General features: G+C 39.4%; 1 protein-coding gene, 2 non-coding genes and 1 pseudogene across 3 annotated transcripts; 1 reads left to right on the top strand and 3 right to left on the bottom strand.

The window, feature by feature from the left end:
* Positions 1–233,841: 233,841 nt before the first annotated feature.
* On the bottom strand, positions 233,842–901,972 carry DCC (DCC netrin 1 receptor). The gene is made up of 30 exons (XM_045849638.1): positions 901,832–901,972; positions 885,724–885,849; positions 883,548–883,917; positions 775,037–775,321; positions 754,413–754,563; positions 753,057–753,193; positions 629,334–629,488; positions 626,710–626,830; positions 541,656–541,812; positions 526,833–526,987; positions 496,995–497,143; positions 495,253–495,391; positions 487,441–487,490; positions 408,790–408,931; positions 400,920–401,030; positions 379,928–380,122; positions 350,723–350,818; positions 344,970–345,202; positions 340,170–340,308; positions 336,121–336,228; positions 324,268–324,462; positions 317,648–317,680; positions 304,500–304,565; positions 292,066–292,228; positions 283,788–284,014; positions 281,331–281,447; positions 273,432–273,587; positions 265,479–265,691; positions 235,002–235,144; positions 233,842–233,931 (listed from the first exon to the last, which is right to left on the bottom strand). The coding sequence occupies exons 1-30, from the start codon at positions 901,970–901,972 to the stop codon at positions 233,842–233,844; spliced, it is 4,563 nt and encodes a 1,520-aa protein (XP_045705594.1).
* LOC123826235 lies at positions 465,565–466,136 on the top strand (annotated as a pseudogene).
* Positions 831,488–831,678, bottom strand: LOC123826483. The gene has a single exon (XR_006787060.1). It is a non-coding gene; the product is annotated as a U2 spliceosomal RNA (small nuclear RNA).
* LOC123826508 lies at positions 864,479–864,580 on the bottom strand. Its single transcript, XR_006787073.1, has one exon. It is a non-coding gene; the product is annotated as a U6 spliceosomal RNA (small nuclear RNA).
* Positions 901,973–1,153,433: the final 251,461 nt, after the last annotated feature.

Raw genomic sequence — 1,153,433 nt, 5'->3', positions numbered from 1 at the left:
CCCAGCTGTGGGTAACCATACTACAATCATGATGCAAAATATATCTACCATTGCAAAATGTTCCCTTTAATTCCTGAAGCGTATTTTCACTAGATACAGAATTCTGGGTTGACAGGTAGGGGCCTGAGTCCCATTTAATGCATATCCTAACTTTACAGGTGAGGAAATTGAGAGCTCAAAAGACACCCAGAATGGTGCCAAAGCAGGGCTCAAAGCGTTACAGCAAAGTAAGGCTGAGCCAGCTTTAAATTATTACACCAACCTTATGTAATACTTTCAAAAAAAATCTTTAGGAACTTTTTTTGTGTATGTTTACCAAGTAACTCTGGAAGTTTTCAGTATATTCTTCCTCTGGGTAACAATAGCAGCAATAAAATTTAGAAATCACTTATTCATCTCCATTTTTTCCTCTAAGTAGAATGTCTCCTTTCCTTTCCTTTTTCAAAACCACATTAACAATGATTAAACATCGTGGTATTTTTCACAGTTTCAAGCTACTTACAAGTAGAAAATATTCCATTACTATCTGGTATAGTTGCTTATAAACTAGAAAGCTATCTGCAAAAACATAATTTATAGGACTCAAGCTACCAATGATACTGTATATACACACATATGTGTCATGTTTACATATGTGATTAAAACAACCCCCAATTTGAGAAAAGCCTAAAATTTGTTTCAAAGAGAAATGAGGAGTAAATTACTCAAATAATTTCACCCTGGTAATGCTCCCCTATGTGTCTAGAGTATTAATATTCAGGAAAGTTGCTAAGAAATGTGAAAGCAGCATAGTACATTCGTGCTGCCTTGTGATGTGCTGTCATGGCTATTCCGAGGGGAGAGTATGAAGAGTACCCCCCAGGTCAGGCCCCTTAGCCAGGCCCTGGAACCTCAAATAGGCCCTCGGAAGTCAGCTGAAACCCGGGGCATCTGAAGTGTGAGTCCCCTGGTTTTTGAAGAGGTCAGTGTACATGCTGTCCAATGGACTTACAGCAGCACTTACTGGGTATGTGCCATTTAGGAGGCAGACAGAAGAATTTTCTGGAATAAATATGAATGCCCCAGAGTCTGGCTAAAATGATGCATGATTAATTTCAGTGCCATTCCCACACAAAAAACCCAGACCCTAAGGAAGAAACATGAACGGTGCAGTGTGAAATTATTCTGCTTTTTAAAGCCCTGGTTGGGTAATCAGCACAGGCTCTCTGTAATGGTGTGTTGGAATGAAAAAGTCAGAGGCTATTTCCCGGGATATTTTCTTTACAGTAAAATGAAATAGAATAGAAACGATATTATGGTCTATAATAATGTACACTATCCTAATGGGAAACAGAAAGATGTAGTGTTTCCCAAACCTCTTTCACATTTTGACACACAGAGACATTTCACATTAATTTAATGGCATACCTGGTTTCTCTTGGCCAGAGGTGCTTGTCCTGGGTCCCTGCTGGCCACCCCAAGGGCTGAAGGACCGATATCTCAGGCACTACCACAGCTCCATTGCAGTCTGCCGGAATCCCATGTTTCTGGTGTGGTGTTTTGTTTTTTAATTGTTGTTCAGTTATAGTTTTCCCCATTGCTCTCCCCTCCCCTTCCCCTGCCCCACTCCCGCAGTCAATCCCCCCCCACTATCCATGCCCGCGGGTCCTCTATTCATGTTCCTTTGTTTGCCCCTTTGCCTTCTTTCCCCCTTATCCTCCTCCCCCTCTCCTCTGGTCACTGTCAGTTTGCTCTTTATTTCCAAGTCTCTGGTTCTGGTTTGCTCATTTGTTTGTTTGGTTGATTAGGTTCCACTTATAAGTGAGATCATATGGTATTTGTATTTCACAACCTGGCTTATTGTACTTAGCACAATGCTCTCCACTTCCTTCCATGCTGTCGTGAAGGGTAGGAGCTCCTTCTTTCTTTCTGCTTCGTAGTACTCCATTGTGTCAATGTACCACAGTTTTTTGATCCACTCATTCCGGGTGGGTACTTAGGCTGTTTCCAGTACTTGGCTATTGTAAATAATGCTGCTGTGAACATGGGTATAGTTTATTAGAATGATTTCATCAGAGTTTACACTATATAATACTCTGTGGCAGGCATTACTCTGGAGCTTTATATATGTTAACTCATTTGATTTCACAAACATGTAATATTATCATCCCCATTTAGCTGAGGCATAATGAGACTAAAGAACTTGCCCAAATTGCTGGTAAGTGGTAAAACTGGGATTTGAACACAAGCCCTCTCACTCCAGTGGTTGTGTTCTTAACCACCATTGTAGGTCTAGATCTAGAAGAGATTAGAAAAGACCTCATTGAATCCATAAGTGGGACCTCACCAGTCATGCAGGGGCCAATACTTGTAAGGCCCAATAGTATTCAGGTGTTTGTCTCTGCTGTAGTAAACCATACATCAGTTCTGCCAGTGTGGGTGTCAGGACTAGAAGGAAAAGGGTACTTCAGGAAAGAGTATTACAGAGAAGAGAAAGATCTACAAAATTAAAAAAAACCATTTACTGTAAAATTTGTTGCTATTAAAACAAGTTTAGAATTTTAAGACAGTTGAGTTTTGGAAATTGGCTAGTTTCTTCCAGGTGGGATGTCACAGCCACTTGGGAAGACAGTTTGGCAGTTTCTTAATGAACTAAACATACTCATACCATATAATCCAGCGATTTTGCTCCATGATATTTTCTCACATGAGTGGAAAATTTATGATCACAGAAAAGCATGCACATGGATACCTGTGGAGGTTTTATTAACAATTCCTAAAACCTCTAAGCAACCGAAATGTTCTTCAGTATGTGAATGGATAAGTAAACTGTGGCACATTCAGATAATGGAATGTGATTCAGCACCAAATAGACATGAGCTATCAAACTATGAAAAGACATGGAAGAGACTTAAATGTATATTACTAAGTGAGAGAAGCCAACCTGAATGGACTACATAGTATATGACTCCACATATATGACATTGTGGAAAAGACAAACTACAGAGACATTAAAAAATTAATGGTTGACAGCAGATGGGGGAGAGGAAGAATGAACAGGTTGAGCACAGTGGTATTTAGGGTAGAGAAACTATTCTGGATGATGCTATTAGGGTGGATACATCTTCTTATACAGTGCGTAAAACCCATAGAATGTACAATTCGAAGAGTGAACTCTAATGTAAACCATGGACTTCGAGTGATGATGTGTCACTATATACTCATCGTTTTTAACAAATGTGTCACTGTGGTGCAGGATGTCCCTAGTTTGGGAGTTCGTATGAGTGGGTGGTGAGGGAACTCTCTGTACTTTATGTTTGATTTTGCTGGAATCCAAAAACTGCTCTAAAAATAAAGCTTATTTAAAAAAGGACATCTTGATCTAATTATTATAATACTTTTTAGAACTCCCCATTAAAATAGTAAATGTGTTAAGTATTCATCATCCATATTTGATTATTTTCATCAATAGCTCCAAAAGTTATTCTCTTTGAAGCAAGATTAAAGCAATGCAGCAACCAGGCATAAATTAAAATCTCCTCTTTAAATTTTAGAGTAAAGGATGGCAAGTTTCATCTTTAGTACTAACTCTGCTGGAGTGGTAGCAGAAGGAGGACTTCTAAGGCTATGTCCAGGCTTATCAGAAAAAAAAAAGGGATCTAGTTCTATCTGTTATGGAATGGAGGAATTGTGTTGTTAATGCTCTGTGTGATAAATGTAATCTCTAAGTAAACACTTCGCTATTGTCTGAGGCCTCTGGTTGCCAATACATTATCTATAACCATTCTCCATCTAGAACAGAGATGTCTTAAAGTTCCTAAACTCCTTTGTTCTGGGTCATTTGCTTCAGAATTTAGGCTATTAAGTGACACATTTTTCCCTCTGTTTTTCTTCTTGTAAAAAAGACATTTGCAGCTCTGCAATTTTCATTATTTTTCTAAAACAGTCTTGACTTCCAACTTGTTTTCTATATAGCTTCATTTATTGTGGTCTTCTCCTTTTACTGAAGTCAGAATAAAGTTAAGGGGAAATCAACAGTGCACACGTTCCTACAGAGAGGAGACGTGAATAATTGCAGACAGTATGAAATCTACCCCGCTGGTTGACTCCGTTGTTAGTCCCCGAGTCTGCTCCCTCCTTTGTGCTCTGTTGTGCTTATAATCTGTTTGAAAAGTATTTAGTACCTAGTGAAACAATTTACTAATCTATTTACCTCTGACTTGTTAGTAGGTCTCCTCAAACCCAGATTCATGAATAGACTTTGTCCCTTTCCTCTTTCCTCCAGCCCACTTATAAGTGTGTGTGCATTTCATATATATGTTTATTACTCTTCTCCTTTCATTGCCTCCCCAGTCCGAGGGAGGAATCAGAGTGGGAGGAAACAGGACACACCGCTGTGCCTTCGAGGCAGCCAAGTGTGGAAGTGTTGGACAGCCTTCCAGGGGCAGCATGCCACATTTTATCTTGCTTCCGGGGTGCCTAATTTCGGTGTCATTACATTTCTTCTCTATCCTTGTACCATCTTCAGTAACTCGGAAATGCTTTATGGAAAGAAACACTTAATCAATATAAGCATATTAGATGAAACCCATTTTCAGCCATATTCTCAGCTGTTGGCTTTCCCTTGAATGCTCACTTTAAAAAAAAAAGAATGATTGTGTAGCTACAGATGTTCAGAACAAGATTTTGATTGTAGGTACTTTACCCAAACCACCTGCACCTCACAATCCCCTCGAGATGAAAACAGGAGACTTCCAAGGAACAATACACCTGGGGCAGCCCTTTGTTACAGAGCCAGCCGGCCCTAGAACATCAGCTATGAGTCTGCAAGACATCTGAAACTTTTAAATGCATACATATGGGCTCCGGGGTGTTTGCTTAGGCTTGCTAGAGCTACATGTTTTCTACCTTTATGCAGTCTTCATCTTTCATGCAATATCTTTGAAAAAGTGGTCCCGAAATCACTCTGCCTAATTAATGGCTTGACTGCTGGTGTGTACACAATTGCTCTCAGGGGTGTTTTCTTTAGAAAGCAACAATTTTCATTGTTTGGCAGGATTAAAAAAGCACTTTAAGGTATAAAACATTTTGGCTATGTAATTTAGATGCAAAATGCATGTATATATTATGTATTTCACATTTCTATATGTTTATATACAAGGTCTGTCTGGAAAAAAATCCAGCCATGGCTAATATAAGGAGAAGAGTTCGTGTGACATTGATGTAACCTGGCAGCCAATGAGAGTGGACTGGAATGCACATGTGTGACTTCACTGGACCAGGGGGAAGTAGATGCTGTTGATGAGCATGTGTGCTGTGTGGCCATCACATTCAAAATGAGCGAGTAGGGCAACACATCTGCATCCAGTTTTGCGTTAAGCTTGAACACTCCTTCATGGAAACTATTCAGGTGATCCAGAAGGCTTTCGGGGCCCGATGCAATGAGGGCAGTGCAGATACAAGTGTGGCACCAATGCTTCAAAGATGGTCTAGAACTTGTTGAAAGTGACCCGCATTCTGGAAGGCCTGCAACAGGCAGAACACCTGAGAATGTTGAACGTGTACGGGCTGCGATCAACAAAGACTGGTGACTGACAGTGTGAGAACTAGAAGCTGTTCTGGGGATTCCAAAATCTACTGTGTTCAAGATTTTTATGCAGGATCTTGGCATGAAACATGTTGTGGCAAAATTTGTTCTCTGGCTGCTGCTACCAGAGCAGAAGGAACATGGCGCTGTAGTTGAGAGAACTGTGTGAGGTCCCAGGGTGCCTACTTTGAAGGGGACTGAGATGTCATTGTCATATGTACAATGATTCTTGTATCTTGTATCTTCTTCAATAAATGTCTCTATTTCATATTCCATGGCTGGAGACTTCCTGGACAGACCTCATACGCATGTATAAATAGTGTAGTATTGATATGTACAAGGGGGGACCAAAAAACCCCAAAATTACCTTCAGGAAAGCAGGTCCCTTGTAGTACAGGCTTCCCCACTAGGTTAGTGTTCTAAGAACCCATCTGTATCAATGTACTAGCTGGTGTTGTTGTGAGAGGCCGCGTTCAGCGTCAGTGAATTTTTTGAAGACTCTTTCAATGCCTTTGCCCATTTCACGGTGGGTGATTTACGAGCGCACCTGCCCACACCAGCGAGCACCGAGTGTTCAAGTGTTGAGCAGTTTTTGAGCAAAAATGTCATGACCCCGGGTGCCCCACACTCCCTATTCACCCAATCTTGCCCTGAGCAACATCTTTTGTTTCCCTGGAAGAAAAAAAGTCCTCAAAGGGAAACGTTTTGTCGATGTGGAAGAGGCAAAACAAGAAATGGCAGAAGCACTTAAAAGGCATCAAAATCAATGAGTTCAAAAACTGTTTTGGGCTGTGGAAAAAATGTCTCAATAGGTGTATTACATCAAATGGAGAGTATTTGAAGATGACTGAGGTTTAAACATGTAAGAATAAATACACAATTTTTAATAAATTAATTCTGTTTTTGGGTCTACCCTTCTACGTGTATATATTTTCTATTCTATATATAGTCTGTTATACAACATGTATATGTTTGTATATTGTATTTTAAGTGTCTCAACTGATACTCTTCTACCTCAAGTAGATGTATGGAAGGTAGCATGTAGTTCAGAGGTGATCTGTCCCAATTCATTCCTTTTAATTTAGACTGGGACCTGGGGTGATTCTCAGTTCTGATGAATACACTTTGGGTCAACCAGCACCAATAATAGAGTTTATTCCATTCTTTTTTGTCCAAGGTTCTGTCCTGACACTCTATTTTAAAATCCATATCACTGTGCCTGTCTCCTTTCTTCACATCTTTGACTCATATAAAAGGTTCTCTACTACCTCCCCCCCTCCCATGTACTCTTTGTCTGGCTAATTGCTACATGCTAATTCAGATTTCAGCTTCAACACCACTTACCAATAGTCTTCCTGGATGGCCCACCTCAGATTGGGATGAGCGCTCCTTCTATCGGTTTCCATGGCACCTGCTCTTCTTTATCTTTGCTTTCCACACTGCGTTGTACTGGGTTTGCCACATGGTGTGTGCAGTTTTTCCATAAAATATAAGACACATTTTTAATTTTCACCAACAACTTTACTGATTTGGATATTCTGAGTATGTTGGCTCTCTCCCACTATTGGCTCCTAGTGGGTGCCGGGGGTGCTGCTAAACGTCTTTCAATGCATAAGACAGCCCCACAAGAAAGAATTACTTGGTCAAAATGCCAATAACACCAAGAAACTTCACAAACCACTTTTGACACATTCAATCAGTCACAGCGCCTTCTCCATACACTGCACAAGTCTTCTGTGTTTCAGTTTTGTTTTTACCTGTCTTGAAACAAAGCATAATACATTGAAAATGTTGCATATATTCTTTCATATTTAATATTAAAATGGATGTCCAAAAATTCACTGATTTTGATAAGTTTTTTTTAAATGCACACTGATATCACAGCTGTCACAGTACAATCTAACAAAACTATCTCGAATGAAGTTAAAGACAACTAAGCACTACTAGAGCCATCTTATGCATAAAACCAAACAAACTTTTTGGCCAACCCAATAATTCCCAGTTTATGTATCTCCTCTCATTAGACCATTAGCTCCCTCACAGCAAGGACTGGGACTTGTTTATTGATTTATCCCACAAATCCAGCAGCATTTGGCATATATTCAGTGCTCAATATATATTTGTTAAATAAATGAGTGAAGAATTTGGTTTTTATTTGGCCCAACCCAATTTTTTTTCACCCTACCACCAAGTTAGCAATATAGATGGTACAGCTTCCTTTGGGAATGCAAGCCAACTGATTTGTAATTTTGATTATAGTCAAGTAGGTTTTGAGACGATTGGAAATGTTATCTGTTATTTTTGCCTATTGACATTTGTGTGTCACTTTCACGAAAACCTGAAAGAAACTGTACTAATATTTGGAATGCCTACTCCTGTCTGTTCTTGAAACCATATGCCTTCATATCAGTTACTCTCTCTCCCATCTGTTCAGCAGAGATGGCTGTTTCTGATAAAGTTTCTGATGAAAGGAGAACAAAACAGTTTCTGAGGGCAGAGTCTGCACTGCACCAAAATCAGACAGTCCGGAATGTCCCCTTCAGGGACCATCACCTGGCAACACTGAGGATGCACTTGTAGCAGCGGTGAGAATGAGCTCCTCCCTCCAGCCCCCTACTGTACTTATGCCTACCATCTAGTTTCTTTCTGAAGGACTGGATTCATGTTTACTTTTTTTTAAAAGTGCATGATTCACTTAAGTACAACTAATTGTTTATGAAAAGAAAAAAGCGTTCAGTGAAATGGTTAATGTAATTAATCAAGGAGGCCATTAGGCTGGCGTCTTGGCAGCCTACGGAAGCAAACCAGAGCCTGAGCCAGAGTCAATGGACTCGTGTCTGAGAAGATGGAGCTAACCGACAACTAGTCACCAAGAGCCAACTAGACTGTTTCAAGGCAACTGCTTAGGGCATGCCAATTAAAGAATTTCCTTGCTTTGCTCCTGTGCATTCCCTATAAAACTATCTTCTTTAGCTCATTATGGTGGAGCACTTCTAACCACCTTCAGTTTGATGCTGTCTCTTTCAATTAACAGTATACTCTGGCAACTCTTGACAATTTTAACGTGCCACAGTAACAACACTAAACCAGGTTTTCTTTAAAATTGCCAAATGGACAAAGGTGTACAGATACCACTCCAGGGGTGTAATCCCCAAGACGTGGCTCTAGAAACACTTGGCCATGAGTGTGACCGGAGGTAATAATTAGGAATGGTGACTTAACTAAGAGATAACAGTGAATCTTCTGCCTCAAATTTCAAAGTATAAAAGGCCTGAAAGGAGTTATGAAAATTAAAGTGCTACCTTGGACAAAAAGTACTTAGAGTGAAATACAATGTGATTGGTCATTCACCTTTGTTGAGTTTAGCATATTAGAATAGCTAGGGATTCTTGTAGTAGTGCCCTTCTGTGATGAAACATTGAGGGTGTAGGTTTTGATTGGGTTGGGGAGGTATAGTGGGGCAGGCTAGTAGTTCATGGGTTCCTGAGCCCTGGGTACTTTGAAGGGATGCAGGGTGAGGGCTATCATTAAATGTGGTGCTGCAGATGTGGGCACCAGGATGGAAAACTGAGGATGAGGAGGCACTCTTATTGATGGCATTATACCATGGGATTAGATAGGCCAAACTGTGTGCTTAAAAATGCTATGTTATGGCCCGATAGAATGAAGTTACAGTCTCTTGGCAATAAGTACAAAGATCTCCATAAGCGCTTCTATTATTTTAAAATCTCTCTGGACATTGTTATTAAAATGGAAAAAATTGCACCCTATATAGTCTTGAAGCAGAGATGATGCTTTGCATTTTCTCTTTCTGATTAGATTTCAGTTTTGTGAATATAGTTTCCAGTTCTTTGACTGGAGTTGCCTTTTATGAAGCACCAAGGCTGGAATTAAAGGTACCATATCTCACAGCCTCACCTCTCTGCAGTTACAAAGTGTGCACCCACAGAGCAGCTATGCAGACATCTAAAAGTGCACTGATTCTGTCTTGTCAACATCCCAACCTCTCCCCAGGCTCCTGCCAAGAAAATGCATCTAAGCAGGAAGGGGTGATCCGCATGCCAGAGAAGTGCTGTCACTGGTCCAGTTTAATCAGACATCTTGCTGGTAATTTGCATTTGGAGATTTTTTTTTAGCTCATTAAATAAATTGGAATAAAAACCTGGCTTGTCAATTCTTCCATTCTGTGGTTCTGCTAACCAGTTGAAGTGAAATGTAGCTTTGCAAACAAGAATTCAGTTTTTATTATTTATGAGTGTATATATGTGTTTTTAATGGACTAGTTTATCATTTCTATTCTTCTGACAGGGCTAAAGATATATTGTGTCCATGTATTGGCTGTGCTATTTGTGTGTGTGTTCAAGGGACTGTCTCAGAATATGAGGCAGATGGAAAGACCAGGAAAATAGGTTGTCCAGGAGACCGCTTGGAGAACTTTATTTGTGCCCCTGTGGGTCTTAGGTCAAAGGGTGGGCTACTATGGCCGTAGAAGGAGCACTCACTGTCCAAAACAAGGGTTTGCTGGGCGAGATAAGGCCTAAATATAGAGAACCAGCATAGATCCTACCTAAGAAGGACTTCCATTGGGATGAGCAGACCACAGCTGAACAGATTTGGAAGGTCTTCAGAAAGATGATGAGACTAACTAGAATACAGATGCAACCACTCTCGCAGAGGGCATGCTGGGTGAGAGAATCCCGGGGAAGGGAGGCGAGGGGAGTGCCTCGGAGGAGCCCCTAGAGGGCCCTGCCGCTGGAGATTTAGCGAATTATGCACAAGAAAACCCAGTCCCACAATGCCCACTTAAATTTGATTTCAAATAAATGATAAATGTGTTTCTGAAGTCCAAGTTCATCTGGGTGTCCCTGTGTCTTAGCTGATAACTCTGCCCATGAGAAGAAGTCAGTGTTTGACATCTGTCCCAGTGAGAGAGCACTTCACTGGCTCAAGACACTATTTTGCAAGTAAGAAATTTACTGCCATTTTTCTGTCTCTTATGACCTGAAGGGGCCAGAAACTGAGTGAGAAAGAAAAGCAAGATAAAAATGCAAGGAAAAAGAGAAAATCAGCCAACTGCCACCCTCCAACCGCCCAGTGCAGTCCGTCTGAGCTGGGAAAGGGCAGGGAGGAGAAAGAGCTCTGATTACTTCCCCCTCATAGATCAATTAATCACAGACTTGAGGGGCTTTCATTTAGAAGGAAGAAAAGAAAAATCATGGGACTGCTTGAATTTTTATGCGGGTATAAGGGAAGACCAAGATCTGGTGGAACACTTTTAAAGGGGCACAGGAGAGTAAAAAAAATGTTGTTCTGCTACAGTTAATAATACCATATTGTACGTTTGAAAGTCGCTAAGAAAATAGATCTCAACTCTGTGAGGTGATGCGTGTTAACTAGACTTATGTGGCAATCACTTTTCAACATATACATAAACCAAATCATTGTGTTGTACACCTTAAATTTATGCATGGTTATAGCTCCATTCTATCTCGAATAAACTGGGGGGGAGAAGTTGCTTTCTCATTTTTTCTCCATGTCTCCTTCATGCTTTTTTAAGACTGAAATTGTTGATGCCTATAGAAGAAGATGTTAAATGAACTATTTCTATAATTTTAGGACCCTGGGGACTGGGGACCTCAAACTTAGAACTATAGGTAACAAATTTCCCACTTCTATAAAGAGGGGCTGCATGTAAGAGGTGGCCCCAAACTTTACACATCTCTGGGACATACAGGAAAATATAAGAATTCTCTGAGAGAGAAAGAGTAAAGATTTTTTTTAAAGATTTTATTTATTTATTTTTAGAGAGGGAAGGGAGGGAGAGAGAGAGAGAGAGAGAAAAACATTAATGTGTGCTTGCTGGGGGCCGTGGCCTGCAACCCAGGCATGTGCCCTGACTGGGAATTGAACCTGCGACACTTTGGTTTGCAGCCCATGCTCAATCCACTGAGTTACACCAGCCAGGGCGAGAAAGAATAAAGATTTCTTTGAAAAGAAATTAGAGACTGCCATGTTTTTTCTTCCTCTGCCCCAAAAGGAGAAGAGCCCTTAAGAGAACCACCCTCACAATGTGAGTGTGAGGGTGCTGGTGTGTGTGCGTGTGCGTGCATGTACGTGCATGTACGTGAGTGTGCATGCATGTGAGAGGCACATCTCCATGTGTCCTGCTGCCTTCTGGGCTGAATGAGCTGAGCTGCTGATAAGTGAGGGGCCTGGTGCCACCGTGGCCTGGAACAGGGTGTGAGGGAGTTCATAGGGGGATGTGAGAGGCACCTCCTGGCGTTTGGGGAAAGGGGTGGGGAATAAGGATCAGTGTCCAACTTCCACCTTCAAGCATGTATCACGGTGAAGGTCTGATGGGATTTGCCCCTGCTGCCAGGATAAGGAGATGCTCTGAGAGAGAGGTCTGTGCTTCCAGAATTTGGCAGGCCAAGAGTACGGAGTTTCCCTCTGGGCTGGACTAGGCACTGGAAGGATGTGGAAGGACATTCGGGAATGACCTGCACAAGCATCGTGCTTACCTGGGGGAGCTGGGCAAGGCCAGCAGAAAGAGGTGCTGTGCACTGTGCCGTTGGACATGCGGGCTGGGCCAGATGTCACGGGATCAGCCAGAGACACAGACACTGAGGATCAGGCCAAGTTAAGTGATTTCTCCAGTATCGTAAAGCTGGGAAACAGTGGGATTTGAAATAGAACACTTGTGTTTGGATCAGTGAGTGCTCTCTCTTTCTCTCAGGTCATATGATCATGGAATATCCCTGAACAGAAGAAGGTTATGTGAGAAACTGAGGAAGTTACCAAGAGTTTTTAAAGGAAGAAAAAAACCATTCAGCTTTGGCTATTTCTGGTTATAAAACCTAAATCGTCTTTATTGTATTGTTCTTTGGAATTTGAGAACAGTAAGGGATTTTAAAAGGTATGAAGAGTAATTCCCTTATGTAATGAATGAATGAATACATGACCATTAAGGAGTACTGTAGTATGCTGGGTTCTCGGGGACAGGGAACAATGAGCTGAGGTCCCTGGCCCTTGTAGGTGAGCGCGGCACAGAGGAGGAGCTCCTGCTGTGTGGCTGGGGCCAGGCTGGCTCCCCGCAGGAGAGGGCTCCTGGGTTAGGTCTTCTGTGAAGAGTGTGGGTGAGTTGGGAGGCCTGTGAGAAGGGCGTCCCAGGTGGAGAGAATGATGAAGGCTCTAACTAGAGTGTTTAAATGATGATCCAAAGATCATACAGGAGACACATTAAGATCCAAATCCAGTCTGGCCTTCTAAATAAACCATCTCTCTCTCTTCGTCTCTCTGTCTCTCTGTTTCTCTCTCTCCCCCCCACTCCGCACCCCCACAGTTCAATTTTTAAATAATTTCAGTCACATCAAAATTGTCTCTTGATATCATAGAGATGTCCACTAGAGGGGCTATTCTTTATTATTACTCATAAAGTTTTAGCAAGTACAATAAGACTAGATGAAAGATAACCGATACAGAGGAGTCTTATCGAACAGGTATATAAGTTATGTGCATTCAGCAATATGTGCCCAGAACAGAGAGAATAGCAATCAAAACACCGCTATCTGATCCCGATTCCAAGAATTTCAGTTGAGAGACAGAGTCTTATGTTTCTTTGCTCAGTTCTACGTACTAGATTCCTATGGAAGCATCCTCCCTGATGACTGATTCTGTAGTTTAAAGATCCATGTTTTTGAATACTGGAACCATGAACTTATATGGGCTGTGGCCATATTTTCTTTCTGTGTCAAAGCAATTGTTACTGCCCAATGGAGCAGTGATATAAACAAATATTTGTGTGTGAAAAAACTGTCATTTCACATTAGCTGGGAATGGATGGAGTTTTCAACAAGTGTAAGGGTCTAACTAGCTAAATGTGTGAAAAGAATGCATTTTCATTGGTAAAGAAAACATTTATTGGCACAATCACATCAAAACTGCAAACTTTCTATTGTTAAAAATAGTGGAATATAAAGAAAATTAAAATGAAGAAAAACATTTGCAGCACCTATGAGGAGCAGAGAGTATGCAGGATATCAGTCGATTTGCGTGGCTGCCGACACCCCCTTCCCTGAAAATGAAATAAGCAGGCAGAGGCCATGTGAACTTCTAATGTTCCCACCAACCGTCCCAACTCCCCAGCCACGTCTGCTTTGACAAGAGAGGTGCATCCAGCTCAGAGCAAGATAGTGCAGGAATCTGGTCTCAGTAATTCCATATTTTTAGCCTATCAAGTTAACCAAGACTTATTTTCAAGGCTTCAGTATAGAGAAAAATGGGAAAAATAGGTGTTTATATACTGCTTGTAAGAGTATAAGCTGGCTGAACTTTCCTGGAAGTTTGGCATGTGCTTTGACAGAGTCAGTCTGCTTCTAGACACTGAAACTAAGCACTAATCACATTACCGTGATATAATGATATAAAACTTTTGGTGGTTGTTCAGTTGCAGTCACCTCCATTTCCCCCTATTACTCTCCCCTGCCCTGCCCTGCCCACTTGCCCCTGCATTTGATCTTCCCTCACTTTGTCCTTGTCCATGGGTCCTTTATACATGTTCCTTGGTGACCCTTCCCTTTTTTCCCCTGTTATCCCCCTCCCCCTGCCCTCGGTCACTGTCAGTTTGTTCTTTATTTCCATGTCGCTGGTTCTATTTTGCTCACTTGTTTGTTTTGTTGATTAGGTTCCGCTTATAGGTGAGACCATATGGTGTTTGTCTTCCACTGTCTGGCTTTTACTTCACTGTCTTTTTACTTTCACTTAGCATAATGCTCTCCAGTTTCATCCATGCTGTCATGAAGGGTAGGAACTCCTTTCTGCTCTGTGGTATCCCATTGTGTAAATGTACCACAGTTCTTTGATCCCCTCATTTACCGATGGACACTTGGGCTATTCCCAATGTAAATAGCACTGCTATGAACATTAGGGTGCATAGGTTCTTTTGAATTGGTGTTTCAGGGTTCTTAGGGTAATGACATAAAGCTTTTATAGAATCTTTATGATGAAACACGTATAATTATACATTTCTGACTGTTTTTGTAAAGCAATTATCTACAGGTGGCTATAATATATGCAATTGTTCAAAGGCAGAAAAAATACGAAAGTAGAATTAGAAGGTAAAAATATCTATCATGCTACCACTCAGGTTTTTACTCTTGATGTATAAAAGGTCAGAAATAGTTCAAATTATTGAGGTGGCCGTCTAGTGGATAAATCCAAAGACCTTTTCCTTGGATTCACATTCTGATCTTGATTGTCTGGGAGTGTGGGCGACCCAGTGGCCAGGTCCTTGGCTGCCATGGCCCATCTCTCCCCCCAGAGTCCTTCTGAATTTCAGGGGTTTTCTTCTGATTCTCACTGACAATCAACTCTTCTTTTGCCATTTAAAACAATGTTTGTTTTAAGCAGATTAACTTGTATTCCTATCCGCTTGTCTCATTTTGAAAATAACCTCCTTTATTAAAAAAACTTTAAAAACCTTTTTTTCCTGATTTCCCCTTCTGTCTTCAGTTTTAGGCTCAAGTACCGTCAAACCGAATGTTTCTTGGATATGTCGTGCTCTTTCTCACCCTGGGCATCTTTGATGGCTGGTCTCTCTGCCTGAGACTCTTTCCAACTACCTTTAATTTCTCATCATTGACATCCCCAAAGGAGGTTATTGTAGCAGCAGTGTGCCAAGCCTGAGTCCCTACAAGAGAAGCATTGTAATGCTACTATTCATTCCATCAAGGGGTAGCGTGCATATTTCCAACCCCTTGAATCTTGGCTGGTCTGATGGCTTGCTTTGACCAGTTGAATGTGGCAGAAATGGTGTTATGTGAGCTCCAGAGCATGAGCTGGAGGCTTTGCCACCTCTTGGGATACTGAGACCCCATGCTACAAGCCTGTTCTAATGGAGGATGAGAGGCCACGTGGAGAACTGAGGGACCCCAGCCAGTAGCCAGCCTTATTTGCCAGATACATCAGTGAGGTCGTTTTGGATATTCCATGAGGAAAGATGGATCACCCCAGTCATGTGTGTGATTGCCAACCCACAGAATAATAAATCACTGTAGCTTTAAGCCACAGAACCTTGGAGTGGTTTCTTAGGCAGCAATGGGTGACATCTTTGAGGGTTACTCTCCATCCCTCAGCCTCTAACTCCCTGTTAATAATACATAAACATACTAACTATGTTTAGTTAGCTTTGTTTCCCTTCTTGACGTCTCTGCTACCCCCAATTGACAAATCTTACACTATGTAGTTTTGCCTGTTTACTTTTCCCTTTCGTTGACAAAAATGAATTCCCAGGAGGGGCAAAATAATTGATTGACTATTGTGTCCCTAACACCTGGGAGAATGCCTAACAAATAATAGAGATGCAATAAATGTTTTTTAAATTTACAAAGAAGTGGTTTTGAATCATATTGTTGTTTGTAACCTGCTTTTATATTAAACAGAGGCATGTGAACATATTTCCAGGGCAATTCAGTAGTCTTTTGCAACATTATTTTTAGCAACACTAGGCTACACGCTTGTTGGGATGTAAGTCATTAAAACTTACACCGTAGTTCTACCATATGGGTTGTTATCGGCTTTTTATTGTTATAAAAAGTATAACTGTGGACATTCTGTAAACTAATCTTTAGACACATCCCTAATTATTTTCTTACAATAAATTACTGAAAGTAAAATTACCTTGTGAAATGTTGTAGGTATAAAATATTCACAGCCTGTTCGTGATTGTTTCAAAACAAGGGAAAATTTATGTGAGCAAAAAGGGAAAGTAATAATTGCCAGGATTATTGGTAATTTTGTGAATTTATATTTTCTTTTTCTTCTAAAATAAACACATGCTACTTGTGTATTTTTTGGTTACAAATATCAAAAACTATGTAAGGATGCACAGTAGAAAGGAATTCTTCCTTCTATACCTGCTCTTCAGACCGCCGGTCCCTGTCTCCAGGGCAGTCACTCGCACGATCTCCCCGCGTGCCCCCCAAAGTGTCCTGTGCACGCGTTGTCTCATGATAACCAGCCCCCCCTTCCTTCCTCCCACTCTCTCTCCTCCTGCTCTCCTTCCCTCCTTCACAAGTAGAAGCATTTTTTGTCTACTACGTATTATTTTCTTTCCAGTCATGTAAATTACATTTTTGTTTAATTTTGTTAATTTTCAAATATCCTTCTTGTATGTCTCTTAATGGACTTTCCACAGTGTTCCTTCTCCCTTGTTCATGTTCTTTAAATCTGTAATGATTTTCCTTTTTCCTTCTATTTTTCCTGATGTCTGTCTATTCCTATTTCATTTCCTTCTGTTATCCAGCCATCCCTTCCTGTTGTGATCTTTTTTGTAGCTATAATTGCTTCGCTAAGTTAAAAAAATTATAGTAGAATATTGTATTGCAGTTTCTTCTGTTTTATTGTAATATGGTTCCCTGTGAATTCCCTGTGAAACCAGTAGGACAGTTTCTATGCTTGTTTACACATATTTTTCTTTCTGTGTAGATTCTACATGTGTGTGGTTTTTGTTACCCACATCCAAATGAAAATTGATTTTCTTGGACAAGTATTTTTTAGGACATTTCTATGGTCATAGTAGAGGGAGGAGACAGAGAAGATAGTGTTTCTAGTATTTACATGATAGGATCTCTTTTCTGCTGCTACCATGATAGACTAATCCTTTTACATACGATGTGTCTATATGGTATGTCTGCTTGTGTCTCTGAACCTAAGGAGGGTTTTTACTGCTGGCTTATTCCACTGGTCTCTTTTACTGGCCCCTGCTCAACGAAGGTAAGACATCCCAGGCGATCCCCTCACTTTCAGAGCACTCGCGCTGCTGCTCCCTGGGATGTCCCATCTTCTTCCGTCTGTGCTCACACATTTGCTCACGATTCCTGCGGCCGAATGCAGCTAGCTGCCCCGCACTGCCTGTGTTCGGGACCCTCTCTGTGCTGTTCCGTCTGAGGCTCTCTGCCTGGCAGAGTCTCAGCTGCTTTTGGTGGCACTTACTTTAATTTGGAGTCCTGGGTTTTCTCCACCTATGGCTCCACTGAAAATGATGATTCTTTCCATTTTCCTTCTCCTTCTGAATGGTTTTGGCAGTCAAATCATAGAACATAGAAGCTAGTCCTCATGATGGATTTAACTCTTTTAAAACCACCCTAGCAAATTTGGTGTTTGAGAAACTGGTATCAAGAATGCAGAAACAGGAGCAGATGAGTAGAACAACTAGTATAAGAAAAAGTGATAACATACATAATCATGAGGGCAATTCCAGAAACCCAGTCAGGCAGGTCTGTATGTAAAATCTTATAATTCTGCTTTGAATGGAGAGGGAGAATATGTAGAAACATGTTTCCCCTGATTTCAGAGACCCATTGCTGATTTCATGAGGAAAGCAATTTATTGTATATGCAGGAGAATAGAAGCTGTACAAAACAAAGCTGTGGCTTATTGTTTACTTTCAACACCAAAGGAAGTAATCCAAAGGATACGCCCCATTAAAGTCAGGCTTCTGCTGAGAGGAGAAGGATCTCTAGCAAACCACTCCAGATGTCTGCCCACGTTCTCACAGAAGTTCAACCAGACGAGTTAGAGTTAATAAGCACGTCGTCAAAAAAGAATGGTCATAAATGTTGGAAGTGTGTCCCTTTCAAATCCCTTCACCCACACAACCTGCAGTTAGCTTATGGGTCTGGACACTCAGATGTTTAACACCACTGTCTTTCTAGAAAGGTTCTCATCTCTGAAGCAATGTGGTTTACCACGAAGCTAATGAAGCTTATCTTTAGAGACCCTTACTTTCGTGGGACTATTCCAACACCCAAGGAAGACACCTAGCAATGTGGATATGTGGCTATATGGCTTTTTTTCAAGTTTGCAAAAGTAAGCCATTTTAACTTCAATGCATTAAGATCAATTTTTTTTCCTGTCCAACATCTTCATTATAATTACCCTCATGTCAGATGGCTCTGGGTGGCCACATGTATTTGAGACCAGGCTAAGAGGAAGTTGTGCTGGTGATACATTCAGTTTGAATTTACTGGGATAGATTTACGTAGTTTGCCCAGAAATCCATGTATCTAGTTAAATCATTGATGTCCCAGCAAAAGAACGGTTTCTAGTGATACAGCAGTACCCCTCTCCCCTTATTTGTGGTTTTGCTGGCTGCCTTCTCAGTTACCTCTGGTCAATGGTGGTCTGAAAATATCAAATGGAAAATTCCAGAAATAAACAGTTCACAAATTTTAAATTGCATGCCATTCTGAGTAGTGTGATGAAATAGTTGTTAATTATGTTACTGTGCCTAGCAAATTAAACTTTTTCATAGGTATGTATGTATGTGTAAGAACATACAATTTGTTAAGTATACAATTCGGTACTACCCATGGTTTCAGGCATCCACTGTGGTCTTAGAACATAGTCTCCATGGCAAGCTGGGGGACCCCTGTACTGCCAACCTTCACCCACTACGCCAGTTCAACCAGTGTCATGACAAAAATGTGGAGGACCAGAAGTCATATCATGAAACAAGTAGAAATGTATGGATAATGGAAAACAGAGAAAGCTTAAAACATATGAAGCCAGAAGTCACCAGATGTGTAAAATGTGGAAAGGGCTCTGTGGATAAGCGTCAGGCCCAAGAGGAAGGTTTGACAGCAAGATGGTTGCTCCTGAATAGCCAGTACAAATTTCTCTCATGGAATCTTGTGAGACTGGAGTACTAGCGTGGTGCCCATGTGCTGATTTTGAATGATTCCCACTCACACTGGATGCAGATGAGTTTAGGGCTTTGGGTCCTCTGACCACTCTTGGGTTTGAGCTGAGTGTGTGTGTGTGTGTGTGTGTGTGTGTGCCTGTGCATGGGCTCCTGTCAGTCCATGTACCTGATGGTGGTGGGAGTGGCAGCAGGCCCCCTTTATCCTGGGGTCTCCAGCCCTGGCACTCAGGGCGGTTACCCCGCCTTCTCTGCTGGTTCCATGCTAACGACAGGCAGTCCTCGGGGGTGGCTGTACCCGTCTCCGCCCAGGGCTTTCCAGACCATTGCTTCCCGATACCAGCAGGCCTCTTGGATAAATGTCCTCTCATAGTTGCCTCAGTGAATGTGGTGACAGTGAGCTTCCGTGGCTTGTCTTATGCTGTGGGGGTGGACAAGAAATAGACATGCCTGTGTGGAGGGGACCGCTCTTCTCCCCATTCATGGGGCCAGTGGTGATACTGGGAAGGCAGCGGTGCAGTTAACTTGGGGGGGATCACATTCTATGGCATAAAGAGCTCACGAGGAGACATGGTTGTCTTGTGTTACGTTCACACTATAAACTTTTGAACTGTAAGTTCAACATAACCAGACAATGCATCATCCACGTTTCCTACATATTCTGGATAAGACTTGCATTCATGCCCATCATCAAGTAGCACGGCAATAATGTGCGGAGAGTTGTACGTGCCAGTGTTTATAAATAATACAGCGCCATGAGTGATGATACAGCCTGCATTAAATAAAAGTTATTATGGAGCTACACAGGCAAGATCGATATTGTTTCCATACAAATAGGTTCTAAAGAGCCATGGAATTTTGAGAAATAACATCATTTTTACCTCTTTATTGAGGTAAGAGATAGAAATTATCCAGGAATGACACAGCTGACAAAAGCCACAAAGGAACAATCGTTTCTGGACCTGAAGAAGAGACAGTGTCAGGACACTACAGAGGTTATTTCCGTTCATCGATGGGACTCTAAAGAAACACGCACCCACTCTTCTAAATCTTAGTATATTGTCATACATCAGAAAGGCTCACCAATTAATACATTTCTTAACCGAATTGGTTATTTAGTTAGGAATCCCACCAAAAATGGTTGCCTGTGGTCTCAGATCTGGTGGGGTGGTTATTAGACCTGGTTTCTGCTTCTAGGTAGTTTTGTATCAGGCTATACGTGTATAATCCAAACTTTTGCAGTTATTTTATCTCCCTTAGGGAAGCCTTCTCTTTTATTGATCAAATATTAGCCTACTTGATAGTTCACTTCTTAATTTTGTTCTGTCATACAGTTAGAAGTGAATGAAGTGTTATAAATTACTATCTTACTGTCTGATGGCCTCTAACTCAATGTTACTATTTGTGAATTAATATTGTTCCACACACTACAATGCTTGTTATTTATATATTATTTCTTACATATTGACTTGCTTTCTATAAATAAATGCTAAAATCCTTAAGATCAAATATTATGTTTTAAATCTTTGTTTCTGAGAGTGAACACAAAGCAGATGCTTAGTAAATCTATAAGGAATTTGCAATTGTCAGACCAAGAATATAAATGATAAATTAATGTAAGTAATGGTAATGCATGTGGATATGTTTTGAGCTGCTAGAATAACTTTAATCAGACACAAAGTCTAATTTTCAAATACAGTTTGGTTCAGTTAGAGTGTGCTATTGGAGGACATTGGTGTAAAGTGGGTCATTACATGTTTATTTATTTTTTAAAGATTTATTTATTTATTTTTAGAGAGAGAAGGGAGGGAGAAAGAGAGAGAGAGAGAAACATCAACGTGAGGTTGCTGGGGGCGCCATAGCCTGCAACCCAGGCATGTGCCCTGACTGGGAATCAAACCTGAGACACTTTGGTTCACAGCCCGCGCTCAATCCACTGAGCTACGCCAGCCAGGGCTGATTACATGTTTATACTAGCGAAAAAGATGACCAGTATCTTTGCAAGATACTAATTTTATCCTCTGAGCCTACTGACTTGGAAAGGTCTGGAGAGAAGGTAGAGAGATCCCCGCCCCTTCCAGTCCAGAGAAGCCATCCTCACTCATCATGCAGCTGATTCCCACTCTGGCGTGATCAGCCTAGTTAATGTCAAGTCCCGCTGACCAGAGTGTTCGTGACTCAGTCACCTGGAGGCATCCGCAGGGTCGGTGCGAGGACTTGGATGGGAAAATAAACAGAAATGCAAGTCCTCCAGTCTGAGTGCTCCTGCAGGTCGGATGGCCTCTCGGAGCTGTGAGTCAGCGACACCCGCAGTGAGGCCCTTTCTGTTTGAAGATGGCATCACCGACCGACCTAAGGGAGTGGGTAGGAGCGAGCCACACCCAGTTGGAGAGGATTGAGTGCTTTCACCTGTAGCACCAGCGTGGTAGGCTTGACTCTAAAGGGCTGGTAATTTGCTTATTTTCTACCTTCACTCTCCCCTCACCCCTGAGTCACTGGATTGAACTTCCCACTGAGGGTGGTGGTCCCGTGTCTGTCTTCTTCACTGGCATTTCCCTCTCACCTAACACATGGATGTCTTGCTAGTAGAGGACCTCATTACATACCTGAAAGGTTGTCATCAGACTCGATGGCATGAAAAGGCCTCTAGAGATACCATGGTTCCTGGGACAAAATGTGCTGTACCACTTTGATGTCCACGAATCACTGCAAGTGAGGAAGACCCATCTGTTCCTGTTTCTTGGCCCCAGACAGTATCAGCAGAGAGTGCAAAAGAACATGGGGGATCAAAGCACATCATTTCCTTGTTACCTGTCTGTTTCTGTTTCACAGTCCCCGAGTGCCGCCCCTCAGCCTTCCGTCTCTGCCATCTGACTCTTCATGCTGGCTCTGAAGTCCTGGCACCCAGGTCCTGCTCCCTATCAAACCATGCCTTGTCTGGGTTTCTTATCATTCCTGAGCAACACACACCGTTGCCCGGAGTGAAAGGGGGAGAGTCTCAGGGGCAAGTGCAGACAGCTTTTCGGGATTCAGTTTAGCGGTCTTCCTGTCCCCATCACTCTCTTCCTGCACCTCTGCATGTTTGTGCCGATGACAGGAGTGGCAACTCCCATCTCGACATCAGTAACCTCCTTCTAGAGCCCATAAATGCTCCCCGAGTGGACAAAGGGCCCTGCGTCTTGTGCAGCGTGAATTATTTCCTTTGCTCCCCCTTGGCTCCCCCTTCCCTTGGTACCCTAGGAAGCAGTTTTAGCAACAAGCCCACTGTTGTGTGAAATGACATTTGCAGACCAGGGCTTTTTACTTGGAGGACTGTCTCTGACACATTTTGACCAATTACTGATGCTGCTCTCTGCTGGGCGCTGCTGGGCAGAGCGCATCCTGTAATTAGGTAAATTTGAGTGGATTGGTCTGAAAGGAGCCCAATAAGTGACACTCTGCTTGTCATGGCGCAATCTTTACGCACGGGGAGGCGGGGGGTTGGGTTTGCTTGTCTTGTGAATCAGAAGCAGCATGGATATGCCTAATTTGACCTTTAAGCAGACATAGCTCAGGCTAAACTGTCTTTCTTTGTAGAACTATTTGGCAAACTTTTTCTCTGTTTTAGTCGATACCAATTCCTGATTCCCTAACAGCCTCAATCATTAAGAAATAGTGAAATCTTAGGGTGTCAAAGCGAGGTGACATTTAATGAGAACCAACCATGCGGAAGAAACTGGGATCAATCAGAGCTATAATATTCCTGGAACTTCACAGTCATTTTACAAGGGAATTTTGCCATTTTGCACGTGGTGTGGTTTCATAATTTTCTCAGGAGAGCCCCGATTTAGCACTCCTTCTGCCAGACCCTTTTACCTGCTTGCTGGCTGCCAGGTGAAACTCCCTCTCAGCTATCGACGTAAGAATGCCTGGGAAGGGACATGCAGAGACATTCTTAAGTGTTGTTCTCCCAGAAAGCAAAAGGTCAGAGAGCAGGTTTTGGGAAGTGGAAGAACGGAGTATGGGGTCATGTGAGAAACACAAGCAGGGCTTCCAAAGTGGCTAAATAAAATGAGGCCAAAATGGAATTACAAGGGTAATTTCTACCAGAGCCAGTCCTAGTGAACACAATGTAAAAAGTCTAGATTTTCTACATGCCTCCATGGGACAGTGATGACCGGGACTGTTTGTGCCAGGAGGTCCCACCCACCGGGTCAAGAGTATCTTCCTCACTCACCGTTGTCCCACACCACGCAGGTGGAATGCATAGGCAGCAGACCTAGACAGAAAAGGTCTCAGTGAACATGGTGTTCTGAGCGGCACTGATAGCGCGATTTGCCTCCTTTGGTTTCCTGAATATTGAATGCACTGTGATATTTCGGTAGTGCACATTCCGTCTGGCTATCTACGAATAGCAGAATCTGGGGGATTGACCTGTGCTATTGTGTGGGGTGCATTGTTCTCTGTTCTGTATAGCAATTCTTGGCAGGTAGTGTCTGTACTGGAGCAATTTTATCCTTCACGCTATTTGGAGAAAATAGTTTCCTTTTAATTGAGAAACAAGGATCGAACTGATACTACCCTGAGCAGAATGAATGAGGCAGTGACACTTGTGACATTAAACGTTTCCCAGTAGAGCAGCTCAGGGTGTTACTCATTAATCATTTACGATCCAGAATCAGGCAGAGCTTTTTCTGTTCAGATAATCTCTGTGGTTGGGCAATAAGGAAGAAGAGGAAAGTTATCATCTGAATTTCTATCTCCTGTTGATGGAGTCACTATGGATGTCAGAAGTGATCCCAAAAGGATTATGACAATTTACAAAACAGTCTCTCTTGCTTCACGATACTTGGAACAATGAGTTAAAATCTGCTTGCATGCAAACATATTTTTGAATCTTTAAATAACCAAATTATCCCCATAATTTTAATTGCTTTATTATGTACAAATAAAATAGTAATTATAGGGCCCAGGCAGCTGCCTTTGCTTAAACCTAGCAATGTTTTATGATATCTTTCCTAGGCCATGGTGGGACATTTCCTTAATTCTTCATTGGATCAGACCTTCAAGAAGAAGCTGGAATTGATCAATTTTTCTAGGATCATCATTTAACTGCCTCAGTGACATCAGGGGGCACGCTGGAAATAATTCCTGAAACAATGTGCAAGAGGTGGAAGGAGGATGGAGGATATTTCTCTTTTGGAGCTACTCCAGGGAAGAACCAAGATATTTCTCTGTTAGGGCAGTTTTGCAGAGATAAGTGAAGTTGGGCAGCACACCAAGGCTAAGAAGGAGACTTCAGAGTTATTACTTTGAATTCTTTGGGAAAGTTAATAATGCAGGACTGACAGTTTTATCTGAGTCTCTTGCCACTTCACTGGTCTCTACGTCATTTTTATCCTAGTGATGTTGTTGTTACTTTTATAATTTAACATTTGAATTTTGGGGAGACAAAGCAGTATGAAAATCAGTGCTGCTTAAACTGCACTGTAAACCTCTTGAAGACTAGCTTTTCTCTTTCTCATTCACTTTTGTAGCTTTACCTTCAGTTCAGTGTCTAGGACACGGTTATTTCTTAGTAAGCAGTTGTCAAAGGAATTCATGTTTAGTTGTGGAGCAAGTTAACGTATGTGAAGTAATAAACTAACAATACGAAGAACACGGGCAAGTGTCCAGGGAGATTATTCACAGAGTGAGAAGGTTAGAAATGCAAAGGAGGAAAAAATCTGGGAGGCTTGCAAAGGAGTTCATGGAGGAAGCAGAACTTGACTTAAGCCTTGAATACACTTGGAATTGAAGTCACAGTGGGTGGAACAGACGATGGATTCCTTTTCCTCCTTTGGTGATGCTCCTGTTTTCTTGGTGGGCAATGTTGATCAGAACGAGACTATAAGAGGGAAATGTATGGTTTAGGAAAAAAGCAATGGTATTAAAGTTGGCGAGTGGGAATATTGAGGTCAACAAAGTCAGGGGAATACAACTAATACATTTTTGGATAGCCAGAGAAGAGACCGAAATTAATACTCTTTTGACTTTTTAGTGATGGGGGCCAAGAACACAGTTGAATTTGAGCTAAATTAGAATTTAAATAAAGGTTGGATTATGTATATTTCCATACAGGTTGTCTTGGCAATAGTGTCCCCAACCTTATAATAATGACAATTTAATTGGAAGAAATCCTACATACTAATTAAACATATTATAATAAGAGGCATAGCAGCATTGTGGTCTAATTAGCTCCTTCTTTGGAAATGGTCTAGGGTTCAGTTTGGAGGTGGTTGATGCGCTCAGTAATTTGTATAAGAGGGTTAAGTTAAGCCTGAAATAGCCTTTGAGTTATTGCAGACCAGGTTTCTCTCACTGGTTTAATCCCAATTAAATAATAAGCCACATAGTTGCAGGCCCACCAGAATTGCTACCTGGAAGGAAATTTAGAGTGATGAAAGCTAATTTCCTGATGACCAGAATAAGTCAGTCTGCAATCAGCGCACAGGGATGAGGGTAAAGGGATCCCTGCAGATTTTGGGCACTGAATGGCCGAATAAACAGAACGGAAAATAAACAGAATGCTGGAGAACCCCAACAAATCATCACAGAGTTGTCTCCTGACACCTGTTCTGAAGGAGGCAGTGAAATAGTAGCAGCCATCTTCCTTGAAACGGGAGCAAAGGATCACCGCAAACCAGACAGAAAGGGGAAAGGACTTCTGTGTCCTTGTCTTATTCCCCAAAGGAAAAACAATTTTGAGGATGTGGAGACTGTGGACACCGGAAGACTGATCTCTCTGTCAGGAAGTCATGACCACCTTGTACCTGCTCAGTCGCCTACTTCAATATGATTGGCTGGGCGCCACGGGAAAGGTGATGACCACCTGTTCTGAGAGGTATTTCGCCAATCTGAAGATCCGAACTCTGCAAATAACTGGCCAGCCTGGGTTTCTGTGCCCAGGGTTCTTGAGTAGAGTGGAGAGGGAAGTTAGGGGAGGTTCCCTGGGCCAGAGTCACAGTCAGGAAAATGGCTGGCAACTTTGCGATGCCCTCTGTCCTTAGGAAAAAAATGGGAGGGATCTCTGAAATGTCAGAGTTTGGTAGTAATACCGATAGTAACAACAACAATAATTAAAATAAAAAACAATAAAATTGTATAATTGTCAAGGATTTTAGGCAAATAGGCATAATAGTTGAAATCAGCTCTTATTTCATACAAACACGCTTTAAGGGTGATATATCAGGCTGGTTGCAAATCAAGGGTTTCAATAATGAATGCATTGGTTTCAAAGTAAATATTTATATGACATCTCTTTTTATATAGAGTATAGAACCTAAGCGAAGTTCTAAGGCGAACCACCGCTGTGGAACAGTTAGGGTCTGTGCGTTCTGGTTCCCAGGCCAAGTGTTCCCCTGAGTCTAGGCCTGCCGTGAGCCCCCTCTCCTCCCAGGAACCCTGGGCACGCCCGCATGGGGGCAGTGAGAGTAGAATGGGGGATCAGCGGGTGGCTTCCCTTCCCATCTACAAGGGGGACCCCTCAAAACTGAAATCTATTTATTAAAAATTGTGTATTTGTTCTTACATGTTTAAACTTCAGTCACCTTCAAAGTTGTTCCCACTGCTCAAAACAGTTTCTGATCTTGTCAATTTTGATGCTTTTTAGTGCTTCTGCTGTTTTTTTTTTCACCTCTTCCACATAGGCAAAACATTTTCCTTTGAGAACATTTTTAAATCTAGGGGAACAAAATAAAGTCACTTGGGGACAGATCGGGTGAATAGGGAGGGTGGGACTTGGGGGTCATGCCGCTTTTGGTCAAAAGCTGTTGAACACTCAGTGCGGTGTGGGCAGGTGTGCTTGTAAACCACCCATCAAGAAATGGGCCAATGCATTGAAAGAGTCTTCAGAAAAAAAAATCACTGAAGCTGAATGCAGCCTCTCACAATAATACCAGCTGGCACACTGATATAGATGGGTTCCTAGAATACTCAGCTAGCAAGGAAAGCCTGCACTACCAGGGGCCTGCCCTCCAGAAGACAATTCTGTTTTTTTTTCCTGTGTGTGTGTGTGTGTGTGTGTGTGTGTGTGTGTGTGTATGTGTGTGTCCCACCTCATACACAAATATTATACATTCCCAGGAAAGGACCTGACATTGTGCTTTATACCTCTATGTAATTTGAAGTCATTGAGTTCCAATAGTCCCCATTAATGGCCCACCACTCTACTAAAAATTGCCCCATTTAATCTTTTGTGAAGTCCTTGAAAGAATACTCTGTACTTACTCTCTTCTCTTAACGTTCATCCATTTACTACCACCCAGTGTCGGCCTTTACCACTGCGCTGCAATGATCCTCTCTAGACCATCCATGTCCCCCTTGTTTGCAAATGCAATAGATACATCTTTCTCACATTTGTCAACCATTACATCTGTATTAATCTTTATTCCCCGTGACTTTGTACTAAGTGGTTCTTCTTGTTTATTTATTCTTGTTATTTCCCTGGTTTGTATGTTGCTTCTGATTCCACTGGTCATTCTTTAAATGTTGGTATTCTTCAGCGTTCTATCATCAGCTTACTAGTATATTCTCATCTGCTTTTGTCCTTAAGTAATTTAAACATTTGTGTGGTTTCCTACCTATACCTTGACATATTTATCTCCAGCATAGACCAGCTTGAGGATTGTATATCTAGTAGTTCGCTACATTTTTCTATGTGCCTGATATAGAAGCACCTCAACTCAGTATAATGCCAAATGAAGTATCTTACCTCTAAAGCCTCTTTTTAAAAAAGATTTTGTTGGTAGCACCACCATTCACTTAGTTATCCCACACACAAACCTGTGAGTCACTCACAGTGTGTTTCACGTAGTTCTTATTAGTGAGCACACAGAAGTCAAATGCATACTAATTCTCCAGACACAGACCATCCCCCGCTTGCTTTAAGCAGGGAAGTCATTCATGCCATTTCTCTCCCTGGGCAATGGCTCCCTCCGAGAAACTGTGGGGTGGGCGTGGTGATTAGCCCCTACTTAACAGCTGTGCAGACCCCATGGTCTGTTGTCCGATACTCTAGGCCTCGTTTGCTCCAAGGATTGGTCTCACTCTGCAGCTCATCCCTGTAGCCTCCTCTGCCTCCGGGCCACCGCCATTGCCTCCTTCACATCTTCCATCTCCTGCATTGGCAGTATCCCCCAACCCACCCTGACAACCAATGTCCTGTGTTCTCTCTCTCTGGCCAGGATGACCACTACCTCACTGATGTTTTGTTTTAATTGTTTGAGTGTCTGCTGGTGGGAAAGGAGTGTCTGGTTCAGGAGGCAGCCAGGCAGAGTCTCACCATCCAGCACTGCATCGGAGATTGATACTGCCAGGGAGCCCTTTGAAACATGGTACCCCTGGCTCCCCCTTCAGGGGAAATCAATATATAGCAGGAAGTATGAAAATGTTCTCTATGTCTGTATACCTAGGATACTTAGAGCAGGAATTCTGTGGGGTTCTTTTAAGGGTTTTATTTTATTAGAGAGAAAATAAAAGCAGATTAATATTGTAAGAAAAACATAAATCGTTGTTCTTGGTATATGCTAGGCAGATTGCCAGGGCAAGGGGTTGTAATAAAATGTAAGAAACGCAGACCCAGCTTTAAGAAGGTAAGAAGGAGGGAAAAATGCATATGCATATCTGCTTATCTGTCTGGAGTGGGTGCTCGAATAAAAATACCTGTGAGATATAGTGGGAACACAAAGAATGATGGTGACTATTTTGCCTGTGGTAGGAAGTGGCACTGGAGCACTCGGTCATGACGGTATGGGGGACCCAGCATGCTCCGTCGGGAAATACTGAGTAGCTGATTGTGGCTGGAGCGTAGGGAGGGTATAAGGCATGGAGAACAGTGAGATGCTTAATGCCTCCACATTGCATCCAGCCCACCTCCTGTTCACCTCCAGTGCCTCTACTCATAGGGAGCAGGGTGACAGCTAAGGAGCGGGGAGGGGAGGGGGTGGAGGGATAAGCGGAAAGGAAAACAGACTCTGGACATGGGCAACAGTGTGGCGATTGCAGGGGGGTGAGAGGGGTGTAAGGGGACTAAATGGTAGTGGAAAAACTACAATAACTTTTTAAAAACTGAGTTATTTCTTCATTGACTGATACTGAAATCTTTGTAATGATTGAAAAAAGTAGATTACATGACTGTGTAGAATTGATTCCCATATGTATAAAAACCAATCAGGGAAAACCCCTCAACTACTCTATATAATACAGTAGCCAATAACCGCATCTGATCATTAAGTCCCTAAAATATGGCTAGTCTGCATTGAAACATCCAGTAATATAAAATCCACACTGGTTGTAGAAATACCTCATTAATAATATAATTGTTACATGTTAAAATGTAACATTTTGGATATATTGGGTTAGATGGGATATACTGTTAATATGAATTTCATCTGTTTCTTTAATTTTTTAATGCTACTACTAAAACAGTTAAAATGCATAAGTGGCTGGCATGGCCTTTCAACTTGAATAGTAGTGATGTAACCAACACACAGGAAACTTAAAATCAGTTACGTCTGAGGAATGGCCTTGGAGATTCAGGATGAGATGAAGACTGACCTTTTTTATCATTTACCCTTTTATACCTTGCAATTTTAACTCCACAAATGAAGTGTTTTTATAATAAACAGGCATATAAACATATTTGTTAAATAATTGAACAAAAGAACTACTTGCTGCCTAGGTCCTGATTTGGTTGTTGTAGTTCCTGGTCTGTTAGTCCCTGAATTATTTACATAAATACATGTCAGTAATGGGTGCTTTTTAAATAGTCTTCCCATGTTAGCTTGGCGTCTTCAGTAGGGTTTGCAACAGTGGTCTTTAGGATGGGGCTGAGAGAGAACAGCCTCTTTCCCCCCTTAAATTAGTCTGAAACTTCCATTTATCCTTGCCCAGACTGACCAGAAGAGAAATGAGGAAGGTAGAAGGGTGGAAAAGATAATAAAAAAGAAAATCAGTAAGTGTACTATTTTTGGCACTTTGAAAAGGTTAATACCCCAAGATGCATTTACAATCTCACAAAAATAAATGTTGAGCAGGTTCCCATGTCTATCCTCAATACCCCTAAAATCTGGAGTGAAGTTTATCTCTCGGAGTGTGTGTTTATCTCAGAAAGGACTGATAAAGTGTGAAAGTCTGAAAAATTATCATTTCCCCAGGCCCCTCATGGACCACATAATAGATGCTTCTGAGATTTGAAAAATGCCACGCGCCTGCCATTTAAAAGTCACATCTAAATGTACTTGGTACCTTCTAAGTCATCTTTTATTTTTAATTGTAATATTATTTATGAGTTTCCCCTCACTAGGTATTCTGTGTCGCTTTAGGAGCGATCATATGAAACACAATACATCAGGAGAGAGACATGTGCTGGTGAAATACGGCCCTGAATGTCATCATCCCAGTGATGTATGTGCGAGTAGGGGTGGGAGAGTCAAGGTGAGGGATGAGTCTGTGCGCCCTGCATTCTTGAACAATCCCCATGACAACCGTGATTGAATTATTCTCCATGTTCAACAACGTCATATCATCAGAAGGGATTTGCCTGCAGAGGGAACTGCTTTGCTAGGTAACTAGGTGTACACCACGGACACACTGGTCACATCCACTGAAAGGTCCAAAAGCAAACAAAGCACAGGAAATAATCAAATAGACTGCATTTGAGTAAAAACAACCCACATCCCATCCTCATAGCTTCTAACTGGCCAGATCTGATGGGCGTCTAAGGGTGGGCTCTGTGTAGGGTATTTGTTGTTTAGAAAGTTCTGTAGGTGAAGTTAAAGTCTTTTTAGCTCCGAGAAAGCTAGCTATGGGTTTCCGTAATTGTGAAGTAGGTTTTCCACACCTGTTCACCTGTTATAAGTGATCACCTGCTATTTAATTTTCAACAGGGACTTTATTAAATCTGAGGTGACAGTCCTTCATTTGTGACATTTAATTTACTTTTCAATTTTCCTTCTCTCTTTGATCCTTTAAGTGGTTCTTAAAGGCAAGTAACAGAGGAGGCATTGCCAAACCGCCAGAATATGAGGCATGGTGATTTGTCTGGATACATATCTTCACGATGTGACCAAATCCAAGCTCCCATGAGTGCCTTCTCGGGGGTGCGCTGTTGTGCTGAAGTAGTGTCCTCCACGCACAAAGGAGCAGTGAGCAGATGCTGAATATCCTTTTATGAGTTGCTTCACAGAGATATGCTTGCTGTTCATCATGCCAGAGGCTGCTATTTACACAGCAAATCTCCTCATAGTCTGCTTTTCCTTGTTAGGAAACTCACAAAAGGTTACCTTTTCACAGGAAGGCGAGCTGAAGAACGAACCTCATTTACTTCCTTTCCTATAGGTACGCCTTTTCTTCCGGTTCTTTCATAAACTTGAGAATTAAAAATAATGGCCACAATTGCTTTTCACTTTACAATGGAAAAGAGTACCTGCTGTTTACTTTTCGCTTCAGAATCAAAAAGAATACTTACAATTATTTTTCAGTTAATGAAGAAAATATTTTTAAGAGTAATATGTAAAATGCATAACAGAACATAATTTATGGGACTTCTGGACTTTCAAAATGGGGAATTTTATTTGGGAAGTCATTAAATTCCAGTGAAATTAAAACTGGATGTATAAACCAAAAGCCTATTCTTGTGATTTTACAAAATGTTTACTACACTCAGTGGTTAACATTTTTGATGATCGCTCTTCTAATATCCTTTGTACAAACAATAGCCCTCCGTGATGCCCTGTAAAAATTAAGTTTTCTATTTGCTATAATGATCATAAATGTCCATGCGGTTGACACCATTCCTTTAATTAACACATTTTTCAACTCATCTTTATGAGCCACTTACCTCCTATTGTACAGAACTCATTCTACAGGTGGAAGAAGGAAAATGTTCCAATGCCAATGACATTGCATTTTTTCTCCTGGTAAATAAATTAGAATATTCTCACTGAAAGGGCAATTGGAGAGCCTGTCCCTAATATCAAATGTAACACAGGGATCCATTTTGCATGAACCCGTAATTCATTTGGCTTCCAGGGTATCGCCCTGTCTTTGCTGCCTTCCCCATTTTTCTGAGCATGCCATCCCGTGATGGAGGCTGCCCGTCCTTCATCAGTGCCATGTGCTCCAGCCCACGTTCAGCTGTCCGCATGAGAGCCTCCTCCGGCTGCTGCAGACCAATCAGCCCTCAAGCACGGGAGGCTTATTGTCAAGGAGTTGAATGCCTCCTTGGAGCATCTCCCTACTGAAGACTGATGCCAGCTGGGATCTAAATACTCTAGTTTCCTTTCTTTTTGGAGGAATGACTGGAAGGCATGCATTTTACATTGGTTTGCAGAGTTCTCCAGGGGAATTAAGCTCGGGTTGTGAACAATGATGAACTTGCTTGATAACACACGCTTTTATTGGCTGCCTTCCTTCCCATCTCTCGTTCTGATTCTGTTACTGGTGTTTCCTGGGGTCACTTCCCAAATAAACTGCTTACACTCAGATTACTGCTTCAGGGTGTACTTCTGGAGAAACTCAAACTAAGGCACTTCTCTGTTACTTTTTCTTGATTCTTATCTTTCAGACTTGTAAACATTAGAAGAGCCAAGGGCTAAGTTTTTGGACTTTTCTTCACTAAACTGACTTCCTAGGTGAATTTATTCAAACCCAAGATTGCAAATATCATCCAACATTATGTCTCAATTTATGTCTTCTTTTCAGAACCTCAAAGATTTAAATGATACCTCCACTTGGATATCTATCAAGCGTCCCCAAATTACATTTCCCAAACCAAACTCTTGAATTTCTCCGCCATGTGAGAAGTTCAGTATCTTACGTGGTATTTAGGTTTTTCTGTTGGTTCCAGTTTGGTCAAATGTCACGCAAAACATACATCCTTCATATTCATAGGAGAGATCTTCAAATATTTAAAGAAAATAGCCCTGGCTGGTATAGCTCACTGGATTGAGTGCGGGCCTGCAAACCAAAGGGTTGCCAGTTCAATTTCCAGTCAGAGCACATGCCTGGGTTGTAGGCCAGGTGCCCAGTTGGGAGCACAGGAGGAGCAACCACACATTGATGTTTCTCTCCCTCTCTTTCTCCTTCCCTTCTCCTCTCTCTAAAAAATAAATAAATAAAATCTTTAAACAAAAGAAAATAGACACACCTCTTTTTCTCTAGGTTTCTCTAGGATCCAGGTTCAATCAACCTACTTGACTCAAATGTCCTCATTAACAACCTCATAGATTCATCCCATTCTCCCTGTGAACAGCCCAGTTTTTATTGTTCCTCTCATCACAGGACAGTTAGAATTAATCCGATATCTCTGATACGGTTTAACCAATGTCGGATCTCTCTCTTCCTCCCTCTCTGTCACACAAACACACACACCTTTTATCACATTGCGCCCAAGTACTTACATTGAACTTCTTTGTACATTTCAGCACAGTTATTGTTTTATTCTTTTTTAAGTAAAACTGGACAATTATAACTAGAGAGAAACCTATACATCTTGACAGACTTGCACAGAAGTTCCTGGTTTTTTTTAAATGTAATTTTAAGGTACTTTCTAAATTTAGTAAAGGGCATTGTGAGAGGATCAAAAAAGTAATATAAATTTGTATAAAAGACAAAGAATGCTTTTCAGTCGTTTCTCTTTGTGACATTTATCTCAATGCCTGTTTACTCTTCTCTGGGGGAATCTGCAAGTCTGAGGGAGGTGAGACATTTGAAAGAGAATGGAGACTACTTTCATTTGTTAGAATGGAAAAAGCTTTTTATTCTCCTGTCAACCAAACCTAGGTAGCAACAATTGTTATTTTTGCCTAAGAAGACGGATTTGCTTTGGTTTAGGAGTTGTCAGACCTTAACAGGGCACAGCAAATCCGGTCCTACTGAGAGAGAGCAAGAGACATGAGCATGAGGAGGAGGGCATCACGGAACTGCAACCCACACGTAATGAGATCGGCCGCTTTCCTGGGTGCTAATGAAAACAGCAATAATAATGGGCTCTTACATATGCATGACATTTACAGTTTTCAAACACTTTTGCAAACTATCTCCAACCTCCCTCCCCTCCCCTCATCCTCCTTTCTTCCCTTCCGTCCTTCTTATCAAGTATGTGCTAGGAATTGTGCTAGACACAAACTAAAAATCAGATATGTTTCCTGTCAGGAGGAGGGAATCAAAATCACAGAGCCCGCCTTTATTACTGCCCTGTTCACATGGCAGTATAACCATGAGTTGCCTTCTAAGTGGCTGCTGTACACCCCGTGGGAACTCATCCCCTTGGCACAAGGCTGGTTTTCTTGACCCCTCCCTCAAGTCAATAGGTGTGTAGACAGTTCGGTGCATACTGTAGATGTGAGCCAATGATCCTTCCGTTGGCTAACAGGACATGATCTCTCATCAACATGAAAATCAGAAATGCAATTAAAAAAAACAAACTAAACTCAGAACCCACAATACAGAAGCTCACCTCAGTGTTCCAGAGATTGGCAGATGTTTTAAACAAAGTTCAGTTTCTCAGCGGGAATTCAGCTAGAATTCAGTTACCTCAATACTGAACATGAAAATATTACCCAATATGGTATCTGACTAGTGATGAGAATTTTTTAGGTAAAATTAACTTTATAATGCAAAGAGTTTTAATATGATAGTGACAGAATATGAGTGTTGGTTAGAAGTTCAAGGGGGGGGGTTAAAATTACTAACGATGCCTGAACTTCTTAAAATCTGTGCAATTCACTGACTTTAGTTCTGTGAAAATTGAACCTTCACTATTATTAATTTTTAAACACTGCAGAAGAATAAGGTAATAACTTTTTCATGTATATTTGAGGACTATAACATTGAGATGGCAAGAGCTAATATAACTTAATTTCAAAATTAATGAATGGGGCCACATTTAAGGGAGGCTGTTTGATGGCGTTGTGAAGCCAGCTGTTTCAGGGAACTGTTATTATGTCAGCTTGGCAAAAAATGGTGGAGGGGTAATATCAATAACCCAGTACACAGGTGGGAGCCCTTAACACTAGTATATACTGGAATTTGCATTTATTTGGGCTTTATGGGTCACTTAATGAGAAAAGAGGCCATTATTGTCAAATTCTAAGACCAATGGAATCTTTGAGTTTTTAAGGCTCGTTTTTTGTGGTATAAACATTTGTAGCCTTTAACTGCAAAAATATGAGATTTTTGCAGGATCAGCATCATTTTAAGGAAATCATAGCTAAGCATTAGTGACCAGATTTATTTTCCTTAGCTAATGATGTAAGAATTTAAATGGATTTTAATATCCCATTTTCAGTGCTAACAGGCTGCATTGCCAGTGTCTGGGGGAGGTCTGGGAGGGCACCGCACGTCTATTTGATATACGATCAGTTTCTGGGAGCTTGATTGATTAACGGCATGACAGTGAAGCTGTAAAAATAATTGAAATGTGTCGGGCTGTGTGTGATGTTTTTTTGCCGGGTGATCTCAGTGAATCAGACTTCCCAAGGTTTTAAACCGTGAAGGAAATGGGGAGAGTTTCAATATGTTCATTGATGCCCTTTTGTTGTTTTTAAAGGTTGTTTTCAAAACTATCAGCCAATGTAGGTTTATGGGGGGAAACATTGTTGAAAGCATTCCATATATTCCAACAAATATTTTCCATGCTGCTGAATATAATTAAACAAAATTTTTGTGCTGTTTCCTGTATTAGCTGTTTAGACTTGTGTCAACAAGAAGCCTTAAGTATCTATTTTGCATATTCCATTGACTTGAATTAGCAATGTGGAAATATGAAAATAATAATAATAAAAATTAAAAGCTTACTAACAACATAAAAAGGTAGAACATGTTTTGAGGAAGCCAATGTGTATTCAGAGAGTAATTTGTTTGTGGAATGTGACCGCTGCCCGGGAATGCACAGTCTGGGGTGGCGTTGGGAGCCCTGGCTCCTGGACCTTGGCCTTGGCTGCCTGGACTCGAATTCCTGAGCTGCACCCTCCAGCTCCGCGGTCTTTGCTGACGACCAAATGGTTGGACGGCCACATTGGGTGGTTGCATGGATTAAACAGGTGAATGTGTTTCAAGCACTTACCTAGAGCAGTGTTGTGTCAGCATTTACCTTTATTATATCCCATTCTGTGATGCTGCCGTCACAAACGACTTGGTATTCTTTATTTACTCTACTTTGGCAAAACATATCAGACGGCCGTGTCTGGCAGACAATATATGAAATCAAGTTTTTTTTTTTTTTTGAGGCTGTGTGTGTGTGGTGGGGAGGGGATGGAGAGACCATGTCGTCTCTAATCTATGAGCTTTCAAAGAGGATATTTATATTTATCCCTATACATTTTTCTGAATGTCCAAGTAATACTTGTCATTGAAAAATATTCAAACAACACAGGCATGACCTGAGGCAGAGCGTTCTTCGAGGAAATGTAAACACACCTGTGTGTGCATGCACTCACCATTACTATACTGATGGACAGTTTTGTTTGAAAGCGGCTGGAGGGTAATTTGCATACCATGAAATTCACAAAGTGAATTTCAGGAGTTTTTAGTAAATTGACAGGGTTAACTGTACAACCGTCACCGCAGTGCAGTTTTAGAGGTTTCCATCCCCTAAGAGAGATTCCTCAAACCCTCTGCAGACAGCCCTGGCTCCCCCTCCGGCTCCAGGCAGCCATTGATCTGTGTCTCCATGGATTCGCGCTTTCTGGGACATTTCATGTAGGTAGAATCATGCATACAATGTGTGTTTTTCTTACAGGTCTCTTTTTGAATTTAGTATGAAGTTTTTGAAGTCCAGACATGTAGCAAGTATTACAAATTTGCTTTTATAACTTGATAAGGCTTTGACATCCGGTTTTCCTTTATGTCTCTAGTTGTCTTGAAGTTTTACATCTTTTCCTATCCGCCTTTAGTTATTTTTTTTTAAAACCAGCTTTTAAGGCTTTGAGATAATTTTACAGTTTTCACACAACTCTCTCAGAATGAGATAAAACCTTTAGCTTTATTTTATTTCACTTTTCTCTCCTTTGTTCATCCAACCTAACCTTATTCTTAAATTTCAGGTCTTATTCAGATCATTTGGGATTTTAGCCCTTACTAGTTCGCTTACACTAAATTTCTGATTGTCAAATCTCTCCTTCAGATGTATTGTCATTGGCCTGGCTTATTTTTATTTTAGCTGGAGGTATTCCATGAGTATTTTTGGCATAGGATATTCATTGTATATAACATTGTGTTGATGTGATATTTATGCTTCAAAATACATTCTTATCCTCTCGCATGAGAATCAGCGAGTCTAAGGTGCCTGGGCGAAACTGGCCGGTCCGGAGGATGGAGCTTAGCAGGGCTGGAGTGGAGTGAGAAGGGGTGGTGGGGGAGAGCCAGGCGTGGACAGCCGTGTTTGGGCACGGGGGTCCTTACACTCTACAACCGAGTTTGCCGCTCAGGGGTCATTTCCAGGGTTCCATGCCAGTGCCCTGCTTCCCTCAGACTCCTTTATCATTCTGTGCTCCTTTAATCCCAAAAGCCAGCGTCTGTATCTGTGGTCCAGGCTTGTCCCAATGGTCAGAGCCTGTTAGGACTGCTTGTTCTTACAGTAGGAAGGGCCTGGGAATCTTCATGTCCCTGGAGCAGCTCTTAACCAATGACTGACAGGTGCAGGAGTGTAAGTTTCCCACTTCCTGTCCTAGTGCAGGTGGCTCTGAGCAGTGACTAATACGGTCTCCAGCTTCCCTGAGGAGTTGAGAGAAAGTTACCATTTGTGGAACTTGGTATATTGTGCCCTTGTTTGACCTTCTAACCCCCAAACCACCATCCCCGCCCCCTTCCAGTCCCACTCTCTCCATGTGTCCTGGGAATACTTTAAAATAAATCTATTTCATGTGAATTTTTATCCTAGCGTCTCAGAAACCCAGCCCGAAATCCACTGAGGGATTTAAGCAGAACACTGACATACCTGTGGCTATTAGCTGAACTGAGCTTCACTGTATTTTCCTTCTCGTGTGTATGTTTCAAAATGCTTCCAGCAGGATTTTCCTGTTTTGTTTATGTTTTTATTTTTAATAGACTCTATTTTTTAAGAGCAGTTTTAGGTTCACAGCCAATTGAGGATAGAGATTTTCCATATACCCTCTGACCCCAACACGCATAGCCTCCCCCATTATTAACATCCCCCGCCAGAGCGGGACATTTGTTACAATTGATGAACCTCCATTGACATTATTATCACACAGCCATAGGTTACAGTAGATTTCCCTCTTGGTGCCGTGCACTCTGTGGGTTTAGACAAGTGTATAAATGACATGTATCTGCCATCACAGCATTGTACACAGTGGCTTCCTTGTCCTAAAGAATGTCTGTGGCATCATAATGTTTGTGGAGCTTCTGTGCTCCACTCCTTCACCCCTCCCTCCCCCAAGACCCTGGCAAGCTCTAATCCTTTTAGTGGTGCCATAACTTTGCCTTTTACAGAATGCCGTATCATTGGGATCACACGCTATATGTCCTTTTTAATGGCTTCCTCTACTTAATAATTTGCCCTTCAGGTTCCTCTTTGTGTTTTTATGGATTGATGTCTCTCTCTTTTTCCTTTGCTTTCATTATTATTTCTTGTTTGGTTGCTCATTGCTTTTTAACACTGAGTAATAGCACTCCGTAGTCTTGATATACCACAGTTTATTTGCTCATTTGCCTATTGAGGGACATCTGGCTTCTAAGTTTTGGCAGTTGTGAATCAGACTGCTATAAACATCTGTGTGCAGGTTTTTGCATGAAGAGAAGTTTTCAGTTCTTTTGAGTAAATGCCAGGGAGTGAGGTTGCTGGATTTATGATAAAATTATACTTAGTTTTGTAAGCAACCACCAAACTGTCTTCCAAAGTGGCTGTACCATTTGTATTCTCACCAACACCGAGGGGAATTGTGCCTGCTGCAGACTCACCAGCATTTGATGTCAGTGCTTTGGATTTCGTCCACTCTGATAGATGGGTGGTAGATGGGTGGTGGTATCTCATGGATTTTTTTCTCTTTTCTTTTTTTTTCTTTTTGCTATTTTGTGGCTCTCTTTAAGAGCTCTGCATGCATCCCTGCTTGAGAGAAGCACATTAGCTGGTTTTTGACAATCTGGAAAGTTCACAGTGTAATTTTCCTGAACCAGAATTGTTATCTTCCCTGGGAAAGATGATTTTGGTGATTAGTGGAACTGGTGAGAAGGGGTCACATTCAGGATACATTTTGGATTTACTTTTGGATCTGCTGTTTGGTGAGAGAGGAAAAAAAGGAATTACAGGTAACTTGTAGATTTTTTTTTATTGTGAAGTTAAGTAGATTTGGAACAAACATTAAGGGTGAAAAATGGTATCAAGACTTCAAGCTAGGCTTTGTTCAATTTTATGTCTGTTACACATCCAAGCACATGGGTCAAATAGACAACTGGATCTTTAGTCTACAGGATCTGCAGGGCTGGAGAGAAATTAGGCTACAGGTGTGAATTTAGAAGTCTTTAGGATATGAGTGGATTTTAGGCCACAGGAGAAGTTGCAGATATAAAAAAAATAATTGGGGGCAGAACTGAGCCTTAAATTTAAAGGAGAGAATGAGACAGGGGTTCAACAATTTTGTGAACAGAAGATAATTTCCCAGAATTGATAAAGAATACAATATTCAGATTGAAAAGGCTCAGGGTATATAAGCACCAAGAATGTGTAAAGATACACCTAGAAGCATATTGATAATAGTGATATTTTAGAACCCCAAAGATAAAAAGGCAATCCCAGAAAGTGAATCATGAAGAGGTTAAAATAACAGTTACTTGCAAAGGAGTGAGATTACACTTCTTACCAGCAGCACTGTACACTCAAAGATGATAGCTAATAAGTCAAAGGTAATGGTAGAATGAAAACATTTTCAAAAGCACCTACTCTGTCGTAGAAAGTTCCTTGAGGATATGCTCCAGAAAAATAAGAGGGCAGATCTAGATAACAGACACAGGATGAAGGAACAGAGGATTCGAACCAGGCTGCCACAATGGGAAGTCTGTACCTGAGGCCAAGGGAGCAAGTAATCTGTTTTATAAAAAGAGAAGGAAGACTTCAAAACAGAGCCCCATGGAATGGAAAGGGAGGAAAAGTAAAAGGGTAGTTAATGTGTTTATGAATCCTGAAATGTTTGAGAATGTGCCAAACGAAATTGGGAAAGTGTAAAAACAGGAGAGTCCAATAGAACAGATTCTAAGTACATTCTAGATTAAGTGAGGAGCATGACCCTAACAGGAAAGGGCATCGCAGCTTTTTTTTTTTTAAAGATTTTATTTATTTATTTTTAGAGAGGGAAGGGAGGGAGAAAGAGAGAGAGAGAGAGAAACATCAATGTGCGGTTTCTGGGGGTCATGGCCTGCCACCCAGGCATGTGCCCTGACTGGGAATCCAACCTACGACACTTTGGTTAACAGCCCGTGCTCAATCCACTGAACTATGCCAGCCAGGGCGAAAGGGCATCACAGCTTATTACACCGCACATTGCTGACATGGCCACAGTAAATGAAGTATCACGATTGGTTTTCATCTTTTACAATCAACCCATAGACACCTCATGGAAAACTGTCCTAAGACTGTGGAACGAACCATAAACAGCATCAACCCTGCTACTACTACAAGAGATAGAGCTGGGAGACGGGAGATGGAAGGAGGGACAAGGGCGGGAACCTTGGTGTACTGTCACCTTACACAACGGAGAAGCAAGATGCATTTGTTAAATAATTTGTGGGCCAGGAAACTGAGTTGTGACTACTGTTGTGACTGCAGAGCCCTCCAGGGGAGACACTATGGGGATACAGCCATATACAGAAAGAGTTAAGGCAGTGGGGAGCCATGTAAGTGAGCAAAATCCTCATCTGTCACAGCAGGGGGCCATCGGCCAAGGAACAATGGTATAAATGCACTAATTAAGCACTTGGAGGGGAGCCCCAGGAAAAGGAAGAGTAAGCAGTTCAAAGTGTTTGCCTCTGGGGAATCAACAAGACAGAGTAGAGAGGGAAGCAAAGAGCATTGTTGGTTTTCCTTGTGAGCCCTTCTCTTTGTTTGATGGTTTGTTGTTTAAAATCTAAACAAAGAAAATTAAATGAACAATTAAGTTATAAATAGGAAATTTTTTATAAAATAAGGACATTAATTAGGAAGATATTGAAAAGAATATTTGTGACAACAACAAAAAAATTACATAGGAAGCCTGAAGTCTGTGTTTAAAAATACCACCATTGGAGGCTTAGATCTAGACAAGTTTTTTGAACTGAAATCCTATGGGACTAATTTGCAAAAATACAGTTATAAGAAAAAAGGGTTTTTAAAAATGAAATGAGGAGGAATTAAATGTGAAGTTGCAGGGCAGCAATTAGGATGATAGGCAGACTCCTCCCCATTCTATTTCCACTGCCAAAGTTTATGAAGACTTTTGAAATGACTTCAGAAGCAATGTTAAAAAAAAGATGTAGAAGGCAAGTAAGCGCCATAGAATTAGTGGAACTTACTGATGATCATGGATAAAAAGATGAGGTAGTAGGTCAAGTGTTTCTTAGGTCTTTATTGAAGACTTGGTCAAAGGATTCTCAGTCTTTGTCTTTTGAAGCAGTGAGAAGAAGGGGAATGGATAAAATAGTGGCAAATAAAGGGGGAGAATTCAGATGAGGAAAGGAAATACCTGGGCCAAATGCCACCACTTCCTCCTCGTGTGCCCACACGAACCAGTCTGAGGAACTTCCTCTGCAGTTTTCCAGAACAACCGGTGGAACTGGTATGTGAGACCGGAGCTGTGACCTAGGTAAGCCCAACTGAAATGGTGTAATGACATCCCTTAGCTCCTGTTGAATTTACTTTAAAATTGGACCAAAACTTAACAGGTTTAAGGGAGCAAACATTTCATTGTTTTTGGTGGCATAAACAGGAAACACTTTTTAAAAAAGATTTTATTTATTTATTTTTAGAGAGGGGAAGGAGGGAGAAAGAGAGAGAGAGAAACATCAATGTGTGGTTGCCTCTCACGTGGCCCCCACTGGGGACGTGGCCTGCAACCCAGGCATGTGCGCTGACTGGGAATCGAACCTGCAATGCTTTGGTTTGCAGCCCACGCTCAATCCACTGAGCTACGCCAGCCAGGGCAGGAAACACTTTTTGATGATGCAGGAAATGCTTGGTGCATTGATAGAACTATAGACACTTCAGATGGGGCTTTGCAATGACCTATACATTCATCTCAGGGTGCTAGACCATGGTCAGTGGCTGAGTTCAAATGAAGCTTGAGATAGAAAAAGTGTTAACAACTTATTATACAGAATAAATAAATTGAGGTTAAAAGATGTTCAGGGACCTATCCAACACCAGAAAAATCAACATAATAGAAAATGTGGCCCTGCATCTCAGCTGCCTGATGCCACTGATAGAGCCCTCCCTCACACTCCACTGAGCAACATTCACGTCACCGCACGTGAAATCTGTTTAAGATCCTAACACTAGAGGCATTAGATGTAAACAGCCAGTTGTGATAACAACAAAAAAAAATGTCTGCACTGAGCACTAGTTTCTTTACATACATCTTGGTCCCTAAAGAACTGGTGGCCCATATATTTTTCCTTTAGATGGTAGATATTGCAAAATTAGAATATATGGCAGGGACTGCTAAGGACCCAGTAATGTCAAGATGAACATATGTCCTGGCTTCCCTGGAAAGGTGCTGGCTCATGCTTGTTGTCCCAGCATAATTAGTGATGGCATCCTATGTCTTTCTTAATACTGTCCTGTGTCGGGAGACAATTTTTCATGGGTCTCTTGCATTTCTGTACATCCTGTGAGTGAGGCAATAAATCCTTTGTTCTGGACTATCCTTTTAAAGATGTTTATGTGGTGAGTAGCTTTTGAAAATAGGGAATGTGGTTCTCTTCAGAGAAAAAGGCAGGCAGGCTACTGCCATTATAAAAGATTTGGGTTCTCTAAAGTGAAGGCTCCACTTCTGTAATGCAGCCGCCTAAGTGTGCAGGTGTTCTGTGTGGCTTGGGAGGGCACAGTAGCTGGTGCAAACATGGGGATGCTCACGCCCTCGAAATGCCAGGAGTAGTAAACCTTTGTCCCTGACCCAGCAGTCTCATGCCTTTGCCGGTCTCCGTGGAACTGCACCAGGTACACTTACCTCGCAAATGGCTTGAAATCTCAGACCCTTCAGAATTCTTAGCATTCTGGTTGGTACAATAAATTAAGTGGTCTACTGAATTAAACATTCTCCTTTCTTTCTTTAATGAAAGCGCCTGAGGTTTGGCCGAATGTCTTGGTAGATGCTGCATTTCCTATCTTATTCATGGCCATGTGATCAAGTTCAGGCCAATGGGATGTGAGCCAAAGAGTGACTTTCCTACCATGGTCATAAAGGGATATACACTGCCCTTGACCTTCCCTCCTTTCATCTGGCTGAGATACAGACCCTTGGACTTGGGGTGGAAGCCACCTGTTGAGGATGGCAGGACCATCCTATTAGCCTTGGACTGGCAATCTCTGGAAGGGAGATATAAACTTCTATTTTACTGAAATCAACATATTTTTGTCTCTCTCTAAGGCAGCTTGAATATACTTTAAGAAATATAAAAGTGAACTCAGAGATTCCTTTGCTATTATTGTTTTTAATAAATAGACAGACCTACAAGTATTACATGACTTGCTCATAGTTGCAGTAAATAAAGCTGAAGCTCAAACTCCCAGTTGATTCCCTCCTCCCCCCATTCTCCACAGTGCCCCTGACCAGTATTACCAGATCTTATTGAACACACACACAAGTACACACAGCTAAGGGAGGTCAGGATATTATGATTAGTACATCAACAAAATACCCTTCAATAGAGAGCATTTGAGGGGAAAAATGCCATTCTCATGCCCCAGGCTGTTTTGATAAGGAAACAAATAACAACTATAACAAATTGCATCCATTTGGCACCCACTGTCAGAAGCACCGCACCAGGACTCTGCCCCTGGCTGGTGTATGTTAAAGAAGAGTTGCTCTGCTCCATATGGATTTATGAAAACGTCAGGAGAACATCCTAAACAACTACTTCTAACAACTGAGATGGAGGCTTCTCTTTGATAATTTTCTTCTGCTTGAGAAGGGGAATATGGTTGTGGGGGAGATTTATCTTTGCTAGATTTCAAATTTATTGTGAGTTGAGGGACATAAAACACATGGTCTCATGTCCTTTATTGGAGGAACAAAACTGGAGGATAGAGATTTATTACCTCATGGTCATTTTGTGAGGGGCTAGGAGAGTTTTGGATTTCCAGAGACCCAAATTTCTTTGCCCCAAACACATCCTTCGTGCTTTATACTTTCCAGTAAAATACGTGCCCAGCGTGCTGTGGAAGGCACGCGATTTCCTGTCCATCTGTGCTGTGCTAGCAGTCCTCTCCCACAAGCTCAGAGTATGTCACCCTCAAAGAATAATAGTGTCTCATCTGAGAAAGGCTGCTACTGTACTATAGCATATAGTTATTTGAATAAAAGCAGAGGGATAAAATTGGAATTGGGAGAAGGAGCTGGGGAGTCAGTTTTAGAGACTCCAGTAGTAGGAAACAGAAGAGAACTCTCTGGGATTCCCAAATAATTTTAACCAGAGCCCAAGTGAATGCATGGAGCCATCGAAGCTGCCTAGGAATCACCCAGCCCTCTTTACTTTCTAGGCGGTCTTTTCTGCCATTGCTGAGACTGTGTGTATTCTCATACTGTGTGGCCTGGGTCTGCAGTTTCTAAGAGGGAAAGAGGGTATTGCTGCTTTCCAACGAAGTGAAGAGTGATGGCCCATAGAAGCTATAAGTGCACTGATATAATGGAGGAATAGTAATTTATGGCAAAATCAAGGATCGATGAAAATGTCATATTGCAATCAGAAGTGCATGGGTTTGAGCTTAGGTTTCTTGGGCTGTAGAAGTTGCTTTAGCCAATCTTCAGGGTAATCATACTTTTCTTGTCTTTCTCACCTTCATGCCTTCTCTTTCCCACCCCCTGGAAGTCATGGGTCCCGGAGCCACCAGGAACAATGCATCCTTGTTCACAAAAAACAAGCACTTCCTGTCCCCCCAGGGGTTCCGAGGAAGCTGGGATCGGGAGGACAGGCCTTTGCCTCTGGCAGCCAGTCAGCCTTCTGCGAACCAGCTCCCGGGCTTGGAACTGAGAGGTGAAGACACTCGGAGGGGCTGATAAAAATGTTATGATATGCAACTTGTTACAGGGCCAGCCATTTATCATTTAACACAGCTGGTGGCTGAAATTTCAGTTAAATCTGGGCTTTTCGTTGTTTGATGAAAGTGAGGCTTCTTCAAGACTTAAGCTTTCCTAGAGGGTCTTTGGAGATGCGTCCTCCACTGGTGAATGAACGTCTCGAATCACGTTTTCCACCCGTGCCCTCCTCAAGCCACTCAAATGCTACTTCCCTATGGAAGTGTCCGTCTGTGCGTAGATGGAATTTCTAGGCTCCCTCCGAATTTTCACGTCAAGTTTTTCATTAGATAAGTGCGTGCTGAGATGCCCTCTAGACAGTTCCAGGAGTGAGGGTACAACTGGATCCTCAAACGCCGTTTATCTTTCTAGGGTCCCTGACAAGTAACCATGTCATTGAAAAATATTAACTTTCCTCAAAAAGCTCTAGAGCGTAATCCCATATTATTGAAAGAACATTTCTCCTGCCACCAGGGATGTGACACTATCTTGCGGGACAATGGATTTGCGCTGTCAGAGCAAGGACGGGTGGTTCGTTCCCACTCCAGCTGAGGTCTGACGGCACCAGACAAAAAAAAAATCTCACTGTCTTTTTCCTTTTGTTTCTCAAGGCATTGCTCCAACTTCTATTAGCTTGTTTGGATTTAAAGCCTCCCTCCAGGGAGGGTTTCAGCTAGCAGCATTTCCGAACGGAGTACTCCTTCCTCTTAACAACACCTGCCAAGTGCTCATTGTGTTACTTCTCTGTTGGAAGCAAACTTGTAATGTCCTCTTTAAAAGATTTAATGCTTTCCTCAAGTTTTAGAGACCCTCTGAGGCCACTGCTTGGCCTACCCGTGGAAGGGGACTCCAGCTTTCTTAACTGTAAGTAGAAAACCTGAAGGAAATGCTTAGGTGGTCTTTCCTCAAATGGGCTGAGAACCTGCCTGCCAGGGGCCCAGCGGCACCTGTGACATATTGGCGTTCTCACGGCTTACGCTTCTGTGCTTTAGAAATGGGTTATGACGGCCACAGTGACTTTTCTGCTGGCGGGCACGCTAAGCTATGGGTGACAAGGGACCCTTTCCTGCAAGCAGGCTGGCCTTGGAACAGGGTCCGCTGTCTTTCCCCTTCACCTTCTCCGAACACCTCAGCCGCACCACGCACAGCTCTAAGAAGTCTGCTGGGAACCTCAAGCACGCCTGCCACTTCCAACAACCTTGACTCTACCTCTCGGGTTAGGCGACGTGTGGACGTGGGGACATTTCCTCTCCGTTTGGGCTGAGTTCCAGGACTGAGTGCTCCACACACTCCAAGGTGACACGCTCGAGTCCCCGCTGTGGGAGGTGACCCTTGTCTCCTCATCCACTTAGGACTATAAATCAGTTCACATTGCGGAGGCAGAGTGGCTGAAGACTGGAGAATTTAGTTCTGTGTGCCCCTGCCCCATCTCAAGACTAATTAGAGCGGCCCCAAGGACACACTCGAGGGGCTTCAAGGAGAACACTTGCAGAGTCCTGTGGATGCTCTGCACGGAGCGGGCAGTAGACTGCGGTCTGCCTCCTGCCCGGGGAACCTGAAGGGCACCGTGGGCTGTGCAGCCACAGTGCAGAGCCTGGGGTGCGGGACCGCACCGCCCTCCTACCAAACACGGGTTACAAAGGGGTGCTGCCTGGAACCAGCGGTGGCCATGGAGAAGCAGCCTGCCAGGGTCTGGAGTCATTGTGCAGGGACTTTTCCAAAAGGGCTCCGGGAGGGGAATCTAATTCCAAAGAAGAAGTCTGTGAGGAGGAGGAGGACCGCAGGGAACCAGGAGCCTGAAAACGGTGGCAAGCATGACTGGGGGGCATTGCACCGCTGTGGTGGGGAGCCATGAGCAATGAGGACCTGCGGAGAAGCCCAGCGTCACCGTGGGGGAGACAGCTTTAACGCCACCGCCAGACGGATGCACGTCCGGTGATGCCAATGAGGAAAGACGTTTCCTATTCTTTTATCTTTTCACCTTCTGCTCTCCATCCCTGTAGAGGAATTTTCAGACACGTTGGTTAGGAAGAGTCCTGACTCTTTTCCCATTGCTTTCTGCAGGAGTAGCCCCGAGACACGTTTGAAATCGAATTTGGAGTTTTGATGCGGCGTTACTCCAGAATTTGTGTTACTCAGCCGTGACTGTTCTAGGAACCAAAGCAGAGGACAGCGTTGAATGGTCAGGATGTTTGCACGCCAGGTGTGGAGCTTGCCCAGGTTTTCACGCGGGAGTAGGGGAAGTACAGCCCAGTGGATTGGGTTTGAAAGGCTCACGAGGAAAAAGAATAAAGGAGCTTCTGTTGTGCTGTGAGCCTAACTTGTGCCGTGTAGTGATCACACACGGGTATGATCTCAGTAGAGCCCTGAGCTTGCTACTCAGTGGTGCCTTCCGCCGCCCTCCCCCACCCCATCGGGTGTTGCCTTAGTCTGCACTTCACCTGAATGTGAAGACCAGGTGTGTATAAACTCAGCCCATCATTCCGTGCCGTCTTTATTTCCCAATGACAGTAAACTTTTAAATAGACCCTATAGATGATCTTGTGGCTGAAACTCACATTTAACTGTTTAATAGATTTCGTTTGCTGATAGTAAAACAGCTATTCCTTTTCAAATGCCTCACATGCTCCAGATCGTTTGCGAATACTTTGCATAGATTACCTTTCAGATATCTGCCCAAACAGGTTTTATTGTCTGCTTTTTTACAGATGAGGTAGCTGTGAATTCTCAGCAGGCTGATTCTGAACCCCTGGTTTCGCCCCCCTCCTGTGCCCCCACTATATGACAATGGCTTTGTGGGAGTTGCGTGGCACTAGCACTTTTCTCCATTAAAAATGAGCTGGTTCTGTTTAAGGCAGTGGTTCCTAGCCAGTGGGTGGGCTTTGTCCACCAGGGGACATTTGGTGTCATGGCTTTTGGGGCGGGTGCTCCGGGCCTCTGGAGCTTAGAGGCCCGGGATCCTGTGAACAGCCTACAGTGCAGGGACAGCTCCCTCCCCCCACAGCAAGGGCCTGTCCGTCTGGCCCCAGTCACAGGAGTGGGAGGTGGAGAAACTCCAGCTTAAAGCAACTTTAAAAAGCCGTTAATGTGACTGAATAGAACAGATGAGCAGTTTCAGCTGAATACATCACTAGATCAATGAGTGACTGTGCTAGGGTGTTGTAAGAGAAAAATGTAACACTCATCTTACTTTGTGATACTCCCGAGTCCCCTGAAGAGTGACATATTTTACAAGGTTGGTAAATACGGGATGCCCCAGCAGAAAGGGCCCCCCGGGGACCCCTTCCCCCTGCAAAGGATCCAGGTGAGAAGGGTCATGTCAGGGGAGCTCTGATTCTCCCTGACTCATACAGAGTGCTGGTGACTTCCAGAATCTGCCACGAGGAACCCGCCAGGTTCCTCAAAGCAGCGTCACCAAACCCTTTCCTAGCTGAGACGTCACCGGCGGCTCTTACATTATTCCCCAGAATTTTCACCTTCTTGCCTCACTTAATGACTTTTAGAACCCAGAACAAACCTCATGTTAGAGTTCCAAGGCACCAGGTGAGCATCTTATCCCATTTATTTTCCCAATAGGAAAGTTACATGCAAGTGTGCTCACTGGAATAAATTACCGATTTACCGAGGCAGGAAAGCAGTACAGGATTACGTCCAAAGTATGCTCTGCTGTCCCTCACAGCAGAAGAATGATCGTCCCAGCATAATGTAACGGCATCCAAAATATTACAGCATTAATTCCAGTAACCAGACAGTAAGGAAAAAACAGCAGGTCCTGAACAGGAGTGATGTTCTGTTCCTGGGGCTGAACAGCCATTTAGAATACAAAACAGCAGAGGAACCTAGAGACCAGGATGTAAAAACAAATACGATTATAATTTAGAAAAAGGGCTTGGAAGGGGGGAGGTGGTCACCTACAGGCCAGCTTGATTCTTGACTTCTACAATGAATTGGCAGTGGGAGGAAACAAATTTCCTTCAACGTAACAAAGTGACTCCAAGTGTAATTCTTAATGATACCATCCAAACTGCAGTCATATTGTTGCCACTGCCCGGAGAAGAATAAATGAATGCGAACATCTGTGCGTACGCCATGCGTTCGTGCACGACATGTTGGTGCTATAAAGATCTCCATAAAACAAAGCAGCCCGCATATCACTCGGGCTTATTTTATAATGCTGCCTGGATTTGAGAATGGATAGAGAGGGTTATTACGTACTCATAAATTCAGGCCAATTAGGCAGAGAAACATTCCAGGCACAATGTCTCGTGTTCCTGCATTCTATCACCTCCTTTAGGTGCTATTCTGCCAGAAGAGGAAGCCTCGGAACTTTACATGTAACTTTTTTTCCTGGCAAGTGGAGAGCACACCTTTGTAGGATTTTGGCTGGTATAAGCCTACCTTTCATGTGGGATGATGTCCATTAGTTCCTCCGCTAGCTGTGTTTCAGAAGGATGGGAAGTGAAGCACAGCTTGAGGAAAAGTGTCACAAAGACTGAATTAAATGATGAGTAGCTGGTGAGGGGAAGATGATTCAAATGTAGAAAGTCACACATGTTAAGATGGAGTGAATGTGAAAATCCCATTAGTTTAGAATTTTAAGCTCTATCCTTGAAGCTTTAAAGAGTTTATTTTAGGAAGCATCAATTTACGAGGAAGTTAGTAAACATTAGTTCATCACTGTTTAATTATTAAGAGCAGAACTCAATTAATTGAGCACCTATTATGTGTCAAGTATTATGCAAGGCGCTCAAGAAATAAACTTAAGAAGACACAGTCCTTGATTTTAAGGGGCTTCAATTTAACAGGAGTAAAACATACACAGATATCTTCATGCAAGACAATGAATACAATTCGGGGGAGGGGATGGAGGCTGAAGGGGTATTTAGACAGTGGTTGAATCAGTTACTGACCGATTCAGGGTGGGGGTCAGAAGAGGGGCACCCCTTAAGTGTGCCTGCTAGTCTTTCATTGCAGGGACCTAGATGGCTAGAGGTGCTGTGACCCAAGATGATGTTGGTGCAGGAAAAGGAACCAGTTTTAACAGGATGTTGGAGTTATGTTTTTAAGAGATTGAGTTTAAAGTTTCTGAATAGTCAGGTAGCAATTTTCAGTATCAGGCAGAAATATGTGTTTGGCTATGAGGATAGGGCTCTGAGTTGGAAAAACAGATTCAGGATACTTTTAGGTTAAGTAAAGCACCATATTTTGCTGCCTTTTTTTTTATGGGCATAGAGATGGCTTCTCATTTTGTCGTTTTTCCTCCTGGATTATAAGCTTCTTTGAAAGCACTATGTCAAATGCCTGGACAATTTTTTCATAGTTGACTTAAAAAGTACCTATGGCTAAAAATCAGTTGATGAGTGGGTGAATTGTATGATATGTGACTATGTCTCAAAAAGCGATCATAAGAAATAAAAAAATTCAGTTGATGTAATTTTCCCACTCTGAAGTATTTTTCATTGGAAGGAAGGAAGGAAGGAAGGAAGGAAGGAAGGAAGGAAGAAAGGAAAGAAGGAAGAAAGGAAGGGAGGAAGAAAGATAAAAAACCACCTCACAAAAGAAATTTATGGAATGAACCGAAAACATCTAAGAGATCATTTGATTCAATTTCCTACTTTTGCTATTGAGGGGGCATAAACCAGAAGAGTAAACATGTGTCTATTTAGAGTTACACTCACTATCTCTAACCCCACCCCCACTTCCTTGCACAGTTTTCTTATTTGCATGTTTGTTGTTCTTTAAACATTGTCAGTGAAAGCCAAACAGCATAAGAGTGACCCTCAGGAGGAGGGGACTCTCGGGAGACCCGAGGAAGGGCGAGGTTTGTGTAGGCTCTGGAGAGCCATGTACTCAGCGAGGCCGACTGTCTCCATTTCTCTTTTTAATGAAACCAGTTCTGACGGCAAGCGCTCACCAAGCCCGCCCAGTATGTGGGAAAACTTAAGGCACTTAACTAATTAAACATTTCCATCTTTTTTGCATGTGACATTTTAATCAGCTAGAAACTTTCCAGGCCAAATTATTGAGTTGGAAATAAAATTGTATATGACACAACATTTAAAAATGAAGACTAATGCATTTTCGATAGAGAGCCAGTCTGAAGGATGGAGCATAACTTCACTTTAAAGTGGACCAATTAACAATTGAGGGTTTCAAGAGCGACTTGTTTATGATGCCTAAAGTGAAATAATAAATTTTAAGTGGCTGAGTGGTCCAGTGGAGGAGCCCGTGGAATTCACATGTGCTACAAGATTTCCATTTCCCAGAGAATAAGGACATTACCTGTCTTCAAACTCAGTTCTTATGCATGCATCCTACTGCCTTGATGTCACTTACACCTGTTTCAGTTAGTGAGACTGTGTCCTCCGTCACTGGGAGGAATGTTAGCTCTAAGGATTAAAGTGATAGTACACCTTGGGTGACTTTAAGAGCTAACAGAATAGTTCCTATTTTTTCATTTTCCCTCCATTTTCACTAGAGTGCACCCTTCTGAGTGGACTTCGTCTAAGTATCATTTACTCTTTTTAAGTCATCCTTTCTTTCTCTAAGTCTATGTTCACACATCTCTAAGGAGATGTGTGATTTCAAGGGGCATAAGTCTGGGTTTCTTCCTTCCTTAGCTTAGGATATATTGTCTATTGGAGGTAATTTTAGCCATAGTGCTTAATACATAGTAGTTGTTAAATAAACATCCAATGAATAAATAAGCAGTTGTAAGCAAATGGACGATTTTTTTTTCAGTTAAAATGCATAGATTTCACGACATTCTCTTTTTTAGAATTTGTGCAGTGCCTAAAAAAGATATTATGGGTCATTTGTTGGCCCATATGGCAGTTTGGTGGGAGAAAGGGGTCTGTTGCCAGGGGGACAGCGGTGATCCGCTGCATGTGTGACTCCAAAGTGTTCTGTGCACTTTGCAGATCTGTGTCTTCAAAAGACAGGGCAAAACGGTTTTGCCGTGTTACATGGGATGCGAAGTGGTTCAAGAGTAATAAAATCCTGATCTTTACAGCCAGAGAAAGTGTTTCATAATATTAGGTATGTAGTAAAATTTTGGGCATGTTTCCTTCTAGCGGGGGATTGCTGTTTAAGTGTGGACTTCCATCGGGAAATTACTTTTTCATGAAAAATAGGAGGAAGTTAGGAAGCAGATCAGGGTAAATCGAGTAATGAATGGGGAGATGTGCGGAGAAGGGGAGGTCCAGCTGGCGAAGAGAGACCTGGGTCTGATGGAGCATGTTCAGGAAGGGACAATGGGATCTGCGTGCAGGCTCAGGAACGCCCGAACTGCCGTGGTTCGGGCAGAATGGGGAGGCAGGTTGACGAGCAGATGCAGTACTACAATCCGAAAATAGGATCTGCAGAAACACGAAAAGCCGAAAAGAAGCCCCTTCCCAAGAAGAAACTCGAGGCAGCCATTTTTATAGTGACTGTGAAGGAAAATTCTGTCTGCTTGTCAATAAAGTGAATCAAGATCCTATCTAAAGACAACTTCGTGCACGTGCAGTGACTTCTCTAGCATATGGAATGAAAAGTATGGGGAAACCTAAAGATAATACCTGGATGAAGAGTAATCAAGACTCAACAAAATTCCTTTCCTTAGGCATACTGTATTCCCTCTTTTCGGTGAAGAGTTACAAATGACTACACGTTAGTTCTAGTGTATTTTATACAAGCATACGTAAATTAACTTCATTCCAACTTGTGGTTCTCATTGTGTGGGTTTAGTTGTTCCCAACCTGCTGGGCACCTGCTGTCTCCTTAAATCCCCAAGTTGAAGAGCCCTTCACAGTATTGCTGTAGCTCCAGATCTGAGCTGAGCAGAGTCGCTGATTTGGACCCAAGGCATCAGGGCAGAAGTAGGCAGTCCTGGGTGGGAGTGACACCATAAGAAGATTTGCTTTTCCCTGGATGTCCTTTATATGCCTCTCCGTACTTGACAATAACCCAATGCACACGTTCTATTATTAATGATGTTCTGGGCCCTGGCCAGGTAGAGCAGTTGGTTAGAGCATCATCCCAATGTGCCACAGTTGCACGAGAGTCCAGTCCGGGCACATACAAGAATCAACCGATGAGTGTGTAAACAAATGGAACAACAAATCGATGTCGTAAAAATCTCAAAATCAACAAGTAAAAAAGTTTTACAAATGGTGTTCCAGCAATATCTTCTTCCCACCAACATCTTAAGTGGCCCTCAGGCTACACCCAGGCTTTAAGAATGTTACAAGTTTATCCAGTTTGCACAGTGACGCTGACAAGACCAAGGGGAGAATGCAGAGCTTTAAAAAAAGCCCTCTGTGAGGCTTAGCCTCTTTTATCGATGCTTTCATCTTGTTATTCCCATACTTGCTCACCTACAATTGTTTCACGCTGTCATTGTACTAGGCCTAAACTAACAGGGGTTTTCACGAGCCTCCATGATCTGGCACCATCTGCTTTCTGAAGATGCGTGCACTCCGTTCAGATACTCCCTGCTACAGGAGACCTTGTCTGGTCTGCATGCCTCTGCACGCGTGACTTGATTTACGGTGATCTCTTCACCTGGACGGCCTCTTGCTGCTCTTTACCATTCAGATCATCCCTCCCACATGTTAAAGTACTGCCATACCCACAGGCCTCCCCTGTTCTGAGCTTCTACAGTACGAGTTTTGAACATCACATAGTTTATTACATAACAACACGCTACCTTTCATCGTTTAATTTTTGTTATTCTTATCTTTCGAATTAGAATTGTATTTCTGGAAGGAAAGGGCTGCTTGGGTAGCCCCATGGCACCCAGGTCAGCAATGAATAATTAACAGACCTCAAACTGTTCTGAGCTCATCTTTGTAAAAGTTCAATTTTAAAACATCTCCTGGATGGAAGCACTCCTCCACAGAGCTATGATGCTTTGTCCTTAGGCGCTCCCGATGCCCTCCCACCTGTTCCTTGTACAGTCACCCCTTTTCATTGCTCACTTCGCCGAGGTAGGCCTGAAATAGCATACAGATTAGTTTTGAAAATTAAGATTAATTTTGTTTTGAGAATTTTGCAGCACCCCTCGGAATATAATTAGCCTTTCACCATGTTGACACACAGCTTGACTTGAGGAAAATGCTCGAAATTACAAGCAGAGCTTGTGGGGTGCATTGGCATCAACCCATGCTGATTAAGTTCATTGGTTAGTGTGGTCACAAGGTGCCATATTAAGGAGCACAAGGTCAGAGTTCAGGAGAATGAAGAGTCTGTGGGTAGTTAAGGGTTTGAGGCACCTAGAGAAAGACAAGATGAACAATGTGACAATGGTGAGGCACCCACAAAGGTAAGGTCGTGAACGTTGTTTTAGTGGTCTGATCGTTCTAGAGTCGGGCGCTCAGTAATATTCAAAACACACCGTTTGTCAACTTCGGAAGTAATTTCTCTCATGTTTTATTGCTTTCCATGGGAGTGGTTTGGCAATGGCCACATTTTGCTAAGTTGAATTAATGAGTTCATGTTTAAAAATTACATGTTTTATTCCCCTATATTGCATGATGATTGCAACATTTTTTGTTGTGGTGTGAAGATGTAAAATGAGGTTTACCCTCTATTTTTCAGTGTGCAGTCTGGTGTCATTAACTATAGGCACAAACGAGGTTGTATAGCAGATCGTTAGTATTTATTCATCTTGCATAACTGAAACTTTATGCTAATTAACTAGCAACTGCGTTTTTCCACACAAAGTATATTTTATTATGTTCCAACTATCCCCAAAAGGATTATTCTATACTAGAATAACAATATCAATTTTATTTATATTTTCTACTCATTCAAGGGGTCTTATGTTATTAAATTATTCATTGGCTTAAAATTTCATTAATCTAAAATTTAAGTTTATAACTTAATCCCATTATTTAAGAAAATATGTTTCCAAATTCTGACACATTAAATCATAATCTCTTTTTTTTTCATGAGGGTCACTTGCATTTTTAAAAGAGTTATATTGGGTCCTGGCTGGTGTGGCTCAGTGGATTGGGCACCGGCCTGTGAACCAAAGGGTCATCAGTTTGATTCCCTGTCAGGGCACATGCCTGGGTTGTGGACCAAGTCCCTGGGGGTGGGGCGCGTGAGAGACAACCACACATTGATGTTTCTCTCCCTTTCTCCCTGACTTCCCCTCTCTCTAAAAATAGGTTAATAAAATAAAAAAAAGCATTTTCTTGTTCCCCAAATACTGTTCTCACTGGCAGACTCTTGCAACCCTTATTAAACTTTCTTCAGAGGTTTTTAATTCAAATAAAAAAAGTGTTCCTCTCTATTCTGAATGGCTTTCCATTCTTAGTGTTTAATTTCTTGGATATTGTTTTGAAAACAGTGTATACAGCCTCAAAATAATTATTATGTCTGTGGAGCCTGTAATATTTCTATTTGTACTACTTATCAAAGGCATTGCCCTTGAAGGGTAGGAGGAAGGCCGCATTCACAGTCGATCTATGTCCATTGCAGCCTGAATGAATCATTAACTCTGGGCCTGTGACTTCGCTTAAACGTTCCATATGCTTGTTCCTTTTGTATCTTCACTGTATTCTGTATTCTTTCAACCTGACTTGACATATATTGTATTCATTTCAGATGATTTTCCAGTACATCAACATGATGTTATATTATCAAACAATCCTTTGTAGCTCTTTGAAACCCTTCCCAGCTAGGAAAGGCCTGCCTGTTTCAGTGTTACACCGAAGGAGTCTTTACATAAAACTGACTCCTCAGCAGGGTCTCGGTGGTCATCTTTCTTTCAGTTTAACACTCTATGATTCACAATTGTACTTTAATTTCAAATATTTTGATTAGGAGTTCACTTTGGTATTAAGTCATACTCCACTCCCCATCTGAGCCCATCACATGCAACGTGCATTCCCACATGTCACTTAAAGTAGTGATTTGGGGCAAGGAACTGCCCAGGGAGGCAAGATTTCTTCTAACACATTGTTGGAATGTCTGGTGGAGAAACAATTGCTTGTCAGGGGAATTTTTAGAATTCTGGGAAGGCTCCTTGGTCTAAAATATGTCTCCTCAGTGGCTGACCTAGGCTGGAATTCGAATTCCATTACAGCCGATTTGGGCTTTATTTTTCGCCAAGCACTCTGGGAGGGCCAACACTCTAGCCTTTTCATCCACTTGCACTTATGGGTCAACTGAGGAGCAGAGTCTTGCTCTGTAGAAGGTTTTGGTACAAGGCCAGGTTATGAGGGTATGTCGTACTCCTTGGGCAAAGAAGATGAGGCCCAAGTAGAACAAAGGCGAAGGTGATATAGGTGGGACACCGATGACGAACATCATCTCTGTTTTATTTGTGACAGGGTGGTATTTTGATAGTAAACCATGTGCTTTTCCTACTCGGTGTTTCATCCATACTCTGGTCAAGTAGCACAGAGGGCCTCTGTCCTCAGCAGAACATTGTTACAGAAAATGCAAAGTGCGAGGGGCCAGGGCATGTTCAACTTTTATATTATAGGCAGAAGCAGCTGTCCAGAGTGCTGATTTGTGCAAGTCGCGTGTTTTAAGAAAGCTTTGTAATTTCCAAAAGCTTGGTTTGGAGTATCAAAGTGCCAAAGGAATCTACCCACAAAATTTGTGACATATGTGTACCAGCTTTAGGAAGAAAATGCAATGAGGAAAGTAGTAATTTTCCTCTCCGTTGGCTCGATCCAGACCCTGTGCATGGGAGGAGGAGGTGAGATGGTGGTGAGAACAGTGGGCATGTGGCCGTGTGGCACGGTCTTGAAAAAATATAACTCTTTGAGATGGAAGGTGCATTCCTCTCCTCTCTCTCTTCCTCTTCTTTGCCACAGCAGCAGCAATGGTGTTTTTTGTTGGGAAGTCAACAAAAACCCTGACTGGTATCAGAGGCTGAAACCCCCGCCTAGCTAAGGCTAAGGGAACGCCCTTGGAACCGTAAGCCGGCAAGGAGATAAAAGCTTATCTTCCTGGCAGGAATGCTGCTTCTGCTGCTTTATTCATAACTGAACCCCCAAAAGCTTGGTCGGTTAGCCAAAGACGGGTAAGATTCCCCACGGGGGAACGACCCTAAGACAGGCACGATCACTTTGGGAGGCCCCCCAAAAGAAGGACTTGGGGGGCTGCAGCAAAAGGGGGTGATGGACCCTCGCTCCTTGGCTTTGACATAGCCTGAGTTCTCAGCGTCTGGAAGAAAATCTCCTTATCTCTCAGTTGCCTTAGTTCCCTTGCTCCACCTAAGCCTGAAACAATGACAGGGTGGTACAGCTCGGTACTGAGAAGTGCGGATTTCCCGGGGTGATCAGGCCTAAGAAAGAACATGTAAATTACTGTGAAACCTTCTTTGTTTAGAATGCTCTCAGTTGAATGAGAAGGGTCTTAGGAGGAAGTTAGTTTGTTCCTCAGTCTTACAGCTCTTTGACCCCCCAACTCAATAGACTGGCAGAGTTCTTTGTTTTCTATAGTTCCTTACTTCCCCTAATGAGTACTATACTTTACCTGAATTATTATGCAAAATGAGCCTAATAAAAGCAGGTATGGACGGTAAATCAGCGCCCTCCCCACTAGGGGGGGTGGCCATTTCGTCCCTACTTCCCCACAGAAACTAGTTTGTCTCTGTGCATGTGTTGTTCTTTCTCGCGTGTGTTTCGGCGAGCCATCCACAGCGTTCCGTGGTCACTGCTGGCCGGTGACCCACGCGCAGCAGTTTTTGCAGCAGCAGCCTAACCTGACTGATATGAATGGTGATTATTTTATAGAAAACAAGTGGAATGTATTTTTAAAAGTGTTGAGATGGTGGTGAGGTTATGTATCTCAGGTGTAGGGAGCCTGAATCTACCACCATCCCAGACTCTGGGGAGGTGGACGAGAGGATTCTCTACACATATTTCAAAAATCTAAGAATAATGGAGACTTCTTTGTCTAAAATCTGGAAGATATTGGTAGACCTCTCCAGTGTCATTATGGAGTGACAACAGAGAGGAGATGGCTACAGACAAGGTGGAGTCCCCAAGGGAGGGGATGGAGGGTTGGAATTGGTTCATGGTGTCTCCCTCAACACCAAGGGAGGGAAGCAGTGAGAGTTTTCTGTTCTCCCCATGCGGGATTTCCCAGAGTCTCTGAAGCTGGAGCTTTGCCACAAAGAAGAGGAGGGTCCAGTGAGAACAAATATATGACTGGGATGGGTTTGTGTTTTGACATCAAGTCCATCCACAAGGAGGGACTTGGAGCTAGACAAGGCATCTCGGCCCTTCCACTGAACTGAGGTCATGTGCAGGCTGTGGCACAGTGTCCAGCAGCTTTGGGACCCATCTATGACTGTTTCTCTAGTGCAACTACAAGGTCACAATTCCTCCTGTCCCTGTGGAAATATTTTGAAGACCCTAATACCCTGAAGCTCAGTTTAGGGCACATTCCTGGGTTCATGGGAATGCTTGTCACATATGTGGCTCCTCCTTCCCCCCTTTAAATCTCACACACTCTTAGAGGTTGTTTATTTACATAAGAAACCTATATATTGATGTAACTCTGCATCAGTTAAGCTTAATTCTTCAAAACCTCTGTTTTCATGGTTAATCTGTTTTAGTCCACACAAACAAACATACATTATGTCATTTTCATCCTCATACTAAAACTAAGTCAATTTATTGAATCCATTGTACCTATGAGGAAAAGAAAGCTTATGAAATGCAGTGGTAAGCATTTTCTGGAGAAACAGAACCAAGGAAGTGTAAGGAATTGGCTGTCATGGTTATGGGTGCTGAGAGGTCCCTAGATTTACTGTGAGCAAACTGGGGACCTAAGGGGGCCAACGGAGTGAGTTCCCATCTGAAGCTGACAGAGTCAAGAACCAAGAAGAGCCAATATTCCAATTCAAGTCTGAAGGCCAAAAATAAAATAAAATAAAAATAAGAAAAATAAATTACAGCTCAAGGCAGCCAGGCAGGAGAATTTTACTCTTACTCAGCCTTTTTGTTCTTTCCAGTTCTTCAATTGACTGGCTGAGGCCCACTTACATTCGGGAGGCTAATCTGCTTTACTGAGTCCAGAGACGCAAATATTAATGCCATCCAGACGCACCCAGAATAATGTGTGGCCGAGGTCTGGGGAGCACACAGGGAGCCCAGTCAAGCTGACACATGATATGAGTCATTGCAAGAAGGCAAGGAAATGTTTGTGAGCACACAGCTAGAGGAACGCGGGAACTGGGAGTCAATCCACATCTGCAGGAGAGAAAACCTTCGCTTCTGATAACTTTCACATTATTGATATTTTCATTCATATTCGATCAGATATCAGGATCTTTCTTTGCCACTCCTCTTGCTTCCTTTACGTCTCTACAACCATCCTAGCTTAGGGCTTCTTTATCTCATGCCAAGACCATTGAACTAATCCGTAAACTGGTACCCCATCCAGTAGTCCACCCATGACTTCACCCTTCCCTGATACCCCTTTTAAGATCACCAGATAAATTTTCTTAAAAATGTTTTGTCATGTCATTTACTTGCTCAGAAATCTTTCCAGCCCCTCCCCCCAACATTAGAGACAAAATGCGAACACTTGCACTTGTCTGTTCAGGGGTCCAACCAGTGCTCCCCATGTCCAGCCCCGCTTCACCTGCGCAGGTGACGGAGATGTGTTTTCCCCCGGGGGCAGAGAGTTTGAAGTCTAAGGCGTAAGGCCCAAAATGCGTATGGTCAAAATTGCCCTTGAAAACCTCGTATCTTTCTTTCTATAAAGTATAGTATACATAATTTTATGTTTATAATGTTTTTAAAATTTAGAATAAGTAATTCTTATATGCCCTGGAAATTGATGCACACGGAGTTAGATTGAAGGGAAGGACTAAGGAGAGTGCAGAATAGAAGTCTGGGCAGCCAGGAAATGTGCTTGAAAATCACGGTCAAGTCCCTTGGGCAGAGTTAGGTGAGGGTCGAGAATTCTGAAGTTGTCCTACTTGGCCCCCGAGTGTGCTCAGTTTGTGCAATAGTTGTCTCTCTAACATTAATACAGATGAAAAGATTGCTTCATTATTATGGAGATTAAATGAGAAAGGGAGTTCTGTGGGAGACGGGGTAGGGGGTGGGGTGGGGGCGGGGGAGGGCCTTTCTTAAGTCATCTGTCAGTGAAATGTATTCAGGACATGACCCCGTTCTGCTGCCTTATTTTGGCTATGTTTGTGTACAGACTATACCTATCTGTCTATCTATCTATCTATCATCTATCTCCTTTTCCAATTGCTCAAGGGTACAAAGCTGTAACTCACACAGTGCTGCCTAATAACTTTCTCAGTTCCTATGAACTTCTCACCTATGGAAAGTACTCAGATTGTGGCATGGACTAAATATCGCAAAGGAGATATTAGTAGTGGGATTTCCACTTCAGTAGACAGGCTGGTCCAGAGGCAATGGCCTGGGACTTTCCAATAACTCTGCGCCTCTGGGCTCAAACCTGCCCTTGCTCACATTCCTTTACCCTCACATCACTGAGGACACTCACCTTTCCTCCCCCTCAGCTGACAAATGTCGGCATGCCTCATTTCCTCATTGGCGATACCAGTAAGTCTGGAGCTTGACAAGTATTTTGAGGATTAGCTTAGTAGGGAAGGAAGAAAACTTTGGATGATAATCACATTCCTCAAAGAAGGAAGATACAGCATGTTTTAAACTTTGACTAAAAACGAATCAGGCAAAGCATATTTTGCTTAAAAAAAAAGCTGCGGGTTAGAAATATTCTGCTCTGCGCTCTGCCACTGGCTCCTGGGGAAACCCTGGGAAGTCACCCACCCTCGTTTACCCTTAATTGCCTTTCCCCCCACCATTTTAATCATTTTATTTATTTATTTGTCTTTGTGAATTAAATGTACTGGGGTGAAATTGGTTAATAAGATCATTTATCTAAGTATACCACTTCATGGGATTTAGTAATTTATAACGTTGTGCCACCATTGCCACTTCCTGGTTCCATAGTGTTTTTATTTCTATAACATTTCCCCAAAAGCACATGCTTTGCTTACAAAGCAGTATGCCCATTGCCCCCTCTTCATCGCCTGGCAACCACCGATCTGCTTTCAGCCTCTGTAATGTGCCTGTTCTAGATCTTCATATAGGTAAAACCATGCAATATGTGGCCTTTCGTGTCTGGCTTCTTTCACTGAGCAAGTTTTTGAGGTTCATCCACGTTGTAGCATATGTTGCCACTCCATTCCTTTTTGTGGCTGAATAATATTCCATGGTGTGCACAGCCTACAAGCTGCTCACCCATTCTTTCACCAATGGACATTCAGGGGTCTCTGCCTTCTGGCTGCTGTGAACGGTGCTGCTATGAACATGTGTATGTATGTATGTGTTTGAGTGCCTGCTTTCAGTTCTTTTGGACACAGGAGTGGACTTGCTGGGTCTATAGCAACTCCAGCTGAGTGTGTTGAGGAACTATCACACTGGTTTTCATGGCAGCTGTCCCATGTTCCATTCCTATCAGCAATGTGTGGGGCCTTCATTTCTCTGCTGCTTGGACAACTTTTATTATTTTTTGTTTTGTTGATTATCAATATCTAGTGGCTGTGAAGTGGGATCTCATTGTGGGCCTTTTAATTGAATTTATTGAGGTGACAATGGTTTGCAAAATCATACATATTTCAAGCATACAATTCAACAAAACATCACCTGTGCACTGCATCATGTGCCCATTGCCCCAAAGCGGTGCCCCTCAGTAAGTGAGCGGGTGAGAAAGCTGTGGAACGTTTACATAATGGAATGCCACTCGACTATGAAAAGGAAGGAAATCTTACCTTTTCCAACAGCATGGATGGACTTGGAGGTTATTATGCTAAGTGAAGTAAGCCAGTCAGAGAAATACACATACCATATGATCTCACTCATATGTAGAATATAATGAACAAAATAAACTGACAAACAAAATATAGAGGTACGGATATATGAAACAGACTGATAGCTGTCAGAGGGGAGGGGACTTGGGGGCTGGATGAAAGAAGGTAAAGGAATTAAGCAAAAAATATATATAATATATTAAATACATTTATAAATACATATGAAAGAAGGTAAAGAGATTAAGCAAAATTTATATGCTATATATAAATATATAAATATTTGTATAAGTAAATATATAAAAATATTTACATATAAATATATATAAATTTACACACACACACACACACACACACACATACACACAAAAGGTCTGTCCAGAAAAAATCCAGTCATTGCTAATATAACAAGAACGGTTTCCACAACATTGATACAACCTGGCAGCCAAAGAGAGTGGAGTGGAATGCACATGCATGAACAATGACGTTGTCACTGTGCTAGTCAGTGGGGGTGGAAGGTGCCGTTGATGAGCATGTGCACTGTGTGGCCATCGCATTCAAAATGACTGAGCAAGCAGAGTAATGGATCTGTATGAAATTTTGCATTAAGCTTGAACACTCCTTCATGGAAAGTATTCAGATAATTCAGAAGGCTTTCAGGGACCAATGTGATGAGGGCAGTGCAAATAAAAGTGTGGCACAAATGCTTCAAATATCGAGGTTCTGTTGAAAGTGATCCACATTCTGGAAGGCCTGTAGCAAGCAGAGCACCTGAGAATGTTGAACGTGTACAGGCTGCAATCAACAAAGATCAGTGATTGGCAGTGCGAGAAATAGAAGCTGATCTGGGGATTCCAAAAACCATTGTGTCCGAGATTTGGATGCAGGATCTTGGCATGAAACGTGTTGTGGCAAAATTTGTTCTCTGGCTTATGCTTCCAGAGCAGAAGGAACATTGTACTGCAGTTGCTAATGACTTGATTCAAACTGTTACCAATGAACCAGATTTCCTCAAGGTCATAACCGGAGATGAATCATGGGTCTATGGCTATGATCTGGAAACAAAGGCCCAGTTGTCACACTGGAAGCCACCTGGTTCTCCACACCCAAAGAAGGTATGGCAAAGTGGCAACAAGATCAAGACCATGTTAACTTTTTTGGTTGAGAAGGTGTTGCCCATCATGAGTATGCCCCTCCAGGCCAAACAATTAATAAGGAGCACTACCTCAATGTTCTTTGTCAGCTGAGAGATGCAATGCGACGAAAAAGTCCACAGCTGTGAGTAACTGGAGATGGTGGCTTCATCATGACAATGCACTGCTCATGCAGCACATCTTGTGCAGACTTTTTTTGGCAAAACATCAAATCATCCAGATGACTCAGTCCCCCTACAACCCAGGTGTGGTGCACCATGATTTCTGGCTTTTCCCAAAACGAAAATCACCTGAAACAGAAGAGATTTCAGGTTATCGATGAGATTCAGGAAAATATGATGAGGCAGCTGATGGCAATTGGGAGAACTGTGTGAAGTCCCAAGGTGCCTACTTTGAAGGGGGCTGAGGCATCATTGTCCTATATACAGTGTTTGTTGTCTCTTGTGTCTCCTTTAATAATTGTCTCTGTTTTGTATGTTGCACGACTGGATACTATATATAACACACAGATACAGACGGCAGTGTGGTGATAGCCAGAGGGAATGGGGGGGTGAGGTATAGGCAGAGGTGGGCAAAGGGGGGAGAAATGGGGATGGAGAGAAAGTTTACCTGTAATTTTCTTATCTTTGATAGAGGAATTAGGTGCTCTCCAAGTTTCCTTCCCATTGTTATGCTCTGTAATGGCAACACGTTCATTACCAAGTGCGGCAGATGGTAGCGTGTATTATTTGCATGTCTCCCATTCAGAGAATTACCAGCATTGTTCTTGTTAGAGAAAACAATGGGAGGGGAGGCTGCGGACTCAACGCTTTTTCTGAGCGTTGGAGTGTTCCTATCACAGTGTTGGCAGGACTGATGATGAAGTGCCGATCCAGCTCCCCTTTAGGGAGTTCTGTATGTGAATAATCTTGTAACTACTGCACAAAGTGGGTGTGAGTGCATGTATGAAATGAACTTCTGGGTTTTGAACCATCTTCCCTCAAGCATCCAGCTGGGGAAGATTAGCCTGTATTTCACAGCTTTAGTTCACCGAAAACACACTGAACACAATAAAAGCAGAGTAAGAGCCTTCTGCTCCTGTCCTTGGCTCTGGGCTGCAAACAGCTCTATGAGAAGGGACAAAAGAACCGTTCTGAGTTTATCTTCGGGTACCTCCGTGAAGTCCTTTTTCTTGTTCAATATAAACAGCTCTTTTGCTCAAACTAATAGGGGTCATTTTTCAGTTCTTTGACTTCAAGAAATAAAGGGAAAGAAAAGAGAATAAGAGTATGGAAGGCCCAGAATCGATATCCTGACAGAAATTCCGATTTCAAAAAAATACGTTGAGGAAATGAGAAGAAAAATGTAGCAGGTACACGTGAGGCAACGTGTGACTGTCAGTCTGAAGGGAGATAATATGCATAAGGTAGAATTTTATATTTGAGAGCAAAAATGTTTCCATGTTCAGGGAGAGTTTTAAAATTGTAAGAAACTTTAGACTTACTATGCACACTATTTTTAAACTGATAAATAAGGTGGGAACTGTTTTATGAAAGTCACCTAATATTTTAGAATGCCTTATAAAATCCTTTAGCTGAAGTTTAAATATCTTACATGATAATCTGCAAATACAAGAGGAGACTAAAGCCAAAATATAACATAAAGTAATTTTTTAGTCTGAGGTTTGGATGGTAACTCCCCTGACGTAATCCTGTCTTTCTCTTTAAAGCCATGAATCTGCTTATTGTATTTTGAGTTGGAAATGAAAATTCACTTCCTTCTTATTTTTGCATGTATTGTATTTTATCAGTGTTAAAGTAATAGAACCTTTAAAAGGCCAAGCCGTCCAAGGAAACAGTGCACCAAAATAGAGAGGATGTGAGACGTGCTAAAACATCTGGATGAAAATAAATGAAACGTTGAATCAACTGTCAGGCAACTGTTTTGTTTATCTCGTGTTACATACTTGTGTTTGTTTTCGTGAAACATCTGGCTGTGTATTGTCTTGTTAAAAATCTTCTTAGTGGTGGAAGGATCTTTTATACTGTATCTGACTGCATCAGGATGATATCTGTCAAGGACCAGGATTGAAAGACATTGGCATTTCTGGTAATGAGGTCCCCTTCCTGGAATAGATGTTGAGAATGGCGTTCTAGGTGGTTTAAGATCATTAGAAACACCTTGATAATCACGCACAGCTATTCCTTCAATAACCTCTTGATTTTCCCAGTCAACCCATTCTGCTCCTTACCCCTGAGCCCCAACCCAAACATGCACCTGTAACTTTGCTGTCCTTGATGGGCCTTAACTGAGAAAGCAGATTGATGTATCTACCAGGTTTGCCCCTATTGGTATGGGATTCATTGTGATCCTAGAGCATGTGAAGCTCTTGGTCTCTTGCCAGCTCTATTCCCATTGCTCCAGTCAGAATCCAGTCAGGAGATGGAAACCTCACAGTACTTTGAAAGGGAGGGTTTAACATAAAGAATTATTAACTAGCTACGGGAGATTAACTTAGAGGAAATAAATGAGAACTTGAAATGACCAAGGGGAAAGGAGGAACAGAATCAGTGGGGAAGAATCCATTCCAAGGCAAGGATTCAGACTTCACTGGCGAAGTCTGTGAAGACTTCACAGACTTCACCCAGCTGCTTGCTGGGTGGCCCAGGTCAGAGTTTATCCCGAGTCACAGGCCAAGGCCAGCTGGCAGTGAACTCACCTTCAGAAAGCCAGCAGGGGCTCTGTGGGACCTTCTTGGCAGCCGCCCGCAGGGGTGCTTCTTGGCAGCCGCCCGCAGGGGTGCAGGGGTTCTTGGCAGCCGCCCGCAGGGGTGCTGCCGCCCGCAGGGGATTGACTCACTAGGGGTGAGTCTTACTGCGCATCCTGACTACCAGCCCAGGGTAGCGGAAGCAGAAAGAATAAAGGACGCTGGCAGAGTCAGGAGGGGAACCAGTGCCCTCCCGTATCTCTGCTGAGAAGGAGTCGGATCATGCTGATGGCAAGGGAGAAATGTTTGAGTATCACAAGCAGGTAATGAACGGACTTTAGAACTGAGAGGCAATAACTGATAACTGGCAGATTCCTTCTTACAGAGGGCAAAATCAGGTTCGAATGCTGTGTCATAGTTAAAAAAAGGAAATCACAAACAAGGATCGTGTAGCCTTACAGTGTGATTCAAAGGAGCACCCCACCCTTCACTCTTTTTTGATTTCAGTTATAAAATGGTTATGCATTTTCTGTATCTTTGGGTATAAGGTATCATCAACCACTGAAGGACAAACCACTGAGGGCCGTGACGGTGCTATCATGATAGAAAAGTCAATGCCAATTAGACTATGACATGCCATTAATGGGAATTTGCACCCTGGTTTCTGGAACATTACAGTGCGAAAAAAGAGCTTAGAAATTTTGAGTCCTTATTGTCTTAGAATTGATGAAATACAGTAACAAAGGATCACAACTTTGGTTAGCAAATGGTCTCTCTTCTCCCTTTCTCCTTGCCCTTCTACTTACTCCAAACTTTGTAAGCTTTCTATGTGTTGTGTATCTCCTGTCTCCATGACGACACTGATACTTGGCCTTCCACTCTTCTCATCTCCCATAAAGTTGTCTTCTGACGACACTTGGTCATATGCGTTCATTGTATTGCCTAATTATTTCATGTGTGTTACACTTCTCTCCCTCCTCCATTGTAAATTTTTTAAGGAATCTTATTTGCCACTTTTATACACTTGTATAAAAAGTTTGGTTGATTCAATCAATGCTCTGGTGAGCAAGGTAAAATTACTATCAATCTGTGCAAACGCCTACCTATTCCTCTTTGACTTCATACATTCAAATGCAGTTGGTGGAGAAATTTTAGTAATCATAAATATTTACACTTAATTTGCATAGAAATGGAACTTCGGTTCACATTTTCAAGGTAAAATCCAGAGCATGATAGTGTAAGATGAACATACATTTGAATGTGGGCTGAACTGAGTGGCTCCTTTAGAGCTTCCACGAACGTATTTGCCCAAATCTCCAGAATGTATAGAAGTCAACAGGCTCATCGTGCTGTCCTTTTCCTGAGATCCAGGTCAAGGTGACCTTCATCAGCCCACAGATGTACTTGGCACCAAGGTCATTTTGAGGATCCCTCTGTTAGCAAAGGCATTTCAAGAGGCAGGGAAAGTAATGGATGTGTGGATTTTTCTCACTAGAAAAAGCGCTTGCCACAAGTCACATTGGAGGAAAACATATTTTAAGAGAAAGATCACTTTGTAAGAACAGATTTTAAACATTTGCAGTAGTGACAGAGGGGAAGGTTGCTTTGCAATTTAATTCCCAACTAGGAGAGTACAGCTTAAAATCTGACAACTATACATAAACCTTAGAAGAGGTCTTTTGGACAGCAAAGGGTAGTAAAAGAGAGAAAGAGGGAGAAAAAAATCGTCAAGTTTTTCACCTCAGCAGTGAATTAATCTCTCGAATTACTTTCCTGCAGAGGCAGACCATAACTCTGGGGAAGCTCATGTTGCTCTGCACTCTTCTATTTGCCCCCATTAAATGTTGTTAATGAGAATGGTGAACTTGAAGAATTGGGACTGGCCCCATTTTACACACATTATTTCACCGGCCTTTCCATTTGTCCCTGTCCCATCATGCTCTGGGCAGCCTTATCTATATCCCGAGAAAAGAGGGCTAGGAAGCATAAGCATTTCAAACTCTATTTTAATCTTTTTAGCCTGGGGATGTTTCTTTTTTTAAGTAAATATTTTGAACAAGCTTTCTTTGAATTTCATTTTGGGGATAAAATATTGAAGCTGGCGGCAGGAGCTACCAAAGCTAAAACAATAAAATGATCACCTTTGTTTCATTCGGAGTTGAATTATGTAAAAACCATAACTTTGCAAATTTAAGGAAACATTAGAAGAAGGCTTTGGACTGTAAGATAGAGTTGATGAAAGAAAAATTCTAGGCTGTTTATTCTAGTTCACCAAAATTTTATTGTTTTATTTGTGGTCACATCCTAAGCCACGGGTGTGTGATGTGCTCACGCAGACACGATTATGTTTAATGAAACTGTTCTCTAAAAAAGGACCAAAAGAAAAGCCCAAAGGTGCAAGTTTTGCTTACATTTGCTCCACCCCGGGATTTATTTTTTAAAAACTTTTACATATTTCTCTGATGCTTTTGGAAACTGAGAGAGGAGGCAGGCATCTTCCAGGGCCGCATTTCTAGGCCCCTCTGTAATAGAAGGAACGGGAGATTCCTGAACAAACACAACCATTGTGTCTCCCTCTCACTGCCCCTCAGCGTGTATTTGGCTATGACTGAGAGAGCATTGCTCAGGGCTAGTACAGAGTCCATCAGAAAGCTACTGAATCAATTGGTAGGATGTAGAAATGCCAGGACATGTTGGGGACCTTCGAACGTTGAGGGTCAAAAAGTATCTGTTGCTTTGAGTTTGTGTGAGTGCACAGAGGCAGCGTCTGTGTTCAGTGGTGGGAGGAAAAGGAGGCAGGAGCAGAAGCTGCTTCCATCCCTCACTGAACCTCTCTCAGAACCAATGAATTATAAGTGGCCATATTTCCTAATTTACCTTATTCAAGGAGACACTATTTGGTACATAAAAAGTTCTTCGTAAGCTCTAAAATTGCCGTGAATATGTTCATAATAATTATTTGTGGTGTATTTGGCAGTACCAGTAAATCATCCTCCTCTATTTTGTACTCTGTCTCTTATAAATAATTCTTAAAACATAATAAAAATACCATTGCCACAAGATCTAGCATCAGTTCAAATCCAGTGCGATCAAATTTATAGGAGAAAAAAGATATTTTTCCTATCGATTTCTCATTTTAAAAGACACAGTTCCTTCTCCAGCCCATCCTTCCCTCTCAGAAAATAGTTTCCTAATACAACAATTGACGCTGTCTGATGTATTAAGCAAAGGCCCCCAAACATCTGCATTTAGATTAATGGTGCCTGTAGTGTTTTGTCTGAGAAGCTGAGATAACAGTCCATACTTCTGGGGAGTTCAGGGCAAAGTAACAGCAAGTCTCAAAGAAATTTCCATTCTGGAATGTGGAAAATTTTGCTGCTTCCAATGACAGGCTATTTAAGGTTCTACCCTGGTTATTTTAGTTTCCAGCAGAAGACCCTCACATTTTAGCTCATCTTTCTTGTGCTTTTCATATCATTCCCTTCACAAAGTCAGAAACATTAACCTTAGTTTACACTTATCTATGTAAACCAACTCCAGTGTATTCTAAGCATAGGGCTTGGAATGAAAAGACCTGGATTTCAGTCTCAGCTTTACTGCTTAAGAGAAGTTTGTTGAGAAAAGTATACGGGCTACGTGACAAAGTTCTCTTTAGATGTTAAAACTCCTTGTAATTCTTAGTTATTATTATTTGGAGATACTTTCACAGAAATATTCGAAGTATGTACATAGAAAGACTTTGTAAGTTTTCCCTGACCCATTACAGGAAATACAATTTCAAGATTACAAGGGCAGCTGTCAAGGTGAGTGATTTTGTACTTGACCTTTAAAAATGTAGCACATTCTCACAGAAAAGTTGGGTCATAAAATAATCCAATCCTGAGATAGGAACATTTTATGGATGATGATGTTCAAGTACAAGCTATGTAAATTTCAATAAGATGTACTATATGTGTTGTGTGTTGGCAGCCATTACGAGCCAGGCTAATTTTCATGCTTTCTGAAGTCTGCTGGAGTACATGGGCTTGTTGACTATTTGTAAGGCTGTATCACACAAGGGGTAAATAGAGAAGTACTAGAAAGCTGTGTTAAGCGATTTTTTTTTTTTTGCTGTTCACAATCATGAAACAGTAGTAGAATTTGCTATGTAGAGTGTAAATGAGATCCATCCATGGAGTGCTGCCTAACTGCTGTCTAGGATCACAGGACACAAAGACAATGCCATATATAGAACTATAAACAGGCATTGGATTAATTTCCCCAGTGATGAAACCAAATGAGGTGACAGCAACAGAACAACAAAGTCAGTTTAAGACTGGAAAGAGAAACAACTGTAGCTTCACAATGAACCTCCCTTTGAAAGCTCTCTTTAGAAAGGTCCTTCCAATCAGGCATATCTGGAAATGTATCCAAGTTTACACACGTGTGTGTGTGTGTATGTATCACAGCTTTGTTATCCACTCATTCGTTCACTGACACAGGTCGTTTCTGTACCTTGGCTATTATGGATAATGCTGTAAAGACAGGAGGGTGCAGAGAGCTCTGATATCCAGTTTTCATTTCCTTTGGCTACACACCCAGCAGTGGATGGCTGGATCATAGGGTAGTTGTATTTTTAATTTATGAGGAGCCTCATATGGAAAAGCACACTGTTTTCCATAGTGGCTGCATCGATTTACATTCCTACCAACCCTGCACAAGAGTTTGCTTTTCTCCACACCCTCACTAACACTTTTTAATCTCTCTCTCTCTAGTTTTTGATGACAGCCATTCTGACAGGTGCGAGGGGATATTTCATTGTGGTTTTCATTTGCATTTACTGGATGATTTGTGATTCTAAGCACATTTTTATATGTTTGTTGCCCATTTGTATGTTTTTACTGGAAAAATATCTTTTCAGTTCCTTTGCCCATTTTAAATCAGATTGTTTCTTTTTTCTATTGGGTTGTGTAAATTCTTTATATATTTTTGTATATTAACCCTTGTCATATATCTGATTTGTAAGCATTTTCTCCTATCTGATTGGTTTCCTTTTTATTTTGTTGATAGTTTCCTCAGCTGTGTAGAAGCCTTTTAGTCTGACACAGTCCCACTTTTTTTATTTTTCCTTTGGTTGCTTTGGCTTTTGGTGTCAAATCCAAAAAAAAATTATCAAGGCCAATGTCAAGGAACTTACCCCCTATGTTTTCTTCTAGGAGTTTTATGCTTTCAATTCTTATGTTCAAGTCTTTCATCCATTTTCAGTTGATTTTTGTGTATGGTGTAAGATAGGGATCCAGTTTCATTCTTTTGCATGTGACTATCCAGTTTTCCCAACACCATTTAGTAAAAAGACTATTCTTTCCCTATGGTACATTCTTGGCTCCTTTGTCAAGAATTAGTTGACTGTAGCCCTGGCTGGTGTAGCTCAGTGGATTGAGCGCGGGCTGCGAACCAAAGCATCGCAGGTTTGATTCCCAGTCAGGGCACATTCCTGGGTTGCAGGCCACAGCCCCCAGCAACCGCACATTGATGTTTCTCTCTCTCTCTCTTTCTCCCTCCCTAAAAATAAATAAATAAAATCTTAAAAAAATAATTAGTTGACTGCATATCCATATGGACAAGAACTAGACAATGCATAGAAGTAGCTGTAGAATATCAGTAAGGTGGGCAGTCCACTGGGCTGTTGATTCTGTCCCACCGATCCAGGTGTCTGTTTTTGTGCTGGTTGCATGCACACTGCTTTGTCATTTGAAATCAGGAGCTGTGATACCTCCCATTTTCTTTTTCCTTGGGATTGCTTTGGCTATTTGCAGTATTTTGTGGTTCCATACACATTTTAGGATTTTGTTTTTCTACTTTTGTGAAAACTGCCATTGGGATTTTAGTAGAGATTGCATGGATGGGTTGGGGCGCTATGGACATTTTAACAATATTCATCCTTCTACTACATGAAAACAGGATACTTTTCCATTTCTTTCTTCTTCAATCTGTCTTATCGAAATCTTGTAGTTTGTACTGTACAGCTTTTTCACCTCCTTGGTTAAATTTATTCCTAAGAATTTTATAGTTTTTGATGCTATTGTGAATGAGATTACTTTGTGTTATTTGTTTTTCAGATATTTCACTGTAGCTAGGAAATGAACGAACTCTGAGGATCTAGTACAGCGCACTGGGGTTATAGTTAACAGTAATGTATTACATACTTCAAAGTTGTTAAGGGAGTAATCTTAAAAGTTCTCACCACAAAAAAGAAATGGGAATTATGTGATGAGATGGAGGTGTTTGCAACTTCTACGGTGGTAATCATTTTCCCATATATACATGTATCAAGTGACGTTTTACAACTTAAATGCACACAATGTTATATATCAATTATATCTCAATAAAGCTGGGAAAAAGAGTTTTTTGTGGTTGCTTTGGAGAGAAAGAAAACATTGGGGAAGAGACCAGTTAGATGGCCGGTCTTGTATTCCAGATGGGAGATGAGGAGAATCTGATGGAACTGTGGCCATGGAGCTGGTGTAAAATGGCCGGATCCTTAATAATTGTGGGAGGTAGTGCTGGCAGAATTTGCTGATTGTTCAAAAGTGGAAAATACAAGAAAGGCAGGAATCAAGGGATGACTCTTAAATGTTGGAATTGAGCAGCTGGGTGACGGTTGGTGCCATTTACTGAGACTGGGAGGGCTTTCTGGGGAGGGATGGATTGGGTGGTCTAAACAGTCGTTCTATTTAGTGACATTGAATTTCACATGCTTATAAGATATCCAATTGGAGATAGTAGGCAGTAGACAGGTGTGTATTTTATTTCAGTGTCTCTTAGAGTTCTGAATATTTCAGTCCCTGCTTCATAACAAATACATTAATTAATTTGGAATCTGGCAAATAGACGGTAGCTCACAGCTAGAGAAGATTGAAGCTCCTTAGATTAGCGTTCAAGACATCTCTTTGCCTCCTTAGCCTCACTTGTCTCTAGTCCTCTTTCACAATATGTGGAACAGCCATGTCAAGCCATTCTCGGTTCCCTAGACACATTATAACAACATATGCCCCCAGCTATGCCTGTATCCCAGGCATCTGCAATTCCGTTCCCTCTCTGTCGGCCTGGCTAGTTTCTACTTATTCTTTCAGACTCTCTTTTGTTGCCATGTCATCTTTGAGAACATCCTCAACCCTGCTAGGTGTGGATAGATTCTTTTCGCTTCATGTTGGCACCCACGTCCCCCTTCCACCATCACATTTGTCCTGCAGCACTATAATTACTCAAATGCCTGCCTTCTGGACTAAACTGAGAACTTTTTAAATCCAAATCTGTCGTTTTTTGGTAGCTAAAATGACTGAAATTAGTAGATGACCAAACTAATCATCAGGTGAATGAACATTGAAGGTTTTTGAGTCCCTTTGAGGAAACTGTAGTATAGAAAATTCTACATATTTCAGATCCTTAGAAATTCTTTCTGATTAGACAGGACAAGGGAAGGACTGATAAGAAGACCACCTCTTACTGAGGATGATTTGGAACTGTCTGGAATGTTGCCTTGTACAACTTTTAGGGCCTCATTTATTGAGGGTTATACATTTCTCTCTTTTGAGGGTTCTCTTAAAATGTGAATTTTGGGGAGCGAGAGTAACACAGTAAATCAGTACACAGAAGGTGGGCTCTTCTAGCAGAAAAAACACTGAGTTCCAGGCTGCATATCATCTCAGATCTCTCTCTACCCTCGTGCAGAAACTTAGTCCTAAGAACTAGGCTGTGCAGAATGCTGTACCTCTGGGGTTTCAACAATAAAATTAATTACACAGAGAGATAAGACATAAGATTAAGTGGTAAAATTATAAAATACTGTTAAAAGTCTTGGGGGTCACAGTAAAAGGGCATGCAAAAAGAGGATGAGATGAAATGATTACAGTTTAGAGCAGGTGAAAGGGTATAAATGATTTCACTGGAGAATGATCTTTGAAGGAAAAGAATAGTTCTTATTGTTATCCACCAGCAATAGAGGACATTATGCTTTGAAAACAGCAATCCTGATACTGAGAACTTTCCCTGTCCCGTGCTCCTTGGCTTTCGAATGAAACCTAGCCAGGTGTGAGGTGGTTTCTAATTCACATTCTTAATGGATAGCCTTGACATGGCCTGTGTTTTGAGTTTCCTAATTGTTTCAGGGAGGATTTGCTCAAATTATTTAAATTTCCATGCTCAACCTGATTTCCAGATGCTGAAAGCTTACAGCCAGCCCCTTCCATGTGCAATTTCGAGACAAAGTCAAGCATTATCATTAGTAATACCACGTAATGGGACCATTAAGAATCTTGGCACCTACCTCTCATTCATTTTCAGTGTCACGGGAGACAGATTTATGGGAAGTCCTGCAGAGCTGTCTGAGCCCTGCATCTTTCAGAGGGAGGCGGAGATGTTTGCTTTAATACTCTACTCTCTGGTGGGGATCTTAGAGGTAAGACCTTAGTGCAGCCTTTTAGCCTTGACACCTGAGTGTCTGTTACAAGATGATTCACACTTCTTCGTTGCAGTAGCACTGAGTAGCATCTATGTGTCAAATATAACGATTAGAGCCTCATCCCCAAAGGAATGAAAACGAGGCTAATTTAAGCCCCTTCTGGGATGCAAAGATTGAAAAGAGCAAGGTAAAAGGGTTGCTTGTCTAGCCCGGTGTCCAAGGTCCTACATCCCAGCCTCCCCCATTGTCTTTCTACACGAATTCTTTACTTCAGCCAGGTTGGTCCACTCACTGCCCCACAATAGAAATATTCTTGTTCTCACTTTAATAGCTTTCCAGAAGGTATCCCACTTACCTGAAATGTCCTTCTCTTTCCCCTCCATTTATTTAAAATCACTAAGTCATCCAAGGGCTGGCTCTCTTAGTTCATCTTCTAGGTAGAGTCTACAGGGTCCCTGAAACGAACAATCCACAAAGCCACTCCTCTGCCATCTGGAATCTTCCATTTAGACAGTGTTTCTGAGGCCTTACACTGTCTGGGCACTGGGCCTGGTGTTAGTGATGAAACTGTGAGCAAATCAGACAAGCTTTCTCTACCCTTCAGGGTATGTTCATTAGTTGTTAAATTATAGCTAATATTGACAGTGTTTACTGTGTTCCAAGGGCTTCATTTGGTATGATTTTGGGTTAATCCTTGCTACAGCTCTTTGAGACCTTCTGTTATACTTTGTGAAATAGCCTCTGCTATTTTTCTTACTTAAGAGAGGAAAAATAGAAGCTTAAATGGGTTAAAGAGCTTGCCCAAGGCCATCCAAATGCTGGAGCCATTTCTGAACTCAGGCAGTCTTAACCATTGAGCACATTTCTCCAAGCCTTCGGGTATTCCGACTTTACCTGTACATTTACTGCCTGCCTTGTGTTATAACTCACTCACATATATACATGCACATATAATTCCATCTCAGACTGCACTGGAATGCAGGGTCCTTGAAGAAAGTGACCATGCCTTGGGGAACAGTTAGGAACACAGATATTAGAAACAGACGGACCTGAATTTAAATTCCTGAAACCCCGGCTGTGTGACCAGGCAAAGGTTAACCTCTCTGACCTTCCGTTTCCTTACCTGTAAGATGGGCAAAATAATAACCACAGGGAGGTGACTGAGGATTAACCAAAATAACATCTATAGCGTTTTAGCGCAGGACCTTGCTCGTGTCTAGCGCCCAGGGAGGGGCGGCTAAGGTTATTCTTCGGAGTCTGCGCCCCTTACCCGCAGCACAATGGCCGACACACAGCCGGGCGAACATCTTTCTCGAACAGTTGGTTATAGTGAGAACCTAAAAAAATTCAACATCATCCTCGAGAAAGCCCCTCTGACAGCCATTTTTAGTAAAGGTAATCTTTATAAGACATTCCATTTTATTATTTTAAGTTATAGAAAATGATACAGATTGACCACAAAATACAGGATATATTTAAAGCTGTTAAGTATTTGAAAGTACTTGGTTAATTGCAAGTGAAAGTTTGGGAATATACTTTGATATAAGTTTAATAAGTCATATTCATTTATTCTCAGCATATACATATTTTTGAATACATAGCATTAAAAACTCAGTTGATTATTTTGTCCTTTGACCATGAGTTGTTTCTTTTCTCTCTTTCTTTTTTCTTTTCTTTTTTGCATATCTCACAGTGTTGCTGGAAAGTGGTCATCCTGTGTGTGAAGGCAGAGACTGAGTCAAATAACATTTAGGCCTGGGAATGGGAACCCCTCCTCTCCTAGGCCCACAGAGCGAAGAAACATTAAGTTAATCTCATTAGGAGTTGGGCTGAGTTTGAGTTTTGCTGTGACTCGTGTTACTTTCACTGAATGCACCTCCATCATCAGATTTCTGTACGGAGACCTGGTGCTTTAGGCTGGGGAATGGTTTGCTGGGGAGCAGTTTCTGAGGGTTCGTTTCACCCTTGGCGTTAGGCTTTCCCTTCATGCCTGTGCTTCAGAGAGTCCTTTCTTCAGCTCTTGCCCCTTCCTCAGCAATAGTGTGCTGTTGCATGTTACTCAGTGCTTGATAGCCTAGGGCGTGGAGAGGTGGAGGAAAGTGGTGTTTGCATTGTCCTCGTCTAACCTCCGTGTCAGACAGGCCCCACGTCTCTGGCATCTGGGGCTTTTCAGTGATCCCGTCTTTTCCCCAGATGTAGAAGACCTCTGTCCCTTTTCACAGCCACAGTGAGACTTCGCTTACACCCTGGAAACAGCAGGGTTGTCTGCCCTTCCTCCAGCAACTTAAAGCTTTTGCTCCATAACGGGGAAAGATCCAGCTGGAACTTTGCGTACTTTCCAGAGACGGCCACCGCTCTACCTCAGGCCTGTACCGCAGTGGGGGCTTCCTCTGGTTTTCCTCCAGGCCCCCGATTTCTCTTGTGATCAACGGTGAAGGTCCTGCCAGCGGGTTTGCAGCTTCCAGAGATTCTAAAGTCATGTACTAGTCCGCATTCAGTCTTTAGCCGTTAGCTGAAGGGTCCTTCTTACCCACGTGCAGGGGAGTCCTGTTTTCCTCCCGTGCTGAGTGCGCGTGTCCCATTTCTCCTTGGCGGTGCCCGTCTTTCCTTAGATTTCAGGTGTGGCTTACCCACCTGCCAGGTTCAAGGAACACTAAACATTTCTCGTTTACATTTTTCTTGTTGATAGAGTGAGAGTTTTGCTCTTTAAATTTTCTACATCCCCTGGAATGTAGCATCACATAATTGTTAAAAAAAATAAGATTGTGCAGCTGTGAGTAAAGGTGGCCAGTTCGGTAAGTTCTGTGGGATAAAGAGACATGTTTCTTAGAGTTGGAGTAAAGGGGGAATTCAGCTGTGGAATCTCGCGGGGGCCTGGCATAAAGGTGTATGCTCAGAAGATGAGCCAAATACCAAGAAACAAGCCTCAGGGGACCGGACGGGGAAGGCACAGGGGTGTACTGTAGGGTGTCCTCTTGTCCAAGTGAAAAGGCGGTGATAAGTGGGGTGAAAACAATTCAGAAGTATTTTTAAATGTCACACCCATGAGTTTAGGCTCATTGACACCCACAGGGGAAAACATTATGTTGCCATTGTGAGGAGACTAACAAATGAGAGATTTGAAAGATTCTTAGAAGGTGAATAACTATTGCTACCCTTGTACAAGTCAGATTTCATACTTAGGATGTATGGGCATGAAGCAGAAAACAAAATCAAACAAAGAAAAACACACCTACTAGTTCAAAAAGGAATCAAATAGCTAGCGATAGCATGCATGAATGATAAAACTGCCCTGTGTAATAATAACTTATAGTTAGTACTATTGTCATATAAAAGAGATAATACACATAAAACTACTTTGTCAGACATGGGGTGGAATGGAAATATGAAGTATTATGATTATAAACATTGCTTTGTTTCAGAATACATATAATCTTGTGTATGTATCAGAATGAGCTCAAGAAATATCCATATGCAAACAGATATTGAAAATATTGTCTTTGTGAAAATTTAAATAGTTCTTTATAGACTGATTGATGTCCTGTCTCCTCTGTGAAGCTTTCTCTGACTCTTTGAACCATAGTGATGATCTTCAGTTTCTCTGAATTCTTCTTGAGCCTATGTACCATGTGGCAAGACAAGACTTTGAAAGCTCCATTCTCCTCTCTCCTCCTTATTGCATTTCATTTCCCTGTCCAGGCAGATGGATGGTAGTTACCCATTGTTTGGTGAAAGTCTGTCAGTGTAGAAACTGGGGAGAATGTGTCAAGTTCTCTAGGCTCTAGAGTGGATTTCAGAAAATGTTTGGAGTAGGACCTAATCTAGTTTTGTGTCTTTGTGAAAGAGCTTGGTCCCACACTGGAGAAGACCTGTTCTCTGCTTGGGTGAACCAGTCTTTATTGGAATGAACAGTTACATTAGCTATGTCAAGGAGCTATATTGTCATTCTTATTGCTGACTAATGAAGATTATAGCTAGCAGGTCCAGTGTTTATCCAGCAAAAACGTTACACACTTACTGGCCTCAGGACTGCTTAGTCTACTTTCTCAGTCTCCCCATATGGACAACCACTATTCCAGCTGACAAGAGTCCTTGGAAGATCCAGGAAAGGAGAATGAGCTTTGGACACCTGAAGTCATAGTGCTGCTATGAGAACTCAGATTGTCTGAGCCTTGCTTCCACCCCCTACTTCCTAACCCATGTATCTGGGCAACTGGAACCAGAGAGAATTCATTGTCAGAGGGTCAATACTCAGAGAGTAAGAAACAATAACGTATGTCCTCATTCTTACTTTCTGAGGTAGTAGTACTGTCTTAAGAACTTCAACTTCAAGGCTGAAATGCATTTTTTTTGTAACAGCTATTGAATTACTAAATTCAAGGATTTTTTCCTGGAATAGTCTTCTAAAAATACTGAGGATAAGCCAGCATTCTAATCAATTTCTTCCAAAAGGCAGCCTATTAGGAAATTCTCAGAGAATACCCCTGGTTTGTGTGTTAAAAGCAACAGACTCTCACACATTCAGTGTTAACAGTGTGACATGCCAGCGTTTGTGAAGGCGATCATCTAAAATGTGCCATTTTCTAAAGAGCCTAGAATATTCATTTGTTTTGATGGTGAGCAATGGAGAAGAAGGAAGTGACACAGACTCGTGAGTTGCTTTGTTGTGATACCTGTAATTACATTACTCTGAGTGAAAAACAAAACAAAAGAAAGCAAAGACAAACAGCTTTGCTGGAGTAATGCAGAGACAAAAACCGCTGTGGGCCGGGGAGCAGCACGACGCACTGAATTCAGCAGAATCCAAAGCTGCTCAAGCCTGGGTGCTCGAAGGCCCAGGCAGGCTGCGAAATGTATGAACTGACGGCCAACCCTTCCATTGTCAGCGGGACACATCAGGTACCAAATGAGACCCATTGATTTCTGTGTCACAAGAAATAGTTACTAATGAAAGAAGAAGGTGCTTTCAGGAAAGACATTTTCTGGGCACAGATGTTTACAAGGAAGTTAACGGCTGAGTAGTGATCATTTGTGAGGAGGGCTAGTCTTGCCTGAAATTAGTTGAATTTCCAGTCTATGGTGATGGCATTGTACATATCACAACACCACTTTGCAAAACTGAAGTGCTCTTTGGAGTAGAGAGAAGCTCATTTGTCATCTGAATGTCTTAGGGAAGCATTTATTTTCCATACTTGAGGAGGTAAACATTTTATAAAACAGGTCCTAAAATTCCAAATTGTAGGTTGTTTGCTTCCAAATATTCCCACCTTGTAATATAAGGTTTTATTCAGATTCTCTACTCTGGTCAACTTGAGGAAACTCTATTAATTGACATTTAATTGAAGGACCTGTTTTCTGTACATCGGGCTGGACTGTTCTAAACCCAACTGATGAAGTGGAACCAGATTTATGTGGTCCAGATCAGCATAGGCAATGAACAGCGATGAATTAAGGAGAAAACCTAAATTACTACCTCTCCATAAAATATCCAGTCACCCATTCTGTTAGTGCTATTACAGACAGAGATAAATTGAATAAGTATATCTCAATTGAACTGATTGGTTGTTATGTGTTATTTTAACCCACAAATCATTCATCCCCAGTCACTTACTTTCTTAATCACAGAGGATCACATTTGATATTATTGCTGTTAGCTAAGGTAATTTTTCAGTGTTTTCAGAGAAAAGATATTAAGAAGTCATTGGAACTATGTATCTAGACTAACACTCTTCATTTGATAAGCAAAGACTTGTTGAAAACTATTGAAATTAAATATTTTGTTCAAAGTCACACAGCCAGTTAGCCAGAGAGCTTACACAAAATTATATTCTGGAACTCTTCCCACTACTTTGTGATGTTATTTGAAAGGACATTCTATCATTTTACTATGATTGCCTTTCAATGGTCAGTAATGCTCGCTGGGGGAAGTTCTTCATCACATCCTTGTTTGAATTAAACTCACTACCACACTTTAATTTCTTTCCCTGGTGACCTTTGAGAGCCAAAATAAAACCAAACACCAGGAAGTTGTTACCCTCAAACTGAAATGTCTATGCTTCATGCCATAATTTAGTTCTTCAATTTCCTTAAGGAAGTATCCTACTTCTCAATGATTTCTAGCCAAGCCCACATGTAATGAGTTATATCTTCTGCCCTCTTAAAAAGTGCTTGTTTGTATATTGCTATTGTAAAGCCTACTTCTACATTCTGCTAAATGAAAGCGTGAAGGCAGAGGAAGTCAATTTAAATTTGCAATTGATTCATTAGCCTGTTGATTTAATAAATACTGTGTTTATTACTCACTCTATGCCAGATAGTTGTATAGGATTTAGAAATATAGTAGTAGAAAAAAATATTCAGAAAACATTCCTGCTTTCCTCTAGATAACATCTAAGGTGGAAGACATAAACTAAACCAATGTTTAGATATCTAACATGTCGGATGGGGACAAGGGCCACGATGACCCAGAAAGCAGGAGAAAGAAGCTGATAGGAAGGGACTAGTTACATAGGGCAGTCAGAGACATTGTCTGTAAGGATTTAAATTCTCCTTAAGAGATACACAGGCAGGGAGGGAGTAATTCATGCAAACATCTGGGGAGAGGTGGGAAAATAAAATGTTATAGCTACTTTGGACCACAGTCTGCAAGTTCTTCAAAACCTTAAATACAGAATTGTAATCTGACTCAGCAAGTCCACTGCTAGGCACATACTAGTAAGGGAAATGAAGAAATCTGCCCACTCAGAACGTTCTACGCACATGTTTATGGTTTCATTCTTCATAATAGCCCAAAGATGAAAAGAACCCAAATGTCCATGAAGGGATGAATGGGTAAATACAATGTTGTATATCCATACAATGAAATATTACATGCCAATAAACAAGAATCAAGTACTGATACATGCAACCTGAAAATATTCCATTGAATAAAAGAAAGCAATCACAAAGAGCATCACTTAATTCAATTTATATGACATGCTCCGAAAGGCAGTTCTATAGGGACTGAAAGTAAATTAGTGCTTGTGTGAGGTTGGGATGGATGGGAGTACGGAGGGAGGGCCCTAAAGGTTATGGGGTTTCTTACAGAGGTGACGGGATTTTCTAAAATTGACTGTGGTGATGGTTGCATGTGTTTGTGAATATATGAAGACCCATACATTCGTGGTATGATAAGAAGTATATTTGGTCTTTGTCCCCAGTTCCTGGCACAAAACTCCTAAAACCCTTGGAATTTCCTGAATGAGAGCAGTGGCATTCATAAGAATCCCCTTGTCATCACACCTGAGTTTAGGTGAGTTAGGGTAGGGCCCCTGGATAGCTTCAGGCTGGGATGGGTCACCAGAAGGACCAAGTGTTCAGAGCACTGGGACTTGAAGCTCCACCCCCACTACCCAAGAACTTTCTTGACTTTGCCCTACATACATCTTCATCTGGCCTTTCGTGTGTATCTTTTATAATGTCCTTTATCTTTTCATTTATTTTTTCTTAATTTTTAAGAAGATTTCATTATTTTTAAAGAAGGGAAGGGAAGAAGAAAGAGAGGGAGAAAAACATCAATGTGTGGTTGCCTTTTATGCATCCCCTACTGGGGACCTGGCCCACAACCCAGGCATGTGCCCTGACTGGGAATCGAACCAATGACCCTTTGGTTCACAGGCTGGTGCTCAATCCACTGAGCCACACCAGCCAGGAGTATAATATCCTTTATTAGAAACCTGTAACACAACTAAATGCTTTCCTGAGCTTCATGAACCATTCTAGAAAATGATCAAGCCCAAGGAGGGAATTGTCAGAAGTGCAGATGATAACCTAGACTCGCATTGGCACCTGAACTTGGGGGCAGTCTCACAGGACTCGGCCCTCTCACGTGTGGAGCCTCCACTTGAGCAGTGTCAGAAATGAACTGCTGGATACCCACTTGGTATGCGGAGACCCGAGATTAGTTGGTGGTGTCACAAAACACCCTAGGCATCAGGTACTTTAAATGAGTTAATTGTTTGTGAATTACATCTCGAGAAAACTGTTATTAAAAAAATGAGAAGTTTGGTGCTACTGTCTTGACTCATACTCAGGTAGCAAAGATTTTGCAGAGTTAGCGCAAGTGCCAACACAGCAAAAATAACGAATAATTTGATATTATTATGAAAATGAGCACCTGGAAGGGTCTCAGGTCCTCCCAGGCATCTACAGACCACATGGTCTGAAAGAATAAAGGTGTTATATGGAGCAACGTTCCCATCATGTCATACCTCCCCTCCCCTGGGGAGAGCTTCATATGCCAGGTTTCACTTAGATCTCATTCAAGGTTTCAAATCTCTCAGAAAGCCAAAGACTATATTTATAAAGTGTTTTCACGGATAGTACAGTTGAGTGTCATAGGTCCCAAGAGGGGAAGACAAACACATCTCTGGTGTATTTAATTTTCAGTGTGGAATTGCACCAGTAACAATAAATATTTGTTGTGAATAAATCTATAACCCTTTACGAATTCCTCTTTGGCTGCATCTCTGATTGCTTTGTTACAGGCAATAAACAGTGGCAGACAGAAGACCTCTGACGCTTTTTAATCAAATAACAGAATCCTAAAAAGGTCAGAACTGTAACTTATAAAAGCACTTTTTACTGGCTGTCCCAAAAGGAATGACAGATCAAAATGTGAGCGGTTTCCTAATCATAAATGCCATCTAAACACAGGAATCAAAAACTCATTGCTTCCAAGTGCAACAGCACTGACAATAACTTGAAACAAGACAAATTTCTCCTGGGCTCCAGACCACCTTTTTTACTCTTGCATTTAGGTTGGAGAAATTAAATTATATTCATAGGTTGAGAAATCTGATCCCCGTATCAACAGATGGAAAGAACCATCTTGCTACCAATCAGTTGTAATAAAACAATTTGGCCCGTGTCACAGGGAATTTATTTACTTTTGTCAGTAATTTCCCCCAGGACAGTTATTACTCTTTGACCATTCATTGCATGCGATTTTACCTGGGAGGCAGAGTCAGAGACAGGGCAATACATTTCTTGATCTTGAGGTCTGGAGGAGTTGCCAAAGTATATATTTTTGTTGGTGCACTTGTTGCCTTACCAGCCAGTATCCCTACTTAAATACAATCGGCCACTTCACGTTCATTTATTCTTGGACTCCTTATATGTCATTTGAACACTGGTTGTCCAGGAATAAATATATAGAGAGAAGAGAGGTTGGCCAACTAAATGGAAATACTCAGAAATTTAATGGCCACAAAGAAATAAATTGATATATTTTAAATCCTCATTTGCTGTAGGTAATGCCGGCGGAAGAATCACCCCATGGAGTCCAGCCCAGGTTGCAAAATCATGAGCAAATAAATAGTGAAAGCTGCAAAGTTTTGAAGTAGTTTGCATGCTGAATGGGAAAATCCAGCAGAGGGGGAAAATGTATGATACGAAGTGAAGATCACGAAAACAGTAAAAACTGGGGGAGTGAAAAACTGAGGCTTGCAGAAAGAGGGAAAGTATGAAATAATTGTTTAACAAAGGTGCTACTAAAATGCTTCACGGAGAAAAGGTGAAGGACTGAACCAAGTCACGGATGCTGGAATAGAGACTCAAGAGAATGATTGGGAGAAGTTGCCATCTGTAGAAATGAGTGATTGGTTAGATGCAGAAGCAAGGGGAGAGGGATCAAGACTGGCTGATGGACACGTTTCGGACTGAAATGGAGGTATTATTATTCTCTGGGATGGGTGGAGTAGGAAAGCCCATTCCTCCATTTTGGAAAATTTTGAATTCTAGGTACATTGTTCTTTTCTTGTTAGTAACTATCATAACTGATACCCAGAGCGCAAAACAATACCTATCATCGGCTGATGCTGAGTGTGAAAAATGATCCGGCCATAACGACGTAGGCGTGGAGTGCGGCCCCTCACAGGGGCGGGTCAGCGCTGCTCCTCCGGGCAACGCAGAAAGCAAGGGCGGTAGGGGCGGAGCCCTGCCCTTGAGTCCAGGAGGTGGCCCAAAGGAAGGTGCTGGAATCTGGGTTCTTCATCACTGCCGGGACCACTCTGTCAACCTGAGTCTGCTGTGGCTTGACTGGGAGAGAAAGTTATGACATGAAGACAAATCAAAGTTTGAAGCCGTGAAGCACCATTTATTATAATCAGAACGCATAAGAATTTTAGTGTTTTACTTAATTCATTTGAGCTTAAAATCACTATTTTTACGTGATCCACGTCTGTCTCATGACTAACACTTACACGGACACCTCTCTTCTGCTATGTACATTATTCCTCTGGAATGTCTTCTCTTTTCTTCTGAGCCAGAGAGCTGGAGGCACAGCTGTCCCCCTGGGGGTGTCAGGACCCCGTCCTGCGCTTTGGCGGCAGCTTCTCACTCCCTGGGGGAGAGAGCAGCTTATTTCACGGCTGCACAGAGCCTGGCATCGAGCTCCGCGCGCCTCCGCAGAGGTGGTGCCCCTCTCGGGTGTCTTCGGAGTCTGGCTGTCACCGAGGAGAGAGGAGCAATTCGTCTTAGTTTGTCCAGATTTCTGTGTTTCGGAACCTTGAACCACCACATGGAGCCCTGTTGGATTAGCAGAAACAAAAACAAAGCCCTCGGCCTAATTCTAGCATAAAAAAAAATGTTGACACTGAATTTGGGTATTTTGGGGAAATGTTTAGATGGCCCTGGCCACCGAGCTCCCTGTGGACACGCTGACAGCTCTTTCAACGACAGATGGGCTGCTCTGCAACTTCGATTCCGCGCCGGTGGCTCAGGCCTCCGCGTGACAGCAGTGTGCCCCATCAGAAGCACACATCCAAAGCTCAGGAAATAGTTACACACCACTGGTAACTCTTTCTTGCTACAAATGTCATGCTATCCACTCCCCCGCTTTTTATTGGCAAATATTAAAATGATGTAACTTTTAAAGTCATTCAGATGTACTAATGGCCTGAGGCTTTGCCAAGATTATTGGAGGCAAATCGACTCCATCTGCATGGTCGGATAAAAGATGATAGATGAATAAATATAAAACCACAAAAATTAGAGACAGATTAAACAATTGGGCCGTTCCAAAGATGCATACAGATCCATATTTTTATTGGCAAGATGTCCTGTTTGCATTTCCCATCATATGGGATTTCTCCACCCCTCCTCAGTCTGACAATATTACCATGTGGTACTGATACTGAGATGATTGTATCTGTAACATCTTTTGGTCTTTCCGGATGCCAAGTTATTTTCTCTGGTATATCGGATATTTTTTTTCTGGGCCAAATTCATCAAGAAAAATAATGGATAGAGATGTTTTTCCTTCCCTGCCTTTATCCAAAAAATATCATTTCTCTTTACTACCAGATGAAAGTAGCTAAAATAAAGGATGGTGCCAGCGATGAAACGTTTAATTTCAATATTTAAATAGCTGGTCCAGAATTCATGGAGAGAATGCACTGTTTATTATAACTGAAGTCTCAATTTTCTGAAAATATTGATATTTGGTTATTTAAAATAACTGTCCACTCTTGTTTTGAAGCCATAGATTCTATTCCATCTAATTACTTTCCTTTCCAGCTTTAAATTGAGGATAACTTTAGAATTCTGGCAGCTTATTTTATGGCCTGCATGGTTAAGGTTCAGCTAGAAGTGGAGGATACTATTTATCTGAATTTTAATGACTAAGAATGCCATTTTCTTGTGAACACTTGAGTAATATGAAATATTGTAGCCTTATCTCTTTGATTAATCTTGATCATCGCTTATAAATATACCACATGTACCATATGCATGTAAACACGCTGCATTTTAGCTTAATTGGAAATTGCTCAAAGAAGCACTTTTTTTTCTAGATGATTTTAAATGCGCTATTAGAAGCTTTCAGTACTCGCTTCTAGGTTTTAGATCATGAGTTTGGGTCTGAGCAATAGTTCTTTTATATTGCTAAGTGAAATAAGCCAGCCAGAGAAAGGAAAATACCATATGACTTTATTCATATGTGGAATCTAATGAACAAACTGACCTAACAAGGAAAGTAAGGACAGACTCATAGGAAGAGAGCAGGCTGACAGCTATGGGGTGGGGCGTTAGGGGGTGAAGCGACTGAGCAAAAAGGAAAAAGGACTCATGGACATGGACAGCAGTGAGGGAGGAGGGGTGTATAAGGGGGCTAAATGGTAGTGGAAAAATACAATAAAAATTTTAAAATAATTTAAAAAATTAAATATGAAATGCAAGGTTGATTTGAGAGATTGGAGTGGGATAAATACAGGGTGGGGCAAAAGTCAGTTTCTAGTTATTCATGTGGAAAGTAATACAATAATTACTACAAAATAATGCAAGAATAAATGCTGTTACGCATGCTCACAACTATAAACCGACTTTTGCCCCACCCTGAATAGCAATGGGTTTTCAGAGATTTAATCACCACAGTTAGATGGATCAGGAGAAATCAGACAGATCATCTCAATATATAGTTAAATTTCTGCTGAGAAAGCAATGTGTAATAAATATCAGAGTCCACTTAGCTGCTGGAGAGTGATGTACAGAGCGCACCCGTGAGCAGGGCTGAGAGGGGAACCGGTCCTCATTCAGGCCTCCGGACGGACTACGGTCTGGAACGTTTTGTGAGAGGCGGCACCCTTGGTGGTCACGTCGCTATGGATTATACGTCCTACTCATCTCAAGGGATTGAGCCATACGGCTAGTGATAAAAAGTCAATTTTCCTTAATTAATTAGATTTTATGAACTCCCTTCTGTCTTAATGATTAAATTAAGCAAACCTCCAAGGAGTCATTGGACCTCCTATCAGACTTACACCCTCCCAGTCCTTCTCTAGAGACTCCCAAGGAGCCTCAGTCCCACCGCTGACTTCGCTGGAGAGAAATCATAATTGTAACTGGAAACGTAAGTTGGATTTTTTGAATATTTCATTGTGGTTGTAGGAGGGATAAGTGTTATATTGTGAAATTTACACTTCTATTATTGGAAATGACTTTGTTCCCAGGAGATTACACAAATGATATTGAAGGTAAATTTAAAGAGACATGACAGAAGTTAAACAAAGCCATATATTCTGAGATAAGGATACTTAACTATCTCTTTAGTTAAAAAGACATTGTCTCCTACTGTGCATCCTGTGTCCAGAAATTAACAGCTAATATCCTAATGAGATTACACAAGAGGGAGAGAGTTACCTAGAGATGAATAGAGGCTGGTTCTGTCTCTATTATGTTACATAAATGAGTCTGTGTAGGTAATACTTGCACGATGCCTAATGTGTGTTAAGTTGAACAGTCAACTAAGGTTCAGATGATATGCTTGTGCCAGTGGACTTCAGAGGTGGTGTGAAGTTATTATTACTTCAGATTATCTGAACCAAGAGATTCATTTCCCTAAAAATCCCAGATCACTGAAGAAGATCATTTTTTTTTTTAATCTGGAAGGTTATTTAGCACACAGCACTAGAAAGAGATATAGTAAGGCATTTGATGTTTAATATTCAAAGAAGGCAATACATATTATGAGTTCTGAAGAGGGAAGACCACTGTGATCTGGGAAGATTTCATAAATAAGAAAGAAGTTATACTAATAAGTGACAGTTCAAGGGGAAGGGGTTCAGGGCAGGCAGACCAAAAGAGGGACCAGTGTTCTACAGAAGAACATGATGTGAGAACAAAAGTCGGCTCCTTTAAGATACGTCTGGGGGGCAGTGAGCAGAGAGATTATAAAGTTTTAGTGGGAAGTGTGGTTGGGAAGATAAATGGGAGAGTGGTTATGGATGATCTTAATGATCGCTTTAGGAAGTTCGGACTTTTTTCTCAGGGCAATTAGATTTTGAAGGGGAAAATGACCTTTGGAAAAGGCATGTATGGAGGTGGTATGCAAGTGAATTGCCTGTGGAAAAAGCTAGAAAGGGGTGGGGTGGAGTCTGAAGAGATGAAGGTAAGATAGAACAGTAGCAGGAGTGACCAACCAGTAGATGAGATTGAAAAGTAAGATAAACAGGCTGGAGTACTCCTCCAAGGCAGTGTCAGAAGACTTCGGTCAGAACAAGGAAATTCTGGGGAATTCGCACCGAGAAGGACAAGTCCTGTCCATGAACTTCAGTGAAGCAGAGCAGGTAACTACACACGTGACAGTATTCTGAGAAGAAAGCGAAGATGGAAACCTCAAAGACCACCCAACTCAACATCAGAAAGGACTTCGTGGTGGGGACGAATCTGTAAATGAGGGAAGAGACCTGACACCTGGGAAACATTCAGGCGTGGAGCTTTGGATCTGCAGAGCAAGGAGGAATGCCGAGAAACTCCTTTCTAACGAGCAGAGACTTTGTACCTAAACCCAGGGTCACCAGGGAGCACTCTGCGAGCACAGAGCCTGCTCAGAAGCGGTAGAAACCGAAAGATGCCCTGTCTCTGGAAACAGTCATCCGAAAGAATCTGATGGAAGGCGATTAAAACCAAGACTGGTCTTTAGCCCAGGGGGGAATTAAAATGAAAACCAGGTACTAGCAACCTAGATGGAATGAATGGACGCACGTGGTAGAGATATGCTAAGAGGATGTGGACTAGTGTCCATGATGCTTTGAGCTCGGCTTGTTCTAGGCAGATCGGCAGGTACACTTCCGTCCCGAGTTTGGACCAGGCTCCAGGAGCCCACTGGGTCAAAACGTGGGGCGCACGGGGCGGGGGCAAAAGAACCATTGGCCATTTCCCTTGCCGTGGTCTGCAGCTCCTCCAAAATATTTGCAATAATGGACATAGAGGCCCCACTTTGTCTAAATTCAAGAGCAGCCATTTTACAAATGCATTGATTTGCCTTTGTGAGCAGTTGGCTTCTCTTTGCCGTTTTTCTGGGCAGGTAGTCTAGTTTGATTAAATCCTTATTTGTGATCACACACAGCAATCTACGTCCTTCTCTTTTCCTCACCCCCACATGCTTCTTTTAGTGTTGGCCTCTTTATTGGGATTATTATTAAATGAAAGGGAGAGTGCAGTTAATTAGTATTCGGATATGACACTGACAAAGGAGGCGTAAATGGGAAATTCAGAGGCGGCAAGCTGTGATAATTCCATTATGGGCTTTGCTTCAGTGGGGCCTTGGATTCCTAGGACATAATGAGACAGCAGGGGGGCGGCAGTTTTACTGGCTGAAGGTTTCCCTATGATGGGTCTTGCTTAGTGAATTAGACTTGATATCCAGTATTTGATCAGTAACATTTGATAGGAGTAAATGAGTGCCCAGCCTCCTAGTTCTCTAGGTTAAATCAATGCGTTTTCCTGCAATGACTTTGCCATCCCTCATCAGCAGTACTTTTCCATAGAGTTCTCATTTAATTGTATAATATTTTGTTTCTGTTAACTTCTCTTTCCTCTTACCTCCCTTTCTCCCAGCTGCATTTACAAACAGGCGTAATTTTCCTTATAGGAATACAGGCGTTGTTATTACACTTTTCCCCCAGTGGTAAAGTCCTCAGTTAATTTTGTAGCTTGAACAAATGGGAGCTGAGGAGTGGCAAGTTTCCTAGGATTAGAGATATAAGATGGGGAAAAAAAGAGACAATTTTCAGAGAATTTCATTAAGTCAACAAATGCACTTGCTTAACCACCATGTATTTGTAAATTGCTGCCCATGAAGTGCTCTGTGCTGTGTAGGTATGTTCTTCCAGCTGAAGCAGTGTTTGAATTTGGCTTGGGAGCACTTGGAAGTGAACTTTCTTCCCCTGGGAGACCATGGCTGTTACTCTGCCAGGAGAGTTGGAAGAAAACTTGTGCTTCTCATTTCATCTAATGATCAACGCTCTCTCTGCGGCTCTCTGACTTAGCCCAAGGCTGTGTTTGCAACGAGGCTGGAAGGCGGGCAGCATCCGGAGTGCAGCATGGGGACCGATGGAAAGACTGGAACACAATTCATTATAGGAAGGCCAGCGAACTAAAAGGTTCGATTAGGCAGGGGGCAGGAGGCAGTTTAATAAGAATTTCTTGGATTTTCATCTTAGGGACCCCAAGAGGCAATATGGCCCAGTGAAAGAGCAGGAACTGAGATTGAAGTATTTGGTTAACATTAGTCATGAGCATAACACACATAAAATGAAATGTGCAAATTTTAAACAAAGTGCTTGATGAGTTTCCAGAAGATGATTACACTTGTGAAGCCACTCTCCAGATCAAAACATGGAACACTGTCAGCGCCCCAGAGGCCCCCCTTCTCCTGCTGCCACTCAACATCCCTCCAGAGTAATGCCTGTCCCCACCTTCTTGTGCACAGAATCAGTTAGGCTAGTTTTGAATATTATGTAAATGGGATCATGCTTTATGTCTTCTTTTGTGCCTGGCTTCTTTTGCTGTCTCTCGTATTCATCTGTCTTGGGCCACATAGCAGTTGTCCTCCCCCCGCTCCCCGACACACTTCTGTGCTGTACTACATGGTGTAATTCCTCCATCTTCTGTTGATGAACGTTCAAGTGGTCTGCAGTTTGACTACCAGGCATCATGCTTCTGTGGGCATTCTTGGTACATATGTGTTCATTTCTGAGAAGTGTGTGCCCAGAAGAGAAATTGCTGTGTCAGGGGGTTGGTAGAGGTTCAACTTCAGCAGATAACTGCCCAGCCATCTCACACCAAAAGCATTCAAATGTTCCAGTTGGTGCACCACTGAGTTGGTATTTGAAATTTTTCTTTCACTTTCATTTTTAGCTATTTAGTTACATAATCATATCTCATTATGTTTTAATTAGCATTCTCTTAAAGACCAGTGATGTTGAGACTATTTTTAAATTCTAATTGACCATTTGAATATTTTTTGAGAAGTATCTATTCAAGAGTTTGACACAGTTTTAATGGGATTGTCTAATTGTCTTATTTATCTGTTAGACCTCCTTATGTATATTTGTAAGATTTACACAATTCAGATATTATTTTCCACTCTTAGTTCTTCTTTTTTATTCTCCCCCTGTCATATTGTGGTGAACAGAAGTTCTTCAATTAAGGAAGTTTAATTTTCTACTTTGTTCTGTGTGGTAGTGATTTTTATGACTTACATATATTTATGTTCTTATCTGAAGGTTATAAAAATATTTATCTTCTAGATATTTTATTGTTTTACCTTATCAATCTGGAATTGGGTTTGTGAGTATGAAATGATATAATCAAATTCTTTTATTTTCCCATATGGATATTGATTTGATCCAGCATCACTTTATGAAAAGATTATTTCCCCTTTTGTGTTATAGTGGCATCTTTGACATCAATTACATGACAGTACATGAGTAGATCTATTTCTGATCTATTTTGTTTACTTTTGTTTATACTTGTGACAATATACACTAAATACTGTTTGTAGCTTTATAATGAGCATTGATGTATTGTGGTTTTGTTATCATAGCTTTGTTCTTCAATATTTTTTAAATCTTTTCTTTTAAGATTTTATTTTTTTTATTTTCAGAGGGGAGGGGAAGGAGAAGGAAGGAAACTTCACTGTGTGGTTGCCTCTCACACGCCCCCTACTGCGGACCTGGCCTGCAACACAGGCGTGTGCCCTGACTGTGATTCGAACCAGTGACCTCTTGTTTCACAGGCCGACACTCAGTCCAATGAGCCACACCAGCCAGGGCCTATTTTTTAAATCTTATTGGTCCTTGGTATTGCCACATATTTTTAGAGTTGGCTTGTTTATTATTGAACATACACACATACACACACCTTCTATATTGATTTGAATTTTACAAATCTATACATCGATTTGGAGAAACTTGAGATCTTTACAATATTGAATGTTACAATCCATGAAAATGGTATATCCCTCAATCTATTTGGGTGTTTTAAAAATTTCTGTACTGCCTTTGTTTTTTTTCAATAGATGTCTTGTACATCTTTTATTAACCATTTCTAGATATATAAGGGGTTCTTTAAATTGCTCTTATAAATACTATTATTATTATTTAAGATTTTATTTATTTCTTTTTAGAAGGAGGGGGAGGGAGAGAGAAAGGGAGAGAAACATCAATGTGTGGTTGCCTCTTGCATGTCCCCAACTGGGAACCCAGCCTACAACCCAGGCATGTGCCCTGACTGGGAATCAAATTGGTGATCCTTTGGTTCATAGGCCGACACTCAATCCACTGAGCCACACCAGCCAGGGCTAAATACTATAGTTTTTTAAATGCCACCTTTAAAGTGGCATTTGTTCCTAGTTTATAAAAATAAGATTTATTTTCATGAATTGATGTTTTATTCAGAGATCTTGATAAAAGCATGTATAAATTCTCATAGCTGGTCTGTAAAATCTTCTGCATTTTCTCGTGCACACAATCATTTCATCTGCAAATAATGAGAGCTTTATTTCTTTCCATGTAAATGTTCACATTTTATGTGTTCTTTTTACCTCCCTTTCCCTTTCCTTCCCTCCTGCCATCTCCTCCTCCCTCCCTCTCCCTTTTCTATTGTTGTTGTTTTCTTACTGCCATGGCTGGGACTTCCAGCATCAGTGCTGAGTGGGTTTGCTGAGAGTGTTGGTCTTCTCGTCTCGTTTCTTGTCTCTCGGTTTTAGGGCCGGCCTCACTACTACCAGTATCTCTTCAAGCGTTTCTGACGGTCTATTCTCTCTCTGCATTTTCTTTTGCAAATACAATTTCATTTATGTTAGACTTTTATTGCATATCTTGTATTTTACTTGTCATCTATTTTCTGTTTCACCCTTCTTATCTCTGCACGTCAATGTGACCAGCTAATTAATTTTCTAATCTGCTGTTAAATTCATTTGTTGAATTCTTAATTTCAGTTTGTTTCATTTCTAGTTCTAGCATTTCTGTTGATTTTTAAAAAAATTATATTTCAGATTTGTCCTGTTTCTCTCCCATCCACTTTCTTTAGCACATACACCACAGTTATCTCTATGTCTGTATACCTCCAAATCACTGTGAGATTTTTTCCCCTCTTTTTCTGTGTTTTCCCATCATCGCTTGCTCATTTGCCATTTGTTTCCTGGCACACCACATGCTATTTTGGCCAAATGTCTGCAGTGGGTATAGAAACATGTAGAGGGTGTGGATGCCATAACTTCTTCCAGAAAGGATTTACTTTTGTTTAGGTGGGGCGCCTGGGTCCCGTCACAATGTATTTATTTCATACCGTCCCTTATTTCTTAAGAGGGGCCTCTCGGTGGTTCACTGAAAAGGGGGGCTGTGTTTTAGTGTTCCTTATTTTGACATGTTTTGTGTTCTGATTTTCTCTCCCAGCACTGTGAGACTGGGGAATATCTATATAATTCTCTAGCCTCTTAGCAGCTATATTTTATTGGGTTTCTGTATGTCTTGCCAGATACATGCCAGCCATGAGCTGTCAGACGCCTTGGGGGGAAATGGTGCATAGAAAGTCAAGCTTACATTCCTGGGGTTTTCTTTTCTCCAGAGGCTGGCCCTTTATATCTTGGCTGCCTTGGTTATTCTTAATTTCTATTTTTCCTTTCCTTTTCCTTTCTTTCTTTCTTTTTGCTTTCCTAGCCCAGTGAGACTATCAGAAACTCTTAGCTTCTCTGCTATGCTGTGATATTGGCCTAAGCCCTGAGGGGTAAAAAGTAACAGCGTACTTGTGTTTTGTTTTGTTTCAGCTCTTTTTGTGTGGTTTGTGGTAAGAATTCTAAGATTTGCTCTCAGTGGATTCTGTGTATACAATACAGCGTTATTAACTAGTCACTATGATGCGCCTTAGAGCCCAGAACTCATTCATCTCGTAACTGAAAGTTTGTACCCTTCAACCTACATCTCCCCATCTCTCCAACCCCCGGACCTTGAAAACCAACATTCTGCTCTGGAAATAACAGCATCTTTTGAACTAGTTTCAATGTCCGGACATTTTGGTTGGCCTTTGGTGCCTTCATTTAGCTCTTTTGAATTTTACTCAGCTTTTACAACTGTTTTGGGCAGAAGATTTTGTATAATACCAAGTACTCCATAAAAACCAGAAGTAAAATTCTGGATTAGAGATTTGTGTCTTCTACTCATTGGCTCTGATACTGGGCAACTTGCTAAGCTTCACAACCCGAGTAAATTTCATCCATTTCTGAAATGGATCCAATACAAACTACATTGTTAGAAGGAATAACAAGATTTGCACGCAAAGCAGTTAGCACAGTTTCTGACATTTAATAAACCAAATACTTTTATACTGATTTTACTGATGATAACATTCACAGAAATAATTATCCATTTTTCACATTTGTTCCAGATAGGGTTGAAGGATTGTTTAAGGTGTTGATACATTTTTTAAAGATTTTATTTATTTGTTTTTATAGATAGGGGAAAGGAGGGAGAAAGAGAGGGACAAAAACATCAATGTGTGGTTGCCTCTCACATGCTCCCTACTAGGGACCTGGCCTGTGACCCAGGCATGTGCCCTGACTGGGAATCGAACCAGGGACCCTTTGATTCTCAGGCTGGTGCTCAATCTACTGAGCCACACCAGCCAGGGCAAGGTCTTGAGAACAGTACAGTGTCCAAGGGGTTTTATATTAGCATTGCACAGGCAAGTAGAAGATGATGGAGACTCAAAATAAAGTAAAGCATAGTCCAGTTGTAGGAAAATCACAGTAAGGGGAGGAAGGGATTTGGAATATTGTCAGATAGCTAGATTGGTCGTCAGCATGGAAAAGTCGCCTATCACTGTCACTTCTTTGACATGCAGTGCACGGAGCAGGAGCACAGGTCCGGTTGTCAGACAGCTTCTCTGCGTTCCAAGTTCCTGACTAAGGGGAGGAGACCACAGTAGTTTGAGGGAGTGAGGAGCTGGCCACAGCTGTGGGTGACACTGTGCATGCCATTGTGTCAGACCCGTGAAGCTCTGTTTCTCCCTGCAGGACAGTCATCCTACACCAGGCGCTTACACTGGACCCACAGAGGTGGTGAGGCGCAACGGCTGTAGCTGCAGGACGACTAGCTTTACATTCTCCACCACCTGCCACTCAGCCGACCTAGGAAAAGCTACATAACCCTGCTGCACCTCTGTTTCTTCAGTTGTTGGTTGGGAACAAAAATAGTACCTGTTTAGGTTGTTGTGGGAATTAAATAAAAACACCAGGTAAAGTACTTTGGAAGAGTTCCCGCCCACAGTAAGTGCTCAGAAGATGCTAGCTATTAGCATTTCCATCAACATAAAGGAAGAGATTGCGTTAGTGGTTTATGTACTTCCCTTCGTGAGCATGACAACAAAAGTTGCAATTTCAAGGCAGGTATTTGGACAAAAGTCAGAGTCACACAGAGTCATCTTTCTGTAGGGAGAAAACAGTTACTGTGCGAGCATCTTTGAACAGGCTGCTCCTGCCTCTAACTTTCTGGGATTAGACAGCAATCAGGAAAGCCAGCTCCCATACAGGAGGGTCTGTTCAGAAAGTATTCAGTCACATAATGTGAAAGACAGAGACACACTGAAGAAGATACAAGATACAAGAAACATTGTGCATAGGACAATGATGCCTCAAGTCCCCCCCCCAAGGCAGGCACCTTGGGACCTTATGTAGTTCTCCCAGTGTTACTACCAACTGCAGCACAACATTCCTTCTGCTCTGGTGGCAGAAGCTGCAGAATGAATTTTGCCACAACACGTTTCATGCCAAGATCATGCGACAAAATCTTGGACACAGTAGATTTTGGAATCCCCAGATCAGCTTCTATTTCTTGCACTGTCAGTCGCTGATCTTTGTTGAGTGCAGCCTGTACAAGTTCAACATTCTCAGGTGCTCTGCTTGTTACAGGCTTTCCAGAATGTGGATCACTTTCAACTGATTCTGGACCATCCTTGAAATGTTTGTGCCACAGTTTTATTTGTACTGAACTCATGGCATCATCCCTGAAAGCCTTCTGAATCATTTGAAATAGTTTCCATGGAGGAATGTTCTAGCTTAACGCAAAATTTGATATAGATTCACTCATTGCTCTATTCGCTCAGTCATTTTGAATGTGATGGCTGCACAGTACACATGCTCACTCAACGGAGTCTACCACTCCCACTGACCAGTACAGTGAAGTTATCATTGTTCACACATGCGCATTCCAGTCTACTCTTAGTAGCTTCCAAGTTACACTGATGTCACACAAATCATTCTCATTAGATTAACAATGGCTGGACTTTTTCTGGGCCGACCTTGTGCAAAAAGTGCCTGCAACATACTCGCTACCTGACAATTATCAATCACCTGCCCAGTTCTCCCTTTATTTTTATTTACAGTGAGGTAGAAGTGAAAGGTCTCTCTACTTAAAATGCAGCTGGCAGTAGAAAGTTATCCCTGCTGAATGAGTGGTGCAGAGGGTGAGCGGGTGAGTTTCCACAGGAGGAAATGATTTCAGGGTGAGGTACCCGGGAAACAGCTTGGCAATTATCGCGGGTCTTTAGTCTGTGGTACCACCCAGAAAAGGTAGTTTGGGTGTGGGGCCCATCTTCTCTCAAGGATCTGCCGACCTGAGGTGACGTCGGGGTGTTTGTTTGAAGTGTTCTGACAGCAGAAACTCTGTCTCCTGTTTCCTTATGTATCCTCAGCCAGCTGGTGACAATGGTGTTAACCAAACCTCTTTTCTCCTTTGGCTGAACACCAGTATCTTTTACATCTTCGTTGCATTTTCAGCTTCTCAGAGGCAGGTTCTTGACAAATAAAATGAGGCTTACCCTTTTAACGATCACATGCATTAACGAGGAAGGGGATCATTCACTGCGGTGGTGACTGCTGTCAGTTTGAGGCCATCCTTATTGCATTTTCATTAGAAGCAATTCTGCTCAAGATGGATAACCTGCTAGAGTAGAGGCAAGAATAGTGGGGTGCAGCAGTGTGCATATTTTACAATTATGCCATTTAAAGTGTTTGACATCATTAGAACATTAACTTTTCCTGTTAATTTATTAAGCACTGAATGACAGAAAGTCAGAAATAGGGATGCAGTTTTACCTTTTCAGGAAAAAATGTGGCAGAGTGAAAAAAGATAGCTTTTTATTTCTCAACTAAAAAAATCTTCGGATGGGATGGAATGATTGAAGGCTCCCAACACAATTAAGTCCATTAACTAGGCGAAGTCTTTAATAAATTAGACATGGGGAAGGAATGTGAAGCATGATGACTACAGTTACTGCTGCTGTATGGTACATTTTAAAGTTGCCGAGAGATCAGATCCTAAATGTTCTCACCCCAAAGAAAAAAATTTGTGTAACTATATGAGGTGATGGACTTTAATTAAACTTGTAATCATTTCTCAATATATATATGTCAGGTAATTATGCTGTACACCTTCAACTTGTTCAATGCTGTTTGTTAATTATATCTCAATAACACTGAAAACTGTCTAACAGATTAGAGAACTTAATTATAATTTGTAATGTCCTGAAGTATTCAGAATTCTTGTTATGGGCTGTTTTTGCATAGCTTCTAATTGGACTGTTGCTGTGTCTTTAAGGAGATATAAAAACTATTAATTGTGTATTTGTTTCTAACATGTTTTATCAAGCTGCTATAATAGAAAATATTAATCTATGAAACTTACTGAAAGAGATGTAATTTTCTTTTTCTATAGCAATTGCAATTATAAGTTTCATTGTTGCCAAAAACAATTTTTCATGGCTGACATATGGGTCAGTTTGCAGTTTAGGCAATGCTTTCTATCGCAACGGAGACTTCTCTTTCTCCTGATAATGGGCAAATTTTGGTCACAATCAAACAATCCAATCATAAAGCAAATGGCTAATGCACAATGAAGAAGCTTCTATTCTTTACGGAGACCGATTGCATAACTGCAACGTATCACAGAAAAAAGATTTGCAATGGTATTCTTCTCTCCAAAAGGGCTTGATTTTATCTGGTGAGGGGAAAACGCTCAGGATGAGAATGATGTGTTGCATTGATCTCTGAGTGGCTTTCTTCTAAAATCTGTAACTAAGCAGTTACTTACAAATTTCTCACAAAGTTTTATGCTAAACTGAAAGAAAGGCTACTATTTCCCAAGAAAGACCAAGGAAATGGGTCTCTTCCCTGGCTTTTGTATTTTAATTGAAAGCACCAGATTTCCGCAGGTTTATAAAACCTCAGTGCATTGTTGGAGTATTCTAGTGCTACCATGACAGATGATCACAAATTTGATGGTGGTTGAAAACAATACTTGTTTATCATCTCGCAGTTTCCATGGATCAGAAGTCTGGGCACGATGTGGCTTTACGGGTTCTCTGCCTGTGTCTCAGGAGGTCAAAATTCCTGTATTGGCAAAGCTGGACTCATTCCTAGAGGCTCCAGGGAAGAATCTGCTTCCATCAGGCAGGATGTTTTCAGAGTTTAGTCCTTCCTCACACTTCCCACGTGGCCGCTTCCATCGTTAAGCTGCCAGGAGCAAGTTGAGAATTTTTAATGCTTCAGCTATCTCTGATTTCCCCTTCTGCAATATTTCTCTGCTTGTAAGGGCTTATGTGATTATATTGGGCCCAACTGGGTAATCCAGGGTAATCTCCCCATTCGAAGGTCAATTGATTAGTAACCTTAAATACATCTGCAAAGCCCCTTTTGCCACATAATATAATATAACCACAAGTGTAACACCACGGGGTGAAGTTCATAGGCGTCAAAATTCTGCCCATCGCTCTTCCCTGGAGATGAGGAGAAAGTCAACTCAATAAAAACATTCCCGTAACACTTTGGAAATATAATACATATGGCTGGAACATTTTTGAATATCACAAAGTAAGCAAATTACATCAATAAAATGATACATGTATTTACCATAAAGACAAAAAAAATGATGTCTTGACCTGAATGAGCTCATGCAACTGATAAAAGGAAACCTGAGGGAAATGTGGGCTCTGGGTGCGCACATTCTAGTGTGTCCCTCTCCTACGTGCTGACCAAGAAAAGAATCTCTCAGGATATAATTTTGAATGAGTGTGGTTATTCCTGAACCAATAACTCTGGCTAGGGGGGTGGAATATGATGTAAATTTAAACTTGCTGCTTAAAAACATACACAGTGGTACTTCTGGGAAAAATGGCAGAGTAATGCCAGATCATACAGAGCACTCTTTCTGAAACACTGGGTGTTCCTATAACACCCAGTAATAACAGAAGACAGGACACAGTAAAACATCAGCAAACAAGGGCTAAGAAGTTCTGTTCCTCATGCAACAGACTTCAAAAGGTGTCAGTCAATGAAAGAAATAAAAATATAGGCACCTTAATGCTGATTCTAACTCAGATTTCATCCCTATCCTTACCATGTCAACACATCAGCACTGAGGAAAAACAGGTAAATTGAAAAAGAATTTTGAAATAATGTGTCTTAGTTGTAGCCCCATTGAGAGAAGAAGCTGAGGTAAATATTAATGTGTTAATTTTTTTTGTGGGTGCAAGTGTAGGACAGCGAGGGGGAAGGGAAGAAAGGTGAACCAAGGTGAAGAGAGATGCAGGGCTGTGCTGTGTGGTGCATTAAACTTGTGGAATGGCTGCTGTGTTGTAAGAGCTGCAAAGAGACGGCATTGACCTGGAGGAGGTTCACCCTGCAGGCCCGCTGGGTCCCCGGCTGTGCATTTTAGACCCTAGCAAGTGGTAGCCAGTGCCACATATCCATCACGTTGCTTTGATCTTTTCATGGTTACTTTGCTTTTTTTTCTGTCTCATTTGCCAAGGGCTTGCTCCTGACAGATAAAACACCACCACTTTCATTCTTGCTTTAGGTTATGCTTTCAAGAAAAACCAGGCTAAGATAATTGGTACCAAGAACGGGGTTATACGGACTAAGCCTCAGGATACAATTTTGAGTGAATGTACTTGTTCCTGAACCCATGCCTCTGGCTAGTGGAATGGAATACGCTGCAGGCGTGCGTTAACCAGGGCCCGTTCCTGGAGCTGGAAGAGGGTCAGGTCAGCCTCCACCCCCTGGCTGGAAAGGCCAGGGCCTGGTAGGAATGGGAATGGAGGCTGGCATGGCAGTTAACATATATGTCTTCTACCAATTTGCAAATAACTTTAGAAAAAGGAGAAAGGGAAAAAGTACTCCATTCCACCATTCTAGCATGACCACGGTTAATATTTGCGTTTGTTTACTCTCTGATTTATATCTTTCCCCCCTAGATAGGTGAATTATTTAACATAGTTGTAAAAATAGTGTTTATAATATTATATCATACCTTCTCATTTGATATTACTTCATATCTTTTATAAACTCCATAACTGCATACTATCCCATTGGGCAGATCATACTGTGTTTACTCAGCCAATTTTCCACCATTGGGCATTGAGTTCGCTCCTTTGCCATCATCCTTTGTTGCTTTTGTTGTTTTGGTTTTGTATTTATTTACTTCCTATTATATATACTGTGAAGGAAATCATCATGTATGGTCTTTCAAGTTTTTGTCTAAACACATCTAAAGAATGATCTCCTCTCAATGTCTATATTTATCCTTATAAATCAACAAGATAAGAGACGGGATTTGCATATGTTACGTACCTGACTCTCTTATGGATGCCAGTGTCCTTTGCTACGTGCCAGTTACTTATAGTCAATCAAATTACTGTTGTCCCTGTGTGAGAACATGCTGAGGCCTCCCTAAGAATTTAGACAGAAGGGAGATTGGGTAGCCTTGTTGGGATTAAACTAGTGAATCTCTAGGCACAGTTTATTCAAGTGTGTATTGATGCCCAGTGTATGGCAAGCACAGTTCTGAGCTCCGGGAAAGGTGATAGATAAAACAGATATAGTTCCTTCTTGGATGGATGTGATTAATCAACCCAGGAAGTAATTAAAGAGACCATTTACTGATGATTGAGTCTAGCATTTGGGGCAATCCTAAATTCCAATCAAGATAACCTAATTATAAGAAGTAAGGGTATGAATCAGTAAGTTTGTAAGAAGTCAGAAATGGAATTGGTTCTATTGCACCTGGATTGAAGGTTGGATGTGGGAAGCACAGAACGGAAGTGCTCAAAGGGATGGAAGTGGCCGCTGTCTGTCCCTCGGTTGTTCAGGGAAGAGACTCCCCTGCTCTGCGCATTCACGAAATCTGACCCTATAAAAGCGAGAGCTCTACTTGATCACAGAAACGTTTCATTTTGTTCTGATTTCACACGAACTGATATTACACATAAACCAAAGACTGATCTCCTGTGGTTTGATCACAGCCTGGTTTGGGGTGTATCTTTCAATCACACCGGGTTTATTTGAGAAGACTTAAACATAGACATCGCCAGGGCGTCACCCTGGTCCCACCCCAGCAGATTCTTTCAGGCATGCTGGGCCCGCCCCTTATGTTTGATCACTTCCTTAGGTCACTCACTGTTTCTCAAACTGTGGGTGATATCTATTAACAGGGAATGAATGAAGTGGCTTGTGAATAACACATTTTTAAAAACCTGAAATAGAACTGAGCAAAAAAAAATCAGTATGTTGCACTCTAACGGTACAGCATTATGAAAGTCATGTGCTAGCCTTCCTGTCCACGGGTTCTCTCCTTTCATTGAGTTTGTGACACTCATCAGTCAACTGACGAGTTAATTAAAAATCATCAAAGTAGTTTTGTGCATGACATTAACTAATAGGTCATTAACTTTCCAAACTAGCTGTGCACGGGTATCAACTAGAGTACTTTTTCAAAATCTGGATATTTTGCATCTACTCTCAGGCGTTCCAATTTCATCACTTTGGAGTGAGATCCAGGACTCTGTGTTCACAAAGGGTGCCAGATGGCTTTGAGGTACCCAGTCCAATAGGTTCTGAGTTTGGAAACCCAGGATTGTATGATAAGGTCATCACCGGGAGAAACTTCTTGTCCACTTGTTGGGAGCCCAGGAACATCCCCACCACGCATACTTAGGTGTTCTGGTGAATCAGTGAAGGGAATGGAAGGTAACTGGAAGACTATATTAAATTTCTCAGGGGCCATAGAACGGAACACTATGGTATGGGGAGAAAGATCCTTCCCTAGGATAACAACGCAGGACTGATTTTTTTCTCAGGACCCCATGTGGATAGCGTGAGGTTGTTTGTCATTGTTTTATCAACAGCAGCCTGGGAACTTACTAGGATATGTGACTCTGCGAAGGTGGAATCTGGGTTGGGAATAACTGAAAGACTGAACTCAGTGGAATCAATACAGAAGAGGCATTCCAGTCCTGTGTGTTAAAAAATGTTCTTTTCTGCTGATGTGATCAAGTTGCCATGGGAACACCAAAGACTTAGGAGAGATCCAATCAGTTCACTCTACCTTCGGAATGATAGTTCTTTTAAAAACCGACAAATCATTTAATTGTAGATGTGCAAATGTGAACTTTTGATAAAACTCCAAAGGCAAATGATTTTTGGTGTTGAAAACTTTAGCTGGAATATGAGGTGATCTTTGTTCATGTAAATGTTTTCCTCTAATAATCTAGATGCTGCTCTCTCTGTAATCTTTCAAAGAGGGATGCTGTTTATTATACATGATAACACGATTAATCTGAATGGACACAGGCAATGGCTGTTGCAAGGTCTTGTGTGGCTAGGCAGTAACCTGCTTTTTACTTGATATGGGGGAACTTCTGTGGACTGGGAAGGACTGGCGTGTGTGAAACGGATGGGTGAGAGAGACAGAACATTCCAACAGTGGACATCATCCATCAGGCGTGAGAGGACTTCAGTACTTTAATGCATGCATGGCCAGTGTGAGCTGTCCGACTTCCCGCCGAGCTTCAAAGGGACTTGGAGCTTTTGATTTCAGATCGAAGCCTGGGCCGGCGAGGGAGCAATTAGATGGTGCCGGGAAGCCTGCAGATGCAGTTCAAGTGAGAAAACAGAGAAATGCACAAAATCATTAGGGTGACTTTCCAACGAACCAAGAAATTGGTTTGCATTGCACAAAATAATGATTTGTTCACTTAGAATGTTGCTAATTTGTGCAAAGAAACAGGCGGTGTTACACAGGGTTTCACACATTTACATGTATATAGACTTGCAAACATATTCATGCATAGACAAAAAGTTGGGGAGTCTTAAATCAGAATGAGTGAGAAAGGTTTCCTTAATTTTTTTTCAAATAAACATGTCCAACTTTGTCAAAATTTCTTCACCATCACATAGCTCATAGTGGTATTTCAATTCAATTGTATAATTTCCCAGTCACTTTTGGTATCTACAGCTTACCTCCATTGGAATAAGCTTGCCTTGCTAGTTTCTGGGAGTTGCCTATAGAGGCTGGGTATTGTCTTTGCCTTTTCTAATCGAAGGGGCCAGGCCAAGGCCCCATAAACACCCAGCCAGGGAGGAGCATTGCAGTCAGCCCTTCAGGCTGCAACACACAGCCACGTTGAGAAGAGGCACCTCCCTCCCTCCCCTCCTGCTCCTGTGAGGACAGAGATAGCTGCCTCTGTGTGCCCCCCAGATTGAGCCCCTTGCCCCTTCTCTAGGCCTTTTTGTCTCAAGTAGGAGAAGGATGTTGCAGTGATTGCTTTACTAAAACTGAATGGGCAGTTGATAAAAAAAAGGGCTTTCCCCAAAGTGCAATTTAAAAAATGCAAGTTATAACAAGGAGCTAGCATTTTGCACCTATTGGCAAAAATTGTAACAATCATATATGACCTAATATGTGGTATCAGACATGTTGATGCACTTTTCTGTCAGTGAAAATTAGTCTACTCTCTTAGGAGAAACTTTTGATAATGTATTTAAAAGTTAAAATAAAAAGATGCATCCATATTTGACCCTAGATTTTCATTGCTAAGAACTTACTATGCATACATGTTGTACAAATCCAAGGGTGATTATTTCAGCATTGGTGTAATAGAAAAAATGAACACAAACTCTAAATACCCTCAACACAGCACCGTTTGAATAAATTATGCATACAACAAAGCACGGCAGAGTTTAAACTGATCGAGGTAACTTGTACACACTGATATAGGCAGATCTTAGAGGACATGTTAAAGGAAATTTGAAGGCGCAGGAGTGAATAATACATGACGAAGGCATTTTTCTAAGTAGAGAATAAACATATAATTGCTTATATAGTCTCTTTATTAAAAATACTTATTTCTTATGTATGCATAAAAACTCTAAAAGTTTGTATTAAAACATAAATAGTGGTTATCCCTGTGAGTGGCATTGAGAATAGCTGGGTGTGGATAGTTCTTTTATTTATTTACTTACTTACTTATTTACTTATTTATAAAGGTTTTATTTATTTATTTATTTTTAGAGGGGAAAGGAAGGAGAAAGAGAGGGAGAGAAACATCAGTGTGTGCTTGCCCCTTGTGTGCCCCCTGCTGGGGACCTGGCCCACAGCCCAGGCATGTGCCCTGACTGGGAATTGAACCAGTGACCCTTTGGTTCGCAGGCTGGCACTCAGTCCACTGAGCCTCACCAACCAGGGCTGGAGGTGACTTCATTACTCAATTTATATGTTCTCAACTCTCTGAATGCTTTTTTAAAACCATTTGCATTGCACCACTATTATAATGGCAATAAAATAATAGGACACTAAAATAACTCCACTGGGAAGAAAGCAGGTTGTAACTTGGGGAATTATTTTCCTTGCTCCTATCAAGATCGTCCAGCTGAGCAAAGGGCCTGTGGAGGGAGGTGGGGAGCCTGTTCTGTGAGCCCCTCCCTTGTTCATTCGGCCTTGCTCTTCAGTGGTACAAGGCCTGTGCTGTTGCCTCGGGCGCTTACTTCCCCTCCCCAGGCCTCCCGCCTCCTGCTGGCATCACCGTTGTATCACCACTGTAGCTCTAGGACACCCGTCCCCTTGAATTAAGGCTACATTCACTGCACAAGTGCCGCAAGTTGGGGGAGGAGCCTTTTGAGAGGCACAGAGTTTGTGAGGCAGCTTCAGTGCTTCTCACCCACCCCTAGCCAGGAGTGGCTGTGGGTTTTTCTTTCCTCTTTGAACACCACCACACGTAACGGCATCTCTGCACCAGTCTTAACAAAGGGTGTGAGTAACGAAAGGGAGTTACGATTGCAGGAAGGGGACACTATTTAGAGCGAGAGACCACGTGTGACTTTTCCTCCAGTCCGAGGAAAGAGCAGCTAAGAAGCCCCGCCCTTCGCTGGGGATCTCCGGGGCAGGTGGCCTGTCCCAGCACTGGCTCTGTTGTCCGCCCGCGGGGACGCACGGCTTCTCTTCCTACCAGCCCTCGGGAACACCCACTCTCTTCTCAGTGTGTCCGAGGTGACTAACTGTTAAGCAAGAATCATACTCTTTTTCTTCCTTTATGCCACAATCTGGAGTTTATCTGATGTGGTGATATGTCCAGTTGAAAGTTTGTATTTCCTACACCTCCTTGCATCTGGGGTGGTCAAGGAGAGGTATGTGGAAGTACTGGAATGGGGATTTGGTAAAGAGTTTAAGGAGGTTTTTGAGAGACGTGATTTTTTGCCTTTCCTCCTCTTGCTACTTCTTGCCTAGCGCTCAGTTGCGAGGTGTGGGACTTCAGCAGTCATCTCGGACCATTTTAGGGACTTGAGGAAGAAAGCTGACATTGGGAATAGTAAATAGAAAGAAGGACATCACTGGACACTCTAAGGCCACCCTATCAGCTTGGCAACCTGCCTCTAGTTCATTTTCATTGCGGGAAAAATAAACTTGTGTATTTAAATTGTGATGGATCTCTGCTATTGTAAGTGAAATCTGATTCTATCTGAATCCACCTAACTTCCCAAGTCTGAGTTATTATTGGTGAAAAGCACGACTACCTTGGGCAGACTAACTCCTGAAGAAACGGGCCGCGGGCTGCCGTGGTGCCGGGGCACGTCATTTGGTTCCCTTTGAAGTCTCCTGCACTTCTTTCCTTCCCTAACTATTCAACAGCAGCTTCAATGTAATGAGGGTTGTCTTATGGAGTGCTTCTGGGTTGAGTGCTTCTGCTCAGGCTGGCTCAGGTAGTCCCCAGACCCAGTGACAAAATCACTGTTAAAAGAGCGTGTTGTCGCTCTTGGGCACGGTCTATGCTGTCCACAGTCTCCCAGGGTAGCAGGGTAGGGTGAGTAGAAGGGACCCACACTCTACAGATATAAGAAGACATTTTTCAAGAATAAGTGAATTATTTGCCTTTTTAAAAAAGATTTTATTTATTTATTTTTAAATAAATAGAGAGAGGAGGGAGGGAGATAGAGAGAGAGAGAGAGAGAGAGAGAGAGAGAGAGAGAGAGAGAGAGAAACATCAATGTGTGGTTGCTGGGGGTTATGGCCTGCAACCCAGGAATGTACCCTGGCTGGGAACCAAACCTGTGACACTTTGGTTCGCAGCCCACGCTCAATCCACTGAGCTACGCCAGCCAGGGCTAATTTGCCTTTGACCTTACCAAGCACACACAGGTATAAAATTTGTGTGACAAATGTTCAAGGCCCCCTTCATGCATCCGATTAGAGTGGCAGTTCCCTATGACTGCAGGGACCTCCCTGTCTTGGGGCATCTCCTGACTGGCCGTGTGTACCCTGTCATCTGCGGTTTACACTGGACACATTAATTTGAGTCAGTGAAAGCTTTTGGGACCTCTGTAATACGTGGTTTATGAAAGATATTAAAATGTTAAATAATTTTGATCTATAAACTTTATACTAAAATTGAGCTATTAATTTTTTTAAAGATTTATTTATTTATTTTTAGAGAGGGAAGGGAGGGAGAAAGAGAGAGAGAGAAACATCAATGTGCGGTTGCTGGGGGCTGTGGCCTGCAACCCAGGCATGTGCCCTGACTGGGAATCGAACCTGCAGCATTTTGGTTCTCAGCCTGCGCTCAATCCACAGAGCTACACCAGCCAGGGCGAGCTATTAATTTTTTAAAGCTAACAGGTATCCATGGAATGAGCAGGTAAACTTTTATTTTGGTGGCAGGAGATAGAGACAGGCACAAGCCTAGGATACTTAGCATTCTGTGCGTGAGAAAGAAAGGTTGAGCAGTGTAAGGACACTTGGTATTTGCAATAGATCTAAAGGGCAGTAGAATATAAAATTCATGATTTAACTGTAGGTTGGCCCTACCTACACTTATATGGACTATATATTCCATTGATTTAAGACCTCTGTTGATTTAGCCCCCAAGCTAGGTTGTGTATCGACATAGAAAATATTTTATTAATAATTTCAGAATGCATGCTCATTGATTCCTATTCTTTAATACTAATTTATTTCTTCTAACGTAAGAAATTATTTTTTAAAATTCTAAAGATTCAAATTTTAGGAATAAAGACATTTGAAAAGGCATTTAAGCTATTATTTTCCCTTACTGTGCAGGATGAATGAATCTTCCCAATTTTACCTTACATGCTTAATGTTTTTGAATGCATAAAATTTCATCTTGGGTTACCTGTTAGGGTATTATTTCTGGATAAGAGATTTAAAATTGGATGTTACAGGTCGAAGATCTGTATTTATATATCAATTTCATGCTTCAGAAAAATGGCTTGTAAGATACTTAATTACCAAATTATGTTATGTAAAAAATATAAATGTGATTGCTAGTGTTATTTCAGTGCTAGGAGAAAAGGGTTGGATGGTCTAGAAAGGAGACATAAAAAGCAAAATCAGCACTGATTGTTTGAAAGGAATCCATTTGCCTACTTTAAACCATACTGATAGCTTAGCCAAAAAATGAAACTGCTAAAGTATGAGTCACACAATAGCCATGTGGAGAGTTGGTTTCTCTAATTCAAACCCTTTTAACAAGTGATTCATAAAATAATTGCTAGAGGAAGGGAGGCTACGGTATATGTTGCTGGTACCTCTGTGGGTGGGATGCTGCAGAACATCCTTTGTGGACGTCAGTTACAGAGTTAACACATATCTACCAAAGAAGAAAGGGACCACAGATAAGAAGGAAACTGGCTTAGAATGGGGAAACAACAGAAAACTAAAATAAAATTGCTTCCTGATTTCAGCTAGTGTTGAAAAATGTTGGCTATGGCTGATTGCACCAAATGTATAATAAAATAACTTGCTTTTCCTGATGAACAGTGTCTCATGCTCCTGGGAACTGTGTTGGACAATTCACAGGCGTGTTAAAATACACCCGAATGCATCCTCAGTCTTAAATTTGGTCATGTTTTTGCTGGCATGATGCTCGATGCTTCTGTGACCAGAATCTATCAGAAGAATAAAATAAGATGAATGAGTGCCATAAGAGAAAAACAAGGACACACATATGCATATCAAAATCAACAGCATAAAATGGCATGCATCCCCAATGGCCTGGAAGTTCCTCTAGGTTTTGTCTCAACCTCTAGCGGAAAGCAGTAAAGCGGTGCTCTCTGGTCATTTTGGGAGATTGGGTGAGAGCTATGGAATCAGAAACTCATGGGACAGAGGAAAGGAGGTTCAAAAATGAGGAAAGAAAAAAGAGTTGAAATAATTTGAGGAGTGTGTTTTGGGAGTATGTGTGTGTTTGAAAACAGTTTCCAAAGGCAAGTTTGAGAATCCTTCGGAGGGTGGCAGCTACTGAGCACAAGCTGTTATCAGAAAGAGTGCTGCCCCCTAGTGTGGGATCCCTGTAATTACATGGGCCCTCCCCTCCAGGACTCAGTGCTGTCTTTATGCCTCTATCTCCTTTCTGAAAGTGAGATGGATTTACCTAGTGAACTGCATTGATAGCGTTTCCCCCAAATTCATGTCCACTCAGAACCACAGCATGTGACCTTATTTGGAAATAGAGTGGGTTTGCAGATGTAATTGAGCTAAAATAAGGTCACGCTGAATTAGGGTGGGCTTTTGGTTCATTTCTTGTAAAATTCTTATATTTACAGAGATGCCATGAGCACAGTTTTCAGCAATTGTTTTAAATAGCATTTTTTCATAAGTTAAGATTTTTTCAACAAATTTATTGTGCGTAATGGACATACCAAAAGCCGGACATGTTTAATGTATACAAATTTGATGAGTTTAGCGACAAAAAAACAAAAACTAAGCAAACAACTAGAACAGGAACAGAATCACAGAAATGGAGATCGCATGGAGCGTTACCAGCAGGGAGGGAGAAGGGGACAATGGGGGGAAAGGTACAGGGAATAAGAAGCATCATTGGTAGGTACAAAACAGACAGGGGGGTTAAGAATAGCATGGGAAATGGAGAAGCCAAAGAACTTATATGTACAACCCATGCACATGAACTAAGGGGAGGAATGCTAGAGGTTGGGGGGGGGGTTGCAAGGTGGAGGGGGATAAAGAGGAGGAAAAAACTGGGACAACTGTAATAGCATAATCAATAAAATATACTTTAAAAAATGAATATACACCTTGAAATCATCACCAAAATAAAAGCCCCAAACATATCCATTACTTTCAGTTTTTCCTTGTCCTCATTATTTTTTTTTATAATAATGATCTTATTTAATGTAAGATACACTGTCCTGGCAAAATTTTAAGGACACAATAAAGTGGTGTAAACTGCAGGCAGTATGCTGTACAGTAGATCTCCGGGACTTATTCTGTATGACTGAAATTTTGTGCCCTTTGACTAATAGTTCCCCTTTTGCCCCTCCCCTGAGCTTTGAGCAATTACTATTCTACTCTCTGCTTCTATGATTTTGACTATTTGAGATTCCTTGTATAAGTGGTGTTGTGTGGTATCATGTCCCGCTGTGTCTGACTTATTTTACTTAGCATAATGTATTCCAGGTTCACTTATGTTGTCCCCAATAGCAGAGTTTCCATCTTTTTCTAAGGCTGAACGATATTTCATTGTATGTAGAAAACACGTTTTCTTTATTTATCCATTATGATCATTAGGTTGCTACTGCGTCTTGGCTATTGAGGCTCATGCTGAAATAAACACGGGGGTGTGGATCATCTCTTTGAGATTCTAATTTCAATTCCTTTGGATGTGCACCCAAAAGTAGAAGTGCTGGATCATTTGGTAGTTCTGTTTTTAATTTTTAAAGAAATCTGCATATAGTTTTCTATGCACTAATTAGCCCACAAGGATTTCCTTTTCTCGCCTTTGTTATCAATACTTACTTTTTTTTAAAAAAAATAGCCATCCTAGCAGGTGTGAGGTAGTATATCATTATGATTGTAATTTGCATTGCGCTGATGGTTAGTGACGCTGAGCACCTTTTATACACCTGTTGGCCATTTGTATGTCTTGTTTGATGAAAAACGTTTATTCAGTTCCTTTGTTTATTTTTTATTGAAAATTTTAAATATTGATTTATTTGATCTATATTTTGGATATTGACCCTTTATCAGATATATGGTTTACTATATTTTTCTGATTCTGTAAGTTGCATTTTCATTTGGTCGATTGTTTCTTTTACTGTGCTTTTCAGTTTGATGTAATCACTCTTACCTATTTTTGCTTTTGTTGCCTGGGCTTTTCGGATTATATCCAAGAAATTATTGCCGAGGTCAATGTCAAGAGCTTTCACCCTATGCTTTTTTTCTAGAGATTATATAGTTTTTGTTCTCATTTTAAGCCAGGGATTCCTTACCAGTCAAGGAATGCCACAGGTTGCCAGCCACCACTGGAGGCTGGGAGGGAGGCGTGGAACCAATTTTGTCTTCGGGCCTCCACAGTGAACTAGCCCTGCCAATGCCTTGAACTGAAGGGGCCTTTTCTATAGCAACCCTAGGAAATGAATGCACCTAGTTCACACAACGAATCGAAAATTAAAGTGAGATTTAAAAGTCTATTATAATAATGTTAGATATTTGATGTAAAGATTATTGTCTAATGGGGTATGATAAGAAGCAGGGGTGAAAAGGAATATGTTTTTAATTTTTACCACCATTACATTAAAATGAAGACTCCCTGATGTTTTTGTGAATACAGTTTCACAAGGAGGCTCCGGCTCCAATGGAGTGTCTTCTCGTCACAAGCCTTTGTGGGCATCCCAGAAACGTGGAGAGAGAGATGCAGGCAGCAGCCGCTCAAAGACCCAGCAGGTGAGCCTGTAAAACTTATCAAAATAAATCCATTGCTTGGGGATCTCTTTTACATGAGGATTAAGGTTTTATACTCAGAATATTTTAATTATCTGATTCTAAAGTTAATAAAAATGGCAAAGAAAAAAAAGCTAAGTAGAGCTTTGATCTAAGAAGTACGGTATATATGACAACGGTATTTGGATTTCCTTTGTACTCCTCAGCACTGGGATGGAAACACTGAAATTCTTAACACAGTGTAATTCTTCTTTGCTTTACTTACATTCAGAGGAGAAAATAACCAACAACACATTGCTAGTTAATGGAGGTGATAGAATATAAGCAACTTATTCATCAAGTAAATGTCCTGACACTTTCCTGGCATATTTTCCTACTGGGATGCATGGGAAACATCAGCATTTTTGTTTGTTTGTTCTCTGCTTTGCAACTGAGAACAGATGTTTGGTCTTAACAGTGGTACTTAAGGACCCTGGGTCCAAAATGCTAGTGCAGAACGTCGAAAAGCTGCAGAATACTTGGAAATGGTTCATTCAGTCTTCGAGGGGAGAATTTGCTCTCTGGGTACCAGGGCAAAAACAAACTCACGGTGGTTTTCAGGCATGAACTAGGTCTATTTACCATGTTGATTTTGGAAGCAGAAATAAAGTATTTAATTAGGCTGGTTGTCTGGGCATCAGTTTCACAGGGATGATAAATATGCTTCTGAAGCCTGCCATACCTCATCAGGAGCCAAGTCAGAGAGAGTTACCCAGCCCCGTTGGTCCAGCCCTGTGCGCTCAGCTTGCTTGTTCTCACAAAGCTAACAGCTGTCTGTTGCCCAGTCTGTAAACCAGACCTCAGATTGCAATTTATATCCATTTATTTATTAAATGTCATTGCCTTATGCGAGGTAAGTGACCTGGCCCTTCAAGGTGAGCCAGTTCAGTACCAACAGACCCGTTCAGACAGGTGCAGCTCTGCACTCCAAAGCTGTTTATGTTTACCTTCAGGAATACTGAAGGGTGGGTATTCTTTTTTCCTCATCCCATCATTAAGTTTCTAGGTTCCAAATTTTGACCAGGAAAGGTAAACGTTTTCATCTCAGATATCTACGTCTTGCTGTCCTGCTTCCTTTCTGCCTCGTTATGTACAAGAAGACATCTCTACCCCTAATTTAATGGAGTTGGCGAGGACTGTGGAACTTAGAGATTCTAGCAGGACCTCTTCAGGACTTCGGTCCTTCACAGCAGGTATAGAAGAGTCCTGAATGCCCGAGGCATAGAAGACCAGGGTGTTGGATAAACACACGCCTCTGGCCTGGGTAGGATGTTGTTTCCGGTGCCTGAAGAGAGAGCAGGAAGGGGCCGGCTAGAGGGGCTTCCTTTTGCAACGAGCAAATCACATTTTAATCAAGGATGGCACAGAAAGGGGTATTATAAAAATGGCCACTTGTAAACCATTTCTGTCACTTTCCAGTTCAACTTTGAGTTGGGATGCATGTTAATATTGACCTATTGGAGTGTTTCCTCTGGACCAAACCCCTGACTTGCTGGTCACTGTCAAGCGGTTGCTGGCATTGGGTGTAGTTATGTTACAGAAAAGATGACTCAAACGGCTTCAGGGTTTGCGAAGGGGAGTTTTATTCATGCATGCGGACCCAGGGGAGACATTCCAAATTCTGGGCACCCAGCTTAGGCTGGAGCTAGCTTATATTCTTGTTACAAAGGCAAAAGGAAGCGGGGGAGGAAAGCAGCTGCTGAAAGCAGGCATACAGAATCAGAGAGCGAAGGTTAGCGTACGACCTTGAGATAACTGCTTCTCTGGGAATGGCTGCTGTCTGAGAATGGATGCTGTCCAGCGCCCATCTAAGAATGGCTACTGCTCAGCTATGTCCTGTCACAGTTACAGGCTTGAAATGGAATGTTTTCAAACTTCACGTTTCTGCCTTTTCTTCCCCCCAGAATATTAGCTGGAACACAGATGAGTCAATTAATTTTAATAGCGCAAAGGATACCTGTCTCACGTAATTTAGTGGTTCCACAAACATAGACTTATGCTTCCAAATTCCCCAGCCTACGTTAATTGAGTGAATAAATCAATGAACGAGTGAATCAATGAATCAATGGATGTCAAAGTTAAGAAGATTTTAAGGATATGTTGATTCCAAAAGGATTTCAGGACACTTTAGAAGAAATATTGTAAAAGACATAAAAATAGACCTTTGGAAGTTTTATGCCCTTAAAATGAGATGAGATCAGAATACTTCGTGAATATTTACCACATGAAATCATTAAGAGGAAGACAAGTATAGTCTGAGAAGATTTCATCTAATTAATTTGTGAAAGAGTTACTATCCAAGAATATCTTTATGATTGCAAGCCAGGGAAATTTTTTTAAAAGGCACAAAACCACTAATTTTGGTTGAGATTTTATCCTCTCAACATAATGGAAATAAAATCCATTGCAACTGACAATTTTTTTGAAAATCAGGTCCCTAGTTACGACCCTCTATTATCTTGACTGGAGTGTATGCATGTTTTCTAAGTGGAAGGAAGGAACCCTTAGAATGTAGCCCAGCTCACAATTAATTCCCACATGTATTTTGTTGATTAGTAGTTTATTTGGGGGTAACAGGCTACTTTCAAACCCCATAACAGTCCATCTCCAGAGAGGTTATAATAGTGATATTCAGCAACCATTGGCACCTTAGCATGAACTCACGCACCCAGATAATCAATCATCTGAAGACAGATCAGGAATGAAAGGAAAAGCACATTGTGCTTTCACAGATAATTGAGTTACCCCATAGCCTTTCCTTTCGCCTGTCTGGCGGACCCTTCCAGGGAGATGAGTCTCTTTGGCAGGCGATTAGCTCTGCATCACCATAGAGTAGATGTAGTTTCTTACAGGAGCTCATACTGTATGTGGACACACACATCACAATTCTCTTCAAAGGGTTCTGAACCTAATGGGCTTATAATATTCTCACACTCTCCCTTCCCACCCCCACTTCCATTTCAGTAGCTGGTTTGTCCTTTGAGGGGTCCTGGCCAAGTTCACTACCTTAGTCCTTCACCAAAATAACAACTTGAAGAGATATTTGTTCTTGTTAGATAAACAGAAGTGAACTCAAGCCAGTAACAATCCTGGGACTGAGTTAACCTGATGTGGCCCTGGACCTTGGAGTTACTATGTGTTTCCTTTGCTGCTGTTGTGGACAGAAGAAAATGTTAAGTTTCTGTAAATGCCATAAGGAGGCATAGGCACTGTGCAAAACTGCTGATTCACTAAGCAGTTACAGAGGATCCAGTAGGGATTTTTAACATGTCTAATATTAATGGGCTGATCTATAAATTGTTGCTTTGTAAGATATAACTTTTATTACTGTGCTTATTCACTAATCCTGTATATCATGATTAAACATGTAAGACGTTAAGTTTAATGTTTCTTATTACAGTTATTATTATATAAGCCTCACAGATATATGTTATATGTACGTGTGTATGCATGTCTCTGTGTGTGTGATGCCCTGTAAGACAGATACAGATATGCAGACATGTGTATGGATGTGGACATGTCTCCCTGGCCAAGAACAGGTGTGTTTAAGGGTTTGCTGGGCACGGTTTTCTGGTGGAAATTAGAAGTGTCCACTGACGGACTAGTCTCAAATCAGGTTGTGTCAGCATTCCTGGGGTTCCCAGGACTGTTAGCTCTGTTTTGGATGCTTAATGGAGTTTTAGGAGGACCAAGATCCACTTTTCACTAGCAGGCTTCTGAGGTGACGTTAAGGAAGACAAGGTCAGGCTGACCCAGAATCTTAGGGAAATGCATTAGTGGTATCTGGCTTGTGGGAATAGGATGGAAATGAGCATATGAACATTTGCAACTCAGCAAAAGAAAATAACTTTAGCCCTGGCTGGAGTGGCTTAGTGAATTGAGCACTGGCCTGTAAACCAAAGGGTCACTGGTTCAATTCCCAGCTTCGACACACGTCTGGATTGTGGGCCAGGTCACCAGCTGGGGGCATGTGAGAGGCAACCAATCTATGCTTTTCTCTCACATCGATGTTTCTCTCCCTCTATTTCTTCCTCTCTCTAAAAATAAATAAATCAGATCTTTGTAAAAACCTTCAAAATAGGCCTTGGAGCGTATTGACAGGATTTGTGATGAGACTCTTCAAAATGTTCAGGCAACTGCCCTGTGTTCTTCTGTGGTTCAGGGCTGAGGAATGCCTTTGCAGTCAACTCTGCTGCCCTAATCAGGCTGAGGGTGATGGGTGTGCGCTGTGATTACACCGAGTGAACTGTACTGTGCTCGCAATCCATTCTTGTATTGATTGCACAAGTCCAGAATCGATGCAGTGTGCCGATTCAGAGGAGCGGATCCTTGGCTCCCATCCGGCCAGTCTTTGTGCATTAAAAAAAAGTCTACATGTATGGAAAATGGCTGGGCCTGACATGGACCTTGTTCACATGGTCAGTAAGCTTCATAGACGTGCCTGCCAGTGAAGACGTGGAAGTCCGCACATCTTCCGGTCCTAGAAACTGATATGCCCAGATACCTCTTTCATGCGCACTGATTAGGCTGACCTCCTTGCATACTTTTACATATGTAAATTCTATCTAATTTGCCCTGTTTAATTTATTTGGGGGATGGGTCTGGTCATTCCATCAATCTCAGTCCAATATTGTTATTATTTGTATGGTGGTCATGTGATAACATTATAAATAAGGTTTACGTAAGAAAGAACAAAATCCCACATGTCCCCGCTCCACAATCCCTCTCTAATTTTGACTGTTTCCTAAATAACAACCTATCTCATGATAGATATTAGAAGATGTAATATCTGGAAAAATGTTAAAAATCTGCTCATCACCGGGGCGTTTTATTTTTGCAGAGCTCTTTCATCAGCTTCTCCACTTTTCTTTTTGAGAGCTTTTGACATCTAGATATTCTTGGAATGACTAGTGTGCAGAGGTGCCCACCAAGACTGTACCACCCCGTTTGCTCTCCAGCTCCACAGGAGACTTCACCAGCCCCCTTTCCCCAGAATCTCTTAGATTCGACCTAGAGGGTTTTTCTCACCCTTTCTCATAAATCTGGAGCTAAAGAGAACATAAACATAAGGATCATAGTCTTTAAATATCCACATGAGAGAAACATTAAGTTTTGGCTGTTTGTCAAGATAAATTTAGAGCCCTTAGGTGTGCATTTTAAAAATTTCTCTTGAAATTGCGATATCATATCACAACCCCTTTGGATTGTGGATGGACATGAGGGGAGCGATTTCTGAAAGGTGATTGTGAAGGAAGAAATAGGAAAGAAAATATACCATCTCAATCTCAAGCACATCTTCAGGCATATCATTTTTAAAAAGAATACATTTGGACATTATGCGTCTGGAAGATGAAAGATGGTGCTTTTCAAACTCTCAGTGTCTGCCTTTCTCTTCTTCCTACCTATGTTTGAGAGGCACTGGTCTAAGGTGGTGGTTATCAGTCTTAGTTACTTTAAAAATATACCAATAGTTGGGCTCCATTCCAGGCCAACAAGTTTTTCAACTCTCCCTAGATTATTCTAATGGACAATACCTGTGATCATGAACCCTTGCTCTAGACTGGGGTGTCAAACTCATTTTCACCGGGGGCCACATCAGCCTCACGGTTGCCTTCAAAGGGCTGAATGTAGAGCTCCTTGCCCCTAGTTAAAGAATAGTTACACTTATACACTCCTAATATTACATTTGGCCCTTTGAAGGCAACCTCGAGGCCGATGTGGCCCCCGGTGACAAGAAGTTTGACACCCCTGCTCTAGGACCTAGTTTGGGGAACTCATCTTTTATTTTGGAGGGTAACTGGTAAGGAATTATATCAGCTTCCTGAATTTTGTGAAGAATGAAAAAAAAAGCCCGAGACTTTTACCTGATTGTTACTGAACCCAACCAGTCTGGTGGGGGTGGTTTTACCACTCACTGTCCACCAGGCAGATCTCCAAAGACAGAGTTTGGTAGAAAAGAAGCTTCTTAAAAACAAAAAGAATATAGTCTGTCTTGTTCTTTTTCTTGGATATGATATATCAGTGGGTGTAAGATAAAAGCATATATTTGGTTCTATAGACACATAATTTTCAAAATGCTAGAATTAAAAGAGGAGGGAGGAAGGGAAGGAGGTGGGGGAGAAGAGATGGTAGAGGAAGCCATAGAGTTTTTCAAAGTTTTAATGTGCCAAAAACTTTGTGAATCTCTCAGTGGGCTTGACTGGACCCCCCCTTTCCAAACTTGTCTGTGTAGCCTTTTTATCATGGCATTCCCCTTAATTTCTCACAGAAATAGAGTTTTTGAACATTCTGAAGAAGCACTGTGTTTTTGGATTTTCCTTTAATGTGAGACTGTATTGGGAATTACTTTAAGTTAGCATTTTACCAATGCATGTATTTCTGTAAAATTTTATAGTTTTGTGAAATGCAAATGCTTTCATTGTGTAACTGTTGTAGGAATAGAGAATGAGCTGCTTCTGGAGTCTACTTGGTCCTGACAAGGTTGTGGGTTGCTTCTTGTTATTTAAAAAAAATCAGTATGAGACAATGCTCTAAAATCAGTCTATATTTTGAGTACTATTAAAAACATGAGAAGCTTCCAAATCTGAAATTCTTTTGCAACTTTTTCTTCATAACTATTCATCTGTGTTTCCCATCAGCATATTAAGTATAATCCCAAAACCTTTAGAATGTTGTATTCTTAACTTCTACCCGAAGGCTCAGCAAATATATTGCCTAATGGGGACTTTTTATGAAGACAAGTTTTTGTTTTACAAGTGCCAAGACATTGCAGTAACACCTGTTTGGTATAAATAAAACCAACCAGGTAGGTAGCTAGGAGTTTTTAATAATGCCTTATCCATCCATTAGTAGAAAATATGAAGCAAACTTGGAATCGATCATGTTGGACCAGTTTACTTTAATGAGGAAGACAATTCTGAGTTTCTTCCCACAAATTCTGGTGCAAACTATTTTGGGCACTGAGACAATTATGTTTGCCAAGTTGATAATGAGAAAACTGTCCTAGCTCAAGACTTAGTTTAGGAGAAGGGAGCCCACTGAAGGTCTGGACACAGCAACAATGCAGATCTCAGGTCCTGGAATCTTAACTAAATGTGAAAGGGCAAGCAGTTCATTAGGACAGCTCAGATGTAGTGTTAACACGCCTTCCCTTCTCCCTTGTTAAATAGCTAAGAGGCCCATATCCTTATACCAACTACTATTAAAAAAGACAGCATTTGGCTCTGGCTGGGGTGGCTCAGTTGTTTGGAACATTGTGCTGCAACTGAGAGGTTGTGAGTTCAGTTTCCTGTCAGGGAATATGCCTAGGTTGTGGTTGAGCCCCTGTCCGGGTACATGTGGGAGACAACCAGTTGATGTTTCTCTCTCACATGGATGTTCCTCTTTCTCCCTTCCTCTCTCTCTCTACAAGCCATGAAAAAAAAAAAAAGAAAGAGAAAGAAAGAAGAAAGAAAGAAAGAAAGAAAGAAAGAAAGAAAAAAAGAAAGAAAGACACTTGTAGACAATATATTTCCAAATGATACTTCTGACAATGTTTCACATTTAAATGCAGTTTCAAATATTCTAAAGAAGAAAAACTGTGTATTAGAAGGCAGCAATTGCCCTGGCTGGCATAGCTCAGTGGATTGAGCAAGGGCTGCAAACCAAAGCATCGCAGGTTCGATCCCCAGTCAAGGCACATGCCTGGGTTGCAGGCCACAGCCCCCAGCAACCGCACATTGATGTTTCTCTCTCTCTCTCTTTCTCCCTCCCTTCCCTCTCTAAAAATAAATAAATAAAATCTTTTTTTAAAAAAGAAGGCAGCTATTATTGGTTGAATTTCATCTACCCACAAATGATACATCCCCAGTAGCCCTGGATGTTACTTTATTTGGAGACAGGATCTTTACAGAGGTAATTAAGTTCATTAGTTTGGGCCCTAATCTAATGTGACTGGTGTTCTTAGGAAAAGGGGAAATTTGGACACAGACGCAAACATGCACATGGGAAAGATATTGTGAAGACACAGAGGGAGAAGCACGTCATTTGATGGGAGTGATGCTTCTATAAGCCAAGGAACACCAAGCAGCACCAGTAAACATCTGTAGCTGGAAGAAACAAGCAAGGATTTTCCCATAGAGCCCTCAGAGAGAGCAGGGCCCTGCAGACAGACGCCTTGATTCCAGACTAGTAGCCACCAGCACTGTGAGGTGATACATCTCTATTGTGCTAACCCCCGCCCCCCCAGTTTTGGGTGCTTTGATACAGCAGCCCTACACAATGAATACAGCAGCCCTGGGGTTGAAAGCACAGATTTTAGGATGCTGGATTTCTCAAATGATATTGAGGAAACTTCCAAAAGATGAGTTCCAAAAATATTTATAGAATGGCAGCTTCCTTGGGATGTGGGTTTCCAGCCATTCAGTGTAACTCAAATGAAAGAACTGGCACTATTTTACAATATTTCATATACACTCATATCGTGTATGTCTGTGTGTGTGCACACTGTTCTCTACTTTTCAGTAAAGCACCAATCCCAGTAGGGATTTCTACGCAGTAGAAAAGATGAGGGGGAAACTGAGGGAAGAAAGCACTTGGTAATACCTGGTAGGAAACATAAATTTATTGCAAAAGTGAAAATATTAAATTGTGGAAAACCATTTATTTTACCAGAGCCTTGACAAACTTATTAATAAAAAAACACACAAGCAACGTACTGTGGGTTGATCACAGTTAATTACAGTTGGGTGGCGTGACCTGCCTTTTCCAGAACAGAGAGGTGTTTGTGTTTATGGTATTCAAGCTGCCAAAGCCAATGCAAATAATCTCCGATCGCAGATTTCAATGTGTTTTTTAATGAACAAAACCAGTAGATTGACTTTTTCTCATAACCGAAAAACATAGACACGGACGACAGTGAAGTGATGGCCAGATGGAAGAGGGGCAGGGGCTGGTGCAGGTGGGCGAAGGGGGAGGGAGGTGGGAGTGTCTGTAATGCTGCCAACAATGAAAATAAAGTTAAGAATAATAAAAATGAAGTCACCGATGAAGGAAGTGGCAAGAAAAAACTATTAAGCAAGACAAAGCATGGCACTTTTTACTGATTAAATTCACAATAAAAATATAAGATTTGAGATCTAATATTATTCATATAACATACCATCATTTTTATAAAGTTTCTATAAACAAAATCTGTATTTCTGTAGACTAAGAACAACTGCATTTAGAACAATTTAATATAAGCAACTGCTTTTCTTGCTGCTTATATTAAATGTTTATAAAAACTGACCCACAATTAAAATGCCAACACATTTTTAACAATCAGATATTTGATAGGCCATAATTTCTGGCCACTATATAATAAACTAGAAACTGCCATATGAAATAAATATAAGATAAACCCAACCTTATCAAATATTTGTCATTTTAACACTTTAGTTGAAAAAAATCTTAAACTTATAGAAAAGTTGTAAGAATAAGAGTATGGAAAGTATTTCCATACCATTTTACCCAGACTCATCTATGATTAAAATTTCTCCCATTTGCTTTATTATTGATCATTTGTGTTTGCTCTGTGTGTGTGTGCATGTATGTACAGTTTTTTCTGGACCATTTGAGAGTAAGTTAATACATCAAGTCTCTTCTAAATAATCATTAAATACCTAAGCGAGTATTTCCTAAGAATAAGACTGTTCTCTGATATACTGGCAGTATGTTTATCAATTTCAGGAAATGCAATATCAACACAATGCTTTTATCTAATTTCTCCTTCTATTTTAATTTTGTCAAGTGACCTCGTATTATCCTCCATAACACGCTTTTTTCCTCAAGTACAGGATCTGTTCTTGAATCTGATGTTGCTTTTGCTTGTGGTATTTCCTTAGTCTCCTTTAAGCTTTCTCCAGTCTGTCTTGTGTGATATTTTAATACTTTTGAAGGACAGAGTCTCTCTTTCCACTTTGTGTTTAATATAATACTCTCTCTGTTTTTTCCGATGTTATCTCATGGTTAGATTCAGATTTCACATTCCAGGACAGGCTACTATATTAGAGATATTAGTGATATGTCACATCCACGTGTACATTAGGTCTATATGACCCTCATTACTGAAGTTAATTTTGATCACCTGATTAAGGCCTATAATTTCTGCACTGTTTAACTCGTCTTTTGTCATTTCAGATAAAAAGCAATCTGTGGGGACACACTTTAAAACAATGTATAAAGCTTACTTCTCATCATAATTTTCTTTCTCATTTAGCACAAACTGAGGAGTCTTCTTATAACCAAAGTTTACTGTGTTGGTTACAAAATGATGAGTTTTTTCCAAATTCCAATATTTCCTCTACATTCACCAGCCAGCACTGGGCACTCTACTACAAGCAAGACTTCCCCCTCTTTCCTAGTCATTTATTTACCTGCCGATTATCATAATGAGCTCAAGGATTCTTATTTTTGAAAAATCATTAATTAATTATTGTACCTTAATTGGATTGGATGCTTAATTGTTCTAGATTTGGGCAGTAGGAACTCCTTTAAACTGGCTCTTGTCTCCTTGGAATATGCTGCAATCTTTTTTTTTTTCACTTCATCACTTTCTGGCATAACAAACATGCCCCAGGCTCCTTTTGAGCCTCTCTGGAGTCCGCCATTTCTCCAGACGTCTCTGGTTCCCTTCATCAGAGACCCACGCCTCTATACTGGGTATATTCACTCCCGCTGGAGTGCGTTTGCTTCTTAGACCTTTCTACACACAGTGCTCATGAAAGTGCAGACACAAAGAAAATTCTTACATATAACTCTTCAGTTAAAAATAACCCCGAATTCCATTTACATGAACTTCCAGACAAAGTCAAAGCAAACCAAAAACCATATCCAAAGAAAATGGCATGTAAAAACTTCTCAAACACAAAGTATTATTTGAAATCAAATTTCTAGACTTACATAACTTCATTAATAATAAAATAATAAAAGTAAATAAACTAGCCATTGCCATTAAACATAGTAAACAATCACAGAGAAGATCTAAGGAAACTGAAGGAAAAACAAACACACATTTTATGACTTGGAAAATGAAACAAAACAAAAATTAGAACTGGTTGAACTGTACCCAAGCAATAAATTATAGAAAATCTGACATGTCTGTAATTTTAAGAACATATGTGTGGATAAATTTTTCTCTTGGGATCTGAAGATTCTGTTAATATTCATCATATATTTTATTTATTTGTTATCTCTGTATTTCAGAGAAACATCAAAATAAAAAAGTGTGACTGTTCAACCCTTTTTAAAAATGAGTTCTACCACAATCAGCATATGCAATTTGACATTATTACAACCAAAGATACAAACAGTACTTATAAATTCCCTATAGGAATCTTTGTATAAGTTCTTGATACTTGACTCTTGATAAGCTGGTGCTAAAAGAATTGAGGGAGACCTGCCCATTAAACTTACCTTCGACATGGAACTTGCTGCTAAGATAAATTATGCCTGATCCAAGAGCGGTCAAATGGGGTCCGGCACCCTTCCTTGAACAGGATACTTGATTGCAGGCAACCACCACTGTCATCTGCTTCCCGAGGAGCTGGGGGACCTCTCTCGGCAGATGCTGCTTTTGTGGAGCTGTATCTGATTTTGGGGAATGTGCTTAAGAGAACAAATACAGAATCATGCAAGCAAAATTTTGGATACCAATTATTACTTATTTAGAATCGAAAGAAAATTAGGACAACTTACTGGAGTCATAGCAACTCAAGTCTCTTCTGATATTCCTTCAGACAATTTTCCATTTCTGTTGGCATTTTTCATAATTCTACCTTGGCTTCTCTCTCAGCACCTAGAATGCTGACTGCCTGCCAACCATTTCCGATACTTGCAGAAGCCCATGACAAGTCACGGGATGGAAGGTTGCACTCTGTTATCTTTGCAGTAAATCTTCTGCTGGCTCACACATATGAGAAAATACTACCACATGCCTGGCATTATTGTAGGTGTGAGAGTATAGCTTTGGATAAAGGCCCTGTTTCTATAGAGTTTATAGTTTAGTGGTAGGATGGGATGGAAAAGTTGATAAGTCAGGTATAAATATAAATATACCAGGTAGTCATAAGGGCTATGGGGAAAAAGAGTAGGTAAATGGAGAGAGTGCTAGGGATAATTATTGAATCCTTCATTGAAAAGATTATACTGAAGTTAAAATCTGAAGGAAATGCAGGAGTGAGTCAGTTACACAGGTGGGGACATACTTTCCTGAGACAAAACAGGAAGTAGATGGTTCTGGCACGGGAGGGAGTGGAGTGGAGTATGAGTGGAGTGGAGTAGAGTTAAGGAGGAAAGTTGTGGGAGATAAAATCACAGGTACAGGGGCAAAATCATGTAAGACCTTATAAAGTCATTGGCTTTGATGCTGAGTGAAATGGGGACCACCAAGGCTTTTGATCAGAAGAGTGTTTTTATTCATGGCTCATGTTCTGAAAGAAGAGTAAGAATGCAATGGGTGGAGGGCAAGGGTGGATGAAGGGAGACCAGCTGGATAGCCTTCGGTGATTTGGCCCACTAAGGAGGTGGTAGATGTAGTGAGAAGTGATTGTCTTTTCAGTGTACTTTGAAGGTAGAGTCAACACGATTTGCGGATGGATTGGGTCAAGGGAAAAATAGAGGAGTCAAGGACGAAGTAACTTCTTCCTCCTGGAGCATCTAGAAGGAGGAAATTTCATTTCCTAAGAAGAGAAAGTCCTGGGGGGGTTGTCACAAAGACCATGAAAGGTGTAGTGGTGGCTGAGATGAGGAGTTCAGGTTTGAGCATATTGAGGACGGGTGGCCAATGGGCATCCAGGGGCAGGTGTCGTTACTGTTGATGATACGGTGCCTGGGGTTCAAAGGAAACATTTGGGCTGCTAATGCAAATTTGTGTTGGTGTGTACAGGTGGTCTGTGCAGCCATGAGTTTATTTGATTACTTAGGACTGGATGTATAATGCAAAGAGATCTGAGGACTGAGTCTGGGCACTCAAAATTTTATAGTTTGAGAAGATGAAGAAAACCAGCAGAGCCTGGAGAACAACCAAGAGAGTGGATGTCATAGAAATCTCGGAAGTGTTTCAGAGAAGGAGGAAATTACTTTGTCAAATGTTGAAGATAGGCAGGGGGAGATTAGGTTAATCTAAATGTTACGTAATGTCTTTGTAGAGACTACAGGGCTTGCAGAATAGAAATTTAACTGCTCTCTGGGTTCCTGGGTATACCGTTAGGTACACCTAAAAATCAAATCTGGTCTAGAAACCATAGTCTGCTGTTCACAGTGTGGTAATGAGGCAGGAACAGGCAGAGCTGGGTTTCGGGACCCGAGAGGACTTGAAAGGGTTGAGCTGTGGGCTGGAAGTCCAGGAGCTCGCGGGAGACGTGAGAAACCAGCACTAATATTAAACCTAAGCCCTGCTTCTCTCCCTCGCAAGCAAAAGCAGGGGAAAATCTCGGTAGCTTTTCTCTCATTTTATCCTTCTCTTTTGCTTTTAACTGAGGAAGAGCCTGCATATTGGGCAAAGTCATCCTTTCTAAGTGGGTTTTTTAAAAATGCACTCAGACACAAAACTTCTAGCAAAAGTGTAAGATCTTTAAAAAAATTTTAATGTACACATATTATTGTTCTGTAATGTAAAATGTAGAAAGGTGATTAAACAAATATTTGAGAGATTGCTACCTGTGTTTATTTTTAAATGGATTCCAACCAGTCAACTTAAATACAGTCCAGAAATTAAACTTTGTTTTAAACCAATATTTTTGGTTTTCATTGTAGTCTGACACTCAAAATGAAGTTTAATTTCTGAGTGACTTTTCTGGCAATGGACGGCACATCCTGAATTGGATAACCTATATGCTATGGTAAAATGCTGAGAACGTAGGTGATGTTGGGTGTTAAAGTCCTTTCCACCCCCCCTAAGGCTAAAATCTTAGGGAAAAAAGCTTCTTGGTTCCACTTTTAAGCTGTGCTTGAGCCCCAGGTCAGAGATTCAGCTGTCATGTCATTTCTTTGGCAAATATAATGCAAATTTATTTTAAAAGATTCTGACTCCAAACTTAGAGAATTTTACATTAAATCAAAATAAAATGTATGTATAATAATTTTGAGAAGTTTATGAACTCTTGTTTGGAAGATTTCTTTTTAATGCTTCTAGAATAGAACTACTAGAGTAATACAGTAACATTTATGTCAGTAATAATCATTAATATACATTTTGGGGGGAATGTTAATATTTACATATTTTCATTACTGAGGTAAAGGTACCTTTGTCATGAAATGCAAAAATCCAGAGTTCAAACATGGCATATTTTAATCCATGAAGACTCAGACTTACATAAAAACTAAAATTACTAGATCTGATACAGTTGTCACTTTAAAATTTTCATAAGCTAGCCTTTATACCCAAATTCTAAAGTTTCCCACTTCTTGAATTGATTGCAGCATTGTGTGTGTGTAGGGAAGATGAAATGATTTTGGAACGGTGATGTATTTTAAATCACACTCAGTAACAATCTCAGTCTGTGTTTTGTTCCAAAGTGAAAACTTAATAGAGGATGTAGATGACATTTCAAAAAAAGTGAATATGCCCATTTTCCTTTTTATTTCTATTCTCTGATAACAGTATGCAGATGTTGTCTAAAATGCCATGGCTTTCTATGTTCTGATGCATCCCTGAGAGAAGAGGATTTTTTAACAAAGGGTACAATAGATGGGAATATAGCAATTGATTTCCTACCTATATTCATCTAAAATGTTACAATGTGAACCCCTTCCACTCATATTTTGATTTTCAATATTATTTTCCATGAATGAAAACCAGGTCTTTATATAGTTCAATTTCTTCTCCTGTCCAAATGCTTTTGAAAATATCTGATAAACTGGAAAAAAGATGAAGAAATGGACTTAAAGAGATTTCAACTGACCGAGTAGTAATAATTAGATTTGTAAACAGAGCTTACAAGTTGAGCTAAATGCTATTGTCCCCTCTGATACTCCAAAGAGCAAGTATTATAGAAGGTTCTAAACAACAGGCATGGGTGGGTTTCTAATAGTGATTACTGAAATGTTATATAGTGTTCCATAAGCCCTGCACTAAAATTTGTGCAACATCTAGGCTGACACTTAGAAAAGACATGTAGAAATGTAAAATGTACCCAGTATCATTGGAAAATGCCATCCTGATTGTTCATTTGCCAATTTTATATGAAAAAATATGACAAGAGTATTGTGTAATAATGTGTTTAAAGTATGTTGGCCACCCAGAACCTGAGCCATCTAAAACCCAGGTGAAAGAATCAGACTTGTAAAATTGGTAAGATAAGAAGACCATTATTATCCAATGAACACAAAGGCTATTCTTCATCTACAAAATTTAACTATTTGAGCATCTAAATTGCTCTTTGCTTATAAAAAATAGAAGTGTATAAAATTAGGATAGGCTAATTCAGGAGTAATGTTTGACTGAAACAACAATTTGAGATGAAATTGCCTCCGGCCCCAAGCAGGGTTTCGACTTGGACGTTGGCTACTCGAGCTGCTGAAACCTGATTGTTCAGTTGGGCAGGCTGTCCTGTCCTCCATGCCCAAACCTAAGGCAGTAAGTTGAAAAATAATGAACAAAATAATTTACAACCACCCTTGCATATTTAGAAAAATAAAAAAATATAGGAATTTAGGGTTAAATAGTCGTGAACTTATTTAAATGAATCAGTATCTGTCATTGTTAGAATCTGTGGTAGCTTTAGTACACAGAGATGAAAAATTCCTAATTAATAAGTGGTCATAATTGTCACTTAAAAATCCCAGAAAGTTATTATATCTCCTCACATGTGTTAAGATTCGTGAGGGTTAAGAATATCACTCCTGGACCCAGCAAACTGACAGGATGAAATTATTTGGCTTTATATATTGAGAAGTGAACACAAAAAGGGAGAGAACCAAAATTAATTTATAATTTTGGTTGCCAGGGTCTGGACAGCGGGGAAATGGTGTGATATTAGCCCAAGGTTATAAAGTTTCAGTTACACAAGACAAATAAATATGGAGATCTAATGGACAACACGATGAGTACAGTAAACACCATGTTACTTTAGAGTTGAAATCTTTATGGAAAACGTTGATTATTGATTTCCAATTGATAGCTCTTAAAATGACCCTTTTCAGCTCACACACACGAAATGGTGGCATGTACAAATGATGGATGTCATTTAGCTTGAGTGTAGCCATGTTTTCACGATGCATATGTACATCAAAACATCGAAATGTGCCCTTTAAATACATACAATATATCAAAACGCCACCAACGAGTCAAATAAATATTGCCCAATCAACAATCAATTTTACTTTTAAATGGTGATCTCCAAGCTATAAAAATGGTAGCTTTCTGTGACAACTCCAACTTCTTTCTCTTGTTAGATCCTATCTTATTGTTTCAGCAGCTTATTTACCATCACAGCAAACTGTTTTTTTAAAAAGTAACTTGTCACCATTCTTTTCTTGTTTTTCATTTACTTATTTATTCGTTTGTTCACGTGTCCATTCATTCACACAGCAAATTCTTGGGGAGTGACTGTTATGTGCCAGCACAGTGCTATTAGCTGGGGACACATGACTGAACAACGCTCTCAAAAGTCCCTGCACTCACAAAGCATTCATTGTATTGTGTGGAGACAGAATAAACAGCCAACCTACTAAATAATTGTATTAAAAGATGATATATTAAAGTTATATTATAAAGATGATAGTTTATATTAAAGATGATATTAAGTTATATTAAAAGATGATAAGTGCTTTGCAGAAAACAGAGCAAGGTAAGGCGAATTGGGAATATTGTGGGACAGGTTACAAATTTTTATGGTGTGGTCATGCTAAATTTTATTAGAAGGTGAGATTTGGCAATGAACTTAAAGAGGAGGACAAGGTAGATACAATACATCTGATTGAAAGTGTTCTGCATTTAAAAAACAGTGAGAATAACAGGAGTGTTATCTTCATGAAATATCTTAATTGTAAATCCCTAATCAGTTAAAAAACTGGGAAACATTTCAGTAAATGCTGTTTAAATTGCCCCTTATGGTCCAAAGCTCTCTAATATTCATAGCACACTCAGTAGACTTCTCTCTTCTGGATAGAAAATTGCAAAGACGTTTATAAGCAAATCTCTTAGCCTTCTTACATTTTGATATAAAGCTGTGAACTTCATAACATTGTAGAGCAAGATAGAAGGCAAATACAAGAGGAAAATAAAGTACTTTTACTACCTGTTGGAAAAAAGACAGAACGATGATACCCGCCTGTGCTGAAGCAGATCTCGAGAGACCCGGGTGACTGCTTCGGGAAAAGAGAACTTCCCATTGCTGGAACCAGTGGACTCACTGGATGGCTGCAAAGTTCTGTAGAGAAGTCTCTGTGCAACATCTGTGCCCAATTAGTGTTTCATGTTGCAGCTGGGGAACGGCCTGTTAAGCCCTCCTCATCGGAGGCAATGGAGTCGCAACTGGAAGTTGTCATCACAGTCATTCCTGCCTTGGGATGTGTCGGAAGAGGGATCTGGAAGCGACATACTCCCTGTGGAGGCCGAGTGCCCGTCGGGGGTGAGAACTCCTGGATTGTCTGCCTCAGGAACTGGTGGATGGGGTCCAGTGTGCATTCTACATGCAAACACCAAACAAAGAGACAAAACCCTCAAACTACCAACAGAGCTGAAACCGTATCAGACAAATGCCGAATGTAGAAGCAGTTTGTTAAACAAAATGATGTATGGTCTTTGGTTTAAGAAAAAAAGGATATTAAAAAAAACCCTTTGGATTAGAGATCTTGATATAGATACATCTTGCTCATTAAAAAAACTGATATTTGAAAATTAAATCAAGCCTTGAGTATTTTAACTAAACCAGCATTCATGAATGCTCAGAATAATTTGTCTCCTGTATTTATTTATTTATTTATTTATTTATTTATTTATTTATTTTTATTTGAGAGAGAGAGAGAGAATGAGAATAAACTGATCTAGCTACTTAGTTACTGAGTGCTCAGAAAGTTAGTTAGGCCTGTTGTAACTAGCATTTAGCTACAGAATTTTCCTTGAAAAGTTGCCAGGCCATCCATTTCTATGTCGGGGGTATCAGCACTTTGGAGTAAATGCTCTGTTGTTATTTTCACTGGGAGAAAGCTCTCAGGTTTCATTTCCGTTTACAAGGCAAAGAGATGCCTACTTTTATGGAAGAAAAGGTGCACTAAGATTGTTTTTTCTCATGACAAAGAACTATGCTTCCTTATACCTACACCAAAGGCTTCTGGGAAAGATGGTACGTGAGTCTTCATGCGTGAAGAAGCCTCTAGGGAAGAAAAGGACTATGATCTCGGCACAGTCTGGGGGAGGTGGCTGGGGAACAGGCTGCATGTTAGTTAGACCGTTCTGAACAGAGATCAGCAGAGAGGAGAGGACACGGAGCAAACTCACCCAGACCCAAGAGAAACTGCGCATGATAGTTTGTGTCCGTAACAGCGGAGCTTGTCTTATGAAAGAGCGGGTCTTGGGTGGGGTGCGCGACTGATGAGAGACCCTCTGCCCATCAGCCCTGGACCTTCAGGCATCTACTGTTTTGGTGTCAACTGGGACATGTATGTCCTTAAAAAGTCCTAACGCTCTGTAAATCATGTTTCCCTCCCACTTTTGAGGAAGGCCTGTGTCCTGAGCTTAGATTTGTGCTGCTGGTTTTAGCGGTAACAGGAGAAGGGAGCACAGTTCTAATTCCCTCTGTGTGGAGTGCAGGCGGGGTTCAGAGTAGTGGCAACGCGGTTTCCCACACCCACTGGACACTCCAGAACACCTCACCCTGGGTGTGCTGTGTTCAGGGGCTTGAGATCTCTTTCCAGCAATGAGGAAGAGTGAGCACAACATTGATCCTTAGAGTGGAAAAACCTAAGAAATGATTATATTTTGCACAGAAGGGGAATCTTGGTAAAAAGTAAAGAATAAGAATTTTTCCTCATTGTAAGGACACTTACAGTCACTGAAAATTGAACATTAACAAATTGTAACCTGATTTTATGCCCAAAGTTGATATAGTATAATAAGGAAGCTTAGGAAAAATTAGATCTATAAAATAATATATGATATGTAATATATAATAGATAATATATAATGTATGATTATATGTGCTAACATATTTATAACATGAGTATATAACATATTATGTGTGTTAACATATATAACATCTATTATATATATATACATATATACATATATACATATATGTGTGTGTGTGTGTGTATATGGCAGGAATTGTTATCTATGAGTGTCGGGTTGGCTGGAGCATTTCTTCTTCATGTACCTGAAGAGACTGAGCACAGTCTCGGGAAGTTACAGTTCCTCCTACAGAGCAATGTCTGATCAATTTATTCACTGTGTTGCAAGGCCACGCGGTGACTTACACAGAGAGCCAACCCACCTTCCCAGCTACTGGGCTAGTTCTCACTGCTTCAGTGCGTGCTCCTTTTAACGTTATCGCTCTCCAGCTCATACTTGAGGATTGTTCATACTGTGGTTGATAGTTGTTATTTGATGATCTCCAGCGATCAGTTCTACTCTTTCTGCTGACAATACTCCATTTTTTGTTTTTATGTAACCATCCTGCTTCCATTCACAAAATATATATATATATATATATTTTAGGTAGGCATTCCATCCCCAACTCCAAGGGCAGAGAGAACCCAATGTGGGTCTAAGCCTATTTATATCTTCCGCCCCACAGGTCAGAGTGCATGCGACTCATCCGGGGACAGACAGCGTGAATGTCAGGGGCTGTGAAGGAGCTTCTGGGGGACATTGCTGTCTTCTGCTGGTGGTGTTGAGAAGCTGTGAGCCTGAAGAAAAAAGGTAGGTGACGATCCAGCCATCAGGGGCAAACAAAACTGAGAAACACTTTCTGCCTTTCCCAGCACCCTTTTTGTTTTGCTCCTTCTCAGATATAATTTGCCCAGTGTATCTGCAGACCAGAAAAAAAAGGGAGCCGTAGTAGGAATGACCTATAGGGTGCATTTAAGCATGGTAGGTATGGCTCTGCTGGCCTATGAACTTCCTCTGTTTCACAGAATACAGTTCATTAAGTGGGCCACTTTGATCTTATTCACACTTAAATGATTTGTTTGATGAAAGGTGTGTCCAAGCCAGGCTAGACCTAAATCCAATCTTGTTGGGACCTGACTCTGATACTTCTCTCTCCCACTGGTATGGTGCACTGGCTTCGGCCACCGCTGTTCAGGGATGGTGACGAAAAATAGTGATGGTGTTGCAGGGTGTACGTTTCTTGTGGAGAATAGAAATGGAAGGTTAGACATGTATTCTTGAGGGACATTTTATTTTTAAAAAATAAATAAAATATGCTTTGTTTTGGGGATACCTGAGGCCAAAAGAATGTCTCTGGCATCAAGTACACTGTAGATGGTGATAAATCTAGCTAATGCTTTCTGGTAAACAAATAAAGTAACACTGAAATATCCCAGGGTGTTCTCAGGGTAGTGTCTCACCTTCTACCTGAGTTTCCTTTTCACTCATTGACCCTCAAATTTCTCCCATTCTTCTTGAGAATTCTAGAAGGAAGTTTATGGCTTTGGTGACAGGCACACAGACTTTGTTGTTCTGAACACTAAGCTCCACAGGATATAAGAATGCTTCAAATTCTGATATTCAAGGAATAATTGCTCATCGTAATGGCTAATAATTACATGGAATAAACTGGTTGACAATTGTGGATAATTGCATGGAATAGCTGGTTGATTGATTTCTTCCTATCCCTTAAATACAGAGAGACTCTTGGAGGTGAAACAAACTTTGAATTGGTGATATGCATGTGGACAAGATAACATTTGCCATTGTGAGTGGTGGGGAGAAAATGAAGGCTCTAGCCAGAGTTGGTGTTAAAGAAAACTCACAAGTACAAGTCTCTTTCTTTTTCTTTTTTTTAATCCCTCTTTGCTTCCACATAGACTTGAACAACCAAGGCTCTCACGTTTCCTCTTAGCTCATCAGGATGCCGTGCTGAGCGCTCTGTCATTTTCAGGCTGTCTGTTGCTGTAATTATTCTTTTCTGCATTCTTTTTACTCTTTCCCATGTCACCCAAAGCCAGCCATTCTTGTCCTATATCCCATGTTCTCACAGTGTTTCGAGGTGTCCAAAATCAATCTTGAAAACTAAGGTGTTGATGAGTAATCACCGTATTTTTCCCTATCATAAAGGTATTTGCATCTTAAAGGAGTAGTACTTCTGGAGGTAGAATGCCCTACCCCAAATTAGAGTCTCCAATTATGGAATATTAGGCACCATGGAAAGTGAACTGGAAAGATTTTGTGTGTGTGTGTGGAAAAGCTTTCCATGGGCCTTCTTGGGTAATCTTACCTGGGCAGTGACTTACTTTGCTTATGTTGCTCACATATTAATGGGCATGGAGTATGTAGGTGTAAAACTCCGCATCACTGAGCCAAGGGTAAAAGGGTAGCTATATAGCAAATAATGCAGATACTAAATTTTACCATGGTGCATGGACTTCTTTATGTGGCCCTCAACCTTGAAGACTTTTCATAAAAAAGGTCCTTGAGGGTGTTATGTGAGGAATGGACTCTGAATTTGTCAGTTTGTGGCATAACTTTTGTTAGTGCATAAAAGCTAGCTGCAGTATGTTGACTGGTTCTGAAAGATGGATGCATATTCTGCAATTGAGATGTTCTCCTTTGAAATGTCTCATTTACACATGTTTATCTGGGGTTCAAATCCATTTCCATTACTACATGAAATTTCACCATGACATTAGCAAATGAGAGAAAGAAAGTACTTTCAGATTTTTTAAAAATTATTTTTAATTTTTATTTTTTAAGAGTTTATTTATTTATTTTTAGGGAGGGAAGGGAGGGAGCGGGGGAGAGAGAGAGAAACATCAATGTGCGGTTGCTGGGGGCCTGCAACCCAGGAATGTACCCTGGCTGGGAATCGAACCTGGGACACTTTGGTTCCCAGCCCGCGCTCAATCCACTGAGCTATGCCAGCCAGGGCTCAGATTTTTAAATATAATTTCAGTTTGCTAGTTTTTAAGCAGCTATAGGGATGGAAAAATGGCTTTTACAAATTTTTATTACCTATATGTGAATAAAAGTTTTATTTGATGTGACTCTCAAGGAATTGAAGAAATATTATCATTAAAAATCATGATTAGGAATTGCCTGTGGCCAGCTCAATCATAAAATCAAACATAAAAATCTATTTTTATAAAGGTAAGCTCAAATTTCTCATTAAAGAAAAATTGAAAATCCTTTATTTATAAGTTTTCTATAAATTTACTAGTTGATACTGTTTATATAACTTTTATTCTATTTCTCTAACATTCCTATATTATATTGCATGTGTAACTTTTTTCACCAAGCCCTATATTGACTCTCCCAAATCCATTCCACTTGGTCCTGTGCGCCATATAGATATGATCTCTTCTTTAAAAAAGATTTTATTTATTTTATTTTCAGACAGAGGGGAAGGGAGGGAGAAACACCAGGGTGTGGCTGCCTCTCATGAGCCGCCTACTGAGGACTTGGACTGCAACTCTGGCATGTGCCCGGGCTGGGAATCGAACTGGTGACCCTTTGGTCCGCAGGCTGGCGCTCAGTCCATTGAGCCACACCAGCCAAGGTGATATAATCGTGTTTTATGGGCACTCTAACCTGAAAATGGCTCGGAGGCCCTGCCACGGTCCTCATTGGATGTTGATTAGCAAGGTAGAATTTAAAATGATGATATCCGCTTTCATGTCTATGGCTGCAGACAGTAAACCACATTAGAACATATTTGTGCTTTTATTGGATGAATAAATTGTATTATTCCTCTTGAAAATAATTTTATGGTAAGTAGGTACCTATTGTTTCAGGAGAAATATGTAACATCTTTTTCTGTTTTGTCAAAGGCTGCTTTCCTCAATTTTTATTGGTATATGGAAATATATATATATATATATTTATATATTTATATATATAGACACGAGGAAGAAGTAGATAAATTCACACAAATGATAAGGATATTTATGGGAAGAAAGTTATCAGCCCCCAACCAGTTCCCTTTTGAGCTTCACTGTTATCATAATGAACCCTTGTGACAGGTGAAGGTGGCTCTAACCAAGGCCCCCATGGACCCCAAAAGTAATTCATCTTATCACAACTGGAAATCCTGATTTGTGACTTGGATTCGTGACCCCCAAGGGTTATTTAGGCACAGCATTTTTCACAGGCAGGAGATTTTGTTCTGATCTAGATACCCTGACAAGGAGGCCAGTATTTGAGAAAAATGAATACATTTGCTAATACAAATTACGACTTCCTGCCCTGGCTGGTGTGGCTCAGTGGATTGAGTGCCAGCGTGTGAGTCATGGGGTGGCTTCTTTGATTCCCAGTCAGGGCACATGCCTGGGTTTCAGGCCAGCTCCCCAGTAGGGGGCGCACAAGAGGCAACCACACATTGATGTTTCTCTCCGTTTCTCTTCCTCTCTTTTTCCTTCTCTTCCCCTCTCTCTAAAAATAAATAAATAAAATCTTAAAAAATTTATGACTTCTTACTTAGGAGCTGAATACTTGGGAGCTCAAGTAGAATATATTCTTAACTGAATGTAACATTAAAGACAATGCAGTCATTGTTTCTTGAAATGAAACATACACACACACACACTGGGTTCAGACAGAACTTCAAATCTTAGTGAGATTAATTTTCAGTGGCAACAATGGTGACCTAAAATGAGCCCAATGTTGATGGGTCAGGTTCCTCACTTGTGTTTGCTTGGCATTTGGGAACTTGGATGACTCCCTTGTTCTAAGTAAGTTTCTTTGGTTCTTAAGCTATTGCTGTTGCATAGCTAAGTGATCAGGTTTTTGCTTAAGTAATGAATTAAACTAGGAGGAGATTTGACCATATGGTGGTGAAAGATAACAAAGCACCAATTAGATAGTACCAAGTAGAATTAGAGTGTGTTTCGGAAGAGAATGAACATTTTGACATTCCTTCATTACAGGAATGTCTAACTTGAGAGGCAAATCAGGAAATTAACAACTAGAACTTCAGACTATTTGAAGGGTACTGTAACTAATGTATGAATTTTAAACAGTTTCAGACAAAAAAGATTTAGGATTGAAATCTCCATAACGCATTATGTACTCTGATGCATGGAAGTGAACATGTAGATGCAGGATAATAGATAAGGGAGTTGACATACCTAATGCAAAAGATGGATGAGGTATAATCAGAAAAATGAAAAAATCAAGCGAGAAAGAAAAATCTTGGGAAATTCACTCTAGGACAGAGATACTTCCTTTAACCATATCTGAAGATCTATTTGAATTAATACTCTTACTATCGGTTTAATTTTTTTGTTGCTTCAGATATTTATATATCTCTCTGTCTCTGTCTCTCTCCTTGTATGCACACACATATACACAAACACATACATACATATATATTTATATCTTCTTACATGTGTTTATGTGTGTGGTATATATGTTTGTACTTAATTTGGTTGGTAAACAGCATAGGCCTTATTCTATAATAGGTTAATTGCTTCTCAGTGAATTTTTGTTTACTGATTTATTTGTCTGACTTAGTTGTAATATTGTGGTAAGAAACCTCTTTCCAGATCCATAATTCAGATAACCAACATCTTTCACATAGCATTGGCTTAGCAAGGCTTCTTCCTGTCAGTGGGCCATGTTTTATATTTATACCAAAGGTCATTCCAAATGTTGCCATGCTTGATTACATTCCCCTTATTTCTGTGTATTTGAGGGTAGAAAAAATGTTAGGAATGTTGTGTATAGAAACTGTGCATTTGCATTGTGAAGGGTAGGCTCTTTTCTATGAGGAGTTCTGAAAGCCACAGTTTGCACTGTACTTACCCCAATGATTACTCTTAAGGGAACATTGTAAGTATGTGGGTTCATTCCAGTGTTGCCTTGGACATGAAGTCTCCATCATCGCATCCTCAGTTTTGGCCTACGGCTCTGAGCTCTGTGAAAATACTCTTAACATTCTTAGTCAAGGTTAACCCTGTGGCTATGATTATGCAATAAAAGTGAAATCAAAATTTTAGTACCTATTTTATAACTTCATCAATATAAGCAAACGCTCTAAATAATTAGAAATGGACCTTTTCTTTTTTTTTCTTCAAAGGCACATTTTTAAAGGATGGAATGAGTATGTAGCAATTATTTCAGTTTGGATTTGGAATTAATGATCCAATAAAGGGTTCACCATTTTTTTAGTTGTGTTTTCTCTGTGTTTCCAATTAAATGTATTCTCTCTATTTCCATCTGGAAATGGAAACAGCCCAGCCTTAAACCTCACAGTATGCCAGCAGAACCTATATCAAGCTGATACACGAGGACATTTGGACTTTCAACAACAAATCTTCCTTGTATGAACAAAGGTTATTTAGATTTTTAGAGGAATGCCGAGGGTTGGCAATTTATTAGGCGAGTCTGGCTGATGTGAAATATTAATGTGATGCTTTTGTTTAAAATTATCCTCTATTCTTGATTGCTGTCATTTCCCTGGAAAGCTGTATAAGCACATTGCAGATGTGCTTCCCTGGCATAGTGAACGGGAAATGCTGTGACATTGCGCCCTATTATCAATGGTTTGTGATGCAGATGTTTTCTGAGTTCTGTTGGGAGGCAGGAATGAGGAGGGGTCCCCTTCTAACCCATTCTTAGAGTCTGTATTCCTGCAGGGTCTTCACTTGCAGACTCCCGGGTTTGTTGCCAGAACAGGAATCTTCCAACACACTCTCTTCAAACATGCTTGGCAAAATGCTGGTCTCTCAGATATTCCAGCTCAGATTTATCATAGCTTACTTTTTGTTTTTGCCTCATCCCAACATAATTTATAGTAGAGGAGGGGCATAACAAGGGAGATAGAATCATTGTTCTTTTCTTTAGTGTCTTGGAGTCGTGAATAATTGTGCCTGCGAGTCTGTGGCTGTGAACCGAAGCCCTGGTGTTTTGACAATATAGCCAATCTTTGAAACAAAACTTAGAAGTGGAAGAAAAACACTGGAAATGATCTAATCTTTAAATGTGATTATTTACAAATCCCAAAAATTCAATTAGTGTTATAGATAATCTCATCCTAACAAATTCCAAATTAAATACTATGTACCAGGAAACAGAGGTCATTCCTAGAGTGTATTTTGTAAGAAATGTAGGTTTGAGATGACTTCCTCATCCTGCTTTGCCTATTTTCTTCCACATCATTTTCTTTAATATATTATGCTTAATAAGAGGGATAATTCAATTTATATATTTTGGGAATATATATATTAACTTGAATAACCTAGTCAATTGTTTGAGTTTTTATTTTTATTTAATTTTTATCATTTAAACTCTGTAGTTCAAATTCTTGACTATCAAATGGTTTCATTCTGGAAACTGTAGAGACATTATTATATTTTACAGTATTCTGCTGGTTATTATCCTTAACAGCCATTAACTCCCACAGGAAGTAAGGAAGTTATGAGGGTTTTTTTCTTGCACATTTCCAATAAGAGAAAAATAGAACATAACTCTGAAAAAGGAATAAAAATATAATTATAAAATGGTAACTTGCTTCATTATTTTCATGTACCAGAGTTGAGGGAACATGGGGAAAACCCAAGTGGCAAGCAATTTTGCTGTTTTATAGGTGCAGAAAAGAAAGTTTTACCAACTTTATCAGAATACAGGGTGGCGTAAAAGTAGGTTGACAGTTGTTTGTATGGAGAATAATGCAATGACATGTAAATAATAATACGAGAATAAGCGTGGTGTTTCACTACTCACAACTGTAAACCTACTTTTGCCCCATCCTGTATGTTTAAACAAGTAGAGGTAATAAATAATATTAAAAAGGAAATTTTATTAATCTTAATTCCTATTAAAAAATAGGAAAGCTGATTAGACAGATAGACAGAAAGACACACTCATTTTTTTTCCTTGTTTGACTTTAACAGAAGCTATAGGACTGCAGTCTTTTGTGTACATGGAGGTGAAAACCACAAGTATGGAATGCTTTTCTATTGCCCTGCAGGAAACTCAATTATATCTGAAGGGTGGGAACTCTCGAAACACTTCTGAAACTTGATACTCCCAAAAGACTGCACTGGCTGAAAGTTTAAGTGGGTTAACAAAGGATTTAGACAAATCCTGGGTGGCTGAGTCATCATGAGTCACCTCAAGGTAATTAGAAATTTAGAGGTAGAAGTCTTGTGAAGATTATGCCACGGCAAAGGTAAAGGTCCCTTTAGGGCACTTTAAGAGCAAGTATTCTGCCCAGTTCTTGTACTTTATTCTTGAACAGAAATTCTAGATACCTTCATAGTGTAGGACTTTATATATATTTGAGTTTTTGGCATGGTCCCCAGGGAGCACAGTAGCTAATTCAGGCTGAACCTCCGGCAGCAGCACTAGATAATCTCATTATAACTGATGGATTCCAAGTTAAATATTATGTACCAGGAAAGAGAGATCATTCCTAGAGTTTATTTTGTAAGAAATGAATACTTCTTCATCCTCTTTGCCTAGTTTCTTCGACATAATTTTCTCTAATAATATTGTACTCAATTATAGAGATAATTCAGATATAATTATACTGTGTAAGAAAGAAGGGGATGAATCATGTAACTTGACTGAAAATGAATCATTCTGACCCTTCCTTTCCTGTTGTATTGCAGGTCTGAAAAGATTTGCGTATGCAATAGACTGATTGCAAAACCGTCCCAGGTTCCTTCTCTTTCCCTCTATTTGCACCCTTTGCAGTGGGATTTTGTATTTCCTCCAGTCAAGTGGTGCTGTATTTTCCCAACTCTTATTTAGACCAGTTGTCAGCCTCCCATCTGGCAACTGTCAAAATGTTCTCTGTCTGTATAAGTCTATTTCTGTTCTGCTTGTTTGTCATTCTGATTTTTGGATTCCTCACATAAGTGAAATCATATGGCATTTGTCTTCCTCTGACTTATTTCAGCCAGCACAATACCCTCTAGGTCCATCTATGTTGTGGCAGATGGCAAGACTTCATTCCTTTTTATTGTTGAGTCATGTTCCTTGGTATATATGCAACACTTCTTTTTTGTCCATTCATCTGTTGGTGGACACTTGGGTTGTTTCCATAAACTCAGTGAAAGTGATGATGTGTCAATTATAAGCCTAGGCCTCAACAGGTCAGGAACTATTCCCACCCTCTCTTTGAACCTCTGACACTGATGCAAAAACAAGTCTGTTGGAGGGTGAGAGAGCACATGGAGAGAGGGCCTAGTCTTCCTCAATACTAGCCAGCTGACAGCAGGTGTGCGAGTGAGTCTGGTCAAAATCACAATGATAGTGCAAGTGACCTATAGATCCATAACTAATAGCACATGAGACTGCATTTTATAGTTGTTTGTTATACAGTAATAAATAATGAAGGGGTGAAACCTATAGTTGAATTACTGTTAGCTATACATGATCATAATAATCATGTGGCTTCACACTCTCTCCCCTCAGTATTTCCTTGGTGATATTAAGTGATTTTGAAACAAATGGTCACATATCAAAATCTAGGAGAATAAGGAAAAAGCTATGCACCAAACTTAAGGAAATAAATCTGCCAAAATACCATTCACTTATTGAATGGATTATCAGAATGATACCACTGTATACATTGAAAATGTGTAAATCAAGAATAGGAGTGAATTAATTATAATATTTTAAGCACCCTGCCCTATTCTCAATAGATAAGATATAAGCATTATTCACACTGGCCGGGTGGCTCAGTTGATTGGAGCACCCTCTGAACACCAAATGATTGTGGATTTGAGCTCTGTTCGTGGCACATACTAGGCTGGGTTTGATCCTTGGAGGAGGTGCAAATGGAAAACAACGGATTTTCTCTCTCACATGATGTTTCTTTTTCTCTCTGTCTCTCTCTCTCTCAAAAATCAATAAACATATCCTTGGTGAAGGTTAAAAACATTTATGAATTATTTGAAGAACAAGATTACCAAAATGAACCTATAGAATATACCAGTCAACAACTGCAGAATGCACTTTTTTCCCACACTAAAGAAAATATTTTTGAAAAATTTACCATACACCCAGTCATAAAGCAAATCTCAACAAATTTTCAAAATTAGAATCACATAGAAGAATATGGCCTCTGATTAGTGATAAAGAGGAGTGTTATATAATAATAAAATAGTTAACTCCCTCAGATGATATAATAATCCAAAATGTGAATGTGCCTAAAAGCGTCAAAATATGTGAGCAAAAAACTAATAGAACTATAAGGAGACCTGGATTAATTCATTATTATTGCTAGAGATGAATACCCCTCTTTCAGGAGTGGACATATCCAACCCCTAGAAAATCAGGAAGGACATATTTTAACTCAGGAACATCATCAATCAACAGGGTGTAGTGGACATTTATAGACTACTTTATTTAACCAGAGCAGAATACACATTCTTTTCAAGTTCACATGGAATATTCAACAAAATAGACCATATTCTGACCATAAAACACACCTTAACAAATTTAAAAGACTAGAAGTTATACAATGTCTGCTCTCAGACAACAATGCAATTAAAGTAGAAATCAATAGCAGAAAGATAGCTGGAAAATGTAAAAATACTTGGAGATTAAACAACATACTTTAAAATAATACATGAGTCAAAGAAATCTCAAGAGATTTAAAAATATTTTGAACTAAATGAAAATGAAAATATAATCTACCAATACTTGTGGGATCAAACTCTAGTAATGATTAGATGGAAATTATAGCAGTGAATGAATATATTAAAAGTAAGAAAGATCTAAAAACAATAATCTAAGATTATATTTTAGGAACTAGAAAAAGGAGACCAAATTAAATCCAAAGTAAGCAGAAAAAAAGAAAAGAAATGGAGCAGAAATCATTGAAATTGAAACAGTAAATCAATAGAAAAATCAATAAAGTCAATAAAACCAAAAGTTGGTTCTTTGAAAAGATCAATAAAATTTATAAAGCTCTAGCCAGACTAGCTAAAAAAAACAAAAGAGAGGATACAAATTATTAACAGCAGAAATAAAAAAAATATCATTACAGATCTCATGTACATTAAAGTATTAATAAAATACTATGAATAATTCTCTGTTAATAAACTTGATAACCCTTCATGATAAAATCTGAAACTATAGTGTTTCTAAAAGCAGAAATAGAAGAATATCTTTGTAAACATGAAATAGGCAACTATTTATTAGATTTGATTAAAATGCTCTAAACATAAAACATTAATATATTGTTTTCAATGGAAATCAACACTTGGGCTTTTGCAAGAGTTCAGTTTTAAATGAAGAGGCAATCAAAGAACTGGGAGACATATTTGCAGCACATATTATCTGATAAATTTTAATAATATTAGGTATGAAGCTCTTCATTTATACTCTATGTACTCTTCTGTGTGAGAATTAGATTTCTCAATTAAAGTAAAAACAAGCAAATAAATTAGCAAAAAAAAAAATCCCAAGATTTAAGCATCACGTTTTAAGTAGCAAAATTCCTAAAGAGGCCTCCTAGGACCATACCCAGATGTGTTCCTGTGCAAAAAGACCTCCCTTTTCATGCTAGATTAATCAGCTGTTTTCTCACCTACTTACTGTAGAGGCAGGCTCCCTTTACAAAGAGACAGGAAGAATGCAAAAGAACTTTTCCAATGAAATAATCGAGGGAGCATAGAACAATCTGGAAATGCATAGTCAGACATTCATGTATACATACTTACGGACATGCAGATTTTTAAAAAATCCAGTCTTTAGGTTACTTTTTATTTAGATACTGTTCTAGTACCTCTTCTCAGCTGACTGGCCAGCTGAGAAGCATCATTGCAGGGCACAGTCACTGTTCCCAGGGTGTATCCTGACTCACCCTGGAGGACAAGGCCATTACTGTGTCCAGTCATTTCAAACTTAGGAAAGCCCCATTGCACAGCGTACTGCTCAAAGTTTTCTTTCCTTCTTTAAAAAAATTTATTTATTTATTATTTTCCCCATCACCATTCATCCCCCATACTTTCTTCCACCTCCAACTGTCCCCGCACAACCAACACACTGTTGTCTGTGTCCATGAGTTCTTTTTCTTTCTTTTTTTGCTCAGTCCCTCCACCCTCAGCCTATTCTAAAGTTTTCTTGATGACAAGTTCATTTTACATCCGAAGTATGTTCATTGTCAATTTAAATGAAAAGTTTAATAGACATCCTTGTATACACAAAGCTTTAGCTGGCAACCATACTGGGCATGCTAGGCCTGAAGCTCCTGTATTCTTTGAGTCTTTTCTATTTCCAAAAGTTGTGCCGACTGCTATTGATGAAACCGAGGCCATTTCCACCATGGAAAAGCCTGCTGCTTCTACCTTCATTGATTTTTGGCTTGTACTACTCACCAGGGAGTAATTGTTAGAATCTCTTGTGGATCAGGGAAAGCGTGCAACATCAGTGTTCAACAGCTTTTATCGCCAAGTAACTTTCAGAACCTTTTCATAACCTAATTGCACCTATACTCAAGGAAAGGGGATATTTAGTTTGTCTAGTCAGAAAAGAAAATTTACTGGAAAGAGCTCCAAAATTGCAACACCAAAATGTTTATATGGGGTGGGCAAAGTCAGCTTACAGTTGTATGAAATAGGGGTTAATCTTATATTATTAATTATTAATTATAGTATTATTTTCCATATGAACAACTATAGGTCTACTTTTGCGTACCTCTGTATATTTTTTTAGATTAGTGTTTCTGCAACATTTTTTTTTATTTTTTAACTAAATTTACCAGGGTGACATTGGTTAGTAAGTCAGAAAAAGTCCAGAAATATGGTTTCACTCACGTGTGGGATATAAACCTAGATTGGTGTCTTTTTAATTGAAAAGTACTGTGCTGATATGGTAAACAATTCAAACAATGTAAGAAGATGTACAATGAAAGTCAAGAGGCCCCTCCGCCTGTGGACCTTTGGACCTCTAGTCTTTATTCTTAGGGGCAGCCACACCGAACGGTTCCTGGCGCACTGCCAATGGTTGATAGGCGTGTGCAAGCATGCATCCTTGTGGGAGTTTTACATATATTAGAGATACCGTGCATACATAAACAAAACACAGAGACAAGCTTATAATATACACGCTTATGCAAATATGTTTTAGCTTTATTTTTAATGTATACATAATGAATTTCACTCTTTTTGATGTGCAGTTCTATGAGCTTGACCAATGAATACTTGTGGAAACAACATAGAGTACGGAATAATTCTATCACTCCCCTCCCTAAAAGTATTCCCTGCATGCTCTCTCCTGTCATCAAATCTTCCCTCAACCTTTAACTTCTAACGTTCACTGATGTTTTCCTCCCTCTAGTCTTGCCTTTGCCAGAATGTCATATAAGTGGAATCATAGTATGTAACTTTTCAGTCTGGCTGGTTTCATTTGGCATTATGTATTTGCAATCGATGTATACTGTATGTGTTGGTGGCTTGTTTCTTTTTATTGCTAAATAGGATTTTATTGTATGTGCGTACCATTGTTTGTTTATCTGTTTCCCAGTTGAGGGGCACTTGGTTGTTTCCCGCTTTGGTTATGAAGAACAGACCTGCTATGAATATTTCATGGGTAGGTTTTTGAGAAACAACAGTTTTACTTTACTTGGGCAAATAACAAGAAGTGGGTACCTATTGCTTTTAACATAATATATTTTGAATGTTATTTAATACCAGCATTAAAACACGTACAACACACATACTTCACAAACCCGCTTCTCTGGAGGTGATGTATCTCAGACTCTAGCCCCACCTCATTGCCCAGAAATAGTCCTGGTGTTGAGAGGTGTGAGTTTAATTTCTTTTGTTTTTTTCTATAGTTTTCTAATTTCCTAAAATGAGCAACTATATATTGTCTACCTAACAATAACAAAACAACAACAAACTCTGTGTCCAATATTTGAAAGTGCCTTTAAAAAAATGGTGCTCAATGTAATTGGCTGGCTTAATGTTTTCCAAATCTTTTAAGGTTTTATAATTAAATCCAAGCAGCAGTTTCTCAAGTCTGTCTGAATTTATAAGCACAAGCTGCCTAACCTACTGGAGCATTTGGTTTAGTGAAGTGCTTGCTGATCCTATTTTTCCATGTTGATATCCAACGGATTCACTTATAAACAAGTTTGGTGAATATCTCTGACTTGATTGGTTGTAGCAACTTGAAAGCATTTAATTCAGTGAAATAACTGGTTTTGTGGATGAATGATAGGAAATAACTGGCTGCATGTTTAAACATTGTGTAAATAGCCATTGTGTAATTTTCTCAAGAAGAAAGATAATAATGAGCACAGACAGAAGTTTAAATTTAGGGAACTTAGTAGTAGTTTATGAAGTTTCTTAGCACTCAACTCTGTCTGGTTGCATCTCCTATGCACATGAACCACAGTGTGGGGATTGACTGTGGGAATGGGGATGAGATGGGGGGTGGGGGTAAAGGGGAAAATCTTGGGACAACTGTAATAGCATAAACAAAAAAAACCACTAAAAATACACTTGTGGGCATCTCAAGGCATTTGGCTTTTTTGATTTTTAAATACTCTTATAGTAATAAGATTAATTTGAGACATTTTCCATGTATATTCCCGTCATATCTTTAGTTTCAGGAATTAGAGGGTCCTTGTTAAAGAAAACCTCTGACCTATATTGCCTTGTGTTAGGGGCTGAATTGTGTCTCCCAAAGTTCATATGTCGAAGCCCCTAATTTCCTAGGGTTCCACTTCAGATAGAGCACTTCCTGGCTTCCTCTCTGTGATTGGCTCTCTTCTCCTTAAGGATTATCTTCAAGACTTCTTGGACCGTGAATAGAATTCTCATCTATTTTATGCATCCTGCACATGCCCTATATTTCCAGAACTTGATCTCTCCTCCAACATTTGAGGAACTTGTTCAACGATTACCTCACTCTCATCTTCTCAGAGTATGTCTTTTATTAGCAAATGTGAGGCGGCACAGAGAATAATTTTTAGTTTTGACAATAATGGCTTGGTTTCTATTATTTATTTTGTATTTATAGATTTTTAAAATAAGAAGCACTTATCTCAACACTGGCATACCCAACATCGACAATGTATTATAATTATTAAGGTGCATGGAAGCAGTGTCTCTGTCCAAGTCCTTTAATATTGTTTCAGTTTTTATAGAGTATCAATGTAAGAATTATTTATATTGCCAGGTATTATCGACTTTGGCAGGGAATAGAGCCCAGTAAATACTTAATTGATTACTCATGAGGATGAATAATAAATTAATAAATGGGAATTAGTGTGATTTGAGGTTTAAGCTCAAGGAAAGAAAATGTCTTACAACCATCACTGAAATTACCTATGCAAATATTAACAATGATGTTATTAATGACCTGATTCTCGGATGTGCATGTGTGTATACTGTAAGCCAGGGCGATCAATCATTTCAGAATGGAGAGAGATTGAAAGACTTTAACAAATGGCAGATTTATGCTGTAAATTTAGTTCCTTGAGAGATCACTCACTTGATAAGTGATCTATGGGAAAATAGAACTATTTTGCAATATGAAGTGAAATAAACACCCATCACCCTTAATATTAAAAAGGAAAAAGTCTTATCAGTAATGTCTGACATTCTAGGGTATGGGTCTTCAGTTATGATTACAGGCAAAACCGAGACGATCCTGTTTTGTGATTTCAAGTGGCTTTAAGGAGCTTTAGAATAAAAAAATCCACTAAGTAATCATAGATAAGAAGATGTAGATTTTTAAAATGCAAATGAACAGAATACAGAATCTTGATGATTGTAGCCTTAGAGATGTAGGTCAATGAAGCATTTAACAATTAGAGTAAGATTTTATATTTTCTTAGAGAAATTACTAATATTTTCATAATGTGTGGATGGTATTTCTGAGGCCAGTTAATTTGTCTTATCTCAAATTCACACTGTTCTTTAAAACTGCAATTTCTTAAGTGTAATCAAGGAAATTGTTATACAGCAGCAATCCAATGGACCCCCATTGGCACAGCTAATGGGTTTGATTGAGTCTAGTTTTCTTCATACAGATAGGTATTGGCAATGATTGTGGTCCCCTTCAGATGTGCCTGTGGAGTAACCAGGGGCCAGGGACATTGCCAGTGATATGGACCATGAAAGGTATGAAGTGACAGATCATGTAGGAGCTAGGTAACCAAGTCTCAGGGCATTTGTGAGACACACCAGAGAGTCCTGGGGCTACTTGGGATGAAGTTTTGAGAGGCTGGAGTCTGAAAAGAGCAGAAGACAGTTGAGATAGAGAAATCCCCTTACTGTCACTGTACTCATACTACCTAAGAAAATTTGGCTTAGGAAAATTTGTTATAGGTAGAAAGTAAAGTCATATTATCACAATCTGTGTGTATTAGTTTCCAGTGGCTGCTGTAACAAATTACCACAAACTTGGTGAGTTAAAAGAACAGACATTTATTCTTTCGTGATTCTGAGGTCAGAAGTTCTAAATCAGTCTGACATGTCAGGAGGGCCACACTTCCTCTGTAGGCTCCAGTGGAGGACCTGTTCCTTCCCTTCTGTCTTCCGGTGGCTGCTGGCATTCCTTGGCTTGTGTCTCATCACTTCATTCTCTGCTCCAACTTCACATTGCCTTCTTTTCTGTTTGTGTCAAATCTTCTCTGCACTTTAAGTATACTTGCGATTGGATGTAGGGCCTATCTGGATAATCCAGGAGACTCTCTCTATCAAGATCCTTACTTCAGTACCATCTGCAATGACTCTTTTCCCTTGTTGGGTAACATTTATAGGTTCCAGGGAAGAGGACCTGAAAGTGTTGGGTGACTATACCAGGCAAGAAAAGACAGCAGCAAAAACTGATGAGAAAAGAAATAAAAGAGAGAATCATAGACCAACAGCCTCAACTTCCATTCTTTACTTTAATTTTCAATTTTCAACATTTTATTTTCATCCTCATCATTATTTCAGTCCACTCTTTCTACTCAATCTAGTTTTGTCATCATAGCACATAGGGATCACCTACATGTAAGAATCACCTGAGTAGATTTATAAACCTGTAAATGCACAGGTCCAACCTCAACCCAATTAAAACAGAATCTATGGGAATGGGGCCTGGGTATTAATATTTTTTAAAGCTTCTCAGTATATTCTAATATGGTACCAATGTTAAGAACCACTGGAAGAAAGGCATATTAATTATGCTTGACTTATGGGACTGGGTTGTGTAATGGAAACCATTGGCTTTGAAATTTGAGTTTGAATCTTGTTTCTGACTTTTATTGACTATAAGACCTCAGACAGGGCACTCTAGTGCCTAGACTTATTGTAAATACTACATTGATATAGATGTATATGTGTGTATATGAATATATGTATCTGTTTATACACATATATATTCATTTATAGTATACTTACTATTTATGCATATTTATTTATAATATAACTATTAAGAATATTTGTTCAATAAATGCAGGAATGTCAGAAACTATGCTAAATACTGTAACACTGCATTAAATGGTAATGATAAAATAAAGAGAAAAACAGATATGATTGCTGCCCATGTGAGACTTATACTATAATGGGGAAAAGAGACTTTACGCAAATAAAGTTTCCCAAAGACATGCTATTGAGGAGAAATAGTGCTATAAAGCTCTCTAATGGCATTGCTAGTGATTTTACTCAGTCAAAAATGGTCAGAAAAGCTCCTCTAAAGAAGTGATATTTGAGCTGAGATTTGAAGCACAAGCAGGAGTTATTCAGCAAAGTAGGAAAAGAGACTAGTATATTCAAAACCCAGGCTGTAAGAGGACTCAGTGAGCTTGTGGCCTGGAGGTAAGCCAGGGACCAGTTGAGAGAGTGCAGTGATACGAGGGCAAGCCCAGACAGGGCAGGGAGAAAGAGTGATGGGGCAGTTCATGCAGGGACTCATGCGCCATGGTAAGCGATCCTGCCTCCATCCGAATACAGTGGAAAACCACCCAAGAGTTTTAACCAGGAAATGAAGGTGGTGATTGTACTGTGGGACTTGGAGAAGCTGAGTGGATGCCAATAGATGAGTAAGTGTGCTATAGAAAGTCAGGTCAAAGATGGTGGTAGCTTAGACCAGTGTGACCATGGAAAGATGGAGAGGTGTGGGTAGGTTAAAGAAATATATAGGACACGAAACTACAGGGCTCTGCAAGGAAGGATGTGAGAGAAACCAATGAGGACTCCTCTATTTTTGGATTCAATGACTGAAATAATGGTGAGCCATTGACTATGATGGGAAACTAGAAGATAGGGTTTAGGGAAGCAGACCTGGTGATTTGTTTTTGCCCTTGTCTACTTTGACATTTCTGTGAATTTTTTAAAAAGAATCAAGTTGGCATTTGGATCTGCAGGTCTATAGCTAAGAAAAGAAGGTTAGGATGAAAACAGGTATTTGTGAGCCTTCTGAAAATGAGCAGCAAACAAAGCTACAGCCACAACTGAGATTTTCAGTTGTTTTCACTCTTGCACAGAGTGTTGGGTGAGAAGATACGAGAGCTCAAGTTTGTCTTGAAGAACTGTGGTATTTACTGGCCCAGGCTGAAGAGGACAAACTTGAAGATTTGGTAAATGGAGGTAGGGAAAAAATCTGGAGAGTATTTATTAATGAATCCAACCAAAGATCATTTTATTTACAAGGGAGTACTCAAGAAATTTGAATATTGATTATAAGTGAGGTATGATGAAGACTAGGAAAAATCCACAGGCTTTAATGACATGGAGGCCATTGGTGACCCTTGGAAGACCAGCATTGGAGAGATAACTAAGCAAAGAGCCAGAATGAAAATTATTGGACAGGGCATGGGAAATGAGAAATTGAAACATATAGATGAATATGTTGAAAAATAGGCTGTGAGAAGAGAGTACACTACTAAATAGCTTTGAAATGTTGAGAGATTTTTGCTTTATGGTTTATTTAGGACATATTGAGAGCATTTAATAACAGTGAGAAGTTGAATGATAAGAGTAACAGTGGATGTTTCTGAGAAGGAACTAGATGGACCTTGGGTAGGAGCAAGGTCTCCTACCTTGGGTAGGAGCAAGGTCTCCTTGTTCAAAAAAGGAGAGAGAACAGGATGGATGCACATGAAATGGGATCATATGATTGGTCTCAGGGAAATGGGCATGCTTCTAGCTGAGAGCTTCTATTTTTTCTTTTAAATTGATCTATTGAATGGGTAGTAGAAATAAAATTTTAAGAAGAGGACAAGATTTGCAATAGACATGTGGGGAGTTTAGTGGCAGAGAATGAGTTGGCCAGACAAACAGAATAGGATTTCTAAGTAATGTGATTGCTTCCATTAAGGATGCTATTTTTTTTTCAGAAGTTCTAATATTATATTGTGTAAACTTTATCAAAGTTCAGCTGTTCAAGGCAGAGAGTTGAACCTACTACCTAGGGTTGGAGGGGAAAAGGAAGTTAGGAATGTCCAAGAATGTTAGTAACACAACACAGCGGATCCTCTATAAAACCATTAATCACTCATTCCCCCACCCCACACACGTGTGCCTATTTTAGATTTTTCCTCTCCCCTCAAAGTTCTAATTCTCTTTCTCTCCACTACTGTCTCAGAATCTGAAAGCCACTCCTCCTTTGTAGAAAGAATAGAAATGGTCTGACAGAAATGTATCCATTTCCTGAGACCAAACTTTCACATTTGTGATTACCATTCAACCTGAACTTCACGTAGAGGAGAGTGAGAGGGGCTGATGAATTGGAGGTGTCTTTCTCCACTTAATTTTTACATAAAGATTTATAACTTCATCAAGTTTCTAAATTTCCTTTTAATATGAATATTCTATTGCCGCAAACAATGAGAAGATTCTCCTACTAATATTTCTATTTGTTTGATTTGATCTTGCGCTTTCTTATTTTAATGTTTTCATGGGTCAAATAAAAAATGCTTTCAAATAGCTACTGAGATACGTAGTTTGGAGCCGCCTGTCATTTTCTCGAGCCGTGACAGTGACTGCTTAGCTCAGATGTTTAAAAGATGATGCCAACGAGGCCAGGCCTGTTTAGTGCCACTCTCCTCTTTGGCTTCAGACGGACCTCGCTCCTGCTCTAGTCAACTCTCCCCCATGAACAGATCATCAGTCTCACAAAGAGGGTGGGGCGAGTGGAGCAAATGTGACTACACATGCGTCAACTCTATGGAAAGGAAATGCAGCTCCCTTGATATGCTGTTCTTTTGGAGAGAAATAAAACGTCTTCATAAGTGAACTTAGGGTTTCTAATGTACCTTCACATCTGTTATCTGCAAATTCTCAGGTACAGAAAAGAACGCTATTTTCTCTGTTGCTCAGATGTGAAATCTGAGATTCAGTGATGGCCAGGGGCTTACCCATCAAAGAAGGTGAATGAACCATGCCCTTTATTTTCTATATTTCTGACGCTTTGATATCTGGGGCCTTGCTGCTCTGGAAAGACCGCCCCTTCCAGGGCTAGAAAATTCCTTGGGATAGTAAACAACTCATGTATGACTGTGTCTTCAAATACAAACCAACCCATCCGGAGCCCACACTCCCATTGTCACCTCCATCAGGCTCTCACACTTGACCTACCCAGGGCCGGGTACCAGAAATTAGGGAAAGCTCCTATGCTCCAGGGCCTGCTGAAAGTATTTGTACTAGTCAATCCTAAGCCTACTCACCCTGCCGCCCCCATTCCTTACTGAAGAAAGCACAATAAAGGCTCTCGCCCCTTCCCCTCTTCTTCTGTCTCCTAAACGACCCAGGTGCTTCTGACCGTGGCTCCATGGGGCATGTTATGCCCTTCTCTTGGGAACGAAGGGTAATAAGATATCTTTTCTTTCACAGTTATCTCCTGACGTGTTGGTTTTTAATACCTCAGATTTTCCATTCATGCACTATATTTTAAAGTAGTTGTATAAATTAAAAGTGGTGAAGTCAGAATTAGAATCCAGATTTTTATATTCTTTACATTTTGCCACTCTACTAAACTTGAGGTGGGGCAGCGGAGGAACCACATCTACTATGTATTGGATTGATTCATACATTAAATATTTATACTGGGAGAACCCCTAACATGCCAGGCAGTTGCAAGCACTGGGTATATATTGATAAACTATATGGACAAAGTGGGGAGGCAGAAAACAGAGAAGTGGATCAATGTATGAGTATATAATGTGTAATTACAAATCATGACAAGTGCTATGGGTGGAAAGGAATACTGTTAGGTAGGGTGTCCACTTTAGATTGAAGGCTAGAGATTTTTTTGAGAAGGTAATATCTCACCTATGACCTAGAGGAAATGAAGAATCCAGCCAAGCAAAACCAGCATAATACAAAAGCTCAAAAGCCCTTAGACAGAAATGGCCTTGTTTTCTAAGGCAATGGAAATAAAACCAGGATAGATACAGCACAGGGGAGAACACAGAATGTGGGACTGAAGAAGTAAGGAGCAGTCAGATTACTTATTTCCAGGTCTTGCAGGATATGGAGTTTGAATTGTTTGGCTTGCACAATGGGAAGCTATGGGTGGGCTTTAAGCAAGGAAGTGAAATGATTCCTTTTTGTGCATAAAGTTCACTTTGGCAGCTGCACAGAATGGAGACAAGAAGAGTAAAAACAGAGACCAGTTAGGAGGCTATTTTGATAGACTGGAGAAAAATGTGTTGGTGGTGACTAGGTCTAAGGTGATGGCTGTAAAGATGAAGAGAATAAGACAGATTTAAGATGTATTTTGGTGATGAATTAATTGGATGTGGAAGGGTAAAGTGAGGCAATCAGGTGGGCCAAGAGTAACTGGAAGGGTTCTGACTTACACACTTAGTCAGATGACGATGATGCCATGTGCTCACACGGAGAAGACTGGGGAGGAGTGTGCGTACGTGTGTGTGTGTGTGTGTGTGTGTGTGTGTGTGTGTGTACATAATAGGGGTGGATGAAGTTGAAATTAAGGATTCTGTTTCAAAAACTCGTGTCAAATTTGACATACCTCTGAGCTCTTTCAGTGGAATAAGTAATAGTTGCCTATGAATCTGCATGTCAGGCATCAGAAGGCTGAGCTAAGACATATTGGGGAAATAAAAGCACAGAGCTAGCATTTCACAGCGTTAGGAAAGGATGAGTTTATCTGGGGCAATATATAGAGGAGTAAAAAAATCCATAACTCATACATGAGAAGCAGTAACATTTTTAGGTAAAGTTAAGGGGAAACTGGAAAAGAATAAACAGGAGCTGCCAGGGAGAAATGAGGAAACCAAAAAGTTGAACTTTGTAAGGTAGGAATTGGCACTATTTGTTAGACTCAGAAGCTAATCAGCGGGGAAGTGGTGGAATGAGGATTCAAACTCTGTCTGCCTTCAAAGTTTCTGTTCTGATTGCTCCCCCAAGCTTTCTTTCTGGAAAAAAAAGAGATAATAATTGGGGATTATATATTCTCAATGTTTTCCAAACTGCCAGGTTATAAGTATCTCTCAGAATTCTTATTTAAAAATGTTTCAAATCCCTGTCCTTCTGATTACAGAAAATTCCCTTTCTTTCATACCCTGTAGACGTAGGTGAATATAGGTTGATATGAAGATTATGGAAGTTAATGTACTTTTGCCCAAACTTGCTGGAATCATAGAGCTTAATTGATTGGCCCAAGGTCACCCACTGGGAAGAGTTAGTACTTGAACTCAGATCACTCTCATGAATAATAAATAAGTTATTCTCACTAATACTTTAATAATATGTTAGTATTAGTGTATTTACACATTAATAACTTATTAGTGGTTGAGGTTTAGAAACAAACCAAAACAGAATTCAAATTATGAGATATGTTACAACAAGAATAATAATCTCAGGAAGCAGTTAAGGGGAAAAAGACAATTAAACTACAGAATTGGCCAACCAAGAAAAAATAAATTTTCAGGTTTCAGTGACACATGGGGAAATAATTAGACTAAGATACAAAAAATGCATTGGAGTTCATGCTTTTGTTATTTTTCTTTGAATTACAAGGTGTAATTAAGAGGGAAGAAGATAAAATGAGAATAAACAATTTGTTCTGGTACCTATGAACTGAAACTTGATTTAACAACAAAAAAAAGAGATCGTTGTGATTTGTATCACGTATTGTATTATGAAGGTAGGAGACAACCAAGTTCACTGTTAGAGCTTAATGTGACTAGGAGATACAAGGTGGGGCAAACGTAGGCTTGCAGTTGTGAGTATACAAAACACCAGAGTTTGTTCTTGTATTATTATTTAATTTAATTATTATATTATTTTCCATGCAAGCAACTGTAAACCTACATTTGCCCCACCCTGTATTTCATCCTATGAGTAATTTTTCAGACCTCAGAAAGTGGTTAGGGAAAGAGGGATGCAAGGATTCTTCTCTCTGTTATTCCCATCCGATTCTGATCGATTGTTTCTTCTGAGGCAGATATCTCCTGGGATTTAGGGGTGATTGGGTTCAAGTGGGAATGTGGGTTGTTGAGAGAAGTCCCAGCCGGAAGACCTAGCTCACAGTCTTATTCTGTGAATGCTGGCTGGATTATCTGCGTCCTTCTGTCAGGAGCCCAAAGCTGGGACCAAAAGTGGTTGGATCCTAGGAGAGCTTGATCCACGTATAACAGGATCGCTGGGAGAAGGTCGACACTGGACAACTCCATGAGTTTTCTGGCCTCTGAGTGTCTAGAAGAAACAAGATAACAAGCCAAATTCTGTATCTCTTGAAACGGAGACAATAATTAGGGATATGATATTAGCAAGAATTTTTCTAGGTGGTTTAGTAGAGTACTGTTTCTATACTGCTGGGCCCCTGGAGGAACAAAGAGTTTCATTTCTCCCTGTCTGTAGAGCCACCACCACTGAAAAAGCTCTGATGACTCAACCTGAGATTTAATGGCCAACAATGAGAAAGGAAGAAAAAACTGATTGCATAGTATCCACAAGAGTGAAAGAGAAATGTAGAAAAAGACAGACTAATCGGAATAAGAAAATAATAATACTTAGGTAGAAACTTAAGTAAAGCAGCCCCACACTTTCCTTAACTTTTTCTTAGAGATCCCTGAGTTCTTTAAGACAATATTTGCATTTTAAATTTTAGGCCAACAATACAACTCTTAATGCAAGCATATATAGAATCATATGGAAAACTATCCTAAAACAGAGGAGAGCCATATGATTTTAATAAGTCTATATTTTTATTTGTTTTTATGACCATAAAACTTTTAATTTGTCATCATTTGCTAGTAAAAAATTACAGAGGTGCATCTAGTAATATTTAGTGGTTCACTAAGTGAACTCCATATGAAAAAGGTTTTATAATCATTTGAGTGGGAAATATTTTTTAAAGTGAGGTAGCAAATGGTATAACATAGAATAGACAGGTCAAACCCAAATTATTCTATACAAATTCCCATTCAGTGCAATACTCACATTGTACATGGTGATATATTGTATGTAGCATGACATGACTGTCATTCATTTGATTTTTATTAGTAGTTTTAGCTTTATTGGTTTGTTTTTAATTTATAAATTTGTTTTGAATTTACTTGTATAGTTGCATAACAATTAAAATATAAGTTTTGTTTTATGTTTGTACATATTTAACCAATTAACTCCAACATTAGAAGTTTATTATATTTTTCCTGTTTTTATATACATTCTTAGTTCAAAATATCTTGTTTTCCATTTTGTATTCATAAAATATTTAACTCAGGGTATTTCCTAAATTGTATTTTTAGACATCCAATCTGTATGCTCTAGAGATCTATGTTTTGGCAGATAAAGCAAAAAAAAAGGTAATAGTTTATTTAATTCTACATCCCAGGATTCAGAATTGTAATGTCAGATCAGTGCATCCATCATGGGTCTGTGCGCTTTTATTCCACATCCACATATACGGTCACATGTCCCCCAAACCCACAATGCAATGGGTCATTCAGGAAAAGGAAGAGCATTTTTTAGTTCAGCTACTGTGGGATCAAAAATCTGTTACAACCAAATGTATGATTGTTTATAAAATATATTGGAAAGGTAGTTCTTTAGCGACGAGGTTGTCTTCCATCTATTCAAATAAAAACATGAGGAGCCCCTAGGAACATTATGTTTAAATGAAAGGTAAAGAAAAGGCAAGTAGTGCTTAAAATGATGTTTTTAATAGAACGTGTTGTCCTATTCCTTACATTCTCCCTCAATAATAGATTATAAAAACACACTTTCTGAATTCCTTATTAGAGCTTAGAGGAATGTTATTATGGTTGTTTTTCACTCTTACATGTATTCATGTTCTCAATATTCTTACTTCCACTCAAGAAGTCCCATTTCAAAAAAATAGAAACAATTGAGGGAGACTCCTTGATTCGTAATCAAGATTTCAATATGCCCTCTGAGCAGGCCTATTCCTAGTGGCAATAATTCTGCAAATGAATCTTTTTCAAGACACTTACCTTCACTGAGACCACCTGGGAGGGAAATCAAGGCAGGCATGATTTGGACCAATTCAGATAGCATGATTCCAGAATTATATCTGAATATCTTGATCATCAAACTTTGGCCCACTGAATTGACAGGAAGCAATATGTGCTAAGACATATGTTTGATTGGTTGCCATAATACATTTGAAAACGGAATACTAAAAACAACAGCAAGAAAAATCATCTCGAGGAACATATCTGAGCTGTCACTTTAGATCGCAAAAGCCTGACTCTCCGCGGACCATATTCAGTTGGGCCATCTGCAACTTGCTCCTCTCTCTAGAATCGTCCGGCCAGTTAATATGTCTTAGGTCTGATGCTTCAAGAGGCTTCAGTGTGTATAAAACAATTGATACATTTTGATTGAGCAGATGGAGCATAAGATTGCTCCTGTATATACACTGCAAGTTTTAAAAAAAAACTTTTTTGAACATCAACAGAATGAAAGACATGATAAATTTTTATGCAATGAATGAAACATGTTTTCTTAGCTCCTTTCATTCAGTAGGAAATGATGTATAACTTATTTCAGATGGTGCCCGCACACTATACTCGTCTGTGTGATATTTGGTCTCATTTAGCTGTTGGGAAGGAGGAGAGCAGAAACTCTGCTCATTTGCTCATCTGTGAAAGGAAATATGAGACACGAAATGCAATTCTGTGTTTTTTCTTTATATGAAATTTTTGACTTATGACTTCCAGTAAGAACCCCATCAGAACCCAACAATTCAAAGGAACTTGTCCTTGGGCACTTTTTGATTGCTACCTACTTGGAGTAAATAAGTGGATACTTCTAGGAAATCTATTTCCTCTTAGTGCTATAGGACTCTCGCTGTATTATGAGATAAGGAGTATTGTAAGAAATATAAACTGCAATGACAAAAAAAGATTTGTTGAACTTAGTAGGGAAAAAAGATTTTTCTTCAAAACTGTAATAGAAAACACACTGTTTGGATTCAATTGCATTCATATACAGGTTTCAAGTGGAATTATTTCAAAAGGAATTAAAATACGAGGCTATTCTCATATCTTGAATGGGCTGGTTCTGAATTTTTTTTTTTGCAGGAACTTTTCTTATTTAGCCCTTCCTGACTTGCCTCAGTTTCCTGCTCATAATACCAATCAAGATTAGGGTCATTGCTTTTGGTTGGGTCCCTGCTGAATGAGTTACGTGTTTTCCTAAGATTGTGGCTTAATTGCTTTTACAAGATTGGCAGATCTTTAAAAATCAATGTTCTGTTTTCTGGTTCTCACTTCTCAGCTTAGTTCCTTTATATATGCCAAAGACCACTAAAATGCTAGGGCATGATCACTTGAATGGTCTTCAGAGGTAGCCCTGGCCGTGTTCTGCGCATCATTGCTGCTTAAAGGCAGCTACAACTCATGGATCTCCTTTTAAGCATGTAGAGTGACATTGGGCAAGTCCCTTCCTGATGCTGAGCCTCTTGGGCGAGCCGCATCTAGGGATCCCTTTCAGGACTGTTGAAATTGATTTAATATTGAGAGTCATCTTGTTATGTAGGTGGTCTTGTCTCCATTTAGTGGTTGAGGAAAACTGAAGCTCAGAGAGGGTAAGCAACTTGTAACTTGTTCAAGGACTGCCATCTGCCCACTGCGTCCTGATTTCCTTTCTCCCACAGCCAGTCATTACCACGCCCCGCTGATTGTCTCTCTCTCTCTCCCCATCCACACGACCACTGTCCTGGTTTCAACCCTCAGCTTTCGTCTGGGCTTTTTGCTGCTTCCTAACTGGCTGCCCTGACTCCAGTTTTGTTCTCTTCCTCTAATGTTGTCAGTTTTTAAGATGTAACTCAGGTATCGCTTTTTACAGGAAGTCTTTTGGTCATCCCTCCCACTAGATTAGTTTACCCTTCTCTGTGTCCCATAATGCCCCAAATTTATACAGAAATATCTCCTTTCAAGGACCTTTATACACGCAGGTTTTTAGTAAAACTATATTCAGGAGGGAATTAAGGGGTATTTTTGTTCATCAGGTTATTTTTGTATTTGTTCCCGGTGACAAACTCTATCGGGGAGAAGTTGAAGAAGTGTAGAAAGAGGCTTGAAATGACTAAGTGTCTTAAAATGCTCTTGCTTAAAACTTTTCCCGCACTTCTAATTGAGAAATCCATTTTGATTAGCAAGCTCTTCCTTGGAAATGCCAGTAAGTTTCACTCTATGTTCGTGTGAATCTCCTTAATCAGAACTGCACCTAAGGACCTGGGTTTTGTTTGGCAATGAGGCCATTCAGAGGTGGCGCCCGACCAGGCGGGTGAGGCTTCTGGAGGTCAGGACTCAGCGGTGGGCAGCAATGAGAAGGTAATGGATGGGGGCGGGCTGGCGGAGAGAAGCGCGTTTGGCCCTCTGTGGTTCTGCTATTGGAAATCATTCCGCAGGGAGGGAGTGCCTCAGGGGCAACAAAAAGGAAGAGACGCAAACCTTCCACTTTGACCCTGCCTTCACCACGCAGATTTCTCTAGGGTGTTGACCGAACTGTCCGGACAGGAAAAGGCCAAAGAAATGTACTGTGGACTCCTCATTTCTTGCCCTTTCTTCTTCATTTTTGTTATTTATAGATTTTCATTTTCAGGGGGTTTTAGGGTGTGTTATCCAGGAGTATAGGAGGTTTATTTTTGAATTTAGGTTGTAATAAAAGGTAGCTTTCCATCCTTGTCTCTTTCTGCCAGCTTAGTCACCTGACTTCCTTGAGTTTATGGGTCATTATCCTTATTTTATGGGGGTCTAGGGGTGCTGTTTCCCACTTCATGGGTTCACATGTGAGTATGTTGTTTCTTTAAATATAATATCAGTATTCATAATTTTGTATAATTTAATAAATATTATAATAATACTATAGTTATGTGTTTTATATGTTTTTATATATACAATTCTGACCAGAACCAGAAATGCCCAATAGTTATGTGTTTTATATGTTTTTATATATACAATTCTGACCAGAACCAGGTCAAGTAGGTATTGTTTTGATTACCTGGGTCGGATCTGTTGATCCTCAAGTGGCAGGATGAGCTGGCCTCCCCTTTAACACAGCTTCTAGTTTCTGTCCTCCACAAAGCGCTTCCTCCATTCTGTTAGGCAGCGGATTTACTTCTGAACTCATCTCTTTTTCAAAACCTACACTAAGGTGACCTATGGGGTCCCAATGCTTCCTTTCTGTGGCACATCAGGTTTACTTAATAGCAGGCAAAATGAAAAGAAGTTAGAGAATGACTTAAAATTGTTGAATTTCAGGCATTAAGAATGGAGAGCTAGTACACAAGAGGTTTTCCAAAGCCCCTAACCCAGCTCCTACTGACAACGTTTCTTTCCTAAGGTTTGCTAACCAGGAGCACTTTTCCCTCCCCTTTCCAGAGACTCCTAGCTCTGTGTCCATGGAAATACAGGTCTGCCTCATCTTACCTGAAACTTCGGAACTTGATGTTTTTGTAGAATTTATTTTTTTAAAAAGAGGTAATCCAATGAGGAGGAGGAGGAGCACAGAGGATTTTTAAGGTAGTGAAACTTCTCTGTATGATACTCTCATGGTGGCTACATGTCATTATACACCTGTCCAAAACCACAGATTGTACAATAGCAAGAGTGAGCCCTATGACACTGTGGACTTTGGGCAATAACAGTGGACCCGTGTGAGTTCATTTATGGTAACGGTGGTACACCACAACTCTGGTGCTGGATGTTCATAGTGGGGAAGGCTATACAGGTGTGGGGGCAGGGAGTATATGGGAAATCTTTGTACTGTCTTAGTTTTGCTGTGAACCTAAAACTGCTCTAAAAAAGTAAAGTCTATTTTTTAAAAAGGCAATACAATATGTAAGCCATGTATATTAAAACATCACCAGTAGGGTCTGAAGTAATACCCAGTAACCAAAATAATATCTTTGCAGCAAAAATTATGCTCATTTATGCTAAGTAGGATAAAAATAGCTTATAAGTAGCTTCAAGTCAGTTCAGGTCAGATTTTGCCTCCAAATTTTGTATAAAACTTGCAAAAATGTAGTAATAATAATTGGATTATTCTGAAGTCCTTGGATAATCCTTTTATACTCTTACTTCCACGCTCTTATCTATTTTTTTGTGAAAGAGAATGCTTACAAGTGTACCTTCTTTTATGAATTAATTAGCTTGTTCTATTAAGAGTAATTTAGGTAGATGTACCTGAGGAGTATGATAATCACATAAATCCCTGAGTGATTTAAAAATAAATTTTTTTCACAGAACTAATCTCAATTAAACATTTATATTTATCATAGGGGAAAAAGTGTTAGACTGAGAATCCAGAGGCAGGTCTGACTTCTAGTCACATTTCTACTAGTAACCATTCATTCCATCTGAGACAGGTGTCCCTTCATGCATAAAATAAGGATGTTGAGTTCAAGTCTGTCTCTACAGTTTGTGCTCATAACCTGGGCTTCACATTGGCTTCTGGATGTCTGTGAAACCTTTGCTAAGTAAAAGTGTGGGGGGGCGGGGGTGGGGGGGGTAGTGTATGCATGAGCCTTGGGGTGAAAGCATTGTAGCCTTCATGAAATTCTAAAAAGAACACATTCATTTTTTTCTTAACTTTCCCATGATTTGATAAGTTTGAATTTACGTATATCAGATTTTCTTAAAATAAACTGTATTTGCAAATTTATGGCAGCCTCAGATAGATGTTTGATTATTGAGTTAAGAGGGTCCTGGTAACAAAGATATGCCCTGTAGGGAGATGGATGTAAAAAAAAAAACAAAAGAAATAAATGATATACTTCAGGTACTTTGAGGAGTGTTTAACAAGGAGCTATTGACAAATGTTTATATGAACATTTGTAACATATTTTGTAACACATTATGAAAGAAAAAGGAATAACTCAGCATCCAGGGATTACAGGAGGGAAGAGTCATTACCACTCCTAGGCCTGCAGGGTGAGGGAAGGGGCCATTCCCACATCCCAAGGACAGCCATGATCTTGAAAGGAACAATGCCTTTTTGCCCAGACTTGCAGCTCTTCTTATGTGACCCTTCAGAAAGAGGGCTGGGAAATTAAATGCTCCCAGCATCACAACTTCCCTCGCTTGGATTTCTCTCCAGTGCCCTGAAGTAGCCAAACTCCAGAGTAAGATGGAGGAGGGCGGGATTGCTGACCTAGGTCAGCCTCCCTGGACAGAGGGGAGTGGGTCTGGATGGGCAAATGGGAGCTGCCCAGGGGAGCAGTGTAGAAAAGATTAGATGGAAACAGGAGGAGCCTGGAGACAGAATCAGTCTTGTCGCTGTGCTGTGACCCAGACCTTCCACGAGGCTCTGTTTCTTCGACCATCATCTGAGCATGAGGATACCAATGTTCCTTGGAGAGTGTTTTTGAGAAATGCCCAATAACAATGAATGTAAAACATTGTGCAGAGAAGAAGTGCCATACGGATGCTCCACATTTGTGGTCGTTGGTTTTAAGGTCTGTAGGAGGCATGCCAAAGGGAAGGGTGGCATGTGCCGTAGTCCAAACGGCCCGAGGCTCCAGCTGGGGCTGAGCCAGCTGTGGGGAAGGACCCGTGCATGGCTTCACGGACATTTCTGCAGGGTGAGTCCTGTCCTTTACAGGCAACGCATAGTATGGCCAAGAATACAAATTGATCCAATGACGATATCAATAAAAGACAGGTGAAATCAGCTGTTTCCTGCTCCCAATTTTAAAACATCAGTTTTCACTTGACTGTGTTATACTAGTGAATGCCACACCAAAATACAGATGACCAAGCCAGAGCCTTGGAGATTCTGACTCAGATTCTATTCTGAGGCATAGAACCTAGTATCTCTAGAACAGGCTGCCCCAGGTGATGTTTATGACCAGAATAGTTTGGGGACACATGATGAGGACAAGCATGGGTGGTCTTACTGTATCCATTTATTCCTTTCTTACTGAGCAGAATGAGCTATAGAGAAGGAAAAGGTGGGCAGTTGGTTTATTCCTTACTGAGCTGATTCAACTTCTCGATCCAGACTGTTGGCAGAGTCTGTGAACATGGGCTGCATATCATTTGCAGGTGCTAAAAGATTCTGCTTGATAATGCCGCTCCCACTTCTGTTCAAAGCCCTCAAGTCTCACCTGACTCTTTTGCATTAGGCCAAGAACACCTCTCATTCCAATGCAGTCATTACCTATGAACCAATATAGCAGATTGGAAAGGTCACTGGACCAGGAGTCAGAAAACCTGCTTCTGTGATTTATTATCTTTCTCACCTCCAAGGCTCCTGGAGCCTCAGGTTCTTTCTTTATAAAAAGGATACCGATGAGATTAATGGCTTTTTACGCAATTTACTTAGTGAAAGTCTTTTGTCGAATTCAAGCTTACAAAAGACTAGGATATGTCAAATAAATAAAAATTCAGTAATTTTAATTAAAAAGGGGCAGAGGACTCATGAAGAAGTCCGTTCTACTTTTTCACTTGTGTGTTTGTTTCCATTGTGACGCGTCCCCAGAACCCTAGGAGTCTACCACCCACATTTGGAAAATTGCTGTGACGCTGCAAAAATGAAATCTAGATTCTGTTCATGTTTAATTTTTAAAAGGTTCATCTGGGTACATATTAAACTATTAACAACAGTTTCACCTGGAGCCATCAATTCAAAGCAGTTTCTCAGACAACTTAATTATCTAAAATATCCAGAGAATCTAGACATTCAATATGCATATTTTGATGAAGCATGGGCAATAGGAAGGCAGGGTCAGGGCTGAAGGAAAAGGCCAGAGTAGGGAGCTGGGTGGAAGAGCCTGAGGCATCTGGAAAAGAGTGGAATATAAAGGCCTTGGGTTCGTTGTCAGAGGGAAGGAATTCTAAGGGGAAATGGGAATAAATAATACAGTGAAAAATAACAACATCAATTATGTAATTTTATGGATTTCTAACACATCCCCATCCTGTTCTCTGGTATCTTCAAAACAATCCCTCCGTGTAGTCACACAGATCAAACATCTTCAACCTCCCTATGACAGTGCCTCAGTCTCAGCACTAGGGACATTTGAGTTACATAATTCTTTGCGGTGGAGGCTGTCCCGGGCCCTGAAAAATGTTTAGCAATGTTCCTGGTCTCTACCTACCAGATGCCAGTAGCAACCTCTCTCCCAAACTGTGATGACAGGAATGCCTCCAGACATTGCCAAATGTTTCTTTCCGGGCAGAGCTGCTATCCGATGAGAACCACTGGTCTCTACGACATAATTCAGATGCACAGAAGCTACGAGACTTGTCTGAAATGACAGCGCTGTTTAGTTAGGTCATTTGTTCCCAACCTTTGTTTATTTCCTGTGTGATGTTGTTTGGATAGAACCATTTCTTCTTTTCATATTTTTCTTACTCTTCTATCTGATCCTGACAATAGTTATATCTCCCTACCTTCCATACCCCTTGCAGAAAATAGACTTCTGAGACTTATTTTTTTTTTCCTTAAAAGAGAAAGCCCTGGCTTCAGGGGCAAATTTAGGGCAAGGATAGAGTCAGGTATTTGGTATACATGCTCAGCACTTGCTTGAAGGAATATTTGCTGTAGAATTTAGTCCAGGGCTTTGGGAGATGCTGGTCTTGACAACTGGTATGTTTTTATAAAAGACATTCTCTGGTTCACTATTAATTCAGCTGCCTCCTGTATATTCCCTCTTTAATGTTTTCTGTTGAATCTTTAACAGCCATTTAGAGAAATTAGCCATTAGTTTCTAAAAACTCATCATGGTAATGAATTTTTATACCCCGAAACTGATATCATGGTCTATAATTTTGAACCTTGATTGGACTGCTATTGGAAAAGGAATTTATTGCTTTGAAGAGCAATAGGATCAATACACTTGGAATAATGTGTTGGGTAACCATGCCAACACAACTTATATACAGGGCTGGAGGGTGAAGTGGTTTTAAAATAATTGACGGAAAGATAATTAAGTGTGGTTGTGACAAGACATAAGATAAATGATGATCCACTCGAAGCCCTCTGGTATTTCCTTAGCTGAAAATAAAAAATAAGGCTAGCACAACAAACGTTAAATCTAATAAATGGTTCTCAAACAAGGTTTCCTGGAGTATTTCTCTCTGAGGAGAATTTCCCCTTATTTTATTTTTCCTTTTTTTATGTTTGGGCTCATCTCATCCAATCTTTTCTCAAGAGCGGCCAGGAACTTGCTTCTTTCCTGGTTAGGAGACAGAATGAACGGACACGCCGTACCGCGGTGGCACTCCGGGGCAGACCTGGTAGAGCTGGGATGATTGCCGAGCTTTTCTTTGGTGGACCTTCCTCCTTTTCAGTCCCTCTCCCCTTTCTGAATCACTGCGTATTTGTATTTAATGTACTTATCGACTAATATCAACTGCTTCCAGCAAACAGTCTCCAGAACGCTGAAGCACTCCTGTTCCTGGAAGGATGAGAAAACCCTCCTGGGGGCGCCCTGGCACGGCTACTATAAAGTGAATCAAGTTTCCTATGTACTTTTTTCTAAAACCGATTTGCCTAGGATATCTGCAATTCAGATGCCAACAAACTCTTCTTTTTCACATTTCTTTCTCCTTTCATCTCACCTGTCCAGAATCTTACTATGCTTCATTGCCCCTAGATGAAAATAAAAAAGGTGCAAAATAAAGGGGAAATTTGAAATAATGTCTGGAATACTTCCTTTATTCAAGACATCACAATCTCCATTTCTACTAATATCATTAAGAAAAACATTTCCAATTCCATTTTGGGGTTAAAAAGTATGCCTAATATATATGCATTTATTTGTTTAGAATAATTATATACTCACAATAGAAATAATCTCAATCCAGGTGATTTTTTGTAACATTATAAAGCCTTAGCATCAGAGGAAAAAAAAATCTATAGTTATTGCAAAGAAATATGATAGGTACTCAATAAAACTCAAATATAAAAATATTACATTATAAGAAAATTTTGTGGAAGAAGTAAACTCAAAATATGATTTTGAGGTATACAAAGAAAATGTAAAATTGTTAATACATTTATAATGGTTGGGGGTATCAAGTTACTATGCTGTTTATGTACTGCGATACCTCTAAAGGTCTGATCCTAGAACTTTAAAACATTACTACTTACAATATGTGGAAAACTGCATCTTCACGATGACGTACCTGAACCAAGGGCTTCGAGCCCAGCACTCTGTGCCGTGGACCACTTCTCCTTTCCAAGCCTGCCTAGTGCCTCACGGGATGGACGCAACTGTCTTCTTAATTGATGTCAACTAAAAATAGTAATTACAGATGAAATGTAACATGCATTTTTCTTACAACAGTGTTTTAACCCGAACCTTGGAAACAGTATGATGCCTTTTGGCCGGTGGGTACATGGGCATTCTGCTACTTTTCACGCTGCATATGATTAGCTTACTACACTGCCAACCCTTGAAATTGTCTGTGGTGAATCAAACTACTCTTCAGAAAATGTGTGTCCCTAATTCTTATTTTCTAATTTTAGGCGTTAATTTTTAGTTTTAAGGCATTACATTTGTTTTAACCTTTTGGATTTCAAAGAGCTATAGCTTTTATTATTTGATTGAAGTAGGGCAAAAAGACATCCACCAATATTGTGTTTTTTGCTTCTTCAATTTTTGAAGGAACTCTACCTGCAATAGGACTTCCACTGCATGCTAAAAGCAGCAGGATGATATGAATTAAAATGTTTTGGGGAAACATATTTTAAATTTCAATTGTCCTTAAAGTGCCCAAGCAAATAAAAAATGATCCTTTCAAAACAAAGCTGGTAGTTTTAACTCACTCCTCAAATATAGTCAGGGCTTCATTTATTTAATGATGACATCAAATTACGGATATAATGAAGATGGCAATAAACATTTTTTTCTGTCCTCTCAAGATGTTACACCACTGTGTGGAAAGGAATTGATGTCTTTAATTTTACGTTCAGCAATAAATTTTCCCTTTTTTCTTTAATCTATGGCCATGAACAATTAAAATTGTTACTAGACTGTGTTTAAATTACATTTTTTCTATGAGTTTTCTAAGCATAAACTCTATGGTATATATGAAATATGGGATGGAGGTCTTATATAAATAAACCAATAGACTCTGAGCTGTGTGAAGAAAGGCAGCAGCTTATAAATCTTTGTATTCCTAGTGCTTCACTCAGTCACAGTATCCTAGCAGGCGATAAATAATATGTATTCAATTTTCTAAAGCAACATCTTCACTCCCAGGACAAATTTTAATATACCAAATACATGTCTATCAATATATAAACTACCCAAATAACTGATGAAAACTATCAGAATCATTCATGTAATTGCTCCAGGATCCGTTTTCAGTTTTATTATATGCACTCACCCCTAAGTTCAAGAGAATTGCAAGGGCAACTAGAGTTATTTCAAAAAAGTAATTGGTGACATATATAGGTCAGCTGCTTAAAAATACTCTTTTCATTCAAACTGGGAAATAATTCACAGCCAAGGACAATAAAAATAATTAAAAAATTTGAATCCTCACCATTCTCCCTGACACCATTTAAAATGAGTATATGGTCTCCAGAAAGATTGGGATCCATATATATACTGTCTGTCCGGAAAAAGCCCAGCCATTGTTAACATAATGAGAACGGTTTGCTTGTGCGACTAGATGTACCATGGCAGTCAAGGAGAGGGGACTGGAACGCGCATGCTGTAGAGGCCACTGAGTGAGCACGTGCGTGTACTGAGTGGCCACCACATTCAAAACGACTGAGCAAGTAGAACAATGAATCTGCATCCAATTTTGCGTTAAGCTTGAACACTCCTTCATGGAAACTATTCAGATGATTCACAAGGCTTTCAGGAACACTGCAATGAGTGCAGGGCAAATAAGTGTGGCACAGACACTTCAAAGACGGTTGAGGACTTGTTGAAAGTGATCCACATCCGGGAAGGTCTGCAACAAGCAGAGCACCTGAGAATGCTGAATAATGCATACAGGCTGCAAACAACAGACACTTCTGGCTTATCCCAAAACGAAAATCACCTTTGAAAGGGAAGGGATTTTAGATCATCGGTGAGACTCAGGAAAATACAATGGGACATCTGACAGTGATTCCAACACAGGATTTTGCAGAGTGTTTAGAACAGTGGAAGAGACACTAGGAGAACTGTGTGAGGTCGCAAGGTGCCTACTCTGAAGGGGACAGAGGCATCATTGTCCTATGTACAATGTTTCTTGTATCTTCTTCAATAAATATCTCTATTTTTCATAGTACATGGCTGGATACTTTCTGAACAGACCTGGGTATACATCCCATTTGTCTCAGTCCCTGCTTGCCTGCTTGTTCCTAGCAAAGACAAATGTTTATCTCCTCTGACCAAATCTAAACTTTGAGAAGGTTGGGAGAGGCGAGAAAGCATTCTCAAATATTGGCACTCCACTGAGGAGAGAGATCCTGTTTGGATCTGCTTATTTTTTTCCATAAGACTTTTGTTTGTCAAAACATATTTTCTTGAGTTGTCATAAATTATACTATGTAATGGTTTTGGTCCCAAATTCAATCTGTAAGCGGTATGCTCACAGCTGGCAAATCTGTTGCATTTTGCTTTTGGCTTGCAATGTTTCATTTTATTTAAGAATAGCATCAGCTCAGAGCTGGCACTGACACACAGACTTGAGAAGCTTGGTGCCCTTCAGTCATTCAAGCTGCAGCCTGGGCTTGTTAACCAGATGTGCTGAGTTCTGAGCTTTGTTCTGTCTCCCCTCCCCACCCCACCCTCCCTCCCCCATACACAACTTAATGTTAGTCAAGAACACCAGAAATCTGAGCTTGATTTATGTTCTTCTTATTTAAAAAAGCGCACTGCATTCTCTACAGTGTTTGTATTGTAAGCAACAATTGCAAGCACAACAAAAAAAATCCCCCACAAGGAAATTCTCTTTTTTTGTGTGGGGAAGGAACTGAAGTGAAGGGTCTGGACAAGAGTCTCAGCCCTCAAGAACTAGGATCCAGGAGCTCACAGCCATCTTCGGGAGCCAAGATGAGCTGGTATTCTGGAAAGAATGTGGATGTGAGTTCGGTTCTCAAATGACCCCAAAACTCATTCCTGTAGCAAATGGAGTTTATAGTTCCAAAAGATCATAGTAACTGAATACCTATAGTTGGGTGTGATCAGTTTAGCCATGTCGAACATGGACACCTGGCTAGAGAGAACACATCCAGAGTGATCTCTTCCCGTTGTTAGTTGATACTGCAGGTAATATTTGTTTACTTCGCCCTATGATAGCTACCTGTCCAGAAATATGAAATTTGATCTATTTAGTATATTTGGTATAATGTATTCATTCCTCCTCTAAATCTAAATAATATGATTTTATTTTCATACATTTTGTATGTAAGAAATTTGTCCATTCTATAGAACCTACCAGTTTACAACATACTTGTATTCACAGTAGGCAGTGAAATAGTTTTTCATTCTCACTTTATACGTGAAGTGACTGAGGCAGGGGGACTAAATGCTGTGCCTGAAGCCACACATTTCTACTCAATAGGGAAGCTAAAACTTGGGCGAAGCCTGCAAGTCCACCCTCTTTCTTGTCCTCCAGGTTGCTTCCTCAACGACTGAATCCCATCGTGCTTAGTGGAACCTGTAGACCCAGACGAGGGCTCAGCCTGACCAGGCATGGAGTGGAGAACTGACACTGGACACTAATGAATTCTCTTACCCTGCTTTGCAGGATAAGACATGGCCAAGTGTATTCTTCTGGTTGCAAATGGCCGTTTGGTCCTAGAGATCTATTTTTAGTTTCTTTTTATTTTAATGACTGGTGATCATTCACATTCTTTTTATTTCACACATGAAGGGTGGTGTTATTCTTCTCCTGACTTCACTTGAATATAAAACATCTTAATGAGTTCTGGCACTGGGAAGGCATAGCTGCCTTTGCTTCCAAACCTTCCCAAAATCCTTTGCCTCGGTGGAGCTTTCTAGGTTCATGCTCTTTTTAAGGAACTGTTAGTGGAGCCTGAGGGCTCTTGAACTTTTGATGCCCATGGGTAGTGAGATACTTTCTCAGCCTAATAGGTTCTTTCCACAATTGCTAGACTGTATTTGTTTTTCAATACTAGCAGGCTGGGATATCCAGAGGGGATCTTTGTGTATAATTCAAAAGACAGTCATTTTTTTCCTACTTGTTGTTTTAGTTCTTTTTTGTTGTTGTTGTTTCAATTTGCAGCTATCTGGGCATAAAACACTTGGTGTGTTTAGCTAATGTCTCAGAATGGAAGCTAAATGAATGTCTTCAGTCTTTTCTTTCCTTAACAGACCCTGATTTTCCAGAGCAAGAATTCTATGATTGGGTAGTGAGGGTGGAGGCAGGAGTTCACCTTTGCATCTGCTTCACTTAAAAGGATTAAACACATTCATTCCATTCTAATATCCACCTGTGACTCAGCCCTACTGTGTGAGTGTGTGTGTGTGTGTGTGTTTACTATTCTACTTTCATAGACTAAGATCATTGATTCATTTATAGTTTTCAGATTTAAAACAGCAGCTGCTCAATCAAATAGAATTTCTCTTTTAAAATGAAATCAATTAAATTTAAAAGTCATTAACTCCATCAGTATATGTAAAATTCTTTTCTGCGAAAGAGATCATTTCTTTTCTGTTGTTCTGCCAAATAGTACAAAGAACAGAGTACTCTCATACAGGAAGTAGTTGACAAGAACATCATGTTTGTCAGCCTATTTTCTTGGTCATTTTTGTTTTAAATCATTGCCTATACTCGCAAAGTGAAATGGAGAGGACAGAAAGAGGGGTAATGGGAGAGAGGAGATGTTTTTTATTTTGTTCCACTTTTTTTTTGAAATTATTTTTTATTGTTTTTGCTATGACAGTAAAATATAGAATATTAATAAAAAGTTCAAGGGTAGTAAGTTCAACATATCAGAAAACGGCCGTCATTGAGAAGAGAGTGTGCTGTTCACAGTTCCCGGAGGTGAGAGCACACCAAGTGATGGCAGGGAGCGGGGCATGGGGCACCCAGAGAGGGCTCTCAGTTGACTAGGGGGAGCAGAAAGAGGGGAAAACTATTGGCAAAAGCCTTTGCTGTGGGAAAGCAGGGGAGGCAGCTTTAGGTTTGTCTAGTTGGAGTCATTTCAGTGGGCTCTGGCACATAGGGGCAGCGCCTAGTTGTTTGATACCCAGCCCTGGGATGATTAAGTTGTGTAGATAGTGGCCCTGAGTGTGACATTCTGATGGATATGGCAGCTGAAGTGTGGGCTCTGGATGGGTTGATTTCTATTTCAAAGACACGTTCCTCGGTACTTCTTATCTCTGGGAATTGGCTAGCCCTGGAAGGGGCTGAAACTTTAGGCTCAGCAAGGCCCCAGATATCAAACAGCAGAATAGGGATAACAGAAGACAAGGTTAATACAAGGAGAAAGAGCTAGATGGCTTAAGGAAAACTAAGAGGAAAGACACACCAAATGCCCTCCAACATATAAGGATATTTTAGGAATTTCATATCATAGTGCGGCTGAGGGGATCAAGGTTTTCCCTGACGTATCCAAGGAGTTTTAAGCATTTCCTCTTGGTCTTTGTTGAGCATTTTACAATTTCCACGATAACAACACTTATCACAGAGCTTTATCTCTTGATTATATGTGTTCTCCACTGGACTAAAAAGCTCTGGAAGTTGCCACTTAATCATCTCCCCTAGGCAGCAATCCTAGCACTTTCCGCATCCTTTAAACTGCTTGAGGAAGGAAGGTGAAGGACTGTAAGAGAGATGGAAAGCAAGAAGGAAAGTGTTCAGGTTCCAAAGACAGCTAATGTAAGAAGGGGGCTTGAGACTAAATCTTTAGGGAAACATGAATGACATAATTTTTAGGGAGGAGGCTAGTGGCATCCGATTAAGTGCATCGTTAAATACCGACACCATCCAGCTTGGATGACACCAGTGCCGCTAACCTTACCTTATGATCAGTCCGTGGGTTGATGCCTGACTATAATTGTAAGAGTGGAAAACAAAGGTGAAAGGCTCTTCCTGAACAAAAGTGTTCATAATCATCACAGTGTTCATAATAGGCAGAATAATGTTATTTAGGAATGAAAAAATGAGAATCAAGAGTAAAAGTACATGTTCAATTGCTATACTTTAATATCCAGTGAAGGATACAAATGGGGGTACCAAGTGGATCAAGATAGATATCTAGGTTTCTCCCCACTTAGGAGATAAGCCGTGGTGTCCGTGCTGAGGAGGGAGTTTATCAGCAGAGTGGTTACCAGGGGCTGACTGAATGTGCCAACATCTGCCAACGTCAGACAGAGTCTGACTGCAGTTGGAAACAAAGACAGATGTGAAGGGAAAATACAAAATGTGAAATTGAGTCGTTTTAGAGGAGGTTGCATCCCATTGTGAGACGCTAAATAGTACAGGTGTTGACAGTGTCAGATTTGCCCACTTGACATCACTTGCGTTCTTGCTATTTCAGTTTTTGCAGGACACTCAACGACCCCTGCAGGAGCCTCTCTGGGACCAGGAATAATTGTTAGGGCAACCGAATGAACCCAGACTAAGAGTGACGGGAAACCAATAAGGAGCCCTTAGTGACAACATAGAAAATAGAACTTATATCCTTTCCCAGGCAGGTGTTTGATCTGCTGGTTCTTTTAGCTCTTGGTCTCCATGGTATAGAATCAATCATTGATAACCTATGTCAGTCGTGGCAAATTAAGTTTCAACTTGCCTGTCAACTCCAGTGGGTTGGTAGAAGCTGCGTGGAGCCTTGCATCAAACAATACTCTGAGAACAAATCTCCGTGAGTAGTGGAGGACACTGAGCAGTGTTTGCCGTGGACGTAGCCCTCTGTGGCCAGTATTTATCACCCCATTTCTGGATACACTCTCCTGCACCTTGGGCGGGTACGATGATATTTGCAGGCCAAGGACTGGCTCCAACGGCTTCTAATACAATTCCTGTGAGAGTGGTGTCTCCATTTGATAATGGTAATATGAGACATAAAAGTTTCCCAGAACTCTTTTTATGTTTTTTAAAATAATAGATTAAAAGACCTATGAGTCACATGCAATGTGACTATAGTACAGGTGTTGACAGGTGCTGAAAGGTTACTATAGTCCCACTTAAGACCTGAAAATCCACTTGGACAACCACATAACCTATGTAATCATGATTTTGTTACCCATTCCTCCCCTCACCTTTCTGCGTCACTCCACTGACACAGAAATGTCTAAATTAATTCTGTACTCATCTAAATCCATCATTTAAAAAGACAAAGTAATTTGTCAACATAATCTATGTATACTTTTCAGTATGAAATAAGATTTCAAAATATATTTTGGTTATTTTCTAAATCAATCCAGCTCCCATTCATTTTAATTGTTTTAGATTTTATTTTTTAAAATATTTTATTTATTTACTTTTAGACAGGGGAGAAGGGAAAGATAAAAAGAGTGAGGGAAACTTCAATGTGTGGTTGCCTCTTGTGTACCCCCCTACCAGGGACCTGGCCCACAACCCAGGCAGATGCCCTGACTGGGAATCGAACCAGTGACCTTTTGGCTCACAGGCTGGCACTCATTGCACTGAGCCACACCAGCCACAGTAGATTTTATTTTTGAAGGTACCAGGTAAAGTATGAATGCTTGGAATTAATATGTATTATACAGTGGAACAAAACAAAAAAACTTCAATCGGCTTACCAAATAAACCAATGCATACTTTAAGCCAGTATAGTTTTATTAAATTCTGGGTTCCCTCATAGTTCAAGATGGCCAATTTGTAATAGATCACTGATTCTCAATAACACTTGATTTCATTTTGACCATTTCCCCTTTTTAGTTAGTAAATACTATTTTAGATAAAGCCCATCTGCCAAAGTAGAATATTTTTAGTACAGAATATATAGATATATGTATATAGAATATAATATATATAAATTGAATATAAATATATATATTTATATATCTCATTGTATTTTTATTCTTTTCTTATACCAAATTACCTGCCTGTCTGCTATTCTTTCTTTGTATATGTTATAGATAAAGACGTAATTAAAACTGAAATTGGGTGCATGAAAGTAGTGATAAAAGTGAAGACAAGGAGCAGATCACTACATTTTTCTGATGTTCTTAGAAAACATCCAAAAGTGAGTGACATTTGGTACAATACACCACCCTGTAGTAATAATCAGGTGTCACGGGCTCCTCTCTACTGTTTCTCCACATTCTCAACTTTCTAAAGTGATAGGAAATTACTACGGAATTTTGTGCGTGTGTTTCAATAGAAAACTATGCACTGTCCACAGCATTCACTTCCAGGTCATTAATTCTAGCCCTATTCTTTCTCTTTGAACTGCTTTGTAATTATTTATCAGTTCCAGATAACTAATGAATATGTCAATGTTGTCATGTTTGGTAGTGATATTAATTGATTTCCTCCCTTCTAGAAAGCTAGTTTGTCCCTATTTCCAATTTATTTTGACATTCCTCTACTCCACATAAATTGTGTGCTCTTTTTATTTTTCCTTTGAACCAATAATAACATCTGCTTGGTTCCCTCATAACAAATGAGCCCAATAAAATCTTTAACCCATGTTCATTTTTATATCTGCATGAGAGTCAGGATTCATCATTTCCTGAAACTATCTTTTAATACCACCGTTAGAAGAATAATAGTACCTTTTCGTTTTGTTTTACTTTTGATCAACTGTAAATAAGGATAATAATTATTCCAAAGATGGAAATCATTTTAAAAATAGTGTTTGTTTCATAGAATTTATTAGGGTGAATTTAAAAATTTATTTTATGTACACGATTATTTCTGTTCCTTTTTTCATCCTTTTTTTTCTTCTTCTGTATTAACAGAATCAATTAATTTGGACATATGCTTTCTTAATGTTAGAATCACAGAGATTGTTTTTTATGAAGCTAAAGCACTCTGAATATTCAAAAAATGTTAAGTCTCTGTGGATTGACTATAGCAAACAAGGAACTTCTGCACTGTAAAGTTAACTCTCATCTCCATGGTAAAGTGCTAAATTATCTTGACATGAGTAGCCTGCCAGCTCTGCCTTTTGGGTCCCTTTCTAGTCTTCCAGAGCCTGCTCATCTCTGTTTGCAGATACTGAACAGAAGATTTCTTGAAAAAGGGAGAAATAATCCGAATTCAATCTTAAAATAATGCTAGGGAAAAAAATAAAACGAAATGCCTATACAGTAGTTGAGAATACACAGAAAGATATTATTTAACTTAAAAAAATACCAAGACAACAGAGAAAGACGAGGCCACCTTCCTTCTGCCCACTTCCTCGCAGAACAAATCCAAGGTCACATTTGCCAGTGGATGTTCTCAGTGTTGTGCTAGTGATGAGGAAACACTGGCAAGATTTATTTTGTTTTGTTTCTTTATGAGCTTTGCTATTTCTCCTTCCCTGACCCCTTCCCTTTAAGTATTAGGGGTTCAGGTGGTTTGAACTATTCTTTTTTTATTTTCAAGCTAATGTTGGTTTGTAGAGTTACCTTATATTAAACTCACTATATTTATCTTCCCTCCCACCCCAATAGGCCATAATATGGTAAAAACTAGACTTGATCCCAGACTGCTGTGGTTCAGTGGATTGGGTATCATCCTACAAACCAAAAGGTAGCCAGTTTGATTCCTGGTCAGGGCACATTTCTGGGTTGTGGGCCAGGTCCCAGTTGGGGCTGTATGTGAGACAACAGATCTCTGCTTCTCTCAAAATGATGTTTCTGTCCCTGTCTTTCTCCCTTCCTTCCCCTCTCTCTAAAAATATATAAATAGAATCTTTTAAAAATGTCTATATTCACCAAACTATCTTAAAAATGGAGTCCCTTCTTTAAAAAAAATTAGCCTTGAAGATGGTGATTTAATTGACCTATTCTATTTTTTTCCAAGTAGTGTGTAGTCAGAAAATGACTTTGAAAGTTGATATTCATGATTAAGTTTACCAAATATTGAACAGATGTTATGAATACTTTAGGGCCTGTGAACACAGCAGTGGAAGTTGCAAATCCTTTGAGGAGGCATAAATCACTGGCTGTAATATCAGCAAAAGGATTGGAGCCACAAGAGGGTTTGAGTATTTTTTCTTTCAGTTCTAATAGTACTGCAGATTTCTTGAATTTGTGATAAAAAGAATGATCAGATTACCTGGTGACCCAAGTAAAAAGAGAGCTCAGGAAAGTGATACTGGAATCATATGTAGAAATAGAAAACCACACTCTTACATATATAAAAATATTTTAGCTCCTATGACATGATAGTTTACTCATGATACGAGGGAATCAGAAAAATGTTTAAACTGTTCAAAGGAAAAGTCACAGGACGGAGATTCTCAGAAAGGAGCAGGGACATTTATGAGTTCCCGATGAACTCCTAATTCTTGGTTCCAGCCTCATGAAGTCCAGTGTTGGTACGTAGAAAGAGAAAACACAGGGTCTGGCAGAAGTAACGCCATTCACTGAAAGTGGCTGGTAGGTTATGTGAATGTCTCGCACAAGCTGAACAGCAATTTGAACATTTCACCTAAAATGTCATAGGGTGTGCTTGAGTGTGATATTGTTATGTTCCAGAATTACATGCTTATCATTTTGCAAGAAAAGATTTTTATGTAATAAGGAGAGGGCATTATTTGTGCTGGACTGTGTTTGTAGTCAGGAATGAAAGGCACCTTGAAAGAGAGAGTCAGCCGTTAGGTAGAGGGAAGCTGTATCATCTTTCAGTCCTCAAAGTAATTGTTCAGATACTATGCTGTATCCCATTTCTGGTCTGATAAGAAAATTGAATTTATGACCAAGTGAACTGTAGTTAGTAGGTTGAGCAGGATAAAATCAAGGTTTTCGGTGAGGTTAAATATGGCTATGCTGTGTTGTTTATCACGGCTACAGCTTTCTGCAGTGTTAAACTTTTTTCTTTGCGAAGAAACAAAGATGTTCTTTTTCACAAATTGTTTTACTCACAGATTATTTTGATCCATGTAAATAGTAAATCTATATACAGCTTGTGAGTCTTTATTGTGAAAAATAAATTGTGAAAAATCACAAAACGCAGCTACTTTGAGGGTTAGTGATAGTTCACGAGTAAATTTTGATATCAGTCACTTCCGATTTAACTGAACCTGGAATTCCACGGCTATTCATTTTGATGATCATTTTGTTTTTTCCATTCCATTCATCATGATTCTTAGGCATATTCCAACAGAAAGTGACTCTGTTTGACTAAACAGAAAAGAACTAAAAGCATTGGTACTTCTGATTTCCATAGGAGGTGTGGAAAGCTGGGAAGAGCATGGCTTCCAGCTAACGACCAAAGAGATAATCTACAACATCAAAACTTTTCTTGAACCCACTGTTGAGCTGAATATGCAGTGCCACCAAGTAGCCCGAGTTCTTGGGAAAGATGAGCACCTCCAAGGACAAACAGGATGTGAGCCTCATTTCTCTGTGGCAGTGGGAGGAAGTAAGGGCCTCCACATAAGTTGCAAGCATTAATTCAGATAAAAATGGTTTTTTTTAATTAAAGGTAAAGTATATATATTTTAAAGATGTTTAAAATTTATTTTTAGAGAGAGGGAAAAGGAGGGAGGAAGAGAGGGAAAGAAACATCAATGTGTGGTTGCCTCTTGCACACCCCCACTAGGGACCTGGCCTGCAACCCAGGCATGTGCCCTGACCAGAAATCGAACCAGTGACACTTTGGTTCACACACTGGCACTCAATCCATGGAGCCACACCAGCCAGGGTGATAAAAAAGGTTTTTTTTTTAAGATTTTATTTATTTATTTGTAGAGAGGGAAGGGAGGGAGAAAGAGAGAGAGAGACAAACATCAATGTGCGGTTGCTGGGGGTTATGGCCTGCAACCCCGGCATGTACCCTGACTGGGAATCGAACCTGGGACACTTTGGTTCGCAGCCCGTGCTCAATCCACTGAGCTACACCAGCCAGGGCATAAAAAAAGTTTTGAATCAGTAAAGACACAGTGCAGGCTAGCATGCGGGGATAGAACCACTGGGATCTTCATCCAAGAGGGAAGCTTGCGCCTGCCTTCGGACACTTCTGGTAGTTACTGGCACCCAAGATGAAGACCAGACTGGCAGAACTGGAGAAATCCCCCATCCTGGCAAGACTGACAAAAAGGGGCAGAGGCCCACTTGGCTTTTTCTGGCTCAAAGGACAAAAACCACAGGCTGCTGCAGGAAGGGCAATGTACCTGTAGCCCTGTGGGGCACAAGAAACTCCCCCAGAAAAAAACCAGTTGCACCTGAGGCAAAAGTAAAAGGAAAACATCCTATACCCCTGAAGAGGGGATGGAAATTTGAGCCCAGACTATTTAAGGTCTCAAAGCACTCGAGGAGAAGCAGGATAATTGAGAAAGTCCACCCTCCAGATTCAGGGATTCAGGGCTGACATAAACAAAGATGGATTTCAATTGCATTGCTCTCTGTGAAAGAATCCAGACTCCAAAGGTTAAGTAAGCCATAGAGATAAATCAGTGGTTGCAAAGGGCTGGGCCTAGGGGACAAGGACACTACAAAAATGTGAGCCAAAGATTAAATCGAACCAAGTTGACTTTCCAGTATTGAGGCCACACACAAACTCTTATCTGCACGCTCCTCTCAGTTACTCCTATGTATTTTACTAGAATGTGGGCTTCAAACAAAATGACCAGAGGTATTGGCATAAAGACTTGAGGTGAATATTAATTATATATTTGCTCATACAACTAATACTAATTAAGGACAACAAGGAAAGAGGATAGTATAAAATGTCTATATGTTTTGACCATGTAAATATTGAGAAATTGGGCAAGTAATTCAGAAATTGAGAAAGAATGGGGAAAATATAAACAAAAATATTTAACTGCTTTTGGTAATCATTTTGATTAGGGTGGTAATATTGGTATTGTTATTCTGAGGTTGCTGTGATTGTAATGTGGGATTGAGCAAAATATAATTTTGTGATGTTTTACTTCTTCTCCCTGGTGGTCTTGCTAACCAGCTTCTCAGGGGAGAGACATGAAATATAGATATGAAATAGACAAGCTGAAGTTAACTCCCTAACATTCTAAAACTGAATTAAAATTGTCATTATGTATGTGTGTTTTTTAGTTCTGCCCACTGAAAAGACCAAAATAATGAGTAGCCTAATATTAAGACCAGCCCTGGAGCCAAGATGGCACTTAGTCAATATAGTTTCCCTCTTAAAACAAACAAACAGATAAACAAACAAAGGCATCATAGAGTAATGCCTGCCTCCAGGGGTCTGGGTCAAAACTGTTCAAGGTAATCCTGAGACATCTCGTCACTGCAGATGCAATGAAGCTCTCAGAGACCACAAGGGCCAGAAGTAGGTAACTTCAACTTGAAGAGGCTCCCAGTGTCTAAAGTTGCAGCAATATTTACACCAGAAAGCATAATAACTATAGTGGTTTTTTAAAACATCAAGTATGTTTAAATATATGAGTTCAAAATAATATGATAGAAAACCAGTTTGGTATTTTGAAGACTTGTAAATGAAGGAAAAGATCTGAGCATTATTTTTTATGAGCTCTTTTGCTGGAGCTCTGCATATAGATGCAGAGAAATGTCTCTGTAGATGTATTCCATCCAGATAGTAATTAAAGTGCAGTGACTGAGTTAGAATTTCACCACTTGGCAACTCCTAACAGGCTTTGAGAATCTATTGAGGATCAACTTATAAAATGAAAGACAACTCTATGTGTCCCGGACAGAAGAACATGACACTAACTATGGTGTAATTCCTAAATAAATAAATCAGAACATGACCAACTCTTTATATGTAAATTTTGATGTGTAGAAAGTAGGAAGTTCGGAGACAGTGCAGCAGGTGAAACCACGCCACAAAGATACAATCAGCAAAACACATACTATGGGAAACTCTACAGGCTAAAGAAGACACTTATTTAACATAAAGAAAGGAGGGAAGACAAAGGCACAAAGGAAGATAGAGAGAGGTATATATATACAGAGAACATACTGTAGAGGACACAGAGATCAAATTATAAGCTCCTAGAGAATTGAATAATATTATTAACCAATGTTACCCTAATATTAAATATTAAATATTTAATATTTAATTAAAAATAAGAGAGATTTAACAACAAAACAGTAAACTATATTGTTTAGAGTTGCACAGCCCACTAATAAAACTATAAAGAAATGTGAGGAAACGAATTAAAAGTTAGATTAGTGGTGACTTCTAAGGAGGAAGAAGGTGTGGCAATGAGCATCTGGGGCATAGGACAGGTTCTATTTCGTATCCTGGGTAGTGATTACAAAGGTTATCCTTATAGTAGTTCATTAAGCTATGATTTGACATTCATTTTTCTGAATCTGTATTACATTTTATAAGGGAAAAGGGTAGAGAAGATATTGCGTGGTTCACAGTATTTGAAATAGAGCACTAACATGAAGTTAGGTTTCCAAAAATCACGTTCAAGCAGCACCAGGGAACTATCCAATAGAGAAACTGCTGTTGCTACTGCTTTTCACCCAGCTGAAGGCGAGATGCAGTAGTTTCACTGTATGGCAGCTATAAATCCCGCCAACCCCAAGGTCACTTCCGCACTAGGAACCTGGCCTCACAGACCACACCCCACTGCCAAAGCTAAAGCCAGCAGATAGGTCAATTCTGCGTAAGTTCTCATTCCTCAGGCTGCTCACTTCCATGTTGATGTCTCAAGTGGTGAGAGTAATAGTGGAACCTAATGCTGGAGGGATGAGCATAGTTCTTGGGGAATGATTGATGTGTTACATGAGAAAACATGTTTTCATTTTACATTCAACACGGAAAAGGCTGCACTCTATTTATTTTCCTATTTATTCTGATTTTCAAGCCTACAAAATATTAAATGCACAGGCAATACATTAATAATTCTATGCTCTCCACCCAGAGTCTGTGGATATTAATATTTTATCTTCAAATGTTTTACACAGAAAAGATAGTTGATGTCTCCCTTGTTTCCTTCTGGAGTTTCAGAATTCTCTCTTCCTCCCAGAGGCACTATTACAACAGATCTTATGTGTATTTTCCTAGTTAGTGGACTGCACCTGAGCAAGAGTTTTGCTAGAAGTCCACAACTACAAGGAGTATTTTGGGGTCGTATTGGAGCACAGTGCCTACTTTTATGGATACAGTCAATTGTCACTAATGTGGATGGACCGACATTTAAGATTCCTGCTTTCCCATCTACCTGCCTGCTTGACATTTTCCAACTTTTCAATTTTCGCCAATTTGATGATTGTTAATTTCACTTTAAATTGCATTTTTCTGATGCTCATTATAGCACCATTTTGAGTAGTAAAACACCGGATTTTTATTTTACTTAAGGGCAGACCACACTTGGGTGTAAACTGATACACAGATGTTGAACTAGGCTGTGGCCCAGAAGGCATGCATGTTTTGTTCGTTTGCCAGAGTAAAGCAAACACTGATCGTTGGAGTGGATGCCTGCCAAATCCCTTGTAGAGAGACTTAAGGAGCAGACTCTCTGGACTGCTGTCCCCTAGAAAATGAGAATTCAAGCAGGATCACAAGCACGGGTCCCTTATTTGAGAACACTGGACTTATACGTTGATATGGGGACTGAAGTTGCATTTTTGGATGGTCATGTTGGGAGTTATGGGCAAGTGGCATATGGTGACACAGAACCTGAAAGTGGGAGCATGTGATAGTCCTGGAGGCAGCCAGGACAGGGACCTTCATGATTCTCTCCAGCTTTCCAATTCCAGTTTCAGGTCAAAGCCAGACCAGGACAAGGCTTGCCTTTAGGCTCTGGCAAACTTCCCCTGAGTGCTTATAATCAATCACCCTTATTTATGGTCCTCCGTGGGCCGTTACCTGGGCCCGGCAAATCCCCTCTCATTCTCTCTGTCTGGGTACTGCAACCCCTCGTTGTCACTGAAGACATTTTCCTTCATGACAAGTAAATGATCAATACTAAGGAGCAGGTACTTCTGTACCCGTTGGGAAATGTTAAACAAAGACTAAATCAGCGTGTGTTCCTGTTGGTAGGGTAGAAAATTAAGCAGATTTGGAGTTAAAAGATCCAAAGCAGATTTTCTGTCATTTCCTAGCTTTTCAAATTCAAGCAAGGAACTCTTCCGAATATAAATTACTTACCTACGGATAAAGGGAGTAATATCTATCTCAGAGTTGTGGTAAAGACTTAATGAAATTAATTGATATAATCAACTTGAATGGGCTTTCTAAAACGTGTCACCATAAGATAGAAATAGTACAATTTGAAGGAAAATCAGATTTAGAAAGTCAGTTGAATAGCCTGATTTTCCTGTACTTGTTCCTGTATCTTCTCTGCGCTGGAAACACAGAGCTGTTTCCTATGGCTGTTTAAACTCCAGGGAGAGAAACAGACTTTCTAATGAAGCTTCTTTCTTGGGTAAAGCCTAAAACCCAGAAGAAAAGAAGGAAATCTTGAGAATAAGCCATGCTTTTCAGCAGTTTATTAAGTCTCTCCTCCCTCACTCTCCCTTTCCATTGCTACCTTTTTTTTTTCTTTCTCAGCAATAACCGAACAACTTCACATAAAGCAGTAAGAAATTCCTAAAGAAAGAAAACTCTTTAGCTGATCGGGTTGAAAACTAGTTTGCCCCTGATTACTGGGCAACCTAGAAATGTCAGTTCAATAGTTCGTTCTGTAGGAGACTGGGAATGCGGGGAAGAGATGGCATTCAAGATGAGTGAAAAGCAGTCCTAGCAATAGACTTGGCCTTGATGGGCTCGCATGACCATTTGCATACAGGAAAGGGGAATGGCATATTCAGGGACTTTCTCAAACTAGTAGTTGTTAAATACCCCATCTAATTTTCTCCTATTTTTAACTATGGAAAAAATGTACAAAATATAAAATTTCCCACTTAATCATTTAACGGTACAGTTAAGCACATTCACACTGTCGTGCAACCACCAATCTCCAGAACTGTCTTCATCTGGTAAAACCGAAAATATCTACACCCATTAAACAGTATCTGTTGTAATTATTTTAGGACTTTTTTATATTTCTTTCATATTTCTCTCTCTTTTCTTATTGTTGTTCAAGTATAGTTGTCTCCTTTTCCCCCTACCCTCTAGCCCAGCCATCCCCGCCTCCCCCCTTGATCCTACCCCTCTTTGGCTGTGTCCGTGTGTCTTTAATACATGTTCCTTAATGATCCTGCTCCCCTTCCCCCTCTTAACCCCTCCCACCTCCCCTCTCGTTACTGTCAGTTTGTCTTAGTTTCAATGTCTCTGGTTCTATTTCGTTTGCTTGTTTGTTTTGTTGATTAGGTTCTCACATGGTATTTGCCTTTCACTGCCTGGTTTATTTCACTTAGCGTAATGCTGTACCATTCCATCCATGCTGTTGCAAAGGGTAGGTGCGCCTTCTTTCTTTCTATTGCACAGTATTCCATTATGTAAATGTACCATAGTTTTTCGATCCACTCATTCACTGATGGGCACTTAGATTGCATCCAGTACTTGGCTATTGTAAATTGTGCTTCTGTAAACATTGGGGCGCATAGGTTTTTTTGAACTGGTGTTTCAGGATTCTTAGGGTATAATCCTAGCAGTGGAATTGCTGGGTCAAAAGGACTTTTTTCTTTTGATTGACTGATAATGTACATCAGGAGCAATATATCCTATGCCTTGTGTTCGGGTAAATTTGTCGTTCTTAGATTACAAAGACATAGACAACAGGCAGCAGATTTCAAACTGTTTTAACACAATTTGATTCAATTTGCTTGATTATTAAAAGAATTCTTATCGCAACAGTGATACACATCCAAATATCAAGATCCTGACATCCTGACTTTGGATTTGGCCTAAGGACTAAATTTGAGTTGACTTAGTTTATTTTGCTGGTTGATGAATCTTTTTTTTTCTTAATGATTACTAATAATTAGGAGTTTGATTTCATGGAGCAACCGGTCTGGATAAGTGGCCCTTACTGGTTAAGGTTCATGAGCACTGAGCTCCCTGCTTACTTTGGGTGCTAATTATGGACTCTCAGGTTCACCTAGAGATACCTATTATCGATTTGTCTATGCAGGAGACTTCAGCTGACATCTCCCCCATGACATGTGCTTGTGTGGCAATAGAAAACTTTACAAATTAATTTGCAGGCCTATTTCAAGCAATTGTCAAAAAAAAGTCTCCTTTCCAACTGCCTCTCCAACCTTAACACTCAGAACAACTTGGGGTTAAATCAATTTCACAAAGCAGCAACTGGTGGGAAGGAAATTGACCAGACTGCAAATGGCAAAAGCTTTTTGCTGTCATTTTCCTTAGACGTAGCAAAGCGGTGGAAATTATAAAATTAAGCACAATTGATCATAATTTTTCTTATCCCTTATCATCTTGTGGGATTCTGAAGTTTTAGTAGAGGTAAACAAAGTCCTGCATTACTTTCGAGATGAAAATAAGCAATAAGTGATGTATTCCTCTCGTGCTACAGCGGCAGAGACGCTGGAGGGGTTTTGCTGGGTGTTGCTGCTCCTGGCATGACATGATTACTCCTATTATCATTTCCTCTTCTGTCTGAGGATGGCAGGCAGCACTGCCCCAGTAGGAGAAAGGGAAGGAAGCAATAAAAATGAATGTTTCTCCTGAGATGATGGGAATTTATCTTGCAAAGTGTGAAATACTATTTAGGTTGAGTGAAAAAAACAATAGGTCTGAAACTGGTCATCCAAGGCACTTCCTTGAGATGTTCATAAATTAGTCACATTTCTCCATAGACACCTTTGTGGAAAAGAGTTGAATGCAAACTATTTTGGGGTTTGGTAGGAATGGATTAAACTAACATTTATTCTTAATTAAATCATATTAATATGCTGAAAATAAGATGGCATAATGTTGCATGAGTTTTGCTGAAAAATGCAGTTATGACTGAGTAAAAATGAAGCTGTGCCAAACATTTATTGAAAATAAACAATTAGATGGCAGTGCATATTTGAACTAAGCAAATCAAAGAAATTAGTCACTGATTCCAATTTCCAATCATATGTGTTAATGCAGTCATTTGATATCTTTAAGTACAGTACATTAAAGTAAGGGAACCTGATGAACACATGTAAAGTAAGGATACTTGATGAACATACGTGCAAAAGAGCAGGAGCAAATGCTTTACCATTCATGGAAAGCTATAGTGGACTAATTTTGATATCACTCTGGCTTTGGGATATTATTATTCATGCCAAGAGATTTAGAAATTAGCTAGTATAATTCTGTGAAACTATGGAAATAAACAAAAATCAACCAAATGAAAATAAGCAAAGACTATTTATCCTGAGTTCGTTACAGCAGGAGGGTTGGCCACAGTTACTTGTGCTTTGGCAGAGACTCAGAAGCAGGCGGAGGAGAGGGAAAGCTTAATAGTGGAAAAAAGGAAAGGCTTCTGGTGAGCGCGGATTGGAAGCTGTTGCGCTGGGGAAAGTGGGCCAACAAGAAGCAGGGCATCTTGGGTGACTGGAGATGCATATTTGGCTTTCCTTGTTGCTCCTAAGTTGGAAGCCCCTGCTAAAAAACGGAAAGGAAGCTGCCTGTTATGAATCAAGTCCTGGTCTTTTGGAGCCAGTCACCACAGGGATTATTGTTTGGCTTCCTGAATTGTCTCTGGCAGCAACAGTGGGCTGGCTTCCTGGGTTGGTTATTACAGATAATGGGTTGGTTTCTGGGGCAGGTTGCTGCAGGTTGTGGGTCAGAGTTCCGTTTTTATGTGGAATCTGTTCATTGTCCATTTGTCCACTCAGTCTCAAAACAAACACTATGAATGGCGAAATGCACAGGAAAAATAAAGAGATGACTTTATTTAGGCTATTGCAACAGGGGGAACATTCATTAGTGAGAACTGTCTCAAAGGAGAGAGAGAAACCCAGAGCTTTATAAAGGCAGGTAAATAAGAGAGTCATTAAGAAATGTCATCCTAGTATATTTGATTAAAAAAATAAAGTAGAAATTCACTGAAAAAACTAAATAAAGATTCTTTTGGCCCTTAAAAAAACATGTGTGGAGCTGGGTCTCATTTGACTTACTGAGAAAGGAGGGAGATTAGTTTTAACTTGCAATGTACTGGCACAGATGGCATTTTGCTATTCATTTCCAGAATGTAAGGAAATAGGGAAATTCATCAAGTTTTTTTTTTGCCTTCCAGTAGCACATGGATCATCAATATCATTACCAGTAAACATTAGATTGTTTGAAATAATTCAAACGCTTATAAATAATTAGTCGCTTGCTCTAATGCTCCCACTTCCCACTTGCCATTGCCTGTCTCTGGAGCCGTTGGGGCCTGAACAAATCCCATAATGTGTTTGCACTAGGACTCTGAGAAGAGCCCCATCGCTTCTGACAGGAGCGACTGGGGTAGGCTTCGTGTGTACATGTTCCCACCTGCACTGGACTTTGAAGGATGGCTAGAATGCCGATAGGCATCGCAGGTAGATACAATGGAATGCAGCAGGACGCGGAGCACAGAACTAGTGAAGGTTTGAAGCCTCTTGGGTGGACTGCTAAAATGTCATGCCTTTTAAGGGTTTTGTGTAGGGACATTTGGCCAAGTTAATCTGGAAAAGGAAAGGGGAAGAGGGATTACAAAGGGCCCGAGGCATTTGGATATCGTTTAGCAGAAGATGGGGAGCTAGTGCACCTGGGGGGCAAGGCAGCAATGCATCAAAGTGAGATCAGTTTCACGGCGCTGCAGTGGCTGTATTCTCAGATAGAGACTAATAAGAAATATAGACAATGTCAAGAAATACTTTGGCCCAGAGGAAATAAAGGGCCAAACTAGAGGAGAAACAGTGGTTTTGAGAGGAAAATGAGAAAGACAACATCTATTTTTTGCTTATCCAGTTTGCATTCCATTTACCTCTATTAATTGAACATCAAATTGCCTTTTTCTTCTGAGGAATTTTCCCTTCCACACTCTTGGGAGGGGGAAGTTTAGACTGTTTTTATTCTGAGGTGCCTGCTGGGTAACTAGATGTCCAGAAGACAGTTTGGTATTTATGTTTTAAATTTAACTTTTTGGACTCAAACTGGCCCTCTTTCCCAACTTGCCCGATCAGTGAAAGGTGCTGATATACCAAGATATCCTACTTAGAATCCTAAAGAAGTTTCTTGACTCCTTTCTCTCACAAATCAAATCAACAAAGAAATCTTGTCCATTCTACTTAGTAAATAAGATCTGAACCTCTCCTTTCTGTACCTCCTGTCTCTTTCGGCCCACCCCCTCCTCACTGACCTCTTGAATTGACTTCTGAGTCCTCTCTAGACTTCCACAGTCCTCCCTTCCCCCCTCCATCCAACCCCTTCATCAACATTAAGATCTTTGTTAAAATACAGATGCATCGTGAAATTCCTTTGCTTGTTCTTATTTTCTCCTACCCTTGGAATAAAGTCCAAACTCCTTTACATGGATTACAAAACCTCATATGACCTAGCTTTTCTACATCACCATCCAAATTTCTTAATTATCCCTTTTTCTGTCTCTGCCTCAATGAGACTGATCTTCACTTATTTCTTTGGATAGGTTTTTTTTTTTAACTGCCTCTAATCTTTTCAATACGCTTTTCTGTGTTTAATGTTCTTTCCCTCTCCAGATATCCTTCCATCCATATATCCTGACTAATGCTTATTTACCCTTTAAATATTTTCCCACATTTCATTCTTTTCACAGGGACAAATGAGCCTAAAGCTTTTTGGAGAGATCAGGGATGTAGGCAATAGTGAAAACACGAAATAGATGGAACTTCTCAGGAAGAGCTCTTCTGAGCTCTTCTGAGCTCTGTGAAACAAAATAGAAAATTTGCAAAGGTGGCTCCTTGAAGATTAACAATATGTGCTTAATGGAGAGGTGGCACCACCCAAAATGCTGAGAGTAGACAGATAATATATGCTAAGTGATGAGGTTCAAAACAAAGCTAGCAATCAACAGAATCAGGGTGCGTTGCTGAGGTATGTTAGGGTTAAGATCTAAAAAGTGTTCTTTGGATTTGCCATTTAGCACTTGATGGGTGATCTTAAAAGATTAGTATTTTCATAATACTGAGGACAAAAGTCAGGGGCCAGTAAGTTAAAGAGTAAAAATGTGTCAAAAAAGTAGCAATAGCAAGAGTATAAAATAGTCTTTGAGACTAAAGCTTAACAAAAATTGGGAAGAAAAGAAATATTAACATTGTAGATTTAGGGGCATGAAGCTAGAACAAAGGTTTGTATGTATATTGTGGTAGCTACTGCTGGTAGCTTTAACAGGAACCAGGAAAACAAAAAAAGATTAATTTCTTGCTACTTGCTCCTGCTTGGTCTTAGAGGTGGTATCCTAAGGCATGTAAAAAGTGGCAGTATGAGAATATAATATGGCTGATCGTAGATGGCTATGATAACCTTTGATGTGGTTTTGGAAAAGAGGTTTCATTGATATTAATACATGGTTACTTATGATATCATGAAAATGTTATTTACTCTGTGATTTTCTGGTAGGTTTTGGTTTTGATTTTCCAAAACAATCTAAGCAGGAAATGGATTCACTGCTTAAATGCTCTCAACTCCTTCCTGCAACCAGTATAGGCTGAGAAAGGAGACTTTGTGTATCAGACGGACAGAAAACATAGCTAAAGCGCACTATTGTGTCCTTCCTTTTAGAGGGAAGAAGGACTCGATCCAAGGATAGATCAGGTTGCCTCAGGAAGTGGTGAGCTCCACATTGCTGGGCACGTTCAAGCCTCTGAGAGTCCTTCAGACTGATGATCGGCATAAATGATTTTGAAAGGCTCTTCCATCCACAACAGTTTATCCATTTCACATTTCTAAATGACTTTAGAGCTTGAATGCAAGCAACACGCCAAGTTAAGGGTAAATAGATGTGCGCTGTTAACAAAATGAGCAGTGAAGTGGAATATTGCTTTTGCTGGCAAGACTTGCCAGGGATAATCTGCTTTAAGAGAACTGAGGGTTGATGCTGCTAATGTTCATTGTTGCTCTTTTTAGACAGATTTCCACCTTGTGTTTAACTTCTGAGTTATATTTTCAAGAAGAATGAGAAGAGGGGATGAGAGCCTAGTGATGTGGTATTTTTAGAATTTAAATAGTAAACAAACCTTTGTATTCAGGGAATGTTCCGAGGAAATTGATGGGGTTCACTTTACCCCATCTGTATGTGGTTGGCCCATGCTGCCATCCCTCCCCATCATGTCCTTCTTGTCCCTTTTGTCATCCACCCCTTTTTAGTTGAGGAAATTGAGTTAGAGCAATTGTGCATGGTCCAAGGTCACACAGAGAATCACTGCAGAGAAATCACCATATATGTCAGGAGAAGCCATCTATAACAGAATGATCAATGATGATTCATCGACATCCATCTTGACACTGACATTTGGCCTTGCACTTACCGTTTCTGCATGCCCAGCAGGCTATGCATATTTCCCACTCAGTACAAATTGAATTACTGCTGATGCCCATATATTATTATGTGTAGAATAACTGAATAAATATCAGGAACAGGAAGAGTCAAGTCTGTATTAGAAGGCCCATTTCTCCTGCTAAACATCAGAACATTACCTTTACCAATAATGAATTCCTTTTTTTCCTACTTAATTATTTTTATTTTTCAAATGCAATTGACATTCAATATTATGTTAGTTTCAGGTGTACAGCATAGTGGTTAGACACTTATATAACTTACAAAGCAATCCCCCCTCAATATTTCCAGTACCCGCTTGGTACCATACATAGTTATTACACATTATTGAGTATATTCTTTATGCTATCATAACTATTCTGTAACTATCATTTTGTACTTCTCTTTTAAAAAATATTTTTGTTGTTCAAGCACAGTTGTCTGCATTTACCACCCTTCCTTCCCCCGACCCTAGCCATTCTCACCTCCTTCCCCTGATTCCACGCCCCCACCTTGGTTTTGTCCATGTGTCCTTTACCATTGTTCCTGAAAACCCTTCTCCTTTCCCCCCCATTATGCTCTCCCACCTCCCCTCTGGCTACCATCAGATTGTTCTTAATTTCAGTGTCTCTGGTTATATTTTGTTTGCTTGTTTGTTTTGTTGATTAGGTTCCACTTAAAGGTGAGATCATATGGTATTTGTCCTTCACTGCCTGGCTTATTTCACTTAGCATAATGCTCTCCAGTTCCATCCATGCTGTTGCAAAGTGTAGGAGCTCCTTTCTTTCTGTAGCATAGTATTCCATTGTGTAAATGCACCATAGTTTTTTGATCCATTCATTTACTGATGGGCACTTAAATTAAATTCCTTAATATTATCTATTTTCTATTCAACTATCTGGCTGTGTCACTCAATGGCTAATGTTTAAGTTTAGGTTTTGATGTACCTGCAGAGATAATTCTGAGTATCTACAAAAGTCAAACTAGTGCTTATTCCAAACCCTGAGAAATTAGTCCTCTGCTGTTTCAGATAGTTGCAAATTTCAAAGAACAAATAGAGCCAGGAACTGAATAGTGGGGATATTGGTATTATACACATGGAGTTTGAAGATGAAATATAGTTAAAAAATTCTAGACAGCCCAGTTGCCTACCATCTGTTAGTAGCAATTATTGGAACACAGAGTCAGGTTGAGTGTCCAGCAACTTAATGGACAGTTATGGTACCTCAGGAAGTCTTTGCCAGAAATGTGTTGAATGGAGTTGTTTGACAGGCCAACCAGTGGGATGAATGAGAAGATATGGCATAATAAAGCCATGAAAGAGGCACATGTAGATGTTACTACCACGTCTGTTGTACAAAAGGGAGATAAGGAGAGAAAAGGTCGACAGACAACCTTTAGTCTAAGGTCAAGAAGGTGAAATTTGCTCTCAGAAGCAATCTGATCCCAGAAGAAAGTTTGCCCAGGTGAAATTAAATAGTTTAGACTACCTTTCATGCCCAATTTGGCAGGACCACTTTAGACTCTGCTATGTGCATAGGCAAATATCACAGAGTGACAAGCTACTAATGTCCTTCTAGATAACTAAAGGTTTCAGGATAGTTTGTAGATAGTGAAATTTAGTGAATAAAATTCTGTTCTTGGTGGATTCGCTAAAACAGGATAGTTGTCAGGTCAAAACCCTAAAACATGGCATCTCATTCAACCTAGGAGTGAGATTCCTTCCCAATACTGAAGACAGCTAATATGTCAACATACAATGGTTACATTATAACATTAAATTGAACAAATGGTGTTATACAGCATTAAGCAATTCACTTATTCAGTGCACACTACTTGTTCTGTCTTCTAAGTTTTAGCACCCTATCTTTATATTAGTTTCTGTTCTGCAGTTTAACAAGTGGTCTCTAGAGAGTTTCAGGGGAATTTAAGGAAGTAATAAACTAAAGTGATAGTTCTTTTCTGTGGGTCACGATGGTCTGAGAGTTGTAATTTCCCATGAGAATTGTAAAGTTTCTTATCAAGGCCAAAGAGGCCAAAAATGGCCATTTATCTCAAGGGGTCAGAATAGCTATCTAATAAGGAAATAGCACATAAAACTTGGGCAGCCTTACATTTTAAGCAAAACATTGTTTTTGTATGTGTTTTTATTTTTTGGATTCCCAAATTGACAAATAAGATTGGAAAATAGTCAACTTAGCCATAGGAAAGAGAGGTAACGTCAGACCTCTCTAATTTTCTTTTATAATGGAGTGACCAGCTTTGTAGATTGGAAAAGACAATAGGTGTAATATATCTTTCCTTCAGGAACACTTTGACTTTTCTCCCTAAGATATGCTCATAAAGAAGCCAGAAGAGTATTGCTCTTTATTTATGTCAGATGTCAGATGTGTGGAGGTCAAAGAGAACAAACCAGAACCCACTGAGAGTCTTGTCTCTCTAAGTTTGGCCACAGTTCAAAATGTAGAACAGTAACACATCATACTTAGAATTCAGGAAAATTTGCTGATGATGTAGCAAAATGACTGACCTGAGACCCAATGGGAGAAGATTGAGTAGAATTAGTTCAATTATTTTTGGAATAATAGCTTGACAAAGCTAGAAAACAAAATTTATTTTAGGAAGAACAATGGAGAGGAATGCAACAGATTAGTACTCTTATGAGTAGAACCATGTTACCCCAAAAGATAAACTGATGACCCAAACCCCAGTATCGTATTTGGTATCGTCTTTGCAGATATAATCAAATTAAGATAAGGTCATTAAGTAGAACATAATCCAAAATGACTGTTGTCCTTGTATGAAGAGGAAAATGCCATGTGAACATAGAGACTCAAAGGGAGCATGCCTTGTGTGACAGATGGAGAGACAGGCATGATATCGCTGCGAGCCAGGGAACATCAAGAACTGGCTGCCACCACCAGAAGTTAAGATGAGGCAAGCATGGGTTCTACCCACAGTTTCCGAGAGAGTATGGCCCTGCTCATACCTTGATTTCAGACTTCTGGCCTCTAGAATTGTGGAAGAATAAATTTTATTTTAAGTGACTCAGCATGTACCGCTTCATTAATAGCAGATGCTCCACCAAAGGAAGCCGTGGATATGAGGGTACCAGGGTACCAACTGGACAGCAGAGCTGTGGGGCTAATTCATAACTCATTAGTTAGGATAACAGCCAGATCACTCATTTGGGCCTTCCTTCCCTAAACTTTATAAGGGAGAAATGCTGGTGTAGAATTAAATTAGATAAAAATTCTCCAAATAGTATTCTGTTAGGCACATTGTTTACAGAGTCAGGGAAGGTTATTTTTATAAAATTTTGCATCACATTTTCAGGCTTTCATAGACCTCTTGCAGCCCAGCACATAAGATGGCATCTTTCATCACCTTCTCATGGTAGTGATGACAATTTTGCCCAGCAAGCAGCCTAAAGGGAAGAAAGAGAATCTTTAGTGCATTTGATCTTTTGTCCTCTGCCATCCATCGACCCACTCATTCTCCAGGCTCTTGCACAAGGTCCTTCTCCTCCACAGAGCTTCTCTTGGCTGCACTCTTTTTACTGTCTCTCCACAGCAGCTATCATCAGAGCTTCATGGTGTAACGCTTGATCACTTGTATCTCCAGTGACTGTTTAATGTTTTCCATGCCTTTGCAAGTAGATTGTAAAATACAGCTCCTGTTTTGGAAAGGATAAAAAAAAACACAAGAAGGATAATATGGCCATTCACCATGGCAACCCCTGTTGACAATGTGAATTCTGGCCTCAGTTTTCCTATCTGTCACCCTGGCAGGTCATGGTAAATATTTCCTTCCTTCTGCACTCTGAAATGAGAAGTCGAGTGTAGAAAGAATTAGAAGAAAGGAGCGGGGGAGAAAGAGAGAAGAGTGAGCTTGTTGTATATTATGATCAGTTACTATTTGTAACCTCCAAAACAACAACCAGCAGATGTGGTAAAATGCTATTGGGGAAGCAGGAAGGTTGTAAATATTAGCCTCACCATTGTTGGGTTAATATTTTTAAGTAGATTTCTGGGTGGGTGTCACACCTGCACTTGAACAATAGGCTTGGTAACTGTCAGTGTGGACGATGAGGGCACAGGTCTCACCCCTGAATTCCTTCCAAACCATCACTGCCTAAGAAAAACCATTACATCCTCAAACGTCAAACACCCCCCGCCCCCGCAAAAGCCTCCAGATTCAGCAGATATTCAGAGCACCTTCCTCAATTACAGTCAATTGCCTTCCACATGATGCCTATTCCTTTGTCAGTTATTTACAGTCCTAATACTAAAAGCCCATTGAACATCAACCATTGATACAGTAACATAAAGCAGATTTATAAATTCAGGTTGTCTAATACTCTATTGGGATGAAAAAGCATTGCTCAACCTAATAGTCTCCTTTTTTAAGAGATATTCATTTTAAAATGTTGTCTTATAAATACAAGATGGGTTGAGACTTGTGTGCTCTAAATATTTTAAGGGATTTATGTTTGCATTAACTGTCCTTTTAATCAAACTCAATGCATTGCTAGCGCTGCAGCGGTTTCAGGGAGAAAAATACTTCTTGCTGTTTTCAAAGCTAAAAGTTTCTTAGTAGAAAGAAAATCCAAAAAGTTCTTACAAGAGCATATTGTGGACACATTGTCAGACTCATTGTTATAGAGAACACTCCTACATTGAATCATAGTTGTGTATTTGAAAGATAAATTTCCTATTACCTCTTTTGTCATGAATACATTATGAAAATGCTCCAAAGTTTTATGTCTGCATTTGGGGGCATTAAAAATGTGTACTATCTCTTACCCACCCAGTCCCTCTATGCACAGATTTTCTGTTTAATTTGGTGTATTTCAGTTTCTAAAATATTGGCAGTATCCCAAAGACTAGGATACCCAGAATTCACTGAAGTTGCACCTCGCTCCATTGACTGTCTCCTCCCTCTGGGACCCTGTTTTCCTCCCATTCACTGTACTTTCCCTCCAACCCAGACACCCATCTTTCTGCATCCCCAAAATAACATAAGCCTCAATCCTGGACCACCTCTCATCTCTTTACCTCTACACTTCTTGAAGGAGTAGTGTAAACATTTTGTCTCCTCTTTCTCAGCATCCTTGCATGCTTCAGCCCCTTACAATATGACATCAGTCCCCAACCACTGCCTGAAATCACCCTCCCATGTCCATAGTGACAAAATGTATTGATATTAATGGCCTTTCACGAAATTTTTTTAGTTGACTTGATCAAACCATTGAGTCCAGAATAAGAAAATTTGGAAGAACCTTCAGTATTTATGTGGTGTTTTCAAAGATTTTTAAGCACTGAAACTGTCTTAGGTAAAATGTTATTCAGAAACCAAATATAGATGTGGTACTGATGTGCTTGAATTGAGATAGGCTACATAGTATTAGTTAGAAATAACATTTGGAGGCCAGTTTAAAAAATGCTGATGTATAAGGACTTGAAAAGTAGGAAAAAGGGTTTTTGTTTGTTTGTTTACCGAGATATAATTAACAGGTAAAATTATATGGAATTTAAAGTGTACAATGTGGTGATTTGATATACATATATAGTGAAAGGACCCCCCCCCATTTAGCTAGTTAATATAGCCATTACCTTACATATTTATCTCTTTATCAGTTGATGGACACAGGCTGTTTCTATAACTTGGTTATCGTGAATCATGCTACAATGAACATGAGAGAGCAGATATCTCTGATATATACTTCATTTGACTATATACCCCAAAGGGGGATTGCTAGATCATATAGTAGCTCTATTTTAATTTATCAAGGAAACTTTATATCACAGTGGCTATGCCATGTTATATTTCCCATCAATACTATACAGAAATTCCCCTTCTCCACATTGTCGACACCATTTGTTTCTCCTTGTCTTTTGACAATAGCATTGTAACAGGTGTGAGGTAATATCTCACTGTGGTTTTGATTTGTATTGCCCTGATGAGTAGTAATGTTGAACACCTATTCATGTACACGTGGGTTATTAATATGCCTCCTTTGGAAAAACGTCTATTCAGGTCCTTTGCCCATTATGTAGTTAGATTAGTTGTTTGTTGTTTGTTTGCTGTTGAACTGTATAAATTCTTTTTTATAAAAGAGTATTAACTACTTATTAGATATGTGGGTTGCAAATATTTGTTACCATTCCATAGGCTGCTTTTTCATTTTGGTGATAATTTTCTTTGCTGAGCAAAGATGGTTAATTTTATGTCATCCTACTTTTTTAAAATGATCGTTCTTTTTTTCCTTTGCTTTTTGTGTCAAAACCAAAAATATCTTTGCTGAGACTGGTGTCAAAGAGCTTCTCCCCTATATTTTCTTCCAGGGGGTTGACAATTTCAGGTCTTATATTCAAGCCCTTGGTGCATTTTGAATGGATATTTGTGTATGATGTAAGATAAGAACCCAGTTTCACTCTTTTGCATGTGGCAGTCCAGTTTTCCCAAAACCATTTATTTAAGAGAACCAATTAATAGTATCTATAGTATCTATAGTATCTGTAGTATGTATAGTATTCACCACCCGTCTTTGACTTTTGATTTTGGATACTGCAGAGGAGAGGTTGTTGATGAATGAAATTGTCTATTTTATTTAAAATCAATTTTTGGCTCCTGGGAATCCTTGAACCCATTCCTAATAATTCATTAAGAAGGAGTCATTAACACCTTTTTTTCTTTCCTCACTGCTCCCATCCCCACCCACACTGGAACTGGCTGCTCCATTCAGAGAATCAATAATCCTTTCTACACAGAGCCCCTGGTGATCTCCAAATGTTAAGAACATTTAAAATATTCAAGTGCCTTCTCCAAAAACTGGTGACACCCTGCTGCTGAGCTACTGGAAGTTCTGAGTAAAGATTTGAAAGGCTGAAAGTGGTGTTGTGCATTTGAATATCTAAAGGGTAAACTCCAGGCTACTTATCTGAAAACAAATATTCTCTGAGTCTTGCAGAGTAAAGTACAACTTGACTTTTTTTTTTGCTGCAAGACAAAGAGAGTAAATAATGACTTTCCAGCCCTCAGTCAATGACTAAAGCCTTGTGACCACAATGAAGTACAGTGTCTGAATTTAAGGATTTTAGAGCACTTTAATAATTCAGGACTCATTTTTATGGATATATGAAACAAAAACAAAAAAGTAGATGCATTAGAATATGAAAGCAATAAGATTCAAATTAAATGGGAGAACACATAATAGAACAAAACATTTCTCAAAGAAAACCCCATTATGCCTGTTTGTATTATTATTCCATGTCCCTAACTTTATAAAAATATTATAGTTAATACAAATAATAACATACACCATCAAAATTGACCCGACTCAGTATTTCCATTAGGAATAATAATTATTTGCTGAGCAGTTCATAAAATTTTAAATGCAAGTTCAGGAAGGTTTATGTTATGTTAAAAAATAAATAACACAAACACTCCTTATTCTTAATATCATGTGGCCAGCAGAATACTTGAGTGGCCAACCCCTTGATATCCAGACAAATGCCAGGGGTGGCTGTAAGAAAGAAGTCTGAGCACCAGGAAAAGTAGGAAGAGGCCAGGAAATCAGTAAGTGTCTACATGCTAAAGCCAATTTTCTGGAATAAGTACCAGAGGACATCAACAAAACAATGAGGAAGCTAGTTTTAGGAGCCTGGCAGGGGGCAGGCATAATGCTCAGAAATTGCGTTCTGACCCTACCTGCTTGGGCGTTTTCTTCCGTTCTTTAGCGGACCCTTCAAGCAACTGAAGTGCTGCTCTGATGGGGCAGCTGTGAAGGATGCCTCATGGCCTTCATGGAGCTCTTCTTCCACAAAAATATTAAAAATTGCTTTCCATGAATTGTAGGGATGCAAAAATAATTTTTCCTTCACCTTCTAAGTTCTTTTGGCTAGGTTAATAATCAAATTAATATGAGACAGATTAACAGGAGAAAATGTCCAACATTTATGATGGATATAGAGGATTAAGAAGCAAAAGTCATGTTTGAAAACATAAGAGCTAAACTGTTCCAAAAACTGACAAAATGACATCAAACCAAACATTTTAAATTCACAAGATAACCCAAATGCTTTCAAAGTAAAACTAAAACAAAGCAAGCTAAGACAAAGCTTAGGAAAATCATAGTAAAATTGTAGAAATCCAATGGAGAAGAGGTCTAACTGCAGTAAAAAGAAAAACACCAAACCAAACAAAAAACTTGCCTTAAAAGAAATTGCAATAAGGCTAATAGTTGCTTCTGAAAATAAAATAAACTTAAAGGCACTAGAATATTTTAAAAGTGCTTTTCCCCATAAAATAATCAACCCTCAAATATAATGCCATGTCAAATAAATATGTAGTTCTAACAAAGGGGGCTGCAAACTGACTCACAGGCAAAATCCAGCTTGTTATTTGTTTTTGCAGACAAAGCTTTTTTATTATTATTAAACAAACAGCTGGATTCATTCATTGATCTATTATCTGTGAAGGCTCTCACACTACAGAAAGACAGTTGAACAGACGGGATATTATCTCAAAAACTTAAAAGAATGCTACTTAGTTCTTTACAGAAAATACGGATCTTCTAAAATAAAGGTGAAATGAGCCATTATTTGTTAAAACAAACAGCAAGAGATTTTTTTACCAGTAAACCTGTTAAAAAAGAATTATGAAGCTTATAAACAGAAGAAAAATGAGTAGTCCGAAAGCAAATGTTAGTAACATTAAATTATTATATAACATCAATTATATAATGTTATATTTATAACATCAATATAACATTATATTGATGTTATAAAATCATCATAACAATATTTTATGGGTGTAAAATATATTTAGAATTAAAATACACTATAACAAAAACATATAATTCAGAATGGGGATATTTGGAATTAAATGTTCTAACATTCCTGCATTGTTTGGTACGTGGTAAAAGTGCCAATTTGTATCACACCTGATACATCAAAATTGCATTTGGCAAAGATCACAGTAAACACTAAAAGGGAGATTAAAAACATAACTACCAGACTAATAAAGTTGGAAACAGAATAAAAGAGGAACAAACCCAAAAGGGAGCAAGAAAAGGAGAGAGAAAAAAAATTATCAAGAAAATGAGAAGCAAAGAGGAAGACAGAAGTCTTAATCCCCAAGATATTTTTAACTACATTACATTGCATGTGAATAGAACAAATACCCCGATTAAAAATTTGAGTGCTAGAAAACACTAAAAATTAAAAAGACTTAACTATATTCTGACTCTAAGAGCCACACCTTAAATGTAAGCATACAGAAAAATTGAATTAAGTGCATGAAAAAATTATACCATACAAACAATATCCATAATAAAGTGGAAGCTATATTAATAGCAGACAAAGGACTTGAGGTCAAAATGCTAAAAATAGTAACTAGAGAGTAGTGATTCCGGATATGAGAGCAAAGCTTCTAACATATAAGACTTAGATCAAACCCAATTGATAGGATTGAAGAAACTGAGAGCAGAGAAAATGCAGGAACAGAACACAGTTTCAACACAACTCAATACCTAGGAGACAAAATCATATTCTGCACTCACAAAATCAAAAGACTGTATAAAATGAGCTTCCAGAAATTGAGAGGATATTCTGCAACTTGTAAATTCCTAACAGGGAAGCTTAAAAACGAACATGTGAAAGATGAGGTAGAGAAAATCTTTTTAAAATTAGAACAACAAAAGCTGAAGGCAATGGGAAAGAAAAGAGAGGCCAAATTTTGCTTTTTGATATCTAACATACAACCTGGGGTCCTGCCATTTTGAGTGTCTATGATTTTTCCATTTTTGTTGAGCAGGAAAAGTGATATGGAGAGACATTAATATTTATTTTATTGTATTTTTCTATTATAATTGACAGTCAATATTATACTTGTTTTAGGTATATAGCATAGCAATTAGGCATTTATTACTTACTGAGGTGCATGATCCCCTGATAAGTCTGGATAAGTCTGGTATCCCCTGATACCACCCAACTGGAACCCTACATTGTTATTACAATATTACTGACTATTTACTATATGCTGTACTATTATATCCCTGTAACTATTTTGTGACTACCAGTTTGTACATTTTCCCCCAGTCCCTCAGGGTTCTCTCCCCTCTGGCAACCATCAGTCTTTTCTCTGTATCTAGAACTTTGTTTCTCTATGGAAAAACATTAATTTTTACCTGCCAAATAAAGACTTTGGGAATTTGGGAAAGTCTTCGCCAACCCACACTTCTTCATTGAGCCCTATGTCTTCACTGCCTATAGCAGTGCTTTCTAATTTTTTCCAAATAAGTATTGACTTAAAATTTTTACTAGCCCTGAGCACATACATGGCTCAGTTGGTTAGAGCTTAGGTCATTCCAAGCACCAAAGGTTTGCCGGTTCCTATCCGGTCAGGGCACGTACCTAGGTTGTGGGTCTGGTCCCTGGTTGAGATGTATACAGGGGGCCACCAATCCATGTTTCTTTCTCTCTCTCCCTTTCCCCCTTCCTGTCTCTTTAAAATCAATGGAAACATGTCCTCAGGTGGGAATAAAAAAGTAATAATAAATAAAATTTTACTCTTAAGTATTTTATGTACTGAAATTTGTGGCTACTCTATTGATACAAAACTGCAAAATCTATTTAAATTCATATATAATTGCAAAGAGTCTCTGATGAGTCATTATTCCAAAGATACTTATATTAATTATAGTAAGGCTTAACTGTTAGGAGCCAGAACATTAAAATCATATACCAATAATTTAATAGAGGATATATAAGCCTTAATTATTTCATTTATAAAATGAGGACATCCTGACTCATGTCATCATCGTAAATAAGTAACTTAGCACCATGTCTGACACCTAATAAGTGATAGCTGTTATTAACATCATTATTTCATACTGAACTGAGCTGATGTAATTCTAAGCCCAAACAGAAAAATTTAAGTTTGCTTCTCCAATAGAAGCTTATTCTAGGTAACTGCTCAATCTCTGCTCCATATTTTTCAGGAAATTAGACTGGATTCACTAACCCATGTTACCACTACTAGTTTGAATAACCCAGCTTAGAAATCACTTGGGAATTAAGGAAATCTTAAAATCTACTTTTATATTTATGATTAATGTCATTACATCAAAATAGTTCCCTTTTTACTTACTACTCTGTTTAAATCAAATACAATGCACTTTAAGAATATTCTATAAGAATCTTAAATAATAGCGACATTATTTAGGTTATAATTTAAATTGTATGTGATTCACATAGATCTCCAGAATCATTTTTTCTGGCCCTTAATAGACATATAAAACAATATACATAAAATATGAATAAGTTAATATATCAGATATGTGATGTGGTATGGTGGGTATTTCACCAGGATGCTTATGAATGCCTTTTAAAGAAACTTTTTTTTAAGGCCTCCAGAGAAGTGAGGGGAAAGCATAGAGGCTTACACTAAAAACAGGAGGATTTAAATTAGCTATGAAGACAAATACCTAGATAAGAGAATGATTCAATGCAAAATTGGGATTTTTGAGGAACCATCTTTTCAAGAGATTTTAAATGCTATTCCAGAGGCTGGAGATTTACTTAGTCTGCTTCTCACTCTCTAAGCCATCCTTTCATGGCCTTCAGATGTTAACCCAACCGTTCACTGTGGTCTGGGTTCCCCACAGCTTCTCCTGTCATTTCGGATCAAGCAGTGGTTCAGAATTCTGGTTTATGTTGTTGTGGGAGGGCATTGCTTGAGAGCCTTGGGAATGGTTCAAGGACAAAGTTACTCGAACAGCCCAGGTCTTAAGGCCCTCACCACCCAAGCACTCCCAGGCCAAATTTTTGTTTGTTTGTTTTGCTTTGTTTTGTTTTAGTGGATAAAGGAAGCCCTCAAAAAAGGGAAGACACTTTCGCTGTCTAGATGCAAGTAATTTTGCCAATTTGCCATCTGGTGGTTTTCCCCCATAATTGCACCAAGTAGACAAATTTAGTATTTGAGAGATAGTTTCACCAGAATTTGAAGGAGGAAGTTTTGTGATTTTGATGGAAGACATATATAGTTCTCTCTCCCTGCTACATCTTCCTGCTTTCCCATATAAGAGACTTAAAAAGAACCTCTAAGGAGAATCCTAAAGCTGACAGCTTATATTTATGATTCCAGGAGTCCTAAAGGAAATCTAAAACACTGAAGTAGATGGCTGTTGCCCTGTAACCAGAATGCATGTAGACATTGGTCTCTGATGTTGTGTGCGTGCAAGCACGTGCATGTGTATAACAGATATTTTTGCATCAAGAAAACCTAGCCTGAGTGTCCTGACCTACCCTAGGAGCAAATGAATAATAAGTGTAAAAATAATATAAATGAAAGCACTTTCAGCTGGGGTCAGAGATGCCACCCCAGTGGAACTCCTGCCCTCTAGCCTTACTCCTCCATTCTTTGGAATGTTAAAACTGGGCAAAATAACCTTTGGATTGGGCTTAGAGCAGCTGCAGCAGCACTGCTTTCCAAACAACTGTTTGCAAAGCCAACCAGGAAGCAGAAATTATGACCACTGGACCAGAAATTAAAGATGCTCTATAGAATTGGCATCATTATGTCAGTTTATCTGCACCTATAGATATTCCTTGCTTAGCTCCTTTTTTAAATAGGTCATTTTTTAAAAGATTTTATTTATTTATTTTTAGAGAGGGAAGGGAGGGAGAAAGAGAGAGAGAGAAACATCAATGTGCGGTTGCTGGGGGTCATGGCCCGCAACCCAGGCGTGTACCCTGACTGGAAATCGAACCTGCGACACTTTGGTTCGCAGCCAGTGCTCAATCCACTGAGCTATGCCAGCCAGGGCCTTGCTTAGCTTCTTAACATCCATGGAAATTGCTTCCTTCTGTTCATGTAGTTATCTTCCTTTCCTCTCCCATAAATAACCCTTGTCTTCACCTCCTGATAGGAACACCTTTTGGGTTTCTGCCTGAATCAGTGCTTCCTGAGTAGCTAGTCTTTTGGATATCAGATAAATGTTTGTTGCCTTTCACTTTGGCCTTTTAATATTTTTAGGCTTACATGAGAATAATCAGGACCATCTCTTAATGAATCCAAAAATAAATATTCATGTCAAAATGCCTACTAGCTGAGCTATGACTCTGAGACATTTAGTAAAACACAGACATGATCTATTGCTCAGCAGGGCACTTGAAAAGCCTAAATGATGGACAGAAAAGAGGTTCAGGTAACCTAGGCCCATCCTCCCCATCATGCCTTTGAAGTTCATGGATTAAGCCATTATTTCTTGCAGTCTGAAATCATGGAAATAGCCTAGGCAATTTGAACTCAGTAAATTAGAAATCCCCATGATATCCTGGTTTCTAGTAATTTTAAGTTTTTGTTCATTGGGCCTAATGACTTTTTAGAGAGGGAAAATGGCTTTTTTTTTTCAAGATTTTATTTATTCTTTTTTTTTTTTTTAGGGAGGGAAGGGAGGGAGGGAGAGAGAGAGAGAGAGAGAGAGAGAGACAAACATCAATGTGTGGTTGCTGGGGGTTATGGCCTGCAACCCAGGAATGTACCCTGGCTGGGAATTGAACCTGGGACACTTTGGTTCCCAGCCCGCGCTCAATCCACTGAGCTACGCCAGCCAGGGTGGAAAACGGCTTTGATGTCTGGAATTCCTCGGAGCTTCTCCAAAATGATTCCTTCATTTTCAGGGGCCATTCTTGAATATTTGAAAAAAAAAACTGATTATACACCACCCACAGTGCCTAAAATTCCACTATTTGCATTTCCAAGTATTCAGTCGGTCAGGGAGGAGGTAACATGTGCCTGTGAATCTCTGTGTGTGTGCGCGCACATGTGTATGTCTTGGAGACAGGAAGGGGAGGCAGAAATGTTGCAGGAAGGAAAGAGATGAGCATTAAAGACAAATTGGCTAATTTTTCGTGGGACCTGTGAATAACTGGTTATGACTGTGAAATGCCTCGGTCAGCTGAACCTGAGATCATGGATGGGCCCAAGCATTGGTACCTACCTACATAGGCTATTACCAATTTGTATGTTTGAAAATGATTTTTGCCTGAATTACATTTGTCCTTGTTGATACATACATATTTGTCAGAGCTCAAAAACATACATATTTCATTTGTTCCCAAGAATGATTTTAAAGGAAGCCATTAAGGCATGTGAGTGCTGGGTTGGGTGGTACCCAAATTGTCCTTCTTTGGCATTATCCATGGCCTGGGATCACGAGCACCTCTGAATTAATGCATCGTTCCATCCTACTGACGCCAGAGCTGCTTGTCTCCAGTTTCGCAGGCCAGTGGTGATGGCCCACGGTGACAAATGCCCTAATGACTGAGTACATTAGGATCTATCACACATTTCACTCTGAAATTAATGATCTTTTTTCTTCTATTTTACAACTTTGGGTTATCTTTCAAGGTCAATATATATTTTTCTGTGCGATAGGATCTTGCGTAATTTTGTCTGCTTAGTATACCTCCCACCTTCTGAGACCAGCAGGACCATTTCTGAGAAAACACTGCCTGTGTCTTATTCTCTACCTCCAACCCAACCGTGGTGGACCAAATGGTGGCTGCTGTGTTCTTTGAACCTCCATATTAGGCTGTAGTTGATGGTGCAAAAAAGATAAGCGCCTGACACAATAGAACTAATCATAACTTTCCTTCAAATATAACTTTTTCTTCTGAGTAACAGTTTGAGTTAATGTCACTTGGAGCCACATGTTCAGGTGACATATAGAATTCTCCCCAAGTATGATATGTTTGTATTTCAGCAATTTTCTCCCATGCATACATTGTAGAAAAGTCTGCAAGTCTATGGCCTTTGGCCATGGATGTGTGCCCCTCATTTTCTCCAAAGAAGGCTGAAGAGGACTTGAGGAAGTGGGAGTAAGAGTGCAGGGAAAGAAGAAAGGAAGTGGTTACACAGAACCAGTTTGGAGGACAGTGGACAGGACTAGTTCCTGCTGACTCCCTAAGCCCAACTGCATGCTCTGGTAATAGGTCCTAACATCCCCATAGCATCTCTTGTCTAGACCTACTTAAGAATGCAGCTTGTGTCTCAGAGTGATTGCGTGTATTCATTACCTTTAATTATTGGAAGGTTAGTGCTATATGTTAAGTAGGTTTAAATATAAGCCTTACTGAGATTTGACTTCTCATCTGACAGAAATGCCACCCAGCTTAGGGAGGGATCCAAAATAATTCCTCTTATTTGGCCTCTATGTTAGAAAAAAACATAGGCTCAGAGTGAACTTATGCAAGTTTTTTAATTTGTAGTAAAAGCGAATTGAGCTCAAATTATTTGTTTTAAACATTTACTACTAAATATTGTGATTTCATTGTTGTTGGCAATGACTCAACACCTTCCTAGAGAGAGATTGCATTAGATAAAATGTAGTTGACCTCAATGTGAGCAATTTAATTCATAGCAAAGTATATATTTTTAATTAGGAAAAATACAAGAAAGGACTCCTGAGAGTCCTGTGCAATGGGGGAGTTGACCATATCTGTGAATTTATTTTGAAAAAATCTCATTCTAGAAACCATTGTACCAACAAATAGATCAGATGACATATTTTAACTATTTTTCCCCACTCGGTGGAGGTTGCCCCAAACTTGTGTTTCTCACCAGCTCCTTGACCACTTTTTCCAAGAACCTCTGCAGGGAGCTCCAGGCTCAGAAACACTGGGCCTTGATGTCAACAGACTCCTCACAGTGAGGTTTTTTTCTAACTATTCCGATAGTTGGAGTCCATTTTGTCCCTGGAACCCCATATTTATGTAACCCTCACATTGTTCTTATCTTTCTTTGTGCCATTGATGGCAACTTTACTGATTTTCAAGTCACCACTCTAAGGCCACTTTACATATTTGTTTAAATATGGTTGCCACGAAAAGGAGTCCTATCACATATCACTTAACCGTTCTATCAACAGCACCACCTTGAAATGAAAAGGAATTTGTTCAGTTCAGTGAACACCTGCTACACCTATGCTTATTGCCCAAAGCAGGATAATTTTGAGAGTGAGAGTACTACTTATCATTTCACTAGAGCAACATGTGTTAAATAAAAATTTCGTAGGGAATCAAGACATGTAGATTCCCAAACTGCGTGATTATGATTCTATCTACACTGTCTTGGATAGAGTGGTGTGGTAGGCATCTCTGAGGCAACCCACCGAACTCAAATTTTTTTCTCTAAAAACCACCCTTTTCCACAATCCTTCCTGTGGTTTAATCTTAGAAAATCTTTAACCATGGCCCTTTCCCTTTGCAGCCAAATTATAGATAGAGGTAAACTGAACTAGACGTGAATTTGGACCAGGATGGGCCAATCTGATGATTTATTTACTGAGCAATTAAACATGGGGATTCATAGATCCTGCCTGAGAGTCTGTTGGTATTTCAAACTGAAAGGTCATGTAAAGCAAGACTATGGTGATCATGTGCATGCAGACACAGGGAATGTTGCACCACCGAAGAAGGGAAGATATGTAGAATAAGAGAGAGTGGTACTTCCATCTGCTCCTGAGAGAGCAAGTGGAGACAGAGACTGGCTGAGCTTCTGACTTCTTCTGGTTCTGGCTTTCATGAGCCACCTGGGACCCATGATCTATTTGAATATTTTTATAGGAAGTCTCCTGTTAGCTTAAGACTGTTTAAGTGTGTTTCTTTTGCTGGTAACCCAGCAGTCCCTGACATAATAAACAAGATCTGTCCAGAAGGTGTCTAGCCATGTAATATGAAAAGTAGAGACATTTATTAAAGAAGATACAAGAAACATTGTACATAGGACAATGGCACCTCAGTCCCCTTCAAAATAGGCACCTTGGGACCTCACACAATTCTCCAAATCACCATCAGCTGCCCTGTCCTATTTTCTTGAATCTCACTGGTGGTCTGAAATCTCTTACCTTTCAAAAATGATTTTCATTTTGGGAAAAGCCAGAAGTAACAGGGCATCAAATCTGGGCTGTAGGGGGTCTGAGTCCCTGGGTGATTTGATGTTTGCCAAACAACTTTGCATGAGATATTATGAATGAGTGGCAATTAACATTGTCATGATAAAGCTGCCAGTCACAGTTGCCCATAGCTGTAGCTTTCTAAATCATCCAAATAGTTTCTGTGGAAGAATGTTGAAGCTTAACACAAAATTTGATGCAGATTCATTGCTCTCCTCACTCAGTCATTCTGAATGTGATGGCCACACAGCACACATACTCACTCAACAATGTCTATCACCCCCACTGACTAGTACAGTGAAGTCGTCATTGCTCATGTATGTGCATTCCAGTCCACTCTCCTTGGCTGCCAGATTACATCAATGTCACACAAACCCTTCTTGTAATATTCACAATGGCTGGACTTTTCTAGACAGGCTTTGTGTATTTACTTAATTAAGTAGCTTTATTTTTCTATATACCTCCTGTGAATGCCAACAAAGTTGGCTGAGCCTTGCCCTCTGCAAAAAATTGGCATGTAAGAAAATTAAAATTACAAATGAAAAGCAAATATGCTTTAGTTTCCTTATAGTCTCTATTAAAATATGCCTTATTTTTAAACTGAAATATAATTAGCCCTGATTAAAGAAACAATAGCAGGAATCAAATTTTCTACTTGTTTTCTCCCTTGCTTCAGAGTGTAACTGGCGTTTGCCTTTAACAGACAAGAAAGATTTCTGAGGCAGGAAGGAAGTTGGCATATTCTCCCTACTGCTCTGACCTCTTATTTTTATTTCGAGCCCAAACTGTCTATTTCAGCTTCATCCAACTCCTTTAAGATTGGCAGCATTTGCTAACTTTCAATGAGCTGCAGGTGCAACACTGAAACAGGCCAAGTTCTCAAGATTTAAGAAAAAAGAAAAGAAAAAGCCCACTTGCCAAATTCTAGTGGAGGGGGAAAACTGTACACGTGAAGGAAAACACACCTGTTTACATAGTTGGTGCAGACCATCAGTAGTAGAGGGGACATTCGGATTCCGAGGGCTGCCCACCTGTTGGGACCACAGGAGACAGATGGGTTTTGTCAGGTAGGAGCAGTAGAATACACTCATTCTTGGGTGTGCCTTGCTACAGTCAGAGTGAAAACAGACAGAAAAGCAGCCATGGGAATTCAGTGTTGACTGAAAAAGTAAACCATGATTTTATTGTTTAATGGTTACTGTTACTTTTTGGCATCAGAATGCTTTGTAAATATTGGAGCTGATCCTGCCTTAAAATTGGAAGGATTTGTAAAGTTAGAATGATTTGTAAATATTAGAGCTGATCCTGCCTTAAAAAAGACTAGTATGTTAGTGGTAGCGGTCAGCTGAATTTCCTTTCTTACTTTGCAATTATAAAACATACCTGACACTTATTAACTAATCTACTAATACTATCAAAGTGCATCAAATAATGGAATCAGAATGAACTTCAATGTTTGGGTCAAACCAGAGGGATAGAACAACCCTACAGTTACAAGGCTTATACATCAGTTTGACACCTCATAAAGCATTAGCTGACATAACTTTGGTTTAAAAAATAAAAGGTTGCACCAATCTTCATGAGGCCATATTTTTCAATATTTAGAGGAGTATGTTGGTATGCTGGATTCAGAAATACTGATTTCACAGACTTCAAGATTCAACAGGTTGTAGCTAATCAATCATTTCTAAGATTTTTTTAAAAGTATATGCTAAATGAGTGATTTTGTAAACTTCGGGCCTCATGTAGTGCAATGATTTGGTCCAACCTTCTTTTTGGATTTTCAAGAAAAACATTGGATCAGGCAGAGTTCTGTCAGAGAAACAGAGTCCGTGGGAAATGTATATTAAGATGTCTATTTGCTAGGAGTTAGCTCGCATGGTTGTGTGGTTGGCTGGGCAACTGGGAGCTGTGGTTTAGATCACCAGGAAGAGAGGCTGGAATCCTCAGGCTCAGGCTGAAGCTGCTGTGCACAGGCAACGACATTTCTTCCTCTCCACGAAAGCCTCACCTCAGCTTTTAAGGCCTTTCAGTTGACTGTATCAGGTCCCTCCTTCCTTCACATCAACTGATAACACTGTTAATCACATCTACAGAATTCCTTCCTAGCAGCATGCAGATTGGTGATTGATGGAACAATGGGGACTATAACTCAGCCAGGTGGACCTATCACAGATGTCTATCCTACATTCCTCAGTGATGCGCCAGGTTTGATTAATTTCTTAATGTCACGGACCCCTGCGCTCAAGGGGGTCCACGGCATTGTAGCTGAAACAAAAGAAATTCCCACGGACTGCCAAATCCTATGGAAGAAAAGGGCAAGTGGCTCCTCTCTCAAGGGGAACAAAAGCCTCAGCCCTTCCTCCAATGAGCTTTTATTGTCTTACTGGGCACATTACAAGAAGGTCCTCATTAACTATGCTTAGGCTCGCTTTAGGTGGTTACCTTATACAGAAAACAAAGGAGAGGATGCTAGTAATCAAATCACAGAAGAGAGATATTTGCAAATGAAAAGGCACAATTGGTTGAATGGGTTACACTGGTCCTTGGGAGGTTTAGCAAGGTTTCTAGGAAGTTTCTTTGCAGTAGATGTTTCCCACACCACGCAGGACATTCAGCTACATCTTTATGGATCAAACATGGCAATTCCAAGAGATCACATTAAAAGAGAGACCTTTTTCTGTTTGGCTACCCAGAAAATTTATGAAAAGGAAATAGTGTGGTTGGTAGAGAAAACATCATCAGAGAAACATGGTCTCTACTCTGAACATAAACATCTCTATTGCCTTTTTTGGTTTGAACGTAATTTTGTTTTTATTTTAGTATTAATCTAATAGCAGGGGACTGTTACTCTGCACAAATATTCTATTTCACTGACATTATCTTTAAATAATGGTCCAAGGATAGATCTCAGCATGAGTTCTAAACTACTACTTTTCTCTCTGTGATCCAGAGCCCTTGGAAATTTTATTGGAATAAATCAGAGGGGATTATTGAGGGCATTTTCTATTATATTACATTTTAAACACAGAGCTATGATGGGAGAGGAAACTAACTCATGATAAATAGTGGGTGCTAAGGTTTAATTTGAATTTAAAGTGGTGTTTTTCTAATAAATTTATCATGGCTTAGTGTTTTATTGGTCAAGAGAGGATATTATCCTTTATATGTACAAAAAGATGGCATTTCTCCCTGGTGCTAATCCATTTTATTCATTTCAGATATTCACCTAACCAAATGATGTAATTTTTTTTTTGAGTAAATCAGGTCAGCAGGTAAAGATAACAAGCTCGTGCTTGTTACCATCTTCCGAAATCCGACCAACTGCGTATTGGAGGTTGTCCAGGCCTGGTGGCTCTGCAGCATCTCAGCCATTTCAAGTACTGTTTCTCTAATGACTTGAAAGCATAAAATGATCATTTTTATTCATGTGGAAGGCTTGACAAATTTGTACACTCCACATAAATTCTTTCCCAGTTTAGAGCAAATATTAGAATTGCATGTTTGAAACATCCAGTGCTTCTGCATGGCTGGCATCCGATTTCTCTTTTTGTTTTTGTTTTCTTCTCATTCTTTTTATTCCTCAATGTAACCACGAAACCAACAATTCAACTCAGGTAGAGAGCATCAGCTACCATTTACTGAATACCTATTATTTGCTATTTATCATGCAAACTGCTTTATAATCATCTCTTCTCATCCCTTACAAACATTTCTACATTAGCGATGTAGTAATTTCCACTTTAGAGATGAAGAGACTAAAGGGAAGTTAAATACCTGGCCTAAGAGCACACAGTGTCCTGGCAGTGGAGCTGGTATTTCAGCCAGTGTCTGTTTCCAAACCCAAACCCTTCTGTTCCATCCCACATGTCAGTTTAGTCTGTTACTTGAAAATACGTAAAAATGTATTTTCCGAGGGAATGGTGATTCCCAAGTCAGGAAACCTGAAGTCATCTTCCCAGGCAGATTACTACCTCAAATAACTGTTTTTGTGCAGCTGACACAGAAGCATCAAGAGCAGTCAGAATCACCACGAGCCTCCTTAATGTTGACTCTTTGTTTTGAAATCTGGGATTACTGTGCATTGGTATAGGGGATTTCATGTAAATTTTATAAAATTCACGTTTATACTACATTTAAAACCAAATGCATTTAAGAGGAAATGATATCTAAGCGAATTAATTATACAATTAGGATTGCAGGGCAAATGTTTAGACTATTTTGTAGGACTGCTGATTTTAAGCACTTTAGAAGTACCATTTAATGTATAAGTAATAGCTCTGCTCTTTTGAAAGTGGTCCACTTGCCAGCCGTCATTAGGTCTATCACTGAAGAATTCTGCTCCGCCCTGTGTTAACCTTCTCAAGTTACTATATTTACCCGAAAGTCATTAACCTGCACTCTTTGAAAATATTATATAAATGCTTTGGTTTCATGCTGATCTTAATTATTGTTTATTCCAAGAGGTTCTAATCAGTGAAATTTTTTTCTATATATAGATTACTTATGTCACAGTGGAGTTTTTTCTCCCACCACAAAACTGTATTCGGGTATCTAAACAGAAATGAAGTCTTGGACTGCATTCAGAAATGACTATTGGACAGATGTTTTGATTAATTTCATTAAGTGACACAAGGACTTATGGCTAAGTAGCCATGGGACTATTTAAAGGCATCATAATCCACTTATGATGGATTATTAGGGTTATTATTTTGGGCCATTGTCATTGCCTCCTGCAACCCGGAGCCTGGAGTCATAAGGGAGGTTTATAATGTGACAGCTCCCACCCTTCTGAAAAGTATACATTAACATTAAAAGCTTAATTGACATGTTTAATTGGTACCTAAGAGTCCTCTTATTGCAACCAAGGTTTTCATAATCTGTTTCCAAATCCTGTCTAGCCAGTTCAAAACTGGTATACATTTATCACAAGGTAACAGGAAAGACAGAGGCAGAAGAGAAATATTATAGGAGAGAATAATAGCAAGAAAACATCTCTATAAGTTAAGTGGTATTTTTCTCAGAAGACACATTTTATTCTTTATATAATCTTTGAAAATTTATCCATGGTCAGGGAAGAACATCTCAATTACAAAGGCGTGGTTTGGGACCTTCCTCGTGCCCAGGTATCCTCCAAAATTACATAAATTTTATATATTAACTTGTGGAAAGATGAAAATGACTTTACAACAATATAGTGGGGAAGTAGCCCAGTTTAACAAGTGGGAAAACACAAGGTTGATAATGCTGCTTAATAGAAGGCATGAGGGAGACGAAATAATACCTTGTCAGAACACAGAAACCAATTTTAACCAGAGGATATTTAATGCCATGTAGGTGCAGATGTCAGAATAGCTACATAATTCTACATTATTTTTCTCTAATAGAATAAACTTTCTATTCCCTCCCAAACTAGTGTTTTTATGTAGCTATTTCCAGAAGCACCTAGGTATTCATTATACTCACATGTATTCGGTGGGACACTTAGTCTGTAATAACAGCCTGCTTTGAACTGTGCTCCAATGAGATGGAAGACAAATTACTATCTTGCTCTGTGATTTCTCTGCTTTTTTGCTGACTGCCATTGTCATTGAGTATCCGAGCTTCATTTCCTAAGTAAATAACTTGGGACTTGTTACTGCTAATTATCTCTCAGCATCTATTAAGCATCTATATTGTGGGTTTGTTTTTGACACGAGAGTTTAGTTTGGCTCCCTTTTATGTTTCAGAAATATGTCACAGGGAGATTAGCTCAGAGAAAATACCTGTCATGAGCCATAAAGAAGATCGATGAGTGTGCACATTGACTAGAAACTTCTCAGCTCTAGAATTGTCTTTAAAAAATGAAATAAGATTACTTGTCTGTAAGTGCAAATCATTTTGTTAAAGTCCATAAACCAGCAAAAAAAAATAATTTGTCAGTGAACTACAGTTTTTTAAGAAGAAATCACATCAATTAACTTCTCCTCCCCATTCATTCTTGTTGGAATGGCTAAAATTAAAGAGACTGACAGAAGCAAGGATCGGTAAGGAGATGAAACAACCAGAAGCCCCACACGCTGCTGGTGGGAATGTACAATAGTACAGCCACTCTGGAAAACAGTTGGGAAGCATCACATAAAGTTAAACAACTAAGGACCATTTGACCCAGATGACCTTATGTTCCCAGGTGTTTCCTAAGAGAAACAGAAACATATGCTCACACCAAACTTGTAACGTTCATAGAGCTCTATTCATAACATCCCAGACTAGAAAGAGTCCAGCTACCCATTAGCAGGTGAATGGATAAACAAATTGTGATTTTTTCTATAATGTGTACTACTTAGCAATGGAAACCAACTACCGATACACACAACAGGACGGATCCCTACATTGTTGGGCTGAATGAATGAAGTCAGATGCAGAAAAGTGCTTACAGTGTGGTTCCATTGACATGATATTCTGGAACAAAGCTAATGAAAGAATGCATCCAGGAGTTTGCTGAGGCTCTGTGTGTATATGTGCGTGTTGAGGCAGGGATAGGCAAGATAGATTGGGGAGGGGCAAAGGGAAACTCTTTGAGCTCATATGAATATTCTGTATCTTGGATGTGGTGGTGGTTACATGGTGTAAATCTTGTCAAAATTCACTGGACTGTGCCCTTAACACTGGTGCATTTTATTTTATGCTGTTGTATTAGCTTCCTAGGGCTGCCATTACCAAGTGCCACAAACTAGGTGGCTTATAACAACAGAGATTTGTTCTCCCACAGTTCTGGAGGTTAAAGTCTGACATCAGGGCGGTGGTAGCAGCCTGCTTCCTCTGAAGTCTCTACAGAAGAGTTCTTCCTGGGCTCTTCCAGCTTCTAGTGTTTATGGGCAACGCTGGGGTTCCTCAGCTGTGGCAGTGTAACTCCAGTCCATCTTCGGATCACATGGTCTTTGCCTCTCCGTGCCCCAAATTTCCTCCTCGTCAAAGGACGCCAGTCTTTAGGGCTTAGAGCCCACCCTATTTTAACTTGATCATACCGACAAATACCCTATGTCCAGATAAAGTCATATTCTGAGTTGTTGGGAAGACGTGAATTTTGGGGAACACTGTCTTGGGGATATTTTCAACTCAGTGTAGCAATGTACCTCATCAAAGTTGGTCAAAAATAAGTAGGGAGAAAGATGTCTTTTTGAAACCTGTTAGCACTTTCGGAAAAGTCAATGCATATGTTCAAAATATATCACCCCAGAATTCTAGACACCACTCTGTGCACATACCAACTCCTGTAGGGGAGACACTGTTTTTCTTAAGGTGTAAGTGTCCCTTCTCACAAAAAAATCGTATTTGGATTCTTGAATTATTAATTATACTGCTTAATTTTGTTATTAAGAAAAATCCCATTTAATATTAGTCATAAGGTTGCTGAAAGCCTGATATCAAGTTCAAGTCTGCCTTGTTAGTTCTTGAGAATGGCCACTCTGACTAGTCCCCAGCAGATGTCCTGGTCACATCCCAACCCTCAGTACAAATAAGGTCAGGGTCCCTGGGAGATCTAACAGCCTTTTCCTCAGCTGAGGGACATCAGGGAGACACAGCCAAGGGAGGGTCAAGTAGGGCCATGGCAACAAAGTTCATGGATATTTAAAAGGACCCTGTGGTTTCTTGCTCTGTGTCTTGGCACTGGCTGAGTCCTCTCCCTCTCCACACAGTGTATGTGACCCCATAGAGAAGTTCTGCCCAAGTAATTTGGCACATGTCCACCCAAGAGATGGCAGGAGGCCGGTGCACAGTTGTTCAAATCCCAGGGTGCAGGTTACTAGGGTGACGGGCCAGCAGGGGGCTGATACAGGGGAGAGATGACGAGTCGGGAATAGTGAGGAGAATGGTTGAAGTGGCTTTAATGACTTCCTTTTGCTGAATAAGGGATAGAAGATTGACATTCTATGAGTAAGTATCATACCAATGATGTGTGTAGTATAGCATTTTATAGCTTAGAAAATGCTATACATATTTTTAAAAGAGATTCTTGCAATAAACTCATGAGGTGAGCAGGGGTTTATTGGCCACATTTTGTGGAGAAGGGTGGGGTGTTGAGTTGCCTAAGCTAGTAATGAAACACTTGGGACTCAAGTGTAATGCTTTGGGCATGCTGATTGCTACTATTACTATTATTGCTGATGTTATGATAGCATTCCTATGGCCTCGTGTGATAGTATTCCTGTGCCTTGCACAGAGGAGCTGCTCAAGAAATATTTATTGAGTGAATAAATGAACTGTCCGTAATGTTCATACTATTTTATGTTTGTCTTTAACAAAACAGCACTCTGGTATAGGAAACCCTGAAGAGACAGAGAAACCAAGCTGTAGTCATAAGTGTCATATAGATGAGGCTCATAGTGGAGCTGTAGCAAAAGCTTGTTAAATGAATGGACATTTCTCAAGTACTCATCTTTCTGAAAGACGCATTTAAAAGATTAAGTATGTATAAACAATGTTGCCCCTAACGTGCTGTCATGTTCCCCTCTAGAGCCAAGTCTAAACACAGCCCTGAAGATTTGCCAAATTGGTAAACACTGGCGTGCTTCAGTGTGTCTTTCCCTCTCGTGTGTGAGAGAAAGCTGGGTTGAACACGGCACTCCTCTGACAGCTTTCAGCTTGTAACACCACCTCTCCGCAAAGCCCTCTTTGCTCTGGAAGCCTGGGCCCCAGCCCACTGAACAGACGCTCCATGCCTGCAGGGCAGCGTCTGTCTCAGGAGATCGAGCATTCCTGGAGCACACAGGGGATCACAATGAGCGAATTCTCCAAAGGATGCTAATATGTGAAACTCATCAGAGGGTTAGAATTGTGAGTACAGCACTCTCGGCAGCCACCTACATGCAATGATCGGAAAGTTCCAAGTCAAACTGTTCGTTCCTCTACTGGCATTTACCATTCAAGTATTGAAGAATTCATGAACACATAGCATCAATAAAATTCTGTATTTTTCATGGTAGATGATGCTAATTTTGAATGAGGTTTGGTAGAATTTACCACTATTCTGGGGAATGCCAATGCCTAAAGCAGAGAAATACGCTAGAAAAACCAAGAAGACATTTTCAGGACGAATCTCTCTGTATGTTTAAGTCTCTCTAGTCACTTCAATAATGCAGAACGAATTCTAAGTGGAAGCACTTAGGACTTTTGGCATATTTGTCCCATAATATTTATTTTTATTTTGTTATAATTTTTTATTACAGTTATCTCATTTCTCCCCCTTTGCCCTCCTCTGCCCAGCCTGCCCCCCACCCCACAGTCAATCTCCACACTGTTGTCCATGTCCGTGGGTCATTCATATATATTCTTTGACTAGTCCCAAAATTTTTAAATAGAAACACTCTCCAATCATTGCATGTAGGCTAATGCCAAAAGAGCTGACTCGTGTTTTCCACATATCTTTTATAGTACATATATGATCTTATACACTTAAATATATATTTTGATTTTGGTATTATTGTGATATAAATTAGAGTTTAATATAGAAAATGCTGAAATTGACAGTGTTGACTTTTTTTTCCTACTCCAGAATACTTTCTTCTAGAAAGAGCATTTTCTCCTAGAAAATGCACGTTGTCAGCCACTTCTCTCTCCCCATCCGCATTCCTTCTCCTTCCTCCCTTCCCCGTAACCCGCCCTCACCAGCTGTGCTGCTTTGGTTGTCGCTGTCTAGCACGAGGGCTTCTTCCTAGGCGCAGGTGTGGTCACTGGGCCCAGAGTGGGCCAATCGTTTTACTCCGTCCACCTGTCTGCAGTGGTTGGTCCAAGTAAAGGCAGGGTCCGAAAAGCAGATCTAAGAGCTCTTCCCAGGGATTGCATTAACAAGAGCCTGTGCTCTGCTATGAGGGTACAGTCCCACATCAGCTGCACACACATTCAGTCTTGTTGGAACAGCTAATGTGAGCGAGCACCTTTGGTACCAGTGTCCCTGGTTTATATATGTGTTTTCTAATGTTCTTGAAAATTAGATTATGTGAACCAATACATTTACCATTATTGCTCGAGTTCCGTTTTGATCCCTAGAAACTGAAGAGACCCCATTGGAGTGTTAGAAGTCTTAAAGTTCAAATCAGATATCTTTGGATATTATTCCTGAAGGTTGGTCTAGAAGAGTTTGGGGTCACTTCCAATTTCTTTGCTTTATTGCCCTTTAAATCTCATGTTTTGAGGATCAGGGTTTACTTTTCTATCTCCTTTCCTTTTCTATTACCTTCATATTTCGGATGATTATATTATTTTGTGTAACTCTGCACTGAGATGTAGTATTTGTCAATAGCAGAAGGAGCAAATCTGAGAGACATTTTACAAGTGTGGAAGGACTGTTGTGTGCCATAAGCACTTCCTGTAGATCTGAAGTTCAAAAGTAGCTGGCAAATAGGTATCATTTACCAACTTTTTTAACACAAAGAAACTGATGTTCAGGGAGCCTATTTTTAGTTGCTTAAATTCTGAGGTTCATCTGTGTTCAAAGTAATGACCTGAAATAGTCTCTTTAATTCATTCTTTTATCAGGTATTAACATTAAAACATAAGCTACAGCGGGCAGAAAATTATGCAACTAGGACATTCTATTCTGCATATCCATAGACATGTATATTTATAGTTCATATTTATAGCCTAGTCTTAGTAACTATTTTTTAAGTAACATTTGTCAACATTTAATTAAATATTTATATTAAAAGACATTTCTGGAAAGGATTAACATAAGGTGCTCTCCTATATGAGTTACCTTGAGATCATTTTCAAACCTTCTGTTTTTATTCTAGATCTGATTTCATTATGACTTGAAGAAAAACATTAATTGATAATTAGCTTTCCTCAACATGTGCAAATTAATATTCCCTTAGTGTTTGGTGTACCTTCATAGATGCAAAATAAACTTGAAGAGCAAGGAGCAGATTGGACAAACAGCCATCTCTAAAAGGAGAATAGAATAATACAGAACAACCATATATATCATTACATACATATAATAATAATATAGAAAAATAATATTGACTATGATTTTTCTCAGGAATCAAAACTTCTAAGAAAAATACTTTGATACACTTAAATTTTTGAAATGCAATTGTAGGTAAAGAAGTTGTAGAAATTAAATTAGCTCTTTGAGTTGTTATATAAATACATAATTTTGGAGTCTAATATATCCTTTGGGATCAAAAGAATCATTAAGAAATCATTTATCTACAAGAAATAATCAGCAAGAAAACACTGAATCCAGATGGTTATAGAGTTTCATTTTAGGAAATATTCAATGATGAAGTAATTTTAATTTTCAGTGAGTTGCCAATAGGCAGTAAAGCTATTTCATCTTAATTTGGTAAACATTTTCCTTCTTGAAACTGAAGCACAATCTCTAAGATATAAATTTCCAAAAAGCTCACTTTTTAATTTAACCTGAATCCAGTGAGATTTACAAAAATATATAGGACTGTTTTTTAAAATTTTAAGTGAAAGAGAATTATGTTAAATGAAAAGACTCATTTTGGTCCATTTCCCTCCCCCCTGAATTAGACAAATGTATTTGTCCAAGAATTCAGTTGACCCTTGAATAATGGGTGGGGGGAGGTAATGCCCTGCACAGTCAAAAACCCACATGTAACTTCGACTCCCCCGAACACTTAACTATAGTAATTCTTTGGTATGCACAGGGGATCAGTTCCAGGCTGCTCAATGGACACCAAAATCCACGCTGTACAAAGGGCTTACATAAAATGGCGTAAAATCATGCAGACAGTGGGCCCCCAACCTCAGTAGACTCCCAGCCACGGATCAAAAGCATTCTTTTCATCCTCAGTTGGTTGAATCTCTGGGTGTGAAACCTGGGAATACTGAACGGCAACCATATATTTACTGGAAAGAAATTCACCTATTAAGTGGATCCACACAATTCAAATTGTATTGTTCAAGGGTGAACTGTATAAGAAAATGTACCTAATTGAGGTGTAAAGGTGATATAAATAATATGGATAGTTTTATAAAATAATCTGTCTGAATGTATAGGGTTCGAGGGCAGTATCTTAGCAATCAATATCTTGGCCACAGTGAGAAAAACTTTGCTGTGATATTGTTTTGATAATTTCTGAAAGCTTTATTTATATGAACTTTTAACCTTACCTATAGAAGTCCAGTATACATCTGTTGTCTTTGCCACCCACCATCCATCTCTCCTTCTTTCTCTCCTCCCACGGGCTTCCAGAAAATTGACAACACTCCTGGGCTTCAGAGGCGGAGCCAAGTAGGTGGAGGAGACTAAGAAAATAGTAATTTTCGACCGCTTGATTACAGTGATTCGCTCAGGGATGGGCTTGTGATTGACATCTGGCTCACGAGGGCCAAGGAGAGTGAATGATTTGCTGGGAAGCAGGCGTCTCTCATTGGAGCCCCCAGGTTGAACCTGACAATGAAGATGTGTGTGAAGTCCGTGTACCCTAAGCTGATCAGGTACCTGAGCCAATATAGTTTCTTTCTCAACATTAAAGTTAAGAATTCAAATTGATTTTTTTACTGAGTGAGCAGAGATCTTATTGACACATGATATGAGAATAACATCGACCAGGGAGCTTGCTAAAATTATAGATTGTCAGACCCCACCCCAGACCAACTGCATCAGTGTCTCTAGAACACAGGCCTAGGATTTGGTATTTTTTAAATTTATTTGTATTTATTGTACTGTTTTTTAAACATATTTTGTTGATTATGCTATTACAGTTGTCCCATCTCCCCCCCTTTATTCTCCTCTGCCATGTACACCTCCTCGCATCTGCATTGCCCCCCTTTAGTTCATGTCCATGGTTCGTACATATAAATTCTTTGGCTTCTACATTTCTTATACTATTTTAACCCCCCCCTTGTCTATTTTCTACCTACCACTTATGCTACTTTTCTCTATACCTTCCCCCTTTCTTCCCCTTCCACTCCCCCCTCCCCGCTGATAACCCTCCATGTGATCTCCATTTCTGTGATTCTGTTCCTGTTTTAGTTATTTGCTTAGTTTGTTTTTATTTTTGTTTTTGTTTTTTTTTAGGTTCAGTTGTTAATAGCTGTGAGTTTGTTGTTATTTTACTGTTCATATTTTTTATCTTTTTTTCTTAGATAAGTCCTTTTAATATTTCATATAATAAGGGCTTGGTGATGATGAGCTCCTTTAACTGGACCTTATCTGGGAAGCACTTTATCTGCTCTTCCATTCTAAATGATAGCTTTGCTGGATAGAGTAATCTTGGATGTAGGTCCTTGCCTTTCATGACTTTGAATACTTCTTTCCAGGCCCTTCTTGCCTGCAAGGTTTCTTTTGAGAAATCAGCTGATAGTCTAAAGGGAACTCCTTTGTAGGTAACTCTCTCCTTTTCTCTTGGTGCTTTTAAGATTCTCTCCTTATCTTAAATCTTGGGTAATGTAATTATGATGTGCCTTGGTATGTTCCTCTTTGGGTCCAACTTCTTTGGGACTCTCTGAGCTTCCTGGACTTCCTGAAAGTCTATTTCCTTTGCCAGATTGGGGAAGTTCTCCATTATTTGTTCAAATAAGTTTTCAATTTGTTGCTCTTACTCCTCTCCTTCTGGCACCTCTATAATTAGGATGTTGGAATGTTTAAAGAAATCCTGGAGGTTCCTAAGCATCTCATTTTTTTTCTTTTTTTTTTTTTTCATTCTGTTCTGGTTGAGTGTTTCTTTCTTCCTTCTGCTCCAAACCATTGATTTGAGTCCCAGTTTCCTTCCTGTCATTGTTGGTTCCCTGTACCTTTTCCTTTATTTCATTTCTCATAGCCTTCACTTTTTCCTCTATTTTGTGATCATACTCAACTTCTTCTTTGAGCATCCAGATTACCAGTGTTTTGAACTGTGCATCTGATAGGTTGGCTGTCTCTTCATTGCTTAGCTATATTTTTTCTGGAGCTTTGGGGTGTTCTTTCATTTGGGCCATTTCTCAGCATGCCTGTTACGTATAAGGGGCGGAGTCTTAGGTGCTCACCAGGGCGGAGCAACCCCCGCGTCACTGCGTTGTGATGCTGTATGTGGGGAAGGGGTTAGAGAGGGAGCTGTGTTGGTTTCGGTCACTTCCCCGGCTTCCCTCAAGCAAATTGGGCCCTTCTGGCACTGATTCCTGAGTGGATGTGCTTGTGTAAGTTCTAGAACCCTGTGGGTCTCTCCAATGAACTCTTCTGTGAGGCTGGGAGTTTCTTCTGCTGCCACTGCGACCCCCTCAGGTGTTTTCAATCAGAGATTTGAGGCTTTATTTCCCCACACTGGAGCCCTGGGCTGTGGGATCTGTCTTGTTTCCTAATTGTTCCTCCTGGTTTATCTGCACGTGCATGTGGGACTGCCCAGTCCGCAATCTGGCACTTTACTGGGTCTGCCAGCCACTGCCTTGCCCACCAGCTGCTGCCTTGCCTGCCAGCCACAGCCTTGCCCTCCCTGGTCCACTAGCCGCCGCCTTACCGTGAGTCCTCCCCACTGTGCTGCCCGTCTCTACCCCTCCTACTGGTCTGGATGAATATTTCTTATTTAATTCCTTTGTTGTTGGACTTCCATACAGTTCAATCTTCTGTCAGTTCTGGTTGGTTTTTCTTTTTAAATTCGTTGTTGTCCTTCTTTTGGTTGTGCAAGGAGGCACAGTGTGTTTATCTACCCCTCCATCTTGGCTGGAAGTCTCAGATTTGATATTTTAACAAGAGTTACAGGTAGATTTTATATTCATTAAAGTTTGAGAAACAGTCTCTTAGGAATTTCTTTAGGACCAACAATTGAATATTATTTAATTTGGTGATAAAAAGGACATATTTTTGAGCTGACATAAGTGGGTTCAAGACCCAGCTTTACACTAACAAGGTGCATAATTACCATAGTTTCAATAGCCTCATCGATGAGTGTTATTTTGTGTAATAAACATGACAAAATGTATAGAATGTCCTTAACACAGCATGTTGAACATATTATTTGATTTCATTAGTGTTTAATATATTATTGATTTGATAATCAAAGTAAGGCAAACTTTTGTGAAACACTGGGAAAACAGCTCAAATTGAGGAAACTTGATTCCTACCTTCACTGTTGAAAGTAAATCAAATAGAATTGAAATATGAACTATACCCAACATAGTTAAATATGTTTATACTATTTTTATCAAAGGTTTGACTCTTGACTTTATGTGGCGCGTTATATTTTAAAGTCGATGCAATAGCAGATAAATTTAAATTTATTCATTCACTCGGTAACTTTATTTGTTCTTTGAGTCTGTCTGATCTCCATATGTAAAACGATATTGTAAAGGCCTTCGGTTGATAAAGTACAATACATTTGAGAAGGCCAAAAACTTAGTTTGAAATGGAAAAAAGCCAAAGCCAGAGGAGTATTGCTCATTGTGGTTTATAGAATTCTTGGGAATGAGCATCTCAGAAGGCTGGGTACTGCTACAAGAGAAAATGGTGTCTTGGTGTGCTAGGTAGAGAGAGTACTGGCAGTAACATCTGAATATAGCAAATAAGGAATCTAGTTATTCCAACATACTCTCGGTGGGACATTTAGGAGATATCTGGAGTCATTGAGTCTGCCATAGGACTATCACGAGAAAGAGGTAGATGACTCAAATAGAGGTCCTGTAGTGAACAGCCTAGTTGGGGACAAGGTGAAAGACAAGGCTGAGATCAGAGATTTAAAAGCCCAAAAAGAGTGTAGATTGGGTCAAAGCAGTGAAAGGAATTATGGGATCCTATTGCGCTGAGAGAAAGACCCCCAGTATCTCCAGATTCAAACCTTGGTACTAAAGGCCAACAGTTCTCCATAATGAGATGGAATAAAGCCTGATTCACTGGAAGCAGTGAGGATCCACATCTGGACAAGTACACCAGGAGACCAAACATGCCTCCTCAGAAGTCACCTTGAGGAGGGTTGGCAATGGCATAGTGTTTGCAAAGAGGAATGCAGCTGTGGCAGGGAGTCAGAACTTTGAATTTCATGACTTCAGCCAAAAAAGACTTTGCTAAACAGAAAGATGCTGTTTTAACTGAAAAACAAACAGCAGACTCCTTTCATTGACAAGATTGAGATTTTGCTCACTACTCAACAAGAATTGGGACTCATGAGCAAGATACCAGCAATTATAGACAATAAAGTGTGCTACATGATTTTGCACATCTGAGATAGTGTGCACGTAAATTAGATCTTTATGTTCCTGAATGGTTCCAATTTCATTGGGAATCTAAAGTTGGTAACATGTATTGTTAAATGCAGCACAATTGGCCCAGTTGCAATCTCTTCATTCCATTCTTCCCTCTTGCTCAGTGAAGTGCAGCTGTACTAACCACCTGTCTATTACTTGGATAAACCAAACTCTTTCCTAACCTGGGCCTTTGCTCAGCTTTCCCCTCCTTCTGGAATATTCTATGTTCCCAATATTTATAAAGACGACTCCTTTGTGTCCTGTAGTTGCAGTTTAACTGTCACCCCCTCCAACAACACTTTCCCTATCTAAAATAAGTCTCCATTCCTCACCAATAATTGTGAATAATCTTTAAAGCTATAATATTTATACATCACAATCTTAATTTATAGCACTCATTACAATTATAAGTATTACACCAATCTGCTCTTTTTTGTTTTCATAAGTAAATTACAAACTCCATGAGGACAGAGATCATATTCATACTGATCATTGTTATTTTTCCAGAACCTGCCCAGTCATTGGTACATTGTAAATCTTCAACAGACATTTGTCCGTGAAAAAATAAAACTTCTGTGTTCAATGGTTCCTCATTAGTAACAGATGTAAATATCTTAGATCACCATTATTACATAACTTCCATTGACTTTGTAAAAGTATTTCCTACATTTTTTAAACATGCCATATACTCCACCCCCCTGCATAATACTTACTAGTTCCAATTTGTATTCTGTAAAATCTAACTTTTGCATGTTTTTGTTCATGCAATTTTTTTTATCGAAATAGCCCTTTTCTCCCTCTAAAGATTTTAGTCTCACTTCTTATTTAAATCTCTTCCCACATACCACCTTCCCTGTGAGGCTTCTATGAAACTTAGTTTGAAGCTCTGTATTCTAATGGACTTTGTCTTCTAATAGTCTAACTCAAACCCAACTATAGTTACATATATGCATGTAAGTATATAAATATGCATTTTTTCTTTCATTGTATAAATACACAAGATGTACAGAATTGTCCATTGCTTTGTTGGTATCCTTAGCACTATGCCTTACATGCAAATAAAAGGCATTAAATAAATACTGGTTATATATACTAAGAAAAGAAAAAATGTTTTATAATAATACTATCCTTTTGAAAACTTTTTTCTACATCTAAGTGCATACTATAAATTTTACCTATGATGTTAGAACCACATCCAAACTATGAATTTGCTAAATTTTCATCCATATTTTTAAAAAAGTATATGAAGGTTCACACGTGTCAAGGGGAAAGATTGAGTGTGAAGACAGAAAGAACAGAAGTAGCTTTCATCTTCTGAACGCAGGCTTTTGCCAAGGACTAGACATTATACTGGGGGTTTTATATATTTTTTTCTTGAGTAATTTCATTTTAAGCCCACAATATACCTATGAAGTAAATGTTATAGCTAATTTTTAAAACACCCTGTTTAGGGAAGAAATAGGAAGAATTCATGACAAATAAGAAACCACATCTACGAAATTAAATTGCTACCATTGTGAAGATATTTCTTCACCAAAGAATAGTTTTTGCTTGAATAAAAAAAAAAAAAAAAAGCAAAGCTGAGGGAATCCATCACACATTCAAGAATAGTACAAGAATTAAATCCTCAAGAAACATTAAGAAGGTGAGAAATTTTTCTATGGAGGGGTATTTTGTCAAACTTACATAAAGAGTGAGAATAGAAATGAACCAAGACAGGGACATTAAAGAGCTGTCAGTAATTTATGAAGAAGAATGTTAATTAAAACCTGAGAGGAATCTGGGAAAAATAACCCCTGTTATTTATTCCAAGAAATCTTTTGAACTGCTAATGAGAACATTTGGATTATCTCAGGAATAATTGCCTTAGTGTTTATTGTGTCAAATTATGAGTTCTAGCATTAAGGCAAGGGAGAGAGAATAGTCACAAATGAATGGTCACAAATGAAAAAGAACATAGCTATATGCAAATACGAAATTGGTAAATAAAAGGTATGTTAAGCTTAGACTTAGGTAAATAAAAAATAGGATAAAATGTTGACTTAGGTCAATAAACATAGAGTAAAACTTAGGTGCTTTAAAATAAATCTAGGGTTCAACAATTAACCATGGCACCTGAGAAGCTGCCCTTAAGAGTCCTTTCATATGTCCCATTTTTATATCTATGGATTCAGAAAAATACACTAGAAGGATGGGGAAAAGGGAGAAACAGCATTATTACAAAAAAGCAGGGCCTCTCTGCAGAATTCAGAAAAACATATTTTTTAGTAACTATAAGGTCAATAAAACTTTAAGGAAACACAATAGATCAGGGGTGTCAAACTCATTTTCACTGGGGGCCACATCAGCCTCTTGGTTGCCTTCAAAGGGCCAAATGTAATTTTAGGGCTGTTTAAATGAAACTACTCCTTAACAGTTAAGTGAGAGCTTGGTGCTGCCGCTGGGCAGAAACAAGGTGTGGGGCTGGATTCGGCCTGTGGGCCTTGTCTTTGCCACCTGTGTAACAGATGGACCATTCTTGCTCTATTGCCAGTGATCTTATGCAAAACTACCTTCATTTCACAAGTACAAAGTACATACCAACCAAAAATCCAGGCTGATATCACCCTGACTGCCTTAAAAATGCTCTATTATTATGTAACACACTTATTATTTATTTCTTGCTCTAATCTCTCTCTCCCTAATACTAATTAATTCACTACCACTGTCAGAACAGAACTGGACAGAAAGAGTAAGAGAGAAACTGATGAGCTTGGGTGCCTTTCCCGTCTTTCCAGCACAGCAGGAGGAGGTAGAGAAGAGAGTGGGCATCTGTTTATTCCTGAGCTTTGCCCTTTTTCCTATACTGCACTTGGCAATCACAGAGACAGGGAGAGGAAAGGGAAGACACCCTAATGGTCTAGCAGTTATTGTAAATGAAAGCCAGTGAGATGGTGGGAAATTTGCGGGGATCTGTGCAGAGTACTGGCTACTGAGCTGTGTCTTGGGGAAACCATCTACAGAACACACAGGGGGTCATGAAATGGGGCCATGAGCAATGTCAGTGCACTAGGTTTCACACACATTCATCTGAATGGGTTTTCCCATTTCAGGCTAAAAGAATAAATTAAAAATACCTAAACATAAAATAAAGATAAGAATAGGCTAAAGTCATGAGGTAAAATAGGCTAATAGGATAATTCTTTTTACAAAACCAAATGGAGGTTTTTTCATAGAAAACAGTCATTTTTTGTAAGTTTTCCAGTAGTCACATTTTATTTATTTATTTATTTATTTATTTATTTATTGTTGTTCTATTACAGTTGTCCCAATTTTTCCCCCAATGCTCTCCACCCCCGCCCACCCCCCACTCCACACTCAATCCCCACTTTGTTGTTCATACCCACTGGTCATTTATACTAAACTCTCCTTTTCCCTGCTTCTCTCCCTCCACTCTCCCCTTTGGTCACTGCCAATCTGTTCCTTGTTTTCATGCCTCCGGTTCTATTTTGCACATTTCTTTGTTTTGTTCATTAAATTCTTATTATAGGTGAGGGCATATGGTATTTCCCTTTTGCTGCCTAGCTTATTTCACTTAGCGTAATGCTCTCCAGTTCCATCCATACTGCCGTGAAAGGTAGAAGTTCCTTCTTTCTTTCTGCTGCGTAGTATTCTGTTGTGTAAATATACCACAGTTTTTTGATCCACTCATTTACTGATGGGCACTTTGGCTGTTTCCAGCACTTGGCTATTGTAAATTGTGCTGCTATGAACATTGGGGTGCATAGATTTTTTTGAATTGGTGTTTTAGGATTCTTAGGGTATAGTCCCAGCAGTGGAATTGCTGGGTCAAAAGACAGTTCCATTTTTAGTTTTTTGAGGAAATTCCATACTGTTTTCCATAGTGGCTGTATCAGTCTGCATTCCTGTCAACCATGCAGTAGGGTTCTCTTTCCTCTGAATCCGCACCTGCACTTGTTTGTTGATTTATTCATAATGGCCATTCTGATTAGTGTTAGGTGGTATCTCAGTGTGGTTTTAATTTGCATCTCTTTGATGGCTAGTGACGCTGAGCATCCTTTCATATGTCTCTAGGCCCTCTGTATGTCCTCCTTGGAGAAGTGTCTGCTCAGGTCCTTTGCCCATTTTTTAATTGGATTTTTTTATCTTCCTGTCGTAAGAGTTCTTTATATATTTTGGAGATCAAACCCTTGTCTGAGGTATCATTGACAAATACATTTTTCCATATGGTTGGCTCCCTTTTCATTTGGCTGATACTTTCTTTAGCCATGCAGAAGCCTTTTAGTTTGATGTAGCCCCATTTGTTTATTTTTTCCCTATTAAAATACCAATGACATATTTCACAGATTTAGAACAAATATTTCAAAAATTTATATGAAACAAAAATGACCCCAAAAAGCCACATCATTCTTGAGAAAAAAGAACAAAGTTGGAGGGATCACAATACCAGATATCAAACTGTATTACAAGCCACTATAATTGAAACAGTCTGGTACTGGCATAAGAATGGGCATATGGATCAATGGAACAGAACAGAAAGCCCAGAAATAAACCCCTTGTCTCTATGGTCAATTAAAATTTGACAAAAGGGTCAGGAGCATAAAATGGAGTAATGTAGCCTCTTCAATAAATAGTGTACATTTGGACAGGTACATGCAAAAAAATGAAACTAGACTACCAACTTACACCATACACCAGAATAAACTTGCGGTGTAGAAGTGTAGAAGTTAGACTTCTTACATGATAGCCCAGGGCTCCAAGAGTGAATGTCCCAGCAAGCAAGGCAGGCACTACATGGTCTCTTATGAAAAATCCTCAGGAGGCAAACTGTCACTTCTGGATAGATACGTGCAGAAAATAGAAAATGAAACTAGCCTACTTTCTTATACAAGAATAAATGCAAAATAGATTAAAGGTTTAAATATGAGATCTAAAACCATAAACTCCTGCAAGGAAACAAGCAGTGAACTCTTTGACCTTGTTCTTAGTAATATAGTTTTTGAATATATCTCTCTGGGCAAGGGAAACCAAATTAAAAATAGACAAATAGGACTAAATTAAATTAAAATTCTTTTCATCCCATAAAGTGTCAATATCCAAAACTTATAAAGAACTCATACAACTCAACATCAAAAAACAACAAACAGTCCAATTAAAACATGGGCAGAGAAACTAAATAGATATTTCTCCACAGAGGACAATAACATATGAAAAGATGTTCAATATCACTAATCACCAGAGAACTGCAAATTAAAACCACAATGATACACCACCTCGTACCTGTCAGTACTTGTGTCTCTGAGAGGGCTGCCCCTCCAGCTGTCTCCCTGAAGCCAGACAATTCAGTTATTCCCCGTATATCCTTGGTACTTTCTGAGCTGCTGTGCCTTTGCTGGAGCATAGGATAAATGTTTGTGAGGGAGGGAGTCTGTGCTTGGACCCTTTTAAAGGATGCCTGGGTCTACATACAGCAGGCCTCTGCCTCACCCACAGTCTGCCTCACCCACATGAACCCACCATGGCATGTGCCCTGACTGGGAATCAAACCACTGAGCCTTTGCTTTGCAGGGCAGTGCTTAATCCACTGAACCACACGAGCCAGGGCATTTGAGCCATTTTTAAGTGTAGAGTACAGTTCAATAGCATTAAGCACACTCACATTGTTGGACTACCATCACCACCATCCACCTCCAGAACTTTTTCCATCTTGTGCAACTGAAACGTGATACCTGTTACACTTACTCTCCATTCCCCTATCTTCCCAGCCCCTGGCAACTACCATTCTACTCTCTGTGTCTACAAATTTGAGTATTCTTGGTACCTCATCTGAGTGGAGTCATACACTTTTTGTTTTTGTTTTTGTTTTTGTTTTTGTGTGTGTGATGGGCTTATCTCATTTAGCATGATGTCCTCAAGTTTCATCCATGGTGTAGCATGTGTACAAATTTCATTCCCCTTAAATATGGATAATATTCCATTGTGTGTATAGACCACATTTTGTTTATTCTTCCATCCATTCATGCATGGATATTTGGGTTGTTTCCACCTTTCAGCTATTGTAAATAATGCTGTAATGAACATTGGTGTGTACATATTTCTTCAAGACTCTGCTTTTAATTCTTTTGGGCATATGCTTAGAAATAGGATTGCTGGATCATATGTTAATGTATGTTTAATTTTTAAAATGAATCACCATAGTGTTATCCATAGGGGGTACACTAGTTTACATTGCCACTAGCAATGTACAAGGGTTCCAATTTCTGTAGGTCCTTGGCAATCTTAAACACATTTTTCCTGTAGATGAAACGATTATGCAGTGAAGATGGAAAATCTAGATGACCTTTAAAACCCCACCTGTCTTATCACCTGTGATGCATTGCCTCCCAGCAATAACTTACTGACTCGTTGTCTGCTTGATCAGAAGAGTTAATAACACTTTTGTTAATATATGACTTTCTCTTAAAGAAAGTACAGGATCACAGGCCCAATTTAATCTCTCAATGATAGTAGTAATATATTGTTCAATGCATGTGTGTCTGCGTGTTCTACTGGTAACACTGTAAGAATGCAATATCTGGAATTTAAGGAGAGTATTACATTTTTTTGGTGTTGGTGTATTGAAATGGGAAAAAATAGCAGGGTCCTGTCTTGGGTTAATTCCCTCAAAACAGACCCTGATGTGAAGATTTCAGTAAAAGTGAGTTGGTATGAAGTGCTCCCAGGAGAATCCATTAGGGGAATGGGGGATGTGGGAAAGAGAAAGGAGGTGAGCCAGACAAGTGTCCACTATCTAAGGTGCAATATTGTGGAGCAATGTCATTCCATGGAGAGTCAGTCACTCTGGCTGAGTCATGGAGAGGAACTCTAGAGGGAATGTGGGTTATACTTCAGAGCTGTCTCCATCTGGGGCAAAGTGGCAGGAGTATTTATCAGCTGTGGGTAAGGTATGAGCAGGCCTTTCCAGCTCTCTTGTGCCTGGGGGTAAAGGAAGTTCTGGAAGCCTGAGGCAACTCGCTGACAAAAAGATGTGGGTAGTGGCTGTTAGGGTTAAAAGCATAGTGAGCGTGTGCATGAAAATGATCTAAGGTTCCAAGGAGAGCTGCCACAGATGTCAGGAAAGGCAGCATGTATCCTGAGGATAAGTCCAGACAGGCAGGGGTAAGGGTCTGTGATTGTAATACAAAAAAATCATGAAGACAGAACTTTGTATCAAAACTTTATTTATTAAACAAAAATGCACCATTGGAATAACATTTCTATAAAAAATGAATATGAGACTGTTCTACAGTGATTACAAAACCCCTTTTTCCTCGAGTAGTAGTATACAAGATCTTGTAGAAACAGTCATTGTTTTAAACTGTAAGCAAGTTTCCTTTCTCATAGAACAAGATTTACACTTAAATATTGCAATCACTAATCTAATTTGGTTAACAATGCTAGAGTCTGACAATTTAAAGAAATTTTTTGTAGGCTCAAAATACCTTTTCTTTAAAGGTGTTTTGTAGCAACAAAAATTTTCTTTTTTTTTTTCCACTAAGGCTAGTTAAAGCTGTAGTATACCCATTTCTACCAAATAAACCTACCACTAGCACACTAACAATTTGCTTGAATTGCAAAGCCCTTTGAGAGAATGAGTAGCATTGATCTGTGAAATGCTATCAGACTGTTTTCGGTTTGGTGACGTCTTGTTCAAATGACCCTGGAAAGGGAGAAGGCGGAGATGATGGAGCTTCAGTGGAGGCTTTGCCTGGGCGTATCCTCATACTCAGCAGTGGACAATTCATTTCCAGACTGGTCCCTCTGAGACATGGGACACTGCAGCTTTAACAGCCGTATCTAGATTCCAACCAGATCTCCCTTTTTATTTTTATCATAAATTATCCAAAAAGAAGCCACTCTAAATAATAAATTAAATATTACTTATAAAAAGTACACCCCATACCCACCCACCCACCCCCAAACAAGCTGACAATTCACAAAGTTCAGAATTGCCAGGTTTCCCCTACGATAATAAAAAACAGCATTTCTCCTCCTTCCCAACTTTCCTTTCTCGCATCTGAAAATACTTTCAGCGCACAGTGAGATCCCTTGGCCCATACGTCTGTTTAATACATCGTGTAGAGTTTTGCTGTTGCTCTCCAACCAACCAAAAATCATAGGATGACAATGTACAAAGGCTCTCTACTGAGAGCAGGAGAAGAAATCCTTCAGAGAGTGCAGCTGTCATAGAAGTCTGCCAAGTGAGCGTTACCCAGCAACAGCAGTGGAGAGTGCGGAGCGCTAATCACCTGCTGATGTGGGTGTGGTATTTGGTCTCCTGTATAATCTCACTGACCAGGAAATACTCAGGCATCTCTTTTCAGAATCAGTACCTTTTGGAAACAGGTATTTGGAAAGTAAGTTACAGGGAGGCATTGGAGTGCATCGTTTTCAATGGAATACAATACTTCACAAAACATCTATCTGTGATTTTTCCTAAGTAGCCAATTTAATTGAAAACATTAGAATCCAGTGGAAAGCCTTTCTGCACATTATTAAAGTGATTTCTGAAAGTTGCTAGAAAAATACAAATTGTGAATAAAGTGGTGCTTTGAAAATGATGAAGTCAGAGACGGCAGGTCTGAGTATACGACAGCACCCACCACCCCAGGCTGTTGTGGGCCCTGTATTGTGTACCTGGTTATGAGTAAGCTAGAGTACTAGGTTATGAGTAAGCTAGTGGACTTTGGGGCTGTCTGCAGTGGCATGAAGTGAGCTGGTGGAGGATAAGAATAGCAATGTGGCTCCACATCTGTTTAAAGTTCTGATGATTTTGTTTTCTAAACATTTGTTTCCTGTCTCAAGGTCTAGAGATAGACATTCTCAAATCATAAGAAATCTGAGACTGGGATACAATTTTATCTAAAATGGTAAGGTGATCTCTTTATAGGTGACTTGTTGTTGTGGAATTACAGTGCCACTGCCATGTGTGAGATACGCTATTAAAATAGAAGAAGACAAAAGGTGCATCTTTAAACAAAGTGAGATGAACCACAAGGGTGGATAAAAAAAAAATCAGCAACCGCCTTCAAGCACAGGCTATAAAAGCTTCTAGAAAGAACTGTACTTACAGAGTCTTTATCAGAAAAGCCATTGAGAACCAAGGCTTGATATGCTTCTTTTTTTCTTCAGATTGTTCAATTGAGTGTGCATTTTTATAATACCCAAATGTAAAGTTCCATTATTGAAGTAGTCTAGAAGCTTATAACTCTGTTCTACATAGAGGTAGCTGGGACCAGTTTCTTACTGAACATGAGTCACTGAGAAATATTTAACTTCTGAACTACAGCATCGTCCAAATATGCTTTATGCACTTGGAACTATCTGTGTTCTTGTGAGTTTAACGAATGCAGAAATTTCTAGAGGAAAGAAGATAGTTGTCTTATTAGTAAGAAATACAAAAGAAAATTACCGAAGATTTTCAAGGGGTGGCCCTTGCCTGAGAGTTAGCACAGGGCAGGGGAGAACTGAGCAGGCCCTGCCGAGTTTTATTTTCTTCTTTTTCAGGGAGAAGTGAGTCCTGGTGACAGCGTTGCTGGATGGCTGTCAAGCATCGCCCTGCGGGAGTCAGAGAGATTTATGAGCTTCAAGAGCCCAGAATGTATGTCATGAGCTAGACTCAGAGAAGGAGCAGAATTGAGGCAATCTTGCAGGACTCACGGATTTCTTCTTGTCAAGAGATCAGGAGATTGGGAAATTTAAAAGTTACCTGCAAACTCGGCCAGGCAGTTGTACGCATATGCAAACTGTTTACAAGGGCGGGGAACAGCGTGGTACAACAGTTGTGGTCAAGTCGCTGCATATTGACACCATTAGGTAAATCACATAAGAATCTCTTGAGAGAATTTAAATGGATACTTCTCTACATTCACTGCATAGACCTAAAACTTATTACCATTGCCAGTAATCACTACAATGAATGATTCTGTTTGTTTAATGAAGAAAGTTTCGAGAGCATGCATCGGAAATATACCTCCCACTGAAAACAATGTGTATCTTCATTGTGTTTTAAACAGTGTTGTCTCCTAAGGTCATTGACCTTGATGAGAAGAGTCTAGAGTTTTGTAAAAATGCTAGATGTCTTGTTTGTGCAGATACCATCTGCAGATTGGAGATGCGACTCAGTCCCTGAAGGCTGAGGTTTGCAGCCTATTCTACACTGAGTATTCAGGATGACCTTCCTTGGATGTCAGGTGCCTTGAGAGAATGTTCCCTGTTTGTGATAGCAGAAAGGCGAAGCTATTCAAGGACCTCAAGAAGGTAAGACTGATGAACATTGTCTTTTCTGAAGCAATAAATTCTTTCTGCAAGATTCAATATTATGTTACGAAATGCCTTGTTCCAGGTCAGTGGAGGGCTGTCTCCCTAAGCCCCGAGACGTTAAACAAGGGTAATCTGCCCAGCGAATAACGAACGCCACTTAGCTCTTCAGAAGGATTTCAGGACAATCTCGGTAAATTGAACGAGCACTCTTGTTGAAGGAACGAGTTCACAAATGGACCTGACTTTCTAATGAACCATTCGAACAAGCCCTCTGCTTGACATCAGATTTCCTTCCCGACATAAAACTGTAAAAAAATAATCTGAATTATTACTTCTGTTACAGTGCCACTTTGCTCAAAATATTTCATTCAGGGATTCATATATAATTACCCACCTAATAAAAGGAGCTATTAGGTTGTAAAGATCCTATCCCTTCCATGCTCTTTGAAAATTATGACCTACTCAAGCTTGAAATCAAAGGCAGAGCTGAAAGGACTAATTCAGCTGAAACTCCTATTGGGTTTTCAGGCCGCCTAACTGATAAATATGCAAACTAGCTCTCTTCTGGTGATGGGGCTGCATAAACAGGGATTAACTCCAAATGCAGCTGAAGTTCAGAAACTAAAAGGGTCCACTCCAACTGCTCTTAGTTTCACCTAGTTCCCAAATGTAGATAAACATGGCAATGAAAGCTTAACATTCTAGCTCACAATGAAGATGCAGCTTTGAAAAGCAGCCCCTGCAGTTACGATGTGTCAGAGGTGTTGAATGACTTCTTCCTCTCTGCTCTGCTCTGACTCAGGGTTGGGGGGAGGGGGGAGGCTCAGGGCGTGGGTTGGGGGAATAGGAGGCCGCAGGGCCCGTTGGTTGCCACTTATAAACACTGCCCACTCTAGGCCAGCGAGGACCCTGTGGTGGAAGCGACATCACCTATGAAGTGTTTGAAACTGCCTTCCATTTTCTGTCCCTTCTTCAGGGCCTGTTCTCAGGGGTCCTGCCATTTCCACAGAGGGTTATGGGGACATTGGTCAGGAAGCCATGCAATGTGTAGCGCTGGCCACCTCGCCCAAGGCTGGCGGCCAGGAAGGACTCAGGGAGGGACTGGGTGGAGGGCACAACTCTTCCAGCCAGACTCCTGAGGAAGATGGCCTTGGTGAAGCTTTGAAATATGATCACAGTGTGGTATGGCACAAAAGCCACCCAAATTGAAAAGTGTCCTATTATGAGCTTAAGCACAGAATTACCACGTGTCTGAGAAGACTGCATATTGTATCCTCTTCCAGGAAATGGACTGCTGCTGGCAGATGCCATCAGGTGCAGATTTTTATGTCCCTGCTCTCCAGACAGAAGTGTTAACCCAGGGCGGATTGACAAATACTTGCTAAGACGGGTGAGTTTCACAGCCACTTGCTAATACCCACCACTTGGGCAAGACAGAATGACTGCGTTACAGAACACAAGCATTGGCTGCCTTTCATCTGTTTACTTATTTACTTTTTGTGCTGTCAGGAAAACATCCAATCCTTTGGTGCTGTGTAGTGAGAGAACTCCCGTGGGTGCTTTGTACTTGTAAGTTGAAAACAAAGAGTAAGCTCACACTGGTTTGCCATGGCATGGTTCAGGCTTAAATAATGCACTTGCATTTCGTAAGACTAGACCTACACATCAGAAAAGGACAGGCCTCGATGAAGGGAAGTGTAAGCATTAGAAAATGAGATCATTGTGGTGGTAAAGACCCAGGACTATTCTAGCAGCTTCGGCTTTGCCAGTGCAGTGAAGACGGATCTTAGCTTTTGTTTAAAGACCCCATGGTAATCATTTTTGAAGTCCTGATGCCTATGAAAGAAAGGACCATGATTTCTTCTGAACTGGTTCAGGAGCTTCTGGAACTGAGTGGTCCTGGTGATCGGCCTGTACGCTGGTTGGAGTTCTTGGACACAGGTGTGCTGTCGATGGGTAATTGGTATGCTGTGAAGTTCCAGAAAATTCACCTCATTTATTCGGCAATGTGTGTTAAAAGGCCGAGCCTGTGATGGCATTGAGTTGTTTCATTAGCCCTTCCAAACTTGCCATTTGCTCACTCAAATCATCCTGTTCATACACCTACGAAAAGAACGAGAACGAAGAGTTAGTGCAGGTGAATAGCAATAAAGACAAGTACCATATGATTTCACTCATCTGTGGAATCTAAGGAACAAACTGAGCTAACAAGGAAAACAGAGACAGACAGAGAGAGAATAGGACGACAGCTAAGGGGGGTGGAGGGGGTGAAGGGACTGGGCAAAAAGGATAGAGGGCTCATGGAGGTGGACAGCAGTGTGGTGATTTCGGGACAGGGAGGCATAAGGGGACTAAATGGTCATGGAACAAATATGATAAAAGAGTGAAAGAATAATCTTTTAGAAATATTGGATTAGATAAAAATATCATTAAAATTAATTTCACCTGTTTTTGTTTTACATCTTTTAGTGTGGCTCCTAGGAAATGTAAAGTTATAGACATGTGTCACACATTGTATTTCTACAGGCTAGTGCTGATACAGACTTTCCCCATCTTTGTACTTCCCTTCGCGTAGAATCTCACTGTTCTTCATATTATACAGTTGGCTGTCACTTGTAGAGTCAACCAGATAAGTAAAAATGGGCTGACTGGCATGATTTATTATGAGATGAGACATAGAAACTTAGGCGTTTGAACTGATTTGAGATACGGCCAACAACCCTGAGACTAAACAAATATTGCAGTAAACAGCTATATTCTGACAGAGTAGTGCATTAGGTTCTTACACATTCGAATTGCTTTGAAGCACACGAAAGTATGTTAGTTATATAACATACTTCTGTCAAACATTTACACATATATATACATGTCTAGATTTCTTGGGTTCCATGTAGTTAAAATATTTCATTTTTTTATAGACTAAAAACAATAAAATTCAGGAAGAAATTATTGATCAAATGGGATGACTCTAATCTTTTGTTTTTTTTCCGTCATCTTTCCCCCCTTCACATTCAAGGGCAGGAAAAAAGAACAAAGCCAACAACATTCAGTGCTATCAATACAAAGGGTGGGGTTAATGGAGAGAGCTGATGGGGTTAGACCAAGCTGCACAGCACTAGTCCCTGCTTCGCACAATGCAGCAATTTCAGCAGGAACGTCAGGGGGGTCCTTACATTGGCTGGATCCTCTGTTGGCTTGTGGCTCTCCTCAGACACTTCAGGGGCCGTGGGCACAGATACAGGAAGCAAAGGAGATCTTGCCTTTCCAGCCAACCCAAGGGAGGCTGTTTTCACATGAGTCTTAGGAAGAGTGGGCCCTGAAATAGAAAATGCGGAGTGATGAAAAGTAGCAGATAAAACAGCCTGGGGATCAATCTCTCAAGTGTGTGAGCCAAATCCAGTGAGTTGGCACTGATTTTAGGTTATTGTTCATTCTGTAGTTTAGAGATGAATTCTGACACAATGAATAAGCACGCTTTATTGCTTCCAGAATCTGGAAGACAGATTCTGATTAGGTGTCTCCAGAGGAAGCTCCCCCAACTTGTATGTAATTTCAAGTGGATTTCAAGTCACACTATGAAGGTTGCCTGGGAGCTCTGGATTGTGCATCATACCCTACAAAGTGTCAGGTGAGGGCATTTGGTACCAGTCTCAGCTCTGGGCCAGAAAGCCCTGTGTTAAATCACCTAGGTAAGCCCTAAATTGTTTAATAGTACTATGTAATATTTGTATGGTTTAAAGAAATCCTTCCTCTGGTCTACAAATGAATATTAGATGTTACAGTTAAAATAAAAAAGCCCTCCATAGCTAACCTGATAGAATTCCATTACTAATTCTCTTTCGGAAAAAAGGAAGATATGATTTTGTCCTGATCAGCATAGTTTCTCTGAATAAAATACATTCCAAGGTTCATGCAATTCATTTGGGGTTTTGCTGAGTTTCTCCTGGATCACATTTCTGACTGCTACAGACAATGGTACATTTTCCTTTTGAGTTTGAAATTTGCTTTATGAATCCTGCTTAGCTTATAGCAAGAATACCACTCTATCCCTACAATGACAATTTGATAAAGGCTAGTACACCTTCTGTACCTGAGGACTTTTGTCATTGCTAGCATTGCAACCGAGACCTAAGCAGAGAAGGTATTGAATCAAATCATAAAAAGAAGTTTGCCTCCTTTCCCTTGTATCATCAGTGATGATATTTGAGTCCCAATGACCTGGAAGGTATACTACACATTTGAGGGCAAAAAGTTGTAAGTTGTTTTGACCATACTTTAGAAAAACATAATTCAAGTAAGAGGGCTCAAAAATTATTCTACTATTATGGAAATAGGAGGCATTTATTTATTGGGAAATAAATAATGCAAACAGTCTAGTAGCCTGGCAATTTCCAATAGGCTAGGCAAAATAAATGCTAAACCCTAACAAGAGCACCTTTTCTCATACTGTGGCCCAGCATGTAATTCCTTCGTATTTATATCCTTCCACTCTTTTCTTCAACTTCAAGGATCAAAAGTCTGCAGTTGGAATGATTTATCACTAGAGGGTGATCTATACAAGCTCCAAGTTCTCCATATACTTATATGGTACAATTCGAATAAACATTATTAACTTAATGTGATAAATGAGGTTGTTGGGCTGAAGCAAAATAGCCATATAAAATTGATACTGACTTCTACGACACAGGTCATTTTGGATTTGTCACATATGTTCAGTTTCCACTACCAGTTTCCTCTGGCTGAATTAATAGGCAAACCTTCCTTCTTCCAGAGACTGTCCTTCCAGCTGGTCTTCACTGCACGTGAACAAACCATCCGTGCATCAAGCCCCCTCTATCCTCTCCTCTTCAGCCTCTGGCCATACGTGCGGTGTTTCCGGAGCCAACTCAGTCGTCAAACCAGATACTAAGGCAGGCACTAAAAGCCCCGGCAGAGGTGATGCTATGAAGAGGCCCTGCAGATGCTCCAATGTGTACACTTCACATTGATACCGTGGACGATTAGTGAAGTGCAAGCAGAGTTTAAGGAGGAATTTTCCTAGAGCTCTCATGAAGCTTGAGAATGTCTCTATTGAACTCCCACTTCAAGTTGCATTTTCTGAATTATTTTTATATTCTTCTAGAATGTTCACAATGTCCTGCTTAAACCTGCGTCTAGCTTTAGTGAGTGCCATGGGAAGCTGTTCCTGCTAGCTCACTCCGTGAGCCATCTCCTCTGCCCTGCGTGTGATAGGCAGCTGCGTTCTAACGACACTTCCCTGTACCGACCTTTCATTTTTACATATATTTTTCGCTACAATTTGCACTTAGATTTCTTGCATGATGGAATCTACTTACTTTATTTATTTTTAATTTTTTAAGGTAAACTATTTATGAAAAATTTATAATTTAACCCTTCACCAGACATAGCCATGTGTGTCTTAACCTATATAGTGAAGCAGTTCATTTAACATAGATATCTACAAAGAGAGCGACACGAGAAAAAGGAAATGGCACGAGCAGAGCTGACTATGTAGCAAATTCCAACAGGCCCGTGCCAGTTTTATACTAGGAAACATATAAGAATAAAGAATTATTTTGGAATTCATTAGGCTGTTCTACATAACTTCCTAATATTTGACTATTTTTTTTGTAGTTTTCCATGTAGTGGAATTATAGTTCTCATTATAAAAATATATTCTGATGATATATTTTCTGCCCCGGATGCTAAACAGTTGGGTAGATCCGCAGTGTAGCCACTGTGTCTGAAACACTTGTATTATTACAATAAGACGCGGGTTATGCCTAAAGAGCACCATTACTCAAACCCATTAAAGAGAAGATCATTATACTAATTGATTGTCTCTAGTGCCCAGGCAACAGTTACACATTTAGAACCTGCCGAGTGTTGAACATTATACAAGACAGTGCATTTTGCAAAAGGAACTGAAGACATTGTCTTGGCTCAAAGACCGTACAATGTGCTTAAACCTCAAGTGACTGCCTTTTCTCAAGTAACATTCACACATTCAAAGAAATTTAGAACGCTGGAACCTCGCGGGCCCTTGGAGTTCATTGAATGACCTTCCCTTTATTTTGTTGAAGAAAACCCCAAGTCCCTGGAGATCAAGAGATCAAGGTAGAATTAATTTCAATAAAATTCCAGTACAGGAGGATTTGAACAGTCTCTTGGAGTTTCATTATTAGCAAGGTTTGTCTAACATTTCTCTTCCTTTTCCTGAAGAGGGAATTAAAGAAAAGACTACAAGGAAAATTTCCCAGGAGAGAGTTATCAACAGCCAATAAGACAACTTAGGTCTCAAAATTGCCCTTTAGTAGACAGGGACAGATGTTTTAAAACCTCCTGTGCTGGGACGCTGACACTGTGATTCAGCTCTTGGGTGTGCACTAACTGACCTACGTGATAGAGTTATGTTGGTATCTGTGTAGATTCAGCACTTTCTACTTTGAACATCAGAAGCTTTAAGCTTGGACACAGGTGAAGGCTGGGCCCTTACAAGCTCACCAAGCTGTGCCTTTTCCTTCCCTTACGCAGCTCACCGTGGGTCACTGGCTCCTGTCCTGATTTCTAAGCTTCATCCCCTTCTTCCACCAGTCTATGAAACATGCCTGGAGTCCTTCACCTCTTGCCTGAGACCTTACCAGTGGTCACCCCAAAAGGCTAAATTCTGAATCCATTTTCTACGTACACCATTGAAACCAAAGAAATAGCTTCATATAAAATAACCAGTCTCATGGCATGGACTATGTTCATTTGGATAAGTAAGTGATAGCTGGGAGTTTAGTCTAATCTGAGGAGGACATTGAGAATGGTCTTGCTTCCCCTCACCTGCTGATGAATTGCTACTATTGAGAAACCAGTTATCCAGAGTCCATTCCTCCTGCTGAAACTTTCTGGACTTCAGTTGCACTTGAGGCTTTGTCCCACTTCCTCCATTGCTGCCTGACCTTCCCCATACTTCCCTCAGGAGTGAGTTTAAAAGCCACTTTGCTCTTACAGCCCTGCCCCCTTCCTTGTGCTCTTCATCTGCATGGTAAGTGCCTTCAGGCACCGCCTGACTTGGTGGTGTTTTGACACATTGGTAGGGAGCCATGAATTGAAAACAGTAGCAATTAGAAAAAACAAAACACAACATTTTCTTTAAAGTATTAAACTCCTATTCTTTGAAGTCAAGAAGTGATATACATTTTGACAGCTTTTCCTATTTCTGTAGGTCTAGGGAGTAGCCAGCAGAGAAGACTTCATATTGACTTCTTCGCTTTGGGGAACGGCGCTTTACATTGGTAATCGGTCTAAACGTAAGTTAAATGAAACTTCTATAAATTTCAGAGCAATATATCAAAGCAAAAGAAAAGGAAGGACAAACACTAGAAAAATCCGTTGGCTCCCAACTGCTAATTTAATCTAATCTGAGTCTGGCTATCAAGATTCTCTGTAATCGCTCTCAAACCTGAAGACTGACTTTCAGAATGTGAGCGAGAAAACCCAGGTCACACGGAGACGGGAAGGTGAGCAAACAAGAGGCGAGGGGTTCCAATCCAATCCTGAAGACCAAGCTAATCTTTACGACAAATGGTTTGTGATTTCCTGTGTCATTTTCTTTTTTCGCATGATAGTAAGATGTGTGTGACCTACACAAGGAATTCCAAGGACAGAAGGAGTGCTCAAGTCAATATCCAAATATTGACGCACAGTCCTCGCCTGAGACTTAGGGGACCCAGTCTTAGTTTTGTGACTTTGGCCCAATAGCCTAATTTCTTTGGGTCTTGATTTCTTTGTATCTATAAAGGTTAAACAACTTTTTTCTTTAAGCTATGAACTATCAGAATTGTATAAGGAAGGAAAATATAGCTCATCTAACTATGCTGAACTTTACATTCAGATTTCTTTGTTCTCCTAAGGATTAAAGAAATTTTAGTTAATCCATTGGTAAAAATGAATCCAAAGCAAGCTCCAGCAGGTTAACTCATATATTAAAATAATTGGATTTTAAACTGGTGTTTTCTAGAAAAAAGGTTCTATAGTTTTTTCTTAAAATTATTACTAAAAAACTGGAAGATCTATCATTGTTTTGATTTTGTGTTTCAACCAACAACAGAGCTCAACTAAAAATAAGCATTCAATTACTACGAGTTTAAATGATACATGACTCATGGATACATTTAAATTTATAAATGTTCAATCTGAAAGTGCTATAATTTTCCCCCTATGTAGGGTGCAAATTGAACACAAGTGTTTCAGGTGACCCTTGGGTGAAACCCATGATGTTGATAGGCTAAATAAATGGGTTGACACTGATATACAAGCACAACTAATTCAGCGAGCATTGCTTTGGTTTTAATGTTCCTCTCCACAGCAGGACCCACTACAGGGGAAAATAAGAATGATGCTGGAGTTCTGAGCTGGCCAGCAGTGCGCATATGGTGCAGACGAGCAGCCTCAGCAGGGATTTACTGTTTTAGGCTTTATTTTCACAGTGCAGTTATTAAACACGTCATTTGCTCATTAGATATATAATATATGACTGCCAGGTGCAGGCTCCTGTTAGCATCTCCCTGCAGAGGGTTCTCCCTAGTAAAATGGTTCTTGGTGAGAATGTTAGATTCATCTGCAGCGGGACTGGGCTGAACAGGCTCACCTGGGTCAAACCTGAGGCCAGTTGGTAACATGAGTTTGATTTTGATATAAATTTTACTATCTTGGCCTACTTTTTCCTATTTCCTGACTCGTTTTCCATTCTTTCACCCTTAAAAATAAAGTTAACACGGGTAACTTTGAGGAGGCCTGGATTCTCCTCTCCACTCTTACCTATTTGGTGATGCCTGACAAATGAAGCAGCTTCTCCTGCTCGAGTGTCTATAGCAACTATGATGTTATTCTAACATGTTTGTATGATGAAGTAACTGCTCTGTGCTCAGGTTGTCTGTGGGCATATGGAAGTGTCATGTAGTTGCATGGGGTCTGGCAGAAGTAACGCCTCCTTGAGTGTGGTTGGTAGGGTAATAATATGGGTGTAATAATTTATAGTTTTAATTTGAACATTTCACCTCAAATGTCATATGGTGTGCTTGAGTGTGATATTGTTCTGTTACAGAATTACATGCTTATGATTTGTTGTAAAAGATTTTGTGCCCTTGCTGGTGTGGCTCAGTGGATTGAGTGCTGGCCTGACAATCAAAGTGTAGCTGGTTCGATTCCTAGTCTTGAGCACATGCCTGGGTTGTGGGCCAGGTCCCCAGTAAGGGGCATGCGAGAGGCCACCCCACATTGATGATTCTCTCCCTCACTTTCTCCCTCCCTTCCCCTCTCTAAAAATAAATGAATGAAATCTTTTAAAAGAATAAAATAAAATTAAAAGGTTTTGTGATAAAAAGCGGTGTTATTTCTGCCAGACCCTATATAAATGTCTCACATGTAAGGAACTTCTGAGGCTCTGAAAGAAATGACATATATATATATGGAACACTTAGTAATACTGTCTACCTTTTCATGTTCATAAGTATTGAACAAAAGGGATCAGATTTCAAACAAGTTTTGGCATCAGTCTTTAAGCATTTAATCTACTGTGTGTATTATATTGTAGGGATGATAAGTGTGCTTAGGGCATTTCTGAGAACAGGGGCTTCGTGTTTTTCATCTGACCTTCCTGTTTCTCCTCAAAGATAAAGGAAACACTGAGGACGTGTCAATGAGGTGCTTCTGCCCATTTCTTTCCCTTTCTACAGCTCTTCCCCTGTGAGGTGTAAGGGGGGACTATTCTGACGGACAAGGACGTGACTTTCATTGTGTCACCTTCTTGTGAAGGTGGGAGGGTAAGATTAATGTGAAAATGGTCATTATGTAAGTTTAAACCTGCCTGCCCTGTGACATAGAAGACCTCCAACTCTATGGCCTTGAACTCTCTGATGGCTGCATTTCTTAAGAAAACCTGGCAAGGCCTGACTCCAACAGAGCAAGCGGGTCTCTACTATCTGTTCTGGCTCACAGCTGGTGAGCCCACCATCTTCAGGGATGGAGGAAGAGGCCCCCAGATGTTTTTGCCTAGTTCTGCCAGAGTGCTATAATTCCCTTAGATCCTTGATTCCCATATAGTTATCAGCCCCCTTTTCTCTACCATTTCCATGGACTGGAACGAGAAGGAGAAAGGATGAAGTTAGGCACCCTCTCCCTCTCCCACAGGCACATAAACTACAACAAGACTCTTATGCCCACACTGTCCTTTATGTTCTTTAAAACAAGCCTTTTAAGACGTGTTATCGCTTGCATCTCGGAGGTGGGAAAGTGAAAGTTCAAAGAAGACAAGCAACTTGCTCAAAGCCACTCTGCTGGTAAGTGGGGTCTGACTACTGTTATTGTTAAAGTAGATGTTCTTTCTTAGACAAAAACAAATACAAATAAAATCTGCAATGTAGGCACCGATGGAAAGCAAAGCGAAGTGGACAAGACACTGTTAATGCTGGAAAGGGCAGGAGAGAGTGGGAGACAAGGAGAAGATACAGCAGTGACAGTGTGGGGTGGTGGTGGTGGGGGATGGCAGGGGGGAAGGAGGAGGAATGAACTGACATATCCCTGCGCACTTGTTTGTCTTGATTCCAGATAAACTTGTTTCTGTCTAAGTGGTAATGACATTCTATCACAGAAGTGAAAACTTCTGACATCCTGGGAAAAAATAATAAATACAGTACATGGTTTCAAAGTTTGCCTTTGTTTGAATACCAAAAAGGTGAAGATTGTCTTCAAATATCTTTCCCCTTTTTGTACCCCTTCTTCCTTTTGAGGTAATTTCCCTCCCATACTGTCCCCCATTCCTGTCTTTTTGTACTCATCCCATATGAGATATCATCCCCCCCAACACCCATGACAGGATATGATCCAATAACATAACTATGACAAACTGTTTTCATCTTTTCCTTCTTGGGTTTGTTTACAATTTTCAAACTAAATGCTAGAAAGGACCATACTGAGAATGCTTTTCTACAAATGTGTCTTCTGTCACAGTTGCATATGGCTTAGGAGGGGATGCTTTTGCTTCTTGGGACACCACTCAAATCTGATGCTTATATATTTTCCATCTTCTTTTCTCTTTAGGCTATCAGGCATCCAGCTCCCTGGTTTGAACAATTAAATAACAGCAATCCAGTAAGTAATTTAATTATTGTTCTAAAGTCATAATAAGATCTAGTAGGCTTAATTATAGAGGTATGACCTTTCTTAGTTCTACTTATTTGTGGTTTGTTGTACCTTCATACCTTTGTGAGTTGGAATCCAAGTCCTTAATTCACTGGGCACATCAGAAGCTGCCCCACATTAATTGAAGAAAATAGCAAAGTTACCAAAATACTGGAGGAGAGCAAGTGACCAACTGTGTTGGAAACATGATTTAAATATTGTCCCAGATGGCTTTAAATCCACAAAAATTATGAATACAAAAGGTGGTTATTTGCATTTTAAAATAAGTAAGAAGATGTAGTCCCACTTGTTTATTCCTTCCTTTATATCTCTTGCTCTAGGGGACATATCAGTGAAAATATTGCTACATGGAGTATCTGAAATTTCCCTCCCCATGTTCTCCTTTAGGACTTTTATGGTATCATGACTTATAAAAAGCTTTTGCATGGTGAAGAAAACATCAGCAAAAGGGAACCAACTGTATGGGAAAACATATTTGCCAATGATACCTCAGGCAAGGGTTTGATTTCCAAAACAGATAAAGAGTATACACAGCTCCACACCAAGAAGACAAACAATCAACTAAAAAGTGGGCAAAAGACCTGAACAGATACTTCTCCAAGGAGGACATACAGAGGGCCCAGAGACATATGAAAGGATGCTCAGCATCACTAGTCATCAGAGAGATGCAAATTAAAACCACAATGAGATACCACTTCTCACTGGTCAGAATGGCTACCATTAACAAATCAACAAACAACAAGTGCTGGCAGGGTTGTGGAGAAAAGGAAACCCTGGTGCACTGTTGATGGGAATGCAGACTGGTGCAGCCACTGCGGAAAATTATGGAATTTCCTCAAAAAACTAAAAATGGAACTGCCTTTTGACCCAGCAATTTCACTGCTGGGACCATACTCTAAGAATCCTGAAACACCAGTTCAAAAGAAGCTATGCATCTCAATGTTCACAGCAGTGTTATTTACAATAGCCAAGTGTTGGAAACAGCCTAGGTGTCTATCAGTAAACATGTGGATCAAAAAACTGTGGTACATTTACACAATGGAATACTACACAGCAGAAAGAAAGAAGGAGCTCCTACCCTTTGCAACAGCATGGATGGATCTAGAGAGCATTATGCTAGGTGAAATAAGCCAGGTGGTGAAATCTCACCATTAAGTGGAACCTAATCAACAAAACAAACAAGCAAGCAAAACAGAACCAGAGACATTGAAATAGAGAAAAAATGGACAGTGACCAGAGGGGAGAAGAGGTAACGGGGGAAAGAGGGGAAGGGTCAAGTCAAGGAACATGTGTAAAGGACTCACGGACAAGGACAATGGGGGGTGGGGAGGATTGAATGTAACAGAGGAATGGGCAAGGCAGGGGAGTAAAAATGGGGACAACTGTAATTGAACAACAATAAAAAATTTTTAAAAATAAAATGAGTAAGAGTCTTACAGAAGGATTTAAAAGGAAGTAGAATTGATAAATAGTTATTTATGAAGGTTAAGTTGGGAAGATGTGACTAAGCAAAGGATAGATAAGAAGTCCTCCAGGACAAAACATTGTTTAATGTATCTTTTTGTTATTAGGGCCTGCATCAGTGCCCAATTCATACAGAGCAGAGCTCACATCACACTTTGTGAATTTGTTCCTGGAAACAAGACTGGACAGACAAAAGCCACAACAACAAAACCTACAGAAACTGCACTCAAAATTCTGCCCCTTCCTGTTTCTCCTGACTTAGAAACCTCGTAGAACAAGAAAAGTTTCAGGAGAGTCGGCGACAATCATGAGAAATGAGTTCATCAGTTCTGTATATCTCCCTTTCTGTTGATGCTTTTCTGAGGTTCCTACACCACATATTCACCAAAGATGAAAAACAAACCAAAACCAAAACTACAAACTCAAAATTAAGCATCTGTTTTGCTTTTTAGTAGGCTCCCATAATTAAGGGTAAAAATATGATTCCACATTATTTCCATTACTCACTTGAAGAGGGCTACTTTAACTTTTTTTGTTGCTTGGTATATAATGTAAAAATCAAGGGGCTTCTTAGTTAATTGCATGAATATTCGAGATAATTTTTAGATGGTTTGTTATAAAAGAGATATTTATATCCTCTGGCCAACTCTATTCTTTAATTTTCTTTTAACTTTTTCTACCCTGTAGGCAACAAGAAATAATAGGTTTGAGCACTTTATTTATAGTTATTGCAATTCAGATGTTTTGTGCTCCTGGGAGAAAAATTGTCAGTTCTATTCTTAATGAAAAATAGGCTTAAAAATCCCTCTATACCTGGCTGGTGTGGCTCACTGTCCTGAGTGTTGGCCTGCTAATCAAAGGGTCGCCGGTTCAATTGCCAGTGAGAGCACATGCCTGGGTTGTGGGCCAGTCCCCAGTGGGGGGGTCACACAAGAGGCAGCCACACACTGATATTTCTCTCCCTCTCTTTCTCTGTTCCTTCCCATCTCTCTAAAAATAAAAATAAAATCTTTAAAAAATCCCTCCTTTATTATTATATTTTTGATCTCCTATTGATCAAGCTTCAGAGAAAGCACACTCTTAACTTTTAAAAAACATATGACACCACAAAAAGTTTCCATATTATTTTATGAAAACATCAGGAAAATGAAGAAAGTGCAGATGCCCAGACATCAGCCTTCCATAACTTTTTAAATCAGGTACTCTGTAGAATGTCACCATCACCCAAATTCAGCCACATTAGAATGCAACAGATTATATTTTTGGTAAATATTCCATATGCTGTATAAACATAATAATTTCTACTTTTTAAAAATCAATTCATTTTGTAAACATTCAGAATATTTCCCTTCATAAAGACAATTTGATTATCACAGAGCTTTCTGTCTTTATAGTACAGCCTTTATTACTCAGGACCAGATTTCTTAACATCCTGAAATAATTTATTTTTTATCTGGTTTCATCTTTAATAGAAGTCATCAAATCACACACATGCACACACACACACACACACACACACTCATGTAAAGACAGTGACTATAACCAGAAATATGACTTCCGGTTACATTCTGAGGGGACTGCATTGCTAATTGAACCCCATATCTTCCAAGTCTCATGTGCATCTCTCTCTGACTCACCAAAGCACAACACGAATAGTATTTTCAAGGCACAGGAACGTTAAGATCATAGAGAAACTTAATGAGGTGTGGTTGTATATTTTTATGATAGTTCCCATTGTGTGAGTTAAACACTGTCACTACTTCCACTCCTCGGAACACATGCATTATTAAGGAAAACAGCTAAAATGAGCATTACCATGTTGACCACTAACCACCTTCTTTCCTATATTTTGCTGCTGTACTTTTAGGGCGTGGCCGACACTTCACCTATTTAGAGATTCACCATGGCTCTCTCACCACCTGGCTTTTGCCCTCACCAATCTATATAAATGTCAGCAATAAAGGTCAAAAGTACTCTCATAACTTTTAGGCCTAATGAGTATCTGCCCTGTAACCTCTCCATGGGATTTGTTAGTAATTATGTTTCTTCAGTTCTAAGGTTCACAGCAATCACACTGAAATCAAGATGCTTCTTACAAGTGATGGTGTACATTATTACAGTTTTATTTTTCCTTTTAAGATTGTACAACTAAATCAGTGGTAAACTTCAAAGGCAATGGCATCTTTATATACTTGCTGAAGTGTTTGGAAGTAAAGTGAACTGATGTACATTAAGGTGGGTGGGTAGATGAATAAATATGTGGCAAATAAAATATAAAATGTTAATTACAGAATCTAGGTGGTGGGTATATAGGAATTCATGTATAGTTTTCCTGAGCATTCGCTGTTTTATAATAAAACACTAGAAGAAAAAAATCTAGGGCAACTTTTAATCAAGGAACTATTATATGTTAAACTGCCCTTTCCTTTAGATACTCTCCCTTCTTGGCTTCTGAAAAATTATACTAGCATTGTTCTCCTGTCTCTAGTACCTGGTCTTGACTCACTTGTGAAACGTAGATTTACTCTAAGTTTCAGTTTTCAAATTTCTTATTTTCCCCCATATTCTGTCCCTGGGAGTTCTCATCGAATTCTGTCTACTATATGCCCAAACTCTTAAACTTCTGAGAATGATTACTTAATCTACTCCAGTTGTGACTTCACTCTTGAAGCCTTAACACTTCACCATATCCATTATGTATTTCCACTTGCATGGCCCACTGCCCCTTCATGCCCAGCATACTCCACTGTGCCTCCCACTCTCCCATTCCCTCCTAGGAGTAACTTCCCAGCTCACTTCCCTCTTTCTGTTCGTTTGTAACCATGTTCCTAAAGACGCCAACAGAGTCACCTTGGACTTCACCTTCTCCCTCATATGCAGTTAGTCACTGTTTCTTCTTGTGAAATATAACTCCTGTGGCTGTCTCCTCTGTCTACTTTCCACTGCCATCAATCTACATCACACACTTTGTTTCTCAATCTTGGTTTACTATTTGATCCTCCCCAAACAGTACTCTGTTTTCATTCATCATACCCTGCCTTTTTCCGGCTTATTATCTCACAGTTGCTCTACAGATCATCCTCTCTAGCAAGACTGTTTTACCTACAGACCCTGAAAATATCTTGTATGAAGTACTTTCTCATCTGGGCTTTTACTTACTCTTTCTCCCTGATATACTTTTGTGATTCTTCAGCAATCGGGGAAGAGGATAAATATTATAGTCATGCAGAACTAGACTTATATCCTGCCCCTGCCCTTTAATAACTGTGACCTTGGAGATGTTATTCAATTCTATACTGTGGGTTCAGCCCCTATAAATGGACATGGCCTACATTACACAGATAATGTGGAATTTAAGGAAAGCGCTTGTGTAAAATGGCATTCTCCTTACTCCTTAGTTCATAGATAACATAGATTTGGCAACAGATAAACATTTAGGTATTATAAAATGATTTCTTTTTTGCCCTGAGCTGTCCAGAAATGCAATTTGCTGAAAATAGTCCATTTCCCAAAGATACTATTTAACTGAGACTTTCTTCTTCTTTGTTTGCAGTGGAACTAAATGTCGATGAAAAATTCTGACTAATCCTGTCATGCTGGACCAAGAAGAAGAGCTCTTGGAGGCCACATATGGCAAAAAGTTTATGAGAAAAACATGTTTCTATGTAATGTTTCATACACTCTTCAATATTCAATATATTCTACAGCATGAAGTTTCTGAATATTTTATATCTATAAAATTATTGGAAGTAACACTGTCATTATTTGCAGATGACATGATAGTGTACATAGAAAATCCTATAGGCTCCACCAAAACACTACTCAACCTAATAAGTGAATTTAGCAAAATAATGGGATACAGTCAATATTCAGAAATTGAAGGCATTTTTGTATACCAACAATGAAATATCAGAAACAGAAACTAGGACAAAAAAAATCCCATTTACTACAGCAACAAGAACAATAAAGTACATAGGAATAATCTTAACCAAAGAGGTAAAAGACCTGTACTGAGAAAACTATAGAACACTGAAGAAAGAAACTAAAGAAGATACAAACAAATGGAAGAATATACTTTGTTCATGGATTGGAAGAATCAACACCATTAAAATGTCTATACTGCCCAAAGCAATCTATAGATTCAACACAATCCCCATAAATATACTAATGATGTACTTCACAGATTTAGAACAAATATTTCAAAAATTTATATGGAACCAAAAACAACCCCAAATAGCTGCAGCAATCTTGAGAAAGAAGAACAAAATAGGAGGGATCACAATACCTGATTTTAAACTATACTACAATGCCACTGTAATAAAAACCAGTCTGGTACTAGCATAAAAAAGACACATGTACCAATGGAACAGAATAGAAAGCCCAGAAATAAACCCATGTCTCTATGGTGAATTAATATTTGACAAGTGGGGGAGGAACATAAAATGGAGTAATGTAGCCTCTTCAATAAATGATGTTAGGAGATCTGGACGGCACCCAGAGAAATGAAACTAGACCACCAACTTACACCATACACCAGAATAAACTTGCGGTGTAGAAGTGTAGAAGTTAGACTTCTTACATGATAGCCCAGGGCTCCAAGAGTGAATGTCCCAGCAAGCAAGGCAGGCACTAGGTGGTCTCTTATGAAAAATCCTCAGGAGCCAAACTGTCACTTCTGGATAGATATGTGCAAAAATAAAATGAAACTAGACCACTTTATTATATAAGAATAAATGCAAAATAGATGAAAGGTTTAAATATGAGATCTAAAACCATAAACTCCTGCAAGGAAACACAGGCAGTGAACTCTTTGACCTTGATCTTAGTAATACAGTTTTTGAATATATCTCTTTGGGCAAAGGAAATGAAATTAAAAATAGACAAATAGGACTACATTAAATTAAAATTCTTTTCACAGCAAAGGAAACCATCAACGAAAAGAAAAGACAACTGTCCGAATGGCAGAAGATAATCACCAATGCTACATCCCATAAGGTGTCAATATCCCAAATTTATAAAGAACTCATACAACTCAACATCAAAAAACAACAAACAGTCCAATTAAAACATGGGCAGAGAAACTAAATAGATATTTCTCCACAGAGGACAATAACATATGAAAAGATGTTCAATGTCACTAATCACCAGAGAACTGCAAATTAAAACCACAATGATATACCACCTCGTACCTGTCAGTACTTGTGTCTCTGAGAGGGCTGCCCCTCCAGCTGTCTCCCTGAAGCCAGACAATTCAGATCCTCTCTGTATGTCCCTTTGCTGGAGCATAGGATAAATGTTTGTGAGGGAGGGAGTCTGTGCTTGGACCCTTTTAAAGGATGCCTGGGTCTACGGGAGACCTCTGCCTCACCCACATGAAGTCTCCAGTGATTTTCACAGCCAGATGTTGTGGGGACTTTTCTTCCCAGCACTGGTACTCGGGTCTGGGAGCCCACCTGGTGTGAGGCTGGGACCCCTCCTTGCTCAAGGGGAACCTCTACAGCCAAGATATCTCTCTCAGCTCATTTCACATCTATGTTGGCCCAACAGTCTTGGTATGGCTTCTTCATTATACCCTTGGTTATAGGAGTTCAGTTCACCCAATCAAGGGTGTTCTTCTATAATTTAGTTGTAATTTTGTTGATCAGGGTGTATTTTTAAGAATTATAGATATACCTTAAAACACATCAGAGTTAAAATGGAACAGATAAGTTATCAATGAATTGAAGAAAGTTCGCATGAAACACAGGCAATGTCAACCTTTCTGTACTCCAGCTCTGGATAAATCTCTCTGACTCCCCATGTTCTTTCAGAGCAATTACATTCACCTGTTTGCAAATTAATACAATCTACGTCTTCATTATTGCATCAGAGGGTATTTAAGGAGGAGAGAATATTATTCTTTGACTGCTCCAAATTCCTTCCCATAAAAATATTTGCAATGAGTAGAGTAGTTTATCCCTTCATCTGCTCCTCTGAGACACTGGTGATTCATTTTATTTTTCTTCTAATAAACTGTTTTCCATGGAGTCAATCACCCTGATGGTTTTCTGTAACAGCACAACATTCTTTTGTGAGAGACGATTATATAAATTGAATATGGTAGTATAATATGCATGAGATAAAATAAACTATGGTAAACATGTTGCTTGTTTTCTTGCACATCAACATCTAACATTTTGGGGTTAATATATTTATATCTCAAGAGTCAGAATAAAGATATCAGCATTTATAGAAGTTGGCTCTGGGATATCCTTATTTGGAAATTTAAAAAAATTGTAAAACATGTATAACAAAATACACCATGTTAGCCATTTTTAAGTGTAGAGCATAATTCAATAGCATTAAGCACACTCACATTGTCGGACTACCATCCCTACCATCCACCTCCAGAATCTTTTTCACCTTCTACAACTGAAACGTGATACCTGTTACACAATCACTCCCCATTCCCCTATCTCCCCAGCTCCTGGCAGCTACCATTTTACTCTCTGTGTCTACAAATCTGAGTATTCTCAGTACTTCATTTGAGTGGAATCGTACACTATTTTTTATTTTTTGTGATGGGCTTATTTCATTTAGCATGATGTCCACAAGTTTCATCCATGGTGTAGCATGTGTACAAATTTCATTCCCTTTTAACATGGATAATATTCCATTGTGTGTATAGACCACATTTTGTTTATTCTTCCATCCATTCATGCATGGATATTTGGGTTGTTTCCACTTTACAACTATTGTAAATAATGTTGGTATGTACATCGGTGTGTACATATTTCTTCAAGACCCTGCTTTTAATTTTTAGGGGGTATATGCCCAGAAGTAGAATTGCTTGATGATGTGGTAAGGTTTTTTTTTTAATGAATCACCATAGTGTTATCCATAGGGGGTGACCTAGTTTGCACTGCTACCAGCAATGTACAAGGGTTCCAATTTCTGTAGGTCCTTGGCAATCTTAAACACATTTTTTCTCTAGATGAAATGATTATACAGTGAAAATGGAAAATCTAGATGACCTTTAAAGCCCTACCTGTCTTATCACCTGTGATGCATTGTCTCCCAGCCATAACTTATTGACTGGTTCTCTGCTTGATCAGAAGTTAATAACACGTTTGTTAATATATGACTTTCTCTTAGAAGAGTATAGGATCACAGGCCCAACTTAATCTCTCAATGATAGTAGCAATATATTGTTCAATGCATGTGTGTCCATGTGCTCTGCTGTTGACACTGTAAGAATGCAATATCTGGAAGTTAGAATATTACATTGATTTGGTGTTGGTGTACTGAAATGAGAAAATATAGAAGGGTTCTGCCTTGGGTTAATTCCCTCAAAACAGACCCTGACATGAAGATTTCAGTAAAAGTGAGTTGGTATAAAGTACTCCCAGGAGAATCCATTAGGGGAATGGGAGAAGAAGGAAAGAGAAAGGAGGTTAGTCAGACAAGTGTCCACTATCTAAGGTACAATATTGTGGAGTAATATCATTCCATGGAGAGTCAGTCACTTTGGCTGAGTCATGGAGGGGAACTCTACAGGACTAGGTGGGTCAGGGGTAGTAGCAGGGGAAAATTGGGACAACTGTAATAGAATAACAAGTAAATAAATAAATAACTAAATAAATAAATACATTTACTTGAAAACTTAAAAAAATTATTGGAAGCTAGTTCTGAAAAAAAAATAGGCTGTAGGCTATCTTATACTATGGTTAGAAATAAGCTCGCATCATCTTTGGGTTTTTGACAACTGTATAGATATTTAATCTAGTCTTCTAATCAGAAATAAAAACTTTTATTGATCCTTTATGCATATTCATTATGATAGAAACCTCTTTTGGAGACCCAAAATGGCAGAGGAGTGAGTGGAAGCAACACTAACCTCCTCCTAGGACCAGTCTGGAATTACAACTAGATCGTAGAGAAAGCATCCTGAATAACCAGTGGAACACTAGCTGAAAAGAAGCCTTATAACCAAGGACAGACAGAAGAAACCACTTCACGAGACTGGTAGGGTGTGCAGAGGAGGCGTGAGAGTGCCTGGCTGGGCTCCCATGGGCAGCAGCTGAAGTTCCAGAGGGATATTTCAGGCTGGGGGGGTTCCTCTTGAGAAGTGTAAGGTCTAAACCCCAAGCTGGGTTCCCCAGCCTACAGCACCAGAGCCGGAAGGGAACCCAGACAACATCAAGCTGTGAAAAGCAGCAAGGTTTCTGTCTACCAGGGAGAGACAGCTGCGGCCTTGGAATGCCTCCTAAGATGCCGATGCACAAAACATCATTTGCAGTCACTTATCTTGGGCTCCAGCAGAGGGAGGGCAGAGTGGACCAGAGATGCTTGAGCGAGTCTGGAGTTGGTGGCTCTGGGGAGAGAACGGAAGGAACAGCCACCAGGACCCCTGTGCTGAGTCATACCTTACACTGCAGTAGCTGTCTTTCTCAGGGAAAGCACTCCTCTCCCAGTGGCCTCAGCTTCGGGGGAAGCCAGAGCCCCGCCCACAGTAATTACTCTGCCCCGCCTTGCGGTGCTTAAGCTGATTGCTGCTTGATTAGTTTAACAACCGATCAGTTTAACAGCTGATTAATTTAAAAAAGCAAGGTGTTTAGCCCTGGCTGGTGTGGCTCAGTGGACTGAGGGCTGGCCTGCAAACCCCAGGTCGCTGGTTAGATTCCCAGTCAGGGCACATGCCTGGCCTTGCCGGCCAGGTCCCCAGGTTTCTCTCACACATTGAAGTTTCTCTCGTAGTCTTTCTCCTTCTCCTCCACTCTATCTAAGAATAAATAAAATCTTTAACAAACAAACCCAAAGCTTTTATACAAAGAAGCAACTAACATGGGAAGGCAAAGAAATACCCTAAATAAACAAGAGAATTCCCAGAAGAAGAACTAGAAGAAATGGAGTCAAGCAATTTATCACATACATAGAGAGTTTGGAGTAATGATTATAAGGATACTCAAGAGCATGAAAAAAAGACATAAAAACCATAAAGAAAGGACCAGTCAGAAATAAAGAATGAAATAAATCTGAAATTAATACACTGGAAGGAATAAACAGTAGGTTAGATGAAGCAGATGATTAAATCGGTGATTTGGTAGACAAGGTAGAAAAAAACACCCAGGCAGAGGAGCAAAAATAAAAACTATTTAAAAAAAACGAGGAAAGCTAGCCCTGGCTGGCATAGCTCAGTGGATTGAGTGCGGGCTGCGAACCAAAGTGTTGCAGGTTCGATTCCCAGTTAGGGCACATGCCTAGGTTGCAGGCCATGGCCCCCAGCAGCTGCACATTGATGTTTCTCTCTCTCTCTCTTTCTCCCTCCCTTCCCTCTCTAAAATAAATAAATAAAATCTTTTTAAAAAATGAGGAGAGCTTATTATAATATAGTTGTTCAGAAAAGCATACTTTGGTTTCAGAAAATCCTAGGTTCAAATCCTTGCCCTGTCATTTCAATATAATAAGACACTGAATGAATTATTTTATCTTCTGCAATTCCAAGGTACCTCATAAATAAATGGAGAAAATAATATTTTTCTCTTGGTGCTTTTTTGAAGGTTAATGGAGAGTAAACTTATGGCTAGATGCTTGCTAATGGTGATTTTCAGTAATAAAGTTTGCAAACGTCATTGTCATGGTTAGAATCGATTAATTTTTCCTTGAGTAACTACCAATGTCCAGCACATATTAGACTTCATTGCTATGTTAAAGAATATTGAAAATTGATGTCTATCATAATATTAAGTACTGGTTTGGGAAGATAAGTCATGTAAATGTGAAATATTTAATTAGGATCATACTACATATAGAAAAAATAGATAAAATCAGAGCTTTGACCCAGCAGTACCTTCTCTAATTCTTATGTGGCATTTGGTAGTCGAGCAATGGAGTTGGAGGAGAGAGGGGATGGTCCCTGAGTAGTACGCTTGGCCTCCCACTGGCAGAGGGCGCTGCAGGTGAGCTTTCGGCAACTGGATTATTCCCAATCTGCCTAACCCAGGAACTCAAGGAGAGAGGTAAGTATGAGGCTTCTGTGAAGAAAATCCTCAAACATTAAAAACATCATGAGACCTAGGAGAATTCACTTTTAAACACTTTTCTCAGGGGTATTTGGCAATATTCTATCATGGTTCCCTCCTGATCTGGAAGTTGTCCAAATACTTGTGTACTGGTAGCTGACTGTGTAGTACCTGTTTCCATTTAAGTTTAAAAGCTCCGATGCAGAAAAAAAAAAAACGACAAAAGAAAACTTTTAATGTAGCCCTGGCTGGTGTGGCTCAGTGGATTGAGTGCCGGCCTGAGAACCAAAGGGTCATTGGTTCAATTCCCAGTCTAGGGCACATACCTGGGTTGCAGATCAGGTCCCCAGTAGGGAGCACAAGAGGCAACCACACATTGATGTTTCTCTCCTTCTCTTTCTTCCTCTCTTCCCTTCTATACAAATAAATAACTAAAATCTTAAAAAAAAACCCTTTTAATGTAAAAATAAATAGTGGGGGAAGGGACATGGAGGGATGAGGGAGAGAGGAAGGTAGACTTTAATTGCTCAATCATTTATTGGATAGATTCTTTTTCTTTAAAAATTTTCCTCTCTCACACCCCCTCGTTACCACAATCAAACCTCCTTAAACACACATTTACTGCTTAGAATTATGTATAACCAATAAACGACTTATGATAATATCTGTTAGGATATTATGCAATACAACTTCTTCACTACTTGAAATAAACTTGTCCTTTAATCACCTATTCTGTGATTTCTATTATTGTTGTTTATTGTTCAGTTATGCACCACCAGAAATACTTAAAAATACATGTTTTACAGACCTTGTGTGCCATTCATACTTGTGTGGCACTAGTTAAATCTGAAATGGTCATTGAACGATGAGTCATCATTTGGTGGCACGTGATGTGCTCTCCTTTGGGACATGCGGTGCCAAGAACAGGTTACGATGACCACCTTCTAATGACAACCCGTCCCCGTTTCCCACAGGCGCTCATTCTCGGGAGGGAATTTATCATTAAGAGTGGTGGCTCTTATCTATCAGAATTCACTTAGGCCACAAGAACAAGAAACAGTTTCAGAAATGGGACCGCTTTTGATATACTGACAAATACTAATCTAACCAATTCCTTTACCAGGCATTTAAAAATTACACAAAGGCCCCAGGTGTTTGACTTAATTTTGACTTAAAAAGATGTATGACTTAATTTTGCAGAATTTTATTTGAGTGGGGCAAAAGTGTTTAGCTTGTGCCTTAAATTCTGGAAGGTTATCTCTGCAAAAAAAATTCTTAGAATTGCTCTGCACAAACAAACAAACAAAAATCAAAGCAAAACAAAACACGATGTTGGTGTTTACATTCCCTAGCCGAGCCTCAAGGCAGGTTGATGACAAAATGACAGAGTACATGCTACTTAACTTGTTACAGATAAGGAGTAATTTGAGACTCTAATGAAAGCTAGGAAGCCACTCACTACAAGACATGCACACACACACACAGAAATGTGAATTTAATTTCAAATGACTAGCCAAACCCACTAGTTCCTCCATGAATCCCAGATGAAGAACACATCTGTGCCAGGTCCTCACTGGTCCAAGTGGGATCTAGAGAAGCAACGTCAGCATCACCTGGAATCTTCTTGGAAATGCAGAGTTTCAGACTCTCCTCTAGCGCCACCAAACCAGAGTCTGCATTCTAATGAAATCTGCAGGTGATTTCTGAGCATATACAATTTGAGAAGCCTGGCTTTATAGCCATGTTTACGGAGAGTTTATTTATATCTCAAATCATACTGTAATATACTTAATGAAACCCAATATATTATCTGTGAATGAGAAGACAAAGTCAAAGTCCAAAGTCAAAGATGCCAGTAAAGTCCTACACGAGTTCAAGGAATAACCTCTTCTCCCCACTTTCAGCAGCTCACTTGCCGCTCCTCACCTCTCACGCTTCCTTGCCCTGCTATTTCTTTGCAGAAGGTTAGTGCTGGGAATGGCTAAGCGGGAGGTTAAAGCTGAGATCTAGGAAATTCCATAGGCTCAGACATGTTAAACTGGTTCATGGCGAGAAGCAATTCAGGAGATGCAGTGTTTATGAGCGAGAAGTCCAGCATGTTCTCACCAGATCTGCTCACCTAGTGGCCATAAATCCTTACTGGGTTTGAGGAACAAACATTCATAATGGTTGACGGAGACACAGATTAAGAAATTGGAAGGGAAATACTATTTATTGCCGTTTGATCCTTTTTTTTTAAAGATTTTATTTATTTTTAGAGAGAGGAAGGGAAGGAGAAAGAGAGAGAGAGAAACATCAATGTGTGGTTGCCTTTCATGGGGCCCTCACTGGAGACCTGGCCCGCAACCCAGGCATGTGCCCTGACTGGGAATTGAACCTGAGATGCTTTGGTTCTCAGCCCACACTCAGTCCACTGAGCTATGCCAGCCAGGGTGCAGTTTGATCATTTGAAGCTGCTTGTGGAAGGTAGTTTCCTGGCTGTCGGGTGAATTTATGATTTGAGAAAGACCTGTTCATAGGCCACGGCTCGCTCCAGGCTCAGGAAGTGATGTCCAGACAGCTGCTGGGTGTCAGCTGCCCTGCTCCGCTTTGCTCACCATTCTGTCTTCTGTGCCCGGGCCCCTTCTATTGGCTGCCCTTTTCTGGTGCACGTGTTTGTGGTAAAATACAACACTCGGGAGTTAGGTCTTGTTTCACCAGCCATTGAACCATTAAAATGTATTGTAAATCTCTTCCCATGTGATCCTACTGCTTCATAATATTAGGCATTGGAGACTTTAGTGGGCCAATTTATAAGGTAATGTGGTTCCTAATTATATCAAATGAGAAGTTCCTGGATTCAGTGCTTACATTTTTAACTAGCATAACTTGTGTTAACATGCTCTGACTCCTTAAAGAAAATGAAACCAACACTTTCCAGATGAGATTTTTACATTCCCCACTTACAGCTGTGGGGAATTGAAGCACCAACAGGTTAAATGATTTACTCATGGCTAACCCAGCCAATAATTAGGGAGTTGGGTCCTAGTGGAGTTTTTAATTTTCCTCTATAAGTATTGTTTCAGTCACATGTTGCCCCTGTCAGCGGGGAGACCCACCCACACTATTGGTGAACTCTCCTTGTGCCATAGCAACAGCATCCTGCTTTGCATCTTGCACTGCAGTAGGCACCAGAGCTCAGGTCTGTGTGCATGGATGGCCTGTTTCTATGACTTAACTAAGGTACCCCTCCAGGGAGTGGCCAAAAAAGAAAAGAAACAAACATATCACTGTGATACAAATGCAACACCAGCTGAAACGACAGGTTAAATTAGCAATCTCAGACTTTAAGGAGATACTAGGCTCACACATTACTGTAATGTGTAAAATTCATCACTCAGGTGACCACAGGAGGAGAAAGATACAAAGGCCTGGGTAAGGAAACAGAAGAGGTGAAAGAATATTTAAGAGAGCAATTTGGAGGGGATGTGAAGAGCAGTCATTTCGAGTTCCATTATTCTTACAAGCCTCTAATATGCAATTATGTCATAATATACCTCTTATTTTGAAATCAGTTGGGCTTACTTATCATTGTTTTTCACCAAAAAAAGTGGCCCCAAAACAAAACAACAAAGCTTGTTAAAATCTCCTTTACCACAAATGATAAAGGCATTCTCTTCTGGGAGTCTTGACGTTCCAATAAATCGGTTCTGGTGATAAGAACATCAGCCCTGCAAGCCTATGATGAAAGTCAATGCTGGAAAATACACATGATGTTTAACACTGCACTTGCATTCTTTGTTTAAGTGCCTGCCAGTAACGTACAAGTTATAAGTATTCCGAAGAAGTGCAACTTTAAGTATTTTTACACATTCTCTTAGATGCAGTAGGTCATATCCTTAGAAATACTTTGCTGATGGTTACATTTTCAGTTTATTTTAATATCAGAGATTTGTTTTCATTGTGTTCGATTTCTCACAACACATTTTCAATAGTCCATTAACATGGAGCTTTACGTGAACACTTGTTGTTTCTTTTAAAATTTCTCTCTGCTTCCAAAGAAAGCAACCCGAACCTGACGCTAATTGATAAACTATAAAGAACTCTGTCAACTGCTCAGAATCCTTCTTCAAATAAAAATCTCTCTCTTACTCATACTATTTCACAAAGCAAAGAAAAATGCAAAGAGAATATCCTTGCTTATTTCTGCAGTAATTAAGATCATTAGAGCTTAATATGTTTCATACCTTTTAAAGAGGAAAGAGTAATTTCACAGATGAGAATAAATAGGATTGAGAGGAGTAAAATCAATTCCTTAACTCTCATGATGGAGAGATTAATCCTCAAGACAATATTTCCACTGAGCTGCACTGCCTGTTTTTAGGAACAAAGTGTATGTTATTCTTCTCTGTTGTACTATGGGTGTCACTGTATGTCTGTTTATTTTCATAAAGTTAAATTATTAAATAGAATTTCCAGGGGTGGTGTCTTCATAATACTTTTCCACTCCGTGTAATTTAATTTTGCTTTAGAATAAAGTGTTATTTATAGTTCAGAACACTTAGCATTTTCTAATCAGATAGACATGTTTTGGAAATCATTTCACCTTCTCTGCATTTATCATCAATATCTAATCTTTTCACTGACTCTCAAGTTGCCTTGTTTCACCCATTATCATCATTGGACTTAAAACTGAAGACCTGAATTCAATTTTTGGCTCTTACCTTTATTATTCTATTCTGAAAAGCTCAACAAACATTTACTGAGTGTCCATTATGTGTAAGGGTTTAGGCAAAGGTCCCAAGAATAATGCACATGACCCTGGAACAGTTACAAGTTAGTCAACCCTTCTGAACACCTCTCTCGGCGTCTAGAATGGTGATTACAGTTGCATGTCAGGTAGATGTGAATGCACTTTGGAAAGGACCTCAATAAACTACAAAAGGTGACAGAATTAAAGCATCAACCTTAATTTTATCTAAGCTGATTTTAAAAAAGACACTTTGATCCTCAAGATATTTTATAAATAACAAGATCTACGTAACAGTAGTTAACCATGAGACTTATCGGGTTCTTAGGAAATGAGAAGTGAATATTGGGAATATTTTCTGCTTTGAAAACAACGGGTTGCTCCTGCTCCCCCTCCCCATTCTCTGTCACCCTCAAGGTCACCCTCTCCCCAGTATAATCCAAGGACATTCTTCTTAAATTATATACTGCAAATTACATAATCTACTAGGTCGTAAAGATTTGAAAAGGCTTTAATAATTTTTGTCTTGATTATCTAGATGACAATACTTTAACCATCAAGTTTAATTGTTTAAGTTGGTAATTAGTCTCAATCCTATACATGGTATAATAATTCCGGGTGTCATATATTCTCTCTTTTTTTGTGGCTGGGAAAAAAACTGATCAAAAGGACTCCAATTTTGACCTAATGGCGGTCATCTACTCCCTCCTCCAAAAAGTTTAATGCAATTCTGAAATAAATGCCAGCCATCTTTCTTTCAGTCTCATTGGCCCTCACACTCCCTGAAGTACAATCTGATGATACTCTCGTGTGCTTTTCATCTTCATTTCCTCCTTCCTTCTGCTCCTCCTTATTGTTATCACTGGACTCCACAGCCGTGGCCAGCCTCAGGGCATGGTGCTGAAAGCAACCAATATCCGCTCCCGGGCTCCTGGCCTTCTGTAAAGGGCTATTGGCAGGCTGGTCAGGTGCCTTTAAGACAGATAGGGGCCATTCTAGAGTGCTTGGCTGGTCACTACTCTTGCTGTTATGTCTTTCCTCCGCCTAGCTCACATAAAAGAATAAAACATTTACTCAAATATTAAGCTACGTGAATCTACCTGTCATAAAAATTGTTTTTGATAGATATTTAATAATTAGGACCATCCAAGAAGCCCTTTTCTGGGGGGGAAAAGTCAATCCAGGAATAAGTGTTCATATCACAAGAAAGCTAAATGAAATCATTTGTTTTTCTAAAATGTTATATTGTTTAGAGTTCTTTAAATTTTAGCCATTAGTTCAATTGTTGACCTTGGGCAAACTGCTTTACCTTGCAGGCTTCAGCTTTGCCATCTATTAATGAGGCAATAGTCATATAGCTTCCTCGTAAAGAATTCTCTAGAAGTTGCTTCCCTCTCTGAGATAGTAAGCAGAGGTCTTTTCTATTTATATACTGGGACACCACAATAGAAGAAATGGTAATGTATTAAAATGCCAGGTAGGTTCCAGAGTCACAAATATTGGTGATATATAAGGCAGATTCAACTTAATCACTTTTTACCAAGAGATAATTGAGGATGACTAGACCAAAGCAAGTCAAATTTCATCTGTTAAACATCATTTAGGAATAAGAATAGGACAGTTTTAAGAAGCTACCAAAAGAAAACAAACAAAAAAGCACACACGCAAGGGAGCTTACACATAAGATGAAAGTTTAAAAGGTGGCAGTTTAATTTTCCATGCTAGAACTGCTTGGCGTCATTGGCTCTAATACCGCCAAATCAACGTACCTCTCCTGCTCAGCTGTGCCAATGATTTATTTGATCTGACTGGCCTGAAAAGTGACCCTCTTGTTTCACCTGCTAAAGGATGTCTGCTCTCCCATGACCTCTTTCTCCGACTGATGTCAGCAGAATGGAACACTCACGTGGCATCTTTGACGGACGCCCCCAACGGTGGCCCACAAGTGGCTCAGGGAAAGCAATTGTATTAATGTATTATAGTAATTTACTGGCAGTTTTGGGTGATAGCATATTTACTGAAATGAGGCCTGTCAAGAAGATCAGGCTACAGCGGGAACACATGATTTCCCAACCAGCCATATGACATAAATCAAACGCCTTTTCTGTCCCCTCGAAACCACCTCCACCCACTCCCTGTCCTCCGTGCCCAGACAAATTGAAGCACATGGCACAATTTGCAGAGGGAAAATCAAACTCAATTTCGCAGTACAATGAAGGGAGTTGGGTCTTGTCCTGTCCACCGACATATTGATCGCTAGAAGATTGAAAAGATGAGAGTGTCCTAGGTGTTTGCTTTCATAGATAAAAATGTATAGAAATGCAATATGTATATGCACGCATGCAACTGTACAAAGATGCAAGAACTCTGGGGGCTCGTGACGTAAAAATAACATGATGATATAAAAGTCACTATTTAAGAGGTCTCATTTTCTTTCCCTTTAGAATTACAGCCCCCGAAGACAAATCGTCTCTGCATCCAGGTTCATTTAAAGTGCAGCTGATCATTTCACAGCTAAAAGGAATTTTCACTAGTGAAGGGGAAAAAAGCACCCTCTCTTGGCCCTTGGTAGAATTTATGCCAGATCTATAGTGCCATAAGCCCAACACTCCATCAAACATTTTCTATTTAACCTGAAAGGAGACTAAGGCAAATCACTTCCATGTCCACCTCTGTGATTTGCAAAGTGCAGTGATTGCAGCCTCCCCTGAAATGTACGGACGGCACAGTTATTCACACTATTGACGAAGCATTAAGAAGCGGAACCACTTTATCACGAGGTGATGATGAAATTGTAAGAAGCACCATAAAATACACCAGTCTAGGAAGCTAAATTTCTAATTCAGCAGGTGGAAGGGGAAAACATGGAGGGATGAGTCTGTTTTCAGGGGGACAGAATTTCAGTCGTTAGGAAAACAAGATGACTTTCTAATTACCATTTATGATAGAAATACTACACAGTTCTCTGCCACTCCATGGAGATCACTGCTGTACAGTACGCACTGCCCTGTGCCTCATGTGTAACTGCTGCAAACGTGGCTCTGGGTATCTCATCGGAACGCAGACTGAGGCACAAATCAATGATGTCCACGATAAACCACACACAGGAATGCGAGCAGGGAAGGAGTGTCTTCATTGATCCTAATTTGAATGGTTTCAAAGCAGAAGGAGCTTCACGTTTGGCATAATCTTTAAAATTTATAGCAGTATTCCACATTACCATGCTCTAAAGAAATTACTTGTAGTAAGCAAAAATAAATTCATTAGTAATTATGCAGTGCTTTATTGTGAAATCCAGAGGAAAATTATTTGAGACATATTTTTTTAAGCCGCCAAGAGAATGACTTTACTTCATCAATCAGTTTGACTAAAGTAATGATTTTCTAAGAATTAAAATTTGTTGAAAGCTCTAAGTATTTCATCGTTTAGGCGGAGAAGCATGTAGTTAATGTCACAGCTAATACATTTGTCAGTCTGCTAATTTTCTTTTTCTATTAGAATAAGTAAACATCAGCCCTTTCTTAAAAGCATACTATTTACCATGTGTCAGGAGCAATGCAGAAAGAACTTATTTGAAAATCATGAGGTAAGGCATTATGAAATGAACTGGAATCACAGGGAGACAATACGGGGAAACGTGAAAGGAAAAGGCATTTAACAATTCCAGAGTGATGGCAGGTGTGCCTCAAGGTGAGTGGGGGAGGGGGCACTTAAAGGGAAACTAGGAAAAATACAAAATCCCAAAGCTCAAGCCACAGGTACTGGACAATATGAAAGAAGATGTCTTTTAAGAAATAGTTAAAACAAAAGCATGAATGATAGCAAAACAAAAGAGAGCTCATAAATGTACAATGAGAATAAAAGAAAATGAGACCTTGCCCACACATTAGAGCAGAGAATGGTTCTTCTAATATGCTTGTTATTTGAGAGAACAGGTGTAGAGACAGAAGAACAAACTCTACTTTAAAGCTTTAAAACCCAAACACGCCCATTTATGCCACATTGTGTCAGAATTTGTACAAGGCAGCTTTAGTATTTTTGTAACTAGAAGAGAATAATAACTAGGAAATAACAACGCCGTTGCTTTGTTCTGCCTATTGTCAGGTGTTCTTTCTAAAATTAGAGTTATTTTGGGTCATTTTGTTTTCATAGATCTCTGGAGAATTAGTTGATTTTCAAACCTTGTGTTCCAAACCAAACATTACCACCACTGTAAAATTTCCATTAAAAATGGACTTCAGAGTATCATTTTTAGCTTTTTTCCTTCTGTATAACAAAATAGTACAACAAAATAAAAGTGTACTTGCAAGTAGAGATAATAGTTAACAGTACGAAGCACTATAGTACTTCAATTTTTTGATGTTATAAAATTAGTGTTCTTCAGCATAGAAGAGGTAAATCTCTTATGTTTCCTCACTAAAATGTAAGTGAAAAAAGCAGAAAATAGTCAATAATATTGTGATAAGTTTTCACAGCGACAGATGATTACTAGAATTAGTGGGATGATCACATTATAAGGTATAAAGATGTCAAATCATTCACTATATTATACAACTGGGACTAATATAACTAATGTAATATTGGGTACCAAATGTACGTAAAAAAAGAAGGTTTGTGAGGAAATGGTATTTCTTAACTTAGAATAATTTCAAATGTTTTCATTTTTTTCTTTTTATCAGTTTTGGAATAATTTAATTTGACAGATTATTTTTTTAAAGTTTCTCTTTGTTTTTGTCATTAAATGGACTCAAACTGATAGGTACAAATTAGTTTCTAAAATTTCAGAAACTGTGCCTCCTGCAAAGAGTGGGAAAAGATGCATCATCACTCACTATTTATGGAGACTTAAGTATGCTACTTAAATTCTAAAGTAGCTCCCTCATAAAGTTGTTCTGAGGACCCAGTGCAACCGCCCCAGTCTTGAGAAGCATGCCAGTCACATAGCTCTTGTTCCACATGGGTTCGTTATTACATCCTAAATCCCAGGCCACATGTGCAGGGTGTGCCTCAAGCAATGGAAGCCCACTTCTGAGGGTCTGGCAGCTAAGCATCCATACTACACATCACATGAATGTTGACAACACCAGAAGTGATGCGCACCAATTAACGAATATGATGCCAGGAACAAGATACCGTCTTAATATCCAGAGAGAGACAACATTCCTCATTGCGTTCTCATATGTGCTACTTTTTGCAGTCATCCTGTGGCTTCTGGACTCAAACAGTGACTCAAACTGCTGTGGGTATGAATCCGAGTAACTGGAGCTCACTCAAATGCTTTCACACAATGGCAGATTGGCCAGTCCAGCTGCCTTTGTCTATTAAGAGGCCACCTCTATTTGCTTGGAACCATTGAACTTTACTATCTTATGTCTTATATATTGGCATTGTTAAGGATGATTCTAATGTTCCAAATCATTTTATGTGCTACGTAGTTCTTTATGGAACTACTTATCTCTCTACTGACTTCTCTTTCATCCTGTGTATCTGTTGTTAACCCTCCAGCTCTTCCCTCTCTCCTCCTCTTCTCTCTTTTTTCCCTTCTTTTTTCTCTCTTTCTCTCCTTTCCCCACCCAATCCCTAACAGAAACAAAAGGAAGTTCTGGTTCAGCCCGACTGGATAACAGCTGAGATAATGAAATGAACAACTCACTGGAAACCAGGGTCTCTGCTTCTCATCTCTGCCAGTTGATATTCTTAGAAAAGCATCATAGAGATGTTACTTCCTATCTAAGTTTCAGTTTATTTCTAAAATTAGGAAGTTGGACTCCACCCTGGTTCTGACACTCCTCTCTGGCCTTGGAACTCTGCAGTAAGAAGCCCAAAAATGACTCCTGAAAGGCACAGAGCAGAATTATGAGCTTGCATGCTTTTCTCTAAAAGGTGGGTTGCAAACTTCTGTAGCTCAAACTAGTTTCGGTGTCTAGCCTTAAATCCTAGAGCCCACGCGGCAAACTGAAGGATCAGGAACTTTCCCAACATGCTCTAGTGGGTGATCTACAACCTCTATGAAAAGTACTTGACTGGCATTCAGGATTCATGAAAAACTTCCCAAAGGAGTGAAAGGAACCTACAATGAGCCAGCTGCTTTTGAGAGATACTTAAGAGCTGCACTGCAAACATCAGGACCAGACAAGAGCACATAAACATCGCTGAGAACATGATGCATCAGGCCTCCTCAGGAACCCTCATGCACTTAAGTAGAGGCACCAATGATAACAAGCCTTTTCAATGTGGAAAAAAAAAAAGAAAAATGGGCACTTTACCTGGCTGAGACAAAAGCGGTGTGTAAGGGACTTTCGGCTCTATTGCACTCATCGGTGGAGGTAGCAATGGGTTAGCAAAGCTGCGGAGCGGATGAGTCGGTCGAACGCAGGCGGTGGGGATAGTTCTACTTGGCGCCTCCTCATTGCTGGGATGCTCAGGCTGTGTTGGGGGTAACATGGGTGGCTGTTGGGTGGTTGGTCCCTCATTCACCGCTGCAATGGAGACAAGAAAATCCATTCGTCATTCCTGGACAACGCTTTCTTCCCCTCTGTCCGCTGAAGGGCCCCTGGATCAGTTCAGAATGTTATGCTGGGACTTGACCAATCTCTTTTCAGAGTTGTGAATATCCTCATTCTCCTTCATGTATTTATGGAATATGATAGCACTGCCCTTTTAAACAATAGAAATAGATCTAGCAAGATGGGAATCTCTTTTTCGGAAAGAGGAGTAAAATATTGCAGCATACACTATACCGCCTGAACTGTCCGGGCCCTGTAATCATAAGTGATGAAGGGAGAGAAAGGAGTTATTTCTCCCTTCACAAGTGGCAACGTCAATGAAATTCAATGTACCGAACCCAGCTACAGCTGCACTATTATCCCCCAGCCAATATGCCAATTTCTCGGCGATTTAAACATGCCATGCTAACTAACAAATCAGAGTTACCGGGTGTAAAAGCATTGCTAATAAAGTGGTACAAATAATACCCCTATTATTATCTTCCATAACAAAATGGAAGCACATCCAACTAAAAAGTTACATAAGAGATGACTTTGCTGGAGCAAATTGCATGAATGCAGATTTATAATTTTTTCTCTTTTGTAGCAAACGTTGTAATTTGCAGTCAGATTGCTATAGTTGAAATGGTTTTGCATAGTTATCTGTGGCAGCCTTGGGGTATCTGGACAGTGTTGTATAAGGGAACGCAGCTTTTCTCCAGAGAACATGGTTGAATGGACTTGAATATTGAACTTAAATGGACAGTTTCCCATACTAAGGACACTGTGACTCGACTTTGTTCATTCAAATTCAAAGTCAATAGGTCCAAGTTAAACTGGATACTGAAAGAGCTGCGTAGTAGGTAGAAGTGTTGGTAAGAGTGTTTCTGATGACTTATTTCTTCAGAAAGTTCTGTTGGGTAAGTTGAAAAAATGCAGTGATATAAGATAACATCTCACTTTTGGAAGATAAGTTTTGACCAGGAACTATATCAAGATAATTAGTTTGTGAGATAATTTTGAGGCAGCTCTCTGGGAGGCCCAGTGAGGTCAGCAAAGGGGACAGGAGAGAGACAGAAAATCTGATAATGCTGAAGGGAATAGAGATTAAAGGTACCAAAGCACAGGATGCAATATTAAAAATATGCAAAAGGGAAATGTGCCTTCAGAGAGTATTTGATATTAAAACTCATTTTTCTATACTCAGACAGGGTGAGAGGTCCCTTGGGTCACTGAGAAACCTTCAGGCTCACCCCCGGGCAAAGATGGAGATGAGGGGATAAAGGGTTGGCTGAGGACAGGATGTAGCAACATAGCAACCAGAGCCAGAAAACAGGCAAAGACTTGAGGAAAAAAAAACAGTTCTTCAAATAAGAAATATACAGCCAAGAGAGCAAAGTCGATAGAACTCTGGGGGCAAGAGGAGTTTGAACAGAAGTGCCTTAGCTTTAAACTAGGAAGTCCTATCAAAGGTGGAGGAGAGGGACCAAATTTCAAGAGATGCAAGGAAAATGCTGAGGTCCATTCTTGGTGATGATGGTTTTCAGATAGTGGCAAAAGGGATGGGTCTTCAGGTAAGTATTATAAGGAGTTACATTCTACATGCTTGTTAGAGTGTAAGGGGGGAGATGAACGTGTGTGCTTGTGTTCAGTCAAGCTTGTGTAACTTGATGGTTTAAAATAGTTTCAGAGACAAAGACAATCATGCAGGCTTTAGTCTAGACTCATATTCAGTCTAAAGGAGAACATTACTAATGGTCACTTGTCCAAATAAAAATGAAGTATCTCTCCATTCTAGATCAGAGAGAAGCAGCATCAGGGGCCTATATCTGGGTCCCTCTTCATTACCATTGAGCTGGTTTTTGTTTAAAGGGTTTATACCATCATATTAAAAATACTCCTCTAGGGAAAAAATTTTGCAATTTTCCTTAGAAATCTGCTGCAAGTAATTCCTTCTATCAAAGATGGATTGCAATTAATTCACATCATACTTTTAAGATTGCTTTTGCCATTAAAGAAATAATATTTCATGACTGTTTCTTTTCTTTATTCCTTCCATCATATTTTTCTAATTTGTCCTACATTTCTGAAATGAAAGAGATCTATGTTAAAATATCATTGTGATCATAGGTTTAATAAAATTTACATGGATACTTTTAGTCTTCTGAAATTAATGTCTTTAAAACCTTAACCTTAAGCTTCACATGAATTCTGATGATGTTGCTGAGTATTGGGGGCTGCTCCCATTCTCCTCTTTAATGGCATTGTTCACAGCATCTCTGCAAATAAAACTTCTCTGGATGTGCTGCCTAGTCCTCCATCCCCCGATTTTCACTGGTCACCATGATTCCCACTGGAAATACCACAGTGTGGCTCTTGACTTTGAGGGAAGTAATGGCGGCCTGACAGTGATGAACCAGCTCTTTAATGAAATCGATACTAGCACCATACTAGTATTGAAAAGGAGAGTGCCTAATCTAATTTGCTGGGTGAGGAATGGAAGGGCCCATCCTTGCAACTACCGTATTTTGCTGTGTATAGTGTGCACCCACGTTTTTCTGTGCATTATTCATGAGATTATTATACCCATGGTATATATAATCATTATACCCACATATAATGTGCATCCTTATTTTTCCCTAAAAAATTTGGGCAAAAAATTGCACATTATGCATGGCAAAATCTTGTAAATGTATCAGGAATTCCTAAGGGACTGTTTTTGTTTTGTTCACTATCACAATTTTGCTTAATACCTAATACAATGGATGTGGTATAGGTTTCTATAGATAATTCACAATTTTAATATTTTACACGGAGCAAAAGATATGCTGTTCAGACCTGGCTGACATTTAGGGCAGTGAAAACTCTTAAACAGACACAGTATCAACTGCTCTCCTGGAGAGAAGCTGTCATTTCAGATGACCCTTCTGGCCAGTTCAGGCGCCAGTTTCAGGACACCTATGTGGAAGACACTGGCTCATGACGTGACATGTAGCTGTGTTAAGAGCTCTGAAAGCAACAGAAGCTTCCTTTTGCCCACGGAGTGCAGCCTCCCTGTAATTCGGGGAGTAAAGCAAGAATCAAACATGTCCAGGCAAGGCACTCATTTTCAAATGATGAAATAGTAGAAATTCATTGTACAAATAGTATGCAACTGTGCAGCAAAGTCAAATCTCAGGGCACTTCATAAAAATTTATGTCAATACACAAATAACTACAATGGAATAACTGGCAAAAATATTACCAAAGTGGAAATGAGGATTTTTCTTCTCTCTAAAATAGTAATGTTTGAAAGAAATAAAGCATGTCAATAACACAAAACAAAGACCCTTTGAGACCCAAAAACTTCCAGGAACAGGCTTTACTCATCCATCTCAGAAGAACAGCATCATGCATTATTTCTGAGTAACCCCAGTTCCTTATAGCCTAGATTTTGGAAAAGATCCTAGAGAAAAATCCATAAACTCCACTGTACTCCTGATTTTATCTAGGTCAAGTCCCATTATTAGTTAATTTCCAATTTGGGATAGAGCTGGGGCAGGAAAATAACATGGAGAAATCTAACCAGCCTTCTTACTAAGACAACACTCAACCTGAAACGAATAATCAAAATCATCTAACTTTTAGTACAACCTATGCATTTCAATGATGAGGAAGTGGGGTACCAATTTTATAGTGACTTGACCTCAAGACTATCTGCTGGTTGAAATTTTCAAAAGATAGCAGTACTCCTTATTTCCCGAGGACAGTGCATTTTCTCATTGAGACTAAGAGCAGAACTGCAGTGCATTGGTAGGCAAGAAAATATTTGTCCATCAAAACTGTATAAATCTTTATTGATATATCACTAAATGTGTGTAATCCAAATATACTATAGCTTTCTTTTTTTATCGCAGGAGAAAATTCAGCTTTATTTGTGACTTCAGAAAGCAGTATATCTTTGGGCACAGGATTTGAGTGATTTAACTCTTTTAAAACTTGAAGGTCTTTCAGATAACTTTGGGGGAAGAAAAGTCTCCCCTCTTGAGCAGTCAAATGTTTCTTTTCCTATGTGTGCCTTTCACTGTTTCTCAAGGTGACTAATAAAACATCTCTAGCCAGAGTCATGAAATGTTTTCTGCTTGAGAGAGAACAGGGATGCTTCGTGTTCTCCAAGGCATTTAGAGACTGATACTAAATGGCTGGAAGTTAACTGTTTCTGACAGTGATTTAGAGAATATTTTGTTTCCTAGAAAAGAGGGCACTTATTTTTTTCTTTGAAGCAATCACTTGGAAACACATATCAGTTTCTATTCTGTTTGCATTGCACATAGCTTTGCTCAAAAATTCCTTGTTGATTAAATGTATATTTGAAAAAAATTTATGAAATCTTCTAGGAGTAGAATGTCTGTGCCTTTTGATTTTAGATGAGGTTCAAAATTTCCTGAGATAAGCACTCTGTTAAGAAGCTTTTATATAATTTTTAAATTATATTTTATATTTATATAATATTGTGTAATAGTTATAGAACTACCTTTATTTAATCCCTACTTTTATATTAACAAAATAAAATCTACAAAGAGACTGAATTGTATTTATTTATTTATCTCTTTCTTTCTTAATCAAACATATTTTGTTACAGCAGTTTTAGGTTCACAGCAAAGCTGACTGGCAGGTACAGAGGGTGTCTCTGCTCCTACACAAGCATAGCTTCCCACACCACCTAAGTCCTGCACCTGAGTGGACATGAGATTCCATCACACATGAGATTCTAACCACAGAGAGAAACAAATTTTACACTAGTTCATTTTCTTTTGTTTTCTATTTCATTAAACTTTAACTTTTGGAATCATTTCCCTCCCTGATTCGATGAGACAGTTTTGCATGCTGTTCCAAATCAAGAGAAAAGGAAAAGAGTAATTGGGACACTGGATTTTCAGAAGAAGAATATGCCTTTAAAAGCAGAAGTTACAGAAACACACTATGAATAAAATAAAACAGTTGATTTCTAATTTTAAAAAGGAGTGAACTTAGGCTTCTATCAGTCTTGCTTGAAGTAAACAGATAAAGGTCATTCTACATATTCTTCCTACATATCCATCTTAAAGTTAGAGAACATCAATGAAATTGGGAGAAAATAGTAGACAATGATCCAATGAGAAAACCAAACAAAAACTATAAACCTCTTTTCTGCTGGGGAAAGTTTATTTCAGAAGTTGAAGAAGAGACTTGTGGTTCTGAATTGTTTTACTAAAATTATCTTCCTAATTGTCTTTGGATTGGGAAATTTTTGGTGCTGGGACCTCCCACATTTTTTTTTTTTTCATTTAATTCCCTTCAACATGGTTTGGGGGACTGTTTTCCCTCAAGTTTTTGCACACAACTCTATTCTGCAGCCATGATGTGCAGCCAGGAATGGGGAAATAAATCTAATTCTTTCTTGGCAGATTTTTGATGCCTTTTAACTTTAACCTTGCTACATCTAGACAATTTACGATTTCTTAGAGTTGTCCCTGTTGGGTTGGAAAAATATAGCTTACCTCACAAATATATTTTATTGCTGCTACCATCTTACCTCTTACAAAACATCCTATCTCACATGAGCTGCTGAGTCACCTGTTCTTAACTAAGAGAAAAAAAGCCATAAAATCGATTTTAAAATGCTGTGCTTGAAGGGAAAAGAAGTCAAATGACACAGCAAAAATCACCAGAGTATACATAATATCTTGGGAGACTCTCCATTTTCACATTCCTTCAAACAAAGGAGGTACTACTATCAGAATAAAAATCAAGAGACAAAAATCAGCTGCATTTGCATACATCCACACAAACACTCAGAAAAAAATTAAGAATATAATAATCTCATTCATAGTATGAAAAAATAAAATATTTAGAAACAAACATAATTAAAAAGAGAGAGATCTATACACTGAAAACTAAAAGGCACTGATAGAAGAAATTGAAGAAGACACAAATAAATGGAAAGATATTCCATACACATCAATTAAAAATTAATATTGTTAAAATGACCATATTACTCAAAGTTATCTACAGATTCAATGCGACCCCTAATCAATGATATTTTTCACAGAAATAAAAAAAATTCCCAAAATTTGTGTGGAACCACTGAAGACCCCAAACATATCTAACCAATCTAAATAAAGAAGAACAAAACTGAAGATAGCACACATACTGATTTCTGTCTATATCACAAAGTTAGGCTGACCAAAACTTCATGGTGCTGTCATAAACTACAGATTAGTGGTACAGAATAAGGACCTCAGAAACAAACCCATGCATATATGGTCAATTAGTTTGTGACAAAGGAGCCAAGAATATACAGGATGGAGCGAAAGTAAGTTTAGAGTTGTTTGTATGGAAAAAAGATAATTAGTAAATAATAATACAAGAAATATACTCTGTGTTTCATATACTCACAACTGTAAACCAACTTTTGCTCTGCTCTGTACAATAGGAAAAGGATAATCTCTTTAACAAATGGTGCTGAGAGAATTAAATTGTCACACAAAAAAATAAAATCAGAACCCTACTTTACACCACACACAAAAAACAACTTAGTGGATGAAGGGCTTAAATCTGAGACTTGAAACTGTAAATCCCCTAAAGGAATATACAGGGGTAAGCTCTGTGACTTAACAATAATTTTTTTGGGGGGAGGGGTGGTCTGACACCAAATGCAAAGGCACCAAAAGAAAAAAAAATAAGTAGGTGGAACTACCACAAATTTAAAAGCTTTCATATAGCAAAGAAAACCATGAACACAATGGAAAATGCAACCTAAAGGATGAAAAAAAATTGGAAACTGTATATCTAATTAGGGGTGAATATTCAAAATACATAAAATATATAAAACTCAAAAGCAAAAATAGTCCATTCAAAAATTGGGTAGAGACCCTGAATGCAAACCTTTTTCCGAAGAAGACTTACAAATGGGCAAGAGGTACGACAAGGTGTTTAACATCACTAATCACCAGGGACATTCAAACCAAAGCCACAATGAGATTTCACCTCACACCCTGTAGAATGGCTCTCACCAAAATGACAAGAGCTGACAAGGGCGAGCAAAGATGTACTGTTGGTGGGAGTGTAACTTGGTGTAGACACTATGGAAAACTGTACGGAGGTTCCTCAAAGATTAAAAGTAGAACTACCAGCTGACCCAGCAATCCCACTAGGAATACTATGTATTCCTAGAAAACAGAAAATATATGGTATCCAAAGAAAACAAAATTTCTATCTCGTGAAGATATCAATGTAGCATTATTCACAATCGCCAAGCTGTAAAATCAACCCAAGTGTCCACCAATGAATGAATGAATGAAGATGTGGTACTGTATGTACAATGGAATATTGTTCAGCCATGAGAAAGAAGGACACTCTGCCCTTTGGACAACATGGATGGACCACGAGGGCATTGTGCTAAATGAAATTTCAAACACCCATCAAATCATTATTTTACTGAACCATGGAACCTTGGTTTCCACAGCTCTTCATATTCTCAGTTAAGTGTACTATGGAAAGAGATCTTAGGGGATCAGCCCCAAAGCACAAACTAGGATATCAGAGATTAACTATGCTGGAAAAGAAAAGTCTCATACCCAGGTCATAGGTAAATTAATCTTTCTAAAGGAGAAGAACATCCAAATGCTACAATTTGACAAGACACCCATGGTATTATTTGTTTGTTCCTTAAAAAAAAAAAGAAAGAAAGAAAAGGAAACACATTACACTGACTTTTTCCTGTTCCGAAACCTCGGTCCACGGACAGCGTTGGGAATGGCACAGGCCGGAGTGTGAACTGTGGGTGAGGGTATCCGCAGGTGGGAGATGGGAGGATTCCCGGGTACTGGGCACTTTCTAGGGTTGGCACAGGGATGGCACTCACGACAGCTGCAACACAAAGATATTCATTTTTTTAATCCTATGTATTCACGTAACAAGCAATTGGGAGTGGCTAAATGTTCATGTCTTCAAATCCATGCACACTCTTCTCAGTATCAGGTAGGTTCCTTTATTAGCTTTTTCCACAGAGTTCTTCACAAATAATGATAGAAAAGACACCCCACTCCCCCAGCATCTCAGAGGCATTATCCTGGGGTTTGGAACTCTCCATGGTTTCAGACAAAGGAACGGTTAATACAGCCACCTTATGGCTTCCTGGTTTTTGGTTTCTGTTTTTGTTTTCTCGTTCTGTCTCTCACGCAAAGGCAATGGCATTAAAAATGTTGGGTTGTTCAGAAACCAAATATATTGTATAGAGTGGGCTGAGGAAATGAACATTTTCTGTGAATTCTGTGTAAGAAGAATGTTATACAATTTTGAGAGACAGTCTGGAGAGAAAAAAAATAAAGGTATATTCTCAACAATTATACTTACGACTTATATTTAAATGGAAAGGAAATAACTTCAGAGAGCCAACACAGTGCACCTTAATGTCACATTAATTTAAATATAACTGAATGTTTTCTGGGAATACCAAACATTTGTTAGTCATACTAGCTTAAACTCATAGACAAATACCTTACACAATGTTTTCTAAGTTTAGTGACCATTGTTCAATTCTATTGTTCAACACCTATTGAATTATATCATATTATGAAATATTTACTCTAATTATAGTCAATCTTCATCTCATATCTTGTAAAACGTTTATATTACCTGTCTTATTAACAAGATATAAAATTTAAGCTTTATTAACAAAAAATAAAGTTTAAGCTGGCTACTGGAATCATCAGTTGTAGCAGTATATTCCTATCTAGGAAACTAATGAAGCGGTTTCTGTTATATACCTGACTTTCAATTAATTACACTCAAGTGCCCATTACTGGAGTTTTTAACATGCATAGATATGCACATTCACCAGAGAAAAACCTTTCTTTTTGTTTTATCACATTCCTCTTTCCAAAGTAACTTCATAACCATAGATACAAATTATATTAAATTTTTGTAAACTAGTGGGAAATAACATGTAGATTTAAAAATATTTTCTAATTAAATTGCATATTAATTAACTACATTAAATACACAACACTTTAAATCAAAAGGATTGCTTCTAGTAAACTAGATTTTACCATTGTATTCCACAATTTATTTGTCCTTGTAATTATAATATTATAATACTCCTTGAACTACATATTGACATGTTTATTTGAATTGAAAAATAAAGTAAGGCTTTTTCAGAAACAAATTTTGATTGATTAGTTTGACATTGAGGAATAATTATCTTACATGAGTTTAATGATGACTGTATTCGAAGAACTGAATAAAATATATAAATTTTAATAGGATAAAAACATTTTCAAAAATTATATTAGTAAAGGTATAAATGATATTTTAAAGTTTCCAATCCTGTCTTAATATACTACAGTATACAAAGTATCTTATAAGAGTATTTTATAGGTGTGCCTCCTAGAAAATGAACCAGTAAGTAACTTGAATAAGTAACAAAAACATTTAAAAGTCAGGATATTTCTAGAACTTTTACTTCCAAAATAATTGAAGAAGGATATTGCCTAGTTGTTAGTTGAAATATTATTAAAAATAACTGTATGAAAGTTCACAGTATAATTTTGGCATATAATTTGGAAGGCTTTGAATCATTGAGTGATTCATTGAGTGATTGCTATAAAAATCTCATTGTTGTAATATTCAACCACACATATATATAAAGTTTCTTTGTCTTTAGATCAATAAACAAAACCATTGGATTAGAATTTATGCAAAAAATAACATTCATCCATGAATATTAAATAATTGTCTTAAAAATTGTATGACTGTACAATCATACAATTGTACAGAAATAGTAATTGGAGTGTTGACCCAGAAGAAAAAAAAAGCAGTTAAATACTTATTCTCACATAAATTTATAACATAAACATACAATTTGTTAATAAAAATACGTTGCAATCAAAAAGGATAAATTATAAATAAAAGACAATCATAAAAATAGATGACATCTGTATATTATTCTTTGGCAAATGTGAATTGCAGGTACTAGGTTAGGAGACAAATGAGTAACAAATTCTTCTTTATAAAACAGTGCTTCCTCATGGATTTTGTAAATATGATGGTGAATATCAAATCACTAGTATTTGCATGTTTTTGTATTTTTATCTGAAACAGTAGTAAAGTATATGGTTCACAGATATAACAGGATATTTTAAATGTTAAATTAAAATATGAATTATGACTCAAAGTTTCTCTCAATTATTTTGGGAAGACTTGAATGAAAATTAGAGAATAAATGGTATATGCACAATGCCTTAATACAGATATTTTTTAAAGAGTAAATTGTGAATATACAAACACATGAATATTTTCCAAAAAAGGAAAAAAAATGACTTTGACAAGAATGAAGACACAAGCCAGATACCAGCCAAAATTATTATAAATTCCTTAAAGAAAGAGGTTATAATTTTATAGTCTTCATGACTCTCACAGTACAGTGCTGGAGATACTTCCTATTTTTCAAGTGAGTTAATAAAAACATTTCTAGAAGCAATATTTATAAATCTGTCATTTTAACTCACTGGAAACTTTTTAAGTGGTTTGATGTATTAGTCTCCTGGGGTGTATACTTACTATCGTAGTAATGATGATAATAATAATAGTAGTAGTAATAGACAAATACATTTGTAAATAAGAGCCAAAGAATGACGTAAAGTCTGTATTCATACAATTCAAAAATCCAGTCTTCGAAGCAGTCAGTTCAATGACCTTACCTTTCCTACTGATCAAACGGAATCATTGCCTGTTCATTGAAGTTGACTGACAGATTGCAAACCCTGTGTTGACAATTTTTACTCATAAGTAAATGTGATAATGAGTTTCCCTTAGATATACGAGGCACTCACTTCACAAACTGCACATTTTCTTAGTGCTACGGTTATTTGAACTTAACTAATATTTTATCATACATTCAGAAAAAGCATTTCAAAAATATCTTCTGGTCAGAGCTGAATACATGTGAATGGAGAAATGAAAAATCACTTGGCAGGCCATGGAGTCTCTAAGTTTGATGATGACTGAGAGAACCCAGAAGACTCAATTCACCATGCAGTTCCAGGTCCTCCATTCCTGAGGGAAGAGATTTTACCTTGCAAGGGTTTTGCATTTTGACTATTGACTTGGGTATAAAATGTTTGCAAATAATAAAGTCATTTTAAAAAGGAATAACAATCTGTTGTATGTTTCTGCATCTCCAAAATTCTCATTGTGCCCTGGCCAGTGTGGCTCAGTGAATTGAGCGCTGGCCTGTGAACCAAAGGGTCACTGGTTTGATTTCTGGCCATGGCACATGCCTGGGTAGCAAGCTAGGTCCCCAGTGCGGGGGGTGGGGGCACGTGAGAGGCAACCACACCTTATGTTTCTCTCCCTCTCTTTAAAAAAAATTCTCATTGTTTTATTTCCTGGTATGACATTGTTAGTATTCTAAATCTTTGGTTTGGAAGTACTTGGATCCATTATTGATTTCTAAAAGGGCACAAAGGTCTACACTTATCGCACGGTTATTGCAAAAATAATCATTCTGAAGTTGGACATAACACTGTATTGAAGTCTTCTGGTATTTTCCCCATAAATGTCAGTTTCAAGAGCCAGAAGCACACACAAACTTCCACTACAGTTCAAAACATTCACTGCATTGCTGTGTTGATGCAAAACATCTCAGAGCAACATCATCAAACATTTTCAACAAATTTCTGTTCTGTGGCCAAATATGACAAAAACCAATCTGTTCTGAACACAGCTTGCTAACAATTGAATTTATATCTTACACTGATATACAAAGATTTTTCAAATAGAAATTCCCTTGCCAAATTACTTAGCTCCCTGAACAGGGGACGTTGGTATTAGAAAACTTTTCCAATATCCTTAAAAATGTTAGCACTAAATGTGGCCTATAGGAATTCTAAAGTGGAGATTACTTTTAAAGTTACGATTTTAGGAAATTTAGCCCTCTGAAGTATATGAATGTTATACTTACATCCAATTTTAATAAGAAATGAAAAGTCAATAGAATGCATATATATGTTACATAACCTTGGTTATCTCTAAGCTCTGTGTTGGTAAAGCTCTTTCCAAGAAAAGGAAATGACTTTGACATACAATCAAAGTGGATTTTAAAGCAAATTCTTAAGTTTTCTGATAAGTAAAAGGGGCTTTTTGCAACTGAAGTAATTGATAAGGCCTTAGATAACTATGCTGATAAAAACAGATCTTGTGCACAAAGATTCTGAAACACAAAGGTCTGTCAGAAGAAAGCCACAATAGACTGGTACAGGTAAAACCTAGTGACAAGAGGAAAGAGGACTGCAGGAAAAAAATAGAACCAGCTTATGTAGTCTCTCTGTAGTAAAATGAATGAAAAAAAAAAAAAGGAAAAATGGCTTCACAGAGTATTATAGCCGGAAGCATAATGATTAGAGTACACAGCTCTCTGAAGCCAGACCGTCTGCATCCAAATTCTGGCTGTGCCACCAAGTTACTGTGTGAATGAAAGCTACATTATTCAATGCTCCAAGTCCCTGTTTGCTTATCAGTAAAACAGGAATAATAATGCTACCTATCCCATGAGTTGAACAGCTGGCATTCATCACAAATTCCACATAGATTTTTGCACTTATAGAAAAAATTGAGATATATGTTCAAGTGTGGAGGAGATATGATGTATAGTAAGTAGAAAGAAACCATTGTTATTTTATTCATTTGACTAAATTGTATCAATTGTATGCCTACCATGGGCCAGGTTCTGTTCTGGGTATTGAGGATACACAGTGATCAAAACACATAAAATCTCTGCACTCATATAGGCTGCATTAAAATATGGGAAACACATAATAAATAAATAAACAAACACAAAAATGCAAATGGGATGGTCATACACAATAGTGGATGATGTGAGGCAGAATCAAGGAGGTGGAGAATGACCAAAGATGCTATGTTAGGGAAGTCCTCTTTGTGGTAGTGGCAGTTGAACGCAGACCTGAAGGGTAGGAGGAAATAGCTATGTGACTATTTATGAAAAGAGGTTCTAAGCAAAGAGAACAGCAAGTGAAAAGTCCCTGAGTTTGAATGTACACAAAATATCTAGAAACAGAGGAGGACTACGTGGCTGAGACGGATTGCAGAGAGAAGTATCGGGAGCTGAAGTGAGGGATGAGGCCAGAGTTGGGCCACATGGTGCCTTGCAAGACAAAGTAAAATCACTGGATTTTGTTTTACATGTGATGGAAGTCAAGAGGAGTAACACGAGGACTATCTTTCGGTATTTGTATATTGAAAAGCTAATGTAGTGACAACTTACTGTAGGGTCAAGAGCTAAAGGAAAGAAAGTAGGAACGAGCTTTAGCTATAGTCTATTATCTGTAACAGATGGTGGTGTCTCGGATATACACGGGCAGAGCAGTGAAGATGGGAAGGAGCGGTCAGATTTGGGATGGGTTTGGAAAACAAGAACTGGAGAATGTGGTGAAAGATTGCATTCAGAGTGTGAGAAAATCAGAATGAAGGAGCATGAAACTACAGTTTGTAACAAGAGTAAATTAATCAATAGTGGTACAATGTATTGAATAGGGAAAATAGAAGTTTGGAGTTGGGGAGAGGAATTATGGGAGAATGAGATTCCCATTTTGAACATAGATGGTTTGCTTATTAGATAGCCATTTGGAGAAGCTGAGTCAGCATTTGATATGGAAGTTGCCGTGGATTCTGGGGAGAGATTAAGCTGGGGATAAAATTTGGGATTCAGGAACATTTACATGACATTAAGACCATCGGTCCTAGACAATCATCGAAGAGACTAGTGTAGATAGAAGAGAGAAGCTTGAAGACTGAGCCCTGGTGCACTCTCTGATTCTTAGAGGTTGGGAAGGAGGGGAGGGGCTAGTAAAGGATGCTGGGAAGCAGCAGTCAGCTAGACAGGAAGAAAACCAGGAGCATTTAGTATACTACAAGTCAAGTGAAAAAAAATGTTTCAGGAAAAAGAATGAGAAGCTATGTCAAATTTTGCTGAGCATCTGAGAATTGCCCATTTGGCTTGACAACGTAGAGATTATCAATAACCTTGGCAATCATGGTTTCAGGGGAAAGGGATTAGAAAACTGGCATTAAAACTAATAAAGAAGATTGAAAGAAGAAAAAGTAAGTATAGACAGCTTGAAAAGAGTTTTTCAAGAAAGGAGAGGACTGGAGCTTTGGTTGGAAGAGAGAGTAGTATCAAAGGAGGGCACTCTATAAAACAGGAATTGTGGCAGAATATTTGTGTGCTTCTTGGAGTTATCAGTTGGAGGGAAAACTGATAAATCAGAAAAGGGCAGTAGAGTATTTAAGGAAGTAAACAGGGATGTCCACAGAGATAACAGCTGGCTGTAGATAGAAGCACAAACATCGACTAGATTTGAAGGAAAGATAAGAATCCTATTTCTGAATGCTCCTCTTTCCCTGGTGACAGAAGAACCAAGATTATTAGCTGAGAGTGAGGAAAGGACAGTGAGGTATCGGGAGTCCAGAAAACAAGAAAATATATAAGACATCCATCTTATAAAGTGAGACAATGAATGACCACAGCAATGTAGTAGCATTTCCAAATAGATGACAGCTCACCTTGGATTTGTGGCCATAAATACTCAGTAAGCAGGTTGTGTTTTTCTCCAGTGACAGCTATTAGGGTATGGCAAGAGTTGGTAGAGAAACTCATTGAACCAGGTTTTTTTTTTTTTTTCAGGTGATATGATGGGGAAGGAAGACCGAGGGAGATAGGGGTATTTGTGAGGGACTACATGTAACACATGTTAATGGATTGAAAGCTGCGTTTGGATGAAAATGATAACATGAGGTGATGAGGAACACTGGGAAGGTGGCAGAGTTAATGGATTGGAGATAATAGTGGGATTGAAGAATAGTTGGCAAGGGGGCAATCAAACAAGTGAGCAGGAAAGCAATAAGGTGCTAGGAAAAGGCATGATAGGAACTGACATTTCATAGGGGGTGCGATTACTGGTTTAGTGTGTGACATGGAACTGATGAATTACAGTGGGAAGGAGCCAATATCATTTCAGGTAACGTAAGGGAACTAACAGCCTAGGGCATCAGACGGATTGTCTGTGTGGGTATTGTAATTACCAAGATTGATCATAGAGGTAATTGGAAGGGAAGTGATCCCCGGATACCAATATCTTCAGCGAATACAGGAATATGACAGAAAACTTTGACAAGAAGGGGGTAGGTAGTAAGTGTGTGAGTATCTTTCAGTAGTTGCTCAAAAGGTGCTGGATTATTTAAGTCTAAAAATTGGAAGCATTACAAAGTAAAAAAAAAGCTATGAAGGTGATTATTAGAATAAGGCCAATAATATTGACAGAAATTTCAGCTCTTTTTATATCAACTCATATTTTACCATTTCTTAAATATGTAGCTGGCTCTTTGCCAGATATTTTACTGTATATAACACATACAACAGAGTGAAAAGTCAGACTTCTTCCTATAAATAATATGGTTTTAAGTCATTCTTCACTATGTTTATTTGCCCAGAAAAGCTCAGGTAAAACTTTAATTATTTTTTGATAATTGATATGGAAAAGACACAAACAGCAATCACTACATGTCTTCGTGGTGGCACCACCAGTCCTGACTCACCAGGATTGTTGGACTGCGCGTCCATAGGGATCATGAGCTTTGCCCGGGTGGCTCGGCGAGCAGCCAGGGACCGCTCCAGGGTGGACATGGAGCTCCCTGCTTCTTCAGTGTCTTGACCTAAAAGAAAAACAATACTCATGAGAGACAGACACACTTTCGTCAATGCTTCAACATTTTACATTATTTCTAGCCAGACACTCTAATGCCTTTTTCATTTTATTAATGTATGAAATACTGCGATCTAATTTCTTATTACCAAAACAAGATACCATCACTAATAAAATTTACCTTAACCTCATTACCCAGAAAATGACATTACTTACACTTCATTATGCATAATTTTTTGCACAAGTATGTCTACATGAAAGTGAGAAGGCATATATTAATGTATTTTTCAAAGGTGGCATTATACCATATATATTGTTTTGTAACCTGAAGAAAATAACATGAGATCTTTCTCTGTTAGTAAATGTCAGTAATATAATTTTCAATAGCTCCATAACATTCAATTGTTTGAATTTACCACAACTTACACAACTAGTACTTAAGGTCCAAAGACAAGAAATCTTTTTAAAAAATATTTTTAAAAGATTTTATTTATTTATTTTTAGAGAGGGAAGGGAGGGAGATAGAGAGAGAGAGAAACATCAGTGTGCGGTTGCTGGGGGTCATGGCCTGCAACCCAGGCATGTACCCTGACTGGGAATCGAACCTGCGACACTTTGGTTCGCAGCCCGTGCTCAATCCACTGAGCTACGCCAGCCAGGGCAAGAAATCTTATTATCTATAAATGTATTATGATTTCATAAAGCATCATACTAAAGAGCCATTTAAATTAATAAGCAAGAAATATGCATATTTGAAAAATTAATAAAATATATGTTGAGAGATACAAAACTTAAGTTCTGAAAAGTATGTAGCACTGAAAAGTATAGGATTTATTGGCATGGAATTTTGTTCTTTTAACCAGGATAGCACAGAGAACAATTAATGTAATGTAAAGCATAACTAGAAGGATTTTGAGTGCTACTTTCCTTCTTGTTATAGGACTGGCAAGTAGGTCCTCACATTAGAGGCAAATAGGCACAACTATCCTCTCACTCTAAAGAAAGCAGTTTTCATTTGTAGTTACACTTCTCCCAGCATGTACTGAGAGATGTCAAAACTAGTCTGGCTGGCTCTCACTGTCATCTGAGAAGATGAAGGATAAAGGGAAAAATCAAGACGGAGGAGTCCCAGAAATCATTGGCAAAACCTTCTGAGGGCTGAGAGACAATTTCATCCCCTCCAGAGAGAGGCAGAGGTGCTCTCCCCTCCAGATGTCTAGTAAAAAACATATAAGAACAAATAACTGTAAAGTACTGAGATTCATAAAAACAAACTCAACTATTCATTTGTTCTCCAAACAGAAGCCCATTCATGCAACAGGCTTGCTGGTCTACCCTGCACCTATTTAAACAGAGGAAGAGGTATCTAAAGAGAGCAAAGCTGAGAGAGGCTCAGTGTGGTCTACAAGCTCTCTCATCACTCGGTCTGGCAAAGATGTAGGTGCTTCCTCTGGGTCAAGTGTGCACGTGGAAATGTGGTGAGGCTTGGGTCCTCTTGGAGAGCAATTCTCATTAATCAGTTACACATTCAAACAACTAACCTATTTTAATTTGGCTTAAAAACAACAGCTACTCATTCTACAAACACATCATGAGTAGACCAAGAGCTTTTTGATGAGAGTACTTGGTTGATTATTCAACTTCCCATAAGCATGTCAAAAATATGAGGACCCACAAAATGCAAAATATCTTAACCACCACTTTCTAGATTTCTTAGTTATTCCCGGACATGGATTGTTCTGCACCATTTTATTAAACAGTATATTTTTTCTTCGGTTCACTTTGTATACCTGCAGAGCCTTCAAACAGACTCCATCAAACCAGGATAGTGACCATTTAAGTGTGATCACATGATGGTGACATTTGATCTCCATAGTAATCAAAGCAAAGTAACAGAATAGTCAATATTTTCCCATTTCAAGTGTCTCTGATGTGATTTTGTTAAGGCAAGAAACTGACAGCAAATTTAAAATCAACTTTCAATTATCCATAGACATAGGGATCTAAAAATTGTACAATGGCTTCAATTTTTATTGCCTTGACAAATGTTTTAAGACTTAACAAAAAGGAATCAATTTATCGACGCTTCATATTTCAATATTTCCCAGGGGTGTGGTACCACCTTCTGCCTCTTAGAAGTCTCAAGAGGCATTGCAACTATAAAAGGCGGGCAACAGAATGATGGGATAGAAAGTAAACCAGGTGAATCAACCAAATTTATATCAGATTATTTCAACTTGGGAAATAACTGAGGGAAGGATACCTCACAAAAGACGGAGTGGGGAACAAACACCCTGGCAGGGTCCAGAAGGAAAGGAGATGTTTTTCCTGGCGCAGAGACGAAAGATACCTGAGTGAGAGGTGCTCTTGCTCCCCAGCTGGGTTTCTGACTGGCTGTGGCTGACTGGTGTGAGCTCTTGGCAACTCTGGATGGGGGAGTCCCTTCCCGCCGGGTCGGTGCCTGACGGCTTCTCGATGTTTTTCATCTCCATTTCCTCGTGATGGATCCAAAGATCAGGGGGCCGCAGGTCCTTCTGGCTGCCCTTCCTTTTGCCAGCACTGTGGGTGGCCCGCTTCCTATGGAACAGAATTAGAAGGCAAATGTGAGTGCTTCTTTTCAATGGCCCCTCCTGTCTTCTCTCTGTCAATTCAAGTTAGAAGCAGGGAAAGGAAACAAAAGCACTCCCACGAGGAAACCTGTGAAATCCAGGAATTGGCAGGCTCCTCTTGGCCGCCTTCCCGCTTTTCTCAGGAGCCTCACCGCATTATAGGAGACGTGCTGGTGAATCCCCAGGGCCTGGGCAGCCTGCCAGGAGCACCTCCCTGCAGCATCCCCCGCTGTGAATTCAAGCACTAGCTGACAATGGGTTAGATGGAGCCATATGCCAATCTTTGGAACTAGGCATAAGGTACCTGACTGTAACATCTGCTTAGGAGATAAATGAAGGAAACACTTTGAAAGGGCAAACAGAAATAAAAAGGCCAGAAGCTGTGCCAACAGCCAAGATAGGAGCTTAGGGGGAAGTATCTACCACAGCTGTATAATTTAATGTGCAACTGGGACGCTTGCTCTCGGAAGACAAAAGACCACAAGAGGACATTCTTAGGGCAAGGAAACACTTTTCCCCTGGAGTCACTAAGGGTCTGGATTCAAACACAGTGAGACTCATCCTTTTGAAAAGAGAAGAACACACTTTTGAAGTGTGCTTCACAGGTCTCTTATTTTACTCAATAAGAGTAAATTTATGTTTTTAGTGGTCACCTCTTCATGGGCCTAGTGAGATTCAGTTGTTCCTTGCAAAGTGAAGTAGCATGATGCTTCTGCTAGCCGTTCCCTGCTGCAGGGATCAGTAAGCAGGGCCTGAAGGCCAGACCCGCCCACTGCCACTGTCTCCTTTTATAAATAAAGTTTTATTGAAATCCTGCCCAGGTTATTTATCATGGCACTGGAGTGTTGAATAGTTGTAACAAAGATCACATGGCCCACAAAGCCTAAGATATTTGCTATTTGGCCTTTTGAAGAAACAGTTTTCCAACTCTGTTCTATACCTTTATAGTTTTTAAAATCTCCACTTATAGCTTCAACGTCTTTTAAACTAATAATGTTTCCTTATAAAGGAAAACTTTGGAGAGTTAAAATCTAACCCTTGACAGGAGCCCAGAGCAGAACCTCCTTCTCGCTTTCCTTGCTTGCAGGGGTCTGTAAGAACAACTGGTTTTATTGCTGCTAAATGGCTCAGTGAAAACTCTTTGTAACCTGTGCAAGGCCACTGAGGGTGGCCTTGTTTTCCCAGCTACTGAGTAGGACGCTTGGTACATATTCAGCAATTAAAAAAATGTTCACTGGTGTAATTTGTTAAATTTTCCCTCTTATTCTTTTCTTAATTTTTCTTGAAGCACACTGATGAGAATAAAAAACAAAGAAGCCCAGACTTAATATCTAGTCAGTAGTTTGTGAGAAAAAGAATGCAGTGTTTTCTGCTCTGATATTTACCCCCCAAAGACCTGAGTTTGGCCGATTTCCAGGCAGCAACCTCACACTGACACTAGGCAATGGCCTGTAGAATAACCCCTAGATAATAACCCCTAAGATAGTAACCCTCTGCTAACCGGACGTTCCCCGAATTCACTTCCCTACCCTTCCACCTGCCCGCAGGAAACTAGTCTGCAACTCACACATGGCTCTTTGTGTAATCTAACCCTGGCAACTCAGACAAGTTCAGTGTCATCCTCACACCTGGAGATTTCACCCTCTTATCTTTTTTTCTAACAAGTCAAAATGTTAAATAACTTTAAGTCCATGGTTTATATAATGGCATACGGAGAAGTCCCAGTTCCCAAGTCCAGAACCAGAACGACTTGTTCACCGTACCTCAATACGGAAATGGCCTGCAGTAAGTAAATCCATCAAATAATGTTTGAAACTGGAAGCAGTGATAAGTTCTTGTTTCTCTTTGCTTATGTGCATGCCTTATCCATTCCTCCATGTACCAGTCCCCCTGACCTCAGGACCCAGTATCCCCAGGTGAATTTTATATATATATAAAAAGTTACAAACTTGATTGAGGCAGAATCCTTTTGAAGTTATAATTTATAATATTCATATGGGAAGAAATGGTCATTCCTGATAAAATGCATATGGATTTTAATCAGATCATTTCCCCTCTGAGAAGCTACTCATGCATCTAGGCTACCGTCAGTCAGGAATCTGAAGATCTCGAAATAGACTTTTATTTCCTTTTTTCTATATACTCTGTGAAAGACCATTTAACTACCTTTGTTTCCTATATCGTCTTATCAAGAGGGAAACCTTTGGCCTTAGAGGGGTCCCCCTCTCCTTCTGCCAGCAGTCCAGCAGATCTGCAATGAAGCTGATGTTTGCTCCTACCTAAGCGGTCTGAGATTTGTCTTCCAACCTGTAAGAACAGCTGTCACCCTGGCCTCCTGTCCATCTGCCTGTTCCTTGACACAATGACTGCTGCCCACTGGCCCCCAGTTCTTCTGCCTCACCATTGGGACCTTCAATATTTGTGTGCACATGAACCTGGTGCAGGGGTTCCAGCTGCAAGGTTCACCTGGGAACCAGTTAGAAATGCACATCCCCAGGCCCCACCTCGGATCCTATGAATCAGAAACTAGGGAGAGGTGAGACCCAGCAACCTGGAGGGGAGCCTGATGCACCTAAAGTTTTGGAAGCACTGTCAGTGAATTATTCAGTGCTGTTAGTTTTTATTTTAAAGCTAGTTTTTCTATTTGATATAGACATGCCACATTTATCCTTCTCACATACGCACCTTTTGTTACAGGTACCAGGAACCTTTCCACTTTCAAAGATAGTTGTAGAATGGGGGCCTTTCTTCCCACCACATGGATTTTCAAATGAAGACAAAGCGAGGTGTCTCCTGAGGCTCTCCGCTGTTTCTCACTGTGGCAAAGCTTTTCACAGCATAGTCATAGACGGCTGTTTTGTGTTTTGTTTTATTTATCAATCTATAATCCATCCATCTGTCCATCCATTCATCTGTCCGTCCATCCATCTGACTATTTACTCTTACTCCTTGTGTCCAGAGTGCCTCCACAGTCCTATTTATTTACAAACTACTGCTTCTTTCCTCTCTCCTGCAAGAAGGCTTCCTCACCGCATGAGGTCAGTGTGACCCTGAGAGACCTAAGTCACTTCTGTCATCTCTCCCTGTGCCCCTCGCCTTGCCTTGATCACCGTCTGTCCACTGAGCCGGCCAGATGCTCCCAGTGTGTGGGTGGCTTTCCTCTCGTGAAACTGGAGCAAACTCTGTTTCTTTCACTCCTCCAGCATCATCCAACATTTTGAAAACATTTATTCATTTGTTCATTCACTGACTGTTTATGAACTATTGACTATCACCAGTTCTGCTAAGTACTGGAAATGCAAAGATAGGTTGGACATTGGGAGCTTACTCAATGAATGAAAAATGATGTGGCTCTTGGGAATTTCTGCTTTTGTGGAGTGAGGAGCCTGCACTGGGACATGGTAGGCAGTAAAGCTGAAACAGTGGAGGGGACCAGATCAAAGGAGGCTTCGCCTCTGTAGAAACACTTTTTAATACCAGTTGGGGTAGGCCCTTGAGGAAATGCGAAAGATTTATAGCACAAGAGTTAACTTCAATCAGATCTGTAAGTACTTGGTATGATGCAGATGATACACTTTTTATTATTGACTTAAACTATTTTTTGCCAGGTTATTCTTTGATTCTTTATTGGCCCACCGGCTCCTTGCTTTGCCTCTCACTTGTTGTTGTAAGAAGAGTTTCTTTTCTTTTTGCTTTTAATGGGTATGCTGGGAATGTGAATGGGTAAGACCCAGCATTGACTGAGTATTCATTTTATTTGACGAGGCCTTGTGAAGTTCTCAAGTGCTATTACCATTTCATAGACTCTTTGCCACATTGTAATAAATTACTAAGTCCCCCCTCTGTGCTTAGATACACTCTGCTCAGGTTATGCACAGGAGGCAACCGTGTCGCTGGGTCCTAGTTCTCTTGGTCAGATAGATGTGTGCCCCAGGTCTGAAGGGAGACTGAGGTGAGGAGACTCTGCCCCACTGGGAGTGCAGGGAGACCTGACCTGAGGGTGGAAAATGATAACAATGGACCAGGAAAAAAATACACTGGGCAGTATAAACACCTGTCCTGAATCCTCCATCCAAATCCTTCCCCAAAGTTTCTCATTCTCTGCATTATTTTTATTCTACTAATTGCTACTAAAAATATTTTTTTTATAAAAACCTATTGTGTTGGAAACTCAGGAAAATGTGTCCTAGATACCCAAATAAACCTGTACTTTCTGAGATGGAATTAGAATAAATAGGCGTCCTAAGGGGCTACCAGTTAACATCTCTGTGTGGTGGATATTGAAAAATGATTAAAATGTTAAAACTTTGAAAATCAGCATGAGTGACCTATGATAGTTAAAGTAGAGTAGATTTCATTTAAGAGTTTAGACAGTTGATCCTCAATAATGAAAATAATTATTTTAGTCGAGATTCGAAGGGGTGCTGACATTTAAAACTTGCAGTGTACCGGTCAAATCACATAGGAGGCTCAGTCAGCTGGTGATTCTATTAAGTATACCTTGGATTTTATTTACCCATATTTTTCGGACCATAAGATGCACCTAGGTTTTAGAGGAGGAAAATAGGAAAAAAATTTTGAAGTAAAAAATGTGGTAAAATATTTAATAACATAAATAACATAATATTTCCCCAGTGTAAATGTAAAGCTACATTTGGACTATAATACACACACCCCCATTTTCCTCCCAAATTTGAAGGGTTGGGAGAAGTGCATCTTATAGTCCGAACAATACGGTACATCTTTAAATTTAATGCATTCAGACAAGTTGTTGATCATCTACACAGGTTACTGCCTTAGAAATGTGATATCCATGGGTCTTGGATTTCCAGGATATCATCAATGTCAAATATGTTGTCTTTAGTATCTATGGATACATCATATACATGTTCTATATTTTGGCAAGAAAAATATTATTACTTTACTAAAAACACAGAACATCCTTATTAATTTAAGCTTTCATAAAACACTTTTTCTATATTATGATATTCTCTAATCTCACTAAGTCAAAATGTGTAAGGGGTCTCTCTTCAAAGTGGTATAAAAATTTAAATTAATAACCAAAGAGAAATGCAAAATTATTTTTATTTCATATTAGCTTGAAGCTAAATGCTGCTACGTGTTTCTATAATGCAGTAGTATTCCATGGGGAATTTCAGCATTTATAAGATAGAAGCAGTGATAAAAAAGTATATAGTTCTGTTTCTCATTTGAGGAAACTAACAGGGATTAGGTCTTCCCTTAGGTTTAATTTAATACCATTAATTTAATTAAAGAAGTGGTAGAATCAGAACTAGATCTTGGGTTCTAACACCTTTTAGTTATTTTATATCATAAAACTAAAATCTTACAAACTAGAATATGACTCAATCCAAAAACCTACCTCATCATTGTATAGGAGGTATATATGATAAACCTTATGAATATGATTAATCATAGAATAAAAGGCATAGACACTAAATTGAATGAGGTATTACTGAGAGTACACACACATAGGTTTCAAATCCATCTGAATTCAATTCAAGTCCCCCCATAAAACACAAAGAAAATTTACATTCTCTAGCACTCTCAGACAGAGAGATATTGAAGAAGTCCATGAATGGGTTTCCTACTTCACCTTATTAATTACATTAAACTCCCATTTTTCTGAGAGCCCTCTAAGGGACATTATTTCAGTTTCAAATTGGAATTGATTTCACTTTCATTTGTGTTACTTAATTTGTTCTAAAAGGCTCAGTGGTGGTGGTATCAGGGGAGGAGTCCTCAATGGAATAAAAAAAAACAAAATTAAAACTCAGAAATGTCTAGAAAGAGAAACTTTTCTCTTTCTCTTTTTCCTTTCTCCTTTTCTTTTCCCTTCTCCTTTCCTTCCCCTTTTCCCTTCCCTTCCCTTTCCTTTCTCCTTTTCCCTTCTCTTTTTCTCTTTCTCCTTTTTTCTGGTAACATCTACAAAGAGAGAGAAAGATGAATGCTAGTGGGTCTGTTGCTGAAGAAATATTGTGAAAATATGCCAAGTAAATATTAAGCGACTTTGGGAGGGAAGAGAGGCACCTAGCACAGGGACTCTAAATTTACTTTCTTAGATTTTTCAGTTACTGAAGAAATGATTTTTTTTCATTCCTTCATTTTAAAAACAAGTCATACCCAGGGCTCAGCTTCTACTTTTTCTAAATAAAATCTTTAAGTTCTTATCAAATTGCTTTGTGTGGCATTTAAGATAATTTGGGAGCTTCTCTAAATTGCAACAAATCCCACCTTCACACATGGAGAAGACTGGGCATCTTCTCTGTGGAACAGACTATGTCCAGTATTCCAGCTCATCAGGTCGATATGACCCTCAAGTTTTCTTGCAATGATAAAAGTGAAAAACAAAACAAAATGCCCTGCTACAGATGGCTTAGCTGGTCAAATTTAATTTAGTGAATTTGTCAATGTTTTTAAGACTGTCACAGAATACGCCAAGTTTGGTTTTTGTCCTCCCCATTTCCATTTTTGTGACTTTTCCTCAGCTCTGCCTCAGAGACCTGTTGCCTTGACGTCCCACCGTCCTACGTTTGCACCACCCCTTTCCTGGGAATGCTGGTCCAGGAGATTATCCTATTATTTATTCAATCACCTTTCCCCCCCGGAGATTTACTAAGTGCCCACCACTCTGGGAGCTCTGTGCGTGACTGTGAATTCCCAGAATGCTTACAAATGAGATGGGCCTTGTTAAGCTCCATTTTCTGGTTTCCTGTTTGAGCACAATGGACCAGCACACCAGCCATCATCAACTTCGAGTTAGTCTAATCACATGAATGCAACTGGATACGAAATGTCCCCTGCATATATATAAATTAAATATGAAGGCTGCACCTGTGCCCCCTCCCCATGGAACTTTCTTCCATATGTATATATTCCTGTATCCTGTTTTTAAACACCTCGCTTCATCATGCTGGGAGATTCACGAGGCACCAGCAAATATGCTCATAGGCTTTTTAAGGAAGAGAGAGAAAGTCTGAGGTACAAGGGAAGAGGGAAAATTATTTGCTAAAGAATCTTAAAACTTTGAAAATCAGTGCAAGTGATGGAGGGCAGTTAAAGCAGAGTAGATTTCATTTAAGAGTTTAGACATTTGATCCTCAATATGAAAAAAAATGCTATGTCAGAAAAACAACGACAAGGGAAGAGCCTGTGATAGCCAATGTGGTGAACAGTCCAGCTGGCAGAAATGCACCAGGATGGGTTTGAAAAAGTTCTGTGTTGGCAAGGAGGCAGAGAACAACCAGGAGGCTATTGCGGATTCCCACACCTGGCTGACACAAGGTTAATACACTGGTTACGGGGTACTGATGAAAAAGGATACGCTGAATTAAAGCCAGTTTTCCACTCTAAACCGCATACTTTGATGTTTCATGCTCTGCTTGTTCTAGAACCTAGAGCTGCATAATATAAAAGTACTTTCAAACCCCTCAGTTACTAAAATTTTCTGAGACTTAGCTGTAGCCAGGAACTCCACATTCCTGGGCCTCTCTTCCTCCTTAACTATTGCCTCTAAACTAATGCGTGTGCACACATTGTGTTTGGTTTTCTATAGGTGGTCATTCACGCAACAGGCGTTGATTAAACACCTACAGGCCTCCTTGCCAAAAGCTTCAGAGGAGCACTCATCTCCCACCTTTTACACAGAATTGCAGAGAGGGCCGTAAGTAGAGACACAGTGAAGTCTGTTCCCTAAGTGTTAATTAAGGGACACTTGCTGTCACTTGAAAGGAAGAATCTGGCCTCAAGAAGTAAAATTAAATGGAATGCAGAGCGGATCTCCAGGATACTACAATTAAGCCTGCAAGTCTGGCCCTCACTCCCGTATGCTAATAGGCCTGGACTGGCAAAGGGCAGGGTTTCAGCCAGGTCAGGAGATAATGCACATTCAAGGAATTCTGAAATTGCAAGGGAGACAGCATTCAAAAGTAGAATCAAGGAGAGTGAGGTTGGATCAAGCGGGGACTTCTCTCCTTTTGGGAAGGAGCTGGTACTTACTTTCTCTGCTGGGCTGACGAGCGCCGGGTGCAAATCACGGCCACGACCACCACCACCAGCACCGTGAGGATGCCCACGGTGACCACAATGATCACAAGCACGCTGCTGTTCTTCTGTGGAGTGACACTGCCATGCGGGGGGTGCATCTGGCCAATGGGTGGCTCTGGGAAAAGACAGGCAAACAGAGATCAGGTTTAAGGAGATACGACAGCCCAGTGTTTACCAAGCTCTGTTAAGGATGTGAAGAGTTCCTAGTTTTTGAGTATTACTGAAACTGAGAACAATGAGAGGAAGGGTTTAAAGGATTTATCCAACATAAATGAAACCTCTGCCCACACGAAATCTTATCCACTAGCTTTCATAGTGACGTTATTCAGAATAGCCCACAGTGGAAACCCAATGCCCACCAACTGATGAGTGGATAGACAGTGTGGCCTATCTACACAATGGGCCACTATCCAGCCGTAAAAATGGAATGAAGTAAAGATGCACACGTGTACCTTGAAAATGTAATGCTAACTGAGAGAAGCCAGACACAAAAGGCCATTATCTAACTATTATCAGCAAAGACTGCAACTGTAGGAGAGAAGTTCAGTTCTAAGCTAGAAACTCGGATCTGCTTCTCTCCTCAGAGCTGGACTGGTCAACTGAGTGCTGACACTGTTTACCTGTCACCTGACATTGTGTAGTTATTGGGGCCCAGACACTGTGGCAATGGGACCAGATCCCCAGCAACAGGAGCCAGGACTCCTGGATTCAATACTTGGCTTTTCCTGTAAGAGAATTAAGTGCTCAGTGTACTGGTCTACTAATGAGCTTCCAGCAGAGTGTTTGAGGGAAAATGTGATAAATATAAAGTATTCTTGAAAGCTTACCAAGTGTTATTAAAATGAAAGACATTCCACTAAACCAATTTTCATAATCATTACCAAAAACTTTAGACCCATGAGATTATAAAATACATTTCCTTTTATTAAATTTAACATAAAAAAGCATGAAATCTTTTGTGACAATCAAACATCACAGAAGTAAAAAATGGATGGAATGCTCATGTGATTTAAAAAAGAAGTGATTCCTTTCTCGCTGTTATCAGTGAAACAGCTAGATAGTGGCTACTCAGACACTGGATACCCACACTTGTCTGCCAACACCAGAAACAGATGTGTCGGTATACTACCTTTCTCTTTAATTTGGAAAGAATGAAATAATTGAGCCACATTGTGATGTCCACTGAGTACCAACTCTGTGCAGGGCATGAGTTCAGTGTGTTGTATCCACTATCTCATGAAATCATCACAGTTTCCAGGAGGATATTAGCAAGTCTTTGAACCACACGCTGCACCTTCCCCTCTAAAGTCGGTCAATGTCATCTTGCCCATTCTGGAGTCAGGCTGTCTCCCAAAGCTCTCAATTGCGCTAATCTAGATTTGTGAGCTCTAAAATTCTCCCTAATTTGGAACAGCCTGTTGATATTTTTAAATGCATGGTTGATCATCATTACGCAGAGATTCTGTATGTGTGAATTCACCTACTTGCTAAATGTATTTTTAACTCCCCAAATAAATATTTGCAGTGCTTGTATGGTCCTTTGTGAACATGTCCAAGGACAGGAGAAGCCCAATGCTCACAAACTCAGCTGAGAGGGATCAAGGGGACGCAGTGCCTTGTTTCAGCTCTCACTCTGTAAACAAGTGTCCTTTCTGCGATGTGTGTACTTATGCCAATTTTTTCATTTTTGTACTTTTTTGTTGGTGGTTTCAGTGTATAAAGTAGCCACTAAATGTGATGCTGAAATGCTGTTTAATGCCATTAACACTCAAAATTCTGTGATGTGCCTTTCAAAGAAAATATATGGGTCAATTAAACTCCACGTAGGCATGAGTTATAGTGTTGTTGGCTATGAGTTCAATTAAATAGATCAACATTGTTTTTAAATAAGGTGTCTTTAAACAGAAACACACATAAAACAAGGTTATATATTGATTGGTTGATAAAAATTTTGTTGCCAGAGGCTCACAGGAACCTAACTGTATTTCCTCTAGAAAATATAAAAAATATTGAGTATTTTCTAATTTATTGTTTGTGGCAACTTCATAGAATACAACTCCTTCAAATAATGAGGATCAGCTATATCCAGAGATGCCACTGAACTTGGCTTTCTTAACTGATTGATGACTTATAATCTGATTATTCAGCTTTTGAATTGAGATTAGGAAATTAATGAAAGACCTTGAATGCCAACTTTTAAACCGATAGCGACTTTTATGAGAAAGTCATAAAGGATTGAAATGAAGGATGTATAATGGGAGTTCTCCTGAACCCTAACTCCCCAAGGAAAATGATCTCAGTATTATCTCCCTAATGCTCAGCAGTCATTATGTTTTTACTTGAAACATGATGTCTTCCTCAGTGAAAAGAAAGAAAGAAGAGGAGAAATTAGAAAAATTCTGGTTTACAAGGTTTTTAAAAAGTTCATAAGGTTTATTGCTATGTACAACTTAAACTAGGTTTATTAGAAATGGTGAGCTCTTTATATTTGTCATGCTAATAAAAATCCATGATATCCCCAACTGTCTCCATTATAAGCTTTCATATAAAATATTAATTTATTCTAATCAATTAGCCTATGAAGCACAGCAAGGGCATATTGAGATACTATTATAAAATGGCTTTTTAAATTCTAGGTAAATCTATGACACAGAAAGTTCTGACCTCTCATTACTTCTCCCATTTCTTTGTAGTAAATGTAAAATTATTTCAAGGAAATATTATTTCTTTCATTTATTATCAGAATCTTTCAACAGATAGTGCTATTGAAAACTTTTGATGAGTTCTTCTCCGTGACATTCAATTTATATCAGAAGCATTTATTTTTCCAATAATAATGAATGAGCAATAATTTATTTAAGTATAAGTGACTGTCTTTTAAAAAAAAGCAGTGGTTTTTAAATAACATTGAAAGATAGTGCTTTGATTTTGAGGTAAATTTGGGGGTGTTATATTCATTTTTGAGAAGTTCATTTATCTTTCATATTAAGGATTATTTCTGAAAATTTTGTAGTTTGGAAGTCCATGCCAGAAGTATCCCAAATAGTATGGGGTGTTATTCATTTAGACAATGTTTTGTTTATTTCAATAGTATAATGATATTATAAACACTTACCCTGTGTCAGGCACTGAGATGGTTCCTTTGTATCCATTGCCTTTAATTCTGAGAGTAACTGTATGATTATTAATAGTACTTTCATTGTACAGGAAAAAAAAGCACTGAGTTACAATAGGCCTAAATATTTTGCTCAAGGGGCATAGGAGGCTAATATAAGTTATTAAAGAAACACATTCAAACTTAGGTCCAGGAAAATGTCCAAACACATTGCTTTATGCAGCTTTCTAAAATAACTTACAATTAAAATTATAAGCTAATATAATTTTTTAATTTGTAGCTTGAAATAACAAACATCACACAGAACAGAATATTTCTAATTGATCACTGACTGAGGGTTTAAAGAAAACAATATAAAAGGTCATTAGCCATTCTTATTTACATAAACACATTATCAAGGCTGTTTTATTAGTCTGTGATTTTTTGCCTAAATGTTGTCTGCCATGAAGAGCTGTTGCAATGCAGGAAAACATTTACATGAGGACTTTATGACACAATTTCAAACTCGTCGGCTGCTTTTAAGTGGGATTCCTGTTCTCTCAGTGGGTTGAAAATTAAATGTGCTTTATAGATAGCATCTTAAAGGGCATAGAGGTAAATTGGGAGTGGTTGGTGCCAAACTGTTCATCTTTCATGCCATCAAATCCATAGTATTTTCTCCTAAAACACAGCCCTCTCGGTTCCCCGTCACATTGAATTCTTACAGGACAAAGCAGCCTTCTTCCTCCCGCCCCACTTTCTAGCCAATACAACAGCTTAATGCTTTTAATACAAAAGCAAAATGTATTTTATAATCGCATGGGTCTAAAGTTTTGGTAATGATTATGAAAATTGGTTTAGTGAAATGTCTTTCATTTTAATATTTGGTAAGCTTTCAAGAATACTTTATCATATTTTCCCTCAAACACTCTGCTGGAAGCTCATCAGTAGACCAGTACACTGAGCACTTAATTCTCTTGTAGGAAAAGCCAAGTATTGGATCCAGGAGTCCTGGCTCCTGTTGCTGGGGATCTGGTCCCATTGCCACAGTGTCTGGTCCCCAATAGCTACACAATGTCAGGTGACAGGTAAACAGTGTCAGCACTCAGTTGACCAGTCCAGCTCTGAGGAGAGAAGCAGATCCAACGAGTTTCTAGCTCAGGACTGAACTTCTCTCCTACAGTTACAATCTTTGCTGATAATAGTTTTGTTATTAGAACACTCTGAGCTCGATATACATCTTAAAAATTTTACAGATCTTTGAATTTGAACTGAAATTCATATGGCACTGACTATTTCAAAGCATTTCTGCCTGACATAAGATGCCAAATAGTCATTCATCTCACAGATAATCTATCCCGATATTCTCTAAAATGACATATGAATCAGCATTATGGAGAAAAAATATTCCCTGATCAATTATGTTAGAAAACATATTTCTTTCCTGAAATCTCAGAAATTTGAACATGCTTATCTGAACTGTACATGGCCAAGAGAGGCTGCGCTGGGATGCTAGAGAACAAATCCAGTTATTCCACAAATACAGACTGAAGACCCACTAGCTGCCGTGGATATGATGTTGTGATCAAAACACAGATGGACCTTAGTGGGCGTTGTGCTGAGTGAAGTAAGTCAGAGAAAGACACATGCTGTAGGAACCACTCATATATGGAGGACTTTCAAAAGCTGCACTCAGTGAAATAGACACTGGAATGATAGTTACCAGGGGCTGAGGGTTGGAGGCAATGTGGAGATGTTAGTCAAAAATGACAAACTTCCAGTTATAAGATGAATACACTCTGGAGATACAATGTACAGCATGGTGATTATAGTTAAGAATATTGTATTATAATACACTTAAGAGTTGCTAAGGTACTTAAATACTCTCACTATAGAAAACAAAGGATAATTATAGGATGTGGTGGAGGTGTTAGCTAAGCTATAGTGTTCATCGTTTTGCAGTATATAAGCATATCAAACCAACACATTGCACACCATGAACTTACTTGATGTTATATGTCAATTATATCTCAATAAATCTTGGAGTGGCAGAAAAGGATTTAAGCAGGCAAAAAGAAACTGCATGAGATAAAAAGCATACACAGTTTTAACGAAGGCACAGGTTTGCCTAACTACTTGGTCCAGAGAAGAAAAAAATATATGTTATATATTAAACGATTGATCTTTTCCATTTCTGGAACATGTATCCCGTCTGGTCATTGTGACATGAACAGAAAGTCAGATGACTTCTCACCTGGAATCAATGTGGAGCTGTTAAAGAGGAGTTATGAAAGCTCTGTTTCGGAGTCATTTTTCTGGAAGGGTAGGGAGGGAACAACAGCTGGGTTGTGGAACCAGTAAGTATTTACAGGTCCAACTTCATTGTTTCACAATGATTTGAATGTCACTGTCTCTTTGTATATTATGTGGTCTGAGAACAATTTTCAGATTAGAGTATTGTGATTGTTCTCAACCTTCCATGCTACTCCACCCCTCACCCCCACTCCCAAACCACCCCCGCCAAAAAAAAAATAGAGGCATGATTTTTGACCCTATGGAGCTTAGAACTTTACTGGAAAAAACATATAGTGAACAAACCAAGAAGCAAATAAACATAAAATTACAACTGCAACTAGTGCTTAAAACAAAAGTGGAGTTTACATAGAAAGGAGGACAAAATGACCATTGGTGGAGGAGGGAGGTCGGAAGGCCTCACCGTAGAAGTAACCCTGAGGCTGAACATAGGAGATTGCTCAGGGCTAGTCCCTATTCCCCTACAAGTGAGAGCAGCCATGTGTCTGGGACATTGTGAGCCAAAGGGAAATGACACAAAATGAGGGTAGAAAGAGAAACAGGACCCAGTTCTGACAGAGCTTTGTAGAACACATTCAATTACCTTAAGTAGAATCACAGAGCATTTAAAGGTTTCCAGCAAGGAAGGGACAGACTTGGTTTATATTAAGAAGACATCTCTTCCAGCCACGTGGAGAGGGTTTGGTGGTGGAAGCAGAGAGACCAGCAGCACAGAGAATATTGAAGTTCCCCAGGTGAGAGATGATGACAGATTGAACCGAGACGGTGGCGACTGCAATCAGGCAAAGTGGACCCTGATACAATACGGCTTGAAAGTAAACGAACAAAGTGGATTGCATAAGGGGCAGAAAGAGAGGAGGAGTCAGCTTCAGGCCTAACGGTCCTTATGTCTGAGGTGAGAAAGAGGGTGAAAGGGCAGGCTCAGTGAGGGCAGAACAAACACACAGTCTTGAACACGTCAGGGTTGAGATCTTATGATACGTTACAAAGAGGCAGCGAGAATCTGGCAACAAAGGTGGAACTGGAAGCCCTGGGAGAGGATGAGATCACCAGAATCAAGAGCATGGAGCGAGTAGAGAAGCCCTCTCCAGACGAAGGTCTGGTGTTGAGATAGAAGGGCAGACCTGCACCAAAGGGAAGTGAGTGGCCAAACAATTTCCCAGTGCTCAGGTTGATGAAGCACTGTGTTTTCTTTCTCAGAGTTTCTTATGGGACCCCTGTACCCCCAAATGTCTTTTGGGGAATGGCAGCTTGATCAGTGGTTTTCCACTGGGAAGATTTTGCCCTTCTCCAGGGGAAAATAAGACAATGTCCAGAGACATTTTTGTTCTTACGACATGGTAGCGGGGAATATTTCTGGCATCTAATGGGTAAAGGCCAGGGATGCTGCTAAACATCCTACAGTGCAGATGCACAGGATTGGCCTCCCAATAAAAATCATCCAGCCCCCAGCTTGCAATAGCTCTGAGGTTGAGAAACCATGACCTAGCTTCACCTGTCCTATGCTCAGATGAAAAACTACAGTCCAAAGAGTTTAAGTGAGTTGACTGACACAGTCCTAAACCCTGGCAAAGTCAGTTCTAGAACCTGAGTTTGGAATTAGTCTGGCACCCTTAAATTACTTGGGATAGATATTGTTTGGGTTGCAGGTGGGCAGATGCCTTTGTAGACTAGAACCTGAGACCCTGGACCACTTCAATGATCTTTCCATAGGGAAAGCAACTGTAAAATCCTATTTCTGGACTTTTCTTTTGGCATTCTGGTGTCAGTTGAATGTCTTACAAACAGCTTATTGAGCCTATGTTGATCGTTTCATGCAAATACGGAAAGGGCTTTTATGTACACTTTATTTAAATTAGTTTAAATGTTACTGAGTTCTGAAAACAAAAAACCAAAGTTTTCTAAAACTAGAGGAGAAATCATGGTATTTTTTCCTAAAAACAGAGGACAAGGAACGTTTTAGAAAACATCTAATATGATTCTGAATTATCAAAAATTAATTAATAACACTGACTTTTAAATAATGCTTCACCAAAGTATCAACATTTGTCAAGCTTAGTTTAGTTTTCAAAGGCTGAAGTCAATATAGAAACATTTTTGTAGGGTTTAAGATTTCTTAGCCAAAATTACTACTTTTAAAATTATAGGAAGAATATCCAACAAAAATAAAGTGGTGATTTATCTTCCCCGGTGAGAAAACATGATGGAATTGATACAGTTTTCACTATTCTTATCATTCATTCAAATAATAACTACAAAAATCACATTTATCAGAATTTGAAGATTTTTCTGCTTTAAAAATGGGGACTATGATCCAAAACAGAATGCCTCATAAAAGTAAAATACTACCATATCATCACATATTGGCTTTGATTCTACCTGTCATCATAAAATAATTTAGGAAACCTCTTCAGTATCCTCAACTTAATTATGGGCTTCTAACTACAACAGTAAACATGAATTATATCTTTGGGTTTCTTCTTTGAATTCCAACAGTGCATTTTTAAAAAGAGTAACATTCTGTAGGAGAAAGTAAATGATTAGTGAGGTCCCCATTTATTTGCAGCTGGCTTGAGTGTCCTGACAGGAAGCCATTATTCTTTACAATGCACTGAAGGATGCATCCAGCAAGGTAGGGAAAGAGAGGAAACCTCCGAAAGTCTATCACTCTAGAGAAGATGTATGGAATTCTCCCTTGTATATAAGGTTCAAAAATTCAGATTTTATAATGTTCTTGTTAATGCAGCCTACCTTTCAAAGGTTGGGTAGGGTTGGAGTTTTAGTAGTCAGGGTGTCATTTGTCCATAAATATGGAAAATATTGCCCCTTCTTCAGGCCTAAGACGTGAGCAGGATTTTAATCAGAAGCTAAGGTTTTTAGATGTCTTTGCTGATTTGCTTGTACTGGCCCAAGCTAAAGTCAAATGACAAATTTGCTATCATTTATCTGCTAGCCAAACAGGAAAAGAAAACAGATGAAGTCTGCCCCCCACCATGCGTGTCTCTCTGAGGTTATCAATTCACCTTAGTCAAGTAGCCTACAGTAATTTGTTATTCCAGTGGGGAATTCTCAAAGCATTTCAGGTGCTTTTTTCATCCCATCCATTTAACAAGAAATACCTATGACCTCATGAACTGATGCAGGAAATTAAGAAGGAATGAGGTCAATAATCTGAACTGGTTTGGGGTAACTAGAGGCCATTTGTCTATTTTTACCTTCCCAGCTTTCTCCTGTGAGATAATGTATTTCAAATTAATCACAATCACCTTTACAATTATTTTTCACTAGGAATATTAAATGCAATGGCAAAAATTGCAACAAAAAGCATTTCTCCCAGCTACTGTCATTCCCTTCATCTGGGGTCTGACTGCTATGAAAAGTTATTGTTGACTAACCTGTTAGTATCAAATTTGTGCTGGGGTTTCTTTTCAACCAGAGAATTTGTATTATTTGGAAGTTCAAGTTCAAATAGTCAATACCAAGGTTTTAAACTTGATCCATAATTGGAAAGTCCAGATTTAGTAATTAAAAATGAAGAGATTGAGTTATTTGAATTATTTCTATCTGCCTATTATAGCAGACCCTCTGCGTGGCGTGGGCCCAGCTCCCACTCAGAGATGCATAGGACTCACTCCCATGGACAGGTTCCCCTATGGGGAATCAGGCCTGCATTGCACCTAGACTGCTATGAGACTTGCTTTTGCTAAAACTCCCTCACCCTGAATTGAGACAGCAAGTGCTTATTGTAACTTCCTAAAATCCATGCTAAACCTTCCAAGGACAAGTGCAACTGGTTCAACTACTTTTCCCTTTTCATTTGCAAATATCCCTCTTCTGTGATGTGATTAGCAGCACTGGTCCCTTTGTTTTCTGTATAATGTAACCATCTAAAGCAAACCTGTGCATAGTAAATGAGGATCACCAGGTAATGTGCCCAGAAAAGAAATAAGGGCCTGTCACGGTGAGGAGGAGCTTGGCTTTTTCCCCTCTTGAGAGAAAAGCCGTGCTGTCCCTTTTCCTGCACAGGACTTGGTAGTCTGTATGAATTTCTCATGCCTCATCCTCAATGTGGTGGACCCCGCGAGCCTATGCATGTACATTGAGAAATATTGCAGTGAAAATCCCTTGCATTATTATTCTTCACCTCATATTTATAGACAATTAGAAATGATTCAGGTTTTACTGAGCTTCCTGTAGTTTTAGGTCCTAAATTTGGCAATCCTACCCAAATTTAAAGTTCTTTAGGACACAGTTAAGAGACTGCATAGTTCCGTGTCTGTGGCAAACACCCACTCCCCCTTTCACACTCGTAACATAGCTCAGCCGTGGATGGAAACTGGGGCACGATCGCTGTTCTTTCTCAATTATCTATACCGGTTCCATCTTCAGTCTCCTGGCACTCTTTCTTTTCAAAAAGTATTTCCCTATAGTCATGCCTTTGGCTGGGAATGAATTCCAACTGGAAACTCTAGCATCTCCAAGCTCTGCAGGATGATTCTAAACAGGGAAATCTTGATTCCTGGTGTAGACTCCAAAGCTAGAACCTCTTTGTCTCAGGGTATCAAATACTACAATTATGTTTCCATACAATTTCTGCAGCGACCGTCTTTCCCTTTCCTCACATTTCTGGGACTTTTTCTCATTCTCTTTCAACTTCCCAGAGAGTGCTTCTCAGCTGTGTCCATCTGGGTAATTCTCCCTCTTCGCTGATTGCTTCTGCAGGGGTCATTTTCCAATATGTCTCATGGCTCATGCCTGCCGTGAGGGCTTCATAGCATTTCTCACTGACTGCTCAGGTGCTCACAGTGTGTTCGGCATATTGTTGAGACTTCAGATAAAAAGTGAAGCAAGAGAATGAAATTGGCAAAGTCTCGGGGAGGGAATTCCCATACTTAACCCCTTTCATAGTGTGCCCTTGGTCTGTTTCTAGCCCCAACACATCCTTCCTCTCACGTTTCTCCTGTGAAACTGCCGAAGTGCCTCTTGTGTATATTGGAACCCGGGAACTATCAGAGCCAGGCATTAGCTATAATAGGCATCTAAAACTCCAATACCTATAAGAGACAAAGAATGTTACCAAAGAAAGTACTAAAAGAAGTGCTAAAGGGAGGGAAGAGTAACTATGTATGAGACGACAGAAGTGGTGAGAGCTGTAGCAACCTAGATAGAATATGCTAGATACAGCGTTGGGTAGGCTTAATTAGAATATATTTAAGAAGTTTAAACATAAGAAATTGTACTCATCTGGCTAAGTAATGCATTAATAACAGTGCAGGGTATGCCTGACAGCCAGAAGAGTCAGCAGGTAGAAACATGTTCCTGAGTCCCCCACTGGCCAGGGGAGGGAGAACACTGAGCTTTCCTTTTCTTTTTCTTTTTTAAAGATTTTATTTATTTATTTTTTAGAGAGGGGAGGGAGAGAGAAAGAGAGAGAGGAACAGCAATGTGCAGGTGCTGGGGGTCATGGCCTGCAACCCAGGCATGTGCCATGACTGGGAATCGAACCTGCGATGCCTGGTTCGCAGCCAGCATTCAATCCACTGAGCTATGCCAGCCAGGGTAGAACACTGAGCTTTCAATGGAGCATCTACTCCTCAGATTAGAACTATGCTCTTTGGGGAAATGGATGCACTGGATTATCATAGCCTGTGGTGGGAAGTAATCACTTAACTTACCCCTTTATTCTAATTTCATGGTCAGCAACTACTTTTAGATCGCAATTTTGGCTTCTTATATGTTTTTTTTTAACAGAAGACCAATAAATGGATATTTAGCTATTCATTAATCAAATTTCTCATGAAAACCTGCTAAAATGGTTAAATAAATCATTGTGTTATTTTCATAAAACAGAGGCCTATACAGCAGCAAAGATAAATGAGGGAGAGCTATTTGCAAATACATGAGTAAATCTTAAAAACAAAATTAAAGATGAGTGCATGCTGCAGCAGTATACCTATAGTGTGATGCCATTTCTTAAGGTTAGAAACATGTACACGCAGACCATAATGTTTAGGGATACACATACACACATGGCAGATACTGTATTTGAGGGGGTGGTTCCGACGCAGTGAGCAATACAGGGTATGTTAGAGAAGCATGAGCTAAGGCGGAGACATGCAAGGGATTTCCGTGGCATTGCCAAGTATTTTAGATCTTAAACTTGATGACAGTGACATGTATTCACATTTGTATTTTGAATATATGAAATCTGTTTTTAGTAAACCAAGCCTATCAACAGCAATACAAACATTTTTTAAAGAACCTATAGAAGGAAGTTATCATATATACATCTGCCCTTTGGAGTGTGGCCAGTAATGATCCCACCGCCCCGAGTTTCTGTTCCAGCAACACTCAGGACGAGACCCTAGGAGACATCTCCAATCCCAATCTGCCTCTTGCACACAGTTCTAACATTACCTCCATCCTGTCATCCTCGCAGCCAAGAGTATGTGAATTCTCCATTAGGATGAGCAGGAAAAAGTGTCTAATCTTGACCTTGTGAAGGGAAGTTGACTATAAGGTGCTACAGGATTCTGAAGAGTAAATGCACTCTTAAGGCAAAAAGTACCAGTAATGTCAATTTGTGGAACTGAGTGGATTTCAGTTCAATGTAGGCATATCAGTTCAATGATATCATAGGTATCACCTCTTTCTGATAAAACTAAGCATTTGAAAATATTTTAAATACATGTAACCTTTTAAAATCTAGAGATTTAACAGCCCTCTGTCAGTTAGGAAATTCTCTGTGCTTTGGCTTTTCGGACTCTGTTTTGTGTACTTGCCACTTCTCGTTGGCACTGTCTTCTGATGATAGAACAAGCTACAAATTTGTTATAACTTCATGCTTCTATTAATCCCACTAAAACCCTAAGTCTGGAATCTTGGCACTTGCAATCAATCAAAAATGTGTCTCAGACACTCTGGAATTAAACATTTAATTAATATAACTAATCCAATATAACCTAATTTATATACTTACCATTGAGTGTGCTTCTATCAATCAAATTAGTATCAACTGGCCAATAACCTCCATCTCCATGACGACCTATTTATTGGAAAAACATACCAGAATGTTAGTGCATATACAATATGAAAGCACAAAGGAAACAACACAGACAGCAATAATAAATATTTAATATTAATAATACACAAACAATTGGACACGATTTTTTGGCCACCTCAAAGAAAGCCGAAGACTGTTAATACCATTATACCTATGAGAAAATATTATTTTCTATGTGTGAGAAATAATGTGTTAGGAAACAGATTATTTCTCACACATTAAACAAGCGAAATTCAATTCCTCTTTGAAAAACTCCCATTGTCCTCCTCTTTCCCACCCACACCGCAATATTCTTGTTAAATGTACAATAGCAGCACTAGTCTAAATGTTGCTGTCCTAAACATCTCTGTGCTTGCTTGTCACAGCTCCTAGAGAGGCAAAACCAACCTCTGTTTTGCTGCAACAGGCTCTGCCTACACTGTTGCCCATCTGGCATGACTTGGTAGCAAATTATTACTTTACAAGGGAACAACACACTTCACCTTATAACGGGGCTTGCAGTAGCCTTTGTGTTATGTGTCAACTAGGTACCTGGGAAGGAAATATCAGAAATAGTGTAAAGATGTGGGTGGGGCAGGTTGGTGGGAGTATGTCACAGCCCACATGGTCTGAACAAACACACCAGGAAAAGGAGAAGGCTTCTTTAGGGTTCCATTATTGGAAACATCACCTTCCATTAGGTGTTCAACAGTTGTAAAAGTAGCACTTAACAGAATTGAGCCGGACATTAGCCAGATATAATTATTGTATCATCCAAGCATAATTCCTTCTTCTCTTGATACATTTGTAGAACTGTAAATATTTAATTATATTTTTGTGTTCTAGATTTCCATTGGGTAGATAATTTTTGGGAAAACATTCTAGAGTTGAATTTATATGAAAACACATACAAGAATACCGTTAATTCTCCCTTTTATTTGCTTCAGGGAGTTATTTCTGAAAGTGGTTATACTTGGTGGATGATATAGAGGAAGCCAGCTGGGGCAGTCAGCTACATTAATATCAGTTGCTTTCTCACATGTGTAGATTTTGGTTTTCTTCTTTAAGACTATCGAGCCTTGAGACCTTCTTTTGCAGCCCTAACACTCCTCTTACTGAGGCTTTCTCAAGATCTCATCATTTTATTTAGAAAATAGTTGTGAAGAAACAAATTAAATATTTTTTTTAAAAAAGAGGAAAATTAACCCCTTCATTGCACATGGGTTTATTCAGATACAAAGATAAACTTAGGCTTTACAAAGAACCTCTTGACAAATGAAAGAGGTATAAAATCCCCAAAAGACATTCAATCCTTTTTATTATGCATTACATAAAATAAATTGTGGAAAAGAAGCCCAGAATTCAGAATGCTGCTTGTATGTACCCAATGCTGTGTGACCTTGGGCAAGTCACTTAATTTCTCTGAGCCAATAAAATCACGTCTAACATCTTTAGCTCTTCATGGCTCAAACCCAATCAGCTCCGCACTGGACTTGGCTCATGGTTTCATCAAACTATGTTTTAATACCTTATGCAAGCCTTAGCTGATAAAGTCCAAAACTCAAGGCCTGTCTGCTGTTTGTCATTTATAGGAAAGACACTGGTGCTTTCTAACAAGGTAAGCTTTTTTCCTGGTGTGCTGTGTTTGTTTTCATTTGTGCTGTGTCTTTTATCTTGTCTTTATTCTTCGAAATCACTGAATCTACTCAGGTGTCTTCCCTCCTGTCTTGCAGCCCTGGACCCCAGCAGGAAGGTAAGCAGGAGGGAACACAGTCTTCCCAAGAAACTTGTTTGTATCCTTTCTCTCAACCCTGCAGGCTCCTCAGGGAGCATGTACCCAAGACACAAAAGCCTCCTTTACCACTGACCACGGAAAGACGTGACGGAAGTAGCTCCCTGCCAGTGCAGGAGCCATCTGTGCCAAAGGAACTGTCCTCTGTTGCTTGAACTTGAACATGTAGCGTGGGTGCCTCCAACAAGCTGCCTAGTAGCAGCTTTACATAGAAACCGGAAATTCCAGCACACCTGGGCAGGAGCGGCTTGTTTGCTGCTGTGGCTGGAGGAATGTTCAGGCTTAGGTTGGATGTCAAGTCCCGGGTTCCTTTGAAACAAATGGCAATCTTGCACTTGGCAGATGTTACGAGTTCACTGCACAGGCTCTTCCATGTAGGTCCCCTCTCTCCATATCAAGAGCTTATCTGAGGGCCCACATTGAGGTGTTTCCATCTTCCTCTTAATACTCAGTTGCCATTCACATTGATGTGAAGGGATCATATCCAGAGAGACAACAGCAACTTTGCCCTTCCCCCTAGAATTTCTAGCTGTCCTTTAACATCATCAGGTCTTAATTAGGCTTATTGTCATCCGGTACTGAACTTGAACCTTAAATCTATACATCAGAGAGGAGGTAGTGAAGACTCTTTACCTTTCATGTCTCAAGTCCACAATAGTCCTCAACCTTAACTCAATGACTTAAGTCTTGCTAACAGACTATACATTCACAATTTTAAAATTCTTCTGATATCAAGTCAGAGCTGAAGCTTGGATGTCAAGCTTCCAACAAACTATATGTAAATTAACGCAATCACCACCAATTCTGTTTTCAGCATGAACTGGTATATTTAAAATTTGCTGGCCAATGGCTGTGGGTTTATAAAGATGTGGACATTAAGATGGGGGCTTCTATTTGGGTGGGCGGGGGGCTGGGAGTAGTGAGAGAAGCCCTTGAAACAAGTACCAACTGTCAACATTTTGGTGGGTTGACTAAAATTTGGACAAGCTGAACCCTTTTTCAAAGTACCTTACTTTGGCTCAGACACATTTGGAGTTTCAATGAGCAGAGGATAAGCTTTGCCCATGGGACAGTGTAAGATCAATGTTGGAAGAAATGAAGTGAGACAGAAGTTCTGTATAAATATTAAGATGACTTTTCTCATATGTGAAAGCAACTAGATTGCAAAGCAGTCAAGCAAACGAGATGCTAACAACCCCATCACTTAGACCAGTAAAGCAATAAATGATTCCTGTAGGGAGTAATCCCATACTGGCTGGAAATTGGGTATATAGCCGGTGGAGGACTTTCCTTTTCCTCTAGCATCCCGATAAATGTCTTTTTAATGAAGTTTCTCCCTCTCCCAGCTAGTTCGTGGGAAGATGCAAAAACAAGCCCACAAGCACATCCATATATTACTTTGGCACAAAGCTCTGTGGATGTAGAATCTCTTAGATTTAGCAAGGTTATTAATTACATTGTGAATTTCAATATGTAGAAGAAAATCAGATATCATGTGGTTAGAGCTTTGGGTAAGATAAAAGAACTCTGGAAATGCTTTCTAAATCAGAGAGGGCAGCTCAAATCTTGAGCATTCAACTCACGAAATCTAGCATATTGAAATTGGTTACCTCTTTGTTAGTTATAACTATATTAATACCACAAAATAAAATTAAGTAACTCATAGCATGCCTAATAGAAAGTACTTTAAAGAAACTTGATATCAACAGCAAGCTAGATTGAATTTAGGGTAACTTAGAGTTCTTGTACCACTTCAGCAATGAAACACAAAGTTCATTTCTAGGGTATTGATGAGTCTGAGGTCCTCTTCATCCAAAGATGTGAGAATCAAATATATTTTTTTGTTCTATGTTTCCGTTCTCTAAAATGTCTTTTGAATTCCAGGAAGGCGTCCTTTATGGGTAAATAATAAGTTAAAAAGACGAGTCTGCCCCTGCTTTAAGGTAAGAGCTACGATGTGTCGAATGAAGAGACACTGGACACTAAGGGGGCACCACTGTTGCTCGGCGTTTCTGGGCATTGTCAATGCTGTAGATCGGATATTGAAGGTATTTAGTTAACTCGTTAGTTTCATAAGCACTGATGTAGAGAAACAGAGACTAAATGGACTCTAGTAGATGGAAAGTCAGTTAATGAAAAGATATATAAAAGACCCCAGAGGTCTTAATTTTATGAATGGAGCATAAAACTGATAACAATTCATTCCAAATTTACTAGTGCCTCCTGTATGTAAGGCACAGTCCTAGATCCTCAGGAAAGGGCTGGTCCAAAACCATACATCTGATACGAATCCAGCAATGACAGATAAAGCTGATTCATATCCAGGTATGCAGGCCGACTCACGATTGCTATCAGCTAACTGCAGATGGTTTTTCATTTACTCTGACTTTAAAGATTTAAGAATAAATTAATCCATCTATTACTATAAAATCAGTATTCAGTTTAAAATTTTTATATATCTAGTATTATTAATAGAAATACATGCAAGTAAAAGATAATGTATTATTTTCAGTGTTTTATGTTTCACAATTATATTTATTTTAAGACTCTTGAATTTCTTTTTTTACTTTGCATACTGTGCTAAATTTCTAACATTTTTCAAAATAAAAAATTCAAATAAGTAAATGAATACATTGAAATTTAAATACAACATTTGTGAAATAAGGTAATAAATTTCAATGTATATAGTTTAAAAATTCAAATAAATTCCAATATGGTTAAAAATTGAAGATGGATTGTTGCTATTTTATTTTCCATATATTTACTAGTAGTATCATGGTTTTACCTGAATACTACTGTTTGGTACACAGTAGTCAAAATACACTTAACAGTTATAATATTATGATCTGTAAAATATAAAGAATTCTTGTGTTACTATGTACCCATATTTTTTAATAGAAATGGAAAAAAATGAAGTGACCAAAAATTAAGATAATAAATAATGAATTTATATATCTCTTAACCAAGTAGGATCATTTCACTAAAAAAATCACTTCTTGAAGAAAGTTTTGATAATTTAAGCAAATGTTTCTACTTTTCCTTAGGTCTTGAAACCAGGAAATGGTGGTTTCAGAAAGAGAAATAAAACAAAAGAAATGAGCCCATGGTCAACTTGAAAAAAACAAGGATGGAGGCTTTTTAGAGTTCTTCAAAATAGTTGATATCGTTCTAAATTTATTTTATAGCTCTAAGGTGGGCCCAAACTAGAAATTTCAGCTCTTTCCTTCTCCTGATTTGCATTTATAAGATACTATGAAGTCATTAAAGAGTTATTTTCATACTTTATTTAAAGGAGAGATCTCACAAGGAGACTTCCATTGATCCTTTTTGGAGAAGAGGCAGATACTCCCTCAGACAAAAGACAGTTTCCATAACTTGCCTGCCACTTACTCTCTGGTTTGAGGGAAAAATGGGCACAGGTAATGTCTTCCTTTAAGAAGTGGGCTTATTGTTATGTTGTTTGGTGTTTGTATACTGTATATTCAAGGCTTGATGAGTGACTAATGTGAGTTAGAAAGCTTCATAATGTCTTAATGTGAACAAATTTCAAGTAATCACTATTATACAATTTATTCTCTATATGCTTGTCTTACATATCACTCAAAATATTGTTTCTATATTTTTACTATGGTGAGTGCTTGTGTACGTAAAATGAAACAACATTAATGTTTCCATGAAACCCCTACTTTTAGAATACACAGGAAGATGGAAAATATTTTCCATGACAAAAATTTTTAGCACCTGCCAAAGAGTAATTCAACTGAGATTTCACTTCTATAGTGATTTTTCTGAGTGTACATTTATAAGTTCAGGGAGGGGTGAATGGAAACTTAATATGCAGAGAACATTGGCAAAAGTGGAGGTAGTATTTCTAATGTACTATTTTTCAATCCATCTCTCTAAATGGGTTAGCAAAGGGTGCCCTAGAATGGCACCCACATGATTCATCCTAAGAGAAAAACACATGACCCATAATCTAAGTTAAATGGACAGATTGGTCATCTGATATGATCAATATACATCTCCGCAAGATTTCAGAACACTGAGATATCTTCTTGTTTTTAAAATTGGTTCTCTGAAAATTACTTGGGCAATAATGAAGGAAATTGCATTGATTTTATGTCTTGGATACCACTGGATAAAGATAATCCATTAATGCTACCTGAATACAGTTTCACTATCCAACACACAGATCATAGTGAGATATATTTAAAGCAGATGGTTTTTCAGAGGCAGGAAAATGTGTCTAAGAGATCAGTTTATTATGTAGTTGATAATACTGCTGACTTTGAGCAAAGTTATCAGGGCATCTCAAAACCAGCAAGCAAACTCATTACCCATACCTATGATACTGCAAACATATATTTAAACAAATAGCTACAAAACTCTTCTCACCCTTTCCTAAGGTGCAACACATTGTTTTCAAGTTAACATGAATGGGGTCTCCAAACTATACTTTTGATTAGGTGGTAAAGTCTCTCTTTCCAGGTTATTCTGTGAGGATTTCCCAAAAGATCTGTGTCATAATTCAATTCAACAAATACTTATCTGGCATCGATAGTATAATTCGTTCATAATTAGATACTGAACGTGCAGGGAGGAAGGAAATGACCATGCGAGTCGGACCAGTCATCTGCCAGTCTGCCATCAAGAAATTTACAACCTGGCAAAGACTTTGGGAATACGAATAGTAAACTATAAGAAAAGGACAACATAGCAAAGAGTAAGTCAGATGTTAGGGACTATGAAAGAATAAAAGACTGGAAAGGTAAGAAAGGCTTCTTGGAAAAAAGTGGAATTGGGAAAGGAAGATGAGGGCTTTACCTGGGAGAGAAAGTTTTGCTGAGACTGGCAGAATGGAACCAGTTAGTATAGAGCACTCAGCTATACAAATGAACTGTTTCCAGAAGGACCTGTGGATTTTTGCTACTGGACTGTGGTATATATGGAGGAATATACTGGCCATGAGGCCAGAAGAAGGAAGTTGGGTTCAGATAGTCAGCGTCTTGATGTCAAAGAACCAGCCTCATTCTGGAAGCAACAGTGAACGGAAGTTCAGGAGGCAGAGGCCAGGACTGGCGGAAGTGGGCAGAGAGTAAAACTGGGAGCCTGGCATCTGCAGCAGAGAAGGACATTCAGCCACACAATGAGTCTAACAGAGAGAGCTAATTTCAAAAACCTTTTGGAGGGCTTGTTAACAAAAATGTTTACAGTTTCAGGTCTTAGAAAGTTAAAATTATACCATGAATTGCATCAATTTTTATGAGTACAGAGTATGTTGTTTTCTTTCAAAGTTACCTATGAGAGCATAAAAACTCCTGAGAGGTTGACTGAAGCAGCTACTTGACTGCTGGGAACATGGGGAAGTACTCCCAAACACTTTATTAAAATCACATTATTCATTTTTTTGTCTTTACTTTTCCAGCAGTCATAATTTCTAAAGTTGCAAAATTTCAATCTGAGAAAAACATAGGTAACAATAGCTTTTCCAAAGGGGTGGAGCAAGCTCTTGAATAATAAAGTGAGTTGAAACTACACATAATCATAAGGCAAGAAGAGGATTTAATTTTCAATTAAACATTTCCCACCAAAAGGTGCTAAAGGTTTCAATTTTTCAAACCACAGTTTGGCTGCTGTAATCCAAACCCTGCAAAGTTTGGATTACATTAACTAAATTCTAAGCTTGACTAGATTGCCTTGAAAACCCTAATTTCCCTGAAATGGGAAATAATTAACATCCTGTTTATTCATGAGATTAAAACCATTGAAGTGTAAAATGGCAGGTGTAGCGTTAAGTACTTTGCCTGAATATCCTATTGAGGAAGCAGGAGGCCTTTACACTAGGTGGACTTAGGTGAGGCCTTTCAGGTTTCACTTGTTGATAACAAAGTAGGAGGCAATTGAATCACTGCATTTCTAGAAACTATATAGAGAAATTCTCAGGTTAGCCTGGGAATGCGTCTCAGCCTAACCACTTACATGCTGCGAGAGTTTAGGCCAATTTTAACCTCTCTGTGTTTCCTTTTCTATGTCTGTGAGGATGGTATTGGGAATTAAGTATGGTAGAACATGTACAGTGCCCAGAAGTGACACATCATGGGAATGCTAAAATATTGGGGGAATGATAAAAAACAGGAAGGGCTACACTATGTGAAGATGCTATGCTTGGGTTTTTCACTCTAATAACAACCCTAAAACTTGATCATCTTAAATCTTGAAAGAAGTCAAAAGATACATCAGGCTAAAATCAGGTGATTTTACAGGTGAGGGTGCTGAGAGAAGATCAGTGCATGCCCGAAGGCACACAGGAAGTCACAGTGGCGGGACGGAACTGGACTTGGGGGCATCTGATCCTATTCCACTGCTCCAGGAGCACGCACTGTGACTGCTGATGGGAAAGCCAGAGTATTGTCAGCGGTATCCACCATTCAGAGCAGAGTAAATCCTCCCTCCCTCCCTTCTAAACCGCCTCCCACTTCATCTATAAACTGGCCTAAGAATTTATGCCTCTTTTCCAGGCCTTGTGATTTAGATCGCCCCACTCAGGCTAGGGGGAATTAAAGAAACTTGAGTGCGCTCGAAGCAAGCCTTTTCTGCCTAAGTCATCTCAGCAGTGATACAGATGGTGTCAAGAAGACTCCTGTCTCTTTAAGGCACCGTGTCAAGGCTTTGGCTCCTACTCTAATGTCACAGTGGGCAGACAGAGAAACATCCACAAATCTGCGAATACTTGTGCTCATGCAGAGAATTGCTAATGTTTACTCATAAACACGTCAAACTGGAGTCCAGTGTTTGGGGGTTAGTAGAATAGAAGGACATAAAAACAATCCTTTAAGGTTTAAACTTTGATCTAATAATCATTTTGGAGAGTTTGTCTTATTTTATAATTACAACTAACCTCATTGCAATCCTCAAACAAAGGATTTTACAAATGCATCTGTGACAAGCTCTAGGAGTTGTGAGCTAACTGTAGGAAAACAAAAGTCCAATTTTTTTGTAAGCATAGCAGATGTCTGAAGTAGAAAGACTATACACTCTGGGAGTCAGAGAGAAACATGTTTGGATTCCAGCTCTTTCCATAGCTATATTTTTGTGACCTTGGGCAAAGCATTACTTTCAGCCTTCTCATCTGAAAACAAGGCAAGATTGCCAGTGATGTCAAAAACAGCCTTCCTTTTGAAGGTGGATGCTATGATCTGAATTGGGTCTCCCCATGGCTTCAAACTCATACGTGAAATTCCTAACACCCAGTGTGACTGTGTTTGTAGACATGGGCCTTTACAGAAGTGTTAAGGGTGAATGAGGTCATGAGGATGGAGCCCCGATCCAAGGAGACTTGAGAGAGCCACTTGAGGACATGTCAAGGAAGATGTCTGCAGTCCAGGAAGAGAGCCCTCCCCGCCTGACCTTGTTATGAGACCTGCAGCCTCCAGGACTGTGAGAAAGTAAGTTTCCACGGTTTAATCCGCCTCGTCTTTGGTGTTTTGTATTAGCCTCCTGAGTTGACTAAGACAGTGGAGTTACAGTCATCCTTGTGTTTCCTGAGATACAGAACTGTTGGGATCATTTATACTCAGTGCTGTCACCTCCCACGAACAAGGTGACTCCAGATTGAAAGCTCTTTGGCCTCATTGTAGACCATTCACAGAATTGGGGGGGAAAGGAAGGCTGATACTGGGAAAATACCCATACACACAACCTTTAGATACAGAAACTTTATACATACATGCTAAAACAACTGTGTGTGCTTGTGATGAATATACTTGGTGACTACAAGCAGGATTCTTGGAACACAGTTGTCCCTGTTTGAATCAATGACTTTGCTATGTGCCAGCTGTGTGTTTGTGGGCAAGTCACTGACACTCTCTGGACTTCAGCATCCTCATCGCTAAAATGGAGACTGCAATAGTATCTCTCTAACAGCATTGTTATGAGAACTAAATGAGTCCATAAATATTAAGCTCTTAGAACACTGAGTGATCATAAGAGATTCAAAAGTGTTCATTTTAACATTATACATGCCCATATAGACACAAAAATTGACGAGGTTTTTACCAAAATATGGAAAAGAAAAAAACCTAAAGTGAAGTATTTTTATGCCTTTTGCATAGGCTTCACATAGATCACACAATTTCTCTACCCCACTTGACCCCCCAGAACATTAAACTGGTTAATCTCTACAATCTCATAATTATTTTGGCCACATGTGCCTGGAAGAGACCAAAAAAAATAATTAAGATGTAGAACAAGAGATAAGGGGCTACAAAAAGGAGGAATTAAAGAGTAGTTTGAGATTGGAGGGTTTAGCAAATAAATACTAGATCAAACCAATTTACAATTACAGAAAGGGAAAATGAGTTCCATGTAAAGTTTGTTATTTTAATTCTACTAGTACTATCACCCAGAGGAAATATTTCCTCCAAACCCACAACTGATTCAAATATGACCGATTTTTTCTTTTCACGTTAATGTTCTTCAGGGCAGATTTTAGAATACAAGAAAAAGTTATTTTGACAAAAGTCTACAAAGAAAGATACTCTTTGAAAACAGTCCAAACTTTTCTCATTTTCTCTCATATAAGATAAAGTCTATTTAGGGTTCATCTTTAAAGAGTTAACTTTGAATCAGAGTGCTAAATTTTCTCCTCAGAGGGAATTTTCTCTTGACCGAAATGCAGCACCTGTCATAAATGTAGCAAAAAGTGGGATCATTTGGCCGTGGGAAGGAGTCCAGCAAAGCATATTCAACTGATTTGCTATGTGCTGAGAGTGGAAATATTCAGGACAGTTTTTCCTACTATTTTCATCAATCTTAGCAGGATCTTTACTCTGGGCAATTTTTCATGCCCTTGGTCATCAACCCAGAAGACTGATTTTGCTGAGAAACAGCTTTTGATGACCAGGAAATTGTATATGCCTTCTTTGTAAGAAGGTAAAGATATTACTTATAACCCTTAAATTATATGTCATCAGTCCCTCTTAATTTTACAAGTGATTTGAGTTTGATGTAAAAGTTAGACCCTATCAATTTGACCAACTGCACACAAGCTGTGATTGAATAAGGTGCCGTGTAGGAAAATATATGACAGCATCTTTCTAAGTAATGTTAGACGGACAAAAAGAGCAACTGCCCGGTTATATTAACAGACTCAGTCCCTGGCAACATTCTTGTAATTCCTTTTGTTCCTGATAATTGATCTGATTTCACTGCCAACGTGAAAATCTAGTAAAACCTACAGAGCTCATGTCATAGTGCAATTGAGGAATAATTTATTCTCTTTTCTTTTATAAAAGGATCAATTTACAAAATATATCTTGGTAGAATGAGTAATGTTTAAGAAATAGTTAACTGAGCCCTGGCTGGCGTAGCTCACTGGATTGAGCACGGGCTGCGAACCAAAGCATCGCAGGTTTGATTCCCAGTCAGGGCACATGCCTGGGTTGCAGGCCACGGCCCCCAGCAATCGCACATTGATGTTTCTCTCTCTCTCTCTCTTTCTCCCTCCCTTCCCTCTCTAAAAATAAATAAAATCTTAAAAAAAAACAGTTAACTGAAAAAAAAACAGGAAAAAAACAATGAAAAAAAATCCAGGGACAACTGGAAATCCATTTAGAGCAGCTTGAGCACTTCCTCAACCAAATAGCTAATGATGTAGCATTTCATCTGGTTCAGTTGCTTAAAAAATCTTTTTTGTGTTCTCTCTCTCTCTATGTGTATATACATACATAGACACACATATACACACACATACAAATGCATATATACATATATACATGTATCTATATTTCCTAAATATAATTAAAAAATTAGGAGTTATGTGACTGTAGAAGTTTCAAATTCACTTCAGTTAAAGTAGCTATGAGAGTTTGTTTTAGTTATTTTATAACCTAAATAAGAAAATCACTTCTGTTAATTAATGGCTCCAGCTTTGCATTTGACCAACACTGATATTTAATTTACCTAAGTAAATAGGTGCTAACTGATCATTACTCATCATTAACAGTTTTAAAAATATTAATCTTTAGCGTATATTGATCTCATGAAAATATTTTAAGTGGCAGCAAGCAGAAACAACTAGGCAATTAATGGGAATGTTAACCCTGGGGAGACATTCACGGGCACTGCCTTATTCCTGTGATTCCCTGCATGAAACCCTAGCTATGTTCTCCTAAGCAGAGGCAGGGCATAAGGACCCCAAGATGAACCTGAATGTAGGATCAACTTAAATATCACCCACACAGGAAACCCCTTTGTTAGTGAGCCTTGCTCACCACAGAGGCTTAATATTTGTCAAAAGTTAAAAAGTATTCTTGTTGAAAAGAATGTTTCCCCCCGATTTACAACATGGGACCTTATGAGACATGATGCTTGCAAGTAGTTTCTGCTGATAATATACATCCAAAGCAGAAGACAATCTACTCAAGCTATAGATTCTGAACCAAAAAAGAAAATGACTATAACCAGTATGAGCATTTCCAAACTCTCTCTTCTTTAAAGAATATAATATCCTCCCCCCACCCCCAAATAAAACTCATAAACTATTCTTTTCTCCTCTGGCATTCTACCAATCAACCTCAGTGTCAAAATGGAATCCTAATTTTTTACTCCACAAGTCATAGTAGTAGAAAATGCATATCTGCCTGCGAGTTGGTGGATACCTCTTATTTATCCCAATTTTCCTTTGTGTAGTACCATCCCTGTTTTTCTATGTAAATCAGCTTTTAGCAAAAGAGTGGAAAGAGAATAAAATACTCCAAGTCAATCCAGCATCTGATTCCAGGAATGAAAGCACTCTGACTTCGAAATGAGCAATAATAATGCCCTAAAAAAGTTGACCTAACTGTGTTTTTATTTATTAAAAGAAGCTCATCGCAGAGGAGAAGCACGTGTGATTTACGGGCTTTCTCTGTGGAGCTGCAGAACTTTAATCCACAGCTCATGAAAGGGTGTAAGGGCAGCTTGAAAATTATGCTGAGCTTAATTATACTTAATGTGAATTATTCAGAAGTGCACACAGAGACTAAAAATTTATTTCATACAAAGAAGCTTGACATTTTAATTGGTCCTTCAGAATAGAGACAAAACAATTTCCTCTCCAGAAAATTTACATCTCCCCTATCAGAACCTCAGCCCCATCCAAGCAGAACTTCATTAACAAGATTAATTATCGCACCAGAGCCTGCTTGGTGAGGTGTATGGCCCAGGTGAAAGGAGGAATACAAAACAATGACTGACATTTCTAACAGACAGGATTGATTAGAGAAGGGGAAAGAGACACACTGAGCCACCATACCTTGGTCATTAGCCATTTTGTCAGGGTGTTCCACTGTGGGGGAAAAAGAAATATTATTAGATTTTGACAGTTCCCAGCAAGAAAGCAGATATTTCAGATCAACAGTTTGTGGTTAGAAAATTATCATATCAAGGCCAATGCCCTACTGAAATAAAATTGATAAGGAATCAAGCTTAATTGAATTCTTTCTATTACCTAATTAGAGGAAAATGAAAACGTTTTGTTGTATAAATGTGTTCTTAAAAATATGTTATTTTTCACATTCCTCTAAACATAAACTCAGAATGATCATCATACAAATTTAATTGAAAATACAATAACAGTAAAAATGCATGCCATTACCCAGTGATTATCAATGTTTTAGGTAAGGAAACTATTTGCTCATATTCTCATTGTTTCTTACAAAAAAGGAACTCAACCAATTCTTACATGAATAGAGTAAAATAATAATGGAATATCACGAATATGGTTTAATTTAAATAATTGGTAAATTTTTAGACCTTGTGAAGAAGAGTCTTGAGTTACTGACTTCAGTTGTGTTATGAGTAACGTTCTTGAAAATGACATTTTCCCCTTTGTTGGTTTATTTTTTATTTTTATTGAGGTAATACCAGTTAATAACATTATAAAGGCTTCAGATGTGCATTCTAGTTAGATATCTGCATATTCTATGGTGTGCTCAGCACTGGAACTCTGGTTTCCATTCATCGCTATGTATCTGCCCCCCGGAACCCGTATTTGCCCTCTGCCCACCTGCCGTCCCTCTGGTCACCACCAGTCTACTGTTTGCATTTATGAGTTTGTTTCTGTTTTAAATTTAAAAACATCCCTGTTTTTTAAAAAGGTGTTTGTTTTCTGTTAACCAAATATAAATATACAGGAGGAAAATCTCTAGTATCACTGCTTTTCTAGGAACTGTGGTATGGTATTTTGACCAATGTACATCTTTGTAAGTCTCCTTCTAATAGAATTATTCACCTATCCTTGGTTTTCTTTGAGCTTCGAGTCTTCTGGGCATATTTAGCTTGACACACTGGCTCGACACACTTGCTGCTTTTCTTATATACGCCTCAGTTAAATTCACACAGAGAAAACTGGAATAGCATTCCATTGAGCAGCAACCTATAACCTAGTCAGTTCTCTCATTCTGTGTGGCAGTTTTATAGCAAATCCATCATCATTGTTTGAAAAATAGCTTGAAGTCTTTCAGGTGGTGGCCCTTTTGTAAATTAAGGAACACTAATCATCATCCAAAAGAATGCGTAAAATCTAAACACTTAAATAATGACGCTGTTAACAAAAGCCTCTTTAAGATGGACAGGGTTTATTAGTGTCTCATCACAGGTGAACAAATTCCTAAAACAGCAATCATTAACAATTTCTTTTATGTTAAATAATATGTAAACATCTTCTATGAAAAGAGTAAACTAGGAAAGGTATCTTAACAAAAAGTAGACTTCCAATTTTGAATGACCCTTTGGAAAACAGTATGTACAAGAGAGTTTATTGCATTAAGATTCTACAAGCTTCATATAGATTTTTAAAATGTCTTTGTATTTTCTCAAGATTAAACATTTTTTAACTCACCAGGCCATCCAATCTAATCTTCTTTAATCTAATCATCACAATTTAATTTTTGTCTTGATTTTCTCTCCCATTTCTCATCGAAGACTAAAGGCTCCTCAAAATACATTTGATTATAATATTAGGGGGTTGTTGATAAAAGGTGCTTTTGATAGGCAATTGAATTAACTGTGTACTTTATAGACAGGAATAGAATTTTAATGTAGCTTTTAAGGAGAGGTACCAAGTTGCAGGGAATGCCATACCCATTTTCCAGGCGGAATGAGGAAGGATACGCCAGGGTCGCGTGTGACCACACACTGTAGGAAGGGTAAACATCTGGGAGCCAGAACAGACATACTTGAGGAACTAGCACTATCAGTATCCCCTTTTTAGGGGAGAAGAGTTTGGAATAGTATCAAAAAAAAAGAAAGAAAGCAAAGAAAAAGGCAATCTCATTTCCATGTTTTTTGTCTCCCTTTGTCTTTGATTATATACATGCATTATCTGTAGTCTAAGCAAATTTTTAACAAGTGACAAATAAACATCGTTATCGTGGACAATCTGATCTGCATTCTTATCTTCTAGATTTGCTTTATTGTTAGCAAACCTGGGCTGAATATAACTTGATAAACATTAAATGCCTCAAGAAGATTATCTATTAAGGAGTATTTCCTAACAAGGACCAAATATATTCTAATAGTTACTCCTGATTACAGGAAAATAAGGGCTTAAAAGTCTTGTCATTTATTTGTACCTTGACTTTTTAATGGCCCCTGTCACTTGTCAACGAAATCATGTATTTTGTCACAGAATACTTTGAAGATGAAAACTTTTTTATGTCCTGGTACAGAGCTCTCAGTTCTGTATTTTGGATGAGAGAAATGCACATTTCAGAATGATGATCGAGGAAGCCCAGGGAATACACCTTACTCTCCTGCTCTCTCACGGCTGAAGACTCTGCTTCTTTGCATGTGAGAGATGACGCCATCCCTCCACGGACATCCTCATGGGTGCACTGTATCCTTCCTCCCTAGTACTTCAGAGGCCAACATGAAGAAGCTTACTTTACTGGGAGAAACACCCCATGCGACAGGCAGAGATAAACACGACTTTTATGCATCTTCCATGGGATCAGCGGTGTGTAGCTATTATAATGGGGGGTGATTTGGAGAAGGGAGGTAGGTATTTATAAAGTCTGTGGGTCAGAGAATCAAGTTTAAGTGTTTTAATTAACATGTCAAGAAAAGAGTCAGGTACATCTCCTATACCAGGTACATAAAGATACAATAACTTAATCCATTTTAAATTATAACCATCCTTTCTAATTAGCCAGTGATCACTGATTGAGTTTCCTGTACCATTCTGGTTGGTGCCTAAAACCAAAAATGACAAAGTTCTACTCTCTAGTAGACAAAGCACGCATCTTCGCAAACACTGGATGTGAAGAATGAAGCCCGGGGACACCTGCCTGGGGGCATGATGACAATAAAGCACTTGCTTGTTCCCCAGGAGACGACTGTGTGTTTTCTCAGCTCCAGGACCCAAGGTGAGTCTTTCTCTCTGTCAGAGTTACACTCTGATGAACAGTGGCCTTATGTTTGGAAGCAGCTTTGGAAAATGAAAACCTTAATTCAGACAGCAGTAGTATATTTTATGTCTTTAGTGTAGGTTTGCATCACCATGGCTTCAAATCTCTTATGATGAGTCATTTTTTTTACCTTATAACATCTGTCATTGTGACATGTAAGATGCATGCATGCACAATATGCATTGTTGATAAAGATGGGCAGTATAAATATTTCTAACTAATATAAAGTGCACTCAAAACATCTGAAACTCAGTCTACTATATATGACCAAGATTTGTTTTAAAAATTTAATTGGCTGTTAATGAAGCATGACATACTTAGGGTAGACAGCATTAAACATTTCAGTCTGGATATCAGAAATGATTCTTATATCCTTTATTATGACTTATTATGACTTACAACAAAGTCCTGACTTTGTTCTTAATTCTGAATATCATTTAATAGATGAGTTTAGGACACTTAGGGTAAACAGTACCAAATAGGATATGGAGTTCATTAAACAATCCACAGGATGATTACCAGTGTGGGCCTGTAAATCCTGTTACAACTCATCATTCTGTTGCTTAATACATTTGGATGCTTTAAATCATTTTTAAACCCTCCCTGAGATTTCTGCTTGGCACATGTTTTGAGCATGAAATTAATTTGGCACTTGTCTGTAGATAAAGACGAAGCATTTGTGAAACATTATCTAGTTACATTTCATGCTCCCACAAAATGGATAACCAGTTTCCTTTTGATTGCTCATTTAGAGTGAAATCTGATTTAGACATAAAGTCCCAAAAACCTGATAGACAAAGATTAGCTCATTTCCTCCTGTCTCCCTCCCAACTCCTACTCCGCCATTAAGGACTGCCATGCAGGCTTAGGCTAAATGCTTGTTTGTGTGTTCCTGGCAAATTTTCAGATTCGCTTTTAGAAACCCAGTTTTTTAATAGCTCGCTCACCAGAACTCAAAAGTCCACTATTAATTAGTCTACCTTTCCTAGGAGAATTGAGAAATAGTCTAAATGGTTATCCTAAAACTCTTCTTTAGTATGTCAAACAGCTGGGCGAAAATGTCAGACAACTGTTTCTAATATTTCGGTTGTTTGCCATCATGGACAAGAGGGGACCCCCTAAAAAAAAGGAATTTACTTATACAAAATTGTGTATCTTTTCTCACACGTTTAAACTTTAGTCACCTTCAAAGTACTCTCCATTTGATGCATTATACCTATAAAGACATTTTTTCTACTGCTCAAAACAGTTTTTGAACTCATTGATTTTGATGCCTTTTAGTGCTTCTGCAGTTTTTTTTTGTTTCATCTCTTCCACATAGGCAAAAACTGTCCCTTTGAGGACTTTTTTCACCGGGAAAATGAAAAATAGTCACTCTGGGAGAGATTGGGTGAATAGGAAGGGCGGGGGAACAGGGTCATACTGTTTTGGGTCAAAAACTGCTGAACACTCAGCGTGGTGTGGACAGTGTGCTCATAGATCACCCATCATGAAGTGTTCAAAGTGTTGAAAGAGAGTCTTCTAAAAAAATTCACTGAAGCTGAATGCAGCCTCTGCAACAATGCCAGCTGGTACACTGATACTGATGGGTTCCTAGAACACTGACCTAGTGGGGGAATTCTGTACAACAAGGGGCCCGGCCTCCAGAAGATAATTCTGGGTGTTTTGGATCCCCCCTCTCATATTATGAAGTTTTCAGCCAAACATAGAGGTGTAATGTGGTCATAGATTTAAGAGTCAAGAATCCTTCCTTAGAGCAAGAGACATCATGCCTTATATATCTATCTTTAAATATCAGTTATGCAATATTTGAATTATTTTAATTATTTTCAATACTGAATAATAGAGGCTCTTGTAACTATTTGTCTTCCAGAAAAATAATACTCGACTTTAAAGTAAAAAAAAAATATGAAGATTATTTTGATGTAATCCTGGGCTTTAGTATTTTTCTGTATGAGCCTGTAACTATCTTTAAATTGAACTCTAATTTTTATTCCTGTAAGCACATGGATTTTCTTCCAATCATTCAGCAAAATTTTCTTCATTGTTGCTGACCTTGGTCCTTAAAATGAACACATTCATTTTGTTTGAGGTTTTCTATCTTGCCATATCAAAATAATCCTTTAATATATAAGGACAATAGTTCCTGAAAGGAAATACTTGAAATTGGCAAGAGTATGCCATTCACATGCTTCAATGCTTTTTAAATTTTTATTCCCTTACATAAAATGGCTAAAGGGATTCATTACATATTGAATGGAACCAATAGACATGAAATCAATACACAATTCCAAAAGGATTATAAATAAAAGAGAGTCAAGTTAAAATGTCTGTCTCCTGCTGAAGGCAGAAAATGTAGTGATACAATAGATCTTTCTTTGGTATGCTGGCTCTCAGAATTAAATGCTACATTTAATTAATTAATTATTCTTTCTTATCTTTCCTAGTTTTATAGACAAATACTTGAAATATATCACTGTATAATCGTATCTAGTGAAATGATTACCACCATGGTTTGAAGTAACATAAATCATCTCATACAGATATAATAAAAAGAAATTAAAAAGTTTTCCATATGATAAGAACACTTAGGATCTATTCTCTTAACAAAATTCCTATATATTACTTCGTATTGCTAACTGTAGTCATTATGTTTTACATTACATCCTTAGTATTTATTTATTTTATAACTGGAAGTATGTACCTTTTGACCACCTCCCTCCAGTTCACCCTCTCCCCAACCCTGCCTCTCATAACTAAACCTCTGATCTCCTTTTCTATGAGTTTGGCGTGTTTTTATTTGCTTGTGTTTTTAGATTACACATACAAGCGAAATCATAAAGTATTTATCTTTCCCTGTCTGACTCATTTCACTTAACGTAATGCCTTCAAGATCTATCCATGTTGTCACAGATGGTAGAAATTCTTAGTTTTATCGTTGAATAATATTCTATTGTGTATATATACCACAGTTTCTTTATCCAATAATCTACTGATGGACACTTAGATTGTTTCCTTGTCTTGGTTATTTTAAATAATGCTGTCATGACCATGTGGTATAGGTCATCATATCCAGTTAGTGTTTTTGTTTTCTTTGGATGTATTTCCAGAAGTGGAGTTGCTGGATGGACCACATCGTAGTTCTATTTTTAATTGGGGGAACCGCCATGCTGTTTTCCACAGCGGCTGCACAAATCTACAATCCCACCAACAGAGTACAGGGCTCCTTTTTCTCCACATTCACACCAGCATTTGCCATCTCTTGTCTTTTTGATAATAGCCATTCTAACAGGCGTGAGGTAATCACTCACTGTGGTTTTGATGTGCATTTTAATTTATTTCGAATACCCACTATGGTCATGCTGCCATCAGAAACGGTCTAGGGCAATTCCTAACATAGACTCCAAAACTATTTTATAACAATCCCATAGAGAAGAAAGGCACTATAGGAGAAAACGATTCAAACCTTTCAGGGTCCTGAAGAGGATGGGATCAGAGAGGGGCCCCACTCCTTTCACGTTTCGTGCTTGAATTCGGAAGTAATACATCGTGTCAAGGTTGAGATCCATGATTTGATGAGTAAGCCGATCGCCACTGATTGTTTCCATAATCCAGTCATCAATTGGTATGTTCTTGTCCAAGGTATAAAACAAGATGTAGGCTGTGCAAACAGAAGAATCAAACTCTGTCAGCGTCCTGACAGCTGGCTGCACTTCTGCTTCCACACATCAATATTTCCCGAATGTACTTTGCCATCATTAATACATATTCCCAATCTATAAAGTATAGTATTTGGCTTAGCAAGTAATTATTTTTTCCTTATTGCAAGGATTAAATAAATAATTGCTTCAGCGAACAGAATCTGAAAATGGAATAAGCCACTAGAAATAAAAAAACATGTCATATTTAAAAATGTGCAGTTTCTGCTGCCTATAAATTCTGATTATTGGTTTATTCTAATATATAAGCATGATAAAAATGCAAAACACAGATAACAAGTCTGTTTAACTTTTGTTGTGTTTCAATAATGACAATAAGTAATGTTTATTTTGGCTTATGCTTAAATAATAACAGTGCACTGAGAAGTACAAAATACCATGAATGTTGAAAGTGCTATCAAAATAAGCAATCATGTATGATTTCTGTCTTAACTCTGGAAGGTTGGCAGGGGCACTGTCTCTCCCTTTCACAGATAGTAAAACTGAGGGTCACCCAAGCTAGGTAAGAAGGCTAGGATAATATCCCCTACTGTTACGCTAGAAATCCAATACTATTTCCCCTGGTCCATCCCACCTATGGAGAAAACAAAGCTATTTCCGGATAATTGTAGGTTATCTAGTTAATATCTCCAGTGCTAATAATTTATCATTTGATAGTGTCATTTACCCTCTGTCTTAGGGGATGTTACTTGAATACTAGTAGGTTACTCAGTGGTGACAGTTTAATTTGCACCCAGATAAATCCAGTTACCCCTGTAAATATTCATATTCTAACATTATGTTTAGCCAGCATGTAAGCTAGCTTTTATGTAAGAGCATTATTCATAATTTTATATTACACCATCAGATGAAACTGTCAAGAGCTCATCACAGGTGTCTTTGCTGTGTGAATAGAGTGCCAGCCTCCATCTCTCCCAGAATTCTGCACTAGATAGGCCAACAATGTCCCTAGTTCTATTCTTTTTTTTTTAATTTTTTTTAAAGATTTTATTTATTTATTTTTAGAGAGGGAAGGGAGGGGGAGAGAGAGAGAGGGAGAGAGAGAGAGAGAGAGAGAGAGAGAGATCAATGTGTGGTTGCTGGGGGTTATGGCCTGCAACCCATCAATGTACCCTGGCTGGGAATCGAACCTGGGACACTTTGGTTCCCAGCCCGCGCTCCATCCACTGAGCTACGCCAGCCAGGGCTCCTAGTTCTATTCTTACACAGCAAATATGTTCTTCGTGAATTATATTTTAAAAGCAGTTGTCTTTCTTTGATTCACCTATTACTTCCTTTTTAGTCTTGCTTGTCCTATTTGTACTGAGGACCCACACACTTAGACCTTTCAATGGTTATGTCACAGGGTTCTCTGAGACAGATCCACTTCCTTCCCAGGATAACCAGGTGCACTACCTGCATGAGAACACAGATGCTCACTCCAGGAAGACTGCAGTGGGGTCTCCCTATGAGGCTTATCCCCACCCACCTTGCTCTTTTTTATTTAATCTTCACTCAAGGATATGTTTATTGATTTAGAGAGAGAGGAAAGGAGAGAGCAAAGGAGAGAGGAGGAAACATTGATCAGTTACCCCCTGTACACGCCCTGATGGAAGGAGGGGAATGAACCCATAACCCAGGTATGTGCCTTGACTGCACCTGAACTGGCAACCTTTTGTTGTATGGCCCCCACTGGGCCAGGCCCCTTCCTACTTCTTATTGTTTATTCTTCCCACACAAATCCTACCCAACCACTAAGGTCTAGTTCAAGCTACATTTAATATATAAAACCTTTCTCTTTATAAAAAATCCTTTTTTATAAAACATAAAAATGTCTCTATAGTGAGAATTTCTTTCTGTAGACTAGGCAATACACTCAGTAAAGTATAAGAACATTTATATAATTTTTAATCATTTGCCATTTAGTGCCACAGTGACTTACAGAATTCTGCTTGGGTTTGGAGGATGTATTCTAGACAATGAATCTTTTCCCCTTGCAATTCTGTATGGTTAACCAATGCTGCAAACTCAAAACTCCAGAAGTCCATTTCTCTTAAATTCAGATCAATTGATGAAAACTTGTATCTCTTTTGCTTTAGCTTTCACCTTTTCCTAAGTTTTGTGTTTCTCAAATCTACCTAATTATAAGAATTGCCTGGTGACTGGGTACAAGTTACAAGACATAGATCTCAAGAAAGGACATTCTGATTTATTAGGTGTGGCAGACAGTCTTTGATAGCCCTCAATTACCCCCATCTTGTGGTAGTCCCACTTTTATGTCATCCTTTCTGTCTGAGTGCAGAGAAGATGTAGTCTTGCTTTTTTAAAAAATATATATTTTATTGATTATGCTATTATTGTTCTGATTTTCTCCCATTTGCTCCCCTTCCACCTAGCATCTCCCACTCCCTCAGGCAATCCCCATGACATTGTTCATGTCCATGGATCATGCATATAAGTTCTTTGGCTACTCTATTTCCCTTACCTTACTTTACATCCCCATGGCTATTCTATAACTACTTATTTACACTTCTTAATCCCTTCACCTCTCACTCATTTTCCCATACTCCCTTCCCTGCCGGCAACCATGAAAATGCTCTCCATATCCACAATTCTGTCTCTGTTCTTGTTTGCTTAGTTTGTTTTTTAGATTCAATTGTTGATAGATATGTATTTTTTGTCCTTTTATTATTCATAGTTTTGATCTTCTTTTTCTTAAACAAGTCCCTTTAACATTTCATATTATAATGGTTTGGCGATGATGAATTCCTTTAGTTTTATTCTTATCTGGGAAGCTCTTTATCTGCCTTTTGATTCTAAATGATAGCTTTGCTAGATAGAGCAATCTTGGCTGTAGGTGCCTGTTTTTCATGACTTTGAATATTTCTTGCCATTCCCTTCTAGCCTGCAGAGTTTCTTTTGAGAAATCAGCTGAGAGTCTTATGGGAACTCCCCTGTATGTAACTAACCTCTTTTTGTCTTGCTGCTTTTAAGATTCTCTTTATCTTTAACCTTTGGCATTTAAATTATGATGTGTCTTGGAGTGATCCTCCTTGCATCCATCTTGTTTGAGACTCCCTGTGCTTCCTAGACTTGCATGTTTATTTCCTTCATCAAATTAGGGGAGTTTTCTTTCATTATTTTTTAAAATACGTTTCCAATTTCATGCTTTCTCTTCTCTTTCTGGCACCCCTATGATCAAATGTTGAACTTCTTGAAGTTGTCCCAGAGGCTGCTTACTATCCTCATTTTTTTTGGATTCTTTTTTCTTCTTGTTGTTCTGATTGGTTGTTTTTTTTTTTCTTCCTTATATTCCAAATCATTGATTTGATTCTCAGCTTCATCCACTCTACTGCTGTTTCCCTGTAAATTGTTCTTTATTTCCATTAGTGTATCCTTTGTTTCTGATGGATCTTTTTTATACTGTTGAAGTCTTCACTAAGTTCTTTGAGCATCCTTATAACCAGTGCCTTGAGCTCTGTGTCTAATAAATTTCTTATCTCCATTTCATTTAGCTCTTTTTCTAGAGTTTTGATCTGTTCTTTCATCTGGGCCATGTTTCTTTGTCTTCTCATTTTGGTAGTCTCCCTGTATTTGTTTCTATGTATTAGGTGGATCTGCCTTGACTCCATGTCTTGGTACTGTGGGCTAATATAGTAGTTGTCCTAATAAAGTAGAATCCAGTGGCACCATCTCTCCATCACCCAAGCTGGGTACTCAAGGTGCACCTTTCATGTGGTCTCAGTATACCTTTCTCTTGGAGTTGAGCCCTGGTTCCTGTTGATAGATCAATGGGAGGGATTTACCCAGGCCAGTCAGCTGCAAGGATTGGCTATGACCACTTATCACCACATCTTTCTTCTGTGGAGGCTCAGCTGTGCAGGGGCAGGGTAGTGGTGCTCTGAAGTGGGCTATAGTTGTCCACTGGGTGTACAGACTCTGAGATTTCACAGGGGGTGCAGGCCAAGGTCAGCCCATACCAGTGTTCATCCTGTGGCCACTCACATGAGCTATAAAACAATCTGAGATGGCTGCTACTTGTGCTGGGCTAGGAGATTCCCAGAAGAAGTTAAGCTGTGAATCTAGGCTGGCTACTTCTAGTCCCGGTCCTGGGACTCACTGGGGCCAGCTGTTGCTTGTTTGAGAGTATTTAGGAAGATGTGAGGCATGCCCCAAGACAGCCATTCATATGGAAAAATAGCTTGGGTGGGCCCATAATTTGGGTGGGGTGGAGTCTCTGGGGATCTCCAAGGTAGGTCAAACTGTGTTAGCCAGGTTGATGGAGTCTCAGATATGGTACCAGTTTGCTGGCTTTGTTGGAGAAGCATTTAGAAAAGGGACAACGATCTCTGCTTGCCTTAATGCCAGCACCTCATTTTCTTCAGTATACCACTGGTGCTCTTCAACCTGCCACCCTGGTGCTGGAGCTCAGAGGGAGTGAGTCTGAGTAGATGAGTTTGTGTGTGGGTTCTTTAATAAGAACTGCTTGTGGATACAGCAGTTTCTTACACCGACTCAATGCCTGCTGGATTTTGCAGCCAGAAGTTGTGGGACTTATCTTCTTGGCACTGGAACCCTGGGCTGGGGGGCCTGGTGTGGGGCTGGGACTCCTTGATATCCCCAAGATATCCCTCCCTATTTTTTATCCACCACATGTGGGTGAGGGATCAGCCCATTCTGCATCTGTGCCCTTCCTACCAATCTGGATGGATACGGTTTCTTTAATTCCATAGTTGTCAGGCTTCCATTGAACTTGGTTTCTGATGGTTATGAGTGGTGGTTATTCTATACTGTAGTTGTAATTTTGATGTGGTTGTGCAAAGAAGTGAACCATCTGCTTATGCTACCATCTTGACCGGAAGTCTCAAGTCTTACTTTAACCAATAGGGCACAGAAAATGTGATGAACTATCACTTCTGTGACTATTTTGCATAAAATTATAACTTCTATCTTGCTATAAGACTCTATACACTCCTTTATTAGCTTTGATGAAATAAGCTGCCAGATGGAGAGAACCATATGACAAGGAACTGAGGATGAGCTCCAATCAACAGCCAGTAAGAAACTGAGTCCCGCCAACAACCACATAAACTTGGAAGCAGATATTTCCCCAGTCAAGCCTCAGATGAGACATCTGTCTAGTCTAAAACCTCAAATGCTGTCTTGTAAGAGACCCTGAATCAGAGCACTCAGCTAAGCTGTGCCTGGTTTCCTGACTAACAAATATAATGAGAGAGTGTATGTGTGTTGTTTTAACTGCTAAGTTTGGAGTGATATTGTAGCATAGCAATAGCTACTACAACCTCAGTAATCTACACCCTAGATGATCTCTGTGTTTAGGCAAGGTTAGGAGTCACCGTTTAGTTGACATGTGGAATTTGTATATATTTTTGGCATTTGTTGAGATGTTGATGCTACAAATATGAATGTCCTAAGATGCAGAAAGTTTAGGGGAAGACCAAAGGCCAAGATAAAGAATTCTGAAAGACATATAAAGGTTGAATGACTGCCTTCTCTGGGTAATATTAAAACTGGGAGACTATAATTCAAAAAGGATTGTGCAGTATCACTGGATAAAATAGTTGTCTGACCCATGGGTGTACATTCATATATCACTGAGCCCTCGTGATCAACACCAATAAAATCTCCTAATATTCTTTGAACCAGACCAGTCTCTGTTCTTCTGTTCTTATCCCAAACAGAAGACTATGGTATTTGTAATAAGTTTTTTTTTTAGCTTTTATTATGTGTATGTGCTATCTGTTCAAGAGAATAAAACATTTCTTTATTTCAGGAGCCATATCTTATATTACATTTTATTCTTCAAAAAATACTTATAAAATAGTCTTCACATAATAGGTATTCAAACTCACTGAATGAAATCCCCTACCCAAGAAGCATAAATGTTTTACATTCATGACATTTAATGAAATTGTTAAAGTTTTCATGGGATATTTTAAGTGCATGATGAAGCTGAAAGTTTGAAGAATTGTGTTCCCATCACAGTCAACTACAGTTTTTCCTCATTTTCTTTAGTTATCAAATGAGAATAAAATGCTTGCCTTCATTGTCCTTGTGTTTTCTATGTTAAAACTATTTAAGCATCTAGAATGGCAATTTTAGAATCAAGTAAGGTTGAAGATCCAAATCAGATTCAGACCATTTCATACTGTATTTGAGTAATTTCCTGATACTGGGGGGAACCTTATTTTTTCATTCTTTTTTTTTTTGTGAATTTGATAACTGAGATGTGAAATAGAAACTCATTACATCATTTAAAACCACAAATTTGCCTTAGATAAAGCATACAGTTTCATTTAAATATGTAAATTTGGTGTGTTTGGAGGGTATTTAATCCATTTTTATTATGTCTTACCTTATAGATTTCCATGTAACCAAATAGGTTGGAACAAATTGATTGGTTTCTCACTACCTTTTTCTATCTCATAGTTCTCTGTGTCCAAGTCTCTGATTTTTATTCTTTATTCTCTCTCTTACTTTTTTCTACTTCACTTTTGTCTCTTACCCCCATGGATGGTCATATAATGAAGTATATATCCCATCATAGATTGTAAGACCTGGGATTGCTAACCCATCTCAACACTCCTACAATGGAACAACAGCTGTCTAAATACATATAAAACATAACACCATGCATCTGTTATTTTGATTCTACTTTTACAAAGAAGTTGTAAAAGTAGTTAACAGATAGTTGTAACAGATTGTTATGATTCTAGAAGCAAAGTGTCAAAGTGTTCAATGCCATCTCTCTTCTCTCCTCTGTCCTCTTCCATATGTCTTGCCATTCATTACTGATTCCCTTCCATGGCTCAGGTAACTGAAATGCAAGGAAGACGAGGATGACCCCTACCAACAAGGAGCTGAGCCAGTGAGAGCTTTTCAGCTACAAAACAATTGATTCTGAGAATTGTGTATATAAGTAGGTGCATAAGGAAGGAAGGACCTATTTCTTTCTTCTTTTTGGTCAAAAATAATAGGCAATGGATTCAGGAATATCTGACCTCAGGTCACAGCTCTAACATTGACTAGCTGTGTAAGCTTGAGCAACTTACTTAACCTAAGTATGTCTCAATTCTAGCAACTGAAAATAAGTTGCTGTGATAATACATTTAAGTACTTCATATTTGGGGGTATTTCTATTAAATTACATTCTACCTAGTAACTATTTAGTAAATGCTACAGCCTTTCTTTCTTTTCTTTCTTTCTTAATATTAATAAATCTTAAGAAAGGTGTCATATTTGGAAGAGCTAAATGTTGATTTCATATGAAACAATGGGTTTAACAGCAATCCAATCATTATTCTACTCAAGAAATATTTATTAATTACCTTTATTAATATGGACATAATATTATTACTAGGGAGAAAGCACTGAACAAAACCTGAAACCTGTTCTCATAAAATTTTCAGCCTTGCACTATATGCATTTGATTTTCTCTCTTGATTTTATGGGAAGGCAATGAAGAAGAAATAGAGAGGGCTAAATTTCCAACTTATGCAACCAGGTGAACTGTGGAGGCTTTTGAAATGATGGGAGTAAAAATATGCAGACAAACATGATTTCAGTGTGAGTGCCCAGCTGGGTCTTCATTTCTGGATGGTCTTAAAACCTATTACTGAGTACAATAGTCCATTATGTAGCTGGTTATAGTAGGTGAGAGGCATAAAAAAAGAGAGAGTGAGGAAGAAAGGGAGTGAGAGGGAAATGAGCTACCTGTAAGACAGGCAAATGGAAATGTACAATATGAGGTAGTATATATTTAGAAATACTTAGCTGGAGATACAGATTTAAGAGACTTGAATTTGTGCTCATCGAAGCCCTGGTTATAATACAGACACTTTTTCAGAGAAAGTAACGAAGAGAATAAAAAGATCTGCATTCTGGGAAGCAACACTGAAGGAACAGGTGGAAGAAATGTCTGCTAACAAGACTGAGCTATAGCCTAGAAAGGGGAAGAAAAAAAATGGTTAGGTGATTTTACAAAAGTAAAGTGAGAAGAGAATTGGAAGGGAAAGAAATTGGAGTAGAGCCATCAAATGTCACAGAAAAGGCAAGTATAACCTTCACCATTAGACAGCAATGAGAAGAAAAACTCTTGGGAGATCTAACTCTTCCCTCCATCTATATAGGTCTGCGATCTATAATGTTGCATGATGCATGTATTTAGATCAATGTTTCACAACGCCAGCTGTATTAAAATCACTTGGAAAATACCGCGCTCAATCTCTCTTCAGATAAACTGAAGTATAAATCAATGGAGCATCACTGATTTGGACCAGCAGAACAGAATACTGATAAGTTGGTACACATAGTGTAAAAGATAAGCATACGAACCTGAGTTTTAAATCCTAGCGTATGGACAGAGTTGAAGCCATCTTGAAAAGCTCACTCCATCTTGAAGCTAATAATCGGTTTAACTTCTGAAAGGGCAGACCTTTGACCCTCATCCCCTGCCTCCCCACTGCTCCTATTCCTTCTGGTGGACTCTGGGATGTGTACAGAGGCTTCTGAAATTTCCATTAAGCCTTCCTCTAGGGCAAGGCACCTTTGATTTTACCTATCTCTTGGCTCACCCTGGTATCCATCCTCTTGGTCCTCCCTGATCACCCACACATGGGTAAAAAATGTGGGCATCTGACCATCCTGTTGCCTCCCAGGACCCACTTTTTGTGTGTGATTCCCTATTCAACTCATTAGCGGACAAGCTGGACTTGTCCAGCTCAATCTGTGGTCTCTTGGCTTCTTCGGTATTTGGGGGCTGCCACTTTGTAAACATGGTCTTTTCACTGAACATCTACCAGTTGGGCTACCGTGTGGTTATTTGACTTTCAGAAAGTTATTTACCCCAGAGAAGGCCCTCATTTCTTCATTTCAAAATGGAATGATTGGAATACAGGAGCACTTATAATTGTCCAGTGCTTAGCAGAATGGCAAACATGATAAATGCTTAATTCATTTGGAACCACTTTATTCTGAAAATGTCAGTCCAGATTCTTAAGCTGCCAGTTTATGATCAAGGAATTTAGTTAAACACTGGCATCATTGGGGTCTTCTTCATCCTCTTTTTCTAGTTTTTTGTTTAACCTTTTGAAGTACATATATATACAAATTGATGATCTGGGTACCATGTGAAGCACATTAGTAAAGCCTCTTCCTAGAGTGGATTTCAAATTGGAATATTAATAGCTCATTTGTGTCCGTACTTACTACGTGTCAGAGACTTTTCTAGGTGCTTTATTATAACAATTCTATAAAAGAGGTTCTATTCCTACCCTTCTTTTATAGATGAGGAAGTGAGACTCTGGGAGGTTAAATAACTTGCCCAGCATCTCCCTCAGAAGCTCAGGTTCTCAATTCTTTCTCTTTTTAAAATTTTATTTATTTATTTTTTAGAGAGGGAAGGGAGGGAGAAAGAGAGAGAGAGAGAAACATCAATGTGCGGTTGCTGGGGGTCATGGCCTACAACCCAGGCATGTACCCTGACTGGGAATCGAACCCGCGACACTTTGGTTCGAAGCCTGCGCTCAGTCCACTGAGCTATGCCAGCCAGGGCAGATTCTCAATTCTTAACCACTCTGTCCCACCACTGCGTGCACGCAGGGACTCAGGGAAACAAAGAAGGAGAAAGGTAGGAAGGGAGCACATCGCTCCACGTGGGCTCACATGTGTCTCACACACTGGGACAGAGCTCATATCTTCCTTTGACTTCCCTGACAACCAGAGTGTAGCAGCCCTGGGCCTTCTACATAATGGTCTTCTAGTCTGAATATTTGGTCAACCTATTTTTTAAAAGTAATTTCACTGAAAGAATCAAAATATGTATGGAATGGAAGTTATCTTGTGGGTTATTAGTGTTTGCTCTCTGTTGAATTGAGTCAAAATATTTCCACTTGAAAATCACAACTTGGTCTTTATAAATGAGCTATACGCTTTAAATGTAAAAGGTATTGCTTCCCATACTTTTACCACACCATTATTAGAAAATAATTTTTTAGTTGTGGGAACTATTATATAACTCCACATAAAATACGTGGAACAAGGTCTCATACATACACTGTGATTTTGGTAAACTAAATTTTTTGCTTAGATCAATTTGCATTTTTTCCATTTATTTTCTCTTGAAAAGAAAAATAAAAATTCTTTCCAGAGTTGAAAACACATTCTACTCTTTGCATTGACTATTTCATGAGATTTATTTAAATAAGGGTGGAAAATTGGGTAGTATATGCCTTATTTTATCCTTTAAGAAAAAATATATTTTTTCCCCAAACTTGTGTTGGTATAGAAAACTTGTATCGTTTTTTGAACTTATTATCTGAATTACCATATGTTTATAAATAAGTTTGTAAGATAACAAAATAGTCATCATGCACAACCAATCAAAACCTATAAAAGTACTGAAATAGAACCAATGAAAATAGATCATAACACTAAGGGGAAAATAAGGAGAAAATTAGAATGAGTCAGTCTCAATTTTAAAAAGCCTGGCAGAGTGACAAGCAAGCATATGAGATTTGGGGAAGATTTTATGTCGCTCTTCTCTTCCCGTGTTTGTCAGCTCAAATGAAAGTTCTGTTAGCTATTGCACTAAGAGCAATTTCCCAGAGAAAACAAGTCTTCAGCTTATATTTGCACCACATTTGGAATTTGCACATTCTCTTTTCATTTCGTAAAATTCAGAAAGTAACTCACATAAAGCACAAGTGTCGTTTGAACTATAATTTCCATGCTCATCTCTGCATCACAGAATGACTGAATTACTCTGCTAATTTATAATAGCGCTATCCACCCCATGTAAGCCAAAAAGAAAATGGAAAGGTGTGACTCTTACATGTGCCTAACCCACTGGTTCAAGCTAATTAGACTATAATGTGCACATCTTTAGTTATACAATATTTTCATAATAATCATATGCTATGGAGACATCTATTAAAAGACCAAAATGATCATTTAAATGCAAAATCCATGCTAGAACTCCATTATATTTTTCATACTAAATTAACATTACAGGCTTCTAATGGATGCCTTAATTAGGCATTGATATTATCAGCAATATTTGGCAAAATAAAATCTGTCACTGTGAAATAGTCATTAAGTTCAATTTCTGTCAGTCAGTATTAAGTGTTTTCTGAACCTTCGGATTTAAGTAAGAAGCTTAAAGCCAAGTGAGAAACTAAAAATCTGCCCAGACAAATCTTCGTATGTGCCATACAGAAAAACACGGTCATTAGGTATCTTTAGTGTTTTGTAATTGCCAAACATGGGCTCCTTTTTAGTCATTTGTGCTCACGGGGATTCCATTAGAAGGTTGTCCTCACGCTGCCCCGAAGGAGAAGCAAACAGTCTATACTGACTGAAGGACACATCGTTCAGGAAGCGACTCAATTCACATGTGTATGTGTGCCTATGTGTGTGCCCATCAGAAGAATCCCACGGTCCGTGCCGACAGTGCGGGCAAGAAGAGACCATCAGAAGGGGGCAGGGAGTCCACTGAGATGCTGGGACAGAAAACTAATGCATCAAAGACATGAGCAGTGCCCTGGCAGCAAACAGTCACAGGCCAAGCAGAGCAACACTCAAAAGAAAGCTGAGGAACTTACCAGTAATTTTCCCGTTGGCTTCCAAGGGAGGCTGCCAGCTCACGATGACTGTGCGAGGCTTCCCTTCCCGAGTAATGACTGTCAGATCCTTGGGAGCAGAGGTCGGGGCTGCGAGATGAAAGGGAGACAAGGCCTTGTCATCGCATGTGAAAGAGAGCAGACATTTATGGGACTTCTAATCATGATGTTGACACTCAGAATCTATCATGCAGTATATCATGCTTATTTCGCCGTTTACAATTTATCTCAAGTCCTCGAATTGAATAAGCATACAAACAACACAGACGTTACTGTTTTTTAAAGGCAGTGAAATGACTTCCCAAAGAGTGAACTTAGAGGGAGGAGAATATACGTGAGTATGGAGGAAAAAAGTGTGGCTGGCATTTTCCAGTGCGTGCCACGCTGAAAAGGTGAGAAGCACAATAGAGCAAACAAATGCGCACACACACGTTGTGAGATTGATGGCTACATGTTTCCATCGGACGGAATTGTTTTATGCTCCGGGGGATTTGTAATTGAAAATGTCACCTAAGTCTGTATTTCCTTAAAAGCCCCAAAGAATAAATTTAAACGCAGGTCAAAACCTCTTGTTTAGGTAACACACCAGTTATCTCCTAACAAGAAGGTGGAGAAATATTTGAAAACAGAGGAGGCGAGGAATTTACGAGGGTCTAAGTGTCAACCTGGCAGGAAGTGAGATGGCAGAAAAGCCTGCCTTTCTTAGGGTTTTCCCCACATGTTGTTGAAGGGGAGCAGCACTTGTTGCCCCCAAGCACGCCTTTTTGGATTATTTTAGGCCGATGTAAAAGCATGGAAACTTCATTTCTTTACCATAACTTTTTCTCCTTTCTTTCCTTTGACTCAAACTGGCCCCACCCAGCACCCTGACCCAACTGCCTCCTCCTCCCTTGCAGGACCACGCCCTTAATCATGCAGCCCTCAGGACAACGAGGTTCTGATCAGCATCAGATAATTTCTGGAACAGAGTCTCAGGTCTGATGACCACAGAGATAGAGTTTTGGTCAAACTGGAGATGACATCTAGGCCTCAGCTGTGTTTCAGCTCCAGGCCCAGAGAAGCAGCAGAACCAGAGGAAGTGACTTCATGGCTGATATCAGGACCAGACACACTGATCGAGCAGTCCCTACCCCAGTGCCAACCGATCAATAGTGGCCATGACCCTAAAAAGACACACCTGGAAAGCCATGAGTGTCAGTGAACAGATTCTGGTATTGAAATCAATAGCTCAAATGCGTAGAAATATCATATGACACGTACACGATTTCCTTATATTTGGAAAAGAATATGGTCCTAACCTCTTCGATTATCCCTACTAAACTAAACAGAATATCTCTGTTCTGCCTCTCTCCAATCTCATGCCGAAGTGATCTCATAGAAATTCTTCTTTGACTACCCATCCTCTTTGGATTAAATCTAAATAAATAACAATAAGTAACAAACATCAGGTCCTGCAGGACTTACACTTTACTTTCTTTTCAGCCTTACTTCCGCTTGTTGTCCATAAATACTGTGCCCCTGTCACTCTGAACCATTCTAAGTGTCTCTGGACTGGATGACATCTTTTTGATACTTGCTTGTGCATTTTTGTACACACTGTCCCCTTCCTTTGGAAGGCTCTGGAAGAGGCACCTGATGATCCAGTCAGGCCATAGCTCAATCATTATTTCTTTTTCGAACCCTCCCCTTTCTTCTCCGAACAGAATTTATACCTGGATAAATTTGCTCTGATTTCAACTCGCCTGAAATTCTGTAATTATCTCTCTCATGTTACTTCAGTTTCAACAAATTTTTTCCCTCCTCTATTAAATGATAATTCTCTCAAAGATACTGGCTATATTCTCTTTATTTTTTATACCAAGTCTCTACCTCAGGACCTGATGATTATAAATAGACATTATTGGAAACTCATGATTTAATATCTCAGTTGACTGGACAAGTATTGCCCTGTGGTTTGCCTGGTTCTCATTTCTTCCCATGCTTGATTGTTTCAGTGCAGGAATAGAAGGAAACATTCAAGATTTAGAAGGTTTCCAGCCATGGAAATCCTGATGGACATTTGTGTCTGGACTGGCCAACATCTCATCCCTTCTTCTTTCCTTTGGAGAAGCACTCGGCTCTTTTCTTTGGGAACCAGCTCTCCTCTGTGCACTGTGAACTTCAGGGCCTTCATTCACTCTTTCTTTAGCTGTGAGACTCCCTCTCTCTCTCCCTCTGGGAAACTGAATGTTAATTCGAGGAAGGAACACACCGAGTCAAACCACTGTGATGGCAACACCCTGAATGATGGTGCAATAGTTCTTCCTCTCTAAAACCTGGGAGCACCTCTGGTTTCTGTCTCTCCCCAAGACCCATTATGTCAGGTGCCCTTGCAGTTATTTTTATTTTACTTAAACTGACTAGAGTAAAATTAAGTATTCATCACCTGGGCAGAATGAAATGTTTTGTTTCAAGAACCTGCCTGCCACCCTTGTCTTTGCTGTGAGCAACTTCAGCACATGTGCCTAACAGAGCAGCCCCTCCAGTCTCTATGTTATTGCAGAATTAGAAGCAAACCCTAAAGTCATCTCATTCACTTCATTTCCTTCGCACATTATAAAACCAGCAGACACCTGTGAATTACTTCTTGCTTCTCATCATCACCCAGAGATCTCAGCCACATGCTATTTACACCTTTGTCCAGATCATTATCTGTTTTGACAATCGTCCTTCCTCCTACCCGCATTTGTAAAAGTTAATATCTTTTTGTCGGCAATAGGTCTCACCATCAGTGTCCCTACAAGGTCAGGCAGTTGATGAGAAATCAATAGGGTACATGTATCAAGTCAGATGTTGGTGTGCGTTTTATGCTTACAAAAGAGGAAAATGAATGAATTTGTGTGCGTTGATAGGAAATTACTACTTGTTCTCTTTCACTCAGGGGACCAGATGTCTTAGTGGCTTGCATTTAACTCGGTCTCATTTTAAGTAAAAAGAAAGGGCAGAGTTTTCATTCTCCCCATAAAACATAACTCATTCAGCTCGTCCTAGTCTTCAAAAGGAGATGTGAACACTGGCATTCAGGGTGGAATTCTAGGAGAAGGGATTAATATATGTAAACATGTAAAAGAGAAACAAAGGATGTTGAAATTAAATCAGATGAACTAGAAAACTTCTTATAGAAAAAAGTATCCACAAAAATCTAAAACTACAGTGATCTCTCTGATTTAACATGGTAGCCAAAAATAAAATTAGAACTGCAAAGACATGGGAGTCTAATAGAAAGAGAAATTCAGTTTACCCAGAGAAGAGTTTTATCATCATAGTTTTAAAAAATTGTATGATCCAATACCACAAAACCATTCGAAAAGCATGTTAAACCCTGTATTCTCCAGATGTTGGATCCCTGTAAACTATGAATGCCAAGTACACTGTTAGGGTTATAAACTCAACATTTATGATCCATAGTAAAAGTGACTGGTACAATTTACAGTGAATTGCTTTTACCCGAGATTTGAACTACTTCAAATTGTATGAAGGTTTTCCATTGTGTTCTCTTATTTCCAAAGAGTGAACGTGACCACCCAGGAGCTGCCTCCCATGTCTAGCTGAGGCTATCTAGGGTAAGAATCCACGAGACTACTGTGATAATGCAATGTTTTATTTTTTATCTAATTTCTTTCCAAAAAAGTAAATACCCACTGTGACTGTTGATCAATGACACAAATGCTTTGGATACAGAGAGTTCAATGCACAGATTTCTGCCTTTATGCAAACACCTTAAAAGAACTTCTATTCAGATCCCCTGAGTTAATGCCCAGATTAAAACCAGATTACTTAATCCATTAGGGATTCAATTTCTACTTTTCTAGAACAGAAAGGATAATATTAGATATAAAAGTGCTATTAACTATAAAGTAAAAGATGTTTTATATGAGATGAGGTATAATTTAGGCATCAAAATGCACTATGTTCCAATTTCCACAGAACTTGGGCAGCACCATTACCAAACAGCGGAAGCAGAAATTTTGAAGCTGGCTTTTTTCACGTACCTGCTTCATACGTGGTGGCATGCGCAGTCATGCTCCACGTGCTGGACCTCCTGTTTTTTGTTACCATGACCGAGAACTCGTACATTGTGTTTGGTTTGAGGCCTGTTGCTGTGTAACTCAGAGCTGTTGTATCTTCTGACTATACAAGTGGGAAATAAGCAGAGAAAACAATGAACTCTATCAACCTGGTAAATCAAGATGTAAAAAGTCTGTCAAATAAACCAACAAGAAAGGAGTCTAGGAAGCTAGGACATAGCAATGACTTTACTTCCTGCCAGCTGGTTTATACTGACTGATTGTACATCCAACACATCATCAATAAACTCGGGCGTTATGCTGTAGAAAGGGGTAGGTAGCTAGCTGATACATTTTCCCAAGTGGGGCAGTAACCACGGTGACAAGACCAATTCTGTTTCCCTCAGTCAGTTGCACATCTTTAAGTTTCTCTGCACTGACTTTAACTTCAATTTACTTGTAATCATCAATTTTTTTTCAGTTTTTAATGTCATGCATGTTATATAGATCATTATGATTATTTTCCAATGGTGATAAAATTAAGTTTTTAGAGTTCTGCTTATGATTTTTGCAAAAAGGCTTTATGGTACAAACTTTTAATGACTCAAGAACCTGTGTGGCTATTATACAGAAAATGGACAAAAACAGTTGTTGTGCCATGTGTTTTTTTTCTCTTGTGCACACTTCACATTAGACACACATTTAAGTGTGGTCACCAAAGTTACCAGCCCAGAAGGGAACAGCAAATTGAATAGATATTAAAGCATTATGTTAGTGTTAATATTATTTGTCTTCTGAATCCATTTTTTTGTCTTTTAAATAACAGATTGAAGATATTTTAGTTAAAAGTAAATTATCTGTCTTTATTGGTTACTCAAAAGATCAAAATGGAAATGAAGAATAAAAAGGTTAATCTTCTATGTTAATTCATATTTTCCATATAATCAGGCAAATTTAAGACTATTTATACTATTTATAAAATAAATAATGTTTGGTATTTAGATCTTGGTCTTCCAAAGTTAAATAGTTTCATTGACTTTTATATTTACTATATTTGTTATGCGTCTATGTCTAGAAAACCAAGGAAAGCTCTCTTTGCCCACCTATGTCATCTCCTCCCTTATTACTCTAGTGTGGTATATTTTTTTACTCTACTATGAGTCCTTCTTAGATCATAGCTATGAAAATCCTACATTTCATTATGAAACCAAATAAATATTTAGCTGTACAGATAACATCTGAGATGTGGCCATCCATCCTATTAAACCAATGACCTCATAAATAGCTGTCAAAGTGTGTGCCCTAAATAGCTGAAAAATACTCTGTAGACACAAGAAGATGGAATCTCATCAGGTAAAACACAAAATGGGCAGGTGGTATATGACTTCCCACCTTGCCCTCCTTTGCTATCATCATGAACACCTCAAAGTCTCATGAGAAACTTTTCAGCTGGGAGGGAAGGATCACATATCACGAAATTAGTCTCTTTGAGCCTGGACACCAGTGACATTCGGGAGGCCACTAAGCAATACTGTCCTTGTTTGTGGTCTAGAATGACACACTTGCATTCACTGAGTTTTCTCAGGAATCCATGGAAAGTTGCTGCTCATCATAAATCATTAGCCTAGGAGTTTCCCTAGTTTTGGGAAATCATGGCCACCAATATTTGTGAGCATAGAAAACCCAGGTACTACCTATCTGAGCCTCCGTTTCCTCTTCTATAAAACAGAGAAAACCATAGCACTGACCTTGTGGCATTATTTAAGTGTGAAATAAGCCAAGTGAAACATAGTGCCTGGCCCAGGGTAAGTATTAAATCAGTGTTAGCTACAATATTTCATGCATTGTCTAATGTGCTATATAATTTTAGGCAGGCGCACGATTCCATTTTGAGTTGTCAGCATATCGAGGGCAGAGACAGACTTGTACAACTTCACATCTGCTGTGACGCCCACACTGCATCTGGGGACCACTAGCCAGAGGTCAGCGAATGCATTTGGAATGGAAATTCACAGAAGGCATCATGTGACTAATAGCGTTAGTAGAAAAGAAATTATAGGCTATTTCTCCATTCAATAAAGAAAATCAATACAGAGTTTTGGACAAACAAAACATGAGTGTCTGGATTATGGTTTGAAATTGGGACTAAATGAAGCCCATAGAAAGGTAGTCCTGTGAGGAGGCTCTGGGTAATGCTATCAGTTCACCCTGAATTCCAGCTCTAGTTAATGGAGCACTTTTTCAAGTTATAAAACCCAGCTATGTTTTCATAAACACATCTACATATACATCCGACTATGAAGAATCTCTCTCTCTTTATAGTGGGTGCAAATGTCCAAATCATACAGATGAGAAAAATGAGACTGAGTGAGTGAAGTGATGACAGGACATGGTGAAGCCGACCCTGAGCCCAGGTCACTTGACTTCATGTATGTACGCATTTTTCCCCTTGACCGTGTGTATGCCCTGCTTACCTTATAAAGCTGTAGTGGAGGGTGGGATGCAATAACAGCTATGGCAGTGGTTTGAAAAGTCTCCAATGCAAAACCAGAGAATTCTATTACCATTATGTGTAACATTGAAATGCACTGTATGCCTCTCTAGTGGATCAGATATGTTCTCCACTTATCCTTGCTACCCAAATTACCCAACTCTTTCCCTTGAACCCTCCTTCTCAGGGTGTGGACGTAGACTGTATGAGAAGGGGGATTGAGTGCTAGTGACTGGAAGACTTGGGCCAGGGAAGATGATGGGGGGAGAAACAGGTAAAATCTTTTTCTATTTCCGAACTTCAATCCATGAGAGAAATCAGCCTTTTCTTACAGAGGGTAGTTTTGAGTTTGGGTCTCACTTTCCAGACATTCTTTGTGAAACTCAATAACTCTGTGTCTGCTCTGTTAACTGTTCAACTGAAATAAAATGCCTCACTCAAGAGGTTTTGGAACTCAGACTATTCTGCAGAGAACAACCATTGTCCTTCAGAATGTCTCACATGCTGGCAAAGTACGGCCTTTTTGTGAAGTGAATGTAACAAAGTATAGCGATTATGGACATAAAATGTTTAAAGTCGTTATTTTAAAGTAAATTTAGAATTGGGCAATCTGTATATAAAGAGATTTTTTAAAAAGTGCTGTCATATGTTTCACTGATTGTCTTATCTGATAATGTTATCTATATTTATAGTTCTGTTCAGTCTTAAATCTAATGCTCTACAGAGACAGATGGGATCCTTACAACAATATCTTACATCAATGATATCTTTTGGATATGCCTGGAGAGTTTTTCCAAATACCTGACCTAGCACAATGGCAATACCAAAGACAACTTTTTAAAAAATGGTTTTGACTTAGAAATGGATCTATGATGAAGTGTGGATTTTATGCCACTTAAACGTTAAAATCGACTAGAAGCAGATTGAGCATGGCTACAGGAAGAAAGGCTGACTTATAAAACTACTGGTGGGATTTGGCTTTATCACCAGGGTCTTTACAATCAGAAATTCCACGCAGATATTTTCATCCCCCAAACACCCCTGGCTGGAGGCCGGATGAGGCAAGATGCCTGTTTGATGGAAAGAACATTGGATACAGTCTCGGGACTGCCAAACTGTCCCTGAGGGTGACCACAGAGAATGGTACAGGGGAGGAATATAAGAAACTGGAGTGCTAGAGTTGAGTTATTGTTTGTGTCCTGGGTTGTTGGGTAACACTTATTCTCTTGTTTTCAAAGCTACTTTATTCATCCCAAGTCACCATCTTGTGAGCTCTATATTTTAAATGTGTTTTTGCATATTTTTTGTATGTTATCTCATTTGAATAGCTTATGAATTCTTTGGAGTCCGTGTATGGAGCCAAGTGAATTACTCATTCCAAAATCAGAAATAATGTGTTAAGTAACGACGGCTAAACAATGTTTGAGCTGCACGGTTCTAGGGACATTGTAGGTGCTTGATAATCACTTGCCGATCTCTTTTTTGTCTACTCCTGTGCATTGTTTGTATATACTTACAGTGTGGCAGGCTTAGGTGACAACAGAATTGTCCCAGTATATAACGATTTGATGCAATTCCTGTGGTTGGCTGATAGAGACTTGAAATTATTCAGGACAATGCCTCAAACATGTATCTCTAAGGGGCTCTTAGGGGGGTCGTGAGATGACTGAGTGATAGGACAGGAATAAGGAGCTTTGTCTAATTTACTTTAGTTAAAGGGCAGTGTACATTGTGGGTTTTCTTTATTTCACGAGGATGTTTCCAGGCTAAACAGACAGAGTAGATGGTAATGGCTTAGAGCGCTTTCCAAGGACGTTATAAAAATCTCCCAGCTATGCATTCACAGTCAGATTCACTGTCAGAGAGGTAAGTCCTCGGTGACATTAATAGGGTTGCCTTTGGTGTCAATCAGATTCCAAAAGAAAAAACAAACAAACACCAAAATCCATTCAGAACATTAATGAAGAACCCTGCTGTTTCAAAGGAAAATGGCATTCCTTTGTACAGAATGCTTTATTTAGCAAATTATTTCTCCAGACTCAGCATTGGGTGGAGTTCAAATACCATTTTGCATAGCTTGATGTTTTTCTACCTTGCCTTAGCATTGTTTCCTTAGACACAATTGTTCCTGGACTAATTTGAGCTACCAAGTTATTAAAATGCTTTGTTGTTTTTTTTCCCATTCAGTGTCTCTGCAGCAAAATGTTCCATGACAGTCCAGGAAGCATATAAAACAATGTATTAACACAAATGACAGTTCATGTAAAATTTCATACTATCAATTAGAACTTCACCTTGTATTTCGCATTTGCAGAAAAGCTGGTCCTCCACCGGACAGTGTAAAGTCGCACTTCGGACGTTTTTTGGTTCTTAGGGACAGAGTTGTCTGCCCAGCTGACCCTCACGGCATCGTGGGTAAGAGCCACAGCCTGCACACCTACAGGTGGGAGCATGGGGGTGGAGACATCTGGGGCCGAGGTGGGGAAATCATCAAGCAAAGGATAATAATCAACTGGGTCAGTGGGATCTGGGTTTAAAAACCCATCAAATGAAACAAACAAATAAGTATGTAAATAAAAGAGTTAAAAAATAAACATCAGTGGTAACACATCACAATGAGTTAAATGCATGGCAATAATGATGAAAGGGAACATGAGAAGAACAGAAAAAAATACAATTAATTCGATCGGAAAACTCATCATAAACAGTATTGTTATATTAAGAAAATAACTATTTTCTCTCATTTGCTCCTTCCCTTGAGGTGGTTTTTATCAATTTGGATGTCACTTCCAGTTATATACTTTAAAAGTCGAATGTTGCACATTACTTCTTCAAAGATCTAGTATAGAAAGTAACAGATTTGTAACTACACAGATCATTTTAAATAACAAGATTAAAAGGAGTGTCTGGTTTATTTCCTCCTGCAGAAGAAATCCAAGCCCATCTAATGCCTGTCGTTTCGTTGTTGGTGTTCATTTGTTTGTTTTCGTCGCCTCTAACTTGATTTTGTTTCTCTAATGTTTTTATTACTGCCTGGCTTATACCTACACAAACACAGTTTGGGCAAGAAATGAATAAGAAATAAGATCAAAGGGCCCCGAGGCCTGTGGCTACGATTACACAAAACCCGGCTGACCCAGTCCACGATCCACCTGGTTTATTGGTAAGTCTGATTGTTAGACTGCAGGTAGCACTTGGTGGAGCAGGCTCCCTTAGACTGAAGTCGTTGGAGAAAGTGTAGACGTGCCCATTTCACCCACATTCTCACACAGTCAGCTCAGGTTTTAGTCCTTTAGAGCATTTCTATTTCCCAAGGCCCTTGTTCCAAAAGCTCCAGTTCCCTGGAAGGACTACATTATTGGGTGGGACGCAGAATAAACCACCACACGTGTGCCAAGGGACACACATTCTTTGATCCATATATCACCAGAATCTGCAGAATGAGGTGTGCAGTTTTATACAATTTTCTAGAAAAATCTTGTACCTATTTTTATGCTGGGTATATCAGAATCAGAGGAGCTCATTTCACAGTTATAGATAGAGTCCAATTTTCAGACTTTTGTTTTATAACTAAGACATTTACATTTTTTAAATTTTACCTTTCAATCATATAATGTATATTCATACTAACAACAAACCAAGATGAGCTCCAAGATGAGCTCTCAGGCTGGGCATAGGATGCTACTTGGGGAGAGAGGACCCACTAGAATGCCAGGTACCTGCAGCAGGGCACACATAGGACTGATGTTTTTAAACAGTCTAGTTGCAAAAGCAGCAGCAGCTACTGGCTGGTTTTGATGATGACTTCACTTTGTCCAATGCATTTCAAATGCGTAGCTCCTACTCATCCCTTTGTTTTTCAATGAATTATTTAGTAGTTTACTGGGCTGTGTGTGGTCTTTAGAGCGAAATGTAAAACCCAAAAGCAAAAACTACAAAAGAAAAGGACAAAGAAGAGAGAGAGAGAGAGAGAGAGAGAGAGAGAGAGAGAGAGAGAGAGAGAGAGAGAGAGGGAAATGTGTGTCTAAAATTTAATGACAGAGCCCAGGCTTTCTGCATGTTTTTGATGTGCCTTTGGTGAAGGGCTCCTTTAAAGCCAAATGGATTTATGAAACGATGAAGAGGGAGCTACAGCCACTGCCACCTCCAAGAGGGTCCCAGCCCATCATCAGGCTGGTGCATCAGTGGAAGGAGGTGGAGGTGTTGCCAAACTACCGTGGGTGCTGCTTTACTTTGTTTCTATTCTTAGCGGACTATCCCAGAAGGATGCTGTGCGCATGGGAGGTCTCCTCTAAATCACCAACTTCTTTTCAACCAAGCTCTATTAATGACTTACCTCATTCACTGTTTCTTTGCTCAATTTAATTTTGTTGGTAAACCCTGTACTCTGTAGCCTTTCGCAGGTACCACACATAAGGTTTTGAAAAGTAGTGATTCTACTTTAAGAAATGTTAATGCTCAGTTCTGCTATTTCTGAGTGTTAGAAGAGTGTATTTTTCATGATTTTTGCTGAATTTCTTGAAGCCTCAGTTCCAGAATGCATCCCTCAAGTTCCCAGTAATGCAGCTGGGTGATAGCACATATCTATGGGATTATAGAATTAAAAATTTTCTACCCTGAAACAAATTTTTCTTGACTATGTCAGGGATTTTTTTTCTCAAGCACAGCTTGTCATTCTACTTGCTACCACCTTTACAGCTGCATTGTCTAATACAATAGCCACTAGCTACAGGAACAATTTAAATTAAAATTAATTAAAATGAAATACAATTGAAAATTCACTTCTGTTGCACTAGCCAATTGCAAGTGCTCGGTGATCTCATGAGCTTGGTGCCTCCCGTATTAGATTAGTACTGATATAGAGCTTTCCCTACAAAGCAGAATATTCTAGTGGATGGCAAATACTGCTCTAAATTCATATATGCTAAATATACTGCAAATTATCTTTTTCTCTCAGGGCACAGACTGAGTAGTTGAATTAAAAACATCCTTTTGTTGCTAAACAACTTCTTTTCGTTTTTTTTACAAAATACTCCTGGGTGCCTTATATGCCATTGATTTTCACTGGTTATATTCAAAAGAATAATAAAATAAAAGATTTTAAAAAAGACAAAATATAGCCTCAAACTTTCTGCGAAGAAGAGAAACCTATTCAATTCCTAATAGATGTTTTGGTAAGAGCCCATGCATTTTTCAGCCAATATTTTTACATTCAAAAAGAGCTTTTTTAAAAAAATAACACAATCTGACATCTGGATTGTACCTCATTTAGACTTTGATAAAACAGTGGAGAAAAAAACAAATTCAAATAACACACCTCATTATTCCCCTGCCCTCGTCCCTTCTGCAGGCTCATCCTGTCTTGTGCTTGCAACAGGAAGAAATAACAGGCTTTGCAGCCAAAATGAAACTCGACCCACCCATCTGACCTGCTGACACTTTCTTCAGCTCTCACGCTGATACGTTCAGACGAGACAGGGCTCCAGAGCGTGCCGACATCCAGGAGCACAAGCGTGTGGAAAACACCAGAGCCTGATGCTTACTCTAGCCTGAGGCATTTTATTACCTCTGTTTTTTATTTTCCTTTATCCTGGCCTTTTCCGAGACTGCTCATGGGAATACTCCACAGAAGCTCAGAGACAAAGAACGCCTTGTATGTGGCGCCACGGCACACTTATTGATAGAGTTCCTCCCAGAGTCTTAACCTTTGATTCTGTTTACGTGGCCTTTCCTCTCCGTGGCACGTGGAAACACAATGAGTTGGCCACATCCGGGACGAACGTAGGCTCTTCTTTCCACAAGGGCTGGTTGTATTCATTCCTCTTCAAGCCCTCACTGACTTGTCTTTGATAAGAAAATTCCTCGCACAATGTCCAACTTTTGGTGGCATTTCATTTCCCAGGTCCGTTAGGATCAGAGTCTTATCAGGGAAGCCAACGGACTATAGATTCCGCCTGCTGATTTAAAGGCAGACAACTGCCCGCAGGGAAACAACATTAACAATGCCTGGAATGGGCCCTTCTGAGCAACCTCTCCTCGGTGTATCTGAACTCTACTAACTCTGTTACTACCACTTGCTGCTCAAAAATATATTGTTTGGTCACTTAACTGCACTCTTTGCAGGCTTTAGTTGTGATAAATAATAATAATAATAATAATAATAATAATAATAATACTAATAATAGTTTTAAAAGACTTGCTACAGTACAATTTTGTGTGGGTTGGTCACAAGCTCACAGCCACCACACCAGTGGACAGCTGCTCAGCATCTTTTCCACCGGGCAGGAAGGAGATGACTCACTACGTGAAAATTATGGGAGGCCCGGGCCCAGCCCAAGTGGGCTGCTGTCTCCCCAAGGCCCTGCAGCTTGCAGAGCAAGAGAATAAGGGGAAGTGACAATCCCAGACAGCCGCCCATCGTCAGGTGACCTGGCATTTTACACTCTGGACCTCTATTGCCTTATCTCTCTCTATTTAGGAATAATACATTTAATAGTAACATTTTAAAAAGTAGTAATTCTTCAAGAAATGCTAATAACTCAATCCTGCTACTTCTGAATTTTAGAATAGCTTATTTTTCATTATTTGTTGAGTTTTTTGGAGTCTCAGTTACAGAATGCATCCCTTAGATTTTAAGTAATGCTGTTTGTTGGTAATTATCTATGACCTTATATAATTCAAAATTATTTCTTATTTACTGTTTTTGTGGAGCCACGAGCCTTCTTGATAATACAATGAAAGATATGTACTGTCTCCACAGGTAATTGCATATATTGACATATAACCCAAGGTTTGCATACCAATTGAGGCAGAATATAAACCTTGAAACCAATGGCCAAAAAGTCAAGGAGACTTTGGAACAACCACTTCACCTTACTAGAAAATCTGGAATCAGTAAAATGATTTTAGACTCTGGAAATAATCGTATAGCAACTGTGAAGCCACATAGCAACTATGTGCTCTCCAAAGGGTCTATGGATGGAGCTTGTGTGTGTGGAGACCAACTGCACAGAGCTCACATAAAGTTAGGTGACAGCAGAAGTGACAGGATCCCACTGTTTATTTTATGCTTATTTATTCCTACTTTCTTGTTAGGACATCATACTCAGGCCCTCAGTAATTTCCCATGTCCTCTGGTGCTCACTGTCAAATCCTGCCCTTAGATCCTGTATTCTCACTAAGGGAAGAGTAGCTGGTAAGTTCTCCGAATTCTGAAGGTTGTGGGTTTTGAAAGAGTTTGGGATCAAACTATTCACTAAAGAGATGAAAATCTTGGATTTTGCTTTCAGATTCAGACATAAGACTATTGGGGGCGGTCATGTGACTTTCCAGTGTCTGAACAGGCCCACAGAGGTGTCAGTCATTCTATTGAAAGAAGCCTGGCCTTGCTCACAACCAATCTCATAAATGCCTTGGATCACACTTTCTGATCCACCCTTTCCTCAGTTCCTTGGGCACACACTCTCTTGAGTGCTGCCTTTACGGTCCCACTCACGCGAGGATTCCTAGAGGTCACAGCCTGGAAGCAGCCAATCCATTTCATATCCAGAGGCCCCGGGCACTATTGGGTGTGCTGTAGCCACAACTCAAGAGGAAGCTACTTGTGTGACTCTTCCAGTCCAATCCAGCCCCAGGAGGCAGTTCATCCTTGTCACATTAGCTTGAAGGACCCTCTACAGAGAAGCAAGTGTCCCTTCAGGCATTTGGCAGCCTTTGCTCAAAGGCCCGCTTGCCAAATTTGCCTGGATTTCAGAAAAGCTGCTCAGGAGAATGAAGAGTGGTATCAGAGCACCAAGGTATGAAGCTACTTGGAGAAGAGAGAGAGTGAGAGGTCTGTGTCTCTAAGTCCATATACTAATATATAGACTGAATTTCTCTTACTTCATTTGAAAACCTAAAAAATAATAAAGTCTGTGTATGTGTTTACACACACACATGAGGCTTGGAACATGACTACATACATTTTCGGTGTTTCATATATTTATTTACTTTGCCATAACTCAAACACTAGCTACTTGTCACAGCAAGATTAACTGCCTCAGCTTACCTGTGACGGATCTGGTGGTGGCACTTTCATAGAGAGGGACACCTTCTCCTGCATTGTTGAAAGCTTTTAGGGAGATTACGTAATGGGAACTTGACTCTGGAGGAGAAAAAAACAGAAAGAATGTGAACATGTTGATTTATTTAGTGTCCTGAAGTACTCCAGATAAATCCAATTTCATGTAATCTATTAAGTTAATTGTGGGTTAGAAATGAGTGAGTTTGATTCTGGGAAGAAGGTGGCAGTGGGGGCAACACATGTTTTAGAGCTTCCTGAATCTTCACGTAAACAGATGCTGAAGGACTCGATAGAAAAGCAAAAGATTTGACCCACAGGCTCCGGGAGCTGTGGCCTAATGACAGTAACAGGGGAGGAGCCCTGTGTGATTATAAGTGACATGAGCTTGTGGGAGTTCAGGGAACAAGTCACGTGAAAGAAAGCAACAGAAATCTACTGAGGTTAAATTTCTACCAAAATGAAATGAGGAGAGTATCATTCCTACAGACAAGTACACACACAACCCACAAAAGGATAAAAAAATAACACAAAACATAGATCAAACCTGCAATGTACTATTTAAAAATGAACTAAACATACTATTTAAAAATGAACTAAACAACATTAAAAAAATAAAATGCCACATGTACAAGGGCAACATAAATCAGAATTAGAAAAAAGTGAGAAGCAAATTGGCCTAGCTCAAGAATTATATATAAGTAAAAAAATAATGTCAGAAATAGAAGGTATCTAGATCAGTGAATAAATAAACCAAGGAGAAAAAAACTCAGAAATTAAGAGAGAGTAAAAAAGAATTCAGGAGAAAGTGACAAATATTAGAGAAAACCTAACATCTGAGTAATAATTGTCCTTGAGGATGAAAACCAAAGAAACAAACAGAAAAAATACTAAAACATGTAATCTAAGAAATGTTTGCTTGCTTAAAGAAATTTTTTAGGCATCAAAACAGAAATAATATATGATTTATAATGCGGTAATTAGATAATGATCAGACTTTTTGATGGCAACACTTTAGGCCAGAGGAAATTGAAGTAATTTATTGGAGATATTCAAGGTAAGAAAATGTGATTCAAGCATTGTATAGTCAATAGACGTTAACATTAAATATAAAGAGCACACCCAACCTGTTACCAACCTGCAGGTAATCAGGGATATTGTTCTCCCGGTCCTGAAAACTGCTAGAAAATGAGCTTTAGACATTTGAAATAACCAGGGGAGATATTGAGCTAACTGGTCAATGATAAATTTAACAAGCTAAGACTAAGTGAGGGTTGTAAGGGAGAGCTTTTATTTTGAAAGACTATATATTCTGATTTTAAAGGTATATTATAATCATAGACAAAATTAAGGGACAGCAGGAACAGCATAGCCAAATATGTTTCAATAAGTATCGTCTATGATGATACTATTATTGTTGTTATTCTGAGACTACTGTAATATGGGATACTGTATAATCACAAACAATTCTAATTCTACCATCCCCTGTGTCCTTGAGAACCAGGGTCTTGATGGGGACAAAAGGACATACAGATTTAAAATAGGAAGGGTTAAGTAAAGTATTGTGTTCCAAAATTTAATTAGGAAAGCCTGTTTTAAACTCAAAAGGTATCCATGGACATGAACTAAAGGGGGGATGTGGATAGGAGGGGTTATGCAGGGCAGAGGGGAATAGAGGGGGAGGGAAATGGGACAATTATAATAGCATAATCAGTAAAATATATTAAAAAAATAAAAATAAACTCAAAAGGTATTCTATCTCTATTGTAGTTCTATCCACTGAGAAAGTCTAGCAGTAGTGACTGAATGACAACAAGCATCCCTAGCACCCAGACTTGGATTTTGAACAAATACTTCCCATTGCAAGAAACAAGGGCTTGTCGGAGAACAGGTTGATTCTGGTCTGATATGATTCAGGCTCGTACCCGTTGAGCCCGAAACATCCTGGCACACCAGACAGAGGGGAAGCAACCGAAGACTGGAGGGCTCATGGCAAATGGATTTAGGAATCTGCTGGAAGAGGCTTCCACAGACCAAAGCTCTGAGGACAATCTGAACTTCCGTAACAAAGAAGTTGCAATGAATTTAAACCCAACGGATACATATGAATGCATAAATTCATAAAGATTTTAAAAACATTTTTGTTCGATTTATTGGGGGGATGTTGGTGGATAAAATTACATAGGTTTCAAGTGTACAATTCTGTAATACATCATCTCTATATCGTATTGTGTGTTCACCACTCAAAGTCAAGCCTCTTTTGATCACCATTTATCCCCCACTTATGCTCTTCTCCCTCCTCCGCTTCCCTAAGGTGATCACCATACTGTTTTCTCTGTGTGTGAGTTGTTGTTTTTCTTAATCCCTTCGTCACTAATCATCAGATTCAAATTAAAACCACAACGAGATATCACCTCACACATATCAGAATGGGCATGAGACTTTTCTGTCTCTGCCCGCACCCCCCAGCTGCCCAGTTTATACCTCCTTGGACAAGACACTCTCTGTAAAACACGCTCTAGCATTTCCGCACTATTGGCTTTTAGTCTTTTTCTGTGCACATTACTTCTCATTTAAGAGAAAACATGCACCTGAACTGGTTCACTCTCATTTTCCTGGTTTGAATTTTTGTCTCGGTTGGAATTCCAGTATGTGCACATCATCTATCCGCTGTCAGGCTGCTGAGCAGTATTCATCAGCCCTTAATCTCTCCCCCGCAGTCCATGTGAGGTGGCTGTCATTTCCATATGACCCTGGCTAATATTGAAACCCGTGAGGTCTCTAGTCCTCTGAGTAATGGCAGCTTCTTCTACTCGAGGTCAAGCCCCGGTGTAGGCTACTATAGCAAAGACTCTGAAGTTGTACCATTTGCTAGCTGTTGGGCAAATGAATAATCATGAATCGCTTAATTCCACAAGTCCTAACTATGGTGTGCACACCTTAGGGGAGACCGATCTTAAATTTAAATAAAAAGTGGTCATGGCTTAGTCTCAGGAAAGGTAAACAGATTTACAATGGAGTTGTAACTGGTAAAGAAGATCGTATCGAGTAGGGGTCTTGGTCCTTTCAGTCCAATCTTTTTCTGTTGTCAGCGACTTGAGGTCAGATGAGTTCACTTCTTTCTAAAGTTAACACAGAGCTACCCAGGAAATAAGGGACCTGGGACAACTCCGTGACCCCTCGTTGCAGCTTTTTCAAGGAGCTTTTATGTATGCGCTTTATACTCTACGTGCGCTCTCTGGCCTCAGCACAGTGCTTTTGTCAAACTGCATGTGACCTGCTGAGAAAGGACGATCTTTCCATGACTCAATAAAGCTCGATCCAATACTCAATCGGCCTGAACGACAACAGTAAAAATATATTGGTCAGCTATTGATTAATGGTGGACCGAGGACTATATTGCTTTGATCCTCTTTTATACTGTGATGGAGGTACCACATCTGAGTGTGTATTGAGGGGAAATAGGCTGTGAGATTGAATGAACGGGGAGCAAAGGAGAATGAGGGTTTTCGCCCCATACAAAAGAAGGGTGTCATTTACTGGCACACCACTAGAGAGCAATGTGGAGCTATTTTCCTGCACATGCTCAGAGCTCTTAAACTTTAAAATCAGTAACTCACAAAAGAATTGCATAGAGTTGCTCCCTCCATAGAAGCATCAAATGAGTTAAACACATTTAATACGACCATAATGAATTCCAAATGAATTAATCATTAATTATGTTCAGACACCATTGTTCAGAAATACACTTAATGACAATTACGATGGTAAATTTATTTTTTGGACTTGCTAAAAATGTTGCAGATATATAGGCTTGAAAATATATCAATTGCCTCTGAACAATAAAGTACAGCAGCATTTTCTTATTTTAATACACTGTGAATGAAATCATACTGAAATAACTTAGTATTTGGTGGGTATCCATGGAAATTATTTTTAATTATGGGTATTCTGAGTGACTCCACAGATTTCAAATTATCGTTCAGACTTTAATCATTGTTATAATAAAGGCTAACCTTTATTATAGTATACATCGAATTGAGATAAAGGAGGCTAAAGAAGTACTTAATAATTCCTTCAGCATCCAAAATAGATGGTTCCTGGCCAATATCTTTGTGGCTAGGGAGATAAAAAGGAATAAATGCACATTTATAGATTATAGGGGCTGTAAAGGCAAGGAATGAGTAATAGGGAGAAGTTTTGGTTTTCCTTCCCCAGAAACCTGGTAGGTGAGAGACCCATTATTCTAAGAGCTCTGTGTTGAGACTTGCCTGGAGGTAGTAAGATGAATGAGGTTCTCTGGGGTAGAGGCAATGAATCAAGGAGGCTGCAGATAGCCCCTCTGGGGCTCGACCAAGATGCTGTGCTGAGTAACAAACTCCAGTGAGTCCTATCATTATTTTAATTAATATTTTACTTGAATTAAATGCCACTGGCATGTGCTGGATTGACAGCCCGTAGTCCTTCATTCATTACGGATTATGTACGAACTTCACTCAGTGGCCCTGTCCATGCCAAGTACTTGTCTGGGCCCAGTTGCCTTGTCCCTGCGTCTTCTGCCCTGTCTGTTCGCATTGCCAACAAGTCAATTAGAGACTGGTGGTAGCTGTTTTCCCGAAGCAGATGCCTTCTCCTTGCAGTGGACCTAGGCTACCACGTGCACAAAGTACAGGCCCCTGGATGGCTGTCAGGTGGCAAATGTTCCAGGGCATCTTTGACCCCGCTGGGCCCAAACTGTTTAATTCAGTGTCACAAGTGGAGAGCAAATACAGCTAGTTCTATTGATCTCTTAAAAGAACGAGCAATTCATATTTGAGAAAAAAGTTACTATGTAATACATAACAATATTCAACTCTACCTCATTACTGATACGCCTTCTCAAATTTAATTAATAAGCAATCTAATTAGCCCCCTTATGTTTTTTCCCCCTAGGAACACTGCTCAAAGAATGGTCAGGTTTATAACATGACTTGCCCATCAACCCATCTTGCAGGTACTAGATACTTAGTATTCTGTATGAGAAAGTATTTGAGTTCAAAGAAGTACTAAGGTATTTTTTTTTAATTTACCAAAGTCAAATCACAAGGGAAACCAGGTAAACATTGTTTGTAAGAAATGTTTCAGTGTTTGGAAGACAGAATGCACTTGATAAATATTTGTTGGATTGGTGAAAGTGTGAGAGTGGAAAGGATAAATTACTTAGCAAAAGTTAAAAAGCAAGCCCCGATCAATCTGAACACAGAACTCAGATTTCTTGACTCCATACTGTACATGCTGGTGTCTACAGGTTCATACAAATATGAATCCAAAGAGATTGTGCCACATTTCCGCCTCTCACTAGCATAGCCAAGTTCAACTATTCTTCATTCATTCATTTGTTCATTCACTCATCAATTGTCATTGAGCATCTTCTGTAGATAAGATATGGTTATAAGCTTTCTAGGGTATGGAAGGATATTTTTTTAAAAAACCTGGCCTTGATGTATCTTTTAAGGTAGAAGATGTGTCAGAATTTTTTTAAAAAATAGAGCAGATTGTTCTGAAATCAGAGGGCTTTGTGGAGAAGATGGCAGTTTCGCTGACTCTTTTGACGAAGAGATGTTGAGGAGAAAGAGTGAAACAAGCAGATGCAAGTGAACGGCTCAGAGTGGTTGGAGCGTCATGTATGTGGGATCAGAACCTGGAGACCATGACAGTCCCTCCTCCCCCACAACCACTCAGCCTCCTCCTCCTCCTAGGCTGCCCTGTGGTGGCATTTGTTGGATGCCTAATTAGGCCCTTGGTTAATGACCCCACACCCCCTATTTTATTTATGTCTTACCTTAACCCAGTGGCTGGTGCACAGTAAGTACTCAATACATATTTACCGAATGGAGGAATGACGATCACCCTCTTAAAAGTAAGGGGGAGAATTCTAATCCCCAAAGTTCAGCCTTATCCTCTGCACGACTTTCCGTTTACTGAATAAGAGATGGTGAGTTGAAGAACATTTTGAATAAGTTTCAAATTGTACTTTTAGGGGAATTAATTCCTCAGGGCTATGTTGCCCAGGAAAGATGGAAAAGATGTGAATGTAGGTACACCACTCAGTTAATTCAAGTAAACGAATCATTGCTTTGGTTTAAAAGCCAGTCAAATGGACTCCCTTTCATAAAGAGATAAAATAAAACAAAACAATAAATAAAATAAAAAGTTGTGGTTAGGAACTGAAAGAGGAAGCATATCCTTCATTTTTACGAAGGGCTGCCACCCCTTCCTCTGGTCCTGCCTCCTTTCTCCTTTAGTTCCTGGGCTCATCCTCTTCCCTCCTCCCCGCCCATTTCTTTGGGTTTTGGGGAGAGGCAGAGGGAGCAAAGAAGTGGAAACAAGGTACAAAGAGAAAGAATGATACGAACGTAAACACAGAGGTGCTGAGGAGAGAGGACAAAGATCATATAATGACCAGCATCCTTGTTTACTGGCACTCACCACACCGGATACCAACACTGCTGTGTCTGTCTTCATGGGAACCCAAAGAAGTAGGCGCAAGATTGCCCCGCTCCAGGGAAGAGAAGACGCAGTCTCGGTGACGGTCACGGAGCTCACTAAGTAGAAATGCTCAAATCAAAGCCAGGTCTGCCCTGTATTCTCAGGTCCACCCTTGGGCCACTGTAGAACAAACCTGGGAAGGTGGCGTGGGCCGAGACCCCAAACCTTTGACTTACTTTAAGTGGACAAATAGGAATATGACACAGACACAAGTAATTTTGGTTCTTCATGCATCACTTTAAGCAGAGATAAAAGGAAACTTTTTTACTTCTTAGTAAAGTATTATCAGCATCACATGAATACCATTTAATTTTCTCCTCACATCATGGTATACTAGCATACATCATGGTGATGATTATTTTATACTTTGACTTTGCCTTTCACTCAACAAGTGTCTGAGGCTGTGCATGTGTACATGTGTGTATATCAAAGTCACCGACACAATCTGTCAGCTTCTACATTCACTCAGCTTCCTGCCTTTATCTGGGCAGTGTCTTCAGTTACCTGCATGCTGACATTTAATCATGCAATATGTCAAATAGATGTGACTCAAGCACTCAGGTGACATGCAACCTGTGTGCACATATGTGTGTATTTACTTAAAATTGTAGTTGTCATTTCTCTATGTATTGTAGTTTCACACTAAGTCCCAGTGAGTGGTAACCCACTGAGGGCTATAAACCAGTGCTGTCCTCTGACACTTTCTGGGGTGACACAAATGTTCCCTATCTATGCAATCCAATGTGGCAGTCAGTAGCCACATTTGCCTGTTAAGCAGAAAACACTGACAATGTGAGTAGCATGACTGAAGAACTGATTTTTTTCATTTTATTTAATTGTAATATATTCATGTTTAAATAGCCACATTCGGACCATGGTGTAGGACAGCACTCCTATATAGAAATTCTGTTTACCTTTCTCTCCCACGGTGTTGCCATAGTTACCAAAGTCTTGTGGACAATGCCAAGGGCAGATGGAGTAGATTCAATATGACGGTTCCTGCTGCTATTTTTCCCTTCGAATTTGACATAATTCACTACGATACCTACTATGATTGCATAGCTTGGGCTGAAATATAATTTAGTAAGTTGAATACATATATTACACTTGAAGTTAAAAATAAAGCATTTGCCTTATACCTGATTGAATTTCTTATGCACATACTAATTTCTACCCACATGGCAATAGATTGCCTCAACTGATAAGACTTTGAGTTGAGTACTCACAATTTTTGATTCTGTACTCTAAAATTTGGATTTTTTTGCTCATTTGAATATATACTGAACTCAAGGAAATATATCTAGATGGAAAATAACTTTGTTAATAATGGAGAGAGACATTAAATTAATGATAAGTCTAAGGTGGCTGTAAAATTGAATTCATTTTTAACCCATGCTTTAATAAAACATGAAGAAATGAAATTGGAATAATTAGGTCAGAATAAGAACCCGGTAAAAATAACTACCAATGATAAATGGTAAGAGAATAATGGCATTAGGCCATTTGCTCATAAACAAATACAGTTTCTGACCTAAGTTCTCAAAAAGTCAACTAGTATTTTAGTGACTAATTCAGTTTCTCTTGAGGTGAATAGGAAGAATAGGGAGAGAAAAAAAATTAAACAAGTGGATTAATCAAGTGGATTTAAATGAGCTGATCCAAAAATCAGCCAAATGTCAGCATTAACAGTAACATTGGATGTATGGGAAAAATAAAAAAATGTTGTCAATATCAGGAAATCAGTGAAATAAGAGGCAAACTAGGCTTATTGGTCCCAGCAACATAACATAACATTACTAGTATAATTTTGGGTTTCAATAGACAACTCGTTAGTGCAAGAAAAGAGAAAAGGTAAATAATAGTAGCTTATCCAGTTGCAGGGGGACAACATGTGGCTAGGCCGGCCTTTCTCCAGAACCTTGATTAGCTAGAACCTGGAAAAAGATAAGTGGCCAGAGGAGAGCATTTAGAGACATAAATTCCACCCGACACGCGGCTGGTGTGTGAGCTGGCTGAATTCACAGGCCCCAGCTTCAGTAGGAATCACTGAGCATTCAGGAGTAAGACTCCGAAGGACAGGATTCTTCCTCCCGGGCCAACTTCACCAGAAGGAGATAAAACTCCAGTGAGAATTTAGAGAGTGGAAAGGGCATGGCATGGGATTAGATACACTTACGTTAGAAGCAAATCTGTCTACTTAAAAGATAAATATTTTTTAGCAATTTTTCTTAACTTTTCAAAGCTCCATCTTTGTCTTTTTTTAATCTGTAAATGTGAACTGCAATACTTTTATCTAAGGTACATATTGTTGATATATTGTATTACATATTTTTATTATTGTTCAAGTACAGTTGTCTCCATTTTCACTGTACCATGCCACCTATAGCACAGGTGGCAAACACATGACCTGCGGGCTGAATTCAGCCCTCCACCTTGTTTTATCTGGCCCGCACCTTGTTTCTACCCAGTGGCAGCGCCGAGCTCCTTGCCCCTAGTTAAGGAGTACAGTAGTTACATTTATACAGTCCTAAAATTACATTCAGGCCTTTGAAGGCAACTGCAAGGCTGATGTGGCTCCTGGTGAACATGAGTTTGACACCCCTGCTCTAGACCAAGGGTCATAAACAAATGGGATCTCATCAAAATAAAAAGCTAAAGAAAACAGCATTAAAATGATAATATATTTTAAAATAACTAGATACTGGGTTGACGTTTAATAAATGATATTTGTTATTTTATTATGACCTAAAATGACCTCTTATAACTATTCGGTATAGATTTAAATGGAGTTTTGTTTACTTTCTCTTTTTTGGGGAGTATCCTAACTCTCTCTTTGCTGCCTATTCTGTCTCTTAAATGTCGCAAGAACCATCCCCCTGGGGAAGCTGTGCGCAGAAGCATTTTGATTTTCCTGCCTGTGTCTGTGCACTCACGGGGAATGGTCATTCATCTAACTCTTCATAGGACACGAAAGGAAATGAACAATGCTTCTAACCAAGCCACTCTCTCTCCTCCTGACACTCACCAGCCCCACTCCCTTGAAATCACGGGATCGCCCAGGGTCAGCTATAATGCCATACGTCAGTATAATTTATAGATCGAGGAGTCTCTGGTTTTGTGTCTGGCTATTTTAAATATATGATTTAAGGGAGAAATGAAACTTCAAACAAGCTGCAAGTAGAACGATAATCTTGCCATATTTAGACCTTTTTTGACCTGAAATGTTGGTTTATAATTTGTTGTTTATTTTACTTATAAGACTGGGTCTTGACTTGCTGTTGGCTGATTCATTAGGTCAAATCCACCGATAAAAATTTCTACTGGTGGTGGAATTCAAAAGGATATGCTATACTTTCTAAAGGCCTTTCTCAATAAAGATTCCCAAAGACAATGTAAACAGCAACCCCACTGCAGTAAGAGTTCACCATCTCAGGGCAACAGGCGGGGGGTGGGGGGCAGCACTCACTCGTTTCTCTAAATTCCATCCTGTGGGCCAAGCGTCACCTTGTGCTCTGTGTGTGCGCCTACCCACCCATACTCCTGGGCTGAGAGGGACACTCTCATCTTTACAGGTTATGTCCACCTCACCCATTGTACAGGGTCCAGCACAAACAACCCCCCCTTTTTCTTACAAAATCTTTTATTACAGAATCATAAGCAGGTAATCCTCTAACAACAATATCACACTCAAGTGCACCCTATGGCATTTTAGGTGAAATGTTCAAATTATTCAAATTAAAACTATAAATTATTACACCCATATTATTACTCTACCCACCACACTCAAGCAGGTGTTACTTTTGCCTGCTTGAGATGACCCTGTATTTACAAAGTCCTTATGTGTTCTACACAATGCCAAGATCAAGTTGAAAAATTAACTCAGAAATATATCTAGGACTTTTTTAAATACAATTTCTAGACTTTGTCAAATGACAAAGCTACCCGGTGGCATTTAAGACTAGAGGAATTTTAAAATATTATGAAACTATAATAAAGAGTTCAGATCTCAAACAAAAATGCTCTAATTATTTTGTTGTTCAAGAATTTTATTTTATTGGGCATTAGTTGAAGCAGGAGGGCCACAGAGTAAAATGTTTGTTTTCTGTGTGAGTGTCAGCAATTTTTCCTGCACTGTAATTATTATAAGATAATTTAACTCAAATTTGAAATATTAAAGTAGGTGAAGTATAATTAGAGAGGTAGTTAAATAATATAGTAGTTTAAATGGTGAATCAAAAATATTTTTCAGTGATAAATATTAACAAGTAATGTACTTTCCTGGATTCAAGACAACAAATATGGTATAAACTGTATTTGTCACAAATATATTGTATTAGTTAGGATACAGACCTAGCTGCTATGAGAGAGAGACACCAGAATACAGCAGTTTAAAGAAAATAAAAGGAAGAGTTTGACAGTGACCAATACTGAACTGGTGATCTGGTTTGCCAATGTGTCCACTTGCATCTCCAAGTCTAATCCAATGTCACTCCCAGCCAGTGAGAAGGGGAAAGGGCTCTGAGTGTTTGCATGTGCTCATGCACCTGTGAGTGGCAAAGCCTAAGTGTGCACTCTCACGTTTACTGCACCGGCCAGAACTTAGTCACACGGCCTTCCACAGTCATAATCATAAAGAAGGCCATGCATGAAACGTGCCTTCCGCTGGGTGGCCACGGGCCTTGCTAAAATCAAGTAAGTGGATCTATTATCAAAGACACTGCCTTTGGAGGGAACAAGAAGAGAACATCCATGGGAAGTTCTTTCTAAAAAAGAATGAGATAATTATCTGGATGTTTCAGAACAGGGCCGATCCTTTATACATGCTCTCGCCTTTAATGCATATGCCTTCCACGAGACATGAGCATGCTCATTCACATTCACACTGAAGGCAGGTGCCAGTTTTTACTTTTATTTTGTAATACTCCCAGCGCCTACCATTGTTTCAGACATGTAGTGAAAACGTTACAAATTTGTCAAATGAATAAAATGACTGCCTGAATGAAGGGAATTAAAGGTGAAAATTTGATATTAAGAAAGATGAACTATTCTTGTCAAGGTCAAACAGCTGATAGCTGGTAGAGTCAGGGTGTGACCCCTGCCTCTTTGAAGAATTCTCCTGAGTGATCCTCCGGCAAGAAAGTTCCTGTGATAAAAACAAGTCATCTGCCTGATAGAAGCTCTTCTTCTGTAACCTGGGATAAAAAATCTGTGATGACTGCAGTTTTGTCAGAAAGGCATTTGCTGCATTTCTACTGTTGGATGGGAAAGATTCTCATGTTGGTCTCATAAATTTCCTGAGCAATCACCCAAACTTCTCTCTGCCCTCTGGATGGCAGAGAACTCTGTGGCTGACTGATTCTCAAATGAATAATTCTAACAAGAAGGCTCATTCTAATTAATGTGTTGCATTTTTGCTTTTGATTATAAATGGCAAGGATAACACCAGATATATGGAAGTTTTAATAAATGCTCAATACTAGAATAGTTACATATTCCTGGTCCCATCCTTTACCTGTCAGCTATAATGATTTCTGAACTGACCCCTTCAAAACCCATTAAATTGGATAATGGATGAAGTGGATTCTCATGCAGGGGTTTGAGTATTGATGTTCACTCAGGACAAATTTCTACCAACATGAGAAACATCATAGTGAGTGTGTGTCTGTGTGTATGGTTTTGTGCATGTGAGGGAAGCTGTAGAAAGGTTCAAAAACTCCTTTTCCTACATCTTTGCCAGTACTTGTTGTTTGTTGATCTATTGATAATAGCCATTCTGACAGTGTGAGGTGATATCTTGAAGGGGAACCCTTGTACACTGTTGGTGGGAATGCAGTTTGGTGCAGCCACTGTGGAAAGCAGTATGGCGATACCTCAAAAAATTAAAAATGGATCTGCCTTTTGCCACAACAATCCCATTTTTGGGAATATATCCAAAGGAACCCAAAACACTAATTCAAAGAACATAAGTACCCTTATGTTCATTGCGGCATTAAGTACAATTGCCAAGATATGGAAGCAGCCTAAGTGTCCATCTGCAGATGAGTGGATAAACCACTATGGGACATTTGTGCAATGGAATTCTACTTGGCTGTAAAAAAGAAGAAAATGTTACCGTTTGCCACAGCATGGATGGACCTGGAGAGCATTATGCTAAATGAAATAAGCCAGTCAGAGAGAGACAAATACCATATGACTTCACTCATACGGGGAACCTAAAGAACAAACTGAACTCATGAGGAAAACAAAGACAGACTCACCGATAGAGGACAGGATGACAGACACAGTGGGGGTGAGGCGAGGAGGTGGAGGGATGGCACAAAAGGGGAAAAGGACACATGGACATGGACGCCAGTGTGGTGACTGCTGTGGGGAGGGGATAGAAGGGGGCTAAACGGTCATGGGAAAAATACAACAAACTTTTTAAAAGGAGTTCAAAAACTCTGTCTAACACATAAAATTTAAATGTATAAAATAACATGCATGGGCAATTAAGTAGGTTATGGTAAATCTGGAAAAACAGATGTTATGACATTATTTGTACATATATGAAAAAGGGGATAGGAAACACTTATAACAATTATAAAAAAATTTCCCCCCACATCGCCACCTCCATTTATTTTTACTTTATTTATGGGGAAATATTTCATAACAGTTGGGATTTTTGAATTCTCCAAGTCACATTGCATTTTGTAATGTGGTACACATAGTAGAAGGAACCCTTATGTACCCCTTTGATTGGCTACAGGGTTTCCAGATTAAGCATTATTTCTAGGTGTGTCTGTGAGGATATTTCTGGATGAGCTTAGCTGAAATCGGCAGACTGAAGCAGAATACCTTCTCCAGTGTGCGTGGGCATCATCCATTCCACTGAAGGACTCAATAAAACAAAAGACAAAGAAAAAAGGAGTTCACCCTTTTCTCCTGCCTATGGCATGAGCTAGGACATTTCATTTCGTCTTCTCCTGCCCCTAGGATTCACACCATCAGCTCCCCGCTTCAGAGGGTTATGGGCTTGGACCGAGTCACACCGCTGGCTTTCCCAGGTCTCTCACTGGCAGGCATGTATCTCTCATTGATTTGGTTTCTCTGGAAACCCCTGATGAATTCACTGTTCTTCCTCAAAAAGAAAATCCATGACAATGTGATGCTCCAGTTTCTCAGCAAAACAAAAATGACATTCCCTGCCAAGCCTGCAGGTATGTGTCCATGAGAAAACAGGGCCGATTTCTCTTCAATGATGAAATAAGGAGAAGCAAAAATTTTATAAACATATTTTAAAGTGACTTTATATCACTTATATCTTTAATCTCCCTAATAACCTCAATAATCTGTAATTTTATCTCTAACTTGGCAATGTAGAAGCTGGGGCTTGGAGAGACTGTTATTTGTCAATGGTCTCCAAGGTCATTAAAAGAAGGGTCCTATTCAAAGTGAAGTCTATGATTCCAAGTCTAGTGTTCTTTCTGTTTCACCGACATTGGCAATGCTATTTCTCTCTTTGGCACTGGATGTAAGTTGACTGAATTGCTACTTTACAGAGTCCAACTTCAAATACACTAATGCTCAAACAACTCTAATTAGCTGAATAGACTTATCCAAGTAATTATATTTTTCTTTATTATAATGATGATGTTGAAAAAATTACATTTGCACCTCTAACACGTGACTCACGGATAGTAATGACTAAACCCAGTCTTCTCACTGACTTCTGGGGAAACCAGGCAAAGTGTTGGAGGGCTGCTCTTCGATACAGGAGGAATAGTCTTTAGAGAAACCAAATTGTTCAACTCGAGAGTTGTAGAAAGAGTTATCATTATTCAATTCAACGTACGACTTAAACTGAGTATAAATCACATATATTCTCGTGATATTATGGGCAATCCTGCATGGCTGAGGTGACAAAATGTAGTTGAACAGGAAAACGTATGTAAGAGACTGGACAAAGAGGCGTAAAGAGACCTGATGGTGTGTGTGTGTGTGTGTGTGTGTGTGTGTGAGTGAGAGAGAGAGAGACAGAGAGACAGAGAGACAGAGACAGAGAAAGAAAGGTCTGTTGGAGAAAAGTAGACTTTCAAACTTCTACAGATTTAGTGAAAACCAAGAGATCCCCAAAGAATTCTTCAGGTGCTAAATGCATATGGAGAAATAGCTTACTTCAGACAATTACTCCAGAATTTCAGAGGGATTGGTTCCCTCTGCTACACAATTTTGAAAGCATGTGCTTGACTTTCACAAGATAGCCTGTGGAGGGTACTTAACCTGTTGTGATACAGCACAGAAGTTGATGAATGCTTTTGAGCCAGGCAGTTGGAGTGCTGGTTCTGTCACTCGTGAAGAGCTTCGGTACAAGTCATTTAACCTCCTTAGCCTCGGTTTGACTTTATCTAGCTCATTAACTCATCTGTAAGATGGCAACAACGATAGTGTCTCCTCTTACAGTGATTGTGAGGATCGAATGAGGTGCTTCATGTAAAGTATGTACAGCTCAGCACACAGTAAGTGCTCAATAAGTCATTTACCATTATTATGGGCTGTGCAAACCTTCAATTATTTGTGATGCACATATTTGGCGAGTTTCCTAAGTGTTTACCATATAGACCCTAAGCAATAATATCCGCTTGTCTTATTGAACACTGTTAATATCAGGTTTCCTTTTGCTTTCTCCTCAAAGTTTAACATAAAATATAGTTCACAGACAATAAAAATATGTCTTCATACAAATACATTTTAAATGTTTATAGTAATAGCCTATGCCATATTTTGTTTCCTGAAGAGACACAATGCGTGCTTCAAAAATAACTTCATCCTCCACCACACTGACAGGGTCTGTTTCTTCCTCCCATGGTTGCTTTTCCCAAGGCCAGGCGTGCTAATTATGGCCCTGTGACAGAGTGGGGGAACCAGGGCAGAAAGTCAAGGTAACCTGACCAACAACAGAAGAATCCTCGTGATGTGTGCACTGGCTTTTCGGAACTTCAAATTGCTTCCTCCTCCCTTCAGGCAAATAAAGCAACAAGGGAGACAATGGGCATCACCACCCTGTCATTGCCAAGAGATGGAAACTCATACTACTTGTAGTTAAAAATTCTTTAAGTGGATTTCATCTGACAATGTATGTGTCCATGCTTTTGGTTTCTGTATGTCATTAAACACACATTCCTCCAATGACAAAATAATAGCCTCTGGTGTTTTTCTATAAGTTCAAATACTAAAAGATGGTGTGGCCGTGATACAAGAGACTTGAAAAAAATAGAGCATAGTTGAGAATTGAATTATTGCTCATGATCATGCGGTAACATATTCGTAAAAGACAATGTTAGGAATGGGGTCAAGTACAAAAGAAAATAATCACGTTTCGGCCCCAATCCTATAACCTCTCCATAAGTACAATTTTGTTCAGTTATTTTATAGCGCTCTTTGATTTCTGTTCAGAAATGACTAATTGGTGTGTAAACCTTGTGAATTAGATTACCATAAAGATAAATCGCTTGCTTTTATTCTTGTGGGTACAATTCCTGGCTCCATAATTTTTTTTTTTAGAAAAAATTTGATTTCTTTGCTGTAAATGTGCTTTGCTCTCAGAAAAAAAAAGCCTCTGTGCAAATTCATTGTATTCCATCCAAGTTCCTTTTCTATCTCTCCCTGAAAAACGGAGGCCTGGCCACATTACAAGAAAGGTAGACAGAGATGAATGCGGGAGGTGTATTCTGTTCCTAACTTGCTTCTGGACTTGAACGTAAAAGGTGTGTTGGGCTAGCCAGAAGAACACGATGCCTTTGGATAGGTGAGGGAATACTGCCTGTGACTATGAAGTTCATCTTATTCACCTGACTTCATTCCCAAGAACCCTTTCACATGGTCATTCCCTGTCACTGTATGCTTTCTTTCAGCACGGGTATTGCCTTTGTGTTGAGTTCTCTCTTAGTTTTTCAAGTTTTAATATTGGTCATGATGCTTTACAAAGTAGATGGTACCTGCTTCAGAAATGGTTTTCTTTGCTTTTACATTTAGGAGGAGATTGAGAACAAGCAATTAAGATTGAGGTACCTTTAGGTATTGCCTTTTTAGGGTTGCTGTAGCAATTTATATAAACTTCGCGACTTAAATTTAGAAATCTGTTCTCTCACAATTCTGAAAGCTTGAAGTCCAAAACCAAGGTACGAGGGAGGCCACCCCTGCTCCAGAGGCTCTAAGGGAGAAGCCGTCCTTGCCTTTCCTAGTTGCTGGTGGCTGTCAGCGGTCTCCCTGGGTGCGTCTCCCCACGCTCTGCCTCTGTCTTCACGTGACTCTCTCCTCTTCTCCCTCTGTGTCTCCATCATGTGCCTCTTACAAGAACACATCCTTGAATTTAGAGCCTGCCTAATAATCTGGGACAGTCTTATCTACAGATCCTTAACTTAATTATATCTGCAAAGACGCTTTTCCAAGGAAGGTCACATGCACAGTTTCTGGAGATTGAGAGGTGGACATAGCTTGTGAGGATCCCCATTCAAATCAATGCACCTTATAAAGAGACATGTCTAAGGAATCAACAGTTCCTAAAATGTCATTTCTTTGTTAATTGTTAAAAAGGCTATGTTGACACTCACTTAAATGCTTATAGAAGAATATGATCTCTTAGCTCATAACACTATGACTTCTCAGAAAGACTCCAGGCTGCTGGCACAAATATTTAATCTCTACTAATAAAAGGAGTTTACCCATGCTGTTTAAGGGGTGAAAGCCAGCTTTTTTATGTCTGCCTTTAGTTCTTATTTACATAAATTAACATACAATGAAGCAGCAGAAATACAACCCAACTTGCTATGCTTTTCTTTTAATGATTTATAACGCAACCTCCTAGCTCCTAACTAATAGCCATTTTCCTCTTATTCTCATGAAACAGTAAAATGCTTAGTTTAGGGAAAGGCCATTCCTATTGAGAGAGCAGAATTTAAGACGACATAATATTACCAAGTATGGAGAAATGTTCTAAGATTTAGGCTCTGTATAACCAAGGGCCCCTCTCAAATGATTGTGTTAAATAAAGTAGGTAATTTTCATATTGGATATTCCATCTGATTACTTGATTAACTGATTAATATGTTTCAAGCTAGACATTGCTATAAATAATAGATTGTATTTGATTGCTGTCCTTCATTTTCGAATGAATCTGTACTAGTATCATGACTAGTATATGTGCATTTTTTACAATGGAATATTGATCGTTGAAACACCCCCCCCACACACCCACACTTTCAGGGCACCTGAAAAACAGAAACAATTTGGATACACTATCAAATGAACTAACCTGCCATATTAAAGGGGAACTTCTTTAAATTTTTATAAATATTAATCATCTAAACCTTAACTATCTGTCCCACAGTCAGCTCTCTCTGTACTATCACCCTCAAAACAATGAAATGCCCAGGACAGTCCTAAGAAGGAACAGAATCATATCATCACAAGACACATGGACACAGTGAGAAAGACTGAATGCAGAGACAGGATGGTGGGCTAAGTCAGGAGTCCACTGTGTATTGAGTTGGGACTCTCCAAAGTCATTAATTTTCTGGAAGACAGGCTTTGACAGTCTTTGTAAAAATACCAGGAGCTTGACCTGGAGAAGCTCTGGATAGTGAGCAAAGCACTTAAAGAAAATACCCAAGGTAAAAGGCCCAGTAGACCAGTACTGGCTGGGATTAATTGCATAATGATGGGTGAATCACTTTTCTTTACATGGCGAGGAGAAAAAGAACACTTACTAATAACTATCTTACATGGATAGTGAAGTAGTGACTATGTCCCATCACTAAGTTGCACATTAGAAAGGCCAAATGTGGACATCAAAGACCATTGCAATGTAGTTTCAGCTCCCTTTGTAATCCTGGATTCTCGTTTTCCGGACATTTTTGAATATGGAACATTATTTTCACATAACAATGGCTATATGGCGATGAGAAGAAAGGCTAGGTAGTGGGTAAGACTCACTGAGTTGCTAAATAATTTGCACGCATGTTATCAGCATTTGGATATCAATTAGTATCTTAACAAAATGACCATTAAATACACAACATATACCATTAGAATTACTTGGGATTGGGGGAATCCAAGAATGATCACTTTTGATTTTGTTCCCTCCCAAAACTTGCCCTCAAGTTATTTCTATTCACTATTCCTGCAACTGCCTTACATGAATTTTCACTCACAATAAAATTGATTTGTTCACTAGACCTTACACCTCCCTTGCTTTCCACTGACTTTGCAGTCTTGTATGTATCACATCATGTCTTTTCCCATAAAAATAGCTCCTATGCACCCTGAAAGTCAAAGTTTCATGCTAGTATCTCTACCAACATCATATGTAAGTAACCTTTCAACTAACCAAAGCAGCCATTCTTATAGAAGCATTTGACCTCATTTTTTATTTTCAAAAAATATTTTTTATATTGATCACATAAACCTTTGGGAGCCTAGAATATGTCAGAGAATATGCCTTACATTTCTAAGTATCTCTCCCAATCTTTAAGGTGGTGTTTTATGCTTAACAGTTACTCAATACATAATTACATGCAATATAAATAAACAATTGGTAAGAAATGATAGACCAATTGGTCTTCAAACACACTATCTACCATAAGAGATCTTGTGTTTTGTTTTGTTTCATTTTTTGATGAAGCAACTGCTTGCACTATGGAAAATTCATCCATTTGTTGTTTTGACTCATGTCAACTAAATGACCAAAAATATTTGAAAATGAAATTATGACTCAGATAATATGTATTGTGTTATGTTGAATTCACTTACATCTGTAAAAGAAAAGCATTGAAACCTACTCAGGTGAATTTCAAAGAGATGATAAAATGTTAAGAAACAAGAAGAAGATACATTGTTCTTTGGACTCATCCGCATTCTTGTTCTATGCACAACATTTAGAACATAGATACTGGGCAAGCAGTATGACAGGGAGAACCATATGCAGCAAAGGTGAGAGGCACATAAACTCAAATCTGAGATAAACAACAGGCATGCATGTGTCCTTGTAGAAATTCCATTACAATCCCCTCATTAAAACTGTCAGAGTAAAATTGTAAAATTACTGATATTAACTTGAAAATAAGCTGGGACTCCCTGTGTCAATAACAAAATTGCAAAATAATAACAACAAGGTAGATTGACTTTCTTTTAGAAGTGCTTTGTATCATACAAGATACAGTTTTTCAATGATCTGTCATGATCCTCAGTCAGAAATAGAACTGGAGTTTGTGTTCATTATTGCTTCACTATAGATAAATGCTCTGAATAAGATAGTTGGAGATAAAGAAGGGGTAAATGTACGCTCCTTTCTTATTTTCTTTACCATTAAACGACTTATTTCTGTAGGTGTTTTGTTATCAGGTTTTTCAAACTTTGGTTCAAAAATCGTTTTCATCATTCTTCTCACATCCTGCTTCAAAAAATACAAAGCAGAATTTTGTTAACCAACACCTATAATGTACTTCATTTAAAAATAATAAAATGTTCTCCACATGGTGCTTATTCATTTTTTATTCATGAATGTCAATGATTCTTGAGGCTGCTGAAGTGCATTGATTTTTCTGATTTAAAATGTTTGCATGTCATAAGCTCAAAACTTCTATATTCCATGCATGATGGAATTAGTTTTTGATGGGAGGGGTGATGCTAAGGTTAACATTATAATTTACATTGTATTCACTGAACTCAGAATGCACTCTGGGAGTTATAAAGGTTCATTTCTCCACGGGCTAAGAGATCTATTTCTAAGAGCACTCAAGTTAAATTTATCTCCAAAAATACAATATGACAGTTAGGACTCATTTTTGATGAGATTTGTGACAGAAATCAGAGAAAAGATATAACGCAGTCTGGCATTTTTGATATTCCTGAAAAGTTAAAATTTTGGCATACTGAAATAATTGTTTATTAGAGGACTTCAATTATGATCAATACAGATTAATAGGGACCTGCTTTACCCTCTTTCCTGGATCAACTTCCAAAACCAAAAGTTTTCAGGCATTGGACATCAGGCAGATCAGATGAGAGGTATCCAGGCAAAGAGAAACAAAATCAGCCCATCGATTCCCTGACCCTTATTGCCTGGAGACATCGCTCAGGCTGCAGGAGAGAGCAGGGAAACTGAGAGGGGCTCAGTGGATCCCCTTCCCTGAGCGCGCAGAGTTGGAAGTCTGAGACGAGCAAAGCAACTGGCGCTCGTGAGGAAGAGCACCAGAGAGGGGAGAGATGCACAGAAGGACGGCTCTGGAGGCCTATGGGGGATCTCTCCTGAGTCTCCATTGGAGTATTTTATCAGTGCATGTTATGAAGGAATTTTCCAAGCCTGGGGAAGGAACAACCAATATTAGCAAAAAAAAAAAAAAAAAAAGGTGTTCACTCAGGGCTAGGAATAAATGGATTTCCAAAGCCAAATTAAGAAAAATTTACATAATTTATGGAAATGTAGGTACTGTACTTAGAACGTATTGCCTTAATAGTAGGGCAAATTGGCCTTATGCTATTAGAGGGTACCAGTGCTCCAGTGCCATGTAATAGCTTAAAGGCAAACCTCAAGAGGTTAAAAAATTTTCCAAGTAACTTAACTGCATTCTAGAATAATCCACAAAAATACCCAGCATCACAAAAATTTAAAAATACAATCTCTAAAGAACACATGTGCAAACTGTATATAATATGCATTATGTTTCATTGAATTCATCTATACCTTCAAAACTGTAGAAAAATACAATAAATAATGAAGAGAAAAATTAATAAATAAAAGCAGATCCAAAATAACATAGATAAAAGAATCTGTACACATGAGCATTCCTTATGTTCAAGAAGGTAGAAGAAAGTTTGACCATATTTACCAGAATATAGAATATATAGAAAACATTCAAACCAAACTTCTAGAGATAAAAACTGTCATGTATAGCATGAAAAACACAACAGATGAGATTAAGATCAGATTAGCCACTTTAGGGGGTAATATGTGGTATTAGAGACCTACTAATAGAAACTATCAAAAATGAAACACACAGAGAAAATAACTAAAAATAATAAACAAAGAATCAGTGAACTGAATACAGCCCCAAACACCAAACATATGTGTAAACGAAGTGCCTAACTGAGAGGAGTCAGAGTGCAAAAAATTAAAAGTACTTGAAAAATAATGGTCTACAATTACCCACATTTGATGAAACCTATGAATGCACTGATCCAAGAATCTCAACGAACCTCAAGCAGAAGAAACATAAAAAATACCACACTGAGACATCATAATAAAATTCTGTAAAAGTAGTGACAAAGAAAAAAAATCTGCAAAGAAGCCACAGAAAAAGGCACACGTGCAGAGGTACAAAGAATGATTCATTCCAGCAGTCTCATTGGAGGCAAGGCAATACTGGAGACAGTGAAGTATAATGATACCACTAAAAACACTGACATTTAAAAAAGTGTTGACCTATAATTCCATCTCCAGTGCAAATGTATTTTAAAAAACTAAGAGAAAATGAAAACTTTTTTAGATTTCCAGAAACAAAAAAATGAATTACCACTTAACTCCATTACAAAGAAGTCATTCAAGAATAAAGAAAAACGATGCCAGTTCAAAATCTGGATTATCAAAAAATGAAGGAAGAGCAACTAAAAATGCTAACTATGTAGTTAGATATAAAATACATCATTTTTCTTGTTTTTTAACCTTTAAAGAATATTTGATTATATAAAGAAAAACTAATAGCAATACACTGTGAACTTTGATAATATTTCTGTAAGGTAAATAGTGATAAGTCAAAGATGCATCTATAAATTATAAAGCAACCACTAGAGAATCAATACAGATACAGTGGATGATCCCACAAAGAATGAAAGATAAATGATTTAAAGATACTTAATGCCACCCACAATGCAGAGAGAAATAAAAAGAGCACAAAGAACATACGGGACAACAGATATAACAAAACACACACACAAATAGCAGGATGGTAGATATTTGTAAACCCAATCACATCAATATTCACATTAAATGTAAATGGTCTAAATATCTCAATTAAAATTCAGAGACTGTCAGATTTGATTAAAAACCTAGACCCAACTATATGCTGCCTACAAAAGCCCACTTCAAATATAAGTACAAAAACAGTTTTAAAGAAAATAATGAGAAACATGTATCATGATAATACATAAACAGAAAATAGGCTGGAGTTATTAATATCAGACACAAGGTAGGTTACAGAGAAAAGGATATCACCGCTGATAAAGAGTAATAGTTTACAAATGACAAAGTGATTAATTCATCTAGTGGACATGATCCTAAATAATTATGCACTTCATAATAGAGCCTCAACTTACATGAGGGCAGAAACTGATAGAACTAATAGAAGAAATTAGTCCACGAGTATAACTGTTTAATAAAGCAAGATGCTCAGACATCTCTTTTTCTGTCTTTTGCCTGTAAGTCAATTCTAACCCTGACTCACCGGATAGTAATTCTCAGACTTCTATGATTAAACTCTGAGACTAATATATGCAGCTATAAACTGTATTTGATCAGAAAGTTTATGACTGTGTCCTATCTCAGTAGGTTGTATTATGCTGTTGTTGGATTAAAGAGATGTGATTTGTTTTCCAGAAGACCTTGTTTTTTCACGTGGAAAATGGAGCTTCTCTGCAGCAACGTGTGACAGCTTCAAGTCAGGCTCAGGGTTGATCCCAGCTTCCTCTCTCCTTACTGAAGAGCCAGGTCCTTGCTGCTTATGACAAAGTTTATCTGATGTAACATGTAACAAAACTGCTGATAGAACAAAGTTCTCTGATGTAACAAAGTATTAATGTAGCATGTAACCTTTTCATTAAAAATTAGCTTTGACTTATCTTGTTTACTTTAGTTCTCTTGATGTCTTCCCTCATCTGAAAAATAGAGATGATACCTGACACTAACAAAAATTTAGAAAATGAAGGAATAGATTGGTATTTGCAAAGTCCTTGGGAAAAATGCACTGAGTACTTCTACCTGTAAACATTAAATGACGTGGAAAAATTAAGAAGAGATCTGGATTTTTCTGACCCAAATAAAGTATTTTCTAAAAATAATACAGAAGATGGAGGAATAATTTTTGATTGAATGCTTGGATTTAATGTTGGTAGAAATGAGTGACCCACATAACCCTTTATTTCATCAATTTGATTTTACGAGTGACAACTCAGGTTATAAAATACAAGATTTAATGGGAAACGGTTATGAAGGAAAAGGGATGAATGAACATGGGAGATGTGGAGATTGTTAACATAAGATACATATATATTTTTTCTCCAACGAGGTCTTTTCTCCTCTAGTTCAGTAACAGTATTCATCTTTTGTAAAGATTCTTCCAAATAGCCTTAGAAAATTCACCAGGTGTAAGGCAATGCAGGTGCTTTGGACCTCAGGGAGTGGAAAGTGAGAAAAGAGTTACAAACAGAATGGTATGTATTATTAATGAGTCACCCTGAGGCTGTCCTTAAAGACTGCTAGAAAAGGCCTGTAGGTTTAAAAGACACTAACCTAAAAAAAAATCATAAAAGATAAAGCCATTCTTAGCGGTACAGTCTGAGTAATGATCTTACGGAATGACCTTTTCTCCCCCCTCCCACTTCTCCGAGGGCAACCAGTGCTCGGGTGGGACGGATCTAACTCTATCACTCGGCATTTTCTCAGCATCCCATGGTATTACAGCTGGAACCGGTTTACGTGTTTGTCCTTCACAATGAACTGAATGTCACCGTGTTGTTTATATTTTTTATTTAAGTTAATTAATTTCAGTAAATAAATAATTTCATACATTTGTAGAGTTATCTGAGTTTAAAAAACTAGGACCTTCAACTACTTTTAAAGCTGTATTGGATATAGTCGATGTGTTTATTTTTGCTTGAAAAAATTTTAAAACCTCACCTAAGGATATGTTTATTAATTAGAGAGGGAGGAAGGGTGAAGGATGGTGGGGGGTGTTCAGAAAGGCAGGGAAGTGCGGGGGAGAGAGAGAGAGAGATAGAGAGACACAGAGAGAGAGAGAGACATTGATTGGTTGCCTCCGGTATGTACCCAGACCAGGAATCAAACCCACAACCTAGGCACGCGCCCTGACTGGGAACTCAATCCACAACCTTTAGATGCATGCATGGCCAAAGCTCCAACCAACTCAGCACCCAGCCAGCCCGGGCAGTCAAGTCCACTGTTTTCAAAACTGTACTTGATATAGTCCACTTTTAGAAAATGAAGACAAACCAGAACACTATAGATGTCATGGTTTATAAAAGCACAATTCAAAGCCTATGTAACTATATTATATATATTTGCTAAACCACTGGTGTACAAAATGATAAAAAGAACAATGCCTTATTTACATGTACAGGTTTTAACTCTAAAAAATTGCAAGCAACTTTACTTTTATTATCTCAGGTTAATCTCAGAAAAATCTCATAAGGCAGCGGCCTACCATCCCACTTCACAGATCAGAACACTGGGCTCGCAGAGTCCCACAGTACGGGAGTAAAAAGGCTCCTGTGGCCCACGAGACAGTGACCCATTCATTGTTAGAGACAGCACGCCGACCCTCATTGGTAGCTTTGGATTCTGAACAAATTTAATCACGAATGGAACACCCATTTTCTTAATCTTTGTTTTTGTTTACTCAACAGTCCAAATAAAACATTTCCAATTAGTGTTATAGGAAGGATTTTCAATAACATTTAGAAATGTTAATGTTTAGAAAAGGTAATAAATGTGTCTAAAGAACTAAGTATTTTCATTGAGGCAACACTTTAACATTTTTGCAATAACAATGCAAATTTTGATGCTTAACATGTCTTACAAAGACCAACTTCTTCACCCCCATTAACTCTTTTTAAAATCTGTTAAATCCCTGATACCATAAAGTAAAGAATTAAAAGAATAATCTTTTCCCACATTTTCACAGAAATACTATAAGGTCAGAGTTTAAATCCCTTTCCAACATTAAGCATCATGGCAGAGAGAAAAATATGGATCTAAACCCAGAGAGAAAATCCCATCCAATTTCACCTTTATTTAATTTTTAGTATGCTTAGACTATATTTTTAAAATATGAGTCTTGTGAATCATGTCCTCTATGAAACATCATTGAAAGGAGAATAACAATGAAAGCAAATAATAATTGAATATTCATAAAAATAACTCAAAATATCTTTCTGTAAAAGGGGTAAAACACTTCAAAAGAAGTAATAAGTGGTCATTAAAACTCTAAAAATTTATTGTGCATTCTTTCTTTCATAGGGTAATACCAAATTATAAGAACGTTAGTGTAGTTTAGTGATCTCTGCTAATCCACATCAGTGATGCTGAAAGATTTTAATGAATTCTCTTCAAGATATGTGATAGTTTTCAATGGGCTGATTACATTGGAAGAACATAAATCTTTGTAGAAATATTTGCCATGTTAGTTTAATCTTAGTTGGAAATGCCGTGGCTGGACTTGCACATTTATATATTTTGTTGATTGTTTTCTGACCCTCATGAGATATTATTTTTTATCAATTCCATTGCATGCATGAGGGCTAGAATATTATACTTTAAAAATGTTTAGTCAAATGGATAACTCAAATCTTATTTTATAAATGACTAAATTTTGGTCAGAAATCCAAAGTTTAGTCAAAAGTCTGTTCCAAAATGTTTTTTCAATTAAATTATATATTCTACACTCATTTGTGGTTCCCCTAATTTATTTTGTTAACAAATAAGTATGCAATAATGCTAAACATAAGTCAGATGGTAAATACTCTGTCTAGAAACTGATCTTGTTTTTATCAAGAATTTTCACTGTAGAAGCTGTCCAACAATTTTTAACAAGGCACTTGGGTTTTGCAGTCTTGCTATGATAGTGTGAGCTCCCTCTAGCTTGCCTGTCCCGCTGATTATGACCATAAACTGTAAACACCAAAAAAACAGGAACACCTCAATCACAAACTATTGTACATGGTACCTGAGAGTTATATAAAAGTAGGCAGATTGCTGAATTAAGTAAAAACTTGAAGAAGATAGGAAAAAGGAAGCAGGCAAACAAAAAACAAGAGAAGGGGCAAACAGAAACCAAAACATAAAATAGTGACCTAAATTCAACTATTTACATAATTACATTAAAGTTTAATGGTCTAAAAATTCCATTAACAGGCAGAAATTTTCAGAGTGCTTAAAATAGCAGGGCCCCACTATATACTACCTCCGAGAAACAGAAACTTTAAAATAAAGATATAGGTTGAATGGGTGGTGAGCACACAACACAATGTACAGATGCTGTATTATATGATCACATGCCTGAAACCTATGCAATTTTCTTAAGCAATGTCACCCCAATAAATTCAATAAAAATAAAGACATAGGCTGAAAGTAATGGATGGAACATAAAGATACTTAAACAACAACAAAACACTACTTTATGTTATATATTACGGTAAGACGTGGGACCAAAAGTAGTATAAGCTGGTAGAACTTAAATACATATGTACGCACAGGTGTAGGGTGTGTGTGTGTGCAATTACTTGTTCCCGATAAATTTTAAATGTATCAGTGAGATAGGGTCCTATCCCATTTCACCTTCCTAGCTCTTGGGAACAAATATTCCGTAGCAAGGGAAACTTCTTGATTTCTCGTTAAGCATTTGGAGAGATTTGCTGGTATTTATCTCCCCAAAGCCTCGACTTAACTAGACTTGCTGACTGCTGGGGAGTTTCTTTGTGATAAAGAGCACCATTAACAAGGGGACATGGTGACACAGCGCAGTGCCCTTCACGAGTTCATTCTCAGTCCACACCACATTCGCACGGCCAGGAGCCTGTGCAGTGCCACGGGAATCTGTCCCTCTGGTGTGTGGCATCGAGATGAACGGGCAGGGACAGTGTATGGTGAATAATGGATAAATGGCAGTCTCCTGACATAGGTTTGATAGCCATAAAAAATACAAGTTTCATGATTTCCTTAACGTTCCAACGCGAAGACTGACTGAGAGAATATTATTTATAAATGCCAAGCGAACAAAAATTGTGCAGATTTTCAGTAGGTGCTTCTCTTATTAGTGTGTGAAGCCATAACAGGGGAAATGGGTCAGTGCAATTTTCCTCTGGTACTTAAAAATCTTTTCTTGCCAGTGCAAGAGAAGCTATTCAAATTCAAACCAGGCTTTTCCTCACAAAAGCTCTGTGTGAGAGAGACATTGCAAATTAAGTAGCGCCACCCTTCTCAAAGGGCTGCATTTGAGGAGGCCAGTGTAATTCACTGCAAATAATACGTGTTAAATCAGCAGATATAATCAACTTGATTTTGCTTTATAAGAATTGTTTAAATTCTATATAAACCCTGGATATAGCATATGTTTCTTTTATGTCCCTCTGTTAATGATATAATTTCTATTGCACTATGGAAAACCAGAGACAAAATGAATATGAACTTTCACATAGCCTAGCCCTCTCTGAACAAACAGATTTTCAATGAGTTGTTAATACAGCATAATTCAAGTATTATATTCAATAAACTAAGTACAAGTACAATAAGAGAACTTGGGTTGGAGAAGGATCAGAAATATATGTAGACAGGAGTCTGATAAGTCTAAGCCACTGGCTTGGTGGTACATTTTCACAATGGAATACCACCTGACTGTGAAAAAGAAGGAAAATTTACCCTTTGCAACAGTATGGATGGACCTGGAGAGCATAATGTTGAGTGAACTAAACCAGTCAGGGAAAGACAAGTACCATATGATTTCACTTGTATGTGGAATCTAATGAACAAAATGAACTGACAAGAAAATAGAGACAGACTCAGAGATGGAGAGCAGGCTGACAGGTATCGGGGTGCCGGTGGAGGCAGACAAGCTGAAGGGTGGTGGAGAAATTGAACAAAAATAAGGGAAAAAACCTCGAGGATGTGGAAAACACTGTGGTGACTGCAGGGCTGTGGGAGGGGTGGGGGGAGGTGGAGGAGGAGGTGTGGGGATAGATGGTGATGGATGGAGATTTGGGGTGCTGAGCACACGATACAGTGTGCAGATGAGGTGTTGCAGAATTGTGCACCTGAAACCTGTATAATTTTGTTAACCAGGGTCACTCCCATAAATTCAATAAAAAGGAAACAAAAAAATTTGGTTTTTCATTTTGTTGTTTTACTATCATAATGACATAGCTAGCCATAAAGATTTATCTATAAATGCAAAGGGAAAAGGAGGTAATGTGACTAAATAATTCAAGGATAAAACTGACAGACTACTTTTCTGGTCAGAAAAAGATAAAAAATGTGTTGACTTTCATTCTATAAGAATTATTAAGATTAGAAGTTTCCATTTATCAGTAAAGGAGAGGATTCAATACACTTTTCATATCCTTACGATACAGGAGCAAGGGTACGCACTAGGGTACCACCCCTACAAACCTTTCCAGATAGAATTCCCCAGTTGAAAACCCAGAGAGGAAAAATGTGTGTGTGCGTGTGTGTGCATGTGTGTGCGCGCACGCAGAGGGACAGAAGATAGAAGAGAACTGTTTTAAAAAGTAATATATGCTGCAGACTAAAAAAATAACATTCCAAATAACTATTGTTTCAAGGAAGAAAATAATTTCAATAAATGATTTATTTCCCTTCATAGAATAAAGAGCACAGTTACTCACCTAGCCTCTCAATGGAATAGTATCGCTGTTTGCTATCCACACGCACTGTCTCAGCGTAAGGGCTCCCCACTCCATAGCCGATGATGTAACCGCGCACCACGATGTTCGGGTTCAAGGGAGGAGTCCAACTCATGATGATGCAGTTGGTCTGGGGCCTCACATGAAGCGAGCTTGGCTGGTCAGGGACCTGTGATTCTGGAATTCAAAGGCAGGCATCATCAGCCCATCTGGTAATAGAACACACAGCCAGGGGCAATTCCCACTTACACAGGACTTAAAAGCATATTCCATAGAGGCTGACATGTGCATCACTTATGGCCCACGTTCCTCCCTGCTTCCGCACATGTCACATTTGTCATGTTAGACTTGACTTTCACAGAGTTTCTTAAGCACAAGAGGGTGCTGAATACCTCCCATTCATCTTTATTCCAATATTTTTCTTTGGGCTTTTTTTCCTTCTATTTCTTCTGAGGTATTATTAATAAGGTCATACATTGAAATAGCATTGACCATCTTAAAATGGGGTTTCCTCCCTTAAAGCACATTGCAGATTAATGCAATCTTTGAGTTATTTTCCAGATGGTGAGCACATATGTTGTACCTGTCCTCAAGTTGGCCCAGCGACCAAGAATCTTCAGTCTACAGAGCTCAAGTAGTGGAAGTGTGGCCACCAGAGCAGTTTAGGAAACAAGAGGTCTTGCGATAAGGAAGATTCACTGACCAGATAAAATATGGACAAATACAGAATTGACCAGTCAAACCCAGCCAGGTTGGAATTCCTTTGTGTTTCCTCTTGCCCCTTGACCCTACATAACTGACCAAGTTCTGTAAAACCCTCCAATCAAAACGTGCACTGCCTGCACTACCACAGGCTATCTTGTTCTCCCGAATCCTTCCAAAAGACTTGTCCAGGCACCAGTTTGAGAAGACAGATTTGAGTGGTGCTTCCCATCTCCTGCGAGTCAATTCGGCATTTAATAAATAAGCTCTTTCTTCTTTCAAAGGCTAGAGTTATAATTTTGGCACTAAGGCACGTTGGGCAGTGGCCCCTTGCTTAGTAACAAAATGAAGGCAGATACAAAAACAATAGAAAGGAAAACAAAATGTCAAAAACTGTCTTTCCTGAGAATTATTTACTTTGATTTAACTAAAAATAAAAATAAAGGAAAAAGGACTCAGGAGCATGGACAACCACATGGTGATTGCTGGGAGGAGAGGGGTATAAAGGGACTCAATGGTAATGGAAAAAATACAATAAAGATTAGATGAAAAAAATAAACACAGAAATCTTTTCTCAAGAAATTGTCAGGAGAAATAGTTTGGGGTCAAGATTTGATCAGCACGGTTAGAACAGTCCCTGACCTATGCTGAAAAGTGCACTGATGAGCCCAGAAAAGGAGACAGTGGCCTGGATTTAAGCCTCACAGACTTCGGAGTGTGCAAATTTGGTTTAATATCAGGCTCTGTCATTTGCTAGCTCTGTGTCCTCTTGACATTACTTATCTTCTCTGAGTTTGGCTTTTAAGTAAATTGGCATTCCAAGTATTGACGGACACAAAGCTTGGGCTCTGGAAGTATTAGAGTCCAAATGGCACCATGTACTCACTAGTGGTGAGAGGCCTTGTTTGTCCTCTCTTAGCCTCAGTTTCCTCATGTGCAGAGTGAGGATGAGGATAGCAAAGGTCTCCTGCGGTGATGAGAAAGTTTCATGAAACAATGCGCACAAGCACTCGCATCATGGGTAACTATTAGGGAAAGGATGCACATGCTATCCCACCATAGAGTTACTTTTAAGGATGTTTTGTGTTGAACGTTAATAAACTGGCATTCTGATTTTTTATATCATCATTCTTCTTGATGATCCCATCCTAAAGAAATGATGTACTTTCTGGGTACTTATCGTCATCCAATTAATAAATATTTATAGAGCAACTGCTATCTTTGGAGTATAGGGCGGGTTACCATGACAATCAGGATACAGGAGAGAAGGAATATGGCATACATTAAAGCCTGCACTCTTAGGAGTTTCTGATTTAATGGGAAAGGCAGACAAGCAAAAAGGTGGTCATAATGATATACTATTATAAATATTTCTATGGGTTTAATACAGGTACATGTAATCTATTCTTTAAAATCAGTAGGTATTCTGGGAATAAATTTAAGAAAGAATGTGTCCATATAAACTTTATAGTCCATTAAGTGTTTAGCACAGTTCCTAGGATTTAATAGATACTCAAAACTATTGGTGATTTGAACTTTATTCAAACTATTTGTGTTCATTATTTCTCTCCTAACTGAAAATCCCTAATGGTGAAATGTGTCAAATTATGCAAGATAATTTGATGATTAAAGGTAATATTATAATATATTTTTCTCCTTCATGAAATAGCCAAAGGAGATGCAAGTTCTACCAAATTGACCCACCATCAACACACACACTTCCAGCTTAAGTGATATATAGAAGTGTGTCTTTCACCAAAGTTTTAAAAATAGGTACAATACCAACAGCTTCTCAAAAGATGCTACATTCTAAAGAAGCTACATCAACACCATATTCTAAGAATGCTTCTTTCATCTGAAGATACCCATTGGTGAACAAAAAAGAGACAAGCTCTTCTTTGTCCTGAAGAAGGCTGCAGTGCAATATGCAGAGGCATCATCAAAAAGTTATCTCAAAATATGAGTATAAACTTTAGCAACACAATGTATGTGAATGATTTCCCACTATAAACCCTAAGTAAAAATAATAAAAGAGATGAAAGGAGTGGGTTGATTACTTAAATAAGCCAGTCAGAGAAAGACAAATAACATACAATCTCACTTATATGTGGAATCCAGTGAACAAAATAAACTGACAAACAAAATAGAAACAGAGGCACGGACACACGGCACAGACTGACAGCTGTCAGAGGGGAGGGCAGTTGGGGAGCTGAATGAAAGAAGTTGAAGGAATTAAGCAAAAAAAAAACCCCATATATATACACACAAACTACATAGATGTAGACAATAGATGTGGTGATAACCAGAGGGAAAAGGGGGCTCAGTTGGGAGGAAGGAGACCTCGCTTTGGGCGATGGGCACACCATGCAGTGTGCAGATGGTGTTTTGTTGAGTTGTGCACTTGAAAGCTGTATAGTTTTGAGAGCCAGTGTCACCCCACTAACTTCAATTAAAAATACTTCTCAGCTCTATTGCCACAGAGGCTCTCCCGTGTCCTTCAAATGTAATGGACTCTACAATAAACTCTGTTTAACACATTTGAAGCTTTTACAGTAAATAATTATTGAAACAATAAGATAATTTTACATTTACAAAATGAACTAAATAGTATTCAGATTTTCTGCAATTATGACTTTTTAAAAACAATATAAAAGCCTAAAATCTTAATGACAGTATTCAAGATCTTTTAGAATAATAGGAAAAAATACATAAAATGTTTTCAGAACAGTAACTTCCTCCATCTTTCTACACACCACAGAGTAGCTCTTCTGCAAGTTAGTTAAGTTAGTGCCCACAGAATGACATCTATCTGAGCTCTGAGGGTACCATGGGGAGGAGTGTGCACATTAGCTGTTGAAGAAGAGGGGCTGTTATTACACACAACACACCTTGCTCTCCACTCCTAAGTCCTAGATCCTTACCTTAAAACAACTTTAGCATTACAAAAAATAAGGGTGTTAATATATAAGAATATATGCTGCCTCCACATATAAATACTTAATGGCCTTTTACCACTCAATTAAGATCATAGGGTCAGAGAGAAGTGTGCCTTTTACGGCAGTATTAGACTTAATACCATGAGACCTAAGCCATTCGTAATACATGGCCTCATTGTAAAGATAACTGTGTTAGGAGACTGTTCGTAATCTAGAATAGCCTGTTTGTGCCCCCCATTCACTTCTACATATAGACAGAAATGACAATTTTCCTTGTATCCTACGTGGGTGAGATTTTTTTCTAACATAGATGACGTTGTGGTATATGGAAGTAGTTACTACAGGAGTGAACAAACTATAAAACATCAGCTCAGAAAATCTGCCGTGGAAGCTGTGTGACAGGAGGCGGAAGCTGAAATTCGCTTCTCAGAAATACACGAAAGCTTTCACAAGTGCCTCTAGGACAATGAGTGCACATATAAAGTGTAGATAAGAGCAAGGCAATTATTGAAATAATCTGAAACCAAAGAACACATTTTTCTCTGAAATATCCAAATTAATGAGGCCCAAAATTTCTACTGGAGTCTGAAATGTTAAGATAACTAGGTCAACTGCCACTCTTGATTATTCTAGGAAATTATGGACCCTTGGTTTAATTTGATTCTAAAGGACATTTATTATTCTTTGAGTGGTCATTATAGATTTCCACTAATGAGCAGTGTTCACATATGACACACTAAGAAATTTATCAGATGAATCCTTGTGACTTTTCGACAATTACTGTGGATGGCCAATGTGCCAGTCATAGTATTATCATACTATAGGAATGGGGGATATAATTTTGGGGAGGTAAGAACACAAACAAACAAGGAAATCCTGAGATCTTGGTAAGTGCCATGCTGATGGTATAGCAACTGACCCACCAAGGGAGGTGTCACTGGTAGAGTCTAACATGAATGATCACAAAGAGCCAGTCAAGCAAACATCTGGGTGGAAAGCTTTATAGGCAGAGGAGACAGCTACTGCAAAACTCTTATGGCAAGAGTGAGGTTAGTGTTTAAAAAAAAAACAAAGAAGGTCATTGTGCCTAGAGCATAGAGGATAAGAAGGAAAATGAAGAAAATAAAACATGAGTTACCCAATGGGAATGTAAAGCAGTGCAGCTACTATGGAAAACTAAAAGACAGTTCCTCAAAAAATTAAAAATAGAATTACCATGTGATCTCCATTTCTGGGTATATTCCCAAAAAAATGGAAAGAAGGAACTCTAACAGGCATTTACACACCTGTGTTCATAGCATTATTATTCACAATGGCCAAAAGGTAGGAACCACCCAAGGGTCCATCAACAGATGATACACAGACTGGGGCAGGTAGGTGCAAAGGAATGTTTTTCAGCTTTCAATAGGAAGGAAATTCTGACACCTGCTACAACCTGAATAATCCTTGGCGGCATTATGCTAAGTGGAATGAGCCAGTCATAAAAGGACAATTGCATAATTCTAGTTATATGAGGTACTCAGAGTGGGCCAATGCCTAGAGGCAGGAAGTGCACCAGTGATTGCTGGGGCAGGGGGAGGGGTGTTGTGGAGTTTTTCAATGGGTTTCAATGTTATAGGATGAAGAATTCTAAAAGAGGGTGGTGGTGATGGTTGTACAAAAGTGTGAATGCCCTTAATGCCATTGAACTGTACCCTTAAAATGGTTAAGATGGTAAATTTTACTTTGGGTGTATTTTTAAACGTTTTTTTTTAATTAGGAGACCCCAAAATGCTTTTGTATTTGTCTGGGTGGCCACTGTGGAGATGAAGTGGACATGTTTGGGACATTTGGAAGGCATATTCAACGAAGTTGTAGATTGGATGTGAGTGGTGTGAGAAAGAGAAGACGTAATGATAACTCATGCATCTTTGGCTTGGGCACCAGGTGGATTGATGTACTGAGATGAGGAAAAGTAAGTGAGTATGTGGGCCATGTGAAATGTAAGATGCTTGGCCCTGGCTGGCATAGCTCAGTGGATTGAGCGCGGGCTACGAACCAAAGCATCGCAGGTTCGATTCCCAGTCAGGGCACATGCCTGGGTTGCAGGCCACGGCCCCCAGCAACCACACATTGATGTTTCTCTTTCTCTCTCTTTCTCCCTCCCTTCCCTCTTTAAAAATAAATAAATAAAATCTTGAAAAAAAAGTTTCACGTTGATAACATTAAAAAAAAAATAAATAAATGTAAGATGCTTAACAGTCACACTTGTAGAGATACAAGGGAAGTAGGTGGATATAAAATATGGGATTTGGTGAAAGGCCATGGTCAGATACATAGATGTGGAAGCCCACCAGCATACAGAGGGTATTTAAAAATAAATGTGTATGAATAGAGATATAGTGTATGAAAATAAAATAAATTGCAAATAAGGTCATGGTATTGCTCCACTCCAACCCTCTCCCACCCAAAGTCATCCCGTACCAGGTTCTTTACCACGGCATCCTTGTAAGGTCGTGTGTGGTCTACCCCTTCCCCATCCCACTTAGCCCTCTCTCCTCATCTGTCACTTCCCCTTTGCTTACCTCACCCCAGCCATCCACTGCACACCAGACACCGCTGTTACACATGCCAGGTGTGCTGTGGCCTCCTGGCACTTCTGCCTGGGAAGCTGTCCCTGGAATATGCCTTCCTCCTTGACCTCCTTCAATTTTTGTTACTTAATTTCCATCTGTAGCCTGCCCTGGCTACTGCATTTAAAATTGCAATTCCCCCCCCGCCCAATCTCTTAATATTCTAATCTCCTAATAATCTTCTCTCATTTTTTCCCTTTAGGATTTATTACCACTCATTCTTCTACCTTTGTTATGAGATTATTTCATTAGTCTTTGTCTCATCCTTTTCCTTCAGTTCTCCAGGAGTTAGAACAGTTCCTGGCACAAAGTACAATTATGGAAGCAAAGTTCCCATTTCCTAGGAGGTTCAATACAATTGTCATAATGCCTACCTGTCATTAACTATAAAGTGACCACAATTTTCTACAACTCTCCCCCAAAGATAAGAATTTTAAGAAAAAGAATGGGATGACATAGAAATGAAACAAGATGAAAATACAGTTATTAAGACCGTATTCTCCTAGTGGACAAGAAGATGTGTGTCTGTCGGCTCCTGCTAATGAAATCCATCGCTGCTGTTCACCATCTGGTGTCACTGGCTGTGCCCAGCAGTGTCAGGCTTTGTTTTGATTCTTTTAACAAATACTCAGATATCTGTTTTCTTTTCAGTGTGCTGTATTTTATAGGTCACTCTGTTCGAGTTTTGTTCTAGTCCTTAATAGCCTATATTTCTTCACAGAGAATTACCTAAGGCAATCAACACACCCAATCTCTGTCTTTCCAGACAGGTCTCGTATATCCACTGATGTGTTCATGTCTATCAGCAGGGCCTGTTCCCACCCATGGACATCAGCTTCCTTCGGCCGCTCACCTCTATCAACTTGGAGTGTTATTTATTTCATTATTGTAGTGGAAAACCACTTGCATTCACCACTGAACTCTAGTTGTATTTTTAATTCTACTCCTCTGTCTTCTCAGTAACATCTTTTTAAATATATTATTAAAATTTATGTGCAGCCAACTTCACTCAGTGGTCTATAGTTCTGTGGGTTTTGACAAACCCATGATGCGGGACAATTCTATCGGCCTCACAGCTTTCTCCAGGACCCCCTTTGCTGCCATTCCTTCCCCCAGTCCCTGGGCATTAATCCATATCATCAATTTTACGATATAATTCTGCCGGGAACACGTTTGCTTTTTTGACTAATTTTATCTGTTTTCAGCATTGAAATTTTTAAAAACCATCCAGGTTTTTTTGTTCTCGTGACTAATAAAAACAATAATGGCTAAAGTGTATGGAGACCTATTATGCACAGGCATAATACTTAGCATTCCAATAAATGTTTTATCATTTAATATTTCACAGTTTTCTTGCTCTCAAAGGTGTTTAATCCAGTGGTAGGCAGCTGTTACCCTATTATTTCACACATACTTTGCATTCTTAGCTATTCTACACATTTTATATTCTTTATCTCACTTTTCAACTTTTCAGACAAGATTTATAATTTTAACTGTATTTCATTTTTTACTTTCAATATGCTTTCCTTCCATCTTAATTGTTGTATGTCCGGTAACCTCATTATCATAGCATTTTACTTTATTTTGAGCTACTTTTGTTTGTCTAGTATTCTCTCGTCCTATCACTGCTCCTGAAGTTGGAAATGACTGTTGATGGAAACTGAGAGGAGGGTGGTGGTTGCAGGGGCTGCGCCGGAGGCCAGGGGGATGAGGTGTCTGTCAGAGGACACAAACTTGCCGCCGTAAGATGAGTAAGTTCTGGGGGATCCAACGTGCACACATCGCCTATACGTAACAATGCTGTATTATGTGCTTGAAAGTTGCTGAGAGTAGAGCTAAAATGTTCTCATCTACACACACACAAAATAGCTAGGTGAGGTGCTAGGTGTGTTGGCTAACCTTAGTACGGTAATCATCATCCTCTACACATTGTACACAATACTGTATGTCCATTACATCTCAATAAAGCTGGAGCAAAATTTAAAAGAAAACAAAATGTAGGACCAGACCAGACAGAAAGGAAAAAAGTGTAGAAATTCAAGGGGAGCAGGTAGGTATATAGTCAGTGCTCTAACAAGGGAGTTTTGATAGATTTGTTTCTTTAATATCACAACAGTGAATCCTAATTGTGAAAAAAACGCATCTCTTAAATCTGTGTCAATTAAACTGGTAGATCTGGGGGATGGGTGGGGGTGATGGAGTTCATCTGTGTCCTTTAATTCCTCATGTGGACAAATTTACTCCTAGTGGCGGCACAGGCAGATTATTGGAATAGAGTTGTCTGTCTAGGCCCAGTGAGTAATTGGCATCTTCCTGAAAAGATAATTGATCAGATTCCAGGTCCCATGAATTCTGAACCTTTACACATGAATCATGGTTTGCTCTGATGACAACTCATGGAAAAAAAGAAGGGAAAATGTAAAATATTCCTCAGAGACAAGACTCTCCAAGCCATACCTCAAGTGACAAAATAATCTTTCTTTCCCTGGTTATCTCTTGCTGAAAAAAACAATACTAAACAAACATGGGCTCCATCTGTGGAGTTCTTGATTTGACAAGTTCCACTGGATGGGTCAGGTATCTGTTTTGAGAGGGTGACAATAGACACGATGTATCTTTCTAAGAGCAGCTGTGGAACCAGAGCCATCAATATCTGGGAGATTTGTTCTCTCAATTTATAGTTCAAGAAGACCAACTTAAAACATAAAATCTCACTAGAATCTTGTCTCTTTCTACCATAAATTTCATACTCAATAACCTCCAGATTTGGGCCATTTGAACAATAAACCCTATGATGGAGGAGGTGTGGGGGATAGGGTCTCAGTGCTTTCCAAATGATGTATTTCCATGAGGTTTCAGGTTTGTTCTCCTGTAACGGAGTTAAAACCCTATTCTCTCAAAACTACAGACCTATTTGTTTGTGCTTAAAAATAATATCTCTAAAATCTTATGCCAAGTTGATCTTTAGAATGCTTGTGTTTTCAATTAATAGCTTACACGAGAAAAAGATAATGCACTTAAAAGTATATACATATAACAAAGAGAGCAAAGGATTTTTCTAGCTCTTCTTTATCGGCATTTTTTTTTCTTTTGACCACCAGAATGGACATCAGTGAAGAATCCAACCATGTAAGTTGTATGAGTTTAACATAGCTAATACCTGGCTATGAGTGCTGACATAGTTGCCTATTTGGTCAATATTAATTGAGCATCTACTCTGTGACAAGCCCATGCAAAGCATAGAGACGTTGGAGTCACATAAAGCATGGTCTAATAAAACTAGTTTGGTGTAAGAGAAGGAAATCTTTATTTTTCTACCATAAGTAGTGGTAATAGTCCTAACACCATTTATTGAATGATCTGCTAGTTAAACTGCCACCTGTACTTTTTTCTCAGTTATAGCAATAATATTTCTGTCCTCTACATTCTGTTATGCTGCTCTCCCTGTCTGTTTCTATGGCAGACAACACTACATTGATTTTAAATCAGGACTTATAGTAAGTGTTAATGTGTGTTTTACTTGTTCAAAATTTCTCGGGATTAATTCACATTGATTCTTCCATATGAAGTTCATTCTGATTAGAAATGTATTAAATTAATCATTAACTTGGAAAAGCTAACTTCATATAATGGTAAAATTCTGCATGAAGGACAATATATAACTCTCTTTGATTCATGTCTTTTAATAAAACGTCATTTTCTTATACATGTGTTTACAGATTGTTAAACTTACTCTTAGATATTATACTTCAGTTTGCTGTACACATGAATTACTTTCTTTGTAATGTTTGAACGAATTAACTAATTATTGCTAGTATAAGAATATATAGATCATATTATTAAATTTTCTTATTGGTGCATATGCTAATAGGTTTTTAATGTTGATCTTGGAATTTCCAAATGTAATCTCAACATTTATAAAAATAACATCCCTTATGTAATAAAATGTTACGGTTTTTTATGTTTTTTTCTCCCTAAACTTCCACACTACTGAATAACAAATAGAAGAAAGCCCCCTGGCTTGTTTGGACCTTAAAGCAATGTGTTTAGTATTTTACCCTTCAGTGTATGTGTGCTTTTAGTTTCTTACAAAAGCAATAACACTTTGAAAGCTTCCTATTATTCCCATGTTCATATGAGTTTTTTAAAAAAATGGTAATGGCTGCCTATTTGCCTTCTTGCATCTATTGATAATTACATGACAATGCCCCTTTATATTGTATCTTAATTAGATAGGGGGATGTTAAGATGCACCGAATGTAGGCCCTGGTTTTGTATCAGGAAGGAATGCAGCTATTTCCTTAATGCAGACAACAACATTTTATCATCGTGAATGAGAATTAGCTTCATAAGACCAATAGTATCAGTATTTCATATTGCTGTCAAAGTCTGAATGTCATTTATCAAAACCAGCAAGAACAATAAGCATTTGTTGAGTGTTCAATGTATAGCAGAAGCACTGTTGAGTACTACTGGGTCGTTGTCATAGTTTACTTTCACAAAGATACATTGCTCAAGAGTATTCAATAAGTGGAGGAGGACTGAAGCCTAGTTATGATGATTTCGGAGGCCACAATCTTATCCACCAAGTCTATCTAGAAAAAGTCAAGCAAGTCATAAGAGGATCGCACATTTTACGAGCACATTAAAAAGTGTGCTTGGGCTAAGAAAAGGACTTGAAACTTCTTTGAACACTTATCCAAGTATAAATGATTTGTACCATTCCTTGTACAGTGGAACTCTGAGATTTGCTTGTACCTCTTGCTCAAGGACAAGAGCACATTTTATGTTGCTTTCAAAAATCAGTTTTGGCTTTGCCTGCCACAGTCCCTATACGTACGATGAATTTTATCTGATTGAGAATAAGGGGCTTAATTCTTCGGTTTCACGATGAAACGGCTGCTGGGCCATTGCACTGGCTCCCCTCATGCCACAGGCCTATTGTGTATTCAAACGTTATGGTACTTTTGTCAATGTGGTCATAAAGATCTTTGCCTAGTTTTCATTTGTGTAGTTTTTTTTTTCCGGTGTCTTAAAAAGGTATACTTTAATTTTGCTTTCAACAACATCTGAAAGTCTCTCTCTTAAGAAGAGAGGTATATTTCATTTTGTACAATTTAGAATTTCTCCCCTCTAGAAGGATTTTTCACTTTCCCCTTCTAATTATTTGCTGTACTTTGCTATGTAAAGATTCATTTATTTTTATCTCTCCAATGATTTAGAAAATACATATTTTCCTTTTTAAAATGTTTTTTTAAAGCAATTGTTGGCTGGATACACAATTTGACATGGGTTTATCTTCTGTCGAACCACTAAAAATTTTGGGCTTCAGCTTATTTTTTGCTAAAAGTTAGTAGTTAAATATATCATTATAGAACTGTTTATCTTTCACTGTGGCTCAAATTAAACTTTCATTAAATGTTCAGGGTGTGAAGTTCTGAATTTTTAAGACTCTCTATAGTACTATTTTACCCTTTTCTTGACCTACTTCTTAATTTCAAGTTTAGTGCTCTTTATTTTAATAACTTTTGGGTTCAAAATGATGCTAATATAACACTAAAACACAAACTGACTGGTTTATTTATTTTATGCAAACCTTTATTTAGGTACGACTATACTTACTTATCTTTGTCAATGACTAAGGACAACCAAAAATATTTCTTCTGGCAACTGTATTAGGTTCCTATTGCTGCCATGCTTTGTGGATTAAAATGGCACACATTTATTCTGTTACGTTCCTGGAAGTCAACACTCCAGGATCAGTTTCAGTGAGCTCAAATCAAGGTGTCAGCTGGGCCACGTTCCTTCCTGATGCTTTAGAGATGATGTGTTGCCTTGCTTCTTCCAGCCTTGTCCAGAGATTCCCCAAACTCCGTTCTCTTGTCACATCGCTTCCTGTCACGCTGATCTTCCTGCCCCCCTCTCATAAGGACTTTTGGGGGTACATCGGGCCCACCTGGATAATACAGGAGAAGCCCCTCTCTCGCAATCCTTAATCACACCTGCAAAATCTCTTTTGTCATGTAAAGAAACATATTAAAGGACATGGACATTTGAGGGCCATTATGCATCCTACCATGACTCATACATTTTCCTTTCCTCCCTCTCTTCTTCACTTTCCTTCCTTCCTTCCTTCCGTCCTTCCTTCCTTCCTTCCTTCCTTCCTTCCTTCCCTCCCTCTCTCCCTCCCTCCCCCCTCCTTCTCTCTTTTTTCTTCTTTCTTTTTTCTGTTCTTCAATTGCTTTCAAGCAGTGAAAAATTTACTTTTCTCATTTCTCATTCTTCTGCCAAGAAAATTTCCATTTTTCATAATCTATTTTTGAATGAGTATGAGAGTTTTAGATGTAATATTCCTTCTTTATGCATTTCTTCTCAAAGCCATGTTCTTGGCAAATATTTTATATTGTGCAAGTTTTAAGATGCATGAGTTTTTTCATGATTCACTTCTTAAACCAAATGAATTTGCAATAATCTCTTTCCATTCAACAATTACCTGGTCAGGCTAATAAGGCTAATATCTGTTTTCCTGGGGCAGGAAATTAGAGATTGGTCCTAGGTTCACAATTTTTGCTACATCCCATTTGTATTTTCAGGAGTCTCTGCATTGCTAATTTTTTGCTAGCTAAGCTCCTCCATTTTAGGGTAGAAGTTTAATTTCAAATTACAGTATGATCGATGTTTATAGAAATTTCTACCTGCTCACTTCAAAATTAGAAAAGACAATGAAAGGAGCACAATGAGTCCCCCAGCTGTTTCCCAGAGCAGGTTTTCAACCATTTTCATCTCATGGCACACGGAAAAGAATTATTAAAATTTGGTAGCACACCAAAAAATATATATTTTTTGTTGACCTGACAAAAAAATAGGTATAATAGGTATAATTTTGATTCATTCACACTGGGTGGCTATTGTTGTATTGGCTGCTGTTATTTTCTAATTTGACAATCTAAGGGAAAAGAGGTCAGTGCCCCTGACTGAATGGTCAGGTACTGCATGTTTTAAAAATTCTTTTGGCACACCAGTTGAAAATCACTGTTCTTCAGGGTACCTCCCCGAACTTCACCACAAATTCATTCAGATCTTTATGCAAGACATTTACACATGAACTTCGGGGAATTCTAACAATCTTGTCTTCTTTTTAAGCTAAAGTTTTGAGGCACAAAATAAATATTTTAAAACTTCCCAGCTGCTAGTTATAATAAACATGCTTTCAGGCAAACCTGAACAAACAGTGAGGTTTGTTCTATAATTAATTTAACAAAACATCCTAATTAGAGGGCAATCCATGAGGAATAGGAGTATTTCTCTAAGTCACTGTTGATTTTCAATGGCTGAAACCAAGCAGAGAATGGAAGAGGAAGGGAGCCTCAGGGGACAGAATTGCTCTGGGCCCTCAGCTCACACTACTGAGTCTGTTTAGGTGACATGCAGGGCTCAGGTCACCACCTAAGGAGTAGGTCACACCCTTGAGTTCATCAGCAGACCCCAAAGCAATGTGAGAAAAGTTATGCAGTGCAATGCACCTGGAGAGGGCTAACGCCAGCAGCTCCCTTCCAACGGAGATTTCTTTGGCTACAGCAAAGAATGCTTCCCGTTTAGTTGATTTTCAAAACCTCCTCCATATCCACAATTTAAGAAAATTCAAGCAAGACTAATATCAACATTTCTGACTTTGGAATGCTTAGAATTCAAAGCCTTTTAACATTAGCTGTGAAACCCTTAGAACTCATTTATATATAACTTTATGATTTAAACATATACATGAATAAGTTTAAATGAGATGAGGTGAATATCATCTTAAAAATCTTCTTACTACAATGTATCTATCTATACATCTCTATAGCTAACTAGCTAGCTAGCTAGCTATCTCAAGCCATCAGGCTTAGCTTTCTTTTGGAGCTACTTGTGACCGCTTCTGAAGTTGTACATTTGTCCAAATATTATTAATTCCCATCAAGAGTTATCCCTTTTAATATTTGAATAATGTAAATATGAAAGTAAGAAAAACAGAAGAGAGGAAGAGAAACTTAAATCATTTTAGGGGAGTATCTCAGTGCAAAGAGATCATGAGTCACTACACTGAGACGGCTTTAGGACCAAATATGTTTGGTCCTATTCATTTCTTACAGCAAGCAAATCACGGCTTTACAAGGCAAGTGAAATACATTTTTCCCACAATCATATACTTAAATGCCCTGAAGTGGTTATTAGTTTCCATTATGTTTTAAGGGCGAACAATCTCAAATCATCATAATCCATAACAGCATTATGTGGAAGAAATATCAACTCCACTAGCTTTCTTTTACTAATTGTTATTTATGTTTTTAAATGGCTAATGTGTACCTTGGGGACAATGACAGAATGGCCTAAGCAACCATCATCCAAATGAAGAAGTGGAAGATTGAGAAAAGAGGCAATATTTGAAATGTGGGGAAACATGTTAAGATAATTGACTGATAAATGAATAACATTTGGAAGAATGAGGATGCAATTTAAACCAACAGTGGCAGAAATAATTTTCCAAAAGGCATTCTTTTACAAGAATATCTACCATGCTTTCTCACACACTTTCCCTATAATCGTAGTCAGCCCCCTTCCCTGGAGCTTCTAGTTGAAGTACCGTATTTGGCCATGTATAATGCACTCCTGCATATCGTGTGCACCCACAGTTTCGGCCCAAACTTTCAGGAAAAAAACTTTTGTTTTAACCTTTTAATTCCTTTATTTACTTATTTGTATTTAGAAACACAACTGATGATCATATCCCAGGGTATCGTTTTGCATGTGGGTATCATTATTGCGTTCTAGAGTTATACTTTTAACACATAAGCATAAATAAAAGAATTAAAAACATTTTTATAGATACAGAATTAGCATTACCTGTGTATGATGTACATCCTTATTTTTCCCTCAAAAATTTGGGCAAGAAAGTACACAATATACATGGCAAAATACGGTATTATTTGCTTTCATGAAGTCCTTTCGACCAGTGCAGCCATTCTCTGTTCATCCCTCAAGGGAGCTGTTCCCTCGTCTTTCACATCTGTACCCCCACTGCTTGGCACACTCAAAGTCCTTAATTATATTTAATAATAACTGCACCACTTCTAAAATAAGGAAAAGGTTAAGGAGGAATGCTACATGCAGCAGAGGGGCATGATCAAGCTACTAGCAGGGAAACGTTCCAACAAATCCAATTAAGCAGCACTGTCTACTTACTCCTGAGCGTGGCATAGAGATTCCTGATCAGCACAGATGTGTGAATTGGATTACATTAAGATCATATGGACATGAAAAGCATGCAGTTAAGGAAAAGGTCTGCACCATGCAAGGAGCTGCGATATACCACATTTCAGTTTCACTGAGACTGTGAGGCAGTCGAGTGAGGAGGAAGAGCACATCTGTCAAGTGGGGAGCCCCATTCATCCTGGGTATTTTATGGGACCTTCAGCACCTCTGCCTCATTTATTTCCACTCCTTCCAGCAAGAGATATGGGCCCTCAGTTTGGGTAAATGATATGACCTCATTTCTTAGAATCTGTTCCCTTGCATCACTGTCTCTCATTGCCACAGGGTCAGTTCTGGAACATTAATGTAGGCTTTTCTCTGATAACTTGAGCTGGACATTCATTTGCAAAACGTGGCCTTGAGTTTCAGCTCCACAGTTAACTGACGTGATGTGGTTAAATTTCTTTAGCTTAAGTTCCTCTTTTTTAAAAGTGAGGCTAATAATGGGTACCCCATAAGGGTGAATGGGAAGGTAAATCACAAATATATAATCTTTAAAAGTTGTTTCAAGAATAGAAAAAGAAGGCATTTGTTTAGCTTATCCTATCTTTTTATTCCTTAGGTAAGACAATGCACATCCTCATGGCTTAGGCCCAGCTATCCTGGCCTCCCTGCCCTGCTACACCCACCAATGGGGCTAAATCTCAGGATGTTTGTTCTGCCTGGAGGGCAGCTGTCTGACCTGTTCACCATGCTGTCCCCCTCCCTCACTGCCTTAAGGTCTGTGCATGTGTTTTAACTAACCTGAGAGACCTCCTCAACCTCCTCTACAGAACAGTACCCACTAACCATTTGCTATTCCCTCAAACATGCTTGATTTTTCTTTAGAGCATTTATTACTATCTCTGTCTCAATACTTTGTATACTTCTTAAGAGTAGGGATTTTATTTATTGCTGTACTTCTAAAAATTTTTTTAAAAATATATTTTATTGATTATGCTATTATAGTTGTCCCATTTCCTCCCCTTCATCCCCCTCCACCCTGCACACCTTCTTCCACCCACATCCCCCCCTTTAGTTCATGTCCATGTGTCATAAGTTCTTTAGCTTCTACATTTCCCATACTATTCTTGCCCTCCCCCTATTTTCTACCCATCATCTATGCTACTTCTTCTCTGTAGCTTTTCCCCCTCTCTCCTCCTCCCACTCCCCTGTTGCTAACCCTCCATGTGATCTCCATTTCTGTGGTTCTGTTCCTGTTCTAGCTGTTTGCTTAGTTTCTTTTTGTTTTTGTTTTAGGTATGGTTATTAATAATTGTAAGTTAGTTGTCATTTTACTATACATGTTTTTTTAATCTTTTTTTTCTTAGATAAGTCCCTTTAACATTTCATAAAATAAGGGTTTGGTGATGATGAACTGCTTTAACTTGACCTTATCTGGGAAGCACTTGATCTGCCCTTCCATTGTAAATAAAAGCTTTGCTGGATAGAGCAATCTGGGATGTAGTTCCTTGCCTTTCATGGCGTGGAATACTTCTTTCCAGCCCCTTCTTGCCTGTAAGGTCTCTTTTAAGAAATCAACTGACAGTCTGATGGGAACTCCTTTGTAGGTTACTGTCTCCTTATCTCTTGCTGCTTCTAGGATTCTCTCCTTCATTTTTACCTTGGCTAATGTAATTATGATGTGCCTTGGTGTGTTCCTTCTTGGGTCCAACTTCTTTGGGACTCTCTGAGCTTCCTGGACTTCCTGGAAGTCTATTTCCTTTGCCAGAATGGGGAAGTTCTCCTTTATTATTTGTTCATCTAAGTTTTCCACTTATTGCTCTTCCTCTTTTCCTTCTGGTACCCCTATAATTCAGATGTTGGAATGTTTAAAGATGTCCTGGAGGTTCCTAAGCCTCTCCTCATTTTTTTAAATTCTTATTTCTTTATTCTTTTCTGGTTGTATGTTTTTTCTTCTTTCTGGTCCACTCGATTGATGTGAGAGCCTGCTTTCATTTCACCACTATTGGTCCCCTGTGCATTTTTCTTCATATCACTTATTGTAGCCTTCATTTTTTCATCTAATTTGCGATTAGAATCAACCAATTCTGTGAGCATCCTGATCACCAGTGCTTTGAACTGTGCATTTGATATGCTGGCTATCTCTCGGTCACTTAAAAGTATTGATTGCAAGGCTTTCAATTCTGTTTGAGCCATCTCTTTTTTTTCCCCTTTGGTGTGGTCTCGCCTGTTATGTATGAGGGGTGGAGCCTTAGGTGTTCACCAGGGCGGGACACCCCAGTCTCTGGGTTGTGGTGCTATATGTGGGGGCGGGGTCCAAGAGGGGACAATGGCGCTTGCTCTGCTCACAGTCCGATCTCAGTCCCTTCTGCTGCTTCCCCTGAGCAAACTGGGTCCCTCTGGTGCCAATTCCTGTGTGGGTGGGCTTGTGCATGCCATGGGACTTTCTAAGGACCTCTCCTGTGAGGCTGGGAGTCTCTCCCTGCACCTCAACCCCCACAGGTGTTATCAATCAGTGCCCCAAGGCTCTATTTCCCAGCACTGTGATCCTGGGTTGTATGCAGTGCCTTGCTTCACAATTGCTGCCTTGCTGGGTCTGCTGGTTGCCACCCCTCAATTGGGGTCTGCCAGCTGCTGCTTGTGTGCTCAGGGTCCACCCACTGCGGTCCTGTGTATCCCAGATGCCTTACAGTCCCAATGGTGTCTGTTCTCTGCACCCTGACCCACGCCCGGCTGCCCAACTCTGCTCCTCCTACCAGTCTGGATGAACGTGTCTATTTTAACTTCTTGGTCGTCTGACTTCCATTCAGGTCAATTTCCTATCAGTTCTGGTTGTTATTCTGTTTCTAAATTGTTGTTGTCCCTATCTTGGTTGTGCGAGGAGGCACAGTGTGTCTACCTATGCCTCCATCTTAGCCGTAAGTGTCTTATTGCTGTACTTCTAATACTTAAAAAAATGCCTATTTTATAGACTTTCAAGAAGAAACACAGTGTGAGTAAATAAACACATAAACTAATGTATGTGCATAAATATACATACATTAATGTTCTCTAAACTTCAGTGAAGGGAAGTGCAATTGTGTAGCTCCACAACTCCTCAATTTGTATTTTCTAAGACAAGTTAAAGAATAAGTGTATAAACTTTAAAAGTTACTTCTCAAGTAAAATAGGGAAATTAGGTACTCGTGTAGCTTAAATAACATCTTCAGGGCATTTTATGGAAATAACATTTCCATAAAATGTAATGTCACCTCAAGTATGCCCTAACTGGGGTGGCCTATGCTTGCCTACTTCTAATGCATTTTTCAAATGTTTCTGCCAGAGTAATAATCTCTTCAAAATCCATACATGATTAAGTTGCTATTTTAAGAAATTCATTAATGACTTGATTAAGATAAAGCATATTATTGCTTTAATGACATTCATAGGACAAATTTCAAAGTCCTCATTTGGTCATGACAGCTTTACAACCTGGGTATCTGACAACCCTGTCACATGTCATCTCTGTGTTTTGATCTTGATGGTCTATTTTTCAAGCCCCCAAAAGTGCCATGGTCTGTCTTGGCATGCATTTACCTTGCTCTCTACTCTTCCTCTCTCAATTTCTAATGCACACTTGGCATAGCTATTTCCTGTTCATCCTTCAAGTCTTAGTTTAAAGGCAAATCTTCAATATGTCTATTTATTTGCCTATCTACCTAGCTATCCGTCCTATGTTGATAGATAAGACACAGCAAACATCACCAGAGCTGACCTACAAAATGGCAGTTTCCTAGCACTTCACTTAGAATGTTTGTCTTTCTTTGCTACATTCTAAGATGTACAAGAAAAGGATCATGTCTTTCTTATTTATTACTATATTCTCAGAGGAAAGCTTCATGCCTAATGGTTAGTAAATTTTCTATCAACATTCTTTGAATGAATGTGCTGTCACATGACAGCAATCATCCTTACTGTGGGAACAGCCTTTGTTGATTGTTTTACTGCCATCATTATTATTTTGTAAAACCTAATCAGTCACTATACTAAAATCATAATGAGGGCAAATTATTTAGAAAGAGAAGAGGGGAAAGATCGTGGAAGAGAAAAGCCAGAAAGAAGAGTTTGAAGAAGAGGAAGAGAAGATAGCCTTGAGAAGAGAGATGAAAGAAGAACCTGGGGAGGGGTAGATTAGGGGGTGAAGAGATTGAGCAAAAGAGAAAAAGGACTCATGGCCATGGACAACAGGCTGGTGATTGCTGGGTGAGAGTAGGAGGGTATAAGGGGACTAAATGGTAATGGAAAAATAAAATAAAGATTATATATTAAAAAAGAAGATACACCAGAACAAGAATAAAAATGAAGAGGGAAGGAGGAAGAGAGAAAGAGGATAGAAAAAGAAAGGAATATAGAATTCTTACCATCCAGTAACTTGGATACTTTCAGGTCAAATAATGAGTAAAATGGGAATTTCGTTGTCAGTGACTTAGGCAGTCACCTTGTCCATCACATTTTCAATACACATGTGTTCATTCTTTCAGCCATTTTTCTTGGTCCTGATTTTTATCACTTAACTTTAAGTTTTCAGATCATAACTTTTTAAATCAAGTACCTTTTATTTTCATGAATTCCTATCTCTTTCATTTGTAAGTCTAAATCTCTATGGCATATTACTGTTTTATTACTTAGATTTTTTTCTGTTGTTTCCATTAGCCCTTTCTTTTGATTTTTGTTTTTATTTAGTTGTGATATTTTTGTTTCATAAAACATTTCTCATCTGCTAATTTTGAAAAATTTACTTATATTTAATTTATTAATATATGACTGTTATACAAATCTCAATAACTATCAATTAAGTAAATAAGGCAGATCGACCTTTATATAAAAAAATAAAGCCATGGCCAGGTAGCTCAGTTGGTTAGAGCATTGTCCCCATATGCCAAGGTTGCAGGTTCGATCCCTAGTCAGGGCACATACAATAATCAACCAATGAACACATCAGTAAATTGAATGAAACAGTCAATGTTTTTCTGTGTCTCTTTAAAAATCAATAAATAAAAATTTTAAAAAGTAGATATTAATAGCCATAACATAAACAAATCAAAACTACAAATTTCTGTTTTGCAGAAGCATCATTAAAAAGCAAAAGAAACTATGTAAAATAAGTATATTTCATGATTGTTATCAGAAATTATAGCAGTTCCTGTAACAAAAATATTTAAGGTCAATTATTCAAAATAAAATCAATAGAAAAAGATAATGTCAAATTATCTTGAAAAAAGTGACTTATGAGGACTATAATAATGCATAATTAATTTATATTTACAGGGTATTGTTGAAGACCCTATACTCATTAAGTAGTTTTTGGTTTTGTTCTCTTTTGCATCTACAGATATCAGAAAAATAAATATCACCAAAGATGAAGTTCATCAACGTTTTCTTAAGGGAGGCTTTGAAGCTGAAGAAGCAAATAAGATAGAAGTCAGAGTGATAATGGTTGGGGAAAGGGCTCACCATCGAGATCATTCTCTGGGGTCTCCGCTGTGTACCAGTTGGAAGGTGGTCCAGTGCCATTGACTGTCATGGCTGACACTTGAAAACTGTACTGACTTCCTTTCTCCAGTCCTATGAAAGAGTTTTCCACAAAGAAAAAGAATAGTGAATAACAGTATTTCTAGCTTGAGTTACAAAAGTTTTAGTTAAATTTTAATAACAGTAGACTTGCTTTATGTTGTTTGTGATTGTTGTGGTAATTATTGCTATTTTGGCCAAAAGGTCAGGCATATTACAGCAAAAAATCAAATTATTTTTCATATATTCTCATTTATTTCTTTCCAGTTTATAAACATGTATCCCTGCAAATAGCCTCAGGGCAGATGCAGAACATAAAATATGAACGATGAAGAAATAATCAGAAATAGCAAGTTTCATTTTTCCTCACAGTCTGGAAGAGGCCTGCCTATAAATCAAGAACCGCCAATCTAAAAATTTATGTCTTCATCATCCATTCAAGGTCAGTGATTATGTTTTTGGGCCAAGAAAAAGAAGCCAAAGCTACTGCACTTCAGCAGAAAAGAATACTTGGGATTTAGTTTCTCAAAACCATCACAAGGCATACTTGGTTTTGCATTGTTCCCATAGAGCATGGCACAAGTCTATCTCTATGATATTTTGGACATATAACATTGTACACTGCAGGCTGTTTTTAGAGTGCACAGAGAGTACAGGTAGATAACAGGGGCCCTGTGCACTATTAGTATGATATATGTACATTTTTAATATAAATAAATTTCCTTTTAGCTAAATTGCAAAGTAGCTCATTAACACAATCAATTATTGTAAAACAAATGACACTTGTCAAAAGACCATGTGACTTTGTAGAGATGTTGAGGACTCAACTGAGATTGACAAGTTCTTAAATCTGAAGGTGTTGAGCTACTCTGATAAAGATAAAAATATAATCCCTCTTTGTTTTTTCTGAAATGGGACATTTGGTGCCAAGGAAAATTCATAAAGAAAATACATTACTGAAGAAATGATGCTTATATTATGTATAACATTAGATATTTGTAGCTTTTTGCATAGGAGGATAAGCCTTGGTATTGAGGAGAATTATAATTTACTACTAAGAGGAGGTAGTGTTTTAAGTGATGGTTAGAATGGACTTCTTAATGTCAAGGGGCAATTGCCTTCAGTAAGTAGTGCTATTAAAGAAGACAACTTGATTAATTCATCCATACAAATGCGTCTATAGCACAAAATGTTGTCCTCTTAAGGGCTTCTGATTTTATAAAATAGACTGAAGCTTCATGAAGGCATGGCCTCAGAATGGTGTTGGTGCTTTTGCTGTTTTTGCTTCCATTGATGTTTTAATTGTATATCCACAGAGCCCACTACAGTGCTTGACACATGGAAGGCACACACATAAAACACTGTTGAAAGATCCCCTAACAGAGTGCTCCACACGAAGAAATTATTATGATATACTACAATATCCAACATCATCAGCAAGGTGGCAAACACATACGTTTGAACATAAGGTCTTTGTCATGCCTCATGTAGGCTTATGCTCACTTTGATTTGTCATTTGGTTAAGATGGCATTCATCTGCTGTTTGTCGATATTTACACCCTTTCATAAGCATTGTTAATGCTGTGGTAGAGGGATTACAGAGGTCTTCCAAGAAATTAAAAAACTAATTAGGAGAAAACTTTGGGAAGAAATGTCTACCTCTTCACTGCAGCTCATGCCCTTCACAGTGGTCTTATCTGAATTGTCCCCATCCATTAAGAGTATTCTCTATTACATTAAGTAGAAATTTAACTTTATTTTTTTGAACAGATGAACAATTATGTCAATACCATCTCCAACTACTGGTTAGAACAATCATCTGTGATGGTTGGTTTTATGTGTCAACTAGTCTCAGCTACAGTCCCCGGCTGTTCAAACACTGTATTGTGAAGGTATTTTGCAGATGTGACTGAGATCCATATTCGGTCTTAAGTAAGGGATATTATCCTGCATAATCTGAGTGGACCAGATGCAATCAGGTGAGAGGCCTTAAGGGGAGAGCTGAGGCTTCCCTGAAGAAACACTTTTATGTATAGACAGCCCCTTCCACCCAAGAACTCCATTCTGCTTTTCCTGCCCCGTGGAGTTTGGAAGTGCCTGGCGAGCAATTACAACCACTTAAGCCACTTTCTTAAACTAAATCTCTTAAAGTGTATCTGTTATGGTTCTGTTTCTCAGGTTGAACCCTGACTAAAATATATTATCTTCTTACACACAATATTTTTACACAAAAATTTTTGAGCCCTGGCCTGGTGGCTCAATTGATTGGAAAGCCATCCCCTGCACCAAAACATTGCTGGTTCAATCCCTGGTGAGGGCACGTATGAGAGACAACTGATTGATGTTTCTCACATCAATGTTCACTCTTTCTCTTTTTCTCTCTCTCTCTCCCTCTTTCTCTCTCTCTCTAAAGTCAATAAACCAGAGTGGTGATGAGTTACCTCATGTTTATTTGAAGTTCTGTCACATAAAATTTAGATGAATAAAATTGTAGGATGAAATCATTTCTTTTTAATAAACTTTATCAGAGCATGCAACTCAAAATACTGTCCTTGAGGGAAAAAATAGTAAAAAGTGTCTGTGGTGAGTTGAATAGTGCCCCCCTAAAACTCATGTATACATCAGAACGTGACCTTCCTTGGAAATAGGGTCTGGCAGAGATAGTGAGTTCAAGATTTCCAGATGAAATCATCCTAGATTTATGATGGGTCTATATCCAGTGAAGAAGAGAGGACACAGAGATACACGGAGAAGGTAAGCCAAGATGGAGGCAGAGGTTTCAGCAATGCATCTACCAGCCAAGGAATGGCAAGGATTGCCAGCAGCCACCAGAGGTTAGGAGAGAGGCATGGGATGGACTCTCTCGCAGAGCCTCCAGAAGGGACCAGCCCTGTTTGGTTCTGGATTTATGACTCCCTGAATTGAAAGAGTAAATCTCTGCTATTTTAAGCCACCACATTAGTGGTAATTTGTTATGGCAGCCATAGGACTAATGCAGTATCTCTGAAAGTGAAAAGGCTAGTAATTGCTGCTTTATATAATTGTTTTTTAAACTGATTATACCTTCTGTAGAGAGAAAATCCTTTAAGTGTGTCTATTTAGGCAGTCAGAAACCTTAATTTGATAATACTGCGCTGGATGGGATAAATTTCATTTGCCAAAAAAAATGCACAAATACTAAACAATTCACACCAGTGAGTTCTTTTGGTCATGTGGCTACTATTCCACATTGATTTTCTGGACCACTCACATCTTAGCTGTTCACAGTGTACACACAGTAGCTTTAGTGGTAGGAAATCTTCAATTTTTGTAATCAAAAGTTGTAAAAATTATGATGACACTAGAATTTTGACTTCTTGTTTTTTATTTTATATGTATACTTACAAATACATATTTTATTGTTACAAAAGTTAGCAACAATCACTATTAATATTGTGGCATATATTATTCTAAATATTTTATAATGATATTTTTTGGTTTATAAATATGAGCTTGTATACTTACTTAAAGCTGAATTACTTAATATATCTTAAATATTTAACATATAATTTAATATTCTTATATTACATAATTTTCAATAGATGTGTAATATTCCATGCTGTGAGTATGTCTGAAATTTCAAGTTAACTGCCTATAATTAGATGCTTAGGGTATTTTTATTGCTTTTTTATTAAAGTGACAGTGCAATGAGTTAAACATGTTTAGAGTTAAAAACTTTGCAAAAAATTTATGGCTATAGAATTGGAATAAACTCCTGGAAGTGGAACCTGGATCATATATTTATTCTTCATAAATATACACACACATGTACATACGTGCATCTATATATAACATATGCATGTGGCCTCCAGAAATATTCTAGAAATTTTCTGTCCCACAAGCTGCATATGAAAGTTTGTATTTTTTATATGCTTTCCAGAACAAGGTATCATCATTCACTTTTGTCTTTATTATTTTAATCAAAGAAAAATGCTAACTCAGTTTTGTCTTAATGTGCATTTCTCTACTAAGAAGATGGAACATTTTATCATGGTTATTCACTATTTATAGCTTTATAAATTGCCTATCCATTCCTTAGTTTTTCTATTGGAATCCTTATTCTTTAGTTAATTACTTTATAAAAAGAAGTTTTATTTTATTTTTTAATTTTTTTCATTTGAAAAAGAAAAACAATGATTAAAAAACATCTCAGGGCTTCAAGTGCCCATATCTACTAAAATATGAGGCTTTGATTACGTTATACTTAGAGTCTTTCCTTCTAGTTTAACATAATCTTAGGAATTATACTACAATTTCTCAGGAAGATTTTGAAATTTTGGTGATTTTCAAAGTAAATTACATGTTCTATTAAGTATCACAAAGGACACATACCTCATTAAGCTTCAATTATTTTTACCTTCTTTCCATAATTTCATTAGAGAAAAGGCATAAGATCTTGTCTTTTGTTAAACCTTTTCGAAGTTATGGTAGAGTATGCCTCCCTCCATAGAGCCACAGAGCCTGCAAGCTAGTGTCATATCTGAAACTCCATTAACATGCCTAACATGTCTGACCTGCCTTGGAGATCCCCAGAGACTCTGCCCCACCCCACTAATGGGGCCACACAAGCTGTTTTTCCATATGAATTGCTGGTCTTGGCTCATGCTTCACAACTTCCTAAGTTCTCTCAAACAAGCAATAGATGGCCTCAGGGAGCCCCAGGCCTGGCACTAGCAGCAGCCAGCCAAAATTCATAGCTTGGATTCTTCTTGGAATCTCCAAGCCCACCACAAGTAGCAGCCATCTCAGATTGCTTTATAGCTCAGGCAGGGTGGCTCCAGGCAAAAGACTGGTGGGGGCTGACCTAGACCTGAACCACCCAGGAAACTCCAGGGCCAGCATACTCAGTGGAAAGCTAGAGATCACATCAGAGCACCACCACCCTGCCTCTGCACAGCTGATCCTCCATGGAGGGTAGAAGGTTGTGGTAAGTGGTCATAGCCAGTTCTTGCACCTAACCGGCCTCCCATTGATCTGCCAACAGCAATCAAGGCTCAACAGCAAGAGGAGGGTGTACTCATCCCTTTGTACACAAAGGGCCCACCTTGACTACTCAGCTTGGGTGGTAGGGGAGGCTGTGCCACTGGACCCTACAAGACAGCTACAACATTAGGTCACACTACCAAGACAGAGTCAAAGCAGCTCTACCTAATACATAGACACAAACACAGGGAGGCTGACAAAACAAGTAGACAAAGAAACATGTCCCAGATGAAAGAACAGATTAGAAGTCCAGAAAAAGAGCTAAATGAAATGGAGATAAGCAATCTATGAAATGCAGAGTTCAAAACACTGGTTATAAGGATGATCAAGGAACTTAGTGAGGACCTCAGCAGCATAATAAAGATCCAGTCAGAAATGAAGGATATACTAATTGAAATAAAGAACAATTTACAGGGAAACAATAGTAGAGTGGGTAGAGCCAATGATCAAATTAATGATTTGGAACATAAGGATATAAAAAACAATCTATTAGAATAACAAGAAGAAAAAAGAATAGAAAAAAATGAGGGTAGTGTAAACAGCCTCTGGGACAACTTCAAGAGGTCCAACACTTGCATCATAGGGGTATCAGAATGAGAAGGCAAAGAACAAGAAATTAAAAATCTATTCAAAAAAATAATGAGAAAAAACTTCCCTAATGTGGTGAAGGAAATAGACATGCAAGTCTAGGAAGCACAGAGTCCCAATTATGATGGATGCAAAAGGGCCATCCCAAGAGAAAATCTTAGAAGCAGCAAGAGAAAAGCAGTTAGCTATTTACAGGAGGGTTCCCATAGACTGTCAGCTGATTTCTCAAAAGAAAAGTTGCAGGATAAAAGAGATTAGCAAGAAATATTCAGTTATGAAAAGCAGAGACCTATAGCCAAGATTGCTCTACCCAGCAAAGCTATCTTTTATAATCAAAGGGCAGATAGAGAGCTTCCCAGATAAAAGAAAACTAAAGGAGTTCATCATCACCAAACTATTATTATATGAAATGTTGAAGGGACTTATTTAAGAAAAAGAAGATCAAAGCTATGAACAATAAAATGGCAAAAATACGTATCTATAAAACATTGAATCTAAAAAATAAACTAAGCCAACAAGAAGAACAGAGACAGAATCATGGATGTGGAGAGCATTTTGATGGTTGCCAGGTGGGAGGGGGGTGTGAGGGAATGGGTGAGGAGGTGAGGGGATTAACAAGTGCAAATAGGCAGTTACAGAGCAGCCATGGGGATGTAAAGCCTAGTACAGGAAATGGAGTGGCCAAAGAACTTATATGCATGACCCATGGACATGAACAATGGTGAGGGGTTGCCTGAGGGAGTGGAGGGTGTAGGTGGAGGGGCGCAAAATGGGAAAAATCAGAACAACTGTAAGAGCATAATCCAGAAAATATAATTAAGAAAAATAAAGGTATGGTAAAGTACCATGACTTTTGCTTAGATTCAACAACGCCTGCCTAGGAGATTTTGTCTAGATATAAAACAAATAATGTGCCTTTTGGCAATCTACCTTGAAAGCACTCTCACCATTTTGCTAAATTTTTATAGGCATAAAAGGCAAAAACCTGAGGGGGAAAAAAGCAGATTTCTATCAAGTCTCAGGCAGAAAACTAGCTTAATGTGTGTGTATGTGTGTGTGTGTGTGTGTGTGTGTGTGTGTGTGTGTGTGTTGTGAGCCTGCATTATGATTTCACATGGAAATTTACTGATGACTTATTGTAGAGAAAGGAATAAAAAAGGGGCTACTTTCTGTTTTTCTCACATGTAATAACTGGGTTTTAGTGTGGATGTTGTCCTAGACATAGTTCATGTGGCATCCCAGTTTTGCTCAAATTTACCCACTGATCCTTGTCATGAGCCACAGCTGGTCACTTTATTCTCAAGCCCCTGGCACCAGTTTATGCTCTTCTTAGGGCTATGAAGCCCTGAGCATTGCTGCCACCCTTTACCAAGCCACCATCGCACACGTGCTCATTGACAAGGAGAGAATTCCACGTTTGCACACTCACCAGAAGCTCTGGCATGCCAGGGAGCTCTCTGTAGGTACAAAATCCAACCTGTCAGGGGAGTTTGACTAATGATAAAAAAGAGAGAAACTGCTCACACTTGTTATGTAGCCATTGACTGAGACACAAAGCCTCTCAAGAGACACCATATGAGGTCAAAGAGGCTCTGTATTTGTTCTAAACTGTGGTCAGCTCAATAATATGTGGCCATGATCTGACCTCTTTTCTTTCCTGGCAGGATAACTGGGTTCAGCTTTCATAGAGAAGTTTGATGTACTATGAGTTCCACCAATATTGCTATGAAAGTGAATTTGCTTTCATATTCATAAAATGTTGAATGCTCTCTCTGTTTATTCCCCAAGCTACCCTTCTTCCCATTTTCCATCATCACCATCGTCAGCCCTGGAGATGGCAGAACAGAGACCAAAGTGGCTTAAGCTTGGAACCATTTGATTAGATGACTTTTAAGAGTTATTAGTTTACAATTTAAAAGTGATTTGACCACAGGAGCTATGCTGAATCAGCAATGCTGAGAAACTAATATGGATAAAAAAAATCTATGATGCATTTATTAAGATAATGACCCAGAAACAAAATATATCGTGAAAGCATTATAGAAAATACTATGTTCAAAATATAACAGGTATTCTTGTTCAGACCAATAAATGTCACCTGTCAGGAAATAAAAAGAATGCTCCCTTGAAGTGAGAACGTATTTCATTCCTAAAGCATTTAATTCACTGAAAATGCGCAAGGCCCCGCCATGTGCACACTGACCTGTGAACAGGTACCAGAGGTTGTTGGGCTCCAGCATTTCCATCTCTCCCCTGCGGGTTGTCTTTCTGTGTCGAATTTTGTAGCCAGTGATAAATCCATTCTGTGTTCCTGATGGAGGAGGCAGCCAGCTTACTTTGATGCTCTGTAAAGTAAGAGGTGTAAATGAAAACATTGGAGAAAGGATGAAAAACAGGACAGAGTAAAAGAATGACTGAAACCCAAGTGTAAAGCAGCGGGGCAAGAAGCGATAGGGATTTTTCCCTTTAGAACCAAATGAAATTCATTCTTATAGTGTGGCAGTATTCCTAGTCATCTAATTTTGACAAAAATACACAATTCATTTGGCTGGCTAAGTTCTTTAGGAGATAAACTAATATAAGGATATAAAATGATGACATAATGAATAAAATAAGGATATGTTGTCTCTGGCTCCCAAAGAACCCACAGCCTTAAATACACACAGACCCACCCACTCCCTACTACTCCCCCGTGTACACATGCATAACATGTTCTTTGCTTTCAAGTTTTGTTTTATAAAAGAAAACAAGACTTGATGAGTACTTATACCTTCTAGTTATATTCCACTACTCATTTTTATTTTTCAGCGCTTCAAGATAGTCATACCAGATATCATCATGATGGAGCGGTTTACAAAGGAGGAAACTGAGGCACAGAGTCAAGTGAATGTCCAGAAGTCACCTTGTACCATCACTAGAAGATTATCCAGCTGTTGAGTCTAATGTTCTTTTTATCGTTTAATACTATAATAATCATAGAGTGTCTGCTTGGCCATTCTACTCACCTAAATTCTCGTACGAAATATTCTTGAAAGGAATAAAACTGAATTTAAGTAATTAGATTTTATTATATCCAGTAGACCTTCCCATAAGTAGCTTTTGGCAAATTAAAAAGGCATCATTTTCTAAGGACTACAAGCTTGTTTTATAAAAAGTCAAAATTGGGGGTGGGAAGGGTGGAAGAGTTTTCAGAAACAACTGTAAAGGACACATGGACAAAACCAAGTGGGGGGTGGAAGCAGGGGAGGGCGGTGGGGATGGTTGGGGTGGGGGATAGTGTTGAGGGGTAAATGCAGACAACTGTATTTGAACAACAATAAAATAATTAGAAAATAAATAAAAAATCAAAATTAATTTCGAATAGAAAATAAAAATATGTATGGAGGTATTAAATCTTAGACAAAGAGGCAAAATCTATGGTTTCTAGTTAATCCTTTGCTATGGCTTCGCTGAGTGAGTGCTCATCTGTCTTATAAGTGACCGAAATTTCAATGCACGTACTTAAAAAGGGAGAATAGCTGTGCTTAGTATGTCTACCAAATGACTATAATCACTTTATAAGCTGAAGAACTTAATTATACTAATGATTACATGAAAAATATTTAGTTTTGACATAATTAATTTTTATTCATCATATTTGGGGATTTCCAGTGATTACATAAATTATTCCCACATAGCCAATACCTTAATATCAGTGACTACAGCAATTAATTAAAAGAATCATTTATACATCCTACATGCCAGTAGGTTAACCCTCTCAGTGGTTATTATTCATTTTTGGAAGTAATTCTGTCATGTTATTCATCCTCATAGGTGGGTAGCAGCTAAACTGATTAGCATCTTTTATGCTTTCTCATTGATTTCGAGCAAACACCAGCAGATGGCAAAAACCCTGGTGTTCACTTTCTGTCTGTGTAACTTCTTCTGCAGATGATGTGGCTGGATATCCCAAATCATATTGATTTTGGAAGTTGAACGAAAGTGTCCAGCTACTGTTTTTTATTTAATGGTCTAATGTATTTCTTTCCTATATAAGGTCTGTTCTGCCAGGCCTGAGTAACTCAGCCCCATTGCCTGTTCCCTCACCAATCCACCGAAAGCTGTCACTGTGATGGGTACATTCGTGTAATATGACCTAGTCTTCATGGGAAGGCTGGGTAATGATTTTTATTAAAAGTATTTAACATATGACCTTTGACTTTTGAAAAATCAATTCTCGTAGCTGTGACTTTACTTTTGGCCTTTTTATTACTTGAGAAGGAGAAATTAATCCTTCTCACTGTTGCAGTGAATTAAAGAATAATTTCACTTTCTTTTTTTTTCAGATTTGGAAAAAAAGAAAAACTGTAAAACTGAGCCTCCCCAAGTTCCTCCATCCCCATTTTGATTGCCATTAAAAAATAAATTAGTGTACAAATAGCATGGTGGAGAGCAGCCAGGTTTACTGATTGGAAAGAAAGAGTCTCATTGGCTTTTGTTTCCTCATGCTCTGAGATAGCCCCATCCAATTTGGTGATGTGGTATTATCCTTTCCATGGCCCCCATTAATTTATCCCTTTATCTTTCCCTCACTCTAGGTGGATATGAATAGTAAGTAAGAAAACAGAAAAAAAACCCCGAAAAGCCCAATGCCTCAACTTTTTTCAGAAACCACATTTCACAACCTTCTATTTTTATTTCCACATAACCGATTGCACACTGACATTTTTCTCATTCTCTTTAGAGTAAACTGCAGGGGAAGACAAACTCCTCTCACAACACATTCAGCTTCTTTGGTAAAGAGCCTTTAAAAAAATTCTCAGTGGTTTTATCTGGACAGCATTCCCCCAGGACAGAATTGCTGAGCACCATTCCAAGGAAGGTTGTAGCAGCAGAGAAGAATGCCTTGCTTGAAACATAGCAGGAATCTAAGGATCATGAAATTAAAATGAAAATCAATTCTCGACTCTGCCCCTTCTTTCTGTTCTGAATTTCTGGTGACTTGTTGAATCTCCTGTAAAGTTGCTTGAAGAATCAAATACGTTTTCCGTGAGGCCCTAGGGATTTTTTATTAAAGAGTGCCCATCAGCACTTCAAAGAACCTTTTCATTGTATCCCCCATCTGTCCCCTTATTTACTGTCCCTCTGCCAGTGTCCTAGGTCAGACCTTAATTAATCATTGCTCAAAATATTGCCACACCTAATTGATTCCCATGCCTCTAGTGTCTAACCGCTCACACCCGTATCAGCCCTCTTCCTTACGAGTAAATGAGCCACTTAAGCTCTCTGAGCCCACGTTGTCTCATCTGCAATATGAGCTAATGAGAGCACCTACCTCAAAGGATTGCGGTGTGGATTGTAAGAGATAATGGGAATATGCTTGGAAATTTCATCAGAGAGCTGGTGCATAATTATTATGCAATAAATTGTAAATACTTCAAGAATGAAAGGGAAAAAAGGGAAATGGAAGGGGTGAAGGTGAGAAATCAAGAGATTAGGAGATGGGGCATGGGGAGGGGGCGAGTAAAGAAAGGCAGAAATGGACATGGGTAGGAAGGAAGTAAGCAAAGCCATTTACAGTAACAACACTCAGACTATGGACCTAGTTATTTGTGTATTGACTTTGGTTTTCCTCTGTATATAAAAGGAACACTGAGAGAGCTATGCTACCTAGCAACATGTTTAAAACGCCTTTTCTTCCATAAATATTTATTGACCAATTTACTCTGTAGAATACTGTTCACATTTCTTACTGTAGCCAATAGAACCTTCAGGCACGAGTGGTAAAAAAGAGGCCAAGGAGTAAGGCTGAGATGAGAAAAATGCAAACAAGTGACGAGCTGTAATATATATTTTTGGAAGCAGACTTGATAGGACTTGGTGATTTATCAAATGTCAAGTGTAAAGGAGGAAAGTCATTAAGAACAACTCCTAAGGTTTCTGGCATTAGCAACTCAGTAGATGATGGCGCATTTACTGGGAGGAGGCAATCGGAAAAACAATCCACTTTCAGAAAAATGTTCACTCGACCTGCTGGCAGTGTCAATAAGTGACAATTCATGGAGAATATAGAAACAAAGGCTATCCATATTGATAATGCTCTAGTTAGTGCCGGGAAGGGCAATTTTAATTCTATCATTTAGAATAAATAATGGTATCAAAATTATACAATACCAGCACAATATTTAACCTTTGACATTTGTAAACACACTTGGTAAATATTTCTATTGATCATCTGAAATCTAATTGAATTTTAAATTGGAATGGGAATTAATTTACTAATAAAAGAGTACTTTAAACTCTGTTGTGTTTATAACAGAATTTATAACTCTGTTCTTGTAACTCTATAATTGTTCTGTGAGAACAATTTCCAAAAACTGATTTGCTTTTTTTGTAAACCTATACACTGGATGATACCAACCAGTATGGATTTGATAAAATGTCAGTAAGATGTTATAAAGATCTCTATTTTACCTTCAGTTATATATTATTCTTGAGGACTTGGCATGTTTTGACTTCACTAACATAAATACGCAATCTGTTGTGATAAGTGAATTTAGAAATTTGGGTAGCATACTAAAATTGGCATTCTTGAGATCATGTAGGCAACTGTTATTCAAAATGACCTAAAGCCATGTTAGCAAGTACTTTGTATAACACATTTCCAGACTGAAGTCTGCTAGTAACACATAAATTTTGAGTTAAATATACATGCAATTTTATAAACATGGTTATCTATAAATTGAGTTATGTTTAATATTAAATAAAATTTTATAAAACTTCCTTAAATTCAGGCAAAAAATGCTGCTTTGTTTTTCAAAAAATGAAAGCTAACCTGTTGTAATCTTATTTAATGACTTTGAAATAACATAAACATTTCTTTACCAATAGGTCTGTTTAGTTTAAACAAACTAAAAGTAGTCTTCCAAAATAAAGACAGTCTTCCCTTTGTCCCTGCCTTACTGGCCTGCTGCTCTTCACAGCTAGTGCTAGTCAGACTCCTTACAGAAATTGAGCTTGACTCGACCCACTCTGGAAAAACCCTGCCCTGGTTATGTAATATGCTAAGCCACCCTGGGACAATTTCTCAGGTGGCTCAACTTCAAAACAAATACTGCAAATCCACTTTGAGTTGGGTTCCAGTTTTAGTACCTCGGTTTCTCTGGTAGGGACGCCAGCATGTGTCTTTATGAATGTTCTTCTGCGATGCTACTCTGCCTGGTTCATTAAAGACTTCTAAGACATCCAAGGCCAAGTTCTCCTGCAGCTAGTCCATGAGTCTGTCAAGGGCTGCCTGACTTCCCCAACAAGATTTACCTGTCTCTCTGAATCTCTCCATATGTTACCTGCTTTCATACTCTGAGCTGCCCCAAAACCACTAGCCTTCTGAATCACCCAGCAAAGCTCTCTCTGGCACCTCTCACCAGGCACAACTACCATCTACCACTGTTTCTGTGCATACTGTGATCAGATTTCCTGAAGGAACATCCCTAATCACTGTACTTACTCCTGGATTTAGGGGCACAACCCCCATGACACTGGCTCAGAATGCCACACTCATTCACCGTAGATCCATTGTGTCTGGGTATATACAATGAGCACATATCAGATTTATTTTTAAATTCACACGCAGTGAGAAATATCATCTGATATGTGCTCCATTTCCCACGTGGTCCATTCGTATAGGTCTTAGCTAACTTAAACTGGGCTACAACTAAATCGATGCTGGGAAATTGACATGCCACCACTTTGTTCCTTGAATCAAATTCTGAGAGCTCAACCTTGGCAATTCCAAAGTCAAAAAGGGGAAGCTAATAACTTAACCTAACCCACTTCATTTTAGCAGCACAGGGGCCTTGAACCAGTAAGCGAAGGTCAAATATGTTTCCAAATATTCACTGTGAGGTTCCCAATCTATCATTGTGTGTGGAGACAAAGGGCACCATGGGTATACTGACAACTTGGTACTCTGGTAGGCTGCTATTTTGTGTAGTTTCAATATAACATTTTACAAATATTTCTTGGATCATTTAAAGATGAGGTTCAGAGTTCTATTAGGAAAAAAGTGGAATAGTTGAATGTGCCCTGTAGAATCTTCTCTTGTGATGCGGCTAATTCAATTCTGGCCCCAAACTTGCATGCCCGTTCCATACAATACATGTGAGATGGCTTTTAAGAATTAACTGCAAATGTTAAATAAAGCTCAAATCCTAGGCACAGGGCCATGGACATATACTAAGGTCTCCTTAATTCTTTTTTTTTATATTTATTTATTTACTTTTAGAGAGGGAAGGGAGGGAGAAAGAGAGAGAGAGAGAGAAACATCAATGTGCGGTTGCTGGGGGCCGTGACCTGCAACCCAGGCATGTGCCCTGGCTGGAAATTGAACCTGCGACACTTTGGTTCGCAGCCCGCGCTCCATCCCCTGAGCTACACCAGACAGGGCTAGATCTCCTTAATTCTTATAGCTATGTGCTTAGGAAATTTTATTAGATGTTCTATCTAGCATGCAGTTTCGAATTGTTTAGAGAGACAATAGTATCCTGCATATAGAAGATATTCTGTAAGTAGAATAACATGGATTACAGGAAGCATAATCTTCCACTCTCAGCTTCTCTTTAATTTGTTAAGTGACGTTAGGAGCCATTTACCTAATGGCGTCAATTGTGGATCTCATGATCATCCCTCTCTCCCGTCCGTTTGTTGTTTAGAGGTGATGAAAGAAAAAACATAGAAACCTCAAAACACCGTGAAAGACAAAGTTCTACTTTTCTGTTATTTTGTAATTGTTATTATTATTTTTAGTAGTAGTATGCACATCTGTTTCAAAGTACAGAAAAGGGCACTGAACAATGAAGCAATTTTTTCACAGAATTGAGTCATGAGGTCACTTTGGCCTTACGTGATTGATTGAAGACATAAAAAGAAATGAATAAATGATTACCATTGAGACTGAGTTATCTTCATGAACACCTCATTACATCACAACAACTAAGTTACACTTTCTTGGAAAATAACTTTCTTTGCCATTCAAAAATCTTTCATTGCAGTGTGTGAACAGCGTGGTTCTTTATGGCAGATTTCACCATATTCTGATGGCCCATAGAAACATTGATTTCTCCATTGATTATCAAAACCCTGTTGGAGTTGATTCTCAAATATGCAACTATGCATGGTTTTTATTACTTTAGGAAAAATCATTTAATCTTTCCCACTAGCCAGTCTTTCTCAGTCAACTAAAAAAGTTAACCAATTACTCCTCAACTAACTGAGAAAATCACCTCCAAACACAGAATATGGTCTCTAAAGGAAAAAAAAGAGGAAGAGGTAGAACAGGTGTGCACCTAGTATCTTCTTTTTTGTAAACTCCTGGGTTTAAAATGGCACATTTTCATGTGATAATGTGATATGCATAGCCTAGCAGTCAGACCTGTTTTCTTCTAGATCTTAGAAACTAGGAATGCAATTTCAAGAGGGTATTCACATTTCGGCAAAATTCCATTACAAAAAAAAGCAATTTGGTTGTTCCCTAGAGTTCATGATAAAGTGATCTTACGAGTAATAGATTTCAGAATTTGTCAGTATCAATAGACTTTATTCTCCAGTGCCTAAGTCATTGCCTGGAAGTAAGCTAGCTGTTTAGAGAGGATCATTAACTCTTTCAGATCACTAGGCTCTTTCTCAGACTGTTCGTTTCTACTAAATAAAACTGCTAAAAGCAATATAATAGCCTTGACGCAGGAACTAGAGTGAAAGCCAGAACACAAATACATCAGTTGCATTATATGTAAAATTAAACCCGTGAAAGGCACAAGAAAATAGGCCCACGTATAATTTAAGGCAGAAAATACACTGTCCACTTATTTCTTATTCCTCTTTTTGTTGTAGAACAGAAAGCAACATGCCAGTTGAACAGCAGGTGAATGGCGCAACTCCAGAATAATTGATTTCACCAGATATATAAGCATCCTGAGGCAAAGAGATAAGAGTTTAAGTACTGGTTTGTGCCACATGAAAATTCTTTCATATATGGGATCAAGTGCTTTTATCAGGAATAACCAGTCAGATCTCAGGGTACTGCAATAATACACTTCTAAAATGATCATGATACACCAACTTGGTTTGTAAAAGATGAAACATTAGTTTGAAGGTTGTCCAATGCTCAGTAAGAGAATAAAAACCATAATTTTTAGACCTTATACTCAAGAACTCTTTTGAGAGTAATAAAACCAGGGCCTTTAGAATTATTGTCACAAAAGATACATTGTCTATCTAATGTTTGATGGAAGAAACATGATTGTAAATGAGTTTCATTCTGTACAGAATTATTCTTTTTTAGTTTTTATGTATATTAAAATTTAGACATGGTCAATATTCAGGAATAAACACATACAACTGAGTCTATATTACATAGGGAAATAAAGTCTTATTATGAAACTATTGAAAATGCAAAAGTGGCTACGTAACAGAGGCCTGTCTTCACACAGACTGTCAGATTAGGCCCTAAGTAATTAATCTCCGAAACCAGCAGGCTTACGATCTCAGAGCAGCCATCTCAAAGACACGACTTCCCATGTAATTACATGGGACATTACAATGTATTTATGAGGTCATTTGTTACAATGTACAGTAATTACAGAATACTTCCATAGCTATTTATGTCTCATAAAATGAAGTGAGACTAAATATTTTAATTGTGTTGGAGAAATAAGGGAAAATATTTGAGTTCCAAATGTCAGGTGAGATTACAGGTCAGATTCACATAACTCATATTAACAGCTGGCTGCTTCAAGAATCACAATTGTTCCGCGGTACTTTCTTGTCAGAAATGAAGGTCTGAGAAATACGCTTTCAAGGATGAAGTAAGAGGAAGCGTTCTCAGTTTCGAGCTTCAGTGAATGCCAGAAGACAGGCCAATAATATGAATTACTAATTACACTTCATATTTAAACCATAAGTGTCCAGGTGTCAATACAGTTGCTGGATTAAAAATAATGTCATGCACGCTGTTCCTATAAATGACATCCCATACAACTAGACAGCGTAATAAAATAGTGGTCCTTTTGTTGTTTACCTCTGCTACTTTGTATAAAAATGATATTTGCTCAATTTTCCAGAGCCCCTATTCTAGAATATACAGCCTAAAACCCATTGCCATTTTTCCTTTTCTTTAAATAATTATTTTATTGTTGTTCAATTACAGTTGTCACTGTTGTCATTGTCTTGAAAAGAGGAGTCTTTGAGTGAAATTTTCAATGTGGGTTTTCCCCCAAGTTTCTTCTGCTTATCTCAGCCTATACTTGAAAATTCTTACTTCATCTAACAGGTGAATTGCAGCCAGCAGAAGAGGTCTTCATGCTTTTTACGTCGGAAACATCATTGACATAAAAATAATCAAGTGGTCTCATAATTACATTGCTAATTTTAAAAATTGTAATTAAAAAACATTTTTGGATTGTTAATGATCTGTTCTCTTTGGATTAATGCCCAAAACAAATCTTGCTATTATTTGCATGCAATGCTTTATTAATTTATTCATTAAACTTGTGAAAGGCTTGCTGCTCTGCACCTGGCATGGTGCTGTAATAGAGGTGTACACACTTCACACACTTTCCTTGAACAGCAGGGGCTGTTCCAGTGACAGGTGCTATGATGCTGTTGGGAGGCTGGCCTTACCAAATCTATTAAGATAGTCAGACCCCCATACTATGGTCTCTTTGTGGGAGAATAGATTCTGCCTTTATATTCAGAGTTTATGCCTGTCAGTTAGGATGGTCAATATTTGATGAATCATGAAATGCAAATAATATTACCCAGCCTTGCTTATTCTTGACAAGCTTCCTGCTACTGATGTGATTCAATGACTGAAGAGCAAAAAAAGTTTTAGTTATGATATAGGCAAAATTTTCCTTTCTATGTTAGCCTGTCTTATGAATTTCAGCAATTGCTTTTCTAAAGAAATACATGTCAACATATTTTTTGGCATGCAGATATTCTAACCACCAAATTGCTATAAATATGTGACCCAATTAATTCCTGTACAGGCTGATCAGCAGGTTGACAGTGATATTGCCTGCAGCCTCCTGGCCAAACAGGGATTCTCTCAGTGTTTAATGACTGTTCCATTCCTATGTAACGGGCCCCGAATTTGCCTAATCCAGGTACTCAGACCCATCTGCAGAATTTTGCCTATGAATATGCAAATAAGCCAATTAAAATTCACAGATACATTCAATAGTCAGGTCAGTTCTGATCAACTGTACCAATGATATTTACACATGCAGAAAGAGTAGGTCCATTTTCCGCAAAAGTTCAGAAAATCGACTCAGACAGTACTTGGGAACACATTTTCAATATCTCATTTCAATTTAAGGACAGTAAGAGGTAGTTTCCTTTTGGAAAAAAAATATGGGTAACTATCAATACTTCAATCAGTAGTTCAATTAGATACGCAATCATTCTGTATCTAATTGATTAACAATTAACAACACCTGTAGTTGGCTATAATTTTAATTACTGATTACATTATGGCTGATTACCTAAAATGATATCTACATGAGCACTACTGGATTATAAAGAAAAAATTTCAGAATAATTAGTCTATTAAAATTGAGATGGAAATCAATTCAATAAAATATTTTTAAAGAGTTTTGTTGTAAGCAATGGTAATGAATTTTCCTTCAATTACACAATGTGGAGAGGAGCTGACCAATGATCATTTGAATGTAACTGCTCTTCTGTTTCCCTGGAAGCCGTGGAAGTAGTTCAGAATAAGCTATTAACCATCAGGACAATAGGCATGAGAATGAAGGTCCTAGGCAGCCATAGATAAAATATGGTCCCATTTCTAATCAGCTTTATTAAATATTCATGCCTTAGAAATGAAAATATTTATTGATCTTTTATCACAAACATGAAAGACCAGTCAATACTCATCTTCAAAGGAGACCTTGGATTGTTCTTTTTAGGCCCAATGAGAACTTAAATAATTGCTGTGCATAGGGTTTTTCAGTCAATTTTTGAACTAAAATATCTTATACACGAATGTTTATAGTAGCATTATTCATTATAGAAAAAAAGTGGAAACGAATCAAATGCCCAGCATCTGAATATGATGAATGGATAAACAAAATGTTCTATATTCAACATTGGAACATAATTTGACCATAAGAAGAAATGAGTATTGATAATACATACTACAACATGGATGAACTTTGAAAACATTATGCTGCTTAAAAGAAGCCACTTACAAAAGACCAAATGGTGTATGATTGCATTTATAGGAACAGTGCCAAGCAGGCAAATCATAGATACAGAAAGTAGATTGGAGACTGTCTATGGCTGATGCACCGAGAGACAGAAGGAAAATAAAGGGTGATTTCTAAAGGGGACAGGATCTCTTTCAGTGCTGATTCAATGTTGTAATAGTTGTGATGGCTGTGTAACTTTAAATGGGTGAATTATATGGTATGTGGATTATATTTAAGAAACGATACTATAAAAAATAATTGCACAACCAAAAAATTAGAATAGTATAATGAATCCAATGTTCCCATCACTTGACTTCAAATACACAGTTCATGTCATGCTTGCTATACCTATCTACTAAACCTTCTCGACTGAGATTTTAAAGAAATCCTATGTATATTATGTTGTAAGGTAGAGAAACACAGTGCAGATGGGTCTTGCTGTTAAGTGAGGAGTATATCCTAGAGAGAGGCAAATATGATCTTTTTTATGCTACATCATTGGCATGATAGCCTATACATATGGTATTCACAAATGTTTGCAGATGGCAATGGTGGCTGGCTGGGCACAGGAGGCAGTGCATGGCACAGCTGAGTCCTACTGCATGGTTTCAGGGGCTAATTTTGCAGACACTTAGAAATTAAGGTACAGTTAGAGGCTAAAGCACCTGCATAGGGCTCCAATAAAGTCCACAGGAAAATTTGTGGGAGTTCCACTTCAGCTCCTTTTAGAAATGAACCTTATATATGAGAGAGTTAGATGGCAGATATGGTTCCAGCCTACACAGGGTGTCTTTTTTTAGAGGGGTCACAGGGATATGGAGTGGAGGTTGGTGAACTGTTGCATACAAATGAATGATTAAACTAGGTATGAAATTTATAAAAGGACTCAGAAAACTATTTTATATGCTTATCTATTTGCTTAAGCTCAAGAAAATGAAATGGAAATATATGTAATATTTTCATGGGCTATGTGCTTTTTCTGATAATGCTTAGCCAGTTCTAAGGTTCCATTTATTTGTTTGATTATTTGATTAATGTAGTTTTAGCTCCCTAGAACTTAAGCTCAGACAATTTCTTGCTCTTCCTTGCCATAAGATTCCTGGTGTCAACAACAATGTCTAAAATTTAGAATACACCCAATGAAAAGCTGGTGAATGAATTAATGAATAAGTATTTTAATGGGAATGGTACTTGCTTTAATCAAATTCCACTTTATTTTTTATTGCATTGTTTTCCATTATGATTTATCCCCCTTATACTCCCTTCTGCTGCAATCACCACACTGTTGTCCATGTCCATGAGTTCTTTTTCCTTTTTGCTCCATCCCTCCACCCTCTACTCTCCCCCCAATAAATCATAGTATTTTCCATTTCCTTGTTGCCAACATATCAATAGCATTATCATGTTCAGAAGACATGGCATGAACCTGATTTTGGCTCACACATGCTATGAGGAAAGTAATAAAGAAATCACAGATAGAAGGATTAATATCTCCTGAGGAGTTGGGCAAAAGTTTGAAGAAAAAAAGAAGCATGCTAAAAAGTGAGAGTACACTTGAAAGAAAGAGAATGATCACCTAAACTCAAATGAAATAAGCTGTAGTGAAAAAACAACCACCACAACAACTCTATTTGAACTTGGTTCTCCATAACTTCCATGAGGTGTGGTCCTGAGCTGCCTGGAGTAAGAATGGAGCAGTGCTGGGAAGGGCAGTACTGAAGGGAGCTAGTGGAGTCCATGGTTTCAGGAGGAGGGCTGGCTACAGTGCACAAGTCACAAGGCTCTGATGTTTACAAGCCAATGCTTACGAAGCAGGGTGGGCCGGTAACAAACTCAGGCAAATTTAAAGTTAATAAATAATACATTTAAGTAAATGTCAAGCAAGTAACAATTATGGCACAATTTTCTTTTTGGAGGAGTTGTAAAACCACAGATTGGAAGCATATTTATTTCTCACAGACACTCATCACATACAATTGTAATACTGGTCCATGGTTTAATTTTTCTTCTCAATTTCTTAACAGTGTGAAGGAAGTAGTCTAGGAGAACATTGGAAGACGCATAACCAAAAGGCCATCTTAATATTTATTCTCTTTTTAATTGTTTATCTGCACTTACTATCTGTTATCTTTGCTTTCAAAATAAGTTTGAAATATTGAAACACATTTAAAATGATATGGCTCTAATAAGTAAACACTTCCATCCTAAATCACTGTCTTAATTGAAGGCACTGAGTCTGATGTTTACAAAAAATAAAGAAAAAACACTGAATTCTTCCCTGAAATAAATCAGAGTACACTTCTTGGTAGCCAAGAAGATTGCAGCCTTTGTCTTGTCTACCCAGTTTGTCATGTTACAGGAGACCTACAGGTAAACATTGCTACTCTTTAAAATGAAAGTTTATTTTATTCATGAATTCTGGCTGAACTATACTTTTTTTTGCTCTAATATTTATGATTCATATGAAATATTGAAATGCTTGAAAAAATAGTTTCTCACTCATGAGCTGCTTGTAGGTCACTTTAAAAACATTCTTTTTAACCCAGCTATGCCACTTCTGGTAATGTATCCAAAGGAATCCAAAACACTAATGTGAAAGAACATAAGGACCCGCATGTTCATTGCAGCATTATTTACAATAACCAAGATATGGAAGCAGCACAAATGTCCATCAGTAGTTGAGGGATAAAACAATTATGGTACATTTACATGATGGGATACTACTCGGCCATAATAAAAGAAGAAAATTTTACCCTTTGTGACAGCATGGATGGACCTGGAGAACATTATGCTAACTGATATAAGCCGGTTAGAGAAAGACAAACACCATATGAGTTCATTCATGTGTGGAATCTAATGAACTAACTAAAGTAACAAGGAAAATGGGGACAGACTCATAGACGGAGAGCAGGATGACAGCTATGGAGGAGGGGAGGTAAGGTGATGAAGGGACCAAGCAAAAAGGAAAAAGGACTCATGGACATGGACAGCAGTGTGGTGATTGCTAGGGGGAGGGGGAGGTATGAGGGGACAAAATGGCAATGGAAAAAATACAAAAAAAATTTAAAACACATTCTCTTTGCAATAATTAGGTCAGGGATGACTTACTGATTCCTTCCTTTATGTATCCTCTTATTATTGTGTACATGAGAAAGTTATGTAAAGATCATGTGATACAGCCACTCACTATCACTGGGAAAGGCAAATGACCAAAAGTCACCAAATAGCATTCTAAGCACACTGATTTTTCTTTTCTTTTCTTTTTTTTTTTTTTTTTTTAGGATTAATGACTAGGGTCATTCAATACAGGCCTTTAAATTTTCTACTCAGTGGCATTTGGATAATTAGAAGTCTTTTTTGTTCATTGCACATATTTAATAATATAAGGCTAAATATTACTGTCTGTTCATCTTGTATCTTAAATTACAGATGAAAGTAGAGCTCCTACTGTACTGTTTCTTACCTCAAAGGACATAAATCTTTGAAAAACTGGTCTGAAAGTGGGGAACAGTAGGAAGGGTGTGGAGAGATGTTAACATGCAGAGATGATTAAATTATAGTGTTCCACATTTATCTAGCACTTCATGATAATAAACTCCAAAGATACTAAATAACTTTTCCTATTAAGTTATATTAAATTTCTTGCCTCTTCAGTGTGTGTTAGTGTGTCTGGGGGAAGCTGTGTCAAGGGATAGGACTGATGTCACTGAAGTTATTGGTCCTACTCATCACAGGCTCTTGTCTGGGCAACAGGGAGGTGGCAGGAGGACAGCTTTAAAGTCAATGGAGCCAGGGTTTGACTCCCTTTGAGTACCAGTTACTAGTCATGCAACCCACTTGTGCTTTTAACTGTGTTTTGTAAGTAAGATTTTTTAAGAAACAGACACATAAGAAAAAAAATAACCTCACAGGATCCTTGTGAGAATTAACATATGATACTATTTATCAAGCAAGGCACGTTGAAAGTGGTGAATAAATTCATTTCATCCCCCTGCAAAGTTCCCAGCATTCCTGGTAAAAAATTGAGCAAGATCTCTAACTACATGTTTTCATTTTCAATTTTGAAAGTGCTTTCATCCAAGTTATAGTTGTCCAGCATCTCCTCCTGTTCCAACTAGATGGGGACAAGGTTTCAGAGCTCTATGTTGAGCTTTTCATTAACTGTATATGTGTTATCAGAAGTAAAGCTCCTTGAACTGCCAGCCATGTGAATTCCGGTGGCATGCTGGTATATTGTCTCTACGACGAAAAAAAAACAAACAAAGAACATGGATAGCACTTGTCACCATGACCTATTTCAAACTAGCTGGGGTCTAACAACCATCTCTCAAGCTTCCCGATTTAACGATTGGCTCTCATGAGCCACTTCCAGTCAGCTCCAACTCATATCAAAAAAGAATATGAAGTGGCCCTGGCTGGCATAGCTCAGTGGATTGAGCGCAGGCTGCGAACCAAAGTGTCGCAGGTTCGATTCCCAGTCAGGGCACATGCCTGGGTTGCAGGCCATGGCCCCCAGCAATGTGTGGTTGCACATTGATGTTTCTCTCTCTCTTTCTCTCTTTCTCTCTCCTTTCCCTCTCTAAATATAAAATGAATAAAATCTTAAAAAAAAAGAATATGAAGTAATCTGCCAACAAAAAGCTGTGAGTACAGAAGCTAGAAGGGGATAAGTTTGCAGGGAGCACTGCTTTAAAATCGACTGCAGAGTCCTTTGGGGTCCAGCCTTTGTTTGATTAAAAGTTTTTATCCCCTGTACTTACTACTTAGCAACAAAAAATTATTTATAAATGAAAAGACTGAAACTGAGATGCTTAAACATTATTTTTGTTTATCTCATATAGCTAACTTGAATTTCTATTAAAATAATAAAAGAAAACATAACATTGAATTAGAGTGAAACCATTCAATAATTAAATAATTCGAATTTACTGGAAAACAAAAATATATGCTTTGTAGCTACATTTAAGAATTGCATTGATTTAATGCAATTCCCATCAAAATACTAATGGAGTGTTTCAAAGAAGTAGAACATAGATTGCAAAAATTTATATGGAATCACAGAAGACCCTGAATAGCCTCAGTAATCTTGAGAAAGAAGAATAAAGTTGAAGGTGCCACACTGCCTGATAGTACAAGGTCATAGTACAAGGTCATAGTAATCAAAACATCATGCTACTGGCATAAAAACAGACATATAGATCACTTGAACAGAATAGAGAACCTGAAATAAGTCCACAGCTTTATAGTCAATTGGTATCTGAAAAGGGAGGCAAGAACATACACTGAGATAAAGATAGTCTGTTTAATAAATGGTGTTCATAAAATCGGACAGATAGATGCAGAAAAAGAAACTAGACCACTTTTTTACACCATACCCAAGAATAAATTCGAATGAATTAAAGACTTAAATGTAAGACTTGAAGCCATAAAAGTACTAGAAGAAAATATTGGCAGTAAAGTCTTGGACGTTTCTCATAAAAATATTTTATTCTGGTACATCTTGAGCAAGAGAAACAAAAGGAAAAACAAATGAGACTACATCAAACTAAAAAGTTTTCGCACAGCAAAGGCAACCATCAACAAGGTGAAAAAACATCCCACTGAATATGAATGGGAGAACATATTTTCCATGATACATCTGATAAGGGGTTAATATCTAAAATTTATAAAAAATTTATACAACTCAACACCAAAAAAAAGCTAAACATTCTAATTAAAAAATGGACAAAGGACCTAAATACATACCTCTTCAAAGAGGACACACAGATGGCGAATAGACATGAAAAGATGCCCAGCAAATCGTCAGGGAAATGCAAATTAAAACTACAATGAGCCCCGGCTGGTGTAGCTCAATGGATTGAATGCAGGCTGCGAACCAGGCATTGCAGGTTCGATTCCCAGTCAGGGCACATGCCTAGGTTGCAGGCCACAGCCCCCAGCAACTGCTCATTGATGTTTTTTTCTCTCTCTCCCCTTCTCTTTCCTCTCTAAAAATAAATAAATAAAATCTTTAAAAAAACCACAATGAGATACCACCTCATACCTGTCAGCATGACTGTCATCAATAAATCAACAGACAACAAGTGCTGGTGAGGATGTGGGGAAAAGGGAACACTTTGGCACTGTTGGTGGGAATGCAGACTGGTACAACCACTGTGAAAAACAGTATGGAGCCTCCTCAGAAAATTAAAAATGGAACTGCCTTTTGACCTAGTGATCCCACTTCTGGGTATATATCTGAAGAAACCCAAAACACTAATTTAAAAGAACATAAGCGCCCCTATGTTCATTGCAGCATTATTTACAATTGCCAAGATATAGAAGCATCAGTAGATGAGTGGATAAGAATTCAGTGGTACATTTATGCATTAGAATGTACTTGGTCATAAAAAAGAAGGAAATCTTACCTTATCTGACAATGTGGATGGACCTGGAGAGTATTTTAATAAGTGAAATAAGATGGTCAGAGAATGACAAATACTATATGATTTCATGTAATGTGGAATCTAATGAGCAAATAAATAAACAAAATAGAAAAAAATGATAGGTACAGAAAACAGAGTGTTGGGGGGAAGTTTGGTGGCTTGGTGCAAAAGGTGAAGGGATTAAACAAAAAAGAAAAACCCTCATAGACAGAGGAAAACATATGGTGCTTACAGGAGGGGAAGGGGTTAGGCGGAGTAATGGGGGTACAGGGATGGGTAAATGGTGACAGGAGGAGACTTGAATTTGGGTGGTGAACACACAATACAATATATAGATGATGTATTATAGACTCATATACTTGGAACCTATATAATTTTATTAACCAATGCCACCCAAAAAATTCAATAAAAAAAGAATTGTATATATTTTTTAATAACACAGTGATGGTCATATACTGCATCATAGTGCAAACATTTAAAAAGCTGGTCTCTTATGCAACTGTGGAAGTTTATGATTCTGATTATCCCTGAACCAACCCAACTCATTCCAAGGGAACTTATAACATTTGGCTGGTACTTCAGGCCCTTCTGCAAAAAGAGAAGATTATACATTGCTATATTTTCTCTATATAAATAAATATAATTAATATCAAATTATGAAACAGTTGGTTTTAGATTAAGCTATATGAATTAGCCTATACTCATTTTTTTGACCTACAAAAATAGTGATTTCATACAGTTCAGATGAATAAATTGACTTTATTCTCCATCTAGTCCCTAATGGCTACCTTATGAACCGAAATTATTAGGTTTGCTCAGTTTTTCCAACATTGTTAACTGATACTGACTTTGAGAGAGAGAAAACAATATTTTATATGAGAGGATGCCTCTCAAAGATGAATGAACCTGTGCTACAAACTTGGCAGTAGCGTAAATAAAACAAGGGGTTTCACAGGAAAGAGCAGAATTCCCCACGAGTTCAGAGCATGCAGCTTCGTCCTGCTGCAAACCTTCACAAAGGAATTTCAATCAGATGGAGGTTCAGAGGTTTGAGACTGGAAACAGGATCTAGCGTCATGATGCAGAAAGGCCTTGTTCAGTAACTTCATGAACGTTTTGTTTTCTCAATATACTGGTCCAAACGACAACTACAAAACCCGCAGAAATCTCTGAAATGTAAACAGTAATGAGATTCTTGGCTATTAAATAAATTTGAAATTAGGAGAGGAAAATTATTAAATCTAAATTCCTACAGAAAACAAAATTAGCAGTTTGCATCTGATGAGATTGCTTCTCCTGTGATGGAGTGCCCATGCTTTAGATTCATTCATCCAGCAGGCAAGAGGCACTGCCATGAGAAGTGTAATCCCCAGGCTCCTACAATAGGCTAGCTCTGAATCTCAGCTTTGATACTTAATAAAAATTGTGAGCTGGTGGGTGCCCATCACTTACCCTCTCTGTTCCTGAATTTCCCCATCTTCACAATAGGAAAAACACCAACTTCATTGTGTTTTTTGGGGGGACCCAGGGAAACAACACATGTAAGGCATTTATGAATGCACTTTTGCAAATGCTGTGTCCAGCTAAATGCTGAGTCAAAAAGAGAGTTCTCAACAGAAGGAGGTTGAAAGTAATCCCGGTAAAGAAGAATGATAGAGTCACATCATTGGGGATTTTTTTTTTCTTTCAGTTTAGAAGAACTTTTGAAAACAGAGTAAGAGAGAGCAGATAGAGAGGAAGCACAAGAAAGAGATTTTGCTTTACTTTTATTGCATGTATGCAGCAAGAGTAAATATGAACCCTGTGTCAACTTAAGGAGTTAACATAGCTCCTTATAATAAAGCCTGTTATTGTGCAAAATGGATATAAAATATAGGGTAAAATGTATAAAAATACATTTAATTCACACTTCATCCATCTAAGAATCATGTAAAACACCTTGCTACGGCAGTGTTACTCCACCAAGTGAATATTCCAACCTGAAAGAAAATTTTCTTTCTCCATGTAAAGGAAAATTCTAGCTTTTTCTTGAAAATGAGATCAGTATATGCTCCCACATTGTGGACTCAAGTCCCAAGGATGTGAATGAAAGAGCCATGAGGGTAATCACACATACATTTTGTTATACATAATTCTAAACATGTTATGTTTATATTTAAACATAAATATAATGTTTGTATTTTTATTCGGATATTAAGTGTCAATATATACAGGGGTTGGGCAAAAGTAGGTTGACAGCTGTGAGTACTTGAAACAGTTTATTCTTTTATTATTATTATTTATTAATTTTTGTAGTATTTTCCATAGGAAGACTGTGAACCCACTTTTGCATTACCCTTTATGCTACTTATCCCATCATACACCTATGACTATTTTTAGATTTTTGTTATTTATTAATATCAGCTTGTAACAGGGTGCAGCCAAGAGGGGAGCCCCAAATAGGGATTTGTAATAGGGTCCAGAAGAGCTTGGAGATAATTGGCTCCACAGCACAGGGCCACACCTGCCCAGAATGCGGGCAGCTGTGGCCAATTGTGAGAGGAGCTGGAAATGGGACTGCAGAGGAAGATTAGCGATGGGATTTAAACAGAGGCACAGCAGCCATTGGGTGTCTCTCTTTTCAGGACCAGTGTCTGTTTAGGGCCACGCGGCTTTGGTGTCTTGGTTGGGACCATGAGGCTTGGGTGAGAGTCAGGACCACGAGGCTTTGGAAGTGCTCCCTTTTGCCAAGTGGAGGGTGCTGGGAGGACTGTGTGCATTTGTGGGGAACTTTAGTTTGTGTTATTTCAAATGAATAATAAATTCCTTTCCTTTTCATGAATCTCTGGCATTGAGAGATGTCTGTCCTCTGGCAGTGGACATAACGAACCTGGGGGGTTCCTTTCAGGTAATACTATATTGCCTCGGCTGCCCTTGGCCCCCCCCTTTTGTACTGTAACAAGCTCACTTAAGAGAAAACCATATTATCCCCTGTTCTTCCTTTAAGGGAAAGAAAAACAAAATGCCTGTTGCAGTTCTACTTATTTATGTAAATGCAGAATATATAACTATGGAATAAAAAACCACAGTCACTATTATTTCCCAAAAATGCAAATATATATATGAAGCCGATATCCTGAAATAAGCCATTCTCTTTCTCTCCAGATATATGCATGGGCACTTCTCAGTAGAAAATGGCTTTCACATGGATTATTGTCATAGCTGGTGTCCTTACAAATGTCAGGAGCGACCTGGAGCACCACTGCCTACAAATACAGAACCATGGCTGCTCACTGGCTCTGTTGCATGAGGCTCTGTGGAGCTGAGGTTTTCTGCAGAGTGAAGGCTTTATTTCTCCAGATCAAAGGATCACCTGGGTACAGTCCATTGAAAGTGGGAAGATTTCACTAGGAGACTAACTCACTGATTCTTGCTGCTCAATTATATCAGCAAGATTGCAAATGGGGAGACAGTTGGGGTTAGGGAAGCAATTCTTTAACATTTCAGTCAGAAATTGAATGAGACAAACCCATTCCACAATATTTTCTAATTTTGTCGAAATTTTATCTGCTGTCAAGTCGACTATGAGAATGTTGAAGCAATAGTAAAACTGACATGCTAGATGAATACTCAGGTCATGTTCTCATTTGGCAAGCAAAGGTGGTGAATGAACAGAATAACAAGCAACACAGCATCACCCCCATTCACCCCAAAGACAGAGTAAATGGGACACCATGAGACTGCTGAGTGAGGTGACTGGCCGGGGACCCCACTCTGCCAACGATGCAGGCCGATGTGTATGTTACAGTCCAATGGCCAAAGTGGCTTACAATTCCTTCCTGGGTTATGCTGAAATATTTCAGTGGCTCAGGCTGTTGTCTGTAATGGGATGTTCCTAGTAAAAATAATGATCCATCTACAGATTCCAGGGCCCCCAAGAGGCAATTGAAATAGTGTACACAGCTAACCAAATCCAGTCAAAGGGCATTAAATATGGGGGCATGCCAACTCCCCAAAACACTGAGGGGCAGTTGAATCAATGGCCATCAGTCTCCTTCAAATTTTGTTCTTGCCTTTGTTTCCCAAATCTCTCAGACAGGGAAGTTCCTAATTGGCTCATGTTTTAAAGAAAAAGCACAGACCTGTCAACCTCATTTCCATCCTACCAACTTCGTAGACCTACTAAAAGATGATAAAATACCTAAAAAGTGGATTTCAGTAATTTAGAAAGGAGCATGAAATATTAATATGTGGAAATTAAAATTAATCTCTGTATGTGTCTTAAAAGTACTGTATTCCTTTGATTATACTTTCAAAGTAGTTTGCGTGCATTTAGATTGCCACATCCTAATTCTCCTGTTGTCTGACTGCCTGGTCCGCATTACCTCTTCTTTTTCTAGTACCTGCCAATGATTAAGTGGGGTTGGGTCTGAGGTCCTTTGCTCCTATCACTCTATATATTCACTTTAGGTGACTTTTTAAACCAGTTTCCATGACTTCAACTCTCACCTTAATGAATACCTAGCAAAGCTATAGTTTGGGTTCCAATACTGATTCAAGTCCCAGAATAAAAATTTGAACTGTCTTATCAACATCTTAATGTCAACATCTCATTGGTACCTTAAATCCAAAATTTCAAAGGTCATATTTATTCCTTGTGTAATTCCACCATCACTTTTGGCTGTTTTCTCTCCCAGACTTCTCTGTACTCAAGCAGGCATGAGGTCCTACTGATTTTATTTTCTAGGTATGTCTCAGATCCATCCTTCCCTTCCATCTGCACAATCATCACCCAGGCTCAGCTCCAATCTCCTTTTACATGAGCTACATCACTAAACTCTCAGCTCTTCCAAAATTTTATGAGGTGTCATGGCATCACATATGTCCTAACATGGAAAGATCACTAAGGAAAAGAGAACCTTTAGAGTAATTTGGTATTGCTGTTACCTCCCAAGGAATTCAGAAAACAAATGACTATTTATTGCCTCTCGTCAAAATAAAGCAAGGACAATGGGGTGAATTAGAATTCTTAGGTGTGATGTGTTTACCAATTGGGATATTCAAAAATTGTTAAAACTTGGAAATAAGAAACAAGGGTAGATGTCATTTTTCCATGGGGCTTCATCAGACCTATATAAGGGTCATTTAATTATCTAGAGGAATACACTTTATTAAATTTACTGCTTACTATTGATCAAGAGACACTAGCTTAGTGAAGTTATAAGTTAACTTGTAGATTTTCTGTCCAGTGGAAATGTGAATCATTTCTGTCCAGCAGGGAAGAAAATGTCAGTTTATAGTTTATTGCCCCATGGATATTAGTCAATTTTATAACCTTCCTAACAATTTTATTCTAACATTCCTTTATTAAAGCACTCATAAATACCAGCTCTGTCATCTTCCTAGTTCTGTCATTAATTAATGAGATGAATAAAATGTTTGATGTGTTCATTTGATATCTACATGGGAGTCATATTTTTAATATTTTCAAAGTTATGCTTTTTAATGACTTAAAAATAACTGCTTCTTAAGAAAACTTGCTTTAGCTCATGAAAACTCTCTTTATTTGCATTGCTGATATAAAGGTAGAGAAAACTATTATAGCTTGATATTTAAAAATAACATTAAAGTCTATAAAATCTGTCACATGCATTACCAGTGATTACTCTCTAGTATCTACTATCACACTCACTCTGGAAACACCAGACATACCTGAAAAAGAAAACTGAGAGAAAATTAAACGGAAGAGACCTTCACTAGTGCTGCTTGATTTATTTAGTGTGGTGTTGCTCACTCTTTGCCATGACCAATTTCTCAAAATAGCCATGGATTTTAACTTGACCACAATGGCAAAATCTCTGGTCAAAGCATTTTGCTCCAATTTGCGGCATGGTACTGTAATACAATGAACCAAAGTGAGCCAGAAGAAAAGGGGGTTGGGTGAAAGGGCTACCAATTTAAAGCCAATGAGAGAGAACTCTTTCTTTGTGACATGTTGAGTCAGATTGTAGTATTTAGGGCTGGGGAGATCATGTAGTTGACTTAATTTTCCAAAAGTCAGTAGAATTTTGTAGTAATTATAGTGCTGAGAGAGAGAGAGAGAGAGAGAGAGAGAGAGAGAGAGAGAGAGATCAAATCTCTAGTTCCACTGTACAATAATCTTTATCTTCTTGGGCCTTGCATAGCAGTGATATCCTTGAGCTCAGAATCCAGCCCTTGAGAAAATATGGCCTTATATTGTTGTCTAATAGTTTCTGGAATGCATGTTTTATTTTCAATAATGGGGAGGCAATTATACTTTCAACTAATTCCACTGTTAGGCAAAGATGAGATTTCTCTTTTACTTTCTGTGCATTCCTCACTACCCTGAGCATGCACTACAGACATCAAATACTAATTATCTGTATTTGCATTGATTGACAACTTGAAATTTTCAGTGCAGCTGGGTTTTACCGCTGGAGGACACAATTTGGGAGTTGCAGCCTTGAAGCAGAAACAGTTCTGCTCTGCCTTTTGGAATATAACCTACCCAAGGTGCAACTATCTGGGATTCAATGCTCTGTACACTGTAATGTGCAAAAGAGTCCTTTGGGGGATCTGGTAAATGTAGAAATGGATCCAGTTGAAGGAACCTGAAGCCTGAGATTGCATGTCTAACCAGATCCTACAGGATGCTGGTGCTGTTGCTGCTGGCCAGGAGACCACACTTTGATTAGCAAAGGCTTAAGTAGTTTGTTTTTAAAACAAAACAGCAATCTATTCCAAGCTTCTAGCTTCTCAGTAGAAATCAGGAAGCATAGCCACCATCTGTAATACGGATAGGAGTTCAACTGTGCTTTTCAAAAAAATCCTTCCTTTCACTGAGAATAATATGCTTCTGAAAATCTCAACTAACCTTAAGAGGACATCTGTCTCGTCTTCTCATATACAACTTGCAGTGACATCTTTGCCCAAAGAAAAATATTTCCTACTCTTAGCCTGGCATCCAATACTCTTCATAAACTTGACCCAAATCACTACCCAATCATATCTCTTCCTTCTCCTAGTGCCAGATGACCTTACTCACCTGCCACTCATTCACTTGCTTTCAGTTAGCAATTCTCTCATACCCAAAGAGCATTTCTTCTACTTATTTACCAATCCTTTTCCTTCTTTAAAATCAGCTCAAATGTAACATCCTCCTTGAAGTTCCCCCTTAATCTTACTCTTGCCCAAAATTCCTACTGAGAGGTAACTGCTCCTCTTCCTCAGCTGCTGTAGAACTTTGGGCTACGTACACAATTATACTGAAACAAATAGCATCGTAGTTAAAACCACAGTGGATGGAGATATAGATGCACCAATTTATTTAATTGGCCCAATTCTGACCTGTATGGACTCTAAAGGTTATCAAGACAGAGTCTTTGCCTCAAGGAATGTACAATCTGGTGTGGAGAGACAAACACATAAACACAAAATGTTATTTCAACTACTGACATATTATTTGAAGGAAAGAGGAGTGTGATGTGATTGAGAGTAATAGTCGGTGAGGGAAGATGCTATTTTAGTAGGAGGTTAGGGGAGTCTGTCTAAGGAAGTGATATTCATGTTTTTTGAGACTTCAGCAATAAGAGGACGATGGACATCTGAAGGTTCAGAGGAAGGCTCTTCCAAGCTGAAGGAACAGAAAATGCAAAGATCTTTAGTACTAAACAAGGCGCATTTGGTTACTGACATGTTAGATGCTGAAGAAACTGTGGGAGGTAGAGCAGGGGCAAAGGAGAGGAAGAAATAGAGGCAAAAAATGAACCGGAGTGACACTATTACTGCCAACAACAAGAGTCAAGACCAAACAGAAAATATTAGAGAAAAGAAGATCCATAGCTGCTCAACAAAAAAGCTTCAAGCTTCTTCCCACCTGCCCCTTTCCACCAAGGAAGAGAATGCATTACAAAGAAGGGAAACTATTTAAGTACACTTTGGATTTCCCCCTAATTTCTTTAGTGGGTCTGGTCTAGAATGCAGAAAAGAAATGCAGTTTATACTAACAACTCATTGGCAAGTAGTTTCTTTAAAAATTCAGCACTGCATGTTGAAAACAGCCTGAGATGGTACAGTGGTCCCCCCTTATCTATGGGGGTTATGTTCCAAGACCCCCAGGGAATGTTTGAAGTATATATATTCAATAGTGTATATGTGCATACATATTGAATATATACTATATAATTCAATGTGTGTATATACACATTGTGTTCATATATATAGTGTATATATATATTCAATGTATATATGTATAAACAGTACTGAATATAGATTATATAATAGTATACATATTTTAAACCCTAAATATACTATGTTTCTTCTGGTATACATACCTATGATACATTTTAATTTATAAATTAGGCACAGTAAGAGATTTAAAACACTAACGGTAAAAGGAACAATTATAACAACATACTGTAATAAAAGGTTTGTGGGTATGCCTTCTCTTTCTCTCAAACTATTTTATTGTACTGTACTTACCTTTTCACTTAAAGGAAACACTTTATGACTTCTCTTTGACATACCTGACTTTCCAGCATCATGGCTCTTGCACTTTGGGGTCATTTTTAAGTAAAATGAGGGTTACCCAGACACAAGCGGCACTGCCATGGTTGGTCCAATAACTGACAGGGCTACGAAGGGATCTAGTGTGGATGTGCTGCACGAAGGGATGGTTCGCATCCCTGGCCTGACGAAGAGAGATGGCAAAGATTGTATCATGCCACTCAGAATGGCACACAATTGAAAACTTATGAATTGCTTATTTCTGGAATTTCCCATTTCATATTTTTGGGCCATGGTTGACCATGGGTAACTGAAACCGCAGAAAGAGAAACTGTGGATAAGGGGGCTATGGTGTACATTTTCTTCTACAACTAGAGATACAGCTCAGTGTTTTAGCCTCCTTCAGTTAGGGATTGCAGGGATGTCAGCAACAGCAGTACCTTTGGAACACTGATTTTATATGGCACCACACATAGTGCCAAGTCCCCCTGGAAGAGTGGGACGCGGGGTAATGGGCAGAGCTGTAAACCCCGTGATAGCCTCAGTGTCCCCCACACTGACTGCAAGCCCAGCAGTCACATGTAAGGAAGGCACACCGCGGTCTCCTCCATCAGAAAACATGACAAAAATAGCATTGCCCACCAGAGCAAGCTGGTTCCAAAGAGGATGAAAGGTGAACTTTAAGAAGTAAAATTATGACTAGAGGATGAGGTTCTAGCTGATGTAGGAATAATCACAACTCTTCCATTTAGCCCCTACACACAGTCCACTACTGATATAACACGATGCGATTCTTCCGGGGAGTTGACAGCAGCCCTCTCACATGTTGTCTTTACTAAATTATACGGGGCTTTTTAGCTTACTAATATAAGTGTACATGTGTGTACTTTAGTTTTAAAATAAGGAAGGATATGATAGTGTCTTTGCAAAGTGAGAACATAGTTTTCTCATGTGTTGCCCCATTCTCCATCCCGTTTAATGTTTTAAATAGATTGGGAAAAACTCCTTTTAAATTTGCGGCTTGTCAGTGATGCCTCTCTTATCCACCCCTCTTAATTAACTCTGGTCCTCAGGCTTGCCTGGAGTCCTATTGACTTGTCTCTCCTGCACAATATTATCAGCAGAAAGGAGCCACTTTTGCGTGACTGTGGAACTGAAGGACTGGTGCCTCACAGAGGCACCGAGGCTGCATGTGAGACGTGTGGACTCAACGGACAAAACTCACTTGGACAAGGGGAGTGAGCCCCTAAAGTGCTGCACAGTTGAAAAGAAGATTCACAGTGAAGTAATGGAGGTGAAAACAAGAGTGGTAAAAATAGATAGGACCTGAGGAGATCAATTATGAGGAAAAAAGAGGTAATGTGTAGGAGAAAAACATTCCCCATGGCATGAAAACCCAGCCAAACAAACCCAGAGTGTGTTCACACGCAGTCAGCTCTCAGGAAACGCTTACGAAATTTAATATTTAGTTTTTAAAGTGGAATTCAGTGCCAAAGGATTTTCTTGATAGAACAAAACTATTAATTGAATATTTGAGGGATATTTTTTGTCCTAAAAAAAGGATTTAAATGAAATCTGTTCTTTAAATTTTAACCCGTGGATAATTTGCTAACCCTACCCATCAAGTTTCATTTGACTGAAATCATTCAGTGTAGCCACTTGGTTATTATTGATGCAGCTGATCATGGCGCAGGTCAGGGAGTGCACATACAGGGGGACTGTACCAGCCACCAATGCTGACAGTGCAAAGGGACAGCTCTCACCAGCCTAAAAGGAATTCAGAGGCTCATGTGTGATTTCTATTTGTGAAAAAATCATAAGGTGATTATTATTCATAAGAGCTCATACTTTGGGCTCTGTAGGACTAAATGAGATTATGGTATCTTAAATATAATCACAGCATCACTACGTTTAATTTACAGCTCTGCACCACTTGTCTGCATGTGGCTGATCTTACCGCTCTTGAAAATTCAGGAATAATCAAGCTAAATTATGTCTATTTAGTAATGGATCATTATCCCCCTTTTACTATTTGCTACTGACTCATAATCAAGGTTTGGATCCAATCAATAATTGTGTTCTTTTCTCAGTAGATTAATTTATATTTCTGTATGTGTGTCGAGTCTATTATTTATCTCTACATGAAGCTTCATTTTTAGAGAATCATATCACAATTTTGGTGATATTTAAATACTCTTTAAGAGAACAGCTTTTCTGTAACAATCAAAAGATAACAACTATTTGAAGCTTGTTTTCTAATGAACATATGAGAAGTACACCTCATTACCTCAATCCAGGTCAAGGTACTAAATACTCTTACACTTACAAAGATATCTTGAAAAACACACAAGAGGTAGAGGTAGAGCTACATCGCAATGCTTAGAACTGTGCTTGGCCCAGAGTAGGCATCAGATACACAATTAATAAATGACTGAACAAATAAATAAATGAAGGAATTCCATGAGGAGATAAAAATGGTGTGAGATATAAAACAAATGTGACATAAATAGATCCATTATAAATTTATCCTACAAATCAGGATCATTTCTAGTGTTATTGAGGAAAAAATGCATGTATCCCTGAATGAACATTTTGGCAAAGAATGACAATTGATAGTTCCTTGAGAAAAGACATTTTTCAAAGCTCATACCTGATCTTCTCTGAGGGGAATGAGTATCCATCAAGGATGACCTTACATAAGAAATACAATTTGTAATCTGCTCTATTTCTGAAATATTTAAGTAGTTAATCCTATATTTCTCCTTATTTTTGGATCTGAAAAATGGTCTAAGGAACATCCACTCAACTTCTCAAAATTTTTTGACCTGAAGCTAACGGAACATGTCATCTGCTTAACTCAGCTAAAGAGGCCTCTGCTATGAAGGGATTCAGGTCATTCCAATCAGTTACTTGTCTAGATTAACTATTTACTTGTTTAAACAAATTAACCCAGTCAATTCTGCCAAAATGCCAAGTCTCCTATTCTTGTACTGAGGGACTGGTCTCTCTGAGGCAGAGAAGATTTACTTAAAATACCTTATCACAACACAGTAAACAAGGCTGAACTGGTGTGAAGTTAATAGAGGGTACAAAAATGTTTTTTTTCCTAAAAAGAAGCTTTCAGGAGAAAATAAGTTTCTGTGCCCATTTACTACAAAAAGCAAGCAAGGGGACACAGATTCACTGGCCTTCTATTAGTCCATAGTGACTCATATTTAAATGAGGCTGACACCTCAGAAATGGAGCTGACAACTCCCACCTGTTGACTTGTATATCCTGTGAAACTCCGTCCCCCAGAGTATGGGCTGGACCCACTGACTTACTTCCAATAAACAAAATACAGAAAAAGTGATGGTGACAGAAACACTGGCTTCTGTCTTGAGTTGCTCCCTTGCTGCTTATTCTAAGAAAAGGCAAGTGCCATGTGGGAAACTTCCCTAAGGAGAGAGGTCCACGTGGCAAAGAACTATGTCTCTAGCCAATGCCCAGAGGGACCTGGGCACTGTCAACTCTCTCACATGTGCGCTTCGAGGCAGACCCTCCCCAATCAGGCTTGGAGATGAGACCACAGCTCCATGTCATACCTTGATGACAGCCTTGTGAGTGGCTCTCAGCCAGAGGCATGCAGCTAAGCTGTGCCTAGATTTCTGAGCCCCAGAAATTGGAGACAGTATGTTTGTTGCTTGAAGCCACTGAATTTTGGGATAACTTGTTATGCAGCAATAGATGACACATTGCTTCCTTTACTCCCTCTTTAGTGATATAATAAAAAAATCTTCACATATATATTCAATTGGATCTATGGTGTAGACTGCTTAGGAAATATGCATGCAATAGTGACTTTCTAGACTATATAGTAAAGCAAGTACTCGTAAGTACTCAGCAAAATACTCCAGTATTACATATGGATGAACACACACACACAGTTTTAATCTGTCCTTAGAGGGTAGCTGATTGGTGAGCAGCAAAATCTCTAGGACCAAATTACACATCAACACCAAGCTCCGATATGTAATTACTACCCTCCATGTGATAGTTATGAAAATATTTTTGCCTCAGTTTCTTCAGCAGTATAATGAGTAATAGTACCCACCGCACAGAGTGCTGTGAAAAGTCAACAAATTGAAGAAGTTTAGTGTACATAGAATAACACCTGACACTATATAGGTATTACTTGCTTATTTTGGAAAAGAAATCCTGAATAGTTTGTCTCAATAATCAGTGGGAATTATGAGTAAACGCTTAGAAGCATGTTCATTATAAGAGAAAAAAACTGAATAAATGTTCAAAGTTCATATCTGCAGGCCTTAAGGTCATAAAAAGTTCCTAAAGGCTAAGAATTGACACCAATGTAAAATATGGTATTTTGGATTAAATTACATTCTTTTTTTTGCATCACAAAATATAAGATAAAATTGTAATGATAGTTAGTCCTTTATTTCAAATGTGTTCCTTTTAATCATTTTTAGGAAAAAGTTTCCTAGGATATGAATCCCAGGAAGCAGATTGGCAGTCGTATTTTCAAACAAGCCTTCAAAAAGACATTTTAATTATAAGGCCTGCCTAAATTCTAGGATTGAGACCACATAACTAATAACATATAATTAGGTTTTTAAGGTGATTTTGCATATCTGCTCATCATATAAAAATCTCCAACACTTTGCCTCTTTCCCAAATAAAAAAGCAAAGAATCACAAAAATTGCCCACTGGGCAGTCTTTATTATAAGTAAAATGTTGAGAACAACATTTTCAAAGCAATGTGCAACAGTTTCAAAAGGTTTCTCAAATCCCCTATGTAGTAGGGCCCACCACATTTGAACAAAGGCATCTGTAGAGGCAAGAGCTTACAGACAGTACTCTTGTGGGATAAGCGGGAGAACTTATTGGGAGGACAAATGGGGTAAATCTGATCCCATCTCCCTTGCTCTTCTACCAGGCTAGAATGGGGTATACTATGACCGGTCAATGCTGCTTGTCCCTTCCTAGCATGGACAACCTGCTTTTTCAGCTTGGATTTTTCATTATCTCATGAATGCACCACAGTCATTCCCTACCTGCTGCTTTAAAGAATGTTATTCTTGTTATAGATCAATTATATCTCAATACAGCTGGAGAAAAAAGAATGTTATTCTTTACTTCTAGAAGCCTCCCTCCCCTTCATCATTCTAATGCTCAATCTATCTAATGCCATCCATTGTCCTGGCCAAAATAAAAAAAGTCCACTTTGAAAAAACACCGATCTCTTATGAGAGATGTGCTCTGGGGTCAGGTTTGCCATGTATGATTTATGTATTTCCAGCCAGATGTGCTCTTGGGACTGTTTCTTAACAGTTCTCTGCCACAGTTTCTGTAAAATGGGATTAATTATAGTTCTGACCATGTGAAGCTATTATAAGAACCAAGAGTATTATATGCACAGATTACTTAGCATTGCGTGTGGCCCAAAGTCGGTACTTGAAAGACATTAATGCTTAATGTTATTGCCTTTAGTATTATCATTACTACTGTAGTTAACATTCTACGCTTTACACTTCTCCTTTTTCCTACATGCAAGAGGATAAGTTTCCTCTGTTTTTTCAACTACGGCATGGGTAGATGTGGTGGGCAGGGAAGACTATAGTTAAAACCATCACCTTGGATGGAACTTTGTGCTCAAGGACTATGACTATGACTTGGGATAAAACAGAACATTGTTGCCAAATATAGAACATCAGAATGAAGGCTCTTTTGATTTGGCAAATTTGCTGCCAAATATAGAACATCAGAATGGAGACTCTTTTGATTTGGCAAATGCAAGAATAATTAATACAGGCGTGTTGTTAAAGTGCAATTGAGAAGATAAAAATGCCTTTTTGGTTAAAATCACATCTTATCCTTTTGTAATAAGTAAATGGAAAACAATGTTTTACCAAACTGGTCAAGCAAGTTAAATCATTAACCCCACATACGCATTTCGAGTGCACACAAACGCATGTGCGCACATGCCCACGTTTCTCTCAGGATACAAAGAGATCCAATATTTTTGCTGCAAACCCTAAACTGAACTAAAACTTGCCCTCGAGGTACCTTCGCTATTGAAACCACCTGTTCACTAACGGATGGTATTCTTTCCTCTAAAAACACATTTCTAGTGTCAATGGCCTGGAGACTACAGTCTCTAAAGAGCAGTTGCCCTCTATCCTCTATCCCACAGTCGGTCTCTGCAAACCTGTGAGCCCCTGCCCTCACCCATCCTCATCCTGTACGGCTTCCCACCCCCGCCCCGCATACACTCTTCCGCTGACACTGGCCTTGCCTGTGTCCACTCGTCCCATTCAACTTGTCACGTTAAAGACAAAGAAAATGGAATGGAAACGAGGCTTCCTGCAGTCAACGTGACAGCACAGCGCTTCCCCTGTAAAAACAGGGCTGTTAGAAACTTACGGGAGTTCAGCAGTTCGACAGAGATTGGAATCCTGTCATTTTTTTAAGGCCACGCAACAAAGGGTAGGAAGAAAGGGAGAGTGAGAGGGGCATTGCAAATGAGGAAAGGGGAGGCTGGGAAACCTTGATTAGAGGCCCTCTTGAGAAGAGCTTATTGAATATGTAAGAAGGCACGTTGTATCTTAGGGAAAGGGAAAGACGGTTCTTCATTTTAATCCAATGTGCTTAATAAAGTGATCATTCTTTTGTTTTTTAATGTTTTTTTTTTAATTTGGAAGCACATTTTCCTTCCTCCCAATATTGACGTGAGGTACTTTAAACTAAACATATTTCTCACATGTTCTAGTTATATAAGTATTGTAAATCAGATTAATTCTAATTTGAATAGCTAAAATCTGCTTTTGACAAATCTGTAAAAATCATGATGCTTTATGGTACAGAAAAATGACCCCCACTGGGAAAAAATGATCCTTTGAAAGAAAGCCAGGGATAACACAATTAATCTTGGTTTTGACTAAATTTACCTCAGAGACCTTCTACAAATTATTACCTTCTACAAATTCACTTTCTGTTGCCTGTGTTCAGGTGGAAATCAAATATTACAGATACAATGGACACTCAGATACCCGTGAAGTAACAGGTTTGCAATACAGTGCTCTCAAAGGGGGATCTTCAAATACTTTGAGGTGCTTGTTGTCTTATACCTGCAAAATAATTACCTCTGTGGTTATAATATAAATGAATCTTCTTCAGCTGGAACTAATCTGCACCAGGTTTGGATTTTATTGAGTATGAGACATATGCTATTCACAGAACCAAATGTATTTGAGTTACGCCCACTCAACGAATCTGAAACACAAAATATCTCCCATTTCTCTTGAACAATATGGCAGATGCATTCGGAAACAAACATTTGGAAATACTAGGTCCCACCACTGACCTCTCTGGATAAACTAACACAATTCAGGCAGTGTCAGATGCAAAATAGGAAAACTGTCTAGGAATTTTACCCAGTCCAAGACTAGTATATGAGGAAATTACGTAGTTATGTTTGGCAATCAGTATAGCTGGGTTCAGATACTTTGCAGTTTGGGTGGTGATCTCTGGAAAGGAGATATATATATATATATATATTTCAAATTCTTGTCAAGGATTTTTACTCTAGCTGATGTTCTCTAAGTGAGGAATATAAGCACTAATGGGAAATAAAGGAAGCTGCTTTATAATATCCATTTCCAAAGTGGCACGAGATAAACATGTGGCCCTCCTGGGAAGTATACTACTCATCCTAGGGCAGTAAAAGGAAAGTGTACCATCAGTCAAGTAAGAGAAAAGCTACATTGAAAAGAAAGGGCACAAAACGTGCTCAGCATTATCAGCCCTCAGGAAATGCAAACCAAAGCCACCGTGAGACAGATGCCACCTCACACCCACTGGGATGGGTATAATCAAAAGACAGATAACAGGTGCTGGCAAAGATGTGGAGGAGTTGGAACCTCACACACTACTGGTGGAAATGTAAATGGGGTTGCAGCTTTGAGAAAAACCAGAAAGCAACTCTGGCGGTTCCTTAAAAGGTTAAAGACAGAGGAGGTACTATGTGTCCCAGCCACTCCACCCTTCAGGTATCTATCTACCCAGTAGAAACAAAACATATATTCACACAAAACTGCTGCACAAATAATCACAGTAGCATTATTCATAATAACTAAAAAGTGAAAACACCCCAAATGCCCATCATCAGAAGAATGGGTAAACAAAATGCGGTTTGCATCAATATAATAGTCTATTACCCAGTAATCAAAAGAAGAGAATTACTGATACATGATACAAAATTACGAACTTTGAAAACATTTTAGTAAGTGAAAGAAGCCAATCAGCACAGATAATATATTGTATGTTTCCATTTTTATGCAATGTCCAGAATAGGCAAACCCACAGAGACAGAAAGTAAGTGAGTGGTACCTGGAGCTAGGGGGTAAGAAAGGTGGTGACAGGCTTCTAATAGATGTTGAATAAAGTCTTCTAAACTTGGGTTGTGGCTATGGTTGTAAAACTCTGAAAACATACTAAAAACCTACTAAACATACTAAAGTGTACTGTACACTTTTAAAGGCTGAATTTTATGGTACATGAGTTATATCTTGATAAAGCTCTTTTAAAATGAAGAGGAAACAGCATGGGAAAGAGACCAGGAACTTTGGGCTGGGTCTCAGGTTTGCATATTCTTGAATAAGTACCTTAGCCTCTTGAGTCTTGTTTTACCCTTGGCATGGAAAAACTAAAACCAAACACAAAAATGCAAACAAAACATTTTTTAAAAAACATACTAGGTGAGACGATATTCTCTAGTTGCTTCAAGCAATGTCTTTCTCAATAGTCACAGAGTACCTATTTTGTGGCTCATGCAATATGTGAGAAATACAATAAAAATGTCTTCAAGATAGGACAGCAAGATTATAAAAATGAGTTGTAGAGGTATAGAGAGGAGAACAGAGATGATGTGAAATCAGGTACTAAGATGGATGGTGATTGATTGCAAAAGAAGAAATTCATAAAAATTCTACACTGGTGTGGATCTTAGGTCACTGACTGGGTACTTGGTTAAGATTGTGAGGGGATGGGAAGAAGCAGAGAAGACTTCCCGGAGCAGGAAAAGCCCAGAGGCAGAAACTTACAAGACATACAGAACATACATGAACATACAGAAGCATGTGTGTCCATGATGCAGAACAGAAGTGGAGCTCATGTGAATGAATGGTGTGAAAAGGTGAGGCAAATGAAAGGCCTTGACGGATGAGTTCAGCATATGTAGCAGATATACCTCTACCTCTGGAAGAACAGAGGTATCACCATCAGAGAATGGATTCTTGGGAAGAGGAACCAACTGTGTGGGGAAGATCATTGGTTCTGGGTTTGCAATTCTGGTTTTGATGGGATAATGAGACTTTGGAAAGGCCCAGGTAAAAAATCAGAGTTGAGGATATCTGTTGAGAATTATCAATATATACAACCTTGGCACATTTTTGGTAGTAAATTTGTTTTTAGAGCTATGTAACATGTGACCATCTTTATTTTTCTCACCCCCCCCCCCCCATTAATATTGGGAGGTCACGGAAGTACTAAAGTTAACCTTGAGTAGGCTAAGGTTCAGAAAAATAAAAGTTTGTGGTCAGGGTGAGAAAAAACAAAAATGGTCTCTTGAGTTCTCAAAACATTATTCTAACAGAAGAAACTTCTTTTGCTGTCAATCTTCACATCTATTTAGGATATGATAATAACTAGTCTGCCATTTCCTAGGTCTCTTTTATTCCTGGAGTATTTCTTCAACACACAGGTACACTCCTAGGACTAAAAGTCATCACCCAGAAGTTATTTATGACATGCAAAAATTCACCTTTGCCCCTCTAATTTCTCATGAGCTGTCACTTCTATTAGTAATATTGAGACAGGTTATACCTCAGAAAACATAGTGCTAATGAAGCCTAGGACACAGCTTCTTATTAATGAGCATTTGGGAAGAAAAGAAAAACGCACCATTTCCCCTAGAGTGAATCCCTAATGCCATCCATTTGCTGTTGGCATAAAATGTGCTTAGATTAGAATGGACCCACTTTCCTACTAGCAAAAGTGTAGGTTTGCTTTCATGGTCCACTTCTGGGCATATAGTTGGCATTAAGGGAATGGAAAACACTCATTGAACTCTTGTTAAATAGGATATAATCCTGTTTAAATAAGAAATCCTGAAGCAAAAGTTGTAAGATTTTTACCTTCCATGCATAAATATTACACAGTAGTTCTCAAGAATTTTCTCCACAAGTAGTTATCCCTTCTTTTTCAGGTTATGAAACACATTGTTATCACATTACTTGACTTTATGGCATATTGTTCTGTCCATGAGGGTTTTTCCTCCTTATTCTGTTTAGTGAAAAATGAAGAGAAACATTGAGCTAGAGGGAGAGCCATCTGACAACTACTTTAAAATGAGCTAAGTGCTGAGCAGCAGGTCTTCCTTGCTGGACTAAAAGACGGATACAAGTTTTTCCAAATTTAGAAGAGAATCAGAGGTCCAGTAGACTGCATCCAGGAGATGATGGGAGAGGACCAGTCATTACAGTTAAATTCTAAGCCATGGTCAGGTGATGGGGATTACCTAGGCGGTACCACTAGAAAGTATTCTTCTTAAAATATCACTTGGCAACATTCTGTGTAAAAGTGTTGTGGTACCATAAGACTCCCCATGGCATTTCCTATGTTGATGGGATTTATGAATTTTAGGAGCAAAATATGGTGGCTACTTCCACTGCTGGAAATGCTTGTGTTCCCCTTCTCTACTAGCCCAACGCCCCATTTTCCCTTAGACTCACCCCAGCATTTTTCCCCTGAAAAGTCTAAACTGACCCTCACACACTGGATGAAGAACACCCCTTACGGGCTTCCAAAGCAGACAATTCACCTCAAGTAATGCACACACCATTAAAAAAAAGAAGAGTAAAATGTAGAAAATAGGGTTTCCCAAATACATTTGGCCTTTCTTCAAGTGCATATTTGTGAGTTATTATATTCCAATTAAAAGCAGAGAATGTTTTTATAGAAAGTTTAAATCATTATCAACTGAGTACTTCTCCCATAAAGAAATCCATCATTTAAAAGTTTCTAAAAAAGAGTAGTTACAATTTGAGAAGAATAAATTCAGAAGGGCCAGAGTTTATTTTAAAATTACTAAAATATTATAAAATATAAAATTATAGAAAATATGAAATGCAATATTTAAAGTGATAATTAATAATTATTACTTAAATTAATAATAATCAATTTAAAGTGATTAATAATTATTGCTTTAAATGATACATTATAAAGCAAGGGTAATAATTAAATATTAAACATTAATGTTTAATATTAAGATATTAAAATATTAAACATAACATTAATAATTAGTAACAGGGTTTCTAATCGAGCAAATAATTGATTGGCTTATATTGAAACATTATTTAACCAAATCAAGACTATATTCTACATATCTAGTACAACAGTTCTTAGTCCTTTATGCCTAAATATATCTGAAGCATGCACTGGAAGTTTCATCATTATTATGTTACCTGCAGTGTTAATAGTGGTCACAACCCTTTCATCCTGATATCTACTTCTATCACCAAAGGCAACTTAATAAAAGCCTTATTTATTTATTTTTAATCTTCACCCGAGGATATGTTTATTGATTTTTAGAGAGAGAGGAAGAGACGAACAGACAGATATTGGTGTGAGAGGGAAACACTGATAGGTTGCCTCCTGTAAACGCCCTGACCAGAGATTGAACCAGCACCCTTTGGGTGTACAAGATGATGCTCCAACCAACTGAGCCACCTGGCCAGGGCTAAAAGTCTTTTTAAATAAACATGTCTTAAAATTTTACTTTTCTCAAAACAATGTACAAAGGGTTAAATGATTAAGATGTATAAGACTGTGCACTTTGTGGCCATCATCAAAAACCAATAAACAACAAGCATTGGCAAGGATGTGGAGAAAAGGAAGCCCTCGTGCACTGGTGGTGGGACGCAGATTGGTGCAGCCACTAGGGAAAACACTATGGAGGTTTCTCAAAAAATCAAAAATAGAACTTCAGTATGCCCCAGCAATTCCACTTCTGGATATATACCTGAAAAAATCTAACAAACAAATCCAAAAAGATACCCCTATGTTCATTGCAGCATTATTTACAATTGCCAAGATATGGAAGCAGCCTAAGTTGCCATGGGTAGAAAAATGGATAAAGAAGATGTTGTACATTATTACCCAATCATAAAAAAGAATGAAATCTTGCCATTGTGATAACATGGATAGACCTAGAAGGCATTATATTAAGTGAAATAAGACAGAGAAAGACAGATGCTGTATGATTCACTTATGTGGAATCTAAAAATCACAAAATAAGTGAACAAATAAAACAGACTCAAACTCATAGATACAGAGAATAAATTTGTGGTTGCTAAACTTGTGGAGGTTTGCAGGGCTGGTTGAAAATGGAGGAGGGATTAAGAAGTACAGATTGGCAGTTTATGAAATAGTCACAGAGATATAAATTACAGCACAGAGAATATAGTCAATAATGTAATAGTATCTATGTATGGTGTTACTAGATATTAGACTTATTGGGATAATCACTTCAAAAGTTATATAAATGCCTATCACTGTTGTATGGCTGAAACTAATATTGTACGTAAACTGGAATTGAAGATAAAAAATAAAAAAGATTACTTATTCCGTTTTGTGAGGGTGTCACATACCACCACAGAATATATCAGAATTCGCAGAAAAGACAGTGTGGGCTATGGAACTCTATATCCAGTTGTTTTGTTTTATTTGATTTGGGGCTCTGTTAAAGAAGAGGAAAAACAAACATAAGGTAGGTTTCTGCACTGAAACAGAAGTGGGTGCAGTGGGCTGGCGCATGCATTTCTGAAAGGTGAGCACCACTGATTAAGGACCTCTGTGAGGAGGGGTGGCACAGGAGGAAAGCCAGGGATACAGATCCCAGGGATACAGATCCCACCTTCTCATTTTTGAAAACTGATCCATGAACTTGGACTCGATTAGGTACTGAATTTACATTTCACTTGTGATTTGGATGCTGGTGGCTCTTGAATCTCTCTTTCTTAGGACCGTTAGCTGAGAAAATCCAGGAGCACAATTTGGGAACAATGTCGCCCCAGAGGCAGACCTCACTATCTTAGTTTGGACTACTATTACAAAGTCCCATGGCCTGCGTGGCTTAAATAATACACATTTATTTCTGTCAATTCCAGAGTCTGGAAGAGTGAGATCAGGGTGCCCGTGTTGTTGGGTTCTGGTGAAAGCCCTCTTATGGGTTGCGGGTTGTCAACTTCTTGTACCCTCATGAGCCAGAGCAGAGATGGGAAACAAGTTCCACAGTGATCCTTATAAGGACACTAATCCCATTCATGAGGGTTCCACCCTTATGTACTCCTAATTACCTAGCTCCTTAAGTCCCTACTTCCTAAAACCACAGGGTTTCAACCTATGAATGGAGAGGCATGCAACCATTCCATCTGTAATGCTCACCCCTTTCCACTTTAGTGATAGGTGAATCTGAGTCCACTGTGTCCTCTCAAGTTTGCCAACTGGGCTCTCTATCTCCATAAGGAAATATTGTCATTTCACAGCAAAGAGCCACAGAAGCTTTGAGAGAACAATTTTGTTTTTCTCTCAGAGAGATGATCAATTTAATCATCAGGATGAGGATATTTGCTTGATAAATAAATCTGGTTGTTCTCCCTGACAGTAATCATTCATTCTTATGGTGAAGGAACCCTGGGAAAATCCCTTCACTCATTAGCCTTTAAAATTGCCCATTTTTGACTTCTGATGATATGTAACTCTTTATGCTAATATGTTTGAAGGATTTCATCTAATCAGACATTGTTTAGACACCTGCCACATAGCACTGATTCCTATACATCCCTCATCTCACTGTCTCAGAAAAAGCATTGGTTCTTAAATTAACTCATTAGTCATGTCAAATAGTGTTAGGTGGACCAGTGGGGGAAGGAGGGATGATTTCTTATACCAAAGTAAATAAAATGTCATGGTGCAATCTAATTCCTTAAGTCTGTATGAGAAGTTTCTCGGTCTGAGAAATTTGATCTGCTCTTTTCTTTTCTTCTGGCAACTCCCACTAGGCCGGCTTCCAGAAAACTCATGATCCTTTCCCATTAAGAGAACAATAATACAGTACAATTGACATGATGGTTAATTAGATAAGTTCTTCAGAACACTTGATAAATCCACAGGGACTGTAATATTAAAACCCAGTATTGTTATAATGAGACCAAACTGGTCTATACTTTACTTGGGGCAACATGACACAGGGTCTAGAGTTAGACACTCCCAACTGGAGGTGACATTCAGAATCACCTCTAATTTGAAAGCTGATTCTAATATCTAATATCTGAGTAGCCTTGAACAAATTCTTTAATGTTGCTCTGTTTCTCTATCTGCAAAATGGAGCTATTAATAATTGCTCCCTCAGGGTTTTTTTTTTTTAGAATGAGGTAAAATAATACATATAAAGTGTTTATAATCATCCTTGAAATAAAATAAGCTTTTGATAAATATTTACCATTAACATAGGAACTGGGGATAGATGGAGACCTTAACAGATTCAAAAGATATAGGTGAGAAATAGTTGTGGTAGATTATCAAGACATTCTAGACTCACCTGACTATCTGAGTCCTGGTGATTTATATCTGTGGTTGGGGTAAGCTCATTTTTTCATCTCTATTTACCTATATGTATTATTTGCTGACAACCAGCAGTATTTTCAATCAGTTAATAGAGAAAAAGTGAACACTAGTACAATGAGTAGGGGACCAGACGACAGATTAGGAGTCAGGAAATATAAGCACTAATCCCATTACTATCATTAGTTATGTGATTCTGTCCCTTAATTTCCTCACCTTGTTTTGAAAAACCAAATGAGAGCACTGGATGGACTAAAAATACTATACAAATGAAAACTATTACCAGAAATTGAAGTTTTGAAATGCAAGCTTTCTTTCCAAAACTTTTTATTTCAACTAATTTGTTGCTTAATTCTGCTGTATGTCTCTTCTTCCACATGGATAGATAAGCCAACCTCCTGAACTCAGTGATCATACCTTCTACTTCTCCTTCAATCTTGCAGCCTTTCTCTTAGTTCTGGGCACAGAGAAGTATCTGGACGCACACTGTGTGTTTAAAGTCATAACTCATTGATACTACTGTTAGATCTAGCAACATTTCATTTTTTTCTCATGGAACTTTTGAATCCTTTAAGATTACATTGATTTGTTGGCCTAAGGATTGTTTTTTAAGATACAATTATTTCAAAAGGTTGTTTAAAATTGCCTCTTTGTGGTACCAAATATGTGTTGTCTTGGAAATAAATTTCACTTTTAAGATATTTTTGTGAAACATGATTTTACAATTACTTTGTTCATCTTTGAACACGCTAGCACACCAACCACCAGGAGTGACTGTTTAAGTCTTTCATTGATGTCACTCTTTCTCCTGTGTTAACCCTTTATTCTATCATGTTCTAATACTTTATTTTTTATTTTATTTTGTCTCTTTATTGTATGCCATCTCAAATCCTAGGCAGCATATAAATAAACATGTGCAAAAATATATAAACACACAAGTGATATATCATCTGAAGACATGTCTTGCAAAAAACAGAGGTCAAATATACTGAAGAAGGGTCTTTAACAGTACATTTGGTGCTTTTTATTAGGTAAAATCATCTGGTTTAAATATGATAACTTTATGGCTCCTATTTTAATTGCTTTTCTGGAAAAATATATTCAAATAGAACATCACAATTCTACAGAGGTACTTACATAGATTTACACATAAATTCTGCAACTATAATGACAACTCAGTACACAGCTGGTTTTCCTACAGATTTCTGCCTGCTTTGTGGGCTTATGTTTTTAACAAAGTGAAAGATTTTTCAAGGAGACTTTATTATTTTCTTTGTTTTTTCTGTGGGATCAGACTAGAAGGCTGCATTTTCTCTTTGACAGATGTGGGCCATGCCAGAGAATATCTTCCTGAGGTCGCTCTAGACCCAGCCTGGTGGGCTAAGATGGAAGAACCTCAGCAGGAAGACGTACGTGGTGAACCCCTGGAGACGGACAGTATTGTGGGATGCCCAGGGGTGGAGGGAAAAATGTGCTGGAGGTGACAAATCAGGGATGCTGGTGGGATATGGTGCTTCATCCATAAACCCACTTCCCTAATGATTAATGATATTGAGCTTCCCTTGCTATTGTTATTGGCCATTCCTATATTTATTTGGTAAACTGTTTGTACACACACACAAACACACGCACAACATGCTCAGTACTATATGTATCTTTAAAAGTTTTTTTAAAAAGAAAACAATGTATTGATTTCAGAGAGAATCCATACTTTTTCTAGATGAAAAGATTAGGATTAAAGTGTAGGAAGATTCCATTTGGGCTGGGATTTGTGTTCTAGATATGATTTTGACATGTTCTTGATTACTCAGCACATGGATTCAGAAATAATATTTATACTATTGTTATTTATATCTATCGAACACAGCACAATGCTTATTTCCATTCACATGAATTAATCCTAGTTAAAAGATGCAGAAATGCCAAAGTGAGGAGAGTTGAATGTGAAATGGGAAGGATGACACTATATAAATAAAAGACAGAGGTTTTGTGTGGTGGGACAAAAGCTGTTTACTGCACATCTTACTATGTCAGGTAAAACCAGGCTGCTCGTAGGCAACAGGGAAAATTCATGGAGAATTAATGCAGGAAACTGATACAACCACAGGCACAGTTTAGCCACTTCAATCAGAAAGCAGGAGGAGGAGAAACACAATCTAACAGAAAGATCAGGTAGGGGACTGAAGATTATCATATAAGAACAAGCAGTCTCATTCAAGAGATAGATCAAGGGAAGGGAGGTCACAAAGGAGATGCAAGAGGACGGAAGGAAGGACAAGAAGCCCAAGAGACACACTTTAGGAAAAAGGAATGATAAACCATGTGTGAGGAGGCTCAACAATGGGAAAAAAAAGCAGAAAGAAAGAAAACAATGTAAGGGACATGGTGACTTTGAGAATAGATTCACGAAAATAATGCAGCAGCAGCCAGATGGCAGAAACCTATCAAAAACTCAATTAAACTTCGAGAAGTCAGGAGAAGTCAAGGAATTAGAGACACTGAGTGTGGATAACACTTTATAAAAACATTGCTCTGAAGAAAAGGACAGGGAGCAAGAGGTTCAAACAAACCCCTTTCTGTTAATGTAGCAGAAAGCTGATGGTAGTCAAATGCAAATGAGAAGGTGACAGTAGGAGAGGCTGAGGATAGGAGAGAAAGATGACCATTGGAGTGAGACCCCCGAGGAATGTGGAGGAACGCAGGGAAAGGGGTGGATACAAAAAGTAATGTCTTTCCTTTCGGCAGGAGAGAAGGCAGACGACGCTGCCTAGTCTGTAGGTGTGAGAGCTGGGCAGCAACCAGACCAGGTCAGAGGGGAACAGTAAAGAAAGATCTGATGCACAGTAGGAAGAGCTGGCTAAGTTAGAAATAGCTGGTTGCCAAATTACTTGTTCCAAGTCATAACAACTATTTATTGGCAGAGCTGAAAGCCAACCACCAACTCTTCAGGATGGAGACATTTATTTGATAGCATTCTGCACTCACTGTTTACTCCTAAATAGTGTTTTTGTTAATTTGCTTTTAATTCAAAATGAAAGTTTTTATAACAAAACATTAGTATTTCTTTTGTGGACTACAGAATGGAAGTAGCTATATGGTGAATCTTTAACCATTAAGGAAAGATAGTCATAAGGACCGCTTCTCATGATCATCAATATACGACAAAAACTTCCTTAGGAAGTTCAATTACACCCCAATTTTTGATATATATGAAATTGTACGCTATTAAGGACAAAATTCTACCATGAGTCTGATTTTTAAGATCTATTGATGGTTTTCAACACCATAGAAATTTGTATTTTAGATCCCTATGAGGGGATATATTTTCAAATTATCTATCAAAAACCCAATTAAACTTTGAGTAGAGTATTTTATGATGGAGAATATAATTTGACTTAATACCTATAGAAATCTAATCATAAAAGGGTAACATACCTGGAAGGTTTTATTTTAACTCCCTGAGCAGTATCATCTGAGATTCACAATCAATTATGATGTCATTAACTTTTATTGAAGATTGATATGAGTGCTAACCATATAACCACATGGCTGTGTTTTTTGGTCAACTATACTGAGAAAGAACCTATCTATATAATAAATCCCTTTTCAAATTTGGTTCTCTGGAATACATTTATTTCAATGGTCACGCTCCCTATTCACACACAAGGAAAAGTATGTAATTCACTTTGTCTACTTTTTGTCTTGGACAGCAAGAAACTTAGAGTCAAATTCGGTACACAAAAAACAAGTGTTAATTCTTCTCCAGATTTCCAGGACAATGACCTCCACTTTACTTTCATTAAATCACACCTTCACTTTTATCCTTATTTCCTGCATGAAATAGACTCCAAGTACCTCAGCATTATATATGTAGCCCTTGAGTTGTCATAAAAAGCTAATTATGAAAATGTCAGAAACAAACAACTACCATGGAACTCTCTACCAACATTTAGCATGAGACTTCTCTCAGGACGATACCCATCCAGATTACTTTAGGACACAATATGTATATAGACAATGTACTTTCCTTTGTTAACTGCTAATTATAATAATAATTGTCCAAATAAGAGAAAAACAGATTAGTGTTTTCTCAATGTTACCAGAGAATGTAATAACAGAAAAGGTAATAAACCAGCTCCGCAAATTGCCTAAATTCCTGAAGCTCATTATAAACTAAGGCACAACACAGCACACATGCACATCGGGGCTGACACAGCTGTCCTGAGCACGTGAAACCCAGCAGGAAACCAGTGAAATCTCTGAGCTGAAATGTTTTATGTGAACAGAATACAAACTATCTCCTGAAGGTGCCAAACAGAAGCAAGAGCAGTCGTCCTGATTTTCTGTCCACAGAGGAAGGTAAAATGAGGACTTTCAGGCAATGGTATTATTGGCTCTGAACTGCCAAAAACTACCTTGTCTTAAAATTCACACTTTGGCTGTCAATTTTTATTGAATTATTCAGATAGTAATCTGTATTTTTTTAAATTTCACGATCATACATAGACAAAAAGGTGGTGAAGGGGGGAGCTTTATTTTGCTTAAAGTCAGCATCTAGTTTTTTCAGTTGGCTAAGGAATTTTGTATCAGCATGGTGCTTTTGATTTTCAGTATTAGCAGCCTTACTCCAACTAGCATAAAAAACAAGGAGTTTATCTGGTCCACAGAAGTGGAAGTGCAGAGATAGAATGGGGGGCTTCTCACAGGATGAAACCATTCCTGACTTGGTTTCTTGGCTGTTTTCCAGGCTTAATTTTTCTCCATGGAGGGACTTTGTTTTCACTGTGGCTTCTCTCACGGTCACCGAGAGCAGCCACCAGCCAGTTACTAGGATATGTGTCCTTAATCACTTCCAGTGGGAGACAGTAAAAGTTGTTTCTCACTGCTCCCTTCTAAGAACAAGGAACATGTTTTTAAAGACCCCCTAGTAATCCAATCCTCGAGTCTCATTGGCTAGAATCCATTCACAAGACCTTTCTGGAGCTAATCCTTGACAACGGTGTAGGGTTACCAAACTCATCACAGACTAATCTGGACCCATCTGTGAAATGTGTGTGGATGTCAGGATCTTCTAAACTACATGGAAAGTGTTAAGGAAAGATGGAAATGTAATCAAATCCAAACTGCTGTTAGGAAAGACAAATAGTGGAATGGATACTCATCAACAAACAAATAAATTCATGTATTTATCCTGTATTTGTGGAGCAGCCCAAAGCAATCTGTTTATTCATCCAGTAAATGTTTACTGAACATCTACTATGTCCTAGCACTCTACTAAGCCAAGGGATACAAAGAGATCAGCAGCAGAACAGTGAATGGGCTGATGTATGTGGGTGAAAGGCCACTGGATTTGAGAAAGTCAAGAAATTATTAAACTACACAACCGACTAAAAGGGCCACATGAATATTGAAGCACTCAAGTTAAGGATTAAAGGGTAGGAAAAGGATTCTGTGAATGTTAAGAATAGAAGGAGAAGATTTTGAGGTTTAACAGACTTTAAAAGAAGCCTTATTCAGCATCATCAAGGCAAACATGATTCCTTTCCAAGCAAGAACAGTCTCAATAGTCAGTCTCCAATAAAAAATTGGGCAAATAGCTTCAAACAATAAGATATAAATATTATTATCTTTTAAAGTGATTTAGTTTAACCTAATGGCTATATCAAGTAGACATTGATCTTCATATCTTTTCCATGACTAGGCCCCAATTCAAAACAAAAAAAAATACCCCAAAAGTGCTGGTGTCCATATTATTACTAATTCCCTTTAGTTATTTAAGTCAATATAATGCTAGATAGTTTCCTATACTCTTTCACATTTATTTGCTAAACCAAAATATGTAAGTAGGTGAATTTAATGTCAGCTTATAGAATAATCTTTAGTATTTATAGGCACATAAAATTTTCCTGCAAATAGACACATTTGCTCCAAAAAAAACACAACTTTGCTTTGAAATGTCTCATCTCACCCTCTTCTCACTGGACAACATTTTAGATACATGGAAAGTCAAACTGAATCACTTACAACACTGTTTTTCTTCCTGGTTGCCCACAACTACCACAGTTCCCAGCTTCCTTCAGAGTCAGACCGAGGGCCATTGGACTGCAGTCCAAGTCCACGGAATTGGAGCAGATGAGATAGCCACTTCCATGTCCGGTTCCTAAAAATATCCTGTGCCTCTGCCTGATTTTCAAGGAATCTTACATTTGTCTAATCCAGGCCCGGTTTGTCTTTATGGCTTCGTGACCCATACTATTCCACTACATAGTTCTCGCTTTGGTAAAAGGGGAGGGGCTGTCCTGTCTCTGAGCCTTCCCCAGGGAATTCATTTCTGGGCCTGTGATCCTGATGTTTACTTGGAACAGGTAAGTTCCCTGACTTGATCAACTTATGAAAGTCACCCATCTTTTATAGTATATATTGAATTTCAGCTTATTTTTAAACTACCTTTACGATCCTAGCTTTGACTGATCTCCATGAATTTTCAATTCCAGGCAACTTTGAATCTGTGATGATTAAAGCACACTTTGTAATATCCAGGCTTCATGGGATTACTCTTGTTATTCCTCCACTAGGAATGTAGCAGAGCGATCCTCCACTCCAGTTCCATTCCTACTCATCATTCGTGACCCAGATAAAAGGCCCACTTTCTCCATAAAGTCTTTCTTGGCCAACTCGGCCATGAAGTAAATTCTGAATTCTTGCAGCAATTGTCTGTACAACTCTGAGCTCCTCATACATTACTTGGTGATATCTTCTATATTGTTGTCCTGGTCTATTAAGTATTTTCTTCCATTTAATTCACTTCTTTAATTTTCTTTTTCCCCATAAGTGACTGTATTAGTTCATCCAGATAAAATTAGGAAATATTCACTAAAATATTTATCATTCTATGTCTTTGTTGAATGACCATTGCCCATACCCAAGGAACCATGTTTTAATCCCAAACCTGCCCCACCCCCCTCCATACACACAGAAAGCTTATTTGATATGCAAAAGACAAAGTCCTAAAGAAAACCAATTCACAGTTAAGGCTGTAGATATTAGACTAAGAAGAAATTAAGTGAATAGCCAGATAACACCTGCTCAACAGTAAACATTGCCTGGGCTGGAGGAGAAAGAGGTGAGATTTGGATGATGCCAGAGAAGGATCCTGGTGCCTGTCCCATGGACAGAGTCTGGGAAATGATATGTGGTAGCAAATGACATGTCTACTACTAGGGGAGTTCTGAGTGAAGAAAGGATTTATACTTTTATCCCCAGAGAAAGGCCATGGTGTTAGCAAGGCTTATGGAGAACTGCTCAGCACCATCACTATGCCATATTTGTGTAACAGAACTGGTGGTAGGTAAGGGCCTGAGCAAGACTGACAGACGCATGCAGAGACCTGTGAGGACATCCGATATGCCCACATGACTCTAGGAGTTGCTGTGAGAGGTTTACAGGCCTGAGTAGCCAGAAAGTTGGAATGAAGTTGACGTAAAGTGACTTGGGGGAGCCTGAAAATGGAAAGTCAAGGCATGACTATGACTTTGGGGTTTGTTCAGAGGCAGCAGATAAGATGTCTCTTATCTTTTGAGGCTATCAGGCAGCAGATAAGATATCTCTTATCTTTTGAGGCTATCAGTTTTCAGTTTCTTACAGTTTGTAGCATCCTAACTGATATCCAAGGCTGTTCATCAGGGAAGTTCATAATTTCTAAGATGGTCTTGCTTAAGGAGCTTGCCTTCAAGCTTAAAAACACATTATGGTCAGGAGAAGCAGGTCTATGGCTAGGGCATGAGTTGAAAGAGTAAGCTGACATGTCTGATGTTTCTCTTCCTTTTCCTTTATCTCTAGTGCAATACAACTATTATGCTAACATTTATATAACTGTTTATGTGCCAAAACAGTTCCAAGCACTTTACTAATATAATCTTATGCAATCCCCATAAAAACTCTACAAGACAGATGCTGCGGCTCTCCCACACAAAACAAACAAGGACAGTGAGACACAGAATTGAACTCACAGCCCAAGGCGATCCGGCTCCACAGCCAGTGCGCTTAACCACTAGCAATGCCGCTTCTTTCTCAAACTTGTGTGTTTCGTGGTATTTTAGTTTTGGATTTGGTCCAAATATAATCATACACGAAAAATAACACATAAAGTAGATGACAAAGAAGCAGCTCTGACTGAAGCAGGGAAGAGGGATTTGAGCAAGTTATAAGCTCATAAGTCTCAGCTTTTTTTTCTGCAAAAAAACACAGGGGGCGAACTAGAAGAATTCTGAGATTTCTTGTAGCAGGGGTGATAGTAGGACAACGTTTCTGACATCCCAAGACATAGCTCTAATTAAAATTTCTCAGGATACTGAGGTTTAGAAACAAGTGTGAAAACTATTAAATATCATAAGTAAACCACCACTGATGTTAATCATTTTAGAATGAGATTCTTACAATGTTCAACTAGTCATGTAAAATAACAGGATGTCTTGCTTTTAGCCCCCAAAGGCAGGGCGAATTACTGACTACAGTGTGGGCAATCTCAATTTCGGTGACTCAAGGACAATATCACATACAGTGATTCTGGGATATATGTGTTGGGTGTATGTAAGCCAGAGCAACTTGTGATTGCTAGTCTCTAAAAATGGACCCCGGTGAACCATACCATTGTGAAGTCCCATCCCGCTTGGTAACTTCCTCTTGAACTCTAGCTGACACACTGGGAGAAGCCCAAACTTCATGGACAGGACACATGGAGAAGAGGCGTGGTGGTCAATAGTCCCAGTTGAGGTCCCAGCAAAGCCAACACTGATAGCCAACAATCAAGTAAGTCATCATGGATGCTGCTATGAAGTCAAGTCCCCAAATGCCCAGATCATGTGGAGCAGAAGCACATGCAGCTGAACACAGCAAATCCACAGAATTGCAAGAGATAATCACATAGATATTGTTTTAAGCCACTAAGTTTTTAGGTGGCTTGGTAAAAACTATGTAACAAAAACATCCTTGTACTAGAACCCTTGGTGCAAGTCATGTAATGTTATTCTGAGGGTCACATGGTGCTAACTGGTCATAGGCACCTCACCACTGGTTTTCATTCTAAATCCCTGTAATCGCAGATACTAAAACTGGAACATCAGCTTTTCTGTTGGTGGTTCATATTTGAAGGGGAAATACTTTTCCAGTGCATTTTTACAAAATAAGATTGAAGTAATAAAGTGTCAGACTTCCCAGTATGAGGAGAAAGTGAATTGCAAAAAGAAAAGCTGTTATAGCTGCAGCAGCAAAATAACCTGAGTGTTCATTGATACAAAACTGTGTACAACATGCAGAAGCCAATGCATATTTTTTGTAACAACAAGGGGGGACAACCTTGTGCTTTGGGGTGCTTTGCTGAGAATGTTAGGGCATTGTCCTTGACAAATGAACCTCTGAGAACAGTTCATACCTTGTTCTATTTTTCCTAACAAACTTGCTTGAGGGTAGAATCTACTGCAGATTTAACAGACAAGAGGAGATTTTTAGGGTTAGATTCCTTCGGAGAAACCAGCAGAATGTTTTCTCAGAACAGACACGCTCGCCCGTTCACTTCAGCCGAGTGGTCATGCTGTGTGCATGCACACTATGTGGCAAACACTCCATGAAAATCTCATTTAAAGGCAGAGCCTGGATCCTGCTTTCCAGTAGTTTCTAGACTCCTAGAAGCCTCAAGTTTCCTTGCAGCTTCTTGCACTGCAGGGTCTGCCAGTAAATTATTCCAACAGACTGAAGTATTATTTGATAAGCTCACCCTTTGATTACACTGATAGGGAAGCTACTCGGAATAGTGCAGAAACAAAGTGACAGCGGGTCTGGGCCACCCCACCCCCCGTCCTTATCCTCGCATGCCTCCTCCGCAGGCGATTGAACTGATTTTCAGCGTGTGCCGCAGAGAGACCCTTAAAATGAGATTGCTCAAGATGGCAGCCAAGCACCAACACCTTCCGGAACAAATCAGGTTGGGGACTGATTTGTTTCCCTACGGCCACTGCTGAAGTGTCTTCCCCAAGCTGTGCTACATGACGGCTCGTCTTTGGGAAAGATCCCTCCCCCCAGGAAATCTACAATACAGTCAGAACTTGTATTCACACTCCTAAGGAGGCCTGACTCCTTGACAGTTCAGTGACCTTTCTTTCCCTGCCAGCCTCTGTGCCACTCGCACCAAAGCAGGACGGCTTTCCTCCTCATTCCACTTCCCTTCGGAATCCAGAAACACCCACAGCTTCGAGTTGCAGCAGTTCATCATGTTGAAAATGTCTCATCTGAAGTCCCAATCAGATGGCTTGCAGAGCCCTGGGGTCCTCTCCCTCAGCACTTACAATACCGTCACACTTCGTAATGAGGGAGAAAAAGTGAGTGCGCGAACCTTGCAGCTTCACTGGTTAGATCTCTCTCTCTCTCTCTCTCACACACACACACACACACACACACACACACACACCCCTCATCATTCTCTTCTACACCAAAGGCCAGGTCTGGACATCTCTAGGAAATGAAGGGGTTGTCAGTCGGTGATATAGAACAGTACAGGCAACTGTCTCATTGAGACACTGGAGAATGAGATACTGGCCCATTTTCCAAACAAAAAATTTGTAAAGTCATTTAAACTGTCAAGCCCAACAGTAAGTTGCTATTAACAGTGCTATCACACTATTTTCTTGAATTCATTTGGTTTCTAAATACTACCATGATGGAGCTCAACATTATTTTCTATCTTCTCAATAAGGCTAAATATTCTCTACAGGCAAGAACCTTGTTTTAGACTATTATTTTCTCTGCTTGTTTTTAATCATGAATAAAGCTATCACTACTCAGTATCTAATACGTGTTTGCTGATTAAGTCACTATTACATCCACCCCTCTTGCACTCTCCTGGGCAAATGGAACAGATACTGATTGAGCTAAGACTATGTTTCAGCTAACAAGAAAAGTATATTATTATACACATCCATTGATTCAATCCTAAATACAACTCACAGCAACAGCATGACGAGAGCGTCCTGCCTTCCCCATTGGAAATGTACACGATCATGGTTGAGCCTGAGGTCTCTTTGAAGGCTCCATGTCACCTGACTCCCTCTTTTACCCTCCAAATCAAAGGCTCAACAGGCTTCTCTTGCTCTCACATTTGCAGTGACCATCATTCCCTCCTTATTTCTGGCTGTGGTTGGGTCTCAGTCTTCCCAGAGCTCCTCTTCCATTCCTTCTTCAGTACAAACCCTTAACCTGTTCTCCGTGTTAAGAACTTTACTGCAAGTGGACACCAAAGGGAAAACAGTTCAAGCCAGGGCTTGTGGTAAGAAGTGCCGATTCGTCCTGTCCTTGCCGGTCTCCATCCAGAAGCCCACTTCTAGTTAAAACCCTACAGGGATTGGGGGGCTAAGTGGAAAAGGTGAAGGGATTAAGAAGTTCAAATCGGTAGTTATAGAACAGTCACAGGGATATCAAGTAAAGGGAATACAGTCAATAATACTGTAATAACCATGTATGGTGCCAGGTGGGTACTTGAAACCAAGAGGGTGGGGGAGGGGGATATAACAACGGCAACCACTCAGTAAAGTATGTAATTGTCTAACCACTGTGTTATACATCTGAAACTAATACAGAATCATAGTGATTGTAAACTGTAATTGAAAAATAAAAAATAATTAATTAAAAAAATAAAACCCTATTTGTGACCAGAGGTGATTATACCGGCTTCACCTGGCAGGCCCTGGGCAGATGCTGTCCTCCCCGAACCCAGCATAGTCACGGGTAAGGCACTGTGGTCCCCAAAGGAAGCTGTGGTCCAGGTCTTAGCCCCACAACTGGCAGCGGCCAAGCTCCTATGCACATGCGCACAGCCCAGGCGCCTTCATTCTCAATTCTTCCAGCAGACCTGTCCCTGAGGCACCTCTGTCCAGACCTCCTTCTGGGGAACTGAGGGCGAAACCGTCAAGACGCTTTCTCTACTCTGACTCCTACTGTTTCTCTGCTAGCCCTTCCCCCACCTCCGGCCTCAAGGTCCATGCAATTGTGCGAACCTTCTCTTCAAGGCTCCCTTGGCAGTGAATGAGACAACCCCCAGTCCCCCTGACCCTCCACGGGTGCTACTGCATGGCAGAAATGGAACTGGGGCATCAGAGTTTTCTCTGGTTGGGTTCTCATTTATATTACAGCAATGTTGCGATTAAAGTCATGACTGTTAGATTCATTTTGGCCTCTTCTTGGTTGGCTACTTTGACACCCAGCAGCTGAGCCTTCCCCAGCTCAGCCAAGCCCTTGACATGCATAGATTTAAGGTACCAGACAGGCTTTTTGAGCCCCAGGTTTAGGCTGCACCATAGCTCACCATCTCTGCCTGCCCTGGGCAGTCCTGCCGTGTCCTGCTTGACTTCCCCCATATCACAGCCTCTGGGCCAAGTAATAGTAGGGACTCAGGCCCTTTTAGAAGCTCAGAAATCAATGCTGCCAAAGAGGTGATGTTTCTAGGGTCTTCCTGACTCCCCTCAATTTTCCAATGGTTCTTCTACATCAAAAGCACAGGTTATGGCCCTAAAGATATTTCTTCTATGCACTTAAGCAATGTGTACACACAATGACTATGTTAGGGAAGACATCTGTATCTGTCATTATTACAAATATGTTTCAATGGGTTGACTAAATATGAACTTTAACAAATGATTTTAATACATTGGTCTGTGAGTGTAAACAAAGCCTTGGAGAAACACGGAAATATTAATAATAAAAATAATAATAACAACCTGTGCACGGTACAGTGCGCCCACCCCAAATGCTTTAGTTGCCTGTGGTCAACTGCAGTCCAAAAATATCAAATGGATAATTTCAGAAGTAAACAGTTCATAGACTGTAAACTGCACACAACTCTGAGTGAGTAGTGTGACGAAATCTCGCGCTGTCCAGCTGCATCCCACCCAGCACGCGGCCCGCTCCTGTGTCCGGCATCTGCACACTGTACATGCTCCCACCCGTTTGTCCCGCAGTAGCTGCCCTGGTTACCAGACAGACTGTCTCAGTGTGGCAGTGCTTGTGTTCTAGCAACCCTTATGCTACTTCTTAATGGCCCCACAGGACAATGGTAGATGCTGGCAATTCAAAGAGAAGCTGTAAATGGCTTCCTTTAAGTGAAAAGGTGAAGGTTGGGTATTATCTGCAGTTTCAGGCATCCACTCAGGATGCTGGAGCATGTGCCCCGCAGATAAAGGGGGGCTACTCTGCTGTGCATTTAGAGGCATTATTTTCATTCCAACAACAATCTCGTGAGAGTGAGGACCCAGTACTGTCTCATTTACGGATAGATGGTTAATTAACTACAAAATGGTGACACGGCTGAAAGTAGGGACTTAACGCTGAGTCTGTTTTGACACCAAAGCCTTTATCCTTTGAAGCTCATTGCTTAACACATTTCCTACAAATATTCTTATGTAGACAACTGAATAGCTCTATTTCTGGTCCTTTCAGCGATAGAACCAGGATGAGCAGCTTTTATTTCTCTGCTTTTCATTTATAAAATTGACCATAACTATGGCAATCAGATACGATTGTTGAGCCCGCAACAGTTATAATAGATTTTTGATATTAACTCAGGGTGGGCTCAGGTCATCTCAGAAATGGGAAAATACTCAGTGTGAGGAACAGCAAGGATGGCAGCTTTCTGTGTACTCGTCTCTGCTGCTTTTCTTTTTTTAAAAATATATATATTTTATTGATTATGCCATTACAGTTTTCCTATTTCCTCCCTTTATTCCCTTCCATCCTGCATACCCCTCCCACCTGCATTCCCCCACCTTAGTTCATGTCCATGGGCTGTACATATAAGTTCTATTGTTTGCTTTCTACTTATTTATTTTTGTACATATTAGCATTTTTCTGTAATTTTATTTAATATCTCCTTCCTTTGAAAAAATCTCCCCCCCCAGAAATGATCTAATACAAAAATAAATAAACTCTGTTATTCATTCTTGTGGAAAACGGTGAAGGCATGATTGTTTCTGCTTGTGCATTACACACTAGTGAGAGTGTGTTTCTGATTCTAGAGCTAAAATTGTGGATGTCTAAATAGTTTTTCTCCTTTTCTTACGACTCTTCTCTAACAAAAGTAAAATTACAAGCATAGTCATTCTCCGCCCTAGTTCTTATTCGAATGTGTTATTTTACCATTTTCTGATGAGCTCTTTCACATGCTAAGATACAAGGCATAAACTAGAGTGTTATATCAGTCTAGATTAAAGAAATTCTATAAATCATATTATCATCTCCATCCCCCTTCAATAAAACCAAGAAAAACCGGAGGCCTATCATCATAACTCTCTGATGCCTGGGATAGAATATTAGTGTTCAAAACATATAAATTCTTCTACTCAAGGGGAAACTTATGAGGTTTTGTTTACCGTTCAGAAGCACCTTTCTTGTTGATTGTGTCAGAAACTCCAAGCAAAGGGCCCAACCATGTAATGATCCACTGTAGGCCTTTCTGTAGCTGTAATTCCCCCACACTGTTATCTCCGCTCGTGAATCCACTCATTTATCAGAACAACAGTCACCTCTAGTCTACAGCCTTCGTCAACACGAGCCGCCACTAAAGAGTTCATAGCAGAGAACATTAATAACCGAAAACAAAAAAGAAAACTGCAGTGAATCACGGCTTTTGGGGGCTTGAAGATCTATAAAACTATACACCTGGGAGAAGTTTTGAAAGGTCATTTCATCTTTTCTGTTTATTGGGCTTTTGTTTCTTCCAGTTTCTGTAACTGTAAAATGGAGAATAGTGATGGGCTTTTTGCTGGATTTCTTTGAATGTTAGATAAGATCAGGTGTATTGAATGCACAAGGCCCATAACAGACAGCGAAGGTCTTGTCAATGAATACGAGCTGTGGAACTTCTCAGACTTCACTGTTTGTAAGTAAATGTCCCCCATAGTGTGGGTCAGGCTCTCCTCCTTCTTAGCAAACTTCTACCACAAGCTTTTCCAAATTCAGTTTTACATGATTAGCTGCTTGTCTCACTCCACCTCTTGAAAACGAGTTCCTTAGTTGCACTGATACTTCCTATATTGATATATAATCTTAGCATCTACCACAATAGTAAGATTGATAGAGTATAGGCATCTCCTGCAATGTGTGTGAACTTGGACAGATCATTAATGTCTTTTTGAATAAAAAAATAGTTATATTTCAATTCCTTCTGTGCCTAAAGTTTTTGTAAGGATTCAGGTACATAATTATAAGATTATGATTTCACTGGTCACTATACTCATAGAGGCATTTCCAAAATGGTATTAATCTTATGTAATACAAGCCCAGTGCATAAATGTAACATTTATCCTCAGAAGGGTATGCTGCATTATGCTGCGTAATGGTAGAAGCCATGATTACCCACATTCACCTAGAACACCAGGACCCAGCGTGACATATCCCCTAGTTATAAATTAGAAGATTCATTGGAGGGGCAAAAATCAAATAAAATTGCCCTAGATGTGGTGCCTTTCTCTATAGTATAAGTAAAAGTAGCTGTTATGAAGAAAGCCACCTGCAATATGTACTGTATCAGATAAATTCAAAGAATATAAGACACACACTTACTTTTCACCACTGATATCTGCAAGCTTTTCCATGTGAAGGTCAAGCCTCCATGAGGCTCTTTTAGAAAGTAATTGATTTAGAGGTTTTAGACAACGTGCCTTCTGAGGTTTTCTTAGTAAGTGATAGATTTAAAGGTTAAACCCAATTGCTAAGTCTTCTTTCTCAGGGGTGGCGAGATAACGATCATCCAGTTGTTTATTTAAATTGATTATGTGACTAATGTATAATTTTGCAACTATTTGTCTTTAATGCTGTCAGCACAGTTTCCCACAATTTTTTTTTGGCAGAAAAGAATGCTATTTCTGTTTGAGTTTTTTATAGTCAATAATGATTTTGAAAAACAATGGGTATCAGAATTGAGTTTTCTGGCAACTACTCACTTTTAAATAAAGTACTTTTGGATATAATTTTTATGGAAGTTCCACTGAATTTTATCAAATTATTAAAACTACTCTCTAGACGCGACATGGCAGGGCCCAGAGCAGTCTTTTTGTTATTGACCTAAGGTGAAATAAGGCCATGAACCCCACATCATGTCGAAGCTAAGCTGGGCCACTTGGACCAACCAGGAATCCCAGGGTCTACCACGTGATCTGGCGCATCGTGTGGGCAGGCCAGGCCATGTCCATGCCCCCACTACGCCCCATTCTGGGTCAGTGAGGCATTCCCACCAACCAGTTCTGCAGGAAGTTCAACGAGAAGAGAAAGGACATCAAAGAAGGCATGGCTTTCCCTACCAAGATCTTTGTGAAGCCTGGCAAGGTGTTTGCAATCAAGATTGTTCAACCCACTGTTTCCTACTTCCTGAAGGCAGCTAGGTGCTGGGAGTGAGAAAGGGGCCTGGCAGACAGGGGAGGAGGCGGCAGGCCTGGCCACTTGAAGCATGTGTACAGGATTGCTTGTGGACAATGCCTTGGCCCTGGAGGATGTGACCCTGTCTTCTGTTGTCTGCTCCATCATTGGCTCTGCCTGGTCCCTGGGCATTTTTGTGGTAAAGGACCTCAATTCAGAGGAGTTGGCAGCTTTCTAGAAGGAGTAAGCCACATTCCTGGCTGCTCAGAAAGAAACAGATTTGGCAGCTCACGCAGAAGATGCTGAGAGGTGACCACTGCCTGCACACTCTGGGATTTTGAAGGAAGCAGCTGGAAAGGGGACCACTGCGAAGTCTGTGCCAGAGGGGAGAAGGGGAGATGGCATAAGCCTCCCCTGACGTTTCCCCTGACGTTATATTATATAGTTTTACATGTATGGACGTATCAAGGGGTCAAGCCTAAATAAACATCTTCTGTCACCCTTCCCCCCAAAAAACAACTGCTCTCTGGATTATGTGTGTATTCAGTGTGATGACTGCCTAGGAAGTATATATAGGCAGACCTGTCCACAGCTAAAAATCCAGTGGTCAGACCTAATGCAGGGACCCCACATGATCACTCAGAATGACTACTCATTGTCCGTGACCATCAAGAATGAAAGGTAATCTAGCTGAATATTTTGAACAAATTAATTCTCTGATCTTCACTTTATTCATCTACTAGCAGTAAAAACTATCTTTTAGGCTTTGTTCTAAGGATTACATTGAAATATGACAAGATCTAACAGGAACTTTTCAGAGTGCCTGGTCATAACAGGTACTCCAAAAAACACTAGCCCGCTTCTTGCTTTATCTCAGTCACCCATGTGTGCACATATTGGGTAGAAAGTTCTTTTATTGGCCTTACTTGCTTAATTATAAAGGAAAATGATCTACATTCTACTGGAATCTAGAGCATTTTCCTAAGATTATATGTTCTTTGTGAAGAATAACAGTCTAAAAAGGAATATAATGGTAATGTTCTATCTCGATGAACAACATTAGGGACCTTATACTACCTAATTTCAAGACTAACTATAAATGTACAGGAAGTAAGACAACATGGTATTAGCATAGGGATAAACAAATAAACCAATGGGACAGAATAGGGTCCAGAAACAGAAACAAGTATTTATGTCAAATGCTTTTTAAAAAATACACTAAATATTTCAATGAGGAAAGGCAAGCCTTTTAACAAAAGTGCTGGCAAAATTGGCTATCTACATGAAAAACAAAAAGAAAAAAACTTGGCTTCTTTCTCAATCTACACATAAAAATTAATTCAAGCTGGAAATAACTCAATATCCACCAACAGGAAAACAGATAAACCTATTAAGTATATCTGTACAATAAAATTATACTTAGCAATAAAAAGGCACATATGACTATAACACACAAATATGGATGATTCTCAAAAGCATTATGCTAGGTGAGATAAGCCAGACACAAAAGGACAAATATTGTATGATTCCACTGGTATTAGGTACCTAAAATAGGCAAAATGACAGAGACAGAGAGAACAGTGGTTATCAGATCCTAAGGGGAGAAGAGAACAGGGAGTTACTATTTAATGGATATAGAGATTTTGTTTGGGATGATGAAAAATTTCCAGAGATAGTAATTATGACTATACAACAATGTAAATGTACTTCATGTCAGTGAGTTATACCCTTAAAATGGTTAAAATGTTAAATTTTATATTATGTATACTTTATCACAATTTTTTAAAGAGGCAAAAAAAATTCTGAGCTGAAAGGAGGGAGGAGGGGAAGTCCAGGTTTTTTCTTTCGTTTGTTTGTTTGTTTCTGCTCCACTAACTTATGGTCTTATGGCATTGTATAAATACTTCCCTGCTTTTCTTATCAATCCTTTCAAAAAAAAAGGAAAATGGATGTTTGAAAGAAATGAATCTATGTAAAGGAATAGAGACTTGTTCCTATGAATTCTTTCTCTTTGTAACTCTATTCAGACAAAAGAAAAATAATTCTAGGTACCACATGCCATTCTAAGAGGTTTAAATTTTCATTAAAGCGAGGCCGCAGACAGGCTTTCATGGAAATAATGTGACTCTGTGCCCACATCCAGCAGGGATAATAGTTCTTTTAATTACAAGTTACTGGGCCAAATTAAAGGAGACATGATGGGCAGGCATTAGGTAACTAAATAATAAATAGTAATTGCATTTCTTCCTGTGCATTTTAAAGGGAAAAACACCTGAGAAATTCTACTTGGTATTCCTTACACGATGCACCCTCTGTGTCATGAAGTCACTTGAAATAATGTCATCTGATGCTGTGCACCCAATAACTTTAAATAACATCATTAACATTAAAATGGAAAGAATGGAAATTGGCTATCTAGAGGGCATCCTTCCTCATACTTATGAGGTTTGTCAAACAAAAACTATGTGACTCTCCCTTTGTTACACATATTTGTCTGGCATAAGTAATAAAATGAATATATTTATAAGGGAGAGGAGAGGGTGAAAGGAACAAACCGTATGATTATCAAAAGCTTCAGCTTTAAACCAATCATTATGAATCAAATTATTATTTTTTCAAGAGATTTGGGTATTAAAATCACTATCAGGTCACTGAGACTTTGTGAGTGTACATTTGTGCTTTTTTTCTTTTCTGTATAGAACAGAATACACACTAGTTTAGGCAGAGAACCAGAGTTGAGGCTTCAGGTCTGTTCCTAAATTGTTGAGGTATTTAGACATGTCTATACTTTATACAGTTTTTTAAAGTGAGGGACTTACATTATTTTATCACTAAAGTCACTATTTAAGAGAAAGATGGTTTTCTGCAGGCAATATTTATGATTGGTGTAATACATCTGACCAGGCTTTGTGCTACTTTGGGGCCATGAAGAAGAAACAAAACAAAAACCTGGCTGATCGATCCAGTTTGAGACTAGAAAGAATGGGAGAAATATTTACTCTATTTCTCCATCTAGCTTTTGTGTTGAGCCCTGAAACTATTCGATAGAAAAGAGTATTTATTATCAGTCATGAAGTTATAAATACTGGACCAAAAATAATTCAGGAGACGTTCCAATAAAATCAGACATGGTTCAGCAGGGAAATCAGGAAGCCAGGCAAGAGAATTATTTTCCTTATTAATCAATTCCTTTTGTTGTGGTTTTGAATAAAAATATAATAAATATTTTGACCCTGAAACTACAGAAAATGAGATAAAATGGGAACCTCTAATAATGATCTAAATAAATCAGCTTCAACTATTTGTTAAATGTATAAACAAACTGTTTCTTCATATAATTTTTGTCTGGATGAAAAGGACCTGGTCAATGGAGTTCAATCCCCACATACCAATAGACTTTTTGAATATGGACAAAAGTGTGGCTTTTGATGTAAAGCAGAATCAATATCTGAATTATTTTTGTGCATGACATAGAGAAATACAGAGAGACCTGGAGGAGTATTAGAGTAATAACGGATACAATGACGCTATGGAAAGAACTGAATAATGTCTACATGAAGCAAGGCTTAGTGGCTTGTGTACGGTCCTTCAGATCTAGGCATTTTAACTTCTGTAGGATTTTCTCCTATAATGCTCGTAGCTTGACTTTAGGAAGAGGCCTAAATACACCTAATAGGAGTGATAAGGGATAAATGAGAATAGTTTTAAAGCAAAGAAAAACAAAATAAAATAGAATATTAAAGGTGCTGAAAATCATTAGTCACATGGAGATCCAAAAGGTCCAGTTTGAAAATAAGGTGAGACAAAGAGGAAAATGATAAATGGAGGGGGGAGATGAAGGAGCGAAGCTATGTTTTTGAGGTAATCAGTTTATTGAGGGTGAAGACAGTGAAGATCTGCAGGGAAAGAGAACATGACTTAGGATGGTCTCCGAGTTTAAGGTTTTGAATGAAAGTCCCTTCAAGGGAAAGAAAACACAGTTAGGGTGTGGCCTGGATATGATGGATGAATTAGAGTGGAGGAGGAGATTGCTGGGAATGAGGAAGTTGCTTGAAGTTGGGTGACACATCAAAAAGTTGGACCACAGAATGAGCATCTTGCACATTGCCTGACACGACCCGTCCGTATTGACTGAAGCTGGATAAGTGCATGAAGGTTCCCAGGAACCTTGAGAGGTTGTCATCATAGATTTAATCTGAGACGAAATGTGATCAAGATAACGAGGCCTTGCTTGCATATAAATTGTATAAAGTTTAGCATGAACAGAGTGAAAGAGATGCAGATCGTGGGCATCATTCATGAAATACTCAAGGGGCTTAGAAGAGAACCAGCTCTATAGTGAATCCACAAGATAATGTGCCCACTCACGACATCATATTGATTGTGGATTAAATGAATGATAATGTCGTATTTAAGATGAGAAAGGTACCCTAAATTTAATAATCACGGGGCATCTGTAAACTATTCAGAGGAGGATGACATAGCAAACCAGAAACTGAAAATCAAAGGAAGAATATTTGTAGAAACTCAGGATATTTAGCTTGGAGAAGAACTGGTGGAGGTCAGGGGGCCCTGACAAACATCTTCAAATATTTAGAGTTGTGTCGTAAAAGAAAGTCACTAGACTCACTCAGTTTATTCTTTAAAGTCTCAGAGGAAATAGTTATGACAAATGAGTGGAAGTTAGAGGGTGATAGAGCAATTCACTTTGAATATAAATTTCTGAAAGTGAGACCTACATATGACAAAAATGGCTGTTCCAAGAGAAAAAAAAATACGTTCCCTGTCAGCGGAACAGTTCAGGCATGAGCTGGAAGATGTTTTAAAGAGAACTCAAATATATCAGATGGATGATTGGAGGACTTCAGAGCCCCTCAGCATTTATTTTTTCAATCATCAAAATTAAAAGCATAGGTTCAAGAGCAATTCCTGGTGATTCTGCTTTTTATTGTGTATGTGTGATAAACTATAGATTAGTGAGAGTTGAATGAACTAAAACTGGTAATACTAAAAGATCCATCTAACGTCTTGAAGATTAAAGAGAATTTTTGTGTCAGACTCACACATTTACAAGTTTGAATCTAATTAATACATAAGTGTTATTTTCTGGGCTCTGAAAACTCTCCATCAAATATAAAGTTCAGTACGTTGAGTAAGGCTCAAGTTCCTTATAGAGAACAACCTCCTCCAACCAGTTCTATCACTAGTCACAATCCTCTGCAAAGTCGGGCAAAGAGTAGTTGGCTATTGGCATTAGGGAAAGACTCTGTCCATGTATAATTCATTTCACAGGTACAGCTATTGATAGTTAAGCTAGGTATACATTTCTTTTACCGTGCGCTTCTTTCGACAGGTATTATATTATGCACTTGATAGTCATTGGTAACTTCTTATCCAAGGAGCCAAGAGCATACGCAGAAGTATATTTCCCAAGAATAGTATCATAACGAAAGTGTTTACACACTTAGTTTGAACCAAATAGCATATGACAGCATGACAGACATTTCTCCCTTTGGCTAAAGAGCATCACTTCCCATCTGTGTCACATCCTCACAAGACCCGCATGTCAGAGAATGAGTATATTTTCATATCAATACTACCTGACTCCTTGTGTGCCTCTGTGTCAAGTTTCACCACGTAGTAAAGTTCCTGACATCCATGCCCTCCTCGGTGTAGAGGAAAGGAATTAATTCCAAAATCAAAGCTAGGATTCTATAAAATTCTCTCAGAAGGCGGCACACTCATTTATTCAGGAGTATACTAGACAAGTGTACATATCTATACACACCTCAGGGAAATTAAACCTCAAACCACACGGTGTCACGTGTGTAGGTATTTCTAGAAATCAAAGTATTTACCGTCAGTGAAAGAGAGAGATCATGCAAATGATGGCCTGAAACCAATGTTCCTCTGGTATTCTAAATGGAATGTCCATATGCAGAATCTTAAAATATTTTCTAACCTTTAAGTGAAGATTTTTAAGGTAAGCATTAGCTTTGCTTACATCTGTAAGAAACAAGAAAAACAAAACAAGAAAAAAAAAAGTGTGCATGGGTCTGTTTAGCTTACCATGAACTATGTATGATACACATGGTTTGTCTCACAATCTAAATTTCAGGCCATTTAGTGAGAAGGCCTCTTAAGGGATGCCAGTATTTAATTGTTGAACAATGGGTGCATACTAATTCTTTGCTGGATAAACTAATAAAAAATTAATGAGTATATGATGAAATGACAGACACAAGACTATACCTTATTGTGCACAACAGATATTAAAGTCCCTTCAGGGGGAAAATAACTATGTTTTCTAAATCACAAAAAAACTTATCATCATTATATTTTGAAAGGCTGAAATAATCTATTGCTAATGAAATGATATAGGTTCATTATAAAGATATTAAAGGTGCTGTTTAATTCTCCCACTTTGGGGCATATAATTTGGGGCAATTAAATATTAGTGTTAAAAAGTGTAGGTTATAGATCGTGAGTAAGAAAAATTCTGTAACTAAATTTGCTAAAGTAAATACTAAATGTAGTTTTATTATGCAAGATGGTCACTTGCCTTTCAAATAAGGTACAGGAGTGTTTATCATTCATCATTATCACTAAAGATGGATGGACAGCTTTCTGGATCAAACAATGGGGTTTTATACAAAGTCTCTTCTCCCACCATACTAATCATTATAATACAAAGGAGACTGAGAACAGAAAGACAACCAAGTAGCAGAAGAATTCTTGGGCTCCAGCCCAGTGCTCTTTCCCGAGGATTATGAATAAAATATCAAGGCTCCTAGTCTCGTGACAAAATTTGTAAAATGCATGTGTTGTCCTGGGCGGGGTAGCTCAGTTGGTTAGAGAGTCATCTCGATGCACCAAGGTTGCGAGTTCAATCCCCAGTCAGGATACATACAAGAATCAACAAATGTATAAATAAGCGGAGCAACAAATCCATGTTTCTCTCTCTCCCTTCCTCTCTCTCTCTAAAATCAATAAATTAAAAAAATTAAATAAAAAATGATAAAATATGTTTTTATATTAAAGGACTTGATCTTTCTGATTCTTTCTTTTGACTTTTTACCTCTGCTCATTCATGGCCATGATATAATTAGGTCAGCGGGCTTTCTTTTCTTTGTTGAACTGTGTTTCGTTTCCCTGAGGGGCCTCACAGTCCACTGAGGGGGCTGAAGAAAGGGCTAAGGAATTGGCACTGCTAGGTACTCATTGTTGTCTAGTGGTACACTAATAAATACTTAAAAACTAGCTTGCTAATAGAAAAAGCCTTGCTTTGTAGCATTTGCTGAGTTTTGTGGTGTAGATACACCCATCTTGGGTGATTTCAAGCCACAGTGGGATGTCTCCGTGCAGAGTTGGGGGAAGGCCACCACTGTACAGCGTTTCCACCAGGCAGACTGGGGGTGAATCACCTCAAGTCATAGATAAGGGGAAAATGCAATAAAATTATAAGGAAGCAATGGGTTTAAAATATACCATTGTAAAATATAATGTATTTAATTGTAAATTTATATTACTTAATTTTTAATAATGATTGAATTTAACAATGGGCTCACAAAACTCCTTAAAATATGAAGAGCCACTCTTGCTAGCCAGTGTAAGCTGGCCCTGTGTCCCAAACTGACTGACAGCTTCTTTCCCTTGCATCTCTTCACCTGTGCGCACTATACCAAGATGCCACGTTAAACTGATTACGTAAAGGCACTTTCTGGCATTAATAATATTTGAAAGCCATTGGTCTCATTAGACTTTATTATAGCGGGATCTGCAGATCATCCTCATCTATACAATGTAAGCTGCTATTTGAAAACCATGTTTCCTGGACAGGAGACCTATTGAATCAAAAGTGTGTGTGATGGAGGGTGGGGGGAAGGGATTCTTCATTTTAAACAAGCACCTTATTTAGGGGGGTTTGATGCTCCATAGAGTTTGAGAACTTCAATTCTGGGCCTCCGACTTCCCTTTCTTCAAGCTGGAGCTGGGGGCCTGAGTGCTGGTTCAGCCACGCCCGGCTTCATTCAGACCCCCCTGTAGCAGAGGTTCAGCTCCCTAGACCTGGCGCCTCAAACTCAGAACACCTTTGAGTATATCTAGCCACATACTATCAGAAAATGTCCAACCACCTCTAAACCATAGGCAAGCATCTGCTTCCTTTATCAAGGGCAGAAATGTTAGTGTCTTCTATAAGAGCAGAAACTGTTCATTCTGAAGTGTTGTCATTTGTTGGAATGTCTCATTCATTGCTGCCACTCATGGACGGAGGGGTTGAGGTTTCCCGACTGAGAGGCAACCCAGGAAGCTTCTTATTAAACTGGCGGAGCTGAAGTGCTCATCAGCTCATGTCTGTCACGTGGTATACACTCAATGAATATTTATAATTACTCAAACAAATGAATAAACACAGGATCGAATGAAGCCAAGATTGTAACAGAAGAAACAATCTCTAAATTCTTCATTGCCTTTTTTTTATGAAACTTTCAAATTCAGAGAGCATGTGAGTATTTTTTACATTGACAATGTTTCTTCTAAGAGCCATTATAATTGATTTCATCAAGAACATTATGTACATTAGGATCTAAATGAGACACAAATATGTATTTTTCTTTGTTCGAAGTCCACAAAAGAAAACTTGACTTGGAAATGTTAAAATATGCACATCTCTTGAGAGATACATGTTGATAGTATAGCCAGGGACATGGATATATATTCTTTGTGACATTTAGATTCTTCTATGCATAGAAGATGCAAACCTCCAGTCAGTTTTACGTTTTAAAAAGATTAATTTTATTTGAAGCCAGTGTGAGGTATTTCTTCACATACAAATTCCTTTTGTGTGTTTCTCTTTATCTGCATAAAACTAAAATAGGCAACTACCTGGTTAATAACTACTGCCTCTCAGCCAAAATACCACATGGTCTGTCAGACAGATTTCCCTGAAAGATGATAAATGTTTAGGTAGAAGAAACTTGAGTTACTACAAAAAAACAAAATTTCATACTGTTTACCTTGAAACAAAGTGATTTATAGGAAACACAAGTAGTCTCTCCCAGTTCCATTAAAATTAGATATGTAACAAGACCTTAAGTGAATTTTCTGAAAACATTAAATTGTTCTTCAATACTTTTTAACCTATTATGTGCTTTCTGGTGCATTTGAAAAATCCATTTGTATTAAGAATAGAGTACTTTCTACAAAATGTTCCGGAAACGTGAAGAGGAGGCTCCTGGACACCATCAGTTTCACATGGGGAGTTTCCCGGGGACTGAGCAACGTTTGAAGCAGCTTTGGAAAAATAATGGAGCCTATCATTTTCTATGTGAAAGGGCAGCATAATAAATAAGTAGATTTCAACCTTGAGTGTTATTGAGAATATACATTCGGACTGTCTAATGTTAGTGGGGTTTTTTCTTAGATATTTATTTTAATCAATAAACTTCAAATTTTAGAGCAGTTTTAGGTTCACAACAAAGTTGAATAGGAAGTACAGAGTTCCCAAACACCCCACCACCCCATACAAGCCGCTCCTAGAATTGACATCCTGCACCGCAGAAGTATATTTGTTACAATCAATGAATACTACATCATTGTCACCCAAAGTCCGTAGTTTGCATCAGAGTTCACTCTTGGAGTTGTACATTGTATATGTTTAGACAAATGTTTAAGATGTACGCATCCACCACTGTGGTATCAAACAGAATAGTTGCATTGACCTAACAATCCTCTGTACTCTGACTATTCATCCTTCCCTCCCCCACTAACCCCTGGAAACCACTGGTCTTTTTACTGTAAAAATAGCTTTGCCTTTTCCAGAAGATCATATAGTTGGTAGCCCCGATAACTGGTTTCTTTTATGTTTCTTCCAGTTCTTTTCATGGGTTGGTAGCTTTTATCTCTTTCTTTTTTTCTTTTTATTGTTGTTCATTTACAGATATCCCCATTTTTCCCCATTACTCTCCTCCACCCTACCACCCCCACCTCCCACATTCAATCCTCCCCTTCACTGTTGGCTTTGTCCACGGGTCCTTCACACGTGTTCCTTGACAACCCTCCCCCTTGTTTCACCTGTTAACCACCTCTGCCTCCCCTCTGGTCACTGTCAGTTTGTTCTTTATTTCCATGTCTCTGTTTATATTTTGCTTGCTTGTTTGTTTTGTTGTTTAGGTTCCTGTTAAAGGTGAAATCATATGGTATTTGTCCTTCACCGCCTGGCTTACTTCACTTAGCATAATGATTTCCAGTTCAATCCATACTGTCGCGAAGGGTAGGAGCTCCTTCTTTCATTTTGCTCAGTAGTAGTCCATTGTGTAAATGCACCACAGTTTTTTGATCCACACATTTACTGATGGGCACCCAGCCTGTTTCCAGCACTTGGCTATTGTAAATTGTGCTGCTATGAACATTGGGGTGCATAGGATCTTTTGAATTGGTGTTTCAGGGTTCTTAGGGTATAATCCCAGCAGTGGAATTACTGGGCCAAAAGGCAGCTCCGTTTTTAGTTTTTTTGAGGAAATGCCATACTGTTTCCCACAGTGGCTGCACCAGTCTGCATTCCCACCAACAGTGCACTAGGGCTCTCTTTTCTCCACAACCTTGCCAGCACTTGTTTGTTGGTTTTTTCATGTAGACCATTCTGACTGGTGTGAAGTGGTGTCTCATTGTGGTTTTAATTTGCATGTCTCTGATGGCTAGTGATGCTGAGCATCCTTTCATGTGTCTCTGGGCCCTCTGTATATCCTCCTTGAAGAAGGGTCTGTTCAGGTCCTTTGCCCATTTTTTAATTGATTGTTTGTCTTCCTGGTGTGGAGTTGTGTATTTCTCTATATCTTTTGGAGATCAAACCCTTGTCTGAGGTCTCATTGGCAAATATGTTTTCCCATACACTGAGTTCCCTTTCCATTTTGCTGATGTTTTCTTATCCATGCAGAAGCTTTTTAATTTGATAAAGTCTCATTTGTTTATTCTTTCATATCCCCTGCTCTAGGGGACATATCAGTATAAATATTGCTGTGTGGAACATCTGAAATTTTCCTGCCTATGTTCTCCTCTAGGACTTTTATGGTGCTGTGGGTTTTTAAATAAGATTTAACTAAAATGAGTTCAGGGGATTATATATCAGACTTAGTTTTGTTGCTAAAGCAGCTATATCTTAAAATACTACTTTTATTTACATAGTTGTGCTATTATTACCTGGAAACATTTGCTCTATACTTCTTGCCTACTTTAAGCCCATTTGGTTTAGTTTATTCATTATTTAAATTAACAATGTTTCCTAATAAAATGTATGCTCAGTTCTCTGACTAGAATTTTCTCTGAGTCTAACATAACATTTCCTAATGGTTCCACACCACAGCTGCTAAAACAATTAGAGGTTTTATTTTTATTGCCAATAAACCTCGAGGGCTGAAGTAAAGCTCTTCTTTTGACCTCAAATTTTCCCCCTCAAACTTTAATAACAAATACTTGCTAGAACTAGGAATTGAGGAAAAACCAGAAATTTGTTTGGAAATGGCCAACACTCTTTTAGATTGTTTAACATGGTTTGCTAAGCCATCACCTTTGCTCACTTAACAAACTGTACTTCATCTGCTGTGTTTTTAGGATTTCAGGGAGAAATGCAGTTGTGAGGGATAGAATCTCACATGTACATTGACTGCAGGAAAAACTGGGAAGTCAGACAATGGATTTTTTTGAATCTCCCCCTTAGCTCCCTTCCTCAGGAATTACACTCATCTCTTTCCATGCTTTTCCCAAACAGTTCTGGTGTCCGCTGGATGGAGGAACCCTAGCTTCCCGTCTAGACCTGACTTTCTGCCTGGAAACTAATTCCGTTGAGAACGTAAACCACTTAAAGGTGCAGCTTATTTTTGAATTCTTATTTGTATCCCTGACCTCATATGGCCCTGAACATAAGCAGCAACGTGGCCATGTGACCAACAGGCCTTGCTTGGGTTCCGATCCAAGGGCTGCCCCTTCCTCCCTGTGGCATCGGGGTACATCACCCAGACTCTCTAAGCCTCAGTATTCTTTTTGGTAAAGTGGGGATACTTTATACAATCTACTGACCATATCACACCTTCATATCCATCAACCTCCACCCCCCACCACCTTCCTTTTCTTCCTTAGACAGTTTAGATTCCATGAGTCTTCTTTCTAAATCGTTCTCTTAAAAAACCTCTTAACTCACTCCACCCCTTCTCCCCTGGAAAACACCAAACCAAATAAAGCCCAACTATCTGCCTACCTTAGCCCTGAAAAACAAAAACAATTGTGTTAGCTAATTTCATGTTAAATTCAGGACAACAAATCTCAAATGGTTGGTCCACACTGCTGAGCAATCATAATTTCATGTATGTTATGATCTCTTTTCTACAGTCTTAACTCTTTCTCATCTTTTTCCCTGTCTTCAAGTCCTCTAAAACTTTACACTCTCATGATGACCATTTCTCAGTACTTCTCATTGTCCCAGCTCCAAACTGAGCGATGTAACTGCATCCACACCCACTCTCTGCCTTTGCATATCTTACCGAGACGGACACACCTGTTTGTCTCCACTGACAGCTGCCTTCCTGTCCATTCACAATACTGCACTCCTGCCATCCCGGCTCTCTCTTCTGCATCACGATGCTCCCCTGCGTGCTGCACTGTTTCCAAAAGTCGTAGTCCCTCTTATGTTCAAAAACAGAAATGTCAACACAAATAACTAAATAAAATAAACAACAAAATCTCCCTCCAGCCTACCACCTCTCTTCAAGTTGCTATCCATTTCTTTGCTCTATTTTAGAGCAAAACTTCTCAAAAAAACAAAAAAGAACACACCATCTAAAGTCACTCCAGGCAGCCCCTTGACTCTCCATTTTCACGCCTCCTCCCGCAGAGATCACTTTGCTGTTGTTCTCTCACTAAACCCTTCGTTAATATGACGTAGTGAGCAGCACCTGTCTTTTGGAAACACTCTCCCCCCTTGGCTGCTGGGACATGACCCCTCCTAGTTTTCGCCCACCATTCTTGCATCTTCCAAACGTGCAGTGTCCCAGGGTTCAACCATTTTATTTGTAACTACAGTCTCCCCAGGGTGTCACTGATATGACAGTTGCTCCTAAATTTCTCCCTCCTGAATGACTAGTGATCAGATCTCTAGTCTTACAGACCAAGTTGTCCACGTGACTGGCATCCCTAATTGTATGTCTAGTCATTTTTTAAATTCACAATATCCCAAAAGTAATTTATTGTTCTCTTTAAACCATTTTTTCCTCCACTCAGCTGCATCTCATTAAAGAACTCTATAATCCATTCAGGTATTTTGTGTATTTTGTAGCCAAAAATCTAATATCTATGCTCAGTTATTTTCTCCTCTCTGTCCTTTATATCCAACACGTAAGCCAATCTTGTTGGTTCTAGATCCAATACATACCATGACTTTTCCTAGTTTGTTATTCATTGCTTTGACTGTTGGTTCCAGCTAAAATAGTCTTATACAGAGGTCTCAATTACGTCCTAATTGGTCTCCCTGCTTCTACTCTGTCCATTCCCAAGTATTTTCCTCACAGCAGTTTGATCTTTGAAAAAGCTGAATGAGATCACTCTTAAAAAAAAAACAACACCCTCTTCATTAACCACAGAATGAAATCCCAACTTGTACCGCATCCCATAAAGCCCCACATGATCAGACCCTGAGTCAGCAATTTGTGATCCGTTCATATTGCTGTTATTTCAGGGTCACAGTCAAGTACACACAGGTCCTTCCTCAAGGCTTTTGTACTACGTGTTAGCATTATCTGAAATGATTTACCCCAAGTGTATATAAAGCTGGCTCTTTTTCCTATATTTGTCTCAGCTCAAGTGTCATCTCCTTAAAAGGCTTTTCCTGAAATCTGATTTAAACTAAGTTCCTCTCTGGCACATTACTGTGCTTAATTTTCTTCAAAGAACTTCCTATTCCATTGTGTTACTTGTTCATTTCTCTGTTTGCTTATCAGTCTATCTCCCTGTTCGTGAATGTAAGTAAGTTCTTGGAAAGAAGGACATTGGACTACCATCAGGTAGCTTTTTCAGCAATAAGCGCAGCTCAAAGTTAGTGTTCCAGTAATTAGTTTAATAAATAAGATTGTTATAAGAATTAAATGAAGTGCTGATTTGATTGCTTCACACATTGCCAGACACAAAATGCCTATGAAAAAGTTAGTTATTGCCATTATTATTATTATTAGGTGCTCCTTAAATATTCAGAACGTTAATTATAACAACTTGTGCTAATATCTTAAATATTTCAGATGAAGTATTTATATTTTTTCCAAGATTTTATTTACTTATTTTTAGAGACAGAGGAAGACAGGGAGAGAGAAAGAGGGATAGAAACATCGATGTGAGAGGGAAACATTCATCAGATGTCTCCTGTACATGCCCTGGCCAGAGACCCAACCTGCAGCCCAGGCCTTTGCCCCAACCAGGGATCGAACCAGGGACTTTTCGCCTTGAGGGATGATGCCCAGTCAACTGAGCCACATGGGTCAGGCTCAAGTATTTGCAGTTTAACAGTTGTTTTCAAATGTAAACAATATTTTAAGCTACTTTAGTGAATTACATTTTTTTGCACATAGCGAGATGTTTCAACTTCTCTAAAATCAAATCACATGGTTAGCAACTTCTCTTAGTAAGTGGCAGAACTGAACCTGTTCATGTCTTCTAACTAATCAATCATTCCAATGACAAGAGAAACTTCTATGAAATAAATTAAAATCGGAGACCTTACAACTAAACTTAGGTCCATTTAATTTAAGCCCATTATTTAACCTCCCGCTTTTCAAAAATGTATGACTTGAGGGAAATCTCATTAAACTTCGTGGAAAGGCTACAGTGAGCTGTGCCTTTGGAGCTGACCAGAAATGGAACCATTAGAAATGTGTGTGATGAAGTACAAATTACAAGGCGATATTAAAGTGTGACTAGAACTCAAACGAGAATGGTATTCTATCACACAGTTTAGTCTCTGTCCAAATTCTTTATGCAGATATACTAAAGGGCTGTAACTATAATAAATCTGCAAGGGGCAAACTATAATAACCTCCAAACACAAAAGAGCAAAAAATGCTGTATTTAAGTATTTGAAATATGAAGATGAGAACCATCCAGAAAGTGTTTTTCTAATCCCATTTCCATTCTAAAAAGTTGCTATTGGCAGGGAGAGTTAATTGTATCTCCAACTTATTCAGGCCCTTAATAGATCTCAGAGGTAATTCTCAGGTCCTTCTTCTGTAATTAGCCACATAGGCACTTGAAAGGCTATTTCTATAGTCAAGTCTAGCTTTCCAAAAATTTAATTTTTCTTTCCTCTTTCTCTTTTTGTGAACTTAATATAATTTGCTTTAACTTAATTTAGGTGAGAATAAACTTTTTGGGGAGGGGAGATTGCTCAATTTATGGAGGACTTTGTTCTTGTTGGGAATATACACGATGCCTTTGGGTAAGTAAGTTTGAAAAAGTTTTAAAGATAGGATTGAGTGTAAAAGGCTTTTGTAGAGAGAAATAATTTGGGCAAAGCCAAGTTAAATCAAATACTTCTCACAGCCTTTGGTGTTTCTAATAGGGCACTTTCTGTTTCTTACCACTTTTAAAAACATGGCAAAGACCATGAGACAAGTGGTCTCTGGGACAGACTTTAGGAGAACAGCACTAAAAAAATCAGTGATAGTGTGATACTAAGATATGCTTTGAATTTCCCCAGTATTCTCTTATTTGACTTATTTATGGAATGCATTTAAACAGGCATGATGCATTTATATTATTTAAAAATTGGTTGTCCAACTTTTTTTACCATCCTAATATCCTTCCCATTCATTGTTTATTTTTATCCATTCATTATGATTTTGCTGAAAAAAGGTGGAAACTGTTGACTTATTGGAACTTAAAAAAATCAAAAGATCACTTGAGGTGAGGAGCTCTAGTCTAAATTGTGATGGGACCTGAAATTGCAGCTAATGGCCAAAATTAGATTTGCAGAGCTACTTGGGGACAGTTCCACGCATATAGTTCTGGTTCCTTGTTATTAACTTTGGCAGTTAGCTTTATCAGAGATTTCTAAAAATCATAAATGTGGGTTATTGGAAGAGAAATATTCAGAAAGTACTACCAATATTGGGAAGTGAGGTATTTCTTTCCAGCCAATTAAATCATCTGCCTATATTCTTGACCACTGTGATTCATCATATCCTTCCTTTTTTCCCTGTGGGAGTAAAGACCTAAAACTTTAAAAATGTTTCATTTCTCCAGTAAGATAAAGTGAAGAGGCAACCAAACAGTATCCATGAATTGGTTTCCTCACCCTTTTATAATGTAAGTCAGGGTACAGAATGTAGAATGGTGTGGTCGTCAGGGCCAGGAGGAAGGGAAGGACTGGGATATTAAGAGTTGATAGATACAGACTAAAAATAAAAAAAATTGCCTTTTGTGACAGCAGGATGGACCTGGAAAACATGCTAAATGAAATAAGCCAGTCAGAGAAAGACACATACCATAGCATTTCACCAATATGTGGAATCTAATGAACTAAATGAACTAACGAGGAACATAGGGATAGACTCGCAGATGGAGAGCAGGATGACACCTATGGGTGGGGAGAGTGTAGGGGGTGGAGGGATTGAGAAAAAGGTGAAAGAGACTCATGGACATGAAGAACATGTGGCGATGGTAGAGAGGAGGAGGGTGTAAGGGGTCTAAACAGCCATGGAAAAAATACAATTAAAAGTAAAAAATAAATAGGAAAAAAGAGAAAGATATTATTTCACTGTAAAAAATAGAGTTCTGGAAATGGATGGTGGTGATAGTCACAAAACAATGTGAGTGTACTTATATTATTGTACCTTTAAAAATGGTTAAATGGTAAATCTGGTATGTTACCATAATAAAAGTTATCAATTTTTATCAATGTAAGTAGAATAGCACATATGTGAATATGGTTCTATCCTAATTGCAGACCAAATACAGTTTTATTTTTGAGGGGGTCTCATGAATTATTATATGCAGTCTGATTTTAACATAATATAAAAATTTATAGTCAGTCTGTTCTACAAATTATTGACACAAACAGAAAGACTACGCCATAAGAACTGTCAGGGAACATTGTCTCCCTTATAATTACGCTCCTATTATCACACCCGTCCCAAAAGTGTTTCCATCATAACTCCCTGGACATCAGCTATGCTCAAAGAACACTTGTGTAATGAATCAATAAAGGGATCAATACGATAAACACATGAGATCTACATCTCCTTGAACTGAATTGATGGATAACTGCACCAGGCACTGTGGTCAAACAGAAATCTGTGTGTGTTATGATGGAGGACAAACACCAGTGTTTGTGGGTATACATATTATTGTATTTAAGTTGTCCACCAGGAAGCCAATGCCATTTCCTAAGTTATTGTGAAATGGAATCAATTATCTAAGGTGTCCTTTCTGTCTGCTCTCTCTGCACTAAATCTGTTTCAGAGACCCACTCTATTTGTGAGGGGAGGACTTGGAGCTCTGGCTCCAAAACACTCAGTCCTGGAGCATATTTTATGAAGGATTTAGGGTGACTCGAAAAGAAACAAACTTATAATAATTTTTTCCAGAGCTCTCTGAGGCCCATGCCGCCGTATAACACTTAAAAAGGGATCGCCATTTACAGACAGTGTGGTAAGCCTGGAGATGTAGTTCCAGACCACCCGAGTAAACGGAGGTGTTCGGGGAGGCGGTGATGCAGCAGGGAGCGATGTGAACTCATGTGTCCTCTGCACAGCACAGGGAAGACACCCCCAACTTCCGACAGGAGACTGCAGAGGACCTGCAAATTAATATCATAACTCAAAGTGGCTCTTTGCTTTCCATCGCTTTAGCTTTTCCCCACCTCTTCATTTTCACACTGTTGCTCATGGTACCTAACAAGTGGGTGTCACAGATGGGGGTAAAATGCAAATGCCTCCCTCAGCTACTCACGTGGCTATCACTTCTGTTGAAAAGAGAATTATCACTGGCCCAAGGACAGGAGACAGAAACCTCAGTCTAAACACAGGCTTTCACGCCACAGCTTCAGAAGCATGCCCCTCTGAGGTTAGTTACCCCGTGAAATGGTACTTAGGTTCCCTCCGTGTTGTTTTTCTTTTTTAAAGATGTTAAAACATCTGGGGCCAAAATGATCAGGTTGTTTTCTGGAGTTGGAAGTTGCTGTTTCAGTTCTTGCTTTGGGTAGTTTCTTTGTAAAGGGAATTGTATGATCACTGAACTCATTTTCAGGTTACTTAAGCATGCCAAATGATGCTGGCTGACTCAGGGGTGAGAGGCTTTAAGGTTCAGGAGGAAACAAGTCACATTTTCTTCTGTGGCAGAGAAGGCATCGCACACAGTATTGAACTGTGGCTAACTAACGGGGTCCTAGCTTTCAGAAATGGGACACAGTGACACCCACACAGATGCATCTGGTGTTCAAGGATAAAGATTTCAACAATAAGAGGAGTGCAGGACAGGAATCCAATATTCTGCATTTAAAAAAACAAAACCCAACAAACCATGCCCAGTGATATTTTAGTTTTTTTCCAACCCGGGTTTAATATTTCATTCTTTACAATCACCCTACAGTGCTAGGCTGATAAATGTCTGAACTGGTCAGGTGAGTTTGGTGTATTTTAGCTAATATACTGTGCCATTTTCTCTAATTCTATAAAAATAAAATGATCGAGAATCTATAACTGGAAGTACAGTTACAGATATTTGAAGCCATGAGAGATTTCAGAGATGTTCTCTCCACCCCTCACTTCATCAATGAGGATATAATGTCAACTTCGAAGAGTTGAAATAGGTTAAGTGTGACTAGATAAAAAGTGAATTTTCTCTCACATGTTTTTCTGCTAAACTTTGAGCTCCTTGGAGACAAAGACTGTTCATGCCTTTAGCATTATGCATATATAGTTACAGATACAGTAGATATATAGTATCTAGCATTATATATATAACTGAGTGCACATATGAGGTATGTACAGTTTATATATGTATACATATATAATATATACATCTATGCATATGTATATACACATATATAATATATAGTAGATATTTCATAATCATAGAGTAAATGTTGAATGAATAAATGAAACTGAGACACAGTGACTTTACAAAAATCTCAAAGAGGTATTAAAAGAGCCCAAGAATCTTGAATCTCAGGTACACTGAATTATCCTACTTTCAGAGTTTTTGTGTTGCAACAGAAAAATGCTCAAGTGCCAGTTTAATAAGCTGTTTGCATTCTGCTAGCCTGCGCTTTACATGCTAGTCAACTAATTAAGTTATAATATTTCTTTAAATTATAATTAAATTTAAATACTTGTAAAGTGTTTTCCTAATAAAACAGTCATATTTTAAAGTCTATGCTGTAAAGCATTATTTCTTTTTCTAATAAAATATTGTTTCTTATAAACACAGTTTTAGTACAAAAAACTAACCATTGCATCATGACTTCTTATTGCCTAAAACTAGTATCTATGGCTCAAGCACTCATTCTTTCAGAACAAAATTTGCATTCACATTTACCCTGCAGAAAAGGAATCTAGTTTTTTTTCTGTGATTACAGTTTTATAAGGTAATCTACCTGGTTTTCTTGAACAAGAGTAACAAAATTTCCCTTTGTCCTTTTAACTAAGTGTATAAGGTACTCTCTGTTTGCATACCCTTGATCATAATTTCTTGGTCCAACTGTTAGGGTTAAGGTGGCCATAACCCTAACAATTACCTATAAATGAGACTTTCCAGTTTTTTTAAAAAGATTTTATTTATTTATGTTTAGAGAGGGAAGGAAAGGAGAAAGAGAGAGAGAGAAACATCAATGTGCAGTTGCTGGGGTCCATGGCCTGCAACCCAGGCATGTGCCCTGCCTGGGAATCGAACCTGCGATGCTTTGGTTCCCAGCCCACACTCAAGCCACTGAGCTACACCAGCCAGGGAGACTTCCCAGTTTTACATACAGAAATCTTGGCCATCTGTGTGCAAAAATATTGGCACAACCAAATTCCTTCCTTGCTTATCAATGTAATGATCAATTATGTTTTATATTTGCAAATATCATACAGAATAACATTTTAAAACATGACCCAGTTCCTTCTATACTAAATAAAAATCCCAAGAAAAAAATAACATAAAAGTCATAATTCTGTTGGTCTAAAAGCATGCAATAGTTATTGGACTACAATGTTTCTTTTGAAATAAATTGTGTTCCTTGAAATGGTATTGGTCAGAGGTAAACATTAATATATCTGAGAACTTTCCTTTCAAACAAAAAAAACCTATCAAAATAGAATATGATTTTTGTTCCCCCATCAACATAATGATAAAACAGTGTTTTGGTGTTTTGATATCCAGTTTCTTTCCTTTTGGTAACAATCCAAGAAAAATAATTTATAATTCCTTAAAAGCTACAAAATAAGAGAACAGAGCAGGGAGAGAGAGGAAGAGGCATGCCAGCACCGGGGCCAACTGTACTCATTCTGAAAAGCCCCTGAACAAGTCAAATTTTCTAGCAGAGCCATGGTCAGAGATAATTACAAGAGGACAGGCGCAGGAGTGCTTGCATTTTGTTGCTGCGAGCATTGCCTATGATAGAAGGGTATGCATTATAGAAGTGTTATAGAAGAATATACAGATATCAGTTGAAAAAGTCCATTTTGCAACCAGGCATTCCCTCTTCAGGAAAGTAATAAATCCATATTCAAGTACAGTCAGCATCCAGACTCACTCAGTAGCCTTATTCACATTTCAGAAGGAGACACACACCTTTAGTTGGAGTAGACTTTTAAGAGATACAGCCACGCTCTCTTCAGAGCTTACAGACCAGCTAGACCAATCCCCTGCTTAGGCCCAGGGACAGCGACGTGATTCCACACGTGCACACGGCAGGTCACGACAGAGTCACGCCTGACCAGTCCTGATCTGCTCTCCCTGCTACAGGGTGTGCGCTGACTTCCAACCCTGAGACATGATGGAACTAGGATGTTTCCAGAAAACCGGTTTCTGGCATTAGATTCCTTTCTTCAGGTACAACTAGCCTAATTGAAGCCCTTGTGAAAATTATAGAAACTTTCCAGGCCAGGAAACATTAAGCATTGAGTAATATTACTTCATAAATACAACCTCATTGGACCTCAAGCGTGGCCTTCAATGTCTGTATTCATAAGGGAAGAACAGGGATGGCGATGAGGCATTCAATTCTAATTCATCTGTCAGCAAGCAAAGTCGTTCTTTATCCCTCTCTTTCAATTGTTTTATTCATTCCTATAGTCAATTGTTCCATCTAGCATGTTAGGTCCCATAGTAGGAGGTACCAGTGAGTAGACATTTCATTTTCCTGGTGGAATAGCCTTTAAGCATTATAACATTTATAAAATCAAGTGTAAAATTAAACATACACTTCCTGTGATTAATTCACTGGTGGTAGATGAAGATGAGGAATCAATACCACTCACCGTGCAGTTCTGGGACATTTCTTCACGGTGGGAGACACCGTTCACTCCGCACAGTGCGGGTGGGTGAGCCAGAGTTACATGCGGACAGGTAGCAAAACAGTGAACATGCCAACAACTTACCCTGGAATTGACCACTTCCAGCGAGACGTTCTGAGGTGGGGCACTTGGCACTAAAAGAAATAAAACAAGGGGAGGTAGTTACTCCGGCGTCATGAGAGAGAAACTACGATTCTCTGGAATATGTCTTTCTCACAGTTCGTGATGATAAATAGGCAGGTTGATCCAGGTGGCACTGTAAAATTTTCTGGAAGGATGAAAAATAACTGCATTTGTTTATTTTTACTCACTTGGTGGGCCAGTTATCCATTTAGGGAGCCTCCAAAACTATTAGGCAAGAGAGCACCTGCCGTGATACCAGATACTGACATTTAATTACAGCTTTCTGGTGATAATCTTCCCAGCAAAACCAATCAGGGAGCACAGGAGGTTTCCTCGAGTGGTTTTAAAGGCTTAGGATACTGTGCATTTCAGGGTCTGCATGGTTTCAGGATGAAACATGTCATTCTAATGGTCACTTGTGTTGCTTAATCCCTTTAATGCAATCTTTATTATTTCTTAAAAGGTGAAAAGAAGAAACACAGCCAATTTTGGGGGCTGTATGTAATTAAACCCATGTGGCACAGATGCAGGTTACCAAATGGCATTCAGGGAGTCAACTCTATTAACAAAGGAACAGTTTGTTTTTCTTTGTGGATTTTCTAGGAACTTTGTTTCTCTGGCCTGCATTTTGATTGCCCCACTCCTCAAGAAAGAAGAAAGAACATGTACAGTTTGCTTTATCATATTGATGATGAATATTTACTATATCAAACAGTTAATATTTTATCATGTGAGCAACTGAAAGACGCCATTCACTGAACAGCTGTTAGGCATTATCCAGATGTCCTGGATAAATCATAAAAAAACAATGAAGGCTTTCTGCCCCACAATAGGAATAAAAATAGCATTAAATACATGTTTAATACATAATCTATACCATGAGTAATTCTATCTTTGTTCACGACGAATCGGTGAATTTAGTGAAGCAGAAATGCTCTTAGCATTTTCAGGAATTTCATGCCATGTTCCATCTTTTTGTGCTTAAACTTGGACAGTATTTTTTTTAGGGTACCGATATTTTAAGCAGAATTTATGTATGCCCTACTCTGATTTCACCTGCTGAAGAGTAATCACCAGAATGGCATGATACATGTATTATTAATCTTTATATCCTCTTATCTGACATTGAGTTAATATTTACAGACTCAGTGATTAAATGAACAAAGGAGTACTTACTTAAATATTAGCTCCTTGGCCTCTCTGGGCAGGGTGGGAATTGTAATCACTTGTTTTGTTTTCATTTTGAATGTGTCTCAGCGCTTCATAAAGGCTACAGCTGATGCAGCTTGTGATAAATCGCCCACTGGAGCCTTGCTTTTCATGAATTGCATCCCCAAGCATTCTTTCAAAAACATTTCATAATTTAGGACGTAGACTTTCTTATTTAATTTCTTTTAGCTCATATTGTGATTTTCTTATCCAACATAGACTATAAACCTGTACAGGGACCAGGATTTTTGTTCCTTTTGCTACTATATCTCCGCTATCAACAAGAGTCCAGCACACATAGTTGTTGAATAAATAGAAAAGTTATAAGATATGATACAATCTCATTCATATTCATGTTTTTTGCTCCAATAAGATTTCTCCTTACAATTTTTTTTGAGTAAGGTGTAACAGACATATAGTAAAATGCACAACTCTTGAATGTAGGACTCCGTATATTGTATGTAGGTGGGTGTGTTTCTATTTAAACACCACTGACATCAGGATACAGAACATGCACAGTCCCCTGGAAAGCTCACGTGCATCCCTTCCCAGTGAATTCCACTGTTCTGACTTACCACTCCATCATTATTAGTTCAGCTGGCCTTTGAGCTTACTGAAAATGAAATCATATTTTTTTCAGGCTGGCTTCTTTTGATCATTACCAGCTCTTAAGATTTATTCATGTTGTTGCATATAGCAATAGTTTTTGTTTCTGTTTTTTTTTTTTTACTCCCCAGTAGTACAGTATAATATATGGCTATTCTGTTTTATTTTTGCCACCATACTGATGAATAATATTTGGGTGATAGAAGGGACCCAACAAGTCTGGAGGTTGGGCCCTTTGTAGTACAGGTTTCCCAACCAAGAGATTATTCTAGGAAACAGTCTGTATTAATGTACCAACTGGCGTTGTTATGAGAGGCTGCGTTTGGCTCTGGTGAATTTTTTTTGAAGACTCTTTTACCATGTTGGCCCATTCCATGATGGGTGATTTATGAATGCACCTGCCCACACTGTGCTGAGTGTTCAGCAGTTTTCAACCAAAAACAGCCTGATCCCGGTGCCCCATCCTCCCTATTCACCTGATAATCTTCCTGAATGATTTTTTTTTCTGTTTCCCTGGATAAAAAAGTCCTCAAAGGGAAATGTTTTGCTGATGTGGAAGAAGTGAAACGAAAGACAGCAGAAGCACTGAAAAGCATTAAAATCAACAAGTTCAAAAACTGTTTTGAGCAGTGAAAAAAATGTCTGGGTAGGTGTATTGCATCAAATGGAGACTTTGAAGGTGACTGAAGTTTAAATATGTAAGAATAAATACATTTTTATAAATAAATTCCTTTCTTGGGGTCCCCCTTTGTATATCCAGTTGGAGATATAGGAATAAGTCTGCTTGAATATTCTCACATGTGTCTTTTGGTGGACAGTTGTGCTCATTTCCCTTGTTATATCCTTAGATGCAGAAATATTGGTAAGGGTGGAAGCCCTATGGGGCTGCCACACACACTAAGTTTTAATAGGCATAAAGTTTACCAAAGTTGTGCCAACTTACACTCCTACTAAGAAGGTAGCAAAGTCCTAGGTGTTCCATGCCTTTATCAACATTGGGTATTTTCAATTTTTTTTACATTTGAGTCATGTGATAGGTATATAGCTATTTAAAAATTTTTTTTTAATTAAATTTATTGGGGTGGCTTTAGTTAATAGGATTATACAGGTTTCAAGTGTACATTTCTATGATGCATCATCTGTGTTATCGCATTGTGCATCCACCACCTAAAGTCAAATCTTCCACCACCATAAATTGACTTTGCCCTTTACAACCCAAACCCCTTCCCTCTAGTGACCACTATACTGTTTCCTGTGTCTGTGAGTTTTGTTTGTTTTTCTGTTGCTTTCGTCTGTTGGTTCATCTGTTGCTTTCAGTTTTATGTGCCACGTATAAGTGAAATTTGTTTTTATCTTTGTTTTCCTGGGGACTAGTAATGTTGAGCATCTTCTCACATGTTCAGTGCCATTTGGATGTCCTTTTCTTGTGGAGTTCTTAAAAGACATTTTTATTAACCTAAATCAGTTTCTCCCAAAGACATCTTTTTATTATTTATATCTTATATTCCATTTATGTTATTATTAAAATGTTAAGATATTAATTTTCTCTGAAGTTAAAATAATCAGAAGGCCTCTTCCACATCTCAGTTCTACAAATGCTTTGCTAGTGAAGCAGGACCTCCCTGCACGACCCTCACTGACCCCTGGACACCCCGGTCCAGGGTCCAAGAAAGGGAAGAATGGGAAGATGATCCCTGCAACCCCTCTCTTCAAAAGGAGAAAGGTTAGATAGGCTGGAAATAACAATGATGTGTGCAATCATTTACAAGGAGGAAGAATTTAAATCATTCTCTAAAGAACTGAACATCAAAATAAGTACAAACTGAAAAATAATGCTGTCCTCTACATCATATACTCCTACAAATTTCTGAAAAATATAATTCGTTGAAAGTTTACTCATTGGAAACAATGTCTGAGTATTCCGTGATAACAGATCACTTCTTAAACATGAGGAATTCTTCCCAGCTTATATTTCACATGATATTGTAATATTGACATGGCACATAATTTACTAATCATATTACACCCACTTTTGCACAATTAAATAGTATCAAAATATAATTTCACTAGCTTGATTAATGATAGGTGATTGAATTTCGGAGGAAGGAGAAGTTTAATTTACCACATATTTTGTTCTAGGTACTCTGCTAGTAGATGTGTAACCCTCAAATGTTATTTTAATGTAAGTTTATACATGACATTTCCAGAAAGCTAAGAATATAGAGAAGAAAGGATACACATGTGGACTTCTTTTTGTAACTACTGCAATTTGATAAGGATGGAGATTATTATCATGTATTGGGAATTGAAAGCCCTAACTTCCCAAAGGTGGGCTTTTAAAAATGGTGTTAATTTTGGTGGTGTATTTTGTCTATTTTTGGCAATATAAATCTCTCTTACGTTCCATTGATACCACACTGGCTACTCTTGTCTTACTTAGGAAAGAAAGTAAAGAATTTTTTTCTATAGTATTTTTTGTATCAACTGCTACTCCCTCCTTCTCACTATCAATTCCCACAGAATTTACAGATGAATAGGTAACAACACATAAGATTAGATGTTTGGGAGAAGTAAACGAAGCCATTTATTTCAGTTTTTCTTTATTTCTCTTATTTGACAATGTTTCCTTGTCTCATGAGGCAGAAGGAAAGGATTTGGTTCATTGCTTTCCTCTCCAAAATGTTAAGCAATTTATCATTTACAACAGGTTCATTAAATCCGATCAGAAGCGTTTGGTCTGGAAATTCCTCTCTATATGGTGGAACATGGTGAAACCCATGGCGATGAGTCATTCTGTAGATTAGAGCCAGTTCTCACATTTGCAAATGCATCTCCATACACAAAGTCACTTGCATTCCTCCTCTTAGCAAGTGTGTGCTGTCCTGTGCTCATACTTTCTAAACTGTAATAATTCATATGTGTTTAGAAGCTTTATTTATGAATGAACTAATAGGAGACATTTATTATAGAGTAAGAGAAACTACTTCAATATATTCCCATATTGAATCCTGCCTCTTTACTTACTAGTTTATCAACCTGGATCTGTTGGTTACTACTTTTTGTGATCTTTGTCTTAGCTTTGTTATCTATAAAGTTGGATAAAATGTAGTATTATGAGAATAAAAGATTAAAAGTAAAAGTGCATAGGGCTGGGCTTTCCACTAATAAGTACTCAATAAATATCAGTGATAACAGTGAGAAGCATATTCCTATAAGTTAAGTTTGCCTATGAAATTTGGCCTCACTGTTTTTGGGCATACGGAAAGCTGGCAAAGGCACTAATAAGTGTTAATTAATTTGTCAAATCTGTGAATGACCTAACCATGTCAACTCACACAGACAGTGTTTTGGAATAAACTGGCAAAACTAGTTCCATTCCACAGTAGATGTGAGGCTGCCTAGCCTGGTGCTCTGCAATCCCCAGTGGTTTGAACAAGTGCGTCACTGTAAACCAAGGGCACACTATGTGGAGGAATTTGAACAACAGCAAAAAAAACTACCAAAGTTTCTTTCCAGAAAAATAAGTAAAGGGGAGCTAAATTCGAGATGATGGCTCATCAGGATAAAAGTGTGTATAAGCATCTTAGGTAACAGGGTACATTGGGCTCATTAATTTGGAAAATAGTATTTGCTTTTGTTTTAAAAGGTTTTATTTATTTATTTAGAAAGAGGGGAAGGAAAGGAGAAAGAGAGGGAGAGACACATCAATGTGTGGTTGCCTCTCATGCATCTCCCTGCTGAGGACCTGGCCAGCAACCCAGGCATGAGCCCCGGCTGGGCATTGAACTGGCGACCCTTTGGTTTACAAGCCCACACTCAATCCACTGAGCTACACCAGCCAGGGCTGCTTTTTATTTTTATTTGATTTTTCTATGTCCCCAATATAAATTTTTTATGGTAAGAATTCCTCTGACCTGATAAAAGATATGATTATCTTTATAAAACACATGCATGTAGACATAAACATACGTTAAATGAGCCACACAAATGGGAAGTCCTGAAGATACACTTATACACAGAGACATTTGTCCCCATTTGGCTGAGCTGTGTGGTTCATTCAGTGACTATTTAGTGAGTTAAGGGGAATATAGATGTGACTATAGCCATACTATATGAGGAGCGTATAGTATAATGAGAAAAAGGGACACACACATTGGCATAGATTACATTTATTAAATACTTATATATGTGTCATGTTCCTGTTTTAGGTGCTGACATGGACTGTCCCATTCAACTTTCACGTCTCCTTGTTAGGACATCCAGAAAGTCAAGGAGCAAGGGCTTGACTGGGGCTGTGAAGTGGGGGACGGTAAAATGTGATGAAACACATACCTGTATCATATGCTACCTGAGCATGGACAGCTGCAGTAGAGAAGAGAAGGCATCAGACTGAAGTGGAGAAGGGAGGGGATGATAAAGGAACCGAAGACAAGAGTGCAGAGTTTCGTTGGAAATTAAAAGAGATGAGTTGATTGTAAAGATGAATGCAGACCCGATGAGGCTGCCCATTTCAAGAGGGCTATGAAGTTCTTGTCTTTCCCCATCAAATGCCTCTGACAGAGAAAAATCGGGGGCCCTTGCACAACGGTGCTTGATGGGTAAGGATAGTGGAAGTCCTTTAATACAGTGACAGGCATGTTCTAACTCTTAAATGTTGCTACATTCCTAGATGATAATTCTTGGACTAATGAGCAGTAATCTCTCTTCCTCACTTATGACATTTAAAATCTAAGTGGAGAATGAGGACACAGTATTACAGTTCAGAGTGTGTGAATTAAATCTACATAAATTATGTAAAATATTCATTTTCATTTGTTTTCCTTTTATTTTTATAATTATAAGTTGTGAAGTAATTTATTCAGCCGATAAATATTCTGTTCTGTCTTCAATAAAAGAATCAGTTGGATGGACATAAGGATTACATTAAAATTGACACTGAGGAGTTATCACACATAAAACATTTTTTAAAGTTGAAATTGCAAATGTGTGTTACTCATGTGTCTTCTCTGCCCTGCCCTTAATAACATGGATGCCCTTCCTCATCCCATTAATATTGTGTGAAATATCTGTTCCGATTCTTTCCCAGAATAAAGAATAGTAGATTGGTCAAGGAATCAAAAGCTAAAGTCATTTCTTTTTGAAATTCGAAGATTAATAATGTATAGAATTACACATACCAACACAGAAACCAGTGCTGAAAAGAAATAGTTTGTCGCCTTTTTAATATTCATGGAGGTCACATCTTTGCATTTTTACACCCGCCTGAGTTTTCACTGGCCCCACATCATGTACTCTGCTGTGCTTTATTTTGACTTTTCATTACATTTCCCAACATCTCATTCTCATCCATTTCATAGATTTCTAATTTCCTCTGCTACTGCTTTGTCAAATCCATTCTCTTCATTAAGACTTCTTCCTTCCTTTAACATTTAAGAAAGTATGTGTGATCTTTCATTTGTTAGGCATGGGACAATTAAACGTATATGTTTTTCTATTCAGTTGTGATACTTTCAATGCTGAACTATTTGGCCTAAATTCTTAATACATACTTTCAAACTAAGATGTACATGTAGGAGAACTATCCATTATTATGTCCATTTAAATGTTTAACCATCTTCCTTTTTTAAGAATGGGACATAAAAGAAACGCACCAATGTCTTCAGTCCAAACACATGTACAAATATGTTTGTATTGATGGAAACAAAGAAAAACACAAACAATTATTTTGAGCTCTTAGGTAGTCATCACACTTTGAAGATTACCTATGAAAACATTTTGACTTAAAATATGAATGTGACTGTAAAAATTTGAGTGAATTAGGCAAATTCTTAGTGCATGCAAATAGACTTCACACAGTTTTAGTGAGGAAGCCTTGTAAACAAAATCCATGACATACACAAAGTATTATTTGGTTATCGCAAGAAGGACGAGAGTCAAGCGTTAATGCCCGTGACTTACCGTCAGAAAGGGTGACCACAGTCACATCGTCAGTAGAAACTCCTGGCCCATAGCGATTATAAGCTAGGAATCGAAGAGTGTACTCCGTGAATTTTTTCAGGCCTTCCAGCTTATAAGATAGTCCATCAACCTCTATATTCTGGAGACATAAAATGCCAAGACTGTGATTCAGGAGGCACATTAAAGCAGAAGTGGCAGCCATTCTGTTCAGTCAGTAAATTGGATATCAGACTCTTACTCACACAACTACACTTCAGCCTTAAAACAAGTTGTTGTAAAACCTTCTTGGGACACACACTCCCCCAGTAAAGCTCAAGCCTCTCTGTAGACTCCTAGTTAAAACAACACCATGCTATTTTCACAGTCATCGAGTTCCAATTTGTTTACCACCAGCCAATACACTGAGTAGTTTGCTTGTAAACCCCTGGGAACAGAGACCAGCTCCTGCTCCTGAAAAGGAACAGTTTACAGATTTCTGTAACAACAGATTTCTTTCTTCCCTAGCTGAAATAGACCCACATTTCTTAAAACTGACAGAGAGTTTGCCACCATTTTTATTTGTCAAAATGCTGTGAGGTAGGTTTGGAACTGTTTCCAGCACGTCACAGCGGCAGAAATGAGGTGCTGGAGGGGAAGGTCACAGAGAAATCAGAGCCAGGTCACTCGAGAAGGCCCATGATTTAGCTCTCCACAACGATGCTCTCCCTCGCATCTACCTTGGGGAACACCATGTTGGGACTTATTTGGATTGGCGATGTGCATTACTGGAGAGCTAAAATATGCAGAAAGTGGGTAGAACAGAAAGAGGGAAATAAGAGCTAAGCAGCAAGCAAAAAATGGAATGAATGATTACATAGGGGGAACTCTTAGACATTCTTATTTTACAATGTGACTTGGGACTTAGAACTGTTTCTGAATAGAAGTGAGGCAAAACATTTTTAAAAAGAAAAAAGAAAAAACACTCTACCACGCAGTTTATGTGGAAGCACAGAGGCTGCACTGCGCTCAGCAAACTTCACCACAAACCTAAGGACTCGGCTGTCCCAAGGTCACCTCTCTTTCTTTCCCATTTAAGTGCACACCTGCTTCTTCATCTTTGTGCATGTGAACTTGAGACTCTGGAAGTAAACATCTCAATAGTCATACGTATGTCACCAAAGAGAACTGCTGAGCTTCCCGTGTCTCCATAAAGACTCATTCACTCTTACTTTACCTGAAAATAGAACTGGCCTATTTTCAGGCATCTGTGCTACGTGCCTATTAGAAATGAAATGTAAGAAGGAGGAAGAATAGGCTGAAAAAAATGAAAAGTGATATGTGACAGTCCAATGGTGGCGAGAAGACAGAAATGCCATCAAATATATAAGAATAAAAATAGCAATTTGGGTGAGGCCATTGACTACACGATAAATCCTCCCTTAGGATAAGGGCTGAAAATGCCAATGTTTTCTGGGACCGGACGGGTTGATACGAATGTGGTTACATTGGCTCAGGCACCTACACGCTCACATGAAACATCCCTATCCATCCTATTGATTCATTTCATTACCCAAGTGCCTTTCTTACCACCAGACTTAAATTAAATTGCTTAGCATTTCCAGTAACAGGCACTTTAAAACTGACTGGCCATCCAATAAAGTGCTGGACACTGGACTTAGACATCAGGAGCTCACACGTCTCCTGTTTCTCTAGCCCTAGAGCCATCCAACAGGTGGCAGCGGGGGGCCCGTTCCCTTTCCTACCTGTTCCTTCCCCGTGGACACCTCAGTGCAGAACAATCTGTAACCTTGAACTGGACCATTTGCATAGGCAGGGGGTTCCCAGGTAATAAGAATTGAGGTAGGTGAGGTAGATACAGCTTGCAGGTTTTCTACTGGACCTGGGACTTGCACTGTGTACAAGAGAAATCGATTAGTATAAGGTGGTTCTCTTTCTCAAGACAATCAGAATTACATCTCTCACAGTCTGAGGAAATTACAGCAGCATGTAGTATTTTAAAAGCCATATGAAATAAGAATATAAAACTATAAAATATAAACATCAAGTAATGCAATTTTAGAGTTATTTCTCATTTTAAAATTCAGGAGAGGACTTATATTCATCTGAATTTCTTATTTCATTTTACAGTTGACAAAACTGGTCAAGGAGCAGAAAAAGATGGGATTCTTAATCTAAATTCTGAGTGTGGAGAATTTTCCACTATGTCAGTATGCCTTTGCCTGTGTATCGCTAATAACCGCAGAGGGAAAAGGGAAAATATGATGAGAATACTTGTACATTAGGATTCTACTTATAATTCAAATAGGCAGCACAGCTATGCACAATTTACCACGTTTATTGTCTTCAAGTCAGCATTTTAAAGTCTTGCCCAATCTTGGGTGCTTTAAATTAATTTCAGGTTTTAATTTTCAGTTTTACTTTCTGGTATTCCATTTTTCTCTCATAACTATTACTTAACATAATCAAGGATAAGTAACATCCTCATTAAAGTAATTGGATAGCACAAGTCCATAATCACTTAACCAAGACACTTGTGTCCAACTGCGTATTGAGATCCAGGAAGGTTCAGATCTTAGAAAGGTACGTGGTGCACAGGCAGTGTTCTAGGTAACACCCTAGTAGGGTCCGTGGTAGCACCCTGCTGTCAAATCATATATTTGCAGCAAAACATATGACATTCACACCACACAAAACGATTAAGACTATACATCGGCTACCCGAAGATCAGGTCTGGGTACAAAAAGAGATAAGAGAGTCCTTCAGATTCCAGATTTGCAAGTTTTTAATGTATGCATAATTTTTCATTTTTGCAAATGTAACTAAATATATATATATCATTTGTAAATGGGGTACCCATGTTATTTTTTATAATCTAAAATAAATAAGTAGTCTCAGCATTGTGAGTCTACAGCATTAACTTAAACATTTTGTGAATTCAGTCTTGGATACCACCCAGCTTTGGACAGCTATACATTAAAGGCCTGTATTATAATTCTGTGAGTTTGAACTTTCATAGCAAAATAGCACATAAAAACGTGGCTGGCATATCTGAAGATACATTTCTTATATTAGCATTGAGCCTATGTCTCTGAATCATTTTTCGGAATGTGTTCCATGATGCCCAGAAAACTTAAGGCATTACCGCTCACACATTTATTTGGGAAAGATAAATACAGGCATGTCAGAAACACATATTTTATGTCATTTTCACAAATTTTCCCACCAGTTGCCGAATCTTGAGAATGCTTGTTGACAACTGCATTCTTTTCACCTTAACAAATGGCTGTTAACGGTTTCTTAAAAACTTATTTGGAAATCATTTAAAATCTACAGACCAATTTAATAACAAGAATAATACAAAGAACACCCATGTTCCCTTTATCCTGATTTACTCACTGTTAAAACTTTGCTCTATATATTTTATCATAATCTAACTCTCTATACATACAGTCTCTCTCTCTCTCTCTCTCTCTCTCTCTCTCTCTATATATATATATATATATATATATATATATATATGCAGGTTGCATTATCACTCACTATATATAAATTTATAGTAAATCTATAATCTATACATAGTGATAAATGCACTATATAAATATATTGAGAGAATATGTATTATCTCTTGATAGAGAGAATATATATCTATATCTCTGTATAATAGAGATAGATAGAGATATATATATATCTCTCTATATCCAGATTAAGTTATACACACCATAGCTCTTTACTCCTGTACAATTTAGTGCATATTTCCTAAGAACTCATATGTACATAAATAACTTAGTTATTATTTTCAGTGCATTTCATATTAAAACCATATTTTTATCAAATCTTCATGTGCATTGCAATTGTGTTAATGGACTCAATCATGTCATATATGTAGCATTTCCCTTCCTTATCAAGATCCAGTCTAGGGTCGGGTTTACGTTTTGTTGCCCTGTCTCTTTAGTCTGCTTTAAGCTGAAGCAGTTCCAAAGCCATTACTTCTTTCAAGCCATTCATAATTTTGAAGAATATAGTCTTGTTTTTATCAATAGCATGTTCCTCATTTGGGGTTTGTTTTTGCCTCTCCATGTTGAATTTAGGTTATACATTCCGGTCATAAATGAAATGTCAGTGACGTCGGCCCTTCTCGGGGCATCACCTCCGGAGTGGGGCACCAGACCTCTCCCAGTCACTCATAGTTAATGTTGAGTACCTGGCTAGGTTGCTGTCCAATTCCTCCACTGTAGAATTAACTGTCCCCCCTGCATCCCCACCCGACCTCCGGCCCCCTGCTCCACCACTCACAGCTAATAATGAATCCGTGGAAAGATACTACATTAGGACCATGTAAGTATCATGCTCTTTACCAACTTTCCTTAGAGTCAGCATCTGTTAATGGTTTTGATGGAATACCAATTTTTACCAGGGTGATTACAAAAGGTGATTATTTTTCATTCAAGTACTGATGCATTAGCCACTTGGCACTCAGCATTCTATTATAAGCAAGAGCCCATGCCTTTTTCTATTAACGTATGTATTACTGGTATAGGGACATGGTTTCCTACTTTCTTAAGGTCTTCAATTTATTATTGTCCTTAGTTATTTGGATGTTCGAACTGTCCCAGCTTTGGCCAGAGGGCCAATAACCCATCATTTACTGGAGTAATGCTTTTCTTTTGGGCATAGTATATTCAAGGCTCATCTTGGTCCTGCCCCAGAGCTGGAATCATACATTTCTCCAAAAGATTTCTGGTTCCCTTCTGAGGGAATGGTATTCAAGACAAAGATGTGGGTGTTAGATGTGTTCATCGCTACTTGTATGTCTTTGCTTCTTGATTTCTGTGAACAAGGAACACATGACTGTGTATATACATACACACACAAATGCACACATGCATACCTATACCCAAATATACAGATACATATACACGTTTCTCATGACTGTATGGAGATGCCCCCTGTTCCCACCCACCTCTACAGGGTTCCTATTGCATTCCCCATTCTTCTTTTGTATGTTCTTTATTCCACAGGAAACTTCTGTCTCCCAAACAGTTGCACTTAGAAAGGTACTTTATAAGAGCACCCCCACCTTGGTATTCTTCCAGGAAGGGATAATTTCTCTATGAAAAAACCCCTATTCCACAAAGGGGCCTTCAGTAGACAATATTGAACAACAGGGAGTCTTGCCTATGTGAAAGCTTGTAGTGATACAATTAGAAATACATTATAATGGAGATAATTTGCTCCTTGGTGGAGGCAGGGGAGTAGACAAAACAAATTAAAAACTTGCCCACTTACATGGTTCAACTGGATTTTCAAAGTACAGCATTTTAAAGAACAGTGATAAAAATGCCAGTTTGCATGCTTCTATAATTACTTATACATCCACAAAGACAACGCAAACAGTTCGTGAGGGAACATTTCTGATTGGAAGTCTGCTATTCTTCTAAGGAAGGTAGATGCAAAGGAAGCAGCAGGAGAACTGAGACTACACGAACTGCTTGCAGAACATGTTGCATGTGAAGGGTGCAAGATTGTGAAAGCTCAGAGAGCATGTCTGTGCGGCCCAGTGATGGGTAAAGCATTAACCCTGCAGAGGTCGTGGCTGATCTGAGACATACACACTTTTCTTAAATATTATTACATATATCGGGTGCACGGGTTCAAGGTCATGAGTAGCTGTGCATCTGCACGTGACTAATGTTAAGCCATAATGTTTAAGCCATCAGTTTGGTTATAACATGTGTTTCATAAGGGGGTGTGACACACGTGACCTGCGCTGTCATTTTTGACCACGACCTCTGCAGGTGAATGTATTCCTTCTTACTGTCCCACACCTAAAATGAAAGAGCACCTCCTCCTGTTAATATGGCTCATTCTGGGAGCAAATACTAAGGTTTTTAAATGACCAAACTTCAAGGCCATCCTGGCTGCTGTGACAGTAGCACATTCAGTGAAGGTGGCCAGGGCAGACATGTTCCCAGGAGGACTAGGAGAGGAGTGAGTATATGGGAAAGAGGAGAGGGCAATGTTTGGGGAGTTTCTGCCCCTTTGTTCCACAGGAGCACAAGCAGGTAATGGAAAACAATTCAGATCGTTTTCAATTTTTGAAGAACAAATGACCTGAAAATCTGGAAGAACAAGCTGAGAGGACTGCCTGCAGTGGTAGAAGCAGGGGGTGCACAGCCCACCAAACTGTGGCTTGCCAAGCACATGGGAATCAGACACACCATTCTCACAGCCACTTCCATCATGCCTGTGAGAAGAACAGACCCCAGGGACATCTGCAGCTCAAGGCAGCAGCCCCACAAGGACACGCACTAGGCCACACTCCTCTCCTGCCGAACCCAGCCATGCCTGCTTAGGGTCCTGGCTCTTGGTCCAGAGAATGATCAGAACCCTTCACTTACTTTCCCAAATAACAAGAGCAATTGTTTTCTCCACAGGGACATGCACGATGCTAGGTATACAGACAGTGTTTAATAAATGTGTGTCAAATGAATGACTTTATGTACAATTAGCAAATGTCACTGTAAATCACAAGCCTAAAATACACTATGCAGTCTAACTCATTTGAGGTCGTTAATTCAGCACTGTCACTAAAAGTGATCAGAAAATTGTGTTTCCCCGACACACCTGATGAGAACTGAAGTTGGCATGCTTGTCCATGTTATCGTGTGCATGTGAGCCTGTGTGCACTTTGCCTACAGCGTAATGTTTTTACGAACACATGCAGCTTAGCCACCGATGGGAGAACACCAGGCAGTGCGAGCCATAGTTTGTATTCAGTTCACACTGGTGGTGCCTACTCTGATCATCTCCTCACCCACTGAATTACTTTCCCTTCCTCGTGGTCATTAGACACTATCAGGAAAAAAATGTGTGGCTGGGTTTCTGGAAGAATTTCAAGCAGACAATATAGACACCTGAATTAGGAAGGAACATTCAGGCTAAGTATTCACAAACAAATCTATGGGTTTCCACTAATTTCCAGATACATGGTAACATTCTATTTGCCATTGTAAAGGTTCCAATGATCTTTTCCTGTGAAAAGACTGCCTTTTAAGATTAAATCATTTCTTACTTTAATGTTTTATTATAAATATAATTTATTTCATGATCTGATTGGATTGGATTTCTTTAATATTTTGGGGTATTAAAATCAAAATACTATAAGCCTATCTTGTCCCAAGTAAATATAAACATCAAGACATCACAGAAGTATCAAATCATGTATTTATCATGTATATAATTATTTTACCCAGACCAAAATACTGTCTGCATGTAACATTCTTCCTCACAACATCTCTGGTTAGTGCCAACACTCTTTTTCACATAAACTATTAAATGTTTACATTTCTTCACAACATGCTATAAATTCAAACTCATAAATGCCCTAATATTTTCCCTTTGATTTACAGCTCGAACATAGGTCTGTAGATAATATATTGCATTTTATGTTAATGGTGGATGTATGTTTATATATGTACATGTATACAGTTGTATATTTATTCAGATCCATATCCATAAAGTATATTGAAGAATAACTTACATAGATTTACATCTGAATTATTATATTCATAGTAGAAAGAGAGAGAGAAAAAAGGAGACACAAAAATGTTCAACAATGGAAATTAGATGTGAAATCAATACAGTTAACGGCTCCTGCCTTCCATTTCATTACATTTTAGTATGTCAGTCAAGAAACTTAATGGGCTTAATGACTCATCATTGCCAAGATGTCGTTAATAATCCCCCACTGATCCCTTCCATTGGACAATAATTTTGTGGCAAACTGCATCTAATTTCTTTCCGCCGCTATTCAAAGTTACCTAGTTCTTCAAAGAATGGAAAGATTTCAGAAAAGATACATAATCCATGCAAGTAACTCATCAATCAATGTCAGCCTAACCAACCACCTTTTTAAATTTCAATATTGCATTTCAGTAGAAATTCATTAAAACACCTATACCTATGAACAAATTAAATAGTTATGTTGAAGTCAATGAGATGTATTATGTGTCACTATTTGCAAGGGGAACAGTAATTTCTGACTATATATAAATTTATAATATATCAGAATACTTTATAATGAGATCTTATTGCATATTAATCCCCAAAATGGCATATAAAAGTTAGCCGAGTTTTTAATAAAGCATGAGTTATCACATATAATCAGATTGAAACAAGATGTGTGTGAGAGAATATCACAGTTTAATGATCTATAATTGATTAAAGTAAGAGTCAGAAAGTGTGGGTTTTTTGGTCCCTATTCTACTTATGATAGGAACCAGTCATTGGCATGAAGGAGTCCATGGGCCTCTTAAAACTATAAAAACATTTCCAAGAATGTAGTATTTGTATTTTTTGAGGTATAGTGTCCATAGTTTCCATCATTGAAATCTATGATTCTTTAAGTGTTAGCTCTCAAAAGATTAGATAATATCTCTGGTTTCTTTTGGTTTTAAAACATGCTGATTATTATTAAATCATTTGTCGTGATTGTTAATCACTTTGTGATAGAATATACAGTAACAATTTCACTTGAGATAGACATTTTCAAATTTTAATAAAATGCTATTTTTTAAAAAGCTAAAACATGTACATGAATAGATTTTAATATTTCATTTTCTAAATCATGGGTAATTCAAAGACATTTGAATTTATCTGGTTAAATTCACCAAATATTTTAGGTTTTATACAATGTTAGGGCTTTTGATTATTAAGAAGTCACTTAGCATATATTATTACCCATTTATCTTCCTTTTTCTTGGTCTGTTTCTATTCTAATGTATATCTACCCATCTACCTTCCTAACTTTAATGTAATTAATTTTGCATTTGTATAAATCAGACTAAAACATAAATTATGATTTATCAAATATATATGGTTCTAAAAATCTTGGGAGTTTAAATAATCCCTTCAAAATAAGAATGTGAATATAGGATTTTCATAGAAAAAGCTTAAGAAGACTCAAGATATGCCACTGTCTTCATAATACTGAATAAGGCTGATATCTTTTCACCATTATACTGATGCTTCTCAGCTGGAAGTCTGAAATGAAGACAAATGTTAGTGTCAGAATATGTAGTTGAACATTTGAATATTTAAAGTCTTTTCTAAATGACTGTGCAGTACAATGTATCCTACCGTTCCCAAATCATCAATTTCACAGTCACCAAATCCTTTGTTTTAAGACCTCCTTTAGTATCAGTACATTTAAAAATATATGTCTCACATGGTGTCATTCAAATAATGACTTAGAGTTTATATGTCCTCAATTCAGACCAGATTTCTGAGGATGATTTCACCTCCTTCTTCACTTGTTAATTTAGACAAAAAAGGTTTTTGAGGCCATCTGAAAAAAAAGGATAGCAAGGGATGTAAGTAATTATCTGTAGTGATCCAAATAGATTTACACCATGAAGCTTGCTTATTTAAGCAACAACATCCATTGCCAATGATCTCCTCACTGAACGTGTTTCAAATGCAAGCCATTTCCAACACTATTTGCATTTATTGATAATAAAGTGCATGCTTTGATTACCTCTTTGATTTTTTTTCTCCTGTAGTTAACAGCTTTAATGGTAATTTTATGAAATCTTTTTCTATTCTGTATGGAGAATGCAACATCAAAAGCCTGAGGGCAATGTAATTATTAACATAATGAAACCCCCTTTTGACTGAACTATACATTGTTAGAAGACACGACAGTAATTTGGTAAGAAGAAGCACAAACTAAGAGTTACAGTTCCTGGTACAAAATCACATAAATACGACAAGATTTGATTGGAGGAAGCAGTTATTGCCTAATCATTTTACTTTGGATTTTAAGGTGCTATCTGCTAACTCAAAACAGACACAATTGTATATAGATATAGATACACCTATACACACACATATATAAAATGTGTGTAACACATATGACTTATATATTACTTATATGTACATGCACATATCTACATATATGCTAATATATTAAGTGATGGATATTTTTGACAGTGCAGTAAGAAAAGCTTTAGCAATTATTTCTCAAGAAGCAGTATCGAAAGTAGTCTTCCTGTGATTTATCCTAGAATTCAAGGCAGTTTGATAATGAAAGCAATTCTAGAAATTGACCTCAAAATAAGGGCTTTTCTGTAAGGTATTTCATGTTTTTCACTAACACAGCCAAGTAGTAATAGCCTTGGTGAAGTATGTAGAGTTTTTTTTTAACTGCACTTTAGAACACACAGGCATTACCTAGATATATAAAACATAGTGGATAATGTACATTTCTGACTGCATTATTGTGGTCTCAAACCATTTAAACTGGAGATTCCTAAGTAATGTCAAAAGCAATTGTTTTTATGATCTAGAAATATTGCCTAAGAGGTATCAAATATAGAAGCTAAAAACCTAAAGTTTCAGCCAAATGTGCTTAAGTTTCCATATTACTAAAGGCAGTTTGATGTCATATAAATCTGATGAAACTGACTTCTTTTTCCTTTTACTTTTCCCCCATAATAGCTTGGGTTCAGTTATTTTCCACTGAGATTTGGAAATTTAGATAAAAATATCAGCTGATTTAAAAGAATAATTATAATTTTATGTGTTTAGCATATAATACTATCTCCAGTACTGTGAAATATTTCATTATAGTTGAAATTTTCAAGAAATTTAGGACAGAGAAAACACACACACAGGAAACACCTAGATATAAACAATTGACTATCTATGACCAAGACTAACATCTAACTTGGCAGACAATAAAGTATATAAGAATTTCAAAAATAGATCTATTTATGAAGAATATAGTAGGCAGGGACAATTAATTATGTGAAAGTTCAGTCAAGGAGCTCAGCATCACTAGCCATCAGAGAGATGCAAATTAAAACCACAGTGAGATACCACTTCACACCTGTCAGAATGGCCATTATAAGGAAATCAATAAATGAGTGCTGGCAGGGTTGTGGAGTAAAGGGAACCCTAGTGCACTGTTGGTGGGAATGCAGGCTGGTGCAGCCACTGTGGAAAACAGTATGGAATTTCCTCAAGAGACTAAAAATGGAACTGCCTTTAGACTCGGCAATTCCACTGCTGGGAGTATACCCTAAGAATCCTGAAACACCAATTCAGAAGATCCTATGCACCCCAATGTTCATAGCAGCACAATTTACAATAGCCAAGTGCTGGAAGCAACATAAGTGCCCATCAGTTAATGAGTGGATCAAAAAGCTGTGGTACATTTACACAATGGACTACTACACAGTAGAAAGAAAGAAGGAGCTCCTACCCTTCATGACAGCATGGTGGAACTGGTGAACTTTATACTAAGTGAAATAAGCTAGGCAGTGAAAGACAAATACCATATGATCTCACCTATAGTAGAACCTAATCAATAAAACAAACCAGTGAGCAAAATATAAACAGAGACATGGAAATAAAGAATAACTGACAGTAACCAGAGGGGAGGGGAATAACAGGGGAAAGGGGAAAGGTCATCGAGGAACATGTGTAAAGCACCCACGGACAAAGACAACAGAGGGGGAAGGACTGAATGTGGGAGGTGAGGGGGAGAGTAAGGGGAGAGGAATGGGGATAGCTCTAATTGAACAACCATAAAAAATAAAAAATAAATATACATATCACAAAAAGAATTTTTCTTGAAAAACAATTAGAATTGCATTGCTAAATGGGGGCATAGTAAGATCCTGAACTCACCTGCTCCCGTGGACACACCAAATCCACAGCTACATATGGACCAGTTGCCTCTGGAAAAGACCTGAAACCTAGCTAAGCAGCTCCTTCACAAAAAAATAAAAATAAGGTAATCCAGGCAGATAGAAGAGGAAGATGTCAATAATATTGTAACAACTATGTTTGGGGACCACTCTGCAAAGTATGCAATTGTCTACTATGCTGCGCACCTAAAACTAATACAGAATAATACTGAATGCAAACTATAATAGAAAAATAAAAAAGATATAAATTAAATTTAAAAAAGAAGAAGAGGAAGAGATGTGGGCTTGCCTAAACCTCACCCCAGCACAGAAACCGACAATCAGGAGGGATCTCATAAACCAGAAGCTTCCCGCTGAGGGGCAGGGGCTCATGCCCCACATCAGGTGTCCGCAGTTCTTGAGACCTGCACTAGAGAGACGAGCCCCCCAAATGTCTGATGTTGAAAACCAATGAAGCTTAGGTCCAGGAAACCCAAAGTGCTGGGTGGAACAGAGATACTGCTCTTAAATGATTCATGTGCAGATTCACTTTCCTGGTGGTCTAATACAAAAGCAATCTTGAGAAAGAAGAAGAAAGCTAGATGTATCAGACACTCTGATTTTAAACTATATTACTAAGCTATAGTATGCAAACAGTGTGGTATTGGCATAAAAACAGAGATCAACAGGACAAAATAGAAATCTTGAAATAAAACCACACATACATGGTCAATTAATTTATGATAAAGCAGAAAGGAAAATGCAATCTGGAAATGACAGTCTTTTTAAAAAGTGGTTTTGGGAAAACTGGATGCAAAACTGGATGCAAACTGGATGCATGTGGATGCAAACCACATGCAAAAGAATGAAACTAGACTATTATCTTACACCATATACAAAAAAACTAACTCAAAATTAATTCAAGACTTGAAAGTAAACTCTGAAACCATAACACTTCTAGAAGAAACCATAGGTGGTAATATCCTTGACCTTAGCCTTGATTTTTTTGGATCTGTCTCTCAAAGCAAAGGCAATTAAAGCAAAAACAAACAAGTGTGGCTATATCAACTAAAAACATTCTGCAGAGCAAAGGAAACCACTAACAAAACGAGAAGGCAACCTACAGAATGGGAGAAACTATTTTCAAATCACGTATCTGACAAAAGGTTACTATCTAAAATGTATAAATAATTCATTAAAATTAATTTAAAAATTCAATTAAAATGGTCAGAGAATATGAATAGACATTTTTCTGAGCAAGACGAACACAGAGCCAAGAGGCACATAGAAATGTGTTTAATGTCACTGATCATTGGGAAAATGGAAGTCAAAACAACAAGGAGACCCAATCTCACACCTGTTGGAATGGCTATTATCACAAGGAGAAGAAATAACAAGTGTTGGTAAAGATGGGAAGAAAAGGGAACCTCAGTGCACTGTTAGTAAGAATGTAAACTGGTGCAGTCACTGTGGAAAACAATATGGAGGCTCCTCAAAAATTATAAATAAAAATACCATATGATCCAGCAATTCTACTCTTGGTACACATCTGAAGAAAATGAAAACACTATTTGAAAAGATACGTGCACTCTTAAGTTCATAGCAACATTATTAACAATAGCCAAGATATGGGAAGAACCTTAGTGCCCATCAGTGGATGAGTGAATAAGGAAGATGTGATATGTATATGTATATACACAAACATACACACATGTATGCACACACATATATGTATACTAGACACATAGTGTACACATACATACTATGTGTTTGCATACACATAGTACATACAATGGAGTACTACTCAGCCATAAAAAAGAAATCTTGACATTTGCAACAATATGGATTGATTTAAAGAGTTATTATGCTAAGTGAAGTAAGTCAGACCAGGAAAGACAAATACTGCATCATTTCATTTACATAGGGAGTCTAAAAAACAAACCAAACAAAAGAAAGTGTAACTGAGTTCATAGATGTAAGTAGAGGAATGATGGCCACCAGAGGGGAACAGGATTGGAGGTTGGACAGAATGAGTGAAGGGGTCAAGAGGTACAAACTTTCAGTTACAACATAGATCAGTCATGGAGATGTAATGCATAGCATATTTGAAAGTTGCCAAGAGAATTAATCTTAAAAGTTCTCACCATAGGATAAATATTTCTAACTTCACAGGGTGACAGATGGTAACTAGACTGATTGTGGGGATCAATTTGTAGTATATACAAAGAGTGAAATATTCTATTACATACCTGAAACTAATGTAAGGTTATATAACAATTATGCCTCAATTAAAAAAATAGAATATCACTGATAGAAAAATAAAGAACAGGTGTGAATGCAGGGTCTGGTGAGTCAGGATGCATGGGTGTGAATGAGTTTTCTAGGTAATGGCCTTGACATTAGCCTTTCTGGAATAGAACTTAACACGTTGGTTAAGGGAGAGAAAAAACTATATACTTAGGGAAAGCTTCAGATGATCAGGTCTTTAAGTCCAAGTAATAATTCCAAAATGAGCTAAATTAATGATGGCACAATTAATGCCATATTGAAGAAAAAATTCACAAGCATGGCATTTATTTTCTATTTTGTTAGTATAATCAAAAAATCAAAAAATATTCTACCACTTTTAGGGTAATATGGTGTGTGGATCAAAACAAAAAAAATCCTCCTCTAAAAATGGTGTTTCCTTGTTACTTAAACACTCTACACATTGTTTTCTCTTGGATTCATAATAGACATAACAGGGTTATATGAGGCTGTATAGAAAATAAAGTGTTCCAAGTAATGTGGTAGTTAATTTTATTGTTACCTGAACTCGAGTTTAACTTTCGCATATTTTGGTTCCCTCCTCAGACAACTGAAGGAAAGAGTACCCATTCTTGACTCTCAAGGTTGCTAGAAGGACATGAGGAGATGATGGATGTAAAACAGAAATGGGCAACACAGCATTCCATGGATGCATCGTCATAGTAACAGGTGTGTTAAACTTTTTAAGCTCCTCATAAATTCTCCTGTTAGTTCTGTTGCTGTAATCCTGACCACACATTTATGTTTATCTCCTATGGAAGAGTCTCAGCATGCACCAGCCCCTCACTTGCTCCACACTTGGCACTTGCATATTCTCCAGGATTGCATTATTTCCGCACACACATATACCGGTTCTCTGTGAATGGGTGTGCACCAGAGAGCAGGTATCTTCAGCTTATGTGCAACTGGAGTGTTTCCCGTGGTGATAATGTAACTTCATCCCAACAACCTTTCTCAGATCTGGCTTGTATTATGGTCAGTGTGGGGAGAATCAATATAGGATGCTTGTAGTTTTAATAGAGCAATAAATGACATGTATATACTGCTTTTATAAAGGAGTTCTGCAGCCATTTGTTAGAGGAAAAGGAAGCAGCGATCTTTTTCGGACAGTCAAGTGAGTAGTTTTTTCTACACAATGACAAAAAAGATCCTACCTTAAAACATGCCATCTCTTTGGGGGGAAATTTATTGTATATCTATTTCCAGGCTTTAAAAACTGAGGAACGGCCTTAGATAAACTAGCTCTTTCGCGAGGGACCATACGTTAAGGAAAAAATTTAGAATGCTCTTCTCCAAGTCGGAGAGCTGGGCTACTCTGATGCAGGAGACGCCAACAAATGACATCTAATAAAGCTTTGGTGACAGAGACCGAAGTTGGGGGTGTGGCCTCCACAGTCAGAGACCCTCTCAGTTCAAATCCTGAACCCTCACACAGGGTATGTGGCTGGGGTCAAGGTACTTATATCTTTTTTAAAAGATTTTATTTCTTTATTTCCAGAGAGGGAAGGGAGGGAGAAAGAGAGAGAGAGAGAAAAACATCAGTGTGCGGTTGCTGGGGGCCGTGGCCTGCAACCCAGGCATGTGCCCTGACTGGGAATCAAACCTGCGATACTTTGGTTCGCAGTCTGCGCTCAATCCACTGAGCTACGCCAGCCAGGGCAAGGTACTTATATCTTTGATTTTATATTTTCTTATCTTAAAAATGGGGTTAATACTAGCTCCACATCTCTACATCATGAGTTTATAGTGAAGACTAATAATAAATATTTTATGAATGGCATCTGGCACTAAGTTAATGCTTGATAAATAGTAACTAATTTTTACAGGAAAGCTAGGCCTTGTAAGAATTGACATGGGAAACAAGGAAACCTTTTATTAAATTTGAAGTCTCACCCTGGTGGACTGGCTCAGTGGGTTGGAGTGTCGCCTGGTCAACAAACTAAAAGGCTGAGGATTTGATCTCCTGTCCGGCACATGCCTAGATTGTGGGTATAATCCCAGGTCGAGGTGCATATGGGAGGCAATGATTGATGTTTCTCACATTGATGTTTCTCTTCCCACTCTTCCCTCTCTCTTTCTGCTTTCTTTCTCTCTCCCTCTTTCCCTAAAATCAGTGAACATATCCTTGTATGAGGATTAAAAAAAATTTTGCGGCCTAAGGTGGTGGGACCACAAGGAGGCAGCAGGGAATGGGGTGGGGGTCCGTGTGAGTTCATGAACACTGTCAGGGGTGAGACCGCACTGGGCCTTAAAAGCTTTGGGAGAACTTTGATCTGGAAGAATCACACAAAAAATTAATGGGTTCAGGCATTTTGTGCTCTGTCAGCTACACAAAGAGTGAATGGAAGAGGGCAAACGGAGGTGTCGGGAGACCCATGGGGGAACATGCCACAGTACAGAAGAGGCAGGTTAACAGTTTGAATTTGAATGATGGCGGGAGAGGCCCAGAGAAAGGGAGGGAGTCAAGAGCAGCAGAAGACACCACCAGCAGCACCTGATGGACTGTAGTTGGAGCAGAATGGGAGCCTCAGGGATGACTCCTGTGTTTCTGATGGGCATAACTGGGTGTGTCCGGTGTTGCTCCTGGACTAAAGCTGGACTCAGCAGTGCATGCATGGACGTGGGTGTAGTGAGGGTGAATATCTCTGCTTTGGCAGCCGTGCTGGGTTTGCGGAGCCTAACTAACTGTATACAGAGATCTGCCGCTGGTTGTTTATTCCCAGGCGGACAGTCGCAACCTAATATTTTTCTGCCTCTTTACTTCTCTTTAATTTCTCGGGTTCCCAGCTAGATAATTTCACACCCTACATCTATGAAGAGCCTCATCACAGAATTTTTTCATCTCTATTTATTTCTGCAATTCTTTTTTTTTTCTGTATACAGTCAGTGGCTTTTCAGGAACATCAGCTAGTTACCAGATTTTGTGTTCATCTGTCTTTTTTTTTTTCTCTTCCCACCTAACTTAGCTCCTCTACACCCACATTTGGGTCTTACTAGAAATATATAATTACCCCGATTAACAGATCAGGCTGTGCTAAGGCCCTTCTCTGCTGGGCAAGGTACCTGGATGTTGAGGAAGTATGCCCCCCTTTGCTCCCGACAAGTGAAAAAGAAAGAGCCCAAGATAAAATATCTTTTGTAACAGTGGTTACAATAAAAATTCCAGTAGCATTGAAGCTGGGTACACATCTGACCTTGACAATACTGAAATTAATATTCACTGTGCAATTCCACTGACATTTATCACTGAGAAGCACCTTTAACGCCCTTACACATACATGCGCGCACAGGGAAGATTGATAATCGCATGGGGCAGAAAACCCAGTTGTCGTCTATCTCTAAGAAACATCTAAAAGGCTCCCCGTCTGTTGACTGAACCACCCTGAGGATTAAGTTTATTTTATTTTCAGTATTCAAAAGATAAGAAGTTTATTAACCACATGGAAGATTTAGGCTTGTTCAGAGATAGCCGCGGGAAGACAAATAGACTTCAGCACTTAATCATCTCACAGAAGCTGGACAATGACTGTAAGTAAAACTGAACACAGGGACACCGGTGCGCTGCTCTGGATCAAAAACGCCTTTCTGTCGTCAAGCCCGCCTCCCCTGCTTCTATTCTCCTGGGGCCGTAAAGTGTCAGGCCAACAGGAAAGAAACATCCGGTGTTTAGTGGCTATGGAGACGGATGGTGGGTAACTATGGAGTAAAATAAATTCCTTGTTAAATGTGCTTTTTAGATAACTCTTCCAGAAATATTTCCTTGAGAAGGGTTCAATGTACCCATGTACTTGAATTTCAACAACTCTGAATCTCAATTTAATATCAGATTGGCAATATTTGATATTTTTAATTTCTTCCTGGCGACTTCCTGGTTGACTATGAGACTTAAAAGTGTACACGCAAGTCACCACTGTGGACATAAACATTAATGTGAGCCATGAATATTCATGTGTAGTTTAAAATTTCTAGTAGCCACATTAACAAAAGGAAAACTAAATAAACAAAATTAATTTTTAATAATACATATTTAACGATATATATCTAAAATGTCACTTCAAAACATAATCTATGCCCTGGCTGGTGTAGCTCAGTGGATTGAGTGTGGGCTGCGAACCAGGCATCGCAGGTTCGATTCCCAGTCAGGGCATATGCCTGGGTTGCAGGCCATAACCCCCAGCAACCACACAATGATGTGTCTCTCTCTCTCTCTCTTCCCTCTCTAAAAATAAATAAATAAAATCTTAAAAAAAAAACATAATCTATGTAAAATTTAATATGATACTTTACAATTTTTATACTAAGTCTTTAATATCCAGTGTGGATTTTGTACTAATAGCACACATCAATTTGGGCAAACCATATTTCAAGTGCTCAATAGAGGCCCTGGCCAGGTAGCTCATTTGGTTAGAGCATTGTCCCAATATGCCAAGGTTGCGGGTTCAATCCCCAGTCAAGGCACATACAAGAATCAAATGCTCTATAGCCACTTGTGGCCAGGGGCTACCATACCAACATTACAGATGTAGGTGATGCTACTAGGATCATCCAAGAATGCTTCAATTAGAATAGAGTAAAATTCAATATTTCCAAGTAAGTGGCAAAATTAGTATAAGAACATGAAATTAAAAGAGTATGTAGAACAAATCATATTAGAAATGATAACATTAGCAAGCTGTTGGCATAACAGTATAAATCAGTGATATATTAAATCTATGATTACACTGTTATTTGTAGTTAAATATTATACTAAATGATAAAAACATACCACCAGAAGTAGAATCAACTTTTCTCTGGGAGTCCTGAGCATTTTTGAGAGGAGCCTGTAGACAGAACCACAAGGCCATCAGCCCTCCCCACCCCCTGAAAAACGGAAGTAATAATAATAATTTTTTATTTCATTGTAAGGTAGTAGGAGAACACTTTGAATCAAGACAGTGAGCTGAGGGTCAAGATCAAGTGATTTATAATACTGAGTTCAAATTATGTGCCTAGCATGTTCTCAACAAAATGGGTTGCATAACTCACTTGCTGGCTTAAGCTCAATAATATTAAGATATTTTAAAGCCTTACACTGTCATGACTATGTTTTTCTAAAATAAAAAGAATTTTAACTCATTAAATAATGGTTGCAATGTAGTTAACTTTCAATTAATTATTTTCCCATTTCCCTGAAATAATCAAGGTCAACCTGAGTTTGGACATACACGGACACACACATATGTGCACTCATACTTTAGCATCGTGACAGAAATGTTATGCTAGGTTCGAATCCCAGCCCTGACACTGTTAGTTTTGTCCCATCTAATTGTGTCACAGCTAAGGTAGGAGCTGGGTGGAGCCGTATTTCTTGCTCACAGGATATTTGACAGGTACAGGGGATTGCTCTGGGCTGAAGTTGAAAGAATTTAAGGTGATGCCATGGCACTACTGCTTCAGGTTGTAGCTGTTAAAATCAAAGTCAGGATGTTGCCATCCATGTCCAGGAGGAAGTGATTATGGGGTTTTTATCAACTGAAGGTCAAACAGCAAAAATCGGAGCGCGTGGTCAGTGTCAGTTACGGCTCTCACTGGCAGCATCTGCAGACTTGGTTACACAGAGGATTCCTCCACTTGTTAGTTCCCTTAGGGTCACCTAAGCAGCTGGTGATCCTTAACATTCAGAAAGCACTACATCCTGCAGTCCTCGAGCCAGCAATGGAATTTCAAAGAGAGAAAGAAGGGAGAAGCATATCAAATATATTTTTAAGGGCATTAGGGCTTTTTCTTAATACCTCCCTGTTTGAGCAACAATGACTGAAATTATTTTAAAATGAAAAGGATAACTTCTTAATTATAAGTAAATAAATATGTATTTATTATCATTATTAAATTTCATAGTTTGCTCAGTGCTGAACCTGAGTACCTGTCATCTTACTTTAACAATATGTGTGATCTGTAGGGCAGTATAGGTACTGGTTTAAATAGTCTACCCCCAACATTTATAGGTGCTCAGAGAGATCTTTGCCTTTAATTAAAATAAGATGGAGGCATACTGGATTAGAATTAAACCCATGTGATAGGTGTCCTCATTAAAACAGTGGAAGAGACACATGAACAACCCTAAACTAGGAGACTAGATGACGGCCTGGGGCACCCACCAGTGCACTATCCCATCCTGTGACTGGCCTGAAGCTCTCTGAGCTCCAAGTTCATTCACTTTAAAATTCAGTGATTTGAATCAACAGTCTCAAAGGAACTTCATGGATTCAACATTATTTTTCAGACAATGCATGGCTTCTGGGTGCCCTTAGTGAATGGCAGATACAAGACCCCAAAACAGAGAAAACATAAAGAAAAGGGATGTTCCAAGTCCAAAGGCAAACTCCTCCTTAATTCTGTGGCCTTTGCTTAGGCCTGAACTGGGCTTCCACTGATCAAATTCTGGTGCATCGCAGAGCCATCAGGTGGTTCACACTCTGGATCATCCCTGTGTAGACACCCCATTAGAATTCAACTTCCTGTTTAATGAACATGGGATACCGGAAACCAAGCTGGTTCTGGCACTAATTTGCCCGTTTTAGAAGGGTTCGTTGGAAAATCTTGGTAGCTGGAAGCCTGGGCTGCAGATCTGAGGCTGCCTTGGATCCGTTCTCCTTTCGGGTGTTAGCCACGTCAAATTACACTTCCTGGCCTGCCTGGCGGCTTTCTAAGAAGGAGACTCCTCTGTGATTAATACTTCAGTGAGTGTTTTCTGTGCATGGCACTGGGCATATACCTGCAGTGTGTGCATTAGGGGCGTGCAGGGCACAGATGTTTTACAGTTTACAACACGGAGCATTTTCCATGTTTTCCAGCAACAGCTCAGTTTGACGCTATTAGAAGCTAAATACAGCATTGCATCAGTCATTGGACTAGCAGTATGTGGCATTTGCTTTCATTCTTATATTCAAAATATTGGGCTCTTTATGTAAGTTCACACTCTAACTGAATAAATAAAACCCAAATCTACTTAACAGTCAAACCTAACATGTCAAAAAAATAATCCTTGATTTGTCCCCCCGTGCAACCCCCCCACCATACTCCCTCCAAGACAGCTCCTGACTCAGTTTCTGACCTCAGCAATGGTCCCACAATTCACCTCGTTTCTGAGGCCTAAAATTAAAGAGTAAATGTGACTCCAGTCTTTTTTCCCATCCCACATCCAGCAGCCAGTCCTGCCCCATCTCCCAAAGCTACCAGTCCTCAACACCTCCACAGTGTTTACCAAAACTTGAGCTACAAACAGCTCTTGAATAAACCACATTAGCTTTCTCTGTTGTTTAATTGCTTCACCTTTGAAAATGAAGATTGGACTATGTCACCCTCTCCTGTGTAGATGCCTCCACACTGAGACTGGATAAACGTTCCTTAGCGTGGGTTCCAGGGTTTTCACAGCTGGGCGTTGCTGCCTGTTGATTCAGGTTTGCACACCTGCCCCCCTCCAATTTCCTGCAGAACATGGGTCTTTCTTTTGCTCTTTTTCTCCAGGGTCTGGGCATTGCTGTTTGCTTGGCCTGAAATGTTTCCACCCAATATCTTTGTTGACATCCCTCCAAAATTCATTCAGAGGTCCCGTGAAATGCCCCTTCTTCCTGAAGACTTTTCTGATTTTCCCTTGTATAATCAATCATCTTTTTCCTCCTCATTCTATGTTCCCTTAAGCTACTTTATTCTTCTGCATGCTTTGTTTTTGTTTATTGTGCCTTTCTGTCACTAGAATATAATACCCACAAGGATAAGTACTTTGTCTTTTTTACTGCTAAATTCTCAGTGCTGAGAAATACAGGGTAGCCCACTGGGGACACACAAATAATATTTGTTGAATGAATGAATGACAAGATAAGGTTCAGAATTTGAAAAGTGAAAAATGAATTTGTGCAGGCTAACAGATTGATCCAGGTGGTAAATTAGCCAAAGTAGGCTTTCTGCTCTTAGAAATCTTAAATAAAATCTTAAAGTAGAAATAGAAGAATTTTAAGAATAGCCTAAAGAAGAGAATTTCAAACACATGAAGAGCAAAGAAATGGAAAGGAACAAATCATAGGCAGTATTAAGGAATAGTACTGCAGGAGGAATAATTAGAATCCAGCATTGGAAGAATGCACAATTGTGAGAGTTAGCATTGTTTGAGGCTGACCATGTTCCAGAGAGCAAACTATTTTATACTAATTACCTTACTCAATCCTCAGGATAATCAGTTGAGAGTGTACTTTTGAGTTCCATCCTACAGATTTTCTCTTAAGCTTTGTGACATCCCCGTAAGATATTTTCATTTTCCTCTCCTTCCATTTGGAAGATCTGGAACACCAACTGTAGGTTTCAGTAAGGAGGTAATGGACAGGTCACTTGCACTGACCATGTTATCATGTTCTATGAGTTCCACCATTTGACTTTCAGTTGATAAAAACCTCATTAAAATTCATTATCATTTCCTCTCAGATACTGATGGTCACCTCTTGAGTCCGATTTTAACAGCCATGATCTGAGGCAGTAAATGTGTGTTATCAACTTAAAATCTTTCCATTTCAACTCATGGCAGTTCCCCGTACCTGCCAAGTGTTCCGAGATCTTAAATTCTGGCCCAGCTCAACACCTATATTACAGGTGGTCTGGGGCTTCCCATGGTGGGAAGTTTGGGCTTTGACAGAAAAGAGTTTTCTTTTTTTTATTATTGAATATTTTATTTAAGTTCTATTACAGTTGCCTCAGTTTTCCCTCCTCCACCCAGTCCACCCCCTGATCCAACGGTCAATCTGCTCCCTGTTGTCCATGTCCATTGGCCATTCATACTTTCATACATGTTTCTTGCCCTTCTGTCTACCCTTTCCCCCTCCTCGCTCCCCTCTGGTCACTGTCAGTCTGTTCCTTGTTTCCATGGTGACTATTAGTATGTTCCTTGTTTCTATGCCTCTGGTTCTAGTTTGCTCAATTGTTTGTTTTGTTAATTATATTCCTCTTACAGGTGAGATCATATGGTATTTGTCTTTCACCTCGTGGCTTATTTCACTTAGCATGATATTCTCCCATTCCATCCATGTTGTCATGACCTGAACAGACACTTCCCCAAGGAGGACATATAGAGGAGCCAGAGACATATGGAAGGATGCTCAGCATCACTAGCCATCAGAGAGATGCAAATTCAAACCACAATTATATACCAGCTCACACAGTTCAGAATGGCCCTCAAGAACAAATCAACAAACAACAAGTGCTGGCCAGGTTGTGGAGAAAAGGGAACCCTAGTGCATTGTGGGTGGGAATGCAGAATGGTGCAGCCACTGTAGAAAACAGTAGGAAATTCCTCAGAAAAACAAATATGGAACTGCCTTTTGACCAAGCAATTCCACTGCTAGGATCATACCCTAAGAATCCTGAAATGCCAATTCAAAAGAACCTGTGCACCCTGATGTGTACAGCAGTGCTATTTACAATAGCCAAGTGCTGGAAGCAGCCTCAGTGCCCATCAGAAAAGAGTTTTCGTAGAACAGGGAACACTGCCTGTTTTTCTCCCCTAGATATAGTCTTACAAATTACAAATGAAACTTTTATTAAAACAATATAATAATGAAGGAACACTGGAGTTAGAGAGCAATAATTAAAGTCACATTATTGTTTTTTTGTGTGGCATATGAAATTTACTCTATGTTGCAGCAGATAGAATGTAACATGCAGTTAAAAGAATTGATAAAATAATGAAATGAGTTTTACTTAATTTCGGTAGGGTATTACAGCAGGTTGGTCAACTATCAATTTCTTGATGAGATACTTTTTAAAATACACTATCATACTTCATACTAAAACACAAATGCATTAAATTATGTATCAGTACTCTGTACTCCTAACTTTAGGTTAAAATAAAGAAGAAATAAATATGATCCTACAGTACAATTCAGAAAAATTTATCTTCCAGATATATTTTCACCACACACTTCATTCCTAATGTTTTGACATTATCCTGCCCATCTTATTATACTTTCTATGCCCAGCAACTGATGGAAGGCTTGACACATAGTAGGTGCTCAATAAATGCTTGTGGATTGCAAAGGTAAGAAAAGGGCTCTCAAGATGAGAAAATGTATAAATACACATGTGATCAAACTGCCCTATTCTCTTTCTGTCTTTATGCATTAGTAATACTCCCCAGCTTCCTGGAAAGTAAGATACACCTGGAAGAGCCCCATAGAACAGCTCAGCTCAGCTGTTTTATCTCCAGAGTAGCTTTCCTCGGTGGCCCCAGCAGGATGACAATATCCTTCAAGATGCTCAAGCTCTCTTTTGCTCTAAGTTAGTTTAGCAAGCAACCTACTTTCACTGTTTTTAGAAATTTGATACATAACCAAACTAGGCATTTAAACTCAGACCAAAACTACTTAGGGTACCTTTTTATACCTGGCTAGATCACCATACTTCCCGAAAACTTCAATCATTACAATGTCATGTCCTCTTTCTCAGTACTACCTAATATCAGTGAGAAATAATTTGCTTTTATTCTTTCTTTTAAAATAATTTTTTATGGACAACAGTGTGGTGATTGCTGGGGGGAGAAGGGTATAAGAGGACTAAATGGTAATGGAAAAATATAATAGAAAGTACATTTTTAAAAGATTAGTGAAAGTGATTTTAAATAAATGTGAACATAGTTATTAGAAAAAATAAAATAAAATATTTTTACTCAATTTATTGGGGTGACATCAGTTAAAGAAGTTATATAGGTTTCAATTTTATTTGGTTTTGCTCTATATATTTCTCACCAAACATACAGCTTCTCTGGATGTTTGGTCATACCACTGGAAGAAGCCTGAATTATGCTTTGTGCTTGAAACAAAAGAGAATAACAATAAGACAACAGAATATTTTTAGGAACCAATTGAACTTGTGTTGTACCACTATGTAACCAAAGCAACACATAACCTTTGGCCTTTATCTTTAATTTTGTTTTGAAAGATATGTTAATTTTTTTAACTTGAGAAATATTTAAGGAACTTTAAGTAACTAACCACAGAATATGATCAGATTTAGATTCTCTGGTCTTTTAAAAATAAATATTTTATATTGTTTCAATGACTAAAAAACATTTCAGCATTCTCAGAGACCAATCTGTTCAATGTTTTTTTAAAGTGAGTTCTATTTAGTTTCCACTAGATCTTGAGAGTCAGAACAATGTCTGACTCGCTCTGTACCTTCATTTACTAGCACAGTGACTAGATCAGTTCTGTTCAACCAAACTGTCTACACTAACGGAAACGCTTTCTGTGTGGTCTGAAATGGTAGCCGTTACTCACACATGAACTTTTGACATGTGGCTAATAAGACTACAGAAGTAATCATTTAGTTTTTTATACATATTTGTTTTAAGTGCTATTTATCAGCTGAAATGTATCTAGTATGCTTGAAAAACTAAATTTTAAATTTAATTTTACTTTGGCATACAACTTTAAATGGACACATGTGGCTTACTGTTATACTAAAAAACAGTGAAGATCCAGAGCTTAGCATAAAATAATTATTTTGAATGAACAAATGAATTATAGTCACATTTGCTCGGAACTCTTCTAACAGTGATTAAACAATTCATCCTTCCAAGTCTCCCTTTAATTCTTCCACTAACATATGCTGTTGTAAAAGACATAATACCTCATCTAATTGACCATTAAGCCCAAGTGGGTTCCTTAAGCCTTCTGTCGCCAAGGAAGTTAAACTACTAGCTTTTAATTTCTCTCCTTATTTTCTTCATTCATTCATAGGCCTGAGTGAATAAGCCTGCACTGCTTCTCACATCTTGTTTTTGTAATGCCAGAAAACATGTTGTGCAATGAGAGACTTTTAAAATTGCATCAGCATTCTATGCTACCCAAAAAGGTGGAGTGTCTGTGCTTATCTTTACTTCTTTCTACCATCAATCTAAAGCCATGTGCTAAACACCTGGCCCATTGCTGATGGGTTCATGGTCAACTTTGCCACAACAGCCACCGCAGATATTCACTCAAATCACCATGCAGTACAGGTAATAATTGGAAATTAGTTCAAGTGCTAAAAGAAATAATCTGGACAGAACTATAAATTATTTGGTGTGCTTAACTTATCGAATCACAGTGAAATAACTACAACTTATACTTAATGGTTCTGCCACACATTATAGTGCAAATCAGACTCAACCAGCATCTTCTAACCAACCAGCTATTCATAAAATGGCAATGCTGTGACACATTTTATAGGACAGAATGTTTCCTGATTATAAGACTTCAAAATTTAGTTAGGGATATGAAGATGTACATTAGGTAAAATAAATTAGAAGACAACCCAGTGTATAATAGCCTGCTAAATGATAGGGAGAAGATAATGAGGGGGGAAGTTGTTTATATATATAAATAAAATAGCCTGTACAGAAAAAGCCCATCTATTGTTAATATAACAGTATAGGTTTGCATGACATCGATATAACCTAGCAGCAAGGAGAGTGGACTGAATGCACATGTGTGAACAATGACAACTTCACTGTGCCAGTCAGTGGACCAGTAGACGCTGTTGAGTGAGCATGAGTACTGTGTGGCTGTCACAGTCAAAATGACTGAGTAAGTACAGCAATGAATCTGCATCAAATTTTGCATCAAGCTTGAGCATTCCTCCATGGAAACTATTCAGATGATTCAGAAGGCCACGCCTATGGGCAACTGGTGATTGGCGATTTCATCACGACAATGCATCTGCTCATGCATCTCATCTCATACAGTTTTTTGGTGAAACATCAAATCACCCAGGTGACTCAGCCTCACTACAGCCCAGATTTGGCACCCTGTGACTTCTGGCTTTTCCCAAAACTAAAATCACCTTTGAAAGGGGAGAGATTTGAGACTGTTGATGAGATTCAGGAAAATATGACAGGGCAGCTGATGGCGACTGGGAGAATTGTGTGAGGTCCCAAGGTGCCTGCTTTAAAGGGGACTGAAGTGTCATTGTCTTACATACAGTGTTTCTTGCATCTTAAATCTTCTTCAGTAAATGTCTCTGTTTTTCATATTACATAGCTGGATACCTTCTGGAAAGATTATATATATGTGTGTATGTGTGTGTGTGTGTAAAATTACAACCAAGCCAGTTCCAAACTGTCAAGAAGGGATTATATTAGCCTAATTACCTTGGTGATTGTCCTACTAAGCCACCACTTTGTTGCAAGTGCAGGGCAGTTGGAATCATGCTTCTATGTGATCCTGTTAGGGGCAGGGACCTTCTACTGAGTGCCTACAAGATGCCAAGTAAGACTCAAGGGCTTCCTTCTCATCACACTTCATCTTCAGATCCTGGGAGGAGGAAGAGTAAACAATATCTCCAATTTATAATTGAGAAAACGGAGGTCTCAAGGATTAAGAAACTTGCCCTAAGATACAGGTAGTAATTTTTGGAGACAATATTCAGGGACATCTCAGCTCTCTCCATAACCACCATCAAGTAAGGCACTGTCAGAATTTTAATACAAAACCCTAGACACGAGGAGAGCAGTACACATGCCTATTCCTCTGGCTAATGTATTCTAAAGTCACCGGACCTAGGGGTTGCTTTCACTCATCTTTTCAGGGCAAAGAATATAATGGACAAAGAATATTACTTACAACTGAAATATAAAAGGGTTTTGTGGATAATGGGGTTGTGGTCTAGTAAATAGGCTTCCCATTCTAACGCCAGCCTCCAGCCAGTATGCAGTCCATTTTTATCGTTCCCGATTAAACTGTCGTAATGGCATCTTAAAGGATCCCTAATAATAATTCAAAAATTCTCCACATGTGGTACGAAGAGATTAGACAAGTCTTAAGCAGGCAGAGACTTAAATCCTGCTGACAATACAGTGGAGAAATTATACTCCATAAAGGCGGGGGAAAGAGCAAGGGTTTAGCAAAAGGAAGATACAATCAGGGAACACAAACCTTTCTATAAATCAAGCCGTGCTATTCTGGGCGATTATTTCATAAACTGGATCTTAGGCTGTTGATCTCTTTAAATGATTATTATAAAATGTATGCACTTTTGGAAAGAGTTGCTGGCTGATTTATATTTCAGACATATTTTCCATCAGTGTTTATTCCTTGAGAATGTAGCTTTCATAATAGAGTTGATATTTTCGAATAATATGGAAAACTTGAATTCGATTTGTGTGAAGCTATGTAATTTTGGTGTACAATTACTACATCACATTTGGAAGAGCAGCGATGAAAGGAGCCACAAATGCAGACCCAGATGAGAGCCGTTTTCAATAGACAAGATCATTTTGTCAGGGAGAGAAATAATGATGGACACGGGCCCCCTCCCCCCTTGCCTCTAAATTCTGATATTCTAGCCAAAGAACAAAATCAGCCTTTGCATTTTCTCTAAAAATACAAAAAGAAGAGCTTAAAGGAAGAGGAGAGAGTTCTAGGTGGGAACGGGAACCAGTTGGGGAAGGGGGAGGGAGGAAAAGAGAGAGGGGGAAGAGAAAAGGGGAGGGACCACAGGAAATAGACCCTGGATGTCCAGAGTGTTCTGTCTCCCTCCGCAATCTGTGCCTTACTGAGCAGGCTTGGAGAAGATGAAGTGTTCCTTATGCTAGAAAAATTTTTAAATCACCAAAATGGCACTTTGTGTTAACAACAGAAGATAAAATACACATGCAGAACCTATTAGTCATGATCATATTATTTATTTACCCGAATGTCTGTAATAAGACAACAAAGGAGCTGCACAGTACTCTTAATTGAAATGAACTGAAGGAGTTGGCTGTCTTGAACACGTACAGGGTATTCCAAACGTACTGTTTAGGCTGAACTGTTCCCATCTACCTTTTTACTCAGGAGAATTTTCCAATGGCAACTGTCAACAATATAGAACCCGGTCACTGCGCAGAGGAACAACAAATGGCCTGCCAAGGAAAGAGCCCTCACTCCGCACACCGGGGTACGGGCGGAGGTGATGTAGTGCCACAGCGCTGCCGGGAAAGGCCGAGAGTACATTCGCATTCCAAGTCCGTTATCACTGCCCTTAGTGAAAAAAAATTTGAGGCTCCTTCATGGTTCTGAAGCAGAAGGGTCCCCCATTTTCATCTTCTGGAGGAAAGATACCTTACATGAGACAACTATGCCAACAAGCCCCATATTTCTCATTCAGCCAGGCACGTAGTTTTGATTTTGTGTCTCATGCTGGCTTATGCTAACTTTGAGGCCCACGCCCAGGGGGGTCCTCTGCACAGGTTCCCACCCTGCTTTCTGAATGAGCAGCAATGGCTGCTGCAGAAAGGACCAGGCCAGCTGTCTTTGCAACACAACACTTATTTGAGGAGGTGGGCGTGATAGGATTTAGGCATGAAAAAGTAATTAGATGCTATGCCTCAGCCATCACAGGTAAGCGGCCCACAGCTAATCTGTGACTCAACTGGCAGACAATCTCTTACCAGTTTCCTTTAGTTGTCTTGTGACTGCTATAGCTTTAGAATATTTGCTTCCCCAAGAAGCTTCTGGTATCCATTAAATACTTTTACACTGTTACACACATATGCTTTTTCTAATGTGCCTCAGATAGCGTGGAACAGCGTTAGGAACATAATAGATGTTCATTAAGTGTACTGATAATGATTGATATCTTTTTTTATTTTATAATGTTGTGTGATACAAATAACTACTGACTGATTTTTTAAGTCAATAATACTAAAAACAGCAGCAAATACTGTATCCTAAGCATTTGTGTGTGTGTGTACTAAAGAAGACACTGTAATTAGTGTCAAAATAGAAAATATTTTCTTGTCCTTTGTCTTGGAAAGTTGGCATAAAATGAGTTTTTTAAAAAACAGTGGAAATTGATTTCTCAAACTGGATATTTAGAGACACTGGCATTGATAAAAGAAAAAATAACATTGCCCAGCCTTAAAAAGTGAAGCTGACTACCTAGGATTTTCTATCAGAAGTGCAGTCATGGCCAGTCAGCCTGAAAAGCAAGCACACGAAAGCAGTTCTAGGGACACCGTTAAGAATAGGAAATGAAGAACTCGGATCGTCCACAGGAGCTGGAGCTTTTGAAGGTGAACATGCTTTTAAGTTTAAGTTCTACATTAGAAAATCGAACGAGAGTTTTCTTTAGAGAGTTTTTTTATGGGTTTTGAAACTGGTCAGTCTGTATACGGCGTGGCATACATGATTTTTGAAAATATATATTCTGACCTAATTTGTTTTTATTCCACTTTATAGATTAAAAAGAACAAATGTTTTAAGTTATTGATTATATATATATATATATAATCTATGAAGAGTAAGTCAGTAAAGAAACTGATGGCTCAAATACTGTTTTAAAGCAGTCACTGTGAAATGGAAATTGACATTACCTGGTGATTTCAAACCGAACAGCCACAAAACAAAACGTTCTTCAGAAGGGAAGCCTGCAAGCGGGACCAGCTTCACGGGGACAGGACCAGAGAAGTCGCATGAGGCCCCCAGTTCAGAAGAGTCATCCATGGAACGTGGCTTAATGTCCTGATGTAGCATCTGGGCCCTGCAAATTATTTAGCTGGTCCTGCCTGGGAAAGTGCATTTTCTACAGACTGTCTGAACCTGTACATTATTGTGCCTGTAAAGATGCCACCTGAAGTTTTACTTCTGTGAGGCCAATATTTCTGAGACTTGTACCACCAGCCCATTCCTCTTCCACCCTGCCGCCCGCAACAATTTATCATCCTGTCTCTCCAGCCTTCACCAAGTGGAAGAAAGAATGGGGACTTTGCCAAGGGCAGCCATGTGACCAGCACCCAGATGCCATCTCTACCTGAGCACCCCTGCTGTCTTTTCTTCAAGGATTTTTTAAAATGGTAAATAAAATAAAGCTGGCAAACTGCTCATCAGTAATCAATCTTTTCAAATGACATTAGGAGTTTAGTAGAAAGCAACATGTTTCTACTAAGATGCAGAAGTGTTTTTCAAGTGTACATGCTGGGGGCTGTTCCTCTAGAAAGGCAGAAATCGCTGAATTCTAACTTGGTCAAAGAGCCCTCAGCCACTTTACTCTGTGGTCACGTAGCTTAATGCAGCAATCCAAGTCAGGGGGTCGTGCGACTGCCCAGCAGAGATGATCTCTTTCCATTCTCTGAGTCACGGCTCCCTCTCGGAGGCTTCTGGAGGGTGCTCGGGGCATGTGTAAGTTCTTTATTAAGTCCCTGCACTTAGAAGTCCTATGCCATTGTTCTTTTGCCTCTGATGTTACGTTCTCGCAGAAAAACCTGGAAAATCTGAAAAATCAGGGGAGGGGGCTGAAACCCAATGTGGAGGATGGGTACTGGCAGGGAGAGCAAGCCAAGCACTTACTTAGAAAGTAAACATGTAGACTGTATGGACGGATCCGGCCTTTAGAGTTGTTAATTTGCCATTATGAAGACATAGCCTAAGTGAGAAGGCCATTTTTTAAAGAAGTTATCTTACCTTTAAAATCCTCAAGTTACATACACTGCTTCAAGAATCTTCCATCCGTTTTCTTAAGAAATTTCTATGAATGCATTCAAGGGTCTTGCCAACAAAAACAAACACGTCCTAAACGCGGCCTTTCACCTGTCATACTCACACTCGGGCTGAGTGGCCACCTTGACGGGCTGCGAGCTCTCCCCGGGCCCCCACTCGTTGTAGGCCACGACGCGGAAGGTGTACATGGCTTCTGGCTTCAGGTTTCCCACGGTGAGCTGAAGGGACCCGGGCTGGGTCGTATTCAGTGCTCGTTCCCTGGGAAATCAGAGTTGCAGGGAAAGATTATTCCAACATCAATACTTTTAGCCAAAATTGTCATTAATGTGCAAGAGTAGTGAGGTGGAACAAAGGCTGCTTCCTCCTTTACTGTTGACTCTGGGGCATGATTCATGACCTGTGAGACTTACTATGGGAGATAAACCACCTGGAGGGCCTACAGAGAAAAGGCTGAGGGGTTACCGCGGGGTTCGAGTTTGCGCCAGTTCCGTGAAACTTACAAACTAAAGTCGTTCCTTTGACACTTTAAAATTTAGAATTTAGAATCTCGTGACAAAGAGCTATGAAAATGAGGAGAGGCATCTGGGATGTAGACAGGAACATGCCTATCACAGTCTTCCAGCTAATGACCGATTTTCAATTACTCTACAAACCCGTCTCCGTGAGTATCGCCAACTAGACAAATGCATTTCTGTATTCCCTTTCACCGCACAAAAGGAAATGGCAGATGCCAAGTGCTGGTGTTTATGGAGCACAAGCTCCCGCGGTGACGTTAACAGCAGTTAGTACTAGGAGGCAGACGCCTCCCTGCACAGAAGCAACACGGGTCCTTGCCGTGTTCTTCAAGCCACATCTGCTTGTGTCCAATGCATTCTCAACTAAAAACTTCCTCAGTGCTTCCAAACCAATAAATCAATCTGCTGACCATGGTGGGATTTAAAATGCATATGAAGAGAAAACAAACCCTATGGACATGGATGCCGATCTATGAGAAAGGAAAACTACTAAAATATTCTTTAAGGACACACGTGATTTTAGACATTTACACCCTCATCGGCCTCATATACTTGATTGAATGGGAGAAGAAGGGAATCTGTTTAAGTTACTCTACAGTTCCTTAAAGTTTCTACTTCTAGACAGTATCTCTTAACATCTCAGTGGGATTTTATGTAGACTTTAATTTTGCCATTTGATTTTATTTGGGATTGGGAGATATTTAGAATGAAACTTATATTTTCCCGGCAAACGAGGCTGAAAGAGAGAGAAATGAAAACGGAGTTTAAGGGAACACAGGGTGACCCCTGGGCACGCGTACGTTCACTCTGCCGACACTCTGACGACTGCGGCAGAGGCTGGCGGGCTCGCCCTCACCCAGGTCTTCTTCCTCACGAGCGGAGCCCACACGAGGCCGTGCGGCTGGGTCTCACAGTGAGGCCGTGTGCAACGTGTGCTGATGCAAAGGCTGGCCTGGAAAAGCCACACACACAGGGTGGGCAGAAGGAGGTTTAGGGCTGTTCGTTTGGAAAATGCTACAGTAATTAATAATTAATAATACAAGAATAAACTCTGTAGCCCTTGCCAGGTATCTCAGTTCTCAGTTGGTTAGAATGTCATCCTGACACTCCAAGGTTGCGGGGTGGATCCGGGGTCAGAGCACAGACAGGAATCAACCAATGAATGCATGGATGGGTGGAGCTGCAAACCTACTTTTGCCCCACCCAGCACGGTTCCCTCCAGGTTCTCTTCCTCCAGCTGTGCCCTTCAGACAGGCAGGTCTGGTGACCTGGAGGCCGTAAACTCATGACGGAGGAGTCAGAGTTTGCGGGAATCCTGGAGGAGAGCTGGAGGAAGAACTGTCTTCAATCACGAACATCCTTTTTCTACTTTATGGGATCAAGTAGCATTTCTTAAAAGATTTTATTTATTTATGTTTAGAGAGAGGGGAAGGGAGGAAGAAATAGAGCAGGGGTGTCAAACTCATTTTCACTGGGGGCCACATCAGCCTCGAGGTTGCCTTCGAAGGGCCGAAATAATTTTAGGACTGTGTAAATGTAACTGCTCCTTAACTGTTAAGGAGTTGAAATTACATTCGGCCCTTTGAAGGTAACCCCGAGGCTGATATGGCCTCCAGTGAAAATGAGTTTGACACCCCTGGAATAGAGGGAGAGAAACATTAATATGTGATTGCCTGTCAGGCATCCCCTTCTGGGGATCTGGCCCACAACCCAGGCATGTGCCCTGACTGGGAATCGAACCAGCAACCCTTTGGTTCACAGGCCAGCACTCATTCCACTGAGCCACACCAGCCAGGGCAGAATCAAATAACATTAGCCATTATTTGTTATAGCAGTTAGCATAATTTTCCTCCATGCTGCTGATAAATTAAAATATATACCATGGGTCCTTACCAGGGGCTAGGGGGAGGGAGGAATGAATGGGAAGTTAGTATTTGGTGAGCACAAAATTTTGGTCGGGGAAGATGAAAAGGCTCTGGACATGGAGGGTGGTAACTGTTGCACAAAAAGGTAAATGCACTTAATGCCACAGACCTCTATAGTTAAAAGTCATTAAAACTGTAAACTCGATGTCACATAGTTTTCTACAATGTAAAAAACACCCTGCACGAATCTGGATGCAGCACAAGGTTTCGGCGTTTCTTTAGGAGCGCTGTGGTAAGTTGCTGCAGGGATGAATCCTGACGTATTGGGGGAGGCGTCTGGGTGGGACTCAACGGAAACCTACAGTGGGGGAGGGCAGGGAACCTCAGGCGATGCTTCCTCGTGCCACAGAGCACACTGCTCTCCCCCACCCGACTAAGACGATTCAAAACACTGAGTTGCTTTTTAAAAGAAAACTCTCAAATCAGATTGTGTCCCTGGTGCATGTGGATATTTGCGTTTCATTTATTTTCTTTTAGTGGAAGAAGTTTTATATACGTTACCTCCTTTAGCCCTTTTATAGAGATAGGGTGGTTTTATTATTGTTATTTTACAGATGCAAAAGGAGATTTAGAGAAATATTTCTCCCCGAAGGACTCACAGTTCATGGCGAGCACAGAAAAGAATGAAATCTGAAGCTCTATCCTTGAACCCAGTGTGGATATCACGCAACAACAGTGGTAGGAGGAGGGGCCTAGCTGGATCGCGGGCACTTTGGGGAGGAAGCCTGGGGTCCTGCAGGGGAAGACGGCCTGCTGGGTGCTTGCCGGGAGCCGTGAGGGTGAATTCGTCTGTGATCTATTGTGAGTCGTTTCCTATCCTCTCTGGACCTTCAAGAGGCAGAGCTGTCATTGAAGGTCAGATTTTCAAACCAAACTTCTTGGGTTATCTATAAGGAAAGGCAGCTCTCATAATTGCCTTTATTTTTATAACTACTAAATAATTTAGATGAAATAGCTGTGTTCCAGGACATGCTGACCTAACCCTTTGAACAGGCATTCTTCAAAGGAAAGAAAGAGACAAGAAAATTCGGGCATGCACAAGCAAAAATGTCCAAAGTCATATAATGAAAACATCACTCACATAGAAAAGGGGTTTCTGGACTTTTTTACAGGGAAGGGAGTTTTAGGCCTCCATAGTCTCTACGAGCCTCCAAAACGTACTCCAAATTAATAATGAGCATGGGTACAATTGTATTCATTAATAAGCACAATTGATAGTTTCTCAATGTTACATGAAGTGAGAACAAAGTCTTTAGAAAACACTTCTTTGTTAGCGATCTGTAAAAACACAGTTTAAGAACATGCAACGTGCTTTCTTCGCAAACATGGCTTCGGAGGCGACTCTGTGGCCCCTCTGCTGAGCTGAGGCTGGTTCTGCTCTAGACTGGCCACTCGTTTCTTCAGCATGGGCTCTTCATGGTTTTATATAATGTTTTAACGTTTTCATTTTATGTGTCCCTTTTTTCAGAAGTCTGCTTATCACATCAACCTGGGGTCACAGCCGAGTGCTGCGTAGGCTGCAGAGTGGATTCAGGATTCTTAATCTGGGGTGCGTGTTTTGGCTTTCTCATTAACTTAACTGAACTCCTGATTCCTTGAATGCTAATTGGTGTCATAAAATATTTACTTTATAGAGTTCCTAAAGAAGTCAATGCAAAGCATATAAAGCAGTAGGGATGGTGCCTGGTACTCAGATTGGAGTCTTCCATATATGATAGTTAGGGCTGCTACTTTTAGTTTTACTCTCAAATCCCATCACAACCTCAGGATAAAATGAGTGCTCTTGAGTCCAAGAGAACTTTTCCACAAAGTGTACAGATGCAGGAATACGAGGAAAGAAATTGATAAGAGATACCATCATAAAAAAGGAAAATAAACAGATGCAATTAAACTATGGACCTGCCCCCAATTTTGTTGTTTAATTTTTGTTCTGTCAGATAAATTCTGCTTGCAGAAATAAGTTAAATAAAAAAAAGTGGTCATCCCTAGAGGTATTAAACAGGTTCCATGAATGAAAATAGTAATGTTTATAAAGGTGGAGGCTTTGTTGCCATCAACTGAAAGGGAGTAGGGACTCCGAGCTCCCCCCACCAGCAGCTGGACGGCCCTGGCACGTGGGATGTCCATGCTGGTGTCTGGGTGTGTCCCCAGCTGCTCTGATGCTTCCTCAGGTCCTGCTGGGAGGACAGCAAACCACCAATATAACTCAAATGCATCCTGGGGAAAGAGCACTTCCTGCCACAACACGCTTCACAGAGTTGTCCAGTTACAAGACCAGAAGACTAGAAGGAGGCTTTTGATCACCCCTTTTGTAGAAACAAAACATTGCAAGTCATTTCCCAGCAAGAAAGGGCAATCTGAGTTGGAAAGGCAGTCAGTTAGTGACTCTGCGTTTCTCTAGTCCCACCACAGAACAATGCCAGACCCCTAAAGTCATTTAACTCCATCGTCTCCATATCTAAGTGGTTCATTATTAAGATTTGCTGTCTGCTCACTCCAGTCCCTGCTTCTCTGTCACTGGCAGATAGGCACACTAGGTTCTGAGGAACAGAGAACACAGATATTGGGAGTCGGTGCAGCTATGCGCTGGGGTGTTCTGTCTGTCACTGTCACAGCATCCCTGTCACAGCACCGACTACTCCTGGCCACACAGCAGGAGCCCTGGCTGGCTGCCTCTTGGTGAAGTTCTCTGCCATGGCTCTCAAGACGTAATGACCCTCCCAATCTGCAGAGCTCAGAGTCATGGTTTCTGGTGGCAGACACTGCCAGACAAAACTCCATTACTCTCCTCTTTCCCTCTGACTCTGGTTTAGTAGTGTGGGGTTCAGGCGAGTTCAAGGTAAATTGACTGAAGTAAAGGGAGTAAGTCACCAGAGCTTTCTAGAATCTATTCACATCAAATTCAATCACTGAAAATCCACATAAAGTGTAAGCATACAAGGCTGTCTCCTCCTGCTAACTGAAAAAATCTGTGAGCAGCTTGCCTACTTGGACCTTTACATCGGGACCAAGAAGAGTTCATTCACAAGCATTCCTTTCTTATAAATTCTACTGTTGAGTGTTCTGGGCTACATAGTTGAGGTTTCTTAGAAAATAACTGCTATGATTTAAAAGCACACCGAGTGACCCAATGACAATCATGCTGCTGCCCCTCTGAGCTCAGTCTGTAAGTCCTGTTCATCTCAAGTCACGAAGTGGGACACGGGGGAATGGACAGTAAGCTCGCATCAGTTGCGCTGAGACGGAACTCTGGTCGGGCAGCGGTCTCCTGTGCCTGCACTGGCCCCGGACCTGGCTTGTATCTACAACACGCTGCATTGTAGCAACAGCTCTTCCTGGTTCTTTGTCATTGGTTTCCCCTTCCTTCTATCTTCTATTGACAGATATTCTTTTCTAACGTACATAGTCAGTAAACTCCATGCCCCAAACCCTGAGCTGCTGTCATTCTACAGTTAACACAATCTCAGCTCCTTGGGACGTGATCCGAAGACCTTCGGGATGTGGGCTAAAGCTTTCACACGCATCCGCAAGGAGTCACCTCGCCTCAAAACACCGTATCACTTCCTGGCTCCTCTGTCTTCTGTCATTCTGTCTTTCATCGGTTTTGTTCATTTCTCTCTGGTTAGCAGTTCCTTTTCGGTTTGGCAAAAGTTTGTTCACTCTTCAAATCCAATTCAAATGACTTCACCCGGTTGTAAGTTCCTATCATTACATCCTCCCATTTCAGCAGCATTAAGTGCTCTCTCTGCTGTGCTTTTGCTGCTCCTGGCTTATGCATCTACTATAGAACACATCTCATTGTGTTAGTTAACACGTCTGTCTCTTTGATGCAATTGTTAAATGTTTTAGAAGAGAAGCCATATTCCATTCATATTTTATTTTTGAAAGATTTTATTTATTTATTTTTAGAAAGAGGGGAAGGGAGAGAGAAAGAGAGGGAGAGAAACATCAATGTGTGGTTGCCTCTTGCACATTCCCAACTGGGACCTAGCCTGGAACCCTGGCATGTGCCCTGACCAGGAATCGAACCAGAGACCTTTCAGTTTGTGGAACAAGGCCCAACCCACTGAGCCACACCAGCCAGAGCTCCATGAATATTTTATTGACATTCAGCATATACACCAACTGAGCACAAAGAATCACTATGTTGCTGGTGTTCACAATTTCTTTAAAAGAATGCATAAACAAATGAGAAAAGTTTAATAGAATAGTTGCATAGTATTGTCACATGGTGTGATCTCATAAATGCTCACAGAGCTTGAATCTGTCCAGTTTCCACCCCAACTTAGTTGGGTGACCTTTGGCACGCCACGTCACCCTCCCGTGTCTCGTGTACAGCAGGTGATGCTGTAATGCTGTGAATGCTGAGCGTGGGACCTACTCAAAGTCTTTCTAATCTAACATACTTGATTGGGAATAGAAAATCACTAGTGTGTGTTTTTTGTTTGTTTTATTTTTTGCTGAGTTTAGCACTGTCATATTTACATTTCAGAAGTAAACAAAGATTAAGCATGATATTGTTTTTTACTGGATTATTTGAAACAACATGTCTCTAGTACACATGTTAAGTAAACAGCTGTGAGGTGAACAACGAACGCTGTCTCAATGTATCAAATACCTAATTAGTTGCTCCAAGAGACAAGAGTTATATTAATGTTCCACTGTAAGGAAGGAGCTATGCTATTTTTAATGGAAATATTTTTAACATATCCTTTTTATTCACTCCAGGTTCATTTTTATTTCTTTAGTGAGGTAAACAATGGTGAAATGATGAGAGGATTTCAAAACTGAAATACAGTATATACTAGAACAGGGTATGTCATGGCCCACATAAACTCATTACTAAAATTCTGTGGCACACCAAAAATATACTATATTTTTTTGCCGATCTGACAGCAAATAGTTATAATTTTGATTCATTCACACTGGACAGCTATTGTTGTGTTGACTGCTGCCGTTTTTTATTTGCCAATCTAAAAGAAGAGACCAGTGCACCTGACTAAACAGTCAGATAGTACGTGTTTTAAAAATTCTTGTGGCACACTGGTCAAAAATCACTGGAATAAGGAATCAGGTTCAAAGTGGCAGCAGCAAGCTAAGTGACAACCACCCAAATGCCACACTTCTAGTAGTACCCCAGGTGGTACTGACGCCAAAGCCAGTGCTACCTGGAAGAGAAGGCGGGCTCAGAGGTGACTCGGCACCAGACAAAGCACAGTGGGGAATGGAGATCATCTTCTCAGTTGCAGGGATTTCCACTACACTTTGGTTAAATATTCTTTCTTTTCTAAGCATAGTCTGAGAAACAGGCTTTTAAAGTTTTTTCTGTAATATCATCTCTGTTTGAGCATCTAGTGAACATCTAAGAGACTAGTTACATGACAAATAACTATTATAACAACAAATGAAAAGCTCATTTCAACAACAAATGCAAAGCTCATTTAAGTGAAAACAAGTTTTAGTTTAAAATTACATTTTTTTTTTAGTTTCAACCAATGCCCCCATAATAAATATGGCTCAGCTCTGGGTCCTGTTCTAGTTCTGAGTTTTTGGGGGGATGGGTGGGGGGCATCTCATCCTTTTCTAGCTGCAGTTATCACTGGTATGCTGACAAACTCCTGATCTATATATCTGGCCTGAACTTCTCCTCTGAACCCCAGTTTCCTATTTTCAAGGTCTTGTTTGACATTCTCACTTGAATATTGTAAATGTACATCAAACCATCATGTCTGAAACAGAATTCAGGCTCTTTATCCTGAAATCTGGATCTTTTCCAGCATCTTTATCTCACTCAGCAAATTGTCCCACCACCTCCCATTTAAATAAGCCAGAGACCCAGAAACGATCTTTGAAAACCTCCTTTCTCTCACCATTAATGTCCAATCCATCACCTGGTCCTGTCAATGTTGCTTCCTAAATATCTCTAGAACCTGCCACCACTGCCCCATCTCCGCTGATATATTACTCGGATGCAGCATCCTCTCTTGCCCAGACTTCCGCAGCAGCCTATAAACGGCTTCCTAACTTCTCCCAGCTACCTCTGGCCAATTTCCACTCTGCAGCTATCCTCATGTTTTCAAAACACAAATCTGGTTATAGCACGACACGGTGCACATTTCTGATCTTCTCTTGCGGACTCCTGTTCCTTTCCTGTAGAGCTCTTAACTCGGTGTGTAGTTATACAGATCCGTCAGTAGAGTGGTCCTCCCAACACTACTGACGTGCTTCCAAAGAGGCTGCTGGCTTCTCTGTCACTTCCGTCACAGTGCTAGACATCGTCAACTCCTGGTGAATAAACAGCCTCCATTTATATATGGCATTTATAGGTGGCATGTTTTAAAATATCTATTAAATTTGTTGGAAGAATTAAATTACTCTTCTCTCATTCAGTGATCTAACAACATCATGGGGAGGAAAGGACAAAGTTTTACATTTTACCGAGAAGTGGAGGCAAGCTAACCCTGCCATGTGGCAAGCCAGGGTCAGGATGTAATGCTTTGGATTCTGGTTCTTGCCCTCTTTCCATCATAACACAGTCTCTTCATGGATAACAAGCTTCATCAGCTGCACAGCCCTCCACTCTGAAGAGCAGGGGAATAATACGCAAACACCGTGTTGAAAACCTAATACACAGCAAATTCTAGGATGAATCCTCCATGTCAATCAGGAAAAGCAGCTCTCTAATCCTAAGCAGTGAGCCGAGCTTTTCGGAGGCAGCATAAAGCAATGTAAAGCATACAGGGCTGCAAGTTGGAAGACCTAGTCCAGTCTTTGTTCTGCCACAAAATAAGCATGTCGGGACCTTGGGCAAGTCAGGGCCTATCTCGGAGTCTTCCCTGCTTCATTTGCAAACTGAAGATGCCAGTCACTTATCAGCCTCCCTCCCAGGCTTCTTGTGAAGATTAAATTGAATGATGCGCAAGAAAAGAGTTTTTCCTTCTCTCATCTGAACTCCTGCAGCACTATATATGTGCCCCTTTTAGGAAATATCTTTTACTTTGTGTGGTATGGTGAGGAGATCACTGGGCTAGAAACTTTGCATTTAAATCCCGCTTTTAATATTTAGTAGTTATGTAGCTCTTTGGGCAGCACTTCGTAGACTCTCTGAGCAGAGCCCTGCATGCTCTTCTGTAGCAAGAGGATCGTCATTCCTGCTTTATCTGAGGATCAAATGGGCGGTTGGTGAAAGTGATAAAGCCCTTTCTAATTATGAATCGGGGGTTATCTGTATTTCATTGACTTTCATTTCTAACCTACACAATGGCTTGCACGGAGCCCTAGCTAACAAGAATTGGGTGCTTCTGCTGCACCAGGCAATGGTCGTGTGTTTTAGGGACTTCTTCTTAACTTCATTTAATACTCAAACAACCTTACATGTCGGCACTATTATTATACCAAGTGAGGAAAGCAAAGCACCTGTACTTGGCCCAAGGCCACACGTGTATCACACTCCTCAAGTACCTTTAGATTAATAAATAGGATGATGTTCTATACAGACGTTACAAAGTTCGCTACTGTAACTTTTGTAAGGTAAAGGAACGATGCAAATCAACTTAGCCATCAAAGCAGAAATAAGCCTATAGAAGACATCCATGCCATAATTCTAAAAAAAAAAAAAAATCAAGAAATCATAGTCCTTCGCCAGGCTCATCGCTAGGAGGAAACCTCTGCAGCAGCCGGGAACACCTGCTCCGGAGGCGGGCCTGCAGTGAGTCCTGCTGCCACCACCACTTACCGGCTGCATCTCAGCGGTGTACACCTCTTCTTCTGGGTAACGCTTTGTTGTGAGGATTAGATAAGAAAATGTATGTAAGACGCTTAGTCTGGTGTCTGGCATAGTATGTGCTCAACACATGCCTGCCCTCATTGCTCATGCCGACTCTGTGGGCATAGGCATGTGACCGAGCCCTCCCCTGCGCATCAGTCTCCAAGCAGAAGGAAGCTGGACTATGATTCAAAAGATCCCCTTCAATTCCAATGATTTCTAGGTACTACGAGGGGACAGCTGGATATCTCTGAAGCAATTTTGTCCTGTGAATTCTGTCTTTCACGTTCTAGAATTTATGCTGCTCTCTGATAAATGGAATAAAGGCACCCAGGTGACCGAATAAAAAATGTTTTCTATGGCACTTGCCTTATTGACACCATTAACCGGTCAGACAGATTAATGATGATTTCAGCTAGGGTAATTTTCCTGACAAAGTGACTGCTAATCTGAGGCAAGTGTTCAGTCCACTACCTTTTAGAAAGCTATGGTGTTAAGGAGCTAAATAAGCCTATATGAGCACAATGAGGATCTCAGCTCAGAAACATGTACCGTATGTTCACTCTGGTGGAGAGCTAGAAAACACAAAAGAGTACAGGTAAAGAGTAGTTGGAAAATTACATTTGGTCGAGTTGGTTGTTGCCAAGAAATTAATATGAAATGAGAGTGTAGTAAGCAGAACATTGGTGCGTGTTTATAACGATTGGCCAGGGGATTTTAGCTGTTTAACAAGTGGAGGATGACGAGCAATGAAAACACTGTAGAATCAATGAATTGTAGGTCTCTATGGAATCAAAGGTTTGTTGTAATCAGCGTCCCACGTAGAAGATAAGAAATCAAGTGTCTGGAACGTGCCAGGGAAGTATGGCGTTTAAACGGTGATCGTGGAGAAGCTGCAGTGATTGGTGTTGATGAGGACCATGGTATGTCCAGGGGAATGACTAGCCAATGGGACAAGGGAAACTGATCCTTGGGCTTGGAAGATAAGAAAGATTTCAATAGATAATGATAGAATGGCTTTAAAAGTAGGAAACAGTGGGCAGTTATAAAAACAAATGGCTCGCACAAAAAATAGCAACCTATTATTATGATTACTTGCCCCACTTTGAGCTGTATTGTCAGCCTTTCCATTCCGAGCCCCTCCATTCTGCCTACGTGCAGTGACTGACTGACCCAGATGCTTTCCTTGAATTTTCCAATTAATTCTCAGAGCAATTCCGAGAGCTACAACTGCTCTTATCCTTGTCAATTACAGCAGAAAAATGTTATGCTTGTTTTTTTTTGCAAAATTAAAAACACAAAAATCAACATTTGATAACTAGTGGTTCCATTTTCAAATCCATCCATCTGGACTTAAGTGGCATATTTTACTCATTATAAATTGAAGAATATTCACCTTTTTTAGCCATGGAGTAAGTTATCCAAACTGTATTTCAAAAGCTAACTAGAGACAGTGAGGAGGAGGGACTAGAGGGTGAGAACCTGTTGTCAGAGATCAGGGAAGTAAGATGAAGAAAACAGAATAAAGGGGACATGACTCAGCTGTGGCCAGTGCAGGCCCCACAGGGCTTGATGACTAATGGCACTGCTGAGAGACAGGGAGGGGTAAAGTGGTTTGTTTGTTTGTTTCTTTTGCTTAGTCAACAGAATAGGAGGCACTAACATAAAATGAAACAAAGGAGGGAAAGTATATTTAAGGAGGAGGCGGTGAGTATGATTTGGGGCAAGCTGAATTCAAGGTGCCTCCAGGAAATCCTGGTAGATACATTAGGACACCTGGGCAAGAACTATTACCGCCAGTGTTCACAACTGTGCACACTGAGATCCAAAGAACTTACGAGGCTTATCAGAAGGGCAACGAGTTCAGTATTTGCAGAGATAAGACGAAAGCAAATTCCTGCTTCTTCATGGAAATGAACTATCTCAGGGAACACAGGCTATTTGTGTATGTATATTTCTTTCCTTTCTCATTAAAGTCAGGTCAAATTACAAAAGGAACAGAAATTTTAAAAAGAGACACTTTAGTGGTATCTGTGAACCCGAAAGGAAAATCCTTTGAGACCCTGCATGAGAGAAGCTATACTGTTCTTTCCAACTGTCACACCATAGCATTTTGGACTAAATACCACTCTGGCCCCCCAACCACTACTGTCCCTTTCATATCCCAGGGGGTTCCTAGAGATCACTGTGTGCTTACGGTCCTCACAAACTGGAGAGGCCAGAAGCCTCACACCTGAATTCCAGTTTCTCCCCATGTGCTCTCTGTTAGCACTTTAGGAGGCACTGGAAGACCTGAGACAGCCGTCTAGTCCAGTCTTCTCCAGAGATGGGTGATGACAGCCAGGGTGAGCTCAACCCGGTGGACCACTGGGGCCCAGCAGGGCACTTGCCATTTTTCTCTGCCTCTCTCCCTTTCTTTCTCCCTCTCCCTCTCTACTTCCCCCATGCCACTACTGCCCCCAAACTGGTCCCTATGTGTAGATGCATAAAACAGGTAACATTTCCGTTGGCTGTCACACTTTACAGAAGGTGAATGTAGTCCCTATTCAAAATGAAAGAAGCAGCTGCCACATCCCAGAAGTCCCTGCCTACTAGTGGGTGTCTACTTTAGACTGATTGTATGTAAGAAGAGGTTTAATATGGAAGAAAAGATGTGGAACTCAGAACTCAGCCAAGTCAATGGACAGACACTTTATAAAGATTTTAGCTGCCCTCTGCAAACCCTCATCTATGGAAGAACATAATGATGACATTCTCTCCCTGTGTAAGAGGCAAATCCAGTACATTTGTAAATAAGCATTCTTCTCTACAGGGTCTGGGAACCTGGCAATATAGGGTTTCTCCGAAGCAAAGTGGCTTTCGCATTCTGGTCTCTTTGAATACCTTTGATTATAGAAATTCCAAAGGGCCAGGAGGAGAGAAACTCAGAGAATGCCTAAGGAACAAAATGGAAAGGTCCACTAAGAGAGCATCCTATCTTTCTGATTCCTTCTAAGTGAAATGTTTACAGAGTGGCTGTGATTTAATCTTAAATAAATTTTTCCAAACACTGAATGTGCTTATATTCAAATACACATGTTTATATGTTGATAAATAATGACCTATAATGATGATACCAACCTCATGGGCATTTGACAAATACTACAAAATTCCATTTCAAACAATTTGGCAAACTAGATATGTTGTAAAAAAAATTCTGCTGTCATAGCACACCTAAAATCGTGATAAATTATTAAAAATCTCTCATTAAAAATTACCCATGAATATGCTAGCAGAAAAGTGAAGGAACTTTCACAGAGGGAAAACAGACCCTGTGGAGCTGGTGTCTGTCTGAGAGAATTTACTCATCGACAGAAGTCTACAGCTAGGGGTTTTAAAAACCAACAGGAGAGAAGAGTAGGAAACAAGCTTGCAGATAAAGTAGGGTACAAGCTCCAATTAGAGCATCTTGCATAGCCAATATCTTGAACAAGCATGCCTCCATGAATGAACTAGAACATGACACTAGCCTCACGAGAGAACTGGTGAATGAGTGTGCACACCAGTCTCAGCCTTAGTTTAGCGGGAACAGGAAAAAAAAGTCAACTCGTTTGAGTTGATATGTCAAAATGGCAGAAAAGCAAATCTTATTGCACTTAACTGGACTTTCCGATAACCGATAGATATCAGTATGAGACTTGCATGGGCCAGATTATCCTTAACAAAACTTTTGCTTAATGCGGTCTCATTTGGTAAAGTAAATCCTCTGAGGAGGTTGTACCTGAAACTCTGGCCTCAGAAATCCCCTCAGAGAAACTTCTAAGACTGGAGTCCACAATCCAGACTCATCCAGGCACCGGAGACAACAAGCCGCCAGGAGGAAGAGTCGGCAGGAACAAATCACAGAGCCGGACTCACAAAGACTCAGCTATTAGACTGATCACATATGGAGCACAGAGTCGGTAAGTTCAATAAATTTAAAAGAATAGCAGGAGATATTATACAGCTTATTCTTATAAAAGAGATGGGAACTTATCTAATCTCTGTCTTAGTTTATAAATAAGCCCTCAAAGTCTTAAAATCATGGACGATATTAAGGGGAAGACGTTGAGAGGTAAAAAACAACAATAGCAGATCACAGTGTTGAAACCAGACGCGCACGCCTCACCTTTGCCTAGTCCGTAATAATATATATCAACAACTTCTATCAACTCCTAGATGCCCTTGCATGACCTTTATAAATGCAAACTAATGTGACCCTAACAAAAGGGCAGTAGTATTTCCTCTGCAGTAAAAGGGAAAGCGGGACTCAGAGAAGCTGTGATCGCATCGTGTGCTCTCAGGAAACTGCCCTGGGGCCTCGTGACGTCAGCGCCAGAGCTGAGACGGCAGCCTAGCCCGGGGCTCCTCTGTACCCGGTTCCGCCAACGACGTGTGGCCTGCGGCTGGTCTCCGTTTATTACTTTGAAAATCAAGAAAATAACACTAGTAGCAGATTTTCACATGCTTGTCTCTTGTAAAGTTTTCTATAAATGACTTCATTTGATTCTGTAAACGATGATGCTTTTAAAAACCACACAGCTAAAGGAGACATACAACCTCCATTTAGTAATGAGTGGTTGACACAGAGTAGATTCCACGCTGCCTCCAAACTCCCTGCCCAAGATCTCCCGCCACCAGGATCCCACATTGTACATGTGAGGAGTTGGAGTACTGGCCTGAATTTTACTGGTAGCACCTACCTGTTGTCCCCTTCTCTGGAGAAAAAGACCGTGAAGGTTTGAATGTTCCCTTTTGCTTCCGCGGGTGGGCGCCAGCTGAGACGAATGAACCGGCTGGAAACCAAGACGGGGACCACATCTCTGGGAGCGGAAGGAAGGATGCTGGAGCTCGGGATAGCTGAGGAGGAAGGAGAGGAGGCTGTCAGAGGTGCTGGTGCCATGGGAGGGCAATGGGCAGGGAAGCAAAGCGGACCCAGCAGCGAACAGAATGATCCATTCACATAGATGCTGAAGGAAGAAAGAAAGACATGGGAAAGCAGAGAAACTGTATATGGACTCAAAGGTACAATAGGATTCCATGGGGCTTATAAAAAGGGGGCTAATTAATAGCATAGATCTACTGCCTATTGTCCAGTTCCTATTGCTCATGAAATTGATGGCAATAAGAAGAAATGTCCTATTTAAGCATGAAACAGGGAAACATAACCATGAACTTACATGTATTGACAAATGCCTCAGGTAACAAAGTAGTTGTTACAACACCTTATTCCACTCAGAGTCTTTTTACACTGTTTTCAGTACAATTTGAGGGAGCTTTCTTACATATTTTCTGAGACCACATAACATTTAAAGAAACCAACTAAAAATGATGGAAGCTAACAAAAAGTAGAAACAGTTCTCGTGGACTACCTGCTAGCAAGGGAAATGACAGGGAAAAATTCTAGAAGACATGAAGATATACAACTGCATTATGCTGGTAGAGAATCATTAAATTTACAGCCAAATTTAACAGCTGTTATTCATAGGAACGACTCAATCATCCACAATTAGAAAACTGGCTTTTCAAACATTTGGGGTAGTTCTGATCTATAATAGAAGTTTTCTATTAAATGTGTGTGTATTCATAATTCATCTTTACTAAATAGCTCTGTTTTCTTCTTATGAGTTCCGATCCCCAAGTTCAGGGAACATGTGTTTCATCTTGACAGGTGATTTCTGGCCCCAAATCACAAGAACCCATTTGCCTACGTCTTATCTTCAAATTGGCCTTTGTAAGCCATTTTTCCCCAGTTCTTTTAAAAAGCGCTCTCCTTCCTCGCATACATGCTCTCAATGGGCTAGCTGCTGCAAACTCAACTCCTGTTAGTTAGAAAGTCCACCTGGGGCTAGGGGGCCATCTCATTTCCCAGTGAGTCTAGAAACATGATCAATTTACAATGCATACCAGTTGTACAGAGAAAGAATCTTTGAAGGACTGCATAAACCTTTCATAGTTATTCCTGGCTCTGTAGATCCTTAGCCAACTTCTTTATAGCTAAAATATCCCTTGCCTTCTTGATCAACACAATATTTGAAATACATGGAAGACTGGCAACGATTCAGTTAATCTTTCATGGCATAGTGGTGAGGGGAGGGTGAAAGATTGATACCTGGAGAAGTGGCCTCTCTTTCCAAAATACCGGGCCATTAGCGTCTTGATGGACACCTTTCCTTGTGTGCACCGTGGACAACCCACACTGGCCCATTGACGTGAATGTATCCTCGCCCTCCCCCAACCCCACCTGCTTCTCCCGCAGAGCTGCTTAACTCCGTCGCGTCTCACTGTCCCCTGAACTGTCCAGTCCAGAAACCCCAACTGCATCTCCTATTGCTGACTCTCTCTCTCATTCACACACCCCTTCCAGGATTCTCCCTCCCAGACACGTGGTGAATCGACTCCGCTTTATCCGCTGTCACACTCACACCCACACCATTATTCTCTCTCTCTCCAGGACTGTCACCGTCTCCTCCAGCTCCCCTGCGTCCCCTTCCACTCGCCTCCCTCGTGTGCATTCTCTGTACAGCATCAGAGTCAGCTTGTAAAAGACACATCTGGTCACGCCACTCTAGTGTTTATTGTCCTTCCTGCCTTCTCTTTCCCTCAGGGAAACTCCAAGCCTCTCCATCTGCCCACCAGCCCGGCTCCTGTTTATCCCTTTTCTTGGTTTGGCTTCCTCCACAGAGACGGCTTTAGAAGGGGATTGAAGTGCAGGTGCATGATTTAGAAAGTGACTTCAGGAAACACCAGCGGGGGGTGAGGAAGTGAGACAGCAGGGAGTAGGGGCTAGAAAAGGTGAGCCATCTGGAAGTCCTCACTGCGGGAAACCGAAGGGAATCCCACTGGGGCTCTGGGAGCCAGAGCAGCACAAGTCTGCGTGGCCCATCCCTGAGGGAAGCAAGTTGGGGTGTTGATCTACCATCCTCTTCCGTTAATTGAGGGTGACCCCAAGGGTGTTACCTTTCCTGTGTTATATAGCCTAGCAGGTTCCTCCTGGCACAAAATTACCACCTTTGGGCAGAGGCTAGCAGGGGCCCACAGTAAGCAGCATTCATTGGCTCTACTCATTCAGCAACTGCTCATCGAGCACCTATCCATGTCTGCCCTGCTTCTGAGCACAGAGCAGAGTGGTGCCCAGCAGATGAGTCCACTTTCCTGGGCAGCCTCCATGGGTGCTCCTGGCTTTTCAGCAGGCTCTCTGCGTGCGGAGCCGTGTGTAGTTCCCTGGGGCCTGGGCACCGGCGGCTCCCACTCATTCACTTAACTCCCACCTCCCTCTTGACGTAGTTGCTCTTCCTTTGGCAAGACTGGCCCAAAGTATAAATAACTGCAAAATATGGATCTAACAGACACTAGTTGATATCTACAATATAGAAAGCATGTCTAAAAATCAATAAAGTAATAAAGCATCTTATTCTAAAATAGGATTCAACCTGACAAGTAAAAGAAATGTGCATTAAAATAAAATCTAGAAACATCTATCTGAACAAAGTCTCTAAGGAAAAAAATCATCAGAGTAGCGAGAATTTAGAGAACATTAGTGCCGAGTTTAGGCCATGGAGCTCCACTCCTTCGCCCTCTCAGCTGAAACAGTGCGGTCTTTTCAGAAGCCAATTTGGTAAACTTCTTTAACGTGGAAAAATAGTCCAACAATTTTACCAAACATTCTCACAGCACATTTCCTCAAAATGTTATACCTATACATTTTATCCATTTTTTAAAAAATGGGATTCTTACTGAACTTAAGAAAAGATTTTTTAAACCTAAAAGGCGATCAATGATGACTTTGAAAAATCTTCGGAGAATTTTCAAGGAGTCAGAAAAATAATTTTTATCAAATCCTTTCTGCCCCAAAGCACCTCACTCACAGATGGTAACGCAAAAGCGAGGTAGCTTCGCCACCGGTTCAGGGGCTGCCAGCAGGGGGAGCAATGGGGCTCTTCCCACAGAAGCTCTGCTCTCCAGGTTCTGGGTGTGTCTCCTCCCAGGGCCAGTCTGGACTCTGATGGCGCTGATAAAGCTCAGAATAGAATTAATCACGGACTCTTTACTTCAATTTAAACAGTTGTTATATGAAAAGGCAGGGACACATTTTTAACAAAGGAATGGCTTCTGACTTGATATAGGGAAATTAATTTTGTTCACACTAATCCTCTGTGCTTTCTCTAAACAGTAACTGGTCTCCACAGAAGGTCTCAATAAGGAACCAATCAGGACTTCTTTTCTTTGCTCCTGGAGGCCTAATCTCCAGTCTGTCCCTAATCTCTCTGGCCTGTTACTGTTGCCCTGGTTACAGCTTCTTTATCGGTTGTCATGGAGAAGAGGCGAATTTGCCAGACTATAACATAGTCTTTTTTAAAAGAACCTCTTTTTAAAAAATTTTATCAGAGCAAAAGGCAAGAAAAAAATAGGTGATTTCTGAAGACAACAGAAATGCAAAAAGTAGATTGTTATTGAAACTGAAAACTAATAATAAAAACACTTTTATGGTGTCATCGAAAGAGCCTTGGTAACAATTACATTATTGGGTTAATTTTTCTATAAAGCCACATGCCCTCTAGATACCAGAGACTTTTGTTCTGTCAGATTTTTACTCTACAGCGTTTATGGATATTAATTTTTCTCTACACTTATTAACAATGCCTGACCTCCACTCCTGTGATGCATATGAAAGATAAAACATATTCACAAAATCACAAAAATATTTCATTTGCATTAAACTTCAAGCAACCAATACACTTTTTTTCCGCTGTTGCTCCTTATGTTGTTAACTAAAACTATAAATGTTGCCACCAGATCAACTAGATGCTATATTTGCCGCATCTCCTTATTATCTTTAAGATTTAATAAACATGAAATATAAACAGATAACACCAGTGAAGTGACAGGAACATTTAATTGTCCTAAAAGCAAACATCTATTCATTTTCCTTTGCCATTTTTCCTTGTTGGTGTCCCTTGACATTAAACTCTAGCTTTTAATGTTATAATGGAGATGTAGATAAAATTTAAATTTTGGTTAAAGTTTTTGTCATTAAAAATGTAATTTCACAAGCTTGCCAAAAAGGAGCTTGACTGTATGTGATTGAAAATAACAAACAATAACATTTTTTTCTTTTTTTCCTCTAATTTTATTTTAATCATTGTTCAAGCACAGTTTTCTGTCCTTTATAATAACATTTTTATAAAGCTGCACTTCATTTTCAAAATTCAAAGAATCATGGCTTTGGAGCAAGTGCATTAAGAACCTTAGTAAAACTAAGAAATGTTTAAGTTATACATTTTTAAAAAATAGTGATTTTATAACAGGGTGCAGCCAAGAGGGGGGCCCCAAATAGGGATTTGGAATGGGGTCCAGAACTCAAGGTGTCCAGGAAATATTAGGATGTCCTCACCCCACCCCCCTACAGGTGTGGGTTGGAGGAAGGGACAAATGGAGCAGGCCATTGAGAGCTGTTTTGCACAGCAACAGCTTTGCAGCTAACCTCTGGTGTGGTCATTTAACACATCTATAACCTTTAACTGGTTGCATAGATATGTTAAATAGCTGTGGCCATGCTCTGAGCCAGGGGAATGGAAGTAACTTCCCCACCAAGATGTAACTGGAGGCAACTCTCCCAAGTTACAGTTCCTGCATGAGAGCTTGAAGATGTCTGGCTCCAGGGCATGGGGCCACACCTGCCCAGACTCACGGTGGCAGCCCAGTGAAGCTGGAAGGATATGGGAGTGCTGGCAAGTGTGGTCAATTGTGGGAGGAGTCAGAAATGGGGCTGCAGAGGAAGATTGGCGTGGAGATTTAAACCCAGATGTGGCAGCCATTGAAGGGAGAACCACGAGGCTTTGGCAGAGTGGGGACTCCTGCGGCCATTGTGTGGAGAGGACCACGCAGCTGGGGCAGTGGAGAGAGAACCACTCAGTGTTTAGCAGAGTGGGGACTCCCGCAGCCCTGCGAGAGAGAATCACCATGAGCTTTAGCAGAGAACCGCCACTTGGCTTTGGCAGAGTGGCGACCCCCTCCTTGCAGCCATTGTGCAGGGATAACCACGCGGTTTTGCCGGAGTGGAGACTCCCACAGCTTTAGAAGGGGGAACGACCACCTGGCTGTAGCATAGATCCTGGCAACACAGCTGATGGTCCTGGGAACCGAGGGAGGCCTACCAGCTGAGACGGATTACTGGGAAGAACCGGGGGCTGCCTGAGCCATGGGCTTCTATTTCCTTTCCTGAGATATGGTACCCCAGACCCGGCAAAGGTGGGGAAGGGAGGACTGTGTGTGTTTGTGGGTGTTTTAAGGGACTTTGGGATTTTGATGAAGACATTAGGTCACTACTTAAGTCTGTATAGCATTAAATAGACATTTCCTTTCCTTTTCACGAATCTCTGGCATTGAGAAACGTCTTCCCTCTGGCGGCAGACATAACGAACCTAGGGGTTCCTTTCGGTAATAGTATATTGTCCCGGGCCCCCCGCCTTGTTTGTTCTATAACAATTTGAAACTATATTTCATTTTAAATGGATATGAGATAGCCATTAATAAACTCTATTATATCACATTGAATCTTAACCTTTGTGTAAAATAATTTATTGGATTAGTATTTAAAATGAATAGCAATATTTATTGAATGTCTATCAAGCTCCAACTGCTTTGCTTAAAGAATTACTTATTTTTAAACCATGTATTGTTCCCTGAAAGAATAGGGAACTAAATTGTTAGATGATCACAAAGTTTGAGATAGTCTCTTACTTATAAATGAGTACCATTCTAAATTTTTTGGTAGGGTAGTTATTTAGAAATCAGAACCCACTTTCTCACTAAACCATTTCTATTCTGTTTCCAGAAACCTATTTAATTTACCACTTTATAAACAGTCATAGTACTCACACTATGAAATTGGAGGAAACTTGTATGAATTTTCTTTGGTAAAATCAATTTTTGCATCCAATCACTAATCCATTCAATATTCACTGGGGGGTGGGGGGGGGCTCTCATGTGTGCAGCACTGCAGGGAAGCCTATTTTAGTCCATTTCCCAATCCTGGGCTGAAAGCTGCTCTTGTCGTGCTCCCTGCCTCTGCCCCACCCTCACGAACCTGTGTCTTCTCACCTCCAACATGGCTCCTACATTCCAGCTCTACTTTCTCAGTTGTCTTGAGTGGGGAAACCTGAGAAAAATCCAGTTGAAGGGCAGAGGGAACTAGGCTTGAGAAATTCCAGTGGGAAACCGTTCTGTGTGGTGTGGGCCCAGCTCCCACTGGGAGATGCACAGGACCCACGCCCACGGATAGGTTCTCCCATGGGGAATCAGGCCTGCAATGTACCCTAGGCCACTTTGAGACTTGCCTTTGCTAAAACTCCCTCACCCTGAATTGAGACAGCAAGTGCTTACTGTAACTTCCTAAAATCCACGCTAAACCTTTCAAGGACAAGTGCAACTGGTTCAACTACTTTTTCCCTTTTCATTTGCCAAGAACCTTCTTCTGTGATGTGATTAGCAGTACTGGCTCCTTTGTTTTCTGTAAAAGGTAACCACCTAAAGCGAACCTGTGCATAGTAAATGAGGACCATCATGTAATGTGCCAAGAAACCCAATAAAGGCCGATCACCGGGAGGGCTGCGGCTTTTGCTCCCCTTGAGAGAAAAGCCATGCTGTCCCTTTTCCTCCACTGGACTCGGTGGTCCATGTGAATGTCTCTCCCCTATCCACAATGTGGCAGACCCCACAAATCGGGGCCCACATCAAATTCCCACAGGCATCTGTTGCAGATGGGGTTCCTTGCTACCTCTCTGCTCTCCACACTGAACGTGCGGGGCCCCGTGAAGACCTCACACTTTCCCCTCTGCTACTTCCCTGGGCTGCAGCCTGAGCAGCGGCACCTCCCTCCAGCTGCCTTGCTGCCTTGCCCTTCACATTTCACTTTGGCTGTCGCCTCACTGATCCCCACCCTGGCCTGGGTGCCTCTGTTCTGGGCTTTCACAGGACCAGGGGAGGTGTCCCCTAGGGATGCTTACTCCCTGCACTCTAATGCTCTGGGCTCCGTAAGAGGAAGAACCAGGTGGGCACTCTTTACCACTTTAATCCCCAAACCCAGCACGGTGCATTTAGTCAAATCCCAGGCATCCAATACATGCTTGCAGTGTTAGCAAAATGAAAGGCTTCACAAATTTGTGAAATTATAATGATTAGGCTTTGACTAGGAAATTTCCTGTCACAGCCCTCTAAAATGGGTATTTGAGAATATGTACGTGGAGAGCTCTGAGCTATTATGGCAAGCTGGTTATACTAATAATTATTGCTCAGCTAATAAATTACATGTAGATTAAAAAACTAAACTCAGGCAGGTTCTGAGAGAATGCAGGTATGAGGTAGCAGGGAGAATATTTCACTTAGGATTGAATGAAGAGAGGAAAATGCCCCAGAAATCCAACTATGCACTAAACGATATAGAAGCTGTGTTTAGATAGGAATAATTCCTGAGAAAAAGAATGCTTTCATTAAGAAAAGTTTAAGAAAGCTTGAAATGCTGGTTAGGCTTACCTGCGCATCCAGGAGGAAAACCCAGGGATCTGTTACCAGAAGTCTGGTTCTCATGCTAGGACCATACCTCACAGGGAATTACCTGGGCAAGGTAGTATGCTAAGAAAGATTGCCTATGCACACACGTGATGATAAGATGAAAAACAAACTCTGGACAATATTATCTTATCAGCAGAGGTAACTGTGTCTCTCAGAGTATGAAGTCCTTTCAAAAGACACAATGAGAAGAAAAATAAACTGGTCAACTAATATATGTGTGAATGAATGCTTTTAGACTCAAATCTATGTGTCATATATATATGAAAGAATACATTGTGTGCTTTTAGTGATTTATTTTCACTTTGTTTATTTAGAAAAGTACTTCTTAAAGAGCTTAGCCAAGGTGGCACAAGGACCACGGGCAGCGTGGGGAGGAGGCTAGTCCCTCTTTGAGCAAACAGATGGATTTGACTGGAGAACTGCAACTAAAAAGAGGAGGGTATTGCATCCCTTCTCTAATACTCCGTGACTTGGAAAGTCGTTTAGCTTCTCTTGAGCCTTACTTTCTACAATAAAAACTGATCCAAAATATTTAACACGCAGGGTAATGAGTTGTGATGAGGGATGGGTCTGACGGGCTTCCCACAGTAACTAACACATGATTTGCATTCAACGGACGGTTATCATTATCTGTCTGTCATTAAATGCAGAGAGCAGGCGGTCTGTCTTTGCTGGGCTGCCGTCCCAATGCCTGGCTGGAACCCCAGAAACCCCACTGGACAGGCTTTGGGAAGAATTTGGGCTAAATCTGATGGGGGAAGTAAGTTAGGGACAAACACGCGTACTTTACCCAAGGACAGGACTTGGTCACCTCAATATTTCTCCCTATTTCCTTCATCAGGTGGCAGAGAAAACATCGTCCTTTGTTTGTCCTTCTTGTCATCCCTCATGTCTGCTCCTACTTTCTGGGCTCTTTCCTTTCTCTGTATTGTCTTCCTAACCGTTGTAGCCTTGCCATCTGTCATGATCCCAAGGTCTCGCAAGGCCACCTTTAATCACCTCTCCCACCCACGGGACTTCCTGGCCCCTCTCAGCAAACCGCAGGTGACTATGCTGCTACCCAGTCCCAGACCCCTTTGTTTCCATCCTTTCCCTTGAGCTCATATCTTTGAATTTCTCGTCATTGTTTATCGTTCTCCATGCCCAGGGACCCCAAGCGTGTCATTTCCATCGTTCCCCTGTCATCAGAGCTTCCTCTAGGGAGACAGGCTGACAGGCTGTGACACCTCCTCTCCCATCCCTCATGCGCCTGCATCACCGCTCACTTCATCCCAGCCATATGGTGCTTTGTCCCGGGTGGCCACGCAACCCTCTTGTGCGGTCTTGTGTGGCCGTGAAGAGCATCTAAAGAACACACGCATTGCTGACGCCGATCAGCAGGGCAGGCTGCAAAGAGCACTGCGTTTCTGCGCAGTTTTCTTCGGCAATAAGACACCACCAAAGTTCAAGAGCTGACAAGTTGTGCTGTTGTGAAAAATAATGGAATGAGTGCTAGAGAGTCTTATTTATTTATTTGTCAGGTAACGGATTTTTTACGGTCAGAAACTCAAATAAAGGTAAGCTGAAGATCATATAAATCAAGTAAAAAGAACGAAAGCTTTAAGCTACTCTCTTTAGGGATATAGGTACTTTTAAGAATCACTTTCACTGTTTCTGGATTCCAAGTGACAAAAAAAAAAGTTCCAATCACATTAAGGGCTCAGTGAGTTCTATTAATGGTGAACTTCCAACAACTCAGTCCATGGGATTGAAAACAAAAGGTAAACTTACTTATTTAAGATTACAGTGTGAGTGTGGCTGTGGGAACACTCATCGCCAAGGTAGGCTAGTTTCGGAAATGTCTCTGAGACTCAGTTTCCAAACGGCAGGTTCACCCAGTGCCGTGTTTCTGTGCACAGGATGAGAACAGGTGTGCGAGGAGGCACCTGAGGCCCGGAGTGCATCAGCAGCGCAGGGGAGTTTATTGAGCATCTGTGTGCAGTGCACTTGGCTCTAACCCCTAGCTACTCATCCTTAAATTTTATAGCCACCAAAACAAATTAAAGGGAAATAAAAATAAAAATGACATAAGAGGATATAAAACTAAGATAAATTATTCCTTGCTCCAATTAAGTTTGTATAAGTAGAGCCTGATATCACTGCTTGAAGCCACTGCAAAGCAAAGGAGACATAGAATATATGAAAGATGCTTCCTTAGATCTTTTTCTCATTTTAAGTTTGTCCTTCTAGGCCTGTGGACATTGGGGAGGGTGGGGAGGGAGGGAGGAAGGAAGGAAGGGAGAAACAGAGAGAGGAAGACACAGAGACTAATTCCACCTTTTATAGGAAGGAAGACGCTGAACAGGGGGAACTTGAAACCACAGTTGAGTGATCACTCATGGAAGCTCAGCTTTTTTCTTTTGTTTGGTTTTTTTTTTTTAATGTACTGCAGTGAAGAAAATGGTAGTGAAGCTGGAAACCATAGGACAGGTTTACTGGCTTGAACCTCGCACTCATACTGCAAACCCATTAAGTGGGCAAACAAAATAACTACCAGAGATGATTGATTAGGTAATAAAGTGTTACATAATCATCAACTGTGGCCACGCATCAGATGCCGAGTGACAAGTTCTCCTGGGTCACTCTAAACGGAACTATATTAGTTCCTACAGAAGAGACAGGCTTTTGGAAATGTCTTGTCTGATTTTTTAAAAAAATATCATTAAACGTGTTGATTTAAATGATGACCCATGTCAATTTACATTATAGTTGGTAAATTCATAGAATAATTCAAAATCTAACATAAGGCCTGTGGAATTTTGAAATATAGGATACAGGCATTCATCTACCATAATCAATGCATCTATTTTAAGCTTAGTTCCTGGTTGCTATTACAGGTAAAGCAAAAGATAGGCTTTTCCTGTGTTCACGTGTTCACCCTGCTCAAGAAAGAGATATGGTGTGTGGCATTGCTTTCATGGAATGGGAAGAATCCTGGGAGACAATTAAGAGATGTGCTATATCTCACATTTCAGTTAGTAGCTGGGCAAGTATCTTCCAGGGTGCAGACAAGTCAGTGTCTAAGCTCACGAGAGCTCTGGTTCTATCTTGTTAGGTAGCAACAATATCTTTCATCTCTGTCTCTTTTCTCTTTTCTACTTGATTCTTTTTCTCTGAAATTCATCCATATTCTTTTTTTTTTCATACAAATTAGACACAGAGTTTGGAAACTGATGGCAGCCTCACTATCCAGTTCAGGGGTAAGAGCTGGCTTTAAAGTTACTATGATACAGAAACATTTGGAATGAGGAGGTTAAAACAATGGAATTCTATGCCAGGCTCACGACTGATCACATGACCTTATTATAATACCTAGTACTGCTATACTTTTTCTAGTGTCAAAACATTGCATAAACATTCCTATCCTTTTACGCGACCACACAGACACAAAATACAGCAGATGATACCCATAAAGTGCTTTGAGTTCAGTTAAAGAGAGGGTCTAAAAACAGAGAGAAAAATAAATGGCACCAGCCTCTGCCTTGGCCAATCTTAACAAACATCAGCTTTTTCTATTTTAAGCAAAATCATGGATTGTCCTTGCATAGGAAACCTCAATAGTGTTACTGTGAAAGGTAACACTAAAAATATCTACAAACCTCCACCGAAGAGGAGGCAGCTCTGGCAGCAGTTGAGAGTTCAAGGGCTTCCTGGGTTTCGGTCAGGCTCTGTCACTTACTCTCTGTGTGAGACGGGGTGAGATGCTTAAAATTTCTCTGCACTACTGCAAAGAGGGTCAGAAAAAACAGTAGTCCAGGATGTAGTGTACAGAAATGAATGTTAAAAAAAAAAAGAAAGGCAAGAAAAACCTGGAAACTGCTCCAGAAAGATAAAGGGGAATTATATTATGCTATTGATGGGGGAGACAGTTCTGTGAATATGACAAAAACAAAATCCATGAAGAAAAATATTTAAAATAGGGCTGCATTCAAAGCAGAATTTCTGTATGGGAAAGTGTGATAAATGGAACTGAAATACAGGGTCTGGCACAAATAACGCCCCTCTTTTATTACAAACACTTTTATTACAAGATCATAAGCATGTAATTCTGTAACATAGCACTATCACACTCAAGCACACCATATGACATTTTAGGTAAAAATGTTCAAATTAAAACTATGAATTATTATAACCATAGTATTACCCTACCAACCACACTCAAGCGGGCCTTACTTCTAGCAGACCCTGCATATATGACAAACTGATTCAATATTTATAATAATACTCCAAAGGGTTAACTTTCCTAGTATGTAAACAGATGTAACAAATCAATTATTGTAATCAAGCAAAGAAAATAGAAAGACTGAGTTTCAGTATATGCGACTTTATTTCTGATAAATTTGTAAATTCCTGCTGTTATAGCCTTTTCAGAGTAATTATTAATTCCCCCAGAAAGAATGATTTCACTACACTAGATGTCAACATAAAATACAAAGTACTGGGGCCTTTGCCTTCAAGAATGCAGAAACTGTGTTACCCTTCAAATGAAAAGGAAGCCAACATTCTCACACCTTTTGTTATGTAAAGTGAAGACTAAGTGATGTCCTATATTCACAAGTATGTCCGTTGACAAGATAAAAAAAATGACCTGTATAGAGTTCAGAGCTCTATGTCACACTTGGGGAAGCATCTTTACATTACTGACATGCAGCGTGGGATTCTGAAGCTATTTTATAATGAGCATGAAGCTATGGTTTTGGAAGTTAATGAGCTCTGGCCTCTAGTGTTCTCCTGAATATGGTTGTGTCTGCAGAGATCACAATATGATATTTAAATATTTAAATAAATTCACTTGAGGGTGACTAGAAAGTAAAACAAACAAATAAACAAAAACCAAGATGAATTAAAGGACATGCTTTGTGGCTGAACTCTCTCTGAGCAGTGAACCTGTGCTCTAAAAGGAGAAGGCCCTCCCACACAGGCAGCCGCAGCCGCACAGGAGAGGCGATACTCCCTCCTGCAACTATCTCGGTGTATAGTAGAGAATTAACAGAAAATGTGATACAGTCATGCTAGATCTCAGTCATACAGCGGATTGCAGCCACTACTAAGAGAGAGCAGGAGGCAAAAAGTAGGCTATATTCAGTAACTTGCTTCCTAAAAAAAAGATTTTGGAAAGGAAAAATAGTAACTCCATGGTAAAACCCTGGCAGACTTGAGCTACCTAACCATGTGGTGAAAGTTATCATCCCGGGTGATACATGGCTATCACACATCCCTGAAATTGTGTGATGAGAAGGGCACTTGACCTCTGTGGTATTCTCCCCCAAACCTTTAACCCCAATCTAACTCATAAAGAATGCTACAGACAAACACAGATTGGGAGATAGTCTACAGGACAACCAGCCAATACTCTTCAAGATGGTCGAGATCGAGAAAAACAAGGAAAGATAGTGGAAATGGTCACACAAAAAGGAGACTGGTGAGATGTGATAGCTAACCCAGGCAGTACACCACAGTAGATCCTGAGACAGAAAAATGGTATTAATGAAAAAACTGGTGAAATCCAAGTGAAGTCTAGAGTCTAGTTCACAGTAATGCACCAGTGTTGGTTTCTTCATTTTGACAAACGCACCATGATGATGGAGGATGTTAACAGTAGAGCACACTGCTACAGAGGAGCTCTGTACCATCTTCACGACTTTTCTGTAAATCCAAAATCATTCTGAAACAAGAATAGTTTATTTGGAAAAAGGGGGAGGAGCTGTTGCTCTAGTTATAGCTGAGAGATCAACCATATTGCTTTTAGCGCTTTTGTTGTTAAAGCTGAAAGTAGTCTCCTTGATAGTAAGTGATAAGGGGTTGCATATCTATTAGTAGTGTACCATTTCATTCTGAGTGAAGATTCAGAAAAAAAGGAACCGTATCATGTGTTAGGATTCTTGGTGTGGTCACAGCTAACATCTGTCAGCAAGTGTGAACAGAGGAATCGTGGGGGTTTGCAAAGGCTATGCACTGCCCTGACTCCCAAACACACACCTGAAAGAAAGCATTCAGATGGCAGCCATCTAATCTGGGAAGTGTCATCCCGCCCAGAGCGTTTATGATTCATGCTGATGCTTCTGTATCACCTGCTGCCAGTCTAGCTGTGTGTTCACTTTGTATTTCATCATAGGGAGTAATGCACTGGATTCCAACTAGATTCTTATTTCATTCTATTTTTCAACTTTCATAGGAACTAATAGCTAGCAAAATTAAAGGTGACAGGATGCAAAGACAGTTTTGCTGAGGTTGGCATGATGAATTCCCAGACAGCGTGAACCAGGATAGCCACCAAGGTTGTTCGTAACCTGGGGACTCATGGGCGAGGGGCTGGGCATGTGGGGTGCACTTGGTTTTATAGCATATGATCATACCTTGGGTGACACGTTGTTCTAGGTGCTGCCCTGAGAAAGACCAGATATGCCATCAAAAGTAATAAGAAAATGATAAGTAATAATAACCAGGCCAATAAAATTCAAAAATTTGGGGTGGGAAGCTTCGCCTTTTGTAAATGCCTAACTATGAAGAGGAGGAAAAAGTAATGAGGAGAACAATTGGCCCAGGGAAGTCTAGAAAGCAGAGTAAAATTGACTGAAGGGATATTTACATACCAATGGCTCAGAGGAAAGCATCCAGTAACCAGAAGGATACACATATGCAGGCAGTTAAAATAGTGTTTCTAAAAACTTACATTACACGAGTCACAACTGGTCCAGGTAAGAAAGTCACGGACCACTAAAATCTAGGATGAACTTTCATATAAGCTAATGTACCCTCTAAATATGGCAATTTATGATTCCAGCAGATCTGTACACCCATTTTAGTTAACAATTTCTATTTCTTTCTCTTCTAAGGCTTTTTCTCGCCTCTGACTAATAGCAGTTACGATACATAATTTTGAAACACTTGCTTTCCCCTACCCTCCACTTCATGCATATTGGCTCAGACACATTGCCTAGTTTTCGATGTTTTGTTTTGTTTTTCTGAAGGATACCTACCCACACACGCTCTTATTTTCTTACTTTTTCCTTTCTTGTTTTAAAATCACTTCACTATTTTTAGCCCATCGAAACCAAAACATATAAGTCACAGTCACTTTCGTTACACTTGTTTCCATAACAACCCAGGCTAAGGGAAGCTATACTGCCCTGTCTGCTGTGGGTCAGGTGGTTGGGCTTCCTCCCACTAAACGAATGGTCGCTGGTTTGATTCCCTGTCAAGGCACATGGCTGGGCTGTGGATTCAGTCCCCGGCCCAGGCAGGTACGAGAGGCAGTGGATCGATGTTTCGCTCTCACATCAATGTTTCTCTCCCTCTATTTCTCCCTCCCTTCCCCTTGCTCTCAAAGTAAATAAATAAAATCTTTAAAAAAAGAAAGGAATCTATACTTACTAACTCAGTAACTGACAAGCCTGGCAGGTTTCTTTTTTTCTAATGGAGGTTTCGCCAGGGACCGTGCTGTATCAGCATTTGACTGACCTGCGTATTATCAGTCGCAAAATTTGGGGATGTGTGTTAACAATCTCATAAGTTATCTTAATGACTTATTAGGAATATTCCTGTGCTGTTTTCACTCGGAATTTATTATCTGCTATGATATATATTTAGAACTCATGCTAAAACAATCACCTCTAAATTTTGAATAGATCCTTGGGTTGTAGGATTCTGGGATTTGCTGGATAAATCAATGGCCACATTTCATATCCTTCTTGGTTTTAAACGTTTTGATGAAATCCTCTTCTCTGGCCTTGGCTTTTCAGTGTTAAAACAGCCCAAACCCCTTTATAATCACACACTGACATTTCCTCTTCCTTTTCCCTTAGTACATGTTAGTCTTGATATGAAAATCCATTCTCCCTTCTTGATTATTACTAATAGTTCCCCTTCTTAAATATATCTACCTTGCTCTCCTGTTTTAAAACATTGTTTTTTTTAAGAATTTATTTATTTATTTTTAGAGAGGGAAGGGAGGGAGATAGAGAGAGAGAAAGAAACATCAATGTGTGGTTGCTGCGGGCCATGGCCTGCAACCCAGGCATGTACCCTGACCGGGAATTGAACCTGCGATGCTTTGGTTCGCAGCCCATGCTCAATCCACTGAGCTACACCAGCCAGGGCTTGCTTTCCTGTTTTAAGAAAACTGAGTGGCCCATAGTTTTTAAATATAAACATGTCATTATTTTTATAATGATAAAGAAAACTCATCTACCAAATCCTTCCTATTGACCTGGACATATTATTGATCTCTTTGAATTCTGCTATATTGGGCATGTATGTATGACCAGGGCACCTTCAACGATCCTCCCCAACCCATTCCAAATTCTGGTTTCAGCTTCTTCTCATAAAAATGCCACCCATATGGAATAGACATGCAAAAATATGGCAAGATAATTTCTGTGAAAGAATTCATTTTCGCCTCTACCAAACTAATCTGGGTCGAGACTGAGCCATGCAGATAAAAGCTGGTTTAATTCAGACTTTAGCATATGTTTTTCCAATATATATTTTAAAACTGAGCAAATCTGTCGCACCCAGACAAGAACAGTTTTATATATAGAAAGCTTCTTTGAACAATCTGAAAGGGATAAAAAGACATAAAACCTTTTATTCGTCTGAATTATGGTCTGGCTTCTTAGACTAAAAGTTACCTTAAAACAAGGTACATATTTAATTCATGCATTTATCCATTCATTCATCTATTCATCCGAGAGTTTATTCATTCAAAATATTTTGCTAAGCACCTTCTATACCAGGCACCGTTCTAGGTGATGAGAATGCAGTAAACAAGATAACAACCTGCCTTATGGGAGTTCATGTCCTGTATTTGTATCTGTGTCGGGGATTGATTAATGTGGTAAACAGAGTAGAAGCTTTAGTGATCACAGGATGGGGTGACTTGGGCATTGTTTGACGTGTTTTTGACCTATAGGAAAAAAGCGAGTCACATCTGAGAATGAAAGGCAATACAGGGCAGTAGTTAATTATAGATTCCAGAGCCAAAGTGCGTCTGCCACATACCGTGTAAGTCGCTTTATACTCTGGCCTCAGTTTGCGCCCCAATACACTGTGGGTGGTAAAAGAATGCTATTACCTAGCCCCTAAAGCTGTCTTGATGGGCAACTGAGTGAAAATTTGTCTAAAACATGTGCTAGGATGCTTGAGTCATAAGAAGCACACCATAAGCTTCTGTTAAATAAAGGAGATGTCCAAGAGAAAAAAACAACCACAACTAGGAATTAAATCATGAGTCAGTGCCCATTAATTCCAGTTTCAGTAGTGCACTGCATTGGACAAACACGTTAGTTGTCCTTTGATCCTATTTCCTAATGTCAAAGACAAATACAAAAACAAAAATTCCCACTGACTCTTTTCACTCAGGTGAAGGGAGTCCAAATGGATCCCAGAAGAACATTGCATAATTAAACATAAATTAAAAATAAACACATAAAAATAAATTTAAAATTTAGAAATTAAAAAGCACTCTGTTGCTGTTTGCCCTGTAAGTTGCGAGCCCCAGGGGAGTGGTTTAGGCTGAAAAAAAAAAGATACTGACTCTGGCCAGCAGTGGTTTATTTTTATGAGAAATTGTATCATCACTGATATTTGAACCACCCCTATGTGCCATCCCTATTGTGCAAATCAGTCCATGCACAGTTAGTGGGTTCTACTACAATTCTGCATCATGAGAGGCTTTGGGTAGTTCAGAGATGCCCCCAAAGGTGAAATGGCAGAGAAAGTCTATGCACCTAAGCTCTTGGTTGCAATGTTACCATAGAGTACGCACAAGCACAGGGAATATTACAACCAACCTCTACTGACACCCTCTGTAGAAAATGAATATTAAGGGCTGGGTGTTGTGTACTTGTCATGAAAACATATGATAGATAGAAGAAAAGGGGGTTAAGATTATTAAAAGTCATATTTCTCAGGTGGAAATTATTGATGCGTCTGCAGTATTTAGGAGCTTGTCAGAATTGCGGTTTTATTTTGCTGTAAACCCACATGAATATTGTTAGTGTCATCTTTAAAATATTCACTAATTCAATGACAGGACTGTAAATTTTTTTCAGTCTAGAAGGTATAGAGCCACCTGTTACTCTGAAAACTTAAACAGCCTGTACTTAGTACATGTTAAAATGAAGAAAGCTATTACTGTATGAATCACAGATGCTAATTTGCTGGCATAAATGTAGAATGATATATTGTACAATCCTGGCAATTATGTCAGAAATCAGTCAGGAGTAATTCATTAACACCTTTTCTTCAGAAAAAAAGGAGAAAGCTGACATCTGTAACTAATATTATGATCTATGTTATTTTATATTATGTTTTTTATTTTATGAACAGTAGGCAACCATAAGATAATCGAATAGCTAATTATTAAAGTACTCCGTTTTTTTATTCAGCCACTCTTCAAGAATGTGGATTCATTTAGTAAATTGCAGGTCTCATCTACTGGTGAGGAGGAAGGAAATTGACAGTGCCAGAGAGACACATTAACTCTTTCAGGGCTCAATGCAGCCTCCACCATTACGCCTGATTCTGAGCAAGGGCTGTAGTCCAAGAATTTCATCTAAAAACCAAAGCAATATCAACCAAATCAAGTTCTAAAGACACTAACAACCACATTGTTTAAAATGTGCTTAAGTGTCATATGCTACTTAAACTATTCTGAAATATTGTTTATTAATTTACTTAAAGATATATTTATGTACTTAAATATATTAGTAAAGAATTATTTATTTCAGGAGCCCTCTATCAAACAACTGTGAACATATCCTAAGGAGACTGAAGTGACCTGAGGTGACTGTACTTCTTCTGAGCACAGTGGGACTTCCAGTCAGCAGAGTAGGGCCCAGTGGATGAGACAGGCACTCCCTTACATTACACGGCCAAGGCGATGAAGTATCACTGCCATGATTAGGTAGCAGCTTATAAAGCTCTGCCTTAGCAGGCTGAAAGGGGAACTTCTGCTGGTCTGGGAGAAGTGTGCTGCCATGTTGTAAACTGGCTATGGAGTGGGCCACGTGGCGGGGGACTGCGAGTGGCCTCTGTGAGCTGAAGGTGGCCATCCGGTCATGGCCAGTGAGAACATGGGACCTCAGTCCTGACCAACATCGGGGTCGTACCCTGATCAGACCCTGAGGCAGAGAACTCAACAAAGCTATGCTTGAACTCCTGACCCACGGAAACTGCAAGATAATGAATATATATCATGTAAGTTGCTACGTTTGTGGTAATTTGTTACACAGTGATAGAAAACTGATGTAGGTGAATATGAGAACATTCCAGAAGATCAGGTACTACTCTCATCTTCCTAGGAAAGTAGAAGCTACCCAGCCCAGAAAAGAAAATCTCAATTGTCTTCAGAATGGCCCTTTGAATCCTGAACATTCAGTATATATCATGGTTATTATCAATTCATATTGAAGCAATAGGAAGCTTTTGTTTATATGCACGAAAGATTTAATATTATTAGAGACAAGGGAAATCTATGGTAATTCTCCAAATAGTGTTTAAGTGAGGTATAAACCTCACTTTTTAAAAATGACTTGTCAGAAATAAGGTATTATTTCTGCTCAACAACCTGTACTCATTGAAATACATAATTTGATGAGTTCTGACAGATGTGTAAAGCTGTAAGATTACCGCCATAGTCAGGAAACAAACCTATCCGCCAACTCCACGAGTTTCCTCGTGTCCCATTGCAGCTGTCTGTCTGCCACCAGCGATGCAACCTGCGGTCTGCTCTCTGTCACTCCAGATTCAGGAGTCAGTGTGCACTTTCTAGAAGTTCGCATGTGAACTCACATGTATGTAGTTTCCGAGTCTCGCTTCTTTCACTCGGTATAATGTGGGTCCTCTAAACTTTGTTGTCATGTTATAAAACTGAAAAAGTATTACGTTTAAAATTCAGTGTCTTAGAAATTCCCCTGTTGACATAATGACTACACCTTACAGCGGGGGAATGACAAAAGCCATCTCTGCTCACACAAACATATCTGTGTGTATTATAGGGACTTTGCTCTTTATAAGATTATGATATTCATCGTATCTAGTGCTTATGTTTGTTTTACAACCATAGAGATTTCAGGGGGGGTTTTTGGCTCAAAATAAACAAATCACAGGTCACATTTGTAAGAGGAAAATCCACTGAAAATACGGTCAGAATGACTACTTCATGGCTCTCAGTAATTAACTGACATCACATACTAGAGAAATCAGGAAGAAAAATGCCCACACGTAGCCTTTCTATTTCATCAACAGAGATTGCTGTCTCTACCTCTGTCTTAGCATCAGGCCAGCCTGAGCTGCAGGATTTGGGTGATACCTCCCATAACCAATTAGTCCAGTAGAAAAGTAGTATAAAAAAAAGCACGGCTTAAAGATTGAGCACATTTCAATCACCCTTGAGTGTTCCTCTAGGAAATAAAAGACCATTGTTCTGTTCAGCTATCTTTGAATTGTTGAACACTATTTTCTTCCCCCATTCATGTAAACAGAAAGAAAGAAAGAAAGAAAGAAAGAAAGAAAGAAAGAAAGAAAGAAAGAAAGAAAGAAAGAAAGAAAGAAAGAAAGAAAGAAAGAAAGAAAGAAAGATAAATATAAGAGACTCGAAAACATTTTGGGGAGAAAAGAAAACCAGAAAACCTTCCCAAGCTGGGAGCAACTCCGAGCCCTAAGCGGCAGTGCGCCCAACTGTCACCACGACAGAAGAGGAAGAATGCAGAGACAGTCATAAAAATAATTCCTACAACCCAGGAGAATTCTATCCAGACTCAGAATCAGGGATGTAAGAAGCAAAATGACATCCTGCATTATCTTTTGTTCATAAAATAAAGATGAGTTTTTAGCTAGTATTCTAGCCCTATGATCCCTAATCTCCAAACCCTAATGAAAATGTATTTGCATGATGAATTCTGACTTTTCAAGTTCTTATTTGATCTCTCCCCCAACCCTCATCTTTCGGGCTTAAGGTTGCCAGGTTACCTCACCTTTGGAAGGAGCCACCCCCAAATTTCCCACTACCACTGCAGTTCGGCTCTGGGAACCGAGAGACAGCCATCGTTGTTGCTTCAGTCATTCCAATGTGCTGAGAACCAGAGGTTCAGGGAGCATGCCTGGTGAACAGGTTTGGAGACTCCATTACACAGATGCGTTCTCAACAAGCAAAAACAAATGAATGTGAATTCCAGAAATTATGGTTTCCTGGTATTGTTTTCCTTGTTAGAAATGAGGCCCAAACACAGAACTACAAACAATTTAGAACTAATGCCCCAGAGGGATTCTGACAGGTGACAACAGTGGCCACACTGGCATAAGGAGGAGGCATAAACTGCCAGGGAGTGGGAAGCAGAATTTCCAGTTTTGCTTTTGATGTTTATAAATGTCACCTGAGTTTGCTGATGGAGGATGCCACTCTGGCTTTTGCAAGCACAATCTCCAGCTACAGACTCAGATACTGAGTTCACTATGTCTTTCCTTTGAAATCTCTAACTAAACACACAAAAGAAATCACTGTAAGGAAATAATACTCTGACAAACATTGAAAAAAAATTCTTTTAACTACAATCTTCCCACCCCAGAATCAAACTCCAAATGCAGAGATAAGCCATTCATTGGGCCCTTAGTTCTAATCTCCCAACAGGCTAAATGAAATGCAGGTCTGTGTATGAGAAAATGTGTCACTCAGTGTAGCTCTGTGGATCCCTGTGTCTACAATGACCTGCAGATGAATCTTGTTCATATTTAAGAACAGTATGATGCTCTAGTAATGTGTCATTCTTGAAAAGCATGCATGTATATTATTTATATGTTTATGCTTTCTGATTGAGATACTAACTTATAAGCAAACAAGGCCCAAAACCTTCTTCATACTCAGCCTATAAATGCTACTTCATTATTATTTGACTAAATAAAGCTTAGATTATATAAAACTATAATTAAAATAGAAAAGTCACTGCTAAATGACTATAATTAAATGTAAGTCCTCCTTTATTGGGATTGACAACCCATAAAGAGATTTAATATATCTCTGCCTCATCAACACAAATTCTGGTGTTCTAATGATCCTGTAGCGCAGAAAAATGTCATTCACTGTACATACATCTTTAAAAAGCAGACACTCTAAAGACAGAATCAGCCTTAACATGTCTTTTCGCACAGCATGAGTATGACTGGCTGACAGTCAATAATTTTATATAGCTCCTACCTAGCACCCTACCCGACTCCATTCACCTACTCGGTACTTCATAAAAATAGTCTCTGGTTCTCTGACATTATTCATGGCCTTTCCTCTTAACAACTGTTTTCATCCAACTCATATTTGTTCCTGACTTCAGCATCTGATCTCTAAATCTTATTCTCTGTATGACCTCCCCCAGCTCTTCACCACTGGGGTTATGGCCTCATCCCTGGCCTTGACCCTTGGCTTTATCTAGACTTCTCTTGATGGAGTGGCTTCCTGTCTGAGGAGTTTTGGAGACTGGTAGACAAATCTTTTAAGACAGTGGTTTTCAAACCAAAGTGCCCTTCTGCTCACTGTTCTGCGGGAAGGAAGAGGGTGAAGTTGAGTCATAGCCAATGTACCAGGAATTGCTTTCTCTCTCATCTCTCCCATAATGTTTATTAAATCTGTGCGGCCTATGAAAGGGGGGATGATCTAACTGAGTGGTGGATGAGAGTCCTGGAGAAGGGATGATATCCCCAGGGAAGGGGTGAGACATATATATGCGGCTCCAGGAAAGTATCTCCGAACAGAAGGGGTGAAGAGTCTGTTACACAGAGGATTCAGCCCAACTCTGGGAACTCATTGCTGAATCCTATAGATAGGGTTCTCGACAAACGAGAAGGAAAACAACTAAAATAGTACTTGGATTTTGCACTAAAATCTATGGGATATTGTGAATTTACCGCGAGTGCATTAAATTCAGTCATATTAGTGTGGATGATTTTTATATCTGGAATGGCTCGGAGGCCCAGCTGGCTCTTTCTAGGAGACTCCTGGCATCAACAAGACTGGTGAGGGCACCTGCACTTTGGCACAGTCTCTGGCAGGTGTGGTGGCTAACACCATAGCATCATCCAGTTCAGAAAGCAGGATATTTAGTGGATGGAAGTCAGTATCTCCTTAATAGTAGGCGAGTCCTGTACCTTGCTTGGCTGTTGGAAAAACAGGCTCTGACAAGAGTCTTACTCATTGTTTAATTACTCCAGTTCAAACAGTTCTGGGTAAATGCCTGACTTGGTTAAGCCTAGGACCGGGATGCCTCCCTATGGTGCAGGCACGCATGGCTTGTGAACATCTCCACAAGATTTCTCCCAGACCCATTAAAGGAAATGAAGTATCACATAAATGGTGTGACCTTGGGATAGCCTTCAGAGTTCTGTGATTATAAATCAGTGGGGGGTTCTGGAATTGCCCCCCGCCTACTTTCTGAAGAGGAACCCCAAGCTTGTATTAGAAGTAAGTTCACAATAGACAGCTGCACAACATCTGCTCTGTGCTCCAGGCCCAGACACCTCTCATCTCTGCCACGTGTCTGCTCAAGCAACAAGGCACTGCTGCTGCCAGTAACCAACTAAATTGTATTTGACAGCCTAAATGAACAAGGTACATATTGGGATAAAGTACCATTGACTTTCTTAATGTTGTCATCAGAACCATCTACATAAAAAGGAACATGATTTGAAGGCCAAGGGGGGAGCAGATGGGAAACAGAAAGACTAGATGTCAGATACCATGCCCACCCAAGTTTCACTGGATGGAACCTAGAAGTCTGATAGCATTAGCCGTGTGCCGGAGCGAGCTTGCACTGGCTCAGGACAGCTAGTTGTGCTCAACTATTCCCAAGTCAGGGTTCAGCAACCTCAAGTTCATAGCTTGAAACTGGCCATGGTGAAAGTATTCACACCCCAGAAAACGACCCATACTACAAATCATGGATGTTTTCCTTATTATCACATAACTGGTTAGTCTCCCCTCCACTTCAGGTTGCCCTTGGGAAATTTACTTATTAATAATACAAAAATCAAATATATCATTGTCTCCATCTGCCAAAGTCCTCAAATTCTGCAGTTTGTAATCATACAAGTACATTAATCGAGCAAGAAGACACACCTTCAATACAAAAGTATCTAAAAAAACTTGCTATCTACTAAATAATGATGAACTCCATAAATCCTATCTCAGCCAAGATGTAAGGTAGATAACTTACAGACAATGATGTGTTTTCCAAGTTCCCTTATATACTACGAAGTTTGGACCATCCATCTGGATTCATTCTGATTTGTTTTTAAAGCTAATGGCAAATTTTGTTTCTCCAGTGCAGAACTCATATTCCATCTATCTATGACTTTCTCTGTCTCTTCTAAGTTAAGGTAGTACTTATTATCTGTGTCACGTAAGTGGAACTAGATGTCTATTCCTCTATGACATATTTTTATTTGAAGGGCAAAGTTACCCTCAAATAAAAATCTAATCTCTTTTGAAATCAGGAGTGTGTTCATAACTCTTGATAGCCTACCCAGTGACTAGTATGTTATAGGCTCTTTAATATATAAACATGTGGATTGGTACATGGGGGGATTTTTCCCTCGGATCACACACACCAACCACCTCATGCACAGCCAGATCATCAGAGTGCCACTTTAGCACATCCTCGGTTGCCTCCTGCAATGTCAACAATTTGTCAGCTTTTCTCCTTCCTGTTGTTTCTAATATGCTTAATTTATAACTTGTCTTCGTCTCTGTCAGTAACAACTTCAGCATCCTTCCAAGATACAGTCTAAAAATAGGCTATTTGGCCTAGCGATCCTTAAATCTTTGAGTGCTCTTCTCCAACAGTATTTATTAGTTATTTTCTTTAGTAAATTCCATAATTATGGGTTTTCAAAGCCCTTCTTGAGAGGATAAAGGAAAACCATGATTGTACTTATTTGTATTTTTTTCAAAGACAGGACAAGAAAATTATGCTCCTGTTGTGTTTAATTTACATTTTAAAAGGTGACTATATCCTTTGTTTGAACTTTACCCTCAAAACCTTCATGGTGATAAGAGAGATTGAATGGGTACCCCCCCCATTCTGAAGTTGTTAAGTTGCTTTGCAGTGTTTTCTAGAGCAGTCTTTTAAGCATTCTTAAAAATGAACCAAGTGGCCCCATGAGATTTAGCTCTTCACAAAGACTAAGTTTGCTCTTCATCAGCAAATACTGCAGTGTTCCTCTAATTCAATTCCCCTGAAACCTCAAGTGCAGTGTCATTCGAAAGTCATGGGTGAAACCACATACAATTAAAAATTAAAACCATATTAAGCTCTCAAAGCATGGAAATCAGGGAGCAAACACAAACTCTATCTTTCAGGAAAGTAGGGAACATTGATGACCAAAGATGAAGGGGACATGTGTGAGGAATGGTACAGGACTCCACTGAGCAAAGGGACAATAAACCCAAGTGGAGTTGAGACACTGGTGGGAAGCAGATGATTCACTCTACAGATCCCAGGATAGCCTAGTACCACAGAAGACCCTAGTAAGGCAGGGGCTGGAGAGTAGTTTGGCATTTTGTGTTCAGCACACCTGGTTTTCTCTATTCCCATCACCACTTAGAACAGTCAAAGTACTGCTTAGCCTACCAGGGCAGGGGAAAGGCAATGCAGCCCATGGAGAAACTGAAGCAGAAAAGTTCTAGACTTGAGGGCCCCAAACACAGAGAAGTGGAAGAGTAAAGCGTAAGACAGGAAGCAGAAAGATGAACTAAAATCTGCAAACTGAGCATGAGGAATCCCGCATCTCCTTCCCTATTTGTCTCCAGTGCCTGGGAACCAGATTTACAAACCCAAAGAAGATTAGAGGATTTCTCTCCGGGAAATCTGAACCACCACAGAGTAAAGGCTGAAAGAAGGTGCTATTTAGGAGACACTCCCAAAACACAGATGGCCACCTGACTGTCCTCAAGAGAAGCTTATCATTGGATAGTCTTGCGTACAAACCACAGCATTTCAGATAAAATTTTCAGTGCTCCCATTTTAAATATGAATTGGTAGCCTGAAAGTCCTAGAATCTGTGAACTGCCCTCCAGCATGAAAGAGACAGCCAAAAAGTGAACAGAGAAACTTGGAGGGAACAAAGATAACAAAAGAAACTTCAAAAGAAATCTGGAGCAATAGCTAAAATCAAACACCTAATATTGAAAAACATGGTTAGAATGCTCATACATTGGTGGAGAGATTGTAAAATTGTATTTGATTGTAACCTCTTTGCAGAACTAATATGGAGTTTCTTATAAAGCTACATATGCGTCTTTTATACGACCGGCGATTCTATTCCCAATATTTACCAATAGAAATGAAAACGTGTGTTAACAATGACCTATCTGTGAATGTCCATAGCAGCTTTATTGATGGTAGCCAAAAACTGGAAACAGTTCAAATATCAATCAACAAGAAAATAGGTAAATAAATTGTGTCTTATCTATATAATAGAATGCTACTTAGAATAAAAACAGATTTAACTCTTGGTATACATTATGACATTAATAAACTTCAATAACTTTAGGTTAAGGGAAAGAAGGCAGATCATAAGGGGTAATACTGTTTGATTCCATTTATATGAAATCTAAATACAGGCAAAACTATCCTATGATGTTAGAAATCAGATAGAGGTGCACTGTGTGTGAAGGGGAGAGGGGTGGAACCATGAGAGAACATCCTGGAAGGATAAAAATGTTCTATATCTTCTTTTGGGCAATGGTTACATGGGGGCACAAAACTGTCAAAATTCAATAAATTAAACAGAAGAGCTGTGCATTTTTTGTTTATTAATTATGGCTCAATAATAAAAAAGCAAAGTAATGGGCTAGAAAAAGTCCATGTAATCTTTCAAAGAGATAGCTACATATATTATTAAATTACATAGAGGCAACTATTAAAAGAAACAACTAAATGTTTGAAAATGATTATCACCAAGAGACAAGTTGTTTCGAAAGCAGCATGATTTCTTTACGTTCCCTTCCTCCCTCTCTTTTTCTTCCCTTCCTTCTGAATGTACAGACTTAACATATGTTTTTAATAATTTTTAATAATAATAAGACTAATTTTAAAGATTATTTACCATTGAAGAACAGATAAAGAGCTTCTTAGACAATAAAAATTTAAGGGAGTTCATTACCACCAAAACCAGTATCACATGAAATGCTGAAGTGTCTTTTTTAGAGGAAGAAGGAGGAAGAAGTGGAGGAGGAGGGGGAGGGGGAGGCAGAAAGAGGAAGATGAGGAAGAGGAGAAGAAGAAGGAGAAGAGGGAAAAGGATAAAACATATGAAGAATAAAATGGTAACAAATACATACCTATCAACAATTGAATCTAAAAACAAAGTACACACACAAGCAGAACAGAAGCAGACTCATAGGTACAGGGAACATCTGGACAGTGGCCAGGTGAAAGCGGGGTTGGAGGGATGAGAAAAAAAGATGAAGAGATTAAGAAGTACAGATTGGCAGTAACAGAATAGTCATGGGGATGTAAAGTACAGCATAAGTAGTATAGTCAGTAATATTCTAATAACTATATGTGGTATCAGATTTGTATGAAATTTATCAGGATGATCACTTAGTAAGTTATATAATGACTAATCACTGGGGTATATACCTGAAACTAATATAATATTGTATCTCAACTGTAATGGAATGATAAAAAATGATTTTTAAAAAGTTAATGCAGCGCGGGCTGGGAACCAAAGTGTCCCAGGTTCGATTTCCAGCCAGGGTACATTCCTGGGTTGCAGGCCATAACCTCCAGCAACCGCACATTGATGTTTCTCTCTCTCTCTCTCTCTCTCTCTCTCTCTCTCTCTCTCTCTCTCTCTCTCTCTCTCTCTCCTTCCCTCCCTTCCCTCTCTAAAAATAAATAATAAGATCTTTAAAAAAAAAAAAGTTAATGCAACTAACAGAGCAAAACAAAACAAAATTTAAAAGGGACAATTAACATTTTAGTGCACTGAGAGCACTGGATCTTAATAGTTTCACAAAAATACTGGTTCGCAAATGCAGAAAGTTGAGGATGAGCTATCTTTAGATAATGCTATTGTCATTGGGGGATCAGAGATGAAACGGTGGGAGACAGTTTCATCAGAGATGAAAGAGAGGAGAGACACAAAATATTTCAATGTTACCCTCAGGCATTGGAAAGAAGATGCATTTTGAAGCCAAGTTGAACAGAGTTTGTGCATTTATTTTCTATGCTACACCTCTCTTCATGCCTGGCCTTATTATTTTTTTTGCAAAATAACTATCAGTGAAAAAAACACTTAAGGGAAAATAAGTGTATTTATATAAAATCAACAAAGTGTATGCTAACCAAGCAGAAGTTTAAAAATGTAAGCTATCTTCCCCACTAAAGTAAATGAAAAAAGAGGCTACATCCATTACCATTAGGGCATGGTTCATGTGACCTTAGGGTAATATTATTCATATGTTATATTATTCATATTATTCATTTAATATGTTTCATATATTTCAATATTCATTCAATATTATTGTATGTTTCATGTTTCAATATTCATTCAATATTATTCATATATTTCAAGGAGCCATCTTGAGAGCTTATGCAAATATTCCAAAGAAGCTAAGGTTATTAAAACAATTTTTGGAAGATTTTTTTTGGAAATCATCTTTAGAGTCCTTTGTACCTTTAAGTTATGAGAGAGTTTGATGCTTGAGACTGTCTGGTTTTCAGAGAAAAATACCTAAAAATACTTCGGTGCCACATGTGTTGAATAGCTCGGTTTTCCAGGTGAAGAGCTTGCTTTTTGGATCTATGGGGGAAAATAAAGTATGACTATAAAACAATGACTATTTTTAATACAAGCTTGTTACCTAACTCTGAAGTTACTTTTAATGGCAGAGTTCCAAAAACATTCAAAGTAAATCCAAAGTAAGTACTTGGAAGGACATTCATGTAGACATTGAAGTTAATCAGTGTTTTTGGTGGCAAAGTTCTCATTAGTTCAAAGTCATACATTTTATCTCTGCCAAGCATCAACAGATCCAATGCTTCAGAGTAAAAATAAAAATCCTGAAATGTGACTGGTGACATGGGGGGGTCAGAGCCACTCTCATATAGCATGTGCTAGGTTCACGGCCACTGAAGGTGGATTTCCAGGCTCACTGTAGACTGAGAGAATACGAGTCAGATTTAGAACCCAGTTTCCTGGAAAGCGCCAAGGTAAACATGCACGGCTTGCTAGTTTGGCCAACTTCAGAAAAATATGAGGACAAGTATGAATGAGTTCTATCTGAACCGTCCTGATAATCGTCAACAAATAGAAGCCAGCCCAGTCTTTTGGGGAGCATCTCTCATCTGACTAAATCCTCCCAAAAATGTGTTGCTAAGGCTGATCTCCATTAAACACGTGTGGCATCTGAAAGTGACGAGACACCACCTGCCAGACTTTGGCTCCTGGAACACCTCTGAGTGTTTGTATTTCATCCTTTGAGTCCTCAATTCTTTAAAGCCAAGCACATGTGGCATAAGATATCGGGTATATAATCAAATAATTCTAAAGTAGACAGTATGATCCTCATTTTAAGCTCATATTTGTGAATTTAGATCTTTCTTTTTCTTCCCAGTGATTCCTACATGTCAAAATTGTGCCTGTCAGCTGAAATGCCATAGCAACTTCTTTCTTATTTATGTTCTCATTTGACCTGAACATCTGGATGATGCCAGTGTTGCAAGAAAACAATGACAACAAAGAATGTGAACTTCAAAATGAACAGTTCTTGGTGTTAGATATTAATCAGTGCTCCTTTTTATTCTCTACATAGTTTGTATTTATCTGGAACAAATAGTTGGGCAAATAAGATCAATAGGAAAATCAATGAGCAGCCCAGACTATGTGATTAAAGCCTGAAGAGATAATATTAACTGCTTTTAGCAACCTCTCAACGTGGTGTCTCAAATAACTGCCAAAATGAATAACCCGATTTCAATGATAAAATAAAGGGAAAGCACTTCTAAGCTTATAAAAGTTGCATCATCAAGTAGGCTAACTCTACTTAGGCAGTGTATTAGCCAAGGAGAGGTGAAATGCTACAGAAATGTTTTCTTGCCTTCTCAAAAAGTGTACGCATGAATAATATCCCAGAGGTTAACACCAAGGAAATGGTCTGCAAAAAGATGCCTTGATGTTAAAAGGCAAACAAATCCAAGAACTGTGAATTAAAAATCCCCAGTTTGTACAGAATGCATTTCGAAAACTCTGTGGTCTTTCTGGATTCATCCACACTATTGCCTCTCCCTTTATCTTACCTACTCCTTCCTCCCCGGTATCCCCTACACCAGATCTTTTATTGAATTCACTGACATTTCCCCTTCAGTTCTCTTTAAAACATCTCTACCTCTTTTTAAAAATTTTTGAAGGTTTACTTTGTTGTCATTCAAGAGAGACAGAAGGGAAGAGAGAAAAAGAAACACTGATGTGAGAGAGAAACAGCCATGGGTTGCCTTCTACATGTGCTCCTACTGGGGATTGAATCCACAGCCGCGGTATGTGCCCTGACCAAGAATCAAACTGGTGACCTTTCAGTTATGGGACTACGCTCCAACCAACCAAGTCACACTGGCCAGGGCAAAACATCTCTACCTCTTACAAGTGCATTGTCCCATGAAGTCCCTTTGCTGCACATTCACGTATCATTATGTGTTTCTTCTCAGACACACTCAGTCCCTTGTTGTTACTTGATTGATGTGTTTCTTCCTCCTGCAGCATAAGCTCCCTGCTGTAAAGGCATCTGGTTCCCTCTTACATGTGGTATGTACTGTTGTGGGAACTCATGCATCAGGCCATATAACAACAGTATGAAAGGTTTATTGTGTCTGGGTGTGCACTCCAAGCAGCACTGGGTTGGTCTCATTGGAGAAGTGCTGTGTGATGTTCAGGAACCAGAGAGTCGGGAATGAAGGCAACTCCAACACTGTGAGAGCTTATTCTACTGAGCCGTCTGCTTGATGTGACAATTTGGCCTGGAGAATCCCTGGTGGTGGGTTGTTAGGTATCCATTTTGAGCCAAACACCAAACCCAGCAGTTGCTGGAAGGACCTGGCAGAGTGAGTACCAGTAAAGAGAAAACTGCTAGGAGAATGATGAGGACACACAGTTTCGGGGAATGGGCAGAGGTGCCGAGGGAGCCCAAAGCTAGAAGTTTTCAAGCAGAGAGACACAAGTTGTATTTGGCAGAGTAAGAAACAAGATGATGCTCTAAAATGTCCTCAGATCTTAAATAGCACTGTGACAGACAGTCCTAGACTGAGTGACCAGCCACGATCCAGGGACTAGACATGCTCCACAAAAAAACAAAGCTGCAATTTTGCAAAAGTGATAATGAAATAAAACCCCTAGCATCACAGAAACTACTGTTTCAGTAAAATCCATACATCTTGGAACTTGTTAAGTACCAGATGTCTAATAAAAGACTATTTTCCTGGATAATTTTGGATTACAGATTAGAATAGAGTAGTTTACCATTACTTTAAACTTGTAGGTTAAAACAATGTATAAGACAATGTAAGTGTAATTGATCAATATTAGTTAAAAATCTTCATAACGTGTCATATGGTTGCATTATGTAAAAATAGAAACAATTGAGATCAGAACACCACCTACTCGGGGAGCTGCAAGAGGCCCAGAATGAATGTCCTGAGCCCTGATGACTTCCTGCTGCCCCTTCTCTGGACTGTCTTCCCGAGATGTGGATTCCCTGAACTTAAAGAGCCAGTGCAGCGAGTCACTCGAAGTGGTAGCATGAGCATGTACAGAGTTCAGAAAGTTGGGGGCATGTCTATTCTTTCCCTTGCCATCGAAAACACATTGGAAAATTTAAGAAAAGATTTTGAAGAACCCCTAAAATCTGATGCTGGCTATAAACCTGATAGAATTGGAAGTTCACTGGTACTCAACTATGCACATATTATACACATTTATTTTCATCATTAACTTGGAAATGCTTTTCAGAACATAGTAAATATCTACAAATTATGGTTTTCATTTGTTCAGCTTGTTTTGAATTGATCTGCTAATTTGGAATCATTCATTATAACACTGTAGAGATTGAACGTGTCTTAAATAATAAAGTTAAACCTAATTTTTTTAAATGGACATGATTAGGAACCTTTTGCAGCCCATCACTTCTACCCTCATCACCCATCAACTCTTACCCTAAAACCATGGGCAAATGCTTCCAATTCTCACCTCATTGAGCTTCCTGATGAAGACGCTTCACTGTCCCCACAGGGTTAACATCTCCTGGTCCTGGTACAGCTTATACCTGGTTTTCTTCTATCTTTGCAAATACTAGACATTTAATGTTTCATTAAGCCTCACAGCCTAGCCAAGCCCTCGGTGTCCATACAAACAGGTAGTATTTAAAAATACCTACCAACCTGAGAGAGGAGAAAGCGCCATAGAAAGCAATGGTTTGAGAACTGGGAAGAGAAAAGTATCATCACAGGTACAGAATAAAACCAATGTCGTGAATGAAAACCGTGGGCCAATCTTTCCTATAGGATATTTAACACAGTCCCCAGGGAAGACACTCCAGCTACGGGAACCTTCAGAGAGCCGTGCATTTGCTGGAAGTGTAATTCAGCCGAGAGCGGATCATCTGATATGTTCTCGTTGTGCCTCACTGACGATTTCATCACCCAGAAAGTAAAGAAAGCAATGAGCAAAATGGCAACTCGGGACTTGATTCCAGCCAAGGAGAAAGAACAGGAAGATGAGACGGATATGAGAAAACTTGTATTGGAATGCTGCAATCGCCAGTGGAAGGGCTGAAGACCTGGACTGAAATGGAAATGATTTCAAAAAGACAGCAACTGAAAAATAAAATAAAGAGAACCAGTGAAAAAACAGATATGCCTTAATGATCAGAAACTCTAAAAGGAATGACTTCATAAGAAAGGCAGTCCAATTAAAAAAAAAAGTTGTGACTATGAATTCTTAAATTATCTCAAGGGGAATAAACTAAAAACGTAATAGGGCTGGTTGCACATAGAATTTTCTACCGAGTTCGGATTTAAAGAAAATACATTCTAAGACCTCAGAGTGACTCACAGGCCCCTGAGAACTGCTTCCACCACTCCCTCAGATCTCCCTGCAATCCCCCACGCCGGCCCCCAGCCTCCCTCACTGGCTTTCAGTTTTTGCAGGTCCTGCTTCTCACCTTTGTTGGTCTTTGTCCGTATTATTGCCCAGTCCTGGATCACCAGCACCCTACCCCCTGCTGCAGCCCACTTCCCACAGTTACTTTCTGTGCCTCTTTCAGATCTCAGCTCCAATGGTAACTCCCCAGGAAAGTCTGTATCCAATGCCTATTATGCAGTCTACCAACGTTCACCAATTTACTTTTATACGATTATATTATGTACTTTTATATTCTTCCAACATCTTCCAGCATATTTGCATACTATATATACATATATTTATATAGGTTTGTATCATGAGGTCCAGTGTCTGGCTCGGCACTTAGCACATATTAATATTATACATGCAATATATTTTTTATTGTTGAATTCACAAGAGAGTGACTGAATACCAACAATAGAAGAAGGGGCACTTGACTAAGATATGCCCTCAAAAGGGATATTAAAACTGTTAGAATGATGACAGGTAGGCTAAAGGTAAAAAAGACCTGGTATTTGCAAAACAAGAAATATTCAACATAGGGCTTTTCTCATAGATAATGTCCTGCTTTCCTTCTGCCTACTTTAAAAACAACCATGATGTTAATACCTGAGAAGTCCTGTGGCATTCCCTCCTTAAGGTCAGACCATAAGACAATTTAATTAAATCCTGAATTGATTCTGACAGCTCAAGGGCCCATTCTAATGGCCTAATGATGGAGCGAGGCTGATGTGGTCAATCATATTTACTACATGCTTGCCAAGATAAAGTTTTTCCTAGGCTATTGGACTTTATAGAAATAAGGGAGAACCAGCAGAACGAATCTATGTCTTAATGAAATTCTGTGTTCCCCATTAAAACAACAGTTTCTCCCGGACAAAGTGAAATGCAATTGTGATAGAAATGGTGACCACAGGGTTGCTGTCTCTATGCCTATGTGAATCCTGGTTCGTTTTTTCAGGAGTTTATCATGTATTTGTTTCCATGGCTATCAGACACCAGGAATCTGGAAGGAAAACATTTTGTAGCAATATAATGAGTAGTAATGGAAAAGAAATACAATGAAGATTAAATAAAAAAATAAGAGTCAAAACTACTTTCATTTCTATTCCTACAGAAGAACCAGCACTGAGTGTCCAGTGTGACCAGTTAGAGGCACATCAGTCCAGCGGTCTTCAGTTTCGCCATCTCTCAGATTTCATTTACACGAAAGTCAGCTTGGAAATCGAAACATTTGAAATCATTCACTGAGCTGCTCAAAACCTATGTAGCAATTGTATAAAAGTAGTTAGATAAGAGACAATTGAGTAAGGTCACATATTATGTCTAAAATATAAGGTTTCTGTGAGGAATTTAGAAGGGAATCTTTAAATTGTGTTCTCTTTCTCAAAACAGTTATTGCTCACAGCCCCAAAGTTCAGTGCTGAGTGAATCACTGAAATACCAATAGATCATTTTATAAAAATGTAATGGTCTTTCATTAGAAGAATTAGGCACAGAGTGAGATTTATGGGACAACCCTCATTAAGCACAAAGTGAGTCGAGTACCTCAAGGCAAGTTACTTAGCTTCTCTTGTTCATATTTTTTCTATCAGTAAAATTTGTATGAATCAAAGAATTATTAAAAGATTATAAGAGATAATATATGTAAAACTATTAACTGCAGTGTTGAGAACATAATAGTTGCTTAGTTAATATTGTCTATATTGTATTATATTTTTAAAAGGTGAAAAATGTATAAATTTAAAATGATGATTTTGACTTCCAAAAACATGCAGAATAAGTTTACAAGTGTTATTTTAGCAGGTAAAACACTCCTAAGGAATAGAGACAATGGAACCATGAATTTAAATCAAAGTCACCAAGTACATGCACATAATTGTAAATTTAAACACAATGCCTGAGAGAGAGGTTCTTCTGTGAATGCTCAGGGATCTGAAGGGGAGAAAAGAATGGTGCCGTGGGGTCGAAGTGCAAGAAGTGAGGGATGACGCATCATTTCACTTGGAATTTCCTATAATATTTCACGTAACTTTCAGCCTTAAATGCAGCTCACATTATTTAACGTGCAGTTTGTTCAAATAACATTTTGTAAAGAAGGGAGTTACATGTAAATGGCCCTTCATTTACCTGTGAAAAGATATATTTCTGATAATGTGCTTTTGTTTCCAATCTCTCATTTTCCATATCTAACCAACTCTGGCTGCTTTTTGGTTCTTTTCTCATTTTTCTAAATTTATCATAAATAACTGTGTGTGGGAAGATGGATTTGTGGCATTTCACTATCCTTAAATTTCTCACCAGATTTCACAGCAATCTACATATTTAATGAAGTGTTAAATATGCAATTCATATTTTGTTTCCTTAATAATAAAATGTATTTCCTTCCTTAATACTTTCCATAGAATATAGTGAATAACAATTCCACTAATCATTAGTCTTATTCCAATGCATTTCTAAAATTTCAGCAATTCTTCCCTAGAGTAACATTTGCCCCAAACAAAAATCTATTGATTTAAATACAGCTTCTCTTTTAACATTCTAACTGTAAAACATTTTTTATAAAGAATATTCTCCTCCCACCCAACCAAGAAGAAAAAAAAGGGTACTGATTAGGAACTGAGATAAGAGCTTTAACATGTACAAATGTAGAGTTAAAACAAGTCTATAATTATCAGGCAGCATTTTAAATAATTTAGCAGCAAGATACATTGTGGCTTGTGGCTTTATTCTATAATAGCATTCCAATATTCATTATTCATAATCATTACTGTGCTTATTAGCAGGACAATTTTTCCCCTGACTTCCTTGTAAATTCAGGTTTGTTGAGCATAAAGGTAAGCTGAACACAGAGTTAAACTGCAACATGTAACCTTCTTATTAGTGTACGTACAGCTTCTGATTATTAAATAAGAGTTGATTCTTAGATGTATCAAAGAATGAAGCTATAGCATTTTATTCAACTGAAGACTGTCTTTATCAATTACAAATGGCCTGATACATTTATTTTTAAGAAAAAGCTACAGCAATTAAAAATAACATTCTCTGCCCTGGCTGTAATGGCTCAGTGGATTGAGTGCCAGACTATGAACCAAAGGGTCGCTGGTTCGATTCCCGGTCAGGGCACATGCCTGGGTTGTGGGCCAGGTCCCCATTAAGGGACCTGTGAGATGGAGCCACACATTGACGTTTCTCTCCATCTCTTTTTCCCTCCCTTCTCCTCTCTCTAAAAATAAATCGATAAATTCTTAAAAAAATAACATTCTCCTTTTAATACTATGTTCTAAATTACAAGTGCATTTTAATTTTATAAACACTTGTTTTTATGATAGGCTCATTGAGGAAAGTCAATAACACTTTACACAAAGATTCCACGTGTACCGATATGGCCATAAAACAAAATATGAAGAGATTGTAGATACAATACATACTCATTTCAGAATCCATAGAAACTACTAAAACTCTTTCCACAAAATTAATCCGTGAAAGTTCATGCATAAAGATTTCTAGATTTTGAGAACAGTTGTTGAAATACAGCCAGATATGTAGCATGATTGTACTCTGTTTAAATTTCTGATCAAACTCAATTTATCAAAATTTCAGGGTAGTGATGTTGCTTGGAATGCAATCTTCAATCTGATTTTTTAGAGCAAAGTTGAATTACTGGCAGTTTCCATTTAACATTGGATTGTTCAATTACATTACCTGGGCATAATGTGAATCATCCTTTTCACAATCGCACCCTCTCCAGGATTTATAGAACATGGAGGCTACAGAGAGCTGATTAAGAAAGCTGCTCACAATAGGTAAAGAGATAAAAGTATTATCTAAGCATCATACAGGATGATGAACTCTCTCGTTCAATTGTCTGGGAGGTCGCTGCAAACTTTACGGTAACATGCAGATCACGCTAGTAACAGGGAGGATGATGCTAAGCCAATGACAGTGGAGCAGATGAAGAACAGTGATGATGGGCATATGAAACTCACCATAGGGCAAATTAACAAGAAGCAGACCTCAAACACTGAAATACATTTATTGCATACTTTTCCAGATCAATTCGGACACTTTATAGCTGTTGGTGTTTCAGGACTTTAAAAAAGACATAACCTGGAAATTAAAATCTGTACCATGTGTGGCCTGCCGGGGGCTCTAATTTCTCCAGAGTAGCCCTGATCGCCTCACTCTTCTTGTGCAGACATGGTCTGATACTGAAGCTGCAGACTTTGGTCCACTACACACTACCTGTGGGTGCAGAAGTTGGCCTGGGACACATCCCGGGGAAATTAAGCACACAGAAGTAAGACGGTCAGGGCAGGAGAGGGCAGGAGAGGGCAGGAGAGGGCTGAGAGGCAGGAAAAGCACCTGAGAAGAAGTCAAGTACAAGAACAGACCAAAGCGTTTGATTTACTAGACTTCTCCTTGTAGCAGCAAAGGGTTTGTACCAATGAGAAAAACCTTCCCAAAGCAATCGTGACCCTTGTAGTTATTTTCAATGGACATACATTGACCCCAGACTCTGTGCAAAGCTTTGTGATAACTCAAGGAGTACAACATAAACACCATAGTACCTTCATCAAGATGCTAAAAATAATAACCCCTGGAAGGGCAAGAAGAATGACAAACAGCATCTGCCTAACTGGGTTTAAAGAAAGATTCAAGAAATATTTAACATTGAGTTTTGAAGGATATGTGGAAGCTTACTCACTAGACAAAGAGAGAAAAGCAGATTAAGAGAGCATTTGGTCGTGGGGACACATAGGCATTGCACGTTTGTAAGCTGGCGAGAGGCAACAAAGTGCCTCAGTACAGGCTTTGGTGTCAGGGAGACCAAAGGCCTCATTTGGACTCTGTCAATACGTGTTCAGGTTCTACTTCAGGGACAATGGCATTGATTTCATTGAGTTATGAGGATTCAGTGAGATAATGTGTCTAAAGTTCTTAGCACATCACTCGCCACATACAAAGGGCTTAATGTAGCATCCCCATTAATGCAAGGATCATTACCCTTGAGTAAATTAAATAGTTATGACTGTAGACTCAGTACTCCCACTTATGGAAGTCTTCCCAAAGGAATTAATCGAAACACTGAAAATTTAGCAATAATCATCTTAGTCAAATAACTGAAAGCAACCTAAGTGTCCAAAATTTGGTAAAAGCCAAGCCTGAGAGGGAATAGTCACTCAAATGAGTTGTCTTTAGTCCAGATACCTAAAACTACAATTATAAAGCTACAAGTATGTATGGAAAATACTTATGGTACAGTGTTACATGACAAAAGTCGTACTCAAAATAGGCACATTATCATTGCAGGTGTCTAAAAATAGGCCTAGGAAATGAAATGGAAGACTGGATTGCCCAATATTGATGATAATTATGTTACTGCAATCTTTTTTTTTTGATGGCCTTCTTTTTCTTTTCTTAGTTCAAAATAGACTTTGTCATGTGGTTATACTATATTTACAACGCATGCAAATTAAGCCTTTGGGATGTGCTGACCTGTATCCCCTCTCAAACGAGGAAGGTGTTGTGACGGTGTCGGGTGACCCACACCCGAGAGGCCACGCGGGGAGACCGGAAAGGAAAGGCCTGTGGACCGGCCCCATCTGGCCCCCTGCCTGTGCAGCTCTTGAGATAGGAAGGATTTTTACACATTGAACTGGCTGGAGGAAACACCAAGACAAGAACCGTATTTGTTGACCTGTGACAATGAAATAAAACTAAGTTTTCAGCGTCCATAAGTAATGTTGTACCGAAACACAGGCACGCCCATCTATTTCCATCATTTCTGAGGCTGCTTTTGCCCAAGAACAGCAGAGTTACTTTCAACAGAGATCACATGGCCTACAAAAACTAAAATATTTCCATATGTCCTTTATAGAAAATGTTTGATGGCCCCGCTGTTGGGGTCACTTTAATTAAAAACTGCCAGAAGTCTAATACACCCGGTTCAATCTGTAAGTTCTTTCTAGCCCAGAGGTCCTCTTATCCTCTGATAGCTGTCTGTATGCATGCCGCAGATGGCCAACCACAGACCTTGAAACCACAGCCTGAAGTAGATATCCAAAGAGCCTCAAATGGCCAATACCGGGAAAATGGCTACAAATACGAGGGAATACAAGAAAGGCTGGAGAACAAATAGCAAAAATAGACCTTGATCCTGAAGATTTTCCTCTCTTGTCCTGCTCCCTTTTTATTCTCTCTTTTTTTAAAGATTTATTTATTTATTTTTAGAGAGGGAAGGGAGAGAGAGAGAGAGAGAGAGAGAGAGAGAGAGAGAGAGAGAAACATCAATGTGCGGTTGCTGGGAGCTGTGGCCTGCAACCCAGGCATGTGCCCTGGCTGGGAATTGAACCTGCGATGCTTTGGGTCACAGCCTGTGCTCAATCCACTGAGCTATGCCAGTCAGGGCTTCCCTTTTTATTCTTAAAGGATCTTAGGATGGGCAGTTTTCGTTTAAAACAAATAGAAATGCTACTTTCTAATTCAAAACCTGTCGAATCCTGGTAATTTTGCACAGTGCAAGTAAGTAAACTTTGGGGACAAAACAGCAAAGGCAATTACTGATAAACGCATTCCAGCCAAAATAACTCTGCATTTAGAAATGGATTACAATGATCTGCTATCAGGAAATTTTAATGAAAGTTGGGTGCTCTAGATTGAAAATGTTTTAAGGAGTTTTGTACTCCAAAGCTTAGATCAGATACTTTCTTTTGACATTTGAAGGACTTATATATGCATTTTACTGGATTTTCATTGATTATAACTTTCCATCTCACAAATAGCTCAATGTGAATTTGGTTATTTAAAAGTTCACTTGATGGGCTGGTTCAAAAACTAAAGTATTCTGGTCACAAGAGAAAAGAAATTTATTTTACATTTCAAAACTAACTTAATATGGGGGATCTGCCCTTTAGGTCTAGACATAGGAATAAATGAAATGGGTGAGATAAATGTGAACTATTTTCAAAACGTTAGCGATGCATATTATAAATCAAGAAAAGGTGAGAAATCATGAATTGTAATTGAAGCAGAGTTGTAAGAACAAGGTAGCAAAGTATATGCATGCTATTGAACAGGATATAAAGCAACCTCCTTTGCTGCTTAAGGGGTTCAGAACAGGTCTCCCCAACACATGCCACTTGCGTGTGTGGATTATTTTGAGCTGATGGCAATTGAAACCCCATGGGCTTAAGAGAAACTTTTACCCCTCCTGTAAAGAATTTAAATTGGGGATCTTGCCATAATAAGAGCTATTACCAGTAACAAATTTTATGACTTTCCTGTATAGCAGGGTGTATATCTGATTACTGCACACCTGCTCTTCTCGTCCTGCGAATTCCTGTCCTCCCTTCTGAAGCCCCAGGCTCCTGTCCCATTCCCTGGCTCCATATTGGATACAGACCTCATTTTACCTGTCTGTCCTCTAACCTCTCTCATATGTGGGGTTCCCATATGCACAAAATTAAATTTCATTTTCTCCTGTCAATCTGTCTCATGTCAATTTAATTACTAGTTCAGCCAAAAGAACCCTTGAGGGAGGGAGGAAAATATTTCCTCCCCAACACTGCAAATCATTTTTAATAATTCTTGACCTAAAACCTAAGAATACTTCATAATTATGTAAAAACATCAATAATGAATAGCTGGAACTGTTTGTAACATAACACATGAACCTCTCCTAGTTGAGACAAAATTAACTTTGCAAAACAGGGACAAACAAAACCATTTAACTAAGTTTAAATCATTCCATTTGTTGCAAGTTTAGCTGCATTTAGACCTTTTACTATACATCAGGTCTTCAGAATACAATATTACGTGACATGCTCCTGCAGTCTCTGAGGAGTCAGCTGATCATCAGCTTATCGTGTCTGACTTATTTTTCCTTCTGGGCTAAGACTTTGTTCTTGGTGTGTTCTATCTACATCTCTTACATTGGTTTTAATTTCAAGTTGATGCTCCTTTTAACGTTAAAGAGCTAAATGTACATGTTAAAATGAATGAGAATCCTAATTTGGATTTTATTATCACAGAAAACACCTATCATTTTTATCTACAAAAGACTTTATACAAACTTCTTTGTGAGTCAACTGTTACTTTGGTTATCAAAAATACCTCCACCACTGTGCTTATATTTTTCACAAATACTGGTCAAATTATAATAGTTGAATAGGTGACTCAAATCTAAGAACGAGTATCAAGGCCCAGTTTCTACACAGAACTCAGAAAAGTGACTTCCAGTCATTTCATTTCATTGGTCCGTTATCACCTACCATTCCCACCTCCCACTCCCAGCTAACCACACACACACATACACACACATACATACCAACTTTAATATGCTGGGTAAAACAAGCAAAGCTCATTCTTAGAAGCTTTCATAGACATCCAGGACTAGGGAGAATTATGTTGGAGATCATTGTGGAAATGTTGTCTTTCAATTTGTGTGTATTTCTTGTTGTTAACCCTCTCTTTGTTTTTATTTTCAAATGAAAAGATTTCCGTTCATTTCACAGACCTCAGAAAACCAGCACTTGTTTACAGCTAAGTAAATTAGTTTTCTCTACTGAGTCCTACAACAAATTACTCATTCAAGCATCTACCAATAATTGATGAGTGTGACTTTCTACCCTCTCTCTCGAAAAGTCTATTTCTCCAAATCACTGATTAGGTAATAAATATTAAGTATTTTTTAAAGAAGGAAATACTTGAAAATTCTAATGCTTGCCTGAAATAAGGGAGAACCTGAAGTGCTCATTTCGAGCCAGAGCTTAGCTCGCCAGGCAGGCAATGCCACCCAGCCCATGCTTTGGCATCGGCAGCAGTGGGGCTTGATTTCAAAGTTCAAAATAATCATTGCATTTGGGCACTTCTTCCACCGAGTATGTAAAAATTTCTTCATCTGTATTCCCCTGGGTCCCTAAAAAGTGAGCTGGCTTATTTTTATAAATCTGTGAATCCAACCACAAATGTGATCAAGGAACAAGGGCCCACAGAGATCTCTAGCCCCGGCCTGGTCTTTTCAATGTGATTTGAAATCCTGAGCTCTGCTCTGTGGGTGCAATTCAGCCCCTTGTGGCTGATCTGCATGTAAATAAACCTCCCCTCTGGTTTGCAAAGACAGAACATTCTGCTGTTCCTTTTGCCCGGTGACTCAAGTGTGTGCATCATACAACAGGCTTGACTTCTTAAAAATTGTAGCTTTCATTAAAAAAAAAAAAAACAGCTAACAACAACATCAAAACCCATTTCGCAATGGCACGCCGAGATTTTAAGGTATGATGTAGCTGAACTAGGACAAAAATGCCTTTTGAGTTTGTTTTCTGCACAAAATTGCTTTTTATGTGATTTTTGTAGCATATGCAAGTCCTGAGTCTCTAGAGGGTGCATTATGCAGCTGGCAGGCTATCGCTTTTCTTTTGAATGTTAAATATCTTATGCAGAAACAAATCTCAACTATTTAAAAGTAATTTGTATTCTTGACATCATTTTTTATGTCATTAATTTAAAAAGAGGTTTTCTTTACGATATGGGTAAAGTTCAGAAATAACACACTGCCAAGATTCAGTACAAATGCTACCACCTGGTCCTACAAATGACCACTTGGCAGGACATCATGCACATAAGTGTGCTGTGTAGCAGTTACAGTCCTAAAGGGCCACAGGATACTACTTTGTAGAGGGCTACCTAGTCATCTTTCTTTCTATAATTAGCCATTTTAGACCTACCTTCAGGTCCACAATTTAAATTTTCCAAAGAAGAATACACACTATAAAGCCCCATTTGAAGCTTCAAGAAAATGAAAACTTCAGAACATTCGGAAATGCAGAGCAATAGAGACAATGTGACTCTAATATAGTAAAGTGGCAATCAAACTATCATTGGCAGGATTTAGTTAAGATTAGATAAGAAAGGGGGAAAAAATAAGGCAGTATGCCTCAAAATCTTATTACATAAAAATAAAAGAAATGCAAAAGACCAGATTAGTCAATGCTATAATAAAAGAAAGGGACAAAGTTGGAGGATAGGTAATACCTGAATTCAAGACTTATTAGAGAGCTACAGTAATCAAACAGGGTGCTATTGGTGACAGAATAGACAAATAGATCCCTAGAGTAGAATAGACAGCCCAGAAATCAACCCCCGTGAACACAGTCAACTGATCCCTGACAAAGAAGCAAAGGCAGCACAATGGAGCACAAACAATCTTTTTAATAAATGGTTCAGAAAAACTGGACACTCACATACAAAACAATGAGACTAGACACAGTTTATATCATTTGTGAAAATTAACTCAAAGTGAATCATAGGCCTTAACTTAAAATGCAAAGTTATGAATATTAGAAGATTAGGTGGGAAAAGACCTAGGTGACCTTGGGTCTGATGATGACTTTTTAGATATGACACCAAAGATATGATCCATGAAAGAATTGATAGGCTGGACTTCCTTAAAATGAAAATGTCTGCTTTGTGAAAGGCAGTGTCAAAAGAATGAGAAGACAAGCCACTAACTGGATGAAAATATTTACAAAAGACCTATGATTCAGAACTCTTAAAATTCAATAAGAAAGTGAACAACCTGATTTAAAAAATGAGGCAAATCCCTTAAATGACATCTCATCAAAGAAGATATACAGAAGGCTAGTAATCAAATGAAGAGATGCTTCACATTGTATGTCATCAGGGGAATGCAAATTTAAACAAAGATAAGGTACCACTATCCTCCTCGTGGAGTAGCCAAAGTCCAGAACTCTAATGATGCCAAATGCTGGTGAGGATGTGGAGCAACTGGAACTCACATTCATTTCTGGTGAGAATATAAAATGATTCGGCCTCTTTGGACAACAGTCTGGTGGTTTCTTACAAAACTAGATATATTCTCATCATATAGTCCAGCAATTACATTCCTTGGTATTTACCCAGAGGAAGTGAATACTTATGTCCACACAAAAAACCTGCACATGAATGTCTATAGCAGCTTTATTTATAATTGTCCAAATTTGGAAGAAACCAAGATGCCCTTCAGTAGCTGAATGGAAAAATAGACTACTATATAAATACAGATAATGGAATCTTATTCAGCAATAAAAATAAGTTAGCTATCAAGCCATACATAACATGGAGGAAGCTTAAATTCATATTACTAAGTGAAAGATGCTAATTTGAAAAGACTATACACTATATGACCCTAACTACAAGCCATTCTAGAAAAGGTGAATTTTCTAGGGAGGCAGTGGAAAGGTTGCCAGGGCTTGGAGATGGAGGGGTGGATGAATAATAGGCAGGGGAAAGAATTCTACAGCAGTAAAAATTCTTTGTATGATACCATAGTGATGGCCACATGTCATTATACCTTTGTCTAAACCCAGAGAATGTACAATACCAAAAGTGAACCCTAATTCAACAGTGGCCTTTGGGTGACTATGATGGTCAATGGTCAACAGAGTTTCATCAGTTTTAACAAGCTGACAACCCTGGTGGGGGTTGTTCAGAATGGGGGAGGCTATGGGTGTGTGGGGACAGGCAGTATATAGGAAATCTCTCTACCATCATCTCAATTTTGCTGTGAACATAACAGAGCTCTTAAAAACCTTCCCCACTTAAAAAAGAAAAATGGAAGCAAAAATGTTTAACTAGCTTAAGTCATTTTAACACCCGGGCTTTACTATTAGTTTGATAGGACAAGAAAGGTATCACTATTTCTAAATGAGATGCATGTTTTTCTAAAAATAAAGATAGTTCTAAACTATCTTTGATAATTCTAAAAATAACTTACACTTCAAACTTTTCTTATTATAACATGTATCCATCTGACATAGGTCAACTTTTACTTCCATGTTATTAAATATTAGGATCTATGGATTGTGAATTATACCTTAATAAAGCTGTTGATAAAAATAAACAGAAGAAAAGAAGAATAGCAGCATAGGTTTTTGTTTGCTTGCTTTGAAAAATGGATCAGGCTAATAAAAACCATTATGTGGTGCTAAGCCTATGAGATTTCCACAACAAAAGTGAATAGGGGAAAATACAAGTTTTATAAATTATCATATTAATCATTAAACTACTCTAAGCCTCTCACTGGTATTGAAATGGAATTAATAAATTATATCTAACTATGTAAAAATGAGTCTTACATATTTTTTAGTTTATTTACTGAGCAGCCTCTGAATAAAAGATTCCAACTCACTGAATTTTCATCCCATATAAATATTTTAAAAACAATAAAATATACATCAACTTCTTTAACCTTTTCTTTATATTGTTCTCAAATAACACATTCAAGAATGTGTTATTTGGTGGGTTCAGTTTAATTTTTAAAATGTATTTTAATAGGATTTTTTGAATCACTGGAGCCCTGGAAACCAATTTAAAAGAAAACTCAAAATACTGACCCAGAATATTATTGATTCTATAAATCAGTCATGAGCAAGAACCCAAGTGAAAGGGGATAATTTTTTAGGGGGCGTTTGAAATGTAATTCACTATTTTAATTTTGATTTTGAAATTAAGTGACAAGTCACATAAGTAACAATGACAAGTAATACGCATGACAGACAGCTGGGTGCTGGAAGCTAGAAGAGTTTGGAGGAAGTACAAACACAGTAAGTCACCATCTTCCGTTATTTTATTCTGTTTCCACTGCCCAGTGATCTCCTGAATATGACTAACACCCACTTCTACCAGAAGAAACTTGTCAATGTAGGATCTATAATTGGAAGGGAGAACGATTTCCCTTCCATACTTTCAAGGATGCCCCTCTAGAATCTAATAAGCATGTCTCCAGCTCCTTATCCTTATCAGAGTGTTACAGAACACACGGGGCCAAGGGGGCAAGGGCGATATACTATTACCGAAAGGAACCCCCAGGTTCGTTATGTCCGCCGCCTTACAGGAAAGACATCTCTCAATGCCAGAGATTCGTGAAAAGGAAAGGAAATGTTTATTTAATGCTATACAGACTTAAAGTAGTGACCTAATGTCTTCATCAAAATCCCAAAGTCCCTTAAAACACCCACAAACAGATACAGTCCTTCCTTCCTTCCCCCTTTGCCCAGTCTGGGGTACCATATCTCAGGAAAAGAAATAGAAGTTCGTGGCTCAGGCAGCCCCCCATTCTTCCCAGTAATCCATCTCAGCTGGTAGGCCTCCCTCGGTTCCCAGCACCATCAGCTGTGTTGCCGGGATCTCTGCTAAAGCCGGGTGGTAGTTCCCCCTTCTAAAGCTGTGGGGGTCCCCACTCGGGTAAAGCTGCATGGTTCTCTTACATGTCCCCAGCCACATGGCTCTCCTTTCTATTGTCATAGCCGAGTGGTCCTCTCTGCACAATGGCTGTGGGAGTCCCCACTCTGGCAAAGCCGCGTGGTTGTTCCCTACATATCTGTAGTCCTCTCTCCACAATGGCTGCGAGGAGGGGGGATCGCCACTCTGGCAAAGCCGAGTGGTAGTTCTCCCTGCACAATGGCTGTGGGAGTTGCCACTCTGGCAAAGCCATATGGTTCTCCCCCCAATGGCTGCCGAGTCTCGGTTTAAATCCCCGAGCCAATCTTCCTCTGCAGCCCCATTTCCGACTCCTCCCACAATTGGCTACACCTTCCAGCACTCTCATATCCTTCCAGGTTTACTGAGCTGCCATTGTGAGTCTGGGCAAGCGTGGCCCCATGTCATGGAGCCAATCTTCTCCAAGCTCCCACACAGGTGCTGTAACTCGGAGACCTGTCCCCCAGTTATGTCTTGGTGGGGAAGTTACTTCCATTCCCTTGGCTCAGAGCATGGCCACAGCTATTTAACGTATCTATGCAACCAGCTAAACGACCAGAGGTTAGCTGCAAAGCTGTTGCTATGCAAAACAGCTCTCAATGGCTCTGCCCCATTTGTTCCCTTTCCCCAACCCACACCTGTGGGGAGAGAGGGGAGGACATCCTAATATTCCCTGGACACCCTGAGTTCTGGGCCCCATTCCAAATCCCTATTTGGGGCCCCCGTCTTGGCTGCACCCTGTTACAACAGGATTGCTGAAATCTTAGAGTTTATAGATTACTCTCATACATATATATACACACATACATAGCATAGAGTTTATAGATCACTCTCATATATATACATGCATAGCTATACATAGCTAGTACACATATACATACATATATACATATACACATACATATATACATATATATACATACATACACATATATATGTGTATGTATGTATATATATATATCCTGCTCCAACTAGCCCCCGGCACATAATACAGCAGCACTGTGGTCGACAATAAAGCCAGACCTGGGTTCAAATTCAAATGCTGCCATTTACTGTCTGGGTGAGTGGAGGATTATTTTGCCACTTTAAATTTCACTTTCTTCAACTATACAACAGAACCTCTCTCATAGTAGTGTTGTGAGGATTGGATGTGGAAAAAATGAATAGAAGTACTTCGCAGGGTGAGCATCCACTAAATATTCATCTTTATTGATACTTTAATATTATGGGAAGGAGTTGATTGCTGCAGGAAAGTGAGTTATTCATATAAAGCCAACATTATTTTCCTTCCTCCAAAGTTAGTAGTGTCATAATGTGGCAAAAAAATGTTTCAAATACATTTTTGGGATAACACCACCTCGATATCAGACAAGGTTTTACTTATTTTAGGAAATTTTTTTGTGCAGTCGTTTCTAAAAGAAACGGCCTGCATCACGCAGTGCAGGTCGAAAGCAACAGTGAAAACAACAGCCGGTGTCCAATCAAACCGGGAATCAGGCTGCGATGGAATGGGTGCCTTTTTCTTTACCCCCACCCCAACACAGCGCTCATTTCCTGGTAGACCAGGGAGACAATGAAGTATTCAAGAGAGTTTTCAGCACTTCTAACTACAAATTGCAAAACAACTAAAATGTCTAAAGTAACTGGTGGTTGGCTAAATTTCCATTTTTCTCATTTCTTTTCAGATACATTATCTTTAGAGGTTCTGCTACATATGCAGCCATCCAATCAAGTCCAACAGAGTTACAAGTTGGCAGAGAAAATTTAGAAAATGGACATATATTCATTCTGGCAGTATAAATGCTTAGAATTAAGCCCGAGAATCTAAGCATCATGAGAGGAATTGTTTTCTTCTGCTTTGACATAAAGTCTCATCTAGAAGTAAATTAACAGATGCATATACAAATAAAACAAGAATTCTGCTTCCTGTAGCGGTAAACTGGATAATTCAAAACAATCTTCCCATTGTGAGGGCTTCTAGGGAAAAAAAAGGGGGGGGGGGATAAAATTTAAAAACAAGTCTGCTTGAAAGCACTGAGAAACTGAAAAACAAAACAAAACAAACAAAAAAAAAACCCAGCTAAAATTATTGGGAAATGGAAATAAAAGAGGTAAAGAGGAAGTGATTCTGGAGTTTAGGACCCATTTTATTCCATCAGACTTGCTATTTTCTTTGTTTAAAATATTTTATTTATTTATTTCCAGAGAGAGGGGAAGGGGCAGAGGAGAGGGAGAGAAACAGAAGTGTCAAGAGATACACAGACCAGTTGCCTCTCGAACGCCCCCAGCTGGGCACCTGGTCTGCAGTCCAGGCGTGTGCCTTGACTAGAAATTGAACCAGTGATCTTTTGGTTCACAGACTGGCACTCAATCCACTGAGCCACATCAGCCAGGGTAAGACTTGCTCTTTCCAATGGGGAGTGACTAAGAGGTCCTGAGGGTGATCCTGCCTTGGACAGCCCTGATGGACTAAGTCTACCAGGATTTGTGTCTAGGACCAGTGAGCAGGTTGTTAGGGGAACCCTCATAAACTTTTTTTGGAGTGTGTGTGTGTGTGTGTGTGTGTGTGATAGATGTAAATATAGATATACATGCTATACCCAATGAGTAAGAGTTAACTAGAAGTATGGGTTGAAGCTCAGTGTTTAGTTACCTCAATCTCAGCTGACGAAGATTTTATGGCAGAAGCAACATAAATTCTCTTTGGAGAAAGACAACATCTTCCTAGGTCTCAATTTCCTTTCTTAAATATTTTTGCAACTACAATGCCCAGCACACAATAAGAGCTGCCAGGAAAGTAGGAATAGAAAAAAAGTCCTTTATTTAATAAAAGTTTTTTATTAAAAGCCTGCAAGATACACTGTATTGATTTTATTAAATGTTAAAAGCTTTTACTTTGCTATTGAAACAAGGCAACAGTGTCCACTCTAGTCTTTCCTATAAAATAAAAACTAAACTGCAGAGTTACTACATTTTGGCATTATTGGCATTTGAGGACATTAGGTGTTGTGGGAGCTTGTCCTATGCATTGTGGGTATTTAGCAGCAAAGCTAGCCTTTATCTACTAGTTACTGGTAACACTCCTTCAGTTGTGACAATCGAAAATGTCTACACATGATCAAATCTTTCCTGGGTGCTAACTTGTCCTCGGTTGAAAACCAGTGCTTTCCTACAAGGCCCAGCTGGTGAAACGGCACAAAAGGGAGGGAGGGAGGGAGGGAGGGAGGGAAAGGGAGTAACAGAGGGGGAGAAAGAGAGGAAGGCTGGAAACTCCAGAATAAATCTAATGTAAGATCACAAGGCTTTCTATAGAAAACTATGAAATATTTGGAATGAGGATCTAGTAAACTTTCAAGTTTTAGAATACGTACATACTCAATATTGCAAAGAACCAGAATACCAGATATTGTATCAAGTACAGATGCTCCTTGAATTATGATGGGGTTACTTCCTCATAAACTTATTGATAAGTTGAAAATATCTTAAGTTGAAAATATCTTAAGTTGAAATGCATTAAGTAAACCTGACCTATCAAACATTGTAGATTACTCTAGCCCATCTTAAATGTGTTCAGAACACTTACATTAGCCTATAAGTTGAGAAAAATAATCTTGCTGCCACTGCCCAATATCGTAAGAGAGTACTATACTGCATATCAGTAGTCTGAGAAAAGATCAAAATTCAAAATTGAAGTATGATTTATACTGAATGTGTATTGCTTTTGCACCACCAAAAAATAAAAAAAAATAAAAAAAAACCCTCAGTCAAACCGCTATGAGTCAGGGACCATCTGAATTGGAATATCAGCATACTGAATACCATAAACTATCAAAGTACAAAATAATGTAATGATATCATGTGTCCTCAAACTGGTCGATAGATTCAATACACAAAGATAACCAGTATATGTAAAAAAATGAACAAAGGGTCTGAATAGGCATTTCACAAAAGAGGATCCCCAAATGGGCAATAAATATGATAAATATAACCTTCCTTAGTCATCAAGGAAATGCTATCTGAAACTATAAAGACAATAAAATAAAACTAGTTCCCACCCATAAGAAAGGCTAACATTAAAAAGACTAAAAGTATTTACAAGAATGTGGACTAAGAGCAATTCTAAGAAACACTGGGTGGGGTATAAATTGCTGAAACCATTTGGCAAAGAGGTTGACATTGTCTCCTGAAGCTGAAGACGTGCAGTTCCTCTGGATATATACCCAACAGAAAGTCATGTGCTTGTGAACCAGCACATTCATATCCAAGTATGTCTAGACCAGCATAATGGGCACAAATTAGAAACAATCCACAAATCCACCATGAACAGAATGAAGAGATTGGTACATCGATGCCATAGAACACTGATAGCAATCAAACGAGCCAACTGCGGCTATGCAGAATCATGAATGACTCTCAAACATAATGTCCAGAGAAAAGGTGAGGCACAAAAGAGACACAGTGTGTGATCCCACTTATAGATAGCCCCAAAGCAAGAACAACTAATCTGTAATGGATATGCTTGCTTAGGAACGACACTCCAATGAAAAGTAAGGAAGTGGCTTCAATAGAATTCAACGCAGCGTCTTCCTTTGGTGGGAAATGGGTAAGCGACTAGGAAGGTCGTGTCGGGGCTCATGGGGCACCTGGCAATATTCTATTTCTTGAGCAAAGGGCATCAAGTGAGAATTCATTGTGCTGTTTGGGTCTGTGCATGTGTACATTGTCCTCTATGAGCCTTTATTTCATAATAGAAAAGATATAAAAGAAAGCAAATAAATAAAAAACCATTGTTATAAATGTAAAGTTTTTAAATCTCTGAAAAAATACTTTGAAATTTATATCTACATTAAAGTTCTTTTGCTCTGATGAATTACTCTTCTAGAGATTATCTCCTTGAAGACAGTAAGGCGAAAAGAAGTCACAAACAGATAAGAAGTGAGAGAGAACAGTGAGATTAATATAAATAAGCAACCCAAAATGAAAGTAAAGAAGATAAAACCCAGAACTAAAAAATGAAATAAAACAGCAGATTAAACATATATTGAGCATAAATAAATCACAGGAAAATCATCACCCTCACTCTCACCTAGATCATTATCTCCCCAGTCTATCTACTCAAGCGTGAGGCGCCATTTAAAACTTTACAGCACGATGTCACCGAAAGACTTTCTTAAAATATGAATATGTTACCTTTGGGAAGTAACGTATGATCTCTTACAAGCAGTTTAGTTTCTTTATCAGATTCGCTAGTGACCTGGAACTACCTTCTAAGTAAGTTCTGATTGAGGAGGAAAGACAAATTTCAGTATAAGCTCTCTGAGGTTAGAAGTCACATTTTCTCCTCCCACCCCCACCACAGTTCCACTTTGGATTAAAGTATGAAGCAAAGTTACAAGGATAAGAGAATCCCAATCTATGGAACTGTTTGACAGCTGTCAGAGGGGAGGTGGGGGGGAGGCACAGGATGAAAGAAGGTGAAGGGATTAACCAAAGAACAAGGATGCACGGCCCACGGTCAAAGACAACAAGCAGTGTGGTGACGGCCAGAGGGAAGGGGGAGCAGGGGCTGGGTGGGGGAGGGAAAGGTGGGGAAAGGAGGGACACCTGTCATCGTGTCAGCAGTAAAAATACAATTTAAAAGTAGAAAAAGAAAGAACAGATCCAATGCTGGTCTCTCTAAGGTACTTATTTGAACTTTTAAAGACCAGAGTATAGTGTAGAAAGGCCAGGAAAAAAAAAAAGAGGCTGGTTTAAGAGCAAACGAGATGGAAGAAATGAGACTGAAGAGTCTTCTATTTCGACCACAGAAGACGTGCAGTGAGTGAAATGGCTCCCTGTGGTTATTCTCCAACATGTCTCAGCGTTTCCTTCTGTTTCTGGCAAAACTTTTGATCTTTATTCAGGGTTTGAGACCTTTTCTTCCACAGGGCCTGAAGCAGGTCTTACCTGGAAGTCCCAGAAGGCATTACCTCCTCTTGCTTCCTTGTAACTACAAAGTGGCCCAGCCATAGCCAACCTACATCCAAGTCAGCACCCACCGACCAGTTTCTTGAAACAAGTGCAAGTGTATCCCAGCCCTGGAGAGCATAGCGTGGCCACAGTTCCAGCTTACAGTGAAATGCCCTGTACAGTCCACCCCCCAGTCCCAGGCAAGAAAATGTGTCCTGTATGCAAGTAAGCACCAGGCACACAGCAGAAGGCAAGGAGTAGGACGTGGCCCTGTGCAGATGGCAAAATTCGCTAAGAAGCTATCGGTCATTAGCTAAGAGTCTAATTTAGGAAGCAATGGTAATAAGACACCTCCTTTGAGTTTTAAACCCAGTAAGTTCAACTGCCAAAAAGTTCAATAGAAAGAGACAGAAAATAATCTGATGTGTCAGGGATTTTATTAGCTTCCCCTAAGTGATAACTGAGGGTTCTGATACACTCATGAAACTGCCAGAGTCAAATGCAATACAAAATGACAGAAATTGAGGAAAGCCAGGCTAGGGTTGCAAACAGCCATGGCCACCTCTGCTTTCCAGATTACCCTCTCATCTCAGGTCGAGGGGAGGGGTGAGAGAAGGAGAGCAGACAAAATGCCTCGGGCAGCAGGCAAATATACTAAAGAGGGTGTTCAAAAGTTGGTCACACTAGAGCGATTCTTTCAGCAGGCTTGATGGCAGAAAGCGAGGGTGTGAGAGGACAAATTGTCAGAGACTGATAAGAAAATAATAACCTATTACCTGTAAAAAAAATGCATCCTATTTCCTGGGCCGTGAAAAAATGCCTTATAGAAAGCAGGACGTGCTGAGGGAGAAGACCAGAATGGATGAGTGAAATCAGGTAACTTAGTTTATAAGATGCATAGCTTGTCACAGTTTTGATGAAGTTAAGTAGGAATAAAACCACAACCCTTTCAAAAACAATGCACTTATCACAAATATGAATATCCCTTTTAAATTGGATCCTACCTGTGTAGTCTGAAATCTGATTATAATAATATACAAATAAGTAAACACATACATCCTTTCCTGTACCAGGGCCCGTGATCCAGGAAGGGCCATGGGACAGAAACAGAAGTTGTGGATTCTGAGCCGGATACTCTGGGAGTAGGATCTTTAGAGACAGATAAACTCAGAAAACAAATGGCCCTCACACAGCATGAGAATTTGCACATTTCTGGGTGCCAAAATCTTGCTGCTCCTGGAATCTCATCCAAACGCCCCAGGAAGGTGCCTGGCTTTCTCCATTGAGGGAATTCCAACCTCTTGCAAAGGAACTTAACTCTGTAGCAAGAAGTGGCCTCAGAGAGAACCCATTTCCTTGAACTTAAAGAACTTCAGTTACAGCGTCTCACTTTATTTGTCCTAGATCTGGAATTCTAAAAATGCCCGTTAATACATGAACACAGTTAACTTACCATTCTCCAGATGATGCCAATTTCTTGGTGTAGTATTTAAAATTATGATTGCTAACTCATTCAATGAATGCATGAAAACCGAAATGCATTTGTGTAATCATAGATGGGAACTGACTTATCTGTTCTTTATCTCCTCACATATGGTGCCTTCATTTTGTGTTAGAAGGTTAAGCTGAATTTCCATAGAGAAACTTCAGGAGATTTCACAGACAGGAACTTTAAATGATAAATAACCTATTCTACCCGTTGAAGGCTGATGCTCTAGTAGTATGATGACTTAATGAGAGTCCTGGATTGGGAGTCAGAAGATTCTATACCAAACTCCTCAGCACACTCCTTACATAGTCCATAATTCCGAACTCCCATTTGACCTCCAATTCTATGTCTGTTAGAAGAAATGTTCATGATGTATAATCTGTTTTTTATCACCATAACATCAAGTTGAAAAGTTTTCTTTAAAAAAATATGAGAAATAGTGTAACGCAGAGTTCCAGTTCTATGGTTGCTATGGAACGCAAGTGCACATTTCTTACCTACAGCCGCTGTAGGTCAGTACTGTGCTGAGCCACATTGGAGTCTGAAGCAAGAGGAGACTGTAATGATATAATTTGTCTTTATTTAAAATGTAAATATTTTGTCATGGATTTTTGCATTAATGTTGATTCTTTTAAAATTATCTCATTAAAATATTATCTTAATTACTGAGCGTTTTGACATACTTTAAAAATTTATACCCTAGGCAAGAGCTTCCCAAGCCTCACCCTATTTCCCAGCCCTGTTTCAAAATCATTCCTATAAGCCCACACGTACTAGCCCAGTTGACACAGAGGTAAATAAATCAATACACTCACACGCTTAACCTTCTCCTATTACAGAATACTTGGTTCAAGCTGTGGCAGAGGAAATGAACTATTTAAGAAGCTGTACTGACTCAGAACCTACCGTCTGCCTACTTAATACTGGTCTAGCAGAAGGTGTAACTTCTACAATGTAGAAGAGAGATAATGCTAAAAGGATCAGACATTCTATAAAAGTGATTTGGGGGTCAACTAATGTATCGGTTATACAAACACAATTTTCTGCAATTATTAGCTTCAGATTTTCATAAGGAGTCATAGCACATTAGTTTAATTATGTGACTATTTTGGGGGTGTTTCAAAAAAGAGATTATGTACCCCAAACGAACACAAAATAGACTGCTGTAGATTTCACTCCACGTCCCACTTCCTCATGGTTCCCTCTTCTTCCTCGAATCCTTTCTGCCCCCTCAAGCTCTGCCATCGCAGGCTGTACAGGGTGTGTGTCTTCCTTCCATTTCTTACTGGTAGAGGCTTGGTCTGGGTTTCGAGACCTGGGTTTCAGGTTCTGATCATTTACCTCAGGTTCTATGTCTCGTGTTCTTACATCTCATGGAATTTAGCATGGTGACGTCGTTAAATAAGAAATCGCCGAATGAATGAATGAACAAATGAACAAGTGAATGAAGTGAATGAACACATAAGTCAATAAAAAGATAATTAGCAAAACTGTGAGCTAACCATCCCTAAGTAACTATCCCTAAGCATTATGTGTTTTTCGAAATTCTGAAATTTAATTTTCTCCTTGAGCAGTAATGATAAAACAAGATAATCTAGGCAATTTGTAAAATGCATAGATAACTTCGGGCATATTGCAGAAAAGCTGTCTTATCCTTCATGATTCAAAATCCCTCAGGGATCTTCGTGGAACCCTTGAGTGGTGTGCACTGCAACAGTCCACTCTGGAGACCCTTAGGCAGACGAAAGAGTCTAAAATCCTGCATCAGAAAAGAGGCTAACGTGTACAGGAAAGTTATTAGTTGGGTCAGCAGTAAGGGGATTTACCTGATACCCATATGCCCATAGCATTGAACAAGCCAGAGAAATAGACGTGGCCTGACCTTTAGATTTCACTGCACCATAATTAACTTTAAAAAATTCACTAAGCAGGCTTTTGAGGGAGCAAAGCTCACTCACTTGCTCACTCACAAGAATACAGCTTGAATATAGGCTGAAAACACACACACTCAGTTTAAAAACCATCCAGAGGTCCTTTAACACAATATGTAAAGAGAGTTGTAGAGTTTGAAGACAGATTCTCAAAATCACAAAATCTTCTAGATCTCAGATGCTGTAAAAAATAAAAATACATGGAATGATCTCTCATATCACTTATGAACACTTTAAAAAAAATCAGCGTGTCCTGAAAAATGGCTTGTGAACAACCGGCTCACTTTGAAAGATTTCATGGACATTTTATCATAAAAAGGAGGAAAGTACTCACTAGATAGCAGCACTCTGACAAAGGGATGGTAGCTAGTTTTAGTAATTATGTTTTTCTGTGCTTGGTTTCAAATATGGGCAGCTGGCCCTGTCTCTGCGATAAAGCGGTGCCTGAGTCACATGCGAAGTCCACACCTTCTGCATCCTTCAGTGATAATGAGCGCGCCACTGTTGATGCAAAAATCCAGCAATCAAGGCTTGGGAATCTTCAGTTCTCCTGAGAGATTTGCCTTAATGCAGGGCCTGCTTATTCTCTGAGGCTGTCATCCCCTGAAAGCAGAGGAGCTATGCCCTTTTCATTCCCTGCTCCTGGAGTAATTACAGGCTCAGGTAATGGGTCAGTGGGGCACCTGGGACTTCCATGTGCCAAGAGGAGACAAATCAATGTCAACACACTAAAAAAGGCAGCCCAGCGGCAGTGTCAGGAAGCGACGCCACTTGTCCTAGGGAATCGCCAGGACCTTGATGGCATCTCCAGTAAACACAACATCTTAGAATCAAGACTCGGCATTTTATCCTCATCCTGGGAGGACAGTTACAGCGCAGGGGACAACAAACATGTCAGCGAAGACTGAGTTGTTCTCCGTGTTTTCTTGGCCAAGTAGACAGAGGGGAAATCAAATGTTTTGGACAAATACCTCTGTGTACATCTCAGGATGCTGGTGTGTGCCTGGCAGTCTGCAGAATTCTTTATATAAAGGTCACCCGGCACGTCATGTCAGGACTAAGAAGACTTTGGGTTAGCACCGCTGTTCAAGAGTCTCCAGCGGCTCTGTGGATTTAGCGTTGGTCCCACCTCTCCCTTTGTCCCAGGCAGAGTTTCAGGGCTCAGTGACCAGGGTTAGCAGAGCTAGCTCTTTCGGTCAGCCCCTGGACTGGGTGACCTCACAGCTTCCTTTGGCATCATGAAGGAGCACACTGCTTTCTGACCATAGGCATTAGAAACTAAGAGATCGCCAAGTATTCTTCCGTAATTAGATGTCAGACTTCAGAAAATGTCAATTAATATGCATCTCTTCTGGTAAAGTACAGATACTTCTTTTACTCTCTTTTAATCTTATGCTTAAGGGCTGGGGCCAGGGGCGGGAGGTGGTGAATGAAATTTCCTAAGCTAATGTAACTAATATTCCTATATCCTCTAATTGAAATTAGGTGGATTCTGTTATTTCATAGATAAAGATAACTGTTATTTATTTCTACTCTCATTACAATAACCATAACATTCAATAATAACAATTTACATTTATTACCTTCTTGCTTCTAAAACCACTTTTCCTGGATTTAAAACCATCTTCAAATGATTAGTTATGTGGTTAAGGGTAGGTTACTTAATTACTATGTATCTTGGGAGATTAAAGGACACATACATAGTGCTCAATAAATATTAGCTATTATTTTTTCAGCACCGGACCCATTGCTTATTATAAGCTTTCTCATTAATCCTCATTCCCATTGCATAGGTTAGAAAACCAAGACTCAGGCTCTGTTTGCCAAGACTGTATAGCTAGGAACTAGCAATGCCAGAAGTGAAACTCAAGTCTATGTGACTTCATGTGCTTTGCATTGCATTATGTGGGGCTTTGTGGTGTTTCAGAAATGATCCAGATTACAAAGCAATTGGAACGTATCAAAAGGATGCAGTAAGTAGCTAGAAGGACTCCTACTGGCCAAATATGGGGCAGTTTGAATATCAAAACGTTATGGTCTGAAAGTTTGTGTCCTCCTTAAATTCTCTTGTTGAAAACCTAATGCCCAGTGTGATGGGGTCAGGACAGGGGTGTCAAATTCATTTTTACCGGGGGCCACATCAGCCTTGCTGTTGCCTTCAAAGAGTCGAATGTAATATCAACTTGTTAACAGTTAAGGAGTAGTTACATTTACACAGTCCTAAAATTATTTCAGCCCTTTGAAGGCAACCATGAGGATGATGTGGCCCCCAGTGAAAATGAGTTTGACACCCCTGGGTTAGGAGTTGGGGCCTCTGGGAAGTGATTAGGTCTTAAGGGCAGAGCCCCTGTAAATAGGTTTACTGCCCTTATAAAAGATTCCCCAGAGACAGCCCTCACCTCTCCCACATGTGATAGCACTGAAATTCTGCAACCCAGAAGAGGGCTCTCACTTACCTGGGCTGGCACCCTGACTATGCCTTCCAGCCTCCAGGACTGTGAGGAAGAAGTAAAAGCCACTTAGAAGCCACCCAGACTGGGGTATTTTACAACAGCCTGAGCAAACTAATGCAGCATTGTAACACAAGCTAGATATCTTTGGGGCCTTGCAAATGCATGAAAAGTGAATGCATGTGTTGTAATGTAGTCTCTCTAATTTAGTGGTGCACTTGTCTATCCCCCTCAATCAAGTCTAAGCTCCTTGCAAGTAGATTTATTTTCATACGATATCATGTCGTGCATATAGTAGGTAGACTTTCTTATTTTTTAATAACGTCTTTATGTTGGTCAAGATGAGTAGAGAAGAACTTGTAGGTAGCAGCAGGATGTAGTGTGAGTAGGATGATGGCCCACGTGGGCTAGGCAAAAGTAAAGAGAGACGGGAAAGTGACCAGCTAACTTTTTCTCAACAAGGACTCCCTTTACGTCTTTGAATGGATTCAAGATGGAGAAAACCGAATATGGAATACAAATGTAAACCTAAGATTGACTGCATGAACTAATCAACCACTTGGGTATAAAATTAACTCTATTAAGCAATTTATTACTGAACGAACAAATTGATATAACAACTCTCTTTTTGTCACACTAGGTTTTTCTTCCTTCGACCTTGTTAGTATCATGCGCTATAGGCTCATTTCAAATGCCTTAAAAACCACCTTTGTGCTTTATCTTTTTTACTTGCCACTTTTCTTCCTTTCTTTGGACATGTATTTCTAACTATACTATTTAGTTTTATAAGCCTTTGAGGATGTATTTTGTGTAAAATGATCCATACTAAGTATTAATACATTTTACTTCATTATAGAGTAGTTATAATATTTTTAGCATGCAGTTATGATAATGCTATCATGGACAAGGATCATAATAATAATTATCATATCATAAACTGTAAGCTGATGTTTAAAACAATTGCTTGGGCTTTCTGCTTAATCCCTCCTCTCCTTTTGTCCTGCCCCCCTGTCTCCTTTGTGGTATCTTCCAGAATGAAGTGAAAGAGGACCTAGAATCGTAGGGATACAAATGCCAATAAGAGCACATCCCTTTCATTACATTTCTTTTGATGCCTTTACATGCCATATTGTATACCTATATCTTCTCTACTCTTTAATTGTGGGTTTCCCATAAAAATATAAATATTAAAGATCCAAAAATAAAAATTGTAATATAACAGTGGATACCAGCACAACTCACCAAATAGCTACAAATGGAACCTCCACTCTCCAGTCCCTGATTTTCTCAGTTGGAAATCAGACCATGCGTGCAATTGTTAGGTTACTCCTCCGTGACTCATTGGGAAGCTGTGCTTCTATACAATGGCAAACTCGTGAATTTGCATAATATTATTTCTTGTGTATCTCTGTGTATTTACTGTCATGTATTCCTCTGAGAAATATTTGTTGAATGCCTACACTGCACACTTTTTAGAAGATGAAGTTGTTTGTGTCTGTGGCTAGGCTAAATAAGGCTTCTATACACATCCTATCCATAGGCAGTGTAAATAAGTTAACTTACATGGTAAACGAACTTCACAGGTATAAATAAATGCAGGATCCTGAGATCGGTAGATCAGCCTGAATTATCGTGTGAGTCCAGTGCAATCACAAGGGTTCTTCCAAGAGGAGACTTGGGGTGCAGGGGTAGGTGGTCAGACTCAGTGATAGGAGAAGTGACAACAGAAGCAAGAATTTGAAGTGATGACGGGAAGGGGCTGTGAGCAGGCCGACTCTACAAGCTGGAAGAAGGCTATGAAACTGAAGAAGCCATCCTTGCCATTCCTTAACTTTAACCCAGTTAGACTAATTTTGGACTTCTAATCCCCAGAACCGTAAGATAATATATTTAGTTTGTGTTCATATATTACAGCAGCAGTAGGAAACTAACAGCATTTTGTCATGTTCCCTTTATTTTTCTTTTCTTTTTTTAACATCAAAGTGTGCTTGCCTCTCGCATGTCCCCTACTGGGGATCCGGCCTGCAACCCTAGCATGTGTCCTGACTATGAATCAAACCAGTGACACTTTGCTTCATAGTCCAGTGCTCAATCCACTCAGTCACACCAGCCAGGGCTTGTTACATTTTCTCAGAGCAACTCAAACCACTATCTGAAAGCCTTCCCCCTGTTTATTCTATCAGCAAAGGCAACTGCTTCATCTGCGATGGACAGAAGATACCTGTGGGGAGATAAACAAACCACCCAACCAGCCTCTCCCTAAACATGAGTGAGCAGTCACCTCTACATTTTGACATGGCCCTGAGGGGTGCTCAGCTCCTTCAGACTTCATTAATCAGTAATCAGATCAATGGTTAATCAGTGGTTAATCAGATTTCTTGAAAAAAAAAAACAGCACCAGCAATGGCAGTTGGAATATAGTTATATTCAACTTCTATTAAAGGCTGCAAAGCAAAATGTCCATTCCAATCAGGGCCTTTAAAAATGAGTAGGAGTGTTTGGTATTTTACTTTAATTAGAAAACAGATAAATAAGCTTTGTTAAATTCTGTTGCCAAGTATAATTATGATTCTTATAACAGAATTTAACTGTGCTCTCAAAATCTGTAGTAATAACACATAATCAAAATATAAGTAATACTAAGCTTTCATTTAATGCAGAGTGTTAGAGTAGATTATCTAAATTAATGTTATTACATTATTACTTTGATGATGTATTAGACCCAGTAAAGTACACCCATATGCTAAGTAGCCTCAGTAAATATTAAATATTAAGATTAGAATAATAGAAAAATTAGATCTTTTGATATCCCTTGACTCAGTGCCCATGGCAAAACAAATAAAATGTAATGGAATCAACGGGATATCCAGAATAGATCTCTTAGCTGCCTGCATTCTTATTAAGAAATGTAAGCATCGGAAATTATTCTATAAAATTCCATGAAAGTTTCACTGAACAATTTACGAGTTTAGTCTTCAACGAATGCTATGAATTTCACTGAACATTTAAGAATTCCACAGGTCTTCTGGGAATTTTGACAACCTTGGGATGTGTTGTCAAAAAATAATACAAAGCAAGAATGCTGATGAATTTTCCACATTGCAAAAAACATACGATTTCACTTGTATGAGCCATAAAACGGAAACGTATAGACACAGACAACAGTATGGTGGTTACCAGGGGGAAGGGGGCAGGAGGGTCATGAAGAAGGGGTGGTGGGCACACAACACAGCATGCAGATCATGCACCACAGAAATGTACACTTGAGACCCATATGATCTTATTAACCAATGTCATCCCAATAAATTTAGTTAAAACAAACCCGGAGCTAGCAGTGGCAAAATCTTAAAGGAAAATGAAATTTGCAGGTTTGCCATCTCCCAGGTCTAATGCCTTAAAAAGGCAAGCCACCTTCAGAAGAGCAAGGAAGTGAATGGTACAAATTTTATTACAAAGTTTTTCCAGCCAAGATGCTGGCTGTACATATCTTCTTCCAACCACTCACTCAACATCTAAAACAATACAAGTTTTACTACAACATTAACCTGTTTTCATCATATAAGTCAAATGGATACTAAAAGCTTAAATACTCTATTCTCAGGTTAGAATACCATAATGTGAGATGAGTTAATAAGGAAGTCACTGATGGGTATGTTTTTTAAATCTCAACTTTAAACATTCCTCATGTATAATTCTGTGGGTAATTTTAATTTTTTTAAAATTTTAGCACTAAATCCCACTGCCAACATATTCTCCTATTAGTTATTCTCAAAGATTGACTCCGTTATTGTTGCCAAGGGAACAGGCAGGAAGCAGGAGTTAAGCAGACTCTTTCATCTGGCGAGAGAATGATGGGAATGGATGGGGGAAGTTGAGCAAGGTCAGGCATTTACCACTGCATACAAATCTGTCATGCCTAATAGATGAAGCTCTTTAGCTTCTGTGCTCAGGCTTCTCCCAGCAGCCAAGGAGAAAATAAAAAACACACTCAAGCATGAATGCCAATCAGCCTCTGCTGGCAGCACTGATGTATTCACATGTGCCTGAGCAGCTGTACTAGGCTTTTGGCTATGGATGAAAAGATACATTAAATAGGTATCAATAATTATAGAAGGTCAGAACCTAAATCCTGAGGGTATCCTAATAAGATCAGACAGGTGGGATTTGGCTGGTGTATCCTGCTAACATGTCCAAGGCTTCCTTCTCTGAGGTCAGAGTTTAAAATTTGTTACAGGCTCAAATGGATGGAGTGGAGAAGATTCTAATTGGTTCTCCTATGACTATTTGCCAGGGCCAACACTATTTTGATATTTGTTGGCAAATATTACAGATCTATGTCTTATTTATAGTGGGGTGTGATACAACTGTAATAGGTTCCTCAAAATATGTTATTATCAATAACGAAGCCATTATGCAAGTATAATTTATTTTAATATTAATGTTTATAATAATAATAATAGATATATAGTGTTATAGTATATATATATATTTATTAGCAATAGAGCTGCTCATATTAGAGATGAAATGCATCTTTGAATCTAGCCATGTGATTCAGTTGCTAGCCTTAAGAATACCTAGATTTTCTGTGTGCGTGTGTGTGTGTTTATGCACAACTGAGTAGCAATTCATTTCCTTAACTAGTGTTACAGAGTCTATAATATATGGATTCTGTGATGGATACTGGCATGGATACCTGGGAGGATGTATCAAAAGAGAGATAGATGAATAGACTGATAATTATAAGTTAAATACATATTTAAAATATAATCTATCCAAATATTAATGACACATGAAAATGATTTTATACAAATTATATCTTCAGTTTTATGAATTCCAACACATTCATAGGGCAGTTATAAATTCAGTTTCTTATTCTGTCAAAACATCTATCCAGAAGATTTCTATTCCTAAAATATATTGTGGCAATAAAGCCAAACACTAATATTATGTCAGAGTTATGAGTTATAAGAAGACTTTTTAAATAATATAATAAATCCATGATGGTATGCTTGGCTTATAATGTTCACTTTCTAATCATGTACTAATCGCTAATCCCTCTAATAACTTAAGCATTTGCATCTCTGAAGGAGTGAGAAGCAAAACAGAAATTAAGAGTAGAGAATATGTACTTATACTGTGCCCTTGCTTAAGGCATTGGCTCCAAAACTTGCTTGATTTAATGTGTCCTGAGTTGCTTGTTAAAAACAGCTTCCTAGGATATTAAACTTAAAAAAAGCCCACTACTTTCTAATGATAAATAATTTTAAAACCTTTAAAAATGTATTCTACTTGTTAAGATTAACACTAATGTCTTCTCTAAGTCTTGAAGTCTAGGAGTCACTTTCATCATCAGTCTATGAGTCTATGAATAATGAAAATGTCATTTTATAGATACCTACTCATATACTAAGTCTATTGAAACTTTCAAAATTCCCATGCTAAATATAGTTCACAGAGGTCTTAATGACCTCAGAGTCTAAAAGGAGAAATCAGCAAATATTCCAGCCCCACAGAGTTTTGTTAATCAATGGTATTTATAGATGACTAAATTTTATGATATCTATTTATCTATCATCTATCTATCTATCTGTCTATCCATCCATCCATCATCCATCCATCCATCCATCCATCCATCCATCCATCTTCTATTTGTTAAAAGAGAAATAATTTTTTCTTTGCATAAAGGCCAAAGTGAATTTTTAAATATTCTTCTCTTGGATATTATAATTTTTCTACTATTTTAGAGAGATGAAAAGCTATCTGAAGCTCTTTGGATCTATAATGACTGTATGAGTTCTAAGTACATTGAACATCAAATTTAGTAACAGTCTTTAATTTACATTTTCCAAATTAGCATGCACCCACTAAGATAGATTTGTCACTTATATTCATTCATATGCTATAGATAGTTGGGGCTCAAGTCCTGTTGAGATTGATTCCAGCTTCAGAATGTGGAACTGATGCTGGAATTCTGTACCAACTCCTGACTTCCCCTTAGGATGCAGCTGCCAAAGGTGCTGTGAACAGGTGACCCTAGATTATGTGTGGTCCTTAGAGTAAGGCTTTAAATTAATTGTGTAGCATGCCACCACAGTTTACCCTAAAATTTTTCTAAACTCTAAAATATCCTAAATAAACTGTAAAATATTATTAAGCTTAGTAACTTGGTTGAACTGGTTAGGATAGTCTTAGCATTAAGAAACATTACACATTCCTCAACATACTGGTTCTGGTTGACTTTTCTGCATAGCACATAGTATTGAGATAATCTTCTGAATGCCAAAAGGATTGTTTTAACTATCAGACAGTAAGAGCATCACTAGCCTCATGAACTCATACTTAGAGTTCCATTTGCTACTTTAATAATGAGGATAACTATTTTTCTTTAAAGAGATATGTTTGCTATTATTTTCTGAAAGTCCTTGCATTAAGAAAAAAATCCAGATACCTTAGTGTTCTAATTGACATCACAGATAAATTGGAGACAACCACTTTTGTTTGTTAGAAAACGATTTTCTAAATTTTTAGCACCTTTCATAAACGTGAGTATGGGTGTCAGAACATGAGTTCTAGGACGACATAGTGTGCCAACAGTAGGGAGGGAGTGCTAAGGAATTAGAAGTGAAGATTCTCAAGGCTTAAATGTTAGCTTAAATGCTTTTTGAATTGGAAATTGATATGAAATAAAGATTCAATTCCTTCATGGTAATAACAAAAGTTAATGAAAAAGAACGATTCCATTGATTAAAAAATTTATTGGCACAACCTTATAGAACATACCTATGACATAAGAATAATTTTAAAATAAAATGATCTATTAAATAACATAAAAGTTGTGATAATGAAAAAATTGTCTTATGTATCAAAAGACTTCAAGCACTTAAAAAGTTAGACCAAATTTGCCAAAATTGTAACCCTGGTGTGGTTGTAACAGGGCTGATTTATCCATTGGGCACAGGAGGCACTGTGCTGAGAGTCCATGGGACTTTCAGGGGCCCAGGAACATGTTTTAATTTTTTAAATCAGCAGACAATCCATCCTGGATTGTATCAGTCTTTATGCCAATAAAATTACAAATTATAGTTTCTCTGGGTTGTGGGGAGGGACCTACAAAGGCAAAAGTGCCTCTGGCCCATGAAAGTCATGTGCAGTCTCAGATGTAAAAAGCCTTAGCTTGTTGGAAAAGAAGGCACCACAAATGGTATCTTTGACATTTTCCTGTCCTATCACATCTCACACATTTTCCTCTCCCATCTTCCAGAAAAGACAGGATGCAGAACAGCAGAGGCATAAAAGGGAAGAGAATTATTTAAAAATATATCAGTTCAAATATTCTTTGCTTTATAAAACTAATGACTAAGCTAATCTTACTATGAATAATGACCAGTCATATGTATTAAAAATAATATGCAACTGGATAGAATAACTTACTAGGGCACATGCATGTTATCAAGCATCACAAGCTTATCAAATGTTGGGTTAATATTCATTGCTAGCTAGTATTTTTTAATATTCAAAATGAGAGCTTTATGGTCATTAACTCTGTTCATAAGAAAACCCATTTAAATACAATGCAAAAAAATAGGAAGTCACTGATGGAAATGATAATGGCAGCACTGTTAAGAAATGTGGGGTAGCAATAACATAAGGAATCATGCCACGGGAACCAAAGGTGGCAGAGTTGTGGATTTTGTGTAAAACATAAAGTGTTCAATTTACTCTGCTTGAATGACTGGGTCTGTATGTTTCACCATTACTGAGTCCACAAGACAGATTATTTTGTAAAAGGAGGACCATTGTTGACAAACATGTTAAAAATGAATAACTTTGCACTGTGTAAACTTGGGACCAGGATCAGAACAATGTGGTTTTGGAAGGACCCGTGGGGATGCTCTCACCCTTCCATCTAAAACATGAGCTTTCTGTTTCTATTGTATGTAAGAGGAGTGAATGCACAGTCAAGCGCCAGTCAACCTTGTGACATGAAATGCTCTGAGAGAAAAGTTTTAATGGTTTCTCCACTCCTGACAGCAGAATTTGACTATGCTGATTAGGTAGAGTTTAAAGAATCCAAGAAAACCATTATGACAAAATTATGTAAGGGTTTTTTTTTAAGGTAGAAATTTAATAAGGCGTCTAGCTTATGTAATCCGCAAATCATAATGAGAATGTGTCATTGTTTACTCCAGTTTCTTATACATCGGAATAATGAGGACCAGGACTGGGCTCTAATGTGATTCTTTACTAAGGAATTTGTGTAGACCATTAATTATTTGGCTAAAAAAGAAAAAAAAAACCCTGCAGAGGTGCAATTTGGATTGGTTTTCCTTTGCACATTTTTCTTCTTCTACTGTGACCTAGTCGGTGCTAAATTCTTGCTTCAGAGTTTTATTATAACCCTTGGCCTTTATCTATTCATTACAGAAAAAACTACCAAACACAAAGAGCTCTTGTGTGCCTAACCTGAGAGTGATCACCTGTGGCTTCCCCACTTTTGCTTCCTTCCGGTGGGGATTAGGTCCTCCTGTTCTGGACACTGAATTCCCTCCAAATGATGCGGGAGGTTTGAAACTCCTTGGCAGGGATTCTCTTCCCATTTAAAGAATGAACTACAAAGAGAGTCCCTGTTTTCCATAACGTTTCTTTGTGCAGTACCAAGACAGAGTTCCTTGGCCACAAAGCTACATGTTCATATAAAATCACTATTTGCTCAGTGTTGCAAAACTTCTATCAGAATTAACCAAGGTGATCAGAATTCAGAGACAAAAATAATGGAAGAAACTTTCAGCCAAATGATTTTGTGCTCTCTTGTTGCTGTAGCAAATTACCACAAATTTAGTGGCTTAAAACAACACATTTGTTATTTTAGAGTTCTGGAGGCCAGAAAGCTGGCATGGTTCTCACCGCTTGGAAATCGAGGTGTTGGCAGGACTGTATTCTTCGCTGGAGGCTCAGAGGATAAACCCATCTCCCTTTCTTTTGCTTTTTATACATTCCGCCTGTATTTTGTTAATAGTGCATTTGCTAGTGCACTATTCCTGAATTAAGTATGCTATTCATTTACTTCTGGGACCCATGTATATTCAAACTCATATTTTGGAGCTTATAATTCTAGTAGATAAGAATTTATAAAGATTTTTTAATCTTTAAAGAGAGCAAATATTGTTAGGTATGTCTTAGACACTGGCAAAAGCATCTGAGGCTGTGTCTCTCGGGCAGCCCTTCAGTACACATTTCCCAGACTTCTTGGCCACTTTATTGCCTGTCCCTCTTTGCCATTGTATCAGCCAAGGTTTGATCAGAGCGTTACAGTCACGAGGTGGTGGAAGAGACGCAGTTTATTGCAGGATTTAGTACTGCACAGTTGTGAGAGCTGGTTGTAGAGTGTCCGTAAGGCTGTGGTTCTGAATCTCGTCACTGAGCCTGAAGTCACCAGGCCAGGAAGTTGGGAAGGAGGGTGGAGGTAAACTGCAGAAAGCAAAAACAAGGTCAAGTCTGTAAAGCTTAGGTGGAACCCATGAGGACTGGATTCCATGTCAATCGCTCATCAACTCCAGTGCAGACCTAAACATGCACCTCTCCCAGGAGAAGGAGAAACTGAACCAGAGGTATGGCAGGCCCTGGAGTTGCTATTGGGAGCAGGTGAGTGGCAACCTGGGTCCTGCAATAACCCCCCAAACATGGAGAAGTATGGCTACTCCTTTACGTCTCCCTGCCAAATCTCAGACAAAACTTCTCTGTGGGCCCACGCTAACTGGAGCCATGCAGCGAAGGAAGTCCTGCGACCTACTGTTCCCTCCTGTCTAAACTGACGCAGTAAACATCTGCCACCTCCATGGTCACCCTTTGATATTCAGATGCCTGGCCAGGGGAACAGTGTCAACCATGATTCTGCTTTCACCACTGGAGCCATTCATTCCTTCCCAGAGCCTCAAATATCTGGAAACACAGTCGGGGAATTTGTTGACAGGACTACTCCAAAACGTGTATCAGGTCTCTCTACATATGTGAACAAAGAGGTAGATTTTACACAAGATTCCTCTAAATAGCAAAATATTATAAATTCTTTGTATCTTATGTCTTGAAATTTATGTTGAATAGCAAAGAAAGTTAAAATGGAGTCATTCTAAAAACTACTGCACAGAGAGTCTTGCTAGTTATGCAAAAGACATTTGAGTCAGAAGTATTTTCAGAACACGAAGTCTCCCATGGACGACGAATCCCACAAAGAGTCAAAAAAAAAAAAGAGTCTTACACCTTCCTTGGATTCTAGTATTATTTACTGTATCGTAAACTTGAGGAGAAACTGAGCCAACATACAGTGTATACTTTTAATACTGTGAAAGCTCAGTCATGTCACTTACCATCCAAACCATACCGGTGCTGTGCTTCAGGCACTAAGGGTTTCACACATCAGAAATCAAGTATTTTCCAACTCGACTCAGACATTTGACATCTCTTGCCGTAATACGATACGGAATTGTACATGTCTGTCTCAGCTACTGGCATCAATATGTCATCTCCAGAGCACTAATTGTCACTCTTATTTAAGGTAATCAGAAAACGTAAAAGAACCGAGGCTTGGGGACAGCGCATTGCGTTAACAAACAGCAGAGAAAAACAAATGAGATGATGATAATGAGGATGATGCGCTGATATAATGATGGTTTCTTTTTTAAATCAGCGATGCCTTGAGAAGGTTATTGGAAGAAAATAAAGGTGAAAAGGATCTTAGAATTGCGCTCTAGTAGAGTCTGTGATGTAAGGAGAAGTGGGTCGGTGTTACAGGGGTAGGTCGATGCAGAGCCCGGTGAGGTACAAAATTTAGGAATCCACAAAAGGAGATACAAACAGTACAAACTAGAAATGAGAGAGGGGAGACCCAGTGAGACAGGACACAGAAGCCGTATATTACTAGTTAACTAATCCCAGACCAGAAACCAGGAACACTACAGTTAGGGTATCTGTGTTCTAAAACAAAACAAACATTTTATACATATCCCTTATCAACTGTGAGGGTGAGACATCCCTAAAGATTCTAACAAAGACTGGTAAGTAGAATTAAAGCAAAATACCCATTATTATTAGTGTAGAATGTCATTAACATTGCCTTTGTTTAGCAGGCTACATAGTGATTTGCTAGTGAACAAAATACTTATGAAGACTTTGTTTTTTATTTTCATTCTCACCGACCCGATACCATTTTTACTCTAAAATATTATTCAACATATTCCTCAACTCTGATTTTTTAAAGCCATGGTATGCAAAGCTCTATTGTGTATGGAAATGGAAAGTAAGGAAAGCAATTTTAGAATACTAAATGGTTACAGTTAAATGGAAAGAGGGACAAGTCTGTTAGTGAAAAAAAAAAAAAAGAGTCTTTTTGGAGAGTTAAATTTTAATCACCAGGATAAACAATTAAAAATAAAGGCAGAGTCGAACTGCATAATGATTATTGTTGTTATGTTTGCAGTCAGTTTAAAAGGTTAGTTTATATTTTTTAGATGTGGATTAGACTAATTACTATATTTACTGCTTTGTGTTTTTAAAGTAGAATGGGGTTGAGGACCCACGAGACCTATACATTGCATGAATTGATAAGGGCAGGGTAGTTTAAAGAATACAGTTGAAAGCCCCAATTGAATCTTTATGCACAAATAAAATTCCCATTACTGCTGCGTGGGGACCAAAGTCTCTCCTTTGACAAGGACAGATTTTACATTAAGCACTCTTGGACTGTAAATCATCATTCCTGATAGCTGGCCTCCCCAGCCAGTGGTGCCTTAGAGAAATGGGACGGACTGTGAGAAAGTGTAGAGTTCATGAAGGCAAACCCTGTCTCTTAACCTTCCCCAACCCCCACACCCACATGTCCATGTTTTAAGAGGAAGGACAGTAATGTGAAGAGACCGTTGGATTTCAATTGGAATAAAGGACGCTGCGATTACAAATCAGTAGCCACTCCTAGAGTGACTGGCTGTTGTCACCACCAGCCAGTCACCAATCACAATGACTTCAGAGCTGGTCATCCCAGGTCCGGCAGTGGGAGCCCCCACAAAGGGAGAAACCTCTCTGGATTCACTTCAGGCTTATAAGAAATTTTACTTAACAATTAGTTGCCTTCAGTTCAGGCTAAATAATGAATGTTTAAATAAGGTAGATGGGACCTTCTCAAAAAAAAAAAAAAAAAAGGGAAAAGAGGAAGTGGTCTTTGTTTCTTTAATCCTTTCACTGGGAGATAAGGTATTAGCATTGCTACCCTACGGAGACTGCTCCCCCAGGGGGGTTGTTTTTTGTTTGCTGGTTTTGCCTGACTCTGGGTTTCCAAAATACTGGGACGATCAAATGATCATAGATTAGATTTTTTATCATTTTTTAGGAAAACCCATTCACCCTATCCAAATGAGTCCACTCGTAGGTATGCAACTCAGGCCTTTGGAGGCAACCGTTTATTTCCTGAAGCAAGCAAACTCTGCAAAATCAATTTGTGAACTCATTACATAAATCCATATTAAACCATTTGGTCTATATTTAACACCATAACAAGGATAGTCAGGGTAAATTAAATAGATTTTATTTCCAGGTGGCAAACAGCCAAAGTTAGACCTTCCACTTCTAATTTTTTTCCTCGGTTGTAATCCGTGTCTGCCCCAGAGAGAAAGTGACAGAAAGAGGAGAGAGAAGAGGGAAAAAAAAGGGCCCACTTTTACTCTTTTGATATTTAAGTGCTAATCAGATCAGTACGTCCTGGTTCTGGGAGTGCCAGGACTTGGTGGTTATAGTATGTTAATGCAAAATCCATTAACTTACTATTCCAAGAAGGGGGTACAATTTCCTTCCTTCTTCAAAGCTGAGTAAAAATATGCCCAGCAAGGAGGAGTCATTTCGTAAGTAGGAGAATGATTCACCTACGAATTATCAAGGAACTTGGGGTGAATAACGTGACCCCGTCATATTGTCCCATAAGCTTTTCATTACTGTCAGCAATGCCAATAATTTACAGAATTCCTTGTCAGCATCAAAAGCTCCTTTTTCATTCAAATGCAAACTGCTAACCATGTCCTATTCCATATTATTCTCTGAACTTATCTTTCTCTCCATGATCAGAGTTGCACTCAATTCAGACCATAAATATTTTCCTCTGAGAATATTATAAAATATTCTGCATTCATCTTTCCTTCTGCTTCAATCTACGGAATACATGTGGCAATATATTGCTTTTCACTCAGACTATTAATCTTACCTATTTCAATTATAAATTTTTAATTGTATGCTTTGAGGTTTTTAACATATTTGCCTCCTTTGCTTCATCTTTTACTATATCATAGTTTATACTCAGAATTATCAATTAACTTGTACAGAAACTTACTTGTCTTTATGATTTCAGGCCTCCGAATGCATCGTGAAAGTCTACCCTTGTTAGACCCTTTACCAGATTCTTGAAACGCAAAGGCAGGAGCCTTCAATGAACTTGCAACCCAAGTGCTTCCTGTCAAAATCAGTCTTCCTGGTCTTCTACCTTTTGAAAGCAATGGATTTACCATCTATTCTCTTAAATCAATAATCTAGAACTCATCCCAGATTCTTTTTTTTTTAAGATTTTATTTATTTATTTTTAGAGAGGGAAGGGAGGGAGAGAGAGAGAGAGAAACATCAATGTGTGGTTGCTAGGGGTCATGGCCTGCGACCCAGGCATGTACCCTGGCTGGGAATCGAACCTGCGACACTTTGGTTTGCAGCCTGCGCTCAATCCACTGAGCTACACCAGCCAGGGCTCATCCCAGATTCCTAATCCATCTGTACATATTAACAGTAATTTCCACGTTTTGTAGAACCTCTAACACAACTGCTCACTCTAATCTGTGGGCTGTGGTGGATGGCCTCGTTCCCTTGTGCCTGGCCTACAGATACAACTTCCTAATAATTTTGTTGTTTCCAGTCCCTTGTCCAGCACTGTCAAGCCAGCTATTATCCACACTGGCTCCAGAGCTGTCTTTCAAAAACACCAATAGGAGCATGCCTATCTTTTACACCCTAGCCTCGGATATCTCAACTAGCCTGGACAAAAAGTCCAACTTTTCTAGCGTAGGCAAAAAAACATTCTGTGATTCATCCCCTGTATATCTTGCCCACCTTATTAAAAAGTGCATACTTCTCTGAACATATACTTCCTAGGCTTTGGGTGAAGTGTTTCCTCTGCTGGCCATTTCTTTGCCCTTCTGGACAGCCTGGAAAATTCATATTCATACTGGGAAGTCCATCTCAGCTCAGATGTCACATGCTCAGTAATAAGTTCCTATAATTCCCATAGAAAGAGCTGCTTAGGCCTCCGTGTGCTACCCCTGCATCCTGTATTTACATACTCCTGGGACGCAAACTTCCCTATTAGACTAGCAGTTTAAGCAACCGCTTAGCATGTGTGTTTAGAAAACAGGAGTAACTGCTTTATGGGAAACTAACTACATGCTTGGTATGAGGCTTTATTGTTGTTGTTACTGTTCTTGATATAAAAAGCAAAATGTATTTGCCACTTCAGTCCATTGAATTTCCCTACAAGTCATGTTATCTTTTCCAGGCGAGTGGGTTAAAAGACCTAACCTGTCTAGTCAGAATTGGGCTCAAAAGCCCATGTTAAATAATGAGAAGTAAGGTTCATATATGAAGAGAAAGCAGGTGGTCTGTATGTAAGAAATAGGACATGGAATCATGAGATGCAAAGGATCATGTCCAGGCCATCAATTCTGTTATCTCGTGTTTCTTTTTATTTGTGAAATTAAGGAGAAGAGGCAAAAGAATGATATAGAATAAGCTATACAGTGTTTTTATTTCTTTTTTCTTCTACACGATTAGGAGAAACCCATTAAAAGAACTGTTTTCTCTTTTGAAATAGCTTATTCTACTTTTGTTCATTTTCATAAACATGGGCCCAGTTAACATCTTTCAGACCTAAAGAATATTTTATCCGATTATCAGGGAGATCTTGATGTAAATAGGAACTGGGACAGAAAAAAGTCAGGAAATACTGGAAGCTGGCTTTTCTATTTGACTTCTCTTGCTTTATAATGATGTATATTTTATTTTGAGCATGGATTACCTTTTTATTTCAAGTGAATTTTCTTATGTTCTACAATATATCAAACTCAGATAACATCTAAATAAATAATTCTGTTTTGTCTATATTGTCAGGGAAACTTAAGAGTCTATACATTCTTGGTGGATATTGGTCAATAGAAGATAACAAAGACATAATGCATAGCACACATGAGTCATTTAAGTTTTCTAAGTATTGTCTTTTTTTTAATGAAACTGAATTATAGGCTAAAAACCTGTGAGTAGATACTTTGTATGAAAGAAAACTTTTTTAAATTCCAATTTTGTTATTTGGAGCTTTTCACTTAAAGCTGATAATAAAATAAAATAAAATAATAACTGAAAGAATTTTTCAAAAACAATAAAATCCTTGTCATTCTGTATGAAGACAGGGACTACTACATCACTCCTAAAATCGAGTTAAACCAAAACAAAAGAATATATAACCTACCAAGCGCTGGCTGTGTTAGAATTTAAGGAATATTTAAGGAATATTTAAGGAATACGAAGAATCAATCTTTCTTTGAATTGCATGTACCATCTTTAATTTGTATTTACTTTTATGAGTCTCCACACATTTTCTGGATATTTAGTAAATATGGAATTAATTCACCATTACAAGTCACTCTGTCTTAATTGTATTTGATGAGATTAATCCTGTCAAATTCATTTTCACTGGCACTGTGGGTCCCTGGACAGCAGAAATTGTGTCACACTGACTTTTAAGATACACTCTACAACTGACCCACCCTAAGCAATGACCCCTAGAACAATGGAAATTTGGATAGAAATTACTTGGGTGGCAAATTTTAGAAATTTTAATTAATTTCAAGCTCCTCTTCTTTATCAATAATTTCCAAACGTGTATCACTAGACTCAAACAAATCTGACACATTATCCATTTATCAGATTGGGGTCCATGAAGTGGACTAACGTGGGTGGACAGCCACATTATGACAGAATGGTGGAGACAGTAGGTACAGAGGACAGACTGCTTGCTAGCTGTATGGACTTGATAACTTAGTTAACTTCCCTGTTTTCTTTATCACAAACTATGGGGAAAGAATTTGTATTCTCTGGAGAGGAATCAATTAATGTGTGATTGTAAAGCTCTGGCTCAGCATGGTGCCCAGCAATAAAGATTGCACAGTGCTTTTCGAATGCAGCTCACCACTAGCTGCTTGATAGTGCACGTTATCTGATCTCTTTGAAGCACAGTCTTCTCATCTGTGAAATAAGAATAATAATGTTTTCTGGACTGGATTATCATAGAAATAAATAGAATGGTGCATATAAAGTGCATAGCACACACAGTACCTGATGCAAAACGTTTCTTAAAAATGCTGTTCTCTTCTGTGCTTTCCTTTTCTTTTGTATTTATATAACTTTTAGTCTAAATAGGACTGATTATAGCTCTGTGGACATGCTGTTTTCCATAAGTTAAAATGATGCTTATTTTCTTGTGTTTCTGTTTCTCATTAGATTGAAAATACTAAAAATACAAAAGCCTTGTCTCCTAAGGTTTTTTAATGGTCCCAAGGGGCAGAGAATGCTCCAAGTCATTTATTTGGAAGCTGAAGTCAAAAGCAAAATCATGCATTTCTAACCCCCCTGCCAAGCTTTAGAATATATTCATTGTTGTTTGATCTATTTGCATCCACATATTTTGACTTCTAAAATAAAAATATTACAGAAGGCCTTTTATTGTAAATATAGACATGTAGATTTAGACTTAAATTTGTTTTAAAAGTTGGGACCTATATTGCATAAAAATTTTTACTCTCCTTTTTATATTTTATGCCACTCTTTATTTACATGTTATCTATATTGATAGTCTACTATTTATATTTCATGTATCACTGTAGCATATCACATACAAGACAAATGACAGAAATTAGTGTATCCCTTAAAATTCTAAAGAATGAGCATTCCTATCATATCATCATATTCTAATTTAATTCCCCAGTATGGTCCCTACAAAACTCAAACAAAACCTAGAGGATGACAGTGGACAACCACAAACATCTAAGTGGTGTTTCCTTTGTATCTTCTAAACCAGATGCTACCTCTTTGCATGGGCAGAAGAACATGACCTCCAATACAATACATTCAGCCCCACTGATGTGTTCTTCTCTGTGCCTGTAAGGAAGGGCGATCAAAACATCTCATTCACTAGGAGTGGAAAATCATTAGTCATGCCAGCCGTGTCCCAGTGCTATCCTAACTGTCTCATGTTCTCTCACAATGTAGTCCAAAGGGTCCCGGACCATCCAGATATTTTGCAGGATATTCCATTTGTCCATTGATCTTAATGACATCACGTTCATCAAAGAAGTTGAGACAAAGTGGCAAGTATATGGAAACCTCTGGTAAATAAAACACACGCTCCATAGGTGGAAGACAAACCCTATGGACATATGGTGGCCCATAATATCAGTGAATATTTTAGGGGCCCCGTGGTTTGGGGCATGGCAAGACACATCCTTATAAGTATGGACATGTTATTGTATCTGCTACCTCCAGATGCTAAGAGAGGATCAAAATGCCTTAGGCATTTGGGTTCTGTAGGCAGCACATTCTTCTCTGACCTATGTACCAGGTAGTGTAAAAGGCCATCACCTTTGAGTGGGGTACCTGGAGGAGAAATAGGTATTGTAGTAGGTTTCAGCTATATTTTTATTGAAGTATTTATTTATGTTAAGAGAGAAGGGAAGAGAGGGAGCAAGAGAGGGAGAGAAACTGGTCAGTAGCCTCTTGTATGCACCGCAGCTGGAGACTGGGCCACAACCCAGGCATGTGCCCTGACTAGGAATCGAACTGGCAACCTTTCACTTTGTGGGACAATGCCCAACCAACTGAGCCACACTGGTCAGAGTGATTCAGGCTATATTGCAAGTGGCTCTGCAGCTTGGGCTCTACAACCTCATAGACTCTGTAATATTAGAGGTATTGGTGAGAGAAAATATATAGATCTGTGTGAAAATAATGGTAGGCCCCAATAGAGAAATCACAACTCAAACCCTTAGGGTTTTGTTGCAAAGTCATGCCTTCTATAGCAGAGAATTATGTACCATTTATACAATGGATTCTGGCAGAATACAGGGGTTCATTGGAGTAGAAATACAAAAACATGGGGAAATCAACTGATCAAGTGGCTAGAATCACTTCCCGTGATCTGGGTCCTCTAAGACATACTTAGTCAAAAGTTCAGGTGACACCATCACCCACCAACTCACAGTAAGACAAAACTGTGATATTTGGCATCAGGCACAACAAGCATGAACACAGGGCATAGTACAAGTGGCCCTGACCCCATGTTTTCCATCACTGTTGTACAAGTAACTCCCCCCTCCCCAACCCACACTTACGACCAACTGACTGAGGAATAAAAACGCCAAGCTTTGTCATCTGGGTATGTAGGTGCCCTCAAAATAAATGGCTGCCACACTGTAGCCTGGCTTAGAAATAGCTCTGAAAGAGAGCAATAAGAGAGCTTTCCCCACTAGGCAGAGTGTTGGGTTCACCATGCAATCTACCCTAAATAAAAAGAGAAATAGTCCAATATGAGAGAGAGAAAGAAAAAGAGAGAGACTGACTATGAGCAAAGTCAGGTGGTCTGACGATAGACCAGGAGTCTGGAGAGAGAGTAATTGGAAGATCAGGGGCGAGTAAGTTTGGAGAAGAGGAATGAGGGTGGGCCTCTGGGACTGAATCCCAAGTGTCAAGATCATTGAATCATGTCTAACCCCCAGATTACATCCTTTGTGAAAGAGGCACTAATAAAAATCAATTAGATGGAACAATACAGTCAGTTGAGATCAGCCAGGCTCCAGCGGTGACACAAAAGGTGTGCGAATGAAGAGGCTATCACAGCAAAGATGGAATCTATGCATCACCCAATAGCAGGGGCTCAACCCCAGCCAAACTGATGCTCCTTAGCAGCAGTTACTGCCACTGTCATATGGCCAATCTACTAGCAACAGAGACCATAGTAAGCAACCAATAACACACCATTTCTTGAGGACAGCAACTAGCGTCTTGAGAGCTAGTTGTTCTTTATACTGGACTCCTTTTACTTGGGAAATGGCAGAAATTAATTTAGATTAGAATATACATATATTCAACTTTTCCTATACTCAGGGCACCAGTTCCCAGTACTATCTGAGAGCTCACAAAGTATCTGAGCCACCAACATGAGACCTTTTATAACATTGCAAAAGATCACTTTCTAACAAAGAGGCATGGGCAGGAATCCATGACCATGTGATCCACTGATCCTATCACATGTCCACCACTGAGAAGCTGCTGACTTGATACAGAATGACAACTGCCTCAAAGGAGCAACTGAGGAATGATTAGAGATAATATCCTAAAACAGACAGCGTGTCCTCCTCTAAGGTACAGAATAAGCTCCAAATCAATAGTGCCATGTCCCCAACAAGTGGAGTAAATGGATATAAGAGATTGAAGTAGGTGTGGCCCTGCTTGTCATCACTCCTAGTGACCCAGCTGGGGAGTCCACGCTTCTCTTCCCTGCAACTCCACTTCCTATGGACTGAGAAGTCTTAGTTCTAAGAGGAGGAATGCTTCCACCATTGAACTCTGAGCTATCACTGCTGCCTGGTCAGTGCAGGCTTCTTATGCCAAAATAACAGCATGCAAAGCAAAAAGAATTACCCAGGTCATCTGGAGGAGGTGGGAAACAGGGAAGACTATGATTGGCCCCCAGGTGATATACTGGAGCATCTCTTTCCTAATTTTGATGGCAAATGGAGTAGTACAGTTTCTATGACCTTCAGAGGGATAGGACTTAGACTCATCCAACCAATAAACCACACAGACCAGCAGAGATGCTAGCTTAGGTTGAGGGGAGGCCATAGCAAGAAGTAGGAGGAAAACAAGGAGTATCATTTCCAGCTTTGAGATCAGTTGCCGTTACACTGGTGGGACTGTAGCTCATGTCAAACTTCCTTTTTTTTTCCCCAGAGAAAGAGACCACCCTGTATCCTGATATAGCTACTTCTAAAATATATTACACAAAGCAAACAGACTTGCTTTGAGGGGCTGAGGGGAGGACTGCAGTGGACAGACCAGTGCACCCTCCAGATGCTCCTTTCAGGACTGTAGTATTCATTCCTTCACCTGGAGGGTGTGACAGGGGTTGGTGGCTCCATGTCGGGCCTGAGGACCTAAGCCAACTTCAAAGCTTCCTGTGGGGTCAACAGAGGTCTTTGCTGTGCATTGTAATTCATCCCTTCCAACTGTGTACCCCAGTGCCACTTTATTGTACCTCCATAAACATACACACATATCATCAAAGGGTGATTTGTAGGTTTAAAGATAAAAATATAAAACATGCAGGATTGGGCTCAGTGCAATAACCAAGAATCTTCTTTTCCACTTCCCTACTATATCTATATTTTTGAAAATATGTAGAATAACACTCCCTGATGTGCTTACCACCGAGTTTGATGTGATCAATATGTATGAATCTATCAAGTTTTTCATATCATATGAATTTATAGTTATTATGGTTTCAGGATATTTCATATGACTGTAGAATTCATTTCTAATTTCAAAGTCTGCCAGACCGTCATAGCCCCTGATTAGTACTGAGCCAGCTTCCTACTTGTTACATGTAGGTGAACAAGGTGAACAAGGTGAATAACAAGCCTTTATTTGCTGAGAAATCTCTGCCGACTTTACACTGAAATGAACAAGTCACTAAACTGATACTGTAAACCTTGCGAACCTTGGTACTAGCAGCCATTTTGAAAGAGACCTACCTGTAACCTTGTCCACTGGGCTAAAACCCCTAAACTTCAAATGGGTAATATCACTGAAATGTTTATTAACTTTTTCATGGAGGATTGAAAAACATGCTAGAAATAAGTTATTGTCCTACCATCCCAATAAATGCCTGCTACTTTTCTTGAGACCAAACAAACAAACAAAAAAACCCAGAAGACTTTGTAATTGCTAACATTTGTGTAGCAATTTACAACCTAGAAATCCCTTCTACATGTATTTATTGCACTAAACTTGGAGACAATTATCTGCTGAATTTTATAGCTGAGGAAATGGAAATTTGAAAAGGCTGGGTAATATCGTCTAAGATTCTGCTCATAAATACATTCTCAATTCCAATATGCTTTTAAATCTACATAGGTAAACTAGAGAAGGACGTAGAGATGAGATCTGTCCCCATCTCACATACTAGGTAAATGTTATATGGCAAAAGAACAAATGATTGATTTGGGCCAAACTTGGGCCGTCATTGACCCCTTAGGGAAAGAGTTACTTTGAGTATCAACATTTCTCTAAAGGAAAGGAGACTTTGAAGTAGAAAATAAAAGATCACAGACTACCTCTGTCTTATTTTTATCTTTACCTTGACAAGCAAAAATAATTTTTCAGTACTAATAAAGTCATAGCCATATATATTGAAGTTAATAACCACCTTAAAGAAATTGTTTTTGCATCCTGTTACCTACAGTTAATTCCTAGGACTTGTAAGGGAAAACATTCTTGGAAAACTTATGAGCCAGAACATCCCCACAGTGGAAGTATGTTCCAAAAACACCAAGTTGCACTTTTATTCATTTAGACTCAATGATGGAACTCTATACATAATTTTTTTTTTATTTCAGTGGGCAACTCAATTTGTGTGACTGATTTTCCAGTTTGGGTCCATCAATATACTGGTCTAGTACATGGAACTGACTCAATTATTTGCAGAACTACAGGAACAATCTGATTCCACACTAAATATATTTGACCATTTAAATCTTAGTAGTCCTTCTCCTCTTAAGAGACAAAAATTCAACTTAATTGGCCACCAGTGAGTGAGACCAGATTAGGAGGTATATCCCTTTAGCTTTAGTTGCATTATCTTTTATTGTTGTTTGCATGCTCTTGCACTGGCAAATCAAACTCTAACAGATCTTAAAGTGTTAAGACCAATTGTACAATTTTTCAGTCCTTCACACAATTCCACTGAAGTTACCATGTTAAAAGTCAACATCTAGTATGAAATACTATAATTAGTTTCAGTTAATATACAATTATATGGATGTGCATACAAATATTCCTCTTGTCCATTTGGATTTCAAGGTATTCTTCTCATATTGATAGGGAATAAGTTACAAAAATATGCAAATGAATTCTGATTTTATGCCTTAATGTTCATGCCCAGACTTAAATACATTTGCTAATTTTAGGCTCTGTGATATATTGCCTTAATAAAATGTTTGAAATTCAACATCATTTTTAATCAGTAATCTTTTCCAGGGGAGGACAGCTCACATTTTACTAAATGCCTAACCAATATCCTCATATTTCCCCTCCTGTAGTGGGAAACCCTACTTTGTTACAATGTTGAAGGAAAAAATACAAAAGCAGCATTAGAAAATATCCAATATCAATGTAAGACACATACCCCATCTTTATTCTATAGAAGGCATGATATGGTATCTTGCACAAACAAAGCTACATTTAGGAAACATTTATAATGGAATCTCTTCACTTGTAACCATACAGCCTTTTGTGTATAGTAGATATGAAGGACATATTATTTCTTCGCATAATAACTTCATTCTATCTTCGTCCATTTCTGTCATTACATTTTAAACATTCCAGAGTACAAATGCCACAATCACAGCTGCATTCCCAGTTCACTGTCCCTCAACTTTCCTGCCCAACAATTAGGTATTTCTGCTCCCTTCTGCAGTGGACCGCAGCCAGGAAACTGGATGGCACTCAGCAGCTCGAACCAGGAGAACTAACTAGAGATAACTGACACCTTACAGCTACTGATATTTGTTGTCTTGCTCCTTACTCTCCTATTCCTCAGCACCAGAAAATTGCTAACTCCTCCCCCGCAACTCCAGCTACCAGAGAGTTTTCTCAATTTAATTACCACCCGCCCAAAATTTCATTTCCTGGATGGTGACTCAAGGGTAATTAATTCATTAGCATCTGCTATGTCAACTAGGTTCTAACTTACCACTTACCTGGCCTGCAAATCTCTCTGCTGAAATTTTTTATTCTTGTGACAACTAACACATTAATTCTTGACATTTTTTGACTAAGCTATTCACTGACTGGTGGACTTGGAGCGATAGTTAATCCCTTCTGTTTGGAAAGGGGATTCCTTAGCCCAGCAGTCTCCAATCTTTTTGGCACCAGGGAAGAATTTCATGGAAGACAATTTTTCCATGGACCGGAGTCAGGTGTCTGGTTTCAAGATGATTCAAGCACATTACACTCAAGTTCACCTGCTGTGTGGCCTGGTTCCTAACAGGGGCCTCGAGGTTAGGGACCCTTGTCTTAACCAGTGGCCCCCTGCACAAAACTAAATAGGTCAAATAAAACAAACAGTACAATTTTCCCTCGGTTCTTAAAAGAAATTAATAAACAATGCAAATGATATAAATCAGTTATACTATTTTAACTTGCATTTGTCACCATTTACATAATATAGCCAAGTATGTTTGGCATGGATACAAAGTCTTCTTACATGCTCCAGAGGCCACTGTCTGTGTGTGCAGGTGTGTATGTGTTAGGCACATACAGACAGGCAGCAGTCTGAAACTGTATGTGGTGTTACAGTGTAAGAGGTACACATTGTTGGTGGAACTTCTTATAGTATCATACTCTTTAAAATGCCACTGAGCTTCTAAAATGCCATGTTAAGCTCCTAATTGCTAAAGAGAGAGTAGGTAACTCCATATAAGAGATTTTGTTGAAACTCCATTAGGCATTTGTAAATACGCCCAATGCCGGCCCCAGGTTCCACACCGTCACGGTGTGAGCTTCAGCAGGAAGCAGACTCCAGTGGGAGCCAAGAGGAACTCAGCCGCAAGCCTGCAGACAGGCCTGAGCTGAAGAGCTGGGTAATGCAGGCCCACAATGTGCCTCAAAATAAATGGTGGCTGTTGATTGTTAAAACTTAAACAGAAAAGGCTATGTTTGCCTTTCCACCCTCTGCACATGCATGTCTCTGAGGAACTGGGGAGGCATTACTTGAAGAGCCGATTGAATAAGCCAGGGAAAAGCAATCCATCATTGATAAGGGGGCCATGTGAGACAGTCATCGTGGTGTTTGTCATGCTTTCAGATTTTTGTCTTTATTTTCTTTTACTTTCACTCCAACCCAATGCCAAGTATAATACACACTGACCAAGAGTGTGGACTCTACTGACAACTCTTTACCATATAGATAGGAGAAGAATAAATTATCAAGATTCCCCAAGGCTTATCCTAGTGAGGAAGTAAACAATTTTTCTGCCCAAGGGAGCCTTGCTCTTTTCTGGTTGCGTAGACCGAATGAATCAGGGCCCAAGTGGAATGCAAGGTACTGCTACTCAAGGCTACCTGTTGGGAATGTGTAAGCAAACTTGAATACTATCATTAGTTTATTGAATAACTGGGACTAGTGGAATAAAATGAGGAAACAGTTTTATTTTCTTCTAGCACCTACTGTCAAAGACACTGTCAGATCTATTTCTTATCTCCAATAGCAACTTGGGACACACACACACGTGAGATCTAAATCAAACATCAACTACTGTTCAACTTCCAGTCTCTTCCCGTGTCCCAGAGAAGGGCAGAGGCCAGAAATGGGGATGGGATAGTGCGACTGTCACCTGTCTTTTCAGTCTCTTAGGTCTATCTGCACCCCCCTCCCCCCACTTATGACTCTCCCAGGGTCAGAGAAGAGATGATGGTTTAGAGTCAAGAGATAAAGCCTGTTTTTCTTAACTTGCACTCTTAAACATCAACGGTCACGGAAGATTTCTGCATGCCTCTCTTTAGTGGGGCAGCTCGCCTCCACCTGAGGAACCCCTCACTGAACCGTCCCTGAAACAGGCCAGGTGCAGTCTGGCTGACCTTAGGCGCCCCTTCCCCACTTCAGCTCAGCCCCAGGAAATGACCCTCTGGTCTTCCGGTTGGATTAGGCTCAGCGAGCAGGTCCTTTTGGACAGGGTCCTTTCAATATGACTTCAGCCCTGCTTTCCTCTTGTGAAAGTCACACCTTGTTCTTCCCCAAGGTGAAAACAGAGCCTTTCCTGCTTTCTCTCCCTGGCATTGTGGGCAGCTCCAGACAGCTTTCAGTCCAAATAAGCTGTCATTTCTCATGTTTGTAAGCAATCCTAGTAATCACAGACATACACACACATACACGATCTGTTCAAGGGGTTTTCTTAGTGTCTCCACAGCTTGCCTTGTGGGGGAAAAATACCTGGACATTCTCTGATCCTATGAATTCCAGCATGTGGGAGAATCCTCCATCTTTATGGGCTGTTGACCTTAAGAGGATCACTGGGACTCTTAGGTCAGTTTCAACAAATTCTAAAAGAATGCATCTTGTACTTCTCTTTAGAAATGTGGGATTACTTACCTTGCATTTCCCCCAGCTTCATGGCCATAGCTGAATATCATGTTCACTAGAATTTTCTTCTTCTGTGACTTGACTAGCAGCCAGCATTAGCATAAATGTGGCCCTATTGTCATTGCTAATGACATAATCCAGGGTTTTTAAACCATGACACACAATAGAGACCTTGAGTTTAGGATTCCTTTTTTCCTACTTATCCATTACTGTTTCAGCAGAAGAGAATGTACTCAGTCACACAAATGAAGTCACACTCACACTTAAAGCACATTAAGTGGAGGGAAAAGTAGTCTATCAGAGACCTGGTGATCTCAGACAGAAGTTAATTATCCCTTTTCATCCCTAGATAGCTCCTTCACTCATCTGGGACTATTGCTTTTTTGTCTCAATGACGAAAGGAAGAGAAAGTGATCATTGTGAGCACTATGAGAGTCTGAGATTCTTCAGATAACTGATTAGAGATGCACAGAATATAATGCCTTGAGAACCACTTAAATGACTGAAGCCAAAGAAAGACTATGTCTTGTAAATTTTGGCTACTTTCTTCTAAACTTACTGCAGGAGAAGATGAAGACCAAAGTGAGTCACATGAATAAGAAGGAAATTGAACTAAAAGACTTAAAATTAACATAATCAGTAAATGATATGAAAACTTTTCATAGAAGATGCTGATATTTTTAAAGCATTTAAATCTATATAACCAATGTTTCAGTCCCTTCTTTTAAGAAGAAGAATAAATGTTTTGACCTTCTTTAGTACTACAATGTTTTGAAGCAGCTAACAAGTTTTTCTTTAATCTTTTTGTTTGTTTTGTTTTGTTTTCCTTTCAGGAACTGTATTGTTATGAGGATACAATATGGCATATCTAACAGAGATTTATGCTAATTTTGAATACACTACCATATTAAACTTTCAAAAGACTGCAGAATAAAATTAAAATTTTTATCAATTATAGAAAAAAGGACAAGTTATCAAAATTTGTTTTAAAAAAGGAAAAATATTCTTATGTTCAAGGCATTATTTCTGTTTTTCTACCAACTTCTACTGATTTAAGACTCTATACAAATATATGTATGTGTGTGTATATATATATTCATAAAATGTATGTGTGTATATACACACACATACATATATAGTGATATAAAACACTGAGGAAAAAAGGAAGGTATATAGAGATGACTATATCTAATGGGGTGGATATATGTAGATAGATGGATAGATAGGTATATATATACACACATATATATATAATTTGCTAGGAAAAAAATATACCATCAAAACACAAATTTGTAATTTGATTAACTAAATAATTAGATAATTCCGAACTGACTCGGAGAGCTAGGGAAACAGCACAGACTTTACAGTAGATCACGAATAACTGTAACCACAGGCCCCAGAGCACAGCTGCCCTCATCCTACCGGGCTTGGGCACGATGAGCTGGACACTGGTCTGGGCATTTCCAGCCTCGTTCTCGGCCACGCACTGATAAAAGCCTTCGTCCGACTTCACCACTCCAAGGATGCGTAAGTTGCTTCCTCCCTAGAGAAGAGAAAAAGCACAAGTGAAATATTTTAAGATGCAACAAAACTCAAAGTGGCAAAATGAACATACACAAATGTTCATGAGACTTCACAGAAGAAATAGGCAGGGAGACGGTGAGCATTCCCAGGCTCACAGATATGTCCTGTGTCACCTGAGAAAGGCATCAATTCCCAATACTGTGCTAAATTCAAGGGCATCGATTTAACCTAGTTCTGCATGAAAAATATACTCCCCAAAATACACATCGTCCTCAATGTCTAAATGAGCAGTAAACAGAAGACTCTCCTATTAGATGTGGGAGGAGCAAAGGTCAGCAACAAAAGAAATCTCATTCTTTCATTTGTTATTAAAAGAAGCTTAGGTTCAACAGCTGCTGGAGGGGAAAAAACACACAAAAAGAAACACCACCCATCTCCGCAGTTTCTAAAGGACAAGAGATATATGATATTTTCTGGAGCTGCTTATTGAGAAAAAATGTCTGAAAATTCTTCTAAAATTTTAATTGTTTTGACATGGACCCTTTTCAGAATTGTGAGGGGGTTATGGTGGATATTTTATACCCACAGCATCTTCTTATATGGCACAAATGTTCCACCTTCGGCAATCAATAAATTAAATACAGCAACATTACCTTTTCTTTTATATAAACTGAGCCCCCATCTTTTTCAAGGATGGATGATAAAATGGTCTAGAGATAGCATTTAATTATACTAACTCAGTTTATCTCGATACGAATTAGTTCAGTGAGTAAGACGTGTTAAATCACTTTCCCTAAAGTCATTAAGAGATAAATATTACCTCGTGGGGAATTCTTAATTGTTTTTAGTGTCTTGTAGCCAATTCTCAGCTGATGTAAAATTCTTCGACAAAGCTGACTAACTTCTAATTAAAAATTCTCATATAAGTTACTGTTTGTACTAAATGTTACGTGTGGGGGCAACAGACAATGGCGCTCTGATTTCTGGAGCGATTGGGGAAATATTTTTAAGCACAATTTAATGTGAGCAGGGCTCCTACCATACATATTCTTTTCACCTTAAGAGAAGAAACACTTAAATAGGTTGGCTGTAATGAGTCATGCTGGGAGAAAGATTATTCAAACTGTAGAAAAATATAAATGTTGCGTTTTACCATGTGTCCTTAAGGGCACTAAGTAATTTCCTTTATGTGTGAATAGCATATATTTTAGGCATATGCAACAGGCTGCCCCCACGGCAGGTCATTTTTAATTCCGTGGTAGTAGAAATAGCATTGCACTTAAAGCAACTAATGTATTGGTGTGGCATTCAAAAGTTAAAATTTGTTCCCTTTCTTACTCTATTCCCAGCCAATTAAACAAATGCAAGTAAGAGTGAAAAATGGTAAGTGGTGATAAAAGCGATCAAGGTCTGTTTTACAGATGTATTCCTCTCAAACCCTTAACGCGTGACATAATGCATGCGCAAGCTCACTGGTGGTGGAAGACGAATCCACCATTGAGAACCAGTGCAAGGCCGTGGAGAGGGCTTGCACCTGAACTCATGGGGTGCCTATGTATGAGTCCAATTCTCTCGGGAGACCTGGCTTAGAAGACTGCTCCTGTCTGTCAGGGTCATGTCTGACCTCATACACGAGGTGTGGACCTAAAATCTCCTTTAGCTGCAAAATTTTTTGATATTTAGAAAGTGTTCTTCATATTTCTCATATGTTCATACTGGTGAATTCCGAACCTCCAATACTAACTGGCACCTAAAGGAGAATTTTCATATACAGCATTTCCAAATGAGCTAAGGGTTCTACTGGTAACAGCCAGAAGAACAATAATAATGGTAAGTATTGAGCACTCACTATGTACCAGGACAACAGCTCAGTGAAGATGATACTGTTATTCCTAGTGTCTCCCACAAGGATAGGGGCAGAGGGCACTGAAACTTAGAGTAAACAAGAACTCTTGGTCTGAGCTTTCATTCTTTCCAATGTTCAAAATTACAACAACGTCTTCACCTCTGGCTTCTCACTACTGCCATTACTGCCGTCAACTGCCACCATCACCACCCTCGGGTAAGATCAGCTGGTCCTGTCCGGGGAAGGAAGGCTGTCCGTACCATTCAAGAAAGACTACCGTGGTCGTAAGTAGCACATCTGGTTGAACCTTTATTATAATGGGTAAAAGTCACAGATGTTACAGATCCCTGGTTTCAGACAGTCTAGAACAAGGTTCTAAACAGTGTTCTCCCAAGAGCCAGCGATGAGAATACTTGGAAATACAGTCTTAGACCCTCTGCGTTTTGCTTTGTTTGCTTAAGACCTTGTGTGTAAAAAAGAAGGGGCTGGGCTGTTTGATCATTCCTTTCCAGCGCAAAACTTCTAAGTTTAGAAAATTATTTGCTTTATTGGGACAATTTTCTTAACACATCATAAAAATGCACAACAGGGACTTTCTTCCCAGGATAGGAAAACAACGGAAAACACAGCAAAGAATGAATGGGACTGTAAAGCTGATATGAAAAGAGATAATTACCACTATCTGAAAATAATCACTAGGAATGACCACATCTCCATTCTTCATCCAATTCACAGTGGGCACAGGCTTCCCAGAGACTGCACATTCAAACTCAATATCCATACTTTCATAGGCATAGAGGTTGGAAGGATGATTTAAAAACCAGGGCGGAACTGCAAAGACAGAAAACAAAAGTGAGTGGGTGGAGATGTGAATTTGCATGCTAAGGTTTTCACTGAGTCAGAAACACGCTCTGGGATAGAAAATATTTGTAATGCAAATAACTCCCCTAAACCCTCAGTCTGTTACACAAGAACTATTGTAGAACACGTCTATTCATCTATTCATTTATCCCCGCCTCCCAACTGCAGTTAAACAGTTTCGGTTAATGGTGTTTTGCCACAAGAAAAGAGAGGGGGAAAAAACACTTTTGGAAAGAAATATTACATAGAATAAACATTTTGAATAGCCAAGTATTGTATCTATATACAATTGACCTACATAAAGGACACTGAAAAAGTACATAAAGCTACAGAAACTATGCTGATAAAGTAAACAAAGACAATCTGATAGGACTGAGACAACCCTGAGTATAAATAAGACAGTTTAGTGGTTCTGTAATTCTAGTTTCTTAGGATTTAGTTAACCAGATGGACTCATTCCCTGTTGAAACTTGCTGTGGTAATGGGGGACAAAAAATTACTGTCATCTTTACTGTGGACACATTCCTATTGTTCTAGCAATTTGTATTATTATTTTCTCAGCACAGTGTGTGATATATTAATTTAATTTAATGTCTCAATTACCATGATACTAGTTACTCTATAATGGAAATTTGCAATTGAAAGAAAATTACAAATATAACACACCTTTGCTGATGAATCTCCTAGGCTTGGGAGATTCTCTTGGTCCCTCAAGACCCTGCCTTGCAGAGGAATTTTTTTTTAAAAATTGCACTCATCCTTTTCCACTGGGAATCTCACAGTGATGTCAGATTTGAATATTGATATTGCCTGAGACCCAGGTTAAACTCACAGTGAAGGAGCAGCCTTCAGCTTTTTTTTCACTTAGACAATAGATGTCTATTTTTAGTAGCCATCTTTAAAGTTAGATTGTATTTTTTTGTCATTTTTGTTGTTAAGCTCAGTAAGGAGTGCCAATTTTTGCTCCTTTGAGTGACCGCCATATTTTGCTCTTTCCAACCACAATCAGCAAACCCTGCCTGTGATGTCAAAGTGAATTTATACTCTTTGATGGAAAAGCTAGCAGAAAGCTCCCAAAATTCAGGTTCTAGTTTTTCTGTGTTAATGATCTTGGCAACCTCAAGCACAATTCATTCTCTCTCTCTCTTGCTCTCTCTCCCTGACCCCCAACCCTGTCCTAGCTCCTGCCATCTTATTTTCCTGAGTTTTCACTACATCTTCGGACCTTTATTACTAAACAACTTTTAAATTCTTTGATCTTTCACAGTGAAAAACTGATTTAGAAAACTTGGCTGGGATGCATTGATATTCACAAACTGAAGACACAGAAAAGAGTATGTCTGAGAGCTTTATGAGAGAGAACGTGTCCTTATTGTACACTGGGGCAAAACTTATTTAGAAATGATAACAACATTAGAATGAGACTTTTTATAGCCCTTTGCCAAATTCACTGATGATGACCCAGAAGACATCAGACATATTTCTTGATTGCCTCTGAGCAAATATATTAGCTGTCTGTCTTGGAGCAGATATATTAGTTGTTTCATTTGGATTGTGTTCTCAATTTTATCACAGATTTCGATCAAGTGTATGTTCACTAGCCAATATCCAATGTTTATTGAGAGCTGACCATGCACAGTTTATTAGTCTCAGCACTTCAGAATTTTTATATTCACCACAACTCTCTGAGGCAGCCTCTCTTTTTCCCATTCTACAAACAAAGAGACGAAGGTACAAGGTGCTTATGAAACGTTCTCCAAATCACGCGGCTTGCAGACTGTGGAGTCGGAGAGTCTGAGTCCGCTGCCTACATGGTAAACTGCTTTGAAATAACGGTCTCTTTTGCCACTTGAAAATTCCAGTGGGAGGATAACTATTTCCAGAGCCTCACATATAATGAAGATAAACAATTAGAAGCATTAAAAAACAAACTATCTTGTTTATTTTTGCTCCCTTTAAGTCCTTTTCTGGTACCACGAAAACTAAGTGAGTCTATATATCCTTCGTGTTCATGTTCATCAGATTTCCTGGAATCATTTATGTCTATACCAGAGTGTTCAAAATTTGAGTGACATCTGTGAGTGAATCTTGAAATTATTTTATGAGGTTGAGGCCAAACTTTATATTTGTACAGTAATAAATACCCATCTATAAACACATGGTACATCATATAGGTGGGGAGAGGTAGACAGAGGGAGAGAAAGATGTCACATATCAGAAATGGGAGTAAGTCTCATGAGAGAATGATATCACACATCAGGAATGGGACCAAGTCTCCTGTTTTCAAAAAATATATTTCCTGTCTTGACATGTGTCACCAGTCATTAGTAATCTATATGGTAAGGACAAGGACAAAGGATTTCTCTTCGTATCTCAATGCCTACTACACTGCCTCATCCTCAGCACACACTCAACAAAGACTTATGATTGAGGCTAGTAAGAACCCAGACAAACAGAAACAACCAAAGTGTCCTTCAAAAGATGATTGGGTAAAGAAAGTGTGGTGCACATAGACTATGGAATACTACTCAGCTATAAGAAATGATGCAATGCGGCCATTTGTGATAACAGGGATGGACCTGGAGAATATTATACTAATTGAATTAAACTGGTCAGAAAAAGCTAATAATCATGTGATTTCACTCATATGTGGATATAAAACTGAAGCACATAGACACAGACAACAGTATGGTTGGTTACCAGAGAAAAGGGGGTGGGAGAGTAGTAAAGGGTAAAAGGGGGTACGTATACGGTGATGGAAGAAGATTTGACTTTGGGTGGTGGGCACACAGTGCAAAGCACAGATCCTGTATCACAGAAATGTGCACTTGAAACCTATATGATCCTATTAACCACTATCACCCCGATGCATTTAATTAAAAAAAAGGACTCAAGCAATAAAACGTATATAGTCACCCTTTGCTGTGGCAGCATTGGTATAAGATGATGAGAAAGAGTTTCAAATGTCACAGAAACAATGTCTCTACAAAATAAAATTATTTTATTGTCCTGAAAAATACAATGTCAATAAATAATGGGGGGTGGAATAAAGAGCAAAGAATAACATTGCATGGCTAGGTGGAGAACAGACTGGGTATTTGTTATTTTGGATAACTTTCAGAAATAATTCTTAAAGCTCTTCTCTGAGCAAAAAGAATTAAAATACTTACAAAGCTGGGAGGGGTCTTGAAAAAGTCCAAATATATAGGCTGGGGTTGGATTAGAAGTTAGGTAAGAGCTTTGGATCCTTGCGTTTAAATAATGCTTAACCCAGCTGGTACCTAGCCTTTCTCAGCTCACCTACCCACACATCCGCACATCCTTTACCCACCTATGGCTCAGCCTCACGGTGTACCCGGCCCTTTTCTAATTCCAAATCTTCGTCCATGTGATTTCTCATCCTGAACTGTTTTCCATTTCATCTTGAGTCTAGACAGCCTACCTATTCTTCATGAATCCACTTCTCCAAAAAGGATGTCCTGATTTTTTTTTCTTGTAAAATTTTCTGTCCTTTTAGAAAAACTGTGGTATTTATTTCACCAGTTTCATAGCACTTGACAAGGTCACCTTAGTTTGTAACTCTTTGGGGGAAGAGGCTCTATCATGTGAACATAAAATCAATATATTACTTAATACAATTTTGATCAATGTTATTCTGAGAGAAAGTGGACAAACAAAGTTTACTCAGGTTTTATCTTCTTATTTGATGTCTTTATCTTTTTCTGTGGTCAACAGGCTGAGATCTATTCATCCCATTGTATGGTTGCTGCCTTGTATTTAGCGCCAACAAATAATAATCATGTTAACATGTTTCTCAGCTCTGGACAAATTGAAATTGGAACTAAAGGGTAAATATGGCTTATCAACGGCTGTGGACTCGTTTCTCCAGTATTTTTCTGATCATGGATCCCTGCATGGAGTTATATTCCTCATGTAGTATAACTTCTACTTATTCTCTAAAAGGAATTCAAAAACCCCCTCTTCCTTGAATTCTGTCTTTCATGAACTGACAATGGATTTTCCTGCACCTTGAGGGCTCTTCCTGTTCCCAATTTTTATACCACTTATTATTTAAGATATCTTTCACATATATCATTATTTACTAGCTAGACAATGATTAAAGATGGGGCCTAAAGCATATGCTTTTTCTTTTCATTCCCTTCAAATATTACATAGTGCCTTCTCTCTTCCACTCTGGTAGAAAAATGATTTCACTACTTTAAACAGTATGGTGGGCAGCAGTTTCTTAATGACTTAATAAAGTTTCATGAATTTTCAAGTTTATCACATTGTTCCATATATATAATATTACTCCTATTTTTAGAAAATCGCTTAACGTACATGTACACAGCTGCCACAATTTCAGACAAGATACTGATTTTCATTATGCTTTCTTCCTTTGGATAAAATAAAATTAATGGCTAAAAATAAATTACCCACATTTTTTCATTGTTACATTATTACAGTGTCCCAAGTTTTCCCCCTTTGCCTCCCCTGCCCACTTCCATCATATCTTGGGATCTCAGGATCTTCTCAAGTACTTATAGTACATGTATAGACAATTCTTTTTCTTTGAGAGCTGAGGGAAAGAGAAATAATGACTAATAAGCAACAAAAATATAGAAAAAAACACAGTTCTGTTCTAGAATGTGCTTATTATACTTAGAATTGACTAATAGATGGAAGATACCTCTAAACTATAATCATAGAGTTGTACAATTAAATCTTCAATTTGAGTAAAAGTTTTCCCTAAATTTACTATTTTTTGAAGAAGTTTCTATGCAGTGACAGATCAATGGAATTTTGTAGAGAAAAATTTCTTCTGTAATTTCAGTCCCTAAATTTGAAGAACTTAGGAGGGTTCTGCCTACCCAATCTAAATAGTATTATGGGTTTTATTTCACATAATAGATGCTTCATAAGTGTTTGTAACAGTGCCCTGTACTGTTCCCTAATCTTATCTAGACTTGTCTTCTAGTCTTTTTACTTTTAGATACATTATTTAGCTATTCTTTTCCAGTTATTTAGGTCATAAGTGCAGGTCAATTTTAATAAGGCTCTAATATACATAATTAATACCCTTTATATTACCTTGACTTTGAGAAGATTCTGTATATTCTAAAGACCTACTACAGCTCTTTGAAATTGCAAAGTTATACTTAAAGTTATACAGATGGTTTAAATGAACAGCAGACAGCAAAAATCACTCTGGTGAGTGGTAAAGAACCAAGCAAAAAAAACAGATTGGTGAGATTTTATTAGGAGGAATATAAAAATTGTGTGATCCTTGGGTGGCTGCATTTCTGCCTTGAGCACGGTGGAAGGCCAGCTTGCTTCCCTTTCTCCATCAGCATAACACCTCTCTCTGTCTCTCCAGGCCCTTTGGAGGTAGGTAATTTGTGTTGAAATAGTGGACAGAAGCCTATTATTCTTCTCTTCAATGCATATATCTGAAGAAAGTGGCCACACCAAATACCTAGGATCTATTTGCTGGCAAGTTGGGCTACCTCTATATCCAAAATAAATGGATTCTTTTAAGTTTAGATCATTTATTAACAGATAATTTCACTTTAAGGAGCCATAGTGCCATATGTCATCCTATTCAGATTACTACAGAGGAAGCAATCTGGTGTCAAATGTTAAATTTAGAGATAATGTGTCATAGGATGGAAACTACTCCACATAAATTCAGGCTTCCGTGTTAAACATACATGAACCAAATCCTTGTTTACAGAATAATGTTTCCAATACTATTCAACTTATAGATCAGAAATTGTCCTCTCATTTCATAGTTTCAATTCTTCCTGTACCAGCTATTATTGCCCAAGTAACTCTCTTTTAGCTAACTTGATAACTAAATGTATTATCCTCCTTATCCCTTTTTTTTTCAGACAGGTGCTGCGTGATGTGTCTCTGCCCAATCCAACACTTTTCCCCAGGCTTATTCTTATGTGACAAGCAACTTGAAATCTGCTGAATCTCTCTCTCTAGTTTTCTCTGTCCTACCTACACACCTGTCCTCCCCCATAGGGCTGGTTACTGAAATTTGCATCACATTCTCTATTCAAATTATCTCTCAAACATACCTGTCTGTGCTCTCCAAAAAATTAGGTTGGGTGAAGAAGGGTTCTACCGTTAAATGACTAGAATGTATTCCATATGGGAAATAAAAGTACACTTAAGTCTTGTTCTATTAATATTGACTTGGGCTGCCATTGCTATAGGAACAGATGTTTTTTAAGCTATAGATTTTCTGTTCAAAGAGGTATTTCAGTGTTGTCTGATAGTGATTGTTTCTAGAGAGAATGAGACAGGAGAGGAGGGAGAGAGAAAGAAAGAGAAGAGAAGAGAAGAGAAGGGAAGGGAAGGGAAGGGAAGGGAAGGGAAGGGAAGGGAAGGGAAGGGAAGGGAAGGGAAGGGAAGGGAAGGGAAGGGAAGGGAAGGGAAGGGAAGGGAAGGGAAGGGAAGGGAAGGGAAGGGAAGGGAAGGGAAGGGAAGGGAAGGGAAGGGAAGGGAAGGGAAGGGAAGGGAAGGGAAGGGAAGGGAAGGGAAGGGAAGGGAAGGGAAGGGAAGGGAAGGGAAGGGAAGGGAAGGGAAGGGAAGGGAAGGGAAGGGAAGGGAAGGGAAGGGAAGGGAAGGGAAGGGAAGGGAAGGGAAGGGAAGGGAAGGGAAGGGAAGGGAAGGGAAGGGAAGGGAGAGAGATTGTGAGATGTGAGATGATGTTGTTTGGGCCCTGCTAATACCTTCCAGAATGCACACCACTTCTTCCCTGACATATTGGTAAGCCTAAGTGGTAAATATATCATTACTGAAAACTGCATGACAGAAAAGCAGGTGATTCAACAGCAATTCATCCCATTGTGGCATCAATCTGAATGCGAATCCACTATGCTATTAACTTCCTAAGGACAGGGACTGCTTTATCTATCTTTGTGCATTCAAGGCCAAACAGGGGACAGGTGATAATAAATATTTATTAGATAAACAAGCATGGGTGTGTATCAGTCTTCATAAGCCAAACTCTTGGAAGTCAGTCATTTCCTGGTTTCAAATGAGTAATAGCTGTGGAAAAGGTAGGTGAGGAATACATTAAAAACAAGAGGGTGTGCTTTCTCCCTATAATTAATACTAATTACAGTAATAGAGAAGTATTGTGCTATAATTGGTAAAGGTGATATTTCAATCATCTTAGAAAAATAAACATTTCAGATCTGTTGATTTTATCCTTGACATTCCATTAGTACTTCTTATTGTGAACACAATATGCCCCTCCCCTATTTTTTCCTCCTATCTAAAATTCTTGTTTCTATGCACGGGAGATAAAAAAATATCTCATCATTAACCTTTGTTTTCAAGTCCTTTCTATGTGCTTGAAAACTATTTTAGGTGTCTCCTTACAATTGTCTTTGTTCAGATAATTCCATTAGCCTTCCGCATCTCCAGCTCTCTCTGTAATCAGGGTTGCTACTTTCTAAATCCAGACTGAGCTTTTGTTTTTTTTTTCCCCCTCTCTCTTTAATTCTGGAGGCTGGGACCAAATTGGAAGAATAACATTGTAAGGCTCAAGCCAGTGATAAAAATTATAGGAGAATTATCTCAAGGTCCACAGTCTATGGGCATACTGTTGTTACTGCCACATGTTTGGAATTCTTTTTGTGCGCCCTCAATAGTCTCGTTATTGGCAACCCTCCAACAATTGTGCATTTGTGTGTGTTTGTGTGTGTGCATTTCTATATGCTTCTATATACACCATATGGTCATATGGAGGACATCTATTTAAAGTGTCGTCTAACCACAAAAATACAAAAATATATATATTTATACATATATAATTTAGAAACTCTGTTCTTTGTCTTATTTTCAATTTGAACTGTAAAGGAATTAAAATCATGTTCAGAGAAGCAAGATAAAAATGTTAACTCACATGTTATAGGTAGACAGAAATAATAACTATATAAAAGAACTTTGCCAGTTCCTAACACTACATACTGACAGGAACTTGAGAGATATTATTTCCTCTGAGTCAAATGTTTCTAGCATACCCTCTTGGTGTTTGAGGTAAAAGATGTGGATATTTTAAAAGTGTAAAAAAATGTTTCTGTCATGCATGAGAGCTATTTCTGTGTATACTTTAATGCACATTGAAGAGGTACAGTAAATTACTTTAGAAAATTCATTTTTCACCTTTATTGTTAGTATCGTAGTAGATGTTCTATAGGGGAATCCTTCAACATAATGAACTGAGAAGATAATGAATTCTAACACATAACTAATTCCCTTCCCAAATACTTAATAAAATAAAAAGTAAGTCTCAGCACACACACACACACACACACACACACAAATCAACCACAGCAATGAAAGAAAAGTATAAATAGTTGCAAAAAAATTTTTAAAAGGCATTTCTGGAGTTGAGCAGAAGGTAGAGTAGTATTTAGTTCCTTATCTGTCTTTAAATCCCCGAAAACTATCCTAAAGATTGGGGGAAAGGCTAAGTTTTCTCAGCAACACCTCCAAACCCGAAGCAATGAAAAATCTCTGGCTAGCCTGCTGTACTTTCCCTCTTCCGAGTGAGGAGAATCGGTGGTGGCTGTTGAAGAGACAGCCATGAGATGAGCGTGGCTGAGGCGAAGGCTCGTGGGCTACCACCAAAACCAAGGACCAGCCCCTCCCTTATGGAACAGAACAGCAGACAGCACTCGCCAGCAAAGCTGGGGCTTCTCAAAGAGGCTGGATGCTGCTTTCACTGACCTCACTCCATGACCATTCCCGCTGCTTATTTTAAAAAATGCATAGACCTGAAATATTCAGCCTTCAAGCAGGAGAAGGCTGCTTAGGATGGGGGGTAAATAAGTCTAGAAGCAACTTCTACTACATTAGAACAAATAGTGTCTGGACAGAGCAACCCACATGGAGCAAGATACAAGAAAATATAAGGGTAAAAAGGAAGGAAACTCCTCAAGTTGCTTCACACAACAAAATTTGTTGAATATGAAAGTCAATTCAATGAAACAAGGAGTCAAAGACTAGGTAACAACACAACAAAACAAAATGGAAAGGGAGGTAGCAGACCTACGAAAACCAATCAAGGACTAAATCAGCATCATTAGAGAGCTAGCACATAAATTAGAAAGCACAAGTAACATAACTGTCAGCACTGAAACTCAAATACAAACACACAGGAGACTTGAGATAATCAGAGAATGCAGGTGAAAAGGCAAAGGGACTAAGGTAATTAGGGCAAAGCCTGCACCAGAAAAAAGACAAGCAAAGGTGATCCAATATTAAGATAACTGGCATTATTGATGTAGCAAGCCCATATGCAAACAGAAGATACATACACAGATAAACTAATAGGCAGTTTTCCCTGAAAAATAAGTCTACGTTTTCAGATCAAAAGACTATACTATGGTCTTGGGAAACTGAATATATAATTCTTCGTGGTGAGACATATATTTGAGCTATTGAATCTGGAGAACAATGAATTATTTGAACATCCAGACAGAAAAATCAAAATCAAAATACATCTATGAGGGTTAAGGGGGAATGGGGTTCCCATATAGTAAAATCCAATGTCAGAACACAATGGAGCAATATCATCCAAGAATATTATATATGATTGTTTATCTACAAAGCCACATTCTCAATTATGAAAGTGTTCAGAAAATACTCCACTTCTAAAATAAGTCTGACAACAAAATCCAGGCAATTAATAGCACCAGCAAAATAAAAAGTTACGCATTGTGATAAAAGGCCCTAATGATAACTACAGAATACATTTCTATACAGAAATGAAAGTAAACACAGTGGGAAAAACTGTTACTGAAAAGAATTCAATTGTTGTACACCTGAATAGGGCGTAACTAATACCATGACTACCACAGTCAGAAAGTGGGGAAGTGGGAAGATGAATAAGAAGGCTAATCCCTATTATGAAAGATGTTTCATAGTAGGAAGTTCATCATTCATGCCCTTAAACAAAAATTGAACTTATCAAGCTTAAGAACAAACAGTCTGTAGTATGATCACATTGTTATAGAAGTATTTCTATCTAACCATCCAAATATTTATGTAGAATATATGAAATGCTGAAATTTGAGAAGATTTTTAATTCACCTGGGCTAATTTTCACAGAATTAATAGAGTGATGTTTTTAAAACAATTTATAGAAACAACCCTGGAAGGAAATACTCTAAAATGTCACTGTGGTTACAGAAGTATGGATATATCTCCTTTCCTTGTCTTGTATTTTTAAAATGTCCAAGTGATTAAAAAGATGTTAATTACAAATCTGCTTTCCGGGAGGGCTCACTACTGTGGGGTTAAGTAGAATTTCCAGTGGAAATTCTAAGAGCTTGTGCAAACAGTACATAGCTATAAACAGCAGGAAAACATATTTGCCTTTCCTTTTTCTTTCATCATTCTTCTCCACGGCTGCTTAGAAGAACTTCAGAGAAACTCCGTTGCTGGTGACAAGATCACATAAAGCCTCAGGGAGTTTTCCGCCTCAGATTTGTTGAAGGGAGACAACATACAGGATGAACTGGGAACACCTCCATGCGAAAGGAGTGTCCTGAGCTCTGACTCCCAGTTCTGACTCTACTGTTGGGCAGAGGAGGGACATAGAGCACCTAACTTAACTTTTCTCACCTTCAAGTGTTTGTTACTTTGAAAATATAGGAGATTCGCGTGGAATCCATTTGCTCAGATTCTTTGGAACCCCTTCAAGTGTTGCTGGGGAGGAGATGGCCATGATGTTACTCTCCAACCATTTAATACCTTCAGGAACAGAGCACAGTGTTGCTCAGGGTACACCGAGCTTCCATATTAACTTAAAGCTGCCTCAGAACATCCCCAGCGGCTAAAATGAAGAAAGTTAATCAGCCCTGAGCTTTCTCTTAGCTTTCAAATTCTGAGTCCAATGCTGTTCTGCATGAACGGTTCATATAGAGTTGACATAAAAAAAAAAGGAAGAAACAGGAAAAATAAAATTGTCAGTTTGCTTTTTATTTTGTCACTAAAATAATATTTATTTAGAATTAATGCACTGCTTGAAATAATAAACACCAACCCAAGTCTCTGGTAAAAATCAGAAAGTGACTCAAGTCAGGTCAAGGGTAATTAGTTCAACGTCTCCCTGCAAAATGACAGTATTCCTTTCGTACTAACACAAATTACTTATTCCAAGATTAATTGGTGAAAGACTGCTTCCAACATTGATTATATTCCAATTTGGAGTCTCTATCTGCCTTCTGCATTCCTGCTTTTTGACCTCTGGAGACGGTAGCTACCACATTGTAGATAAGAGCAATTGTCATGGTAATTTCAGAGCTTTACAAGTGTGGATTTCAAAAGCCATGGAAAAAGTGTCTGTGTGTAAGAATTATAAAATCTCAGGACATGGACAACTCACTTATAAACGTGAATGGCTCTTATATATAGTAAATGAAAATGACATTTGCATGTAATTCATAGTTATACGTTGGATTTAAAAATTCAGGGTTCATAAAGTTTATTTTAGTTGAAAGAGTTGGTATCAGCTTGGTTGGTGTGGCTCAGCTGGTTGGGCATCAACTCACAAAACGAAAGGTCGCCAGTTCAGTCCCCAGTCAGGGTATGTACAGGAGGCAGCCGATCAATGCTTCTCTCTCACACCAATGCTTCTCTCCCTCTCTTTCTCCCTCCCTTCCCCTGTCTCTAACATCAAACATAAAAAACTAAATTAAAAAATTGTTCACAAATTTTAAAATGGATTGTATGAAGAGTGAATGAGAAAAGCATGCATTAGATTAAAAACAGCACAATTTACTACATATTTGACAGCAATTTACATTAAAAGAGATTTAGAAATTTTTGTTGATTGCTAAGAATTCTACTCTTAAACCTCTGTCTGGATCATTATACTTTAGAGGACTCTACATATTATAAACAAATATATATTATATATTACATATTACAAATATACATATTACACATATATATCCATATATGAGGGGGCCCGCAAAACCTAGCATTTACTTATAAATAATGTGCATTTATTTTTACATGTTTAAACTTCAGTCACCTTCAAAGTGCTCTCCATTTGATGCAATACCCCTACTGAGACATTTTTTCCACTGCCCAAAATAGTTTTTGAACTTGCCAATTTTGATACCTTTTGGTGTTTCTTCTGTTTTTAGTTTCACCTCTTCCACATCAGCAAAATGTTTTCCTTTGAGGACTTTTTCACTCAGGGCAATGAACAAAAAAGTTGCTTAGGGTGATATCGGGTAAATAGGGAGGGTGGGGCACCAGGATCATGCCATTTTTTGGTCAAAAACTGCTGAACACATCATAGTGTGGGCAGGTGCACTCACAAATCACCCATCATGAAATAGGCAAATGCATTGGAAGTCTTCAAAGAAATTCAATGAAGCTGGATGCAGCCTCTCACAACAATGCCAGCTGGTACACGGATACAGATGGGTCCCTCAAACACTGACCTAGTCGGGGAATTCTGTGCAACAAGGGCCCCACCCTCCAGAAGATAATTCTGGTTTTTATGGTCCCCCCTTCCCAGTATATTCTGATATGAATACATAAGAATAATAACACCAGGCCCTTTAAAAAACATGTTTTAAGATGTCAAGGCCATTACCTATTCCATCCAGGGGAATTTCACAAGTTTTAGGCACGTTGTTTCCCTGCTTCCAGCTGGGCAATCACAGGCCAGGCAAGAGCCAGGTGCTGGGGAGGTTAAATGCCATCAGAGAACACTGAGCAGATGGGGTGCCATGGAGGAAGGGCAGGAGTGGACTCTTATTTATCCACATAATTAATTGTTTGCTAGAATTTGCTAGTGCAAAAGTTAAATTAGAATAATAAAACTGCTAAGGCATACATTCTGGAAACAGACCATCTGAAATGCAACTTGGCCATTCAGTGGTAGAACACATTTCTCTTAAAGAAAGTCAGCTTGGAAGTTAAAAAGGTAGGCAAATCCTTTTCAAAATTCTCCTTTTGCAAAGAAAACTCATAAAGTGATCTGAAGTTTCTAGGCCATTCAAAAGGGCATTCTCATTGGTTATGCTAATGAGTGGTTCACTTATTCAGGGTATGCTTTGAAGAAGAAAATGTCGTGTAAGAATATCCCAAGTTCTGTTCCTGTCTTCTTGTTTTTTAATCTCTTGGCATTCTCATCTCCTGAAACTTTCAGCTTTCATCTCTAAATGAATGGCCACCATATTTAATCCTGACTTTTCTCATGAGTCTCAGGTTGGTAACTAACCAGCGGCTGTTTCCAGCTCTGTTTCTGTCTACCACCAGCCAGCATCCCTCGCTCCCCCTCAGTGCTCCCCCTGGCCACCCCAGCACTTACTGCAATGTGTTTTCATGGTTTATTTCTTCTTTGTTCTTTCCCCAGTAGTCTACTAGCTCCTGGAGGGAAGAAATTATGCTGTTTCTTTCTATATCTGTAGATCTGGGGTCAAATTCTACAATATTATAGCAGCCTCATAAAGGTTTACTAAACTGAATTGAATACAATGTTTATAAAGCTTCAGCTGGCATGAGACTTGCTTGCAGTGCTCCTAAATATGCAGAGACTTTGGCCCCACTGCGGCATGCTTGCTGTGGGACCCAGGAACATGCACTTTAAACCACTGCCTCTGCAGAATTTTTGGTTTGGGGAGTTCTTGGAGCACACTTTGAGAAACTCTCACTTTCTGGAATACAGAGAAATATTGCTGAATTCAATTTCTGGTCCTACTAATTATTTAGCATTTTGATTAAGTATCTCATTTGTAAAACAGGCTATTACATGGAGATCCAGTGAGATAACAAATGCGGAGCACTAAGAACAGTGTCTGGCACATCGTAATCATTCAATAAACTGCAGCTATTACTATCTCATTAAACCTATTGCTGTGTTTTGTCTCTGTCGTCCAGCTTACCCATAGATGGTCTCTGACTTATGATTGTTTGGCTTAGAATTTTTCAAATTTAAGATGGTGCAGAAGTGATACACATAATAAATTACATGAGACATTCAATAATTTTTTATAAGATAGGCTTTATGTTACATGATTTTGCCCAAACGTAAGCTAATGTCAGTGCTCCGAGCATATTTATGGTAAGCCAGACTAAGCTATGATCTTCAGTAGGTGAGACGGATTAAAGGTGTTCTTGACTTTGACATTTTCAACTTACTCTGGGTTCACCAAAATGTAATCCCATTGTAAATCGAGGAGCAACTGTATATGATTCACACTCAACTTTTTCTTTCTTTCATACCCTGCATTTAACCATTGTCAAGCTTTGGCATTCCACCTCTGTAGTACCTGCTATCTTTTTGCTGTTTCCACTGCTATCGCCATTCCTATGGCAAAACAATTTAAGTTAATTTAGCAAATGCTAACATGGCATGCACATGTTAGACATTGTGTTAGACACCAAGGATGAAAGAATGATATATATAGCCTCAAGGAATAGACAGTCCAATGGGGAAGAGGAGGAATATATTTTTAAAATCCACATATTGTGGCCATTGATATACTAAAAGGACAGTGGGTACACTGGACCATGAAGGAGAAACAAGGAGAATCCACAGGGTTTGACCATTTGGTGGTCTTAGTAATTAAGATCTGCAGTTCCCTGGGGTCTTGCCCTAGCCCGTGGTGCTTGGCTGGTCATCATCCGGCAAACCAGAAGGTCCATTCCCTGTTAGGGCACATGCCCAGGTTGTGGGGTTCGGTCCCTGGATGGGGCACCAATTGATGCTGCTCTCTCTCCTCTACGTTTCTCTCCCCCCTTTCTCCCTCCCTTCCCCACTTTATCTCTCTCTCAAAACAATAAACAGTAATCATAGTTATTGCAGAAAATAAACAATTCTCCATAACTGACAGAAGTTTCCTCCTTTACAGAAATAAAATTCTCCAGGGTCTCACCAAGTGAGAGAAGACAGAGGGACTGATGACCCGTGCCTGCGACAGGGAAACGGGGCTGAGACGTAGGACACATGGCAGGGCATGTGCTGAATCCTGCTTTGGGCCCAGCAGCAGTCAGAAAGCCTCTTTCCAATCTCTGCCACAGTGCGGACTTAGCACAAATTGTTTGGGACCCCAGCACACCTCAACAAACAAAAAATCACAAATATGGACTAAATATCCTGTCCCTGCCCTCTAAGACTGCACTTGGCTGAGAAAGCACAGGACAGACCTCCCAAGTCTGGCCAACAATATTCCTTAAGGAGAATCAAAGTGGAGCAACACGGGGCCAGTTCAAAGGAGGAGTTCTATAGTTCCCATTTTCTGAGACCATGCAAATGGCATAATTTGGATAAATACTCCCACTTGCATGGAAAATTTGTAACTAGATATTATTTGTAAGAGGACAAAATTCCTAAGGTACTTCCTTAGAACTACATTGGTATTGTCCAGAAATCTGGATGTTAAAATATAGTATACCAGTAAAAGTGTAAATGCAGAGTATGATCTATGGGCTCTGAAGGAAAAAGAATTCCATGTTGCTGGATAGAGACACAGACATTCTGTAATAAATCTATTCAGAAGCTTCTGAGGCTAATGGGATGCATGCAAGATGCAATGGATGAGTTTAAAAGCCCTCTGTTTTAGTGACCTCGATATTTCTTCAAGGAATTTTTTTCCTGAAGTGACAGCTGATTGGGTGATGAATAATTGTATCCCCAGAAATGTCATAGTTTCTAATACAAAGTGTTCTTTCTTTGCATGTTTGCATTTTTTTAAAAATGTGTTTCTTCTGACTCAAAGAACAGTCCTGCCTTTACCAACTGCCTAACCTCTGTCAACATCTCATCTGAAGGATGTTTTGTGAATCTTACTTTAATCGTATTAAAAATGCATGGTGTTAGATCCTTGAAAGAGCCCAAGATGAGTAATCACACAGGCAACCATAGGCGAGAATTCTGTCCCTGCCACTTAATGGCTATGAGACTTTGGATTGATCGAGTCACCTCTCTGAGCCTCAGTGTCTATCTGTCAAATGAGCACAGTAACTTTCTAATGGAGTGTTTTTTGAAGATAAAAGAAAGCCCTATAATACTTTTGCCATAACGTTAGTATATATGTATCATGGGCTGAATACCTGTGTGTTCCCCAAATTTGTATGTTGAAGCTCTAACTCCTAAAGTGATTATATTTAGAAGTGAGAACTTCGGGAGGTATTTAGATTTAGATTAGCCCATGAGAATGGGACACTCATGATGAAATTAGTACCCTCATAAGAAGTGGAAGACAGACCTCACTCTCTCTTCACATGTAAATTTAAAGAAGAGGTCATTGAGCTCACAGCAAGATGGTGGCCATCTGCAACCCAGGAAGGGGCCCTCCCAAAGAACGAAATCTGCTGGCACTTTGATCTTGAACTTCTCAGCCTCCCAAACTGTGAGACAGATGAGTGTAAATGTCTGTTGTTTAAGCTGCCCAATTTATGGTCTTTTGGTACAGCAGCCCAAGCAAAGACAATAGAATATATCAGTAATAATCAGTGTCCTAAGACATCAAAAAGAAAAGGTAACTAATAGATTCCTTGTCTCTATTCCCTAACTTTACAAATGAGGACATGGAGAACCAGACTGGTCTGTTGTTTTGTTTTATCCTGGAACCTAGCTTGGTGCCTTATAAATAGTCACCCAAATATCTGTGGACTGGAAAATGAGTGCATGTATGAATCAGAAGATAACAGAACTAAACTGTGATAGTAATCTCAAATTGATTTGTTTGTGTTTGCTTTGGTATGGTTGCTTGACCTGGCCATCTCTGGGGATGGATCTGTTTCCACAGGTGGAACTCCGACATACTCCTTTTTCCTCTGTTTCTTTTTATTTTTGTTAGCCTCCATTCCCTACCCTTCCTGAGGGTCAAACATGCTAGATTTTCAAATAACTTTACTTCATTTAATCTTTTAAAAAACCCTTCAAACTGTTCTCAACAGTTCTGATTGCACAGATGAATCAAGTGAGGCTTATGATGGCTAGCTTGTTTCTTCTGTAATGTGAACGTGTAAGTGGGGGGTCAGGATGAGGCGCTAGTCTGCTTGACCTCAAAAGTCGTGCTTTCAAATAGCACCATGTAGTCTTCTTACCTTATCAGAGATTATATTTGCTGCTATCTACACATCGTATTTCCCATATTCTCATAGCTCATTCCTTCAGATGTGGTAAATTGTAGTTCAGCCATTTAAGTACAGTCATACTTCGGTACCTAGAACTCATCAAACCTTGTACTCATCAAATTTTGATGAGAAAAAAATATTTCAGCACTTGGCACTTGCTTGCCCCTTAGCACCCTCTTCTGGGATAAAACAGAGGTTGAGGGGTCTGTCTCACCGTAGCCCAGGAACATTTCGGAACTCATCTGGTTCAGACACTCCTTACGAGTTCTGAAACAAATCAATGAGTAGCAAGGTACTACCGTAACACCTTCCTATATATAATCTCCTCTCAAGGCTTAGGATAGACTCTTAAGAGACTAGGATGACTCTTAAGAGATGCAAAGTGATAACAGAGCAGGCTGTGAAAATACTGTTCCTGGCCTTAAACAACAAAATCACCTCTGGTTTCAGTTTTTCCCAGCACCTTCACAAACAGGTACAGGGCCATATGAAAAGGGCACTCACTGTCTGTCAGTTCAGTAGGCAGTGTATGTCCTTTCTTCTAGTACCAGGGTTTACTTCCAACTGGATCATTCTCAGCATTCTTCATCAACTGCTCATTGTCAGTTTCCTTATCCTTAAAATTTTCCTCGGGGGACTTGATGCGATTTGCACCTGAATCTAAATTAGGGTGCTGGGAAATCAGATCCAAAGATGGCTGTACTCGAAGTGTAATCTCTAACTGTCACGAGGAACTATTAAGGCGTTATTGATTGAGTTGGCAGTTCCCTTGAGTAAAGGGTCTTTTCTGATGTCCCCCAAACCATTTCCTCTGTTTAAACAGAATGCCAGCTCTCTTGCTTGAAACTGATGAAAATAACTCTGTTTGCTCAGTTTTGAAGGATTGCTACACATGCTGTTTTACTACCTGCTTGAAAAATACTCATGTCCCTGCTACCTTGAACATACACATCAAGTTTGAACTAATTCTTATCTTTCGAAGGAGCAGAAGGATTCAATTACATCCAAGATGGGAAGCAATGCTTGAAAGAACTCATCCCCTAGACTGTAAAGCATATTTTTCAAACAGATATTCACTTCCAATATCGCTTATACCAAATGCTCTGAACACATCTTTTTCCATTTCACTTTCTGCTGTCTCAAGTTTGCCTACTCCACGCACAATTAAGGAGCAGATGGGGACTTAGCACACATGTGCTGAATAACAGATTCATCAGTGCCTTCACCAATGATTCAGGGAGCTTCTACAGTAGAATGCTTCTTATATAGGGTATTAACAAATGCACAGAATTAACACCAGTGCAAATGTAACCTCTGGTGTATGTTGAGTTCATACCATATATATCAGTTTGACTATCATGAGACATATACACATTTTTTTTAAAATGCACACTATAATGAAGTGGCAGAAGGGGCATCATCCGAAATCAAATTGAAAGTTGTAAGATCAGTTATGGATAGGTGTGCCTTATAACACACATGGTGAACTTAGGTAGCTAGCAGATGTTTGGGTTCTATATTCCCATACAACTTGGTTCAGCTGGGTGTAGTTTTCTCTATTTACCTATTTTCTCTTGCAGATAAAAATCACATACACAAAAACGCAAAACTTGCATTATACTAATTTTTTCCCTAATATATCAGTATTCTTGAACAAATTCACATTCTCAAAACAAGCATTAGAGCTGAACTGACTAGTCCAAAAATTGTGTAGGTACCTATCCTAATCAATTGGGGTAAAGATTTTTAATATCTTTAATATCTTCTTAAAACATATTTTGTAAAGATACCTAGTGTCTGTAAAGTTGAAATGAAATAGACACTATTATATAATTCCAAAGAAAAGATAAATTGATATTCTTTTTCATGAAGTGATTTTGTGAGATTTATAAAGAGTCCTTTTTAGGATTATATATATATATGTATTTTCTTTTACTAAGTAATCCAACATCTAGAAATGTAGCCTTTGGAAATGAGTAGAGTTGGAGACAATGATTTATGAAGATGTACATTCATTGAAATATTATTTTAACAGCAAAATGTAAATGGTCTAAGTAAGGAATGGCTAAATCCTACTTCCTCCCAAAAAATCATAGAAAAATGTTCAAGCTAATAATATGAATATATATATATACATTCATAGTCAGATATATATAGATGTACATCCAGATATATATAGATATATATATTCAGATGTATATTGTTGGGAACCGCCCTGCCTGGTTTCAGAAGCTGTAACCCCCACCAAGGCTAAGGCTGGATGAGTGACCTTGGGACCATAAGCCACTGAGGAGACAAAAGCTTATCTCCCTGGCAGGAGCTCCGCTTCTGCTTCTTTTACTTTATCCACAACTGGCCCCCGATGCTTGGTTGGTTAGCCAATGACAGGTAAAATTCCCGAAGTGGGGAATGATCTAAGACAGGCATGATCACATGGGAGGCCCAAAGAAGGACTTTGGGGGCTACAGCAAAAGGGGGTGATGGACCCTTGTTTCTCAGCTTTGACAAAGCCTGAGTCCTTATTCTGTCTTTGAGAAATCTCCTAATCTCCTGGCTGCCTTACTTCCCTTGCTCCACCTAAGCCTGAAACAATGACAAAGGGTGGTGCAGCCCTGTTCTGGAAAGGGCGGGTTCCCCGGGTGATCAGGCCTAAGAAAGAATATGTAAAATCCTGTGAAACCTGCTTTGTTTAGAATGCTCTCAATTAAATGATAAGGGTCCAAACAAGAAGTAAGTTTGCTCCTCAAAGTTTTACAGCTCTTTAGCTATCTGACCCTGACTCAAAATAGGCCCTCAGAGTTCTTTTTTATCTATTGTTTGATCCTTACTGCCTGGCAATGATTAATGAGCTTCACCTGAATTCTTGTGTAAACAAGCCCAATAAAAGCCCATTGAGGAACAGGCTCCTGGCCCTTCTCCTCTGAGAGATTAGCCACCTTTCCTCCCCAAGCAGATCATGTCTTTGTAGACTTATTCTTATCCGTGGTGGCCGGGGGGTGGGGGGTGGTGTGTGTGGGTGGAGCCCCTCCCTCACAGTATATATAGATCCAAGCTTATGGATCTATTTTGGCAAGATGTCTAGAAATGAATACCATGGAAATGACTAGGCAAATTTAAAAAGAAGTGTATATAGGGATGTCTTTTACTATTATTTACAAAGAAGAAAAACTTGATGTTACAATGACTAGATTACTTACTTGAACTAATTGTGGATGAATATGAACTCACTAAAAACAATGGTGACATTGGGAAAGGCTGACTAGTACCCATTATACATACAGACCAAAGAATGGAGGCAGCCTCGCTGTTGCTCATTTATGTTGCTTCCAGTTCTTTCCCTGCTTTGCTATCACATTGCTCTTTTAGCCAAGAGAATGAGCTTAATTGGGTGACAAACCTTGAGCTTTTGATATCTGTCTAAATCACAATTATATTGAATATTAATTATAATATACTCCATTCAATTTTCCACATAGTATTAGAGAGTCTGATTATATCAATTTTGACCCGATAATACCTCACTTAATGAAATCAAGAATCTTTAGACCAGATCTAAAATCTTGATCTTAATGCTTTGTTCTCAGCACTGTTCTAGGCACTGGAGATACATCAGAAAACAAAATAAGGTTCCTGTCTCCAGGGAGCTCACACCCTACTTTAGTAAGAGAGAAAATACAATGAGTGATGTTAGGTGTTGCTGGAAAATAAAAGAAGAGAGGGAGTTTGAAGAATCTTGAGGGACAAGCTAGTTTAGTAAAAAGGGAGTGTTTGGGGTTAGGAACAAACAGCAAAGCTTGAACCAGGAGGGTGCTAGTAATGTCCAAGCTGGCTGCGTGGCTGGAACAACATGAGTGAGAGGGGCAAGAGCAGGAGATGAGCTCATAGAGGCCTGAGCTCTTCTGCCATGTTAACTGCTTTCTACTCTGCTAGAGTGAGAAAAGCACCAGCAGTTTGCGCGAGGAAGTAACCTAGCATGTCTTAGGCTTATTACGACGACTCAGGTCTCTTGAGTTATGAATGGAATATAGAGGAATACAGGTAAAAATAAGGGGGTCCATTAAGAGGCTATTGCAACAGGCCAAGGTAGTACACTCTCAGTGGGGTTTTGGATTCTGACCTTATTTTGAAGGTAGCATCAAAAGGAGTTTTAGATAGCCTAGAAATGTGTTGCACAACTGGAATGATGCATTTACTATATTCCAAAGTGGGGCAAATTTGTGGAGAGAATGAATGGGATAGAAAAGCTGTGGGGTGAGGTGAAAAATTTGGGTATCATGTTAAGTATAAGATGTCTATTGGACATCAAAGGAAAGTATGAACGAGCCTGAAGTTTATGAAGAATTCTGGGATAGAAATAAGTTGTTGAAAACTATTAATATATAGAAAATATTTTCAGTCAAGCAATTGGTAAATACATAGTAAAAGAAGACAAGGGGAGTGAGAACCGAGAACTGGGAAAATTCAACATCTGGCCCCAGGAAGATGGATTAGAACTAATAAATATGATTGAAAAGGCACAGCCAGTGTGATGTCCCAAAAGGGAAATGGGGACTGGGTTCTACAAAGGACCATATCCCAACCGTGTCAAATACTGCTGATAAATTATGCAAGTTAAAGCCTGTGAAAAAAAATCATAAAGGTCACTGGAGACTTTGAGAAGGAAAGTTACGTTGAACTGGTAGAAGAGGAAGTAGAAACAGATGCATAAAGACAACACTTTAGAGAACTTCTGCATTAAACAAGCAAATAAACAAAAAGAGGAACAAGGCGATATCTGGAGGTAAAGTGGGTTTATGATGTTCCTTTTTTTTAAGCTATGAGAAGATTACAGCGTGTTTGTATGTTGGTTGGGGCTGATCTAGCAGAAAGGGGAAAGAATAGATGATGTAGGAGAGAGAGGACCAACGCTAAAGCAATGCCCTCCGGTCCCCAAGAAGGGGTGGAACATCTAGGACGTCAGATCATGTCACAGAGAAGGAAAGGAAGAACACGTGGGGCACAGACCCTGGTCTGACAAGTAGAGAATACATGGATGTTCTCTTCTGATGGCTTTTGTTTTCTTATCAAAATGCAAAGCAATATCAGCTGAGAAGGAGATGGGTAGGAGAGAGGGGATAAGTAAGGAGGAAGGAAATGTTGTGGAAGAGTTCTCCAGGCACCTGGGAGATCAAATGGGGGCAGGGAGCAGGGTCAGAGCACCAAGCACCCTTAAGCTCCTCTGGAAGCTAGCAGGTGTGTTACCAATGGGGACAGGCTATTGGACAAGGCCCTGTGGTTTTCTCCATTCAGGCTTGGCTTCGGGAACTCAAGCGCAGAGTGGGTAAAAATTAGGTTTACCAAGGGCTGGGTTTTGCCAGTTCAGTTCCTTTATCACCTTATATTGGAAGCCTTCCCCGCCCATGAACTTTTTATTTCTGCAAGGCATTGTATACCTTATTGGGTTAAGTGGGTGTGCGTGTCATCTTCAGTCATTTGCCCCAGAATGAGCCCTAACTTTCATGCAGACTCTAGTTCTGTTTAACCTCTATATAAGGCACAGCGAAGCAGAGAATTCTAAACTCATTAAGAAGCCTTATGTGAAGAACTGGGTATGGCATCACCTATTTTTTTAGGACTTTATGTGGGTTGCCAAGAAAAGTCAGACAGAGCCAGAGGGAGTTTTCTCTGGGAGTCACCGCTTCTGCCTCAAGTCTGACTTGAACTGCAAGTTTTCCTCTATTATTAACTTCCTTCCCCAGCCGCCAGCTTCAATGCTCACAGTTCTGCTCAGAGAAAGAACCCCTGCGTGTTCGGTGCACTCTGTACCCCGAGGCTCTCGCAATAGCCCACGGAGTACTACATCCTCATCCCCGAAGGGGCACCTCATTTCCTGACTTATTTTTCCATGTGAATGTAAAAGTATGAAATGTGAGAACTTGAGATTTCTCTATTTCTACCTGTATAAGATAGGATGGTCGGTAGTAACCCCATAGACCCAGAGTATAGGACCACAGATTCTTAACTCCTGGATATATTTTTGCATCAAGGACAATGTACCTCTAACTCCAACTTTTCTTCAAAATGGATTCATGCCATGCGTGCACACCATGTTTCTCAAAACACAAATAACCTCATATATCATGAGAGAGGATTAGATCAATAAGTGCCTGTATCATACCCAAAGAACTGACAACAGGGGCATCAAATGGGAAAAATATGCACTTGGTCTAACTACTTGCCAGCAATTATCTTTCCCTCAAATAAAAGAAAGGGCTTCTAATATGTTTTCTTTTCTTTCTATTTTTCAGGAAAATGAGTTTATACAGAGAAAATCAGACGCAATTTTCTCTTTCTTTTCTCCTTCCATGGTTCTCCTAGACTTCGGGGAGTGTTGGGGAGTGAGTAGGAGGAGATTCTAAGTCTTTGTAACACTAAACAATTATTCTAAAAGGACAAAAGTATGTTTTGTGTCATTTTCTGTGATAACATCTTCTCCCGGTATCCAAACCACAGGAGAGTCTGTTGCTGACCTCAGAGCACTGTATGCACATTTCACAGAATAACACTGTCTGCCCCTTAGCTTGTGCATTTTGTAAAATGTCACATTCTTATATTCTTAAAGCACTTCTGCAGAAAAACATTGAGCTGTCTTTTTTTGAAAAACAGCTTAAGAGAAAATTAAAATTAATTAAACTTGTGTGCATGTGCACTCACGCATGCCCACCCCCCATACACTGATTTTCAATTTTTGATATAAGTAAGAATACATATGCTAAAAAGTATAACTACCCTTTAGGAGCCTTTTCCAGGAAAATAGTTTCAGAATTCTGTCATGTACTAAAAAAAGTCAAATTCTTTAATGATAATTTTAGTTTAATATCTAGGATATGTAATTTTGTTAAATTCTAATATCACCATATTTTTCAGACTATAAGACTCATTCCCCACCCCCAAATTTGGGAAGAAAGGTGGGTGTGTCTTATAGTCCAAATGTAGCTTACTTGGCTCCCTGTGGGGGTGGGGTGGGACGGTGGAGCAGGGCCACAGGTTATTAAATATTTTACGACATTTTTGCTTCATTTTTTCCCCCTATTTTCCTCCTCTAAAACCTAGGTTCATCTTATGGTCTGGTGCGTCTTATAGTCCTAAAAATACGGTACATGCATTTTGTCTTATTTTCCTCTGAAAATCTGTTGTTTTTCACTTCCTTATTCTGTTAATCTTGAGTTTTCTTTTTCTAGTCAAAGTTTATTATTTATTCAAAATTTGAATAAACCAAATGATTTGTGTCTACTGATATACATCAGAGTCATTTCCATCTGATCCAAACCAGTGATGACTCTTAACAACAGGAAAGAACTGGCAACTCCTCTCTCACACTCCAGATATCTGCGTTTCTGGCCACTTCTAACGGTGTTTCTGAGTAAACAAAACTATTTTTAATCATAAATGTTGGGAAATCCTAATATAAGGTCCCATACAAAAATAAGTTCACAGTGTGTCTAATCTAGGAAAAAGCTTTATCCAGATTCTAAATGATCACATGTTAGAACGATACTTGAAGAGACCTGTGATCTAATTCGCAGGTCACACAGCCCCGCCTGTGGATGTGAGACCACTGCCCAGAGGGAGAGAGATAAAATCCAGGTCTGCTGGCTTCTGGTTTGCTAATACGTGCATTTCACTTCATCGTGTGTCCGAGGACGGCATTTCAACCCAGTTGCTAAGGGTAGGTTTCGGTGAAGTCACAGAATGAACACTGACACAGTGCTCTGTTCCGAACTACCTCCTCCACTAGTGCGATGCCTTACATTCCCATCTGAAACATCTTTCCTATGAGTGAGAGTGGGTTGTGTACTGAACTTCCTTTAGAAAGAAAATGCTTATATTAATTTGAGGACAGTTATCATAATATAGCCTCTGGCTAGTGACAAGATGGGGTAGGGACCCATAGGGATAGGTCCAAAAATAGCTATGTTGCATTATAATTATAGAGAGTAATATTTCCAGCTCAAATGAGTGTGCCTCCTATCATGCATAATGCTAATCCTGAGTGCCAGGTAAAATATTAAAATGGAAATCAAAACACAAGAGCCGTTCTTAACAACAAAGAGTCCCACTCATTTATTCAGCCACTCAGCACCGTTCATGGAGTATCTATGCTGCAGAAGAATCCTGTTTGCACTAGGTACATTAAGATGGTTAGAAAATATATTCAAATATCAATGTGTGCTTATCTCTCCTGTATTTTTGTCTCTCTTAGTTTACAAAGATAGCCAGAACTTTGTGGTCCCTGCTTAAATGGGGATAGAGTGGGGCATCATTGTAAACCAAAAGCCTAAGTTTCCCCCAAATGATGTCCTTTCTTGTCTTTGTTTTAAACCTCAATTTGGTCCTGGCTGGTGTAGCTCAGTGGATTTAGTATGGGCCTGCAAACCAAAAGGTTGCAGGTTCAATTCCCGGTCAGGGCACATGCCTGGGTTGTGGGCCAGGTCCTCCGTGGGGGGCTTGTGAGAGGCAACCACACACTGATGTTCCTCTCCCTCTCTTTCTCCTTCCCTGCCTCTCTCTCTAAAAAATAAATAAATAAGTAAATAAATAAATAAAATCTTAAAAAAACACAACCTAAATTTGAGTGGATTATATTAGACTTTCCAAGAGGACTGAGGAAGAAAAAGAAATTCTTAGATGATGTGATGCGCGAATCTAGAGAAAGGACTTAAGATCTAATAATACCACAAAGAGTCCCTTCTCTGCTCTAGGAAGGTGGCAGGACATGGGAAGTGAAGGCCTGCATAAAATACCTAGGTAGGGTGGATTCCAGAGCCCAAGCTTCCCGACTTCAGAAAATACCCCAATTCTCAAACTTAGCATGATATCAAAGGAGCTGCCAACTTGTAAGAGTGCAGGCAAGCTGAAACAATAACAAATAAGGATTTGAGAGAAATAAAGGCACAGTTGTAGCATTTCTGAATTTGTACAGCTACACGAAGACAAAGAAGATGCAGAAATAGTACCTGCTTCCAAATTGTTCACAATCTAGGGACAACAGTTGACAGGCAGAGAGAAAATGTCCACAGAGGCTGGTAAAGACACCACATCAGGCCTTTGCTAATGCTTTGGGCTCATCAGCTCAGCCTAATAATTATTTCTACTGTAAATGTACCTCAAAAATGCCTTGGCAGAATGGTTTACATATGATAGACAAATAATACTTATTTTGTTCCATTATATTAAGTTAAGGCAAGTTTCAGCATCTTATGAACAAGTGACTGTTAAAATAAAGCATCAAAAGACACATATTTTAAGCTATTTCTACCCCACATAGGCATGTTTTCATCCCCCACATATCTGTGTTTCCTTTTTAACCAACTACTAATGTTTTTCAACTATTCACAGCTATTTAAAAATCCATATTTGGTGGAACTTTAGTTTATTTCTGCAGGTATTAATTGAAAAGGACAAAAAACATGGTTCAGATATATTCCCCCCTCTTACTAATCAATTGAGTTATAAATCAAATGGAAGAGAAAAAAGTGTTAAACTCCATCCAGAATAAGTAATGTTTTCTGATTCCAAAAATTCTACACTACATGCTGAATATAATGATGTATAATGAGAATTAAATTTGGATTTAATAGCATACAGTAATTGTTGCCTTCCTTGTAACATATTGTCATACAACAGTAGTAGCATAAGTGTGGTGGGTCATTAGGTATATTTGAATGTCATAAAAGCTACAGTGGAATCATCTTCTGTTGTTTAATATTGTACTTGCTGGAAGTTTTCATATTATACTACAATGGAAAATGGTTAAAGATCAACATTACAAATGATTAATAAAAGAACTATTAGGCTAAGAATTCATGGACAGTTTAAGTCGGCCTAAATTGCAATAATCATTTAAGGATTTTGAGTTTTAACAACTACCCAACATGACTGATAATAGTTTAACTATATTGTTTCTGGCAAAGGTCTTTAAATAGCATGCGTACACAGGATAATTTCATGCAGTGGAAAAGCTCTTTGTATGATTGTTTCCACTTTTAGTAATTAAGTGGGGAAAAAAGCCAGGGACATTTAGTCAGGGGAGGGGAGCGTCATTAACTAAGAGAAAAATATGATCACTAAATATATTTTAATGCAAGCTTAATTTTAATAAAAATGTCAATTCTAATGTTGAAAAAGCAAAAAAAAAAAAACCCAAAACAAAACACAACACAACAGAAAGAGTGCTGCTGCTAATGGTACCTGGGGCACACTCTGCTCTGAATAACAGCACTTCCAATTACCATTTTAGAGCATTATCTGTCTGAGCGGGAGCGGCCGGTGTAGGCACCATGAGGGATGCGTTTTCTATGACACTATTAACTTGAACACATAGTGTTTTTCAGACTGGCTACCCACGCTTTGATAAAAATGTCCATTTGCCTTACTGGCCATTTCCATGAGATTACCTGCAAATGTTTCAATATGTCTTTATCGGTATGCCTGAGTGTATCACTGTTCTGGCCTACACCATACCTCTGCTGCGGCTAACCAGCCCTGACCTGAACTCCAAGGCAGCGAGTTTCCATGGGTGCGCCAAAGAATTTTTAAAATGTGCCATACCTGAGTAGTCAGGGCCATTGACCTCTTTTCCCTTAGATTGTCAAATAAAAATGACAATAGCCAACACAACAATAGTTATTTGGTGTGAATGAACCAAAATCATACCTATTTTTTTGTCAGATTGGCAAAAAATAGACTATATTTTTTTGGTATGCTGCAGAATTTTAGCAATGACTTTGTGTGTGCCTGGAGGCAAAAAGGTTTGAACATCAAGCTCTGAGGCCATCTGCATGTCTCGCATGAAGTCAGATGGTCCCTCACTTTGTAATGCTTGCCGTGTCCTTGGCCGGATTCCCACAGAAGACTGGAATAGAAAAATAAAATCTGCTTTTGCTGTGAGTCAAAGTCTATGCAGGGGAATGCTAACTGCTAACATCATTAGTAAAGGGAGAGGTTGAGTTAAAAAAAAAAACAACACAACAACTAGAGACTGGAATTGAGAGAGAGGCAGAGAGAGAATGAAGGAGAAAGGAGGGTAGAAAAGCCAGCACAAGACAAGAGAAAAATGAGAAAAGTGAAAACAGTTGGTGCTAGGAGCAACTTTCTCAGATGCCCCCAAATACCTGAAAGTTTAACAAAACGTTGATGCTCTTGCGTTTCCTCTCCTAGAAGCCCTGAATTCCCCGCTTCCTCCTCCAGGGCTCCCTTGGGATGCAGCCATGTCCATGCATGCTGTCCCCCGTCCCGTGGCCTGCTCAGCACTGGTCCTCCTTTCTCTGGGCACTGCTCCCCTCCTGTCCCCCACAGGACCCCCACCTTCAAAAAGAGAGTACCACCTGTCTATGGACCTCGTGGCTTGGACCCAGTCACCAAACCCCCTGCTTCAAAGTGTAGTTGCATATCTTCACTGGCCCTGGGCCAGGCTTGACTTAATTATTTCACACGTCATCACACTTGAGCTGTCGATGCTGCCCCGGAATGCACAGTGAAAATTTGGGTTTCAGATAATGCTGCATGACTGTTGAGGTAGTAAAAGCAGGAAAGCGTGCTCTATGAATTCTATTCTTGAACTGTTTTCTCAGAGACCGTGCCATGTAGCGTTCTCAGATACCACCAACCCAAAGCATCCCAACAAAAGTTATTCCCAGCAGTCAGCACAAAGCACTCACAAAAGCCTGGAGCGTTGTAAGGGAAGGGCAGGAGGATAGCAGTCTGGAACATTAGCTGCTTTGCTTCCCTCTCACCTTCTGATGTGTTCAGAGTTTGACTAGTGAGAGTAAAACATTTATTACCTGAAGGTAAGAATGCTACAGCTACAAGCAAAGAGAAACTTTGGAGTTTTGACAAGCTAGAAACTCAAGGGACTTAACGACGGAGGAAAAGAAAACAAAACCAATCATGAGTCCAGGCCCCTTCTTGCACCAACTACTGGAGACTGATTATTTGCTGGGCTGGGAAGAACAGAGACCTGAAGGTAAAGTGAGGTTATCTTAGATTCTTGCCACCTGTCCTAAGCACATTGCAAGGCTGGATAGTGACCAGACTAGAGGAGGCTGTTAGGATATTTAAAGAGGGTAATGTAGCCATCGCCTTTACAGATCACAGTCAGAGAACCAGCAAGAAATGAAGGGGTGACTTGAGTGGTTGAATGCAGAGGTGACAACACCCCGAGGATGATCCCAGCTTCCTACCCCTGGCCTTGGCAGTATGTCCCTTCCCTTATTGCCCCACCCCCCATCCCAGGACTCACAGAGATTAAGTTTCCATCTTCAGTAAATAAAGCACATCTGAAATGAATAATTAGGATCAGGCTACATTTTGGTAAACCTGTGTTTGTGGACTAATCTTTGTATGTAGTTTATGTATAATGATTAAAATTAATACTTTATAGTATTCGTAGGCTAGGTAGAAGAGTACCTGCGAGATGGGAACTATCATGTCATTATTATAAGTGGGAAAGTTAAGGGTTTTGCAGCAACAACATTTATGAGTTCATGGGGAAAATGGGTAAGTGTCTTCATGACTATGAAAAGAGGAAGAGACCCATTCGGAATATTCTGAGTGCTCAGTGCAAACGCCGGGTCCCAATACTTCGAGGTATCCATAGCTTCACCTTGCTTAAAGAAAATACTTCACGTAACAACTTAAGTCCAAAAAATGATAAAATGTGTCTTTGTTTTGCAGAAAGATTTACAGCATAAATATACTGCATAGCATGATAGTATAGTGAATTTAAATTATCTAATATTTTTAAAAGAATCCATCTACGCACAACTTTTTAGTTTCAAATTTATTGTACAAAGGAAGCTATATCTGTATTCAAGCTAATAGTAACCATTATTTTAAAATTCTGAGGAGTGATATCATATTAAAATATTTATAATAATTCAAATACCATTTGGTGAAATGGAAAGCTATAGAAAATGTCTTAAGGTCTTATATAAAATCATCTGCAATATCCTAAATTGCCAAGAAGTATATCACTTTGGCTACAACAGAAAGAATTTAAGCTTCCTATTATATTACTAGAATGTACTGGGACATCTTCCTAGAAAGATAAATAGCATCTCAATTACAAAGAGTCTAAATGTTGGTTCATTAATAACTAAACAATAATAATGATAAAAATGATATTTAACTTAACCTATTGTAACCAACAGGTGCCTAGTAACTTACAATTAATCAGCTAAGCAACTGGTACAAATTATCTCTTCTAACACATATGACACATCTTCTACCTGATGGAGAACACTGTATCCAAAGGTTACTTCCACTCTCTGTTGTTTGCCAAAAACCAACCTATAGGCTACACCACCTTTTCCTATGATAACTGTAACAGAAAATAGAGGGTGACTCCCAATGGTTATGTTTTGGAGGCTCTGGAAATGATTGAACACCAGGCCATTGCAATTGTATTTCACAAGTTGATAAAATATATATTTATATGCTATAGAGGAATGTTAACAGAAATGTGATAAGGTAATGCGTTACATGCAAACTCACAAATCAAAAACTTCTCTTCCAACTCAGACATATTGTAGGAAGCTATTATAACTCCATACGTATTTAACGACCAAATAGAATGAGTTGACCTCCCCCTCTCTGATCAGCGGTTTTGCCCACCGCTTCTTTTCCCAGGAAGCTCGGATTGAAAGCCTGGGTCGGTCACCACGCAGTGGAGAATGTTCACTGGCTCTCACTATCAGTTGCCAGACATTCACACTAGTGTGCAAAATGTGGATGGTCCCTCTTCCCACCAGGCGGTATTGCTATATGGCCAAAACTAAATTACAAACTTACAAATACTTGAGGAATAAGGTGTTTTATCAGTCAGAGTATCATTGTGTTGTAACTATAGATCCACATTCTATTTGACAATATTTACTCACCCAGGCAACATAATTTGCCTAGCTTGGGGCTAATTAAACAGTCTTCAGGGGTTAGGGCATTGTCATTTTCTCTTTGTTAGAGGACAGACTCATCAGCCTTTTCTTTAGGTTTGTTTTCTTTTTGCCTTTATATCACTATGATCTGAGGTGGAGGTGGACTACTGGAGATTTAGCAGTAATAGACAATGTACTGACAGAAAGCACACAAAAAAATCAATTAATTTCAGTGTTTGCTAACTAGGTGTGAATAACTATGCAGGATCATTCTTCCAATGCACATTTTGTAGGATACAAAGTCATGGTATTTTTCTTTCTCCTAACTCTTTAGGGAAATGTTGGTTTCAACAATGCTGAAATCAATTTCGTTTTGTACAATGGAATCATCAAAACTCATTTGTCTTTAAAAGAAGTCAAGAGGTATCATAAGCAACCAGAAAGCTTAACAAATCTATTTAAGTGCTGGAGAAATATACGTGTAACAAACATGACAGAAACACACAAAAAATTTGCTAATAATTGTATGCTGAGCATAATTTTGATGCATTTTCTCACTTATACCAACAACCTATGAAAGAAATGCCTCTAATCTTGCCAGCTTACAAAGGCAGGAGCTGAGTTTGCACAACTTGCGGGAGGTCACATAGGTAGTGAGTGAGTGAGAGGAAGAGGACCAGACCCAGGGAGCGCAAAGCCGGAACTACGGCTCACGACTTGGCCACACTGCCTCATTGTTCTCGCTGTTTTCCAGAATGAGAGTAACTTCTGTGACACAGATTCTGCAGAATCTGTGGAACTGAATATTTCCAACTTTGGGAGAAAAATGACAAGGAATATAAGAGTAGCAACAATTATGAAGTCCAGAATTTAATAAAAGACCATTTTATTTATTAAGGTGCATAGGTTAGATATCATAAAATCAGGTGCTATTCTTGGCATGCGAAATAACTAATTGATCACCAGAGACAATTTTTAATTTAAGAAGAAAGGGGAAGAAAATAACAAAAAAAAACCACAATAAGGAACAGACAATGCTATTCTGGTCATATTCTCTCTTCTCTCTCTCTCTCTCTCACCCCACTTTCTTTCTCTCCCTCCTCCATCTTTTCCTGCCTCCTTTCTTCCCTCCCTCCCTCTGTTCCACTATCTAATTCTAAATAAGATTATAACTATTCATAGATACTATTCCATATTTTTGACATATTTAGAGTATCTCAGTATATAAATTCTATAATTCTATAAATTCTATAATGCTGAATTATCTCTTATTTCATAGAAAAGAAATCTTTTTCACATTGTGGCTCAGAAAGAGAAAGATAAATGTAAAACAAATTAATATACTGGACTACACAAAAGAAAAATATGAACAATCAACAGTTAAATTTAGAGTAAAAAAAGTGCAATAGTAGAGGCAGAAAAAAGAGAGGCAAGGAGATAAAGAATGCTAATAGACCATCCTTAGAACTCTGTGTTAATGAAGACCATCATCATAAAAATTTTGTTTAGAAACACAAAAATAAATCACAATAACATCTTAAGAAGTATTAAACCTAAAAAAAGAAGAAAATGAAATTAACCTCTCAAAATGTTGCCTATCCCAACCATCTCTACAATGATTCATTTCAAATTTTCAAGAAATAGATCATTTTTATACTAAATGTACTAGGGTAAAAAGAATGGGAAGCCTCTCAAATTTATTTAATGATGCTAATATAAGCTTGAAATTAAAATGTGCCATGGGCAATAATAAAAACTATTAAAAATGAAAATAATGTATGTATAAAAATTGATGAAAAAAGTATCAGCAAAAATACAAGGGTGATTTAATGTTAAGAAAAAGCATACAGCTATTTCAGAAGAAATAAAAATGCATTATTTTACATCATTTCTATTAAAGAAGAGACCAGCAAAACTCTATCATGATTTTAAAACCTTTTTTAAATGAATAACCAAAAAAAATGTTGCATGACAGAATATAAGAAGCATTCCCATTAAAAGCTGGCAAATGAAAACCACCATATAGGTGGTCTCCTCGTGTTCTCTGCAACACTATATAAAACTTTAACCAGAGCTGAGACGGTTGGTTACTAAAAAGGAAGCTGCACACACCCCTGCACTTCATGATGGTGAGCCCCTTTCCCAGTGACCGTGCTGACTGACACCTTGTCACCAAACTACAGACAGTGGGGCCCCAGCATCACTTAGAAGATGCAAGTTTGACACATGGAAGATAATTTAGAGAAATCAGTAAGTAACGTGAAAGTGACGGTAAAATAAAAGAAGAGGACTAACTGTAAATAAGATATCTATACTTACTTATTTCTCACAATCATAAAAGTAATAAAAAATTCTTAAGGCCATTTAAAGAAAATGACAGGGAAGCCTTAGACAGGGGTGTCAAACTCATTTTCACCAGGGGCCACATCAGCCTCATGGTTGCTTTCAAAGGGCCGAATGTAATTTTAGGACTGTATAAATGTAACTCCTCCTTAAAAGTTAAGCGAGAGCTCAGCACAGCTGCTGGGTAGGAAAAAAGTGCCAGGCCGGATAAAACAAGGTGGAGGGCCCGATTCAGCACTTGGACCTCGCGTTTGCCACCTGTGCCCTAGGAGGTAGTGAAGTTCCTCATCATTAGAGGGATTCAAGCAAGGTCCCTGAGTCTACTTGCTGAAAAAATCAGCATCGGGTTGGGGGTGGGGGCAAAACATTAAGAGAAAATGTGCCCTGGTATTAATTGATGTGGTTTCCAGCCCCAAGTTGGCAGCTTTGTGGCTTTAGGCAGAATACTGACCTTCCGTGAACCCCAGCTTCCCTATCTAGCATGTATTTAGATACTATGCACAGACTCAGAGAGGCTCTGAGAATGTCATTACTTACTGCATTTGGAGCTCTTTAGAAACTGTAACAGACTACGTCAGTGTTTGTTGATGCTAATGGCATTGTTGCTATCGGACTAGATGGCCCTTTACAATAATTTTCATCAATGTGGGTTCTCTGAGGCCTACGCACAGCTGAGCTGTGACAGTCTTTCCCACGTTCCTTACATACAGTAGATCCCATTCAGTGTCCCCACAAAGCAAGAACCAGATGTCTCTATTCTTCCAGGTAAGTTTCAGGATCACTTCCTCATACTTTACTGACTCCTATATGTGATCTGCTAGAAAAAGCGGGGAGAGGACCCAATCACCCTAGAGGAAGGTATATTTTTCCAGGCTGTCATGGTCAGGAACAAGATATATAAAGGCCAAATAGCACCTATCGGCTTAAGAATGCCCAGAAAACCATTATTTGTGTTGAAGTGAAAAAAAAAAGTGAGTAATAAATGATTTGGATAACAATATTTTGGGTACGTTCTGGTGACTGAAACAGATTAAGAAAAATTCTTTTAAGGATAAGATGTCATTATAGACAGAGACTGGTAAAACCCTTACAGAGATTTATAAGATTTGTTCAAATTTTGTCTTTTAAAAGAGGAGTGAACTAGGGTAGCATGGGATGAGGATTGCCCAGGTGTGAGCTACTAATTCAGGCCATCTTCTGAAGTAAGAGGGGATTTTAATAGGATAAAACCAAGTGTCATAATGCAGGACTGAGGAAAAGAGTATTGATCCCTAGTGAAACTATGAAAAGCTGACAATGTTTCTTTTTTGATAGCATAGCTTTTAAATGATGGCTCAGAAGACTGTGTCCTTAGAGGGAACACGGATGAAATATAACAGAAGCAGAATAAAGAAATATCTTTTTATATTATAAAAGAAGGAAATAAAATGTTATATTGATGTTACAGAGCTCTTCTTTGTTTCCTCATTTTCTCAATCATGTTTATGAGTTCATATTAAAATAAACAACTAAATATCATTATCTTCATCAACATTTTATAGTAATTTAACATGTATCTCTCCATAGGTTGGGGGGTGGAAGGCTTTAGATTTTCAAAGTCCCTGGATTTTATTCGGTTAATCCTACATGAATCCTGTGAACAATCACCCTAAAAAGTCACCCTCCATTGTGTAAATGTACCACATATTTTTGACCCTCTCATCTACTGATGGACACTTAGGCTGCTTCCAGCTCTTGGCTACTGTAAGTAGCACTGCTCTGAACATAGGGGTGCATAAGTTCTTTTGAACTGGTGATTCAGGATTCTTAGGGGATTTCCCAGCAGTGAAATCACTGGGTCGAAAGGCAGTTCCCTTTTTAGTTTTTTGAGGAAATTCCATACTGCTTTCCACAGTGGCTGCACCAGTCTGCATTCCCACCAACAGTGCCACAGGGTGGGGGGAAATTGGGACAACTGTAATTGAGTAAGAATTTAAAAAATCTTTAAAAAAGTCATCCTCCAAGCTCAGTTGGGACATCTCATGTGCTAAGAAAATCATTCTCTGATAATGAAGCTTATTCTACTTTTGAAATATCTATAAACATTATAAATTTATTTTCTTAGACTTTTAACATTTTGTTGTATCTCTCCCATTACCATTTATCCCCCATGACCTCTTCCACCTCCACCCACCCCCCTCCCCGCAGCAACCAACCCCCACACTGTTGTCTGTGCCCACCGGTCCTTTTTCTTTTTCGCTCCATCCCTCCACCCCCAGCAGCCCCACAGCTGTCAGCCTGCTCTCCATTCTTGTATTGAACAACAACTAAGTTATCCATATCCTGTACTCACTCTTACTTTATTCCACCAAGAAAGGTATATTTTATGCTTTAATACTCTCTGATATGGACATTCTTTTTATACATCATAAAATAGATTTTACCTATTTAATCTCCACCTCTCCGGTCTAAACATTTACAGTTATTTTAACTGTCCCTGCAATAGCATGGTTTTGATTTCTAACAGAAATCAAAATCCTAGACAGAAGAGTCTAAATATATTGCGGAGTAAAGCATCCTCAGGTTTGGCATCAGAGGCAAATAACAGAATCTTATTCTGTCTGGAGGAGTTACACCATAACAAGGATCGGCATTGCCCTAATGTTGGGAACCGCACCTCCATACCACAGGTCAACTTTAGGTCCACTGCTTGGCTGCAGGTCAAGTGATATGGCACCAGCTTTCACCAATGCGTTGAATGGGGAAGAGACGAGTGAAGAGTCCTGAAGCAAATGACCATTTCGACTGATATCAATTCATCACTCTTTCCTTTTAGGTTATACTTTTGCATCATTAAATGGCTCACTGTCCTCATTTTTTCCTCAAGGACAGAATGACAATTTCTGGGGGGATTTCCAAAAAATCATTTAGGCCTTCCAGTCTTATAATATTATCTTAAAAAATATCAGAAAAGTTGTTTCAAAGATCTTATTTTTCAAAAACCCTCATCTGCTCCAGGTAACTCCTCAGTAAATAAGTGCTCACAAATCATTTATTTGCTTACATCTTTCCAAAGGTTTTAACCAAACTAAGGTCATACTTATAGGTCATAGATTGAAGTTTAAGGCATTTTTAGGATTCAGTCTATTCTGTAATATTTTAATTTTGTAATATAGGTTGAATGTGTCCATATATTACTTATATAAGTACAAACACACTTAGGAAGTAGAAAACCTGTAATGATTATTTCCCCTACTTCTGTGAAGGTGGCAGACAAAAGAAAAGAGGGATAGAGTGTAAAGTGGTTTATTTTTTACATCAAACGCTCCAGCAAATTATTAGTGTTATTGGCTTTGAAAGACATGCCAAGCTTCTCTCTGTTAAGAAACAAGTACAATCTCTTTACACACTGCCGGTAAAAATTTAACATTTTATACATATTTCACAGGGCTTAGACAATTTAAACTGAATTGGTAATCAGAGTGTTGTTATTATTCAAAAGCTTACCAAAGGACCAGAAACCCATCAGAGATGAGGTATTGTGAAAAAGTCCTGGGTTTAGCTGCCAGGAACTACTGGGCCTACCTCCTGAGTCCGAGATAGGTTTCCCATCCCCTGTGATTCGGTGGATGGCACTTGTGCTCATCTTCCTCCCCCTTCATTACGTTGATGAGCTCTTTGGCTCATAGGCAGTTTCCCTTGGCTAAGGTGTGTGGGAAGCAACAGAAAACTCTTAAGAGCTATGCAAATGTAATGTGTTAACTAACAGTAACTTCATAGATTATCCTCTTGGGATGATTCTTTGGAATTCTTGAATGGAAATGTACTTTAGAGACTACAAAGAGGCAAACCAAGGTCAAATTCCTGAAATAGCCTTCACTAGATTGTACCCAGAAAGAATGACAGATCAATTTCTCCTGATACTCGAGAGTTTTCTTCCTACTAACTGTGCCAATTCTCATCTTTTATAAAGCCCTTTAATGTGAACTATTTTATGAAAAAAATTAGCCTGTTTCTTTTTCTCAACATGATAGACTCAAGGTACAGATGATCAATTTTACTCTTAGAGTTTTTTCTGGGAATCTATCCTCTCTATTCTAAAACATGTTTTTGCCCAGGTCTCCACCTCCTTCCCAATCAAGTTATGGAGTATTTGATTCCACCTGTTTAATAATTAAAACATCCCTCTAAATGTATTCATCTGAATTAAAATTGACACATAACATATAATACACATTTTAGACTAATTTATAAGTTACCAGGGGTAAAATAATTCTACTAACTAGATGACCAAGTGAAATTTGGGGCATTAGTGTATAAACCTGGACAGTATATTACATAGCAGTTGTCAAAACAATCCCTACATAAGTAAGGTTTTTGAAGTGCCAGGCACTGTGCTAAACTCTAGAGAAATCATTGCATTAATTTTCCAAAAACTCTATATTATTCTACATCCATTTTAAAAATAAAAATATCAGAAAAGACAAGTAATTGGCTGAACATTACCCAGCTGTCAAATGGAAAATCACATTTTAAATAGACTTTTGAGCCCTGATTGATGTGGCTCAGTAGATTGAGCCCCAGCCTGTGAACCAAAGGGTCGCCAGTTCAATTCCCAGTCAGGGCATGCACCTGTGTTGTGGGCCAGGTCTCCGGTTGGGAGCACTCCACAGGCAGCCACACATTGATGTTTCTCTCCCTTTCTTTCTCCCTCCTTTCCCCTCTCTAGAAATAAATAAATACAATCTTAAAAAATTTTTAAAAAGACTAGCCCTGGCTGGCGTAGCTCAGTGGATTGAGCGCGGGCTGGGAACCAAAGTGTCCCAGGTTTGATTCCCAGCTAGGGTACATTCCTGGGTTGCAGGCCATAACCCCCAGCAACTGCACATTGACGTTTCTCTCTCTCTCCCTTTCTCTCTCTCTCTCTCCCCCTTCCTTCCCTCCCCCCAAAATAAATAAATAAAGTCTTTAAAAAAATTCTTTTAAAAGACTGTATATTCTTAGAAAAATCTTGAAATCATTATTTCCCAAAGGATTTTTTGTGGTTGTATCACATCTTTGTTAGAGACCAGTAAAAACTTCCATATTATTTACTAGTAACTAATGTGATGTGTTACTTATTATAAAACTAGAAAAAAAAAAGGATGAAAGCAATGGAATTTAACTAGACCCTTTAAGTGTGAAAAAATATGTAGTGGTATGTTAATGAACATAACAACCAGCTCTCAAAATAAACAGATTTATGTTGTTAACTAATTTGTATTGTACAAACAATCAACTTATTGTATATCTTGAGCTTTTAGTATGATGATATTGAATATGAACTGGGGAAAGGAATGCAGTCAGCTCTCATGAGCTGGCACAGCCAGTAATGTGAAAATTCATTTTTTCAATTATTGAGTCCTTTATGGAAATCTAAGAGGAAATTTTGAAGACAATATTATATAATTAATAACTATAAATTTTTTAAAACTTGATTACATTCTCATAAAAGAACATTTATTTTCTTATCGCAGTGATAATTTTCTTCTAGAAAATGTTATAAATTCATTTTCACTTTGTTTCATTGATTTAATAAGTTCTTAATTTTTTTAGCAAGATGCTGAAAACTAGCACGTTGCACTGTGGTATTTCAGGGGACAGACCTCCAAGTATCTGCCTTTTTCAATATTTGCTCTCAAATGTGTATAATAGCTAAATTATTTGTAGTTTCTCTTAGAGTAAAAATGAACAATAAATTGAGCATTTAAAGGTATTTTTATCTTATATTAATTTTTCCAACATAACATTTTTAATGCTTCTTAGGTAGCATAAATATTGTTCTTGTGGCAAAATGTTCAAAGGGTAGGTAGTGATTTCCATTAAGTCCTGTTTCCTTAATTCTGATAAAGGAAATTACAATCTTTTTACACATTTAAACTCATCAGGTTTTTGATGTTTAACTTAGTTACTCTTTATTACTATAAATTATTTCCAGTTAAAGTAAAATATTGGGATAAGTAATTTATTTCCTTGACTGAGTATTTTGAAAAAGGATTAAATTTATTATTTGATTTATTTTTTTCATTTTCAAGATTGTCTATAGTCATCAAACTGCATTTCACAAATTAAGATCACAAGAATAGAAAGACATGTCAATAAATATTCAACTTACCTGTGATTTTTATAAATCTCTTCATAATAGCGTTGAGTAGTTCTAACAACAGTGCAAAAAAAAAAAAAGACCCCAAAACAAAACACAAAATAATCTTCTTTCTAGTGACACTTTTTCCTATTTCCATCCATATCATTATATTTTTCAAATAAATATATAGTTCTTAGTTTTTACAAAGAGTTTCCTGATTATCTGTTGATCTATGTCTATATCTATATGTTTATATCTACCTACATATCTCTATATATTTGATCATAAAATAGTTGCTAAAATTTGTTTATTGAGTGCCATTATGTTCCATGCACAGTTCTAAGTTCTTTGTAATTATTAATTTTTAGTTCTTATAACAATCTCAGAAGAGTAACTTTACTATTCTCATTTTACTAATAAGGAAAGAGAGGCAGAGAGGTATAGCTACTTAACCCAATTCCCAAGTTCACAGCACTAATAAGTAGCAGACCTGGAATGGAGCCCAGGTATTGTGCTTCTACGGCTTATGTTCTTAACCTATCTTTTAATAAGAATGTCCAGTTTAGGTTGTACTTTTTTAAAAAAAAGCCCTATTATTATAAATTTATATTCATGCTAATTCCTTCATATTGAATTCATTTTCCTAAAATGACATTCTCAAATGTATGCTTTGCAATATATAATATTTGGACTGAAAAATCCTTTAGATAAATTTATATACTAAAATATATTAATGCACATATGTACCAGATTATTACTCCTACTAATATAACCTAGAAACACTGAAAAATATAGCTTTCCCAATATTGTAATCGCAACTTAATTACTCAAGCCAATTTTAGAAATTTTAGCCCAAAGAGCAATATTCTACAAAGTTATATGCAGGTGAAACCAGGGCTTTTGAATAATGCCCAGATTAAATCAAATATAGTCAATATTCTAGTGCTTGTTTTTCCCAAAACACTAATTAAAGTTTTTCATAACAGTGCAACATCCCTCAACTCATCTAAGTTTATTTTCCTTGTCAGACCAGGCTACAACGAGAATTAACAGTGAAGTGCTTTATTTCCCTTGATTACAGGAGCATCTTTAAGATCATGGTCTGATTAAAACAATCAATTGAACTTCAAAATTAGTCAGTTGAGTTTAGTACTGGGAAATGCTCCAATATATAATCACACAACTTCTTATCCTTTTCTCCATGGAAATCCTTCCTTCCAAGTGCACACATAGAAGTGTATTTAGAATAGCAATAGTCTGTTCAACACATTCTCTTGGAGGATGCAAGGTGCATGGTATTTCACAGTTTACACCATGTGTCTATCACCTTCACTTGACTTCGCAGCTCTCCAGACACATAACAGAACAAGACATAATAATAGTTATTAACAGTCACATTTGATTCTCTCTGCACAAGTATTCACTCACAGCACATTCACTTCAACTGCTTTACAGAAAAACCTTCCAGTTCATGTTCTATATTACTGTGTTTTCAGCCTTAGAAGACCTTACAATTTTCAAAGGACACACAGAACACTTCATGTAATGAGAGGAAGTCTACTGGACTGAGTATTCATTCCCTTCTAGCTTCTTCAGAGAAAACAGTCGCCTTCACATTCTTTGTGCTCCATGGAACTGACCTTTCTGGATGGTCTCCATGGACTACCTTATCCTCAGGCTTTCAGTGGGTCCAGCGATGCGGGGAACCAGCCTCCTGCTGAGGGAAGGAAGGATGTTTTCCTCCCTCTCCCTTCGCTTCTAAGCTGCAGCTGGTTGGTTATGCCTCTCTACCAAAATATCTTATCAGGTGGCCACAGAACTCTCCCTCCAGGTCCCATAACCTGGCCCTGCCTTTAAATCCATTGGCCTAAGGGTGATAATGAACTAAGCTAACGGGCTCACTCCTCTCTCTTGTTTACTAACAACACCACTCCCCTTTTTAAAACAGCCTGCTACTCAATTGACAGGCTACACTAAGGGTGCCAGGACCTTGCTGTACTGACCTCAAACCCTTCTAAATGGAAAGTTTGTTGCCCTGAAAAGTATTTCAATGTAAAGATGAAAAATGACACAATTCACATATTTATTACAGTGTTTTCTCTTGCCTCAATAGATATTGGCAGGTGTTTACTCAAAGCTAATTAGATTGCATTAACATTTACACTGAGGGTTAAGAACTAATAAGAAGTGTGGAGCATACTACATTGATTAAAAAATTGCATATGACCTTTTTCTTTCTTTGATTATTATTGATTCCACGTAACTTTTTGGTGCAAGTTTAATTTTGAAGAAAACTCTCATAGACTTGATCAATAATACCTCTGTTATCTTTATGAATATGTTATGTTAAGTGCTAGACATGCTATTATAAATATTTTAAGCATGATCCATAAAAAAACATTCATGACTTGCTAATATTTCATTGGTGCTGCAATATGGTTCAATGTTAGATTTCTAGAAAAAAATATTTATTAACGCTACTATTACAACAGACAATTTGCACCAAATTCAAGTTTTGTTTGTTTTTGGCACAAATTGCCCTAAAATATTTAGTCAGTTTCTTGTTTAATTTGAAGTTTTCACATAAGACTGTACATTGCTGGCTTCTCTTGAAAAATTAGTTTTTCCACAACCCAGTAAGGCAAATGGTCTTGGGGTTAGGTAGTTATTGTATTTCTTAAGCAATGTGCATGTCTATTATGTTCCCCCAATCTCCATCATTCCTTTTTTCCTACAAGTCTGATTCAGCTTTAGTTTGTTTACCTGCATCTATAAGGTTTATTGATAAGAGAGGTCGCAAGGCCCAGAATGAGGCTGGCAAGAGTAATCATTAAGGGTATGTAGAACCCAAGGACAAAGAGATGACCTAGATTCAGATCCATATAATTGCAAGCGTGCTAAGATGCTAACTCAAGGAAAGTAGCTCATGGCAGTTTCCAGCTTCTCTTTAATTTTTAAGATATAAAACTTCCTACTTCAGATCTTACCTCAAATCAGAAGGCTAATATCAACATCTTCTCCAAAATTAGGAGGTATTGACTTTTAAATACCAATTAACCACACAGGCAAAAGAGAGAAATTAAGCCTTGAGCTATAGGTTCAAATGGATATTGAAAAGGCAATGAGTTGTAGAAAAGATCACGAATTTCAGAGTCAGCTATAGTGAATACTATAGCTGAATACTATTGAAGACAGCTGAATACCATTAGCTATCTTTTTCGTAAAAATGAGATTTTTTAAAAAAGAATTGTGCTAATAGTATAGGGCCTAGTGCTAAAAACACTGCTTAATACTGATAAATTACTGGTTATCTTACAGTAATATTCAGGCAACAGGTTTTCTCGGATCAAATCAACTTTGAGCTCCCCATGGTCTGAACTCTAGTTTTCAAACATTGGTAGGAAGAAAGGCAGATTAGACAAAGAAAATATATTGAAAATATTACATGAAAAGTAGACAATCATGATTTAGTTATAAAACAGGATGATATGCACCTACATCATATGCAGAAAGTCCAAATTCAATTATTTTAGTTTTTGTCTTGAGCATCTCTAAAATCAAAAATAATGTCCTGTGCTTATCAAACAAGTCTACTTTGAATATACACAGGATTATAGCATTCATTCATTTATATATCAAATGTTCAATAATAAATGTTGTTTGAACACATACAATATTCTAGTATCACATTATTCTTTTGTGTTTCAGAAAATAAAATTAATTACATTTATGATAGAAAAAGGACATGTTCAGAGAAAGTATCCCTGAGGAAAAGATGTTTAAATGCAGGCACCGAGGATAAATTAAAGCAAGCCAAATAAAATTATAGCTGGAAGGTCAGAAGCATTCCTTATAAGGAGAATAGACTATGTAAACACTCTGGAAGAAGACAAAAGAGGGGAGGAAGAGGTTAGTGAATTTTCACCCCTTAAAACTATGTTGGGAACAGCTAGGCAATATTTGCATCCAGAATTTGGGTAAAGCATTAGCAGATGAAAGCACGATGCTGTGGTGTACCCAACAATGTGATATCCGTATTCATTTCTATGTAAGTGTTGTCCAGTCAAGAGCTTGTACCATTACACTTAGGTAGGATAACACAATAGCAGCTTTAAGTCCTTTGGATATTCTTAAGCAACTTTGTTAACACCTAAAGATCACATTTAACATTAAAGATCAGTGGAATACAGATTGTGCCTCTGTATCAATAAATGCTTGTTGCAAACCCAATCCCCTGAACACCAGGACCGAGAACAGGTCATGGAAAGAGACGAAAACATCGCCATACAGGAATTCACAGGGGGTAACTCTGGCAGCATGAATCTAAAAAGGTCCCATAAATCTGTACCAGAAACAGCTTTGGGGAATCTGCAGGAAGTATGATGAAAAAGAAGTACTACGATTATGTTATTTTTTTCTGCAGTGAGTCAATGGTGTTACATCTACCAGCAATGATTGGATTTAGAAGATATGCAACTATTACATTAAATTTAATGTTTAAAATTGTATGTGTGTGAATGTGTACATTTTCCTGCAGAGGTGATAAGCCCCAGTTTTTATCAGCAGTGCCCTATAATTTTATGGACCATTACTATAAAATATGTCTTGAATATCATAAATGCAATTAAGATTATTGATTCTAGCCAGTAACTACAGATTTAGGATTTAGTACAGATATTAAAGAAATTCACAAACCCCTAAGTTCGTGTTTTTCTGTTTCTAAACTATAGAAAGTTAAAATAACAATTAGATAACTGGAGATTAAAGTGGAAGAGATTCGACTTTAATTAAAATAAAATGAGGAGTTAGACTTTCTGCCTCAATGATATGTTCATTTAGAATGGCTAATTATTAATTTTAATTATTGGAAATTGTTGATGCACAAAATTATATATAAGTAAAAATGTATTTGTATGCTATGAACCATAACAGTAAAGTGAACATCTGTAAACTTTCCATCTCTCTTAAAAAATAGAACATGCCATCACTATTAAATTTCACATTGCCTTTGATAAAACCTGAGAAAGAACTTCTGCAAACCATTTTTCAAAGTACTCTACTACACGTTGACATAAAACTTGCCGTGGGCTGAAGATGACTAGCTACTTTTCACTTTCTCACAGAGGAAATCCTTATCAACCAGAAAACATACTTTACTAACAAAAAGTTTACCATAAATATTTGACTCAAATTTTAGCTGCTGATAAGCTCCAAGTATTAAAGGAAAGACATGAAAAATCTTTTGAAAACAAGATTAGCTATTCTTTTCTATTTTCTTCTAAAATTTGACACAGTTGCAAAGCTGTTTGATTTTACTACATTTTTCCTTGAAGCATTACTCTGGTCTCAATAAGCTAAATACTCTGACTTTTTTACATAATTAATCAAACAGAAATGTTAAGTTTTTACTATTTATTTTGTCTCATTTTGGTAGGCCATGATTTCAAAAATCTGAGGTAATATATTTTACTTTCATTATTTCTAGTGGATAATGCAATAGAAATTCACATAACAAACAGATTTTTTCAGGTTTTTTTAATTTAAAATTCTATCATAATTATTAAATTATATGACTTTTAAAGTTTTAACCTAAGCACAGGCAAAGATTTTCAAACATATTTTTCTCACTATAATCTCACATCTGCTTTTTTAAAGGCATACCCCATTTTGTTGCATGGAGGTACAACATCTTTATCAGTCCTTTTAGTGAGAAATGTTTGCCTTTCTATTGAACAGTTTTAAACACTGAATTGAAATTTGAACAAATTCTGAATTAAGATCTCATTTATAACTACACAAGACTGTGGTTATAACCGCCCCCTTCCCCCCAGCAAACTCCCAGTCTCCTCCATACATTTTCTGTCTTAATGGAACTTGAGAACAAGGGAAAGATAAAGGAAGATGTGAATAAATTTGCTTTTAAAAAAAATAGATAGATAACTCTTGAGTAACCTTTTTTTTGGTCCAATTAATTTATTGCCATTATTCAGTCACGAACTGAAATAAAACACTGATAAATTTGACTCTGTGGATTTTCATACTTACTTAATTCCACGAACTTTAGAAAATTATTCCCCATATATTTCCATGTGTTTTGGTGAAAGAGACATTAATTAGTAATGTGCCTGCTTTTAAGAAGTATGCTAATGGTTGTAATACTTTATCTATAGAATGTAGTGGAACTCTCTCCATCAGCCACAATGCATTGGGCTGTTTAGAGTGCAGTCTTTTCAATGCATTTTTTAGAAAACTTATGATAACTTCCCAAGTCATGATTTCAGGTTTGGTCTGTTCTTTGACAGTCTCTGTGGATAATCATTACTGCTGCACAGTTACAAAAATTTACTGTGTTCTTAAAAACCCTATAAATATAATGTTTCTATAAGTATATAGACTCATAATTTTGATGAAAATATAGATTTACCTAAGATAACTTATAAAACATTTCAAGTTTTTCCCTTCACATGTGTACATACCCTAAGTATGACTGTGACTAAAGGGACATCTAAAGCCACTGGCAGCTAAAGACAACCACGTTAAAGTTGTCAGAAAAACGTCAGTAAACTTGAGCTAGTGAAAATCTGAAGTTTCACTTGTATTTAAGAGAGCCTAAGATTAATCACATTCATACAACTCGAATGTTGATTATTTCACCTAAATGAATGAAGGTTATGTTCATCCTAGAACTCTGTTCTAGCCCTGCCTGTGTGCAAATTGAACGCCAGCAGATTGAGCGCCAGCCTACAAACCAAAGGGTTGCAAGTTTGATTCCCAATCAGGGCACATGCCTGGGTTGCAGGCCAGGTCCCCAGTAGAGGGGGGCAACCACACATTGATGTTTCTCTCCCTCTCTTTCTCCCTCCCTTCCACTCTCTTTAAAAATAAATAAATAAAATAAAACTCTGTTCTAAGGTTTTGTCTGCCTGGCAGGTTAGATTTTCCAGTTCCTTCCATACTTGGGGTTTACTACATATGTAATCTCATAAATGAATTGAAAATCAGTTATGATAGCTAGGAATAAACCTAACCAAGGAGGTAAAAGACCCATACTCAGAAAACTACACTACTAAAGAAAGAAATCAAGGAAGACACAAACAAATGGAAACATATACTGCGTTCATGGATCAGAAGAATTGACATCATCAAAATGTCCATACTACCCAAAGCAATTTACAGATTCAATGCAATACCTATTAAATTGGTATGTACTTATACCAATATCATATTGGTATGACATATTACCAATGTCATATTTCACAGACATAGAACAAACACTTCAAAACTTTATATGGAACCATAAATGACCCCGAATAGCTGCTGTAATTTTGAGAAAGAAGAGCAAAGTAGGAGGGATCGCAATACCTGATACTAAACTATATTACAAGGCCACTGTAATCAAAACAGCCTGGTACTAGCATGAGAACAGGTACAGAGACCAATGGAAAAAGAATCGAGATCCCAGAAATAAATCCAAGTCTCTATGGTCAATTAATATTCAACAAAGGGGGCAGCAACATAAAATGGAGTAAAAATAGCCTCTTCAACAAATGGTGTTGGGAGAGCTGGACAGCTACATGCAAAAAAATGAAACTTGAGCACCAATTTACACCATACACAAAAATAAATTCATGGTGGATAAAAGATGTAAATATAAGTTGTGACACCATTAAAGTCCTAGAGGAGAACACAGGCAGGAAAATCTCAGATATTTCACACAGCAATATTTTCACTGATATGTCCCTTAGAGAAAGGAACATAAAGGAAAGAATAAACAAATGGGATCTCATCAAAATAAAAAGCTTCTGCATGGCTAAAGAAAATGGTATTAAAATAAAAAGAAAACCAACCGTATGGGAAAACATATTTGCCAATAACTCAGACAAGGGTTTAACTTCCAAAATAAAGAACTCACACAACTCCATTCTAAGAAGACAAGCAACCGAATTAAAAAATGGGCAAAGGACTTGAACAAACACTTCTCCAAGGAGGACATACAGAGGATCCAGAGACACATGAAAAGATGTTCATTATTGCTAGCTATCTGAGAGATGCAAATTAAAACCACAATCAGAATGGCCATCATAAACAAAGCAACAGACAACAAATGTTGGAGAGGTTGTGGAGAAAAGTGAACCCTGGTGTACTGTTGGTGGGATTGCAGACTGGTACAACCACTATGGAAAACAGTATGGAATTTTCTCAGAAAACTAAAAATGAATACGCTTTCTGACTCAGCAATTCCACTGCTAGGATTATATCCTCAGAACCCTGAAACACCAATACAAAAGAACCTATGCAGCCCAATGTTCATAGCAGCACAATATACAATAGCCAAGTGCTGGAAGCAACCTAAGTGCCCATCAGTAAATGAATGGATCAAAAAACTGGTGCAATTACACAATGGAATTCTATGCAGCAGAAAGAAAGAAGGAGCTCCTACCCTTTGTGACAGCATGGATGGAACTGGAAAGCATTACGCTAAGTGAAATAAGCCAGGTGGTGAAAGACAAATAACATATGACTTACATTTAACAGGAATCTAATCAACAAAACAAACAAATAAGCAAAATATAACCAAAGACAATGAAATAGAGAACAGGCTGACAGTGACCAGAGAGGAGAGGGCAGGGAATTTCAGGGGAAAAGGGGAAGGGTTTGCAGGAACAAGTATAAAGGACACATGGACAATAACAAGAGGGGGGTGGAAATGGGAGGGAGGTGGGGAGGGCTTGGAGGTGGGCTGGGATGGGAGTAAAAGGCAGAAAACTGTACTTGAACAACAAATAAAATGATTTAATAAAATAAAATATATTTAATAAAATAAAATAAAAATGATTTTTAAAAAGAAAATCAGTTATGAATTAATATTGTTAAACTTATTATCAACAATCATATTCCTAGAAATAGGAAAATTATAAAGAGAAAAAAATACCTCATCATACTCTAAAATCTGAGTGTGTTGACATTCTATGTTTTATTCAATTTCTAAAGTAATTAAAAGGATAATTTTATATTTGAATGTTTTTCCCTTAGTAGAGTATTATTTATATTCTAATTTTTATTATTTGAGAAAAAACACGAATCAAACAGTGGCACTGTTTGATTCCCTAGGGAATTTAATTAGGTGGAGAACTCAATTCCCAATACTGCATTATACACACTTCACCAGAAAGTATCTAGTCTACCTTCACTTTAGTTCCCCAAGTATTTCTTTTTACCAACATCAGACGCTTGCACCCACCTCAGCCATCCTTTGTAAAGATCTTTGGTAATTCCAAAATCAGATTCCATAATGCGAATCCATTTTATTTAGAAGTAGAGAAACATTCTTTACCTGCATCTAAAGAGCATCAATAGTTATCCATATTTTCCAAATAACTGCTTAAACCTCAAATAGATGCTTAAGAAACTGCATTGACTGACAGCTAATACATGATTCCTCTCATTCCCTGCAATGGTGCAAATGTAGGGTGACTCAAAGCAGACTAATTGTTTTGGTCATGTCATCATTACATTCAGAATACCCAGTATAAAGATAATACATTTGTAAGGACAGGTTCCCTGAATTCAGTGTATCTAGGTTTGAGGTACAGCTCCGGGACTGTCTAAGGTAAGATGATATCCACTTGATTAACGCTGCTATGAGTAGCAGTGAAATAGTGCACATAATTGTACTTGGTACAGCCTTGGCATATGTAAGTATCTGTGATTCTTCTTGTGGTAGTCATTAAACCTTTTACCATTAAAAAAAAAACACAATAACTCAATTATATAGGTAGACATTGCATGCAGCAACTTTGATTTGTAAATTGTTTCTGGTACTAGCAGTTTTTGAGCTTTGCTAGAAAGTGTGCTTGTGTGACAGAAACAATTCTTAAGAGAGTTATGGATCAGAGTTTTACAGAAAACAAGGCAGTCGGGCAGGCAGGCGAGGAATTAGACTCACATGTCAAAGCCTTTAATCATTTTTTTAGTATAATCAGTACACATAAAATACTATAATTTTTTCTAACGCATAATAATCAATAGTACCATGCCTCTTATTTCTTCAGGAATTATTTACATTTGGTAAAATGTGCAAAGTTTACCTGTATAGCTTGATTAATGTGCATGTATTTATGTGTCTCTGCATTTACACTTTACCAAAATCAAGATATAAAACATTTCCATCCCCCTAAACTTTCACTGTGCTCCTTTCTAGTTAAAATCTGCCCCCAGATGTAACCTCTGTCCTGGCTTCTGTCACCAACAGGTAGTCTTTTTCTTGATTTTCATATAAACAGATTCATACAGCGTGTCTCTTTTGGTTCTTTTCGCTCAAAACAATGTACATCGGTGGGCAAAAGTAGGTCTACTGTGCCCTTGTGACATTTTTTGGGTTAATAAAACTATTGTAATAATCAAACCTGCATGTCTTTATCCAAAGAACTATAAATCTAATTTTGCAAATATCTGTATTTGAGATTTATCCATATTGTATTATATGACATTGTTTTTTCATTGCTGTTCAGTGTTCTCTTATTTGGCCCTAACATAATTTGTTTATTTAGTTTCCTGTTTATGTACACTTGGGTTGTTTCCAGTTTATGAGTAAAGCTTCTATGAGCACCCTACTAGGAATCACTGTTTGCATACACGCATCCATATCTCTCGGATATACTCGTATACCTAGAAGTAAAATTTCTGGGCCATGAAGAAGGCATGTATCAACAATTGTCAAATATCTTTCCAAAGACAAAGTTTCATGTTTGTGTTTCTATCAACAATATATGAGTATACCAGTTCTTCCACATCCTGTCAATACTTTGTATTGTCAGTATTTTTAATTTAAGCATTCTGGTGAGTATATAGGCTATCTCATTGTTGTTTCATTTGCATTTCCATGACTAATGATGTTGAGCAGTTTTCCACTTTCATTTTTTACTTTGTATAGTCACACACACAAACATTATACACACAAACATTATAATATATTGTATAATAAGTAACTGAGTAAATCTGTGTTATAGAAGCCAATAAGGAAAATATATGAAAGAGTAGGGATATCGTGGTTAAAGAAATTAAGGTAGGGTCCATGAGATTAATGAGTAGGAAGACAGAATTTAACCCATTCCTATTTAGCTGCAGAATCCCTTTAATCCAAATAAATCTAAATTTTGACTTAAACATATGCAATATAAAATGCATTTCTTGTTTAAAAACGCTTTTATATAGTAATTTTGTCACAACATTGTAATTCTTTCCATTCATGTACTTTGTTATGAAAAAATTTTTATTTAAAGTCTTATTTTAAAGGAACTGATTTTTCAGTCTTCAGTTATTTAAGGCTTATTTTTCTGAGGTAAAGATATAGTCCTCTTTGCAAAATTAGAAAGACATATCTTTTGAAAATAAAATCAAAATATTGAATTTAGGTATAAGAGGAAAATATAGTCAAATCTAAAAACATATGGAGAATAGTTTATGCTTTTGGAAAAGGAATATTTTAAGCATTAAAATACATAATAAAATGTTCAAGAATTAATTTAAAACAGAATTTTCTAAATAGAATAATTAAAAGTGGTTTTCATTAGATGCAAGCATCTTTGAATATCATTAATACTGGCTTCTTTCAATTACATGCAGACAATCTATTTAAATGATTTCCATTAACAATTGACATATTAAAAACTATCATTTACATACTCTTATATGTGCTTTAGTCGAAGCATTAGTAAAATGAGTTTAGGAATAGGTTTTAAAAAGTAGTATGTATGCATATATGGATGGATGGATTGTTTTTGCTGTTACAGTTGTCCCAATTTTTCTCCCTTTGCCTTCCTCCCCTCAGTCCCCCTTCCCACAGCCAGTCCCCACACTGTTGTTCTTGTCCATGGGTGATGCATTTATGTTCTTTGTCTAATCCCTTCACCTTCTTTCAGCCAGTCTCCACCTCCCTACTCCCCTCTGACAGCTATTTGTGCCTCTGATTCCATTTTGCTCATTAGTTTATTTTGTTCCTTGGATTCCAGTTATAAGTGAGATCATATGGTATTTGTCTTTCCTTGCCTGGCTTATTTCACTTAACATAATAGTCTCCAGTTGCATCCACATTGTGAAAGGTAAGAATTCCTTCTTTTTTTTTTTACTGCTGTGTAGTAGTATTCCACTGTGTAAATGTACCACAGCTTTTTTATCCACTCATCTATAGATAGGCTCTTAAGTGAAGATCATCAACATATTTAAAATATAGTGTGAATTTAATATTCCTATGGGTCATGTAATTCAATTTATATTTTGACAGAAGTTCAACTACTTAATATCATAGTTGAACATATCCTGAGTAATAATCAGGCTAGTTTTCTTTGAAAATGGTAGAGCTGCATCCTAATATTGTTTTTTTTTTAAGATTTTATTTATTTATTCTCAGAGAGGGAAGAGAGAGAGAGAGAGAAACATCAATGTGTGGTTGCTGGGGGCCATGGCCTGCAACCTAGGCACGTGCCCTGACTGGGAATCGAACCTGCAATACTTGGTTCGCAGCCCGCACTCAATCCACTGAGCTACATCAGCCAGGGCCTAATATTGTTTAATGAACTTTCCCTCTTTAGTTTCACTACTAAATTACTTCATCAACAAACCAAATGTGAAGTACCCATTCAAAAAATAAAACACTTTTAATTCTATTCTTTGTGTTGCCCATTTCTAAAAACAATGTTTGCCACATGTCAGAAAGGAGAAAATGCTGATTTGCACAATGATGTGCTAAAGAAAAGTTTAGAGAAAACCAACCCTGGTGTTCTCAGTGCTTCCCTACATCTCTTTTATCTCTGTGAAGGTTAATTTGACAGTAAAAACTTGGAGGTACAGCTACACTTAGGAATATATCCCGCTTTTCTTGGATAATTTGCCTGACACTTTGCTTATTAAAATTTACAAATATCCCATTGCTGACTTGTATTTCAAACTGCATATATTATTTATTTAGATAATACAACAAAGAATTAACATGCAACTTCTTTACCTACAGTCTTATACCCTAAAATAATTTTGGAAAAATGTTAATATTTCTTATTTATTTCTAAAAACTAACCATGAGTTATGATGATCATTAGTATATTTATAGTGAACTGGCCATTTACTGAATTTCTCTTCTTGAAATACCTATTTTTTATTCCCATTGTCCCATTACAATGTCCAATATAAAGGGCACTTATTTATTTGCTTATCTACAACATAACAGATACTATGGTATAAATATTATAAATAATTACTTAAGATATATGTATATATGCCTAAATGTATTATTATATATTAGATATTATTTAATATATATTTAATGCATCCAAGTATATATTATAGATATATGGATTCATATTATATATCTTAAACAGAAATACATAATATATGTATTGCAATTACAAATAATGTAGCATTATTGATATTATACTTTAAACATTCTTCAATGACTTTTGATAACATTGACTACTATTTATAACAAATAATAGTATTTGACAGAGAGCTCTGGCATAGAGTGAAATCTGAATATGCAAACAAATGTTCAGTGTATTTCATACTTGGCAAGATTCATTCTTTTGACTAATGACAGAGATAAGAAAGAAAACCAGTGTATGATATTCTATTAGGATGTCTAATAGCCAAGCAATTTTAGATTAGATTAATTAGAAAAGCATGGGCATTTTAATTATATCACTGTAGAAAAAAAAAAGCAATATCAAGTTACTATTTTCAACCATGACAAGGGACCAAATTAGACAGGGTGTTTTGTTTCAGAAGATTTACACAAACAGATCATGGCATGAAAGAAGCTTGGGGATGAATTAGATTTTTGCGAAGATTAATTACAACATTAACTAAACAAAACCAGTATGAGGCAAGATCACAGGAGTGGGTCTCATCAATTCTGATTAAATTTAAAGTGGCCATATTTGATGTATTTGATTTTAAGAACACCTGTCACATGTATTTCCCAGAGTCACTCCTGTTGCTTCATTGACTATACCTAGAAAAGGCACTCTGGATTCAACAATAAAGTCAAGGCGTGATTAAAGTGGGGACAATGCCATTGACACTGAGAGCTGGCAGGGCTGACGCTCTGACTGAGGTAGCCTGTAGTGAAGCAGAAAGGGAAGATGGAACTTTTGGCACTGGACGCCCGTTTCAGAGCAGAAGAAAATGTGATTGCTTTGTAAAATTTTCAAATGATCCAACCAGGAACAACTTTGAACAAAACCTCACTAAGCTATCTAAAGTGAATGACAAAAAATGATTTTTATCTTGTTATTAAAAAAAACATGGAGGACAGAGTTATTCCATCCAGTACTCAAGATCTATGTAATGTGAGCATGTTCATAGGGTCAAATCTCTGAGCCTAAAAGTCAGCTACCTAATTGCCAAACCTCTCTCTCTCTCTCTTCCTCTCTCTCTCTCCTCTTTTAACATAAATCAGGAGCCACCAGGATCCCTCACTGTATGATCTACATAATGGACATGCCATTTTGGTGTTTTAAGGCTATTGCCAATCCCAAGGCTTCCATGGTAACACCATGAACTATGTAATACAGTGACTAAGGATTCTGGGCTTTCAGAAACACCCCTGATTTTCTTATTATGATGATGCAATTAAAAAAAAATTAAATTTATTTTTAGATAGGAGCAAGTAAGAGAGAAAGAGAGAGAGAAACATCAGTGTTTGGTGTTTCCTCACACGTGGCCCCCAGCGTGGTCCTGGCCCGCAACCCAGGCATGGGTCCTGACTGAAAATTGAACTGGTGACCCTTTGGTTCTCAGGCCCCGCTCAACCCACTGAGTTACACCAGCCAGGGCTGATGATGTAATTTTTTTTATTATGATGCTTTATTTGAAAAAATGGGTTTAAAGAATTACCAAATAATAAAAAACACAAGTAAATTTATAGGCTATCTTTAAGCTTCTTGTGTTCCTTTTCAGGCTGAGATATAAATAAAATAACAAAGATATATGCTCTGATATATGGACTCTAAAATATGGTCAGGTCAGGTACAGATCATTTCTTCCAGCACCCCAAAATAATGTGAGGTGATAGGAACCCACAGTGTCGAGGGGATTTTAATGAGGGTTATAGTATTCTGTTCCCATTACCCTAACCTACATGTTCTGACCTAATCTTTCCAGGTCTGTCAAAACTCCTTCAGTAGTGTAATTTTGATCTTGAGGGTTAGGAATATGGATGTGAGTTCCAATGAACACCACTTCTAATAAATATTATTTCTGGTATTACTGATGCAAGTAGATACTCGTATGTAACCTGTTTGCTTAAGAATCACCAGAATTATTTAGCATTGTTTTAGCAATACTTTCTCCTTATATCAAAGCTAGTACTGTTTCTTCAGTACTAATAGTTTACTGAGAAATTTCCTCTAGATATATATATTACAATTTTGCTAATAGCTGTCAGTATAATATATTCATCCACTCATCCATTTGTTTAGAAATATTTGTTGAGTATAGTGGAGTATTTCAGAAATGTGGACAATGCTAGTAAAATGGCTAATTTTAAAAAATGTTACATACCGTAAATATGTTACATAGAGGCAACAAGTTCATTAAAGGTTTCTATTGCAAGTACTCATTAAGTTGAACAGGAAAGATTTCTAATTATTCTCTCTATAGAACACATTGTCTTTTGAAAATAGGTAAATACTATCAGACAGAAGTATAACCTGGAGCAATGGAAATGGTTAAAGGTTTTAGTTTCCAAACAGTTCCCAGTAAGCAAATTAAGTAGAAATTACTGAGATATCAACACAGTGTAATTAAGCAGAATAAATACTAATGACCAATGGTAAAAATGGTTCATAAGTCAGCAAAATAACTCAGCAAAGTGGTACCTATAAGTAAACATGAAAGTGTGATCTAAGCCAATCAAATGAAATGGATTAGCAGACAACTTTAATGAAGGAATTCAAATCACATTGCTAAGAAGTTAGTATTTAGTACAGTTTGACTTCTCAGGTGAGGGCCCTGAGAGCATTTCTACCAGCGGCATTCACATGCCCTCTTCAAGTAATTTTATGCACAAATTCCGATGCCATTCCTATTTTCAGTATTGGAGTAGTAAAATCCCGCTCATGTATACATAATCTATTTTTACGTAAATTTGGTTCAAGTAATTTTCAATGATCTCAGTCTGAGTTCCTGGATCTGGGGGTCTGTTGGTCAAACTCACCTGCATTTGAACTGTCTTAAAAAAAACAGTTGTTTTTATTTTATTGTTGTTCAAGTAGAGTTGTCCCCAATTTCCCCTCACCACCCTCCCCCACCCCACCCATCTCCACCTCCTACCCTCAGTCCTACCCCCCTTTGGCTTTGTCCATGAGTCCTTCATACATGTTCTTTGATGACCCTTCCCCTTTATTCCTCCATTTCCCCCTCCTCCCTCCCCTCTGGTTACTGTCAGTTTGTTCTTTATTTCAATGTCTCTGGTTATATTTTGCTTGCTTGTTTTCTTTTTTATTGATTAGGTTCCACTTATAAGTGAGATCACATGGTATTTGGCTTTCACTGCCTGGCTTACTTCACTTAACATAATGCTCTCAAGATCTATCCATGCTGTCAAAAAGGGTAGGAGTTCCTTCTTTCTCTCTGCTGTGCAGTATTCCATTGTGTAAATGTACCATAGTTTTCTGATCCACTCATTTGCTGATGAGCACTTAGGTTGTTTTTAAAGCAGAAAACTGAACAGGAATGTCTTCCCAATTGGCCATGGTACCAAACATTCACTATTATGTAACACTGGGCACTTTTTGTTAATATTCATGTTAATTTCCTGTTTCTGTAGGCATCTAAATTTGCAACTTCTGTACTTAATTTTGTCTGAAAACAAATAATACTTAAATAAATATAAATGTGTATTTATAGTATACATAGTATAATACAACATATAGTACATATTTATAATATTCATATTCAGAGAAAATAATGGGAGGGTCAGTTTTTACTCACAAGATTTTAACTTGCCTCTGACCCTTGGAATCTTTTACTTAAAAGTTAATAGCTAAGGATACTGATTCCAAATTAGGTTTCTCTTCCTTATCAACACAGTTGCTATCTCAGCTCTTATTTTGTTCCAGACAATATATTTTGATGGATTTTTTTTATAAGTTGTCTGTTTTTTCACCAAGTAATGGGGCTCTCCATGGAGCTGGCGGTTCAAAGGAAACTAATTCTATTTGGAATTTGATTGCTTATTTAATTTGCTGATATCCAGGTCCAAACTTACTGTAAATTTATTATGAAATTTGTCATTGTCAACTTGGATTTCTCTCCAAGCAACCACATCTCCCTAAATTTATCATAGGCATTATACTTCAACCTCAGTGCTTTTCTAAAAAAGGCTGGATAGTTAAGTTCCAAAATGCCAAATGCAATTAATTTGGGCCTATATGTGAAGCTTGGTGTACATACAAACAACTTAATCAGTTGCTTCATTTCAGCTAGAGATTTTGTATTTTTTATTTTTGTGTGTGTGTATGTTCTCTTTTAAATTTTTGATTTTTATAAATATCTTTTGCATTCCTACAGAACTGGTCCTTCATCTGCTTCAAATCAGCCAATAGTGATTAGTAAGTTTCAGTTAAATACACACTTTCGATGATATATCACATTCTGTAGAGCAGTCTCCTCGGAATCCCTGGCCATTATCATTTGCAGGCAGAGGAGGTTGCAAAACACCCTGACCTTGTCATACCCTGATGGAAGAAGTGAATCAGCTGCAGATATTTATTGACAGGGCTCAAGACTTAAGTGCTTTATGCACCAGAACTGACAAGGTCAGAGCAGCTCACAGGTAATAATGAAACCAATTCAAACAGCTGTACTTACACAATGGTTTGACATCTGTTTTTGCTTTCTGCCTGGCTTATGTAGAGGTTTGACCAACCTCTGTAAAAGTCAACTAACAATGTACCCATGGCATAGTTTCATTTCATCAAACCACCAGCAACGTCAGCAAACAGTTTTGTATTGATCTGAGATTCTTGAATTCAGCATCTCCATGTTGGTGATAAATATGTATATTTACCTTTAAGTTTATGTTTCTTGTAAAATATCTTTATCATAAAAATCTAGCTCCAGGACATCATCAAGGTGGTGACATAGGTCATTCCTGACTTCCGTCCCCTTCACAAGAAGACAGACTAGGAATTACCCATAGCAAGACACCACTGTGAAAATCCCAGAACCCAGGGACCACAGAGACTTACAAGGCCCACATTAGAAGTGCCAGAGGAGCAGCTGCACTTTGACATTACCCCTCCCTCAGACTGGCACAGAGCCACACAAAGAGGACCCTCCTGAGCCCACGTTCTTCTCCAGTGGAAGAAAGAGAGCTCAAGGTAAATATCCAGTTCCTCTAAAGCTGCATAACCCCTCCTGAGAAGCCTTCTTAGGTCGTGCCTCACAGAGATCCCTGGAGCCATCTGTGGGGCTCTACCACTAGGTATCAGACAGGGATGGGCATGAAGGCTGGGACTTACAGAAACCAGCCCTCAGATCTTGGCAGACTTCATTGCTGCTTACAGGAGCACCCATCTGAGATCCCAGCCATTGAATATGCCCTTCTGCAGAGCTGATCCACTGGTCCCATCTGGCCAGGGAGTTCAGATGGCTGCTCTGCCTGACTTGGGTCTCCAGCCAATGAGCCATACTGGTGGTGGAGGCTGTTTTACAGCAGTGCCTTGGCAGGGGTGCAGATTCCAGCCTCATCCAACTGCAGACTATAACCTCTAGTCCTGCCCAATCAGAAAGCCTAGACAAAGAACCGTGAGCAGTGCTGAAGCCTATCCTATAGCCCTCCTTGTGCAGGGAGCCAAGCCAGCAGCCCTGCCCAACTGCTGAGTATAGCCTCTGGCCCCACATAACCAGGGGTCTGAACAGAGACCCAGGGCATCCTCAGAGCCCAAACTACAGCCCTGCCCTGCAGTAGCCCTCAGCCTGTGGCCCAGTCTAATTGGCAAATTGCTTATGTCCTTACCTGTGCATGCAGCCTAGTCAATGATTCCTGCCAATCACAGAGTGTAGCCTGTAGCCCCACCCAACCACAGGACACAGTTGTGCTCCTGCCCTGCCATGAAGCTCTGTCTATGACCAAATTTGCACATGAAATGCAGCCATTGGCACCATCCTGTTGGGGAACAGAGCCTGAGACCTCAGTTGACCGGGAGCTAGTGTTGGGCCCATCCTGTAGCCCAGCTCAGTCATGGGGTCCAACTAGGGACACCACAGGGACCACAGTCTGTGACCTAGCCTTTCCAGAGGTGACTTCAGGGCTCAGCTTGATGGTAGAAAGCAAATAATCTAATTAAAAATGAACACATTTTTTCCAAAAGAAGATACTCAAAGCAAAACTGCAACAAGGTATTACCTCCTACCTGTTGCATTTTAAAATCTTTCATAATCACAAAAGAAATACATACTTAAAATCTCTCTGCCACACATAGAAGTGGCTTAAACACGCTATGACAAACTGAGTAAATAATTCCTACCTACCCGCAAAATGCTCCCAAAACCTGCTTTGAAAAATATATATATGCACATCACATGTCAGTTAATTTATTAAGGAAGATTAATAACCGATGTTATCATTTGATAATAGACTATGCCCTGGGACTTTCTGATATCTCAAACAACAGAGGGCCAAGACCCTTTAAAAATCTGATAAAAGCTTTAAGTAAAATGTGCTTTTGCACTTATATATCATACATACACGCATATTTTCAGACACTTTACAACCCTCTAAGCCACAAGACAGGCTCCTCAAACAGCACTTAAAATGAATTGAACACATTTTTAAATGCTTTCTGTCAAATCTTTTCACTTTTAACAACACAATGAGTAATCAGCCCTATTTTTTTATGAGTAAACCGAGGCTCAATAAGGTTGTGACATTTCCAAGCAGTAGTAACAGAGCCAATATTTATCAGGACTGTCTGACACCAAACTTATAGTCTCTATTTTTAAAGATTTTATTTATTTAATTTTAGAGAGAGAAGAAGGGAGGAGAAAGAGGGAGAGAGAAACATCACCAGGTGGTTGCTTCTCACATGCCCCCTCCTGGTGACCTGGCCCACAACACAGGCACGTGCCCTGACTGAGAATCGAACTGGCGAGCCTTTGGTTCCAAGGCCAGCGCTCAATGCACTGAGCCGCACAAGCCAGAGCAGTGAAACTCCTAGTCTTTATACTCTGCTGTGTCTCCCAGTCTGCTTTACAAATCTCATTAGAATTACATTATAATATAATCAATGACATTCTACATTTCTGATATTTGCACATGCCCAACATATCAATAGTTTTTATATATAATTTTGGTGTGTGTAGAAGGATGAAAAAAAGGAAGAAAGGAAGGGAGGGAGGGAAGGAGGGAAAACTAGAAGGAAGATGAAAAGAGATAAGAACAGTTTCTATACACTCATTATATAAAATGTGTGTGTGTGTGTATATATACACATGTATATTGCATTGGCCAAAAAGCCCTTTTAGTTTTTTTCCCATAAAATAAAAGACACATTTTTCATTTTCACCAATAACTTCATTGGTTTGTATATTTTGAGTATGTTAGCGATCTCCCATGTGGTATAATGTTGATTGTTCTCAATGAATGCCTTGATTTGATCACTCTCAACTTCAACTGGTTTAGCTGACTGTGGATCATTGTCCAGCAAGAAATCTCCAGCGTGAAACTTCACAAACCACTTTTGACACATTCAATCAGCCACAGCACCTTTCCATACACCACACAAATCTTTTTTGTATTGCAGTTGCATTTTTACCTTTCCTGAAATAACAAAGCACAATATACTAAAAATGTCGTGTATTTTCTTCTATCTTAAATGATTAAGATGACTACACAAAAATGCACCAATTATGGTAAGTTTTTTTTAAATGCACACTGATATGACAGCTGTCACAATACAATCTAACAAAATTGCTTTGAATGAAGTTAAAGACAACTAAGCGCCACTAGAGTCATCTTATGGAGAAAACCAAACAAAGTTTTTGGCCAACCCAATATCATTTGCATAAAATATATGTAACATGTATATAATACAAGAATTAAAGAAAAGATACATATAACTTGTAGACCTTTGAGTGACACAAACACTGGAGTGAAGCCAGATGCTGAATGAGTTTAACATAAACATTAATAACTCGTGAACACCTACTAAGAACTGAAGATCAAAGAGATGTGTGTGTGTGTGTTTTCTCATGGATGATTTTTGTGTTTTTTTTTCTCTTCTAGTTTTTCAAAGCCATTCACAGAAAAAAAAAAACTTACCTCTTCCCCACCTTGGACCATCACCACATATTGGAGGCCCAAGCCCAGTGTCTACCACAGGACAAGAGATAGAGGCAGAAAGAGCTGGAATGTCCACTCTCTTACCTTATTCTTTCTGAGATAACAAAGGAGAGTGAATTCCATCTCCCAGCGCTTTATAGCTTTCATATTAACAACGCCTAGCCCTATGAGCACCACCAAAAGGTCATGAAGAGTGCACGCATATGATGAGAAAGGGGTAGCGTTTCACCTAAACTGCATCTGGGGAGTTCCGCCACAACCCCCCTCTCTCCTCACACACGCATCCTCTCCCACTGACCCCGGGGTCATATCAGTGGGTTCAGTGCAGACTATAGATCCAAGAGGAAGGGATCTCTTAGTTTAACAGCATTTCAATCATGTATTGAGTAGTTTGCCTTCAATAATCCATTACTTAATTAAAGAATAACGATTTCTCCCAGCATTTTAATCAGTTACGTAAGGTCTGAGCATTTTGAAGCCCAGTTGCTGAGGAAACGCGAGAGGAAGATGCGGGGTCCCTTCGCCTCCCTACATTGGCACCGTGGACAGCGTTCCTCACACTCTCTCTGGTTTGCAAACGCGCTCAGCAGCGCTGTTTTCATCGTGTATCAGTTTTGTTTCCCCTAAAACTATGTAGCCACGGCTGCTACAAAACACAAGATACAGCCTAAAAACTGAATTTCCTTTCACTGTGGACAGGCTTTAACAGGCAGCTCCCCTAGATGTTGGCGGCATACAAAGAAATAAACACAACGGGAACTTGACCCGTTTCTTTCCTAGCTTTTATGAAGTCCATGTGCCGATACAGTTCCTCCCTGGAGAGCCATTCCATCTTGTGAATGAATATGGCAGGTACAAACCTGCCCTTCGTCCTCCCAAATCCTCCCATTTGTCTTTTCAAGGCTAATGCCGCTTCAAAAACAAATGCTTTTGGAACATGGCATGTGCTACTTTTCAAGGTTTTAAGGAACAAAAAAAGGATGTAATTAAAGGAATAGTGAGCAAACTTGTATTTAATAAAAAATGAGTTGATTTTGAATCTCACCAAAAGCCAAAAGCAATTGGTCTGTTGGGAATTTCTTGCTCATCTCTGACATTCCTGGCCCCTTCTCCTGCGACAGGAATAAGCTGTGGGGCACTGGCCTCTGAACTAGGACCAGAGACAAACTGGACTATCCAGGGAGGAAGTCCATAATCCCTGCATTGTCAGTCACTGTGCTGCAGACATATTTCATCGTAAATTGCACCATGTCATCATGAAGATGCTGAAGACTTCTTCGCCACCCGGGGAAGACAGTATCATTTAGGATGGTCTACCATGTGGTAGCTTTCATTCATGTTGTCCTCAAAACACTTGTGTGATGCAGGGAAATGGTGTCAAAATGTGCATGAGCTGAAAACTCAAAGACAGTTTCACGTAGCTGGAGGAATGGTGTTAGCTGTGTTATTAGTTAGTTCTGCCATCTCTAAACAGTAAGTGTTAGCAATAAAATAGCTGCATCTCAGGAAAACCTACTTATTTGTTTCTATTTCAGTTATAACACCATAAAAATAATGGAAATATTTTTTCAATTGTGTTTCTTATAAGGTAAAGTCTAGTAATATATTTTTTATTACTCTAGCAATTTTCTCAGATTGTGGTAGAGTTTTTGGACAATACAGGTTAATAAAATTAGAGGAAAAAAAAAACCTCTGAAACAACTGCATAGCTACATTAAGTGACCAAGATGCACTTCTCAGCATGTGGCCACAGTCAAATAAAAAGTCCCAGGAAAAAGAACTAAAGAAAAATTAAGATTAAATGAGTACTTTCCATCTGTTCAATGACTCTGGCATAGTATATTAGAGCTCACTGCTTGTGTATAAGAAAAGAAGACAATAATAACAAACTAAAATATAAATATACAAGTTATTTCAAATAACCTAGAAAAATTTTTCAGTATAACCTAATCAAACGAGAAATAGTCTCTTGCAGGTTAGAGAGAATATTAAAAGGTCACCCCAGAGAAAAAAGGTTATATTTCAAATGCAAAATGTGATTCATTATTCTCATGAATTGCTACTCAATCATGCAAAATCTGGGATCCAGAAGGAAAAAGTCTTGAGAAGGTTGTGAACTTTCTTCCTCTTATCCATCTTAGGAGAACGACTGATCACGATAAGTCATAAGAAAGATGGTGGCATCTCCTTCCCTAAAACAGTGGTAATTGGAGGACTGTCAACTCCTTTATATTTATAAAGGTCAGAGCTAGTCTTAAAGTGCTCTTGTATAATCTTCCATTAACATTTCTATAAAAATAAAGGCCCTATTTAACTTTTAGGGCCCTCCTTGCAGTCTAGTCCATCTTTCTTATATAATGTCCAAAGTTATGGAAACCTCAGGGGTACAAGAGTGGGCAGTGAGGCAAGTCTGAACCAGTGGTAGGCTGGTACCTATCATCAACTGCTTTGTTTGGGGGTTGAGGAGGTGAAAGCCCTTCTTAACAGTAAGGTGGATTAGCATTTGCCAATTCCCTTGGTGAACTGATCGCCCCCCCCCCATCCCCCGCCGCCGCCATAGTTGATTTCAAGCTACAAACTTGATGGAACATGGAGTTGGGAAGAAATGTATAGTAACACATCCTTATACAGTATGTCTATCATACAAATTCAGTGGACGCCAATAACCTCAAAGATACGGATAATAGCACAGTGTAGTAAAAATAATTAGGAAGTGGTGAGTTTGAGTTTTTATTACTCTGATTATAATATAATGCTTTTCAGTGTAATTTTATACACTTTAATTTTCATAATGGCTGTGTTTAACTATCAGCTTGTAAAAATCCTGAAAATTTACCAATCGGCTTCACAAGTTATCAGCCGGCTGCCAAACACGACTGGTTCTGACTGAGTTCTCTCCCTGGGCTGCTGTTCCGGTGGATTCTAGACATTGCACTGAATTCAGGCAGCCTGTTCCCAACAAGGGGAGTGTGCTGGACTCTCAGTTGTTATAAAAGAGGGTTGTTCTTATTTCGTTAACTCTTTTTGGGGAGTCTGATAAAAACCATAGAACTTCGGCCTCAGAATATTGTACACATGCCAATACCTACCGCCTTTCCTTATATGTGCAGGGAGCCGTCGGCTGCCCCCTCCACACCCTGGCAAGGGACGAGGGGATGGCTGACAGAGTCACTAGAGGAGAGACGGGGACTGCAGGAGTCCCACCAAGGGGCACTGCTACGTAATCTTGCATTTATTTCCACTCAAGTGACTTTTTAAAGATAAGAAACCGATTGATCAACCCCTACAGGTATTGTGCTAGTTTCCCAGGGCAGCTGTCACAAAATACCACAAACGGGGAGGTTTAAAACAATGGCAATTGATTTCCCACAGTTCTGGAGGCCAGAAGTCTGATGAAATACAGGCGTCAGCAGAGTGAAGCTCCTTCTGAAACACTTGGTAAAAAACCATTCCTTGCCTCTCCCTAACTTCTGCTGGTGGCCACTGCACCTCAGCTTTCCTTGGCTTGTAGCCTCATCCAGTCTCCACCACTGCCATCACATGGCATCTCTTTCTACATGTCCGTGTGTCCTCTTGCAAGTACACTGTTGGATTAGATTAAGAGTCCACCCATCTTATTTTCTATTTAAATGCCTCGATCTTATTTTCACTGTGGCTTGATCTTATTTTCATTAATTACATCGGCAAGAATCCTTTTTACAAAAAAGTCACAGGCTGAGGTCCTATCCTAAGGCTTAGGAGTTCAGCATATATTTTGGGGTGACAAAATGCAGCCCTTAACAGATGCTCAATTAATAATTTAATAAATTACCATTGATAATGATTTGTATTTGAGACCTTTCTCCAACAATAACTGGTCAATGTCATTTTTCTCATTGTTTTGACAAGATGCCTATTTGTATTTCCACTTAAAGGGGAAGAAGCTGACACACGGATAGAAGAGAAAACTGCCACAAATCAAAGAGTCAGGAGTAGAAAAGCCTAGAATTCAGTGAGATTTAAGGTGGGATTCTTTTTAAAGCCCAGATTCGCTTTCTTCCTCAGTGAGACCCTTTTCTCAGGCCTTGCTCTCGGGCTGTTCTCCATCGGCACAGTCGCCCCTGCTAACCACGTGGAAGTAGGAGTGAAGTAAAATATTCTACCCCAGAGATCACTTAATCTTGTACATAAAATAGTGCATTTGGCCTGGTCCCTTCAGTGACATAAATGCCGTTCACCTGCAAAAACATCCGCTGTTTCTCAGCTGCTTTTTCATGTTTGCTGAGCCTGTGTTGTTGTTTTATAGTTAGAATCATGTGGTTTTTGAACACAGAGATAAAAATACAAAAAAAAAATGTTGTTCCAAAAGAGGAAACAGGGTTTTGAAATGCTTCAATTAATCTGTAGTGCTTTCACTGAACACATCAGAATGGGCTTGAAAATCAGACCTATTACATTTAGTCCCTTCACACTCGGCAACACTGAATGCCCACTACGCACAGAGCCCCAAATGGAGCTGAGTTCAATTACTGCAAAGGCACACATACTTTGTCTCCCACCCCGTTTGAGTCAATGGAGCTGAAATCTCATTTGATATTGTTTTCTCTTTGTTATCACCAGTGTTTGTTTCTCAACAAACATTTAATCCCCAGTTCGGTGTTCTATCTCCCAACATGCTTCCTAAAAAAAAAAAGACTAATAGACAATTTTAGAACTGTATCAGTTTAGTAAAGGTTGTCCTAGGAAAAGACAATGTATGCATTTGAGATATTCTAAAACAAAGAAGGTATCATTCCTGACAGGCAGGGACTGAAATGTGACAGGTAGTAGTCAAAGTGTCTGAAGTGTTCCACAAAACTTTCTCAAACATTGCTCATGAGAGTGTCTGAAACTCAGTGATTCTCTCCGGCTGCAATTCCCACCCTGGAGCAAGGATCTGTTGTGCTGGAGTCCTGAAAGGTGATCGTCAGCTTCAGTGGAATGAGCTTTGGGCCTGAGCTAAGTATCTACCAGGAAAGCCCTGTGAGATACTCACTAGAACAATGGCTCAATTTAAGTTTACATTTAATTAAAAGTATTCTATAAATTCTTAGCCTAAGTGCTAATAAGTCAAACCTTCATTATCCATAATTGAAAAATGTGAGTTTCTGAATTAAGATGTGGAATTTTTATGTGTCTATTGTATTCATCTATATAATAACCACATTTTAGCTTTTTAAGATCTTTTTTCTAATGTTGAGTAAGTCTTCTTTGGATAAACTCTTCTATCCAATTATGTTTTACAGTCATGTATGTGGAAGTAAGAAAAGCTGTCTACAATAGTTTTGAAGAACAAAATCCTAAGTAGAAGTGGAAAGGGATAGAAATTGTTTGTTTTTTAACTAGACACTACTCTAGGCACTGGAGGTACAAAAGTGTAAAAATGAGACTTAGTTCATCATCTGAAGGGCCTACAGGACTGATATAAATGGATAAATTAATAGCCTTGTTAATAGTTGATGTTGTATGTCTTCATCAGAAAATAGTTGACTTATTAAAATGTTCACAGATTAGAAAAATATGAACTAAATTATATTTCAGAAAGGTACACAGAGAGACAAACAGAAAAAGAAGTGTGTGTGAGAGCATATATTTCTAACTTTAAAGAAAGCCAAAACAAACAAATGAACAAAAGTTGATGTGTTTGATAAGATGAAGTAAATAAATCAATTTAAAACATGGTGCTGTTATGGGACTTACCTATTCAAAACACGAAATTATTGGCAAGATTTTGTTTTACTTCCTAAATATTTGACCTTGAAAACATTTAAACAATTTATAGATGATTCTCTTAGCAACTTTAGTGATTGTAACATAAAATGACATAAAAGTATCAGGAAAGATAATAGATTTGATTTTAAAGTTTTTGGAATTTGAAATAAGCTATCAGTCAAGATGACCACTCACACATAATTTCTCAAAAATATTTAATGAGCAGGAAGATAAGTGGTGTTGATAAGTATATCCAAAATCTAGTCACCTAAGAGATTGTCATTCTATTTCAAAGCCACATTTCCCTAAACTAAAATGGAAAACCCCAAAAGACTTATGTAGTTTTTCCTAAAAGATGTAAGTTATAGTAATGTTCTTGAAGTCATTCTTTTTAACAGTGTGACTAGTATATAATTAGGAAAAATGCTACAGAGAATAATGTTTCTTAAAGCACAGATTTAAAATACCAAGGTCAGAATAATGCTGTATGGTGTACTTCGTGATGTCATGCCGTTAGGCTTGGTAATGCAGTAGTAAGACGTGCTTCCCGAACAATACGATCTCCCTGATTATTCATTCCTCTGCCCAAACCATCTTCCACTGGACATGTGGACAAATATGAAAACAATTTTGGGGAGTGTCAGAGATAATTAGAGCCAGCACTAATTAAAGTGGTATGGACAGACTTTCCTCAGTAATAACTACTGTAACAGGGAAAAGTCCAGTGGGAACTGAACTCAACTTAGCCAAAACAAAAGAGAAAATCTTTAAAAGGCTTAGGTACACTAGTAGAAAGGCAGTGAAGGGCTAAAAAGGAGGATTTGGTTTATGTGACTAGGCCATCTGGGTTTGCTAACTGTCATTTGTCAAAGTTAAGCTTGTACTTCCCCACAGAGACTGGGAGATGGGGGTTCTATCTTCAGATGTTGACTGGAACAAGCTAAATTCTTTTAGCAGCTATGGGCTATGCCAGGTAGGAACTTAAGGGACCTGGAGCCACCATTCTAGGGTCTCAGTGTTGGGATTTGGAAAGTGTGCTAGAGTTTGTTTCGGTCTCTTGGTGCAGAAATTGGAATGGCACCGTTATATGCTGAGTGTTCTGCAGTTCTCAGCAGAAAGAATGTGGTGGCGTGAGAGGCCTAGAACAGCCCAAATAGTGGCTATAGATTCTCCAGGAGCCTATCCGTCTCCATAGAGAAGGATTCCAACCTCTTGGACAAGGAACCTGATCTCTGCTTGCCCAACTCTTCTTCTGACCTCCACTAGGTGGTGAGGAGGGGAAATGGAGGACAATGACAGAAGAAACATTAATTGAACAACACAAGCACTATGTTAGGTCTTTGCAAAAAAAATATTTCTTCTCTGCAGTCATGCGAAGTAGATATCACATTCAACATTTTATGGAAGAGAAAATAAAAATGCATCAAAATTAAATTAGTTCTCAAGATTAAGCTGTTAGTACATTGAGTTGGGATAAAAGTCAGCTCCAAGTTTACTACGTCTTGCTGCTTATTCCAAACCTCTCATCTTGACCTTCAGTTAAAAAAGAGCCTGACCATGTGCTGCAAAAGACCAAGAAATTCTCTATCATATATTCAATTAAAGCACTTCTGGGTTCAAGTTAGATGCTGAGTAACCAATAGCTAAGAGCAGAGGTATTTGTTTTCTGAAATAATATTTCCATAGTTAGCTAATTACATTCATATTAATCTAGTTGCTCCTTTAAAAGTTAACATGCATAGAAGAGTTTAATGTCTCAAAATATTATTAGCTTCTTCAAAATACAATTGAACCATGCTTGGTTGAGAAATAAGTATTTACTATGTGAATATCTACAGCTATTTGCTATTAGTGTGGCTATTATTGAATAAATGACAAATTGGAGGACAAACAAAATCTGAAAACATCTTTCAACCATGCTTCTATTCTCATGGAAGGACCTAACCACCCATGAGTGTGAAAATCAATAAATAAATACACACACACACACACACACACACACACACACATATATATATATATATATATATATATACATATATATATACTGCATGTAACAATCAGATTTGTTGGATTTATTTGCAATGGGAAGTTTGACCCACTAAAATCTTTCTTAAAATAAATTTGGTGCCCAGGCTTCCAGAAAAGTAAACATTTTGGTACTTAAATTATAAAACAGTCAAAAGGTTTGTAGTTAGAAATATGACTAGAATAATCTTTCCAACTAAATTTTTATTTATTTTTGCAAAACAAAAGCTGTACTTACCATCAACTCTATATTAACTTCATCTGAGGTCATGCTTATATAACATGCACATTCCAATTTGGGCATCATAAGATCATGTTTCACTAGAAAGCTAAGCATAGAATACATTTACAGTATGTTTACAATTCTTCCATTCTTATTGTATGTTTTTCTTTCTTTTCTTTGTTTTCAAAATTAAAAAAAATTGTATTCTCAGGAGAAGCAAGTCATTGAAATAAAAACTTGCTCTTTCCCTTCCAACATCCATTGCATTTCTAAATTGGTTAAAAAAATTTGAAAAAAACAAAAAACCTTTCCAATAATCTATTTCATTCACTTCTCTCAAAGATGGTTTTTAAAAATAGTGTTCTCTCAATAAATCCAAGTTATTGCAATGGAAAGCAATGAAACTCAACAGTCTAGACAGCTGCATTTTATAGAAAATCTGATGCCCAGTGTTAATATTAGCATTTGTAAGAGCTTGAAGCAGTATGGCTATGTTCTATACATACTGGCTATAGCTACCTAGGTCAAGATTCCTTTTTTGTTGGCACGACTATGCTAAATAGTTTGTCAGTGTGGGCAACTGTCACCCTGAACATCTGTGTGATAATACATTTTTCATGTTGCAATGCCTTATCATTCAAAGATAAATGAGCTAATGTATTTAAAAACTTGGCCCAATTCACGAAAATTCCCTCATTTATCCTAATTCAAACATGACACAGAGTAGAAGGAATATCCCTCTAATAGGTAGTATGGCAAAATCATAGGGAATTCCCAGAACTTATAAAATGGAGGCTACCAGTTACTCATTTCTGCAGGTTAGAGATTTTAATTCTGTCATCAAAACAGAAGTATGCATACCCCAAAATGGCACTGTATGCCCTCAATACATATAATTTCCCAGGTACCTCAAGAACTCACCTAATCCATCCCTTTATCGTGGTCTGATTTCGAAGTTGAAGTATTGCAGATCACAGCCTTTCCTGTCCCAAACTGCTTTGGCAATTCAATCACTTGCGTAAAGACTCATTAATACACGAAGCCACGATAGAACCTCAGTCTTCTGTTTGAACTTGGTAGTAACAGACATTATATTAACATTAGAGATGCTCGTTGTTATGAAAGGAAATATCCATTCTATTTTATACAGGAGTTAGAATATTTTAGAATTATAATATGCTCCTGTTATACTTTCTTCCACCCTAAGCATATTCTTGTACACTTGCCAAATGTTTTTGTGCGCTGGAGTCAGAACCCACTTAAAAACCCCACACGAAATGAAACCAGCAAAGAACTTTTCATATGCTTCCTGCCTTTGACTGTCCCATCAAGCTTCACAGCAACTCTTCAAAGTGTTATGGGTCTCAAAAGATGTCGTAAAATAATTGTCCCTTTCTGTCATAGAGCTTTTCTAATTTTAGCTTTATTTAACTTTGTGGAAACTGGAACAATCATTTTAGGCAAAAAGAGAAGGATTCCTAGGTTCAATCTGCTAACAAGATATCCATGCCGATGATGGTAATGAGCTCATTCCTCATGAGATATCTTAAATTAAGTCATCAGAGAAAGGGTTCGAGAGAGGCATGTACCCTGAGCCGTACTAATTGATGATGAGTTCACACAATTGTCTAAAATAGCAAGTCTTGGTCTCTTGAGAATTAGTAACTCTGGGAAATGCTATTGGGCATCTTTTAGAGAAAAGATAAAATCGATGTTAGTCCATAGAGGCAGAGGCACAAGAAAGAGAAATTAACCATAGATGCAGAGTAAGAGGTCTTTTACAAGTCATTTATTTAAGCATTTCACTCTATGCACAAATCCTGTGTACTGCCCCAAAAAAGGGTCTAACCAGAACTTGTTTAAGCAACTCTAGAGAGAGGCAATGCATTCTATCTCTTGATAAGCTAAGTGGAAATTCTCTTTTAAAGTGAACTGCAACCTGCCTTCAGCTTGCACACATTGAATTTAATTCTGTTTATAAAATAAATATTTGGGGAGGGGACTCCTGTGTATCTAGTCTTATACTAAGCATGGTGGTGTTATTCCAAGACACAAGAAACATCCTTCTTCCCTATGGCAAGGGAGCAAAGGAAGGGCACAAGAAAGAGAGGCATCAGAGAATCAGGTTTCCACTCCTCTTCTGGGGAGATGCTGAGAAGTCAACGTTAGTGTCATTCTAAAATTCGTATGTTGAAGTCCTATTCCCAAATGTGATGATATCAGGAGGTGGAGCCTTTTGCAGGTGATTAGGTCATGGGAGTGAAGCCCTCATGAATGGAATGAGTGAACTTATGAAAGAGGCCCCAGAGAGCTACCCTCGCCCCTCCTGCCACGTGAGGACACAGGAGGTAGGCCCTCACTAAACGTGGTATCTGCTGGCATTTTAGTCTTGGACTTTCCAGCCTGGAGACCTGTGAGAATAAATTTCTGTTTTATATGAACCACCCAGTCTATGGTATTTTTGTTAGCAGTCTGAACAGACTAAGACAGGTGGATACTTACGCACATTACTTGGCTTCTTAGGACCTACAGACAGTAACAGTAACATTAACACCTCTAAGGTTGTTTTAAAGATAAATTTGCATACATGATGGTTTAGTAAATTGTGAGATCTACACAGAATGGTGATTTTCATGCATTTGGGTATATGATATCTACTATTATATATATGTAAACTTTGACACATAAATTTCACCTTCTCAAATGTAAATCATTGAGTCCTATTTCCTCCACTTTTTAGCTGTATGATCTTGGGTCACTTACTTAACTTGTCAGGGCATCAATGTCCTAGTCAATAAACTAGAGAAAATAGTAATTCCTATGAATGGGGATGTTATAAGAATTAAATGGATTAATATGTGATTCGTGATTAGAAAAGCAATCGCACATCAAAATGTGTAATGATGCTTATTATTCCATTGGCTTGAAATACTTATTTTGTGATGAATCAGTCACATTGTGGCCCATTTCATATTTACTACTTGTGAATTTGTACAGAAACTTTTTCTTGTAGAGGATTTAACAAAAGTATATTGTTCTTCCGATTGTAGCCTTCATAACATCAGTACATACCCTGATGAATAAGACAGACATTAGACACTGCATATAGGTAGGAGAATAAAAACACTGTTCTTATTATTAACTCAATCTCTTTGGTCATTTTTGCAATTGAGGACATGAGAAGAGCTTTTAGGATTCTGAATATACTACCTTGTTCTGTTCATTTTCTTGTATTTAGCTCATAAATGAATGAGTGGTCTTGAGAGAAGATCAGTGTACCAGGAATTGGGATCTCCGGGTTCTAGTTTGGTCTCTACCACTAACTTACTGAGAAACTTTGGACAAATATGTCAACTTCTTAGATTTAGCTTTTTAATTGTAAAATGAAACATTATAGTTGCTTTCTTTATTACACGGAAGGCTTGTGTTGTGAATCTTATGATGACTGAATATTTCAAAGTGGTCTTGGCCAAAGGCTAGGCGGTGTCTTTCCACATCTCAGGTGCTGTGTGATCACAGAATTTCTCCAGCTGTAGGATGAGTGGTTGTGTGGTCACTGGAGCTGTGCCACAGCCTCATCTCTGGTCCCTGTGTGGACTTTACAGTCTGAAATTGTTTTCTGCCACTTCAGTCAAAGTAGCAGCTGCAGTAGTTGTTCTGTTACCTAAGTTAGTAATCTATGGAAAATCCAAACCAGTCATGAGTTTTATCATTCTTGTTATTAAAAAGAAACCCAACTTGCCAGGGGTGGGAGGAGAGATATTGTGTTCATATGGGACTATGGGTGTGTCCCCAAAGTCTGTATCTTATCTGTATTTTTTCTATTTTTCAAAAATAAAGAAGGATGTTAAATGCAACATCTTTACTATGTTCAGTGACTAACTTTTCCAAAAATCACATCAGAGAAATAATCTTGTTGAATATATACATTTCGAGCAAAGCTATGTTCAAATTGTGAAAATTAAAACTATATTTCAATCAAAGGTATAATATTTTGAAAAAGGGAAATTGCATGAATTAAACTCTTCTCTGTATCTCTCCACACATTCTGTGTAAAGGAAAATATTTCTTAAGACTTAGAACCACATTGTGTAAAGGTGTTCTCTGTTGTGTGGTCTCCTTAAAAAAAAATCAATATCCTAGGTATCCATTATTTTGTTATTAGATAACAAAATAATGCCTGCTTGAATTTTTTAAGTTAATCATGTGAGCCAAGCGAAACTGTATTTTTTTGCATTTCTATTAAGTCAGTTCAAACCTAACAGTAAACAATGCATTGCTGTAAGGCTAGAACATGACCTACACAAGTGCATTTTTTTTTCAACAGAGTCTGCTTTAACAACATATATAAATGTCATTGGGTATTTCTTCAGACACAATTCACACCTTTCCTCTTTCTAGTGGAAGATTAAACTTTTATATTCACAATGCATAAACAGGAATAACAACGTTAAGCTAATAGAAACATAACATTTGAATACAAAATACTTTATCATCTCCATTATTTATATCATCAGGTTTTTATAAAGAATAGTAGAATCCTAATTTATTATAGATTTTACAACTCCATGTACAATAAGCAAAGATAGAATAAAATTAAATTAATGTACATAATTGAGAAGTTATCCATATTTTAAATGTGTGATTTTTCTCAAAGAACATCTCTCTTTGATATCATTTTACTTATGTCTACAGAGGAGCCATCCTTTCATAATTAGAATTTAAAATATCGATCTGAATGTTTCAGTAGAAACTAGATGGCCCTGTAGTATGTGAACTTTCTGTTTTGCCTTTCTTTAATAGTATAAAAGCAAAGACTGTAAGAGTAAAGATTGATTTTTAAGAGTAATACCTAAAATTTTAAAGCATGCATGACATTATATAAACCTCCAGAGTTTCCCCATTCAGTAAGCTAATTTTGGTCAAAATTTGTTTGCATTATACAGCGTTAAAGTTCTAATTTTTTATATTTTATATTCTGTAATGTTCAGGACAGTTTATATTATTTTTAGAGCAAGGTAGAGTATAAATAAATAAAACCTCAAGCACAATATTCATTAAGAAACCAGTAAACACTAAAAAACAAATTACCTAAATTCCTCTCCTGACTTAAAAGGTTGTAAATATTGGCAGCTTTGCTTGTTAAATAGGTTGAGTTTTCTTGCTGGGCAATACTGATAAGGAGGGAAAACTATTATGTCGTCAGGAAAAAATGCATTAGGTTAAGGAATAATTATGTGAAATGCATTTGTTCAGATAGTTTGAAAATATTTTTCATGTTCTGTTACTAGAAACAGAATGTGGTAAATCAGGAAATTCAGGAGAGACAGTGGGAAAAAATGCAAAAGTGATGAGATTTGCCCACCGTTTAGATGCTGGTGGTCGCAGAAATGCAGTGCACTGGGTGCACAGATGGAGCCAAACAATTTTAATAGGTGATTGTGGAAACTGAACATGGGGGCCATGCCAACTTCCTTAGGTAGAAACCCCACTCTGCTTCATATTCATAGTGTTATAACAAATGAGAAAACCTACATGGAAATGGATGAAGTCTAATAAGGACTGAGAAACAAATATTTTTCCAAGTTCCACCTCGAGGGATGTTTGAGATATATTTTGTCTGCAGTTGTGAAGTCAACAAATGATAAGATTACAAGGTTATGGTCTGAGGTTGTAAAAGTACTTGATTGTATTTTATCTTCAAGCTAAAAAATTTGGAAACTCCACCTTGTTTTGTCAACCTGACAGCCATTGTGCACAGACAGATGCTGTAGAAGAGAGAACTGTAGTGCTCACTATTATGGTAGAAACCTTGATAGCTAGCTTTTTTACTCCTTAACTAGAGGGTTAGTATACAGAGAAAGCATAGTAAATAGTTCTTGGGTTTTGTAACCATTCTAAAAGAAAAGATGCTCAAAGTCACTAGTAATAAGAGAAATACAAATTAAAACCACAATGAGATATCACCTCACACCTGTCAGAATGGCTATCATCAATAAGTCAACAAACAATGTGGGTTGGTGAGGATGTGGAGGAAGGAGAACCCTTTTGCATTGTTGGTGGGAATGCAGACTGTTGCAGCCACTGTGGAAAGCAGTATGGAGATACCTCAAAAAATTAAAAATGGATCTGCCTTTTGACTGAGCCATCCCATTTATGGGGATATATCTGAAGGAACCCAAAACACTAATTTGAAAGAACATAAGAACCCCTGTGTTCATTGCAGCATTATTTACAATAGCTAAGATATGGAAGTAGCCTAAGTGTCCATCAGTAGATGCGTGGATAAAACAACTATGGGGCATTTCTGTGATGGAATATAACTCAGCAGTAAACAAGAAGAAAATTGTATCCTTTGAGAGAGTATGGATGGATGACATCCATATGGATGGATGTACCTGGAGAACATTATGTTAAGGGAAATAAGACAGAGAAAGACAAATACCTTATGACTTCACTCATGTGTGGAATCTAATGAACAAATTGAACTAACAAGCAAAATACAGACAGACTCACAGATGGAGAGCAGGATGACAGCTAAGGTGGGGGTAAGTTGGGGGTGAAGGGATCCAGCAAAGAGGAAAAAGGACTCATAGACATGGATAACAGTGTGGTGATTATGTTGGGGGATAGGGTATAAGGGGACTAAATGGTAATGGAAAAATACACTATAAATAAATTAGAAATAAAGATAAGAAAAAAGAGATTAGGGATGGCTAGGTCTCAGTGGAGCCACTTTTTGGATCAGTATTTGGAAGAGAGAAAACGAGTGCAATCATATTGATTTCTTAAATAAAACAAGTAAGACTATAAGACTTTTGAAAGCAAAGCTGTTATGGAGGTGGGACCTATTCATAACAAAGGCCCAGAGATGCAGAGTAAATATATAAAGTGGGGCAGAAAAATGAGGTAGGTATGTCTGATGAATTCCTATGCCATTCAGCACTCACTGTAGCCTGGTACCTGCTGAAAGACCACCAGTGAGATTTCCATTAATTTCTAAAATTATAAAATTACTCTCTAAAGAAATTGGAAAACTTCAGAAGATATGAGAATGATTAAGCTATTCTCATTTTGTGAGCTTTCTAACATATTATCCTGCTATATCTTCATCTGCTCTGTAGTGAAACCAGCCAGTTCACTAACTCCCTTGGTCAGTTCTAGCCTTGTACAGAATTTACATAATGGCAGAGACTTAGATGACTTGATATGCATCTGTATTTCCTTCATAAATTAATGATTAACAAAAACATTGAGAAAATTAATACCACAATACACACGCACACACACACACACAAAAACAAAACAAAATGGGACAAGAGAACAGCCAACCCTGAGAGGCATTGAGATAATACAAGAAACAGAAGAGAACTTTACTATATATGAGGTCTGGAAAAAGTCCAGTCATTGTAAATAAAAAGAAAATGGTTTGTGTGACATTGGTGTAACCTAGCAGCCAAGGAGAGGAGACTGGAATGCACATGCATGAACAATGCCAACTTCACAGTATTAGTCAGTGGGGATGGTAGATGCCATTGAGTGAGCATGCGTACTATGTGGCCATCACATTCAAAATGACCGGGCAAGTAGAGCAATGAATCTGCATCCAATTTTGCCTTAAGCTGGAACATTCCTCCACTATTGGGATGATGCAGAAGGCTGTGGATATGGGCAACTGGTGATTGGCAGCTTCACTAGAACAATGTGCTTGCTCATGCATCACATGTTGTGCAGAGTTTCTAGGCAAATCATCAAATCATCCAGGTGACTCAGCCTCCCTACAGCCCAGCCTGAGACTTCTGGCTTTTTCCAAAACTAAAATCACCTTTGAAAAGGAAGACATTTTAGACCACTGATGAGATTTGGGAAAATACAATGGGGAAGTTAATGGTGATTGGGAGAATTGTGTGAGGTCCCAAGGTGCCTACGTTGAAGAGGACTAAGGTGTCGTCCTATGTACAATGTTTCTTGTATCTTGTATCTTCTTCAATAAAGGTCTCTATATTTCATATTATGTGGCTATATTCTCTCTGGAAAGACCTCATATTCTCATTACTGACTTAAGAAATTGTTGCTACTATAAACTATAACAGGGTATGATGATAAAGAGAAATCTAAGAATAAAGAGCTCTTGAAGCTTAAAAATGTGTAAGAAATTAAAATATCTGGCTTTCATATTAAACAAAAAGGTAAATGAGTTGAAACTATAAGAAAAAGGTGAACAGGCATAGAGAATTGACCCAAGATGTCAACATCAATCTAATAAAAGTTTTACAGAGAAAAAGAATAGGAAATGTAAAGGCTGAAAAAAAATCAAAGGTAAAATAGGGGGGTAAACCCTCAGAACTGATAAAACAACAACACTCTTCAAAATAAAGTGACTGTTACATGGTTAAGTGCCCAGCAAGACCCACCTATACTTGAAGTTCAATGAAATGTCAAGTCTCAAAGATTCAGAGAAGGTTATAAAAGCTTACAAATGGACATTCTGTCTGCCAACAAAGAAGTGAGAATCAAACTGACATTATAATTTTTATCAGCAATGATGAATGGGACAATAAAGCAATGTCTACAAAATTCTGAGGGAAAATAATTTTGAATTTCAAAATCCACCTTTAGTCAAATTATTAATTATGGTGGCAAAAAAATGGCATGTGAGATGTACAAAGACTCAATGCTTTTACTTTGCAAATACTTTCTGAAGTATTGCTTATGGATATCTAAAGGAAAGAAAGACAAGAAAAATGAAAAAGAAACTCAAGCATGGAAGAGACAGACAGAGATGAAGACATATAAGCAAAACCAAACAACACTGGACCAAGAGTAAAAGACGAAAAGAAAGAAATCCTGAGATGACAATATGGGGAAGATCTAACAAATTATCAATATTTATTAGAAAGTAATCCAGACAGCTTCAAGGGGTAAGATAAAAAACATGTCCTTAAGAAAAATGCCTTTCATTTTAGTAATAGCACAGGATAAAGACATAAACAAACTTAGTGATAAGGTGGAGGAGACAAGTTGTTAATTTTTTAAAGACTATAAAATGTCATCTTCAAATTCAAGGAAAAGCAAAGAGGCAATTCGTAGTCAAACTATGGGGCAAATTAACTTAAGTTTTGGTGGGTAAAAGTAAAGAATGGACTTGACCCCCATGCTTCAGAGATGCACACTTTGAGACAAATAATTACATTTCCTCTCTATGAGTCCAATTAAGGGCTTGGCTCTGCACTAAATAATAAATGGATATTCATAATATAGTAATGTGTTGTTCATTGGTTTTCAATTTTACAATTAATGTATACTTAAGGTTTAAAAGAGTGTATAAAAAATGGAAAAATGTGTCCATTCAATAGAAGACACCATAAAGTTGATGGAGGTTTAAGGAAATGTGTAAATATACTTAATTACAGCAATTTTCTGAAAATTATTTTCACATTAACAAAATACCTTAAAAATCCCTTATTGTAATATACCTTTTAAAATATATATTGTTTTTTCTTTATGTCAGTTGCATGTTACACTTAATTATCTATGAATGAATCAAACACATAATGAATACGGAAAAAAATCAACTGAATGTTTTCTCAAGGTCACTGAGAAACTCAGATAAACCTTCAAGTTCGCAAACCCGGGCACTCCCCACTCATCAGAGAGACTCCCATTCTGACCACAGGGAAAGGTATCCACAAGAGAAGAATTCTACGTCCATGAAACTTCTTAACAACATTCACATTATAGTATTTAACAGGTAAATCACATGAGTCAATAATGCTCACTTACATCCCACATTTTGAAATTATCTGAATGTAGTCTTTTGAAATATGGTCTCTACATTTACAGGTATTTAAATATTACCCTTATACATACCACCATTCACACTTGCACACATATGTCCATGCCTGTTTGAGTGTTTGCATATGTACTCCACCGTGTCAAGATATTTCAGTGCAATGTCTCAGAAATGGTAAACATTTTGACTGGAAAAATAGTCTTTGCATTGCAAGCCTAACTCAGCTCACTGCCATATGAAAAAAATTAAGTGCAAGAGGCAGTGAAAAACGACCAGTCATTTCTTTTCTCCCAGCTGATACATATCTTATTTATTCTTCCTTGTAATGTGTGAATGCTTCACCATGCCCTATTTTGTCTTCTGCCTCAATTAAAATGTAAATTTCTGCAGCCCATCTCTATAATTCCAAACTGCTCTAGGCAGGGGAATTTAAACTGCTTTTAATAAAACCAACTACAGATGTTAAAATAAGATTTCTTCCCAAGTCTTTGAAATCTATATGTGTGTGTAACGGTACGCTAGATCCTCTGTACTTACACCTTGGCTGAAAACATTCCGATAAAAGGAAGCGAAGGTGATTGGTGCATTTTCATATCACCGCATCAGCGGACCCATTGCTAGGGGACTGACTTCCCTCTCATTTTGGACAATTTCTAGCAGTCAATTCTTATTCTTCTGTAAAAGATAAAAGCTGGTCATATTTAGAATTTATAGCCTCAAAATGCCACTGACCATTTTGCCAGATAGGATAACAATTTGCTAGGTAAACACAAAATTGGAGTCAAGTTTGCAAAAATGACTTGGATTTTTGTATTAGCCCGTTAGTCTAACTCTTCAATTTATTCATTTCAGTGTCTCATCCTGTCCTGTAACTAACTCTCTTTGCCCTTTTCCCCGGTTAACTCCTCACATTCTCTCCATCTGAACTCCAGAATCTTCTCCAGAAAATATTACTTGGGACAGCAAGAGAGGCAATTTGCCTCTTTGCCTCCCCCATATCTAATTGCTTCTGACTCTTCTTTCCCAGCTCTAGTAATATCTTCATTAGGATAATCATTTAATTACCTATCCAATCCAGGACACTTTAAAGAGTGAAGGGTGTACTCACCAGACAGGAATGGAGAAAATAGGTGTAAATCAGGACTCTCCCAGGCAAAGCAGGCTATATGGACAATCCACCAGTTATCTGGACTGTCTCACATTATTTTTGGATGGCAGAGATAGAATAAAAGTTGTAATATGTCAATGGACAAGGCCTTTCAAACTGTGTGGATAACATCTGTGGTTCTCTGATGCCTCCAGTCCTTACAAAGCCCATAGTATAGTAACGTTGGAGAGGAGAAAGAATTTCTATTCCCCTGACACAAATGCCAACATTTGACATTGCAACCCGTATTTCTTTAAGCCAGTCATCACCAACAGGAGGTGATTTTTCCCTGGGAGACATTTGGTAATGCCTGGAGACATTTTTGGATGTTACCATTTAGGAAGATAATGGGTACATCAAGTGGGTACAGGCCAAGTATAGGACAGCCTCTCAGAACAAAGAATTGTCCAGACCCACATGTGCTTAGTGCTAATGTTGGGAAATGCTGGCCTAAGCAAGTGATGGCATGCGCAGGTAAGAAGGGCAAAGAACAAAAGCAGAGGAAATAGGCAATGTTGAGGTTTACAGTGTCAACCTAGCAGACCTGCACTGTAGCCAACCTTTGCTGCGAAACACTTAACTTTCACAACCATCTCCAACTTGTCATCCCCCACGCTCTTCTCCTTACTTGTCACTGAAGAAATGGCTAAGAATAAAAGATTTCTCTATGTCTATACCATCCTCTAGGTATTTCACTACAGAAAACAAACACACACTACTACCTGAACTGAGTTTTCCAGTTCCTTCTGTTTTAACATCCCTCTTCCCGTCACTGCCACATTAACCATCCAGAAGCACTGTGCTTGTCGTTTTGGTGCTCTGCTCAAATGCCTCCAGCAACTAACTGGGCAGAGTCACAAGCAACCAGTCTTTCTGAAGCTCTTCATAGGAGCATCTAACTCCAGCCAAATGTCCTAGTCTTTATCTCCCAAATACAATTTCCTACCTCTAATTCTTTGGTACTTCCTGTCTGGAATACCTTCTTGCTTCCATTTTGTCTATCCCAATCTTATTTTTCTTCCAAGGCCGTGTTTAAATTGCACTTTCTTCAAACTCTTCCCTGCAGTTGTGCCTCCATGCTATCTATTTACTTCATTACTCATTTACTTGTATAGCCATTATCTATTAATGAGCATGTTGGTTGTCTTCCCTTCGAGACAGTAAATACTTAAGGGAAAATACAAATTTACATTTAAAAATATCTCCCTCAATAAACGTGTTTATGGTAAATTATTCATAAAGATTTTAAGAAACATCCATTGATCATCTTAAACATTAATTCTCTCACTCATATTTACTGGTATTCAATAAATAGACATTGTTGATGACACTTATGGAGACATATCTATGACTACATGAGCTCCTAATGAGATCAGACTTCAAATAAGACATTTTTTTCCAGTCTGAATGGAAGGAAAAAGGAACCAGGGCTGCCTTGAGAAAAGAGTTTCAGTCAATTTTTTTGTTGCTGTTGCCAATCTCTCATTTTGCTCAGATCCTATGAGGATGGAGGAAACTTGGGAACAGGATTCAGAAACAAAAATTAAATATGAGACTCAGAGAAAGTTGGCAATCTAACACAAGAATAAAAAAGAATTTGTTGAAAAGTCTTAAATATTGGTAAATAGAGCTTCAAGGGGTGTTTTTCAGCTCGAGTCTGCAGGCATAAACTTGCAGGTACACAAGGCTTTATGTTTTATGATTGCCTTGTTTATTAGCTTTCATTGCAAATAGAACCTAAAATGATTTATACCAGTACAAAGATAAATTTTATATTTTGTTAAGATTATTTGCCGTGAAATATTTTCATGCAATAATGCCTGGAACCGTAGCCGGTATTTCTTAAAATGAAGAGAGCATTTGTTACTGAGGCCCTGAGAATTTCTTTTGTTTAAAAGGTTCTACATAAACTCAATTTTGGAAAACACTCACTTTTTATATATCTTTATGGGCACTGTTGGTCTATTTAAAGAAAAATAATACCAATACATTTAGACTCTGAAACAAGTACACGGTTTGTGATTTACTGATACAAAACTCAGCCGAGCTTAGCTTTCTTCAACTGATGGTCTTTTGTGCGGCCTATTTATTCTACTTCATGAGTTACCTGTTATATGAGATAAATGAGCTAATTTTCTTCAATAATCAACCAATTTTGGTTATTTTAGTTAAGTCAGTTTTAACTGGCAATGACATTTGTTGTCAAGGGTGTGCATTAGTTAAGAAAACACAAGAGTTTACAAATTTTAAAAGACTTATTTTACTTTATAGCAATTTCTACAATTTTGAACTCACAGATTTTTTATTGCATTTGTTTCATTCGAAAGACTGCTAAAAAGAAAATTAACAGTTAGGTGAATTGCAATGTTTTTCTCATCTTCCTCAACATCTTGTAGAGATTCTGATTCCAATGGTCCCTTGGATGGGCAAACAATAAGACAGATAAGACAAAGAAAGGAAGAGAAGATAATCATTAGCCTTAAATACAACTCTACCTGGATAAGCAAATTCTGAAAATTCTAGAACTGAATAGGATTCTGTGGTGGTTTTCACACCCCAAACCAAGCAAACTTTAAGTGTAAATGAAATAGGCCCTCCTTAAAAAAAATAAACTAGAATCCAACCTTAAAAAATCAATTCACTGTGTATACCCAGTCATCTTGCTGCTGCAGGCAGCTGGCCCTATGACAGCTTCTCAGAGGAAGCAGCTGGATGAGTAAGACCTTGTCCTTTACTGAATTCCCTAATAAAGAATGTACACCTTTTGGGACTTGCAGAAGCAGCAACCATCACTCTCTTCCCAACCTTCCTTGTAAGGCAGACAGTTGGGGTGGCGGGGGCAGATAATTGAATTAAACACAGTGAGTGAACACGGAAGCCGTGCCTGGGTCTCAGGGGATGCGTGTGCTTTCTGGAGAACTGACAACCCCCTTGCCTCTTCACATCAGATTGACAGGGACTGGGCTGCCTGTGCAAAGTTGGTGAAGTTGCCCTTTGCAACCAACCCTGCCCGCGAAGGAAGAAGGGGAGAAAGCCTGCCTTTGGGATTTCATCTGATGACATCTTTCCCCAAGGTTCTCCTGGCTTCAGTTCGAAGTGTTACTCATTCAGCTCACATCCTTTCCACACAGGCAGCCCAGGCACTGCCAGTCTGACTTGGTTGTTGCCCATTGGTACTGTTCTAACCCAGCACACTGAGAGGTAGCAGCGAACTGCAAATCAGCCTCAGGCTCCTCATGGGTCACGAAGGCACAAGCTGTGCGCGAGCCCATCTGTAGCTATCCTTTGATTGACAACTATTTTTTTTTTCTTGGTGCTGGCCTTCCTCCTTACTGAGACGTGGAAATACTAACTGAATTCAATACATAAAACTTGAAGAACATGCTGATGGAGAAAGCTGGCTCCATATTGAATGGGTGAGTTAGCAATTCTGCTGCCTGCTGAGAAAGTCAGAGCACAGCGAAGAATGCAGTTGAAAGGCTAGCGGACCTTGTGCTCCTTCTCATTTCACTGGAGAAATGGAAGTTGTCTGGGTCAACACTCCCTCACAGCTTTCTGAGACTTAAATGCAGTTATTCCCGCAGCCTCTCCTTTCCTCCTCTCCCGTGGGAACAGGTAGTCAGTGCTGGTCCTTCCCCCCAGTTTCTGGCTCTCCCCCCACCTTCACCTTCATGGGAAACTACCTTATTGACTTATCTCCTACATCTCTCTCCATCATTTACATTTTCTTGGTTATATTTTAATGAAATAAAAAGGATATCCCAGTTTTTCCATCTTTACTTTTTTAAAGATTTTATGTATTTATTTTCAGAGAGAGGGGAAGAGAGGGAGAAAGAGGGGGAGAGAAACATCGATGTGGGAGAGATATGTTAATTGGTTGCCTATTGCACGCCCCCAACTATGGACCTGACCCGCAACCCAGGCATGTGTCCTGACTGGGAATCAAACCAGCAACCTTTCAGTTCATGGGCTGGCACTCAATCCACTGAGACACACCAGCCGGGGCCCAGTTCTTCCATGTTTAAATATGGTAATACTTTCATGCTAAGTCACCCTCAAGGTATTACCTCACTATGCTTTCCTTCATACCCATTGCATTTACAAAAGCATATTTCCTTACCTCTAATTCTCTCTTCCATCCCCAGAGTTTGGGATCCACACTGTTTACTAACCTTTCCTCTTACCAAGGCCACTGCCTACTTTACAAGCATACAGTCCTTACTCTTCATGCTACTGGAAGATCAGTAGGGTTGGTAAGAGCTTGGCTTCTATAGTCTGACTCCCCAGATGCACACCCTTAAGATGCTATTTATTGTGTCATCTTTGGCAAGATGTTGGCTGCACTTTTGTTTCCTTGCCTATAAAATGAGGTGATAATAATACCCACCTCCCAGTTATTATGAGAATGAAGTGAATCAACACACATAAAGCAACTATAAAGGTGACACCTAAAACATGTAGCAATCAATACTCAGCTTCTATGTAGTTTGATATGCTGACAACCTCCTCCCTATAGAAATTCTCTTCTTGTCCAACCTCCAGGATATCACTTTGTTCAAGATTTTGCTTACCTTCCTCCTTTTAATATTTTTCTTATTGTTTTTTCACTTCTGTTAACTAAGGAGCTGTCCATGCCTTCCTTCTACACTGCACATTCTCGGGAAGCAATTTCACCCACCTTCCTTCCAATACAATTACAACACCACAATTTTTTCTGAGCTCTAATCTCTTTGCATAAGGATCTGACCACACTACAATAAATAACTCTCCTTGAATTTCCTACAAACTCCGTATGCTGTGAAAACATTATCCAAATCTGACTCTCCTATCTTCTTTCTTTTTTCCAATAGTTTCACCAAACCACCCATCTGCCAAACTGAGAGCAGAGATTTATTTATTTTTCATAATATCTACTAATTTGTTTTCAAAGTATCACGTGATAATAATCTAGTCTCTCTGTCTCAACCCCACTGTGCTATGGGTTAGCTCTCATCGTTCCTCCTCTCATTGATCTCTGCAGCCTCCTAATTTTCTAGTTGCTTTTGATTTTGCTCTTTTTCCATTCATTCTACACCCTCCTTTACACCTGATCTTCCTAAGCCATAGACCCCTTCAGTCTTCCCACTGCTTAATATTTTCTCAATGGCAAACCATCACCTTTCAAGGTAAACTCTGAAGCACTTAGTATGCTACACAAGTTCCTCCATACCCATCCAATTTAATGTCATTTTCTCTGTACTCCCCACACTTATGCTACAGTTAAACTACTTGAATTTATATAACTTTAATTTAATTCTGTCTCCCTGAAAACAGAGATTTGTCATTAGCAACATTATTAATAGTCCCTTCAATATACACATGATGAGAAACACATATCACTTTCCCAACTTACTTTAGAGCTTAATTTCAGGTTAGGGGGAAAAAATCTGGAATCCATGGAGACCTCACATTTTAGATCAGTGAGGAGACTTGGTGACCCAGCTAGCTCAGGTGTTCTCAATTCTGGTTGTACATTAAGGGATCTTTTTAAGTATTGATATGTCAATGGTCAGGGCTCATCAAACAAAGAAACAAACAAACAAAAAAAAACAGAGTCTCTTGGGTCCAGGGTACATTTTTAAAGCTCCAAGGAGATGCTAATGGATAACCAAGTTGGGAACTACTGATCTGGTCTAACCCATCATTTCATAGATGAATACATTGTAAGACACTTGCTTTCCTTTTTTTCTCATTACTTTCTCCAGCAAAAATGACTGAGGTTAGCAATGAGCACTAAGCAATAAAGATGGTGTAAAACAACAAGCAAAGTCAAACATGGAAAAAGAGTTTATTTTGCATGAGAAACAGTGACAAACAGGGTCTGGGAGAAGCGAGGCCTGCTTGACTGTGGTTGCTAGGGTAACAGTATAGGTGTAATAATGTACACTTTTGATTTGAATAGTTCACCTAAAATGTCACATGGCATGCTTGAGTGTGATATCGCTATGTTACAGAATTACATGTGTATGATTTTGTAACAAAAGATTGTGTAATAAAAAAGGGGAGTTATTTGTGCTGTGCACTGCATTTTATCATTCAGATGAGGGCACTTTGAACTTCTTTTTTTTTAAATAAATGCATTTTTACTTTATTTTTAAGATTTTTATTTATTTATTTTTAGAGAGGGAAGGGAGGGAGAGAGAGAGAAAAACATCAATGTGCAGTTGCTGGGGGTCATGGCCTGCAACCCAGGCATGTGCCCTGACTGGGAATCAAACCTGCGACACTTTGGTTCGCAGCCCGCACTCAATCCACTGAGCCACGCCAGCCAGGTGAACTTCTTGAAGACAGAGCTGCTCCCTGTTGTCATGTCAATGCCTAGAATAGTGGTTGGCACATAGTAGGCATTTATTTAAAATTTATCAGAATGAATGAGAGAAAATTTATGAAACCCTAAAGAATAAATTTCATGTAAGAATAAACCTTAGGTAAGAATAACACGAAAAACTGTGTCTCCTTCTATGCCTTTCATGTGAACAACGGTGCACCCTTTACACACAGATCCGGAGGAAAGCTCTCTGAGTTCACATTTGGAAGACAGTAGAAGTAGGTGGTCACTATTATTTCTTTCTTTTAAGAGGTGGACTTGCATTTAAAATTAGGATACTAGAATATAGTGCCTTCCAAAAAAAGTTAAATCTTTTGGGGATTATGTTTTATCTTTTACCTGGACTAAGATTAGAAAAAAAAATGTAAACATATCTCTGATGACCAAATTCAGAGATTTGCTAGAGAGTGAAACATAATGGAGGATAATGATAAAGGTTGTTATGAGGTGAATTGTGTCCCCCAAATTCATATATTAAAGTCCCAATGCCCAATGTGACTGCATTTGGAGAGAGGACTTCTAAAGGGGTAATTAAGGTTAAATGAGGTCATAAGGGTAAGGGGCCCCAATCAAATAGTGCAGGCGTTCTGATAGAAAGAGACACCAGGACCCCCTGAGAGTCCGCCACACACATGAGAAGGTCTGCCGACCAGAGCTGTGAGAAAACCAATGCCTGTTGTTTGATCCACTCCGGCTGTGCACCACGCTCTGGCAGTCCTAGCTGACTCCATTCAAAGGTGTTTTTTTTTTTCTTTAGGGTCCTCTGTGAGATGGCATAAAGGATGCAAAGAATCTGCCCTGGCTGGCATAGCTCAGTGGATTAAGCGTGGGCTGCGAACCAAAGCATCGCAGGTTTGATTCCCAGTCAGGGCACATGCCTGGGATGCAGGCCAGGTCCCCTGTGGGGGCCACCTGAGAAGCAACCACACATTGATGTTACTCTCTTTCTTTCTCTCTCCCTTCCTCTCTAGAATAAACAAACAAACAAACAAACAAAATCTTTAAAAAAAGGGATGCAAAGAATCCAAAACAAGTACCAAACTCTTCCTCTGCTTTCAACAGAGATTGTTGTGGGGGTAGAGTGTGCAATGGGGTAGAAATATGTTTTAAAAATTCCCTGAAAATGAAACCCGACAAATTTTTCACCTATGCATGGCAAATACCTGAAGTATTTTGTATGTGATCTAACTCACAGCAAAATACAATTTCACATAGTTATAGTAAATTAATTAATTTTTTAAAGATGAAGGTTAAAAAAAGAGATTCCACACTATCATTTCTTCCCATCAGCTTTGGGTCTTCCACTACAGACACCACTTCTGGGTTTTGTTTTAAAATAAAAACTGAAAAATGAAAATTAGCTGTCTACATTGCAAGTGGACAATGACAGGGGAACACATTGGATCTTCTGGATTCTTCTTTCATCGTAGGCTCAGATAGCACCGTTAGTGTTTATTCTCATATATTCTCCAAGCCTCCCTGCATTAGATTCTACAGGTCATTCTCTGCCTTTTCAAGCAAATAATCACTCTTTTCCTTATAAATTCATTTTGGCAGCACTTGCGCTTCGATTTGCTGCGAGTCCTCTGGCACTTATTAACATTCAGATTGGTTCAGGGAAGCCTCATGCAACAGTGGCTCTTTCAGCCAACAAAATGCACATCTTCTGTTTGCCCATCAACCTTTCTTTAGCTCAGTGATGACCTAGTTCACTCCCATCTCTCACCCTGTTACTATTAGCAACAGGTAAAAGACCCAGGTGTCTTGATTTTCAGGACATCATTCTACCCCATTAAGAACATCTGCCTCTTCATACTGCCAGGTTCTGCTAAGGTGTATGATGACCCGAATCCCAAGGTGCAGTACATTTGTGTCATGCTTGCCCTTAATTGAACACATTTTAACCTCCCAAATTCTTGCTTTATTATTGAAATAAAAATAAAAACACTGTTGTACACATATAATATACTCTTTAGAATGTAGGGTATTTTTCAATTAAAAATACTTTTCATTGGGATAAAAAATATTAATGCACCAAACTTAATTATTTTCTATCTTCTATACCTATTATAGAAAACCATCTGTTATTTAAAAACACTCACATATACACACAGCACATTAATGGGCCAGTGCTTATACCAGGAAAAGGCACTCAATGAATCTTTGAACTGCTGAAAGAATGTTTAAAACACTTGGTTTTGCCACTTGCGGAAATGAAAGACAAATAAATGTATAAATGTAGGTTGTTAAAAATGAAAAGGCTCAAATAAATGTATGTTGTTATAAAAAGAAAAAGGAGGAGTTCTGAAGTTCTAGCCTCCTTTCCCCTTCACTCCATTGTCTGGTCTTGAATCCCACACATTTTCTCTCTGGGTCTCCCAGGAATTTCTTCTGCAAACTAGTGAAAATGGTGCATTTCTGACCTGTCAGGAAGCCAGTCCACAGATCACTAAGGTCTTCTTCAGCTGCTAATATCTAGGGCTCTGTGAACTCAGAGAATGCAAAGCATGTGGGAAGAAAGGAAACCCCGTGCTCATCTAACATCAGAGATGAGTACTCAAGGATGGAGCTCTGGAAAGGAAAGGTGCAAAGAGGTAACACTTTTTTCTTAGCCTTCAGAAAAAGTGGGAGAAGGGGAGCAAAACCTCTTTTCCCAGACCAGATGGGATTCAATAAGCAAGACAATTAGTATTTTTATACACCACAACTTGGAACATACAGAACATGTAGGTAATATTTTAATATAAACTTGATAAACTCAAATTGTGACTTTAAAATCTACACTAATGCATGTGAAGTTAAAGAAGCTTTACCATTTTTATTCATTTGAAAATTTTGTGACACCTTTCATGAAAATGATTAAACGTTAATTGTCAACAAAAATATCTGGTGATATAACCATCTTCTACAAATCACATTACATTGAAGATCGATGTAAAGAAAGTCCCCATTGAAGACACACAATGCATTTGCTCATCATTCATTTGCCCAGGCAGCAAGCATTTATTGAGCATATACTAGGTGCCAGCACTGTGTTAGCAGGATAACCCTGGCTAAGTGGCCAAGGAGAAGATGAATTTTAAGTCCACCCTGCTGGGCCTATTAGTGCTAATAGTGCTGCACCTATTCCTCCGGAGCTGAATTACCAGCCAACACAGTGGCTGCCTCCTGCACAGCCCACATAAAATGATACATAGCAGAAAACCATTCAAAACTATATTCAATGTAGTATCTGAGAACAACACAAAGCAGCAACAGATTCCAAGCAAGCTTAACCCTAAATGCCAGATAAATAGTATGTCTCCTCTTCAACAGCATCGAGTACCTTGGAGAAGGGAGGGCAGCTGCCCTATTACAAAACCTCCAATGAGAGTGCATTTGTGCTAACACAGCAGAGGAGAGAGAGGAAGACATGTGCAAGGCACACTTCACTTCCTTAGTGTTGGAGTTTCACAGTTTTTTGGCTCACATAGGCATACAGGTAAATATATAAATATGCATTTTATTATGTAAACATATCTATCTTGATGGGGGGACATGGAATGAAAACTACCAAAGGATTTCTTTTAAAGGAAACATGAGGGAAATTTTTGTGTACATATATGTATACATCCCTTAATATAGAAATACGTTTAAAATTGTGGAAAAGTCACCCACCTGTTAATTTGGGGGGGGCATGGAGCTTATCTCCCTGTCGGTCTGTTCTATCCTACAATGGAGCAGCAGTTTAGGGCTAGTCAGACATTTTTGCCTATTTCTGTTTACTTATTTGTGTTTTAGTGCCATGTTACACAAATCTACCCCAAAGGAACTTATTTGTGAAGGCAGAATTTATAATCCAACTGATAAATTTTGCATAGTAGCATAAATACTCTTAATATGTATACTATACTCAATGTGTAGATTCTAAATATATATATATATGTACTGTACACACTAAATATATATACATTTCTTATTAATAATACCAACCTATGGCTTAAAATTTGAAGGAAAGTAGAACTGTCTTCCCAGACCTATAGCTTCTCTTCCAGATTCCACCAGGCTCATTAGGTTTGATCAGTCAACATGATTTTTGTTTCATGTTCATGTGTTTCCTCACTTCACAGCCTCCTTTACACACACATCATTCTAAGAGAGGTCCCAAATTAATTTCAGATCAGCCATCAGCACTTTCATGGGAATTAGTGTCTGAGCTCACCTTCTATCTGGGTGCCTAGGGCAATACGGTTCTGACACCGCATTGAGATGCAGTGAGATGCAGGTGTTTTTTTGGAGCACGAGGTACTTGAGGAAGCCACGCCTGAGTGGGACGTTACTGTCAGTGGGTCTGGGGACTCCACACCTGCCAGAGAGGCTCCCACAGTAAGAGAAGAGGAGGGGACAAATGTTCCTCCTGTGACTAATTGTCACTGCCTGGTATCAGCTCTTAAGAAAGCTTGACTTCTCTCTGCATAGGGAGGACTGCACAAGACGGACCTCTGAGGGTGTGATTGCTGAGTCCTTTCTAAGGGGGCATTGCAGGATGCAACAGGATAGGGAGACAGTGGGGGGAAAATCAGAAAATGAAAGCCACCTAGACCCCACCCCCCACCTCCCATATTCCCACTTGTGGAGAGCAGGACCAGTAAAATGGCATTGGCTTGGTCAAGATAGCATAAAGCATATAGAACAAAGTGGAGTCACTCATGTTAACCAAGGTGGCTGCCAGTCCATTATGACACTTTGATTTAAGAGAGAAACCACGTAATTCAGAGTGGACACATCTGGCATGGAGACACACCTAAGATACCTGCACACATGATCAGAACAGCCATGTCTGCAGTGGGACCACCCACAGATAGGCTTGAGGGGAAGTTCCACACTTGCCATCATGGGTGCCAAGCAGAATAGCCATGTACCACCTACAGGCTCCTGGGAAAATTCCCTCTTTGCCATCAGGGGTGCCAAGACCCAGAAGGGTACACCATTTTCAGGGTATAGCTGAGGCAGGCTCCAGACCACTGCTGAGAGAGCCAAGCCCCACACATCAGATTGCTGATCCATGCTATGCTGATCTCCCTTGGCATGTGCTGCTGGAGGCTCTGCCCTGCTGGACTGAGGACTTCATCTGCCCTGCTGCCCACCCAGCTCCGGAGATCCTTCCAGGCAAGATGCTGACAACTCCCTCCCCACTGTGCTTTCTCTTAAAGCTGCAGACTGAGACTATGGGAGTTAGGTTCATTATCCTCTATCGATTGCTGTGTGTGTTATAATTCTCTTAGATTGTTAAGAGTGTGAGTAGGATATTAATGTGTGTGGATGTTCTACTTTGAGTGAACTTGCATTCAATAAAAACTGAGTGAATAGCATAGTTGCTGTGTGTGACTCTTGATTATTCCTTGGTGCCGGGCTGCTCAGCAGGAAGCTAGCTGAGCTTATAGGAAAGACTGTATCACAAACCTACCCCTATGACACCCCCCACCCCCAGTCTATAAGCATCCTGGCTGGATGTCTAGAAGTCCCCATGCGCATGCACCTCTCCCAACATCTTGCAGTAGTATTGTGTACACTTTAACAAGATGTTCTGACTCCTTTTTGAAGACATTATTCCCTATCCCATGGATGTCAGTTCTACTAACGAGAGTCATAGGGAATTAGGCATCCACAGCTAAATGGGCCACAATCCCAATGGTGCTGAGCAAGCCAATTTTCCAGGCCCAGTTCATAATGCTCAATTGGTAGCAAGGGAGCTACAAAGCGTTAAGCTCTGATATGATGACTGATCAATCAGGATGTGAAGGCTCCCACTCAGGGAATTCTGGGCAGATTCAATGAGGCTTTGGAAGCTGTGTTGAAGGAGAAAAGGCCGAGAAAAGGGGGAAAAAAAAGCTGTGTTTTCTTTATTCTTTGGGCTCGAACAGCTGTCATCTGTCTCAGAGAGAGAATGCTTTTTCTAAGTAAAAATCTCATTTGCATACTACAGAAAGTGGTAGAAAATCAGTGAATAAACAAATTCAGCATCAATTGCTAGCTAATAATCATGACCTTTTCTTTTTGCCCCTGGAGTCTCCATCCAAAAGAACTGAAGCTTCACAACATTAGTTTTAGGAGCCAGACTTTTAAAGATGCTGCTTAGAGGAAATGCCCTGATCTTTCTCTGCACAGCAGTGCACTGCTATTGTCGTTTCGCCTAATAATACCCCAAACTCCACTTGTTGCTAACTACACAGACATAATTCTACAGAGGCTTCAGCTGGAACTGTGGTCTCCAATATGAGTTCTACCCATGCTGAGGCTGGAGTGTGCCGAAAGGAATTCTTTTATTAATGACTAGTAACCCTCCCTACTCCATTTATAATTTCTTTTCATTCATTCGTATTACCTGGAAGGTGAAATTAAATTTGCCAACGTGTTTCATAGATATCAATGCTTGGTTTGGGCCATCCTGAAACTTCCAGAGACATTTATTTTCACCATACTCTAATATGTTTTCATCTTAACACTGGGGAATAATACCAATACCTGTACTTTAGAGATCAATTTCTATATTGTATGATATTTTTGAGTTTGGGAACTGAAATGAACACCTGTAGTTTAAAAGCACGTTTCTCTGTTTTCTCATAAATAAAAACAGTTATCACAGATTAAAAAAATGCATAGACCTCCGAACTATCTTTTGCTGTGGCAAAGATTCCATTATGCATCAATGTCATGGCAGCATAAATCCTATTTTAATCTAGTCTAAATGTTGGAAAAATGGTGATTAATTATTCAGAAGGCCCAAACAATCAGAATGTCAACATTTATGGAATATGACACATAGTAAAGCAGGTTCAGAATATTTAAATATTTATACAAATATATACCTTCTTAAGGGTATTTAATGTTCATGTGTATTCAAATATTCATATGTACAGACACTCATACATAAATCCCACAGAACCATGGCTCTTCACTACTAATTTCTGAAACACCATGTATCACATCAACCCCCTCAAAAGTAGGAACTATATCATTAGTGTGCATTACATGGTCTCATCTCTGAGGATACACTGTTATGAACAAATTTCATTCCAGAAATCCTCGCTATCATCCTCTCATTTTACACAAGAAAACGAATGCCTACTGCATACAGGGCATCAGGCAATGGAGAAGCCGGGCCATACGTTTCTTTGATCCCTCAGCAATAAGACTACAAAGGCAGGTAGGAGTCAGACCCTGGAGAGTGTGATCCAAATTTACAGTTTAGAGCCTATCCTGCAGAAAACAGTGAGTCATTGAAGAATATTGAGAAAAAACAGATATATTCTAATTTGATGTCTTTGAGATGTCGGAGTCATTGGATGACCATGTGTGCACACGTCCACACAAAACAGGGAGTTGCATCAGGGCTAACCTAGTATTCCAGTTGAGACGATAAGGTGGTAGCCTAGGGAGGTTCCAGGGGACTGACAGAGGAGGGGGCAGATGGAGCCATGGTATGAAGAGCTGTAAGGAGTCGTTGTTGGCTGAAGCAATGGGGAACTGACGGGAGGGGAAGGATGTATCTAGGATGATACCCAGATTTTTACTTCGGTAATTGGGTTGGTGGTGGTGCCCTTGGTTGAAACGGCAAATACAAGAAAGAAGCAGTTTAGGGACAAAGATGATATGTTTATTTTGGGTTTCTAGGGGTTTAGATACCCATAACACACCCACAGGAAAATGTCATATAGGCACTGGATGTAAAGGTCTGGAAGTCAAAGAAGAGAGCTTGGATGTGGGTAGATATTTAGAAGTCATGGGTGAATAGAAGCTAAAATCAAGAAGAGGGATCAGGGTGCATAGCAAAAGCACGTTGGGATAAAGAAAAGAATAAAGAACAGGGCGTAGGAGAAAATAACCATTGGGTTCAGGCTGCTAGAGGAGGACGAGCAGAGATTAGACGAATGTCAGAGATGGGTAAGGGGAAACAGGAAAAAGTCACCTTACAATCAAGGGAAGAGAAGACTGGGTGACACAGAGTCTCACCTGCAGAGAGGGAAAATTAGGGCAACTTTAGTTAGGCTCTTCTGCTCCTGCTTCTCAATTAGGTCCAGACTGGTTGAGCTACCAAATGTCCAATTTTAGCAAGAAGCCTAAATCAGTATATCCAGAACACTCCACCTTGATATCTGATCACCCTCAATATCTGATTAGTTTCCTCATCCTCCACCATCCCCCAGGTAGCATCTGATCACTCCAGCCTGACTTCAGCCAGAATCCTCTTGGGTCAGGTTATCCAAAAACCCCTCATCCATGAGATTTCCTCTTCATAACTGTCCATCCGCTGGACCCTCGAACCTGCTCCTTGGCTAGAAAATCCCCACTTTTCCTTGTACTTGGAGTTGAGCCAAATGTCTTTCCTCTACTACAAAACCCTAGCTGCCCCCTGCCTCCAATAGTCTGCTTATCACTTTGAACAAGTCTCAGCATGAATCATTTTTTTCTTCATAGTGGGGGGCTACTCACGAAGGGTACAGTTCAATAGGAAGTGCAAAAGCAAAGCCCATCAACTCCTTCCTTCTAGCCTCCCGTCTATCTTTTGCCAGCGGCTCCCACTGGGCGAATGCACTAGAAGTTCAGCTGCCAAGAAGACCTGTTTCATGCAGTACCAAGGGGTCAGCCTCCTGGACACATTTCATGGCAGAGATTGTCAAAGAATGGCTTTGGGGTAATGTAAACAACAAATAATTTGAGATCGTTCAGCATATCAGTTTTCCAAAGTGTGTGGGATGACTGAGCAATTCAAAAGCAGAACAAAAACAATGTTTGCCCTCTTGGTGTTTTAAAGCATAAATAAATAAATGTTCTCCTTTTGCTTCTAATTTCTGGAAAGTGAATTATTCAAGTTGTCAGAGAGTATAAGAAATGTCTCTGTATTCATGGCCATGGAAAACACTTGCTTAAACAACTTTTTGCTTAAGGGCAAATTTTAGCTTCACTGTACCAAGCAGAAAAAGACTACATAGGCTTCCGTGTTTACTATGGGAAATGATCTACAAAATGTTGGCAAGAATTCCTAGCAGACTATCTCGGGTGTTTTGAAGTTCCTTAACAATGGAGAGAGGCACGTCTGGATAAGGAGCATGATCTTCCTTTGTGACTCCTCACAGATCACAGTGCATCAGTGTAATTCATAGAATGTACTAAAAAGGTGCTCCCAGCTCACAGTTTAACTAGTTTATGAAAGAAACAGTCGTATAGGTAGCTTGTGCATTGCACTGAGGTCTAAACTCAAATGCAAATCACTAAGCAAGTGCATGTAGTGGAAAGGAACTGAATTAAGAGACAGGGACTCTGGGCTTGGGAAGTGAGGTTTGGATCTACCGCTAACTCCTAGTATAACCTCAGACCAGAAATGTAAAACTCTTTGTAACAAACTGCCCTTTCCCTGTAAAAGTCTGAGTTTATTTCCAGTATCATCTTCAAAATAACACCAAAAAAGACAGATCTAAATTTTGAAGGCATTCCTTGAAACAACCAGATATCCTTTGAAGAATAAGTAATTCAGGAAGGGAAAAAATAATTACATTTCTCTGGCTATATTTGATTTTTTTCTGGCTTTATTTTAAAATCTGACTTTGGAATTCATTTACATGGCCATGAAATGAACATTGAATGTATAGGGTGTATGGAAGAAATATCATCTTACGGAAAGGCAATGAAGCTTTGGTCCTGTCATTCTTTGGGACTTTGCCCTAGATGGAATTGTGCAGTGTGGGTTTTGTGGGGTGGGGGCAGGAATCTTTCTTTTACCCTTTCACATTTCTTTCTTTTTCTTCTTCCTTCCGTCCTTCCTTCCTCCTTTCTTCCCTTCCTTCCTTCCTTCTTTCCTCCCTCCCCTCTAACATTCAAGCATTTTCTTTCTAACCTATTTTTTTTTAATCTAGCCTAGAGCGCCAGCATTAGGTCTGTTTCTCCAAGAGCTTTTTTCCTTATAAAGATCTTCTCTGACATAATACTGAGAGATTGCAGCTGAGCTTTAAACATTACCATCTGTGATAGGCTAAATAATGAACACCCCACCAAACACACCCATCTCCTGACTTCTGGAATCTGGGAATATGTTACTTACATTGTGAGAGGAATTCTGTAGATGCAGTTAAGTTCGAGATCCTGAGATGGGGAAACTAGTCTGGATTATGTGGGTGGGACCAATGTGACCACAAAGATTCTTACAATAAGTAGGCTTGAAGATTGGAGACAGAGAAAGAGAGGATGTAGAAATGGAAGCTCTACAGGAACTCAGAGGGGTCAGAGAGGATAGAAAATGCCACACTGTTGACTTTGAACGTGGAGGAAGAAATCATTCGCCAAGGATTGTAAGCAGCTTCGAGAAGCTGAAAAAGAAGGGCATCAGATTCTCCTATAATTTCCAAAAAGGAAGGCAGCCCTGCTGTCGCCTTAACTTTGGCCCCACGAAACCAACTTCTGACATCTTGCCTCCAGAACTGTAAAGAATGCAGCTACGTTGTTTTATGCCACTACATGTGTGGCAATTGGTTTACAGCAGCGGTAGGAAGCAAGTCAAATTCTAAGACAATTTTAAATAGGATCTTCTGGAAAGACCAAAAAAAATCTTAATCAAAGAAATAAATATAACAATTTCATAAATATCTGATGACTTCATATCCTACAATAGGAAGTTGTGGAGAAGTGTTCGATTAGAAAATAGTACCCAGAGTCCCCTAACTCTATGAAGTCAGCCATGTATTCTGTTAACTTGTTAGGCAAGAAAACCAAAGTAGCCCTAAACTGTGATTCTTTTTTAAAAAGATTTTATTTATTTATTTTTAGAGAGGGAAGGGAGGGAGAAAGAGAGAGAGAGAGAGAAACATCAATGTGCAGTTGCTGGGGGCTGTGGTCTGCAACCCAGGCATGTACCGTGGCTGGGAATCGAAACTGCGACACTTTGGTTCGCAGCCCACGCTCAATCCACTGAGCTATGCCAGCCAGGGCTTAAACTGTGATTCTAAGGGAAAAAAAATCAGAGATTTAAAAAAAATTTACAAAGTTACACAGATAGGAAAAAAATACACAAAGCTTTTCAGGGTCACTATTTGCAGACATTCTTATGAATTCACGAGAACGTCTCACCATTTCTGCTGGATGTTATGCCATTACATTTTTTCTATTAACACACATAAGTGGACAAGACAGAACTTAATTTTTAGATTCAATGTCATCAAACGTCTTTTCTGTTAACTGTGATGTTGGCAAACTATTTCTTAACCTTCCCCTTTCTTGGGGCATCCTTTCTGAGTTGAAATACATTCACAATTAATTAGAAGGAAATCTTTGTCTCTTTTCAGACCTCCTTAAATTGAGCTTCTAAAAAGGGTAATGTGAAATTTACTATTGACGAAAATGGCTATTTATTTATTTATTCCCTCTGTGCCCTGTAACCCCCTGAATTTTTCTAATTGTACTTACCAAACCGTATTATAATTATATATTTGCAAGACTGCCTCTGTCCATTAGAGTCTGATGATTAGCCTGTGCAGTTTTTAACGTATGGATTATTTTTATGCACTTTTAGAATCTCCCAAACATTCAATAAAGGCTCTTGGAATAAATCATTGCATAAAGTTATACTTGATTGTGCTCAGAAACCCTGGAAAAAATCCTTAAAGATATTGTCACTATTTTTGACAGAGTTGTCAATACTGAACAATATACACTAGATAATAAAGCAGTGACTCCAAAGCAAAAAGATCATGGTTTAACATAGAAGTGCTTCCGCTGGGCTAAATGATTAAGCGCCGAGTTTCTTTTCCCTTTGCATTTCCACACTTCCCTTCCACCTGGCCTTCCTTCTACTGGAGAGAGGCCCTCATCACTAGTTATTTCTGGGGACCCATTCCTGGTGTGGTCCAGGCTTGTCTTCAGACCACTGTTCATTTTCTTGAAGTTTCATTCCTGTCACATTTATCACACTGTCCTTCACGCACAGGGCTTTGATTCACAGCCTCACTTCCTGCGTTTCTCATTAAAGAAATCTGTGCTCATTTGGTAATATGTGTGTCAATTTAATGTCACTCTAAGGAACATCTTTCACACTCAGGCTTTCTTAAGAAACAACTACTTCACACCCAACATAACACAATTTCAGACTGTGTGGTTGTACTGTATCACAAATCTCACGTTAGCAGATCTTTCAAGTGCCCTCAATTAACATAAAGATGTATTTATGGGCAGCTTTGCTTGTGTATGTAGGAATTCATGAAATTTTACTGTCCTCTCTAAAGAGCCATCAAAAGTAAATTTTGACCTACTTTTTCTTACCACAAAAATATTATTATTTAAAATAATATCACTGTATGACAAAATACTTTTCGGTCTATCATTCACTTCAAATATCAATTAGTTAATGAACTCTTGATTTTGAATGCAGCGTTAGAGTTTGCAGACATTGAATTGGCCATGTCTCGTGAGAGTAACTGTATTGAAGGGAGGCAAGGGGGAGGTACAGAGAGCCAAATCACAACGTTCAGTGTGTCGGTCAAGCGGGTTGAGAGTATGAGACAGCATTGTAAAGCCGGGTGCACTCGGATCCCCTGTGACTCTTTTCCAAGGGCAGCTGAAACACGATGGCATTTAAATCGAACATGTCATCTTCATTTTCGAGTCAATGAATAATAAACTGTGATGAACCGTGGTGCGTTTTATAGTAGCCGATTAAAAAAAAACAGATGAGCTCCTCAAGTGCGTAAAATGAAAAAAGAAAGTGTGCCAATTGGTACAGTAAAGACAAAAGGCCTAAAGAAGCATTAAAAATGTAGAAGTTAAAAGAATTTTGTGACAGACCTAGAAGTTGAAAGCTATAGAACTGTAAACTTACTTGTGCTAGTAATATAAAGTGTGGCAATTTATGTAATTTATTACAAAAGTTAAAAAATTTAATTACAGGAAAAGGCTTTAGTTATTTTCATTGTATACATTTTCCCTACTTAACCTGCCACCTCTAACACTCTGAAGGATATGGCATGTACGAAAACTAGAAACACTCAAAGATCTACGGGTCTGGTGCACAGGGAAATTATGAGCACTTATATCACCGATAAGAGCATGGTAACAGAGATTGAGTTGAGGGTGCAGAATGGGAAGAAAGAGATGGAAGATGGTTGGATAAATACAACTAGTCTTTAGTAGTACATATTGTTAGAAACATCTACTAGGCCTTAAATCATCAAATTCCTTCTGTAACACTCCCTTGAATGATTGACATCCTCTTGCCAATATGAAATGTTACATGTTTACCCCATGCCTGATCAAAGTGCTCTGTAGCAGGGACAATGCGTTTTCATTTTCTTTGTTCTTATTTTCTTAGTGTTCTTTGGTAATTTTTCCAGTGCCCAGCATAAAGTTAGTAGAGACTGGGCAGGGCTGTAGAATCTGTACACATACAACCCGGCATTTCAGAGAAGGTATACAGCCACAGCAACCATGGAGAATGACTGCCTAAGTACTCCAGATATTTTTTTATCACAATGATTGCCAACAGCCTTCTGAAAATGTACTGGAGTCTCATGTAAACCTTCTAATGGTACATTAATTTCCATTGCAAACCGCATGCACAGAAAAGCCAACAAATATATCTTGTTCTGCTTGGCCATCATTTTATCACTAGTACTATTTCTAATAAATGTTTATTGTGAACCTCCCACGTGCTAGTCAGAGTGATTTTTTAAAATTATACCCAGTGCTTGCAAAAAATTACAACCAGAATTTCATTTTCCACAATTAAAAGTTAAAAACACTTAAGTATAGAGGGCTCAATGACCCATCCAAGAGCACACAACCAGTAAATTCACTGATTTAAATAATTTTTCATCTCTTGTAAAATTGGGTGAATACAGGACATTTTTGTGGGGATGACTTAGCCATGACTGTTCAGAAAAGCAAACCAATTTATACTTATTTACTTCCTCAAGATTTATTCAATCACAGTTCTTTAAAACTCAGTTTTTATTTTAATTCTCAGATTTCATTATTAACTGTCTTTTGAATATAGTCTTTTCCTGAAAAGTGTTATGTATTCCCAGGAATTAAAGTCAGTTGAAGACTTCTAGCTTCTAGCTTATTTCCAGCTTCAACCTCTTTTGAAACTCTGAAACTAATATCGTGAATTCTTCAACCTTAGTGTGAGCAAATGAACTCACTACGTTCACTTGTGCCAGTGTATCTCTCTTCCTTCTGTGTTCTCTACATAAGGACATCACCCCGTCTTCCTGTCCCTCAAGTGAGCCATCTTTAAATCTCTATTCACCTTCATCCTAAAGACTATGGCCACTACATCTTGCTAATTCAGTCTTTGACATATTTCCATGTTTTTATCTAATCATCTCTGCCCAATTTAGGTTACCAATTATAGATTCTTAGACTTTTGAAATATTTCCTAACGACGCTTTCTCCCTTCTCTATCCCTTTATCAGTCTGTGTCTTAGCCATTCTTCAATACTGTCTTTGGAACTAGAGATTTAATTACTGAAAGCCATCATTGATTCTTTCTACTTGTAAGCTCATGTCCCCACTTCAGGTTTCTCTCTTGCAACGCATTCTCAAGCACATATTTCCAAGTTACACAGTTCACAGATCAATAATATTAATAAAAAACAGCTTACATGTATTCCATATATCTCTACCCAGAAGATCAGATAGCTAATAAGAAAAACTGAAGGCAGGATGTCAACCCGTAGGCGGTCTCGCAACACTTCAGGGAATTATAGAGTGTTGATGCAAACAGGACATGTCGAATACTCACTACTTGTACTGTTGAACAGAAGTTCAACAGATAAAATACTATAACACCAGATAAGATATTTTTTAAGAACAGAAGAAAATTCTTAGTTGGAGAAGGAAAGGAAACAATTCTGAATAACAGTGTAAATTCACAGCATGGTGAACAGGTGGGTGGGGAGGAGAAAGTGATTTGTCTTAAAATATTTTTTAACCTGGCAGATACATAAGAAAATCACATCTCTAAAGTGAAAGAAATAAGGAGCCAAGAAATTAATATAAAATTATTCAAGATGCACTGAATCCCTAAGGCCTAGAAAGGAAAACAAAACTCCAGTCTACACAGAACATTCAGAACTCAGGACATGCAGCCTCCCACAGAGAAATGTTCCCCATTGGAGACAGTTAAGGAACAGTACATTCTACACCAGACGAAGAAGTGTCACCAAACTGGAGATTAATGCCTCAACAAATGCAGATTATAGAAAATCTAAAATATACTATAAAATAAACATGAAAAATAATGAAAGGATAGAAGAAATAGAAACTATAATTTCAAAAGAAAACAAGACAATATGAAAAAAGAACAGTCTGATTTGACAAAGAGTTAACCCGAGCTTTCTGACCACAGGTCTGTGCTCTAATGATCCCGTGTTTTCCTGCCCACTTTCGTGCTGCAATCCACGTCCACTATTCTGATTTAGGAAATCATGGCCGCTATTCTAATTCAGGAAGTCTTGATGTCTTGAGTCAATGGAACAGCCTCATTGGTGTCCAGGATCCAAATCTTGCTTTTCCTTTGAATCTGTGCTTCATAATAAAGTAAGAACGTTCCTGTTAAATACTTATCTGAGCATATTTCTCCCCTGGATACAATACTTCCATAGCATACCATTGTTTTGAATGTATTTTGCAAGCCTCTTTGTGAGGTGCCCCTAACTGCTATTCAGCGTCATTTCCTACCACTTAGCCCTTTCCCATTCTATTGAGCCCTTTCTGGAGCACAGGGTGCTCTCTGCATCTCCTGGCCTTTGCTCCTCCTGTTCCCACAGATGTTAGCCTGGAAACCAGTTTGTCACAAGGGCCTGCTTTCCTCTCTTCACAGAGGCTTCCATGCTCTTCTCTTAAAATCGGATTTGCCATATTTAATTGTGAAGTCTGAGATCACTAGACAATACCTCTGTAATATCCAGGACAGTACGGACCTGTTAGTTATGTGGATGGCATTTGGCAGATCTTCCATAAATATTTGTGGAAAACACTAGACCATTCTTTTGCATCTCTTTAGCTCTTTCTCTGCTAATAAAAACTACTCATACTGAAGGGCCAGCCCAAACGAACACTTCTTTTTGAAATAGCAAGTGTTCCACCTCCAGTGTTCTCACCTTATCATTATTTATAAATGTCTTTATCTCCAGCTAAGTTGTAATCTACTATATTGGTGGTATGTGATAGGTTCTCAATCCACATTTAATGACTGGATATATAATCTAATGCCTAGAAACAATTAAATAACTGATATTGGGTCCTTACTAAGATGTCCATAAAGAAGATCATAAAAAACTAGTTTTCTTCAATTTTACTATAGAAGTAAATCTTTATGCTTTCAATTTGAACAACATATTTCACAATTTGATTATTCATCATTTGTCTCTTCTTATATCAACACCTTTGTCTCAAAAATAGACTACTCTTCTGTTGAAAAACTTATCTGCATACAGAAATGATTAGGTATTTCCATCAATCTTGGACACTGAAATTTCAAGAGAGTAAAAGGCATGTGGCTGTCTTCTGCTTTTCTAAGGAAAAACTGAATTCAACTGGGAAAAATATACATACCACAGTCCACTGGCACCTGTTTCTTTCATTAAAGTCTATTCGAACTCTGATAATTTGATAACCAAATGTAAGCTTTATAAAATAAAATATTTATTTTAATGAAAACATAACTTTACAAGTCAATATTTATGCATGAAACAGTAATTAAAATCTGATGAAAGATATCAAGGAAAAACTAAAATTTCATGATCACAGATAAGAAGACTCAATACTGTCAAGATATAAGTTCTTCCCAAACTGATCTGCAGATTTAACACAATCAAAATCAAAACCCTAGCAAATTTTTATGGATATTGACAAATCTATTCTAAAGTTGGTATCAAGAGGCAAAAAAACCCAAATGAGCAAACTTAGTACTGATGAACAAAATTGGAAGACTGACTTCAAGACATATTCTAACACCAGAGAAATAAAGATGCTGTGGTGTTGGTGAAAGACTAGATAAGCAGACCAGTGGAACAGCACAGAGAGTCATAAAATAGACCCACAAAAACACAGTCAACAGATCTTCGACAAAGGAAGAAGGGAAATACAGTGGAATGGAATGGTGCTGAACAAACCAGACATCCACCTGCAGGGGGAACATGAACTGAGACAAGGTCTTCATAAGAATTAACTCAAAAAGCTATAAAACTCCTAGAAGATAACATAGAAAATCTAGATGACCTTTGGCATAGCAATGACTTTTTAGATATAACACAAAAGGCCCATTCCATGAAGAAAATAATTGATGAGTTGGACTTTATTAAAATTAAAAAACTTCTGCCTTATGAAAGACAGTATCAAGAGAATGAGAAAAAAAGGTCACAGATTAAAAGAAAATGTATACAAAACACACATGTACTAAAAGATTGCTTTCTAAATGCACAAAGAGCTCTAGAAACTCAACAATAAGAAAATAAAAAACCAAGTTAAAAATGGGCAAAAGGCTAAAAAAGACACCTCTGTAAAGAATATATACTGATAGCAAATGAACTTTGAAAGATATTCAACATCATCTATCATCAGGGAATTATAAATTAAAACAATGAGGTATCACCACACCTATTTGAATGGCCCAAAGCCAAAACACCAACAACCCTGAAGCTAGTGAGGGTGTAAAATGATAGAAACTCACTAATTGCTGATGGAGATGCAAAATGGCACAGACAATTTGGAAGAGAGTGTGACAGTTTCTTACAAAGCTAAACATACTATTACCATGTGGTCCAGCCACTGTGTTCCTTGGTATTTATCCAAGTGAATTAAAAACTTACGTCCACATGTAAACCTGCACCAAGATGTTTATAGCAGCTCTATTCATAATTGTCAAAACTTGGAAGCAACCAAGATGACCTTCAGTAGGTGAATGGATAAATAAAATGTGGTGCATTCAGACAACAGAATATTATTCAGTGCTAAAAAGACATGCACTATCATGCTAAGCAAAGACATGGGAGAAATGTGAAATACATGTTACTAAGGGAAAGAGGCCAATATGAAAAGATTACATACTGTATGATTCCAACTATATAACATTCTGGAAAAGGCAAACTATGGGGACAGTAAAAAGATTAGTGGTTGCCAGGGATTAGAGAACGGGAGTGGATGTGTGGGCATAGCACAGAGAAATTTTAAGATGGTGGCACTATTCTATATGATACTGCAATGGTGGATACAAGTCATTATCATTTGTCAAAACCCACAAAATATATAACACCAGGAAACAGACCTTGGGTGATAATGATGTGTCCATGTTGGTTCATCAGTTGTAACAAATGCACCCCTCTGGTGGGGGGGGGGGGCGTCCACTGTGGAAGAGTGTGTGCATGGGTGGAAAGTTTTGGGGGATGGAAGTGTATGGGAACCCTCTGTACTTTCTGCTCAAATTCCCTAAAACTGGTCTAAAGCTTAACATTTATGGATTTAAAAAAGTGGTAGTTAAAATATCCGGGCTTAACTTAAGCTGTTCTTCAGTTGCAGGTTAATTAGAAATTAAAATTAAAATATTTATACAGCCCTTCTCTGCACATAATAAATAGTCTACAATAGACTTACAGGAGACTGAGAAAAGAACAAACTCCATTTGTTCCATTTATATTATTATTAAATTCATTTAAATAATGCAGCTTTAAAAATTGCTTCTTGAGTGATTAGGTGTATAAAATTTGGCACTAGTCCCTTGGATAGAATTGAGCTATTAATCTTGACTGTAGACTGCAAAATCCATAGGGAATCATGGAATCAGCCTCTAGTATGTCCCTACCCTTTCCAATAAGGGTTATTTAGATTTGTTTGCAAAATAAATGTTTACTGCCTGAATATAATTTTAAATATTTGAAAACTTGGTTTTATTTATTTAATTTTTCCCCAAAAGACTACTGACAGAATATAAAGCAAGTCAGACCAAGTGAAATTACATGTATAAGAAACAGTAAAATGACAAATTACATAAAGTTGGTGATTATTATGACAATTACAACCAGCATGATGATTACCTTAGCTCCAAAAGACACTGAAGTGATTAACTGGTAATATGGTAATTTTCTGTTATCTAAAATGATCCGTTTTCACTACATTTTCTGGGTTTACACCAGAGGGAGCCAGGAGGTCCTCATGGCATTTGAGCTGTAAAGAGTTTTGTTGCAAGCCTAACGTTAAATTATGAAAACAGTGTGATAGCAACACGATGGAAATGAGTGATTCCCATTTCACAGAAGGTGAAGTTGACGGTGGGGGTGACGTGAAAGCTGAAATAAGAATTCAAGCATCGCTACATCCAGTGATTTTGCTCAGGGTTCATAATAACATTTTTGCTGCATAATTTAAGCAGATCAGGGCATCTCAAAATTACTGCTAACACCACCATTGTGTTTTAGCCTAAACATGCCAACACTCACGAAAGCGCCTGATTGCTTTTGGGGACCCAGTAAGCAGGGTGGGGAGGCAACACCGCGGTTCCTATGAATAACATTTAGTGATCATTTGTAGTCGTGCAGACACTGTTAAGTAGTCTGATGTATCTTCACCTCTTCCATAGTGTTTGAGCTCTTTAGATCAATCAGCTCAAATTTTTGCTCTGAACACACTGAAATGTTTGGTTAAACTGACAAATTTGTGTGGTAAATACAACTGCCTGGCAGGAAGCTTTCTGTCTGTTTTAGTCAACGCTGAGAAATAAATCCAGCCAGAACCATTTGTACAGGAAGCTTTGAAAGTCAAATGGATACAAATGGATGAGCTATATGTTCTGCCCTTGGAGCTGTGGTCGAATGGCCTGGTGAATACAGACAGGCAGGCCACAGCTCTGGAGGGTCCAAAGGCACCCCCTGGCAAACAGAATGGGCAGATGCAGGTGGAACTCAGCAGGAACCATCGGTGTGTCGTGTGAAAGTGCGGACCAGGTCAAAGAGGCAGCCCAGAGACACCAGGCGGTTGCTCTGTGTTGATGTCCCACTGAAGGCAGCGCTCTAACACCAGAGGTGGCAAAGGTGGGGAGGGGTGAGGGCAGGTAAAGACATGCGATTAAGGCTTGTTTTTGAGCGTGGAGAATGACTGTGCACAACAACTTGGAAATACTTCCGTAACTCACCCATCTCTTTATTATTTATTACTTAAATACTTCATGAGCACATCTTCTTTGGAGAGGAATATTGGAGGCTGCTGGGGGAAGGTTGAGCCAGAGATATATTTAGGACCCCTAAACAAGTAAAAACAGCACAGAGGAGAATAGTGCAAGAAACCATGACCAGCTGACAACCTGTTAGGAGCACTGGGGAGTCTCCCCCATTGGCCAAGATGGAAGGAGTGGGGATTCTTACACTGAGTTGTGGAAAGCTACACATATTAATTGATTAAAGAAAAACCACCACCACCACCACCACCACCCCGCCAACAAATTGGGAGTGGGACCAGGGGGAGGCAGGTGCATGCACCATAGAAGTCAAAATGGCGCAAGGGGAGGTGCTGGACCGAAGAGGCCTGTTAGTCTAGCCTGGGGAATGAAGGGATTGGTGGGGAGATGGACCCACCTAAAGTATACAGAAGTTTGGGAAGTTGCTTAGTGATTTTGAGAAAGCACCTGGTCCGTCCCACAGCCAAGCTAACATAAGCCAAAGGGAACAAAGAAAGTGCTCTGTTACTTGTGATTTGTTCTTCCTCATGACCTGAACTCACCTCTTCTCTCCATGGGCCACGAGACCTTAGATGCCACATGGCCCATGGCCTCCAGGAGGAAGGCTCTCTCGCTCTCTCTTGCCCATCTGGTGATGCTTTGAGCCATGCACTCCCTTGCCGGGGAACAGGAGACCCTGTGACCCTGGCAGCCACATGGCCCATGGCCCTGCAGGTTCCACATGCAGCCTCCAGGAGGGACCCTGAAAGGGACAGCAGCTGGGAACAAGCTAAGACACCTGGACGGGGACTAAGGCTGCTTAGCAGCTGCCTAGGGGCTCCAAGGGACTGTCCTTTAAAATGGAGCAGACACTCAGGACAGTAACTTTTGTCTCAGCCTTGCTGAAGAGATGGGCTTAGAAACAGGAGTCCACTATTCTCACAGATCATACAACATCTGGATAAAGCCTGTTTCCTTTTGTACCAGTAATTTTCTCACGAATTTGGCTTCTATGGTGGCAGGCAGCTTCAGCCTCCATCTTTTGCTTGGTTATGAAAACTGAGAAAGGTACAAATGCAACCCTATGGGATTTTAAATAAGTGAGAAATTACTCTGGTTGATTAAAAGTGATTGCTAATATATAAATGACTAAATTGGTTCAGTTAATGAGAATGAAACTAAGTTCAACAGAGGCTAAAGCTATGCAGGGTAGAAGGGGTGTTTGAACTGAGAAGGATAATTTTTATACAATGAATGCAGTAACATATTTATATGGACTTTTATCTTTCCTAACACTTTCACCTCCCCTATTTTATTTTATGTAATCATCAAACAGTTCTAGGGCATAAGGAAGGGGAAATTATTAACCAATTTTACAATGGAAGAATAAGTTTCTTGTGATATCTAATGGCTGTCTTTTAAGAAAGTAGTAGGAAAATCCTATTTTGAACTATGGTCTTATCCCTCCGGGTATAACATGGGCTTTTATTTTGACCATGCAGTTCCTAGTAAAAATGGTTAAAGATGGGAGAAACTCTTAAAGATGTCTGTCCTTAGCAAGTGGGAATAGGATTTTTTTAGAAGGAACAAATTTACATTTCATTTTACACATTGCTGAACTGTTTGAGTTTTTTATTTTTTAGTAATTATATACTCCTTTTCTGATTAAAAATAAGATGAACTATTCAGAAAAAGAAAACACTTAATCAGAAAAGTAAGGACATAGACAATTTAAGATACACAGAAAGGGAAATGCTATATCCCATCAGTAATATAAAAAGACTACATTAAATGAATAGGTATGTCAGGTACAGGGAGAAGTGGGCAGAATAGCTTGATCCTGAGATATAGTTCTGGTCTATTTAGGGATGGATCATCTTCAATGCAGAATTAAATAAACATCCCCAAATAATACTCATCTACATCTACAGGCCAGACAAATATGCCTGTCCTCATGGAAAACTCTATCTCATATCATGTACAATAGTTGGGCATACTTGAAAAAGTCACCGAAAATACCTACCCATGGATAGCTTCTTTTTATCACAAGAATAAAAATATATGCCTACCTGCCTCACTACTACTAATAATAGCACCAATTGCTATGGTATTTTGCAATTTAAGAAACAGTGATATAACATTGAACACAATATATTGGAAATGTAACTACGTATTTGGAGAATATATATACACTTGTAAGTATAACTTTATGTAACCATTTTTACCAATTTAGTTAATTGCCTATAAAATTTTCATTATGTTTCTATTTTCTGAGTTAGTACAAAAATGAAAACAAAAAATCTATATATTATAACATATAAATGAAAGAATAAAAACCAAAATGGTATTCAAATAAAAGCCAGAGGTATAAAATAAAATAAAGAAAATAATCACAACAATAATAATAACTTGAATTCATACTCTTTGTCAGGCATTATACAAGTGTTCTAAATCCACTAATTTAAGTCTTCATGCAACTTTATAATATAGCTAGATAGAAGTACCATTATTCAAACTCAAACACTATATTTCAAAAATGTAATGACAATAATTGAAATAGTGGGTGACAATATGAATGATTAAATATGAATGCATGTAAAGTATTTCAAATTTGGTAGATATACAAAAAACACATGAGGCACTTATGTGCTATTAAAAGACAAACCTTAAAAAGTCTTTACCTATTACACAGAATAGTATTAAAACATGAAACAAAAAAATTACAAATAAAGTGGTGTATTTGTAAAAATGTAGAATTAGAAAACTAGTTAAAATAATGTAATAAACTTGACTACTAAAATCAGATTTTAAAAAGCCAGAAAGTCCATAGTCTAAACTCATTTTGAATATAAATCAAAAATCCTATATACTGGTAAACTGAAGTTCACTACATATTAGTATTTTCATATTATTATGATTAAAAATGTCTATGTTAAAGCAACAGTCTACATGGTTAGTAGCAAAATCCTAGAGGCAGTAAATACTTTTAAAATGTCAGATAAATGAAAATTATAAATATATGTAGAAGACAGTACAGTAAAATATTAATAGTAAATATCTTTGGATAATGAAGCTATGTGTGATTTTTTTTAATCTACTGGCTTGTATTTTCAAGTGTACCTATAATTAATGTGTATATACTTCTTTCATAATGACAAAACATTTTATTTTAAAAGAAAGCAAATATGAATTCATGCATACATATGCATATGTGTGTGCATGAGTGTGTATTTGTTCAAAACTATAATACTGTATCAGTCTTCAATTCCTGGACTTTGTTTTTATGAAAATGCCTACTTTTGGATTTACCCAAATAATGTCTTTTTTAACCATTAAGGAAATGCCAGAGTAATCTAGAGCTTCCATTTTATAAACTGTTTTGAATCTCATTTTCCATACACATATTTGTTCCTTATTATCCTTCTAGTTGGTGAAGCCTCTTATGGGGAATAACATCAATGGATGTACCACCAGGCATATGGGGTGGGGCAAAAGTAGGTTTACAGTTGTTTGTATAAAAATAATACAATAATTCGAAAATGAACCATGACATATACTCACAACTGTAACCCTACTTTTGCCCCATCCTGTATAAAAAAGTCCTATACTTTTTTTGTTGGCTGTAAAATTTCCTTCAAGCTTCAAGAGAGTCTTCCTAGGTATTCTTGAATTTGTTGAGCATGTCCATGTTCTATTAACTAATATCCTTCACGGACATAAATTTGATGTCCCCTTTTACCCATCATTTGTCAGAACTGAAAATTTCTCATCTGGTCTTACTATTTCATTCTTTTGGTCATTTCCACTAACCATTCGGGCTTCTCTGCTTTATAACCCTAATGGAATGAATGCACTGAATAGAATATGAACTGTACTCCAACTGCAAAACATTGTTAGTTCTGTAATTAGTTAAAGATTCAACAAAACTATATAGTACTGCTTTCCTCAATTTTATCATAATTATCTCCAGCATCTGGTTGACCTTTCGAACTGCCACTCTACACTTGACTCTCTTCAACGGAGAGATGACAGATTCAGATACCTTTTCTCTAGACGCAAGTAATAGAAAAAATTCATTTTATCAGCACAGTTTGGATTATATTTCCCCAGACATATTGCCTTATAACTTTCCACAGCTAAAACGTACCTGCTAGTTGTTTGCCTATTCACACAGCGTTTCATAATGTTCTAGCAGGACCCATCCATCTCATTCATTGGAGCAGCATCTAAGCCATCTGCAGACTGGAACACCTGTCTCAGTGCAGTCATAATGACCCATCTTCCTCCCCGGCATTCTTCCAGTCAATATAACTGGAATCATGGGGAAGCATTTTCTATTCTATTTTTGGCTCAGTCCAACCTCCTGTTCTGATCCTAATCCTGTGTACCAGAGGGGGATTACAAGAACTTGAGCAAGTGATACAAGTAAGAAGATCAAGTCCACCTAAATGCTGTCTAGTCCTACTCTGACTTCCTGCCCTGTTATCTACCTTGACGGTACTTCCTCATGACCAAGCCCCTCCTTATATTCCAATTTTAATAACAGGTCCATGTTTTGTGTGTGGCATGTTAATCCTACTTTTGTTGAGTTGGTTTGGTTTTTGAACATGAATGCGTTGCTTTACTCTTGTGAATTTCCTGTTTCCTTTGTTAATTGCCAGACTGGGGTCCTTTTCCGAAAGCAGGTGGTTAAAACTCATTTTGAAAGCTTATTTAGAAACCATGGCCTGGCCCCAAGCCTAGAAAGTCTGACCCAGTAGGACAGGGCAAGGCCAATGAATTTGCATTTCTAACAGGCTCACAAGGAATACCAATGTCACTGGCCTGGAGACCAAACTTTGAGAATTAGACACCATCCATGAATTCCTTCTGTGTTTTGCTTGCTGAAAGCCACCACTTAATGGACTGCCTTTCTGATCAGCTCACTTGGGTTGTCTTGGTGGGCTCTTTTACAGCTAAGGGCCCTATGCCTTCTTCTAACTATTGTATAACAAAGGCAAACAACACCAATTCTCATTCTGCTTCCTGAAATAAAGGTGAGGGTGAAGATGATAATGAAAATAACCATTACAACAGTAGTAATGATGATGAGCCTCAATTTCCTTATCTTCAAAGTAGAGATAAAAAACAGGAACTCCCTTACTGATCTTTTGAGATTGGTAAATAAAAAGCACATAACTTGGCACAATGCCTAGAACATAATGGGTGTGCATTGACCGTATCTACCTAATATAAATGTGGGTTATGAAAGCATCAATACTAATGATTATAACAACATCATTAATTGAACAGATTTATTGATTGTTTGATTAGTTTCTGGGGATATAATAGTGCACAAAACTGATAAACACTTTACTCTGGTGGAGACAAAAGCATTGAGAAAGTACATATATACTAATAAAAAACAAATTGTAACAAGTACTACAAGGAAAACAGTAAGAGGATGGTAGACTGGAGTAGCTGGAAGGCTGATTTAATCATAATGGACAAGGTCAAAGTCCATAAGATGGTGCTGTTTGCGATATGAGCAAGGGCGAGAGATTTACACAAAATATTTCAAGAGTAAAAGTTGTTTCGTTTGTTTAAGAAAAAGGGAGGAGGCCATTAAGAGTGGAGCCCAACTAATAGAGGAAGAGTGATGAAGTTAGAAAAATGAATGCTAGCTAAATCTCACAGTGGTTGGTAGGATTCGGTCAGAAGGTTTTAGTTTAATCTAAAAAAAGTTGAAGGACCTAGAGAACTTCTAGGCAGGGACATCCTATGTTGTGATTAACCTGTTAACAGGATCATTCTGGGTGAGACCGCATTACAGTCGGGAAAGACTGGAAAAAAAACAGGAGGTTAAGGCCTGCTCCTGGTAACTGGTGAACAACGTAGTTGGATTCAGAGTGGGGTAACTCAGGATGGAGAGAAGGTTGCAGATTTGAAATGCATTCTGGATGTTTAAGTGTAATGGATTTAATGTAAGGTACAAATTAAAAGGGCACAAAGCTGATGACAGGCTTTAATATATTGTAACCCTGAGGCCATATTCATTACACCAAACTCTATTTACTTATGTTGACAGTTTTCATATGTATTATATATGTGAATGATAAATAGTTCTTTCAATCTGAGGCTAGCTTAATTGTAAGTACTTATTTTTCTGGGTGATTTTCTTAATAACTTACAATGTTAACATCTTTCATAATCATTGGTAAAGTATAAATAACGATAGCATACTTTATAAGCTCCCTCAAGAAAGCCTGCAATATTTTCAGCTCAAGTTATTTTTAAAATCATAATAGCTAATATTTACTGAATGCTTCATAAGTACCAGACCTTGGTTTCCATCTACATCCCTACACTGCACACCCCAAACCAGCAACCTTACTCACCTCCTCTCGCTTCTAGAACTTCGTTTCAGTGATCCTATATGTTATGATAAATCGTGCTGCTCTGCTTAGTTCTACTATTCTCACAGCCACCTCTAGTATACTGCTTTATCACAGTTTCTTTCTCCTTGAGTTTCCCTGAAATGTTCAGCGATAGCAAGAACTCTCCCACTGAGGACAAGATCTGAATGAGACTTGTTCTGAGTTTGAGAATTTATGGAGGATGCATCTTCACACACACATAATGACAAGAGTGAAAACAAAGCTACTTGCCGAGTATCCGCTCTGTTCCAGACACTGTACCAGAGTGACACTGAGCATGCATTATATCTCTTAGGCCAATCTTTATAACAAGACTACAGGGTGGGTGCCATTGGTCCATTGCACAGATGATGCTTAGAGACTGAGTGATACAGTCATGGCCGGTTGCCAGGAACACCCTCAAGTGTGAAGTGGTACCCCACTTAAAGATGTAGGCAGAGAAGTAAGAGGATGGAAGGAGGTGTGGATAGAACGAAGGGTGAGAATCATAATTATACAATGCTCCAGATTTTAGGGGAGCTGGTGATAAGCATGAAGTGTCCATAAAGTATTCAGCCTAAGAGAAGAAAACCAAGCAGTTTGCTGCAGAAGTGAAAAGGGGGAACTCACCCACTTCCCTCTTTATATGGATGAGAGTGAAGAGGCGATGAGGAGAAAAACTCACTCACTGATATGTTCTTCTGAGGCCAGAATTTCCCTTATTATTATTATATTATTGTTTTAAAAATCAAACAAGGAACACGTTCCTCCTCTCACTCTACTTTCCTGCATATATCTGCATAATGACCTTGTGAGTCTTAATTCCCAAGGCATTTTGCAAGCTAAATTACCATGCCAATGGAGAAACAAAAATTACTTGTACAGTCCTCACTTCTATAGGGGAAACCTTCCTTTAAGATTCACACACACACACACACACACACACACACACACACACACACTGTAATTCCCCAGCTCATTTAAAATTTCTTTTGTTTTCATGCACTATAAATCGGTGATAAAATGTTATTACTGAGCATTCGGCAGCGGAATTCACTGACTACTTTTCGAATGTCAGTAAGAACATACCAAGGGAAAATTGAATTATATGATATAATCACAGGCTAATTATTTTCTGTGCTGGTCCTCTACAGAAGCAGTGGATGCAAACTCACAAATACCACATTTATTTTTCTTAGCAGGAGGGAAGCACTAGGCTGTGATTAAAATGGCATCCTGCTTCTTCTTACAGAATGTGTAATGGATCTGAACTGCAAGAATAAAAAACTGACTACACCCATTAACCGTGGTCAAAATCCCATTTTAATTGGGTAGGCAGTTTTCACAGACGTGTATGCATGGCATTGAGATTACATATAAGCCAAATGGGTGAAGCTACACTGCCGAAAACTGGACAGTCTTCACCTGAAGCCTTCGCTCCGCCTTTGAATACAATAGATCTCACACTGTTTCAGAAAGAAATGTTTTAACTCTTCAGCCTTTGCTAATTAAACACAGCATTTCCCTCTTTGAGATTCTGGAAACTCCTTTAGTATGTACCTGTTTAACTTTGTCTGATTCGACATTTCCCAAACTGAGGTAACCACAGAGAATTTTTGTTTTGTTTGTTGTGTGTTTCTTTCATTTTTAAGGAATACCTAATAATAAAAATGCAGTTCCAGGAATGCTGGTGAACAAGATGGTATTGCTTTCATCTTTATGAGGTCATGCATTTGCTCTACCTTTAATCTTGCCCATTTTATTCATACCAAACATGTACCTACCATCTATTTCACAAGGAATATCAACCAAAATATTTCTGTTAAAATTTAGAACATTATGTTATATGTTAACTGCAGTGTAGTTAAAACTTCAAGCACAAAAGCAGCTTTTCGGAACCACTAGAACATGGGTAAAATGAGAAAGACTTGAGGTCTGAGCATTGTGTACAAAGATTTACTTTTTGTCACAAGAAGGGCTAAATAAATGAGACAATTTTTTTTCATACACTAAAATTCAGCATTCAGGATGAAATCCAAATTAAATTCTGCAAGAGAAAAATCTGCATTTCTTACATATTTCTTAAATGCATAATTCCTGCCAACTAGTATGCAAAATACTGTAGACGTGAGAATGACTCAGATACAGCTCCTCCCCTTGTGAAACTGATTTCGTTTCTATGTGATTACAGCTCATCGTATAAATTTCTATGGAAACTGCCTAACCAACGTGTTAAGTGTTAATAGCAGAATTAACGAGAAATTATGGAAGCACAGAACAGGGAAGAAGGCTACTACAGGGGTGCACATCATGTAAGATAATAACAATTAAAGAGAAGTTTGCACACACAAAGCAGTTTCAACTTAGGAGAACAAGGCATACACACGCACACACACACACACAGTCTTTGTGAACTGAAACATTCTCACATGCATGCACATGTGTGCGCGCACACACACACACACAGTCTTTGTGAACTGAAACATTGGGAGCTCATGTTGCTCTTAGCATTTCCTCTATGTGATATTCCAATTAGCCTGTTCCTAGGAAAGTAGTATTCCTCACCCCACAGCATATCCCTATAAAAAGTCATTACAACTCAATAATGAAAAGACAAGTAACCCAATTAAACATGGGCAAAACATCAGAATAGACATTTCTTCAACAAAGATACACAAAGGACCAATAAACCCACTTAAGAGACCCAGTCTCATCAGTCATCAGGTAAATGCCAATCAAACCCACAATGAGATGCCGCCTCTCACTCACTAGGATGGCTAGGATGAAAGAAAGGTAGCAATAACAAGTGGTGGTAAGGATATAGAGAAATATTGGGTTGGCCAAAAAGACCGTTTACATTTTTGTTTTCATTTTCACCAATAACTTTATTGATTTGGATATTTTGAGTATGTTGGCTATCTCGGGCTATTGGCTTCTAGTGGGTAGAGGCCAGGGGTGCTGTTAAACACCTTCCAATGCATGAGACAGCCTCACAGCAAAGAATGATTTGGCCAAAATGTCAGTTGTACCAAGAAACGTGGCAAACCACTTTTGGTTTGTTCTATCAGCACCTTCTCCATACACTGCACAAATCTTTTTTGTGTGTTTCAGTTTTTACCCTTCTGGATATAATAAAGCATAATATGCCAAAAATATTGAGTGTTTTCTTCTATCATCAATATTAAAATGGCTGCGCAAAAGTTCACTAATTTTGATAAGGTTTTTTAAATGCATGCTGACATGACAGCTGTCACAATATAGTCTAACAGAATTGTTTAAGTGAAGTTAAAGACGGCTAAGCACTACTACAGCCATCATATGGAAAAAACATAACAGACTTTTTAGCCAATCCAATAGAAATATCCATATATTATTTATACCACATAAAATGGTATAATCACTTTATAAAACTGGTAGGTTCATAACAAACATAGTTACTATATGACTGAGAAGCTCCACTTCCAGGTATTTACCCAATATAAGTGAACACATAGATCCACACAAAAACTTGTACAGAAGTATTTATAGAGAATTATTCATAGTAGGCCAAAAGAGGAAGACAATCCTAATGCTCACCAACCAATGAATGAACAAATAAAATATGGTGTATTTATACAATGGAATATTTTGGCCACAGAAAGGAGTGAAATACTACAACAAGAATGAACCTTGACAACATTATGCTAAGTTAAAAGAAATAAGTCCCAAGATGCAATATACTATAAGATTTCCTTTACATGAAATGCCCAGAATAAGGAGATCTACAGAGACAGGAAGTAGATTGGCGGTGGCTTAGGGAGGGGGGTGAAGAGGGAGACGTGGAAGTGACAGCTAAAGAGGAGAGGGTTACTTTCTTAGGTGTGAAGGTGTTAAGAAATTGGCTGTGTTGGATACGGTTGCACACGTCTGTGTTGATACTGAAAACCAGTAAGTCATACACTTTAAGTGCAACACTGTATAGTGTGTGAATTACAGTGAATGGAATCTCAATAAAGCTGATTTTCCCCCCAAAGATTTAGACAACAGAATTATTGCATTTTTAGTACATATTTGTTGATTGTGTGAATAAATGAATCAAACAATGCATAGATAGAAACTCTAAATGCTTTAATAGAGTCCACATTTTAAGGCATGTTTTCAAGTTGGTGTTTTCTGCCCTTAGGGACACGGCCACCAATAGTGGTAGGAGCCTTGGTCAAATGGTATGAATTGCAGGTGTACGAATATCAGGTACATGCTGATGATTTCCTGCTCATATATACTATATTATACAATAGGTGAATCTATACCTTACTATGTCAAAATAGTAAAATGCTTATACCTTCACATACTAAATATCGACAATTCTTAAAATGTCTATTAAAATATCATCCTTTGCTCCCTAGTCTTTGAAAACTAGCAAGTACAACTGACACTCGCTCCTGCCAACTTTAATTAAAACGCTTCTGTCTGATTTAGCTCGGTGCTCTCACAGTCAGACTCCTCCCGGGATGACGTGTGCTTCCAGTACGTGAGCAGAGCTTTGGCACGAAATGCCCTTTTGGGCAGCTTTGCCCCACTGTCAGCAGTTTCCCTCCTTCTAAACCACAGATGGTCAATTCACCTTGCTGGGATTGTTAGTGCTAATTAAAATCATAGCCTTCGATTGCCTTTTTAATGCTCTGAATTAGTACATAGCCTTTGCCTTTCCCTCTGGGGCCTCTACTTCCTTCCTTGTCTATCCAAGAAAGGAAAAAAAATAGGTTCATAACTATCTCAAGGATAAATGTAAAACACTGCTCAAATTGTTTTCTGCAATGGAAGAGGGGAAAAGAGTAGAGGCTCACATAGTAGGGCTTCAAATAAACTCTTGTGTAATGAGTAAATAAATCCTACCCTAATCCAACTAGTATTCCCACAATTGAGTGTAATTGCTATTGCAATACAAATCATTTTACTACTAACAGCCTGAACCTACTATATATATGAATTCAACAGAACCTTTCAAATATTTTTTTGGCTAGAACTTTTGCATACTCTTATATGGCTATAATCTCAGGTGAGGAATGTAACTATAATAAGAAATCAACAAAGTGAGGGAAAGAAGCACCTCATAAACAGTTTGGAATTGTCAAAATTTAATTCTGCTTTATCTTATGCACTTGCATCCTTTATTTGTGATCATATCCCTACATGAAAAAATTCATAACTAATTCCAGTATGACCCATTTGGCAATTACCTCGTAAAGGATAATCAATATAAACTTACCTAAGGCAGTGCTTTTATGAATATGATCATTAAATGTGATGGGTGAGGGGTCACTGCTAATCGAGCCCAGTTACAGACAGACATAAAATGTAAGGACTGCTACTAAGGCAGAAGCAGTGATGTACATTCAGGGAAGCTGCATTCAAACAGAGTGGCAAATTGTAACGGTAGTATAATTATTGCTAATATACTTCCCCATTGTAGCTGATGTTTCCATACAACTGACCTAGAATCCTTTTAACAATGCAGTGCATAGAACAGACACTCTTTCTATGGGGACATTAGTCTGCTTGAGTTACTATAAGAAAATCCCTCATTCTGGGTGGCTCAGACAACGCAAATTTATTTTTCAAAGCTCTGGAGGCAGGAAGTCTAAGACCCTGGCTCCAGTGGCGTGGGTTTCTGGAGAGACATCTCTCTTGACTGGCAGACTGTGCCTTGTCTCTGTGTACTCACATGTCTTGTTGTTTGTGTGCCTGAATGAGAGGGAGCACGCTATGATGTCTCTTCCCCTTCTTATAAAGACATCATTTCTGTCAGATTAGAGTCCCACTCTTGTGACATCATTTAACTTTAATTACCTCCTTAAAGGTCCTGTCTCAAATACAGTCACATTGGCAATTAAGGCTTCAGTGTATGAATGTGGAGGGACAATTCGGTCTATAACATTGCTCTATGAGAAAACCATGTGTCTCTATGAAGAGCTTATAAAATATTGTAATAGAAGGTTGGATAACTTATGTATGATGTACATACAACTGTGTTTCTTATGTTTAAAACTCAGATGATCCAGAGAAGAAACCAAGGGTTTGAGTGGCCATGATGAACATGAATGGCATCTCTTTTTAAGTTTCTTACAGCCTAGTTGGGAAGAAAAGGGAACCCTAGTACTCAGTCGGTGGGAATGCAGATTGGTGCAGCCGCTGTGGAAGACAGTATGGGATTGCCCTAGGAAACTAAAAATGGAACTGCCTTTTGATCCAGTGATTCCACTGCTGGGATTATACCCAAAGAATCCTGAAACACCTATTAAACAGAATTTATATAAACAGAATCCTGAAACTGTGGTACATTTACACAATGGAATACTACACAGCAGAAAGGAAGAAGGAACTCCTACCATTCGCAACAGCATGGGTGGAACTAGAGAGCATTATGCTAAGTGAAATAAGCCAGGTGGTGAAAGACAAATACCATATTATCCCACCTAGAAGTAGAAACCAATCAACACGACAAATAAATGAACAAAAAAGAACCAGAGACATGGAAATAAAGAACAAACGGACAGGGATCGGAGGAGATGGGGAAGGTGGGTAATAGGGGAAGGAAGGAGAAGGGTCAAGGAACTTGTGCAAAGGACCCACGGACAAGGACAACGGGGCAGGAAATGTGTTTGGGAGAGGGGGCTGAACTGGGCAGGGGAGAACAACAGTGGGAAAAATGGGAACGACTGTAACTGAACAATAACAAATAAATAAATACAATTTCAACATCAAAATGATCAAAATAAATTAAAATACTGAGATGATTATTCTTACACATACATATCTTTGTCGTTTATTTGGTTATAACTTAAGGAAAAATTTCACAGAAATGCTTATACTTTCACTAGCAGGGCAAGAAGTTGCCTATAGTCATAAGAGCACATTCTTTCCCAACCACCAATATTTGCATATCTGACAATTTCATAAAATGGAGTCTCTTTTTTTTTCTAATTTACATTCCTATTAAATTCAGATTTCTTCTTATGGTTTTAATATACACTGGCATTTTTGTGAGTTGGTTACCAATGTTTTTTGACCTTTATACTTTTATTGAAATAGTCACCCTTATTTTGTTGATTTGTAGGAACTGTTTATAGAGGAAGAATAGTAACTATGCTGTGTATGCTCTACATGTATGTTTTGTGGTCGTTGTTTTTTATTTTTTTTATTTTTTTAAAACCATGCTTTATGTGATTTCTATTCTTTTTTTAAAGATTTTATTTATTTATTTTTAGAGAGGGAAGGGAGGGAGAAACAGAGAGAGAGAGAAACATCAATGTGCAGTTGCTGGGGGCCATGGCCTGCAACCCAGGCATGTACCCTGACTGGGAATCAGACCTGCAACACTTTGGTTCGCAGCCCACGCTCAATCCACTGAGCTACGCCAGCCAGGGCTTGTTTTTTATTTTTTGTTGAGTGCCAAGTCTTTTGTTTATGGCTGCTGGCTTTGTTGCCTTAGACTTATATTTCTGTTCTAAATGGACCACACTATTTCCAAAAGTCTGGATATAATTACATGTTTAATGTGTAAATTAGAATCAGTGTTACTTTTTAAAAATAAATGGAGCTGTGATTATATCTTGAATCTTTTGGGAGAAAGAGTCCTCTTGGTAACTGGGTATATTTTAAAGATTTTCGCATAGCCCTAGTACAATTTATAACTATGGTAGAAGGCATAATTTAATTCAAGACATAGTTATAATACTGTTTTAACTATTCTACCCGGGTTTTAAAATGAATGTTGATATAATAAAATTTTTGGTATAGTCTTTGAATATTCATTCTTATATACATTTGAGCTCATCTTGCAGGATGGGATTTACTGTATATGGAAAATAGAATTTTTTAATTTTTTTTAAAGTAGAAGATTAGAAAATAATGTCATTATGGGTGTTATTTAAATTTAGTTTTACTTTTTAAGAGCTTAAGCATAGTTTAAATTCTTCATAAGATAAAATTTTACAAGAAATCTAAGCTTGGGCTTATCGGCCTTAATCATGCATTTCATCAGACTCGTGTTTTTCATTTCAACTTCTGGTCCTTTCTTGCCTTTAGACTTGTTTTGAATGTGAACTTGCATGAACTAACAGAATTTTCAAGTAGGATATTATTATGTAAATGACAAGATAAAGAGAAATGCTGTGGTCTTCCCGAAGCATTTCAGAGCTAGTATACATTAAAAATAATTTAAAACATTTACATATAGAATGAAAATTGAAAGTTCGATAATAATTAAACCCCTTGGAGAAGTTACATTAGAAAAGATTATAGTCAACCTTGTCTAGAATAAGTAAACTACAAATACCTTTATGGAAGTATTCTAAATAATAACCACTTATGTTAATGATTCTGACCTCATAGAACAGCCATCAATATGGTATCCTGGACATATTTTGAGTACCTGCACCACCACACTAGGTCCTGGGAAGACTATCACAGGCTTGAAGTCTGGCTTCCATGGGATTTCAGTGTAGTTACAAATTTATACAATCAGTTGCTCTAATGCCTTGAGAAGAATTTTTTTCATATTGCATGTACACTTAGAATCTGTGAAGCTGTGGCAAGGTGATAGTCTCTGCCCTCAGAAAAGACAGAGCCGACAGCAGTGGTGGTAGCAGGATGGGTCCCGAAGAAGCGGGCACACAGCCAGGCTCTCTGATACTGCTGCCAGCTCCCACTGGGTTTCAATCCCCAGCCCCGTGATGAGCTGAAGAACAGTGGTCTGTCCATTCTTATTTTCTAAAATGCTCAGCTTTCTGGCTCAAGACTTATAATCACTATTTCTGAAAATATATCCATTTTCCCTTTATCTACTCGTCTGTATCTCATGCACACTTCGGTACTACAGCGAGACAACCCCTGATTAACATTCAGGAGATTTGCCACTGCCTTAGGTCTAGATTGATTCATGGTCTGAGTCGATGCATAAATGACAACTTTAAAACAGTATTTGATCTTTAACCAATGAAGTGCCCAACCTTGGACATACTCTGTGCACTGCTCATACCGCACAGAAGGTAGGCGGAGAGTTCACTTTTCAGTAGAAGCCATAGAGCTAACATCCATGAGAAGATGAAACCATTTTTTAACCTTCCAGAAAGGATTCTAGAATCATTTTAAAAGAGGTCTGCAGCAATCTATTCAATATACTGTTACAAATTGACCTTTGTGTGTAGGTTTTCTCAGTTCTTTGCCTTGTCAACTTTCTAGAGAAATGTTGGCTAGAATTGGCACAAACCGACTTTGCAGGAGACAGACAAGTCTGCTAGGTCAGCCCTTTGCACATAACTGAAGACTTGAAACCAAAGCTGAGACTTCAGCCTACTGTCCACGGCATGAGTGGCACATATCACGTGGTACTTGCATTTCTCCTTCTCCCAAGTCTCAGAACTCACAATTCATAAATATATATACAGAACTTATATTTATAAACAGAACTTATATATATATATATATGTGTGTGTGTGTATATATATATATTTGTCTTAGATACCAATGAAGCATTACATGTCTAAATATTGTACTCTCATTTGATACATAATTTGCATGCATTTGCAGTTAGAGGTTTACCTTTGATTACTATAAATTCTAGTTCATCCCATAACTGTATTTGCCTTGTGATCAGTAATACACATTCCAAGATAATTTCTACTGTACTTCGATGTCACAAATGTAAAAGTTCTTTGTTTCACCAAAAACTTCCAAATAAAATAAAAGTAGATGAAATTGTTGCCATTTTCAAGACAGATGATATTTTAGTTAGAAGAATGTCATCTCTGAAACCAAAGAATTAAAATCCTTTGCCTATTTTTAGTTCAATATTTATGGTTTGACCAAAGAACAAACAACGCCATTGCCTCTCCCGTCATATGCATTATTACTTTGTTCACAGATGAAAGCATTTTAAATCCTAAAAGAAAAGTGGATGGCACAAAAATATCATGATAGGGGCTAGCAGATATAATCAGTGTACCAAACCTTCTCATTTTTACTGAATAAATTTAAAAGAGTTTATGATTTTTCCTTGACTCTTTAAAAGGTAAAAAGATTTATTCCAGAGGAAAAATAATCCAATGACTGGTAGACAACTTTTTGTTGTTACAGGAAGAAATCAATTGAAATTCAAATGTTAATATGTTTTCTCCAAACTACATAATTCAAATAAAACTGGCTAAAAGAAATCTGGAACAGATGATAAAATATGTATGTGTATGAGTGCCTATCACATATAAGAATGATTAATTTGCAATGATAGCCAGTAGACACTGCCTTTCTGAATAATATGAATCCATCTGTGGTCCTTCAGTTAGATTTTTGCTATGCAAGTTTTCTCTAGATGTATTTGATTTTAATGGTTGATGTTCAAGATAAAACATCTACAGCACTTCCATCGTGACAAAACAATTTTAGCAACACATCAGAATTTACTGTCAGATAACTGGTCATCTCAAATGACAACTGACTTTTCCATTGAGGTCCACGTTTTTTGGGCAATTTATCTCATTCATTTCTTCATTTATTTTTCCCAGATAATGTATTTTGGAACCTCTGATTTGTTTTTTAACACATTTGTTAAATAATAATTTTGGTAGGTTTCCATTGTACCACTGAAATAATTAGACTAAAGGGTGATGAATCTGGACTGTAATCAATAAGCAAGTGTTCAAACACTGCATTTGACCACTACGCAATTAATCAAAGGAGAGCTAGGATATGTGTGGAGTATTGAGATTGCAATTTCCCACTAAAAAAACATGGGAAGCAATTCGTGGTAAGCATTTAAAGTGTCACAGTGATATATTTCAAAGGACACAATGCAAACTCATTTTGAGCCATTAACTTACCCAAGACCGTGAGCTCTGCAGAGGCACTGATATTCTCATTTTTATATGTGACAACACAGGTGTAAGTTCCGCTGTCATCATCAGTCACATTGGAGATGAGCAAGTTGCTTCCACCCAATAGTGAATACTTTTTGGACCTGTAAGACATAACACATATGAAATTCTAGAGTAAATTAACATAGGTCTATGTTAGCCAGGTACTCAAGGGTTTGAATGAACTCCACAAAAGCACAAATGAAAAAATTGCAAAGAAGCTCCATATCATGGGGGCTTGATAATACCACCTTTATTAGTCAGACATTCATTCAAGGTAAACTGCTCCCATTGGACGTCTCTGTGCAGTGATCAAAGAATTAAGGTAGATTAAACTTGAATGAATGTTAGTACCGAGAAGAGATTCAGAGATGATCTGGTCCACTTGTCTCATTTTGAGTTTGGAAACGGCAAGGTCCAGAGAAGTTGTTCCCCACGTTGGAAGTCAATGTCCTCAGACCTGCCAGGCAATTTAGTAATCTTCATACAGCCTGGTTATGCTCAGGGAACGCATCTTCACATGCTGAAGATGGAAATGGATTTCCAGCATGCTTTAATATTCTCAGACATATTGTGATACCATACCATTTATTGTTGTTATGGAACTAAATATTTAAGGTAGATGAAATTTAAAGATTAACCTATTGTCTATGAACCTATCTCATCATAGAAAATACATGTGTTAAAAAGAAGTATGCCAAATCTCAAAATCAATGAAATTAATTTCTTAAGTGAAACCCATTTAATCAAAATATTTCAGACTAAGTGTTCCATCCTATTAAGAGTTTACTTGCTAACTATGCCTTAGTACTAACGCCCAGTAATTCAAAGCCAGCCAAGTTCTTTCCCTGCCTTGTCTCAAACATTTGTTATAGACAAGGTGGTGAGAGATATAACTGAAGCTAAAAAAGTTACACAGACCCAATGTATTTGAAAGCTATATTTTGTATTTCAGAAATTTTGGTTTCTTAAATATTTCACTCTCTATACCACTTCCTTAGGATGAGATCCTTCAGAGTGTCTTTGCTGAAGACTCTTTGGGCAGGACCATCTCAGTGGCCACGATGGCTTTTCAGGTTTCCTCTCAGAATTGATCTCATGGATTTTGAATGTTCCCCACACCATGTCTCTCATATCCTGTACATGTATATGTATATACATATATGTTTATGTGTGTGTCTTTCCTATACTGTATAAGGTCAAGAAATGCAGAAAAATATTTCATTATTCTCAAAAACCCTAAGGGTTGTTGTAGGTACCTACATTAAGCTAGAAAAAGATACACTAGCACACACTGCACCAAAGTCCCACATAGGCAGTTACCTGAGTTGGACGACTTCCTCTCCTCGTAACCAGGTGAAGCTCGGGGGAGGGTAGCCAGAAACACAGCACTCCAGGACGGCGTCTTTTCCTTCGATGGCTACCACATTGGACGGTCTCTGCAGGAAATACAGCTGCCTGTGCAGTCCTGGATCTGTGGGAGAAAAAAGCATGGACTCACATCTTTTCTGAAAACAGTGCAAAGAGAAATAAGGTACAGGAGCTCGGGTCATTTTGTTTTCCTAGCAATGCTGTGATGGAGAAAGACAGAAACATGGAAAGATGCCACTGAAATTTAGGAAATAAAGTTCTTAAAGAGTTCTTCCATCCTTGGTTTCTAGAATTGTGATAGAATATTCTTAGCTGCTGATGACATCAGGGTATAAGGCAATGGGAAAAAGCTTGAGACTACATGCCACTTATCTGGGCCACAGGCCTTGCTGTTTTGTCATTGTTAGAGAATAAGACAATATTATCAGTGACTTTGCTAAATGTTACCACCCCAACCTTTTTCATATATTCAGTTTGCCTGCCACTAATACTGATTCTACTTCCTTCGGCTTGGTTTATTGCTTCTGTGGATTGGGAAGTAATATAAACAAACACGTTAGAATTATGTTAAATAGCATACAAGTGCAGAGGATTAGAATACAGAAGGTACTGAGAAAACACCTGCTGTCTTCAAAAAGGAGGTTACCCTAATGTTTGTTTTTATAACAATGGTTGGATGTTTCTAAGTCTTCTGCTTAGTTTTTATTTTTAACAACTCTACAAAGACTGGGTGTTTCCCTAGAGCTGAGGCTCTGGTAATGAAGAGACTCCTGCAGCCTTGGGCGTCTCCCAGTGCATTTTCTAGTTACACATAGCTCAGCATTCATTATACCAGCAGGTAACTGAAACAGCGTGTGTCCAACCCAGAGACTCATTCCATTCATCTCACAACTCATTTGATCCCAACTCGCTAAGATTACATCAGGAGAGATAAGCAAAAAATTCCCAAAATCCTAAGCACAGTTTCAGCACTGTCGAGAGCAAGCCCTGTAAAAGTTAAGAGCGCCTCTTCCACCTGTCTTGAAAATCTTACTCCTCTGCCAGAGATACACCAGCACCAGTCACATGGTCGGGTGGGCTAGAAGGAAATCCTCCCAGAGGTGGTAACATCCCTTGACTTATCTGCTGACTAAATTTCTATCACTCAAAGTTCATTTTTATAAAAATATAACATGCTATATGTCCAGATCCCCATTAAACCCACACCCGTTGATGAAGCTTTATTTTAGGCCATTTTCAACTTAATGCATTAAATAGGATTAGCGTGAAATTGGTTATATTGCAAACTCAAAGCAAAAGCTTGAAGTAAAGAAAATGAGGCAATGGGATCTTAAAAGCTAGGTTTGGGGTGGAGGGAGAATGGACAAGGGAGGTTAGATCCAGCTGACCACGGTGGGTCAGGCAGGGGATCTGGAAAGAAGGAACATGGTTGCTCATCATTCTTGGTCCGACACAACTCCACACTCATTGATTACAGGTCAACAAAAAGCACATGAATTCTCCAGTTAATGGTTAAAATAGTAATTATCATCTAAAGTACTCTTGGCATAAAAAAGAGACATTCACACTTTCTCTGTCTTCTCACAAGTGTTTCTGGTTGTTACAGCAACAAAAATAAATATTCTTCACAATGAAAATATTGAAAGAATTTTCTAAATGTGTTAATCCTTATTAAAATAATATTGTAGAAAAATCTCTCAAAAGTTTTAAAAATGATTGGTGGTATATGCCGTTTCCCTTCTCAAAAAGTGACCTTTCAAATCACATGAAAATTCTTTGAAGGATAATATTGGTTAACAATTAATTTTCTGAAATAGACAGGTTCCCAACATTTGCAAGTATAAATAACTATCCTTATAATGGAGGTCTACTTATTTGAATGCTTTCTTCCACCCCCTATTCCTCAGCAGCTATATGGATGGTATAACACTATAGTACACATTATAATATACTATGTTATATATTATAGTGTACTATAAAGTATACAAGGGGGACTCGAAAAACCAGAGTTTATTTATAAAAAGTTGTGTATTTATTCTGACATGTTTAAACTTCAGTCACCTTCAAAATACTTTCCATTTGATGTAATACACCTACTCAGATGTTTTTTCCACCACTCAAAATGATTTTTAAACTTGTCAATTTTGATGCCTTTTAGTGCTGCTGCCGTTTTTTGTTTCACCTCTTCCTCATCAGCAAAACGTTTCCATTTGAGGACTTTTTTCACCCCAAGGAACAACAAAAATTGCTCAAGGCGAGATAGAGTGAATAGGGAGGGTGGGGCATGGGGGTCATGACATTTTTGGTCAAAAATTGCTGAAGACTCAGCGTGGTGTGAACAGGTGCGCTCATAGATCACCCATCATGAAATGGGCAAATGCGAAGCTGAAGGAAGACAGACTCACGACAAAGCCAGCTGGTACACTGATACAGATGGGTTCCTAGAACACTCACCTAGTGGAGGATGCCTGTACTACAAGGGATCTACCCTTCAGAAGATAATTCCAGTTTTTTAGGGGTCTCCCCTCATAGTATAGTAATATTATACACATATACACTATATATTCCAGTATACTATATATAGTATACTATATACTATTGTGTGCTATAATATATATGATATAGTATATTGTATAGATGTTACTATAGTATACTATAATATACACTACATAGTATATTATATAGGTCTTATTTGATGTTTTCTACACTTATTTGATATACTACAGGTAGTATAGTATCTTACTTGATGTTTTCTACCCATAGAAAACATCCAGTAAAATCTACATAATTCATCTTCTAGCTAAAATAAATTTTGCCTGGAACCTTTGTGCAATGCCACTTATTTATCCAAGGAACATCCAACATTTCAACTTAAAATATTATAGTTTCTTTTATCATAAAACAAAATCATGCAACACAAAACAGTTATTAAGAATTTGTTGTATGTTTATTTTGAATTGTAAAGAAATTAAACAAATAGTACAGAATTCTCATATGGTAGTTTCCATTCCTAGACCCTCAGTTTTCCCGACAATTAACATCTCTCATTAGTGTGGTACATTCATTACTTTAGTGAACTGATACTGATACATTATCATTAAAGTCCATAGTATATGTTAAGGTTTACTGTTTGTGTTGTGTATTCAATGGATTTTGACAAAAGCATAATGCCGTGCATCCAACGTGACAGTACCACACAGAGTGTCTCACCACCCTAAAACTTCCCAGAGCTTTATCCGTCTATTCCTCGCTCACAACCCCTATCGTAAACCCCAGGTGATCACTGGCCTTTTTACAACTTATATAGTTGTGCCTCTCCCAGAATGTGATGTAATTGGAATTTTACTCTGTTGAGACTTTTCAGATAGATGTTTTTTTTCACTCAGCAATATGTTCTTAGGGTTCCTATGTGTCTTATTGTGGCTTGAGGGCTCATTTATGTTTGTTACTGGATGTTACTTCTTTAATGATGTACCACAATTTCTCTATTTCCCTATTGAAGGATACCTTGGTTGCTTTGAGTTTTTGGTGATTAGGAACAAATCTGCTACAAACGCCAATGTGCAGCTTTTTGTCTGAACGTAACTTCCAACTCAATTTGGTAAACACCATGGAGTATGATTGCTAGATTGCATGGTAGAACTATGTTTATTTATTTCTCTCTTAATTTTCATTTTACTTATTTAATTCTTAATTGCATTTTTTTCCATTACCATTGATCCCCCCCATACCCTCTTCCAGCTCCACTCTTAAACTATCTTCCAAAGTGGCTCTGCAGGTTTGCATTCTCACCAGCAATGAATGAAAGTTCCTGTCACTCATCATTTTGTAAGCATTTCCTGTGGTCCCTTTTGGGGGATTTTAGCTATTTTTATAGGTGTCTAGAGGTAGCTTATAATTGTTTTCACCTTTCTGAGGGATGTTGAGTGCATTTCACATGCTTAGTTTCCACCCGTATATCTTCTTCAGTGAGGTGTTTTTGGTTCAGCTCTTTTGCCTATCTTGTAATTAGTTTGTCTTCTCATCGTTGAATTTCAAGCATTTGTTGCACAGGGTGGAACAAAAGTAGGTTTAAGGTTGTGAGTGTGCAAAACAATTTATTCTTGTATTATTTATTAGTTATATTTTCTAAATGAACAACTGAAAGCCTACTTTTGCCCACCCTGTATGTTTTGGATATAAGTCCTTTATCAGATGTTTGTTTTGTAAATGTTTTACAAGCCTATGACTTGTTTTTCTCATTATCTTAACATTGTCCTTTGCAGAGCAGAAATTATTAATTTTCACAAAGTCCAACTTATCAGTTTTTCCTTTCATGGGATGTTTTATAGGAAATGTACCTAAAAACTCTTTTTCAAAACTAAGATCACTTAGATTTTCTCATGTGTTACCTTTTAGAAGTTTTTATAGTTTTGTGTTTTATATTTGGGTCTATGATCCATTTTGAGTTAATTTTTGCAAAAGGTGTAAGGTCTGTGTTTGTTCCTTTTTTTGCATAAGATGTGCAAGTGTTTCAGCACCGTTTGCTGAAAAGACGATCCTTTCTCTATTGACTTGGTTTTGCTATTTCTCAAAGATCAGTTGACTGTTGGTGTGGGTCTATTCCTGGGAGCTCTACTTCCTTTCATTGGTTTATTTCCCTCTTATTATGCAAATAGAATACTCTATTGACTCTTATAACTCTATAACAGCCTTGATGGCAGGGAGTGTGTGTCCTCTGACTTTCTCCTTTGTGTTGTACTCACTATTTTGGGTCTCTTGTCTTTCCATATAACCTTCAGGATCAGTTAATTGTGATACTGAAAATAACTTGCTGGGATTTCTGTCTATTTTAAAATATCAGGCATCACTGGGCTCAAACGGCTACAAAAGAACCATCTGCTCTTACTTTTTCAGAAAGAGTAAGAACATTCCAGATTACTTGAATTTTGACCTGGCCCATTTCACTTATGTTTATTATCTTTGTGGCTCTGCAGGCATTGAAATCTATGACCCTAGTCATACATATGGAAATACCAGCTCTTTTATTAAATTTACTAGGGTGATGTGGCTTAATAAAATTATATAGGTTTCAGGTGTACAATTCTATAATACAACATCTGTATATTGTATCGTGTGTTCACCACCCCAAGTCAAGTCTCCTTTCACCCTTTACCCTCTCCTACATCCCCCGACCACCCTCTCCCTCTGGTAATCACCATACTGATGACTGTGTCTAATAAGTTTTTTGGGGGGGCGGGGGTCCTTCTGTTGTAGTTTTTGCTTAATCCCTTAACCTTTTTCACCTGATCCTGCAAACCCCCTCTGCTCTGACAGGTGTGAGTCTCCTCTCTATCTATTAGTGTGTTTCTGTTTTGTTAGTTTATTTTGTTCATTAGAGTCTATATATGAGTGAAATCAAACGGTACTTGTCTTTCTTTGACTGGAGTCTTTCACTTAGCCTTATGTTCTCCAGGTCCATCCATGATGTCACAGAGGGTAAGATTTCCTTCCTTTTTATAGCTGACTATTATTCCATCATGTAAATGTATCATAGTTTTGTATCCATTCATCTACAGATAGGCACTTGGGCTGCTTCCAAATCTTGGCTATTGTAAATAATGCTGCAATGAACATAGGGGGGCTTATGTTCTTTTGAATTAGTGTTTCAGGATTCTTCAGATATATTCCCAGAAGTAGAATCACTGGGTCATAAGGCAGTTCCATTTTTAATATTTTTTAAAGATTTATTTATTTATTTTTAGAGAGGGAAGGGAGGGAGAAAGAGAGAGAGAGAAACATCAATGTGTGGTTGCTGGGGGCCATGGCCTGCAACCCAGGCATGTGTTCCTGGCTGGGAATCGAACCTGCGATACTTTGGTTCACAACCCGCACTCAATCCACTGAGCTATACCAGCCAGGGCTCATTTTTAATTTTTTGAGGTAACTCCATACTGCTTTCCACAGTGGCTGCACTAATCTGCATTCGCTCCAACAGTGCACTAGGGTTCCCTTTTTCCCACATCCTTGCCAATACTTCTTCTGTTGACTTATTGATGATAGTCATCCTGACAGGTGTGAGATGGTATTTCACTGTGGTTTTAATTTGCATTTCTATGTTGAGTAGTGATGTTGAGCATTTTTCATATGTCTACTGGCCATCTGTATATCCTCTTTGGAGAAATGTCTGTTCAGATCCTTTGCCCATTTTTGTAATTGGATTGTTTGTGTATGTGTGTGCATGTGTGTTTGGTGTTGAGTTGTATATTATAAATTTTGGGTATTAACCCCTTATTAGATATATCACTGGTGACTATGTTCTCAGTGGGTTGTCTTTTCATTTTGTTGATGGATTCCTTTTCTGTGCAAAAACTTTTCATTTTGATAGAATACCATTTGTCTATTTTTGCTTGTGTTTTCATTGCTCAAGGTGATAGTTTAGAAAAAATATTGCCATGAGTAATGTCTGAGATTTTGCTGCTTATGTTTTCTTCTAGGATTTTTATGGTTTCAGGTCTAACGTTTAAGTCTTTAATCTATTTTGAGTTTATTCTTATGTGTGGTATACTAAGAAAAAGTCAGCTTTTGGCAGAGAAATTTTCTTTTAAATACATTTCTCTAGTCTAATACATTATAATATCATGGAATTAAAAAAAACTAATAGAGATTTTTTAATAGAAAATAGTTAATATGTTTCACAACATTGTGATAGATTAAATATAATCACAAATTATTGAGTTCTCCCATCCAGAATTGATGACCTAGTTCCTAACGATCTAAATCTGGCCTTGCTCTGGGTCTTGTTTAGATTGCAGTGTGAGTTACACTATATGAATTCTGGAGCCAAGGCCTCAGGAGGTGTTACAGTTTCTGCCATGTCTCTTTCTGAGACCATTGGAGAGTGAGAGTCACTGAGAACCCGCAGCCTAAATGAGCGCCTACCGACAGGCAAGTGAGCGAGGCCATCTTGAACCTCCCATCTCCGCCAAATGCGCACAAATGAATCAGAGTGAAACCAGAAGAATGGCTGCCAGGACAAATCCCAGAATCGAAAGAGGTAATAAATTGTTTGATGTCACTAAAGTTTGTAGTGGTTTGTTATGCAGCAATAGATATCTGAAACATCACACATGAGAATAAAAACAAATCAAACCCATCTCAGTGATTTAAATTACCAAGATACCTTTTTTAAAAATACATGTTGTTTGTTTTTGTTTGATGTTTGGTTTCTGTTTTTGTACTACTAGGGAAATTTTGGCTATTTACACAGACATTATGAAAATTAACACTTGCCTTATTTTTCTTCTTAAAATGTGATTTTTTAGAATAGTGACAAGAAAGTATATTTATGTATTAAAATAGGGAGGATAGGAGTACAATTGCTAAGGTTATAATTGTATAATTGTCTAATCATACAATTGCTAAGGTTATATTTGTATAATGGAATTATAGGCAGTTTTTATTTTCATCTTTGGATTTTTCTATAATCTAAGGATTTTTATAGGTACCTGTATTATCTTTAGAGTAAAGAGTTATTTTAAACTCTAGTGTTGTCAAGTGGATGGAAATCATACAAGGAGCAAAGAAATTGTAAAAATTAATCACTAAAACACACGACAAGTATAGTAAGAGCAAATGAAAGTTTTCTCTCTAGGCTGATAATAGCATGGCTGAAAAAGCAGTGGGAACAGTGCACTTGAAATTCTAGGTCATGATGACTTACTTTTGTTGACTAAATCGATTTTAATGGAACTATGATATAACTAGTAATTATTCATAGAAAATTAATTTTGTTCTCACTATATAGGCTCTAGCTATTCAGATCCAAAGGGATCTATTCAGCTAATAGGACATGACAGTTTTTTCCGATGAATCAATGGATGTGATTTAATCACAGGAAATGGCATCATGATGTAATCACAGGAACGTTCTATTTCTATCTATTGGGTAATAGCTACTTAAATGGTCGTATTATTTTTATGCTTTAAACTGTACATGTTTCATATACTCTGAGATACGTTTACTCTGTTTTAAGATAAAAATGGGAGAAAAGTGCAAGGGTGGACTCTAGAAAACACATTTGCCATAACCTTAAAATCAAACCAGCCAGAACGGACTTTTTTTTTTCTAATGTCAATTTTTTTTTATGTTAAAAACTCACAAAGCCAATCTTTTTAATATGATGCTCATGGATCTGAATGCAGAAAAATCACACAACCATTCTCCCTAAATTGATTACAAGCAGTTGTGATTTTTTTTTTACACTAAAATTCAAGTCTCATTTTTTCCTATTGGGAGGGAGATGTTAGCCTGACTCTCTGGCCTGATTTCATGGTCACCTTGGCGGCAGCACAGCTCTTTCTCCACACAGAGCAAGAGGGTAGGATGTAAGTAAGGGGAAAACAGTCCTTGCGGGGACTGATCTCTGACCTACACAGACTGCATTCAAACATAGAAACACCTTGTGCCAAAATGCTGACTTTGCTTATGCTTTTCTTCTCTCTTTCTAACCTTTTTGGTGGACAACTTGGCCCACTTTAGCTAAGCCTGTTATCGGAGCCAGAAAGAACTGATCTAGAATCACTGGGAAAATGAATGATGGTGTAAACAGTAGATCTGAAACTGTTTGATCTCAGGAACCATTAGCCCTCTTAAAATTTATTGAGGGCCCCAGACAGCTTTTGTTTATGTAGGTTATATCTAGAAACACTTACCATATTAAAAAATTTCAAAACGAGATACTGAAATACAGAACAAAATGACAGTGACCAGAGGGGCAGGGGAGGGGGGAACGGGGAAAAGAAGGGGAAGGGTCAAGGAACATGGACAAAGGTTACCCATGGACAAAGACAATGGGGCGGGGGGAGGATTGAATGCAGGGGAGTGAATGTAGGGCAGGGGAGAATAATGGGGGAAAATGGGGACAACAGTAATGGAACAACAAAAAATATCTCAAAATGGAATATTGAAAAAATATTTATTTATTAAATATTTATTTTTACCTTACAAAAAATAAGGTTTTGCTTAAAAAACACTCTGTTTTCCCAAACAAAAATATTAATGAGAAGAGTAGTACTTTATACAGGTGGGGCAAAAGTAGGTTTACCATTGTGAGTACACAAAACAGTTTATTCTCGTGTTACTATTTAGTAATTATTATATTGTTTCCATACGAACAGCTGTAAATCCACTTTTGCCCTGCCCTGTAACTTTGTAAGTTTTTAAGTGAGTGATTTAATAGGAAATAACCAGAATACTGTGTTACTCCCTACAGCCACTTGGTTCTGACATGTTGTCTAGTTCAATCACACACGAAAATAACTGACTTCAACAGATACGTGGTTAGAAAAGGGGGGTGCAGTATCTTCAGATAACTGTAGATTTTATCCTTTAACTCTCAGCCAAAACTCAATAAGTAATTTCTCGAAAGTTAGTTGTTACGTGGAATCTGACACGATATCGATAAACATTTTATGTTATGCTGTATAAAAATCCATTGGTCTAATCTTGCATTTTGAATAGATCTTTTACCCTTGCGTGATTTTGTCACATCAATCAATGGTCATTTGGAATGGTACACTGAATTGGACAGGTCTTCTAACTGTTGACACATTTCATTATACACTATCAAAAAATCTCATTTGTTACTATCACCACCAAGCCCATGGAAAGACCTTTTAATGTGGTGAAGCTGTCAAGCTCCTAGAAGTGGATACAAGTTTTCCAAATTTCTAATTTAGCCTAAAAGCCGGAATCCATCCTTGGCAGCAAACACTATTTACCTTCAACTGACTGGTTCACTTCATTCATTCTTGAGAAAATGACTAACTAGTACCCAAGTCTGAATAGCTACAGTTTTTCTATTGATTGTCCTTTCAAGTAAAAATGGTGTTCCACTGGGGAAAAGAGTAGCTAATTGAGCTTGTAACTCAAGTGTTCACAGGCGTTTATCCCTCAGAAACTCATTCTACATTCATATCTTTCATGAGTACTTTCCATTTTAACATTCAGACTATTCAAAAGGTGTATATTTAAAGACTGAGATTTAATATAATTAATAATTTCTACTGCTTCATCAAAGACATTTGTAGGTCAACATAGTGGAAAATGTAAATATAGATGTGAAAAGGTATAAGATATATAGATATCTTTACAATATAGATGTAAAATATAGAAGCACATACATGTGCAAGTATGTATATTTAACACAATCTGTTAAACAGATTCCACCTCACAAATCTCCTGGAATCATCTCAAGAAATGCCACAGACCACATTTTGGGAACTGATGTAAACACAGTCTCAAGAAATTAACTATTCTTCTGAGACATTCAGAAAGTCCATTTCCTTTCAACATGGGAATAGTTTTACATTTTTCAAGTAGAAATAGATAAATTCAGTATACTTGCTCTTCCTCCTCTTCCTCATCATCAAAATCATCAACAACATCATTATTTTGCATTTAGGCAGGCAGTACAAAATTTAAATATTTCTAGTCACTGCCTTTGAGCAATAGGTTACTAAAAGTTAAGGAACACCTTAGGTCCTATAACCTGACGCATTTGCCCATGCTTCACACACTCAGAAATAAAAAACCCACTGTCTTCTGGGCCCACGTCCCAAACAGGCACGAGGAAGGCACGTTCGTGAGAGCAGAGAGGGCGTTTTCTGTTTAAAGGCGTTTACCTCCCACCGAAAAGTTTCACTCGGACATTACTTTGGCCAAATTCATTGAGCCTGTGAGGGCAGCTGGAATCTACATTTGGCTCTCTGCTTTCACAGGTTTTCCCAGACACGGCGGGGCCACATAATTGTGTCTTCCCTCATAATAGAGGACCAGGTTGAATGAATAAATTACCCAGGCTGGGAGAGCTTTGAGAATGAAAAGTAGCTCTATAACACTCTAAAGCATTAGCTGTGACGGGGACTATCCTGAGCACACCTGAGCGCATGCACACCCTGTGATGACAATGACTTTCTTTTCCTGGGGCCATTTGTCCTAAACTGTAGTCTAGGGCCATCAACACTCCACTGACACGACTGAATCTAAAGGATAACTGAGGCAGAGGGAAACTTAATTTTGGTTTGTTGGCATCTGTGTCAGCAAAAACAAAACAAAACAAAACACTGGTTTCCACAACTTAATAAGCACCTTCTTTAAAATGACCAGTATTAGCTTTTCATTTTTGTGCTTTCTGAATGCAAAACCTTTTCCCCCCACTGCAAATGAAAAGGCACAGCAGGCTACCGTGGGATCTTCGCTTTGATTTCTTCGCAGGCACGAGAGTTAAAAATTACTTTAGTGTCACAGAGCTGGTTTCCCCTCTCTGCATTTCAAGCTAACCTACCATTCACGTGCCAGGTCCTGAGCACCCCCACATCTAGTTCTGATTTAGGAAGTCCAATAGGGGCCATGTTTTGTCAAACACAAACAGGTACTATACAGGCCTATCTCATCTTAGGTGTTGCATTTTTTACAAACTGAAGGCAAGACCTTCCATAGCAAAATGATTATGACTCATTTGATTGTGATAGTCTCTCTATTGAAGTGCTCTGGGACAGAACTCCCTCTGTCTCTGAGGCATGCCTGTAATATCTGCTGTGAGTGGAAAAACTCCATGAAACTCCTTCTAAGTCTGTTTAGAGTGTCTTTTATTAAAACTAGCCTAATCCAAACTGATCACAGGAATGCAAATTTACTTAATAAAACATGAAACCTTCCATGTGGCCCAAGGCCAAGGAGCTTTGAACAGAGTAAGAAAACGGAGCCATTTCTCAGGAGGCGTTATTCATCACTCTATGATTCTATTACTTTCCTTCCTCATTTACACCAATTCAAGAACTAAAAATGGCATCCCCACTCTGTAAATATTCCTACATCTGTTCATATTTCCTCTTTCCCTCTCCGTGCACACACACACACATTGCTATTTGTAGTGTGAGGGAAGAAAGGGGGTGTCTATTCTTATCTCTGGCATATGGCCATGTTCCTTCTGTTTCACAGGCAAATTTTGAGTCTATCAGTTTCATTTTGTAGCAGGTCTGCAGGAAGTGATTTTTCATTTATAGAATCTTTTTCTAAATTTTACAGCTGACAGTAGAATCCCAGAAAACAAATGTTGCTATTATGATGTGTCAAAACTAATTTACAGAACCCAGAAATCTTCATAATTTATATAAATGCATAACACAACATTTAAAACTTTCCAGAAAAGTAGTAGTAGTTTTTATTCTCTCGTTTTTATAAAGAACCAAAAAGTATTTGGACTATTTCCTATTTGGCCAATGTTGAATCTATAAAGGTATGCCTGTAACTCATGATTAAATATATATATTTTTTAATGTTCCAAGAATACATTGATGTAAAACAAGACAAGGAGAGGAAGGTCTGTGGGTTCTTTCATTAAGCTTTGTGACTTCTGCATTCACAGGTCATAGGTTTGGCCTCTACCCACCTTCTGAGAAAGCCTCCTTTTGTGTAAGTCAGGGCCGAGTCCCCAGCCCTTCAGCTATCCACCCAGGGCTGCTAAGGGTCACATTCCTAGTGAATGCAGCGCTGACCATATGCCAACTTCAAAAGACTCTTGAGGGAAGACAGGCTCTCTTTTTTACAAAATCTTTATTCCTACATGTGGAAGACAATTCCACATACAATGCTTTTGCTTGTGACCTTATGTGAAATAGCGACCTATCAGAGAATGGGAGTTGAGATAGTAACATAAGTATCTAACATCAGTCAAGGTTTAGAAAATCTGCCTTTCATGACTTTGAATACTTCTTTCCAGCCCCTTCTTGCCTGATTGAGAAATCAGCTGATAGTCTTATGGGAACTCCTTGTAGGTAACTCTTTCCTTTTTTCTTGCTGCTTTTAAGGTTCTCTCCTTATCTTTAATCTTGGGTGATTATGCTGTATCTTGGTGTGTCCTTTCTTGGGTCCAACTTCTTTGGGCCTCTCTGAGCTTCCTGGACTTCCTGAAAATACATTTCCCTTGCTACATTAGGGAAGTTCTCTTTCATTATGTTTTCAAATAAGTTTTCAATTTCTTGCTCTTCCCCTTCTCCTTTTGGCACAGCTATGATGTGGCTATTGGAACATTTAAAGTTGTCTTGAAAGTTCCTAAGCCTCTCCTCATTTTTTTGAATTCTTGTGTCTTCATTCTGTTCTGGTTGAATGTGTATTTCTTCCTCCTTCTCCAAATCATTCATTTGAGTCCTGGTTTCCTTCCTTTCAATTTTGGTGTCCTGTACATTTTCCTTGATTTCACTTTTTAGGAAAAGCCTTCACTTTTTCTTCGATTATATTCAACCATTTCTGTGAGCATCCTTCATGAAAAGCAAGAACCTACATCCAAGATGACTGTATCCAGCAAAGCTATCATTTAGAATGGAAGGGCAGATAAAGTGCTTCCAAGATAAGGTCAAGTTAAAGGAGTTGACCATCACCAAGCCCTCATTATATGAAATGTTAAAGAGACTTATCTAAGAAAAAGAAGATAAAAAATATGAATGGTAAAATGACAACAAACTCACAACTATCAACAACTAAACCTAAAAAAACAAAAACAAAAACAAAAATGAACTATCCAAACAACTAGAACAGGAATAGATTCACAGAAATATAGATCCCATGGGTGGTTATCGGTGGGGAGGGGGAGAGGGAGAGGAAGAATGTGAGAAAAGCTAAAGGGAATAAGAAGCATAAATTGTGGGTACAAAATAGACAGAGGGAAAGTTAAGAATAGTATGGGAAATGGAGAAGCAGAAAAACTTATATGTATGACTCATGGACATGAACTAAGGTGGGAGAGGGGTACAGGGTAGAGGGGGATAAAGGGGAGAAAAGTGGGACAACAATAGTAGCACAATCAATACAATATATTAAACCATAAAAAAAGAAAATCTGATGATTTGGTGAGAGGAGATCACTAGTAACACTAGAATTATATACATGCTCATCGGGGAACATGTATAAAGGACCTATGGACAAAGCCAAAGTGGGAAGGACTAAGGGAGGGAGGTGGGGATGGGTGGGGCAGGGGAGAATGGTGGGGGGGGGGAATGGACACAACAGTACTTCAACAACAATAAAAAACTTGGAAAAAGGAAATATATGTATATACATATAAATATGTGTTTGTTATATGTGTGTGTATATACATATATACATACCAAAATCCCCAAAAAACAATAAAAAAGAATTATAGACATGCAAGAAAAATGTAATAGGTCCCCCCGGTATTCCAAGTATTTTCAACTTGGAATCCTAGACATTGTTCATTTCTGCCATAATAGCACTAGAAAGTGAAGATTTTTTTTAGTCGAAACCAAACAGAAACTGCCTATGTACCCATAGTAAGCCAGCTTAGGCTTGCCAACACATGAGACTCTGTTTCATCGCTGTCACGGGAAACACTGGTTGTCTCACACTGCTTGAAAGACCTGACCTACAATCGTGTATGTGACTCCTACACAGTGTGGCTGTCCATTTGTTTCTGTGTTATGCTGGGCCCTGGTTACCACAGAGGGCAAGCCAAAGCTACCACCGTGGTGGCAAGGGCACATCATGACATAGAACTTGAGCAGTTCACTGCCTGGTATGCATCTAAGTTATCTTTTCTCTTGGTGTGCTTTTTGTAATAACATAAAACAACTTACACTATTATGTTTTTTAAAATTAATCTAAGCCCTGATTGGTGTGGCTCAGGGGGGTGAGTGTTGTCCCGCAAAGCCAAAGGTCACCGGTTCGGTTCCTGGTCAGAACACATGCTTGGGTCACAGGCCTGGTGCACAGTTTGGGCACGTACAAGAGGCATCCGATTGATGTTTCGCTCCCTCTCTTTCTCCCTACCTTCCCCTCTCTCTAAAATAAGTGAAATCTTAAATAAAATAAAATAAAATTAACCTAAAAGTAGGAACATCTCATATTTAATGATACTGGGTTTTGACCCTTATTTGTTATATTTCAGCATGGCCTACAATTTTCAGTAATTAGAGTGCTTGTCTAGCAAACTTGAACTCTTAAATACTGGGATTATGAAGACAGTTTTGGGGATGAATGTGGAATGAAATAATAAATGAGATCCTTGGTAGTGAGGCTAATCTACTCCACTCTCTCCTCTTAACAGAAAAAGAAACTAAGAATTTTAGAGTATTAAATGAGATGGTAATGGCTAATGAAGATCCAGTGCCAGAAGTCTTATTTATAGAACCTTTTAACTCCCATTTCTAAGCCATGCTTCTTGTGGTATTTTATATAGCAAAAGGAAAGATGTTCATGGAAAGGTGAAGCTGGAAATCACTAACACTGAGTTACTAGAGGAGAAATAGATGCTGGCTTCTAATAGATGTAAACAGGAAATGAAGAAATTAGCACTATTGATAAATAGCACAAAATATGTAATTAAATACCAGTAGATAAATGAACACGAAGGCATCTAGAATCAAAGTCAGGTAATTCATTATCAGAGAAATAATCTTGACAGGAGAATCAAATTCTTAAAGACTGGAATCTGTAAAATGCCAAAACAATTATAATAGCTACTGAGGACTAAATTCCAGGCATTGTACTGCACCTATTAAATTAAGCGCTCATAACCACCCTATGAAATGTATATTATTACTCCCCACATTTTGCAAGATAAATAAAGACTTAGATTATATCACTTACCCTAAATTTCACAAGTAGTAAGTTTTATAACCAAGATTTTTACTGAGTCTTGTGTGAGACTCCATGATTTTACAACTTATAATAATAGTTTAAATTGGCAATTTTAAAAATTAATTAATTGATCAAGATTAGCATAATATGAACTGAGTTCATGGAAATGGATTGTAACAGTACACATGTTCACCCCTTCATGATATCTGGATAAAATCTGATATATGGGGAATGTGGGTTTCACAAGGTTTAAATATAGTCTTATACATTATTCTTCTATAAGTACATATGAGAGAGAAGCTCAAGAAACCATCCTATCCAACTTAAGTCTATGAAAGGCCAACATTTTCCAGTTTATAGCATGATATAAGAAATAATTTTCTTTAATATTAGCCTAAAAGAAGAGTGTGGACTGTGGGAAATCCATCAGTGCAGTGGAAAGACATTAAGTATGGTACAAAAAATAAAATAATATGTTAACCTTATTTGTTCTTTACTTTGTGATTTTCTTTTTGCTGTGTGTGTGTTTATGTTATGGTATCCATTTCTCAAAAACCTTGAAGAATTCCCATCCATCAATAAAATCTAAAGAATCAAATCTAATTGGTTGGGGTTGGTTTCAAAGCTTTTTATAAGCTAAACCCAACTTCCCATACCAGATTTATCATCTTCGCCATCTTTCTACAAATGTCCCTCTCCTGGTGATCTAGAAAAGTAATCATCTCTATAAAGCCTCTCCAAAATTCCCACCTAGAATGTATTCATTCCTTGTCTGTGTTAATTTGGAACTAAATATGTTTTCCTGAATTTACCATTCCTTGCATATATATATGTAAACTATCTGGCTTGATGGTAAATTTAAAAACAACGAATACATCTTCTTTGTTATCCTATACAGATCATTATTCTGTATAAATTATAAAATCAGAGGACAGCAAAATGGAGTATACATTAAAATATAAATTGTATTTAGTTAAACCAAAATTTTAGTGCATCCATTAAGTTAGTGATAATTCTTAGTGATGACCAAAATACTGAAACTATATTTTTTTAACTAAAAACATAATTTTCTCTTTAAATAATATGATTTTTGGAAAATTTTCTGTTAAAACTTAAATAAAAATAAATATTATAGAGAAAAAATCATTTGAAATATACTTTAATCTAATTTATTCCATTTAAAAGCCAGTGACTCTAATTACAGAGATATTTTAGTTCAGGTCTATCCAGGGTCCAGATTCCTCTAATTATAGTTGAATGAATGAACAGTACATTGAATGACAAATTGATCAATTAAATTAAGCAATTATGAAAACTGAAATAAGAGTTCTAATGCACGGGTCAATTGTTTTATTTAACCTAGTGTCCAAAGCAGATTTATAACTCAGCAATTCAGCTCACTGCTCGGCACTCAGGAGGGACGAGAAGGGAGTAAAGTGGGCTGGACCATCACAGTGACCACTTCAGGTCCCTCAGGTGTTCTGCAGCACACATAATAAGAGATTTTATAGCATCTCAATTCTTAGTGCTTTGCCATCAATATTTCAAAAAAATAAACTTTGCAACACTTTGATACTAATATAATGTGCTACAAATGTACAATTCCTCATAAGCAATAATTCCATTTCTGTCTTAAAACATTCATCAAAGAATTAAGTTAGTTATCAATTTTCATACTATTGAATGAAGCAATTATTCATTTAATCTGGAAAATACAGTTATGAGAAAATCTCCTTTAAAACTTCGTAATTTATTTTGAACACAAGACACCACCCCCACTCCCATTTTCAGGGGAAAGGGCCACTACCTGGGTGTTACGGAGCCTGGACTCAGATCCTCCCTCTCAGACCACATCAGTTATGCCTCCAAGACCTGCCCTCAATATCTCTCCACCCCTCTTCATTTCAGCATCCCTTGCGATACCACTTCTGTAGCAGCTTTTGGTCAAGTCTTTGAAGGATTAATGCCATACATTCTACCTTATCTTTCTTCCATTCATCTTCCTTACTTGTAACCTGTCCCCCTTCAACCCTTCCTGTGCCCTACAAACCAGTTAAACACAATGTGTGCAGCAACTCTGAAAAGTCTTTCTTTTTCCTCGATGCTTTGCTTATAAATGTTCTTTTTTTTTTTCCCCTGGGGTACGCTTCTCTTTGCCTAGCCACTATTTGCTCTTCAAGATGGGTGCATTGCTGTTTTTCTTTCTCGTGTGCTCTGATGGCAATCTGTGCTTTCTTATCGCACAGCACAGTCCATGTGCTGCTGGGTCGGTGTCCCCCACGAGACAATTGCTGCGTTAGGACACAGTCTTCCAACTTTGCCTTCCCAGCAGCCAGCATGATGGCAGGTATGTAAGAGTCACTTACAAGTTTGTTGAAGGAAGTTTCTATTTGTTTGGTGAATATGCTAAAACTGCTTGTTGAAAGACAGCATTTCAAAACAGACATTTGATTTTTAAAAACTGATATTAATAGATCTCAACTACTGGGTGATATTAAATACCTGTATATAAAAGTGGCAGCTTGAAATGTATTTCACATAATCTTGAGTAAGTAAAATAATATACCACTTCTCGGTCTTTTGGCTAAGATCAAGTGTTGTATAATAACATATATTATTTAGAAGTAGATAACTGTTTATACACACAAACTTGCAAATTTGAATACTCTCTATGTGAATTATGAACTGTAGTAAGAACAAGTGTTGGACAAAGTTGCAAATCTTCTAATTAGCATTTTATGGGTCAAACTAAAGCAATATAGGTAACTTTCTCACTCAACAGGGCACTTAAATGACAATGGAAAAATATATACGATATATATGATAAAGTGGAACCATACAGATTCTACTTTAATGCTTCTAAATCATGTTAATAAAATGATAGGTTTCTGTTTTGACTAAATTTATCATAATGGGTTAAATAAGTGTTAGAAGACAGAATAGGCAGTATATGTATGTAATTAATCACTCCCTCCAATTAGTACTCCCTCAAATTGGAAAGTGGAAATTAATTCAGAAAGGCTAAACATGATTTTTAAAAAGAGAGAGCTACCAGCGGCAGCTAAGATAAGCTGGCATTAACCAATCATTTGTTCACTCACTCATTCATTCATTCTCTCACTCGTTTTTGCACTTGCTGTGGACCTGTATATTTGACCTCTATACAAACTTGTGAACTTAAGAATAAATGGGACAAGCATGTTCCCTTAAGCAGCCCCTTTGTGTGATCAATAGCAAATGAGATGAGCTTAACCAAGTTTGACAATAATATGTGTGTGGTTGTAAATGTGGGTGTGTGTATATTTACCTCAGCTCATAATTCCTTTTTGAAGTTTGTATTATTCAAATAGAACTTGGAGAAAGGTTCTTATTGACGGTAATTAATTCAAACTTTTCAGTTTCCATTAAGATAAGAAATACTCAGACACCTCCAAATTATTCCAACATATTTTTGATTTAGCCAAATTAACAATATAAAATTTGGCTTAAATAAATCCCCATGGATTATCATGCAAATGTGAGTTTACACAGTGGATAAATAAAGGTAAATGGCAATTTGAGTATAATGTCTCTGTGTCTTCCAAAATTTTCCATTTCAGATCTAATATTTAATTCGTCCAACTTTATCCCTTAATACCACAAGGAAATAACCTCTCAGTCATATTAAGATAGTCAAACACATTCTCGCCAATTTTCTATGTAGTGTACCTAAGTTTCCCATGTGAAAGATTTAACAGATGCATTATTCAGGATATATAGATATAAATATTAAAAAATCATATCTAATAGATGCCTAAATAAGTGCATGTATATTTTGGGAATAAATGCTACACTTGCACATTTCACTGCCTAGTGGATGGATGGTGACAGTGTTATTGATGGTTATCAATCAACACACTTAAGTCAGTAGCTCTGTCACTTAAGGAAAAAAGAATTAGAAGAGGTTTTAGACATGTCCCTATTAAAGTACCTGGAAACTTTCAGTTGAAGTGCCAGTTGGCTTTCGGAATGGCTTGGGCATGGGGACTCCCCGTAACAGAAGGGTTTGTGACAACCACACACAGAGTGCACAGACAAGAGTCGACACCAATGCTTTGATAGGGAGTCTGTCACAGGTTCTCAAGTGTGTGGCTTTGTGGTGATTTTCATGAGTCTAAGTCAGCTTCACCAGTGAGACTACATGAGGAAGTAGGTGTTACAGAGATACTAGCTAGTAGCAATTATTGGAAGAGACGAGATCCTAGAGAATATCCAATCTGATCGCTGATTATTTTGAAGGGGAACATGAGCCCAGAGTCTTAGAGATTTGCCAGAAAAAGGGGAGAGAGATAAGAGATGGAGAGAAACGGCTTTCCTTATACTATCAATCAGTCTTTATTATAATGATGTGCATGTCCATGTTCACCCAGAACTCTAACAGGCCAGGCTCTGTGTCAGTCTTAGTCATTATACACTCCTGGTAGTTAGCACAATGCTTCCCAAAACCAGTAGGTGAATAGATGAGTAAATAAATATTTAATATTAACTTAGGGAAGGTTGGTAACCTCCCTAAGCATCACCTTCATCATTAGAAAATGTGATCAGAGGAATGTGAAATAATACATAAAAATGCTTAGCAATGGGCTTTGTACAAACATTCATATGGTAATGGAATCAGTGGATGAATGAATGAATGAATGAGTGAGTGAATGAAGCCAATCTAAGGAAAATATCTGTTTCTCTGGAAACTTTGGCTACAACACATGGACAAAGAAGAAAATCTTTTGGTGTATCCTCATCTAATGTCTCAGAGAAAAATGAAAAGAAAAAAATGTAAAACAAAAGCCCCCCAAACAATAAAGAACTTAAAACAAATACAAACTATTTGTCAAAGGAAAAAATGGTCATTTAAACTACTCTGGAGAATATAATTCCGGAAAGAATAAAGAGCACTACAATACCTGACAAAATTCTGACTTCAGCTTCATTTCCTGTTCTTGAACTGGCTGGATTCCGGGCTAGGCACCGATAGATTCCAACGTCCCCTGGTTGAAGTCGGCTGATCTGCAGAGCGCCAGAGGGCAACACCACCACCCGGGAGTCGCCTGGGATTGGAGTCAGGTCTTGCTGGTTTTTCTGCCAGTGTATGGTTGGCATTGGCTCCCCAATGACGTCACACTTGAGTAACACGGTGTCTCCCATGAAGGCCGTGACAGATTCTGTCTGGGATAGAAACCTCAGTGGTCCTATGGGAAAACGAAGAAGGAAGAATAATTATTTCAGAAGAGACATCACAGTTTTATTCTTAGAGTTAACTCAATTAAATAATTCTAATTTCTTGATTCACGTGCTATCCATTGCAGTTGCATTGCAATATTTCTATGTTCATTTTAATCTTACTTGAATTCATTTCATTGAATGTACATTTCACAATAAAGTTCTATTCATTCATCGGTTTGGGGTTTAAGTTGTTTTGCTAATCATATTTTATATTACTGTGATTTTTATTTTATAGATTTATTTTAACTAACTGAAAATTTCCTAGGTCCAAGTTTACATTTCATGTAGTCAATATTTAGTGAATAGCAAATTCTATTGTATTCAGTTGTACATACTCTTGGTTTTATTTTGGATCTATTAATTCTCTCAAGTCTAATTTTCCCTACAATCTGATGAAAATTTGGCTGGAGGCAAAAGGGTAAAGGCAAAATGGTCTAGGTAAAAACATCATAATTTAATACAAGAGACCATCAGAAATGCTGTAGAGAAGTTTCCATCCCTGGGAGAGGGTGACATTTTTTTGTCCCCTTTAAGAAGGACAGTCTTGATACCCAAGGTTACTGAAACTGGCAGCCCTTACCGAGAGCCGGTGGTCAAAAGGAAGTTTATCCCCTTTGTGACCTCTCACTCAGAGCAAGGACTGTGAAAGACATTTCAATGCCTCTTCCCACATTTGCAGGAAGCTTATGTCTTCTCATCTTCCCAAAGGGCTGAGACAGAAGGACAATGGTCTATCTATGCCCGTCCAAAAGGAGGATGAAGTCCACGTGGTGTGAGGACACCACAAAGAGCAGCAAACTGACCTAGCAGCCCAGGTTCGCAGGAAGGCGTATGTCATCTCCGCTGCATGGGTGCAGCAGGACAAAGCTAACGGTGCAAGCTTTCGTGTAGGCTTTCACCCCAGCAAGGCACCTATCCCTTGGCCAAAGCTGGACAAAGACTGCAAAGAGATCCTTCCATGTAAAGCCAAACCTCACCAAGTAGAAAGGGAAGAGGGCACGTACAGGAAGAAACAATTGAGAAGATGCAGAAATCATGTAATCTCATATACAACTTTCATAAAGAGTGACCTCCACCACTATCACATATGGAATTGGTGCCACCTGCCAAAGATACTGTTGGGAACCGCCCTGACTGGTATCAGAAACTGAAACCCCCGCCTAGCTAAGGCTAAGGGAACGCCCTTGGAACCGTGAGCCGGCAAGGAGACAAAAGCTTATCTTCCTGGCAGGAATGCTGCTTCTGCTGCTTTGTTCATAACTGAACCCCCCAAAAGCTTGGTCGGTTAGCCAAAGACGGGTAAGATTCCCCACGGGGGAACAACCCAAGCCAGGCACGATCACTTTTGGGAGGCCCCCCAAAAGAAGGACTTGGGGGGGGGGCTGCAGCAAAAGGGGGTGATGGACCCTCACTCCTCGGCTTTGACAAAGTCTGAGTTCTCAGCGTCCGGAAGAAAATCTCCTTATCTCTCGGTGGCCTTAGTTCCCGCGCTCCACCTAAGCCTGAAACAATGACGGGGAAGTACAGCTCGGTACTGGGAAGTGCGGATTTGCCGGGGTGATCAGGCCTAAGAAAGAACATGTAAATTACTGTGAAACCTTCTTTGTTCAAGAATGCTCTCAGTTGAATGAGGAGGGTCTTAGGAGGAAGCTAGTTTGTTCCTCAGCCTTACAGCTCTTTGACCCCCAACTCAATAGACTGGCAGAGTTCTTTGTTTTCTATATTCCTTACTTCCCCTAATGAGTACTGTACTTTGCCTGAATTATTATGCAAAATGAGCCTAATAAAAGCAGGTATGGATGGTGGATCGGCGCGCTCCCCACTAGGGGGGGTGGCCATTCTGTCCCTACTTCCCCACAGAAACTAGTCTGTCTCTGTGCATGTTGTTATTTCTCGCGTGTTTATTGTCGAGCCATCCACAGTGTTCCGTGGTCACTGCTGGCCGGTGACCCACGCGCAACAAGATACCTCTCCTTATAGCCACGCTCATATAAACAAACCTGCAGACCTAGAGATCCAATATTGAGGTTGTATTGAGGTTGCTCAGCAGTAAGAGTGACTGAGTCTAGCCCACATAGAAGCATTAATATTCATTTATCCCACATATGTAGGTACTGAAATTACTCATCTGGCTCCCCAGTTAAGGCTTTATAATAATAGATGTAGATTCAGGGAATGCCAAGTACAAATCTAATTCTATTCTTCTTATTTAGTTATCAGAATTACCCTGTAACTGCTGGATCTACCCCTGAGTGATGAATGAAAGGAATCAGTTAACCTGTGTCCTGGCTCATTGTCCAAAGTCCAATTGCCAGGCCATTTGTAGTGTATAGTCCTGAGTCTATTCAAAAGAAGGCGAATTAATCTCCTACTGATTGACTTTGGTATGATTTAAAGCATGTACTTCAACAGAGAATGGTGTTTATATACTAGACAAGGCAAAACTGCAGTGAGATGTTCAAACAAGTTTCTGGCTTTTTTGCTTAACTGTTTTCTTCTTGGTCTTTCTTTATCCCTGGCATATAATTTTGTAATGAAGAAAGTATAGTTGGAAATAATATGCCCACTTCTACAAGTTATATATTTTATACAAAATATGTAAGAATAAAATCGTTTTGATAAGTTCATAAAATATCTGGATACTTTTAAATATTCAGGTATATAGTCCTATATAAGTTATACACACTGGATAAAATTCTAAATATCTATTTTACATCTAAATGCCAAAACATTAACTTGCAAAATTCTAGAACATAAAATAAAATTTAAAATGAAAGATTAATTCAAAGTAATACTCAACAATTGGTTCCTTTATTTAAACTTCTTATAGCTGAAACAATCATACATGATGCATGAAATTATATGTTAATATAATTAGACTTAATGGAATCAGATACTATTCCACATGCTTATTCAATATGAGTTCTGTGTTGATTTCAGACCTTAATAAATAGGCATTGTCACAAATGCCTCCTATTTAAAATTTAACAATATAATGTTTGAAAACTTCAACTAGTTGGTTATTCAACAGAGTGAGAAATTATAAATATGATTTGTAGCTTTTTCTTTTTGTCTCTACAAAGGAAACCCTGCACATCAAAAAGCAATTCTAGGTTTATGAGGCTCTGTATGGCTTGAATTAATGCTCTCAATATTGTGCTGAATTGTAGCACTCACATCTCACAATGGGTACAAACCAGCAACAGGATTAAAAGAAGAAGGAGTTAAAGGCTATCAACTTAGTACTGCATTGTCAAGGAGTGAGTATGAGTACCTAGTAATGAACATTAAACTCACTGTAACTCATAAGAATGAAATACAGTATTGTCAGAAGAGTCTTTTAATGCTCTAATGCAATACAAACAATTTCTATGCTTTGTTCATAGATAATTTTAACTGGAGCCTCATGAAAAACAGTTACCTGCTCAATAAGTGCCTACCTGTTTATGGAAACAGCCTGGTTCCATCTCATCAGATCACATCTGATCAATTGTAATCACAGTACAAATGGTCTTTATATTGCTACTTTATTCTTACCCAAATCCATTCCATAGTCAAAAGATCAGGGTTACTAAATCACCAAAGTTTTTGCTTCACTCAGGAAACTGAAGTTCCAAAAAATTTCTAATATTGTCTTACACCCCTAATTCTGGCACCCAAGAATCTAGCCACCTTTTGGGTTCGTCTTCTATAATTCCCGCAAAATAACTCTCCAATCTACTGAGCAGTCCTGTGCCCTATGCATGGCTTCCTCTTGACTTAACTCTCATGATTTCTCCTCCCCTAATATCTGCCCATCAAAACTGTAGTCATTCTTGAGGTACTGAGTTCAAAAATTCCCATCCCCCTAGTCTTGCTTACTGGAAATCATCTCTCAACCTTTTGAATTTTTATAACACCTGTAACTCACTGATAGCATGACATAGATAGCATGATTGTATAGATAAAAGCCTGAAAAGTGTTTATATTTTTGTGTATGTTTTTGGTATTTTTTGTATGCAGAGTATATCAAATATCTACTAAAAGAAAAAATACATATTTACTGAGGTTCTATGTGACCCTAAATATTTAAATGGAGCATTGCAAATATCCAAATTTTGATAACTGTGTTTAATGCATCTCTCCACTTCTAATGTATCTTGTGACATTTTGGGATGAACATGTCTGGCTGCCAAATTACTTGGGGTCCCTTTCCTGCTTTGTCATTTAACCAGCTGGGTGACTCTGCACAAGGTCTCAGCCTTACCTTTACCCTATTCCAAGCCCCTTTATGAATGACCTCATTGAATCCTCACAGCCGCTCTTAAAGTATTATTGTCTTCCCTTTACAGATGAGAGGGGGATATGAGCAAACTGATGTTTTGTATTATATACATAATACAAACCCATGTTGTTTACATGTGAGTAACATGTGAATATGTGATTAAATAACATGTAAATATTTGTGTGTAAATGTTACATATTTCTATGTGCATATTAAATGTAAATGTACATTTAATAATATATGTTAATATATTATTAAACATTTCTTCATATTATGTATGAATGGTTAAAAACAAACTTTAGGACTGAATTATTATACTTATTGAAATATCTTATTTCCCAATCTCAGTGAGACTACCTCAAGAGGACGTTTTTAACATATCAATACTTCCCCACTCCTGCTCCAAGGATCAATCAGCACAGCTTTGGGTAAAAACTCTCTTGTTACATGAGTACATTCTCTCTAGGTTGCCATAATTATAAGCAAAGATCAGCCTGTACTGTACTTCTAAGAATAGCACACAAACCTATTTCAGGGGTTTTCATGGAGGCCTGTCACTGTTGGCCTTGTCACAGGCTGTTTTCAAGAATGAACTGTAGTCAAGGTGTTTACCCTCACACCTAGTCTGGCCCAGGACACTACGACCGCTTTAAATCTAGAAATACCTGGATTTGCTGGGAATGCCCCATGTCAATCACCTTACAGGCTTACACATTTCCTGCACATCCATGGATTAACAATGACAGCACCTAGTGAGGGATCAGTTCAGGAACCATCAATGTAAAAGAATATGTTTTATGTATTAAAATGTCAGACAAATATCGGAGCTCTGTTTACCCTCTGCGCTAAAAATGACAAACACAGACACTTATAATTGAAACTTTATAAATGACTAATTGTCAGTAAAAGTGCCTTGGCTTCAGCCTCAGAAATTTTATTGAAGTCAACTCTCCTAAGTACAGTCGTAAAGTAAGCACTAGGTGTGGTGGGAAAAAGATGTAGAGTCGTTATGAGAGCACCGTACAGAAATGGGTCTCACCTTGTTTATTTTGATTTCTATAAAAGACCCTTCAGGTGTTCTTTAATAGTAATTTTAACAGGAAAAGGATTCATTAAGTGTCTATAAATGTTACTTTGTTGAATGCTGCTCAAAGCTAGTTAAACAGCTACCAGCACCATTCTTTTCTAGAACATTTACTACCTACCCTTGCAAGAAGTGAAGACTTTATTATATCATCAGCTCTTCAGTGAGGCAGTGCTTGTATTCCAGGACCCTGACTGTGCCAACACAGTACCAGCATTCTCACTTCCTCAGAAAGACCATCTCCAAACCCAGACAGACCCTATCATTCCTGTATGTCTCCTTTGTAGCACTTATTTCCATTGTAATCGGTTAACTGGGAAATTTATTTAATAGCCATCTTCCCGGCTAATCTACACATTCCACAAAAGCAGGGCTGGGTCCATTTTATCCTGTACTCTGAGGACTTTGTGTATTATATGACATATAATTGTCCATCAAATACTTGTTGAATGAAAAAAATAAATATGTATTTATTCAGGAAAACATCCCAGGCTCTGAGTTTTGGGAGGCATAAATGAGGGAGATAACAGGGATTTCTTCAGGGAAAGTGTAAAACAGCTGAGGCTACATCATAAGTGTCAACCCATCAAGCCTTCCATTTGAAAAGAGATTGTGGAGGGGGAAGAAGGAGCTATGTCTCATGCACCCGTGACAATTTTATCTAAGCCCCATAAATTCAAACTCTGGACCAGTGATATGCATTTTGAACGTGATTTCTGCATCCTGCCTTCAAATCATTGTCCCCGGGAACAAAGTTATCAGCTTCTCAGAGCCAGCCCCCACCCATCTGGGACAAGCTGGGCAAAGGCCGCAGCCATCAGTCCGGTCTGGCCAATACATATTTCCTCAGGAGCTAGGACAACCAAACTGTTGGCTGTCACCGGGGCAGTAGAAATGTTAATAGCAAAAGCAGCAAACATTTTTCATGTGGGCTTTTCCTTTGTGATGCTAAAAAAAATGAGGTAAAAATCACCATGGCAATGAATGAAAAGCTGCTAAATCTGCAGGGACATCAAATGTATTAGAATTAAAATAATGAGAACAATAGTCTCCATGCACACAGGCACCACAGGGACAAGAGAAATCTTCCCATCAGATCCGGACAGTGAAAAAGTTTGAATGTCTTCCACATGCACGCTCGGCTTCATTTCACTCTGAACCATTTTGCTTTTGAAGCAGAGGTGCAAATAAAGCATTTCACAGTCCAGGTTTATGCCAAGACTCCCTCCGCCTCCAGGGAGACCTCTCCTCCACCCACACACTCAGAATGGGCCCATTTCTCTTTTGAAATTCTAATCTGAAAATGGCACATTCTTCTCCTTTGCCCTCTAGCCTCTTTGTCGGACTATCAGGATCCTCATCTCCTCCAATGGAAGGTCTAATTGTTAAGGAACTAAAGTTCATTTAATAAAAAGAGACTTATCAATTGGGGGACAGACCCTGGGGTTGGAAACATGCCTCACTTTTAAATATTCAGCAGTGTGGTGACATTCTACAACTGCCAGAGAAGAGCGGTTGTTACTGCTTTGTTTGCTCCAAATTATAGCCTGAAAGCCCCCTTCAAAGCCAGACCTCATTTACCCCCTTTGAATTCTCCCACCAGCTCAGGAAAAGAGAAGAGAGGTCATGCCAAGGGCAGTTCTCTAGATTCGGTTCTTTTTCGCTGCCAGAAGACCAATAAAGAATTCCAGGAATTTGTTATGAGTATATTTCTGTAGGTATGTCCCTCCGAGGTTTACCATTTCCATTTGTTTCCCTTGTAAAGGTTTTTGTTTTTGCTTTAGCTTCTTCATTTTCGTTGGCAAAATTACAGGCTCCTAGGTGGCTGGATGACGAGCAGTAGCTTGAAAGTGGCATTGAAAGCAAATCTAGTAAGTCAGTCTGGGGGGTGATAGTCACACATGCCTGGTGTGGGAAATGACAAGAAACATCCATGTGGCCAATTAGTTGAACATCAAATCAGAAGGGTGTCACAGAAGTGTGAAAGGACAAGGTACATTACACAGTCAGTTTGTCCAGCTCTGCAAGATGAGTAGCACACAATGAACTCATTCCCTAAGCAAAAAATAAAAATTGTCAAGAAGAAACATCATCAACTAACTCTTTCTCAGGGTTTGTCCAATATGAATGCTATGAAGAACTGGTACTCTGCCAGATTCTTGGAGAATGATTATACATAGGCTTGGAAGCAGGTGGTTATTTTGGGACTCCTGGAATCTCCGGGTGATCAAGAGCCAGTCTGAATGCTGGGGTATTACGATGTCACCAATTAGCCTCGCTGGATTCTTGGCCTTCAGATCCATGGAGTAATTCCAGATTCTCCAAATCTACCTTCTTCATGACAGCCTTAGGGCCTCTGGTAGCCTGCACACTGCTTTTATAAGAATTGGGACAGGGTGTCACCACTGGAGGCATGAAGTTTAAAGTGAGTGGCACTCCACGGGATCGGCCTGCAAACCCAGAGCTGGATGCCAGGCGCCTCCCCACTTTTCCTGGAGGCGTTTTCTCGGATATGAATGACACCCATGTGCTCACAGCCCCGTTCCCCATGGTCTCATGATCAGCAGTCAGACGAGCACGATGCAGCTTGGCCCCTCCATGACTTTTCCTGACTTTGGAGTCAAATTGGAAATATTTCACTAGGTAGCTAATTCGAATAGCTTTTCTTCCATCCATCTGAGCTAATGTATGGTAGCTGATTCCCAGTTTAAGATTAAATGCTGAAGAGAGCTTTACCACCTTTTTCCCTCAAACTCAACATGATGTTGTTTCTCTGATGTTGATCCTTCATAAATCTAGTCAAACTGTATTGACCGTCAATGCCATTATTCCACTTGAAGGTTAGAACGGACTTTTTCTTACAGCAAGAGCTAGACAGCAGCCCCTGTGTAGGGGCGGCCACCTTTCCTCTTAGCTGTGTTGTCATGTCTTTAATGACTAAGATGGGTCTTTGACTTGTGCATAAAGAAAACCAATATGTATAATGCAGATCAATTAGGAGTTGTGTGTTTGCTTGTTTTACTTCACTGTAAGATTTTCTATAGGAATTCTTTAAAGGAAAGACTTCTAATGAAGAGAAATGTTCAGTAATATTCAACAACTAAAAATATAAGCAAAATGATATAGTGCTTTAACCCAGCAATTTTCAGTCTTTTTTACCTCATGGCACACATAAAAGACTAAAATTTTGCAGCATACCAAAAATATATATTTTTTGCCGATCTGACAAACATAGGTATAATTTTGATTCATTCACACCAAATGGCTATTGTTGTATTGGCTGTTGTCATTTATTTTTTATTTGACAGTCCAAAGGAAGAGAGGCAGAGCCACTGACTAAATAGTCAGAGATGGCATGTTTTAAAAATTCTTACAGTGCACTGGTTGAAAATTTCTGTTTTAACCTATTAATGTTGCAAAGATTTCAAAATAATAACTGACAGTATGAATTCATACACTACCTTTGAAAAGTGATTTGGCCATGAACATCATAGCAATTTAACCCAAGAATGGATATAAAAGGGAGGAAAAAAGTTAGATGTATGAAATTATTTAATGCAGCCATATTTAAAATAGTGAGTGATAAAAAATGGATCAATGGAACAATTGGTGACTGCACAAGAAGATTCTGGCTTAGCCACTGTACTTAACACTATACAATCACATCAAATCATGTTAATACACGTTTTGGAAAATGAAGAAAAGTAATTTTCTCATTTTTTCTAAAGCAAGCATATTTTGAAATATACCAAACCATTTTGCTAATGATTCTGACACTCCGTTCAGAGCATCATATTCCACGTAAACTGCAAGCAGCTATTCAGGAGCATATCGATTTTATGGAGACATGTTTACCTCCACAGACTGTGACAATAACTGTGCTTTCATTCTTTATTCTACAGACAAAATTCTTATCACGAAAGATGAGATTGATTTACACAAAACAGCAATGAATAATGTCACAGAATTCAGGCTCGCGCTCTCCAGCAAGCTTAAGTCTCATTAGACATGGATACTCAACGGCCACAACATTCGTGAAGTTGATTGTAAATGGGGCTGATATTCGCTGGGCCTACTCATAAAATTGTGCTTAAATCAAGGCAGGTGAATTACCCAAATAACAGAAAAGCAAGCTCTGGAGTCAGATTTTTGCTTTAGGCTCTGCTGATAACTCTGCCATTCACTGCTATCATCACTGCTTGTATCATCATGTGGGGATGGCCAGATTCTCCCTACATTCACATAGTCGGTCAGTCAGTCGGTCAGGAGCCCAGGGTGCCGAGATACTTGGTGAGACAGCATTCTGGATGCATCTGTGAGGGGGTTTCTAGATGAGATTAATGCTTACATCCGCAGACTGAGATTGTTCTCTTCAGTGTGGGTGGGTCTCATCCAACCCACTGAAGGACTAAATAGAACAGAAGATGGAATAAGAGAAAATTCACTCTCTCTGTCTGACTGTCTCTGAGATGAGACCTCGGTCTACTCATGCTTTTGGACTGGAACTCACACCATCAGCTGGTTCTCAGACTCGCAGACTCGGACTGGAGCTCTACCACCTGCCTCCCTAGATCTGCAGCTTGCCAACTGCAGGTCTTAGGACACCTCAGCATCCATTTTCCCTTAGTGGGTTTCTTACAATCAATCTGTTTATATTTTGTATATATTACACAGGATATATATATATATATATATATATATATATATATATATATATATATATAATGTATATTATATAGGAGCTATATATCTATATATCTGTGTGTATATATATAAAATGTGTGTGTGTGTGTGTATGTGTGTGTATAGTATTGGTTCTTTTTCTCTAGGGAACTCAGACCAACACAGTCAACACTGAGTGAGTACCTAACACATGGCAGGCATCATCCTATTGCCTGAGGAATGCAACAACAAACAATACTAGTTTCTTTCCTCAAAGAGCTCACAGTCCAGTAGAAAAAGAAAACACATGAGAACAATGCTACATGATAATTGCATGGTACTGTGAACTCAGAGATGACATAATCCTTAGTGATGCCCACTGGGAAGGGGATAACCAGGAAGGAGCTCCAGGAAGGGGAGAACATGAGCTGCATCTTGAATAATGGATAGGGTGTCGTCAGGAGCCCAAGATCCAGAAGGGCATTCTGGACAGAAGAACGTGGGCCGAAGCACTGACTCTGAAGGCCGCCGCGGTTTTGGAGATGGTAAATATTCACAGAGTGATGGGGAAGCACTAACAGAGCTCTACAGCTGCCTTTCCTACCACATAAGAGAGCCTGGCGTTCTTTAATTGTTAGCATTCATCATGAGTGTTTTCATTGTCCCCGTACTGTTAACTCCATGAAGGCAGAATGGGTGTGATACAGTGTGAGGTTCACATCCAGCATTTTTTCCGAATGAACTGTGACAAAGCCAGGAACAGGAAAGCCCATAACCAGAACAGTTGGCTAGAGTCTATCCAATCACTCCCAAAGATCATTAAAACAAGAATCTACTGGGTTAAAATTGTTTTAAAACATTAAGTTAGCATATTACCTAAAAGATTAAATTGTCTTCTACCTGTCAATCTTTAAACTAAGTTCTCATTTTTCTTCTTACGCTGCATGAGTACATACAGGTGTTGGCTCAAGTAGGTTTACAGTTGCAAGTACACGAAACACAGTTTACTCTTGTGTTACTATTTATTGATTACTGCACCACTTACTTGTATTATAACTGGAAACGCACTTTTGCCCGCCCCGTATTAGGCACTGTGAAAGGTATGTAGTATCTATAAATAAAGCAGAGCCTTCGCATGAGTGTGAAGGCCCTACTGAAGTTCCCTCGCAACATTTTTCACTGTCAGTTTGTGTCACAGGAACAAACATGAATGATTTTTTTTTTCTGTCAAAAACATACTCTGAGTCCTACAGTCAGAGTTTGCAGACAGAGACCAAAGGAAGAAGTCCCCTAAACGGAGCGGGTTTTCAATAGGAAGAGGCAGTGGGAAGAGTAGCAGCAGCTCAAAGCCTTGATTTTCGAATATAACTGGTCAAACTTAACTCGATAGTAGCTAACATCCACATCCAATATGTCACAAAGATTCCATTTTTTTTCCTCTCAGAATTTCGGCTTCTTTTTCCTTCCCCATGAAATCCATATGTAATATGGGAATCAGGAAATCCCAGCAGAAATAATAATTTTGATTAAAGACTCCTGGTGAATCTATTTAATTGTAATTGTGATTTGGAATTACCTACTGGGAGAAAATTGGAGCTAATAAAGCACATTTCCATGCTATGCATTTGCACAATGAAAAAGAAAACCCAAAGTATTTCTGCTTAACTGCCGAACTTGTGTGATTTTGTACCTTCTCTATTGAGACCCCGAAAAAATTTTTAAAAATTTCAAGAATTACCAACATCTGGGTAGCTTGACCCAGAATAACCACATATACCTGATATAATGAGGTCTTCACAAGGGACAGAAATGTGTGACAACAAAGGTCCTAGTTTGGGAAGTACCTCAAACTCACCCGGATCAATGTCCACCGCAGGAGGCCGAACTGGTCACTTACTGTAACTGATCTGCGTGTGTGTTACCTAGTCCTGCCATTACTTCAGGTGGGAGAACGTCAATAAATTGGACAACAGCAAAGCACCCTTCATGAAAGTCACTTCATTGCAGAATCACTCTCCTGGGCCCCGTTGCATCACCTGACACTTGGACCGAGAAGGAAGGTGGGAAAAGGGCATGCCCGTGCAGTCAGAGGTCTGTTTTCTCCCTGCTTCTAAGGAAGCCAGATGTGGGCTACAGGTGTCTGCGGCTGGGAGTAAAACATCCCTTCAGAACAGCTTTAAGACTCAAGCATCAGAGTACTTACATACTCTTTACAGAATCAGCAACAATGTTACTTCCAAGCTTGTTTATGATCTCTCCTGATCTTATGGTCTATGCATGCAAAAAGAAGTATTAAAGCATTGAGAAGGAGTTATTAAAAAGAAGCATGGTTCAATAGCGAGAGCACAAGCTTTGAAGAGCAGTGGGCAGAGGTGCGTGCCAAAAAGTTACCCTGGAGATTTAGCCAGGGGTTGATATTTCCAATGCCTTATACCATCTTAGTAAGTTTGGATTTTAGTTCAATTACACTGAGAGGTTCTTAAGGGATTTTGAGCGAGGGAATTACATGCTCAGATTTACAATTTTTTGAAGATCATTCTGATTACTGTGTAGAGCATAGCTGGGCACTAAGGAATGCAGGTGAAGGCAAGAGGGAAAGGAAGAATCTCAAAAACTTAACAATAGTCTTGGTGGAAGTAAATATGACTTGTGTTAGGAAAGGTCTTCTTTGCAAGCCGTCTTCTGCCCCCACTCAGCTGCATTAAGAATGATGAGCCTTACAAGCTGGTGAGAGAAAGGCAAGAATCATGATTTCACTCATGTGGAATCTCATGAACAAAACTGAATTGCCAAACAAAATAGAAACAGATTCACAGATACAGAGACCAACTGATAGGTGTCAAGGGGTGGGGGGTTGCAGGGTTGGGTGAAAAAGGTGAAGGGATTAAACAAAAAAGAAATAAAAAACTCAGACATAGACAATAGCATGGTGATTACCAGTGAGGAAGGGGGTTCAGGGGAAGGGGGTACAGGGGGAAGTGGTGATGGAAGGAGACCTGACTTGGGGTGGTGAACACAATACAATATACAGGAGATGTATTATAGAACTATGTAACTGAAACATGTATAATTGTATTAACCAATATCACCCCAATAAGCCTTGGGCCTGGAATACTTTCTAAGCCAGGAATAAAGAGCCCGCACAGCCTGTGCTGGACTTAGCACCTTGTGTTGAGCTACCTTTCTGTTTCAGACTCAGTGTGTATATGTCACACACTATTCCATACCCCTCAGGCACACACCCCCCCAGGCCTTCAGTATCTCAGATTCCACAGAGGAGGGTTTGGGGTCCTTGTCTGCGGGTCAACAAAAGTGCAAATAGGCTTATTGCCCTGCATCAGCTGTGGGGGACCCACTAGCCCCTGGGAACCACTACCCACTATTGGAGCTGAACTTGTTCTGTTTCGTCTCTGGGTGAGTAAAGCACTGTCCCACCCAGCGCTTGATTGTGTGTTTTCCTTGGCAACTCTGACACCACAATGCAGTGCGCAGAAGCATCTGGAGTTCTGCCCTGGGACTGATAACCAATATGTGGTGTTCTGCACCACAGCTGGGGCAAGTGTGGTAGCAATGAGAATGGAGAAGAGAGAGACCAGATGTACTCTGAGCCACAATCAGAAGGACCTGTTGGAGGTTGAGTGGGGTTTGTGAGGAAAAGGGATGGGTTAAGAATGAGCCAAGTTTCCACCTAAAATAATCAGGTTGTGATGTATGGAATTTTGCTGGCATAAGTGAGTATACGTTGGAGGGAATTAAGAAAAAAAGACGAACAGGAGATGTGGTATTAAAACATGAACAGGAATATGAGATCAAGTTACTGGATCTCAGTTTCAAAAATGGAAGAATTAGAGAAGGTGATTGTCGAAGTTCTTTCCATTCATCAGATTACACAACCATGCAATTCTGTGTTTAAACCACCTAATATGAGGCCAGACCTTACATGAATCTACCAAACATCAACAAAACTAATGTAACAGACACTGTAAGACACTGAAGCAAATAGAACCTTGGCCTTCACTGCTTTATGGGCATACCAGTCTGGTAGAAGGGCCAGGGCACGTCAGACAATTTTATTACAAAGATGCACAGCAAAGGACCTAAAAATAAGCTTAGTGATTTATCAGAGAAGAGCCAATAAAATTTGCCCAGTATTACAACTTATTTCCCACTTAACTCATTTCCTTTGCTTATAATCACAAATAAATTAGCTTGTCATTTCTTGAGACTTTTCACTCTTTTAGAGTCACTCTAATTTACATTGGCTCTGTAGATAGAACTCTTATTCTCAATGGCTATCTAAAATATTATTATTTTAAAGTTATACAGCTTTTCAACAGAGAAGATAAAAAACTTAACTTTAAAACAGCCAGATTTATCCTAAATTTTGCCAAGTTCTTTGAATTCGCTTTGAGTCAAAATTTTGCTTTCTTTGAAGTAAACTCCTTTTTTTCCCATGCAAACTCTTTTTATATTTCCATGCAAACTCTTGGCCTCATATTTGAAGATCTGAGACAGTTGTTAGAGTGATTTACAGATACTTCTACATCAGAATGATGCTTGATGTGCATATTGATCTCCATTTCTCCTTTCAGGAAATGTGCTACTGAACCGAGTCTTAGATCTAGAACCATCTATTAACATACTAATGGAGTCCGTGAATCTTAAGCCCACTATCAGTGGTATGTGAGGTGCATCTTAAAGGCAATTTCCCATCAGTAAGCATACTAAGGGGTAACCTAATTTTAAGTTAAATTTGTGGATCTCTGAACACAACATCATATACATGGTACACTTATAGTGTACATATATGGTCTATATAGTGTATATGTGTGTGTGGTATATATGCGACACATATGATATATATGTATATATATGGGTGTGGGTATGTGTGGGTGTGTGTACACATATGCACACCACTGTGAACATAAATTTCGTGGGTTTAAATTCTCTCTCCATCGTTATCTCCCACAACTCCTTAATAACCATGTGTCCTATTCTAACCGGTCTTTTCACTGGGCTTCTGAACATGCCTTTGGACTCTCCCATCTACTATTCTGGGTTTGCGACCCTCTTCTCTCTTCCCACCTGTCTGACTACTTTGCTTTTTCATAGCTCATGAGGGACGAACCTTGGTTGGATTTGTCTACAGCTGTATCTTCAGTGCCTGCACTTACTAGACATTCAGGAAATATTTGCTGAATTCACAAGTAAAATATCAGAATCCAACATTTTAGGGCCAAATCTAATCAGTTTTCCCTTTTTTTCTCTGATACATCATCAGATTTACTCTTATTGGCACTCATTTGGTAATCATCAACTCTTCATTGGTATTGTTACCATATTTCATACATTCTTTCTTCTATCCAGTTAAAGTTTAACTTGCCAAAGATAGATAATGTTGCTCTATTTCTGTGAACAATCACAGTGCCAGTGTCTAACGTAATGGACACATCAAATGATACCCTTGTTTTAGGTCTGATCATATTGAGGAGTGATTACTTTTGTTTTGCCCATTTAGGCAAAGGGCCATCTGTTAAGGAAACTCTAAAATAATCAACGTCAGTTGATTTATTTATCCTTAAAATTTTGATGACTGGCCCTTTTCATTGCAGAATATCTTAGTGGTTGCCTCCATTTATGGGAATGTCTTGTCATTGTAATTCAGAACTTACAACTTGTAATAATTTAGACCAGCATGGTTGGCTTGTCTTTGAAAGAGCAGTCCAGAAATGGTTTTGGAAGCAAATTAATTAAATAAACATGATTCACAGTTCAGTTTACATTTTTTTAAGTGACCTCTCCTGATTCTGAAATGTGGGACTTGGTTATACAGTTTCCAACACACGTGCAAACCCTGCTTTAGATTGATGGCTTTGATGTCAATGTCTACCTATTGCATTTTTCCAAAATTATTCTATATGTTCTTTGAAAGTAAGACCAAGAATTCAGTTTGTCTTTGTTTTCTTCCATCAAGCACAGTGCCTTTGCAGTAGTATGTGGTAAATGGCCACTGATCAATTGATTATTGATAGCCTGGTTTTTCATCTGCATGAAATCTTTCTATAATCTTTCTATCCCCCAATAATAATCTAGTATGATTTACAAAATTTTTAAGTGGTTTCATGAAAGGGGGCATAAAGATAAACAAACACTAGATTCATCAGTTAAAACTGGAAGAGGACTTAGAGATCAAACAAATCTAATAATTTCATTTAATACAAAATGTGTTGAATAGATAAAGTTAATAATATCATCCAATCTCTAATTCTTTTTTCCAGTTTTTATGTTAAAAGTTCTCTGTATGTGTGTGTTTACATCTTATATGAACATGTGCATATCTGTTTACATCTATGCATGATTAATAAATATTCCTACATGCATGTGTGTGTGTGTAGATACTGATACATATGTATAGATAAGTATGTATGTATACTTATATATGCACAACTACAGTCAAATATATATATATCCCTCTATTTCAAGTGAGTTTATGTGTACATACACACATCACCTATATCTTTGCAAAAATATATAGTTAACTATTGAAATGAGTAGAGAATTTGAGCAAAGCAATCATATATCATAGTTCATTGTTCTTTGTTGTTAAAGAGTAATTTTATCTTAAACAACTCAAATAATTAACAGAAGTTTTTCACCATTATTATACTTGTATGTTTTTTCCTTTATAAAACATAATAATTTCATACTTATCCTTTCCGCTAAATATTTATTTCAAGTTACCAGATCTTGGATGTAAAAAATAAGCTGACTCCAGTTCTATCATTTAGAGAAATGGTAATAGTCTTATAAATCATGAACTTCTCTATAATGCAGATTTTTTAATATGATTCATACTCATCAGAGAAGATACCTTATTATTCACACCAAGCTGAACTGCTAATTTTCAGAGACAAATGCACCTGTGGAGAAAGAAATCATATCTTTAAATTGTATTATCCACTGACAAGACCACATACTGTTTTGTCCTTGTTGTTAATACAGGAATCAGAGGGTGTAAATCTCTTCATCTTCCTGTCAGTACTTCTGGCCAGGGTGTTAATGGCCTACAGCCAGAAAGTTGTATAGGCTTCCAGCCAATCAGCAAGGAAACCATTTACTCTGCTTTTCAAACAGGAAGCAGAATTTGGGGAAGTGGGGAAGCTCAGTGCTAATGCATTTAGATGGAAACATATTTTAAGTCTCCAGTTAAAACAAGAGACAAGGAATCTTAATCCTTTGTGATATAAAGTGCGTGGAAGAGACTCACTTCATTTACTAAGTGAAAGGCTAATTTTACTGATTGAAAATACATTATCAGCATCTTCACAGATTTCTTTTCAAAGACTAAACTCAGTCTCCCCCTGCCAAGATGAAAGTACACTAGTTTCTTCAGAGAGAAGCATTAGAAAGGTCTCTTGCTTGGAAAAACCAACACATTTAAGGGCTGATGATTTTGCCTGGTACAGAGGTTATGAACTGTCTAATTCTGAGACAAATTGAATTGAACAATCATGACCACATTAATAACAACCAATAATAGTTGGATGAGCTATACAATGAGGCTAAGGAAATTCACCTTTTGACATTCTTGGGAAAAAATATCAGAAAATTGAGATAAATTATGGTTTTAAATATCTTGGAAAAGATATTTATCTGATATCCACAAGGGTTGTATTATAAAAGCATTATAGACTATATAAGTTATAAGTGATTTATTCAAACATATTAATGAATGGGAGTTGAAATGATCATTGCAGACAAGGTCTAAAAATAGCATCATTGTGGACAATAATCTAAAAATGGAAGTTTATACAATTGGTGTCTTTAAGTCTTAATTGCATAGTATTAAAACCCTGAACATCCTTTATTTGCCTTTTGCTGGAATTATTCTTTGCAGCTAAAATGACACATGTGGAGAAAACATAATATTAAGCACTAAGCAGCACAAAAGGTAGAAAATAACATGCTTGACTCTCATTTTTGCAAATATATACTAACGCCAGCTTAAAATAAACTCAGGGATAAATTTTTCTCAAATGCTAGGAGAAGAAATAGTACAAGGATAGACAGAGGAGCCTACATGACTAGGCCTCAAAGTTTCAGAGTGAGGACAGGATTTAGATAAAAGCACAAGGAATCCTCAGAGTCTTAAGTAGAAGTAGAGATTAAACTCAGAATCAGATTTGCAATACGTGCTACAAGCTGCCATCTGAGGCAAAAGAAATCTCGCTGTTCTCTCGTTTAGCGTGGGTATGATCTCGCACACTCACCACAGCTACTCCATTGTGATCTAGTGCTGCTCAGACTGCACTAGAATAATAGCCTAGGAGGACGTCAGTGTATCTGGAAGCAGAAAATCTGTGGCAAGGGTCAGTAAACTATAGTCTGTGGGTGCAATTTGGCCCATTACCTGTTTTTGTAGGGCCTGGAAACTAAGAATAGTTGAACAAAACTAAAAGAACATTTCATGAAATTATAAAAAGTAGATGCAACTCAAATGTCAGTGTCCATAAAACAAAGTTAAATTAGTACATAACCACACCAACTCGTTTCCTGATTGTCTATGTCTGCTTCCAAGCTATAATGATAGAACTGAGTAGTTGTAGCAGAGTCTAGATGGCCTGCAAATCCAGAACTGTTTACTATCTGGTCCTTTAGAGAGAAAGTTTGACTCCTTGTCTATGATAATGTTGACTCAGGATTTCTAAATTAACTAGTCAATTTCATGTACTTCTGGTCAATGTGGTTGGGAGAATATTCTACTTACCTGACATATTTAACCTGTATGATCAATTGCACCAAAATGATCACTTAATATCTTAACATTTCATACAGACACAGCCCCAGAGGATGCTTGCTTACTTCAAATGCAACTTTTATGAATACAGTAAAAGAGGTAAAAGGAAAAAACAGCAAAGGCTTATGAAACGGTTTCTGTCCTAGCTAAAATTTGTTTTGTTTTGTTGATCATTCTTATATTCCCATAGATCAACTATTTTCAAGACCAACTCCTTTTGAAGTGCTTTCGGTGGAGGAGAGAGAGATAGAAAGAGAAAGAGAGAGCTTCACTGATGTGAGAGAGAAACATCTATTGGTTGACTCCAATACGTACCCCAATGAGAGAATGAATCCACAACCTAGCTGTGTGCCCTGATGATTTTGTCTGGTCTGGGAATCAAACCCGCAACCTTTCCGCGCATGAAACAATACTCCAACCAACTGAGCCACATGGGCCAAGGCTTCTGTTTACTAAGATGGAAAGCAAGGCAAAATTTGCAAATGCGGAAGGAGGAAAGTTTGGAGAAAATTTTGACCCCTGAAGACTCAGAGAATTATCAAGTTGCTTCTGTTTATAATAAAATCACATGCTTGTTGAGGGGTGGTGGCTTTGGCTGGGAGCTATGGGAAGATGAAAATCATTTTGTAGAAACTTAAAAATCAGCGTTCCACTGATTTCAAGTAGCAAGATTTGAACTTCACACTAAGTATTAATGTGTTATGTGTAGGCAATCAGTAGGATTGAAAGAGTTGATCTTGGATAATTTGAAATTTTCCAAAGGTTGTCTTTCCTTAGTTCCTACTGTAAATGCATAATAGTTCATTTCTTTTTTTATAACTTTTTAATATAATTCCTTTATAAAAGCATACTAGCTCATTTCTTTTTATATTCAGTATTTCTGACTTGAAATGATCAGAGGAAACCAAATAACTAATAAAGAATGGTGAAGTTTCTTGTTTTTTTTAAAGTGTCACATACTCACTGAGCTCTTACAACTGATCAAAGCCCTCGTTGCAGGAACAGTAACACCTATTATAACAATATATAATCATTAGATCAGTACATTAATATTGTTTTAGCTACTTCAGAAACACTGTCTGTGTGACCAAAGTCTTTGCCTTGGAGGTGTTTCCTTTATTACATTTCTTGGACATGCTCAACTTTATCAAGTGTGTCTATCACGGACCATGTAAAACAACAAGCACAGGGTTAGGCCTCTTGTGTTTTCTATGAAGCAGTTAAGTAATGGACCAGACCCAAACACTCACAGCCAGTCCTCAACCCAGGGTCAAGCAAAAGGAGTACAAAGCCAAGCTCTCATACCTGCTGTGATCTTGGGGATAGCCCCATCGCCACTACGGGACATTTTTAGCATCTCTAAAATGTGGCAGAGAACAGTCTATCTTACTAGTTTGTTATGATGATCATTCAAGACCATACATAGTCATGGTCTTCTGAGAGTGGAAAGGAGATACTTTAATTATGTAGAGTCCCTGGCTTTTGAACATTGGCTTCTCAAAACCTGCCTATGAGGCAGCAAATATTGCCACTAAAATCCAGGGGTCTTCTCACCACAGTGGTCTTTTTCTTTTTTTTTTTTTTTCTTTTTTTTTGGTCTGGAGTCCTCTTCCAAAGGCTGTGACCTTCTACAGAAATCACACAGGCAAGCTCACATCCACATCCTCTACCTTCATTGTCTTCCCTTTTGGTTTGAACTTCCCTCTGGGGCTGCCCTTTTCCTCATGGTTTTCCAAATGGCTTTTCCAAATTAAACTATTATCTAAATTCTCTTGGTCTCAGAAGGGCTATGTTTCAAAGGGATAAGGAAGTAAGACTCTGAAGAGCTAGGAGAAGTTATAAAAAGAAGACCAGAAACAGTGGCAGAACTGTATGCTCTCTATTAAGTAGCACGATGCCAAAGTATGGATAGGGCTGAGCACACAACCACAACCACACACACATGCTTCTCTGTGTTTTGAGTTCCAGATAAAATCTGCTCATCAACTGAGTGTTGCTAGGGTTATTAAAATGTTTTTCCCTCCTGATTTTTGCCACCATCACCTCAGCAACTGCCAGTGCTACTTATAATATTGGACCTGGGAATTGATAGTCCTGATTTCTGATTCTGATTCAAGAATTCATTTAAAGCTTGAGCAAGTCATATTACATTTCTCCAACTGTGATGGGTGTGGTGGCCCTGCTTCCAACAAAGAATCTTCAGAAAGACTGAAAGTGATTATTTTATGCAGTAAACATTAAAATACTACTTGTGTAGATGGCATATTGGCCCTTACTATCTAAATATGTAAAAAAAGAACAATACTTATTTTCACTAGAAAGTCAGAATGAGATGCAAACAATGTACATATTTGTGAAAATAGGCCAGTCATTTTGACCCCCCTTTCCAGTAAGCCCTTTGGCATTAATTCACATCTTTCTTTGAAAAACTCATGGCCAACATTTAGTCTAAAAAGGAAGTTCTAATTATGAGGAGATTATTATCTTCTCATTTGCAGAGATTTGGCTCATTAGAGCTGTAATCCATTTCCCTCAGCCCACAGACTGAAAGCAACCCCTTTATATGATTCTGAGAGTAAAACTGACTATTCTAATCAAAGTGCAAATCACAGTGGCTGGAAGGCCTGGCCATATGACCCTTAATAATAATACTGACCACAGAGGAGACCAATGTTCACATTCCATGTGAGAACCTTCTTAGTAATTGTTCATGAAAGTCACTGGGATTCATCTTGCTGCCTTCCTAAAAATATGATGTTAAATTCACAGAATGCAATATAACATCGTGGTGTCTAGCCAGCCGAATTCAAATGACATTCAGTTTATGCTTCTCTAATCTCTTCAAGTGCTTCAGTGGGTCATTTACAGAATTGAGTCTTAATGGTTAGAAATTAAATTAGAAAGGAAATATGCATCATGCTTCTACTGCACTAAAATGAAAACTTTTTTCCAAGTTAAGTGGACCATTTTTTCTCTTTTGGATATTTAACAAGAAAAAAGAACTAATTTAATGGATTGAGCTTATTAATGCTACGCTAGCCCATCCATTAGCATGCGTCTTTAGAGCAAAGATAGCAAAATGTTACTCAAACATATCTACAGCTTGAATTTACTAAAAGCACATCCCTCTCAGATTCACTCCATTAGGCATTTACTTAGTGTCTGTTTTTTAATATAATTAAAATCTTTTTTCAATTACCATTGACATACACTTACTGTTTGTTTTTTTTACCAACATTCAATCTATTTAAAAAGAAACATGCATGATATTAATTTTTACCTCCTGCAACCCCCAAATGAAAATGTAATCCATAAGTAATGGTGATGAGTAGGTAAATAGCAAAATACTTATAAAGCAGGAAATTAAAAGAAAAGGATGTGAATCAGTTTAAATATGTACAAAGTAACCCACTGACTTAAAGCTAAGACTCACACTAACAGCTGAAAGAAGAAGTGGTAGTTAAGACTGTAATTTCATTGCACTCACACATGATTTGTTGTACAGCAGTCTTTCCTAATCTGTGGGCTAATGAACTCCAAGGCAACTGTTGTGTGTGGTGTAGAGTCGTGGAAAGGAGTCCCTGAACCGATATATAGATTGATCACTGTTTCACAGCTGTTGACACAACTTTCAAAGTATATTCTGAACTGTTTTCCAAGAATACAAAGATGCTGGTATTGCTAATGAAAAACATTTTTATCTAAAATTTTTACTAAATTTATAATAATAAATATTGTCACTTTCTGTTTTTGTTGTTTTTAAGTTAGTGACTATCTAAAGAGTACTTCTATTATTTTGTTATAAAAAATCTTTAAAGAATGTCTTTGTGAACAGAAGACATAAACTTTTAAATTATATACACATGCACACAGCAGATGTTGCTCAACTCACGAGGGGTTCTGTCCCAATATACCCAACATAAGTTGAAAATATCATAAGTCAAAATGAATTGAATACCCCAAACCTACCAAACATCACAGCTTAGCCTAGCCCACCTTAAATGTGCTCAGAACACTTCCATGACTCTACAGTTGGGCAAAACCATCTAACACAAAGCTGATTTTATGATGCTGGAGTATCATACCACATATCACTAGACCAAGAAAAGAATAAAATTCAAAATTCCAAGTGTGATTTCTATTCAATGTGTATTGCTTTTGTACCATTTTTGTAACATTGGCTCAGATCTTTCATAGATTTTTGTTGTCCTGGGTTGAATGATCGTAACCATCTTAACTCAAACCTTCACAAGAATGGAGGCTTTCATGCCAGTTTCAATGACCATTTTCATGACCAGTTTACCATAGTATAGGCAAGCTCCTTGAAAACTAACACATTTTCTGCAGCCATGATAACAACTCAGTGAGGTACGAGTTATTTTTTCCCACTTTACAAGTAAGAAAATGTAGGCTCAGAGAAGTTCATGGGTCTTTGCCTTTGGCCATAGTAGTGAATTCCTGGGAGACTGGGAACTAAATCACAGTTACTGATTCCATTCTGTGCGTGGTCTTTGTACCGCATCACGGTCAAAGCCTTGCTGACAAAATAAGTCATTGAGTATATCATTAATTAAAATGCAATTTCAATACTTTATAAAGCGATACACAAATATAGAATATTATTCTGTTTACTATTATATCTGATTGTAGAAATTATAGGAAGAAAAGAAATAAAGAAGAAAAGACAAAAATGTATCATTTTGGTCTCTTTAAGTCTTGCTTTTCATTCAGTTCAAATTATTGGAACTGCCATACTTTGACAGCGACGCTCTAAGTGAAGATAAAAGTGTGGGGTAAGGTGAAAATATAAATAGAACCTGGAAATGGCTGAGGGAGAGACATCAGGGGCAGCAGAGCACTGCAGGATGGGAGGAAAGAGAGTTGAGAGACACAGGGTGGTTGAGCTGTTTCACGGAGCAGAGCCCCGTGCAGAGTGTTAAGGGAAACCAGATACCAGGAGCAAGACCTTCCATTGTTTGCCTGATTTCAAGGGGGTGGATCCCATCCTTGTGCAAACTACCTCTTCATTCCATTGTCAGCAACGACTTGGGAGGCTGCCTAGACTTTAGGTTTGACCCCAGAAGATGTTTCTGACAGTTTCACTTCAGAAAGGCAGGTCATCGCTTTCATTCCTGTGGGGGCCAATTATCTCTGCTCTGAGAAAGAGAAACACAGCCAGTCCTTGGGAGGCCTCTCAGAAGGCATACTCATCGTTAATAGGTCATTGGAAACACCTTTGGATAAGAAGACACCAAAGATTTATTTTCTAGAATTACACACAGCCCTGAACTCCGCTGGTGGGCTTTGTTGATGGGTAACTAATAAACAGCTTCGATAAAAGTGAGGGCTGCGAATGCAATTCTGTGTTCTCAAGCTGATACCCAGTAAAAAAGAGAATTAATAGCTGTCTACAGACTGTCTACAGTGCAGGTGAGCCTAGCAAGTAAATCAACTGTTTTAAAAGTAGAACGCCTAGTTAATGATTAAGTGTAGCATTTTAATCCTACTCACTTTCAATTTTCCTTTTTCCTAAAATAGTAAAAGATGGAGAGAATTCCATGGAATTTACCAGTGGATTAAGATAGGTTTAGTCCTGATTTTAATTTTTAGTATGGCTGGGAAATGTTAATTCCTCTGTTTCCATCCCCCCACCATACCCCAAAGTCACACCTACCTGAAACATCAGGCCATTACTCCAAGATTTTGACAGGTATTTCATAAACTGTTGCATTCACTGGCTACAGATTTATGAGCAATGAATAAATGAGTGGTTATAATTTACCCTCATGAGGCAAAATAGGATCAAAAGAAGTCAAATCAGCCGTATACATGTAGTGTTAACTGAGCTTCTTACCAGGATGAGAAATCAGAGGCACCAAGCACATGAAACGGCCTCATTTCTGCTACAAAATCTATTAGAGTTCCTTCTGTCATGTAGCCTAATGCTCAATGTTTCTACATTACAGGGGAAGAAATAAGTAAACTGACGCTGAAGAAAAGCATTTGCCAAAAACTGGACAGCTAGTAATTTGTGTAGTGGGCATGAATCTCCAAACTCTTTGCTGCTAGTGCTTTGAGTTTTTACTGTAACTCTTGCCTCTTTTTCATTTACAAAAACCCCTAAAGCCTGAGTTATTTTGCAGGCTGCATCTGTGTGTCTGCAACTTGCTCACAAACTGTGACACTCACTGAGGAGCATTTTTGCATGTGGGCCCATCCCTACCTTATCTGCTCATAAGACCTGTGGCCCTGGTCCCTCCCCAAGGAGCAGCGAGAGCCCAATGTATAGGGATATTAGAACCTGTGCTTCCCAGCTTTGGAAATCATTCAGCTTACTGTTTCCTGTGTCGATGGGTCAAATTCCTGCAGATAAAGCACTAAAAGCTAGGGAGAGCATGACTTGCTATTTCCCATCCCATCCCTGTCATGAGCTAGGTCTACCTATTTGGCTTTTCTAGGAAACCTGGACATCTGGCTTCTCTGCTATTTCTGTATTTGAAAGGTGTATGTGCTGTTTCATGAAATGGTTGTAGGATTTAATGAAGTGTATTATGAAAAGTTGCTCAGTGCGATATTGGGCATGTAATAAGTAGTTGGAAACTAATACTGTCTCCTCAAGCCTGATTTTTCTTTAAAGTGTATTTATTTTTAGACAGAGAGGGAGAGAGGGAGAGAAACATCAATGTGTGGTTGCCTTTCATGTGCCCCCTACTTGGGACCTGGCCCACAACCCAGGCATGTGCCTGGACTGGGAATCCAACCAGTGACCCTTTGGTTCACAGGCAGGCACTCAGTCCACTGAGCACACCAGCCAGGGCTCAGGACTGATTTTCAACTATATTAGGACCCAATAGTATTAGACAACTGTCTTTTGTTCAGTCCTTTACTTACTCATTTGAAACTGGTTAGAGAAGGTCTATTCTATGCCGAGCTCTCTGGTAGGCACTGAACTTCTGAATCTGTCTGCTATCTGGTGTGTGAAAGTATTACGACATTCCCGAACTACTAGATGCACCAGCAGTTGCCCTGGCCCAGCTCAACTCTGGAGTCTCCTCCTTTATCCCTTTGGTCTCTGCTCTTGCCTGTGCCCACACTCCACATCGCTATGTCTCACCGTCCCAGCCCTGCCATTTGGACTTAGAGGGTGAATTTGAAACTGAGATAAAATCAAATTAAAGGATACAGTAAAATGAGAAGTGTAAAAGCAGAAGCTTTGGAGAAGAAACAAATGGAGTATTTCAAGAGGTAGAATTATGAACTATAGAAAAACTATCACTATAACCTCGACTTACTTTTAAAATCACTTACCTATTATCTATTATTAGACAATAATTATCATGTCGTGGCTGTGTGGATCGAATGAGAATCAAAGCTACAGTTTCCATAGTAGGCATTCAATAAATGCTGTTTCCTCAATAACTGCAACTGTTAGCCATAACAACTGTTATCTAAACAATCATATGCTTATTATGTATGATTTACAAGAAAAAACAAGCTTATGAAATGTGAGAGAAATGACCATATAAGCACTGAAATGGCATAAAAATATTACAAGTTTGATGCCTCTTGAATTATTTGTTTAAAATAAACATGTATGTATCTCAAGGGTCTGTTTAATGCTAGTGGGCCCATTGAGTTTGATGTATGGTTACCATCCCTAGAAATAAAGAAAACATTTTCATTTTGTATTGACTTGCCTGTCTTCACAGAATATAAGAAAATCATCCTGCATAAAGTATACTGGGTATCCAAAGATTTTGTTTTGTTTTGACTTAAGGCTTTCAAAATCTTGTTATCCTTGACTTCTCAGATTATGCAACTGTTAGATCAATAAAACATAAATAATAATCATTTCACCTTTTTTGAAGTCTACCTTTAAAAATTAATATGTAAAGGTAAAATTATATTACCACAAAGCAATATAATTATGTAAATAATAGTACCAATTTTGGGTGTAAAAATACAATGATTTTGTTTTCTTTTCTTGGTACGCCTTTAAGCCTGATAAGATAGTTTTGACATTAATTTCTATAATTCAGCCTCTTTTTTCCTTGATATACAATGTCACCTTTCAGTTAAAGTGTATTTTTGTGGTACTTGACTGCTTTTGAAAGAGAGAAAGAATAAATTCTATCAGCATTTGTTTATAATAGCCAAAAAAGGATATGTGTTTGTGTGGTGTGCATGTTGTGTATACAAAAAAAACCCCTATATTTAATGTTCCATTTATTCTACCCACAGTAAGTTAGTAAAGTGTGATGATTTGTCTTATACGACAATTATATGGTATCTGGTTAAAACCTACTTGTAAGATTATAATTGCAGTTAACTAAGTTATTTAAATAACACTTTCATTATCAATGTTTATCACCTAATTTCCACTACATTTCTTTCAATATCCAAAAGCTGGAATAAGGCCTAGCACAGAATAGGAGCTTAATAATTATATGTTTAATGGACAAAAGTTGATGTTGCAGAAACCATTCTTGTTATATTAACAATGGTTGGACATTTTCAGGACAGGACACACACACATATGTATGCATATATATAAAATATATGTGTATATATATGTGTGTGGTGTGTGTGTGTGGGTGTGTGTATAGAGAGAGAGAGAGAGAAAGACACCGTGTGGCTAATTGAACTCTATTGCCTTAGAGATTCTCCTACTTTATGACAAACATGATACTTTCTGTACACACTTAAGAGAATGTGTACACTATTTAATACCTTTGACTAAAATCCTCATACTTTATAGCAAACTTGGTATTTTCTGTATTCACTTTAAGAAAATGTGTACAGTATTTAATAGATTTCACTAAAATTATATAAAATTATATATGAACAAGATATATAAAATAGAGAAAACACAGTAACATAACCTTACAAGAGCTAAATATATTGTAATATAGTTCAAATTCCATTCTTACCCACTGTGATAGACATTTTTTGGGGTGGGGTGGTGCCACTTTGAGTTAAAATACAATATAGACAGCGAGCTACTGATGGATTTTAAATATATCATTATTTGTGATCACCTACTTACAGATTTTTGCAAATTTGAGATAAAAAGAATACAAATCCTTTTTTTTTAAGATTTTATTTATTTATTTTTTTTAGAGAGGGAAGGGAGGGAGGGGAGAGAGAGAGAAAGAGAGAGAGAGAGAGAGAGAGAGAGAGAGAGACATCAATGTGCGGTTGCTGGGGGTTATGACCTGCAACCCAGGAATGTACCCTGGCTGGGAATTGAACCTGGGACACTTTGGTTCCCAGCCCGCACTCAATCCACTGAGCTACGCCAGCCAGGGCTAGAATACAAATCCTTTTAAAATCCTTGTTTATTTATTATGAGAGGCATAAGAAATAAAAAAAGAGGTAATACAGAAGCTATGAAACATCGTAACTTGTTAGTGTAGAAAAAAATCAAAGGAGAAAAGGTACAAACCTCTAGTTATAAGACACGGGGACATATTGGACAGCATGGTGGCTACAGTTAATAATATATATTGCATATTTGAAGTTGCTAAGAAAATAAATCCTAAAAGTTCTTATCACAAGAAAAACTTTAAAAAAATTATCTAAAGTGACAGGTGGTAACCAGACTTACTGCAGTGATTATTTCATACTGTGTACAAATATAGCCTCATTGTGTTGTACGCCTGAAACTAACACAATGGTAGATATCAATTATGTCTCAATAAAAAAAGACAAAGACATGAGTGGCAGTCATTAATTTATTTGACCAGAACTGGTTAAATTACCATCTGGATTTACAATGTGTTCAATAACATAAAGTAAAACCAGACCCCAGAAATTTTTCTAAACTTTCTAACTTGGGAGAAACAATGGACTCAATATATGTATAAAATATAATTTAAGTCTCATTTTCTACAGAACTTTTACTCAAGTTTTTTTTCCAAAATTATCATCACAAAAGACATATAGGTGAAGGTACGGCTGCAGGTAGTGGACAACAGGGAAAGAAAGTGTTTTCCAGGGGAGAGATAAGAAAACAACTTTCAGAAAAGCATGAACCATCCTTTTCTACTCAAGATACTAACCAATGTTCACTGTACATCCTAGTCTTAGGCTCATGAAGAGCAAACAGTAAGTCACAATTGAGGATGTGCGTACGTACGGCAGAACTCGATGTCAGGAAGAGCCAATAATGGATTCTTCCCTCTTCCACAGGATTAACCAGTGAGATAAAATGCTTAACAACCAGACATAATGCGCCCGTTGAAAATATGGTTACGGGGAGAAGGGGGTACAATTTTAATGCCTATTTTTGAGAAATGTGTCTGAAAAGCTAAAGCTAATTACTGAACTAATTACACTTCTCTTGAATTTCTTATGCACAAATGATGTGCTTCCAGATTAATTAACTTCACTTCAGAAGAACTGGGAGTGATTCCAAATTTTCACTCTCTGATTACTCAACTTCCATGGAAAATATTCCTTCAAGCTCTGCCCCCGGGCACATGAGGTTAGAGACACTGTCGTGGGGCGTAAATAGAAATGCAGAAATACGTCTCTACCTTAGCAGCTGACCTTCTAAACTTCGGGATGGTGAAAAAGAATTCTGTCTAACCTAAATTGATTTGAAGATTCAAAAATTAACAAATAAACCCCAATAACTATCTAAGTACTGTAATCTCCAGTTCTATCATATTTGTGTCCAATTTTATTTTACCCAAGAACGATAATGTTCTCTAATGACATGGGGTGCTCTGCTGTTTTCCCAGATGGGAAATATATGTGTACTTCCACCCAAATCAAATAAAAAAAAGTTGAGAAGTACAAATATTCTCTCTGCTAGACCTCCTAAATGTGAACACTGAAATCAAAAGTTCAGTTCCTTTGCCAGGACATAAGAAATCCATGTCCCTCTGGCTCCTTCTTCTATTATAAAATCCTATGCAAGATTTTCCGCCCTTAAAAAATAGAAAAACATTCTAATTAATAGTCAAGTTATAAAAGCCACTTTTTATGAGCTTTGCTGCTTGGGGGGCATATTCTGTTGCCAATGATGCTTTAATTAAAAGCAAATCTTGAGGTTCTGGTTTGGGAGCAAGCACAAAAACTGCTGCATCACCTATGAGTGTGTGTGCCTTGGTCTTTCCAACACTCTCTCTGAGCCCTACACCAGGTTCGCAGTTATTGGATTTAATTTCAGCTGCTCAGCTAGGGGCACTATTCCCATCCTTGATTATGAGTCAAGTTCTCCCTGTAGAGTTAGGAAAACAGAGACAAAACTGGCCAATTCCATCCACTGGTGGCAGGATTTGTGAAAATAGGACCAGCAGGGAATCAGTCTTTGTTTTAAAGAGGAGAGAGGCTTTAGCTTATTTTGGAGAGGAAACAGCAACACATAATTAACTGGGGCAGGCATGACCTAGGGCAGATGGCCACAGCAGCCCAGCGGGGAGCATGCTGTCTGGAACAAAGATTTTTGCTGGGCACTATTAATCCTCAGAATTAGGAGGGACTGAGGGAGCTTTCTCAAAAACTATATACATTTAAGCTACCTTAAATTTGTCTAAATAAACCCTTGAATAACCATACACAATATTGGAAATGACCACAAAATATAAATGAAATTCATCAGCAGGAAGAACATACAATAATGCTATGACTCAGTAATAATAGGTAATATTTATTGAGAGTTAGAATAGGCCAGATATTATGGTAAATTCTTTAAAGCATTATTTGATCACATGTTTGCAACAGCTCTGAGGTACATACTATCATTGCTTCTTTTTTTTTTTAAATAAGAGAATTTAATCATAAAAAGGGTGTAGAACATGCCTGAGATTATATTGTACATTGCCACACAAAGTATTCAAGTGTGAATATATAGAGAAAGAAAGTGAAACAGAATCAAAAGCCCCAAAAGAACTGGATATAAATAGGAAAACACACATGAATCTCAAACCATTAGGGAGAGATGAATAATTACTTAAATGTAGTTGGGACACCTGGGTGGCCATCTGGAAAATATTAATAAAGTCAGAGCCTGTCCATGACCAATGAAACAAGATAAATGCCAATGCACAAAGGATATAAATACAACTATAAATAAATACACAAAACAACTACTAAAATAAACCAAAAATCCTTATATAATTTTGGAATTGAGAAGGTCATGCCAACTAATACACAAAGTTCTGACACCATCAAAGAAAATATTTATCATTTAATTTAAATGGAACATTTTAAAATGTTATACTGAAAAATACGAAGAGTTTCTATGATTCCAAAATGCATTATTTTAGACCACCAAAATATGTTTCCCTCTTCCCAAAAGTATTTACTAATGTAAATTGACTTGGAAATGAAAATAAAAATCAAAAACACTGGAAAATCAAATCAATGAACCTTTCCCTGTTTCTCCTCCCAAACACAGTATAAAAACTATCTTCCTCTACTTTACCATGCTCATTTAATTTGTAAGACAGGATAATCAGCAAGTACTAATTAATATTAGTTCATACAACTAGATTCAAAATATCTCAACTGGAGGAATCTTAGAGGTTACTGAGTCCTACAGATGTTTCATAGATGAGAAACTGTGGCAAGTAACTTAAGCGAAGTCACGAAGCTAGTTAAAGCTTACATCATTCAACTGGGGTATCTATGCTGCTAAGATTGCTTCACACTAGCAAAGCAAAGCAGAGGGAACCATTCTGCAGTTGGGGTACTAAACCTTGATGCAATGGTCTAACCAGGGAAACAATAATATCAGTAAGAGTGCGTTTCAAGCTTTTACTACACACCCGGTCTGCATAAACACCTAGTATACACGAACCTGTTAAGTAGAGCTCTGGCAGTATAATCCTGTGAGGAAATGGAGGCTCTTATTCAAGGTCACAACTTGCAAGCAGGAGAACCAGGACCTGAATCAAGCAGTCTGATTTCAAATTCTGTCTCTTATCAGATGCCTGTGAACAGTAGGTGTGTTGAATACTAGCTGAATGTGACCCCAGCAAGGTCAGTGTCAGCTCTGCACACTTACCAGATGTCCAAAGGAAATAAGTCCCATATCTTCAGGAGAAGATGCACTTCCCTACGCCTGTTCTGACCTTAGCCATGTGCATAGCACTATTTGAGTCTAATATAAGTAGATCTTTCCCTTGTCCTCACTAATCTTTCTCTTGTCTAAACTACTGAGTCTAAATCACACATTTATAATTTTATTATACCAGTTATTGAATTGATCTTTAAGTGATTTCACGTGTTTCAGTTTGTTTGGTTCAATAACTTGGAGGCCAATTAAAGACAATTGAGTTTCCTTATATATATCATCTATACTCCATGAGCATCTAGCGAAACAAAACCTCAGGAAATATTTTTCCACTGACTGATTGCTTAGTGATCCCAAACCTACATATTCCACCTCACTATCTTGTGCCTTTCCCCCCAGTTATGCATGAAGTAATTATCCCTAACTCAACTTCACCATGTTTTTATGAGCTACACTCTGGCCTATCCAGGACTGCAAGGAGACAGGTGGGAAACACCACTGTCTCTTTTGTTGTTCAAAGTTTTTTACTCTACTAATTTAAAAAGTACAAGTGAACCTGAAACAACCTTTACATATTTATTCCTCTCCTTTCTTCTTGTATTATTCTCTTCTCAAAGATTAAAGTGATAAATTAGGTTGATAGATAGATTAGGATTACATTCATCACTGAAAAATTATTCCTATTCCTCATAACTTAACTTTAACCCTGCGTTCTTACTCTTCCTTGGAGAATTTCCCCAGATGGGAGTGTACACAGGGAGGAGAGAGAGGGGTCAGGGAGGTGAACTGATGGCAAGATCTTTGTATGTTCATAGAATTGTCATTTGGCTAGTAGTTGTTTTTTAATTTATTTTTTTAATCCTCACCTGAGGACATGTTCATTGAGTGTAGAGAGAGGGGAAGGGAGGAAATAGAGAGGGAGAGAAACATCAATGTGTGAGAGATATCAATTGGTTGCCCTTGCACATGCCCCATCGGGGATCGAACCTGCAACTCAGGCATGTGCCCTGACTAGGAGCTGAAACTTTCGGTTTATAGGACAATGCTCCAACCAACTGAGCCACATCAGCAGGGGCTGGCGAGTAGTTTGATGGCTTTATAATTTGCAGCTGAAAAGCTAAATTCCATGCATCATTATAGCAATACTGTTTGCTAAAATACTGAAATAGTTCTGTTCTGATAACCAAACAGCTATTAGTCTGAGCCCTCCTGCATTGTGATACCCACGAACCTCAGTCCCTCCATGTGCCACCTCAATATCCAGACACCAGTAAGTCAAGGCCAGTTGAGCAGGGAGTTTCCAGATTTTGCTCCAGCACAATGGCACACGTTGACTCTGAAACATTTTGACTATACTTCTGGGTATATAATTTCAGAGTCTGAAACCCAGAGATCTATGCAGAAAGAGAATGGCTAGGTGGTAAGACTCTGAAATCAAGTCTAAAATGAGAACATTGAAAACACATTTCTAGGTGCCCATTACAGGAGGAGATTTCATTCAAGGAATAGATGGAGAGAAAAATAACATGACAATTACAGGTTCCAAACTGAAAGACCATCTGAGTAGAAAGTGTCCCACATAAGAATATATGCCTGTTATCTCCAATGCCAGGAATTCACAACACAGTCCTCAGGCATACACTTCAATTTCAGTGACTAGGAAACTCCCATCAGAGGTTCCTCATTCCCGTTGAATCTCAGCCATCAGCATATCCTACTTCTGGCTTTCCACAGCAGCAAAGCTCAGTCCAGGTACGCCCTGTCTGAAAGCTCCTACCCATATGAGATGAACACAAGCATCTACAGGCGTATGTGTGTGTGGTGGGGGAGGGGCAGGGGCCAATTAAAACCTAACTTCCTGAAGCTCAGCGAACTCTTTCCTTCATTAAACTCTTTTTCTTCTATAGCACTAGAGTCCATAAATGAATCTAGTGGTACTTTTCTTCATGCACTCTTCTTGTGAGAGGAATGAGCCAGTGCAGGAATTTTTACCTGCTGAAATCAACCAAATCCCTGGAACGGACAAGTGATATTAATGCCATCATGTAAGCCATTTGCCCTTGTTGCTATTTAAGGATTTATTCTGGTGCTGTATATATACCATGCCCGATGAAGGAGGACCAGCACTGAACATGGTATGTGATGAGCATTTTTAACTGGGACTTCCCTGTGTTTCCAGGAGGTTGTGTCCTCCCTGATGCTGAAGCCAGGCTCGCAGTCCCCGTCTACTCCCGAGTTTTGCAAGGTCTTCCCCAGGGACTGAGGATGGACTACTAGCGGAACCACCATATCATTGCAGTGGGGCCATGGCTACATTTGGTCCATTGCTGCAGGGCACCATGATGGCTTTTTCTATTCAGTCAAGAAGAATTGCTGAGATTATCCGTTACATGACCTTTATATTTCACACTTAAAAATAGTATCACAATAAAGGTCTCTCAGAGAACCTACAAGTCACAGGGAGGAGTTTCATGAAGAAATGTAAGCCGACTCGGCAGCTCTGTCTTCTTTAGGACGTGTTGTCTTTTCCTGGTAACACAAGGGAATACTGCGGGACACTGCTCTCAGACCTCTTCCAGCTCCTGCGTGTACGCTTGTTCTGTGCCCTGACTCTCTTTTCCCAGGAGAACCAGGATGCACGTCCGTGAGTTCATTTTTCACTGACACCTTGTCAAGAAGGAGGCTGGTGTTAGCACAGATGACTACCTCTTGGACAGGTCTTTTCATTCTGTTAAGCAGAAAACTGCCTTTCTTTACTGGCAAATTCTTCTCTTTTCACAACCTTGGGAAATACTACCGATGAAGCACAAATCCTGCACCATTCATTCAGATTCTCTCGTTCGGAGGCTCGTGATGGCCAAAATTAATCTTCTTATCACACAGACGTCACGGGGAGATAAGCATAGAAAAGAAACCCTGTTTTTCCCTCAGTTCACAAGGACTGAGCTTGAATAAAAGTGGAAACATACTATGTTTTCAGAGAAGAACGAATCTTATCTTTAAGTCTACATGGACCTGCTCGTTGTCTTTGGACTATTTATATTTATCTGCTACACTTTCTCTTTTCTTGTGACACAGGAATACCAATACTGGTCTAAACTCCAACATGGTTCTTTGCTCATTGTCTTTGGACTATTTATATTTATCTGTTAACTTTCTCTTTTCTTGTGACACAGGAATACCAATACTGGTCTAAACTCCAACATGGTTCTTTGCTCATTGTCTTTGGACTATTTATATTTATCTGCTACACTTTCTCTTTTCTTGTGACACAGGAATACCAATACTGGTCTAAACTCCAACATGGTTCTTGGCACACGGTATAACCTCAATACATATTAGAAAAATGGAGGAACCGATGAACAAAATGGTAAGTAAATGTGAGGAAATAATCACACACTGCTGGAATACACCACACAATAATGCCAGAGTGAGAGGCAAATTATTCTGTGTGTAGCAAAAATACAAGGGGGGCGTGTGTTAACTAGAGAAAGCTGAAGATGACACCTTAAATGAGGATGACTCCTCACTGAGTGACGTCACAGTGCCATGGCTTAGCCCCAGCGAACACCTGGAAGGTCCTTAGGACTCGCGGATTCTATGGGCGCTTCCCCTCAACACACACGCATACTTAGGAAAACGAAAACCCAGAAAGATTGGAGTAACCATTTGTTATTAAAACAAAACACACACACACACACACACACACACACACACACACAACCTCCCCATCAATTTTGATTCCTTACACAATTTGCATTTTTCTTAGCACTTAACCACTATATAACATATTGTATATTTATTGGTTAATTTGTTAATTTTCTCTATAGCAACAATAGAACACTAGCATCATCATATAAGTGATTTTTTCTCTCATTTACTACCACATCACCTAGATCAGTGGCTAGTTTATATCCGGACACTCAACAAATAATTGTTGAATAAATAGCTACATAAAGTTACAGTAGATGAGACCCAGAATATGCATTTCCTAGTCATACATCCACAGTTCATCTCAGTATACCACACTGTCTCTCTGCAAAGTTGATTTGCCATTTTACGCCTGAAATTGAAATGTGATAAAACAGAATCAAATAATAAACCTTGGATAAATGATGGTTTCTAGTTCTAGTCTTTGCCTGGTTAGGAAGAATGCAACTTCTGGACTCACTTCTGTCATTTCCATAGGAGCAGAAATCAGATTATTTCTGAGTATGAAAGCTGTACATGACTTGGATGCTGGCTAGAATTGAAACAAATATGACAAGATTCCCTTTACTTTAAAAAAGTACTATAAATTGGTAGTCACGGATTAGTTACATAGATGTAAAGTACAGCATAGGAAATACAGTCAGTAACATTTAATAACTATGTATGGTCCTAGATGAGTACTAGATTTAGTGAGGTAATAACTTAGTAAGTTATGTAATGTCTAATCACTGGCTGGTATGCCTGAAACTAACATGATATTGTATGTCAACTGTAACTGAAAATTTTAAAAATTTTTAAAATAAATAAATAAAAATAATAACATTTTTTGAAGTACCATATTATTCCACACCACTGAACAACATATGAAGTCTTAACAGAAGTTTGTCCTTCTTAGGCAGAGAGACACCTCTTCACCTGATGATGCATTTACCTAAGTGGGCTTTCCTGTAGCTCAGAGACTGGTGGCACTGGGAATTAAGTTGAGGGTGTTTCTGAGGACTTCCTACATTCCAAGCAATGTTCTATGTGCTTTACAACTGTTAATACTGTTTAGTCTTCACGATAACCCTATGAGGTTGTCACTTTACAAACAAGAAAACTGAGCCTGGCCAAGTGGCTCAGTTGGTTGAAGCATCGTCCCATACGACAAAAGATTGTGGGTTCAATTCCCAGTCAGAACACATACGGAGGCAGTGGGTTCAATACCCAGTCAGGGCACATATGAGAGACAACCAATTGATGTTTCTTTCTCACATCTATGTTTCTCTCTCCCCCTCTCTCTCTCTCTCTCCCTTTCTCTCTCATCAATAAACATAGACTCAAGTGAGGATAAGAAATAAATTGAGCAGAGAGGGATCAGTTCCCTTGCTCAAGGTCCCAGAGTTGAGAGGTGGCAGAGCGAAGTCAGCACAGCTGACGTCAGAACCCATGCTTGTAAGCACCACGTTGCATCACACCAATAACACAGCAGCAAACAGAAAGACCAGTTCTGAAAGATGAGTCAGCCCTGAATGCCCCGTACATAGTTTTCTGTTCTGCCTCACCTGTGCTAGTCCCTAAATAGCAGAAAAATAGATTAAAATCTCTTCTAGCAATCTGCTTCTGGAAACTGGGCTAAATTTTGCATCATAAGCAGTTGGCACAGTTGAGGCTCGCACGTGTGCAGTGTGGGTGGTGGTTAAGCACTGAGTCATGAAAACCCTTAAATATTACGTATGTTTTTAAAAAATCATATGAGGCTTACTTTATCTGACTAAACTCATAACAAGAGGAAAAATTAGAAAGGAAGCAACAGTATTTAAGGGACTCACAGAGTCATCGGACACATTTAACTTTTAATAATTTGACTGTTTAAAATGATAAAAACATTCCAATGAAGCACTTTCTTTATGATCATTAACATAGGTTCATCTTTATAGATGGTTGTGCAAAAAATTATAATTCCCAGGCAATCCTGCAGCATCAATCTTTGTATTTCTCTGTTTCACATTTGGATGCAAAACTCAGAACTGCGTTCCAGACCTCTCACCAAGTTCTGCTCTTTTGGCATGCAAAGGTGTGCATATATCAATATCTTCCACAAGAAGCCCACTCAAGTTATCAGCTTAAAAAGGTAAAAAAAATTCTTTATACATCCTTAAAGCCAAATCAGGCTTGAATTATTTAATTAGTAACTAGCAAAACCTATTTAAGCCTTTGTATAGACACAGTACAAACAGTCACATTCTTAATACGCTTAGCTATTATTTGTTCTGTTCTACATTTTTGGAACCAGCATGATTATTTTATATAATCTTAGAGAAGGAAGTCATATTCATGTACTTTGTATAGTTTCCAATATATGCAAATATTAGAGGTTCTTGCTACCTTCCTTCCCTTATCTCTCTAGAAGCTCTTTGTAGGTCTATTATGTATATATTGAAGGTTCTAAAATTTATGACTGCAGTCCTGACTTCACACATGAGTTCCATCCTTGTACATTAATCACTTAGATGACTTTCCCATTTATATATCTAATGCCCAGTCTTAACCGAGTGCGAAACAGAAAGGTTGATTTATACAATCTTGCTCCTCCCCAGGTCTTTCCCATTTTAGTTCACCAGACTATGTCAGGATGCTCAAGCCAAAAATCTGGGAATCACCCTCAATTCTTATTTTTCCTCCTTCCCTGTCTTTGGGTGCATTTCCTAGTAGTGGACCATGAAAGATTATTATCCAAGTGATTTATCAGGTGTGTGCTTTACTGCAGTGGTTCTCAATGTGAGCAGGCATCAGAACCACCTTGAAGGCTTGTGAAAACACAGAGTCTTGGAGTCCCTCTGCAGAATGTCCAATTAAGTAGGTCTGGGGTAGGATCTGAGAAGCTATTATTTCAACATCTTCTTACAATGTTGATGCTACTTTTCCTAAAACCATACTTTGGGTTCCAGTGCTATCGAGAGAAAGGCAGTGAGAGAAAATGAATACAGGGTGATGAAAAGCCAAATGTGGCCTCAGACGGAACTGAGTGACTGACAGAGAGACAACTGGAAGCTCATCAATACTCCTGAAAGCTAGGGGATGACTCACCAGCTAGGAAAGTGTCTCTGGACAGGACACAAATAGCATCCACTATATCCCCTAAATCCATCTCTCAGCAGGTCTTTCAGATGCACCTCCAAACTGTGTCCTGAATTTAACAACCACTTCTCACTATATGCACTGCTAACACCCAGTTCATTATCATTTCTCAGCAGAGAGCGATTTCTTCCTTGGGCTTTTACAGGCCTGTATCTAGGGCAAGAGTCAAATTTCTTGTATGGAATTTGGATCTGCAGGAGGAAATAATGGCCTTTAAGTTAAAGAAAGTGTAGCTGCACATTCAAGGTCAATGTCTAAAACTAAGACCTGAAAAAATGACCTCTTAAGTGAACTAGTTTAACTCTCCTACAATGGTTCTCCATGAATCAGCTAAAGTATTTTTTAAAAAATATAAAGCAGACCTTGTTGCCTCTCCATTATTCTCCAGTGTGCTTAGAAGAAAATCAAACTCTCCTCCAAGGCCAGTAAGGCCTCCGGTTTTTCAGGCTGATCACATTTGCAACTTTCTGCTTCGTCTTCCTAAAAGCTCTTCCTCTATCGTCGCTTCACATCTCACCACTAACTTTACCACACAGAGACAGAGATGGACAATCACTTTGTATCACTCAGGTTTCAGCCAAATGCCATCTCCTGAAAAAGACATGGACAGATCTTTCCATCTAAAATAGCTGCTCACCCCCAGTGACTGCATCCTGCTGTCCTGCTTTAGTCATCTGGCTTATCGCTCTGTTTCCTTGTTCATCGAGCCTCTCCTCGTGAAAATAAGAGCCCTACAAATGCAGACTTCGCTTTTCAGTTCACTGCTGTGCCCCCAGCTCCTGAAGAGCATTTGGCACGTAGTAGGAGTCAAATAAATACTTTGGAATACATAGATAAATAATTTTGCATGGCTTGAATGAAGATGGTATTTTACTTCTTAGCTTTCAATTGTTCTACTAGCTATAGACCATTATTTTTGGTTATTTTCTTTGAGGACACCATGGCCATTTTAGATCAGAAAGATTCCAAGAATCAATCTGATCATGACTAATCAGCACAGTATATATCTAAGATAGTTTCTTTAGGACAATGACTATATCTTCATTTTGACAGCTGGCCCATCCATCAAAACGACAGACCAAGCTGGTTAGTTTGACCGAAGTTACATTTAGAATGATGTTACAAACAACGGTGCCTCTTAGAATTTAGGTGCAATGTTATTGCCTCCGTGCCTGGATACCGGCAAGTCAGGAAACCAATCTAAGAAAATGTAATTGTGGCATTTCTCTAGAGCATTACCTGCTGGCCTCATGCAGACAGACCACAAAGCTTGGCTAGAAAACCCAAAGCAAAGCAGGAAATAAAACGTTTATTCAGGTACAAGAGCAAACTGTGCCCAGACCAATTTCAGAATAAGATGGGACTGGGGTCCAGGCACTGAATATGTGGGACACAGAATGTAAGTAAAAGTCATCCACTGTCACAGGATTTCTTTATAGTCTTTCTTCTAGGGGGATGGTTCTTGGTCTCCAGATCGGCAGCATCAACATTAGCATTACCTGGGAACTTTTTAGAACTCTTAATAAATCAGAGCCTACCCCAGACCAACTAAATAAAAAACTCTGTTTTTTAATGTGCCTTGCAAGTAATTCTGATGCTTGTTCAAGTTGGGAACCCCTTTCCCAGAGTGTGTGTCAATCCATTGGCGGTAGAAAGAGATGAACTGTATTTTGGTTAAAGGTACTTGCAATGGAAAGTGCAAGGTTGGAAATGAAGTTAAGAGTCTGACATTGTGCTTTTCATTGACCAGGCGATCCTCAGTAAAATGCTTTGTTCACCTACTGCATTTCTGTGTGTACACAAAGTGTAAAAAATGACCCTCAATATCACAGGTACTGTTGAACAAACTAAAGGTGGAAAGTACTCCAGAAAAGTACAGTGTTCTCAGAATGATGACTCTTCGTACAAATCGGAGAGATGTTATATTTTGCTGTCAGCATAAATTTCTAAGCAATCATAACCTTTTTGCCAGGTGAAGATGTTCTAGCTGAATTGCCTTAAATACACGTTTGATGGTATACAGCCATGTTGTCAGAGAGGGTTGGTGGGGAGGAGCTCCGTTGCTGAGGAAACACCAATCAGCTCATCATCTGCCTCTTGCAATCATTTCCTCTAATGAGAGGTCTGTGATTGTCACTCAGGATGACTTAACATGTCATTGTTGATTAGCACCGGAGACAAAGATTTCTGAGGAGCAAAGTGACACAGCTCACCATGGCCAGTCTTTGCTGTCCTCGTGCCTGATTGGCTGGGTAGCTGTAACCTTCGGTCGTGCTTAACAAGATGCCCAACACACATGTGCAAACCTGTGTGCTTCAGCACACAGGGCTACACCGGGGCACACTTCACCTTATTTAATAGAGATTTTTGCATCAATTAAAAACTAACGCATTTTTCACATGTCATGGGATAGTTGGATCCAGTTGTGTATTTCCTCCTACTAAATAAACGATATTTGTAGGAACTAGAATATGGTTAAGGAGATTACCAACTTCTGCTTTTCTGATCTACAAAGTGACCTAACCACACAAAGCCAAGATATATGTACATTTTTTCATGTGATTCCTACACATGGTTTTTGGTACAGCCAAGGTAACCTTGCCACTTTTAGTTAAATAAATAAAGTTCACTTTCATTTTTACTCGAGCTCTTCCCCTTCTCAAAACCCCCTTAACACAGTCCGTCCATTGTTCCAAAAGAGACTCATCTTCCAAGATTCTCTTCAAATTCTAATCCAACTCCTGCTTTCTCCCAAAGTGTTGATGAACTATTTTAGTTCATCTTTTCATTTCCCGAATTCTTATGTCATTTACTGTTTTCCTGGATCGTCTGTCATTTATAAAATACATTGATTTGAATTATTATATAATGTTGACATATAATCAACTCTTGAAATGTTGAAATCCTCTAGATTAGGGATTATGTTCTGTGCTTCATTCCTGTGCTTCAAATAACATCTGGTTCACAGTAAGAATTAAGTAAATACTTGCAAAATTACTGTATTTGAGGGTTTAAAACAAACTATTGGCAGCATAATAACTGATTTCTTACCTTAAAAGGTAAGAGGTCACCTTTTAACTTTTTTCTAAAATCTTTAGCAGAAAAAAAACACAGCCAATATAATCACTGAAATTGAGAATAATTACAGAACTTTTCTTCCCATTAACACACACTAGTATTATCTTACATAATTCAACAAATCCATCAGACAGGGATTCAAATACATTCAGTTAGTCTCACTTTATAAGACAAGAAAGTTGAACATTATTTTAAAATTATTTCTCCTACAAAAATGGCAAAATAAAACTATTTTTGGTGGACCAGGAAAACATTTCTCTGTATCAAAATGCACTATCCCCTAAAGTTTTAAATGAAAGATAACTTCATACAAGTTAAAGAGAACAACAAATAGAGAATGCTCATCTCAAAACTGTTGATAAACAATGTCAAAAACAAAAGAAAAGTGCAGATTTTATTTTATTCTTTCCCATGGTCTCTATCTGAATCCTCTTTGAACAACTATTAAATATTGTGCCAAGGTAAAATAAATTTAGTTTGAGATATTTGTTTGTTAAAGTGAACATTTTCTTTTCTTTGAAGCCAATTATGGACTAAATGTTTGTGTCCACCTCAAATTCATGTGCTGAAAACCTAACAACTCCCAATGTCACGGTATCTGGATGGTATTTGGAAGCTGATTAGCTCATAAGAGTAGAGCCCTCAGGAGCAGGATTTGTGCCCTTACTAAAGAGACCCCAGAGAGCTCCCTAGTCCCTGCTGCCCTGTTAGGACCCAGTGAAAAGACAGCTACACAAGAACCAGGCAGCATACCCTTACCAGCTACTGAATCTGCCAGTGGCTTGGTCTTGGATTTCCAGCCTTCAGAACCGTGAGAAATAAATGTCTGTTGTTTTTAAGTCTGTCTGTCTATGGATCTTAGTTATTAAGTAGCCTGAACAGACTAACAGAGCCATCATTTTAGTTCAGGGTCAAAATAACACACTTGTAGTATGATCTTATAATATAGCTAAAATCAAAACAAAATCTGCCTCCCCAAAATATTCAGTCACATGGTATCACCTTTACATTTCAAATGGAGTGAAATCAGCAATAGCTTATTTTAATCCTTGAGTTAAAAACTCTGAGTGAAACAAATGTCTATCAGCAACACGTTCCCTGTTTAACATCCAGGCTTTGAAATTAAAATAAAACTTGTTTGGAAGGAAGGAAAAAAATAGAAGTTAAATCACTTTCCAACAGAATAACATTCTCAGTATTGCTTTAAAATTGAGGTATTCTGCCCTGGCTGGTGTGGCTCAGTGGATCGAGCAATGGCCTGCAAAACAAAGGGTCGCTGGTTCGATTCCCAGTCAGGGCACATGCCTGGGTTGCAGGCTGGGTCCCCAGTGGGGGTGCATGAGAGGCAAGCACACATTGATGTTTCTCTCCCTCTCTTTCTCTCTCCCTTTCCCACTCTCTAAACATGAATGAATAATTTTTCTAAAAAAAGATTTTTAAAAAATTGAGGTATTCTTCTGTTTGGAAACTAAAAAAAACTGTTATATACTATAAATTGTGCTTCTTTAAGGATTCATGAAAATAGCTCTTCCTTGGCCATATATGATATTGTGTAAATAACCCCATACTCCAATTAGATTAATTATAAGACATTCCAAGAATGTTAAATAACCTGAATTCAGTTATCTTTGTCAGTGAAGCAATTAAAACATACATAAGAGGCTGTGTGCCCATGAAAAAATTTAAACTAAGAAATATCACAAACACTTGTTTCTACAATTAGGATTAGGGATAAGGGTAGAGTTAGATTAAGTTTGTGGTTTGGGTTTAGGTTTAAAACAGGATTAGGATTGAATTTGGGGTTATTTCAGGGTTAGGATAAGGGCTAGTGTTAGGGTTAGGTTTAGAGTTAGGGTTAGGTTCCAAGCATGGTTATGATTAGGGTTACAGGTAGGGTTGAGTTCATGATTAGAATTAGGGTTAGAGTTACCTTTAAGTTAGTGTTTGGGGTAAAGAAAAGAAATTTAAGAAATAATTCATGCATGTTATTCAGCTTCATAGAATTTACAAAGGAAGAAATGTTTTAACACTGGGCCATATCACAAAAGGAACATGGATTATATGTGTGTGATAGTATGTATGTATGCATATCTGTACATAACATGCAAATACGTATAGTATATGTACATGCATAAATATATGTGTATGTGTACATATGGTTATATATACTAGTCAATTGCATAAGTAAGTTTTTCCAATCAAAATCTTCTATTCTTTTGTCTCTCTAAATTCTGTTGAATGCATTGGACAATTACAGCTCATCGAATGATAAGAAAGGCCACATGGTTATAGGATAAGCGAAAAATATGGTGTCACCCAGAAGCATATTTCTTTTCTAATTTCTCAAATTAGCAGCCCTGGTGAGGTTTGAGTCAAAGAATTACATTATTTTGTAAAAGAAAATAGTCATATAAAAATGGTACCAAGCCTATGTTTCACAAATCTGTGGGTTTAGAAGGCCCCATCAGCTGGGGTGCTTCTTATACATGTTACACATGAATACAGTCAGCCACGCCAGGCACGTTCTCCAGGCCATGCTCATGAACACCCACAGTGGAGAAACACCATCTGAGGCCAGTGATTCGTTCGCACACTTCAATATTAGAGTCGGCCACAGGGCTTGGGGGAACTCAGATTGTGAGGTCCCATCCTTGAGCTTCTGATTCAGTAAACCCTGAGTGGGAACTCCTAGCAAGTTTCCAAGTAATGCTAATGCTTCCGCTCTGGGACTGCAGTTGGAAAAGCGCCGCTACTGTTTCCCTTAGACATTACATTTTTAACTGGGGAATCAGGTGAATTGGACCTCAAACTATTTAAAAACTTGACTTCCTGAGAAGGGCTCAAGATGCCGATGAAAGGGGGATCTACATGCTCTAAAGAGAAGAGGGTTTGCTGGGCTACTGTCTCACAGGACGACTGCAAAGCCTGACTCGTCCTTCCTGTGTGGAATCCCAGCCTTCCTCCACACAGTGATGAACCATAGATGAGATGCTTGTTTTCTCCCAAATCCGCTTTGTGTCCACTCAACCACCTGGGACCTGAGAGTTCAGCAATGGAGCTTGGCAGACCTGGCCTGCGTGTTCTTCTTGGGGTAACGAAGGTCTTCAGTGTCATGGCACAGGGCGTATGTTCGCCATTCATCACACGTCGCACATTGTCTCACACGAGTAGGCTCTGAATTTAGAACTCCTCTACAGAGTGCGGTTGAAAATTTTGGTTAGGAATTTGCAGAACAGCTAGTTACAAATCATTCTCCCAGACTCTAAAACTCTCCTGTGGGTGTCTGGGTTTGAGGACCACGGTGTTTATCAGCGTAATAACCAGAAAGTATTTGTTTTGAAAACGTGTCCCAAGTACCCGTGGAGGTGAGCTTGCTACGTGGAGGTAATTAATGTGGACTTAGGTACATGTGAAAGCCATGTGTTGTTTTGCTCTAATTAAAGCTGAGGCACACTGTCTAGCAGTGGTTAGATTCTAGAATATCCTATCTACTCACTCCCCTCTCATTTTTTTTATAAAAAATCATATAATCATTAAACAAGGAACTATTTATTCTTTTCACTATAGCAGAAGGCTTATGCATATGGCCAATCTAAGAGTAGTTTCATACCATTTAAACATAAATTTAAAAATTTAGGAAAGAAATATAGCCCGGTTTAGGAATGTTTAGAATTGCCATCTGTCTTTCAGGGGACCAATTCAGTGAGATTTGCTTACTATGTTGGTAATGTAAAGATTTTCTAAGCACACAAAATGCAGGAAACGATATGAAACATGTGCCACTTGGCTAGAGCTAGTTCCTGTCTGCAAAGCGGATGGCCAATAAAGGAGCAATGAACTTGCAAATAACTTTTAATTATTCTTGGCAAGTTTCACCATGAAGTGATTGTAACGATAATAGTGGAGTAACTGCATTGCATTTCTATTTGCTACTAATAGTAAATAATAGAAGGAGTGTACTAAACTGAAAATCAATTACTTCAGAGGCTGACAAAGTTCTGAAATAAATTTTTCAAAAAGTACGACTAATTTTGAGTTAACAGAGCAGGGCACACTCCCTTGTTTGAAGGTACACAGGTAAATGTAGATTGCTTGGCAAGTATTCTTTGTAATCCTATCAGATTCTAAAAGGAGAGTTTGACCCCCAAACTAAGAGCCCCCAAATAGAGCTTTCATTTATGAGATTTATACAAACTGAGGCAAACCCACCCAAGGTGTGCATGCCGCCCTTGCCTGTTTTGCTACCTTAGAAGGCCTCCCTAGTCCATCGTGGGGCCCCTTCCCCTACGAAACCCACGCCCAGCCTCCATGTCTTCTGCTGAAGCACAGCATTCTAAGTGGTCATCACCAAGTAATGGAGTTGTCATGTAAAGTGACACTCACTTTTTTTTTCTTTTTTCTTTTTGGAAAGTCTATGTTAAGGTTATATCCAAAAGGTCCATGCAACAAGAGTAGTTAAAGGGTAGTTTTGATGAGAAATAAGTTTAAACTATTTTTACAACAGAACTTCACCATTATGTCAGTAGAAGTTATCAAGTCCATAATGTTACTTATCCAAAGTAAAAGTTTAAGTCCTTCAAATGACCAAAAAAGTCTTAGAAGATTGGGCTCCCCATTATGTTTTGATCTCATCTTCCTCTATCTCTGGCTCACTCCCATCCCTGCGTGGCCATCTCTTTGCTACAGCTCAGACACAGCAAGTAAGCTCCCACGGCTGGGACTTGGCTGTTGGATCTGCCTGGGGTATCCTTCCTCAGATAATGTTACGGCTTGTACCCTACTTCCTGTAGGTCTTCACTGCAATCTCATCTTCTCAGGGGGCACCTCCCTGGTCACACTGTTGAAAGTCATCTTCTCTAGGCCCTCCACATCCATTTGCTGCTTTAGTATAGTGTCTTTACCTCGTTGTCTTATTTAACAACAAGTATATTTTACCTCATTATCTTATTATCTGTCTTTTACCACACTCTCCCAAAGTGTACTCCAATAAAGGCAGTTTTTTTTTATGTGTGGTGGCCCCTACTGCACCCCAGCACCTAGAACAGTATCTGGTAAAATTACATACACACAATACTTTCTGATGAACGAATAACTGAACACACAGATAAATACAATATGAGCACAGTTCCCATGTGCTTTTTTAAAGTGCCATTTTAACTGCTACCAAGCACTTCTTGAGATTTGAGTGGTGTGGTTGCTCAGACTATGGGACTGTAATAGAATAATTGTCTTTTTTTTTAAATTTCTGAGCTTAGCCCTTCAACTTGCCAAATGAATCAATATTATAAATCATTTATACTGTCCCATCTCTCTGGAGGCAGTTCACAAATGTACAGGTGTCTGCAATACTGGAGATTAGTGAGGCTTCAGCGATGGGCCATGATATGTCCTTTGCTTTATAGATGATGGGTAAATAATAGATTTAAAGTCCATTATCAAGTCATTCCAGCACTGACAATAGAACTAAGGTGTCCCTACTGGTGCAATGATCTTTTTCTAAGTTCTTCCTTGAATCTATTATCCCACAATGAGAGAACTCAGAAAATATATTGGGCAGCAGACTTCTCTAACGCATGCAGCTCTATGTGGGGAAAGAAAAGTGGGCCAAAATGTAAAGTTATGTTTCGTGACTTATGAGGAGGTTGCTCCTGTATTTCTGGGTGAATGATTAATTCGTTTGGGAAATAGCTAAATTAAACAGGTATTTTTTAAAGACTTTATTTACTTATTTTCAGAGAGAGGAGAAGGGAAGGAGAAAGAGAGAAAGAGAAACTTCAGTGTGTGGTTGCCTCTCATGTACCCCCTACTGGGGACCTGGTCTGCAACCCAGGCATGTGCCCTGACTGAGAAGCGAACCAGCGACATTTTGGTTCACAGGCCAGCAGTCAATCCACTAAGTCACACCAGCCAGGGCCAAACAAATATTTTTAAAGCCTAATTAATCAGACTAACCATAGCTAATCAGACTAGTAATTAATTCAGCCTAATAATTTTATTCATTAGATAAGCAAACTAATCCATATTTCATCAGCAAACCATAAGGATGGCTGAGATAAAAACTAATATCATCTTACTTAGACAATTGTATTTTTCTTAAAACTTTCCATAGTGAACTTTGTATATGAGCAAATAATTGTTTAACTCAGAAATTACTAATTAAAAATGGTTATACATTTATATTTCTCACATATCTTCCTCTCTTGAGGGAACTTCTCACAAAATACTAGAGAACCAACTGAAGGAACAGGCTACCAAGAAGCTCCAAGCCAAATGGACTTCACTTCCAAGACAGACACACAGAAACACCACATTTTCAATCTTTACATTAAATAATTACAACTTCTCTGAGACGAGTTTTTAATGCAATATAATTTCAGAAATAGGTCTTCCATCAGCAGAAGTCCCCATTAAAACTAGTAGTTTCACATCCCAGTTATTGATGACAACTGGGATGACCAAAAGTATGTGTAAGTAAGAAGAAGAAAGATCTTACTAATGGAAAGATGCCCTTACTAATGAAGTTGGAAACATTAAAACCTTTAAACCAGCAATACCAATTAGGTCACAATTATTAAAACTATTATTCCTCCTATTTCTTTGAATGGTTCCTACTATGGTATTTGCCATCTCTTTCTAAGACTGAATTATAATTTCTTTTGGTGATTTGTGGTTAAGAGGGACAACAAAAATATTGGGTGACACTCAAATTCTAACAAGATGTTAATTGCCTGGAACCATGGAGCAAATACTTAAAGATTATATTTAACCGGAGTCAGTATAACATCTTATATTTGTTTCCAACAACGATTTCAAAAATCCAGCATGAAGGAGACCTAGGTGTGTAACAGAAAAAGATCTCAGAGTCCCATCTGGTTGTAAATAGAATATAAACTTAAAAGTGATGTGGTTGCTAAGATATAAATGGTGTGTATTCAAGTTACTTTAGTTATAGAGAGGATGAGAAATGAATTATTTATACAATTTTATCATACAAGAGCTGGGATACAGGATAGACTGCACAATTTTTGAGACCTGGTGCAAAATGGAAATGCAGGGGTGCTTGTCCAAAACCTATTGCAAAATTCAACTCAGGGACAGCAGAGCACTGACCAAGCAGGGGGCCTCTTTAAGGGCAGGAGAGTCCTACAGCATTGCAGAGGTCACACGACCATGAAAACAGACCTACTCTGATCTGCATTAGGTCTAAGTACTCCACTCTCTGAAAATTCATAGAAGAGCAAAGAGCATGTACAGATTTTAAATCAAGTCACATAAAGACAGAAGGAACTGAGGATCTTTTCTAGACCAGAAATGACTAAAATGGGAGCACCTGCCATTGCCTACAATGGTTGAAGAGCTAATACATGAATTAGGAATTAGATACATTCTCCATGACCCCAAGTATAAAATTAATACCCATGAGCAGAGAAGTATATTTTCACTTAATATGGGTATCTTTGCTGTAAACACGTGTATTAAAAAAAGTATGGCAACCCAGGCAAGTACTGATTTTGCAGTCATTAGTGGTATTCAAATATAGTTTGGGTAACTGTTAGGCAAGGCTCTAGGGAAGTTTCATAGGAATTCTCTAGGGATATATTTCCCAAATGCAAACTCGTTAATTAATGCTAAGCATGATATACCAAAATCACCTGAAGCATGTTGAAATGGTATTTTCTGCCTCTCTATTCAAAGATGAGGCTCAGGAATTTATAGTTATTACAAAATACTCACTAGAGGATTCTGGTCATAAATATGGACTAGGAATATTTGAGCTAAAAGGAATTTAAATAGCAAAAGACTGTTTGAGATAGATGAACTTAAAGGACCTGCATAAACTTAATAGGTCTTTTCAGCCTGAGTTTGAGTATCTCCTCCTTTTAATTCCTGGGTGGCCACAGATATCTATATAAATATCTATATATGGATTAGCTCACTTGTGTTGCCATTCAAATAAATGATTAATCAAAAGTCAAAATTCATTATATTATAGAATTGGCCCATTTTTAAAGGTGAAAACACATCACCCAACAGTCATTATTTTTAAATAGATAGATGCAATAGACTGTTTTTGAAGAAATTCTTTTAAAGGGAGAAGACTTACCCCATCAAAAACGTATAGAGGTAGATAGACAGATTCCATAGATAGATAGATAGATAGATAGATAGAAAAAAAGAAAAAATATAACACAAATTCTAAATGTTTACTTTCCACTTACCTAGGAGAAGATCCCCAGCTGTTCTAAGCTATGGCTAGTCCCTAAGACAAAATTATACGCTTTTCCACAATGAGTGACTCTTTATAAGACTGGTACTTTCTGACTCAAAACTTTGGTATATTTTGTGGAGTTATCTTTGACTTGTACACAGAAAATTCCCACTATTCCGTTTCACATTTCTTATATATACAAGGTTAAGCATTTTCTACAGAACTAGAATGCGAATTTTGTTTTGCAGCTTGGTTTTCCACTTTTCTGACTTTTCTTTGTGTATCGGTAATATGGAAGACACATGCAAACCCTGATATCAAAGACAGAAAAGACCAATTTTACAACTGAAATCACTTGTAGTGGTAAGTATAAGAATCACCTAGCAGCAAAAAGAGTAAATTTCTCACTGGGAGAAGAGTAGACTGATTTCCCCCAGTGTAAGCATGCAGACACCTAATCCTATCTTCTTGCACTTACTTCTCTTAAAACAACTTCCTGACACCATTCTCACATGATAAATAGCATTGGAGTCCTTCTGGCAGAAAAACAGATGGTCCATGCCAAACTGAATGGGGAAAATACTGTTTGCTATTGTATTGTACAACTGAATACAAATCATCTGCAAACTTGTGGTAACATTTTTGAAATGGTTGCTGAAAATAGTATCTTCAGTAAAATGGTTTGAGTATAAACCAGAAAAAAAAACAGGGCTACATCAACACATTTTATTATTCAAGTGCTTTTTAAAATAAAAAGTAAAATTCAAGGACAGCTTGTAGAAGAGTTGGGAGACTTACTTGAAACTTTTGTATAGATCATGGATTTTCTGTAACAATATTATCTCTCTTTTTTTTGGTAGGGGAAACTTTACGTATTAGAATTCATCACAGCTTTCTCAATATTTTGGCTTCTGGGCTTGCATTTTTAACACCCATATGACAAATTAGAAGAATGTGAGCATGGTGCAACTTTTGTCCAAGATATGCAAGGACATTCTAGAAAATAACATTGACTTTCAGTTATAGTTGTGTGCAGCAACAGGACAACTTAGGGCTTATTCAAAATTCTCATTAAGCATGAGTTGACTTAAAAGCAAACCAAAAGAAATAGGAGCATGTTTCCCATGGGCCTGGAATTTAGTTGTTGAAACTTCACCACAAATGTTAGGAGTAGAGACACTTGTCTAGAGTATTGTACTCTTTGCACCTATACTTCCACTAACTTGTAAAGTGAAAGCAGAAATAATTCTCATTACACACTACATAGTGCAAACTATAATCATGCATTACAGTTTACAAGTTATGCACGATAACTTTATAAAATTAATGGGATAATTTAAAAGGTAAACAAGTGTGAAGCTATTCCTCTCAGGTTCTACATGCCAGATATAGTTTTGTGTAAAATATAAAATTTAAGAGGAATTTGAATTGTTTAATTTTATTATTAATAAGAGTAATAATATAGCAGCTTTCCTTTAGCAGACACTGAGTTATTACATGCATATGATAAGTTTATCTTTACAAGAACCTGATTAGGTAGGTTGAGTCATGTCCATTTTAAGACGGAAGAAACCAGAAGATAGAGTATAGTTGACCAATATCTCCCAGCTGCACAGTTCAGTTGTGATCCTGGACAGTCTGAATCCATTCTTACGACTGCATCACAGAGGCTTTCCAAAGATAGTAATTAAGCCTTCAAATCTTTTAATAAAAATGTACCATAATAAACTGCTTATTTAACTCAAAATAAACATCTATCTAGGTGGTAAATATTGAAACAGAGCTGCCAGTCGAATCTCCTTTTTCTAGCTCTCTATCTAGCCTGTCTTCAGTTTTAAGAGTTAGATCTCAGGATAACAGAAGGCAGTAGACACTGGTCATAAAGACAGAACACTGAGGAACGGCTTAGTAACCAAGTGGCTGGGCACCGTCGCCAAGTCCTCTAATTTTTGCATCTTCCGTTGCTCATTGCTGAGATATAGAGTTTTATCATCTCTAAAACTGCAGCAACTATAAAAGACTAGACTTTGAATTTGACTTGTATCTTTTAATGCTCAAGCATTAGAAAACTTTTAATTTCTTTTTTTCGGGACTTACGGTTTTTGAGGTACAATCAGACACAAGAGACTATCTATGGATACAGATTTAAAGAAGTCAAAAGAGCATTCCCCATAACTTCCCACCAACGGGTCCAACCAGCGTCCCATGATATATGGCTGGAGTCTATGGTTTAGATAGACAACCCTGCCAAGACATTTCTCACAAACGGGCAGGATAAATAGACCACTTCATAAATCTGTCATCACTCACATGATATAAGGGGAATAAAACACAAAACTTTCTAGTTCTTTTAGAGTCTATTGGAACTAAAGTTGAAAGAGTACTTTGTCGTGTTCCCTTTTATTGAAAAACTAGTGTATTTTTCATCTAGACGAGGAAGTGACCCACTTTTTGGAGTGTCAAAATCTTCTTGAAAATAAATCAAGTCAGCCAGAGAGACCCATTTAGGTAGAAAAGACACCACCAGCTATAGAGGTGCAATTTACAGTTTTTGAGAGAATACTCTCGCTACTTTTTCTCACCTCCATTCTCAGTCTCAGAACGGCTTCTCATTCCATTTGGGTCCAAGCGTCTCACTCACTGCCCAGGTAACACAGGTTTGCACAAATAACCTACAGACATTACACTCTTCACAGTACTGCATTCCAGTTTCTTTGTCATGCATGCCACTCCCTGTGTGCTGTTTTATCCTTCTCGCTCAGATGTCCCTTTTTTCCTCCCCGTGCAGGACACCCCACCCTGTAGAAGTACTTAGTGCTCTCCCGCCTTGGGCTCATTCTCAGGAAACACAGGCATTATGTAGGAAAATCGTGCAGTAACGAAGTATAATCAAAACCACAGTTCTGATGCTTGAATGTTCTGGTTAACACAATTAAAACTTCTTTTCATTTTATTCTTGTTTAAAAAAGTTCTTGTGAAATGTCTGAGTCTACTGCATATCACATCTTAGTACGGAAAATAAAAGGTAGCCTCAAGATAGAATATTTCTTTCACTTTCAAAGGATGCTGCAACCCTAGAAAACCTTTGCTTTTCAAAGATAACAACCCAGAAATGGAAGGAAATTGGGGCACACATGTCTCACTATAGGCCACACAGTAAATACATCGCTTAGCAATATATTTGTAGTTAATATAAATATAGTATCTCTTTTCAATGCATGTGGCAAGAAGCCCTAAGAGTAAAGACTATTGTGCTCACTTAGAAATTCACCCAGAATTTAGGAGAATCCATAGGTTTTCAATAACCATTGATTCAATATAATTAAAAGTAAAAGGATTACAGGTTCTAGTTATTTGATTCAGTTTTTCCTGTTTTGACTTATTTTCGTGGGAAAAATAATCACCTCTTAAATATTGAGACAATAGTCATGTAATGGCCTATCAGGGGTGTCAAACTCATTTTCACTGGGGGCCACATCAGCCTCACGGTTGCCTTTAAAGGGCTGCAATAATTTTAGAAGTGTAAAAATGTAACTACTCCTTAACAGAGTTGAAATTACATTAGGCCCTTTGAAGGCAAGCGCGAGGCTGATGAGGCCCGGTGAAAATGAGTTTGACACCCCTGCCCCTAGATGGTTTGTCAGTACTAGAACACACCCCATACTTAGTCAAACATCCATAAACACATTATCTTAGGCAAACTCTCTGTGGCTGAATTCCTAAAACAAAACAACTGAAGAACTGCCCCTGATCTCCAACACCCATTTTACAGCCTTAATACTAAAGGTCAGCATTTTTATTTAGAGACAAAGTCCCATGTGGTTGACATGCCAAAGGATTTCACAAAAATTTGTGGATTCCAAATACGCCCCAGGCTCTACCCTAGGTTATACCCGACGGTCCTGAATGAAGCGTTTCACTTGAACGGTGTCTCCCAACGCTTTCTTTCCTGTTTGTTCAGGGGAAGGAAGCAGGTTGGAATCTGAGGGGACTTATTAACTTGATGTATTTCTGGTGTGCTAGCTTACTTGTGTTCTACAGGGGGAAAGAAGGAAAAGTAAGAAAAGGCCTCCCAGCCCAGCTGTCCGTTTAGTCTGAACTGTAAACAGGCTTCTTGGCTGGAGCCTGGACTTAGGTGGATGATTTAGGTTGAAAGCTAGACGGAGACCTTTGGAATGAGCTGGGGATGGCAGAGCAAGGGGTTGGTAATTGGACAGTTTGCATGTCTTAGATCTTGTCTGCACTGATCACAGCATGGAGAGGGGTGAATGCATTTCGGGGTGGTGTCTTTCGGATGAGCCTGAATAGATAGGGCTTACCCATTTTTGGCTGTAGTTTTACAAAAGCAGCTGAGATTTAGCCTTGTGTTTTCCTGAGATACTAACACAGATTAATGGCTTCTATGAGTATGCTTATTCGTCCTGAGTCAACTGAAGAGTTGGAGCTAAACTATGTAGTGCAGTGGACATATTGGAGGGATTCATTCCACATGGAAACAAAGAGATTCCAAAGCTCAGTTTTCAGTTGAGAATAGTCGACTGTTCTCGTGCTGGAAAGAACAGCAGTAGGAAGTCTCTGACTCCCAAAGTCATGGTGTCATTTATAAACTCTGTGTTTACAGCTTCATGTCCTTCTTACTTAAATCTGTGACTGCTTAAAAAATTAATTAAATGACCTAATATTTGAGCACCTAGTTTATGCTGGGTACTGTTCTAGACATTGGGGATACAATGATCTCCTAAACCAGGGACCAAGGGTAATACAATACCGTGCTTTTGTAACAGGGTGCAGCCAAGAGGGGAGCCCCAAATAGGGGTTTGGAATGGGGTCCAGAACTCAAGGTGTCCAGGAAATATTAGGATGTCCTCACCCCGCCCCCCGGGGGTTGGGGGAAGGGACAAATGGAGCAGGCCATTGAGAGCTGTTTTGCATAGCAACAGCTTTGCAGCTAACCTCTGGTATGGTCATTTAACATATCTATAACCTTTAGCTGGTCACATAGATATGTTAAATAGCTGTGGCCATGCTCTGAGCCAGGGGGATGGAAGTAACCTCCCCACCAAGACTTAACTGGGGGACAGGTCCCCCAGTTACAGCGCCTGCGTGGGAACCTGGGGAAGATTGGCTTCATGACATGGGGCCACGCCGGCCCAGACTCACGATGGCAGCCCAGTGAAGCTGGAAGGATACGAGAGTGTTGGCAGGTGTAACTGATTGTGGGAGGAGTTGGAAATGGGGCTGCAGAGGAGGATTGGCTCGGGGATTTAAACCCAGACACGGTAGCCACTGGGGGGAGAACCACGCGGTTTTGCCAGAGTGGGGGCTCCCGTGGCCATTGTGCAGAGAGGACCATGTGGCTTTGCCAGGGCGGGGACCCCCACAGCTTTAGAAGGGGGAACTACCATCTGGCTTTAGCAGAGATCCCGGCAACACAGCTTATGGTGCCGGGAACCAAGGAAGGCCTACCAGCCGAGACGGATTACTGGGAAGAACTGGGGGCTGCCTGAGCCATGGACTTCTATTTCTTTTCCTGAGATATGGTACCCCAGACTGGGCAAAGGGGGAAGGAAGGATTGTGTGTTTGTGGGTGTTTTAAGGGACTTTGGGATTTTGATGAAGACATTATGTCACTACTTTAAGTCTGTATAGCATTAAATAAACATTTCCTTTCCTTTTCATGAATCTCTGGCATTGAGAAATGTCTTTCCTATAAGGTGGTGGACATAACGAACCTGGGGAGTCCCTTTCTGTAATAGCACATTGCCCTTGGCCCCCCCCCCCCCTTGTTGTTCTGTAACACTTTGTTCTGATATTTCATTGTAAAGTAAGACAATAGACAAGCAAAACGGTTCATAAGTAAATGTACATATAGAGGCATTCCAATAGAGAAGGAGGAACCAAGAGAGTCAAAGTTTTCTGAGAAGTTGAAAAAAAAATAGGGACAGATTGACCTTTGGATTTATCAGGATGTAGAGAACTGATGACTTCCAAGAGATTGGTCTCAGTGGACGAATGGGAGAAAAGCCTTACTGAAGGGGATCAATGTCAGAATAAGTGATTAAGAAGGGACACCATGAGGGAATGATGAAAATACTACAGGAAATCCTTTCAAAAATTTTTCTATGAATAGAAATAGATAAAGGATTATATCTAGAGAGATACACTGTTAATTTTTTTTTTCCTTTTTGGTGCACCATACCCAGAAGCACTACAATACCCGGTCGATGCGCAGAGTGGACAGAGCAAGCTCCTCTTCCACCTCCCAGCTCCAAAAATCCATTTAATATAATGTCCTTGGATAGAGGATGTATCAGACATTAAATTGATAAGAACAGATACTACACTTGATCTTGGCCAAAAGGCTGAGAAACAATAAAGGTTTTTTTAATGTAAAGCTATTCCATGTCTTTTGGCAAATGAGAGTGATCCTCTATGGTGGGGGTGGGGGTGCAAAAAACCAGAAATATCTTCTGGAGGGCAGGCCCTTTGTAGTACAGAATCCCACCACTAGGTGAGTGTTCTAGGAACCCATCTGTATCAGTGTACCAGTTGGCACTTCTGCGAGGCTGCATTCAGCTACAGTGAATTGTTTTTGAAGAACCTTTCAATGCATTTGCCCATTTCATGACGGGTGAGTTATGAACACACCTGTTCACACTGCACTGAGTGTTTAGGAGTTTTTGACCAAAAACAGCCTGACCCCAGGGATACTACCTTCCCTATATACACCCAATCTTGCCCTGAGCAAGTTTTTCTTTGGCTTCCTGGATGAAAAAAGTCTTCAAAGGGAAATGTTTTGTTGATGTGGAAGAGGTGAAAAAAAAATGGCAGAAGCACTAAAAGGCATCAAAATCAATGAGTTCAAAAACTGTTTTGAACAGTGGGGAAAAAAGTCTCAGTGGGTGTATTGCATCAAATGGGGAGTACTTTGAAGGTGACTTAAGTTTTAAAATGTATGAATAAATACACAATTTTCAATAAATAAATTCTGGGTTTTGGGGGCGGATCCCCCTTGTATGGTGAACTAAATGATACAGGACGGAGAGGGGATTTATCTTGGTGGGTGAGAGGGGAAGGAGTGTAGGGTGCATGTAGAGGGGTTTGTTAAATGGAAGCAAGGAGGGGTCAACCAGGCAACAAGAATGTCAAGTGGGATGATGGAACCAAATGTCTATAACACAGCAGGAAATGCTTTGCCCAATAAACATGGTCACTCCCACATTGGCAATATAATACTAAAGTTCACAAGTTAATCTTTCAAAGAGGAGTATTAGGTTTACTCAGAACCATAGCAGAACAAGGTAGCTCATTAATAACTGGCAGCTGGGTTATAAGAGAACAAGATACAGGTCTTTTACCTTTCTCCAAGATAAACGGTACATGATCACTTTAGGTTCACTGCATCATTAATGGGGTCACATTTGAGCTTCTTTAGATGCATGACCCCATGAGTCATTGCGCTCTTTGCAGACACCATGAGATACAAATACAATAAACTTAAATAATCTGATATAATTTTAGGCTAACTTGTGCATTATCTTATATTTGATTCTAATTTAGACAAGAAATCACAGATACCAAAACTTTAAGAAAAAAATTGTGCCACCAATTTTAAAATTGAAAAATATAATATCAATTAATGTATTTTCCCCCAAGAACTGGAAAAATAAAACTACTGGGGTTTATCAGTAGGAGCATATTTTAGGACGCAGAACGCAGAGAGGCAAATTGATTTCTTATTGGTTCTATTCTTATAATTTTTGTTTCTTTGCTTAGATTTTTATACTAATTCACACTGACTCTGCTCTTATAAGATTTAAAATATAAAATACAGATCACTTGATTAATTTAGGGGCTACCTACCTATAATTTTTTTTATTTTTTAAAATGTAATCCTTATTGTATTTTTCCCATTACCATTTAGTCGCCTTATACACTCCTCCCCCTAGCAATTGCCACACTACTGATCTTTCTTTATGATGATTGTGTACTTCTATGATCTAAAGGTTATACCACCTATCTCTTTTGCAACCCCTGCCATATTGAAATGCTTCTTTTCTTGACATGGTAGGTGTAACTCGCAAGCCTCTCATTTTTTGCATGATACATCTTGCACTAACATGAAGAAGTGAATGGTGCAATTCTAGATGTAAGTGATAGAATGATTCAAATCTCTACTCGTCCTTTCATATCTGTTCTCCAAACAACCACCCCTATGGAGGCGACCATTCTTTATCACACCAGTTTGCTTTGGTGTCCATTGCCTTTTAATGTCACCTGTGTTGTGTATGTCCTGGCTTGTTGTGCCCTGAATGGTCTGACAGCCAGGGATGTGGTGAGTACACGAAGAATGGGAATATATAACTACTTTATCATAAGATGCCTGGACAATAGAATCTCAGGTACTAGCTAAATAAAACACAGGGTAGATACTGAAGCAGTGAGGATGATCTTTCTCTTCCACCTACTTTCGGTTCCTCATCTCATTCAGTGTTACATCTTTTTACAATCTCACAGCAGCCATTCACATCCATAAACTGGGTAAACACCGCAAAATGGTCTGTACAAGTCGTGAATGTACAAGTCAACCATTTCACACATGATTTTTACTGTCAATATGCTGCCTAGTGGATACATATGCTTCCCATTCTTTCTTTTTCCCCATTACTTTAACTGAGACTTCTAATTACTCCATTACCTCCAGCAACAGAAAACTGGACTGAGCCATGAAGGTATCATCACTGTGTCTCGGAAACGACACATAACAGCATTTCATACTTGTGAGTGACATTTAAAAATCATCAAAAGCAGAGCAACCCACAGTCTTATCATGGTCTGCAAAGCAAGTGACAAAGTAGCTTTAATCCGATTCTCTTCTTCCTACTCTCTGCAGGAACCCTATTCTCTACTCCACCCCTTTTAGGAATAAACACGTTGAAACCTTCCAGGTAAAACGGATGATGGTAATTCAGGAAGCTTCAGTTATTCTATCAGATTTACTGAGCTGCCGGCACTGTTTTCGTGAAAGCTTCCACTGGTGAGAACTAGTTTCCTGGCTTGGGCTTCAAAGCAATAAAGATTTTATTCATTCATTCCGCACATTCGTTCTAAGCATCTAGTATGTGCCATAATGCTTGCCTTCAAACAGGCTGAGGTGCTCATCGTTGAAACATGAGTCCTTGTGACTCCAGTCCTCCAGGAACCTCCAGTGCAGACGAAAACACAAGCAGCTATAACACAACACGAAGAAGCCTGAATGGTTTAAACCACGAGGACAAAAAGCACAGGCTGCCAAGTTTTCCCTGGAGGTATGAAAGAAGGCTTCACAGAAGTAGTGCTATTTTAAAAGGGCTCTGAATAATAAGATTGTTTTTCAGGGATACCGGAGTTTCCCGGCAGGTGGAATAATTTGAACAAGGCACCGAATAATAAAACTACATAGTATATTTTGGGAAGATAAAGTAATACATTCTAGTCGGATTTTTATAAAACACACACAGGCATAGGAAGGAAAATATCTGACTCTCAAAAATATTAGCAAGTTTAGCTAACCAGAAAAATCAAGAACCCGGTTGAACGGTATAAAAACATTGTTAAACAGAGTTGATGTGGCAATGCTAATTGTTTGGAAGAATATTGTTTTAAAAGTCTTCTCCATAAATTGCATCTATTGAAGGATATATTATTAAATATTCTTTTGATAAGACTTCCCAAATTAAAAATATATATAATTAAATGTATGTGCATATGTGTAGGTGTATATACAAATATATATAGAGAGAGACAGAGAAAGACAGAGAGACAGAGAGACAGAGAGACAGAGACAGAGTCAGAAAGACTTAAAAAATCTATAAAGTATTTACAAACATTGTAATCATCAAATAATTTTAGGATTATTTTATAAAGATGAATACTAAAGCATTAGAAAAGTGAAAATTATTAATAATTGAATATCACAGTCATTAAAATTATGTTCACAAAGAATTTATGAGTACCTATAAAATGTTTAGTATTAATTCTATAAGTGAAAAGTAGAACTCACCAAAATCAATAGAGTATAAATGCAGCTATTATAAAAATAAATACTCAGAACATAAATCAAAAGATACATTACTAAAAAAAAGATTGACTGCTCAGACATAGTAAATAATTTATATTACTATTTTTGTATTCAAATAATATTATGTATAGTACATATGGTTTTCTAATATAAAAAATTATTTTTAACAATTAATGTCATCTTAAGGTGATAATTGTAAAAATATAGTATTTGGATCCAGGGAGATAAGGGTCCAGTGTGATGCAATGTCTGAATTCCAGTTTTAGTTATTACTCTCAGGGTAGACAAACAAGAATTCAGGAAGTAACAAGTAGGACTAAATGGGTGCTACACTGGCCATGGGGTCCACACACTGTGTGTGGTTAACCCACACACTTGGAGTCACCAGCCTCACATTCCCCATCTGTAAAATGGGAGTGGTAACATCCACTGGTGTGATCAAATCTGCAAACCCCATAAAATGTTCAGTTGCCCTGAAGGAAACACAGCAGAAGTTCAAGAGATGCTGGCTTTAAAACAGGAAAACAAACAGAAGTTCGGAGGTTACAAATGCAAGTCTGAGCTCAGTACTCCGAGGAACTTGCAACATTGGGCACTCCACCATCTCGCAAGGGCTTCTTCGGGAAGCGGGGAGCTCCTCTCCTGCTGGGAACACTCACTCTGCGCCTGGAGGACCTGCCAGAGCTGCCAGTGGAATCGCTCTCACTGCGTGGGGAGTTAGGCTGTGCCGTGCCAAGCCCCTTTATTTTCTAAGATCCTTTGGTTCGGTGCTTTTAAACAAAAACTCATACAAATGTAGTAATACCCGCCCCCCCCCCCCCGCCTGAAGAATGACTAATCTGGGGTCTTATGACTTGCCATCGATCCTTCTTATTCACTACTTCTCATTTCCTTTATAGCTGTGTGATTGTGCACAAGTTATTGATTCTCACTGTGCCTCAGTTTCCTCATCTATCAAATGGGATTAATAATAGTACCTCCTAACAGTGCTGTATGTCATTTATATGAATATACTGGTGTGCTCAGAAAATACCTGGCACAATGCAACTACTCCTTAACTATTAGTTGCCATTGTCATCATCATCATCATCACCATCATCAGTCATTATTCACTAATTGGTTAGTTTATTCTCCCCTTTTTGCTATAGGTACTCTGATCAAGTGGTTCCCTCATAAATTTGTAAACACTGGTGGCACATGGATAGCTCTATAATTCTGAAGCTAAAAGTTTGTAAGGCAAATCCAGCTGAGGTTGGAAATGTCCGTTCCAAGATATTTACATGATCTAGAAATATTCTTAGAGATATAATTACCTAATAATAATATAGTTTATTACTTTTACTTTTCTGTTTACTTTCTTGTTTTGTGCCTCACGTGCAATAAGTAATTAGGAAGAGTAAAACATAATCATTTAATTTTCTAAGCATGAAAATTACTGTATTAGTCAGGTCAGGCCGCTATAACAAAATGTCATGAACTGAGTGACTTAGACATTTATTTTCTCACAGTAATGGAGGCTTGGTAGTCCAAGGTCAGTTGCAGACAAGTCAGGGTCTGTTGAGAGTTCTCTCCCTGGCGTGCAGATGGTTCCCTTTTCATTGTATCCTCACGCAGCGGAGGGAAACGCAGCTCTGGTGTGTCTTCCCCTTCTTGCAAGGGCACCAGCTCTACTGGAGGGAACCCACCCTTGCGACCTTATGTAACCATCACTGTCTCTGTACAGGCCTCACCTCAAATGCAGTTAAATTAGAAGTTAGGGCTTCGACATATGAACTGTGGGGGTAGGGGGGGCACGATTCAGCCTACAGCAATTATCCATCTTTCCAGTCAATCTTAGCCAAATGCTAACCAGTCCTACATTTCATTATCATCATCAAGCCTGCATTTGATTTGATTTGACTTGGATGTCACTCTCTCCCCACAAAGTCATTCATCTTCTTTGGCCCACAACAGATACCCCGATGTGATGTCCCTGACTGCAACCAGATTTTTTCTAGTTGCCTAGTCTTACAATTTTGAAATTATCTTTGACCCATCTCCTTTATCATCCATTTCCAACGAGTCACCACATTTTATCGACTCATCCTTTGAAGCGACTGTCAGCAATATTCCTTTGTTTTCATTAACCCTGTTGCCACCTCATTCCAGGGCCTTAATCACTTGATGCATCACTGTAATAGCATCCTAACCTATCTTCCTGCCTGTGTACCCCTCCCTCCAGAGGATCAGGCACAGTCAATTACTCCTTCTAATGCAACCCTCTCTTCGTCCTATTACTTGCTGGAAAACTCTAACATTTCCCACTGACCCTCACATTGAGTCTAAGAAAGTCTCCTTGGTGTTGTAAAGCCTTTGCATTCTAACCAGTTTATATTTTCAACTACTTTCCAACACAAATCTATAAACTATCAAAGTTGAAAGAATGGTATTAGAAGTCTATAGCAGATATTCAAGAGTGTATTCTTAACCTATTATTATGCACTGATCTCTATTTTCTGTACTGATATTTTCTTCTATGCAGCACCTTCCCAGCAAGGCTGCATCTGCCATGGTGTCACTCACAGCAGATCATCACATCCAGTCCAGCAATGGGCGATGCAAGGATCAAGAGGACACGAAAGGGACCCTGATGCTCACTCTGGGTTGCGGAGAAAATGAGGTGGCTGGGACCAGTGATCCCATTCTCTCAGCGGAGAGGCTACATCCAAGTTCAGCTGCCTGTGGTTTCCTCTCCACAACGGAGGGGATGGCAATTTCCCACAGGTCACAGGATCCCCAAGAGCTAGGCTTCTAGCATCCCCCCAAAATTCTGTATGCATGTTCAATGCCAACCCAGAGTGGCTGGCACCATCTGTGTATCCCTTCACTGGTAAGGTCGCCCTTGTACTTGCCTCATGGTGCCAGGAGAGGTGTGGCGGGCAGGGTTCCTGCACAGAAATACAAACCCGTGACGCCTTTACTGAGGCACACCTCCAGGAGAATGGAAGAATGGGTACTCCATTTACATTAGGGTTATTCTGAGAAACAGAGAATATGTATTCATTATAAGGAATTGTCTTATTCCTTATATGGAGCCTAAGAAGCACCAAGACCTGGACACTCAGGAGAGCTGATGTGTCTGAAAGCCAGCACACTTGAGGCCCAAGAAGAGCCGGAATTTCAGTCTGAGTCTGAAGACCAGAAAAAAAATAAAACAACGTCTCTCCAAACAGGCAGAATTTCCTTTCATCCAATCTTTTTGTTCTCTTTAGGTCTTCAAGATCAGATAGGCACATCGACATTAAGGGAGGTGATGTATTTTACTCATTCTACCAATTCTAATGTTAATCTCATTCTGAAACAGCATCACAGACACACCAGAGTAACATTTGGCTCAATAGCTGGGCACCCCAGGGCCCAGGGCAGTTGACACCCATAATTAACCATCACACAACTTTCTTTTCCTTCTGCTGTGGAGTCTCTTCTGGTCTCCGATTTGAGACCGTTGGTGACTTGGGTGGGACCCAGCGTGCACAGAGGATGGACAGGAAGGCTCAGCTCCCACACACCTTCTTCCCTGCTAGCCATCATCTCCCTGCCCTTCATTTACCCTAATATGCTTACACTGCAATGTTTTTGCAGAAGGTACTGGCCTGCTTCTTTTTGGAATTTTTCAATAATTGTTCCACAATTTCTTAAAAAAAGCAGTGTTAATTTATTTCTTAAATATACAACAAACAATTTCATAAAATTAGCAAGATTCTTTACACTACCTATGCTGAAAACCTATTGCTATCTTAAACTCAGTATCCATCTTCAGTCTTTCTTCTTGCTCTGCCAGGAATCTTTTCGGGGTCTAGGTCTCAAATGGGGTCCCCATGATGTCTCTTTGGTTTGGCCATAAATATTAAATATCAGGTAGACTTTGCTGGTCACAGAAAACCACTACTTTTATAAAATAGATACTAGAAAACTTCTCACTGTGCATTATTAACATTACCTACTACATAGTCAAACCATGAAGTTTAAGTTCATCCAAACTCAGTTTCTTCAACTTTGAAATTCAAATGATATGCATAATATTATTACCAGCAATTCAATACAACCATATTATTAGTATTGATCACTTACCATTAGTATCTAATTACCTTATTGTGCTACTTTTTTTTAATTGCATAAAGGAGGTGCTAAAAGAATGCAGTAAGTGGATTTCTATTTCTATCCCTTAAGAAAAAGGTTTTTCCTCTCTACCACAGTTCTCAGTAAAATATTTTCAGACAAATCCCTCCGTCTTATTTTCTGAAACTCACCCTTTGTCCAGAGGCCTTCTGTATCTTTCCGTGAGCGAACTGATTCTTTCCTGATATATTTTCATCAGAAATTTTCTGTGGGCTAGATGATTTTTGCTGTTGAAGAAGCAGCAAGTATATCTATAATCACAAATGCTAACATATTCCTTCCAGAAATGGGGTGTGTGTGTGTGTGTGTGTGTGTGTGTGTGTATCAATGCATGTTCTTCAGGATTAGTTAACTGGTTGGTTCTTGACACACTACCCCAAAATAGGCACCTCGGCATATTAAGTATCTTATGCTGGAGGAGTTTGAGAAAAAGGCAGACGCAGGAAGATCACTAATTCCCCACGCCTCACCCTTCTTCCCTAAAGCAAGTCATAAAACCCTCAAGTGAATGGTGTTCTCCCTACCAGGAGGATGGGAGATATTTTTATCACCAAACATGGGGATTTATCACCAAGAAACCCGTTCAAACAAACTTTGTTAAACCAACACTTATTTTCCTTGTTACTCTGCCATTTACTTCCCCTATTCCAAACCCTTTTGCCTTGTCCATGCTTTACAGATGTATTGTTCTTTGCCCAAAAGGTATAAAAGCTTCCCGCTCTGGTCACTTCTTTGGCTTTTCATTATCTTGTGAAGGGTCCCATGTACATGTAAAAATGTAACAAAATTTGTAAGCTTTTCCCCCCGTTAATCTGCCTCTGTTAGTTTAATTTTCAGAGGGTTAAGGAGAACTTTTTTCTTCCCTACACAACCCAATCTTGCCAAAAGTTAACAGCGACTGAAATCAGACAGCTAGCCGTGCCTAATTACACTAGAAAACCTTAAGGTTAGGAAGCAAGACTGTCCTGGAACCCTATGATATTTTATAGGGAAAGATGTTTAGAGGTCAGTAAATTCAACTATGTCACAAAGAACCAAGGGAAGCTTCCAATATTTTCTTTAAAGCATATACATCTTCAGCCCATGCGGTGCCTTCCTTGCAGCTTTTTAAGCTGTATGTCTCTGTTCTCTACAAAGACCGGGTGGGCAGCTCAGCGAAGGTCCACCATGCTGGGTAATTTCAGGAGACGAGAGGTCCTGCCGGGTGGTTCCCGCTGATTATTGCTAACTCCCACAGAATTCTGCCCTGCTGTTACCCAGAAGCTCCGTCCCCAACCTCAGGCACTATCATATTCTCAGCCCTACAGTGATCAGCGGTTGTTTGGAAGTGCTGAATTTTCACGGAGCTACCCCTGCGAGCACTGGAGCAGTGGGTGGGTAGTGCAGGACAGCTCGAACCTCGACTCTGGTTATCTGCATCCACTTTCATTAAATGACAGCTCATAAGTACTAGTTAAGCCTCTGAGTTTTCTGGAAATTCTTGCCCTTAGGCTTTGAAAATAAACATGATCTCCGTTTTACCTGGGTTTTGATCATCCAACAACATTATTATGTTTTAAGATGAAAGAATTATCCTTGGATGATATTTTCTTGCCAGTTTCTCTCCTCCCTGGGATTTAAGACCTTAGGTGAGTGCAATAAGTGAATTTCTGCCTTTCTGATGTGTTCCTTGCGTTCTCCTTGAAGACAAACTTTAATAAAGCGAAATATTATCTGTACTGGAGAAACTTGTCTTCCTTCTTGCCTGAAATAACAATTAACTTTTCAACCTCAATTTATAGAAACAGATATATATTTATAGACATAAATATATATTTAATGTATTATATACATATTGATCATTGGGAAGGAAAAATAATTTTCAAAAAAAGACATAAGAGTGAGGATAGGGAACACATGAAATGAATTTAGTTTAACCAAGCTGCTAAGATTATTAGCATTATGAGGGTTGAGGCATGCGAAAGACTCTATTCTTGTTCTAATTAGCCTAAGAACTTAAACATTTTCAACTTTTCAATCCTGCGTCAATGCCTGGATATACACCTAGACTTCCAGGTAACCCTCTAATTATACCTTGAATGCTCATGTGTGCAGGCCACCTGATAGCCCCCTCAAGGACTCACCTGTACATCCACCTGACATCCATTCTCCAGACCACTAGAGCTGACCAGACCACCTGGCATCCATCATCCATCCTGATTGGCTGACCCCTGATGGGTGGCCTTCCTGGACAATCCAAGGGCTAAGAAAGAGGGCTGACACTTCTCAAGAATGTGCTTTTTATGTAAAGACTTTTAACTTTTCTTGGTTTTCTGGAGCACTTCTGGCTTTTTGCCTAGCTGTGTTCCGGTTTGCAAAAACCCTTGCCTCAATCTGTCATTTATTTCCAGCAAAGCCTCCAGACTCTCCTGAGTTGGTATGACAAGAGATATCTTATTAAAAAATTAAATAAAATACACGTAAAAAGTGTAATAAAATGACATCAGGAAGGGTAACTGAGATAAATTATAAACTTTCCATTTTTAATCATACAAATTGTAAAAAAGAATACTGTAAACTGAATTCAATAATTTTCAGTGAATCTCTAAAATACTGAGTGATTTTCTCCAAACTCAGAAGGCTTCTACTTTTGATAATCAGATTATTTTTCTTCTCAAACCACTTTCATAGATCTTGCTGGTTCTGACTCCTCATCTAATTTACTAATGGTGGATTCTTAAAAGTTGCCGTTCAGAACAACATTGGGTTTGCTTATTTCTCAAAATGCAAGACAAATCAGAATTTCAGAAAGAACTCTCAAAATGATTTAATTTGGAATTTTGGTTGGCATTCAGTTTTTTTTGTTTCCTCAGACATACCAAATGTCTTTTGTTGATAAGATAAATTAAAACTGTGATTGATATAAATCATATAAGAAAGCTACAGCTATTATTGGAACAGAAGCACCTTTTAAAAAGAAAACTTGTTTATTCAGACCTTAGATAAAAATAAAGAAAATCTCTACAAAACATGGTCTCTTGTACTTGACCATGTTGGTTCTGTTTAATAAGATTGTGATGGAGCTGGCAGTGAGAAGTCTGCTTCTTTTCTTATGTAAAAAATAAAAGAATTCCACTTGCTACACAATTTGATGTATGAAAATAAATTCATCTGCAACCTAAATGGAAACTAGTTTTTTAAATGATTTTAGTGAGTTATCAGCATCTCCTCAATATAAAGTGATTTCATTTCCAACATTAATGTCCATAAGAGAAGTTATTTGCTCAATTATATTCCTTTTAAGCAAACCAGTGCTGGTGAGCATGGACATTTCTCTCGAATCACATCCTGACAGCTTTCTCTAAAATTAGCTTTCCCGTGCGGTCAAGCCCAAGCACCAACGAGTATCACCCATGAAACCTGATCTAGTATTTTCATCACATAGTCTATATAATCGAAAGTGACAAGAAAAATAAAACAGTTACTACGTCAATGTAAATAAAGTACAGAAATAATCTTATGTTACATTTCTCATTTTTATTCATAAAACCTGCAAGAAAAAAAAAACCCCTACAGATGCTGATAACAATTCGCCAGTTTGCAAGTGTATCTATACGGTATATGCTGATCCTTTATAGGGATGGATCAACAGTTGTTTTTACTTGTTTGTTTGTTATTTCTGTTTTTTAAAGCAACCTATGCCTTTAAAAAGAAGAAAATAATACTCTGAATTCTATTAATTTTACTTCCTCATTTTTAAATTGATCAATGACTTTTATGTTGCTTCCAACTATAGTGCTGCTACTTGAAGTTACAGTCTTTATAGCAGCCCCTCCACCTCGCATTTGAGATGCTGACTCAACATGCCTCTCTGGGTACCATTTGTCTCTGATCTGAAAACCCATCACATAGCAGAGTTTCCTATCTGTAGGCCGGTTTCGATCCCCTTTTTACTCCAGGGGTATCTAAACTTAGTGTTGAAAGAAGTGGATACATTTCTAGTCGATACCATCATGCCAAGGAACTACAGCTGAAAGAAGTCTCTCACTGTTCAGCAAGTCATTTGGGAAGCTCTAAAATCTCATGGATCCAGACCAGCTCAAAAAATAGAAAATGAGAGGAAACAAAGAATAGAAAAATCTAGAAAGTAAAATCATCACGGGCAGATGTAAGTACACCCTCGTTTAACCATCAGGGTCATAAGAATTTTCACAGTACAGTGAAAGCAAGGTATCCCTACAACAGGGTGAGGACCTCTTTGCCTGCTACCAGCAGGTGGCAGCAGACACTCCTTTGGTTATATTCCTGTGCATTTACATGGGTTTGGGAATGAGGCTCTCCTTCCTTGTCCCTTCTAAAACTGGGTGCTTTCCTTTATGCCTGTCTCTGACCATTCTGGTTCTCTTTTTCCTTTAAAAATAATAATACAGAATATTTTATATGATATAAAATAAGTTATGAAATTGTTTTCCATATTTATAAAATTGTTTTTATTTTCCATTTTGTTAATCTCAATACATATTTTCATTCAATCTAAGATTTTGAGTCATTCTTGGAGAGGTACAAAAAAAATGCCACGTTCTTGGGTGAGCCCATCAGTCAAAATCACAGACTGTCCCCACCAATGTTACCTGTGAAATGCTTCCTAAGGTTTTTAGGTACATGTCAAACTACACCACTTGCTGAAAGGCCACCAAGAAGACACAAGATCCACCTTCTGACTGAAAATGTCAGAATAAGACCCTTTTGACACAGCGATACTTTCAGGTGGATGGTGCCCAAAAGCTGATGTTCCGAACGTTTGTGTGTGTACGTGTGTGAGAGAGACACACAAACACGTGTTTCTACCAGTTTTCATTCAGGCAAGCTTCAGAAATCCCACACAAAGGGAAGCTTGCTAGGGAATAACTATAAGATGACAGAGTCAGAATAGAAGTTAAGTGTGGGTTTTAGCAACACAAAGCATTAGTGGTCATAGCAACAGCAGAGTCAAAGCCCCTAAGCCATTTAATGTGGAATCAGTCAGAATTAACACATGAAAGAGGATTGAGATGGGTCTTGGCTTGGCGGGGACCAAAGCGCCAGTGAATCAACCATTTCCCCCCTACGTTCCCTGGGAAGATGGAAAAAGGAGGTGTGTAATTGGATATCCCTCACTCATAATAGGAAAACACAAAATCACATTAAATTCCCATATCTGCACCTACGTTAAAATGGCATTTTGCAAAGGACGATAAACACCTGTTTCCTGTAGAGTCGGCAACAGCACCAAGTGTTACAAGATTATTATGGATCTTGTAAAAACCAGTCCAGGGGCAAAAAAAGAAGAATGTGATGGAATTGATTTATTTCGGGCTGATATTTAATGAAAAGCCTGATCCTGAGGACAAAGTTATAACAATGTTTCTCCTTCCATTAAAGCTTCCAGCATCCTCTTGCTGTGACCTACTACACTAATAGCTGTGCTTTGGATCTTGTTGTCATTATTTGAAAACAATTGGGTATGTATGTTTGCATTTATTCATATGGTTTCCTCTTTGAAAAAGAGATGGGCAATATGAATGAACGTGTTACTATCACAGCCCAGTCAGGTCACCTGCTGAGACATGGCTGCATTTTATACTTGGTCATCAACCTAGCCAGGTACGTATACTGAGACAAGGCACTTCATCATCTTACCACGCTACAGGGCCGGTGGTTCCATGGACCCAGTGATATAGAAGTTTGTGGTTTGCAAATAGAGGAGGTTCACCAAGTGTCAGCCCCAGTGGAAACTATGGACGTTGGGTAATAATGGCATGTCACTGCAGCTTCATCCACTGCAACAGATGCACTTTCTGGTAGAGGGTGTGGAAAACAGGGGAGACATATGGCGGCGGTGGTACATGGGAATTTCTGCTCAGTTTGACTGTGAACCTAAAACCACTTTTAAACAACAGTCCATTTTTAAGATAAATATAAAAGGCCATTCAGAAGCGACTCAACCCAGAAAACTCTTGCCTTATTCAGTCCAATACCAAGTAAAGGAAGACCTCCTTCTATGTCAATGGTTTGATGTTTCAAATATGTCTACAACTGCTTAAAATCTGCAGCTTAATGTCTTTAGTTTGTCCCTTCCAAATATATCTAAAGGATGCTGAAATTGGAACCATCTCCTAATCCACTGACTTTCTTTTTAAGTGGACTTTCAATTAACTATGTAACCCACATGCCCCCCAGGACTCTCAGTTTCTTGAGATTACCCCCAAATTGTCATGGGCCCTCAAGGTTCCCAAATCTCTGAGGCTGCCAAGGTGGCTTACATTTTGGGGGGTCTCTTCTATTTCAAACCTCGCATTTCTGTTCTTCCTCATGGTAATCCAGGTGGGACAAAAAACATATTCATCAGTGTGGTAGATTTTACTGAAATTTGATTTTTTGGGTAGAGTTTAAATTAAATGAATGTAAACAATTGCAAGTTGAACAACTGACTTCCCATTTGTAAAATGTCCACCTGTAATTCTTCCATTCTTCCAAGGAAGAATGTTCCCTGGCTCAGCTCACGTGCCCTTACCTCACCCTTGCTCTCCTGCTCTTTCTCCTCCCCGCCTTCTCCATCCTTCTCTTCTCTCCTCCCTTTTTGGGCGCAAAATATAAATTCTTATGATTTTCTTATCTAGAAGAATCTAACCTCTTATTATAGCTGGGTTTCCTGCTGACATCGGTGCCTACACAATCACACCTTCCACAAATGCTTGTTGAGATATTTTGACAAGTAAGTTCCCTTCCTGAGATGAAATTTGGTGCCAGCTGTTAAGATAATATGCCTTTTACTTGGTTATATAAGTTGCACTTTATTTTATTTGTCCTGAAATTACTCCATTGGATTTGAAAGGGATGAACAGAAGGAAAGCAGGAGAGTGTACACTGAGTACCTAAAAAACATCGGACATGTGGCAAGACATGTTTGATTAGGTTTTAATGTAAACCTCATAATACCTCTGTGAGGCAGCTATGCTGTTATACTTACTTTAGAAGTGAAGAAGCAGAGAGAAGAGGGACTAAGTAATTTTCTTAAAATGACACATTTGTTTAGTAGCAAAGCCTAGATTTGAAAAATCCTCTGCTGATAAAAAAAAAAAAGTTTGTGTATCCTATCTATTGTCTTAAGAAAGAAAGGCGAGCAGGTGGAAACAACCAAACTGCTTAGATTCTCATCTTTATTGTTGATAAATCTCTGATCCTTATGATAAAATTGAGTTGTTGTAAGGATTAGTTGAGTTAATTTACATAAAAGTGTCTTGTAAGTAGGAGAGAGAGTTTTGTTCCACAAACAAGAGCACAGGTTTTGGGCCTGGGTGGCCTGGGTTTAAATCATGGTCCATCTGTCCATTACGAAGGGTGTGACTTCGGTCAAGTTATGCACCTAAGGGTTGGTTTCTCCACATGCTATACGGAAATAATGAGTATTCATTTCTCAAGTTGTATGCACTGCATGAGATAACGAACATAGACTATTTAACAAACTCTGACACGTGGTGAGATGTGAAAACATCTAATGGCTGTTATGAGTGCTGGTTTTACATTTTGGAAGTATTGGAGGTGATGGTGGCTTTCAGTGCGGCTCTTTCAGATCGTTAAAGCACCAAACAGGTACGGTGAGGAGTTACTGAAGAGCTCAGATGCCTAACCCTTGAAAGTCTCCTCTCCTCCACTGCCAGAAGAAATACTTTACAAAGTAGATTTGGGGTACGTGGTCATTTCTGTGGAGATTCATAGACCTGTTCTATAAGCCCAGGTTCTGGCAAATGGAGAGTAAGGAACGTTGGCATGGTCTTTTGTTGCCATGGTCCTATTACCTGGTAAACACGTGGCCAGGTAGAAATTGGGCTCTTACCAACTCAATGAGTTACTTTGATTTGGCTGGGAGGCGTCCTCTCCAATATCCCACCACCTAGGAAGTAAAGCTTAGTCTCTTCTATGGTGTGGGAAAATAAGCAGGTGTTATCTCTACTTTGATTAGTGTTACAGCATATTCAAATATATGACTTCAGTGTTATCATTATTCATGGTTCTCGTAAGGTTTAATGAAGGTTCAATGAAACCTCCAATCTCCTACTATGTGCTGCTTTGTAGGTCTGCATCCTGTCCTCAGTCAACCACTTTTGTTTCTCTTGTCTTTACTTCTTTGCGAAGAAGCACAATGGCCTCCCAGAGAGACGTTATAATGGCACTTGTGATCAGCCTGTAAGTTAGCCACATCCAGGTGTGCTCCCGATCACTGAGCTAAGACATCAAACTTGCTTATAGAAGTACAGAATAAACCTAAATGGACAAACATGTCTTTCCTCATTTCTCCAATGCTTAACTGCAAAATAGAGATGGTATATCGTGTAACACTCTGGACCTGTATGTGAAAGATGAACATTTGGGAAGCAGAAATAATTCAGGAGGAAGTGTGTAATTATGTTGCCAGGGAGAAAACATCAGTCTGAATCAAGCTCCAGCTCTTTAGGAAAGAAACCCAGCACTCCTTCATTCGGTGCAGAAGTTGGCTCGCCAGGTTCTCGTGTTTATCTTCCTCCCCTGGAATAACCAAAAAGGAATAGCTCCTCCCACGTCTCTAAGAAAAGCTGCTGATTTATGTGGGGTGAGAAGTGAGTACCTTAGACTATACTCTGATACGATTCCTCCATCTCGAGAAACAGAATTTTTTATCCTTAGGCTAGTAAGGGATTATCTGGGTCTGTGCATCTCTTACCAATGGATGTGTGGAAATATATATAAATACGAGCAGGCCTATTCTACTCATGTATACATTTATTTTAGTGAACAGGCACTGCACGTCAATATTGTGCTAAGTAAGAACAGTGAGCTGGAGGAGCTGAGTGTCTCTGAACTCAAATAGGATAGATGAAAAGTAAAAAATAACAGTCACAGTGTTAGGTTCACAAAAGGGGACTGATATAGACGTGTAGGTGTGTGTGTCAGTGTTTAACAACAATGGGCCTAACCCGCCTGTGGGCACAAATGTGCTTACTTCCATGTGAGTAGTCCCCGTTCTGCACAGAGGGCCCGGGTGCCTTGCGATGTGCCCTTCAGTGACTTCTGGGAGTCCCGAGACCCTGCCTGGCATGCCCACCTGCCTCTGGCGGCCCTTGATTGTGCCTGGCCACCGCCGTGGCTGGCCTCAAATTTCATCCCAAACCCTGTGAATTTCCAGCTCTACCTCACCTCCAGGCTGAGGTATTGAGAGATCAGCCTTTTCCTCTGAATTAAGAGGTTGAAGCTTTTTCTCTTACGGTTAGGTTCAGCTGGGGTTGTCTCCCAGCAGATTTTACAGCTTTCGGGATTTTATAAGAGTTCCTTCAAGTCACATGCCCAGTCTTAAAATAAAAAAATGTTTTTAATCTCTAGATAGTTGAATAAGGATGAGTTCAAGTGCAAAGGTCCCCCTCATTCCTCTCAGCAATAAACCTGCTCCATTTACCCCCATGCTACCCCTTCCACTGAGACTTCTCACCCAGAAAAGCAGCGCACACAAACATGTTTGAAAATTAAAAGGGGCACCTAAAGCCACAGTTCAGTCAGCAAACCCAGGGCCGGCCGGTCCGTCACAGACATGGAAACTCATGCAGTTCAGCCCCGCGCATGGAGAGCAATTGTGTATCTCTTTATTGTCCTACCTGCTCCTTACATTTTACACCTTCTGGTTAAACAATTTCAGGTTCATATCCCATCTCCTTCTTACTCCCTGTGTGACTACGACTAAATTATTTTACCTTTCTTGGACACCAGGTTTTTATCTATAAAAGTGAGGATAAAGATACCCACCTCACTGGGTTGTTCAGAGAATTAAATAAAAGACTGACACTTGCTCAGTTAACAGTAAGCCATTACTCATTCTTTCGCAAACTCTTCCAGAGGCCATTGCGTACATGTTTTGAATGAATGTGCTTGGTCTGTAAGGCAAATTACGTATAAATACATACTCAAATACACAGACTGGCTTTTTTTCTTCTTCTTTTAATGAAGCTTTGCGTGCTAAGAGCTTAACTCTTCCACCTGGATATTTAAATTCCCACACATAGCCTAATCTTGATTCCAGGACCCCAACCTCAAGGCTGTTTCCCTGGCAACAGTAATATTAACTAGTAGACACTAAACACGGAAGAGCTAGCGATAACTTTTCTCAAGCTACTGACTCATCTGTAGGAGTGGGCTTTGGGGCGGGGTGGTGGGTTCTTTCTTGTATGACTGTCTTGAAGTCGGTGATACAGAAGCAATTTGACAAGGATATAATTTTTGCTCAGTATCTTATTGCCATACAATAGTGCTATTTGCCAACTGTCAACCAGGTTAACATTGGGTTACCCTTTAGGTGGACACCCATAAAAAAAAGAAAAGAGAAGTGGCTTAAAAGAAGGAGGAATAAAAGGAAAAAGAAGGGAAGAGAATACTGCAATCCAAATAAATTTGCATCAAAAACCTTCAGGCGATTCAGAAATACAAATGGCTTTTCACCTGACTATAGGGTCCATTTTTTTGTACAAAGAAGGAAAATGAAGGGAAAAAATAAGGTATTTTGCATTTATCTTTATATTCTCAGTGACAGAGCTACACTTAATGTGAACTTGGGGTGATTCGGTTCCCAGTTTGGAGCCTAAGGACAATATTACACCCATTTCCAATTAGATTCCATAGAATCCCAAGACACTTTCTTGTAAGATGTTAATAGATATTTCATAAGAAGAAGAGTTCTTGAGTTCCAAGCTTGGGAAATAAGGTCTACAACCTCCCCTTGTAAAGGATTTATAATGTACATTACTACATTCAAAATTTTGAGATTCATCCACAGGGTGGACGCATGGGTGGTTAGATGAGCAAATGAGTGAATAGGTGGGTGAATGAAGATAGATTCTTATTCATTCTTTAGCCTTGTATTTCCCAAATTTATGTAACTAGGGAAATGTTATTTTGGAGAACCTCTCAATAATGACTTTTTTATCTATAAGTAGGAAAAATATCTGTCTTATATTGTTATAGTGCAAATTAATTTAGTTTATCCATGTAAAGCATTTAACAGTGCCTGGCACATAGTGAATCCTCCATAGGTCTTAGCTACTATTGTTTTTTTGTGGTTGTGGTTATTCTTAAAAGATACATTTCTTTGAGCAGGCTGATGGGAGAACTGCAATATTAGCTGTGGTAAATTGTGAAAATGGTTGCTGGCCCTTTCCCTCTCATCGAAGAGACCAAGTGTGCTTTCCTACTCCTTGAATCTTGCCGGCCTTGTGGTGGGCTTTAACCACCAGAGTGTGCCAGAAGCTGCATTGTGAGTTCCAGCCTAGGGCTCACAAGAGAGACCTTGCACAGATGGACCCTCACCGTTAGAACCCTGCAATGTTCAGAGAACCTCCAAGTGACCCCCAAGCTAGCCTGTTTGAGGATGAGACCACCCGGAGAGGCCCCCTCTTTGCAGCCAAGGCCTTCACAGACAAGCCTCACCGATGCGGCTGGTCACAAGTGCATGCGGGAGCCGGGTCCCGCTGGCCCAGACCAGAAGATCCACCCAGCGATCCATGAGTGAAATAAACAGTTGAGTTCTGAGATGGTGTTCTACGCAGTGAAAGCTAACTACCACATAAGAAGAAAAAAGAAAAACAACTCCTCTAGTCTACACTGCTAGTAGTCTCTCAGGGACAAAATGTACCTCTGAATAGGAAGTGATATGTCAACAAAATGTATGTTTAGCAATTTATGAATAGTCACTAAGCCAAAAAAAGTATGCAACATCTGCTTGGAGTTGAAAACGATCTCATGTGAAGATGTTCTCAAACGTATTTACGTATGCATCTAATCACACCACTGGCAATGTTTTCAAATGAGGAGGACAGCAATCTATGTAGCAAACATATTATCATTTTCATATTCACCTATACGCCCTAGAAATAATAGCTGGCATGAAGGACAAAAGCTACATTGCAAAGATAAGACGCTGCTCACACACCACTGGGAATGTCACTTCATAGAGCAACTCTTAGTATTTCTCATTTATAAAACAAAATACTATCTTTTCTACTCTGTCATTGTCCTAAAGACTGCACAGAAAAATCAAAACACTGGAATACATTTTTGTTAAATGACTCAGTGAAATCATCACATGCCATACTGTATCTGATTCTGTGGGCATTTAGATTATAGTATTACCTAGGGGACACTCAGTCTTTTGTGCCAAATCTTGCCAGAGCACATACTGAGTAGAACCCTTGGGTGTCTTCTCTCATCAGAAACCCTGCAATACTAATTTTATCAATTCACCAAACACTGCAGAAAAATGGCTACCATTCATCATAATAAATGTATAATCCAGGAATATTCCTTAAACCAATTCAACAAATGTTTATTGACAATTACTATGACAGTCATTAATGATTCAGAATGAAGGACATCAGCCCTGCCCTCAAAGAGCTCCCACTGAAGTTGAAAAAGAAAAATGATCCATCTGTGTAACAGGCAGGATTCAAAATTTCCATACCTTACAACAGTTTTATCTTTATAACTAAACGAGACATTAATTCTATAATTGATTCAATTATAATAGACATTGTTTATAATTTTGGCAGTTAGTAACAGAGATAAAACATGGTGCCAGGAAGTAAGGTATATTGATAAGTTGGAGGTTTTTTTCCCCTTTCCTGCCTATTTTTAAGAAATGAATATGATGCTGCAGTCCTTTGTAATAGCACTTTGACACCAGAACACTTAAGATGGCTTTTCAAATATTGACATGTGGGTGTCAGTTGGGTTCCACAGGAATATTTGAAACTATGGTTAACTTTAGGTATTTGGGGAAAATTGCTGAAATCACTGGACAGAGCCTACTTTGGTTATAAAGATGCATCTTTGTTACAAAACACACACACGGGGCCAAGGGGGCACGATATACAATTACCAAAAGGACCCCCACCAGGTTCGATTGTCTGCCACTTTAGGAAAGATGTGTCTCGATGCCAGAAATTTGTGAAAGGAAAGGAAATGTTTATTTAAAGCTATACAGACTTAAAGTATTGACCTAATGCCTTTATTAAAATATCAAAGTCCATTTGGATACCCACAGACGCCCACAGTGCTGCCTTCTCCCCATACCCTAATTCAGGGTACCATAACTCAGGAAAAAAAGCAAACGTCTGTGATTCAGGCTCTCGACACTGTCAGCTGTGCCGCCACCCAGGCAGGATCTCCAATTAATCCAAAGTCATGTGGCACCTTCTTGTGGCCTACCGGAAAGAGTTCTTTCGCTCTTCTTCCAGGCAAAGTCTCTCCTGCTTTCCAGTCCACGTGGCCAAAGGGAGCACCCTAAAGCCATGTGGTCCTCTTCTACCGAAGCTGAAGGGGTCCCCACTCAGGCCAAAAGTGCACAGTTCTTCTGGGCAAAGCTGTGGGGAGGAGGGGGTTGTCACTCTGCCAAAGCCGAGAGGCGGTTCTCTGCTAAAGCCGCACGGTGATTCTCCCTCACAGGGCTGCGGGGGTCTGCACTCTGCCAGAAGCACGTGGCTCTCTCTCCTCTATTGCCACAGCTGTGTTTTCTCTCCCAATGGCTGCCGAGTCTGCCTTTAAATCCCCACGCCTATCTTCCTCTACCCCATTTCCGACTCCTCCTACAATCAGTTCGACCTGCCAGCATTCCTGCATTATTCCAAGTTTACTGGGCTGCCATCATGAGTCTGGGCAGGTGTGGCCCCATGTCATGGAGCCAATCTTCTCCAAGCTCTCACACAGGCATTGTAACCTGGGGGACCTGCCCCCCAGTTCCACCTGGGGGAGGAGTCCCTTCCAGCCCCCTGGCTCAGAGCATGACCACAGCTATTTAACATATCTATGCAACCAGTTAAAGATTATAGATATGTTAAATGACCATGCCAGAGGTTAGCTGCAAAGCTGTTGCTGTACAAAACAGCCCTACATGTTCCTGCTCCATGTGTCCCTTCTCCAAACTCACACCTGTGGGGGAAGGGGTGAGGACATCCTAATATTTCCTGGACACCTTGAGTTCTGGACCCCATTCCAAATCCCTATTTGGGGCCCCCCTCTTGGCTGCACCCTGTTACATCTTGACCCTTAGATTGACCTGGGTTCAAATTCTGTCTTGCCCGATCAGCAGCCATGCAGTAATGAGAAGACACACAACCTCCCTTTCCTTCATGCTTCCTTGCTACATGTATGCCCAAGACCAAAGTGCACGATGCCACAAAGCAGAAAGTATTGTGCTCTTTACATTTGATCAAGGTTCTGATCTTCTTTTTAAAATTGAGGCGTTTACCACTCCAAGGATTTCATAATACCAAACGACTATAATCTGTTACAATTTAATGCAGAGCATGTAAACTGCTCCATAGATCATAAATCAAATGAGTACCTGGGCCCTGAATGTTTACAAATGAAAGCACCAAGTAGTCATGGAGTAGCTGCTTTTTTTTTCAGTGGCTTTAGAAATATGTGTTTGTATTTATTAATCTTTACAACACAAGGACATTTCATATTCAGTTTGTAAGAACAGTTCCTGTTTCATTTCAATATTTAAAAAGAGAGAGAACTTCAGATCAGTGGTCTTTCACTCGAAATACCACCTTTTCTCCTTATTGCCTCCCCCTTTCCTTTTTCTTTCCCCCTAACCGCCCCCTTCATTTTCCCTCCATCACAGAAAAAAAAATGGTCAAGGACACACACACACACAAAAATCCTTCACCTATTAGAATAGCTTCCACCCAGCTAAGAAGGTATTTGGAATTTCTGCAAAAAACAATGCCACTAACTCCACTTGGAACACTTCTGAATTCTCTGTGAACCAGCCAAAGCTACTTCCTCCAGGCAGAACAGAAATGTTTGCCAAGTCTTTGCCAGAGACTGACACTAAGTCACTTTTACAAAAATAGTATTGACCTACAAAGCAAAATAAAACAGAACCTGTAAAGAGTTTCCATAAAGTCCTATATTTAAAGGGCTTGGGCAATAGGACTCTTGTTAAGGGACTATTTACCAAATGCCTGAGAGGAAGGTTTGGATCAAGAACATCTTTTCAACACTACATTGCCTGTAACAGAAAATACAATAAAATATACTCAACATTATAATGCACACAATTTAATTTTTATAAGGATTCAGAAAGAATTATAGGACCCTGACAGGCCTCAAATTATATTATTAACATTAATCTCTATCATACATGCCTGAGGATACCGAGGCTAAAATGGCGTTGCTCTGTGAGAAGTAATAGGCTTTTAGGTCGTTTGATTTTTCTTTGTGTTAGAAAAGTGAAAGCAGAGAGAAAATAAATTCTTTGGGGTTCTGAATTAATGTATGCTTTTGGTACTCAAAGAGTTTAAAGAGTTGTTAAAACCACTTTCTAGAACAGTTGTAACGGGAACCGGTAGGGATGTCCAACTCACTCAAATTGACAGCCTGTGTAAACGGATTTCCCTGCATAATTATCCACTCTTCACTCACATGTAAAGTAGAGTCTAAAGCTCCACTTCTGCTCTGGAAGCATATGTAGTACAGGTCTGTTTTTCGTCATGACAGGCAACATATTTTTAGAAATTTCTGAACGCTGGGAATCAGCATGGTCTCTTGTTTTTAGCCTCCTTGAATCTCACAGGGCACCATCTGTCCAAAGACATTTAAGCATTTCACCAGTTTTATGTGATATAATAAAATACTAATGATTTACCTTCCTAAGCAAATGTGCTACCTAATTCTTCTGGGTAGAGTGTCAGGTTTTTAAATTAAAACGTTTATAGAAGGAACATAATGGGGAATCAATTCCCCTAAACTGTTCTGAAATTTACTTCTCTCTTAACAGAGTGTTGGGGATAGAATCTCAACTTTGCGAATGTTTATTTCTCTCGTACAGTGACTTAGAGGGGAGCAAGGAGGCTCAAATACAACCCAGCAGGAGAGAACTAGACGTCTATGTCTAGGAAGTCAAGTTCAAGGGAGGGCATATCCAGAGATCGGCAAGCCAGGATGCTGCTGCAGAGAATACACATGGAGAAAGGTCAAGATTCAGGACACTGCATATTTGGGATTAAATAAAAGTACCTGGCCAAAAAAAATCGTGAGGCTATAGTTCCAGAAGTTAGGGTTAAAGCAGAGGGCTCAGGAGTAGACTTGGGGCACTAGGGCAGGGGTGTCAAACTCATTTTCACCCGGGGCCACAACAGCCTCATGGCTGCCTTCAAAGGGCCGAATGTAATTTCAACTCTTTAACATTGATACAGCCCTAAAATTATTTCAGTCTTTGGAGGCAACCGCAAGGCTGATGTGGCCCCCTGTGAAAGTGAGTTAGACACCCCTGCACCAGAGTTTTGGGGGTCGAAGTAGACTTGGGATAGGGCTGAGAGGAGAAACACAGGAGACAAGAGGAAAAAAACAAGAAATAGGAGCTCAAATGTCCTTTCTTGACTCTTAAACAGTAAAAAATCTCTTCCCTCAGCATCATGAAATGCTAGTTCAAATCAACCTGTGTTACCAGAGTTTCCGCAATAAAACTAAACACCCTCCTCTGTGGCACGCTCAAGAGGGTATCATTACTTTCCAAGCCTTTATAATGCATTGCATTTGAAGGAGCCTGTTGAACTAAATAGGGGTCTTTGAAAAGATTCTGTCTAAAGTGCACCCTCATTTGTAAGAGTCCTTTTGTTTAGAAAGAAGCACCTTTGTGCTTAGTTCTAAAAATGCATTAACTGAAGAGGTCTTTTACTTTGCTACTTCCACTGGATTGTATTTTACCTTGACTGTCTTCACAGGAGAACACATTCCTTTTTATCATTCAGAAGGTTTCTTCTAAAAAAATGACACATTGTTTTTTATTCCTAAAGTTTCTCCTTGCACATTCAATCAGCCATGAAAGAAGTCACAGTCTTGAACTAACCAACTCTTTAAATATGTCCTCATAGTATTTAAAGAACAAAGGAAGGTAATGTTTCTTTACTCTTTCACATATAAAGAGATGGGCATAACATCTGTCTCAAAGTCATGAGGGCTTTGTAAAAAAATGAATATCCATAAAATTTAATGCCTGAAAGGATAAAAAAAGAATACTGAATTTCAAGTAGAAACAAAGTTTTCTTCTTAAGGACCCTTGCTTTTAAACCTCATGACAGGCCACTGAAATAAAATTGCCATGCCATTTTGAGAAAATGAGCAAGATTGGAAAGGACACCAGAGCTCGGGGGACACGCGCCAGGTGGACAATGAAACTGTGGCTTCTGCCTAAGAACAGCGTTAGAGATGCTCCTTCGTCCTTCCCGCTGCAGTGCACTTCCTCGAAGGGAGGCACCCCCTCAGCGTAGTCAGTCTGACACGTATAAAATTCCACTGCTGGGATTATACCTTAAGAACCCTGAATCAACAATCCAAAAGAACTGATGCACCCCAATATTCATAGCAGCACAATTTACAATAGCCAACTGCTGGAAGCAACCTAGGTGCCCATCAGTAAATGAATGGATCAAAAAACTGGTACATTTACACAATGGAATTCTATGCAGCAGAAAGGAAGAAGGAGCTCCTACCCTGTGCGACAGCATGGATGGACCTGGAGAGCATTATGCTAAGTGAAATAAGCCAGGCGGTGAAAGACAAATACCTTATGATCTCACCTTTAAGTGGAACCTAATCCACAAAACACACAAACAAGCAAAATATTACCAAAGATACTGAAATAGAGAACAGGCTGGCAGTGGCCAGAGGGGAGAGGGGAGGGAATTTCAGGGGAAAAGGAGAAGGGTTTACAGGAACAAGTATAAAGGACACATGGACAATAACTAGGGGGGTGGAAATGGGAGGGAGGTGGAGTGGGCTGGGGGGTGCTGGGGTGGGAGTAAAAGACAGAAAACTGTACTTGAACAACAATTAAAAATAAAATAAAATAAAATAAAATAAAATAAAATAGGTATTCAATAAATACTGACTATAAAATTCAATGCTCTACAATGACTTGTATTCACCAAGGTCAAAGCAGAGTTTGGTGGATGCCATCTTAACACCTGGGAAATATGTCCTTATGTAGTTTATTCTATAGACCATGTATTTTGAAAGATGTTGTCTAACAAATAATGTTCACTAATCATTTTTTATAAGATGATCATAAAATGTATAAATTTTCAAATTGTAAAGTCCCAAAGAATATCAAGCTGAGTTAGTAGAAATAAAAAAAAATTGAGCCAGCTTCCTGGACTCTATCTATCTATTGAGTTATATATATATATATAAAACCAACAGATAAGAAATAAAATTAAAATTACTATTTTTTAAAGATTTTTTAATTTTTAATTTATTTTTAGAGAGAGGACAAGGGAGGGAGACAGAGAGGGAGAGAAACCTCAGTGTGTGGTTGCCTCTTGCACGCCCCCAACTGGGGACCTGGCCCGCAACCCAGGCAAGTGCCTTGACTGGGAATCAAACTGGGGACCCTTTGGTTTGCCCGCCAGCACTCAATCCTCCGAGCCACACCAGCCAGGGCAATAAAACTACTATTTAAAATACCGGGGGCTAATAAATATCATGTGCTGGGAATATCCACAGGAAAAACTATGAAAGACCTCTATGATTAAATAGAATTCAAAACAGAGCTTTAAAGACCAAAATGAAAAAATAAATAAATCATATTCATAGATAGAGAAGACCACAACTGTAAAGATATAAAAATGTAAATGTAAACTATAAAAAGGATTCCTCCCCCAAACATTTATAATTTAATGCAATTCCATTCAAAGGGTTTCTTGAAGAAACATCAAAGTCAATTAAAATTTTATGGAAACACAAAGGGCCAACAAAAGTGAAGATATACTTAAACAAAGAACAGAATAGGAAGTTATGCTCCTGAAAACACTGAATTATTTTACTGCTACAGGAATCAAATCGATTACTATACTGTTATTGATGCTAGGGCAGATATCAACATATAGAACCCAGACACAGGATTCAGAGCCCAGAAACAAAGCCTGCATTAATAGGTCCTTGATATTTGACAAGGTATGTACTTTATGGCCCTGCAAAGCAGCGAGAAAGCAATGATCCTGTGATGGCCAGAGGACAACTGATAAGGGAGAAATTGCAAGGGATATTGACAAGGGAAAAATACAATCAAGATCTTATCTCCCACCACATACAGCAGTCAGGTGTACTCAATGCCTGTGTGTGGAAAGTAAAAATGATAAAACCTTTAGATGATAATAAAACAGAATATCTTGACAATCTTGGGGTAGGAGAGGATTTCTTAAGACAGTGTGGGGGTTCAAAACGAGTCACCCCAGGATACTCCACTGTGGCATGCAGATTATTTCAAGTTGAAGCAACGCAGGCTGAGAAGGCTCAGGAAGAGAGTTTGTCCTTCCCCATTACTGCCTAAAAGAATTTCAGAGACAGAACCTGCTCCAGGGAGGGAAATGCCATCACAGAAGACGACAGTTTAATCTAAGCTATGTCTGGTGGGCAGGGAGCAGCCTACCACAGCCCATTTGATCCAAGTCTTGTCTGTGTCCCATTGTTTCAAGATGGCCCAGCTAATATTTGTCCACCAAACATTGACCCTTTTCATCCCCTTGTGACTTCTCCTTAATTCCTTTTGAAGTTCTGGACCCCTACTTCCCCTCCGTGGTTCAGAATGACATATATACCTCACCTTGCTGTATTGTCTCTGGAATTTTCATGCTTATGCAAATCCTCCATGTACATGTATTAAAACTTGATATTCTCCTCTGAATCTGCCTTATGTCATTTTAATTATTCTACCAGCTAGGAAAACTAAAAGGGAAAGGGGACAGTTTCCCCATCCCAGGCAACAGAAAAAGGCAACACTGAGGAGGGAAGGAAGGAAAGAAAAGAGGGAGGGAGGAAAAGGAAAGCAAGGAGAACAAAGAGGGGAAAAAAGGTAAAATGAGTTCATTGCTCAAATTCTGCCACTTGCAGCTGTTCCGTCCGCAGACTCTCCGGTACCGAGATGCAGCATGGCAGGTAAGCACATTGAAAGAAAGCTGTTAGACACTTCTATAAAAATTTGAAATGGAAATTTTGTCTACTAAGTCTAACTTAAAAACTGTATTTGGAGTGTCTTTATTTTTGTTTATTTTTATACTCATTCATTTCATTGACAGTTACTCAAGTGTCACCCAATGCCTGGAAAAAACGTTGAATGGTCCACAGAGTTTGAGAAGTAGTGAAACAGACAATGTAAAATTAAAATGAGTAAAAATTTTAAAATTCTACTTATTAAAAGACACCTCTTGATGTATTGAAAGACACTTTTAATCCACAGAATAGAAGACAAGTTAGTATCTTTTACTGTTCTTTGATCTATTAAAGGCACATGTTTAAAACACCTAAGAAAAGGTTTACTATTCTATGCCCTAGTCTCACTCCTCACAGGGTACTTTTAAAAACTCCACTTGTACCTTCCTTCACATCTCTTAATTGTGTGTTTATTTCTTGATCTACTCACTTTAGACACTATTTATTGACTTCTTATAATGACAAATGAAGTTTTAGCTCACTTATGCCACCACTCCATTCTGGAATTTTCTATATTGGTTGCCAATGAACATTTTAAGTAATATAATACCCATAACTCTTTATTTCTTCTTTCAATGACAGATAATACTTTCTGACTACACAGTTTGTAAGGAGACTATTCCTACCTGTATCCATTGTTGTTAGCATTCTTTTCCTTTTTATCATTTACTTTCTCCCTAAAAGGATACATTTTTATCTTAAAAGTATTTAAAGGAGATAAAATCTATACTTTTGTATCTATAAAACAGACACATCTAAAATACATACTTGACCTTTTCAGGATAAATTTAATAACACCATGTGTATTATTTATAATTTGATTTGAAAAAGGTCAAAATTAATATACACTTTACACTTTCAAAATTATGTAAATATTGTTCACTGATGGGCCAAGTAGTGCATAATTACCTTTCATCTGGTCTAGCTTTTAATTTGTCTAAGCACTCACATTTCTTTTTTTCTTTTAAAAATATGTTTGTACTTATAATGGCCTTATTTTCTCCCTCAAATACTCCAACCAATCCATCAAGTCTCTTTTTCCTGGAGACCTGCCACCTAGGCCCTCTTCTGCTGCAGGCCTGGCCTGGCTGATCTCCGGGTCAGTACACAGAAGTCCTTCTGGGATAGTCTTTCATCGTTTCCTCCCCCTTTGTATTTACTCTTTGCTACTTATTGAGGGCTTTATCCCCTCTGTCCACTCTCAAAAAAGATATATCTATATCCTAACCCACAGAACCTGTAAAGGCTGCTTTATTAAAAAAGAGAGAGGGTATTTGCAGATGCAGTTAAGGATCTCGAGATCATCCTTGGATTACCCATTTTAATGATAAGTGTTCTCACAAGAGGGATGTAGAGAGGCTTTTGAGACACATATACAGAGAAGACGACACCCAGAGGGGGCGGAAGCAATGTGACTACGAAGGCAGACATTGGAGCAATACAGCCACAAACCAAGCAACGACTGAGGCCAACAGAAACTGGAAAGACTGAAGACTGATTCTCCCCGACAGCCCCCAGAGCAGTGGGGTGCTGCCGGTGCCTTGATTTCAGCCTTCTGGTCTCCAGAACTGCATGGACCCTCTCCCCCTGGATCTGACTCCTGTTTTCTCCAGACAGTTGCAATCTCCTGCCTACATAAGTCCCCATCTATTTTTTCTTCATTTTGGGAGGGTTGTACCTTTCAATTCTTATAAATTTTTTTATCAGTGCCTGCAGTGTTGTTGTGTAGAAAAATAAATATATTCGGTGATTATATCATCTTAAAATGGAATTTATAGTTAAAGATAAAATGCAAGGATAGACCCCTTTTGGATATTAACTTAACTGACATTCAGATCACAGAATTAAAGTCATGTGTTCATAAAGTAAGATAAAAATTGCCAACATTAAAAACTTTCAATAACCTTTCATGTTGGAAGCCCAGGATCTCAGTTTCAGGTGTTTAACTAACTGAAACCATATACTTTAATACAGAAGTTATAGGTTTCTGGGATCTAATGATCTTAAATCCAGGCTCTTCCACTGAAATTGTAATTTCCTTTTGCAAAGGTTTCCCAAGTGCTAGCATTCTTTACAGCAGTGTCTGTAGGAAGTGGTGGGGATGAGATCCCCATTATAACTATAAAAGGTTCCAGTATCATGGCATGCTATCCAAAACCATGCAGTCAATCCACCTTCAAGGAATTACGTCCACAGCACTCTGAACACCAGGCAACTGACCAATTTGCAAACTTCATTTTCTTGACAATGAAAATATTTGCATACACTTGAATGTGTACTGAAGGAAGAAATCTTCAGGAGAAGCAAGACAGAGTTACATGTGTACTGTGCCACAATGATTTAAATGTTAGAGGCAAGAAATTTGAAATAAGATGCTAAATCATTCCTTGAGGTGGTTCTATTTCCACTCAGACTTTACTATAAAGAATAAACAAACACACAAAGAGACAAACAAACAAACAAAAAAACAAGCACAAAAACACTGTGATCGATCATATGCTCTACTGGACAGAATCCTCCTTGAGGGGAGGTTCTTATACAATCTGAGCTCTTATCTCTTTAAACAGAGAATACAGCCAGCTCTGCCATCCACCCTAGAGACCTGCTTCTGCCCATTGCATTATAGTATTCTAATTAGGAACTCCCATGGAAGTTTCTTTGATGTAGTACCATAGACATTAACTATCAGCCAAAGGGAAGGAAACAAAAGCAGAATAAAGTTTCAACTCTAAAAATTATTAAACCTCTAACACAAATCTTCACATCACTTCTGTCATAAACCATGGCAATCCACAGAGACGCATTTAATCAGGCTTTTTCAAAGACAAATTGCTTGTGCCCCACAATGCACACACATACACCTCCTGCTATTACTCTCCTGATATTCACGGGTTACTGGCTGTTTTTAATCAGGGAACAATGGAATATTTTTGAAAGAATAACTGTTACCATGATTTTCTTAGACCAAGAAGTGTTCAGTATGAATTGGTAAAATCACCATTTACCTAAGTGTTTGTCATTATATTTTAATAAAGAGGATCTGATAGATAATAGCTTCTAATAATCAAACAGCATTCAACTATAGTAAGTAAAAAGAAGGTACCAGAGTAAATAACTACGTGATAAACATAAAAGGGGGCAGGGCCATGAACTAACAGAGCTGGTGCTACTGTGCGTAGACTTGACACCATATACACAGTAAACATTGGTAGATATTAGAACCACCTGGGGGGCTAGTCAAGCAAACAGCCTCCCTGAAGTACATCGATGCCTTGTATTTTTAGCAAGTTCCTCCAGGAGAGTCTGACATACACCAAATTGGAAAAGTACTACACTGGGGGATCAATTAAAACAAGAGAGGGATGATGAGAAAGAGAGAAAAAAAATAGTTTGATGTTACAAGAGGCTTTTGACATTGAAGAAACCCCCACCTCCCTCAGATAGATAAAACAGCACAGAAAACTCCCTTGGAGACCTCTCTGGTACAATGTCTCCATCTATAGCCCCGTATTAGTGAAAATAAAATGCTCCAAAATGACCTTGGGCTCCGGACACCGACTCACTAGTGTTCCTATGCAGAGCAAGTATCCGGCTGCTCTGTCTACCCTGCAGGGGAGAGTAGAAAAGGGTGACCACATCCCTGCTTACTTCTGCAAGCAGCCTGGCGGCTGTTGAAGGGAGAGGCACTAGAGAAATCAGCAATGTCAGCTAACCAGGGGCTTGGACATATTCCTTTGTAACTTGATAAATAACTAATTTTTAAATGGAATAGAATTGAAAAATAACTGTCGATTTATTCAATATTTTAAATACTGAATTCATTTTATATGAATGAGAATTTTTCCGCACTGCATTAAAAAAGAAACAACAACAACACGTGCTCTCCACCTCACCCTCCTTCAAGGTTTGCACGAAGTCTGTGCACATGCGCCGGCTCTGATGCGGGGCCACTCTGCACTCAGCTCTTCCCAGATGACCTTGATTAGTCGGGCCCACTGGCTACCCTACCTTCCAGGGACTGTCTATAGAAAACCGAACAAAGGATGTGGAAGGAAGATGAACTCTGAATCCTTTAATGCTCTGGGTTTAATACCATTATAAAAAGTCGTGGCTACTACATGCAGACTTTTATTTTTTTCAAAATCCAAGATCCTGTGACTCGCCAAATCCCCACTGTCTGGGTTGGTTCTGTGCACTGAGAACTAAAGTCTTTTGGCTCATAATTTGATTACTTGGCTCCCAGATAAACAGAGAAGTCCTGGAATTATAGCCCAGGAATCAGGGGTTTACTCCTCAGTATCCAGTTCTGCACTTCTGTTCTCACCCCTCACTGACCATTCAAGGTCAGTTACTGCCCATGACCCTGGAAGGACACTAGGATGCTGTAATACTGTGCCCACCGTGAATACATCAGGGAATATGACAGATACAGCTTCCCCTGCATCCATGAAGCTTAAATTCTAAAGAAATCTAAAGATGCTAAAGAAATAATAATAATAATATTATAATCTGCGATTGCGATAAAGAACACTTAATGCAGTGAGACCTAAGAAGTGTCCACAGACTTCCCAGAAAAAGTGACATCTGATTAGATCTTGAAGAATGAACAGGAATGAGCTTAACCATGGAGTACTGGGATAAGGGTGTCTAGGAGACTGCTCCATACTCCCGGTCTTGATGTGGGAGGAGGCACGGCATGCTCAGAGGAGGGGAAATGTCTGTGTGGCTGGGGCATTGTGAGGAAACTGGTCAGAAAGAACTGGGCATTGGAGGAGGAGAGGGGAGGCAGGGGAACGGGATCAAAGAAGAAGGCCAGACTAGGCAGAGCTCTTAGGTCATCAGAAAGTTCAGATTTGAATCCAAGAACAGTGGGAAACCATTAAACAACTTCCAAATTGTTGCAGTTATATGTTTCTTCTTTCAAAAAAAATGAGGAACTCTTCACAATGTGCATGTCATCCTTGCTCAGGGGCCATGCTAATCTTCTCTGTATCGTTCCAATTTTAGTGGATGTGCTGCCAAAGCAACCGCAACTTCAAATAATGTTTTTCAGAACTTTGGCCTCAGTGTATGAAATAGATTGCAAACTAATTACTAGACTTACAGCACAGTCAGTCACAGGATGACTACAGCCTCTGTTTGGACGATGCCAGCAGCCATGGAAAGAGACAAATGCAGGGACACACAGTTGTAGGTATAGAGAGCTGATCTCTGGCAAAGATGAACGTATGAACACAAGGTATATATTCCCAGCGAATGATGATGCTGTAGCAGCTGGGCGAGTGCATGGGAGAAATCTACATGTACATTTCACCCTACGCAAAAAAAGTAACTCAAAATAGATCACAGATCTAAATGCCAAACACAAAATTATACAACTTTCAGAAGATAGCATAGGAGAAAATCCAAATGCCCTTGGATGTGGTGATGACTCTTTAGATATAATATCTAAGGTATGATCCGTGAAAAGAATAATTGATAAGCTGGACCTCATTAAAATGAAAAACTTCCACTCTGTGAAAGGCACTTCATCAGGAGAATGACAGACTACAAACTGGGATAAAATATTTGCAAAGTACATACGTGTGATAAAGGATTGTCATTCAAAATGTACAAAAAAAAAACCTTACAACTGTAAAATAAGAAAATAAATTGATTAAAGGCTGGGCAAAATCTCACTCATATACAGAATCAAATGAATGAATGAATGAATGAATGCAGGGGAAAAAATGATGGTTGCCAAAGGCAGAAAAGAGGAGGAAGCAAAGTGGGTGAAAATGACCAAAACATACAAAGTTTTAGTTTTAGGATAAATAAGTCCTAGGGATATAATGGTGACTCTGATGAACAATTCTGTATTGCATGTTACTAAGAATAGATGTTAAAAGTTTTCATCACGAGAAAAAAATTAGCAATATGTGGTGTTGGATGTTAATTAAATTTATTGTGGTAGGCATTTCTCAGTACACATATATATCAAATCATTATGTTGCACATCTAAAATTAATATAATGTTATATGTCAATTATATCTCAATTTAAAAAAAACGGGCTAAAGAGCCAATGGCACCTCACCAAAAAAGAGACACAGATGACAAGTAAGCATATAAAAAGACTCTCCATATCACATGTCATCAGGGAACCGCAAATTGAATCAACAATGACACTACACCTCTCTTCAAATGGCCAAAATCTGGAACAATGACACCAAAATCTAGAATACTGCTGGGAAGAATGTGAAGCAATAAGAACACTCATTCATTTTTGACAGGAATGCAAAACTGTACAGTCACTTTGGAGGATAATTTGGCAGTTTCTTTTTTTTTAAGATTTTATTCATTTATTTTTAGAGAAGGGAAGGGAAGGAGAAAGAGAGGGAAAGAAACATCAGTGTGTGGCTGCCTCTCATGCGCCCCATTACTGGGGACCTGGCCTGAAACCCAGGCTTGTGCTCTAGACTGGGAATCCAATTGGCGGCCTTTTGGTTCACAGGCCCACACTCAATCCACTGAGGTACGCCAGCCAGGGCAGTTTGGCAGTTTCTTATAAAAGTAAACATACTCTTACCATACAATCTGGCAATTACATTTGTTGGTATTTACCTAAATGAATAGAAGTTAATTCCGTACAAAAATCTGCACATGGGTGTATTGTGGCAGCTATATTAATAATCGACAAAACTTACAAGCAACTAAGATGTCCTTTAGTATGTAAATGGGTACATAAACAGGGGAACAGCCAGACAACAAATATCATTTAGAGCTAAAAAGAAATAAGCTATTAATCCATGAAAAGACATGGAGGAATGTTAGAGGCATATCACTAAGTGGAAGAAGCCTGCCTCAAAAGTCTACATACTGTATGATGCCAACGATATGGGATTCTAGAAAAAGTAAACAGAAGGAGACAGTAAAGAAGATCAATGGTTGCAAGGGCTCCACATTTTACTATACCCTTGCCAAAGCTCACAGAGTGTACACCAAGAGCAGACTCTAAGGTAAACTACGGATTTGGGGTGATGATGGTTGTTGGTGTAGACTCATTGGTTACAACACATCTGTCTCTCTGACGCAGGACATTAGCCCTGCGGGAGGCTGCGCGTGTGTGGGTGAGGGGAGCACGTGGAAACTCTCTGCATCTTCTGCTCAAATTTGCTGAGAACTTAAAAGCGGTCTAATAAATAGGTCCATTTAAAAGGAGAATAAAGGACACATGGACAAAACCAAGGGGGAGGGTGGAAGCAAGGGAGGGAGGTGGGTTTGGCTGAGGGGGAGTGATGGGGGAAAATGCAGACAGTGGTAATTGAACAATAAAATACTTTTAAAAAATAAATAAAAGGAGAAAAATATTTTGTACTGAGACTGGACACAGCTTGGTGTTTTAGAATTAGAATCAGATTTAGAATTTAGATCAGAATGTGGCGCAAGTGGGGGAGTGCACAAGAGAGAAATTGCATCGCCCAGATTCGTGGCTTGTACAGTACGGTGGATCGGATGCCATTCATTGCAATGGGCCTGACAGGAAGAAGGCAGAAAGAGATGACGATGAGGTGAGAGGAACCAAAAAGGAAATCAGGTTCCTTGTTTAATCTCAGACCGCTTCAAGTCCTTCAGTCCCTTCCTTTTCTTTTTTCTTTTAATCAGAGGACCAGTCTTTGTATCCTAACATTTTTCATTGGAAAACGCAATCCACTTACAGAGTTAGGCATAGCATGATTCGGAGAGAAAAGTTAAATAGAGACGATGTCTTTGTCCACATGAAGAGAGCGCGATGGCAGAAAGGAAAGATCATGGGACTATGGTTCGTGGTCTGAAAGACCTGGATTCTAAACTTGTCGTGGGCACTCATTAGCTTAGCAGGGGAGACAAATTAATTAAACTGTGTGTTCCTTAGCTTCCTCCTGCAGGAAGGCCGTTGCATGCAGGGTGGTTGTGAGGAATGGAAATAATGTTTTTAGATAACTGGCACAAAGTCTGTCCTCACGCAACCAACACAAGCGTTAGAATTAAACTCTGGGTGCTTCTCACACTTTAACGTGAATTTCATAGCTGCATAAAAATATAACACAATCAAGCAGAATAGATATAATGTTGAATATATACCAAAAAGTGGGGATCTCCTAGCATTTTCTGAAACAGTCTAGAACCGAAGGCTTGGTACCACACCTTTTATTGAGGGTACTCCAATTGTTTCCAGATAGCCCATGTTTATTCTTTTGGCAAAGCAACACTAAGTAGTTAGTCCTCAAAATATTTCAAAGCCTGACGACCGAGAGGCAACATGCACGTAGTCGTCTCTTCTGCTTCTCTGCTCTTTCTTCCCTCTTTTCCAATTACTTCCCAAAGAGCAATTCTTTCAGAGACAACTGCAGACATTTCAAAGTGCAAAAAGGATGTCTGCATTATTAAATAATATTGACTGAAAACCTACTGAGGGCTAAATATGATAGCAAGAAAACACACATGTGCACATACACATAAAATCACAAAGAAGACTTAACAAAAAGCCAGCAAAATTAGAATGCATGTCATGAAGCTTAAGGAAAAAGTCTTACACCATCCAGAAAATAATACAAATGTAAAATAAACAGTCTGGAGACTAAGAATTCTCCAATCAATCAGGGACTTGTCTGCAGAGATTTGGCAGAGTGTACTCCTTGGGTAGCGGAGAGTCTAATGTCAAATGTTGAGTACAGCGCAATAGAATTCTTTCTGCTTTTTGTATGATGAGCTGAGTAATTAGTCAGAACTTGAGTCATAATAACAATTGCCAGCCCTGACCTGTGCTGACCACATTTGTAGGTGCCCCCACCATCAACCTTCCACATGTAAGCCTTCTGCCTGTAATTGCTGAGACACAGAATGCCAAGTGAAACAGTACGGAAAGGTTACTTACTACAAACTGAGAAATGGATAAACTCATAATTTTTAAAACATGTGAAACACATGTTCCCCAGGTAAGACCTTGCACTTCAAATGTCAGGCCAGAGCGAATTCTTAAAGCTGACTTACAAAGCTCTGAGAATAGAGTTCATAATGAAAATGTTGACAGGCTCTTGCAGCCCTTATAGTATAGAAAATGTAATATGTCACCTTGTTTTACAAGATTGTACTGGCACAGGAGAAAATTAAAACATTTAACATCTTTCACTTCACCAAATTGCTTTCCTCCTCCGAAGTGTGGTGCCATTTGTGGGACGGTTTCACGTATAAACCTCCTTTACCTTGTCACCAGGCTGAGCACGCACGTTCTCAGCTTTGCACTCACAGTTCCTGCCCAAAGCACAGAAATGCTTTTTGAGGCAGCATTATCTTGTAGCCTCATTCACATGTTTTGAAGACATGTTAAGTTGTAGGAGTTCTGGAGGAGAAAAGGCTGAGATTATTTACATAGCCACGTACGCAACATAAATAATGCTGATCATAAAACATTTTCCGAGAACCTTCCAAAAAGTCTTTCTGTAAAAAAATAAACGTTCCTACTGGAGGTATTTACACAAATGTAGGGCTGGAGAGACTTAGAAAAAATAGGTTCATGTTACAGGAAACACTCACATATAAATTTTAATTTTTTAAAAAATTCTCACCTTAGAATATGTTCATTGATTTTTGAGAGAGAGGAAGGGAAAGAAAGAAACATCAATAGGTTGGCCCCCCCACCCCACTCACACCCTGACTGGGTGTAGAACCTGTAACCTAGGTATGTGCCCTGGCCAGGAATTGAACCTACAACCTTTTGGTATATGGCACAGCACTCCAACTAACTGCGCCACTGGCCAGGGCTGGAGGAAACAGGTTTAAACCCTCTGGCAAAATAGAATCACTGCTTATATTTCTGAACAGAAGGAGACGACAAGCATAAAATGGGAGATAATTTTCTAAATTTGCTAGAAATAATCAAGTGTTGTATGAAAACATAGCTATTAATCCAAGTCCTATCATTAACAAGAATCTCTTAACCCCAGTGATATTTTAATATCTTTAATGACCATTTACTTTCATGATAGCTTGAAGGCCAACTGGGGCAACTGGCCAATCTGCAGTCCACATGCCTTCCCAGGAAAAGAGGGCAGAGTCCCAAGGTTTGCTGGTCCAGACAAAGCTCTTCAAAGCCATGACAAACACCGTTCAGACTTTCACTAAGTGAGAGTGGAGCAATGCTGTGCTTCAATATCATCAAAAATAAGGTCAAACCCCTGAACATTATCCATACTTTTAGTGCAGTCACCGTCAATGGTGATGGCTTCAGGAAGGGGTGTTGATCCTACAGGATTGGTGCTGAGAGCTGTAACAGGCAGGTACAACCTCACAGGGTTGCACGGGGCCATGTGGGTGGGGAAGCCAGGACTCCGCACTTGAAACAGGCCAGACAGTCACAGAGCCTTCAGGACACGAAGACACGTGACCCCACAGAGAAAAACAGGGCTTCTACCTGGGGCTTCTTTCTCCCATTCGCTGCAAAGTGCCTAGATCTAGCTGCTTCTTAACTTGTAAAACGCCGACACCCTTTGACTCCACAAAGGCATTGTTACATAGATGTCTTTAAGAGTACCCTAGCTCACTCTGCCCGGTGTGGCTCAGCGGTTGAGTGTAGCCTGTGAACCAAAGGGTCGCCAGTCTGATTCCCAGTCTAGGGCACATACCTTGGTTGCAGGCCATGCCCCCAGTAGGGGGACACATGAGGGGCAATCACTCCTTGATGCTTCTTTCCCTCTCTTTCTCTCTCTCTCTATCCCTCTCTAAAAAATTAATAAATAAAATCGTTTTTTTTAAAGTGCCCTAATTCTCTGTTTTCCATCATTTATTGGGCCCCTACTAAGTCCCAGGCCCTTTGCTAAGTATGACTGGATTATCTTCCCAGCTACCTTATGAGGTTGGCCCATTTTATAGTCGGGAAAATAAGCCCAGGTCATTCCCATAGATGGGCCAAGTTTACAGGACTAGTGAATGGCTAGAGATAGGACCCAAAGTCCTGTCTCCGTAAAGTCTGCTCCTAACTACCATGCTCTCTGCCCACAGCTGCCAGGGTTCTAAAGAGACTGTTCACCCAGGGAAGTGAAGTAGAAATAACAGGATCTCTATTTTCATGAAGTCATTGTCCAGTGGACAAGGGCATGTGTGTTTGCACATGTGTGTGCCACAGGATATAGTGTAGTATGTACCATGCCACTACAGGGGGAAGAGGGTACAGCACAGTCACTGTGAGCACTAAGAAAATGGGGTCTCTCCTAGCCCAAGGGGGCAAAAGATTCCCAGAGATGGGCTGCATGAGCCAAGTCTTATAAAAAATATATATGCAAGAGCATGATGGTTGAGAAAACAACACATACAGAATAAAGTGTGCAAAACCACGGGTATCAGAATATGCATGCTTAGGAAACTGCTAAGGGACGAGAACTGAAGGGATGAGTATGGATATAACAGATCTTAAGAGCGTCTTCAGGGCACCAGAAGGAGTTCCCTTTCTTCTGTGGTGTGCTGATACGACCAAACACCATTTTGACAGTATATATAACACCTGGTTCGCACCTAAAGATAACAACCCCAAGGCATTTTATGGAGTGACACCTACTAGAAGCTTCCTTCCATAAAGAGCTGGGAAGACATATACCAGTACAGGAGAATTCTAGGACATGTAAGATGTTTTCCTCTAGGTTTCTGTATATAAGCTATTCTCTCTTCCCCCCTCTCTCTCTCAAGTGAGGCAAGCACTGTGGCTGTTCAACAATGTCAAGTCATCACTGCTCTTGTAGTAAACAATAAACTTCAGTGATACTACAAGTTAAGGAGAAGCCAGATCTATTGGCTTGGTCAGTGGCAGTAAAACAAAGGCTGAGGCCTGATGTTTAGGGTTAGGCTAACAATATGTTCTGGAATCTACTGGTATCTACTAAAATGCTGATACCTGTGACTCAGCGGTTACATTGTTAAGTATATGTCAGAGAACTTGTGAAAGACAGGCACAAAAGAGTGTCCACTAAATACAGGAATATACATTAAGGCACGATTAACAAAAGTGAAAAATAGAAACAAACCAAATATCTATCAGCAGAGAAATATAAACCATAAAATATAATGCAGGAATTTAAAAATATGAAACTGACTTGTAAGAACAAATATTTTTTAAATGTTTAAACTATATCATTAAGTGAAAAGCAAGCCACAGAATGTTTACAGGGTAATGTTGATCATGTTAAAAATAAACAACAGACACTTCTCCAAGGAGGACACACAGAGGGCCCATAGACATATGAAAAACTGCTCAGCACCATTAGCCATCAGAGAGATGCAAATTAAAACCACAATGAGATATAATCTCATACCTATCAGAATGCCTATCATTTAAACATCAACAGACAAGTGCTGGTGAGGATGTGGAGAAAAGGGAACCCTAGTGCACTGTTGATGGGAATGCAGACTGGTTCAGCCACTGGAAAACAGTATGGAATTACCCCCCAAAATTAAAAATGGAACTGCCTTTTGACCCAGTGATTCCATTGCTGAGACATACCCTAAGAATCCTGCAACACCAATTCAAAAGAACCTATGCACCCCAATGTTCATAGCAGCACAATTTACAATAGCCAAGTGCTAGAAACAGCCTAAGTGCCCATCAGTAGATGAATGCATTAAAATACTGTGGCACATTTACACAATGGAATGCGACACAGGAAAAAGAAAGAAGGAACTCCTACCTTTTGTGACAGCATGGATGGAACTGGAGACTATTATGCTAAGTGAAATAAACCAGGAAGTGAAAGACAAATACCATATGGTCTCACTTATATAAGGAATATAATGGACAAAATAAACTAATGAGCAAAACTGAACCAGAGACATGGAAACACAGAACAGACTGACAGCTGCCAGAGGGGAGCTGGGAGGGGAGAATGCTGGAAGGAAGGGAAGGAACTAGTCAAAGAACATGTATGAATGACCCACAGACATGGACGACAGGGTGGGGGTTGACTGTGGGAGCCGGGGCAGGGATAGAGGAGAACAAAGGAGTAAAATTGGGACAACTATAATAAATAAGAATAATAAAAAAATAAAAGCCAAAAAAGATATTGAAAGATTTTTTTTAAAAAAGCAAAAAATAGATTAGGGGGTTGCCAGGCTATAAGGGGAGGGGGGAATGAAAGTGACAAAACATTTTCAAGTTAGAAACTGGTGATGAGTGCACAACTTTATGAATATAGTAACAACCGGATAATATACTTTCAAAGGGTGAATTTTAAATGGTATGTGAACTACTTCTTAATAAAAAAACAAGCAAACAAATCCCAGATACGTGCAATGTGTATCTGTTTGGGGGTTGAGGAGAACTACAAGGGACATTAACTTTATCTGCAACCACATCTTCCAGACCCAGGCCCTTCCTGGGCTGAGACCCAACTGGAAATAACCTCAGAGAAATAGCCGCAATGTCCACTCGTGAAGTGCCCTGTGCCCCGTGGGACCCAAAGTATGCCCCTGGGAGCAGTGTTTGGATCCTGCTAATTACATTCTCTGTCATGTTTCAGAAGCCTCTGAAGATAAATTTGCCTTGCAAGAGGGACCACAAAAATCCAATCCAATAAAATCAACCAGCACTGAAACTTAATGGTGAAGCTTTATGGGCTTTATTAATCTTTAAAACACTTTCTTAAATAGACTCCTAGTTGGTGAAATGCTCCAGGTAAATCTCCTCAAATGAAACCTCCTGTGAAGCCCTTTCATAAGGGTGGTAAAGCTTCGAGGGTTACAATCAAACTGATTTTTTGTGTGATTTTTTTTGCAGTTTTTAACAATGTACAACAACAAAGGTAGAGTGGTCATAAATTTAATAGTAGAATTTATGACTGTGCTATTCAACAGATTTAAGACATAGAGGCTTAGAAGGAGTCATCTAAATGAAAAGCTGCGAATATATGTTTGTGTGTGTGCATGCACTGTTTTTATGTCTAAATAGCTCTGGGAGACCTAGGTAAGAATATAGGCAGTGTAAATCCAGCTTTCCAAAGATCATAACAGGAAATATGCAGACAATAGAATACAGATTGTCTTTCGCACACGCATCCCCACCTGTACCGATACCTATCGAACTGTTCACAGGGACTTGCTCTGACCTGAGCTCACTAGATTCAGAGCTGGGCATATCTGCCTGGGGCCTCATGACTCTCCAGAAATTGGAGCCCCTACTTTGGCTTCCTGGACCCAGTTCCAAAGTGGGGTAGAAGGGGTTTCCACACTACCAACAATTCTCTGAACACCAACTGGGTGTCCTTACAATTCAACTCAATTCTAACAACCATCTACCTGGAGACAGATAGCATCAGATTCCACAGGTGCAGGGTTCAGTCCTACAAGACTGCCTCCGCCACCCCTTCCTACTTCAGACATCAGTTGCAAGTCCAGGCTGTTACTTGTGTTTTTGACCAATTGGTTCCCAAGTACTCCTTCTTCTGGGGTTTGATTGATTTGCCAGAGTGGCTCACAGAACTCAGAGGAACATTGTACTTACTCTATCACTGGTTTTTATTACAAAAGGGTATAACAGGAACAGCCAAGTGGAAGAGATGCATCCCAGACATGAGAGAAAAGTGTGGAGCTTCCGTGTCCTTGAACATGGGAGAGCAAGGCACAGTGCTCTTCCAACACCTCCACTTGCTCATCAACTGGAAGCTCTTGGAATATTCTTTTTTAAATGGAGGTTTTGCTACAAAGGCATAATTGATTATATCACTAAATATTGGTGATTGATTCAACCTCCTTCCTCTCTCCCTTTCCTGGAGGTCCAGGGGTGGGTGGCCTGAAAGTCCCCGTCCTCCAGTCACATGGTTGGTTCTCCCGGCAACCAGCCCCCATTCTTTGGTGGGGTCCAAGAGTCATCTAATTCACATTAAAAAACACCTTTATCACTCTCATCACTTAACAAATTCCAAGGGTTTTAGGAGGTCCATGCCAGAAACAGGATGAAAACCAAATATGTATTTCTTATTATAAATCACAATATCACAGTCCCGTAGCTCTATACAGTCCCGTTAGAGCAGGTACCTCCATACCTGAGTGGCATTTAGAGAGACACCCCCATTGAAGACATGTAATGGATTGTGAGTACAGAGGGCTGCTTTTCAGATGTGTTGGATGTGTTTTCAATGTGCCTCTCAGTGGAAATCATTCTGACCTCTGGGGCTAAAGCAATAGGTTTTGTCTTCTAATAGGGAGTCTCCAAAGAACTTCAGCTATAGCACAGGGAGTGGCAGCTTTGATCATATTGCACTGTATTTCATATGTTCTTATTATACTGTGAAATGAGATAAATTTGAGACCTACTGTGGTTATTAACATTTTTCATTGTTTTATGCTAAACTCGTCACTCAAAGTTTAAAACAAGTTATTTGCGACATCAAGAATACAAGGCTCCTTCCTGTATCTCAGTGGCTAGCTATTCACTAGGAATCAACTCTGATTTATTTTCATTCTTACCTCTTCAGAATAATACTGCTAAAAAAAAAGTCCAAATGGAGTCACTTGTACTAAGCCCCAAGTCAACAAACCAAGACTTCTTGTCTAACCTAATCACAGTATCAGCCTCTCCCAAGAATGCGACCTTCAACCAGTCAAAACGGAATTTCCTGGTCAGCACCAGAGAGGCACTCCGCCTGATAAGATTCCCTACCTTCTCCTCAGGGAGGGTCACCTTGCCTAAAGCAATCCACTCTTTGCTGGATGCCCCGCCCACGTTCCCCTATAAAAGCCTTCCACTTAGCCTGGCTCCTTGGACCCCCTTTCCCTGTGCTAGATATGTGCAGATCCAGACAGGAATTTCTGAATAAAGCACTAGATCCTCAAATTTACTCAGCTGAACTTTGTCTTTTAACGATAGATATATTTAACAATCATGGGAGAAATGACCCATGGATTACAGTGCTTATTATTGAATATATAGATATCCATTATAAATAAAACATTAGGCTATTAAAAAACCATAACTTCTTAAGGGGAGAGGAGTGTTTTCACTAATGGTATTCAGTACTTTCATCTATATACACTGATTCTGACAGAAAAAGTTGTATGGATATTGTCCAGAAAGTATCCATCCACATACTATGAAAAAGAGAGACATTTACTGAAGAAGATATAAGAAACATTGTAGGCCCTGGCTGGTGTAGCTCAGTGGATTAAGTGCGGGCTGCGAACCAAAGTGTCGCAGGTTCGATTCCCAGTCAGGGCACATGCCTGGGTTGCAGGCCATGACCCCCAGAAACCGCACATTGATGTTTCTCTCTCTCTTTCTCCCTCCCTTCCCTCTCTAAAAATAAATAAATAAAATCTTGAAAAAAAAAGAAAAAAGAAAAAAAAGAAACATTGTACATAAGACAATGACGCCTCAGTCCCCTTCAAAGCAGACACCTTGGGACCTCACACAGTTCTCCCAATCACCATCAGCTGCCCCGTCGTATTTTCCCGAATCTCATTAATGGTTTACAATCTGTTCCCTTTCAAAGGTGATTTTAATTTGGGGAAAAGCCAGAAGTCTCAGGGTGCCCAATTTGGGCTTTAAGCGGGGTGCATCACCCACGTGATCTTCACTCTTGTGCAGAGTTTCATCAAAAAATTCTGCACAAGACGTGATGCATGAGCAGGTGCATTGTAATGATGAAGCTGCCAATCATCAGTTGCCCGTAGCTGTGGCCATCTGAATCATTTGAATAGTTTCCATGGAGGAATGTTTAAGCTTAATGCAAAATTGGATGCAGATTCATTGTTCTCCTGGCTCAGTCTTTTGAATGTGATGGCCACACAGTACACATGCTCACTCAACAGCATCTACCACCCCCACTGACTAGTACAGTGAAGTCATCATTGTTCACACATGCACATTCTTCCAGTCCACTTGCCGTGGCTGCCAGGTTACATCAATGTCATACAAACTGTTCTTGTTATATTAAAAATAGTTGAACCTTTTCTGGACAGACCTCGTACATGAGATTTTCCATGATTGCTGCCAACTTAGTTTCTAGAATATCCCCTACATTTGAATGTTTTCTTGCTTTATCAAAAAGTTTTGTATCGTATATAACATAAATATCTTAGGGAATATTAAACTTAAACAATAAATTTTAGCCTGGACAAAAAAAGCATAAGAAGAGAACTCAGTACCAGAGGCAGGTTCATAAAAGTAAAAATGAATTACTAAATTTATTATCAGTCATAATCTCATCGAAGATGTATAATTATATCCCCCAATCTATCTACTTATTCTGATTTAAGTGTTTGTTAGGTTGACATTTATTTTTAAAAAAGAAAAAAATCAAGGTTTTGTATTCCAAAGGGATCTTCTAAAACTCAGAAGAGTTTCTGGCTACTGTCACTGAGTTATTTTAGATATTACTCCAGTTAAATTACAGTATCTGTAAAAATCACAGTGTAGCTAGCTTAAGGGTTGAATAAAAGAACAGTTCTCTTAAAATACTGATTTTCAGAATGAATAATTAGCTATTTACGTTGACACATAAATTAGAATTCATAACAAAGAAAAGGGAATGAAAGGTTGAAAGATTTTTAAAAAGTTATTTTGTTGATGTTTCTACTGTAAAAAGACCTGCCACATTCTCCTTTGTAATTTCTATCAGGCAGATGATGTCTATCCACGCTGCATATCTTTAGGAATATATTTCTATTTAAATTTTACTGCAGAGTTAATTTACTTTGGAAGGGGACAACTAAAAACCTACTCTTTAAAATGCAGTTGTTTAGGCCCTGGCTGGTGTGGCTCAGTAGACTGAGAGCACAGGCCTGTGAACTGAAAGGTCACCAGTTTGATTCCCAGGCAGGGCACAAGTCTGGGTTGCAGGCCAGGTCCCCAGCTGGTGGCGTGTGAGAGGCAAACGATCCAGGTTTCCCTCCCTCTCTTCTCCCTCCCTTTCCTTCTCTCTCTAAAAATAAATAAATAAAATATTTTTTAAATGTAGTTATTTAAGTTCAGGGTATGGGAGTGTGTAGGTAAGTAGGCACTGGGGTAATATCGGTTATCCTAGTTTTATTTGGGGATAAAATTAAAACAAAAATTATAAGGTTAATATGCATATTAATACTTACAATATCACATTTCTTTCTTATGTTTTTCTCTCTCATGTTTTAACTATAAAACTATAAAACATTTAGGCAAGTGGAGATAATTAAGACTGTTAAGAATTGTGAAGTCAAAACTATTTATTTTCTTGCTTATTGTTTAAGAATAAACAATATCCCTACTGGTTTAAAATGAAAATCTTTGCTCTGTAACTGAACCTTCCCAAAACAGAATTCGGAGAGTATTCAAGGGCCCGGGGTTACATTTTTCCAAACTGCTTCACTGGATGAACTTGACCTACTAGGCCAGATTCTAATTTTTGTTCCTGTAGAGAAAGGGAATATGAACATTTTTTTCTTGCTGTTTCCTTTATGCAACACTTGAGGGGCCCGAGGCAATGTGGTTTATTCTCCCTTCTCCTAAGACAAGCTCCTTTTTCCTGTTCTCTTTCAAGTAAAAACGTAAAGGTCAAACTATCATTTCACAAAAATGCTCCATTTTGCTGAGGCGATTCCAGCTTCTCTTGCTATAATATGCTTTCACTAATTATTTCATAACTCATTTAAATGGGAGGCATTCTGGAAAGGAATTCATTGAAACAACTTCTCAAGTAACTAATTATTTTTCTCAAACACGAGGGAATTTTAATTATAATGCCTGTGTTATTTAAAAGCAGAATGCGACAATTTGCATCTTGAAACATCTACTGCTACAGGGGAAAAAATATGTTTCTGAATAAAACAGCAGCTCAAGTAAAGGCAATTTAGTTGGACTTTTATTTTCTTGATTTTCGAGAAACAAACGAAAGTGCAAACTTGGCCTTAATTATAAAAACAGTTACAAAGGGAAACGAAAATCAAAATCTTGCCCCTAGAAAGACTACGAAGGGGATGCTTATCCCTGAATGTACCACTCTGGCATGTAGATTCTTTTGAGCTGACGGCAAACAAGACCCATCAGACTCAAGAAAAAACTTTTACCTCCCTCCTAACTACCCCAAAGAATGTAGACGGAGGCTGTGGCCCACAGAGAGAGCTATTACCAGAGATAACTTGTAATCCGAATGTCCTAACTGAAAGCCAGGGCACACACCCAAGTGCCGACCACATCTGCTCTTCTCATCATCCTGTGAATTAATCTCCTCGCCTTTAAGGCCCCAGATTCTTACTGCATTCTTCGCAATGGCAGGCAAGGCCTAGTTGCCTGACAATCTTTGGGTTTCATATTTTATGGGGCTCCCCGTACACATAAAATTAATTTTTCCCCTGTGAATCTGTTTTATGTCAATTTCATTAATAGAGCAGCACAGAACCTAGAAAGACAGAGAAAAATTTTTCTTCCCCTTCAACTATTTTAAAATACAGTTAATATTTTCAAGGGCCCAAAGGGATAAATAAAAGCTATTATTTTTTCCTTACTTTATATTTTAGAGAGTTTCACTGATTAAAAAGGAAAGACTAACTGTGTGGGACACTATTAGCAGTTTTGTTAAATCAAGTCCTTAGATTAAGAAGAAAAGCGATAAGGGAATAAGTACGAGCCAGTTGAGCAATTAGAGTCCCCATCTCTGCCTGTAAAATGGAACTACACCCTTTTCTTCACTTTGTTCTCTGTCAACTTGGGTATCTATATCACAGAACTTTTTCCCAATATTATGAGATAATGCACTTGACAGTGTAAAGAGCAAAGTATTACCCCAAAATCAAATCAATGGCTTTAATATCCAAGAGTTAAATGCTTACGAATTAACAAAAGAAGAAGCTACCTGGACAAAAAAAAAAAAAAAAACGCCGTACACTGTCTTCTGAGGTCAGGGTTGCTTCGTCTGGGAGAGGGAGGGCTGGGCCGGCTCCATCCCCGAGGGCATGAACTTGAGCAGTTTTAGGTCTTGGGTTCCACTCTGATCCTCAGAGCCCTGCATGGGAAGTGCGTGGGCAGGTGTCTGCGTGGATACACAGGTGTGCTGGATGGTGAATGTGTGGTGGTAAAAATAAATGAGATGGCACTTTCACGATTATTCACTGGAGCTCTGTAGTGATCTGGTTTTCTCACCTGTTACCATTGGCCTTTTTGTTTGTTCTGGAGTTACGTCATATTCCTAGTCTAGACCTGCTAACGCCTATGACCCCAGCTTTGATGTTGAAAGGGCACTAAGGAGGTTCAGTTGAGAATATTTCTCAGCATCTGTTTCTGAAATGATAGCAGCAGTTGCTTGATCTAGAACTCCTGGTCTGACTAGTACAAATTATATTGGCTCCAATATAATAGAAGTTCAACTTGTTAAAAATGAATCTCGTAGTCAAATAGATTTTGGCACTGCTTGCCAACCAACTGAGCAGATGTAACTCTTTGGACACGCAAGCCAGGCTTGCCAGTTCATGCTCATAGGTTACAAAGGCAGGTATCTGATCCAAGGTGATGGTATTTATGGCTCATGATTTGCAGCCTGTATTTCTACCCCATAAAAAATGTTTTACACCATCACATGAAAATATTAATAGCTGTCATTTCCTAATAAGTATAATAACACAATAACAACCATTATGATGTCTGTACCACAGCTGTCATAGAGTAAGAATCTATTCTACTAGGCTTCAAATCCTAGACGTTATTGAAAAGCCACCGCAGGCTCGGGAGGTAGGTTATTATTATGTCTACTTTGCATCAGAGAATCCAGCAGCTTAGATAGCAGGCAGTATCTGGAGTAAGAAATATGTGCTTGACCAGGTGCAAGGTCATCTTGATGCTACGGGTTACGAATGAATGAGGAATTGGCACATGAGTTTTTTAAAGTAGCACATAAAATATTCCAGCACAGTCCAACTTCTAATTCCAAAGTCCTCAATAGTTCATTAATTTGTAGACTAGTGAGAGATTAATTAAATTATTTCAACTCAGTTTACCAAGATTGTGTTTACAGACACATAAGTAGGTAAATTTAATGTCATCAAGTTCATTTAAAAAGGAGCAGAGGAGAAGGGGGAGGGAGACGAGGGGAATGAGGGAGAAGAAGATGACATTGATAAAAACGGCTCCATATATGGCTGGCAACCCCAAACCACATGTCTTCACTAGTAAGACAGATGTCTACTGAATTCCTAAACATGTCCGATACTTTGCTAGGTCGACAGGGTAGTAGGAGAAGCTTTATGAAGTCTGGCTCTGCCTCTCTCCTCAAGCTGTTCTCATTATAGAGGGCGAAACAGAGGTGTTCATGGCAGAGAAATACTGCACTATTTCAGATTAGAGCTACTAGGATACAAATAAAATTCCCAAGTTCTAGCCAGTACTGGCCAAGGTGCTTTCAAATGGAGATTTAAATAGCCCAGACATTCCTTATCGATAGAACTCACAATCACCAGAAATACCAGTAGTCAGTAGCTTGTTACCACCGGGATTGTTAACAAGAAGCTGGATGGAATGCGACATTCATTCTTTTATCTTTCGGACTCTCCCTCCCTCTTCAGCTAAGTGTGCACTCAGGGTGTAAAGCGCACTTGAGGGAAGTTCCTAGAAAAGAGGATGAATGGTGTGTCTGGAAAGACAACTGCACGAAATGTGCTGATTGATTAAAGACAGATTTCATTTGCCACATTTCTTTTTATCAAAAGACACTTTGAGCGAGCAAAAATGGAAAAGGGGTATTCATATTACATGGGCTCTCTATTGCACTTCAGGGTACAGAGCAGATTTTTTTTTCACCTTTTAGTGGTGACTGGTTTATTGACTGCTAATGCTTTAAAAATGAGATTAAATCAGGTCCACAGTCTTTATTACGAGGAAGATATATGCCCCTTGTGCATTCTAGTAGTTTGGCAATTTTAACCTCAGCAGACATAACATTGATGTATGCTGTATTGCCAAACAGCACGGTAAGTGTCTAAAACACCGTGAACAGCCTTATTGCCTCGAAATGATACAATCTAATATTAGATTGTAACTCAGTGACTGAACCTGCCAGCCTATCCTTGTACAGAATACAAAAGCCGAAGCCACTTTATTTTAATATCTCACAGGGAAGAAATTGTTCTTCATTTCATCACTGAAACAGAGAACACGTTAAAAATAAATCTAGATTGCAGGAAAACTGAAACCACAACATATCAGGACATTTTCTTCGACAGGCACGTGTGCATCAGCCTTCTGGAATAGGGCATGAAGACACCAGTTCAATTCATCCAGCTTGGCAGAGTTCCCTCAGCACTGTGGGTGGCTGATGGATGGGATCTGAGAGCCCAGGAATGCTCAAATAAGAGAAAATCAGATTGTACCCTTCCTACTGCGTTTGGAGCACTCTGGGGAGAAAACAGCTTTTACCTTAGTCCTCAGCGTGATCCTCCTTGTTCCTTTTAATCAATCATAATTCACCTGGATGCTCAGGCCTCTGCGCACTTTATGCTCATCAATCAAATTTCAGACACCCATCACTCAAAGGTCCCAGATGGCGGCTGATAGCCCTAGTCTCCATGATCAGGATGCCACCTCGTGTGTCTCCTGAGCAAAGCGGATATTCTTCATTCATGCTTCAGTATGTCATCACTATAGCAGGTGGGATACCCCTTGGTAGGTTGACCAACCATCCTAGCTTTACCCAGACTGAGGGGTTCTCAGGCACGGGACTTTCTAGTGGTAAATCCAGGTCAGCCCAGGTTCAATGGGGATGGTTAGCCATTACACCTCTAGGTAAGGACCCTGACCACCAGAGCACCTTCACTCAAGTTCAAGTCTGGTTTAACTGAATATAAAAGAGAGTTCTTAGTGGGTAAAAGAAGCCACAAAAGAGGGGCATGGAGCTGAACGTATGCACTGACCACCTATCTCTGAAATCTAGTGTTTCATGCTGTCGCCTGCCAAAAACTCACCCCCTTCAGATTTCAGCTTCACTGCACCTTCTCTAGGAGAGTGAGGGCACGGGGAACTGGCTGGTCCTGCCTGGTTGTCCTGGGATGTTACTGCCAATAGTGAGCCCTCATTCTCATCAGGCTTCCAGGATGCAGGCTAAATGGGACCTCGGGAAGGAAACCCACATCACATAGCTACATAACAGCCTGCTATGTTGATACGTTTTCATTTTTTCCGAGACCTAAGGATTGAGTTTGAAAGTGGCCCTTCAAGCCTGTTTAGCCATTTGAAGACCTAATTTATTTCAGCTAAGATTCGTTTGCCTGGTTTTGTGTCTCATATGATTTTTTAATCAAAGCTTAACTTTTAACTAAATCATTATAGATGAGTAAAACTTTGATTCCTCTTTCTACAGGTCTAACACTAAAAAGGCCAAAAAAAAAAAAATCATGAGTTGCCCTTTAACCAGAATAAATGGGGAAGAAACATCCACACCCATGGATTCCAGAACATTCAGTACTGCTTTTTGCTCCCCACGGTCTATGCCATTGCAATATCTAGAATAAAATTAAAAACAAACTGTTCATCTAATTACTCAGTTATTGAGTCAACACATTATCAAACATTAAGATATTTGGAAGCACTAATGGAAATATGTATTTTTCATTTGGAAATCTACATGTTGTAGGTCGAGCCATTAAAATTACAATTAAATTCACTGCTCTGATTGCAAAAAACACACAAAAAAACTGCAAAATTTTACCTTACTGAGACCATAAAATAGAATGAATTAGAAAATTATTTTTCTAGTAATAAAAAGTCCATACACATAGTCAATCAGTTTGAGCCAAACTTTGTTTTGAAAAAAAAAAACTCAGAAAACTATATTGATTGTTAAGATCCTTCAGTTTTCCAAAATGATGTCCAAAAAGAAAGTCAAGACCATGAAGGAATAAACATAAGTGCATGTTTTTACATGTTTCCTTTTTTCTTAAAAATATACAGTGTTTCTGCAGAGATTATTTTCTTGTCTCCATGAACAGAAGAAGAAGAAGAGACGGAGAAGGAAGAGGAGGAGGAGGAAGAATCCACTTACCTGCTACTGCAACTTTTGCTGTCCGGCTAATAATTGACCCAGAATCTCCTAAAGATGCCTCGCACTGGTAAAGTCCCTCGTCTGGCTTATGGTGCCTGGAGTGAAGGATGTTTTGTATCAGCAGAGACCCATTTGGAAGTTGCTGCTTCCTTTCGTCCATTCCCAAGGCCAGGTGGATGCCATCTTTCCTCCACTTGATCACTGGGACGCCTCGGTCTGACTCCGCGGAGCAGTTCAGGAGGACGTTTCCTCCCCGCATGGTGATGGCATCCGAAGGCTCCGACAGGAAGTGCAGCGACGTGAAAGCCTTGACTTGGAAACCTGGAACACGAAAGCCCAGGGAAACATGTATGTTCGTGTATTCAAATAGCTCTCGAGCTTAAATCCTCTGTCTTTTTTCTACAAAACGTTTTTAAAAAAACATGTAGGTGCTTTGCAAAATGCCCATGAGCTAATTAAACTTAAAATCAAGGATTTTGTGTTAAAGAAGCAAAAATATAGCCAATTAAAGTAACCATAATTAATGAAGCAATTGGACCAAAGAGTAATAACATGGAAAAGTAAGAATTTATATAAATCTAGGCATGGCCACAATCACATATCAGTCAATACTTGACAATTTGGGCAGAATAAACTAAAATTTTCCAAATAAAACTATATATTTTATTTTTTGAAACTAGATATTTCAAAGCAGCAATGAGTAATAGTGAAGTGCTCAGATTTGGGGTAATATTTCTATCTCACCATTCTGCTTATAGTAACCATTAATTTTTAAAATAAGTCTCCTAAGACAGGTTGTTTTATTTACAACAACAAGAGACCCAACTCTAAACAGAGTGGGGGCGAGTTATTTAGAGCAAAGCTCAGGCGGGTTTTAAAATAGGTAAGTAATTCCACTTGCAGAAGCAAGTCAATAAAGCTACCACTCAAATCACAAGTCCCTGTTGGGTCTTAATTTACACCCAATGTTGCTCATGAGCCAGAAAATCTAAGTGAATATTATTGTTAGATTCCCCCCTCCCATAAACATAAGTGAACATAAGACATCAACAGGAGGAATGGAAAGGCATTTAAGAATGCTGAGGGGTTAGAACAAGTTAAAGAATATTCTCTGGGGGGCTGGCACTACAGCATTTGGCAGAATGCTTGGTTGGTGAATGAAAGACTTTGATGAGGTGTCAGGAGCTCACTGGGCTCATGCTTTGCTCAGACAAGTGTATACCTAAATCATTCCAATTACATCACTTGCAGTTTTACGTTTGACCATCTCTGGGGACAGGATATTCTTCAGTGTCACTCAGTATCTTGTTTTCAATATTTAGTCATTCTTAGACTCTAAATGAATTTTCTTGATTCCATTTAATCCCGTTTTCTCCTGAATCACCTTGTGTGAAGATTCAGAGGAAGGTGGACATGTCTTTGTAAGGGCCCTTTACACTAAATTATATTTTAGCCTTCACTTTTTTCTTTTAGGATAACGACCCAACTTCACTAATTTTCTTATTTTTTTTTATAATGGGAACAATGTTTTTGTTGTACCTTCTGTAAACTTTCCATTTTTCTATCACTTCAAAAGCAGGCATCCAAACCGCTTATAATCAATACTCTCAGACAGGACTGACCCACACTGGCTCCAAAGGACAGAAGCAGACCTAGCTCTGCATGTGCCACTTTCCGTGAAGATAAATCTGAGCAGCTTCTCCCTGTTCTCCCTGGCCTTACCTGTCATGCTCTTGCACACCAACTTTTTCTAAACCGTACAGCCAGAGGCTAATATTTCACTCCTGTTCACCTTGCACAGTGAACTGTGTCACTCATCATCATGCACTCATTCCATTGAACTAGGCCATTCACCCAAAGAAAGCACATGGAACGTTGGCCAAATTAACATAAATTGTAAAATAACAGTGAGCATTATTTACCAATAAATGATATTGGTAAATATTCTCAAAGATACAATCTGGTCCCCTCACTGTCCAATAGGCCCCTTTTCCCCACAGATCCCATTGGTGTACCTAATCTAATTATTACTGTCCACTCTTTTCGAGGAAAGTAGAAAACTGGGAGTCTGAATAAATATGTACTTATTACTTAAAGTGCTATGATTCAAAGACATCTTTGAAGTTCTCAAGAAGATCGGTTCCTTCATCTATAAAACGAGGGCACTGAACTCTACATTCAACAGCCAGTCTGGAAACTTTTCAGAACTAAGTTGGGTTCCACTAGAAGAACCCAGCTCTAAGTTGACTGCAATGCCAACTAAGTTTGCTGTCCGTGCATTGCCCGTGTCTACAGGTATCTCCTTTACAAGAAAAGAAACAAGCTAGTAAACACCTAGCATGTGGAACACCAAGGAAGGAACAGCAGAAAGGGTTTCTACTGTCCTTGAACATCAAGGTGTTTCCCTCGAGTAATACCTGCAATTTCCATACAGACAACCTTAATGAGGTAGAAATAAATTTAGGATTCAGGTCCAGCCAATTATATTGAAAAGCATTTATTACTCTTTTATTCTTCCTGGGGACTATATTTTAAACAACTTCACAGTGAACCTCTTATTTATATCACAGAACACATAATACATTTAACAGAGCTATTTATGACAACATGTTAATGAGCATCTGTGCCCATCATCACAAATAAAAAATCCACTTAATCTGAAACAAGAGGGTTATGACAGTTTTCAGTGCTGGGAGTACATAATGTATACAAGATAAATAAATATGAACATTTCTTTAATACAATTACCCTTGCAGTTCACTGGTAGGATGAGCTGTGTACCCCTTCTCACAATTACATTTTTGAATAGATGACTCTGGAATGGAGGCACCTCACTGCTGTGAGTAACGTGCATTCGTTACTTAGCTCTTAGAAAGGACTGACTCAAGCAAACAGAGTTGTTGGGAAATAACAGAAATGGCTCGAATGGTCCCCTTTTCAAAGAGTCTGACCGTGTTAGGTACCAGCTGCCTCCACTCCCTGGTGAAGTATTTCACACAGACTGACTAAGAGTCCCATTAAGGCATGACGCCGACTTCCATTCAGGTCACTGTTCCCTCATCTCTTAGAATTTTCCTTGGAGGAAAATTCTTTTGCCTACCAGTATATATCTAAATATGCAATAATCTTATCAAATGTTTTCATCCAAGAATCTATCTGAAACCAACTATACTGATTTAATGTGCGAACACAGAGAGATGATAAAACAGAAGATGACAAAGGAGTAGAAATAACTTTTGAAGTTTGTAGATCAAAAAGTTGTGGCTGGAATTTGGGCAGCCAAGAGTCTGTCTGACGAGGGTTCAGAGCTCTTGGGAAATACTTGGAGAGCAATAGAAGAATGCTTTGGAAGTGTCTCAGTGGAACTACCTACTTCATGATTTTACAAACGGTTTTACATTAGAACGACAATGGTGGGAATTTTATCCAGAAAAAAAGCCTACTGTAGAAGTTTTTCTTTCACTTTGTTTGGATCTTATTTTTAAGAAGCCAGTGGTCATTCTGTTGAACCCTCAAACAGTAACATCTCTCAGCCTTGTTTCATAAAAGAAGCAACCCTTCTTGCCTGATGTAAAATGACATAAGGTAAATATATTCTGGAGAAATGTACTCGAGAGTACCAAGATCCTACCCACTAAGAAACGTGCATAACTAAGTCCGTCACCAGAGCTCCAGGTTAGAATGAGTGAGTCTCCAGCCCTCTCTCCCTCCACTTGTTGGCTGGCAAGATTTCTAAATCTTCAGGACTTGGGCATAGAGCCGTGTGTCCACTTGACTAATTGTATCTTTTCTTACTCTGTGTCAGTCTGAAGAAAAAGTAATAAAGTATCGTATCCTAATTGGACATTTTTCCTTTCTTCTTCTTCTTTTCTGAAAGACAGTAGTTTCATAAACAAGTACTAACATAGTAAAACCTTCAGTATTTCCCAGATGAGGATACAGGGAAGGGCCAACTCTAGGAGGGTGAACCAAAGAAGAAATAGTAATGTCTATTCCTTTAGTTTTGTCAGCCAAATAAGCATCAGAGATAACATGGCCAGGGACACATCCAAGTTCCTATTAATTATCCAGAGACAGGAGAGATCCTTTCCGTACCTTAGAAACTCGCCGAAATGATCAAACAGCTAGTACAAATATTTGTGTAACCTTAATCCCTTTGTGCTTGCTCTCCCTGTCACATTCGTGTTAATTCCAAAGACCGCTCAGTCTCAGAGGCAGACTAACTTAGAATGGGTTTTTTAAAGTATGACATTTTATCTGCAATATCAAACATCGTAAGTGTGAAAAAATAATGCCCTATGGAGTCGGAAATTCCTTTCCAAGTCGAAAATGTGAACGCTTTTGGTTAAAGCAATAAAAGCTAAAAAAAAAAAAAAGAAATTCATGGAAAGTAGCACAGAAGTAGAAAGAGTCTCCTGAAAAGATTTGAAGATTAGGAAATGTCACACAAATCCCCATAGAACTTGCTAGGCATAATTTTATCTCTTTCGAATTACAGAAACTTTCACTTTGGGATGCTTGGAGATCTTGACGATTCCAAACCTTGGGATCAATGCAGAAAACTTCATCATTATCTCTCCTGAGAAACAGATGCTACTGCCTCTGCTTATCTTGCATTAGGATAAAGAAAGAGCTCTCCACTGGAGGAAATCAAAATGATTCTATGGATGATGAAATATCATTAATTTTCAATTCATCAAACATCAATGATTGTACATATGGTTGTAAATCTGGACTTCTGGCCTAGGAAAAGCTTATAAAGCTTGTGAGGCCTTGCAATGATGTGGGAATTTTAACAAATGAAATGCAACATAAATTAATAGAACCCCTAACTCTACGTCAACTTTACAGGGTATAGAATATCAGCATATAAGTTGTGAAAGAGTCATTCTCGAATTATGGCCTCTCAACTGGCAAAGCAACACCACCTGGGAACTTGTTAGAAATGCACAATCTCAGGCCTCGCCCCAGAGTCCCCCACCAGCATCTACGGGGCTACAATCCGGGGCAACAACACATGCTTTAATTCGACTTCCGGGAGATTCTGGCATCCACTTAAGCTTGCGAAGGTCTTCTCCAAAATATGGGGTGGCCTAAACCAGGTCATGGGGATCCTTATGTTCTTTGGATTGTCTTGATATAATTTTCTATATTTGGGGAATATGTGCAGTTTTGGTCAATTAATTTTCTAAGTAGGGAGGTGAATTATGGAGAAGATACAGGAAGGCAACTAATGGAACACCATTTCAACATAATCTTATTACTATTCGTTGTATATTTCTCTGAGAGGCTGAAGTAGAGGAAGGGCCAAGAAAGTGGGCCCTTGTTGACAAGACTCATCTTTCCTTTGTTGTGACCAGCACTGTTTGGACCCCAAATGGTTGTATCCCTTTAAAAAAATTAAAAGTCCACAGTTGATTGGACATTTATAATGTCCCTTGGAATATGCTTGGTTCTTCACACAAGGAGCTGTCAAAAGATTTCTTTTGATCAGCTATAATAGCTACAATCGTCTCCCAAAAGAAGTTTTGGTAAATAGAGTATTATTTCTCAGGTTGCATTTCTTTTCTTACATTTTAGCTCTGTGGTCAATTGCATCCTTTTCAAATACTAGAACTTCAGATACTCATCCTGCTGGCCTGCCCTTGGGTTCATTTTGGTATCTAGACGGGCAAAACCATAACAGCACTTTCTCTCTTTCTCTGCTGCAGCCTGGGCTGTGCCTTATGTGCTTGACCTTATGCAAGACTTGAACTTCAGCCAGGCCAGAGTGAGAAAGGAGAGCTGGCCAAACCACCAGAACCAATGACCCTGGGACTTCTGCGAAATATCAGTGCTTTTTGGCTTTTTTTATTTTCCTACTTGAATAGAAGGCATGGTAAAAACAGTTGTCAGAAGATGTGGTCATATCTTTAAAAGATTGTGTGCATTCCAACCCTTGCTAGAGGCTAACATATTTTACAGCTGTTTGACTTTAAGACAAGTTTCAATGGAAGTTAGAAATGAATTGGGTTTTGAGAAATTTATTCATGAATTTAAATAATGCAAGGAAGATTCACCAGAAAGAAACACAGTTTCATTTTACTATGAGGATTTATTAAGTATCATTAAAATGAAGGGAAGATTTGGATAAAAATTTAAATGGAATATTTTAAAGGATAGTTCAAGTTTTTCTCCCATTGGAGTTGCCAGATTTAGTAAATAAAAGTTGAGGATAGCAGTTATATGTTAGTTTTAGAAAAACAACAAGTAGTATATTAATATTATCATGTCATACATAGTTCCATTAAATATATGCTGTATGGGGCATACTTAGACTAAAACATTATTTGTTGTTTACCAGAAATTCAGTTTTACTGACCATTCCATATTTTTTATCTGGCAAACCTCTCCCCCATGAAATGACTTCCCTGAGATCTCGGCAAAGCTAAGCATGTCGTCTATGAATTCCCACGACTCCACTCAGCCCCCGCAGAGTGCTACAGAGAACAGAGAACTCTGGGAAAGTCCCCACGATCGAATAAGGATGAATGGTTTTAGTGTCAGGACATTTGCTGACCTAGTGCAGCACCACCAAATGTCCACACAGAAAGGTTCCCGAACCTGATATGTTCATGACAAAGTGGTTCTTCTTTTTCTGGTCCCTTTACAAGGTAGGGAGCAGAATTCAGAAATGTAAGTGCCAACTATGGGATTCCAAGAGCAACTTCCCCAGCGGAAATCTTAGTGAGGCTACATAGCGGTTCCACACCAGAAATTCTGGACACAGGGCATCTTCCGCAAAGCCTAGGAGACCTGATGTATTTTTAGGGAGAGAAACGTGTGTCCTGGGCAACTGTCTGGGTGTCCTCAAGCAAAATCCGATGGTAAAGAAAAGGAGCAGGCCCAAGTGAGAGCGGGGGAATAGCTTCCACATCCATTTGTTGCTTCTAGAGCTAAATCTCTGCAGGTTGGTTTTGCTGTGTGGTGCTGGGAAGATTGTAATGAGATTTTTTTCAGCTCAACAGGTAACACAGTCTGACATCTGGGTTATCACCTCCCAGATGTCAGGCAAAATTAACACATAGAAGTAGAACTTTAATGTGCTTCTTAATCTGCCTTGGGTTTGAACATTTCCCCCTCTCTCATTTTGGTGAAATGTAAATGGGTTTTCTCCTCTCCCGTGTTTTTCATCAGCCTTTCTCAAAGTAGAGGAATGCATACCCTTTTACCAGTGCACAGCTGTGTGCTGGGGCACTGAGAAAGGTTATGCAGAGTATGTAGAGAAAGCATCATTCAAAGAGTACCCAGTGCGTGGAAATATCTCCATCAGGATGGCAGTGAAGAGTGGAAAAGCACTGGAGATGCCACTAATTGTGGAGGGACCAACGGACTTTCAGAACCATATCATGAATTGTTACTCTTATCTACTATACACAAATAAGAAATATGGATATAAAACTAAATATCATAATAATTGCTTATAATCCTGTTCATCTGGTGATAGCCACTGCTAAAGTTTGTATGCATTTCCTTTCAAGAAATTATTCAGTTTTTGATTTGTAGTGATTTGCTTTATTACCCACATGGTTGTAATAATATTTGACAGAGAGCGAGAGACAGAAAATGAGAATGAATTCTTTCTCTGGCTTCTCTTCCTCCAATTATAAAGACCAATCCCATCCTGGGTCCTGACCGCTTGACTCCATCCAAACCCATTACTTCTCTAAGGCTCCACCTCCGAGTACACCCTGTGAGTTAGGGCTTCCCCATATCTAGGGGAACTCTGCAGAGAGACTGAAGAGTATGTCCTAAGGCCCTGAGTTGGGGATGAGACAGCCTTTTTCAGGACCTGCAGGGAGGCCCACATGGCTGGGTCAGACAGAGGGAGAGAGGGAGTTCAAGGAGATAAGGTCCAGAGGTTAGAGGGAGGTGTGTGGGACCTTGCACGAAAGCAAAATCACTTTGCTTGCACTCTGAGGAAGACAGAAAACTAGTGGGGAGTCTTTTAGAGTGAAAGGGTCCTGCTTGTTTTGAAAAGAGTGGTTCTCCAAAGAATAGATTTTGCCCCCCAGAGGCCATGTGGCGATGTCTGGAAGACAATTTTGCTTGTCACAATTGGGAAGAATAGTACTGGCATATCGTGGTGAGAGGCAGAGATGCTGCTACACATCCTACGAGAGAGAATTACCCAGTTCGACACACCAGTAGTGCTGAGGCTGGGAAAGCCTGTGTTAGAAGAGCCACTCTGGTGGCTGTGTGGAGAACAGGGGTCACTGGAAGAAGGAGGGAAACGAGGTAGGAGGCCAGTTCCGCAGTCCAAGTGAGAGATGACACAACTTGGACTAAAACACTGCATAAAGGCGGTGAGAAACGATCAGATTTAGGATTCACTGTAAATGGAGGGGTCAATGGAGTTTCTGAAGGATTAGATACATGTTCAAAACAAAAACAAAAACAACAAAGAAACCCAGGTGATTTCCGAGTAGGCCAACAGAGCAATTTATGTCATTTATACGGAGAAAAGGGCACACTGTTGCCAAAGGAAGCTCTCAGCAGGAGGGGTCAGGAAACCTGAGTTCTTTGTCTCGTTCTGTGACTCACTGGCCCTCCGAATGTGGGCCGCACACTGGGAATCATGTGCCCATCAAGAAAACAAGGATCTCATCTTTATCAGGAACCTAATCAACAAAACAAAGAAACAAGCAAAATATAACCAGAGACACTGAAATATAGAACAGGCTGACAGTGTTCAGAGGGGAGAGGGGAGGGAATTTCAGGGGAAAAGGGGAAGGGTTTACAGGAACAAGTATAAAGGACACATGGACAACAACTAGGGGTGGGTGGAAATGGGAGGGGGGTGGGGAGGGCTGGGTGGGTGGGCTGGGATGGGAGTAAAAGATAGAAAATTGTACTTGAACAATAATTAAAAGTATTAAAAATAAAAAATAATAAAACAAGGAACTAGATTAGATAACGTTCAGGAGTCTTTAGCTGCAATATCATAAAAGTCTATGAGTTCACATCCATTAACTTTTCTATTTATAAAATAAATAACCTTCAAATTTAGGGAAAATGTACTATATGAAGAGATCCGCTATGATCACCTGTGATCAATTTATTACAGACTTACAGGAGACCACAAAGAGCTGCAGCTCCTGAAGGTGCTGGGAGCCCGACAGCCCACCTCATTATCCATAAAATAGAGAGACAGTCTCATCCTTTTCCTCGAAGATAAAAGACTGTGCAGGTCACTCTATCAAAAAAGCATGAAATGCTTTATTATGATTCATGAAAAATGAAGTATTCAATTTGCAGAAACTGCTGTTACAAATATGAAGGATTAATTCCATCAAGGTCTGACAGATCCAGGGAAAGCCTTAAAAATTCAGCAAACTTCACAGTTGATATTGTGATATAAAGTCAGATGAAGGGACCCATATTGAGAAAACATGTGTGTTACATGAGTCCAATTTTCTGAAAATGGAGGGCAAACAGTGATTTTTATTAAAACGCTGTCACTCATTTTACCATGATATTTACAGAGTTTTGTCCCAGGAGGAAGGTGATATATTTCTGCTTAGTCCATGCATGACATCACGAATGAAAACCCACAGCGGTAAGAGAAATATCAGCGTTGGAACTGAGAGCCAATGAGCTTCCAACTGCCCAGGAAGTCAGCGTCTATGAAGGGACCCTCCAAACAACTTGTTCCGTGACAGTTTAGGTTCAATAGGATGCGACTTGAAGCACAAGGAAAAGTCTCTCCAGAGGATCAGAAGCATAAGGGGACTTCTGAACCCTACACATGCAGCATGTGTGTGATCTATGAGAACTTCAAGATGAAGGGACCATTGATGTGTCCCTCAGCTAGAGTAGACCAGGAGGTGAGGAAAGACACGTGTGCTTCTCATTCAAAAAAGTGCTTACTGTCTGTATGAGTTGCTTGTTTCAACTTCTAGAAATATTGTAACTAGACCCTTCCCTAGAATCCAGGGGTTATTACCTTGGGCACACCGGAGTAGCAGGAGGGACCCAAAGTTGAAGCCACCCTGCACCCACACAATGGTTCAGAATTGAACACGAGTGGGCCAAGGCGTGATCGGCTCTACCATATCCATATTTTAAAAAGTGCATCTTCAAATGAATAAAATCCTGTTGACACCTAAATGTCTGGTTGGAACCTTGAAAGTTCTCTAGACTGAATCTTTAGTAAAGGATTAGTAAATCCTTCATTGACCAAGTCCTACTACAGACATAGAAGAAAGACATCGAAAATTTCTCTCGAGCTGTGTGCAAGTGACTCCCAGTTCTCTGGATTTCCAATATGGCGTGAGTTCCAATAATATCTTCGTACTAGTTATAATTCTCTGGATTTCCAATGCAGCGTGACTTTCAGTAATACCTTAGTACTAGTTGTAATTCTCTAGATTTCCAATATGGTGTGAGTTTCAATATCTTCATACTAGTTATAATTCTCTGGATTTCCAATATGGTGTGACTTTCAATAATACCTTAGTATTAGTTATAATTCTCTGGATTTCCAATACAGCATGACCTCCAATAATATCTTAGAACTAGTTATAATTCTTGACCAAGTTAAACAATAAACATTGATTTTCATCAGGTTCTCATTCTGCAGAATGGGGAAGTTAGACACAAGCCTGTGCAGAGACAGAAAGTCTCACTGAGCAGCAGTGACAGTCCCCGCTCTCAGAAGTGATGGCTCTTTCTGCTGCCTCTCTGGCGACTCTGTTCTTCCTCTCACACATCATGTTTATGAGAATCGCTTCCTCCTACACTGCAAACTCCAAGGGAGCAGGGATACATCAGGTTCACTTCTTCGTGTCGCACAGCCCGTAGTGGTCCTTACCTACCTCCGAAGTATCCAATACATACCTAGTGAATAAGTAAACTTACACAGATAAAAGTGTGAATTTAGGAAAATTACCTAAATCACTGAAAGAATATCACAACACAGGTGGAAAAGGAGAAACTTGATTCCTCTAGTTCGGCTGTGAATGACAGAGATTGCTCCATATTACTGTCATTAAAAATAAAAATGTTCAAATATGACACTGAAAACATTTCCTTGCATATTCTGAGACAGGGTTGACAAACTTTTTCTAAGAACCAGATAGTAAATCTTTTTCAAACTTGTGGGCCAAGAAGCAAATTTTGAGGATGTTATATAGATGCATATGTATATGATGATGTAAGAGTCCACCCTTTAAAAATGTACAAACCACTATTAAAAAAAATAAGCAGGCGGAGAGCCAGATCTGGCCGTGTTCTCAGAAGACGATACTGCTGGTTCACAGCGCTGGGGGGCCAGGCCGACTGGAGCTGCCGCTCATGCTGGACTCACTCCTGTTAACGCAGCGTTTGTTCCTCCCGGGAACGAATTTACCACGTACAAGAGCTTCATTCAGCAAGAACACTTGGTCTACAGGCTATGCACACAGCAGAACTTCTTCACTGTAATCACTATTTTATTCACACATATTATTAAACATCTATTCAATGTCTATGTTAACCCCAGAGACCGTGTTCCTTCCAACAGCTCTCTGGCTCGAGACCGCAGACCCTGATTCCACCCTCTCCCTTCGTGTCCCTTCCCCGCTGCCCCTGCGCACCCCTTGTCCTGCCTAAGGTCCCAGTTGCCTGCGGTACCTATCTCAGGAGCTGAGCAGACAGAGTGGTGGGGAATTCTGTGGAAAATGTGTTCTTCTAATTGCTGATGATATATATAAAACACATGCTATGATCATAGCATCATTTACTAGAAAGCCCCAGAGACAGGGAAAACAATCTTATTAGCTTTTTTCATCTTAATGAATAAATATTCAAGGTGAAGGGAAAAGCTGTTTCTTTTGCTTTCTTATTGCAATTAAGCCAGCATACACCTGCCCACTGCTGCAGCACAACGGAATGTTTCATTGGCTTTAAAAAGGCTCATAGCTCTGGCTGGGTAGGTCAGTTGGTTAGAGCATCATCCTAATATGACAACGTTGCCGGTTCAATCCCTGGTCAGGGCATGTACAAGAAGTAACCAATGAGTGCACAATAAGTGGAACAACAAACTGATGTCTCTGTCTCTGTCACTGTCTCTCTCTTGCTAAAAAAATCAATATATAAAAATAAAGGTCTAATCCTTTCCCACATACCATGACCATGTTTGGAAACCACAGCAAAGTTTTTTAAAAAATCATTTAAATAAAAAGGCTACATAATTTTAGTTATATATGATGAATAACTCCTATAGATCTACTGTATAGCATATTGCCTGTATTTCACAATATTGTAGTATGTACTTAAAAACTTGCTTAGAGGGTAGATCTTATGTTGTGTTTTTTAATCACAAAAACTTAAATAAATAACGAGGGTGGATGGAAGCTTTTGGAGATAATGGATATGTTTCTAGCAAATTTGATTGTGGTGGTGTTTTCATGGTTTTATACTTCTCTCCAGACTCACCAAGTTGTATATATTATATATGTGCAGCTCAATCATAGATCAATAAAAGTGATTTTTAAAATGGTAACTTGCAATCCTGAAGAGCTAGGGACTTACAGTATCATCGATTTTGCCTTGTGGATTCCTGAGGTTGTTTGACCACTTTTTACCATCCTTGGAGAAGCCGTTATCTAAGAGCTTTTCACATATTTATCCTATTTGACCTTCAGCACATTCCTTTCACCCTGTCTCTAATTAAAAATAAAATCAGTAAGAATCATAGCCAAGAAATGATCTTCTGTGTTACCACTTAAGAATAATAAAAGCCTACAATGTATCTAAATAATAAAGAGCGGGCTCCCTTGAATGGCAGAAACTGTAATTCCATGGAGAGGTCCACGTATTATCACACGTTCTCAGAAGTAAGCTCACACACAATTCTCAGATGGAAAGCAAAACTAGGAGCAGAAAATGTGCTGAGTTTACTGAGTGAGGTACAGTCTTTACCTCAAATGTGGGCTCCCTTAAAATTCATCAGCTGAAGACACTTTCCCGCCAGTAACGCCTGGCCCCGGACAAACACACCTGCCTCCCCTCTTATTCTGCTGGACCTATGGGGTTCTGACCTGAGGCATTTAACTCTGTCAACCCCGCATCACCTCAAGGCCAGAAAAGCCAGGGGCTTGAAAGCTGTCACAGAACATAAAGGGGAGATTACTTTTTTATATAATACAGTTCTTTGATTTATATCATATATACCAGACCTATAATTGTAAAAATAATTATTAAATTTTAAATTATATTAACCAAACCTTCTACTATCTTATATATAATGAAATACAATCTCTCTTGCCTTTATAATTCTTTTTCTCTCTAGTAAAAAAAAAAAACAACATGAAAACTATGTCCTTGCTACTGCACAGTTAAGGGAATGCATGATATAGACAAGAAAAGAAGTGATAATGGTGAAATTCACTTACGGTCAGATCTATTCTCTTGTGCATAGGATAGTCTGGGGTTCGGGGTCGAGGGTTATTTATCACCTTAAACCGTGGGTCAGTGTTGCATTAAGATTTGCTGAAGGTTTGTGTGGCAGCTACAGACACCATGTAATTACTTTCTCTTACTTATTTTTTCTTTCATTTCTAGTAACTTACTTAGAGTTTCCATGGCAGTCTCAATTCCCTCAGCTGGTCAGGTAGAGAGTGTTAACTGTATTTTGCACGTGGGAAAAAATGCTCAGAGAGGTAACTGTTCGTCCAAAATCACACAGCTCAGAAAAGGATCTAGTAATAAAATCTGAATGTGTCTTAATTCTAGTCTAGGCCTCATTCTTCAGCTTTCTGCTTCTTGTCTATGTCCTTTCTTTTTCTCAGACTGTATAAAAAGTATAGTACACAGTCAAGTGGGGCAAAACTAGCTCAGAGGTGAAACAGATAAAAATGCATAATACTAATTAAAATAATTGATACAGACTCTCCTCTAACGACCGTGATTCCAGAAAAATACATCAAGTAGGGTTCAGGCACTGAAATCTCTTGGTCATGTGGATACGTTCTCTGGGAAGAGAGACAAAGCCAACAATTCTGATAGCCCGAATCACTTGGTATAAAGTGGCTTACCAGACTACAGACTCCGTCACCCAGCCCAGAAGGATGAGGCGAGGGTCACCACAGTGAGCGCTGGCAGGACAGGGGTCTGGGGTTCCCTGGGTGGGGCCCTCAGGGTGCACTGTGCACTTCCAGCAGCGGGAGACCCTGAGTACCTGTGCGTGGAAGGGGGCGGTGGGCGGGATGGTGCAGCAGCAGTACTATAGAGATAACCTAACTGACTTTATTTTCTCCTTGGGTTGTTCCTGAATCTCTCTCTCTCTCTCTCTCTCTCTCACACACACACACACACACACACACACACACACACACCCCTGAATTCATCCCACAAAACTGATTCTATGAAGAACCAAGGTAATTTTGGTCATAAGAATTTATAAACACCAGACCTCCCAAATTTAGACCAGAAAGTCTGCACTCATCTGCTACATATATTAATACCTGATTCACTAATTTCAAAGTCCACTCTGCCTAAAACTGTGTTTAAAGCCCCTTCCCTGTTTGGGTTTAGCACTGATTAGCACATACTAGATAATAGTAAAAACAAGTGTTGAGTGGTGGTAGTCTCAGGGAAGGAGATTATCTTGCCATCTTTAACAGTTCAATGAACCTAGGGGAGTAAAAGAAAAAGAGCAAACATCTCGAGCTTCCTTTAGTCATAATTGCTTTCCACTAGGTCCAAACTTTTGTTCTGTGGCTGCAGACCTGGACGGTAACCCCTTACTTAAGGACAAGCAGGGCCCGAAGAATCTCATTGCTGGACTTGGCAAATTGAAAGCATTCTTGGGTGCATACCTGGGCCTCTCCAGATACAAAGCCAGGAATGCAGAGGGTGAAGGACTTGAAACTAGCTTTTAGATGGGATTGCTGTTGAACGTCGCCCAGTCAATCCTTTTACCAGCAATGTAAAATAAAGTAAAATTTAACAAAAAATAGTCATGACATGATGACAGGCTAATCATGACATTGCATTTTGCTCTTGGCTACTTTCAAGCTAACTCATTAGGGTGATGATTAGGATAATCATTTAATTTCTTGTACAAATTATACTTTTGAGACTTAAGGAGACTCAATTTAGAAATAAGCCAGGGCATTAATTTAGAATTGTCAGGCCAACCGAGATGTATGGTCTCTAACCTATCAGTATTTTAAAGATGATACAGATGTCCATACTTGCGCATTTTTTAAGGAATTAATTTATTTTTATCTGGTATTGAGAAGTCTTGCCAGGTACTAGAAGTATTCAGCACTAATTGTATCGAGATATAATATATACATTTCTATTTCTGAAATTTATAATATACTTTCAGGCTTCTGGATTTTTTTGTCAAATTTGGATTTAAAGAGAATTATTGCCTCAATTTCATCTATATGTTGGTCACTCATTAAAAGAAAATTCTTTGCATGGAGATAAAAGACCAGTGTTTATTGATACACATCCTGATAGTAAGTGTAAAGGCTCCTCATACCAGAATCTGGCTGGAAATAAATTAAAACCAATTGATTAAAAATGTGATGGGTCTGAGTGAAGGGGACTGCGAACCAAAAAGTATCACACCTCCTGTCAGTCTGCAAAGCGGCTGTGAAAAATGACACATGAATCATAGTGGAAAGGACTACAGCCACTTAGTGGCCACCATGAACTCCACTGGCTTTGGCCATAAAGCATAATGGCAGAATGAGACATGAGAGTTGGGTTCAGAGGGGAGAACCCTGCTCCATCACATTCAATGACTCACAACTCCATGCCCTTTTGCAGCGGAGGGTGAGTTCAACGCTCTGACATAGATAAATATGTTCAGAAAACCTACATGGGCAATGCTGACATCAGCTGCTAACAGCTTAGCATGGTCATAGCTAAAAGCAGGGGAAATTTACAGACGACTGACTTCTTATTTTTTGTTGCATTAATTATCACTCTATACACATGCTTTAAAAAATTTACACAGTGCCGATCACTCTTCACTTGACCACATCATGGCAATGTACAAATAACTACTAGATCAATACACATCTTAGTCATGTATCTGAAACTTTTCCTTTGCAGGAAGGGAAAAAAAGGAAGACCAATACTTACCTATTGCATGATTTAATTTTCAACTACCTGATAAAATTATCATTATTATGTTGATTTCAGGGAGGACAAAACTGAGACTAAAGTCTGTAACAAATGACAATTTGTCCAGTGGATGAGTTTGAATTTGAAATAATATCTTTGACTCTACCTTCATATCTGACAGTCAGATTTGTTTCTCTATCCCAGGAGTCTGCATTTTTTGTTTACTTGCTTGTTTGTTTTTTGTAAAGGGCCAGACGCAAGTACTCAATTCTACCACTGTAGCAGGAAAGCAGCCAGGTGCAATATGAAAAGAAATGGGTGTGGCCAGATTCCCACCCTACCCTTGCTCCTAGGTAACCATCAGCAATGAAAGCAAAACAAACAAACAAACAAAACAAAACAAAAAACCCTAAACAAAAGAATAAAATTATTTAACACTAATAGTTAAGAATATCTTACAACCTTACAGCACACAAATCCGGGACTTGAAAACACTGTGTTTATTTTGCCATCCTCACCTCCCACCCACTGGGGGCCCAGTGCTTTCCTACTGGGATCAGGGTTGTCTCCTCAAAACACCATTCAGCCCTGCTCTTTCTGGCTCAATCTGACGTCCTAAACCCTTCTTTCTCTGGCTTCCCATTTTTTAAAACACATTCAAAATAGCACCACCTAGTGAAGGGGAAGGTTAATTAACTTTTTTTCTTTTCCGTATTAAGGTATGGGTAACTAAAGCAACTTAATGTGGCAACCTTAAGAATTATTGTAGTTTTTTTAAAAGAATTATTGTAGTTTAAAAGGGACCTGTGTTTAATTAAGCTTAATTAAACACAGCAACCATTTATTAAGTCTCTATGCTAGATATTGGGAATGGGAATGTTTCCTAACAAAGCAATTTACAGCTAAAGCCATAAAAACATTTAGGCTCCAGAAAATCCACTCCTAAGAAGCTACCTCAAAAAAAGAATCCAGTGAAATAAAGCATTACTGCCTATAGGAAAAAGAAGGAAGAAAGAAAAAGCTCGTAACAATGTTTGATTTCAGAGCAAACCCAGCTACAATAGAAAACATATTAACTGTCTAATATTAGGGAACTAGGTAAGTAAATCACAAAACACAAATACAAAGATATATTAAGAAATAATCAAAATGATCACCATGATGATCAGGAATAAACACGCAAATAAGAAAATCATTGTGATAGATCAGTGGATAATTGGTTTAGGGGTAAAATTCCCTTCTGACTACCCCTCAAATAATGTCATGAAGTCAGCCATGGACTGCGTGTGAAAGACCACGATACCGCACCAATGTTTTGGTACTCTGCCCGTGTATCAACACTACACATGTAAAGCGAAAATAACTGTTTTACTGTAGAGGGAGATGTGGACCGCTGGAACCACAGCGCAGACGGGGTCTCTGTCACACGACTGAATGTCCTCTCTGTGAGCGTCAACTCCGGCACCTCTGAAAGACGCGGACATGCCACAGCTCTTGCTTATTGTTCCGTTCTTCCTTTCATTTCGAAGCCTGCTCCCTCATTCCTAAGAGGCCAGTTAGCAATGCAATAAATTAATTTGTACTTTGGAGCGAACTCTTTAATCCTTTTTGTTCTCTCACCTCCCAATCAAACACACACTCTCACATTTGCATGTATTAACATAATGAAACATTAATTACACAGTGTCTAGGATGGGACAGGCAAAGCGCTCCCATCAATCTCAATAACTCACATCAGGAAGGTGAAAAACGCTGCCTAGCCTTATCAGGACCACATAATAGACACAAACACAGGCTCGGTGCCTGTTGTGGGTGTGATTTATAACCAGCATCTGAAAACAAAAAGCAGAAAATTACAAGGGGACTAATCGATAACAATTATCTTAATGATAGATGGACAAATTTTATTCTTTTGTTGGGTGGTATTGGCAGTCTAGTGGTTTGTTTGCAACAGGGGATAAAGATTAAGCAGACTGCTGTAGAAAACCAATGAGGTCTGAAAATGCCTAACTCCTGGGTGCAGAGAGTTGTTGCATTATCTGATCTCCCTCAAGAAACCGTGGGGGCTCACCTGAACCAGAGAAGGTGACCAAGGCTTCCCTCACATCTGTCCCTTAACCCTTTTGTCTCCTAACCCTTCTAGATGGGTTCGTGGGGCTTCTGAGCCTCTCTCCACATACGTGTGCTCCTCTGCTTACGGAGGTCTGAGTTCCGCCAGCACAGCCTGGAGGGCTATCCTGCATGCTTACAGGCAGCTCGGATGATTGTCGCTGAGCTGTTCCAGTGTTAGTTACTTGAAAATCGATACACAAGGGGACCATGTTTGGAACCCAGTGCTTGCAAACAGCGTCAATATCTCACAGACTTTTCAAGAGCTTTTTGCAAATATCAAACGTAATGACATGCATGTATTTTGGTCCACAGAAACCCAGTTCTTGTTGGATTTCTTCTTCGAACCATGGAGGATTGATTAATTAAACAACAATAACGACGACAACAACAACAACAACAACAACTAAAGATGCCCCAGCAAGCCTGTAGGCATGGTTTGTGAATGAAGGCACCATTGACATCTCAGTCTGGACAACTAGCTGTCTTTGCTGTGTGGAGCTGATCTGTGCATTGTAGGAAATTTAACAGTGCAGCTGGTCTGTACTCCCTGGACACCAGCACCCTCTCCTCTTCCCTTCCAGTCCTGACAATCAAAAATGTCCCCAGGCACTACCAACGACCCTCAGTGGGGGCTAGCAAAAGCATTCCCAGTTGAAAACCACTGCCCTATGCCCTCCGTACAAGATTCAGGCATAATGTTCATTAAAAAAAATCACACTAAAGCAAATGGCAAAAGAATAGTTTGATGGTGTAAAAACTTTGTTATTAAATGTTCTTTGAAATAAGTGGATTCTCCTCAGCTTTTAAGTCAATGCTTGAAGGCATTTATAGAACACAGCAAGCCAAGAACCCTACGTTCTGTTCCCATTGATGCCATCCCGACTGCACGGTCTAGAGCAATCAATCTGCTTCTTTCCTCTGGATATCACTTTCTTCTTCTGCAGAGCAAAGGGCTTGGACACAGTTCAAGGACCCTGACCGGTCTCACATTCTGTGCTTCCGCCGTTAGGAGAGTGGACTCCTGTGACAGCTCTTTAACCAAGATCCTCCCCAGGCTCCCCAACATCCCACGCAGTGTGGGCCACTCTTCTCCATCCGACCCTTTCCTCTCTGAGAGCAGTAAGTGTTTCCCACTGACTTGAGCAGGGAGCCAATACTGAGACTCACTTGACTATAGTCCAAAACTGCAATCCCATGGGAAGGGGACTGTGCATGCATTAAAATATGAACATGTAACTTGGCAAAGGTGGGGGCAGGGCCTGTTTCTGTGTATTTAAAGAGACAGGAACACCAAGGGGGCAGCAATTTGAGCTGCCTTCAAGACAGGCATGATCACAACGTCAGCAGATCAACAAACAACAACAAAATAGACCACTAAGTCAAGCCCTGCACATGTCTATTGTGCTAAAGCTTTTTCTCTTCCACTCTAATCGTTTTATTCAATGTAGAAACTATACTCAGAGAAAAAGAAAAGCCTAAATAAATGCAATTGTTAAAAATCCAATTTTCCTGAATTTGACCCTATGAGCTGTGAGGTCTCAGAAGCACATGTTTTCTGATTTGTGGTTCTCAGAGCCCATTAATATTTGTAATCACTTCTTCAAATACACACCATTCCCATAGATCCCTGGAGATTCCAGAGGCCGATCTGCCTTTTTGACAGCTGTCGAATTCTTGTTTGCATGAAAGATGCAACAAGTCGATCAAATCATCGCTCAGGACTCCTGGCCCTGTCAGCTCCTGGCTGTTGAGACTCATCCATCCGTAGGCCCTCATTCGGGCCCTTTCACAACTGATGTGTTCGCTTGTGCATTCCTGCCATTGCTCATACGAGGACAAAATGAAATAGCATGATGGCAGACACACAGCACTATAATTCTCCGCACCCAGAGACTCGAATGACCTGCCTGCCAATACACCACGGTATGTCCCCATTTACAAGGCATTTACTTCAACAGGGTGTTAAGAAAATCATCTTTCATGTACAGTGTACCTGTCTCTTTTCATGTGCTCTCAACATCCCGGGAGACGCAGGAAAATATAATGATGCTTACATTTTCATGTAGAACGATCTCGGGAGAAGAAAGGCGAACTGCCTTGCCCTAAGGAACGGAGCACTTAAGCAGTAACACAACACGGAGAGATGTTCCCTTTGCACACTTCGGGACATATTTGCTGAGTGTCACTGAACTTAGCTGCCTCTGGAGAGAAAAAGAACTTTATTTCTAAGGCTACATGCATCAAATCAATTGTAGCAGTAATAACTACTGCGTGTTTTCTCAGGAGCTTATGATATCTTCCCAGTAGTTGTTTAGTTTATGCATTAAGGCAGAGGAAGAGAGAGTCAGGGCCCACACTCATAGCTACACAGGAAAGGCACATACAAATCCCAGGAACTGAGTCCTCATCAATACAACGGCTGTAACTGTTTTATGGCGACACACCCCCATTCTGAAAATAAAACCCCTCTAGTATGAGCCAAGAACCAATCAGGAATTGGGGGGCAAAAAATGCTTACCATTAGGTGACTAAACTGCATCACTATAACGAAATGGGAGAGTTGGGAAAATAAACATCGAATTCATTGCAAATGCAAAACGACTCTTTCTCTATGAAATGAAAGCCACGATAAAACTGATGGGCCATGCGTTATGAATACATTGTACTGGGTTTTCAAAACCCAAAGATATTTTAAAAACCATAATCCAAACACAACCGAACCATATAGCATTCAATAACAAATGTGTACATTTCAGCCCGGGGCCCTTCCAACCAGCCCCGCCAGCGAAATTTACCTGTCATGCTCCCCTGACCAGCTGTATTTGGTTACACTTCATGAAAGAAACCACGGCACTCAGATCTCATTTGCTTTCCATTCAGTGGCTTTGGTAATTTCAACATAAAGAAATTAAAATTTAAAAATAAATAAATAAAAGTATCTGTGGGTCATAAACTCACAAGCTCAGCAGTTTTAATGTTTAAAATAAATGTTTAATGTCCAACAGGAGGATTAGGTGATATTGCCGAGCTGGCTCATTTCTCTGTCTGAGGTGAGCAAAGCCGGCAGGAGGAGGCAAAGCAAACAAAGTTGCAGAAACTCTGCTATTCGTTACATTGTAGCTTCCCATTGGCAGTGGTTGTCAGGAGTCTAAGCCCTTCTCCCAAACATTTATTAGCCCAGAGCAGTTTCAGATAACTAAGAGATGTTCCTGTTGACCACAGTTAAAAACATTGGTCAGTCACAGGTATTTTCAAAAGAAGAACGCATTTTTATTTTTCAGTAATCATGAGGGGGTGGAAGACAGCATCTGCCCGCAAAGGAGAGAAAAGAAAGTTTTAATTTCCATAACGAAGCACTGTGGATTTTCATCCCTTACTGTTTTCTCCTGACTGTGAAATCTACTGTTGCTGCAACACACCTATTGCCTCCAGTATCATATCTAAGAGGTGGTTTCTATAAAAATAGATGAATATATTTTTTATGTTGGCTTATATGGAAGAGACTTGCATTTATTAGGCCCTATTTTTTAAAAATGCAGGAATTTCCTAAGCAAGAGAAACTTCAAGGGTGGGGCGTTTCCCAAAGCTGGCAACTTTCCTTTTGTGATTATGATGAATAATGATGATACCATTAATAGCAGCTTCTATTGTTAAGTCATTTTTAATCTGCTACTCACTAAATGAAATGTCTATTATATGTTACCTAGACTATTCCTAGACTATAATTTAGCAGCTACAGTTATCTTCATTATACTGATGGACAGACTGTAGTTCAGAGAGGCTACACAACTTGGCTATGGTCATCCAGCCCAAACTTGAATTTGATTCTTCTTGATTCTAGAGACTCCGTTCTTGATTAAAGGACTATGTTTGGAGTTGGGTGACCAGAGCAAAAAATTAAAATATGATGTGACTTTTAAAAAAATCATTTACGCTTTATATAAGATGTCCAAAATAACTAGAGAAAGAAGAGAGATTGATACCAATTATGCTGAAGGACCCAGCATGTTGGGAGGCCAAGCACGTGAGGGACACGGAAGATAAGGTATGAAAAAAGTGACGCATGTGGACTAAAAGAGAAGACCTGAGATGATGCTACAAACAGCAAAGTCAGCTGAAATGCGGGCACTGCGGGGGAGAGAGGTGGGGTTCACAGAACAGTGAGCCCACTGTGCAAGACTCACTGGACGTCGGGAGGAAGGGAATTGCCCAGTTCCAGAAAAGCGGTTCAGGTCACAGGTTCTGGAGACGAACACACACTAGGGTTAAATCCAGCCTCTGCTACGCACCCATTATGCGAACTTAGCAAGTGGCTTATCCCCTTTTACTTTCCTCTAAAAAGCCAGAAAAAAATGTCCCTGCCCATCTGGAAGAGCCGTGAGGGCTTTTTAAAACGAAGCGTGCAGCGTGTTGCCTATCGGACGTGCTCAGCAGCTGGTCATTCACCACCATGGGCATCACTGGCCAGAATGTAACGAATCCCTGTCAGTGGAACCTGGAGCAAGTTACTCTGTGTCCCTGGCATCATATGTACGTATCTCTGAAATGAGACTGGTATGAGACGCTCGACCCGTCGTACAATAATTAAATAAGAGGACGTGTATAAGAGGATTTTGAAAACTAGAACTGAGGGTTACAAGAGCCTGCAGGATTGGGGTAGCGGAGCCAGACCTTCGACGGCGAGACCCAGCTGTGCAGGTCTGATGCGAACCACGACGGGCCACGTGCGGGCTGATCTCTGCTGCGGAAAGGAAAGGCTGAAGCTGCAGCACGGGGCGCACTTTGTTTCCAGTTTGCATCTGCTATCTCTGGGGCCTTACCCAGTCTCTGGTTTCCCTCTCTCTCTCTCTCTCTCTCCCTCTCTCTCTCTCAGTGATACACAGGCCATCTCAGTCAAAACCATCCACTTCATTTAACTTCACTAACCTCATTTAGCACATTAGGTCTTTACTCCTAGCAAGATAAAGTCATCCTGTCTCTTTGTGAAATAGTAGAAAATAGATACATTGGTCTCTGCCTCTGGTTCCTGGCACAAAACTCCTAAAAACCCTTGTCCTTTCCAAAGTTATTAACAGCACTACAAGCAGCTTTTGTTCTAATATTCAGGCTTTGATCCTGAGTCCCGACAAAGAGCTCCTAAATCCCCTGGAGTTTCCTGGATGACAGAGGTGTCTTTTGTTCTAATGAGGTTACCTTTGTTGGGCTCCTGGATGGGGACTGGTCACCAGAAAGACCAAGCCATGATTAGTAGCTTAGAATTAATTCTCAGTGCTGGCCGCAGCCCCCATTCTTCAGGGGGGGGGGGCAATGGGATTAATAATTGATCATACCTATACCCAAAGAGAGCGGAGGCTTCAAGAGGCAGTACTGCTTAATCCCTTCACCTTTTGCACCCAGGCCCCCGACCCCCTTCCTGCTGACAGCTGTCAGTCTGTTCTGTGTATCTATGTGAGTCTGCCTCTATTTTGTTTGTTCGCTTCTATTTTGTTTGTACTTCTGCCTCTTCCCGGCCCACTCAGCCATGGCTTTGCAGATTCCCAGCTGGTAGAATCAGCCTTTCCCAGTCCTGATGCAATACTGACCATGCAGGTTCAAGGTCTCAGCTCACAAGCTGGTGGGTCTGAAACTAGCCGTGTCACTGTAAACCAAGGAGCTGGGGTGCCTGAGGGTGACACTTAGGACCACTCAAGCCTTCACTGCTAGGATTTGTCGTCTGTGTGATTTGGTCGTCTAGCATTCCTTTTTTCTTCCTCTTCTTCTTCATCATCTTTATTTCCCCATGTATCACACTTAAGATTTTATTTATTTGTTTTTAGAGAGAGGGGAAGGGAGGGAGAAAGACAGGGAGGGAAACATTGATGTGCAAGACAAACATCTATCGGTCACCTCTCGCACACCCCCTACTGGGGACCTGGCGCACAACCCAGGCAGGAACCCTGACTGGGAATCAAAGCAGCAGCCTTTTGATTTGCAGGCCAGTGCTCAATCCACTGAACCATACCAGTCAGGGCAGCCATATCAGTCAGGGCTTGTTTTCTTGATTTACTCTACTCAGAGTAATTCCTTACTCTGGCACATAAAGCCTGTCCTTAACATCTGACTTGGCTGGGCCCGCAAATCCAAACAAACCCTTATGAGCCTGCCTTAGATAGACACTTTCTAACCATAGGGAGTGGTCAGTCTGGCCTCGAGTGTGTCCCCTGTGCCGCCTCCCGTGGCTAAGCTTCACCCAGCAGGACCCAGACACTGTGTTTTAAAAAAAGTCGTCGCATCCTTAGGGGATGGTCATTAGGCCTGAAGGGCTGCCAAAGCCACGCCTACTCCTCTCTCCGCGTCCTCCTTCACGCCACAGCCCGCCTGCAGGGTCCATACCGCCTCTGAGTCCCCCCGTCCCCCTCACTGACCGGCAGCCGTCACCTCCCTCACAGTGACGACAGACAGACCGTGTGCCGCCCACAATGATACAGTCACACTGGCAGACCTTGTAAACTGCGTTTGTGCTGGATCCTGCGTCTGATCTCTGGGGAAAAGGAGTCCTGGAAATGACTGATGGAGATCGTGGACGAGAAGGCTTTATCAATGAAGTAATTAAAGACGATCTCCCAGAACTGAAGGTCACACTAACCCAAGTTAAACAGGCCCAGATCCACATCACAACGAATGTCCATAACAAAGTCCATCGTGAGAGGTTAGGTCACAGCAGGCAAAGAATATCTTGCAAGTTTCCAAAGAGACAGAGAGACAGAGAACCTAACAGGATCAGGTATTGGAAGACATCAGGTTTTTCATAAAGCAACCCTGGAGGTTAGCAGACAGTGGAGCCGTGCCCTCAAATTCTGGAGGAAGACATTTGTTTAACAGAATTCTATACTCAACAAAACTACTAATAAAGTGAGAGGGTAGAATAAAAACATTTTCTGACATGTCACGTTTAAATTCACCCCCTCTACGAAAGATAGAATCCACCAAAAAGGAGGGATGAGAGAAGACAGGAGCTTTTCAGCTCATCGGCGCTGCAATGCAGAAGGGAAGAGGGGTGAATCCTGGAAGTGCTGCTGAAAGCAGGTTCTGGGGTAGAGGGGTGCCCACCGTGCCGCCTGGGACCATTCAGACAGACTGGTGCTGACCGGGAGTCTCTGGGAGGGACAAGCCTTCCTCTTGAACAGGGTGATGTCGTACACATACTTGGAAACTGTGACGAGTCAAGTTTTGTTTCAAACAAAGAGAGTCTCTGAATGTCTGAGTAACTGGGAGACGGAGGCTCACGACGAAGAGAGAAGCACATTACAACTAAGAAAATAAAACCAAATCGCATGAAAGATGATGGCTAACTCCGGGACAATAGGTGTTGTACTGGAAAACAAAAGTAAGCAGAGTGTACTTTGACTCAATATTGCAAACACTGAATGCTGAGCTATTGAAAGTTGGGACATAACTTTAGTGGGAGTCTGAGGAGGAGCACAGGGCACATATGTGGTGGGGTGAATGGATGAAGGCGCGGAAAAGGAGGTCAGTTCAGTATCTCTCACAGCAGGGACTCAGTAGATAATACAATGGAAAAAGCAAAAAGGAGCAACATAAGTACATTACTTAGAGATATAAAGAAAAATTCCTTAAGCATCAGCTAGAGGAATTCCGTGGGTTAACTTCTGGGAAGGCCATAAGAGTAGGGGGTTATGGCAAGGGAATGATGCTTTTATAACGATTCTTGCAGAACTCCAGAGTTCTTTAAATCATGCACACAGATACCTTGGGTATCCTTAAATGCAAAATCATGTCACCTAATCCTAAAAAGTGATTCGAGGCACTTCTAAGGCTGGGAGACCATCATGCTTGGAGAAGAATCAAGGCCTGAGAGGTATGAATGAGGAGGACCCCTGTGACTGGACTTTTTTCCTTAGGGAAAATACTCTCTGCTTGCCTCGGGGCGAGGCCAGCTGGGGGTTTAGGGACAACTTAACTTTTCTGTCTCTAGGTAAGACAGCCTCTGAGAGTTAAAGGGTGACTTCACATAACTAGGACTTGTCTTTACAAAACCCAAACTAAAAATGTCAGATACAACCCGATCTTTTACACCTGGGGCCACCAGTACTGTAATCCCCGCTGTCCTGTTCAGCACAAAGTTTTCTCATAATAACATTATTTTTAGAATTTTGTGAGCTTGTCAGGAAAACAGAAGGAACAGCCCAACATTAAATTATTCACTTGAATGACTTTCCAAATTGAAATCACAAAGATTGCAAGTTCAGAGTTGTAACTACACAGGAACCCATTTGAAATAATTCCAGATCCGAACACGGCCATACGGTTTGGTTGATGTCGATGGAGGCGGCCTACTCATGTGGATAATACCGCGCAGATAGGGCAGTGGCGCTGGGGCCCTGTGCCAAGGCCGTCTCTGCCCCAGTCCACCTCTGGACCCCGGGTTCTTTTTCACAGGAAGGGCCTGTGTAAGGATTATACAAGTTTTGAATGGGGCTCAGGTTGGAGCGGAACAGGTACACATAACATTAGTTACCCTGGTGACGGGACTTCTGCAGTGAGGACCATGTGCTTCGTCTACACGGTCCCTGTGTGCCAGGAAAATGAACCCGTTTGCTATAGTCAGATGTTAGGCTTCCCTCAGCCAGTTGCTTGGGGGCAGTGTGTCCGAGGATTTTGTGGGAGAGACCCACACCCACTCAGTCATTCAATGCAGCCTACGTGGCTTCTAGTAATAAGGTAAATGGTCACATTATTTTCACTGTTAGGAGACGTGGTTTCTTACGTCTCTTCTCATCTTGATCTTCTCTTCTTTTCAGTTAGAACTCAGGTCCTCCATGGATGGACGGACACAAAGGCTGCTGGCCAAGGCTGCTTCAGTTGAGATTTAAAAGGAGTGTGTTGCACGGCCTTCTGGTAGGACAGAGGGCGTCTGCTGGGTCAGAGGCGCCACGGGCCCCTGTTTCCAGGTCTGAGACTCACACGTGTCTGGGAGGCCCTCCCCGTCCTGCACTAGAGTCATCTCAGGGCACGTCCATCTGCATGAAGCAAATTCGGGACCCATACTCCAAACTGAAATGTAATTTCAAAATTGTTGCAGCCCATGAGCAGAGAGACCTGGCAAAAGCCCCTTCGTTAAAAATTTTATATAACATCCATTCGAAAAGTATTTTCATTTCACCTTTTTAAAAAGTTACTGCTCTAGAGCTGAGGGGGCTGTACAAATCCCTCCTGAGCCAGGGCGGCCTTTCAGCCCAGGAAACAGCCCATCGGGGAGCCCACAGCTCAGCCGCAGCAGCAGGAGTGCACATGGAGTAGTGGTCCCTGCCTAGCGAGGTCTCTGCTCTGGCTGCCTGTCACCTTCTCATAGGCAGCCTGTTGGTGTCCTTTTCTGTCCCCGTCTCTTCTCCATACATCAACCAGTCCGACCATCTCAAAACAAAATTCAGAGCTTGCCATTCCTCAGCTTACAGCTTTCCAGGCTTTCTGCTGCAGGGACCCCTGAATCCTGAACACAAACCACCGTGGGTGCATGAGCAGGCTTCTGGCACACCACTCCTCGTCCTAGGCCTTGACCATCGTGTCCCGGCCACGTGATCTTCTTTCTGCCCTTTGAACTCTACCTCTGTCAGATGTTGCCAAGTGCTACTCATCTTTTCATCTCAGCTTAAGTATTGTTTCCTTCAAGAATGCCCTCCTGACAGACCTGCAAATAAAAAAGCTAGAATCCACTCCTACACACACACAACAGTGTGATTCTCTCTCACGGCATGCTGTATTGCTTTTTAGCCACCTGCAGTGACAGATCTGTGTTTGCGTTTTGCACTTTACTGTTGATCTCCCCCAAGGGACCATAAATGCCGGGAGGATGGCCTCTGTTTCTTTACATTCCCTATGCCACACTCAGTGCTTAGTGGAGTCCTTGCACACATTAGGGCCTCAACAATTATTTGCTGAGTAAATGAGTGAGTGGGTGGTCTCTCTCTCTGAGTCCCTGCACTTGTTGAGAACCTACACAAAACTTCATCTCTTCACCACTTACTTGGCATCAGTTGTAGGCCCCACTGAATTTTTCTTTTTTCTAGAAAGTGTGTGTAGTAGGTTGAATAGTATCCTTGCCCAAATTTTTATCATCCTGGAATCTCAAACTGTGACCTTATTTGGAAATAGGGTCTTTGTAAATGTCATTAAGGATCTTAAGATGACATCATTCTGGGGTTCTGGTGGGCTCTAAACACCAGAGGAGAGGACAGGAGAGGAGAGGATGCAGAGAGACACACAAGGAAGAAGTGTGCGTGAAGAAGGAGGAAGACATTAGGGTGATGCGGCTACAAGCCAAGGAATGCTGAGGATGGCCCGGAGCCCCCAGAAACTGCAAGAGGCAAGGAAGATCTCTCCCCTCCAGGTTTCAGAGGGAGAGCGAGCCTTCCAAAATCTTGATTGGGGACTTCTTGCCTCTGCAACTGTAAAAGAATAAGTTTTGTTTTAAGCCACCCAGTTTGTGGTAATTTGTGATAGGAGCCTTAGAAAACTAACACAGTCTTCTAACAGCAACGGTGCAATTCCGTAACCACTGTAACTTCCTTTCACAAAGTTCCCGAATAAGCAACTGACACAGAGATAAGGACCCCTATTTAGTCAGTGAGTTTGCAAATGCATTTAGGAGGCACAATAGAAATAGAACCTTGGAAGTCAAGTGGTCATTATGGGTTATATTGTTCAACCTCCCCACAACACAAGCAACTCTCTACAGAGCATCCCTTCCAGACAGCTCCTGGGCCTAAGTAACTAAGGAACAGGAAACTCACTATCCCACAATGCCATTCACAGAGGGGGGCCTTATAAGGAGAACAGTACAAATGCCCTGTAACCCCTGGCAGACTGAGGCCAACTGCACTGGGGGCTACAGCTGCTCCGTGCTCTAGCAGCTCAAATAGCAGCGATGTTGTCGCCCACAGGCTGGCAAAATCTCGCCCTGTCTTCCTAAACCAAACTCAATGTTTGCAAGAAAGAAATAATAGAAATAGTATTCATTGACATAATTTTATTCAATTATCTCTGCCCAGATCCCTGTGGCAACTCAAGAATAGAGTTAATTTTCATGCTTGCGACCAACACTTCAGTCAAATGAAATCAAATCACCTAGGACTTGTCGAGCACGCTTTTGAGGTACATGTCTTATGGGAGCAACACACAGACTAGTCACAGGTCACAGACCAGGTCACAGCACAGAGCTCAGCGGGCCCTCACCATGCCACACGGCCCGTCTGGATGGCCGGCGATCTGGGAAGAGCCAGGATGGCACCAGCATCCCCCGGGCCTCCTCCCGTCCCCTTCTGTCACCGACACCACCCATGCCAGCCGCTCTTGCCGGTTTTAACGCATTAGATTAAGTTTTGCAGGGTGTTTTCCTTTGTCTTCTTTTCTGTGTCAAATACATGACCCTTAAAAACTGCCATTTTGATCTTGTTTCAGGGTACAGTTCAGTGGTGTTAAACCTTGTGCCCGTGTTCGACCTTGGTATAAAGGGAGTCACACAGAATGCACTGTGTGTGTGGCCTCTTTTGTTCATGGCGTGTCATTTCTGAAAAGACAGGGCATAAATGTCTTTCTAGGCATTTTACCCACTGAAGAACAGCACTAGTGAAACTCCAGCATGGGTGGTTTTGTGGGTTAAAAGGCCCCTGGAGAGACCTGCATTACAACAGTGTCCAGTATACATAAATGTAGCTGCGAGCCTCTCAGATGACTCCTTGGTGACCACCTGGACTCTGTGGGCAAAGTTTCACGGCTTGTAGTTGCTGAGCATTCGGATGTTTGGCTCCGAGCTCGGCCACCCCTGCCAGAGGCATCGTGGCTGATCGGCGGGCTGGAGGCTCACAGAAGCCCCGGCATGGTGACCTTTCCTTCCTGGAACAAAGAAGATGTGGGAATTCTCTACATTTAAAACAGAAAAAGTAAGGAGTGACCAGAGCCTCAGCTGTTCTAACAGTGTCGATTGAATGAAAACTCCCCTATAAACCTGAGCTTCCGATTTATGTGTGCTGTTCTAAAGGTTATATGGCATGAGGTTTAATGACCTAATATAAACCATTCCGATTTAGCTCTGTGGGCCTTGTTCTACTAAATATCCCATTGCCCTCCGCACCACCGGTCGTGGACTAGCCCTGCTTCTTCTGTTCACAAAGCTGGACAACTCGTGGCCAACCCGCAGAGGCTCCCTTGACTTCTGATCCCTGGGGCCCTCTTGTGGTCAGTTCCCACCAGGGAGAGGATTCATCTGGGTGGTCGGCTCCTTCTCACAGCTGGTTTGACACAGAACAGGCGGGTCGCTCTGCAGGGGTGGGGACGAAAGTTCGATACTCTGGTTCTCAGTCACTTGTTATTCCATGTAGTTTCCTACCTGTGAGTCCATTCTCTGCTCTGTTCTTGACACCTTAGCCCCTTCTTCAAAGAACGATCAGAAAGTGGCCAGGTGAGGAAGTCTCATGGGAAAAATGATCGTCTTGGCAGCAGAATGCCCTGAGAAGCTGAGGGGAGTAGCATCACGGGCACAAATCAGGAGGGCGACGGGGAAGCCAGGACCTGGTCTTCTCGAGGACTGCACCATCGCAGAAAACACGGGGAGAGTCCTCCCACGGCAGCCCAGTGCAGATCCTTTCTTCATCCCTCTTGCAGGTGAAGCCTTTTCCTGACAGCCACGTAGCCGGCATGGACAAGGGTGATTGCACGGCGTTCTTAATTGGGCATCGTACTTATTTACCTCCACCATCCATCATGCAAAGGACCGTGCCAAGTACGAGGCTCTGACCCTCAATCATGAGCCACATGTGAGACTGCCGAGGTTTCAATGAGCAGCTGCCACTGTCGCATCCCATTATGTCTCCTGTCCACCAGTGAGGTCACTGTCCATCACGGCATGACAGGCGAGCAAGGGGACTGATCTGAACGGTGGGGCCTAAGGAAGCCTGGAGTTCATAGGTGCAACTGATTGTCAACAGGACAGATTGCTTGTTTCATATGCAAAGGAGGACGGAGAGGAGGGGCCTCCTGGGATGTCGGTGCTCTGCAGCACAATGGCCCCGCCTGGGGGCACGGGGCAGGCAGGCCTGAGTGAGCCAGGGCCCCTGCCGAGGGGCGAGTCACTCACTAGAGCCCTGAGAGCTGCTGAGGCCCCCAGCCCTGCAGCTGCCCCCTAGTCCTAAGCAGGGATCATGGAGTCACAGGGCGAGAAAGGACTTCGAGGTGTCCATGCCCCCGTTTCCCTTCACAGATGAGGAAACAGAGGCACTGGAGGGTAACTTGCCCGCTTGAGGCCGCACGCCTGGTTGTCCCTGGGGCTAGAGGGAAAACCCAGGTCTTCGGACTCCTCGGCCAGTGCTCCTTCTACTGCATCTACAGCCCCCAAATGCAGAAAAGGCAGCTCTCAAGAAGGAATCAGTACAGAACATCCCTGGGTGAGTGGGGGGTGGGCGTGGGTGGTGCATCTAGACTCTGAATGGAAGGGCGGGAAACAGGACAGGCAGCGGACACACTGGCCTCAGGCAATGCCGGCTGAAGGGGGCTATTTTACTTAGGGCAGGGGACTGCGGGGGCCTTCCCAAGGGCCTGCGGAGTGAAACCTCCCGGGGAACTATTCCATGGTAGCATTTCCTGCGATGGTAATGGTGTGTACCACCCATTCACGCCTTCAAATACCCTAACCAAAGGGAGGATGTTATACTAAAAGTAATTCTTGAGAAAGAAAAATTAAAACTGAAGGAGGAAAGGGTTAAATGACGTGCTTTTCCCTCCTGTCCATCTGACCCTCCCCCCGCCAAAATACAGAGCAATCATGAGAGAAAGAGATAAGGGAAAGTGTGGAGGGAGGGGAAAGAGAGAGAATACTTAAGTAACAAGTAATCATTGAATCCTTTTAATGGAATAGCCAGAACCTAATAAATGTGCAGTAATGCAGTATTAGAATTACAGATGAGCCCTAGCTGGGATAGCTCAGTGGATTGAGCGCGGGCTATGAACCAAAGCGTCGCAGGTTCGATTCCCAGTCAGGATACATGCCTGGGTTGCAGGCCATGACCCCCAGCAACCGCACAATGATGTTTCTCTCTCTCTCTTTCTCCTTCCCTTCCCTCTCTGAAAATAAATAAACAAAATCTTAAAAAAGAGAATTAGAGATGAGTATGCCTACAAATAATCAGAATCTAAATATGAGGCGCTTATTCAAATTAAAGTCTGAACTCACCCTCACACCCTCCACACAGCGTCATCCCTGCCCCCCCCAGTGCAGCCCATCCCTCCCCGCTGGGTACTCAATGCTCTTTCACTTCTACACATTTTTAAGCATCACAGCATTCAGCAAAACGTTACGGAGATAATTTGAAAATTTTACTACCCTGAATCAATTGCATTCATCCTGGCTTGCTCCCTTTCTTGCTTTGTCTGTTTAGTTGGGTTTTTTTTATATTTACATTTGTAGTTATTAACATGATGCTCACTGAAACTCAAATAATAATGCAATGTAGTCAAAGTCTCTCCGATTCCTCAAGGGTTTAAATGCTACCCTGCCTTTGGGCAGATTGGTTCAGCATCTTTGCTCTGCCTCTTCTGAGTAGCGTGTCCTCTGTATTGCCATCTGCTAAGTGGGCTGGGAACAATCATGGCCTTGACCACGTAAGTCTGTTACAAGGATTACACATGACACGTATAAAGTAATCAGGACTGTACCAGGAACATAGTCACATTTAGAGTTAGTACTTAAGCAGACTAGAAGTCCCCAGGTAATAGTTTGTTGTCCTAAAGTACAGGCAGTTAAGTCTGCGAAAGACCGGCCCACTTACTCATTGTTTTTATCTTCCTTTCCGCAGGCAGTTGTAACAGCGGACTGTTCTGGCAGGGAGTGTGTTTTGATTATGCACATCTGGCCAGCAACAGCCATGCCTGCTTGTGTTACACTTAGCAGGGTGCCACACGCAATTACAGGCTTAGCACTTCCATTCTGATGATAATGATGATGACAGCAACAGCACCATTGATAACGGCTAAGAGACGAAAAATAACCTGAAATGCAAAACTTGCCCAAGGAGGGGCCGTCTCTCCCTGGCGCTGGGCTGAACACAATGAAAATAATCATCTCAATCACAGTTGCAATTAAACACTTCCTCGCAGGAAGCGGAAAGGGAAAGAGCCATCAGGTGCGTGGGGGCAGCTCTGGGAAGTATTTCTTGTCTTCCTCAGACTGCAGGCTGGGCTCCAAAATGTGAACCAGCCATTGAACACCCGAGAACCCAAGGGGTGCCCAGGTGGCCAGCGCGGTGTCTTAAAGCTTTGTCCTTGTTGCTTTAGGGTGTTTTTTTTTCCTTCTGTTCTCTCTTCCTTGTAGTAATGAAAGTGCAGTTTTGAACAGGTCACTGGTCTCAGTGGTTTTGTGGACCTTCCTGAGCTCCCTGGTATTTTGGCTTGAGTTCTCCAGTCCTGCTTTGTACGACCAGCATTGTGAACCCATGTACGTTACTCAGACCAAACACTGTTCTTTCTTTCTTGCCTAGTTTCTAGTGGTATCTGAATATGATAAATTGAAGTTAAGGTATACCCGACGAAAGACCCAACCCAGAGAAGCTCTGAAAGAACTGGGCATTAACTCCCACAAGGCCCCGGGCCTCTCCACTGAACAGGGCATTCAGAAATTTCCTGGCTGGGCACAGCAGTGGTTTTATGTCCCAAATGGCCTCTCTCTACCAATTAGAAAAATTCACCCCAAAGTCAAAAAGACGGAGCGGAGGAGCTCTGTTTCCCTCCAAGGACACGCGTAAAGAATGAGAGTTGGGTGGGCCAAGCGCGGCGATGAAGAGACGTTTCGGCAGGTGACAGGCAGGACAGGGATGCCCCTGTGGAACTCTGACAGAGTCAGTGTCCCATCTCACTGAGCCTTCGGAGCAAAGCCGTCTTCACAGATCTCCCCTCTGCCTCCGCAGAACAGTTCGCCTCCCTCCAGGTAGAAAACAGGCCAGGTAGGGTATCAGGCGACAAGTGAAGGGAGAGCAGCCCTGGCAACAATGTCATGCTGGATTATGAAACGTAAGAGAGCCACTACTGAGCGTTTCAGGAAAGGAAGCTTTTCAGTGTGACGACTGTATTTTATGGACTATTAATCCCCGTCCTAACGTCAGGTGTTGGTGGAATACTTAGGACACACAGTATTTCAGGATTCTTACAGGGAATGTGGGTAAAATAATGCCTTCTTTGAGATCAGCCCCACCTGTGTTGTAATAATTCCCTTTTCTCCCTTTTAAATTGGGATGGTAACGTGTCTCCTAGGGTTATGATAAAGGCTGAGCAGGCAGTGCGTGTAAATGATTTAATGGAGTGCCGACCTCACAGTGAATATTTTACAAATGGTTGCTAATGATGATGAATGGAAGCACGATAAGATAAAAATAATATTATACTGCACATAAATAACAGTATGCTACATCCTGTTCCCTGACAGGGTCATTTTTAAAATTAAGTAAATGCAAACTCATTTTATTTGATGTTGAGACCTTAATGATCCTCCTAGATGTGTGTAAGACGTATTGGTGCAGTAAAATTTAAATATGTAGAATATGCTTATGTTTAGTAGCTCAGACACAGAGAAGAGTCAGTGATTTCCCACAGGTGGTGTCAACGAAACAGCAGTGAGTAGGACACATGCCCGGCCTTGGCCACGAGGGAGCCCACAGGTGGCATCTTTCCCTCCGTGTGTCCTCAGCTGTGGTGGGGCAGGGGATGATCCCTCCATCATCCCCTAATAAAGGCAGAACATCACAGGTGTTGTGATTCTTAGGGCCCTCCACTCCCTTCCCCAGCCTCTGAATCTGCGGTCAGCTTCAAGTCTGAGAGGCCACCGCCAGCCTTGGTGAGTCCAGTGGAAACTTCAGAAACCGGAGCTCAAAGCCTGCAGTGGATCTGCAGTGAATTATTTCATTTGTCATTCAACCAAAGTTTATCCGGAGCCTTCCGTGTGTCAGGCCATGTTCTCAGCATTGAACAAGGGCCAGAGAGAAAAATGCACAAGGCATTGGTCCTCATATCCCCACAGCCTGAAGAAGGGAAACAGACAACAAACAGGACTGGAACCTAACAGTAGTGGCTATATTATGTAAATTATTATAAAGTCACAGCACAGACCACCGGGCACAGGGGCGGGGAGTGCCCGTTTTGGGTAGGATAGTTTTCTATCTGCCATACAGTCAAGTCTTCGGCTTTTATGTGCCCACTGGCAGAATATTTGGCATTTGATATTCTACTGGATACCTAACCAACCACATAAGGTCTCCTAGAGACAGGCTTCTCTCCTCCGTAAGCCTTGACTCCCAGCGACATCCCTCCTCCTCGCCCTGTGTCCTGGGGTGGGACAGAGCAGACGCACCTGGGAGTAAGTGCGGTCATATCTGAGGCTGTTCAATCAAAGTCCCTTCTCTTTTCCATATGCTGAAAGAAATACTCATTCATGGTAGAAAATTTGGACTATTACAGTAAAGTATGAAGAAGAAAATTAAAATCATAATCTCATGCAGCAGGAAGATTACAGTCTACAATTCCCATTTTGGTGTGTCCCCTGTGTGTTTTGGTGGTGACCTCTCTCTCTCACACACATATACACACAGAGTTCACACTTCGTATTCTGATTTTTATGTTACACTTTTTTCCACTTAACATTACATCACAAGTATATTTTCATGTGCAATACAATTCTTTGAGGATATTTTAGGTGTATAATGTTCTCTGCTATAATTACACCATACTTTAATCAGCCATTTCCATGAGGATGGCAATGCAGACTATTCCCAATGTTTCACTTTGTTAAAAATGCAGCTGCAGCTACATATATATATATGCTGTTGATGCTGTTGCATATATATATATATACATATATATCACATATATATATATATATCATATCTTTAATTATTTCCTTAAAATAAATTTCAGTGAGGAATACTAGATCGAGGGTGATGGTAACAAACATTTCTAAGGCCTTTGATAAAATTGCTAAATTGATTTCCAGGAACTTGGAAATAATCACAAGTGCACAATAATCTTACCAGCAGTATCTGAGAGTGCCTGGTCTAGCACATTCTCAAGAGTACAAATGCATTATTCCTCTTTAATTCTGTTATTGCAACAGAAAAAAAATTTCACTGCTATTAAAAATCTTATTAATTTTTTTATTCACTGAATTGAAAAAGCTTCTTTCTATGTATTATTCATTCATATGGTTTCTTTCCTGTGAATAGTAAAATTCACATAGTTTGCCCATTTTTTAATGGGACTGGAATTTATTTTTTAATTTATTGTACAACAATTTTGCTGGATAAGGATTCTTTCAGTTACTTAACAGTTGTATTAATCTTTGGGATACATTTAACGAACTGAGAGCAGAGTTTGAAGTGAAGTTACCACGGCACGCATTCTGGGAAGACATCTGGTGCCGTGAGGCTCAAAGGCCAGGCTCTGGGGCAGTGCTGGGGGGAAACTGGAGGCAAACACAGAGGAGACCGTGCCTGTGCGCAGTGGCAGGGAGGCAGGGTCGGCTCCCTTCCTGCCTGGTGATCTCAGGACTGACTGACCTGGGCTCTTGGCCTCTCCATACTCTCCTGATCAGCCCCGCAGCCCTGAGGTGTGCCTTTGACCCCTACATTCCCCCCCTTCTTGGCACCACCCTGTTTCCCTAACCCATTCTAATTTCTATTATTGCTTTTACAAAAAACATTTTAACTAGATGGTGATTTGGGACTTAGACAAGCAGTCTTTCTGGACCATGACTAGCTATATATATTCGAAGATGACCTTGGACTTGAACAGATCTCAAATAACGGTTATGCAATTTAGTGTTATTTTATTAGTCCCAAGGTATGTGAGCTTGGCCTAGTTATTTAAACTCTCTGTGTGTTTTGTAAAATAGAGGTGATTTTCAGCATCTTGAAATTCAGGTGCCCCCTCCAAATTTAACAACAACAAAGTATCTTGCAGGAGTTGTGGGAAGGTGGGGCTGCAAGGAGAAATAGAGCAGACTGCCAGAAACAGATTGGACGCAAAACGATTTATATGTGTTTGCTCAGCACTTAAATTTCTGAGTATAGAAAGTAACAGTGGACGAGAAGATAGCTGTTGGTACTTAGCTATCCAGATTCTGCTTCTGCAGAAAGGACTCTTGGCCCATTTAACTCAGGATCCTTTTCCTCTAGCGTACACAAGAGCTCTATTGCTTTGCAAGTTTCCTGCAATTTTGTTGCAATGCAGCATTTTACTAAAAACACCAAATCAAACTCACTTTTTCACTTACAGTTGTCTTTTCTCTTAGCCTTTTTACTTATCTTTAGAAAATTGCTGACTTGGTCTCACATGAGCTGGGGAACAAATTGTGGACCTTCTAGAGCTGAGCTACCTACAGACCTGGACAACCACGACCAGGGGTGCGCTCGCTTAGGTGGAGATGCAGAACAGCTCAAAGGAGGCTGTTTAGCATCCTTCTGCTGACACCTACCCACTGCCCGGCAGCTGGTCTATGTAAATGAGCTTTGACAGCGTTAGGCTTTGGCTTCTGCTGCTGAGGGTGAGACTGTCTACCCATGCCCTGGGTTTCAGGTTTTCAAGTGGCTTGAAGCTATAGAAGTTTTATATAAAAAGTTATGAGATAGGGTTTTTTTTTGCCAATTTAAAAGTAGAGAGGTAAGATGAAAAAGAGGCTCAAGTATTACAAATTTTACTTAGTATCACTCATCAAGAAATTGTCAAAGCTAGCACCAAAATTCAGGATTCATGACTCCCTAGCCAAGAAATGGTTATCAAGCAAGTATGCAGTAATAGAAAAAAATGATAAAGGCGATAACTTTAAAATTAAATATCATAGTAGAAATGGGGAAAAGTGAGTAAACATTGTACATACAAAAGTGCGAAGCATTTTGGGGCAATACTTGAAGTGAGCTGGCAACATCCTGAACTGTTCTTGGTAATAAACGCTCTCTTTTCAAGTAAAGATTAGCCTGGAACTTGTGACGGGAGAAGAGAAATGAGCAGCATTCAGAAATAGCTTGCCAGAAACTTAAAACATCAAAGAAAACAACATTTACAAATACCTACCAAGAAACAGTAGAAATGCAATTACATTTGCAAACTATTTCACAAAATCCTAAAATATTGCCATCATGGACTTGGTTTTCAATATATCAATATACTTTGTAAACCTCGGTCTGTAGAACTCTCCTTGGGAGGAAAACCGAAGGACAATCAGGAGCCCAGGGCTGTTTTCTAAGGGTTGCCTGGGCTCATGCTCATGGTGATGGAAGAAGATTTCACTTTGGGGGGTGAGCGCACTGTACAGATAATGCATCACAGAACTATACACGTGGAACCTGGATAATTTTATGAACCAATGTCACCCCAATAAATTTAGATAAAAGAAAAAAAGAGATAACAAGAAAAAAGAGAAGTCTCTACATGCCTAGACCTTTGTTTCTCAAGTTCAAAAACCCAATGAGTTTTTAAATACAGACTGCATCATTTCTACTTTGGGGTTTTATTGTTATTGTTTAGATGCCAGCCTCAAGTGATAATCTCAACACATTGCTCGGTGCCAGGGCTTCATCAGGTCCTGGAGTCAGCGTGGAGTTCCATCCTGGGCTAATGGAGACGTCTGTGTCATGTCTCAGGGTGCTAAACTCTAACAGCCACAGCAGCCAGCTAGTGGGGCATTGTGTCTGTCCATAGGTCGCCCAGCTGCCCTCCGCTCTTTGTTCCCATGATGCATTTGAACATAAAGTCATTTTGGTCTCGTACGCAAAGGAAGATTAAACTTCGAGACCTACATGTCAATTCCTATGATAGATTTTTAATAAATGAATTATTAATTCATTTATCACCAGGAGGCATTTGAACATAAAGTCATTTTGGTCTTGTATGTAAAGGAAGATTAAACTTCAAAATCTAGATGTCAATTCCCATGATAGGTTTGAATCAATCAATTATTAATTCATTTATCATTCAACAAAGGTTTGTTGAGCACTTTTCACGTGGCAGGCCGTGGTTCAAGCAGGCCACCCAGGGCACTAAGTGGTCTCAACAGCAAGATGCAGCTCAGTGTGATAAATATCAGTCCAGCGTTTGCATTCTTAGGTCCCCAGCCTAGTGCCCTTCGCACTGGACACATCCTAGGGAAAGCCCCTGCTTCCTCCAGGCCCCCATTTTCCCTTTCAGACCATCTGTGTACGTAAGAGAGAAACGCTCGACAGCAGCCCCACCCTTCCCCATCTCGAGCACAGGCCTCGAATGGACCGCTGTGCCTGGGGATGGAGAAACGTTTCGCACAAGCAGCCACATTTCTTTCGACCTATGTTAGCTGCCTTTCACACACAAAATCCCAAAGCCATATTTAAGAAGCATCTGAATTCCTAACACTCCTCTAGCCATCAAACCTCCTTGCTTCATTTTCCCGGAAATCCATTTTGGGGTTGCTGACAACTTTAATTAACCAGTTTGAAAAGAACAAGAATTTTCAGGGATCAAAATCCACATTAGAGTAGCCATCTTCATTTGACCAACTGATAATTGTCCATTCTTATCCCTGAGAGAGAGGTACCATATTTCTTGGACCCTAAGACACACCTAGGTTTTAGAGGAGGAAAACAGGAAAAAAAACTTTTGAAGCACAAAATGTGGTAAAATATGTAATAACATAACATTTCAGCCATGTAAATGTAAACAGAACTCTACGGCAGCATTAACAACCATCATTCCTCCCAAATTTGGTGGGGGGGAGTGTGTCCTATGGTCTGAAAAATACAGTAGATGTGAAATGTACTTAGAAGATAGTGAGACAAGGGTTTATGTGTGGTGTAGGGACCCCAGGCTTGTTATTTTACAGTCACACTTTGCATAGCGTAATCCTGCTGGGGATGCTAGGACACAATGCCCGAGACCCAGCTGTGGATACAATGCCCAGGATAATTTCACCACCTGGGAACCAAGTGCCTCAAAGCTTCTTATTAAGATGCATGAAGGCTACTAGAGACATGATTAGTCAAAAATTAGGGCCAGAACAGAAATGGCCAGGCTGCAACATATGCCCCAGGCTCAAAGAAATGACATGAGGGAGGCCAAGGAAAGAAGACTGAAAGCAAACTGGGGCACTCCTCTACACCATTAGAGACAAAGATTGAAAAGACCCAAGTAAAACCAAGGAGCCATGTGCAGGCGGGCATTCTGAATCTACAGGAAAAGAGAGAATGCAAGTGTGTGACAAGAGAAAGGTAGAGGCCAGCCTGTGTCATAGCACCATAATCCACCCGTGACAGTGACAGCTGGTGAGGTGTCTGTATACCAAGAGAGTTCGCCGTTGATTTCATTCCCCGCGGGGGCTGCAGCACGCTCCCGACACGCTCAGGCTCGTGACTGGAAAAGCTTTGATTGCCATCTTCGTTTAATACAATTTAAACTCTCAAGGCATAAGAAGAAGTTCTTTTAAATGTTAAATATAATTGGAAATAGGCTCTATGTAATTCTCCTTAAAAATGACTATGTGCATAAAAATCACAGGGCATGCTTTTGAAAGACTCAAAATGGATTTATTAAGTCAGGAACTCAATTTGCAAGTAAACAAATGGTCAGCTGTCATCATTGTTTTAAACAAGCGGGCCATCCATGTTATAAGGGCACAGAGCCGATAAATAAACTGTGTCACATAAAAAGCACAATATTTCTCTTCAATGTTAGATGACAAATCATTATTGCGTTTGAATGCATCGCGTACGAGGGTGGAGAGCTGACGTGTGCACTGACAGACATCCAAAATGACGTCCCATTACATTGATAAAGTTCTTCCTTATCTGAGAAATACTTTCAACTTACTTGTATAGAGTGTTCATATTGTGAGAGGACAATTGAACAATAAGAAATGTATCTAATGGCATACAACTATGCCAAGTCCGCAAATACTGTGGTTTGCTGTTTCGTTATAACACTGATGAGATGCCACAGGAACCTAAATCTTGTTTCTATCGATTAGCGTACGGTAAAATCAGTTTTGTTATCGGTCGGTTCTCCTAAAGTCCTGGAACCTATCAACAACATCAAGTGAGGGCTCTTGTACTTCGTCTTAGACCCGGTGTGAGACTGGGTCAACGCCTCCCCACGTGGTCCCTTGACCGGAAGTTTACACCGGGAAGTGGGGCATGGGACAGGTGACCAGATCCCCTGGGTCCGATCAGAGGCACCTGGCCCCTGAGGAGTAACTTGCCATCTCTGTCTACAATGTAAGCAGTCAAGAGAAATTTTTCTTGGTTCACTCTGTCATCTGTCTAGGTGTATTTCCCTTTGATTCCATCTCCTTTTGGTTCGTAAGACGAGCAATACCATTTGAGCACATTTTCCAAAAAGAAGTCTTTGTGATCATTTTAAAGTAACCTACTGACAAGACGGTAAAACTCATTAAACGGAACCACACTTTCCGAGACGTTTTCGCCGGCTATTCTGCAGCCCCTCTCCCCCAGTCGTCCTTCTTGGTGCTCGGACCTGGCTTGGCCTTCCTAACTTTGCATGGAATGTCAAGCAGAACACAGAGGTTTTTAAAAAGCAATTTTCATATTGGAAATAAGAAAAGCACGGTCATTGTGGTCAGATGTCATTAGCTGGCCTGCGAGATGAGGTCTGTGAAGAGAACATCAGCTTTGACAATTGGAAGATCATTTTCTAGAACAGAATTGGCAGGATGATGAAGGCGCCCAATTAAGGGATGTCAAGGGTAGACCTGTCTGTGGAAGCAGGAAAGCAGAGAGACTGGAAATGAGGCGGCAGTAAAGGGGAGGCTGGGCCTCCTTTCGCGTTTGCCTAGTCTGTAGACGGGAGTGGCATGCGTCAACTCTGTGGGGACAAAGCCTACAGACTCTGAAATGTTAGAAATTAAAAAGATTAAGGAAAACCTGAATTGCTCGAATATTGCAGAAAAGAGGAGCAGGGCAGAATGAGAGTAATTTGCCCTGAACTAGAGAAAGAAAAGCTCTCCCTACAATAGTGAGGAACAGGCAGTGAAGCCGGGTTATGACGTTACGACGTATGAAAGTGTCTGTCTGTGAAGACAGGTAAATGAAATTGTTCACCACCGAGACCCTCACTGCTCACTACACAATAGGAAGCAAGTTCCTTTGAAACTTTATAATAGCAGTTATAGGAATGAGAGCTGAAAATGACCAGTGGCAGGTGAATGCATGGTCTGGTGTCGTGGAAGCCCAAGGAAAACAGAGACCATGCATTTATAGCAGCAAAACCCCAGAAAAACAGCTGAATGTGTCTGCAAGGCAGGATATAGACCCTAGAAAGCAGGTGGTTGGTTTGAGCAAAAAAATGACAGTTTGCAGTACAAATACCCCCATAAGACCAAAGAAGCAAGATTTTTAGGATGGGAATAAGAAGGGGCTAAAGTGAGCCATACCAGGACTAATCTGGATAGAAAGGAAATACACATTTTTTTTCAATAGAGTGACTCCAGTGCTTAGAAATGATAAGAAGACTAATAATCAGAAATATGAAAGGACAAAGTACCATGTTTGAGATTTAAAGAGGGCATTATTAATAATCATGTCAAGACAGCAAGCATAAACAGGACCGACCAAGAAAAAAAATCGGTCTGTAGAGAAAACCATACTCGAGGGGATATGGAGATAGCTGTCGGACTTGCACAAAATCATGGCACTTTATCTCGAGTCTAGTTTTTAGATGGTTTATGATGAAAGTCAGAGTCGGGGTGATAAGGCTGAGCGTGGACTGTACTACAAATTCTCAGTGGATTTGGGAGAGGGAAGAGGACGTTGGTGGAACACTGCAGTAGAGCTGGGGTGTGCATGGCAGGGCGGCAGGAGCATCAGAGAAAGGGCGATGGGTTGAGTTGGAAAAGCAGAGATCGGGAAGAGAAAATAAAGATCCAAAGATAATAAAAATTATACAAAAATCCTATGCCTCAGGGTTTATGGGGACTGGGGGCTTGGGCAGCAATTGTTCATGAGGAGCACTGTTTCATCCCATGGAAACTGAGAGACGTAGGAGCCGTTAGTTCCAGAAACATTTTATGAGGATTGGCCTCTTCTCTCCCTTCCCGAGAGAACACACGTAACCTGGGGTGAAGAGGAAAACGCGCTTCATTGCACATCGTATTACCACAGTTCACTGCGGCATCTGCATTTTTATTGCACTGACGGGGCAGGAGGGAGGAAACTCCTACAGTTTATGTGTATATTCCGGTGTGGTGATCGTTGCCCACTTGAGGGAGAAGAGATGGAAGTTCTGGCCTTTTAGCATGGTTAATGAAAACATGGCCGTTTTCTGGGTTGTTGTTGCTATGTTCTTTCAGGATAGGTAACATTTCAAGTATGGAGGCTACGGTAGCTGGGATATTGATAAGAAGCACTAAACGTTGTTAAATAAAATGAAAAAAAAGAAAAATAATTGCTAACCATATTTAAAAAGTTAAAGTGAACACAAGATATTTAAATACAATATATATGTACCTGATGGTATTGAAAAGTGGATTCCTGTTATCGGAATTAAGTCCTTATCAGGAGTCACCATATGTGGCTTAACTAGGAAATCTCCAAAACAATGCTAGTCATTGATCAGAGACTATCATAGCTATAACTCACCATGGCCGATGAACTTCACCATGACAATATCTTTGTTATGAGGACATGTTTACAGGTTTAATTATTAACTCCCACAGGAGGAATATATAATTCTGCACTTGCAATGCTAGCCAGTCAATGTCATGTACTACTCAGAGTAATAATGCCTGCACTTTAGGCACACAGCTGTGACCACAACAATTACTCTCCGTCCTGGCAATTCCTAAAGTGATCCTGTTTTAAAACACTTGAGCCTTCTTAACCTGACCCTGGCAGTTGGCACAGGAAGAACTCACCTACATTTTCAGATTCCAACTATATTCCTGGGTAATTGTATATGAGAGACGCAACCACTATTCATTGAGATTTGGTAGAAACAACGTGTGGCATAGAAAGAATCAAGTTTATATTCTTAGGGGGAAAAACACATTCCTATGAAACTATTTTTAGACAGCCCATATCTGTGAGACAATCTTTGTCCATGATAAAAAAAAAAACGCAGCAGACATTCATGAAAACAGCCAGTGGAGGAAAACCTCAGATAGAAAGTAAAGAAGGTGAGATGGGAACCGGATGTGGAATCACCGGGGAAATGTGATTTGTAGACTATGAAGGAAAGAAGTGAGTGAGTGTGTGTGTGTGTGTGTGTGTGTGTGTGTGTGTGCGCCTGTGCATGCATGAAAGGGAGAGGGAATAAGAATCATGCAAAAACAGTAACTTATAAAACATTCACCATATTTGATGAAGTGTGTTCTTTTTGCATAAACAGATTACTGTGAGGCTTGAAATTATAGACTCATCACTCAAAGGAAAACAGAGAAATATATCGCTCCACACTTAATTTATACACGATGAAACTCACAAATTTATCTGAAGTGATAAAGACACTTCAATGAGCAGATATAACAACTCTGTGAATATACTAAAACCACTGAATTGTGTATGTTAAATGGGTGAGTGAAACGGTATGTGAATTATATTTCAATTAAGTTGTTACCAAAAAAAAAAAAAGACATAGAATTGGGGATATGGGACTGGAACTTGCCTGGCGAATTCTAAATCAGAGAAAAAAGTAATAATCTCCTAATCGAATCATTATGCCAAATAGCAAAAGTTTAAAATGCACGAACTTTTCTACTGCCTCAAACCTCAGGATGCCTATTCTTCTCTCTCGGTTACCCCCAAATACAACTACTCATGTATGCCATTGTGTCTGATCACAGGGTTGGAGGAATTCACCAACAAAAAAACTCCAATTCATTTGTCATTCTCCCTAAACCACTGACATTCTGATTCGTGGATTTATGAATGATCCGAGGTATCTAAAGATGAGTAACAATTGTTTTACAGTTCTTCCTCCCGAAGCTGCTTGGGTAATTACAGTGATACCGTCTGACTTGTCACCGCAGCTGCCACCGCACTCAAACCGTGGGTAGGGAGAGGGTAGGCTCCAGATCCTCGGCTGTCTCAGGGAAAGACGACTGAACAAAGCTCCTCAGGTTCCATGGGAAAAACCCACAGTCACACGGGATTTCCATGCGTGACCCCCCAGCACGGAGCCACTGCTAGCCTGGTAGCCACACAGTTGGTTGAGGGGCAGGGTCTCGAGGGCTGGCTCTGGTCAGCTTGTCCTCCAAGAGCTCTGAGGCTCACAGCTGTAATGTTAGCCTATAAATCTCATACTCCACCCTCCTCCTCCAGTTCTAAAACTGACATTTCCTCATTCTATATATACACACACACGGAAGATTTTACTCACACTATGTTGTAATTTTGTGAACTTATTTTCCCTTTATAGTTGATTTGTGGGGAAGAATACACATTCATTCAGTTATTTATTCATTCATTTATCCAAGCACATGTAACTAACTCCACGTGGCATGGTCCCATCCTAAGGATGGGGGCATGCCACTCTATTCCCTAGGTCCTGGAACGGTCCCTTGTTAAGACCCCCACCTTTCACATAGTTGATAGTGTATAGTTTTAAGAACCACAGGGAGCGTGATACAATAAGAGGGAGCAAGAGTTGCCAGTGGCGTTGGAAAAAAAGGACCAACTTTGTAGATCATCATCTGATAATCAAGGCACTCGGAGAGACCTGGAGTCCTCATTAAATAAGAAAAAAAGAAGAGCAAAAAAATCTCACTAATTCCTCTTCCCCATTGGATATTCTTTCTTGCAGTAGGTCAGCTCTGATGCAGATAAATTCTTTAATGCGGAAGTTATAAATTAATATACTTTCCAAAGTTAAAAAATGAATGAGAATCACAGCAAATGAATCCCAAGAAACTCAACATTACTGGATCAAATACAAATGCAAAAGTTTTTAAACTCTGATTATATTTCAGATTGTTCAAAAATGGGCTATCGTAACTAGGTAGAAGAACTTTGAATCATTCATTGGCTTTAAGGAGTAAGGAAACGTACTCATTCCCTAGAATAAATGTTTTTCAAATGTTTGTTTGTCCTTGGGATTTGGAGAGAACTGTGCTAATATTCTATCTTAAGAAAAAACTGTGAAGATTCTCTCGCGATATGTTTTGAGAAAACTACATGCATATACACTGGGGCCACAGTAAGAGTCGCTATGGCTTGTTGATACTCAGGGGTACCTCCTATCCCCCAGCTGAGCTTTGCCCTTGATTTCCAATGGCTTTATACTTCCCAAGGATTTCTTTGGATTAATGGAAGCATTGCTTGGTAGAAATGAGTGGCAGAACACAAGACCCCAATTCAACCTAGGCCTTCTTACACTTGACGAGTGGTACCTACACATTGATTTCTACCTTTCTTCCACAATTAGATTCAATTTCACAAAGCTAAGCAAAGTAGGTGATTTTATTGTAAGAGTGATTCAAATTAAACTCAAAACCAAGAGCAGATGATACTCTTAAATGATAATGAGAAAAAATAGAAAATTATAAGAAGGTGCTTGTTACATCTAAAATAGATTCTCAATCATAGTTCCAAAAATGCCTTCCAGAAGGCTTACACAGATGTTCTTCAATGGAATGTCTTGGATCAACTATTATATTTCATATTCAATTTTATGGTTAGTAGGATGGAATTTGCAATTTCTCTGTGTAACAGCGCACTTATATCTGAATACTTTCAAACACTGTAGTCAAAATCCTTATTCTAAACATTGAATGAATACATAGATGGCAATAGGTAGGGACTTTTGGAGGAAAGCTTCAAGCAAATAAAAAACAAAAAACACTGCTGTATCTTGATAAATGCACAAACCAAAGGATATTTACACATATAATTTAAAATAATTATCAGAAATTAATAAATATGGTCTTCAAAAATATATACATATAGGGTTTGTCCAGAAAAAATCCAACCATTGTTATATAATGAGAGTGCTTTGTGTGACATCAATGTAACCTGGCAGCCAAGGAGAGTGGACTGGAATGCACATGTGTGAACAATGACAACTTCACTGCACTAGTCAAAGGGGGCAGTGGATGCCACTGAGTGAGCATGTTCACTGTGTGGCCATTGCATTCAAAATGACTGAGCGAGTAGAGCAATGAATCTGCACCCAGTTTTGCATTAAGCTTAAACATTCCTCCATGGAAACTATTTGGATGATTCTGGAGGCCACATCTATGGGCAACTGGTGATTGGCAGCTTCATCGTCACAATACGACTGCTCATGCATCACGTCTCATGCAGAGTGTTTTGGCAAAACAGCAAATCACCCAGGTGAATCAGCTCCCCTACAGCCAAGACGTGGCACCCTGAGACTTCTGGCTTTCCCCAAAACTAAAATCACCTTTGAAAGGGAAGAGATTTCAGACCATCAATAAGATTTAGGAAAATATGACAGAGCAGGTAATGGCAATTGGGAGAACTATGTGAGGTCCCAAGGTGCCTACTTTGAAGGGGACTGAGGCATCATTGTCCTGTGTGCAATGTTTATTGAATCTTGTATCTTCTTTAACAAATGTCTCTACTTTTCATAGTACATGGCTGGATACTTTCTGGACAGACCTCACATATTTAATAAAGGACAAACCATGTGGGATTATGCAGGGACTTTGGACACTTTCTGTTTTCCTCTTCCTCTTCACCTCACTTCAAAACTAGACTGTGAAATATCAAACAAAAAGTAACACACAAACTAGCGAACACAAACTAACCCATAGATACAGACAACAGAGTGGTGGTTACCAGAGGGGAAAGGGTACAGGTGAGGGTGAAGTGCACAAAGGGGGTCAAGTATATGGTAACCAACGGAAACTAGAGTTCCGGTGGTGAGCACACAATAGAGGACCCAAATGTTGAATTTACATAATGATGATAACCAATGTTATCTCAAAAAATTAACAAAAAACTGGGCTGTCAGGTGGTAGCTCAAGCTGAAATGGCTCCTTGGAGCTGAACAACAGAGATAAATGGAATCCAACAGAGCTCATCCCAAACTCTGAGACCAAAGGTGAAACAGAAAGACCTAAGCAATCCAGTTCCATCCATCTCCAGCATGAAATAACATCAGTCCCCATTGCTGAAGCTACCCACACAGTAGACCCAGCACTCAGTGAGAACTATGTGTCCTTGCGGCATTTGGGGCTAAGCCTACATCTTCTCTCATTAGGGACAAGACACACAAGCCACTGGAACTAACCAGAAGCACAGGTGTATTCTATGAGGATGGAGTAGAAATTTGGTTCCTTTAGCAAGGAACAGAATTATCCAAACCTTCATAAACAATGGGGTGTTGGATTTGGGTATGAAATAAAAGTAGTATTTTGGGAATGGGATCAGGCAGAATGATGACATCGAGCTGTGAGGTCCTTCAGATAAAGGCTATATTTGAGGAAAGCAGATTGTATGGAACGGGTAGGGTCCACAAATGTCAACTCATGGGCTTCACGCATTAGAAACACAGCGGAGCCAGTTGCAAATTTACATTCCGCAACTTTCTAATTCTGTAAGTGTGGGGTGGGGCCAGGAATCTGCTGCACAGTCAGGGTTGAGAGTTAACCCTCTAAGACAGGAGATGGGTCAAGTAAGGTCAAGTTAAAAAAGGCAGTTGGTATCAGCTCAAGAAGTCCACTGAATTTGGGTTTTACTGTGTGGAAAGGTTATAGGTTCTTGATTACTCTATTCCATGGTTTTTGACCTTAGAAGAAATATTTGATAAAATCAGAATATCTTCACTTAGAAATATATGAAGTGTTTTTGACTCAAAGATATTGCGGGTTGGGTCCCAAGCCACTGTAAGAAAACAAACGTCTCAATAAAATGTCATAATCTTTTTGCTGGAGGAGGGACTTGCCTTCAATTAGCACAAAATGCAACATCTGTGAAGCACAGGAAAAGGAGGTATGCCTGTATTTTTTAAGATCCACATCCTGAGGAACATTTAAATGCCAATTTATAGACTTAGGGATGAAAGCTTCTGACTAAAACCAGCGAATACAAAGACATGCACACAAAAAATTAGACAGTTTATTAGCAACAATGGTTATATGACTATCCTAATAATAATGGTTTTCCATTTCCTGTCTGATAATGAATGACATGGTCACTCTGGGGATATGGGGTGAGTTATCTACCCAGGGGTTGAAGGACCCTACAGGGTTCTTGTCTCTGTCAGTAATTTGGGTGAATTCAACTCTCCGGGACTCAGTTTTCTCCTATGTGAAAGCACAGTGAGAATGCCTAATGAGTATAAATGACCTGGCATATCACAAGAAAAGTTCAATGAAAGTACTTTAAAATATTAGAATGGGGATAGTAAAATACAGTATCATGTGGAAGGCATAGTCAGTTAAATGTTCCCAGGGAATATTTTCTGGCTCCTGAGTGTGAGGGATATAATCCCATTTCTAACTCCTCTTCAAAATATATATTTTTGAAAAATACATAGATGGAGCCAGAGCCCTCTCCTGGGGCCAGTGGTTCTGCCAGAAGCCAGAACCCCGGGCAGAACTGGCAGCTGACCCCTCCCTCCCATGGCCACAGAGAAGAGGGCACATGCCCAGCAGGGAGAACTGAGCAGCTCAGCCCTGAAAATCTAATTTACAGTAAAATTAGAACATATGTCCGTGTAAAGCCTCAGCTGCAGAAGAACCTTCCTTGAAAACCTAGTGAAGACAAATCCACACATGTTGAAAATATTCCCAAGTTGTCAATCTCCCATGAAGGCTCTCATCCAATGTTGGCCATTCCCCACAGCTGAGCTTCTCCCCCATCACGTAGGTCCCCCCAGGAGAAAAACAGCCAGTGACTTGCATGTTCCTGATTTATGACTGTAAGTCATGAATCATGTGCAGCAAACTACTGCTTTAAAATGACTTCTCCAAATCTTTTAAGTTCGTATCAAGAGAATTAAACCTATCCTCTTGATGTAACTCATGGTTTTTTCAAAGACATGGGCAGCAGATTCTACTCTCTGACCTTCTCTCCCATCCGACAGGAGCAGACTACTGTCACTGATACTCGATGAGTATCAGGAGGCCAGAAAAGGCCAAACATTATCCGCTCAGATAAAGAATTATACAGCAAACTGCAGCCTTGGAACTGGATTTGCTCAATTCGTTCTCATAAAAGCAATGCAAAGTGGTTATTTTTAATCTCCATTTATAGCAGAAGAAATCAAGGCTCATGGAGGTTAAGTAATTTGCTTAAGATGTCACAGTTAATTTTTACCAATGTCAGAACTATGATAGGTAGCCCCTGGAAGAAGAGGAGGGGGCAAGAAATAGACCAGCAGAAGTCATTCTTTTCAACCGCTTTCCTCAAGTTCACAGCATATACACAAACTCAGTCTACACGGTTCTTCTCCCACAGAGGACCTGCTTTTCCAAGCTCACCAACCCAGGGAGGTAACATCTGATTTCCCCAGCAGGTGTTACTGTGATGCATGGAAGAGCATTCGACTGCCCCAGAAATTACACTATTCCTCTGATCCCTACTACATGGAGACACGGAGAGTGAGTAGAATTATGTAATGTTCTAGTTAGAAATTTAGATATTTTCTAATAGAATTTCTCAGTTTACAGACAGAGAAACTGAGGCACAGAAGCGGGACTCGTCCAAGGTCACGTGCCTATAGATAGTCAGGACCGGGGGATTCCCCTGAGACCCACTGAGTGCAGTCCTGTACTCAGCTCTGCCACCTCTCACTCTCGTTCTGGCTGTGTGGCCCCCTGGTGTCCAGGGTTCCATTGTTTAGGGCAAATCCTTCTGTACATGTAGAAGGAGGCATTTTAAAAATAGAAAAAAAATATTAAAAGTTAGGAAAAATAACACCGAGACCTTAAGTTTAACACTTCCTCCAAGACATAGTAGTGAACCTCATTTCTAGAATATTAAACATTTCTACAGCTAGAAAGGACTGAGTTGTCTGATCCAATTATTTCCTTTTAAACTCCTAATTACACTCCAAATAAAACTCATATTTCATTTGGATTTCACCAGATTTTATGCCAATATCCTTTTTCTGAGGGTCACCCATCGCCTTTAGTTGCCCTGCCTCCTTAGTCTCCAGTGGTCTGTGACAGCTTCTCAGTCTTTCTTTTTCAAGACCTTGACAGTTTTGGGGAGTACCGGTCAGGTGTTTGTAGACTGTCCCTCAGACTGGGTTAGTCTGATGTGTTAATCCTAATGGGTTTAGGGAAGAATGGCTCTGAGGTGAAGTTCCCTCTTCATCACATCGTACTGGTGGGTGGGGGGGCATGCCATTCACATGGCTTATGCGTGGTGATGTTAGCCTTGCTCAGTTGATTAAACTAGTGGCTGCCAGGTGTTCCCACTGCGAAGTTAATAACTTTCCCCTTTTCATACCCTATAGCTTGGATGAGGGTCCTGCCCACACTTAACATTATTGGGAGCACTTTTATAACAAAGATCTGTGCCTTCTCCCACCCTGACTACTCTCCTTCTCCCTAAAGTAATTGCTATAAACAGTGAGGCCAGTTTTAAGCAAAGACACCTTCTGGAGGTAGAAAAGCTCTTGGTCTGAAATGACACTTGAATGTAGAAAGAACCTATCCTGGGCAGGATGGCGGTGAGCTTGGTCAATAGTGGAGACGTGGGGAAAGAGGTGCAGTGGGTTAAACTGTGTCCCCCAAGGAGGTGTGTTCAAATCCTAGTCTCTGGGACTTGTGAATGCAACCTTATTCGGAAATGAGGTCTTTGCAGATGTAACTATGTGATGGTGTGATCATACTGGATTAGGATGGGCCCTGGGGTCATTGATCGGTGTCCTTACAAAGTGAGAGTGGGAAGACACTTCTGTGGCTATGGAGTCAGAAACCAGAGTGATGTAGCCACAAAACAAAGAATACCAACAATTGCTGGGAGCCACCAGGGTCTTGGAGAGGCAATTCTTTCCTAGAGACCTCAGAGGGAGCGTGACCTTGGGACACCCTTATTTTACATTTCTAACTTTGAGCACCGGGACAAAATAAATTTCTATTTTTTTAAGCCATTCAGTTTTTGGTACTTTGTAAAGCCAGCCCCACGAAACTCACACAGAGAATTACAGAAGTAAATTTCTGTTGGGGAGGGGGGAGTGAATCTTGGCCGGGGGGGATGGCAAGGTGATCTCTAAAAAGAAAAAAAGTGCCTCAATATCCCTCCCCACCTCCGCCACTGAAGCCAAGGAAGGCCTTGTAAGTTCTTCACCCTGAGACCATGGGCGGCATCATCACCATTTTTGTTATAAAGGGGCTTCCCTTCAATGCCAGCCTACAGGGAATGAATGTGCCAGTTACGTCAACAGAATGTTCTCAGGGGCATAGTAATGACTTTATCGTTCCAAATTAATAAATCTGTCTGTGCACTTTGCTGATACAAATATTCACTTGAGAGATACACCTGCTTTAGTGCTAGCTCAGTCAAGTTTGAGAGTTTCCAAAGCTGGGCCCCTGACTCCTCACGCTGTTGAATTCTCCTCCCTGAGAAGCCTCGGGGGAGACGACCTCCAGCCTTTCTGACTGATGCACCATTCACGCCAGACCTGTCTCTGCTCTTTAAATTTCTGGAGAAGTGATTTTACTTCCCTGTCTGACTCTTTGTTGCTGTGTTCTTTATTCATTGAAGTTAGTTCACTGTATACATTGATTTATAAGTTGCACCTGCTTTGAAAGAGCCTAAGCTTTATGTCTGCCACTTGACTACCCATGTGACCTTGGGCATAATACCTAGTGCCCTTAGGGAAACCTCAGTTTCCAAACTGGTAAAACAGGTGCAGTAATAACAGCTCTGCCCATCTCCCTTGGTTCTTGTGGGGGTCAAGTGGACTACTGAATATGGAATCCTGTTAAGAATCAAAAGAAAAACATACTTTTAGCATTGTTCTTATCATTATCAACCTTAATTTTTCTACCTCCAGAAACCCTCTCTGCAATGCCGTCGATCTCATCACAAAGTAGATCAGTTTGTGCAAGGTTGCAGCACCCTCACATGTGCACAGCGCACTCTTCCATCACAGCCCCACTCGAGTGTCACCTCTGCCATCAGGCTGCTCTGCTCCCTCCGCCCTCTTCCTACTGCCTCGTTCGGGGGCATTTATACATATGTGTGATGCTCCGTACTCAATTGTTCTGTCCTTACGGGCAGGAACCAAATCTTTTCTCTATTTCCCCACAGCATTCAACGCCTTTCACGTGGTGTCCTCAGATACGTGGACCGACTCAAAGCAACACGTATCATGTCACGTACCAAGCCAGGGCATGGCTTGGCCCCGCCCTTCTGGCTTGGGGTCTCTCACAAGGCTGCAGTCAAGGTGTCAGGTAGGGCTGTGGTTATCTACAGGCCTGGCTGAGACAGAAGGTCTGTTTCCAAGTTCACTCTCATGGCTGTTGGCAGGAAAACTCAGTTTCTTTCCATATGGGCCTAGCTATAAAGCTGCTCACAACGGGGCATCTGGAGCCCCTCACAAAGGGATTCCCTCAGCGTGTCTGTGTGTGAGACCATACCGCGTTTTATGAACTAATCTCCGAGTCGCACGATCATCTTCTGTGTTACTGCATTCAGTAGAGGCAAGTTGTGAGGCCCAGCCTGTGCACAACAGGAAGGAATCATACAGGGGGGTGCACGCCAGGAGGCAGGAAGGCAGCCTTGTGGAAGGCCGGCTGCCACCTTGACTGACTGAAAATGGATTTGTTGTGTTTATTTTTAATTTACTCTCCACTCGGGGCTTTTGTTCTTTTCCAGTCAACATATACTTGACTTCGCTTTTGTTGAAGTGTGCTCAGGAATGCAAATGCAAACCAGTCATTAACCCTACATTGACTCAGAGACGGCGATGTACAATAAAGAAGTCTGAAGCGAAATGAATTATCCAATAGCTGGTCGTTCTGCCCCCACCTCCACTTATTACGTACGCGTGTGATTAATGGACTTTTACCCAAAATGAACAGACTGCTTTCAGCAAAGCGCTACCAATAAAATCTTCAATATATGTTCACTAAAATAAGATAGTAATTTGCTTTTCTATTCTCTCATTTATATTTTCCATTTCCTACTAGCTCAAACCCCGGCTCCTCTGCCTTCTGACGGTGAAGAGCCACATTGAAGTTACTAAGGCCCCAGAGCATGCCGGGCACGTGCCTGAGACAGAGGTGAGAAAGAGGCACAGCATCTCCGTCTGCCTCAGTTCTGACAAACAACGCACCCCCCACACGTTCTCTTGTGTCCGATCGATCGGTTTGTCCAGCCACAGCCGCTGCCGCACCACGCACACCCAGCACTCGCTGTTGTGCCGCTCCACTGTAAGCTTCTCCACATCCCTGAAGGCTGCCCACCGTGGATCAGCTTTCAGGAAATGTTCAGTGAACCCATGCTTTCAGTAAACTTCTGCTTCCTTGTGTTTCCATAGAAAAGGAGCCCTTAGTTATGAATGATCTTGCTGCTTTTTCAAATTGCTCCAAGTGATTTAGTCATATTTCTGCAAGAGATGGCAATTCCTTTAAGGTTCGGTCTTCCCCGATGCTTAGAAGTTACTCAATTAATGCTTGCCAACTGGTGGCTAATAAAACTGAAGTGGTTGCTTCAATGTTCTTGGCCCAAACTCTGTGCATCTGAATCTGAAGTAATAAGACTAGTTTCTGAATTAATATTCTAGGTGCCTAAGGCTGAGTCTAATTTGAATTAAAATTTGCATAATTATTTTAATCAAAATAAATGCACAGTGCCTTAATCTTGTCCATACTTAGGACTTATTGGAGAGATTATTAAGTTACTATTGTTTAGTGTGGGAGCTTAGAATTTGCAATGTTTTATGTTCCATATTTTTTTCATAACTGCAAAACAACTACTATTATTTACAGCATTCTTTAGATAGAATATTTAGAAGCCTAAAGTCTAGGAAAGAATTTCGGATTTGGAGTCACACAGACCCCGTTAAGTCAGAGTCTGTCATTACTATCTGGCAAACTGTGACCACTGTGAGCTTCCTTTTTTCCATCCATACAATGAGAATATTGCTATTTGCTTTTCAGAGTTATTGGGAAGACTGCAATGATGTGCCTGTCACGTGGCCCAGGCTGGCATCAGCTGTGCCTGCACCACTTCTGCTCATTTTATGAATATTTCCTTAAGACATTGGAACTATACTGGCCCAAGGAAGAAAATTTATTGTTAATCATCCAGTACACTAAAATAAACAAATAAAAATAATCACTAACATTTTGAAAAACTTCCTTATTAGACAAAGTTTCCATGGGTAACCCAATCGGACAGTGTGCTCAGGGAAAGGATGGACAATTTAGACCCATAGTTTCCTTAGATGTCAGCAGGTCGTGAAACAGCCTTGAGTCACAGACACTGACAAAGCTAAGAAGCTGAGAAAACAGAATAAGCAAAGCCAAATGAAGAGCCATGAAAATGAAAGCGCTGTTCTCTATTTTTTGTGTGTTTATTGTTTTTCTTTAACTGCGGTAATTCATTGTTATTCTGTCTTCACTTGAACAGTCGCATGTTTCTACTGTGGACCTCTGTGCCCCATGCACGATGCCTGTAGGCTCTTGATTTCCAAAGCCATTTAGATTCTAGACACTGCTGCCAACTCCTGTGAAACACTTTGGTGGTAATATTTGGTTTCAAGTTTTAGAACTACACACACACAAGTCAGAAGCACATCCTAAGATTATATGTGTGTGCATGTGTATATTAGGGTATATATATATATATATATATATATATATACACACACATATATATATACTCAATTTATTTGTAAAAATATCCACATATTTAAAAAAACTATTTACCTAATATCCTGAGAGAAATTCAAACTGTATCCATATTGCCTGAGAAAATCAGACTGAAGCATATTTTAAAATCAGTTTTTAGAATAGATTTAAAGAGCAAAGTTGCTGGGCTGAGGGTCAGCAGACATGAGCCCCAACTTAGATTAACTGCAGTCTGTGGCTAAGACAAGTGAAAGACGACAGTGTTCAAGATGAAAAGTAAACCACCACTGGAAGGAATCTAGAAAGAAAATTACACAGACAGACAAGATGATTCATATTTAGAGCATGACAAGAATAGTGTTGAGTCAGATTCCACATATTAGCCCAAACACTCATGCTCTTAATGGGAAATTATAGGGAAGGACCAGAAGGATTGGCAAAAATATGATCAAGGAATGTTCTCAGTGAGGAAGATTAGCGCTAGGACCTCAGCACCAAACAGTGATTGATTTATCTTCAATCCTCTTAAACTGGCTTCAGATAGACTCATAACATTCTTACAATGATGTGTAAAGGAGCTTGTGCATCCTATTGAACTTACTCATTCGACTCAAGGAGCTCTTGCCATTGATAGGAAACAAGAAAGGTTGCCCTGTGCTGATCTAATGGGGCTCTGAATCTTACAGATTCTGAAAAGATTCTCTTCAGGGATCTTAACTGGGTATTTCTCGGGTTTGAACACTGTTTTGGAAATGTGGGCTGACAAAGCAGAGGTAACATCACCTCCATTCTAAACACCTGTTCGGGAAAATTCACTCCTCTGTGTCTCCTTTACTACTCACACAGAGCACTGCCTCTGACAGTTCTGGTCACAGATGTGTGTAGGTCAGCAATAAAAAAAGAATGCGTGCAGGTCTACAGTGTAACTCAATTCTACCATCACCTACCTGGATGGAGTGTCAGATCGCACACGTTACAGGCTCAGTCCCGCACACTGACCCCATCCCCCACCGCACTCTTCGGACACCACCCATCACGAGTCCAGGGCGTCACCTGTGTTTCTGACTGACTGGCTACAGATCACAGATTTGAATGACCAGATTCCTCAGGTTTGGCTAACTTGCTAGAATGGCTCACAGAACTCAGGAGAACAATTTACTTAACTAGATGGCTAGTTTATTATGAAAAGATATAACTCTGGAATAGCCAGAGGGAAGCAATACATAGGGCAAGGCATGGGGAAAGTGGTGCAGAGCTTCCATGCCCTCTCTGAGCACACATCTCCATGTATTCACCAACGTGGGAAGCTCTCTGCACCCCCTACATTTGGGATATTTATGCACGCTTCATCCCATGGGCATGATGGATCATAAACTCCATTCCCAGCTCCTCTCCCCTCTCTGGAGAATAGAGGGGAGTGGGTCAGGGCGGAAAATTCCAAGCTTCCAATCACGGCTTGGTCTTCCCAGTGACCAACCCTCGGCCAAAAGCTCACCAAGACAAGACGTAGAGCCATCAATCAAGGAAAATACAAAAGCTCTGCCAAAAATTAACAAAAAGTGTTTCGATAGAAGATTACTTGGGATCTGGAAAGGCCTCCCTGAGGCTCTAGAAGGGGTTTTCGGGCAGAGGAAACAGACGACGCAAAGGCCCTAATGCGAGAACACCTTCCAGGTATTCAAAAAACGGCATCCCAACAGGACCAGTGTGGCTGGAGAACAGTAAAAATGGGGTGAGGAGAACAAGACGGGCTAGGGAAGTAAGACAGGATAGATCATGCTGAGCTTAAATGTCAGTTTAAGGAGTTTGGATGTCATTCCCAGGTTATCTCAGGGAAGAGCCCAATATAAATTATGTTTTTAAAGATCAGTGTGAATAGATTACAAGGGAAAGATGGAGGCAAAGACACCAGTCTCAGGATGTTTCGGTAATTCAGGGGAGAGAGGACCGTGGCATTGGGAAGGTGGTGGTAGAAATCAGAGGTGGGAACAGGTGCAGTGTAGGTTTCAGATGTCGACCTTCTGGGACTTGCTGATGTCTGGGGTGGGCAGACGAAGAGACGAGAGGAAACAGGACGGCTCCTATTATTTGTTTTATTTGAGCCACTAGGAGACAGTGGTGTGTGTTTACAGGTATGAGTAAGATGCAGAAAGATCAAATTGGAGAGGGAAAGTCAAGTGTTTCCTGTTTTACTTAAATGAAACCTGATATACTTTTAGAACCAATATATGCTACTTAGCTAGCTAATATCAAGAAGTCAAAAGATTGCTTCAGAACTAGAGAAAAGGTCTATTAAGAGTATCTCAAGGGGATGAAAAAAAGCTCATTTTAGACTTGGGGGTTAAAGTGACTGTCATCCCACTCACTGTAACCGATACCACACTCATGTTGACACTGTTCTTTAAAAAATTATCAATGAATCAAATTAATAGGTCAGGGTACAAATATCAATGTAAATGGAACCCAAGAAAGTCTTGACTCTTATGGGGAGAGAGAAAGAGAGAGAGAGAGAGAGAACACAGGGAGGCAAGGTAAAAATGTAAACATGTTGCTGACAGACACCTGCACATTTCCTTATATTAATTCTTTGAAGATATGGTCATGTTCAATTCTATTGTATCAGAACGTACAAACGGTATTAACTCTTAAACTGAATTGAGTAAGGAAGTGTTGAAACAAAATTTCTCTTTAGAACATAAGCAAATTCACATCTTATAGCATAAAAAATCATTGGAATCCCACATCTCCCTACTAATACTTTGAGGAACAGGTTAGTACTGAATGATAACTGTTAGTAATAGTAGCTATAAATGCTAGAAAAGCAGATTTAGAATTTTTGAAATAATTTTTCACTTTACACAAAACATAATAAATTAACTGAGATTATGATTTGTGTCAGTAGTTGAAGTAGATTATAGCCACCTGCACAACTGAAGGCCTTTTCAAAGGCCTCTTATTTCAAAGTTCCTCTTATTTTTTTTCTATTTTAAGCCTGTTGGAAACTATGCCAACAGCAAGCCCTGCTTACCTGCCTCATGCCTTCGCCCCTAGCTTCAACTGCCACCAGCCAGATGGATGAGCTTGCCCCGTCATTACAAGAGACAGTCGGAACACCCATTCTGACTGATGTTATGAAAAATGTCAGAGACTTTTGAATCTGATCTTGGCTTGACAGGAGGGAGACTTTCCAAACACAAGAACTGTAGAGAGCTGTACAATCACTGCACAAAGGGACTGATGTGTTGCACATTGAATTCAGGCAATGATTACATATAATTGTATCATTACCATCATTACCTAGAGTGAGATTAATGGAAGCAACTATTCAGGAAAACAAGAAAGAAATTAGCTTTGAAGTAGCATAATGAAAGATTTTAATTGTGGGAAGAATCCAGTCACATTTTAAAATTACTGGTTGTGATTCCACCAAACTCACTAACCCCAAATTTTATTCACTGTTTCAATGCATGTGCTTTATTTCATTTGACCACACAATGATTAACAAAGGTCAGACATCCACAGAACATAAGCTCACTGCAAAGCTCAAGAACCAACCTGTCCACAATGTTTACTTTAATTGAATAGGCAGAGGGAGTTAGAAGAACACCTATTGATAAAACAAATAAATTAAATGGAATTTTATTTATTTATTTATTTATGTATGTATTTACTTTTGAGTGCAATTAAAATCAACACGTCAGTTGTGTAGCCCCTGTTAGACTCAAAACAACAGGGCACCAGTGATAACTGTATAGGTTTCTAGGAAGCTAAACATTGGAGATTCTTAACATCTAAGTTAATGGTCCGATTTTATTCAAGTGCATTCCTGTAATATACACATAAGAAATCCATTGGTTGTGTTTCTCACCCAAGTTTGTGTGCATTTTACAGCTGTCAATATTCATTAAACAAAGACGCTTGCTAGTTCCTGACTCAGAGTATGGGAAAGTTTTGAATCTCCGGTTCTGTGAAGGATGGTGCTGGGGGTGGGGGGTTCTGAACTGGAGGGGCCTTGACATGTGGAGACACACGGTCCTCCCCTTCCTATCACTGAGGTACTTCTGAGATGCAAAAGTGGAGCTCTTAGAGGGTTATGAACAGACTCAGCGGCCTGATACCTGGGGATGGATCCTAATCCATACCTAAACTTAGATCTGAACACGGGCCATGGTTTAGAAATTGTTGTAATATGGACATTTGTCTCTCGTCCTCACTTAACATGTTAATTGATATCAAGTCATGTGCCTATGTTATCTAAATTGCACTCGATGACAAGATTCATCACAGCAGGAGCTTTTTGTTGCTGTCCTGCTCACTTTTGTGTCTCCAGTTACTGGTCTAAAGAGGGGGTGCCACTTTGATGTGATGTTTCTATTTAGTTGCGTCGACATCGGTCATCTGCTCTTCTATTGAATTAAAACCCATCGATGTCTCACATGACCTGGTTTGCATCTGGAAGCGCCTTGGCGAGTACATTGGGTGACGCCAGGCAGTCCATACACTGCCACACATGGAGCCCCATTAGCAAATTGCCCTTCTCTATTTGTGCAGTTAGTGATGGCAGGTCTGGCGTGGCTTGCACTAAGTTAAGTGCTTTTAGTGGAAATCAGTAGATTCTCAAACCTTCTAACATAAACCAAATTGAAAACATTTATTAACTCTCTAAATTAAAGTGAGACAAAATTAGGCCTGAAATATTTAAAGCATCATAATTACAGGGTCTTCTTGGAAGGGAAAGGACACTATTTTAAAACAGTGAAAGTTAAATGTTCATGTTAGAAGTGACAAAAAAGAGAGGGAGACACTTAACCGCCCTTTCTGTTATGAATGGAACTGTCTCCTCATATTGTCCACTCCTCAGCGGGCTGACCACGCTGATTGAGGAGAAGACCTGCATCTCACTCAACCCCGTGGTGTGTCCCCCATGCAGCCCTCTGCGCCAGCCCCCAAACCTCGTCAGAACAAGCAGTGACTTCACAATAATTCGTACGCTAACAAAGGGGACTAATTGGAAAGTCTTCCTGTATTCAGAGGAAACAAAGCATGACTTATCTATAAATAAATAAATACTAGATGGATAGACAGACAGATAGGGAGAGAGCAAATTTTCCACATCTAAAACATTTTTCCTAGTGTGACTGCAATGGAGAAGAAAGAATTCCACTAACATCAATTGAAAAGATGGGTGTTCTTAAGATATTTTTGTGTTTGCAACTGACATATCATCTCCTTGATGTCCTGGAAATTAACCAGCAGATTTACGTTCTGAAAATAGTTAGTATATAAAAATAAGTTCTCTGGGTTCAGGTAGTAAAGGCCTATGAGTAGAGGTGTGAGGATATTGGGAAGAAAATGGCTTTAAGGCCAAACTGATGGGTTGACAGTAAGTTCTGCCCCTTGCTTCCTCTGAGTTTAGGAAACATCTCTAACTTTCTACACGTCAGTATCCTTCATTGTCAAATGGGGCTAATAGAACATCTAAGTAAAAACGTTGAGTGAATTTAAATGAGATTGTACATGTTCGGGGGTAATATGAAGTCTGATATAAAGTAAGCACTTAGTAAGTGTTAATCCCCACCCCCAACCCCCATGGGAGGATTTCAGGCACTGTAGTTGGGTCAGTGAAAGAATTAACCAGTAATTTTTTGCTTTGTGTCTCAACTACCCATGGAATTCATCTAACAGTGTTCTCCTTCATGTTATATATACAAGGGCTATAGAATATATCTAGAAGATTTAGATTTATGATAGAATAAATATGGTAGATTTGGGAAGGGCAGTGTACTAACTAAGATTTTTTTTTCCTTTTAGGAATATGTACCAACGATAGGGAATAGAAGATCAGCCACCCATGCCAGAAGCTCAGGGAAGGCAGCTGCCTACGTGACTTCTATTTGCAGGTCCACTCATTCATTCCATTCACTCAACATTTATTAAGTTCTTACTATGTGCAAAGCTCTGTGTTGGTCCATGGGGATAATGCGAGTACAACACCTACGTCCCTTCCTTGAAGGAGAAAGAGTCTAATGATGGAGAATGGTAGTAATCTCTATAAAGTATTAAATAATGCTGTTCAATATATAATTAAAAACTCCGACAAGCTCTCCAAAGGAAAGGAGCAAGGAGCTGAGAGGACACAGGATAAAAGAATCACATTTGGATAGGGCAGTCCAGGAAGGCTTTTCTGCTTAGCAGTGGTTTGCGTTGATGGATGCGTGGGCATTAAGTGGGAACCCTGGGAAAGGTCACTCACCTCCTCTCCCCGGGAGTCCCCTCATCCTTCAAGACACAGAATCTTGAAGTCCCTTGATTTCCCCAAGTCTAGTTGGTTGCTTCCCTATTTGTCTTCCCCAAATACTCTCCTTTTGCTCTACGCGGAGGTTTCCCACAATGTAGTTAATTATATGTGTACATCTCTCCTCACACGCATTGTGGGGCCAGAATGCTGTATCCGTTTTCAGTGCTCACTATCCAAGCCCAGAGTGGGCGCCCGGAAGTATTTTAAGAATGAATCTACACCTCTCCGATCTTGCCATGATGCCTTACACTTGCAAGTAACCCATTTGTTTTAATTAAGAATTGAGTTTTTTTAGAAGTAGCTTTCACTTTTCTTTTTTATAGTGGTGGAGTTCTCAGCAATTTTGTCTGATTACTTGACTTCATATTCTAGCTACAGTATTGTTTAACGTAAAACCTAAGCATATTATTTTAAGTCAGTTGATACTTTAGTTCAAGTAACTGGTGAGAAGAACTTGGACCTAGAAAGTCGTAGGGAACAAGACCCTAAACAACAAAGTTTTGATTCAGGGAAGTAAACCCAATGTACAACCTTGTAGAAATAACCAGTCGAGGCTTAGGGATTCTTTACAGCAATGATTACACTGAAACTGCCAGGAAGTTCCATAAGGCTAAGTGGTACTTTGTCATACAATAATAATTCTGTTTGGTTCAGCAAAAAAAAAAAATGCAAGGAAATGCAGAGGTCTTCTCTCTCTCTCTCTCTCTCTCTCTCTCTCTCTCTCTCTCTCTCTCGGAGGTTTCTGCATTTCTGCTAGATCAGAGATACACAAATGGGCCCTGCTTCCCTCACAGTATTCTGTTACCTAGCAACCAGAACATCTAGGCATTAGGATCATGGGGGCTCTAGGAATATACACCCTTACTCTCTTTAAACAATAGATTGGAGGAAACACAGTGGGAAAACAGCTATAAATCAACAACAACAACAAATGACTTCTAAAAGTTTTCCTGAGAATGTGCACACTCTCAAACATCCAATGCTGATCTGCATATAATTTAAATATCTTCCCCAGTGCTTACTGAAGGGCATACTCCCCGTGTTCCTGGGTCTGTTTTAACATATACAACTTAAAACAAAATATAATAGTGAAATTAGGTTGATAATGATAACTATAAATCCCTGCATATCACTGTTCAATAAATGCTTTTTATAGCAGATTTCCTTTGGTTTTATTTGCATAAATAACATTCACTTAAGACAAATTGTTATGCCCTTTGGGAATAATACTATTTCAAAGCTTTATTCCTTGCAGACTGTCAAACTGTTCAACTGACCTTATACTCCTGAGTCAGTATGGTTTTTTAAATTAAAAATTGAGAAGGAATAGAGGATCCAATAAAGCAGGAAATAGCGAAAGCTGAAGTATGGAAGTGAGGTTGCTGCTGTCTGAGACGGTAAGGAATAAGTGACTCCAACACCAGCTGGCAGATTCAACAATAGAATCATTGATGAAAGAATGGGCCAAGAAGATGGGGGGGCGGATAAAAGAGGAGGAAAGGAATAAAGTGTGAGAGCCATGGGGTGGAAACTGAAAGAAGTAATGAAGGCAGTGAGCAGATTGGTTTCCTAGGGAAAAGGTTAATTAAATCTTTCATGGCGTGGAATTCTTAAAACACGACTTCTCTGACTATGTGTGTATATGTTCATGTGCATTCTTTGTAAACACACAGAGATGATAATGAGTCTCTCCTAACATCCTTTCACACTAATGCTTGAGCACATGTTTTTAAAGGGCAATATTTTTTAAGCCTCTTACACGTTGAGTGGAGAGAAATTTAACACTGCCAACTTGCAAATAAATCTTAGGAGTGAGAACCAACTCTCTTTTTATTGTTCTGATTTATTTTCTCCAAAACTTAAAACCAACAACAAAAAAACAAACCTTGGATCTCTATTAAAATTAATGGCAAATGATTGAACTCTTATAAACAACAGAAGAGACAAACCCACAGGGCTTGGGAGCTTCAGTACTGCCCCAAAGACCACGAGGCTAATTTCTAAGCTGAAGAAATGATTATCAATCATCCCAGGAGGATGCCAGCCAAAAGATGGCAGCGATGCTATTTGTTTTCTGCCTTTTGTGTGTTTCTTAAGGTTAATCTTCATGCTGTCACACAGATTCCAGCAACCGTGGGCATGTTGGGGCTCAGGGAGGGGGGATGGAGCTTCTGGTGTCAGTCTAAAGGGCAAACACTGATCAGGATAATCAAGAACACAGTCCATCCAATGAGTGACATGCTCTCTCCATCACTGCTACCCTCCTAAGCCCATTGTGTAGTTTATACTCACTCACTTGAGAAGGTAATGCATGCAGTAAACACCTTCCTTTTGTTTGTTCTGTATTTAGCCTCACCCTTCACTTTAAAAAGCATTTGATTTATTTCATTTGCAGGATCTTGGGTATTCTGCCTACAGAAACAATTGCAGTTGATCAGGCTACCAGTTGTAGAAGAAAAAGTATTAATACACTCTCTCAACAAGAAGCCAGCATCCCTAGACCCTCCTGTGCTTAAATAGAATCCTTTCATGTGGAAAATCAGAAACAACAGAGTGCAACAGTTTCTGGAGGAAGGCACTTTTTTTTTCCCTCTTCCATTTTGTCAGAAAGCAAATATGAGAGAGAGAAAGAGAGAATGAATCTGTCACAGACATTTCATTCTGCCATCTAATCTTGTAAGTCATCGGTGGTTTCATCGCCGAAGAACGGTATTTCTCCCTTCTTTACCAGTGAGAGATGAATTCAGCTCGTCAACACTGGGCAGGATAGATGTTTTTATAAGTTATAAGATGATGATGATGATGGTGATGATGATGATGACAGTGGCAACAACGACAACAGGAACAGGAACAGAACCAGGGGTGGCAGAACAATGTACCTTAGTGTCTGCTATACTATTTTTTTATTTTGTGTAGACTGAAAACTCTTCCAAGTACTTTGAGCCTCGGCAGGGTCTCAAGAGCAGGCATTTTAATATGTGAGCTTCTACTACTTCTTATTTAATGTATGCACACTTAGTTTCCCATAATTATGGGACAAAGGGTTTTAGGATTAATGAATTAGCTCTAGTGGTACTAATATATGCCACCTGGATGAAAGGATGGGCAATGTTTGTGATTAAAGAATTTATTCAAAGGCAGAAATTTAAACCCAGGTGCTAATAGATAAGAATTAAATCCCATCCCATAAATTAAATGCATCATGTCATGTCTATCATAGAACGTTGGCAGAATTTATTTGCTGTTCAATGTCACCATTTCTCAGAGCTCTTTGGGATATATTAAAAAAACTATTTGAGGCTGTATTATGTTCCTGTTTCTATAGTAAGTACTTGGGAAAAAGCAAAGATATCAAAAATGTTTCCTCTGCCTGCAAGGCAACTATAAGCTAGTTAAGGAAATAAAATTCATAGCCCCAAAATGATTTCAGTTGAAGGCAGAAGCAAACCAACCTCTAGGAAAAGATGAGTGAGTGAGAAAAACAGGTTGGTCTCCATGTTGTGAGCTGTGTGAATTAAGGCCCAATAGCTCCTGAAAGAAAACTAAGCCCAGATACAGAAATTAAAAATCAAAAACCAATCTGCCACTGGATCTAACACTAGGCTTGGGCTAGGCACTCTGTCTCTGTGGGCGTCCGCCGTAGAACCAACATTTGTCACGGCTTCAGTTCAGTCTTCTGCAACATGAACTAACAAATGCCCACAAACCTCTCTTCTAGGAGTGCAGTCTGCTTTGTAAAACTTTCTTAGAAACAAGTCAGACTCTATGGGCACAAACCATGCACAGGCGTATATTGATCAGCAGAGAATACAATTTAACAAGCTAGAGGATAAAGCATGTGTTTGCCTGATTGGCTATTACTATTGACAGTGGTGATCTTAAAAATAGTGGTAAACACCATTTGTTACACACATACTATATGATAGATGCCTTACCAAGTATTTAATTCAATTTAACGCTCTCAACTTCTATGAGGTACCTGTAACTATTACCATTCACAGACAAACATGGAGTGGCTAAACCTGAGATCTCCAAGTTTGCAGGTGACAGGCCCCCTGCTGGTAACCACGATTTAGACTCTGCTAACTAGTGCAGTCTTCAATCTGGCTAGACTTAAGTATCTAGCTCATTCTGCTGAACAATAAAAGTTGATGAAGGAAAAGGTGAATTAAAAATAAAGAATGTATCACATGACTTTCTAAACTATGAGTTGGATTTCTTTTTTTTTAACAAATTTGACCTCTTTTTTTTTAAGATTTTTTATTTATTTATTTTTAGAGAGGGAAGGGAGGGAGAAAGAGAGAGAGAAACATCAATATGCGGTTGTTGGGGGCTGTGGCCTGCAACCCAGGCATGCGCCCTCACTGGGAATTGAACCTGCGATGCTTTGGTTCGCAGCCCGCACTCAATCCACTGAGCTACGCCAGCCAGGGTGGATTTCTTGTTTTAGTAAATATAGTAGAACAAAATACATTGCTTGGCTTTAGTAAGCTACAGTGGAGATGGTACTGAAGTAGAATTCATTTGTTTCAATGCTCAACTAGTTATTTGCTGTGCAAATGTATAGATTGTTACATGAAGGCTTCCCAGTGATTCAAACCTCTGGTTGTTCACTCCTTGTGCCTCTGACATCCACTCTGGACTTGGTCATGGGATTTGCTTCGGCCAATGATACATCAGCAAGTGTGACACGGCAAGGCTTGTGTGCTGGGGGAAGCTGTGGTAGCCTGTGAAAGCCCATTGTGATGACCTTGAGCACCAGGCCAACCATTGCCATTGCAGCTGAGCTCAGTCCTCAGCTGTGGAGTTCAGGAGGTAATGGAGGCACCACCAGCCAAGAATCAAATTAATAACTTAAGGAAGAAGAGTTTTCCCCAAGCAGTCTATCCATTTTCAAGAGGACACAATGTGTCCTCTTGCATGTCTTGAGTCTTCTGTGAAAGATTAGCGAGGAGATCCAAACCTAGACATAGCTTTTATCCCTGCACTCCTCTCTACCCCGCCAGGCTGTACATCCTGGGTTTCAAAAAGGACCCTATCTCCCCCGTCCTTTGAGTGACTCACTTTCCAAACAGTGGAGTGTGGAAAAGAGGAAACTAGTAACTTAGCAATGGAGGGACTTGGCAAACACTACCTTATCTAAGTAAAGAAGGTTAACATCGCAAGTAACACGGATTCACATACCTCCCAATATGAGGTTACAGTACGGACACTTTATCTCTGTGATATTCCTCCTTAGAAAACATAGCATCAGTCAAAACACGAGGTAAACAACAGACAGTCCTAAACCACAGGACACTCTACAAAGTCCATAACTAGTGCTCCTAAAAACTGTCCGGGTCATGCAAAAGAAGACAAGGCTGAGGAACTAGGCTGACCAGACAAGACTAAGGAGACGTGGCAACTAAATGCAATGTGGCATTCTGGGTGTAATTAACCAGAAAGAGAACGTTAACGAACAAACTCATGAGACCCAAATGAAGTCTGGAGTTTAGTTGGAAAATGGGAGAGATGTTTATTGTATAACAAATGTCACTCTGTCCTCCCAAGAAATTGAAGAATAAAAGATACTATTCACTCAAAGGATAGGAAGATTTCTGCACATTGCTCACTCTAACTAGCAGGTTTGTATTATGTGCCCAGGCACAGAATACACTAAATGGTGTGAAATTGCTATTGAACTTAAGGTTGTCTTCGAGGCTGGGACAAAAAGGTAAAAATTAGGGAAGTAAGGGAAAAAGGGAGGGAGGGAGATAAAGTCACTTTGTGCTCACATCATCTTGTTGCTTTTCTCCCCTGTAACCATTTCTCATAAAAATTGGAGTACATTTTAAAAAAAAAGCCACTTACTGCAGAGTTAGTTGAAAGAGTCAAGGAGTTTGATTCTAGTAAATTGAGACTTTACCTATTGATATCGTACAGTGCTAGCCTATACATGAAAGTGTATACGCACAAATATTACCTTTACCAGACTATTTTACATAAATATTCATATTTAAATATTATTATTAAATATGCTTAGGTCAGTTTTAGCCAATCGCAGATCTGATCTCTACAGTCTGCACTTATCCCCTGTTAACCTGCAGCAAAAACGTAGCTGATGTATCACTGTTTTCTTATCTCACAGAGAGACTAACGGGGGCCCTGGACACTATTCATATCGGTTTATCAAAAATGATTTGTTATGACAATGTGGTCTGGGATGGATGGAGACGGGTAGGATCTAAAAAAATGGCACATAAAAGCTTACACTTTGACAAAAGTGCACCTGGCTCTTTAAATATTCATGAAAATAATACTAGAAGGCCTCTGCTCTGTGGGGTGTTAGCTCCCTTTTCAAGAGTTTAGTTCTTCAAATGCGATGGTAAAATGATGGCCTATGATACTGAATAATGCTTTTGTGATGGGGAAAAAAGATTCTGATGGACAATGACATCATCTGTGCCTTTTGATTTTTTTGTTCAAGCACGTTGGAAAGAGATCAGGAGGCACCACTTGGCAAATAACTAAAAGCAGAACTAAGAATGGGAGGGAACACAGACAGAGAGCCAGGGAGAATGTGCTAATTCCAAACATGTCACTTTTAGAACTGGTCACACGCTCAGTCATATGACAAGAGCTATTCCCTTCCAAGGAATGATCAGCTTCCAGTGATGGAAATGGTGATCTCTTTGCAAAGTCAATTGTCCTAGATTATTCAAAACTCATGTTTTAAGCTCAAGCATCTATTTTGCTGAAACCCCAACTTTGAAGTTAAGGGTGATTATCTTAAGCTTCCCAGCAGGGGTCACTAAGCTAATGATAAATATAAGCTCTGTAATAATGTGTAATCACTGTTCCCATTGACAACACGAGCGAAAAAATTTAGATATATGATGTCAAAAATCCTGTCGAGGAAGCCTTGGGTAAAAATACAAAATATTTCTCAGCAAAAGTGACAATATTTTACATAAAGAGTCAAAATATAATAACCGCGTGTTAATGTAATATTTACAGAGAGGCCAGTGAGCCACAGCCTGCTAGCTTTTAGAATTACACACACATAAATTTGGTATACTATTCCAATGTTGCAAATGTGTATAGAAAAGAGATCTACTGATGAATAATCAATGATTTTTCCAACAATGATTTTACTTAAACTTTACACTTAAATAATTTGAACATAATAGAGGCAACAGCATTCTATTTAGATACACCCTGATTTAATTCAGGACTCCGTCACTTGAGCCAGTCTTTATGGGACAGCGACCTCCTTGTTCTGGTGCTCCACACCCAAACTTCCTATATACCCTGGCCCTAGAATGGTTTGGGGCTTTGAATCGATCACATTAATATTATTAAGAATGAAGGGCTGAAATCTTTTACATGAAAATACAGCTGACCTGAAATCAACCATAAACTGGTTCCTAAAACTTAATGGTTGATAATGGACAAAAGGGCTATATCACTTTGTCAGCCAGTGGAGCCAAGGTCTTTGTCAGGGTCTAAGCAGGCTGCAGTAGTTACCCCCGACACTGCCCTCACCTTTCGCAGGTCACTCCGTAAGCCCGGCTCCCTGAGGTTGGAAGCACGCATCAAGCACACTTTCCTCAGAGCCTCTGGGAAAATACTCCACCCCTGAGCATTTAGACAGTTCCACCACCGCACTTCATTGTCTTCCCAACTGTTATTTCCTCCCAGAGTCCCTCCCCCAGCCCCTAGATGAGAGGAATACATAGAACACACCCATCCCTCGCTATTGCCTTCCCTTACTTGGTTTATTTTCAAATCACTTTCCACACCTATGTTATCGTCTGGGTTTATTTGGTATTAACCACCCGTGATCTCCGTCTAGAATGATAGGAGGTAGAAGATTTCTCTGTTCTGTTTTCTGCCAAATGGCCAGCATCAAGAACTACGCCTGGTACAATTAAGAACTCAACAAGTATTTCCAAATACATGCATAAACAAACAAACAAACAGCGTATGCACCATGTATTCCCCAATCTGGAGGACAGAAAAAGAGAGATGAGAGACAGGTTGTGACCCCAAGGTACTTACAGCAAGTTGAAGACACGACACTTGAGCACAAACTACTTTGTCAGCTCTACATATGTGAACCAAGCCAACCGGTGGCAGGAAGATAAATGTTGTTCACTTACAGAAAAATGAGCCTTCGGTAACAATGTGCAGTAAATTGATCAGATATTGGAGATAATAGTTTTAAACAAATCTTCCATTATTTGAGAAACCACAGAGAGAAAGCCATATTCTGTCGCATTGTCAAAGACAGAATTTAAAGCTGGGTAGCTCATAGTTCTAAACGCATATGAAATTTCTTTAAGTCTGATGTTCTTATTTCATTTTGATATTTATTCTTTTATCTCTACATTCATAGCATAGACCAGCACATCAGATACCTCAAGATACGAGATCCTTTTGTGAACTAACAACACTTAATTCTTCTATTTTCTCTTTTTCTGGTTATCACAAAAATATAAATGTAAAAAAACCCTTTTTGTTCCCTTAATTCCTATCCAAAAATCATAGCTTTAAAAATCAGAAATACCATTTTTTCTTCTCCTGAATTTCAAATTAAGCACTTGGTCCTGCTTTGTTTGGGATATACATGAAAGCAAAAGCCAAGGGGGTGGGGAGTCTACTCTCTGGAGTTTTCAAAGATACGCGATTACTTGGTACCATCAAGAATTTCACCTCCTTCCCATTCTCTACACAACCTCAATTCCAATAATAAATATTTAATTAATGCAAATAGCTCTGTTTGACTTTCCAAAAAGTTGGCATCCTCACCCCTCCCTCCTGCTTTGATAGACTCATTCATTTTTTCCCCTGCCCATTCAGGAAAGAAAAATAGTGGGAAAAACTAAGGGGTTAAAGAGACAGCCCTTAATAAATGTGTTTAATGGCTGACATGCCTTCTTTCTTTCAGCTCGTGAAACTGGCACGCAGGCAGCCTGGCATTGTTCACTCTGAAGTGGCTTCTCCATTGTTCTCCACCAGCCTCTATCAAGGCCTACTGACAGATGACCTATCAAAGGCCTCCTCCTTTGTCTTCCGGCATCCTTACCATCCCTAATTTTTTTCCTTTGAATAGACACAATCTGCTCGCCCTCTGGCTCTTCCCCCTCCAGGGGTAGCAGTTGGTGAGCCTGGGCCCTCCCCAAGCCGGGGGCTGCTATGCAGAATATGTCTGCATCCCAGTGACGTGAGGGAAAGTAGTGCATAAATTAGTACAGTGTTTCTAGAGCTGTCAGGGATAAATTGTTCCTATTTCCTGACACTGTCACAGGAAGAAAGGGTGAGTCTAAGATGAGGTCTGACACCCCTGTTGCTCCTTGAAGACAAAGAGCCCCTAACATGTCCCGCCAGGTCTTAGCCAGGAAGAGGCTTACAAGAGAAGGAACTTAAAACTGGGCTGTAGGAAATACAATAGAACTGGAGCTGTGGTCAGAGGGCAAAGTTCAGTTAAAAGTAGGTAAGACAACACCATCAACAATAACAAATGTTTTGTGAATCACCTGCAGTGTTTATGCTGAGGCTACTTGGGGGATGTGAGGTAACCCCATCCCCTATTTACTTAACATTGTTTCCATTAACGATGGCTTGTGAATTCGCATGCAGCAGGTACTGATAAAAAGCCTGTTTGCTTAAAGGATTCTAGGAGCTGGCCTCAAAGGAAGCAGACTCCAGCCTTCAGGCATTTGGACTTCAGGAGAATTGCTCACCTTCCAGGAACACCAGACCATTCCTTGACAGGCTCTGAGAGTCCCAAGATAGTGGGGAGCAGACTGTGCTGACTCACCCAGGGCACGGTCTCGGGAGCCCACAAGCCTCTCTGGGTCTGCCTTCCCTTCCCCAGCTCATAAAAACCCTAGCCTACTACGCTGAGGTGTTAAAATGGTCTTCGTGACCAGAGTGCCCCGTCTTCCCAAGTGCTGGCTCTGGAATAAACCTGCTTTCCTGCCATCGGACCCTGTCTCTTGATCGTTGGCTTTCGAGCGGCAGGCAGCTGAACCTGGGTGCTGTATCATTTATGGCATGCATACTGGACAGGAAGTCCATTAAGGGATGGGAGTTGGGGCAGACGAACTCCCTGCTACTACCAGTTATTGTACCTTCAGCCCTGGGAAGGGTGGGAGGCTGGAGGGACTAAAACTGAGCTTCTTCAGACCTTCTAGAACAAAAGTCTTCAGAAGGTCCATCTTCAGTGTGATCAGGTGTCTGCTCTATTCCATGCTTATTCTGTGACTGTAATCCCTCTCTCTGCCCCCACCCTGATTTTCATACTCAGTTGTAGTTTATGGCACAGTCAACATCATTTCTATACACATCAATTACTGGCTTCTTAAATGGCTACACAACCAAATGTATACCTACAGGAAATACACAGTTACGTGTGATAGAATTTTAAAAGTTTTCCATCAGTATACTGAGGGGTTATCTTTTTTTAAAAATTTATTTATTTATTTTTTAGAGAGAGGGGAAAAGAAGGAGAAAGAGAGGGAGAGAAACATCAATAATGTGTGGTTGCCTCTCATGTGCCCCCAACTGGGAACCTGCAACCCAGGCATGTGCCCTGACTGGGAATCGAACTGGCAACCCTTTGGTTTGCAGGCACGCATTCAATCCACTGAGCTATACCAGCCAGGGATAGGGGTTATCGTTTTAGAAAAAATATTTTATTATACTTGTTATTCTTCAAATTATAAGCATAAGTCATCCTCAAAATTAACTTCCGTGGAACAGACCCTTTCCAAAGCTGGCAGAAGTGACATCACAATTTATGGCTGGTGAGGTTCTAACAAGTGATTTTCTTTTTCCAAATTTTGTGAAATTTGGTTAAAATGAGTTGAATTGAGCAATGGTACTGTTAACAGTATATGGCATTCACATAGACAAACATAAAATGTATATTTAAATTGTACCAAGTATTTGACTGGCAAAAACACAAGTCATAAATATTTTCTCCTTTTCATAGCATTTGTGTTTAAATGTTGCTTTTCTTCCTGGCTGCACTGTAAATGAATGTAAATATAAAAGCAAACCCCTTAAGAAAGGAAATTTCAGTGCTGCTGTTTGTTTACCAAAACCGAAGGGCCGTCATTGCATTGAGTATCTGATCTGAAAAGTGCTGGTCTCCCACTGGAACAGTGAAATCTACCATTAGTTTCTATGAACGTTTTCTCTCTCCTCAATATAGAAACTTTACCACTCTTTCAATCAAGTTAGAGAACTGGATGCAAGTGAAGTATATAAATATATTTTTCAATTTTTTCTCCCTTTTTATTGTTGTTATTTGTGAACTAATGGTGAATTAACTTGAATAAGTGAATATCTGAGAAAGAAGGCATACGATTTAACTCTAGACCCTTTTGATAATTCAGGTAGCTTAAATAAAGTATCAGTTTCGTAGCAAGGAACGGAATGGCTCTCTCCCAATACACACAAGAAATGCTTGTTTAGCTACTGTTGATTTACATGAGAAATTAGGCTTTTGACTTCCGTATGTTTGGTTGATTAAACTTAAAGTTTGTAGGAAGCAATAATTACCAGAATGTCACCTAGGCATAAGCTACTTTATCCCTCCACTTGATAATGCTGCATCAGTGAAAATATGTAGCTATTGTTTTTCAATAGATGGTGTAAATCAGGCTCCGATTATCTAAACAGTTATAATTCACTAACTTCTGGATGACATCCAAACTCTTCAAGCACATCTGCTCCACGCACCAGCAGAACGTACAGCAACCAGTGCGGCACAATTCAACATAACAATTTAAATATTTTATATAATTAATGATATGTAATTAAACTTAATGTAATAACATTTGGGTTCTCTGAGGTAACTATTTTACAATTAGTGTTTCATCAACAAATAGCTTTTCCGAGGCAGCTTTGCCTATAGTAGCAATCCACCCAGAAGAGTTCCTGTTACAGTAAATAAACTGTGGAGTAAAACCAAACAGTCTAAGTCGTCAGCCATCAGCACTGGATTATGTTAGAAACAAGAGTCCTCTGCATGCCAAAACCACATGTAAATGTAAAGCTTAATGGCTTTGCCTTCAGCCTGCAGGAAGTTAAAAAGGTAACAAGACGGCCCAGCCACTACGTGGTCTTTCTCACAACCTGACACACACAGTCAATTACCAAGGGGTCTGTGAAGAGAAGTCTCAATGAAACTACCCTCCCGCTAGCCTAGTCTGGGTCAGGAATTCGATGAGGAGGTGCTGGAGGGGCAGCCTCTGAGAGGCTGTTCTGCCCGGCTCAATTGGACTAACACCATGTAGTTATGGTTATAACAGCAAAGACATTGTCTCGAGAATTCTCGCTTTGCAACATTTGGACCCCTGAACTTCTTTATGGAGCATGCATGTGATTTAAAATGTATCATCTCCCAGATTTGCCTGGGTGCAAAAGAACTGCAGTGAATCCGCTCCTTCTCTGATGTGGAGAGCTCAAGTTTGTCGCTGTCTAGACTTGCTCTCCAGACTTAGTGTTTTGAGACCCATAGTACCTCTGGAGAGAGACCCCAGTCAACTTCTATTGATTCTTCTCTTACTCCTTTATTTTTCTATTTAAAATAGTACTTGATGGTCTTCTACCATGAAAAGTAACAATATAGTTATAGTTGTTTTAACATTGCCTCTCCCCATCCAAAACATACTTCTCTTCCTTCCTAATGTATTAAATTATTAGTATATCAATATGGCATGCTCTTGTAGAGTCACACAGCATGCAAGGATTAAATACCCCTTCTTACACAAGTTTTTATTTTATCCAGGGTTAGTGTACTTTCCTATTTGCCTTATTCTCTAGGTGATTAACCCCTGACTCTACTATAGAACTAGAGCGTTTTCCCCAGTGAAGGTGGACACATCAGGGTTCATTTAGGGGTGTGCTCTTGTCCCACTCCAATCTCGGCAGCCAGCCACTGCGCTGTCACCCAGATGCTCCCCTCTAGCATTGTGCTCAGTGCTCCCTTTGTGTCTTTCCTGCAGAGGATCCGCTTTCCTGGAACCTGAGGCTTCGTCTGCATTGGTTCTTTCTCCTTTTAGTAGAGTTACATTCTCACTAACCATCCTGGGGTGCTGCAGCCACCTCTGGCTTGTTGAACATGAAATTGTGGTTAGTTGCTTCCCACCAGGCTTCTAATACAGCTACTGTTCATCCATATGCTTTTCAGCTTCCAAAATTTTTGTTAGCTTCTCTTTTCCTCTGTTCTCATCATTCCCCTTTGCTGTCCTTGGAGGTTATCCTATCTGTATTCCATTCTCCCGTATCAGCACTGATGTAGGAGAGCTACACCTCTGTGTCAGTTCATGTCATTCCCCAGAAGCCTTTGTCACACTGGGGGTGTCAGCGGAGGGCAACCCTGGAAGCGTGGCTGAAAGGCACTGTTATTCCGGAAGTGCCGGCCTGCTGGTGACGGGCTGGGGGGGGAGGGCATCTGTCTCCAGCAAGAGGCACATTCGGTTTGATGGGGAAGCAGAGCCCAGAGCAACTTGATTTTTGTGTGTGCCAACAAGTCTGGGAAAATAATGTTTGCCTGATGATCAAAGGAGAGATCCTTGTTTCCCCAGCTCGTATGAACACAAACATAAATCTGAAATCAGATGGTGAAGAAAGACCTCCAGGCGTTCCTGAAATTATTCTCCTTTAATATGTGATTGCAGTCACAGCTCTGTCATCTTGACCCCACGGGTGACCCTCAGATTCATTTCAGACCCTTTCAGTTTGACTGCAAGGTAGTGTGGACCTGAACCAGAGACATGCAGCCACCACACAGGTGATCTGAGAGTCGGTGTCGGTCCACTTGCTTACCAAGAGGGCCGGGACTGCTTCTGCTCTCCAGCCTGGTCTGGTCCTTTGGGCTTGAACTGATGATCTCTTGTCCTTGCACAGATCCTCCCTTTTACAACATTTAATTGCAGGCAAAGGAGAAGAGGAAGCGGGGGAGAAGCATATACATACATTAAAGAATTTTATTTATGGGAATTCCTTTCATTGTTAGGACAATATGCACTAACTCAGAACAGTGGGGAGAGATGAGGCAAATTGATGGGCAAGATCCCCCTTCACTTCTCCTTTCGCACCCCACCCTGCTGATACATTCGCCACTCCGGTGAACGTGCGGTGTGACGTGGTAGACAGCACGGCGAGGTGAGCCTCTGGAGAACCAGGTCCCAGATTTCTGTGCCACTGGCTTGCTACCCAAGATTTAGAAGGTGAGATCGTCCGGATCATTTTCAAGTTCTAATACAACCTGAAATGCTTGGACTCAGGCAAATCACTTAATCTGTGGATTTCTGTGGTCTAATCTGTAAAACAAGAATGACAGTCTACAAAATACCTGATAAACTCTTCCCGTGATTTTCATAATCCACACATCGATATCCCTTATAGCATCTACGATCAATGTTTCTGCTGATTGACATGAAAGTGCATTGTCATAGGCTTTGGGGTATCCCCTCCCATCGCCACTTTTATTTTTAACTGTAATTTAACTTTAAAAATGTGTTCCAAAACAAGAAGTGTATTGGGTTCAGTGGTTCGCAGCCATTTGCGGAGCTTCAGTGAAAGCATAAGTGGAGCATAATCGGGAACGGAGTGATCTAACGCACACCAGAGTTCAGGGCTCATGTTCAACAGTTACACTTGTTTCGCCCTGGTTCACTGGGCTCCTGACTACACGAGTTCTGATCAGGATGATTTTTTAGATTAAAAATTTAAATAGTGTAAGTCAATGAAGCATTGCATAACACAAATTAAAGGAATTACACTAGAGAATACAAATGAGCTTAGTTACCACTGGGATTCGGCTTAGAGGCCCGGCATGGAATGCCCTGTGGGCCTGAGCTAGGGAGGGTCATCAGCAGCTCCCCCCAAGCAATGGCAGTTTTAGGCTACTTGCTCCCATTTTTTCCCTTTATAATAGAGTCTTGGAGGCTAACATGGCATTTTGGATTACCATTCGCTCCACCAGTGAGACATTTATGTCTAAACCTTGAACACAAATTCATTAGTTTGTCGTTTTGCCATGGGCCAATCTAGTATCTGGCTGTGGTCTGAACTCTTTACTGAGCTTCATTTGTCCATGTTTTACCTTCTTGTCCTTGTGGTAGAGAAAGGTAGATAAATCTGTTCTGGCTAATGGTAAAAAGCTGGGACATTTATCAAGAGTGAATGATGGCCACAGGCTAAAATGTTACCATCCCAGAGAACTTTCTTTAGTTTTTAGATTATCATCAAGCTACTTTTTTCAATTCTCAAGCAGACACTCACTTTTGAAGGGTGAGTATTGAATCATATTAAATGACAAATGCTGATTTCACCTCCGTAGGGATCAACGCTGTCTGATAAAAACAACTTGAGGGATAGTCATTTTCAAGTCTATCCACCACACTCGGATGTTCGAGTATCAACTGAAATACACTCTGAAGCAATCATGAGTCTCGTGCAGAATGGGTGATCCAGGTAACATGTGTACTTTCCCATGCCCAATTGCTGCCCAGAAAAACACCTGTGAAAACAAAACTCCACTACCGTAACTTCTCACAGACCGCAGTCCACTTGCTGGGAGATGAGTAGAACTGAAGTGATGGGAGGTGACCTTTCAACCTGACCATGCTTCTCAGATTAATCAGGAATCAGCATATTGTAAACATGACAGTGTACAACCAGAAGATGAGGAGAGGACCGCTTTCAAGTTCTGGGTCAGTGACACAAACGGAAAGAGTTTAGCCTCTCAATGTGATCACTTACGCTTCTAAATCGGGGATGGCAAGTGGGGTCCATGATGCGCCCAGGGTTATTTAGGTAAAAGGCTTTATGGGAAGATGGAAGAGTCTGTACAACAGTTTGGGTATTTGATCATGTATGCAAAAGTGTAAGTCAATGGCTTTTCACAAACTGGAGCCCATTTGAGAATTAACCACAACTTGAACAAAAGCTGTGGAGGGAAACCTTGATCACCTTTCCTGCCCAGGAAGGAGGCCGTGCAGCTGGCTGGAAGAACGATGGTCGGTGCCTCTCCTGAGTTAACACGCCCACCTCGCCCCTACACTGGTTCTGTGACACCAAAAAAAATACCCAGCTTCACTTTCCTTTGTAATGGATAACTCAAAACCCCACTAATCACATCCTGAACATGAAAAAAACAATACATGGTAAGTGGGTGCTCCTCCTTACAATATAACCAAGAGAGAAATAAATCCCTTTCTTAGTTGGCTGAAAACTAAAGCTGGAACTACCTCCAGTCAATCAAAAGGGTAGAATGATGGGATGCTAATGCTGGAAATGGGATGATTAATTGGTTCTCTCATCATTTGACACCTAGGTTTTGAGCTCTAGACAGGTTAAGTGATATGCCAGGGATTAGAGCTAGTACAATGCAGTTCATCAAACACATAATTATGAGCCTAGAAATGTGTTTGGCATCACGGAACAAAAAGATGCAGTCCCCACCCATGAGGTGGTCACTGTCCCATGGAGAGATACATGTACAATTATGGAATTACGACGCAGCCTCCCTAGCCAAGATGGGGTGACAACATGCCCCCCTTGGCTTCTCAGTGGCATTGACATCGACCCAGCTGTCTTTCACACACTGACTGGGCTCTGCGTGGATCAGACCCATTTGAAGCAAGACAGGCAGGCTGCAGTGAACAAAAAACTTAACATCACTTCAGGCACATTGCAGGTACCTACAAAAATGCTGGAGCCCCGATGAAAATAAAATCCTGACTATTGATGCTGGCCCTTGCTTAGGGGGACTTTAGCAAATTCTTTCTAGCTTAGGATCCCAGGAAACGCATCCAGCCAGCACTGAGACGGAGCCACTGCCGCGTGGAGCAGCCCGGCAGCATCATTTCCATGAGCAAGCCTGGGACCAGAGGAGCCTGGAGGGGAAGGGACGCAGCCAACAGGAGCATTTGTGCAGACTGGAAATTTGCACTTGGCACTCACTTCACAGGCCCTGCGGGGAACCTCGGAGAGACCATGGCTCCAGGACCCCGCGCTGGGCTCAGAGAACGGCTTGGTTTTTGTCTCAGCGTGGACTCGATCTTGCCGCACAATACTGGGTCAGACACTATTCCCGCACACTGCAGTTCCTCCGACAATACGTAAGGGAATGAAACAAACTCTGGTGTGACCGCATTTCACCTTCTGTAAATACGATGGGCGTAGAACCGAGTTTCCGAATATCTTCCCCAAAGAGAATCATGACAGGATAGCGTGCTGTTCCAGAGATGTGAAGAGGCCATTTCTGACCCACCACGTGTGGGAACATGTGTTTTGATTTATTATTTTGTTATAGGAGTAAGGATGGATTTGTACTTAATACGTCACCATCTAACACAGTCTTCTTGGGACATACTTGGGGATAAGTGGTGGTATTTATAACTACAAAAAGATACAAAATACAAAGACAAAAAGAATAGACCCTACATGTATCAAAGGCAAGGCCCTGTCCTCATTTATAAAACGTTCTTGTCACAGCGATTCTGTTGTGCATGGGTGCCGAGCCCAGGACGGCGGCCCAGGTTACAGGGGAGCACTAGAAATGACCTCCATTTCTCTTTCGTGCGCATGGAAGGTGTTTCATTTGTCTTGTGAGGGATGCCTGAAAACCCCAGACAGGGGCAATGTTCTCTGTGGGGACAACGTGCGACAGGTGGGGACGAACGCCAGAGGGACTTCCAGCAGTCAGTCAAGTGTTTATGGCACGAGAGGATGGCGGTGAGGCAGCCCTGTTATCCTCTTGATTCTTGGCTCACGAGATGAGGAAAGTTCAGAGCAGACACCATGGCAAGTGGTGGTGAGATGCCTCCCTCCACTGTCCCAAGGGTGTCCGCGAGGATGCTGTGCCACAAGACCATGAGGAGCCTGGCTTCTGCAGGTCTGTGAGGTCCTTCTTGGGGAACGGCAGATATCAGTGTCTTGGGATCCTTCAGTTGTACAGACGGTAGCTACATGCTCGCATAAATACCCCAGGAAAGGGAATCATGTAAGATAAAATAAAATGGGATTCTGTCCTGACATCATTTGTACTCCCCCAGTAGGTGTGACCATGTCATACCCCTGTTACATTAGTGAGCCTATAAATGCCCAGCTGTATGGCAAGGACAGCATTGTGGTAGGACATTTAAACTGAGAGACAACTTTATTTTAGGATAGTCTGAAAAAGTCTCATGAAGAATGTGAGCTCTGGAGTCAGAGCTTAAGTCTGAATATAATTTAAGTAAATGAGAGAAAAGAAAGAATTCTGAACCAAAAGAAAAAAAAAGTAAGTAAAGGTATAGGTAACTATGAAAGAAGGGGATTCAATGCAAAAAACTATCTGTCCGAAGTGGAGGCTGCGGGACAGGTCCCTTCGGGAGAGGAAACCGCCCGGTTAGAACGACAGACCACAGCAGACTGCACAGCAGTGCATGTCCTCTCTCTGCCTCCTCCCTCCTGGGTAGCCGTCACTGCTCTCTGCAGAAGTCCCGGCTGGCGTGCTGTAGACACAGGTGAAGATAGGATATATTTCTGTTTTTTTTTTTCACATGAGAAATTTCAGATACAAAGAAAATCAGGCCAAGACATAGGTCAAGATCAGAACCCACCCGACATTTTTGCATTCAGTTCTTGCTACCTGTGTATGAGAAATTTACCCTGTTTCAAATGTCCATAGTAAAGAACTGAGTGGCTTGGTATCAATTTAATAGTTTACTTTATCATCTTATAAAAGAAAGCTAGTAATTAGTTTTAATAACTTCAAACACTATTTGCATGTATAATATAGAATGCATAATTAACGTATCATATATAATGTAAAATAACACGTGATATATATTGACATGCATTTATAGTATGTATAAATACATATGTATCAATATATTACATACTTTATATAAACACATGTTTAATGGAGGGGGCATGCAGGGGAAAAAGCCTGTTTAACACTTTAAAAATGTCTATATAAAGAATTTCAAGAATATAGCTTATTTATATTAGGATCTAAGGGGCTAAGTTAAAGTGTATCAGTGAAACCTCTTAAAGAAATGTGTGTTCTTTTCAATTAATTAATTAATTAATTAATTAACTAATTTTTGAAGAGGAAAGGGGAGGGAGAGCAAGGCGGGGAGAAACATCTGTGCGAGAGAGAAACATCGACTGGTTGCCTCTTTCACTCGCCCTGACCTGGGCCTGACCGCAGCCCAGGCATGCGCCCTGACTGGAGTCACACTGGCGACCTTTTGCTTTGCCGGTCAACGATATGTGCTTGGTTTTAATGGACTATATTGTTTTTCTCCAAGTCAAAATTTAGGTAATTTTATGAAGTTCTTATTGGAGAAATGTTTGACTTTTATTTGTGATACAAGTGCCTGTATTTTTTTGAGAAAATACTGATCTGCATATAAAACAAATCCACAGGCTATTTTTAACACTGCCTTAAATAACAATAGACACTTTTCTATACTGAAGGTTTTCAATCACAGGCAAAATAAAACATCATTCCTTCCTGGCTCAGGGAACAGAAAAACAAATTAAGCTGCAGAAACTATTTGTCCAAAGCCACAGAAAAAAAGGATGATCTCTTTATGTCAAAGATTCCTCTTAGATCTCACCATCTTCAATGAAAGTAAGACATACTACAGCTCAATTATTAATTTGTCAAAGCATTAACCAGGGTGGGGTTCACCTCCTCTTAAGACTCCCTGACTCAACCTTCACCCATGACGAGTAGGCTTAACAAGCCTTTTGTGTCTCATCTCAGCCAAGCAGAACCACATTTTTCACCAACAACTGCTTAAATAAATTTTCACTTGCTCTTGTGGGCCTATGCTCATCCCCTGTCCTTTAAAAGAAAAAGATCTGAATGAAGGCAGGACGGTTGTTTAGAGGTGAAGGTGGTTAACAGGTCAAAGGGAAGAGGGGCAGATTCAGCAATCCAATATGGCACCTTCACCCTTAAGAACACTTTGGCTCCACAGCTCAGCAGGGATGGATTTATCTCTGTGGGAGTGCATGGAGGATTCAAGGCAGCTGCAGATAAACAATGAAAACAGTAGAGTAAAGCAGGGGAAATAGACTCCTCTTCTGGAAGAGAGGTCCTTAGTTTTGAAGCCACATGAAGCATTTTCAAGTGAAGATGTCCATACCTGGACTATAAAGTTTGGGGTCTCTCAAAATTTGGGTTTCCAATTTGACCCTGAATAGAAAAGCAGGTGCAATGGGGCTGAATTGTGCGCCCCCCCCCAAATCCATGTGTTAAAGCCCTAACCCTTAGTACCTTGGAATATGACTGTATTAGGAGGTACACTCTTTAAATGAGCTCCAAGGCAGGGTCCTACTGCAATCGGACCCTTGTCTGTAGAAGAGGACAAAATCTGGGCACAGAGGAGACACCAGGGATGCATGTGTACAGAGGAAAGACCAAGCAAGGCACTGTGAGAAGGCAACCATCTGCAAGGGCAAGGAGAGCAGCCGCAAACGAAACCAAACCTGCCAGACCCTTGATCTTGGGCTTCTAGCCTCCCTAAATGTGAGAAAACAAATTACTGCTGTTGGAGCAGAAAGGCTGCTATGGTAGCCTTAGCAGACTCGGTGGGGTGTCAGGCGATTCTTTCCTGCTCAGCCCTGCACTGCCGCTGTCCCAGCCGCAGTAACGGTTGCGTACTGGCTCCCAACCTTTGGTTGCTAAACTACGAACTTATATTAACCACTGCACCTCATCACCCTGTGCTGCTTTCAATGCTCTTGTGATTACATGTGTTCTCCCTAATCAAACTATCTATAACTCCAGGTCACAAGACCTGTCATGGGCTTTAGTAGCAAGAATTAATATGTGCTGTCCTATTGACAACATGTAGGGAATTTAATCCTTTAATATTGAAAAATGGTACTAATTTCAAGGGTTCCAAATAAAGGAAAGCTTTAGCCTCTGAAAAAGTGGAGGGATAATTCACCCAGTAGGAGGATTCCTGTAGGAGTAGGTTAAAAAAAGTGGTGGCATAAAAGTATCCCTTTAAAAATGCAGTTTAGAGTTTATCACCTAAAGAGAAAGAATGCAGGCGTGGAGCTCTAAACCTTAAGGGACAATTAAAATGCAAGAAATGAAACACTAGCTGTTCCATGTAGCCTCCTGAGCAATAAAACCTGGTTGGATATCTGTAGTCTGAGGCTGAGAGGCAGAAAGTAATAATCAGCACTTGTACTCTAATAGTGTCCAAAAAGGAAGGGACCTGGAGCAACTGATAGATGGGAAAGACGTTAAACAAACAAGTGATCAGAAAGCCAAAATTTGGATGTTTGGAATGTTTTTTTGTTTTTTGACCTGGAAAACTCTTACTCAAACTTCAACTCCCTAGATCTGATGGTCTCCTCCGGCAAATCTTCTCACACTCTCAGAAGCTCTATATTCCCATAGTCCTTTGCACACACTTCAATTACAACATTCATTAGATCATATGCTAATTACTGCTATATTTAATTACATTGAAATCACTGACTCTAGATGCACTGATATCTTACATACCACTGAGAAAAGATCATTGACCCACGGAACAGTTCTTCCTTGTTGCATAGGATGTTAGTTTACAGTTATAAAGAAAGAGCTCTTTTAGACTTACTTAAATATACATTCTTTATCATATGTCATTCTGGTCATACATGACAAAGGAAACCATAAAGAAAAGTATAAATTATTCCCAGAACTTCTTTCTACTGAGAGTCTGACTTCTTGATTACTTTTTGAGTTAAAGTTGTGGATCTCTGTGTTTTCCCCATACAAGTATAACTTCTGTGTCATCAGGAACATCGGTGATACCGTATTTCTCAAAACAGTACTCTCCTGGTGTATCTTGGGAGTTAATCCAGAAGGTTGTGTGCACTTGTACAGGCTGTGATAATTATGCCATACCTTCCACTTGGCCAACAAAGGCTGTCACAATCTAAGACAGTAATAAACACATATGCCTTAGAAGCAATAAAGTATAATAATTTGCATCCCCTTTCCCCACCTTTATTATATGTGTATTTTATGGTTCTCTGTGTGTTGAGAATTTAGGCTGTCTGCTAGACGATGGAAAATTCTGGACACTTGTCTATCCCAGCCCCCATGAAAACTCTGCCTGTATTCCCATAATCGGTGCCCTGCTGAACATTTTCAGAAAGGAGGGCAGGACACAAATCTAAAAGAATTGTCCCGCCACACGTTTTCATGCCACCCACTCACCAAACTGCCTCTACTATGATGCTTGCTGCTGCGACCACACACACACACGCTTTACTGATCTTGTGAGGCATTTGATGCGCGTGGCTCACTGCGTCCAGCAGGTAAAAGAGGGATGACAAAGCCACACACAGTGTTAGGGGCAGATTGTTTGTCTCCCGCACCGCCCCCACGCCAATTCCTATGTTGCAGTCCTGACCCCCAATGGGAAGGTATTAAGAAGAGGGATCTCCGGAAGGGGATTAGGTCATAGGGTGGCGATTTCATGAAGGGCATTAGTTCCTTTATTAAAGAGACCCCACAGAGCTCCTTCACTCCTCTTGACCTGTGGGGACACAGAGGGAAGACGGCGGACTCTGAAGAGGAAGTGGATTCTCACCAGACACCAGATCTGCTGGGGCCTTCATCTTAGACTCACCGGCCCCCAGACCTCCAGGAAACGCTTTTTTGTGGTTTGAGCCACTCAGTTGATGGTATTTCTCATACAGCAGCCTGATCGGACTTAGACACTCGTGAGGCCAAAGCACAGCGAGGCACAGCACTCAATGGCTGCCGGGAAGAGCCCTGCAGAGCTGAAGACCTGCCTCCGGGACATCACCCCAGGCACTCGAGCCTTGCTCCACTTCCCGCGGCTGTGTCCAAAGGAGAGCGGGGCGTTTGGCTCCCTGACGTGATGAAAAAACCCAGTGAAATGAAAATACCGAAAACACTCTTACTGGGTTCTTCTTGCCACAAAGGGTGGGGCAGGGGAGAAGCTGAGACTTGTTCTTTTCATATGGAGGGAGCTGAGAGGTATTTCTTTATCCGGGTGACAGACCTGGCCTGTCACCTCGCAAACAGCAACCTTGTCCTCCGTGAATTTGCTCCTTTCTGCTCCTATGCGGGTGCTTTAAGCCCCCTCCTGCATTCATTCTTCTGATGGCTTTTCTTCCTTAGGCAAGAAGCATCTGGTTATAGCAAGGCGACCTCTGCATTGACTGATGGATTAGGTCTAAGCTTCTGCCTTTTATGTCAAGCTCTCCTCCTTCTTGCCTCATCTGCACTTTCAAAACTTGCCTCACTGAGTCAATAGAAGCTCTTTTTAACCTGACCTTGCTCACGCTGTTACCCCTCCCTCCAAGTCCTCAGAGCAGCCTTTTCTAGCCTACCTTCTTTGCAAAGCCTTTCCTTATCCCTCTCTTGGCTCTCCCCATCTGAAGCCAGCTAATTCCTCCACTTGGTTTCAATCTTTCTATCTTGTACAACAACAGCAGCAAGTGTGCATGTATCTTGTCATCCCTGATGCGTAAACTCAATTACTGCCTCAGCCCCCTCTTTCCTGGGATGGAATGGGTACGCCACAAGCATTGTTGGATGCTGTTGAAAGGAACACATTTCATCATTTATGAAATGGGGAGACAAAATAAAGTATCCGATATGATGCAACATTACACAATAGATAAAAGGAGTAAATAGGCTTCAAACGCATAACTTAAGTTATATTATATAAAATTTACAATAGTGATTGCCCAGGATCAGGAGAAAAGATAACATAGGAGATGGTGAGAATTTCAGCTTTTTCTTTATTTTCATTTAAAAAATACTGAAAGCAACATGCTTGCTAATTCAGGGTGATAAGAATATGTGTTTGTTATATTATTCTTTAGACTTCTTGTATTTTTAAATTTAAGGTAAAAAGAGATTTCTCACCTCTTGAATTCATGGGAGATCTATTGTATTAACATAAGACAAAGGAAAACATTATTACATAATTTTGGAATTCAATGGTACTTTCGGTCTGGCATTGTGTCTGTGTTTATTGCTTGTCTTTGAATAGATAGAAAGCCGAATGAAATTCCAGTTGCCTCTGTATCTTCAGCTCCTAAACCAATGTAGGCTCTCCAGTAATCACTTGTTGAAGAAATTAAACATTATACAGACCATGCTGTGTATCTTTCAACCTTTTAAAGATATGATTTTTTCAATCATCATTGAATCACTGGATTATCTTTAGCCAGAGTTCCTCCACTTATTTTGAACAGATTGCCAGTGCACTCTTGGAATTACATGTAAATGTGTCATGCAGATAGAAATGTTCATTTTTTCTGTGTATAGAAGTGGAAGCAGCAGAAAGGGTGCTGAGGAATGGGAATGGTAAAGGGTTTCAGAGGATGCTGCTGGTGGCTCAGACAAGGGAGCAGAACAAAGGGACAAGGAACAGAACAAAGGGACAAGGGAAGACAAAAAAGGAGAGAGAGACAGAGAGTGAGAAAGTCTAGGGACAGATGGACAGCTGAAGTGAGGGAGCTCATGGTGATGGGAACCATGTTTATTATCACCATAACTTTAACTTTAGAATGCTGACTACTGCAACTGTTAAGTATGCTGCAAGAACCAAGAACTGTGCTGGGTTTTTTACAAATGATAACTTCCTTATTTTTCAGTCTCCACATCAATTAACACTCCAGTATCACTCATGTGCATAGAGCTCAGATGGCTCAGGTTACAGTGTCAGAAAGAGCATCAACCCACGGTCTGCCATGCTCCACAACTCTAGCGCCTGGTCATTGTCTGACCAGACATTTAATTGGCTCCTCTTTCTTCTCCCTGGTCATCAAGAACGTTTCAGTGGTGGCTGGCTCCATCAGCTTTATAGGGCTAAAGGCTTACAGGGTCACTGGGGCCTTAGTTATCAATAGTGCCTCACTGTGATGCTGGCCAGATATGCATTTACATTCAACTGTCTACTGCAGACCAGCTACTGTTTTCCAGGAGCTGCATGGACGATGCAGCTCCCAGGAGGTTGGCCCACTTTCCCAAGTGCCTGGGAGAGTCTGTCACTAGCAGGGAAGAACTTTCTGTTGCGGATTCAAAGCCCAACCTGGTGCTCATGAGCCTTCCTTAGGGGCTATTTGGAATTCATCCCACCTGACCCCATTGTTCCCTAAGCTATGATCCAAATTCCAACATTGCTAGAAACAACACAGAGATAAAAGGTACACATTTTCAAGGACGTGGAATGGAGTACCCCAAATCATTTACATCTATCAGTTAAAATTTTTTGTTTTGGCAACTTCAAGAAGTGAGAGAAGTTAGTTGGTCCATCCCCCTCTCCCTGGTGTCTCTGCTGTGTCATTAATGTCGTGTTCACCATATCTTACAGAACAAAAGTAGAGAAGAAGATAGGAGAGGAGAGGAAGCAGGTCTCCAAGAAACCCTCCACATCTGCCAGACTTTCTACAATAGGAGTTCCCCGTGCGGTAAAGTGGCGGCATTCCTTATCTAACATAGAAGGACACTAAGAAAATAAAAGAATCTTGGTTGTTTCTCCAGACTGAAAGAAACACCAAATCCATTAGATTTTCCTCCTGTCCTCTTTGAAGGTTTTATTTGTCTTTGTTCTAATAAAAAGGTCCTATCCGGGATATAAAACACGTAGGAAAGATATACACTCAGAGAGCTTCAGAAAAGGGATAATGCTTCTGGAGCAACTACCACAGGCCCTCTCCTTTTCCGGATCCTGGGATCCTAGACAGGTTAGCAAAGTCTCATGTCAAAGGGCTCCCACCCCCAAGGTGTTTACGTGATTGCGGGGTCTTAAGGTTAATCTTCACTGATTTTTTTCTCTTAAAATGCCCTTATTTTTTGTCCTTAAGGTTGTTAATTTTTATGTTTGCCCTCTTTCCATTCTCATTCTCTTTCCTTCAACTCCACTGACCGCCAGAAGTAGACATCAGAGGTCAGGCATGTGACCAGGCTCAAGGGCAGCTGTACAAAGAGACACTCGGGACAACCAGATTTCAGCACAGCCACCAACCATTTAAGGACCCAAGGTCCTCCTCCCTGGCATCTGTTCATTAAGCTCCTAACAGAAGAATGTTATTTCCATGAGTGATAGGTCAGCCTCTAGAGTTCCGGGGGTGTCCAACCTGTGGCCTGGGGGCCGCGTGTGGCTCAGGGTGGCTATGAATGTGGCCCCCAATACAAAATCATAAATTTACTGAACACAGGATGAGATTGTTTGTGTGATTACATGATGCAATGCATTCAATGTGCAGCCCAAGACAACTCTTCTTCTTCCAGTGTGGCCCAGAGATGCCAGAAGGTTGGACACCCCTGCACGTCTAAACCAAGCCATGTGATACTGAGCAACTCAACCTGACTGAGCCACTGTGTCCTCCTCCAATAAACGGCAGCCACAGCAGTCCCACCGGAGAGCTGCTTTGAGGAAAAGGCCACTGCACCAAGGGTAAGCTTGGACAAGTTTAACAACTGTTTCTTCGGGGAGGAGGGCAGATTTGCAGCATTTGCTAATGTCCGTGGTGTAAATACCCAGCCCCCCCCCAAAAAAAATGTTTGCAAGATGCAAGCATGATGTCACTGAACACCAAGCCAGAGGAGGAGTGTGAGGTTGAGTCTTGAGGGCTGAGGGGAGCTGGTTCCAGCACCCCACTTACTCCATCTACCTGTAAGTATCAGCGCCGACATTCCTGCCTCCACACACCCACTCGCACCTTTCACAGAAGCCCGGAAGACTTTCCTCTTCTCTCTGTGTATCTCATTCCTACTCGTAACTCAGGATTCCGCCTAAATGGCAACTCTCCATAAACATTTGCAAGATCTTTTACATCAGAATCAATTCTCTTCAACTTATCCAGCTAACACTTATCCATTTTCCCTTGTATTTATTAGTTGTGCCCAAGCCTATTTTTGCTCTGTTTCCCCTTTCCCATGTTCTCCATCCTTTTTGCTGGTACGCAAAGCAAAACCCCTTGAACACAGCAAGTGCCTGATCAGCATTAATGACAGAATGGGGATGGGAGGGGCCCTGCAGCACGTGGAGTTCCAGACCTACCCACAGGGGGCCAGTGCAGAGTGTTTCTCCTGCTTCAGGCCTGCCCCTGAAACCCGGACTTGCCACTGAATGTTGTTGGATCAGCCACACCAGTGAGCCTCAGTTATCACTAGGTGGGAAGACAAGACTAGCAACACGCCCACGAGGTACCCCAAGTCTCCTGGGAGGGAAGCTAACCCACGGGAATGAGGGACAACACCTTTCCTCACACTGCAGTTGGGGGTGAGCACAGGTAATTAGGCTGCAAGCCAGACAGGCAGAAGGAATCCCCAACACATATGTGAAACGTCAGCCTAAGTGCAAAAGCTGCAAAGGTGTGGCTGAAGGCTATGAGGCCACAAGAACCAGGATCACAGTCTGGCACTCCCAACATGGAGGCAGAGAGGGAAGGTAGAACACTGTCCACACCATGGATGACAAATTCTCTCTGTCCGTCGTGTTTGGGAGAGAGGGTCCATACAGGATGTTGCTATTTTTGACTATACATTATATTAAGATACTGTTAAAAATGAGCACATACATGTAAAAGGCAGAAATTAAAGTGACCATTTCATGAGAACTTCAAAAGACACTTCAGGATGATTACAAAGCTCATTGAGGTTTTTCTATAGGAATAAAACAATGCATGCTGGGTTACTAGGTGGACTAGTTAACTAGCAACTCCGTTACTCAGGAAACTGAGGCTCAGAGAGGGCAGTGACTTGCCCAAGGCCAGACAAGCTGTTGTGTGGCAGATCCACCCCGGGGCCGTCGGAATCCAAATCCCTGGCCCCTGTCCACTGTGTCCCCGTGCGAACCAACGCAAAAACAGGACTCTGGAATAATGTTTCTTTTCTTACGTAAGACACAAAAATCTGAAGCCAGTTCGGAAAGGGAAAGCACCTAGCTTCCAGAGGTAAGTACTTTGAGGCATAACACTCATGTGGAAGTAGAAATTCTTAGGACTGAGATAAAAAGGATAGTCCTTTGTTGTGAAGCCTCGTACCTTTTAAGATAGTGTTGTTATTTCAGTTAAGAGTAGAAAATGGTGAACTGAGATTTTTTTTTCTTGTGATAGCTCATTCTCTGGCAGGAACTCACTGAACACTGATCCGCTGCCTGTGGATCAAGGTCAGCCCCCTGGTAGACAGAGACTTAGGGTGGAAGTCAAGAGTTAAAGCCTGTTGATAAGCTTTAGTTTTTATTCTTCACGATACCCACGATGCACCTGGGACTCTCCTCTCACCTTCTCCGACACGGAGAGAGATAAAAATGTCATCCATGCCGGACGACCTGGTAACTTCATAGCCTTTCATCTGGTTTGCTTGTATGTCTGCCACTACTTTAAAAAAATCCCAAATTGAATACTGATGTCCAGTTATCTCATGCCCTGTTTGGAAGATGATGGAGAAATCTTACAGTACTCCTCGGGGCATAACACAAATGTTGTGGAGGAAAAAAAACGTCTTGGAAGCAGAACACAACTAGTTGAGTAGGTTACGTGAATGGCAGAATACAAATGAATGACCCCAGAACAGTCCACATCCTTTCCAGGCTGAGCGTTACAGAGATTTCTCCCGCAGAAATCTAGGTTCACATTTGCATTTCCCAGTCTCACGAGCCACAGTGAATGACTCGGGCTTCAAGCTCTCTGGTGTTCATCACTCCAGGGCCCACTTGAATCTGCATCAACATTTGATCAACCCTGGCCTTATCTGTACACACCAGAAAGCAAACCGAAATACAATGTCTCAAGAAAAGCCAGTGTAAGTGCAAAATCAATGGGTCAATTATCTTCTTACGAAAACAAATGAACATACAACAACAGTGACAACAAAATACTTCCTTCTGTTTTTTTTTTTCCTAAATAGAAGATAAAGTGCTATTCCAAGGAGGTACCACTCCCTATGTAAATCGGCCGTGTGTGGAGTCAGTTCCAATGCGTGCTTTACAGAGTGTGCTGTCAAGCAGCACTCTCAACCAAATTCTAACAACACTTACACTAATTTTCAATGGACACGGCCACTTAAGCAGTTCACTGCCCCTGGCTGTACATATAAGCCTGGGCAATTGATATTGATGCTGCCCAAGAGGTCCAGGGATGCTCATGTGCTTGGTTGTGTAACAGGCATTCCTGCTTAGCACAGCCCAAAGGAACATGAATTCTGATCCTCGTACACCCTGGGGCAAGCGACTTCCTGGAAAACACCCACGATACTATGTCCCGTGACTTATTTCCTCACACGGACTTCGGTCCGATCCACTCTCCTGTGTTACAGTCGAAAGTGTATATACTTTTAGGGGAAAAATATTTTCTTCACTATAAATTTCCTCCATGTTATTTTCTCTGTTTACAGCAAGGGACAAAAGTTAGAAGACATTTTACCCTTGTTGGGAGAAAGAAGATGAAGACTTTGGATGTTCCTAGAGATGGAAGAGGGGAAAAAAAGCATCCTGGCAGGGAGGGCTCCTTCACCTTCTGTCCCTATGTTCCTGGAACTCATGGTCCTGTTTCCCAGCTCTCTTGGTGGCAGAGAGGGTAGCAATTACCAAGTGCTTTGATCCAGTTTCAGCTTTGCAAGGAGAGAAAAGCTTGAAATAGGGGCCATGGCCGTGGCCTCGTCATCCTGCTCCTGTTGTCTTGTTATCTCCAAACCAGCACTCAGCTACTAAGGAGTCGGCATCCCTCCATAGGAGGATTGGGGCTGGGGAACATAATTCGCTGGTGAGTAGGATTTTAGAAATTACAATCTCAGGAAGAAAAGAAAAATGTCAGAACAAAAATCAGATACGCAGGTTGTAGCACGTGCTGCAAAGAATGATAAATTACTCCAAACTAGAAACATTTCAACATTTCTTCTACTCATCCTCTCTCACTCTTTGTGAAGAAAGTTCCAGGGAAAAAGTCGGTATATTGTTTCGTAACTCAGAACCACAAACATTTCTTTGAGAAGTTCAGCTGTTATGCATCTCAGGGCATCTGTGGAAACTGGGCCAACAGCTTGAAAGCTTGGCAGGCAGCAGATCTTCTTGTCTGAACCTTTTTAGCTCGGATAACCCTCCACAAACAGTGTGGAGATGCTGACCCCGCCCCTCCCCCTTTTAAGAGGCTTTCCATCCATCTATTAAACATTCCTCTTTTCTTTTTAACTTGACGTTTCCTCCAAATGTTTACAAAATACAGTCATTCAGGGGGTTGCCATTTTCTTTTTTTTTTTTTTAGATTTTACTTATTTAGTTTTGGAGAGAGCAGGAGGGAGGGAGGGAGAAAGAGAAGGACAGAAACATCTATGTGTAAGAGATGCATCAATCGGTTACCTCTCACATGTGTCCAACTGGGGACCCAGCCTACAGCCCAGTGCTGTGACTGGGAATTGAACCAGCAAACCATGTTTAATTCCTGACTGAATAATCTAACTTCCTTTGTCCTCAAAGGAAAATAGTTTGAGGAAAGCTCCCATGGATTTTATTAAAAGTGGGATTTTTTTTCAACTACAAAAATTGAAAACCAAATGAGCAAGAAATATTTGGTAAGTGCCATATTTGCGCCGAGTATGTTACTTTGAGTTCTGGGGAAAGCAGGGTAAGACAGCAATGGTCTTGGTCCAGAGTGAGGTTAATTCTAGCTAAGGATTAGCACATGAAACACAGGAGCAGCAAGGTCAAGGTCTCATCGATTTTTCTGGTAGTCAGAATGGAACAGGAGTCAGGAAGGAGGGTCTATGTAGAAATATTGAAGAAAAATGCGCACTGGCTACGCAGCTGTGAATGGAATGGAATGAAGACAATTCTTGTGGTCGACAGAAATGTGGGTAACACAACTGTATTTTCAAACTGTAATTACCCTTATAAATGTGTCAAGTCTCTGCTTAAACCAATATTTCTTCTGATTCAAATCCTGCAGTAATTTTGTATATAGCATGGGTGCCTAGTCAAACCTGATGCCTTTGGGTTTCTAATTCTAGAGCATAAGCTGAGCATCCCTTCAGTCACGTGTTGCCTAGCACAGTGCTGTGTTGGGAGATGGTTGTTCTTTTTTTTTTTTTTCCTTTTAAATAGCAGTGAGAACAAATGGCCCTATATCAAAGGGCTGTGGTGAAGTTATGGAAAGCAATACTTGCAGAGATTTTTTAGATTCTTAGAGAGAAGTGTTATCTGAATCAAAACCTGTGAAAAGAAGAACAGCTATAACATTTTCTGACAGTGTGGAACTATTTTGTTGTAAAATAGTTTCTAAAGGGGAGAGTGCTCTAGATATTAGTTGTCAAATTTAGAGGAACAGGACAAAGCAAAATCAAGGTGCTAGGAACCACTGAAAATAATACAATCTCCAGCAGGGTAGAGAAAATAATTTATTATTAATTTCCATGGCTCCTTGTAATAAGAACAGTAAGAATGATGTCAAGAAACATTTTATAGAGCTGAATCCTACACTCCACTGGAGAACTGAATTACTGGAATAGCTTCTGGTCAAGCTAGATAATTTTACCGGTGTGTATCATTTCCCTGTTCCAAGCAAAGAGCAAGAAACAGAGTTAAAGAAAGTTCAGAGGCCTAAACCCCTCCACGTGGCAGGGAAGGATGGCAACAGAAGTGAGAAAGCGTCATTTAGCACATCAGGGTATCAAAGAAATAAGATGTCGTGAAGCGAAATAGATTTTTCAGGTCTCCACCACTAAATTACGCTGTTAAATAAAACCAATCCCTGCCTGTATTTTAATCTGTAATAATGACTGCCATTACAACTCTGAAATCCAACATTCAACCTGTGAGGAATCATCCAAGTAATTCAGGGGGTTCATTTTTTTCATGCTGGCTGTATACTTTTATAAGTTATTTTTCCCATGCCCATGCTGATATTGTCCTGAATTTCAAATGATAGTAGATTATTCCCATTTCCCCAACACATGATGCACACTCTCTATGAATATTAATATTTTTTCTAATACTTTTTAAACCAGTCATTACTATGATAATACTTCGGTAATGAATTTACAAAAATTCCATACAAATACTACATGTGCTAATACAATAAAAATACTGTGGAAATAATATGCATAATGCATTAGGCTTTGTTACAGATGCCTGCCAAAAATAGTGTTTGGCAAACAGTAGCATGCTTGAAAAATGCCTAACCGATTAAAATTTATTGCTGCTGATAGACCCAGGGCAAACACGGTACAATCTACGCTATTCGTGCCCTGGCAGACACATCAGTTCCCTGACTGCTCGGATTATCTTGGAAAGCTTCTGGACATCACTGAAATTAAGGAAGACACTTAATGAGATGGTTAATGCCAGGGAGAGGGACTCCTCCAAACAAAGGAACCCCCCTACACCGCAGCTTCATCTCCGTGGACGTCGCGCCTGGCAAAAGGTCGTGGCTCCAGCCAGCTGCCACGGGCGGAGCTGCTCTGCGCACTCCCTGCAGCTCGGGCTGTATTTTCACGGACCGTCTCTTTTGCACTGGAGAAGCTGCGCGGGCATTAAAGAGCTCTCTTCCCTCCACCTTATTCCTGGTTTGAGGTCACTTAGTGCCTTACTATTTCGGGACTGCACCTTCCAACACGTGCGAAATTCCTCTCGCTGTGAGTTACGGCCTCATGGGGGGAGGAGCCGCTCCCACTCCCGGGAGTCACGTGGGGAAAGCACTGAACGCTGGGGTGGAGCTTTCTGAAGACAGAGTCTGCCTTCGCAAACTATAATTGGCCAGTGAGACCACTACATACTGTTGCCAATGAATCAAGGTTCATTCGATTTCTAAAAGATCACAAGTTCACTGGTCTTGTTAGGCCATTAGCACTTGTGTGTGGGGGGCGGGGGGAGGGTGTCTCTAATTAATTTAATTTAGTCCCATCGTTTTATAGATGGGCAAGTTAAGGTGAAAAAAGGGGAATTGACTGGACTAAGGGCACACAGCCAATTAGCGCAGAGTCAAGATGACCCTTCCTTCTTCCCCGCTGAGGTTCTTCCACCCACCACACGGGCTGTACCGCAGAAGGAAAAGAGGGGAACTCGGCGTCTGAAGGGCCGGCCTTCCTCCTGTTGCCGCCTCCAGCGCTCCTGCCCCTGGGGCTGGCCAGTCCTTCCAGGGCTGGGGAGGAGTCTTCTATGTTGAAGATAAGCACAGCAAATGGGTACTACTGACCAGCCCGGGAGGGAGGAAGCTCTAAAATATGTGGTTAGATAGGGACATGCATGAAATTTGGGACAATATTGAAATCGTAAGTCCTAAAGTCTATATTGGCTTTCATTTATGTATTTATTTTTACCAACAGAAAGATGACTAGTCTCCCCTTACTTGAAAAAATCAGAATCATCCCTGAAGAAGATCCTGGTCAGAAATAAAGAAAACTGCACAGCTCAGAAACAATTCCTGAAAAGTGAAACTGAAATTCATCTCAGTTAAAACTTGGAAATGAAAAGGGCAACGGAGAACATTAAGTTTAGCAGGAACGTAAGATGTGTGATCAATCATATGCTTTTAAAAATCTAAACAACCTGGCAAAGAGATTGGACAATCTATAAAAATAAGTGGAAAATTGTTACAAGGACCATCAACAAAAGAGAAGAAGAAACGGGAGTGTGAAACCCCAGGCAAACTCACACTCAAAATGCAGAAATGGAAGGTGTGAGCAGACAGGATGTATTCATAAGGACGGTAACAGAAGCAGGGAGCAGCCAGTGATAAAATGACTAATGAGTTCCATTTTAGTTCACTTTAAATTTACTGGAAGCTACCTGCGTGGAACAGGAATATCAGCTTTGAAGTGGTGGATGTTCAAGGTGGTCTCTAAATGGCAAAATAGAAATTGTGTTGGCAGCTGCTGGATGAGCACTTCATGCTGGTTCTTTATTTAGCCCCTGGGCAAGTCACTTTTCACTAAAATACCCAGCAGGCCATGCAATTGCAGAATACTAGATTCATTCATTCCACCTATTTGTTCATTCCTTACTACGTGCCAAGTACTGTGCTAACTACCAAGGGCAGAACAATGAGCAAAACTTGACACAGTCCCTATTTTCTTGGAATTCACACAGAAGTTGAGGAAGAAAGAACAAATTAGAACAACAGCATCCTGAGAGATGTATTCTCATAAATTCAGTCAGAGAGGAGCATGGCTCAATGACAAGGTGTGGCAACCACCAGCAGCACAGACTGGGAATTTGGGAAAGACTTCTCCGAAGGAATGATGCCGACGTTGACATTGCAAAGATGAATGGGAGTTACATGGAGGAGTTGGCATGGGAGATTCTTCCTGGGGAAACTGGATAGAGAAGACCCAACTGGGGCTGTTTTCCCTTTCCTAATGTCATTGCCACAGACTCGGCTTTCCAAGAAAGGATGATTGAAGATAATTTAAGAGGCATCTAAAATGCACTTGACCTCGCTGAGTCCTTCATTTGGCCAATCAATACAGTCAGACATTTTCCCAATTGAGGTGAGAAGCTCAGCAAATTTCAAAGCATAAACTAATTTACATTGAGTTGAAAAAAAAAAAGTAACTCAATATACCTCTCTTTCAGACTAACAGTGACCAAAGAGTATAATTCGGCCTGAGACCGGAAGCCAGGGCTTGGACAAGCCAGGCATACCAATGCGCTGGGAAGTCTTCCCTTTGTGAAGAAATCAGCCAGCCAGACACCAGATCATGAGATCAGGGAAAGGGCTACTCTTGCAATAAAGCTAGCATTCCCCTCACCCCCAGGTAGGATTCCCTAAATTAGTAAGGCTGGGCAAGAAAAGAGCGATACCTTACTAGAGTCTAATTGGCTGGGAGACGTGGAAGAACCACGGGCTGGAAAGGTGATGCCTTTTCTGGAAATTGTGCATTTTGGTGACCTCTTGTTTAAATAACCAATTCTGTGTCCATTTATTCATATATCCTCCTTCAAGCTTTTTCTCTTTTCTCTCTCTCCCTCCTTCCCTTTCCCTCTCCTCTTCCCTCTCCTCTCCCCTTCCCTTCTCTCTCTATTAGTCAAGCCTGTGGCCATCATGTGGCATGAGAAATGTTTGATACAAACATATAATTAAATAACAACTACACATTAGCAACAAAGTGACAGAAAAACAGCGCCCCAAGTGCATCTATTTTTAAAGCATTTTATTATATCATGCCCCCTCTCTCTTCAGACAAAAGCTTATGGAGAAAAATAGTCCTTCAAATACGCGTGCTGAAAGTTAATGGCCTAAAACACCCGACAGGAGTCAGAAGAAGGGAGGCCTTGGCGTGAGGCAGCCCTACCCCAGGGCGCAGCGCTGGGGCGGGCCAATTGAACAAACAGCTAGGAATTACATACTAGGGGAACAGAACCCAAATACACAAAAGTTTCTAGATTTCCAGAACACTGCTGAGAAAGCGCTGCTCAGGGTTGCTTGGAACATGGAGTAAGTGTCCTTTTCAAAGCTATGTGTGGGTGACTAGCCATGTACATGGTAGTCAGCTCGCCTGACAACAGAGGGTAGTGCTTGAGTATCACTTCCTGCAATGCTGTCATCTTCTGGTCCTAGCCTTAGCTTCTTGCAGCTTCTTTCCAAAGCTACTGAGCAGGCAGAATGCAATGGTCTTCAGAGATTTATGCCACGATTTTCCCTTCATAAAGGTCTGCCTCAAAGCCAATAAATATCAGCTTTATTTTGCTTCATCTAAGCAGCATTGCACTTGATTTCATTCATTTTCTGGCATTATGGCACCCACCAGGGGCCTTACTATGTGCCAGGCACTATGATTCATAATTTCATAAGCATTATCTTAATTAAACTTCATACCCACACTGTTTGTTATTCCTGTCTACAAATGAGGAAGCTGAAGCTCAGTAAAAATAAAGTCAGTTGCTTAAGATCGAATCACCACAGTCCAGAATCTATACGGAAAGACTGAGACTTTGCTTCCAATACTTCAAGTCTTAAAAAATCAGATCACTTGAACTCACAGCCTCTCCTTACCTCAGTCTATGGGCATCTTGAAGGGTTAAGTTCTGTACTTTCCAAGTAGTCACTACATGTCTCCATTCAGTCATAACTCACTAGATCTCTAAGGGTATATTAGGATGAGTGTGTTGTTTTCATTGCTGTTCAGGTTTCATTCACATGTCCTCCATTAGTTGTTAAACTAGAAATATTTCTTATGTGGTTTCCTTTCACATGATTTGTGAGACTCTCCCATCAAATATCTGGAGTATAGGGTTCTGTCTCTTCAAGACTTTGTAATGTCCACATTTCCACATGGATTTGGTGGCAGTGTTTTCAGCTAAAGAAGAAGGTGGAGGAGGAAACAGATGAGGAGAGAGAAAAGAAAAAAGACCAATAGCAATGTTATAAACCTATTTGGCAAAGCCAAAAGATGGGCTGGTGAGTGGGTAGGTGTCTTTCTGTTGTTTTGTTTTGTTTTTTAATTAAATAATCTACAACAAATAGGAAGGGCATCATGCTAAAAACAAAGCTAGATGAAAATACTGAGCATAACATACTGGTGGATGAATTGACAGGTTATGTATTGTTCTCCTGTGAGCTTCTTACAAAGTCCAATTCAAACTTCTTCCATATCTTAAAAAGATGGAACTATCTGAAACTAGGAAAACTCCTTCTAGATCTCTTCTTTTTCATATTCTCATCATGGCTGCACCAATTTAAATATATTTGTCCAGTGACACAACTATAAAATAATGCTTTCAGAGAGTGAAAGAAATCCATATCCAATATTTGGGTGGTCAAATATCACTCGTGTCTTGGCATCTGTCATCCAGCTCTCAACAACACCCACCTTAGGTTAATAACAACACCTGCAGCTTCATAGGCACATATAATGGAGTGATACTAAACAGGAGTCAAAAAGGCTATAGCTCAGGCCAGCTGGTCTACCAAAGAAAGAACAGATTCCATCAATAACGAGGTTGTCTCGATCCTCATTTTGCTATCTGTAAAATTGCAGGACACTTTCTTCCCCTATAGGCCTCTGTTCTACCTGTTCTCTGCCAGACTCTGATGTTTCATTTTGGTAAACTGGGGGCTGGGAAGAAGGAGTGGTTATCATTTGGAAAAAAAGCAGATTCACAAGCTGTAACTGACCTACAAGTGTGCATTATTAACAAAGTCTGTGGTACTAAATGACTACATGAGTCAGCTTAAAGCAAATGAAGGCAAATTTATAATAGGCACATATTTGCAGCCAGCTGCCATTTATTGAAAAACAAACACCATATATCAGAACATGGTCACTGAGGGAAAGACATATTTCAAAGTGTAAAAGGCACTGGGTAGTATCCCGTTGCACTGGTTTGCATAATGTTTTTCTAATAATGATCATAATTATGTTTGGAGTTTCATAATAAAAGAAAGCAAATATTTTTGTAGAGTCTGTACTTTGGAAAGAAAAAATACAAAAGCAATCTCCAAGGTCACCCTAATTGAAGTGCTCTAATGAGAGAATTCATAGCAAAAGGAAAGACTTGGATCTTTCCCACAGTTGATACAATTTTAAGTATAAAGATAGAGAATGAGAAATGGAAAGGTTAAAGGCAAATACTTTATCTCAGAGAGTTATATGTAAGCACATCAAATACCTTACAAGGCAGAGTTATCAAATTATACAAAATGCCAAAGTTTCCACAAGGAAAAAGAGACTCAGAGGGAACTATGGAATGCAGGACACCAGAGAGGCTGCTGAAAGGCAGAGAAAACTAAGGGTGAATGACCCAGGATGCTGAGGGTCCCAGGTCAAAGTGAAACCAGAAGCAGTGAGGGTATTATGTGTATGATATCAAATGAATGATCAGATACACTTCCAAACTCTAGCTCACAGGCCAGGAAAGTATAAATGTGTATGAAGACCACCAGCTGTTCACTCCAATGCAAGAACTTCTTTTCCTACCTGCTCCTCAACAAGCAGCTGGTGGAATTTCTTTTTTCCAGAAAGACGAAGGCTGTTCTCTGAGGGGCTAAGTTGGGAAAGCTCAAGCAAGCCGTGTTAACTTCATACAACAAAATAATTTTTGTTGTTTCCTCTTTTTAATATGCAATACATTATAATCCCACTATTCTCATTTACATTTAAGAAACACAAGTCCCAAGAAAAATAAGGAAATCCTGTCTGATTGTCAGTGACTGGAAGGCAGTGTTGCTGTTTCGTGCATCTTCACATCCCTATCACTGCAAAAGCTTCTTATTCCTTCCTGGTATTAAATTTCAGGCACTGTCCTTGGTGCTGAGAATACTGCAGTGACCAAAACAGACCACATCATTACCCCTGTGGACCTTAGTTTTGAAGACAGGAGATGGCCAATAGTCAAATAAAATCACACAGGAACTGCAAATTGTAAAACTGCTATGAAGGACACAAAGGTTAGTATGATAATGAATAATTGGGGTACTACTTAAGATAGCATACTTAGAGTAGACTGCCCTGAGTAGGTAAGATTTAAAAATAAGAAACTTAGAAGAAACAAACCATATGAAAAGTTGTTCAAACAAGACCAGGACCCTGAAATGTAAAGTGACTTGGTATGTTTGAAGAGCAGGCAAGAAGCCAGTATGAGAAAGGAAAACAGAAAATTAAATTTCTAGTATTTTTGGAGGTACAGGTGGATGACAGATCCTATAAAGTATTGCCAGTTTTGATAAGGATATTAGCTTTCAGATGCAGTCAAGAGGACCTGAAAAGTTTTAAGAGGGGAATAATCTGATTTAGGTTTTATAAAGATCACTCTGTATATGGAGAAAAAATTGGGATTGGCTAGGGTAGGATGAAAAAATAGCAGTTCAGGACATAGATAGATAAGTTGGATCAGGAAGGTAGGCCTGAAAACAGGGAAAGTGGGTAGATTGGAGATGTATTGTGGAAGCTAAACTGGGAGAATTTGCTAGTGAATTGACTGTTGGTGGGGGGGGGACAGGGGAGACAGAAGTCAAGAAATAAACCAAGTTTTTGGCTTTCCAACTGTGTAACACCTGTAGGAAGAACAGCTTGTGGTGAGAAATCAAGAGTTGTATTCTGAACATACCACAACTCTTGTTTAATGACATCCACATGGAGATGTCATGCAGACAGTGGGTCACTTCAGGACTGAGAGGAAACAGCAGGGCTGGAAAGAAATGTGTTGGTGTGAACAGCTTCCGAGTGACATTTAACGTCATGATACTGAGAGCACATAGAAAGAGTACATCTACAGAGAAAGCAAGAGGGCTCAGAACAAGCTGTTTTCAGCAAATATCTAGGAGTCAGGGATAGGGAAAGGAACCAGTAGAAAGGGAGAACAGTGGATGCAATGAGAGACAGGAGTGAAGCAGTAATTTAGAAAGTTTTCCAAGGATAATGTACTAAAAGATGCTGGGACATAAGGCAGGATGGGGAGTGAGAACTGACATCGGGATTTAGATGTGGAGGTCACTGAGGACCCTGAGAAGAGCTGCTTCCCTGGAGTGGTGAAGGCGGACATCTCAAGGGATGGGCTGAGAGTGAATGAGACATGAGGAAATGGAGACCACGAAGACAGTTCCTTCCAGATGCTTTGTGTGGATGGGAGCACACAGTGAGGCAATGTCTGTGGTGGGGGCTAGAATCCAGAGGTTGTTGGCTTGTTATTTTAAGACAGAAGGTATCAATGAAGGGTAGGATATTGATGCAGTAGAGAGAGAGAGAAATTAATGAAGTAGGAAAGGGAGAGTGGGAATCACAGGAGTAAAGTCACTGAAGAAGACAAAAAGGTTTATGACTGCAGCTTCCAAGCTGAAGATGGACCTTGATTAGTAGCAGGGTACTTATTCCATAGTAAGAGAAAAAAAGGTATGGGATACATTAAGAACAATAAAGAGTACTCCATGGTTCTTGAGTGAACTAATGAACGAGTATATCTGTAATATCATGCTTCTTTTCTACAATTAAATAATTTAAATGTTTTCCCCAAGTTTACATCATTCAAAAAGATGCTGTATCTCATAGTTCATCCTTCTATGAGTTCCCATAATACTCTGCACAAGCCAGTTTTCACTTTGCATGTATCTCCATGTCTTCCTACTTACGCCTTTCAGCCTGTGGGCTTCCTGTCTCCTTAATGAGGTAGCAAAGGCCAACTACGCTCCTGTGCCTCCCAGCACGGTCATCACTGCACAAGTACAGCGTTGAGCAGAAGTTCAATGGACATTTATTGATTAATTGAAGTCCATTTTCCAAGGTCCTGCCCAACAATACCATTAATAATATGAATGCTTCGACCTCAAATATTCTATGATTTTCAGGCAAGTGTAAACATGCACTTTAGCCACCAGACCAATAGATGTGATTATAATACCACTGAACCCCATTAGTTTCTAATCCTTGAATTTACTCACAAACATGTTCCAGCAAAAAAAAAAAGTGGGGGGTGTTCAGAGAATCCAAAATAACAAACCACGTCAGTTTTCATGAGTAAAATAAACTCCCAACCAGGATTAAGATATTTTCCCCATAATTAAACTTCCACAACCTTCATTTTATAGCTGCTAAAGAACGCCATTTTTCAGTAGTGTGACTGAAAGGTAACGAGTCTTTCCATTCTAAAACTATGTACCAAAAAGACACACTTTTGCCAACACTCTCATTGAAGGTGAGTGCAACAACAGAAGAGAAGACTAATTTATATTTTTATTTGAATTAATTTATACATGGAAATTTAATTCCAGGATGCAAGCCTGTGATTAATTTAATTTTTGTTTCAATTTATGAGGATGTACTTGGTTAATAGCGTGCCTTTGGAAAAAATGCATTATCAAAGGATCTCATCTGTTTGATTTACTATTTATATTAAGTCCCTTTCATTACATAAGAAATTATTATTTGCCCCTGAAGTTGAATCCATTGCACGTGTGGGAAGGTGAGTCCAGCACTATCATAACCTACTATTTCTGAGGAAAGCAGCAGATTCAAAAGAAACCTTGTTTGGTTTTCTTGACATAAACCTATTCCCCCTGTGCATTGCTGATTAATGCTCAAATCCTGGCTGACATCACAATAAGCTTCAAAGCAATCCTGCCTTAGTGAGGAGAGAGAGAGGCTCACCTTTGCTCCTAGAAAATCTCTTAAACTGGAGGTTTGAAGCAAAGGAAAGGAAGGTGAGGCAGAATTTGAGAGGGGAAGACCTGAACAGAGGTCAAGAACCTAGAGCACAAGAGGAACAAATACTACCCAAGGAAGCATCCTTGAATAACCCTTATTTAGAAAATTGTGGAAAATAAGCCAATCTGTGTAATCCCGTTATGAACTGTTAGTTTAAGGCTTTAGTCACAGAGAAAGGGTGTAATGAGATTAAACCACTGAAGAAAACCTGGTTTCCTACTGCTTGTTGGGGGAACAAAACAAAGAAAGCAATACATAGACAATCATAATCCCATGCCTCTCCCCCCACTCTTCAGAAATAAAACAATTAGAAGGGAAGGTCTCCTGATAATGCAAATGCCAAACTCCAGTCTCCCCCAGCTGCACATCTTTGAAGAGAATGCACCTGCTTTCATTATTCATTTCCTAATGCTCTTCTTATTATGATGAAAGAATGATGTGATTTTAAAGGGAAAGACAAGCTCTGCTGATTATTCCCTGGTAGCTGAGTTTCTTGCAACTTAAGAAAATGTGTGATGAAAAGATTCTATCATCCTTTAGTATTTCTTCCTCACCCCCAACTTCAATCTCATCCCACAAAGTTTTCTTTTTTAGTTGCAACTGCTCAACTCTGCCATTGAAGCCACAAGCAATAAATAAATGCAGGGGAGCAGCTATGTGCCAATAAAACTTTATTGACAAAACAAATGGCCAGCCTTCAGGCTGAAGTTTGGAGATGAGAGAAGTGGAAACAATGTTTGGGACGCCTTAGATGAAAATGGGTCCCCTGTGTTTTATTCCTAAATCTATTAATATTTTCTGTACAGGTTCTTTGTAAAATTAAAACACAGATCTGTCATTCAAGATACCAGATTCACGGAAGTGAGGGTAATTGTGAACACATATCTCTGCTCTGATCATTTTTTGTCACCTAAAATTAAACATGCTGTTGTGGAGAAAAGGGGCAATGGTCGAAAGTAACAGAAAGCTCCCAGTCCTCCAAATGGGCCATTGGGCTAATGCCAGTCATAGGACTAGATCCATGAGTAAGGATGGTCGTTCTCCTAGTGGGACCGAAGGTCAGAGCAGAGGACCCACTTCGGATTTTGTTACGAATGCAGAGTCTCAGGACCCGCATAGTCCTGCTGAAACATTTAGGGGGCAGGGTCCAGAAACGTGTTTTCACAGGTCCTCCAGATGACTTGACTCACACTCAAATTTTAGAATCACTCTTCTGGAGAACCTCCTATTCCGCTCAGCTGCCAAGTATCTATGTTCAAACAGAACGCTTGTTAACTAGGATTGTGAGATTTCCTGTGGAGAACTCATGTCCTTTAGTAGGAGAAAATGACAAAGAACTCAAAACAGTGATAGAAAGTAAATTGAAAAGTATTTTGAGTCCCTGATTATAGATTATTTTTAAGCAAAGACAAATTTTGCATTCAATATGCACCTAATTTCTGACTTCCTTCTCCTTGCCACCTAATCTGTCTTCTGTGAGCACGTTCATGGATGCAAGTAGATTTTTATTACTAACCAAGAATAACAGAATTTGTAAAGTAAATCCATACTACATAAAATAAAGTACGTTTTACTCTAAGTCAAACATTAACAAGTTTGAAATTGGATATTGTTGTGGAGGAGCTATTTTTCACCTTTGCGTCAATGTAAGTAACTCTGGATACATAACAGGAAACACGAGTACCTCTTCAAAAGACAGGTGTGAGAAAGCCTCGAGCATCATAATTATTAGCTCCAGGACAACCCTGTTCAAGATCTAAGAGACCTGCAGACATCTAAGTTCACACTTTGAATTGTGCCCAGATGGGAATAAATCCCCATGTCGGACCCAGAGACCTAAGAAGCAGAAGTTTGTGTGTGATGGCAGGTTGCCTTGCTCTCTGCAAGGTGGATCTGGCCAGCAGGATTCTCGTCCTGCACAAATGCACTTCCCTTGGCCATGACTCAGCTGCTCTGCCCGTGGCCAGCCCCAAAGCCCAGAGGGCACACCAGTGAGGAGTTGTAAGCTCTGATTAATGAAAGGAATGAGCACAGTGTGTAAGCGGAAGGAGGGAGAGGAGAAAGGTGGGACTTCCTCACTTAATCTTTATCTAACGAGTCTTCCTAAATCCAAACTCCCGCATAGTCTTGCTCCTTTGGCAGCCTGCAGAAACACCGGTCTAATCCTCTTCTCAAACTCTTACTCATCCCCAGCATAGGTATTTCAGCTGTGTGCACTAAGCACCTCACAGGGGGGTGTGAAAATTTCCATTTCTGCAGGACAATCCCATTAGAGGAAAATCGATTAATTCAGCTGACTGCATTTACTGCATTTGGACGCCAGCAGCGGCTAAACATACTAACCGACGTTAAACAACAAAAAAGGCCGTAGTTAACATGGACACTTCAGGTGAGAATCTGGCCTCAGCAGCCACAAGCCCTGATCTATGAATTTCATCCACAAACACAGTAATGATGGAGGGTGGCCGTGCAGTCTGACTCCAGGGCAGTTGTTTTATTTCTCCACCCCTTCACCCAGCCTGCTTCTGACCGACACATGGATGCAAAGAGCCAGGAGTGAGATGCAGTAGTTCTAGGGAAAATCACCCTTGTTAGAAAAGTTAACTTTGAAATTCAAAATAAGTAATTGGCTTCAGTATAAATGCACAGGCCAGCGTAAATCCCATGTTTGTGTTATAGTTCTTACCCAGAAAATTTTCCGTGTAGTGTTTTACAATAGTAGCAAAAATGAGGACTCATTCATTTTATATACACTGAGGTCATATCATATAGCTATTTATTTTTATCCAAACAATCTACTTAGGACAGAGGGAAAACACTGCAAAAAGGGACTAATGAAAAATTTAATATGACCCTGATTTAACTCCAGTTTACTATAGCTGAAAAATGGTTCAAACTAAGGGAGGAAAGAGTTCTAAAGTTAAATTTTAAATGAGAAGCAAATCACACCAGGAACAAAAGTTTTGAAAAAGAAATTCTTTTCACCAAAGAAATGTGCTGGTTATCATGTATCTCTAACTTTAAATAGGCATATGGAGAGATTTAGCGAAGTAGCAATTTTATTACACAGTCCCTTGACAATGGGTTAAACAGTCAAGGCATCATTATCATTCGGTGGTTATTGAGTCAGAGTTCAGGACCCCTCATACTAAGCTGAACAACTGCATCCCAAGAACGTTGGCTAATGAAATCGCCAATACTCAAGGAGAAATGTTGCAAACACAGTGAGCTCCAAAGATTACCACTGAAAAGGAAAAACAAAAGGCAGAAACATGCGAGTGGCACAGAGCTTCATCGCTGGTTGTGCTCAAGTTCAGCATCTTTATTTTAAAAATGGTCAGTTTGGCAGATGGCAGATAAAGAGAATTCTGGAATGGTCTGTATCATCTCTAGCATATCTAGCATTGGATGTTGTGTTCGGAAATCCATCCCAAACTGTCATATATATTTATACAACTGTCATATATATTTATACAAAACAAAATTGTCAGACTGTCTGTCAATAGATCAAAACAATGGGCAAAACAATGGACAATAGATTAAAACAATGGACTTATCTCTGAAATATGGCATAGATAAGTATAAAGACTTACTTTAATTTTTAAAAAATCCATGGGATAAATATAACCAAGAGAATCTTGACAGTTGACATAAATGCTCTCTAGCAAATTTGTTGACCAGAAGTTCTCTCGGAACTAAAAGTCTTAAGGGGCTTCCGAAATGAAGCTGAAGCAATAGCCTGTATTAATAAAACACCTCCTAAAGAATAAAAGATATTAAACCACAGCTAGAGAATTATGTCATTCCTGAGCACTAAACTCGTATACAGAACCTGAGTGATTAGGGATCATGCCGAGGAAGATGACAAGGCTAGTAAGAAAAACAAAGCTAAATACATTGTTTGAGAAGTTGTTGAAGGGAATGGTATTGTTTAGTTTGTAAAGATAAACTGGTAAATAAATAAAAGCTCTTTATAATATGTAATGAGGAGCTTTGAGGATGATTATTAAATTTATTTGTACATACACAGAGGAAGCTTGGAATCAGTGAGAGAGGAGCATCCCTTGGTTAAATACAACTAAGATACTGCTGTAACTGGAGTCTTCAATGAGGGAAGGGGTTATACAAAACAAGTCATTTATTCTGCATGACTCATGCATAATCATGAAGGGGCAATCATAATAAAAAAAAAGTTTTGTTGATTTGCCAGGGGACTGGACTCTGTGGTTTGTAAAGTTTCTTCCATTGCAGTTAGATGATTCTATGAATCACTTTTTTTCCAATTTTGTATTGTTGTTCAGTTGGAGTCGTTCCCATTTTCCCTACATTACTCTCCCCTGCCCTACCCACTTCCCGCCTCTCACATTCAATCCTACCCACCCCCCCATTGTCTCTGTCCACAGGTCCTTTATACACGTTCTTTGATTGACCCTTCCCCTTCTTTCCCCTGTCATCCCTCTCCCCCTCCCTTCTGGTCACTGTCGGTTTGTTCTTTATTTCCATGTCTCTGGTTCTATTTCGCTTGCTTGTTTGTTTTATTGATTAGGTTCCACTTATAGGTGATTCTATGAACAACTCTTCTAAAGAATGGTAGCCGTGATGGAAAAATTTCCTTTTCCCAGGCATCAGGCCAGTGATGATACTTGCTTACATATGTATAGTAGTAGTTTAATGAGTTAAGGGCTCTCTAATGTAAAGTACTTGTACAATTTTATATTTAACATAGCTATAGGAATTATTTCCCTATAATTCTTTGCTTCATACCCTGCATGGATTTATTGTTATAAAATTAAATTTCTCAAATGAGGTATTTTGTCATACCACTGAGCCAGGCCTTAGGCAATACATAAACTGATCAAATGAATAAGTTGCTTGATCTGGGAGCCAGCTTTTTAAAACTAACTCCATTAAATCCTATGATCAGAAACTGCCTTCAAACGGTAAGCAAAATAAGTGTTCTTTCATGTTTCACTGAAAAAAAATGCAGCACTACACATTTTTTGGGCTTTTGTTTTTACTTTTTAGGAAAAAAATTAACACATACTTCTCAGTAGTATTTTTAAAATAAGAGCATGTTTAGAAAGCAAAGACAATAAAAATATAATAAAAATGAAAAACAAGCAACCCACTCCCTTTCCCAGCTGGATTCGGGGAAGAGTGGGGACAGTAAGTGGCCTCCAGGGTGCACGGGGGAAAGTGAGCCAAGGTTACCCTTGGGAATCAGAAACAAAAAAGACAGTTAAGAGTCCAAATCTGCTGTGACTGGGTCTCTTAAAATGTCATTTGACTTTACCTCCAATGGATCCTCAATGTGGGTCAGTAGTTTTTATGTTTAACCTGTGATTGACTAAGCCCCTGGCAACTTCCTCACAGCCATTATGCTAAACATGCATTATCTTATTCAAGCACCCAGTACCCCCATTTCCACTTTCTATAGATAATGCTATCCCCTCAATTAGAGAAATGAAGACTATGAAGAATGGGTACCTTCGACTTCACTATTCTTCTTTTTATTTTTATTTTTTGGTCCCTCTTAATGTCTCCTCTCTGACCTCTTATCTGCTTCTCCAAGCCACACCACGCCCTCCTGCCAGACTCACCTTCAAGAGGCATATAACTCTGACCATGACATTCACTTGGTCTAATTCTGTTAAGGCCAGCCCACTGCCTGTGAAAAACTCATTAGCCCAGCCTGGCATTTAGAGCCCTTAATTCAACCTCTAATCAATTTACTTTTCTGGTTTCTCTTGCAAATCACCTTGATGCATCTTACTCAGTGGCATTCTTCACACCTTCAACTAACAAGCCCAAAGTTCTCTTGTCCCCATCCTCAGAATCATATCCCATCTAAAGTATATCATCTTCAACTGCCCCAGTTTTTTCCTTCCTTTAAAGGGCAAATAACACCTTTCCCCCAATGCCCTCAGCATTTATCTGTTTGTGTTTTGAATTAGATGAGCATGCTTTTAATATCCTCTGTTGGATTGTAAACTCCTTGGTGGATGGGCTACTTCTGAATGTCTCATGGTCTCTGGTTCAAATACATACCAAATGCTTGTTTGGGGGTACTTGGGATAGCTTTTATGTCTCCTTCCCTCCCTAATGCAAATGTAATTGGTTTATCAAATTGGCCAAGCCAGTAAGGGCACGTATAGGAAAAAGACTGTATTTTTCTCCCAACAGTGACTTTTAATAAAATGCTCTGTCTCACTTCCCTTAATTTCCCCTTGATAGCATCTGTATCATCCATGACTTTCTGGTCACTTTCAATTATAAAAACAATCTCATTGAGGTAAGCAACTATGCCTCATTTTCAGGTATTCAGTTGTGGCTGTCCAGTCTAAATAAAAGTGAGACCCTATGCCTAGCAAGTACCCTCGAGGCCAGGAAAAGCAGAGGAAAAAGGAGAAACTATCACAGATCGGTGAAGACGTAGACACAGGAACTAAACAAAGTATGGCACCCTCGTTTGAACTCTAAACAGAAAAAGTTCAAATTGAAATAAAGTCTGGAATGTTTTATCAGTAATGCACCAATATCAGTTTCCTAGTTTTGAAAAACGTATCATATACATGTACAAAATATGTTTTAGTTAAAAAAATGGGATCTTACATCCAGTTTTTGCCCACTTTTGCAACCTTTCAGTAATGTTTAAGGGCTTCTAACAGGGTCTTCTTAATATTCTATGATGACTCAAAAGGCCCCATTCACTACCCTGTTACATATAGACAATGAATTGGTATATTTTGAAGTTAGAGAATCACCGGTGAAGAGAGATTTTCTGATAACAAACTTCACGTGGTGCTGGTTACACAAAAAGATCAGGACATTGCCCAGGGATCTTTAAAGCATGAGGAGCTATTGATTTGCATGACAGATCAGTTCTGCCTGAAGCCAGGGAACGACTTAACAGCTTTTCAAGGCACCCATTCTTTCCTCCTATTATCTGTGAATGTCATTTTTAAAAGGGGGCGTCCTACCACTTTGAATCTGGAGAAGAGAATTATAGTATGTTTGAATAGCAGAGAAGCTTAGGAATGAACAGAGATCTCCAAGGATGTGACCTGAGGGCAGGAAAGAGAGAGTTACTGAAATCTGTTGGTAGTTGACATAAATCCATCAGAATTGAAGGATCCTTCATAGAATTCTGGTGGTTCCATTTGGAAGCTCCTTTCCGAGGTTTCAGAGCTGGCTCACGTCTCTTGGAAATGATGCTTTTCCTTGGAATTAACATTTTCCAATGTCGTTAGTGTTGAACTGATTTGCAGCTATCAACTTTTAAAAGAGATGTGATCACATGGAAAGAATTCTCACATTTCCATGTCAGTTTCTGATGAAAGGAAAAGTTTTGCCCTTTCCTTCTTCTTTCATTCAACGCCGAGTAAGAGATGGAACAAAAAAGGGAAGGTGAGTCTTTTGCCCCCAGACAGCATTCCCTGAGTCGCTGCTCTCGATGACATTCCCCAATGTTTGTTTTTATGTTGCTGTTTTCCCAAATGTCTTATGTTCCCCTGGTACCGTAAGCTGAGGATACACCGTAGAGACACTACCGTCATCATGCTGTTAAAATTTGAGACTTCTCTGATGTAACATGCTTTATATTCGAGATTTTTATTCACCATGGGACATTCTGATCTTGTTTTCATTATTGACAGTAAAAATGTTTGCCAATTTTCCTTTGTCAACTTTTTCTTTTTGACATATTTAAAGGGAAAGGGGGGAGGGGACACAACGTCAGATCTGTAAAGAATGCAGGGCTAAGGTATTATCCTCAAGGCAAATGCCAAGATGCATATCTTAGACAAATTGCCAGCAAAACTGTCACCTTGGATGTAACTCCTCACTACTTTTAGGTGCAACTGAAAAGATAGGGTTAATAGTTGTCCTTTTCTTCACTCTCATGATAGCAGGATGCTGATGGATGGTGTGCCATCCCCTTCCTTAGAGATCTTTAGGGAATGACACCCATCTGTTTTGGAAGGCGTACCTGAGAGTTCTGATCGAAGGCCATGCATCAATGATGTCACCTTCAAAAAAGATCTGTAATGTTAGTAACTCACACTGGAGTGCCATTTGTCTTAGCAACTGAGAGTCATCATTTGACTTTGAATAATAACATTGACTTGTATTTCTTAAGCATACAGGAAATTTATCCCGCAAACAGGAATGAGTCTGCCAGTCAGTGAGAGGAGCGAGGGTTGCTGAAACTCTACAGGCTGGTGGAGAAGCAAGCGGGGGAGCAATTTGGAAAGTGCTGGTACTGGATAATCTATTCTGGAACAGTCTGGAATCCGTGTGCTCTGAGCTTCACCTTCTGGCACAAATACCAACACACATCCCAGCATTTCTGTTCTAATTAGGATGATTCCGTGAACTCGGGAAGCAGCATGGTGACGAAGGAGGCCTCCCGGGCCTGGGCACACAGTCATCGGTGCCGGAGCCAACCTGTGCCCGTTTGCTCTCGTCTGGTACTCCGTCTCCCCTCCACCTGGATGTGACCCTATGTTCCCCTGATTGAGTTAAGGAAACTCACGGTTCTTTGGGGAGCAGGGAAGAAAGAGTGAGAGACTCAAACGATGTAAGTGAAGAGTGTTAGACCAGCTCTCAGGCTGCTTGGTTCCTGGTTCAGTGTCTGCTAGATACCAACTCATGAGGATGCCCTACAGTGGCATCACATGTTTTTAAATAAAACTTCAAAAAATCATTAAAAAAACCCTTTCCTTGTATATATATCATAATGTTGTTGGGATTCTATACATATTTATATATGTATATATAATATATATATCATAATCAATGTGTATCCCACATGACATACTTTCTGTGAAAACCATGTTTTAAATGCATAAAAATAAAGCATTCTTATGGCTGACACGTCCCAGGGGAGGCTTCCTAGAGAGACAATGGCCAGCACGGAGTCCGCCCTGTGAGGAAGACTAGAGGTAGGGAGGAAAGAAGAACAGCTTCTATCACTCAACACACTGAACAGATACAGACCTACTTGTGCCATACCCTGTGTATACAGCAACAGCAGCAGAATGAATGACAGACATTGAGGAATTCGATGGGAAACACCCCAGAACAATATATGATGCTGCATGCAGAATGGTTTTTGTTTGTCAGCACAGGAAGTGGTCAGTCACTGGCTCATCAACCACTCCAGCTGGTGCCACAGACAGATCCCGGAGGCAAAGTGTTTAAGGCGACAACATACGCTTAGGAGGTGCACTTTCTAAGGGAAGGGGGGTTTGCCAAGATCCAACCCACGTAAGAAAGTGCTAGGCATGCAGTGCAAAAGTAACACAGTTGCCAAGCCTCTAGAGCCAGAAGAAATATGATCAATTCGAATAATAAGACCAACATGTCTACAGTCAACAGACAGAGGGAGAGCATGGGTCAGAGGGGCTGGTAAGGGAGGCTGCAGGGGCCCAACCATGCGGCGCCTCTTCTTTCAAACTGAGGAACTCAGACCACTTCTGAAAAGCCAGTCAAGTTCAGGGAAGCATCTGAAGAAGAGAGTGCAATGGCATGGCCTGATCTTCACTAAAGATAAAAATAAATCAAAACCACTCTGGCCATGGTGGGAACAATGCATTGTAGAGTAGGAAAGAGGTGACACAGGTGATGGCAACAAGTGAAGATGAGGAATTAATAATTAATTGGGCATTTGGGGGGATAGAAATAAGCTGGAGGGGGCAAGAAAAACCCCTGTCTCAGGACTGTACAGAGGAACGGTGGCGGCACCATCTGAGCGCACTAAAGACATGAGGGCAGCCGGCGGTTTGGAGTGAAAACGAGCGCAAATTTTACCAGGCTGACTTACAGATGTCTGAAGAGACATTAAGTAAGTATTTGGGTGTATATGTCCTGAGTAAAAGTCGGAGCAATCACACAGATTTGAGAGTCAGCAGCACACAGCAGTAAGGCTGGAAGTCCCCGCAAGAATGAAATCTCCTAGGGCAGGCATGTCGAACTCATTTTCACCAGGGGCCACATCAGCCTCACAGTTGCCTTCAAAGGGCCGAATGTAATGTTAGCACTGTATAAATGCAACTACTCCTTAACCAGGGGCAAGGAGCTCAGTGCTGCTGCTGGGTAGAAACAAGGTGCTAGGCTGGATAAAACAAGGTGGAGGGCAGGATTCGGCCCGAGGGCCTTGTGTTTGCCAACTGTGTCCTACAGAAAACATACAGAGATTTAAAAAAAATCCCAAAGCCTCCTATTTCTGTTTTTTCCTCAACTCAAACACATTATCCACATAACTCTGATTTTTTTCCTTCAAATCTCATATATGATCATTTATATTCTTCATATTTCCATACTATCACATACCATATTTAAGTGAGCTACTAACAGTTGCCAGGTACCTATTTAACACCATATAGCATATCCCATAATTTAGCTTTAATTTTTCAATGGATTTGTAAGTTAGAAAACACTATCCCTACTTTTACAGATGAGAAAATCAAGGTTTACAGATTTTATCTAACTTTCCTACAGTCACACAGGAAGGGTTGGAACTAGAATTTCAATACAGGTCTGAATAATGGAAATATTAATCGTCTTTCCACTGTACCATGCTATTCTTCATCATTCTTCAAAAAAGCTAATAGAAGACACTCAAAATAGGAATCTAATAACAGAGTTTAGTTAGAAGTTTTGGAACAAGGTAGCCTCTCCTTCAGCCAACTGGGATATATCACTGACCAGTGTGAACTCTGACACATGCTTTGCATCAAGGGGTGACTGAAAATTAACTGATATATTAATGAAGGGATCAATCCGCCCTTAGAAATTTGAAAGGTGTGTGTGACAGTATATAAGCAATTAAGTATATGCTTGCTGTACCTATCCGCATGCCAGGGAAGAGCAATAATGATTTCAAAGAGGTATGAGAACTGAATGGGGCCTTGAAGACTTCCTAAGAATTATTCGGGGGAAGAATGACAAGGGCGGAGTTCTGTCCCAGCTGCAAGGGGGAAAGCACAGGCAGGGAGACGGGCACGGTGAGCCTGAACCAGCGGTGTACAGGGGTGGCTGGTGGCTGGCGTGGCTGTCAGGAGGGAGTCAGCGGGCATTTACGAATGGGGTGAATAAAAGTGAACATTAATCCCCCTAAAAATAATGCCACAGATTAAACATACCCACAGCATTTTACTGATATTTATTCTAATCACTGTAGCAACAACCATCTCTAAATTGCTGTCAAAAGCGGCCATTTTCAAAATTGGCCAAAAGAACACGACAAAGCCAACTATTTAGCCCTGGCTGGCATAGCTCAGTGGATTGAGCACGGGCTGTGAACCAAAGTGTCGCAGGTTCGATTCCCAGTCAGGGTACATGCCTGGGTTGCAGGCCATGACCCCAGCAACCGCACATTGATGTTTCTCTCTTTCTCTCTATCTCCCTCCCTTCCCTCTCTAAAAATAAATAAATAAAATCTTAAAAAAAAAGAAAGCCAACTATTTGACAGTGTAAGTTCAAGTCAGCAAATTATAGCCTGTGGACAAAAATTTAAAACAAAACAAAAAAAAAACAGCCCGTTGCCTTTTTTTTGCAGTCCATGAGCTAAGAATGTTTTTTGCATTTTTAAATGGTTGGGCCAAAATTAAAAAATAACAATTACAATATGTAAAAATAAATGTATCGAATCCCAATTGGAGGGTCCATAAACAAGATCTTATTGAAACAGAGGTGCATTGCTCCTGTGCCCACTGTGTGGCTGCTTTCACGCTACGATGGCAGAGTGCAGTAGTTGCCACCAAAGCTGCATGGTGCACGGAAACTAAAATAATTATTATCAGGCCCTTTAAGAAAAAGGTTGCCAATCCTTTGCGTGAAAAGTTTCCTGATTATTTTGATGATTGTTCTGTGTATTTTTTTATGAAAATAAGCACTTCAATCTTTGGATTCAGTACAGCTGGTATCTAGTTCTTTGGGTAAAATAATGAATTTGAACTCAATGAGTTAGGTCTAGGGTCAATTTTACCCAGTATATACTGAGCTTCCCTGAAGAAAATACACATCATTTTTAAAGTTAAGAAAATAAAACCTTGTGAACATCCCTTTAGGGAACTTTAGTGAGAATTAAAACCTTTAGTGAACATCCCTTTAGGACATTTTCCTATTTTGTCTTCTTTTGATAAAATTTCTTTAAAACTGGGACAATAAGATTGTTACTTTTATTTTATATAACGATACTCATCCAGCATGTGATGGACATGGATCTTGTTTTATGGACTGTATTCTGGTAAGAGATTCCCATTCATTTGAACCACCTGCACCCGCTAGCATTTGTGTCCTTTGTTTTCTGAATCAGAACCTAAAACACACAATTAGACAAAGACTTTTCTCAGCTCCTTTTCCACATGTAAGGAGTGATCAGAACTCCATGGCGTATAACATATTGGAAATTCTAGAGCAAAGCTGTTTTAGTGGAACAACAGAGAGAAATGTTTTAAATCAGGATGCCCAGAAAAGTACCGCATCAGAGAAAGTTGATCCTCGTGGGTGCCAAGCAAAGTATTTGTCCCGGTTGACACAGACTTCACCCAGTGGAGCTCCTGGCCTATGCCCAATCCAACACTGTAGCCAAACCAGGGATGTTTAATAAATGTTAATTACAAATGGAATGAGTGATTTGCTTTAGCCACCAAGCAAATTAGGTGCTCTAATGAAAATAGATCAAAGCCTCTCTTCCTTAACACCCAGTTCTGATGGTCCTCCAAACCCCCAAACACACATAGAATTATCAGCATAGCTGTATGTCACCCTTGGATACATCCCATTCAGTTCCTTTGCCTATCACCATCTGATCTATAGTTCCTGTTTCTAAGTAACTTGTTTCTGAAACTTTCCTGAGTGATAAATTGCATTTCCTGAGTTTGTGCCCTTGCAAAAGAGGCAAAGCATATTAAACATATGAATCAAATATTCCTTCCTGTCAAAAAACAGAAAAACACAACTTTATATTTACTTACATTTGCAAGTAATATGTCTCAATCTGTGTGTGCCTGGATTCATATTTTATTGAAATATGTTGTACTGACTCTCAGTCTGAGATGTATGCTTCAAATGCTTGCTGGAATCGTGGGCCTTGCTAGACTCAGAAACTCATGTTCAGAGAAAACCGGACAATTGCCTGGTAATAGAATTTGATGTAATGAAGTTATGTGAATTGTAGATGCATTTCAGGGCAGATGGTGACACAAAGCGGAGTTAGATTTTTACATATTTGACACTGCAAGTTTTACAAATCACCTCCTACTCAGGCAAATTCAAGAATTTATCCTTACCTATGATGGTTTATGAATGTAGAGTTTAAGGATAAAAGTAGCTGCTTTCTAGAAATGCCAGCGAGCGCACATTTCTCCCTTATAAAATTCAAGCTCCTGAAGTTCGCACTTGATGCCTTCCCATGCCGGGTTCTTAACCGCTTCTCCTACCTGGTTCTTAGTTACCCACCAGGAATGCTGAAGCCTAGTGTTGACTTCCACTGACCTTTCCCTCCTCTACGTCTTCACTGACACAGTTCCCTCTGGCCGAATGTCCTCCACGCTTCTCTCCAAGTGCCTAAGTCTTCCTCATTCTTTAGGATTTAGGTCAGGATCGTCTTCTCTAGGAAGCCTCTCTGCCCTCCTTGGGAAGGCCAGGTCCTGAGTGATCTCATACACCAAGTCACCTACCTCTTCTCCTGGACCTCTCTACTGGAATCGCTTGTTTACATGCACAGGTTCCAACTGGACCACAAGGTGCTCAAAACAAGGTCTGTGTTGTCTTTATCTACAAATCACCTTGCTTGCACGTACAAGATACCCATTAATACTTGTGAGATGGAGCTCCCACTGTTTGTAACAGAGTATTAGAAATCATGATTCCTGATTAAGTAAAGAGAATGGTTAAACAGATGGGCACAGATCCAAAAATTTAGAGCCGGGGCAGGGGCGGGGGTGCAGGAAAAGGAGAAAGGAGGTGGTCATGAGATGGAGTAGCAGAAAATCCACTCTCCTGTAAAGAGGTTCTTCCCAAAATATTTTTAAAATCCTTGCAAATAGGACATAGAGGCTCCAAATAGGCTCCCCAAGGGAGCAGGTTACAATCATCCCCGTATTTATGCCACAGTACACATTACTTGCCTCGTTCTAAAATGTCATCAATCTCTCCCATTGCGCATCCAATTTCAATGCCCCACTTAAGTTATGTCTCCTCCTGAAAACCTTCCTCCATTTCTCTGGTTCCTAGAAATCTAATCTCTTTTGTTTGTTTCCAATGCTTTTTTGCCAGAGTTGCACATTATTTCACATTGAATTGATAGCCAGTTATTTTAGACTATGAATACTCTTTCAGCTATAACATTATAAACTTAAGGAAAGAGATGACTATTTTATACTCACTTTGTACTCTCCACGACGCTGGGCAAAATGCATGGGTACATGTAAGTGATTTTATTAAAATCAAAGAAATAAATTCCTAAGTAAGATGAGATGTGAACAACTCTCTTCAGAGAAGACTCCGAAGGAGCCATTTCCTTGCCGTTAAGGATTTGTCTGATTCAGATTTGAGCTACAAGCTGCTGGCTGAGTAGGTAATGAGGATTTTATTGCCTAAAAGTAAAGCTGTATGCTTCCTTTAAGCATGCTTGTCACATCTCTGTTTTGCCCAATTAGGCCTTGCAGATCCAGTTTTTAAACGGTACCCAGATGTTGTAGGGGCCGCAGTGTTCGCTTTATGTGGCTCGCTTGGAGGATGCTGGGCATAAGGAAAGAGATGCTCGCCTTTTCAGGTAGGAGTCAAAGCACAAGGTCTGACCACAGGGCCCTCATCAGACTTCAAAGGCTTTCTCACTATATACATCCAGATATTCTGAATGCCGCATTATTGAAAATACACTGATTTATTGATGGAAAGAAACAAGACATCTACAAATTGAAGTACTTCAGCTAATTTTACAGATTACAAGTTTCCAAAAGTTAAAAGATGTTCCCTGTTCCCTTCCAAATAAAACCGACTCCACATAGAAATATACCGTAATATGGTTACTTATCAACTACTTTTTAATTTTACCTTTTATTACCGGTTCTCATAAAAGAGATTTCATTTTTATTCACCTCTTTAAGGTCAGACAATTTGTGCATGACTTAGAAATAATAGGCAGATTTCAAATAATAATGTAAAGGAAAATAACATGCATGTTTGAAATCCAATGTGAATGCATCTGGACTTTGTAGCAAATAAATCCTAAGAGAGAAATAACAAATGAATTTTGAAAAATTGTCATCAGTGAATTGGAAATTTATCAAATAAGGTCAAATGTTTAAGTCATTAAGAATAGGTGTTTATGTTTCTATTATGGTCGTGGGCACATTTCACAAACAGGTAGTTCTCTTCAGATGACAAGGCTCCCGCACCCTCGTGAACTCAGTGTGGCGGTGGGCCGAATCTGGGCCCACACACAAACTGCCTGTGCTCAACCCTCAAGCCTACTCTCCCTCGCTATCGTGCTCCTGGAAGCCCTGTGGAAAGGGGATGCCGTAAGATCAAAGCAGACAGGATATGCTGCCCATCCCAGCTGCCCTGTGGGACAGAAACCATGGAGGGGTGCACTGGCACAGGGCAGACATTGCATGAGCAAGAAATTCAGTTCTATTGTGTTAAGCCATTGATGCAGATGTCAAAACTTACAAAAAGATAGCTGGAGTCCCAGACTTAGATTGTTTTCTAGGGTATAAACTGATAGTTATCCTTTCATATGTATATGTATATGTATATGTATATGTATACATTTTCTAGGGGATAAATTGATATATGTCATTTCTCATATATGTGCATATCTATGTATATATGTATACCTGTGTGTGTGTGTGTGTGTGTATATATAGTATATGTGTGTGACCTTTTCTAGGATAGAACTTTCAGACCAAAGAACCTAATAAGAATGTTATATTAATTTGATCACTTAGGGTTTTTAAATATTGTTCTTGAAAATCAAGTGATAGAAATAAAATTTGTAAAAGACATTCAGGATAAGCAATATTGAAATATTTTCTGAAATCCTTCAGTTTAGGTGAAAATTGCATTCTTTGTAGTATTAAAACATAAGAGATCTGAATACTACAAACTGTAACATTTTGTTCAGCTTCTTTAATTGATACAACCTCTATGCGTCTGGCCTCAACCACAGACCACCCGTGTCAGGCTGTATCACTATTGATTGGACTTTAGAAGAAAGCAACTGTGGATTGAGTGCTAAACTAAACGTAACCATTTCCTTTATCCTTAATCAGTAACACATGTCCCTACTCAAGTAACTTTCACTCCCTGACATGTCCAATCCAATCCAGCTATTAAGTGTAGCACAGTGAAAGAACCATAGTAACAATAGCCATACCACCCACTGCAATCAGACAAGGGGTACTCCATTCTCTATTTAGTATCCAATTGGAAAACAGGTGCAGTACTCTCCTCTTATCTGCAGGGGATATGTTCTAAAACTCTCACTGGATGCCTGAAACTGAGGATAGTACCAAACCATACATATTTGTATTATGTTTTTTTCCTATACATACACACTTGTGATAGCATGTAAATTACTCTCATGCTTTGGGCCGTTATTAAGTAAACTAACAGTTCCCTGAACACAAGCATTGCAATACCAGGACAACTGATCTGAAAATTGAGAAGGCTACTAAGTGACTAATGGGCAGCTAGTGTATAAGGTGTGAATACACTGAACAAAGGGATGATTCACATCCTAGGCAGGATGGGGCGGGACGGTATAGGATTTCTTTGTGCTACTCCGAACAGTGCACATTTTAAACCACATGAACCGTTTATTTTTCACTTAATATTCTTGGACCAAGGTTGACTGTGGAACACAAGACTGTGGATAAGGGGGGGCTATTGTATCTTGCTGGATGCTATTGTCTGTACATAGTTGTAAATTTGTCACACTCCTTAAGTTTTTATTCCACATAGAGCAGGACTTCTGATTAGGCTACATTTTCTGGAGTTCTCCATTTCTTCTAAAGTGTGACATCTTTTTCTGCTGCTTGCTGCTGCAGTAATGTGAGAACAAATAGCAAGCTAATCTTAGAGACTGTAGAAGTGGTCGTGAAAGCCCAACAAATCGAATGCAGTAGCTTATTAGTTGTAATTGCTGTCTCTTTTCTGGTTTAGTTGTACTACTTTTAAAAAACTGCCATGTACCAGCAGAAGAATAACTTCCCCTGCCCTTTATAAACCTGTCACTTAGCCTATTTTTACTCCAGAATATTAGAAATATTATATTAAGAACTGTGATTATTTTTCCAACCTAGTGTTTAATTGTTTGCAATATGCTTTCACATGGATTTTCTTGTTTGTGTCTCAAACAAACCTAATAAAATAAGTTTTATGATATTCCATCATTTTGCAGTTAAGAAAATGAGTCTCAGAGACATTACATGACAAGGCAGTAACCGTGATGTAGCTATTAAATAGGAGACTAATGACTCCAATTTCATTTTTTTAAAACGCTAGAACCTCAGCTCCTTATTGTAAAACACACTGCCTGAAAGCAGATCACAGCATGTATCAAATGTATGCCAGGGAGCCTTTATTAAGTGCCCACTTTGGACTAATTCCTTTGAGGTATACAAACAGGCAACACTACGCTCCATTCGTGAAAAGTTCATGACATAATTGAGGAGACACCGTAGTCATGTGGAGCCAATTAAAGTATAATGGGACTGCATACGATGTAACACAGCAAAGGCGTAACAGTGATCATAGAATGGGCAATGCTTCCCTATTAGCTTCCATGGAAGTGAAAAGGGATCATGGATTATGTGATGAGATGTGTACCTTATGACAGTGTGTGAAATATGTGATGAACAATATATGTCATATGAGATGAGGTCCAATACGAAGTATAAGTGGAGCCCTGGCTGGTGTGGCTCAGTGGATTGAGTGCTGGCCTGGGAACCAAAGGGTCACTGGTTCGATTCCCAGTCAGGGCACATGCCTGAGTTATGGGCCAGTCCCGGGTAGGGGGTATGGGAGAGGCAACCACACACTGATGCTTCTCTCCCTCTCTCCCTCCCTTCCCCTCTCTCTAAAATTAAATGAATGAATCTTTTAGAAGAGAAGTATAAGGAGAAATCTGGGAGGGGTATTTTTGGTAAAGTTCATCGTCACCGTCTCCCAATACAAAAGGACAGACACAGATGACGTAATCCTCATCCATTCTTGGTTGTTTCTATGCTGAACTCAGAAATAATGAGAAACTGCAAGGACCCCTTTTTGAAATATGAAGTAAAAGATGATGCCTAAATAGTTAAAGTATCTTTATTCCTCCCAACTTCTTCCTGGTGGGAACAGAAAATAACCAGGTACTGATCGAGTCCTTGCTGTTTCACACAGCTGAATGAAACAGTAACTGACCCACAGAGGGCCGTCAGGTGTTCAGCTCATCCCTGCTCCCCGAGAAGCCTCCTGACTGGCTGACCAGCAGGGATGAGGCACACCGGGTTGGGGTCATGAAGCGGATGAGGAAGCAGACCTTCGGCTGAGCTGATGCGATGGACCAAGGTGACCGAAATCCCCAGTGCCATGACGAGGCTTGTGGTTCTTGAACCGCAGCGTTACAAGAAGAAAACACATTTTAAGAAAATCTAGCAGTGGTGACTGAGAAGGATTGCTAAGCTAAGCTAATTCATTAATTAAGGACTTCTCTATTTATCATTTTTAAATCTTTTATACATTTCCAAACACTACTGTGAGCCTAGTAATAACAAGGAAAGCTCAGCCCTGATATAAATTATGATTGAAGTTAAAAATTCATAATAAACGGTTATAAATTTCTTAGCAAATACACAAAAAATGGAAAGTGAAAATGAACAGGGCAATCTGTATAGATTAAAGGAGCACACATTCTTTTATGCAAAACCCTGTAGTTTAGCTTCTTACCTTTTTAAGGTTTTGCTCTTTATTGAATTAAAAATATTTCCTAATGTCTAATGTCATTTCCTTCTGTTTTTCTTTAATTAGCTTTAGGTGTTTTTAATAATTTTTTTTTGTTATATATGGCATGCTTTATCAATTTATGATATGTTAGGAGAATAAATAAATTCTGTGTATGTGTTAACTTCACTAACTTTTCAGAGTTTCTCAAAGGTTTTTATGGTTTAAAAATAACATGAAAAACAATTTCTTATTTAAAACTATCTTTCTTTATTTTGCTTTTTTTTCCTCGATGGCTTTTATGAAATCTATATGCTATTTATCTAGTTTTCCCACCTTGATAGTTTTCCTACCCTCCTTTTCTTTATTGTCTTGAAAACTGCTGTGCCTACAGAATTTTAGAGCTGGGGGCAATTTAGAGATTACATACTTTTGCTTCTTGATCTAATGGAGGAGAAAGCAGAGGCCCAAAGCTAGATAAATGAGTGGCCCGGGGTCCCAACTCTAGTCAGCTGGAGTAGGGACCAGAAGAACCACTATGTCATGAAAGTTCTTTCCACTCAGGCAGTTGTCTCGGATTTTAGCACGCATTGGTTTGCCTGCAGTAATCTCGTATGAGGCAAGGTAGTTCTAGGGTCCACCCCTGGAGATTCTGATGCAGCACGTCTGGAGTTAGTTCTGAAGTTGCACTGTAACCTTGTTTTTCAGGTAATCTTGAAGCAGTGATGTTTGCTTGTCAACAAAAATGTATGACTTTTAGTATCTACTAATCAATAGCTGGGAAAAAACCTGTCTCTCCTCTGTAATACCTCAGGCAGCACTGTTTCCAAAACTTTAGCTTCGCTTTGATGAGCCACACCTCCTCATTGGGCAAAGCAGCCCTAAGCAGACAGATGTGAGGCCTGTGGAAGGGAGGTGCTCCTTTGTCAGGTGCTACAGTCAAAATAAATGAAATTATGGCAAATGGTGGATAAAAAGTAACACAGTAGAACTTGTTCGTTAAGGCCTCTTTAATTGTAAAAAAGTTACCTCTCTTGCATTTGCGATAGATTTCCTTAAGAGTACTAATATGAAAAAAGGCAATTCTTTCTTTAACGTGCATTATTTTAACAAAGACATGCACTTAAAGAAAGAGTTTAACTGGTCCTATTATGTATACAATGTATTTAATTTATAAGTGAGTATTGGCAGGTAGAATGTGTCTATTGTACCAGGTGTCACTGATTCTTATATGGCCGTGACTCAAAGTGTCAGCATAATGTTGAAGAGGAAACATCAGCCCTTAAAGTATAGTTTGTAAATTAAATCCTATTTCCATTTTTAAAACCAATTCTAATTAGCTGCTATGGGGAAGCAGATACAGGCATTTGGGGAAAAGTTAACAGTAGTTACAGTAGGAGGATAAAGTAGAAGTCCTCGTGTGATTAACAATGTAAATTGCATAGAAATGTACACTTACAAAAAGCCCCCTCCTCTTGAATAAAACAAGGCTGTCTGATTTACCCACAGTACCTAAAACAGCATTCTAGGGCCAGAGAGACTTTCAGCAAAGTACCACATGTTCAGGTTAACACCCTGTGTCCACGACCATCCACAATTACATGTCCCCTTGGGGTCATAGAGATGAGAATATTTTCATTTTGAGAATAAAATACATGTTGCATAGATCCGCATGTGTATATTTATAATATATAAGATGTGAGAAGCCTTCACCTTTATTTTCTTTGCAAAATTATAATGGTTAGTACTGACCTAAAACAAAGGAAAATCTCCCATGAGCAAGTGTTCAGTGTGTGGGAGGAGGATAAAGTCATAGTTTATTATGAGGGAAGCCAGAAAGAGTGTGGAAGTTAACAGAGAAATGTGTCCACTGAGTATTTTTGGACTTAAGTGTTTATCTGACTATGAAATGTAGAGGTTTTAGAGTCAACTTTGATAACATGCAAGTGAAACAGGGTCCAGAACAATTTCTGACAGTGCAGAAATGAGACAGATCTAAGAACAAAAGCTTTTATGTCACAATAACCCTACAAGTTTTAAAATGAGGACCAGTAATATGCAGGGCAGGAATTTGTGACAGTTTCTGAAATGTTGTGGCAGTTTGGCAAACTGTTAATACTAACTGAAAACTTCGGAAGTCATAAACAGTTTGGAGAAGAAAAGTGCACGTATAAGTGACATTAAGAGCAAGGAAAAAGGTGAAATGACAAACGCCTCCAATTGTCATTAGAGGCTTCCAAACCAGAAGAACTCAAGCTACACAGAGAAAACTAACTAAACTGGGATTACTGACGGCCGAAGGAGCAAGCTAACAAGAGACTGGATGTTCACCATGACAGGCAAGCAAAGGAATCTGTAAATACTTCTCCCCAGGAAGAAGTAAGGCTGTGAACTACAAAGTTGGGCTACAGTTTTAGATAAATGTCAGAAATATGACACTATGATATAATGACAAATTGAAAGGTAAACACATGTATGATAGATTTATGTAGGCATGCAAGTAAGCATTGAATAATGTATATTCTTTAAAAATGACTGAGGCATCCAGATAGGATGTTTACCCTTAGGAAGGAGCAACTTGGTCACATAACTTCACCACTTATCTTTTTTTGAAGTATTACTCAGAAGCCATTCGTGACTCCCATGTAAAACTTCTCTTTCTGAAAGTATTGTACCACCTTGATTTTAACCAAAATGGGACCTGATTTCATAATCTTGAAACTGCATAATTTTTGGTTATATCCCAAAATCAAATTTATCCACTAGGGGCAAGAATTTTTAACACATTGAAATTCAAAGAATGTTTTACAAGCTATGAATGTTATTTCCATTTAACTGGCAAAAATCTAACATGAAAACAGTTACAGTTTGTAATTTTCCAAGTTTCCATTGGAAATCAAATGAAACAGCAAGTTCTCCAGTTAAAAAAAATTAACCGTAAGCAACAACATGTAAAAATCTTTGTGGAAAAACTTACAAAGTTTTATTGAAAGTAACGAAAGAAGACCCACGAAACAAAGTGGTACATGCAATGGTCATCTACAAGAAGACTCAATATCATACAAATGCTGATTGTCTCCAAATGGACCAAATTCAATACAATTCTATTAAAATATAGTGAGGGCAACTTGATGAGCTACTTCTACTACACATGTGAAAAATGAAAGGTTAAGCACAGGCAAACATTTTTTGAAAACTAAAGTTTGGAATATTTACTCCCCCAAATAGGAAGATTTAGAATTTAACTATAATCATCTCAAAAGCATGGCACTAGGGAAAGGATACGCAAATGACCGACGCAAGAGAGAAAAGCACGCAGAGCCAGTGCACACGTGTAAGCAGACTTGATGTCGGGCAGAAGTACGATCGTGTGAAACGGGCAAGGTGGGCTGTTCGGTGACCGGGGCTGGGGAAGTCACTCACGAATGTGGGAGGATGGGAAAAAGGCAAATCGGATTCCAATGTCGACTCTACTCAGAACTCCATTCCAGGCCGACTGAAAGCCTAGATGTGCAGAACAAAGCTTTGAAACTTCGAGGAAAGGAAGAAAGTACAGAAAAATAGTTTAATGATTGTTAGAAAGAAGAGGATTTCATAAACAAGAAAAGAAAAAAGAAAAAATCATTTTTAAAAAGTTGAAAAATAAGCCCCCATTAAAATATCTGAAGGCTGGGCGTTAAGTACCAGGAAAGGGGAACGGCATGGCGAGCAGGGAACCGGAACGATTACCTCGGACCCGGGCAGCAATGCGCAGCACAGATGCCGTCGCCACCCATTTCCACAGGGCCTGTGAGCTTAGAATGTTGTATTTATAAATATTTGAAAAAAAACAAAGAAGAAGGATATTTCTCGGACATAAAAGGATGTGAAGCTCAAATTGGATTGTGGGCATGCAGCCACACTTACTTCCACGTCGCCCGTGGCTGCTTTCACGCTGCCAGGGCAGAGCTGAGGAGTGGTGACAGATGCCCCGTGGCCCACAGAGCTGAAAATACGGCCTCCCCGGCCCTGCACAGAAACTGCTTGCTGACCCGGGGTTCTGCAGAACTGTACTGGTAGACATTACCTACAGGGTCCGGAGAAGTAACGCCGGCTGGAGCATGGTTGGTGGGGTAATAATCTGGGTGTGACAATGGATAGTTTTAATTTGAACGTTTTGCGTACGATGTCCTATGGTGTGCTTGAGTGTGGTATTGTTATGTTACAGAATGACATGCTTAGGTTTTTGTAACAAAGACGGGTGTTCTTTGTGCCAGATCCTGTATATTACCCACATTATCCCTTTGGTGACCACCATTTCTAACCCACTCGCTCTGGTCTTTATTTCTTCTGATGCACCAACCACAATGACTCAAGTGATGAGATTTAGGTTTGGATTGCTACCTGGGCTGCACATCGCAGGAGACAAGGTCTAAGCTGGCTTTCCATCGCCTTTCTGTCCACTCTCCTCTGCCCATCGCCCAGTCTACACTCCACATTATCAGCTGTTTACAGCTCTCAATTCACGTCTTCGTCTCCATGCTTCCCCAGGCCTCTACACAATTCTTACACCCTGTCTTCTGGTGGGAATGCCTTCTCCCAGCACATTTCCCTACCTAACGCATTCCTTTTTCAAGACTCAGCTAATATTTCATTTCTATCAAAAAGCTGTATTGGGGCTCTCAAGTAGGGATACGTGGCCCTTTTCCCTCCTTCCTGAGCCCTCTTGCTGCCTCAGCATTTGGCAGAGTGCTCGGCACCTAGTAAATAGAAAAGAAAATACGCCTTAACTAAATGTTATTAATTTTGCTTTTTTATCCCGAATTTACAGATATAAACAGGCTTAGATAACTTCAATGTCTCGCTTAAGGGCCACACAAGCTAATGAAAGTAAGCAAGCTGGGCATTTAGACCCAGTTTCACTGAATCCACCATTTTCACTGACTCCAAAACGTGTGCATTTGCCAATGTCATGCCCCATAAAATGCAACCGATAAGACTGCATAGGTACAGATGTCAAGAACCAGGAAACAAGTATTTTTGAAAAAGAATAAGGAGAAATTAGACTGATGAACAGAGCATCCAATTGGTTCAGTGCTATTAGAAATCAAACAAGTTCAAGAACTAAAGGAGGGAATGCTGGTGGGAGGGGTAGTACAGGTCAGAGGGGAATAAGGGGGAGAAAAAATGGGAAAACTGTGATAGCATAATCAATACTTTAAAAAAGACTTCAATAAGTTCAAAAATGCTGGAATATCTTCACAGTCTCTACACCCTAAAAGTAAGCTCACAAGCGTGACACAGAGAAGAGAATATTGAGAAGACTCTAGCACATCTTTCTCAATGCACCACATTAAAATCATTAATGGGAACACGCTGTGAGTTCCCACACACTGTTTCCCAAGAGTCCGTTGTTCCACGTGTTGCCAGTGTGGAGACTGCAAGAGGGAGCACGGACTCCTGTGGCACCTGACAGCACAAGTCTCCCCAAGGCTGTGCTATCTCACCAGCTAATCTTGTCAGCACCTTAAGCCAAGGGTTTGGTCTTTAATACTCCCCTTTCTTCTGTTTCTATTCTTGACTGCGTTTGGCAGTTAAAAGGAAGATGGAACAGAAAAGAAAATGCTTAAACCGCCTAATTGGTGTGATCGCATTGTGAAGAGCAATGGTGTGATCCCTTTGTGAAGAGCAGTGGAAGCAATATTGACCCATCACTGCCAGTTGGCAGAGGGATGTCAAGACAGGATGGCCACAATATTCCGTGTAATGAACCCACTCTGAATACCAAGTGGAGCAGGCCAGTGGGAATGAAGTGAGAGGGAAAAAGTATAAACACTTCTGATGAACAGCCAACAGCACCAGCTGGAGCAGACAATATGACACAAAGGGTCAGCCCCAGCGCTGACAGGTTTGGCAAGGCAACCTCGTTAACGGCGAGATGAAACTTCATTTGCTCACGATTTCATAGGCTCTTTCAGAGATGCCCCTGCCAGTTGACTCTAGGAGACGGTGTTACATTTTAACTAGACTTTTCTGGCCAGAATAGAAAGAATTTAACCAAGTCTTTCCTGGTGTTTGCAGACCTTTAGATTCAAAAGGAGGGCACGTGATAAAACAAAACAAAATGACAATAACAAAACAAACAACAGCAGCAACGACAAACACCACAAAGCCCTGTGCCGATGGACTTGGCGAGATGCTCAACTCAATATCCAGGCAAGGAGAGCGGAGCTCAGAGAAACCAAACAACACGGAGCCTTCTGAACGGCTCGTGGCTTTCAGATTTAAGTAGGGAAGGAATGCTGGCATTGGCCTGAACAGCGATCGTCTGAGAGGAATTTGGTACTAGTTACTGAAAATTACAGAATTTCAACCCTGCATGTATAGAGAGCAATCTCCTTGGCAGTACAGGACAGTTGAAAGAGTATCAGGATGTGTTCTCATTCTGATGTTGCCATCAGCTAGCTGCATTCTATGTCTTCTACCAGGTCATTCTATTACCCTTAACTTCAGTTTCTCAACTGTAAAAAGAGTAAGTTAGAGCACTGATGCCAAGTGTGTGTGAGAATCACGTGGGTGGCTAGTTACAACACAGACTGCCTAGTCCCACCTCCCAAGTTCCTGATTTAGTAGAAGGTCCCTGATCTTCACATTTCTGGCAAGCTCTCAGTGACACCAGTGCTGCTGGCCCATGGACTGCACTTTGAGAATTCCTGGCTATGATTCCTGAAGCCTCTGCAGATTCAATATGCTCTCAGAACACTGTTGGACTCGCTAGTGAGCTGATGTAATTTAGATCAGCATTTGAAATAGCAACACACAGATTGGTTTACTGGAACACATTATATTTGAAATATGCTTCTTGTGTGAATGTTTCTGTAATCCAGTAGTAGAATTTAAGTTCTATTACTCGGAAACTCTTAGGGGTAGAAGGCTGCCCTGCGAAGAAAGTCATTATTAGGTGAACACTATGAGTAAGTGTGAACCAGAGACTGATCCTTTCTAGATCTATTCTAAAAACAGGTAATTGCAGTGGAATCCAAATTAGAGCCAACAGAAGATATACACCACTCTACAAAAGCTTTAGTCTGTAAAGGTTATAGCCTGTTTAAAAGGCTTAATATGGTTCAAAATGCTGGTATTAAACCTATTGTCTTTAAGAGAAGTGTTCAAATTAAGGATTAAAGGGGAAAACATTTTTGGCTGGCTGAGATTTCTTGTGGCTGAGCTTGGAACTCGGAAGCTATGATCCTGGGTCCTATATACTCCCTGATCTTGATAACAGGTTTACATGTATGTAAAATCCAATGTTTTCAGAGATTCACCCCAGAAATCTGTGCCTTCAATCCACAATGTGTATGTGGATTGAAAAATGATCTCATACCACCTGGCAGAGGACCAATAAAATGTGATTGTAGGTAGTTACAATGCAAATACTGTTAGAAACCACTGCTAGGTAATCATGGTGGGATAAAGTGAGAACTTACATTTAAGATGGATTGAATTTCCAAGTAAAGGGTTACTCTAGGATATTGAATGGACAGAGTGGGCATATTTAGAAATGGGTGTGTGATTTTGAACAAAAAAAGAGCACATTTCTTAGCAAAGCAGGGATAATGAGCAATGTCAGTTAGGAAAAAAGAAATGTCCAAAAATCAAGAAAATACTCTGGTTTTACAATTTGAATGTAGATTCTGAGGAAACTATTTTAATGACGGTCAGGGTATGATCCACCTAAAACCAAGGCAAACTTGTAGCACCACTGACAAGATGACTGTTTAAATCCAGGGACCAAAAGAGATATCAAGACATAGTTCAACCTAGAATTAATGGCATTCCCAAGGAGTTCAGTGACGGGAAGTGCTGACTGCCTTTAGGGATGGAGTTAAGAAGTCCTGAAAAGGGAGAGTCGGCTACAAGGAGACTAAATGGCAATGGAAAAAAAAAACAATGCAATAAAACCATCCTGAATCCTCCTTCCTCAAAAAAAGAAAGAAAAGAGATCATTCTCTTTTAAGCAAAGGTTAGTCAATAATATGTGAACTGTGTGCCTGTAAGTTTTTAATTTGCTTATCCTTCCAGGGGATGGCCCACAGCTTGTCGTGACACCAGAGACATTGGCAGGGTGACCTGCACAAGAATCGGAAGAGGGAAGTGGGGTAGCCTATAGCTACAGTCTTTAGAGGAGAAAACCCTCTTTCCCAGTATCCTCTGTGGTCCCGACAAAAGGAAGCTCTCAAACCAGCAGCAGACCCAGAGTCCTGCCTGGTGCAGTGCTGGTAGAGGAAGAATAAGGCCAAGGTTAGACCACGGCAGTGACAAGGCAGAAGCAATGAGTCCTCACTGCTGTCTCCTCTCCAACAGGCAGTGTGAAGTTGGTACCTAGAGGTCACTAAGGTTTACCTGGATGTCAGGAAGGGGGGTGTCCAGAGCCCAGATGGAAAGGAGGACATGGGGCTCCTGGGCTTAAAAAAGTAGCCCAAGTCACATATGCTACACAAATGAGTAAACGAGAGCTTGTGGTGGTGATCTAAGTAACTCTGCTAATGGAGTCCTTCTCATTATGAGTCATTTTCAAAAAGCCAGCTGCATATGGGTCAGTTCCTGACCTAAAGCCACCCAGAAGGCACAAGTGTTTACCAGATACTCAACTGGCATGACTTTTTCCTTAGACTTTTTCCTAGAGCTATGATTTAGTATAAACTATCCTTTAAAAAGGGCAAGTCTTGGTAACATAACATATTAAGAAATAGACTTATGAGGATCCACTCCCAGCCAAGTGCCTATTTCCTGTTTTGTCCAAAAACATATTTTTGAAGTGTGCTCTGACCTGCCCCCTTTCATCGAAATATATGGCCTAGCCCTGGCTTGTGTGGCTCAGTAGAATGAGTACCGGTGTGTGAACCAAAGGGTCACTAGTTTGATTCCCAGTCTAGGGCGCATGCCTGGGTTATGGGCCAGGTCTCCAGTAGGGGGTGCTCAAGAGGCAACTACACACTGATGTTTCTCTCCCTCCCTTTCTCCTTCCTTTTCCCTCTCTAAATAAAATCTTTCTTTAAAAAAAATATATATGTCCTTGCAGATCTCTGACTTCCCCAGATCTTTTACATGCACTGGAATATCCGCCACATGAGGGCGGGGACTTCTGCGTGTTCACATCCTCCAGACTGGAGGACTCACGTGCTCCATCCAGACTGTGGAGACAGCATCAACCAGTGTCTTATGCCCTATAGACCAATGCACTCAACCAGAGAGGAGTGATTTTGCACCCTAGGGAACATTTGACAATCTTTAAATATATTCTTGGCTGTCAAAATGGGTAAGAACAGTTGCTACTGTCATCTAGTGTGTAGAGATTAGAGATGCCGCTAAATATTCTGCAATCACAGGAAGCCCCCGCCCTCCCTAGCCCACACACAACAAAGCATTATCTACCCTCAAACATCAATATTACTGAGTCTGGGAAACCCTGCCACAGGTGTTTACAAAGCTTGTGTTAAGATTAGCCCTGGCTGATGCAGTCTCCAGTCGGGGGCGCTCAAGAGGCAACCACACACTGATGTTTCTCTCTCCTTCTCCCTCCCTTGCCCTCTCTGTAAAAATAAATAAACAAAATCTTAAAAAAAAAAGATTACTGTACTCATCTCAGATTATACATGTACATATTCATTTTTAATTATTAAAATAATATTTGATCAGTTTTTAAAAATGATGTAAAGCAAAAAGAACTGAAAGATAAAATTGTTAGCTGTTATGAGCAGATAAAAGTGTGTGTTTCCATTTTAAGAGGGAATTTGTTAATAAAAGTTGAAACCCAGTCTTGACTTGAGTGATCTGTGTTCTGGGCAGCAGCGGAGGCTGCAGCTGAAGGAGTTTCAGGTAGGAAAGGATGCAGCCCACACCGCCTGGACAACCCACTTGTCTACGTCACAGAGTTCTGAATTGGGCATTTTCACAAGCTAGCCAGACATTGGCTTCGAAACTCCACAAGTTAGAAAATGTCTTTCAGAGAAGACACTTCAGGCCAACTTCCCAGCTTCGAGAATGTTTTAGATAGAAGACTAGAGGAAGTGAAAAAGAGTATTTTCCACAAGACGATTTAAATACATAAAACAGAGTTGCAGACCCAGCCTGGCATGCATGGGTGAATAGTGTCTGTGTCAGTGTCTACCGCCTGAGGATTTGGGGGGCGGGGTCAGCCTGCATACACCAGGACTTTCCTTCACCCTGAATAAATTGAGTCTTGTCAGTGGACAATAGATTTTCCCTTTAGTATTTCATCAAGCAGTTCCAACAATAGGCCAACATGCAAAGACAATGCCTTTTCCCCATTTCTATGTCCTTATTTCTTTCTCTTGTTTACACCAAGGAACCCAGAGATGAGATCTTAATTCTGCACATCACCTACTTCCTTTGACAATTCTGCTCAGCTCACTCAGCCAGTGTTTCTGCAATTTGGCAGAGAGCAGGGGGTTATTAGAGCGAGCTTTTGGAGTGCGGATTCCACTAGGCACTAACTGTCAGCATCAGACTTCTATCACACAAGTCCCTGAACAGCTCACCAGGCAACAAACATTTCTGTCCTTTTAAAGCTTGTTTTGACCAAGGACCTTAAAGAAAAAAATAGAGGAAACAACCAAATAATTATATTAAATTAAATCTTGTGACTTCTGAAAGAGGCTTTCTACCTTCCTCTGGGAAAAACTCCTCCACAGTGTCCTAGAGAACGATTGATTTGGTGATTTTTAGTGATCACTGGTCTAATTCCAGAAGTGAACTAAAAACAGTAGTTGAAGAAATTGGGACCTCAATTCTTGTCTTATTTCAAACATTTTCCTTTTGTCACTGCAGATTAAAATAGTGACAAAGGTGGAAGCCTATACAGCATGCTTGTTTTTAAAGTGAGCAAGAAATGAAAATGCATTTATCTGTTTTTTCCCTTGAGTAACATCACTGCGACCTACACTTCTAGCAATCATAGAGCTGCTTGCGAGATGCTTAAGGATTTGAAAGGAGTCATTTGGCAACATACAGTGGGGACCTTAAAGATGTGTACACACTTGACCCATCAATTGCATTTTTATGAATATATGTTAAGGAATAACTAGTCATGTACGCAGAAAGGCACAAACAACAAAGGCTTGTATTTAAAAGTAAGCATTTTAGAAATAGAGGTAATCATTGGTTTGCCTGCAGCCAACAGGAGTCTTGGAAACAATGTGAATAATATACATGGACAAAGCCAGAGGGGTAGGTTCAAGGGTGGGAGACAGGGATGGGTTGGGCAGGGGGCGTGGGGGTAGGGTGAAGAGGGAGACAACTGTACTTGAACAACAATAAAAAATAGTTTATGGAAGTTTCTCAAAAAATCAAAAGTAGAACTATCATACAGTCCAGAAATTCCACTTTTAGATATTTATCCAAAGAAAATGAAAACTAACTGGAAGGGCTACAGGCACCCTTACACTCAATGCAGGACTATTTACAATAGCCAAGATATGGAAGCGACCTGAGTGTCCGCCAATCCATGAGTGGATAAAGAAGATGTGATGCACACACACACACACACACACACACACACAGTGGGATATTGCTCAGCTACAAAAAGAATGAACCTTGGCATTTACAAACGTGGATGAACCTAAAAGGCACTGTGCTAATTAAAATGGGTCAGACAAAGAAAGAGAAACACTGTATGTATTTTGCTTGCATGTGAAATCTAAAAAGAAAACAAACAGAAGCAGAAATAGATATAGGAAACAAACTGGTGATTACCAGAGGGGTCGGGCCTTGGGGCAGTGGACAAGACAGGTGAAAGGGATTAAGAGGTACCAACTTCCAGTTATAAAATAAGTAAGTCATGGAGATGTAAGGTGCAGCATAGTGAATATAGTCAATATATTGTAATAACTTTGCATGGTGACAGCTGGTAACTGGACTTGGTGTGGTCATTTCACAATGTATAGAAACATCAAATCACCATGTTGTATACTGAAATTATCAATAATAGGATATTGTATGTCGATAATACTTCAATTAAAAAGTCTGTGTAAAATGACATGGTTTTTGAAATTTTGTTTTATATTATTTTAAATTAATGTAAGAGCATGAGGATGATGCACCAAAATGTTAGTTGAACAAATATGCATGGTAGTTAAATGGGTCCTTGGATTCTTTTTTCCTTAAATATATTTAATTTCCCTATAATGAAAATGTGATGTCTTTTAAGAAAAATTGTATCTCAAAAACCAAAAGAATTTTAATGACCTTCCAATGTCATAGAAACTTAGTACTGTGTTCGGTTTCCTGATAGAAGATAGAATCAATGCTTGTTAATACATCTAATTTGAAACAATAGTAGAAATTTTCCACGAATAAAAAGGTTAAATTTTCTTTTGGCAGTTGGGCTAAAACTTTAATGTTTTGATAATATAACTGCAGAATATTTTTAAAGCTGGCTGAATTGGGTTCACTATTGATCCGTAAAGAAACAGCCTCTCGGAAGACACTTTTATCTACTGTAACCGATGGTGTAGAATCCATTATTCTAATAGCTTACTAGTGTTTTAACTAGGGGGTAAAAAGTAACTCTTAGGTTATAAACTCCTCTTTGGTCACCCAGAAGTGGTAAGGACTAGCTGTGCATCTTGCTTTATGGAGCTCAGTTAAGCACAAGTGTTTATCAAGTGTTTACTCTGTCCTGAGCGCTGACGTCAGAGCTCCAGCTCCGGAACCTGGGAATCAGGGAACCGGCAAAGCCCCAGGGCCTGTGGACCACCACGTCCGTTCCGACGGCCACTACCCATGATGCACTGCTGCTTAAATGTCTCAAGAATTACAGACGTAGGGGAAAAAAAGGGAACGGTTGTCAAGGAACATGTATGAAGGACATGCGAACAAAGCCAAAGGGAGCTAGGATTGAGGGGGGGGGGTGTCGGGGGTGGGGGGTGGTTGGGGCTTGGGAAGTAGTGGTGGGAAGATGGAAACAACTGTACCTGAACAACAATAAATAAAATAAAATGAAATCATGAGTTTCAAAAAAAAAAAAAAGAATCACAGCTGCAAACCTTGACCTCTGCACTCATCAAGAGAAAACTAGAACTCAGAAAGCAAGCCTATACCTGCCAAGGCCAGGGAAGTCTCAGAAGCACAAAATTAAATTATTTTCAGCTTGCTGGAGAAACATTACCCCTCACACAGACTGTCAACTCCTCGAGGACAGGAAAATTGTTTGAATACTTTATTTACCTCCTATGGCGTCTAGCCGTTGGCTGGGCATATATTCAATGCCCCAAAACATTTGATAATTTGCTGATTATAAAAGAGGTTGTAAGAATCCATATTGCACTTCTTCGGCATTGTTTAGTCTAATGCTTCTGAGATCCTGAGATAACTTTCTACGTGACAATGTTAACGTATACCTTAAATTTTAAAAATTGGAACCAGAAGTACTTTTTATACAAAGTAAATTTTTAATGTAAGTACAATGTTTAAACCAAGGCTTATCAGAAAGCAATTCTGTATAAATAGATCCTCCAACAGAATATGAATTTTAATTTTTCTTTAATAAAGCATAATTTTAAATTGATCTCAGAACATTATGCTATTTTAATAGAAAATACACATTATAAAAACCTTGAATTTTTACCAAAAGCATGCCTGCAAGTTAGAAGATCAAATTAATACATTATCAACAAACAATTAAGCAAAAAACATCACTTTCCTTTTATAAATTATTCTCAAATAATTTAATAAAACTGAACAGTTTTTTAGAGCTTATCTATGTTGGCTCTACCAACAGCAGAATTATACAAAGGCAACGTGCTTTAATTCCACATATAAGTCCCTAAGAAGTTCTGTGTTTTCCCTAAGATAGCTATTAATTAGTCAATAATTGCTTGAAGGCTCCAATTGATTGGCACTATAAACAGAGGAAGGCTTATACAGTCCTTTTATTTCTGAGCTCCTAAGACTAAGTAAAATGTTAACAGCATGTTATCAGGCAGAACAGAGAAGAAGACTGTACAAAACCCACTAAAGGGGCGTGCCTAACACTCGGTTGGCTCGCCCAGCTCTGCTTTGCAGACTGACGAGAAATAAATGAGGACTGTGAATACACCGCAGCTTGAGAACATATCCAAACACTGCACAGGGATGGTCTCGCCAGGACACATCCAGAGGCTTCGGGGAAATCTGACACATAACCCCAAAAAGCAGAGAGGGTTTTCACTCTTGGGGAGACTTGCTATTTGTGTCACAGGACACCGCATTCTTTGTGTAACATAAATAATGAGTTTCTGCAACCATTTTATTTGCGGGGTCTTGTTTATTGCTCAGGATCTAATGAGAAGTGTTTGAAGCCCGTATTTTCTTGGGAGTTTTGTTCTACGTGTATCTGTAAGACATTTTCTTTTGTCTGTAGGTCTCATGGACCCCACATCTCACAGTCCTTCTGCAAGTTGCTATAAAGTACATGAAGTCTGGTACAGAGACAATGCACCAGTCACCAATACTGGGATCTCCCAGAGTCAACATGTGTAATTTTTTTCAAAGGACTGTAAAGACAGAGCCTTTTAACTCAAACTAAAGGAGATATGTTCCTTGCATGGATATCCACTTTCCAAAGGCAACCTAGTGTCCAAATTGCTGTTCTATTGGTTTAAATTAAAATAGGGATGAGCCAGGAATGACATCACCTGATTAGTGAGGTCTCTGATTAGTAAAAGCAGTAAAGAAGACCCTGTTTTAGGAACTCTGATAAGAAACCCCGTAACAGTTTCTCACTGCTTTGATGATAAAGACTGGGTTTCCAAATGGCTAGAGTGACATCATCAACATGGCAGAACGGGAACTATCTACCTCTCTTCCTCACAAAGAAGGCATATTTTCATAATCCCTCATAGATGGGGGTACCTTTGTGGAAGTCTTACAATGGGAAGTTTCAGAACACCATTAGATGGGAGAGAGAGAGAAAGAGAGAGAGAAAGGGAACATTTAAGCCTTGGGCTCTAGTCTTTCTTTCCCCCTGCCTGCTCCTATTGGGTCTCGATTCACACATGTTCCTCCTGCCTGGTCCTTTTCCATGGGTGTCTTTCCCCCCCAGAAATATCTTTGTGGTCTCAGCTTAACCATCACCCCCAGAAGAAATCTATCCCTCACCCCCAAAACATTAAGAGGCACTTCTCTTAAGTGAAGCTTTCCTTCTAGAAAGAAGCACTGTTTGCAATTATGTACTCACTAGTGTAATTATTTGTTTTATACCTGTATTTCCCACTAGAGCATAAAAAAACCATAGAAGTAGACAGTATTTTGATTTTTGTTTACTAGTGTACACCCAGTATCCAGCATAGCTACCATTCTTTACTCACTCAATAACATTTACTGAATCACTGAGTGAAAAGTAACTTTTATTTACTCTGTGGCCTCTTACAGGCACTCTTACTTGGACAGGTCAGGTCAAGAGGAAACAAACCTATACCTTCCCTATATAAGGTCTATAGACCTTCAATAGACCCATCAGTCAGGCCCCTGCCGTAACACTGAAGAAATTCACTGAGAGTGACCAGGGGTGCTAGGGAGCTGTAGAAGCATCTTCCTGTCATTAGAGAGTATGGAGAATGATAGGAGACAGTGAGTGAACATTCATTTCCCATTTGTCAAAGCTGGATTAGGAACACAGTGCAGAAAACTCTCAGCATTGTCTACACACAACGAAACAAGACAAATTTTCTGGTAAGTGACTTTGTCTTAAGATGAGAACTACCCACTAGAGCTGGAATAGTTCATGGTGACAGGGAACTGTGGAACAGTAATAAACGAGAGAGGCTACACCACGGCAGAGTGAGACCCATATAACTTGTTTGCCACACAATGGGAAAAGGGCCTCGTAGCCAAGGGTCCTCGGTCTGTCACAGACCTGCCGGCCCATGAAGAGCTAATCCCCCAGGATAAGCTAAGGTTTTTAGGAGTTTCCTCCAGAAGTGCAAGAACGGTCTCACCGAAGGCCTCTTGTGTGAGCTCTGAAGTCAGGCAGAAAGGAGGTAGGGTCCCCAAACTTCACGACGGCGGCAACCATTCATAGGTTCACGCACATCACCACCATGTTGATGGACACGTGTAACTGCAATATCACCCGGGCCAGAGTGGCCCTGCGTTGCCTTGAATGAAAGGTTTACTTAAAGCACATTTATTAAAGTTGAATTCCTGCTATGAAATAAGGAAAACAAAATCTATATATATGAAATTTAGGCTTCCTGCCATTCTTTAGAAAGAATAGAAATAGAAATCAGAATAAAACTAGGAGATTTCATTTCAAATAGAGATATAGCATAACATGTGAGAATATAAATGAAAATAGAAAAAAATGACTAAATCTCCCACTCACTCTTTATTGCTGCTGATATTGAGTTGTTCAGATTCAGTTCAATAAGAATGGATTGCCCAGCCATGTGTGGGACGCTGTCAGGTGTGACTACGTTGGTGTACTAATTCAGTCACCTTCAAGTGGGTCCATGTTGGAGAAAGCAGAATACTTAGAAAATTACTTGATTAGGCCATGATTTCATTTCTATTATCAACTTTAATTACTGGGAGAGGGGAATAGGGTAACTGCCTTCAACTTAGATATATATGTCCGTCAAAGAACACCCAAATATTCACACGTCATTTCGGAGGCCATTTTAATGAACTTTCCTACTGACACTTATTTGAATATCTCCTTTAAACTAATAATTAGCCATTCCAAGGGGAAAATAAAGAACTCTGAATCATAATTTGTGTGTAATCGGTAATTGTACTACTTGAATAGACACCTCCTTCGGCTCTTCCAGCTCTGTCCTAAACCCATCTTATCTTCATGAGTTTGCTTCTTTGAAAAAGAATGCTACAGTTGCAAATTTATACCTGAAAGTGAAGGGGATGATTTATTCTTGCGCGTTCTGTCTGGCCACCTGAAAATACTGAGCTCTGGGGCATGGCTACATCTATGAGTAAAAGCTCTTTAACACCTTCACGGACTTGGCGCCTTATTCACCTGTCTGCTCAGAGCAAACCCTCTTCACCTGGCAGGTTTGTGTGCGATGCTGGTTTCCTAGAAGCCCTTGGTTAAGCTACATTTTTAAAGTTGAGTTTCAGTGCTTCCTTTAAGCTTTAGAAAACCAACTGAACACCTTTGTACTGGGCTTGTGCTTTGCAAAAGAGTCCATGTTAGTGACACGTTAGCTATTCAAGACATTTTCTGGAAAAGGGACCTATCTATCTAGGAATGCAATTCTGAGTGCTTAATATTTATTGTGCACTGCTGCTAAGTGCAACTGAGAACATTTACAGAGGAATGTGACTAGAGCCATGTGCTGGGGGCCCATGCCAGAGCACCAGTGAGGTGCGGTACCAGGTGATGGAGTGAGTCAGACTCCTGCCTGGAACAGCAGCTTCGCTGGGCACTTTTAACTTAAGCAAACCCCAGTTTGGATTTCCACTCTGCAATGTAATGTTGCTTCAGTCATCAACCTCTATATCTCAGTTTTACATGGGCAAAATGGGGTACATAATAACGCCTTTTTCAAGTGATTAAATAACAATGTCTGCAAAGTGTTTAGGAAAAAATTTCAGTCCATAGCAGAGTCTACAAATCACCAGCTGATATTAAAAATATATCCTGTGTGATAGCTAGGCTCCAGTGAACATGTTATTCACTCTTTACATTTGAAGGGACACCTCCTATTCTTTATGTTCTAAAGGACACAGACTATTAGGTGACCGTAAGACTATACATGGCTTGTCATCCTTTTGCTCTAATGCATCTGATACCTACTGTTCCTGGAAAAGAGTGTGGGGGACAGCCCTTTACGGAGATATGTCCTAGAACTAAGTGGGGCTCCCAGCCTCCTTCCCACTTTATAAAGGCGTCTATGGGATTAAATTTCCTCTTTGATACACCTTAACAATCCATCGCATTTCTATGTCTTATGTTTTCTGATTTTTTTCTATCATACATTTTTTCCTTTAATTTCACATCCTTATTTGAACTGAAACCCTAGCATAGAGAACTCATCTTCAATATGGAATGACTTATTTATATGACTATATATGTACATATATATATAAATAGTAACATAATGATTATATATAAAAGATTCCATATGTAGATAAGAGTCTACATACATAAGATTCTCATGTATTAATCATGAAGTATTTGTCTTCAATTTTTTGAGAAATTCTCAATCTTTTATTCTGTTGTAATTTTCTTGTTCCAGAGGTATTTAATACCTTTCCTTAAATAGTAGACATCGTAACTAATAATGTTCATCAATTATTTTATTAATTAATTTGGTTGTTGATTTAAAGACAATGAGCCCACTTATTACTTATTCAAATAATTCAATTGAAAAAGAAAAAAAATAACATGAGTAGGCTTTGATTAGGGGGAGTGGTTACGCTGGCGAACACAAAGTGGAAGGTAGTAGCCACACAGAAAAGCTGTCGGAGTTTTAGAGCTTGCGATGTCCTTGAATGGGGAGAAGGGACATCCCTGGCTACACATACCCACCAGACACGGCTACCGCATTTAACTCTGCAACCCGAGTTTGCCCCGATGTGAACTATGGGTGAATCCTTGGCCACCTTCATGCCAACGGAGCGTCCAGACCCACCTTGTGTTTTTCTCTTGGTCTTTGCCATGAATAAGCAGAATGAGGCCTCCACACACACTATTAGAAAAGCAGAAGATTCTTTCTTTTTTGATGACAGTAAGTTAAGTTTCTCAACCCAAAGCAGATCAATAGGATATTTCTACCGTGTGCACTCCATAGTCATTTCAACTTTCAGTCTGAGGCTGGTTCAGAAAATAGTGAAGATAACTCTTGCCTTCTCTATTTAGAAGGCAAAATCGAGTCACTGGTGAATGACTTGAGCCTGCAGAGAACATGCTTGTCTTTAGAAAATGAACTAAGCAGTACCGTTCAGTTGTATTTTACATTAATTTCCCTACAGCCTTGATAGCTTTGGCAGTTGCAAAGCCGAGTTACCTGTGAAGCCCTCGGAGCACAATGGTATGGAGTGCTAAGGAGGGAGAAGATACACATAGCAATCCTTAATCTTTAGGGAGGGTACCAGAGGGACAGTTTTGAGTCACCTTCCTTTTCCTCCTAAAAATGCCCACAGGCTGCAAAGAGGGGGACACCCAGGGTGAAATGGAGTGAGCTCACGGGGGTTGGCTAGGCGTTGAGACCACCTGGCCAGCATACCATTCAAACAGCAAGCCAATTATGCAAGACTGACAATCAGGTATCAAGTAAACTACTAGGTCTATACCATTGTTAAACACAAGAAAACAGGCCCCAAATGAAGTCGCTTATGTCAAACCCCATATCACCAAACTGAGGCTTAATCACAGCTTTGGCTCTCCCAGAAATTAGGAATCACTTATCAGCACTAGTTAGGTGGTCTGCCTAGTAGGCTCCGACCATCCCGTAAAGAAAAGTAACTTTGCAATGACCAACCAACTTTTTTTTGTCTAATATAATACCCTTGTTCCTCTTCCCTTCTGCCTATAAAAAGCCTTTCATTTTGTCCAGGTCCTTCGAGCTTCTTTCTATTTTTTAGTTTGGATGCTTCCTGATTTGAACTGATTTCTGTTCTAGCTCTTAAAATTTCTAATATGCCTCAGTTTACTTTTTTTGAATGCCCTCTAGTCTATGAGGAATCAAGCCTGCCAACATCAACGAGCTGGACCAGACTGAGAGGCTGCCTCCAACAAAGACAGCGATGGCGGGTTGCACGGAAGCGTAGTAGTTACCTTCAGGTTAGGGGGACAACCAGGCTTCCCTAAGCCCTCAGCTCAGCTTTAAAAACCTTCCGTGAACTTTTCTAAATCTGTCTGTTTTTCTTGTCAACAAGGGACAACGCCTCACCTCCAGAATAGAAAACAATAGTGATAGCATTCATCTCATGAGTTCTTATCACGAGCCAAGTTCTAAGCATTCTACACATAACAACTCATTTAATTATCAGACAAAACACTACAAGATCAGGTGTACTCTTGTTCCCATTATTAGAAATGGAAAAACTGAGGGCCAGTAATAACTTGTCATTAGTAAAGAGAGAAAGTGGAATTTGAACCAAGGTTGTCCTGCTCCAGTGGCCACGCTCCAGTCTAAACCACTGCCCTATCCTGCCCCTGGCGTAGAGGTTCCTAAGAGTCCCAGCAGATTAATAGGCATGTGTCTTTGCTTCTGCAGTTTGGCACTGCCCCCTTCTTTTTTCTGATCAAGTTAATCTGAGTAACATATACAAAGCTGGACCTAATATTCCTATGTGTATCTAAATATCTCTCCAAAGAACAGTCTTCCCAAGATGGGCTGGTATGCTAACAACACTCTGTCCCTGTGGACAGAACCAAGATCAGAGTACTGGGCTAGAAGATGTGTCCCTTCCCGCTCCCAGTAGTCCACTGGCCTCACCTACCTTTCACCCTAAAGAATTTGTCACAGGAAGAGAATGAGCTGGTATTTTGTTTGGGCAAATGAATCCAGTTCTCTTTGTTAAGCTCACTGCAATCTTCAGATGTCTCAGATTTCTCAAATTATTACAGTTCAGCTACCAAAAAAATGCTGCTTCAAGAAACACAAATTTTGAGACATCCACTATAGGCTTCTAGGCAGTAACGATAGGATGTAGGCGGCCTTTGATGAAACATACACTTTAAAAGAATAATACAGTGACGAGAGGGAGTGAAAGAAAAGAAAGATGGAGAAGGCAATTAAGGTTATGGAAATGGGGCATTTGTATGCAAGGTGAGCTATATTTAGAGGTAACTTGTCAAGTTAAAAATAGTTTTTCAAAACCATTCCCCACGTAAGTCACATAAGTTAAACCTGAGAAGACCTGTAACAACCAGAATTAGTGCTAACCTTTAAGTTTATTTTACACTTTTCATTCAATTTTGTAACGTATAACTGTAATCCTAAATTATCACTCAAAGTATAATAGTCATGTTAAAACAAACTGAAAATAGGGATAAATCTTGCCAAGTAACAGGTCATAATGCAAGTTATCCTTTGAAGAACACACACACACACACACACACACGCACACACACTTCTAAAGTTGTATAATTCTTTACATTTTATAAGTAAAATAAAAGAACTCTTGTTTTTCCCCATTAGTTCATTCCTGGTGTTTTTTTTTATCTTCACATGTTTGCTATGAAGGAGACAGACTTATTTCTGGGAATTTTTTCCAAGTGCTTTTTAATTATTTTTTATTTCTATAGAGAGGGGAAGGGAAGGAGAAAGAGGGGGAGAGAAACATCAGTGTGTGGCTGTCTCTTGCGGCCCTCCCTGCTGGGGAACTGGTCTGCAACCCAGGCATGTGCCCTGACTAGAAAGTGCTTTTTAGAATGAAAAGGAGATACTCCTTTTTAATGTTATTATTGCATAATGATCAACTCATATTTACAAAGTGCCTGTTTTATACTAACTATTGCAAGCACGATAGTGGCAAGAGAGAACAAAACAGAAAAAACATCATGTCTTCATGGTTCTTACCAAAGTATTAGGTCTTATAACCATCTATTTATAAAAAGGTTGTCTGAGGACCATTTTTAAGACATGAGAGAGAGCCAATTGCACAAGACCCTCTTTGGAATTCCCCATCTCTCAGATACTTGATGGTGACAGCCACAGCACCGATTATATCCTGAAAGCCAGTTGTTTGGAAACATATGTATGTGTGTGTGTGTGTGTGTGTGTGTGTGTATGGAAACACACACACACACACACATACACATGAGACTATATATGCAAGTTGAATATGACTTTTACAATGCATCCTGGAACCATGCCACACATATCTTATTGCCCTACCATTAAAGACATTTTATTAAAATGTGAAAGACATCAGGAAAGAGTTGTCATTCCCTTCATCCCCTCCTTTCTCAGGGCCGCTCCTAAAACGTGCTCCTTCTCACTGACTCACTGGCCAGTGTCAATTTCACAGCTGGTGGTTAGCAATAAAAGAGACTGTCCCCATTTGGGGAATTTTACATGAAAGCCTGCCTTGTTCTGATATATTGAAGCCATCAAAAAAAGTAATGGCCCTGCTGGGTCCTGAGTTGTCTTTTAACTAGCCACAAAGTGCAGGAGAATTAGACAGTAAAAATGCGAAGTAATCCGGCACCATCCCAAGGACAAACCCTTTTCCCCCTGATTTGAAGCTGCAGAGCTGATGCCCAGTACCACCTGCAAAGGTGGGTGTGTTGGCTCATTTGGTTCACAGCTGCACATCGAGTCGCTACGTATTTCAGAAAGAACCCCCCCGGCTAACTAACCAGCGTAATTCTGAGCTGGGAGATTCAAGGTTCTAAATGCCATGAAGCCTCGTACTCCATCTACTTCCTGCATCAGCGCGAGACGACTGTGAGCGCCAAACTGAAAACCAGCTCCCCCTTAAAGGTGGGAACCCCAGAGGGGCCATTTCCTGATAATATGCGGATGGTGATACTGGGCTGATATTAGAAACATCCTTCACTAACCAGCTACCTTTGGAAAACTCTGTGGAGGTTTGGGCATGGGAGAAATGGAGCTGAAGATTTACAATTAAGCCTAACGTAGAGCTCAGAAGTGACAGCGATGCTCTGCCCCATCACATGTGTGTATTTATGGTGAATTAATAGAGCTCTTAGATGTTGCCTCGTCAAGCTGATTATTTACAGTGCATTATCCTGATGGACCATAAAAGGCATACAAACCTTCATGTGGCAGAAGATAATGGGATGAGATCCCTTAGTACATGAAGTACATTATGGCCACCAGCAATTAATTCCTCTTCAGTCTAGTGAGCAGTTTCTGGCCACAGGAGCATATTCTATGAGCAAGGGCACCGACCCTACAGATCCGAACATTTTTAGGGTAGCTTCCAATGATAGTTCATGAATCCTGTGACTGGTAAGAAATAATTTGCAAACTTTAATTCAGCATCAACAACCCATTAATTTATAAAATCACTGACATGCTCCAACACATCCTATGAGTTTGCTGAAAAACTTAGGAGTGAAGAAAAAAGAGGAATGTTAAATACAGTAGGAAAAGTGAAGAGTAGAGCAAGAAAGAAGGAGAAGGGAAGAAAAGTTGTCATGGAGACAACTTTTGGAGAGGTGGAGTGTCATCAAAGCCAAAAATAAATTCTTTACCTCATTTCTTACTAAATATTATTTAGGCTATCACTCACTCCTAAATTGAATTCATTGCCACAAGTATTTTTTGAGTTCCAACTACATCCATCGCTTTAGTGCTATGTTGGATGAAAAAAATATAATAATAATCTTTTATATTATAGAGAATATTACAGGTTGTAAAACTCAGTTTCAAATTACCTAATCTTCACAGCAATACTGTGGATTGGGTATTATTTTCACCATATTTCTGATTGAGCTTAAACAGCTTGTTGTACAACCAGCCCTTATGGAGAGTGACACCAATTTATGTCTCCTGACTCACTGTTAAACAAATCAAACATAAAAATAGAAATATATATGTACATATATACTTATAGGTGTTTGTGTATATATATAGAGAGAGAGAGAAAGAGAAAGAGAGAGAGAGAGACAACGAGAGAGAGAGAGAGAGAGAGAGAGAGAGAGAGTCTGTCAGCAAAAAGTCCAACCATTGTTAACATAATGAGAATGGTTTGCGTGACATCACTTTAACCTGGCTGCCAAGGAGAGTGGACTGGAATGTGCATGCATGAACAATGATGAGTTCACTGTACTAATTGGCAGGGACTATAGACGTCATTGAATGAGCATGTGTACTGAGTGGCCATTGCATTCAAAATGACTGAACAGAGCAACAAATCTGCATCAAATTTTGGCTTAAGCTTAAACATTCCTCCATGGAAACAATTCAGATGATTCAGAAGACCACAGCTATGGACAGCTATGGCAGCTTCATCGCAACAACACACCCACTCATGTATCACTTCTTGTATAGAGTTCTTTGACAAAACATCATTTCACCCAGATGTCTCAGCCCCCCTACAGCCCAGATTTGGCACCCTGTGACTTCTGGATTTTTCCAAAACTAGAGTCACCTTTGTAAAGGAAGAGATTTTAGACCATAAATGAGATTTAGGAAAATTTGATGGGCTAACTGATGGCAATTGGAAGAACTGTGTAAGGTCCCAAGGTGCCTACTCTGAAGGGTCTAAGGTGTCATTGTCTTAAGTACAATTTTTCTTATATCTTGTGTCTTCTTCAATAAATGTCTCTAGTTTTCATAGTATCTGACTGGATACTTTTTGAAAAGACTTTCTTCTACGTGTGTGTGTATGTATTTTAAGTTACAACTGATATCCACAGTGCTAAATGAGCCTAGAGGACAGAAAGAGGTTCCATGCAACTGGAGAGGGAAAAGAAGAGGAGACTCATGATGAAACTCGCAGAAGCTTTAGGATTGAATGAATTGAACAAATAGTTAAAGGAGCATGAAGTTTTCAAAAAGCTCTAAATTCTATCCGATAGATGCATTACTAATAATGGTTCTTGGACACCTAATTCCAGGGTGGAGAGCACAGTAGTTAACTGACAGGGATTCAGAGTTGCTGCATCAAAGGGGACAGTCCATGTGTCAGTTAGAAGGCTACGGAATCATGACGATGACAACAGTGACAATGGCGGTGATGTTGCTACTGCTATATCTGGGTCTGCCCACTCAAGGCTGGCCAGTGTCTTCCAGGCACCCACTAAGTTATGTAATCTGATAGCTCTTTTATTTTTAAGTGATAAAAAACTACCTTAAGCAAAAATATAATTTAAGTGATCAGTCTATATAATTTAAAAATACTATGGTAAACATAGCTTCCACTGTGGCTTTTTTCAGGGATTAAAACCGAGAACCCAAGTTTCTTTCTCCATGCCTCTTCATCTGAGATAATGGCATTCCCAACTGGTCCTGTCCTCAGAGACACAGATGTCAACAGCATCTCTTCTTGTATCAAGTCTATTTGCCAGAAGTTCAAAAACTGTCTCCTTTTGTCCTTGATTCTCACTGGATCATACAGAGCCATGCCTAAATCAATCATTAGAGCCAGAAGAAGATGCTGTGATAGGCTCCAGCAGGTCACATGATCTACCCCGGTGGACATGGAGTCCACCCTAAAGCTCAGAGGCTGAGAGTGGGGAGGCCTGGTTTCCGCAGGAGAAAAGCACCGTACGCCCCCTCCCTGCAAAAGAAGTGATTGGTGGCTCCAAGAGAAAAACATGCCCAATACATTGATTAGCGTGTGTCTTGTTATCAACCCATTGTTCTTTTCTGAGATATATTGACAATTTCCCACTCTTCTCCTCCCATATTAATCTGTACAATTTTCCAGAATTATTCTATGTACTGAAGTAGTAATTTTGATATAATTTCACCTCAGATGAAACTATTTGTACTCTCTTGTTTTTGCCTTTTCTAAAGTCAGTTGAGGGTTTTTAATTTAATTGCGCCCAGCTAGTTTATACTTTTGATGCACAACGATTCCCAGACACGTCCATCTCCAAACTCCTTAGAAGCAGATGAATATGGACAGGCAGAGTGGAACTGCATTTTTATTTGAACATTTGAGTTCCAACCATGCTCTTAATCTCAAGCCTTTTCTTTATTTATAAAATATGCCTATTATTTGTTCATCCTATCTCAGCTAGGTTGTAAAGGGTTATATAGTAAATGCACAGATACACACATGCATACTTGTAAACAACAAAGTAAGAGTTAAATCACTGTTGTTACTATTCTACAAGGAAGAAGAAAGAGAAAATACTGTTCTAGTCTCTGCTTGGTTGCTTATTATGCCATTTAGGGTAAGTCAGTCATATGTGAAAGGATAATTAGAGTAAGACCATTGCAGCTACAATACTCTGTGACTCTCTCGTCACATATTGCAAAAGGGCCTCCTTGATAATACCTTGATAATACTATTTTTATTCTAATAAAGAAATCTCCCTAGCAAAAATCACTACAAAAATAATGGGAAATCCACCTCATGCTCCCTCAGTCAGGACCCTGGCCCTGAATGCCCGGGGACTGCCTGCAGACAGGGTCCTGTCTAACGCACTGCCTGGGGAAGCCGGGAGACACAGTGGGACGCAGGGCGGTGAATGCTGATCTGCCTTGTTTTCCCAGAGATCTAAGTCTAAAACCGAGCTAAGCAACATACACTTTCAAAAGGGTCCTCTGGGGCTGGAATACTCATGGGAACATTTCATTTTGATTTATACAATGATGAATGCAGCCACTACACACACACACACACACACACACACACACACACACACAAATCCTTTTACCCTCCCCACCTCTTTCAAGGAAATGAGTGAAGACCAAATGAAGTTCACTTTAAGTATCCGAACCCACCTTGTTATCCATTACAAGATAATTTGCACATTTATAAACGGTTGCCTAAATTACCTCAAGTTCAGTCATTTCATCACCTGACTCCTCTTCTAATTTTGTTTTGCAGTCCACTTTTATAGTAATTTTGTTCTGCAGAGTGCTTTAAGAGGGCAGTTTTATAATGCCAGTGCCACAGACCTCTTAACAGCAGCAGTGTAATCAACAGGAAGAAAGGGGGAGAACAAAGGACTCCGAAATTAAAACAAAACAAAAAATAGTGATAGGCATCATGGGTAGAAAGAACTATGAAGGATGGGAATTTCATATGCCTACAGATAACAGCAGCAAATTTAAAAGGGCTAAAAGACACTATATCTGCAAAGTTCATCGTCCATCATCAGCTCCTTGAGCGATCTTATTTCTGGCTCCAAGTGCGCTGAGTCTGAGGCAGATACTCCTTGTCAGATTTCTGCCACAGGCACGCTCAGTAAATACAAGACTCTAGTTTCTGTTGCTTTCATCAGAGTAGTGTGACTCATAAGGTAAAATCTGGACAACGGTGGAAGCACTAGCATATTGCACTTTGTCCCACGTAAATATTGCCATCCATGTGTAAATAATCAGGTCAGAAGGAAAAGCAAAACTGCTTCGGAAGATGGAAATAAAGCCTGAGGAATATGTGTGAAGAATCAGCCTCGTTGCCTTGGTGATCCTTGGTGATAGTCAGGGGTGTAATGAGTTGATGGCATCTAAATCATTCTAATGACATTTTTAGCACTGGTAGGTGAAATCACCTCTTTTCCCCTTACGTGTCATTATCCTCTTTACACCTGCTCAGTCGATGCCCAACTACTTGGTTGGCACATTATGCCAGGGATCTTGTGAAGGTTTCCTTTCTTAAACTCCAGGCAGGTGGCCGCAGAAGAGTCTAAACAGCGGTCTCTGCCAAGAGCGTGCTTATTGCCAATGCGAACTGGGAGATGCTCTAAGCGGGGGACCAAGGACAACCCTCCTGCGTCTCCTCTTTCCTTAGAGAGTGCTTGAGGCTCTGAATTACGAGTCTTGCGTTGCTTCATCTGAGGGAGTTTGGGGGGAGTAATGAATAAGAAGATAAGAAAAAAACTGTCAAGAATTGATCTGGAGAAGAAAAAAGAAATCTGAGGGGAACAAAGGTTTTCAAATACATGACAGTTAAAAATAACTATTGAACCATCAACTTAAGAATTCAACTTTGGGATTCTGCTTGAACTCTCTATTGCAAATGTTAGAAGAGAAACTCTCACACGGTATTTTATTTTATTTTTTTAACACTGCTGTTCATCCAATGGAAATATAGTTATAAGGCTTGAAAGACATCATAAAAAGCAGAAATTCTAGTTATTAATAAGCATATGAAAAGGTGTTCAAGCTCATTAGTGATTAGTAAGATGCAAATTAAAAATCACCTTGAGATATCATTACCCACTGCCAGATTGGCAGAAATTAAAATGTCTGACAACGCAAGTGATTGCAGCGTGTGCGGCAATTGGAACTGTCACTCACCGCCAGTGGAAGTGTAAACAGGGAAGGTGAACACAATTCTCCACACCAGCAACAAGCCTCCTAAGTTTACAACCTCAAAAAGGCACTGCCCAAATGTGTCTTAATTCATGTTAGAAAATGTCCAGAGCTGCAATGTCCATGGTAGTGCTAAACTGAAAAAACTCAAATCTTGAATGAGGTGATGTTGTAGTTTATCCATAAAATGGAATATTACATAGCAAGCAAAATGGAACACACACACACACACACACATACACACACACAAAATATGCATGGAACTCACAAATACAATGCTGAGTGAAATAAGTGCAAGAGACACAGAAAGCATGGTTATAAAAAGAGACAATGCCATATTTGTGTGTGTGCGTGTGTGCGTGTGTATATGCATACATATAATTTTTAGGGGTGAGCCAGAGGTAGTAAGCATGTGATGGGAGAGGCACATCCAGTTCTGGAGAGCTGGCAGTACTCCATTCCTGACTTGGGTGATACTTGCAGAGGTGTGTTCTTTACTCTACGTCTATGCTGCAGCTCACAACAGGAAAAGTCATGCAGCCCCATTTGCACTTCAGCCTCTGGTCAGTGACAGAGGGCTGAGGAAACTTCCAGAGTGGAAGACAGCCAGAGGACTGCTTCTTCTCCAGGGTCATGTCCAGTTTCACTGTTTATTTTTGAATTGTGGGGATTTGCCATTTCTTCTCTGTATTAACCTTTTCTTCTCTGCAGGGACATTCAAGAATGACCGCTGGTAAGGAAAAAAAAATGATTTTCCCCATTATCTTTTCTTGGCCCCATAGAATTTGTCTACATGAAGATTACTGACTGATATGTTTGAACCTCAGGGCACGAAATTCTTGGAGAACCACAATAGACTAGAATGTCAAACCTATAAATTCTGCCTTCATGATAAGAAAGTTCAGGAGGAAGTCCTATTTAGCCTACCCATCTGGATGAAAAGCATAAATGTCTTCTTTAAATATTTACTTTTAGCATATGTTTATTGCTAGAAACACGTTCTTTGCCAGTGTTGCTACTACCATACCACATTTCTTCAACGATGTGACTAACCAAGGGCAAAGAGTGTACGGAACCAGGTGAATAGGCCACATATAACTCTGTTTATATATTCCTAAATATACTTAAAAAGACAAACCACAACCAAAATTTTATTCTACAGAGTAGTTGTGAGGTTTACATAGTGTACTACTTGTGAATTACTATGAAACTATACATTGTTTTGCTGGGGTTTTTTTCAAGGTGCTTACTATTACCACTACCCTTCTAAAAAATTGTACTACAAGTGTAATTCTTCTACAAGGGTAGAAAAAAAGCAACTGAGAGACTAATTCAAATGGTCACAGAACAGTTGAGAAATTGTGTGTGTGTGTGTGTGTGTGTGTGTGTGTGTATGTGTATGGGGTGTGTGTGTGTATATATATATAATGGTTTCAAAACCTGCTATTGATATTACGAAAGAGTAAGAAAACTTCAGCTGATACAGAAACCCATTACAAATTGGGTAGAATATAGAACATTTATTTCCAGAACCTTTGTGACCACGTGGGTGTGTCAAGTAAAGTGAGGGCTATGTACCCTTGTACTGTATGTCCTTCTTGAATGTAATATGACACATCTCTAGCCATTAGTACCTTCTCTCTGTGTCACCTGAGTTTGCTCTTGAACACTTGCCCATTTCAAGTAAGTGCACTTAGTAATGCAAAACACCCAAAGCTGTCTAGTAAGTCGTATGTTTCTCTAAAGAGTGGCTGCAGATAAGAGCTGGTTCTAGTAAAATGGAATAAAATAGAATTGGTCCAGAAAGACAGCACTCAGTAAAGCTCTAAGCCACATACCATTATGACATTAGCAACCACAGAAAATAGTAATGCCTCGCATGAACAGGCTGCTAAATTCCAGCCCTCTTGATAAGTTTTGACCCTTAATCCTTATAATAACCCCATTATAAGGGAGGTACTATTCTTATCGGCACTGTAGAGTCCAGAAATCTGAGCCTTGGGGAGTTTAAATGATTTGCTTCAATTCACAAGGATAATAAGTATAGTGTAGTCTACCTGAACACAGAAGGTCTAGGAGTATGTATTTCTAAACACATAAAAATGTGCATTATTTTTATGGAAGTCTATTCAAATCTAAAAAGTTATTGGATGGTACCCTCCCACTCAACTTGCTCTCCTTGTTATTAGCTGGTGGCTAACCAAAAACATTAATACACTATGTTGACAGAAAGGGACAAAGTGAGTGACTTCAAGACAGTGAACCATGACCAAAAAAAAAAAAAAAAGAAAAAGAAAAAAAGCAACAAAGTTGTTTAGGGGAATTCATTTCTTACTTTTATGGCTTAAACCTATAAACATTTTCCAACTACATTAAATCTAAGATTGCATTGACTTGGCAGGTGGAATTTATTTGAGTATAATTTCTTCCTACACTTACGGCAGTCCAGGGTTATAATTCACATCCTGAGTTCTGGGCTCCTCCACCTAAGGTTCTAAAGAACTATTCTATAGCTATGTCTAACCACTTTATGAAGAAGGTTATAATATTAGGTATCAGTGGCCTTGAGGAAACCTTTTGTTTCTGGAAAGAAATATTGCTAATATTGATAGTGCCATAGAATCCCCGTGGCTGTTATGAATTATCCCACATCAAATACTGTTTTGTCGCCAATGCCCATGAATGCAACTTTTATTTTATACACAGCCACAGTCACGGATGTCAGGTTCCACATTCACAACTCCCTTCTGTAAATGGTTAGCCAAAACAATTACAGGTAAAAAAAAGGTTCAACATTTCATAGAGGATAGAAGACTGGGAAATACTCCATCTATCTATCTGTAATTTGATAAACTGATTTAACAATGATAAGCAATGTGGCAGACATTCAAGTATTTGCTGAATGAGCAAAGCAATGAATGATTGATAGAAAGAATGCAAAAGGTGAAATGGAGCCAGCTGCAGAGGTATAAGAATAAACTTCTGGTTAGTATGTTGCTAAGTATCAGGATAACCTATTTAGGGAAGAGAAGCAGAAAGGAGGCTAAAATGAATACAGAACCCTGTGAGAAGAAGCGTGCTGGTAGGGAGACCGCCAATAATGGATTGCCTGGGATAAAGGGGATTCCTGGCAGGTGGGACTTGCAAAGCTAAAACCGGAATAACACCTGGCAAACTGGAACGAGGTGGTCACCTTGGAGGGAAAGACCTGGGACTGGCAGCCCAGAAACCTGGGATCTAGAAACTGTGACACTAATTTGACCTGGTACAAACACTTAACCGAGTGACTTAATTTCTTCATCCGTTTCACAGCTGGGCAATGGACAAGATAATCTTAAGGACCTCTCCAAATTTAGAAAATCATCTAATTAGAGATATAAAGAGTTGCAGGACAAGGCCAACAAATTAGACAGAAAGACACAGCAGAGGGCCCCACCAGAGGTTAACACAGCCATTATAAAAGCAGTGGGAACAAACAAAAATGTAAATAAAGCTAAAGAAAGTTAAGATCCGAGTTTCTGAGTTAAAGACACTCTCACACAATTTGGTGAGTGGAACTGTATTTGAATTAGGCTGTGAGAACACAATTAAAATGCATCTGTTATGTAAAAGCTACTCATTTTTTAATCCTTGAAACCTGTTTGCATAGCTGTACTTCAGAAGACTCCACCCTGAGAGTGATTCAGTTCAGGGACTCAGACCCCGAGGACACAGACACGAGCTCTCCTTCCTGACCCCTCACTCATAAGTATGTGCCATCACGCTTTTTCCAATTTAAATTTATATTTAAAAATAAATTTAAATATTTATATTCACCATTATTAATACATGATGTGTGAATAATAAATATTTATTACGTTTATGTTCGTTATCTTATCCCTGCCAAAGGAGTTTTTGGAATTTTCCCAGTGTGCAGCGTAAATGCAGGTACATGCAAACTTTCCCATTACAAGGCGATGGAAGAAAGGCATTCCCATTGCTTTACATACAGTTCCTGTTCAGTTTGCCTCTCCTAAACTATAGTGCTTAATAGGTTTTCTGGCAGCAGACACTAACCACTTTTAAGAGGCATTTAATGTGAAGCATTTGTTTACCTGTAGATTCATTATTAATGAAAAGTCAAGCAATGCACAGTTCCAATCAGTCAGACCTTAAGTGGATCAGTCACCTGCATTATTAAAATGTACTCTGGGGGGACAGGGATTATTCTCCACATTCAATTATTCCTAATGGAAGGCGCTCCCCCCACCAATATCACTTCCAATAACAAAGCTTGCTCTTCCCGCTGACCTGTCTAAGTGTACACAGTGTTTTGGTCTGCCCGTGCTCCAGTCCCCAAGTGAGAGCTGGAGGTGGCACATAGCAACCTTGGAGCAGGCCCGGACCCCCTCTCCACCTTAGCCTGTCTTTAAGAGAGCCCCACGGGTAATAACACAGCTCAAAGCCCTTGACTGCAGGTCCTTTGACTACAGAAGGTCTCGAAGCTCCGACACAGTAAGTCCCTGGAGTCTGTATCTACTTTGCCGGGAGGCAGACTTCTGTCAGGGAACATGCTTGTGGCTGTCATCAGCTCAGACCTCAGAAATCAGGCGAAGACAGGCCCGAGCTGCCTGGCAACCCTGATGAGGTGCAGTGGGGACGGCAGAGGGGCGAAAAATGAGACAAGGCAGTCAAAAACTCCAAACCAGTAGTTCTTCCTTTCCCTCTTCTCTCATTCCGTAATCCACGGGTTCCCACAACGTCTCTCTCTATGTGGCTGATATTTATAGCTGGCTGCCCATTTGGGCTTTGGCTTAATGTCACTGCTTATTGCCAGTCGGCCCCGGATATCATTACAAATCCAAAAAAGCCCAAATTATTCCTATGGATTTTCATCCACAGGAAACACAGAATCTGATGTTCTAAATTTTATTTTTTTTTCATGCTGCGAAAAATGGTAAGACCTTTTGAAATAATTCTTTACTATCTTGAATCATAGTATATTCTGTGTAACATATGTGTTCCATATGGGTTTTGATCCCGTCACTGGATTGCCCACTCAACAAAACCAGTCAATGCATGCCACTAAATCATTGAGACACCTCAGTCCTATAAAATCTCTGCCTGCTGCCACATAGGTTGTAACTGGGAACAGATTGATGGAGTCATTAATGCTGCCAATGATAGAAGGCCCCAGATTGACCGACACCTGAGGGCTTCCCGGCACACAATACTTCTACGGGCTCGAAGCAGAAACCCTGGTATGGATCTACCTCAATACACATATCTCATTACCCTCTATTACCTCAACACCCTCGGCCTGCTTTGTGCCTATGGCCACAAAGATCCGGGAGTGACGGGTAAGGACCGCTAATGGGAAAGAGGCTCTCAGAGTCAGGGGCACGGTCGCTGGGGAGCAGTTCAAAGCCTATTGAAGGCAAAATGTTGCAATGAAAATCCAGTGTGTTGTTAAAGTTCATTCTCAGGAAAAGATTGAGTGAGGGGTTCAGAGGCTCTCAATTGATTTTCTTAAGCAGGGCTGGAAATCACACCAGGAAATGGGAAGGAGAATTGGGGACACTTTGTCTTCCTTATGAGCAGGTGACCATTAACACTGTGAGTACTGGGTCATGCGTGCTCTTTTCCTGGAAATCATCTGCAATCTATAAGGTGGTTCCTCTAATGGTATATAAGCTGCTCTCTGACGCCCCTGGACTCTCACCACTCCAGTCTCCTTCTCTAGCAGATTCTTTCCTGAACATTCTGAGTTTTCCACTGACTCTCTAACGCACAGGAGTGAGGGGGCGCTGAGTCATGCCCCTGGCGGAGGTGCAAGTTCTTCAGATATCTTAATCTCCTTCAAAAAAAAGCTCTGTTACTCAAGATAGATACTCTTTTTTTCTGTACGTGGCAACTAATCATGCCAAAAATAAAACCAAAAGTCAACACAGGTGCAGAGAATCTGAGTTACAAGTTATACTTCTATAGATGTTCTTATCATATAGATCAAACTATAACCCTTAAAGTATGCTAACCCCCCTCCATATAACACAGCCAACTGAAAAATATTTAATTAGCCTTATTTCCTAAAACAATGGCACCAAAACTCTTAGATGGTCACCTTGCCAAACTGCAGAGTAGAAGAAACAGAGAAAAGTTATTTAGCAAGATAATACTATTTTTTTAAATGTGAGATAATGACTATTGTTTAAAAACAAAACAAACAAATGCAGGGTCATATCTAAAACATTCTTTAGGGAACATCAATTTTATATCACATATTCAACCAGGCTATAGGGCCTCTCTCGGTGAATCAAGGATTGTGAGAATGAACTACTTGTTGTGCTCAGTTTTCTAACCACATTCTCAGCATCATAATATGAGGTCAACATGGTTTCTGCAAAAGTGAAAATCATGTTAACCAGTTTATTTTAACTTCTTCCACTCCTTAGAAATTGTTTTGGCAGCGTCATTACTAATGAGCCCAGAAACCATTTTATTAAAAGGAATCAATACGTTTAAAGTATTTTTCCTCTGAAATACTGAAAGAACCTCTCTCTGGAACTTGTTTAACATTAAAGTTTTATGTAAAACCAACGAACTACAGAAACATTTCACACCAACTGACACTTTAAGCGACTGTTGGAGGAGGTCATCAATAACATGGACGGCTGGACGATAACATGCGCCCAGTTGGCCCAGAGCTGGACAGGGCAGTTAGAGGCTCCTCACGCCCCCTCCCCATCCTTGAAATGTGCACTCCTTTTGCCCTTCCCCCTCCTAGAAGTGGCTCCAAGGATTTGGCCTTGAGATAGATGCGTGGTGTTGAGACTCGGCACTGGGCAAGTGACTCAGCGCAGTGAAGGCCTCTCGTACACAGGACTGACACCAGTTTAAGCCCTCTATATAAACGTTTAAGATGCTTGCAGGTGGGTACAGAGATCCTACGCATCCTGTGCCCGCCCTCCGCCTCCACCCCCAGGACAAGTCTTGTCAGTCCCCTTGTGTGTCCAACCTGCCAGTCCGGAGTGGTCTGCCTCTTTCTTCTGTCTCTGCTTCCTTACTACACACACAGGGGCCAGTTTCAATCTCATCTTGAAGCTCCCAAGGAGGGCACAAAGCAACAACTATGCCTCTCCTCTGCTTCCTGTAGTTAAATATTTCTACACTAATGCAATATACCTGCTTCCATGTAAGCATACCAATGGGCATTTTAATTTAAGTGCCACTTAATGTTTGATTTTAAGCCACCAAGCAAGCCACAACAGATAATCCAATGGACAAAATGTATATAATTATGGCCACTTCAAAATATCCGCCAGACAATTAGAGGTTTGCTAGCCATGTGGAACTTGTAATTCAAAATATTCAAATAAAAATACTTAATAAATTACATGAAAAAAGTGATGGCTAATACATACCTCTTAAGTAAATTTAGTAAAAAGTTCTATAACTGTCTTAATTGATAAAAATATAAATGTGTGTATGTGTGTGTGGCTTAACACACACAAATGTTTCTCTCCCTCTCTATGTACTATAATAATGAATATTTTATAGAAAACATTTAGTGTATATATAAATTGCATATGATAGAAGTTGCACGCGATCCCTGTGTATTGCGATAGCACTATAGGTGATGCATGTTGCTCCCATTTTTTCATAGCCAGCATTTCTTTCATTCATGAATCGGCTATCACAAATAGTTCGTGTCAATCCGAGTTCCCTGTTCCACCAAGTCCCTCCACCCCACTCCTGTCTTCTTCTCTTGATAACATTTTTGCTCCTTATTTCCCCTTTTAAGTGTGTCAGGATTTGAGTCCCTACTAAGCAACATCCACTGCCTCCCACAGTTTGTCAATCAGAAACCTGCATGCATTTGATGACCCAGAGGAGGCTCGACATTGCCAGTGATGTTTAATGCAAACATTTTGGAATATATTTGACCTTCCTTTTAGTTTCTATGTAGAAATACAGACTATGTTTTTATACCACCTTGTGTTTCTTTCTCATTAAATCTCTAGGTTATGCTTCCCCAAATAATTAAAATATGCACCATTCATAATGAGAGCTAACATTTATGCCTGGTCCTGTGAGAAAGGCTTTCCCTCACTGTAAGTCTAAGAGGTAGGTAATTTGTGCCATGCTCATTTTGCAGGCGAAGGAATGGAGGATTTGAGAAACTGGACAATTTGTGCAAGTCCACAGACCTGGCGAGTTACAGTATTAGGACTTGAACCCAACTGTCTCCCCCTCTAAATCCTTGCCTCACATAGCCCCTGTGCCTCTCAGCACTTCACACACAGGACAGGTTGAAGAATGAGTACTGGTTGGCTGTGCAGGTGGCAATAAAAGTCCAGTAAATCCTGTTCTGATATGGCTTGTTATTACACAGACTTATAAGTGATTTAAGGCATGTTCTTCAAAATATAACAACTCCATCATAAAAACTTGACATAGCACAGTCAGCACATATGGTAAATGTAAGTACTGTATCTCAGCATCAGATACTTATCCAGCTAGCTAGCTAGCTATTGATAGATATCACTACTCCAAATGCATACGATAATTCCACATAAGTATAATGTCTTTCAAAACTAATTAAACTGGCATTTTAAACACTTGAATATTGTAAACTTGGGCATCTATCTAAATTGAAGTTCTATAGGTGAAGAGCTCGCATTCTGCAAGTTCACTGCTGAATTCTATGCTTCACCTGTGCTTTCTATGTATGGGTGGATCTCGATGAGAAGTGTGTGTAAGCTCATACACACACTGACACGCAGTACATGCGAAACACACAATCAAAAATGCTCACTTACTGACCAAGTAGGAGGAAATGTAAAATGTATCAAAAGTTCAGACTATTGTGTATTTTTGGAAAAATAATACTGACCACATCAAAAGTACTATGAACCAGTCATTATTCTAATAACTTCATACATATATATAATCTCATTGAAACATTGTAACAACTCCATGAGGAACCAACATTTTTTTTCAGCTCCAGTTTTTTGTAGTTTGGTCACTGATGCTTATGTTAATAATGTGTTCCTTTTTATTGCTAAGGAATATTAGACTGTATGCTGCACTACAGCTTTTTTTAATCCACTCACTTAAGGACACAGGGGTGGTTTCTCATTTGGGGGTAATTATGATTAGAAGAGCTATACATATCCATGTACAGGTTTCTGTGTGTGAGTGTACATACATTTTCATTTCTCCAGGGAAAATACCAGAGAGTTGGATTGCTGGCTCATACATTAAGTATATTTTTAACTTTTAATTTTGAAAGACAGACTCACAGGAAGTTGCAGAAATACACAGAGAAGTTTTGTGTATCACCCCGTTTCGCACCCCCCCCGCCCTATGCTAACAGCTGATGGCATTATCACTATCAAAACAAGCCAATACCAGAATCAAGAAATTGACATTTGCACAATATGATTAATTAAACTGCAGACCTTACTCAGATTTCACTAGTTTTTGCATGGGCTTTTTTGTTTATTTTTGGTGCATGTGTATAATTCTGTGTCATTTTAGCGCCACCAGCACAGCGAAGATACAAAACTGTTCCATCCTGACAAAGGGACTCGCTCCCTCATCTCGATGTTATAAGCACGAGCACCCTTGAGGCACAGAGAGGGCAGGCGAGGTCTAGGCCTACTTTCATACAGCGGCTCAGTGAGGGAGGCGGCACGTGGTTCTGGGCCATGCTGGGGTCAGTTTCTTCCCACTATGCTTTGCTGCTCCTCCAGTTGGGACATGTTCACATGAGGCAGCACAGTACTTGTGATAACTGCTGAAAAAATTGCTGCCTGGCACAATTTTTTATTAATAGGTAAAATTATATTTATTCACTTAATAAATATTTGAGGGACTATATTAAATTAGTTTTTAAAATACTTATAGGTAGATACTTCTAAGTTTTAAAAAGGGTGATTAAAGCTCTCTCTGCTCTTTTAAGTAATATTAGGTGGAACCTTACAAAACTGCAATTTTAAGTTAAAACACAGTGGAATGACACCATTTTCTGGGGTCCAATCTAATTATAATAACAGCCAGTACTTAGGTCTTCCTATCCTGGCTACTTTACAAAAGCTAATGATATTCTTAAGCTGACATTATTACAAGAGACAACTCCTGGATTCAAATGCATGGAAGCCCAAGCCCTTTCCTGCTACGCTGTTCCAGAGATAGAGGCATTCCAGCAGTTTTATTGTCTGTTGGTTTATAACTTCATCTCTTTTTATGGTCTACGGTGCAAGGGACAAATAGAGCGACGCCAGGCTGTACCCCACTTTACTCTTCCCTGCACGGGGAAGTTGCAGCTGCTAATTCTCTCTCTGCTGCTACTCCCTCCCACTCTGGACCGGTCCTTTTGGCCTCCCTCGGCCTCACCACTGTTGCTTCCCAGCCAGGCTTCACACTGTGCTGCTGCAGCTGCAATATCATTTCTCACCACACTCAAATGGAACAGCAACTGTTTTTGCAATAGGACATTTTTTTAATTTGTTTTGAGAACAGATACACGCAATGCTGAGAAATGTATAAAAGTGCCTACCAGGTCCAGTTTAGGAGCGAAGTCTCATAATGCAGCCCCTCTATCCAGCTGGATGACTTGTTCGACTAAGTCCTGCTTCACCAGGTAAGAACTCCTTCTCGCCCTTTATGAAACTGGCATTTATCTTTAAATCCCAACATTCTTCCTTTCTGCAAGCAGTGTGAGAATGCAGCTGCTGAGCTTCTATGGAAGTCAGGGTCCTCTAGCAAGCCATCCTGATATACGGTCCCCTGAGCTACCTGTGATCTAGTACAGGGAGGTGCTCACATGTAGACTACACAGAGCATGTCCACCTGGGCCTGAGGATGGACTTAATGCGTTCCATGAAGTCCCTCAAATTTTACATATTTGTATGCACATGAATTTCCTTGAGCTTGTGTATCTAGCTGTAATGAAATCCTGAAAGGAATCCTTCACCTCAAAAATATCATAATAAAAATACCCCATACCCTAAAATCCTAGGGACCAATGAAAGAAGAATCATCTCAACTTGGGAGAGATTTTTCTTCTTGTAATTGAAGTTACTCGCTTTTAGAATTTCTGTTTGAAAACAGCTCACATATAATTACTCAAAATGTTTCAAAAGCTGGAGGAAAAAATAGTGAGATTAAGGATAAATTACTTCTCACTGCTGCAGTTAAAAACAAGAAGAAAAAGATGATGGCAATTAATGCATACTTCGGGATTTTGAATCTCAACCAGAAGGCCACACATTTAAAGAATTTAAGAGCAAGGGATTCTCAGCTTGATAATTTATTTAAAAATTACTTCCTTTCCATGGAAAGTGCTTAGAACAATGACTATAAAGCAACAGAATCATGGAAATGTATATAAATAAAGTGCCTATTATTTAATAAACTTCTGCATTTTTGTGACTTTTTTTATTCCTAGTACATTTGGTACCTGGGACTATTTGAGTAGAACAAAAAATCCAAGCAGAAAACTTTAAAATGGGTATAGAATCTATACCACTCTTAAAGAGTTTTCATTTCAAGTAGGTCACAAGAAGAAGCCAAAAAGAAGTTTAACGATTTGAAATGCATGAAAACTGGCATGAAACACAATGATCAGTACGATGACTCTTCATATTTTTAACTATCAGGACTATGTTGCATCCGGGCATTGATCTGCTCTCCTATCTGAGTTCCCAAAGCTATGCTGATGCAAGTGTAATGACCAAGACCAGGGGGTGCTCTCTGGGACTTTGGCACAGAACCTACTGAGTGGCACTTCAGTCCCTGGCCAGATGATAGAGAGCAGATTCCAGCTACCAGATGTACTAAATGAAACCTACAAAAGAAACACTGAGAAGCAGGAAATGTTACTGAAATTGTTGGAGAAGACTTTTAAATATAGCAGAAAGTACTGGCATTGACAAAAAACTAACTCAGTAAGTTGTGAACATAGGCTGTTCATCCCCTCTTTGATGACAAGTAGCCCTTCTTTATATCCACATACAAAGAAGTATCACTCCCATATCCAAGGCATATTTACCAGGGTAGCACTAACACTAAACTCAGCATTCCTCAGGATTCCAAAACTTTATGTCCAAAGATCAGTTTTCCCGCCCTTACATACATATCCTTGCTTAAGAAGGAATGAGTTAAATATATTATCTGTGACATATGACACCACAGGGACTATACTAATATATTTTTTAAAGATTTATTTTTATTTATTTTTAGAGTGGGTGGGGAGGGAGATAGAGAGAGAGAAACATCAATGTGCGGTTGCTGGGGGTTCCTGGCCTGCAACCCAGGCATGTGCCCTGACTGGGAATTGAACCTGCGTGCGACACTTTGGTTTGCAGCCTGCGCTCAATCCACTGAGCTACACCAGCCAGAGCTATACTAATATTTAAAACCTCCCCTCCTTCCGAGTTGAATAGCATGCTTAAGCAGGAACTTGGAAAACTGTCTCCATCCAGTGTCAACTAATTTTTAAAGACAGGGCACGTATTCTGCTCATGGATTCTGACAACATGGAGCTGAAGATTTGGCTTCTCCACCTGCACGCATGTAAGGAGGGACAACTGAATGAGCTGGCAGCGCTGGCGTCTGTAATTAAAGCGAAATTGATATTTACTGTAAAGGAGAAGTTGGCATTAAAAACCTATATTTACATGTAGTTTTGATTATCCAAATAGACTCGGTTTTAGATAACTATACTTGACTTAATTTGTGCTGTGCCCTTTTTTGCTTTCCCCATCATGCCCAGATGGTTTTTAATTACAGAGGGTGTGATGAAGATTGATACTTCTTCAATGGAGGATGATGAGCTTCTTTTTTTTTTACAAATTGATGTCTGAACTGGTGGTCAACAGATGTCAGAATTCTGTCCTCAAGTTTAATGTGAATCTCGTGGATTCATAAAGCAGATGTTTACTTCAGAACTCCACTTTCCTGCCTTTGTTTCAAGAAAACAATCACTACTCTCCTTTTCTTGTTCTTTAATATATTTAGAAGGATAGAAATCTTGTACTGAATTTTGCATACACTTGACGGTATCTATCTCTTCACTTTCCTCCTAACCATACCAATATATAAATCATACCCCGTGACTCTGTGTTTGGAGATGCAAAATTAAATACTGTTCAGAGAAAGGTGAAAAAGACAACTTGAACAAAATCATGGCCTGTCCACTCTTCATGCCTTTAAAATTTAACAGTCATTTTTATTTTCTGTTTTCAATTCATTTCAATAAAAGGCTGCGTGGCTAAACCAAGGGTGGTTTCAGTATAAGCAACCTAATTCCTTTATATATGAAGTAAGGAACCTGGGGCCCAGGAAATGATCTCCCTTCTGCTGGTTGTCAGAGAAGCTGGCTGAGACTCTGAGAGCAATGCACATTTATCACCACTTAAAATTCATGTCTTGTTTTGACAAGAGAACATTTCAGGAGAACGTGCACAATTATTAATTAAAAAATTTTCCATTTAATGACACTTTCCAAAACCCTTCCCCTCCTTTAGGTCCAGGGTGAAATCCTCACTGGCCCACGAGTCTCAGGTTGCCACACTCCCTACCCTTTCTGTGAAATCTTACTTGCTTTGGACAAGTACGTACCTTCCTGCATGGTACTTTAGTGGGGTGGGGGCTAGAGCCAAGCCAGTAAATTATTCCTGAGTAACAATGACAAAATAATACAAACAGAATGTATCCACAGCCAGCTGAGAGACACCAGCGATGAAAAACACTTATCCCCTATTTAGAAATAGCAACTGCAATAAGACGGAGAAAAATAAATTGAGTAGCTTAAGGGAAATTAAACAGATAACTGCTAATGTTTGTACAGCAATTTTCAATTTACAAAGGACTAGTCACACACATTTTTCTTTTCAATGTAGAACCCACCACTGAGTGCGCACCACTATAGAATTTCATCACAGCTCTAAGGATGGGGTTCAGTTTTCGAACGGAACTCCCTGGGTTGACTGTCAGAGGGTTGGGATGCTCACAACGACCACTGGCTCCAAAACGGAAGTTCTGTTTACTCAGTGCTTCCACACGGGCTTTTCCAGGCACACTCACAATGTCTAAAATATGCACCAAGTACCAATAAGAACCAGGCAGAGATCAATTCCAGTACCGCCATGTGTGTATCTGTGTATATATTATATTCATAGGGACTCGAATTATAGATTTGTTTCTTTTAAAATTATGAATACTTTATTCTAAATATTATTAGACATTCACGCCACCAAAACAGCTCTAACTAAATTTCTAACTGTAAGTTTATAAATAATCGTTTTTATGGACAATTAGGGAAATGAAAAATTTTGAATAAAGGTGGTTCAGCATATCCTTTTCCTTTATATCACAGATTTGCATAACATCAAATATCTGACTATAAAGTACAAGGTTCAACTTCCCATATATTTCCAAATTTCTAGATGTTTAGTATCATGCAGAGATGAAGTTATATAAAAAACATATTACAGAAATCCATTAAATAAAAGAAAATACCTGAATCGGTCTATCTGTTAAGCCATATGAATTTTTAAAGATACTGATGTTAGCCCAGACCAGAGGGCGCAGTTGGTTGGGCGTCACTCCCAGACCGAAAGGCCGCTGGTTGGATTCCCGGTCAGGGCACAAGTCTGGGTTGCAGGCCTGGTGCCCGGTCCTGGCGCATAAGAGAAGCAACTGACAGATGTTTCTCTTTTCATCGATGTTTCTCTCCCACTCTTTCTCCCACCGTTCCCCTCTTTCTAAAAATAAAGAAAATCTTTTAAAAAATACTAGTGTGTTTATAAAAATAAGCAAATATCTCAAGTCACACACAGCTAAAGCCCTACAGCATACACTACGCTGCGCCCAAATAAAAGCCATGCAGAAACATCTCCAGGGCAGCAAATGATGAATTTCAAACACACTTGACACATATAAGTTTATTTTTCAAAGACTATAGCGTCAAGCATAGGTGCGGAGGCTCATAATTGGAGCTATAACCACTCAAGAAGGATCAAGGTCAAGGAGTACTTTTGAGGTGTATATCCTTTTCTTCCATCTTTTTTCTTCTGTTGTACAGAAGAAACATGCAGTGCGAGACAGTTTGTGAGAGGCTCACTAGTTCATAACAGGCTCACTTTTTTATCAGAAGGGCGGTAGCAGTGGTTGCCAAAATACCTGCAAGGAGGATGTGACCAAGTGTCAGCCAAGTATGGCCCCGGGGCAAATCATACAGTGGTGAGCTTAGAACAATTACTTTAGGCATATTAATGGTTTAAAAACTCTAAAGAATATTTCATGACACATGAAATTGAACTTTCAGTGTATAAATAGAATTGCACTGTTGTACAATCATGCCTGTTCATTCATGCCATGCCTGCTTTCCCGCTACAGGGGCAGAGCTAAGTGCAGAGCACACACTGTTTACTCTCTCGCCCTTTCTGAAAAACTTCGCTAATCTCTGGTTTAATCCAACAAACAACTACTGAGTTGAAACTTGTTATTTAAATGCCCCTGCTATAAATAAAGAGGGAGAAAAACCATAAAACTCTCACAAAAAAAAAAAAAAACAAAGGCAGTAAACACTTCAACACTGCTCTTAGCAGTGTCTTTTTGGATGTCTCCTCCAGCAAGAGAAGCAAAAGAAGATATAAACAAATAGGACAACATCAGACTAAAAAGTTTTTGCACAGGGCAGGAAACTGTGAGCCAAATGAAAAAGAGAGCCTGCTCAAAGAAAGAAGGCATTTGCAAATGACGCATCTGATAAAGGGTTAATGTCAAAAAAGTATAAAGAACTCATACAATTTAACACTAAAAGAAGTCAACTGAGAAATGAGCAGAGGACCTGAACAAACATTTCTCCCAAAAGGACATACAGATGGCCAATAGACATATGAAAGTATGCTCATTGTCACTAATCATCAGACAAATGCAAATTAAAACCACAATGAGATGTCACCTTACACCTGTCAGAATGGCCATCATCAATAAACGAACAAATAACAGGTGCTGGTGTGGATGTCGAAAATAAGGAGCCCTGGTGCACGGTTGGTGGAACTGTAAATCAGGGGAGCCACACGGAAAACAGTATGGAGTTTCTTCAGAAAAAAAAAAAGTAAAACTAGAGCTGTATAGAGCTGTATATGATACAGCAATTCCACTTCTGGGTATTTGTCCAAAGTAAATAAAAACACTAATTTCAAAATGTACATGTACCCTTATGTTCATTGCAGCATTACTAGTATTTGCCAAGATTTAGAACAACTTAGATGTCGATCAGTAAATGAGTGGATAAAGAAGATGTGAGATACATGTGTGTGTATGTGTGTATATATATGGATGAACTTAGAAGGTATCATGTGAAGTGAAATAAGTCAGATGAAGACAAATACCACATGATCTCACTTACATGTGGAATCTTAAAAAAACAAAGTCAATGAACAAGCAAAACAGAAACAGACCCCTTGATATAGAGAACAAGTTGGTATTTGCCAAAGGGGAGGAGGTGGAGGAAATGGGACTTAAAAAAAATAGAGGAAGAGGGGAAGAACACACACAATGAAAAACTACAAATTTGAAATGTAAAAATGCCTCAAGATATTTCTTCATAATCTGCCCAAGATATTAAAGTTTGTTTTTTGGTAAAATATTAACTCTCAAGAAATAATTATGGAAGAAGTTAAAAGCTAACTTCTCCTACACCCATCTGATTGCCTTCATAAATAATAAGCTTGTTCTCTCTCTCCCCCTCTCTCCTCTGCAATATGGGAAGATGCTTAAGATTGGTGTGCAAAGCTTTAGCAGTCTTCTAAATATACTTGGATGGAAAAAATCAACCAAATTTGAGGTTCTCTTCTTTTTCTAAGATGTTATTTGTGACCTAAATAAGTGGTGAGTTGGAGAATCAGGTTGAGAAATGTATTTCCATCATACTTTTATTTGCTATGTATGATTTACACTATTCATTATTGCAGCATCTTGGTTTTGATTTTCTTAAATTCTCACCTGAGAATATGTTTATTGATTTTAGAGAGAGAGGAAAAAAGAGAAAAGGGGGGTGGGAGAGGGAGAGAGAGGGGGAGAGAGAGAGAGAGAGAGAGAGAGAGAGAGAGAGAGAGAGAGAGAAATATTGATTGGTTGCCTTCTATATACACCCCAACCTGGGGTGAAACCCACAATCTTGGTATGTGCCCTGACAGGGAATCGAACCTGCAAATTTTGGTGTATGGATGACACTCCAACCAACTGAGCCACCTGGCTAGGGCTTAGTTTTTATTTTTGATCACTTAATTAGATTTTGATTCTTTTGTTTATTTTATCAGAAGTTTATGTGTTAGGCCATATCGCTGTCTAAATATAAGTCTAAATCTAAATGTATGAAAAATGAGAGAGGAAATATATTTTAATAGGGATCCTTCTCTAATAAATCAGTGGAAATAGAATGATAGATATTTTAAAAATCTCTATTAATAATGAATTACATAATTTATAAGTTAAAGAAAAAACCAGAAGCTTATTTGGGGCAGTTGAAAGGCTGGCAGGCAGGAAGTGAGAATGCTACTCCTGTTTTTGTGTTTATTCATAACCTCACCGTGAGCAAAGTGCTGCTCTCTCATGCTCAGTTTCCTCACCTGTCAAATGGGAGATTGGATTAGCTGAGCTCCTTCCCACCCTAAGATTGTGTACTTTATGTGCACCTATTTATTTATGAGAACATAATGAGCCTGTTCACCGCTGGAAATGTCTTTTCCATCACAGAAGTTGTCCAGAAATTACAGACAAACTCACCAATTTTCATTTAAAATTTTGATAGACCTAAGTAAACCAAGAGGCAGAGACCTAGCTTCTCCTCCCTACTCCCACTGCCTGAACGATTGTCCTTGGGTAGCTGAAGGCACTCTGCCACGTGGGTGTGAGGAGCCCCATTCCAAGGACCCCCCCAAATCCTAGCAGTTTTATAGTAGATCACTGAATGACATGGGCAAGACAGGAAAATAGCGTGCTGCAAATATGAAATCTGGAGGGGAAAATGTTCATCGCACTAGCACTTATGGAAACACTAATCAATCTATCACCATAACTAAGAAAAAAATATACACACACACTTATATGTGTATATATGTATATGCGTATGTATACATGTATGTACACACACACCCAAATGATGACAGTTTCATGGAACAGACATATTCTAGGAAAAGCATTTGGAAGCAATCAGGCAGTATGTATAGAGGAATTCTCAAATTGCTCAACATCCTTTGACCCAATATTTCTGCTGCCAGGAAGCTATATATGCATAACATTGTTTATTCTAGGAAAAACCTTATTTTTCCAAATAATAAATTTTATATTTTTAATAGTTTTTCCAATAGTATTTTCTAATATTTAATTTTCAGTAATAGTTAAACTAATGGTTATGTGTGATCATTAAAAATGGTAATCATAAAGAAGCTTCTAATAACATTATTATGATATCAGTGAGCAATCTAAAAGACATTAGAACATAAGATTTGTATATAATAGGCTCACACTTTTATTTATAAAGCAAAAACCAAATATACAAAAATATTTAAACTTATTTACCAGAAAGGAAAAAATTACTGTCTTTACATAAAGGCATTAAGGGAACTTATTTTTCAAAAATAGTTGTTTTTGTTCTTTTCTTCTGCTAAAGAAAGTAATATAATCATTCTTTTAAAAAGCCTAACAACTCACAATGCAGAATTTAGAACAGTAATAACACTTCATAATGATAAAATTTTAATTTTGTTGTTTTAACATTGCCAAGCAAAAAGTGTGCACTTAACAAATACTTGTTGAATAAACTAATACATTCTTTTCATATTTAAAACTATTTCCAGTTTCTATTTAACCGGTGAAGGTAAATTTCATACTTTCTAAAGTACTATATCAATATTGTTATTATTACAAGATAACTAATTATAAATATTCTTATGGAGACAGAGGGAGTATTGTATTGTACAACAGCTTTAAAGATCAGAAGTTCCTGATTTCCACACTGCTGGCTTCCTTCCAGACTTGCGTCAATCAGCTACTGAATAACTCGTTTCAACCAAGTTCACAAATAAGGTAATACAGGTATATGTTACTTTCCACAACAGATTTATTCTTGCAGGTTTAGGTGATCTAAATGCCATTTTAAATGCATAATGAGGACTCACATTTAAAGAAACCCAGATGGAAACCCATCCTCTTGTAACTGAACGTTTTATTTTGTAATATGTACAATCAAACACTAACATACCTGTTTTATAAACCGCTGTCATACATTAAACTTATTTAAAGGAGGTTTATGCCTGGTGCTTTCTAAGGAATGGGGAAAATAATTCATAAATATTTGGTTAGTGCTTAATTCATACTGGACCAATTTCACCTCTGGGAAAATGATATTCAACCAAAATAACGATGGATTTTAAAGTTTGAACTGATCCCATTTAAAAATATATCCTTACCATGCTAGATATATATGATGGAGGGCCAACACTCCTAATTAAAAAAAAATTAGGTTGTGGTTGTTTAATATCCAGAATGCCAGTATCCAGAGGAAATGATATTCTCTTGGGTTTCTAGGTCTTCTCATGAAAGGCTGTTGAGCCCATCCATAATAGAACTGATTTAGTACAAGTGACCATGAAGTGGATAAAGTAGTTATGCCAAGAATTCTATGGAAAGTTTCTTTCTGTTACAATTTGAGATCCATGAGGTTATCAACAAATATCTCCTGGGACACCAGCCCAGCAACAAGAACGGAGTTCTCTAGCCAAGGTAAAGACGGCTGTGGGGATGTCCAGGAGTTAATATCTAGGGGTTGTATCTCTATTCTTCTTCCTAGACTTAGAAGTGGTTTCTCAAGCTCCTGGAAAATATTTCAATGAAATTTGATCCAGAATGAATTTAATGTTCCTCACTATAAGGATATACACAGAAGGTTGTAATGACTCAATGAGCTATAGATATCACAACATCACAGCAAACATTCACAAAACGATGCCTAATGACTGTGGGTAATGGAATGATTCCAGAGGCATCAGAAAGAATTATTAATGAATAATTAGAGCACATAAACTTGAATAGGAATAAACGATTTCTAAAAATACCAGAAATAACACAGGCTATAAGACAATCTTTAAGTAATGACTTGTTCTTCCCCATTAACGTTAAATGAATCAAAACCAGATGGTACCCTTTCATTTGATATAATTAAATGATCACAGATTTTTTAAAAAAATACATCGGTCTCCTTAGAACCAAATTACCAAGCCAGACTCTCTGTTAGAAAGTAACCTTAAGTATACCTGCCTTTTATGTGCATCACCAATGGCTGGCATCAAATATCACGTTCCCAGGTTTCACTGTATTCTCTTTGTTGCTATAGACTCAGAGTATAGTCTGTGCAAGTGAGAAGTAAATAAATCATCTTGTTCATTCTTCTTTCAGCCTGTGAGGCTCTACGGCATTACTAAAGAAGGATAAATCTTAACTTTCTGTTTAAGTCTGTGTTCACTAAATAAAGAAACATCTACTAACTTTAGTGTATACACTACTAATTCTTCCAGGTTATTAATAAATGGTAAATTGAATTAGACCTCAGCATCCTGCCACACACAATCCCGGAAGCCTTTTCACTATGGGTGTTCATTTGAAACATAATTAGTCCTCCTTCGGATTTAAATTAGTCCAAACCTTCGTGGACTTGCAATCCACATTCAAAATGGCAACTTTGCGCTGATGGCTTGCCATTTTTCTTTACAAAATCATATTAATTACCACAGAGTCAGAGATTTTACGATTTGGAAGAAACTTTGAAGACCATCTACCTCAACTCTCTCTTGACAATAGTTCCTTCTGTAAAGTCTTCACCTGGTGCCACTGGACCATGCTTGGAAGCTAACTTGCTACCTCCCCCTTTCTACCTTTGGAGCTCGTTTGACTTAACCACGGCAAGCCTGAATTCTCACATTTACCTTTCATTCACTCCTCATTGGTCTACTCTCTGATTCTTCCCAAATTAATTTCTTTTTCTTCATGACTACTCTTCATATGTTTAATTATAGAAACTATGTCCCCTTAGTCTCCTCCTCTTTCAGATCTTATCTATATTTCATAAACGAGAAGACTAAGCTCCTTGACCATCCTGAGAGCAAACCTGTGGATGTGGGTTAATTTGTCGATGAGTTTCTCGTGGAGTTCGGCATTGGAGGTGTGTTCTGGCCGAAACGCTGAAGACTGAGACTGTCACCTCTATCATTCTGGGTGTGGCTCATCTTTATTCATGTAACCTAACTCACCCACTCTCTGCTTCAGATGGCCAACATCAAGCTTCACATCTACTGAAACCCCTATTCATTATATTTTTCATGATTCTGATAATACAGATCCATCCTCCTTCTGCCACTAATCTTTTGTAAACTCGAAGTCAGCACTTTATATTATTCATAATAAAATTTAAATTTCCTCTTGTCAGATTTAAACAATTGTTTCAGCTAGTCAATCGACATCAGTTGGAAGCTGGAAAACATCATTCCAAGTCATTGCAGCCCCTCCGGCTTCACGCTGCATTCATCCAGGTTGATTAAAATGTTAATCAGGATGGACAGGAAACCTGTAGCATGGCGCTAAACCACGTCCTCTCAAAACAGACAATGTGTCATTAATCCAAATCCTTAGGACATTCCTTTGGTTACTAACCCTCCAGTCATCCTCTCTTTTGGGGCATCTCTGCCATATTTCCTCTCACTTGAGGCCGTATGACTTTGTAATCTAACAATACCCAATTAATCCTGATAACAATAAAATCTTATATTTATTAATACTGAATACATCTCATTAGTACAATGATTCTTTGACCTGGCCTCTTCCATTACCCCATATCACAGGTAAGAAAACTGAAATTTAGAAGTAAAGTACCTTTCTCAGATGAAGTAGCCTGCACACATGGAGAGAGAATGGGATCTGGAATTACATTCCCCCACCCTTGCTCTTGATTGCTGATAGAGAGTGCCATATGATGGAAACTAGCACTGCGTAACATATATCATTATGTCTTTGTTACATATTGGTAGTATATGCTTTTGCATATGTATTTTCCCCTCTGAAATGGTTTCCTTGTCTGGTCCACACTGAGAACTCCTATTCATCCTTAACCAGCGCAAACAGCGTCCTTTCCATCACTCCTCGCCTGCCCTCCTCTGGACGCCCTCTGATCTTCTGTAATTGCCCTCCTTACACTGTCATTATGGTTTAACATGATTGGCTTCCTTCCCGGAGCGCACACTCTCACAGTGAAGGCAGAGTTCCTCGTTCATCCATCTTCGTATTCTCAGGAATTAACATGCGTCTCGGAGGTACTTAATACATGCTCACTGAACGGCACTTCAGGTTGGCAATGGTTCATTGGTCTCACGGACGTTCTCTTTGTGTCACCTGGTCCAGCTGACTTGAGCTCACCCAGGGCGGCTTCGAACTCATACTTTCCCTGCCACCTCGCCCGTGCAGTCCCTGCCCCGCCTATGCCTTTGCATACATTTGTTCCACAACAGAGAGGAAACAGAATTAGGGTGGTGACACCAGTGTCCACTGTTCTCGGCCGTCCTTCAGGACCGCACCTCAGCTGCTGCCGCAGGCAGATCCCCGTCCTCTCCTGCCTCTGTCCAGGAGGCTCCCGAGAACTTCCCCAGCCTCCACCCAAGCTGAGGTCTTCTAGCTCTGTTCTGTCCAATTAGTTTCACCCTTCTGGAGTGAACTAAGTGTGCCAGAATCTTCTTAACGTTTATTTCGAAAAGACGTTTCCTCTTGAATCTTTAAACCTAACAATGTTTTAACCTTCAGCTTGTGGAACTGCGAACAATCTTCTTCTACTTAAACTCTTAAGTACAAATAAACATTGCTTTTAAAAAAATTTAGTATATGTACTTTTTATAGATATTATATCACTGGTGAAAGGTGTGAGAAGTATCCTTGATTTAGTTTTTTTTTCTTCCAGCTCATTTCTTCTTTCTGTGTATGTAGCCTACATCTATACTGAAGAACTAAAATATGTCTGTAGACTGTACCCTAAAGAACTAGAATATATCTCTGGATATTTCAAGTCAAAGAATTATTTTAATTACTCAGATAAATAGGTTTTTTGTCTGAAGTCATTTATTAACTACTTTGATTATTTATTGCATTCGCAATGTTTAAAGAATATTTCAATCAGTAGGGTGAATACCTGTATGGTTTTGTTAAATCATGCTAGATACTTTGCCTGTTTCTAAAGGTTTTAAAATAAACTGCAAACTGCAGTTTGCTAAGTAAACACTTCATTATGTTTCCTTATAAACAGCTTAACTATGATATTAAAAACCTTTTCCTTACTGTATTTTTCTCATACTACTTTCAGCCTGTGGTGCCTCCCATCCAGCTAACTGTCCTCCAGTATGTATATCCTCACCTCAGGCCCTGGGATGCCTATGTCTCAAGAGTGATTTTCAAGGGCAGCAGGAATCATGTAAGAAGTTTGTTACAGCCACTCCTTTTCTTGGACATAAGGTCCTTCAAGGGGCCTTGCAGGATACTTAGGCCACTTTGCTTTAGCTTCCCCATTCCTGTGACTCTCCATTCTGCTAATGTTAGCGTTTTCCTGTGTTTCGCCTTCAGCACATGTATCTCGCTATTTCCATGCACCTACCTCTGAATCCATCACTCCTCATAACCTCTCCTTCTGCATGCACTTTACTACTTGATGGGCTGGTTTCTCACCTCGTTCTTTGTTTCAGTGATTTATTTCTGTAAGCCTCTGGGACGTGAGATCTAAAAGCCCGGGAAAGATCATCTCTATCTTTTGTTTCTCTGACACATACCAATACCTGTCACATCAAAACAAAAGTTTCCAGAGCTTCAAGGTTTATATCCTACTAAAATAAGAGGAAGATAGAAACTTTTTTGCAGCTTAAGCATTTGTGATAGAGGGTGACACCCAGGAGGCATACCCATTGGGACAGTTGAAGTCCACGATAGGTCACCAGAGCAGACAGGCTATTTGGCTCTTTCAACTGCTCTTCTGTTGGGAACATTAACTCATGCTGCCAAGTTTTTGTGGGGAGGCCAGGGTTTGGTTATGGGAAGGGAGACTGGATGACCTTTCAAACGTCGTTCTAAAATCACTTTATTAATTTGAGTGGCTCATTCATTATTCAAAGACTGCCTGTAAATATTCAGAACTTCATTACTCAAAACTTAGTTAGAGCATCTCTCCCCCTCTTAGATGAGATCAATTGTTTTGTCGGGGGTAGAACTTTTCACCTGTTAAACTTATGCCTTTTAGTAGCACAACTTTATCACCCAGAGTTTAAGTGTTTCCTCAAAGACAATCATATCAAGATTACAAAGAATGGTAGAGCCTCACTGAGGTTTGCTTTTTCCTTGTGCATTTTCTGTATCCTCTCCTAAAAGCACTACCATCCATTTCACTGACAAGTTGAAGTTCATTGCCACCATTAATATTTCAGGAGTATGATGCCACCTTGCCACCTTTCTCTCTGTTCCGAGCTTTGCTACATAGATCGTACCCTACGGAGCTGACATTTCAATTAAGAGAACACGCCTGCCAAGTCCCCGTTACGCCCGCTCTGTCCTGACCTCCATCATCGGCGCACTTCTAGTATCTCGCCTCTGACCACACTTTCTTCTTGGTGGACACTCTCATAATACCCTTTCCTTTGACCCTGCTCTATGATGTACACACAGCAGGACTGTTTCTTAATCTGAAAGACAGGGGGATATCTATGTAAATTACTTAAAAATTTTCTGCAGCGGATATTTGTCTCCTCTTCCCCACTTATTTATGCAATCATTGATTTATATGAGTATGGACTCTTGGATTACCGTTCTTATTTTAAAACTCACACTAGGATTACTGATGCAATTCTTTCCCCTGTAGTAAGTTCAGGATGAGATACTTCTCAGCATTCATATTTTAATCTTCAGATGGCATGATTAGAAGTGATGTTCCATAACAATCACTATAGGGCTCTGGGGATTTGGAAGGAACAGGGCCCAGAGGAACCCCACTTAAAATGGGAGACCACACAGTACAGAGTTAGAAGCTTGGACTGGCCTGCCTGGGTTCACATCACGCCTCTGCCTTTTGCTGGTATGTGACCTTGGGTAGGCCATAAGCTCCCTGTATCTCATTCTTCATCCATAAAATAGGAATTGTAATGATAAATAATGTGTGTGGTTTTTATGAAGATTAAATGATATAATCTATGCAAAGTCATAAGGCCTGAAACACAGTATAAAATAAACGTCAGCCATAAAAACCATAGTTTATATTTCACATACCAGATAATGTCATGCATGGTAAGAGGTGCAACTCTTAGTGAATGAGAATGTTTGGTAAAGTAGAAGGTGCTATTAACCAAAAGTGAACTTAGTGTTACACGGAACGTCCTAGACCACAATTATGTACTCACTACTTTAGTATTCCATCATGCTTTAGTCAAGATAAAAGGAACGAGACAGCAGGGATAAGAGCAAAAACATGGGTTCACTCTGTGAAGAACAAGTTATGAAGACTTCCTTTGTTGGGTCTTTAGAACAGAGATGCAAACACAGGGCGCAGGAGGAGTAACACGTAATGAGCAAATGGGACTGTGTTTGAGAGACAAGTGCCCAGGCTGGGGCGAAGGGAAGTGTACAAGACAGAAACTTCTGCCTTTGATCTTTAAAAGGCAAGCTGAAAATGGAGAGGAAGATTATTTAAATGGAATACGTCAACACTAGAATTCCCTCTTTCTCCAGCATGCACAAAGGTGACTCTACTAGTCACATCAGAAGTGAGACACTAAGTGCGGCAGCTGACAGCATACACATGGCTTGAAATCACACACACACCCCCCCCTGATTTAATTAAATTTGGAGGGAATATACTGCTGTGCATTGTGATTAGTTAAGTACCTAAGCAGTGATTTCTTCTAAAAAGAAAAAAAAATAAAAATATTACTAGAAAGAATGCAGTACGATACTTTCTGATCCAAATAAACTTAAATCAATAAGAAATGTTTCCCAAAACTTTCTAGAAACTCATTCCCTGAATATGCATTTTTCAGCGCCCCATAGAAGTAATCAACTATACAGGACAAGAGACTTTTGGATACATATTTACCAAATTACTTACAGCTTTCCCACAAGTATGAAATTTCTGTATAGTTTAAGTCCCCATATATTCCCCTTAAATATTAAATGTCTTTGCTGAAATGCTATGCAAGGCTAAACCCCAGGTTCTTCCAAGGTTGGCGGGACCAGGCTGGGGATTCTGAGAAATTTTACTGATGCATCCACTAAATCCATTTTGGAACTGAAGCCCACTTTGCATACCTCATCTGCTCTCCATTCGCCGAAGTTACTTCTGTGAAACAATTGCTAGATTAGCAATTTCCTACTCTCAATGGACGTATAACCCGTCTACCACTGATACAGGCATTTGCCTCCCAGTTGAGATGGTAATCTCAGTTAGGGTGACCGACCACCTTGGTTGCCCATCAGTGTCCTGGTTTCAATGCTAAAAGCCCTGTGTCCCAGAAAACCCTTCAGCCTTGGGCAAACTAGAACAGTGGTTACCCTAGCACTAATATATTTTATGGAAGCACATATTAATTATTTACATTAAAGCCCGTGGGCCAGGTTGCCTCTCAAATGTCATTTGGGGTATTGGACTATATTAAGGATGTAGTTAAAAAGTGCTGCCTGCATAATCTTGGAAATAGCACTTCGTGAGTTTAAAAAAGGGCAGTAAGTTGGAAATCGGAGTAAAACAGTCTACATGGTAAAAGCTATGTCAATAATTAAGCTGCTGAAGTCGGGACGGGTAATAGAAGGCTTTAGGGGATTCTGACCTAGCCTCCCTTCCAGCCCACGCCTTCTGTTCCCTCTTTCCTTCCACACATCAGTCTAGAGGTCAGCAAACTACAGGGAGGAGGAAGTCCAGCCTACTGCTTGTTTCTATAAATAAAGTCTTCCCGGAACATAGGCACACATGTTAATTTATGCACCGTCTACGGCTGCTTTTCCTCTACATGGTGGAGTTGACTAGTTGTGTCAGAGACAGTATAGCTCAAAATGCCTATTATATTTACTCTCCAGCCCTTTACCAAATGTTTGCCAACTATTGTCCTAGTAAAACTAATTTATGGTTCTCCCACAGAACCTCTCAGTGTCTCTGCCTTCCTATCTTTGCTCACGCTATTTCTTCACCTTAGAATGCCCTTCCATTTATTTTTTACAAGTTTAAATTGAGCCCTGGCTGGGGTAGCTCAGTGGATTGAGTGCAGGCTGCGAACCAAAGCATCGCAGGTTCGATTCCTAGTCAGGGCACATGCCTGGGTTGCAGGCCACGGCCCCCAGCAATCGCACATTGATGTTTCTCTCTCTCTCTCTCTTTCTCCCTCCCTTCCCTCTCTAAAAATAAATAAATAAAATCTTAAAAAAAAGTTTAAATTGCACAATTCTGAATGGATCTTGCAAACTTCCATTTTCCCTGTGAAGCCTCCTAAACTTCCAGCTAGGAGTAAGTTCTCCTTCACTGGCCTTCCAAATAGCTAGACAATTATGATATACAGTTATTTATGTAACTGGCTGTGTTCACCTTGACTGGTAATGTCTTGAGGGCAGACTTTAATTTTTATTTCTATCTCCCAAAGTGCCTCATATAGCTATATGAACAGGTACTCACTGAATAATTAATTGCTGAATGCAGACATGCATATAAATAAATAAGAAAATTGACTAAGCTGACTCGAAAATAATATATATCTAGCAGCAATCTCTGAGCATCTTCTTTTCCTTCCCTTCCCAATTTGCAAAAATTCCACAGGTAAGGCAGGGTGGTGACATTGTCACTTACAAGATCAGGTATAAAAAAGTCCCAACAAAAAACAACACTACATGTTGAAGCACTGGTGCCAGTACTAATGGAGCTCGGCAATTTGGCCAAGAGAGAACTGAAAATCAGTCTGTATCTGCAATTAGAACTTGAAATACGGCTACTTCTGCATACATGAAATGACATTTTATTATTACTATTATTATTTCACAGGGATTCTAAGTTTATTTGAGTATCTTACTGACGGGAAACCTTCAAGTAACCAAATGACTCACACCAGGCAACCTAGTTTGTATCTTAAACCAAATCATCTGACCCCAGATGACACGGACTTTTCAATTCACTGACCTGGAAGGTCCAGCTGAGCTGTAAGTGTCTCTCCATTAGCTGCCCAGATGCTGTCAGACATCTAAACGGGATCCATTGTGAACCATTTGGTAGAAACAAATTTTCTTTGGCTTTCTTTCCCCAAGCTACAAGCAGTTCCCATCTGCTTTATAGGTTCATGAAGCGTGAGAACTGGCCAAGGAACAGCCCAAGTGTCAATTGAAAAACAAAATAATAGCAAGGTAGAGTCTAAGCTACAGACAAAGTTTCAAGATCCTTGGTTCCTGTTCCCTGTTTCCTAATTGACAAGGTGGGTTTGTTTTGTTTTTATTAGCAAGAACAAGTTACTTTCGTTTTCTGGGCCTCAATTTCTCTATCTGCAAAATGAGATAGCCGGCACAGGTGACTCTTATGCTCTGTGCAGTGTTAACTTCTTATCGTCCTGAGACCGTGGCTGGAGGGCGGGCATGGTTCTGAAAGGGTCCACAACCAAGAACTGTCAGGCGTTGTCCGAAACAGCAGGGAGATCCACTGCATTGGCTCTGGCCGGCTGGCACTCGGGACTTGCTCTCCACAAATGCAGTGTTAACTCCTCCCACGGCTCTGATCTCTCTCCTCTCCCAATTGGTTCCTGTAGATGAAGTCCAGCCCTAACAAACCCCACACTTGCTGACCAGCACCACTCCTGTCTTCTGTTTTAACTATGGATCTGCCGCATATTTTCTTGACATGATTTTATTTGTATTCATTCAGAGTTTTGCAAGCTCCTGGTGACATCTCTTGTGCATGCATTTGGAAAATCAGCCTTCCAACTCCAATGCAAGCCCTGGTAAGGTAGGAATCATTCCTTTTTGCTTTCTTAGAAAGTCTTCATAGGACCTAATACAGTATTTGGCATAGACATGCTACATAAACATGCTTATTTGACAAGCAAAGGACAGGCATGGGATGATAACTTACTTAATTCTTTCTGACTGCATCTAATAGAATATAAAATTATAAAAGGTTTGTTATAAGTGGCCTTGGAGTTAGAAACTATCAAACAAGTACAGATGTTTAAATAAAACAAACAGTTTATTCTACTCCTGAACTCAACACTCATCGGTGGGGGCACATGGAGTTCACTGGTAAAATGCAAAGTTAGGAAACCAATGACCCCTGCTCTCAAGATGTCAATTATCTTCCTATAGAGCTAGTTAGAGGGGGAAATAAAAAAAATGTCCTCTTCCAAAATGACTCATCTTATAATAACCTGTAGTAAATTCCCGATCCCTCTGTCTGTATATGTAACTTATACCATTTATCAGGTATGAGGAAACTATGTTTTTCAATGTTCACTAAATATTTTCCAACAGATTAACCTTCCTAATGATGACACTGAAACTTGTACATGGTTTATCCTATAACAAAAGTACTAGGAGGCCACCCATGGAGGAACTGAGGTGGCTTGAGGTTGTCAGCATCATTAAACAAGGCCACAGTGAAAGAGAACTACCATAGGACCCCCCCCCCCACCCCTCAGTTCCACTTCTGGATATCTCTCCAAAGAAAATAAAAATACTAACTTGAAAAGCTATTTTGCTGCAGTATTATTTATTATAATAGCTAAGACATGAGAAAGACCTAAGTGTTCATGGATGGATGAATGAATAAAGAAATGTGGTGTGTGTGTACACACACGTACACACATCTGTACATGCACACACGTATACGTATATATGCTTATACACACAATGGGACATTATTCAGTCACAGAAAATAAGGAAATACTGCCATTTGGGGCAACAGGGATGGACCACGAGGGAATTACACTAAAAGGGAAACAAGCAAGACAAAAAAAATAAAAATACTGCATGAACTTACTTAAACATAGAATCTGAAAAAAAAAAAGAAAACGCAAGTTCATAGATACAGAAGACAGATCGGTGGTTGCCAGAGCCAGGGGCTTGGGTGGGCAGGCAAAATGGGTAAAGGTGGCCAAAAGGTACAAATTTCCAGTTATAAAACAAGTCACGGAGATGTAACATATAGCATTCAGACTATAATTAATAATACTGCATTGTACATTTGGAAATTGCTAAAAGAGTAGATATTAAAAGTTCTTACCACAAAAAAAAGAATCTGTAATTGTGTGGTGATGTATGTCAACTAGTCTTATTTGGTAATTATTTCCCAATATATGCACATACTGAATTATGTTGTACACCTGAGACTAATGTAGTATGTCAGCTATGCCTCAGTTACAAAAATCACACTGTCATCGCCTCATGCACATGGATGTGACCAACCAATGTGTGTGTCGCCAGCCTCTGGGCAGCGCCGCAGGAAAGTGCGTCACTGCCGGGGCAGTAAGAAGCCCCTCCCTTCGGCAGCGCCTCTCCCCCTGGCCCTGGCCGCCGTCCTGGAGTGTACACAGGCGAGCTCAGGCCTTGCCCTCTGGGCTCTTCCCCAGGGAGCAGCTCCCAAGCCTGACTCAGTATCTCACAGACCCTGATCAAAGAAATCCCCCAAAGCTCCTCCTCCTCGAGGTGTAAAAATGACCCCGACTGAAAAAGGTCCGTGCTTCCACAGTCTAATGGAGCATCTCATCTTCCCTGCAGACTGGATGGGCTGTCGGTCTCCCAGGATATTTTTCCTTTCCTTCTTCACTCATTACACATCTCTGAACAGCGAAGCATTCTTAAAACAGTTCTTAATTGTTCTGTCTCCAACTTGAGCTGTGAGTGGCAAATGAAAGGTACCACACAGCATAGCATCGCTCTCAGTGACCTACCCTTCATTATGCTTAATGGGTGATTATAATGGTTACAACTCAGGCAGAAAAAGAAACCTGTTACCTACTGCCAACCTCTTAAGTTCTGCAGGAAATGTTCAGTCAATCCAAGGGGAAAACTCCTTTATAAAAGAGTGAAAATGTATGTGTATATGTATATGTGCATATGTGTATGCGCATGCACATGCGTATATGTATAGATATTCCAGATGGAATGCAGACTTCTTTTTACACAGAAGACTAAAACCCCACAAGTTTTCGTTCTGTGCACTAATCTGAAAACTGGACATGCACAGGAGGGCAGAGAGCGCGACACCTGAGGGAGTGCAGCGAAGACCCAGCCTGCTGAGCCGCTTGTTCTTGATATAAGATGTGACCCGCGTGATCATGAGCATTTATCACAACAGGAAGCAGGCAGCAGGGGAGGAGCGGCTTGTGGCGCCACAGGAGAAAGACGGGGCTGGAATGCCAATGGCAATGACATTAAACATAGACCAAATGACCTGCTTGTTCCTTGGCTGGTGTCAAAACATTCAGTGCTTCAATTTAGTTATCACCAAGTTCTCTTCCCCCCTGCACAACAAGGTGAGAACTTCAGGGACAGCCAGTGACAGCAGGAGAAAAATCCTTAAACGCTTGAGAGAGAAAATAATGACTTGGCAAGATAAACAAGGTAAACGGGTAACTTTCAATTCATATCCACAAAGCCTATTTTAGGCAGGGAGAGATACGCATGTCTCTGCATCTCCCACGCCCGTTTTTTGGCCCCCTGGAACAGCAGAGCCTTTATCAGAAATACGGGCCATTGTCACTGTGGGCAGGTGTATTAACCATAGGTTCACAGACCCCGAAGAGCCCACACTTTGAAGGGTAGTTCACGGACCACTGCCACTCTGTGAATCTTTGACAATTCCGCCTTGACAAAAAGTTCATGGTGTTGGTCAGATTTTGAGAGGGACCCGTAGCCTATAAATTATCCGAATCATGGCTGAAGATGAACACCATCTGAATCATGGAGTCACTGCGGAAGGTGGCTCCCAGGCAGGCCACAGGAGCGCAGCCACAGAAGTGCCTCCTCGGGAGTGTTCCTTGCCCAAGGGGCCCAGGTGGGATGAAATCCAGCTCTGCTCTCCACTCAAGCTTTGCCCTGGTGTAGGGCAAGGTTAAGGGGCTGCTTTTTGTGTTTTACTTGTGCAGAGGGGGCTGCACAAGTTAGCCCGCTGTGTGGGCTAATGGTCGTCTGTGATCCGTTTCTCTTCCTCTCTCATCCAAAGTCCCCAGGGCTGAGTGCCTATCCTATTGGCCTAAACCTGTGCCCAAGACCTCAGAGTGCCTTTGCTTGGAAAACGGTCCCCATTCTTCCCCCTTGCTATTCACATAAGAATGCTTTATTGAATGATAGCAATTCAAGGTTTGAGGGCTGTTACTCTAAAACTGCACGGCCTGACACAGCGGGGATGAGTCACAGATTGCTGCTGAGAATTATTAGAAATGCTGGTTCAAACTGAGGTAAGCTGTAAGTGTAAAATGCACCCTATATTTTAAAGAATTAGAAGGAAAAAAAGGTAAAATTTACTATTAATGATTTCATACTGATGTTATGTTAAAATGATATTTTGAGTACACTGGGTTGACTAGAATACTGAATGCAATTAATGCTACCAGTCACTTCTAGTTTTTTAAAAAATGGATGCTAGAATATTAAAACCTGTACACTTCTCTCTTTGCATTGTATTTCTGTTGGGCAAGACTGCCCTGAACTATTCTATCCAGCCTCTACTTGATCTCCCCTGCTTCTTCTTAGTGTGTTTGAAAGACCTGACCAATAAACTATTCCTTCTTACGCTGAGGTGAAATCTGTCCTTTTTATCTTCTTCTTAAACTAGATTGAACTCCTGGAACTAGAGGGGGTGCTGAGCCCAACTCTCTCCGGCACAAGTGCAGACATTCATCGGTATTTACCATCCCTCCCTGTTAGTTCTGCAGGATGAACAGTCACAATGCCTGCAGCTCACTCTCCCGTTGCATCTGAAATCTTTCTGGATGCTCTTCGGTTTTCTTTGGTCTCTTAGACAAGAGTTTGAAAATATAACCTCTTGCTCCCTTGATCGATTAGGATGTGTGATCATATTTTATAAGCAGAAATTCTACAATATCTGTGGCACCACCGCATAAGTGATCCCCCATATTTATTGTTAGATACTTTTGTTCTGTGCTTTACTTATTGTGGCTAACATTTAATTCAAGTTTTCAATTTATTCAAAGCTTAAAATGAGCATATAGCATGCACTCTAGCCATGTCCTTGTTAAATGCTTAAATCTATTTATTCTTTCACTACCTTTGAATAAATGCTATTAAACATTTTTAAAGTTTTTCAGATTCAGAGGTATCATCTAAGACAAGAGCTGGGTTATTCTATAGTGAAACTATACATATTATTAGATTTTTTTTACTTCAGGAGCTACTTGACCATTGTGATACAGATCCTAGTGTCTGTATTTGAAGCATAAGGGTGATATTACAATAAATGTAAATTTTCAGTTCTATAATAATAAAATGTCCTTTTTAGAAGCAAAAGACTTTAAACTATCCCCTCATATTTAGGTGCCATACTCAGAGCTTCTCAGAGAATCTGCGTACCTGAGCCACTGGCTTATTTATAAAAAACAAAAGTAGAGAATGGCTAGATCACACTGGTTTGAGAGCCACTGACAATATATAACAAGAATACCAAGGATGAAAGACCACATCCTGGCTACTTAGCAAAGCTTAAGACCAAAGGAAGTTCTCCATTCTTCCCCACAAACAGAGCAAAACTCAGGTCCAAACCACATTAAATACTGAAGTTAGAAAGCACACTTGTGTTTGTCTGTTCATGCCCTTCATTCTCCAGTTCTAAGAATAAGCACACAAAGACAAAATGATTTTCCAAAGGTAATAGAACATACAGGATATGAGAATAGAATTAAATTTTTTCTGTTGAGATTATGAAAGCTATCTGATTTCATTGTAGAATATGAAGGTTAAGGTTTTTAATCCACCCAGAGATTTTTTTTTTTGGCACTAGAAAGAATCATCAACAGTATTGAGGGTAATGAGAAGATATAATTAAAACCGTCTTCACAGTTCTGAACTCACTTGCTGTTGCTTGATAGAGCAGAAGGGGAAGACCATATGGCTATTGAACACGGTTAAATTATGAGCACGGTGGCCAAGAGTGGCAGGAAGAACACTGCACTGGAAATATTAAGGTCTACCTCCCTCTTTGACTCCACCCCTTGTGTGCAATGTTATCGGGGTGAGTCTCATCAAGACAAGAAGCTGCCATATTCTCATCCATAAAGTAGAGACACTGCCATCTGCTCTCCTTGGCGCACTGGGCGACCATGTGGACCAAATGAGATAATGCCTTTGGAAGGGCATTGAGGACAATACGACGCTGCTCGAGAGTGGGTTGTGGCTTCCAACTTTCTGCTGTCCACAAACTTTCTAGAAGAACATGATACCAGCTCCAATCTTGGGCTGACTTTCTAGGATCTCCACTCAATAATTTTCATTAATACCTTTTCCTAGCAAAGTGTACTTTACCTCTCCTTGTAGGTCTCAACCGTAAGGCAAGTCAGCCAGCAGCTTACAAAACACGAGTATGAAAAAGAAGACTTTCCAGGGAACATGCAAACTCAAGTTGGTGCCAAACTCATGACAGATAATCAATATAAAAAAAATAAAAGCACCAAAGTTTACCTTATAACAAAACAAAAAAATCTGACAAGAATCTCCAAAGAGACATCCTGATTGATGATAGAAGTATGACAGCAGTTTAATTTTCCTTAAATATGTGCTAGTGAAACTTTAATAAAAATCCAATCATAAATTACAGAGCAGAGTTCAAATATGAATGAATATGTGATAGTGGTCAGAGGACATTTTTAGATATAAACAAGATTAGGGTTTAAGCTGGCTCTTGTTCATACTTTATGCAATATTTTTCTTCATTTTGTGACCATCAGCACTTTGTCTCTCTCTCAGAAAGGAAAAAGAGGTTATAGACTGAAAGTGCAATAAAATTAAGAATATTTGGGGTGAGATAACAGATGAAAGATATATACAGGATGGTTGAAAAGATCTCTAACAAGCCTAAGCAGATTCTGAAGTCAACAGCATGAAGGCCACATAAATACTCCCCTTTTCTACAACTCATTCCTGGGTTCTACTCTAGGTTTTTTGGAAGCCCTGAAACTCAACCATCCCTTATATCATACTTCGATGTGAGAGAGTAGGTGCCACTTCCATCTTTGCCATCCACCTTTTGAACAACAATAGTGTCCTTAATAAAAAGCACGAGAGACCGTGGCATAGAGACCAATTCAATTCAACCAGTGTTTTCTGATAACTCCATTGTGGAAATGAGGCTAACGTGACTCATAAAAAAGATGAAATCAGAATGAAATGTTTAATTTAATAAAGCAATTCAATTTGGAGAATTTATGGGGCTGGTGGTGTCCTAGAAAGACTAGTTTAAACCTCATTTTGTGCATGAGAAAACAAAGGAAGAGGATGCATGACACTGATTCACATCACGGAGAAGGTGGTGATCGCTGGTCTTCTGGCCTCCCTGGCACCCCTACCTGCCTCTGCTTCCAATAATCTGTGCTTGCAGCACTGAGACCCCACCCCTTCTCTCTACAGGATGAATTTATCTCCAGAATCCTTATGTAGTTGAAAAGTGATCCAAACCTCAGGACTATCCTACCTGTTTTCCCCATCTTTATTTTTCTCTTCCTGTGTACTTCATTCCCCAAAAGGAAAGCACCGGGATTTTGCTGAGCAATCTCTTCCCTCAAATACTCACAGGCTCTCTTTTCAAATACCTTCTCAGGCCCCTACCCTGGGTTATGAAGAGGTTCTCCTTCACACACACACACACACACACACACGCACGCACGCACGCACTACTTCAGTCCTGGTTGCTTTTCTACAAAAATTGTTATCATATTGTCTGTGGAGGAAGATAAATCTAATATGTTGCAGATAATTTCTAAAGGACAATGTAAGTCAGAAATTACCTCTGATCACACATAATTAAAGATTAGAGTCCTAGAAAGATGACTCATTGCCCATATCAGGTCATGCCTATGTATTGTAAGCATTCAATACTTACAGTAGGAATACTTTCCAAAGAACTTACCTTGCACTGCCTTTTGACTTGATCCTGTTATTCTCAGTCAAGAAGGCCTTCTCCCTGAACTTCCCAAAGAGCCAGGCTACTGCTTATCTTTATAGATTTACTTGCGTCTTTCTCCTTTCTGGAGTTAATTTCATCTTCCTCTCTACCAATTCAAATTCTACACTTTCTTCCAGTCTTGATGCAGGTTTGGTCTCAGCCATAAAACAATCTCTATGACTAATACGGTCCACAGTTTTCCCCCAGAATTTCATTGTACACTGCCTGGCACTACTCCAGAACTGCTAAGTGTATCCCCACCTTCTTAGGGGATAAGGTAGTAGGGAATCACAGTTTTTGCTTCTTTTAATGCCACCACAGTTTTTATCCTGTGCATTTGTTTTATGGGTTATTATTTTGCTTTGTGGAATAAATTTTGCCATTATTATAGATTGAATTCAGTTGAACAAGTCCCTCTGCTCAGCACTAAAAGAAGACAGAAATTAAAAGTGATAATAGCCCTACCCCAGAAGAAGTAAAATTACAATAAGGACTGTGGCCTTCCATAAATAATTAACTCCTACAATTTTCTTCTTAAAAGATCTTTCAATATTCTATAAATGTTTTATTAGCAACTCATTGCCACATAACTGTAGGTTCCAGGTCCAAGTACACCCATGTCCCTTTACTAACAGAACAAAGTTAAATATACACCATTGTTGTAAATAACTCTTTTCTTCAAAAAGAGAACAGTGACCAAACTTAATAACAAATGCTCTGATGTCACTAAAATGGAAGGACCTTTCAAAAAGATGGTTTTAAAATCCAGAGAGTCATTAATGCCCTGGTGTATACATTTGTAGAAAATGAACAAAAAATTGGAATTGTGATACAGGAATCTTTCTGCTATATCAACATGATGTCACTAAACATCATATGATAAAACCAGAAAGAAGTGAATACAGTCTCTGGAATTCCAATTCAACTGGAATTACTAGGATTTACCACTGACCTTTACTAGTAAACACTGAGTCAAGTTTTTTTTTTCATGGATTCTTCTTAAACTTTTTCTTGGGTCTTGAGGAGAATATCTCATTTAGGTATTCTGGGAACTTTTACCAGGGGTTTATTAATTCTTAAAACATCCCCCTACAGTTCCAAGTTCATAATAGTATAAATTAAACCCCACAAAATCTTGGATTAAAGAAAGAACTCAAAATATATATTGAATCAGAGACATGACTTAGAGAAATCTCAACACATGAATTACTAATTAATATATAATTGCTGGAATCAGACTCTTTTCCACCTGACAGAATAAGAAGCTAATTTAAAACTTTTTACACAAGAGTCTATCAACCCCAGGCCAGCTACCAGCCTTTGTGTGGAGGCCATGCCACCCACCATACATCATCCATCCATCCATCCATCCATTAATTCATTTAATACACTTTATTCAAAACCTACTCAGCATCTGATACTGCTTAAGACTCTGTGGGAAAATACAAAAGGAGAACAGGTAACCACTGCTATGAAGGAATTTACGGTCAAGGTTAAAATAAAAGACACACTTATATGAATCTATAAAAGAGAAAATTATATGAAGATGAACAGGACATAGTGGCAAGGGACTCTAGAGACTTAGTCTGGCAAACCGTGCCCGGGGAGCTGGGCCTCCTGAAGGGGCCACTGGAGACACAAAGATGCGGAGAACTCAGGAGGCATCCTGAAGCGCCTCCCAACCTGAGGGAAGGAGGGATGAAAGGAGACACTGAGACCAACCAAAGTACAAGGCGGGATTTATGAGTAGTAAAAAATAAGCAGGAGAAGAATACTCATATAGCTAGAGGAGAAAATACTTGTATAGCTAGAAGAGAAAAGGAAGAAATAAACAGGTTACTTTAGGAGAGATTTGATAGGTGTTTGTAAAGGTGAATATATTTGCATGAGTATTGTTTATTGTAAAACTAATATGTGATGAGATCAGAAAAGTAAAAAGAAAAGAAGAAGTGCTGTGGGAGAGAGGAGAATATCACAGTAAGACTTGAAAAAATATAACAAATGAAAAAAATTACTCGGATTGACCCAGTAATGTGAACAAAACAGAAAGGCAGCAGGAAATTAGGAAATTATTGGATTTCAGGGCCTTACAAACTGGGATGGGAGCTGAGGGTAAGCAGCAGAGGCTGCTGGGAGAGCAGACCAGAGAGGCAGACCTGAGAGGTAGGCTGAGATCCAGTTGTGGAGGTTGGAGGCTGTGCTGGGGATAGAGGATGCGCGACCAGATCCAACCACTGTTTGAGTGTGGAAAGAAAATGTATAGCTCTGTTTTAGGAAGATCCTCCTGGGGATGATTCAGAAACAGGTTAAATCCAGGCTAGAAAGCTCAGTCAGGTGGCGATAGCAAGAGCCTGGAGACAAGTATAAGATTTAGATTTTTGGAAGACAATATAAAGGGTACTCCTTCAATGATGGGCAGGAGACGGACAATTCTAGTACTTGTGGGTAACAGCCATACTTCATCAGAAATGCAAAATGGGATACCGAGGCAGATGGGAGGGGGGTTACAAACATAGGGAGACCCCCTGACTGCCTTTAGATGGCTAACATGAGGCATAATTACAGTTCTCAAGAGTGAAATTGTCTTTAAGAATCTACATCTTTGTTCTGGTTGTGTCATTTCCTCCTTTTTTCCCCAGACAAGTATTATTTTGGTAGACGAGATGGCTATAGGAGGTCTAAAAGTGCATCCATGCTGGGGACAGTAGCTGCCTCCTCCAGACTATAATTTTATGTCTCTGAGTTAGAAACCCTGGGAGATATTTATATCCAGGAAGAAGCATTCAGCTGTGTATTTGCCTCCAGGCAGCAGCCTCAACAGTAGCTGTGTTTACTTTCTAACAGTGAATGGAAAACATCATTTTGAAAAAGCTAATTTCCAAAAACCCACCCCATCACAGCCTAATTTTAGAACCTTTGAAAGCTAATAATTTCATAATCCCACCCAAGAGTTGCTTGTTTATGTTTTTGCAACCCATGTCTAAATATATCATAAGGACAGTTTTAAGTATGACTTCATCTATTTATTTACTTATCACTGCATTTATTTCTTTATTTCCTGAAGCAAAATCACAGTAACTTATTGCTTCCAGTTGGTGTTTGTCCGCTAGACTGAAGATGGTTTCCCCCCCTGATAAGATATGGACCTGGGGAAGAAACTCAAATGAAGAAAACTCAGAGCTCCTGATTAAACTCTCCACTAGAAAATGAACCAAATCCAATAACCTCACACTCGAATGGCACGGGCTCCTCGCACCCTCTTATTGACAGCTGCTATCACCTTAGGATGATTAAAATCAGAGAGGCACTGCACTGAGTCTAAACCACACATGAAGAAGGTAATAATCAAACCTGGTTCTCTGAGAGAGCCTGCTTGTCGGCAATACAGAATTTTAAAGAAGAGACCTTTTTAAAAGCTGCAAACTTCTCTGAAAAGAGGTCTAGGAGTTTTCTCAGGAATTAAGTTTTGTTTTTTTTAACACAACATTGAAATGATCCTTCAGATACAAACAAAATCAGTACAAGATAAAAGGCATTCTAGCATGAAAGAAAGAGGGCACATCCTAGGGGTGGATAGAATTTGGGGTCTTTCCAAACTCATTTTTGAAGAGGAATTAGATGTGTGGTTAAATCAAACATGACAACTTCCCTTTGGCCTTTTTTGAAGACTGGGAGCTCTGTGGGAGATCTGGAGTGGAAGCCACCTTCTTGCAAGGAATGTTCAAGTTTTAATATGATACTGTGAGCTTTACTGAAAATCCTTCTATTGATAAAAGAGTGTCCTGCTCCCTATTAAAAAATTCCCCATGGATAGGTAAGAGAAGACCATCTGGGGAAGTGCACATCTCTACAAAGTCCTTTTTTAGAGGAAGTTAAGTTATACTGAGTAAAATACCTAAGTTTAGAAGAAACAGCTTTCTACTTTCTCCTCTGACCCCAGCTTTCATTTGTCTTTTTTCTACATTTATGGTCGGAGGACTTCTTTTTTAAAATTTTATTCTATTGATTATGATATTACAGTTGTTCCAATTTTTCCCCCTTTGTCTCCCTCCACCCACCCAGCTCCCCCCACTCCCTCAGGCAATCCACACACCATTGTTCATATCCATAATCATATGTGTAAGTTCTTTGACTACTCCATTTCCTACACTGTATGTTACATAACCATGGCTATTCTGTAGCTACCTGTTTGTACTTCTTAATGCTCTCACCTCCTCACTCATTTCCCTATACCCCCATCTCATCTGGCAACCATCAAAATGTTCTCCGTATCCATGATTCTGTCTCTGTTCTTGTTTGCTTAGTTTGTTTTTTAGATTCAGCTGTTGATAGACATGTATTTATTGCCATTTAATTGTTCATAGTTTTGATCATCTTTTTCTCAAATAAGTTTCCCTTTAACATTTTATATAATAATGGTTTGGCGATGATGAACTCCTTTAGTTTTTTCTTGTCTGGAAAGGTCTTTATCTACTTAAATTCTAAATATCTTTGCTGGGTAGAACAATCCTGGCTATACGTCCCTCTTCTTCATGACTTTGAATACTTCTTGTCTGTCCTTTCTAGCCTGCAAAGTTTCTTTTGAGAAATCAGCTGACAGTCTTATGGGAACTCCCCTGTAGGTAACTAATTGCTTCTCCCTTGCTGCTTTTAAGATTCTCTCTTAATCTTCAATCTTCAGCATTTTAATCATGATGTGCTTTGGAGTAGCCTTTTTGCATCCACCTTGTTTGGGACTCTCTGTGCTTTCTGGACTTGCATATCTAATTTCTTCACCAAATTAGGAAAGTTTTCTTTCATTATTTTTTCAAATAGATTTATAATGTCTTGCTCTTCCTCTCTTCTCCTTCTGGTACCCCTATGATGCGAGTGCTGGAACCCTTGAAGTTGTTCCAGAGCCTGCTTATATTGTTTTCACTTTTGGGGGGGATTTTTTTTTCTTCTTATTGCTCTGATTGGTTGATTTCTGCTGCCTTATGTTCCAAATCATTGGTTTGATTCTCAGCTTCATTAACCCTATTGTTTCCCTGTAAATTATTTATTTCAATTAGTGAATACTTCATTTCTGACTGGATCTTTTTTATGCTGCTGAGGTCCTCACTAAGTTCCTTGAGCATACTTATAACCAGCGTTTTGAACTTTGCATCTGATAGATTGCTTATCTCCATTTTGTTTAGTTCTTTTTCTAGACTTTTAATCTGTTCTTTCACTTATGCCATATTCCTTTGTCTTATCATTTTGGAAGCCTCTCTGTGTTTGTTTCTATGTATTAGGTAGAGCTGCTATGATTTCCTGTCTTGACAGCATGGCCTAATATAATAGGTATCCTGTAGGATCCAGTGGCATACCCAAGCTGGGTACTCGAGGTGTGCTCTTTACATGGGATGAGTACACCTTCCTTTTGTATTTGAGCCTTGGTTGCCTATGAACACTGACCACCAACCTCCACCCTCTGTGGAGGATCAGCTGTGCAGGGGCAGGGTGGTAGTGCTCCAATACGGTCTGTGGCTACCCACTGGGTGTGAAGGCCCTGGAGTTTCCAGGTGGTGCAGGCCAAGATCAGCCCCAACCTGTGTTTTTCCCAGGGCCACCCTGCCTGAGCTATAGAGCAATTTTAGATGGCTGCTACTAGTGCTGGGCTTAGAGATTCCCAGGGCAAGCCAAGCTGTGATTCTAAACTGGCTGCTGCGAGTGCTGGGCCGGAGGCCACTTAGCAAGAGGTATGGGGGCTGGGAGCTCATTGACGCCAGCTATTGCTGATTTGAAAGGATTTAGGAAGTTGTGACGTATGAGCCAAGACCAGCCATTCATACAGAAAAGCACTGCTAACAGTTATAAGTTGGGTGGGATGGAGCCTCAGGGGATCTCCTGGGTGGGGCAATAGTGTTAGCCAGGTTGATGGAGTCTCAGATACGGCATCCACCTGCCAGCTCTGTGGCTCAGTGGGGAGAAGGCTCTAAAAAGGGCAATGGCCTCTGCCCACCTTTCTGTCTGGGAGAAAGCTGTCTGCCAGCTCTCACCTCGATGCCAGGTACTTTAGTTCCTCCCTATGTGTCACTGGTGCCTTTCAAGCTGCTACACTGGTGCCGGAGCTCAGAGGAAGTAAGTCTGAGTAAGTTTATGTGTGGATTCCTTATAAGAAACTGCCCTGAGACTCCAGAAGTTTCTTTCACTGACTCAATCCCTGCTGGTTTTTGTAGCCAGAAGGTATGGGGACTTATCTTCCTGGCACTGGAACCCTGGGCTGGAGGGCCTGGTGTGGGGCTGGAACTCTTTGCTCCCAAGATATCCCTCCTGAATCCACCACACATAAATGTGGGATCAGTCCGTTCCACATCCCTGTCCCTCCTACCATTCTGGATGGATGTGGTTTATTTAATTCCACAGTTGTTAGACTTCCATTCAACTCAATCTCTGACACTCCTGAGTGATGGTCATTCTGTAATTTACTTATAATTTTGACATGGTTGTGAAAGGAGGTGAGCTGTGTTTACCTATGCTGCCATCTTGACTGCAAGTCCCCGAAGGGCTTCTTGGAGTTCCAAGTTGGTCTACTTCTTCACCTTTGATAATCTAGCTTCAGCATACCTTTGTGGCTCCATGTTCTCCTCTTTTTCGTATACCATTCTTCCTCCCACCAAAGTCCCCGGCACCTTTCTCTGCTGTCCACCCACACAGACCTTCACATAGTTGCTAGAAAATGCCTTTCTCTTTTGTTCTCCTATCCTACCTCAGTGCTTGCCTCTCCCCACTTCTTTCAATTCCTCATGTAAAAGCCACTTTTTCATGGAGGGCCCAGAACCCTAGGCCCTTATATCACCCCCTCTGTGCTCACAAAGCACCTGCAGAAACTGTTACAGCCCTATGCACTTTGTACTATATAATCAGACATTGATGTGTGTTTTTTTTCCTACCCCAGATATTGTAGTCCTAAAGGAGAGGGATCCATATTGTCCTTGTGCATAGTAGGGTCTCAGCAAATGGTTGAGTTAGGAAAATCCTGTGTGCCAGTTTTCCCCAAAAACATTCCTTTCATGTCAAATAGAAAGGCTTTTGAATTTTTATATTGTGCTGACTTGAAGAACTGTTATAGTATTTTTTAAAGCATCCACTTTCTAATAAACCTTCCAGACAATTTTCCCAAATTAATTTTGGTTTTATAGAGACCATGCCTTTTATTGGACAGTATATTTTACTGAACATGCTTTCAACATCTAGTTATAAAATCAGTCGCACAAAACGTGTCCGCTTGATTAGAGAGATGTATTGCAAGTGTACAGCCGATGCAGCATTAGCTGTGCATGAGATAGGGTACAGTGACTAGAAGGCCTTAGGCAACAGCGGGAACAATTTTCTTCTCTCACTCTGCATTGGGATCAGTTTCTAACTGTTCCAAAAGAGGGAAGAGCCCAAGTAGGTGGTCCACCTTCCAGGCTTCCTCCGCCAGGAGCAGATTCAGCTTAATGGCAAAATGCCCAATATATCCAGAAATTGGATCTTGTGATATTAGGCTTTGAATGAAACTTCCACAGTGGAAGATGATGTATGATTACTGTCACCAGTTCTTTGATTGATTATTGATTGTAATCATCTGCTCTCTCCCATGATGGAACTGGCTATAACGCATTCATGCAGTGACTGATAATGCTATGTCCCTCATTTTCAAAGGCAACGTATGCATATTGCCACTTGAGATAAATTGCTCATCGACAGTGGGGGGTGGAGAAAACTTGTAAAAGAGCAACTCAAGTTTATTAGTGACTTAATGATATATTGTGCTCAATGTCTGTGTTCCAGCTATTTATAATGAGGTTGGACAAAACTTACAACAGAGAGCCAAGATGTCAGGTAGCCTGGCTATTGGATTCATTGCCAACAAAGTTAAATAATAGGATGCATTTGACAAGCTAAGTAGAAATTATGTTTTCAAAATAAATATTTTACTGTGTAAAAAAACATTAATGGTCACTAATGAAGTATCTTAAGTTTAAACTATTTCCCTGGATTGCTTTAATTACGCTCCAAAGAAAATAAGCATTAAAGATAAAATTCCATTTCAGTTTGCAATGTATTTAATCATTGCTTTTACTGAATTTGTGACCTTGGCTAAGTTAATTAGCCTTTTTGAATCACAGCATCTACTGTAAGCCTAATGCATATTAGGCTCTCAACAAATATTTGTGCAGTGAATGAATACATCTTAATCTCTTTACTGTAAGATGACTTAGAAAGTTAGATCTGGCAAACTCAAATTCCTCTTGAGGCCAGATACCTAAATTAATCTAATGGGAGGCGGGGAAGCACATACCATAGTGGGGTCTGTAGAAAATTGGAGGTAATAAATTTTTACTTTTAAAAATAACTTAGGCAAGTTAAATAAATCTTCCTGATAGATTTGTTATTTTTCAATAAACTTGATTTAATATGTGAGTTTCCGGTTTGCCCATCATGACTGGGATCCTACGGCTGTCATGGAACTTATATGAGAGACTATATACAAAGCACCTAACACAGTGCTTGGTACCTTAAAAATAGGAGCTAAACTTCAAAGAGTATTTTAAGATGAAGAAATCAGAAAGCATTTTTCTCAGGATTAAACATAGTCTTCCATTAGTTCATGAATGGATAAACAAAATGTGGTCTATCCATACAAGAGAACATTATGTGGCAATAAAAAATACAATGCAATACATACTACAATGTAGATGAACCATGAAATATGTTAAGTAAAAAAAGCCAGCCACAAAAGCCACATAATCCCTATAGACCTATCAAAATGGCTAAAATAAGAAAACAGTGACAATACAGAATGCTAGAGAAGATGCTCATACATTGCTAATGAGAATTTAACAGGATACAGCCACACTGGAAAACGGTTTGGCAATTTCTTACAAAATGTACATGCAATTACTATGCAAAGAGGCCATCAGGATGTACCCATTCATTTGATGGTGACTGTGAGAGTAAGCAGCTATGTCACCGACACAAAGGCTGCAGTGAAACGGTGGCCTTGGGACCTGTGTGAGCTGAAAGGGTAGGTGGCTCTGAAAACGACCTAGGCTCACGGAAAGTAATAGCTGAATAAGATGGTGGGTTGGTTTGGGGGATTTAATTTCTTTCATTTTTTTAAGACCAAGAATAAAGCATGAATCATGCCAGATTATTCCAAAAACACCTTAGCAGTGGGTAAATGGTTAAACAAATGTGGAATATGGCTCAGCAAAAAAATTTAAAAAAGGGTTGGACTACTGAACAACCGCTTGAATGATCTCCAGGGAAATATGCTAAGTAGAAAAAGTCCATTTCAAAGATTAAATACTGGTTGATTCCATCTATGTAATATTTTTGAAATAACAACATTTTGGAAATGGAAAAAAAATTAATAGTCATCATGATTAGGAATGATGAAAGGTCAGCAAAGAGCAACGCAGGTACTCAAGGATCTCCCGCATCTTGATTGGGTGATGGATACATACACCAACATGTGACCAAATTGTTTAGAATTAAATACAGACATGCACTTGCACATGCACAAGTAAAACCGGGGAAATCTGAATAAGGTCAGTGGCTGTTATCTGTCACTGTTCTGGTTATGAACCAGCGATGCAAGATCTCACCATTGGAGGAAACTGGTTAAGGATGGGAAGGACCGCTGAGCACTATTTCTTATAATGCTTTGTGAATCTTTAATTATCTCAAAAATACCTACAATGCTCTTTTTATGAAGTGTCCATTAAAGCATTATCCGTAGAGACACCAAAGCACAGATTAGTGGAACAGGGGCTGGAGAGATGGTAGGAAAGGTGTGGTTGCTCGTGTGCATAGTGTTTCTGTTCGGGGTGATGAAAATAGTCTGCATTCAGACAGCAGTGGTGGTTGCACAGCTTTGTGAGTATGCTACAAACTACTGACTAGTACACTTTACAAAGGTGAATTTTTATGTTATGTGAGTTACATCTCAATCACCCCTGACAGTTTGTCTCCAGGTTTGGAAAGGTGGCCTTCAGAAAAAAGGCAAAAGAATAGGACAGAATTTATAAACAATTCTTCTCACTCCCACCATCCCTTGGGCAAGAAACTTCTTCCCTTAACCTTCACTGAATTACTCATTTGAAAGAAAGGCTTCCCCCCACACACACCCTTCAATCAATGCTGATGCACATTTCTCAGCTGTTGTCTCCCCATTGAGCAGGACCTGAACAGAAAATTCAGCTCCCAGCATATGCCTTAAAGATGCCATTGCCTTATGCAGGTAAAATCATTCAAATCCAAATTAGAGTTAATATTGTTTTGTGCTGTGAACACTCACTGCACAGAACTATTTGTAACAATGGGTCAAGTTCGAGAACTAATCTTGGTGAAAGTTAAAATGTGATCTATCCACTTTCCATAATTTGGAAAAACAAACAGACAAAAACATTGAACAAATGCTCAAGAGAATAGATATTAACTCTTTGATGTGAAATCCTCTCACTAATCACAATGCAAGATGCATATGCCAATGTGCTTTTTTTTTAACCTTTTCCCCTAAGTGCTAGCATGTGTGTTGTCTTCCTCAAAGAAATTAGAGGATGAACATCACTTAAGAATTTAGACTAATACTGCACACATTTTCCCAAATGCATGCAGAAGCACAGAGGCCATCAGGATGTACCCATTTGTTTGATGGTGACTGTGAGGGTAAGCAGCTGTCACTGACACAAAGGCTGCAGTGAAACGGTGGCCTTGGGACCTGTGCGACCTGAAAGGGTAGGTGGCTCTGAAAACGACCTAGGCTCACAGAAAGTAATAGCTGCATAAGACGGTGGGTTGGTTTGGGGATTTAATTTCTTTCATTTTTTTTAAGACCAAGAATAAAGCATGAATCATGCCAGATTATTCCAAAAACACCTTAGCAGGTGTCAGTACAGACGCTAAGCCTCAGAAATTGACAAACAGGAGAAACTATAAAAGGGAAGCAGTTGAAATATTCTAATAGAGCATATTATCGAGTAATTTTCACAAGCAAAGAAGAGTTCAAAAAAAAAGAAAAAGAAACAAAGAAATGGAAAATCATCAAACTCTGGGGGTCATACAGGCTATCAGAGAGACAGCAAGAGAGAGACATATTTCAACTATTTTCAGGATGAGAGATGGTATGAATTATTAAACACCTCTAAAAATAAGTTTGATAGTTTAAATGTCAAATCCAAACCATGTTGTAATGAATATATTGCCTTAATTTTAAACATATTTATACTGGTTTATCTTTTGACTATCATAAGTTTTTAAATCTAATGCTGTTGTTGAATGATTTTTTTCAAATGTAGAACAGAACTTCAGCATTTTCAATTGCTTTTCAGGAATTTCTAGTAGCTTCTTTCTCTTCCAGAGACAACCACACACTGACTACATCCTTGCAGAGAAAAGCTCTGATTTTGTTGTTCGTATGTGTTACACATTTCAGAACACACTTGTAGGATTGCTATAATACTAGGTGATTGCTTGACTCATCAGTTCAAAGGCAGCCCTGGAGAAAAGAAATTTCCCACAAAACAGAGAACAAGAGGTTGGTTATAAGCAATGCCTGCTTTGGAGATGTTTGAACATGGGGCAGGGTGCCCCAGAGCTGGTAAAATTAATAGAAACTGCAGTACATAGCAGAAGATGTCTAGAGGCCAAGTTGTCCTTATTTATTTATAGTTGCTCTTTGTGGAATTTCAGTGTTTCTTAATTTCAGGGACCACCCATCTAGGTCTTCTTCCTGGAAGCTTTGCCTGCCTGACTTGGCATCACAAGAGCCCACGGAAATAGATGAGTCTGATGCTAGTGGCAGCTGCACCTGCGCTGGCTGTACTCTGACTTCGCGTGGCCTGCACAGTCAGCAACGCTGGACCCCTGCACGGCCGGGACCCTTCCAGGGCCCATCAGTACCTCGCTCTGAACGTTCGTAGACATTCCCTCGGTAAACGCTTTGGGACAGAGGGAGTCAAGGTGTATCCTTTGTAGGTTTTGGTAATTTCATTCATTTTCTCTAGAAAATGTTTTTGATTCTTGAAGTATGGTAGAATAGAAAGACTGCCGAACATAAAGCCCCAAGTTGCCAGTTCTACCTGCCAAACCCTTCCTCAGTGCCATTTACCAAGTAGGTTTGTGGGGGTTTTATTCACTGAAGTATGTTTATTGGGGGATATGCTGGGATATAGATATGACAACTATCCAGAATTTTACATTTTTTAATTTAATTTTTTAAATTTTTATTTATCTTATTTTTCAATTATAGTTCCATTTACTGCAGTTTCTATAGTGCATTCTCTGTTTTCACAACAACTCTGCAACAATCCTCCTTTTGCACCTGACAAAACGGAGACTTACTGAGAAATGTAACTACTCTAAAGTCACGCAACTAGAGGGTGGTAGGGTTGGGACTTGAACCTAGAGACAGGCCTAACTCAATGCTTCCCTCGCTTCACTCCGCCTTACTGCTTTCCTTGCTGATGAGCTTGGGCAGATCACTTAATTACTCTTGTCCCCATGCAGCTCCTCGCCCCTGAAGTGTCACTGTGTCTGTGCAAGGTACCTGTCCCCCCTCAGGGGAGATGATTCTTGTCCTGTTTCCTTAACACATGAACGTAGTTGTAATCAGTATGCTGGTGAAAATATTTGCAAATAAAAAAAATTCTCTAAAATATAGTATTTTATTTTTCATTACATAATTAATATGCACTGTACCATATATAGTATATTCTTTTTTCCCTGAATTCTGTTAGTAGGTTTTAGTTACATTAAAAGTTTGATTCAATTATAGTTTTCTATTTTACTTTTTTTGTTATAGAAATTTGCTGGCATTTTCCATTTGCTTGGAGAGGAGGATTAACTATGGTAATTTCCCAAAAAGGAAAGCAGGTTAAGAGGTACATGTGTTCATTTCTCTGAATCACAGCACAAAAGTCTGCCTAAAGCAGATACCATCTCTGCACCCGCAAGGTGACTTTGGTAGATAAGAAGGAAGCTAGAGATGAATGCCCCCTTTTCTAGGCAGAACATACATGATAAGGAATAACTCTAATATCTGGAAGTCCTTGGCATGAGCGAGTATAACAGATGAGAGTCTGAGACTCTGAGGAAGAGCTGATGCCGCTGGACTTTGAAGACACTTGAGGACAAAGCGATGTGGTCCTGCTATCAACAGCCGTTGTAATCCGGCAGTAACGGCAACACAACTGCTCTTCCTCTTGCCTTAAGGAAACAGCACCAGCCCGAAATATTAATTTTTATAATACTTTAAAAAATAATTAGTGATTGATCGATTTTTAGAGGGAGAGAATTTGAGAAAGAGAGGAAGGGAAGGGGAGAGAGAAATAAAGAGATAGAGATAGGTATGGGGGGGAGAGAGAGAGAGAAAGAAAGAGAGAAAGAGACATCTACCTGTTGTTCCACTACTTTATCCATTCATTGGTTGATTCCTGTCTGTGCCCTGACCAGGATGGAACCTGCAACCTTGGCATATTGGGAGGATGCACTAACCAACTGAGCTATGTAGCCAGTAAAATTTTTCTGAATACCTAATATTTTCTACTACTAATAATATAATTTAGAAAAAAAAGTTTTCTTGGAAAATTAGACACAAAGATGAGTATTGGAATATTGGTTATTTTTTGTTGTCATGGTGAATTGAGGAAACCCAAGAGGCTGAGCCTCAGAATGTGCCCAACTTCTTGTGAACAGAATTGCACTAGGTGGGCGCAGTTTTTCATTCATACCAACTTGGCAGCAGCTGACTGATGAACATTAGGTATGTGACCCAAAGGCAGCATATCTGTGGGCTGACCAATGGCCTAACTGGTGAAAGCTGGCCCTACAGTGGATGTTGGTGTCTAACTATACCAATCATATCTCCTATCACAAAATATTTGTATGGAAACACAAAGTTGAGCAGTCCATAGACTTAACATACAAACAAGAATCCGTGAAGTGCTAAAAACTACCAGTAAGCCCAAGACACAAGTAGGAGAAGATAAAACCACATTATAGTATGAGCAGGTCTCTACGGCTGATGATCTGGAAAGGCTCTATGTTCAGTTACTGAGTCAGGCTCCAGTGCCTTTGAAAGTGCTGTTACGAGCTGAATGCTTTTGCCTCTCCCCCACCCAATTCATAGGCTGAAATCCTAACCTCAAATGTGATGGTATTAGGAAGTGGGACTTTGGGGGGGGATAATTTGGTCACGAGGGTGGAACCCTGTTATGTATAACAAAGAGACACTGGAGGGTTCCTTCCCCTCTTTCCACCAGGTGAGGAAACGAGAAGTGTGCTGTGTGCAGTATGATGAGAACTCTCACCCGAACCTGACCATGCTGACACCCTGATCCTGTACTTGCAGCCGCCTGAGCTGTGAGCAATACATTTTTGTTGTGTAAGCCACACAGTCTGTGGAAATGTCTCTAGTAAGTGGACTAAAACATGGTCAGAACCTTGAACTTGTTCTTTGAAACTTGGTGGCACAGATTTTTCTAGATTCTTGTACAAAATCCAGATACATGGTTGATACACTTATTTCCATGTGTATCTTATTTAAAAATATCCCATATTTTAAGCCAACTGAGTAAATCTTGGTTCTTAGCAACAACAAAGAAATCTGACATACTATATTTGAAATATGTATTGAAGCATATATACCTGTCTTATTTTTAAAGAAGAATCTTATGATATGTGCAGTAAGTATTTATTGGAGAACTAATGAGATAAAGGAAAAATGAAGGGAAAGAAAATTTTAGCCCAAGTAGGAGGCCAGCCCAACCCATGATCAGTTTATTTATTTGAAAATTTTCAGTCACATGGCCATCTATCATAAAGTCTGGAACAAGATTCTGCATCATTTTTAGCTCTAATAAGGAGCAACAACAAGATCTTAAAGCTAGAAATTCTGTGGTTTTATTTTTGCTTTGCAAAACTTGGCAAATCTGCTTTGCTGACCCCTTATATTAAAGGTAAAATGGGTTGCCTAGAAAATCATTTTGTGAAAATACAGCAAAGCTCTTGGGGATCAGACTAGCTACATACCCTTCCCAGAATGGCAGAGCCTGGATGCTCTTGACCTAATGCCCTGCTGCATACCAAGTAGGTATAGCCATTTCATTTTCTTGGAAATACTTTTAGCAGCCACAGACAGACAAAAATTAACTTCAGAAAATCCTGAACTTGTGATTAAAATTGAACAGCTGTGTATTTATCCAAAAATGAAATAACTATGGTTTATGTGGGATTTTCTGCTGAGAAGAGATGGTCAGCATCTCCAGCAAGTACCTGTTAATGGTCTAAATTATGACATGTGTAAACATTAATAAGCTCATTTAGCAACCACTGAACTCTGCATTTTTCTAAAACATTTACTTTCATCTTTGCCCTGAAGATAAACAATTGTGAAAAAAATCTATCATTTAAGTGCAATTAAGCTTAATAATTATTCAAACTTGTCATCCATTAATCATGACCAATAAAACATTTCCAACCAATTGCCCATCAGTAGAGTTACTAGCTATGAATTTATTATAACAAAAGAACCACCGTTTCATGTATTCGTGCATAAAATCCCTTTGCTTAAAGATTACATTTGTTTTTTCTCATCACATTCCCCAGGAGATACATTATGGGGATACCATTTCACTGTAGAAAAGAAAAGGGAAAGAACAAATTCCTCTAAACCCAGCATTCTCTTCTTCAGTTATAATGTGGCCTCTCAGGGGGTCATTCATCACAGAGAGAACAGAACCACTTGTAACATGACTTTGTTTTTCCAGGTAGATGGAAGCCAGTGAAAGCCCTGGATCACACCCTCTAAACCCAAGGAACACTATTTCATGACACTCTTTGACTTGTCCTGTAAAGTACTCAGGAAAGATGTCCTGACCCACAGATGCATTAACTGAGACTTGCACGTAGTGATACAAGGCAGAATAATCTGGCCTCGAATCCAGGCCTTCTGAATCCTATGTCAGTTTCTAGCTTCCTGGACTTAAGGAGCCTCTTGAAGATCTGACTACTCTGGATTCTAGTTCACCAAGTACAAGACCTTCTACCCTACAGCCACGTACGGCATCTGAAGGCCTTATCTCTGGCCTCCCATACGCCAGTGATTGCTATCACCGATTCTGCTGGACACAGTGGACTGCTCAGTTCTCCATTCTTAATATCCCCACTGCAAGACCCTTGGCCACTTCTTCTCCCCTTTGTTCCAGTTATTCAAGCTCTGTGCCTTCTCTCCTCTAAACTTCATTCTTCTTTTTCCACTGGGCCCTCTAGAAACTCTGCTTCATGCCACATAAGCTTTTCCACAACACATTGCTTTGTAGAAGTACAATACAATACTTCGCCTAACTCATGCTTGGTTCTCCCCCCACACCCAAGGACACCACTTACCCTAAAATTTTTAAAAAGAAAAATAAGTGCACCATGAACTCTGTCTTCAGGTAGAACGTGTTCATTGGGATTATTATCACATAAAACAAATAAAGGTATTATAATGTGAAAATACCATAAGTTTGTACATTGTGACATTATGATGTCAGATTTAGCAGAAATTATTTTAATTTGAGATAAACTAAGGCTCACACAGACAGCATAAGTCAAGTAAGACCCAACAGCTGTTAATGGCAGAACTCATCTACTTTGGCTCCTGTCTTTTTCTGGTATTTCTCCTCAACTGTGTTATTTCTCTGTCCTCATTGTCGCCACGCTTAGTAGGGGAGTTAAGAAATCAGTCTATGATAACAACTACCAATTTTTTTCTATTCACTATTCATTCCGCATTTATTTGTCAATGAGTATGTAATTTCTAATCAGCTATTTTTTTTTAAGTCCAGCTCTCCTGTGTTAAGCAACAGACCAAGGAGTCACAAGCTTTTTCTGCAAGTGGTCAAACTGTAAATAATTTAGGCTTCGTGTGCCATCAAGTCTCTATCACAACTATTCAAACCCGCTCTTTTAGCACAAAAGCAGCAACAGCCACTATGTAAATGAATGTGCGTGGCTGTATCTCAGTAAAACTTTATTTATGAAATCAGCTGGGCAGCTAGATACGGTCTGTAGGCCACAGCGTGCCAATCTCTGCAACAGCCTATTATACAGATGGGGAGGAATGGGTCATGCCAAGAGGGGAAGATGAGTTTGGAAAAGTCAAATAGTGCAAAGCAATGCCAATGACAAATGCAGAATAATATCTCACAGACTTAATGTCAAGTAAGTTAAGGGGCAGATAGAAAGCTTTGATCTTAAGTCTATAGGGAAGGGATATCTTGATTACAGCAGAGTGGAGGGAAATGTACATTTATCTGTTGACTGGTTGCCTCCTAAATGCCAGACACTATTGCGGACACTTATAAAGATAAGTTTACTTTATGCTTGTAACAACTCAGTAAATAGGACATTATAATTTCCATTTTAAAGACTTCATAGTGAGGCATGAAGGCTCAGTGAAGTTACACGACTTGTCACAACTAAAAATTGAGAGAACTGAGATTTAAAATCAGTTCTCTTTGCAATCTGAAACTTTGTTCCCGCTATCATTAAAATAAAAAAAAAATCAAAACCCCTCAAAACCCCTATTATAACCATAGAAACAAGTTGCCTTGGCCTTCCCCAAAAAGGTGCTATCTGGTACTAGAAAACTAATTTTAAAAGATGCTCTTTTCTTCCCCACCTCCCCGCTCCCAGCAAAGGGCACCTGCAAAGGTACTAACATGGAAGTCCAGGGGGCAGAATCAAAGCTTACGAGCTCCCTTCGGGCCCACTGATTGTCACCAGAGGGGTAAAGGGGGCATACAACTGAATCAGCCTCAGTAACTGTACTTTTTAACCATATTTAAAATACAGTTGTCAGATGTGGTGGCTGATCTCCCTCTACAGATTTGTAGCAGTGAGTGAGAAAACCACTGCTGTGCATAGAAAAGCTGGGGTCCCACTTATAAAACAATGTATTTGCAAAAAGTTGGGCATAAAATTGAGGCAAATCCCATTTGAGTCTAATAGGGCAGGAGTTTCTTTAGGGGTCTACAATATTTTTAAAGCAGAAAATATTTCAATCATATTAATAACCACCCTCTGATTTACTTGTTGTATTAGAACTTGTTTGCTACATCGATGCTTCTCAAAACAAGGTTTGTTTAAAACCCAGAATGTTTAAATAAAAGTACACTAGGAAGACAGAAACATCTAATGAATCTTCTTAACAGGATTATTTTCACTTCTTTATGGGATTTTCTTTTGTCTTAACTTTTAAGACTATGGGGAGGTAAGCATTAAGTGTATTAAGTTTTCAAAAGAGGCTTGTCAAAATAACTTTTGTCTTGTTTAGTGAGTCAGATGGGTTAGTCTATAATTACTATTAGAGAAAGTCGGTGTTGTAATACCCTTCATTTCCATCTGATGACAAGACATTGACATAAGACAATCCAACAGGGCTATAAAAACTATTAATTGAGAAGAGCAGGAGATATTTATCTCGTTATTTCAGATTCAAGTATTGTTTCTTGGACAAGTATGCAGATATCTGAGAACTGAAAATTTGGCCCTTTTTTTATTGGGTTCAAATGACACATTATGTAAATGATAATCAAAATTCCTTGATGTTTCTAATAAACAAACTTTTAAAAATATAATTGTAAATTATTGATCCCATGCCAAAAATCTGTCACCGGTGTATAAATTAGCATGAACATATGTTAATGCATAATTCACCATTTTCAACAGAGTTTTGTTAAAAAAATTGATGAAAATTCATGAAAGAACCTTTCTAAATTAGGTTTCCCCATAACAAGTAGCCGGAGGCATTCATAATGTATAGTTAAGACAGCTTTCGTGAGTTTTGTAGGACATTTATAAGACATAGTTAAACCTCTAGGTAAACAGTTTCATTACTTTGAATCACAGTTGTCTACATGTAACTACTAAATGGGAAGAAATTAAGAGGTCACCTAGTTCAATGTTTCCCAAAGTGTGGTCCACGAACCACCTGCATCTGACTCACGTGTGAGCTTATTAAAGGTGTTCTGCGCCCTGGCCCCTCCCAGGCTTCCAGAGTCAAGGCGCTTGGTGAGCAGCCTGCAAATCGACACTGTCTCCCAGGCACTTCAGGTGCTTCTTATGTATTGTAATGTGGAGAGCCAACAACTGTGAAGAGTCTGCAAGTGAGAAACAGGCCTAATTCACCCGAGGCCACCTAAAACCCAGAGGCAGATCTGGGAGTCAAGTCCATTATTTCTTGTCTCCTAACCCAGTGCTCTTCTTCCACATTTCAGAGAAAAGTAAGTTGATGAGAAGGATAAATGTATTGCACAGGAGAGCAAATAATCAGTCTGTACCAATGTTGCTAGAATGAATAGCTGGTGACTATGGCTAACGCATGCTTACCAAAGGCCAGACCCTATTCGCAGTACGAAACATACTACTTTATTTAATCCTCACATCAAACCTCTGAGGTAGGTAGTTATAATTTCCAACTTACAAGTGAGAAAATGGATGCACAGAAAGGTCAAGTAACTCGCGTTGTTGTAGGATTACTTCCACAGATGGCATCAACAGGGAATACCACACCTAACCTCACCTTGGCTATTAAAACAGGGTAAGGATGTGTTAATGCTTTCCTGAGGTAAAACATTGTAAAATATCCCCAATCAGAATTTACCTCCGGAAGACTTATCCTCTGGATAAGCAAATTCCTCTTTGGACTCTATGAAGGTACTTAATTTAATGACTATACATATTAATCTAGCTACCAGGGATTTATTACCTGAGCATGAATTTTTTTACATTAGAGTCCCGTCTTCTGAAAGGTGGGTGAGATTATATGCGATGATCAAGTGTCAATTGAGATGGAAATGGAGTAGGGTCTCCAGATGTAGCAATTACAAAGCTTCAGATGCCTAAATTCTAATTTTGGATAAATTACAAATAATATTTACTATAAGGGCCTCCCAGATAATGCAACATTATAATATTTTCTTATAGTAAAAGTTATTTATTATTTACTCAAAATGCAAATGCATTTGAGCGGCAACCACAGCCTGGAGAAAGAAAGAGAGAGGCTGGGCGGGACAGCAAGGTCAGACACGGGTGGGGGCCTCGCTAGGGGATCCGTGCATCCCAGGCAGCACTAAGGCACTGCACCTGAGAACTCTGAGAGCACGGGAGGAGGCGTCTCTCAACTTGGCTCTTTTGTCCAATGTCGGGTATGTCCGGCACTGCCATTACATCTAGTCCTAGACAAATGCGAAAATTGATGAATAAAAATGATGTTGTGGAAACTGTGTAGAACTATGTAAATGTTGGTTCTGCCATTGATATGTCTGCAAGTGATTCTCTCTTTACTGTGTAATTATTCCTAAGCAATTTAACACCATGTTTTAATCTTGGATGTTGCCGTATGACTGTTTAGTGATTTCATTACAACTTTCTTAATGCCCAGCTAAGCCATCAGTTTCTTAAAATTTGGGAAATTTTACTTTACTGCACTTTACAAAGTAAGGTTGCAGAGAATATGTACTGAATAAGATTAAGTACTCATTTTTTTCTCTTGCCAGATTTTGCCTAAATTATTCACTTATTCATTAGCTCCTCCTACAAATATTTATTGAATACCATCTTAATTTTGCCCTTTGATTTGCCTGGTGAGGCACTTCAAAGATGAGGGATTTGAGTTCAGCTGCTGACCAATATGAAGTTTTATGGCCCCTTTAATCAGCATAGAAGAGATTAATAAAACTCTGGTTTATTAATAAACAATCCATGGGCAATCTATCCACTTTTTCAGTTTAGTTTTAAAATCATGATAACTTCCTTATATAAGAGGACTAAACAGTAATGGGAAAAAATACAATAAAGTTTGAATTTTTAAAATCACAATAATTTCCTTAAAGTAATGTAACCTAGAATCCTGTGTACCTTCCCCAAACTAACACACAGTTCATTTTATTAATTTCTACTTACCACAAAATGCTGAGTTAAAATTCAAATAAAAATATGTATGAATCAAGTACAGGCATGCTTTGTAGATACCGTGGGATGGATTTCAGAGCACTGTAATAAAACAAGTATCACAAAAAAGTGAGCTGCAATCTTTTTACTGGTGGGAGGTCTTGTCCTCATTTGTAAACAGCACCACACCTGTGAAACGCAATCAGCAGCACAAGACAACAAGGTAGGCCTGCACGCTTTTTGGTTTTTTCCAGACAAGAGCATCTCAGTCTGAATGTACGCTTGCAAGGCAAGGAAAAGAAAAAATAAGGAGATTGTCCTGTAGACAAAACTAAGTCCCTCCATATAATTGTTGGCCTGAAATATATCAGCAACGAAAACAGAAGAAAAATACGGTATTTTTCTTAAACAGTTCCTTTCAGTTTGGATACTGGAACAGAAGCTGAAACCCATTTGTTAGAAAAGTATGTGACAGTCTTCTCAACTGCTTGTAAGGTCAAACAGTTTGCTCACAGATTCCAACCACAGTATGAAATCTTATGCATGATAACAATGCCAACGAAAGCAACAAAACACAAACTGTTCTTGTAAGATGATTTTAACCAGCAGGTTATAAAACGGAGAGCATATTTTGATTCCCTTATCCTGAAAATTACAAGAAAATTCTAGAGTAAAAAAATGGCCTATGTTAAAAAATGCATAGTAATAGGACACAAATGACTTTGAACTCAACCTGCCAGCCCACAATTATCATAGGAGCAAAACCACACATATAAAGAACTAGATCAGGGGAAACGTGAGAAGTTTCATAAAGCATGGCCTACCCACACATTTCCTCTCTAGAGGCATTATCCAGCAACTCCAAAATCTCCAGAAAACTCTAGCATTAACATCACTCCATTTAGTCATCTACACGGCCTTCCACACAGCCACAAATAGAATGTAGACATGTTGTCTGAGAAGTGTCTGTGAGGAGGATGGGCAGGGTAAAGGAGAAAACCTTCTTTAGGTAAATTAATGTAGCTTTAAGGACTATATAGTAGCAACCACACACGCTGCAGGGCCTGTCCCCCAGAAGTGACAAGCCAGAGAAAATCTCTAGATAATTCAGAAGTCCCCATTCAGCTTCGTTGCTTGTAAGAGGCCCACAGAACCACTGCCATGGAGGGCAGCATGCTTCCGAGGGTCTGGGCTCAGACCAGCTTGGGGGCACTGGCTCTGGAAGGGGACCATTGACTGGCTGGACCATTGACTGCCTTCCTATTGGTCCAATGGACCAATAGGTCCATTGGTCCAATGGCGTCTGGAACGTCCATGGAGGCTTGGGGTGAAGTCAGAGTTAAGACAAATTAATGCAGCACCAGGCTTGCAAGCTCCTCTCTGCCTCTAGGATGATTCTGTTTTCTCTTTGCAAACCACTTGACATTAAATGAGTAACCTTTACTATTGACATGCAGCCGGGGAAGAGACAGGAGAGAGGGGCGTGCACACGTACATGCGGCAGCATCTTCCTCCCCGTCCTCCAGCCCGGCTCTCCCCCATCTCCCCCTGCGCTCAGACACTTCTGCCCATCACGGTTCACTGGAAGTTCTTCATCGCCAAGCAATTTGAACTCAACTGTCAGACAACTCCCAATTGGAATAGCAATTAGCCAGATGTCAGCCCTCCTGTTACCTCTCCCCTCCGCTCTGCATTATGTGGTTGTGCACAATCACAGCTGGGGTGGGTCCCATCAGGGCTCGACTTCTGAACCCTGCAATGACCTCAGATTCAGCCCAAGATCCACCACAAAGATGGACGTGCAATCAGGTCCTCTCTCTATGCTTTCCTTCTGACGTGGCTTATCTGTTCCTCTCCTACTTGTCCCCACCCTGTCACCTGCCCTGAGTCTCACTGAACTTACTCAGCCATCCCCAGTAGTAAAGCTGGTGGAGATGATAAACTCCTGCGCGTGTTTTCTAAAACACATAATCTTTTATTCTCCTTTATCAGCAAAGTCCGCACGTCAGCACCCACTCCTTGGATATCTCACTCCTCCCGCCAGCTTCTTTTGAAACATTAATATGAATGAAACTGTCCTCATTGTGCTGCCGTCCACACTTAACAGAAAGGTCTGCCCTTTGGGGCACGCAAGGCCTTACTCTGTAAGCAAAACTCAGGCGCAGGAAGCAGACACCTGGGACAGAAGCAGACTGAGCTTCGGAAAGTCACTCAGTAGTGCAAGGTCTGCTCCCAGCCTGGCAAATACATGCTGAAGCTCTCCCATACAAGTGCATTTTTCAGAGTCACCTGGAGCGAATGAATAGAAAAGTTGTCATTCAGAAAGATTTAATCACCCGAGGAGGAAACTCTTCCATATATTTTCATCTGTTACCAAAAAATAGAATTAGCAAGATGGGAACTATTCCAACCCAGGGGGCACGAGGTGAATTCTCTGGCCTTCATTCTGGGTCACAAAGTAATCAATACCTTAAATGCTCCCACAGGTGACTGACCTGCCTGAGAGAAAGGCAAGGCAAGGGGGGGCTGCAAACTCACAGGCAGATATTTTCCTAAAAGCAGCTAGAACAAAAACGCACCGTCGGGGTCCAACAGTTTATCTCCCCCTCAACTCCGTCGTCAAACATTCTCAGTGTAAACATAACGAACGGTTTTATAATCACCAGCCCTGCACACTTCGCAGGCATGTGCATACATACAAGAGCAGGAGAAAAGAGAGTGAGAACTAAAATATAAATACAGATAAATATGTATTTGTATACCACGTCGGCTCTGTTCACCTGCATGCATTTATACCTCCTACACTGCACACAGTGTGGTTTTGTTTTCTAAGATACATGAAGGTAGGAGATTTTAGTGTCATTTTTAGTTTACCGGCCCCTCAGCTGAAGGATCTAAGAGCAAACCCGGGAAGAGTAGTGAATGGGCCATCTCTCCTCCACAGTTCCCCTTAGCCCAAACCACTGATGTTTCCATACCATCCTTTTCACAGTTTTCTTGCCTGGAAAGCACTCCCCTCCTTTATAAGATGTCTCTCAGAGTCCCAGCTCTGGGTTCCCCCTTTCCCCTGTGAACCCTGTCCTCAGCCACTCCCAGCTCAGGGTGATGCTTTTGGGGGTGAAATCTCAGACCTAGAGGGTATGGACTGCGTTCCAGGCTCTCTCAGCCTCCGACACTGCTAGCCTATGGACTCAAACCCTGAGGGTGATCAGTCCTTATTTGTTTGTTGTAGAGATTGCCTTCTATGTATAGGATACTACTTTCATCTTTGTTTTTTTCTTCAATTTGAAGAGTCAAGAATTTATTAAGGATTTATTAAGGCAGTTAGTGTCAGACTATGAGCAAAAGCAGCACCACACTCTAGATTGAGAACAAGTGGAAGAGAAACACATAAACATTCACAGTGGCACTATTCATAATAACCAAAAAATAAAGGAAGGGAGGTCCATCAACAATAAAATAAAATGTGGTGTTTTAAGTCAAAGGAATACTACTCAGCAATGAGAATGAATAGACGACAACCAGAGCCGAAAGCATGGATGGAGCTGGACACAGCGTGGTGTGTACTGTGCAGTTCCACTGAAGTCACTCCCTGTAGGCAAGTCCTCAAACAGGCATTCTGCCCAGCTGGCTGTGTTAGAAGTTGGGACAGTGGTTCCCCACGGAATGGAATTAGAAAGTGGGCACAAAGGGGTCCTGCGGGTGCTCCTTTCAAACAGGGGCAGGTCACACCAGCACTTTTCTTTTGAAGCTTCAATAAGCTGTTTGCTCATGACACATGTACTTTCTGTGTGTTATACTTCAGTAAAACATTCACGTTAAAGTAACGGAGAGGGATAAATTTGACTAAGGAGCTACCGCCGCCTGGCACATATTGGGTACTCAGGACGTGATGGGTCTTCCTTTCTAGGAATGTTTTAATTCACTGGTAACTGGGTTTAGGGGTCACCTATAGAATGACACTTAGACTATTTGAAGATTTATCTATTAGAAGGAACACCACCTTAAAAATCTGTGTATGCTGTGTACAGAGTTTTTATTTGTGTGTGTGTGTGTGTACGTGAGTTTTCATTCCTCTGAGATCAGTGCATAGGAGTGCCTTTATGGTATTGTATACCATTCGAATGTTTACTTTTTACCATTTTACATTTAAAGCAGCAATGTGTGAGTGATGCCGTTTCTCTACATCCTCTTCAGCATTTGGAGTTGTCACTATATTTTATCGCAGCCATTCTGATACATATGCACTGGTATCATATTGTGGTTCAACTCGCATTTCCTTTGTGGTTAATGATGTTGAACATCTTTTATGTTCTTATTTGCCATCTGTATATCCTCTTCAGTGAAAGGTCTGTTAATGTCTTTTGCTCATTTTCTAAGTGATTAATTATTTTATTACTGTTAATTTTGAGAGTCCTTATAAAGTCTAGGTTCTTTTTCAAAAATGTTGTTTGAAAATATTTTCTCCCATTCTCTAGCTTGTCTTTTCAGCCACTTCCCAGGGTCATTCACAGAGCAATGGTTTTTAACTGCGAAGAGGTACAAAATTATCAAACTATCGATTTTTCCTTTTATGGATAATTCTTTTGGAGTAAATGAACTCACTGTTTTTACCTAGATCTTAAAGATTTTATCATGCCTTCCAAGCATTTTTTAGTTTAACAATTTATGTGTAAAGTATATAACCTATTTTAAGTTTACTTTGTGTAAGATGTAATATTTAGGTAGAAGGGTGTTTTGTTTTGTTTTGTTTTGTTTTCCCCTATGGCTGCACAATTGTCCCAGCACTGTCTGTTACAAAGGCTATCTTTCCTTCATGGAATTGGTTTTGCACCTTTGTCAAAAATTGGGTGAGCATTTTCATATGAGTTTATTTCTGAGTTCTCTGTTCTTTGCTCTTGTTCTGTCTATCCTCCTGCCAGTAAATACTACACAGTTCTGAGTATCTTTGCAAAGAAGTTTATGAGAGATATTGTTCTGTAATTTTTTTCTTTCTTTTTTTCACTATATTTGGTTTTCATATCAGGGAAATACTAGCCTTATGAGAAGAGTGGAAAATGTTTTCCTCTTCTGTTTTCTGGCAGAGACTGTGGTTTTGTTGTATATTTTTTGTAATATATTAGTACATGGTAAATAAATATATATAGGTTGAGTTTCACATGCAAATACGATCACTGGTGGGTGCCGAGTCATTAAAGTTTTAAGACTAGATATGGCAACATTTCTTACATTTTGATCAAATCCTTATTTTATATAGCTTTGTTCTTCTACCCATTTGAATTCTGACAGTCAAATTACATTTATATTTCTCTTATCACGCCCTGAAAATCTGAGAGGCATATGGAAAATTATACTGAGTCAATAATGTACCCGTTTGATAAGAAGAAGAAACAGACTTGGAAAAAAAGAGGTACAAACTCACATTTTAAGAAAACAAATCAAATCTCATGAGTATAAATAAAATCAATCACATTCCCAAGTCCCTAACTCACTGGTTGAGGGGGGCTATAAAGCCTTCTCTGGCCCTAAACACATAGTGGCCAAATTTGTTAGTGACGTTAAGATGAGATGATTCCCTCAGGAAAAAGCAACAGCTAATGAGAAAGGGCCGGAGAAGCACGGGGCCACAGAATGGCAGGTGTAGCTACACAAGGCAAGCACTAAGTAACCAAAAGAATGAAAGAGCACAACACATCTGTAGTTGGGATTGTGAGTCTTAAGCCCTAATCTGTTACATGTGATTCTCACGATGCTGCCCACGGTTACCCCACACCCCAGTTTCTTTAGGGTAAGGTAACAATAACAACTTACCCTTCCTGTACTATCCTAGTGGCCAGCTTTGTCGACTGGGAACTTCCTCTGTGATACTCAGTGTCATGAAAAGCAGTTTTACACATCATACAAACACATAGAAAAACATAGAGTAAACACGCCATCCCCTTTCAATGGCTTCATGGAACTTAGGGCATTTGGAAGTGAGGACACAACTGGAAGGACAGTGCATTGGTGTGGGAAGTCCAGCCCTGAAAGAGAACCTTTGTGTTCTGGTCCGACCCCATTTCTAATCAGTTCTAACACTTCAGAGAAGTCATTTCATACCTGTCAGCCCCAGCTGATTCATGTGAGGTAGAAATGATGGACTGGGTGATGGATCCTTTGAGGTCACACAGAAAGACACAATAAGTGGTTATCTCTGTGGAGCACCTTCAGAGATTTTGGGAAGGTTCTTTCCTGCTCAGAAACAGTACTCTAGGGTTTGTCTACAACAGTAGACTGATGTCATTTCATGAGAGTGCATTCCCCACAATAAGGTCACAAAAGGACATTTCACAAAAAAAGATCTAGTAGTGGCACTCCACAGCATCAACTGTTCTAACAAGAAGTCTCCTCAGTTCTCATACCCAGCTCAGGAAGGAAGATGGAGTCAGAGTGAGGAGTTAGTGGGAATGAGGAAACCGCAAAGCCTGGGTAGAGGGACTCCGGAGGTTTCCCCAGGAGGTCACCTGGGCATCACAGTAGCAAGGGCTAAGGAGCAGTACAGGTGGAATTACCCAGGCGAGCCAAGGGAAGCAGCGTTGTGGGGGGACCAACATTTCTATTCTCCAGAGAGGCAGGTAGGGTGTCCCTACAGGCCTTGTTATGTCACTGTTGTGTTATTGACACATTATCACACAGAAACTGGCATCTATTAGGACTTGAGGTTTAGGGAAGTAAGACAAGGTCCTGCCATCAGGAAGAGCACGTACACTCTAGACAGCACACCCATTTTGAATAAAGGCTTCTATCTTAGAAGAGGGCAGGGCTGTAAGACAGACTGTGCCAAAAGAACCAAGAAGTGGGCCCTAAGCCAGAGGCCCCATCACACGGACTGGACTCCCCAAGAGGTGGGCGGTCTGTTCCATCTCTGAGCATGTCAGACCCCCCCAGGTCCTACTGCCTGCCAGACAACTTGGACCAACACAAGCCGTGGGAGCCGAAGTCAAAGAAAGTCCCTTTGGATGGATGGGCTCAGGCTGGTGACACTCAGTGAGAACAGAAGCAAAACCGGGGGTGAGTCGGTTGTTGCGGGACATGTGCTAATGCGGACGTGAGGTCCTGGCAGAGATGGGAGAAGGGGGAGGAACGGACTGCGGGCTGACATCACTCCAGAAAAGTCAGGGAGGTCCTCCCGAGTGGCCCTCACTGGTGAAGAAACTTAGTATTGGCTCATCTAAATATTTTGTTATTTTTTTCTAATCAGCTAAATTAACTTATAGTCAGACCAACTCTTTCCAATACAAATATAATATATAACATGTAACATATAAGCCACAGATGTCATTTTAAATTTTGGAGTTGCCACTTAGAAAAGTAAAACAAACAAGCAAAATTATTTCTAACACTCTATTTAACTCAGTGTAGCTAAAGTATTATTAGTTCAACATGTATCAGCACTTCAAAATGTTAATAAGTTACATTACTAGCATCTCATTACTAACGGGATTTTTCCATACCAGTGTACGTGTTACACTTACAGCACTTCTCAATTCAGTTGTTAAATCTTAATGGACATGCTTGATCTGTGTTTTTACATTTTATAAAATTTACAAGTTGAAAACATTTCCCAATACCTGAATGAGTATTCGCTTTTAAGTAAAAATTAATTAAAATTAAATAATATTAAAGATTGGTTTCTTAGTCACGTGCCACATTTCAACTGCTGAATAGCCACATACGGCCAGTGGCTACTGTCTTGGACAGTGCAATTTAGACTCTGTCTCTGCCTAAGTAACACGTTTAAGCATTTCATGATTCACGGCGTAAAACAGCATCTTATTTGTTCAAAAATATCTCACTACAAACATCAAAGAGAAATTTTATGTGCTAGCATTCTACGATTAGGTGATTTGTCCCTTTATGAATACTTTCAAAGTTCTTGATTATATCACTTCTGAGTCTAACATTTCCTGAATATTAATCCCCGATCGTTTAAAGTCGATTTCCTTTTGAAATCACATAATATCCCCAATCAACTGAGTTACTACTACTCTCTGGACCTTCTCCAGCTTTTTTCATAGATTTTATTTGTGTCAGTGATCAAATCTGAAAATAATATTCTAAGTGTGGCCCAACATTTCTTTAATATGAAGCTGTGTTCTGTCTAAAGCAAGGACTTTCTTTCTTTTCTTCAAATAGACTGCAGTTCTGGATTTTCTCAGAGAGCAATAAGCTTTAACGAAGAATTAGGCTCACCTTTAAATGGAACATAGTCAACAAAAGAAAAAAGCAAACAAAATATAACCAGAGACATTGAAATTAAGAACAATCTAACAATAGCCAGAGGGGAGGGGGAGGGACAGTGGGGAGAAGGGTTTTCAGGAACTACTATGAAGGACACAGGGACAAAACCAAGGGGGAGGGTGGAAGGAAGGGAGGGAGCTGGGATTGGCTGAGGTGGGGGGACATGCAGACAACTGTAGTTGAACAACAATAAAAAAGAAGAATTTAAAAAAGAAGGATTAGATGCATTAATATTAATGATAAAATTGATGAAGGTGATTTCCTATTTTACCCATAACATCTGCACTACACTAAAACAAGAAAAGTTCAAATTTAACACATACTGCCAGCAGGGGAAGCATTCACTTAAGACAAAGAAGAACAAAACACAACAGAAAACCAGTTACCCTTCCTCTCTAAACTAAGAGGGCCATTTAAAAATATTGCTCCCATCGGTTAGGATGAAATAAGGATTTTATTATCCAATAGTGAGGGCAGGCCAAAAAAATGCTTTGACACCAAAAGATGCTCTGAGGATACCATCGCCTCTAGACACAGAGTAGATTTTAATCTACATGAGAGGGTAAAGGTCTACCTTAGGGACACACTGCGGAACAGAAAGCACACTTACTGGGCCGGTTGCCCTGATGCGCCCCTCTGCTGGCAGCGTGAGGAAGATACTACTTCCTATTGCTACGAGCCGAGTTCACAGTTTGGCAGCTGATGGGTTAAGTACTGAATTCAGCAAGAGAAGCCACTGTCTCAAGGGAAGGTTTTTATTGTTTGGTTTGGTTTTGTTTTTTCAGGTCTCTAATTTAGCTTCTGCCACTATCCTGTTCCATCTTTTATCCATGATTCACACATTAAGAATGCAAATGTTTAATGTGTTCATGGTCAGAAGCATTTTGCACCAAACTTCAGGACAATCATCCCAATACTAATATACGTACACGCATGGCATTGATATGCTTGACTCGATAAATTCGAAATGGTTAGAAAAATAACATATCAGTACTACTCACCAAACTTTGATGCATTTGACAGAAATTAATTAGTTCAACCTGGTTGGCTCACTTTAATAATAATTAGAGAGAGCTAAATAAAGCTAAACAAAGAATAAGTCTCTTAGGAAAGGATATGTGATTCCTATTAGGCTATAAGGGATTAGCATCTTATCTCAAGTTAACAAACAGTCTCGGTGTACTAGTCTTTTTAACTATTTGGTGTCCATTTTGCACCTTGCAATATACTATCTTTGGGCTGATTCCAAAGCTCTCTTTTTAGCAGTTCTTTATGTAGCCAGCTCCTCTTTGATCAGTACAATCCATCACCAATGTGAACTTTAAATGAATTATCTAAAATAACAATGATACACCTGTAACAACTGTCTCTTCAAATTCCTCACGAACTTTATTATTTCTAATCATTTTTCAAAACTTTACCAGAAATGAAGAAGTAATTATATGCATGTCTAGCACCCACACTAGGGATAAGAAAATGGCAATATGCATTAATTATAGTTTTATTGATAACAGTGCTGAATAATCTGTGCCTTGGTAAGAAAGACACTATTTCAGGGGTGGGGCAGGTGGGCAGAAATTTATAGACTTAAATGCAGAGTTTTTAGAATCACATACGTTAATCATATTGACTAATATTGAAATGTTATAGGCAAATACCTTTGGCTTAATAATTTTATAATATCATAAAATTGATATTGCTTTATTGTCCTGAGAACACACAGCCAGAATCTACTACAAAGATAGATCATAATACCAACCTACCGTTTGGTATGGTCATGCATTTTAAGGGTTGCACGCCTTATATTTCCTACTATATTCCACACAGTTAGACCCTATTGTAACATGAATCGTGTTTATATGGCTTTGTAGGTTCCACAAGTCAACTTCAAACAGTTTTTAAACATCTAAAAGATTATAAATCTTAAGCATTAAATAAAGGTTTTTTTAATGTGAAATCATGGACATTAAAAAGGTATTCTGTTACAGCAGAATACTTTCAAATTTTAGCTTTGTTAATTAGTCCTAAAAATGTGTTGCCTAGTCTAGAATTATGCAAAATAATTCATCCACCAAATTATGGAGAATCAAATACTAGCTGCAAAACAAAGAGGAAAATAAATATTATCCTAATACTCAACTTATAGGAATTTGGTATTGCATGGGTAATAAAAAATAATGGCCTTATGATTGCATTAATAATTTTTCATGTTTTTAACCCTGGCAGGCTGCTTTGTTAACATGGTAATGAGTATTAATGTGTTTTCTCTCCACCAGAAAAGGTATTTCAATAACATTTGCAGATTTTTATAAATGACCTTTTAATACAACTGGTATACATTAACAAGCATTTCAAAAATATCACAACCATTTTAGAATTTCTTTGGAAAACAAACAATGCCATTTGGGAAGGATCAGATGTACCCAAGAGGGTTGGTCATCCTTCCAATTTCAATTTTATTATTTTTTAAATTTTAATTTTTTAAAAGTAAATTCTTCCCATGACAACTAGTGTGTCTGTGCAACAGACAAAACAGAAGTCTTGCACATTGTCATCTTTCAAGCTGAACTCCGTTCTGTGATGGATTCAGACAGGGGAAGGGACAAACTCTACCAGGTTTTTTTTATCACAATCCCTCCAGAAATTAGAAGGCGATTAAATAATCTAAATTTTTACTGATATTCTATGTATCAAACTTCCTTCTTGCCCATTGGTGAAGATGCCGTCTTTTCTTTAAATACATATTTTCTTCTAAATATAAATGTACTGAAGAAGGGACAAGCTCTGTGAAAAATCAAAGTGGATGTGAACATTATTTGAAAAGCACGTGGCACTAAATGAAGATATTTTAAGATGAAGAGTGTCTAGAACACTGTTGAAAACTAGATAGAGATATACAGAAGCCAGCTGTTTGTTTGACCATTTCAAGAAATTCAATATGCTCAGTGTTGCCTCTTATGAAAAGTCGATGTATTCTCATCTCTTCTCTCTCCCTTCCCTTTCCCCTGTGCATAGACAGACTCTCCGGTAAGGCAAATGCTCACTATATATAAGGTGTCAGGGTAGACGTTGCTGTTTTTTTCTACAGCTGGAGTTGTCGGATGGCTGTAGACAGTGAGTGGGATGAAGGCAGAGAGTTGGAGAAGAGGGCTGGCCAGTACAGAGTCGGACTGGGGGCAGATGGGGAGGAGCCAACAGTTTTGGAAGAGGAAGCGGGGAGGGTGAAATATCTTCTGTGTGTGAACTGTTTATGGTTTATACCACTCCTGGCTCTTGCTTAGTTTCCTTCGCTCCACATCTCCCTATATCCTTTGCGCCCATAAAATTGAGTCAGCCCAAGCCAGGGGCTGCCAGGGGCCTGGGATCCCAAGCAACCCAGCATGGCTTTGAGAGAAGACTCCAAAGGCTTTGTGCTCTACTCCTGGTTTAACTTACCTGTTTACTGAGTGCCAGCGCTGCACAGTCCTTCGTGTGCCAGGGGCTGGAGTTGTAATAAAAGGTGAACAGACTTGCTTCCTGCTTCTGCTGGGAATTCAGAGTGGTGGTGGAATACTACAATGAAATTCTAGCAAGTCCCTGGTTACCAGTGTGTCCCTTGCCATCCCAGCCTTATCTTAGTTCTCTTTGATTCATCTTATTTTGCTCTGATCTTTTCCCACATATACGGCTAGATGCAAGGTCTCCCTTTAAAACCAAAGAACAAAGGTGTCAGTTCTCGGCTTTTATTGATGGAGGGGAGGAGCTTGGTCCAGATATGGGCAGACTATTTGAAGAGTGAATGACCCAGGCTGCCCAGCAATCATCTCCCCTCTTCTGCCCCTGTACATACTTGGCAAAGATCCTCTGAACTGAAGTGGGGAGGAAAGGAAAAGAGAAAAGAATTATGAGATCAAGAAAATTGCATGTTGGAGCCTGAAGGGAACTGCAGATGTCAACATGAAGAAGTGACAAAGGCCAAGAGTAGATGGGGACAAACAGTCATCTCAGATGACCACGTATGTGTAAGTTTATCTCTGGGTTCTCCACTCTGTTCTATTCACCTGTTTTTGTAGCAATACCATACTATTTCGATCACTATAACTTTGTAGTGCAGTTTGAAATCAAGAAGTGCAATGTCCCCAGCTTTATTCTTCTTTCTCAAAGTTGTTTCGCTAGCCAGGGTCTTCTGCTGTTCCATACGAATTTTTAGGAGTGCTTGTTCTATTTACGTAAAACATAACATTAGAATGTTGATAGGGATTGCATTGAATCTGTAGATTGCTGTGGGTAGTGTGGGCATTTTTATGAGGTTAGGGCATGGGTTTTTACATCAGCAACAGAACCTACCAATAAGAAGGGTGATTGAGTTCCAACTTGCCTAAAACATGCGGTGTGATGACCTTTCACTCTCAAGAGTGTGCTAGTTCAGATGATGAATTATGGAGCCATTGGGCCTCGAATTCCTATTATTTTTATCACCTTACTAATAGAATATTTCACTTTGGTATCAAACGGACACCAATATGCTGTTATATATGCAACCAATATAATTTATGTTAAAAAACAAGCAAGGTGAAAATAAGAAAATAAAATATATTCCTCCCAGTTTGATTTGTCTCTTCGGCCCTTTCAAAGTGAAACATACCCCTTTAAGAAGCAAAGCAGCTAAATACATTAGTTTATTTTCCTGAAACAAAATCCCAAATGGCAAATATAAGACAAATGCATAACAAAGGCAAACATTTAGCAAGACAGTACAAACTAAAGAATGTAAACAGGAGGAACTGCAAAAGAAATTGTTTTGGAATATTTGGATATTGTCCCAGAATGTCACTGAATTCACTTTCACATCTGACGCTGAATGTCAACTACATACAGTATAAACTTACGCCTCAGGCCTTTTAGAATATCCAGGAAGAATTATGTAGGCTCCTGACTTGTGCTGTGTAGGCAGAAACATAGACTTTGCATGTGACAGGGCAATAAAGCAAGTATTTGTCAGCTTCCAAATTGGAGCCAACAATGAATTGGCTATTTGCAAGACTGCTATTTCTACAGGCGTGATGCAAACATCCTTTACTCCTGAACAATGGATAGAAGGACCAATTCTGGAAGCCTCATGGCCCAGTGTATTCTATCATATTACCATAAGAAAATCTCAAATAAAAACCCTCCTAACAGACAGGGATATCTCCCACCCCCACTCCTTGAAGACTACATACTTGCAAAATTATAAATTCCCAAGATAGGGTTTGTAACAAGGAAATTTCAGCATACAAACGGTGGTAGTGACAGATACCCACACCAAGGAAATAAAAATGGTTAAGATGTTCTTATTTATAACTCATAACCTCTGAAATATATTCAATATTCTTGTTCCTACAGAGGTGAATTAAACTTTTTCTCCTTTCTTCTGTTGACTCTGATATTCCTCTTCCAGATTACAATGTCTTTCATCCTAACTGGCCAAAACAAAAATTCTTAGAATCAACTTATCCACTGGCATATCCATAAAACAAACCACTGCGCAACACTGAGTGTAAACATTAAGTTCCTGGGGTGCTGTCACTTCCAAACAGATGGGAAAATGCAGAGCATGCAGAGCTGTGAGTCAGGATCTCAGGGCTCCTCCTATTAAGAACTTTCATCTAGCCATCTACTTTTACTCCAAAAAGTGGTAGATGCTCAGGTAACGTTTTTGAAATATTTTATCTATTTATTTTAGAGAGGGGAAAGGGGGGAAGAAGAGAGAGAGAGAGAAAGAGAGAAACATCAGTGTGTGGTTGCCTCTCACACACCCTCAACTAGGGACCTGGCCTGCAACCCAGGCATGTGCCTTGACTAGGAATCGACCCCTTGGCTCACAGGCCAGCGCTCAATCTATGAGCCACAGCAGTTGGGGCTCAGGTAACTTTTAATGCCCCTTCCTTATTTACAAACTGTGGGTCTTGGGGAGACATCATTCACCTCTTTGATTTTAACTACTCTACCCAGATAATCACAGTAACCTAGACTACCCAAAGAGGAACTGGATATACGTAAATCCGCTGGCCCTCTGTACATGAACACTTATTAGTCTGTTTTTCCATCATATGCTCTAGGAGAAGAATCTATTTATAATATTACTTTAAGCAACAGCTAATTAGGAGAAATATCCACCCAGAACTTTTGCAGTAACGACCTATACAGAAAAGAAAAGGGGGCCTCAGAGATGATAGACACAGGTTTAAAGAGGACTCCCTCCTCCTTTCTCAGGGGGCATTCAGGCTACTTCTGCTCTGTGTGACTCAGTTTCTCAGCAGGAACAAGTCAGCTGCAATCCCCAGGAATCCTCCTAACACTGATACTTGATTAGACCTTCCCAAATGACAGTTCAGAAGACTAAATGCAACTTGATGGCTGTTCCCTTTTCTCACATTCCCTTTTGCGGCATAAACTTGTGCTGAATGGTGACAACAAAAAGGCATTCAGTTACATGTGATGAATGCAAATGAGGTGCACTTAGAAGTTCATGTCTGAAACCGGTAAAGAGAAAGTGACTGTGTGGGGGGCTGCAATAAGTTGATTCTGGCATATCATTTGTTGCACAATTTACTAGACTCCAAGTCTTTTACCAGATACCTGCTCCATCTTTAATAAATGTGTCCTGAGAGTCTTCAGGAAGAATCATGCTGCTGCTTATCATTTCAGTAATAGTGTCTAAACCTCTGCATTGGGCTGAACAGAAACTGATGAATATAATCTCCAGTACAAAATTAACAATGTGCAAACATTTCAAATAAAGATGCTCTAAGGGGTGAGTAATGTTACACAGTTATTTGGTGGCATCTGTGACATATTAGAACCAGTGGACATTAGCATATTTATAATGCTCTATGTTGAATGTCCAAAAAAATGATAACCATCAGAATTATTGATTATAGACTATGTGCATGTGTCAATCACCTTAAGTGCTCTGTAGACATTCCTTAATGCTTTCAATTCCTTAGGAAGATGCAAATATGTTTTATCCCTATCTTGCAGGTGAGAAAATTAGGGATCAAAAAGGCTGAGTCACCTGTATAAGATCATACAACTCAGAAGTGTTCCTGACCTCTCTTTTACAACTGGGTTAAACAAAAATAATTTTACAATCATTCTCCTAGAGCTCTAGTATTAAAGAAATGGCACTCAAGTTAATGTATGATAATTTTAAATGATACAGGTTAATTTTCGGTATAAAATTATTCTCATCTGAAGTTTTCTTTTTTTCATGGAAAGACAAAGTAGGGAGAATATATCCAAGAAAATAATGTGGAGGCTAAGGAGACATTTATTAACACAAAAAGAATTTCACAAGAAAGGGAGCTTGTTTGGCTTTATCTGCAACACATATTACAATGGTTCTAATTGTTTCTTTTTTAAGGTTTATGTACTTTGATTTGAGAGAGAGGAGAAGGGAGACAGACAGAGAGAAAGAAACATCCATATGAGAAACATCTATCAGTTGCTTCCTGCACACACCTGGACTGGGGATCCAGCCCACAACCCAGGCATGTGCCGTGATTGGAAATCGAACAGATGGCCTTTCACTGTCCCAAATGATGCTCCAACCAACTGAGCCACACTGGCCAGAGCTGTCTTTTTTATTATTATTATTATTCTAAATTAAACCCTACAGAACTGCCTATTTCCCCACATGATAAATCTAGAATGAATGAAATATCAAGAGGTGAATTCCTCCCTAAGAGAATGTTCCTTCTGACTGCTAATACATGGCTTCTATTCAAAGCGTGTTTGTCCTGCACCTTCATTTGCCACTCGTGAACCCTGTACACAGGTCTTTGCACCCCTGGCTGGATGCTGGAATCCTTGCAGGCATTTTTTAAGAGTGTACCTCAAGCAGGAAATTCACAGTGCAGCCACTTTGTGGTGAATGTTTGTAACATGCCCAGAACGCCTGTGCTTGGTCACCTGTATTTCTCCTTGGTGTGAGCAGAAAAACATGGAGACAATGTTTTCTACAAAGGTGCTGTGTGCCTACAGTCATGGAACCAGGGACCCTAACACCACCAGCAGACACCCAGGGAACGAAAGGGTCGAGCTGGGGAAGGGAGTTAACTCACGTCCATTTCAGCCAAAAGCCAGTAAAGCAGATGAGATGGATAGGGTTTATGCCTAAGTCATTCACTCTTCCCTCCGGCTTTAAATTGTGACTATGACATAGATAACCCTTGAGCATGATTTATGGGGACCTTACACGAGTCCCCATCTGTTTGCGCCGTGATCCACTAATGCAAATATTTCCAAAGCAAGTGAGGGAAGCTCTGCCTTGGGAGTCATTAAAGAGAGATGGGGCACAACACTAGGAAATATACAGCAGGGGGAAATGTAGCCTGGCTCCCTAGAGAAGCAACTCACTGTGACCTAATATTTAAGATGGATAGCTGACAACGTTGAAACATCACTAGTAAATAAAATGCACTGAAAGGTCTTTGTTAAGCAAGGACCCCGTGTTAATGACAGCTGCCAGATAAGTGTCTGAGGGGGAGGTGTGCAGAGAAGGAGAAAGAATGCTCCATCAGAAGACCAGGGAACTGCATCGAAAAGTAGGTGTAACGGGAAAGCTTACATGGTTCAGGCCTTCGCTAGAGCCTAGTTCCTTCTGTGTCCTGAATACCACGGAGCCCTGGCTCTCCAAGGTGAGCATGTAATGACTAGTCACTAGTCCCTCCATGGAAAAGCTACACGTGCCTTCCAGCCCCTTCCCCCAGGGCAGAGATGAGGAAAGAAACCAAAAGAATGCTCGGGGAGCCTGAAGTCACTTAAGTGACCTTCCCAAGCCGGGAACATCAGGCCGTGTCATTTCTAGTTGGTAGTCATCAACCAGTGAGCTCAACTCAGTCACTGGAACTTGTCTGAACTCTTGGATCCTTGTCAGTACGGTGTGCTTCCAGGAGCTTGCAATGTAACTGAAGGAACAGGATATGATATAATACATTAATAAGGGTTTATTTAAATACCAAAGAAGAGACATGGTTAACAAGGACGAGGGGACGCCTCGGAGGGTGGACATCATCGTGGGTGGTGTAACGAGAGAAAACGCCAGAGGGCGCTATGGGGGGGCACTCCCATGGACTGAACAGTGGCCTCCCCAAATCCACATGTTGCAGCACTGTTCCTCAGTGTGGCTGTTTTTAGACTTACGGCCTCTATGGAAGTAATTAAGAAGTTGTAAGGATGGGCCCCTGACCCACTAGGGTTAATGTTCTTATGAGAAAAGACACCACAGTGGGGAGGTGAAAGGGGGCCAAGGGGGGTGAGGGGGTGGCGGTAAGAGCCTTGACTTTGGGTGGCGAGTGCTGACAACGTGTCACCGAGCTGTGCACTGAAACCTGTGTGGTTTCATTGACCAGTGGCGCCCCCCTAGATTCAATACATTTTTTTAAATAATAAAATAAAAGACACCAGAACTCGTTATCTCTCTTGCCCTCTCTCTCCCCTCCCCATTCTCCTGCCCTTTCCTCTCTCCCCACGGCGTGACGACACGGTGACAATGCTGTGTGTGTCTGTGAGCCTGGAAGGGTGCTCTCGCCAGAAGCAGACCCCAAGGAACCTTGCCAGACCTTGATCTGGGTCTTCCCACCTCCAGAACTGTGAAAAAATCCATTTCTGTTAAGTCCCCTATTGACAGCACTTTGATATGGTAACCTGAGCAAGCCGGGAGAGGTACTGAGGGCAGCCCGCGTTCCTGGGGAAGTAATGGGGCGGGCACGCTGGATCCAGCCTGCCACCTGCTCTTGTACGGCCTGTGCGCTGAGAATGGTATTTACACTGCTAAATGGTGGGAAAAAAATCAAAAGAAGAATAACATTTTGTGATATGTGAAAGTGATATCAAATTCAAATTTCAATGTCCATAAATAAAGCTTTAATGGAGCACAGCCACGCTGATTTTTACGTGCTATATATCCATGGTTCCTTTCCCAGTCGTACAGAAGACTCGTGGCCTATTGTATGGCTCTGAAAATAATGAAAATATTCACTATCTGACACTTTAGGGGAAAAAAATTTGCCAACCCTGGGTCTGAATGGGTTTCTCTTAAACTGTATTTTGCATATGTATCACCTGGGAATCCTGTCCGAGTGAGGACTCTGATTCCGCGCATCTGGGCTTGTGGCTTGAGTGGCTGCACTTCTCACAAGCTCCAGGTGGTGATGCTGTTACTATAGATGGGCCGCCACTTGATTAGGAAGGCTCACGATCATTTTACCTAAGATTCTGGTTTTCATGTAGAGAAATGTCTTCTGTGACGATCTGGTTGGCTGGATAATCAGCCCTGATCACTAACAGAATTATCCTAGGATTCATCGTAAAATTGAAAAAGCTGTCCTGAACAGGGAATGGGTGGGACAAAAACAGAGAGAGAACCTCTGGTTTATGCGTTGACAATCAAAAGCCACTTTCAGTAGGGGAGATTGTCGAAACTGAAACTTAGCAGCTTGTGGTAAGGTAATGATTCATTTTTTCTATTTACATTGTTTCTTTGATAAGTACTTGTCGGTATATGTAAAATGGCCCCCCATTTCCTTTATATATTATACCCAAGTATCTTTATTAAAGATGCAAAAGAGGCTAATTCTTTTTTTAAAAGATTTTATCTATTTAGTTTTAGAGAGAGGGGAAGTGAGGGAGAAAGAGAGAGAAGAAACATTGATATGAGAGAGAAACTTCAATCAGTTGCTTCTCGTACATGCCCCCACAGGGACCAAACCCACAACCCAGGCATGTGCCCCAACTGGGAATCGAACCAGCAATCTTTCACTTTGTGGAATGATGCCCAACCAACTGAGCACACTGGTCAGGGCAAGAGGTCAATGCTTCATGACGTGAACAACCACAATCTTCTTTTTTCAAAAGCTTTTAGAGTAAAACATCTAAAAGTAAATATTGAGATTTAAACTGATGAGAAACATATCAGGCACTGCCTGTCAAAGCCCCAAGGGCCACAAAATAAATGGTAAGGTAACAGCAGCCTCGGCTTATTGAAATGCAGGCCATAGTCACTCTGATTTCACATGCACGGCTTCCCTCCACTGCCTCCTTAGCAGATGTCATCAGATCAGATACACAGAGCCAGCTAAATGAAGTGCAGATACAACCCCAGGAGCTCCGAGGCCCAGGCTGTGGGCACCCCATCTCATGACCCACACATGTGCAAGTGGCTGGGTGCAAATCCACTGGCCAGGGGCCCAACATGTCATTTCAACCAAAAGGTAAAATCTGACATTATAAGGATTTAGCCCTAATAACTTTCCCATGGTTTAGTGTATTGTGCCTATTCAGTCCACATATAAAACTAATTACAGTATTTTGAAAAAGCACATATAGAAAAACATACTGCATATTTCTATAGTGTTCTGAGTATGAAAGTTATTAACAATGAAGCTTTACCTTTTGTGGTTTTTGTTGAGTTATACATTTTTTATTGCTTAAGGCAGCACAAACTGTGTGTCACAGTTAAGCAATTATCTTTGGCCTGCATTTACATTATTTATGCCCTCTAGTTAAAAGAGTAAGGTATGAGCCCTGACAGGTGTAGCTCAGTGGATTGAGCACTGGCCTACGAACCAAAGGGTTGCCGGTTCGATTCCCCATCAGGGCACATGTCTGGGTTGTGGGCCAGGTCCCCAGTAGGAGGCACATGAGAAGCTACCAGACATTGAGGTTTCTCTGCCTCTCTTTCTCCCTCACTTCCTCTCTCTCTAAAAATAAATAAATAAAATCTAAAATCTTTAAAAAAAAGACTAAGGTATAACCAAGGGGTGCTTACTGATTTCACCTGAAGTCCAAACAGAGACTGGGCGATAATCACAATGAGTAATAATACCACACTACTCCTTATGGAATCTCCAGTATGCACTGTGGTACATGCCATCTCAAAGCGAGATAATATACATAAGGTACTTATAATAAAAGTAAACAATTGATAAATTTATTCTCCTTTAATCATCCTAAGAAACACAGGAAGCATGTTTCTCCTTCCCCATTTCATGGACAGTGACAGCGAGGCATAAAGGGATCTAGTACTTTGGCCGTCGCCACACAGATGGCAAGTGACTCCGCCAGGGTGGGAATTCCCCGATGCCAGCTGCCATTCTTGTCTCAGAACAATGCACCACAAATTTCCACACTGCTAAGAAATTCAGTCAGCCTTCAATGCCTTTTAAACCCCCCAAACCCACTCAACTGAAGGGCAAAACCCCTTGGGGTCATTTATTTTGCAAAATGGCATTATTTGGAACGTTTGCTTCTGTAGGTACGATGGAGTAGCCTGTAGAAAGCCATAGGCCTGCCAAAACAAACTGGAAAAGTTGGGGGGGAAATACAAAAATAAATAAATAAATAAATAAATAAATAACTGCTTAAAGGTATCAGAGTTTTGCTGCAGCAACAAGAATGAAAGCAGTCCAGATTTGAGAGAAAGGAGGAGAACTTCATAAAAGTGAGCTGATGTTCCACAGAAACTTTTTCCTTGGGGCATTTGTGAATTCTTTGTGCAAGAAAAGAACCTCAGAAGCCAGGCCTTGCCTGAACAGAGGGCCCGAGGCGGGATCAGAGAAACCGCTAGAACTTTTGGGCGGCTGTACAGAGACAGAAAGGAAGAACTGAGCAGTTAGGTCCCTACTGAGAAGAGGGATGGAAAGCCGAAACAATGTCCGTTTTCTCTCAAGACATGGCCCCGATTTTTAAACTGCGTGGGAGGATAAAACGCTAAGAAAGCCTCTAAGAAGTGAGTAAAGTTCTCTACAGCCCGTGGCAGCAGAGTGTGAGACCCATGGGGGACGGGCCCAGGCGACCACACCAGGCTCCTTGCCGAACGCCCCAAACGGACTGGCCTTGCCCTCAGTGCACCCCCTTTCCCCACGTGGTTCACTTCGTCTGACCTGTTTTTTTCTAGCGCACACGCCATCTCCAGGTGACCCTGTAAAATATGTAAGCCCGTCCACTCTCTGCACCTGGATTTTCTTTTATGGATAACACCACAATTTGAAAGTTTATATATATGTGTTGGCCTGCTCGACTTCTATATTTCTCCTCCAATGGACTATGAATTCCATTGAGAGGGTAAAATGCAGGTCATGACCATCTTCTATTCCTTTTCTCTGGCATAGCGCACTGATACAGAACATATGACGCATAAATGAGTAAATAAGCAAGCGTAAGATGAAGAGAGAAAAAGAAATTAGGGAAACAAAGAAAATTCAGAGTCTGAAAACATGCTGAGGGCCTGTGATGAAAGGCTCTATGCCCCCCTCCTGTGTGTATATAATTCTAATTAATACTGATTGAATTGAAATATGCATTAAAGGGAAAACAGATTCCTTTTTGTTGTTTTGCATACAGCTCCTGAACTTCAGGTCTAAAAGGCACAACACTCTTCATTTTAACGCAGAATCCTCTGTTCCCTTTAGAAACCATGAGGAAGCAGTAATATTGATTTGGAATATAATCTTTTCCCTGTTCTTAAAGACGAAGTGTGGTGTCTTCTATCCCTAGTATTTAACGTCAGTCACATAATTTCCTACTATGCAAACCTAATATTGACAATGATGTCCAATACATTGCAATATGTCTTAGAATATACATGCCAGACATAACAGAAAAGGGAAGTGGATTTATACAAGGTGGGACCCCCTAAAGTGGAATTATCTTCTGGAGGGTGGGCCCCATGTAGTACAGGCTTCCACCACTAGGTGAGGGTTCTAGGGACCCATCTGTGTCAGTGTACCAGTTGGTGTTGTTGGAAGAGGCTGCGTTCAGCTTCAGTGAATTTTTTTTGAAGACTTTCAGTGAGTTTGCCCATTTCATGATGGGTGATTTACAAAGATACCTGCCCACACCACACTGAGTGTTCAGCAGTTTTTGACCACAAACGGCATGACCCTGGGCCCTCCCTCCCTATTCACCCAATCTTGCCCCAGAAGACTTTTTTTTTGTTTCCCTGTATGAAAAGAGTCCTGAAAGCAAAACAGCAGAAGCACGAAAATGCATCAAAATCAGCAGCTTCAAAAACTGTTTTGAGCAGTGGGGAAAAAAGTCTCAATAGGTGTATCAAACAGAGTACTTTGAAGGTGACTGGAGTTTAAACACGTAAGAATAAAAACACAATTTTATATAAATAAAATCCAGCATAGAAAAATAATGTGCATAGTTTAAAACGTGAGAACCTTGACTGAAAGACGAGGCTACCTATGTGAAAAGAGCTCTTCACTTGGAAACAGGGGCCTGGTTTCTAGTCTCAGCTCTGCTCCCAACAAGACCAGGTGTTGTATTTATCCTGGGGTCTGTTTTCTGGTCTTTAAGAAAGGAATTGGTTGCAAATTAAAGACCTGTCTAGTCCTTACAAGGTATGAAGCTATTCCTAACCTGAAGTTGTATTCATAAGCTGTCATATGGCCAGGAAAAAAAATGAGAAAGGAAAAAAATAGCCGCTTACTGCTCTCTGGCTACTGTTTTCTGAGTAGGTGATCTCTTTTGCATGAAGAAAATGTCATATTTTATTTGTTGCTTCACTGTAGCAAGAGCAATGTCATTTTTTTCTACCTTGTTAAAAGCTCCTATTACAGAAATTGCCACATCTATTAGTATATCTTAATTATCACATCCTGTGCTGCTTTTAGCCTCCAGTGGGCCAAAATTGCTATGATTAATGCCTTACTAAACAATGATATTTTTACATCAGTAAGCAATTAAAGAGCCCAACAGCACTCTTGGGGACTTCAAAAAACCGTAAGAAGGACTGCCATCACTTTAATTTATATCCACTCTAATTGTATTTACAGTAAACTTACAAAAGAAGAATACTGTGTCAAAATATTTATTGTGCACACAATGAATGTTTGCAGAAGGAGAGGCATTCGTGCTTCACGTTGGCTGCAGAAGCAGCACATGAAGAAAGAAAGAATGAGCCAAGACAAGGTCACATCGGGATGATGAGCAGTGCGGGGCCTCAGACTTGGCGACCCTGGGAATGCAGATGAAAGGGATTGCACTCCAAGGTGAAGCTTCTTATCTTTTGTGAGTCCTGTCTGGCAGCATGACAGCTGAACCTGATCTTAAGCCGGAAGACAGTGGGTGTGGGAATCAGCATTCCTTTCCATTTGGAAGGGAAGGGGGTACCTAGTGACAAAAATATGCGTTGTGAATAAGATAGCTGAAAAGGCAAAGGTCTCCTGCCAGGAGCACAGGGAGTCAAGGCCAGGAAGTACTGCTTCCCTTCTCCAAGACATAAGCCATTGAGCATCTATCTGTCTAATTCAACAGAAAGATTTACTCCTCACGTGTTTGAGGTCTTACCATGTAAGATTTATCTCTTTCTTCCCTCATGTGTTCAGTTTTACTTTGCCTCTAGCAATCTCGCTGCCCACTCCATTTACTATCAAAACCTTACTTTATTATTATACAGAAAAGGGCTGTTTAATATATAAGAATAATTGCAAAAAATGGCATTGGATTTGAAAGTGAATCTTTCATTTTAAAGCTTTTTGAATTGCCCATATTAAGCCCCAAAGTTGGTTTCAATCTAAATGCTATACTTTTCCTAGAGTCGCCACACCTGAGAGCTTGTCTGAGGCAGAATCTTTCCCTATCTCAGACACCCTGAACCAGGGTCAGCATTTTAGCTGGGGAGATTCGTGGGCACCGTAAGGTTTGAGAAACGCTGTAATAGGGGGTGAGCAGAGACTGGGAGATCCATGTGTCTATCAGGGAACTGTAAAAAAAGATAAAGACGAAATAGAAGAACAGGAGGAGAGAGATGAGGGGAGGAAGAGGAAAACAGGAGAGGAGGAAGCAGTGGGAGAGGCAGTGGGAGGGAGAGGACACAGACTAGGAGGAGGGAAAAGGAAACAGTGTCTTTCTGAAGTTTTACACAAAACTCCTCTTTTCCAAATTTGCTCTGAAGTGAACCGAATCTCTTATGCTGCATTTACGGCAGATCTCCTTTCCATGTTTGGGGCTTGCAGAAAGTACAATGAACTTCTTTGACCCCGGACTTGCAGATGCCTCCTGCCTGGAAACAGCAATACATAGCAGGTGGTTGTGCTGTCACTTGAAACTTTGCATTTAAATAATCACATCCCAGGGTTCACAGGGTAAGACTTTCACAGCATCATTTCAGAATCAGCTCTGTGGGACCCACAGATTAAATAGCAGTCAATGTCAGTTCAACGCCATTTCACGTGAAGATTTCAAGAGGACTGGTGGAGCAGCAGTCAAATCTAGTTCCCTGCATGCATTTTCCTCTCTCCTTTCTATCTACCGGTTGCCCCACACCGATGCCAGAGGGGAACACACTGAATATGCTCCTGCCCATTTTCCCATCATGCTCTTCTACACCAGACAGGATTCTAATCACTTCCAAAATTACATCGATACCGGAAGAGGAAAAAAACTACCTACATTGACTGTTTTCACCTTCTTTTCAAGTACTGCCACTTTGTGAAAGTTTGAGGTTTACTTTAAAACCAATTAAATTGTATTTAATCAGCAATTTCTGATTAAAATTTATGTTGGGGACTACAGCTATTTATAAAGTATTGGAGTATCTGAAGAAAAGGTAAACAAAGAGTGTCAAAAATGAGAACTCATTGTGAGAACGGTGGCAGAACACACAAACGAAGAATCAACATAAAAGAGGCTTTTCTTTCTTTTTAGAGTTTTTTTCTTCCTTTCTGTCCTTCAATCTACGAAAAGTCATTGCTGATGAAGAATTAGAGAAACATGGGGTTGGGATGGAGACAGCTGATCATGTACACAGGCAACCCAACCTTTGCCATCACCCCCTTTAGTGACGAAATACAAGTTGTTACGGAAAGTCTCAGGTTCTAAGAGACTGGATATGTTCAGGGAGGCTCAGGCCCTGACAAGCCTAGCCTGGAAGTCAGAGAGGAAAGGTTTATGTAGTTGTGCAAGAGCCCTGACAGTGAGAATTTGGATGCTTCCTCTAGTGCTTATTTTTCTAATTAGTTTTAGAGCGTTCAATTATTTCAACGTTTTCCATTATTACTGAGGGCGGGTCCCCAGGGAGACAGAATGGACAGGCAATATTCTCTCCAGTTGGGGGATGTGGCACACCTAGGCACAGAGTGCGTCTCAGTGCTAAAATGAGGAGCAGGGTTCAGTTTAACCATCTCCTGACTCGGTGCCTGATATTTAAGACCAACCAATGTTATCAGCTGCATCTACATTTTATAATGATGGAGTTCCCTTTCGATGTCTCGGTCACTGGTTGTGATGCTATTGGTAATTGCCACACTTGGCCAAAAGCCACAGGACTAACTTGATATTTGCAAACTCCAGAGATAAGCAGGTATCCATCTCCTTCTCCACTACCCCTCCCAGCCCATAGCCTAGGTATGGCAGCACCTTTCATACAGTTATTAACTCCTTTCTGCTTAAAGGTTTCTCAGTGGGAACATTTTATGCCTTTTCTTAGTTGCACGTTCCAAGTCTAAAATGTGAAACGACATCCTGCGTAAAAGAGTTTTTCTTGTCCCCCACAGAGGACAATAGCATATGTCTCTACTGTTGGGGAGATAGTGAATAATTTACCAATTGAGAACATTCTGTCAAAGACACTGTTTTGCTTTGATGCTCTTGTATAACTGCCACTGACTTTAATGAGAATTACACACATCTGTCATTGGGCAGAACGAAACCCATTATTTATCAAAGCTAAAACCCACCATTTGCCATAGAGCCTTCCTCTAGTCAATAATTAACAGATATAAGACTCGCAGATTTGTAGTTCATACTTTATTTTTCTGATGAGCAAAACATGGCAATGAAAGAAAAGGAGCCAGAGAGTAATTTTCTAGGCCTGAAAAGATTTTTGCTGGTTTTCACAACTGAATAACTCGATTTTCCATCTTTGGTGATGAAAAGGCTAACAAATAGCTTCCGTGACTGCTCGTGTCTTTAATATCACACGATCTGTTATAGTAAGTAATATAAGTTCATTTGATTGGGTGGTGTAAATCAATGGTTTTCTATTTTGCAGAATCCTTGGGAAGAATAATGAGAGTGTGAGGTGTAGCTGACTGTCTTTAGCAGTCTGTGACCCTGAACCCTATCCTTGCTACTCAAATGGTCAGTCAGCAGGCCAGCTGTATGGGCACAGGATGGACCTTGTTAGAAATGGGACCCCACAAAGGCCCAGTGAATCAGAAACTCTAGAGTGCCCCTATTGTGTGCTTCAATAAGCTGTCCAGGTAGATGTGATAATCATTAAAGTTTGAGAACCTCCAGTCTTAACATTGCAACCTTGTAAAATAAGTTGTAAACTAATTATGAGTTTGGAAAGAATGAAAAAGTAGTACTAGTGTTTTCAAATCTTTTCTTATGTTTTGCATGCTTGGATTTTGAAACATAAACTTATATTAATTTGTAATATAACACACTTTTTCAAATAAAAATGATCAGTCTTATTTTTTATTGCAGTTGACCCTTGAACATGAGATTGAACTGTGTGAGTCCATTTATGCAAAGATTTTTTTCAATAAACACTGTAAATGTTTCTCTTACTATCGAGATAAATGCCTTTATCTTACTATTGTAAGAATATAGTATATAACACATAAAACATACAAAATATGTGTTAGCTGTTTATTTTATCAGTAAGGCTTCTGGTCAACAGTAGGCTATTAGTTAAGTCCTGGGGGATTTGAAAGTTACACACTAATTTTCAACTGTGTAGAACATCATGTCCCTCACCCTGCATTATTCAAAGGTCAACTGTAATTTCATAGGTCATATTTACTATTGAATTATCCCTCTTGGTTTGAAGAAAGATTGCATGTTTAACTACATTCTCTTTCTGCCATTTAAGCAACATTTTCTGCCCTTGAACTCTAATTATTTGTTACACCTTAACTTATTCTGTAATATTTTCTTATAATTTATATTTTCATTGAAACATAATAAAATATAGTGAATGAAATGCTCACAGTACATGTACAACTGTTTTCCTAATTTATCTACCTTTATTTAGTCTTCTTTATTAGTGAGAACTGCTGAAACACTCTTTTCTCTTTTTAGGCACAAATGTTTAGTAGGAAGAGGTTCTGCTCATTTTTTTCCTATTCCACATGTCTCCTGATACTCAACAAGAGTTGCCACTTGTTTATTTCATTTTATAATGAGCATTGGGGGTGGGTAAGGCCATTGGTGCCGGTACACAGCCAGACAGTACATAAAAATGTCTAATGATACAATTTATCTGCTGGACTAAAATGCATTTCATAGAACGGAAGAAATCACTCTTTTCATGCTGCATTCTCAGTGCATTCTGCAGTCAAACCTCCTAAAATTCTCTCTGGCAACACAGTCCACATTGCGATGATGGATAACTGCTGTGAAGTGATTATTAATCCATAAGCATCTGCCTGCTGAGGTAGTCTATTTTCTAAAAAAAAAATTAAGAATCATTTCCACACTGTTGGAGCTATCATAACCTTTTCTAAGCCTGCAATGTGAGACCTCCTGTCTATTGCCATATTTCTTCATTAATTAAAGCTGACTGCCAAGACGTCTCAGCCCCTTATGGTCTAGTTCCGGAACCATGGAGGGAACCACATGTCATGTTATGACAGGGACTGTTACTGGGCTCACAAGTGCAACAGCTCACTAGTGACCATGTGAGGTCTTCACACCACAAGTCACAAAAGTCAATAATAGAAGGAGTATCCCATCACATCACATCACAGGATTTCAGAGATAAAGAGAACCTCTGACATCACCAAAACCAGCTAATTTTTTAAAATGGCAGGAAAACCTGCTCTCCCCCCAAAAGCAATCAAAGCACAAGAATCTTAGCACTTTAGGTGAAAACAGACAAAACTAGCCTGCTCTGGTTGGAAGGAGAGGGGAGTGAAAGTTGCCTTGCTCCTGTCCGCTCTCGGCAGAGAGCTGCTGTGGTGCCTTCGTGGAACCACGAGTAACTAGTCAGCGCGGACATTTCTGCTCAGTACCACCCCTGCAGCTTACAGATGAGGAAATTAAGACCAAAGGCAGTGGAAACTGAGTCTGACCCCCTCTTGGTAACTCCCCAGTGGCAAATGGTGTAGGTTGGGACGCACCCCATCCCAGGATTGCCTGTGACAGGTAGGAAGTGGCTGGATGTGTGGACACCAAAGAAAAGGGACCTTGGGAAGTTCTTGAAGAACTGTCTTGGGAAGACAGCCCCATGGCCACACGCCACAGACTAGCACACACCGCCACAGTATTTGCATTCTGTGTCAATACTTCGTTCCTGTAGGTGGAACCCACACCTGTTTAAACATGAGAAAATTTAAGAATTTGAAGAAACTAATTTGCATAAAAATGAAGCAAAATATTTAAACCTCAATAAATGTTTGCTTTCTTTAGTTGTGCCTGAATTTACTTACGAAAATTATCTCTACACTACATGAAATAAGTGACTGAAGATATCCTCATTAAATGTAATAGAATTGTATTAACTTCTAAGATGATACATTGTGATAAAATTTTGGAAAGGGGAATAAAATACCCCCTTGATAATTTTAAAGACATTTTTCTAAATTTTTGGTCTACTCACAACAGGTATACATGGGAAGGAGGTTTAGGGTCTGGAAATGAGAATTTAAAAAATAACATCTGTTAAATCCTGAATACCACAGAGAATTGGCTGGCAATGAAGAAATCCAAACGATATTAAATTATTATAACTTCAAAAGCTCCAGACCCTTTAGATTTATGGATGCCAAAGGGTAAATGCAGCAATGATACTCATTAAGACACTACTTGTATTTCTAATCATCGGAGCAGTTAATAACTTATGAGTGTTTATCAGTACAAGGCACTGTTCTAATTGCTCAAAAATACATCGATTTATTCATTTCTCACAATAAGCTTAATATACTGGAATGACTAATGCCATCACTGTTTTATTCAAAAGTTGCCGTGGAGAAGTCAGTTGGGACCACGAACCTGCTGGTAGCGCCAGAACCCAGGGCTCCGACTGTTGGGGAGCACACTGTTGGGGAGCAGGTCTGCTCGTTGGTGCAAAGACTTGGACCGCATAAGGTCTTTTTCACTGATGGATACATATGATCAGTGCACGTGTGTTGTTCACTCACAGCTATGTTCTTTGTCTCACTCTTCTCCTGTTTCTTGTCTAACTTCAAGAAACAGGAGAAGAATCCTCGTTTTAAGTCAATGAATTATTATAATAGGTAAACAACCAAAGGAGTCAGATGATTACCTCTATTTTATTAATTGGTTAGTAGTTTTCTTTTTTTTCTTGATTAGGCCCATGTAATCTTGAATAATCAGGATGGTAGAATATTGAAAGAGCAAGTCTTCTTTTTTTTAAAGAGCAAGTCTTTTAGATTAAGGGTAACCGGGTCCAAATCTCAGTTCTTATATTCACTAGCTGTGGGGCTTGGGGCAAATTTCCAGACTGTTTGGAGTCTTCAGGGTAATAACAATTCTTGACTGTGTTATAGAGAGAACGATATAGAATGTATAGCTCAGAGAGAATGATCCATTCATGTTAGCATCCTTTATGACAGGTGGGATCTATTATAAGTATGTGGTTTACTATCACAAATCTGAGAACAAAAATACTCTATGAAATTGTTTCTTTTGCATGGTTAAAGCAGAGTTCAGAACTCAAGGGAAAGAGAGAGAAAAAGGAATCTGTAGAGATTTACTTTAGCATGGGAGGTTTTCATTTTCTTTATTGATTTTTTAATATTAGCCATGTTGATTGAGAAAGATCAAATTTAACAGAAAAGTTATCTGTGTTTGCCTTCATATTACACTTAAATTCATTAGTTCACAACCACAATTTTGGAATTAGTGTGTGAGAAGAAGGGCACTGCTTGAAATAAAACTCACTCAAAATAAAACTTACTCAAAATGAGAGAGAGAGAGAGAGAGAGAGAGAGAGAGAGAGAGAGAGAGAGAGAGGGGAGAGGGAGCACATGACAGGGAGACTGCCCCACAGTAAAGATGTTCAGATGCCCTAGTAGCTTTCATCGCCCAGAGACGCGCCCAGAAGTATGTATGAACAAACTACAGGCTACAATGAAAAGTCCAAGTTAAGACTAAGGGACTAAGAATGAAATGCTTAGATTCTCTAAAATGACAAAATGAGTTTTTGACGGTGACCTTTCTAACACAAAGCAGTAACAAAATAATTTACCCTAGAAACACAGCTTTAGAGGACAGACTAAATCCTTCCTAAGAAAAGATTATCTACATATGATTTAGTAGTTCAAAGGTGAGAGTCATTGAACTTCTACAGTGAGCCAGTTGCTGTGTTAGGCATTGTACATTTTTGTGCGTTTGTACATCATTTACATCTCACGAACTCGTGGGCATGGACTACACCGTGGTGATTATGAGGGGAGGGAGGTGGGTGGAGGTGGCAGACAGTGTAAGGGGGATAAAAGGTCATTTTAAAAAATACAAGAAAAATAATTAAAATGAAAAGAAAATAATTAAAATTAAAAATAAATAAAATGACTAGATAACACTGAAATAAATAAACAAATCTGACAAACTGGTCTATGAGACAGTTACTATTATTCCTACCACTTTCTAAGGAGGAGATGAGGTACAAAAGTCAAGTAAGTTGCCCAAGGGTAACACCTGCCAGGTGGCAAAGCGTGAACTTTGTAGCCATCTAACACCAGGGGCAGTAAGCTGCGCTCCCACACTAGCCAAACCACCTCTCTGCTGACTTTGTGTTGCCCGTGTGATCTAGCACCGTGCCTGCCTTGCATGTAATAAGTGCCCAGTATACACTGAAGAGTTAAAGACAGGAAATACTCCTGTAAAAATGCACTCAGGAGTACATTAGCTTTTAAAATCATAATTAATCATAAGCCCTTTAGCAGGGATTAATTTATCAGATTAACCTAGCAGAAAATGTGGATCTTAGGATCTAGGGCAAAGGAAAAAGTAAATGGGATGTTGTGTAAGAGAGAAAGAGAATATGCATAATTATGGAGCCCAAGTATGGGACACTGGGTATTTCTGACATCCAGTCAGGAGGATGGTCTTTCGGATGGGAAAAAAAAAATCCTAGCCCTCTCCCATCCTTCATCTTACGCAGGGTGACTGTCCCTCACCTACATTTGATGGTTGCTGTGTGCCACGCCCAGCCATCAGGATCAAACTTCTCACGATTCTAGAAATAGGGGTTCCCACAACCCAGTCAGCTCCTTTCCAAAAGATGAAGATTTAAAATTCAGGAAACAAGAGACATCAGCCACCATGTCTCCATACGAAACAGCGGGGACACGCCGACCTACCCAGGAGAAGAAGAATGTGACCTGCAGAGAGAGCCAGACGGTGAAAATCCCAGAGTCACATGCACGTCTGGTCCTCATTCTTGAGGCCAGGGTGCTGCTGACTCTTCCCATGGCTCCATGCTGCTCAGACGACTCAGAAGTCTACCATTTTCCTTAAACTAGTTGAAACTGGGTTTTAGTCCCATACAACTAAAATACAGGAGCAAATTTGCATAATATCGCACATTTGGCTTGTTTCCTATAGTTTTCCCCAAGGCATTCATAAACAATGCTTTCCACAACTCTCACGCTTATGGTATAGGTACCACATAGTCCCTCCTGCGGCCTAAATGTAAACTCTTCCTTGAGTGAGAAATAAAATCCTATTGCGAGCTGTGCTGCTGTTGTTGTTAGCCGTTAGTCCGTACTGACTGCCACGGCAGCGACTTGTCCAAATTCACACAGGTAGTCAGAAGCAGTCCTGGAACTGGGGTGCAAATCTTCTCGCTCACTCAACGAAGTCTCTTTGAGATACTACCTAATTTGTAACAAATGTGTAAAGGTGAAAGGGACTAATTAAATTTTTATCCCCATTTAAATGCATGCTTTTGACTAAGCCAACATACTTGAAAGGCAGCACTATCACATGACACATTATACACATGAAAAGCTTGCCATAATCTGAGCGACATGAAATGAGTCAAGGAAAAAATCTTTGCCTTCGGCTCAGACAGCATTTTCCATTGATTTAATTAAACACTCACAGGGACACACACACACACACACACACACACACACACACACCCTAAACAATCCCGGATCCAAATCAGAGGCTCCTTATGCCAACAAGCCCGATGATTTAAAATAAAACTTCAAATGGTCTCTGTCAGCATGGAAAAGAACAAAGGGAAAAGAGACAATGTGGCTACATGTATGGAATACAAAATATGATGTAAGCCCTCAGGTGCTAAAGCGCCAAGGACCTTATTTTAGCCTTGACACTCACGGAGGAGGACAGATTTCGATGCGCACGGAGCACGTGCCGCCAGTGCAGGAGCTGACTCACTGGGTCCGCTGGCCTTTGCTCCTCTTTTTTAGGATTCAAACATTTCAAGATGGTATCAAAATTCTTCCTCAAATAGTAGAGGGAGTTATTAGCTGGAAAAGAACTAATCTTTCTGAAATTACTGCAAGTGGTTTTCTACAAAGTGTAGAAGGCAACGAAAGGTAGGGGAGGGTGACAATGGGGACTGCTGGCCAGAGACCCTGAAGGAAATCAAGACCCAAGAGCTGTAATCGTTCCGGGGGCGTCCAGCCCACGGCCCACGGGCCACATGTGCCCCAGGATGGCTGTGAACACGGCCCAGGATGGCTGCGAATGCGGCCCAATCCAAAATCGTCAGTTTACTTAAAACCTTTTTTGTGCTCATCAGTTTTCGTTAGTGTTTGTGTATTTAATGTGTGGCGCAAGACAACTCCTCCTCTTCCAGGGTGGCCCAGAGACACCAAAAGGTTGTACATCCCTCAGCTCTGGACAAAAAGACGTTGTTTTTGAAAATTAAGAATTATTGCCTCACATTAATAGTTGCCCTTTGTTCTACAAGCATTTTCTTAATGCTGATCACCCCCTTTTCTCTCCTTCCCTCTTCTATAATCACAACCACCACAAAGCTCAGACAGGCAAAATAATCTCTCCTAATGGCTGACAGGGCAAAACCCTTGCTTTCTCAGGTGGTTGGTTGGAAAAGAGATTCTTCTAAGGACTCCCTTCTCTTTTAAGAAAAATAAAAACCTTATGTGCGCCTCTACCTTCACACTTACGGGGAAGGGGGAAGATACTTGGCTCATACCTTCCTGTATCAACAACCCAATTTTTTCCTGCTTCAAGCATAAAAGTAATTACGAGCTCAGCAATAAATATCACATTTTTTACCTTGACAGAAAGTGGGACTGATACAAGGGTTTAATGGTATTATGTATTATCCGCCCTGCACGCATTATTTTCTGTCACTACTGGGACTTTGTGTTCATTTCCTTACAAGCAGTTATTTTCATATTAGCTTCACCCTGTTGGTGCCTAGCAAATGTGAGTGTGTTTAGAACACACTTTATTTTCCACCTGGATGTCAGAAGGCCTTAACATATTCCCATAAAGTTGCTTAAGTATTATCTATCTCTAGATGTAAAGAAGGACGTAAACTACAGGCAGATGAAGCAATTCCCAGGTTTCCACCCAGAATTTGCAATTATACGTCAGCCTCTTGTCAATGTGCGGGGCGGGGGGGGGGGGGGGGTAGGAATTTGGCACAGGGATGACTAAAACTGGGGTCAGTTCCCTTGGGACTCTTCCATGCTTTTTTAAAATGTAAAGGAAGCCTAAAGAATAATATCAGAATCATGACTTACTTTCCTAACCTGTAGACAGACACCAATTTGAGGGAATGAGAAGGGTTTTAAAGATAAAGTGGCAAAGCCAATTAAACAACAGACTGAAATCACCAGTGTGGGGTCCCCATGTCCATGCGTCCCACGAAACAGTGAGAAGGTCATCTCCTCCACTCTCTGGGACCAGACAACGGAGGACACGAACAGAAGACGTGGGTGCAGGGGCACAGAGCTGAATTCCCTTCCGGGCTCTCTGCCTAGCATGCTGTGCAGTCCTGGAAAATTTACTTACCCTCTTTGGGCTTCCATCTCTTTACCTAGGAAATTTTGCAACTCCACACGAAAGACTGTGCAGGATGGAGACCATGACCTCTGGCAGTTGCAGGGACAGGTGGAGCCACCTTCAGTGAGTTCAGTGAGGGACTGACACTTTCACTTTCGCCGCCAGGACACACTGAAAGACCCATACTGAACGACCATATTGCCTGCCATTAACATTCACAATGGTCACAAATTTAAAGCCTTAAACTAATGCCTCTGACATATTTACTTATTTATTTTTAAATTTTAATTGATTGATTTTAGAGAGAGGAAGGGAGAGAGAGAGAGAGATTGTTGTTCCACTTATTTGTACATTCATTGGTTGATTCTTGCATGTGCCCTGACCAGGTATCAAACCCACAACCTTAGTATATTAGGACGACGCTCTAACCAACTGAGTCACTCAGCCAGGGTGCCTCTGCATATTTAAAATCAGCAAATGAGATTTGGAGAATGCAGAGAGGAAGCATGAAAAGCTGGTTAATTTGGAATCCTGGGTAGTCTTCCTTTGACCCCTCCCTGAGTGAGTCTTACACATCTGCCAGCCTGCCCACCACTAATGCCAACCTCCTCCTCCCACCCGCCTTCCACCTCTAGACAAGTAAGATAGTGTTTCATAAACTGCTTTGTTTTTCCTCTGATAAGCCTATTAGAATTTAAATATGGAAAGTTGAAGTGATTTGTTTCCTGCTTAAGTTGTCTGTGTTGCTTCAGGCTGGGCTGCACTGTCAGTCCCCCTGAAGTTTCAATGTGATTAATCCTAAAAGACCTCACAGCCTCAGCAAAGTTTCTAGCAGCAATGTATAAATTAATTAGGGGGTAGGGGAGGATGACCTGTGGGCTGAGGTCTGGGTCATTGCTGAACAGGAGAACAACATCAAAAGAAGGTGGGCGGAGCCTGGGTGGACCCTCCGCACTGACAAAGTCAAGGGCAACACGCAGAAGAGATTGAGCCCACGGCCGGAATGACTCAGCTGAGGAATGAAACAAAGCCCCTGGCGGGAGGTAAGTGGTCTTAGTGCAGCATGGGGGAAGGCCTCGGACTTTGGGAGGTGCCAAATGACTTCTCAAATCTACCTTCTGAGATCGACTTCAGAGACCAGTGTCATCAGCCAAGTGTTAAGAACTGTAGAGCTTTAACTAAGGAAGGAATGTAGAAGGTCACTTTGCCCTGATCTTCCTCTACGAGGTGAGCTACCTGAGAGCCATGGGCAAATGTCTGGGCACGTCCAGAGAACATGTAGCTGGGAGCAGGGGCTGAGCCCACAGGTGTGACTCCTAAGTGTCCTCTAAACCGCCAGCCCCCGACCTCAAAGCAGAAAAGCAAGCTTCTAAAAACAACTGAATCCTCTCGTGGATTTCCAACAACACGCTGCTTTGAAAACAACCTGATTGTTTGCAAAACCTTGTTTGCTCATCAGTAATGGGCTTTTCAAGAGAAAAATTTCAGGAATATAGCTTTTGGTTTTAATTTGTAAGCTTCCTAATATGGACAGGAATGGCCGGCCTCCCAGCACTTTTGAATACAGGGCCTGGGGATGAGGTGAACAACCCTTCGGATCAAGACGGCTCTGTCGTTTCCCTCCTCTTCTAACAGTTTCTAGCATCGGCGCCTCCACCCCCGTAGCTCCCCCCTTCCTATGTGCACCTGGGGTTTGTCAAACACTGTCCCAGACTGAGAGCTTCAGGGGTGTCCAACCCACAGCCTGCAGGCCGCATGCAACTCGGGATGGCTGTGAATGGGGCCCAACACAAAATCGTCAATTTACTTAAAACATTATGAGATTTTTTTGTTTGTGTGTTTTCATTAGTGCTTAAGTATTTAATGTGTGGCCCAAGACAACTCTTCTTCTTCCAGTGCGGCCCAACAATACTGAAAGGCTGGATGCTCCTGCAAGGGTCACGTGACTGGGGGCCGCAAACCTGAACCCCGGGCCAAGAAACCTGAGGCCATTAACATGGTGTCGAGTTACCCAGAGAACCCCTGCCTCCTCTTCAAAGGTAGAACCCGAGCGTCATAAGGTGACACATTCCTTTGGCCTCCCATCCATCAGACCTAAGACAAAAGCAGAAGGTTGGGGCCAGGCTCCTAATGTCCCTTCTCTCAATTCATCCGCCAACTTCCATGCACTGAGCCAGCAACTCTGCCACTGAATTTCCCCAAAACTTCAGAGATGTGATGTGTGAGGGCAGGCTGCGGCCTCGGCTCTTTGGAACATTCCAGGACGGCCATTAACACACGCTGAGTGATGTCTGCTTCTGCAGGCAAATACAGGAAATATGCGTGTTTTCAACCCCGCCTTCTCCGCTGTCTGTAGGTGACACTGTGAGTGAGTAGCCAAACCCGGAGCCCATGGCGCTTGCGTTGCGGGCCGTCACACACACAATCATACTACCTCTATTTTTGGATCGAAGAGCTTCCCAATCACCGATTTCTCTAGACTCCACACAAAAGGATCAATCTATTTTCTCTGCCTGAACTTGCAAATACTATGTGTCCATTTGGCTGAAAGCCCTACTTGGCCCTTTAAAATACAAGTATGTTACCAGCGAAATAAAACATATGAAGTTGCAGAAGACTGCGTGCATTTTGGAAGCAAATCGTGTCTAACTCATTTTGATGCCTCATAGAAACCAGCACAAAATAGGTATACAATAAGTATTAGTGAAAAGATGAAAGGAACAAGTCTACTCCAGCAAAAACATTGTATATTTTTTCATCAAGCTTACTTTCTTCTATCAAGCAAATCATTAAAAGGAGTGAAGAGGAATCACTTTTAATGGGATTAAAGAATGGTGGGAATGGTACCCCCTAGAGGATAAGTCAGGTGAGTGCAGGCGGTGGGCCTGAGCAGAGGAGGAAGCTGGGGTAGCCCTGAAAAAAGAAGTCCAGAAACAACAGGACAAAGAAACAAGCAAAATATAACCAAAGACACTGAAATAAAGAACAGGCTGACAGCGTTCAGAGGGGAGAGGAGAGGGAATTTCAGGGGAATTTCAGGGGAAAAGGGGAAGGGTTTACAGGAACGAGTATAAGGACACTTGGATAAAAACTAGGGACGGGTGGAAATGGGAGGGGGGAGGAGAGAGGGGGTGGGTGGGTTGGGATGGGAGTAAAAGATAGAAAATTGTACTGCAACAACAATTTAAATAAAATTTAAAAAAAAAGAAGTCCAGGGACTAGGAACTGTGGGGCAAAGAAAATAGGACAGCCGGGGGGGGGGGGGGGGTCCATGAAAATAAAAACAATTTTATTGTACCTCTGACTTACTTCACCATACCTTAAAGAATCCCTGTGAAAGACATCCTGTAAAAGAATGTCACGCCTTGCTCAAACATGTCTTACAAAATTTCTTTCGGGCTGCATAGGTTGAATTCAGGAAATTGTATGAATGGCAGTGCAGTTAATAAAAACTTGGGGATACTTCGGGTCACCCTGCTCGGGACTCGTAGCCCCTGTCCCATAGGACAACCTCCGCGGGGCCCGGAGAAGACCCCGCCCACCCTGCCTGCTGCCTCGGGGAGCCACGAGGCCAGCCTCCCGCAGCGGAAACCGGCTTCATCAGTGCAGGCTTCTCTCCAGAGTTTCGCCCTTTCCGTGAGACAGGACTGCGAACATTTCCACATGAGAGAAACGATAATGAAAATTCAGGGTTCGGCGAGGTCACACCAGGTATTCCCAAAGCACTGAGAACACCAACTTTTCATTAGTCCTTTCCATGATTTAAAAAAAGAAAAGCAAAGAGAAAGGTTCTGCAGGGCTCATCTGATCGCAAGGCTTACAAGTCACGTAAGAAGGACGTGTATTCTTGGTCATTATCCTGATACAGATTTACGGCAGGCGCCCTTCCAATAAGCTCCGTCTAATTTCTTCTTTCTCTTGCAGGACTGCAGGCTTGGAACCGCATATCAAGTCCTCACCACAACCCTGAGCTAGGGGCAGCTGGGGCGGATTTCTTCAGGAGGACGACTCCGTTGTTGTTTTTGCTTAGATTTACCTGGTCTTGCACAGATGATCTTGGTAGTCTAATCAGAATACTCAAGCATAAATGATAATCATCAGTGATGACACCCACGGGTGAAAATAGTCTATGTGTGTTCTCTTTAACACGTCAGAAGAAGAAATAAGCCAGTGGAGGGAAGTGACATTCTATTTTCAGGGTGAAAATAGTTATTAGAGTAGAACCCATGTAACCTGTTCCCCTGCCCCCTAACCAAAGACTAAAAATTGCCTCAGCACTGGGAGGTCAGCACGGGGGAGAGATTCGTCTTTTTAAGTGTGGATAGCAGATTCTGCCTGTGTGTTACAAGTGGGCAGTTCCTTAGCTTTTACTGTGTGTGACACAGAATTAGATTGGAAGGTGAGAGCCTCTGCCCTCCAGGAGATCAGCATCTAATTCTAGAGACAGTAAGTGTGACAAAAGGGTCAGGCAATTCATAGCTTTGTATTGTTTTAAAGCTGGGAGGAAATATGATATTTTGTCTCCAACTGGGGAATGTTTCCTTCGTACGCTGACACGAAGGGACACTTGTGCGGGGAATCACTGGGGTTCCTGACTGAAGTATGTGGATGTCTCCCCTTGGCTGAGTCCTTGGAAACCCCTCTGAGGCCACGTTTTCTGTTCCGGCGCTCTGTCAGTCCAGCCCTGCCTTTCTGCAGGCATTCTTCCTGCAGCCTGCCCTGATCCACCCCAGGGCAGGCTGGGGATCGAAGACATACAGCCCGTCCTTTATATTACTGAAGATTTGAAAGTCAGACAGAAAAATCTACAATATTGAACAGAAAGTTGGGTGTTTTCGGTTGCATTTTGGGTCTTGAAGGAAAAATGTTGACAGTTTATATCTCGTCTTAAATTCTCTTGACTGTAATTCCTGCAGAAGGGGAGGCTATTTATAGTCCTATTGGAAAAATCCTACTTTTGGACATGTTTACATAAGCCCACAATGGGCTTACATGCAATAGAGCAGGGGGCAGTGGGAAGGGGGAGAATCAGGTGTATTTCTAAAGTGTCAGAGACCATCAACCCCCTGATTATTATATCCTGCCTCTTTTAGACAATTCTGATGATCTTTCCAGCATTTCATACATGATTCTAAATCTTCTTCTGTTTCTTCACAATCCAACACATGTTTGACCAGCTGTGACAGTGTCATGTAATCATCAAAGCCCTTTCCCTATTGAGCACACGACGAGGCACCTCTGCAATTTTCTGGAGTCCTGTGACTGAAATCTGTCTGTAGAAAGTGAGTAACAGTGACATGTACCACTTCCAGGTCTTTACCCCCCGAAAATTCTTGCATGTGATCTCCACCTTTTCCCTGGCCCCACGTCTCCCAGCGGGAGGCAGGGAATCTCACTGAGGACAAGGAAGCCTGGCTCAGGCACAGCCTCGGGAGGAAGACGCCTGGGCCTTGGAGTCACTGCATGGACCGGAAGAGAAATACTCACTGCATTTTGTTAAACCGGATGTTAACTGCGATTGTCCATCAAAGCTGATGAGACTCATAATTACCAGCCTTCCAGTTTCCATTCATTCTTATAAAATAAGTATATCTGAATAGTCAAGTAGTTAGACAAACACTTCTTTACATGCAACATGGTGGTGTTGCCTAAACTAAACAGTTGTCTAACAGCGGAACCTCCAGAGGATGGCTCTAAAATATTTTTATAAGGATAAATAAAAGCCCAAATTTAGCATATAGTTTAGTATCATATTGTTGTCAGTTTACACAGCTGTAGGTCATCAAAAGCAAGCATAAGAAAATCACAGACTGCGTATACTGGTTGTATGTCTAGCCCTGAAATAAGAAGAGGAGCGGTTAAGTAAGCACTTCATTTTTAGAATTATGTCATTAAAAATAAAAACAGCAAAAGTTTAATGTAGCACCCTGGTGGGTGAGGCTCAGTTGGTGGAAGCATCATCCCACAAACTGAAAAGCCATGAGTTCGATTCCTCATCAGGGCACATACCTAGGTTGCTGGTTCAGCCCCTGGTTGGGACGCGTACAAGAGGCAACCAGGAGCTGTTTCTCTCTCACATCGATATTTCTCTCCCCCTCCCTTCCTCTCTCTCTAAAATTAATAAGCATGTCTCCCAGTGAGGATAAACAAAGGTTTAATGTAGCAGCATCTACGAGTTTTTGAAATAGATGTGCACATTGCAATCTTTGAGACTAAGGCAATAGTCAGGCCGTTGTTGGTCCCCTGAGGATTACCTCAATCCGACTCTTACTGTTCAAGTCTCTTGGCTCTTTACTGTGGCAATGGTTGGTCGAGGTAGTAATTTTGCATCTGTCTTATTAATGCAAATGTTTCTATTGCTAAACATATAAACTATTAATAAGCCTTCAAATTGGCCATTAAGAAAACCAAAGAAGTGAATGAGAAACAAATGCTCCCATTAACTTGAAGTTTTGCTTGAAGGCATGGAATAAAGTTGACCAATAAAACTGATTTTAGAAACTGATAAGCACTAGCAATTAAATGTTTCCAAAGAGCCCGGCAAAATCATCCAATGAGATTGAAAGACTCACGTGAGATTTATTCCTTGTCTCTGCTCCTCTCTGTCCTTCACTATACTCAGTCTTTTTTGAGGAACAGTTTTTACGGTCACTACATCATCTCAATTCTCCATACGGATTCTAAATCCAGGTGGTATTTATGCTCTGTCTGCCTCTTTTATAGTACACATTGTTTCATCTTGTCATTATTTGATTGTTCCACACTGTACTTATGTGCCTGGCTCCTCCACTTGACAGTGAGCTACTCCAAGGAAGAGATCTTCCCTTACTAATGTCTACACCATACATAGAGCCTTACACATAGTCGAGATTCAAAAATCTTTGTTGAACGAATGAGCATAACTCTTATTTCTTCACTGACTTATGATGGATATCTATGTACATTAAATTACCATCAAAGCAATATAACTCATCAGAAATTGCTTTATAGGACTGTTCTTAAATCACTCCGAGAGAACAATCACATAACGAATAAGTTAGGACGAGGGCTCAAGTCGGGGTTATCTGGTCCTGAAATCCCAGCTCTGCCCTCACTACCTGTACAGTCTTGGGCAAGTTGGTCATTGTCCCCAAGCCTCTCTTTCCTCATCTTCAGAAAGAGGATTATGATGAAGGAAACTTACAGTACTTGCCATAAATACATAAAAGGAGCTTAGCTAAGTGTTTGGCATAGAGGAAGCATCCAGTAAATATTAGATACATTTTCTTCTCAGGTGGAAGCTCAGAAGGCTCACTGTACAGTGAGTTCTAATTTGAAATAAGACTAAATACAGTTTCACTTTACCCTAAATTATGAGGAAGACACATCATCACTGAATTCTGTTATTTCAGTAATAACACCAGTAAGGCTATTGCAGGGAAGATAAATAGTAGGAGCTCCATGAAGGTTAACAAATCCTTTGTGAGGCACAGAATATGACATCCATGCGCAAGGGGTGGAACTGGACTAGCATCAATGATTCCTAAAACGTTCCCTTGAGTCACCCCTGAAGCAGCGCACTCCCCCAAAACACCTGAGAAAATGGGGCGGGTAGCCAGAGTCCCCCTTAAGGCTAAATATTCTCTGAAGTCGCCTGAGTTACGTTACAATTTTATGTGATACAATTTCATATTGTGTCCACGTTGATCTAACATAAAAATAATGTGGCCATTAGAAAACCCTGTCATTTTTAAGTTAGATCAACCATAGACATATTATCCAGGGCCTTCTAGGCTCCCTGCTGTCCATTCCTACTCCCAGAGCGTTGAACCAGATGAGGCCAAAGGTGTACAAAGCAGTGCTGCCCTAGGAAAGGCTTGGAGGTGACGGATGGACTTGCAACCAGCCATGCATCTGGCTTCTCAAAAGGTGTCTTCGCTGAGTGCTACTACAAAACCACCCGAATGTCAAATAGTAAGAAAAGACAATTCAGTCACTATTTCTGGTACTGCGATTTATCAACCCACATTGAACTGCCTTTTATCAAAAACAAGTTCACTAGGCTTGAAGAGATATGCCCATTTTATTATTTATAAAGTGAGCCTACTCATAGTTATCTCCCCTATGTCCACAGAAAAAAAATAAAAGGAGAGAGAGGAAGATCTGTATCAATTTAGGCTGGTGATAAGGGGTTACACTGTGATCCTGGACAGTCTTGTGGCGACAGACCCTAGGGGCGATGTTTTCAGCATTAACTCACTGGATTCCTCTTCTCAAGAAATACCTTGAACAGTGGCGCTGGCAATTTAAAAAGACTAAGCTAGTGGCCTAGAGCTGAATGGAACCACTTCAGGGAAAAGGCCTTCAACAGATGCTCCTTTGTCAGGATAAAGGGCCCAAGCCTCTTTCCAGGTCAACGGTGACGCCCTAGGCCCTGAGGGCATCCCCACAAAACTCCAGGTGTCTCAGTGACCAGTGACGAGAGGTGGGTATTGTGCCTCTAGGGACTGTGAGACTCAGGAACCGAGAGCCACCGAGATCATGGGCTCACTTGCGGTGAAAACGGCCCTTGGACTTGGATACATGAAAGGGAAATTTATTGACCAAGGGAAACAGGAAGACAAAGTCAGCAACCCATGTGGCTCCTGGGCTGGGAGTTACCTTTGTTATTTCCCTTAATCTTTATGACCAACTCCCTCTGCCCCCTGCTAACTTCTGGAAAGTATGTTGTCTCTCAAAGGCAGACTACTTCTAAACAATTAATTAGCAATATTTAGCAATTTCAAGTACTTACTGGGCAGGTATGGGTCCCTCCTAATTAGTGGGCTGAAGTATCCCAAATTTCAGTAGAGTGGCCTGAACAGGATGAGCAAATTGTTCTGGAATGCCTCATACTTTCTTAGTTTTAGCTCGGGAAGTCCTATGCCAAATGGCAAAGTCGGCCACCTTAGTCCCACATGACAATGCCTTGTTGTCAAATGAGTACTCAGACCAAGGACAGCCTCTCCCCAAAGTCTACAGATTTCTAACTATTCTCCTGAAGTGATTAAGAGAGGAAACAGAGAACATTCTGATGGTCGCCAGATGGGAGGGGGTTTGGGAGGATGGGTGAAAAAGGTAGAGCAATGAAGAAGTACAAATCGGTGCTCTGCCTGGACCGAGCACCACACTGCAAACTGAAAGGTCACTGGTTTGATTCCCGGTCAGGACACATGCCTGGGTTTCGGGCCAGATCATGGGTTGCGGCGGGTGTGAGAGGCAACTGATGGGTGTTTCTCTCACACATCAGTGTTCCTTTCCTCCTTTCCCTCATCCCTTCCCCTATCTCTCAAAATAAATAAAATCTTTTACGAAGAGGAACAAACGTGTAGTCACAGAATAGCCAGAGGATGTAGAGTGCAGCACAGGGAATACAGTCAACAATATTGTCATAACTGTGTGTGGTGGCAGATGGGTACGAGATTCATCAGGATGATCACTCAGTAAATTATATAATCGCCAGCCACTGGGTTGTACACCTGATACTAACATAATATTGTATGTCAAGGGTAATTTGAAAATAAAAATAATTAAAATAAAAAAACGAAAGGAGTGATACCAGCAAAAACACACACCTCCAACCATAGCTGCCTCCAAAAAAGGACCAGCTATGGCACAGACAGCACTTCTGTTGCCCTAGAAAAGAGCCATTTTACACAACAAATGGAAGGATCAGAAATGTAATGCCTGTGGGGAAGAAAAAACAGCAAAACAAACAGGGCCAACTGTCTGCAGAAAGCCGCCCTCTGGCTATACACTGCCCACTCTTGGAAACTCAAGTTGAAGGTGATGTTTCATAGTCACAGTTTGAGAACTGCTGACGCTGGGAAATCTGCATGTTTCCTAGTTGAATGTATAAAGCAGATAGTGCGAATGAAAAATTTACAATAGCCAAGTGCTGGCAGCAGCCTAAGTGCCCATTCAGTAAATGAGTGGATCAAGAAACTGGTGCATTTACACAATGGAATACTATGCAGCAGAAATAAAGCAGGAGCTCCTGCCCTTCCCGACAGTATGGAAGGAACCAGAGAGCATTATGCTATGTAAAATAAGCCAGGTGGTGAAGGACAAATACCATATGATCTCACTTTTAACTAGAACCTAATCAACAGAACAAACAAGCAAGCAAAATAGAACCAGAGACATGGAAATAAAGAACAAACTGACAGTGGCCAGAGGGGAGGGGGAGGGGAATAACAGGGAAAAGAACGGGAAAGGGCAAGTCAAGGAATGAATAGAGGACTCACCAGCATGGACAATGGGGGGGACTGACTGTGAGAGTGGGGGAATGGGGCAGGAGAGAGCAATGGGGAAAAGGCAGGACAACTGTAATTGAACAAACATAAATCACCCCTTCATATCATTTTCCATGCTTGGCACAGATCTGATGGGCAGCTCATCAATCTGTAGATCCTAATGGATATACTTGCTTAATTCTATAAAACCCAGCTCTTCACACAGAGAGTTTATTTTCACCCCTTCAATTAAATTTACCTACTGCTGACATCTGCGACCCTTTCTTAAGGCTACAGGGACTAAAACACACACTTTAGATCTAAGCTCAGGTGTTTGGGTGTTCTGATTTCATGCCCAACTATGTAGTTTCTGATAAATGACATTAGCCACTGGTACTTGCATCTTCCCATTCAAAAAGAGTGTATGTAAGAAAGTGTCTCCCTACCTAGATGGAATTCAGTGAGCATATACTTAGACATTCTTTGAAGGGAAGTAAATGCAGAATCTTAGGGGAGTAGCTAATGATATGAAGAGAAAAGCCTTTATATTCAATAAGCTGATAATATAGCACAGTTAAGCAGGCATGTGTGCACATAAAAAAGACAGAATTGCCAATGAAATTTTAGTAATGTCATAGAAATTAAAGTTGTAAGAACAGGAAAGGTAATGGCAGCCATAGCAGCAGACAGGCCTACCAGGGCCTCCTAAGGATCCATGGGTCTGCCTCCAGGCATGGGAGAAGAAAAGAACCCCTGGGTCTCCTTCAGAGCTACAGCTAGGGATTGTCAGAAATGTCTAGGAGAAACTGAAGTAGAGAGGACATTTCTTTAATTAATTAACTAATTAATGCATTAAATAATTTCAGTGCTTACTCTGCACCAGCAACCGTTCCCAGCACCTGGGAGAAAGCAAGTCACAAAGCAGACATACAACCCTGGCTGGTGTGGCTCAGGGAATTGAGTGACAGCCTGTGAACCAAAGGGTTTCCGGTTCGATTCCTAGTCAGGACACATGCCTGGGTTGCAGGCCAGTTCTCTAGTTGGGGGTGTATGAGACGCAACCACACACTGATGTTTCTCTCCCTCTTTTTTCCCTCCCTTCCTCTTTCTCTAAAAATAAATAAATAAATATTTTTTAAAAGCAGGCATAAGTATCTGTCAAAGTGGAGTTTACATTTTAGTAGAAGGAAATAGGCAATAAATAATAACAGTACCACATTCAAAAATATCCGGTATGCTAGATGGTGGTAATTCCTCCGAAGAAAAATCAGGGAAGGGGAATAGAGATGTGGTGAGAGCATTACAACTTTAGGAAGGTAAGTAAAGGATGACCTCACAGAGAGCGTGCCGTTTGAGTGAAGACTGAAAACACGTGAGAAACACACTGTGTTGCAATATCAGGGAAAAGAGTGTTAGAGGCAGAAGGGAACAAGTACAGACGCCTGGCGTTGAAATGAGGCCGGTGCATCAGGACCAGGTGGGTGAAGGTGAGAAGTACAGGACATGGGCTCACAGATTCAAGGAGGGCACAGAAGGTGTAGCACCTTTAGGACATTGGAAGGGTTTTGTTTACTCTGATTGAGCCGGGAAGCTGTTGGAGGAAATGATGGGACCTTACATGTTAACAGGGTAACTCTGCTTAGTCTGCTGAGTATACTGTAGTGGCCAGAGGTAGAAGTCAAGAGACCAGTAGCAGGTTATTGTCGTAATTTTCGTAGACGATGGTGCCACTAACTCTGAGATGGTACAAGTAGTGACTACGGGAGGAAGGAGGTCAGGTGTTCAATTTTGGACAGACTGACTGAGGAGTCTATTTTGTGTGCATGTGGGAAGTTAGCAAAACAAACCTAGAGTTCAGAGAAGGGTCTGAGATGGAGATACAATTAGGGACATCTTATGCACCTTAAAGCCATGAGGTTGATGAGATCACCAAAAGAGTAAAAAAGATCCAAGGCTGAATCTTGAGGTTCTTCAGTGTTCGGAGATCAGAAGGATGAAGAGATACAGCAACAAACTAAGAACCCACCAATGAGGATGGAGGACAGGCAGAAGAGTCTGGTATCCCAGAAGCCAAGTGAAGAGAGGGTACAAAGAAAGAGGGAGAGATTAACTTGATCAAACGTGGAGGACAGGTTAGCCAAGAGGCTATCTGAGAACTGAGAATTGGGTTGAGCCATGAGGAGGTCACTGGGAACCTTAACACGAGCAGTTCTGATGCAAAGAATGAAGACTCAAAACCTGACTGGGGTTGGTTTGAATAAAACAATATTAAGAGGAGTTAGAGCTAAAACAAAACAAAACAAAACATCTTCAAGAAGTTCTGAAGAACAGAGAAGCTGTGAAATAGGGCAATATCTAGACAGGGAAGTGGGATCAAAAGAGGTTGGTTTTGCTTATTAGCCTGGGAAGGTGCCAGCAGGCCGTGTGTCGATAAGCATGAACTAGTAGAAAGGGTAAGTTGATGTGAGAGTGATCAGCGAATCCTGTGGGTAGAGGCTGACGTGAGATTTTGATATGATGAGCCTTCTGTAACCACAGGGTGAATCAAGATTACAACTAATTTATGAGATGCTTCAAGGTTGGGAGTTAAAACCTCATTCACTGATGTATAAATCACATGGCTCAGCATAGGAACAGTTGTTAGGTCTTAAGTGTGCTTCTCATTTTTAAGGCTCAAGTGACATTAATTACTCTAGCCAAAAATTCAAGAGTCAAAAAGACAATTAAATGTTTTCATTTTTTAATAGTCCCTCATCCCTTTCAAGCATGAGAGTTTTTTAAATAGCATACTAGGGTAATCTAACTCTAAAATATTTTACGTTCTTTAACAGAGAATTTGAAGAAAAAAATCAAAGTATGTAACAAGATGCCTATTATGGCAAAGATTAGCCACTGAGTAGAGATCATTAAAAATTGTATGTCAGCACCTTTCATATCAAGTAGTAGAGTCAGGACTTTTTATTGAAGCATACTTGCTTAAATGAATCATTAGTGGTGCATGTTTAAAATATGTGAATTTGGGCCAAAAAGGGCATAGGAGAAGGGGTTGGAGGAAAAGTGTGTAAGAGAAGATCTCATAGACATTGATTACTTCTCCATTATTTTAAGTTGGTCACAAGACACATGGAGGTTCTGCTTTGATTAGATTCTTAAGGATTCTGGGAAGAAGGAAACCCAAGCTCTAACGCCTAAGATTTATTAACACAGAATAGTGCACAAGGCACCGTAACTAAGATATGTTGTCAGGGAAGGTCTGTGAGTCTTTCCAAAATCCCAATAGTGAACCTGGAGGACACTAGGTGGGTGACCCTTGCTCACTAAAAAGGCTGAAGGCTCGTGGGAGGCAGTGTTATCAGGACACAGCCGATGGAGAAGGTGCCAGGGAAGCAGCCGCTGCCCAGGTATGACTTGGGTGGAGGGGATCTCTGCTCATGTAGGGTGGGAAGCAGAACAAAGCCTTGGGGTTTGCTGTGGAGAGCAGCATGGCTTGGCCAAGATCTGGACCACCAAGGACATCAAGAGTAGGTATCTGTGTGACAAGGTAGGACTTCTCTCCATCAGGGGCACCAAGTCACATCATCCAAAGGCTGTAGCAGGACTGAACAGCTCAGACTCTGGATCTCTCCAAAGTTAACTTTCACAGCCAAGAAAGACCACTTTCACCTGAGCAATTAGTCCATCTGTCCTTCCTTCCTTCCTTTTGCCCTCTCTCCCTCCCACCTCCTCTCCTTTCTTTTAAACAGTTGAGATTATAGGGATGGGCAAGACCTTCAAGAGTACAGCTATATTCTGTGTATATATTTTATATTTATATACCTCTCTTTATATTTATATACCTTTCTTTACATATATACACACATATATATACTGAATATACATATTCTGAATATATATAGACGTATACACAATAACATAGTATAAATGAATGATTATATTTACCTTTGAGTTGGTGAAAAATTCATGTGAGCTATAATTAACCAAATATTTTGAATAAAGGCGTGAACTTATCAAAATCCATACTTAAAAACTATTTATCCACTTTTTTCACTCTCCCAGTCTTAAACATATTTTTAATTCAGTGCTCTTTATTTGATTAGTGATATATACACTAAGAGTATTATTAAGAGATATTGGCACATTTACAGACATGAAATAAAATTCCTGTGTAATAGGTCAGAATTAAAAAAATAATAATAAAAGAAGTATGAATATTTAAGTATTTGTATCTTCTTTTACTTTGTTAGTCCCTCTCTGTGACCACCGTTTCTAAATTTTCTGCAGTAAATATAATTAATATATCACAAATATTTAATATGTGACATAAAGGTATTTCCTGTGTATTGTATATCAAATAACTCTGGATAACAAATTGCAAAATAAGACTGAGTACAGTATCTTCATTTTTCCTGCCTCCTTATGAGACACACTAGGTGAGATGTCTTTCTTTTGTGATTTCCATATAACTATTCTATTGCTTTAAATTCCAGTCATCCCTCTTCTCCTTTTCTTCTGGCACCTCATTTTAAATCAAAGATTTCATTGATGAATTTTTTAAAAGCACAATTCATAATTACAAATGATTTCAACTACAAAAGTGAAGAGCCTTTTGTGACAAAGAGAACCAGAAATGAAAAGCTAGTACAAAAAGCCCTTCATGTGTTGCATTTCCATAAACTGCAGTATAATAGGGATTTTATTCACTTCAATACAAATCAGAGACAAAATCCTGGGGTTTTTTTTAAAGCCTGGAAAATAAAAATGCTAGATAAATTCTCTCTGGGAATATATTCTTGGGAAACAGTGTTGAACATCAGAATGACCTCAGACTCAATATTAGAAAAACAGAGGATTCTGTCCCCGTCTTTGCTGGTCATTTGTTGGAAAAATAAGGGGTGAGACCAACTAGTTCTTAAGTCAAGGATTAAGATTCCAAGAAATCTATCTACAGGTTTTGTGTGTGTGTGTGTGTGTGTGTATACTTTTCCTTCAAAAATACTATGAGCAACTTTTTAATATCTTCTACTTTGCTTATATGATTATTTCTTCAAAACTTCAACATTATGTCAAACACTGGGGTCTAGTAAAAGATCAGACATTAAAGTGATTTATTTTTAAACTTGAATGTTACTGCACAGAGTTAAAACTAGACAGATTTGAACATTTCAGCTAATACACAGTTAACCTGGTACACTAAACAAAGTTATAAAAATATCTGGCTGGCTTGTTTGTTTTTTTGGAGGGGAAGGGAGGGAAACATCGACGTGAGAGAGAAACATCAGTCGGTTGCCTCTTGCACGCACCCTGGCCACTCTAGCCTCCCAACTAGGGACCAGACCTGCAACCCAGGCTTGGGTCCTGACTGGGATCCAAGCGGCAACCGTCTCCTTTGCAGGATGCCGTCCAACCAACTGAGCCACACCTATCAGGGCATATCTGGAATTTTGAATAATCTTTACTATATTGCAAACATGTACTGGAGAGAGAGGCTACTGCCCACCATGGCTATCCCAGACAACAACGCTCTCACCGATTTCTCGTGAAGGCAACAGAAATTTACGATATCCATTAATATATGCCTCATCTATGTTAATAAATATTAATTGAGATGAATGAGCAAAAGTCCAGTATGATGCATATTTGTTATTTGAAATACTACTACTAATAATAATATGTATTACATAATTTCATTTGTCATTAGTTTCTATCACTACTAGAATAAAATTGATCACTGCCTTAAATCTGCTACCTGAGTCCTAAAGATAAATCTTCCAGAAGTTTTTGAAGGTTTATCCTTACATATTATTTTCAAAAATTAACACCTACGATATATTTAAATAAATATAAACTGGAAATCTGTCCTCAGCAGAGAACAAGGACCAGAGTGGCAATTCCCTTTAGCACGGCGACAGTCAAGACCCGGCAGGACGAGCTTACCGAACCTCAGCGCAACTTACACCGCGATCCAGACGGAAGCTCCTCATTTGAATCACCTCAGGCAACTCTAATGACAAAACTAGATATAAAAACAAGACCAGCGTGTTTAGATAAAAAACAAACGGTAGCCCAGTTTTGGGGCTGGTGCTGTGCGTGCATACGTGCGCGTGCGCAATGAACCAGCGGGCACTGGTCTGCATGCGCGCATGGGCACCAACACCCTGCCAGGTCGCAGTGCACCTGCCATTTCCCTTCTAGCAATGACACCTGTAACTTATTTTTAAAAATAAGAGATCAGCCACGCTCTTGTAGAACATGACATAATGAATCAGCTCAGATTTCGGTATTTCCATTGTTCCCTTGAATTAATTCACTAAATAACCCAGACAGTTAAAACACAGATCCATTAGGCTCAGCAGACCGCATTCTTTAAATGTTAGTGCCGTACAATGAATATTTGATAAGTGCATCATTAATAAACCTTGCTGTGACATAATTGATCTGTGGATATTTAATGACGATTCTAAATGATGTAGCTCAAGGCGTCCCCCTGTCCCCCAGTCAGCGGGCAGGTTGTCGCTGCGCCACGCGATGGGCGCCATTGCAAAGGCAAAGTCTGATCTTCATTAGCGCTATCCATAAAGGTTTTCATTACAAGATAAATGATTATGGCCTGCCTTTATTAATTAAGCATGCATTTCTGCAGACTAACGCAATTGAATAAAATGGCCAGTAGCCTTTACACTACACAAAATCTTAATGTTGCAGAAATAGAGTCCACCTTTATTTCATGCATGTAATCAGTGATTATTTTGACAATGTACAGCAACTGAATTTAAAGTGTTGCTAAATACTGACTGAACTTCACATACAGGGATATTTCCTCTAATACCTTGGTTTGTGACTTTCACGATAAACTGATTTATCTTTTCTCTCATCCAATCACTTCAAATTCAACCTTTCAAATGTATTCTCCACCTGGCAAGGGCATAACCCCAGAATGTGGGCACGTCAACTCTGGCAGCACTGGTGCTTAGAAATGAAGTGACTTGTTGCATCTTTAAAGAGAATTAGTGGCCACAGAACAAGTCATTAGAAATTCTTGATTCTCTTGTCACTGAATCACACATAGGAAAAGAACTAATCATCCACAGTCAGACATTCAAAGTCCTTCTTCATTTGGGGGTCCAGAGGGATGAATGGAACATGTTATGTTCACTTACCACTTCCCTTTCTGGCTCTGATAGCTTCAGTGAGAAAATAAGGCTTCTTAGAATAAACAACTTGAAAGCTTAAAAAACACTAAGGAAGGAATCCATGGAACTTTTTCTTGCTATGACTTTTTCACATATACAGTTGTTGGAGCAAAAAGCTATAAAACAAGATCAGTAAATTTTGTAGTCATTTATAAAAAAAAATCATTTCCCAAATAGTTTGATACACTGGAGCCCATGAAAGCAAAGAATAAAATCCAGTCAATAAGAAGGCACAAATACCATCTGAGGATAACTTTGCCAAGTAAAGCTAAAATGTACACGTATAGTATGATCCATAGTGAGGTGTCTAAGATTAATTTTATAATATCAGCGAACACTCTAGCAATGAGTCAAATTTTTCTCCATAATTCCACTATGTGCTATTTTTATTTTGTGATCACTGGCAAAAATAATTATGTTGTTAATTCCACTTCTATTGAATATGGTCACTGTATAGTTCACTGACCTACTGTATTAAAATAAAATAGGAAACTTGACCCTCACTTTGTCTAAAATACTTTTATTTGTAATGTTATTACTTGCATTTATTGGTAATTACTTTGATCCTTTATGATTATGCTATCGATTCCTCTGTATGCCTTTGAACTGAAGCATTAACAAACATTTAGCTTTGAAGGTGATGTTTTAATTTCATTTTCCAACCTTTTTTTAAGGACCTTGATGTTAACTCTGACCATAATATTTCCAGTCCCCATGAAGGGAAAATGTATTTCCATAGTTTATTGCTTGCACTTCCCTTGTAATGGCTGGGCTGCTGGTGATAGAGTACTGTAGTATGCAGTTCCTACATGACCTAAAGATACTATTCAAATGATTCATTTTGCATTAGTGCAATTGTTTGCAAGTGTGCCTCATTCTAATTTACTCATCTTATTTTCTTCTTGTTGTAGCATTAACCATTAAACTCTATATTATGAGTGTAATCTATGAAGTTAAAATTCCTTTATAAAGTAATTAAGTCCTGCCACAACTTTCATGCTCATTTTGATTCATTTTTTAAAACTTAGATTAGTAAGACAGATTGAGAGATAATTCTAATTTAATTTCATTTATTATTTTGTTTTATAGTTCAGATGCAGGAGCCTCTTTCCATATGTTCCATCCTTCTCTCACATTTCAGCTGAGCTCTCTTTGCTACTGGCCTTTATTCACACCATCATTCCAAGATTTCAGAGCCGCTGGGTCTTTATTCAAACCCACTACTGTTTTGAGTCCTCTCTTTTTCTGGCCAGGTCCCAAGCAGATTGGATTCTGTCCCTAACCAGCTACATGACCTGAAGCAACCATCTTTGTCTCCACGAGTAACGGTTTCTGCAAGTATAAAATGATGAAACTTGACAAGGACTTAGGGATTCTAAAAGAAACAAACTTGGCCTGTGACCTTCAATGCAAAGATAGCAAGACCCAAGAAAAAATTAGAACATTTAGTGGAACAGCCAAACATGGCTGGGTGGGAATCCCAGCTGTTCTATTAAGTAGCTCTGTGATCCTGGGCAACTTACTTAGCCTCAATGTGCCAATGTTTTCTCAACTGTAAAATGGGGCTTTTAGTCCCTATTCCATAAGATCTGCTGTGAGGATTAAAATTAGCAAATATGTTTGAGGCGTTGAGATAGCAAGTGGCGCATGGTAAGCATCCAAGAAGTGTCAGCTGTTCTGAGTCCCTAAGGATTGATAAAATCATGGCACCCACCATTCCCACCCCCACTTCCATAATAAGTGAAAATTCTGATCTCTCCACGCAGCGACTTTAGGAGATCTTATTTGAAATAATAAAAATAGCAAACTTTTAAAAAGTAAGCTTTGTATTATCTTGCTGCCATTTTGCTGGGGCTCCAAGCCAGATCTTTCTCGTGTGTGCTCCATCATAGCAATGCTCTGTGAGTCGGGACAGGTGAGCTGTGGTCAGCGTAACATCCCACCAGTGTGATGATGTGCAGGTGTAGTGACGTGAATCACTGTTCTGACGACTTTCTTAGAATCTTATGGCAAAACCTAGTACCAGCAACACCGGAAGCCCACATTAGTCCGTTCTTGACACAGTGACCTTCCCCTTCAAATGTGAAAGCATCTGCCTCTGGCTGAGTCTGGGTGGGGAAGTAGGAGCAGAGGAAGGAGGGACGAAGACCATGGACCCAATATAACAGGGGATACTGGAGACATGTTTATGAGTCAGTTACATAGGCCAAGAAGAACGCAGAAGTTACTTTCAAATATGAGGTGGAAAAAAGATTGACAATGGAATAAAAATCACACAATCATATTAACTTATTAATATTTTATTAGAGCTCTGAATTTTCCTGATGCATATATAAGTAGGGTTTTGTTTATATAATATTTATGGAATGTATTTCTACTTAGAGCAAATTTTCCAGATAACTAAACCTCATTATGCCGAAATCTCAAAACTTTAAACATTTATTTTTTTTTTGGACTTGTTTAGGCAGCCACCATGCCTGTAGTCCAGTCCTTGTAAAACCAGCTCCTCTGCAGCCTCAGCTCAGTGGGACATTAGAATCAGACCAGAGAACCAAATTCACTTCCTCTCCATATCCGCAGACTGGGGCAGGAAGAGGCCATTGATTCAGAGCTGGCACACCAAAGGGTAATCAGCAAACTGGGACGTTGCCAGTGCAAGCACATGCACTGGGTAAATCACATCCTCCCTCTTGGAATTTTACAAGAAAAAGAAGAAAAGAGAGTAGGAGAGAAGCAGTTCAGATTAAAGGAGGCCTTGAGAGGTGTCCAAAGGGGTGATTACAAACCAAAATGATGAAGGATGAGCATCCAAAACAAACTGTCATGTCATATAAAAAACAAACAAACAAACAGCAAGGACTTACAAAAAAGATGGACACAGGAGTGAGTCCTTGGGCCGACTCAGTTTCTGGCCCCATTTACTTGCAAGTTCTAATCCCTGGGTACATACACACGCATACACACAAGCACTTTTGCCTCATATTTAGAGACTCTATTACTTACAACCAAAAGAGCCCAAGTAAAATGCCACTCTCGCTGAAATGGATTATAAACCATGTCTTATTGAACAGAGCACAGTAAACCCACTTTAACCTTTTCCTGATGGCCCAGGGCCATCATTACTGACAACCACGGAGAGCTGCTGTAACACGGCGATGCTTTCTGGGCTGCTGGGCCTGCGAGGCTCTTTATCTCTTCCCCAAATGGCCTCAGAAATGACGCTTTTTGAATCCCTAGCCTCCTTATTGTGGTTTTTCAATCTCTCCCATTACCATAAATCTGCTTGCCTGTAACAGCTTTCTTTCTAACTTTCTGCTTCTAATCTTCTGGAGGCCGGCAAGTAAGATAACCAAGCTTGATGGATTCCTGTGTATAATGAGTCCACGGCTCATAGGACCTAGGTCACCTCGTCAAAATGTGATCTCTATATAAAGCAAAATTCTTACAAAACGGAAAAAAAAGGAAGGGGGATGGGACATTTTCCGGGGCTTGCACTGTTCTAAGAAGTCATTCGCCAATTCCCTCATCCACAGACAGCTGATCCCTGCCTCACAACCTTCCCGCAGTGAAACGTCAAAGGTTTTGGGGGTATTCCAGCAATACATGCTGCCACCCAAAGCTTTAGGAACCTGGGAAACAATTTGAGTATCTTGATTATCTTATTTACTTAAAGTTAGATTTTAAAAGCAAAATAACCCTATTCCGGTTATATTTCTAAAATAAAATTAGATAACCAAATGATTTCCTTGAACTATTAAAATAATTTTTCACCTTTTGTGGACCTGCCTCACATGAAATCTTCTCTGCTTTAATGGGCACAGGCTATTCATAATCCTCTAGGTAACTACCGTGGCAGCAGTTTCCTCAAGCAGCAAAACTGTCAGGTGATTCACTCACCTACGGTATATGTATAGAATACCTAAATAGCCTAATCTGTAGTTCGAACCAGGACACTTTGAAGAATAAAAGAGGCATTGTGAATAATTACACAGGGTCGTCAGGTGCTTGGCAGGACCTTCCTGGGAAAATCAGATAGATGGTACCGCATCTACAGGTCAATGCCTGGCATGTAGTAGATGCTCCGTAGGCACTTACTGAATAACTGAAACAGTAAACATAAAAAGGACCATTCAACTAAATTATTAACAAAATAGCAATTATTCATTGACCAACATTTCATTCTCTCTGTCACCCACATGAGCAAGTTTAATGAAATCTTGGTTACTTCCTATCTGTCTTACCATAAAAATGATAAAATAGTGTGGCTGTTTGCCAACACTCCTGAAAGATCACTCAGGAAAATTAGATGGACTGAAGGCAGCTATGTTCTATTTAAGTCTCAGTTTGAGATAAGATTGTTTCTGAAATCATTTTGCTTCACATAATAGTTTCTCTCCCCAGATATTAACCCTTCTGTTAAATTCTTACTTATCATTTATTTTAATATGCTGGATTTAGCAAAGTACAGTCCCAAATAAGGCTCTAATTGAAATAAAAAGCTCACTTCCAACTGTTCTTCCTTTAAAGATTTGTCTTCCCAAGTGCCGTCATTTTATTGCTCTTCCCCTTCCCTATGAACCAGGAGCAAATGCTGCAAAGTTATCACCTCTGTCTGGGCTTTGTACCTATAATTTAGAATTTACCCACAGTAGATCATCAAAGAAATATTGCTCTAAGGACCCTTAAGCGACCTTCCATGAATGTGTTTCAAATTGTCTGCAAGCCCCTGAAACTGTACACACAATCTTGTCTGTAAGTGCGTACTATCTTCCTAAGGGACATTCCATATCTTTTGCCAACTTGTCAAAGGGCTCTGAGATTCAGACTAGTAAACACTAATTTCTGCATTTTACTTCCTATGAAAGTATTTTCCACATTCCCTTCACTGTATTTGGCAACTCACTGGGGGAAACTAGGGTGAAAGTGTGGACGTGAGTAGGGGAGGTAAATGCGCCAAGAACAGCTCACACCGTTGAGAATAACCTGGGAATCTGCTACACAGAAACTGCGGGTAAGGATTATGTCCGCTCCACTCTGCTGCCACCATTCCGATCTGAGCACACAGGATCTCACTTGTAAATCTCTAATGAAATGCTCATGTGATGTACTCATCTCTAATGAGATATAGCCTTCCCTACTTCCTCTTTCTACCACCACCACCTGCCACCTACCCACTTCCATCAGTTCTGGGCAGATGCATCTTAGACAATCTCCCTTGGAAGTCTTCAGAAGTCTTCAATGGACTCCCTTTCCCTTAGATAAAATTCAAAATTCTTAGCCAACCATTAAAAACTCCCCATAAACTTATCTGACATTATTCCCTTTCATGGACATTCTACCCTCTATAAAAGTATACTCTTTATCCACTGAAGAAAGCACTACTCCACAATACTTCCAATATTGGACTGCTGTGTCTCACCAAGTGAGTTCCAAACTCAAATTCTCTATTATCGTGAGATTCAGCCAGCCTGTCCTTCAGGGTCCAAATAAGCAGCCCTTCCTTTGCAAAGTCTGCTTCAACCACCTGGCATCCACGGCTGTCCTGTGCCCCCTAACTTGTAGAGTTAACTATTTCTTGGCCAAAACTATTGACACTTAACACATGCTGCCTTGTATTTACATAAATCTTTTAAACTTTATGCTCAGTCTTTCCAACTATGCTGAAGATTTCTGGAAGGTAAAAGCCATCTTAAGACCTCTTTGATGCCTTCCATTTTTAGCACCACAGAAAGTGTTGATGATATGGTTTGATAATAGTATCAAAGGGATAGAAGAATAAGGATCTTATGGATCAAGATGGGAGCGATCTGTATTATGAAGGAGTTGTTTTGCCTCTTTTGAAATCCCTAGGCATATTAGGGTGTCCCTTGTTGTCTTTTCCATCTGCAAGGAATATTTAGTTTTCATAGGAGGATTGAAGTTTTTGAGGTCCTTTTAAGAATAGGGAGAAGGGAATTGCTTCAAAATTGTTCTGAGGTTATTACCGTGAACCGCGTAACTCTCTCAGAACTGCTCAGACAGAACTGAGAATGGAAACTGGCAAACAGCGCTCCTGAGACTATAACGCAAAAATCAATCAATTGAATTTAAATGTCTCTCTGGGCATTACGCTGAATCTAATATAACCCCACAATTCAAAATTTGAGACAAGGTTCTGTTCAGTTGTTCTCAAAATGAACTGCTAAGGAGATAAGGGATCTTGGCAGGTCTGGGGAGTTTACCCTAGCACCCTTCTCCATCTTTATGCAGCAATATGTGAAAAAGACGATGATTTCATGACACCCATACGCAAATTGTCACAGTAGTATCAGTATCAAAAGGTAATGGCAAGGAGAATGGCAGATGACATCATCAATAACACATGAATACAAATCAGTCATACAGGTACAATGAAAGCGTCATAGCCCTATTATGAATTCCTACAAAAAGTGTTCTTTAGAATGATCTGAAAAACAAGAAAAACAGCATTTCAGATGCATTCATGTAGAAGGGCCAATAAACTATACAAGGCCAAAGCCAATGAAGGATTGGTTTGACACCATCTAAAGAGGTAGTTGATGGAGTTACTGAAGTCTATTTTAGTGGTGTTATAGGTTCACGTGATATTGTAGCCTTGGGGGAATCTTGCAGGTTGTAAGCAAGCAGTATAGGCAGTTTTAAACATCCTACAAAATTTGTTAACAATGTGTTAATCCAAGTAAAAATGAACATGGAGGTTGTTGCCTAGGGGTAAAAGATTTTGAAGTTACAGAGAGGGCTGAGGAGGTTACAGGCTATGGTCTCTATGTCCTCCTAGTATATGAGACTCAAGAGTTCTCTTGGCTGCCACCCTCCCCCAACATGCCTGCAATGCTAAATGCCAAGCTAAAGGCCAATTACTAGAAAACCAGGGGTTCTGGATAAATATTTCAAGGGCTACTCTGAATCTTAATTCCCAAGCAAAGCATCACTGTGTCTGAGTCTCTTTGGTCCTTTCATTTCATTGAAATATTCCCCACTCACATATTCAAACTCCATTCTTGCATTGGGGAAACTGAATATCTGAACATGTTGTTACCTTAAGGAGAGAATACACACAGAGATACAAGTGGAGAAGTGATAGAGAAACAACGTTTAACATTTGCATTTGAAGAGCACACAATATCTTTGAATATATGAAGTAGGTATATATAAAAAGAATTATGCAGTCTCTGAAACTTTGTTACAGTGTTCTTCTCAGTATTTGTGTCTGCATAATGATGCTAGGAGCGGTAAATAAGTACAGCGGCAAGGTTCTTCATGAGTAATCTCGGAATAGCAAATATCACCGGCAATACTTCTGCCGCTGCAAACCTACACGTTACATCAGAGGCTTCAGTACCCAGTGCATTCATTGGGAACTGTTGTTATTATTATTAGTGGTTGTTATTATTCTTACATTGAGTAGAGTAAGCATAAATTCCCTGGAAAGGAACTGTTATTTAGCGGTTGAATAAAGAAGTTATCACCTTGCCTTTTTGGTTTTTCGTTTCTCCTTTTGCTCCTTTTTTTCTGCAAGAGTGTCCTTTATTACCACAGCCCTCTAGCTCGTGCATTTGCCTCTGCCTTGCAAGTCCCTCTCTCACTCAACTCGCCCACTGTCTAAAATGTTTTTAAAAGAGAAAAAAGTATCAGTTTTGTAAATTAAACTCAGTAGACTGTTTATAAAACATGCACTGATGTCACTGAGGCATATTATTTAGGACTGCACAGTGATCCACTGTGTATTCATAATTGCTGGAATACTGACCAAAACACTCTGCTTGCTCTCCAGCATACGTAAGGATTAGACTTACCCTAACTCGACAATGCAGGTGGTCAGTTGCTGTCTCTCAGATGACTCTGCCACTGAGTCCAGCTGTCTAGCTGAAGGGTTTCAGTGAGCTTTTGAGATAAATACCAAGAAAACACTTTGAAGAAGGAAAAGATTAGATTTCAGAACAATAGAACACACGCATGCGGCTTAATATTATACCAAACAAGGGCAGAAGGAAAAAATATCTTACAACCTTTCCCTCCTGCTATAAATAAGATTAGTTATTCCATATTCAAATGCAAAATAAAATGCCAAACATGTTTAATTTGTATTTTTGAAAAAAAAAGACTCATGTTTGCTTTTGTCTTGACCTTCTAGCTCAGTGCTCATTAAACCAGCTGAGAAACGCTGCTGATCCCGGGTTTGGCAGGCATCTATTGGCTTTGCCGTTGTTTGTTTTTAGCACTGAAATGTGTGATGCTTTGAAAAATCAACTGATTTTAAGCTTCCTTACATAAACATCTTCTAATGACTGAGCTATTTCTAATAAGATGAGTATTTTTCAACTGACGATGTTTGGATTTTCAATGTCATGTTTTGCTTTGTAATTGGAAAATGTGCTGGAAAAAATTAGGAGAACACTTCATTTTAGCGGTGGTGAACTCCTCAGGCCAGTGACCGGACACGGGGCAGGCGGGAGGCGTCCCGAGCCCCGGGGCATGCAGCTGCTTCGCTTCAGCGGGTGCAGGTTGAAGGCAGTGCTTTCCAGCTCCTCCTTCTCTTCCAGCCAGAAACCTGGGGGGCTGCCTCTTCAATGTTTCCTCTGTCTCAGCCAGTCCGCCGCCACATCCTGTGAAGCCTACCGCCACAGTCCCGTCCCTTTCACACTGCCACCCTGCAGTCCTCATGAGCTATATAACCTGGTCTGTTTCTATTCTTGTCCCTCTCTTTCCCGCCTCCATTTCTCCCGATTCGTATACGCCAGGGGAATCATCGTCCGAGAATGCAAAGGCGACCCTGTCACCCTAGTTACTATCCTTAAATACTGACTCAGGCATTACAGAGTGAGGTCCAAACCCCTTCGCACAGACCTGAACATCATTCGTGGACTAGCCATGGTCAACGTGTCCAGCCTAATCTCCCTCTTCTTCCTTGTCTCCATTCTCCACATCCTCCAGTCACGCCAAATGCCTTGCAGTTCCTTGATCAAGCAATGATTTTTCCTTCATCCATCTGCTGTGTGAGAGCTGTTCCTTCTGTCTAGAATGCCCTCTTTCTGGCCTCTCTGGCAAACTCCTATGTTCTTCACAGCTCCCCCAGGAAAGTCTCTTCTGAGCAGAGCTATGCAAGTCTTTTTTTTTTTTTTTGGTGGCCTTACAACTATTTTAGCTCTTTTCATTTTTTGCAAGTATCTCTTGTGTACTTGGCTCCTCCCATTGGAATATAATTCCTGGCAATCCTGGGAGTGTGAGGTTTTCATGTGGTAGAGCCTAGGGTGTAGTAGATCCTCAATTAATATTTATTGAATAAATTAATGAGGGCTTGTTAAGGACTGCACATAAGGGTAATTATTGGGCATACCTCATGCATCTATCACAAGGCTGTTTTAATATTTATTGTTTCTAATAACACAACATCACAACATTGGACATACCAGTGTTCATAATGACTAGCTGAATTTGTAAATGAGTTTTGTGCATTCGTATAGTAGTTTTTCATTATTACTATAAAATGAAGATGTTAAAGTATTATAATTATTACACTAAAGTTCTCATTTTCTATCTGCTTTAAAAAAAATAAGCCAAAGAAGTCTGGCCCTATTTTCCGACAAAAAGCATCACCTGAAACTTCGTAGCCGCTATTCTCTTTACAAACTTCTTGGTTCACCACCTGCTTTACTCCTGATGCTCTGACCCCTGCCAGCGTTTGCTTACAGACCCCGCTGCAGAGCAGAGTAACCGAGGGCCCTGCGCAGCAGGCAAAGTGTCTGTGTACAAGTGAAAACTTCAGAGTCTTCATATTTGCTTTGCTATTAGTAAGTCCTACAGTCTTATTCAAAGCTACTGATGTTGTTGGCCATTAGAATCTTAATCTGTACAAATGAAAAACTGGGCTAGATAAGTCTGTTTCAAAGCCTCAGCAATGCCCACCAAGGGGATGGGGAGAGAGCAAAGGAAGACTGGCAAGGTCCCTGCTTGTACCTAACGAGAACTACTGGTGCCATACAGTAATTGGTTGAATAGGGTCTAGTACTAAATAAGAGAAAACTAAATGAGATGGTATCCAAAGGACCTATCAGCTCAAAATCCTCTTGTTATTATTACAACCTCCGATCATGGCTGTCTCCATTTCGGTAACACAAGTGTTCAGTCTACCTTTCATTAATAACCAACACTTATGACTGCAACTCGAGCTGGAACACGATTTCTTTGTAGTGCCAGCTATGTAATGAAAACTCTACACAGCTCTAACTGCGCTTGACAGATGAGAAATAGCAGAAGGACTCCTTTTATAATAAAGACTATGAATGTCACTCTGAGATGTTCACGTTAGAATAGAGTTCAGTCTTCCAAAAGGGACAGAGGCATTAAAAAAATCACATTCCATGACTGTATTACATTCCTTCTCCAGCACCTGATGGACAGTGTAATACCAGGCTCTAATAATACTCATTTGATTGACTCTGCCCAACCGGCCCCTTATCTTGCATAAGCTACTTCTCTATGATGGATGACTATGGTTTATGGTGCGGATTTCATTTGCAAACAGAGTTGGAAAATTCTCCTTCACTGGTAGAATTCTGATGAAGCCTGCGCCATCATTATTGGACACTAAACTCATTAGAATAAGAAGAAGGCAAGAGTGGTGGAGGTTGACGGATGATTTGCTAATCTTATTGTGTGAGAATAATACACTTAATTTTCCTTTGTGGGACCTGACCCATCTTGAACTTGTGTTTGCTATTACTTGCCAGATTCCCTGAGGTGCTTGGTGCACTTCCTTTTGTACCTTTAAGGTTAAA

This window comes from Phyllostomus hastatus, unplaced genomic scaffold, assembly GCF_019186645.2.
Source record: "Phyllostomus hastatus isolate PE091 unplaced genomic scaffold, TTU_PhHast_1.1 phas_contig_80, whole genome shotgun sequence".
Taxonomy (NCBI): Eukaryota; Metazoa; Chordata; class Mammalia; order Chiroptera; family Phyllostomidae; genus Phyllostomus; species Phyllostomus hastatus.
This window is presented reverse-complemented; position numbering and strand designations above follow the sequence as displayed.

Bases quoted from the DNA above. Each gene is read 5' to 3' on its own strand.
- DCC (XM_045849638.1), bottom strand. From the start codon at position 901,972: ATGGTCCCCTTGTGTATCGATTTTCAAGTAACTAACACTGGAACAGCT. The intron at 408,932-487,440 runs GTAAGTTGTTGG...CTTACTTTACAG, and splicing joins TGGAAGTGGTCAATTCCAGG to AGCATCAAAGTAAGCTGGCT. The intron at 292,229-304,499 runs GTAAGTATATAA...GTCTTTTCCCAG, and splicing joins TGATAGAAGCACACTCAATG to AGCCACCCATTGGCCAGATG.